At 39.5% G+C, this 968811-nt stretch overlaps 12 protein-coding genes, 2 long non-coding RNA genes, 2 other non-coding genes and 1 pseudogene across 52 annotated transcripts; 9 read left to right on the forward strand and 8 right to left on the reverse strand.

The window, feature by feature from the left end:
- The first annotated feature begins 14776 nt into the window (after positions 1 to 14776).
- Positions 14777 to 17809, forward strand: LOC148224637 (uncharacterized). Its single transcript, XR_015801930.1, has 2 exons — positions 14777 to 15440; positions 17568 to 17809. It is a non-coding gene; the product is annotated as an uncharacterized LOC148224637 (long non-coding RNA).
- A 1522-nt stretch (positions 17810 to 19331) lies between these two features.
- On the forward strand, positions 19332 to 132221 carry POU2F1 (POU class 2 homeobox 1). Of its 11 annotated transcripts, none has more exons than XM_088158140.1 (16): positions 19332 to 19431; positions 79012 to 79077; positions 85663 to 85763; positions 88620 to 88673; positions 90308 to 90427; positions 92078 to 92257; positions 97986 to 98112; positions 105328 to 105422; positions 107669 to 107842; positions 111550 to 111691; positions 113764 to 113909; positions 114399 to 114578; positions 117373 to 117478; positions 117899 to 118244; positions 119013 to 119101; positions 120314 to 132221. In XM_088158140.1, exons 1-16 carry the CDS (start codon positions 19368 to 19370, stop codon positions 120622 to 120624), a joined length of 2301 nt encoding a protein of 766 aa, XP_088014266.1. In that variant the 5' UTR covers positions 19332 to 19367; the 3' UTR covers positions 120625 to 132221. The 11 variants fall into 11 exon arrangements, with proteins under 11 accessions (XP_088014266.1, XP_088014274.1, XP_088014283.1 ...); XM_088158148.1 differs by having other exon boundaries at positions 97995 to 98112; XM_014882800.2 differs by lacking the exon at positions 19332 to 19431 and adding an exon at positions 74023 to 74250.
- A 188-nt stretch (positions 132222 to 132409) lies between these two features.
- On the reverse strand, positions 132410 to 180406 carry CD247 (CD247 molecule). Of its 4 annotated transcripts, none has more exons than XM_014882823.2 (8): positions 179895 to 180406; positions 140303 to 140409; positions 139050 to 139103; positions 137719 to 137802; positions 137050 to 137085; positions 136335 to 136391; positions 135089 to 135127; positions 132410 to 134374 (listed from the first exon to the last, which is right to left on the reverse strand). In XM_014882823.2, the coding sequence occupies exons 1-8, from the start codon at positions 180175 to 180177 to the stop codon at positions 134309 to 134311; spliced, it is 726 nt and encodes a 241-aa protein (XP_014738309.2). In that variant the 5' UTR covers positions 180178 to 180406; the 3' UTR covers positions 132410 to 134308. The 4 variants fall into 4 exon arrangements, with proteins under 4 accessions (XP_014738309.2, XP_014738308.2, XP_088014344.1 ...); XM_014882822.2 differs by having other exon boundaries at positions 135089 to 135130; XM_088158218.1 differs by having other exon boundaries at positions 132410 to 135127.
- Positions 158037 to 164609, forward strand: LOC148224638 (uncharacterized). Of its 2 annotated transcripts, XR_015800638.1 has the most exons (3): positions 158037 to 159929; positions 160422 to 160542; positions 162519 to 164609. It is a non-coding gene; the product is annotated as an uncharacterized LOC148224638 (long non-coding RNA). The 2 variants fall into 2 exon arrangements; XR_015800634.1 differs by lacking the exon at positions 158037 to 159929 and having other exon boundaries at positions 159940 to 160542.
- Positions 180407 to 188832: 8426 nt separating the features above from the next.
- Positions 188833 to 194737, reverse strand: CREG1 (cellular repressor of E1A stimulated genes 1). Of its 2 annotated transcripts, XM_014882820.2 has the most exons (4): positions 194345 to 194737; positions 192206 to 192325; positions 190802 to 190986; positions 188833 to 190414 (listed from the first exon to the last, which is right to left on the reverse strand). In XM_014882820.2, coding segments are annotated over exons 1-4 (621 nt in total). In that variant the 5' UTR covers positions 194660 to 194737; the 3' UTR covers positions 188833 to 190413. The 2 variants fall into 2 exon arrangements, with proteins under 2 accessions (XP_014738306.1, XP_014738307.1); XM_014882821.2 differs by lacking the exon at positions 188833 to 190414 and having other exon boundaries at positions 190801 to 190986.
- Positions 194738 to 202674: 7937 nt separating this feature from the next.
- On the forward strand, positions 202675 to 232126 carry RCSD1 (RCSD domain containing 1). 5 transcript variants are annotated; one of them, XM_088158278.1, is made up of 7 exons: positions 222333 to 222726; positions 223075 to 223182; positions 225635 to 225724; positions 226979 to 227050; positions 228331 to 228525; positions 229101 to 229824; positions 230646 to 232126. In XM_088158278.1, the coding sequence occupies exons 1-6, from the start codon at positions 222664 to 222666 to the stop codon at positions 229809 to 229811; spliced, it is 1239 nt and encodes a 412-aa protein (XP_088014404.1). In that variant the 5' UTR covers positions 222333 to 222663; the 3' UTR covers positions 229812 to 229824; positions 230646 to 232126. The 5 variants fall into 5 exon arrangements, with proteins under 5 accessions (XP_014738321.2, XP_088014427.1, XP_088014404.1 ...); XM_014882835.2 differs by lacking the exon at positions 222333 to 222726 and adding an exon at positions 202675 to 202853 and having other exon boundaries at positions 229101 to 232126; XM_014882834.2 differs by having other exon boundaries at positions 222335 to 222726; positions 229101 to 232126.
- A 977-nt stretch (positions 232127 to 233103) lies between these two features.
- On the forward strand, positions 233104 to 233175 carry TRNAP-CGG (transfer RNA proline (anticodon CGG)). The gene has a single exon. It is a non-coding gene; the product is annotated as a tRNA-Pro (tRNA).
- A 393-nt stretch (positions 233176 to 233568) lies between these two features.
- TRNAP-AGG (transfer RNA proline (anticodon AGG)) lies at positions 233569 to 233640 on the reverse strand. Its single transcript has one exon. It is a non-coding gene; the product is annotated as a tRNA-Pro (tRNA).
- Positions 233641 to 238416: 4776 nt separating this feature from the next.
- MPZL1 (myelin protein zero like 1) lies at positions 238417 to 269860 on the forward strand. 4 transcript variants are annotated; one of them, XM_014882805.2, is made up of 6 exons: positions 238430 to 238547; positions 251781 to 251941; positions 255031 to 255244; positions 260876 to 261008; positions 264256 to 264361; positions 269530 to 269860. In XM_014882805.2, exons 1-6 carry the CDS (start codon positions 238436 to 238438, stop codon positions 269629 to 269631), a joined length of 828 nt encoding a protein of 275 aa, XP_014738291.2. In that variant the 5' UTR covers positions 238430 to 238435; the 3' UTR covers positions 269632 to 269860. The 4 variants fall into 4 exon arrangements, with proteins under 4 accessions (XP_088014499.1, XP_014738291.2, XP_088014506.1 ...); XM_088158380.1 differs by lacking the exon at positions 264256 to 264361 and adding an exon at positions 262532 to 262605 and having other exon boundaries at positions 269530 to 269669; XM_088158368.1 differs by lacking the exon at positions 238430 to 238547 and adding an exon at positions 248793 to 248811.
- A 6834-nt stretch (positions 269861 to 276694) lies between these two features.
- MPC2 (mitochondrial pyruvate carrier 2) lies at positions 276695 to 283810 on the reverse strand. The gene is made up of 5 exons (XM_014882809.2): positions 283642 to 283810; positions 280220 to 280260; positions 278618 to 278702; positions 277419 to 277530; positions 276695 to 276931 (listed from the first exon to the last, which is right to left on the reverse strand). Exons 1-5 carry the CDS (start codon positions 283745 to 283747, stop codon positions 276892 to 276894), a joined length of 384 nt encoding a protein of 127 aa, XP_014738295.1. The 5' UTR covers positions 283748 to 283810; the 3' UTR covers positions 276695 to 276891.
- Positions 283811 to 284301: 491 nt separating this feature from the next.
- On the forward strand, positions 284302 to 360695 carry DCAF6 (DDB1 and CUL4 associated factor 6). 8 transcript variants are annotated; one of them, XM_088158349.1, is made up of 22 exons: positions 284332 to 284582; positions 300291 to 300352; positions 306694 to 306786; positions 309367 to 309552; positions 312895 to 313008; positions 314058 to 314193; positions 315991 to 316205; positions 318033 to 318126; positions 319449 to 319568; positions 319803 to 320048; positions 324831 to 324998; positions 331778 to 331837; positions 337341 to 337446; positions 339761 to 339876; positions 340667 to 340750; positions 340882 to 341194; positions 345942 to 345983; positions 351365 to 351503; positions 354448 to 354604; positions 356103 to 356191; positions 358694 to 358799; positions 360253 to 360649. In XM_088158349.1, exons 1-22 carry the CDS (start codon positions 284489 to 284491, stop codon positions 360315 to 360317), a joined length of 2805 nt encoding a protein of 934 aa, XP_088014475.1. In that variant the 5' UTR covers positions 284332 to 284488; the 3' UTR covers positions 360318 to 360649. The 8 variants fall into 8 exon arrangements, with proteins under 8 accessions (XP_014738282.1, XP_088014466.1, XP_088014475.1 ...); XM_088158340.1 differs by lacking the exon at positions 324831 to 324998 and having other exon boundaries at positions 284331 to 284582; positions 360253 to 360695; XM_088158312.1 differs by lacking the exon at positions 324831 to 324998 and having other exon boundaries at positions 340885 to 341194; positions 360253 to 360695.
- Positions 360696 to 387580: 26885 nt separating this feature from the next.
- GABRR3 (gamma-aminobutyric acid type A receptor subunit rho3) lies at positions 387581 to 417019 on the forward strand. The gene is made up of 9 exons (XM_014882785.2): positions 387581 to 388073; positions 396598 to 396710; positions 404592 to 404659; positions 406018 to 406241; positions 408377 to 408459; positions 409053 to 409193; positions 411938 to 412090; positions 414208 to 414404; positions 415309 to 417019. The coding sequence occupies exons 1-9, from the start codon at positions 387946 to 387948 to the stop codon at positions 415609 to 415611; spliced, it is 1410 nt and encodes a 469-aa protein (XP_014738271.1). The 5' UTR covers positions 387581 to 387945; the 3' UTR covers positions 415612 to 417019.
- On the reverse strand, positions 392457 to 393233 carry LOC148224641 (endogenous retroviral envelope protein HEMO-like; annotated as a pseudogene).
- A 2184-nt stretch (positions 417020 to 419203) lies between the features above and the next one.
- RIOX2 (ribosomal oxygenase 2) lies at positions 419204 to 430336 on the forward strand. 4 transcript variants are annotated; one of them, XM_014882793.2, is made up of 10 exons: positions 419204 to 419408; positions 421851 to 422286; positions 423386 to 423505; positions 424075 to 424203; positions 424950 to 425053; positions 426704 to 426806; positions 427197 to 427362; positions 427750 to 427838; positions 428997 to 429107; positions 430096 to 430336. In XM_014882793.2, the coding sequence occupies exons 2-10, from the start codon at positions 421855 to 421857 to the stop codon at positions 430255 to 430257; spliced, it is 1416 nt and encodes a 471-aa protein (XP_014738279.2). In that variant the 5' UTR covers positions 419204 to 419408; positions 421851 to 421854; the 3' UTR covers positions 430258 to 430336. The 4 variants fall into 4 exon arrangements, with proteins under 4 accessions (XP_014738279.2, XP_088014567.1, XP_088014558.1 ...); XM_088158441.1 differs by having other exon boundaries at positions 430099 to 430336; XM_088158432.1 differs by lacking the exon at positions 419204 to 419408 and adding an exon at positions 419529 to 419654.
- A 557-nt stretch (positions 430337 to 430893) lies between these two features.
- CRYBG3 (crystallin beta-gamma domain containing 3) lies at positions 430894 to 511045 on the reverse strand. Of its 2 annotated transcripts, XM_014882788.2 has the most exons (22): positions 510863 to 511043; positions 497274 to 497352; positions 485157 to 485584; positions 469705 to 474196; positions 468686 to 468733; positions 468223 to 468338; positions 467100 to 467247; positions 460664 to 460803; positions 459260 to 459374; positions 458211 to 458246; positions 457367 to 457500; positions 455528 to 455654; positions 451568 to 451710; positions 449886 to 450012; positions 448867 to 448899; positions 444778 to 444887; positions 444143 to 444269; positions 437616 to 437755; positions 434952 to 435075; positions 433586 to 433744; positions 433150 to 433309; positions 430894 to 432671 (listed from the first exon to the last, which is right to left on the reverse strand). In XM_014882788.2, exons 1-22 carry the CDS (start codon positions 510961 to 510963, stop codon positions 432583 to 432585), a joined length of 7176 nt encoding a protein of 2391 aa, XP_014738274.2. In that variant the 5' UTR covers positions 510964 to 511043; the 3' UTR covers positions 430894 to 432582. The 2 variants fall into 2 exon arrangements, 1 of the variants encoding a protein (XP_014738274.2); XR_015800684.1 differs by lacking the exons at positions 430894 to 432671; positions 433150 to 433309; positions 433586 to 433744; positions 434952 to 435075; positions 444778 to 444887 and having other exon boundaries at positions 437617 to 437755; positions 510863 to 511045.
- Positions 511046 to 523633: 12588 nt separating this feature from the next.
- Positions 523634 to 541006, reverse strand: ARL6 (ARF like GTPase 6). The gene is made up of 8 exons (XM_014882840.2): positions 540966 to 541006; positions 538360 to 538510; positions 536510 to 536571; positions 534774 to 534842; positions 532292 to 532386; positions 528432 to 528561; positions 526950 to 527005; positions 523634 to 524462 (listed from the first exon to the last, which is right to left on the reverse strand). Exons 2-8 carry the CDS (start codon positions 538480 to 538482, stop codon positions 524437 to 524439), a joined length of 561 nt encoding a protein of 186 aa, XP_014738326.1. The 5' UTR covers positions 538483 to 538510; positions 540966 to 541006; the 3' UTR covers positions 523634 to 524436.
- Positions 541007 to 542558: 1552 nt separating this feature from the next.
- On the reverse strand, positions 542559 to 912443 carry EPHA6 (EPH receptor A6). Of its 4 annotated transcripts, XM_088158458.1 has the most exons (19): positions 912318 to 912443; positions 885746 to 885810; positions 828919 to 829582; positions 740858 to 741013; positions 732318 to 732653; positions 667454 to 667578; positions 648916 to 648963; positions 648313 to 648475; positions 639885 to 639993; positions 637130 to 637200; positions 635099 to 635224; positions 629722 to 629907; positions 615121 to 615243; positions 602056 to 602117; positions 592039 to 592248; positions 562420 to 562569; positions 557123 to 557316; positions 555210 to 555359; positions 542559 to 552289 (listed from the first exon to the last, which is right to left on the reverse strand). In XM_088158458.1, exons 1-19 carry the CDS (start codon positions 912418 to 912420, stop codon positions 552175 to 552177), a joined length of 3156 nt encoding a protein of 1051 aa, XP_088014584.1. In that variant the 5' UTR covers positions 912421 to 912443; the 3' UTR covers positions 542559 to 552174. The 4 variants fall into 4 exon arrangements, with proteins under 4 accessions (XP_088014584.1, XP_014738324.1, XP_088014589.1 ...); XM_014882838.2 differs by lacking the exon at positions 648916 to 648963; XM_088158463.1 differs by lacking the exon at positions 615121 to 615243.
- Between the last annotated feature and the right edge of the window lie 56368 nt (positions 912444 to 968811).

Below are 968811 nucleotides of genomic sequence, written 5' to 3' on the forward strand. Positions count from 1 at the left end.
GCAGGAGAAGGGACATCCTGTTTGTGCTTTGAACCTTCCCCTCTGGATTGCATTTCATTTTTATTTGCATGTATCTTTAAAACAAGCAATTTTAATCCTTACACAAGAGCATAACTGCTTTCACATCTGATTCATATCTGTAGCTAGACTGGTTTACTTTTAGTTGTGTGCCCAGGAAGACACAAATGTGCATAATAGAAAACTAGCTTCATTGTTAACTGTGAAGAGAACCATGTCTCTACATAATCAGTCAGTCAATTAATCAATCAATCAATCAATCAATCACTTATTTTTTTTCCAGTGCACCCTTCATGCCAACATGCCTGAATGCTTTATGGTCATTAAATTAAATCAAAGAACACACCACAGAACGGACAAGGCCAGATCAATAAATCTTAAAACCTGATTCAAACTTACCAAGGACTCTGCACAAGTAACCATGACAGGAGGGATGACTCTAGTCAGGAGGGCATGTGTGTGGGCATAAAGCTGAAACAAGACTTAGATGATACTAATTAGAAGACAGGAACATTTAAAGGAACTGTAATTTTTATAGCATCAACCAACTGCCAACAGCATAATGTCTTAAGAGTATTTTGGGATTTATGAGTGATATAAAAAAATAATAATGGTGGCAAGAACTTCCTACAACTTTTTTACAGCTGTGTGCTTCAGGGGACCTCTTGCCTAATTTTAAAGATTTCCCTATGTGTGATCTCTCAATTTAATTATTGCAGGGCACCATATTAAAGAAAGATGCAGTAAACACTAGCTGGCAATAACCACAGTGTGACTGCTCTGTCTTCATGGATGATCCCAGCAATTTGATCTTTGGAATGACTCCATGCTGAACTCGGATCCAGTCAGAAGTCATCCATTAGTTTGGCAGAACATTTCTCCCTCCTTGCTTGATAGGAAAGCTTTATGAAACTGCAATACTTTTTATGAAATTGCCAAATAATGGGGAGCTTTGTACATTTTGCTCATAAAAATATCCCAGTAGCTGTCACAACCTATGGAGGTTCATTCCCAAAGCACATAAAATGACCACAGGCCTGACTACATTCAAAACTAAAAGCAAACCCCAGTTCTTCAACTTAAACTTCCCTCCCTCAATAATTTCGAGGAATGTGCTTCTCAGTCTGTGAATTGGATCAAAAGTATTGCCTAGAGGCAAAGGGTCAGAGGAGATTCCACTTATGAAAAACAGGAGGCCCTCAAAAGGGTGCAACCTCAGTTGCTGAACAGACACCACAAATAGGATGGATAAAAGCCCACATGAGACTGGTATGTGAGCAAGCTGAAGCTGACAGTTGCCCCTCAGGAATACAGTATAAAGCTTTCAGTTCTGCAGGAGATGTGATCTGAAAGTCTGCTTCCTGGAAGCAATAGCACCTGAACTGTTGCATGGTGCTGCAGTTGCATAATTTAATAGTTGTCATGTTTCATCCCAAGGTGAGTGTTCTTGGTGGTAGTGTACATAAAAAATTTGTATGTCATTAGGGATAAAAGGGTCTATGTCAGACAAGGTCAGATATTATCTTCATGACTGGCAGAAGAGGTCCATATTAAAACAAAGAAGGTGTTTGATTTCCTTTTGAATGTGGGCAGATGATTCAGACCCACGTGCCCTTCATATGCTCTGTCTCTCCCCTTCCTATCTCCTTTCTTTTGAAACAGATTTAAGTCCATCTACTTTTATATTTTCAAACAAAACCCATAAAAGGGCCATAAATATCATGACTCGCTAAAATGAAAGCTGTTTTCTTCTTCTCCCAGGAGACTCCTGCCTGAGAGAGAGACAGAAAGAGTTCACCTCTTTGAAAATTTTCTCCTCTGTCGAAGTAAAGCTGGTATCTAAAAGCAGCCTTCAAGGCTTTGTTCTTATCATCTTGACCTGGCTTTGTACTGGCTTCTCTCTGTATTGCTTGTGGAAGTGTGAAGGACGGGGCTAGGGGAAGGAGTTTTGGCTATCACTGGCAGAGCAAGGGTCATGCTTGGAAAGGGTTTTCATTGTGGTTTTAGAAAACATTATAAACTCAGCTCACTGGCAGAAAGAATGAAGAAACTCATTCCCCTCCTGGATCAGACCAGTGATCCACCCCTTGTGTCTCTGATGTTGGCCAGAACCAGATTCACCTCAGAAGGTATAAAGAAAGTTTAAGTGGGTAATTATGGAATAACCTGCCCTGAGTAAAATTTTCTCCCCTCCTGGCCCAAAGCCCTCCTTCATCTCTCCTCCTTGGTTAGAGTTCAACTCTATGCCCTGAAGCATGACGGCTTCTCTCCCTCCCAAACCGCTTTTCATCCTGGCCTGTCTCATGTAACTGCCTATGACAGTGATGGGATGTATAGGTCTTGTCCATTGAGAGTCTGTGACAGATCATAGCCTTATTGGAAAGAGAGGCAGAGAGGCTGAAGAGAAGGCGAGGGAGGAGAGCATAAACTCAGATGAAATATCCATCAGGAAGATGGAAAGAAGAGTGAGTGCCTGGGAAACTAATTGCTGCCTGCTGATCTGGGCTGTGGAGATAGCTTGCAAGTGAGCATTTTTGCTTTTCAGAAATTTCAGCCTGGAGCACACTAGGAAAGTCAACTCTTGGTTGAAACTACTGTTCATCAATATTTCCCTATATATATTTTTTTTTTATTTTATTTTTTTTAAGCTGTGGAAGTATGACAGGAGTCCTGAGAAAATGATTCCATTATAATCTAAGGGAGCTTTTTCTTACACCGAAGTTTACTACTCAATTCTGAAAATATATTGGCATAATTTGGGGCTCTGAGACACAGAAAATGGATGAAAACCAGGCTATTTTTCTACTGCCCAAAAATAATTTAGGAATCCAAAGTCAGATATTCCTGCCTAGGTCCTTATCCCTATCATACAGAGATGGCTGCTTATAATCCCGAGTTGAACAAAGCCCAGCTTCTGTGGATTTGTTTTGCAATCACACAGGGCATGAGAACATTCATGTGACACAATGCCAGATGCCCCAAGGTGAGGATTAGAATTGTCCAGCACGTGAAGGCTCTTGACTTTTTAGACATTGTCAACATTATTGCAGGTGATAGGACTATACCACAAAAAGCATTAACAAAGTTTCAGAAAGTAAATGTACTTTCTGGATGGACGCTTTCCAGTTGTATGCAGGTTGAATGACAGCTTTCACTTATTTGTCCAGGAGTTCAACAATTCCTAGGGAGACGGAAAGAAGAGCTGGGTTTTGGATCATACCCAAGTAATGATTAATTTCACTCCCACAGTATCCACTGTTTCCCATATTCGTTTCCCTCAGAAGTGTGCCAAAGGGATCTGGAGGTTTCCAAGGGATGGGTGTTGAAATCACACCCGATCTCCTGGATACAACACTGAGATGTTCAAAGCATCCTGCTGGTGTTGGCTGAGCATAGGAGATTGTTCATTAAGAAAAATGACTGCATCATTCATACTGGTAACAGCTGCAGCAAGCAGCTCAGTGGCAGTGTTCAAGGCTCTGTAATCTCCTGTTAGTTGCCACTTGCCATTACATTTTTTTACTGGCCATAAAGGAGAATTGTAGGGGAAATGAGACGTGACAATAATTCCCTGTTCTTCTAGCTCCTTTATCAATTCAGTAACAGGACAAATAGCACCAGAAGGTAATGTGTATTGTGGAATATTAACTGCCTTACTATGGAGTAAAGGAGCAGCTGTTTGCAACAGATAAACTCGGGGGCAGAAAGGGTGATGTCCCTATTTCCCATTTTCCCCACAACTGACCCTTCAATACATCCATGCCCAGTATATTAAGGGCTCCCAAAAGTAAGGTCAGGTGGATTGTCTGTGCCTTAGACAGGATCAGCTTTACCCTGACCAGACTGTGGTTGGTGGGTTTCCCATTATGGCCTGCAATAGAAACTTGACTGCTTGCAAAGCAGAGGCTGCCCTTTGTAAGTGTCCTTTCCTACCATGGATATCTGGATTCCTGTGTCAGTGAGGAATGTTGTAAGGTAGGGATGGATCATTAACTTGGGACCATCGTCTTGGGACTGGGATCCTCAGCAGTGGGAGTAGCACCCACCTTAGTTTCCTAAATATCCAGTTTAGGTTTAGTGCTGGTAGGTTTGGATATATTCCTGTGCTCACTGCACTTGCATGCTCTATCCCTTTGAACCATATGGTGTCACCCCATCTCCAAACACAAATCCCAGAGGGTTATGAGAAGTAAATGAGGAAAACTTGTCCATTGCCACAAAAGAAAATTTGGCATCTCAGAGACAGCTCCTTCTCTAAACACATTTTCCATCATCTTTTACACTCAGTAGTAACTGACCACGCTTCTGAATTTCCCCTTTTGTCTTTCACATGGAGACAGGCTGGCTCTTTTACATTTTCTCTAGCTGAGGATCTTCCTTGTTTTTACCCTCTGCGATGTATAGTGGTAAATCTGCCAGCCTACACTGAAGGAGCTCTTGGAGAGTAATACCATTTAAACTTGTCTTAATGGCTAAACGCTGAAGATTCCCACACCCCTTCAGCTTCCATTAGACACACATCGGAAGTGTGCAGGCTCCCAAATCACCTCCCAAGGACGCAGTTCTGCCGAGAGGGGTTGTCAAGCTCTGGGGGCAAGGGGTGCTGGTCCTTCTAATTCAGCTAAAATCACTGTTTTCTCCATGGCTGCATAAAGGCCCTTTAGTTCTTCCCGGCCACCTATCCTGCCTACCTGGCTCTGCTTAAATCCAATACTGCTGATCCCAGCACACATCAGGCCTTAGCATGAGCCAGGTTGGCCAAACCAGGAGCCTGAGTCACAGAAAGGACAGGATCTTAAGCAAACAAACAAAAGCAAACAAAAGGGGTAGTTGTTATTTATCAGGAAATGTAGTGATAGGAAATGGGGTAACCATTTTAACTGAAAAATATTTATATTAAACAGTGGGGTAGATTTATATTAAATATTGGGAAGAAATTCCTTACTATGAGGGTGGCGAGGCCCTGGCACAGGTTGCCCGGGGAAGCTGTGGATGCCCCATCCCTGAAGTGCTCAAGGCCAAGTTGGATGGGGCTCTGAGCAACCTGGGCTAGTGGAAGGTGTCCCTGCTCATGGCAGGGGACTTGGAACTGTGCCACACAGTGCCACTGCCTGGTATGTATAGGGTGATAAGAATATTATTTCACTGAACTGACCTTATACATGTGTCCACAGCTTGGTCTGATGATGCTTACACACTGTAAAATAATCTCTTATTTCTGTGGCAAATCCTTCTTCTGTCAACAATTAAGTACCTTTTATAATTCCATTTTGTGGCTACGTTTGCAACAACATAGCTATTACAAGTGTATAGAAAATGTAAATAACTTGCCTAATATTTTTCCTAGCCACCTTTCTCCTTGTCTCTCCTTTAGTTTTGAATGCCTTGGAGAAGAGATCATTCTTGCTTAGTGCCTGAAAATGCCTTAGCTTCTAGGGGGAGCTACAGTAAATAAAAAAATTATGCTAGATTCTATTTTCACTAAAAGAAAAAAAAAAGACGTTATAACCCTGATTTGGTGTGATTATACTGTAAATAGGCCATAAACAGTCAAAGGGAAAATAACCCACAATATTCACACCTTTGAGAGACTGTGAGGTGGTAATCGCTATTCTTCCCTGCTGTTCAAAATATTTTCCAAGTGTCCTCGAAACTGCATTGGCAGCAGAATGTGGCCCAATTCAAGGGCTTTAATGCTACTGCTAAGTAGAAATGATTTTTGTCCTCGAAATTTTCAGTGAAATAGTCTGTATTTTGCAAAAAAAAAAGAGCATAGCTATTCATTGCAAAACCACTAAGAAAAAAAGGCAGAGACCATCAGAAATCTTTCTGAGAAGACAATTCCATGTTTTTTTTAAAAAATCTGTCCAATTAAGGAAAGAGTACAAATGTTGAATTTCAAAAATAGGCATGTTCCATCTGAAGGTGCCAGAGAATTTCAGTGTTGCATGCTGAAGTTAATAGGGAGCATAACGTGGTGCATATCCACTTTATACACTTTTCCCCAAGAACTGTTGCACTTTCCATGCCACACACAGAACTGGCATTTCAAACTGGTGGTATAGCTTACCTTTAAGACCATAACCCTTCTTTACAAGCAGCATGGCTACCTTTGCCTGTCACAACACTATAGAAGAGCTCTGCCAGAGAATCATTCCAAAACCTTGCAGGGAGATGCTCTGCTTTTCCTGCTCTTTGTGGTGAGAATCTTTTTCATCTTATATCCATGCCCATACTCAACACATTAAAATATATTGCCTTTATGACCTATTATTTCTCAGCATCCTTTTGGACTGATAGATAGCTAAGGATATAGATATTTACTGTCACTATATTAATATCCAGAGGTCTTAACTAGGACCAGGACCCCACTGAAACATGTACAGCATGCAGCACAATTCTAGATATTCTCGCCCTAAAAGACTTGCAGGTTAAATGAATGAAACAGACACAGGCTGGGAGAAAGAGATTGCATCTGTCAGTGTGTTTGAGACTCAGAAACTGAGCCCAGTGTTGTACATGGATACTGCAGCAGCAGAAGCCTGCAGGAAATTTCAAAAGATAGATCTAAATTAATCTTGCTAACAAACATTCTCCATGAGCAATCATTCACCTCTCTGTGGCACAATTAAACACTCGCTGGCCTCCAGAGAGCACAAGCACAACTTTCTAAACTGGTGATTAAGGCCTTTGCCTGTGAGGGGCAGACATATGTTTCAGGCCTTTTTCCAGACAGTGTGTGATGTGAAAGAGTGTAGCATTCATCAGTGCAGGCTTTTCCCCTCCCAAGTCATGGCTCCTGGCTGCTACCTTGCAAAGCAGCAGTGCTGTGCCTTTTTGGCCCAAAGAATACTTAAATAACCATTTCAAAAGGAAATGGCTGATTTGGGACTCTTTAACAGAATAATCAACAGCACAGGGAAAGAGCCTGACACTTCCTTGGACCCAGATTCAGGTTCTCTGAGTGAGTTAAAATGCTGTCTTGTGAGATGGTGTTAACACTGAGCTACTGAGTTGAAAAAGGCCCCTCTCTGCCTTTTGTCACCTGCTGCTTATGGGCTGTCTTGTCTGTGGATAAGGCTGGCATTAAAACCGAAGGTAACTTCAGGTCTGTGAGCATAGGCCGGGAAGAAATTCCTCATTGCAGTTTCATATTTATCCATCATAACCCAGTGTAATTGCAGACTGTCCCTAAAATATGCTGCACTGAATTTTACAGTGCTTCAATCATCTTTTGGATCTGGGTCACACTGATGGTACAGGTGGTTTCAAATATAACTACAGGCCATCACATGGGTGGGACATAAATTCCTGGCAAAACCAGCAGCTTTACCTATGTTTTTTTCTTTGAGAAGTGATTCGGAAACAATCAGATTGGTTCTGGCTCTGTGTGGCAGATTGCACTTGAGCATGCAGCAGCCTCCTAGCCAGCAGAAAGCTGGGCTAAATCACCCACTGGAAGTACAAGCCTGCTTTAGCATTTAACACTTCCTTAGCATTTAACAGTGAAACTCAGCAAAACGACAGCTTTTATTTTTGCTTTGTCCTAGGCTCAAAGACTCCCAAGGCTCAAAAGATTGCAAATGCCTCTGGAGTATCAAAGCTTCAAATCCAATGTAGCCTGGCTATTATTCCCTTCAGCCGTGAGCATGGGCAGTAACACAGATGGGATGAATGCTCCCCATCTAGATAATTTAAAACCTGTGTTTAGCATTAATTCTGTCAGTTTGGAAAGCAGGCAGCTGACAACACAGGGCCATGCAATGCCCTGTGCTCCTGCTGGACTTGCTCATGTTAAGAGACCATCGTGTGTGCTTGCTGGATGGGAGGGGTTTAGGTGAGATTAGCAAACGGGCAGAAGAACCTGCTCTGAGGGAAAGGTCTTGCCAAGATTTATGCATGCAGTGACAGGATCAGAAAGATATTGCATGTGGCACATTACAATGGACACACTAAAAGTCTTCCTATTCCCTTATTCTACTATATGGACTGAGTTACATACTGTGAAAATCATGTTCCTTGCATGAAGGAACAGAATAAAATACTATTTGGCTTAAACCTATTCCTGCTTGTAAATTAAATCTGTTCTCCTTCAAATTTCTTTTGTTCTGCTGTTTTTATCTTTGTGGAAATTTTCTTTGGTGCCTCCTCTGTTGTTCTCAGCCTGGCCCTTACAGGTGAAAATCATGAACCCATCTGAAGTTACAAGCTCTAGGAACATGTCCTTGGCTGGAGGCAGCATGGACTTACAGAGCCCCAACCAGAGTACACTGGGTTTTCCTTCTCTACTCCATGCAATTATCTGGGGGAAAGTTCTCTAGGCCAGTAAAACTATATTCATAATATCCACTATTTAAACCTTTCATTTGGATTCCTTCCTTGCAGGGAGAACTGACATACTGTCAAAGACGACAGCACTACACCAGAAGACCTGGCTTTTCCTTTCCTCCCATCTGCAGAGCTTGGCTGCTCCCATTATATGAACCCTTCCTCACTCCTTCCCCTAATAAAATCTCCATGCTTCACATGCTCCCTCAGCCTCCCTTTGATTCGTGCTCCCAGAGTCTTCCTCGCTGCTGACGTCGGGAGCATGCACAGCTCTGTAATTTCCCGACAGCCTTTTTCAAACACTGCCTTTTAATCAGGTGCTGTGTTTTACCAGCACTTCCTTCTCCCACTGAACGCCTTTGAAGCGAGGCTGCCAACACTGGTGGGGTTCCTTCTCCACTGCCCTTTTTTGTTGTTTCCATATAGAATTCTAGGATAGAATTTTGTAGCTTTTTAGATGCTCTGATTTTTTTTAAAATTTTTTTTTCTGTATTGTGATCCTAATTTCCTTCAGGATTTCTTCTTCCTCTCCTGGGAAATTTGTCTCTATTTCTGGCATCTGTCCTTCCTAACCCTTCCCACGTTTCTTCCCTTCTAAAGACAGGGGAAAAGAATCCATTTAATATTTTTCTGTAGTAACGTCTATCTCATCTGTCAATAAATTACCCTTTGCCATCTCTGGGAGACCCCTTTGTCTCCCTTCACTGACCTTATTCTGTACCTTGCCTGTTTTTTTTTAAGGGAGGATGCAATATCCCTGGGCTGTCATTCCATGAAGAACAGCTGTCATTCCTCCCATAGTGTATGCGTATGTGTTTGAGGAGGGAGGGGAAAGGGAGGGGGGAATTAGGGGAGGATGGGGTTCTGCTGTTGGGAAATATGATGATCCTATTCAGAGTGGCAAATGTTTTTTCATTCATGATATTCCACTGCAATTCTGTCTTTTTTTTCAGTGGTTTTAGACATTCTTTTTTTTTTTTATATTTATCTAACACTCATTTATCTGACATATAACTACCAGAATATTTATTAAACATTTTTAACTCATTATGTATGCATTTTATAAATATCTAATTTCTGCACAGTCTCTGCAACTGTGAATGCTATCTCGCCGTCAGAGCTGCAGTCTAATACTACAGAGGTGGATTCAGAAAGCATTATCTGTGGCTAAAAAACATGACTTTTCCATATATTTTCAGTGTTACAAACTGAAATGCTCGCTGAGAGGGTTAAAGAGCATGATGTAGTCCTGCATGTAACTAGCTAGCTGTGCAGACCCGCAGAAGGAAGAGACACATCCATGAATCCAGCAATTCCTGCCCTGTCCTTATTCTTCCTTGTGAATTTTGAAGCACTGCAGACTCCCAGATAACTCATCATGGAGCATTCCCTGTGTTTTTCGTGGTCCAAGGGCTTTGTGCAGCCCAGGTATAAGTTCCTTCCTTCCTGTTGCTGTTCCCACACATAATCTAACCATAAATTAGTACAGTTTGAAAAAGCGAATATTAGTTTCAATCAAATTCTACCAATGCATTTTAAGAAACAAAGGAAGTAAGTCCACCAAAGATGCTCTCACCTCTGTGCCTTCTGGCAATTACACTTCTTAATGCATTTATTTTTTCAATATGGGCGTGAAATAAGGAAATGCAGTTATAATCTATGGTGTGCATAGAAACACACCAAAGCGACCTCAAGGCACAAGACACAGCACGTGCTGGGGCCCTTATTCTCTGAAAGAAAAGAGAAAATCCTGGTGAAACACACTGAGTCTTGCTTGATCCAGCCTTGGGGTTTCCTTTGTTTGGAAACCAGCAACAAGCACCATGTTTGTGTCACAGTCCAGGTCCAGACATGGCCTCTGGACCTGTGAGCTCAGAGGTGTTCCAAAGGCCCAGATTAGCAACACTAGAGAGAGACTGAAGAACTTAAGACAAAGTCAAAAAGAATGTCAGGATGCAACATACATACCAAGCTCCTCACTTCCTTGTCCTGTACTAGCAGGACATCAGCAGAACATCTTTTCTCTTAAAAGGACTATAGTACTTGTTTTACAACTCCTTTGTGATTGATGTCCACTCTGGCCCTTTCTCTTTCATCTGATGGCTCTGGCAGTCCCTGCTTGATTTAGCCATCCCAGCTGAAAAGGTAACCCATCTCCACAGCTAGAAGTAATAAATTCTTTAGCCACCACAGCAAAATACATTGATATGATCTTGAATTAAATCACTCATGTCTGCAGTTCTCAGTCCAGGATATCACAGTAAATTGGTATCAGCTGAAATCAGATTTACATTAGTAAATGTATCAGGCTAAGAGCTGAACAGTTTGCACTGGCCACACCACTCATTCAGCGACCCGTTCTTTGGGATAACTACCTCCTGTACCTTAGTAATGGAGCCAGCTGAACAGCGTTATTTTACACTTCTCCAGGAGAATCACCGGGGTTTGGGAACCAGTGCCTTTACTGCCCTAGAAAAAATCTGTGCCTTCAGGGACTAAGCCTCTGTCTGCATATGGAAATCAGGTTTTCAAATGCATTCAAATGTTGATAATACCAACATTGCTCCAGCACCAGGAAGAAGGTGTGGAATCTACTGAAGAATGGCTCTTAGCTACTGCCATCTTCAGGACTATCCCATGTTAATTATTCAGATCTTTTGTAAAAAGACACCTGTGGCAATTGGCAGAGTATCTGCACAAACATTAGCAGCCTTGAGGCTGAGAAACTGTTAAATAGCCTTAGTAACAGAATATTAAAACCTTGATGATGAGGAGCGTGGGTGGAATAATTGTCTGCTCAGAAAGAGGCACCTTTTTCTCATTCAATTCCTGTTGTTGAATCCTTATCTCCTGGATAAATAAAAACAAACTCCCCAGTTATTGTTCTCGTTCACCTTTTGACTCTTGATTAGATTTACTGCAGATACATCCCTTTGGCAACGAAAATGGAATCAACACATTTCTGATGCACTCCAGTGGAATTCTCAGCCTCTGCTCCACCCTCAGACCACCAAGGTCCTCGTTTTCTGAATGGTGACTAATTACCTGTCCTTTTACCACATGGATGAGATACAACTTTCAGAGAGATCACTTGCCCTGATTAACAGACTGTTCTGTTTCACTTTGAATCTTTATCTTATTTTTAATCCTCGGCACTTGGAGCCAAACCTGATACCTTTCTGAAGAGAGAAACTCACGGTGATACAAGCTGCCTTGCTCAGGCTGCTTCTCCTTTCTATATTTTTCAGTGTTTTCCCAGATGAGGCCCCAGGATTATTGCAAACGAGTCCCAGGAAGAAATGCTGCGCAATTAGGCGAAAAGAAACTCGAAGGAAAAAAGGAGTAGAGCCAGCAAATTGCTTGAGATAACAATCTCCCCCCACCCGTGTGTCTCTGTAACTAAGAGGATTAGCTGAACTTTCTGTGTCACACCAAAACTGACAATAAGCAACAGTGACTTCCCCCCGCTGGCACTTGTACCTTCACATGTTTCATTTTCTTGCCCACACTACTGCCTTGCCCCTTGCTGATTGTATGACAAACTTGGGGATGAACATGATGGCTCTTTCCTTTCCTTTAAGATTTATGACTCAAAGCCAAATAAAACCCAACTCAAGTTATTACATGCTCTGTTTCCTCCTAACAACAACTCACTTTTAACAGTGTAAGCTAAGCAAGGAAACATGGAAATATGGTCTCCTTGATCTCACCTGATCTATCTGCTGCTAGAGATGCAAACAGCAGCCTCGGGTCTGCCAACACAGGAGCAGGCATAAAGACGTCCCTTGGGAGCAGGACCAAACGTCTGGAATATATAAAGAGGAAGTCCCATCAAAATTCTAAGTAACTGAGGTTCTGTGTAGATACAGCACTGCCAGCAAGGAGCTGGATGTTTATTTCAAGTAAAGATTTATCATTCTGTGGTAGGAGGACTACCTAGGGTAGTCTTGCAGTGAAAGGAAATGAACTTTGTCAAAGGACTCTGTTGCCAGTTATGGAATCAGCCCTATGTTCCTCTGACAATGGTGTACACATGATGAAAAGAATACAGCTTGTGGCTGAAGATGATCAAACATCAAATATTTCCAGTTTCTAAAGTAAACGAATTCCTTTTGCTGATCTGTGTAGAACACTCGAAACCTGGTGAACAACTCCTTTCCCTGAGCTTGCCAGAGAATTTGTACAGAGACACAAAGTTCTATGAGACAAGGCAAAGGAGGAGCATTCTCCCACCTGCCCATGCTCCCTCCCTTCTCTTCCCCGAGTTTCCACAGAAGACCACAGCAGAAGGTGGTGGAAACCCAAAAGATTAATGTCTCTGATACCTGAAGGGCTGCACGCAGGCACAGGGACTAAGTAAGCACCTGTGCCACAGTGAAAAAGGAACTTGAAAGCAAGAAGGAGGCAGGAGAAGTAGAAATGATTTCACACTGATGTCAAGCAGATACCAACACACAAAAAGGGAATGTTGTGATAAAACAAGTTGGGATGTGGGACTCAGGTGAGCACCACCAGCATAAGGATTGAGGGGAAATGCTGACACATCAAAATCTGCAGGAAGTGTTAGGGTTGGGTCATAAAATGCATGGGACTTGCCAGTTCTTGTAAAACATATACTGAACTAGGCATCTGTGTTGTGTGCCCTCTCATTGCTACACAACTGCCTGGACCTAAATTAAATCACTATGGCACTTCTGCCATGTTAAACGGTGCGAGCAGGTACTCTCAGGCCACATAAATTCAGTGAAGTAGTGTTTTGGGTGTCCCTGTACAGCTTTATTTGTGATCAAAGGGTATGGTGTTGTGGGGGAGAAATACTTCCAGACAGATTTAGACTTTCACTCCAAAATCTGTTCAGACTGAGGCATTGTAAAAACTGCCCGGTGTATTGCCATGGGGCAAGACTGCCTTGTCACTCTGCAGCAACCCCTGTCTCGCCTATATGGAGCAGCAGTTTTAGTTCAAAGGGATCCAGGTCCATTCTCTTTCCCTATTTACATGAAATGGGACTAGAGTGGAGCGTGGCAGCCTATTAACAGTGCCCCACAGCACTGCAAGAGTTCTGCCTAGAGAGTGAAGGACACCGTGTCCAATTGAAATTACAGAGGAATTTGGGGTAGGCAGAATGTAATTACACAATTGAAATTTAAACTGTGAAATTAAAAGGAAATATTCAAGGATGAAGGGGCAGAGAGAATCCCTAATCTCCAGCCAGGCTAGGCTGTGTGACAGAAAAGTCCTTTTCTGAAGAGGGAATAAGCAAAGAGCTGTCCTGGAAGAAAGGGAGGTAGAGAATAAAGACAATGTTTTCAAAAGCACCCTAACTCCAGCTGTGTGTTTGTTTCATAGGCTATGTCTATTCTACAGAAAACCTTGCGGTTGCTAAAAGGCATCAGATGTGTCCCTCTTGGCCCCCTCTTCACTGAGGTCAAAAACAATTTGGTTCCTCATGTAAGCTGCACCAAAGCATTCCCAAGGTCTACAGCAGAAAGTGTGCTGTACAACTGGTCAAAAAAAAAAAAAAGGAGTTCAGCCCTGGCATTCATATAGGTACAAACCAGAATTTGCCCTTCTACCCGAGTTTGTCACACTGCTGGCACTATTGCTGTAGTATCTGAGCTTTTCCCAAGTCTTAGTTAACAATCATCTTAGCAAGAAACAGGTATTTTAAGGGTTTTGCTATAGTAAGGGGAGGAAGAGAAAAAACACTGAAAGCAGATCTGCGACAGTTTTGAGTGGCATCTTGAATCAGGCAATTGCAAATCCCATTCCTTAGAGATCTGAATCAAGCTGCAGGACCCCATCATTGTCCCTCTCAGAGCAGAGAAACAGGTAAAGATGCAGCCAGCCTTGTGGGTCTCTGGGAGAGGAACAATAACTGCTGAACAGGGTCCTTCAATCAAGGCACAACAGAGAGAACTGGAGGCTCATCTTCCTGGGCTGCCCAGCTACACATGCCACTGAGGGCAAGTTCCTTAATTTCTCTGCTTTAGTTTACCATTGCTAAAAAAAGCACAGCAATAATTTCTTAAATCTTCAAACCTGGTAAGACGTAACTGGTTAAAATCGGAAGGTTCAGAAGCTGCATTGATGACAACTATTGAAATGCATACAAAAACCTGAGCTAGAGCTAAAGTAAGTGCAGGCAAAGCAGCAGAAAGTGAGAAATAGATTGAAAAACCCACCTGAAAAGATAAGTGTCCTTTTAGTAATTACCTCTCCCTTTCCTGAGGATGTGTGAAGGTTCTGAATTACAGGGATTTTTTTTTAAATATGAAAATGAAAAACATGCTTCTTTTTGTCCGTGCTCCATTTCTTATCTCCAAAAATGCAGTTAGCTGCACTTGGGAGGGGCAGAGTATTATGAGATGGTACAACTTTCCTGCTATAATTTTATTATCTTTAAGATTCAGAGGAGTGGCGACAACTCTCAGAAATAAGAGATTCAGGGTCATCCTTTCTGCAATCCAGACACAGCAGAATGGGGTCAGAACCGAAGGCAGAAAGCAATCTGGTCAAAGGCAGCCAGAGGAGTGTGCAAGGGGAAAAAAACAGCCAATATATGCAGTGGACAGTCTCCATTTCTCTTCTGCTGTTCGTGCTCAGCACTCACAAGGTGCGTAGGAAGGAGGCTGAAGAGGGGGAAAAAGTATAATAATGGAAGGAGACAGTACTGGTGAGTCCCAAGCCTTGGGGATAAGGGTGGACTCTTTTCCATGCTTGGGAACAGGAGGAGGGCGGGGAGCAACGCAGGAGAGAAAGGAAAAACAGCTTTGTGTTTAAAGTACTGAACTGCACAGCCTCAGAGCACCTAGGTGCAAGTCTGTGTCCCACTAATGTCGGCTGTGACACTGGAGGGACTATGCACAGTCTTTACGTTGCTTTTCTTCACTTCTCCTCAATCAAGAAGGTACTAATCCTATTTTTCCCTCCTTCTTTCCCTGTCAGCTCTCTAAATTGCAAGCTTTTTGAGGCACAGTGTCTTTTGCTATCGATAGCATGTTCAAAAAATAACACTGTAGCAGGGAGGCTGCCGGTTGCTCCATCAGGTTGTGTATGACAATGAGAAATAGGAAACAGACAGAAACACACAGGTAAGTTTAATTAAATGTGAGACAATCTGTGCAGTCCCTAAATGAAAGAAATACAGAGGTTTTTGAGGATGTATGAAAACATAAGGGGCAAAGAATGACTGTTTTGAGGCAGAAGCCTCTAATTATCTGGATGGCCAAAGGGAAAGCAGAAGCAAACGTGATTCTAGTAACAGGCCCTCCTGTAGGAGAGAAATCTCATACACGAAGAAAACAGGGTAGAGAGAAGGGGGACATCGTGTGAGAAAAGCAGCATCTGGGATTCCCATCTGAGTGGCACGGTGGAATTGGAGCAGAGCAGATAAGTTTGCTCTTAATTTCCCGATAAACTAGAGCTGTTTTGTGAAAAGGATAATTTCCTTCCCAATGTGCTTTTTGCTTAAATACTGTGATTTGCGTTTCTTTTGCTCCCCACCTTCCCACCTCATATTTCTTTTGTCCTCTGCCTCCCTACCTTAAAAAAAATTGTCTGTGAAACACTACTGAATTAATTCTAGCAGGAGATAGAAAATTCAGAAGGTCACATAGCAATCACAGAAAATTTGGGGTTATGAGCACAAGTCAAGCAGGCCAAGGAGGGCTAGGAATTAAGAGGTAACTGGTTCAACATCAAAACAATGGACGCAGATACGCTGCAGTGCTTTAAAAGATCCTCAGATACCATTTCTTCCCTTTACATGTGGTGTTGATTTTGAACACTGTATTGTTTTTCACCGCCAGAAAATTTTTTTAAAGCAAAATCCCTGTGAGAGGCGATTCTGTGTGGCTGACAAGTCCAGCTAGAGAACAGAACCACAGGGTCCTGCTCGCTGCTCTGGGCTCTGTTTCAGCACATACTTCACCATCAGTGTGAGCCCAGTTCCACTGACTGCAGCTGAACAACCAAGTTTCTTACTTATGTCTCTTTGTGAAATGAATCCAGAGTGCCCAGCTCCTCGTAGGACTAATCTTTGTATCATCTTTGTGTCCAATTATCTCAAATTTCAAGTATTTCCAGCAAGTTGCTCATGAGTAAGACACCAATCAGGCACTGTGTGGCATTCACAATTGAAAGAGAAGTAAAATTTATCTGATAAATTATTCATCACTAATGATTTGGCCAGCTTTCCTGGATATATAGCCACAGGGATGTATGACACCTTGGGGAAGGCATCAGATAGAGATGCATTCAAAGAAAACTAGAGGAAAGGATGCAGACATAGATCCAGACTAATCTTTACAGGGAGAGCACCTATGTGGCTAGACTGAATTAAGTTCTCTTTATAGGTGGTCAATTACAAAACACAGAGCAGATTAATAACTACCAGAAAACAAACAAACAAACAAACAAAGAAAAAAAGAAAAACGAAGCCCAAACCAAGCAAAATAACAAAGCAAAAAACCAAACCACTAGCAGCTACTTGTTTTCAGACATCTTTTCTGCGGCAGCTGTGGGTTCCAGCTAAGTGTGCAGAAGCTGAGCGAGAGCAAAGGCTAAATCAGGTGTGGTAATGGGAGCAAATTCTCCCCAGCAAGAAGCTGCTGGGATCAGGGAAGAGGTTACTGGGAAGTGGCATGCCGGACTGAGAAGAGTCTTTGGGTGAGATAGGGAGATACAGGAGAGAATATTCAGCGTAGGCAGGATTAGAGCTGTGCAGAGTCTTAATCTAGGCAGCCCTTTCTCTATACCTTTATCTGTCCTGGTGCAGCCCCTGCGTGCTGCAGTGCTGGTATAACCTGGCCATAAAACTGGATTAACTGGCCCGCGAGGATCATGGCTGAACTGAAGAGGAGCACGACAATATGCCTTTGTTTACATGTTCGCTCCTGCGAGTGCAACACAGATCTTCAGGAGACAAAGTGCTTAATTGCTGGTTTAGGGTGTCAGCAAATGAATGTGCATGAGTAGAACTGGTGTTAGGGGAAGGTTTTTGCTCTTTCACAGTGCAGTCCATTTCTGCTAGTATTTTCTGCAATAACAAGAGGTTATTTTATAGGATGGCAAGAAAAAAAAATCCCATTACCAGAGGACCTTATTTTTAAATAAAAATGACAAAATTACCTTTCTGATTCACCCCTTGGAGATACACCCTGCTGTCTCCCTCGTTCAGCCTCTCCTTTTTGGCTCTCTCCTACCAATGAAAAATCTAGTGGCTGTCTCTGATACGACTCCGAATTTCTTCAGCAACAGCATGCAAGAACAGATCCCTGACAGTTGCTCTTACTCCAGAATGTTTTGCACCCCAGAAGAAAATCCAACTTGGACTCTAACCCATCTGAGTTAATGACTCCTGGAAAACGTTAAGACTGAGACCTTAATAAATGCCATTCTATACCAGCCTCCCTTTCTTCTTTTTCTGAAAATACATTAAAAAGCTCAGGGATAACGTGTATTTATGCAATATTAAGGATATAAGTTTTATTTTTACTCTGCCAAATCTGTCAAGAATAACAAAGTTTTGCCACTCTGGCTGATTGTTCGTTCTGATTTGGAAGCTTTGAATCTAAAGCTAATTTTATTTGTTGGTCCCTCTGGTCTCATATTTACTCCCTTTTAACAAGGGAGGCATGAAACCTGACTCCCCTTCTAGGACAATTTGACGCGGGAAGTGTAAGAGGATAAAGTATTTGAGAAAAGCACCCCAAGAGCATTGGGCTGCCCAGAAGGAGGGAATGTTGGGGTGGGGTTTTTTGAACAGAGGAGAATCGCTTCTGTGCAATCACTCTTTTCTGGAGGAAAACCTCGCTCAGGCATCCTCCTCCATGGGAACCACGGGTTCTGCGGTTCCATTTTCCCTGGATGCAATTCCTCTTTATTCACGGGGGCTCGGGCAGTACGTGGGTGCAGGTGCAGTCCGGACGGGGATTTCCACAGCACCACCCACAGCCACAGCGCCTTCGGAGCGGCTGTTCACCGGGAAGCTCCTGACAGGCACCTGTCCCCCCTCCTCCCACAGATTATTTCAAGCTTTACCGCCCAAAAAATCTCCCCACCTGCCCACCACTGATTACCTCAGTTTACCTCAAAAATTTTCATTCTCTCCCCTTCAGATTTTACCCTCAAAATATGAATTCTGTCCTTAATAATTACCTAGATTGCACCAGCATGAAAATCCAATGGCTACCTTATCCCCAAATTGTTCATTCTGGCCCTAACGATTCAATCAGATTTTTCCTGCAAAATACATTTATTTTTCCTTATAGATGACCTCAAGTTTTCCCCCAGATTTTTCCCTGTCACTAATGATTACCTCATTTTCACCTCAATACGTCCATTCTCTCCTCTAGAGATTATCTCAAGTTTTAGCCCCACTATGTTCCCTTCCCATCCACTACTGATAGCCAGCTTTGGTTTTACTTCAACGTCACTTCTCTCCCCTACAGATTAACTCAGATTTTACCCCTAAAATTTCCTTTTTTGGTTACCTCAAAATCTTCATTCTCTCCCCTCAAGTTTTACCCCCAAAACCTTTCCTTCCTGCCCGCTACTAATAACCTTGTTTTTACCCCAACCCGTCCCTTCTCTCCCCTACTGATCACCTCAGATTTTACCCCCAAAACACTCAATTTGTCTCCTGTAAATTATCTAGATTTTACAACCACAAAAAAGCCCCTAATGACTACGGGGAGGACCTTTTTGGGGGGGTCGGACCGCCCCGTGCCCTGAGGGGGCGCGCGGGGGGCGCCTCAGTGCGCACGCGCCTCCCCTCATCGCCCGCCGGCGCCGGGGGGGGGAGCGAGCCGGTCCGGCCGCGCTGCGCATGCGCGGCGCCGCTCCGCGCCCTCGCCGGGAAAGCGGCCGAGGAGAAGGGAGGGGAGGGGGGAGCGCAGAGCCCGGAGCGCATGCGCAGATCGGCGGCGGCGGCGCGGGCAAGGGAGGGAGGAGAGAGGGAGGGGAAGGGGAGGGGGGAGGGTTTATCGCGCGGCCGATTTTTGGTTAAAATATTCAAAATGGCGGACGGAGGAGCAGCGAGTCAAGATGAGAGTTCGGCGGCGGCGGTGGCGGCGGCGGCAGGTAATCATTACTGCGTTTTACATATTCATATTCATACTCGCGCGCGCGGGGCGCACCCCCCCCCCGCCCGCCCGCCCGGCCCCGCTTAGCATAATTTATTAGTACTCAGGATTATTATAATTAACGGCACAGGAGGGAGCGGGGGGGGGAAAGAGAAGGAGAAGCAGAGCAGCCTCCCCGCGTTGGGGAGACACACGCACACACACACACACCGTCCCTCCCGCACACGGAGCCCGCACGCCGGGGCACCGGCCATGGGGGCGATGGGCGGCGGCGGCGGCAGCGCGGCGAGGCGGAGGGGTCGGGGCGGGAGGGAGGGGGGGCACACACGCCGGGAGGGAGCGGGGAGGCAGCCCCGCACCAAAAAGCGTTCGGGGGTGGCTTGGCCGCCACCCGGCCCGCACGCCCACAATAAACCCGCTTTACATATTCATGGGGGGGGGGGGGGGGGGGGGGGGAAGGGAGGGATGCTGGAGGAGCGATCCCGGCGGGTCGCCCGAGTGGGGCAGGGTCCCCCCGGCGGCGGGGCGGAGGGGGCCGGGGGTGCTGGCCCCTGGCCGGGGCCCGGGGAGGCAGATAGACTCGGTTTCCTTATCGCTCCCCTCGTTGCCCCCCCTTCCCCGCAGCACCCCCCCGCCCCAAGCCGGGGTTTATTTCCCCAGAGCCTGGGCCTTGCAGCGTGGGGTGGGTGGGTGCGGGGAGGGGGGCAGGAGGAGAGCGTGGTTTGGCTTTTTCATTTAAAGCTCCCCCCCTCCCCTCGCAAGGGGCGGGTTCGTGGGGGGTGGCTGCGGGGGGCACGGGCAGAGCCCCCCCGTGCCTTTCTCGGGCGGGAGAGGGACCCCCCCGAGGGCTGGGTTTGCCCCCCAGCCCCGAGGGCCGGGTCCGCACCCCCCCAGGGCCGGATCTGCCCCGGCGGTGTTTGCCCCGCTCCCCCTTTGCCCCGGGGCACGGCCGTGCCGGTCCCGTCCCTCTCCCCCGCGCTCTCCCTCTCTTCCCTCTCTCTCCTTCTCATTTGAATAATGTCTAATTCGGGGAGGTTTATATTATTGAAATGGCCGCCCGGCTTTCCCCGCCTCTCATGTTTAGTAATTCAGACCTTTAATAACAGCCACTCAGAGCCCAACGCCGTGTTTATATTTTACATTCGCCCCATGTGCTTTTGTGGTTCAATATGATTCTTCTTTCTCGCTCTCTCGCTTTTTTTTTTTAAATTTTCTTGGCAAACCCACAGGGCCCCGAGATCAAACCCAGGCTGTGTGAGGAGAGGAGGGGGAGAGCCAGGCCCCGGCTCCTCTGGCAAGCGCCTAGGCCTCACTCTGCTGCTTGATTTATTTACTAATAACCAAAATGACCCCCCCATCTCCACTCCACCCCTGCCAGCAAAAACAAAACCCTCCTGGGGCTTGAGCAGCATCAGATCTGCTCATAGATTCTCAAACACTCATGTCTTTTAAATAAGGAGCTTATTTTTAATTTATAGCAACTCAAGACTGTAAAGCTGTTCCTTTCATATCTGCTTTTCAGAAGCTTGGGCATTTTTGGTCCCTTTGTCCTTGATTCTTTTCCTTAAAGGAGAGTTGCTTCTAATTTACGTTTCCTGGCACTGAGAGAGCTATAGAAGACACACTCAAAATCTAAACAGCTTTCCTCCTCCCTCTGAACACAAACAGAATTGAATACATTGAAGATAATCTTATTCACCTTCTTTTTGCTTAATGTGGATGAGGTTTAACAGTGCAGTGTGTCAGATGCTTTTGACGCTGCTTGTATCTTTGACTGTTCTGGGTTGAGGCTTTTTTTTTTTTTTCCCTCTCTCTTTCATTTAGATTTGGCTTTCAAGACAGAAGATACCACTAGGCAGTACAGGGTCTAGAAAGGAAGATAAGTTTTCTGTGATTGTGTCATAAGAACGCCAAGTGAAAATTGAAATTAATCCTCTTAAATTGTCTGGAGTAATTCAGTTTTAAACCAGATATTAGTCTACTTAGAAATAAAACAAATGGGCTACTTGATTAGGGGGAGGCAGTAATTTAAAATAGAAAATATTTATGCAGGGATGAGTTTCAAATAAAACTGTGTAGGTTTTCATTAGTGACCATTGTTTTCACCCTGTAGAGAAAAAGGACCGAACAGCAGGGTACTTCAGAGTAGCAGTGCTAGATTAGCATGTAAACATCTTTGAAACACTACTAGGAAGAGCGTTCACGTGCAAGTGCAGATGGCATATTTCGTAGTTTGCTTCTAAATTTAATTTGTCACAAAAAACTGCACTGCAGCTAATGAAAAGCGTTTTGATTTAAAAAATAACGACTCAGATTATTTATCCTTTTTTCTTCACCCTCGGCAAAGACAGGCCTTGAATACAAGAAGGAAAAAAAAAAAGCTGTAGAAGCTGTAATGAGACTGTTCAGGTGACTGACTATTTCACAGACCAACAGCACAAGGCTGGCTGGACAAAAAGCAGTAATATGATTTCATGCCTTAAATAGCATATGTTTTTGCACTCGCTTCACAACATGTGGTCAAGCCGATGATGTCATTGGCCAGAGGACAAGGTGCAGTTAATTTGATTTATTGACCTGGGGTGAGGTGTAGCACTGAAACCTTCTCATAGGGAAACCATTTATCTGAGGACAATTTCCTTTATAGCAGCAATTTAACCACTGCTGAGACTGTAGATATTTTATCCAGCATGATAAAAATGTACATTGCATCTTGCAAACAAAATTTCTTTGTCACTGGTGTTTTGGTAATTTTTATAGAATGGAATAGTGGACAGTGGCCTTGTGCAGTCTTATGGCTCAGCTGAGGTTTATAACATTTACATGCCGAAATAGAGATGTATTTCTCTAAGACATGTATCTGTGTGCCATTGTTGCAGCTTAAAATTTTACTGGAATGTGCTGGGGATTGAAATGTATCTTCATCAGGGAAGCCCATAGGCAACGTGTTAGTGTAACCTTTTCCCAAACCTTGGCATCACCTTCACTTGTCAGAAGGCGCCCAGACTACTGTGTGGGTATTACTGCTCAGTCTTGAGTGTTTGTCTGAATCTCAGACTTCTGTGTTAGTCACAGGTAGGTGTCAGGTTTTAAGCTGCTCCTTGGACCATTTTTGTGTATCCGGTCAGAGACTAAAAGAAACTTTTTCTTCTCCATTGTCTACCTGGGTGTGGTGAGAATGCAGGGTTGTGCTACTGTTACAGTACTTCCTAATCTTTAGCAGGAGAATGTATTCTATTTTGGCTGTCTTTTCAGCTTTTGATTTATTAGAGACAGAAGGAAGTGTCATCCCGTGAAATAGTTTCACTGCCTGATTACATCTATTCGGTTATTAAGGTGATGCTGCATTTTTTTGTATTTTCTTTTTTTTTTTTTTTCTTCTCTTTTTCAAACTGACCAAAACTGCACAGTCGGACAGCTGGTTGGAAAACGGGCCAAGCTATGCTAGTAGCCATGCTGCTGCATGTGGAGCAAAATTAGGAACGTGTGTCAGGATGGTTTTAAAACTGGAGAAGTTGAAGATTCCCTCTTGCTTCTCAGAAGGAAAGGGGGGAAGATCTAAGCTTCCCATCTTGTTATTTAAATAGGAAAAAAAAATCTCAGGCTTGCTGTCACTATCAATTTCTCCAAGATTAGCCTGGAGCCGTAATACAAGCAGCAAATGTTAATACTGGCTCTCTGATGCTGGATGTGGATACCTCGTAAACGCTTGTCTTGGTGAACATCGATGGGGATGTCTGGAGGTGCCTCGTTTGATGGGATCGGTGAGGTTGCCTTCACCTTGGTCTGTGTGTTAAGCCCAAGGAAGCACCAGCACACTCTGCGTTGGGAGTCCCTTGTGTGTGAAGAAGTGCTGTTCCTACTTTGGCTTGATCATAACAATTTATTGCCCAGAAAAATGAGGTTTGGAATACCGTTGTCACTGAAATAATAATTGCCAGATTTCAAGTGGTAAATTCCACATTTAGAGTAGCACACTTTGGCTGTTTTGTTTATGTCCAGATGTGTGAGGATGCAGAGAGTTCTGGAGTAAATGTTTTGCTCATGCTGTCCAGGATGTTTTGGTTGGGTTGATCTGTCATCCAGTTTCTTCCTGTTAAATAGGGTGCAAGTCCCTCTTGGGCAGATTTGTTTACTCTCCTGGTTCTATGGCAAATTTGCAGTAGCTTTTTGTAGCATGCATGAAGTTTTCATTTGCTTTCCTTAAATTTTGATTCCTGTAGAGTTCAAGATTTCAAAACAGGTTGCAGTGTCATTTTATATTCCTCTTAAACTCTTGTTGCCCTCAGGACAATAATCTTGATACTTCTATTTTATACAGCTGACAATTAGGCAGTCTCTGCTCCTTGCACTTACAGCTTTATTATTTTTATCTTGAGAGAATCAGTGACAGTCCTGGCAAACGACTGTCTTTTTTTGACATACGTATTTTGAGTCTTGGTGACAAAGCTGTTGTCAAAAGGTGGTGTTGAACAAAATTAAGTATGACTTGAGTGTCCCAAATGTGATGTCCTGGGCTGTGCTTAAGCTGGAATGTGAATGAAAGACTATCTCGTGTTGCTGGATAGACTTACAGTGCTGGCTGTTTCCTACTGCAGAGATTTGCTTCTGTGTTAACAAATCCCCCCTTTTCCAAATGTGCTTCATTGTTATAAAGAGCAAGTTAAGTGTGGGAATTGTTGGGCTAAGTGTAGGAGATAAATTTAAGGGAAGATACTGGTCTTGGTTAGGGTGTATTAAATAATTGCTGGCATTTCATATGAAATGGTTTTACAATGCTAATCTGAGGAAAAAGGAATCCATAGATGTATTTTCCTTTCTGTAGCTCTTTGCATTAAATTTCTTGAATTGTGTGAATAGGCCCTCATGCTGCTTCATGTGCACTTATTTTTCTCTATAGAAAAGGAAATAATTACTTAACATCTCAGTATTATTCCTTTCCCTAGTTTCTTATTTTACAACTATCTAGGAAATATCCACATTTGTTAACTGTATTATGTATGTGAGCTTTATAGTGCATTAGAAAGTCTTTGCAAAAGGAGTTTTTTATAGACTGCTACTGACTAATTGAATCAGTTTAGGGTTAATAATACAATTGAGTGATGAAGTGTTGGTTTGGTGTAGAGGATTTACTGGGTTCCAATCCTGAGTTTGTCACCAATTTTGCTTGCTTTGCTGTTCTGGGCTGAATCTGTGTAATGGGAATTATAGAGCACATTTTCACAGGAGTGTTACTGGGGGAAAAATTAGCTAATGTTTTCTAGTGTCTCTGAGGGTAAGAGAGCTGTGATTCTTGTGCTTTTACATGCAGTGATCCAGGCTGCTGCCCAGGTTGAACTTTGCCGAGGATGTTTCAGTGCTGGCACTGTTGGCACACTCCCGTCAGCGATGAAGGCCTCCCGTTGTACAGGCACAGATTACTGTCAGTTCTAACTACGGTGTGATGCAGATCTGCTCCAGGGTATGCGGTTCAGTGACAGCTTAAATCAGCCCCAGCCCGTCCTCATCTCCCTGTGTGTTCCTGCCTCCTTCCCTGCCCTGGTGCAGATGCTTGCTGGATTCCTTTGCTGAGCTAGTTCAGGGAATTAAATTGGCAGAAAACAAGCCTCGCCAAAAATAATGAATAGTTTTTTTTGTTGGTTTAGCTCTTTGAACTGGCTTACAATGAGATTAGACAAATAGCAGTACCAATCAAGGAAGGGACCAAGAAGCATATGTGTTGACCCAAGTCTTCTCATAATTTCATTCTCTCTGGTGACTTTCCTGTTGGCATAAATGGAGACTCATACTCTCAGTCATGTGATCCTGCCACTTACTTGGCACCTGTCCTAGGACTTAACTGGATTCTGGGAAGCTCCAGCTTAACTTGCTAACTTGGTGGAAAACTACCTCCAGATCATTTTACGTCTTTGGTTTATGAAACTGGCTCCACAAAGACCTTCAAGTGCAAGCAAGGGGGTAGGAAGACCCATTGAGTGAAAGTGGAGGAAAGAAAAAGAAGGAAGGGAAAGGAGGCTTCCTCTTTTCAAAAACATCAGTATTCTGGTTAGCTTAGTTATACAGCTTTGCTTTTAAATTGATATAAACCACTGTGAAACCACAGTTGATTGAGTTGATGAGCTGAACTGGATTTAAAATGGTGCTGGCCAAAGGGAAGAGGTGGGACTGTGCAGCTGTGGGCACTGTGCTGGGCATTCTCTTTTAGCAGTAGGCTGTACATACATCATGGAAGCCAGAGATGAAACTGCACCCAAGTGGAATAGTAGCTTGGAAACCAATAGATGCTGAAAATTCGGAGTGGTTTGTACTGTCCTAGGTATGATTGCATTAATGGTAGTAAGGGCAGAAACTCCAATAAAAGAAGTGGATGAGACCGTTAAGTGGTTCCCATTATTTTAGTGCTGCTTATAGTGAGACACGTCTCTAGAAAGGACTGTGGCTTTAAAGGACATATTGACAAAAGTACTTGGGAAATTACAGACACCATTACTTCTGCTAAATTTTGGACTGACATCCTTGTAAAGCAACCTTAAAAAAACCCACACCAAATCCAAGCGTAAGTGCTTCAGCCATTTAATATCATCACTCTGAGGCAGATGTATCTTTTCTATAAATTGTAATATTGTGACAAGAAACCTTTTCCTCATCATTCCTTTTATTTTTTTCTTCCCAGAAATCTGATTTGGCTGTATAGAGATGAAGTAGCATATATAGCATGTTTGACACTATATGGCAGGGCATGAAGCTTTGGAAAAGGAAGATATGAACACCTGAGTTACTAAAATAGTAAATACAGTTGAAGACTTAAAAATAAGTGTAAAAAAACCTGTTGAATCAGGCTGGAGGTGTAGCTTGCTTCTTTTTCCTCCTCCTTTTCTTTGAGGGCTGCTAGGAAGTCACCATCTTTTTTGCAGTGAGCTCCTTCGCTGTTTGTTCTCTTTGTCCTTTCGATGATTCAGTTTTATTTGAAAAATACCATGTGACTTAGTAATTTGTGCCTGACCATACCAGTGTGAAGTTGTGGCTTTATACTACTTGGCTGCAGCAGAGGGAGAGGAGTGTACAGTGAATACAGGTAGAAATGATTCACATGTTTAAATCACTTGTTTCTACATTATTAGTTAATACAGTCTACTGAATGGGAAATGAGATTCAAGTTTCTTTCAGGAATTCTGTTGGCAAAGATTCATTTATAAGTATTCATAATTTTGCTGCTGATCTTTAGTAGGTTATTGCTTTTATTTCAATTTTCAAATGTAGGTTTAAATAGATACTTGAATTTTTCTAAGGCTGCAGAGAGATGGATATGCTAGTAAATGCTGCCTCCCTCCCTCCCAGCTCCTCTGGAAGCATTTCCCATCCCATCCTCCAATGCATGTACACACACCTGCATGCACATATCCTTCGGAAAAAAGTAACAAAGCTTGGGCTGGGGACAGCTTCTTCTAGCTCTGATTGTAGTAGTAGCAGACCTTACTGTTTCTGACTGTTGGTGTTTCCTGTTCCTCTGCACCTGTTTGTAGGTATTTCCATTTGGAAAATGGAATCTTTAATCCATTTCAATTAAAATCAGCTGAGTTATTATTACAGGCTGTGATCTGAATTGCCTAAAGTAGCCCAAATTATTTAGATTGAAACCTATGAGGGCTCCTTGAAGTTGCTTTGTCATCTCACCTGAGGGTACAGTTCATGTTAGACTTAATACAATTGGAGGGTGGGCTGCTGCCCAAAAGAAGAGGGAGCATAAGCATGGTAAGTATTTGGCCAGGGCTGTGTGAACTGTTGTCCCTTTTGACAGATACTGTGTAAAACTGTCCTGGCTTCTTGCAGAAATGTGTTGGGATTGTATGAGGAGACTGGAGACAGGAGAGCAGAGGGAACAGTAGCTTTCCACTTGTAACATTTGTTTCTGAATGAAAGTCTCTGTTAGAGGTGTTGGAAATGTGTGACCTTTTTCGGCTGTTACTGACTTTGTAATGATACTTTCCTGTTTTTAATGATATGTTGATCTGAACTACACAAATTGTTGTATTTCCAGTATCCCAAATGAAGCATGCAACTTACAAGTCATTTCCCCTAAATGGACTTCATAATAAGAACATTTTTACCTGCTGTTCCATTTCAGTCCCATTACAGATATTTTAGACAGCTTATGGCAGCAAAGTTAGCTAAACTTGGGAGTTTAGGAGTATCTTTTGGAACAATGGAAAGCTTTTGTGTATTTAGTCTGAGGTTTAGTAGCTTCTGACTTCAAATCAGTCACAGTGTGTCGCACATCCCAGCTTGAATCTCTTCATCACTAACCTTAATTCAGCTCCTGTTTTCCTGCCAGGATGGCTTTGCTTTGGTTGGGATGTGTGTGCCAAGGTAAGGAAGAGAAGACATCAGCTGCCAGGCTGCACTGCTGCCCATGAACCCTGGGCAACCACTGCCCTAGACAACATGGCCAAGTAGCCATGATTGTAAGACAGGCTTCTAGTAAAAGTTCTCCTGTGAGAGCACATCAGGTGGAAAAGTGTGAACTAGAAACCTGATTGTTTATTCCAGTTTGGTTTTACTCAGTTTTGCAAAGAAGCGAGTCTCCTAAAGTTGCGGAAATTTTTCATGTATTTATTTACCCTTTTTCTTTTTTCAGTTTGTGCAAAGAGGTACAAAGAAGGGCTAAGCGTGTTGTTTTTTGCCTCTGTCTCAGTTATGTGCTGGGCTGCAACTTGGTGTTTGGGAATGTAATCAAAGGAACTATTTCTGTGCTTGTCCTGCTTTTATACTCTTCCATAGTTGCCTGTTGTTGGAGGAGAGTCAGGTAGAGTCTGGTCAGAGCCAGGATGATGATTTTAGTTCTCTTCCAAACAAAAAGAAAATCCTTTCCCATTTATTTCCCAGTGCATCCTAAGTTTTGTACCTGATTCCTTTCCTAAGTGTTCAGGAGCACTGTGAAAGAGTTTAAGCAAGATGATGTTCCTTGTCTGCTCTGCACGTTTTCAGTTCTGGGGAACGAGTGTGAGGTTGCTCCAAGGTCTTTCCTAAGAATTTTTCATTCCCTACCAGGAGTCAGTTGGAGAACTGGCAGCTCCTTTTGTTCTCAAAGTTTGTGCATATAAGAGGGTGGATGTTAAAAATTCAGTGCCTCTGTTACTACTTCATGTAAGAGATCCACAACTGAGCAGATTCTCGACTCCTTAAGACAAGTTGAGGGTCTTGAGTATGAGAATTTTCCTACAGGGACTACAGAAATCTGTAGATTTTGAGTTATTTTTATTTCCAGACTATTCCTTTACTCATTACCCTGGGAGATAGTGACATTATAAAGGATATCTCCTCTCAGTTCTAAGAAATTAAAATGCTGTGTTTTATCGTTTTGTGATTCAATTTGGTTTGGAACCCAGTTGCAATGTAGGTACATCTGGCATGGTTCAGTTCAGTGGTGCATAAGAGACTGGTTATAAATATACTAAGGTGTGAATAAAGGCCTGTGCCTCAAAACTTGCTGAGATCATGCTTTAGAATGGTTAGAAAAAACGATTTCATTAATCTCATTCTCAGCGCAGTTAAAATTGAAAATGGATCCAGGCACATGTTCTAACACATTTTAATGGTATCTAGAGTAAACAGTAACTATTTCAGTTACTATAACAGTAAAAAGTAACTATTTCTAAACTATCAGCTGAATTTAGGGCAGAGGTGGGCCAGCACCTACATCTTTGCATTCCTCTATCTAGTAGTAACATAAAAGTTAGACTTAACTGAAGACTGTTGGGGAAGACCTAATTTAACAAGTTCATTTTAAAGTCATGTAAAAAGCTTTGTAAAGTCTTGAGATAATCCATAATTTTCTGTGTGCACTCAGAAGACACATTAGTTGCTTAAGGGATCAATTAATCTGTCAGTCTTTCAAACAGCAAAATCAGCTGCAGACACGGTGGGTTTTTTATTACTTATCAAGCAGTGATTTTGTATTGTGTAAGAGCTGGAAATGCAGCATGTACTAATGAGGAAGGGAATGTCATTTCCATTTGTCCTGTGTTTATATCACAGATAGGCTTGTAAATTGTATAATATAGACACTTAAATTTATACTCAGTTGCAGAAAAGAGGACTCTGCATTTGTGATGTAGCTTGCTTGAAGATGCAAGTTGATAAAACTTCCTTAGTTTTATGTGTTCGTGGCAGTTGTTTTAATTGTATTTAGTGTATTAGGATATATGGTTGGTATCACAGTTGTATTCACCAAAAGCAGCATCTGTTCCTAAGATTTGAAAAATCCATGAAAGACTGTTCATTTCCTTACATTTCTGTGGGAGGGAGTACATTGGCACACTCCGTGATTTCCTTAGAATGTGTTGTCAACTCTAATAATTTCCCAAGTACACTTCATATACTGAAACATGAGTTAAGCTTTTCGTGGTGTCATCATTCAAGTAGTAGTCACCATTCTTGGTTGTGTGAAGTAATATTAAGAGAACACTGAGGACAGGCATATGGGGTACAGCTCTACTAATCCTCAGTATCCGAAACTCCTGATTTTATTGTTTGTATTCTCTTTGTCTTGTGCTCATTTGTTGAGACAGTCTTTATAAAGAGGCTGGAGAGAGCAGGTTAGTGCAGTACTTCTGGTCTTTCATTTTGGTGTCATCAGTGTGTTTGAGACCAGTAGAGAAAGTGTCCTACAAAGGCACCGAGCCAATGTGGAAATGTGCTGTTAATTGGTAACTAGCACAGTTTTGTTTTCTTAGAAGCTGAGAAAACCCCGTCAGTGTGTACTGAAAACTGTTTAGACACACTGACTAATTATATGTAGTTATGTGTAAGTGTTCTTTGGTCCAGCATTAATTTATAGATTGCTCTTTAAGAACCATTGAGGTAGCAAATAAGTATACTTTACTGTACAGTGTGGTCTGGTTGTTAAAATTTGTTTTGAAACAATTTCTTTGGGGCTAATCAACCATAAGATTGAATTGTGAAACACTATCTGCTATTACTGACCTGCAGCTCTTGACTTTTGTATTCAGCAAGTTAATTTGAAGACGTTAATTTTCAGATGTGTTGTCCTTCATGTGTGTTTTTAATACTGATTTATTCCCACAGATATTTCAGCTTGCGGGATCAAATGGGGCACTTTTGCATTTTATATAGTTTTATTTTATTTTGTTTGTTTTGTTTTATTTTTGTTTATTTTATTGTTTTGTTTTATTATTTTTGCATTTTTTTATTATTGTGTGCTACTCACAAACATAATTGTGACCTGGTAAATTGGCAACCGCTTCTTTTTAATTTTTGAAGCTTTTATATTTGTGAATGGGGAAGAGCTGGAAATAGCAGATCTGCCTCATTTTCAGAGGAAAAGGGTTGAGGTTTTTATTTACAAGGAAGCTGTTGCAGGAGCCCTGCAGATTTGAAGCTCTGTGTTTAGTCAGCGCGTGAAAAACCGCGACCGGGATTCGAAGGCGCTGCTGGTGCGCTCCTTAAACAAAAGGAACCATGGGCTCCAAATGTGGAATATGCTCTTTATCAGTTAGTTCTGCTGCTGTGTGGCAGTTCCAGATTGACTATCTCTTGCCTGTTGAAATAAGAAATGGAAAATGTTGTTTACTGGAGGATTTTTGATTCTTTTTTCCCCCTCTGTTTCATGTCTAAACTGAGTTTTGTTGTTTATGACTGCAGTCATATGCATAGGAGAGGAAAACACAAGAAGAACTACTGTTCTTGGAAGAATTGAGGAACACTGGAAGAAAAGCATAGTTTTTTCAATTAGACTCTTTTTATCATGTATATCAGACCTCTTTATATGTGCCACCATGTTAAAAAAGTCTCACACCAGGTGAACAAAACAAGAGGTATAGAAAAAGTACTCCATTTGTAGTAATATCTTATTTCCTGTGTTGTTGACTGGATTTTTGTTCAAATGAGAACATTTATTTTGTGGCAGCACGGGTGCTCCTTGATTCTGCAGTGAAGGCAGTATTCTGTGCTTGATACTAGCTAGTTGCTATGGCAACAATTATGATGTCATGAATTCAGTACAGTGACTTCACTGCAGTGTATTTTATCTCTATTCTCAGTTTTCTTCAGATCTTTCTAGCAAGCCAAAAATCACCTACGTGTCATAGTATGACTTGTTTATAATGTGATTCAGCCCAAAAAGTTTGCTGATAGGCAGGAAGAGGAGAATACATATTTTAATCACTCAAATGTGGTGGTTTTCATCTGAGAGAAATGTGTTTTTAAAATTGAAAAGGTGAGAGTAGCTGTGTCCTGTTATGTCTCTTCTACCAGAATTACTTGTTCAGTCCAGGCTTGCCTTTCTTATTCCTGTATTTTTTAGAAACAGGTGAAACGTTTTCTTAGTCTCTTTTCGTGGGTCTGTGACTAGCAAATTGTAGCTGGAAACTTCCTGCCCATCAGCTTTTGGGAATGGTCAGCTGCTTTCAGCCTTCTGAGCACTTCCATTTATCACCAGGTTGTGCACCTCCATTTCACAGGTAGCAGAGTGAACTATTGAGTGCATAGTCTGTCCTCTATTGCTTTCTGATAGTCAAAGAGAAGTATTTAGCATTTTTTCGTATTTCTGAAAATGATACGACTTCCAAATTTAGCCCCAGTAAAAATGCCAGTAAAAACACTGAGTTTGACTAGCCTGCATTTCTTTTGTTGACATAACGATGTGTCTGTTTAGAGCTGGCTTATTGGCATAACTCAAAGGTTGTCTGAGACTTCTGGGCCATCTGACTTTACATTATTAGTGAATAATGCAGAGTGTGTTAAAGTGGTATGCCAGGTATTTTTGTACAGTTTTTTTTCCCTCCCCCACTTGGTATGTAAAAGGTTCTTCACCTTTGGCTTAGTTTGACAAAGATAACTTCACATAGATGAGATCTGACTATGTTGTAAGTGTCCTGGAAAACCTTTCTAGTAACAGGAGAAAATGTAGGATGTGCTGATTCTTCCAATGGCTTCTTGCTGTAGCACTAATTTGCATTAAATTACATTGAGCATTAAGCTGTTTAGGCAAGGTTAGAATTAAATGGCCTCTTCATGTTTTTCTTCCTCTGAAGAAAGATGGAGATTTGAAAAGCACCCAATAGGAAGGATGCTTCCACTGGGAGGGTGTCATGGACAGCACATAAGGAAGATGAAAAACGTAATTGGAAAAGCAAAGTTGCAGTTGTTTTTCTGCAGAAGAGAAGTAGTACCCTGTGTAGCCTGTCATTTGTGGTAAACATATCACAGGAGTTGAGTTGTGACATGCTGCAACTGCAGTTAAGAATATGCGATTGAGATGTTTTTGTTAATGAGCTACTGACAGAACAAACTACAAGATAGTTTCGCAGGTACTGTTGTTCCCATCACCTAAATGCAGCGATCTTGTGCTTGAAGATTTGCTACTTTTTGTTGCTAACAGCTGTGCTTAGTAGCTTTTCTTTAATCAGCATAAATGTGCTGGTGATGGGGTAACTTGTGTTAAATTCTCTAAATGCTTTTTCAAAATTACCTTGTTGTAATGTCTGTGCACATGGAAGGGTTTATTTACTTAAAGAATGTGCCATGATTTGATTTGTTGAAGGTTTTTGTCTTTATATTCCTTAGTCTAACCCTTTGACATTTAGGTATTGGGGTTTTTTTCGCTTGTTTCTTTCTGTTATTTTCTTTTCTAAACATGTATGTTTTCAATATGTCATTGGACATGGAACTAAAGAATTTTATCTAGGCTTTCCTTCCCACAAAAGGTTGGACCAGGTGATTTCTTGAGGTTCCTTCCAAGCTGGGCAAATCTAGGATTCTAGGACTGAACTTTTACAAGGAAGAGCAAATTTCTTAGTGGCAACCTGACATAACCATGTGTGAAAAAATTGCTAACTCAAAAGTAACTTTTTAGTCATGATATGGAGATGAGATAATTCAGTTCTCGGCAGCATTTGCATGAATGAATGTTACATTTAGAAATAGCATTATGGCAGTTAATACCAGACTGAGTATATCTGGAATTTAATGCTCTGGACTGTTGGCAATGGCAGTTTCTCTGAAGGTGAATGTAAGGGAAAAGGGAAGTGTAGAAGTTTTTTTGAGTAGTTGACAAAAGTGATCACATCTACGGTGCTTCAGTATGTGAAAATGAAAGGAAACTTGAAATGGAAAAAGCAAAACCAAGGTTTACTGCGTTGATCCCTTGTTCTGTTTTGTGAATGGACGGGCACATGGCCTGTCTGTATCAGATGGAGCAGAAAGGAGCCTGCTGCATTTTATCAAACTCAACACTTAAGAGACTGGGATGATGAGTTGATGGAATGACAACAAGAAAACACCCACCCCACCACTTTATTTTAGAATTGTTAAATGTAACAACGTAAACTTTTAGAGCTCTCTTTTATTCCACTCCAAATGCTTCTATGAGAACCAGTAATATTCTTGCCCACTGGGACTCAGAAAATAAATAAGCAAATTGGAATTGCCTTAGTTAGTGCTCTGCTTCTACTTGAACACACAACATAAACCCAGTTGGCTCCAATTTCACATTACAGGCTTTTACATGTTCTGTTTACACAGGGATGCTGAAATTGACTTTTAAAGTTATTACCAATACTGGTAGTGCATGGAAAAATGGCAGTATTTGTGAAAGTATGGGAAAGTATTTGTCTTGCATTTCAGGATACAGTGACAGATAGTGGCTTGAGTTTTTGTTTAATCAGTCTCTAATGTTTTTAGTTTTTGCACTTTTTCGGGTGCAACTTTGAAGACCTTTCCTCCAGGTCAGCGGTTTCAAGAGAATTTCAGTGAAAAGCATTAAAATGCTTGGATGGATCTTCTTGCCATGCCTTCTTCACAGTCCAGAACCAAATTTGGTTCAGAATTGGAGTGTGAAAAACGAGTCAACAGAGGAAGGTGGAGACTTGAAGGGCTGCTTGCTACTGCAGATAAGTTAGGAGGCTGGAAGTGCCACAGAGGTGTTTCAGGGGCAGTACCTGGTGAAAAGCTGAGCTTCTAAGCTTTGTCCTGCTCAGGGGTCCCTTGTGACCTCTTCACCTGTCCATGGGTTCATCTGTCATCTTTCTGGATATCAGGTGACCTAACCCACCAATCCTTTGCTACCTGCAGTCTCCTGGGGAAGGCTGTGAACAGCATCAGAGGTACATGTGTCGTCTTCTAGCAAAAACTCTGTCCTCTTTAGAGGACAGGGTTTTATTGAGTTCATAAATTGCTGCATCTCTTGCAAAGACTTATATAGAAAATTCTACTTATCACCTTCAAAGCACATTTGAAATCTATTGTTTTGAAAGCAGTTGGGAGAATCTTCATCAGTACAGAGGGGCTGGTCTTAGCAAGCATTCATTAAAATCATTATAGGTGAGCTTTGAATTAAAAATTTGGGTTAATTGGGAGCCATGTGAAAACCTCCATGACAAATTTGTAAATGGAGATGGGTGCTTCCCCCCACAGCCAGGTCTGTGATGGGAGTGCTGTGGGATGGAGGTGACATGGTTATCTTGGCCTCAGCAGGCTGCCTGGTTCCCTTTTGCTGCAGCTCTGATTCAGATTACCCAGCAGTCCCCGTGCTTTGCTATGATCAAACGATACAGCCCTCACGGAAAAATGTGCTACTCAAAGCTCTGTGTGGCTCCTGTAGCCAACTTGATCTATACAATAGGAAATAGGAAAGCCTTCTTTATCTGATTAAACAGCCGACTTTGGCATGAAATCTCCTTTTTAAAATCAACTTGCTGGAAGTGCTATGACAATAAAAATGCCTTTTTTTCCCTCTTGTTGTGAAAGCAGAAAAATTGACTGACGCTTCCTCGTTTCATGTATTACTGCCAAAGCGTTGTCTGCCATTCTTTGAGTTTAATCATCAGATGTGATACCCTAGTTGTACTTAAGCACAAAACTTTTCAGTGCTCTATTAACTGCCAGTATCTGTGCTACATGAGGGTTTCTTCATGGTGACCTCAGCTATTGTTTCTTCTTGCTTCTATATTGGTGTTAGATGATTCAATAATTAAATGAATTATGTCTCGACAGTAATCATTTAATTACAGACATCAACTCAAATATAAATGGTGTCAGCATGAACGTGTTTGAGTACTGAATTTCTCTTTAAAACAAATGTAAATTTGGGGAAATAACTTTTAACACACAAATTACATTTTAAATGTAAAATATATGCGTGGTTAACAAGAAAAAGTTTGATCAAGTTGTCTGTATACATAAGCAAAAAAGGCAGGTTAATTGTATATCTTGGTTTTTTTTAGAGAGTTCCATGAATGTATGAATATCTAATTTGAACCTACTGGGTCTTGCCTACTGAAGTTCCCTCTGCAGTCAGTGTAGCTGATGATTCAGATGGTGAAGTTGGTATTTACTTCCAAATGGCCACGAAACAGTGCTGCTTATATACCCAAATCACCCTGCATAATAAGTATTCATGAACTTTCAAAGATTAGCCTAGTTTCTGGTTCTGGTCTGGTTTCTAAGTTTGGTTCCTCTAGATATTTTTGAGTACTGGGGACTCAGGAAAGGTGGTATTGTTTAGACACTTTTCTTTTTGAAGTCTTGCTTAAGGTGCTCTCCTTGCTTACCAAATGCACACATTCGTGATTCTGCTGCAGTGCAGTGGTGGAGGAAAGATTTGGGGAAAAGGTAGGGGAAATACAAAGGCAGAGGAATAAGCCTTTGGAAATGATTTGGAGAAAGATATAAGAGGAAGAGAACAGCTCTGTAGGAAAAGAATATTCTCCATATTCTTTATAAATAATGCATCATGTGGGTGAGCTTCATGTCTGCATCTCTGGTGTAGCAAATAGCGATACTTGCCTGGTTGTAAATGCCAAGTGTTGTTTGAATAAATGAGAGAAAAGTCACAAACTGTGAAGGAGAAGTCTTAGGATCAGTGAAATTTTTTCTTTTTGTCATTCAATTAGCTATTAGTACCTGTAATTTAAAAAGAGCAGTTGGAGTAAGAGCAGTGTTCAAGTCATGCAACCTCCAGATTTTAGGCAGAGATTGGCATTTCATCTGGCTCCCCAGATTTGTGGTGTTTGCATTGGCTTTTGCTTCTCAGATAGCCTTGATTCAGTGGGGAAAAAAAAAGGTGTTTACAATAAACACTATCTTTCATATAGTGTTTTTGAGCACTATCATTAATTGTAGGCACAGTTAATTATAGGATGAGGATAATAAACAAAGTTGATGATTAATAAGTTGGTATCTAGTCAGACTGAAGAAGAGTTTCATTGAGATGCTGTCTTAATAAAAGCAGTTGCCCACAGCTCTTACAGCAGAGAGGGCAGCATTCTTTGCACTCTGAGGGGATCATAAGGTTCCACGTAGGATTTCTAGGGATGATTTCAGTTTTGAGACCATTATATATGGGAGATATCTCTTCCAAGCTAAAGGAATTTAGCATCATGTTTTACTAAACGCAGATACATTATAATAGTTTTGTTCTTTGACTTAGAATTCAATTAAAATCTGGAGACTATACAATTCAAGTGATTGTGCTCTGTTGGTGGGTTTGTATTTTAATTTGGGCAGTGTCTACGATGGGGAGAAGACATACAGATTTCTTAGGAAGTTTCATATTTCCTGTTCCAGAACCTTTGCTTGAGAAACTGCATTGGATTTATTTCCCTTTTAGATTTATAAAAGCTATCCTGAACACTCAGCTGTTTAAATACTGGTGTGATGTGCCACTGCAGAGGCGTTTTACTTTCATATTGCTTTCATTCAATAAGATGCGCATTTTTTCTGTATAAATGAACTCATATTCAGTAGTGCAATTGATGAATTCTCCTCCTCTTTTTTTCCTGCTGTAACACTGGCAAACAGTTCAGTTCATCCAGGTGTCAGTGCTTTTAGTCGTGTGATCAGAATTTTCTAATGAGGGGAGGAAACAGTAAGAACTGGTTTGAAATCACTTTTCAAGGTCCAAAAAGAAAAAAGAAAGCAAAGCCATCTTAAAATTAACAGCTGGAGTATTATTCTTTATGGCCTTTCAGAAGGGAAAGAATAGAGGTGGATTTTTTTTTTGGCTTGTGTAAGTGCAACCTTACACAGTTTTTCTCTCATTTTTCTCTCATGTTCACCCCTCATCTTTATCCTAGAAATGTAATTCCTCTTCTGATGTTTTTCCTCTGAGGTTTGTCCTGTGTGACGCAGACTTAGTTCGGTTGACACAATCTCTGATTCTGTTCTGTTCTGCTTTTTTTTTCCATCATGTCTCACCTTATTTTTGGTCAATTAATTTTAATGATCTTTTTAGAGAAATTCTTCCTTTTATTTCAGGGTGTTTTTTTTTCTGAAGCCCAAGTAAATTGAAAGCAAAAATAAAGCCATTCCAAGTGGTTTCAGGGTGCTTATGACAGAATAGTGTCTGCACAAGGGCACTCCACCCCATCTTCTGATTAAAAATCTTGAGTGGACACATATTTCTAGGTTCCAATTTCTATTTTTTCTTGGCAATGGAGGTGGGATTAACCACATTTAAATAATATATTGAGTTGGACTCCTTTTTTTTTTTTCTATGAAGGTGTTTCTACAAGGAGAGTCATTAATTTTTTTTCCTTTCCCCAAATCCACAAGAAAGAAATGAGGAAGTCCTTCACCATCCAGGCTTTCATAGATGAAATCCTGTGCTACTTGAAGTGACTGGCTTCTGACCTTGCTCAGTGGTCATAAGAGCTTTTTTTTCCCTTGATACAGGATACTTGTATCCTGTTTGGAATTACTTCCTAGGCTTTATTGGGATCCACTTGGACTGGGATTTAACACTTCTGCTAGGCAGCTCTTGATTTTTATGCAATGGAGTCATTGAGTGTTTGAGGCCGATGATGTCTTTCATTTAACTGGTTTCTTTTTCCTGAAGCCAGTGGTTTTGATGACTTTGAACAGCAGCACTGATGAGTATTTTACCTATAACTGAGTAAGAAGTAGTTTGAAGTGGGAATTGGGACAGGAAGCTGGATATAATTGGGTGTGATTTCTAGGCACACACATGAGTTCTGCAGACACAGGTTGGTCAGATGAGGATATTTGGTACTGTTACAGACTCAAGTGTGGGAGGAAAAGTGTTATTCAGGCTGCTTTGTAGCATTGGTGCTTCCAGTGAGCAGAAACGAATGTTTGACATACAAACTCCTATGACTGTTTGATTTCAAAAAATAGTCCAAGTTTACAGTAATAAAAGCCTATTTTATACTTATAGTGCTCTAGCAAGGAAGTTTTTTTTCTGCTTAGAAAATCCCTGTAGGACTAGAGAGTCTGTAAATGCATTACAAGTTGGGTCTGTAAACTGACAGCACAATGCAAAACTGCAGTTGAGTGCCAGAACTTGCATTTGTAGTAGAAACAGATTTTCATAGGTCTTTGCTGCAAAATGATGTGTTCTAGTATTTAAAACTTGCTTTGAAATGCCTTCCTCAGGTTTTCAGAGGATGGCAGTTGGATCACTTGTCAATTGAGTAGCAATTTGAAGGCACCCTCTTCCTTCCTGAAGTCTTGTATGAGAAGTTAATGCTGCAAGAATGTGCTCTGCTTGTTAGAGGAGTCTTATGAGTAGGTTGGGCTTTAATTCAATGTAAAAGTGAATGGACAAATACTCAGGAATTATATGGCACTTCCAGGCTTTCTTCCTGAGAAGCCAGCTCTCAGTGCCTGCTCTTCTGTCTCGAGGCTACCATAATCCATGTTCCTCACACACAGAGAAGAAATGAGGAGTCTCTGAACTCCTCTCTCATTTGGTGGAGTTTCAGCTGTTTCACAAAGACTGCTTGCTCTTTTACAACAAATATTAATTGTGCAATTTAACAACAGCTGAGGGGAAATTATATGACAGGGTGAAGAGTGATCCTTTTATGAAGGAGCAATAGTTTCAATTACTTTGTTTCATTTTAGAATAAGGATCTTGTCATTATAAAATTTAGGATTAGCTTTGGCTTCCTTCAGCACCATGCTATGAATTTGTCTAATCCTGCAAAAAAGCAGAGTACGCATTTGCTCTTTATGTAAAAGGAGAAAGTATTTCTAGCTGTAGTAGCTCTAATTAATTTAATGATATCGTGATAGTAACAGAGTCTAGGAATGCTGTTATAATTCAATCATATAATTCATGCTATTATAATTCAGTCATAGTTAAGAACTCATTTTTGCATGGAGGTCTTGGGGCACAGCATGCTCATTCATCAGGGTTCTGGTAAAACTTGAACATCTCTAAGGGTGAAAGAATAAGAGCTGGTGGAGGGATGAATAGAGATATTTGGAAATTTCTTTGTTGCACTGTACAGCAGTTCTAGCCAGGAAAATAGGCTGGATGTTATCTTCTTCAAACAAGAAATTTGGTGTGCTCGTGGAAATTTGTTGAAAAGTTCAGCCTTTCAAAGGGATATAACAAACCAGAGGTCTCAGCATTGTCTTTCTGCTTTTCAAGTCAGAGACTTGCAGGTCTCTGAGCTTTGATCTTGGAGCCAGCAGTGAGAGGCGCTGCCTGTTTATTGCAGGATCATTGCAACTCTTGGCACTATCACCAAATTTTAATTTTATTGTTGGTTAGAGATTCTTTTGTTTCAGCTGCAATTCCTTGAGGGGTGTTGTTTCATAAGTATTAGCAGATCTTCCCTGTTTCCCTTGAACATAATTCTGCCCTGAGGTGTTGCTGTTACTTCCCTACATTAAGGTTGTGTGCATTTACTTTGAACATATTCAGCTCAAGAAATTTCATATCTATAATGTACTTCCTATTTAAGGTTTTGGATGTTGTTAACTGTGGAGCAAATAAATCAGATAGAGAATATGTAGTAAAAGAAATGGTTTGCAATATTGTTTTGGCAATGAACTTTATCTTGACAGGGAAACTTTGAGGTTGTAGGTCATAGCAAAGCAAAACATAAAATGAAATAAAATCCTTAAAATAAGGGTTGATTGCCAAGTCAAATATTAGGATGCTGCTTTTCAATATGCTACTGTGAGTAAATTCAGACAACTGAGGTTGGGACTTGAGAGATTTTTATTGATTTATACTGCCTCCAAATGGTATCTTAAGCAAGTTTCCTTGCTGACATGTTCCTCAGTTTCTCAAGTTACAGTGTTTTTGATTTGCTTTCGTTTCTTCCAAGCTAAAAAAACCCAAACAAACTAAATGTCAAACAAATAGAAACCAAGCAATAAACCACTCCCAAACCAAAATCCTAAATAGCCTGCCTCGTTGAGTGCTTGAGGTTTTAACATTTGGGATGCATTTTGTCACCATTGGGTAAAATATACATTCCCTTCTTCCCACTTTCATTTAAGTATTGCTGGAATAAATAATCCCTAATGTTGTCCCACTGATAAAAGATACTTCAGACAGATAGGGCAACAGACAAAGGTGTGTTCTTTTACTTTTCCTGCCCAAGAAATGGCAAGTGGCATGATTGCAATTTTCAGATTCAGGTTCTTTTTCCTTGAAATCTTGTCTGTTTTGTGTTATTCAATTTGTAGTTTTCACAGAGTGTTATTCAGGCTACAACCCTTTGCAGCAGTTGGCTTGTTTTGCACTGTCTGTTCAGATTTTAGTCTTCTGATTGCTGTCAAATATCTGTATTGTGTTATTTGCTTAGCTTTGGGATAGCTCTCTTGGATATTTTAGAGCTCCCACTTAAAAAGTCACAGATGTAGTAATTAGCACGGATCAAAAAATTTTATTTAAATTCTCGAAAATAAGAATTTTTAAGAAAAAGTATGGTTTCCAAGGAAGCCTTGTCTCTGTTACATCAGATTCTGAAAAGGCAAAGCCATACAGATAGAAAAGCTATTGTAGCAGCTTTTCTGATTGAATTAGGAGTGAATGCTCTTCTAAAAGCATCCTTCATTATTAACCAAATCACTTACTAATACACGGGGACAGCTGAGTGAGGAGTCACCAACAGCCACTGAAGATGGTGAGTAATTGTAAGGAGGACTTCAGGAATGCTCCTCCTAAGTGGCATGATATGAGCTGCTGCTGTGGTGAAGCAATAACCATGTACCTGTGATACCTTACAGTTGCTGGTAAAATGAAGGTGATGTCAAATGTTTGCTGTTGGCATTTCAGTATGGTAAAAGAAGGTGGAATAAATTGAGAGGAAATGAGCCAGTCTTTGCTTAAAATTCATGAGTGTGTAATGCACAAAGCCTTGTCATGAGGGAAGTTGTTTCCTCTGCTCTGGTTTCCTTTATGAGTCTTCCAGCTTCTCTAAAAGAAGCATGATGGGTATTTTTAGTTGCCATGGCAGTCGTGTTGTGCCAAGGCAAGAGGTAGAACTCTTCTGACAGCAATTTTAGTCAAGATACAGGGGAGATAAGGTTCTTCTGGTGCAAAATATAGACTGTGGTGTTACCAAGATGTAGTAAAACAACAGAGTTGTTAGAGCCCCATTTGACTTAAACTGAAGCCTTTGAATTACACTGAAGCCATCGGTCTCAGAGCTACTGCTTTTATAAGCTTCATTTGACTGTTTGTGATAAGGATGTGGTTACTTCTTTTTCCACCTTGCCAGATTTGGGAAGCTTGTGATACTAAAATTGACCAGGAAATAGACTTTCTAACACAATCTGAAGTATTAGAAAGGAGGAGTTCTTTATTGTGGACACACCCAGGGGATATTTCTTCTAGTCAGATGTGTGTGGTGAGGTTTTACAACAGGGTATTTATTCCGTCCTGATCAAGCACTCATCACAATGTACTTTCTAGCTAATACATACACATCATTTTCTCCATGCATCCACCTCCATGGGAAGTCTTTTTGTGGTCCTGGAGGGTCGTCTAAAGGGGTCTCTGGTGGTTATACTCACTGAGTTCTTCAGTATTGAAGGTGGCCTTTCCTTGAACATCTTCTTTGGGCATGTGCTGTTGCTTCTTGTTGCAAAACGTGGCAAAATCCCCACTATGTTCTTCATTATCTGCTTATTCACTGGTTCCAGCTATGTTTATCATCCTGTGTGCATACTTTTACCTTCTTTTATCTTGATTTTTTTTTTTTGGCTACTTTGACTTTAACATCCATCTAACAACCTCAGGGGAACTGAAAATGTCTATTCTCTGTGTTATTTATGACTTGCACAAACTCCTTGTCAGAGCATGAGACTGCTTCACAAGCTGTACTCTGTATGGACCAAACTGTGCTTATCTGGGGGACCAGCTCTATCCATTTCTATATATGTGTAAGCAGTAGTGTGTCCATCCCCATCATTCAAACAATAGCTTCTCTTTTCCCAGCAGCCACAGCTGCTGATGAGAGAAGGATGCAGAGGCCAAATAAAAGGGCAGGGGCAGGCTTACAGCTCTTAAAAATCTGAGAATGTGTGGCAGTGTTGGCTTAGGGAAAAATTATGCAGCAATTCCACAGTGTTTTTCTACTTCCTTGGTGTCAGGAGTCTCAGTCCCAAGTCTGTCTCAGGGTAGGAGTATTCATACAAGAAAAGCTGAGCTGCCTGGACAGTGTTTCCTTCTTTAAGAAACATTCTTGCAACAGTAAGAATAGCTTTTGAGTACTTGTTCGACCATACTGGCTTTATGTTGACTTTTGAACTAAAATAACTTAACTGGTTTAATATTGCTGCAGAACCTCATGATCATTCAGGAGTTGCTAAGTCACAGTGTCGGGGACAGGATTCGTCATGTTAAAGGGTCTTGTACCAACGAAATTGAGGGATTTGTATTTTGGGAATTGATGAGGATGTTGCCTTTCTTCCTTTTGATACTCCTTTTCACCTATACTATGTTCCTATAATCACATTGGCTTTAAATCCTGAATTAAAGTTACCTCTAGTGCAGCCTCATGTTAGTTTATCTGATATCTGGCCCTTGATGAAGCAGATCCCCTTGCCTCTTAGACTGTTAGTTTTTATACCTCTCCTCCTTGAGTGTTTTATTTTGTAATTGAGCAATAAAGGCATCGCTGTTTAATTTGTTAATTAAGTGAACATCCGTCTCTCATTTCAGGGTTGATTTTTCACTCTATCGGGGGTGGGGACTAATTCTCATGGTGCCACATAGTAACTGACAGAGGGAAGCAGTGGAAGCATTTGATCTTTGGGATAATCTTGTCCCTTCACTTTGGTGCAGCCAGCTCACACTGTTTTGGGGAACTGTGGCACCAGTGGGATGGCCAGCTCTGTGTGGTGTGTTTTGCTTTTTTCTTTGTAATGCTGACAGGGCAGTGAGTTGCTGCTGGACAGAAGGGATCTCATGTTTCCATACCGTTCCAACATTCCTGTTATTTGCCCACCACCAGGCTTCTGCTAGGCAAATTCCTGCTGCCTCTTGGAGGCAAGAGCAATGTTGAGGTGAAGTGTGCAGAGACCAAGGGAGGATGGAAAGTCAGGAATTCTGCAATAACCCATCTGTACTTCAGTTTAGAACGGTGCTGTTTCTGGCCTGTGTGAGGTTCTCTTTAAAGAAGCAATCTGATATAAGTAAAGTCTGTTTGCTACAAAGAAATGCTTTTGCCTGATTGCTTTCAGTTCTAGTTTGATTTTGTAGTCGGGCTTTTTCTACAGACACCTATAGGGAGTGGTGGGGCTGTGGTTTGATTAGGGAAGAATGCTAGAAAAGTAAAAAGAGGATAAGAATGTGGAGGGATGATGATAATTATTGTTGTGATTATTAAGTTTATTTTTGCTTCTTGCTGTGGGTCTAGTGTAGCCCTGAAATTTGATACGTCTTAAAGTAAAATTAAAAAGTGAGAGCATTTACCTGTTTTTGGTAGCATGGCAACATTTCTGGAGAGATTCTCTGAAGTATTCCCAGTGGACATGCACAATTAAGGGAAGTAAGTAGTCTGGGATAGAATATATAATCTACATAGTGACTTCTAGAATAGAAAGCCTCTAAGTAGACAGGTGATTACTGTGTGCATCACACAGTGTATGAAAGCTATTTATGCAATATACATATTCCCTGTCTGAAAGCTAAGTGAGCCTATGCCTGGGAGCTGCAATAACAAAATAAACAGATGAGATTTCTTTTTAACTTTAAAATAAAACAACTGCTGCCTCCAGTCAGTGTGAGGATGAATGACTTCTCTTTTGTGATTTGTATGCTGGATTAATGCAGTATATTTTATTTGGGTTGCTTTCTGAGCTGTTTCTTGATGACTGGTTTAAGTGTGGTATATGACTATACTCTGCTTGTTACCCCGAATATGAAGGGATAGCTGCACTCCAGAAGTCTTTTCTTATGAAGCTGTGCTTAACACCTTGTTCTCCTGTGTGCATGTCATAAAATGACTCAGAACCTATCTACTGAAGGAGTGGTGACTCTTATGTCAGTCAGTACCATCATGATAAGTGTTGCTTGCCAAGTATTTGGTATTTTCTTTCCATGTACTTGAAGTCTTCTGCTGCCTAAATCTAGTTTTTCCATCTTTCTTTTGGTGGAGAGTTGTCAGAAGCCAGTTGTTGCAACTGTTAGGCTTAAGCCAGAAGAAAGGCTTTGTACAAATTGAATGTCTTTACAGGAAACAATTAATTTTCTCGTTTAGAAAATTAGTAGTGGTGTGTGTTTCCAGTTCCCTGATTAACTTGCTAATTTAGGGTGATTTTGAGCAGTTTGTCAAAAAGGCAGATGTACTTTTTCTGTAAGTTCCATGAAACTGACCTTGGGCAGGAGAGGGAATCTTAGGAATGCTCAGAGAAGACAGTGAGAAGAACTCGTTTTCCAGCACGGAAGAATTAACATCAATAAATGTGTCTTTAAAAATGGCCCAAACATAAGCTGTGGGCAAACGTCATGTATGAAAATCTAGCATTCGAGCCAGCTCTCTCAGAATGAGATGTTGGGGTGGTCAAAGCTCTGGGTTTTGGCAAAATAAAAGTAATTTAAACATGCTTCTGTGGGCTATTTTTTTATATATAAGAGTTCACCTTAGCAGCAGTAAGCCTCTGTAGTCATTCATGTATTTGCTTTGCCAGCTGTGGGAGCTTAGGTGCTGTCCAGTATTGCTAGGCACTTGTGTCTGCATTTCTGTTCAGGTAGGTGTTCCAAGGGAAGACAGTAGAATCTTTGAATAAAAGTATTTTATGCAAAGTTATATTAGGGTTGTCTCAAGTATTTTACGTTTCTACGATTAGTACCTCAGAAATATTCCACTGCTGTCTGCTTCATATGGCTGTAACACTGTCAGTATTTAAAGTGTTTTATAAATTTAATTAATACTCAGAGACACTCCTGGTACACAAAACAGATGGAATTTTTTTTTTTCAGTCACTTAAATTGCTCTGTAAGTTCTCTACTTCCATCTTTTTTTTTTGCTTCTGCTCAGTATCTTTAATGTGAAATACATTATCTCGTTTGTAAAACTGGCATAATAGTTGCAGGTTCTGTAATTCTTTCTAGTGGAATTCCTCTAATTTTATTATTACTAAAAACCCAAAGAAAGCCCACATAATTACTTCAGAAGCAGAGTTCTTAATCATGGTAAACAAACCCGTGAAAAAGGAAGGTTTTTACCAATTTTATTTCTCAGCGTTTCTCAGGTTACCTTACAGGTGGTGTAATAGAATACAAATATGCTGCCAATGTGAGACAGAAACCTCCCTAAAAAACAAAACAACAAGTGAAATCTGCTGTGTCAGTGGCAATCTGCTGGAGATTTGTCTATCAGTTTCTGACCTTGCATTTTTGGGTAGAATTTTCATAGTCTTAACTGTGCATTGGACTTTTAAAGAAAATTAATCTTGTGCAGGCTAATTAAGATTCATATCCTTAAAACTGGGTGTACTTTATATCCCTGTTTGGAAAAGAAAGAGAAATTAAGTTACAGAATTAATTTAAAACTTCTGATTTTGGGTACTGTTTTTGTTCAGATGAAGAAAAGATCTGTCCTCAGAATAGTCAAGAGAGCATTATCAAATAGCAGTTAGATTATTGATTTAATGTTCCTTTCTGCACTCTGGAAACAGTGTGGAATGCTCTAGGTAGATGCTTACAGTCGTCAGAAGATGTAAATCAAGATGGAGATGGGTTAATTGTTGATAAGGGACAACTTAAGATCATTATGCATTAAAAATCTATTATTGAATTAAGTTAAAACTATTCACTATTAATATTTTATCATGGCATTGACAGAAATCTGTACATTTTCCAATCTCTTGCTTTATTACAGATACTATTGGCAAACATTTTCAGCATATACATCATAGCTAAAAACCCACAAAGGAATATATAAATTATGTGTAAGTAGTTGATACACGGTACCAAGGGGAGGAAGTGGTCTAGAGGACAAAAAATGCTTGAGAGAAGCACAGTCTGCAGTTATGAATTATTTCATATAAATATTGCCTATGGCATGGATATTTAAAGGGGGCGAAAAGCCGAATATATTACAGGGAGCTCATATCAGCTGCGAGCTGTGGGAGCGATTCCGAGAGGAGGGAGCCTCGGCTGCACACCAGAATGTTTTGTCTGCAGCCGAGCAAACGCCAAGAGCGATTCCTTGTCGTGAGGCAGGAGCCGCGTGTGCTCCGGGGCGGTGCGGGAGCGCCGGGGCCGGGGCTGCGGGCTCGGCTCGGGCACAGCCCCGCAGATGGCGCTGGCCCCGGCGCTGCCCGCGCACCCATCGCTCTGCCGCCAATTCTGGTGGGCGCCGCGCACCACGCGTGCCTTTCAGGTGACTGCTGGAAACCAGGTGTTTTTATGATAAGGTTTTGGTAAATGTGTTGGGATCCACTGACAATAAGATTTAACATGCACCCAAGGGAGTGATTCTATTTTATTTATATTCCTTAGCTCGGATAGATTTATTTTTTTAAAATTTTTGTTTCGTTCCTTTCTTCTAGCCTTCTTAATAAGAGCATTGGACAATTTGTCCCCACGATGAAATTATATGAAATGTTTTTGCCCTTTTTTTGAATCTAAAACCTTCAGCAATGCATACAGCACAACTGAATTTTCAAAGGAAAACTCTTTGAAGTCCTTTTTTCTTTTTTCTTTCTTTGTGTCTCTGTCTCCCCCTTTCTCCATCTCTCCCCCCTCCCTCTCTCTGTCTGTCAAGTTCAAGAGCAGCTCAGATGCCATGAATTAAGTGAAGCACAAAAGGGGAAAAGGAGACCCTTTTGAAGAACAAAGGCATCCCATTAGGCTGCCGTGTTCTTTCTCTGACCAAAATTGCTCCCTACATGGTTTTTATTGCTGTCCACATGCTTGGCACATAAGGTAAATACAGTAGGACCCTCGTTACCTCACACTCTCTCTTCCTCTTCCCCCTTCAATAAATGTTTTGTCTCTTTGATGTCCCTAGTAATTCTTATACTGATTGTTCCCACCCTCATAAAAGCCCCAGGGGTAGTCATGGTGGTGGATAGCATTAGATACTGTGTAACTGCTTCCAGAAAAGAAGACAAACTGCAGCCGAAGAATTTATTTCAGGTGGAAGAGAATGGGAAGGAAATACAGATGTTTTCTTTTCAACGTGCTGCCTCTTTGCCCCAGCTATGCTTATATTTCCCAGGGAAGTTCATAATTTCTTCCTGTTTGTTTCAAAAACAAAGAAAGAAATAGGGCTAAGTCAGAATTATGAGGAAATGCACACCACAAGACTTTAAAGTGACAGGAACCTTCTCTTAAGCCTTCTTGTTTACTTATTTTTCTTTGGTTTGGGCAGTTCTCTGTTTCAGAGCTTTGGTGAAAAGTACCAGCTAAGGTTCAGACTGCAGTGGATTTCAAAATGTGAACTGTGCAGCGCATGCCTTTTAAAAATAAATCAGTCAGGCCCTTCCTACTGAAGAGAAGTTTAAAAATAGCACTGAAATGTATGCATGCATATAAAAAACTGGAACCAATGTAAAACATTATCTTAAACCTAAAATTGTTCCTTAAAACGGAACTTTTTAGTACTTGAATCACAAAACTGCTAATAGTTTCAAAGACATCTTTTATTGAGTTAATTTTTATTGCAGAATCCTGAAAGCTGAAAATAATTGATGTGAGATAGCATAATTCATGGTGAAGTTGTCTGGAAATCGTAAAGTATACAAGTATTTCTTGCAATTTGAAATTAGGTTCTTCCCAAATAAATTGTTTTCAGAAATACCTGTTTGTTTTGTTATTTGTACTTGTTTTCCTCTCCTGGTTCTGCATTTTCAGTGACATGAAGTAGTTTCATTAGATTATGTAACACAATTTAATATGTAATGATTAACAGAACACGCAACTGTTTTTATTTTTGGCACTGCTTCTTACTGCTACCACCTCACCTCCTGCAGTATATTCTTTTATGAGCATCTACTGTTACAAACATAGTAATTCCAGAGAAAATGTCAACAAGGCTACTTAAAGAAATAACAATGACTCTTATCAGTCTATTTTGTAGATTACAAGGCAAGGAAAATCCACCTTGAAATCTGACTTTTCATGGCAAGTTTGATTTTTTTTTTTTAAGCTTCTTTTTTCTTCCCCATGTTGCTTATATTGCATAATGCATTTTAAAATAAATTATTGATTGTAATCAGTTGAATATTTCCTCACTCTTTGTGAGCAAGGTTTTACATACACATCTCTGCAAAGGAATTAAATTTACTCCCCCATCCCCTTGTAATTGGCCTTCTTAGCTTCCTACTGTGGGGGGGAGGTGATGCTGGCACTTGTGAACTTTCAGTATGTAATTGGCATATTTTGATCCATATTTCATGCAAGGATGGGTTGTCTAAAGTGGCATCTGCACCTTCAGGTGTTCTGGTAGAACGCCCCATAGGTAGCAGTGGTGCATCTGCTTGTGGTGGATGTGGATGCTGTGATTAATGGCAGTGCTACAGCTGCCTGAGTATGGAAGATGAACCTTTGTTCTACCTTCTCCCTCCCTCTTGCCATGCCCCATTTGTCATGTAGCCTCTCCTGTTGTCGTTTAACCTATGTCCCCTTGCTCCGTGGAGCTGCACCTGCACTCATCTTCCTCAGCCTCACAAATCTGCAGCAGACCCTCCCTTCCCCTGTGCCTGTGGGCACGGTTCTGTTCACAGGTCACAGCAGAGGCTCACCCGGGTCCTGAGCAGCAAACACAGGGTCAGGATGTGCCAGGATGGTGGAGCCAAGGGAGAGGAGGTGCAGCTGCTGAATCCACAGTTCAGCCACAGCATTGGTTGCACCAAGATCACTGGAATGCTTTTGTGGGCAACTGGGACAAGTCTGGGAACCACTGGATTCAAAAAGTCCATGTTGGGCAGAGTAAGAGAAAGACTTTCCAAGGGAGATGGGGCTTTGTCACACAGAATCACAGAATTAACAAGGCTGGAAAAGCCTTTGAGTCCTACCTATGGCCTAACACCCCTATGGTACTGAGTGCCACATCCAGTCTTTTCTTACACACCTCAAGGGATAGTGACTCCAACACCTCCCTGGGCAGCCCATTCCAGTGCCTAATCCCTCTTTCTCTGAGGAACTTCATATGTCCAACCTAAACTCCCCCTGGTGCAGCTCAAAATTGCGTCTCCTCGTCCGGTCGCTGTTCTCCCAGAAAACCAATGTCATGCAATTAACCAACATGATTTTAATACTACTGGGAATTTCTTTGAGGATGAATAGGAACTAAAATGTAAATCAGCTTTACCAACGCAATAAAAAGTGAGTGTCAGCTTCTGAGTATTCCTTTCAGCAATAGTAAAATGGTTTTCCCAGGCATGTCTTGTAGGTAACATTTTTTTAATTTCATCAGATTCTTCTTCCTTATAGTTTTTCTTCAAGAGTATGTAATAGACACCTGAAAGAGAACACTGGGTATTTTCAATTGTATGTCTGTACAAAACAGACTCACAGCCTGAAGTCTGAATTTCACTTGACAATTTCTGTATAAAGACCAGTGACATAGTAGACATAAAGATTTGGTGGCTTCCATTGAAGACTTATTGAAATAAGTAATGAAATGTGTTAGCAAGAGGCTTAGTTTTAGTTGTTCAAAGCTCTGTTCCTTCCTTACATAGGAACTGCAAATTTGTAAGAATAGTACCTAGTGCCTTGGAAACACTGCACAATGAAAACAATGCACTTGGATTGCTACTCTTGAAATAAGCCTTACATTTTAAAGAAATGATGATGTCGTCAGAATGATTTTATTTCTTTGGCACTGATGCTGCTGGAATTTACTCAGGTTTATCTTAATTTTGAACTCCTAGACATTGAGGAAAGGCTTAGCAGAGCTCTGAAATGCGAGGTTGGTTATTGTAGTCATTGAATAGTCATATTCACAGTGTCAATCCAGGATAAGGGGTTCAGTACATCATCTGTTTCTTCCCAAAGGGCTAATATTTCTTATTAGATTCTTAGTAGAGCCTTGAAGCTGTGTAGCTACTCTCATCTTCATCACACAAAATGTAAAATCTCTTGAGGTAAATAAAATTTTCTGCTCTTTTATTCTTTCATTTGCAGACAACAGTAAGCAATACTCCTTGTACTTCAGGTTGTAGCTTGCATTCTGAATTCTCTGCCACTGGAACATGCTCTTTTTCACTAGCTTGCTTTAGGTTATAATACTGAGATTATTCTTTTTATGTTTACCTTGCTTGTTTCTTGTATTTAGCATTTTTTTCAGGCAGCGACATAAAATGGAAACTTGTGCAAAAAATATTATGTTGCATGTTGAATTTTGAACACTGACTAAAATTTTCAGAGTTTATTACCGTTTCTCTGCAAGAGGAGATTTTTGCATACTGACATTTAATGTTTTGTTTTCTAGGGGCTAAACAAAATGTTAAATAAATTAGAAATTGATGTAGCAAAATCCATTCAACCATGTTCAGGGAATAATCTTCTCTGGTGGGTGAATTTTTCAGACTGGAAATGATGACCTGTTTTGCCACGTTGGTGTGGCCTACCCTGACTGGTTATTAGAAAAGAGGAGACTGGAATTTACGTACAGTAAGTGATCTTATGGTAGCCACTTACTCTGAAGGCCATACAGGAACTCTTCATGTGTAGAAAAGTAAACACCTTTTTGACTGTAATCTGTTTTTATTAAGGGCAAAGCTAGTCTAAATTACTCTGAATTATTCTGTACAGCTTCGAGCACACAGCACAGGTTACTGGCACACTGTAATTTATAGTGCTAGAGACCTGGCCTTTTTTTTTTTTTTTTTTTTTACATATAATTTTTGGATAAGGAGTCTGTTGCATTGATTTTTAGATATGTGTGTAGCGTTTGAGTTCAGGAAGATCCATTTTCAGGTGAAGATTTTAGATATGGAGGACTTCATCAAATGTAGCCCTGAGATATCACCTAGAGAGATGTGAGGTATCTGCATTTAGCCGTTCTTCGTGTTTTAGATTTAGGGACTACCTCCCTGATTTTTTCTGAGATACCTACAAATTTATATGAGCATATGTTGTAATATTGTGTAGAAGCAATTCTCAGTAGTTTTGGTAAGGTCTAGAGAGTTGTGTAAATGGCTTTTTCACTTCGGAGCTGTTGTATGAAATTCACCATCTAGGATTAAGCAGTCTGATCCCACATTCTGTTTCTGGGCCGAGTACCCACTCTGGAGGAGAGCAGCCCTGCAATACTCAATTTTACATTAAAGTCTCGTTGGATGTCTTCCATATCCATACTTGGAGAGCTTAATTAACAGACTAATTACTGTTCCAGATAGATCTACATGTCCTGATGCAAATTACCATGGAGTTGAAGAAAGTAGAAAGGAAATGAAGCTGTCGTGTGTGGCTGCTTATCAGCTGTTGAGTCTGAGGAGTGCACACTGAACACTCGTGTGATCCTCGGCAGCTGAAAAGTGGTGTCCATGGTTGTGCTTGGCATTAGGAGAAGCACAGAAGCCCTTTCTGAGGGCAGTCTGTGTTTTGTTTTTTTATTTTTTATTTTTTTGTTTTGTTTTTTTGTTTTTGTTTTGTTTTTTGCTTGCCTCATAGCCAGAGTGCAGCTTTGCTTTGTCTTCCTCAGGCAGGTTGCTGCTGCTGTTGGCTGCGCGGGTTTGTTCTGCGGACGCAGGCTGCGAGTCTCGGGAGGAGGGAGACTCGCAGTTGTAATCTCTCCTTGCCTTGCCTCTGGTCAGGCAGCCAATTGTTTTTCTGGTTTGGTTCCTCCGGGTGGCATCTGTCTTCAGGAAAAATTTCCTTACAGCCAAGTGTGGGCTGCTGAACTGTGGCTGTCTCAGCGCCACTGTTTCTGACTGCCACGCTGAATTAATTACGTGTGCAGTTATGGTGTAGGTGCTGGAAATGTCTGTGGTTGTTCAGAATGGAAGAGCTGCTCTAAAGTGAATTTCTTTGTCATCTTCTGGAGCTTTTTTGGGGTTATTTTTACTTTACTCTTAAAAAAAAATTCTGAAAAATAATATTTCGTATTTAATGTGTATAAAAGTTGGGTTTGTGCCACTTAGAATGCCTTTCCTATCCTGTGATTTTATTCTCAATATTAGAAGTGGTTCATATGCCTATATAGCATTTCACTCCTATCTCCTGAGCTTTATCTTACTGCAACTTTCTAGTTGTAGACATTTGTTTAATACGAATCAACTATTTCTTTGTTGTTCAACATATTATATTTTAACTGCGTGTTATTGACGCAGTATTACTTGAAGACTTCTCTTAAATGTCTGTTTTAAAGATCTGGAAAATAGTGTTCTTTAAAAGATTGGGTTAAAATTACTTGTACAGAATTAAAAATATGTGAATAGTGTGGCTGTACACAGCCAGATGTTGCAAGATCAGCATGAACCTGACAAAGCCTAGAAGGGATTCTGCTCTCACTAGGTAAAGACTTGAACAAATACATGGGACCTGCAGTGTTCCCCCAAAGGCCAAAAGAAATGAATTCTCCTGAATCAGAATGTGATTTCTCTGGAAAAGTTTGCTCCACTGAGAACACCTTCTCAGCATCTCCTGGGAGTTCAGCCATAAAGGTCTTGGGTTCAAAGTAAGCCGAAGTTTGCACAAGGCAAGTGTAGAGAAATAATTAATCTAGTGAAGGCTGGGGTGCTCAGTTCTCTTTTGTTTCATGGAGAAAATGTGGCTGTGTTCTTGCTGTATGACTTATTAAATTGTTTTCTGTTGCAGTATTTTCCTTAAGAAGGGGAGAGCTTTAAATGTTCACTTTTTTTTTCATGTTTAATTTTTAAGAAATCAAGGGCTTTTTGGCTGGCATAGTGATTTATGCCATTCATAGCTGTAACACTGAAGTTCTTTGTAATACAAGAATCAAACTCGTGTAATGGCAAACAATTTTTCAAATACAAAACAAATCTGTATTATACAGTGTTTGTATTGCTTTGGCTACATTTGCTGCTCAACAGCTTTACTGGTCAGTGGCTGAGTAAAGTTAATAGGACTTGCAGGTAGCAGAACCTCTTTAGGTGTTAAACAAGAAAGCAGCATCACGTTCATGTTCTCATTTTTCTTCCTAGGGAAGCCACGACTAAAGACACAAGTTAAAAGTATGGAAATGGCAAAATGCTATTAAAATAACAGAAAGGTTTTCAACATTTATCAGTGCATAAAATAAACGGTGTAATGTCTGCTCTCAGAGATAACAACTGTATTTAATGATGAAAATGGAACACAACTGAACTGTTGTTCAGCAGATACTTAAAGCATTACTGGGACAGTTTTGCCTAATCTATGCCTGCTATAAATTTATGTAAACTGTACCAAAATCTGGATTTTAAGAAAATATGTGTGCTGAAGTTTCCAGTATTGTTTTTTCAGATGTTTTGAGCTTGTCTTATGTGCATAAAAGTTCCACCTTCCAGCGCTGCTTTGAAGTTAAAATAAATCTTTTGCATTTCAGCATGTGCTATTTTAAAAGAGTGTAGTTCCAAATAAAGCGAGGGAACTCTCTTATTCTATCTTGGAGTGTTCCTTGAGGAGGAACCTGTAAAAATACGGCTTGTGTGAATTTTCTCCTCTTCATGGGCAAGGTGGGGAAGTAGAGACGAGCAGCAGTTGGAACTTGAAAATGGATATTTCCGTATAACTAATAAAATTACTCTTCAGGTCACCAGGGCTGCAGAGTCAGCTGTTGTGTCCAGTGGATTTTGATTAAATTGGAGTGCAACATTTTCTTTTCCCCTTTGTGTGAATCTGGCTCTTTGAGGCATGCCCTCCTAGAGCATGTACTGTTTCAGTCCTTATTTCAAGCATTTCCACTCTTTGTACCTGCTTTGAGCCCTAGGATTTTTTGCCTTATACCTTGACCTTGGTGTACCGTGCATTTGTGAAGCTAATAAGGTGGATATAAGAGAATAGCCTGTCCCTCAAGTTAAGGGTGAGAGGCTAGGAAATAAACACACAGTGTGCTACAGAATGGAAGAGAACAGAAAAGAGATATTTAAGAGGAGATTAAATACACCTTTACATACTTTCCAGGTGGCAGGGAAAAAGATAATGCACTGACAAAAGATCATATTTTCTTTCTTTGATAATATATTGTTGTTGTTTGTTAACCTGTTTACAAGTTCTAAATTAGATTTTTATACAAAAAGTCTCTGAGCTTTATTAAACCTCAAAAGGTGGCAGGAATTTTTGGGCAGGGAGATGTTTAATCCTGTTTTTCAAAGAACATTGAGATTATTATGTTATGATGACTGTTAATTCCATTTCTTTTAATTTTTTTGCATCCACTGTCCAGTTGATTACATTTTTCAGGGGCATGGAAGTCTGAAGGAGACTGGTTTCCTAGGGATTCCCCAGTAAATGGGCAGGTAGACAAAACTGCTACCATTCACATAAAAGGAAAGAATTCAGTAAGAATATGAGACACATCAATTGTTGGAAAATTAATGCAGAGAAGAGATCTTTATAAACATGCTTATTGCAGAAATTCAGTAAATCAGAGAAACCCCTCTTTAATCTAGCCTGTGTGTATATATATATATATATTTATTTGTTTGTTTGTTTATAAAATGCCCTTAAGATAATTAAGTCTTTTGTATAGTGAACTGTACAGTTACTTTTCATCTCTATCAATTCTTTGTTTATGGGACACTCTACAAGTCATCGTACTGGTGAAACTGAGACTAGGGCTGGAACAGTGCAGACACAGAATTGGGTTCAGAGGATATGGGTGCTAAAAAGAAGTGCTTGCCAAAAAGGTGGATTTGCTGCCACATGAATTCTTGTTCTGAGGTAATAGAGATTTTTAGCTTTTCTGGAAATGACTGTGCAGAACAGCTTTTTGTAGGTTGAGTCTCTGATGGACCTACCAAAAGGAGCAAACTCTTGCTTTAATCATAATCTGGTTTAAAAAACTCTCCAAAATGTAAGAATTGAAAGATGCAAACAGTTCAGGAAAGAACGTTTAGTAGTTTCAATGCCCAGTGAATTACATTGCTACTATCTGTGCTCCAATAACATTTGTATCTTGTGTTGCTTCAAGGGGAAAAAAAAGTGGTGGCTAACTTTTAACCGAAATATGGAAACAATATCATGTTTTCTTGGAAGTTTCTATTCTGAGAAAGAAAGTAATATCTAAATAGATTGAGATATTAAGAAAAACTGAAATTGAGCAGTGCTATGCCAGCTTTTTTTCTGTGAGCTTCCTCCATTATAGTATTACACATATCAGATCGTAGTTCAATCCAAAATAAATGTGTTTATGGTATGGTGGGCTCTGCCTTGTTCTCCATTACCAAAGCAAGTATTAGAAGCACCTGGCAAAAATGAAGGGCTTATGGGTATCTTTTCATTGTCTCTTGCTGGTAAAAGAGCTGATACAACTCAGCCTTGTTATTTTTCAGTCAGAGCAGTCTATCAACTAATTTTTAATTAGCTATGAACTAAATCAAAATTGATTGATCTGTTGATCAAAATTTAGCTAGCAATTCCAAGAGATGAGAATTGCTATTGGATGTCATGAGTCAGTGTTGACAAAAACATGTCCTGATTCTGTGGCTACAGCTTCAGTAGGTTTCTCTTGACATTGCCTGATGCATGTATTTTGCACATTGCTTTGTATTTGAAGGAAGCTGAGAACATGATGGTGCAAATGTATTTTGCAGTGTAAGGCTTTTGGGTGGTCACAGTTGAATGCTTTATCTAAGGGGAAAGCTAATATGTTACAATCACTAATGTACTGGAGAGGAGCTGCAATGATGGTGACTTGAGTGTATATCTGATTACAGCTCTTTTTTTAGGCACATTACAGCATAACAATATATCTCTTTCTGAAACAGAAGTATCTATATTTAAGTTATGGTTCCATGCTTGGCTAAGCCAACTTAACAGCTCTCTGAAGCTGGAATTTGACTCCCCTTGCTCCTTTACCTTCAGCTTCATTATCTTGTCTTTATTCTTCCTTTGGAAAATCTTATACTGTTCTAACAAGTCATATACCTTTCTAGAAGGATGTAGTGACAAAGCCAGCACAGGGTAGCCAAAAATGGTGGGAAATCCAAGTGTGGAGTGTGGCCTCCTTTCAACAGTGCTAAGCCATCACATTGCTGTGTCCTGGCTCTTCACCCTCATGCTGAAGCTGTGACAAACCTTTTAAAGTTTCCTGCCACTGGAAGGATAGTTCTTCTTTCTTTCCCTCTCTTTCATGATTCAGCCTCTGCCCTTGTATCTGTTTTCATTCTTTAGCTACCACACATATCTGGTTTAACCTGAAAGGAAAATAATTTTCTGTTAGTTTTTTATGAGTTAATTTTCTTCTGGACTGCCAACTAAAATTGTCTCCCCTTCTGGTTAGATGAGCACCAGGGAGGCAGTGTTAGGGAAGAGATAGAGCCAACTTGTTGTGATTGGAGGATAGAAAGAAAATGAAGCTTTTCTTTTTCAATGCTGAACAGTCATAAGATTGGCTTTGTTATAAAAGTATAGAAGTATTGTGAGGCTGTGGTTTAAACAATTCAAACCAAACTAGATTGATTCTGATTGGTTCTAGCTTCAATGGCATTTGCTCTGCTGGGCTTGTCTGATTTTGCAGGCATCCAGGTTGGGAGCTGAGCTGCCAGAATTGTTTTTTCAGAAGGGTTAATTTTCAGATGCCTAGTTCTGTGGGCTAATCATGCCAGCCATGGGGTGAGTTGAATGGTGGTGTGACCCCATGGGAGGGATGGCTAGGGGAAAAGGGGATTGCCCTACAACTTTGTCAACTTTGGTTGTTTTCACTATCACATTAATAAAATGTTTCAACTACTCCTACATCTACACGTGTCTTGTAGATGAGATAATTGACTTCCATGATGCAAACAAGAGGGAGATGTTCTGTGAGTGTGACAATGTTTCTGCAGCCCTGAGGAAGATTGAGTTATAATGAGAATAATCAGAGGTTTGTGAAAAATATGAATCAACAAAGGAGATAAAGGATGGATAGAAGGTACTTGACTGGGACTTCTGGGAGTCAATATGAGACGTTCTTGGTATGTTCCTGGCAATCATGTTCCCATGGTGATAGAAAAGCACTCAGTTATCTGTGTCTTGTTCTGGACTTGTATTGGACAGATGGAAATCAAAATAGAGATCTTCTACTTCTTGCATAATTAACATTTGCATCTCACTGCTGTGAGATGTAACTGAGGCCAAAAGATTAACAGGATCAGGAAAGAAAAGGGATTATTCATTTACAGTACATTATGCTAGGTTAAATGAAAGCTTTGTAAAGCCTTTGTAAAGAATTGAAAAACCATTATACAACAGGGAACAAATAAAGTGCTAACCAGAGGGGATTAGGAAGAAACTTCTCTGGTAAGTGGGCTATTCCATGGGTGTCCACTGTGAGGTTTCTTGTACCTTGTATTAATCACAGTCAGGCAGGTTTTAGGTTCAGCAGTTCATGTCTTTGCAACAATTCTTATGACCATTTAAACAGATGCTATCTGTTGATTTGAATAGAAATGTGTAGCTGGAAAGACTGCTTAGGGAAGCAAAGTTTAAATTTAGTTGTGCACAAGATCTCTTTCCAGGAGAGAGAGCCTCTGGAGAAAGGCCAGGGTCTGCCACCATCAAAGTGTAACCAGAAACCTGACAAAGAAATAGCAAGGGTGATTTTTCACAGTAGGGGTGTGTGGGTAAGTTTGTAAGTCAGGAGCATGTGGAACATCAAATTGGTGCTGGGGAGGTTTAAAAATTCAGCTGAGATAGTGGGCAAATGGTTGAGAACTGAACGTATGTCTGATTTCAAGAGTGATAATTAAAAAAAAACTTATTAGTAAAAATGGCTGTTAAAACCAAATAAGGTGATCTCAGCAGCAATAAAAAGGGCCTTTATAGTATGATACATATGTTTCTGTAATTAGCAAGACAAAACCCCTAATAAATTAGTCATTAATTTGATTGTTAATTTAATAGGCAAACTGATGATTCATTGTGCACATAGGGTAGGTTAGTTGTCATCTGAAGTAATACTGTAGGATTTCAAACTTGCATAGTAAAGTAAAGCATGAAAGAGGAATTGTGAGGAATGCTGTTTGAAGAGACTTCCTGATGTTGTATCTACCTGTTGACTCTTGCAGCCAGATAATCTCTGAGAGAACAGCTCATGGTGAATGCACAAGTGTTGATGGCTGATATTTTAATACAAAAATGAGGGAAATGAAAGAATAAACTCAGAGGACTTATTTAAAACTGTACCTCTGCTACTGGGTAACTACTATCCATCAGCAAAAGCTGCTTGATAGACAAGGAGTTGTCCATACTCTGCTATTTAGAAGGATGCTATAGATTTTTAGATTCTAAAAGAAAAATTATTGAAGAATAAATATAATAAATACCTTATATGGCTTCCCCTCTCCTGGTGAGGCAAAGAGGAGTCTAAATGGAAGTCTGGTCTTCAATGTCTTTCTGCTGGCTTAGGAGGATTCCAGCTCCAGCTTTGTCAGTTTGCTCTCTGTACTTTCCTTCTGAAATAGCAGTCTGTGTTTTTTTTTCTCCACAGTGGTCATGTCCTGGTTAGCAAATAAGGAAGAGAGGCAGTGGCATGGCTTGGGAAGTACTGCCTGATGTAGTCATCTGGAATTACATTTCTCAAGCTAATGAAATACAAATACACAAGGAATTGTTTGGAGTACCCTGATGTATTTTTCCTGATGGTGTTTAGCAAGCTGATAAAGCTCAAGTAATACCAGTGAATGCTTTTATTTCAAAATTTGCATACAACACTTGTTATGATTGCATGATGCAGGATTAATGTCTCTGCAGATAGGACTTCATGAACCAAAGTGAGCCACTACAGCAGCACCTTTCCCACTGCTCCCCATTTATCAGCTTCTGCATTAGACACCTCTCTGGCCTGATAAAGTGGTGCTAAAAAGGTACAAGCCCCCAAAATAGAGGAAATTATGAAATTTCCACTCCCCTCTTTAATGAGAGACACTTGTTAGGTTGACTGACCAGCCTGTGGAGTTGTAGTCCCTGGGCACTTTCTGAAATGTGCAGAAGGGTGAGGATTTCTGTTCTTACACAGAGCACCACCTGCTCATCTGCTTTTATGTGGTCTTAAATATTTCCTAAAAATGGGGAGAAAATGCCATTCTCAAAATAAATGGGAGTGGGGAGGAAGAGGAATGCTTGAAAGATTGTATGAGTTGGATTTTTAAAATCTGTGAGACAAGGCAGTTTGCCTTTAGTAATTTAGACTGGCTGGAAAGGTACCTCTCTAATTTGTTGTTTTTATGTATTTGTTGATGTCAATAAATCTTAAGTGACCAAGGAAGCTGCAGAGAGGGGGTAGAAAAATGAGTGAGTCAATTATGTCAAAAAATGGGGCAGTTTTATTTTAAAAGCTGGAGGTCAGTTGCACTCACTTGAGTAACTAGATAATTTTATTTGCTGATAGATATTTTTGGTCAATAAAAATAATCTAATGTCAATTCATACAATTTTCTGTGGTGAGAGAGAGAAAGTCGTTTCAGATGAATTTGCTGTAAGCCTTTTCAGTTCTTGTTAAGATTAAAGCTCTGTTTTGTAATTGTATTGATAAAATGCACTCTTTTATAATGTATCTGATTTAGAATGGCTTACTTCATTGATTACCAAATTAAAGTGATACAAAATCAATAGTAACACATACTAAAAGGATTAAGGACAGGATAACTGAAAAATCTCAATACAGTTGTTAATGGAAAGTCAAAATCTACTGGCTGGGGCTTTTTCTTCAGCAAGTGCTTTCTGTATCTGCCAGGGATCAGAAAGAAGGATGGAAACTCCAGTGATGAAGTTTTCATTGGATGCAAATATTGGTGAAGTTGCTACTATCAGGTCCATTACTGCAAAGGGGTCTAAGTCACCAATTTTTTTTTCTGGGAACTTACCCATGCATTTTAATTCAGCTAAGCAGAGTGTCTTTTAAACACCTAGCAAAAAAAAGATGTGGGTTTCACTTTTGGTAGAGGAGCTTGTGCTTTGGAACATGTACACTCTAAAAATTAATTGAATTGTGATGAATTAACAGTCAGGAAGTAGCTTTTGGAGTGAGGCAATACCTGTGATAACACAATACTTGAGTTACAAATATGGTTGAGTCTAACCTTATGGTGCTGCTAGGAAATTTGTAACATCAGGAGAGTTGCTAACAAAGCCAGAGATGTGATGGATTCAGAATGTGAAAAACCTGTCAAACTGAATTTAAAATTTGGAACTTTGGTTACACCAAGTTTGACCTAGTGAACAGTGACTTGCTCACTGAGTATAAGGGGTTATGGTTAAGGGAGCCTCTTTAACCAAAGTCCAAGGTGCACAGTAAGATCCAGTTGTGGGAAACTGGTGCTGGTGATTGCAGTCTTAGGGCATGCCTTATAAAAAATGAACTGCCAGTTAACAGCTGAAGCTAAGGAAATGGTTTATAGCTCTATTAGAGTGTCTTAATGAGACTGTTCTTAATCTAATCCGTCACCTGGAAGTTGAGGCTGAAGTTACATAGGAGGTGCTCAGGGGCCTCCTTTTATTACAAAAATGTTGTGTTTATCTCCAGGTCTCATCAGAAGGCAAAACCTTCACTCCTCCCTATTACCTTCTCCCTTCCCCTCCGTGCTCCATATTTAAGCTGTTGATAAGCAAGTACCATGTATAGGGTTAGAGTTGGTCAAATGACATTTGAATTGCATATGGGCAATTTCAGTGCAAATTTGTCCTCAGCATGTGACAAATATCAGAAAAGGAACCACAGCAGAGATAAGAGCTATAGAGGACAGAATCAATATGTACTTAAATCTTGTATATTTTTGAGATGTACAAAACTTGCCTCTTTGTTGGTGTAAGGGATATATATGAGTGAGAGCAGAGAGCATGTGTGTATGTGCATGAGTAAATTTGCATTTAGAGTGTCTCCTCCTTAACACCTGACATTAAATATTTATTTGTTTTACCAGTATTAGCTGGTATTACTACTAATTCTTTCAAAATTACATGTTCACTTCCAGTGTAAAATCTCTTAATTTTCAGCCTCTCAGGTTCCAGACTCTGCCTCTTTTGTTTCTTTGCAAACTTACTGGATTGCAATGTAGACTGAGTGCTTTCAGTTTTTAGGTCTTTGGCTTTTAATAATATGCAGTGGACTGTCAATGTTAATATGGTGTGGTTCTTAAAGTGTAAATTTTGCCAGATGTATAGGGGGAATACTATTTTTTTCTTCCTTCTAATGAATTGTGATTTTTCCTTTTTTCCCCCAATTGAGTGGGCTTACAGTCATCATTTCAAACACTAAATGGCATGTTTCTCTTGCTCAGTGGTTGTGCCCTGCTAAAGCTTTGTCTGTTTCCCTGGTCATTTTAATGCCACCAGCTCAGCTGTTTCTTTGAAGTGCTGCTGATTAGAAAAAGAAAAGAAATCTGGAAGGCAGAAAGGGTAGAGAAGAAAACCAAAAGTACTTAAGCAAATGAGCAGCTTTCAAGTTAGTGATGGATTAAGGCTAGTTCCCACAGGTGGGATAATGGGAAGAGCTCACAGGTGTACGGTGTCTTATATATGTTATGGAGGAATAAAATTTATGGTTAATGTCCAATATGCTCATTGAACTGCTCCTGTTTGTTTATACTTCCCCTTTCCTAGATAAATGTACATTCTCATATGAGATAACTGGCATAATGGTGGCCTCTTGTGAAGTTACAGGCTGAGTGTTCCTGGGTAAGCTTGTCATGCCCTCCTTGAAGAATAGGGATCACTGAGAGATGGTTATGCCAGGTACAAGGACAGACATTTTGTGAAGTCAGTACACACAGGAGTAACTGATGCTGAGTCTCTTTCTTATCAACCTCCTGCTCTTTTGGGGACTGATAAGCATCATGTTGTTATTTTTGCTTAACCAGGTTTCCAAAGGAAAGAGAGGATCGTGTTATGTTTTTCTGACTTTGCCTTTCCACTCTTCCTCAAAAATAGTTGTCCAGTTTTAACCAAATTGAACAGATGATGATATTTCGATGATATTAAGTTCCTGGTGAATCAGAGAGAAGATCCTGAGTTTATGTGCGGTTAATATAGGGATTCTTACTGCTTCAGGTATGAGATCTTTCATGTTACAATTTTTCATGGAAATAACTGCTGTCTTTTCACTCAAGTGAAAAATCACTTGTATTTTCACACAAGTAGTTAAAAAGCCAGTCAAATGCTAGGACTTACCAAGAAAAGATCAGAGTGCAAAGCAATATAAGAAAAAATAGCATTATGCCACAATCCATTAGTGCTTCTTTCTCTTGGGTACTAGACTGAGCAGCTCTTCTCCTCAGACATCAAAGAAAATATGTAGAAAAGCATTACTAGGAATATTTTATGGAATCCATTCACACTTTTAATGGACAACCGTGTAGACGTGAGGTTATCATCCTAGAAGACAGAGCTAAGGGGGGATATGGCAGAAGTCAGTAAAGTGTCATGGAGGGGTAATAGAAGCCTACAGTTAATGGATCCTTTTTGTGCAAGAAGTAGGGGACATTAAAGTAGTGCTACAGAAGAAGATAGATTCAAAGCAAAATAGAAAATAATGTTCTTTATTGTATATGCTTAGACTGTAGGACACCTTGCTGCAGGCTGGTTCCTCAGAGCTTGCAGGGCTTCAGTGGGATGGCAGTGCAGATTCATGGCAGAGAAAAATCTGTTGAGGTTACTTCATGTTTAGCAACATCATCTGCCCCAAAAAGTCTTTGATTTGTAATTGTGGGTGGGAGAGGGTGGGCAGTGTCTTAGGTACCATCTGTGTTCCTGCTTCCCAAGAGCTGTAGGATATTAACAGGGATGCCTTGGCCCATCCTTTCCCCTAAACCTATAGGGACTATTCTAACCTGAAACCACAGTCTGAGGAGAGGAGAGATTTCCTGCTTGTGGCTATGCCAAAGGCAAACCAGAGAAAGCCTTGTCCTTATCTGTATGGCTTTTCTGGTGTGTTAACCATCCAGTACATATCTGTGGCCAGTCAGTCCTGCCCAGGTTCCAAATCAGCCCCAGTGCCTTCTCCCTGGTTGTTTAGCCAGCTGATATGGAATGGACACAGGGAGAAGGCTGGAGTGAAGAATTGCAGTCAAAGTAGTGAGCTGTGTGTGCAGGATGCAGAAAGATGTGGAATTAATAGAAGGGGGATCCGTGTTTGTAGGTGAGGAGCAAAGGGCAGGATTTGTATGGAATGAACAGCTGTTTGTCAGTGGCAGAGTAACTTTGGACTTCTACACTGAAAGCTGATACAGAAAGAGTACAGTGAAAATTTGATATATTACAAAACACTTGTCAGAGAGGTACTATCTTGTGGAAGTCTTATAACTTGTCCAGGAAAATTTGAGTTTCTGACTTTTCTCTTCCAGTTGTGTTTTTTCTTGGTGGCAAGGTACAGAATAACGGGCATTTTCCAAATGCTGTAGTGTTTCTTAAACTTCAGTTCCTTGCAGCAGAAAAGAGAAGCCATTTCCTTCATAGGTATTGCCTCTTCTAAATAACAGATATTCACTTGACTTGCTGAGCAATTGCTGAACTAGGAGCATATCCAGAAGTTTATTTTCCTGTGTTAATCAAGGAAAAATGGATATGCTTTTAAGTAGATGTTTCCTTTACAAGATGCGATAATTGGTGTTTCACTTGCTGAGTGTTTAAACTCTGTAGCCAATATGAAGCAGATACAACCTCCTTCTCGTGGCCAGCTGTGCAAGTTGCTATGGGAACTCGGTGGGGACTATCTGCAGATTACTGCTCTGGGGACCACACCTGGCTTATTTGCATTCAATTTAAGTTGGGGAAAATTCAAAAGAAGAAAAGAAGAGTGTAGACTCGCCGGTAGGCAGGCAAAAAAAGGGCTTGTCATTTTGAGACTGTGACATTGGATGGAAAAGATGCTCGTATTCACGCTTCTTGCAGGCTCATGCAGGGTGCTGAATTTTGTAGCCTTTTTACATGCATTTCACCAGTGTTGTGAGGCTTGCTGGAAATGGAATGTCACAGAGGATTTTTTTTTTTTTTAATTGCCTCTGACTTAGTTAAATCCCATAGAATTTGCTAACTTTCTCTGCATTTTTAATGAGTAATCTCTCTGTGATGGTGAGGGATTGTGAAAGCAATGTGGAATACAGGTCCTTTTAAAATGGCATGTTAGATCAACTCGGTGCAGTATTAAAATGTCAGTGCAATATTGAGTGTTGCTGGAGAGCTTAGCTTGAGGGTTTTTTCCTGAATACTGAATTGCTCTTCTTTCAGCAGTGACTGACTTCCTAAGAAGGCTGGGGAATGATTTTCATTCAAGTCAGCAGTGGTGGTCAGTTGGCAGCTTTTGGGCTGTTTGTGGCTGGATTTTTGGGGATGATGGTGTCCTGCCACTTAAGGGCTTTACTTTTTTTCTTGCTTGTTCATTCTCACTACAGCAAGTTGCTCTTTGATCAAGATTGGACAAAAGTGATGAAAACGGCACTGTATGCTGACTTGCTCTTTATGCCATTTCTTCCTCTGGGTTGGCACTGTTGTGGTATCTTTCTGCAGGAAAACAGAACATGTAAACTGTTTTCAGAACAGTAGGCTTAGAAACTTTGAGAAATCTGAGATCACTACCTTATTTAAAAAAACCCCAAAAAACGTAATATATATACACTGTATGTAATAAGTATGTTTTATATGTAACATAATTATATGTTTTATATAAACCAAAATATGCATAAATAAAAAGTATATATAAAATATATATATGAAAAATTCTGAGAGTTAATGTGAATCTACTTGTAAACAGCTTCAGTTCTGCTGTGCTGTTAATGTCACCAGAGCTATGGTGTCCCTTGAGAATTCCAGTTTTCAGCCTGGCTTGATGCTCTAGATCAGCCTACAGGGGTTTTATACAGAGGTCTCAGACGTTTATGAGGTGTACTTGTTTAATTTCTGTAGATTGGTCTACTGTGACATCTTAGGGTTATTTGTAGTTATTTTTAAATTCTTATGTGAGCAGTTCCTTGAATTTGGGGTTTAGTGCTCTAAGCTGTGTCTGTGCTAAACTACTTAGTGGTATAATTGTATTTGTTACTCTGCTGCTGCTTCTGTCAGTCAACAACTCCCCATTTTCATTACTTTAAAACCTTGCAATTCTAATGCCTTCTTCAATGCATCTGATGAAAATAAGCGATTCTATAGTTAAGTTTTACGGTGTGGGAATCACATTTCCATTTCTGAGCATGGAAATTGCCTGTGTGAGACCAGAAATCAGAGTATTCTCCAGAGTGGCATTGGAGGGGTATGTGAATATGTAAGTGTACTTGATAAAAGTTGTCAGTGTTAGAGTGCTGAGAATCAGTGTCCCTAAAGAGGAAGTAAATAATTGGTTTGAGATTTTAATTCCTTCTGTTTGTTACATAGTTTGCATGGCAGAATTCATAAGATAGATGTGTAACATAGGAGTGGACTGAAGCTGTAGACAGTGAATATTTTAAGGCAATAGTCCAGCTGGAACCATCTTTCCCATTTATTAATTTCTGTGTCCTTTCTGACTTTGTGTTTCACCAGGGTAAACATTACTCCTCTTGGATTATAAACCAGATTTGGGTTACTATTTCTTCTTGTATTTGGAGTAGTTTTAAGACAGACCAATTCTCTTGTGTAGTTGTGTAAGAGTCAGCAGGGCAGCAATGCTGTTTTTTGCTGCCTCAGCATTAATGGCCCATGATTGTGGTACTGACAGAGCCCTAAATTAAGTGTCTTGGTTTGAATTTTTGATTTTTCTGTGGAAAAAAAAATAAAGGAATACACATATATGAGACTTGTGTTTTACTGAGGAACAGGCAACTAAGATTTTAAGTATTCCGGGTGTCACTATTGAAAATTTTTAGTTAGACCTTTTGACCTAATTTTTTCAATTTTCTTTTTTTACTCTGTAATTTTAAAGTAGATTTTTTTTTTCCAGAGGATTCTACCCCTGTCAAGCTAACAGTTCCAATCAAAATAAGTTACAAAAAGTGAGGCAGTGTAGAAAAGTTTTACCTCTTCTCTGATTTGCTGGAGAAATAACCAAGATGTTCCTGTCTTCAGTGGTGTGTCCATGGGCCTGCAGATAGAAGTGTGCATGTCTTCCCAGCAAATCCTCTGCAAACACAGCCACAGGTGTCAGTCCTGCTGCCTGCCCTTAAACATTGCTTCTAGTAAACCCCTTCTTGTGGTTATTTCCTGGAAAAGCTGATCAATGCCTTTTCTGCTTTAGCACAGCATAGGTGCTAAAATGGGCAAAACCGAGCTTGTGACCATCTCCTGGAAAAGCTCATGTAGGTCGTACTTAACCTGTGTAGTTATGCTGTGGTTTTCACTTTCTGCTGTTCTTAAATTATTGTAAATTAAAGACCCAGGTGCCCAAGCACTGCATATTAGTTTGTTTTTTTTTTTCTGGCTGATAGCAAATATAGTCTTATGTTAGCTGTGAGTAGCCAAAATGATAGATACTTGGATATGTGTGCTGATGGATGGAATCAGTGTCTGCAGTGTGAATAACTCTGTTTCTTTCTTCAGATCTTGCATCTGGCAATTTTTTGTTCAATTTGTAACATACAAAGCAGCTTGTCTGGAATTTGGCCTTTTCCTCTTTTGAGATCAAATAATTTAAGCTTCAGAAAGAAGCATTCTCATGACATGTCTTCTGGTTCCTACAGGTGTTAATAGTGTCTGGATCAGTGTGCTGAGGGCATTAAAGCAATATCCTTCCTCGGATTTGAGATAGTTATTAAGGAAGAGAGAGCAAAAGCAGTTCCTGCAAAGCGTGGGCACAACAGCCGTGCAACTTAAATTCATGCAGTGAAATGCAGAGATTTTGCATGTGCTTTTTGCTATTAATTTGTTTGTCAAACACCCTAATTAGCTAACTAGAGCTAAATACTGTCAGGGCTGTTGATATTGATGAATCAAGTTGGCTCCAGTAGGACTCATTGTAAGCTGAAATCCATGACTTTGATTTATGTGTTTTGAGAGTGACCTGTAGTGTAGTTAATGGCAAGTGGTGTGGAGGCTCTGGGATTTGAGCAGTGCTGTGTGGTTAAGTCATACACTGAATTAGTCTCTTCTTTGTAGAGCCCCTGGTCATCAAGCTAGACTAGTAATTGCTACTTTGGCAAAGTGGAGAACGGGGAAACAGCATGTTGGCATAAGGCATTATGTTTTGATTAACAGGTGAGTTTGAAAATAACATTTGTAAGCTTTGAGGGCCTGTCCCTGTTATGTGAGTGGACACAGGGAGGCAAAATTAATGCTTTTGGAATGCACATACAGTGATGCTTACAGAGTGTTATAGTTGATACAGCTGCTAAAACAAATATTTCTGTTCGATATTTGAGCTTGGCATAAGTACTCTTTGTATGTCAAGGCAAGTCAATTGTGTTGTGATTTGCATATTAGATAATATTTATTTTTCTGAAATATTTGGTATTTTTAGGGCGTATTGCAATAACAATTTGAAACTATCAGTATTTATGCCACCTTCATTGCTTGGTGTGTTGGTAGTATGAACTGCATTTACCTTTCCCATTCAAATATGTGTACAATTTCAGTAGCATGTGGGGAAGACATATTCCCATAAATGTAATTTGAGGGAACAAATGACCCCACTTGAGGTCCAGGAGGTGCATGAGGATTGGCTGGTGTTCCCTGCCAGGGGAAATTTAGGGTCACCCCATTCCTCATGGGGCTGGTGCCCGGTGGTGCTCCAGGTTCTCCAGCTGCCCCAAGATGCAGCATCCATAAAAGCTTGCAAGCTTTTCATGAGGTTGTTTTTGGGTTTGTTTGTTTGTTTGTTTGTTTGGAGGAGGGGGAAGTAATGTGGCCTTTTTCTTTTCCTCAGTACTACTATAACATAAACCTGCATCCTCAAATTCTCCCTTTTTTCCTAATTTGGATAAATGTTGAAGTTTTACTGATCTTGTTCTCCAGCCCTCCCTTGTGTTTTGTTCATGTAACTTCACATCAGTCTTCTTTTCAGACTTTATTTTATCCTGCAGTCCTTTTTTGAAAAGTAATATCAGGCATGCAAATCCTGTAAAAGTAATAAAATAGAAGAGGTGTTAACTAATAGACAATATATGTCTACCCAAGGCGTTCAGTACTTGCCAGTGAGAAGCATTTTAGATTTGAAAACAAATATTTTAAAGGAGAATGAGACCCGCATAAGTGAACAAAAATTCAAAGCAGGTGTTTCCTATAACAATAGTCACATTTTAAGAAATTTTTATGTATGTTTGAAAAATATCCTGCTTAAGTTTGCATATTACTTTTCATATCCAAGTTTACTAGAACAGTGAATATGGAATGGTATTGAACCATACCTGAAGTGTGGTGGGATCAGCATTTGTTCATTTTCTATGCTAACTTCAAATGAAATTGAAAGGAGGTGAACGCCCTGAAGACAATAAAATGTGCTAATGTGCAACATCTCTGTGGCAGGTGGAACATGCTAGTTAAACAACACAAATTGGTTTTCAAAGGTGTGACACTTAGGGTTGGTTTATGAATTAAGTTCTGGAGTCAGTGCTTATGATGCATGTAAATAAACAAAAACCACTCGAAACAACACAGAAGAGAGAAAGTCTCAAGCCATTATGATATAGTCATGAAAACATAATGAGTGGAGCATGAGAGCTTAATTCAGGTGATGTAAAGACCTAACACTTGCTGCTCTTCAAAATATTCCATCATTTCTAAGTAAACGTTATGACAATAACATTACTTAGACAACAAGGTTTGACTGCACTGAATTTGTATCCTTTGCTATTGAAAAGAAAACATTGAACAGGATGAAAAAGACCCCACTTTTATGTAAATATAATATGGAGGCTTTCTTTATGTCCCATGGCTTGTAGGCAGTAAGGGTAGGGCAAAAGTGTTCAGATGATGCACCTGAATGACAGAATTAGCTGTGAGTTTGAAATAAGGCTGTTTGCTTGTGGAAGTTTTAATTCTGTATTTTTTTAATAAAGGTATTTATTTTATTTTCTCTCATCGTATCACTGCCCGCCTTTTTTGCTTCCCTCCTCTTGTGGTGGTATTGTAAATTTGTCATCAATACAGTTTTCTTTCTGTGAAAAAAAATACTTACTCCATGGTAGTTGCTACCTTCTGTGTACAAAAATAAGTTGAGGCGTACAAAACCAAACCCACAAACAAACCTTTTTATATTAATGTATCAGGTGCTTACAATTATCCACTGTCCTGCACTGATAAGATAAATTATCATTCCTCCTTAGCTCTCCACATGCTTAATTTCCTTTAAAAATGTACACAAAGGAATTTTGAAGGGCATTTTGTTTGGTTGAAAGTCTTAAAGGATAGTTATGATTTGACTTTGTGAGAAGTAAAATTAGATGAAGACTAAAATTCCAATTCATAGCAATTGCCTAATGACTGGAATTCTAAAACAGGCCAATTTTATTTGACTTTTCCAGACAACTGCTCTTTGGCTTTCAGAGCAAACTTACCAATTTTCTTGATAAAATGAATTCTGTTAGCCACAGTCAAAGGTGGTGGCTAAAATTAGAGTTAGTTTGCAGCCCTAGCTATGAGCAGGCTGCTGTCTGTCTGTAATTTCTCTAAGAGGATTGTGCCTACTTTAGTAACAGTTTATTTTGTTGAAGTATGTGATTTTTACGATTTTTTTACATAGCACATTGGAGTTGTGTTTGTTGAAATTTTTGTTAGGTTTGGTTTGGCTTGGCTTGTGGGATGGAGACTTGGAAATATCTTGAGTTAAAGTGTAGTACCTTCAAGGTAAAATGTCCTAGGCATTGATACACTAATGAAGGCAGCATGCTGATGTTGCAGTTAATACTGTATTTCCTTTCCTTGTGTTTTGTATTCCATTTGTATGTATTCCTTTGCACTTCACTCCAAGTACACTGTTTAAAAGGGAAATAATGAGTTGGCTTATTGGGTAATCTCATCAGAAAGTGCAGCCCTGAAGTTTGCAAAGGTCATGCTTGTCACTGAGCTGGATGGAGGCAGAAATTTCTTACCTGTCATCGAGGGCATGTAGTAAGTGACATTTTAGTAATATATGGAAACACATCCATATTAAAAAAAAAATTTAAAAATTGCGTAGTCTACAGGTAAAAATGATGTTCCCTTTCCAAAAGTGGAGTTATTGAGGAATGAGGTATTGTCATTATAACTGAATAAAGAAAGTGACGTATTCGTGGGGCAGACTGCAAAAGGAGGACATTCATTTGAAATGGTATGGTGTGGAAAATACATAGAAAGTGGCAAAAATAAGTGAATGGGGTAGAAAGTCTCCTGAAATGTTATCTTCAAGTTCCAAAGTGTTTGGCTGAAGAAAATCCACCTTTGTCATACCTGGCTCTCTGTTAGTTCCTTAGGTTTTAAGGAGGAAGAGTTTGAATAGGATTATGGGGGGAAAATCATTAATGTAAAAACTGTAGAGTTGGCTGAAGAGGAGAGACACATTTTTTGGGGTATCTGTAGTTTCATTGGATGTGAAGAGGCTTTTACTTATCACAAGGTGCAACATTTTCTCTTCTGAGAGGTGCCTTTGGTGGAAAAAATGCAACTGTGAGCAATGCCTAGAGTGCTGTTTTGCTTCAACATGAGTACCAGAAGTATGTCCTTGGTTCAGGGTGTTAAGTAACTTTTAATAAGTAAAAGAAAAGAAATAAATAAGTAAAGAAAAGAAATGGCAGTGTTGTGGCAGAACCGAAAGAGAACATTAAACTAATGTGTTCCACCACTGGTTTTGGAACAGAGTGATAGGCACCGCTCCTCCCCAGACATTTTCCTCCTTTACTACAGCAGAGTAAAACACTGTCAATGGTAAATTTAGACAAACAAAGATAAAAAAGCCCAGAGCAAAACAAAAAGTGGATGCCCCATTCCTGGAAGTGTTCATGGCCTATCTAGATGGGGCTTTGAGCAACCTGGTGTAGTGGTAGTGTCCCTGCCCAGGGCAGAGGTTTGGAGCTGTATGATCATTAAGATCCCCTCCAACCCAAACCATTCTATGATTCTGTGAGCTTAGATAAAAGAGAAGATAATAAAATTGTCAAACAATGAAGTGACCACTGAAAGAACCATTTGGTTTGGGGTTTTGGTTGGCTGTTTGATTTAGGGTGGTTTTTTGTTTACTTTTCTTCCTTTGTTTGACCAGTTGTTAGTTTGACAGGTGAACCCATAATTTTTAATTTCGATGATGCTGTTAGTGGACGTTAGAGCTGCAGTGAAGGTTTGTGGTGGGGTTGATGTTGGTGAGGCAGATCAGCCACGGCCACACGCGTGCCCGATTTAACGGCCACTTCCTGCTCTATGGAGGCTGCACCTGTGTGCCAGCAGCCCAACACGCTCTGCTTGGAGGAGAGCCCTGCTGTCCTGCTTGCTGCTGCCACCTGCTTTGTCAAGTGCTTGGTTTGTTACACCGTCAGTGTCCAGGCTCTTCCCATAAAGCAAACGGGTTATCTCCCAGTGCACTCCAAAAGCAGGAATGCAGGACTGAAGTTTGCTGAAGGTCTGCGAACCATGAAGATGTGCCTCAAGAGGTCTCAGTGGGACACGTCAATGAGTAGAAAACCAAGTTGGAAACAAGGTGCTAGGGGAAACCTATTCAGCACATGCAGTTGTTTCCTTGTAGTAGGGAGCACCTTCTCCCTCTCTTCTTGCAATATTTTTCAAGTGTAGATCACTCATGTTAAATATATAGCTGGGAACATCTTGTGTTAAGTAGAGATATGAACCTGAACAGAAGAAGAGGTCAAGCGTGGAAATAAATTCCAGTCAGTACTGGATGATTGAGAAGTCCCTTTTCTCTCACTCACTCTTGTTTGGAGAGGTGGTGCTTGAATTCACTTCAGAAATGAGGAGAAAAAAAGTACAGCTAGGGTATTTTTAAAGGAAAAAAAAAAAAGAGAAAAACAACTTACTCTTTAAATTCACATTAGCACCTGGAAGTGGGTGGCTCAACCCTGTAATCATCTGCATCATCATCATATTACCTTTGCCTGATCAGAGTATGGAGTAATACATTTTGTGATGTCCACATCATACTTGAATTTTTATATAAATGTTCTTGCTGTTTAGGACACAAGTGTTTGAGTAGCAAACAAACTATTTGAGATGGTTTAATAGAGCCTCATAGTTAGCCCACTTACTTCTGTGGACCACTTTTGGAAAAGAAGATTGATTTCTCCATAAACCAAAGCCTCTTCTCAGTTCTCCAGTGCTCCAGCATACTTTGTGGTCACAGCAGCAAGCACATTCTTTTTATCACTGAATGCTTCAAAGATGCAACGTGGGTGTGACGTGCCCCTTTCAAAAACCATAACTCTGCAATAAGCTTTCTTTAGCCATATTGTGTACGTGCTTGAGGGGATTAGTATTAGATTTTTGGTGGGTTTTTTTGTTTTTTTTTTTTTTGGAAGTCATTGGAAAGCAAAAGACTAAATCTATTTTGATTTCACTAGGGATAGATTAATGGGTGTCAAATGTTACACAATACTTGACACATCCGCTGCTGTTAAGTTGGCCGTGGCAAAGGGATTACCCGATAATGAATCACCAAGCTCTTCAGCTGTTTAAAGGGAATCGTGCCACTTCCTTGCCCTGGTAGGACTCTCTTCCCTTCCCGGGACCTTGCTGAGACAGTGCGTGTTTGGACGTGGAAAACTCCACGCAGATGTGCAAGCACCGGTTTAACAGCTTTGTGTTCAGCTTCTACCTTGCTAATTGTTTTCGTGGGATTATTTGGATTGTGTAGAAAGCTTTTTCCAAATCCCCTTTATTACTGATGTTATTGTTGCCAGCAGGAATAAGATTAAAGGTGCTTAAGTCTGTAGAGTTGTTTCTAATTTGTACGTGTCATTTCAGTGGCATTTGAACAGAACTCTGTCTCTTCCCCTCCCTGATCCCCTGTGGTACTGTGCTTGAGTTAGGGCTGAGAAGCCAAGCTATTGGAAGAAAATTCATTTTGTTCCCTAATTATTATGCTGGCACTCGGGAGATAATTTTTCCCTTCATGCACTGCCAATTAATATGCAAATGAGCTGATAAATATTTATACCGTGATTTAAATTATGCAGGGAGCGCTTTCAGTGTACTCTGCAAATGAATTGTTCATGGACTTCAAAGTGCTGGCTGCTGTGCTAACGAGAGGAGATTTGCATAAGGCCCTAATCAGGCGCATACTGATTAAGCTTCATTATGGAAACTGCCAGCTGCAATCTTTGTTTCTATTTTATTACAAAAAGGGGAACTTTTCACGCTTCAGTCGCCTTGACAATGTCAGACACAGCTAGTAGTAGAGACTAAAACTCCACACAGCAACTGAAGTTTCCCTGTTCAGTTGAAGATTGCTATGGTGTAACTGAAGTTGTATTTCTCCCCCCACCTCCCCACTCCCTTTCATGTTCAGTCAGAGCAGTAGTGTAGATTTGATAGAAATTGCCATTCTCCCGTTCCTTGGACTATCTGAACCTGTAGAGGATACCACAGCAATGCTGGACTGCAGCGACTACGTTCTAGGTGGGTACCAGCTCAGCTCTTTCTTACAGACACCGAGGCTGGGAGATTGACTATGCATAGTGGCTTAATCACATATGCAGAAGGTATTTTTGGGGCTGAAGCTCACCAGTGAATCGGCAGCAAGGAGCTGCCTGCTAGATGGATAGCTCGATCTGTACCAGGGAAATACATGCTTTGGTTTGTTTGTTTGTTTTGCTCTTTTCCCTCGCTCCAGGAGAATTCGTTTCCTCTGCACAGACTTGGGTGATATTAATACAGACCTTTTGCTTTTAGGATTTCAGTCTGAGAAGCATTTGCCTTTCCACAAACACTGGGCTTGACTTGCATATCTGTGTGTTACGAATTTTAAAGCATTAAAATGAATGAGAGGGAGCCTAAGTGTTGAAGGAATTTAGTAACTGTATTGAGCCATTCCACAACAGAATGTATGTTATGTCTGTGTATTTTTAATATAGCAAGGTTCTTCGTGTGTAATAGAAAATAAGGGGGAGTGCACAGTGGTTGCCATTGATACCGTTGCAAGCTGTGTTTAAGGTTACTGGGATAATACATTTCCTGCGCTGAGATTCCATCAGGACTGCAGAACAGACATGCCATAATTCCTTCTTCGTGTCTTTTAAAGTTATTTATAGTAATGGATCATCTCAATTTTACAATAGGTTTTATTTATTTTCAAGGCTTTTCCCCCTGAAGCTCAATGTATATATATATGTATATACATATATATTTTATTATTCTTTTCATTCCATCATATAAGTTCATCTTATAAGAACTTACATCTCTAAGTAAAATAATATATTTTTTGATGGTAAATTTTAAAGCAGATGTTTGAGTATGTTTGTTTCTGAATATGATGTGATTTTTGAAAATTAATTTCTGAATAATTCTTGTCATGTTTTCACTCACAAACTTTATTTTATCCATGCACATAAATGAATCATTTTTGCTGGTGCAAATGGAGTATTAGGCTGTTCCACTTTAATGAGTGAAAGGAAACAGTTAATGGTATATACCGCATTAAGATTTTCTTTGCTTTGCCAGCTGTGTACAGTCCTCATAATGCTTCAGGTTGGTCCTGTGTCCACTGCTTCTTTCTCCTGAATGCCTTTGGAAATGTTCCTGAGGGTGTGTGAAAGGCTGGCACAGCACTGCCTGGCAACACCTCAGCCCTGCTAGCAGAGTAGCAGCGTGGAATGTATTCACTCCTGAGAGTTTGATTTCAATCATGCACCTGCTGCTTTCGATCCTTCCTTCTGGGGAGTTTGTTTTTAGATAATGTTGGCAGAAGTTGTAGCCCAGGGCCTTTATTTAAAACCCAAAGAAGATCTAAAGGAAGAAAAAAGGTGAAGGCATAAGGGTTTGGGGTTTTTTAGCCCACTTCATTTGTTTATTCTTTTAAGTTTGAAGCAGAAATTGAAGGAGCACGTATAAACCAAGTAGCCTTTTTATTCGACATCGAATGAAGCGGTAGGTTGGGTATCCCGCGGATATGAGCGTGTTTTGCTGGTAGCAGTTTTGTGCTTCAGATGGATGTCATACCATTTGCAATGGAAATAGCGGCATTGTTCTTGATGCTTTACATGCAGAAGGCCCACAGACTGAACAAGGAATAGTCAGCTGGTGAAATAATGGATGCTATCCTTCACTTGAACCTGAGCACTACCAGAAAGATGTTTATCCTTCTTTCAACTTGCTGCTTTTTTCAATAGCAATGTTTGGGGTCTTTGTTAAGGAAGGATCTTTACAATAAAATATTCTTAATTTAGACAAGCTTTTGGTAGTTAAGTAAACTTTGTGTATGTCTAGTACTAAAAAACCTATTCTAGAAGGATTTTTTTTTGCAGCATAGCCTGACAGAAAAACGTGTCCTGGCTTGCTTTTTGGAAAGAGGTCTGTACAGTGATAACTTTGTGTGACTGAGCTAACTTCCTCATCGTGTAGGAAGGCTTCTTGTGTGAGCTTCCTCATAGGGCAGAACAGTGTCTACCCTGCTTGAGTTCTGTGCACAGGACACCTGTGTTCCTCCTCTGGGTATGTTTGCTTTGCTTGTTCTATCATTAGTATCCTGCACCTTGGCTCTAATACTTCAATTCCTGCAACAAGCTAGCAACAGGAGACCTTCTGTTGTTTTTCTAGTATGAATTTTCTGAAGTGGTTCAGCAAGTGGATTCCATATTTCTGAGAGACAACCTTCTCAACCTATGCTCTTCCCTTTTGCAGTCAGTTGCATCTTGAGTTCAAGCTATTCTTCTGCTCTGGGCTTAAAAATTACATCCTGTATCCGGTAGCCTCATGAGTTTGCCTGGTTTCCACAACCAAATGTATTTGACTTGTAGAAACTCTTTACTCGTTTTCCTGTTGGATGAGGACTCTTCATATTTAAGTCCAAATCAAAGGATTCCCACTTGGTGCTCTCTAAAGTGACATTTCAGTAGCCATCTGTGTGTAAAGGAATGAACTAATGCTGCCTATCAAATGCATGTTGCCTGTAATCACTCTAAACAAGTGTGCTGTTGCCACAACAATAAACTCAATTTAAGATATATACAATGTCTAGATAGAAACATGGATATATAAGCAGAGAGGGCCAAGTCTATACAGAAATGTCTGCTCTTGTCAGTGGAACCTGTGTTCTGTTTCTAGAATGTGAATCATGCTGTCCAAATATGGAAAATGACAAAATAAGGAGCCTGGAAGCAATAGGTTCTGTACCTGCAACCTTAGCAGAGCTCTGGTTTTCAAGACTGTGAATCTGTAGCTTGAATGTGCTAAGCAGAGGTTGTGAAAAACAGGGCAAAACTTGCTGAAGTGTGAGCCAACAGCACTCAGCTGCAAAGTTTCTCCTCTTTCCTCAAAGTTCCCTCCCTCTTTCAAAAAGCAGTTGAACACGTCTGCCTTTATACTAGGGGTAACATTGATGGTCCAGATCTCTTTTACACATGGCTAAGCATTTGAAAGCTTTAAGAATAGGCACAGGAACATTCTGAGAAGAGTTGAGGCTCTGGAGAGGTTGTGTTAACTTGTCAGGGGAAGTTTTGTGGTTGTTACAGTCCTCTGGATTTTCAAGGCTCTATTGGGTTCGACTGCTACAGTCATTTGTGTGGAAAATTATATTAGTTTTAAAAATATCGATCACAGAATCATAGAATGATTTGGTTTGGAAGGGACCTTAAAGATTATCCAGTTTCAATCCTCCAACCCCCCTGTCGTGGGTAGGGACACCTTGCTTTAGATTAGGTTGCTCAGAACCCCATCCACACTGACCTTAAAAACTTTCAGGATGGGGCATCCACCACATCTCTGGGCACCCTGTTCCAGAGCCTCACCACCCTCACAGTGAGACTTTCTTTCTAATATCCAGTCCAAACTTACCCTCTTTCAGTTTAAAGCCATTCTCCCCTGTCACTACATGCCCTTCTAAAAATTCCCTCTCTAGCTCTCTTGCAGCTTCTTTAGGTACTGGGAGGCTGCTGTAAAGCCTTCATGGAGCCTTCTCCAGGCTCTACAACCCCAACTCTCTCAGCCTTTCCCCATGGCTGAGGTGCTGCAGCCCTCTGAGCATCTTGGTGGCCTCTGAACTCACTCCAACAGGTCCCTGTCTTTCCTGTGCACCGATAGTAGCAGGTACTTGGCAATAGTCCATTTTTTTATTTCCAGCTTTCATGGACTGCCCAGCACTGAGGTGTCTGGGCATTCTTGGAACTGTGTGGGGGAAAGATGCAGCACAGTTAATGCTGCTCCTGTGTTCTTCTTCAGCCTATTGGTATTTTGGAAATCACCGCTTTGATGAAAGTACATGACAGAGGTAACCTTTTAAGCACCTAGCAAGAGAATATCCTGGAGTAAAGGGTTCATTTTAAGCTCATTGAACTTGCTTTTAGCTCATTATGGGAATGGAAGAGTGTGCTCAAGGATTTGCTTACACTTCATTTTATGAGCTGTTCTGTCTTGAGATTCTTTTTGTAATTTTGGTTTGTGATAATGTGGCACTCTGGGGTCGGTGGCAAGGAATGAGGAGGTAATAAGCTGGAAAGCTGATGCTGTACAGAGAACATCTGTATAGATTCCTATATAAGGAAACTATATTCTCTGTCTGCCATCTGGAGAGGCCCTCTGCATTGTACTGTATTCAGCTGACAGGCTTTGAAACCAGGAAGAGACTTTTCAATACATTCATCCAGAGGGAGAAAGAGGAATTAATTTATACTTGTATGGTTTTGCATGAATATATAGGAAATATAAGATAACTTAGTGTCAGTGACATTCCAGTAAAATAGAAATGCAGTATTAGGAAAATGGCATCCATTTAATTATAATGACTGAATTTCCTTTCTTTTGTCGGGGTGGGGCAGGGGGAACAAACACAAGAATAATATAGTCCATGATGGTCAGACTTAATGTTTTTGAATCTTGGTGTAATCATTGTTCCTTCTTCCCTCCTCCTATCTTTTCTTCTATGAATTTCATTGTATTGAAAATTAAGTTCCTACATATCACTGCCCTCCAGCATGCTGTCTTTTATTCCCTTAATACCATGTTTTCACATATGGGAATAATGTCATAGAAAATTTTGAAATATTTATCTGTAAGATTCAGTATTGTGTTCTGGTTTTGGTTGTTGTTTTTTTATGTTAAAATCTGAATTAGGGTAAAGTACGTAGCAAATTTCTGCTGCTCTGTACTTCCCTTGAACAAAAAGGTATGAACAGATTTGGGGATTTTTTGCTGTATTGTTTAATCTTTCTTTGTGTTTTGATGCAGACTCAAGAATGAACAATCCGTCAGAAACCAGTAAACCATCGATGGAGAGTGGGGACGGGAACACAGGTAAGAAATGATCAATTGGTGCAGATATTTTCTGGTGGAATTGAATGGATGTTAAAAGCAAAACTTCTTCACCCATTTAGTGGGATTTTAAAAACCCACAAAGCCAAACAAATAAAAACCTACACCCTGTGATATTAGAAAACTGGGAATACTTCTGTCATTAACCTTACTGCATACAGGGCATTATTCATACCTACTTTATTGAGGCACCATCCATACTTTTTATATGAGGTTTCCCTTTCCCACTTTTTCTATCTGTAACGTTTCTGATACTACAGAAGCTCTGGTGGCACTAGCTCTGCATAAATAGTCTCATTTTTTCCTGGCAGAGCATACCTTTGGCACTTTTAACCTCATAGTTTATTTTTGGGTTGAAATTTTCCCTGGCAGATGTGAGCCACTGCCTGATCTTGTTTCCATTTTAGATTTCATTCAAGCTGTCACAACAGTTCTCAAGAACAAGTCAAATGGAGAAAGCATAATATATCAAAATGAAAAAAAAAAAGTTAGCCAGCTTTTCTGTAGTTTCTTAGTGTGTTAGAACAGAACCTTGAAATTTGGTGGGGAAGAACAGATGTTGTGTCAGGGCCAGTCTGCCTTTTGGCATGCTTTTAAGATGTGACCAAATTCTAAGCCATTGAAGAAGCTTGTTGAGCCACTATAACTTAATCGTGTTATCTCATGCTTGAATTCCTTTCTGGAGGTAATATAATGCTCATTCTGAAAGCAAGAGAAATTACAGTTCTGAATGGAAAGTGAGTAGTTTAGCCTAGCTCAGAATCTTTTCTCTGCTCAGAATAGTGTTTGGGAAGAGAACATTCTGATGAGAGAGAACTTGTTGCTTTGAGGGAAGTCTGGTTACCTTGTTATGAGGAAAACAAGTTTTCCTCTTCATGGTTCGATAATAAGAGTTTTATTTTAAACTCTGGAGTTGTGATGAAATTAACACTATTAAATTTTGTTTATCTGAGAGGCTGGATTTTTTTTGCCAATATATGGGTGCAGTCAAAAGGAACTCTGCCTGCTTATTAATGTACGTTTTGTTGCTGGCATCTCAGGTTCTATAATTGTCATTGTATTTTTAATGTGAGAGATATCAATTATTTTTCTGCACAGAAGTGTTCTATTATGTATTTAATGGTTTAAGATTATATAAAATATTATTTCTAAAACATATGGGCCATAAATATTTCATGATCATAAACAGCATCAAGGGAACAATGGTTGTAAATATCCCTGTGGACTCCTTGTAGCTGGAGGATGTGTGTAAACTTCTGAGAAAATTCAGATTTCCTCCCCTGTGTGACCACAGTTCCCTGCATGTGCTTTCTCCAGAGTGCACTTCTCTCAGTGCAACTTTAGCAGTTCCATCTCAGCTGGGCTGGTAAGGAGGAGGATTTGTTTTATTCAAAGGTAGTCAGTCAATTATCACAGGAGCATTGCATCTGTTTCAGCAGAGCTCAGCTCTCTTAGGCAAATATTTCATCATTGTGAAGGTGGGGGTCATGACATAAAATAAATGGATTGTAAACTGCATGTAGGTCCTTTCATGTTAAAAGGGGATACAATGACTATTTTTTAGTACTTTAACATTAAAGCTAGTTATTACAAAAGTTTGACTGGTTTAAAACTTTTCGAATATTGCTTCTTTAGTTTAAATGTTTCCAGTCTTTCCTTCCTGTTTTGTATCCTGATTTTTAAATTATATGAACTAAAGTAATCCAGAATTTTTGAAGACTCTCTGTTCTGCAGTCATTGCTTTGTTTTAAAATGTAGTGCTCCTAAACCACTGGAGATAGTGATTGATGGCATTTGTGATGTTCTTTGGGAGCTCAAGCATTGGTTGTATTAGTCAACTTGGCAGATGTTAGGCTCTGAAAGGAATACTCACAGAATGTAATTTTAGGCTTCTGATCGGGGTACTTAGATTATGGTTCTGGGCTCAGTGCATACTTGAGTGAAAAGAAGTCAGCTTTCAGCTCGAATGCTGAGGAACTGGAAGTGCCATTGATTTTCTGTCAGTGCCTGTGCTCCCCAGATAATGCGTGATGATGATTTTTATAAACACTCAGAGTTCTTATTTTTGTAACTTTCTCCAACTGTCTGCTTTCCAGTGACATTTGTAAATCACTTGAGTCTGCTGTGTAAACACTAATTGTCTATCTTTTAAACTTCAGTGGATGCTTGTTTGGGTCATTCCTGTTTTAAACTGGAGTGAGATAATGAGACTTGAAAATGTTAAGAGAAATTACTGTGGAGCGTGAATTTACATTTGGCAGAGCTGGTGTTCTCAGGAAAAAAACCCAACAGTTACCACTGGTTAAAGATGGCAAACATCAGTAGTTCTCTGAGCTATCTGCTAAGTTCCATGAAAGTTAACAAACTTGGGTTTTTTATTTTTATGTCTATTACGAGGAAACATCATAAAGTCCCCTAAATATATTCATCACAATACAGCCCCTGAAATATGTTATGGCTTTATATTTTTTGTGCTAACTGGACTTCCCTTTTAAGCATCTGAAAAACCAACCCATATTTCAGACCAATTAAAAACAACAACCAAAACACATGAGTGCAGGAGCTGTTGGATGGCTGTTTTATTAAGAACATGTATTGACCAACTGATCATCAGTGTTGCAGAGTTAGAGAAATCTTTTCCAGGCTTCAGTTGTGGACTGACAGTCTACATAGTATATGCTGGAGAAAGGAGAAGTAAGAAAAATATCTTAAATTAAATGGAGAGCCCTTTTGATCTCCTTTTTATAGGCAGTGTAAAATTTTCCAAAACATCTCAACCTTTTTGTTTGTTTAATGCATCTTCTCTTGTAAGAGTTGTGTGAATACAGAACTGTGAAAGCCAAGGTTATAATGATTATGGAAACTGTACTATTATGACATTTGTTGACATAGCAGCAAAATAATAGTTATTGTAAGGATGGTATTTGGAAGGATTCTAAGGATACTTGTTTGCATTGCTTCATTTCCAAAGATTGATTTTCCAGTTTCCATAAGAAGGAATTCTGTAGGAGAGAGACCATGAACTATTCTTCAACTGCTAAAATCAGGCAATTATCAATGGTGAACTTGTTAGTAGGGAATGTGGATGGGGAAACTACAATTTCTTAATATTGGGGGTGTCTCTCTGTCTTTTAGCAGAGGGGGGAGAGAGTGACCAGGGAAAATGTGGTGATGCTGGGAGATGTCTCTCAGAGCACAGTGCAGATACTACTTGGTTTTGAAATCTTCCTTCTCCTTGGCTGCCTTCCCTTCCTGAGTTCCTTTCTTGCACCTTACTGCACATCTCCCCTGATCTGGAGCTCCTCATTGCTCTTCCTTTCTAATGCAGTTTGCAAAATCAGGCTGAAATCTGATAATTATAATCTGGAATTTTGAGAGTAAGTTGTTCTCCTGACTGCAGATGCAATGTTACCTTGCCTGCTTTGTCCTGCCTTTACCCTCTGCAGGTACAATTCCAAAATGCCATAAAATAATCCATGTTCAGTGTTTACTGTTCTGTTCCTTTCCCTGGAGTAGCACTGTATTAGTCTCCATCGCTGAGCACACAGCTGAATTTATGCCAGAATTTAAACATGCTTGGGCAACATTGTACCTTGACTGTAAGGGTGAAATTTCATCCCATAGCTTGCTGGGGACGAAGCACCCAAACCAAAACAAACTACTGGTGAATTACCAGAAGGGACAGGACAGGGAGGATGGGGCTGGAACCAAGAAGAAAGGAGAGATGGGACATGGAGAGTTCCCACTCTTTTGGGGCTGTTTTTGGTGTTGGCGAGCTCTAGCAGTTATGGAAGTTGGGATGAAGATGGAAAATACATTAATACCCTGGATTGTTAAAATCATGATACATGTGATTGTATCTGCCACATCTCTTCATCATGACAGGGTTTTGTATTTAACACTTACCTTGAGCTAAAGTGATATTCTAGTCCTTTTGTGTCCTTAAAATGTGCTGACCTTCTACTTCTGACAGCTCCATTTTCCAGCTCCTCATCAGATTTCTTGGATTCCATGGGAGTGGTGCCACATCCTTCTTAGCACCTTAAAAGCAAGGCCTCCCATATACTGGACTCACTTCATTTTCCTTGCTCTTCTTCAAAAGGCATAGGCATCCTGTGATAAATGCAAGCAGCCAGGGTAGCATTCCTTCCAGAATAAAGACTGCATCCAGAGGGGAAGAGGCACTGTGCTTCCAAACACCAAAGAAAGTTTAAGATGCAAGCAGTAGAATAGAGAGTAAACAGATGTGATGTGGATTTTTTCACCCTGAGTTTGGTTTTGGGAGGCCTGGGGAGAGGGAGTTGATGTCTTTCAAGACTGAATTTAAAGAAAATGTTGTTTTCTCTCAGTGCCTAAGTTGCTTGTTGGGAGCCATGAAGATTTTAAGCTCAGTCTTGGAGCTTGCTTTGTTCTAAACTATCACCTAGGAGGCTTGTTTCAGATTTCCATATTAAGAGTCAGCAGAACTGCTAACTGGAGCATTTCTTTTGCACACTTGTGCTCTTTTAATATGGTATCATGATCTTTTGAGGCTCTTTTTGGAATATAGTTAAGTAGAACAACTTCACCTATCTACCTAAAGTGAGGCCTGCAGCTGGTTCTCTCAGAAACAGATAATTTTTTTTAACCCCCACAAGTTTCCTGTTGGAATGAGGAGTATTTGCCCTCCAGTGGGTTTTCTTATCTGTATTTTTTTCACTCCCTGACCATTGAAAACTAATTCAAAACCTTTGCTTAAATGAGAAGGTGGTAAGTTGCTTCTTTTGACTTTGGGTAGCTATTTGTCAGGAGTTACTTTTATATATTTACTCAACCACTTTTTCATTCTCCTTGTATTTCTGCATGGAGAGAATTCTGAAGTTTACTGGAAAAAATGAAGATAGATGAGGTTCTTCTGGCTCTTTCCAGCAGACTTTCTTATATACCATTCTTTGGAGAAAGGCAACCGAGTTGCATTCCTTCAAGAGCAATTCAGACCAGTGAGAGTCCCTATATTCACTTTGAATTGGAATTTTAGATTAATTAAGCAAAATAATTTGTTGTAGTTTAAAACTGGAGTATTTTTAACACATCTGTGGATCTTTGGCTGCATGTATGTCTCTTTAAGTTTGTAAACCTTGACCCAAAGCATAGAATTGAAAACTTGGGAGTCGGCCAAATCTTCTCACACAGAACCCCCACCAAAGATGCATCCAAAGGCCACCTTAGGTATACTTCACATGGATGGTAGAAAGCTTGATATGATTTTATGTATCTATTTAATTGAACAGTGGCTCAGTCTTTGGAAATGTTACCTGTGTAAGCTGTTTGTAGGTCAAAATAGCAGTCTAATATATTGGACAGTGTATTTTACTAATCACATTTCATGCCTGCTTGCTTTTGCAGATGTTTCCAAGGAATAGCTACCACCTGTTGTTGTTCAACAACTGTGACTCTTTTGCTCAGTAGATAACTTGGGTTTTTATGGAAAAGAATGTAGATGATGGAAGGAATTTTGAAGTAGGAGTTACTATGCACACCTGCCCATAGGCACTGAACAAAATCTGATTGTCATGACGAGTAAACACGCAAGTCTAAAGCTGGTTTTGCTTCATTTCAGTCACTCAATTTTAAAGATTGCATCATCTATTCTAGAAATTCCCTGCATCCCAACACACTTAGTCTCCCTTCCTGTTATTAGCCACTGTGGGTGTAACAAAACAAAAAAGCACTTGTTATTTTCTTTACCTTTTTCTTCTCACACCCAGATTATTTTGTGATATTTGGGGGGTTTTCATGTCTTCCGAGCAGTTTAGGAAAAGACTGCAAAAATGTAAGAAAATAACCAAGTTTTAGTTATATGAGAGTAAGTGAAAGCAGAAGCAAGCACAGGCAGTTCTCTTATTTAACAGGACCTCTGAACAAACTTTAACAGAAATGTAGAGGAGTCATTTCTGGAAAGGTTGAAACTGTGGCCCATAACTGCTGTGTATACACAGGATTTCTGTTTTCATCAAGTGTTTTTTTGCCTGTCTTTAGGGAAAGGTGGCTTTTATACAAACCTTGCTGTTGACACTTTCTGAACTTGAAGTTAGTCTTCTGCTACTGGATTGAGGGTGCATGGAGAATGGAAATACAGTTTAATCATAGCAGCAAGCACCCATTTGGTTCTCAAACTGTTTAGAGTGTGATAGTAGTGTGCACAGAAACACAGGTCATGGAATTATTTAGATTGGAGAAGACCTTTAAGATCATCAAGCCCAACTGTTAATGCTGCAACTCCTCCATTAAACCATGTCCCTAAGTGCCACATCTGTACATCTTTTAAATATCTTCAGGGTACACGGAATAGGTGATGGAAACCAAAGAAAATATGATGTTGATTTTATTCAGCTGACAGATGCTCTATTACTGAAACCTCAACTCTGCTTCCCACCTCACTTTCAATAAAAAAACACAGTTCTTGTTACTCTCAGAGTGTTTTTTACTATGTAATGTTGAGAGAATAGCAGGAAAGTTGGAGTGTTAATTCTTATTCCACTTAGTAAAAGTCAGAATTAATAGTTTTCTATATCTTTCTTTCTCCAGGCACGCAAACAAATGGCCTGGACTTTCAAAAGCAGCCTGTGCCTGTCGGAGGAGCAATCTCTACAGCCCAGGCCCAGGCCTTCCTTGGGCACCTTCATCAGGTAAGAGAAGAGACATTTCAAACAGAGGAGACTCAGGCAGCTGTGAGCACAACTGCCCTGGTGTGTTTCATGTTCTCTCTTTCTGTGAAGGATGTGGAGTCATTTATTAGAACATAAATACGGGTGCACCACCTGGTTAAAGAGTGTGGATGGGAAAAAGTCCTATTTGTGGCATTCACTTCATTGCATTAGGCTGCAGAACATGTCAAGATAGGGTGAGACCTCTTTGGGAGGACTAAAAATCACATTTTTGATTACTTGAGAATACCTAAATGTCATGGTGTGTTTTTGAGTAGGTTTTTTGTTTGTTTGTTTTCTGGTTGTTTTAACCTTAATAGAGATACCACTTTGAAAGGCAAGACGAAATTTGAATTTTTTAGGAAAGGTTTGTATTGGCCCAATGGCTGCCAAGGTTCCAAAACTGTCATTATCTAGTTAAAAACATTTCATTCTTACAAAGAAAGTTGATTGTACTTACTAAGCATATATGGCTTGTGAGGTTTTCTTTTTTTACAAAAAAGTTATTTCAGTGACCTGTTTGTCAGATGATATTCAGACTTCTAATACTATCCCTCTGTTCTGCTGCTGCTGTGTTTAGGGAATCAAAGCTGAACTTCAGATGCAGGCTGAAGCAAAATGGGGCATCCCTAGGTGAAGAGAAGTATAAGGGGCATTTTTTTGTAGTTTTTTTATCTGTTCGCACTTGATGTATGAAAACAAATGTCCTAATTTCTTTCCCTTCCTCTGCACCAAGTTAAACTTTAGAATACTGTACCTAATTGGATGACCTTGAATGTTTGAGGTCTGAGGTTGCACAGTTATTGTGGTATAATTGAAGTACTGAAGCTTTTATGCCCTCTTTTAAGAGCTCTGAACTGCCGTTTTATTGTATGGAACATTCCACACGTCTTGTCACATAATTGCAATTTTCCTAGCAGATTGGTTTATATAGGACCTAGGGAGTGCCACTGTTTGAATTTGCTGAACCAATAGCCTGTTGTAGGCTGCCTTTATGTGGAGAGAAGCTGACTAGTTTTTATGGCTTACCAGTGTGTGTTTAACATGGAAACCGATACAGCTGTTCTGCAAAATTCTGTGTGTTTGTTTTAGTCTTCGTTTTGTTATATGGATTGACCCAGGACAGTAATTGGGTTTTGCACAGTGCTTTATGCTGCTTTAGAAATTTATTTATTTAAACAGTTGTCAGGATCTTTATAACTTCATGTTTGATAAAGTGTGATTCATTTCTTGAAACTGGTTCAAAGGAAAATCTCAGGTATTCTTTTATTCACCTGCAGGTGTGTGGGAATCTATTGTCAAACTGTCCTGTGCTAGTGAGGCTGCTGTTAGTGGGGTGTTATTCAACCTTAACACACAGTGCTTTGCTCTAGACTAATGCAAAATACTGGGCTCTAGGCAGCATTCAGGTACAGTTTAATTTCTAATTTGGAAATGTTGGCTGTGTGGTGAAAGGGATGTTCAAATTGCATTCACAGAGATGTTCTGGAATCTGCTGGCTGTGCCTGAGCAATATACATTTGAAGTCTTTTATGTGATGTTTGTGTGATTTTTAAGTATTATTTTGAATACATAATCTGGATGGGAGAGTGGTGTTGTTTAGGCTATTCCCTGCTATTAATCCATGGTAAAAGCACAGATTACATCAACTGTGTCAAACTGTCTTGCTTCTGATGAGGAGGGGCTTTTCTGGGAGTGTTTGCTTAGATGTAGATCATACTTAGTATGTCTAGTACCTTCATCTAAACCAGTGGGAAGTAGTTCCAAGCTGACTTTTCCAAGGTTGACTGTTCAAAATATTCAGTTATTAATTTCATGTACTGCAGTTTTTCCTGTGCTTGAAAATATGTGGACTTTTTATGTGGGGACCATATAGAGGTCTTCCATCTTGAGGCAGGAGTGCTATATTTTGCTTTGCTTTATTGTATCCTTACATGTCACCTGGTTTTCAAATGAGCAGTGGTCTTCAAACATGGCCAGAGGTAGAATTCTCTGCAGGCTGTTACTCTGACCTTTCAAAGTGTTGGTAATTAATTGCAGAGCATTCCTTCTTTATAAATAGGGGTGCTGATAGAAACATGGCAAGACTGATTCAAAGGGACTTCAGTAAATGAAAATATAACATTTTTTGTACAGAGGAAATCCTTATTAGAGACAAAAAAGCACTCAAAAATCTCACTTTCTGAAGTATCCATTTTTCCTTGCTGCTCACCCACAAGACCTTCTTTGGGCCTGTTAATTACAAACATTGAATTCAAGTTTTAAGTATACCTGAATCAATACAGCCTTTGTAAAGTGTCTCTGGTCCTCTGTGTTGAGATCTTCTTGTCAGTGGCTGAGGGCTGCAAATGTGCTTGGATGGGTTAATTTGAGGGAGAGTGGTTATGCTCTGGATTCTGTGCTGTGCACATGCTTGCTCTCATCAGAAAGCTGGTGAGTGCAGTGTTGGGGTAAGAACCATTCTGAAATGGGACTGGGATGATGATGAGTAGAGCTTCATGTCCTGCTCTGAAGCCTGGATTTTTCCAACAGGAATAGGACTTGTTGGCCTTTCCTCTCCAATACGCTCTGTTTCAACTCCATCCATAGTAGTATCTACATCCTTAGGCAGGGATACCTTCAGTAAGAGGTAGATAGATAAACAGCATCATGAAAGAGTCTTACAGATCTGCTTCAGCCTGGAGTACAACCCCTACTCCACTGATTCAGGTGTTAGAAGGGCATGCACTGTTCTCCGGGGAGTTTTTGTTGGGCTGTGGGTGGGGAGATTGTTCTTTTTACATTATTAGTTTTCTGTGGATTCTACATTATTTCATTTCCATTTTTGCACTGTTGTAGGTCCAGCTCGCTGGAACAAGTTTACAGGCTGCTGCTCAGTCCTTAAATGTACAGGTAAAGACAGTTACTGCTGCTCATCCTCCTCTCATCCCAAATAGCATCAGTAGAGATAGTTCTTAACCTGTGATACAAACAGCTCAGGTTTTTTCAGTCCGACTGGTTTTGTAAGTGATAGGTATGAAGGAATAGTACTTTCACAACTGTAAATCAGATTCAGGATTTGTAAGCATTCAGGCTCTGGAGTTGTTTAAAACATGGAGTGACCATAACTCAATGCTGAATTTTAGTCAGGTGTGATATCATGAAAACCTTAAAACTCCAGGAATATTTCATGTTCTTCTGTTTATTAACTTGCATTAAACACATAGTGAGTATTACTTCGCAATTTGTCCTTGCTTCTGGTAACTGAATATAGGAATATAATGTAGCATTAACTATGTAATGTGGCTAGTTTAGACTGCTTGTGTAAATTACAGAGTGATTTCAGAGTCAGAGTAATTGTTGTTTAATAATGTACGTGAGACAACAAAGCTTTCAAACTTTCCTATGATGCTGAGCACTTCAGTTTATCTGTTAACATTCTACTTCCTCTCTGTACTATATTAAGGGGCAAGGGATGCAGCTTTATTGAAAACTGGTTTCAGTATTGCTTGTTATTAAAGAATGTAGGTAGTGCGTTACATGAAATGCAATAGAATGTGGACCCACTTATACATAATAACAATTTGGAAAGAAGAGGAGGTATAGTGACCTTCCTTTCTAAGAGGAAGGAGGCAGAAAATTGCCTTGGTTGCCATGGTAAACTTCCATCCCTGAGAGAGATGTTGGCAAACAGGCTGTATCTCCAGTGCAGAATGTTTACAGTCCTGCGCTGTAATTATCGCTCAATGACTGGCAGAATTAATCAGAGCCTTTATGTTAATTAGCCCGCTCTGCAGTCCCCAAAACAGGTGGTGGAAAATATGCAAATCTATGCAGAATTGTAATGTTCTGCATAACCAGTTTTAATTATCATAAAACTCTCTCCCTCTCTTCATGCAGTTGCATTTCTTCCCTCATGTCTTCACAATTTCTTCCGTTTAAAAAAACAAACAACCAAACCACAGAAATAAATCAAAACAAACTTGAATCTTTTAAAATAAAGCAGTATTCAATTAAATAAATGGTTTGAGTATTTAAAAGCACTGTATATATTACATATTTTGCTGTAGGTAGAGAAACCTGTAAGGATTTTTCAAAAAGCTTCTGTATAAGCCAACAGTATGATGACTTAGTGGTACAGGATGGAGATACAGAAAATGGAAACACAATCTCCTTTCTCTTGTTCCATTGTTCAGGATTTTAGGCAATGAATAATTTTAACAACCTTCTCTTTCTTCATGGTGAAAGGCAGCGTCAGCTTCAGTTGCATGGCGTAAAATGAAGTGAGACCTGAAAATAATGTCAGAGAGTTAGAGGAGACCAGAGAGTCTCTTTGTTTTGTTTAAACTGCATTACCTACAGACATGTTTGAGCAATCGTAGCTGAGATGGTGGGCACACAGAGCCATTGCTTAAACACACTCTTAAAATAAACCCAAGGGCTTTTTGTATGCAGATGAAAGATTTTTATTGTGCAGTGTTGAGATAGCAACGTTATACATTAACATCTGTTTTACACTATAAAGAGTTGTATTTTTTTTTTACTAGTCTAAATCTAATGAAGAATCTGGGGACTCTCAGCAGCCAAGCCAGCCTTCCCAGCAGCCTTCAGTGCAGGCGGCCATACCCCAGACCCAGCTCATGCTGGCCGGAGGACAGATCACTGGGGTAAGAGTTACCCTGGGATGCTGCAGTCCCACGCAGCTGTCACCGAGGGGCACTGCAACTTCCTTTAACCTAGGGAGGAACTTCAGTGGAAGTGGCAACAGAAAAGACTTTCCTAGAAAAATAAGCATACTCTAATATTTGGGGTTTGTCGCTAAGTGTTTGCTTCCAAACAACAAAAACAATTCTTTCTCTCTGTTCTTAGTATCCCTTTTGACTCTGCAATGAAATTAAAACCTGTTGTCTTATAACAGTTACAAATGAGACAGACACTGATATAAAGAGGAGATTTAATTTTTTTTCAAGATTAAAACGAAGCATGGGAGAAAAGACAATCTTACAGCTGAGTGAAGAACAAAAATTATGGGAACCATTAATTTTTGCTCTTTTCAAACACGTTTCTTTTTAAGTAACTCTATTAGTAATTTCCTTAAGCCTATTGAACCCTTTCATTTTAACCTACTGATTTTGAGGGGGCTATAATTGAAAAGATTTGGGAGTAAATATGGAATAATTGTTCTTTTAGACTTTCTGGTGTTTCTGAATTGTTGTAAGGCTTTCGGTCATTTTAAAAAAGAGCAAGTTTTGTGAATGGGCTGGTTAAAGAATTTGCTTCCACATAATCAGCTGTGCAATATAAGAGTTAGAGTGCTAATAAGCTTAGGGTAGTTGCTCCAACAATGTATTTATGATTTGAAGTGTTAGGTTAGATCATCCCTACACTTGCATGAAATGACTGCTTAATCTCAGGCTCGACTGTTAAATCTTCTCCTATGTTAGTACGTAAATAAACATCCTATTTAGTTTTCAGTTAAGCATTGAAAGTTTTAGAAGTGAGACTGTTTCGCTGTGTTGTTAAAACCTGGCATATCTTATTATTTTTTTGTATTCTCAGAAACACTGGTTTGTTTTAATTCATTATTGTCTGCTGTAGTGAAACATTCAAAACTCCAGGCCTATGCAGATATGAGTTGTAGTAAATATGGGCATCAAGATTCATTTACATGTAAAGGAGAGACTGCTGCCACCTGTTCCACAGAGATAATGCGTGTTTGGGAAAGGGAAGGGATGTAAAGTTGCCAACTCCATTCTATTAAAAAAAAAAAAAAAGGCAGATGGGGAGACTTGGAGAGAAACAAATGGAGCTCATGTTCTTTACTTATATCTTAGGGCATAATGGAAATGATGGAATATGGCAGGGATTCATGCTAATGTGAAGCAGCTGGGGCGTTATCAGTTTGTTCAGTAGCCATAGCCAGCATTCCTGCTTCACATTCATCTGGCTAATCACTTGCTGTTCTGCTGGGTGTAAATTTCCTTTCAAATCCTGGCAATACTGATTCTTTTCTTTTGCTTGCTACTTAATTGCTTTTTCCCTGATACTCCTGGTAGAGTTGTGAGGAAAGCTTAGGAGCAGGGTTAGGTTCTGTAGGTTCCAGTAAGTGCAAATGCTGGTGGCGGTGCAGTTCGGTTTGTGTCAGGCCGTGGTAGGTTAGTTTTCACACTGTGTTGAGCAGCCAGCTGTCCTTCCTTGGCCATTTAGTGGAATAGCCCTAGGATTGGTTAACATAACTAGTACTGAGCTATCTAATGACTTTGTAGCTGAAGTGGCTATACCCATTATTAATGGCTGTGTTTTCTAATTGTTTATAGCTCACGTTGACGCCAGCCCAGCAACAGTTATTGCTCCAACAGGCGCAGGCCCAGTTGCTGGCGGCTGCAGTGCAGCACTCAGCCAGTCAGCAGCACAGCGCTGCTGGTGCCACCATCTCGGCCTCTGCTGCGACGCCGATGACGCAGATCCCTCTATCTCAGCCAATACAGATTGCACAGGTGAGCCTTGAGGCTTGAGAGGGTGGAAAACTAAAGAGCTTTTGGACCAGTTGCACCGTTCGGATACAATTTGTCATTCCTCGACTCAGTGAGTTTCTAGAGTCCTCGAGTGGTGTTAGTCTTTGCTCGTGCATGGTGAGGTTGGAGTTTGATAGCCTTAGGAAGGAATGTGTGCCAGCTGCTCCTCAGTTCCACTGGGCCTCTGAGTTTGTACCAGAATCTGAGTAGGTGCTGTGTTTTCTGAATTTTCCTCCTTGTAATTAGAGAGAGAAAGGAGAAAAAAGGGTACGGAACTATGCCCACAGAAATTGCACTTGTTGAGACCTGTATGGATGGGAAGTGATGCCTGTGTATCAAAAAGGATGCTTGTCAGACCCAAATGGTGCTTGTTAGAAGCAAAATGATAGAGCTGAAGAACAGCAGTTTGATTTGACCCATTTGTTGCTATTTTGGCTTGGTGTTTAATGCTGCGAGTTCAGTGGCAAAGAATGAGCACTCCTGTGTGTCTGGAGAAAAACTTGGAGCATGAGTCTGGTGTTGGAATCTGTCCAGTCTCATGGTCTGGTACTAAAGACTTGTCAGTTCTGAAGAACTGCTTGCTCTGGATTTCTGCTTACTAGAAGCAGTAAGGAACCTCCTGAGTCTTCCAGGACTGGCTTAATTCAGTGTGGAGATTGCAATGGCACTAACTCTGTGCTTAGTGTATGTAGTATGGAAAATTCTTAGACTTGTGGACAAGGATCATCAAATGTGCATCTTAGACATCTTGAGTACTATGAGTAGGTGATTGTCTTGCCCTTACTGAGTTCCATATTTCCATAGATTAAAGTTCTTGGTACATAATATCCGTGTTATTAGTCTAGCTGTGCGAAGTGTGTGGGGTATATAATCTTCAAAGTTGCTGCTTCATAGAGTGAGCAAGTTCTTTAAGACTGTCTGATGCTTTCTGTCCAGGCTATTTTCTCTTGCATTCAACCAGGATGAAGTGTCTAAAAAGTGAACATGAGGTCTGATTAAGGACAAGAATAGAAATGTTGCAATTGTCTGTGAAGTCCAGGGATGAAATGTTCAATCCTTTACTGTGCTGGTCCACTAGCTGATGAATAACAGCCTGGCTGTGCTATCAGGTTTTCATTAGCTGAAGTGACAAACTTCTGTGGTGTTGATCTAGAAGTCCTTAGAGAGGCCAGAGTGATGCCATCCTGTTTTTATAAGGCCAGTGCTGATGTTGCTGTGTTGGTGAGATTCCTCCCATTGAAGCTCTTGTTGCACTGTGAGAAGTCACGTCACCAAATTTTTGGCAGAGGATTCCACTTCACTGGCATGATGTGGAGATGATTAAAGGATGCAGCATTCAAGGAAACTTGTAATTCTCAAGATCATATCTTAATTTTGTTAAAACTGTCTGTAGGCAATAATACAGATTTCAAAAAGAATGGGGAATGTCCTTGTCAAGGAAGTTGTTGGTTATAGCTTCTGATGTCTTTCCACGCACCTGTCACAGAGTTCTCATTTGATGGGATGTGTTTTAACATGTATGTAAGTAATCCACAGGTGTGTGCCTCTCCTCTTCCAGGTGTGCAGCTTAAGATAGCAAGGTCTGCTTCACTGAAGTGTGGTGGCTTAAAAATTCCTATTAACAAAATCTGTACCTTGAACTGTCTGGCCTTAGGTTTGTGAAACAGGCCACCAAAGCAGTGGATACCACTGTGATGTGTGTGTGAGATGTTTCTAATCCTGCTCTGCCACCTCAATGTGAAGCTCTGAAAATGTGTGAAGCATTTACAATTATTAGTTTCGTACTAGCTTTTTCTCCAGAACTTAGAAAATCTTCAGAGAAGTGTTTGAGAAGAGTTGAAAAGATCAGGCATGTGCTGTCAAATAGGGGTTTCTGAAGGCAGCATTGTCTGATTCGTGCACATGAGTGAGCTAAAGGCTCTCTGAAAAATAACATGTGATCATGTAGTTGCCACGTGCAGAACAAATTAAAGTTGTGCTTGTTTTCTGACATTTCTAATTACTTAATTGTTTGACTTTACAATTAATGTCTTTTAGGATAGGTTATTTTGATACATAAATGAGCTTGGTTGAATCTTGTTAACTGCTCCTTTTGATGAAAGTGCAGGGCATAAATTGTGCAGGTGTTAGGTATAATTTGAGTTACTTATGGAAAACATCTACCATCTAGGTTCGTAGGTAGATAGCACCATGCTTTTTGATCTATCTTGGCAAGGATTTGTAAGCAGTGCTCAGCTTTGTTTGTGTTGCTATTGTAAACATATAGCTGATTATACAAATAGCTGAATGTTTGTTTTAATTGATGATTTTTGAATAATTGATTAACTGGCAGGTCTCTGCAGCAGAGGGATTACCATATTTATTTTAATTAACTAATTGCAGAAGCATGACTTCTTTAATGTGCACTGCAGTTCACGTAAGGTATCTGCTGCAGCAGCCTGGTGAGGAGCTCGTGCTGCTCCTGGGTTGGCATTAGCAATTGTGGATCAGTTTTTGGGGTTCTTTATCAACTTCCTTCCAGGATCTAGCCTCTGTATTTATATGATGTGAATCTCAAAATGACACACATGCTTAAGTTTGTGCTGAGGCTGTAATTTGAAATAATGGCATTGAATTTAGAAATCTAGATTATTTTTTTTAAACAAAAAATCTTCCTCACAGCAAGACATAGCACTTGACAGATTATTCTGCTGAGGTAGGATTTAGATTGTTTTGATCTTTCTAAATTGCTAGGCAGCACCAGAAGACATGCATGTCTCCCTGAAAGTCTCTCCATCTCTTTCCATGTGCTTGTGCTAGCATACAGATTTTAACGCTGAGGAAAAAAAAAATCCGTATAGGAAATCAGTGTCCGGTTTGATCGTGTGGTTGCTATTGGGAGATTTATTATAATGATATAATTAACTAAATAATAAAACTTTCCCAAGGTGGAAATAAAGTTGGATTTCAAATGCATTTGAGGGGCTGGTAGGGCTATTTAGGAGTGATTAGCCTTGGAGGTATCATTTTCATTTTGCGTTGCAGAATTATATTTCTGTATTTAAACAAGACTTAGCCAACATACCATTTACCAAGGCAGATGCACGGAATAAGATTGCTTATATCAGTTATCCCTGAGGCCTCAATTTAAAAACAGTTTTCTCATATTAAAGTGGAAGAGCCTGATGATAAGAGCTGTCATGTCTTAGCTGGGTAGCCAGTGTTATGAATACTATAGTCTTAAACAAAAAGCTCTCCTCCTTTGATCTTACAGATACACTGCCACTGTTTCTTTGTATTCTTTCTTGCATGTAACTCCATCTCCTGTGGGAGTGCTTCAAATCATCTGAGATCTACTTGGTCATCTGGGGTGATTTCATTTGTTTGCTTTTGATTGGGAGAGGTCCTTAATCTATCTGTTTTTCCATTGATACTTTTTTCTTCTACAGTGTCTTCCCAACTCTTCCTTTTGTGTTTCTGGTTTTTTCTCTTACCTACCTCTATTTTCATCCTGCAGCCTCTCTTTATTTCCTTTCCTTCTGCCCAGTGTTCCCAACCTGAGTCAGCTTGCCCAGCTCTTTCCATTTCTGTTTTCAACTCTGCATCCAGTCCTCACATCCATTCCAGTATGAACCCCCTCTGAACTGGAGGGTCAGCACGATCTGCAGAGGTAACCAGCTGAGCATTGAAAATCAGTGAATAAATGAGTGGAGATCCATGTTGTGTTGAGCTGAAGAAGTAAGAGGTTTTGGTAACAGTTCTGACCAATGTGATATTAGGATATGAAGTCATAAGAAACATGGAGTTCCATGATAGAACTGGAGCAGTTATTTCTCTCTTTCAAGAAGGAAATTTGCCTTGATTTCATAGGAATGGTTGCATTATTTCTGCAATTTTCTGAAAGCAAACAATACTATTGACTTTTAAACTACTTTTTTTGCTCATGGGCACTTTTAAAATTTTACCATTCTCTTATAAAATAGAAGTTTCCATTTCTTAAAAAGAGCGTTGCTTGATCAATCCATCTGGTGTCTGTCTACCATATTATTACACTGCATGCTTTTGACTTAACAGGGCTAAGTAGCCCAAGTGATTGATGGCCAGTGTCTGTGTAATGCAGGTTAAGTAGTCGTTTTCTTATAATGCCTGTCTATGGTCTCATAAATCAGTGGACTCCCTGTTTTTTCCCCTCCCTAGTCTTCCTTTCTGACATTCCCCACCCCCATCTCCAGAAAGAGATTGTTGCAACTTTCAAGTTACAATTTTAACAGATTAAAAATAATGTAAGGTCACAGATAACGGCAATTGTGTAAGAAAGAAGTTCTCCTTGTCAGTCTGTCTGACTTCTCATCTCCAAATCCACGGCTGGCAGTGAATGGCCTGTCCCATCCTCTGGCTGAGCAGGTTGTGGGAGTGCTCAGCAAGCTGCATCAGTCCAAGGAGCAGCTCTTTGTTACTCTGGTTCTCTTGTGTTCACGTGTGTTTGGGGCTGTATGAAGATGAGCAGCTCCAGCTGGGCACTGTTTTTGGCACTGCTGCACCTGAACACGGTTTCTTTGCAAACAGGGACCTGAATAACTTCCCTGAAACAGCTTTGGGGGAGTCTTCTCGACTGCTTGGTTTGGTTTGTGTAATGGGAGGTTTGCAAGTGTGGGAAGTATTTCATTCAGGCTTTTTTCCATCTGTTTGGTGAGTATTTTGAAACAGATTCTTCCTGGAAAGATGGAAAAATCTGTTAAGTGTGTTTAGATAGTTTTCATAGATTACCACTGTTATGTTGGCTGACTTCACATCGTGTTTTTTAAATTTCAATTGCCCTTGCTATTGTCCTATTTGGAGATGAAATGAAAAACGCTAGTTAGGGAGAACAATATTTTTAAGCAGTTCTCTATGTTTTCATTCTCCAGCTAAATGTCAGCTTGAAGCATTTTTGTTGAAAACTCAGTTTCTCGTGGATTAACATTTCACATTGAGATCTGTCATTTAATTATAGAAAATTAATAGTCCTGAATGGTTTAAATACGTAAAGGTAGGGTTCTGCAATAATGCAGTGTTTTGGATTATTCCTTTTAACCTTTCATTATAGTCATATCTATTAAGCTTATTGTAATTTGTTTCAGAACAAATCAAATATATTTACTAATTGAGTTAGCTGCTTTCTGAAATCTGAACTGAACAACCAGAGTGCAAACAAGAAATCTGTAATATTTTGCTTCCCTGTTGTTGATTCAAATGGTAATTGCAGACCGTTGTTACAAAAAAAAAAAAAGCTTGATTTGTAGTAGAGTTCCATCCTCAAAAAATAAGTTTGAGAGGTCTTTTATGCTGATGAGTCTAATGTATTTGAAAACTCCTGAATTAAGGGGGAAGGGAAATTGATTTGTTGGTTTGGTTTGTTTAGATTCTAAAGCAGAACAGTTCTTGATATACTTTGCTGGGTTATTTAGTAAATAACTTTGGTTTTATGAACGAGAGTTTCTAAAGGATACTCAGTAGCAGGACTTCTGCTGTGTTTGACATCCACTTTTATCTCTAAATGTTAGAGTGTAGCTCGTTGATATGAAATCTTATATTGGGAATCATTGCTGACTTAAATGTCTAACGCACAGATCTTTCTCTTCTTTTTTCTTTTTTATTTTTTGTTTTATTTTTTTGTCTTCTCTTTTTTTCTTTTTTTTTTCTTTTTTTGTCTTCTTTTTTTTTTTTTTTGTCCCCTTCCCATTTCCTTAAGGATTTGCAGCACTTGCAGCAGCTTCAGCAGCAGAATCTCAACCTGCAACAGTTTGTGTTGGTGCATCCAACAACCAACTTGCAGCCAGCACAGTTCATCATCTCACAAACGCCGCAGGGGCAGCAGGGTAAGTGCTCCTCGCCACAAAAGCAAACCATACATGGCATTTTTTAGGGGAGAAGGTGAATCTCAGGTGGTTCATACCAGTGCCCAGCCTTCTCTCAGGCAGTGGCTCCCAGCCAGCTTTTCCCCCCTAAGTTTATATCCTCAGCATGACACCACGTGGTGGAATATGCCTTTGGCCAGTTTGGGTCAGCTGTCATGGCTCTGTCCCCTCCCCATCTTCTTGTGCCTCCCAGCCTGCTTGCTGGTGGGATTTGTGAGGAGCTGAAAACTCTTTGACTATAAATACTGCTTGGCAATAGTAAAAGTGGTAATAGTAAAGTATAGTAATAGTAGTGGTAATAGTAAAGTAAAACATCAGTGTGTTATAAACATTGTTCTTATCCAAAATCCAAATCTCAGCACTGTACCAGCTATTAAGAAGTAAATTAACTCTATGTAAGTCAAAAGCAGGACAGACTGAATAAAGATTACAAATTCAAAAGTCCTTGTAGGAGTCTGGAAAGGTACTTAAGCCTAAAGAGTGTACAATGAATTTTGTCATAAACTGAAATAATAATTAACACCTGGGAAAACAGCTAGAATGCTGGATTTGTGTAACAGCTCTTATAATAATATTTTTGCAATGCACTGGGTATAACTTACTTGCCAAAGACAGACGAGGCAGGGCAGGTGGTGCTGTGTCAGAGCAGTTAAGTTGTTGTGCTGTAGCTTTGTTCTGAGGACTGATGTGTCCAGGCTGCAATGCATCACAGTGCTGATTGCACCCCATTTGTTGATGCCCACGGAAAACTGCATTTAGCCATGGCTGCTTATGCTGATATACTCCAATGGCCTTTTTTCCCCCCTTTCTCTTCTACATGGACTCTAGTCAGTTGTTCAGGTCTGGTAATCCAAAGATTCTTGCTCAGAAGGCAAATCCTGTTATGCTTGAAGAGTCCTGCAGAGCCTGGCTGTCCTATAAAGCAGCTCTTTGCACCTCATTTTCTTCTGGTCCTTTCAATTTTTTCATGCATCATTCCTTCTTACTTACTATGACTTGGATAGAACTGGCTTTCCATTACGCTGAAGGGCTCTTGCTGTCTGAATGCTCTCACATTTGAATAAAGAGTTAGTCAAAATTACCTTCCTTTTAATAGGGCTTGATTTAGGAGAGATTTTATACTAGCACTGGTAGAAAATGGCTGAAAGGCTGCTCATGGAAGCGTTTAGTGATGTACTGCTTTCTTAAAATGAAGCAGAACTTGTAAACTTAACATACTGTACTAGAAGAAATCAAACCACTAGATTTAGTTCAAGACTTCTTCAAAATAAATGCTTGGGGTTTTTTTTTAATAAATTCTTTTAAGAAAACAACAAGCACAAAAACATTGTTTTGAAAAACTCAGAGGTATTGATGTCTGCCTACATTTTTCAGATAAATTCTGCTGATTTTCTAAAATACCTCTGAAGACGCTTTACAAAAAAAGGAAAGCTAAGAGAATCAAATTGTATTCACCCCCAAAATGAGCTGTTTGCATCAGAGAAGCGAAGCAAGGCTTTCTTGTTTGTTTAAAATCTGAAGTAGAATAAGTAGATGAGATTTTCATAGTACCTTTTCCAGGGGCCATCTCTACAAAATTATTTCTTCACTACAATTTCAGACCTGCATATTGCTGTCATCAGTGACGCAGTGCAGGTAGAGACATCATGTTTTATTGGTAATGTGCAGCCTGGACAGCTGAATAGCTCCAAAATGTAGGAAGATTTATATGCTGAATTCTGACCATAGGCCATTAGTGTGTGACAACCTTCCCAACTGAAATGCTTGAATAGATCTCATTTTCTTCATGAGCACTCAATGATAAAGCAACATGTATGTCATAATACCCCTTGTATCACTTTTTGATATGTTTTTTTTGCATTATGTCATGGTTATTGTTAGAAGATCTCAAACAGTACATTATTATTTATGAGAAAGATTGAGAGAGTGTGTATTTTTATTTTGGTATTTACTGTTGCAGCTGACTTTTCCATGTTGTTCTTGTCCTATTGCTCCATTAGTCAACTTCATAAAATAATAAATATTCTGAAGAAGCTAGCATAGAGTTTTCTTCAAAACCGATGGCATTAATATTTTTTTCATGCTTCATTGGTACTGCATGGAGCTTTATATATGTACACATTTAATAACAAACATAAAAATTCAGATTTGTGTATAGATTATGTATTCTGGAAGAAATTTCTTGCTTTACAGTTTACATATTTTGTGTATGCCATGTAGTCATGTAAATGAGGAACACTGTTTTTAAACGAGAAGAGTTTTGAGGGAAATAAGTGAAGAGTAGTGTATCTAAACAAGGTTGTAGAAGATGTAAACATTTGGTGAAGAAAAATGTTTTACTTAGAGGCAAAGGAGTACAGAGAAATGCAGTCATCAGCAATTGTATTTAGATTGTTGAAGGAGTTGAATATCATGAGCTGAGATCCAACTTCTGAAAAATTTTAGGAAATTCAGTACCTAAAATATTAATCAATAATTAGGATGTTATTCTACTATCTTTCTTCAACACACACATTATAGCTCCCAGCAGCAGATAGGAAATTTTCCCCAGAAATCCACTGCCATATGTTTAATGTAGTCACCTTCTTTTTCCATGCAATTTCTGGCTATTTAGGGGCTCATATGAAACAAATTTTAAAGTTCCCATTTTTCATGGCTGGTAATTGATAACATCATAACTGAAAGAATTGTTTCAAGCCTCAGAAGATATGCAGAAGATTGAATGGAAATAGAAATCTGGAACGTTTTCTTATTCAGTGCAACTGTTGTTCATATTATTGTTAAAGTCACCAGCAGGAATGTAGCACCTTGTAATGTCTTTATACCTCTTGTATCTGATCTTGTATCTAATAGAGCTGTCTCTAAAATAATCAATTTAACATCCCTTACTACAATTAGAGCTGCTTCTTAAAATTATTACCCTCATTGAGTGACTGTTCACCCTTTCACTCATGAGATATTGCTAATACAAATCGTATCAGTAAAAATCTGAATGGGGGGGGGGAATGGTTCAGTATTTAATTTAAATTAATCTTGCAAACAGGAGTTGTTAAGATCTAAACAAAGACTGGATCACAATGAGATTTAGAAGTTGTACTTACAAAGAAAATATCCAGTGAGGCAAATGTGGAAGACAGGCTATTAATTAGCTATAAACATTGAAACCTACCTAGTCTCAAGTTACTGCTATTTATTATTAAAGACTATCTTTATGATTTTTTTTTTTTTAATTGTAAAGTTGCCTGGGCCAAATCCAGTCCTGTTTTCTTCTTTCATACATGTTATACAGATTTTGAGACCTCACTCATGTGGAGTTGTTGTAATGGCTTTGTCTTGCAAGCTAACTTCCAGTGAGAGGATGAGCAGCTTTGGCAGAGATAAAGCAGTCAAGTTCTTACATGAAAAAATTCACTCTTTTGGGAGATCAGTTTGGGATGAATTATGTATTATGCTTCTGGGCCAACTTTTTTAAAATTATGCTGAAAAAGTCTGTGCTTGAATGTTTGTTTTATCTTTTGTTTAATTTTAGATAGAACTGAATCCCAGATCAGTCCTAGGGGACTCTTGGCTGGCAGGAAGAGGTTTTTGGCTTGGACCATTATTCATGCTACTCTTAGACATTATAGAAAAAATCCTGAATGACAATAGATATATTTACTATAACTATTAAAAAAAATTAAATACCTCTAAACTATCATACTTCTGCATCAGTCCTTATCTGCCTCTATGCAGTCATTCTTTTAGAGTGCCACATAGGTGATTTGTGTGCCATATTTAATGCAATAATACCACTGGGCTCTTAAAACCCAGAGCAGAGGGTTAGGAATACGACCTCTGTAAAGTATACAAGTACAATAGCAGCTTTTACAGGTTCAAAAAAATCATGTGGGTTGGAAGGGACCTCTAGAGACCAGGTAGAATTGTTCAAGACAGGTTCAATTACAGCAGCTATTCAGCACCTCAGCCAGTTGAATTGAACGTGTCCAAGAATGGAGCTTCTGCAACATTTTCAAATACCTGCCCCAAAAGTTGACTGCTATTATGTTTTTAAAAAAAAATGTTTTCTTATATCTAAGTTGGAGTTTTCCATGTTCCAATATCCATTGTATCTCATTACTATGTACCCTTAAGCAGAGTCCATTTCTGTCTTTGAAGAAAGCAGTAGGATCTCACCTTAGTCTTCTCATCAGGCTGAAAAAAACAACTCATTTACCTGTTCCAGCCTGGTAGCCACCCTGGTGGGCCTTAGATGTACAAAATCCAGGATGGCCTTGTGCCTTGTACTGGGAAACCCAAAGCTGACAGCAAGACTCCAGCTGGGGTGTCACAGGTGCCAAATGAAGAGGGAGAAGCACAACCCTTGACCTACTGGCTGCAATCCTGTGAGTACAGCCCAGGATGTGCTTGGCTGTCTTGAAAGGGCACACTGCCAGTTCATGTCCATCAGATTGTCCTCCAGGACCCCCAGAACTTTTTCCTGTGGGACTGCATTGCAGCCAGCCAGTGCCCACCCTGTATTGCTGCACAGGGTTATTCCAGCCCCCGTGCAGAACTTTGTATTTTCCTGCATCAATCTTCATGGGGCTTCATTTGTCCAGCTAGTCTAGACCCTGGCTTCTGGCCTGTTGACTACTTCCCCATCTTTGGTATTGTCCACAGACCTCCTGAGAATATTTAGGCACCAGCAGGTGCCTGAAACATTGGATTTACTTAGAAAAGCCAGTGGTGTGTAATCTGTAAGTTAAGTCACTGAAGGTATTTTAGACCTCAATGATTTCTTCTCAGAAAAGAAATGAAGGAGAAGCTTAGACTGGTTCAAGTCATGTCTTAAAAGAGCACAACTGTATCTGCCCACTCATAAGAGCCAAGGAGTGCCCAAAGTGTGTGCATGGCAACTGACTGTAGAGGCTGTGATCACAGGGAGAGACACATTGCCCAAATGGTCCAGCTGCTTTCCCCCTCCCCTGACCATTGCTTCAGTCAGCTGCAGGTTGAACTGGCTTGTTCTGTCTCCAGTTTCTGCCCGTGACATCTTGTGTCAGCTCCTCTTATACAGGATAAAATGATGTAAAAACAGAGTGGATTAAATGTGTTCAGATTATTTTATGCTGATAATTCCATAATAATTACTTCAAGCCGTGTGAGTGAGAATAAAATTGGGAAGAGTGTAGTCATCTTGTCATCTCTTTAGCAAAATTGTTAATGCCAGAAAAACATCCTCTGGGATTTCTCTGGGGACAAAAAGTCACAAGAGGCCAGTCCTAATTACTCTGATTGCAGTCATAAGACAAGTCAGTAACTTGTAATCGATGGTGTTACCAGTGGACTAGAACTCAAATGTCATCACTGTCAGCTGCCTGGTTTTTGTTTCATTGTTGGTCAGCCACTCTGTAGTGACAGTGTGATGGGCTTGCCCCTTTCTCTTTCAAGCTATCAGTTTAAAATTCACTATCACCGAATTAAGGTCAAAAACTCTGCACTTAGAGGTGACTGTTTACTAATTAATATTTAAATTTGGGCAGCTAAAATCATCTTTCAAGTGAACAAATATTTGCACTGTAAAAAGCAATGTGTAGCTGTAGTTGGTGGCTGCCATGGAAGCTCCTTGAGCAGCTCTGTTCCCTCAGTGTGGCTTTTCAAAAACACAGCTGGAACACATTGATTATGTGGTGCAAAGCAAATTTGCATCCTTGTCTGTGCTGTGCTATTATGTTACATAAGCAACTGGCTGTACTCTGTAGGTCCTGAGCATCTTGGTAGCCACACATTCTGTTTAAACTACATATTCAGCTCTTTGTTAAACAAAAATCAAGTGTCACTCTCAGATGATACACAAGCACAGAAGAGCTATCCCTTACTGAAGATACGTTTTCTCCTTCTTAACCATGGTAATCCCTCTTTCCATGTTTCTTTTGACCTTAACCTCGCATAAAACATCCATTTCCTCACTCAGTATTTATCAAGTCCTAAATTCTGCTTCCCCTGCCTTTATTCTGCTGAGAGGTAGATCAGGCAGCTGATGATGCTGAATTTAAATGGTACATAGTTGATGGTGGCATAGCAGTCCATCCATCTGTTGCTCCCCCTGGTTTTAGGGACAAGATATTATTGAAGTGTAAGTTTAATTAGTCAGGTTCTTAAGTTATTGTAGTGGAAATTGATAGTTGTAGCCAGGAGGTACCTAAAAAATAACAGTTAATATTTTTCACAGTAAAGTCGAGGCATTTGACACTAACTGTAGGTATATTTTTGTCAAGATTCTGTCCCTTAAAAATAGATTCATTTTTGCATTAGAAATACAAAAAAAAAAACCTCCAAAACTGATACCTTCTAGTTAAAATATTTAGATGCAGGCATGTATCTCGATTTCCTCAGAGATTTAATAAACTGTAAAAATACTGGACTGTAAGGCAATTTATTCATAGATTGACAGCATATTATACATATTGGTTCTATCAGTTGCAACTGTTCTTTGATATTGTCACCTTTTCATAGTAGCAGGGTTTTCCTATATTCAGTGTAGTGTTTATTTGTTAAAATTGAGCAGTGTTCAGTATCTTACTTAAACTTTAATTCCAATTATTTTTCAAAATAATTCCTACTTTGTTTGACCCAGGAGGGAGTTATCTAGGTTTGTTGTGTCTTCAGGTGTGGTCTGCTTAAGTCTGCCAGAAAGCTTCCTTCTTGTTAGGTAGCTGGCATAGGGTGCTTTGGAGAGGAAGGAGGGTGATCAAAAAGCAAAATTTGTGGGTTTGATGATTATTCAGTTGTTAAATTTGATCTCATTAGTGCTCAGTATTGGCTCCACAGTTCTTGGTCACCTCTTGATTACCAGAAAAGGTGTATCCAAACTCTGCATGCTGAAAAGGGCAGTAAATTATTCCTGCACACAGAACTGGGATGACCTAGATCATTACCAACACTTTCTGCAGAGGGAACTTACACATTCTCCCTCTTAGCCTTCCATCACCACTTACACTTCAGGGAAATGCAGGGGGATTTTGGGCTGAAAATGCCGAAATCGGAAGATATTTATGCAAGGAAGAAACAAAACCTCACATCTCAATTTTTTTTTTAATTTTTTTATTTTCCATCATTGCAAGAACCTTGTTTTACCTCATTTCATGTTTTAGTGTTTTTGAATGACAAACCAAATGCACACTTTTCTCTCTCCAGGTCTCCTGCAAGCGCAGAATCTCTTAACGCAACTACCTCAGCAAAGCCAAGCCAACCTCCTGCAGTCTCAGCCAAGCATCACCCTTGCCTCGCAGGTCAGGCTTTTTCCTACACTTCATGACTTGCTTTGAGGGGATTTAAACTCTGGCAAGTGAACAGACCCTTTGTGTTAGTTACCTGAATAGATGTAGCTATCACAAGGAATTTGTCTTTCTAGATAGTTCAGGATTGTAGCTCGCACCCCAATGTGACTCTTTCCAGGCTTTAACGTTCTAAAATGGGTTTTTAGCTGAAAATTTTCATGATTGATACCTTGAGTTAATGGCACTTGAACATTGTTTGATTTCCTGTAAGGTTTTCTTGGAAATTCAGAGGAGCAAGGTGTGAGCTCCCTCAAAAGCACCAAAAAGGGATTACTGACAAGTCTCTTTCTGAAGATTGCAATGGTAATCTATCTTCATTTTAGTGTAGTTATTTTGCAATCACTGCTAAGTCATTGCCAGTTCTACCAGTTACTGTCTGTGACACTGAAGAGATTGTTAGAAATGAAATATTCGAATATTCTGATAGATGTATATTAAAATATTAGAGCTCTGTGATTAAGTTTTCAGACTATAAGAAAAGCAATTTTAAGGTTGCATGTGCCTGTAAATTTAGTTGTGCTTGGCTCTGGGTTTTACTGTGCAGTTTAGTTTCATGGCTGCATGCTGTTTCTCAAATACCATCTAATATCACACAGTATCTTCCTGCCACCTCGGTTACATATAAGAATTTTCTAGTCTGCAATAAGGTGCCTGAGTCTATCAGAGTCTTAGAAAACTACATTTTCTATTATACCACCTCTAGTATTTTTCATGCACCATGTGGAAAATGGAATTTGTCTCACCTCTAGTTCATACCTCAGCTAGCAGCGTGATTCCTCACTAAAGATTATTCTTGGGTTTGAAAAAAAAATATATTAAAACTACTAAGAAAGAATAAATTATGTAAAGTGGGTGAAATCAATGAAGACATATTGCAGTAATTACCCACTATGATTAATGTAAATTAAAAATATTAAAAAACGTGTAAGTGGGACACATGTATCTGCAATCCTGGAAAGATCATATATGATTACATTATTTCTCAAGTAATGGAATTATAGATCTTGACCTCCCTCTACCATCTGCTGTGCACTGCAAAACGCTGCACTAACCCAGGAGGAAAACAACATAAGGAGTTATGTAAAGATTGAGCTATATGTAGGCCATTTCTTTTAGAAGAGCCTTTTCTGAACCTTTGCATAGACTTTGCATAATACTCTAGTGCTGCCTGGAATTGAGGCTGTTTTTATTTGCCCTGAAGGAATCTAGAGTTTCAGAGCTGGGTGTAGGACACAGGGGCATGAAATCACCTTTACTGAAAGAGCCACAGCTAGACTGACTAGAATTTAGCTGGAGGAAATGATTTGTCTCTGGATCCCAGCTGATCATGGCATGTAAGGAGGTAAAGCTATGCACTCAAAACATGTTTCCAGTGTTCTTGTTGCACATAAAGCCTGAACTGTGCAGTACCAGATCTAAATATATTTTGTTCACCTGTGAACATTTTCCAAGATGCTAATTTTTTTCAGATATTTATTGTAGTTGCAACACAAAATGCTTCAATATGCCAATATTCAGGAATAGTGAACCTTCCATGGACTTCCTAGAAAATTACCCTTTATATAGAAGAAAAGTGTGAATGAATGAATCATTTTCTGCAGATTGCTTGTGCTTCATTTCTTTTATCACCAGTATGTTCATTTTATTGTTGCAACTATTGACGGAAGGGTTAGAGGTAAATCTGGTTTATTCTTCCTGAAGAGTTGAGTCAGTCACAAGAGATAGCATTGGAGGAAACTTGCCATGTTTGCTGTATTTGTACATGCTCACTCTTCCGGGATTAAATTGGAGATTTGAATCTTTTGGGCTGGTGACAGTCTGCCACCTCAAAAGACCAGTAGATTCAATTTTAATTTTTTTTAAGAGGGGTGAATGCCAAGGTGTCTATAAGTGATAGAAATGTATCAAGTAGCCTTTCTTTGAGCAACTTCTGCAGCAAGTGAAAGTTGTTGAACATCTCTTACTTTTCTTTAACTGGTTATGACAGAACCTTTAAGAGCCTGGCATACTACTGTAGTTTTCTGGATTGCGTTTGCTTGTTCTGGAGAGGAATGTTAATAAATTGGAGGAACTTCCAGATTGCAGGAAATATCCAATTCACTGACCTCTCTCACAAGAACATCATCTTTTAGGAGTTTAATTTCCGTTGATTACCCTCTTAAGTCTGATTTTGATTTTTTTCCTTGCTGTCTCAATAGCCAGCAACCCCAACACGCACAATAGCAGCGACCCCCATTCAGTCACTTCCACAGAGCCAGTCAACACCAAAGCGAATTGACACTCCCAGCTTGGAGGAGCCCAGTGACCTTGAGGAGCTTGAGCAGTTTGCCAAGACTTTCAAACAAAGACGGATCAAACTTGGATTCACTCAGGTGAGACTGCGTGCCTTAGTGCCTGCCAGTGTGGAACCTGAGGTCTCATCTTTCAAGTCTGGAGGGAGACTACAATTCCATCATTTCCTAGGAGAACCTGCTTAAATAGGGTTATGCTCTGGCCTTTATGTGGGGGATTTCTAAGAAATAACAGAAAAAGCCATACATCCATCTTACTTCCCTGTTGGTTTTAAAGCATAGCCATTTTCCCAGCAGGGGAAAACGTGCATTTACCAGCTCCAGATGTCATTGCATGTGCACTATTCATTCTATGGGATGTGACATGAATGGGACAAAGCACTTTAAAGCTGCCTTCAGAAGTACAAAGTTCCAAAAATCATACAGTACAATTAGCTGCTCTGTGTGTTTAAAAAGTGTATCACATCTGTGCAGTTGCTTTGGATGTCAAAGGGTTTTATCTCAAGCGTATTTTCCTATTAAACATCAATGATTTCTGTATTTAATGCTTTTACTAAGGTTCCTAAACAAAACCTGAAAGGACTGCCACCTTTGAAGTTTTCTCCTTACAAGGGTGAACTGAAGTTGTGGTTTGTTTTGGTTTGTTTAAAAGCTCAGAAATACCCATAGAGCAGAAGAAAAGTAATCTTGAACATAGTGAAGGTGGTTGAATGAAGACCACAATTAAAAGTACAAAGTGCATTTATATCTTCCATTATTCTGTTGAAAAGAACTTGGTTCCAAGAGTCCTTTCTTATTAATATCAAAATTTTTTTCTCCCCTGCAAAATTAAAATTAAAATATCTCCCCAATATCTCTCAATTAGTTTTGGCAGGAGTCTGTGGTTAAGCGTGAGCATGTCTTTACTAGAAGAAACAGCATGCAAAAATCAAAGTATTTAAAAGTCTGAGCTTCAGAGCAGTCAGTCCAACATATGTGATGGAATAGAATAAGTAAATCTACTCTAGCTGTAACTATGTGCTGAAGTCGGATTTATTTTTCTGGCAAGGTCCTAAATAGAAAAATCAAAGTTCATAATGAAAGTTCCTGGCAGCATCTTAATTATAAGTCAAGAACAGAATGTTCTTAGTTAAATGAAGTGCATTTTGCTGGCATGTGTGCCTCCTTCCCTCCCTTCTTTCCACTAGAGGGAGGCACAGAAATACAAGTGATGGACACACACAAAAGCTCGAATAGAGCAGCAGAGAATAGGATAAAATACAATAGCTTCCCTATAGCCTGACAGAGGGGTTTGTGTAGATCTCTCATTATTATGTTTAATCTGCCCTGCTGTGAGATGATTATAAAGGCTCAACTAGACTTTTTAAGTTATGTGTTAACCTTTCTTTATTGACCCTGTTATGAATTTTCACGGTGAGGAAAAATGAAACACAACTGCTCAAGCTTACATTTCAGTATTTGCTTTTCAGATTAAAAAAGGGGAATCTTGAAAATGTGACAAAATTACATTTGGTCATTCCTGTCCTGCTCTGAGTTTGTATGTGTGTAATTAGGCTGTTCTAATAACTTCAACCTAATTGCATAATTGGATGATAATTAGAGACCCTGATTACTTTGGTTTCCTATAGTTGGATAAATAGACTGCCTTTCAGAGGATAAAAGAAATTTATTTCCAGCAGTACTGTAAGCTTTTTCAGACTCATGCCACCCCTGCCTTTCAAAAATAATTGTAAGATTTAGTTTGCATTGCAAACTAATCACTTACTGCATTCTGTTGTGTGAACAATAAAACAGGTTTTGAATTTCAGCAGTTCTGCCTCTTCTCCCACCCTGAAATGTGGGTGATGCATTTAAATCCCTTTGTTTGTTTTCCTTAAAAATACCTCCATGTTTGACATGCAGGGACACAATGAGCAAACTGCACCTTAGCATCATTGCAGGCCTGGGACTAATTGCTCAGTACAGATTCTAGAGATGTGAGCGAACATTTTAGACAATGTTATTTTTATTTTGTCAAAGGTATTGCCTCTGTTAGACCATCTGAGCTTCTTAACAGACCAGTACACACAACAATGATGTACCTTTTAATCAGTTTCAGTTCATTACCAGAGCTTCAGTTAATCTACAGAATAGATCAGATGTGTATACAATGCCTTTAGACTCTGTTCCATCCTGTACCTGGACCATCCCAATATAAAAAAATTATCATCCCCATATGTAAATTCCTTTGCCTACAGCTGAAATGCTGCCACCTTTTGGCATTGACAAAGAAATGGTTAACTATTCATTTTAAATCAGATGGCAAATGTTTGTAAGAACAACATAAATTCAGAATTAAATTTAGTTGGGGGACTGAAGCAAATTTCATAACTCTTTCCTGCCAAGACATAAATCAACTTATCTCTAAAATGGTTTACATAGCCAGGTTTTCTTCTTCATAAACCCAGAAGAGCATCCACGTTACTCCTCTTGGAATGATTTATGAGTTTTAAAATGCACAGAATCCTGGCATATGAGTAGAGGCATAAATGTGAGTTCCCACGTGTTTGCTCTGATTGAAGGGCACACAAACCAATTGTTCTGCTCCTCTTCTAGGAAGGAAATTGTTTTCTTTGCTCAACCTGCACAATTTACTAAGCTTCCCAAAGGTTTTTTCTTCCTGGCTTGTGTGTGGCCAATCTGCATGCTGTCAGTGTACTCATACCCAGCTGTGGTTGTGGAGCTGACCTCAGAGAAAAGCAAGCTTTATGCCCAGTCCAACTAACCCATTTGCAATTAAACTCCACTAACTGTGCTCCAGCTTTTCAGCCTCTTCTTCTCATACTTTGTTTTGTGCTAAAAAATAATTTAAAAAAGCTAAACAAAGCTACTTTAGACCGAATAGTATACTTGAAATATAAGTGCATTTTTTTCAGAGGGCAGGACCTTCCAGCTTGAAAACGAAGCATGAAAATATGATGGTGTCTTTAGTGGCCACAATCAAGAATGGATTGATGTTCTTTTTTAAACACCACTTTCCAAGTGTATACTACATAGTTATATACTATATACATAAATATTAGGATAGGCAGAATGTCTGCTAGCAGAATAGCTAGCTAAAACTGAGTTTAAAAAGCAATAACAGATGTAAAGAGATGATCATCTGCCTGTAAATCTCCTGGATAGATTTGTAGTAGATGGGTAATGATAATCAAGACTGCAGTTAAGCATTATTTGAAATGGTTCAACTTCTTATCTGCTTTGAAATTTGTATCTATTGGGGAGAAATTTGGTTTGAACCTCAGAAGATACTAACAGTTCAGATACGAATATTTCTGCATCTGTTTAAATGTGACATATGTTTGCAGACATCTTTTCTAGAGTATTTTCTACAAATTTGAGAACACGAATTCATTGCATTTCTGCTTATTTGAACTTCCCTTCTTCAGTGTGAAATATGCAGAAAAGCTCAAATCTGCTCCTAAAGAGAGCTTGGTCTTTACTTATTTTAAAGAACTAAGAAAAAATTACGAGTTACTATTCAGTAGAATGTGCTGCTCAGTGATAATGCTAAGAAGACAAAGCATCAGGGATTTCCTGGAAAGAGTTACATGGTTAAACTGACTGAGGTTTGACATTTCTTTATGATTATTGCTTGAGCATGAGTCTTGATAGCACTGAGAAAGCCTCTGTGAAACTGAAATCCCACGCAGCAATGGAGTCACTGAGAGAACACCAGAATGTGACAGCATTCCTTGCTTTGGAAGTGCCTATGACAGTGAATCCCTTTTTTCTCTTTCTTTGTCCAGGGTGATGTTGGGCTCGCTATGGGCAAACTCTATGGAAATGACTTCAGCCAAACTACCATCTCTCGCTTTGAAGCCTTGAACCTCAGCTTTAAGAACATGTGCAAGTTAAAGCCACTTCTGGAAAAGTGGCTCAATGATGCAGGTGAATGAGTCTGTGTATTTCTTCACCAGCCTACCAAAATCAGTAGGATTCTGAAAAGCTGCTTCGTTTGTGCCCTTATGGTTTTATGAAGCTACCAGCCTTTGTAGCTGCCCATGGGACAAATGAGGATGTAGAAATAAGGGTCCATAGTTCCCTTTCCATGTGCCTATATGCATCCAAAATAGTTCCAGTATGAACTTTCAGAAATGTGTCTCTAGCCAGCTGAACAATTGCATGGGATGAGGTACAATATGTGTCATGGTTTTCCTCCTTCGTGTATGTTAATGCATATAACTTCTAATCCTCTTCTAGCTTTCTTTTTCAGATGTGTAGTATAGAGAGGGTTGCATGATTTGTCGTTTCAGTGGGCAGAGCTTATTGCATCCATCTACTTCCACACCCCTGTGTGCATTCCTTTTATCTCTCTCATAGGGTTCACATAAATAATCTTTTTCCCTGTAGGAAGAGTTTTTTGTGGTTTAGATTTTGCTTTTTCCCTGCCATATTAGTTTTTTCTGGGATACAAGTTATTCACTATGCCAATGTTGGTAGTGTTCTTTTTTTTTAATCTCCCACCGGCAAAAGGAGCTTGTGAGCTAGTACTTAGAGAGTGCTACCAGCCAGTTTTTTCTTCCAAGTATGCAATTGTACATAGGATAAAACTGATGGATATGTTAAACAGATGGCAGGGATGGTGTGTGCCTTCCTATTTTTACCAAAATGGAGAGAGCTTTATGCTGGCGCCTACAGCATTCTCTGAAGTTTTGAAAGTAATTTCATGCGGCGTTGAAAATTTGTCCTGCATTGAGAAAAGGAAGTGTCATTCTGTTGTGCTGACAGGAGTTATCATTAGGTGTTGTAGGTCTGTGATAGAAAACATAAATACCTCCACACTGGGTGCTCAAGTCCACAGGGCAGTGGTTCCCAAACCTTCCAGCAACATTGGATGGATCCAGTGCTGCAAGGGCTGTCACAGGAGTTTTTTCATGCTAGCCTGAAGAAATACTTGTCTCTGTCAAGTTGAGGGCTGTGAATAGTGTTGGGGTTCTTCACATCCTGCAAGTGGGGAACCATTGTCTTTGGCTCTGACTCAGTTTCCTGAAAATCTTTGGAAGAAAGTTTCAGGTTACTTTTAGGTAAAAGTAGGCAGGAGAAGCATACCGATGATTCCTGAATTTATTGCCGTGGAGCTCAGGAGGTTCTCAGTGGAGTTTTCAGGCTGAGGAAGGGTTTCCATATGTTTACAAGTGCCATTACTATTAAAAAAAAATCTAGAAAATACTTTCCCATTTGAGTCTATCAAGTAATGGTGGGGATTGTGAACTTTGACACCTGCTTATCACCCGCTAACCCCAGTGCAATGAGGGAACTCCAACCACAATTAATAATTTTGTTTAAATTCCCTACTGAAGCTCGCCTTTTGGTTAGATTGCTCTTCCTGCTGTAAAGTAGGGTTAAATGTTCTCTCTTTGCTCCTCTGTGAAGCCAGAAGGACAGGACTAGGGTTAAGAGAGCCTTGGTGAAGTTAAGGACGGGAACCTGCTCACTGTGTAGAGTGGTTGGTAGCCCTGAGTGTCTGCTAAGGTGTCCAGAGAGAGGAGACTGAATAAACACTGTGAAGCCAGTTACGAACTTCTCTTCCTCTAGTGTTTTGTAGAGTGGCTAAAAGAAATTTCAGGCTGCTCAGATTTTTTCATAACTGCCTGTGACTTTCAGCTATGGCTTATAGATATCAAGTACTCCTTTTTCCTTTAAACTGGGGCTTGCAGTGTGTGAGTGGGGCGTAGCATGAGATATGGGAGACAAACTTTCTATAAGTATTATAAAAGGGATACTGTGGTAGCATACAGGAGCAGAGGGCATCCTTTGGGCTTACTTGTAGCTTTTTAGTGCCAGATATATGCTGTAGTTTTTAAATGCAGTGATTAATGCATGCAATCTTCATAAACCTCTGTGTATTTGGAATAGATACAGAGCAGGTCTTAACATACCTTATACAGGTGAAGAACACTTGCATTAGACTGCACTGCATTCAGATGAATCCTGATTTGTATTCCTTTCTTCTTTTTCAGAAAACCTCTCATCTGATTCAACTCTCTCCAGCCCAAGTGCCCTGAATTCTCCGGGGCAAGGGATCGAAGGCTTGAACCGTAGGAGGAAGAAACGCACCAGCATAGAGACCAACATACGTGTGGCCTTAGAGAAGAGTTTCCTGGAGGTCAGTGATCCTGGTGCTGTGCTCAGCCTGGGAAGAAATGGAGAAACTTTTCTTTACACTTATATGTGTTAGGGTGAACTCACTACTGTGCTATTTAGGAAAGTGCTAGTACTAAACAAGGGGAATACAAAAGCCATGCCAAGAAACATGCATCAACATCTACTTCACTTTAAAAACAAGCACAAACCCCGCCCTCAGAAAAACTCACTAGTTCTTGCAGTTCACTGACTTCATGATTTTGCACTCCAGTATACTCAGACATAGGTTTAAACACTACCCTTCATGAGGATGGATAAATGGGGCAATAGTCTAAGCACACACAATTTGAGGTTTTTAGCTGGAGGGCAGAAGCATCTACTGTGGTTTGTCTCTACTGTACCACTGAGCAGATTCTGGATCTAAATCACCAATTCATATTTCTGCCTATCTACAATGCAGATCTTCAGGAGATAATTTCAGAGCTTTTCAAATACCATTTTCTTTTGTCAGAACCAAAAGCCTACCTCGGATGAGATCGCCATGATAGCTGACCAGCTAAACATGGAGAAGGAGGTGATCCGCGTTTGGTTCTGTAACCGGCGCCAGAAGGAGAAAAGGATCAACCCACCCAGCAGTGGTGGAACCAGCAGCTCGCCCATCAAAGCAATTTTCCCCTGTCCAACCTCACTGGTAAGAGTCAAGAACTGTGTTGGCAAATATCACTGGCAGAGGTGGTTCTGCTGTGCTCACTGTGGAAGCTACACATGCTGCACCTTCTTTGTACAGCAGACTTGTTCTCACAGTATTTATTTCTCAATATTTATATTTTACTGGCATTTTGAGTGTTCCACCTGAATACTGTCCAAGAGAGATAATGCTTACAAATCAAGAACTTAGGCCTTCAGAGAAGGTGTTGTATTTAGTCACCTCCTGAACAAATATTCTAACTAGCAAATTTGCACTTGGGGTTATTGCTTTGAACTTACTTCAGATAATACCTCCAGTTTATATCTGAATTTTCCTTCTTTTACCCAAAGTTTTTTTTAAATTAAATAATGGTAATTTTTTAAAAGTGCTTAATAGCTCTCTCCCTCCCCTCTTATTTTAGCGACTCTGGTCAGTAAATGAGCAGCAGTAAAATGTATCATGCACTGGAACAGGTTGCCCAGAGAGGCTATGGAGTCTCCCTTACTGGAGATACTCAAGAACCATCTGGACTCAATTCTGTGCCACGTTTTCTAGGACTGACCCTGCAGGGAGGTTGGACCAAAGGATCCACTGTGGTCCCTTCCAATCTTACCCTTTGATTCTGTATCATTTGGAGACTTAGGTCACGCAAATCCAACGATACCAGTGTTGTTACTTCTAGTCAGAAATAATTTATATAAAAGAAAGACATGGAACAAAAGAACAATTTAGCTAATACTCATGTAATTAATTTCCCACACTTGTATTTACCTCAGGTAAACACAAACTTCATGAAAATAAGAGTAACAAAACACATGCATCAAGGTTCCTTCAGCATCTTTGCTACCAATGTCCATGGAGGTCTGTTTTCATAAATAGAAACAGTAGCTATTAGATTTCATAGTAGCTATGCTAATAGGAATGTGGTGGAATTTATGTAGCCTGTAGCTGTCCTTTTGTAGTATTTATTCCACCCTCATCACCGTAGTAGCTAATATCTTCCAGTACTTCATTAAACCATTAATTTTGGTGACGTGTTATTCTCTCCCCTCATCCTTGTCTCAGGGTGTGTGCATGCAACCTTTTGTTTCAGGGGAAGGGCTGTGTTGAGTGTACTTAGTATTTTTTATTATTGTTGTTGTTGGTTTGTTTGGAGGTTTTTTTCCAAGTTGCAAAGCAAGGTTACATGCCTTGCTACCAAAGCAGAATATAGTGAGATTTAGTAACTGTGCAAGTTCCCTCAGACTGCAACTTAAAGGAGTTTTCCAACAGAAATTTTCCTGTTGCTGTAATCTGCCATTGTATGTAAGAAATTGAGGTGTTAACCACAGTCTCCCTTTCATCAGTGAAGTTTCACTAGTGTTTTCACTCATTCTAAGCTTCTCTTGAGACTGTGCTGCTGCTCAAATGGATGTTCCAGCCCTGCTGCCCCCAGCCTTCACTGACTGTGTGCTTTGTTGATTCCTTGTGTCAGCCCTGGAGATTGTGTCCATAGGATGCTTGGGCTTAGTTTAGTAGTTTGACTGCAAATTAGCCATGTGAGGAACAATGATGAATTTTCAGTATGGGTAGATAACCAGTGTGACTTGCAGCCTGGCTGCACGAGGGCGAGGGCTGTGCAGCAGGATTGGAGGGGAAGGCTCCTTTTGGGGACAGCCTCCTTTTGCATTGGCTGGAGTCACTCACTGTAACCACAGGGGTGAACTGTATTAATTCCAGGTCATTCCCTGCCCTGAAATAGGGATGGTGACCTTGGCCTTAACTGCTTGCTGGACAGATGACAGATGTGGTGGCTGGGCTGCATTAGTGGGAGGTGTACTGTGTATCCAGCTCCTCTTAATTTCATACACTGTTTGAGATGGGCAGAAAGCTTTCAGATCTGTCCCAGTTGCCCCAGTCTTGTTTAAAATGCATGAAGCATTTGACTCCCTCTAAGAGGATGTGTAGCATGAGAGATATCTCTCTGATAATAGACTTAAGGTAAGAGAGGGGAAAGGAGGAATTTTTAGCCTATATCCTTGGCTATGTTCTCTTGGGCAATTCTAAAGGATTCATTTCTCTCATTGCTGTCTAACAGCCTTCAAATATTACTGTTGGACACCATTTCTTGTCCATAAAAAGTTCTTTCCTTATATTTCATTTTTCCTCATAAGCTAGTTTCTCCAGCCTTAAATCTTTGGTGTTTATCTGTAATGTCTTCAGTTTATTGTAGCTTTCTTATAATAAACCGTCCACAATTGAAAACTCCATTTGTATGCTTTAAAATTCAGCGATCTTTCCTCTGGCACAAGGAAGCTTATCAAAGTAAAGCTTATAGTTTGGTTGAATAAAATGAAATGTTACTCTGTTTCTCCATATAAACACATTACCCTAAATACCTTTGTTAATGCTGGGGCATTTACATAATCTAATCAAAGAGAGTTGGAGCTGAAAAAGATGCTTAAACAAGAAAAAAAAGTAGAAATATATTTTGTAACTCTTTCTATGAGAGTATCTCTATTAAAACAAGGTGCTATCTTTGTGGGATGGCAGAGAGGGGCTAACTTGCAGTCTTGAGACAATATGGATAGGGGTGTATCTCCTTTCAAATACTGAATTATTATATTGCTGGTAATTAGAGAAGGTGCTGTGGTTGTTTCATTGAATGTAAAGTAACCAAATTACCGAAAAAAATAGTTTATATGCAGTGTTTTCCCTGTTAACTTTCTCAGCTCAGGGTGGAAAGAAAGAAATCCAGGTCTAGTGTGTTACTGTGTCTTCGAGCAGCTGAGCAGTTTTATTCGTTTTTGACCTCCAGGTGGCAACCACGCCAAGCCTTGTGACTAGCAGTGCAGCTACAACCCTGACTGTCAACCCCGTGCTCCCTCTGGCCAGTCCTGCTGTCACCAGTCTGTCAGTCACAGGTAAGGGCTAATCTCTGCTGCCATCACATCAACCCCTACCGTTTGTCCCTTTTGAATTCTTAAAAGAGTCGTTCACTTATTGGTCACTGATATCCCAGGACATGCTTGTCACTGTTCCTTGTTGCTGCACTAGGAATCTTCAATTTTTGTGACCACTGAGTTGACTTTTCCAGGAATTAAATCACACGTGGTGCTGAAACAAAATATGTCGTGTTTCATTGCTGGCTTGTAGAGCTCTTCAGCCTCCCATTGGGAAGTGTCATTTCATTTTTTCATTTGAACTCTTGGTGCTTCTTGGTACTACAGAAATGTGTGTTTGTGCCCCTTTGAGCTGGACGTGCAGTTGAGATCAGGTGGGCAGGAGTTTCTGTTCTCTGCTCTGTGTGTTTTGTACTGATCTGACCAGAGCCAATCTTGCAGGCACTACAGAAACCACCTCCAACAACACGGCAACAGTGATTTCAACAGCACCTCCAGCTTCTTCAGCAGTGACATCACCCTCCCTGAGTCCTTCCCCTTCTGCCTCAGCCTCCACTTCAGAGGCATCCAGTGCCAGTGAGACCAGCACAACACAGACAACCTCCACTCCCTTGTCCTCCCCTCTCGGGACCAGCCAGGTGATGGTAACGGCATCAGGGTTGCAAACAGCGGCAGCGGCCGCCTTACAAGGAGCTGCACAGTTGCCTGCAAATGCAAGTCTTGCTGCCATGGCTGCTGCAGCAGGACTAAACCCAGGCTTGATGGCATCCTCGCAGTTTGCAGCTGGGTAAGGATCAATTTTGCACACCCTTCTAGGTGAGGTGGCAGAAGGGTGAAGGAGAATCCCTGGGATAAATTGCTTTTACGTATCGCTGTCATTTATCTCAGATCTGAAGGTTTACTCATAGATGGCAATTGGTCATTCCCATCACAGTACACAAATACTGTGTTCATTTTAAAGGTGAAAAAGCTGTGTTGCAGTGATGTTGTTGTTTGATAAATCATTCATCCCACTGCAGAGCTTGACTTAAAAACTGAAAGTTACCACTGAATCATAGAATCTGTCTTATTGTAAAATGGAGAGATAGCCTAGACCCACTTTACACCTATGTGTGTACACTCATTTCTCCATAGTGAGCAAGAAGTTCTCAAAGATACAAGATGATGTATTGTTGAAGTTGTAATTTTAGAAATGTTGCTCAGACAGATGTGTCTTTAATCCTCTTGATTTACATATTTCTTATCTGCATTTGCGAGAGGATGATAGTTCTCTAACGATCAACAGTTTTCTAAAATACTTTACAAGAATATTTTACACCAACAATCAATGCAAATCATGTATTTACAGCGCTTTGTACTTCAGTAATGTCATGAACCCCTCACGGAGTTAAAAGTAAAATAATCCAAAACCAACCCTTAATCTCTGGTCTTTTCTCCCTCCTTGCCCTCCCCCGTGCTTCCCCCTTTTTAAGAAGTATGATGGTGTGCTTTTAAACAGTGACAACCTTTTCTTAAAACACTCTTTCTCTTTTCCACTTCTTCTTGCTTGCTGCAGAGGTGCCTTACTCAGTCTCAATCCAGGGACATTAGGTGGTGCTCTCAGCCCGGCCCTGATGAGCAACAGTACACTGGCAACTATTCAAGGTCAGTAGTGCTCCTTTTAATGCACCTCTGTCACACAACTTCGGTTTATGTGCTCTGGTTTTGTCTACCAGAGAACTGACTCCTCAGCACTGGGCATAAATTGTGTAAGAGTCAAGGTTTTACAAAATTAAATGTGCAAATACATTTTGTGGATCACAGAGATGAGAGCAGGTACAATTTCAGATAGGGAATCAGAACTGTGTATGATCTTACAGTGATTTAAAGGAGGCATTTGAGATGCTGAATATAATCTGGCATTTATTTAGTTGTCCTTGCCTCATTGGCCCGTATCTGTAGCAGGTTAGAGATTTGCTTTTTATAGCTCTTCTATAGTCTGCTTGTGCAGATTTGCACCATTATAAGGTCTCGTGGGAGGGCAGTTCTGAGCAAGTCTTGATCCTGAATTCTCATCTTCATATGTACTTGAAAAGTACAACAAACATCCTGCCTCCTAAAATCCTTACGTAGAACTTGAAATACATAAATCCACATTCAGAAGAGGAACTATTTATTTGTTTTGGAAGTAGCACAAAGCCAGAAGTCACCACTGGCTTCAGCAAGAGTTGTTCTGAGTTCATAGTTTGCTACCTGTAAAAACTGGGTGGTACAAGTGTCTGAAGAGCTAGGTAACCTGTGTGTTCAAATATCCTTTAAACTAGCTGAACAGATCTTGTTTCTAGGTTGCAAGAAAGAACCATTTCATAAAGTGTCACAGATAAATTTAGGAGATCATAATGTAAGGCAGACTGAATGCTGTAGACCCGTGAGAGTAAGTTGTAACAGTGGTTGGTTATATGTCAACATTTAAAATGTTACACTCAAGGTTACATGACCTTCTCCATCTTGTGATAGCTGTCATTTCACATGAGCCCTCATCTCAACCCTGCCTAGTGCAAGTTGCCTGGATGTACAGGCTTTGTGTGGCAGGAAACACAGACCAGTATTGTGCTAAAAGAGCCGAAGAAAGGCACAGTGGAATTATTTAGCAGCAAATGAAAGACGCATTTTAGTATCTGCAAGATCTTGTCTGATGGTTATTTTGAAAAAAAAAAAAACAGAGCAGCCCGTGATGAGGCAACTGTCCTCTGATTTAGAGAGCACATATATCAGAGAAAGGCAGATGCAGAGACCTCTTGCTTTTAGGCACTTTTTTTTGCATTGTTGCTTACTGCTAATGTTATCTCCTCCCTGCTCAACTTTCCCTTTTTTTAGCTCTTGCATCTGGTGGCTCTCTTCCAATAACATCACTGGATGCAACTGGAAACTTGGTGTTTGCCAATGCTGGAGGTACCCCTAACATCGTCACTGCCCCTCTGTTCCTGAACCCTCAGAACCTTTCTCTGCTCACCAGCAACCCAGTTAGCTTGGTCTCTGCAGCTGCAGCCTCCGCAGGGGCCTCTGGACCAGTCGCCAGCCTTCACGCCACCTCCACCTCAGCCGAGTCCATCCAGAACTCTCTCCTCACCGTGGCCTCTGCCAGCGGGGCCACGTCCACCACCACTACTGCCTCCAAGGCACAGTGAGCCGGGCTGGGCTGTGCTCCAGCAGCCTGGGTCACTGTGCGCTGGGATCGGCTGCCAGCCCGGTCGATGAACTCAAAATGCCATGGGCATCTCTCGCCGTGTTGCTGGGGACAAGAGAGAGAGAGAGAGAGAAAAAGAGAGAGAGAGAGAAGGAGAAATATTTAAAAAACCACAAAAAAACAAAAAACACAAAAAAAAAAAAGGAGAAAAAAAAAAACAAAAGCAAAACAGGAAGGATTTAAAGCTGGGACAGACATTTGCCTAATTTTATAATAAACACTGTCTTTTCAGGATCGCTTCATGGATCGGAGAACTTTCTAACCAAAAATGTAAAAAAAAAAAAAAAAAAACCACAAAAAAACTAAAAACCACAAAAACACAAAAAAAGTGAAAGGACTACTTATCATTTCCAGCAGTCACAATGACAAGTTAAGGTGGGTTATCAGTTCAAACATAGGAAGGGGATTTCTTGGTTTTTTTGGTCTAAATATCTTTCTTTTTTAATTATCATTTTATAGGTCTGTTGTACAGGCCATTATGTCATACAAGGTGTTTATAATCGTATCAATCATGTTGGGGGTTCCTTTCTTAACTGGTACAATTTAGGCAGGCCTGTATTACTGGTGTATCTCTATTATTATTATTATGATTATTATTATTATTATTTTTATATATATAGTTTGGACGCGTTTGTCTTTTGCTCCTGGATTATTTTCAGCGAGCTCCCACACCATGGGGGGAGGGCGGGGGGTGGAGAGGAAGAATGGAGCACAAATAGACTTTCTGTCCTAATCTTCTGGAAATGTTCTGAACAGTTTCCTCATCCTTGAATTTGTCTAATGCCTACTTGTAGGGGTCAGAAGAAATTATGTTCCACGTTTGTGCAGGAAGCTCAGTGCAGCAGCAGAGATCATTGTGTGCAAACTTCCAGGCTGGTCTCTGCTTTTTAAGCAGAGGTAGGAATTAGCTCCAAACTGCCGTTCTCCTTCTCTCAAATATTTAGACAAAATGGCCAAATTCTGCTCTTGGCATCCCGTGCTTGCTTCCTTTTACTTCAGAGAGCGGGAAGTGACTTCCCGAGTGTGGATTGTGTGACAATACCGATGGCTCTTCTGTTCCAGTGATTTCGTTTTGCTGTGCAAGAGCACACACAAATATTTAAAAAACATCATGACCCAGGCTAATTGGCAGCACGTGAAGCAGCATTTACAGTCCTAGATACCCTCTAGGTGAGTTGGTACCAGATTTCAGAAGGTCATATTCTCCCTATTCATAGCAATATTCCTTTTCTGATGCTTCCAACACTATTTAGAAGAGCTTCCTAGTAAAAGAAAAAAAAATGCTTCTGGCTGCAAAAGACAGAAGCCAGGAATATGGGAACAGAAGGTGCCATTGTTAATGCCAACACAACAGAGCCACTCTGGGGCTTTGCACACCCTGGACTGATCTCATGTGGTCTCTGAGCTGCAGGGTGAGGGCAGCAGTCTGAGGCTCTGGCCGGTGTCCAGGGCTGGCCTGGCACTGGAACTCACTTTTTAAGGCTGATTCTGATCTGTGGAGCAAAGGATATTTTTGTGGATGAGGAAGGAGTAATGAACTGTACAGAAGTTAGATCCGTATATTCTTAAATATACAATCTAGTATCTGAACCAAAAAAAAAAAAGATTTTTAAAGAGAGAAGACTGGATCACTGCAATGCAGTTCACGTTGAACTTACCATTCCTGATGGATTTAAAGGTTTCTGCCATGTGTATAAAACTAAATTACTTTTAGCTAGTGAGGGTATTAGAAGAGTCCCTTTCCCACCCACCCCCTTTTCTTTTGTCACCAGAGTGTCCTAAAATAATGAGCTGATGCAGCTACGTTCATTTTGTTGATGATTCAGGGGGATCCTGGAGCTTCTCATCCAAGATCCAGAAGGCAGCAACTTTAAACTCTACCCATGCTTTGGTTTGTGGCCTGAGCATGTGGGATTTGTGTTTGCACTCAAGTGGCAGAACCCCTTATCTCTCCCCCCACCACCATGGTTTTGCTCTGTTCATCTCTAACTCTCCACCTTCCTGTTTTACTGATATTTAAACCAATTACCCCTAAAACTTCAAAACTAGTGAACTGCAAGCAGGGAAACTAACAAATGTCCGTCCACCGTTTCTTATGTGTTTTTGATTTTTTTATGTTTTATTTTTTTAAAACTAAGCTTGAACCAAAGTCAATTTCTAGCAAGCTGCTGTACTAATGGACTAGTTTGTGTAAGTGCAGTTCAGATGCAGAGAGGCGATAGATGCTACTGACAATTTCTTTTTCATTTGTCTTTTGTTTTTATTAATTTTATATAAAAGTTGCTGCTTGTTTTTAATCTTTTTTTTTTTTTTTTGGTTGGTAATTTGTGTTATCCTTGGGGCAGACTCTTAACTTGATTTTAATTTGTTTTCTTTTATTTGATGTGTAAATAGAATGGCAATGTCAGAGGATTGTTAATCCAAGAGGTCCCACCTTTACCCCCCCGCCCCCGGTATGGATGAATCTCAGTATTTTTGATGCGTCTCTACGTCTTCAGGCCGTGCAGGAGACTTAGGGCTATGAATAATACTGTAAAAATGGCAATGGCCCACAGTAAAAGCTTCAGAGCAGCGACAGGTACAGCTGGGTGAGCTTCAGGGAGGTAGGGAAAAAGTAGAAGAGAAGATGCTGGTACCCACTGTGCTGGTCTGGAGGCCACAGCACGGTCTATAGTTTTTACCAAAGGAATGCAAGTCCTTGGACTTGTTTTGAGTGAAGTAAGAGGATGGGGAAAACCGCAGCTGTAGCGTTTGTTCCTGACTCTGAAAGTCCCTGCTTACTTTCACACCTGTGCAAAAGTACAATTTATCAGGAAGCTTTTTTTTTGTTCGAGGGAGGAGACCACCGGGCTTGTCTCCGATGGATCCCCTCCTCCCCAGGGGTTTTGTGGTGGGGGTGGGGGGCGTGGTCCTTGCAGATATCTAGGAAACACAAAGAAAGGTGGGCCTTAAATCAATGGAAAATCCTCTCTCCACAGTTCCAGGAGACTGTGCCATTAGCTGTCTGAATGAGTTTTCATGTCCCATTCTTGCTGGTTTGTGGTTGGGAGAGGGTCTTGTTGAGTACATATCTGGAACACTAATGCAGCTTGGATGGTTTATTTATTATAAAAATCTGCTTTTTTTCCTGACTACCTTTGCATTGGTCACATGGCTTTGGTGTGAGCACCTTATACCCCTTTACCCTCCTCTTCTCTACCCCATCACCCTATCTGGGGCCCAGATTCCAGGGAATTTCTTAGCGAGTTTTTTTCTGAGAGAAACTGGAAACTCAGAGTAGCCACATATCCATAAAAGCTTGCTTTTGTTTGCAGAAGCTGACATAATACCCAAACAGCACATATCCCATGGCATCCATTGCCAGTGTGCTCCGATTCATTGATCCCTGAAACATCCCTGTGACTGACTGACTGTTGTTCCTGGAGCCTACTTTTCATCCCTATCATCATTTTTCCTCATGGATGCTGGCTACCTCCAGTGTTTAGGTGAAAGACAGGAATCAGACTGGCAATGGGTGTACATCTGCCAAGTTAGAGCACATGTGCTCCTTCAGAGAATGAAAAGAATGTGAGACCAGAATTTAGCAGAAGTTTCTTTTTAAATCATCATCATACTGGCAGCAGAAATTGATGCATCTGAAAAGAAACAATAACAATTGTGTACAGACCCGGTAAATATGATCACAAGAAGTTTGTGTTGGAAAAGGATAATAGCATCTCTTTTTCAGAGTTCCATGTCTCTGTACTTAAAGGTGAGAGGGTTGCTTTTCATAGTTGCAAGCATAGTCAAAGTACCCAGGCAAGAAAAGAGAAGGTGAAAAACTCTCCCTGCAGACACGAATAGTTCAAAAAGCAGGAGATTTCCAGGGACACAAACACAGATATGCCCAGAAGGTCGAAAATAATTTAGAGAATAGCTTCAGGAGTTGGTCTTGTAGCTTGGTGATGACATTTTTTTCCTGATCTTAAGAAAAACGTGTTTTGCTTTAGCACACTTTGACTTTAGCACACTTGGTCTCCTTAGAGCCCACTCTCCACAGTCACTGTGGAAGGATTCACTGACAGCCCAAAGAAAGCACACACAGGTGTGGCTGCTTACAATCATTACATCTGCTTAGATTTCCTACAGAGCAGGGGGGCAGGAGCTGGGCACTCCTTCAGTCCAGGGACCCTCCAGATGCCTTGAAGTCCCCTCTGGGGTGCCAGAACTGATGCCTGGAAAGGCTGACCTGGAACAGAGACTAGCCTGGGCAAAAGGGATAAAATAGGAATTTATTGAAAGGATACACCTTGGGCAGTGCAAGAGCCTGGCTGGGGCTGCACCCAAATCAAATCCAAGATGGATCCTGGTCATGAGTTTTTATACTTTTATAAGTTTTGGTTCATCCACACATTGGGGTCAGTTGTCCAACCACAGCTCCAGGCCATGAAGTCTCAGCCCCATGGCTTGCCCCTTCCCTTGGCTGTTTTTACTTTTTGGGTAGAGTTATCCTTGATTCTCTAGCTGGGTAGGGATTGTTTTGTCTAAATATCCCGTAAAGAGAACTTGCTAACACCTAATATGAAGTTTCAGAGTTACACATCAAGCAGCAGAGAATCTGAAAAATATAAAAGCTAGTACATTTTTATCATTCACTGTGAGGTGGTGTGGATGTGCACGTAGACATCTCTTGGAGCTATGACCTAATGTTCAAATGCCCCCTCTGTAAGCCTCACACAGGGTCCTTTCACACATTTCTGCAGTTGAGTTAGTGAAGGAGACAGGAGGATTAATTCCTTAACCCTGTGCACATGCCTGCAGAGCAGAGCTCCTAAAAACAGGAATTCCCTCTTTTTTTGTTGTTGTTGCAAATGGAGCAGTACAACCATTACAGCTGGAGCCATACCACAGATACTAAACCAAAGCAACATTTAATTTACCTTAAATATCAATTCATATTTTCTTAGATGAAGAAATATATAAAGATACAGAATGGCTTTAAAGAGACAGGTAGCTTCTCCTGGTCATTAGAGTGTTTTAGGACAGATAAAATAATGCCTAGTCCAAACTTTCAATGATATTTTGTTTTCAACTGGAAGTTTAAAATGTAGATGTTTTTATTGTCACATTAACTTTATGAAGAGTCACTATTCCCTCTTCCTGTTTTGCCTGAAATGGTTAAATGCTGTTTCTCCACACCCTGTACCCCAGCAGGGCCTGTCTGTCCCTGTTGGATGTTGCCTAGGGTGGAGTATTACCAAAGGACTAAGCTGGCCTGCTGCCCCCCACTGCATTTATGGTTGTCAGTTCTCACACAGCCAGCTCAAATCCCTTTCTATTTTTGTAGCCAGTACATCTGCTCTCTCCCTCCCAAAGTACTAAAGCAATATAGAATTCAAGATACCTACCTTGCACAAGTTCTGCCCTTCTCACTCATTAAATCTCTTGTTGCTGCTTGTTTCTCTCTTCTTTCCAGAGGGGAGTCCCCTAAAATACTTTAAATATATTTGACAGGGGAGATTTTGTCCAAACGTTGTTGGCTCACAATTCACAGTTTCTTAAGATGCTCATATCTTTGTCTCCACAATGCGAGTTCCCTCTGTGTCAGTGCAAGTAGTTTCAGTGCTTTTGGAACGATGAAAAGCAATTCCTCTCTTTGCATATCTTCACACATGGACACAGTAATGCATGGAAAAAAACCTTGATTTTTTTCAATTTATCTATATCTGCATTTGATCTGTCTGCCACTTCTCCTAGGATACTCCAAGTGGGGACATGCTCTGAATTTTTACCCATTGGGATGCTGTTAGGAAGGTGTTAGGGAGATTGCACTGAAATTACAAATAGTTTAACTGTGGGAGAAAAGACATCTTTTAGTCAAGTAAATAAGGTCAATATGTAGAACGTATCAAGTACTTCTTTTCTGACCAAAATCTTAAACATCAAGCAGCTACTGAGCTTTGTCTTGGGGCTACTTTTAGGTCCATCAGTGCTAAGAACCGTCCATAACTGGAATAATCTGGGCCCCCTTTCTCCCTCCCTGTCTCCATCCCTCTGCCTCTTTCCCTCCTTGCTCCTTCCCCGTCTTCCCTCAGCGAAAGGTAGCACCATACAGCTCTGAGAACAATACTTGTGGGTAGCAGCTGGCTTCTGGCACCTTCATAAAATACCTCAGCATAGCTTAGCATTGTCGCAGAACTGGTTTTAAACTGAAAAAATCAGAAGAGAAAAGCAAACTTTATAAATAGTGGAGATAATTCTAGCTGTAGAGTTTAGTTGAACTGATGGTTTATTATGATTGATAAACATGATTATGCTGTATGTATTTGAGATCCTGTTTATAGGTTACAACTTTATAGGGTCGGGTGGGGGTGGGTGGATGTTGGGGGCAGAGAAGGGGGTTTGACTGTGTTAGAAGGAAAATGTTTGCTCATAAATTTTTTTCCTCGTATCTGTCTTGCCAAAGGAAACATTTTGTCGCTCCTGGGTTTGGGATTGTTGTTTGGTTGGTTTATCTGTGGTCTAATCTGCAGCACAGCACGTGGTGGCATGCAGGTTACTGATGGGGTTGCTGTTCAGGGTCCTTTCGAGTGTGCGCACACTTCCCTCCCTCTCGGCCTTTCCTTGCCCCTCGCTGGGATCTGAAGATGAGGCAACAAATATCGGGGAGGCTCGGGGGAGAGATGGCTGTACTGGGCTGGGATCGACCTCGGGGCTGTAAATCCATTTCAGTTGAGTTGAGTTGTTCCAGAGCTGAACTGGGTCCGCTGTGTTTAACTCCAGGGAGGGACAAGAATGGTTGTCGCATCTTAATCTATCTGGGAGAGCAAAAGTGAAACAGGTTCCTTTTATCCCCCTTGTCTTGTTACTGAATGTAGGGCTTGTAGTGCTTGATAATAGGTGGAAAACTTTTTAAACACTTCCTTTTCTAATAGCAATGCTAATCCTGTCTAGACCAAAAACTATGAAAGAAAAAACCAAACTGAGAGAGGTGAAAGCTAACCTACTCCTAACACCTGGCTGGTCTGCCTGAAAGGGTTGAAATACTGTGAGACGGTTGTGGGAGAGGAGCTTTGAGGTGATGTTGGCGAGGGACCAGGTCGTTCTCCTGGCCCATGTCTCGGTGTTGTGGTGGGAGTAGCAGAAGAGCGAGTGGTTCTTGCCTTGGGGGGGTGCTGCAGCCAGCTCCACGTGGGCTCCAAGGCTCCCTTCCCGTTTCCCCTGAGGCTGCTGGAGCAGGGGAAGAGGGCAGGGTGTGTGTGGGTGGGTGGGTGGGTGTGTGTGTGAGTGCGTGTGAGCGCCAGCCGGCGCCGGGGAGCGAGAGCTGGGTTTCTAAAGGAGCTCGACTCCACTGGGGACGGAGAATTCCCAGTGGCCTCGTAGGGAACCAAAGGCACTGATAAGTTGTCAGCTCTGCTGTTCTCAGAGCGGGTAAGAGGAAAAGCTGGGTGGGGTTTTTTTGAGCTTTGGGTCAGTGTCCCTTCCTCTAAGGACCTCATCTCTTGCGGGTACTCCCACCTTTTCTGCATGGAGTTGCTTTGGCTCTGTGAAGACAAACGGTGTCTGGGGTTTGCCCAGTGCTGCAGGTCTTAGGCTGATGTTGGGATACAGTCAGGGAAAACTGTTTCTTTCCTTCAGATGTGGAAGCAGTGTAGTCCAAGGTCAGAGTCTGTTCAACAGCTTTTGCATATGGTCTTTCTCTTAAGGGAGGGACCTCGAAGACTCCTTTCTTTGCTCCCCAAAGCAGCCTTGTACATGTTCATGTATCGTGCTATTGGGCTGAGCTGTTTTATCAGTGAACTTGGTGAGCTCTTGTGAAGAAAGGGAGGGAGGAAGGGGGAGAGCGGGGTGTCCAGCTACTCTTCCTCCGGACACCAATCGGGTTGCAGAACTTCACTGAAAGCTTTACTAATAGAATTGTTGTTCTGACATTATGTAAAAGTGGTATTAATATTGTGTGACTTTTCAAAGAGCTAGTTAGATTTATAGATAGGTAATAGGGATATTGAAGAAATGACTTCTCAAAGAAAAGAGCACTTGGAACAAAAGAAGTGGAAAACAAGGTGTGCTTTATGGAAAACAAATCTGAGGAAGGAAATGAAACAGCTTGTGGGAGGCGAGGGAAGATGATACCCTTTGGCGTTCCTTAGTGCTGCTGAGGCTCAGCCCCAGAACTGGAACATACCCCCTCTGCCTTATTTCATCTCTCTACCAAAACAGGACATTGTCAAGTAGCTCAGACCAAAATGCTGATCTGTCTTAAGACTCTTGTCGGTCTGCTGGGGAATATTCTCTGGCAGAGCTTTACATAATACTTACCGTAAGATACTTAATTTATCACGTTAGCTTCCCCTTCCCTCCAAAAATTGTCTTATCTGTTGTAGGCCCCACTTCAGGATTCACACTGCCTTTGCTGAATTCTGTGGCAGCAGCTACAGAAGCCCTGTTTCCTGAATGTCATAACTTCGTGTGCGTTCCAAGCCGGCATGTTGCGGTGCTATAAAACCCTGAAATTATTTACCAGTAGGAATCCTAAGACCTTAGGGAATGGCATGCCAAGGGGCAACTCGTGGAGATCGCACAACCCCCTTGAGAAACCATTTAAGGAGCAAGAGCACCCGTGACAGTGTCCTGAGAACAAGGCAGTTGAGACAAAACCTTTAGTTCTTCCCCCGTTCACTCTCCACGTGTCGGCCTCTGTGACCGTGGCGCTCCCTGCGCCTGAGACAAAGGCTCGGAGCTCAGGCCGGGCGGGGAAGGGAAGGCACCGCTGCGGGGCCGCCCGCGGGTGGCTCGGGCAGGGCTGGAGCAGCACCGGCCCCTGGGCACCCCCTGTGTCCCCGCTGTGCCCCCCGTGTGCCAGCACTCCCGGGCAGGAGCTCCTTGGTCCCTGCCATGCCGTTGTTCCATTTCCTTCCTCTGTGGTAGTGTCTAAGGCTAGGTGTGAGTAGGTGTGGGGTGTTTATCCGCCACAGGTACAGGAGCTGTCGTATACCTCATTTCTAACTCGTAACTGAGTAACTTGCTTTAACTTTCTCCAAACCCCACAGAGTTGCCAAGTCTGCCCTCCCTCCTTTGATTAACACTGAACTCTGGCCTATAGCACCCCGTGACCTGCAACCTGGGGAGTGACCCCCTAACGCCTCTGAATGTCGCTGCTTAAAAGCTACTGCAAAGTGAGGGCAAATTGCAATCTTATCTTATTTCCTTTGGTTACAAGGGGTCCTCTTGATTAGTCTGTGAATATCCACCCCCTCCCCTCCACTCTCCATGGAAAAGGGCCACCCACGCTGCCTTTTCCCGCCCCGGAGCCACGCTGAGCTCCAGGGCCTGGAGGTGCTCTCAGCCCAGTGCTGCGTACATGCTACTCACTTTTTAACATGACCAAAAAAACAAACAAAGAAACAAAGAAAAAAGGCAAAAAAAAAAAAAATAGAAATCTCCAAATACTTAATTTTCTTCTTTATTATTTGACAATCCTGTATCCCTTCCCCACTCCCCAACCTGGCCAGAAGCTGCATCCTTAACCCGGTCCATCTTTATTTGAATGTAGTTCCCCTACCCCCATGGGAAAGAGAAGCTTTGTCAGGTCACGGTGGCTGCTATAAGTCGGGAGGGGGCGGTTTCTTTGTTTTGTTTTGTTCTTTTAAAATTTCCAGCCAAAACCAAAGATTTCCTAATGATTGTATAAACTCAAAACAAACAAACAAACCAAAGACAAAGGGCGTCTTCAGCACCAAGCCCACCTGTGAGGCCAGCCTGGCCTGGGCTGGCCAGGCGAGGGTCGCTGCCAGCCCGGGGCTCCAGAACGCCCTGGGCAGCAAATCCCAGCTCCAGGGTGAAATCTGGGGCGCTGGGAAGGGAGGCCAGGGCTTCGCAGGTGGGTTGAGGAGCTGAAGACTTGGGTGCAGGATTGGCTGCTCTGCTGGGTGCTTTAACCCTCTGGGGGCTGGGTGATGTTGATTAATACACGCTGAGGTGCACTTCTGAGCTTCCCCCCCCTTCACTGCTTGGAAGAGGCTGTCCTGTCGTGAGAAATCCCTGAAAGAAGAAGAAGCAGCTTTTCATTTCTCCTCTAGTTCCTTTTTTCTAGATTTCTTTTATTTTTGCAGCACCACTGTGCAACTATGCATTGTATTTCTCAACCTTTTATGCTAGGTAGATGCCTGTGACTTTTTAACTTTTGGGGGGGGATTGCAAATGGAGGAACTTTTTACATGGATCTTTTTAATCTCAGTTGATTGGGGGGTGTTTGGTTCTAGGGTCAGACAAGCTCTATCCCAAAGCAAAATCCAAATGTTAATATTATTAGCCTGATGCAGATACCAAAGATAATTTCTTTCCTGCAGAACCTTAGACTTGTGTATTAAGTACGATTACCCAGCACTTGCATTAGTCTAACCTCAGTAATTCCAAAGCTTAGATGTATATTTTGGTATATTTCTGGGATATTAAAAAATTGTCGTTTAAATTCTTGTTTGTTTCAGTGTAATGCTCTTAAAGTCATAGCATGGAGATAACTGAACTTGTCCTATTCTTAGTAGTTTGAAATAATAGTATTTTTGTATGTTTTGGGTGTGTCTATGTATGTATTAACATAACAGTTTTCACTGCCTAGGTGTTCATAAATAATAATAAAAGAAAAACCAACTACAAAGGGTTTTTAAACTGTACATAATATTCCGTGAGGAATTTCCACCAGACCGCCAATTTGGATCGCATTTTCACTGATGGCCACTCCCAACTGGGATTCTTTCTTTCTTTTTAAAGAGACAGCATGTTCTTTTTTTTTCCCCCACTGACCTGAGGTTCTTTCTCAGTGCAAAGGGGGTTTCACTGTTTTTAAGGGGTGGGCCAAAGAGGAAGTAGCTTAAATTTTGTTTCAAAAAAGTATTTAACGTGTTAGTTTGAAAACTACCCCTTTGTATGAAGAATTGGGAGTGGAAAACCAAGCCCTTTCTTCTAAATCTGATAATAATTTTCAGAGAAATGAGGATTTGTGAATGTCTGTAGTGTCTGGGCAGTCCTTTTTTGCTTTTTTTTCTAAATAAGACAAGTTTTTGGTCCTAATGGTTTCACTGCTCTGCGCAACTGCCTGCTTACACTGGCTGGGAGATTTTTTTTTTTCTCTTGCCCTTCCTCATAAACTGCATTTATACACTTGAGGTCAGAAGAACACTTGAAATCAAGGGCCATTATGGGAGTACCCTATCCAAACGCAACCCAGGCTTTTCTTGAGACTGAAATGTGAGAGTCCCACACATTTCAAAACCTTGCTGATCACACTAAGGGTGAGGAGGAAGGCGAAATGCTGTCTCTTTAAAGATGTCCTTTATTATTATTATATTATTATTATTATTATTTTCCCAGTGGTTGCCTACAGATAGCTGTAGGCATTGAGAGATTGTGTAGATTACAGTAAATCAGAATGAAAAGGTAGATTTTGTGTAGATGCATTTGTCTGCTGTAATTTTTTATATATATTAAACTTACTGTAATTGTACAGTTCATTTCTGTTGTAAACATCATTAAACCATTTTCCAAGTGTTTTAACATGTATGCACTTGTTTGTAGTTTTTAAATGTGTCGGGGGAGGCTGATTCCCCTTCCCCTGTGCATCAGAGTGGGCCAGAAGATGAATCTGTGGTGCCCTTTGTCTTGGCAAACTGGAGGAGAGCCCGGGTTTTATGCACTCTGCTGGAAGCTTTTGTTCTAATTCTGTATTTATCAGCTCCTCTCCTAAAAGCAGAAACAACTTCAGTGGCTTCCTGAAGGCAAAGAGGAGACTCAGCTCCACCCCACGGTGAGTGGCCCCAAAACCAGCGTTGGATGCTTTTTGAAATCAGGGTATCCATTGATATATAAAGAGCATAAAGGTGATTTTTTTTTCTTTTTTCCCCCAAAGAATTTTGTTCCTATTGTTTGGTGGTTGGTATTTCACGCTGCCAAAGCTTGTGACTTCTACATCTAGCAGATACAGTTATGGTGATTTAAAGAGAGAAAGCTGTTTTCAGCAATCTTTGTTCTTGCATCGAGTGCTTTGCAGCATAACTTTACTGTAATTTTCAGTTCAGCTGTCTCAGTTATCACCCAGTTCTCTCAATTTTTCTTGTCACTGCAGAACAGTAGAGGATCTAGGAATTCTCTTTTTTTTGTGCAAGAAGCATTTATTACCATGTCTCAGTTTAATTTTTTTTTGCTTTAATTTATTGCAAATATTTTTTAAAAGCTACAAGCACCTACTGCAGGTACAGTTTTACTGCTAAAGAAGTAAAACTGCCTTGGAACTTGCATAGCACCCATTTCTACGAGTTTTTTCTGCTGCTAACCCACCCAAGTCTCTGGAAAGAAGACGTAACCTCATCTGGGCAGCACCCAAGAACAGCAGCTCTTGTTGCCACAGCCTTGCTTTAGCTCTGCTGCTTCTGTGAGGACTGATGAGATGGTTGGTGGGCTCCTGAGTCAAGGTGAAACATCCCTCATTTTGCTGGGCTGGATTTGTCCTTGCTGAATTCCTCCAGGCTTCACTGTGCAGCCTTGCGAGGCATGGGCAAAAGTGAGGCTGCAGCAGCAGGAGGTGAGTGTCCCCTTGATACCTGGGTTTGGGGCATTTTCCCAACAGCCCATCCCAGCCTCTGGGATGTGTGTAGGAGCTCCTGTTGGAATCCTGTCCTCCTCAGCTTCCCTGGGAGATGGTGCTGCTGGGTGCAGCCTGGCTCAGACAGTCTGAATGCCTCAGGTAAGGAGCTCGTGCCATTCCCATTGCTGCTCCCTACACACACACGGGACTGTGTTTTATTAATCCATAAAAAAAACGTGACATGATTGAACTGGAACCTCTTTGCAATGATACCTGCACCTTTTGGAAGCAGCCTCATGAGAGACTGCTTTGAAACTGCATTTATGTTGCCTTTGTACCGTTTGTTGTCAGGAACTGATAATAGGGGAACCCATCCATCTCCTTGTTTTCTTTGTTTTTCTGCCTTTAGAGAAGTCTCTCACTCAGCTTACCTGTCTCATATTTATAGATGAGTGGCAGTGCCACTGCTTGATCTTTTTTGGGATATTTTCTTCCTATGGGAAAGTTGGCATTCAGCCTCTCTGCGTCACTGCTGTAACATCATGTCACTCTTTTTTAAAGAGTTAAAGAAAAAGTTGCCCTCCACTGAAGCAGTTTTTAAAAGGTAAATTTAAAGCAAAAAGGGTGAAATAGTCCTAAGATAAATACTACAGGAAGTAAATACAGTCCTATCTTTGCAAATTATTTAAATGCAATAAAGCCATAATTCTATGTCTTAATACTCTGGAAGACAAGGAAGAGCTATGGAAATAGCTGTATTTGTTAGAAAGTGTGGTCTGGTCCCACAACACAAACCTTATTTAAAAAAAAAAAATCAGCCTAATACCCCCTATAATTGGAAACAACTTCACAGTTATATGTACATTCTAAGAGCAGAAGCAGTTACATGGTTCAGGAGGAGAGGGAGAAGGAAAGGGCCAGGTCCAGATTCTGTGCACCAACCCAAGGAGATTCTTGCACAAGAAAACACACAGTGCTTGTGTTGGATGAAAAAGGCTTTCCTCCCTCTCCTCCCCAAGGCAGGTGGGCATCTCTCACTCTTGCCCATCCCTTCTGAGGCTCCCACTTAGCGGGGGGGTAAAGGCTGCATTTGGAGAGCATCATAAGTGTCCTTGGTTGCTGCACTGAGCCCCTGAAAAAGAAAACCAGAAAAACAGGTGAGGGATGAGCGTGAGTAGTTCCTGGCTGATTGGCAGCAACAGGATGGCAGGGGCTCAGTCAGGAGTTTAAGTCTGATTTTTTTTTCCCCCTTCAGAGGTTTTTACTCTTGAGTGATTCTTTAGTCATCGTGTGGTCCAAATAGCTATTACTTACCTGAAGGCAAGGTACATCCTGAATAATTGGTATGAAAATATGACTACAGCAAATCATCCTAACTGGTTCTGCCCATCTTTGGAGTACATTTTATTTGCATGTTATTAAGAGCTAACTGATGCTAGAATGAGCATCGATAATTAAATGAACAGACATCAAATCATGAACTTTGTTCTCTGGACTTCTCTTCTTTGATTTGGAAGGGAAATCGGGTGTAGCTCTGGGTAAGTAAGCTGGCAGTGGGACCTCAGGTGGTTTGGAATCCTGGGAAGCATTTCCTGACAGCCCTTCCAATGATGCCCAGTCCTTTCCCTGACAGCCTGCTCGGGTTAGGCAGCTGTGCCCTGCGTTGCAGATCCCAGAGCAGAGGTAGCCGGGGCTTCCAAGAGTGAGGAGTTAGTGAGACACCTGGTGCCTGCTTGGGAAACTTCCAGCTGCCTTTCACTTCTCTGTGCCTCCCTGACAGTGCCATTGGATATCCAGCCACCGGGGAGGACAGGTGAGGAGAGCAGCTGTGAGAGGTGGTGCCTACCTGGTAGAGACCTTCATGCCCTTTGCCTCGCCGTCTCTGCTGCTTTGGGAAAATAAAACAAGCATCGATTGATTAATGGGTGCTTTCCTGATTATGCAAAAAGAAAGAAGCCCCTGAGTTTCCCCGTGCTCTGCTGAGGGCGTACAGGATGTGCCAGCTGTGCATGGCCTGGACTCTGCTCTGCACAGGAAAACACCTGGTAAGTCTGGACCAGCCCCAACATGCTGCAAGGGCTGTTAAGGAGAAAATAGAGAGGATAGGAAATAAAAACAAATTGGTTTGGTTTGCTGACATATTTTCCTGTCATACTGTTAGAGTGTTGCTATTTCTTTGATTCACTGTATATATAGAGATTTGGCAGCATTTCTGTAGACGCTGATTATTTAGTAATAGATTGTATCACAAATGTGTCAAGGAGTAGTGCTTGTTACAGTTAAAATTGCAGCAACCTATTAAATGATCATATATTTGGAATGGGACAAGGTCTTTGGTGTTCTTGTCCCTCCAGAAACAGAAACATTCAAAAAACATGGTGCAACTTTATAGCCTCATAGCTCAGGCAGAGCTTGATTCTGGCAGAGGAGCATTAGAATAAAAAAGGGGAAGAGATTAAATGTTGGTGTTGCTTCAGCATTTCTCAACACTAAACTTTGTTTTGAAATGCCCCTTTTTTCATGTGTCAGAAGGAAATGAAAGGTTATATATATATATATGACACTTTGACATAAAATAGAACCTGTGTAGGTCAGAGCAATTTTTCATTTTGCCATAAACAAGCGTCCCCAGATGGTTTGTTTTCGACACAAGCCCCCCTCCCCCAGCAGTTTGTGCACAGAGCTAAAACTCTCCCTCTGCTGCAGCTGGAGACGTGACTGATGTGTGCTGCCTTAAACATTTGAGAGCAGAGCTGTGGGAAGGAGGACATTTCCCCTATTCCTTGTTTGAAGTCAGGCATAAGGAGGGGCTGGCACTTGCTCTCCTGGATCCTGGAAAAGCAGCCAGCCTCAGCAGCCCGTGGAGGGAAAACCATAAACCTGCAGCTTCACACTGCTCTGGAGAAACATGCCCCAAAATCTTCCAGTGCTGCTGGACCATTGCAGCACTTGACACCAGACCTTCCTTCAGCTGTTCCTCCCCCATCTCACTCCCTGTGCCCCCTCAGCCAGGGCAGCTGTCAGGGGTTTTCTGCCCAAAAGCTGACATGTTTTCTGTTGCCATGTTTTCACCAGGAAGGAAAGTAACTTACCTCTCCCTTCATTCCAATCTCACTGTATGCCTCACCCATCTTGTCCTTCTGCAGTGACTGCAGGCAGAGAGGGGGAAAGAGTCAGTGTGACAATAGAAAAGCCAAGCCAGCCCCTGGGTACCACATTTAAAACCAGCTGATCTCACAGTGTCTCATGATTCAACAGCAGTTAAGGTCTTGGAAACAAGCTCATTTCTCAAGCACTGAAGACCCAGAATGACCCAAATTAAGATGTGAGAATCAACATTCCTGTATCTGTGCTTTGCAGCACAGACCACCACATTTAGCCAGAGTCAAATCAGCTCTATCAAGAGGTTCCTAAGCAGCCCCTCTTAGATGCACTGGCATTTGGCCTTTGCCAGAGAACAGCCACAGGGGCTGGAGTCCATGCACAGGAAATACTGCAGCAGCAATCCCATGGGAGGAAGGTTGGTTAGTCACTAGCATTAGGCATTAGCAAGTATCTTGATCCAAGTTCTTTTCCACATCTCCCCAGTGCTTTTCTCCTGTCACTCAGAAGTGAGCAGCAATTTGCAAGCAAAAACAGAGGATCTGGAGGGAAGAGTTGGGTGGAAGGGAAGAGAGGTCTTGAAAAGCAGCTGTTGAGTTTTGAATCAAAACTGAAATCGGGTAGGGGGGGAAGTCTCTTATGAAACAGAATCTCCTGTTTCCTGCCATCCCTCCCTCCCTGCTCCCTCCAGAGTGCTCTACTCACAGTGTAGACAGTGTCCTGAGGGTTCTTTCTCCTCTGCTGTAAAACAGAAGAAAAAAGTTGCCCATACATTGCGCTACCAGCATCCTTCACCACCTTGTACGTGCTTATGCATTTGCTCCATGGCACAGCTACGGCTCTATGGACTTTCCCTGCCCATTCCAGCCCATCCTACCGGACAACTTGTTCTGGGGAAAATTAATTTCATTTTAACAATTGGTAAAACTTAGTTCTTCTCTGCTCCCTCCCTACAGCTGTCACTTGCTGATGCAGGAGGTTTTCCCTCCTTTCCCTTTGAAAGTGATGGGCTCTGCAGCAGAAGGAGTTGTTTTGGCTGCTGCTCTGCTTTGTGGGCGCTTGTTTGATGGCATCAGACGCAGCGAGCTCTGTGAAACACCCACGGCTGCCGGGCCTCCTCCGCATCCGCCCCGGGCCCGGGTGTCACTTCCCACCCCGGGCGGCTGCGAGCTCCCAGCCGAGCGACAGGGGCAGACATCAAAGGGGAGGGGAAGCTTCGCTCCTGTCCCCCCCGCTCCGCCCGAGTTACGACACAAATCGCGTCGTCCCCTCCCCAGAAAGGCGCTCGGGTGGCTGCCCGTGTGAGCAGCGCGGTGACACTGGCGTGGGAGGCACCAGATCAAAGGACAGAGTGCACAGGTGGCAGGAGGTTACCTGGTGTCTCCCGCCCAGCTCGGGGTCTGCTCCTCGCTTTCCTCCCAGAACGTCGTAATCGTCCCTGGGCTTGCGGGAGAGCTTCTGAAACGGGAGAGCAAAAGAAGTGAGTGGGCACCGTGATAATGAGATAATAGATCTTAACACAGAAAAGAGAGGGAACCCAGCTCAGCTCACAAGGACTATAACTGAAGCAGAAATTATTTTTACTCCCTAATGCAACTGTCAACAAAAATGTCTACATTTAATCCGGGGAAATGACACGAAACTGCAAGCTGTTGCATCAAGAACCTTTCCTAAGTGGAAATGAGTTGAAAACTAGAGGGGCATGAGGAGGAGGGACTCTGACTTTCATGCTTTCTCTCCCACTGGAGAGTGAAGATCCATGAGCTTCCTTTTTCTTGCAGACCTGTTTATCTAGATTTGCATCAAGAAGTTACAGAAATTTTTATACCCATCACAATTCTTAGCTGGGAAAGGTTACCTTGAACAAGGGCAAAGGAGAGATTTCAGGTCAGAGTAACACAGTTGACAGTGCTACTTGAAAGGCTATACTTAAACTGAAAAGAAATTGCATTAATGTTCATACATTACAGAGTTAAACAGAACCCATCGCAGGATGTGGCTATGGTCAAAAGTGTGAGAAAAAAAAAATTAAAAGGCAACTAGACATAGCAAAAATAGCAAGAGTTTAATGCTGCCATGAGTGAGCAATTTAGTGAGGAGGCTCAAGCAGGATCTTGCCTCTGTCCTCTTTCACTGCCTAAAGATGCTGTCCATGGTCAGGGCACAGGACAAGGTACATCTCTGGTATGATCTGGTACAACAAGGCTTGTTGTGGAGCAACAGGAAAGCTTGGGAATGGAGGTACAGGGGCTGTGGTGCCTCAGGCTCCACACACTTGAGAGTGGAGGAGCTGCAGGTGCCCAAAGTCAGCTCCACAGCATTCCTTGGCGTTTGTCCAGCCCACATCAAACAGCAGCAGCTGGGGCAGTGGCTGCACACACCCCCAGAGCTCTCCCAGGCCTGTTCGTTCCATGGGGCAGCACAACAAACAGCCTGGGCTCCTGCCAGCCTAGAGCTCAGTGCACCAAATCAGGAACCAACAGCCCAAGAACCTCTTCAGCATCTGGCCACTGATGACACCAGAAGCTGCCCCTGCGAGGTTTTACCTTTCCTCCCTACAGCTGCCATGCTGCACACATGTACAGCCTACTCATTAGCTGGCTCGTCCAAAGTTTTCCTGCCCTGCAGGCAATTCACTGTCTCTAAATGCTCCAGGAGGTCTGTCTGGATGGTAGATTAGAGAACAAAGAGCAGCAGGTACTCACATTGTACACATCATCCTGGCCTGGTGGCAGCTGTGGTGCAGAGGCCTGGCTGAGCTGGAAGAGAAACCATTCCATGAGCAGAGACACAGTGGCTCCCCTCAGTCCTTTCATTCCCTCTTTCCTACCAGTTACTTTCATCAGAAACAGGGCAACCCACAAGCAGCTCCCTGTGGGGCTATAGGCAATACAAACCCCTGCTGCAGCAGCACTTTTATCCACATACAAGCCTGCCCTCAGCAGACAAGTCGTTTTACTTCACATTACACCAGCTCACAAACATCTGAGTTTGTTCCTACACACCTGCCCTCCTCAGATTTTGTGTCTCCATTCTCTTCCTGTCATAATCTTGTGCCTCCCTGGGACTGGGTTCTCCAGCTGCCTGCAAAGTTGCTGGGAATCCCTGCACCCCTCAGGAGCAGCCTTTGGCTTGCAATGCTCTGGTGCCACCACAAGAAGTTGATGTGGGTGGCAGCAGCAGCTAAAAAAGAGGTGAAAGGATTATCCCTTCTGTAGCTGCTCTTTGGCTCAGCTGCTCATAATACTTATGAGCAATCAATTGCTAAGCCAGAATTTCAAGTAAAAAGGGGCAGGTTTGGGTCAATGAGAGCAGCTACTTGGTGTTGTAGTCTTTAAAAAAATCTTGTCAAACTACATTCTATATTGATTTAGCCTTCTTGAGCTGTTATTATCACATTCAATTCTTTATTAAAAGTAACCTTCTAGCTCAGTCTATATTTAGGCAAAGAATCATGTTTGTAGCAAATACACAAGTCCTCTCCTGTGGTTGTTTGGATTATGTTGTTTACATCATCACACTCATAGTATCAAAGATGTCTGAATTATTGAGACATTTTAATACATCCTTCACAAGCTTTCCATTTTCCCTGCATTTTCTGTGTATCCCCTTCTCTTTTACCAACCAATGACAAAGCAGGTGAAAAAAATCCACATTACTCTTGATCAGTCACTTCCCATCTACAAAATCCAGAATCTCTGATGTATCCATAAGTGTAACATCAAAACACTCTGATATACTCTTCCCTCCTCTATTCAGGCACCTTTGGAAAGAGCTGCCCCAGACTGCTCAAGTGGACACCAGAGGGGTGAAAAAAACCAAAAAAGACAGGGAGAGAAAGCAAAAGAATAGAAAGGTCTCATTCTAAGAGATGGTTCCCCTCCATTCCCACTTTCCAGCCCAGCTCAACTATCTTACACCACCAAATCCAAATGCATCTGTGTTGGGTTAGACTGACCTTTGCCTTCACAAAAAGGGCTGTCATGACCACTGCATAAATGAAGAGGAATCCATCCAGCACGTAGCAGAGCCTGGGATCTGTGAGGCCAAGGACTGATGCAGCATCTGCAAAAAATATCAGATACATCAGCAGTCATTTGTGTCACTGGGTGCTTGGCAGCACCAATCTGGCAGTGCTGCATAGCACTTCGTGGAAAAATAATAGCCAGTGTGCCCCTTTGCAAAGGAAATGGAATTTTGAATATAAAATTATAGGATTAATCTGGTCAAAAAGGACCATCAACCAAGTTCAGTTAAACCAGACTGACGAGGACCTCAGCCAGCTGAGAGCATCTCCATGGAGAGAAATGTTTGCAAACTCCCCCAACCAACACAGGATGTTTATTTTCTGGGAAAACCCAGTAGCATCTCCTGCAGGAATTCATGACTGGGTCTAGTTAAGGCTTCCTTCATCAAGTGTGTGTGAGAAAATACATTGTTTGGACAAAATTGTAGGGGAGGACTTCTCAATTCTGCATTAAATGTAAAGAAAGATTGACACAATCACATTCAATGCTCTAGGAGTAAATTGAGTCCATTACCTCACATGTTTTCCATGTGACTCCTTCTGAAAAAGGGAGTCTCCCCTTTTATTCAGCCACCATTTAAATATCCATACACTGACACCTTAATATTATTGTGTTTCAGCAGATAAACCTGATGAAACTGCCTGTGTATCAGTTCATAAAGATGTAGAAAGTTTACTAAGTATAGCTAAAAAAACCCCAAAGGCTAAGTAATTATAGATCCAATATGCTGCTCCAGGTTCATCCCCCAAGGAAAAGCTGTATTGCACAGTAATATAAAAAACAAAACAAACACCTTAAAATTCATCTGAGTTGTGCTGTGTGCAGATTTGGAAGGAGTTCAAAAGAGAAAGACGAAAATTATCAATAACCTGAAAAGCCCTTTGATGAAGATAAACAATCACTGTTCCCACTGACAGCCTCACACACCCAGAAAAAAATACCACACAGTAGATTTGTTTGTTTGTCTGAACTAGGAGTCTGCATTCATTTTTATCTAAATCATACATTTAGAAATAAATCCATGGAAATAAATTGAGATCCTAGATGATTTTCCTTCTTCCCCTCTCTTTTTCAATAATTTAAAAAATACTGTTCAAAGCATTTTATGGAAAATACCCTTCACCACATTTCCTCAGGACTATAAAATTTCATATATATGGGGTAAACAGAGACAGATTACGTTATTTGCCCAACATTGTATATTAAACCAACAAACAAGCTGAGATTATTTTCCCAGAGCTTTTCTTTTAAACAGTTAACAGGACAATATTTTACATCAGCCTGGAGGCATCTGAGATGCTGCTGAAGGCAGCATTTTGGGTACTCTTTGGGTATCCTGGCCCTGAATCCCCTCTTCTTGTACCAAAGCCAGGCACATTCATACAATTACCTCAAGTCCAATATTTCTCCAGCACTAATAAAATCCCCAGACCAGAAGCAGCTAAAGCAGGAGACAGAGGGCTGTGGAGGAGATGCCAAGAGTTCAGGGGATTTAGCTGTGGCTCTGTGCCAACCATGGTCAACCTTGGCTGACTCTGCAGAGCCAACCAAGTGCCCACATGGTGCCTATGTGGGGCAGCCTGGCCTCCAGCATCCCAGGGAATGGATGAAAGCTGTTTAGTGAGGGAAGGCCTGCTACTCTGGCTGTGATTGTTCCTGGAAAAACATGTTTTGAGACAATGAGAAAGTCCAACATTTAGAAACAAACCAATGAAATGAATAGAATTATTAGGGTGAGAAAAGACCTCCGATATCATCAAGTTCAACCTTCAGCCAAATACCACCATGCCCACTAAATTGTATTGTGAAGTATCACATACATTCATTTTTTTGAACACTTCCAGGGATGGTGACTCCACCATTTCCCTGAGAGCCTGTCTCGATGCTTAACCACTCTCATTGCAGAAAATTTTCCTCATATCCAACCTGGTGCAGCTTGAAGCTACTTCCCCTTGTCCTATCTGTTAGTTCATGTTAGTTCCTTCCTTAATACATTTGACTCCTGTATTCTTAAACAAAACAAAATGTACAAAGCTCTTTCTAAATAATAACCTTTAAAACAGGTTTCTGGATTAGAGAGAGAGAGAGAAAAAGACAGAAGGCACAAAGCCTGTTGAAAGAAAGGTCAGAGATAGGAAGCACAATGAACAAGTGGCAGTTAAAACAGTTACCATCCATTCAGGTGAACAGGACCAGGCTGGGTTTTTAAATCACCAGAGGAGGGGTTACTGCCTCTTCAAAACAGAAGGCCAGTCCTTTAGGCACCACCAAAATGTACTTTCTGTCCCTCATCAGCCGTGGGCTGGGGGCCAAGGTCACAGGGGACGAGCTGATGATGGGAGCTGGGCAGAAAAAAACGTGCCAGGTCTGAGGAAGCAGTCACATTCAGCTGCCTCACACACAGCAAGGCACAAACAGTGAACAAATAGCAAAGCACAAACAGCAAATATTTCACTGATGATTCTCACTGTGTTAACCTCACAGGTTCAGGGGAGTTGCACAGTGTCTTTCCAATATTCCCATACCAGAACTGAGAGGAGACAGTCACTGAGTAGAGCACTGCTCAGGTTTCCAGCCCTCCTCAATCCCAATTGCCCACACCTGGAACTCTGTCAGCAGCTGTGCTTCTGCCCCTGAGAAGTTTCTTCTCAGCACCTCCTCCTTCCAAAGCCTAGGCTTTTATTCTCCCCCTTTTTTCTGCTCCCACCTAGCAATACAGCCCTGATCTTCTCTGTACCTGGGTGCTCTTTCCTGCTGCTGCAGGTCTCTGCACTCCCACATCTGGATCTGAGGCTGGCATCTCCCTCATCCTGCTCCACACTCACCCCCCAAAGCAGCTCTGCCAGCACCTCTGCAACAACCCCCTGTGGCCTTTTACTTTCTGAAGTATGGGCAAAGAAAAAGAAAATAGAACAAAAGAAAAAAATTTTTAAAAAGGCAATTCAGAACTGCTGTGGACAAGCAAGCAAGAAAAACCCAGCAGTGAGAGCCCAAGAGCAGCCCCAGGGCCGAGGGAGAGGAAGCCTGGGGGCCGGCGAGGGCGGCTGCGCTGCGGGCGCCCGCTTCGAGAACCCTGCGTGGTTTCACAGAATTTCAAGCCCCTGGCTCAGGCCCAGCATCAGCTCTCTGGCACAGGGCAGCAAGCTTAGCTTCAGCCACCTGCACACTCTTCCTGCTGCTCCAGTCCTGGAGAGAGACAGGGAGTCCCAGGATCCACATCCAGATATGACTGCCCTGCTCCAAAACATGACGTGAGGGAAGGATGCTGCACCCCAAGGCTGGCTGGGCTCCAATCCACGGGGCTGGCCCAATGCAGGCAGTAACAATGGGGATCAGCTGAGCTGAATCACTGCAACATAGCCTGGACCCTTGAAACATGCCAGAGCATTTCTTTTTAATAGGATTTTCCTCCTCCAATGTTTTTAGTGTGCATCTGGATTGGGTTAGACCATGATTCCTGATAATAGTTTGAGAAATACAGACCATAAAAGCTGAATTACTTGTAAATCCAGATCAAATCTGTCCACCATAAAATTTTTTCTCTCCCATGGCCCTTTTTAAGTGATTCATTTAAGAGTTTTACTTTTAGGGGTTACCAAAATTCAGTAACACAGCTGTAAATGAAGCGTTTTATCTTCCTGGAAACCAAGCTTCTCAGTGAAGCCCATGAAAAGCAATCCCAGCACCAGAGATTTATTGGTGCAACTGTGGTTGCATACAAAGGTGTTTGAAGGCAGAGGCTGTAGGGCCTTCTCCCAACAGCCCAGAGCTGCCACAGCTGCTTGCTGGGTGAAAGCAGGCAGCTTTTCTTGGACACCCCCATCTTCCACCTGCAGCGATCCCTGTGACTCTGGATCGTTGCATTTACCTCACTTCTATCCTAATATCATCCGAGAGCCTCTTCCTGCAGGTTTGTGTTTCCAGACCCCCATGGGGACAGAATTCCACAGCTGCAGGTGCCACTGCCACATCAGGCACCTACCAGCCTCTCTCTCTGGAGGCTGACAGCAGGGACATGCTGGGTGTGATGGGTCTTGTCTCACTGCTGCTGTCTGAGAGCAAAATTCTGAACCCAAGACAGCTCCCTGGGCTTGGGGCAGAACAAGGAGAGAGATGAGTACCCTGCATGGTGCTTCACTTCAGGTGTACACAGGCCTGCAGCTGGAAAGACAGCCCAGACTTAATGCCTAGAAGTTAGCCAGTTTAAATTGTAACAGATAATCCTGTTCATAAAGAATGTTTCTATCATGGGGTTTGTTTATATTTGTATATTTCTATGGGTTTTACTCATGGATATAAAACAACAAACAAACCTGTGACCCTCCAGGGCTGAAGAAGCAGAGGCCAAATTCTCCTTCCTTTGCAGGAGGCATAGGCTCAATTAAATTATTTCTCATCAATATTCCATCACATATTTGGGAAACACAGCAAGGCCCAAAGCAAAGCTCGTGCCCTTGAAGTTCAGCATTAGATTTCATCGTGGTTGTCAGAGGAAACTGCTGATATGATCAGGATTCAGGTTACAAGACCAGATGTCGGGCAGCCCAAATAACTACATTTAAAAAGTATTTTAGGCCATTAACTTCCACTTTTTTACACCAATGAATGTAAGCCCTATGGCAAGTCAAGGTAAAGTGCTTTAGGATTCTTGTGAGCCCTTTCTACTCCTTTTAGGATCCCTTTCAGGGAGTCACTAACGCAAAGTTCAAATAATTCAAGTTTCCCTCTGATTTATTTGGAAGAAATAGAGTCAAAAAAGGAAAATATTACAATACCACAAAGGGTTGAACATTGGTGTTCCTGCCCATGGCAGGGGGTTTGGAACTAGATGATCTTTAAGGTCCTGTCCAACCCAAACTTTTATATGATTCAATTATTTTCTAGCACATCATGGAATAAAGACTCTAATTAAGAAGTCCAAGGAGCAAGACAAGGAGCTGTTTGGTATGTGGGAAGTAGAAACACGTGCAGAAAACAGTAAATTAGCTACCTTTTCAGTCTGAAGGTGAAGAAGATTAACTTTGAATATAAAATTAAATAAGGCAGCCTTTCACCCTCCAAATCCTCCCTGAGCCTTGTCAGAAACAGAGAGGGGAGTGCCTTGCTCATCTCTGGAAGGGGACTCCTTGCTTCATCAAAACAGTCAGTCATTCTCAGAAAAAGCAACTGCTTTCACTTCTCAGTTTAGCAAGAACTCAGTGCAAAGGGCTTTCCTGAAGCCAGCCTCATGTTGCCTCCTAGAGACAGCAAACCATGCTCAGGGCAACTGCAGATGTGGATATCCAGCCAGCTGGGCTGACAGATGCAAGCTGTGCAGCTCTTTCAGCTTTTGTAGGGGGTTTAGATTAGGCACAAATGCTTTTACTAGACCCATCTTCATCAGGGACAGCAAAAGTTTAATCCACTTAATGCAAAAGGTGTTCCCCACTGTAAATTTTCTAGAGTCTAATTCAATCCAGTGTTAAGTGTATGAAGAGGCAAGAATTATTATTCAAATGCTTCTAGGTCACTTAGCCTTTCCCTTGCCCTACCAACTCTGCCCCACAGCAGTAACTCAGCCCTGAGTGATTTACTATCAGGTGGCCTTTTCATTTCAGCTCCTACAACCTCATGCACTTGATGGAGGACTACATAAAAGAATTGAGCCTCCTTGTCTCCCCGGGAATCCCAAAGAGACTTCAAGGCTGAAGGAAGAGACACTGAGTCAGGCTCAAGATGCTGCTGATCACAATCAGATGTGTTTCTCTGTTCAGTGAGCACTTCACAGAGTGGCAGATATTTCCTGAAGTACTTTAAATTAGCATTTTTAGTAAGACTTTACAGCTAACTCACAGCTCATGGCTCCAGTAATCAAATCTACTGATAACATGAAGAACAATTCCCAAACAGAAGGTTTATAGGGCATTCCCACTCCCTTTTATCCTAGTTTCAAACTTCCAAAAGTCATTGAGCTAATGGGGGCTATCCCACCTGGTGGGAAATGGTGGGAGCTGAATGCAGAGATGCACAGACCCAGCAAGAGCCTCACCAGGGCTGTTGTCTCCGCCTGAGCTTCATTGCAACTCCCTTGATTTGCTGCAAGCAGAGCAGTAAAAAATCCCTCACAAGCACACGAGCTAAGGGTAGAGGTGCTGGAGGGAGAATTGCAGCTACGAGGCCATTTACAGAGAACAGTCACCCATGAGCAATTCCTTCCCCTACAGCCAAAATTACGGGAGCCATCCCTGACCTACAGCCAAGGCCGTGCCTGGACACTCATCACAGCTAATCCTGCTGGAATCATAGCAGGTTTTTTTCCCTTTTTCTGGGATCAATTTCCACCTAAACTCAGCGACAGCACCAGTTGTAACCAGTAGAGCCAGAGCAGGGAAGGACACCAAATGCCCAGTAATGAAAGCCATCCACTTTCTTAGGTTGACTTCATAGCAGCACTTTCCAAAACCCAGGTAGCTGTCATTCAACATTTTCAACACATTTATCATAATATGTTTTTCAGCAGGTAAATGACTGAATCTTAGGGAAGGATTTCACTGCAACATCCACTTGCAACGAGGCTTCTGAGGGTGAAGAAATTCCTGGTGAAGCTTGGTGTCAAGCAGGGAAATAGTTAAATGATCTGCAGATGCAGTGGCTCGGGTTCTGGGGCAGGAAGGAGGTGACACCAGCCCCAACGGCTGAGGCTCTAAACCCTGCAGTAGCTGCACACACCGGGAGGGAGAAGTTTCAGAGCAGTGCCCTGCCACTGACCCACTTAGTGGAGAGGTGTGCATGTCATGTCCTGCCACTGCCAGAGGATGCACAGGCTAAAAAACCCAAAACTCTCCTCTGGAACAGCAAGTTAGGTACAGAGTAGAGAGAAAAGGTGATTAAGGATTTGGGTTAATATTAATTCCCTGCATATTTTTCTTGCAGCATTGCTCGACAAAGCTTAGCAACAATAATATTAAGACCACTGGGGAATATGCCACTCTGAACAGAGCATATGAAGCATTTCACAGGCCTCATAAAAAAAGAGCCAATGGATGAGCTCTCACGAAATGGAAATTTCACAACAAACTTTGCCTGGGTCCTCGATGGACTCCTTCAGCAAAGGGGCTCAGAATAGGCCCTAATTCCTTGGACCCTCACACATTCCACTTGGGGAAAAAAAAAAAAAAAAAAAAAGGGAATTGCTTCTTCCACATCTGAAATGTCTTCCCCTCTGATTTGGGAGCATTCGTATTTCCACAGCATGTAGCAACTATGCAGCTAAAATCTCATGGCAGAGCAAAGCATCGCTGCAGAGAAAGGGCTTTGTCATGGATCTGCAAGTGGGGCACGGATTTATTTACCCTGTTAGCACCTCACTGCTGAGGCCCGTGCTCCTCTGTCAGGTGACAAAACTGTGGCTGGTACATCTCCACTGCTGCATTTTATTAAGAGCCATCTGAAAGACTACACCCAAGTTGAGAAAAAGAAAACCTTATCTCAGATGATATTACAGGATAAGGAGGAAAAAAAGTGCTGTATTTTGAAACACACCGTCTCACATATAGGTAGGAAATGAACATAGAAAGAACATAGAGCTTATATATAAATATATGAATTTGGACTGAATTAAAGACTGTTAGAAAGCACTACATTCCCATGTGGGGTGGGAGAAATGGGAGGATAGAATTTCCTTATCATTGTTGACTTTATGTACCACCTTTATTTCATCAACTATAAGATAAAAGTAACACATTAAATGTCAAAAATACTGAAGTGCTCCCAAAACCTCAGGCATTTGAAGCTTCTTAATTGCTCATCTGTGGAAACAGACTCATCGGACAAAAAATCCAAAAACCCAATGAAAAGTACCCCAATCTCTCATCATAAAAAAATCCTGTTTATTTACACTATGAATTCAAATTATTCCATAGCAGTATTTGCAACTGACATGAAGTAATTATGATTTACTCACTGCATGCAACTAATATTAAAATTTGTCAAGTTAATTCCAGTCATTATTTGGGAATACATTGAAAATCTGGAAAGGTGAGCTATCGTGAGTAACTTAAATTAATTTCATCCACAGCACTAAATTTACCCTGTGGTTTTTCTTCAAGATTTTTTTGTTAAAAGATTTTCCAGAAATTTAGCAAAGAGAAATCTTATTCTGTTGCTTATGACTAGATTTAGTTTAGTTTTGTTTTCTTGGAGGAACAACACAGCTGTTTCAGAGGATTTGGATCCTTTGTATTTATTCTTTCCATCCTAACACAGACAAGCAGCTCTCAGCCACTTACCAGATATATTTTACAGAACAATTCTGTTCATACCTTCAAGTTTCAGAGCATTTATCTGAAGCGGCCGCTTGAGATGGGATATTATGTTGTCTCTGATTTTTCTCATTCCAACTAATTTTGTAAGCGTAGAATCATGCACTTGTACTGCCACTGCACTCATCTAATTGCTTGTCAGCCTCATAAAACATGTTCCTTTTAAGATCTTTAATGCTGCTTCTAAAATGGATGAAAATTTTGAAATTATGTTTACTTTAAACAGCCCCTCTCTCTCACAAAAAGCCAGATTGGGAAGCCTCTGGGATGTGGAGAGAGATAAAAAGGCTGTGTGGAAACTGTACTTGTTTGCTTTCTGTGTGCAGCTGAGATGGATTTAGAATGCAAAGGAAATTTATATGAGCACCATTTTTCATAGCACTGGGAGCTTAGGTCAGCTTTATTGAAAGCACAGTTTGGGAAAGTGCAGTCACAGACTGCTGGATGGGGTGAAAAATTGCCAAGTGATCAAATGCCCACAGAGAATAAATTTTCTCCTAAAAGGATCTTTAGTGTTTCATTTACTTTTTGCACTCCCTAAGAAAATTCTTTCTTCTACTTCTATCCATGACAAGTTTTTCTTGCCACGGAATCCTTTATTGTGTATTGCACTACCTAAAATACGTAACAAAAAACTGTGTGGCCAGAAAATGCATGTGCTTGTACAGGACAAAACACTCTCCTCCCTTAATACAAACACTTTTCTGAGATTAGTTGTGATTAATCCATAGTTCATTCACATCTGGACTTGGTTTGTATTCCTAATAGGACAGAGGGGAAGAGGGAAAGAACCAGGGACCTACTTCGAGGTGCTTGGCAGTGGCCTCATCTGTGCCACTGGGAGTTTCTGGCATGTGCAAGCCTGGAATGAATCCCATTAAGCAAAGTGTTACCCCACAGAATTCGTCATTAGATGTGCATTAATTATTTCAACCTATCCCTTGAAATCCACTTGGAGAAGCTGCCCTGTTTTTACAGACAAAAAAAATGAAGGTATTGGAGCCGACAGCACTCACGAGGACTGTGCTGGGGTTTATCGCATCCAAAAGGAGGAAAAAACACAATGTGTGAATGTAAATAAATGTCCTGGTTTTCTTCCCATTAAAAGAACAGATTCCAAAATGGGTGAATTCATTCCCCACACCATTGATTTCAAATTAGCAAAGGCCATTTAATTCAATGAGAACAGGTTTAGCCACAGAGCAGACACACGCACACCTTGAAAAATGCACAAGAAACTGGGAGTGTGCGTCAATAATTAAAAGATAAATGCAAATGTTTTTTTCTAGCACAATATTCATTATACAATAAATATTTACTCAATCCAACAAATTTAAGTTTGGAGAGTATGACTCTACACACGTTTTTCTAGAAAATAAACCTTTTTCATTACTCTTTAAATTTGCTGTATTCTACCCTGCTTTGGAATAACTTGACAGTTTGTTCTTCTGCAATTCATTTTCACATTAGAAGTCAGCAAACAAAACAAGAGAAAAATGCCTCTAAACCCTTTAATTTAAAAAGTATTATTTTTCTAGAAATATATCCCAAAGCTGTATTTCTATTTTATCAATAAAAATTATCAGTGGTTTACTCCACATCCCTTGCAAGAGTTACATTAGAATGATTTACTACAAGGCAAAAGAGCAGGAAGGACCAGATGGTTCAGCTCATTGCACAGCACCAAATATATATATTTAACACTCCAAATATTTCTGCATTTCCACTGAAGAAGAGCACAGCACATGCACAAAATTCAAAGGTCTAAGGAGAAAGTCAATGCACATGAAGCAAAAGAAGTCTGGCTTTGTAACCTGCTCTACCTGATATTGCTTAGAATATAAAACCTGTTCACCAAAAAATGATGGAAAAATAAAATTACTCTGTATTTTTCTTGTCAGTCGATTTTCTGCTTGGACGGGACAAAAAAAAAGTAATTTCCTAACTGATTCCGTACACCTGAAATTTATTGAACATGACAGCATCCACCGTCACATAGTAGGTATTTATCTAAATTAAATTACATAGAGATGTAGATACAACTAGAGAGCAAACTTTATCTTATTTATTAAATTTCATTTCATAAATCTACATTTAATTTCATATGCTGCAAAAAACAATGAAAAATAAACAGCAAAATCATAAGCAAATCTGCATGGACCTTAGACAATTTTACTTTAATTTTACCAAACTAGCGCCACAAGCTCCAGGAAGCCAAATTTCCCTGCCTGAAAGACCCATCCTCCTCCAGTGTCCCACTGTTAAATATCTCACTCATGTAAGTTTATGATCAGAAAAAAAATCCCTAAAAGAGAAAAAAAAAATCTCTAAAAGAGAAAAAATCTGAGCAGCTCAGACAGAGAAAATCTGTTGCGTTATTATCGTGCTAACAATTACTGATCCAAACACTACGGCTTTCAGACGTAGTTCACAACAATAAAAACAATTTCTTCTCTTTTCCCTGTCATATTTCTAACACCATCATAATGCCAGCAGCATAATAAGTGAAAAAAATTGATCAAATTCTATGCAAAACTATTTTGTACTCTTTAGAAGCAGCAATTGAGTGACAGCTTTAAGCTGCTATTTATAATCTCGGTAAAGCTAAATGAAGTATAACACTGGACATACTGCTTCACTTAAAATTCTCAGCTGACTACGACACAGAAATACCCTCTTAGTGGCTGTTCAGAGATTAGTATTTCTGCAGCTTTTGAGAGATTAAATCCTGCAGCTGGGTATGCTACCTGCAGAATAATCTGGTATCAGATATTGGGCATAGAATTCATGCACAACCAATTTGTAATTCAAGACACAACTGTATAATTAAGATTTTTCAAAAAATCATATTTCAAAATTAGTTGTACAGTCAGTTTTCTGGGAAGTATCAGTAAGTAATGTTTTAAAAACAAAATAAACTTTGCCGTTTGAATTTCTCTTAGCAGATTACATTTGTCTGCTTGCATATGGATTTGCTTCTAATCAGAAATATCTTCTGCAAACTCAGAAAGATTAAGTTCTACTGGCAGATGGACAGCTTAAATTTTACCATCCAGAAAGTTACCCACCCAGCATAACAAAAACTCTAAATATTGTTATTAACACATGTGGATCAACTTGTGAACTCTTGGATCCCAGAGACCCTTGGCTGACTACTGATTTCCACGGAAATGTTTTGTGCTTGTTTTGGTGTGGTGGAGTCTGATGGCACCAGCATTTTCATGGAAATAAAGCATAGTCATTTTGCTCAATGACTACTCACTTTCCAACTGAAGAAGCAAAATCGATATCCTGATCTTCAGTCAAGATTTGTATTTTATTACTGAGCAGCAGTGTAAAAGTGAAAGAAGCCAGTTCCACATGCTGCTTGCAATAGCACAGAGATTTTGGCATTATTCTCCCAGTTGTTTTTGTCCAAGTTCCTCAAATCACAAACGTACCACCAGGTCAAAAGAGAACCCCAGGAGTTTCTGCAAAACCATGCCAGACTTTACTTTAAAATATCCTTTTTAACCTTATTAAGTCACATAGGAATCTAATTCGATAGCACAAGCATGGAGATGGTAATAAGGCATTGAATTCAAATGATCCTACTCAAACACCTGCTGCACAAACTTATCAAAAGGCCAACAAAATGCATTTTATGCAGACAATCTTAACGTTGGGAAACAAAGAAAACAAAGTGATGTCATCAAATTATTTCCTATAGCTGGCAGAGTGTTGAGTGCTGTCCTATTTGTAAAATCATTCTGTGCTGTAAAAAGTTAGACAAAATAGGGCTTCGAGCACAAAAATACTTGCAGTGTAATGGTGTTCTCAGTGCTTGTCAGGAAAGTTCAGGGAGAAGCAGAAAACCCAGAGCCATGACATCAGCCAAGGACACTCTTTTATGTTTGCTGCACCCCTGGGCATTGCACACCAGACACTCTCCAGGCTGGTTTTAATAATAGCTTTATAGCCACAGTTAAAGAGAGAATGATTGCTTTATTATCCTTTGCAGACAGATAAATCACACTTCTTACACCTACCCAACTGGCTCACCTCTGTGTTACAGCTTTCCATCCTGACCACTAATTGTCCTTTTATCAGGTTTTGTTAATGATACACTCCTCTTTGTACAGACCATACTACAGATACCTTTGACTTACCTTTGCCTTTCTTTTAAATTCTAGTTGTGCTGTACTTTGGTCAGAAAAGATCAGATCTGTGTTTCAACGTGGACCATACAAATCAGAGCTTGATGCCATGCTCTCAGAAAAATAAATGCATTTTCTTGCTCCAGCACCTTGCTGCTGCATGCCGGTGCAGCCCCAGAAAATCCCTCATCATTATTCTGACCTGCCAAGGGGCAGAACATGGGCTCAGTGGAGGAGGAAGCCTTTTCCCTGTACCTACTCCCTTCCAGAACTGTACAAGCTGGCTCCAGGCCCCTTTGCCACAACGGGCTGGCTTCTTCTGTCATAAATCTCCATTCTTTTTGTCTCTTTTGTCAGATTAATATCGCTAATCATGTTTATTTTTTCCTATTCCTTTCTTTCAACTTTTCTTCCTTGTTCAAAACAACTGATTTCTGGGAGACCTCTGGGTATTTTGAAGATCTGGCTATGAAGCTGATTATGAAATGGCTTGAACATTTTACACAGATTTGTTCCCCTCCTGAGACACTCTTGGGGGCCGTGCTTGCCTGCCTGACAGCAACCACAAGATCCATGCCCACGGAGTCCCTTCCACGTATAAACTGCGGTGACAAAGCCAAGCTCCTGGCCCCTCACTCATACACAGCCTGGCCCCCCTCAAAGCCTCAAAAAATGTGACGTGACGCTTCCCTTCAACAGATACGGATCTACCCCCCACACACCGCCCCAGCAAAAACACATCTGAGACTCTCCTGAGCTCAGACAGCCAACACCAGGTGTGTCTGGGAAAGCACTTGCTCAGAGCAGCTGAAAACTCCTCTAACTGAGATAGAAATTGTTACCTCAAAGTAAAGTCGGCGTAGGAGCATGCTTTATAATTTCAGGGCTCTTCAGCCTCTATTTTTTTACAGCAGGAATTAAAAAACCCCAAACAAACAGAAAAGAGCTTGACTTAAACAGGGCAACACTTCAAGTCTGGGTCACAGTATCGTTTTCCCAAACTTGGGACCTTAAGGTGACAGAGCAAGCAAGCAATCCTCTGAGGGACACAGGAGACAGGTGACCCCACAGATGCAAAAGCAGCAGCAACATCTGAGATCAGTGTCCCACCTCTGCTCGTGTCAGACCCTGCAGAAAGACTGCACAGGCTTTCAACCAACCAAAGAGGCGTCACACCAACCCCACTACACAGCATGAGCAGGGACTGCTTTTCCTTTGAAGTACCTGGCTCCAAAGAAAGCCCTTTTGACACCCTCCAGGCAATACGTGTATGACACAATGTTATACACCAACACTTTTTTTTTTTTAAGTTAAAGGGTGGTGAAAATGCTGTTTGTTTGCTTTCAAAACATGACTGCCTTTGTGGGAGTTACTGCATTCATCCATGAAATGGGACATGCTTGCAGGGCTCAGCAGAGAGGACCCAATGCCTTGGCACAGAATGTCCTGCACCTCTGCACCTGAGCTGGAAAATTTGGCTATCAGCACATCCTGGGAGCTTGGAGAAAAAAAGAAAACCACTAAATGATCTTGTGTTGTAGTGGCAGACTAAGGCTGCAACAGGGCAGCGTGAGTCCAAATGCTGCCAGACAGGCTAAGGCAGAAAGGGAAGGTGACAAGTTTGCTTTTCCTTCTTCCCTTTTTTTAAAAGGCAAAATACACTTTTTTCCCCCCAGAAGGCAGCTTTGCCTCTGGATTCAAAATTGTCAGACACAAAACCAAATTCACATCCATATAAAACAACCACTGATCCACTGATACACAAACTCTCCTCTTTTATGAGCGGGACCATGAATTGCAGCAAGAATTTTCTGAATATTTCTCGCCAACTCCCACTCCTCATAATGAGCAACTGGAAAGTTTCAATCTGAATAATTGACTTTATAGATTTAGGGAAAAACAAGTCAATTTGCTATGACAAAGGGCAAAAAAAGCCCTATTTGTGCTCTCTGGAATATACTGTACTGGCTCCTGTGAGCAAGCAACAAAACACAGTTTCTCATTCAGAAGTTTAAACTCAAGTCTTATGAGGTTAGGCTATATCTTTCTCATAAGAAATACAAATTCTAGGTAATCACAAAATACACTACTGCTCACAGAGCTTCTGATATTAGCTGCTACCAGAGATGCAAAAGCTTCAAAATATCTGTAGTTGAAGGTTTTCTTCTTATTCAAGAATATTTCACCCCTTCATTCCAAACACGTGGTGGAGTTGGAATAATCAAAATAAAAATCTATACTGAACTTTCGATAAACATCTTCAATTTGACAATGCTGGTATTGCCTTTACCTCATTATTTTGCATTTATGTAGCCTCAGAGCATTCTCCTCCTGAAGTGACTATTGATAAGCCAGTGAAAGAAATACAGATACACTGAATGAAATGCAGAGATGTGATAGGATTCCCTTCCTGCCACCTTCCAGAGCTGCAGGATTTGGCCAAATTAGCGATGTTCTTCCGTTTAAGTGAGCACCTCAGACTTTTGGGCTCACCCATTGACATTTTCTCTCACTTAGGTGCAACGTGCTCACTGTCTTCCCCTTCCACATAAACATAGGTGCAATACCATAGCCCAAGGGAGTATGTACATATATTTATATATGTCTGCATTCATGGATACACCACATAACCCTCACACACATTTTTATATGTGTGCCTATATCTACATACACTCACCCAAGCCATTTCTTCTCTCTATGGAAAAGAAGAGTAAGCAGCTTTGAATGGATTCATAAAAACAGACAATAACATATTTTCCACTTGAGCAGAGAGGAACTACAGATTCATTTATAATTTTACTCCTCTGTTTAAAGGAAGAGACCTAAACAATACAGACAAAACAGTGGAAAATTAAAACATTTCATCTGCTCAGCATTTTCTGTCCTGTTCTTGCTAGTGGTAAACAGCCCTAGCAGTGGGCAAGCCCCGTTTGCAGCTCAGGAAGCATCCCTGAACATGCTGGTATAGCCAGAAACAGCTGATGCCCCAGGCACACAGCAAGGATGCATCTTACAAAGAGACACAGGGCTGTTCTTCCTGGCCAAAATCTGTTTTTCTGGGTGAGAGTGTGATGCTTTCCTGCATACAGTCTGGGCTTTGCCAGATCATGAAGTGCCAACTCAACTACATCAGGGACAGTGCTGAAGCTTAGAACAACATGCACTTGTTAGTACTTGCATCCATGTGCTAGTTCTGCCTAATTCCCTGCAATCTATTTAAACAATCTATTATCTGGGACATCTGTTATCACAGGCAATCAAAAATGCTGCAGACTACATTCATTCACAACTCATATCTCAAGATCATGACAAAATAGCAGCATCCTCTGTTTTCTTCCTAATCAGGTTCTTTGCCATACACACCTCCATATTTTTCTGTCATTGAGAAGTTAAAGAAGGGGTATATTTGTTTTTTGAAGAAAAAGACCTGATCAACCACATGAGCCCCAGCAGTCAATGGTTGAAGAAAAAATATCAGTTTTTTGAGACAGGTGAGAAACAGAGATGTGTTCTTTGGAGGATAAAAAAACCCAGAGTAATAAATGAACGCAGCACATGGCATCTTAGGTTATTGGGGAGTTTCTGTGATGCTTTACAGCGTGTCCTTAACTGCATGGACAAAAGAGCCATGAAATCAGATGTTTGCTTCCTTCTCTGTTTATTTATAATGTTCCTAGCTACTGGGTACTTGTCAAAGCCCAGTCACTAGTCACAGAAGCCAAATAGTTAATGTGTAAGCTGAAAGCCAAGTCTGCAGGAGAGCATGTTGCATCTCTCCTTCAAAATACTGCATTAGGAGAGCCTAAAAAATAGCAGAGCCTCAAATATCAAAAGTTACAGGGCACCAGAAAGCAAGATGATAAAGTACACAAACTACATTAAGTACACTCTGTTAACGTTTGCAATAAAAAGGACTAAATTGTTAACAGAAGTAGAGAGAAAAGACTTTAAAATAATAGTATTTTTTTAAAATTAACACATTATTTCTTGCTTTCTTTTGACCATAAAGTCTTCAGTTGTGAGCACATATTATATTACATTTGGTATTTAGACCATGTTACAAGAACATTTTCCTTTGCAAAAGTAAGAACATATTAAATTTCGTGCTTGACATGTTCATTTGTGCTAAAGAAGTCGTAGCTGCCCAGGGCCTAGATTACATCCTCCTCAAAGCAGCAAACCAAAACTTTAACTTAAACTGACAAGTTAATTGCCTGCTTGAACATCTTTTCCAACCTTGAGATGAACCTGACAACTCACCCAAAAAAGCTGAAAAACTCAATTATTTTTGTCCTGGTGCACCTTGCAGAAATTGGTAATTGTGCTCTGAGACACTCCAGTGATGGAAATTCATATCTTCTGGTGCCCCAGACTGTTAGCTGAGTTTGCATGCTAAAAAGTTCAAGTCACGTTTATCAATTTGCTATAAATAGAAATGGTGTTTTCATTGCAAGTACTCCTGTTGGTTTTATTTCAAAGAAACAAGATCTTGTGGCACTAAAGAGTGTCAAAAATGCAGTTTTAATACTTCGTGCTGCTGACTTGCATCCGTCATATCATTAAAAAAGGAGAAAGACTCTGTCTTTGCTGAAATGCCCGTTATGGAGCACAACAGCTCAGAGCACCTCTTTGGAGGAAATTACAGTTTGCAAGTATTTTCTTTCTGAAAAATTAAAACTTAGATTTTTGGGGGGGGGCTGTTTTTTCTGAAATATCAAAGGAAAGATAAAACCATGCACACTTTCATGCGATATTTCCTTTTTAATTCTCGTGAAGTCTCATTTTTAAATATCAAACAGTATGACTTTTCTGCATCAAAGAATCTTCTGGTTGTTATAAGAAAACTCTTTTAAAAAAACCAAAATGAAGCAGATAAAAGGTTTCCACTCGACTCTGGAAAAGAGTTTTTAAGTCTCTCTCTTTTAGGATCTAAGTTCTGCGGTGATTTAGTAACATCTCTTTGCCAAGCTGGTATTGAAAGGTCATAATTTATCTATTTAATTTACTACAATTATACAAGAAAATTTGTAGCATCCTCAATTTTAATTTAGTCTATTCTATTTCAGATTAAGAAAATTCAACAACTGAATGGCAACAAAACCATTTATTTAAAACCTTCTGTGATTTAGTGCCCCTGGATCTTCTCTGGGCTATTTCCCACCTCCATCCCTATTGCACAGATCCGTATCCCCAGCCTGCAATCCAAAGGGTGAGTGGCACAGGCCCCCCCAGAGTGCAGATTTGACCCAGCTGGTTCAGCACAAAGTCAGCACCGAGTTTTGTGTGGCTCAGCTCTGCCTGGCAAGCCCCAGCCCAGCTGCTTGCAGCTGTTTACGATAAAAGGTGACCCCACAGGAGGCAGCCTCACCCACGGAAACACCCTGATTCACAGAAGTCATCGTCTTGCTGACTCTCCGTGGGGTTTTCTGCCATTTGTTTTCAGTCCCCACGTTGCCAGGACAATGGTTCCACTGCCCAGGCATGCCCCAGGGTCATAGCTGCCGCATGCTCTGGCTCTTGGTGGAGTTTACAGAAGTTTCTCCCACCCAAGTCCACCTCCTTGCCACTACAGCCCTTCCCACGGCAGAAACATTTCCAGTTCATCTCCACATCTGCAAATTTCAGACCCGTATCCACGAGGTGCAGTGAGGTCAAAAATTTGAGACAGACCACTGAGAAGCAGTCAGCAACTCCCAAAGCTATAAACACAGCAAGGGCTCCTGAGCCAGCTACAGAAGGACAGAGAAAAATATGTAGAGGCAGACAAGCACATGATTACTGAAAAGGTAAAAGCAAATTTAGATAGGATGTGGTAGAGGCACAGAACGGCCAACCCTACACTCTTTAAAATTAAAAAAAAAAAAAGCGCCAGGGTTATATAAATAGCTTGCATTCAAAGATAAATGAAAACAAAAGCACAGGATACTTGAAAAAATATGACACATTGGCAGTTCTGTAACAGACAGAACCGAGAAAATGTTACATGGGACTATTTAGCTATGCAGCAAGACAGGGATTAATGCCCATTTTGGACACTTTCACAAAAGCCAAGTCACCATCTTTCATCTACCACCTTCCCTCCAAGAGCCACATTTCCCTGCAAACTTGTTATGCTTTCAGCACTGACTAAAAATACCAGGAAAAAAAAAATTTGGATTAGACTAAGATTCTCATCCTGCTCCCTCCAAACTTCACAGTACACTCCAGGAGCAGGATCCAATGTTGATATATTAATGACAATTAAGTATTTCATATTTGATACTATTAATGAGTTTCTTTTGATAAGCATTGAAACGCATTGAAGGTAAATGTATGCATGATACATCCAATAAAAATCACTTAGGGAAACACTGAGCAGGGCATGGAAATCCAGGTTAAACTGGCAACAGGCTTGAAGTGGAGGAAACACTAGAACACACTTCTCTGGTTTTATTTTAAAGAGAAAACATTGATCTCCTCTTGTTTACTGAGGAAGAAGGCAGCACAGCAGCAAACATGAGATCTCTGACATATCTCAATTACAGTGACCTGATGCCTTGTTATTGAGTAAAACATAGCTAAGGATACAAAGCACTGCAATACTTGTATTCAATTAAAAAAAAAGGTTTAAGATTTATGTAATTCACACAGCAGTCAGTGAATTCCAACATCATTAAAGCTGGTGCAAACTTTGGCTGAACTTCATATACAACTTACATCTAAGTTTTTCTTGTACTTCAGACAGGAGGGAACTCACGAGGTAAGTAGCTTACCACTGTTTGTTTAACTCTAAAGACAATCTGCAGGGAAATAAAGCTGTCATATTCTGGAATTTTTAAAACTAAGATAAATGTGACACATTGGATAAGTTATTGTTTGTCTATCATATGTCCATTAAATTCTATCTGATATCACAGACATTGAAGACGTGTTCCTAGCCTGTGTAGTCTATTAAGTCTTATTAACATACTACTATGTTTTTCTGCAATTGTTATTAAACATGATATTAAATAGTAATATCCATATCAGTTCTTACAGATCTTCACTAATCCCCTCTTCAGACCCAAATTTTCACCTGCACATCCTACTGACACTTTCTTGTGAGCTTCACTGTGCCCTTTACAGGACCAATACTCCATCAGGTACAATACCTCCCTCCTCTTGCTTTGTGTAGCACCAGGGAAAGTGATTCAGATAAATCCATCCTCCATTCCTTTGTGGAGATAATTAATAATAATTTACTGAGTAATCAATTTAGTAATCCTCACAAACCTTGGTAAAGCTACTTCGCATTTTATCTTTCTTTCCACATTCCTCTCTTGTGTATTTCCAAAAGAATTTATCCTATAACGTTTCAGCCCAGGGAGGTGCAACAGAAACAGATTTGTAACTGATCCCTGCTCTTCCTATTCCTGGGGAATTAGCAGCACATTTGCTGTTTTTGTGTCATGCACAGAACTGACCTGTAATGGTTCGATCCCAAGTTTACCAGCCAGTGAAGGAAAAATAAGAATTACTTATGTGCAAACAACGAATAACTGAAATACCTGAGGACATAAAGTGTTAAAAGGTAGGAAAACAAACCCTGGTGTGGACAGTTCTAATGGACAATGTATATGTTTATCCAAACCTAGGTACTCACCTGCAAGGAAGGTACCTCTATCACAGCTTCGTGCTGTGTGAGATTCAACCATCACAACCCTCATGAGATGAATCCAGAGTTCTCTCTGGGATTCTGTGCTCATCCTCATCCATGTAAGCAAAACTTTAGGAAGGTCATTTCTACCTTTGCCTTAGGGGTCACCATCAAAGCAGTATTTGAATTGCTTCTTGCCTCTGAACACAGCTTGGCTTCCCAGGATCATTTCTAACATGAAAAGGGTGATATAAAGATAAGTAACTGGGCCATCATCCCTACAATTCTCCCCTTAACCCTATGCTTTGCTGCTTACCCTCTGATGCTTCCCCTTTTGTTCTCACCTCAGCTGTCTCTGCAAGAAGCTTCACCTTGACAGAACATTTGCCTCATTCTCTCCTCCCCTCCTTTTAATCTTACCCTTTCTCCCCACTCCACATACATTCCACAGGAAAGCTTTCCAATTTTAAATTATCCAGTAAAAAATTCCAACCCAACTCAAACCCCATAATCCCAGGTAACAACAGAGGGCCTGACTCTGTGCAGGCATTGAGGTCTCACTGCTCTCATCCATCCCAAATGGAAGGTCTAGATCCGTGTCCCTCACTGTGTCAGGCCAAAAGATTCACCTGCTCTGCCTTATAAATAAAGGACCTGAACAAGCCAAGTACTTGACTGAAAAATTTCAGGAATTAAAAATTATCCCAATCTACTTTTGCAACATTTTGGCCAGTGGAGAGAAGCTTTGCTGATAAAATCCCTTTTGTTCAGAGCGCCAAGGGAAAGATACAGGTCAGATGACTGGTGTTGCTTTTCTGTATGAAAAAACCTTCTTGTTTTAATGGCCATAATAATAAAAACTTGCCCCAGAGCCAAACTTCGAGACATGAGCTGTATATTCTCTCAGAAAGCCTCAACATTATTAGAATACACTTATTTTTAGCATGCAGCATATTGAGGTATTTTATGAATCAATGCCATATTAAAAATAACATAAAATAGATGTAACAATTATATATCTTTATCTTAAATGCTTCTTTGTTTATATTGTTTATATTAAACCAGGAGGATATGAGAAAACAGGCTTTAATAGGTTATTTTGGCTTAAAGCTTGAGTTATTGAAATTGCTTAGGATGTTTGGGTCATTTAAAGTTATTCAGTAGCAATGAATAGTTGCTAGTATTGCCAGAATTTAGGTAGTTTATGCTATAAAAAAATATATACATGCACTATACCCAGTACTTGAACATACTATGAAAATTAAAGTTTTAATGCACCTGTAAATGTTGTCACATTAAAAAAAAAAATCTATCATAGAGTATTTACTCAAAATAGCTCAAACGCAGACATTTTCTTTACAGTGGTTGGAATAAAAATAAATCTAAATCTGATTATTCTATTCTCCCTTAGCTACTCTGGGAGTAGCTGTCTCCCAGGAGTCCAGGTGGGCTTTTTACAAATAACAGCACAGTACATAATGAAAAATTTAAAGATTTTATTTATTTCCACTTAGCTGTGGCAAGTGGTAGGCAAAGCCTGCCAGTGTCAGACTCAAAACAAGATTCCCACTTCCAAGAGATAAGGCACTGAACAGTATTGCCCTAACACTATAGGGCCAAGATGAAGAAAAATAAGTTTATAATCCAGAGACATAACATGACAAAAACAAAAATAAAATTTATTTGGAGTTATACTGTTACAGTGTGAAATAAGTTACACTAGCTAAGCCAATATCATCTCTTCTTATATATTTGCCTTTTTTAACTGAAAACCGGAAATAAGAATTTTTAAGAAATTTTGTTGAATGTATTCCAGTTAAATATCAAGGACTCTTAACAAAAAAAGAAAAAGAAAAAAAAGAAAAAAAGAACACCCCAGCAACACTAAAAAGCAGTTTCATGTGAAAGATGGATAGAAGAGGAACATAGAAAACCAAAGTTTCCAGAGAAGTCCAAAACGAGGGTATCTAGGAAGCAGAAGGAGATGAGAACTGCTGTATAATTTCATTTAAACAAACTCTTGATTTGACAAAACACATTGTCCCTGTGAACTGCAGGCCCACTAATTCGTGTCCCCATTTGTTTTCTCTTTCAGCTGAGTGTGCAGCTCCCAGAATAAAGCCGTCACTTGAGCCAGCAGGTGCCTCCATCCCCGCCTCCAACCTAGAGCAGCTATGACACGAGATTAAGAAAAACAGCCACCCCTGGCAGCTGGGCTGGCACGTAATGAACAGTTTAACCCTGGATAAACCTAATGACAAGTGTGGGTGGCTTTGATTGAAATGACAAGGCAGTTTGTCACCCGTTGCTCTGTCACAGAGATCAGCAGTGCCAGCGTTTTCTGCTGAGTTGAGGGGAAAGCAGCCCAGCACTTGCCCATTTCAGGAGGAGTGCACAAAAATATTGAAAACAAAAGAAGTCACAGTCTTAGTTTTGAAGCAACTCTCTGACCCTAAACAAGTCAGCAGTGGAAGAGATGCAGCCTCTAAGATGCTCTTGTGAGAAAACACCACTGTCTCTGGAGACCGATGGAAAATTTTAAACACAAAACCCAAACCAAACCCACGAAGCTCTCTTACTTTAAATTACCCAAAGGCTTTTGACAGAGGCACTCAGCTATCCAGTTGACCTCTACATGAAACTCCCAATAGCAAGCTGCTTTGCTGTAAGGGTTGTATTTCTCATTGATGAATGTTCAGTGCCCATAAAATGATAACAGCAAGAGTTGATTGCCATTGTAAATCATTAAATAGTCTTGAGGCCCAGCCATCAATCACCGCAGTTTTCGATGATACCGTTCATGGTGTTACACATGCACCTGCTTAAATACAGCAGCTGTCCTCAAAAGACAGCATGTGCCTCAGACCTGCAGAGACTTGTGTTTCTGGCTAACCCTAGCTTCAATTAGTGCATTCATTAATACACTGTATGAGGTGCAACACAATCAGAACTCAAGTAAACAAGTAGCAAAGGGGTACAGGCACAGAAACAGGCAATGGCCATTTGATGTTCATGTGGCAGATCAGTGACAGACCAGGATCCAAAAGGACCACAAATGGGAAAGGCATGTGATAGCACCAAGTGACAATCAGCAGTGTGAGAGGCACTGTGGTTTTCCTGTACAAGAGGAAAATTAATATCACAGCCTCAGACCCCGTGACATTATTGAACATATTCTCTGTATTAATTTGAAGACGGTAGCCTTACCATACTTTCATTTTCTAAACCTACACATGGCTTTCCTGAAAGCCCTTCTGATTCTGGTACTCAACTTAAGGCAAGCCCAAAGGGGAAGAATTCAAAACATTTTCAGCCTCTATATCTGGAGAAAATTTATGGTGGCTCCTCTGCCACCCACTCTTCCCCATTCCTTTTCAACACCTTGGAAAACCCCTGCTGTTTTAAATTTACAAACATTTCCAGTTACAGATGCCAACATTTTGAGGCAGTCAATTGTTCATCATCCTGCTGCTCTGTTAAAATCAGTAGCAGGCCACCTGCGGGTTGGCTACCCAGCAGTAATCCTAGGACAGACATCTGGGTTGATGCAGACACGCTATCCAGTCTCACAGCAATCCCCTGGGAACTCAAGACCTTATTCCTGTTTTTCAGGTGTATTTTTCTTGGAAAAAAAGTACTTCTCTATTAAAATGTTGCTAGAAATAAAAAAACAAATCAAGAAGGTCGATGAATGCACTTCTCCACTGAAGCCTCTAATTTAATGTAGCAGTTGCAGTATTGCCCTTTCAAGAGAAAAAACAGACTCAAAGCAAGATTTCCCTTCTGGCCATAACACATTTCTGTCAGCTCACTACAGAACAACACATCCATGGTGGGGTTTTTGGAGGTTATGTTCATCTTGATCCCCTTCAAATGTCAGCTGTTGACGTCCAGCTCCTTCAAGGTAAAGCCAGCTTTGCTGTTTTCATCCAACAGATGGTTGCTTAAGCAAAATTCTGCTGCCTTGTGGTTTCCATCTTCAGCATTGCCAGTAACAAGGATGGCATCATAGAGACTGCCACTTTAACAACCAGACTCAAACCTTGTATAAAATATCAGTTAAGGCTTTTCCAATGTCCTTTTATTTTAACCTAAATCCTCACTGATGTATGTCATTTACTCCTTATCTTCTTTGCACGTGTCTTTTGGGACTCTACTATTTAGTAAAATTTCAGCATTCCCAGCATCCTGTTATGAGTCACCAGATGGATTTTAACCACATTCTGTGCCCTACTGCTGTGTCTGGGCTTTTCCATACTGGGCATGAAGCTTGGACACATTTAAGTGCTGTCAATCAGGTTGGTTGTGGTTGATGATTTTTAAATTTCTTTCAATTTGGTGGTTGTAGAGGTACGTAGAGTATCTTACAATTAACCTACTACATGCTTCAGCACTGCAATTATCTTCCATTCCTTTTCATTCTTGCTGCAGCAGCTTGTGTGGAGATACTTTTCTTATCTTAATATGAGTTTCTACTTATATAGCAGTTTTTGTGCAAAACCAGCAACATGAAACAACTTCCCCTTGCTTTAGCTGAAAGCTCATGAGCAAAGCTCCTGAGATATACTTTAATATTTTCTTGCCTGCTCTAGTCTGGTTTTCCATTCTATTTGTTCATCATGAATTCAAGCATGGAAAGATACCATATTTAATGGATAAAGCAATTGGGAGTTCTGTTGCTGACTTTAACATTAGAATAGAAATTACAAGAACATACTATTTCAAGAGAGGAACGTGAGGACCTATCATGAGTTATGAAGTATTTCCAATTCCTAAGGAATCATTAGATTAATGAAAGCAATGAGATGAGTAGCAAGTGCTGATTCATTAAAAGATTAAAAATAGTCATCAGTGTGGGAGGATAAGGTACTCATCAGATAATTGCTCAGACATGTTGGGAACATCATTCATTCTGCAGCCTAGGTGGTGCCAAACCACATTCCCAAATCATGTTACAACCCAGCCAAAACCAAAGGCTATCACATAATTCAGGGACAAGGTAAAGATACAAATCACAGTCCTGTCTGCATTGCAAGACCAAAACGTGTTCAACTCACTGTAATGCCAACTATCAAGAAGCTAATTTTAGCATAGCTTGACTAATTTGCACCATGGCTTCCCTCTGCTTTCACAAGAGTCCATTTAGGGTGATGCTTTTAGAAGACGTTCCATTCATACTGCAACACTGAGACCTGCTGAGGTGCTGATAAGGGCCAAAAGTCTGGTGTAGACAACCTAGACTAATTTCAGCACTCACACAGCTACTTTTTGACATCTCACATACTGAACAGGGCACTGAGGCCTCTGTCCTGCCATGAGTCCACACAGCCCACCCACCAGCAGCGGTTCTCTTGGAGAAGAAGGAACATGACAGCAGCAATGACCTAAACCATGGGATAAGCAGCAAGAACAGGCCTCTCTGACCAAAAAAGACACATCAAAGGTGCATTTCCTTATAGCAGAGCATCACCCCTACTCTTCCCTTACGGGAGGGCACAGATACTCAGCCTGTCTGCTCCTTGCACTCCAGTATGTCTTACTCTCATACACACATCCACCCAGATAGTGCTGGTTTAACGGTTTGACCTCTTGACTTATTTCTCCCCTCACAGAACAAGCCACCAACACCTTGCTGGAGCTGACAGAACTGCCATGGCTATGATCAGCTCTCTAGATATCTCCTGTCATGAACTCAGACATTTTATTGAAGAAGAATCTAAATAAAACATTATGTTCTCTCTTAAATTTCGAGTTCAACAGGCAAGCTGTCTGTATTTCATGGTAACTGCACAGACAGTTACTACCACGCCAGAAACTTCAGACCTGTCATTCAGAAAACGGGGGCTTGATGTAAATTTTAGCACCTGTATGCCACAGAACTGCATTATGTTCATATCTGTAAGCTGGCTAAGAAGGTCATCAGCAACAAAAATTCAGGAATTAAACATAGTCATGTCCATCATTGTTTGATGAACCCGAGCAAGAAGGGTGCTGAAAAGCCCTTTTTTAAATTTAGTTGCAACTACCATTGCTCTTCCCACACTACTGACAGTTCAGACACCCTCCATATGAAAGGATTACAAGGGGGGGAAAGAAAGACAACTTGATTCTTATAATTCCATTAAAAGGATCTGTACTATTCCTTTCTCCACTCAGAGTTTTAAATTCTCTTGAAGAAGCAGCAGTTTTAACCAGATCTTTCTTGCACTAGGGAGGTTATACATCTCTCAAATAGTATCAAAGGTGTTACTCCTGTCATTCAACAAATTCACTATTTTAAATAGAGGAAATTTGCCAGCCCTTAAGTTGCAATAGTGTAATTCTAAAATGTGAGAGGTACAAACACAAAGCCTTTTTTTGTTTGGAAAAAAGAAAAGTTTTCACAGGAAACGTGTGTGTAAGAGAACATCTACGGATATGTAGTATGGTCAGAGAAAGACAAAGAGAATGAAAGTTAAAAAGATATTTATGAATTCACAATTCTGGATTTTCCAACTTCTATTTGCATTTTAAAAATCATTTACTATTACAGAAATTATAATAAATCTCAGATGGTGGGGAGGTAAACAACTAAAAGACAGACTCTCACCATTTGATGACAAAACACAAAATCCAGGTAGTAGAAAGGGAAGAAGTAGGAGAGAAACAGAGGTCACAGCAGCAACAGCCCTCACTGCCTTTGAAACAGTAATGCTAAGCTTAGAAAAAGAAATATTCCATTATTCCTGGCACCTGCTGAGAAAACATCATTCCCTCCACCTTGGGCTGCATGTATCTAACAGCAGAACTTCACTTATTCACAGAAAACTGCTGTTTATCTGATAAAAGATGAAAGATGATCAATAGGTTTTGTAATTTTAATAAGTCTGCAGGCTGCAGTAAACAAATGCTAAAGATCATCTTTGATCCACGTGAAATCTACATTTTAAAATGGTTTAGATAATAGACATGGAGCATGTTTTCATGCTGATACACCGAAGAGCACACGTGAACTTCACTATTAAATTAACATAAATATGTCTGTAATGGGATTGATCAAACATTGTTCTTCTTATGCACCTCTCAAATGCCTAAATTAGAACAAATTAGGACTGAGGAAGGTATCCCTGGCAAACTTCATCTCCTACAGCCAACCTGAAAAACTCCATTCTATAAACTCAGCCAATGAATGATTCGCAAGTAAGGATTTGAGTTCTGGCCCTCTTTGCCCTATGCCAAAGCTATTCGGATAATGTGAATCCTTCTTCTGGTTCTCCTGAAGTAATTCAGCATCAGATTATAGTTGTTTGGGGTTTTTTTCTTTAATAACACATATTTTCATTTCATCTTCTCTCCCCCAGTGTATTTTAGGCAGCAATCATCCCCTGCATGAATACTCAAGTGGGTGTTCTTTTGCATGCTGCATGCAGTTGAAGAGGCAATGTTTTGACTAATTATATGTAAACTCCATTCAAAGTGCCACTTGGCTTAAGGGCTCTGTCACCAAATATTCACATTTTTCCTTGTCAGGTCTTGAGCTGAGACTCAAGACTGAAAGGCTTGGGGGAAAAAAAAAAACTGAAGTAGTTTTCGGTCATACTCATGCCTATCTGGTTCACATGCATGACACAGAAAACAGATAAGTGCTGGGCATGGAGCATTTTCCAAGCCACATTACAGGCATTACCCTGGATAAGCCAAAGCAGGCAGAACAAGAGCTCTGCTGAAATACAGCTCCCCTCAGGCAACTTCACTCCTCGGCAGCCCCAGACCAGGGAGTTCAAGACCAAGGTGCTGCTCTGTTTGGTGCCCGAGGCACAGGGTTCTACACACAGTGAGCAAATAAACTGCAGCCAAGCCCCAAAGGAGGGCCTTGCCTTGATGCCTGGTTAATAGTTAATGCATAGGGCAAGTCCTCGGCAGCCAGGAGCTACCTGGGAGAAAAGCAGCACGCAGGGGTAGGCAGGCACACAGCTGAGAGCCAAGCTTCAGCATCCACTGAAGTAGCAAGAACTGCTCCCATCCAAAATACCACATTTTAATTAGCCTAAATGAGATATTTAGACACTACAACGATCAGGTTTTAGCACAGATGTTCCTGTAGGAGTAAGAGGTAGGTAGAATAATTGTATTTGTATTTTTGTGATCCCGGAAAGGCTGTGTCTGGACAACAACACTTGGTTGTCAACCAGGCTAAACATAATCATGTTAGGAGCTGTGACAGATGCATGTATGTGTGGAGAGTAATAAATGTTCTTCAGCTCTGGAGCACATTTCCTAAAGAGCTCCAGATGCTTTGTATGTGTGAAAAAAACATACAGACATTATTTTTTTCCTCCTTATTCCCACTTCAGGAATACTAACAGCACATACATAACTTATCTTTACTTTTTTTATTTCTTTTATCAGTTCAATTGAGTCTTGAATTACAAAGACTTTTTAAAGAGTGGGAAGGGAAAAAGTTGGCTGTTTTCCCAAGGCAACTAAAGGCTGTCCTGTAAGCTGAATGTAGCAGCAGGAGCTATTTAAATTTCCCATATATTATTTTCTTATTTAATTTCCTATATACATAAAACATAGCTTTGGAGGATCTAAAGGATGCTTGATAGATCTCACATTTCAAAACACCATCATGAAATAGGCAAATAAACCTCTGTGTTGATTATTCCAATTCCAAAACACCACATAATCTTCAGGACCACGTGAGTTAACACCTTCTCAGTGTTATTTATGTATTGACAACCAGATAAGTAATGCACAGTGAACAAAAAAAGACAACAGTGTGGCCTATTCTGATTAAGCTGGAATTGATTGATCCAGTTCCAGTTTGTTGGAAAGCCTACACACATTCCAGGAGATTTCTAAAGGTTGCAGAGTAAATCATCAACCATAAGTGAAAGTACAAAACCTGCAACCCCATTTTTCTATTTTCTTGCTTTATCTAAAAACCAGCACTGTTTCACTAAGGGGAGAAAGACCATTGAGGATGATTGGAATTGTCAGAATTATCTACAAATCCTTCAAAAAAGATCCCAAAGTTCAAACTGCCCAATTTTAAAATGTTACATTTCATTCATATTGATTTTTCTTAGTATCTTAATAGCTATCTTCCTAATCAGATGGATTAAAAAGCACCAGAAGATACTATCAAAATAATCAGAACTACAACAAAACAAGATAATGAGGAGGTAAAGAAAGATTAAAACCTCAAAACAAAACTTTAGGAATTACACCTTTTTTAACTGCAGATCTCATTAAAACTGTAGCTCTCATTAGAACTGCTATAATCATTTATACATGCAAATTGACAAATAAATTCCAGATAATAAAACTACTTCTAGGCACTCATTTTCTTGTGTATAAGATACCTTCTAACTATGGATGAGGCTGAACACTACCATGTTTTTATCATAGTGTGACCCTAAAGCTTCAAAGGAGTCAAAGGCCCCACTGAAGCCAAAGGCACAGAATGAGAAACTTTCTCCTTTCCAAATGGCTGGCATATACTGCAGACTTTATGGAGGTGGCAGCAGCCCACAAAAACACCACTAAATTGGTTTTCTACTATCTGATAACAGCAGCTTTCCTTCAGCACAGATCTTTGTGTGAGCTGCAAAAGTCTGGCTGAGCAGCTGGGTAAATGCCCAAGCACTTTGTCTGAAGTAAAATTCCTGCTGACACCATGGGGCAGCTGCCTAAGCAAGATAGCCAAATTAGTTTTAAATTAGCTATGCTTAAATAAGTGGCACTTACTAAAACACTGACGTGAACTAATTAGAAGGGGAAAGTTTGACAGAAATTAATTACCATTCCCACATTACAGTCACAGCACATCTAGAGGTGATGCTTCTTGCCAGATCTTTTTAAATACCTGAAGCCCCTCCAGATAATCCGTCTGTTCAGGAAAGGTCAGCAGATGTGCTGGGCTTTCTCAGATTGCCTCTGCTGATCAAATTTCCTGTTGCTGAATCCCTCAGATCCCTACATATCTTTAATATTTGGTAGCCACCTTCTAAATCTTCCAGTCCTCTATAATTCCATGTGGTTTCAGCAGTGGCAGAACCATCAATGTATAAGCATGTATTATCAGTCCTCATATTAATGCTATTTAAATGCTATTTTTATATACCCAGGCATGAGGGAACAGCCCCACCTCTGTGCATCATTTTGCAGAGAGTCTCCCACACAGGAACATGCTCAGTGATCCTGGTTATGCTGGAATACAGCTGCCACTAAAAAGAGCACAACAATTTTTGCCAGGGTAGATGGGGAAACTCTTAGAGGCACATACCCCATTACCTGACTGCAAAGGATTAAACTGATTCTGTAAAATACTACAACCGAGGTTGAGATTTTTTTTTTTAATAGATTTGTCCAGTTCATCAGGAACAAATTCTGATGACCCATAAACTAAGGAATCTTTACAGACTCCATCAGAATTTCTCACCAAAATCAACAAGTCTCTCAAATGGCTTAGCATGGGAGAGCCCTATCCAAGCCCCTGCTCCAAATCATTCAGAATAAAGAGCTGAATCTAAATTTCCCTCTTCCCAAATGCAGAACACAAATTGCTCAGCGACTTTTTGATATCTCACAAAAATACTTTGGAAGAGTTTTGATTAATCTAATGGAAAATAGGGAGGAAGATAGTGGGGACAGTGGGAGGAAAGCATTAAAATATTTCAAAGTCTTGAAGAAAGTTGCTTCCTTTTTAACTCTGTTTTAAACCAGATATTTGTTCTACTACAGCCATTATGTCTAACAAATAGAGATTTGCCTCAGGATGTAAAAAGAAGAGCGAGAGAGAAAGGGGGAAACTTGTTAGCTACTTCTTTGCAGCTGAGAAAGATAAAATCAGAGAAAAACACTTTGGAAAAGATGTTACCATAAGATAGGGCTGAAGGCTCATATATGTAGCTTCTTTAAGAGAGGTATAAAAAGAAGAAAAAAAAATTGTCTCAAGCCTGAAAATAAGCAGTGCTGCTTTTCCATCAGAAGAGACACAGCCAACAGCAGCAGCAGATGCATTATAGTGCTGCTGGGTTTTGAGTCAAGTAGTGAATTAACATCTGAGTTATTAGGAAAAATGAGATTAATTCAGCTGCATGAATAGATGGGAGAGGGAAAATAATAGTTCTGCCTAGTTCACATTAATACTAGAGACATCTGAAATTTAAGATGGAATTCGAAATAAGGTAAATTAAAGCTGCTTCTTCTAGAGAGAAGTAATTTCATGAGAGAATTTTGGTGTTTTTAAACATTTGAGTCAAGGAGAAACACGTGGAAATGTGATCAGAACGGATCATGCTTTGGAAATTAAAAAAAGAAGTTAATTAATGACACCAATTGGCACAACATTGAATAGTTCATTATGTTTTAGGCAAACCACTTTGGAAAAAGAAAAGCAAAACGCTTGAAGATTTGTAGTTCTTTCCAAACTTTTGGGAGCAGACTGTAATTTTGAAGTTACAAAGAGTCTTCATAAGAACTTTAGATCGCATCAGGACAGCCTCAAAAAAATTATTCTAAGTTCTCTTGCAAACTTGCTGAATTAAAAAAAAAAAAAACAACAAAAAAACCCCAAACACAACAAGAAAAACCAGATAATGTGCTATCTTCAATAAAATTAGGAATAATTTTCTGGAGAAAAAGAAATACGGATTGTCAGCAAACTGTACTGAGCTTGATGTAGAAAACAGGGGCCACGTGCCAAAATTTGGGATGTTTTGGGCTTTCAAATGAGGGCATTTTACAGCTCATCGACAGTGAACGGCCACCTATCTGTAACCATGACCCAGACGGAGCAGGATGCAGCTCTGTGCCATGGGAATCAGCGCTTCTTGCACCATTCTGCTCATCTAAAGCACGGGGTGTGGGTATGCAAAGCTCCCATCCTCTCCCTGCTCCAATAAAAACGAGAATGGATCCTACTGAAAGCATAATTCAAATTAATTTTAGCCCAAGAGATTTTTTTTTCTTTCTTTTTTAGATGGGTATTCTGAGAGGGTAAATTCTAGAAAGCCTGGCATATATTATAGGCTCGTTTTTAAAAGTAACTGGAATGGTGTTTGACCTTCTGCTTGAAATCCAGATGGGTTAACCTTGTTTATCTCCTCTGGCTGGCTGGCTATAGTTATGCACGTAACACATGAATGCTCAGTTTTACATTTAAAAGATCAATTGTTTCAAGAAGTTAAAAATTAGGCAACAAGTGATGGGTATAGTGATTCCCCTTCCCTTCTCTGAAAAGTTCTCATTTGCTTTCACATTACCATCTGCAAATACTTTGTTCTTCCACATCACTCAGAGAAATCCCTCAGAAAAATTTAGGCAGAGAATTTACATATCCTGAAAGAGATTGAAAGAACCAGAAGCCTCTTAGCAATAAAGATGCGACTGATAAATCAGCAGGACAAAAAACGCAGATAACAAACATGCATGAAGTCAAATTCTTCCCTAGTGTAAGCCTCCAGTTAATTATCGCATGTGTTACTTTGGTTCCGTTGCATTTGTATCTCTTCAAATTCCAACAGATTATTGAGTCCTGAAACAATATTAATAGCAATAATTTTTTTTTGTTTCCTGAGAAATACAAAAATTATAACAAAAAAAACCCAGAAAAATGTACATTTACATTACTTCACATAGCACTGCTTCCATACATTTCTCTTGAAAAAATTTTTATTACAAATTGCCTTAAGAATTTCTAGTCTATAATAACTTAGGCTTTCAGAATGAGTTCCCCTCTGGACACTAACTCAGGTATTTTACCTCTAGGCAATGAATCATAAAATTGCATAAAACAATAAATGAATCCTGAAAATTAGCAGCAAGTTGTTAGAAAGAAATCTGTAGAATTTAAACAGCATGCTTTCAAAAATTATTCAAAAAATTACCTAATTTGCTACCTGAATATTTTATGAACGGAGCAACTATTCTCATAGTAATTCACAGAATTGTTTGCTTCTTAGAAACTAACTTTAAATAGAATTTTTTACAAGATACCAATAATATAGTATTTCTCTCCCTCTGTATCCCATCTTCCTTCCCTCAGGAGATGATTATTAATCCAACCTGTAAGATGTTATTCTATTTTTGCCATTTCCAGAAACACACCTGCACACACAAAGTGCCGCTTAAATTCCCATACATAAAAGCCCAGAGTGATGACATTGTGCAAATTTGCATCATGGAGAGAAAAATCTCCATGAGAGAGGCAGAAAGAGAGGGACAAGACTCAAAATTCCAATAAGACTTTCTTCCCTGGAGTTGGCTTCACATGTCTGGATGGGAAACTACATAAATGGCAACAACACAGAGTGGATAAACACAGAAATAATTTCTGCTCCCAAAGATTTGATGTGGAGTTCCCTGACTGAAGCTTGCTGATATACAACTAAACAAAGGACCAAATGCTGCAGTAATTTGATGGCTACACTATATAATACAATATACATTACAATTTTTCTCTGCAAAGGTTTAAAATTCTGCTGCATTAATTGTGAGCTGCAAGATCCCAGCTCGGGAATCTGGTTTATATATATATTTTTTTTTTTTAAGGAGCAATTCAAACCTTTCAGTCATTTCTGAGTGACAAAACAAACATTTGATATGCAAATGATACGCAGGAATGCAAGGTGTTGACCCTTAGAAAGCTGATCACCCTGACTGAAATGATATTTACTGAGAGTATTTATAAAGTGACATTGTCAGACTATACCAAACTCTTGCTTCAGATTGATGTGATCAGAAGTAAAATACTGGATGTTCAATTTTAGTTTGAGCTGAATTTCTATATAAATTAATTCAAAATAAATGTTTTGAAAACAAGGTACCTCATTAGTTTGAGCCCTGCTCCAAAATCCATGTGCCCACACGAAGAGCCTCGATTTGCTCCCACCTATCCAGTGATCAGCACCTGGAGATTTCTTCTGTTTACCCCAAGCCTCAGCTTGTTTTGTGAGAGCTACACCATGGAGAATTGGAATGAATTTACAACACACACTGATGCGTTAAATATTTGGGAAATATTTTTATAACTTGGCTCTGTTTATTTCACATTTGGTTGTCATGCAGACGACAGCAACACTCTAAGTGAAATGAATGCAAAACACCCATGCTCTTGGCTGGAACAAACTCATGAAATTTGGATGAACAACAAGGAAAAGGGTTTTTAGTTCCATAGGTCTTTATTCAATGGCCAGCATATATTTACTTGAAATAAAACACCACCTAAATTAGTATTCCCTCATTAATTTCCTGGGTATTGCATCTTATCCCCTTAGTAAAGTGTTTAAGGCCATTGCTCTAAAGTAAATAATAAAATCTATTAACTAATTTTTATTGTACAAACCTGGAGGGGTCTTAGAGAAGCTTTCCTAAGTGTTCTCTGGTTCAAAATGTTTCATGTGCTTTTCTTTTTGACCAGGAAATTAGTTTTAGTGTTTGCAACTCTGAGCATTGCAGCATGCTATTGCACCCCCAAAATAGCACTTGCCTTAAAAAAAAATTGTAAGTGACAAATTATATAACTAGTTTGCTCTTTTATTTTTTTCTGGAGCCATGCAGGCTCCCATTTTCAAGGTTAACTTTACAAGATAGAAAACTTTACCAGGAAACTAGAAAAATTTATTTGTGGTGAAAGTTAGGATTTTCACCTAAGGCAGCAGCTTGAATTGTAGGTAAATCATGTACTGTGATATTTCCTAAAAAAACCCAAACCAAACAGCACGTATTGACAACTGGCCACACTCTAGACTTATTCAGAGTGTCCTGCTGCTGTTTATTCTATCATTTGTTGAAAATTTTCCAACCTTTACCCCCTTCTTCAAAGCTTCCATCAAATTCTAATTTGGAATATATTTCACCTCTGCATTCTCTGAGTTTTCAGAGAGTTGTGTTACCATTATGGCTTCTCCTTCACTTAAAAAATATAACAAATTGAAAAGAATTGTCTGCTACTCCAAAAGAGTCAGGATAGAGTTGAAGTTTTCATTACAGATACATCTCACAAAAGAAATAGGCCAGATAGTACAAGGATTTCATCAGGCTCCACAAGCACGTGTTTAACGTACTCTCATATACCAAAAACACAGAAAGATGGAAAACTCCAAACTTGCTGTTCTTGTAAGACTAAAGAGAAATACAACAAAGGATTGAGAACAAAATACACAACAGGCTTCCAAAGGTTGATGGTTTATTCCTAGGGAACTTACAGGATTTTAAATATTTCCAATCTACATGTCTCAAAAAAACTGAGGTGGCTTCTATCGCTAAAGCAGAATTTGCACAGACACCAGGTGCTTATGACCTCTGAGGCTGAGGAACTAGTTGGTTTCTACTTCTATTTTTCATACTTATATTGGCAAAGGACTGAAATAAGTCTAACTTCCACAAAGATGGATGTACCCACTGTTTGGGGCTGAAGAGAAACATTTCGCTGTTTTCCGAGGCCTGTGCATTTGGGTGAGCGGATCGAAGAACTGCAAACCAAGCTTTCCATTTGTCTGCACATTTTGTCTGTTATATATGAAGTTATAAATCAAACTACAGAGTGGAGATGAATGTTTTCATTGCTTTCCTGAAAAAAAAGCTGATTTGGACTGTCATACTTGAAAAGTAAAAAATACTATGCATTTCTTAAAGGGCCAAGTTAATTAAGAAAACAACATTCAGTCCCAGTCTCGAAATATTACCTCAGACAATATCACAAATCTGAAAATTTTCAGCTTCTCACAGACTCTAGAATAGCATAAGTTGTTCTCTTAACACTAAAAAGAATCGGCAGTGAAACTTAAATTTATCTGTTGACCAAAGTCAGCAGAAGAGTGAAAAGTTAACAATATGTTTGCAAGTTTAACATGCTCACAGGAAAAGTAGATACCTTTAGCAGAATACACATTTTAAGTGCTTTTAAGGAGTTGCATCTTCCATTCATGCCACCCTAAAAACATCCTTTATTTTCTTGTCAGAACAGCTGAGGCATCTTAGATTTCTATGTACTATACAGACACTCAAATATATGATTAATTGGAAAAGGGGGGGAGTATTCTATGGTTGGCTGCAATTATGCAAAAGAAGTATTTTTCTTTATTTTTGAAAGAGAGTTTGGTTATAATTTGGAAATAGTTAGGAAATAACCCAATGCAAGGAAAAAACCATGAAAAATTTACTCATCATGGTAGTTATAATTCAAGTCTGTGTGAACAACAGAAAATGGTTGTCAAAAACATTCCTCACATGAACATTCATTTACACATCAAATTCTTGTCCCCTTAGGCTGCTAGTGAACCTCTTTTTTTAAACTCCACTTCGGCTTCTTAGTCTTACTTCAGAAGGACACAGAGAAGAAAAATATATTTTGCAGATAGCTTTCTGTATTTTGTATATCTATCTTTCTCATCTAGTATACATAAAAAACCAAAAGAAAAGGGATCATTAATTTGTTACTTCACTGATTAGGAATTCTGCTTGGAAGGGTTAAGATAGAAAGCACTTATTCTGTAACAAGCATTACAGAATTGAACATAGCACTGCAAGTGCTCAACAAATGTCCCTTTACAAAGGAAGGCTACATTGCCTACATTTTGTTCCATTCTGCCAGTTCATCGGGTTTTTTTCCATGAATTATTAATGAATCATTGTGAAAAGGCAGGAGAAATAAAAGAAATAAAACATGTAAAATTAAGCCTTTAAATTTTTTCCCCCCTAGGTGTAACAAGAATGCAACTCAGAGAACTTAAGACAGCGAATAAGGACATGGGGATGGTATCAAAAAAAAGTCTGAATTTACTTGTTTGGATTCCTTAGACAAGCTTGTAAACAACTCCTGGTTTGCAAATCTTATCATTTTGCAGAGCAGCTAAATCATCTGATGAAAGGGAAGAAAAAGAATGAATGCTAAAACCTATTACCTGTCCCTGAACAGACTAAAAAAGGCTGATGGCATCATGGCAACCCAACGGGCAGGAGATGCAGATACGCAGAGCAGAAAAACAGGGTGGAAATGAGTTGTGCAAGTAACATCTGCTAAAGACCAACATGCTGTAGTTTCCACAGAGTTAGCTAAAAAAAAAGGGCACTGTCCAGTTCCACTTAGCAGACAGTTCTGAGAAAAGTGACTCTGTAAAGAAGTGTAGAACAAGGGAGGTTCTTCAACTCTTGCACGTACATTTATGTAAATGTGTGTGGCATGTGTCTGTATAAATCAAAGCATCATCTCATCACCTTTAAAAAAAAATAGGGGGGGCAGCTCTACAGTATTGCTCACAGGACTGTTTTAGTGCTATCAAAGCCTGTCATACTTCAGAACAAAAGCTGTGTAAACTATATGAAGGTTTTTGCCATTTTAGTTGTGATACTCAGGTACAAGTCTTCCAAGATTCTTGTCTCAACAAACAGCACGATTGACAAAGTCATCTGCTCATAATTAAAATTATTACTTCTCATAGACTTTTTAACAGAGGAGTTTATAGGAGGACCTCAGCTAGATTTCCAGATGTACACTTTTATGCCTTTGAAGAGGGAAAACAAAATTAAACCTCTAGATATACAGATGTGTATTTAAAAATGTGAGATGCCTTCCCTCTCTAATTACTCAAAGGCCAAATTTGAGCCTTCTGAAATTTGTGGTCTGGTGTCAGTAAATTCAAAGTCTGCATCAGAATTCATGGCCTATCTCTTTACTTTAAAACATTGTTTTTTTTCTCATGCCTGGCATATTTACTTCAGAACTCAAAGATCAAAAAGAACGGCTTCGCGAGTTCCTCAGGGCTAATCTTGGTGGCATCTTTCAACTGCCCTTTTAAAGAATAAACACAAACACTTTATAGTGAAGTGCAATGAACTCATGGTGAGGAGGTATGCAGCTTACTGACTCTGTCTGAGCTTGTTCCATGAAAAAAAATAAAAGTTCATTTCCCTAGAAGTCCATCTAGAAGTGAATGCCAAGAAAGCTTGAAAACACTCCAGGCAGCAGAAAATCAATCTTTCTGCTCACAGCTCTGAGCTGAAAAAACCTAACTGTTTGGTCTCATCATTGAGCTAAATTCATGATGGATCTTACATTTTTGTTCCTGTCTATTCTGTATCCATAATGTGGCAACAATTCCACAAGTTTTGGTTTATATTTCTACTATTTTACCTACACTCTTTGGCTGAATGCTGCCGTACTTCAAACTCTTACAAGTATCCAATCAAAAATACTCCCCCTCAAATCCACCTCCAAATCAGTGACAACAGTATCCAGTTCAAAACTTGAACCGTGCATTCTTTGTGTGAATACCCCAAGAGCTTTGCATTACATATTTTTCTAAGTCTTCTGCTGAAAATGCACAGATATGCCTGAACTAGACATGTGACAGGTTTAAAAGGAGAAAACATAAAAAGATGGTTTTGCAGATGGATTTTGACCTAAAGTAACCTCCATACCTTTCTAGCCTTACATGCATCTGTGGATACAGAGCAAGGTACAAAATATGAGACGTATACTTCAGTACAGGATCGTATTTGGGTATCGGGAAGGGTCAGAGGCCCCAGGGGTTGAAGGGAGGACAAATATAAATCATGGCCTGCCACAGAGCATAAAACCTCTCCTGAAAGAAAAACCCCACAAATCACCAGGACTGGTTCCACAGCAGCTACAAAGCTAGAAAGCAGCTGCAAAACCCTCCTCTCATCCCCAGAAGCTTTCCAATAAAATGTTTGTGGCAGTAAACCCAGCATCCTCTAGAGCTGGGGTGAAGTACAGCGAGGGTAGACAATGAGGCGGAAAAACTCTTCCGTAGGATTTGGCTTTAATGTGTGCTCAGATGTGGCCTGTGGCACATTCAGACCCCACTTGAAGCTTCTTCCAGATGTAAATTTTGTTGCTCTTTCGATCTAAAAGTAAATTCCTCCTTGTCAAACTCAACGTGACTTTGGAAGATTTGTGCTCACCGAAGCCGCTCCGCTTGGCGCCCAAGCAGGGCCGGCCCACGCACCACACAAATAAATGACACAAAGAAAGAAATGGCTCCACTTTGTGTGTCTGGTGGAGAGGAGCACGAAGGCAGGGCTGTGAGGGGAAGGGCCCTGCCCTTTTGCTCGCCACCTGTGACCCATTTCCCGCCTGCCGGCTCCGCTGTGGGCCACAGACCCGTGGCTCAACGCCATCAGAAGCTTCTCCTACATATCTTCATCCAAGTGACCATTTTCCATCGCTGCCTCAAACCTCCCCTTTTAAAAATCGCCAGGAAAGCTGCCCAGGCGAGGGCTGAGGGTTTTGTTTAGTCACTGTTCAGCTGCGGCATGGCTCCAGCAGGAGAAGGGCCCCTCATCCCCACCTTTATCCCAGCCCAGCCCAGCACATCCCTCTCCTCCTTCACAGCACGGCTGAGGCTGGCACAGACACCCTCCTGCTACCAAAATGGTGGTGAAGCCACCACAGAAACACCGCACGCTTTCCTCAGAGGAGCTTTACGAGAGCTCCTCACAAGCCCCAAGCACGCTTTACCTGTGGCCGGGAGCTGCGCCTGCAGGGTGGCGAGGATGGCGATCCTCCTCCACTTCATCCTGCCGGGCTGGACAGTGCTGGGGACGGGAGAGGAGAAGAAGATGAGGATGAGAAGAAGCTCCTCCACACGCTGTGCTGGCGTGTGGCCGCCACAGGAAGAAGCTCGCCTCCTATGAGGGCTTTTGGAGTCCACCTGCCGGCTTCCTCTGCCTTCACAGCCTCTGTGTGAGGGCTGGGGTTTGCCTTCTTGGTACTGGTGTTTGGGGTTTCCTTTGTTATTCATCCTCTTCCTCTCTGCAAGATGGTTTTCAATGAGCTGGGGTTTTTTCCACTCTGATGGTTCCTAGATCATCCCCGCTCAGCGGCTGCTGGTCTCTGTTTCTGGTATCAAATTTGGCCTGACTTCAAAAGGGGTTTATGCAACTATTCCCAGTGTGAAGCATAAGGCATAAATAGAAATTTAAAACTGGAAGTTATAGTCACTCTTGAACAATACAGCTAAATACAACACATACAGTCATACAACATATACATACATAAATACAACACTAAATACAGCTAAATACAACAATATAAAACTCATTTCTAACTCCCACTTTGTAAGAAATGTCACATTATTGTGCTTTTTTCAAAACGTGGGCAAATGAAAATTCTCACTTTTTTATTAATAAAGTCCAGTTTAGACAACTGTGAATTAGAAAAGCTTGAAAACATAGCTTAGATGAACCCTAAGGCTTAAAGCTCAGCCTCACTTCCCATCAAAATACATCTGGCTCAACAGATCTGAGTGTTTAATGTTTACAACAGTAATACTAATAATGCACTTGAGGATCAGAGCTTAGGCTGGGAGGAAGTACAACCATCTCAGTGCATCTCTTTTTTTCTCCTGTTTCTAATTCTTAGAAAAGAAAGAGGAATATGCATCCCCAGGAGGTACAGAAACTGGGGATAAAAATTTCCCTAAAGTATGGCGGGATGAGAGTTATTGTGCACACAAAAAGTAAGGCTTTATAGTCTTTTGAAGGCAAAATAAATTGAAGTTCTTGGAAGAAATTCATCACCTTGCTCTCTGGAGTAATAAAGGCTAATACAGGGATAAAATTGTCTTTTCCTTTAATTGAATAGTTATATGTTGTGCCAGTCAATACCAAAAGTACTAGACACTAGTAGCAGTCAAGCACCAGGTGCAATAGTGCAGCACACCCTTCTGTGATAGCCAGGCAGTGCTGCGGGGCCTCTGCTCTCTCCCAGCCCTGGGGAGGGTTTTCTTTGTGGCTCTTCTACCCCAAAAGCTCCAAGGAAAGGCTGGAGATAGGCTCTGACACCACCAGGCAGAAAGCAGAGCACAGCCCAGGGGGATCTGCCATGCACTGAACCTGAAAGAGGTGTCATTAGTCCCAGAAATGGCTGTGCTCAGGTACATGCTCTATATTCCAGTGCAAGCTGCATAAAGCCCTTTCTGTCCACATCTCTGTGTGACAGAAGATTGGCTGAAACAAGGAATTAGCGAGCAGAAAAAGATCCCTGCTCTCACTTCTGGCTGCCTCAATCTCACTAATGCCTTATCCAAAAGCTGAAATATCATCCTAGTTATTGATATTTTTGGGTAACGGTGTTTCCAGAGAAGCAGATGGCACTGCTCATCACTATTCCACTGACCTCTGTCTCCTCCTGTTATTGATCATAGCTTCTCCCTCTGGCAGAAAGCCAGCAAATTATCACTTTGAATAAAGAGTTGAGGCCAAAGGTAAGGAAAAGAAATGAAAAGCTGTGTAAGAAAGGGAGATTAATGGCAGCAGTAGGCACACTGGGAGAACAGCAGTTGGGCCAGGGTGTTTTGATGTCTAGATAGGGAAAGGTCAGAGAAATTGAGTATATGGACTTCACTCGGAAGTGTGGGTAGAGTCAGAAAAAGGCTTTGCATGACAGTACCCCTAGAAATTCTCACCTCCCCATCTCTCAGCTTTTGAACTAAGGCAAGCTTATCATTATCCAAATATAATCAAAGTATACAGAAGAGCATTCATGCTTGTATTCCGAGTTATTCTCACAACAAGCATGGCATGGGACAGATGCAAATCACATGCAGACAAGCAGGATAGGAACAGATGAAGAGGAAGTGGTCTCCTCTCTAGGAAAAAGCTTTTCAGTGTTCATAAGGTTTGCAATTCTACCACGAGGAATAATTTGCTTAGAGTGTCACCGTCTTTTTAGCTTTTTTAGTCTTTGCATCTCTAGGAGCTACACAGCACTATAAAAACTTCAGTACCTCCTGCATACATTGTGCATTGGCCAATCTTGCAAATACATTGCTATCAACAGTTTCAACCATACTGATGTTTCAGTTTACTCACTTCAGTCAGATTGTAAGGACTTGGTTAACCCTGGACTAGAAATGAATGCCAATCCTTGTTCAGCTGAACCAGCAGCAATTTTTCTCAATACAGACAAGGCCACAGCAGAAATAAACCCTTCCTGCTGTGTTAAGAAAAGCTCTCAGCTAAACTTGGTTCTTCATCTAAACATATGGGTGGAGCAAAGTACGTTCTGAAGAATTACCTGCACTGGCAAGACTGCAATATTTGATCTATGATTTGTGAAACAGAATGGGTCAGGGAATTGAAGTGGTCCCCAAGTACAGCTCAGTGTATTTAATGCTGGTTAAGGTGCAGCTCATTATCCGTAGGATAAGATCTTTCATAAAATAGTCAGGGCATACATACAACTGGTTCTGTGCATCCATATGCCATCCTTTCTCTGGACAAAAAAAAAAAAATCCTGGAACAGCTCTAATGCAAGGGGCTGATTCATTCCCAGAAGCATTCCCTTTTCACACTTACTTGTTATGCTTTGACTGTACTATAAAAAAAAAAAAAGCAGCAGGGTTTGCAGTTTTAACAGGAAATAAATGAAAACTAAAAAAAAAAAAAAAAAAAAGAAACACAAACCCACACCACAGTCAAGCTGAGGATTAAAAAAATATATAACTACACACTGCCCTCTGGCTCCTGTATTGCTACCACAGAGATATGACTCTAATCATCACTGCAGACTGCTGGGATTGAGAACAGGTCGGTTATCAGGAGCTCTCCTAAGCCTATTTGATACAGTTAGCACTCGCAGGCAAAATTAATTCCTACATCACCTGATGGAGGAGCTGGCCGACTTCAGAGATGTGAGAATCCAGACAGACTGCAGAGCCTTGCCCCTGGTCCAGCAGGGAGTGACGCTTGCAGTGGTATAATTAACTCAACAAGTATTAAAAACATTTCTGAGATGTTCACACAAAGATAATGGGTGTTAAAAAAAGCAACCATTTTCACTGGTGAGCAAACTGTAGCCTCCAGCCAGGCATGCCATTCAGACTAATACACTGAAAAGAAATGGTCTGCTGTTTATAGTGTGTAAGCCCACAATTTTTATTGATAAAATGTTGCAGAGTGACAGTCCTACACTACTTCACTGCCCCTCAATGCACTGTAGTGCCTTACAGTGCAGCTTCGATTTGCTATAATTGGGTTCAACTGTGCTAATCCCCTTGGAATGCAGCAATTAATACTTATTTAGTGGTAATGGCTGCATTCCAAGAGGATTAGTCCCTGCCCTCCACTTTTGCCAGCAAATGGAGAGCTGGAAAGGAGACAGTGTCTAACTACAGGTCTTGCTTTGCAGCTCCCAACAGGGAGACAGAGCTCTTGCTACAACTGCTCCCCTTTGTGTGTGAAAATACTACTTTTCCAAGGAAAACCCACCTGACCGTCACTACTCCTTGCAGCTGCATTGAGCAAATAGAAACCCTGACAAGTGCAACGAGAAAAAAAACAAAACCCCAAAAATAAAAAGGGACACCTGTGCAGGACCACAAAGACAGATATGGCCAGGAGTGCATGTTCCCTATGGGAGATTATAAACAGGCTCTGATGAGATGCAAAAACGTATTTCTACTCATTATTTCAAGGGTTTTTATGACTGGCAGTTTCCTGTTCCTGCTATGATCTTAAAATCTTCAGTGCAACAGGGGTTGAGGAAACCTATAAAGGAGTTGTTAGGAGAAAGTTAAAATACACTCTCTTTGAATGTTCAATTTTGAGACTACTGAATCTGTAATATCCAATTTTTCCCCTCTCCAGTGACGCCTTTATGATCTGCTCTGGATTCTGTTGTTGTTAATGCACTCAAGAGACAGATGCTTATGTCATATTTTAAGGAGGAGAAACAGTGCTGCTTTTCTTTCAGGCTACTCAAGCTACTCTCTCTGGCATCATCAACAACTCTGTTAATTGCAGGTGAATTTCCCCAATTACATTGCAGCATACGTAGAAAAATCCTGTGACTTTATCACTACACACATTCTCAAAATGTTCTTTTTAATTACAGAACACCTTGAGTATTTTCTTGCATGGCTGTACAGAATATAACTTATCAGGTTATGCCTCTTATGTATATAAATATTATGAAGCCACATTTTAAGGTCTTTTCATTTATTCTCCTCCTCTCTTTACCCCTAACACACACCTCTCCTGCATGTTTCAAATGCTCACCTGAGGAAAAACTTAATTACATTAACTGAAATTCACTTAAGCATTTAAAACAAATCAGAAATCCAATTCATGTTTGATTAGGCAACTGCTTTTTTGGCTAAAAAATGACAAGAAATTAGTGTGCAATATGATTATGATCATATAATGCAGGGTTTGTGCAACTCTTTCTCTCCTATCTCTAAACAATTGCCACCTTTCAATCTAGAAACAGTTACTTGTTAATACTGGAAGATGTTTAACAGGTTCCATTGGCATAAAAACATTATAGAAACACAAATTATCTTCAATGTTTTCAAATAAATATACATGCTTAGATTTGCAATTACACACTATTTCCTGACACTCTCTCCCCCTTTGCACACACACTCCCTCTGTTTGGTTTTGTCAAATTACTCTGTGCTTGTAGCAATCAGATTTATTAAAACAAAAACCCTCAAAATTAATTACATATTAAAAAAAAGTCATCTTGTTCTTCAAATAAAGCATTCCTGCCATCTAAGGGTATCAAGATGAGTTACAAGTATTTTACATGAGTGCTGTAAACTGGTATCTGCATTTTTATAGGTAAGGGGAAAGTAATGATGCAAAGTAAATTTACAATCTGAGTCAGTAGCAAAAATAACATGAAGTAATTCTAGACTGTGTAGAATCATAGCTGTTGTGGGAAATGCAAGCACAGAGAACTCTCAGGGCCTTGTGCATACAGGCACAGAGATTAAGATGGATACATGTTTGACCTAAGACCTTGAAGAATTAGAACATTAAAAGTGAAACAAACATAAAACAAGAATATAAGTTTGTAGTTTAAGTAGAAATATATTTTGATTTGCTTAAAACACATATTGTGTAAGCAAAACAGCATGTTAAGTAAGATAGGAAAAAGATTTTAAAGATTAGCAATAGAACCTGTTACAAAGTTAGAAGCTTAAGATGTATCAATGTAGGTTTGTGGAGTGTTAAAAAATGATGCACTGTGGCAAAGCCACCAAAAGCAAAGCAATTAATGATTGGTATAAAAAGATGCTAACATGTTTTATGGAAATATGTGATTGGCTAAAAAACTAACATAAGGCATTGTAACAAAGAATTAAGCATCTTCTGATATTATAGCATTGGATGTAACACCTTTAATGTCTCACCCTTCTATAAGACAATAAATTATCTTTTAAGATGTCACTCAGTGGCCTTGTCTCTCCTAATATTAACCTCCTGATAAGTTCTCATGACATTTACAGGAGCTTGGTAGCTTTAAAGTCTGACTTCCCATTTCAAATCTGAATCCAACAAAGCAAAACCAAGTCTGACAAAGGTAAGCACCCAGAAATGTTACCTGAGCTCTGTTTCCACAGAAAACCAGGCTGTGAAGAACATTGACCACTACACCCAGAATGAATGAGTCTTGCACCCTCATCTTCTTACACACCAATTCAACTTAGAAGCTCTGAAGAAGCCTCTAGACACAGAGGTCAAAAAGCCCTGGGAGCAACTGCAAGAGACTAGCACAAGAAACTTATAGGCTGAGCTCCCCAGCAGAAAAAAAAATACAATTATTGGAGAGCACCGAAGGATGCTCCACCCAAGCAAAGGAGCTGGCAGGGAGGACAGGGCAGGGCAGTGACCTCAGTACCTGGACAAAAACAGAGGTTGGGTGACAGCAACCAGGGTCAACCACACTCGAGTCAGGCTTGATGCCAAGACAGCAGGACTGGGCAAGCAACAAGAGCATGACCTCTGACACAGCCCTCATGGAAAAAAAGGGAAGCTTCAGGCTTTTCCCAGCTCTGCCTCATCACCCAAACACCTGCACATCATCAGGGCAGCCCAAACCACTGGAGAGCAGCCTACCTGAAGAACCCACGATTAATTAGCTGTTGGAAATTACAAATCAGAGTCAAGTGGTTTAATTCAGCTCACAGTAAGCCTAAGCCAAAGAATGGTCACACTAATGAACTCCCTCTCTCTGGATGTGGCAGAAATAAACACTGTTGAGTCTGGAGCTGGCTGCTCCCAGTCAATGTTCTGAGGCATTCTATACCTGTCTCCATTTCCTTTACTAGAGTTACTTAATTTAAAAACCTTTAAATCATTTTCATGGATATTACTTCTGAGCTCTCCGTAGCACAATATGATTACAAAACACAAAAAAATGATGAATGCTCCTTTTTTTTTGCAGCCAGCAGGCTGCTGTGTTTATGGAGGGAAGCATTCATAATGTAAAGCACTGTAGAAAAAGAATTTGTTCATATTATGCCTCCGTCGTTTGCTTTTCCAGCATCTTTGAGTTATGATGAATTCAATAACCACTTTTAAGTATTAAACATTTAACACTCCAGCCGAATGTAAGTCTGTGGCACCCTCTTGCGTTCAACAGCAATATATCAGGCTATTGGATTTTATTTTGATTCAATGTTTTTGCTTGGGAAAACCTTTTGAAAACAAATGAATCCATTAGGTTAACAATTTTTGTTTTAGTTTGATACTCTATTTTATTGCGAAGATCATAGGCACAATATTAAACAGCTATGAAATTAACGCCAGAGAGAACTGAATAAAGGATTAAATTAATACCTGATATATTTAAGATCTATTGTGTAATGGTGTTGTATGCTGCAAGAGCCTACTGGGCACGAGTCCTACATTTAAAACACAGGAAAGAAACTGAAAATCAAGAAGTAGAAACAAACATAAGCAAGATCAATAGAAAGAAGAACATGACAGGTTGTGATTACCCTTATTAAATTCCCAGCTAACAAACATCCTGTGTCAGACTCTCATGAATGTGAATGTGCCTCCCAGGTGGGGAGCTGACTTCATTGCTGTTGAGAATATGCTCAGGTACTTCAAGCATGTCCTGGTAGAGGATGTACATAGAAACCAAAACACTGATTCATTGCTTACAGCTGTATCAATCGATTATACTCAGCCTCTTCTGTTCTAAGCCACAGTATTACTCCTGGATAGCAGGAAAAAAGGAAACATGCTCACAAATTCCTCAGTGAGCTGAACAGAATGAAGGTGAGCACAGGGAAAAGAGGTGAGGAAAAATAGAACCAGATGATTACTTTCTTGGGTTAGATATAAACATTTACACACCTATCACTAAGGGAGAAGATTGATAACCTGAACTGCTTTACATTCCACTACTACATATAAAACACACCAAAAAGTATTCAGTGAGATACACAGATACAACTCTAGAGCTCCTCTCTCATTGACCCTCAAATTCAGGTCTATACATGTAGCTTAACCTGTCTGCTAGTCACCATTTTCCCAAAGAAGCATCTGGTTGGGGTCTGTAGTAATTATGTCAAGACAGACTGGACGGACACCATCACCAGTCCTTTATTAAAAACTTTACATGCCTTCTCTCAGGCAGCTCCACACAGCACTGACTCCTTCTCTCTGCAAGCTTTTCTTCCTTCTGCATGACTGGCTAGCCCAAACCTGTCCCTCACCCAGCATCTTCTTACCTTGTCTGTCCCTTGCACAGCCACATGTCCCTTCCTCCTCACAGCACAGCCAGCAACTCCATCCCAAACTGCAGCACACTCCAGATCCCAAGCTCCAACTAACTCTAGACCAGCCAACCCACTCTTTTATAACCCCATCCTCACTGGGCAGGCAAGGCTGTTTCCACTCCTCTAATCAGTACAGCTGTAATTAATTGAGGAAAATTCCCTTCTGCACCATCCTTACAAACTATTCTCCCATAGGGGTCCTCACAAATTTCAAAGATTGTAGATTGGATGATCCACAATTGTTGCAGTACTATTACAAAACTGTTTTAAGATCTTACTGTCACAGAAAAAGGCCCTTCCACTTCCAAAGAGAAAATACTTGGGAGTTGATAGTAAAAGCAGAAAAAAACCAGAAACAAAGCCAGCCTTATTTTGCACCAAACCCTCAAGTGAAAGCAGTACTTAGAAGGTGGTATACTGGTTTTGGCTGGGATGGAGATTTGGGGTTTGTGGTTGGGGTTTTTTTTCCTTAGCTTGCTTGGGGCTATATTTTGAATTTGTGCTTCAAACAGCCTTGATAACACAGCAATGTTTTATTGTTTATGCAATGTCAAGACCTTTCCTGCTTCTCACCTTGCCCTACCAGTGAAGCAGCTGGTGGAAGAAGGAAGTTGGGGATGTGTGGAATGATGGCATTTGTCTTTTTAATTTTCCATTTCACAGCATTAGATGCAGGAAAGCACGTGAAGTACAAAGACACTGATTTAATCCAAGGAGGGGAAGGCAGGTGTAAGTAGGGATATTTCCTCATTAATTCTAGCAAGAATGAAAGACATCAGAGAAACAGTAAAAGAACACTGAAAAGAGAGTGCTTGTATTAAAGAGAGCAGGAGGCAGAGAATAATTCTTGGACATGTAATAAATAATGCTTGACACCACTTGTCAAAAAATACTTTAATTTTAACAAAAGCATCAGTCTCACACATCACAAGTTACAGGGTTACATGTAATTCATTCAGGTGTCCTCACAGAAAGGATTGAGTCCATGACAGGAATTCATTTGAGTTTTCACAACTGTCATACCTAAATATAAAAATATTTTTCAATTTCACATTAAATATCAGTGTTACCTATTCGACATAAATTGTTTCTATATTGTAAGTTTTTCTGATCCTAAATTAGTTTCAAAATAGTAGAACACAACCAAGAACAGTACCAAGTACATTCCTTCCCCTTATGAAGAAAAAACTCTTAATAAGTTACATAAAATATACTTTCACAAATCATCCCAGTATTTGAGAAAAGGAGTGATATAACAGCAACATTAAGATATAGGGATTTTACATGACAAATCCCACTGTTCTATATATCAACCTCCTCTAAGGAGTCTCAATTTTTTAGGTCAACTAGGTAATATTTGCTCACTGTAAAATCAACTTATTTGTTCATGAACACTTTTTAGTGTTTGTAAACTTAGCACACAGCAGATCAGAGAGGATGTTAAAAAAGTGGTTTTTGTGGTTGGGTGCAACTTATTTTAACACTGAATTAATTAAGCACACCTTTCATTAATTTTCATTCCCTACAAATCATGAATCATTTGTGTCACACTGTACTGCTTCTTTTTCACTTCGGGGTTACAAATCCAAAATTGCTGTGTAAGGCTTCCAGACCCCAAAATCTGCTCAGTTCTGCTGTTGAAAGTAATAAAAGCTGATAAATCGTCATTTGAGCAAACTAACAAAGCTGAGTATTTCAGATCTAAATCAGAAAACATTTATCCTTCACAAGTCTTACTGAATTTACAAGACACTGCTTTTCTTAAGTCAGATATTTTGGGTACTGCTCATCTACTTCTATTTCAGTCAGGGCACATAATCAGCTGAGGAAATACCAAGAACTTATCCTGAGGAGGTATAGGTACAGCTGGCATGAACACAACTGTATTCTACAGCACATTCAATAAAACAGAAAAATGGCTCAAGCAAGTGAGTTTATCAGTGTGCAAAAGAAACTCTTAACAGGATTTGGGAACTCAGCACATCATTTGGCACTGTAATACAGGCAATGTTTTCTATTCCATCAGCTCAGCCACCCTGTAGAACTTCACCAAAAAATTCTAAACTAAACTGGTATTAAAAATGAAATAATATTGGAAAGTGCTCAGAAAAATATTATTTAACTAAGGCACTGAAAGCTTTAGAACTGGACTAATAATTTAAATTCCAGTAAACACAACATTTCTGAATGCACACTGTCAGACACCTTTCCAAATTCACATCCAGTGAATAAAATTTAGTTATTGCTTATGCACAAGGGCTTTTCAGTGTGACATGATCATGTCAAGTTAGTGAGAAGTTAAATCTGCTTCATAGGGTAATACATGCTCATTAACAATGCAAGGTGTTTGATTTATAGTATCATTAATTCAGCTCTACATTACATAGAAAAAAATAAATCTTTCATGAAACAGCCAGAGTAATTCATGTCCACATCAGCATCACCAAGGATCTTCTTCCACCTACAAGGAGTAAGAATAAGAATGAAATGAATGCATAATTCATGTTGACTGTGCTAAAATATATTGGAAAGTTCTGAAGACTTGGTTTTATGTAGACAATAGAACACAATTTCCTCTATACTTCAATATCATAAAGACAGATTCAACAGCAATTTTCTTTTGGAAGTAGCAGCAGTATCACTGCAATTTCATTAATACAGCTTCAGAAATGTTGAAGGGTCTCATTACTATTAATTATTAGACCAAACATCATCTGTCTTGCAATTAATTCAAACAGAGGACAGTGACCATGCAAATTCTACAGGAGTCACTCCTCCCTGTTAAAACCAAGAAGTTTTACAGGTGTGAAATATAATGAGAATTAGCCATGAAAACTTCAGTACTTACTAAGGTTTGACACTGTAGTACTCTTCTGGTGTCACAATTTTCAATCCACCAAAGTAGTCCAGGACCCAAATATTGGTGATGTTAAATTTGGCAAAGAACCAATTATGATCCTTGGGCCAACTTTCCATTTCAGGATGGCGACTGAATAATGCTTTTTTTGCTATGCCTGCTTCTGAATCATTCACCTAAACAAAAAACAGGAAAATATTACTATAAGATAGTCAGGTAAAGATGAGTTTTAGCTAAAAACCACTGCTGAATACAATGTGCTTTTTTCAGTTCAGCCATGTCTTGTCTCAAGGGGCTCATTACTGTGGCTGAGTCTGCTCATCTTCAGTGTGGTGTGCAACTGTGTGAGACAGACAACGCTTCCAAAGTAGTGGATTTTAACATTAAATCAAAATGCTGCTTTTAGAGTTAGCATGAGCAAGAAAGTACTTGGTCAACATAAGAATAAATCTGTAAACAAATCGCAAAACAGAGAAGTATGGATTCCAGGTGAATTATTAGAATGTGATGAATTAGATGCAATTTTACCTCCTCTGCACCTGATCATTCAAACTGACAGAAAGAGATCCAACTGTGCTCAGACATTTGCAAACACACACACACACAAATAAGGTGGTTTAACAGAATCTGCAGAGAAGGAAAGCTGAAAAGTGGGTTAAATCAACAATTTAGAGCTCTCAGTATGGCACAAGAAGAACCACCTAAATAAAATCAATTCCATTATAAATGAGAAACTCAGGAAAGCAACTACAAGGTTGCTGAGTGCAATGTACAAATATCAGAGCTGTGAAAACACCAACCAAATAAGAATTGAGATCATGTAAGAGAGAATTCTCAATCATTACCCCCAATAATGGGATTAGGATCTTCAATAAGTAACACATGCAGTTCTCAATTTCTCCTATGGGATACCAAAGTAGTGGTGCACAAAAGAACACTGCCCTGTCAGCAACACCACCAGATCACACAATGCACACTTTTTGTCTGTAATACCTGCAACTTTGTAGCTCAGGTTAGTATTTACTTCAACAGAGTTTCAGAAGCAGGCATGTCACAGGGCACGAACCAAAGAATTTAACCAAGCAAAGAGATGTGAATGAAGTATGAAGGTTTTGCAAAATAATGGCTTCAGACTTCTTAGTTTCATAACACATTGATAGGAATAAGGGAGAATTCCTGCATTTTTGTCCCCTCAAACTCTTTGCTAAAGGCATGTCAACAAAACTCCTGCAAAAATCAAGTAGTAACTTCATTTTCCTCCCACAAACTGTGAGCTGACACAGAACATATCAGCCTACACTTTTTGCACGGAATTTCTCACCTTTCTCCTCTCTCTCAACTAAACAAATTATATTTGATGCACACAACCTTACCCAGTGTCAGCTTCCAGCTTACCTTTACAATGCTCCCAGCAAAGATTATGTGGGCACAGAGGGGGTTCTGAGGATCATATTTGTGCTTCCTGCAGTAAGGAGTCTGTGCCAAAGACACAGTCAAGGAAGCATTTGAATTGACCTGAAATGCAAGAAGTAAGATAAGAGGTTTATGCTTACTTTTCTTATGTGGAAAAAAAAAAAGTCATACCCACCACATTTTCAGCTCTTGGTAGTTTATTCAGCTCAGTAATACTGGCAAAAAGAACAGAGCTGCCATCACCTTTTCTTAACTACATCTGAAAGGCTCCTTGGTTGAGCTCTGAATCTGAAATAAAGCCCAGTTCAGAGGGGTGCTGTAGCTTGTTAACATAAAATGCAAATGTCACAGAACAACACTCCTTAAAACTCTGAATTCAGCCTACCCATTTCACATGCAAATGATTATATATTACAATTTACAGACACAAAGTACAGTACAGAAACGAAGGACACATAGTGAACTTCATCAGGTTAATTTTGGTGGAAGGGCAAATTGTTACTGAGAAGGCAACCAACTGAGCTTCACAACTGTTGGTAAAATTACTTAGAACAAAAAACAAACATCTCTTCAAAACAGCCTCCTGGCTCCCTCAAACAGCTCTTTTGGCATTTAAAGTGGATTTTAGAAGTTGGGTTTCAAAAAAATTCTGAGTATTTAAATGAAACACCTAACTTAAAGAATTAAGGAACCCGTATCTGATTGTTTTTCTAAAAACTAATTTAGTGACCATGGCCTGAAAAGCACTAGTACCAAACAGGACTGCAGAATGCCACGTACTGAGGGTCATTATGTCCCAGTAAGGGACATTCCCCTGCTTTGAGAAGTTTCATTAGAAGGGCTCATGCCCAAGAGAAACCCTCCCAAGTCACTTGAACACTACAGAGAGCACCGGTGACCTCATGAAACAGAAGCAACCACTTGAGAGATAGGAAGTTGCTTAATTCCCAAAAAGCTGACTCATGATTATTCGGCACCTTCTCCCTTGCCTGTGACTATCACATGTCAAACGTTTCTTCCCTGAAGCAGCAAAATAAGGACCTGTTGAGGAGCCTTCTGAAGGAAATACTCATTGCCAGTTTATACCGTGGGTTTGATGTTATTCTGAAAGCAAACAGCTGTATTCAGGATGGAGAGAAAGGTATCAGGAAGAATAAATTAGACTCTCTACAGTACTTAGATACATAATTAAACTATTTTAAGGTAACAAACTAAAACCTGATGGGGAACAAACAAAAAATGATGAAACAGTCTGAAGAATTACCATTATTTTGTGTTTACTGATATTGCACCAGTTACTAAAACAAACAAACAAATCTAATAAAGGAGCCATACAAGTGCTATTTCATTAAGTTTTTAGCAAACTCTTGGCCACAAAAGATCTGGGACAAGGCCAATTACACACTCAGAGTCTCAGCATGCCAACGCTGCCTTTCCATGTGTGTTTTCTTTTACGGTAAGCTCCAGAGATTTAGTAACTATTCCTTCAGCAGGCTCTGTAAGAATTCTCTTTGCTTAGGTCCCACACTGACCACTCCCAATCCTTTTGACTTGTTTTTGAGTTAACTTTTCCCTGTTCAAGTATTTTGTGGCATGTCACTTCTTTGCTCAGTGCTTCTGGAAGCTGCAGATAATTCCTCTGTTTGGTGCTGCCCTTTTTTTCTCAAGGCCAGGATCAGCAGGAACTTCTCAGGAGACCTCCTGACCGCCACCACAGACAGCTCTGCTCCTGCTTGGCTGCTCAAGGGCTAGCAATTGCCCTCAGGGGCTGACAAACGAAGCAACATCCATGAAACAGCCATAAACTAAAACACAGACGAGGAAGTATTTTGCGCTGAAGGTGGCAGGGCACTGGAACACCTGCCCAGGGAGGCCGTGGAGTCTCCCCTTCTGGAGAGCCCTACCTGGCAATGTCCCTGTGACCCTGCCCGAGGTGACCCTGCCGTGGCAGGGGTTGAGCTGAATGATCCCCAGAGGTCCCTTCCAGCCCCAGCAATTCCGCGGCTCTGTGGATGAGCGCAGGCCCGAGTAACCCGGGCGCTTCCCTGAGCGCCCTTCGTGGGGTCACTGTCCACACGCGCGGTGCCAGCGCAGCGTCACCGCCCTCCCCGCCCCGCTCACCTCCAGGTCCTGCACGGAGATCTCCATGTCGGTCAGGTACAGGTAGGGGACGCCGCTGCCGCCGCAGGGCCCGGGCGGGCCGTCGCTGAGAGAGAAGACGTTGGCGAAGGGGCGGCCGCGCAGCCCCTCCTGAGCCGACAGCGTGGCCAGCGCGCCCCAGTCGCAGCTGTGCAGGACGTAGCGCGCCATGCGCGCCGCCTCCTCGGGCGGCGGGATGGTCGGGATGGTCGCCACGGCCGCCAACAGCAGCCCTGACACAGCGCACATGAGCAGCAGCGGCGCCATCGCTCCCCGGCCAGCTGAAGACACGGACATCGCTCCCCGCACCGTACCGGCCCCCGACTGCACGGCCCGCCCCTACTCCCCATGCACGGCCCCGGGAGGGGCGGAGCCTCGCCGCGCCTCACCAATGGGAGCAGCGCCGCCCTCCCCTCCGAGCCAATGAGCGACAATCGCTGGAGTGATAAGCGCCCACCCCCGCTGTCAGCCAATAGGCTTGCGAGGTTCGCTCCCCTCAGCCAATGAGAGCTCCTGGGGGCGGGTCAATGCGCGCAGCTGTTGTAAACAACCCCGAGAGCGCGGCCCGGGACGGGCGGAGCCAGCGGCAGCCCGGCAGCCAATGGGAGCCCTGCTCTGCTTCACCGAACTGGGGGAAAAGACCCCAAAATCGCCGAGACCGAGCTGTGACCCAACACCGCCGAGTGACCCAGACCATGGCACCGAGTGGCCTTTCCCTGAACACCTCCCGGGGCGGTCACTCCAACGCCTCCAATAAGCATCCAATGTCTAATCACCCTTTCTGTGAAGAAATCCCTCTGGATGTCCAACCCGAACCTCCCTGGCACAGTTTGAGGCCATTTCCTCCCATCCTGTTCCCTGGGAGCAGAGCCCAGCCCCACCTGGCTCCAACATCCTCCTTTCAGGTGTTGTACAGAGCAGCAAGGTCCCCCCTGAGCCTCCTTCTCCCCGGACCAAACACCCCCGGCTCTCTCAGTGGCTCCTCAGAACACTCGTGTTCCAGTCCCTCAATGCCTTTTTCCAAGTGAGGGGCCCAAAACTGGACACAGCATTCCAGGTATGGCCTCACCAGTGCCGAGTACAGAGGGACAATCCCTGCCCTTGCTCCTGCTGGCCACGCTATTCCTGCTCCAGGCAAGGATGCCATTGTTGTCCTTGTCAGACCTCACCCGCCCCGGCTCACAGAGTTCCCTGACAATTCCTGGAGCTCCGGGAGCCGCTCCCCGCGCCCAGCACGGGAAGAAGGGAAGGAGGCGGCAGCGCTCTCGCCGGCCTGCGGGGGGCGCTGGCGGGACGCCGCTCCCGGCGATGTCCCCACCGTGCCCCGGGGATGTCCCCACCATGTCCCGGGGATGTCCCCACCGTGCCCCGGGGATGTCCCCACCGTGCCCCGGGGATGTCCCCACCATGTCCCGGGGATGTCCCCACCGTGCCCCGGGGATGTCCCCACCATGTCCCGGGGATGTCCCCACCATGTCCCAGGGATGTCCCCACCATGTCCCGGGGACGTCCCGGGGATGTCTCGGCTGCTCCCACCAGTGCCGAGCCCGTCCCCCGCTCCGGCACCCCCCGTTCTGCGGGCTCTGAGTGCCGCAGGATGCGGTGCCCGGCAGCAGCCGTCCCTTGGCATCGCCCCTGCTTTGTGTGCCTGGGGAAGTCTGTCCCATCCTGGAAGCGTCCAAAAACCGCGTGGATATGGCACTTGAGGACATGCTTTAATGATGAGCCCGGGGTGCCGGGTTAACAGGTGAACTCGGTGATCCTAAAGTTCTTTCCCCACCACAATGATTCTGTCATTCTACAATCCAAGGGACGGCACCCACTATCCCTGCCCACTGCTAGATCAGTCTCAAAGGCTGGTTCTCTGTCACCACAGGTGTTTGGGCCCTAGCCTTCCCTTGGGAAAACCTTATCCTTTAACCACATCTGTTTTTATCTGTTTTGGGCCACAAAGCCTGCAGAATGATTTGCCACTAGGCAGAGCTCAGGTGTTACCCCTTGCACACTGCAGGGTATATGTCAGAGCCCTTTGCCTCTACAAGGCTTGTCTTTAAGTTGAACACCATTCCACCTTCCACTGAAGGCTCTTCCAAGCATTCCTTACCCAAATAAACACTGAGCTAGCTTATTTTATCCATCACTTTGTGCTCAGTAACCTTATAAACCTTATAGAAGATTTTTATAGAGATGCTTTAAACTGGCATAATACTGAGACTTGATTCAGCTTGTTCTAAAAGATGGTGAATTGTCATATTTCCACCTGGATCCAAGTATGTCCACACTATGTAAACAGCAATGTAGCACTGAGAAAGGCAAATTAACTTGCACTGTGACCACCATCTGCCCCAGGTGCCCCACAGCACCTACAGCTTACAGCAGGCCAGATGGATAATCCTGTTGGGCTGAACTCAGCATGGAAAACACACCACTCATCCATTCCCTATTATTTATCTGCTGTCCTGTACAGGCAGAACAAACTAGTTTTTCCTCCAGTATTCCCCTTGCCTGTCCCATGGGCAGAGATCCCTTCCTCCTCTTCAGGACACATGGAGCCTTCTGCTGCTGCCTTCTCCTGGAGATGTTCAGGAGAAACTGAAATATTTGTAGGGGGAAAAAAACGAAAAAAAAAGGATGCTTTAAAGCCCTGATGTACAGCCACTAGGCTCTCTCACTTCCTCAGTTAGATCTCAGAGAAAGGAGAAGGATTCTCTCTGTTATGCTGCAATATTGTCTAGGGGCTCTCAGCATCCTTGCATAACAGGGTCAAGAAAGTATTGCTAGGCAATACTAGTTCTCCTTTTCAACTCATGTGCTTCAGTGCTTTTAAAAACCAGTAAATAGACAGTAATACCTCACCATAAATGGAGCCAAGTTTACTTCCTCCAAGGCTGAGTTCATGGAACAATCTTAATTTCAGTGTGTTTTATATGTGATGGGCTTCAGGCTGTGTCCCTGGAGAAGAGGTATTTTAGTTAGAAAGTGGGCAAGGTCTCCATCCTGGCTTGTGTCCTGTTTTGTCTGCCCTCTCCAGAGCTGGTTTTCCCTGAGCCAGCTCTCTCTGCAGACAGCCTGGTTGCTGGATGGGCTGGGCACGGTTTCTTCTCAGACACAGCCTAGCTGTGCTCTGGTCCAGGCTTCCTGTCTAGGTCATGCAGTCTGTCCGTGAACAGAAACCTTTCTGTGTCCAGATAACACTCGGGGGCTGTGCAGTCTCGCTGAGTACAGCGCTTGATTCCCGAGCCAGCCCGGCTCTCCGTATCCAAATGACAGCCAGGGTGATTAAAGTCACTTGCCAGAGTGATTAAAGTCACAAAGCCGCTGCCTTTGACACAAGAGACTGACCTGTGAGTCAGCTCTGGCAAAAGCTGAAGTACTTAGTGCTTTGAAGTGCCAAAGCTTGGTGCCACATGAGACCCACCATGCAAATTGTTTCTATAAATGTTGGTTAGATTCTCTCCTGAGGAGATACCAGCCCTGCTGCTGCTAGGAGTGGCACACAAACACAGACCTTTGCTGAGCAGAGAGGTGTTGCATGCTTGTGCATAAGACATTTATTTGTTCTCACCCTCAAACTTCCTGAATAATCTTGGTTGGGAATTTAGTTTGTGACTCTTTCCTTGGTGCATTTTTTAGAAGATAGGTGAAATTGTTATAGCACTGGCCTGGTGTTCAGCCAAAAGTCTTTTACATTTTTTAACAGCCACCACACAGGCAGTGGTAAGGCAAGGTTCTCTGTGCAGAACCTGTTAGAGACCAGAAATGTTCCATTTTCAGTCAGAAAATCTTGTTCAGTCAGAGCCTGGGCTGCATGTTGAGGAAGCTGCTGGTGAGAGCCACTGCTTGTGACACTGCTTTCTAGAACACTGAGAGATGGGCAGTAGGACTGGCCTGAGAACAGTGTAATCAAAACCAGCACATATACTCAGAATTGTGTCAGTAGCCATGTTCTGACTAGTTTTGTTGGTTTATATTAATCTTGGCTTACTAAAACTAGTAACTATAGAGGAATTGTTCAGTCTGGAAGCAAGCTGTCAGTGGCTCATGCTGATATTTGTCCCACCACTATATGAGTACAATGGGATGCAGCCATGCCTCTCAACACCCCAGCTCAGTTTGTTCTCTGAAGTCAAGCAGATCAGCAGTGAAAGAAGAGCTCTCCAAAGACATTCAGGTGCTGCAGGAGATGACACCAGTTATCTGAACACCACCCACCAGCCCCTGGTGTGGCCAGGGTGATGCACCTCACTGTGATCTCATTGTTATGGTGAAATGCTCCCTGTGCCATACAGTATTTTTTAACTTTGCTTCTGGACAGGCTTTTGCCCAGAATCTGGCAATTAGGAAGCCTTAATGAAGAAGCCTGGTTAGTCTGAACCACAATGTTAGCACTCAGGCACCAGCTGACAGTCAGGAACACGTGAAATTATTCAATCTTTCTGTTAGTCTCTGCCACCTACTTTTTTACGTGGCCACCACGACAAACACACAAACTCAACATTCCAATTCAGCTTACTGAGAGCCACTTTGCAGCCTCGTCCTTCCATTGAATTCCCTTTGGTAACAGGGCTTTCCCACCAACATCAGTTCCCAGGGGTGCAGAGGGCCTGGCATGCTGGTCCGTGTGTCCGTGTGTCCGTGTGTCCGTGTGTCCGTGTGTCCGTGTGGATGTTGGCACGTGTGTGTTTGTGTGTTTGTGCTCCCAGAAGCGCTTCCCTGCAGCTGCAGGAGCCGAGCACAGAAACGTCAATGGTACGAAGCGTTCCAGCTGAGTTCATTTCCTGCTGATAAGTCCCCGAAGAGGAGGGTGAGGCTCAGTGTCCACTGACACTGCTTTAGTGGCTCGGTTTAGTGCTGAGGGGCACGAGCAGACAGCTCAGAGCACACATAGCAGAACGGTGGGTTCAAAAATCGAGTTTCCCCACAGAAGAGCGCTGCTCACGTTCGCTTCCTGTCGGGCTGCCAGTGTCAGACCTGATGCTAAAGCCAACCCAAAACAGGATGTTGGCTTTTCGAGTTGGTTGATCTTTGAAATGCAAATGTTGCTGTTACCTTATGCCCTCCCCCCCCTTTTTTTTTTTCAGTTGAGAATTGAGTTGCTTGAGTGGAAACAGGAAGGGTTGAGACCCCATTTTCAGGAGGTCAAAAGCCCAATATAGTAACAGCTGCTGGTTAGTGGTGTGAATTCCAGGAAATTATCTGGATAACAGCAGCTAAGGCCAGGCAGAGAGGTGGACAGAACCACCTCAGATATTGGCACTGACAGGTGAGCTGTACTAAAACTCGCAATACATGTCTTTAAAAAGCAGAGAATTGCAATCTGTCTTGCAGGAACCCACAGCTCCCTCCACCCTTCGTTCTCCCACCACCCTGACAAACATACCTTCCCAGATTTGGCAGCTAGGCAGACACACCCAGACGAGATTAACTGCAGGGACAGAAATGCCACAGACAAAGTTTAAGATGCTGTCCAAAGCTCTTTTAACTAACTGGTTTTTTAATAAAGCATAGCCATGTTTCTGCATCTCTTTTTTTTTTTTTTTTTTTTTTTTTTTGTTCCATCTGAGCATCCTGAAGAGGCTCCATTTTCCATCCTTTGTAGACAAAATGCAAGAAGCCAGCAAATGTTGCCCACGGTGTTTCTGAGCATGGCAGAACATCTTATGCCACCTGTTTTGCAGGAATGCCGGGATGAAGGAGTTCCTTGCACCTCTCCCCACATGCTGCCTGTAGCAGGAGTGCCAGTCATTTCTTCTGAAATAAACTTGCTGTGCTGGCCTCACATGTCTTGAAAAGAATCAGACAGGAAGCTGCAAAATCCAGGGGGCCACAATTGCAGCATTTTCTCAGTCAAATGAAATTTCCCCCCAGAGCCTGTTTTAATGGCACTAGTGATGACTATATTATTTTTGTTTTTCCTGCAGAGCAGAACAGATGTGGAACTTTTTTTTTGGATGTAAGAACAAGTTAGTCTCATAGACACTGCTGCATCCCAGGTTTGTAAGCAGGGATATACAGAAGGATTCGAAGAGTCATACTTGAAGATACCTCAAAATACTTGCAAATGCACATCATGTAAAACAGTTTCTCTGTAGAACCTCCCTTAATAAGGTTTGTTTCAAAGTTCTTGCAGCTAAAGCATGTGGGTTGTTTTTTCATCTTTTCTAGTGGTTTAGAATACAGAAACAAGAAACAGGGGAACAAATCCACACCTCACTTCTTCCTGTCTGGATAAAAATACACACCATATTTCTGTGCATTCGCCCCTTGATCCTTTAGGAAGGAAGATTTAGCATGGAAAAGTGTCAAAAGTACGGACAAAATTACAAAAGTACTCTGAGTACTGCATACCATGCCCAGAGCAATGGCATTTGGGAATCCAGCAGGCAGAAAACATTTGCTTTGTGGCAAGATACTTGGAGGCAGAAATAAATAGAGTGAAGAATTGTGGTGGGGCATCTGCAACGGCTTTTGCTTTCCTAGTATGGGTGAAGTGATACTGCCTCTGCCTAGCAGCTTCCTTTTCTGTACACGTAAGCAAACGGTTTCTTCTGCACAGCAGAACCCCTGACAGAAGAAAGAAAATGCTGAAACAGCCCCTGAGCAGCAGGAAACAGTCATGGGAGGTGTAACTTTGACGGTGTGTTTCATGGCAGATATCTTGAAAATAATACTTATAACCCATGTCCAGTGAAATTCCTGAGCTTGAAATCCTCCTTCTGTCACCACAGCAGGCAAAGCATGGGCAGTGGAAGAATCCTACCCTCCCTGCCTCAACCCTACTTCTCAGTTCTGTTTCTATTCCTTCTCCTAATGTACCATTGTCAGGACTTGAAGAAATCAATAGGATTTCCAAACAAGTGGTAGTTTCATTTTCATATGTATTTTAGATTTTATTTTCTTATATCTACAGTTGCAGCATCTTCTGGTTGCTTACAGCAGAGGGTTTTCATCTAATCTAGTGTTTCAACAACAGAAGATTAATTAGTCCTCTTGCCCAATCTCCAGATTGCAGCAACTCAACCCTATCATTCTTTTGGGTAAGGACAGAGTGACTTATATATTGAATCTGGGAGATAATTGGGTCACAATTTAAATCTGCAAATTCCACGGGAGTCCTGCAGCATGCAGGACAGCAACAGTTAACTACACTGGAAGAACCACTATCAGTAACAGGGAGCTGGGATATCATGATGCTCACATTATATCCATGCTGGAGTGTTCTCAGCCACAGCCAGCAGGGACTTGTGAAACACTGCGAAGGAGAAGTATGCATCCCTTCTAGAAAACATCCTTTAACTCTCTTCTGCCCCCAAGGTATCGTGCCAAAATGACGATATGACATTGTGTCACTTTGCAGCTGCACTCCAGGCGAGGAAGCCAGCAGAAGGCAAAGGGAGCGTTTCCAAATTCCTCTGCACCACCCTGCTCTGAGAGGTGGGGACTGAAATTCTTTGAGAAGGAGCATATGCAAACAGTTGCTAAAATAGATGTCCGGTTTTCAACACTGTGAACGGCGTGGAAAGGGAAACTGCAGCAAGAGCATTCTTGTTTTTCCCCATCCGAATTTTTCTACCACGGAAGCTTCTCGCTTCCAGTGCACAAGTCTGTCCATCCCTGGGAAGCGAGAGAACAACCTACACCTTCTGACCTGGTGATGTGAGACACGAATTCAAGGCGGAAAGAGCTGGTCCTGCTTACACCTGGACAGTGACATGGGGATCCTCTGCTAGTGCCCGCAATCAATCCCTCTCTTCTCTCTGCGGGATCGCCCAGCAGATATTTGTCCTTCCTGGGAGTCCCAGCCAGGACAACGCCTTAAATTCTGTTCAAACCCAATAATCACCCTCGCTCTCCTCCTATTCTGCCTTTCCAAAGACAGCTCATTGCTGAGTGAAATTGCCGAAAAGAAGGAAGAGAAAGGAAAGCTGCAGTTAGGAGAGGGATTCTCTCCTCACAAATAAACAGGCAAGAGACCCTGCAGCCTGGGAGAGGGAAGTGTGGACGGAGATCGCAGCAGAGATACAAGGGCAGGAACTGCAAGCAGTGGAAAGAAATAGAGACCGAACGGAGAGGTGGGAGGGGAATAAAGATAAGGTGATAGAAAATAGGAAGGAGGAGAGAGAAAAAGGGAGATGCGGTGTCCCCAAGTTTGGGCGCGGAGGCAGAGCTTGTTGCTTGTTGTCTGACCAGCCCAGCGCTCCGGGAAGGACAGTATCTGTTTAGATTTGTGTCTAAATTTAAACCCTGATTGCCTTGCCTCCCCCTCCTCTCCCCTCCCTCCCTCCCTTCCTTTCACCCACCCGCCCTTCTTCCTTGTTCGCAGTGCGGGGCCACTGGCCGGGCTCTGTCCGCTCGGGCTGGGCAGAGCCGGCATCTCCCACCCCTGCACGGCTCCGCTCCGGCTCGGCTCAGCTTTTCCCACTGACAGCAGGGAAAGGGGTGGGGAGGAAAGGATTGCCCCGAGGACACCTCTCTCTTGCGCGACATGGAGGTAAAGAAAACTTTTTTATTTCCACTAGCTTGTGACTGGCTCCGCGAATCTGCTTTAGCTCCACCTTGCAAAGCAATTTCTCCCTGAAGGCAGCTTCAAAATATCTCTCTGCTGGGGTTCAGATAAAGGTCTCCTTCCTCCCACCCCAACTCCTGTCGTGCACCTCAGACTCTTTTGCAGGTTTTGGAAAGCAGGGCGATGGTTTGGGAAGAAATTACCCCTGTGAAAGGGGAACGAAGAAGAGCTGCCGCTTACTTATTAGTCTCCGAGGTGTGATTAATTAGATTTTAAAAGGTATCATTTTGAAAGGAGGTTTTAAGGAGTCATTAAAAACGGGGACATAAGAGAGGAAACCTTCCAGGACTGACAGGCTCCTTTGGGATGGGTTCCTTCCCAGCCCCTGCAGCCGCAGTGGAGATTCTCACACTCCGCTGTGTGCAGCCCCTGTCCCACGTGCATTGGGAGCTCTCATTTTCCTTATCAATAGAGCATTTTGGATCAGGGAAAAGAACCCGAGCACCTGTGCTTGAGCGACAGAGATGAGTAGCACACCCCTAGATGGCTTTCTGTCCCTTTTTGTCCCTGTGCTTCAGGAGGGTTGGATGTCTTGTCTCAGGGTGGGCACACGGCTGGTGGACAGGAGCCTGGCTTCCCTGGTGTTTATGTTCAAGCCTTCTCCTGTGTGACACCCTCTTGGACAAGGCAGTTCACCTCCCCCTGCCTCCTGTGCCATTCATTCCACACGGGAATGGTGGTGCTTGCTTTGGTCCTGTCAGGCTGGATTTGCGAGCTTTTCAAACGGTTTTTTGAAGTGGCAAGGGAAAAATAATATTTATTTTTAGGAGGGGCACAGGAAATAGAAAGGTGATTACAACATTGGCAAAACCTCAAATTATGAAAGAGGACATTTGGTATTTCTCTCTGCTAAACAGAGACCTTACTAAACACTTTATATTATCTTCCCAGATAAGCCTTTTTCTGCGTGGATGCAGCCCCAGTACCAGGGGACATGCAACAGAGCCAGGGAACAGTGTGCTTCAAGCACCACTTCAGTTTTTCTTTGAAGAATTCCTGTGCATAACTCAGCTGTGGTAACACCCAGATGCTAACATCACCATCCTTGTTATCTGTGCTGACCTGCCCCACAGGCAAGGGTTAAATATTTGGCCTGTTCAGGTGTGTTTGTTACAAAAAAAAGCCCTCAACCGAATTATCTAAATAGATTTTGGGGTGGAAAAGGATCAGCAGCAGTGAAACCAGCTCAGCACAGACTGCTTACGTGACATGACAAATGTTTGGCTTTACAAGGGTTTTCAGGTTTGACACAGCCTAGTTCATTCACTGTTAACACTTGCTTCATTCTTTTTCATGTAGTATCCTGTGATGTTTCAGAGGATAGGGGAAATGGAGCTCCTAATTTGTTATAATTCAGGGCTGAAACAAGTATTTTGGCATGTTGAGGACACTCTCCCTTATCCCTCTCCTCTCCACACACAGAGGACTGCATCCCTTGAGTATTTTCTGTTTTGTGTTGAGTAGAAAGGAACACACCTGCCACTTCCTTTTTGGAGACGTGTGACACATATGGAAGGTCTGGTGACCAGGAAGCTACTCTGGAGTATCTGACCCAAGAGCTCCCTGCTCTCGATTCTGTCCCTTTATTGCCTACCTTTTCCCTGTGTTACCTGTTTTTTTTGGTCATCCGTAGATGGCTGAATCCATTCTTATTTCTAAAACATGTCCATTTCCATTATATTTTTTAAGTAGTGTGCTTGGTCCTGTCCCAAGCCTTCAAAAAGATGTTTAATTACCCAAAGGTAAGAAGATATTAGACCAAAACAGAGCCAAGAGCAAGAATTAGATTTCCCACCAACTGATTCTCTGCTCTGTTTCTTCCTGAGGGCTTTTCACAGGCAGGACACGGAGGCTCACCGCAGTCTTTTTGTTTTAAAATGAGATTTAAGGATCCTGTGCAGCAGGAACGAGAAGAGTCCTGTCATTTCCCTGTTTGTTTCATCAGTGGCAGGCAGAGCTGCTCTGTGCTTTCCTGCTGGCATAACTGGCAAGCTCTTTGCTCTAATGGGACACATGAGGATTACCAGCATTAGGAGGAAAAGGGCAGAGGGCTGACCTAGCCAGCTGATTTCCATCACGTCTCTGGCAGGAAGACCCTAGTTTTGAAAAACCCACAGAAGCAAGATAGTTGGGATCTCTTTCATAGGAGGGTTAGTGTGGATGTACTGCTAGCAGCAAATTAAACTATTTAAGATCTTAAAGAGGGAGGAAAAGGCAGCAAAACCCTGCCCTTGCTGTTCACATAATTTTGTGAGTCTGTTGATCTTCTTTGTTTTGTTTTGTTGTTTGGGGGTTTTTTTGGCCCTTCTGCTTGATGCAAAATAGTTTTGAGAATCAGTTTTTTTTCCAGTGTTATGGCAGATGAAAAGAAATCATGAAGTTTATACCATGGATATCAAAAATGTGTAAAACCGCACTGGGGAAAGCTAAGCCACTTGTAAAGAAAAGCAGCCCCAAAACATTCTTTGCACTTATGGTACAAAAAGTATCAGAAATTTTTGTGTTGATTTGTTAGTTTACCTCTTCACATTTGGCCCAAACTGTTTAATTCCCATGGCTTGTGGATTCCCAAACCTTCCTGCAGATGTTGTGAGTTAAGGCATCCACTGAAAGCTCTTGTGGCTGTCTGCAGCCCATATTCCACAGCAGTCATGGCATTCCTCTTCCCAGCCTCTCTGTAAGGGCTTGGGAGCATGGAGACACTTGAACTTCACTTGCACAGCAAAGGGAAACAATGCAAGACCGAATTTCCCTTGAGTGGCTCCCTATGGTGTAATGGGCTCCCTAAGCTGCAGAGGTGCAGCAGCCAGGTGTATTTTGGGAAGGCTCCCCTCTTCTTTGTGCCTGCCAACAGATGTCACTTAATTCTGTGACACCTCCATTACCATGTCTCTTTTTCTGCCACTACTCCTGCTAGATCTCCGTTTTTCCTGTTGGTGCACTGGCTCAGCAGAGGGAAAGCTTTTCCAGTGCTGAGGGCAGTTCTCTGCTCACTTCACCCTCCTGGGCAGCACTCGCCCTGTCCTTAGGAAAACTGCACTGAGGAGATGTCACCTAAGGGGACCAGATTGGGGGGGATGCAGGAATGGGTGGTGTGCAGATGAGGGGGCTGAAATCTGTGACCATCCAGGTCCTCAGAGCAGCAGGACAGGAGGTGAGCTGGGCTGAGAGAGGTCTCTGCCCACCCTCACAGCTGTGGAGCTGAGATTAGGAACAGGCATTACGCCATGGTTAGCTCTGCCAGGAAGCAATATCCCTTTCTCAGGAAGCTCTGATGATTGGCTTTCATTCTAAAAGTTAAAGTGTTCCTTTTCCCCTCTTCTTTTGTTCTTTTTGCTTAACAGAACAGTTCAACCTCAAATACACTTTCTTTAGTGTTTCCTTCTAAACCCATCAAAATGACACATTCGTGCAGTGTGTCTGTGAAAATGAAGGGACGAGTATTTAAATATTCTGGGAGAGGAACTATATGACCCCATTTTACTCCTCAGGTCTGGGCAGATTTGGGACCTGATTAACAGTAAATAGCATGCCTGTAGCAAAGAGTCCTGGAAAGGATCAGCTTTGCCACATCCCTGTGATTGGAGGCCTCCCTCTCGAAGGACAGAAAACCAAACCCCATGGGCTGTGCTGCAGCCCTTTCTTCCACCTAGCAGAGACCCCAGAATAAATGGAATTTATTTATTTTTCTGCTTTTCCTGTGTCACCAGGGAGGGAGAATTCTTCTGAACTTCTCCTCGCTCCTCAGTTTGGTTGTCTGAGTGTCCCAAGCCATGGTGACAGCATTTTGGAAACGCCTTCTGTCCTGTGCTCCACATTCTAATTGGCAGGATGCTTTGCAGCTGAGCAACATATCATGCATACCTTCTCATTCCCAGGAGCTGCTTATCTGAAGAACTGGGGAAAACATCAGCACTGCTTTATCAATAGATGCTGCTTGGAAACTTGCTAGCTTTTATCATGGAAATGAACCAGCCCACACAAACTGGGGTTGGTTTTCCATTCTGTTTCCACTTTGGTCTGTTAACAGAAGTGTTTTAGAGAGGCGGATGCTCCTTTTCCTTAAACAACGACTTTCCAGCCTGAATTTGGGATCTGAGCTGGCAGCTGAGCCCAGCAGCAAGGAAACCTCTTTGGAGGACCTTGTCTTGGTGCTTTGCAGTTTACAGGACAGCAGGCATAAGATGAATGTGGCGTAGGGACAGCAGAGCTGTTGTGTAAGGAGAAGTTGTTATTGCACACTCACTGCAGAGTTGCTCCACACCTGGTTGTGACAGAGGCACAGGGCACTTCATTCCTGCAGAGTCTCACTTAGGCATGGATTTAAGTCACACTTCATCCAGGTCACAATGCTATGCAATCTCATGCCAGACGTGCTTCTGCATCAAATCTGAGTTCTATCTTTGTATTTTATACCAGTATCTGGGTCCTGCAAATGTAGTGAGAAGGATAAGCCTTATCTGCCCCATTAGTGCCAAATGAAGTTTTCACTTTTTGAAAAGACAGAAAAGACACTGGACCAAATCCCTGTTAGATTCAAGCACGTCCCTTGCTGAAGCTGTTTCTGGAAGTCTTCTGCAAACAAAACACCACACCTCACTTGCCAGATTGACGGCAGATTTACATGCATGGCTTTTTCTTCAATATTCATCATCAGATTTTAAAAGAGCTCAAACCCTACAGAACAGGCAGCAGAGTTGTAAGGTGGTTTCTTTGTATATGCAAATACACCTGTTTACCCTTTCTAACAAGATGCACGCAGGGTTTTGGTCAGTGTAAACGACTGGTGGCTAATATGCAAAGGATATTGATTTACCACTGCCAGCTTCAACAAAGCCCCTGTTCATCCCAGGCTTCTCAAATGCACAGAGAATTAATGTGTGTGGTTTGGAAAGCCTGGATATCTAAAGGATGCAGACCAGTGACTTCTTGTGCACAGAAAGGCACAAAAATGCAAAGGAGAGGGAATTCTGGCTCAGAAGATTTGAGTTTTAACAAGTCAGTGTGGCTTTGCAGGGAGACTGAGGACAGTACTGTAAAACTGTTAGCACAGAGGAAACAGAATTTGTTAGTGAATGGGAAGAGCAGTATGCCTGGGAATAGTGGGACTCAATTAAAGGAAAGATTTATATCTCACTAAATAGCAGGAGGTCTGGCATGGTTTGGAGTAGCGTAGTGGAAACCAAATGTAGTAGAAATCTTTTTCCCATGAATGATTCAAAAATAGACTGGACTGAGCATTAGAAAGATAAGAAGCAATCTTCAGTTGTATTCAGGGTAGTGGTACTGATAGGGCCACCAGAGAGGCAGCACCATGCTGTTTCTGCAGTTCTTCCACGTGTGGGCTGCTAGGAGAAGCCAGTGGCTATTCAGCATCAGCCTCAAAAGTGTTTATGATTCCTCCCTGCTGCACTGCATTGTTCAAGCCCAGCAAACTTCTGCCTGTGGGAAGCTCAGGTCAAAATAAATTGGCATCACATCTGCAAGAGTCTGGGAATGGTTATTTTATTGCCTGTGTAAAACACAAAACCAATTTGATCTTTATTCCTTCTTCCTGTTTTTAGAATGGCTTTCTTTATCCTTTAAAACTGCATACTGCAACAGCAGTCATGGCTTACTCAAGTCAGTCATCTTGAAATACCTTTCTGCTGAGTGCCATGTTCCTCCTGATGTAAGTTCAGATGAAACATGCCCTGTTTTCATAGACACACACTTGAGCTGCTGTGCCAGGCTTCACAGGCTTCACCCCTTGGGCCTTGCAGTGAGGGCATGTTTAACTTGTGAAATGTGCACAGTCTAATTTGGTTTCCCATTTAGTCTTTACAAGGTGCATGGAGTTGTTGACACTGTCCCTCTGTGAGAAGCCAGGGTTTCCATTCCCAGTTTGAAGGTGTTCATTCCCAGTAAAAGGCAGAGGGGCTCTCCTTGCAAACAAACAAGACAGCCAGTGCCTGTGAAGAGGACAGAGGAAGAAAAGGGATGGATTGCTGAATACATCAGTTCCTCCAACAAAAAAGAAATCCTCTTAGCTCTGTGTCTTTCATCTCCCAGCTCAATGCAAAGTTTCTTTTTCCACTCACATCAGGACTTCAGTCTCATTGTTCTCATAACCAACTAATGTACTCAAAAAACACTGGATCCTTCCAGCGATTCCAGAGATCAAAAGTGGAATTTAATTTTTCTTCTTAACACCTGTGAATTCAGGGACTTGCTGGCCAGGATTCACTCATTGAGCAAGTGCTGTGCAGGCACTGAGCCCACACTTCCTGGACACCTGGTTCCGGTGGCCCAGCTTGAACCTGGGGAAACTCTGCCTGAGGTTGAAGGAACTTTAGTTCCTCTTCTTGCCAGAGAAAGAAATTGTAAACGAGTGCCAATCAGCCAGCAGGTAAAAGAAATAGAGCACTGAAGTAGGGGTGGAGTGTTTCAAAGCTCTTGCAAAACACTGGGTTCCTCCGTTAGAGCATTTTGGGAGAATTTTATGAGTAGTTTTACTCAGAAGCAGAGATCATTATCTTCTTCAGATCACCGAAAAATAATCTATGTCAAAGGCCAGGCTGCAGCTCAGGAGTGGCTTGTATGCATTTTCCTTAGGGTATAAAGAGGAGCTGTTTACCTGTGGAAAAGACTAAATTTCTTATGCATCATTATGGCTGATCCAGACTGGGCTGAAAACTCAGGCATTTTCAAACAGAACAGCAAATTACAGCTGCCTGGGTACATTTTCCCACTGTTTGGCCTGATTTTCAGTAGTCTCACAGGCTGGAGACTCTGGATGAATCCAAAGGGTGGGACAGCAGCCTTGCAGACCTGTATCCTCAGTGCCACTGGGGCCACTGAGCCCTCTGGGGTCCAACTAACAAGACATCTCTGTGGGTATAGCTCAGCATTCACACCTCAAGCTGCCTGCCAGCAGAGTGCTTGCTATCACTTTCCTCCACTCCATATCTGTGTACCTTTTTAGACTAAATTCCTGGCTTAGATAAATACAAACCTCCTTCTCTGACGTGCCTGTATCCAGTGTAGACCTAATTTCATAGCAATGTGTTACAAAGATAGCACAGTCCTAACTGATGAGTCCTGGGAGCCACTGCAGTTGGAAGCTCTGTGTAGGCTCATTTACCCTTCTGATTTTCAGTTCCCAGCCTGATAAATTAAGAGGAATTTGAATCCCTGTGCTGCTCCAGCTAGGCTGTCTCTAACTGAGTTTAAATGGGGAGGTACCACAGTCTACTTACAGTATTTATCAGAAGTATTTTGAACTGTCTCTGCATCTTGCATTCTCCATGCACCTTTCTTTGACAGTTCAGTGACTTCAGTTTCTAATTTAACCTTCTGAATAGCTTCAGATTAGATAACTTATGCCTTTTGCATATGCACTTGCTTAAAGTTCATCCTCTTGAACCACTCATTAGGCCAAGAGCAATTCCTTCCTTGTCCCACCTGAAGCATCTTGAGTCTGAGCCTCTTCGTGTTGAAATTCATCTTTTATTTTCAGACACTGTTAATGGCAGGGCTTTTTTCCTGACCCCAAGGGAGAAGATCCATTGGGTTGAGACCTTTTCTGCTATAAGGGCTGTTCCATTTGCTCAGCCTGTTTCTTTCAGAGCAGCTGTCCAAGGGTCTGCAGGTGAGAGCAAGGTGTAGCCTCCCATAGTGTCTGAAGCTACAGGTAGTCACTTAAAGGAACACCATGGTTGAGATTGCATAAAATAATTATTTATTTCAAGGCACAGTATGATAAACAAAGTTTATGCATTTCTTTCCCCACTGAAGTAATGCACATGCAAGTCCAGCCCTCCTGGCCATCTCTCCACTCTATTTCTTAGTCTAGAATTCTTGCTCACGTGAGATTAGAGCACTTGCCCCACAGACTGCCTGCCCATTTCCTGTCTCCTGTGGGCAGCCTGGGAGGTTTTGCTGGTTGTTCCTCCATTAGCTCACCCCTTACCCTTCTAGAGCAGCTAGAGCTCCCCAGAAGAAGGCCTGGAAGTACACACAGAGAGGCACCAATTAATTTGGGGGAGCTTGACAAGCTGTGTACAGTTCCCAGACCATTAAGAAAAACAGATGTCTGGAAGGGAAACACTGGGAAGCTGAGAAGGACTCTGAGGGAAGCCCTGGCCAGGAGCAGAGCTCTGAACAAGCAGCTGGTGGAGGCAGCTCACCAGGAAAGCAGCTACATCATACAGTGGCCACCACTGCTCTTCATCAGAGCTGCCACCCCACCCCTCCAGCCGTGGAGCCTTTGGAAGTCTCGAGGACACATCCCAGAGCCTTCCTGGACGAGCTGCTGAAGACACACGGGAAGCAATGCTTTCCAGGCCAGCCAGACCAACATCTTGCTAACAGCTGGTGTCAGCTGTAGATCAGGACATCAGCATCACCCTGCCAGGGTACAAATCAGCCCTTGGCTCTGACGGAGCAATTCCACATTGGGAGTGTCTGTGGATTCTTAAAACAACACAACCTCATCAACTTATTTATTCAATGGGTAATTTCTGAGAAATAACCCATTTCCCCCCCTTTCAAGCATATTATCTGCAATTTAGATATCTGCTATAGCTCATGTCTGGTTGTATCACCAAGCTTTTAGACAGTATTTATTGCTAGAGGGCTCCCATCAGATGGAGAGAAGGAGTTCATGACAGGACTTTATATCCATATCCTGCCTGACATACCAGAAAATCCAGATGTCTTCCTGAGCTAAGCTGAAAACTGTGGAGGTGTTCAGCTAATTTAATTTTGGAGAAATGAAAAGTAGTGCTGCTTTAAGAAGAGTGGGGATCTTCAATTACCTAAGAAATGATGCATTAGCTCTCAGATGACACTGAAGTCCTGCTGCCAAGTTAATCACAGAATCATGTAGGTTGGAAAAGACATGTAAGATCATCAAGTCCCACTGTTAACCCAGACCTGCCAAGCCCACCCCTAAAACATACCCCTAAGTGCTACCATATACATGTCCTTTGGGATGGTGGCTCCATCACTTCACTGGGAACCTGTTCCAGTGCTTGAACAGCCCTTTCAGGGAAGAAATTTTTCCTAATATCCTATCTAAACCTCTCCTGGGGCAGCTTGAGGCCATTTCCTCTTGATACATTCCCACTGACCTCCTTCATTGTGGCTTTTTTAAGTGAGGAGCTGAGGGCCGTATTTGACAAGGCATTCCAGAACAAGGGATTTTATTTTCAGCATCCCAATCTGAATTTTCATAACCTCAAATAATAGGAATGCTCAGTGTATCTGCTACAAGGTTCTGGCTTACTGATAGCACTCCCATTTAAGCAGCACAAACTATTTCCCCTGAAAGACTTAGAGATATGGTAAACTTGATGGACAATTGCTTCAGATGTGTCCCTGGTGTTCACTTGGAGCAGGGGAAGAGCTCTGCCACTCAGCAGCCACCATCAGCACTGTTCTTTTAAGGCCAAATGAGCAAAAAAAACCAAAACAACCACCTTTTTTTTTTTTTTTTTAAACTATTTGTTCCAGATAAATAGAGCCAGTATTTTTAAAACAAGTATATTAACATGAAGGAAATAGCAAGACACTGAGTTTTCAGGACTTAATAAAGGGAAGAAGATGTGTAGTAGTCTAGTCTCCTAGTGTAGTCAAACTTACTAGTTGTAGAGATCTGTGTTAAACTACTTGGGTTTTGTGTCTCAGTGCTTAAGGTTGCTGATAGCTGAGCTCCAGTTTGCAGTGGTAGAGCTGTAGTTAGATGATTTGCAATACATTTCCACTAGCCACACAGTAAACTACCAGCTTTTCAGTCGTTCTGTGCTTCTTTTTTTTTTCTTGAATCTGTATCATCTTAAATACCTCAGACAACAAAAAATGAGTTGAAGGGAGAGCCCTGTGTGGTATGTCTGGGTTGAAACCCAGTATGGGTGCATTTCTGTGTTGCTTCAGGTGGCAGGAGATCTCCCCTTGCATGGAGCCTCTCTAGGGAAAGGCACAGCCTCTCTGCTTTCCCCTCTTTTTCCACTTGTGTGGCTGGGTATGGCTGCATCCAACCACATATCAGCTTTATCCATGATTCTTTTCCTGCTGCCTGAAATTATTTCCACGTTGGCTGCTGTGCCTGTCTGCGAGCGGCTGTGCTGGGTTTGTCATGAGGCAATTGCAGACACAGAGCCCTTCTACAGGAAAGGTGGAGGCTGTTTCTCCTTTAATTGATTGAACTCCTAATGAAGCTTGTATTTTTCCCTGCTCTCTTGGACACCCCTGGTCACCTTGTCTGTAGGCAGCTGGCCTGGCTGGCAATGTAGATTTTTGCCTCTCTGCTCAGCCCTCCTGTTTTTTTCCTTGTCACTGTCTGCAGGCAAATGTTATGTATCTTATAAACCAAATAATCCTGATGATCATGATCTCTTTTTACTGTATGTCCCACAGCCTCTCCCCCTCAGGTCTCACTGGTACTTAACAACCTTTTATTTCACCTTCCTACCTCTCTTCCCAACCTCCTGTCTTCTCCCTGCAATAGGAGTCACCTTGTCCTTTCTTGAGTACCTTTTGTGTCTTTCCTCTTGAGCATTCTGACTTCTGGGACCAAATCACATTTTAGTCGTTGGGCTAAAATTCTTTCCTGGATTTTTGAGTAGTTGAGGGGAATTATCCTGTCGTAGATCAACTACAGGACTAATGCAGAATGGAAAGGCTGCAATCTACATCTTGCAGCCACTGCCTGACCCTGTAGATTCCTCCAGTTCACTGGGCACCCCCCTGCTCTACATTAAAATTTAACCAGTGCCTGGGATGCTGCTTCTGCACACACCTGGATTTGCCCTGCTTGACCTGTCCTTGGGTCCCTATTACATTCCCCCTGTCCCACATCCTTATCTCCTCCCACCACTCCTTTTCTCATTAGAATACTCTGAGCATGGTGAACACAAGCAAACAGGATCAGGCATCTCAAAAAACAAAAGGCACTAATTGCAGAAAAGGAAACAGTGACACCCATGTTCTGCTGGAGGTTTCTGTGGTCACCTCACTTATGGACTCCCAAACCACTATGAACACACACAAAATAATTTATTTAAATTATTGATTTTGACTGGTTTGCCATCCCCTGCACACAGAGTCGTGTCTGAACAGCCAGATGCCTTTTCCTGCTCAGGGCACAGCAGAGCCAAGAGCTGCCTGTGTCTCTGTAGGGTACAGGCTGAGGTTTCACATATGCTGGCCCTGCACAGGCAGCCTGCCCGGTGGGGACCAGGTGCTGCAGTTTGCTGCCTCTTTTGGTAATGGTGATGCTGGATCAAACCACCCTTGGCAGCCTTTGCCAGATGCAATAAGACACTTGCTCAGGAATCCTGGGCTCTCTTCTGTTCTCTGGGAGTGTGGGCTTCAAACTCTTCTGCCCAGGAAGGGATGGGTTCTAATCTAGAATTTAGGGCAAGCACTTGCCAGCCTGCTTGTTGAAGCCATGCCAACATGTAGCAAAGAATTCAAGGTTTGCTGGGGCAGAGGAGACATCCCACACCTGCCTGGTCACCTGAGTGCTCTCCTGACAGATGAAACCCTGGCTTGCTTCAGTTCTGGGGGGTATGCAGCAGTAGCTATCTAGGCATTGAAGTGCACAAGCCCATACATTGCCCTCAGCAGATTTTCCTAACAGTGATTTGAGGTAATGCTGCTGAGATTAATCAGCCCATGCAGTTGGGAACATGCAGGCACCAGGCAATTGCCAGATATTCTCATTTCCAAAAGGGAGACTCACGATCTCACTTGTGCTTTCCATGGCACAAAGGAAAGAACAACTTGCTTAGAACAATGCCTATCTCATTTTATTTTCATTGTAGTCACTCTCTGAAATAGAAGGTAGATAGTTTATTCACCACATCAAATTTCCCGATGGCTACAGATGTTTCCTATAATTCTGTTGTGAAGGACACAGCTCCTCTCCTGCTTGTCTGGCACTGGCTGCTCTCCTCTGCCTCTCTCCTGCCTGGCTCTGCTGACAGCACAGCATCTCCCTCCAGCCACCACCCAGCACCCTTGGGCCATTGGTACCTCATAGGCACCTCAAACCACTAAACCATGGAAAATCATCAGGAATTTCCCCTCTACTTTTAGTAAGCAAGTCTAGGAGTACATAAACCATTTATTTACAGTGTAGTGGATGACTACAACACAGTGCTTCTTCCTTTGAGAAACATTTCTCCCTTTATTAGTTTTTGGCTACTGATCAGCCTCTACCCAATTCCCAAATCTTGCTTGGGTTAGCCTTTAAATTTGGCAGATCCAACCCTCTGTGTTTTTCAAGTGAGGCATTTGAGAGATTTTCTTGCAGTCCTCTGGCTGAGAGCTGCTCAGCTGGAATATCCTCACGTTACCCTTTGGGCAGTGCTTGACCCCGAGTGCCAAGATGGCAGCACTTCACAAGGGAACTCTCAGAATGACAAAATCAAGACCAGATCACTGCAAGTCTTGAGAAAAATGTTGCCCTAAAGCAAAGTCTTTCCAAACTCAGGGGAATGTTACATATTTTTACATATTTTATGTAAAGTGGGATTTTTCTGCCCTTTCTCTTAAAAACAAACAATCCCTTGTAGTCCACATTCCTCATGCTATTCTGCCCTGGATTATAGTCAGAGCTCCATCCCTGTTATCACCCTCGTTATAGCTGTGCAATGGCCTTGCATTTGAGGTCAGGCACACACTCATCCTATATTCATTTATCTGTGTGGGATAAGTGTTGACCTGGTGCCACTCTGAGGAGGAATGTCATATTTCTGAGTTGTTCTTGTGGCTAACTTATTCAATGGACTCTAAGAGAAAGGCCAGCAATGATTTACCCTCAGGCAAGAAGCTTGCTCTCCACTGAAAATATTTCAAAAAGGAACAGTTCAAGAGAAGACCTGATGTGTTTTTCTGCCACTTGCCTTTCAGGAGCTTTAGTTGAATCTTTGTTAGGGCTGCTGAGAGAGCCTGAAGGCAGCACGTGTAAGCAGGACTCCTTACCTCCTCCTGACTGCCTCCAAAACTTCCATGGCTAATATTTCTTTGCTTTCTTGACATTTCTCAATTAATGAGCACTCCCTTGTCTCAAGGAAACCACAATCTACAGCTATGTAGTGAAGTGTTCAGAAAAGATGTGTGGGGGTCAGAGGAGTCTAAAATCCATCTTTGGGGCCAGGAGCTCAGACTGGTCCCAAATCTAATCTGAGGTCCTGTTGTCTTCACAGAGTATTCAGAAATCTGGAGCCCCAGCATTCACAATATAATTCACAGATTGCTTTCCCCAAAGCTGCAAGAATGAATGTGTTGCCTGTGACATCAACCAGATGGGGAGACTTCCTCTGCACTGGCTGAGGCTTCACAGTGTAGATGAAGCTTTATCTTGGACATGCAATGGTTCTGCACAGTTGTGTACACTCTCATATGAGACATTCAGTCCTTTTGTTGCAAGTCAGACTAGAAACCTGTTTGCACAACTTTCAAAATGCCAGTCCTGGCAAACAACAGCCAAAGATTCTGCAGAGCATGCTAGGGTCGTCTTTATACCTCTCAACAAACCCTTACACTCTTTCCTAACCAGATTTTATGGCCAGATATCAGCCCCAGAATTCTTCTTGTATCTTTCAAGTGGAAATCTTACTTTCTTTGCTGAACTTTCTATTATGTTTCATGCCTGCATCCTAGCAGTGAGGGGCCCATGGCACTCGGAGACCAGTTATTCCTTTTTGCTCAGCCATCTGATGGCAGCTTGAGGGAAAAGGATGAGGACTCTCTGCCATTCATAAAGCTCACAAAATGCTCATTAGGATTGTGAAATGGAGGTGTTTAATGTCTGGTAAAGGCTGATCAAAGAAAATATTGCAGAAAGATAGAAGTAGAATTTTTTTTTGTTTTTTGGTAGTGTTTAGGATACTTTTGAAGACCTGCAAGATATTCTTGTCTTGTTATCTCCTGGAAGGTAACTGTGGTAATGCTCTAAATGCTCACCAGGTTCTCAGGGCTAGCCTAGCCCCACCAGAGGAAGGTGCAGAGGTGGCTCACAGGAGCACAGCACAGGAAATATCACTCCTGTTTTACAGTAAATGGTAGGAAAGGCAGGTAGGAGCCTTGCTTCCCAAGGTGCTACAGGCTACACTGACACAATGATAGACAGGACTGACTATGAGCTATCACAGAGCCACAGCTGCAGCCACTTCCAGCTGGGGCTTCAGCCAATAATTAAAATTTACTACAATGAGACAAGGAGCAGCTTCCTTGCCAGATAAGACGCCAAGTGAGTAAATAAATCACATAAATCCCTCCTGAAACAGAGAGCTGGAAGGTCTCCAGTGAGAATGATTTGTGAAGAGGAGTAAAGAGAGAGATGGGAAGAAGGATGCTTTGCTGGGATGAAGAGGGGTCAGTGGAGCAAGAAGAGTTTTGTTTATTTAGGGCTTGCATATTGGGATGTGCTGCTTCTTGAGGCAGGGGCCCAGCGTGGTGCTGAGCTCCAGTCGGAACAAGCGTCGTGAGATTTCCTTCTAGGGATGTGAAACATGGGCCAAGGCCAGTGTGAGCCCACCCACTTCCTGGGCTATCCGTGTTCAGCCTGTGTTTGTGCTTTTGTGGGTCACAGGGAGTCCAGGCAGGCTCAGCTTGTGGGTAGCAGCATCCGCTGCTTTGTGCTGCCTCACTCCTCGTGCTGTGATTCAGGTGTTTTCCCACCCTCTCGTCTTTCACGTTGCTCTTTTGGGGGAGTTTGTGTTTTAAACACACCCTGCTTGTTTGCCTCTCCCTTCCCAGTCCAAACAATGTTCCCCTTTCAGTATGATCCTGATGCCACTGATGTACTCACATGGCTACAGATAAACAAATTAGTTCAGGTTATATTGGCAGGAGGGTGCAAGCTGGGATGAGTATAAATGTCAAATGCAGAGAGATGGCTTTGAATGAAACTACAAACTACATATCAGAGAGGTTTTTCCATTCAGTAGGGTCCAATCCTAACTAAAAACTATTCTTGAGCTTTTTTAGTTGATTTAAAGAGCTTATGAGCTGCCCATCTAATCTTATCTGCACTTAAAAAATGCGAGAGCCAAAATAACTGAGATGCATTTGTGGTGCATTTTCCAGAGCATAAGTTCATGTCCTCTGCAGATAAACAGGAAGGATACCTTAGATGGTGCCCTGTGTGACTATTCAGTGACCTTTTGCCTCCAGCTGGCCTCTGTGGTTGAGTAAAAGACGGGTCAGGGAGGAGGGATTGCCTCTTGCTGAAGGAAATCGTCCCCCCAAATTGGAGCTGTGCTTGGTCTGAGATGGGCAGGACATCTCCAGTTCATCAAACCCCAACTCTTCAGGGGAACCTTTCTGGGGAAGAGGCAGAACCTCACTGCAGGAGACACTCACCCCCTCCAGCCCCTGGGGAACCCTGAAAGGAGCCCTATTCCCTGATGCAGCATACGGTGTCATTCCCAAAGTGCTGCTCTCTGTATCAGAACCGGGTACTTGAGAGCTTAAGAACAGCTCCTTTCAGCCAAGCTGATTGCAAATGAGTTCAGTCAGGCAAGAAAGCAGCACCTCGATCAGATTAAAGGCAGTGTTTTGCCCTGCAAGCTGAGAAAGTTAGCTCACTTTGGTATAAGCTTTCCTGTGCAGACAAGGTCTGTGGCTGGCTGTCTCCTCAAATCCTGCAGCTACCTCACTGAAAAACGAGAAGGGTCAGTCCTGGGAAGGATTTGTGCAGAATGCTTTGCCTTAGGAGAGCTGAGCCAGGCAGGGAAGCAAGGGTCTGCAACAGGTTCTGTTCCCTCCTGAAATCCATGATTTGGATCAGTGCTTTTATTCCAGCAAAACCACAGCACTGCTTCCCAGTTTTTGGCCTCCAGGCAGAGTGTGATGATGGTTTATTTTGACTTAAGGACTCTCCTCCCCACAGATGCATCCCCATCCCTTCCTTAGCTGAGCGGGTCCTACAGATGTAGAGCTTGGCCTCTGCCATGCAGCAAAGAGAACCTGCTTACACTTGTGGCTGCTGTTGTTTGAAGCAGGGCTCCTGGGTATGGCTCACAAGGTATTTATGGGTGTTTTGTGGGTGCTTAATGGCAGCTTCTTACCTGTGATGGCTCACAGGTCATGGCCTGGATGTAATTTCCTCAGGCTCTGGCTGGAGCAGTCAGAGGAAAGCCCTCCCCTCTGTGCTTTGGGCTGCCCCTGCCACCCCTCCATCCCTTTCCACTGCAGCAGGGTGAGGCATGTTGGGCTGTGCTGTGACCTCCAAGGCTGAAATGATCTGGGTTAAAAATAACCCTGTAAAGAGTTAAGGGGTGTATTTTAAGCCCAGGTCATTTCAGTGATCCAGTTTACAGCACAGCCCCACAAACTCACACGGGTTGCAGGGGAGGGGGGAAGGGGGAAAGGAAAGGTCAGGGCAGAATGAGTGGTTGGAAACATAAGCTGTCTGAAAGCCAGGCCTAATGAAACTGTGCCCCAAAAACACTGACACTCTCTTGTTTTTCTCTAGCAGACTGACAACTCCCTTCTCATGGTGCAGCATGGGGTGCTGAGTATCACCTTTTCTGGATCTGTAACCAAGACACGAGCCCTGAGCCTTGGATGGCTTGTTGTATCTACCTCTGAGACATTATATTTGTCATTATTTTTGCCGTATTTGCTGTTGCTGAGGTAGTTTGTGCATGCAGCAGTGAAGAGATCCCTATGAGAGTCACGGGGGAGCTTTGCAGTGCTTGTGTCAGGATATGGCATGATGGGCTGGTGTGGGAACAGGCTGCAGGGAGTCATTCCTGTGAAACAAAGGAGGGACGTGGAGATCAGACACTGGCCTCAAAACCATGTCTAGATGCAGCTGCATGAGAATTGGACTGGTTGTTGGACAGGACCAGTACCAAAAATTGTGTAACTGTCACAGATTTCATAGCTGCTGAATACTCCAGCCTTGCAAGGTGCTGTGGAGGTGTTGCTTCTCAGATAAAAGGTGACCCATCTGGCCAAAATGTCCTACCTGCAGAAGCAGACAAGTCAGAAGATTAGTAGGGGAGGGAAGAAAATTAGGGAAGTGTAGATCTCTGCTGTTATTCAGCTGGTATTTAGCCAAAATGCTCCACTATATGATAACCAGTAGAGCCTTCCTCTTTCCAGCAGTCAAACCAGCTGTATGATGGGATTTCTGTGGGGATCCAGGCAGCCTGTGAGAAGAGCAGGATCTGTGCCAAAAACAGTGGCCTCCCTTCCCACAATCTGCAGTCAGGGGTTGGTGGGCAGTTTTTGCTCTCACAGTAGAGGCAAGGACCCTGATGCATAAGGAAGGAGAGGTTTGAGAGGCTCAAATTGGCCAATTGTACCTCAGACATAGATAAAGGCAGAACTTTCTTCCCCAGTGCTGCCAACAGGGACTAGGCTGAATTTTAAAAGCAGGTGAAGAAACATAATTTTGAAAACCGTCTTCAAATTTATTCAGTTTTATAAACTTACTTACTTGGAAGAGAAAAATGAAACAAATCCCTTACAGAGAACTTGGTAGTTGCAATTCCTTTTTTTGCAGACAGTGCCATGCTTACATTGATGGTATAAATCAATTCCTGTTTACAGCTCTGTCTCACATTTTTCAGAATATACAATGCTCAGGCACTTAATTTTATGGAACAGCAAAAGACCTTAGAGTAGCAGTCACCAAATTACTGATGGACTAAGCCTTTGACCTTAGCTCAGTGGTTTTAGCTCATGCAGACTGACCATGCTTTTCTTCTAAAAAGGAGAAGAATCAGCAGTTGACTGCAAAAAGCACAAAAATAATGTCTAAGTAATTTCAGGAAAAAAAAAAAAGAGAGAAATGGAACAGAGCTATTTCTCATCACCATTTAGAAAAGTAGTGGTGGGTTATTTCACCAAGGTGGGAAATGTGACCAGGAATGGGAGAAGTTGCATTAATATTGTGGGGCAGGAGAGAGCCAGCACTGAGCTCTGGGGTGAGAGAAGCAGATGTCTTAGTCTTAGATGTGGAAGCAGCTGAGGACTGGTACATGCTCTGGGAAAATGAGGCTTCCCACCTTCCTCACAGTGTTGGGAAGGAGCAGAGGGATACTGCCAGCCCAGCTCCTGGAAATCAGAGGAATGGTGTTCTCCTTGCAGTGCAAGGAAGGGAACTTTTGCACCCAAATACAGCACCTTCCCTTAACCAGAACACACAGAGCCTGGCCCATCACCTGGGGGTGGAAAAAAAAGTTGTAAAAAAAGATGGATATGGCACAGCACTGTAACTGCCAGAAGGGATCAGAGTAAGGATCCTTTCCTGCTCTTTATTTTCCATAATCAGAGAGTCTGCAGCTGGCAGTTTCTGGAAGACACAGCCCCGTGGGCTACTGGTGCTAATCTTAGAATGGCATGTTCAGAGCTTCCTGCACCCGCAGGAGCCGCCAGCACAAGACACCCATGGAACCGTGCTGGCCTCCCAGCTCTCATCAAAGAAAGGCAGCTGTGTTTTCAGACTGAAATGAAAAGAAAAAGAGAGAAAGGAAAAATTCACCCCGAAAACAAGAGGTCGGAGAGGCCAAGAGGAAGTTCAGTGTCTTTTCTGGGTAAAGGGAAGGACTGTGAAAGAAGCTGTTGGAGAAAAATGGACTATGAGGGAGGCAGCCTTTCTGCCACAGGCACTGAGCACTTGCAGCTGCTTAGTTTCAACTGAGTCCTTACTTCAGGTATCCATTCTGCCATGCCCATGTATCCTGAGAGCTGATATGATGAGCCAAGCCTCCCAGTCCCTCCTGCATTCTCCAGGTTCATTCTTTGCTTCTTCCTCTTTCCAGCCTGCCCTTTCTTCACAGCAGGGAGACACAGCCTGCATCTTTACTAGTGTCCCTCCCCACTTAGCCCAGCCATCATTTTTCATGTGCAGCAGGTTGCCCTGCTCATCTGCTTACCTCACTCTTTCTTGCATTCCATTATCAGCCACTTTCCCTGCCTGTAATTACTCCAATGAAAGGGGAAAAGATGAGGGGAAGGTGCGTGAAGGTCACTGGGATGAGACAGCTTGATATGACTTCCTTGGATTCAGGAAAGCTATTCCAAAGTGTATGGGAAATTTAACAGGCAGTAGCAGACACCTACAGTGGCTTGTGGGCCTGGGAAAAAGAAGATAACGTTTGTTGGGAGCATTTATTTACAGCTCTCTGGGCAAGAGAAAGGCCTTCTTCCACGATGCCAACAAAAACTGAGAAGCAGAAAGGGCATTGAGGCAGTGGGGTGAGAAGTGTGGTGCTGGTCATGGGTTCATGGTGGTGGTACAGGGAGCTGTGAGGTGTGAGGTTCCTTACTGATGGTTCACAGCCTGGTTTCTTGTTCTGAGCTCTCCACCTGTAACAAAATCACGATTGTTATTCCTGGTTGGAATAACAGTTGTCGGTTAGTTATTCTCAGTTCCTCTGATTTGGTTTCCCTGGCATCAGATACTAGAGATGAAGAACAAAGGTTTCCTTTCATCAGCTTTGATGTCAAGGCTTTCTACTCACACTGCTCAATAGACACATAGAAACAAGAAAACAAGGTAAATGTGGGATGACACCAGGGCAGTGTGGTGTGGGAAGAGCTGCATCATCCAGACTTCAGCACAAACCTTCTGCTTCTCAGCCTGCTGTGGACCCAGGGGAGGGGAAGCTTCTCTCAGCCATGGTATTTCCTCCTTTCCCCCCCCTCCCCTTAGTATTTCACTGAGAAAAAAGCAGAACAGCAAGGGACACATCTCCAAGCAGATGTTGGCTTGCTGTGAGGACTGGCAATGGCTTCTCATAACAGAACCACTGGAAAAGCAAGGCTGGTGGTGACCAGGGCAGTAACAAAGGTATGAGAGGGCTGAGGAGGTGTATGGGAGTGTACATTACTGCCTGCTCCATCTGCTCACTGCAAGGATAAGAGGAACAGACACTTGGCTTGAGACACCTGGTTTGCTTCCATTGAAAAGTACTGAGTGTTTCAGCTGGAGCTGAAAGGCTCTGCATGAATCAGTGATTTTCTGGGATATTTGAAAATGCTGCTAAATCCTGTATTCCAAAACCTCTCAGGCTGGCTGATTGATGCCAGATGTGAGAAACTCTGCTTCAAGTCCTTGCTTACTCTTGAACTTTGTACCACATACACAGGCTTGCTTTTCCCAACCTTCACTCACAACTTCTTGTTCCTGGTTTGTCAGAACAGGCCAGCAGAGACCAACTCAGAGGTGGACAAGTCAGCATCACCCTCAGTGGCTCAGCTAGCAGGAAAGTTCAAAGAGCAAGCAGCCAATATCCCTGGAAAAGAGGTAAGCTGTTCTGCAGCCACCAGCAGGAAATTGAGTGGGAAGTTAATCACTTGTCTCTTCCTGCTGGAGCATCAGTGATCTGAGCATGAATCCACCTTGATTTTGGGTCTGCACAAAGGCTTCATCTCCTCTTGCAGTGCAAGTTGTGGCTGTATCTTCTGTGCATTGCTGATTGGTGGATGAGTGTTTCGGTAGAGCCATGTCTTGGGACAGACACTAACCAAGACATTGCAGAGCTTGGAAGGGTGCACAGATTTACCCAACAGCAGCAGACAGCAGTGCATGCATGTCCTGTTTGGGCTGGCTTTTGTGGGCAGACAGCAGCAGTGAATAATGAAATAGCCAATATTGATGGGAAAAGAAGCAAACAACAGGTGATGTAGTGTAGCAGCCAGTGCCAGGTCATCAGCACCTCACTCACAAAAGGAGCTTTTCTCCAGGTTATTACTTCTGTGTAGGTTTGAGAGAAAACTGCCTCTTTACTCACCTTCATTGCCTCTTCCCAATAATATTTCAGACTCTGTGCCTATCTCTGTCATGCTGAAACTTTATTTTAATGAAATCCCACTATGCCAAGCATTGCCTCACGCACTGACTTTCTTCAGCTATGCAAAACACTAGAATACGTCTCTTAAGAAGAAAGGAAAGTCAGTGTTATTTATGAAAGGAGGTTGGCATTTTCAGAGAGCCTCCTGTATCATGACACTTTTTTCTTTTAGAAGCATAAATGTTTGCTGGTGGCCCTTTTCAGGCACCTTTTGAAACTGAGCTGCTCCCTTCTGCCACTCAGCTCCTGATCCCAGCCTGGCCTAAGGGTGTCCTCCCTGTCACCCCTCCTGTCTTTGGCTGGGTGTAGTGGTGACCTCTGCCCTGCAGGGCTGGCATGCCATCATCTATCAGAGGTTAGCACTCCCAGGATTGGGGATATTCCCAGGATGAGAATAGCCAGTCTTTTCCCAAGCACTATTTTTTTTCCCTCCAGTCGCCAGCACAGCACTTCATTTGTCCCATTACAGTAATTTCCTCTTTTGAAGGTATGGGATTTAATTGTATTAAGTCCCTCACCCTTCAGAAGGCAGAAAGTTCCCAGACCTCTCTTGTGTTATCTGCAGACCTCTGCTGCTTCCAAGCCAGGGCAGCGTGGAGGGGCCTCACAGTGTGGAGAAACTCATTTTCTCCAGAGACAGAGGAGGACAAAGTTTCCTGTCTTTTCTCTCCAAGCCATCTGTCATTTCCCCACCAGCTTTCTCAAGCTGGCTTCAGATTAATGGCCCAAGGGATGGTCTTTAACCCTTGCTTGGTCCATGCCAGCAGAGGGGAATCCTGTCAACCAGGGAACCTCTGACACATCCACTGTGGCACAGCACAGCATTTCGTGGTTGCAGAATGGTGGGGTTTCCACAAGACACATTATTGCTTCCTGGCATGACACAAGGATAAGGACAGGGCTGTCCTGGGCTGCTTAGAGATGCAGCAGGGCCATGGCTGGGTGCAGCACCTCCAGAATTTAAGTGACATCAAGTGCACAGGTCCTCCAAGACAGCCAACTGTACAGAGGGCAAAGATGCCATAATCCAACTTTTCCCATGCCAACCTGTGAGAAGGTAACAAAATTATCCAAATACTTTATTGTGGATATTATCCAAGATTCCACATACTAGCCAGTTATTTTGGTTTATTTTTTTAACGCATGAAAAGTGTGTTAACAGCTTGGCAGGAGACTACAAACCTGGCATAAAAATAGAGACAACTTGGCTTCAAGACCAGAGCAATAGTTATGTGCTATGCATCCCTTCCTTCCTGTGGAGCTGTCTCATAGTTCTGACAGTCCAAGGACATTCAGAAGGAATTGATGTACCCTGCCATTAAGTTGCCTTGTTCCTTCTCCTCTGGAGAATCTATTTCTTAGTCAATTTTAAGGTTGCAGCTGAGGCCTTGTCCCTGTGTGCTGCTTTTCTTTATTCAAGAGAAACAAATGGGGCTGAAATTCTGAAAAAGTCAGAATTCCCCTTTTTGCCCCGAAAATATATCAGACATAAAGGAGGAAATCATGAACCAGGTAGGCAGCTGAGACTCATGGACAGGAAATCCTGGTAATGACAGGAAAGAGAACAGTAACAGCCTCTCCAGTGTGAAGGGGTTTCCAGCAGGATGCTTTGCACACACAAGTTTCTGGGAAGGCTTCTCCACCCTCCACAGCTTAGAAGGGTGTCTCTTGCACAAAGAAAAAGATACAAACTACTCTTCCAACACTAGGACTGGGCTCTAGATGCTACAAGCACACCCATGTGCTGATACCATCTTTTGCTGCCTTTGAATGACTCATTTGGGCAGGCTGAGCCCTGCCTCCCAAGCAGGTCACTTACACAGCATGCCCTTTGGTGCTTGAATTTCACTTCCTTTTTAAGAAACCTGATTTCCCTGCTGCTCAGTTGGTTGTTTTCTTTCTTAGGTACCACCACATAAGCCAACTAGGAGGAAACCACCCTGCTCCCTTCCCTTGTATTCCCACAAAACTGAGACAAGTGACAATGATGAGCAAGTGAGTATCAATTTAATAGGGGGACAAGGTCTTTCCTCTCTGCAACCTGTTCTCTCCTGAGACACGAATTTGGAGGTGCCAGAGAGGTCAGGCTGTGCAGCCAAAGCCATTCAATCATGCAGCAGCAAACCTGCCCCTGCTCTCACACGTGTCCTGACCCAGAGTCAGCTCCATGCTGCTCCCTGCTCCTGCAGCATGGATGCACAGCCCATGTCTACTGCTTTTGTTTGCACCCTTGGCACACTGATGGATCCATGCAGTTACCACTGTTCAGGAAACACTGGTATTTGTTGGATTTGAACACGGAGCACCCCCATGCTGTTTGTTGAGCGTAATGGGGTAATAGTTCTGCTCATGAGATTTTTCCATCTTCAGAAAAAGGGAATAATTAATCCTGATTGAACAGAGGGTTTGTTGGCAATACCCAGAGAATATTTCTTTAGGACCCTTGAATGAGCAGGTCCCAGTAAGCTGGCTGCTACTTATGAAATTTTACACTCTTTGGTCACTTCTGCCCTTCTGTATTTCAGACTATGAGGTCTACCCACCAAATTTCACGTTGTCACCTGCCCTTAACAAGCAAGTAGTTCTTTGTCCTTTTTATCTGTGAGCTACAGGCTCTTGCTGCCTCCATGCCAAAGGAACATTAAGTTTTAAAATGTTAGATTCCTTCCTTTTCTGAAAAAAGCAATATGTCCCTTCTCAAAGCAATGCTCTGTCTTTCTCAAGCTGCTTCCAGCCTTTTCATAGCTCTACCTTTCCTGCCATTTAGGCCCTTCCTGCTTAAACTAATTGGGTATCCTTTAACTTGGTTACTCAAATGGTTGTAGAAGGTCTTTCCCTTTACAGAAAGTTCACAATGTTTGCCAACATTAAGGCTTTAAGAGGTAGAATTTTAATCTGCCTGGTCCTGAAATAACAGCAGGGTAAACTGTGCCACAGGCTAGATACCTTAGTGGAGGCAATGTAGGAGGAGAGCCATCGTGCATCACCTAACTCAGACACTTCAGACAGCAGCCCTTTTTCCCCAGAGGAGGGGTACATGTATCTAGCCCCAGGATGGCTAGATAACACAAGGAGAATGGGGTCAGAAATGAAGAAAAATAAACTTTTGTGTGGAAACACTATATGAAGCTTCATTTGAGTCCTACCAGCAGTTTCTGCTTATCTCTTCCAAGTTATCTGCCTTTATTGCATTTCCTCTTTTTCACCTACTATGCTGTGATGTTTTCTGGTTTCATTTTATTTTTGCAGAAGCGGTCGCCGAATGCTTGCCCCATTCCCAAGGTCAAGGTGAAAAGCTCACCCATGATTGAAAAGCTGCAGGTAGGTCCTGGCAGAACCCACATGGCTTCCCCAGCAAATTAAAGCTGACTGGCATTGATCACAGCTGCTTCCTTTGCAGAGCAGCCACAGGGGAAGGGGATGCAGGAGCCAGGGGTGACAGCCAGGTAAAGGGTGCAGTGGCCTCACTGGGGAAGAACCAGCCCCAGCACACACAAAGAGGAAGGCAGAGCAGGTCTGGTAATGGTCATGGGCACCAGAAGCAGTGCAGTGATTCCCAGGTGTGCCCATAAGCATTGCATGGATCAGGATCATTTGGATCTGTGGAGTGCATGGACATGGCAGCAGCAATGCTTGAGCAGGAGCCTCAGTTTAAGTGAAGCCCTTGAGAGAAAGTGAGAGAAGCCCTGGCTGAGACATCCTCCAGCTCCTTCCTCACAGCAGTGTCACTCACACTGTGTCCCCTGCACTGCACCGGGGAGCTGTGACAGGCAGTGACAATCCTGGCAGTGGGGTGTGTGCTTCCAGGCTCCGGCTGTCCCGTGTGTGTGACTGGAAGCTCTGCACTGCACTTCCCTCATCTGGATTCCCGCAGCTGCACACAAACACACCCAGCACTTCCTGCCCTTTTCATGTTTCTGTGGTGCCTGATCTGCACTGCTGAGGGCAGCTCAGCACTCGATGGCCTCAAGACAGAGTGCCCTGCCCCTGCCAGCTGCCTGTCCCGGCAGCACGTGTCACTCCAGAGCCTGCTGGCCACCCTGACACAACCTGAGCCTATTCTTAGCACTGTCCCTCCTGATGCACCCAAGGACATTTGCCATGGGGAGCTTCTCAGTGAGAGGCCAGCGGGAAGTGTTTTGCCACAATTAATCACAAGCTCACTTCTTTCCATGGGCTTCTCACGACTGCACAAGTCGTTCTGCAAGACCTGCAGATCAGGCTGGAAAATGAGACCTCCAGCTGAGCACTCATGGGAAGGTTTAAATCTTGAACCATTGCTGGCTGTATGTTCAGATTTCTGCCAGCTCAGCCACTGCAGACTCTGGTGGCTTGGCTGGGTCACTGGAAAATCCCAAAAGGCCTCAGGATGACAAAAGAACATGTCCTGAGTTCCAGCTGCCAGGGAAAGACAAATGTCCAGTCATAATTTCTCTGCTCAGACTTGTTTGTTGACTGTGTCACCAGGAGAAACCCACAACTAGGAGGTCTGTGGCTTGTGACAGCTGAGAGATGTGACAGGGCAGGGGTTCCCCTGTGTGGTTATGGTGTGTAGCACATGCTGCTGTCACGCATGCCCTAATGGGGGTTTTTCATTGCAGGCCAATCTGGCTTTTGCTCCAGCTGCTCTGCTGCCGGGAGCGTCTCCTAAAAGTCCTGGGATGAAAGTCCTGGTTTCTCCATTCAGCACGCCTCCCTCAACGCCCACCAGCCCAGGGACTCAGTCCCAGCCCAGTGAGACACCAGTCAGCTTTGATCAGCCCCCAGAAAGCACTCAGCTCCAGTTCTACAACAAGGTAGGATATGCCTGCTAGGGTTTCTCCATTCCACACCACTTGCCTATTGCTTGAGGATGAAGAGGAAGAGGAGGCTGAGCCCTCAGTCCTGCTGTAAGAGTGTGTATCCTCCAAGAGAGGAGATCTATGCACCAGGTTCCAAACAGCCTTTCAGTGTAGCTGTGTGGAGTGTCCTCTCTGCCTGCCAGCAGCTCCAGCAGCCTTCCTGGCCCAGAGTGTGAAGGAAAGGGGACGAAGGGGCAGGACCCAGTCACCTCAGCTCGGCAGTAACGGGGTGCCTGGTGCCAGGGAGGGGCTGTGAGCAGGTGGTGCCACATGCCAGCGAATGTCTGGGGTGGCTGGGGCTCAGTTTAGAGTCACACAGGGCATGGCAGTTCCTCAGGTGTCACCCAGAGCACTTGAGTGAGGAGCCATAACCTGCATTCCCCGTCCCCAGCTGGAGTACAGGCTCCTTCCTGAGCCTGCCAAGAGTAGAAAAGGCTGGTACATCCCGTGGCATTTTCCCCTGCTGTGCTTTGCTGGTTTCCATTCCCACTCTCTTGACTGCTTCAATGTGTGCTTTTCCTGCCCCCCAGGTGCGGACACGAGGGTCCATAAAGCGCAGACCTCCCTCCCGGAGGTTCCGGAGATCTCTGTCCGAGTACGGAGACGGGGAGGATTTAGGGGTCAACCTGTCCTCTCCAGAAAATGGTGCCAGGGAAGATGAGGTCTTTGGGCCCAATGGCAAGACAGAGGAGGTGGAAACAGGGAGCAAAGAGGAAAAGAAAAAGTCAGGGTCTGATGAGAAGCCAGCGTCAAGGACAGGATCCAGCAGATCAGAGGATGAAGAAAAAGGGAGCAAAGAGCAGAAGAAACAGGCAGAGTCTGATGAGAAGCCCCCATCAAGGAGAGGATCCAGTAGATCAGAAGATGGGGAAAGAGGGGAAAAACAGGCAGAGGAAATTACTCCTTGCAAGAATAACACGGGGAATACAAAGGAAGAGGAAGTGTGTCATGATGCCCCAGGAGAGGAGAACTCTCCTCAGCCTCCCTCTGGAAACAGTGAGATGTGTGACAGTCCCCAGGGAGAAGAGCAGCAAAGCACTGCCTGTGAACAAGGAAAGGGGGACAAGGAGAAGGAGGAAGCTGAAGCTGAAACAAAGGAGAGCAGTGAGAGCACAGACACACAGAGAACATCAGACACTGAAGAAGCAGCTCTGGCACCTGAACCACTGCAGGATGCAGTGGGATTAGGGACTGCCAGCGAGCCTTCAGTGTCAGTCACGCAGGACCAGGGCACAGCGTAGCTGTGACACACAGGTAAGATGTGATGGTGGCTCCCAAGGCACCTGAGGGTTTTGCTGTTAGCAAAAAATGGCAACTGTGACAGAACACAACAACAATTTTGCTGCTCCCCACATGTCAAAAGCCTCAGATCTTAGGCCTGCAGAGACTGTGAGGCAGGGTACTCAAAATGACCAGCCCTCCTGGGTGGTGCTACAGAGAGGATGGAAAAGAAGCAAAGCTGATTCTGGATTCAGTATAATGGAGAGGCTCTGCTCACCAGGCACCCTCCTGCATTGCTGTTTTGAAAGCAATCTGAAAGTACTTGCAGTAAAAAGCACATTTCCCCAGCCATAACCATGTATACACTATATCGATATGACTCCTTATATATAAGTATTTATATGTGTGCACACGTTGTATGTATACATGTGTACATATATATATTCCCTATGTGTTTAGCTTGTTTGCTTTGCCAACAAATGCAGGGCACATCAGTTTAATGATCAGCTCTGAAAGTGTGCAAGCAGGGGCCTTTACCACTGAAATAAAAGAGGATTTCCGCTGGCTGAAGCAGGCCTTGTTCCATATATCTTCTTGTGTGTTCTGTAACCACTGATACCATAGCCAGATGCCTGAGGATGTGTCTCATCCCACCTCAACCACCTCCTCTTCAAATGCTTCCTTGGTTTGGCAAGGAGCAGATGAAGGAAGGATTCTGGTGCTTGGGCTGCAGCTCACCTTTGCCTCCTAGAACAGAAACCACCAAAGTGCCCCCAGGACTTCCCAGCACTGTCTTTGCTTAGACCCATGATTATTTTTCATTATTTTCCTACTTATTTTCCCCTCTCAAAAAGACATACCCAATCAGGGCAGAGGAGATTTAACATGTGGATAGGAGCCATCTAACCTAATCGAGGTGGAAGCGACTGGAAAACCTTCGGTGGCAGGAGAGGAGCAGAATGCAGAAATCCCCTGAGGTCCAGACTCATCACAGAGCTGAGTGACTGGTTCTCTGCTTTGCACCATCGTATTTTGGGACAGCTGGAAAAAGAGACTGTTTGCAATCTCGTTGGAGTTCAAGACTCAGGTGTTGGCTGGCATTCCTTGGTGATATTTGTGGACTGAGAGACCTGATAATTGCTGTCCTGGAGCCAACTGCCACCACCACTCACGGTCCTCCTGCTTCCTCATCCTGTTCCAAAATGTCTTCTTCTCCTCCCCTGCATTGGTCTTAGATGAAGTTCATCAGTTACGTACATACATACACGTATGGTGCCTTTTTGGTAGCTTCTTTTAAAGTACTTTGGGTTTTAAAACAGTATGTTTTATCCATATGTGCTGTATGGCAGTCAATGTGAACCCTGAACATAGGGAAAACTCCTGGAACATTGATCATAAAAACATATAAGTACAAAATTATAAAAATAAAATCCCTTTAAAGTGGGGCTGATCTGTGTAACAGCCACCTGTGGTAGGCTGGTAGGTCCTGCGTGCTTCAGCTTTGGGGTGCTTTTAGTGTGGTGGAAAATGACAACCAGCAGATTGTATGCAAAGAAAAGATGCTCTGAGTGGGTCAATAGGGCAGGTTGTCTTATCTGGCTCTGGGCTCCAGTCCAGATTTAGAGGACTGCTTGTCCATCAGTCTTTCTCACTTCCAAACTTGATCCAGTCTGTGTTGAAACTTCTGGGCTGTGGCCACCAAGAGCCGCTCACTATAGAAAGCATCCCAGCTTCCTGGAAACGGCCAATTAATTTTGTGCAGCTGCCTGAGTTTCCAGTGGAGTTGCCAGGCTGAATTGGCCAAGCTCAGGCAACCAGTCCCTCCAAAATACTTATGCACTGTGCTAGATTTGCATTCACTCCTGGGCTACTAAAAGTCATGGGCTAGCAGTCACTACGATTTTAATCTGGAGAGTATTTGGGGGAGGGTGGATGTCAGACCCTCACTTGACCAGTTTCCTGACAGCAGTGCCTGAAGCTGTGTTGGCCACATGGAACACCAGCAGCACTTGCCCTCCTGAATTACCATGGGCTCGTTGGCAAACATGACCTCCACACCCTTTTGAGCCATGCTGTGGAGCACTGTTGCCTTTGAATCCACTTTAATCTGTTTGCTCTAGCTTGTATTGCAGGGCAGGCTGCAGTCATTGGCTGCCCCCTGTTTCTTCACTCAGCAATGTCCCATCTGGATGTGAGTGGTTGTGCCTTACTGTACATGCAGATATATGGGTGCCTGTGTAGAGAACGTGTATGTGTGTCCCGAGCACGGGAATGGAAATATGGGGGAGAAAACAGAATAAATAAATGGTGGAATAAAGCCAAAGCAAAACAAAAATCTTTGTGTTTTGTTTCCTCCTGGAGAGATGAAGAAGCCCGAGGAAGAACGGACAGAACTGGTAGCAGCAGGCAAAAAAAAAAAAAAAAGGGTGAGATTTCCGGATTTCCACTGGCATTAGGACTTCAAAATTTAAATTTGATATGAGAGAGCAACTACTGAGGAACAGGGAGGACTTCTTGAAAAAAGTCTGGGATGCAGAGGCGTGGAAACATGAGGATGTCAGGAAGCATTAGCAGGACAGAGCGCATCAGGGACAAGCGGGATTCAAACCAGGGGGGTGCCGTGGGCTCAGAACCCCAAGGCGATGCCTGTGGTGGCTCCCGTGGGCACCTGTCCCGCCCGTGGATCGGCCCGGGACGGTCCGAGCGCTCCCGGGACACGCGGCGGGACCGGTGCGACCGCTCCGCACCGCCAGGGGGCGCAGCGCGGCGCTGTCCGGCACGAACCAAAGCCTCTGGGGCGGGGGGGTGGTGTGTGGGATGTCCCATTCCCCCCATCCCCCCGGAACGAGCTCGCCCGGCTTCCAGCGCCACCGTGCGCGCGGAGCCCGAGTGGGGATGGCAGTGGAAATGGGAATGGGAAGGCTGGGCTGTTCCTGCGCCCCTCGGATGAGCGCAGGAGCGAGGTCTGCGCGGGGGAAAGCAGCGGAGCACCGCGGGGACCGTTGCTCCTCCCGCGGGGACGCGGAGCCATCGCTAACGAGCGGAGCCGTAGGGTCGGGGGAAGGACGATGCCAGGAAAGGAACGGACGTCCAGGAAAGGACGACCCCGGGAAAGGAGACGGAGGCGGGGAGCGGAGAGAAATGGCCGCAGCCCCCGCAGTGCGGGAGAGCAGCGATGTGTTCCGGAGCGCTGGGCAAAGCCGCTGGTGGTGGTCAGCAAGGACAGACCCGCACAGACATTGACACGAATGGCCGGGGCGGGAGGAGGCGGGACGGCACTGAACTGCTGAGCTGGGAAAGTTCCTACAGAGCGGCTCGTTGGTCTAGGGGTATGATTCTCGCTTCGGGTGCGAGAGGTCCCGGGTTCAAATCCCGGACGAGCCCGCTGGGAAGGGGGCGCCGCAGCGCTCCCTATTTTGCAGCCCCGCGGGGCCCTGCTGCGCTTTTGCGCCTCAGGCCCGCCCGCAGCGGGACCGGGGACGCAGGGATGGCGCCGGAGCCGGCACGGTGTGCCGAGAATGAGCTGCTCGGAAGGGCGAGGAGCGGCGCCGCAGCGCTGTCTTGGTGAGGGGGAAGGCGGGGATCTGCCTGCCTGCCTGGGAAAAACGGGAGTAGCGACGCCCGGTGCGAGACGAAGACAAGCGGCCGGTCCTTGGTGAGTTCTTAACGCTTCTGGTTGCGCTGAAAAGGAACGAGTGGGTCTCGTTGTCAGTCCCGTCCGTGTCGCTTTGCTGTGTGCGGGAGCCGCCGCTGCGGAGGAGGAAAACAAAAAAAGCTGGGCTCGTCCGGGATTTGAACCCGGGACCTCTCGCACCCTAAGCGAGAATCATACCCCTAGACCAACGAGCCGCCATGAGGAGCGTTTTCTCTCCCCTGCAGAGGAACGCTGCGATGGCGCCGCGCAGCCCCTGCATGGGACAGCTCCAGCCCGTCCCAATCCCCGCCGTGTTCCCGCTTCCTGAGGGGGCACAGGCGCTTCCCTGTGGCTGCCGGCGCTCCCCGGGCTCCTGACGGGCACTGCGGCGGCCCTGTCTCCCTGCGGGTGCGATGCTCTTGTCTCCCTGCGGGTGCGATGCTCGTACGCGGCGAGCCACGGACCGTGGCAGCCAGGCCGCAAACCCCAGCGCGGCCAGGGGAAATTCGCGGTTCATTTCTATAATTTCAAACTGTATCACAGCCGAGTAGAGGCAGCGTTACTTTCCTGAGTAACAGGTGATGATTTTATGCAGATATGCTGAAACAGAGAGTCTTGGAACGCTGATGCTGGTCGGGGTGGAGGTCACTGTTACCTTGGCTTTGCTTCTGTGCAGTAACAGCCTCTAAACTAATTTTGCCTATAGTCCAATATATCCCAAGAAGCTGGGGGAAAGGTAGGAGGGAGAGACAGGAAGACAAATTGCTTCCATTCTATGTGCTTCCTTATGCATCGAGGTTATCAGGAAGACTCACGACTGAAATTGTTTCTTAGCGTCCATTCAGCACTGGAATAGCTCATCATTCCCAGCCTTTTCCATCCTCAGTTTTCCTGAGAGCACTTATTCTTGTAGAGTGGGTGATCCAAGACATTCTTCTCCATCAAATTATGACAAAGCCAAATTATGGAAGACAAGACTGAGAGGGGATCTCGTAAATATGTATAAATACCTCAAAGGTGGGTGGCAAGAGGATGGTGCCAAGCTCCTTTCAGCGGTGCCCAGTGCCAGGATGAGGAGCAATGGCCACAAACTAAATCACAAAAATTTCCACTCAGCATGAGGAAGCATTTCCTTGTGCTAATGGGCCAGAGCACTGGAACAGCTGCCCAGGAAAGTCATGGATTCTCCTTGTCCGGAGACATTTAAACCCCACCTGGACATTTCCTTGTGTAATCTGCTCAAGATGACCCTGCCTTGGCAGAGGGGTTGGGCTGGGTGATCTCCAAAGGTCCCTTCCAGCCTCAACAACACTGAGTCTGTGAAAAATAGTTCCCAAACTCTTCAAAGTCTGTATGCAATTACTGTGCTGCTGCCAGCTCTCGAGTTTTGAAAAAAACCCTGCATTTCTATTTAACCAAAGTAATCATGAGTGTGGCGTTATCAGCTAGTCACAGTTTCTCCCAGCTTGCAGAAGAAAAAATATTGCTGTATGGTACACACAATGCTTTCTTGTACAAATAGAACCTTTTTTTTTTCTTTTTTCTCTCATGTTCTCCTATTACTAATTCAAAATGAGTGTGTTGGGTGGGATATTTTTTGCAGGAGTGAATATCTCTGCACATTAAACAGTGCATGCTGTACAATTCCTGTAGGATGTACAGAGATGCAGGCTAAAGAGAAAACAATCAAAACCATTAAAATGTAAAATCGGTCTAAATATATTTTCTTCTCCTCCTAGAAGTTATTACTCCTTTTTTTAAACATCAAAATCCTCCTTGCTCTCTGTGGCAAGCTACTGGGGACCTCTGCAAAACAAAGGTTAACAAGGATAACAAAAGTCTGAATTTCTTACATACACAGCAAGAAGGAAGGAGATGAAATATGTGTTCCTCAGGGCAAATTAAGTTGTCCCAGCATCCCATTTCCTCTCTGGAAGTGGCAGAAGATAATAATTTGATCGTATCTATCTGGATAAAAAATGTTCTGCTGTAAGTAGACCTGATATTGTCCCAGGTGTTCTCTGTCCTGAACATCTGTGGTAGTACACAACAAACAGAGAAGTCGGAGCTGTTCCTGTGGCAATGTGATCTCAGCTCTGTCAGGGAAGGGAGAGTGTAGGTAAGGGCCATGTGTGGCCAAATCAGGTTTAGTACACAAAAAAGGAACATATGAGCTCTGTGAAGGACAGTCAATTTGAGAATAAGAAAAATGCAATTTTTTAAGAACTTTTCTTTTAGGTTTACTATCTTGCAAAAATACTCAGAAGGGTAAAGCTTGGCCTCTCCAGAAGACTGAACAGTTTTAAACTGTGCAGTACTGAAGGACCCGGAGGTAAACACTGAACTCTGGGCACTGAGGTTCTTCCATACTGGTGAGAGCACTTCCAGCCACCCAGGAGAGCTGTAAGTTTGGGTGGAGTTTCCATGGAAAGGAAGAGCTCTGAGGAAGTATTGACGGAAAAGGGCTTGGAATGAAAGTCTTATCACTGCCTGTCAGTTTCTGCTCTATTTTGAAAGCAGAGGTACTGATGAATTGCTAAGGACCCACCCACAAGGGAAGTCAAATGAGGTGCCAACCAAGCTAGGTGATATTTCCCTGTAAAACAAAGAGTTGCCTGTGTTGTTGATATTTATTCCCAAGAGGTGCCCTGGATTTCTGCTAGCCTGGGTTTCTAGAAAACACGTACGGCAGTTAGATGAGCAACATGCTCCAGAGCTCCCCTTAGGGTATAAATAATGGATGCTTAAGCTGTTACATTTTAAATCTCATGAGAACTGTAAGGTGGTGTCTGGCATCACAGCTGATGATAATGAAAAAAAATAAAAATCTGCCTGTGTTTTTGCAGGCTTGTTTTGTCACAGCCCTCCTCAGCATGGCACACAGTGGCCTTTCCTGTGGCCTCTCTCACCTGCAGAGGTGATGAGAGTGGCAGAGAAACTGGTGGCACAGGGATCTGGGCGAGGACCAGCATCCATGGAGCGAGCACTGGGCAGGGGCAGAGCATCCCACAAGGCTTCTTGAGGCTCAGGGATGCAGTGAGCAATAGCCTTGAGATATGACTCAGCTTGTGCAACTTCTTTAAAATGCATGTTTGGGAAAACACGGCACAACAAAGAGGTTCTCTGAAGCAAGGAGGAAGAGGGAAGGATGAAAGCTTGGTCTCAGGGAGTGTGTCAGCACTGGGAGTCCAGTCAGCAAGCCGAGGGAAATTCCAAGCAGGTATTTTTAGGTGAAAGGCAAAGGTGGTTGTGCGATCAGCGCAGCAGGAGAGCTTCTGAAGGAGCTTGTGCTTACAGGCAATGCACGCTGAAACAGGCTCTCTGAGTTAACAGGGAATAACAGGCAGGATTTCTGTGGAGGCAGGAGGAACCACCACTGTCTGTGCTCAGAGCTTGCAGCAGCATTTTGCTGATTCCCTTGGGACAAACTGGTGCACCTGGGGGAACTCGACGCTGGCAGAGGGGTTGGGACACTAAACGAGCACCAGAATCCGCTCCTGCTGTCACTTCCCTGTTGGAAACTGGGCTGAGTGATGCACAGCAGGAGACTTCCATAGCTGAGAGTGCTCGGATGCCACACCACACCATAGTGGTCAAACCACTGCGATCCTTATGGACCACAGTCATCCCACAGCTCCTGTGGTGTTCTTGACTACAAAGCACAACTCCACTGGAGTGACTTGTCAGTTTTGTGACTGTCACTGATTGTCCAGACAGGTCCAGTGCCAGCGGGAATGGTTGGTGCCATGCCTCCAAAGGCACTTGGATAAGCTTCCTGCACTGCAGGGTAACTGTCAGACAGTCCAGGGCTCCTGTGAGGAGCAGCTGAGGGAGCTGGGGATGCTCAGCCTGGAGAAAAGGAGGCTCAGGGATGACCTTATTACTCTACAACCATCTGAAAGGAGCCAGCTGGGGTTTGGCCTCTTCTTCCAGGGAACCAGCCACAGGATAAGGAGGACATGGCCTCAAGCTGCACCAAGGGAGGTTCAGGTTGGACATTCAGGGGAATTTCTTGACAGAAATGTTGATGAGACGTTGGTGAAAGGAATGATGGATTTGTCTTTACAATCAAGCTGTGGGTCTGCTGGTAGATAAGACTAGCACTGAAAGATAAAAGAAACAATGGGAAGGATTCCACTGATTGATGAATGGAGAAAGATATTTGCCTTTACAAACAAACTATAGGTTTGCTGATAAATGAAACTGGATATTGAAAGATGAAAGAAACAATGGGGAAAACCCATGAATTCCGTAAGAATTAAAAATTAAAAGGGAGGGTTATACATTAGAGGGGAATGTAGGTATCAGGCGTTCTGGGAAGTCTGTACGTCTCAAAGTACCTCAGCCAATGGGGAAAGAGAGGGAAATGCGGCCGGGAAATTAGGATATAAGGAGATTGCGTCCTCCAAAAATTAGAGAGACCCCAGGGGAATGCCCCATGGCCTCTCCCTTTATTCGAATAAAGTAACTGGACTCCTCTGTCTCCTTTTTGGACATAAACCTCTGGTGCTTGTGGCTTAATTTTCCTGACATTGGGATGGGCTACGCAGGGAGGTGCTGGAGAGGTGTTTAAGGAAAGGCGGGTCATGGCAGTCAGTGCCGTGGTCACGTTGACATGGTGGTGTTGGTTCATAGATGGGGCGCGATGATCTCTCAGGTCTTTTCCAGCCTCATTGACTCGGCGATTCTGTGATTCAGCGTTTCGTGACCCCCGGGATGCACCGACCGAGAGCGGCCCCGCAGCGCCTGCGCCCCCCGCAGAACCGCCGGCCGGCCGCGGGGGGGCGCCAGCGACGCGCCTGGCTGAGGGGGCGGGACAGCGCGTTCCCTGCGCCCATAGGTCATCTGGACTTGATTGATGGCTCCTTTGTCCAATCGCCGTAGAGCAGCGGGGCAGGGAGCGGGTGGGGAACGTCGAGCGCGGGGGGTGTGTGTGATTGACAGCAGCAGCAGCCAATAGGCAGGCGGGGCAGGGGGCGGGGGGCGGGCCCGCGGGGCCGGGGGCGGACAATGAGGGCGCCGCGGGGAGGCGGCGGTGGCTGGAAGATGGCGGCGGGCGGAGGCAGCGCGGGGCGGCCCTGCGCGGCATGGCTGCTGATCGCCGCCGCCGCCCTCACCGCCGGTGAGTCAGGGACCGAGGGAGGGCCGGCCGCCGGTTCCCGGGGCGAAGGGCGGTTCCGCTGCTCCCGAGGCAGAGGGCGTTTCCGCGAGCACGGCTCTGCCGCTCGCTGCCCAGCCGGTTCGGAGCCGGGTTGTCGGCGGCCGAGGACCCCCGTCCTCACCGGGAGAAGGGTCGGTGTGCCGGGAACAAAGCCCTCAGGAGCCGGCGTGGGCAGGGCAGGGGGTGCCGCGGTGCCAGGGCAGCGCTGGTTGCACAGAATCCATTAGCTTGGAAAAGATCCCCGAGCCCATCGAGCCCGCCCTGGGAGCCAGCGCCGCCGCGGGTTCCTCACTCCGGGAACGCGAGTGGCGTTCGCTGGGAGAGCCACGGGGTGACCGAGGAATGGGGACGCTGGGGTTGTGGTAAATGACTTGGTTCGGTCAGTGGTGAAGTATTTGGGTGGAGGGGGAATTATGTCAGCCAAATGATGCGTTTATGACTCGTATAGGTGGAGAGTAAGTGCAGAATCGCAGAACGGGTCGGGTTGGAAGGGACCACAGTGGGGTCATCTGGTGCAACCTCCCTGCTCGGGCAGGGTCATCCCGGAGCACATGGCACAGGATTGCGTCCAGATGGTTCTGGAATATTTCCAGTGAGGAGAACAAGGCTATGGAGCGGTAGGAATGGCGGGAGTGATGCTTAACTCCTCTGTGGCTTTATGTTCTCACAGGGCAGAGGGTTCCACACATCACTTGGATTCAAAAAGCTACATTTTACATGCCAGCTCACTGTGTGTAGATGCTGGGCATGGACAGTTAGGGAGTATCCAGTTTGCACACCCCAAGTATCCAATGATGGACATTTTTGGTTGGCAGTACTTGCTTAGTGGGTTAAACTTCGTGAAGTACTTCAGTAGGAGATATTAAGAAGTCTGATGCCTCCTCAGTTCATATGTCTGGAAAACGGTGTAAAACTATTAAGTCTATCTGGGAAGAGGTTTATTAAGAAACTGTCCTGAGTGGTAGGGAACTTAAAATGCATTTAATAGAATTTTAAAATGGTTTGGGTTGGAACAAATCTTAAAGATAATCTCGTTCTAATCCCACTGCCATGGGCAGGGACATCTTCCACTAGACCAGGTTGCTCAGACCCCCATCCAGCTTGACCTTGAACACTTCCAGGGATGGAGCATCCACAAGTTCCCTGGTCAACCTGTTCCAGTGCTTCCCTACCCTCACAGAGAAGAACTTCCTCCTAATATCTAATTCCTGTTATTATTCCTCTTCGAAATCTACTCCCAACGAGCGTTGTTTGCATTTGTTTAAGATGATTGCATTTTGCAATAAAGAAGTAGAGATTGCTAAGGCCTCCTGTGTATTTTCAGAGACAGACTTAGTATTTAGGATTAAGTAGGTAGAGGTGAAATATGCATATATTACAGTAAAACTGAGATCTTTGGAAATACATATGGAGGCAAAAGAAGAAGGAAGCATATTTCCCCTGACCACAACAAAAGGTACAGCTACAGTAATGCTAGGGGTAGGCGGGAGTAGTAGATCATTGTAGAAAGTCTGAATTTATTCCCGAGTTGGCTTCTTCTCTCCTTGCACATCCTTAATCTTCCTGTCTGCGGTGAAAAGCAAGGTTTACCTCTCTGCATGGGAATAAGTGATCAGAGTGCAGGCTCTTCACCTCTTTTGCATACCCAAAGGAGTTTGGTGATGGGAAGGAAAAGATGACCTTCCCCTGAGTTTGGGGTGCTGAGGAGTCCTGGGTAATCAGTGCTGTGCGTTTCTTCTTGCCTGTGTCATTCAGGCTCCTGATGTTTTTCCAAGGACCCTCTTCCCTTTCCTCATGCTGGATTTTCTCCTAGTGAGAGGTTGGGAAATCAAAACCTGCCTTTTTTTGGCAAAGGCAGGGGTGGTATTTGCAGAGGGCTGTAGCTGCTCCCTCGCCCAGATGTGGCTGTGGCTGGGTGATGTGCTGCACACGTGGCTGCTGTGCCTTGTGCCTGCTTTTCTGCCTCTTCATATGCTCCATGGCAGGTCTGCTCCTGCGGCCAATAACCTGCAGAAATAGGACAGAAATATTGCTTAAGGTGCTGTGCAGGCCCCGTCAAACACCACATCCTGCTCTGCCAAGCCTGGTTGTTTCACAGCTAAGCACAAGATAACACAGTTCCAGGCTTATTTTCATATGTGCCCCTGCATGTGTGGTTAGGAGTTCATCTTGCTTCTTTATGCTCAGTCATCTGAAAACCCTGTTGCTTCATTTACTTGTAAGAATGGAGGATCATTGTCAAATGTGCTGTCTGTGATTCTGGGGACATTTTGTAGCATAAGTAGTTAATCTAAGTATAATCTCTTTCTGTGCATGAGTGAGCTGGAACAAGCAGCCAAGAGTACCAAGAAAATGGATTATTTTGCAATTGTGCATTTGTAAGCCATGTAATTATGACTTAAAGTGGTATCCTGCCTGTGTTTGACATGAGAGTGGTGCCTGATTACTCCTGATAGTCTCAAAAAATGTCTAGATATTACTGGAAAGAATAATGATGATTTTTTTCTTATTCTTTTTGATACCAACAAAGCTTGATGTTTTTTGAAATTTATTTTCTCCTACTACCCCTTTTGTACACACTCATACAAGTGCACGTGGGCACATACACATGGGTCACTAACAAGCAGCTATTGAGATGGTAAATAGCTCAAGTGCCTGTTAACTGCTTTGAGCTCACCAGTCCATTTCAGTTGCTGCTCGAAATGTTTCTTGAAAATAACAGTGTAAGTTAGGGTTGCAATGCTCACTTCGTGCTTGTGCCAGGTTTAGTCAGGATTCCTGTAGTCACCCCCGTCAGAAGCTGTTAGTCCTTTTAAGCTCAGCCCACTGATGCTGCAGGTAGGAAAACTGTCTTGCCTGCACTGCTCAGTGGGTTCTGCAAAGGCAAAAGCTGGATAAGCTCTCAGCTCACCCTGCTTGCAGCAGCAGCAAGAAGTTCTTGAATATGTTGAAAGGTCTGTAGCTTACTGTTTTGGTGATACAATTAGGTAAAATGGCCAGATGCTTCTTGGCCCCAGCCATCCAAAAGTCTCAGTCTCTTTCAATTACTTGTGTAAGTAATAGCATGTATGACTGTGTTGTCTGTTATTTGAACTAAATTGATTATATTAAACAGCAATTCCAGTGCCTGTCTGTGGATCCCTCTTGTCCTGACTAGTGCTGGATATCCTTTGTCCCATACAGAGTCGAGATGGAAGACAATAAAAATGAAACCTAGTATTATGAGGCAGATGTCTTGTACTGTTTGTCTTGAAAGATTTTAGTCTGAGTAGTTTCTAAAGACTTACTGTTCTTCTGGGGAAGTGCCATATAGATCATCATCAGGTCATATATCCAAACCTTATTATTAGCACCTGTAGTGGGAGTTCTCCAAGTGTGGTATGATGTGATGTGGTTTGATCATGTATGAAATACATTGCTCTTCCTACCACCTGCATGTAATTAGCAAAATAAACAGCCTTGAATGCAACAAAATACATTTTTTCAACTATTGCATACTAACTCAGGATATCCTAGGAATACATCAGAAAGCTGGAAGCTCTGTGTGTGAAAACATTTACATCCTTATGGCATATATCCTTTTGTCTCTTTTTTGTTGTTGTTGTGCGTGGTTTGTTTGTCTGTATGACTTTAGTGGTCTGGGTTAGTGGAACCCCATAAGAAGTGATTAGGGCAATGGAGAGGATGTGAATATCTTGTATAAGAGAAGGCTGTGCCAGGAGGGGACAAGGAGCTCTGAACTGGCTTTACTGCCAGCAAAGAGACTTGGGGAACTCTAACTGCAGTGATTCACTGTTATCTCTGTCAGCAGTCATGTGGAAAAGCAAGTGTTTACTCAGATTAGGGTTTAGCAGTAACCAGTACCCATAGCACAAAAGATGTGGCAATGCATCCTAAGGCAGGGTTAACATCAGTATTTTCTGCTGAGCAAGTTGAAAGAAAGTTTTTCCTCCCAATCTCTTTTATCTTTAAAGAGCCATTTTGTTGCTCGTCCTGAATAAGCTTTAAAAAAAAAATTGAAAATGTTTATATCAGATAAAGGTATTTGTACTCGTCTGGGACAGAGTTAATTTTCCTCATAGCTTGGATGGTGCTAAATTTTGGGCATGTGGTGAAAAGAGCCTCGATAACCATGTTTTGCATTGATTACTTGTTTTGCATTGCCTTACACACCCCAAGGCCTTTTTTGTTTGTCACCCCTCCCTGACAGCAGGTGGGCTGGGGGTGCATGAGGAGTTGGGAGGGCAACACAGAAGTCATGGTCAGCAGTAAAAGCTGGGAAAAGGAGGAGGAAGGGGAAGGGGGTGTTTGGAATTTGTCTTCCAAGTCATTGTTACACCTGACAGAGCCCTGCTTTCCTGGAGATGGTGAACACGCTGCTGATGGAAGCAGTGGGTGGTGGCTTGTGCTTTCCTTATTAAAGTGTTTTAATCTCACCCCTTGAGTTTTTCACTTTTACATTTCCAGTTCTCTCCCTGTTCACACTGAGGGGGTGTGCAAGGCTGAGCTGCCTGCTGGGGCTAGCCCACAGTCCTTGTATATTGTTCCCTTTGGCTGCTGTGTTTCAGCTCCTGCATTTTTATGTGTCTGTTGAGTTGGCACTTTCTACTTGATGCTGCTGATGCTAGGTTTTGGCTTAAAGTTGATAAGAAAAACTGGAAGGCTGTGGTTGTTCTTGTGAACTCTTTCCTCCAACCCTGCAGAAAAAGATGCTTTGTGGTACATTTACTGATGGTAAATGCTGATGGTTTTACTGGTACATTTACTGATGCTTTATGCACATTGTGTTAAGGGGAATGAAGGGAACTTGCCCAGAAACACTGGTTATATCCTACCTTCATTGTTTCAAATTAGATTGAGATTCTGATCTTTAAGGGAAAGTTAAACTCTGGGCAGTGTATCAGTTGTCAGTGGTGGTGGCACTTTCATAATGAGATGGAGGTAAATCAGGGCAGGTCATCTCCAAGTGAAATGGCCATTGCTGGAGGCATTTGGAGTTGGCTGCAAGCCACTTGTTATTCAGTAACTTGTTTTTTGTAATATGTGCAAGTGAAAGGTGGTGAACAGGGCTCCCTCGTGGTAATAAATTCAATAAAGCTTTAAGTGCAGCAGGAGCTTTGAAATCTGACTGGTTTCTATGGCTTGAAGTGTTCAGATCAAAGTTTTGCAGGATCTTGCTTGGTGGAAGGCGCTGCTTCAATCCAAGGGATGACTCTAGAAATCACCACAGGTGTAAACTGGGAAAGTGATGTAGTGTGCTACAAGGAGGCCATAAATGATTCACAAAAGAAGTGTTCCTGGGAAAAAACAGATGAATCAGCTCATACTTGGTGCTTCCTAACCTTCCTCAGTTGTACAAAACAATACACAGTGGACTGGGCTAGGGTGTTGGTCTGGTTTGAAAGAAAACCAAAATGGTGAAAGGGCTGTTTTGAACACAGGTTAGTTCCTGATCAGATTCGTCTTGTTCTGAGAGTGCATGTGAGCTATTTAAATTGGCACCACCACTGACAAATTCTTGTGGAACAATGCTTTGAAATGGGCTTTTCCTTTTGGTTTTGTGGTTGTGCTGCTGCAGGTTATAGCTGGTTACGAGTTTGCTCAGCAATTCAGTTAGCAAGGAGGTGAGCTTGCTGCAAGCTTGGTGCCAGAGCTGGCTGCAGGTGTTCAGCAGTCCCTGGATCAGTAAGGAATCTGGTCCTCCAAGGGCTTTGGATTTGCTTGAAGTGCTGAAGTAAGTCTCTTGTCACACCACAACAGATTGACTGCATGAATACCCTGTTAGCTGAGGAGGGTAATCACTTGGATGATGTAATTTCATCCATCTTCTTGCTCAGTTAAGTGGTAGGATTTTATTTAACATGTTTTCATTGAGTCTCTCTGTATACAGGAAAAAATCCTGTGCTCGCCTTTCAGGCTGGTGGAAATACCAATACTTGGCAAGAGGTGGGCATGAATCTGGTTGAGGAATGATGACAGGTGGGAGTGACTGTTCATGGAATGCTACTAATAACGTGGATGGTTCAAAGTGCAGCTTTTGCAGATATTTCTTGGTATATATAGAGTTGGTTGCAGCTTTGTGGATTGATGACTGAAAAAGGGCTGGTTCCTGTATCTGAAATGTAGGCTTTGCACTGTATCTGCTAATGAAATTCGTGTATCCACATCCTAAATTCTGCTGCCTAGTTTGTTTTGGAAATTGGTAGTTCCCATGCTGCTAATGATAGATTTTGTCAAAAAGATGCTGCATGCCATCAGCAGTTGGCAGCTTGATTGGTATTTTTAGCATAGTTTCATTTGAGATAGTATTAATAACAAAAAAAAGAAAAAAGCCTGGAGGGAAGCTTTTGTTCCAGCCAGCAATATGTCAGTCTCTACTGTCCACTCCATGGGTTTGGGTTTTGCTGTTGTTTGGTTCTATTTTTTTGTCTACAACTTCTGATCCTTAGTACTCTCATTTCCTTAGTAGTTGTGACAGTTTTAGTGGATTGCTGTAGCAATTTTAGGAAATGCTTGTGATGGTGGGATGCTTTTTTTATGCTTTCTGCCATGTGTTGAGATGTCTATACCCAGCTTCTCTCAGATCTTCAGTTAAGTAAGTTTCATTCCCTATTTGTGGGGAAAACCTGGTGTATTTCAAGGAGACTTTTCTGTCTTTTCTGCCTTTCTGTGATCTCAGTTTCCATTTTCTGGTGTCTTTCCTTGTGCCCAAAAAATAATGTGCTGTGTCTGTTAGTGACTCTGTTTGTATTGCAAGATTAGAGGTAGAACAGCTGCCATCAACTGTTCAGTTACCCTTTGCACTTTGAACAGCTTTACTTAACTTGCCCCCTTTGGGATCTCCACTCTTCTGGTTTGGCTTTGTCAACAAAAACTGTTTACTTGGGTTGGAACACTTGTAAATTTACTTGGGCATGGGAGGAAAACCACTTCAGGGCTGTTGAGCAGAAAAACGTGATGTGTGGTTTGGAAAGTACCTGAGCTGCTGATTGGTGCCCCAGCCTGCAGTACAGGGAGGGAAATGTTGCTTTGTGATCCCCAGGGAAAAGTACTAGAAGTAACTAGAAGTTACTTGCCTCAAGACTAAGTATCTGCCCAAACCTGACATATGACTGATACTGTAATAGGAGCATGAAGCTGTGCAGCTACACTGCTTATTTGTTTGTAGTTCTCAGCACCTTTACAAGCATCTCTGTTTTATGAGATGAGAGAATTGAGAGTGTGATACAGCAAGAAATTATTTCCTCAGGACTGAACAAGAAATCTGTGGCCTGTCTGTCAGGGGAGCTCAGGCATTTTTTGCTCTTTCTCATGCTTGTTCTTCATTTCTGGTTGAAGCATGGGCTTTAAAAGTAAATCTCAGCATAGTCTTTTGCTGCTCCTTGGCAGAGCAATGAGCAGTTCTGCATCCTATAGAGGAGAATATGCCAAAAACTGACTCTGTCATGTGGGAGGAGAAGTTTGGTGACTCTGGAGACTTGTCTTTAAGTCCTGTCAGAGTAGGTGCATGGAGGGCTGAGATACATGGATGTTATTGTCTGCTTTGACAGCTTAGCCACAGCCTGCTCAAGACTTCTCAGTGAAACTGCTTTCCTTTCACTTGGGGTGACAAGATGCTATTTTTTCCCTTATTGTTGAATCAGGAAGAACTTGGCTGAATGTGCAAAAAAGCCAGGAGAAAGTGAATGTTGCATTAGCAGATGCTTGTCTGTGCTTGGGGGATGAAGGTTTCCAGCAGCATGGTGACATAACAGGAAGGTGGTAGGTGTTCATGGGCTGGGTGTCACAGCTGTGCTTTCTGATTCCTGGAGCTGCAGGATGCTGCAGGACCGGCTGTGTTACTGGAGACAGGAAGAGCTCTTTCCTCCAGCAGCCTGCATTACTTGACAAGATTGGCAACCTGGGGCAAGCTGTGGCAGCAGCTAAAAGCTGTTCTGGTGAATTGGCATTTGAGAGTGAAATTGAACTCTTCTATCCTCCTTTGAGGCAATGGAATTTAGTTTTTGTTGCTTTGAAACTTAGATGTCAAGATTGGTTGGTGTGACTGTACATTTCTGTAGCTGGCGTTGCTCTGTGTAAATGTATGGAGTGCAGACATCAGGGTCATGGTGACAGGGGGCTGCAGGGACAGCAGGAGGGGGGTGGACACATGTGGCTTCTTAATACTCCTGTGTTGTCGTCCTTACACCATGGTTTGCCCCTGAGTGGAACTGCTGGTGTGGTTCCTACTTTTCTGTTAAGGCTACATGATGTCAAGGAATTCTTTGTGTGGAAATTCTGTCCAGCATCTGGGTGCTTTAACAGATCTCGTGCAGTTTCAGAGCAGCGAGTTTTGGCATGTCTGCTGTCTCTTAAGGCAGGAAAGTGAAGGTTTCTCCACCAGGTATTTTATCCACAGTGAAGAAATGGTCTGTGGGGACATAAATGCTTGTAGTTGCACTTGGGGACTATAACTTTGTTCTGGCTTTCTGGGATGTTTTGTAGGGGTCTGGCTGCTGTTGTTTCATGCTGATTGTACAGAGCAGCTGCCTTATGGGAGAAAGGGAGTTGAGAATGCTGTCTACAAGAGATGTTTCACAAGACACTTGACATATTGAGTAAGAGTATTTCTTAGTGAAAGCACCGATTCTCAAGTGTATATTGTTTTTGTGACTTAAGACCCTTACTAATTAGAAAAAATTACATCCTCCTTTCTGATGAGACTTCTAGGCTGCTGGGGAGACCAGAGTGAAGATACTGAAATGCTGAATTTTCTGTCATTTTGTCTAGACCTTTCATCCATAAGTGACTTGATTTATAAATTGTATACATGGCTGTATTATCATCTGTCTTTTAAGATAAGCAAAGCAAGTTGCTTGTATTAATTAATAAACTGATGATTAGCAATTTCAAGAGGAGGGGAGTAACACTCTGGTGTAGAATGGGAACTGTAGCAGCCATAAGCAACCAGTATTTAGCAATCTGGTGAAAGTTTCCATGTGGGCTGTGTTTGTGTTGGTGGAAATAAGATTCCTGTGATTACAGTGTTTGAATTCTTGGTTTGTTAGATCTCCTAGTGATCAAATTGAGTTGAATCCAGGGGAATTGAGTTTATTTTGGTGTGTTCAGAGTATTAATTAACAGAATGTTTTCATTGGATCCAATATCTCAGAAGAAACAGTGGTCTGCGAAGAAATTTTAATCATCTGTGTGTTAATTATTGGAAAACTTTGGTGCAGAGAAGGATTTCTTTGTGATATGCTACCAAACCAAATGGTAAACCATGTTTCTGCATAAAACATGCAGAATAACAATTCTTGCCCAAAATATTTTTTAAAAATCACTGTGAAGCAAGTATAAGCAACTAGGAGGTACAAAGAAACGTAGGAAAAGATGACTTCAGTTTTAAAAGGCATTGATCTCCAAGCACTGGCAGCTTAGGCTGGATTCATACAGATGCAGTTACACATGCTTTGGAGGGCTCAGAGGAAGTGAAAGGATTTTGCAGGTTTTGAGCAGATCCTCCCAAGCCTGAGGGGCAGCATTTAGGAGGAAGTGCTACAGTTAGGAGTTGAAAAATTTTGGATTAGACCAGTGCTGTAATGTGGCTGGGGACAAGAGTCTCTTCATTCGGAAACAGGGACGTGTGCTTGGTGTCATTTCCACTTAGTGGAAGGAACCAGTGATCTTGCATATGTGATGTCCCCTTCTTTTTAGTGTTACCCTTGGAGCAGCTTGGTTAGCAGGAACTGCAGTACTTACTGATGTGTTACTGTCCATCTCTCCAGAGCATAAAGGACATCACAGTCATGAAGGCCAAGGTACAAACTGGAGGTTTTAGTCTGCTATCAGCTGAACAGGTGACTGGAAACTCTGCCCTGACCTGGGAAGAGTTCAAAGTCAGAGATGCTGCACAGGTATTGACTTGGAGAGACATGTGGCAGGTCGATGGTGCTAAAAGCAGTTGTGGAGGACTCTGAGCTCTGCTTTAGTCCCATTTAGTGTGAGCTGACAACGTAGCATTGACAAAGATGTCAGACTGAGGCTGTTCTTTGAGCATAAGGAGACAGATCCTGGGCAGAGATGCAGATCTGAGTAGTCAGTGCAGTGATGGGAGCTTGAACTTGTTTTGCAGATGAGATCTCTGAGGCGAGATACCGAGGAAAGAGAGACCTGAGAATAGAGAGAGCATTGATGAAGAATGAAGATCCATGATGGGAAAAATAAGAAAAGATTAGTAAGTAAGGTTAGTAAGTTAGTAAGAATATGAGTGTCTTGTCCTATTTCAAGAGCAAGAGGATTGTCTGGAAAGGAAGATGTGGATGGACAGTTTTCATTGCAGTGTGGGGGTTGAAAATGGAGCTGGAGTTATTGTAGTTGGAGTAAAACTGCTCGAACAACACTAGAGATTTAAAAGAAGTGGCTGAAGAGGCGCAGGCGGGGTGTTTTTCAAATTATTTTGATGACAGATGAGAAAAATAGAGCCATTTTTCTGCTGAAAAGAGTAAAAGCAGCTGAAGATTAGATTAGATCTTCAGAAGGAAATACTGGGGCAGTTGGACAGAGTGATGGGATCAAAGAGGATGCATGGGAGAAGAGCAAATGTTTATTTTTGCCCTGTGTACCTTGTGGACCTTCCCTTCTTAAAGCACTCTTCTCTCAGACAGTTTCCTGTGATAATTTTTTCCTCTTGAGAGGAACTAAGGCTGAGTAAGCTTGAGGAATAGAGCAGTGTGTGTGACTGAAATATGACTCAAAATTCAGCTTTCTCCAGCTGGAATATTTAATAGGTGGAGGAGCTGGAAAGTGGATGTAATCCTGGTAAATGTGGAAGAGGAGGAAAAGAGCTAGAGCTGGAGATGATCCATGTGGATTTTATTATGACAGAGGAGGCCAAAGAGTTCAAGGTAGTGGGAACAGCCACCATATCAGTAAAAGTATGGGATTAGAGGGCTGAGGGTGAACAACTGATGAATCTTGTGACCTCTCTACCGGTCAGGTTATGATTTAGGGAGCCTGTGTCTCATGCTGTAAGGCAACGGAAGCAAGAAAAATATTTTTGAAGCAGTGAAGGAGGCAGAGGGGAGAAAATCAGCAAAGAAGAACATGAAATGGAGCCAACAATAGGACAGATGAAAATTAAATTTGATAGAAATATCTGTACAGGATGACATGGTTCCTTCTTTCCCAGACTAGGAAATAAGTAGGGAGAAGGTTTTTTTTGGTTTTTTTTTTTTTTTGCTTCACTACAGTTCTAGTAAGTTAGAACAGTGACTTCTTTAGATTAGGCAGATGTGTGCTACCCACTGCCTGTGTGTGGCAAGGAGTTCTCTGTACCATCTACAAGCAGACAATGTCTGTGCAGGCTCTTTTCTTCCTACACAAATACTGAGGGTATCTTGCTTGTTTTATGCTTGAAAGGGAGGTTTGTTCTGTGGTTTGGACTTAATACAATGGATATTATTTTATTTTTCTTTTCTACACCATTAGCTGGAAAAATACATAAAGCACACAGCAGCTCTCAGTTCATTTAATTTGATTGCTAGAAGTCTTTGTATGTTCCAAATAAATATTTGGTAGTTGTTCTACAAAAGAATATTTTTTGGCCCATAGTCAGAGTATGTACAAGAGAAAGGAAGCTCTGATAGAACCTCCTGATGAAAATTCACCACTCCTTCTCCCCACCTCTCTTGGGGCGCTTTTTCTCTTGGAAATGAAAGCAGTGATGACAGGAGCATCTGAGGTATCAAGAGATCACCTGATGGGACTGAGGAGTTAGTGAATTTTGGAAATGAACAGCGTTGACTCTGAACGGCAGAATTAATGAATGGTGGTTTCTTCTGGTTTTGGTTATTTCAATTACTGTGATGTGCTCAGCTTTCCTACCCCTGCTTGCATGCTCATTCTGCCAGATATTTGCTGTCCAACTTCTGAAAGCTGCTGAGCTGGTTGTTCTCACTGACTAAAAACTCAAACCTCACGATTTAAGGACTAATGTAGATGGGTTTTTATTTTCTCCCTTTTTATCTAAACAGTCTTTGACTCGTATCTTTGTGTTTGGTTTGCCTACTTCAGCTACTTTATTCAAAGGTGAGAAACAAATCAGCTGAGATATTGCTGGAGCAGGAAGGTTTGCTCTCATGTTCTAACAAGGGGATTTAAGGTACCAGAGCCCAGCAACATAAAATCCTATGAACAGAAGTAGATTGCTGAAAATAATGGTTTAATAAAAATCAAAATTTATATTTGAGGTACCAGGAACACATGTTACGTGTGCACCCACTCACACTGACTTGACAAGATTTTTGCTTTCATGTGGATGTGACATGAGCCCTGACAGACATTCTCTTGTGGTGTCACAAGATCATGCTTTTTTTACATAAACCTGAATGAATGTAGAGATGTATCTCCTTAAATCTGGATAGGGAGAGGGCATTGGCAATTTAGAAGGTGCCAGGTGAAGAATATCTTCAACACGTTTTCTGAATCATGATGAATTTTACTTACTTTTTAGGAAAACTACCAGTACAAGCACAATATTAACCTTGATTACTTTAAATTTGGAGGGTGGCTGTGGTTGTCTTGCTGCTTTGACTGTGCATAAGGTAGAAAAAAAATTAAACTACTCTCATGCTTGTAAACTATAATGGAGTGATTATTTGTGAGGCCTCGCACATACAGACCTTGGAGCATGGCAGAGAGCAGGAGTAGATGGCATAGCTAGGAGTGAGAGAAGTTTTCTCCTCAGCTTTCTGGACGTGAGCTTTTGTTTTACTTACAGCTAAGAGGAACTGGAGATCTGAAACAAGATGTGTGCTAGAGAGGAAACTGAGTAATGGCTGGGTCAGGTTGTTAGTTCCTCTGATGAGGCTTAATTATTACAATGCCTGCTATCAACTGGTACGAAAATGTTTTAAACTCATCCTTTGCACCATAGAATTGACTTCCACAAAGTGTTGTAGAGGAAACATCTGTGAGTGGAAAACATCCTGTCACAGATAATACAAGGAAGGAGAAATGAATATATACTTGGCCTGCTCTATACTTGTTTGATTGCAGGTATAATGCAATGTCTGTGCAATCACTCAACGCAGGAGTTATTGATGCCTCTTCTGCCCTAGGCAGTGTGATGTGAACTTCCTGATTCTCAAAGCAGCACAGCAGCACTGATGTGTCTTGTTCTCCTCCTTTCTTCTCTTTGCCTTTCTCATGCAGTCCAAGTATCAGCAGTAGAGGTCAACACCCCGGAGGAGATGTTTGTGGAGAACGGGACGGACGCAAAGCTCCCGTGCACGTTCACATCCGTAGAAGTGATCAGCAGTGCAGCATCTGTCTCCTGGAGCTTTCAACCAGAGGGAGCAGCCACTCGAATCTCAGTAAGCAGTGGCTGCAGGGGAACAGACCTGGGAGGGGAGGCTGGGATAGTTGGTTCTAAGGTGCAAGCAAATATGGATTGGACCCTCCTTCGTGTGCCTTATCTCCATCACTGTGATTTTAGGGCTTTTTTTTAGAGTTGTAGGAAAATATTGCAGTCTGCTAGATCTCTGCAAGACTGTAGTGTGCAGTGACCACAAAATACTAGTTACTCTGTTAGTCTTAGGAGAGGGATGTTGGTATGGAAGTTGTATGTATGAAGTAGATGACCATCTAGGAACCTTGTAAATACTCCATCCTTTTGCATTTGACTGAATATAGCAGTCACAGAATTTAAATCACTACTGTAATTGCAGTGTTTCATTGAATATTGTGCATGTTGTTTATTTCGCTTGTGTGCTTTGCTTATATAGCCTTTGTTTGAAAGGATTTATAGTAAGACCAGTCTCCCTGGTTTCAGAACAGAATTGAACAGCTCAAATCAGTAAGCACTTACATCCTCATAGTTACTTGACAGGCGAAAAATCAGGCTAGCAAGGAACTTAGGCAAGTAATATTTGTCATTGCTCAGTTTCTGTATGTTGGGCCCAAGTGGGCTCAGATCCTTTGGATGTAAATCTTCAAAAAAATGGCTTTGGTAGGTTGATAGCTGTCTTCTTCCTCAGACATTTCTGCTTCTTTCTTGTTCCTTATCCTGAGTAGTGGAAATTTAGAGGAAGCAGCACAGGGAACTCTGGGACAGCTTTGAAGATGTGGGGACAGCAGGTTGCTCAGCCTGTTTGTGTTTGTCTCCTTCCCTTTGCTGCAGACGTGAGCTCATTTAAACTCTAGGAGCTCTTCAATGCTCAGGGCAGAGATGGTCAAAACCAGCATGTGAGCATCTGCAGTATATAGAGCTCTGAAGAACAAGCTTCTGCATTCTCAGTGAAATGAACATTTAGTTTTGAAGAGGGCATTCTTCTCATTGGGAATCCAAAGCAGTAGCTGGGCAGAAGCTTAAGGAAGTAGGGCATTTTCCTGCCAGTGTTGAACAGGATGGGTGAAGAGAAGCCATCTGTTTGTGTGTTTTCCGCTCCCCATATATCCTGTTTTGCCATTCCCTTTCTGCGTCACTATTCAGTTGTAGGAATACAGCTTCAGCACATAACATTTTTTTTTTAATTGAAGTGAGTTCAGATGTTCCACCTGGATGTAGCTATCAGCACAATTGAAAGAAAAGCAAATTATCTTTGAGCAGAAGTGACCCAGCACAATTTGATGTTAATTCCCTATTTCTTTTGAGGGTCTGGGGAAGGTGTAGAGGAGATGTTTATTTATGAGCCCGAGTCATGGCATTGCATAGCTGCTTGGGTGTGAATTTGAAAGATCAATCTCATGATCAGCTTATGTCTGAGCTAAGCCCATGCTTCTCTTGACAAGGATGGTCCTGTGCCCCTTTAGAACCACACTGGCAATCTTGTGGCCATGTGGTGAGGCTGACTTGATTGGGATCTTCCCCTGCTTGTCCCCTTCCCTCGCCACATGTTCCAAAGAAGTCTCATCTCACTCCACCGTAGGCAACGGATGGCTTGATTCACTTAGGTTGTGTTTCAGGACATATTTTACTTTGTGATTTCTCCTCCCCCAGGTGAGGACATGTAGAGAGTGGAGGAATCTGCCTCTGTCCTTCTAGACTTCCAGTGGGATGACTTCCCCTGTGCAAAGGGCTGTGGTAATGCAGTGATGTTGTGTTAAAGGTTACAGTCAGGCTGGAAAAGCTGCAGACTGATGAAGAGTCCCTCCAAAATGTTGACAGCTGACTATGTGCTTGCTAGCTTTCTACCACATGAAATACTTTGTTGAATTTATGTTAATTTGTAGACAAAAAGTAAGATTGACTGCAGCAGGACAGATGGCCATGATGTGCACATACCTGATGTGGACAAGATTTGTGCTGCCAAGTGATAAGACCTGATATACCGAGTGCAGGTCTGATAGAGAGGGTGTTGGAATAGCAAGCCTGAGATCAAGGGCAGGAAAAGGGATAGGAGGTGACTTGAATGGAAATATGACTGTCTTGCAGGCAGTCTGTTTTGTGGCAGAGACACTGCTTTGTAAATAAGGCAGGAGCAAGAGGAAGCTGGAATATTGTCCTAAATTTCTTTCATTGTTCTCTGGAGACTGAGCTGAAAGGAATTCACGTTGATTCTTGATTAGGTTTGTCTTGCTGTTTTGCAGGATATCCAGTTAAGAAAACCAATTAAGAAAGATTGTGCTCTTGCAATTCTCCTGCAGCCTTGATGCCTCTCTTAGGGTATCCCATGTGTTTGAAAGCAGAGTTTTCCTATAGAAGTCTGTGCACTTCTACTGCTGTAAATTCCAATTTTGGGGCAGGTATAGTTAGGAAATACTCAGTTCCTCCTTAATCTGTACTAAAGAGGATTATCCTTCAAAGATTTTTGATCGTGTATAGGGAGTGCAAAGCCAATGTGCAGCTTAGTCACTTAAAAACTGGGAAACAGTTATATTTAGTTACCTGAAGGTTTCTGGAAAACAGCTAGATATACTCTAAATTGGTCATGGGATTTTCTGAGGGGGTGGAAGGAAGGGAGAGTGTTGCATGTTAATTTAGCTGTGCTTTAGTTGCAAGTAACACACAGCAAAACACAAGGTGGGAAACTTGGTATCCTTTTTCTGCTAGGATGCAAGTGGTTTCCTGTGACAGATGGCTGTGTTCCAGGACTGTTCTGTCCTTTAATTATGACCAGGTTACCAGGTTTTTTCCTCTTTTCCCCACCTCCTTGTCTGCAAAACTCTATCCCCTGCAAAACAGAAAACAACCCCCAATGAATCCAACCACAAAACAAATCAAAACCAACAGAAAACTGAAACTTGTAGTTTGTTGTGCTGATATGGTTGAGGTACAAGCATGGTTATGTTATCAAGAGCCAACGAGGCAGACTGAAGTGGTGAGGCAGGAGGAGAAAAACCTCGGCCACTGGCTGTGTATAACACAGTTGCCTCTGGGAGAATGCTACAATAGTGAGAGAAGCACGGTGGCTTCATACTTGCTAATTGGATTATTCTTCTATCCTCTCTTCCTTGACTGCAGTTTTTCTATTACTCTAATGGGAAGTCATACCCTGGAAAGGACATACCATTTAAAGACAGGATCACTTGGGCTGGAGATCTTAACAAGAAAGATGCTTCTATCACTATATCAAACATGCAGTTCCGGGACAACGGCACGTACATTTGTGATGTCAAGAACCCACCTGACATTGTTGTCAAACCAGGAGAAATCCGAGTTAGAGTTGTGGAGAAAGGTATTCATTCATCCTATATGTTTTTTTTTCCTTCTCACTTGTTTTTTTTTCCCCTCCACTCCTTGTCTAAATCACTTTTATTGGGGGTGGGAGAGTAGCCTGGAGGGAACAACTGTTTTAATTCTCTTCTTCCAGGTCCTAATAATGGAACCAGTATCTGTCAGCTGTTTAAAACAGTATGTCATACCCTTTTCTTCTATGCCCACTAATTCCTGTGGTTTAAACAATTATTAGGAAAAGCTGATGGAAGGCTTGATGAAAAAACATCTTCTCAGTTTGAAGTCCTATGAATATATTTCCTGCATTATGCTACATCAAGGGTTAGGGTGACTTATGAAATCAGGTGAGCAAGGAGAAAAAGTAGACTTCTTTTTGAAACCCTTCTGGTATATTTAATAGAATGCAAAACTATAAATCTGGTCCAAACATACAGAAAGTGAAATGCTACTGTGTTCCATGCAAAGCTGTTTGTGTTGAATGTGCATTCAGTCTCTTTTACTCAGGTGTTCTTAAAGAATCCATGGTGGCTCCTACAAACTTCAGGTCCTGGCTGCTTGCAGTCACATGTGGCTTCTGCTTAGCATTTGGTAACATTTATCACAGTTCAAGAGCACTTAGATTCTGTTTGTCAATTTGGCTCTTATTTCCCTTGATCATCCAAAACATTTGATTGTTCTACCTCAGCTGGAGGTCAGCCAAAATATGATGTTTTTCCTACAATGAAATGATTGTTACAGCAATTGCATTTTCAAATTCATAATTTAGGAATGACAAGAATAAATGTTGAATTCATAAATGGCAGTGCTGATGCAGCTATTCCATTAGTTTTAATATGTTAGGGAAGATGCCTATCTGTATGTCCTAATTGGAATGATACTTCTGCTAGAGCAGGTTTGTAACCCTGCTCTTAAGAAAATTCCATGTTCTTATGTAGGCAAAGTCTCTGTCTAATTTTTCTCCTTGTGGAACAGTTTGGGTTGGGTGGGACCCCTGGAGGTCCAACCATCACTTAGAACTTGCTGTTCCTTGAAAGCTTGAAGCCTATATAAAATAAGGTCTTTTTATTTTCTCACAGTGATAGTCACTGTGAGGAAGCAGTAAAGCAGCTGCTGGTTTGGCAAAGTCAGGCTGTTTTGGAAAAACCTTTTCAGATTTTAACCCAGGTTAAGCAGCTAATGACTGACTTCAGCATACTAATTCAGCTGATATTTTTCAACAGACTTGCATGCTGGCATCCCCATAGGGGACATCTTGGAGGGAATCTCTCAGATTCTGGATGAAGTCCTGAATTTGAAATATTTCTTGCCATCAGAAGAATGCTGGAACTGTTGTCTTCAGAGTCTTAGGAAGACTGTGAAAATGGGTTTCCAGGCTCTTTTAATAGGTCATAACTCATCCTGAACTGAGCTGGAGCAATTTTTTCAATTGGAGTAAATACATGATGACACTTGTGCATATTGGTTTTTTACTATGTATACATCTAATGGTTCTGAATCATACGTCTGGTGTTGTAAACTGTTTAAAGCCATATTGATTCTTTGCACATTTAAATGATCTGATAGATGACAGGTTAGCTTTAGGTTTTGGATTGAACATTTAATAAGTTTCATGGTGGCCTAATTTTTAAAAATTGCCATACTAACCCAGCTGATTTTCACTGCAGTACCTACTTGGTGTTTGCATAAGCAGCTCTATCAAGTGTGTTGGAAGAATTCTACTGGCAGGGATGAAAAGCAAGACTGTTTTTTCAATAGAGTATCTGAATGTGGAAAGGACTACCATTTAGAGCCTAAACAGCAGAAATTCATAGGGAATTCCAAGTTCTTACATTAGGTTGACCCTGCTCAACACTGTGTTCAAGATAGTTTGGAGGTGGTTGATCTTTGATCTGAACACACATGGGGGAAACATTTAGAATGGTATGAAAATCTCTATACTTAGGAGCAATGGAAACTTCACTTTCCTTCCTCTTTCATAAAACTGATACTGACATGCTCTCAGTGAAATGGAAATTGCTCTGAATTTTGGTAATAATCAGTGAAAAGTGTTCTCTAAATGACTAGATTTTTGATTTATGTTGAGCTGCTAACTTCAATATTGACTTTCAGAGCTGGTGTTTGGTTATGTAGCTGGGACTGTTTTTCACAGTGAAGTCATTGGCTGCTCTGGAAGTGCTTATGAGCAATTTGTGTAACTGTGGAATGCTTGAAAACGTAGGGACCATTTTCTGAAAAGCAATAAAGCCAGACTCTTAGTTTCACATGCAAACACTAGCGTCTTTTTAATAAAGTCTTTAAGATGTTTGCTAACAGGATCTAACTGCTGTCTGTCATTCATATTCAACCAACCAAAAAAACCCTCATAAGTCAAAGAAGTGACAAAAGTATTGTGGAGGGAGCAGAAAACAGAGAAGAAAGTTTCCCTGCATCCTCAGAACAAGCTCCTTGGAAAACCATAGCTTAGAGATAAGAAATAGCTTGTGAAATGATGAATACAAAAGGAATTCAGCTTCCCCCCCACCCTTGGAAGACCCTCTTATCTATCTTCAATATTAGTGGTTCATTCTCTTTTAGTATCCACAGGCCAGCTTTGAATGTAAAATCCCTCAGGGACTGGTTAGAAAGTAGAATTCCCTTGGTAATTGGTGCAAATTGTAAAACCCTCAAAAGATATAAAAACCCCTGTAAAACAATAGCCGTGGGTATATGCTAGATAGGATGCCTTCATAGATTAAACCATGGATTTGTGCCTCTCTGCATATTCTGGTTTCTTTTCCCTGCTGGTCTGAGAGCTCACTGTGAGCCACAATTCTATCTGGGCAAGGCACAGGAATTTGCTCCGAGGGCTGCAGAAGCAGCCTCAGGGATCCCAAAGGGACCCCAAAAACCCCCACCAGTGACAAGTGGTGCCCGAACACAAGTGGACTCTGCCCACGTTCTGCAAAACGGCATAAAAAAATTGATTGCATCCGTTTTTGGGAGTCACAAAAAATTCGGCGAGTTGAGACTTTGTTTTAAAGGTCTTAACTTGCTGAATTGGCCTAAACAACCCTGAGACACCTCCCAGCTCGGGGCTGAAGTTGACCAGCACCTGAGAAGCAGCTTTAACGAGCTGTCAAAGATAAGCTTTGTGAGTATAATCAGCTTTTCTTCCCCTAGGGTCTTGTTTTGCGTTTTTGGTGGTTTTTTTTTTTGTTTTGTTTTTGTTTTTTTTTTTTTTTTTTGGTTTTTTGGTTTTTTTTGTTTTGTTTTTTTTTGTTGTTTTTTTTTTTGTTGTTGTTGTTCTTGTTTCTTTTTCTGCTCGTTAGGCTTGGGGTCGCTATGGGAAATCCCTTTTCTAAAATTATCCTTTCCCATAGCGAAAGAGTTCTCTATAGTATAATAAAACAAACTTTATCCGCTGACAATTTCTCTTTTTCAAAACGCTCTTGTTCTAAAACTGTCCTGAAAAGATTTATAAAATGGATTTCCACTCACTTTTCCAACTTTAATAACCAGACTATCCTTTTGGATTCTTTCTGGGACACTGTTGGCACGAAAATCTATGAATGCCAAGCAAATTCTGATTTTTCTGTGACCTCTTTCATTCCTCTTTTTCAACATAAGAGCAAGACGAAAACTTCAACAAAGTACTGTCCCTACCCTCTCCCCACTTTCTTCCCTCCTTATCCCCTCCCCTCACACACCACCCCCGATCCTCCAAAATCCCTTGTCTCCAATTCCTCGGCTCCTGCGTCCCCCCTTTCACCCCCCCTTCCCTTACAGCGGTGCCCCCAGCCCCGTGCCCCGCCCCCACTCCCTATCCCTAAAAATCCTGTCTCCATGGAAATCGACATTCCTGTCACACATACACAGTCATCTCTCCAACTTTTCTCCCCGCTCCACCCCTAAACCAATACCCACCTTCCCAAACCCCACATCCAGTCCCGAACACCCCCCCACACACCCTCCTCAGACCCCAGACCCCAGGAGAAAGGGCCCTGCTTCCAGAGTGGAGCAGCTTGTCTTGGGAGGATTGCACCACGTGGGAAGGGAGAGCCACGTTTGCAGCAGTTTTGGGAGGACTGTGTACCTGTGGGAAGGAGTCACCTTGCAGCAGATGTGGTAGAGGTGCTGCTCCTGAGAGTGGAGCCATGCTGGAGAAGTTTACAGAGAGCTGTCTCCTGTGGGAGGAACCCCTCACTGCCTCAGAGGGCAGGGCTCCTGTCCCAGAGGAGTGGAAACAAATCTCAGTGATGAGCTGACCAAAACCCCATTCTCTGTCTCTGTGCTGTCAGTGGGAAGAAGGGAGGGGCTGGGGGGAGAGAGGATGTTTTAAGGGCTTATTTTATTTCTCATTATCCTCCTCTGATTCTCTTAGTAATACATTTCACTTTGCAGCTGAAGCTGAGCCTGTTTTGCCCTTGAAATATTTCTTGGTCCTTATCTCACCCATGAGGCCTTCGTTAATGCTTTTTTTCTTTTCCCTCCTTTGCCCAGCTGTGGTAGGGGAGAGTGAGTGAGCAACTCTCATGGGTGCCTGGCCTTGGGCCAGTGTTAAACCACACAACTAGGTTGCCTGAAGAGTCTCCCATCCTTGGAGATAGTCAAATCCAAAGTGGACAAAGTATTGGGCAAACTGTGTTACTTGGCCCTGCTTAAAAACAGGGGGTTTGGACTAGACAAGCTCAAGTCATCCCTTCCAATCTCAACAATTGTGATGATCAGATGCAGGTGTCTGAGACAAATTTTTCTATATAGATGTAGGTTTTGCCTCTTGGATCTTTTGCTGATTCACTTGTGTTTGGTACAAGTAGCTAGAGTAGCATGGAGTCTTGTAAGAAACCCTCTGGCCTGAGATGTTCCTTGTGTTAACCACCATGTGGGGGGAAGGAAAGGACTTTGTTTCTCATTGGGAAAAGCTGTAATGGTAGTCTGTGTATTCTTTGACTTGTAATTATTTTGTACTCGTTCTCTGATTGGCTTTTGTTTCTGGCTGCTGTTTTTTGGCCTCTTCTCCCCCAAAATAATACTAGGGAAAACGTGAGTAAAGCAATATTGTGTTATTCTACGTGTTTTCCTGGTATTGTACAATGATCCTGACTGAAGAAGGAAATTAAAAAGTGTATAAAAATGTACAGGGCTGTATTTTGAGATTCCAGAGTCATGTGTAAACACTGCTAAGAGTGATCCTGGGTAGGAGCTCTGCTGTGTGCTGCATGCTCCCTAGAGAACACCCAGCCTTCAGCAGTCCTAGTGGGTTAGTGATGTGCTGTGTCCAAATCGGCTTCCAAGCGTGCCTGCTTTTTCCTGTTGACCTCGCTGGGAATTGCCAGATAGCTGTAACTTGGTGGCTTTTTTCTCCCTTCAGATACAAAATGAGACAGGGTTGTCCTCATTGTCACTGGCATTCTCTGACATGTAGAAACCTTTGGTTCAACATGAACTCTCTCCTGAAGGACGGTGACATTAAGAACACTCCTGGTGTGCGCTCAGTTCATATGTTACTCTGCTGGCTGCCTGCTGTAATTTCCGGGTATTACATTAGTTCCTCCTGCTCTAAACGAATCCAGGCTCAAGGGCATTTGTGGTTTGCACTTCTGTTGAGCAGGAAATGCAGAAGAGTTGAATGTTTTCTCCCTTCTCTCCGCAGACAGCCTGCCTGCGTTCCCCATTGCCACCGTGGCAGGGATAGCCATCGGTACGGTTACAGGTCTCTCATCGCTCATCTCTATTGTCGTGTGTCTTGTCATCAGAAAGAACAACTCTAAAAAACGATACTCTGGGTAAGAGATTTCTCTCCTCACCCGTGAGGAACAGCAGGAGGATCAGAGGGAGGGCTTAAAGGGGGGTAGCAGGAGTTTCAGCCAAGCCTTGGCTATTGTCATGTAGAACTATGATCATCTGCCTTTAGTGATTACCTCTCTACTGTGCTTGAAGAGACACCTGAAAATCACTAGGTGTTGAAACTGATCCCCACACACAAGGATATATGCCCTCAGAGCATTTAATCCAAGACCCTCTAGCTCTGGTCTGTTCCACTTCCTTCGAGCTCTGCTTTCCTTACCACCTCCAAAGGAAAAGGACCACACATGCACTTTTCAGGAATGCTGTGTGTTGAGATTAGGACTGGATCTTTCTGTTACCAGTGTCTGCCTCCTAAGCCTGGACTAAAATACTTGCCAAAACTCCCTTTATCACCCCACTTGAAAGTAAGGAAGGAGTAGCCACTCTGCATCCGTTCTCATTCACTATATGTTTTTTGTTAACTGATACCATCCCTGCAGGGTTTTTAGTGTTAGGAGGAGAACTCCGAAGTGAAGCACAGTTCTTTGAGTGGGCATATGAAAAAGCAAGAAGAACTGAAAAAGACAGATTAGAGTCCTGTGGTGATGAAACTTGCAGCTGGTAGAGGAGGTGCTTCCTTTTTTCTCCTCTCTAATTAGCTGGTAATTTGCTTCTCTAAGAAAGAATGAAAATTATGTATGTTGTCTTAGGAACAACCCCAAAACATACAAGTTTCTTCTGTTCTTTGCCCAACAAATATTCCTGCTTATTGCAGGTTCTTTGGGTTGCCTGTGAGATTAAAGAAAATAACTCCAAAAATAAGCTTGTGGGGATTTCCAAATTAAACTTTGCCCTATCCTTTTCCCAGTTGGAGAGCTTAGACAAAGTGAGTTGGCTATTGCCCAATGGTAAGGCTAAATACAGCAAGGGTGGCTGTGTGTGCTCAGAATTGTGTGGAAAGCCTGGTTTTCCCTTTCTGCATGTGTCCTTCCCCTAAGAACTGAAAAGAACCCTGCAGTGTCATGCACCAGCAGTGTGCCTGAGGTGGCCTGCTTGCCCTGCTTCCCACTGACCTGCTCTCCAGTGTCTTCCTGCTGGAGGACACATGTTGGTGCTGAGCCTGGAGCAGTAGTTCATGCACTGTGATTTCTTGTAGCAGATTTAACTACTCTCTTGGGAAAGTAATCTCTGAGGTTTAAATCCTGCTTTCACTGACCATGCCAGCTCTGCATGATGTGTAGAAAGAAACCAAGTGTGCTGTGACCCCCTCCAAACTTATGGACTGTCTTCTACATAATGCTAACCCGGTGTGTGGTGGTGGAGAGAAGCACTTACTCCTAGATAACCGTTCTGCCTTGAACTGAGGTGGGCTGGGGCTCTGCGTGGCATCTGGAACCCCTGCATGGCCACGGTTTCCATTCATGCTCTGACTTTGGTGGGTTTTTTTATTTCGTTCTGTTTTGTTTTTCTTTCTGCCTTGGTGCGCTGGGATCGGATCCTGCTTACCTTCCTCTCCTTACAGAGATCCTGATATAGACGCCAGATTGGGAATGTAACAGGGCTGGGTCTTCTCTTCCAGTCCCACTAGACACCATGGTAACTAATCAAATTGGTGGTTGCTGTTAATACCTGTGTGTGTGTACACATTTCCTCTTCCTTTGCTGACTAACCAGCTAGCTCTCTACTAACATCACTGTAATTTGTGCTGGAATCTGTTGGCAAAGGGATGTGCATTTCACTGGGTGCTTGGGTTTCATTGTCTCCTGTCTGACTGGGGTGGAGTTGTTGCTTATGCCAGATGGTGTCCCTCCATCTCTTCCAACAGTGAACTTGCCAGTGCATTGACTAAAGCACAGGAAATTCAGAGCTCTCTCTGTATCAAAATAAAAGTAAATTCCCTGTAAGCATTCCTCTGGCTCAGACAGCTTGGATGTTGGAATACTTGCAGAGATTTGAGTACATCAGTTGTTTAAGCCTGAATGATAACATTTAGATAGTGTAGATCTGAGGAGTTTTGTGAATAAAACAATTAATGATTACATAATTTTGGTAACAGAAGGGGTATATTTTCTCTGAGACAGTTGAGACCCCTTGCCATGATGGCTGGGGTAGTATTTTTTTTTTTAAATTCTAACTGCTGCATATATGAGGAGCTAAATCTGCTATAGTAAGACCTACCAACGGGTAAAAAATGCTTGCCCTGCAAGGAGGTGGTCTGTTTAATATCACTGTCCTTGTTTGTTTCTGTTCTCTATACATTGTCTACAAAGACTGAGGGAAAAGGATGTCCATTGTTCAGAGGGCATTCCTGTGACTGCTGCCAAGGAGGTGGCTACTTAACTCTTCTGGGTGCTGTGGTACAAAGAGGTAGACCTAGCACTGAGAGACTCATCACTGCATTGCCCAGAAGTCACCAACTTTAAGGGCATTTGCTCTGTGATATTAATTTTTCTGTCACAGGCTTGTTTTCTTTTCAGTCCTGCTTTAAGCAGATGAAAAGAAGCAATCAGAGGGTGAAAACCAGCAGCCTTCTTTTTAGGGGTGTTAGTTCTCACCACAAGACAGTTCTTTTGTTTGAAAACCAAGATTTGATATTCAAGTAGCTATATGAGGGCACAAAGCATAAATGTGCTGTGTGACTCTTGAGGTAATTGCTCCACAGACTGGTGTCTGCTGGGAGAATTATTTTGGGCTCACAGCAGAACTAGAAAAGCAAGGGAACTAATGCAGAGTTGGGTAGGAAGTACCTTGCTGATGTAGAGAGAGCTGGTGGCTCTTGCAAGTGTTGGCTCTACCTGTATCACTGGTGCAACACTTGTCTCAGTGGCTGGGATTGTTTAGCTTCTAGTTAGAAGATAATTGCTGTTTACCACTGTTACCACTGAGAAGAAAACACATAATTTTAGAGAGGCTGAATTGAATGGGAGTATCTAAGGACCAGGGGTTGTGGAGGAGCTGCTATCCTATGTTAATAGCTGCTCCTTCCTGTTGCTTACCAATGAAACTCAGAGGAAGGACAGAGAAATGTCTCGGGAGAGATGGAGAATTGTTTGTGTTTATTTCAGAATCCATTATGTTCATTTTTTTACTTTGGCGTAACCTGCCGCATTTCACCTTGCCATTATTCGTCTTTTGTTTTTTGTTTCTTTTTTTTTTTTTTTCTTCTTTTGTTTCGTCCCGTTTTGGTTTGGTTTTCGTGTGCCTCTTGAACATTGTCGTGCAAACTCTGCTCTGCCACCTCGTCAGCTGCAGTACCTCTGAGAGCTTGATGTCTCCGGTTAAGCAGGCTCCGCAGAAGGCGCCCTCCGACACAGAGGGCCTGGTAAACAGCGTGCCCGCCAGATCACACCAGGTAAACTGCTCCTGCTGCTCCTCCCCGAGGCAGGATTTCCCCCCAGCCTGGGGCAGCTGCTGTGGAAAACATCCAGGCAGGGTGGGATTTGTGCATTAGGGGCTGTCTGCCGGTAAAAGCACGTGTGCTGGGCGAGGGGTGTGCAGTAAGCTCTGGTGAGCTCTGCTGGAGAAGGTTTTGGTGCAGTTGAAAGAGCAGCATCTTCATATTAGCTGAGATGGAGTTTGATGTCCTTTTCATGCTAAATCATAAAAAACCACAGTTGTGATCTTGTGCGTTAACATACACAGGTGGCAGTGAACAGCAAGGATGAGGAGTGGTCAGTGAGTATCTGTTTAATGCAGACACAGTGCAGTGTCTATCAGATGTGGATCACCCCATAAAGCTTCCTGGTCTGTTCTGGGGTGGTAGTGGGGAGGAATTTGCCTTGCACTGATGTTTCATGTACTTCCTTCACAAGGGGAGGAGCCAGATGCTGACCAGTTTGCAGATGATTTGTGCTGCTGAGAGCTCTCTTCTGCTGAGCGTCCCAGCTTCTGTGGGCTTGAAAGTGCCACTCCTTGTGCTTGCTGCAGCTGGTAAAGTTCTGCTGACTTTGAAGGGAAAAAGTGGCTTTTATCCAGACTTAGCATCCCATGGGAGGGGACAGAGCATGAGTCACACAGGGATTCTATGCAATGGATCATTACCTGTTAGTACTACAGGATTTCCTTATTTGGAAGCTGTTTCTTCCCTCGTGATTTGAGTATTCCTAGCAATTTTCCTATAAAGATACAGGTCCTGAGACCTGTTTAAGTTAAAAATGGACTTTTTCTTAATTAGCCACCTTTTAGCAAGTGGCTGCAGTGTAGTGTGTGCAAATTAATACCTGTTTTCTTAATTTCTCCTGACAAGATAATGGAGATGTGTGTTAATGTTTAATGGGGAAAAAACCCAGTGTGCTAACAGTCAGCTCAGTAAAGTCAAAGCTCCTACTCTAGTGGGCTTCTGGTTGGTTTTGAAATGCATTTTGTTCTGGGCCATGCAGTATTTCCAAAGTTTTAGCACACAGGCCCACAAAGCTGCCTTCTGCCTTCAGAGAATAGTTATTCACTGAGGCTGTATAATCAGGATTTAAAAATAGTCAGATTTTGACTGACTTGTAGGTCTTGTAGCAGCAGGCTGCCTATAAGGCCTGAATAAAACTTGTCTTTTCTAGATCATGGGAGATGCTTTTGGAATGGGTGAATGAGACAGATGATTCCCACCATCACCCCTTAAAAAAAAAAAAAAAAAAGTTTTGCAAAACCAGCTCAATGGGATTTACGATATAGTAGCTGTTGGAGTCAACATCCATAAGTCAAAACCCAAAAAGATTTATTTAATTAATGTCATGGCATGAAGGAGTACTTGCAGGTGCCCTGAGAGCTACACACAGATGCTGTTCTGTGCTTGCATCTTGAAAGCAAAAATACTCCAATGTTTTGGTGTGAAAACTTGCAGTTTTCACTTTGCAGTGAAAAAAAAAAACTTGCAGTCCTCACCTTTCCATGTCTCCAGGGTTTGAGTCTCAGTGTGCTGGAAGGAGCAGCAGAGTAAATCTAAACTTTGTGATGTTAACTCAGAATCAGGGTGCTTTTTACCCTTCTGTAGTCACTCCAGTCTGTTTCTACATTGACAGAGTCCTCCCTGCAGGTAAGTTTCTAAAGGAGAACACAAAGTGTGAACGCTGCTGACATCAACTGAAAAATACTGCAAATGGCTTTTGTTTCCTATAGTTTTAGTTTAGTTTTTAGATTTTTAATCTCTTTTGTCAGGCAAACAGTTTCTTTTTGTGGTAGACATTGTAGCAGCAAGTAGTTCTCTACCTGCTGTTGAACATTTACCCCATCTTTACAGAACAACTAAACATATTTACTTTTCTTTAGAAAGATCCACACTGAAATCAGGGTAGATCAGATTTTGAACAGAATGTTTAAACAAGTGAGGAAGCTAAGTCTCAGTTGATTACACTTACATTGTTAGCTTCTAGCCATTGTTTGGTTGTTTCTTTAAGGGTCATATCAGCATGCAAATCAACATATTTGAAATCTTTCATCATTTCTTAGTAATCGAGAAATGAGCTGTGGTATTTAAGCTTTTGAGGTGTTGTGCAGGTGAAAGGCAGATACTCATTCCCAGCAGTTCCCAGAGCTGTTGCAGGCTGTTTGCTGATTCAGGCACGCTCTTGGCTCTTGGAATGCCTGGTACTTTTAGACCAGTGGTTCCCACAGTCAGTGCTGTGGCCCAACAGCAGAGGCCTGTGGTCTTCCTTGCAGCTTTTTTACAAGGTAGGATGTGTAGGAAGTGAATGAATGCTTTGTACTTCACTGGAGGAGAACTGTGAATACAAACAAAACTGCCTCTGTGAGTTAGAAACTTGCAGTAGCATCACATCTCAGCTAAAAGTGCTGAGCCCGCACTTCCTTTGTGTTTGGAGTGCAGGTTACTCAGGTGTGGACTTTGCTTTCTGGAGTCTGCATATCTGATTCTGTGAGTGTTCAGCTGCTTGAGTCAGCTCCACTTGTTTTCACTGTGCCCTCCTTCTCAGCAGCTGTGTTCTGTCCTGTCAGATTTGTCTGTGCTGGTTCTTGTCCGTGCCATCATTCTCTAGTGACTGCTGTTCTGCCAGGGCTGTTATTTGTGTGGGTAAGAAACAATTTCCAGTGAAGGCAAGAACTACATGGATTTCTCATATGGATGTCCTTGTTTGGATCCCAGGGGCCTGAGAAGGAGCAGTTTGTGATGCCAAGAATCTTGATTGAAATTTCAGATAACTTTCCCAGAGCCTGAATCTCTGGTAGTTGCAGCATCATTCAGAATCTGAGAAATTTGAAAATTCTGTAGACTCCTGTTGGACCATGGTAGTCTAACTTTGTAATTCCTTTTTCTTTGCTGTAACCTGCAATTCATGACTGCTGACAAACCCTTGGCAGGTACACCTGCTACTCTTTTCCCTTCAGTTCTGAATGGAAAAATTGCAAGGCTTCAGAAAATGCTGGTTTTATACAAGCAGTGCTGGTCTGACTTCTGGTTCTGAAAAGTTAGAATAAGCTTACTTGGGATTAGATGAAAGTTCTGAATTGTTTAGACTGTTTTAAAAATGGCCTAGGTGACACTTATAGTCAGCTAGAGAATCAATTGGCAGCAAATCATAGATGAGCACTGCAATAAATCCTTGGTCCCTCCTTTTCTCTGTATTGGCTATCTACCACTTTTTTTAGGTGGCTGACATTGAGACAATGATAACTTGGTTTGGATCAGGTGATCACACCAGTCAGTCTCTCCACACCACTAACATGCTGCTTGCAGCACAGTGACTATATTTAAACTGGCAAAAACCCAGCACAGTGGTAACTGATACTGAGTGAACTCAATAGACAATTGACCCATTAGAATTACTTGAACAAAATTTGGAATGTCACAGTGAGTACTTTATGTAGCTAGTTTTTTTTTTTTCACTGACAGTGCTCTCAAGCTGAATTTATCATACCCTTGGCCTCTGGCCTCAGGCAGATGAGATTTCCAAAACTGCTTGCAATTAAACTTCAGGGTTACTTTGCCTTGAAGTTTATATAGACACTGTGATCTGACTGGAATTAGTAATCTCACTACAGTGTTGGAGACCAGAAACACATGAAAGCAAATAGAAGAAAAATTTTTAAAAGAAGTGACTATAATGAAATTTAAAATGCAGAGTTTTCTAGGACATCAGTGCCCTTTTTTCTATTTTCTCAGTGTGTTGTTTATAATTCAGAGTTTTATACCTACTTGCAAAGTTTTCACCCTTCCATCCATCTTCTTCCTCTCTTCTTTATTACTTTGGAAATACTATACTCAGAAGGAAGAAAATGTGGATTTACATTACTTCTGAAAGAGAACAAGGTATTTATCAGGTGTGAGTTTTGCTGCTGTGCTGGGGGAAAACAGCTGTGCAGGGAGGTACCTGTCGTCCTTTAAGGGCATAATTTTCTGTACAGAAGGTCTGTTTTCATCTCTGGCTCATAATTGCTTTGGAAAATAGATGGAAAGATTTCTCTGTCAGGGCTATACGAATGTTTCCTAATTTGTCAGGATTCCAAAAGTGCTGGCAAGAAGAGGGTAGAGGAGTGCTAGTGAAGGCTTCTTCTTCCTGGGACATAAGGGAAGCCAGAATAGTTAAGTGCATGAAAAGTTTTGAAGGAAAAACTGCTGAAAAAGCCACAACCAAACTAAAAGCTCTCTCTTTTTAATTGTCCCTCCCCTCATCCCCAGATAAGACAGTCCCTTTGCCTCCTGCATGGGGTGTGTGGTCTCTCTGTTGAGGTCACCTGGGAGGTGGCAGCCCCGTGCTTGTGTCAGTTGGGGAGTTCTCTTGCCATCAAGGTCCCACCTCTCTTGCTGGGCCTCTGCTCTGTGGAGGATGCAGTCCTGTCTCCAGTAGCTGCAGTTGGCTTTCCCTGGCCTATGTCTTAGAGGATGCAGTGTTTTAGGAAGTGTTCACATGTTCAGCTGAAAGACAGGGCTGTATTGTCCTTCCCTGCACCCCAGCAAATGTCCTGAAGCTGTGAGGCCATGCCTGCCCAAGGTGTCTGTGAGCTGCTGCTGCCTTCGGGTAAGAATTCTGTATTGCTGCACCATTTTAGCACTTCCTGGCTCACTGCTCTCTGAGTCTTGGTCCCACCACTGGCTTGGGCAGTGTCTGGAGTCACAGGGTGGCTGCAGCTTTATTCTCTCCCTTGTTATCCAAGTGGAACAGCCATGCTTAGTTGGGGAAGTACACTCTGCTGTTGACTGGTAAACCTCTAGTGCAGTTCCCCTTGAACAACATTAAATCTGGCATGCATCTAAGCCACGTGTCTTTGCTCCATAGCACACGCAAGAATTGGTGCTTTTCAGAGTAAAGGATCCTGGATTTTGCTTTCTGTGACATCAGGCAGTTTTGGAGGGAGGCAAGGGTGCTGTTTGGCATGCTCCTGAGAGGAGAAAGGTGGCAGACTAGAGCTCACGTGCAGCTGAGGGTTCATTCCACCTGCTTCCAAGTGCCGTCCGCAGTCATTAAAGCTCTGTGGTCTTGCTTTAGCTTTCACCTTGCTGCAGCCCCCATGGAAGTGAGGGGCAGTGTGGCCTGCTGTGCAAAAGCCTGATTTGCGTGTTCCTTGTGTCCCCAGGGCCCAGTCATTTACGCGCAGTTAGATCACTCCGGGGGACAGCACAGCGACAAGATCAACAAGTCAGAGTCTGTGGTCTACGCCGACATTCGGAAGAACTGAGATCCTCAGCTATCCAAAGGACAACTCATGTTCAGACTGGAATTGCTTGAGCAAGATTTGACCCAGAGAACTCACATGTGGCCTTTGATGCCTAGGCTAGGACCAATGCATGTGCATACAGAGGGAGAGATATATATGTATTGTGTGTAAATAGTCTATTTAATCGTACAGAAGTGAGACCAATGTTGCATGTTGAAATGCGGTAAGAATTTTGCTTATAAATTGCCAATATTCTTTTTTTTTTCTTTTTTTTTTTTTGTATCTTGTGTGACGAGAGAGAAAGTGAAAACTCGCATCACAGTTTAAAAATATTTTTATCTTGATTATTAATGGAGAAACTGGAAGATTCCTGAAGATTCTAGATCGACCTGGAGATTCTTTTTTCTTTGCTTACAGGGCCTAATTTCTTTTGTTGAGGTGACTATAAAGAAGACATCTTCTTTATATTCAGAGTTCTTTATGTATACAGGGTATTTATCTTTCCTTGGTCAGATTCTCAATACAGGCTGCCTTCTCATTTAAACTAGACCCTCTCACTTGGTCTTGTAAGCCAAATTGTGACTCCTAGCTATCAGAAATGTAGGTCTTAGCAGTGTGAGTGAAGGAAATCTTTAGGCCTCCCTGACCTGTGTAACATGGGTCACAAAACCGTTTACTTCTCAGTGAGCCCAGCTTTTTAAGTTTAGTCATTTAAGGTGCAGGGATAGTGTTGATCTAATGAATTTTGTGAAATGGTAGTTTACCTGTGAAAACGAAGGAGATAATGAGTTAAAGGCATAGGAGGCTGTAGCTGTAGGTGGTTGCCTCAGACTCTGTTGAACCTTTCAGTGAAAGACTTCTTCCTCAAAGCTCTGTCATTTCATGTAAGTGTTTGTCTTGGTTTGAAAGACAGGTGTCTGTTAAGGAAGGCAGGAGCCTCTCTTGAAATGGAAAATATAAACTCCCTTCCTCCAAATTATTGTAATTTTGAAATTAAGAAGCTCTCAGGCAAAGATAAGGGAATAGGAATAACAGTTCTTTGCTACGAAAATTAAAATAGAAATACAGTAATACAAAAGAAACCAAACACTGACAGAGTCAGAATACAACCTGATGCCCTGTCAGTCAGTCAGGGTGTTGGCAGCAGTCCCATTAAATGGTGGCTGCATCCTCCTGCAGTGGCAGATGTGGTTCAGTTGAAGCAGTGCTCCTGTAGAAGGGTGCAGTCTTCCTCTGAAGGTCCAGTGAGGAAGGGTCTGGTTTTCCTCTGGAGTCCAGTGGAAAAAGGCTGCCCTGATGTTCTAAATATCAGATTTTATCTAGGAAATGCTTGGCTCCTCCTCCTGGGTGGAGCATCTCCCAGTGGGATGATGGAATTTTATCAGTCATGCAGTGGGACTCAATGGCCCATTAACTGAAGATACCTCCCTGGAGGAAGGGTGAAAAAATACAAAGATTACTGCCCCACCTGGTTTCAAAGGTGGTGATAGAATATGTACTTTTGGTTACATCCTGCTTTGCAACCCAAGACAGCCTTATAAAGGGCTCCGAGGGATCTGGAAGCTGCAGTAGTTGTCCCATGCCTCTCTCCCATGGCTCCATTATGCCACTGTCACCTCCTTGGAGGTCCTTTATCTGTTCTCAAAAGCCTGTAGTGGAGGCTGAGCAGCTTCTGGAGGAAATCTGGGGCTCTTTGGGTTTTTTTGATGTGTGGTGTTTTTTTGTTGTTGTTTTTTTTTTGTGTAACCAGTATTTGCACAGAAGATGAGGATGGGCAGATTATTTCCTTCATCTCTGCAAGTCTGCTGCTTGAATACAATTCTCCAGCCTCTTTTGTTTCTAGGTTAAACTCCTCCCAGATTGTTAAGGATCTCTGCTGATGAGGATTTCTTTTGCTGACCTACTGAATCCTGAAATCTGGTGCTCAAAACTAGAAGTGGCCTTCCAGCAGAGATCTTCTCAAAGTGGCATATAGAAGGATTTCTGTTTTGTACATCCTAATGTGGTGGTTTTGTTTTGGGTTGTTTGTTTGTTTGTTCTTTTTTTCTTTTTTTTTGGCAGCAAATAATTTTCAGTTTGGTCTACCATAACCCCTTTCTCTGATTCTTACCCATTTCCTAGTTCAGTCTGTTTGACAGAATCAGTCCCAGAATGGTTGAGGTTGGAGGGACCTCTGGAGATCATCCAGTCCTCCTCAAGCAGGGTCAGCCAGCAGGAGGCTGCCCAGTACTGTGCCCAGTTTTGAGCATCTCCACAGGTGGAAACTCTGCAGCATCTCTGGGCAACCTGTTCCAAACAAACTCAAGCTCACATTTCACTCTTAACACCAAGCACATGAAAAATAGTTACAGGCCCATGGCAGACCCTTAAACAGCCACATTAGATAATCCTTTAATTATGACAGTGCAATTTTAATAACTATTTTGTGTACAGTGGGGTTTTTTTCCTCCAACAAAGTTACGTATGCCAACACTTTCATCAGGATCAGACTTCACTGATTTCCTGACAACAGCTGCCTTTATTAGAAATCAACAGCTTTATTTTTGTATACATGCACTGGGTAGATCTTGGGACATTTCCCTCAAAGCCAGAACCAGCTTCTTAAAACTGAGCCTTAGAAGGAAACCATGGATTAATTTATTCTGCCATATGTCACTTGTTGATCCTGCAATATCTGAATTTGTGTAATTCTTCCAAGATTTGGCTGGTATCAAAAACAAGGGCGTGTTTCTGTTTTAAAGGAGGTTTTTAAGGCATGAGTTTTCAGGTATTTGCCAGGTCTCGTGGGGAACTGAGACACCAAGCTGTGGCTAACTAAACAGCTCTGTAAATATTTAGCATTTCATTTTTTGGCAATAACACATACAAGATGAAAAATGGACAAATTTCTTCTTCACAGGAGACCTTTAAATATCTTTTTCTACTTCATGGATTAAGCAGGGTTTTTTTAGCAAGAGTCCACATGAAGGGCTATGATGTTTGTACCCAGTGCTGGAAGCTGACAGAGCGGGACTGACTTACCCAGAAATGCTCAGGAGTAGTTTGTCCACTCAAGCTTCCATCTGTTGATAAGATTCACTGTGTTGGTTGCTGCAGTGCTCATGTTGGTGACTGTAGTCAGGAAATTCTTTACTCAGAAGACAGTGAGGCCCTGGCACAGGTTGCCCAGAGCTGTGGATGCCTCATCCCTGGAAGGGTCCAGTTGGATGGGGCTCTGAGCAACCTGGTCTGATGGAAGGTGTCCCAGCCCAGGGCAGGGGGTTGGAATGGAATGATCTCTAAGGTCCCTCCCAACCCAATCCAGTCTGTGATTCTGTGGTTCTATAGGATCCTCTCAAGTGCTGAATTCTGCACCTGGCAGCCAAGAGGGACATCTCTGTCCTGGAGGGCACCAGGTCCAGCATCAGCAGCTGGGCAAGGGAGGGGATTGTCCTGGGGTAGCCTCACCTCTAGTCCTGGGGACAGTTTTGGGTGCCACAATATAAAAAAGACATTAAGCCACTACAGAGTGTCCAAAGGAAGTCATGAGGATGGTGAAGGGACTGGAGGAGAAGCTTTCTGACAAATGGCTGAGGTCACTTGGTCTGTTCAGCCTGAGGGGAGAGCTCATTGTGGTCTTCAACACCCTCATGAGGGGAAGCAGAGGGGCTGGCACTGCTCTCTTCACTCTGTGACCAGTGACAGGACCCAAGGGAATGGCATGAAGATGAGTCAGGGGAGGTTTAGGCTGGATATCAGGAAAATGTTTTTCACCCAGAGGGTGGCTGGGCACTGGAACAGGCTCTCCAGGGAAATGGTCACAGCACCAGGCCTGACAGAGTTCAGGAAGTGTTTGGACAATGCTCTCAGGCACATGGTGTGACTCCTGGGGTGTCCTGCCTAGGGCCACGAGTTGGACTCCATGAACCTGATGGGTCCCTTCCAACCCAGTGTAAATTACAATTAAGATCAGAAGGAATCCTGCTGCTGCTGCTTTCCTTATCTATCAGGCTGTTACTTCCCAACATTTATTTTACACTACTTAATAAAAGACTAATGCTTTGGATGTGGTTGATGGAGAAACTTGATTTTGATCTTCCTGTGTTCATCCCTGTGCATCACCGTATTTCTCCCCCAGTGTTTTTTGAGTAAGAGGGAGAATTGTGATGAATGTGGTGATCAGAAACTTGCTGCTATGAGAAGATGGGGCTGGCCTTGCCTCTGAAGTCTGCTACTAATGTTTGCTTCTTTTCCTGCTGGAATATACTGGAGAATCTGAGCACAATTCTGATGTGGTGCTAACTTTAGGAAGCACACGAATCCGGTGCTAACTTTAGGACTGATCTGGTGCTAACTTGAGGAGACACACTGATGTGGCTGATCTTAACTGACTGAAGGAGATATCTCCTTGCATGGCTTTTGTCTAGCTACAGTTATGTTCATATTGCCTAGACTGAGGAGGTTCCCTGCAAGGCTTCTTGGGTCCTCTTTATGAAGGCAGAATGAACTTGGAAAACTTGGAAGTATTTTTAAAAAACATGAAGCATCTTTTTAGAAAGCAACAAAAGTCTTCCCCCAGGAATGGCAGAAATCTGTCCGAATCCCTCTCCAGTGCCAAGGCTGTTGAATTTAATTTTTTTTTTTTGTTGTCATGGAAAAGTGAGCAGTGTAATTATTAAGTAACATATTCATGCTGAAGTCAAAAGAACTTTAGGCATTGTGAGACAACACTTGTGAACTTTCTGTTCCTCGGGTTATCTGAGATGGTTTAATGATCTGATAAGCTGTACTGATGAAAGAGACTGATGCTGAGTTGGCTTACTTAGTAGAGGCTTCAGGAGACAGAGGTCTTCTCTTTGTTGATGGGTAGAACAAGCAGAGATTTAAGTCAGACAAGGTCATCATATCCTGATGTGCAGGTGACCAGAAGTTTAACTCTGTTTGCTCTGGTGCAGTTCTCTTAATTCTCTGATGCTGTTCCTTGCAGGAGGAAAAGAACAGCTTGGACTTTGAGGATCATGAAGGGTGTTGTCCTTGCCTGTTGCAGCACTGCTGCCAGCTCTTTTTAGGATCATCTCTTTTAAAAACAAGTGCTGCATGCCAGGCTTGCAGCAGCCCAGAGGAGGAGCAGGCACCTCTCTTGAGGCAGTAGCCAGTGACTAAAACAGTTAGGGGGGGGTCATTGCTCCTGGATAGTGGACCTGAGAGGGCCTGTGTGATGAAATACTTGCAATAAATTCTCTTATATTTATCATGCAAACAAAACTGGGATCAATCTGAAATCTTATTTTTAATTACCATAAATTAATTTCGAGAGGATTACAAATACAGTATCAATCTAAGTAAATTGGTAGCTGTACTCAGTCCATCAGGCTTCCGTGGCCCCTTTTGACTTCAGCAGTTGTTCTGTGAGAGAGATGCTCACCATGTTCACAAAGTAGCATTAAGAACCATTACAAGGGGGCAGATAACATCCCTGTAACTCATTGCCTGATGTGTCATTTATAACTGGAGACCTGTAGGGTTTTGTTTTCTCTCAAAGCTTTTGTGGTACTTCAGTTTGTGACTAGAAGAACTGTAATTGGGTTTTTAAACTTTTAAAACTTGTGAGGTCTAGGTAACCATCTGTCTTGTAACTGCAGTAAAGGTGTGTATGCAACTTAAAAGCTGCATTGCCTTAAGAGTGGATTCACAGGTCAGGTATGGAGTGTGTGATTTGTGACCAGAACACCTTCACTCTGTATGGAATCTTGTCTGAGAATTCTACATTATTAATGTATCCGCCAGGGACCTCAAATACAAAATGTTCTTGTAAAACCACCAAAACCAGATGAGAAGGTGGGTGGGACTTCTGGGCTGTGGCCACACCTCTGCAGTGTAACATTTTTATACAGGAGACTATAAAATTATATTAACGAGGCTCAGCAATTACTCTCTTCTTTAGGTTTCTCTTTCCCTTCTCTTCACTGCCCTAAAGCTAATAAGACCTTTCATTTACAGGTATTTTTGCACTCTAAAATGTAAGTTCAATGCCTTTGGAGATCAGTGTGCTGTGCAATGTTTTCTGTCTCCCTGCAATGCCAACTGTTCTTATGTGGTAAATGTAATTTGAAAACATAGACTGGGTACTTTTCTTTTATAAACCTCTGTCCTGGAGGTGTGTGAGACAACAAACACCTGTAAGACAGGTGTATAATCTATGTGAGGGAGCTAGATATGCATTGCATGGCCTGATTACATGAAGAGCCAGTGTACCAACTGTTAGTGCTTTTGCTTTTACAGACTCATCTGGAAACAGTTATCTTGGATATTTTTTCTTGAATGGACTTTAATGTTTTCTATTGTAATCTTGTGAATATTTTAATACACTTTTTTTTTCCCATTACTGGTTTGCTGGATGAGTCTTGCCTGGTTGGGGACTGGGAAGGGAGGGGGACTGGAATAGACCACCCCTCTCGCTGGCAGTATTCTTCAGTCACTGTGTCCCCTGGGTGACCAACACACCTGGAGAACTCGCCACTTGAGACCCTGGGTTACTGCTTCAGCCACAAAGACCAAGACATGCAAGTGGAACTGTGGCAGAACAGAGAACTGACTTCATGGTGGGACAGCCTTTGAAAAAGGGGAGCTGACGGACTCATCAGAACCTACCTTGCCTCAGTTATCTTTTCCCCTGCATGTGAATTCCTTAGTGTTGAGTCTGGTGTTTCAACACCCCCATCTTCTGCCTGGGGTTGTGATGGAACCTAAAGCACCAGTGGCACATTTGTTGGCTGTCCTTTTGTTCAGGACAGTGATGGCTGGAGAACAAATGAAGACATACACAGCTGAAGCTGGAACAAATATCCTTATGCCACTGGGGAAGGAAGAGCATCAGGAAAAAAATGCACACGCTGCTGTTGGTTACTGAAATATGGCAAACACCCACCCAGGTGGTATCCTGACTGTGACAGGAAAGATCACTTCAGTCTGAGGCTCAGGCTGTCACCAGTACTGTGTCACTCCTAGCACTGTTCAGTGGAGTCAGATAAGGTGAGGCTCAGCAACTCTTTTTAGGCAAAATCCAGCCAGTTTCATTAAAGAGACAGTACAAGACAATTCCACCTTCATTTTAAAAGGTTGCCCTTTATTTAAATGTGTGGAGATGCTTTGTTATTTGTACTTAGAAAACATTTGCTCTCTAGACATTTAAATTTTCTCTTTGATTTTCTCAGAGGAAAAAACATTAAAATTAGTGAAGCTAGGTCCCATGGGGATGGGTTTGTGCGTTGCTAGATTTGACCTGTTGGGTGAAGGATCTCTTTACTGCACCTTCTCTTTTGCTTTTAGTTCCTGATTATACCTGTAGGAATAAAAAAAGAGTACAGGCTAAGAATAGAATAGAACACCAGTTACAATAACAGTGTTTTCCTAGCAATCTGTTCACCAGAGGAGGTTTAAAATTACAATGGAGGTGGAAACTCGGGATAGGATATCTTAATTCTTGTAGGAAGTTGCAAAGTAGCTAAGTTTGCCACATTCCTGGCCAGAACTGAAGCCAGAAAACTCCCAAAGTTTCCTTCAAGAAACAATTAAAAAAAAAAAAAAAATGCTGCTCTGCTTAAAAATCATTTGATCCAGCTGGAACTGACACGATTCAATGCTGCTCTAGCTAGACTGAAAATATTTACAGCTTCACTCCGAGTTAACTGTGAAACTAACAATGTAGCAAAAACATTCTGTAATGTTTCATGAATGGTTCAGTTCCTGTTGCACTGACAGAGAGGTTGGCAGCATTTATAAATTCCTGGTTGATACTTAGCTCTAGTTGTATCCTTATAAATGCATACCTCCATATTCGGAAAAGCTGGGAGCCACCAGCACAGCCAACAAAGAAGTTCACAGCAAACAGACTCCAGTTTTTAGGGATAATCACCAGAGAGTACCGTGACCAAATAAGGCCTGTTGAATAAAATGGAAAGTTTAAAGATATTTCAAATTAAACATTCAGATATTTCCCTAAGTTTGGAGGCAGATTCATCAGCCAGTTGAAGTAAACAAATTTTACAACTTCATGTTAGACCACTGCTTTGCTTATAACTACCTTTTTTCTCAGTGAAAAGTGCCAATGGGACACCTACAGATATGTACTGCATTTTTCTAAAATAGCTACAGTTAGGTCAGTCACAGTCTTAATATCAAAGAAAGATCCTCTCTAGTCTACAGCAGCCTAGACCTTAATTCTCAAGCACAGTTGCAGGGTAGTGGTATTTTGCTGTATATCCAGCTTGCTGCACTACATTGGAGATTATGCAAAACTTATGTAAAATGCACAGGACTGTGTCAGATATCAAAATAAAGTCTGGAGAACCCTTTCAGACAGGAAAAGCGTTGGAAAAAGCTGCCCATGGAAGTGGTGCACCACCATCTGTGGAGGTGTTTATAGTAAGTGTAGTTGTGTCACTTAAGAGATGCATTTTAATGGTTGGACTCCATAATCTTAAAAGTCTTTTCCAACCTAAATGATTCTAGGATTACAGAATATTATTTCTGCCAGTGTGAAAATTCTTGGCAGGCAGCAGTGCAGTAGTCCATGTGCCACTGCTTCCAATTTCTTGTAACACTTGGAAATTCTTTCCAGTTATGTTAGAGTAATTACCCTACCATTCTTAAATTCCTTAAAGTCTGTTCTAAAAAAGTCACCATATCCTGGACTGATTTCAAAATTACTTGATCTGAAGCAAAGGAGGTCACTTACTGCAATGAATGGTGTCATGGTAATTTAAGGGATGACACTCATGTCCTAACTCGTAGCCACTTGTGTTGAACAATTCCAAATTAAGACAGGTATATAAAACTGTTATATAATTACAGAATGCTTATTGATTTAATAACAAGTAGAGGTATATCCTAGAATTATCACCCAACAGCAATAGTGACAGCTAGCATGTTAATATTAAGGCTTTCTGTAGAAGTGGATTAGTACTGATTACTGATGGAAGATTCTGAGACAGTGCTGTGTAAAAACACAAATTCAGTGCAGCTTTACCTGTGGCCATTAGTACTGCAGATTGTGCTGTGCTGAGCTTTTCTGCTGGTCTGGCCATGTCAGCCAATCCAGCACACACCAAACCCTGCAAAGAGAAATTCAGTCAGCACCAGTCTGGGACTCCTGTAGCAGATGAAGAGCTTTACAAGGCGAAGCTGCTTCACAGCTCAGTGCTTATCCTACTGCATTATGCAGGAGATGGGATGCATTCTATGAACAATTAGATCCTGGGAGACACCATCCACTTCCAGTCCCTTGTGGTAGGAAAAAGAACATGGCTACAGCAGCTACAACTGGGTGGCAATAAAATCCCAGGCATTGGCAGTTTTGTATTAATTCAAGAACAAGGTTAATTTAAACACAGCTGCTTAAGAAAGCAGCTGAAAAAAACCCACCCTGGTTTTCATGCAACAAGTAGAGGCTTATCTAAATAAGGGCCTTCTTCCCACAGGTCATGCTAAGATACTGCTGCTAAACACCCCATATACACTCAGCTTCCTCTGACGGGATAAAAGTGCTTTTTTTAATATAATTTCAGTAATAGTAGAAAACTTGCAGGCAAATTGAGGAATGGCTTGGCTGATCTATTTGATATTAGTAGCAAACACTCTGCTTGGTTTATTTGTTGTGTTATTGCCCTCTACTGGAAATACAGTTTCATGTTTCTGTTACACCAGATCACAAAAAAACCCAAACAAAACCACTAAGTAAGATAGTCCTAATGCTTTCACCCAGGACTCGTTGGGCACAGAAGAGCTGCCTGTGTGCTCAGGCTCGGGAGGGTGTGTCCAGGGAGAACCTCTGAGGAAGGGGAAGGTTAACCATGGTTCCTGCAGCTCCAGTCCAGACAACTGACACAGAAACCAAGCTGTGGCTTAGAGCATCATGTGTTGCCTGTGGCCTATAAAAAGTTGGGGTTCACAATGGCAAAGTTACAAAGCAGCTGGCAATGGTAAGAGCAGGTTACATCCTTGCTTGTTATCAAACAAAAAGATCAAACCCTCGTGGGTTTAGAGATCTCTTGTTTTTTCTGTGTCAATGCAACACCTCAGAAGAGCACAGGGATTTAGGAGGTGGCATTTGCACGCCCTGGGCACAAACACAGCCACTTGTGGCCGAGTGGGAAGCAGAACCTCACAGGAGGCAGAGCACCACTGACAGTCAGTCAGTGGCCTTTGTCTTCTATGTCAAGTCTACCTTGCACTCTGGCATGCTTCAGCCTGCCTTCAAGTTACGAAGCTTAGGAATTGCCTTCCTTAAGATAATCTCAAACTCCTCAATCTCAGAAGATTTAGGGGTTTTGCATCATGCCAGCTCATGCCTACCTTGAGCAACAGTTGGTATTTCACAAGAGAAAAGCCTTTGGGAAACTCAGTGAAAAGCACAATTCTTCCATAAGGCATATTCTCCACGCTGTATCCCCTTCATGTTGTGCTATCTGTTATTAAAGGCTAATTTTGTTCCCCCCATATATTAAGAATTAAAGCCTCTAATCTTTCTACAGGCTCAAGTATCTGCTGGGAAACTCTTTGCTTGCTCAGTGTATTGCTGCAGATTGCCCTGGGCTTGACACCCAGACACCAGCTGGCATCTTGTACTTACCCATTTCATAATAGGTGCCCAGAAAAACACTGTTTTGGGACCTGAGGGAGGATGGGAGAAAAGAAGTTAAATTATTTAGCAAGATGTGGCTGTTTTAATAGCCATGGTAAGTTTGTTTTATTTGGGGTTTTTTTTTAATAATGGATTATTTATATTAGCAGTTTCTACTGTTGTACAAGCTCTAGCACCTACTACTGACAATTCATCAACTCAATGCATCAACCTTCAGTTGTGTAATCACTCCACACATTTCTGCAACAGCTGGATAGGATTTTGTATGTCCATGTTTAAGCAACTGAGGACGCCAGAGCAGGCAAAATGCATCTATAATTGATAGAGTTAGGAAACGGCCTAAGAATAGGGAAAGCAACCAAAAAATCTACCAGTAGGTGAAGGATGATCATGGGGGAAGAGCATGAAATCTCAAGAAGGAAGGGAGAAAAATCCAATAGCATGGGACCTGGAGAAAAACAACTCTCTTACCAATATATGTAATTTTCAGTGGTGCAAAAATAGCAACTGGTTGGTTAAAACAAAGCCCTGTAAATCCACACCTACAGCTATGCCAGCAATCATTAATCTGGGACTTCTGCTCCAAGTCTTAAATGAGAGACCATAATCCAAAGTACCAACCCCCTTGCAAAACAGGACACTGTTCTAATTTTATCAAAAACATTGATGTTTAGGTCATTGCTCAGCACTCTGATAACATGCAAGATGAAGCCAAGTTTTCACTCTAATATATTACGTAGGAGTAACCACCAGGACTTCAGTTGCCTGCTTTTTATGAGAGCTATTTCTTCACTAACAATTCAGCCTTAAAAAAGACCTTGCACTAACTACTTGTACTTCCAGTTTTAACCACCCTCAAGTTTAAAATTACGACTTGGGAAACAAAAACTGGCTTGGCAGCCTTGCATAAAGCCCTTTTTTGTGATCAAGTTTCAAGCTGCATTTAATAACTACAAACACATTACCTTTTGTCTAATATTGTTGAATATTAGATAACAGCAGCTTAACGTTCATCCTTTAAAGATACAAACTTAGCTGCTGTTCTCTTACTTGGTATGTCAGTATCAGACTGCAAATACAGCTTGTTATAAATAAATCAGTCTTACAGAGTAGCTTTAGTTTCTAACATTTATCTTAACACAAATTCAGATTTGGAGTACTAGAGGATTTGGGCTGAGTCTAAATTATTAAATTGACATGCCCTAAACAGCTGGTAGAGTTTTCAAGAAGACTGACATTAATTTTTATTAATAATAGAAAACTCAACCATTTCAAACTGCTGACTGCAGAACTAAGAAACAACTGGAGACAGGGAAGGTACCAAGCCAAGTTTGTAATTAGGTAAGACTGTCAAACACCTCTCCTTGGAGGCACTCCAGCAAGCACCTAGCCTGGCTGAGTTCTTCCCAGCTCCTGACATCCAGAATTTTTCAAGGATGAATATGACAGCAGCACATGGGAACAGGGGGACACCAGAGGCTAATTTGGATATCAGGTGTGTGACCAGTTTATAGAATTTATGACTTCTAATAAATATAAGAAGTCTTTGTGCTGAAAACTCGAGTTTAGTCAGGCAAAGTGAAGCAGAGAGGCCAAAGGGGAGGGAGCACAAGCTCAGCCCATGCTTTCCCATGGCAGCCTGGGGAGTTGGTGTGCCAGGCTCTCCACTGTCCTCCAGCAATGCCAGCCAAAGAAACAGTTTTTAACAGGCATCCATTATTTTGCTGGAAACTTTCTTTATGCCAAAAAGCACTTCATGCCTCACAAGTGATTTATAATTTCATGACAATGACGTTTATATTCCTGAATTAGACTAGAGATTTAGATGTCACTGGAGATAAAATAAAGCCTTTCATTTTTAACCCACTTTTTTTTTTCTGCAGTTAGAGTGACATCTATTGCATAACTTTCTCACAGACACACCTTCAAGGCTAAAATAGAAGTTGCAGGGGTGCTTTCTTGTGCTGTGGCTTTTCTCACTTACACCATCAGTATGGATTATGACAGAGAGATATCGTGTGTGTATATATAACATACATATATATCTACAGAATCCCTAAAAATGGATTTATTAATTACAACATTATGGTGATGACCAAAAGTGGCCCACAGGCAGTTTTGTGAAGTGAAAAGCACTGCAAGAGAACCTCCAAAACCTTCTCCAATAACCACTACAGCTCTGTCGAAGAAGGAACAGGGATGTTCCCAATACCTGCTGTGCACTGTATCCACTAAAAGCATCTGGAAGCTGCCACATTTCACACCGGTGGAATGTGTCTCTCAGTGCTGGACATGTTGTCTCTTTGTATATAAAAACAATACATTAATGTCAAATATATCAGTCTAGTGAATTCAGTACAAATAAAACATTTTGAGAACTGCACTTTTCTCTCTTTGTGACTTCTTTAGAGCAAGGATTTTCCTTCCAAGATAGGGCCATTGTAAGAGGATAGATAGAGCAACTGTCTGCAAACTAAAGTCCATTTTCACAGTGCATATTCCTGGTAGGTGAAGAGTCAAGGATGCCTGTGACACTGACACTAAACAGTGGGGACAGAGCCTATGGAATGCCAGGATTCTATCGGGCGCTCGTTTTAACAACCGACGCAATTTGTTTACATGACAAACAGCACGTAAATGGCACTGAATGAGATCATTTTACAAGAGGTTTCTCCCTGATAACACAAACCCCCACGTTTGCCCACGGAAAGGTAAACTGTGGATCAGGTGAGAGGAACTCATTCTTCACCCACGGGAGTCCTCCAGCGAATTCACCAAGGGCACGAGTTGCCCTTTGGTGGAAGTGTGGGATTTAGCAGAAAGGAAATAAAACCAAAGGCTGCCTGACTTGACCAGGGCACGTTTCAATAACAAACCGTGGCAGCGCTCTCCCCGTCCCTGGAAGTGTCCAAGGCCACGCTGGATGGGGCTCTGAGTAACCTGGTCTGGTGGGACGTGTCCCCACCCGTGGCAGCGGGTGGAACTGGATGATCTTTGATATCCCTTCCAACCCAAAGCATTCCACGATTCTATGCTACTCCCAGCACATCCTCTTGAAAGCAGCGGCTGCCGAGGCCTCCTGGTCACTTTAGACCCATGACATCCCCTGGGCCAGGCTCTGGCAGCCCCCGCGATCCCTGGAGCCACCCCGCGGTACCGTGACAGTGACAGCAGCGCATCCATCCCGGAACCACCCGTGCCGTGCCTCATTATCCCACTGTCCCTTCACAAACACAACAAATTCCCCGTTACGGAGCGGGACTCCGCTCCGGGGCCGCTTTCCCGTGCCAGAACCACCCAAACCGTGCAACTGCGGTCCCGATCCCGCCCATCACCCGTAGGGAACACATCCCCCGCTCCGCCCTTCCCACCCGGCCCTGCCGGGGGCCAAGGTGACCCCCGCCCGTTACCCGCTGGGTGGTTGTAGAAGGGCCGGAACCGCGGCGGCAGCATCAGCTCGATGCGGTCGAGCATGCGATGGTAGGAGGCGCGGAGCCCCGCGACGGCGGCCGCCATGGCGAGGGACGGGGCGAGCGCGGTGCGAGCGGGCACCTAGGGGCGAGCGGGACCTGAGCGGGGACCGCCGTCCGTCGGTCCGTCCGTCCTTGCTCCGCCCAGGCCCCGCCCGGCGGACCTGCCCACCCGGCAGCCGCGCTCTGACTGGCCCCCGCCGCAGAGGGCGGGGCGGGGCCGAGAGCTGCGCGCGGCGCTATTGGCTGCGCCCGCTGACCCCGCCCCCTCGGGAGAGGTGGGAAGGACACGGGCCGTCCTCGGGAAGGGCACGGGCGCCCGGCTCAGAGATGGCCGCCGCCTCCTCGCTCTTCCCCTCAAGATGGCCGTTGCGGGGCATTATGCGCTGAGAGTAATGCGCCCAAAGCCAAGATGGCCGCCTTGCGGCTTCACACCGCTTCACCGGACGGGCCGGCTTGTACCCGGCGGAGCCCAGCGCTCTGACGTCACCCTCCACGCCGGAGGGCCGACGTCACCGGCTCGCGCGAGACACGCGTTAGTAGAGGGCCCCCGCGGCCCCCTCCCTCCCTCCCGGTGGGCGTGGCCCCCGGGGCAGGGGTGGGCGTGGCCCCGCGCGCGGTGGGCGTGGCCCGGAGCCGCCGCGCCTCTGGCTCGCGGTCGGTGCCTCGGTGCGAGGCGGGCGCGGGGCCCGCTCCGCTCGGCGGTTCCCATGGTGATCGCGCGCGCCCGGCCGGTCCCGGCGCATCCCCCCCGCTCCGCGCGCGCCCTTCCCGCCCGCGCGGGGCCATGTCCCGCGGGCGCTGCCCACACCTGCTCTGGGACGTGCGGAAGCGGACCCTGGGGCTGGAGGAGCCCGGATTGCTGCGCAGGCACTACCTCGGTAAGGACGCGCGGTGTGTGTGTGTCGGGGGGGCGGTGCGGACGAGGTCCGGCCGTCCTTGGCGCCCCACCGAAAGAGAAGGGGCTCCGGAGCCCCTTCCCGGCGCCGCCGCTCGGCCGCGCTGTCCCGCAGCTCCGAAGTTTCCTGTGCCCCGTGTGGGGCGGCGACGCCTTCTCCAAATCCACCCTCCGCTCCCTCAGGGGTGGTCCTGGGCATCCCGGCCCCATCCCTCCGCGCTCCCGGGGTGGCCCGGGGCCCGCCGGGACCCCCCGCTCCCTGGGTGCGCGGCTCCGCTCGCCCGCCGCCCTTGTTTCCCGAAGGAACTGTTGCACGCGGGGATCCAGCCGGGAAGTTGGGCGGCGGCTCGGAATAGCTCCGGTGTCCGTGTTACGTGCCCGGGGCCGGGCAGGGTCCGGATTTAGCGGTGCTGAGCTGCCGGAGGCTGGGAACAAAGCACGTAAACGCCTCGGGGATCATGGCGCGGCCGCTGTCCCGGTGCCCCCGAGGTGTTGCCGGCGCTCCGGGAGAAGCCGAGCCGCTGGAACGCGCTCCGTGCGGGCCGAGCCGCCCGCCCTTTGTGTCCCCCAGCCCCGCGCTGCCCTCCCCTCCACGCCCAAGCCAGGTATTCCCACTTTCCAAGTTAAAGCCAGCGCCACTTTCAGTTTTTGAGGCCACGGGGAGGTTTGTGTGTCGTGGAGGAACTATCGATGTTCTTTGTCATGGCGCAGGTTCTGTAAAAAAAAAAATCGTTACCAAAAATTTTTTTTTTTAAACAAACCAGCATTTATTTACGTGTTTTCGGAGGTGTGGCGAGCCGTTGTAGTGGCACTGTGGATTTTTGGGGGGGGTGTCTGCAGGTTAGACGGCTCGGTGGATCGCGAACGCGTTCTTTTGTGCTCGTGTGGCAAAAACAATTCCTGCCTTGGAGTAGAAACCTCGAGTACTCGAGATGGAGCTTGATTTACAGCGTTGTAAAGCGAGTATCGTTCTGTGCCTCCCAGGCTTTCCTGGCTGTGCTCGGTGGAAATGGTCTGTGGTTTGTTTTTTTTCCTGGTGGAATTTAAGGTGGGATATCACATTCCCGAGCCTAACTCGGGAGTTTTCCGTCCATAGTCCCTGAGCACTCAGTAGTCCACAAAAGAGTAATTGAGGAAATCGAGGTTATTGCTGGTAGGTTTCTTCCTATTAGAGAGGAAAGGGTGTGTGTGTGTGTGTGCAGTGCACAAGTCCCTTGGAAAGAAATTTTGAGCCCTAAAGTAAAAAAAGGTTGAGAGCTAACGATCTAGCTGCTTTTGATTTTGGTCGTGTCTCAAGCTGTGCTTGGCCAAGCCTTAGCTGAGGATTGTTCTAACTTTTAGTGATCAGTCCTTCTGACTGAATTTTTTTTTGTCTGATCCAGTTGGAGCAGAAAAGCTTTATGTTAAAATTAGGGCTGTAGGGTGCAGATTCTGAAGAAGCACCTCTTTTTTTTTAAGAAGACCTCTTTTGGGCTTTTTTCTTCTGCTTTTACATGCTTGTGTCTCTTGGAGTTGAAGTACTAGGATCTGAACAGTAGAAATCATCTTCCCAGACTTACCAAGATGTCTTTTCTGAATGCTGCTCCAATAAAATGTACATAACTCTAGTTAAAAACAAAACTCTGGTGCCTTGGTTAAGGTCTCGTAATTACTGTTTTTCCTTTCACTTAAAGAAGTTCTGTTGCTTTAGAGCCTTGAAAAAATAGGACGTAGGAAACCCTTCCCACTGAATTGATGTTGAGATCTGCATTGGTGGTGGCAAGACGTGCTCAGTCCTTGCTGACTCCTGCTTTTCACCAGGGGGTTGGTACAGGGTGTGCTTGTCTTGTGGAACCACTGCACTTTTACCCCAAATGGCATTTATGGCCTTAATAAACCCACTAATTTGCCTGTTAGTCAAGTGTGGTTGTTCAAGTGCAGATTTCCCAGACAAGAGGCCTGTTGCAGTGTCTTTTTGTGTGCAGGGCAGTGTAGCTGTGGGTCTTTTCTCTTTCAGACTTCAGCAGCTCTATGTAGGAGCTTTGTTTTCTGGCCTACTGGTCAAGACTGCAGTGGTTAGGTGGGTGCCACTGGTTATTGGTCACTGCTGATCTGATCTGTGTTGGAAGTAAGGCTTCTTCCTATTTATATATATATATATATATATTTAATTTTTTTAAATGTTTCGACAGTCTGGCAGACAGAACAAATGGAGCACAGGAATTTCATTTTAACTTAGGAGTAATATTGGGAGACTTGAGGCATTGTCCATGTGCATTTTTTTGTTTTTGTTCGGGCAAATTTTTTTTGCGAATTTGTCTAAACAGTTATGGATCCCAGTACAAATTGAAGTAGTTTATATGTCACCTCATTGCTTGCTGCATTTTTTCAGGCACCAAATCAAAGGAAAAGCATTATAGCAAGTCCATGACTAACTGCAGTTAGGAGGAAGATGTGGATGGTATAATGAGCCCTTCACTGGGATTTTTGTATTGTGCTACAGTGCAAAATATCAGAAATATGGACGGTGACCATGTTTTCAAGGGAGACATCTGAGAGCTAATTGCTGTTTCCTATTTACTCAGTGTTTTAGTTTCATGTGAACTGGCAATCAAGTGGCACTCTATAAATAGCCTCTCTCAGCTTCTGAAAACAGCTGCTCCAGGAAGGATCAGTGTAATGTACCTTTTCACGCAGATAGCTCACCCCTGGAACTTATGGCCTTGCAAAAACTCTGTCTGATTTTGCAGGATCCCTAAATAATTGCTCCAAAGCCCAGTCAGTTCTGGATAGAGTTCCAGAGGAACAACTCGTGGAGCTGTTTTGTGCATCCCTGGGATGTGTCCTTCGGATGTTATCCTTTGGTGAGAGCTCCTGCCGTGATGAGAGAGGGAAGATGTGGGTCTCAGCAATGTGTCTGTTAGCTACGCTTCCTTCAGCATTTGTAGGCTAATTAGTCTCAATTTCAGACAGTGCTTGTATTTGAGGTCTCCAGAGGAAGCCAGGCCTGGGAGAGGCTGTCAGTGACTCTCTTTTCTTTGATTCAGTTTGGGCATCCTCTTAGCCGGGTGCTGGTGGGAGGAGCCCTGCTGCTGGATCACAGATGGAAACTGAGTTTCAGACTGCTTTCAGTAGCACATGGCGGTGCTTTTACCCTGAAAAACATTGGTGCAAACTTGTAGTATCCAAGTTAAACTCTGCCTTGAAGCTGGCAAGTGTAATTACTCAGGACACTTCCACAAGAATCTCCAAACCTTGCAATTTTGTATCATTGTGGCAATGTTTCAGGAACGAGTGGACAAACCTGTCCTGGTGGCAGGTAAAGTGTTCTGTGCCAGCACAATAATGGCCTCTGTGTGGATTAAATATAGCAAATAACATTTGGCTAGAGAAATGGCAGCATGGATTTCTTGCAAGAAAAAGGGATCCATAATTCATCTGAAGTATATAATGTGATGGGTTTATTTGCTTTTCTGTGAAGAGTCCAGCTGCTGAGAATGGCTCTGTTTAGACAGGAGGAAGAATGAAGACCTTTTCTTTTTTGTTTTTGTTTGTTTTGGCGTTTTTGTTTGGTCGGTTTATTTTTGCCATCTAACACAGCACGTTATCCAGAGAAAGTTACCCAGTCTAAAAGGAGAGGAAGTGATACTGTATTTTTGCTCAGAGTGGTTGTTGGAAGCAAATATCAAAATAATCAGCTCTCCCCAATCCCTGATATCTTCATGCAGATCCTATTTTCTCAACTCTTCATTCCTTCTTTTTATTTTAAGCTTAATATATATCTTAGAGATAGCACTGTGATGCTTTCCCTTGAGTTTTCACTCCCCCTTCTTTAAAGATTGTTTCATATCGTATTAAGTTTTTTATCATCCTGGTTTTTAAGATTTGGGAAAAGTTTGTAAAAAATTAATGTAAGGAAGTAGTTAGTTAGATTTATTGTGATCAGATTTTGTAAAGCTTCAGCAGTTCTTAGCAAAAGGAGATCTGTGAATATTTTTATGTAGAGAGAACTTAGTAAACTACTTAGGTTTCAATACCTCCCCCTCTGTATCTGGATGAACCATAGTATCCCCAGAACTAATTACAGTTCTGAAGTTAATTGATTGCCCTGCTCATAAGTAGGGTAAGAATAGCTATTTTAACTGATTCGTTTTGATATTGACTACCTTCCATTCATATCAGTTTATAAAACTAGTAGTGTCTTGAATGAAGACAGAATTGGGTGTTGCTGTTGAATATTTGGTACTTCCTGAAATACATTGCCCAGAGTGCAAGAGTGAAATTAAAATACTTCCTTAAAATACTGCACACTTTCATCCTCTCTTTTGCTTTTCTTGGACAAACAAACCAACCAAACCCAGCAGAATGGAAACTTGAATGCTAGGGAGAACAATGAAAAAGAAAGGCGTTATTTTCCCCAGTTTTTGCTCCAGCTATATTTTAACATGTGGTATCTTGGTCTTTGAAAATGTGAAGTAAGAAGGGTCAGACAGCTTTAACATGATCAGCTTTGTAGCTGGTGCTCTTGCAAATTTGGAGATGGGCAGAGTATTTAATCAGCCTTTCTTCTTAAATTCTTTGCATAATACTTTTGATGTTTAGGGTATTTTTTGCAGGTGTGCTGTTATATTCATGTCCTAAACCTCTGAAATTAATTTTCTTTCCCAATAGTTAAAAACACTCATCTGTCACAGGTAAACTCCAGATCTGGTAGAGGTGTTTTATGTTATTTTTTCTTCAAGTCTAACAGATTAACTGCTGCTTGAAAAAGAAACATTATAAATCTACCTGATGGTCTGATTATGAGAGCCCCGTTCTCTAGTGATATATTCTATCACATATCAAATACTTTGTGAAACTCGGCTGAGTGAAGTGTTTAGAAAGATGTAAGTGAACTCCCCAGATTTTTTTCATTAGAAATGTTTTCTGAATAATAGAAATAGGCAGAGGCAGAATTGAAGTTCATGGTGTAATGAATGAGTTGGAGGAAAATATATCTGTGGAACAGTTTTTACGTGCTCAGTCTAATATTGGAAGGAGGCAGGAAGCATTAGGAAAGCAGGAAATTTGATTTAGTCATTGGATCTTCACTGGTTGTATAGAAAAGCTTAAGATGCTTAAGAGCATTGCAGAAAAGGGATGTAATTTTTTTAATTGAAAAAACCATGAGAGAGGACAGTGATCGGGTATTGCCTTAAACTGGATATCTTCAGAGTTTTTTCTCTTGTTAATAAAAGCAAGGCTTAGTGACTACAGTCCTTAAAAAAATTACAGATAGGCTATTGAAAGAACAATGTGGCACCAAGACCTGTTGATAACAAATCGAATTTGGAGGAGTTTAATAAAGAGACTGTGTCTGAAATGAATTCCCTGATACTATCTCATTTAAATTGGTACCAAGGAGCAGAAAGACACTATGCATGTGTCTAAAACAGCTTGTAGGAAAAGATATTAGGGATGATCCTAGCATACAGGAATCATGAAATTTTTTTTCCTACTTCAAAGTAAATCAGCTCAGATAATAAAGACATCCATTTTAAAGCCTTTAATGTCAGTAAAGGATAATAAAAGCACAGTGTAACAGAATCATTTGGACAAAACAAATAGAAAAATGCTGGCTGGTTATAATTTGGTACATATCAGAAAACCAGAAAGAGATGTGAGCTGGGAGGCAGGATTAAGGTTAGATAAGTATTTCTGTGGCCTGAGTGCTGAATGCTTAGTTTTAATTTCAGTCTAATCAGCCTTCTGTTATCTTTGGGATTATTTCACCCATAGCCTAAGTGAGCTGTGGGAGTGGAGGACAGGAGCCCCTTGGACCTGCAAGTGGTCATGTAGCATTTATCTAGGTAAATTTGATAGCTTGTTTTGCTGTTATCTTAGAAGTCTTTGCTTGTGGTTAATATCATTGACCTTTTTTCAGTTACATCTTCCTGTGTGTTTTGTGGCTTAATCTTTATGGTTTGTTACTGCTTCTTTCTCCTCAATGTTGTCCCATTTTGCTTCCATTCAGTAATAATGTGTTGATGATAATTTTTGTGTATTTTCTTAAAAAAAAATTACATGCAAGGTCTGGGATTACTTACTGGCCTTCTGTCACTCTGACCTGAAATAAGAGAATGGTTTCCAATGTTTGCTTTTAGGATGCTGAGGATTGATAATAGCACAGCTTCTGGTTTTTTTATGTACAAACACTAGTTTGTGTAAAGCTGTAGACCCTTATGGATCATGATATTATGTTCTTTGGTGGGATTAACTTGCAGAAATCTGTTTTTTGAGTTTTGTTTTTGCTTTTTTTTAATTTATTTTTATTTTTTATACTACTGCCTAGATCAGAACTTATCAATGAACCTACTTACTGAGTTTTGATGTTTTAATTTTCTAAACCACTAACTTTTTTGCTGCTGTTGTATTTTGACATATGAATTAAAATGGAAGGTGGATTTCTGGCATTATATTTGGCCAGCAATAAATGATGAAAAAATGATATAACTGTTTCAAACTGCTGTTTTTCTGTCCTTTAGAAATTCAGAAGGCCTTTTAAGTTATCTGCAGATTTGTCATAATTTCTTCAAACGGGTGGAACAATGCAGATGTGCTTTTTGATTTTAAGGGATTAACCTTATGTGTAATACCTGTGATTAATAGAACATTAATCATGTGTGTTAATGGCTGCCAGGAAGTAGGAGTGTGTAAGTGGGTTGTAGTCCCAAGGCTTTACAGGTATTATAATATTTGAATTATATTCAGTCTTATGATGCAAATGTATTTGCTTTATATCCTTTGGAGCCTCAGTGTTCTCCTGCAGACAGCTGGAGACTGCAGACATTTGTGTGCAGTTCTATTTTCATTTTTGATTGCAATATTTAATTGAATTTACACTGTGTGCTTTTTTGTACAGGGAGTGTATTTGCTTTGTAAATAACTGCTTGTGCCTTGACACTGAATGTTTCAGACAGCTTCCTAGTTAAGTTGTACCTTGATCTTCTAATAATGAGCTTTGGATACATGAAAGCTGTCTCTTGCTGCAAAAACAAGTCGTGTACAGCATGTACTGGGTTTGTATTTCAGGATGAGGCAGTGATGTGAGAGATCCTTTAGATCTCTTTACTTTATTTATTTATTTAATTTTTTCTTTCAACTTTCTTCCAGTTGAATTGCTTCCATTAAGTGCATTAGGGCAGACCATTAAACCTGTCTGTGTTCAGTCACTTCCAAGATGTTGCACAGCAGCTCTGTGAGTTCTTGTGACTTTGCATGTGATTCCTGATCTTCTATCCTTGAGTGTCCCCAGAATAGTCTAGTGGGATATAACTGATCACGTATCAGGAACCTGTTGACACTTGAGACCAGTCCTGAGCTGGCAGTAAGGAAAAGGATCAGTTCAGACACAAACTATGCCAGCTTTCAAACAAAACCGGATTTTTCACTGTTTGAGTGCAAGTCTCTGCTTTTTTGTGTCTTTGGGGCTTAGTGAGCTGCTGATTCAGATGTGTCCCAAATGCTTTAGTGTGTGTTGAATTATTAAATATTGAATGCGAATATCATGAGATAGGATCTGAGTCACATCAGTGAATTTTAATAACCCTTTATTTTCCCCATCTTGTTCTTCGAGGATTTGCAGCCTTTCCTCTGGGAAGATTGAATGTGTCTCTGGTGCTGGCTGCTCTCTAACAGGTATCATTGGGAAGATGAGAATCCGTCCCTTCTGTTCCCATGTGTTCTGAATCATCAGTGTTTGTTCAACCCTTTTTGAACTACTGAAACTTCACCAAAATAAAAATCTGTTAAAATTAAACTGTTAAACCAAACCCAGCTCTTTATTTAGGTTGCATTGCTTTGTTGTTACAATTATTGTAGTGTGTTCCGGTTATTTACCTTTCTAGGAAATGAGAAAAAAATCTGGTTCCTTTTTAATTTGGTTTTATTTTAAAAACACTGTTATGTCCTGAGAACTCTTTTAAGTAAAAAAAGTCTTTGGAGTTAAACAGGGTTTTTTTTTGTTGTTGTTAACTAGGATGAATACATTTTGTTTAATGCAACAGGCAATGGTATTTTTAAAAGTAAGAGGCTTTTTCCCCATTTGTTTTTAAATAGCCAGTGATAATTTAAACTATGTCAGCACACTGTTAACTTAATAGTCATCTACTGTCAAGACTCAGCTTTCTACTGGGGCTCAACTTTTGATGTAATCTATCTTTAATCCTGGGCAGTTTCCTGGTGTTTACATTTGTAATCCTACGGGGTTATGTTCCATATCTGTTAGAGTATCTATATATCTATTTCCCGATTTCCCCCAAATAAACCCAGCAGTGTACAATTCCTGTAGTACCCAGGATTAAATAGTATGTTAAATTAGGCAGGTGTGCAGAATTGTAAATGCCTTAATTCAGTTCCACGCTGTCCAAGTTCTCAATTTCACTTGTGGGAAAGGCAGGCCCTGGGTTTTTTTTTTGCTAGAAGACATATCTGTAGATATGGTAGTAAGCTTCTGTATAATCACTTCTTAATCTGTTTAAAAATGAGTATTGAGTTAGCTTAAACATCTTTAAATAGTAGGCTTTCACCCAGAGCCTTTGTCTGGGATTAGTCCCGTGGCAGAGTGGGAGAAGCAGCAGCCTCTGGCAGGCACTGGAAGGTGATGGCAGCAGTGGAGGCACACACTCCTCAGCTGGAAAGAGGACAGGACATTCCTGCTAGGAATGCTTTCTTAAAAGCAGATTCCACTTTTTGTTTCCTTCTAGTGATTCTGCATGCTCCAGTGTGCATTTTGCCCGAGTGCTTGGAGGTGAGACACCCTGGTTCTGCTACGAGCAATTTTAACTTCTGCACTGGGGTGGAGAAACACCACATCTCCACTTCATAGATCCCATCTTTTCTTGCTGGAAAGTGGAGCTCCTAATTAACCTTGGGTGTCACAGTGATCAGTAGTACCTGAGAACATAAAGCAGAGGGCCTGATGCTTATTTCCCCAAGTGTTGTTAAGGATTGGCTGGATTATTACCTTGATGTCATTTTTATAAGAAAATATTCAACATTGCTGCCCATGTAGCAGTTCCAGATGAATTCTCAAAGTTAAAGGAAAGCATTTCCAAAGACACATTCAAACCTACAGTAATACTGTTTACTCCAACTTGCAGCAATCTGTGTAATATTTCTTTTTGCCTTCAGTTAATAGAAGCGTCCTTTGACTTTTTTTGGAGAAGAAAGCAGAGCACAAGTGTATTTTTCTTGATCTGGTAACTATTGTTTTTGTGTTGGTATCTGTTTTAGAATTTCGAGGTGTTTCTTTGGGAGTCCTATTTTAGTGCTGGTGGAGAAAACAGCAAAAGCTTTTGCATGTAGTTAATCCTATGTCCAGTTAATCACTTAAGCTGTGTCAGATAGTTTTCTGTTGATAGGAGTAAGGTGGTATGTGTTATCTTTTACATAGATAGAGCTTCTCTTTTGTCCTCTGCTTTATAGAAATTAGAAATACTTGTGGCATAATATAAAAAATTCAAGTGCCTTTTGTCTCAGTGAGTAGTTTGTATTTGATCATCGGACTACTTTAAAGGATTGAATAAATATCAAAACTGCTGAAAACTGCCATTTTTTTCCTTCTGTCACAAAACCTCACTTGCAGTCTGTGGCAAGAACAATACAGAAGATTCAAGTATGGGAAGTGTGAGGATATCTGTCAGAATGTGGTGTACTTGTGAATGAAATCCACTTAGCACCAGTCAGTACAGCACAGATAAAGTGCCTTCTCTGAGAAAGGTACTTGTACTTTATCCCACATTTTTGTCACTGAGAACACCTTAAACACTTCATATTAATACAGCTGAATTTTTTATAATCTTTCAGTCATAAACCATGGTAAATATCAAACAGAAATTAAAGAAATTGGTTTAAAGCCCAAATGCTTGTAACCTTACCAGTTATGGAACCTAGTGAAGGCTTATATTTATATTTCAGTATCCAAAAGATGTTTCAAAGTTAATTACAGCCATTGCTTCTAATGCAAACACATCCTAGCTGTGCTCTTACCTACAGTATTAGGTAAGAGCATTATTATTAGTAGTAACCTATTTTTGCAGATTCTGTAGAAGCAAGCCTAAACAGAAGTATTTTCCAAAATGCTTATTTATTACCCTAAAATGTATAACATTGCTGAACTGCTTTTTTTTTTTCTTTTTTTTTTGAAACTTCATCAGGTCTCTTTTTTGTATTAATATACTCACCATGAGATATTACAGGCTTGCTGATTTATAATTTAGGGCATAGTGTCCTGTCTTCTGTAGTTTCTGTCTTGGTCTTACAATATCTGAAAGTTTCGTGTTTCTTAATACCTAAAGCTCATTACTTAAGCCTATCTTAGGGTTTGAGTACAGGCTTGGTTAGCACCAAGTTGTTTGATGCTGGCTGGTTAGTAGCAAAGCTCTGATGCATTGAAATGGCAAAAACGTCTCTTTGTAGACAATAAAAATATTTTGTGTTTTCTTTGTAGTGTTCATGCTTTCAGGCTTCATGATGTATCATTAAGAACAGAGAATAATTTGAATTACTTGCTTTGAACTTAAACCATAATGAAGTACTTGATCATAATCTTTTGAAAGGTAGTCTTTTAAACATTGACAGAACCAAGAGTTATAATTTTTGGCATTTTTACAGTAGTGCAGAAGAGTGAAGAAATAGAACACAGGGCCCTGTTCAAAGGACTGGAGGTCACACCCATGGATTTGGTTTCTGGTAGTACTGCTGGTTCACTCTTTCCTTTGGTAAATTGCTTGAGTTTGCTGTGTCACAATTTCAATGACTATAAAATGGGGCCAGTGTCAGCTTACATAGCTAAGAGGTGATTTTTAAGGTTTTAATTAATCTTCAAGAATTTTAACTTACCTTGATGAAAGTTAATTCAGTGCATCTTGTGTCTAGTCCTGTTTACTGTATGCTGGAAAAATTGTATTTAGATGTGGATTAAAAGAGTTTCATGTAGTTAATCCAGCAAAATGAGCTATATACAAATGGAGTTACCTCAGAAATGTCTAAACTGTACCCTGGAAAACCAAGAGAAGTTTTGAAATGCGTTCAGAGTGCAGGATAACATGTGCTCTGCATTGGGAACAGATGCTGGCTCCATTTCAGCTTTAAACTAGGGCATTCCAAATGTCACAGCGAGCCAGCGCTGAGGGACCTGGCCCTGCAAAGAGCCAGCTTGATATAAATGAGTGTTCATTTGATAAATAGGGTCTATTACTGAATTAGGGTTGTCTTTTAACATCTCATACCGTGTTGGTGCTGCTTTGGATCAAAGTTTAGTTAAATTTTTGTGGAGTACAGCGTGCTTTAAAGCTAAACCTTCATCATGAAATGATCTTCTTCTCCTTCTTCAATGGGAAATTCTGGAGTGCAGTTTTAAATACATGAAGGTTTTGCATGCTCAAAGCATTTAACTTGTCAGCTGTCATCAGTTCTGAAGCAGCTTTGCCTAAGTTGCTTACAAAAGAAAAGTTGGCGTCTCTCTGCCAAAACAGGCACGTAGAAAGCACCTGATCAGCAATTCCTAAACTGGGGATTGTGACCTAAATGGTGTAAGGACTGTGAGTGGGGAGTACAAGGGATGCTGTTGTATTTTTATATTGCTCCCTGAAGTGAGATGAGAGCTCTGTAAATGTGCCCAGACCCCCAGGTTGGCGAATTCTCTTGGTGGGAGTTGCAAGGCAGAATTTGGCTTCACCTTGCGCACAGTGGATGTTTTGAAGAAATAAAGTTACAAAGAAATAGCTGCAACTTCTCTTTTACTTGCTCTCCCATATTTAAATTTGTATTATGAACACCTCAAGGTGGGGCTTCTTTCATACACAGAATGGTCCCTGAGTCTCCAGCTTAATATAAACTAAAAAATTTATTGATCGCTGCACAGAGTGTTTCACTGTACCTTGAGGCTTCTGTAGTGCGTAGTGTTTGGTGAGGATGGATGGATGGCTAAAACCTGAAAATATTATTGATGGTTGTACTGAGAGTGGCACTAAACCTTGAGGCTTCACTTGATGCATAACCAGGGAAAATGGTGGGCTTGATAGCTTTCCAAATTTCAGCAATGTAAACACTTCACAGGGAGGTCATCACAGCCATTTGAAATTTAACAGAGCTTTTTTTTGTTTTGCTTTATCGTGTATTTGTTGATAAATTCACCTTAGCAGTTTTGAAACAAAGCCCATATGTGTTCCACTGTCCAGTGAGATAATCTTGGTGATGACAGCTTGATCACTTGATCTGTGTCCCAGGCCTTATTTGAATATAGGAAGCAATATATTGATCACCCTCACAGAATTAAATTATTGCCTTTCTAGAGGTACTATGTAGTTCAGGAGAAAAAGAAATCGTTTCTGGCTTGAGAGCCTGTACTCAGTATTGGGGTGGGAAAAATCTAAACATGACAGTGGTCTTAATGCTGATATTGTAAGAGAAAAGAACTTTTGGGGTTTTGTTAAAAGCTTGGGTTTTGTCCATCAGCAGGAGGGCTGCCTTTGTAGGAAGGTAGAGGGAACAGGCAGCCTTTGGATTAGCTGAATGGAATTAGGGATTGTGAAGATTTCGTCACTTGGGAGAGCAGAGCCCTTGACATGGAGACTCTGACTGTTAGGAAGTCCAGCAATGAGAGCTGAGATGCTGAAGAGTAAATACAAAACAAACCAAGGGGTATTGTTACTTTTTTTTTTTTTTTTATGTCATAGCAATGGATCAGTGACAAACATATTCAAGTGACAAATTCTAATGCTTACTGCTGAGCATTTTTTTTCAAACCAAGTGAACCTGTGGGAGTCATTGCTGAAGTACGAGGAACACAGATTCACTGACTTTTCTCAGCTTGCAAAAGCAGAGGCAATATTTTCTTCAGATCAGTTTATTCACGTAGTTCAGGTTTTTATTTTAGAGTAAAAGCACAACTTAGAATCTGGTGGTTCTAGTTTTGAATGATCAGATAAACTACAAGCAATCCTTTCAGTTGTCTTACTGCATTTAGTACTTAATCAAATAAGAGGGGGTTTGGAGGCAAAGCATTTTAATTGCTTTCTCCCTCACCCCTTTTTTCCTTTAGGGAATATAGAAACTATTTAAGGTGTAATTTTGTTTGTATTTAATTCCTTTCCCAAATATTTAGATAAAAAATAATGAAAGGATAAATAACTAAACACATATATAACAAACCATTTATGCAAACCTAACAAATTTTTTAATCTTTTAAAATGGCCAAGTGTTGAGTATATGAGGCACCTTATGTCTGCATTTCAGGTTTACTGGAATTTGTATGCATACTGTGTTCTTATTAAGACCAAAAAAATCCTAATCTAACAACGAGTTGTTCGTATCTTCTTTTGTCAAAAGATTTCTGTAAGGAAATAAAAATGGAAACTGAGATTTGAACACAGTTACTGTTTCTTACTTGCTGGTTTAAGCGATTTGCTTTGAAACCAGAGCATACAGGAAGGAGAAAAATCTGTTGCTCTGTTTGTTTTTAAAAATTAGTTTGAATCATCTTTGGTGTGTGTGAACAGAGGATTCTCAACAAGCACCTGCCTGTTGCTCTGCAGACATCACCTCATTCCAGATGTGTTTTATGCACGTGGTGCAATGCCCAACAATCATCCACTGCTATCAGATTTTTGTGTTCTTCAGTGAAAGTGTGATGGGTCTGGCAAACACTGTATTTTTGTGTTGGTCTATGGAGTTGTAAATTCTTAATGAAGTTATCCTATTGGAGATGGTGTATTAGTGCTCTGTATTTTGCATTACAGGAACACCCCAGAAGCAAATTTTAAAATTTCTGTTATGCAAAGTATACCTGCATACCCAAGCATGCAGCAGGTGATATTTCCCACCTCAGCATTCACATTTACTTACAAGCAATTGAAGAAATAAAATTAACCTGAAAGTAGAAACCTTCATTGAAAACACAGAAATAATTTGATCTGAAAAAATAATAGGATTTCACTGAAAGGTACAATAAACTAACCATTAAGAATCTGTGGTCAAAGACTGTTCCTGAAGGGGAGAAAAATGGGTAAAAAGTGGTAAAGAAAGCATAGTGAGCTGGTAGATGTGTATTCCTAATCAAAGAACACATACATTCTTGCTAGAAGAGCATGGTGTATAAGATGTCATTATTTTAATCTTCCTCTAATTATGGTTATTCCTTGTTAACAGAAGTTGTAGCAGCTGAGATGTCACAACTTCTATGTTTATAAAATGGGACATAAGAGAAGTCTGGCTTTCAGTTTTTTAAAGCTGCCTCAGGTGTGTTTTAAGTGCAAGCACTTTATAACCATTTCATCCACTAAGTACCTCCTCTTGAAGCAGAAAAAATACTTGGCTGAAATATGATCTTCATCTAATGTGGTACTTGAGCTGTGTTATGAGCAATTTTGAATTTTGGAGATGGCTTCTAGTTCCAGTGAAACCAAGGTATCTAACCCAGACCTTTTGATGGGAGGGAAAGCTGTATGAACATTGGATGGGGTGCGAGTGTAGCTGCAGGAGTTGGTGCTGCTGGAAGGGTGTCCTGATCTTTGAGGAGGGAGTGGGGCAGGGATGCTCAGTGCCTGCTTCCAGACAGGTGGTTGTGAGGGACCAGGTGTGGATATCAGGTGTTCTTTTTCAGGGCTGGAGACTAAATGGGAGAAATAAAAAGCATTCAGAGGTAGTAAGTGGAGAGAGGAGAAACTACTTTTCCAAATATGTGCTGCAGTGCCAGAGGAAACACTGAGTTCTGACATGGTTCTGCCTCGAGCTGAACCCCAAAGCAAGTTCAGAAATGTAGGATTTTTCAGATGTGGATTCTGTTGCTGTTCTTTTCGTGATTCTAGGTTTTGAAGGTTAATTTTAGTGAATTTCACAGTTACATATTTGGAAACAGTGCAGCCTGGCAAAGGCCTACAGTCTGATGCTCTTACCTGGAATTTTGTTCTGAAAGATGTGCTAACACAGAATAAAGAAAGGGGTAATGGTCCTTGAGTTTAAGGGCTTTTGGGATTGAAGTTAAAAATATTGGGTTTATCAGGATTTTTCTTTTCTGAAAGTGCTTTCTGGGGCATATTAGGTTCAGTATAACTGCAGAGTTGGAGCCATGTGTTTAAACATCTACTTCAGGAAACGACCACATTTTTGTCAATGTACTTTGTTTTTCCCTCTTCATGTGTTTAGTGCAGTAGTGTTTTTGAGTGCAGTGGTAAATCAGTTTGTATATGGGGTATAAGGACATGAAAGTTCCTGGAGCTTTGTCTTCATGTGCACTTATAGATTTCATCTTTATTCTTAATTTCTTCCTTTCACATAATTTTTATGAAATGGAATGTTACTGGTCTTAAATATTAGTTTTTCAAATGCAAGGGTTGTACTGCTTGAACTGTGTTATACTTGCTCCCTCTCAGCTGAGTGAACCAAATAACCACAGGATTAATTTCTGTTTTCTTGCTATTACTTTTAGAGGGAGCATCAGCCTGTGAAACGTTCATTTTGCCATTTCTGCACTCTTATGAAAGGTGGTGGAAGAACCAGCAAATGTCATGCTTGTCTTAGGATTTGTAAAATGACAACCATATAAATTGTTTCAAGATTTAAATTTATATTCTGTTTCTTTACTGTTTAGGTTTTTACCTGTGAATGGTCATTACAGGCTCATATCTACTTCAGGTTTTAAAAATTACATCATTGATATTTTTCTTCACAGGGAGAAGAGAATTTATCCAAAGATTAAAACTTGAAGCAACCTTGAATGTTCATGATGGATGTGTAAGTCACTTGTTGCTTTTTTGTTTATTAAAAATTGTTAAATTGTGATTTTTGTTGCCATAGTAATAGTCCCTCAACTTAAAAAGGGACATATCTTATATTTGTATATTAAAACTGAGCTGGACCACTCTGTCTGTTGAGATCTACATCTGAATTCTCTAGCTATTTGTTTCTTCTTGAATATCTGACACTTTTACCTTTGAAGCAAAACAGAATCCCATTCCTGTGTCTTGATGCTGTGTCTACTGCTGATTGAATTAATCTCTCCTGCCATTTAAACACATTCCTACCTTTTCAGTTAGGACTCATCTTAAATCTTGAAATGAAGTCTTTTTTTTTTAAAGCTTTATTAGTGTTTTGAGTGATTTATTTTCCAATTTCAAAAAGCAGATCAAGTGCTACATGACATACAGACAATGAAAACAAAAATAAGCCTTCCTGAAAGGCAGTAACATAACTTGAAATATTCGTTATTTAAATATCAATTTTTGAAAGGGGTCCAAATATTTTAAAACATATCTTTTTAAATGAAAGCCTTTACCTAAACTAGTTTCAGGGCAAGAGGCTGCCATGTTACCTTTGAGGAATAGAGCAGAAATTCAAGGTTGTTAAAGTATTTGATGTACAAGATTTGGGAAAAATGAAGGTATTCCATAAAAAAATGAAAATGTAAGTGCAGCTTTCATGCTTTACCATATGTAATTCTAAAGCTGTTCAAACATAAGGATGATTTTATTTTAGCTTGAGTTGCTTGGACTTTTAATTAAGGAGTGATATGATTGTTAACTAACACACTAGTAGTTTTATTGAACAAGTGTTGTTAACATCCAGCCTTCTTGAGATCAGAAGTGTGATTTTGATGTGCCTGTGTTTTTGTGGGCATGGAAAGTCTGGGAAAGACCAGGATTAGAATTGCTATGTATAAAATTTGAGCTACTTTTCCTGTGCTGACTACATTATAAGTTTAATGTTCTGGTACAGATAGTGTTGGTGTAATGAAACACTTATATACATTGCTCATTTTTTTCAAGAAATGTTGCAAGAATGATGATGTAGGTCTCTTCCAACCCAAACAATTATATAATTCTATGTGTATTTATTAATTTTTGTATTCGAGATTGTAACAGTGATACTTTACTCCTGAATTTCTTCTCTAAGTAATTTTTCATCTCTTCAAATACTGAAGATCAAAATTTTCAAGTTTCTTTTCCTGATTAGGGCTTTTTATTTCTTTTTTCTTTATTTCCTTGTATAAAAGTGATTTTTTTCCCCTATTAAAACAGAATATTGGAAAACAATATTTGTTCACTACTTGTTAAAAATTAAGTGACTGATCTCTATTTCAATTATCTGCCTCTGTGTCATGTAATAGAAATTGCAGATTTGATGTTGGCTGTTGGTGTTGCTTGAATATACTGATGGATATGTATTTGAAAACTAATTTTGATTTGTGTTAGCTTTGAAAGTATGCTTCAACATATGGCCTAATTGTTCTAGTGGGTGGAAAATGCTTAAATTGCCAAGTTTAGATTGTAAACTTGCAGCATTATTTGCAGGTGTTTAAAATACTACAGTATTTAAATACAGTATTGAAATACTATGGTTTGAAAAAATGTCTTTAGAAGTTAATTTGCTCAGAACTCTCCACCTTTAAGGAATGGGCTATTGGGAGTTCTTACCTCATTTACTGTGTGGTCTTTTGCAAGGAATAATCTTCTAGGACTAACAAGCACTCACTATAATTTCTTACTATTTGTTTTTTAAAAAAATCTGTGAAATAGAAATCAATGAAATTACAATGCATGTACTGATTAAACTTCTTATTACCATCAATGGTAATTAGGCTCTTTTTTTTTTCTTTTCTTCTTCCCACAACTGCTAATCAGCATGCATTTCAAATGTGGGGGATGAAAGCTGTATTGTCTATTAAAAGGTGTTTCTGGGTTTTTGGTTTGGTTTTTGGGTGGTTGGGTTTTTTAAATGAAGGTTGGATGGCAGGGATTTGGGGTTTTCTTTGTTTGCTGTTTGGTTAATTGGTGTTTTTAAGAACTTGTTCATTGTTCTGTTGAATAAGTTGTGACTTATATTTTCTATATAAAGCGTGCTGTGTAATTGGACACGGTGGACAACTTACTTAAGGCAAGACATTTTTTTACTAATTGAGGATAAAAGTAAAGTCCAAGTTCTTACCTGTTACACAGAAGAGAGATCCTGTGGGAGATACACCTGTGTGTATAATCATACCCAGGCAGGATATCTGTGAAGAAGGGAATATTCCATGAATTCCTTCACATATCCATGCTTTTGTAACAGTAATATTACCATGCACCTTTTTGTTTAAAATCTGAGTATTTTCACCTCAGAGTTCAGGGGCAATTCTCTTTGAAACAGTCCCATTTTCCCCTTGGTTTGAAGACACAGTTTCTAGCAGTAGTGTGTGAAGTAATTGAATTGGTTCTGCAGAATTATTGGTGTCTGGCAGTAGCCTTATCATCCTGCCAGGGCAGGATTTGCTTCTCTCAACAAGGTTCACATGGTCAAATTCAGTAAGATCATTTGTATGCCAGAACTTGCCATTTTCTGTGTTAGCTGTAAAGGGAGCTTAAGAAGATGAGGAAATGTACAGAGTTAGGTGAGCTGTTCTGTATAAAGTGATTAAATCCAAGGGAGAAATGTTGAAAGAGAAGCAATCTGGACAGGCAGCGATGAAGTGTAAGGAAAATAGAGGATAAAGAAACTCTAAACCATATTGAATTGCAGTAAAAATACAGCTTATTTTCTTCCAGTTTTGGTCCTGTGAAAGCTGAGGAAGGTTGAAATGCAGGATGTAGCTGAAGCATTTGACATGAGTAATACTACATTGTGAAATAAAGAGTATTACCTGAAGGACTAACTTCTCATTTCTATGTAGGCATTCAGATCAATAGCAAAAACAAACCAGCAACCTTCATGGCATTAATCTCCTTCAGGATGGCACTTAGGAACAAGTCCTTTTTTGATGCAGTCCTCAAAGCCAGGCTTAAACCAGTACAGGAAATTTGTTTTCTGTTAGAAACACGGTTTTCACCTTGTACTCCACAGATGAAAAGCACTGCCTTTTTCACCCCCTTCTTTGCTTGGGGGATATTCCTGATATTCTGGATATCTACAGTCATTTTTATTTCTTTTCTTCTATTTTTGTACTCTGTTAATCTCTTCTGTTCACAAAAGAGTTGATTCTGATGTCACTTTACATGGAAGTGAGGAGTTTGCTTTTTCAGTTTTCTAAGGATTGGCTGCACTGCCTCCTGCATTGTCTTTGAGGAACACAGAGATAGTAAATTTATATCTAGCTAATTGACTAATAAATCACAAGTGCCTGCTGACTCCTTGCAGGGCTAGATGAGTGACAAATAAAGCTAGATGCAATTAATAATGTGGAGTACTTAATAGAAAAAAGCTAATTACACAGCCTTTGACTTTTTTTACCTTGCTAGTAATTGTCTGTCATTTGTGTTTGATGTATCCTTTCTTCTGGCTCCAACACCCTTTCCCAAGGTTTCCAAACCCTCAGAATAGGAACTGTTACATTATGCTTTTAGTTGGGTGTTGAGTGGCAGTGCAGGTAGTACATCATGTAGCTTTTTCAAAATAAAAACCAATTTTCTAACCAGTTCTTGTTTAACATTATATTTTTGTAGTGGGTTTACTACCATAGAATGAGACGAGAACTCTTTATTTCTGGTTTGGTTCTTTTTTTTCTTTTTTTTTTTTTTTTTAGCATTTGTTTTTAGTGATCCATATGCAAATTTATTTGGGTTATTTGGTGTTGGTCAGAGGTTGTACTGAACACGGTGTGTATTGACTGGAAAGTCTCTGGAAAAAACCAAAACAAGTTTATTTCACTGGAAAACTTTGTTACTTTTGGAGTCTTTGTTGTCAGCAATGCTGAGAAGGTGATTGGGTACAGAATAAAAAAGCCTGTTTAGTTACAGACCTCTAGTACACGTTTGGTTATGTCATTCTTCTTCAGGATTATTTTTGAACCAGCTTTGGTCTGGGTAGGGTATATTGAAATTGCTCAACTGAGGCAATTATTGCAATGAAATTGGAATTTTGGAGGAGAATGATTGATGTCTTGTGTAGACTTGTGATGCTGCAATTTAGATAATCTTGCCTTCCTTTTGCATTTTCAATGTTTCTCTGCTTTGCTGTTCTTCAGATTTTGGGTTTGTACATTAATATACATATCCACCCCCTCAATTTGTTTAATTTTTTGTGCTAAGTTTTTTTCTCATATCATGATTTTAAATTTTTCAGTGGCTTTCTTGTTTTATCAGTGTTTTGTTCTTGTTTCTATTCCTGTATTCTTATATTAGCATTTTAGTTTCTTTAAGGCAATGATAATAATATTTTTCTGCCTGAGAGGAAACACAGATGAAAATAAACATTGCTGGGTTGTATGTTTGCCCTCACTGTAGTGCTGTGCCATGTTTGATAACATTTTAGAGTACAGCCATTGTTAGGACAGGTTATTTCAATGATAGATGGTTCTGGGGGCTAGATGAAATTTTGGCTCTTGGTGATTGACAGCCAGATTTATAAAATCATAAGAGTAGCCATGCAAGGTCATACCAAAGCTCAGTGGGCCTGAAAACTTGGCCCTGAAGGTGGCCAGCACAAGTTTTTGAAGGAAGTCGAGACAGGACAAGCAGACAGCATTTGATGGGTGCTCTGCTTTAATGGGCAGGTGGAGGTGGAAGCTGCATCTTTGTTTCTGATCATTTTTCGTTTCTCTTTGATGAATATGTATATCCTTCCACTTCTGGTGTCTAGGATTTTCATAACAATGATTTCCAGTTTCATTAAAAAGCCATTTGTCATCTGATTGTTTTGTTTAAGGCCTTCCATTTCCTATACTGTGAATATCCACAGAAAATAATTTTTTACTTTTTTCCATGTCATTCATGTTCTCATAAGCTTCCATTGTTTCCCTTCCCTAGAGCAGTACAAATTATTTGCTTCTTGCAATAAAGTGTTAGGTATCTGTGAGCACCTCAGTAATTCCTTGTCATAATTTCTCTTTCCAAATGGGCAGTAATAGAAATGGAGAATACGGGAGCGGGATACGAACCCAAACTGCGTAGTGTGGAAGACGTGGGATTGCCATGCATGGATGTATACCCTGCTCTTCTGTGCATTTCCTAATAAATCCTAACAGTATTTGACTGCTGCTGAGCACTGAGCTAACCCTGGCATAGGCATGTTTGTTTAACACCAAGATCTCTCCTCAAATTCCTCCACCTGACAATATCAAGGTGGTGTTGTCCCTGTGATCCACCTGAAACTGCTAACTCTGATTTTGCAACTAACCCCAACTAAACTTGACATTAAAACAGTAACTAGAATGGGTGTATTTGTTTTAAACAAAATTTATTTTTGTTTGAGGGGGACTCAGAGTGAAACATTTGAATTAACCAAAAAAAAATTAAAAAAGGCTTAAGAAAATAATTTAGAACTAAATGGATATGGATTTTTTACCAATTCTGTAATCCAGTCTGGTACATCACACTAAGGCAGCTGTTCTGCCAACAGAATCTAGCCAGCAGAAAATGGTGGTGGCTGCAGTTTGGCACTTGAAGGTATTTTAGAGGCTTACTTGAAATAATAATGGTCTTGCATGCAGTCTTTGGTGCTTGTGCATGAGCTGCTGCTTGGGGGATACCTTTTGAGCTTCCTGGATTTTGAGTGCTTTCACAGCTTTGTTTCACTGACACATTATTAAGCACAGTCTTGTGAAAAGGAGAATTGATAAGGAAATATATTGTAAAGCTCTCCCAATACAATTCTGTACCTCACTGTAGGATTCTTCTTTCCCAGCATATTCACACTTTCAAAAGGGATCTGGGATGGATTCTGCAGTGCTTTTTCCCTGAGAAGGTGTAGTCACTGAAAAGTGTGCAAAGCAATGGATGGTCAGAATTTGGATGTGGTGAAGATACAATAATGAGAGCACTGTGATGCCCTCCAGTTCAAATTCAGAGAACTCTGTGTGGAGTAGATTTGGTACATTAAAGCACCTGAGTGTGTAAAATTGTGGCTACTGTGGGAAGCTTAATTTACCTAATGAACTCTTGAGGAGCAGAGGGAGTAATTGAGATGCCGTAGGTGAAGCAGGTGATTCCCTTATCAATTTGTTTTAAAAACACAATTTTTTTTAATGCTAGCTGCTTAGAAATTACATCATTTCAGTTGAATTTGTTAACTCCTATTTCTGTAGTGTCGGATGAGTATTGATGTTTTAATATGGTGAAAATTTAATTAATGTATGTCTAAACAATTTTTTTTTTAAATTCATGCAGGTGAACACAATTTGCTGGAATGATACAGGAGAATATATTTTATCTGGTTCAGATGACACCAACTTGGTCATTAGTAATCCCTACAGCAGGAAGGTAGGTTTGTTTCTGGCTGCTTGTTAATTTTCAAATAGGATGCAAGTTACTATTTTTCGGTGTATTAAAGCTATTTTTTAATATATCAGTTTTCAGATATTAATTATTATGTGACAGAGATAATATCATCCACTTCCTAGTGTATATAAATGGGAATAAAACTTCACAGTGCTTTAAAACCTGAGCATTCTAATCCTTTGCAACATTGGTATTATCCCATTTTACGGTACATGGCAGGGCACAAAGGGAACACGGTCTCACCACAGATTAGTGTCAGGACCAGCAATAGGATTCAGTAATTCTCATGAAATCTTGCAGTCAGATAAACTGTTTTCCTCTCACTTCAGTTTTAAAAGACTGTATTTTTTGCTCTGTGTAATGTACTGAGTTGTCTTTCTGTGTGATGTTGTTGGGGTGCCAGCCTTGATTAAAATAGTTCACTCCAATGTAAAATTACACTGCCCTATGTGTGCCTGCAGGAGGATGGAGAATAATTTGTACTGAAATAAGGGTTGCAATGCAGCTGAAAGACTCCCAGTAGTGCCAGCTGGCATCCATCAGGTAGTGGCACTGTCCTACACTTTTCTCTTGAAGGAACTGCTGATAGTTTGGTAGAACAGATGCTCTGAGCTGTGTCCTCTCAGGGGCTGAAAACTAAACCCTGAGGACATGCTCAAAAATTAAATGTGTGGGAGAAACAAAAGGTGTGGTTGTTATGGTGGAAGAGAGTTTGAGTAGAAAACAATATTTCACTTTCCTGAAGGGTTGTGGTGGATTGGAGTGTTGCCTATGACTAAGTAAGGCCATTTTGCCCACCTCTCCAAATAAGCCATAGCTTCCAAATTTTCATCTCTTCCTTTCAACTACTGGTGTCAGCCTGACAAAGTTCAGATCAGTATCACTAGATAGTGTTTCTCTTGGACTGTGAGTTCTGCTGGAAAAGTGGTATCCAAGACAGCTATGAAATGGATGATGGATATATGCCAAAATGAGTGTTGGTGGAGTGACTTGCAGAGTAAGAATTTTTCATACAAATAAAAGCTGTTCAATGTTATTTATTGTGCAGAGTTGATTTTAATATCTCACTATGGGATAGTTGCTCATTATATAATTTTTACATTGAAATATTTTATTACTTTAAAAGGTACTGCAATTTAAGCTTTTTGCTTTCAGGGGACAATTTCCTCCACCTTGTTGTGTACTACTTCTCTGCTTAAGCCTAATGAGGAATATGGGAGATTTTTTTTTTTCTTTTTTCTTTTTTACAGTTAGCTGAATTATTTATTTTTTCTAACAGCAGAGGAGAAGATTATTTTTAATTTTTTTTTCCAATACATGCAAATGCAATTATAAAACAGAAGGTACCAGCAAGAAGACTCAAGAATCAGTGTTATTCCTGCAATTGTACTAGAGATGTGATTTTTTAAATGAGTTTTACAGTTGTATTAGCTTATTTTCTCTGGCTTGAGTAAGAGAATCCATACAGAAAAAGGCTGCAAATTGGTATCAGAACTGTGCTGTAATTCTGTCACCTTGGCAAATATCCTTATCACCATATTTTCTGTTATTGTCTAGGTAGAGTAGCAAAAATAGATTTCAGCCATCAATATTTAGTATCTTTTAGAATATCCAGGTACACTGGTAAACTTTTTTAGAGGGAATTATTTAAAAGGTGTGAAATAGCACTTCTGAACTGTTAGGCATGAGCTGCTACTGAGAGAGAAACTTCATTTGCAAAACACATCCTTTGATTAAGTTAATTGAGTGGAAATTTGAAAGTAATTTTCCTACTGTAAACAACCTGGTAAGTATTTTTTTCCTAGTGGGAGTTGTGAAAATGCAGTTTGGCTCAAGTGCTGAAGATGAGGGAAATAAGAATATAATGTTCACTTATTCACAGGAAAGCATGTTGAGGTTTTTTCAGTTTTGGTAGACTAAGTATGTGATGAAGAATAAAGAGTCACCACAAAGTGTTTAAAATCAGCTGTGATGAAGTAAATAATATGTTTCTCTGCTTTCCTGTAGATGAATGAGAGACTAGGTCAAGTCCTGCTTTATTGCCAAGTACAATCAAGTTCTTAAATGTTTATTTATTTTTGGCTAGTTTCAAAACATCCTTCCTTACAAACTTCAGCTCTCCTTTTCAGTGAGTTTAAGAGTAACATCAATTTTTAAAGTCTATGAAGTTGGCTTGGATTATAGTGCCTTATTCTTCTTGACTTACAATATCCCAGATCTTCGAAGTCTCTCTTCACTGATGTTCTTGGTGGCTGCACCATCACTGGTAAATGTTTCACTTTGAGAAACCTGATGTGAAAACAAAGGTGGCAGCTGCCTTCCAGCCCTCGTGTTTTGCAGACTGCTTCGTGCAAGTGCCTGAGCAAATCTCTCTTGTAGAACCACGTTGCTGTTAGAAGAAATTTGATATAAGGGCAGCTTCTCTGTTCTGTTGGATTGAACTGTAGGTCCCTGGCAGCCTGGGCATAGCTGGTATTTCACAGTCCTAGTTTTTTCCATTCTTTATTTGCTTGGAAAACACTGAACCTGCTTCAGAGCCTCCCTTTTTTCTTTGTTCTTTAGGTTCTCACAACGATTCGCTCAGGACACAGGGCCAATATTTTCAGTGCAAAATTCTTACCCTGCACCAATGACAAACAGATTGTTTCATGTTCTGGAGATGGAGTCATTTTCTACACGAATGTTGAACAGGATGCAGAGACCAACAGGCAATGCCAGTACACCTGCCACTATGGGACTACCTACGAGGTACCTCATGAAATAGATCATAGTTTTAAGATGGATAAAATATATATTTTAACTCAAGATTTTAACCAGACTCCTGAAAACTTTGTTTCAGTGCAGTAAGAGTTACAGAACTTTTCTTCTGTCTTTTTTGTATTGGTTTTTTTTTCCTTTTAAAAAGTAGGCTTGAACAGAGAAATGTGCTGTCTAAATTAAATGAAGAACTTTGCAAAAAGTGGTGCTGTTAACTTTGCAAATATGAATTCAGCTTCACTGAATGAATGTTCTGCAGAGCAAAACAGATTTAAATTGAGCTTTGAATTTCTTCCTGAAGTAGGTTGGGGGTGGGGGAAGTGACTGTTTTACTTTTTGAGTTCTTATTCTTCTCCCCCCACCCCTCCCTTCTTTTCTGAACTTTTCAGCAGTTTCATGACTTTTCACAATTTAGATCCTTCTAAGAAATGCTTAGTTCAGCATGTAGGAACAACTTAATCTGAAAAATATGTTTACAGTTGTTGGTAATTTTTCTGTTGTGTATTCTAGTTAACTCTTTAGGTGTAAATTTAGCCACAGTGTTTTCAGTCCTCCTTTGGAAGTTTTGTTCATATAAATTAGGCAAGTGAGGAAGCAAAGTGTTATTAAAGTTAGGAAGATTGTAAGGATTTATTGTTCTATCTGCTTCTTTTAAATAACAGCAAAAGCTGCTGCTTGCAAAAGTTACTGTGGTTAAAAATAGAAAAAAAATTTCAGTCTTTTTCTTAGGTTATAAATGGTCCTGTTTCTTTCACTGTTTATTTGTTGGGACGTTTTTAACACTACAGCAGTACACACAGAGGGGAATAAATTCCAAGTGCATTGGTTTTTAATCTATTCGGCTCAGGTTTCCTAGCAAGCTTTTAGATCACTTTCTTTGCATGTTAAGTGAACAAAATCTTTACAAATTTCTCATAAAGGAATTGGAGTGTGTGCAAAAAGAAAGTGGCTGAAATACTGCCAGAGTTAATTTTTGTTCATGTAGTAAAAGTGTCCTTATAGTTGTAATTACACCAATTACATTTCCTTGCTATATTGCACAGTCAAAGTGGTCTTATTTGAGATTTTTATTCAGCAATAATGTTAACAAGAGGGCATTATTGTTGTTTGGAGTGACAGGAGTGTGATACAGTTTTGATTGGTTTTGCTGCTTTTAAACACTGTTAATGGAAGGAATATCAAAACCCTTATATGACATTGGCTGTTTTAACAACTCTGTTTCTTTATGAAGTTATTTTTCTTATCCTGTTTTGCACTGAGGTTGAGAGGTTCCTGGAGTGGAGAGATAATTTCTAAATATTGTGATGTTACTGCTCAGCTGTATGTAACCACATCATCATGTTAAATATAGAACTTTGACTCACTGGATTCTCTAAATAACCAAAGCTAAAAGCTGCCCCTGAGGTACCAGTTCTAAATTTGAATGTGGTTTGGATTTATGCAGCTCTTGGAGTTTGTGGCAATTCAAGATGTTGCAAAAACATGAAACAGAGGGATGTGGAAGTTGATGTAGATTGTTGTAAACTGTGAGATAATTGTACAATTGTTTTTAGTTCTGAGTGAGAATAGAATAAGTAGAGGGAGAGGCTCTTGAGACACGTTTCTGAAGAACTTATTGTTTGTACAAGGCCTTGACAAGTTTGTTATTCCTCAGCCAAATCTTTTCTTTATTGTCCTTCATGTTAATTGCATTTCAGAAAGATAATGTACTTTTATGGGCACCTCTTAACTTCCTTGTTATGATCATATAGCTATACACTTTTGAAGTTAAGTAGCAAACAAGTTTTTAGTTAGTAAAAACCCAATTATATATATGTCTATATAAAATGTGTACTTGTTGATCTTAAATGTTGTAATATTGACTCAATTATTGGAGCTTGCACTCCTCCATTTCTCTGGTTTAGTGCTTATAAAGTACTTAGTATTTTGTGAATACTGCACATAAATGTTGCCATGTGTAAGTTATGTTACATGTATAGGGTGAAATAGCATCAATGTGAACAAAAAGAAAATACAGCTGCTAGAAATAAGCTTGCCACATTCAGCAATGTTATTGGACCAAAATGTTTTCTCTGAAAGCTTTGCTAAATGCTGGAAGAATTTGGTGGATTGAAGAACAGTTGCTAGCTTTTATAACTACGCAAATAAAGTTAATTTGAACAAAATGTGTAGTGAAAACAGTCTTTTCAATATGTTATACTGATAGATTGAGGAATAGTGGTCATAGCTCAGAAGTTTATTGTTCTATTGGTATTCAAACCTTGGCTTTGTTCTGCAAATTAAACTTATTTGGCACAGCAAGCATTGTCTCAGTTTACTGTGCTGAGCCTTACAAGAGAGGCTGAAGCCTTCAGCTGTTAGCTTTGTAAACCCACTTCAGGTCAAGAGATTTGCAGATATCCATAAGTTACTTTTATTAAGAATTTTGGGACCTGGGGGTGATAAATCATCTCATTTAAAATGTTAAAGAATCACTCATGCTCTGCGTCCAATGAATGTGTTACACTATTAACCATTGTTGTTGCTTTATAAATTTCTACTGATAGTAGCAGGAGTGTAGGAAAAGAAGAATACTGCCACTAAATTCTCTTTTCTGTTTTAAGAGACAGAGTGCAAATAAACTGGCATCTCCTGTGCATTCATTGACCTGTGGAATTCAGGTCACATTTAACATTTTGGTCACTTGCCTTTTTATATTGTCATAAGGAGGCTTTGAGTGAAGCCATTCGTGTGAGTTGTCCCTAGCTGGAGAAGGGCTGAGCTTAGGAAAATGGTTCAGTACAGAGCTCTTTTTTTTAAAAAAAAAAACAACCAAAACCAAAAACCAATTGCAGTGAGGAGGTAGCTTGGTAACAGCCTTTAATGCAGGCCTGCTACAAGGAACTACCTAGGAGGTAAAGGAATAGCCCAGTGGGAATAAAATCCATTTAGTATTTTCAAGGTATTCAGACTTCTGAGGACTTCGTAATTGTCTCCTATTACTTGATAGAGAATAAACTGAGCTTTTGTTGAATTGTTGCTGCAAACTGAAAAGTGATTGCAATAAATGTATGTTGTGTATTAAAAGATAATAGAAATAACTGTAAGCCTTGACCTGTGGATATTTAATCTTACGTGACATTTAAAAGTTTACTTTGACTCCCAACAGTTCAAACCTTTTCTTGAAAATTAAGAAACATCATCAGTTTTTCAATTTTTCTTATTACTTTCACTGGAAAGCTTGATTTGAGTCCTAATTGCCTTCTGCTGCTCCAAAATATTGATGCTTTTATTTTTAAATTAGTGCTATTTCTGGGGGTATTAATAATCTTATTTTTTCTTTCTTTTGAGCAGATTATGACAGTACCAAATGATCCCTACACTTTCCTCTCCTGTGGTGAGGATGGCACCGTGAGATGGTTTGATACTCGTATCAAAACAAGTTGCACAAAGGAAGATTGTAAAGATGTAAGAATGAAACCTTTTAATAATAATAATAGTAAAATAAAATTGTAATAATAATATTTTCATAAAGATTACTTAAATATAGAGCTGTGCATTACACGAATACACGATATGTATTTTGGTAAAGCTTTTAGAAATAATGGCTTTCAGGGTCATTGGTGGGGTAACAGTAAATATATATTGTTTCCCAAGAAACAATAAAATCTGGGGAGTCTTTTTTATTTTTCTTTTTTAATTTTAATATCTCCTTTGGCATTTTTCATTTTATAAGCTTTAGTATGAGGCTTCAGATATGGTAGAAAAGATTGTTTGAAATTGAATCTCTTAGTCTGGTTTACACTAATAATGTAGAGTGCAAAACTGGAGGCAAAAAATGAGCCTTGAGAATCACCTGCAGCCTTGTGTTCTTGAGCATCCTTTGTCCCTCTGTAAGAAAAGATTTGGTAATGAATGATATTAGATTATTGGTATGAATAGTGTCCACTGTGTTGGAATCTTAGAAGCAATTTTAATACTGAATTTGAATAAAACTACTGAAGTATGTATTGCTAGTCTTGATTAATTTTGTTCAGCCTTGTGCACACGTACCAGTTCTAGAGGTTTCTTGCATTTTTTTTCCCCTCTACCCAGTTATCTGCCTATAGATGGAAACTATTCTGATCCTTTAATTGATTTAAACTGTTTCTGCATATTTAGTACTCTTCCACCTCCACAGTTACTGTGTTTCCATAAGAAAATGCAAGGTGCAAGTTAGTTTATAGATCTGTCGTTTTTATCTTATCTATTTTTAAATGTTTCTGTGTTTTCGTTTTGGTTAGGTTTCTTTATCAGTTGTTGTGGTGCCAGTTGCCAGTTTTCTTTCTCTGATAGTTTTCCTTCTGTGCAGTGGCTTTTCTGATAACACATTTATAATCTGTCTTCACAGGCCAGACCTATTTTCTCAAAATCTCCTTAACTAAGGGAGAGCCTGTGTAGTGAAACAAAACAAAAAAAAAATTATACCTCAAATATTCAGAGCTATTATTTCACTGCTGCATTTTTGTGTGTTCCAGGATATTTTAATAAACTGTCGTCGTGCTGCCACCTCTGTTGCTATCTGTCCACCCATCCCCTACTACCTGGCTGTGGGCTGTTCTGACAGCTCAGTGAGGATCTATGACAGGAGAATGCTTGGCACAAGGGCAACAGGTAGGAGCCACATGGTGCAGTGAGTAATTCTACCCACTGGCAGTGCCAAATTCAGGTTATTTTCACAATAGGTGGTGAGCCAAGTGTAACACTGCAGAAATGTAGCTTCCTTCTCTGGGAACTATGGTTTGTTATAATAAAGTCATTTCACTTTAATATTTGCTAATGCAGAAATCTTCAGAGAAGTAAACCTGATCTATTCATGCATCTTAGAATGAATTGTGTACTGAATGCAGAAAAAGACATTTTGTAATGACTCTTATTTTGTCTTGAAACGTGTGATTTCTGGATTCCAAAAAGCCAGGGATTGCAGCCTCCAGTGCTCCACCTCAATTTTAATTTAGTTCTTGTCTTTTACTCTACCATGCTGGAATTTGATGCTTCTTATGGGAGGAGATCTTATGAACTCCATAATATCCTGCACTGTGCTTGCATTTGCAGTAGTTATTGCTGTATCTAACACAATTTAATTGAAAAACTTAAAATTCCTCAGGTGAAACTGGCATGCTTCAAATGCTTACCTAAAGATTTTATTAAAAAATTTCAAATGCACAAGAATGTGTTATTTCATTTTGACATAGCTCTTGGCTATAATGTATGATCAGTGTTTGGACACTAGGAATTAATAATACAGCTGTGACATTCGTGTCAACAAGCAGTGGCACAAAAATCTGTCATTTTGTGCAGCATTTCGCTGTTGATGACTGTGGTGGAGGAGAAAGAGAAGAGTAAAGATCACTAAACATAAAAATATCCTTCTCATCAGGCTGACATTCTGTAGGATCTCTCCCTTTCATCAATGTGGTCAGCAAAATTCTGTGAGAAGTACCTCAGGAACAGGTTCTGGGGTTTGACTAAAATGTCCTCTGTGTGTGCTCTAGTATTGAACAGTGCAGGAATAACATGAATTTGGCCTGGAGAGCAAAGGAGAGAAAAATGAAGGTTATGAAGACTGTTTTTAAAAAAATATTGGTATAGTGTTCTATTGCTTGTTTGGGGTTGTGTGGAATTTTTGTTTTTTGGTTTTTTTAAGAGGTCAGTTATTCTGTGTCCAGTGAGCAATCTTGATTTTCATTGAATCACTTCTGCCATGTAGTTGACAGTTACATGTCAAATTATGAGGTTTTGGAACAGTCTGTTTTTCTCAGTGTTAGAGCTTCTTATAGGTAACTTTGATCTGCTCACAAACTTGTAATTCTAGAATTTAAGATTGCTTTAGTGTTTGGATTGGAGGTTAGTGATCAGGAAAGCATGGTAAAGTCCAATGTAGTGTATAGTTCTGCAGCTTCAAAGTGACAGTGTTATTCTGTTTTGAAGAAAAATTAGTATTTTTTTTTAAATAGGGTAGAAAAAAGATGTATTATCTAAATTTTCAAAGTTTCATGTAAGGAATTCCTTTCTCATTTGTGTGTAGATATAGATTTGCATTCTTGTTTTGCGGATTTTGGCTCTAAAATTTCCATTTCTACCACATTTGACAGATAGCTTCAATACAACACCATGTGGTGGGTATGTGAGACATTTATATATGAGTATGTGTTTTCATCTTTTATTTTTTGTAATGTACATAACATTTCTAAACAAAAATAATAAAGACTGTAAAATCTGGTCTGTCATTCTCCAGATCAAATTTATTGCAGAAACTACAGGATACATAGCTTTTCCCTGATTCTCTTTTGTTGGATGCCAAATAAGGGGTTTATTGAAGCTGTTGAGAATTTGCAATAGTAAATGTGTAATTCTTTTCTTCCTTCTCTCTTCCCTCACTTTTTTTTTTTTTTTTTTTTTTTAATAAAGGGAATTATGCTGGCAGGGGCACTGTTGGAATGGTGGCACGTTTTGTCCCTCCTCATCTCAACAACAAATCTTGCAGGGTAACATCCCTGTGCTACAGTGAAGATGGCCAAGAGATCCTTGTGAGCTACTCCTCAGATTACATTTACTTGTTTGATCCCAAGGATGACACAGCACGAGAACTTAAAGTCCCTTCTGCAGAAGAAAGAAGGGAAGAGGCAAGTGATTAAGATACCCTCGTTTTATGTTTTTTAACTTGCAGCACACAAGAAATACCATCACTTGTGTTTTCCTTTAATCTGAAAATTGTAGCTGGTTATAGAACTGAGGTGTGACAAGTAGATTGTCACAAAAATGGTGTATTTTTAATGCACGTTTATTTATGTATTTATTTACAATATTTTGTCACTCTGGTTTTCTTTCTCATCTGATTTCTCTCTCTTGGAAGATGAGAAGGCATCTGCCTGAACCTCGGGTCATAAGACCAGCAAGGGTGGCAGGTCACTCTGTATTCTGTTACTTTCCATGCCATGAGAACCATATTCCTTGAAATCAAATGTTAATACTCCGTGGTAAAAGTTATCATTTCATGACAGATATGAGGGAGTACAAGATGTTTAGATCAAGGAGGTGAGCCACTGTTACTGAGCAGCATTAAAATTTTCAAAACTCAAGCAGTTGTTAACTATCAGCTCAGTTACAGTGATGCTGACTCTTCCAGTCTAAATTTTCTGATCAATATAAAAATAATGTCTTTAACTACAGTGAAGTTGTTTCTGTCTCTCCCTGCACTCTCCCAACCATCCACTCCTTTTTTCTCTGGTGTTTTGCTCTCCCTTTCACAAACTCTGTATCCTGAGTTCCTCATCTTTGGTCCGAGGCCACAAGGGAGCTCTCAGTGAGTTGTCAGCATCCTGCTGTCCTCAGCTGCAGGATCACTGTGATGATGATGATGATGATGATGATGATGATGATGATGATTTCTCTTTAGTTTTTGCTGTGAGAAGTGTGATGTTGACATTTCCTTTCTCCTTTTTCTTAGAATCTGTTTGGAACCATTTTTGAATGTTTCCCAGCACGTTTTACATGTGTTTTCTTAGTCAGGAATACAGTCAGGAATTTTGCTTTTAAAAGCTTATTCTTTGTCCTTGTTGTTATCCCTAAAAGTGTTGTTGCTTGGGTATTTTTATTTCAGCCTGGCTTAAAGTTGTATAGAGTAGAAGAAATGTAAAGGCTTCTTCCTAAATCTGCTGGTGGAGTCATGAAAGTTAAAACTTTGATATGCTTTCACCACAGGGCATTTGGATTAAAATTGTAAGCAGCTTCTGGGCTGGTTGACTGGTTTTTTTTGAAATTTTTTTTTTATTGGTTTCTTTATTTTTGTTAAGGCCATAAATATCCAGCCAATACACTTGACTTCAAACTCTTACATGCTTTTCTAAATGAGCAAAGCACTCCCTGTTTATCTTGAAGCTGCTGAAAGTAACACCACCATTTAGTGATTGTTTTATACTCCCTGCTGCAAAAGAAGTGTTATAAAAACTAAAAAGAAATTAGGTTACAAAATAAACCAGAGCTTATTTGCATAAGATGTCCTTTTTTAAAAAAAAAGGTCTGATTTTTTTTTTTTTCCTTTTGCTTAATTACAGGTCCACATTTTATTAAACTGAAACTCACATAAAATTTTTAATGTGAAGAGGTGAATATTTATTTCTGCAGAATTCAGGCTGCATTTAAGAAAACCTTAATCATTATTGGTCACTATAGAAAAATTCAATTAACATGATGAAGTTAATTTAAATAAAGGCTGCATTAGTTCTGGGAGTCATTTATTTAGGCTATTGAAGCTAAAACTCGTGCATTTTGTTGGTAAGTGTTGTACTTATTCATGGTTCTGAACATAAGGCTGACATTCTGTGTTTTGGTGACAGATAGGAATTTAGGTGACTTAAGAAAATTGAGATTTATATTTAGGCTTAGAATCCTGTACTGTAGAACAGAAATAGCTGTGTGATGCCTTTTTCTCTTTTTTTCTCTTCCCCCAGTTACGTCAGCCTCCTGTCAAACGTCTGCGGCTCAGAGGGGATTGGTCAGATACTGGGCCAAGAGCAAGGCCTGAGAGTGAGAGAGAGAGAGATGGTAAAAGCATTTGCATTTGAACGAGGGTTGTTGTCTTTGCTGTGTTTTGTTGGGTATTTGTTTTGGTTTGGATTTTTTTTTTTTCTTAGTTTGGGTGTTATTTTCCAGTTTTTCTGAAGTATTTCCATAATACGTGCTTGAGATTGTCCTTGTTTTAACCATCAGCCAAGCCTTAAGATGGTTTTTGTAGAGTTTAGCACAGAGCTGCTATTGTATCATGATTTTTAAAATTGAAAATATTGGAAATATTCTTGCCAGGAAAATTATATTCTTTCAGTTAGGCTGATGTCAGTAAAGGAGAGCTTTTTTTCATTGTCATTGCTCAGGACTAACACCAGCACATGTTTCTTTTCTTTGTAGTCACGCCTCACATGCCATCACAATTACAAACGAAATGCTCTTTAATGGTTACATTAGGGAACTGGGATTCAAAGCAATAGCATTCTAATATTAACTTTTCGTTTTTATAATGTCATTTAGTAACACAGGGTGGGTAATTTTTATGCTTATATTTTCATGTTTGTAATATATTACTCAATTGCTTGAGATTTTATCAAATAAAATATTTCCAAAACTATGCTTGGGTATCAAAATTGGGATACCAAAACAGGGCAGAGCATTTTTTGTCACTCATCTAAATTTTCATCTAATAATGTGTTTCTGTTTAAATCTGACAAGCTGTGGAGTTCCCAGTATTTGACTCTAGCTTGCTTAAATCTTTCTCCCTTTTCTGCCTACAGTTTCCCTTTTCCGATTTTCTGTGCTGTTGTTCTCATTTTCTTGCTTCCCCAAACTAGAATAGATTCTGTACCTGACATAGGCAGTAGGAGATGCTGTTTAGGGAGAGAACATGAGCCTGTCCTCTTGCCTTAGTCTGTCTTTTTGCTCCTCCAGTATCTGGAATTACTGGATTAGAAACACTGGGGGGTGTGATCCCATCTGTTCCTTTACAATTTGCATGTGGTTCTGTTGCCTGTGGGCTTCTGAAATCCTTTTTTTGAACCTGTTGATAATATTTCCTATGGCATCATTAGCCATCTTTAGTCTGTTTTCTTTGGCTGTTGCAATTCCATTTTTTGTGTTCTAAGGTCTGAGCTCCTCTACTTGAGGTACAGGTGGAGAATGAGGGATCCCAGCAGAGAGTCAGAGATCTGTACTGTGGAAATGAGGATAGACAGGGTCATTGGGAACAGGCTGAAGGGAACTGTTTCTTGTTAGGAGAAGGGGGTGAGGGGTAGGCTCCATTTCTGGAAGAAAAGAGAGGGGGAAAGGTACTTTTTGGTCAACCTGTAGGTAAAACTTCAGCACCACTTGTTCTACAGGGGAGCAGAGTCCCAATGTCTCTCTGATGCAGAGGATGTCAGACATGCTGTCAAGGTGGTTTGAAGAAGCCAGTGAAGTCGCACAGAGCAATCGAGGACGAGGAAGATCACGGTCCAGAGGTGATTTCATTCTTTTCAACAATGATTACAACAGAAATTGTGTTTATAGAGGATTTTCACTAGTAGTATTTCACATTGCAGTATCAGCCTTTCCTAGGTGTAGACAAAATCTAGTGCACTGAAGAGCTGAGCATATTTGTTTATAGGAATGGAAATGCAAAGGGGTCTTTAGAGGCAGAGTAAGTTTACTTTTGTGCTCTTTTTCTTGCTTTTCTGTTCTATTTTTAATCAAAGGTGGGACTAATCGGACAGATGCTCCTGCTACTAACAACATGGCACCCAGCAGAGAAACAGAAACTGCAATGGAAGTAGATGGTTCTGAACAGCTTCCATCATCTTCCTCTTCTACCATGTCAGCTCAAGCTCCTTCAACATCATCTTCGACAGAAAGTCCCCCTTCAACTTCATTACTGTCCTCTCCTGACAATGAGCAAAGGCCTTCTTTAGGGGCCTCAACTCAGCCTGTGCTGCATCAGTCTGGTGAGAAGAAATCCATCTTGTCATTGTTTATGAAAAATAAGAAACAATTCTCTTTTAGGATATTTTGGGTAATTGATCTCCAACTGTTTCCTTCCTAGCACATCTTTAATGAGACTTGGGTATTTTATAGTTACCAAGTGATTGCAGCTGTGGTTTGAAGAAAGAGTAAAACCATCAACTCTATACCTTTGTCTGAAAAAGAAATTTCCAAGGGGATCACCAGTATTGTGTTTTGAAGTAGAAATAAAAATTTTTTGCTTATTTTTTTCTAAATACTGTTGTCTTCATGGAGTGTGGTGACATCTTGCCCTCTTCCACTGGGATTTGGCTGTAGCAGCATCAGTGCAAGGAATAGCAGAACCTGTGCCTGTTAAAATCAGGAGAGGTAAGGGATGTCATCCTCAGGAGGAACCTCCATTCTCAACATTTCAGAGTCAGCAGTGTTGAGTTTTAGCTTCTCAAAAGTGTTTGGATAAACAAGGCTCACCTGACATGACATTCCATTATTGGCCAATAAATTATACCACATAATGACAGTTTGTATATCTTAAAGAAACTCAATCTGTGTTTAATACAGACTTACATTCTTCTTGGGGGAAAAAGAAGGAAGTATATTCTGCTGTCAGAATGTCAGAAATTAATTTGAGTAGTAAAAGAGCACCTTATGCTTTGACTTGACCTTTTCCATCTCAATGCCACAGCCTTTAGAGTGGAATATTTATACAAGAGTTTATTTTTACTTTTTTCAAGTGACTTTCTAGGCCTCAAAGTTATAATAGAAGGGCTCATGTAACCTGAAAGACCAACAGGTTGAGACCTTTTGTATTATATAGATTCTATTGTAAAAAAATCAAGCTCTCAGTCTTAAATTTGATATTCTGGAATACAGGACGGATGGGGATTTCCCAGGGGAGAGTGTGCCTTTCAATGTACTGTGGCTGCTGCAGCCAAAATCTTTGGGATGGGTGAGCAATTATGAGGTACCTGGTGTCTGAAGGACAGGGAAGATAAAGACATAAGTTGAAATTCATGAAACATGTGATTATTGTTTTTAAACCTTGCAGTTAGTCTGATACTTACTTAGATAAACAGTGAGTAGAAAAATAGCAATACACACAGCAGTTTTAGAAAATGCCAGAAAGTTTATTTAGTATCAAAGGCCTTTAGTCATCTATGTTTTTTATTAGTATTGGTGTCAGCTTGCCACATTCTCAAGTTTTTTCACAATATACACACAAAAAGATAATTAAGGGGTCTACTCTAATTCAGTGCAACCCAAATTTAGCTTCTATTATCTTTGATCCAGAGGGATAGCCGTCAAAGAACACATGTACCATTACCAAAGGTTAATTTTCATCTGTTTATTTATTTTTAAAAGTATACACTTTATTCTGGAACTTGGAGTGGCCAGGAGATATCTACCACGTTAAAAATAATGGCTTCAAGCTATGAAACATTGTGGGTTTCAGGAAGATAATGCACCAGAGGGGATTTCTGGAATTATGATGCATTTTCTAGCCTGCCTTTTAAGGAATCTGTGCTGATCAGAAAAATCTTTTTCTCTGAATCTGCTTGAATTTCTAAGCAAAAGTTTATTCTGCTAGCATGAAGCTGTAGTTGTTATTTCTTAATTCAGCTCTTTTATAAGAGCATTTTTTTCTTTCCCAGTGTTACTTTGGACTTTGGAATATATTTAGTTTTGAGAGGAGTAGTGATGGTTGGTTGACAGACAATGGATACTTTCTAATTTGTTGTATAATATTTGAGAGATTCTTTGACTAAACCTAAACAAGGTGTCAGATTGGCACCTTAAAATTGTCTACAGGACTCTTGCAGGCATAAATTTAATAGTGCAAGGTGTTTACACACCTAATAATCCTCTTTCAGAAGCAGTGCAAATGAGACACTGGAGTTACAGCAAAACAAGTTTTTGGGTAACTTAATGGGTGAGTTCAGGGAGCAGGGATGCTCCTGGGCAGAGGGAGCAGATCGTGGGGTTGCAGTGGCTTTATGAATGAGCAGGCTGAGTTGGGAATGTCCATTTTGCAATGTTTATGTACCCTGGTAACCCATGGCTGTGCTCAGTTGTGAGATTTTATTTACTCATAATCTGTAGTCTATAAATGTATCTGCAAGCAATGCCCTCTGCATCAAGGACAGCATTCCCTGAGCTTGTTCACCTGCATTTAAAGGTGAATAAAAACCTGCTGCATTTTTGGGGTGACAGGAAAGGGAAGGTACTAATTATGGAATATCTTAACTACAGGGGGGCTGAGTAGGAAGCCCAGACAGAGGTGTGTTGTAAGAGGTGGATGACTGGGGAGGCATTTTGGAAGGTGGGAGAAGGGATAAAGAGGTTTTCAGCCACCATTTTGTGTAAAGACATGGCAGATACAAGTTTGAATATTGTAACAAAGGGTCAGAAACTGAAGAATGTGTTTTCAGGAAACGACTTCTTTAGAATCAGAGCATGAATTCCTAAGCCAGGCTTGTTAACAGCTTTCCATAAATAATTTCTACAGATTCCTGCACTGAATGAACATGAGCACTGTGATAATCCAGTGTTTGAAATCATAATACCTTTGCATAAGTATACAGTTCAAATTTATCGTTGGTTTGGTGTTCTAGAAAATGTGTCACATGGTAAGCATTTGAGCTTCTACATCTGAATTACTTTTTAAAACTTTGAGATGAAGTACCTGTTCAAAATAGTCAGTACAGAAACGGTTTAGTGCTGGAGCTTGTTGGGATAGGTCTCTTTAGCAGAATGTATATTCTAGAATATTGAACATTTAAGTTACAATTAAACAACAAAATCAGTGCAAAATCTCAGTAGCCTATTACTGCCAGAACATATGAATAATTTTTTATATATGTATATAATGAGAACAATTGCTGGACATTGTCATGCTTGTCACTAAGGAAAAATACAACAAATTTATTTTCTTGCCCTGCTTCTGCCATTCATTGGAAACCTTTAATTTTTTTGTATATTAGTTTTAAGATGCTGATGTTTTAAACCACTAATAAACACCAGGTATAACAAACAGTAAAATATAATACAGATTTTTCTCATAAATTCCAGATACACATTGGGAGGGGATGCAGTTGGCTAATTAGTACAGAGCTTAACCCTAATATGTGTTCTGATATGAGGTAACTACTTTTAAGTTTTGAATGAGAATGTGACAATAACTGGGGTTTTTTTATTTATTTCTATTTCCCCACTCCATTTGCTGGCAAAATAAACATTTGCTTGGATATTCTGGAATATATTAAAAGGTGTTGCCACTGAACATGTCCAGGATATCAGCTTTTACATTTGGTATTGTAGTTCTTGTTATATCTTAAGTTGTGGATGTCTCTTAACTCAGTGGAACTGAATCAGCAGCCAGTACTGAAAACTGCAATTTTAGGCATCATTGAAATTCCCTTAAAAGTATTCTCTAGGCTGTTTGGAGTTTTTATTTCCATAAATGGTTTTGGACATGAAAACTATTCATAGCAAATCTCCTTGATGCTATATTCCTTTTAGGAACTATGTCTTTTAATTTTTGTTAACATCTTATCAACCAAAAACTGAGAGGATTTTTTTCCCCAGAAGTGATACTAGACTAAGTACATTAAACCTTGTGACCATTCAGTATTAACTGGTGCTTGTCACTAATTTTCCAATTACTGGATTCTGGTTTTTGGTTTGTTTCTCTTTATAAAAGAAAATTTAAGATTTGTTTGTTTCACTGTGTGGATAAGGGTTACAGGATATTTGTTAAGTTTTTGCCTGTCTGAAAGGCCCCATGTCAATGTAAAGCCCTCTCCTATTTTAACATGTCAGTGTGATTCAGACACTGCTGTTAAAGACACAGTCTGTGTTATTTAAAGAGAAGCACTTGCCACACAGCACTTGTGTTAGTGGAGGAAATCTGCAAAGGGCATGGAAAGAATAAAAAATTGCTTGGACACCTCATTTTATAGCAGTTTGCAGAAGTACTGGTAATCAGGAAATGAACTTAACATGACAAAATAGTTTAACTGGCAAATTAATAAAGACAAACTGATGAAAACAGTGAAGTTTCTAAAGATGAGACTGAAAGAATAATCTATTAAGAGGATGCTACTAAGAATTGCTTATGGTCCCATAAATTACTTTGTCTGGAGGACCACTTAACAGTGATTTCAGATTGTGAATCCTCTACCACAGGGAATGTCCAAAATTAAAAATGAGTTAATAGAGAAGTGTATTTTTTGGTTTAGCTGTTGTTCTGCCACCTCTTTCCATAGTTCCAGTTTACTTTTTGCGCTGGTTTGTTTTGATCAAAATTTACCATTTTTTTTGGAAACATCAGGAAGCTATTACATTCATTTTGAAAACTCACCTGTAGACCACAGTTGCATAGTTTTACACCAAATATTCTCATTTATTCTGCGTGTTACGAACATCAGAATGAATACATCTGTTGTGTGCTTTGTTTTGATTTAAGCAGGCTGTATCAATTTTTCTTAAATAATTCTTTGTTTAATGGTTTAATTGCTGGAGATGGTGAAGGGGTTGTATTACATATGGCACGAATCCTGAATATTTAAGTCCTGTGATTCATGCCTTTAGGAAGAGAAAACCAATTCCGATATTTCTATTTCATGATTCCTGGATGTTAGTACATTTTTTTTTTTTACAGTGATGACACTTAGCACCTATACCCCTATCCCTCCTCTCTGCTCTATATATTAATTGCTCAATGCTTGTCTCTTTACCCCCTTTGTGTCTCCCTGTGTGTTTGTCAGAGTTAATGGGACCCGAGTTAGCAATAATCCGTAGGGGCCTGCAGCGACTGAGGCTTAAGAAGGCAGAGCAGCAGAGACAGCGAGAGCTGGCTGAGGCTTCTGCAGCACAGCCCTCCTCTTCTGAGCAGGCCACCCCTAAGGGCTCCTCACAGGACCCCCAGGCAGCAGGTTGTCACTTGCCAAGGTTTCTCCAGCAGATGATGTAGCTGTAGTTTGTGCTGCTGCTGTTTGCTGAGATGCTTCTCCTCCAGAACAAGGCATTTCCTGCACTGGCTGCTTGTCTTGCCTTGCATGTGGTGGTGTTAATCATCACATGGGCAGGGGAACAGTTGAATGAGCAGGTTTATTGATCTAACACGTTTGGATTGAGTGATACTATGTGGAAATGGTTTTCTAGGTGCATGGTATCAGGTTTGTGCAATGGTCATTTGAGCAGCTGAGCAAGAAATTGCTGTGTTCTGCGTAGAACAAGAATTACACACTGAAATTGCATTTTGGTGCTACAGTAACATTTACGACTCGGCTTTGGGTTAGCATGTATTCTAAATCAGAGTAACAATTCAGTCAAACAGTTTTGACACTCTTCAGTGCTATGGTTTTACAATAAGTATAATGAAAATACTTGTACCTAGCCAAAGTCCCCAGATATGCTCTCCTTTTTTTGAACAGAGCAACTCTTCATTTCACCATCCTCTTTCTCTCTTGTCTTACTGAAATTAAAAATTATTATACGAAAGCCTCAAATATGTTTGCAGCAACATATTTGAGAAAGTTAGGGCAGAAGCATGCATATGAATAAAGAGGCAAATCCTAAAGCATAAACTTGAAGCAAACTTTGTCGTGGCACCATGTGAAAAGGAGTGAGCTGCATGCTGTGTGAGAATTCAGTGTATTTTGTGCTTCAAAGTCATGTCTAGCAGTGTCTCTTCTGTGGATAAATCCGGTGACAGTTGAGATGTGGCTAAATTGCTTTTAAGGATTGTGTCACACGTTTACAGCTGTCTTGCCATGGTTCAGTCTATTCCTTAATCTGGAGCCTTACAGAACAATTTGATGTCACAGTGGCTAATGCTCTAGTCACAATGTGCAGTTACTGAATTCTGAATAACCTTCTACACTAGAAAATACTGCAGTGAGGTTTTAGGGTGTTTTGGAAACCAGTACATGCTGGGAGGGGTGTGTGCCTATCTTAGGGATGGCAACCATGGGTGCCTATTACCTGTAGGAGGAGAACAGTAACAGCAGTGGTAGTGGTGGCCTTGTAGGGGGCTGCAGTTTCCTGCCAGGACAAAAAAAAAAACCACCTCAAAAATCTACCCATTTTGGTTTTGTGGTTTTGGTTTTTTGCTTTTTCAGCAAACTGAACATCAGAATTTATTAACTCAAATATAAGTATTGATAGAGGAAAGGTCGTAACTAACACAGTCAATAGATTTTCCATTTCCTTTTCAGAATGGCCTATTTTTAAATTTTTTTACTAAATTGCTTCCCACTGAATTGAAGGAGGGAATAGTTTGTTTACAGACATGTCTGGAGGTTTATCTGTGGGGATTTTACTACCTCTGAAGCATGTGTTGACCTAGGTTTCATTTTGATACAGCTTTCCCATCTCTTCCTTAGTGGTCCTTCAAGAATGCAATGCAATTATTTTACTCCCTGTTGCTTGTGGGGTTCCTACAGCACACTGAAGGATCCATACTGCCACAAATGGGAAGGTTTGAGCTGAGTAATTGCTTTGACTGGGAGGCCTAAGGGTCTTGTGCATAGTTTGGACCACCCCCAACACTGCCTCTTGGAGTTTGGGTTCCCACATGCTTAGAACTTTAAGGGAACTATTGGAAACATCCAGTCCTTTTGTTTGGGATCACCAGGAGCCACAAACACAGCCTTGGAGGAAACTAATATTCAAATACTTATTTCTTTCTGCATGTATTGACAATGCATTTGCAAATTTAACCATTTTACTTACTCAATAATTGCTTTGAAAGACAGAGTTACTCAGTGGAAACATTTCTTTCTGGGGAGACAAAGGGGAAACAATTTTTCTCCCTGAGCTCCAGCTCATTAGGATATATCTTCTTGAGGTTTAGTCTGATGGGTGGAATTGTTACCTTCAGCAGTATAGGCAGTAGAAGTTATAAAGGAGAAATTTAAGTTTGAAAATATTTAATATGTTTGGTCAATTAGCTCTTGAGAAATTTGATAAAAGATTACATTGTCTTTTCCTTTCTATTTGTGTGTGTAAAAACAAGATATTCCTGTTGTGCTTTGTCAGCTTCTTTCATTGCATTCCTCTTTCCCCTGCCCTGGGAGGGAACAAATGAAGCTCATTTCTTTTAAGTGGGGATCACCTTTGCATTGTTTATTTACTTCATTAAATTTCTGCACTCTGGACACAGAGATATTCTCTGTACTTGCTCATTTCTTTTTTTGAAAGTTAATTCGTTTTGTTTTCCTTTTCTGACCTCCCAAGATTTATTTTTGCAAGTTGGTTATTCATAATCTATTCCTTTGGAAAACCAGAGCTGCACATTTTTGGTCTCCTGCTTCTCCACAGACACAGTTGTTTTCTAACCCTGTGTTTAGCTGGCTTTTCAGAAATATGGTAGGAGAAAAATAAGTGAGTAGTTTTGGGTTGTTTGGGCTGAAAGGTTGTCTTTGCTACCCTGTCATGAGGCAGGTGTTCAGTTTTCAGGCACATACTAATTGTAAATTTTCAAACAAAAAAATTACACCCCAAGTCTGCAAGTTCTCAATTCCTGCTCTGATAAAACTTATATAATTTGCACTTGCAATTTTGGAGGGAATTCAGTGTGAGACTAAGGCCTCTTCTTCTGACTTGTACTTCATTATTAATCCTTATCTTTGCAACCACAGAAGCTTGAGTAGAAGAAGAAATATATCCCAGCCATGTAAGAAATTCCAAGTAGAAAATGTCAAGAGATGAAAGCTTTTACGGGTTTAATAGAAAATTAGACTGTGTGGTAGTTATTCTGTCTCCCAGTTACATGAGGATTTGTAAGATCAATCTGTAGTAGTTGAGCATATTTTTCTAAATAGTGAAGGTTAAAAGTTTATCTTTTTGAATGTGAAAGGGAGATGAACAATGATTCATTATTTGAGTCTGAGACAAAAGGTCTTAGATGACAGATTTAGTGGATAGCCCTCTTAAGTATTGTCTTAATTTGGAATTTGGCTGAATTTTAGAAGCAGTGTGTGCTACATGGATCAGGGCTATTTTGTCTTCAAGCCTTTGCTTAGATATTGAATAGATTAAATTTTTTTTTGGTAGCCACTTTTTAAAATTAGAAAACTATGGTAAATATTTCAGTTTAGTTTGGATTTTTATTTATTGTATCTCCCTCAAAGCTTAATTTTTACTTTCATTTTTGTGGCATTTAATAACATTTAGATCTCATGCAGTATTTAAACAACTGCATTTATGTGCTATATGCAAACAACAAGAAAATAAACATTTTAAACCTGTTGTTATTGCTGCTATGCCACATATGCATCACCATTACTACAGCACTTCTCATTCTGAGAATTTAAGGAGATGGAATTCAATTTGTGACAGAAAAATAACAGAAACGTGAACCCAGCTGATCATGAAGTAAAAAAGAAAAACATATTATAGATCAAGGGTTCTTGGAGTGGTCATTGTACCTAATCTTACCCACAAAAACATGAATCAATATTAGCCTTTTTTTTTTTTTTTCTGAGGAAAAAAGATTATTTAGACTGCATTTGCTGTGGAATGCAGATATATGTGTGTGCATGCTGGCATATTGCAGAACCTGTGCTGCAAATGGGCTTTTTTTCTAACTTTTGGTTGATCTATACAGACAGTCTTTAAAGCAGAGCAAACTGGACCTTCAGTATTTTTGTGTTAAAGGTTTTGGAGAAGAACAAGGGAATGATGGCAGTTTTTATCACTGGATTCTTTGCTAACACTCAGATTTAGAAATGTCTATTTGAAGTGCACAATATGTAACTGAGAGCTTATTTACTGTGCCAAGCAATTATTCATAGTTATTAAATCAAGTATTTAATTTCTTAGATTACTCTACATGTTTAGGACTTTTAAAACAGCTCTCAATACTTTAGGCTTCACCTTGAACCTGGTGATGTAAGGAGGAATTTTTTTCAACCAAAACTGAGGTGGCATGCTAATATTTTGGTGAAGTCAGGTGCTGATTGCCCAAACTACAGGAAGATCCTTCAGCATATAACTGACCTTAAAATTATCTTCTATTTTCTGTTTGAGGTTGCCCAAATTTATGAATCTCCAGTTCCCTCTTTAAGTGGTGCTCCAGTTTAGAATGTACTGGTGACATTACAACCAGTGGTGAACTGCATTGGGATGTAGACCCAGCCTGTGAAGGCTCAGGTAAGAGTTTGGATTTTTGTTTGTTTTTTTAACTATATGGCACAGTTTTGGTAATACTTATTTTTCAAAAGCTTTATAAGAAATTATCAAAGTATTTTTTTTCAGACTTTTTTACAAAACAAAGCCATATATTAAAAAAAGAGGCATTTACCTGAACTTCTCTAGGCTGGTTTCATGGTCGTGCTGATTTCCCTGCTTGAGGTGGGGGTTCCAGACTGCAGAGCCACTTCAGGGGGTGCTGGTGATCTGTGGCTTCAGGGAACTTGGAAACAAGGGGGGTTTCAAGTTACAAACAACTATTCTTAACCATGCTAATTCAAGTATTTAGGATGTTTCCTGTATGTTGATTAAATATTCATTTATTTAGGTGAAACACATTCACAAAGTTGTACAGAGACTTGGATGTAACAGTGACATGTGGGAGGTTTAAGCCTCTGTTGGCATGGACTTCTACCCAGAAACCTTTTCATTTTCACTTACTGTGATTGAATGATGCACATGGCAAAACATGCCTACTTTTTTACTTACTGCTGTGTAGTGTGAGGCCTTAATGAAATAGGGAGTGCTGGTAAGGGTAATAGATGTAATTTTTTATGTTTCTAATTAAAATATGTTCAGTCTTCTGATCATACAGGTCTGAATAACAGAGTTAACAAGATGAGGTTTTCCAGCCAAGTGGAATATTTGGCAGCACAAAACACCTTTTTAAGTAAAGGCATATGAGCTTTTGGAAAGGATTGGAGTGCAGGAACAGAGCGTGGCTGGGATCACTGTCATGAGTTAGTTTTCTGAGCTTGCAGTCCAGGACCTCTCCTCCCTTTAGGACTTCTGATACAATTTAATCCCAGCCATGTACTTTGTGAGGCAGAGATCAAAGCCAGCCCTTGAAAGAGACACAAATCCCTGTGCTGAGTCAGTTGGAACACAAGGAGATCATCTCATGATGTGGTGCGTTGGTACACCAGCTTTTTGCTCTGATTTACCTTCTAAAAAGTGACTTAATACTGCATTGAAAAAATTCCATTGTAAATCCTTCTCTTCTAATTTAGATAATATACATAAAGCACACTTCACTTTTGGAAAGTCAAATATATTAATGCTACAAATCTTCTACTTAATAGCTACATGCTATAAGTCTAGATGATAAATTCTGTGGTCTGACTTAGGTGTGCTTGGTTCAAGGCACTGGCATGGTTGAGCAAGGGAGACAAATCAGAACCAATTTAATGTTCCTCAGTTACAGAAATAAGCTGTGCAAGCCTTGTTCCCAAAACAAGGCAGCCTCAGACTTTCCTGGTCTCTCTCCTTTGCTCCTCCTCCCCTTCCCTGCACCTGGATATCAGTGTAACCAAGGAGCACACTGCCATTCTTCCACCAATGGCTGGGAATGAATGACTGCTTGGGAATATATGTATTTAAAGCAGCTTGGTCAATTTAGCAGGTTTTATGGCTGTGCTACAAAATAGGTCTCACTGGTGATTCTGGCTCAAAGCTGGAAGGGAGCTTCCTGTAGGAGAGAATATTATTTCATTGCTTTCCTTGTATAGGATCTACACTTATGTTAAAATTCATTTAGCATGCTGTGATGTTGGCAGACTGTGACTCAGTTTGTAATACAGGATATTAAATCCTTTTAGTTTAGGATGAATTTGTTCATAACAGAATATTAACAAGTGGAACCAAGATATGATACTCTAGCCAATATCTTTGGAATACTGCATTAATTTATGTACATCAGCCCATCTTCAGACAATACAGAAGTAAGATCTGGTCTTCGGAGGTGACAAGGGAAATAAACTCACAGAAAACACTGAATATTGCATCTGTTGTGTCTGTGCAATGAATGAGTGCTGGTGATAGTTATTAGCTGGTAGTGTCCAGGGGAAAAAAAGGCACCTGCTGAGGGGAGGGTAATTATTCTATTTATTTGTTTGTTTATGTGATTGATGGGGATGCTTGTAAGACTGATGGGTGTGGTACTGTGATAAACTCATCAAGACTTGTTCTCAGTCATCAGAGGTGCAGCATCTAAGAATGCAGAACTACCAAACTGTCATACAAGTGGGATGTATTTTGGTGCTTTGATGTTCTAAAACATTATTATTAAAACGGAATTGAAATATCGGAGGTACTGGTATGCCATGGAGTATTTTATGCTGAAGTATAAATATTCTGAAATTTACATTTTGCACATGGTGTGAAATATTGGTGTCATTTAGTAGCTGGAGCAAAGGCTTTAGGAGTCATGACTCTTCAGTGTTTTTCCTGACATGTCAGAAGTGTGAAGAACACAGTAAAATATTTGGTAATGGACAGGCATTTCCATTATCAACATGTCAGCAAGCTTCAGGCTGTTCAGTGAATAAATAATGGTTTGAAACAAGTGGCTTTGCTTCTGTCATGCCTAAAAAATGCAATATGGCTGGCTGCTCATTAAACAAACCCAAAGCTTCCTTATGTTGCTGCTTTTTTTATTTTAAACTAACATATGATCGTGACATTGCTGTGCAGTTCTCTGCTGCTTATGTTTTAAGTTGAAATCTCGTTTTTGTTTCAGATTCTCCTTCTTCAGTGGTTAACAAACAGCTTGGATCCATGTCACTTGATGAGCCACAGGGTGCGTGTGACAGGAAATGCACTATACCCAGCCATAGCTGATTGCAATGCTTCTTTTTAAAGTTGCTTTTCATGATGAGAAACAGTCTAAAAATGCTGTTCATCCACATAAAGTAGAATTCTGTAAGCAGATCTGCTGGAAACTCATTATTTAATGATCAATATGATTAACAGAGTGAGGTTAATTGTTTTTGAAAGCCATCCTAAGCTTGATTCTTCATGCAATTACTACAGTTCAGTGTAGGTACAGTAAATGTCTCATGTATTCTCCAGACAGTTGGAATATTTTTGTAAAATGCAAAGTAATATTAATTATTTAAGCAAGTTGGGGTTTTTTCTGGATGGTTCTTGGATCAAAGGGCAAATATCAAGATTGCAATAACCTTTAATCTCATAATGCCACATTAGTTTCTCTAATCCATGAGTGATGTGCAGCTTTGTTATTTCTGCACAGTTGGAATAACTCCAGAGCACCCATTGCACTGAGGTGCATCTTCCCTCTGTATCCCCTTGTCCTTCACCTCTCCTGCTGAACAAGTACTGGTGTTTCTTATAGGATCCCTATGAGGGTGGACAGAAAGCTTGGGAGCTTTCTCTGTGCCCATTGTACATCAGTCTCCAAACTGTGAGCACTGAAGTGGGCCAGAGGTGACCCTGTTCCATCAATGTCATCTGTAGGGAATATTTATGGCTGAATAATTAAGGAGTGATAGATGCTAATTTAAAAATAGATTGCATTACACTCTGCATTATGCTTCCATATCAAAGTGTCTGTAGAGATTAAATAGCTGAAATCCCACAAAACAGCTTTGTCTTCTTTCACATTCTGAACTAGAAAGCCATTTTGAAATCCCACTTCTGGAAAATTGTTTGGCAACTGTTGAGATTATGGGTTGCTTTAGGAGGCCAGAATGTTGGGGGGAAAAAAGTCAAGCTGCACCTTGACCAAATAAAGTCATTTTGTGATGAAATAGCCTTAAACCTCAATGTGTAAATTTGATAATTATTTTTGGTTGAGTAGTCTGCATCATTCCAACGATCAGGTTTAGCTGGAAAACTTGGTTATAACAAGTGGCCAATTGATGCTCTCTGTTCTATACTCAGGAAAGCATTATTTGATCAGAGTAGAATAATCTAGAACTAAAACAGAAAGTCTGTAAGTTTCTTAAGATTCTTACAAATGTAAAAATTTGGGAAAACGGGTTTTTTTCTGCATTAATTTACCTGAACTAAGAGATTCCCTCTTATAGAAGCTTCAGTTTTTTAATATGCAAGAAAAAAGAAAAAAAACCAACAAAATACATTTACTTTTCAGTACACCAATTCTCCAGTTGTAAGGCAATGTTTTTCTGCTTTGTTAGCATACAATGTTACTTTTAATTTGTAAAATAGAAGCTTGAAAAAGGAGCAAATTTATGAGGAAATCTTTTGTTCAAATGATAACCGGAAAGAGTAATTTGCTGAGATCCAGTTGAATTTCTGAAGTTTAACTGCATTAGTTTCACTTCTATTTGAAGTCTCAAAATAGTATAAGTAGTTAATAAAGGAAGTCATAACAGTTCTTTTAATACAGAACTACCTTTCCTTCATATTCCTGCCTTCTCTAATTTAGTACTGAATCAACTGTCTTCTGTTAGACCAGTCTTTCTTATTGGCATTCATGTTTTAAGGCTGATTTTGGGTTAAAAGATTTTTTGATTCTTATTGCAATCACATACATTTATAATGCCAGCATTCTGCCAGCAGAACTCAAAAGTCATTCCTTCACATATTTGTGTGTACAAAATGATTTCAAATGGATCACAGTCATCTCCACTTGACTTTTCAAAAATGTTTTGGACTATGATTGTAATAGTGGAGGGTTGGCCTTTAGATCTATTGCAGTGTTAGGGTTTTAAGGTACTGCCTGAGTTGGAATAAGTAAAGAGGGAACCTAAGGCCTGATTAAATTTCACGTGTTAAGCCTTCTCACAGAATTCCTGTTTTTCTGAAATACATAACTTTTTATTTCCTCTTTGGATTGATTTTTGTCCCTTCCAGAATTATCTCTCTTAAATATTCACACAGAAGATAGTGCTGAATAGGAATTTTTTTACTTTTTTTTAATGAGAAGTTATCTATCCTCCTCTCATGAGGTTGCCAATAGATGAGTGAACAGGGCAGCATTTGAGATGAATAGCTCAGCATTTGAGATGTGGCAAACTGGCTTGAAGTTCCTTACAGTGTTAGTTTAATTAGGAACTGCAATCTGTAAACTTGTCCTTATGTTCTTACTCCTTTATAATTGAGAGCCCCAGTCTATGAAGTTACACTTGCACAAGTTCATTTTCTAAGGGAAAAAGTGGGTCTGAAGGTTGTTGCTGTCAGTTGAGTTTGGTTTGTGGATCTGTTTTTCACATAAGGTTATGAGTGAAATTTTGTCTTCACTTTTAAGAGGGGTAGTTTAAAAGTGCCTTCTTCCTGTAGGCACCTTAAGAATGGACCATTTAATGGGAGTGTGCTTTAGAAAGGGTTGTTTATGAAATAACTGTAAGTTGTTGATAGTAACTTCAAAATAGCTTGTGTTTGGCTATAAAATTAAGTGAAGTTCAAGGTATTTTTGAGGAATTTAGAATAGAGTTTAGTAAGGTGGTCAAAGCTACAGTTTTCTCTTGTAGCAGTGATTAATTACCCTGATAGAGTTGGCAACCAGATTAATGTACTGATTAACCTAAATCACAGAATTGGGCCATTTTCTTCTCCTTCCTTTCATTATCAATGTGAAGTAGATCTGTCCTGATGGGATGAACTTAGTAGAGGAAGAGAAGAGAGCTTTGTTCTAATCTGGGCAGTCTTTAAGCATCACATTTCTCCTTGAAAACAGAGCTGAAAATTTGTAGGCTTTATGTGGCTTCTCTAAAAGAATGTTCAGTTATGTAGGAGGCAAAGCTTATTCATTTTCTTCACAGAGGCTCCCAGTCAGCTTTCATCAGCAGTGTAAATTCAATATCAAATATTGAACCACACAACTAATTCTCTGCAGTTTATTAGCAGATTCTTCTCTCATCTGTCTTTTAAAATGCTTCTTGTTCTTATAGTGTCTATGTTATGCCCTAAAGCTACTTGAAAGAAGAAACTGACCCCATCCAAATTGTAGTTCGTGTTATTGTAGATTTAGGAAAATGCTATTATCCAGTATAGCTTAACAGCTATCTGTTTCCAGAAACTTGTAAAAATAATTTCTCAGTCAGTGCCCTCTTTAGTGAAGTCTGAAGCAGTTCTTGCAACTCTTTAGGTGTGGACAAATATGAGCATTGCTTCCAGAGTAAGTGTAGCCAGTCCTTATGCATCTTGGATAAATTTTCAGATCCTGAGATTTTAAGACAAGCCTGGTATTCAGTTAGGCTCGTTGTAGATAGCAATGGTTGGTTACTTTGGCAGCATTAAGTGGTTTTGTGCTGAAGCCAGCCTAGCACAGCAGTAGGAAGTCCATGAGTGCAGTCATTTGTATGGGGATTGTCTTGGATTATTCACAGCAGGAAATTGTCTGTTTTTAGTTGGGTTCCCAAATCAAAGCTCTGTCTTGTCTGTAACTGTTACAAGGAAGCTGAAGAATTCTTCAACTCTTGGTTTTGACTTTCAGTGTCAGTTCCTGGTGACTTGTGCAGTATGTGGGATCAATCAGTATTTCTACTTGCTGAGGAAGGGATGCTTGAAGTCTGAACAGATTTTTATAAAAGAGATTTCATAAATCACAGATAATCAAAAAATAGGGGAAGCACCCATTCAGTTAAGAAAGAATGTCACTTTTGTTCAAACTGCCTATATAGCACTATAAAATATTTCCTTACATTCTTTCTTAGATTCCAGTTCCTTAAATAAACTTTCTTTTAATCCTTGCTCCACTCTAACAAGAGTGTAACTGGAACTTTTAAATAATTAAAGAGGCTATAAGCTTTTCATTCCATAGAGCGGGGCCCATACCTTGTACATTGTTAGGGTCATGGTTGTAATTTCACATAAAAATATTCCAATTTGTTCTTTCAGGGGTTTTGTGGTATGTTTTGGGTTTTTAAATTTCAGAACATGTAGAAGTGCATATTTAAAGTTCTTTGGCACAGCTGATAACTGCTCTCATCCTGTGAGTGGGCTTCTGCCTGTCAGCAGTTTAAAAATATGAGCACTGATTGTTAGGTTAAATTCTCAAGTGCTATCTCATAGTTACTATAATTTAATTGTATCTTTAAAATTAAGTACCCTGTGCCAGTATTGTAGCCATTACTGTTATGATAACAGCCTTTTTAGTGGGGAAATTTGTAGGCTTGTGTTTGAATGGAATGTTAGGTTTTAACTGACTTCCACAAAGATGATCTGCAGCTTTTCCTTTATTACACTTGTCAGTGTTCTGCCAACACTGCAAGGATATTTGTAGTCCAATTTCTGCATTCTATCAACTAAAGAAAGGACGGAAGGTTTTGTCCAAATAATCCTGAGATAAAAGGCTCAGTAGTCATGAAAAGCAATCCTGCAGAGGCTTTTAGTGGCCATTTGAATGCATTTGAATACACTGAATAAACCTTCCCTGAGTTCTGAGAGAATGGTACCTCTGTAGTGAGGCTCAAATCATATGCTGCCTTCCATGAACTTTTTGGTATTGCCCAACTTCAGGACTGATGGCAAACTTGTCATTTGTGGATAGATGGTGAACTTTACTCAAAGGGGATGGATGGATGGATGGATGGATGGATGGATGGATGGATGGATGGATGGATGGATGGATGGATGTCATTGAGCAGTTCTGTTCTGAAGCAGCCCATTAGCATCCTTAGAACCATCTCTGCAGCAGAGGAGTGACCAGTATGCCATGGTTTTCAGTTCCATTCACTTCTGTTGCTTTTGGACATCGTGAATGAGCTCATTTTGCAGGTGCTCCCTTCTGCTTGCAGTTATTATAATATAAAATAGGGTTTTAAGCATAAAACTCTAGAAACATGAGTTTAGAGTATTTTTATGACAACTGGCTGACAATTTACAGCAGGCCTAAGGGTTCTGGTAGTTTTCTGGGTTCTAAGTAGGCAACAAAGTAGAGGATGGTGATTTTTCTAGGCTGATTATGTCTGGATCTCATAATCTTTATTTCATATGTATTTACTGAGGAAAAAGACTGAACGCCACTTTAAAAAATAATCCTATTAATATATTTGCTGTAAAATGGATCTGCTTATTAATGATTATATTGTGTGTACACCTATCTATCTGAAATTCAATTTACTTGCATGTTGAAGGACAGCATCTCCTTTGTTTGCTCTTATAATTAGATATAATTTTAGACCATTTTTCAAGCATTGCAAATTTGGTGTGTTTACTCTGGAACTTTTTAACTTTTTGCTTTGGCTGTAAGAGATCTTAAACAGACATTATATATGTTACTACCACATTTGATAATTAATTTAATCTTCAGAATTATAGCAACTTGATATACATTTCTAATGCCTGTTCAAACTTTATCAACCCCATATTTACAGAGAGTGATAAGCCACGGACAGGAACAGGTGAACCAGTTTTAAGTTTGCACTACAGTACAGAAGGAACTACTACAAGCACAATAAAATTGGACTTCACAGATGAGTGGTAAGAACAAGTTAATTTTGGTTTTGACTAGTTCATGATCAGCACATATCAATAACACTTGTCTAGCATAGCTATAAATTATTTTCCTTGTGGCTTGTGTCTATTTTTAGGTTTATCTACACAATTTGAAATGGCTGTAGTTGTTAATGCATTCAGAACATAAGATAGACATGCTTTAATGTGAAATTTGTACAAGAGACTTCTTTTTTGTGTATTTACTGTGAATCTCTACAATGCAAACATAATTTGAAACATGCTATTTTCATCAAACCCTGGCATAATATCAAGGTGTTATAAAGCAGGGTAGTACAGGGATGGAATGGTAGTCCAGGCACTACCAAACTTCTCATATGGTATTCATCAAATGAGTCTCTGTGACTCAGTTCCTGAGTTGTAAACACTGAAATTAATATTTCTGTGTCTAAGGAGTGTTGATGAATGCATAAGGCTGAGATAGTAACTTTGTGGACTGCTTAAGTGTTGCAGTGGTGACATCCTTTTCAAATAAGGAACACACACTGCCTGTACTTGGCTTTGTGTCCAAGGCTATCAGTAGAGCATCTTGAGATCTCCCAGAACAACCATCATCCTTATTTTATCTCACCTTATTTCTATTCCTCTGCTTATGTTTTCAAAATTATTGTAGGAGGCAGTAAGGAGAAATGCTTGATCATTCTTATTGAGGGAGAAAAAAGCCACAAAACTCAGTCACATTTAGCCACTCTTAAGTGCTATGGCTTTAGACACAAAGCATACACCTTGCCCACAGTTTGTATACTTAAAACAATGATTTTGCCTCTAAGATCCAGCAAACTTTGAAAAAATTAGTTTTGTTATGATGCTTTCACCTAATTCTGCAGTTAGTCAGCAAATTCTATGAAGTTTGGTGGTGGATAGTGTGATGTGGGCAGTGAGGGGAAGAAGCATTTTCTGGTAGGACAAAGTTGCAAGTCATTGTCAGTTCAGAGGCTGACTAAAAACATTGTGCTGAAGAATGGAGCAACAGGAGCAAGATGCAGTTCTGCAATTCCATCTGACAAAATGATGCAGTTGAGAACAAATGACAGCCTCCTAATCTGAGAATTGGAAGTTGTGAAAATGAAATAGAGGAAGACATATAAATGGAGCATTGAGCTACAAAGTGGATTCCTAAGAGTCAAAAAAGTATTTTACTGTTTAGGCTGTGATTAAGTTTATAAAACGAGACATGAAATAGCAAAAATCCTCCACTTGGTGTTTAGCAGCACCCTTCTTGTCTGGCTCTTCAGAAACAATGCTGAAAATTCTGGATTTAGAAGAAATACTGAAAGGGCTGACAAAAATTTTCCTACAGCCTCCAAATCCAGAATATTGTTCATCAAGAGGAGTAAAAGCTCTGATTTCACATAAGACACAAAATTCCTGAAGTCTGGAATGGATTCTCAAGAATCTCGACTAAGCCTGATCTGTGCTGCTTCTAGCAATGTAGCATATTGAATATTTGCTAATAACAAACACAGGTCAGAAGATATTTATAAAGAGACAGTCTAAATTCTTGAGAATCATGCTTATGATTCTCTTATTCAATTGCCTTTTTTTTCTGCTTTTGTCCAATGATTTGCCTGAGTTTTTGGCCACCTCACACAAGAGAGCTCACCAACAAGACTGCATTTCCTGAAAGTCTTTGCTAGAGAGTCTAAAAACATGAATTTCAATGACATTCAGGACAGCATTTTCCATATTGTAAAGAGAAATTGGTGTCTTACAATATTTACCTAAACATGAATGGGAAGTACATGTCAAATACCAGCTCATAGTGAATCTTGAGAAATAACAAAACTTTGAGAACTGAAAGTCCATACCTCAAAAGGTACAGGAATGAAAATTAGTGGAGAAGGACCTGGAGACTTTTATCTGAATTAAATTTTTTAATTGAATGGGATAACATTATTTATTAGTGCTCAGTTACTAGCTTGTCATTCTTCTAAGAAGATCTCTGATTATTTATACATCTAAAAAGTGTGCAAATAGTGAAATAAAGCAAATCCCTTGGAGTTCTTACAATATTTGGAAAAGCAATGATGACATTCTTTAAATGTAAAAAAAGAAGATAGGAAGGAGAGAACAGGGTTCTGTGATGCAGAGGAATTGTGTGGGTTGAGTGCAGACACAATAAAAGAGAATTTTGAAATTGCTGTAATTGGTTGTAGCTGCTGCCAGGAGCTCTCACTGGACTGCAGTGAGATAGATGATGTTGGTCAGGCTGTGCTTTTGCAGTGGTCTTATGTGTTTACATGATCCTAAATGATTTTCTTTTTCCATGTTACGTTGCCAGGAGCATCACAAATTCAAGCTCAAGAGGGAGTGGAAGTCACTGCAAAACTGAAGGCCAAGAGGACTCTGTTAAAACAAAAGCTTTGGATGAGTCAGGGCCTGATGAGGAAGAAACAAGTAAGATATATTGGAATTTCTAATGCCAAGGCAAAAATTCTGCCCTCCTATATCCCTGACTCCCATTGCACACACTAGGAATCTCACACATGCACATGAAGGCAAAACACAACACAACACAAGCATGATTTTTTTTAGGAAAGAAAACACCAACCTGAGATAGCTGCAAATAAATATAAGAATTTATTTATCTTGTCTTTAGTTCTAAAAACATTGTTCTTCTTAGGGGCGTATTGTGACCCAATTTGTACAGAAAAATAGAACAACTGCACTTTGCAGTCATAAATGAGTGCTTGGAATTTTGTTACATTTCTTTCAGGCTTTCACTGTGTTTTAATAAATGTGTTTGTTTTGCTCAGTTCATTGCCAAAAGGGCAGTGAAGTCAAATGACTGGTTCCAGAGAAATACTAAAAAAAAATAAAATAAAAAACCCCCCACCTTTTAATAGACTGATAACTTAATTTGTCTTCAGAAATAATAATGTCTGTATTAAGAGTACAAATGCTATTTTTGCTGCTCAAGTTCTCATAGCATAGGCTGTAAATACATGAAGGAACAAGAAATGACTACATTTTTCTTTGTTAGTGTGTTGACCTGGTCAACTAGATAGGTTTATATATACTGATTTTTATGTGACTGATACCTGAGATTTCAGTAGAGACAATGACTTTGGAGTGGATTGCTTGGATTGGTTTCTTCTAGGAGTGCTGGTGTCATTTAGACTTGCTTACATTATAGATGTGCATCTAAATGAAATCATATGATTTAGTATTAAATTGCTTAATTTAGGGATTCCTGATGAATCTCTCAAGGAAGATGCAAGTGCTGAACAGCTGAAAAATACAGATGAAGCTGTAGAGACAAGAGAAGCAGGTATGTATCTGTACTCATTCTCTATTTCTTCCTATAACTAATAACCTATAGCTTAACCTCGCTGACCATTTCTAAAATAGACTATAATCATTAATGACGTGACTTGTTTTCCCCAATATTTGCTTTTTTAGCAGTATCAGATAAACCTGCTCCTGAGCACTCAGGAACTGAAGCAGAAGCAGATGTCCCCAGTGCTGATGCTGTGTCTGGGCACGCAGAGGAAGGAGCCTGCTGTGAGAAGGGCGCAGACCAAGAGCCCTGCGGTGACCCCAGTGCCGGGGGGCTGCTGGCCAGCCAGGAGCCTCCATCCCAGCCCCAATCCTCGGGGATGGCGCCTCCGGACGAGGCCTCGGCCCGGACCTCGGCTCTGCAGGAAACCGACGACAGCGACGACGACCCCGTCCTCATCCCGGGGGCCAGGTACCGAGGAGGCCCCGGACACAGGTGAGGGGAGCACCCGGCTCTGCTTGCCAAAAGGCCTTTTTTTTTTTTTTTTTTTTTCCTGTTTATTTCTTTGAATGAAAGATCAAGAAACTCAGGCCTCATATGCTTAGAGTGAGTTGTTCTTTGCCAACTGGCCGAGAGCTCGATGGCTGAGTCTAATTTGTGTGTGTGTGACACATGTACAGCTGCATTTTCCCTGCAAGCCAGGAAGGCTCTTGCAGATCTAATACCTGTTTATGCTGATCTCTTGCCTGCTCAATACCTCGGTGCTAAATATTTGCAGTTTATTTTTTATTATTCTCCCTCTAGTCATAAGTGTAGAAAGCATGAATTTGGGTACAGGGACCTACATTTTATTTCAGCTGTACCTTAGGTGTTCTTATATTGGTAAAGCAAGAGCTTTTAATTGCTGTTGTGCAGCAATGGGGTGTTTGTAGTACATATATTAAAACTGATGTGTTCAATTTCTCATTCTTCTTTTTCTCTGAAAGAGAAACTGTAATCCTTTTCCTTTTGTTGCTTATTAAATATTGCTATGTATGTCAGTAAAAAAATAGGTAGACTGCTAGCTGTTACCATTGCTAAAAGATGCATTTAGTAAACTTCGTGCTTTTTTTATATGAAGAGCTGCACATATTTGTTTGATCATTCAGTAAACTGAACCCTCAATTTGCTATTGTTGGTTTAATACCTTTGTTCACTAATTTCATAACTATAAAATTATTTAAGCAACATTTCTGTTGTTACACTTCAGACAATACCTTTTTTGCTAGCTTTAGATATAATTTAACCTCATTTCAGATATCTTTGCATTACTACTGTTAAAAGACACTGCTATTAATTTCTTATGCTAGCAATGGAAATTCTTCACAGGAATTTACAATATGTATTCATTAGGAAATCATGAAGAATTTAATAGTTGTTTCTAGAGAAGGTTTTGAATAATTTGCAGTTCAAATAGAAATCGTAAGCCACCACATTGTCAGCAGTGACAAAAAGAGCAGTCAGTGGTTGTTTATTATAAAGCACAAGTAATTCTGCTCGCTAGATGACAGTTTTTATGAGGAAGCCAATATACACAGATTCTGTCTTAATCCATTAACTTTCCATGCAGTACTAAGAATTTGTAGGCATATATGGAATGGCAGAAATATTTTCCCCTGCAGAGCCAATGTTCATTATGATCCAGTGATTGAAGAGCAAGCTGTGAAAAGCCCTGCAATTTTAATCCCATCTCCATTTTCAAGCAGGATTCATAGCTTCTCTTCATGCATCATGTTGTCTCCACGATGTAATAGTTTCTGTAGCAATGTGATAAGAATGACACTTCCAGGTATCACACAGCTGTTACCATTTCCCACATCCTAAATGAAGTTACAATTTATCTGACATGCTTTCTTTCCTCTCTGTGCAGTGAGATTTCTTCCTGTAACAGTTTGAATTTATCACCTAGGAAAGATCACTTAGCTAAATGATATAATTAAAATCCTTTATGCAGGTTCCCTGCTCCCTTACTCTTCCCCAAAATAAAATCTGAAAAAAGTTGCTTTGTAGTTAGTGCTGGTTTAGGATTTCCTGCAGGCTTTCATTGCTCAGGTTTAATGCCTGACCAGATCATTTTGTTCTGCTTTTGTGTGTGTGCAAGCAGTGAAGCTTTCCAGTTCAACTTCTGAGCATTACATTCCCTCCTGTTCTTCAAGTTTCAGGAGTTTCCAAATGCACTCTGAGATACTAAGGAAAAATAAGACATCCTGCGTGTGCTCAAAGGAATTTGGATTTCCAGAAAGAAAGCAGACACTGATGGTCTTAAAGGCTACAGCTCTAAGCCCTCTTAGTATTTATATCTCATATTAGAGTGAAAGGAACTGGAAGTCCTCTCTACTAGTACTATGGCAGTTATAGCCTAAAATCCCTTTCACAAACTGATCAAATTTATATAAAATCCTCCATGTCCTTTAATGAGTAGGAAGCTAACTCAAAGCATTGCTACTACCTTGGGTATACAAAAATTGGTAATTACTAAAATTGGTAATTTTGTTCTGTGCTAACATTCTGTTTTGACTGAAATAATATTTCACACTCTGTGCTCATCATTGAATGATGTTCATCCTGTCCATTTTCAAGTTTTGTCTCCTTAGACTGACTGCCAAGTTTTTCTCACTCTTAGCAGCAAAAATTGATGGGTTTCCTGCCATCCTGCTGGTTTCTGTCTCCTCTTCATGTTTCACTTCTTGCCTGAATGTGGTAGCCCAGCCCCCTGCACTGTTTGGGTTTTTCTGGAATAATTCTGTGGTTGTTACTCTTGGTCTAGAGAGGATTCTCTGAGCACAGTGAGCTGGAGCTGTGCCCTCCTGCTCTCTTGCATGGGGCTGTTCCAGTGGGGTCTCATGGCCAGACACAAGCCCAGCACCCTGCACTCCCTCTTGCTTTGTCATTCCTAATTAATGAGTGCTCCCTTTCACCAGAAGGAAGCTCAGAGAAGTATAACTCAATTTTATACTGCTGATTTTCTCAAGACCCTACAGTCTCCTCTCTATTAATAAGTTCCCCACCCTCAATGTGCTGCATGATTCCCATCCTATGCCCTGCTCAAGGGCCATTAGCAATATATGGCACAAAATTGCCTGAAAGTCTGGGATTCCATTCCACCAGGATGCTTTCTGTAGGCTTCTTTTCTTTTTCTTCACTCAGTAAGTTGTGTTACCTAACAATTCCTTTACTAAATCTCATTTTTTCAAGTTTATCTAATACTTGACTTTCCATTGTGTCATCTGATAATTAATGGCATTAATATCTGAGTAATAGATTTTTTTTCTCTGTAGAATACTTAAAGGAAGCTGCTTTGGTCTTTTTTTTTTTTTTTTTTTTTTTTTTTTTTTGTGGGTTTGGTTTGGTTTTGTTGTGGATTTTTTTTTTTCTGAAGAATAAAGACTAGCCTGCAATAATCTGCCTTTTGTGAACATATTTTATGTCATGAAGGAAAAAAGTTTCATTTTTCTATAGGACAAAAATTTTTTTAAAAGGCTGTTGTAGCCTTCTGAAACAGAATGCTAAAAACTATTTGCCTAATAAGCCATTTCCAATATGTCACACTACTGGCTTTGTTTGCAATCAATTTCTTTTTCTTTAGGCTGTGTTTTCTTATAAACCAAATAGCTCTTGTTTACACTGAGCAGAAACTCTGCAGGTGGAGAAATTCAGATAAAGGAAACTGTCTCAGAGTCATTTTCCCACTCTGAAGTACAGCTTTCTCCACTGAAAAAGAAGGGTAGATTTCTGATTCTGTACTCTGAAATCACGATCTACAGCTTCCTCTTAAGGAAAAAAAAGTGGCAGAAATACTCTTCTGATAGCTTTGTTAAACAGAGCTCTAAATAGTGAACATCCTGCTGCATCTCTTATTTTTAGTAAGATGGATGTAGATTTCAGATATGTGAATAAATATTTTTTATTTTTCAAATTAATCACTTTTAAAATATAATCATTATTTGAATATTCTTTGGGTGCAAATCCAAGTTGTAATGTTTTCAAGCTGAGAGATTGATCTTTTTCTCAAATAATCTAAGAATAGATACAAGGGACATAATCTCATATTGTGGATGCTTGCAAATCTCAAAACATAATGAGGATAGGTGGTTTCTCACCAACTAACCTGAAACTGAGCTATCAGGAAGGACTGGGCAAAGTTTGCACCTGCTTTAATATTTTGAAAAGGACTTTAAATAGTGACAGCAAAATGTGGAGAAATAGCATGATACTTTGGTTGATTGGTTAAGTCAGCTGCATTTGGTAGGAGTTAGCTAGGAAGGCTTTTGACACTGAAGGACATTTATTTAAAATAAATAATTGAGAATGTGATATCTGACCTTTTTCATCAGCATTTCTGTAGCCACTGAGCATCACTATAGGAATGGTCTTCACAAGTGACTAAAAGAAGCTAAGCAGTTATTTCATTTTTTCTTGTTGTTGGGCCTGTCAATGCATGTTCTTTTTAATAAAATGGATAAGGAAGTGCATAGAATATTTTAAAATTAAAGAAAAAATTAAAACCTCTTCTGAACAGCAGAGCAGTTTAGCTAGATACTCACCAGAGAATAAAACTTCCTGTGAATTTTAGGGAATCCCTAGGAAAAGATGCCTTCTCTGACAAATAAAACAACACATGCAGTTCTTTCACTCTGGACATATGCAAGGGCATTTCTTCTTAAAAACTTTTTGGGTCCAGCAAGTTTAATTCAAACAGAGGGTTGTACCTTGTAATCTGTGGGAGGGGGGAAAAAACATCTATGCAAAATGTTCTTCATACACAGAGAGCACAGTTTTTAATTGATTGATCTTAATTTTCACAAATTAGTCAAAACAGTTCTCTGAGGGCTGATTTCCTACTTAAATGACTGAATTAATTTTGTTTGGACTTTGAAGTTGATCTGGGGGTGGAGACTAAGCCTGGAAAAAGCTATAACTAGTAGGTTAAAATCGAAAGAAATATGATGTAAAAGGGAAATGATGATAGAGCTGCTGTGATCTATGAAGAATTGCTGCATTTTATAACTTAACTTTGTGTACTGTTATATAATCTGAATACTATTTTTGCTGAAATCCAAGTAGTCTCATGTACTGACTCATACTCTGGGAAGGAGCCTTCTCAGTTAGAATTCATAGAGCACATTTTGTAAGAGATGCTAACCTTTGAAAAACATGGTACCCAGCATTTGTGAATGACTTCAGTTGTTATTCCCTTTACTAGATATAATATCAGAGGAACAGCGATAGGTGATAGAATAATGAGGTAATTAATTATTTTATTCCTCCCCTCCTCCTTTTTATTGCCGTATATTGGATTTATCAGGTTCTTGTTTTTCATATCTAACTGGCTTTTTAAGAATTGCTGTACTTCAAATGCTATGAATTACAGAGCATATTGCTTGAGTTATATTTAGCTGCATGTGTTGCATGGAAATTGAAAAGAAATGGCAGTGTATACATTTTACAACCTATTAACATTTTTATCGTGTGCCATAGAAATTAATGGAATTTGAAAAGTGTGTAGTTTGTGAAAAGAAATACCTTTTATTTTTTTAATTGAGCTGCTGAGGTACGAGTTATATTTGCATGGGCTACTGCTGACTTGCTTTGTCTGGTACTAGAGAACATCCAGTTCTGGACAAAAATATAAGACTACATGGATCAAAAACCATTTATATTTTTTGCCTGAACAAGGTTATGGAACTAAGCATAATTATTAGAGCTATATTGGGTAATCCATATTTAGCAAGATAGATCCTAAATTTTATACAATATTGTTTTTAATGAAGTTAAATGAAAAAAATCACTTGATCTCATATCTTAATTGAAATACTTGAGGGAAGCAGTTGTAAGAACATACAAGGCAATTTGGGTAATTGTGTTTGGCCACATGCCCTAAGAAGGAGAAACTTTCTGCTGTGATTACAGCCAGAGGCCATCTAGAGGGGAAATGGTCCAAAGTCATTGTAATGATGAAAATGAACATTTTGGGTTCCTGTGGCTGAAAAGGCAAAGGTGCAGGATGAGGTTACTTAGAAGACTTAACCTGAGTCCTATATTTTAAATGTCTCCAGGAAAATAATGCAGATCTGTATTTCTTTGTCTTATATTTTCATCTTAGCCGCAAATGGAATACCTGAATTTAACTCATCACCTTTTTAGAGGTTCAGGAATCTGTACTGTTTGTACTAAAAATTTTACAAAAGGCATTCTTTCTATATTCAGCATGCTTACCAAGGAGTTCTTTAGCTCTTCAGCACAGCCCAGGGGAATATTAGTTTCATGTTTCTATAAATTCAATATAAAATAAATGATGCATTCAGCATAGAATTGTTATCGGTCTTTTTTTCTCTGCTTTTCATCATCCTTCAGCAGCATATCAGGTGAAAACTTAAAAATGCTTTGTAACTGAGAATAGTTTAAACATTGATTGTGTTTGAAAGCTAGGAAATTACCTAGGAGGGCATTACAGTAAACATTTGGTTTTCTATGATCACCAGTGAAATAACTTGGGCTTTAGGGGTAGTGTCAGTGTGCTGTTAACAGGATGGTTTTGTCTTTGCTGTTGAGCTGTCTTAACACTTGAAATTTGACAGCAGCAGTAAATGTCTTCCACAGGTTCAGAGGCTCCTAAAGAAATAATATCAGAAATACAATCAAATGCTAGCATTTAGTCAAGGAATCTATTTTAATATAGTGGTTAAAACAAGCCTTGGAATTCTGGAGTAAGACAGTGGTAGCTGGCAGGTGGATTCCTTCACAGGATCAATGAAGAAATGACAGTCCTGGATCAAGGTTTGCTGCCACAGTTGAGGTACACACACAAATAATATCAGAATCATAGAATGCCCTGAGTTGGAAGGGACCACAACTAAATCCAACTCAATTGGACACCCCCAGGAATCCCACCATGTGCCTGAGAGCATTGTCTAAATGACCAAAAGGCACTGGAGAAAGAAGACCTAAGTTAATGGTTATAAGACTTATTTTCTCTGCAACTGTGTTGGATAGGAAAAATAGTTCAAAGGAGAAAATGGCAACAAGAGTGCATAAAAGATGTGAACATCAAAAATAGAGGGTTTGTGGTCCTCAGCACTGTTCCAGTGGAAGATGTCTCTGCCCATAGCAGGGGCTTGGGGGATGATCTTTAAAGTCCCTTCCAGCCCAAAGCTGTCTACTATGAAAAAGAGACCATGTTTGTCTGTGTGTGAGTACATTTGGAAACTTTGAGAAGTGACAAAAATCCTCGGCACTGAAGGAATCAATACTGAGCTCAATACTCATTGCAGAGCTGAGACAAGAGGGATGGAGCAGGGAGACAGGAGCTCTGCACCCAGCTGAGCTCAGGAGACTGAGCATTATCAGTCTGGGATGATGGTGTTTGGAAGAAGTAGGCTTATCTCAGGTACCAGATGAGTTTTATGGCAGCCATTGCATTATTGTTTAACAAATAAACCAGTTATTTAATTGTGCAAACTGTAGAGATTCTTATTTAAAAAAAAAAATCCTTATTATGCTTCAGAACTTCTAAATATACAGAAAATGCCCTATGTGACAACTTATATATTGTAAGACTTATGTGTATACATACTCTCCATTCTCTCCATTTATAATGTATAGCTGTGGATCAGTTTGCATCACGAGATTTTTGTGGGTTTGATTTTTTTTGTTTGCTTATCTTGAACCTATGTTTTAACTAAAAAAATATGGCTTCACTTCTGAATCCCTAGTCTATTCACCTCGGGCTTAAATTAAGTGGACTTTTGATAATTAATTACAACAATTAACTTTGAGGATTTCAAACCTGGCTGATCATAAGGAGAGAAGCAGTGCTCTGTGAATATTTCCTAAAACTGTACCCATTGATGGGGTTGCCTGAGGAGTGCTGACACAATGTGCATAAATTTCATTGTCTGACATTTTGTGCTTGGAAGAGCAATTTGGAAGGGAAGCAGAAGCTCTCAGCCAGGCTCAGCTCAAGCTGAACCTCAGAACAGTCCAAATTGCACAGCACACTTCTGTACCCATTGGTGCTCCAAGTGATGAGGCTGCTCTCTGTGTTTGTGTTGGCAAAGACAGGAATTGCTCATCACAAATACAAATGAAAACGGTTATGTCACATTTTAAAAGTCTTGTGCGTGTATGACTTTTAAAAATGGATAGAAAATCTGTAGTCATCAACAAGTAATACCTCTCAGAGAGAAGGCTTTTTCCTGTGATGTTCTTTGTCCTGAAATGTCACTGGATTGGGCTCATATTTATATTTTCTGGAGCAGACTTGCCTCTGCCGTGTTCTTGCTTTCTGCAGGGCTAGGTCACAGTATGACAGAGCCGTGTGCTTGGCTGCCTTCTCCATGGTGAAGGTAATCACTGACTTCACAAGATAACTAAATAGAAATCCACTCCTGCCTTTTGAAATAAGGCCCCAAATCAGGAGGTTAAATTCAGAGCTCCATTCAGTTAAAAGACAGTTTTAACCAAAAGTTGCTTCTGTGCTTCTGCTGTTATTTAAAAATGCATGATTCTGATTGCTGAGTGGTAGTATTGAGGTTTTTTTTGTAATGTCTGCATATTTCAGCCTAGGAGAATGGAGAGGAGGAGATTAATTTTCATAGAGATGTTTGGATGAAAAATTGTGCAAGAAAACTACTTTGCTTTACCAATTAATTAATACCATCTTCTAATCCCAAGACTTGTTACTGCTGTCCAGCAAGTAGCCCTTCTGAAACAGCTGAACAGGACAAGTCTACTGCTCTGTCAGTCCTAATGCTGTTTAACTTCCCAGACTCTTCACTGCACATCTTTAATTAATTAATGTGAATAAATGCATAAAAATATGAAAAGCAATCACAGTAAACGATAGATTTTACTTTCTCACCCAAGCCCCATCTTTTTTCAAAAGCAAGTAGAACCCAAATCTGCACAAATAATGGTTTAAAGTTTCTGTAAGTGTTTGATGCAGCCTATCATGTGCATGCCACCCTTTTTCCTTTATGTAGAAGCAAACTGGTGAGGAGAATAACTCAAGTGATCTTTAATAAAGCACAGTGGATAAAGAATGTAGGCTTCTTTTTTTTCCCCTCTGTTATATGAAGATGTTGTGAAGAACCTGCTTAAATCTGTTGAAGATTAAAGCTGAAGCTCTGCATATTACAGGGAGTAACTAAAAAATACAGTGTATTTATTTACTGTAGTATAAAAAGGATGAACCAGGAAATTGCCTAGGGACTGAAAGGATAGAAAACTCTCACCATTTTTTTCTGGTGCTGTTTTCTAGGCAAACATCTAAGGAGTGTATTATCATAAAGAGCACACTGTTAAGTGGATCTATTGGCTGGTGCTTTCAAAACTCTTCTGGTTTCTCTAAAAAACACTGTTAAAATTTATTTTGAAAGCTTAGCTGTGTTAGGTGATCTGTCTTAGTAAAACAGTGTGTGGTTCGTTGGTTTATTTGTTTTGATAGTAAATAAATTTGCATTAACGACTACATTCCTTTTCCTTCTTTGCTTAGCTGTAGCATAACATTTATTTCACCGTAACTTTTTGGTGCAACTTCCTCTTGTGGGAAAAATTGGACAAAAATCTGAGCAGATCACTGGCTAAGAGAATTAGCTGAGATAGATCTGGTGGGATTTTTTTCTGGAGTAGAGGACTTGATGCTGGAGCCTCCAGGATCAGTGACTAAAACACTGGAAAACATCATTTAAAAACAAATTCAGGTTACTTTCTGCAGCAGTGTATTGAGGATCAGTTTAATTTTTAGGATCATATAAATTGCTTTAATAGTTTCACTCCTTGCATTCTGCTAAAATCTGTACCTGTTTCTTCTTGAGAGTGACATTTCCCTTGGACTGTGTTCAGGACCTCAAAGCTAATAATGACTAGGAATGACAGAAGAAAAAGAACTGAGATGTGATTGTCTGCTCATAGATGGAATTATGGGGATCTGCAAAATGAAGAGCTAAACAGGAAAAATTTGACATCAAGGTCTTTTCACAGATTAGTAAAAAATAAGTTCCCAGAATGAAGCATTCACAAAACAAATTACAAAATTTGGCTTTTTTTCTCCCTCTGTTATTTTAGGAAATCTCCAGCTGTAAACCTTACTGCTGCCATATGAGATAGGTGCTCCAGTAATTGATCTCAAATCATCTTTTGCCTTAGTAGGAACTTTTTAAAAGCTGTCTAAATCTTGAGTCTTGTCATAGACGAGAAATAAATTGGACAAAATCTCATGAAAAAACAAATCACACTGAGAGACACATTAGATCCTTAATGGCTTTTTAAAATTTAGAAACTTCTGTTCTGGCATAGATATTTTTTCTTTTTCACTTCAGAATTTTGCTACCTCAGTATGGGTGGAGGATGAAAATAAAATAGCATGTGAATTTTGCCAGCAGCTGAAGTTAGTTCTAGAGAGGGGGAATAAAACCTGGCATCACTTGACATTCCACTGTCTTGCATGCTATTCTCGTTGTAAGCCAGGATGGAAAAAATTCAAGTGTGTAATTTTACAGTTGGGATTATGTTGATGTCTGTGTCAAACTCATGGAGAATGTGTTGGAGTGCCTAATGCTGATTTTTGAGAGCCCCTTGCAGTGTGTGGGGAGGGAATCTCAGTGCTGCTCTCTCTGGAATTCACAGACGATCCGCCGTCGCCCGCATCCAGGAGCTCTTCAGGAGGAGGAAGGAGAGGAAGGAGATGGAGGAGCTGGAAACGCTCAATATCAGGCGTCCCTTGATAAAGATGGTTTATAAAGGTCACCGCAACTCCCGGACCATGGTACAAACTCTGGGGGCTCTGGGGGCTTTGTGGCTTTACTCAGCCTGCTGTGCTTGCCAAAAAAGGGTATTGGGGTGCACTGTAAGCATCTCAACGTCCCTTCTTCACTTGAAAGGCACAGAATTTGCTCTGAATGAAAATTGAAATGACAGTGACTCACGTCATTGTGAAAGGCGTTTCCATACCCCTGAGTTTAAGACTCTCTCCCCTTTAAAATCCCTTAAAATTTGGGGTATTTTTCTTTTCTTTCATTTTCTCTCTCAGTTTAGGTGGCATAAAATGTGCCTGCCTTCCAAATTATGATTTAATCCTCGCCTTCCCTTCCAAGCTGTTCAAAATTATTATTTAATCTTTAACTTTGAAGAGCTTGGAAGGGAAAGCGAGGATTAAATCATAGTTTTGAAGAACCTTGACATGTCTGGATGTAAAAAAAGGAACTAGTGCTAGTTATTAAATTATAATTTAGCTACTAGATGCCTCATCTTTTTCATACAAAATGCTCTATTTTAAGAAAAATGCAGTTATTGTGTTTGTAAAGCAATGGTGCATGAAAAACAGATCTGCTTTCCTTGCTATTTCTTCTTTTGATTTTTGAAATATTTCGAAGATGTGAAGTTCTGAGTTCTAAGTGGTATTTTGCAGAAGTAGCTGGTGTGTTATTTTGCAGCTGATGTGAGGAATAGTCCCTTTACCCCCCAAAAGCCATTTTCTAGGGGTTGTGTGAATAGCTTTGATTGCACTGGGGAAAATGCTTCAGTAAATATATATTTCAGCCTACATAAACAGCAGGGTTTAGAACAAACTTTGATTAATGACAAGGAGTTTTGCACTGTATTTCAGAAATCGATTTTAATTGCTCAAAACCCCATTAGTTTAAAAGTCCTGGCATCAGGCTTTTTGTGGTTAAAAGATACTAAAAGTGAGTTCATCTAAGTCTTAATTCACTCTCTGTCTGCATAGCTGTTATTTTATAGATTATTTAACAGATTTTGTTGTTTGGTTTCTTGGGGATGTGGGTTGGTCTTTTTGCTTTTGTTTCACACAAGCACCTATGGCAAGGAATGCACAGAATGAAAGAAAATGTAATTTTATTTTCCCTGTTGGTCTCTATGGTTGCCAACTTCGTTTTAATCTGCTGGTTTGAGTAATACCCTCGTTCCTGCAAAGCAAGAGCTAATGATATTTCCCTTTCAGATTTATAGAGGAGACAGCTTAAAAAAAGCTTTGTTTCCTACACACCTGAGCAGCCCAGGGATAAGGTTCTGTTCTCAATTACATGAATCATTTATATATATATATAAGTAATATAATATAATAATATTATATTTTATGTTTTTTATATATATATATAATTTTTATGTATATATACGTATATATGGATGTGTGTATATGTATATATAGTGAATTAAGGTTATGCAGACAAATTGAATAATTCTGATTCTTCCTTACTTTCAGAAACTTAATTTGATAATCTTATATTTTTTATAGTCCTTCTTTTAAAACAGTGACTTTTACAAAGTTTCAAAACCCGAAATTTTTAAATGTGAATTTCAATTCTGTTCATTTCTGTGGTGCTAAAATTAGATTTTATGAGTATTGGGAAGTATGAGTAAGAGAATACAAAGGATACAGGAAGAGGTCATAATTGAAAATTAAAATCTAAAATTAAAAGTTTTTTCTTATTGGGGATAATCTAGATGTAACAGGATAATGAAAAAATATGTATTAAAAAGAGCTATAAGACAAAAGCTGCTGAAAGATTAATACATTGGAATTAATTACAGGAATGCAGCTTCTCTGGTTTATTTTTAGACATCAGGATGACTTTATTGCACTGACTGTCGTCATTGGGACATATTCTATAGACAAAGATCTACCAAGCCTGAAATTTAAAACTGGGCATACTTACACTGGAAATAAAGCACATATTTCTATCAGCATAAGGGTTCAACTTTCCAATGAATCTCCTATCAAGGTAACTGAGGCAGAGCACAGAGCAAGGCAATGTCTCTGCCCTTCTCTTCAGGGCGTTTTCTGAGAGAAGTGTGCCAAAAGAAAGATAAGGATCCAGGCATGGCCCTCTTTAGAGCCTTACCTGGAAAATAATCCATAGCAGGATTCCGTGTAAATAATCTCACACTCAGAATTCTGTCCCTTATGCTGGAGTTACTCTGAAATGCCAGAGTGAACTTCCAGCATGGGAAATGGTCTGTGGGAACTCCACAAGCTGCTGCACAGGAAACTCCTGCTTGCACAGGTACCTCTCTTGCCCCTTGTATGTTGATTAAAAGAGTTTGTAAGAGGTACTGCTGGCTCTCAAAATTACAATTCTACACACAAGGCTACACTTCAACCTTCCAGGCTTTTTCCTGCAGCACAAACACTAGGCTGTTGTGGAGCTCTCAGCTCACATCTTGTGACTGAGTTTTCTGACTGTCATTGAAGCAGTATCTCTTCTCCCTCTGCCACCCCATGACACCTCTCACCTGTAGAGGACACAGCATAGCAAATTTATATCGTTTAACAATGGTTATTTTGAGGTCCAAATAAAATCACAAGTGATTTCTGAAGAAGGTTTCATAAGCTTCTGTCTTGTCTCCTGTTTCTCCGTAATGGAAAATTCCCCCCCCCAGGGATTAGCCTGTCACAAACTTTAACTTAGCCAAACTCTTCCTAAAAACTCCATTGCATACCCCTGTCTCCAGTATCATTTCTGTGGCTTCAGAAAGTGACAGATCTGCTGATGTTTATTTTCAAACTCTTCAGTCTGCCCCAACTGCTCTCTTTTTTTTTTTTCCTGAACTTTCATTTTTTAAATCACTCTTCTTTAAATGTTTCCTTTAAAATTTCTTAAATCTCATTTCTGCATGGGCTGAACTTTCCATCAGCAGCGCTGTTAGTGCAGACACCGGCTGGGTCTTACAAAGTTTTGTTTTTCTTGCAGATAAAGGAAGCCAACTTTTGGGGATCCAACTTTGTCATGAGTGGCTCAGACTGCGGGCACATTTTCATCTGGGACCGCCACACTGCTGAGCACCTCATGCTGCTGGAGGCTGACAACCACGTGGTGAACTGTCTGCAGCCTCACCCCTTCGACCCCAGTAAGAGCAGCATTCTCACACTCTGCATGTCCAGCTTATCTGCACTAGAGCATCTTTAAGCTCAGTCTTTAAACTCTGTCTCAACAGAGCATTGCAATGATTGTTCGTGAGCTGTGTGTGTTTCCCCATGTAATTCAGATAATATTGCTTTTAATTTTGCTTCTTACTAACGACCTTTGGCCCTTAAATCCCTCCTTACTCAAAAATATATTGAAATCAAGCTCCTCCTGGCACAGAATTTCTAGAAATACTGCCAGATGTAGTAAGAAGAATCTCATCTTCTGCTGCCCTTAACACATAACATGTTTTCTATGACACTAATGAGGGAAATATGGGGTTGCTGAAATGCCAGCAATACCTGGAAATCATGTTGGGATCTGCTCTCTACTTGGCTCTATTAAAAAAATGCAGTGGAAGTGGGTGTCTCCCTCTCACTGGCATTGTGAGATTAGAAGAATTAATAAAATTAATAAAAATTCTAGTAATTTGTGTTTAGAGGAAATCCTTCATAGAAAAGATGGACCAAAGCAGTAGAAGGAATCACATGTAGCATGAACCAGCCTCTGACACAGTCAGAGAAAGTATTTGTGTTATTTCTTTTTTCACAGCTTACCTGGCTGTATAGTAAGAGTCAGCTATTAGTAAATGAGCAAGTAAAGTTGTTATAATAATACTAGAAGAGGCTGGGTTTTTTCCAAACTGTTTGGGGGCACATGGAATACTGTTCTACATAGAGTAAGCCTTGAACTTTTAACTTTTTTATTGAAATTGAGTTCTTGTAAATGTTCTGAGTAGGATACTCCCTTTGGAAGCACCTTTCAAAGTGCTCTGTAGCTTTGCTGATGTCTTGTTGGAGTGTGGCTGTCTCCCTGTCACACCCTGAAGGTGTCATTAAGAGAGCTCATCCTCCTTCTAGGATAGTTAATCTTGTTCAACTTCCCAGTTACTGAAACCTTTCTATGGAATTTTAATTCCTACAGTGGTTTTTGTGCAATGATCTAGAGAATGTTCTGCAACTTTTCATAGATTTCATCCTTTATTTATAACAGCATCCATTGCATCCTTATATTTAAATAGCAAATAAATTTATATGAAATTCACTGACATTATGAAAGGTACTTTTGAAATTATCTTGGTTCTGCCTTTGTACCTTGGTCTACAAATCCTAAAGCTTTGTTATTAATGCATGTACTTATCAGCAGAAATGGATTAGTAGGGGCTGGGGTTGCTCTTACTTTTTGATTCTATTTTTAAAATCTGAAACAGGGGGCTCTTGATGTTTGCATTTGTTTTCTTCATTTATATATAGATACATTCAAAACCATATAATCTGTGGAGCAGATCTCATGTGGAGACTTGGTAATTACAAGCTCTGTTCAGCATGAGATCTGACATTTGCAAATAAATGCTTCAAGTGAAGTATTTTTCTTCCATTTAAAGGGGAGAAAATACCAATGAACACATAACACATTTAATTTAAAATTACTGTTACTTCTAGTTCTGGCCTCTTCGGGTATTGATTATGATATAAAAATTTGGTCACCACTGGAAGAATCCAAGATTTTTAACAGAAAACTTGCAGACGAGGTAAGAACCTTATCTTCTTTTTCATGGTAATGTTCTATCTTTAATTCTATTAAACCCTTTGGTACAAATTACTGATATTGAATTAGCAGAGTTACTTAATGTTCCACAAATGAGCTACAAATAAAAGGCTGCCCTTCAGAGCAGCTGATTTTCATATCCTTGGCACTCTGCATTTCGTCAGCTCTCCCAGAAATTACATAACATGATCTGCTATTATGTACATGAAAGGAGTTGGAAGAAGTGTGAACACTCAGATATAGAAGAAAAACTGGCAGGAATTAATAAATGAACATAGTGCTTGTCTCTAAACAAATAAATGAAGGGAAGATGAAGGAAATACAAGGCTATGCAGAACAAAAGGGAGTGCAAAAATCAATTCTATTAAATAGTCAGTGGCATAAAAGGGACTTAAAGGTTAAAATTGCACATGGGAACTTCATGGAATAAAGCAAATATTGCAAGCCCAATCAGTTATAAAAGTCCAATGTGAAGTTATGTAACTCATTGTTTTCATGTTGCCCTCAGAGCAATAACTGGATATAGCAAGTGGCCTGGGGTGACCATATAGCTGACTGCTGAATAATCATATTTGAGTGATTTACATAACACAGTGTATCAATGTGTTAAATGGCTTTCTGTAAATAATATTATAGGACAGATTTGGTTATAGGATGGTCAGTTTGGGGGCCTTTTTTTTGACATCTCTTGGGTAGCATGGATAGAATAGACTGGGGGGTTTTTAATCATTATTTCTCTGTAGCAGTGCTAAATATATTTTAAACCAACAGAAACACACAGTCCTTAGCCACCACCCCACATCCCTTGAAAAAACCCCAAACCATCCACTTGTGAGTTTTGAACCTTTCCCATTATTTTAGCACTGAGTGAAGTGACACTTCCTTGCATATTGTGTGACAGCTTTAGTCGTGACATGCTTTGGAGCCTTTGGGGTTTAGAAGTATTGCTAAACATAATTGCATGCTAAAAGTAATTCTTGTACTTTAGTTCCCTCCCTTTATTTCTAATAATCGCAAATTATTTAGATATTTATATGTTTTCTTTAATTAAACAATGTAGTACTTTCAGAATAATTGACTGCAGTGCCGTTTGTAATTTTACATGGTTTTTTGTTTTTTAATTTATTCCCTCTATTGAAATACCTATTTAGGGGACAGGAGATGTTCATAGCAATAAAATAGTTCTCACTATGTTAGGTTTGGCTGGAATAAGTGTCCAACATGCCTGAACTGAATTTTCATAGAAGGGGGAAGTCTGGGGAGAAAACACTGTGTTTAAGAAAAATTCCATATAGATACAGAAATGTATTTAAAATTGAGAGAGGCCATGACCTTAGAAAATAGAAAAATACAGTAGGGATGAGAATAAACCTCTGAATGGAGAAAAAGCCTCAGCAGCAGGTTGTCAGGAATGTTATTGATGATATCCTGGAGAAATAGGGGGTGAAAGAGGAATAAAGAGCAGCCTGCTGCCTTCTCAGTTTGCTTCTGTTAGGGAGGGATCAGCTGTGCCAAGTGCCTGGGAAACAGGTGAGAATGACAGAAAAAAGGTGCTTTGATTGGGAAGGGAGAAGGGTACTGCAAACATTTGCAACAACATGTTCTTCACAAGAGGAACAGGCTTGAAGAGTCTCTCAGGGAGAACAAGAATTGCATTATTTCCCTGTCTTAGAGCAGCTGATCTGGGAGCAAAGACTGAAGAAAGGTCAGAACTTGTCTCTACTTAAATTTTTGTGATTAATGATAGCAAAAGAATATAGTGTAAAAGCTGGGACAACCTACAGTGTGGGATTAAAATTTATGGAGGAAGAAAGAAGGATGATAAAGATGTACCATGAGGAGGGAATGAGGGAAGAGAGACAAAAGTATTCATTAGTGGATTTTTCTTCCTTGAAAATGAGACAGTAGGAACTGGCTCTTTCAAGTCATTTAGAGGCAAGCTGTAGCTCTGTTTACAAAGAATTATGGAGCTAAAGAATGTTCCTGAAGTGGGATAGAAAATGGCTTGTGTTCCTTGGATTTTCTCCAAACGTTTCAAGCAGCATGAAGGTAGGAGTTGAGGGTAACCTCATCTCTTTTCCTTCCCACATTCTTGGCCAGCACTGGTGCTAGAACTTTGTTCTCTACAACAGTTGCCATCTGGAAACAGCACTTTCTCTCATCAATCTGCTTCATGAAAGATTTCCAAAGTTTTTCTTAGTCACTCATCTTAGTATCTACCATGCATGTGGACAATAGAACCATGATCTTACTGGAATATTCTTTAGACAGATAATTGGATACCTGCAGGCAGAGTCCACTGTCTGACTTTTCTTACCCCAGACAACAGTATTCAATAACAATTATTAAAATATTGCTTTCTTATGGTAATTTTGGACTCTGTAAAATGGCTTTTGTACAGTAACTGTGTATCTACAAGCTCCTATCAATGCAGTATAATTCCGTGTTTATTTCTGATGCTAGCTTTTTCATTCCCTGCCTCCAGGTTATAACTCGTAATGAATTAATGCTGGAAGAGACCAGAAACACCATCACTGTCCCAGCTTCCTTCATGCTCCGAATGTTGGCTTCATTGAATCATATAAGAGCAGGTGAGAGACTTCTGAAGAGCTTGTCCACAACACTGAAATAGCAGCTTGACTGGGAAATCATCAAAACCTTCAGCTGTCTCTGGCTGTTCTTGGGGTTGGTGAGAAGATTCAAGGTTAATAGAAGTATTTAGGCATTGCTTCTTTGGTGTGAGATTTGCAACATCTTTGCAGCCATTATTTTTTATCTCAAAACAAAGAGCAAAATATATTTTTGGATGTTGAAAAATGCTCTCTTCAGGAATGGTCTTTTCAGTGAGTGCTGTGTGATGGGAAAGCTATTGGGGAGGACTGGGATGAATTGTAAAATAAACTGGCTGTGGCTGTGGGCTGGGTGCTGTCTAGGATTGAAGGAGGATATGAAGATTCAGGACTGGGAGAGGCATTGCTGAGGCTGCTGGCAGCTGTTCCCAGGGCAGCAGGATGTCCCTCCAGCTCCTGTGGGGCTGAAACTGGTGATAAGAGGGTTGCATGGAGAAATCATCACTGGGAACTGGTTGTTGGTGCTGGAGAAGCTGAGTGCAGTGGACTGACCCTGAAGATGGAGGACAGAGTAGAGACATCACACACTGTAGAAAACAGAGAGATTAAGTTTTGAGAGGCTGGCGTGGCATATGGGGCAAAAACCTAACAGACCTGACTTAAAGGTGAAGGTGACAGGAGATGCTGAATATGGGGGCTCTGGCTTGCAGTGGTGAGGAGGAAAGGAAGCTGTGCCTGCTGCTAGCTGCTGCTCCTCTCTCACCTCTGGCTGCTCTGGGAGGCAGGAGGGTGCCATGTGTCCAGCCCAGTGCTACACCTCCCTGCTCCTGTGTTTCCTTCAGTTGTCATTTTCTCTTTGGAGCAAAGTGCTAAGAGAGCTGCCCAACACTTCAGTTACAACAATTTCAGCAAAAATCTGTTACAGCTGGGTGGAGTGTTTCTAAACCTCACTGCTTGTTGCTTGAGTGATTGGTCTTGAGCCAGTCATGTTCCCTCATACATTTCTGTATTTGCCTTTCTCTAAATGCTTACATCCAAAGGCTCTTTTCTGATATACTGAAGTGACAGGCAGTGATCCCCCAGTTTCTGGACTATTCACATTTCTAACTGTAGCTATTGTAGTTTCAGCTCCCCAGAACAGCACTTCTGTCCCTTGTAGTCACCATCTCATTTTAATGTTATGCTTGCATTCATCTTTTCTGTGCTGACAGCTAGTCAGCAGCTACAAGGTTTTTCCTTTTGTACACAGATTTTGCTTTCATGCCTGGACATCCTTTAGGGCATTTCTCCTTTTCTCCTTTCTTGTGGTAACATTTCTAACCATTTTCTGCTGTAAGTCCACACAGACTTTCTTCTGCCATAAAACTCACAGCCATATCCCATTGTGTAATAGCCATTGGAGACAGCATGTAATAAGTATTTACCACAAAAAGAAAATTTTGCAAGTTCTTTTTACTAAATCTGTGTTTTGCAGACCGATTGGAAGGTGACAGATCAGAAGGATCTGGCCAGGAGAACGAAAATGAAGATGAAGAGTAACCAATAATTGTGTGTGAGCACCTGGAAGTCAATAAATTTGTATAAAACATTAATTATATTTTTCCTTACAGAGCTTTAGTGCAATTCTGAGGTATTGCTTTTGGATAACCTAACCTTTTGTTTTTTTGAATGACTGTGTGCATGACTTGGGGAGAGTGTGCAAGTTAAAAAAAGCAAAAATGTTTTTAAAATGTTTTGCCATGTATGAGGGGTGCTAGAAGATGCCAAGTGCAATATTTTCCTTAAACAGCAAATGTGGGAGCTTGGATCAATGTTTTAAAGTAACTTTCATGATAGTAAAAACGTTGGTTCAAATAAATTTCTATACCTGCTGTTTGCATGTTTGTTGCTTTCTAATTAAAATATTTGGTTGTTTAAGTAGTTTTGTGGTTTTTCTTTGTGCAGCAATTGGTTTATCACCTTGTAACTACAGCCCCATTGCTGCCTTTGCAGTATTTGCATTCTTTCTTACAGTGTTTGTGAAGGTACAAACACAATTATTTCTTGCAGTGAGCACTGGGGACTTTAAAACTCTGTGTCTCTTGGTTCTTGCATTTCCCACGCATATGTAAGGCAAAAATTATCTCTCCCTCAGTTGTATAATGTCAATTCCCATTCTCTGTGCTTGGGGCTGTAATGCTGGTGAAATAGTTGTATTTCATTGATAGATCTGTGAGTTTGCCTTCTTTGCAATAGCAGCAGGTACACCTTAATTTCCACTGGATTTTGGAAACGTGAATTTAAAAACTCCTGTGCTTTGTTTCCTAGGAGTAATTATTTGGGAAGGCTTTTCAAGCTGTTTTATGGGCTTTACCCTTCCTCCACAGATTTTTGGATGGCAGTGGGGAAGAGAAAGTGAAGGAAGGAAGGTGGAGCAGTGGAAAGAGCTGTTTGCTCAGTGGCAGTTCTTGCCAAGGATGGCAGATGCTGAGAGGCTCCATTGGGGAATACAGAATGCTGGGAAGAATTCTAAATCAGGAGGATGAGGGTACTGGAGGCTTCATTACCCTGTTGACAATAAAAATACACATTCATCACACAAGCTGCACAAACTTTGCTGACATCAACAAAAGGAATTCCCCACACTAAATAAAAAAGAACATTAGCACAATTCTGATGTCCTGATTCACAGTGCAGGCAGGCTGAAGGGACATGGGGAGGGGATATAAAACACAGAGAGAAAGGAAAACTAAAACATCTGAAAGAGATAAAGAGAAATTTGTGAGGTAGGAGAAGTGGAAATTATATGGAACTCAGCTGGCAGTAACTGAAGATATTTCCTTGGGCAAAGGAAGAATAACATGAGAGGAGAGGAAAAGTGTGAGGAGAGGGATAAGGGTGGCTGGGTGGTTTCCTCGTTTGCTTTAAAGGAGAAGTTAAGAAATCATTGAAAGTGATGCAGTGAAGAAAATTTGGCAAAGGAGAAAATAAGTGCTCGGGAAATAAATGTTTGGAGGCAGAGGGTGCTGAGAAGAATGGACACCTCAAACACTGGAGTGCTGTGAAAGCCAGGAAACTGCACATCCCGAGGAGATCTGTGTAACAGGATGGAGATCTAAGTGTTTGAGAAAGTATCTAACATCAGCAAGGGAGAGGAGAAAATGTCAAGGTAAGATGCTTGTTTGTTGAGGAAATGCAGTGAGAGTAACAGCTAATATGGACAGCTGTCTTTGCTGGTGGAGGAAGTGGCCCTTTGTGGGAGAAGGGAGCATAACTGTAGTTTTTTCTTATGAGATAACATTTTGGTCAAGCAAATTTAGGTCAATAAGAAATGGAGGAATATTTTATTTTATTTTGTGGTGGATCTGTTTGGGAAGGGGTGAACACAGGAGTTTAGCACTATTCAAACCTTGCTGTTCTGAGCAATGTTTTTCCATCACATGGAAATTAACTTTGAATTTTTATAACTCTGCTCTCATTAGATTTAAAAGAACTATACAGGAAATAAGATAAGAAATGATGAAGTATAGATAAAGTAGCGTTGTCTGCTCCACTGCTGGGGCTCCTGAGCAATTTTGTGAATTAAATAGAGTAAAGCAATGTTTAATGCAGTTGGGTTCTTTGTAGATGATTTTTGAGGTATTTTCTTCCAAAAATAGTCCTGGTGTTTCTACAGAAGCCTGACTCTTCTTGTTTAGAAATTATTAATTTTTTGCCTTGAAAAGAAATTCTTCCTCAAGTAAATATATGGAGAGGATAGCTCTTGTCTTCCCCAGAGAGGCTTAATAAATCACTGTGGATGCCTTTCTAAAAATAAAAAAGCTGCTTCTGCCACTTTTGCTTTAGTTATAGCAATTGCCAGCAAAGAGTATACCAACAGCAATAATCTTGTCTTTTTTTCCCAGAGTTCCCCAAGAGGCACTTTATTCCCAAAATGTCTCTTATTTATTCAAAGGCTAAATATTAGCTTTAATTCCTGATACGTAGCTGCAGGTTTACTGATTAAAAGGAGGATTTAATCTCAATAAAGGAAAAAGTTTAATATCAGGAGGATTTTTCAAACTTCACTGAAGCTTTTCAGGCAGTTTTTCTAAAACTAAGATATCTATAGTGTTTGGGTTGGCTTTTTTATTTTTTTTTTAATTAACATTTATGTAATGGGCTAAATCTGAATCCTGGACCCATACAATAATAGGAGCTGTCAGCAGAAATGGGCAATGCTGGCAATTCCAGAGTTTGCAGCTGCAAAAGAATATTGGAAAATGTTATTATTCAAATGTGCAGAGAAGTTAATCAAAGTAAGAAGCCATCCCAAAGAGAAGGAAATCTCGGGGTCTGGTTTCAGGCTGGGGCTCCCTCTAGTGCCCCGTTCCTGCTGCACTTGGAGAGATATCCAAAACGTTTATGTTTAATAACAACCCAAATGTGATGGACAGGATGGTGATAAGGATACAGGGAACACCTGCTGCTGCTGTGTGAGGATTGCACAGGCACTTCAGCACTGTCAGTGCTTGTGTGCTGGGAAGAGCAAGGGTTCAGATGTCACTGCTCACTTCTAGGAAAGAGATTCCTTAATACCATTGCAAAGATCAAAAGCAACTTCTCTGATAAATGGTGCTACAATTCCTGGTAAATAATTTGGTGTATTGAAACCTGGGAAGATTATCCCTGTAGGACACAATCTCATCTTTAAATTAAAAAAAGGACAAGGTTGGTTAAAGGCATCCTGCATCACTCGGATTGTGAATTTTTCTTACCTAAGCAGTAGATAAATGTTACAGTAAGCTATTGTGTACACCTTTAGCTCTTTGAGAATATCCCAGATGATGTTTTTGAGGAGGAAATTCCAGAAGAAAATGCTCAATGAGGGTTTCACTGGCCTTGCAACAACAAAATAATCACTGAGTGTGTGTGGTTGTGTGCAGGGGATGGATGTGCTCAGAGGGGCTGCCTGGGAAAGCTGAGCCATTCTTTTATGGAAAGCCAGATGTTAATGGAAAGATCCCACTGAGCCAGACTCAAGCCATCACTCACAATCCTTGGGAATAGTCCTGTTTTATGGCAGAGCTGGCAGCACTGTTGAGAAATGAGCTGCAATTAGCAGCAGTTGGGTTCCAGCCCATTTTCCTCCTGATCCAGTCACACTCACAACAAAAGGCCAATCCCAAAAGCCTCAGCTGAAGCACAGGGGCACAGGACACAGGAGGCATCTGTGAGGTCACTACCCTGCCTAAACAGAGGTTGAACAAGTCATAGAAATGTGGGGTGAAATCAATTTTAAGCTTTCCATGAATTATAACAAATACCTTTATCTGTGTAAGCATCCAGTTTGTCTTCTCAGTGACATTTTCTGCTGCTGAGTCTGAGTTATTTAAGGTAATAGAGATTATTTTCCTCAGGTTTAAATGTTCTTTTTAGTATTTGCATTTGCTTTGTTCCCTTTGACAAAAAGACACCATCCACTTTCTCAGTGCTTTTTAAGAACTTTCTGTCAATGCTCCCCTCTAGATTAATTTCCCTTTACTGGAAGATCAAACTGAAGTTCAAAAAACAACTACTACTAAACACAGAGCAAGGTGTTTTGATAGGAAAAATAGAGATATGTTACTCTTTAAAGCAAGCTCCTTTTTTTTTCTGATTATGACTCTGCCATATTATCATGCTGTCCATTTTCTGCAGGATGGCTGTTCACTAATATAATCCATGGAATTTGACAGATTCACTATCCAAATAAGAACTGATGGCTACTAATTTAGGAAAATCTCGCTTAAATGGAAAACCCTCTAAATAGAATTTGTTAATAGGCTTTGTAACTAATTGGAAAACAAATCCCAGGGGATCTGCAGCTGTTCTCAAAGAGCACTGCAGTTCTTCTCCTTCCCCTCTGCAGGATGACTCCATGCTCAGACCCTCTTTCCAATACTTTCTCCTTCCTCACCTACTTCGAAAGAAATTTGATTAAAAAACACATACCTTTAAAACAAACCTGTAGCAGTTAAATAATCTAAAGGAATGATAATTAACACAAGATACTTTTAATGGTGGGTTGAATGTGTCACTTGCCAAGTTGCAGGATGGGGTTTCTATTACTCAGGGAATGGAGGCCATTCAGCAGTTGTGCAAGGTGAGTTGGGGCTCTCACTTCAATTCTTGCTGACTTAATGTTGTCATAGTTGTCAGTAGACAGCTCTGATGATGCTTATTCAGCACTCTGTTCATGGGGAAATGTGTTTGAAACTGTTACCTGTCTAATACCATGAGCATTCAAAGGTGAAATACCGTGCTTTAAAATAATTTGTGGTTATTTTACCCAGGATTAGAAAGAGCAAGGAAGAGTTCTGTAAGTCTTTAAATGAACATGGCTTTAAAAATAGTGTTAGGCACTGTGACAAAACCGTTTGGCTTGGATGTTGGTTGCACTACAGGAGCTTTCCAGGCACAGGGATGTAACATAGAAGACTCACTTCAAAATTCTTTCCGGTTTTTCTCAAGTGATTATTTTTCTTTTTAAATATAATTATATTGTGCACCTGCAACCATTGCATGTAAAGGCTGTGCACTGAAGAAGGGGATTCTCTCTGTGGCAGGAGCTCTTGCTCACCCCAAGAGCAGGGAGGCTGGCACACCCCCAGAGTTACAGTCAGCACCCCTGCCCGTGGCAGGAACAATTCCCAACTCCTCTCCCCTTCACAACCACGCTGTGTGTGGCCTGTTCTGGGGCTGTGGTTGCCACCGAGGTGACAGTCACACGCTTCCCCCACCACGTTGAAGATCCACATGATGGCTCAGAAACTCAGCTTCATTCACACCACTTGAATTGCACATGGCTGTGCTGAATTGGTTTGATTGCAGTCTGGAGGCTCCAAATTTGGGCTGTTACATACTCTTATAGAGGAGAGCTAGGCAAAAGATACAGAAATGAGAAACTGAATGAGCTTCATCGTTTCATTTCTCTCAGCCTGCTTCTCATGCTGTCTTTCCCCTCTGTTTGCTGGCATTCCATGAAGCAGTAGTGACTCAAAGGGGTAAGAGAGTGAACCCAATATGCAGTTTTGGCTGTCTGTGGACAGGCAGAGAGCAGACAGGAGGAGCAGAAGAGAGGTCTCCATTTCCCTCTGCATGTTCATTCCTGGGCAGCAGAAAGCAGCTGAAAGCAAACAATGTGAGGATAAATGAAAAGACACGTTAGTCAATGCAGCAGTGATATTTTGGTTCACTGAAAGAAAATCTAAAAGCAGAAGGATGCTGCAGAGAAGACTGAAGTGCAGCTGGGCTGCAGGGAGATGCTCCAATGCAATATGGCAGGGGGCATCCTGCATTAAAAGCTGTCAGAAGGATGTGAATTTCTGTGTTGCTGGGTAATGGCCACATGACACGGCTCTAACAAAGTATTTCCAGGTTGCAGAGCTGTGCAGGATAACAAACTCTGCTGTGCTGCATATCTAGAAGAGAAATGGGCTTCTTTCCATGAGAGGGTAGCTGATGTCTCAGTGAAACTGCAGGTTGAAAAAGAAGGGGCATCCACCAGGATATGTTCCTGAAGAAAGAGTCGATGGGGAAATTGAGAATCTCTGGGAATCTCTTCTGCCTGGCAACAGAGCCCCAGATTTGTGCCCACCAGGGTTTTGAATGATATCACCAAGTCTTCTGGCAGCTAGAGTGCAAACAGGGGATGCTCAAGCACCAAGACATGAGGCTCTGAATCAAATGTTGCCATCCTCCTCTGACAGTGCTCAGCAATCACCTCAGTGCTGATGCAAGTGGTGATCATATTTAGCTTTTACACAGCTTAGCTTTAAAATGGTCCAGTTTACAGAGAGGCACCAACATGAAAATTCCTCTTCAAAAGATTTAAGAAATTTGGCATGAATGAGAAAACAATTTGCCTATCATCCCTTATCAGCCTAATAATAAAAGCAGGTTTGGAGCCTTAACATTTCTGAGGTGAGTCTCTTTCCACGAGCCTTTTAAAAATAGGAGGTGACTCAGTCTCTAGCAAGTTTCTCCACACTGGCAGCTTCACATTAACCTCTTGAGGAGAGGGAGCACGTGTGTTTCTTGGTAAACCATTAGTGGCATTGCTGCTGCACTCTTTGGTGAGCTGTGTGATGGCAAACAGAGTGCTTCAAGGGCTTTCTCAAAATAGTAAACAGGCTGGTGCCTGTTCGATTAAAAAAAAAATTGAATTACTTGTCACTGACACAGGAATAACAGCTCTGAATGGGGTGGGTTTGTTCAGGTGTGACCTGTGCTCTTTAATCACCTTAGGTCTTACAATAAAGACCATAAAATAGACCTGTTGTGATTTAGCTGTCTCCCGACAGAAGCAGCATCTGCCAGTCGGTCCCTCGGTTGCCATGGTAACCCCCTAGGATGGGGTGCACTTCAGAAAAATGCAACTTCTGGGCTAAACTGTGGGCTGGAAGGTGGCAGATGGATGGGATTCAGCTGCCTCAGAGGGTGGTACTCCACAGCCAGACATTCAGATTTAGGAATCTACCCAGGTGGTCCATTTGGCACATCAGAAGCAAAATTTAATTTAAACCATCAATTCGTTCCCAGATTTGCTCACTGAGCCGTGAAACATGCAGAGCTATAGATGAATTCCCATGTAATCCAAGCCTGCCTGAAAGCCTCGTGGATTGCCCTGAGCAAGGGACTCGATGAGGCCCCAGCCCTTTCTCACGAGCAGCCAGCAGAGACAAGGAGGGTTTCCCATTTTGCTGCGAAGTTGAGCTGTTTGGCAGCCTGACACACGCCCAGAGCCAAGGATTCGGGATCCAAACGCAGCTGCGAGCTGAAATTGATGTTGTTGGGAGTCTCTGCACCCCTCTCAAAGCACAGGCAGTGTATTTCCTTACAGAAATGTTTTGAAAACTGAACGTCCTTAGAATTTCCAGTTCGCAGAACAATTTGAAATGAAGAAAGAAGAAACTTGTTCCAACACGGCACAGGACCATGTTTTAACAAGAACATTTCTTGTAAGAGTTTGTCAGCCAGCTGGAGTGCACAGAACCTTAGGATCTGGAAATCTCTTGGATCTAAGAGCAGAAATCGGGAATAAAACAAACAAACCAGCCAACCAACCAAAATAACCAGCACCACAGGTGTAGCAAAAGTCAGCTTAGTTTTTAACAATTACTACTGTAGGTTGGGGGATTTTGTGAACACATTTATTGTGGTTCCTTTATCCTGTGTGCAATGGTAAGTTCACTATAACAGATGTGTTGTTATATTCAATTAATTTTCCACCATTGTTTTCAGAAATATGATATGCCTTGGTGTCCTGTCCTGGTTTGAAAGACAGGTGTTTCCTAGGGAAGGCAGGGCCCTCCCTTGGAATGGAGAATGTAAAGCCCCTCCCTCCAAATTAGCATCATTAATTGAAATTAAGGGGCTCTCAGGCAAAGATACGGGAATAGGAATAATATTTTATTACTATGTACAACAAGGCAAACAAAACTCCCAAAAATCAGCGAGGTTCCCCCTCCCCCATCTCAAGTACCCAGCCATCAGTGCTTTTTTAGGAAGAAAGTGGGAAAAATTTCACAGGCAATAAGAAAAAACCCAACCCCCAACATACCCAAAATCTGTGAACATCTTGTGTGTGCCACTCTTCCCTTCAATTCTCAGCTACCCTGTTGCTTTCTGCATGCAGCATTTCCTAAACTTTTCCTGATTTACTGGTATCTCAGTTTAAGTTCATTGAATAACAGATTCATCATCATTCAAAGGTAAAAAATTCAATTTTGAATATACTTTTGATGAACTAACTAGATTATGAACAATACATTCTACACTTCCAAAAATGTAAATAAGTTTTAGGCTGAGCAAACAAACATTCATTGCAGACAGATATTTCAGTTCTTACTCATATTTTCATTTTCTAAGGAAGAAGAGGAAGCGAAAACTTTTCCCTTGCCTTATTTTTTTTCTCCCCAAAGAAATTTGACATTTCTAATTATGACAGAGCAAAGCAAAATGAAAATCTATTTCAAGAGATGAGTCTTCCTGTAAACAGTGCCTGGGCACTTCTGCCTCATCTCATTGCATTTGGGCTGTCAGATGAGCACAATAAATAACACGTCCTCTAACCTCTGTTTTGTTGTTCTTTTTTCCTGTTGAAATAATTGTCAGTTCTAGTCTTTGCCTGCATGTCACTGAAAGAGTTCCTAAATGACAAGTATACAAGTGCCTTGGTTTAGCTGGAGATAATTTTAGCCTCTTTCTTCTGACAAAAATTGCATGGACTAAATTTGGACACTATTTTCTTGCAGAAATATTATTTTATTTAGCTTTTGTTTATTTTTAATTGATTCAGCAGCCCCAGTTATTTACTTAAAAGTATTTATTCAAGAGGGACAATAAGTGTGGGGTTTCTTTTTAACCAAAGTATCTAACTATTCTACCAGGGAACATGATAAATGTTAGCAATTTCTAATACATTTTCCTGGCTTTACAAGAACATTAAAAACCCATCGGATTCAATTCACTTGCTGAAAAATTTACACTGTGAAGAAGTTAATTCACTCCTTAGGGAAAAAAAAATCTTTTTTTGTTTGCTTGGAAAAAACCATAATGAACTTCAGAAACCTTTGAGTTGATTCTTCTTCCTTATATTCCATATGCAGTAGATGGATGAACACTGGAATTGTATCACCATGTATTCCACCAGTGTCCAAATGTTACCTGAAATTTCTCGTCTCTGAACTGGGGTTTTAAGAATGCCAGCTCCAAAATGGCACAACCAGAAAGGTCTCTTTGCTAATGGACAAAGCAGAGATAAGACAGGAGAGGGCAGAGAAGGGAAGAGTTAAAAGCAGCCCTTCCTCCAGGTGAGTGAACAACAATGACCCCATAATAGCAGCGGCACAGGGAGGCTTCTCAGTTCTCTACATAATTCACTGGGCATCACTTTGGGCTCTGCCATTGTGAACAACACATGGTCTCATTATGGCCAAAAAAATGCAGTTAGCAGCTGAGAGATGCATTGCTTTTAAAGGTTGTGGGTTTGAGCTGTAAGGGATGGTGAGTTTAGGATGCTTCCATTTGTTCTGGGCTCCATTTCATCTGTTTGTGCAGTACAACCTGAAAATCCAGGATAAATGTGCCAGGTTTTTTCATTTATCAATATCCTTCCTTGAGGGATGAGCACAGGGATCTTGTGTAGCTGAATCTGCAGATTCATTAATCTGCACTGAGTGTGTAGTAATCAAATTCTAGGTCTTTTTTATAGATTAATGTTCAATCCTGTAACCAATATATACATTGAAGGGAGCTCTTAAAATCCAGCAGCTGAAATAAGAAATCAGCATTTCCATGAAAAGTGAAGAACACACCTGATTTCTTATTATATAACACAGAGTGGGGGGGGGGGGAAACCCAAAATACACAACTCACTGTTTGCATGAGATAAGGTTTTTTGCTCAGTTCCACTTGAGAGATCATCAGTATTTTTCTAGCCAGTGGGAAATTACGCAGCTTGATGTTTTTGCTAAACTGCCAGCTTTTAAAGGCACAGGATCAAAATCCCACACCTAATCAAAACAAGTTTGGATCTCCATTTTATGGCCATTTTTGTGAGTATGACTTGTTCATCTCTTGGGGCTAGTAGGAGACGTGCTACTCTCTTGCATAAAAGGACCACTTCCCCTTATGCTGAGGGTACAGCATTTCACTAAATCACTGAGAAACTGCATGTTTCATTTTATTTTTAGTAATTTCTAACTTCTATTCACTATACAATGATTTGCATATACATAATGATCTATCATCAAGGAAGATAAATTCCTAGACATCATTTTCTCACATACTTCTACATTTATTGAAACTCTTCCACTCCAGCACCAAGCAGACTTGAATTTTAATCCAAAAAGGGGATTATATTTATCAGCCGATATTTTTATTTGTAAAGATGAATAATTATGGCCTTTTTCTACTAGGATGTTTACAATAGCTGAATTCAGGGCTGTTTTTCCTCTTGTTCATGAGATGGGCCTGGTTGGTTCTTTCTGCTGTAAAATGCATGTTTATGGTACTGCATGCCTGTGTGTTGTTTCTGGCCTCTCAAACACTGTCTACACAGAAAGTCACTGTTAAATTATCTGTACTGCTGATCTGCACCAAGACATTTATGTGATACAAGACATTCAGCAGAGACATGTTGTTGTCAGCTGAATTCCTAATGCATTTTGGCTGTCGGTCTCTTGCTGCTGTACCATCAGCTTGGGGCCATGGTAGCAGCAGAATCAGCTGTAAGTGGCTGACTGATGTCCAAATTTAGTCTCCTAATGACTTCTTCTTGAAGAAAAAATACCAACAAAACCCCCAACAAGACCTGTGGAAATAACAATGGATAATTTGAGACACTGTTTCACGTTCCTTTCTTAGGACTTTCTTCACCCACTCCCAAGCAGGGTTGATACATTTTCTTTCACAGGGTAACATTTCAGTCACAAAGCATTTCAGCACTTATCTTTGGGATCCTCATTCCCATTGGCGAACAGCAAGGTTTCTTCTCACTTTCTTTTGCTGTCTTTGCAGTAGCTGCAAAGCCAAGCTTTGCTGAGTGAAGACAGCTTCCAGGTCTGGTCTTGGATCAGACCCTCTGGAACAACTCTGCTGCCATCTGAGCTAACTCCTGTGCCATGAAATGTGGTCAGTGGAGCACCAAAAAATTACTTGTATGGAACCACTTGTGACTTGTTTCCTCTTCTCATTCTAGTTTCCCGTGGCTTGGAAGAAATTCTTGAAAAGATATTAGTGTTTTTCTAACTTGGGTATCAGTTTAAAGGATTTTCAAGCTTGAAGGTGCCAGGATAATCCTTCTGCTCCAGGCCACAGAATTTCTCTTCAGTTTTTAGCCACTGGATCTTGCATGCATTTGTCTCTCAGATATAGACCCATGATGAATGAAAATCACATCTGTGCTGGAATGGTTTCACTGCAGTATTTGAAGGGTTTTTTTTCTTCCAACACCTTATGAAAGGGAGAAGTTGATACTCTGAAGCTGGACGTGATACCCAGTGATGATGGCCAGGAATTGGCACACCAATGCAATTACCTTCCTTTTCGAAGGAGTAAAGGATCAACTCTAGATTTTTATAGACAATTAGCGTTTGGAATTGCTCTTTCATTACTTGGAGTGGATAATGCATGTTTTCTTGGGACGGCTGTAATAAGGTTTCAGAAGAAAATGGAATGAGACAATGCAATTATCACCCATGATTTCTCCTTTTGTTCTTGTCTTAGTCAGCTCTTGGGGGGGAGGGCTTCTTGTTTAGTGTTTCATAAATTACCTCCTATTGTAATGGTTTTAATTCATTTTATGAATCAAAGTGGTGGAGATGTCAGCAAAAAATAATTGGATTCCTAAAACGATGTATCAAACACAGAGGAGAGCTAATATGAAATGTATTGTGAGAGCCAAAGCTGGAAAACCCTGATAGGTAAGGAAATGCACACTTAAAAATAATAATTTTGTACTGAAGGATGCAGATGAACAGCAAGTTCACAGCAGGAGAAAAGCAAGATGAAGCACACATTGGGTTTATATATATGTAAACATAATGACTTTGCATTTTATACCTGGTGCTCTTGGGGACTCTTCAGTGCCTGCAGCGTTTGATTCGAGCTTTCAGCAACTGGACTGTCAGATATCAAGAATTTTACAAATGCTGTCAGAGTTGGGAAATGAAAGCCTTGTGGTCATGGCTGACCAGTGAGAAAAGGTACCAGATCACACCAAGACTTTGCAAGCTACTGCCAAAATCAGCTATATCAAGAGCAGGGTTTTCCAAGCCTGTTCAATGACTGAGCCAGCTGGTCACCTCCCCATCTTTGCTTTCAGTAAAATGGGTCCCCAGAGGGAACACACAGCTCTTTCAGTGTCACTAATGTTTTCCCCGGGAAAAATATTTTCATTCTTTAAAAATCCCAATGGGCTTTACTTATAATTTACAGAAATATTTTAACATAAAATTTTTATAATTGTTCGTTTCAAAATTATATCCCTTGTGTGGCTTGTTGTAGCTCCTAATAAATACTATTTTCTGGAGACTTACATGTCTCATTTCTCTCCAGATGACTGAAGCTAGCAAGAGCTCATAAACCACAGGAAAGTAGACCTGAAGAATATTTAATAATACAAATTACCTTCTTCAAGAATAATTACTGAAGAAAACATATTCTTGTTAGAAGCTTGCAAAGATACTGAACAGCTTTGAATGAATCGGCAGCCAACTATGAGGTTGGCTGTGCAACAGAAGAAAATAAACAGAATAGAAAGAAAAGCATATCCAGTTAAAATTACTTGGATCTGTTAGTTAGTGACAGGGAAAGAGCATTTAAAAAGAAAAACAAACAAAAAATACATTAAGGCAGCTTTTTCAAATTATGTTAGTCTTTCCAACCCCATCAAAAAAAGTGTTGGAAAAGTGACGAGGTTGTTTGGTTTGTTTTGATTTTTAATTTAAAGAAAAGAACTGATCCCCAGCATCTCTGCCTAGAAGATGTGAAACATGAAGGAAGGTCATGACTATCTAGCCTTTTACTCTTGTTTGTTTGTTAAGAAGTTAGCAAATTCTGTCTTATACTGAGCTTCTGAGACAGTGAAACTCAAAATATTCTGTCCAGATTAAATCTGGGTATAAGTAACACTTTGTGATTAACTTGGTAATAAATAAGGTTTACTTCAATACATTGATTCAATACAATGTACTTTAGTATTTCATGTATTTAACTACTTTTGAGAAAGAAACCTGTCTTGGTTAAACAAGAACTGCCAAAAATTTGTAAACCTTGTAAAAATTTGTAAAAAAGGCACGAATGGAATAAAACTGTCTTTCTGTGACTTTATTTTAATATAACATCTTACCCACCAATGTACTTATAGTACAACCCTCAAATTCAGAAATCTCTGTCTTTGCCTAAACAAGGAGAAATCAATTAAGTTCTAGATTCTTTTGGGGACTTAAATCTGGGAGAAAGCTGGGGCTTGAGAGTGGGAGCTGGGAAAGAGGAATACAGGGTTGTGTAAAGAAAGTCTGGGCAAGGGAGAAAGGAGTGCACAAGGGTTGTGCCTCTGTGAGAGGGAAGCTGTGTGGTTAAGAATAAGGCAGAAGGAATGCAAATGTATTTTTAGTTGAAATTAGAGCCACCTTTCTAAGTCTATGACAAATTATCCAGGCTCCTCTTACGTGAGGCACCAACTATCCTGGGGACTTAACCCCATGGTGACAAATGAGCCCAGCTGAAAAGCTCAGTCATGTACTATTGAATTTCAGCGTTGCACATGCTCGTGTTTTCTCTTGGTTTTACTATCTCCAGAAGATTCACCTAAACTTGCAGAGATCATAGTAAAACAGCATATGATTTCTAGATTTCCCAAACCAAGGAGCTGCACAGGAATACTGAGATTTCTGTGGGCTGGGAATGTCAGCTGGGAGCAGGGGAGTCACTGCTGTGATGCAGGGGAACTATTTTGAGCATGAAGAAGCTGATAGCTGCACAATGAATGGCAAGGAATTTGCAGGGTGGCTCTGGGTGAGAATTCCTGTGCGTGTGGAGCAGGTGGAATATTGCTAAGCTGATTGCAAACAGAATTTTGAACAAGTTACAGTAGTTTCAGAAAAAAAGACATACTAAAATCCCTGGTAAAGTTGGGGGCCTGGGTTTTTTTTAACCCTGTGGTGTTAGAGGATTTATTGCTCCACAGGGGTGAGGAGACAGAACCTTGCTGGGCATGGCTCCTTTTCTAACTCTGAATCAAAATTCTTTTCCAACCCGAATTTGCTGGAGTTGAGCCTATTACCTCTGAGCAAACCTGATTATTCTCTGGTCTACATGCAGACAGTACAAACTTTGTTCTCCTTGTACTCCACCCAAGTATCCCTCGTTTTAGTCCAAGCTACTGACTTGACATTAGTACCAGATTTCTGCTATCTGCAGAAATAGCAGCAATATCCCTGTGGTTCAAAAAGTGACAAGGCAGTTAATGAAACAATTGGTTAAGTTTTACAGGCCTCCCAAAGTCAAATGATTTCAGACTATATTCCACTCATACTGGTGGCAGCTTGGGCTAATTAGCAGGAATTTTGGTAGTCTGCTCACTTCCATATTTTCTAGATCCTACTAGGTAAGAGTACCCAGGCTACGATAATAACACTTTTTAAAATCCTCTTAAAATACAGGTTTGGCTGAAGAGCTGAACTTTAGGAATGGCTGCTCTTCTACCCTTACTGAAGGTTTGCAGCCAGACACTTGCCTCTGTCATGGAACAGTTAATGGCTATAAATGATCTTGGGAAATATGAGAAGGAAGTAGGAGCACTAAAACTGACTGAAAAAAACAATCAGGAAGTTGCAAAAGTTTACATATGTCAGGTTGTGAAGTGAATAGGATAAAAAGCCATCATTGATAGCCAGGGAAGCAAATGCTCATGAAAGCGGCAGGACAATCAGATAAAACAGCACCAGAGCTGTCTCCTTTCACTTAGCAGTCACTGGTGGAGGGTACTGAAAGAAAACCAGGACACGAGCTGTCAGAGAAGATGAGGTCCCACGAACTTACTTGAGACATGTGGAGACAGCTTAAGGAGACATGATCAATTTTGTTGTCATGGAGTCACCAGCTAATTTATTGCAAGTCAGAAAGGTAGAGTGTGAGGAAGGGCAATTTCCCCAAGATTAGAGAAGTAGAGCACTTGTAAGCAAAGAAAATGAAGCAATTTAAAATCATAGAGAGAACATTAGGACATGAAAAGGTAGAGGGACAGTTTAAGTGCAAAATGGATTACCTTCCCCTAAGCTGTTGAAAAGACCAAGCTCTTAGCACAATGATATCTTTGTAGAAAACTGGATCTCCTGAAAGCTGGGAACAACATCTACCAGATCACAAAATACCAGAAAATAACTGCTTTATCGGGTTTCAAGAATAACTAACAATCCTCTCATATACAGACACTGGGATGGCCAGACTGTGAGATACTGGAACCTCCTCTGCTCTTCAAAACACAGGAAAACAAAAACCTGTGGTTTTTCTCAGAAGGAGTAGAAATTCTGCCTCCTTTTCATGGTGATGCTGTGGCATAAGACCAGTCATTGATCAAATAAGAGCTACCAAGACTCCTTTCAGGAGTGAAGTACATCTTAAAAAACAAACACTATCACCAACAGTTTGTACCAAAGTGACTATCTTATTCTGTGGTATCCTTCAGATTTTTGCATTACAGCTTTCCCTTTCATCAGCTTTTCCCTGAGAAGCACTTCTTTACGTCTTTTGCTTGTGACACAGAATTTCTGCTGGATGCAATAATGTACAGCAGAAAGGAAGGGAGGAAGGGGACATAAATTTCTTTCACCAAACCAGGCAATTCAAGTGTTCTCAAAAGTAATCTGTGCAAAATAGCTGCCAATTCCAACAGTTTGCCAACAATGTTTCTTTCCCTCTCAAATGCTCCCTCTCCTAGCCCCACTCAGTCTAATTATTAGAGGTGCAAGCAGACATGGACTCAATTTCTCCATCCTCTTGTACCTTGCATTTGAACTGGTGATCCCTGTTCCGCCGTTCTGTGGTGTTGGCTCATCACTTTTGACTGCCTGGTGTCCAGATGCAGAATATTCATGTCATCCCACTCCTGGGAGTTCTGTGCAAGCATCCTGGCATTTCTCAGCTGGGTCGATTATAGCATTTTTTTTTTTATGAATAGTAATAGTCTTCCATGGGACTAGGAGAGGGAACTGCTAAGATTCAAGCATTCAAGCAAGAGCTGAATGGCAGCTTTGTATCAGCAAGTCTGGTCACAGGAATGTCCCAGAGACTCCTGCAAGGTTCTGAGGAGGAGGAGATGCTGCTGGATGGAGTTAAGTGCTCTCGGGTACCCCCAGCCCACAGGGAAAGACGTGGATCCAGGCAACATCCAACATAAAAATTCCATTCCAATTCAAAAACAGAATGGGTCTTTTAACTGATTTGTAATCAGTGTGATTCCTACAGAGACGACAAAAACATCCCAGGGTTTCACCCACACTTCCACCTCCTGAAATCCACTGGAACCAAAAGCTTGCAGTGGAAGTTTAAGAGTTGTTTTGGTGTGTTTGCAAGACCATGGAGTCTGATGAATTCCAGGGAACCGTGCCCCAGACTTCTCAATGCTCATTAGGTGTGCTGTGCTATTAACTGGCAAGCAATCTCATGAAATTGGTATAGAAATTGTGTCTTCTAAATTCAGGAAAAATTCTGAATGAAACAGACTTCTCCATTTATCAGGAGAACCATCAGAAGTTTAGCTTGTGAGATACATTTCCCCTGATCAGCCTTCACAGCCGAACAGGTATCTGTAATATAACACCACTTTATTTTCTCTTTTTTTTTTTAATCCCTACAGCCGAATAATTTTAGAAAAGATGTTGTTATTATAGTGGGTGTTTATTTAACATCTCATTTCATGGCGGAAACTCTTGAATATCAGATACTTCTGAGAGAACAGTCTCTTCCATCAGCCCATTTCAGTCTCCAGAAAGGCTTCTCCTTTTGATGAAAATTGTATTTTCTGTTTTTGATCTTGATCTGCTGCAAGTCCTTGACTAAAGTGTTTTGAAACTTACCTGGGTTTGAAAGACTAATTTTTATCAAGACTTTTAAGACAAGGGGGCTTTGAGGACATGAAGAAAATCACTTGCCTTCTTCTACTCCAATAAAAATTGTGAGCCATTGTGTTTTATCTCTAGAACTCAGTACTAAATGGGAAGTGGGTTTGGCCTTAAATACTTGATTCTACTGGGCATGTAGGTACCTATTTAGTCAAAGTGTGTTTGCATTTGTTCTCTTCCCTTTCTCCTTATAATCTGTTATCCAATCCACTGGGCTAAAGTAGAATTTTACATCTGTTGTGAAATGAAATCTAGCAGCCAAAACACTGTTTTGGCTCTTTTAGGACATTTTAAAGCCTCCCACCATCACCAGAAAGGGTAAAATGGATTTTTGATGATCCTTTGCTTCTTCTCTTGAATTTTCACATGAATAACAACTACTCTGTCTTCATTTATAAAAAAGAAATAAATAAAAAAATTGTTTTGTTTTGACACTGTGTAAGACACACTGGAGATGATTCATGAGCTCTTACTTCAGCATGACTATTGTTGCATCCTGACCTAGAGTTTCTATTTTAATTTAAATTCTCTTACCGGCATGGACAAATCATCCCTTTGTCTTGTGTAAGATCTTAAACAAGTAGGATATTCCAGTGTAATGAAAATGCATTATTTTCAGTGATGACAAGGCAAATAATAGCACCCCTACCTAATACTTTTCTAGACTTGGTAGGGTTTGCTGAGAGTTACAGCCTTTACTTGAGTAGCTCTGTTCTGGGCAGAAGAAGATGAAAGTGAGAAATTGTCTTGTAAAAACACATGTCCCCAAGAGAAAATTTAAGGCAAAGAGGATTTTCAAAGTGTAAACAAAAGTGTGAATCATTGCCAGTGGATGTTAAGCTTCATGACTGCTTTTTACTTCAATTTGCATAGTTGCACTTTCAGGCTGACTTTAGGGGATTTATTATTTTTCTAAACCCTACATTTTCCTCCTCTTGATAATGTTTCATATCAGAGCATAGCTGATCAAGAGTTTAGTAAGGAAAAGTATTTAGCAGTAGTGATACAACTACCTTCTTCACTCCTGCTGTAGTAGTAATATTTATGTTAATAATATGTCTTTTTTACACTGGTTTTACACAGGCTGGAGTTAAGATCCTGCAGGATCAGGGAACTGACAACAGAAGGGCTGGAAACTCTATGGACGCCAAGCAGTGAAAGTTTTGCCCAATGCTCTCAACTACAAATACCCTAAAAAACACAAATTATGCATTTTCACTTAATGCTGCAGGAGAGAAGGCAGCTTTTCAAACAGCTTTCCTTGCTCTGTGCTGAAAGCCCTTCAGGCTGTCCAGGGTTTAATAACTGACCCTGTCTCTCTGTTGCATTGAACCGTGATATGCTGGACTCTCTACACTGCCCTTTTCTCTATGGCTGAACACCTTGATCTGCAGCCTGAAAAAAGAAAAAGGTAGAAGCAGCATTGTGAAAGGCAGACAAGAGAGAATTTCCCCCCCCGCCATGAGACAATCAGAATCAGTTTCTACTTTCCCTGGCATTTCACAAATTGCAAAATGGAACCCCTGAGCTTCTTGCCTCTTGCTCAGAACTCTCGGGGTGCAGCAGAGACTCACATGATGGACAGGGGATGCTCTCACCACAAGCATTTTCAGTGTGATTTTTTTTTTTTTTAAACAAACACCTACAAATTAAACCCCTCGTTGTTTTATTTTATTTTTTATGTTTAAATCCCACCACTGGTGGGAGGCACCGACACCCCCAGTAATCCATCAGTGCAAGTCCGTGGGGTGTGTCTGTGAAATGCCGGCGGTGGATTGAGGCTGCTGATTTTCACTCTGGGTGTGGTGGAGACTCTGCCTGCCCCGGGGCTGGGAGATATTTCCTGCTGCCCGGGGCTGATCCAAGCGGTGTGCATTGATAACAGCTGCACCTTGTCCTCCGTGTGCTGAGAGCAGCTCCTTTGTTACAGGAAGAAAAAAATCCACTTCAGAAATACTGGAGAAATACTTAGGTGCTGAATCCCTGAGCCTGTGAAACCCAGGGCTTTGTTACAGGTTTTAATCAACTCCGTGTTTATTCAAAGAGAGGCATAAAGCATTTAAAAATTAGTCTTATTTTTCACTAGGACTCAGGGTCAAGTCTCTGTTAGCTCACACTTTTGGAAATGTCTCAGCCAGAGTTTGCACGTACATTCATTCCTCCGTCAGAACAGTATTAATCACACTCCTGCCATCTCAGGGTGCTGGAGCACCTCTGTGTTTCCCAAGCATTTCTTTTTCTTTCTCTTCATATTCTCCAAATCCACACACTATGGTGACTGTCACAGGAATACCTAGCAAATTTACCACCCTCCTTTCTGTGGGTCTAGAACAGGCCGTCATTTAATACTGTAATTTAATACCACACTCCCCGTAAAAAAACCCTTTGTTTACTCTTTTTTTTTTTTTCTCTTTTCCACTCTAGTGGAAACTCTTAAATGTGATCACTCAGGACTAACAAAGTAGGAGGCAAGCAAAATAGCATTTCTTACCTGAAGAATTTTCCCACTTTTGCAATTTGGGGGCAAAATGCCTACTATTTTGGCCCTCAAATTATTTCCACATCAGCAAATCTGTAGTGTTTATTTCCACCATATATATCTTATATACATATATATATATATATATCTTATATACATATATATATATCACTCCTGCTAGTATTGGTGACATTCCTGAGTTGCTAGGAATGCTTTGCGTTAAGGTGATCAGATTAAGAGTAAAAAAAAAAAAAAAAAAAAGACGCGGGCTGTAAGGAGCGTCCTCCCCTTCTTAACATGCTGCAGAGTGATGCCACCTGCATCAGGTCACAGATGTCAGTGCAGATGGTGTGTCACCTTATGTAACCTGGCAGGGGCCATACGGAACCAGGACACCGTGTCTGGGTCAGCTTATACAACTGTGCAGGATATGTTTGAGCCTGATGGCACAGCCCAGCATCTGGGCTGGGGCCTCTGTCACCCTACGTGCAACGTGAATTACAAGGACTCGGAGAAACCGGGACCTCTGGCAGTCGATAGATTAAAATAGGTAAGCAAGCATTTCCAATACAAGGAACCTCAAGTAAACAAGGATGGAAACAAAGCACGAAGAAGGGCAGTAAGAGGCGGTGGCAGCAGCACGTTCAGGACAGGTACAAGGAGGGAGATGTTTATCCCTGTACGGGGTAAGGAGGATGTGGAGCTCCCAGCTGCCGGCTGTGCTGTGGCCAGAACACCATCCCTGAGCAGACTCCTGTGTACTGTGAACGAAAACATTCTTAATGTACAGAAAGTAACTTACTGACTATTCCCAATACTGAATTATCTGGGGAGGGCGTGTGTGTGTGTTCTCATTTATTACTAATGAACGCCTTCACCTTTTTCTAGTGGTCTCATTTCCAGTAAGTCCAACTGAACTCCATTGGTTTCTCTACCTTCTTGTCACTTTACCAAGTTGCTGTCTTTAGTTCAATTTTAAATGACCTCCAACGGTCTCTCACACCATAAAACCCAGCGAGGATTACGGAAGGAATTAAGATTACAGTCACCAGAGCCTGTTTTATTCTTGTGCTGAGGGGCTGGAAGTCAGTCTCTGTAAGGGAAGCTACTGTGAAGAACCGCAGGCTGCTGGACATGGACTCCTGGAGTGGAAACCTCTTGGAACATCCTGAATATTTGGCCAGCCTCACAATCACTTTTTTTTTTTTTCCCCACTGCTGTCGCCCTCTTTGCTTTTTATTATCTTTGAGTTGTTCCTCCCTGGCCTTTCGCCCCACACCGTCCTCCCCCCTCAGCCGCGCTTCCTCAGGGGCGCAGCGGGGCCGCTCTCCCTGCGCCGCGCTGCCACCGCCGCCGGCCACTTTCTCTCCTTCTGCCCTTGCCCACCCCTTCCCTCCCCTCTCCAGCCTCCCCACCGGAGCGGCGGGCGGGACGGGGCCTCTCCTCGGCCCTCATGCTCCCGTCTCCCCTGCGGAGGGAGCTCCGGGCCGCGGCCGCTGAGGGTGGGGCGGCGGGCGCTGCCATCTCGCGGCCGCGCGGGGGGAACGGCCGCCATGTGGAAAAGCGTTGCAAAATGTGTAAAAGAAAAAAAAGTGTAAAAAATTTTCCGACGAAGGGGATGCTCGTTGATGTTTGATCTTTGTGTGCTTTCAAGCCTTCGCAATAAAAAAAATGAGATTTAATCCGTGAAACAGAGCGGCCAACAAGCGCTAAGTGATGCGCAGAAAGACAAAGCATTTGTCCTTGAACGGCCTTGTTTAGGCTTAGGGCTCGCCCGGCGTGATTTAATGCTCTGAGATGTAGGGGAAGGTTAACAAAGCTCGAGAAGAAGGATAGCGGACACAGAGAATGCAGAATTTACAGGCCACAGATAAGGAAGAAACCAATAAAGGCAACCCAGGAATTGAGCTGAAATCAGCTCAGGCTGGGTAAAAGTTAATGCTGGCAGTTAAGTTAAAGTTAAAAGTTAAATCCGTGACCACTGACTCACGGACCACCAACCCAAAACAAGGGAAAGATTGAGTTTATGAATTAATTAGCACTGGAAGCAAGAGAATCATTAACCAAGAGAAGACAGAATGCTATTTAACAAGTGAGCTATGTAACTTGTAGGCAGTGAACACTAATTCCTTTTGCTAGTACACATAAATACTGAAAAGTTCTGATAGTCTGGGTGCTTGATTTGTGGAATACCTGGGAGCAGCCCTGAAATCAACATCAATGTCTCTCTCAGTGTGCAATCATTGGTGTGTTGCACACCGGGTAGTGAATCTGATTTCTGTGGACAGCAAAGGGGTTTGTGAAATAGTGAGCAGCCCTGGGGCTTTTTCCCCACTAAAATAAAAGAAGGACAAAAGGAGAGTTAAAGTCTGTCTTGAGTCCTTTTTCGGCACCCAAGGGTGAGGAGGCAGAGCTGGAAGACCCGTCACTTTGGATTTCTCTGGGTGACTTTTTTTGTCTTACAGAGATCCATGTGGACACACTTCAGAATCCACCTCAGCTTTTCCTGCATCTGAAGGCAATTACCAGATCAGGATTTCTGCACTGATGGCATCACAGCAGTGTGATCTTGGAGTGCAGGTACCCCATTTTGTTGGGGATTTCTGCTGTACTTTACTCTGTATCTTTTAAGGATGGAGCATGATGTATCCAGCATACTTGGATTGTATTTCCCAGCTCAGACATTTGTAGGGCATCTTTATGTTAACAGGGAAATGATGAACAGGAGCACAAGAGGTTGGGAAAGTGCTAGAGCTTCAGGAAGAAATTCTTCCCTGTGAGTGTGGGGACCACACTGGAACAGATTTCCCAGATAATCTGGGCTGATACCCCATCCCTGGAAGTGCTCAAGGCCAGGTTGGATGGAGTTTTGAAAACTTGTTTTAGTGGGAGGAGCCTCTGCCCACAGCAGAGGGGTTGGAATGAAATTGTCATTAAGGTCACTTTCAACCCAGAATCATTCAGTGATTCTATGAGCAAATTTCCAACCAGCCTTCTCTGCTGCTGTTCCATCACTTGACTTCTCTCTCCTTCAAGACTTTGACATGAATTGTTCAGATGTTTATTGATTTAGAACTACATTACTTCATCAGCCACTAGGAAAAGAGAAGTTCTAAAGTGTTAGAAAACCCAAATACACTTACCTCCTCTTAAATCTCAAATATATGTAAACTTAAATGTATATTTACTTAAGATTACAATTCACGCAGTAAAAATTGGCTTTCCAGTTTGAAATGAGCACCTGCTCTGTGATGCTAACATATGTTTCTCTGGAAGATATCAATGGGAAAGGAAAGCCTGGAAAACAGCCACTGAGAGTTGTGCCTGATGGCTTTTGAAACTGTTTTGCGACCTGTAGAGATCAGACTTCAGTCAATAAATCTGTCTCTATTTTCACTGTAGGATGAAAAAAGTTTGCAGTGCCAAAGCTGAAAGGCACATTTTCTTTCCCACTATTCAACAATTTTTTTCCTCCTCATGTTCATTGGTGACAGAAAAGGAGCTTTGTAGAAATGCAGTACATTTCATAAATTAGTTCCCATCGGGGATATATTGTTGACTCCTGGACAGCAAACAGGGAATGCTGGAGAAAACGCTTAATTCACATCAACTTGGCAGCAAGGAAAGAGTAAACACACTTGCTGAATTGTTTTCTTTAGGTCTGTGGGGGGGAAATGAGCCAAAAGAACTTCAGGTAGCAGTTAGGATCCGACTGGTAAGCACTGATGAGAGACTGTGCTGTTGGCCAGACTGCCAAGGAAATCGGGGGAAAAAAATAATCTCATGCAGTGTTTATTGCTTTTGGGATTGAAGCACAGTGTTGAGGCCATACATATGGCAAAGTAGCCTTCTTCTTGGGGATACACTGTGCTGCTGAAAACACTCGCTTTCTGAGAATTGCTCAGGCTTAAGGGTCAGCCCCTTGATCCTCCCTCACTCGGGAAAGAGGCTAAAAGATTAAAAAAAAAATCTTACAGAAATAAAGAAACAAACTCTATAAACTGCTCCTGGGAAAAAATGCAGGAGTAGGGTAGCTGTATCTCATGCCTATGGTCAGCATGAGATGGCAGAAAGGCAAAGTTTTCTGCCACTGAGGCTGTGAGAAGTGTAAATCTGGGAAAAATGTGGCTGCTTATTTGTCAGAGATCACCCTCAAGATGCAGATGTTCCTTAACCGGAGGCAGCAAAACTGATTGTTCTACTTTTAAGGTTGTTGCTGTAGAAGGTAAATAAAGGGATCTAGGGGTGAAATTAATTCAGTGATTGTTGTCTCCAGGGCAGAATGATGAAAGGGAATGAATCCTTGATTTAGGGGCTCTGGAAATGTGGAATGCAAAGAGTTAGGGGAAATGTGTGGGTTTTCTTTGTTTTTCTTGTCACTCTTTCAAACTAAATATCTGATTGTACAAAACAAGTGTGTAGCCAGCACAGCTCCAGAGCAAAGAAAAGCCTGCATTTTGTAAATTGAAGGAAAAACAGAAAAGACCGTTGTGCCAAACACAGTCACCTGTTCAAGCCTGGTACTTAGAGGCTGTTTTATATGGGAAAATATATACTTGCCTTTGGTGCATTATGATCTTGTGAGGATCCCACACTACAGTTTTAAAACACTCCTTTGGATGAATAGGCAGTGGACAGAGACAATAAGAAACTGGACAAGTCTCAGAAGTGGAATTTGGTCTCCAGTCTTTGGCCATTTTAGTGGAAACTGTCCAGCTCTGCTCTCAAAAGCTGCAAACTTTGTACAGGTCCCATGCCCTGTTTGTGACCAGATTCTTGGACACCAAAGGAGACCTCCTATCACATGACAACTGTGTTCAGGAAATTGTATAGGTGACCTTTACTTTTTAATGAACTGCCCTTTACCTTAGTGAAAAATAGCAACAGGTTGTTCTGTAATGAGAAAGTCACTTGTTTTGTTCTGTATGTACAAACTGGAATCATAATTCCCTTAGTGAAAAATAACAACAGGTTGTTCTGTAATGAGAAGAAAAGGCACTTGCTCTGTTCTGAGATCTACAAACAGGAATCATAATTCCCAGTCTCTGCTTTCCTCCCACTTCATCCTGTTGGGAAATGTGAATGGGTATCTTAATTCTGGAAACTTGGTTTTCATTTGTGTTAATATAAGCAGGACAAACTGTCCTTAATTCTAACATTAATTTTGTAAATCACCATGATATAAATGGTATGTGCTCTGCACTGAGTCTGTTGCCATAGAAAAGCAAAATGCTGCCTATTCCTGTGCTGTGCTGTATTGCATTCACACTCTCAGAGTCACAGATGTGGTTAATCTGCTTTCTGTGATTTGCTGGTTGTTTGTAAGAAGTGAGTGCCTCTAGAAGATTTATTAATGTTTTTTTCCTTGTATTTCATTCTCTGATTAGGAGAGTAAAACAATACTTGCCAGGTAAACCTACACTCCCCATTCCGCATTGCATCTCTTCTCACTGCAGCTCATTTACAGACCGAAAAGTGCTGGTGTGCTGTGGTCTTTCATCTCCATGTGTTCAAAATGGCCTTTAGGTGGGATCAGATTTTCTGCAAAATTCCAGCCTCTGAAGCGTTTCTTCATCCCTGGTATTCTTCTGTTCTTGTTTTCATGGTAGCTGCTGTCAATCTGCTTTGCTCTGTGATCTGTAGTGGAGAGGGGTCTGTAGCTCCAGATTGCAGTTACCAGAAGGGATGTGTTGTTTTGCTGACTAAAAGAAGGCATCTCATTTTCTGAAACCAGGTGGTGTGTTCACCTTTGCTTCTTTTCCCTGCTTGCTTGTTTGCAAACGGTTCCAATGAGCTGATGCACTGTTACCATGTGCTGGGTCTTGTCCCGGGAATATAAGCATGGCAAACTTTTAATTTTAAAGAAATAATTTTACTGATAGCAAAGAGACAGTGCTCTGTGTTTAAGCACAAGAACTGATCAGCAACTTGCCCAACACAAGCCAAGTATATTACCTTATTTTTATTCTTCTCCATAGAGGGATCTTTTTGGAATTTATTAATGACAAATGCTTAAGCAGATTAACCTGTTTACTTAATGGCAATTTATAGTGATATTATAATCTGCTCTGTGTAATGCTCCCTTCCCCAGAGAGAATGAAAACAGATCTAGCATGAAGAAATCCTGTTGCTGTGGGTTTGCCCTCACTGATATTCACTTCCATCAGTAGAAGTGGTTTTGATTCCTCTCTGCAGGAGAGGGCACCCCTCCATGTGTGTGGGCTGGACTCTTTCTGGAAATATGCCATACCATAATGCATGCAGAATAAATGCATATCTTTCTCCCTTTTTTTTTTTTTTTTAATTTAAAACTTTTTGTTTGTTTGACTAAAGCTGATTTTAGTAGGGGTAGTCAAAGGAACATTCAGCATGTTTTGGAAATCCTCCATGGAGCAGTCTTTTCAGCAGCACAGCTTAGTGTTGAGGTTGCTGTTACAGCCAGCAGTAATAAAGCAGCAGGGTGCTGATAGCTCAATGAAAACAGCCTCTAATTTCCTGTGTCTCTCTTAAAGACTCCTCTCTCCTGGAGGGAGTGGCATCCACGTGCAGCTTAGCCAGGGACATGCCAGTCATTCTGCAAAGCCAGATCTCTGGAGCAGCACTCCTAAGCACTCCCTTTTCCAGCTGGAAAATAAATCCATAAAGCAATTTTTACTTATTTATTTCTAATGGACTCTTTGAGTTCCTTGAGGTCAGCACACAAAATCATCACGTTTCTGCATTAGCATGACATGATGTAACCACAGGTCCCCTACAGAGCTCTTGGTGGATAAACCTCAGCACCCAGAGCATCCTCTCTCTCCCCATTCCATGTTTCCTGCTTAGTGGGGATAACAGCCAGTGGTTTCAGCTAAGGATTACATTAACATCCAAAACACAGCTTTCTCCACAGTATCTGGAAACAACGGGAACTAGAATTAGCAGGGAAGACAGGATATGAATGTTGTATTCTTTTATAGCTGAGGAAAGTGGTTGGAAATGAGTTAACTCTGATGGATGTGCAGGTAGCCAGACATGCAGAAATGTGGTGTCTTTATCACACAGCCTGCAGTGTAGTTTGCTTTTTATTTCATTTGCTGCTACTCTTGGGCCTGTGCTTGAGTGGGGAAAGAAGAGAATCCAAAGCAGAACTTAACCAGACTGGCTCAGGAACTCGTATTTATCTCCACCTAATTCATTTAATTAAACCTTCTGTTGAGCAGGTAGGGCAGGCTAAATGAAATAAAGATAAAATTAGGACTGGAGGAAGCATGCTGGATCTTAGACATGCACATACCTTGTAAATTTTGGGTGAATTAAATATCTACAGACTTTAGTAAAAAGAAGGAAAAGGAGAGGGGAGGAATTGAATTTTCTGGTATTGGGGAATATCAAAACAGGAATTCATTTTTAGTTTGGGCTTGTACTGTGATATTGTTCTGTTCAGAAGGAAGTGTGTGTGTACTGACAAAATGCTGGCAGCTGATGGAGCCAGAATTGATATTAATGATTGGGAAGACAGCAATGTAGCCAGTTAACAAAAGAGCTTGATCTGTGCAGAAGATGATTTTGAGCAGATACACACATATATAGAAAGCAAGATTAATTTAGAGACCTTTGTCATTAAAGCAGATTTTTGTATGGTTTTGTGTGGGATTTAAGGGGGATTAAATGTTGACATCACTTTGCCTGCACAGGCTATGTTGAAGAGGTTACTGAGCGGGTGATGGAGAATTTAAAAACGCGCCTTTGCTGAAAGAGAGGCAGCAATGGATCAGAGGAAAGCAGCCTGGCCAAGCAAACTGCCCTACCTACCACAGTGCTGAAAACAAGGTGCTTCTGGTTGGACAGCAGATGCTGCAGGGATGTAGAGCTGAGGAAATATTTATGATTTGCCAAAATACAAGGGGAACTCGGAGAGGCCATCAGAACTGGGATGCCCCTGTCTTCTCTCTTCAGGGATGCCTTGCTGCACATGCATCTTTCGTCTGCTATGTTGCTTCTAAACGGTAAAAACACTTAAAAATAAGAAGTCAGCTAGGTGGATTGGGTGATCAGGTGCATTTCTCTTTTGGAAGAGATGGTCCTGGTCATGAAACTTCTGTTCCTCACCTGCCTATGGCCAACAGCAGTGCTACACAGTTCTCACAGTCAGCATCACCGTCTTCATCGTCGGCAACAAATGTCATTCTCAAGAAAACATAACAGGTAAGAAATAGACTTTATCTGTCTCTGTTCATCTGGTAAACTTCATGCTGTCAGCCACCTTTCAACACACCCTTTTGGTTCACTCTCCTGTTTTCCCAGTCTCTGGATTGATAGCATGCACAGTATTGATAGGATGTTCCCAAACCAGAAATGGTGAAGTATTAATTGATTTTTCATAACCAGACCTTTCAAACTGTGTTTTTATGAATATCTCTAAATATGTGGTTATATAGCACCCACACCCCCAGACAGCTCTTTTCCCTGGTGTGATACAAGGGTACCAGACTACTGCTGTGATGTTTCAAGTATTCTTGCCCTTGCTTCACAGTAAGGAGAAATCCCTTCCAAAATCCTATGCCAATATTACAAAGTGACTTCCATTACCTAAGCAGCAGAGTAGCTATACTATAAAGCTACAGAAGACTTTTTTATGGCACTAAATGGGGTGAATGACACCTTATTTGTAGTGATGACACCGGATGTTCCCTGTCTGGAATAAACTTAATGCTTTTAGACATTGAAGATCGTCTCTGTTCTTGGCCTTTCAGTCGAGTAGCTGGTTGAAAATGAATCGTGATAGAGAGGTCTTTACCTGTAAATTTCTGGGCAAAGTGTCAGTGCTTTCTCCCAGGAAGGCAGCTCATATATGCCATGTGAGGTCTCAACCTGTTTCCAGATTAATCTAATACTATGTGAACACACCAATGTCTGCCAGTGATAATCCAAGAAAAATTCCTCTTTCTTGGAATAACTAACTCCATTTAAGGAAGGAGAAGGGATACAACTGTTAGATTTTAAAATGTGCTTGACCCCTTACTAAAACGAGCAGGTGAGCTCATAGTTTATTTGTACAATATCACATTTTGAAGAAAAGTAACATAACTGGACTCCTCTGATGTGTTTAAGCTGTTTTTTTCCCCTCAAGCTGCATGCTTTGCAGCAGGTGTACAGCTGTTTATCTCCTGTATCACTTCTCATGCAATCATCCAGCAGTGAAATATCTCTGGAGCCCTCTAGGTCTTGATAAAATCCTGTTTAGTAATGCAAGGTAACAGATGACACAACAGGACTTCTGGGTTTCTGTTCAAAGTTATGGGTCCACGTTTGGTGCAAGCCAAAAGCTCATTAAAAGAACTGGCTATTCAGTAGGCTATTTCACACAGTCTGAGTGCTGGTGCACAATTATTTGTAATAACAAAGGAAAATACACAGATCTAGCCCCAGTATCAACATAAGATTTCATCTGGTGCTTTTCCAGTTTCAGGAAGCAGTTAAGAATCAAATGGAAACAGAATAAAATACATTATTAGTGGTAGTGGCAAGGAAAGTCCATTTTAAGCTCATCTGATACACTTTTGTCTGTAGTAAGAGGGTGTTGTTTGCATATGCAGCTGTTGTTTGCTTTTATCCTGTTCTGCCTTAGCTGAGAGCAGTTGCTCCATCATTGACATAAAAAAATCACAAAGTTGGAGGGAAACCTGGTGGAGACAGGAAATTTTGTGGCATCCTGATGAGCATCCTCTTGCAACAGCAGTGCTTGCACAGTGTCCTCTCCATCATCACAGATCTTTACTGGTACATGCAAATGGATCCACGTGACAATGCTGAGACAGGCACAAGTGTGTTATCAGTAAGGAAGAAAAGGAACAAGGAGGAATCCATCTGCTGCTGCCTGGTGTGGCAGTTTGCTTTACACAAGGCAAACTTTGGCATCCCACATCCTCATTTCCCAGGTCCTCGTGATTTTGAACTGGGAAGAAGACTGCAAAATCTGAGCTACACAGGATCCCAAAGCTTAACAGCAGCAAATCAGCTTTTCTCTCCAAATGTGTTTAATTTCTCTTTGTTTCATTCTCTGCTTTTGTTCTAAAGGCTGCATTATCCTCCAGTACATTGCATCAGGGTCTGACTTTCCACCAGCATCTTTTTCTTTCTGGGGAACAATCTTTCAGCCAGCACTAGGGTTATTAGGGACACAGCTGACAGATGGCCTTGGTTAAATGGGTGGCCTTTTAAAAAGAATCCCTTGTGAAAATGTTACTTAACCTACAAGTTCCACTGTTTTAATAGAGTAACCCAATTCTCCCTCCAAAGCTGTTTGTCTGCATTCTCCTGTAAAGAAGATTTTAAAGCATTAACCAAAAGTACATGAGAAAGCGATTATTCTCGTGGTCCATTTCCTGCAGCAAAGAACAAAACATTTGATTGTCAAAACACTAAGTTTTTTGACAGTACCTATTGCTGATGTTGCTGAACAATTCGAAATGCATTTTCACTAATATGAGAGAGAACTGTGCAATTTTGATTGTTTCATTTGGCTGGGCTTCAAGGCTTAATGAATGTATTAAAAAATTTAAGAGGTCACACTGCTCTATTACCCCACGGACTCCCCTTGGAATAAGATTTCTGTAACTTCTACCTTTTTGATACCTTTGATTTAGTAGTAGTCAGAGTATCTTGGGGACACAGCACTGGAAATAAACTTATGGCCATGGCATCCACGGTATTCTTTTCATAAAAGGCACTTTAATAGTATTCTTCTCATAAACTTACCTAGTTTCATTCTGAATATGAAAGGATGGTAGGGGAAAAAACCCTTTCTCTAGTTTCCTACAAGAACTTTTACCATATCATTAGCAGAGCTCCAAAACAGAAGAACAGCTAAGCAGGACCTTTCCAGGGATCCCTGTACTAATCTGAGTTTGTTACAAGGGCTTGCAAGCACAACCTTGGATGAATAAGGACAGGGCAGATAAGATATTTTCCCCTAATATTTGCAGGTGTACCAAGTCACCAAATTTCCTCCAGCAACATCCTGTGTTGGATGTAATTTGTGCAGATTTAGTGATCTTAAGTGATCTTTCTTTTCCATGAACTTGTCTGATTCCTCCATAAACTTTTGATAGCCTGTTAAAGACAACCAGATGGGACACAAACCACATCAATCCCACTCATGCCATTGGTTTATGGAGCTACACTGATGACATTAAGTGATTAAATGCTTTAACCAAAAATTAACTAAGTACCCTTGAGCAGACCTTTGACCTTTCATTCACTAATGGTTTTCAAGGTTAGATAGGAGCAGCTAAATTTGTCTTTGAAAGCCTGACACATCTTTGTCCATTGTTAATTACTTATGAATAAGCTGCTTTGGTTTTGTAGGCAGTGACTAACTCCTCTTTGAGATCTCTGGCAAATACCAAGCTCCATGCAATAGTATTGGGCAGGAAAGTGTCAAAACAGTATTCTTCACTCTTTTTCAGCCAAAATTTAGTGCTCCCATTCTTTTAATATAGAAGTACCAAAACGAATGAATTCCCTACGTGATGTCAAACAGTTCAAGTGCTTTTTATGACCTCTTTTGGAATATAATTATGGATTACATTATTTAATTTACATAATGTAAACCCTTGTCTGAAATACAGCTGTGGAAAGCACAGCTATGAGTGGAAGCAGTAGTTTCTTGAGCATGTTCCTCACTGAGACCAATAAATTTCTGTCATTGCCCAGATCTACACCAATACCAGAGTTCTCTTTTTTGTTACTACCACAGATAGGTAAAGAGAGATTTCCTGTCCTTAGGTGCAGCTGTCTTCTAATGGTTTCACAAAAATGTCTTTGCCAGAAGGGCTGTCAAGTCTTGGAACAGGCTATCCATGGAAGGGATTGATTCACCCACCATTCCTAGAGTGGTTTAAAAGATGTGTAGATGTGGCACTTGGGGACTTGGTTTAGTGGTGAACTTGGCAGGGCTGGGTTAATGGTTGGACTCAATGATCTTAAAGGTCTTTTCCAACCTAAATGGTTCTGGGATTCTGTGTGGGCTTTTCCTTTCAAACACAGCTTGACATCTGCCATGCCACAAATGTGCAGAATCCATGGCTGTATTCAGATCCCTAGACCATGGTGTGCTGCTGAGAGCTGTACAGTCAAGAAGCCTCTGAAATATAATCTGTTTTTTTGCTGTGCTTCTGTTGATGCCTTTTTCTGGTCTTGGGAAATTGGGAGTCAGACACGGTTAAGGAATAAGGGTTTTTTACCTCATTATTTTAATAAAGATCCTTATTAGTGCATGGAATTTCCCCCTGGATGGGCCAAATCTCTAGTTTACAGGATATGTTCTAGAGGAGGCCTTGGTTTCTCAAGATAACGTAGGGTTTTCCAGCCTCCTACTACAAAGCCTTTAGGATGTCTGGCCTAACAAAATACTAGGGCTATGCTAAGTTATCAGATGTAAGGAATTACAAGTATGCATGCTAAGAATACTGAGGATACATAAAAGTTAAACAAAAGGTATATAAAAGAAAAGGTAGAAAATAATCTTGGCAACATTTTTTTTTCCTTTTAGAGACTAACAAGGCTCTGCTTTGTCTAGTCCCTCTATTATCTGCAGTACTGGTTTACACAACCAGGCAACCCACAGGCTATTACACAGATGATAACTATAATTATTACAGCTATTATAAATATTTATTTTATCCAGGCCCAGTGTGGTTACCAGGAGGTGAGGGTGTGGAAGATACGGTCAAATTTCAAAGTTTCATTTCTGGAAGCTTCTTCATGTAACATTGGAGTCCCCTTCCAAATTTTATCCACATCCTTCTTAACTTTCCCACTTTGGTCTACATAAGAACAAGTGTTCTTATGTCAAGGTATTGACCTTGACATGTACATACACCTCTCTGTGTGGCAAGTATGAAATTGGGAGCATTTGCAGTATGCTGCTGGATATGTTCAATGACAGCTGAGATGTTTACAATCCCTCTCTCCAGTTTAACCACTCCATAAGAGGGAAGGAGAGTTCTGACTATATTATGGAAAAGTATGGGATGTTCAGTGAGGGGATTAAGAGATCTTTGGTTTTTCAAGATGGTCAAATGTTGTTATATTTGGGACCACAGCCCCAAGAACACAAGCCTGATCTTTATTAATGGGCAGGATTTTCCAGGCCTTCTCATCACATATCCAACACAATCCTGTCTCAAATGGTAGAGCCAGTCTCCACCCTGTCAAGTTCATCTTTGCCACAACTTTTGGGCTGATTATTTCTCTGAAATTTGTTTTATGACGATATGAAGGAAGGATGGCCTTTCCTGTGGCATTTACAACTGCACAGGGAGTTGTGTAGTTCCCGTGTTCTGTCAGGCTGCTCAGGGGCATAGGGGACAGAAGGATACTCTGAATTGGTTCCCACTTTCAGTACATTTATCTTCCATTAAAATGCCAATCAATGGCCAGTGACCATCCCCATCTAGAGGTGGTAACTGGGTACAGATCCAGCAATTGTTCTTATTAAGAACTTTGGACACATTTTGGGCTACAGTCCTATGCAAATCATGGGTTTGCATATCAAACCTGAATCATGGTTACCAGCTGGGCAGACAAAAGACATGTAAAAAACAGTTTAAACCACATCCTCCTGTTTTGTATCAGTCTCTGTCTTCTTAATGGTTTTGGGAGCAGAAGCTTTCTTCCCTCTGGAGTAGTGGATCCACAGTTTGCCAGCAACCTTGACCTCAGTGAGGGTGGTCAGCAAAACTTGGAATGGTCCCTTTCATTTGGCTTGCAAGGGGTCACTGTCCCACCACTTGATATAGACCCAATCTCCAGGCTGGAATGGATGAGCAGGTGTGTCCAGTCCTATTGGCTTGGATAACATGACAAACCTCTGGAGCTTCTACACAGTGGAACATTAAGTACTTTTGCCAATATTTTAACCTTTCAAAATAATTTTCCCTGGGACATGTGGAAGCTGATATGGCCTGCATTACAGCATCTCATAGGGACTTACATTGTCCCTCTGCCTTGGCTGTATGTGGACTCTCAGCAAGGCTATAGACAAGGCTTGAACTCATGTCATGGATGTCTCAAACAAATCTTACAAATCTGGGTTTTGAGGGTTCCATTAATCCATTTAACTTTGCTACTTGCCTGGGGCTTGTATGGTGTGCGCAGGTCCCACAAAATGTGGCCTTTTATGTCATGACATTCCCAAAGGAGCCCCAAACTTTGGAATTATATGATTGAGCAAAGCTTTCACTACTTCCTTTGCTGTGTTGGTGTGAGAGGTAAGCTTTGGGCCATCCACTGAAGTTATCAACCAGTACCAGTATATATTTGTGTCCCTCCTTGCATGGCATCTCAGCAAAATTTATTTGCCAATAATTTCCCAGATCTCCTGCCTTCATTACCCCTAGCACAACTCTTCTGCTCATATGGGGTTGTTTTTACAACAGGTTTCACACTTGCTTGTTATAGATTGAACAGTATCAATCATTCTTCTCCCTGTTACTACCTTCTTCAGATGTTTTAAAAGATTTCCTGTTCCCCAGTGGGTACTCTCATGCTTTCACTGGGCTATTTCTCGAAGGAGCAAAGGTGGAACTACAACCTGTCCTGCTGGGGTAACAGCCCACCCACTTTCTTTGATCTCAGCCTTAAGAAACTTAATTAATTTGTGATCCCTCTGATCATATTTTGGGGTAAACTCTGACAAATCTGTTTCTTTCTGTGGCACCACTGCAAGAATGCCTTTTTCTGCAACCCCTCTTGCTGCTTCATCAGTAAAACAATTTCCCATTTTGGGGATTGTTTTCCCTCTTTGATGACCTCTGCAATGTATGGAAGCTACTTCCATAGGCTTCCAAATACTTTGCAGGAGTGCAAGAATCTGTTCAGCATGCTTAAGTTCATTACCTTGAGCAGCTAGCAGGCCACATTCCTTCCAAATAGCTTTGTGGTTTAAAATCCCATAAGATCTCTTCCCAGTGGCTTATTAAGTAGAAAATTCCTGCCCTGGTAGCTTATGTTTTGCCTCTCTTGTCCAGGGAAAGTCTTCCTCAGTCACAGACTTGCTTCTAGTGAGAACTTGTAATAGATGAATCAGTTCCAGCCTGCATCTTCCAGTGAAATCCGTGGAGCATCAAACAGGCATTTTCCTTGGCACATCAGATGACAAATAACCTCATGCTTCCCAACTGCATTAGCTGTGCCATGGCATTCTGAACATAATTCATCATTTTTTCCTCTCCTGGATCCCAAACAGCAGAATTTCCTCATGTAGAACATTGCAGCTGTTCAGAATGCTACCCGTTCTACCCTGATGCAGGCTTGCTCTGTGGTGATTTTAATTCTCTGAAGCGTGGGCTTTCATTTCACCATCCACATGATTTTCATACTTAGAAAACCAAAGTCTGTATTTGAAATGCTTCATGGACTTTCTGATTGCCCTGGTAATTTGATTCAGACAGCACTGCCAGAGACATTCAGTACTAAGGTAAATGAGTTTGTTCAAGCCCAAAAATTCTGAGTAGCCCAGAAGCCACCTCATCATTTCTGTAATGTAAAAGTAGTTTCTTGGTTTTCTTTATTAAGAAAAAAGGGGGAGAAGGAGAAAAATAAGTAAATAGAGGCACACACCTTATCCTAAGGTATTCTATACCTTGCCTTAAGCAGTGTTTGACTGCAAGGCCAATCTTCAGAACACATTTCTATCGTTCAGTCAAAAGTAATAATTATAGTTGCTTGCAGCAAAGTCCCAGAGAATCACAGAAGGCATGAAAGAAATTGTGTCTAGAGAGAGTCCCTTGCCTGTGGCAAAGCAGCTGTATTCAAGTTATTCCTGCAAATATTTGTCTGACCTATTCTAAAATATTCTGAGTGAAAGGAGTCTCAAAACCTGCCCAAGCAGTATGTTCCCATGTTTCACTGTTCTCACCATGAGAACCCTTCTGTGAGAAAGGTGTTCCTAATGTGTACAATAGAATATAAAATCATGAGATCATCTCATTCCAACCCCCTTGCCACGGGCAGGGACACTTTCCACTAGAGCAGGTTTCTCAAATGCCATCCATCCTGGCCTTGTACACTTCCAGGGATGGGCATCCATAATTTCTTTGGGCAACCTGTGCCAGGGCCTCACCAGCCTCACAGGAAAGAATTTCTTCCTGATATCCAATCTAAACCCACTCTCTTTCCACTGAAAGCCAGTCCCCCTGCAAGTCCCTAGGTCCAGGATCATCCTTTCTCTGTCCTTCTAAAAAAAATACTGCCTCATTTGAGCTCCTGGGGAAAAAAAACCATATTTATAATTAAAGGAAAATATTTGTCTTTGTAGTATGGATAATGTATGAAATGATTAAATCATGGATATGTGGTGTTATTGCCAAGTTTGATTAGCAAGTGTTTATGTGAAAAATAACTTCAAACAGCTCTGTTCTCTTGTATAATGATAGCTACAATCTCTGATGAGAACAGAAGAGGATCTAGTAGTTCTTCCTGGGACTTCTTATAAATAATTGGTGTTCTTCATGGACCTGGGGACCCTCATACCTCATTTCCCAACCTTTCCCAATATATCTTTCTCCAGCTTTATTAGCACAGTTGTTACCCTTAACATTCCAGATTCAGCTGTTCAGTATTCCCAAGGTCCCTATTTCATTTGACTATCACTGTGAATGTCAGGGCAGAAGAAATAAATGAAGTTTCTCACTTTTTTTTTTTTTTTTTTTTTTTTTAAACATAGCAAACGAGAAATTAAAATGAGGAAACTTGACAGCACAAAGGTTCGACCAGTTAAAACTGAGCAGCTTCTTCACATAGAGGACCATGACTTTGCACTGAGACCTGGATTTGGAGGTAAGCAGCACATGCCTGCACTGTGCTGGGAAAGAGTTTATTCCCTCTCTGGAAGTTTACTTGAACTCTGTCACTTCAAATGGAATGAGAGATATTTCAGGAAATAAAGAAAGAAGAAATGCAGAAATAGTCAAAGACAAGAGGCGTCTCTGTGTTTAGTGTATCAATAGGAGAAACTGTTCAAATTGTCTGCTTTACAGAGCTAAGTAAAAAAACTGTATTAAAATAAGGTTCTTTGAGAACAGTGATTAAAGTAACCCTGTAAACTGCACAGTCTAGTAGCAATTAGCAAATTACTTAGTCATCAGATTTGTTTTGAGAGATTGAAAGGATCCATCAGTTCCTAAATCTGTTTGCTGTGTACAAAATTAAAAATGAAAAACCAAAAACCTACCCATAAGCCTTCAGGTTATTAGCATGTTGTTTCTGTCTTGTTGGGCACTATGATGATTATTTGTTCATTTAACTAAATTGCATTGGATCAAGGGAGTATTCAATGGGATGTTCACAGTTTGGATTCAGTTTTGACTCTCCTTCATGGAAGGGAAAATGAGAAAGCTGCCCCACTAATAAGCTTTGTCTGAGCCTTTGCATCACCAGTTCCCTTTTCATGATTCATGAAAACAGACTGGACTGCTCTGGATTATGAGGCCCAAATAAAATGTGTGAGGACCAATAATCAGTTGTGAAGACAAACACAGATTTGGGAGGCAGGCTGAGGTCTGGGGAGCTGCTCTTGTTGACACCAGCTGCTGGCATCTGGGGCCTGCTGATCGTACCCAGAGGGAGAATGGGTAAGGAAAGCATCTTTGGATGCACTGGGAGAATGGGAAAGGGTTTCTTGTTACCATAGAAATGATGTCTTGTCAGACAGCAAAAACCTTGCCTGATGTTGAACAATAGTTGAGATACAGTCTGTTTCTTGGCAACAGAAATTCAGATTACCTCTTACCTAATACCTGTCTTGTCTAATATCTGTTAATCTGGACATCTTCTGGTTACCTTGCAAGGAATTTAAATTTTTGAGAGTGTCTCCTCAGAAAGGAGGTGCATTTCCGTGAAAGCAGACAGCAGTTTGTGATGTCCTTTATTGCTGGATCATCCCAGAAAACAGTTACTGGTGATGTACATAAAAGCAGCTTTGAGAACCTGTGATCTGGCAGTTTTCATTTTCCACGAGCAGTGAGGATTTTTTACACCCAGGCTTTTTCTCCTTGTCCTTTTTTTTTTTTTGTAGATAACTCATCACAGAGCCCATTCAGTTCCTCTTGAAGCCAGCTGTAGTTTTCCCACTGACTTCACTGCACAGGTCTCTCACTCATCACATTGCCCTGGGTGTGATTTCAGCTGTACTCTTGTCTTTCAGGAATAGCTTTCAGCTGGAGAGTGCCTCAGCTCTGCTTCTCCTCTGGCACCCACATGCCACAATGGCATGGGAAGCACCTTTTCCTTCACACACTTCCAAATTTTCAGAACTCCCTTAATATGTGTGACGTGAATATCTCTTAGACTAAAACAGATCCACTGGCATTTTTACAGCACAGAGTGAAGAAAAGTCACAGTGAAATGAGTGTCAATCCCAAATTTATACTCCAGAGCTTCTGTTTTTTCATTGATTGCAGTGGTGTTGCAGTAGCAAGGAGTGCTTTGGCATTCGTAAGGCAGCAGCAGAGATTTAACACAAAATTGTGACCTCATCAGTGGACAAATTTCTCTACTGAAACAGCAATTTGAATAATAACCTCTGGATTATTTGACAGCAGACACTGATGATTAAGTGTGCAGCACGAGGGAACTTTACTAGAGGAGAGGGAGAAATTAGAGGTTTTCATTGCCACAGCAGTTACAACATAACCCTGCATCAGGACTTACAGCACTTGTGGCTTTGTGCAGTTAACACAGGTGAAATTTTGGGTTTGTTTTCATCAAATTTAATGAAGCATCTCTGTACTGTGACTCATGAAGGGCTTGTATCTGTCATGTGCCACATCACATGATTTATTCAGCTCAGCACAATGCATCAGATTGCAACAACAACAAAAAAAACAGATCAGGAAAGCTGGATGAAAAACATTTATTCTTTACCTGTATAAGAGGGATGAATTTTTCTCCCCTCTCCCGTGCCCCATTGTGATTTTCTGGGTATGTCAGGTAGTTGGAATGAAAAATTTTGTTAATCTGGCTCCACTGTGCTGCTTTGCCTGAGAAGGTCAATTACTTTGCACCAGTTTAGGAGAAAAGGTAGAAGGAAAAGTTAGCTGCTGGAGATTCCTCAGTTCAGGGAACTCTTAAGTCTAATTCTGCCTTGTTTGATTTCATTCAGCCCCCCACACACAATGCAAATGAGCAGACCACAGGACCCAAAATTTTTAGTACTTACAATTAAGTTATACAAAGGAAAAACAGAGGGAGAACATGCTGAATTTGATTTGTAAACTGAGCAAAGGGAACAGGGAAAAATATGGGGAAAATAAATGTAGAACTGTTGGATGCTGATGCTACTGGCTGTAGTGTTACTGGAAATAATTGTGGAGGTGAGAGATCCATTTTTTGACCAAATGAACACAACTCTGCAGCCATTTAAATGAGTGTATTTGGGCATTCTTCTGCTGATTTCACTGCTATTCCAGCTGCACAATCAGAATTTGACTCTCTGACTGTAGGTTTTAAAATTTAGTCCTGACATTGTCCGTTTATTAGCAGATTAGAGATCAAAGCCAGACAAACACAGAGCATTGAGATGAAGCAAACCCAGCAAGCTGCTGGCAAGCTGATCCTACTCTTTAAAAATGTTACTTTGCAGTTCATTATACAATGAGGTTAAGTGAGGCAAACCAACAATTCAGTACACCCAAACTTTAAAAATTTAAATTTGACATTGTTGCATTGTACTTACTCCCCAAGCCAGGTTCTTGAGTTGTTGATGGAAGTTGGTGGTGGTTTTTTCCTTTCCTAAATTTTTTGTTGTGGTTGTTTGATTGTTGCCTTCTGTGTAATGTCATGGTCCTGTTTGGTTTGGAAGTGAGAAGGCAGCTTAAACTGAGAGTGGAGAAAAAGCAAGAAATGAAATTATGCTGCCAGCACTTCTTGGAATGATTATTCCTAAGTTTTAAACTCAGCAAGAAATATATATATTTATAAAATATACCTATTTTTTCTATTCTATCTATTATATATCTATATCCTTTTATTTTCTGAACTATCTTATTTCAAAGTACTGGTCGAGGTACCACATGGTGTTGTATGCATGTGTGTGTATATATGTATATGTATATACATTTTCTTTAACATGGTGTCTTAAGGACCTGTAGTTTCCTACACTACAAGTGTGTCAGTTAAAGTTTTAAAATTGATGATCTCTTCTTTTTCAGCCAATATAGAAGATAATAACATAAGCAAGTTGTAAAAATGATGGAAATAATTTAGCAGCATTTAGCTGGTCAAGAGGTAGCAGTCTTTCCTGAAAATTTGCATCTCAATCTGTAATTCAACATAATATTAATTCTGAATTTTCAGAGGATCGGACATCCCATTATATCACTCTCCCTTTATGCTTCCTCCCCCTTCAAAATAAATTAGTAACATTTACATTCATATGAAGGTAAAGGAGGGGGGGAGAAGGAAAGAAAATATGGCCCAGTGTGTTCCAAAAGTGCTGCAATTCTAACAGCTCTTTGCCACCAAGTTGTTTTCATTTTGCACCACAGCTCTCCCTGAAAAATGAGAAATATCTCCTCACTGTGGTGAAGATTCACATGGAGGAAAGTGGAATGGCTTTTTATCATCTCTTACTGGAAGGAATAGGTAGGGGTCCAGGACAGGAGGGGAGCAGAAATATTTTGATTATTTGCAAAACCTCTAATAGTCTTCCTCTGGATTTTTTTTCTTTCACATTGCTAAATCTTCCATTTCAAGAGCTGGTTACTGCTAATACCAGACCACCTTCATTTCTTACATAAATAAGAAAGAAATGCAGTAGTAACAAGAAGAAAATACTGTTGTCAGTAATTCTCCTGTTCCTGTCATTGCCAGAAGAAAGTAAATAAATGCACAAAGCTTCACCTCCCTTGAGCTTGCTTACATTTCTATCCAGTTTTCTTCCTCTAAAGGCTCATAGGCCTTTTTAACAACAAAGTCCACCTACAGATCTTTATTCTCCCCTGGTCTCTCTCTCTCATCCTGGCAGTTTTCTCTAGACTTTCCTTTTTTTTTTTTCCAGTGTACACACTTACAAAGCCAACTGGGTACAGTTGTTTCTAAATTCAACATTTATCCCATAGATCTTCAGGTGCAATGCACTGTGTGCCCAAAGGTCTGGCTATTATAAAAGTATTATGGACTTTACTAAACCAGTCATTGTTACTGTAGAAATTGATCCTTAAAATGCTAAAAGGATAGCCTTTTTACATAATATCCCTTCTAAAAAGGGTATTACAGAATTTGTCTGATGTAGTATCTATTAATAAAATTCCATGTTCATCAAGGAATTCTTTTGCTATGCTTAGACCTTTAAAATAAAAGACTGGAAATGGCTTTGCATGAAGACAAACCTGTCTGTAAACCTGTCTGCTGTTTTTTTTCTGCTGAGGAGTAATTATCCTGAAAATCTGTGGAGCCTCCATTGTGAAAATCACTAATCCCTCTAAAATAATGATTTGTAGTGACCCTCCAGAAGCAACTGAAGCTGCTCAATTTAATAACAAAATCCTCTCTGCCATCTCCAGTTTTGTCAAACTGGGAAATAAAAACCAGAGCTTTGCTCTGGTTGCTTTTTTTTTAAAGTGAATTTGATGCTGTTGTCTGATGGTGAGCCAGAGATTGAAATTCTTAATCTAGCAGGGAGAAAGCTGTGGTGCAGACCCAGAGGTAGGTGAATTCCTTTCCTATTTTGGCTGGTTTAGGAACCTTTTCAAATCTTAGTGCAATTATGGTTTTTTTTTTCGAAAAACATGCTCTTGTGACAAAACAAATCCAAAGGATGAAGAAATTACAGTTCCCAGCAGCCTGTTCCCAATGGCTAATTATCCCTGTTTCTAGTGGAGCTGATTTTTAATCACACACAGAAATGTTCCCAAAAACCATGAAGGATTAGACCAGACTGAGGCCAATAAGTATCTTGTTGGATGTGTTAGTGACAACGATATAGAAGTGCTCCAGATGAGAAAATTGAACAGCACAGTGATCAGGGCTGCATATATGTGCAGTGTTTTCTGTCTTTATTATCTACTTGCATTTGTTGCCAAAGTAGAGTCAGAATAGGAAGGAAATATTTGCAGCTGCTGTGATCTGTTAGTGATGGGTCAGGGCTGGGGTAAGGGATGTGCTTTAATAATTCTCTGTGGTGAGTTTTGACTGGACAGTGTTTTCTCACTAAGAAGAGGAATCTCTTCTCAAGCAGTCTGTTTTACAGTTCTTGCATTTCTACCTAATCAGGAATTAATTTAATTGCAGCAGTTCCCTTTTTATTCAATTCACTTTAGAATTGTTCACTGTATTTCTTCTGGCCATAGGTTTTGATTTCTTTTATGCTATTCATTGGCACCACCACCATGTTTTTATAGTAGGTCCCAGTGCAGTACAAGCTGTCCTGTCAAAGAATCAGGTGTCTCTGTGTGTATTTATAGATAAGTGGCACTTTGGTTTATGTGCATGCAACCAACATAACCATAAGTTGCCACTGATTTCTAGTTCTGTGATCAGTTCCTTTGTATCTGCCCAGAGATGAATTGTTGATGGAAATTTTGCTCACAGTGGAATAATGTTTGTTTGGGTAAGAAATTGTCTGTAGTTTTTGAAATTCCAAAAAACACTAGAACTGCTATCATCACACTTGGAGCAGCTGTCACTAAGAAAAGCCTTTTCCTCACTACATGTGACACATGGCTTAGAAAGTCAGATGTCTGATTTTGGGATATGATTTGTGTGTAGCTCCTTGTTTGCCTGCAGAATGTCGATGGAAGATGTTTAACTTTATTTGCTTTAGATTTGGCCTTGATTCAGGAGCTGGTGAAACCTTTCTTCACATTGAGTGCTGCTCCCCCTCTCCTCCTGTTCCACCCACATAATTCAACATAAATTGTTGTTTGCATTTAAAGGATGTGTGAATGTCTTTTGTGAGCAATGCTTACATCAGGTATAAATTCCACAATGACTTCTACTCTGGCTAAACCTGTGTTTAATTTACAAGATTTCAGTGGAATACAGAAAAGATGAGAATGAATGAACTCCACTCAGATGACAAGCAGCCACTTTTGTACCAGTGTTTGGCACAAGTCAGTATTTAGTGTAAATAAACTATTTGTGTGTTGTGATCAAGACAAAGCAGGAAATGGGCAAAACTAGTTTAGGAGAGCTATAAAAATTTCTGTTGTTTTGTATGAAGGAGTCTGGCTGAATATATTCATTAATACCCTTGTGTATCAGCCTCTGGGGCAGCTGTTTTTTGCTGTCTCTATTCTCCAGAAGAAGCAGCATTTTCCAAATTGCTGTCTGGTGTTTTACTAACAAACTTTGCTGTCTAGAGTCCCGAATCTTATTTTGGGCTTTGGCCAAGAGACTGAGGGAGGCATTCCTCTCAGAGAGAGAGACACAATTTCTGAGCTGAAGAGCCCAGCTCTTGTCAGTGCCTACATATTTTCTGGTGTCCCCTGCTAAGTCTGAGCACATCTCACCTTGCTTTCCCATGCACAATGCATCTTCATCTGTTCTGTGCAGGGACACACTCCCCATTAAAAAAAAGACAAGTAAAATCAAGAGATTACTGAGCCAGATTTAAAAATACCTCTAAAATAGTTCAAGATCTTTACTGGTAAGAACTGGAGGCAGCTGTGTAATCCTCGAAGGCTGCTATTTTAAGGATAATTCCAAAAAGGGACACAATATTGTGGCTGGTTATCACAAGAGTGATGCTCCTGGACTATTTTAGCTTGACAGGGTAAAAAAGAAAAGACAAGAAAAAGACAATTTAGAAAATCTGTTGCTGTTCAGACTTCCTTGTATTCATATTTTTAACTGGTTATTTGTAATGCGTACTTTAAAAGTATTTTAGCTGGCTATTTTTGACAGAAGTGGTTGGAATCCTGTATACAGTAATTACTAATCATTTTCATGTCAAATGCAGAATATTCGTGGGGTGGTGGTGGATATAGGCACATGTGAATGCTCCTCTCTTCCTCCCCTGTAAGGAAGTAATTAATCAATTAGTGGAATGACATAACCCATGTAGAACTAGATCCTTCATTCTAGATATTTCACACTGAAAAGAGTGGAAATATTTTCATATTTGGCTGTAATTTTGAATTGATTTGGAGTAACTTTGTCCTAAATATGCACTCAGTAAATACACAACACAGTGACAGAACATGATTATTCTGTGTACAGGTTTTCCCTTGTGAGGTAGTGAGCAAGCAATGCTTTTTCATAAACAGCTATACCAAACCTTAAATAGTTCAGTAACTAAAGATTATAAGAGTCACAATAAGTATGTTGTTCGTGAATAAGCATTGGAAGCGATGAGAAACCTTTGCAATCTTTGATGTATTTTGTGTATTTACTCAGCTTTCTCCTGTGGTGGTTTTGAATTGCACTCCAAGGGGTTCATTAGCTGTGGCATCACAAGGACACTGCCACACTGCTGGCCAAACTGCTGTGCCAAAAACAACTGGTGTGTCTGAAAAAAAGAACACAGAAGATTTTGTGCTTATTTTCAGAGCTGCTTAGCATCAGGTTTTACTTGTTGCCTTTTATCATTCAGCGTTCTAAAGTGGAGAGAATGCAGTAAATGCTGGGATGGAGTACTCTCTGCATGCTGCTGGTGTTGCACAGTCTTCCCTTTAAAAATAGGGATTTTTGCTCCTCATCCCTCTTTCTGTTCCCATGCAGGGTCACCAATACCTGTGGGCATTGATGTGCAGGTGGAGAGCATTGACAGCATATCTGAAGTTGACATGGTGAGTAGAATTGGAATAAAGGATTTCAGTAAAAATACAGGGGGTTCAGAATGGATGATATATAACAATGTAGTTAAAGAAAGCAAACCCTAAAGAGCACCTCCTTGCCTTGAAGCATGCATTTAGACTAGTAAGTGTTGAATTTCTCCCTGGGCCAGAAGAACAGCTCAGAGTGGGCAGTGTTCTGGTTTGAAAACTCCAGCTATTCAATAAACACCCCGGGCTTCCACAGGAATTCTCAGTACTCTCTGCACTTTGCATGATGAGGCTTCGTGTCCTTTGCTTCTTTTGCCTATGCAAATCTGAACATTCCATAATTGTGGAGTGGGTGGAGCTGTGATCACAACAAATGGAAAGAGAAACATCAGCTCCAGAAATGGTCCTGGGAAGGAGACACTGCACTTAGAGCCTGTGATGCTGGAATATAGGTTGTTCATTCTTCAGCACAAATTGTCATTAATATTATCAGTATGAACTCCTGCACTCCTTTACAAACCTACCCAAATCATAAAATTGTATTACAGGGCCATAAAATCATTGTACAGGGGAAGATCTAACTCTCTTCATAGTATTCTCATCAGAAGCAATTGTTCTACTGAGATAAATGGTGTCTGCCTAATAACAAAAAATTTATATAGGTGAACACAGAGCAGTCAGGCTGTGCAGAATCTCAACTGCGTTTGCAGCATCCTCTCCATCTCTTCCCACATGTATATTTGCAGTTGTGATGTTTCTCTAAATAGGATCATAAAATATTTGTGAAAATGTTTTATATTAAAAGAATATTGTAGTTATTGTAATTATTTTAAAATCTAATTGCTTACTCTTATGATATTCATTGAATTGTTTCTTTATTATGAATTAATTAATAAATGTACTAATTTAGCCCCTGTACAATAATTTATACAAAATGTAGAGAGTTTTGAAAATTGACCAAGTGCTCATGAAGAACTCAAATTAATCCCTTTGTAAAGGAACCTCAAAGGAACCACAGTCCATTCTTGGAGAAAACTGTGAAGATTTCCAGAGGAAACCTTTTTTTTCCATTTACCTTTGGCTGGTTTTAAGGGTTCTTTGTCACTGCACAGCTGGCCCAATCCAGAAGACCACTGAAATACTCAGTAGGTTTATATTAGGATAAATGAAGTCTGACCTCAGACTCCAGGGACAAGACAAACAACCAAAATCTCACCAATATTTATATTCAAACTCAATGAGTGGTACTTAATTCCTTTCTTAAGGATCTTTCAGATGATGTCCAGAGATGAAATGGATCTTTTGCATATATAATTTGTAGTGTTTTCTGTTGCACTTGACTAAACCAAGCATTGTCTCCTTTTATTTTTAATGAAACCAAGGACTTCACAATGACTTTGTATCTCAGACACTACTGGAAGGATGAGAGGCTCTCATTTCGTAGCAACAAAAACAAAAGTATGACTTTCGATGGACGGCTGATAAAAAAGATCTGGGTACCTGATGTGTTTTTTGTGCACTCCAAAAGATCTTTCATCCATGATACAACTGTGGAAAACATCATGCTCAGAGTGTACCCTGATGGCAACGTCCTCTTCAGTCTGAGGTGAGGAAACACCTTTCCCTAAGAAAATCCATGACTGCAATTGTCATGTATTGGCTGTAATTGAAATGACTGGAAATACTTGCAGATAAGTTTCTCATACTGGGCTGGCATTAGTCCCCTGGTAGCACATAATGGGAAACTGGTGACCAGTGTACCAGTGGGAATATAAATTTAGGATTGAAAACATATTTTTTTTTCCTATCATTCATATATTGTTTCCTGTCAAGGGAGTTTATCAAGTGTTAATTCCTTGCCAGTGGCTCTAGCAGTGTTGCTGCTGAGTACAGTAAAGCCCAAAATTGCTAACAAAGAAAAAACAATGGTTTTGGTTGTTTTATTTTTTTTTTCCTGAGTCTTTTAAAACTGTCTCAGCTATTTTCACCCTGGCTTACCAGTTAACATGCCAGTGATATTAACCAGGGCTCTAGATAGGCACAGAGAGCAGATTTTTGGTGCTGATACCAGCAGTGTTGTGGGACTAAAAGGAACTGGAAAGTAAAACAGCAATTCCAGAACTGGAATAGCAAGGTCATTAATGTGTCTCCCTTCCCTCTGCATGATACTGCTTTGCTTTAGAAAGGAGATTTGGATGATGTGGCAGAAATAGTTTTCATAGAGGAATTTTCCCCCAAGGGTAAGGAACCTGAAGCCTGTGCATTGCAGAAATACTGTTTGTTACTAATTAGCTCTGTGCACAGAAGATGATATTTCATCCAATCTGGACAGTTTGAAGATTTATGGGAGCATTTGATATTGTGGCTGTGTAATAATTGTTCCAACAATTAATGAATTTATCTCCTCTGTCATGAGGACATGCAGAAATCCTCACAACAACAGCTGTACACCACTTTAAAGTAGTGTATGTTCAAGAGTCACACTGACAGTAAGGAACAATGAAGTGTGTTTTTTATTGCTGTATTCATTTCCACAATTCTTGAGAAGAAGGAATCAGAGGAACTATACCCCTCCACTAAGGGGTATATAATCAGTGATTCTCCAAGTGAGAAATCGGATATATTCCTTAGATGTGCCTTGAAACACTCTTTTTTGTATTGCCAGTTTGACATGTAGTAATTAAATTATATTCCAAATGCTTACATGCAATGAATCTTCATATTTCACAGTTTTTCTTCAGTGCCTGGCACCCAGGATTTTATTGAAGCAAAGTGAAACAAAAATCCACATCTGTTGCTAAAATAGTCTTTCTTTTCTTCTTGTTCCCCTGGTCCTTTAGTCAATAGCTGAGGGATGGAAACAACATTCCTAGTTGGAAGTCCTATGCATGTCCCACTCTTAGGATCTCATTTCAAGCCACTAAAGTCTTATATTTGTAAAATTCAGCTACAGTGTGGTTACTGATCACAGGTTTTCAAAGGGCACTTGTATAAACAGTATAACCCCCACTGAAATTCCTGTAGGATTCCATTTGGGCAAATCTGAAAAATTGAACTAAACCATCAAATGACATGCAAGCTGTGATAGGAAAGGGAAATTTGGCAACATTTACCATATTTAAGTTGCTGCCCCTAGCAAGTTCAATTTTTTTTGGTCTTTATTAAATACAAAGGGATATTTGTCCTCTAAACATATGTGAAAAAGCAGGTGGAATGCAAAATAGTCTTTGCCTAGATTTCTTTAAGCATTTCATTTAAGAGGAGAGTAAGCTTCCAGAAATTGCAGCTAATCTCTTTTTGCAATTAAATATTATAACTATTCTAGCTGGGAAGAAAGCATTTGGAATAATATTTGCTCTAATCTGTAGTATTATCTACTTCAGTCTATGAGAAATCAAGTCAAGAAATGTGAACTCCCTTTGTTAATCTTCCTAAGTGTAAACCTTCAAAGCAAAATGTGTGAAAGGCTAATGTGTGAAGGATTGGGCCAAATATAGTTTAAAAATCAAAGGTAATGTATTTAATAATAAAGACTATTTATGTTTAAAAAAAAAGAGATGATCTGTCACTGATTTAACTTTATTTCACCATCTTGAAGCTATTTCAGAAGCATCTAAAAGGGCAGAAAACTTCAATCAATAGGATTCTAAACAGCAGATTGGTTGGGGATCTCACTAAGATATGTGCATAGCTAAGAAAATGTGAAAATTTTCATTTCTGTTTTTCTCTTCCTTTCTTCAGAATAACAGTCTCTGCTATGTGCTTCATGGATTTCAGTAGGTTTCCTCTGGACACACAGAACTGTTCTTTAGAACTGGAAAGCTGTAAGTTTAATTCCTAATTGTTCTTCACATGTGCATTCTTACTCCATCTTGTGCATAATAGCTCTTTCACTTACTTTGATGTGTGACCTGAACCCTTCAGCATGTACATATTAAACTGTAAAAAATTTGGGACCTTTCCAGACCCCACTGAGCTTTGGGAAAGTGGAAAAACCATGATGCACCCTGCTTTATTCCAAGGTATTTATTCCAAGGCCTGAATCTAAAAATCTGTCAAAAGGCATGAGGGTTTTTTCTCTGAGAAAAAAAATATGCAGATTAAAAGTAAAAGAAAATGTCAGTATTTGGCTTGTTGGAAAAATGAAAATGGGTGCTTGTATTACTGTGAAATATCTGCTTTTTCACCCCTGCCTTAGTTGTAAGCTGCTGGCAGGGCACAGGACTGGGCTGCACTTGGAACAAGATGGAACATGGTCTTTGCAAACTTTTTTTTCATGTCAACTGACAAATTAGTGTGAAAAATGTCTCTTTGAGGTTTTCCCAGGTTGGCTGAGTGGTCTCCTCTCCCTAAGGAAGGAAAAGAGGAAGTGATTTACTGTAGCAACTTTATAACTTCAGTTTCTGCTTTCTCACAGATGCATACAATGAAGACGATCTCATGTTGTACTGGAAGCATGGCAACAAGTCCCTGAGCACAGATGAGCACATCTCCCTCTCCCAGTTCTTCATTGAGGAATTCAGTGCTTCCAGTGGACTTGCTTTTTACAGCAGTACTGGTATAGTAAGCCCTTTTCCTCAGAAGAGAGAAGCACAGGATAAAAATCATGCAGAATGTCTTGCACGTTCAAATTCTTTGCTAATAAATGACAGTGGCTGCTGAAAGATCAGTTAAAATGAGGTCTTGTCAGTCTGGGGCCTTGGTTCTCTTTGCATTACCAATATAAAACTTGATTTTAGGAAAAAGAAGGCCATAATGATACTTGTGATTTCGTATCTGGTATTAAGAACCTGAAAAAAAATGCACAACAACCAAAAACTTGCTGTCATGAGCCCTTGCAAAATCATGGTGCTTCTCTGAAAGCCATTGGAGTATTGAATTTACAGGCATATTTATGTCCTGGATATATAGAAAAGCTGGAAAATGGAAATCCTAAAGGTCACATACTAGAAAGCAAACAAGAGGAATTCCAGTGTGTTTTATTGGCTAAAATATCCTCACTTTTGGAGCTGTGTAATGTCACTAAAAGTCTGCTAACTGGAGGATTTTCATATGAGACTATTAGACCTGTTCAGGTCTAATTAATGATTTGCTTAATTTTCCTTGCTTATACATAAAGTTGCAGGAAAAAAATCCCTTATATCAGTGCAAGATAGTTTAAATTCATATTAATCTGCCTCAGACAGGTTTTTATTTCTCCCTATACATCTTGCTCTATACTTTCTGGCAAACTGCACAAGGCTTTAGGAGTTTATGGTAGTCTTGGTTTCACAGAGGGTAGAGTTTGTTTTCCTTGTATTTTACATGAAATGATAAATTTTGGAACACTTCTCTATGTAAGTAGTCGAACCATATGTTTTTAACCAAAGAAAACAGCACTCTTGCTTGTGTACTTTATAGTCTGAGACAATTCATTTCAGTTTGGTTATTGCCCTTTCTATTAAAACAGATGAATAAAAGAGAAATTATTCCATTTAATACGATGAAGTGCACAATGCTTTGGAAAAAGCCTTTAAGGAAAGCAGCAGACAGATTTATTTGGTGTATTTTATTTACAGGTTATTTTCTTTTTGCATTCAAAAGAGGGCTATTCAAGTTTGCGGTGGCTGTTGCTGAATGCAAAAGTCGCGGTTTAAATTATGATGCAGCCTAAGCAGTGAGGAATTCACAGCTTGATAAGGTTCTTCACCCTTATCTCCTGCTCCTGTATGAGCTGAGAACAGAGCTCCATCTTTCAAAGAGCCACTGTCATGTGAGAGGAGGGCGAGTGATACCTCGCTATGATAACTGTGCCTTGCTGAGAGCTACATCAACTTTATCCTTGTTGCAAGAAGGAGACTGGGATATTTTCCACCAGACTGGGTCCCAGGAGCTCAGCTGGCTTCTTTCTGCCTTGATATTCTCATCAAAAAAACACTTGTGGCAAGCAAATAGAGCCTTGTGCACAGCAGGGCACCCTCGGAGTACCCCTGCTCCCAGGGCTTTGCAGCACCCTCACAGCATCCCTGGCTTGGCAGAGTGCAGAGGTTCTGATGGTGAGCTTATTCAGTAGCATAAAGGTGGAAGCAAAGACTTTTTTGAAGTTCCAGGGACCACTGGGAAGTACCTGAATAATGCTTGTTGCCTGTCTGGTAATCAGAATGTTGTCCTTTGTAGGCTTACACTGGTCTTTGGCTTTGAGGTTTTGTTTTGCTCCGGAGGCTCCACTTTCTCTTGGCTTTTTGTTTCTTGTTGGAAGCAAATTTACCCTCCAAGTAAACAATAATGGAGAACAAACAGCACCATTCCCCCAAAGCAGCTATCTGCATTTCAAGTTCTGCACATCCTTTCCTGTGAATCTCAGTGAACACCACCTGTGGTGTTTTGGAGTTCCCAGACCTCTAGAGGAGCAACATTTAAATCCATTTCAGAGACAATAATCTTTAAAACAAAAAAACCTTGTCCACAACTGAAAACACAAACCAGAATGTTTAACATTATTTGGGGTTCATTTTGATATGTTTTTCTCTATAGAGTCACTTTTTGTGATGGCAGGACTGCTCCAGCACAGGCTCACGGATGCCTCTGTCTGTCCTGGACAGGCAGATGCTGTGCAGCCGTGCACTTCTGCCTTTTTTACCTCCCTGTAACCTGGTTTCCCTGCCGTGGCAGGAGGTACGGCACGGATGCAGTGCTGCACAGGCAGAGCACGGCCCAAAATTCACTAGATGGCACCCTGTCCTCTAAAGTGAGTGCTGGGCTGGCAGACAGGCGACTCCCACGGAAAAAAAAAAAAAAAAAAAAAAAAAGGAAGGAAGGACTGCTTCTTGTCAGGTATTTCAGGGAAGGCAAGTTGTTGGCATCACTGGACAATTGTATCCTGTCTGTATTCTCCTGGCAGCTTCACTTCAAGTCTATTTGATATTTTCAATTTCCCAACCTCAGTTATAACAGAGTATTTTAGACATGCAGCCATGACCCTTCACTCCCACAAATGAGGGAGGATGAGCAGTTTGTAAAGCAATGTGTAAAACTAAGGTGGTGGCAAGATTCCTGAGACATTTACTGCTCCTGCTGTGGATATAACACCCCTGCCAGGAGAAGGGGGCAGCAAACAGAGCTCACAAATAACACAGCTCTTCTCTTCTCTTCTCTTCTCTTCTCTTCTCTTCTCTTCTCTTCTCTTCTCTTCTCTTCTCTTCTCTTCTCTTCTCTTCTCTTCTCTTCTCTTCTCTTCTCTTCTCTTCTCTTCTCTTCTCTTCTCTTCTCTTCTCTTCTCTTTCTTCTCCCCCAACTTGTTCTTCTCCATTTTTTTCCCAATAGGTTGGTACAATCGGCTCTTTATCAACTTTGCACTCCGCAGACATATTTTCTTTTTTGTGCTCCAATCCTATTTCCCAGCCATGCTGATGGTGATGTTGTCTTGGGTTTCCTTTTGGATTGATAGAAGAGCTGTTCCTGCCAGAGTGTCATTAGGTAAATCTTTGCTCTATATCCTTTGGGAAGTATAGAATTGAGAGGGGAGGGTTTGGAGTTACCTTAGCTTATTTACACAGGACATCAGCAAAAATATCAGATAATTGCCTGAACAACACTCTTATTACCTCTGTTGCCATTTCCTGTAGTCAGTCTCTACATTTGGAAAGGGGGTTTGTTCAGACTGGCTTTGCTATTTCTGGAAACAGCTCACACACCACAGAAACAAAAAAGGGATGATTCTGTAGATTCCCTGATAGAATTTTACTTAATTGCAAAACCTGAGTTTTCCTTCTCTCTTCCCAGCAAATTAACAGGTAGGAACAGGCAGTCAGATCCCTGTCCAAATCCAGGGGTCATTAGATATAGCCCAATCTATGGAAAAGCTCCACAGCTCTTCTTTTTCTCAAGAAACATTTTTTATCTTCCCACCAACTTGGAAACAGTTCCCTGTGTGGCAAAGCCTTTAGCTGTGGGACGCCTTAGAAATGTTTGCTTTGGTGTCTTGGCTGTGCAAGGCACACAGTCTTCTGTGGAAGCCAAAAAGTGAGTTCTGAACACCTCAGCTCAGTAGAAGAGGACCTATTGCAGTGTTTTTAATAGAAGTTTATTTTTTCTTCCACTGGTGAATCAGTGGATGCCACTCCAAGGCTGTCTTTGTTGTGACTATAATGCTGATGGCCGTGGAATGAGTACTTTTTTTTTTCAAAAATTAGGATCTCTGAAGATCTGCTGGGAATTTGTTAAGATATCTAATGCAATCATAATGCAACTGGGTTCTGTAACTGTCAGGTTAAAATAAAGAAGCTCCTGTCCTTTCTTCTCACTGATGCTGGTCCCAGAAGCCAACTGTATGTTGCCATATTTCTTAGGCAAGAGAAAAAGCCCTCATTTTTCACTGGAATTATATCAATCTAGAAAGAATGGAACTGTAGCCACTCAGGTCCCTTTCTATTGGCACAGTCTAAAGCTATTAATACATGAGATATAAATCTATTTGTTAATCTGTAAACAAATTATGGTTCTTCCTACCTACTTTTATTAATGTATCTATTAATTCCTTTTATTTAGAAGAAATTTAACTTTATCTTTAAAAATAACTTTTTAATTCTCAATAGGCAATTTTTAATGTTGTCAAGATGGTTTTGCCGATCATGTTCTTAATATATAGATTTCTGCAGAAGGTTATACATCAGGAGTTCCATCAATAAAGTACATTTCATTAGCATAATCATACATAATTTATAGAAAACCTTAACAACAAGTTTAATAAGCCTAGCTCCTTAGCCTAGAGTATATGTACATTAAATAAATTGATTTCCTCTTATATGGTGTGTTTCAAACTCCATCCTTCAACCTAAAGAAGCTGCAGAGGGGGAAAGCTTTTGCATGTTCCAGTGGACTTGAACTGGAGAAGGGCTGCAGAGACCCAGCTGACAGTGCTGACTCACAGATGTCAAGATGTCCTCACTTCCAGAGTTACACTGATTTCTTTAAAAGCAGAGCCTGAGTTGGGTGTTGTGTTTTTCCCCTGAGCTGGAGCAATCAAAAATGAGATGAATAGCTGATGTAAGAGCAGAGCTTGAAAAGATGAGGGTGAACTTCTGGTCACACTGAGACAAACAATATTTTTTTTCTTGGTTTCAGTGGCTGTAGCATTTTTATGCTAGATTGTTTTTAGAGAGCTCTGGAGTTATGACAGGGACATACAGGCTGATATATGGTCTCAAGAAGTACAATTTGAGAAAGAGTTAGGAGGAAAATGGTGATTCTTTAGTGATTTTCCTGGACAAGAAAATATGCAGTGGCGACCCTGGCTCTGGGAAGTGAAGGATGACCACAAACCTGCTTTCACCTTTGTGTGGCAGTGCCCAAAGCTGTCACAGAAATGTGTTCCTTATGCTGCTCAATGACCATTCTGAGCAGAGAGATGATTTAGTGCTCTCAGTATTGTGTGTGATGGGTCCTTCATGGTTCACTCCTCAGAGCCTGTGTGAGGAAGTTAAAGGGGGTGCCAATCACAGGTCCTCACAAAGCTGTGCTGTCCAAACAGTGCAGATGAGCTAAGCAGAACCAGCTGGCCAGAACTGTGATAACCTCTCTTTTCTGTGTGGCAGGTATAACTACAGTGCTCACAATGTCAACCATCATGACAGGAGTAAGTGCCTCAATGCCTCAAGTGTCTTACATAAAGGCTGTGGATGTGTATTTATGGATCAGCTTCCTTTTTGTCTTCCTGTCAGTCATCGAGTATGCAGCAGTCAACTATCTCACCACAATTGAAGAGAGAAAACAACTCAAAAAAAGGGGCAAGGTACAACCCTCTGTGTTTTGTTCCCTTCTGAAAGCATCATGGAAGCCACAGAGTAGTCCTGATATGCCATTGTGATAACAGAACAGTAACAATCTGTGTTTGCACTCTGTATCTCACTTTTTTTTCACTTGGGTGAAAGGAGACAAAGTGTCCTCCTCTCTGAGACCCTAAGAGATCTGTGCTTTCTCTCCCTTTTCTTGTGGCAGAGGTTAGGGATATTTTTTGCCCCCTCTTTCCCCCCTTTCTTCTATTTTCAAATACCTATCAATCAAGGTATTTCTCCTGTCTCTGAAATAGACCTCAGCATGCCCTCATATGATATTCCTCCCTGTTTCCTGTTTCTTTTTTTGTCCCAAGACCAAATGAATGACAAGGTCATTTTTAGAAAAGTGTGCCTGAAGCAGAAATAGTCATAAGTTAAACATCTGCTTTCTGTGAAGCTCTCACTTAAAACCTTTGCTTGAAGAGTAACCCCTCTGTAAACTCATTTTGCTGGAATATCAAGAGGGGAAGAACACAGAAAGGATGCACATGTTGCTCACATGATTGGATAATCTCATAAAAACCTACTCCCAGAAACGTTTGAAGTCATTTCCCACAACTCCAGCAACACAGACCTACAGGAGAGAATTTGATTCTTCTATTTCAGAAGCTGAGGCACGAATTGCCAGCCAGCAGCTGGCAATTATCAGGCAGACAAGTGTGCTTTATGACATTTGATGACATTTCCTTGCTCATGTCAGGCCCCACAGAAAGCCATACTGTGAGACAGCCCTGTTCTCCACATGTTCTCCACAGAGAGAACAGCACTGAGGAAAAAGCTTTCTTTCTCTTCTGTTTTATTCATTTATGATTTGCCAGAATGGCTCCTGCTAGACACAGAGTAACTGTCCTTTGTTGCCAGGCTTCAGGAATGTACAGCATGGATGCAGTGCAAGCGATGGCTTTCGATGGCTGCTTCCACGACACGGATGTGGACATGGACCTGACTCCCTTCCCAGAGCCCTGTGAGGAGAATGAGACCCGGGCAAGTCAAACCAACATCTCCAATGCAGACACACCTCGCTTGAAGAGGAAGAGATCTCTGAAGGGAAACGTGGGCAGGATTATTTTACAGAACAATCATGTTATTGACACATATTCCAGGATTATATTTCCCAGTGTATATATTGTGTTCAACTTTTTTTACTGGGGTTTGTACATATGAACTAAAATGCTTATAAACTAGACATTATTTTGTGTATGAGGGTTGCATCACGCTTCAAAAACAATGCAACAGCAGTAGAGGAAAAGGTTAAGATTTTCCAAAAGAGACTTCAGCATCAAACCTGAGCTGGTTTGATCAGCAGCAAAACTCTTCATGAAATACTCTCACATGTCTGGGTTCTTTTCCAACTGGACTATGCAGAGCTTCACCGGGGTGATCCCATGCACAGGCTCCACTGCAGTGTCACAGGAGCTGTGTGCTCACCGAGGGAGCCCTTTGTCACCCCCCTCAACAGACAGCAGCTCCCTGTACCTGAGGTCCTGCCCTGTCTCTGTCTGCACTCCAACCCTTCCTGTCGAATCTGTTCTTCACCTCTGCTCCATTTTGGTTGGCAATCAGCACCAACCACTTCGGGATAGCCTTGGGATGGCTCCTGTCCTTGTGTCACTTCCTGCATTTCAATTTTCCTGGGCAACCCCTGTGCACCTCAGCAGCCTCTGCCCTCGGATGGGAGCAGGGGGAGAATTATGGCTTAGCAGTGTAATAGGGACCAGCAGGAAGCCAGGGTGATGGTGCTTTGTTGATTGTGCATCAACAGCACCTCAAGAAAACCTTTCAGCCTTGTCAGCTGTCCATGACTCTCCATGGGACCTCTGTTGTGAAGAATCTGGCTCACCAGTCCCTGAGACAGCACAGGAGCAACATCCCAGACCCTGTGCACTTCCCAGGTGGATGAGCAGCATTCCCAGCATGAGCTGTGTCCTTCACCTGTCACCCACATACCTCTGCCTCACCCTGACCTGCTGCAATCCCTTGCTTCCTGCAGAACCCTTTGGTTTAGAAACACAGAGACAGATTTTAGACAACTTTGTCAAGAGAACAAACCAACCACGCCTTTGGTTCTTCTGCTTTATGTTGCATGTGACCTTGGGGTTTTGCCTCCCTCACTCTCCCTTTGGCTTTTTAGATTGAATGTTCCAGGGGGGAGAAGCTGCATCTGCCCCTTGCAGCAGTGATCCCCAGCACAGTTCCAGGAAATAAAAGGAAACAGCTGTGCCAAAACAGAGACATATACAGGAAACCTGTCAGTCTCAGATGAATCCTGCATGGAACTATCCTTAGGTTCAGGCTAAGGAGGCTGAATTAAGGATGTTCAGGGATATACACAGAAAGTTTTCACAGCTCCAGAAAAGACTCAAGATTACTTTTGTAACTTTCCCAAATAAGGAGCATTTTCCACTAAATTCCTTGGGTTCATCTGTCATTTAATTCACCGAGTTTATATTTACAAAGTCAGTTCAAAATGATAATTTGTGGTGGCAAAAAGTGTCACAAGGTAAATGCTTGGTCACTGCTTGGTCAAGTTTATTGGTCAAGGAAGTGGGAATAAATTTGGAAGCCTAAGTCACTCTTTGGTTTCTTTATTTATTTTATTTACTTACTTTTAAAATTACTTTTTATTTTTAAAATTTACTTATTTTCTTGCTCCCATCTTGTTTGTTCAGAGTGTGGTGACATCTCTTAACTTTTTCAAAGAGCTGCATTTGTCAAGCTCCCAGTTCCAGAGCTGGAGAAGTGGTGACACGGTGCCTGCTGAGTGACTGTAATCTCAGGGAGTGAATGAGAGGGATCCCTGCCAAACAAATGTATCAGAGCTGAGACAGCTTTGATACTTTTCCAGGAAATCCTGTCATGGAAAGCAGAACCATACCAGGAATGACAATGCTGGGAATGCAAAGCCGAAGGACACACACAGTCTTTGGCAACAGTAACAGCACACCAGACCTCAAGCTGAGCAGATGTATAGTGTAGCTGTATATAAAAATACACCATCACAGCCTTGTTCCTGCACTGCCATTATGAAGCATCCTGCACAGATGTTCCAGATGCCTGAGAAGATCCCATCTAGCTATTCCAGATGCGTAATGTGTCTTCTAAACTTTTCACATGAACTAATATAACATCATTGTTTTCACTTTTTTTTTTTTTTAATCTGCCCTCCAAGAAGAAGTATTTGTTGTGTAGCCAACAGTGAAGCCTCAGCTTCCAAAAGAAAGAAGACTCCAAATCAGGTCCCTTCACTAAATTCCTTGCAGGATTTGCAGCAGCAGAGGCCCTGCAGCACAGCATGCCCGAGCCCTGTGCAGGCTGCAGCAAACTTGTCCTCACGTGGAGGTGTGGAGGAAAAGAGATTCCTGCCTGCATTTACCTTCCAGGCACATCCTGTTCAGGTGCCAGAGAGCTGCAGAGCTTGCTTTTGGTGGGGAAAGCTGTTGTTACTTTCAGCTGTGAATGAAAACATTGGCCAAGGGTTCTGCCCTCCCAGAGTACTGCAGATCAGCCAGTTCAACCCTCCTGCCCTGGGCAGGGACTCCTTTCATTTAACCCAGGTTGCTCAGACCTGACCCTGAGCAATTCCAGGGATGGGATATCCACAGCTCCTCTGGGCAACCTGTGCCAAGGCCTTGCCAACCTCACAGTGAAGAATATTTTCTCTAATATCCAATCTAATCCTCTCCTCTTTCAGTTTGAGGCCATTCCCCCTTGTCCTGTCACTACATGCTCTTGTAAGTGATGATGATATTTAACTGCATGCTTTTACAGCAAAGCTTATAATTTTTTATCTTCTTAATGCAGTGACAGGGATGATATCAGGATAAATTATGCTTATAAAAAAATCTGCTGCTTGTATAAATAGTAAAAGATAACAAACAGTATTTCAACGAATTATTTCTTGTCTAGAGGGTGCTAGAGGGCTGGCTAAGCTCCCATGGCCCTCTGAAATGTGTGTTAACTTCCTGACAGGTATGGTAAGAAATACCTTCAGTCAATTTGTCTCTGCAGACCAGCACGGAAGTCTTTAAAAAATGTATTCACGAGTATTTCCCATTCCTGCTGTTTTTCCAGCCAGTCCCACGCGTGGGTTTTATATTCCACAATATTTACTGCGAGTTAAAGCACCATAGGCATCATTATGTATTATTAAATACATACGTGTGTGAGTGTTCATCCCCATGGCACTCAGGCAGTTTTGCTGAGAGTCCTTTGTGGGTTTTTGGAGCAGAAATTACAGCTTGTCACGATTTCTGTGACCAGCTGAGGTGCAGGATGTGGCCTCACTATTTTTAGCATCTGCTGCTACACCCATCTGTAATAAGAAAACATCCTGTGGGTGGTAGTGTAGGTGATGCAAACTTTTAAGCCCGGACAACTTCATTCTTAAAGGTTTTAAAATTCTTCAAACCATCAGTAGACAAGAATAAAACTTTGGCAAAGCCTATCTAACATCTTTTTCTGATGTCATTAGCCGGTGTAAATTAAACCATTAACAGGCTTCTTTAGTAAAGGTAATTAAAAATACTTCTGAAAGTTTTCATGCGCTCGGCAAGGATTCTGAAGATTTCTCTGAGTGAGCCTCAAGGGGACTCTGGAAAAGGATTTTGGTCCGCAGTTAAAGCTCAGACACTGTTGTGTGCACGAAACAAAATTTAACGCTCTGAATAACTTCAGCGGAGACGCTCTGTCGGAAAACACAGAGGAATAACGCGGGAATAGCGCGGCATTTCCTCCCGGCCGCCCGGAAGCCGCTCCTCCCGTGACACCCAGCGCGGCAGCCACCGCCTCCCGCTTCCATCCTGCGGCCTGGGGAGCCAGCCCCGGACCCATCCCATCCCATCCCATCCCATCCCATCCCATCCCATCCCATCCCATCCCATCCCATCCCATCCCATCCCATCCCATCCCATCCGCCCCGCCCGGCCCGGCCCCGCCGCCATTCCCTCCCTCCCGCCCGCAGGGTGAGTGAGTGCGGGGCTCCGGGAAGGGAGGGATGGCGGCGGGGCTGCGTGTCCTCAGAGCCGCCGTGTCCGCCTGCATTCCCGCTGCTTGCCGTGGAGCGTGCCCGGCAGTGCGGGAACACGCGTTGTGTCGCTGTGCGAGTGACACCGGTGGCAGCAGCTGGTGCCGAGTGAGGCAGGAGGGGCCCCTTGTGCCGCTCGGTTCTCGCTCCAGCGCTGCCGAGAAGGACGCGGGGGTGCGGGGAGGTGAGAATGGGGCCTGGGCCGCGCCCTCGGCGGCGGGGCCTGAGGGAGGGAGAGAGGGAGGAGATTGTTCCCCTCTGCCCCCGGATCCCGCCTGCAGAGCTGCACCAGCTCTGGGCTCCCCAGCATAAGAAGGGACAGGGACCTGTGGGAGCGAGTCCCGAGGATGCCCCCGAGATGATCAGAGAGCAGCAGCTCTGCTGTGAGAACAGGCTGAGAGGGCTGGGCTGGTTCAGCACGGAGAAGGCTCTCCAGGGATATTTGTGCAGCCTTTCAGTACCTAAATGCCAGATAAAATACTTTTTACCCGGGCCTGTAGCAACCAGACAAGGGGGAATGGTTTTGCATTGTGAGAGGGTAGGTTTAGATTAGATGTAAGGGAGGATTTTTTCTGGTGAAGGTGGTGAGGCCCTGGCAGCTTGGCCAGAGAAGCTGTGGCTGCCCCATCCCTGTAAGTGCTCCAGGCCGGGTTGAATAAGGCTTTGACCAAATAGAACGAGTGGGAGATGTCCCTGCCCATGGCAGGGGTTTGTGCCAGGTGATCTCTTCCTACCCAAACCATTCGGTGGGTTTGCAGTTGTAATAAATAACAAAACACTACAGAGAAGCACACGGTGTAAATGAAGCAGAGTTCTGCAAACAGTACCTATGTGAATTAAATTCATTAGATCAATCTGGGTGAACTGAGAGGTTGAAATGATGGCTCTAGGTCTGGAATTCAAAAACCATCAATTCAGGATAGGTTGCATTTGTGTTCCTAACATTTTGGGAACGCCAGTTTTCGATTGTAGTGCCAGCAGCATCTTCAGATCTTGCTGCCAACCAGAGACTAACTTTCAGTGGTTTTTTAAGCATTCCTTTGCCTCATGTAGAACAGTAGCTTCCTGCTGCTGGGAATGTCCATCCTGCTGGGAAGATGGTGATGTGAATTCCCTCCTGCAGGACTGAGGTGACCACAGGTTACTATTCCAGGCTGGTCCAGGAGCTGCTGCTGAAGCATTGCCCAGGAGTTCAGGATCAGCAGGGTGTCCTGCTGCACAGGAGAACTTTGTGCTGCTTGGAAATACCAGAACTGGAGTTTAGGTTTCAGGATAAGGGATCTGTGCAAGTAAAAGCATCTCAGTCTGTTGACAGCATTTGCTTTTGGGAGTAAAGCTGCCATTTTTACTCGGAAGTGAAAGCATCAGCATGTTGTGACTCCTCATGGGTTGGCTTCTCAGACTGGCTCAGACGTGCCCAGAGTCAGTTTGGGTTGCCAGCCCAGACCTGGCTGCCAGGCTGAGCCGTGCTGGCTCATCTTCAGGATGCTTAGCTCAGCTCCCCAGGCAGGCATCTACTGCTCTGCAGTGCTCTGGGGAAGGAAATGCTGGAGCAGACTCGAGGCAGGTCTATCTGCACATAGTTTAGACCTACTGTTAACTCGATTTGTGCCTTAACTTTCCTGAGAACTTGGCAGCTAAACCATTTGTGAATTAACTTCTTTATTCTTGCATAATTGTACACAACATACTGTGGAAAAACAAAGTAAATGACTTTCAGCTTTAAAATTAAATGTCTATACTTGTATGAAAGAATTATTTTTATTCTAAATAAGCCATAAAGTTTGACAGCTTGCTAGAAATCAAAGCAGAATTTTGGCATTTTGGTTTTTAAACTGGTACACTTTATAAGTTTTAAGATTGTAGATTTAGTAATTACATAGCATCAACAGAAAGGCCTAACAATATTCCCTGTTTTGTAAACTGTTACTCTTGAAGGAAGTGTAATAAGAATACAGGTTTCTGATCCTGCCCTCTCTCTCCACCTCCTTCTGCACCTTGCCCTCAGTCTCTTAAAGCTGAGTTGTCTTTTTAAAAAAATAATTTTCAGCTCTTGCTACAGAAGACCACTTTCCCACAGGTTCTTTGTGTGGGTGGGTTCCTGCATTGGTAATGATCCATTGGGTCTCATCACATGTTCTTTAGTACAAACTCAGCTGTGGGGTGTGAGCCTCTGTGAGCAATGGCTCCCAGTAGAGCCCTTTGGAGTTTGCTGAGGTTTGAGAGAGGACTGGGGGCAATCAGTGAGCCCCTGAAGCCAAAGCCGTTCCCAGTGTACTTTGATATCCCCCTGGATAAGGCAAGAGCTGCTGCCCTGGGCCTGTATCTCTTGAGGTTGTGTTGCTAGCTGATTGTTCTGCATCTCTCTCCTCTTGGACAGGAAAATGCCCAAGAAAGGAGGGAAGATTGCTGACGTGGCAAAGGAATCACAGGCACAGTGTAAACGGCCCAAATTGGACACAGCTGGTTCTCCTTCAGTCCTGAGTTTTGAGAGCCCAGACAGCCTCTTCAGGAGCCTGATCTCTCCCATCAAAGAAGAGGTGTTTTTCAGGGAGTACTGGGAGCAAAAGCCACTGCTTGTTCAAAGAAGCGATGTCCTGGTGGCAGCTTACTACCAGTCCCTGTTCCAGCTGGCACACCTGAAGGAGCTGTGCAGCCAGGGCCTGTGCTATGGGCGAGATGTGAATGTCTGCAGGTGTGTGAATGGGAAAAAAAAGATTCTAAATAAAGAAGGTAGAGTCAATTACATGCAGCTGAAGAAGGATTTTGACCAGAAAAAGGCAACAATACAGTTTCATCAGCCTCAGAGATTTAAGGTAGGATTGTTTCATTTTAATTAATGCAATTAATGCTTGCTATAATATGGTGTGGCTCTTGCTGAGTGGCTTTAGACATGGCTTCATATCTGCCCCCATGGGAGGTAATTGGCATTGACAATCTGCTGAAATCTTCACATGAGTTGTATTAAAACACAGTTTATACTTTTGCACTGCCCATCATGTTTCAGTGCTCTGCAGTAAGAACAAAATCTGATTCATGCTATAATGTTTTTATGTAATATTAAATATCCTTTTTAAATGCATATAATTGGTGATTAGGCATCTGTGCTTAAATTATCTCTTCTGCCCTGCTTTTTCCTTGTGCAAACAGGGACTTTTGTACCACTTCCCTTTAATCAAGGATGAGGTGTGAAACCGTGTCAAGTATTTCCAGGACACTCCACCATTCTTGCCAAAGGATTAGCAAGGAATAGCACCATGGAACCGACCACCCCATTTCAGCTGAGTGTCCTCAGTCTGTGTGTGTGGGAAGGAAACAGTGGTGCTGCACAGTTGTAAAGGCCTTAGATACTTGTAGGTACTTTGATTTAGGCAGTCCTTTTTTGTCCCAAGGTGTCAACACAGTCTAATTGTGAGGTGGCCCCAAATACACAGCAGAGTCCCAGGTGTAGTGTCACTGACTGATCTCAGTCGTTGGCATCTCCTGATGTTTCCCTGTCACGTGTTGGATGTGGATGAGTAAAGTTTGTGCTTGAATATTCCCAAGCAATTGGAGTCATTTGTAAAAAGTGTCTGACCTTTGTGTTATTCCCTCTTTGATGCAGGTGGGATGATTGGTGCTTTATTCTCCTCTGTTTAGCCTCGTTTTTGCCTGGTTTTGCAGCCTGAGGTTGGTACAGGGAAGAGAGCAAACAGCAGCGTTCTGTTGAGGCACCAGAGTTTTTCTCTTACCCATTACTTTCATGGCAGATCTCCTGTGCTACTGCAATGCTTGCCTTGAGGAAAAACTGCTTCCCAGGCTGTGTGTCCCTGTGGGGATGTCACCATTCCTCCCCAGTGATGGGCTGGTGGCAGCCAGGCTTGGCTGAGCTCTTCAGTATGCTCAACAGCATAATTTTTTTCTTTTTTTCAATAGGAGGAGCTGTGGAAGATTCAGGAGAAGCTGGAGTGTTACTTTGGGTCTCTGGTGGGGTCCAATGTTTACATCACTCCCCAGGGGTCTCAGGGCCTTCCCCCTCACTACGATGATGTCGAGGTAGGACACCACCACCTTGTCTGTGAGATCCTTTGTGGGCTCCTGGCAGTGCATGCCTCTGTGTGTGCTTCCACCAATCCCCCACAATAAACATTCCAGAAAGAGTTTTATTCCCATTTAAAATTTAGGGTAATTATTTGCAAGTGTTTCCTTATATATTTTTGCTGAAAGTGTGCTAATAGTAATGGCTAAGTTGAAGTGACTGGAGTGAAACAGGGATTTCAAAATTTCGGATAAAACAATCACACTTCACAACTCTTCTCTCTGTTGTCTCTAAATAGAGTACAAGAATTTAGTTCATATGTAAATTTCTGCATTTAGATACCTAAAAGGTAATGTGAAAGGAATTATATTTGCCATGCTGTGGAGTAGCTGAGAGCAGGGAAGGGGAAAACCTGAATTTGTCAGAAAAGCAACCTGTGCCACTATTCCTGTCCCTGCCTTCTGGTTTGGTTCCACAGACTTGGCAAGTCAGAAGATAAATTAAAATACCTGATGAGTTGGATGTGTGAGAGGCAGCAGGGCTTCCTTAGAGCCCCCCAGAAATTGGGATTCATGGTCTTTTGCAGGTGTTCATCCTTCAGCTGGAAGGAGAGAAGCACTGGCGGCTCTACAAACCAACGGTGCCTTTGGCTCGCGAGTACAACGTCGAGCCAGAAGACAGGATTGGGAGTCCCACACATGAATTCATATTAAAGGTATTAGAATTTAATTGCTTCAGGTGGTCTGGGCTGTGGTAGCAAGAAAAGTGATCATGCTTGGTAGGCTCCTAGAAGTAGCTTGTGACCAAGTTTAAGGACCATAAGATTAAAGTGTAATCCGATTTCATCACTATTGCTTTATGAACTTTGTGCTGGTGTTTATAGGACAAGCCACAAGTAATCTGATTTTTCCTTTGTGGAGGCAACTTCATGTGCTTTGCATTTCTTTCTTGTCTTGACTTCCCTGACCTATATTATTTTCTGTGGAGATATTTAATTTACATAGGTGAGAAGATAGGGGAGGAGGAAGGTTCTACTTGCTTTTTAAAGTGTTTTAACTAAAAGTTTCAGACTGTTTGACTTTCCTTGTGAAACACTGGCCTTTTCTTTTGATATGATCTGACCAAATTCCCAGGGCACCGAATTACCAGCAGATTCATCTCAGCTGCTTCTTTGTCCCCTTCCCGCAGCTCAGCAGGACTGTGCATGTTCTAGCATGTCAAAAACTCATGTTTGCAGACAGGTGTAGAGCTAATATTGACAGTAGCTTGGAAAGTTTGAGGTGTTGGACTTCTGGCTTAGAGTGCTTTATGTTATTAAATGTGCATTGGAGAATTGCTCGATTTTGATTTTTAAAGAATATATATTGTCAGTCTGTCTGCTTAGAGAGCTGTTTTCTCTAGACAACAGTAAGGTTTGACCAAGTGGCCTAAATGTACCAGTTCTCTTTCATTTTCCTGCAGCCAGGTGACTTATTGTACTTCCCAAGAGGGACTATTCACCAGGCTGACACTCCTCAGGGGATCTCCCATTCAACACATGTGACCATCAGCACCTACCAAAACAAGTAATTCCTCTTCATTTCTTTTTTTGTATGGCTTTCCCCTGCCAGATGATGTGTGTGAATAGTAGAGACCTGAAGCTGGTCTTTCAAGGATGTTTCAATCAATGTCCTATTTCTTAAAAAAAATAACCTTGTAATGAGTTCTTCTTGGGTCTTTCCTGTGTTCATCCTATTCAGCCTGTGTGTGGTTTGTTTTCCTGTGGGTATTACAGGGATAGGGCATGTCAGCTTCCCCCCAGAGATGTGGTGACATGGAATATAGGTAGATACCCCACTATTACATAGCTGCCCTGCTGTTAAGGACAGAATCTAAGTGTTGAGATAGCAGTAATTGGAAGTTTTGGGGTTTGGGGGAAGGAGGGGAGCATGACCATTGTTGTTTGAAGCAGGCTATTTGCCAAGTTTTCATGCAGCAAGCTTGATTGCTTTTTAATTGCTTTATTTATTATTTACCAGCTGGAGACTTTAATGTGGAAGATAATGTTGCAACTGCAAACTCATTTTTGTCTTTAAAAAAAGAACCCTCACCAGTGGATGAAATTGCTGTTCATTTCATAATCCACATAAAGAGCCATGAGTTATTCCTTTCATCAGGTTTCCTCCTGTATTTGATGGTCACCCACATGTCTTCTGACAGATTCTTCCATGCAAATATTTTCTGCTAATCTGTGTTTTTCATATTCTACCCCATGTATGAGAGTCAGATTTCTTCTTTTGACACAGGTCAGGTCCTTGTTCCCCCATTGAAACATTGTTATCACTGTTTCAATGAAACAGGGGAAAATGCTGCTGCTGCCACCTAATCAGCTATGGGGTGCTGGGCTTGGAGTTATTGGCCTGATTTAGGAATTGGGAAGGATTTGTATGGATTTATTGGTCAAGCAGTGCTGGGAAGCCAAGGATTGTAATGGGATTGCTGGAGATCTGCAGCCTTGTGTGGAGTTTCTCCATGGCTGCACGAGCCCAAGGCCAGTCCCAGTGTGTGACTTGTCAGGAGCACATTCCCTGGGGATGTCTGTCATGGGTGAGCAGAGGAGCAGGAAAAGCTTCAAGACTGTTGTTCTTCCAAGGTTAAAAAGTGGAATCATCATCCATTAAGGTTATTGGCAATGAAGTGTAAGAGCATTCCTCTGCCCCTGCTGTCAGCAAGTGTAGGGAAAATAAGCAGCAGTCCTGGTGTTTTGATTTGGCTTGTGGATGGAAGTATGACGTGGAAACATTTCCTTGGAAAATTGAAGAGAATTTGAAAATAGCTGTGGAGGTGGCACTTGAGGTATTTTTAGGCACCAAGACAAAAGGGACATCTCTGTTGAAGCAGAGTTTGTCTGGACCAGATCCCAGCAGGCAGAGAGGTGTGCACGTGTGGGATAAGCAAGGCAGTTTGAGTGAGCAGCTGAAGACATTTGCTGGCAGATGGGAACTGGGGGCAAGAAATGCACTAAGAAGTAGATGTCCAGTTCCTTTTATTGGCCAGAGTTCTTCTTCCCACTGAGTAGCAGACAGTGAAACATTTGAGTGGACACGATAAAAAAAGAAGAGACTATAATAATTGTTTTACATCTTAACGCTACTTTAGTTAGGAAAAAAAAGTAGGATGTGTGTTTTGTTTTAGTGCAACTATTTCAGTAATTTTTTTTTCTTCCTGTCCTTTAGCTCTTGGGGAGATTTTTTACTGGATGCAATTCCTGGCCTAGTGTTTGATACAGCAAAGGAGGACATGGCACTGAGGACAAGCATTCCAAGGCAACTGCTCATGGTTAGTAGGTGGGACTCGGGGAATAATGGTGCATCCAGGTGATCTGTCAGACAGCAGAAGTTTTGCCAGGCCGAGCTTCTGAATCTTTAAGTCAGTGAAGCTGTGAATTGTTGTGTGACCTCCTTATGGTGGTTGTGTGTTGCTGCTGCTCAGCTTGTCAGTGTGCAGGAGGAACAAGGGTGTTTTCAACTGCACTTGCAAGTCCTTTTGCTCCAGAGCAAGGAGAACATTCTTTTGTTTGATATGTGAACAGCTCATGGGGAATGGTAAAAGAAACACAGCTTGGTTTGGGACTAAGCAGAGATAAAAGAGGAGTGTCCAGATTTTCACTGCTGTGCTGCACTGCTTTAGGCCTGGTCTGTTCAACTTGAATTCTTTGTGGATGTTTAGCAGGTGGACACAGCTGACTGCACCAAAAAGCTGAGCAGCCTTCTGAGAAGGCTTGCAGACAGTCTGGAGAACTCCAGGGAACTGAGATCATCCGACATGAAGAAGGATTTCATTCTGCACCGGTTGCCGCCATGCTTGGGATGTGACTCTGATTCTTTGACTCCAGGTAGAGTTTGAACTTCCCAAAACTGGCTGATGTGATGGTAGTGGCTAAGTCTGCCTCTTAAAACTTCTAGCGTTTCATGGTAGGCCAGGATCACAGTGTAGGCCCAGCTTTGTGCCATGCCTGGCTGTGTATGTGTTTGCACACCTCTCTTGGTCAGTTCCCAGTGTCTGGTGGGAGAGATGACCCATTTCCCTTACATTGAAATAAAGGTTATCCTAGAATTTCAAACATCTTTCTCATTTCTCCTTCCACCACAAGTTTGAGAATTTGTGGCTGTGGAAACACAGGTTAACAAAAAAATCTGGCTACAAGAGAAATGCACAGGGGGCTCAATTTGTATCATGTCTGGTTTTCTTCCTTTTCTGAGGGAGAATTTATTCTTCTTAGGTGGGAAATTGCCAAAAATAGATAGCAAAATCAGACTGCAGTTTAGAGACCATGCTATCATCACTGTGGAACCAGATCAAGAGAATGCTGTAAGTATAAGAAGCCCCCCTTGTATGCCTGGGGTGGGGAGTGGGAGGCCATGTGAATTGTTGCTCTGTTGTACTAAAAGGCTTGTGCAGTTCTGCTTGGTTGGATCCTGCATCCCATTATTGCTGTTAGGAGATCCTGGGGCTGTTTGCTGAGTGCATTCCACCCTTCTGGAGGGAGGTACAGAATTATATTCAGTCTGTGATTCTGCATGGCTTTTATCTGAATCACATGGGGTAGGTCATTACAGCAGCAGCTAAAATGGCCTTTATAGCTCTGGATAATAGATTTTTTTTAAAAAATTCTTTGTATTTAAGACCATGAAGAAGTCATAAAATTAGGGTTCCTGAAAAGAGGGAATTCTCTTGGTTGCATTTAGTCTTTACTACTAAATTATCTCTGTATTATCTCTGTACCTAAGTGGGTGACAGTGGCACTTATGAATTGTTCCACAATATAGATAGATACTGACATCTCACATCATTCTGTGTTTACACTGTTGATCTGTGAAGGTTTATTAATATTAAATTATAGAAGTGCTTTCTGTTAATTTAAAAAAATGGGGGGAGGGGGAACACACACAGAGAAGAAGTTGGGTTTTTGGTTTTTTTTGGTTGTTGTTTTGTTTTTCGTTAGTTTTTTTTTTTTTTTGTTTGTTTGCTTGTTTCTTTTTATGAGTGGGATGTTTCCCTCCCAGAAAAACATACCAGAACTTTCTGATTTTCTCTTCCATTTTATTTGTGTCCATATTGCTGTGAGACTGTGTAGGGTTTGGAAACTTTTTTCTTCCAATTTTTTGCAGCTGATTTGCTCAGCTTTGACCAAGGCTTAATAATGGGCAAGTGATTTTTAAGAGACAGTCTGAGACTGGAGATTTATTGATGCACAACTCTTCATTAAGTCTTTTTAGGAGAGGTTCCTTAAATTGCCTGTTTTCTACACAGCATCAGTCCTGTGACTCCAGCAGGGACAGTTTTAAGGCAGAAGCTTGTAAATAAATTTTCAGACGTGTTTTGGAGTGTCCCTTCCTGCTGTGGGAGGTGGCTGTTGGGTCATTGCTTTCCTTGCTGTAACAGTGGCCTCTGGAATTAAGGAGCTGGCGCTGCAGTGAGGTGAGGGTGTGGATCACCTGTGACCGTTTTCTTCCTGCTGTCTTTTAGGATGAAGTTCGCAGGGAGATGGTTTATGTGTATCATTGCTTAAAGAACAGGAGAGAAACTCACATGATGGGGACAGAGGATGACGCTGCCAGTGAGGATGGCCTGACACAGGTTTGTTCCTGCAAACACATCCCAAAATTTATCTTGCCACTGTGGGTTTGGCTGTGTTCTTCAGCACCCAGAGTTTTTCATCCCATTCCCAGAGTACCTGGATGAGCTGAAGCTGCAACACAGGCAGTGAATAGCAGAACTAAGTAATGTGATCCCATGCTTAATTAAATATTTGAGATGCTAATGGGATGTCTTGTGCATGTCCTGTGGCTCAGTTAGCAAAGCTGCTGGAGCAACTAAAAGTATCTTACTGTGTGTCCTTCAGCAGGTCCTGTTGGAGGCTGCTGGAGATGTTCCATGGGGATCACTGCACCTCATTTCTGTCATGTTAAACCTGTGTTAGCTCCTGTGTCCACTGAACACCCTGTGCAGGGCTGCCCACTTCAGCCTGGGGCAGGTCAGCACTGGGAATAAAGAACTCACTCTTCCAAAATGTAATTCAGGTCTTACAACTCCACCAAAGAGGCAGAACAGAGCACAGCCTGGCCTTAGGTTGGCCATTGCTGCAAGTTTTTATTTTCCTTTTGTAGTAAATCTCACTGCTTCTCTAGAGCTGAGGCTGAACCCTGGCACCTGAGCAGTACATACACATCCCAGAATCTTCCTTCCTGCCCTTAAAAAAGAGTCCTGGGAATGAAGGTCCTCTGTGCTTCTGTGTCAGCTAGAAATAAACCTTTGTTACCTTGCTAAAAGAATGGGTAGGGTTAGGCAAGAGGGTAAATTTTAAATTATTTTTTTCTTGTGTATGGAAACCACAGGAGGAAGTCACATAAACATCCCTACCTTGTAAAATATGCAACAGCATGGAAGAGTTACTTCTAAGTAAAATAGGTCTGGATAAAACTGTCCTTTGGAGGCTGCTCTCACAAACAGGAGTGTGCTGTGGGAATGGAGCACATTCCTGCAGCTCCCTCCCCACAGCCTCACACACTGTTGTGTAATAAAGTCACTGCACTTTGCTGAAGAGTTTTTTTCTCCTTTTCCCCAGCAGACTCATGGGCTGCGGTTCCCTTTGTCATACTTGGATGCACTGAAGCAGATCTGGAGTAGCAGCACTGTTAATGTTAAAGAGCTTAACCTTACCTCAGATGAGGAGAAAGAAAACCTTGCCTTGTCACTCTGGACTGAATGTCTGATTGAAGTTCTTTGATGCTTTTGTGAATTAGCTGCTCCTGGCTATTCAGCATCTCTTGAGAGCAAGGTTTATTAAATCAGTTTTTTTAAATCCATCCAGCCTCTGGTTTGTAGTGCTAACAAAGCATTGCAATATCTGTACTTTGCTGCTTTCTGGTGCCAAATGTTAACTGTCCTTCCATGCTTTTGGGGAACTGTGCATGGGGGAAAACAGGTAAGTGAGGCACAGCTCCAGGTCTGTGGCTGGATGAAGTCACTCCTAAGTACCCCCAGTTCTCTGGTGTCCCCTTCCTTCTGGAGAACTGCTGGCATGTGGAGGACAGCTAAAGTTATGCATGGAACAGGCTCCAAAACCTTGTGCATAAAACATTAACTTGATTTTTTCATTTGTAAAGTTCATCAGCAGGAAAATCTGTTTGATTGCCCTGACAGAACAAAAGCTTCCTGGTAAAAGCTGCATGTGCAGTTCCCACAGGGAACTTTGCCCAAGAAAACCCCTTTTCCTTCAGATGTTGCCATCCCTGAAATAAACAATAATATTTATCCTCTACCTCCCCCAGCACCAGTTTCAAGTGAAAGTAACCCAAAAGCCTGTAGCTGGAATCTGTATCTTCAGTATTCACTTGAGTGGGTTTTGATGAGACTGGTGCAGTTACTTTAATACTTCATTGATTTTTAATATGCAATCTCAAGTAACAGTACAGCCACATATTCACTATCCTTATTCCCCATTTTTGGGCATTGGAAAAGAAATATTTTACTGGAATGTGCTCAACATCTGCTGAAAACTATTATTTAGTTTGTTTAAAAAGAAACCAACCAGCAAACTGTTTCTCCTGAAAAGTTTTATACAGTTAAAATAGACATGCTTTAGCATTTTACATTCAAGGTCTCTTAAGTACAAAAGCCTGCTTTAATTTGTTATGTAACACTAAGACACCAAATATGATTTAGTCATTCTTCATTTAAAAAACTACAGCTTTTTACATGGGCTTTTAAAATTTCATATGGAAAGTCACATGCAGAACACTGATGTACTGACTTATATGGAAAAAAGCTTAACAAGTGCTTTAGTTGAAAAAATATATACATACATTTGAGGCTCTGTTACTCATCAGATTTATGATAATTTTAGAAGGTAAAATAGGAAGTGCAAGTAGAATTTTTTTTTTAAATAGTACTATATAGAACTCCATTTCATACAAAAATAGACATCCATATATTTTATCTCTATGGCAAACTTAGGGTTATGTCTTTGTTTGGGGATGATCCTGTTTGAGTGCACAGCTTTTGGAATCTCAAATATCTGTCTTCAGCTAACCTGAACTTTTTAAATAGTCCTAGAAATACTTACCCTGAATATACAAATGCTGGAAAAAAATATTTTCAATGAAGATTAATTTAGTGACGCTGAATCCAGGGAGCTGAGGGACTTCTCTTCCATGTCAGGTGTTCACAGCCCTCCAAGGGCCAGGAAAAAGCTTTTCAAGCACCACCTGCAGTCAGTGAGGTCTCTGGCTCTGTTGGAGCAATAGCTGTGGTTGCATAGTGTGGAAATCGAGGAGAGCCCTGGCACAGCAAGCTCTGGACCATCAGTTGTCCTTGGTGCCACAGTGACCCTGACATGCAGCCATGCTGCTCTGGAGTGCAGGCTGCTGGCACCTTTGGGAATACATGCCAAAGTGAGGTGGTTTCTGCAAAACTGGAAATCTGGTGCTGTTAAAAGCAGAGGAAACAAAGGCTTACAAGTATCATTTAGGGGCTGAAAGGCCCCAGTATTGCCTCATTTCACATGCTGAGCTGGAATTCCAGTTCAAAGATGTTCTTTTTTTTTAACAAAATAAATTGCATTTTAATGAGAGACATGATTCAGCATCACTTGGAGCCTTAACAGTTTCACTTGGGACATAAAAGCCCAACTCAAGTTCCTTGAAGCTCATCAGTGCATTCACTCCTCAGTGAGCTTCCAGCAGTGTGAGAGGAAGGTAAAGACAGCATTTCTGAAGAGCCCTTCCCCTGTTACCTCTTGCATGTCCCATGCTGCAGAACCTCTGCCTGCTCTTTTGCATTTACCTTTCATACTTCAGAGGAAGAGCAATGGTGACTTTCACAGGAGAAGCCTCTGCAGAATCAGCTTCCCTGCAGAGACACTGGATCAACCTCCCATCTTCCAGACTTGTGCAAAATTCAGTTCTTTTAGGAGCTGGTGCTTGGCATGAAGGAAAATAGACAGGAGCTGCTGCTTATGGTTCCAGTGCTGTGTGACTTCAGTAGTTGGGTTCTTTTTTCCCCTCTAGATGTTGGTAGGCCACAAAAAGTCCATTTGTGGGATGGAATTTACTCACAATATTTCAATATCCCATTTCTGTGAGGGTTTGTTTTCTATTGGCTGATTCATGATGATGTGATTCTTGTCATAGTAATATCCTCCTTAAAAACAAAAGGAAGTAATGAAGGAAAAGCTTTTGAAAGAAATACCCACTAAAATTATGCACAATTTTTTCCTAAGTAGGAAAATCAGCTGAAAAATAGGAATTCCACTGCAACTGAGCAATGACAATTTTAACCAGCCTTCTTTTTCAACCCCTTTTCTCTTTTTGAGCTATTCTGTGATTGATTTTCCTTCACCATTTTGTCTTCTGTAACTCCCATTTCTTGCCATCTGCACTGCTTAACTCCCCAAAGCATAACAGTCGACCTGATCAAAATAAACCTCAGGAATCAAAAGAGAAAGGTTCCTCCCTGCCCTGCTGTTCCTTGTCCCACTGTCAAGCAACTGGACAGAAAAGGTAAGATTCAGTTTCTGACCTTAATTACAAAAAAAAAAAAAGTTGGAACATGGAAGTTTACCCTAATCAAAAAACACACTTAAAACCTGTGAGGTTGAGAGGTTTTTGTTTTTAAATACCTTTAATATCAAGCACCAGTTGGTCACTGAGGTATGAACTGATGGTTCCATCCTCGTTGAGTCTCCACTTTTGCCTGTCCTTACCATGTTCTGTCCAGAGGGCGACTTTGGCCCCAGGCACATCTCTGCCCCCAATGACATCCAGACAGGCATTGTTGGCCTAAGAAACAAGGAGAGCAGTGAGATCCAGGCCACAGAGCCTCAGTTTTGTGCCTGACTTATCTCAGGCACTGAGCATATGGCAGTAAATCGTGCTGTACTTGGTAAAACCCTGGGAAGCAAGCGAAGAACAGATTATTCCACACTCGACCAGCTGCTCAATCAAAGGTGGTGGTCTTTGTTACTTCATTTTTTCAATGTTAAACCATCAGCTTCTTCTAATATTAATAACAGACCATCAAGGGCAGCATTAATATAAAATCACTCTGAAACTCACCTTGGACTTGAAGAGCCCCTGGCAGTAGTGCCAGAGCTGGGAGTTGTTGCCGCTGCGCGGGGCCGCGCACACCGAGGTCGCCCTGATGTCTGCCAGGCTCCCAGCCACGGTCAGGTACTTGCCCTGGGCCCTGTTCCTCACCCTCAGGTACACTGCTGGCTGCAAGGAGGTGAGGGAAGAGATTTGCAACACACACATATCAAGCCAATTGATGTGAGAGGGCGTCCCCTCCACCATCCTCCCCCTCCATCAGTTTTCTAAACTCTTGTGTTCAATTTTTGTTTTCATTTGAGGATGTTCAGTAATTTTTCGGTTGGAAACAAACGTGCCTGTGAAGCACAGTAAGTGGTTTTTCACGTGCAGTTGGGCAGCTATAAACAGCAATGGTAGATAGGTTTTTAAAAGAAATGTAATTTGGCTATAGGACTAATTCCTGTGATCTGCAAATATGCCTAGTTCAGCACATTTCACTCGTTCCAAGGGCAGTAAATGGGCTCCATAAGCTTTTAATTCTTGGGACACAAAACTTACTGAGTTACACACCCAGCAACTTCAGCCCTCACTAACTAGAATATATGTCAGAGAGATACACCACTGTTTTTGAACATAGGAAAACAGGGCACGGACCTGGTATCCCTGTTTGTTCAAAAAATAAAGAGGATTTTGCAGGGCTACTGCAGGGTTTGAGCTTTTGCTCTGTTATTTACTAGTTTTAGTTCAAATAAAGAACAGGGAGTTATAAAGGGCAGCTCTGCTGGATCTCCTTTTTTTCCATATTAAAACAAACCCTGAGCTACAGACAATAAAGCCTCTCTTCCACCAAGCATCCATAAACAAAATCTGTATCAGTTCACTGTTTACTCTTTGTGGCTTAGAGACCTGAACCTTTGAATGAGACTGAAATTGGAATTACCTGGGGTGAGGCAGAGTGGGAAAACCTGGTGGGAACTGCATGAGCTTTGCCTCTTTTGGAAGTCCAGGCTACAGCACAATAAAATTCGCTCTTGCTTCCATTTATGTTAATTAGGAAACAAGCCAGGGTGGAATTGGTTTCCTCATTATATTGTCATATGGCAAAAATGTAAAAATAGAGCATCCACAGAACATGCTAATGAGCAATTCGGTAAAACAAAACTTGGCACCAAGAAACGGGGAATTATTTCCCTTGAGGAACCTAACATAGATCTCAATAACTGCCCTAAGAGGCATTTTCTGCTTCAGCAATCTTCCAGTGGGTCCTTCTGGCTGTCATCATTTGGCCTGATTTAAGGAGTACAACACACCCCAGAGTGCCTGGTGGTAGAGCTGATACCTGTGCACAAACCCTGTCCATAAAACCCCTTTTCCTCACCCAGTCTTACAGTACCTGCTTCACAGGACGGAGGGAGCCAATCACTTTCCAGCCACTGTGTTCACTCCAGTTTGAAATCTCCCTGGGCTCCAGCAGAATCTGCTTTCCTAAAAAATTGCATCCCTCGTAGGCAATCCACCTGGATACACAAAACATGAAAGGGCACTTGTTATCCACAGCAAAACTAAACTGTAGGTCAGGACTGTGCTCTTGGAAGCCCCCAGACCTCTCTACAGTGATGCTAATATCAAGCCTCTCTTTCTGTACTGCAAGATGCCATCCATTTCAGTGGGATGACTGCCTTTCTCTTGAAATTCAGACCTGTTTTCTGTCTGTCTAGAATCTGTAAACTACATTTCCCATCTCCCCTCTCCCACTCCATTTTTTTTTCCCACAAAAAGGAGAACATCTTCATGAGCCCAGATGGGAATAATGGTGGTTTCAGCAGGCCTGTGTTAGGAAATTAGGGAGCCACACTTGCAACTTTGCCTGGTTGTGCACATTAATTATGAGAGGAACTCATCTGATGTTTTAGTTACAGTTAAAGCTTTTTATAAAATTCCACTTGTCTGAAAATACATTACAGGTATTCACTCCAAACCTCACACCCTGCTGCAGCAGATTTTCCTGTCACGAACACACCATGGATGTGGCTGAGTCCTGTAACAGCCAGTTAAAGCACTGGCTAATACAGACCCCTTGTTATCTGGGCATCTGCTCAGTAAATGCAGCTCACAAAGGCAGCCTCAGGAGCACAGATCCCTTCTGTTTATATCAATAGCACATTGCTGTGTGGACAGTGACTCCTAAATGCCTGACTCATTAACTCCTCTGAACACAAAGCACTGCTGGTTTCCCAGGTTACCTGTTTCACAGGTCAGCTGCCAAGAACGTGAGGGATGGCTGTGCTCTGAGTCTGTAAGAAAACACCCACAGCCTCACAGCACCTGGAATTGCTTTTGCCCAGTGCCCACAGCTCAGAAAAACTGAGAGCCAGACCTGCTCAGGGCTCTGTGGAGGCTCAACTGTGCCAGTTGTGAGCTGCCTGGCAATGAGGCTGGGTCCCTGTTTCTTCAAACAAAGTCCACACCTCCTGACTAACAGGTATTCAGGGTAGCCTGACTGCCCTGGTCTCTTCCTTACACTTTGAACACATTCCTGGCTTTTTTTCCCTTGCAATTGTTTCTGTCACCGAGATTTCACTGTTAACAATACTCTTGGAGCATGGAACAGTCTCATGTGGAATGCAGTTTCAAAACAGACATTTATAGGGGACAGAGAGGGGAAAGACTGTTACAGTGATCACCATCTGAAGCCAGGTTGGGCTCCTGGCATTCAGTGACACAGGCAAAACTCATCTCTGCTCTCTCACAGGCTCTGCCACCTCTCCCACACCTCTGGGAACCCCAGCATCCCTTGCCAAGGCAGACTCCACGTTTGGGCCACTGTGGTGGCCGGCTGGCTCAGGAAGGAGCTGCCTTTTACCTAAGCCTGGAAGCAAGATGCCATCAGAGCATTTATAGAAATCTTTGCTATTTGCCTAAAGCTGACAGCAGGCTTTGGAATGAGAAGCCAAAAATACCTCTAAATCTGCCTTCCTGAACTCTGAATCCCAGATAAGGCAAACAAGCCCTCTAGGACACCCCACAATCACCTGACACCCAGCTTTTAGGTTACCTGTCTGCTGTGTGGGATGGAGACAGGCTGGGGAGGTCTCTTTCCTAGGAAGCACTGAAAAGAGCTCAGAGGAAACCCAGCCTTTCTGCCCGGAGCCCATCCCAGAGACAGGGAGGCAGCTAAGCTGGCTTGGACACCCAATAATGAGCAGAAAGATGCAGCAGGGCTGGCCTGTTGCACTCACTCTCCTGTGCTTGCCACCTGGTCCCAAAAGCCACCACCCTTCCTTTGCAGCCAACTGCTGGGGCAAAGGGATTGAATTGCCAGACAACATATACACTAATGTATTTTCAGCAAAGGTTCAGGATGAAAGTGGCACAAATGTTGGGGACTGTTGTGTACTGGCAAAGCTCTGTGGGGAACCTTATGTTCACTATTCTCTCAAGAAAATTACAGCTCTGCCCGTGTGGAAAAGGTGGGGAAAGGTCAAACATAAACATAGGAAATGTGTGTCCCATTAGGAAAACAGCAGTTTCCAGCCACTCTCAGTTGCAGGATGAGATTCTGCAAGTTATTTGTTGCTGTGGCTGTAGAGGCTGAAAACCTGGCTGAAAACAGAACACTTGGGAGCTCTTCCAAAAGGTGAAAGGGAGAGACGTGGAAGGGGTTAGAAGGTCACTTCTGCAGATGTAAAATGTTTTCACAGAAGAACCTGGGTGCACATTCACACTCCTGGAGGAGGGTTAAACTAATAACAGAAGCAAATTACTGTTCCAGCTGTCAGATCCACCCTGAGCTCCTCTCAGAAGCTGCTGCTTCTCTGGCAGCCTGTCAGCACATCAAGCTTCCCTGAGCCACTGTAGTTTAAATCTCTGCAGTTTATAGCTAGCATTTTACAGCCTGTTAATAAAGGCACTCTGAGTTTACACTACCTGCCTTTGAAAGTCTGCGCCTCAAAACAGAAGTTAAGAATGTAAACCATGCTATGAACAAGGCAATAATCACGAGACTGTGTTAGCTCCTAGAGTGTAAAACTGACAAGGATATTTCTTCCATACTTACAATCCACTTCTCACCCACACAGACTGGGTGTAAAAATGAAGGTCCTCGTTCAAAACAGAATTGACTGGTTCACTGAAGTGCAGCTCTCTGCCCTTGCAGCATTCCAGGGTGAACAGACTGATGGAAGGCTCAGCAAAAACCTGGGGGAGGAGGAAGGAGGAAAAAAAAATCACGAAGTTTTAGTAGGAATAGTCCAGATTCAGCTGCTAGAAATGATGCTCACATTGGCCCACTTCAGTCGAATTTCCTACAATGCTTTTGGGTTATCTCATGCTCCCTCAGAAAGCCTAACAACAAGGGAAAAGCCCAAAGCACAGAGCTGAAACAAACTGCATTTATCAGTGGCTTTGTCATCAGTGTAGTGCCACACTGACACAGGCCAGCCACACAAAGTCACCAGGCACACCAAGTGATGCAGAGGCTTCTCTCTGGAAAAAACTCATTTTGATCCGATTTGTATCATCAGGGCCTTGATTGTTTTTCAAAAATCCACTTTATTTACTTATTGATGGAACATGCATCTAAAATAGTAAGTCAAATCCAAGTCTATTGTCCACAGGCTTCAATTAGCTGTAGTTCACTGCAAACATTTCAAGGAGCTACAAATTGTAAAAGGTCAGAAAGGTCAACTAAAAACTTCTCCAAAGTTTGTAACAGACATTCCTATTTTTCTTCTGACAATCTTGAAGGAGAAGCATAATTAGTGAATTCTACAATCTCATGTAGAATTGAAGCATTTTTCACTTAATGTCCTTTTCTACAGTTGACAGACTGCCTGTGAAAACAAATGAAGAGATCAGTTTGAATGAAAATCATTCAAACTGTGGTGCATCTGTAAGGCCAGCAGAAAAACAGAGGAAGCAGATTTAAACACACAAATTCTGTACCCTAGTACAAGGAACACTTGTACAATGCTTCAGCATTTTTAATCTAAAACCAGAAGCAAAATCACTTGCAGTTTACACCTGGAAAGGAAGAGGGAACAAGGTCTGATTAACTCAGTGAGCTGCCTCTCCAGGAAAGGCACCTTCTCTTAGAAGATGTTACCCTGAGATAGCTGGCTCAGGCAAAATCTGAAATTCCTCTTGCAGCAAAGACATGGCCTCAGGTGAAATAAATGAAACAAAATCTTGAATTAAAGTTGACACAGGCACTGAGTAATTAAAGACAAATTCATTTTCATGTTTGAAGAGGCACATGAGTGTAGTGAAGTGTCTCTGGAAAGCTCAGGGGTGTGTCAGGACATATGAATTTGCTCGACACTGACTCAGTGTGCTTGGTATGCAGCTGGTTGGTCAGATTGTGCCTCAGAGATTGCCTTCCTCTGCCTGCCAGTGCAGGGACTGCCTAAGTCATGCAACACTGCAGGGACAGGGAGCTCACTGAGACATTTTAAAGAAGAGCTTGGGATCATCCACTCAAGAGATTTTTTAAAAGCCTACTGTACACCCAAAACCTAATGTTACACACCAGAAAGGGTTAAAACCTGTACTGTTTATATTTTGGAATGTCAGCTCTCCCCAAGTGCCTTCTGCTGGATGGGGTGGATCAGATTTACAGTAGGTGGCTAAAGGCTCACTTTGAAACCCAGACCAGCATACCTAGTACAGGCAGCTACTCCTGAGGTTGCTTTGCTCAGCCAGGCAGAATCATCACATCCTGTTTGCAAGAGCCTTGGCACTGCCTTTCACCTGAGAGGACACCAGAAGTCCTGTCCAGAACAGGCCCAGCAGTTTTCACAAGTGCTAACCATGAGAAACACCATTTGGCATCTGTGCCACCGGACATGACAACCCCAACCTAAATATTGATCCTGCTGTTGCAACACTGAGGATGTTGAGAGACAGGGCTGCTGCACTGGATGGACAAGTGACCTGACCCAGCATATCCATTTATACACCAGGAACCACCACAGCAAACTGCTGGGGTCAATTAAAATGATTCCAGCTCTGCTGTGGCTGTTTGGACTGAGAGGTCTGAGAATTCCCTGTCCAGCTGCTCAGAGAGCCTGGCACACACAGCACTGATGGCTCTGACCCCTCTGCTCCAGGCAGGCCTCAGAAGAGATGCAGTGACCTTGCAGAGACAAACTCCAGAGAGAAACCAGGCTGCTGTGCCAAGCCCTGAGCTCTCCTGTTTCCACAGCCATATATAGAGCAATGCACTGATCCCTCACGTTCTGTATTCCCTTCTAGGCCAACAGCTGGCAGCACTGACTTTGGCCTGGCTTTCTTCTCTGACTTTGTTTTCACAGCTCCATGGAAACTGGGAGCAGTGAAATACAAGGTTTGGGGCTATGCTGTTAGGCTGGGAACAATGCATCTTGTTCTCAGCCTTTCTTGCAGAATGCTGAGGAGCATTTTCACCTGAAAGGTGAGCCAAAGACATCTATATTTACTCATTCCCATGTCTAGGTCAGCATTACTTTAGCTTCTTTTCACAGTTATTTCAAGGAAAATACCTGAAATGCCATGCTTTGGGAAAAGCTTGCCAATTGTGAGAATAACAAAGCACTACAGAATTTCTTAATATGATTTTTATGTGTGAAGAAACTGACTGCCTTTGCTTAAACTAGCACCAATAACATTTTAAGAGGTTTTGCTTGTCCTATTTCTTTTTATGGAACTGTCCAGAGAGAAACTTGAAGGGATTTATTATATTCAAGAGGCCAGTGATTAAGGAAAGCTGTATTTACATAGCATTTCAAGGTATGAACAGCCTTGCAAACTGTTAAATACACTGATATAACTTTACTTAACAGGCGTGGTGTTCTATGGCTAACACAGCACATGGTGCAATGAAAATGACACAGATAAATCATGGAAAATCAACATACTCAAAATCTTTTGCACAGTTCAACTCAGCTCAGGCTTCCCCCTCAATGATTTTTACTTTGCTTTTGGTGAAGCTGTGCAACACAGTTTCTCACAATTCACAACAGATTTTTATGCTTCACCAGTTGAGGAAAAAGCCCACAGTGCAAGCATGAAGCGTTTGAGATTAAACAAGGATCAGTGCAAGATGAGCTTCCTCCATAGTGTACAGACACAAAGAAGATGACCAAAGAGCACTAAAACTGAAAACCAAGTGCACAGAGGAATTTGCACACATGCTTAGAGCAAAAAGCATAATTTTAGCTATGGATAAATTTAAATTATGAAAGTTGTGAGAATTTTTACTAATAAAGCCTTTTTGGAAAGGGCCCATCTCAAAACATATTTTCCCTCACACATGTTTTTTTTTTTTTTTTGGCCAACTTAGGCTTTGCAAACTTGGCTCTCCAGGCTTGGCCAGCTCATCACTTCCAACTGTGTTTGCTGGAGCTGCTCCCTTCAGTGTGGGATGGATGCCTGGCTGAGGGAGCACCCACGGTCCAGTCCCAGCCACACTGAGTGACTCTGGCCCTGCAGTTGGTTTTTGTATCTGATTTCTTTGTTTGCCTCACAGGAACGCTGGGGAGATTAGTTAACACCTGTATTTAACTTAGAGAAGATAATACAGAAATAACAGGATTATCACAACTGATCAGAGCAAGAATAAAGAATGCCTCAGAAGAAAAAACTCCAACCAAACAAAAAAAGCACTGCACAACCTACAACCTGGATCTCATTTTTGGTTTTAGAAACTAGAAGACATGTTTAATTTACAGGTTGAAGGTAACACTTCAGAAGGAAAACTAATCGCTCATTGCAAGAATCCTGGGTATTCTTTTCCATGTAAACCACACCAAATATGACAGGGAATTTGTCAAAACAACACACTTGAGAAAAGGCAGCACCAGAGCTGAACTCCCCATTGCAAGATTATCCATCCCAAAGATTAACCTCCTCAAGCAGCAGACACTGGACAAATGCCCCAATAAGCAACCATGGCCCTGTAAAAGGCCCAGCTGCCTTCAGCTGCTCTCTTGCAGCTGGGCAAGGGGCCCCACATTTCCTTCCCAAGTCCTTGCTGATGCAGGCACAGAAACCTGCACCTCTGCAGAGCTCTGAACCTGGGCCTGCAGGAGGGCTGGTAACAACAATACAACAGCACCTTTCATCAACAAGCTTTTCTGGAACTGAAATTTTTAGATGAAAGGAGATGATGAGAGGCAAAAGACATCAGTGTCAGTTGTTCCTTCTTTGTACCCTCCTGTTAATCCAAAGCTTTCCCTAAATGCTCTGAGGATGATGAAGCAGTCCAACCTGTATTTGAGCAAAATGGAACAGCAGGAGTAAAGCACAGCTAGGGCCTCCTAAAGATTTAATTTAAGTATTATACACCCTGGAGAATAAGGTGTGATGGAAGAGAGGAAACTTCATCAGGAACAGAGGAAATTGGTTGTAAAGATGTGCTGAGTTCCTCCATGATGGCAGTGCACAATAAATGGGGAAATAACCAAAGTGGAACCATATTAATTTGAATTTCTTGTGAAATGGGAGAGTGTGCAGAGGATGTGAAAGCAGCATGCCATACTTAAAAGCTGACAACTTCACTTTCCATTAGACAACACATAAAACATCCCTCCAAGAGCTAAGGGCTAGAATAAAAATTTGCCAACCTAAAATACTATCACTACAGCAAAATCATCGAACTATAGGCTCACTAGTGTGAGCCACTTTTCTTATCCAAATCATTTTGTGTTGCTCTGAAAGTTTTGGGTTTGGTTTTTTTGGGTTTTTTTTCCATTTTAATTGGACCAACTCGGTGATTTAGAAAGAAAATTTTCATTTTGTTACGCAATGAAGCTCTTAGACAAACAAATGACATTTCTGGGAGTTTTCAAACTAAAAACTCCAAAGTTTACTTTCTTAAATAGAAAAAAAACCCCAAACAAACCCCTTTTATCTTTTTTTTCAGTTGTTATATTTGTTTGCAAATAGTTTGTTTCCATCAAAGCTGCATTTTCTATAGAACAAATGGAATGGGTGGGACTCCTCCACAGTTCCACTTGCAGCAATTACATCTCACTGAAAGGAGAGCAGGAGACAATGCACACCCAGGGCTTGGTGTCAGGGTTAAAAGTTCTCCTTCTCACATGTAAGCTACCAGGGGACACACCTTAGCTCTGAAGTGAGGCTGGCATTCAAAGCTGAATAATGGAAGGGGTTCCCAAGCCACAAATGAATTCAATAAAGCTACACAACAATTGCACTGGGGAACAGGCTTGCTCCTCTCTGCAATGAGCTAACAGAAATATGCTGTAATAAAAGGGGCTCTGTTCCAAGAACAGTGCACTGTGGACAATGCTCAGAATTAACTGTGGCTGCTCCTGGCCCTGACCTGCTGCATGCTCTGGGTCACAGCTGTGTCACACCAGGGTCCCCAGCACTGCCCTGGGCTCTCGGGGCAAACAGGTAGAGCTCAGTGGCATTTCATGCTGTTAGTGCCTTGAATTTGTGAGATACAAGGGCTCCTACTGGCGAGAAAAGACTCAAACTAAGAGGTGCCAAAGCAGAGGAAGATGTGTGTGAGCTCCTCACACACAGCCTGCCAAACACTTCTTCCAGGGCCTGGCCCTCGGGAATCAAGGGCTGCCAGCAGTCTCCTACCATGCCAAACTTCATATTTACTTTCCTGTGAGATTACAGGATGAGGCCTACCATTATTTGATATCAAAACTTCACTTGGATTTGGCACAGCAGAGTCCAAAAGCCTAACTTGAAAAGGGGAACTTTAATCTAAAACCCAGGCTCCCAGCAGGTGGGAAGTCACTGTACCTCTATAGTCCAGTGAAAAAGTCCAGCTCTCAAATTTGAGTTGTACATCCTTCCCACCACGCCCATGGGTTTGGTGTTTGTATTTGCTTGGGGTTTGTGGAGTTTTTTGGGGGCTTTTTTTCATTTGGTTGGTTGGTTTTTTTCCTTTTCTTTTTAGAAACTGTTCACAAATGGTAAAAAGGACTTCATAGGTGAAAGAGCTGAACTGAGTAATCACACAAGTCCAGCTTCATAGGAGCTGCACTGAAGGACACACACACACACAGGCTGAGTTTGTGTCCTGTGCTCAGGGAAGGAAGAAGAGTTTTGCAGAAGCTGGTGGCCAGTGCTAGAGAGAAGGAGGCAGAGAAGCCACTTGCTTCTCTTTTACCAACAGTGTCACAGCTCATCTTTGATGCTCCTGCACAGGAGCACACCAAGACACGGAAGAAAGGCACAGACATCACATCGAGACTGCAGATTTGAATGTCCTGTGTGCAGGATTACAATGGGATGTATAAAAGGTTGTAGCTCTCTTGTTCTGGAGGGCAAAGTGCATTCCTGTCCAACCCTCTGGCCATGGAGGATCTTGTGTCTCACTTGTGAAAAAGAGAACAACTTTAAACCCACAACACCCAAGAGCTGCACAAGTGACCTCGTGCAAGTGTGCATGCAGCCTGACCTGTTCCCAACCCAAAAAATCCCGTGAGCCAAGAAAACAAACCTCACTCGTTTCCCTAACTGGGAGTTTGTTTATGGCCACTACTCGCTTCAGACATCTGACAAGAAAGAGTTCTGAAATGTTTTTGGTTTGTTTTGTTGTTTTTTTTCCCAGTAAAGTCTTACATATTGAATAGGCTTGAGGGATTTGATTGTAGCAGTTGGGCAGCCACAGGAACTGAGGTCAACATAGAGGCCTTCTTCCAGCACACAGTGATTGTCAGTGGTTTCCCCTTCGTAGCACAGGAGCCAACTGCAAGAATAATGGAACAAGAAAGATAAGCTGCTCTAGCTGCTTATTTACAGTGTGTTTTTTTCAAGACTTAATACTTGCTACGGACAAAAGGAATAAAAAATTTTCTTTGTTCTTGTCAAGCTTAAAGTAAGGTGACTTGAAAGGCTATGCAGCAAAATCAAATCAGGTGGTACAGAAACCTGAGTTCCAGAGTCAAACGATGTTGAGTGGAATTCAGAAACTTCCACTGTACCAAAGTTGTCAAAATCTGGAATAAATGCTAACTGGAGTTAAAAAAAGAGTCACAGTAACTGTGCAAACCTTCCCCAGGGAAAGCAAAATGCACAGTACCCAAACCAAGGACAGGATGAGAGTTACTGAGATGCCTTGCAGGACAAAGGGTCTAAGACATGATGGAAGAGGATGGGCATGTGTTATGTGCTTTCAGCTGTCTGAAATTTTGTAAAATTAAAAAAAAAAATTCATAATACTGAAAATGATGGCATGTAAAACAACAGACACTTACCATCCCCGGAGAACCTTAAAAGAACATGGTATGAATGATGTAAAATCAGAAACTTCTGCTGTGAAATCTACACATGCTCCTTGGAAATGTGTATTACTGAAAGCTTTGAGCTACAAGAACAAAACAAAACAAAATAATGACTAGAAGGAAAATGAAGGCATTATCATAAATGCAAACAGAGAAAGCTGTACACTCAGAGAAGTATCCATTCAATTCACAAAGATACAATTAATTGAATGAATTGTCATTCAAAGAATCTTTTACATTTTCTACAGCTGCTTTAGTTTTAGAAATGTATCAAGTATTTTGTCATCTCTGGGCTGGCACAGGAGGCTTCCCAGTGATGCTAAGGCAGGCAGAGTTATCAAGTGTAAGTTCAACTGCAGCAGGAGGGGGCCCAGGCAAAAATGAGAAGAGCAGGACTCAAAGCTGTTGTCATCCACCCAAAGTCCCCCTGAACTGCAGCTTAACTCTGACTGCAGCTCAGCAATCCAGTGCTCAAAGCAGGATGGGGAAATGCTGGTCAAAACACAGAGCTGCTGTTGACAAAATGCCCTGAAATCTTCTGTGACCACAGTGGCTGCAGGTGGCTTTTTAGTTCAGAACTAGCAGGAGGATTTCTGAGAGAACTGGGGACCTCTGAAGTTCAGCCAAGCTGCTTTTACATGTCATGGTAAAGAACTGCAAGTCACAGTGAACCACACCCCACCAGTAAGATGTGATCAGTTCATCTCAAAAAAAGGAAGAAGGCTCAAAATGTTGCAGTAAAAAAGTAAAAACAGAAAAACACAAACAGACAAAAAAAAATCAACCCCCCAAAAACTAACCTCCCACAAATAAATAAACAAAAAGCCCAAATGAACAAACCCACTCCCCCCAAAAAACCCCAAAACAAACCTAAACAAAAAAAAAACACACAAAAAACCCCCTAAAGCCCCCACCAAAACAAAAAGAAACCCTGGTATGATGTAGGCTATGATCTATAGCAAAGACACCCAGAATTCTGTACCCTTGGCCTGCCACTGTGTAACTGAGATGAATTTCATTTGAAAGCCTAAAAGAGAGGCTGGAAAAGAATGAAAAATTGAAGTGTATCTAGAGAACAGCCCATATTCTGTAATGGAAGAAAAACATGATGGCTGTTGCAAGAGTTACTTCCCCCTCCATGCCCCAAATTGGCCAAGCTTCCTGCCAAAGAAAAGCAATCAAGTGCTTTTGCCAGCAGAGAGTGAGAAGGCCAAACCTAAGTGTCAGCAAATGATTTTATGGAAAAGTTCAGTCTATGTTTTTAAAAGAAATGAATGTTTCCTGTTAGAAAGAACAAGAAAGGTTTAAGCTGGCCTTTCAGGCTATGAGAGCTAATTGGAGAGCATGGATCAGCTACAATAAAATGAATAAAGTGTAACTGACTTTTCTGTAAATACAACTGCACTGCTATGTCACAAAGCACCTATTTAAGCTGTCATTACACTGTATTTTCTACCCACTCATCTCCAAGCTCTTTACAAAAGGAAATATATATACTGCCTTTCTTTCACAGGCCACGTGCTATGCAAGGCTTTAAAAAAAGACTCATTTTCACACAGAATTTATCTGGTAATGAATGAAGGTCTTAATTTGACAAAAGTTGGGGTGGAGCAGTGATTCCTCAGTGCAAACACTGCAATTAAGTTTCCAACTGCAGCCATCTCCACTTTGTCAGGCTCTGACATTGCTGTGTAAGGTTACACTTCCCAAATATCCAACGGGTAGGATATTAAAGTACAAATGCAGGGTTGCACAGCAATTATCTTTGCTTCCTAAATCATCTGTACGAGTCACCTGCTGCTGAAAGAGGCTTAGTTCTTGCTGGGCAAGGGTTTGTTTTAAAAAAATGAAATGAATGGCTTTGCAGAGTTGGTGATTTCTTACACTCTGTGGACTTGGTTTATTAGGAAGCTTGACAGGCAAAAAAGGTCAGAGGAGTTACTGAGAGATTTAAGAAAATTTTGCTGCTTTTCAATTTCTGATAAGAACAGAAATGAAAAAAAGACATACTCTTATAGGCAGTGCAAACAGTTCCCTTAGTTCAGACATACGCTTATTAAAGGTGAGAGAATGTATAATCATTCAAAATAACCAAAATATGACTTATTCAAGGGTCAAACATCAGGATGTTTAAGGATTTGCCAGCTCATATGCACCATGCTTAGAAGTTCCAAATTAAGAGACTAGTTTTCAAGTAGAAAACTTTTATTTTATTCTGAAAGTGAAATTCTTGATATTTATCCAAGGGGCTGTCTTTTACATATCCTAAGTGATTAAATGTTTTCCCATTAAAAAGTTATTAAAAATATTTCCCCTCCTGTAAGAACTGTACTGGTATGAAATATGCTCTTTCTTCTCTAGCCCCAAGGCAGAATCCTATGAAAACCAGGATTGTGGTGAGTCAGGACAGTAATTTTTTTCATAAATGGTGGTAAGACTGTTATTAAAGACCATAAGAGGCAAAATACAATCCAATACATGTCAATATTTAAAGATGTCTGTGCCTATACACACAGAGGTTTTTTCACATTTCTGGAAATAAAAATCAATTTATTGAAACTCCAAAGGTTTGAGCTGATCTTAAAGGCCTGCAACAATGGAATAATACACTCAAAAGAGGAGATTTTGGGAGATCCTGAAAAAATAGAAGAATTGGAGATGGAAATAAAATGACCTTCAACTGTTTAAACTTCATCAGTTTTATCTGAGTCAGTTACTTTATCTGGTATCATTTACCAAGGCCCCCTGGTGAACACACTTGCAAGTCTTTGGATTTGTCTGCAAACTGCCATGTGAATAGGTCGGGCAGGAAGTCAGTGTTTAAGGCTAAAATAATACACCAATTATGTCTTCAGACAGGAAACATTTCCTGTAGTCCTGGGTTAATCATAAAATGGTAGAATTGGAGAAAAAGGAGGGTGTGGTCCACCTGCTAAGTAACACAATGCACAACATTTCCCATCCAAGCAAGAAAGAGAGAAATTGTGTCCAGATGACAAAATACTTAAGCTTGCTGAAACAGAACCACAGAGCTCTAAAATATCTTTTGTCTGAAAATAAGTCATGTTTCTCAAAATAAACTTTCCCAAATTTGCTTAATTAAAAGCATGTCAGAGAGCAATAAAACCACTCAGATCATCACCCACGCTAGCAGGACAGAAAAAGATCAATCAAAAAACTCATGCTGGACAGGGGGAGAGCCCTGCTGGGACAGAACATTGCAGGGGACACAGAGCACACATGGTGATGAACACAGAGCAGGTTTGTGTTTCAGAAAGATAACTCAAAGGTGCATTAATGGAACATAAGCTTGTAAGATAAAGGCCCTAAACTAACTCAGAGTGAATTATAGGGACTACTTTCTTTTAATAAGTTACCACCAAGTTAGACACAACTTTCAGGGAAACTGTCAGAATGTATCATATATTTATCAGGGATTTATCATGATCAGGATGTGTTCAGTTAAGCTCTGATGGTTCTGTAACAGAAAAGGAACCTTAAGGGGAAGTTCTACCTGCTTGGAAGACTTTGGAAAGCAGAACAGAACTACCAGCATCCAAGACTAAAAAACCCAACTCTCAGGTGTTGATGCATCTGCAGGTGTGAAATGTGCAGTTCAGTTTTCTGCACCTTGTATTTTCAATCTTGACCTCACACAAACACAGGAGTGACAAACTGAATGCAATGCAAAATAATGGAAAGAAAATCTGCCATAAAGAGGAGGATGAATGGACGTGGTGGCGAGTTTCCAGAAACAAGAGGGAAAGAAGAGGAAAATCAATAGTTTTAGAGAACCAAAGTCACTCAAAACCTATTGGACTCCTCGCATTTTTGGGGATAGAATTCTAAAGGGTATGATCCAGAATAAAGCAAAGAGTAGAACACTTAGCAGGCTTTACTTTTATCCATCTACCAGTTTCCTCCATCACTGATCTGCTGTAGAATACTGAGGTATCACCTGAAATTACTGAGATATCATCTGAGGCAAGGCATTCAACATTACCTGCATTTAATAATTAAGTGTAATTTAGTACTAGAGATTGTTATGTAATGCCAACATACCAAGTGTGGAGGCTCATTCATCCCAAGGGGCTCCTGCAATAATAAACACATATACACACATTAGAAAACCCCAACATTATTTACAATTCATTTCCTAAGGACACATGCCAACCAAGTTGCCTGAAATTTGTGAAGTATGAACTAAGGAGCAGAGGAAAAAAAGCTTCCCAGGCTCTTGGAACAATTCTCCTCCCCAGTTTCTGCCATGAGCTGCCTGTAAGCTGACAATTACCTGTCTGATTGTTCAATGCCTTTCACACAGAGAACTTGCATCAGCATTAATTAGCCACCATAATGTGCATTAGAGTCCATGTAAATGTCTCTACATTTACTTTTGAGGCTGTTTCTTAAAAAAGAGACAGAACTGAAACCAATAGAAGACACCTCTCTCAACATGTGCTCCTCAAAATAAGGTTAAGTATTCCTTTTGCATTCTTATAATTTATTACTTATTAATAATTTATTACTTACTATCAGAAGATTATCTTTGTTTTGCATTAGGGTTTTGACAGTGCTGGCACTAATCTGTTTGGGTGAGTTGGCACTACCTTGGATTGAATAATGGATTAAAAATATTTCCTGTCTTTATTCACTGTATCTAGTACAAATATTTTAGTATAAAAATCAGAAAAAAAAACTTCAACAGAATTCTATTATGTAACAACACAGGCCAGATAAATTCTCAAGTGTTTTAAAATACGTTATCAATTACTACATTTTAAGGCAAATTAATCTTTCCAGGCCAGGTTATTTTTTCCATGTATGCAGTCTGCAAAAGGGAAATTCTTCTTATGAAGCTTCCCTGACAATTTTCTCAAAAGACAGAAAGGTCCACAGTGCCCATTGAAGTCTCCACCCTGAACAGACTCATTATGCCTTCCATGAGGGTCTTTAAATTGTTTCCAAGCAAATAGACAGGTTGTTGTAACGTGGGGTCTCCTGTTTAATTATTATGGTAAGCTCTGAACTCCAAAGGTCTCATTTCTTTTAAGGGTTTCCCTTAAATTCTGGTAACTCACCAATTTAACAGGTCGAATTGACATGATGGTTTTACTAGATCCTCCCCAGTCAAAGAAGCATTTGTATTTTCCTTTCTCCAGTACGTATTGCTCTCCACAGAAATATTTCTGCTGATATGCCACCCACCTGGAGAATGGCACAAAAATTAAACTGAAAACATTGCATTTTTGGAGTAGTTTGATGACAATAACAGCAAGTCAAGCACAACAGAATGGCAGACAGTGCAACATTAAACCCGATGAGAGGCACAAAACTGTCACATACTTGATTTTCTGCTTTTCCCTACTTCAACAAACACAAGATTTTGGGTGTCTGCCTTCCCATCAAATTCATTGTGAGGTGATGCCCTGCTCAGAAATTCAGAGGAAAGATATTTAATTGATAACTTTTTGAATCTCTCTTAACTGAATCTTTGCCTGCTTGGCATTCCCCAGACAGGGCTTTGTTACAGCTTTTCCAGTTGGATTTAGGAAAAATGGTGCAAGAAGGAAGAGAAGTAACTGAGGAAGGTTTGATGAGATTAAGCACAGCCTACAATAGCTGGCAGTTCAAGTTTCTCCCACCCTGCTTCCTCTCCTGCAATTTAAGAAGAAAAAAGCCCCCAACTAGAGGGTCCTTCTATCCCTGCACAGTGGCAGAAGCAGGTGGGGGCTGGTTAGAAAAACACCTCTGGGTCCCCCACCTTTGGTGGTGCATTCCTCTCTTACTCACCCAGCCCTGGGACTGTTCTATTAGGGGTGTAACAGGGCATGGCCTTACACATTTTACTTTATCACCCACTGATGAATCTGTTTGCTATTATTTTATCCAGTGGTTTTTTTTAACCTCCTGGTGCTCTCTGCTACCACAGCCCCTTCAGGTTCCAGAAACTCACTGCCTCTAGTGTAGGAAAAGTTTTTTTCGTTCCCACATCCAAATCTGCTTTAAAGCATTATCCAATCCTGTAAAGCATTTCCCCCAGCTGTTGTCACGCAAGATTCTGTGAACTGCATTAATCTTCTCTTACCACCTTCAGGATTTTGCAGCTCTCATTTGTATCCCTCCTCTCCAAACTGAGTCTCAGCCTTTCATTCTTGCACCTAATCCTCAGGAGACACTAATCACCAATCCCTACATAAGCAGTTCAGGTCCCTCACTTCACAGTTCCTGATCTCCATCACCATTAGGCTAGTTATGACAATATTAATACTGCATTTTAAAAATTAGAAACCCACATGATTCCACAGTGCTCTTTTCTCTTAATGTCTTTTATGTTTTAGCTTTTATAGTTCTATTAAAATTATTTTAATTTTCAATGCCAGAAGTCTGACTTTATTACAAAAACAGCACATCTCATCCTTTCTGGACAGGCTCTTCTTGTCCCAAAAGTTATACCAGTTCTTAATATATTTAAAATATCTTTTCAGTTTTACTGCCATGGAACTATGTGACTCCTCTGGGGGGACATCACAAACTTGTTCTATGAACAAGAACACTCAGATCCAAATCAAGGTATAGGCATGAGAGCTACAGAAAACTAAAATTATTTTTTCTCTTCCACTCCCCAAGGAAATTTGAAGAAACACTTTTCTCCTCCAAGTATTCACCACGTGTACCATATGGAATATAGTCTGTCAAAAGATGCACCAAAATGTGCACAGAAATGTTTAACTGTTCCACCCATATATTTGAATAGACTTACACTCCACTTTTCACAAGAATCGACCTCGTCTCAGGGCCAAATCCAACCTGCTCCAAATCAGGGATTTCTTCATTGATGATGTCAAATGCTTTCCCATCTTCATCATCAGACTGGAAAAGTGCCACTGAAGACTCTATGAAATCCTAAGAGGCAGCACAGGAGTTAGAAGACTGTCACAGCTCAATGACTCTTCACAACAGGAAACATTTTGGACAAGATTTGCAGCCAGGAAGACAGCATTTTATAGAGCTGTGAAGGGACTTGGCTCCCTGGTGTGCATCTTTATGGGATATTTTGGCATTGAAGCTCTGGGATAACTGGAAGCCTGGCACTCTGATATGGCCTTCAGGGGGTTGCACTGAAGAGAGGAAGAGCCTGCTGCCCCTGGGCACCATCCTTTCCTCTTTGAGGATGGCTCAGAGTGCAAGATGCCTGTGTGGGAAGGAGAAGAGTTAACAAGAAAAGAGTTCAGCACTGATCTTCCAAAAGCCTCACAAATAACTACTCCAAGCACAACCATGACTATAGTTTTTTATTAAACTTCTCCATCCTCATCCCTTCCCAAGAACATGGCAATAATAATGAAGAGGAGAAGCCTAGGCAAGATCACCTTTCCAGCACAAGGGGTTTGTACTTTCTGGATACATCCACTACAGCTATAAATAAATCCTGCTTAACACTGTCACATTCTCTCTTACATAGCTGTGTGACACTGCTTTGTGCTTTCAGCCAGCTTAGTTTCTTGGCCAGATTACTTGCACAGCTTCAGATTATTTGAATTTGGGTTTTAAATCTTCAGCTTTTTAACCACTTAGCAATTTTAAGCATACAGTTTAGTCGCTGCTTGGGAAAATAGAAAACACCAGTCCATTCACTTTACTCCTTTAACTTTTAACAGAAAACACAAACTCAATTTCAGTGTTTCTCAATCATTTAGCAGTGCTATAAATGAAACTCAGTAAGTCTTGCAAACAAGAAACAATTGCTGTCAAGCAAATAATGTGGTTGACAGTGACTCACAAACATATGAGGACTCTACCATGGGTATTATTACACTAAACACTGAGAAAAAAAAGTATTTATAACTGTCAAAAACCACTTAGAAATTAAAGCCAAACCCGGCATGCACACAGATTAACTTGTCCAGGTGAACCTGATCAAACAGGCTCTTTGGAGGACATCATGTCTTTCTACAGGATCCAATCACAATGAATAATGACAACCAAATTTAGAATGAGCATTTGATGTGGTTCAACTTCTCTGCATTGTCTGCAGGACAGTAAAAGGTGATGGAACAAATTCTGTACTAAAACTGGTTCTCTTACTGTGTTGACCACTTCCTTTCTTTTTTTATTTAAACTCTTAAACCGTTGCAACTATTTCAGGTATACACTAGAAATTAAAGTGCCATGTCTGGAAAAATCATCACGAACAACTGCAGTTTCAGACTATTTTTTAGGTTTAAAAAAAAAAAGGAAAGAACAACAAGTGCAGTATTGGTGCAAATGAAAACCAGCTACTCTTAACAGTTCTAAAGAAAAGACTTTGTAAGAGTACCCGAAAAGTCATTTAGATCAAATCTACACATAATTCCCTTACCTAAGTTTAAAATAATGAAATATATCCATGCCTGTACTAAAATTTAAAACATCTTTCAAATTCAGCCATCATTCTTTCCTGCCTGAACTTCCACTACAACTTCTCTTACAACGAGCAACAGGAAAAATACTTTTTAAGAAAAGACTTTCGGATCATTCTAGACTTGAAAACATGGGAGTGGGAAAGCTCCAAAGGCACCATACTCAGAAACTTTGCTCTTTCACCCAGCTTGAAAGGCAGGAAAGAAGCAAATGCCCCAAAGCAGCTCACAGCACAGACTGCTGCCTGCCCTCAGCAACAGGCTCTGCACTTCACTCAGGTGTGCTCAACACAGATGCTGACAGGGAGCTGGCAGCAGCTGGAAAAAAACAATTCCACAGGATCTTTTTATCTCTGCTTCCCAAAAACCCCCTGAGCCCCTCACTGGCCCTTGTGAGTGTTCACTGCAGGAATATTCAAGCCAGCCAGAAGCTGAGAGCCCTTACACTGTGTCCACACGTGTGCACATCTTCACCAGTGGCTGGGGAGGGGGGACATGCAACAATATCCCTGCAGTGGGGTCTGAGCCCACTGCAACCTTCACCTTGCTTCCCCTGACAGAATTCCTGAGCTCAGGGACAAGAGCCAGGACATTTGCACATTTGCTGTGCAGTGAGGGGCCTCAAGCACACAGCATTTGGATTTTTGCCCAGGTCCTCTTGAAACCGAACGTTTGGTACCGAAATATTTTTAAAACCCTGACCTTAAATATGGCACACAAAGTCCCAAAGGGAGCATATGGGCAGCCTGAGCACTGCCCCGTGTGCTGCACATCGACAGGCAGGCAATCTGCTGGTCAAGCCAAGCAACACAATGCCAGGGCCATTACTCATTTCATTGGCAAGCAGCTGGTTGCCTTCAGTTATGCGAGAAATTGGGGGGAATCATTCCTTTTAACTTCTATTATCAATAGGTAAACATTTATACATATTTATAAGCCAAGTGGAATGATAAATGTTGATATATGACTGTGAATGATAAGTGTTTTTAAAATGGTAATGACTTGAGCCTTCTGACTGTTCTAGGTGCAAGTTAAATTAAATACATGATATGGAAGGTCGTTCTTGCTACTCACATGCATGATTCTAACTTGTATTTGTGTTCTTTGCCAAGAGGAAAATCTAAAAAGATCAATTTAAGTGGCTCAAGTACCCTATATACAACTGGAAAAGAGAGGAAAACTAAGATTATTCAGTAATTGAATAGGATTCTGCACATTCAAAATTAGAATCTGAAAAAATTTCCTACCTACTTTTTTTCTCAGAAACCTAAAAATAAATTATTTAGAGAATGATATTTTTCTTGAATTCAATCAATTCTCCTATTTTTATTTTGATAGATTCTGATTATAAATACAGCTTTTGCTAGGTGCCGGTCACGAAAAACCAACCTGCAAATTGTGAATTTAAGTATGGCCTCCTTGGGCTCACATTAACTTTTTATTAAAAAAGAGTTTTATTAAAAAAGACTGTTGGGACAGTGAGTTTACTTTAAATGCCTATCTTCAGTTTCCACAGAATTGCTGGCTCAGGAATATCACATCTCCTCAGATGAGGAGATGAGTAATCTGAATATACAAAACTGAGTAATATCAGAGTGAACAACCTTAGAAGAATTTACTCTTTGCAGCTGTATTTAATGCTCACAGAGTTGCCACTATAATAAAAAAAACCTTAAAACCCTTACACAAACAAATAAAAAACCCATACCAAAACAAAGGAAATGATAAAGAAGTTCTAATCCCATGTTTCCCCGCCACTAAAAAGTCTAACTCTGCTTCCAATAGTGGACTCTTATAAATAGTTTTTATTATTATTTCATGCTTGTCTCCACTAAACACATTTTAGTAGCAGGGATTTTTTTTTTACCATGATTATTTCTGCTGCCAAAATTTTCTGGCAGAAAAATCACAGACAGAGGGTAATGCTGTTTTAAGGCTTGCAACAGCTGCTGCATTGAAAAGCTATTTTTGTTTTAATCAAGAACTCCTCTGTACACTCAGGCACGTTATGCTTTTAAGAAAATCCCGTTTGAGAGATTCAAATAGCTCGAGGTGCAGGACTGAGGTACTTGGAAAATCTGGCAGGTAGGCAAGGAATTCTGCATGATACAATTTTTGTATGAACTTCACCAAGACTGTTTAGGAACCTGCTTCTTTCTTAGTGCAGACCAGATTCCAGCCAGTAGGAAAAGAATGAGGATGAACACGGGTAAAAGATGGAATGCCCAAACCCAAGGCAGCTGTACCACGTAGAGAGAATAACCTTGCTCTTTGTGGACAGAGCTGTGCATGATTTGTGTGAAATCCATGGGAGTACTTACAGCCTGAAGGAAGCGGAAGGACAGCAGGGCACTGTCAGTTCCCCCCCAGGAGCATCTGTCCTCATAATCTCCCTCCTCCAGCAAGAACTGATGGCCTTTGTAGCGTTCTTTATCATAGGCAACCCATCTGTGGCAGCCCCACGACAAAAAAAAAAAAAAAGAAAAAAAAAAAGAGAGAAGTCAGCAAAGGCAAAACAACTGCACACATGATTTTCTCTAAGAAATAAAGGGAGAAGAGAACACCTCCAAACCACTAAAATGAATATCACAAACCCAGCCAATGAACAAAGCAACGCTTGTCTGGAATCACAACAGGCACCCATGAAGTGTTCTTTGTGGATGAAAATCCTGCCCTGTGATGCTTTATCCAACAATAGCTGATTTATGTAATGCTTCTCCGTGTACCTCCTCTCAGCCAGCCACATTCCCAACAGCAATTTTTGGTACCACAAAGCCCAGGATGCAGCTAGATGCCAAAATTTAGAGTGATAAAAAAACAAGCAGTGGGTCTCTTCAGTGTGCTAATAAATGATGAGACCCTACCCTTGCTGGAGCTGGTGACAAAATTAACAGATTTCAGCAGAACAAGATTTCACCTGCTTATATTTTTTTGTTGCTTTAATCTAAAAATGTATACATATAAACAGACAAGTAAATTGAAGATATAAGCCATATTGTATATGGAATATGTTTTAGCAGTAAACAAATAGTAGTTTTCAATGTATTTTGAATAAATAGATAAGAAGGTGTTTCCATATCAACTTCAAACCTCTAATGGATGTCAATTCAAAATGTGCTTCCCCCTCCTTTTTTCTTGTAAGCATTTCTTTCATTAAAGCTCCCTTGTAAATATTAGAATTGCTGTACAAATTCTGTTGGCAGTGAAATTTGGCAGGCAGGAATAGCTTTACTTTTAGTACCATTTGGTTTACATTAATTCAGCTGTTTAGGTTACCACAGCACTAAAAATAAAAGCTGCCACAACAGACAGAACAATGATTTTTATTAATCTGAGGCTTCCCAGATAGTGAACACACAATGCACTTATGAATAGATTATTTGAGTATTAACAATTAAGTTTGTTTTGAATTTAGTGCTCGTAAAATTCTGACAAGCCTGAAAGGACGTATGTTATTCCATCTTTATGCTGAAGTGGAAAATCCCTTCGGAAACAAAAGCAAGATTTTCTGAAAACTGTTAAATTACTGAAGTCTTTGGAAGCAGCAACCATGCTGCCTGCTCTCAGACATCCCTGTCCTGTTGGGAGAGGGTGAAAGAACAACACGAGGGGTTGGTGGCTGGTGCTGAGTTTACCTCAGAGCATCACCCTGTGACACAGCCCTCTGTGTGTGTGATACAGGGAGGGGCAGGGCAACACAGAATCCATCCAGTGCCTCAATTAATGAAAATAACAGCGCATTCCCAATGCCAGATAACTTGCAACAGCTGGCATTGAGGAAAACCATTGAGACAATAAAACAGTTTGTGGTTTTCAGAGGTATTAAAATGACATACTGAAGACTGACCACACCTTCCCAAGGTCATTTCAGCCAATTAAGTAGAGACTATCAGAAGTATAAAGCAATATAAATTAAAGCTCTGTGTGAACAAAGTGGCCTAATTTATTGCATCCAAATGGCAAACACTGACTTCACACCTTTCACACATTTAGCTTGGTAGGCAGATAATTGAAGAGCTGATAATAAAAGAAATAGACACTCCCTTCTTTTCAAAACATTTCACCTGTGGAAGACTCCAATCACCCCTTAGTTAGCACTTCTAATCATTTAGTTATGCTTCTCAATTTTATAAATACATATAAAAGTGAAATATACTCACACTCCACCAATTACACGTAGTGATCCAATTTCCTGAAACTCCTCTTCATTACCAAACAGTGCTGGGACAGAAGTGATGTTTTCTGAAAACTCTTTGGACCATCCTCCAAAGTGGCTTTTCTCATATATTATTATCTAGAAAACATGATGTTGAGCTGAATCCTTCAAAAGAAGACAAGAAACCTCTCCCTGTGCTTTGCTGAAGTTATTCCCATGACTGCAGTTAACAGTCCCTTCAAGTTCCTCATCTGCTGAATCACACAGATCAGCTATTAACAACATTTATATCTGTTGCAGCATTCATCAGCAAAACACCCAAGTCATGCATGTATTTGTATAATTAAAAGTTACCTAAAGTGTTAATGTTTTTTTAGAGGGAGGAAAAAGGAGCAATAGCTCTGGATCAGCTTTCAGCTCCTCAGATCACAGAAGGATCATGGTCTCACTCACAACTCTTGTACTGGAATAGGGGCTAGGATGGAAGGGTCCTATTCCTGTCCTCTTCCTCCCTTCCCTCTACGTTTTTGGTTTTTTTTTAAACTCATAATGTTAAATGGAAAAAGTCTCCCCCAATCCCTTTATCATCACCGTGACTAATGTGTCAAGTCAGAAAACCTCATTTTATAGCAAATTCACACTTTCCTAATATGTGAAAAACAAACTACTGGTACTTTTACACCTCATCAAACACCAAGTGAACTTGACAGCATGAGGAAATTTTTCTTCAGCAGCAAGCATTGAATAGTTATCAATGATCACACACCAAACAAAAGGAAAGTAGCTTGCATGAAGATTTTATATTCCCAATGTGCTTTTATCTTACTCTCAATGCCCTCTGTGCTTACCTTGACATTCATTGGCATCTGCACCTTTAGTCCACCCTAAAAACAGATGGGGAAAAAACAGTTATTTATATTAAACTTGAAGTTACACTCTGACATATGCTTTATAGCACTACCAGAGCATGAAGTCTTTGCAATTATATTCACCACTTTCAGTGCTGCCTATAGATTTCAAAAGGCCAGGCATACTATAAACCTGACCTACAAACACATCAGAGACTGCAATTTAAAAATACCCCTTCATGGTCTAGAATTCTAAAGTAAATATTTACTATGTGTTTTTAAACTAATTGATATTGACCATTTTTTACAATTAACTTTTATAGCTTTTTTGTACGCATTTCAAATTTCTAAAGCACAAATGGTGCAACACTAGAACAGAGAGAAAACAGCAGGAGAGGGAGAAAATAGAGTCTGACATATTAATGTTTATGGTCAAAGAGCAAATACAACAAATGCATCTTCTCTGGAAATGTTAGTGAATGATGCTCTGTGAGGGAATAAGAGACAGCTATTAGGTCTTACTCCTTTATGGCTTTTAAACTGTCTCTCCATAGGCCTGCTATGTGCACAATAAAATTTGTGTTATACCCCTTCCAATCTCTCTCACATGCAGATCCAAGTGTCTGTCTGTCAACACAAAAAACAGCTGCACCTCCCCAGATTTGTGTGCAATCTGTGGTCAGAGAAACACTGGGTAATAAATGATAATAAACTCTTTATCTGGTCTTCCAGCCCCAGTAGACCCTAACTGAAAAAAAGAATCAAAAACTTCATAAGGGCTTTTTGGTTAATTAATTGGTGTCAGAGGCAATAAAATGAAGAGTCCTTCTGTCTTATTTGACCTCCTCCCAACAACAGCAGTATCCCAGGAAGATGCTGGGAGGGTGCAGAAGCCCAACAAGTCAGAGTGACCAAAGCAAACACATCATGGAGGATTAACCCAGAATGAACATCAGAGCCCAAGTTGTATTTAGGTCAAAACATTTGGGGAAGCACCAATTAAAAAAAAGGAAGGCACACAACTTATTAGGGAGTTGTGAAGTCCTCACCATTCTTAAGGGACGCAGAGATTTTACATCTGCTGAAGGAATTTCAGGTGGTGAATCACATTCTTCCAAAACCGTCACCTCTCCCTTGTAATTCAAGTCTGAATAAGCAAGCCATCTAGAACAGTAAGGATAAATGACCCAATAAGTTCATTAATTAGAGTCTAAATACAAAGATCTAATTGAAATTATTCTCCTTTTTGTACTCATAAGAGCTAGATGTTTTAGACAGTACATCAAAACAAAGCTGTATTTAAATATGCTGGCAACATCACTGCTAGGAAGATCTCAAATATTTTTTCTTACTCCAAGCTAAATACAAATGAAAGAGAAGAACACTTCCAATTTGTTCACTCACTTAAAAAAGCCAGCTTGCTACTCTGAGTATACAAAAAAAGTCAGCACTGAGGATGAGACATTTGCATTGAATTTTATCTAATTTCATCTAAGTTTATCACCTTATGAATGAAAAGCCTTCTTACATCAATCTCATGTAATTTTTTTCAGTGGAAGTTATTAAAGTATGGTTATTTAAAACAGTCCTTTGGAAAGCTATTGTAATTTTGACACGAGGACTAAAAATGCTGGGAGTCCTTCAGACTGTTTTAAATCAACAAGAAAGCTGAATGTAGAAGCTGGACACAGGCTCAGGAGACCACACAAGGAATGGAGGAAGATGCAAGGAGCCATATGGAAAGTGTGATTTTCTTAAAACTACCAAGTTTTGTCAAAACTAAGACATGATTGTTTTTAACTCTTGACCACCCCAAACTTCACAGACACATTGTGAGGCTGTGGGAAGGAAGACTTGGCTCACGTGGAAAGGCAGGACTTGTGTAATAAAAGAGCTAATGTCATTCTGCAATTATTTATGGGAAGAGCCACACAACTCCCAAACTTCAGGAACTGTGAGGTTTTGCCCCAGGGAACAACAGCCCATTCTGCTCAATACAGGAAGTTCTGGGCTACCCAGAGGCCTGTGTCATGTTGCATCACCTCCCTCCAGAATGTCAGGATATGGCTGCAGCTTGAGAAATGCTGGGATGATGTAACACCCATTTTCTGGTATTCCGCCACAGTGTCATGGTTATGGCAGGGTGGGTGACTTGGGAGACAGTATCTATTCTCCAATGAAATAAAAGCTAATTAGAACTGAGTTGCTTCCTCTATTTATAAAGGTACTCAAACATGGAATTACTGAAGACTTCTACCAGCAGCTAAGAAAAAATGCCTTCAAACTAGCAGCCCACAGAGCACAATGCTGCTGTGTAGGGCTGGGAATATTAAATGTATGTTTACTGATTTCTAGCAAAACCCCCTAAATATTGTTCATGTTGCTGAGTTTCATCCCCTGGCATTACTCTTCTACCTGCTGGCAAAACGGTGTTAAAAAGGTTCAGTACTCACACTCCTGATCTGACTCTTATATAAGGATTTTTCTCAACATCCAGTTCCTCTAAATTGGCAACTGCACCCTGTATGCAGATGGGAAGTCCCTCTGTACTACCAGCTGCCAGGCAGAACTCCACCTCTGGAATGCCACAGTCCTGTGGAAACAAATCAAAGGGTAATGCTTATCCACACTTGCAGACTCTGCCCCCAAACATTCCCTTTTTTGCCCCATCTTCTCACCCTTCTCAGGCTTCATATGATGGAAGGGTTTTATTCTTTTTCAAATGGAGGCTGGAATTTTTAGCAAAGCTAAGGGAGGTAAATTTCCAGCTCCCACTAATTTTCAAAGAAATTTATGGGTGTCAGGCTACTTGCAAAAAGGCCAGTTTAAATATTCTCCAACCAAAGGACTGAACAGCATTATAATACTGACTTCTTTTTTAAAAGTCAATGCTTCCATAACACACACATGATGCATGCATTAACTAAAACTTCCCAGAAATATCTATCACATTCCCACCTCCTCCCCTCCATGACAATTAAGTTCTGTAATGTAGAATCCAACTACAGTATCGAGCCATACGAGTTCAGTTTTTCTGTTGTGCTAAATAAATCAACAGCATGAAGATATATAAAAAAAAGATCAGTATTAGAAAACATCTATCCTGTTAAGCAGACACTTCAGCAACCTTCCTGTTACCACAAAGCAACAACCTCTATTTCCTTACTGGAGGTTTACCACTGAAAGATATGATGCTGGAGAACAAACTTGCTGACCACATGCTCTTCTCTAGAAATTGCAGGGATTTTACTGAGCCATCCTCATTTTGCAGTATTTATATAGCATATAAATAACATATATAACATGCATTGCCAACACTTTCTTCCTCAGCCCTCAAACACCTTGTGAACCAACGAGGATCTTCTGCAAGTCCCTGTTTCAGCAGGGTGTTCTGGAACAGAGAAAGGCAGCTCGTGTGCAGCTGGAAGCCTTCATTTCTCAGTGGTAACCTCCCAGAACACTTCCCCTTCTCCTCCTGACCCACAGGCCCTTTTGCATTAGGACAGAGGGCTTGGACAGCATACAGAGATTCCCAAAATCCTAAAGGGGAAAGGAAAAAGATTCCCCCTGCACCTGTGCTAGAGGAGAGGGATGAGGAGCGGTCTCTGAGGGAAGCATTTGATTTCTGGATGTGGTGAGGACCCAGGAGGGGCACACCAGGACAGAGACCCTGCATGGACCATGGCTTCTGAAAGGAAGAACAAAAGAGTTTGCAGAGAAGCCCAGAATCAGGGCACAAAAGCCCTGAAGTTACAGCACCTCACCTCATGACAGCACCTGCAGTGCTGGCCTTTTGCACGTGGGTTTTTAGTGGGGTTTCAGGGGGTAACATCCCACTTCTTGGTTAGCAAGATGCTTTCATTAGCTACTGAACTGTCAGCACTAAGTGTGGCAATTAGCATGGATGCACTTCAGGATATTGTTTCACTTTCATCCTGAGATCTGAGGTACTGCTTTGGCAACTCTCCCTCCTGCACAATCACATTTCCTCTGTATTGTACCTTGCAAACAATGCTCACTCTTTGTTTTTAGAGAAAAATTGCAATACTGGAATTTTTATTTTCAGATTAACAAACCCACAAGAACTAGGAAAGAAAAGTTTCTAGTACAATGCTGCTTTATGGGAAAATGCTAAGGAACTCCATTACTTAATTCTAAGCGTATTGCTAGATAAGATTAAAAAAAATTAAAAGCTCCCCATAGTTTTCACATGTATATGTATCTTATTAAATCACAGCTGAGAAATTTTAAAGTCTGGGTTTTTTTTTTTCTAAAAATATCTGACATGTAAGAAGGGTGAAATTAATAAATCCAACAATAAAGCTTGATCCAGAAAATCGGAAGTTGCACCTAGAATTCCACAAATAATGATGCCAGCCTCTTAATGGCTTCAGATAAATTCTGAAACAAAGTACCTACAAGACTAGACAAGTAGCAAAATTAAAGTATCTGCCTGCGGGCTCAGACAGAATATGAGATGGAAGATGTTTCATTTTAATTCAGTAGGAAGCTTTTATTTTTGTTTTTCATTTAACGTTGGAAGAAGCCAGTCTGTAAGCTCTTTCAAGTCTGCTCCCCTGACTCTGAAGCACATGAGGCAGTCTCCAGCTCAAGAGATGACAAATGTACCAGGGTAGGTAAAGCACAAGCACTTGTAATAAAGTGTCTCCTATTTATCACCATCTCTCTCCAGCCAGATTTTGAGAGCAATAAAAACCCTCTACTCACAGTGAATGTATTTTTGTGTGTGTCCTAGATTAAGTCCACAAATTTCTTTCATAAAGTGCCACATAATAAAGGTCTTTTTGATGAGGTCTTCATCAAAACCAATTCAAATATTTATTTTTAAAGGTGCTAACATGGATGAGCGAGAAGTACATCACTTTTTCTAAGTACATTTTTTTAAAGTCACAAATACACATTTTGACTTATACATGGAGTTCAATTTACCTGTTTTGATGCACAGACTGCAGAAAATAGTAACATTTATTATTACTGTATGAGATGAACACTATATATTTGCAGATGTACACTCTGTGCCATACCATTAATTTATACAATTCAAGCATGCAAACTTAGCTTGGTAAATACTGGCCCCAGCATGTTCATATTTGCCTGAGCATATTTAACGGCCCTCATTACTTTCAGAGCCTCCTTTAACATTCCCAAAAAAGCCACCATCTTTAGAAACAAAATGAAAACCACACAAATATGACAGCAGTCAGGTGGAGAACTAGATCCTTCAGTCCAAAGCCCTGACATCTGCAAGGCGACTAGACTTGGAAATAGATACACACATGTACAACTATCAACATGCAAAATTGCTACCACAGTATTTCAGCCCAGATCCCAAACTGGAAGGTTTCCTCCCTAAACCCAGCCCCAAAACTGTGCCACCCTCCATCACAAGCAGTCCAAACTCATTCATCGTCCTACAGACACATCAGGCAAAAACAGAATGCAAAGCACAGCAAACAGATCAGGCAGCTGTGCTCATTTCCAGTGATAATACACAACCAGCAAATGCTTAGGTATGTCACAGCCTCCAGGCATCCCTCTCTGCCTCCCTTACTCTGTGGCATTCTCCTCCTGCCTCCACAGTCATCCTGGAATGCCTGTGCTTCCCTCGTGGTCCTTAGGGAGCTGGGATGTTCCCAAAGCAGGTGGAACACTTACAGACACCTCCAAAAGAGTAACATGGTCCTCAGCAGAAAGGTGAAAACTCCTTCTGAAGAGGTTTAACACAACCCTTAGGCCTTTAGCACTAAATATTCCTCCTCAGTGGCATCTCTGACATTTTTCTAGCCTGACCAAGAGGTCCAGCAGAAGTGACAGACCTAAAGCCTTCAACCCAAGGTTGGTCTTGGTTGTTTGTCCTTCTTCTGGACCTAGGATTACAGCCCTAGCAGCTCCAGCAGGGCTAAATAAACTCAGCACTGTTCGGTCTTCTTGGACCTGTCAGCTTCATGAAGTGAACAAATGTTTAACTGGAGTGCTTTTGTGTCAACAACAGGACAAAGAATGACTAAAGTCTGGCTTCTTAAGGGAACTGCCAAAACAGGATGAGAGAAGAGCCTATTGAAAACCAGGCCTAATTAGTTCTGATATTCACATGATTGCTTTGTAATAACAGTCTAGACACCATTTAGATACATATTTTGTCTTTAGGATGCTATCTGCTTCTGGAACTTTTTTTTTTTTTTAATTGGACTTGTTGGTCTCCTCCAGGCTTTTTTACCCATTCATGATTCTTGCTCCCAGTGCTCCAGCATTGTACCACTCTTGCTACCACCCACCACCACCAAACCTAGCTACAGAACTCAAGAGGGCTTGTAAATAAAATAATACAAAGGAAATAAATGATTACTGTCCCGTAAAAACCAGCCAGCAAATGAGACCATCTGAAGCTGCTAGGTGTCTTTCTATGGCATCTGACAAAGTAGTCCCTGCTTAAATTCTGAGCTTCTTTTCACCTGGCAAGCCACACAAACAAAAGAAACACACCCTTCATGTAGTAGTGTGAACAATCTCATCACAAAGAGCTTTGCTCAAGGAGACTCCACAAGGAATCCAGGTATTCCCTACTTAACCATCTTGTAGATAGTGATTATAAACTGCTGTTTTGGATCCCTTGTCACCTTGCAAAATAGAGGTTCACAAGACTATTCCAGAATGCAGGTGTCAGGAACTCTTCTTGACTCTTAGTTTTGGGAACACAACATTTAACAACCTCTTTGGGCTTCCAGAAACAAACAGAAAAAAGCCCTACATGTGCAAAAAGGTCAAAATATGTATTTACAGTAGGCCAGAGAGCTGACCTGGCTAAACACACTGTGCTGCAGGAGCTGCATTGAACCTGGGTGTGCAGGCAGACTTTGCAAGCCTTGGCTCAGGCTGCCTAGCCTTAGAGGAAATCAGTCTCCACATCATTTCAGACAGCTCTTCATTTTACTGGTTGCACAATCTGTTTCTTTGGAACCTCCTCCCCATGATTTTCTTGAAATTAAATACACATGGATATACCTAATGCATATCCACAGTTAGCCAGGCCACAAGCTAACCAAAAAGTTAACAGAATCTCTGCTTTTTGGGGAGGCTTGAAGCCAAATCGAGAGCATAAAGCTACTGGCAGACTGTTCTTCAGTCAATATGCTAGTAAAAAAATAAAATATTAGATGTACCTCCTACAGTTTCCTTAGTAAAAATCTGGTTTTCCTCTTCTTGGCAAGCTGTTTTCTTCTCAAATATTTAGCCAATGTTCAAATCTGCTAACTAAAGGCAACGGAGCAGCCATTAAACAAAGACCATAAAAAAAAAACCTACTTGAAAAATTGGAAGACAAGCAGGACAACCTGGACACAGAGCCAGTATGGCCAAACTACTCTAGAGAATAAACACTGACAGCCTATGAAAAAGAGAATGGCAGTAAAACACACAAGCTGCCAGAAAAAGAAACCTCTATTTGTCAAATAAAAACAAAGCCTATATTTTTCCCAAAAATAAATAAATAAGGAAGCACTTTGGGAAACTACCTTCCAAAAGCAGTTCCACAGCAGCTAAAAAACAACCTAAAAAAGGAGGGATGCCTTCATGAGTCAAAATTAGAGCATAAAACCTGGCTTGGTGAGGGCACTAAACTCACCAACCATACCTGCTAGAGGTTTAATTTACATGAGAAAAGTGTTGATTACTGAACTAGTGTACAGTAACAAAGCTTTCCATCTGTGTTCTATATAAATGAACTACAGACTGGAAGAAGAACAGAAGTCAAACCTATTTAGCTGTACTGCAAAGGTTTTTATCAGACATGATGAAGTTAAACACAGTATCTTTCCTATCTAAGAGTGTTCTTTCATACTCAAGACACATCCAGGTTCTCTTGGCTGTTATTGTGGAATACCTTCATTTATTTAGTTGTCTTCCACATTAATGATCAACATTAAATATATGGCAAAGGCTTTTAATTTGGTTAGCTCAAATAAATGTTAACTTCATTTTTCTTGCCTTCAGTTAGCCTCTTTTGAATTAATTATTTTTTAAGTTTTTTAAGAGAATGAAAAAGTATTTCTAATGGTTATGCCATTATGCCCCTGTACTGATGACAAAAAAGGTTATCAATTTTAAAATGACCTCTATACCAGCAGAGAACAGAGAAACCACTTTACTGAAAACCTTTCACATTGTGATACAAATGATAATTCACTCACAGCAAGGGCCACTGCCCTCTGAGTAACTGGAATGTTACACTGAACAACAAGACCACTAAGTCTTCTTAAATCACAAGATCTGGAAAATATATTCCTCATTCACTGAATAACAATAGATGCATTATATTGAGTTTTAGACATTTGATTCTTATCTTTTCAACAAAAAGCCTTCTAAACTGATGGCTGTAGGCAGAGCCACGTGCTGTAGGTGCACTACTGGTCCAAGTGGAAATCCTACAGATGGCACAAAAGCTGCAGAGGGAATGACAGGCAGTTTTTGGAGGCTATATTGTACAAACAGGATTGGAAACCCAAATACTCCTGAAGCAGAAGCCATACAGACACAGCAGACAGCTTAAGATAAAAACTTCTTCAAAAATATGAATTGATTCCATTTAATTTCAAATAACTGGACAAGTAAATATCAAAAAGCAGGGGAGCCTGTGTCACATAAGGGTGATGGCAAAGAAACATAATCCACCTGCTTATTAACTCAGGAAGAAAGGGAAATTTAGTGCAGCGAAATCCCTGGAACTGATCACCTAAAAAGTGAAAAAACTGAGTCACAGCAAATCTGAATAAAGTCAGGAACACTACACAGGCATTGCCCATTGATGGGAATATATCACAATGACCAACAAATCAATCATGTATATGAGAATGTTGTGGAGAAAGCCTGTACCTTTGTTACGTGTTTGATGGAACCAACTGTGAGGTTTCTTCGATGATGTTTTATGCCTGGGAGGTCCCAAAGGTGATCCAGCACAGTTTCTCCTTCTTCTAGTACATGTTTTCGACCCTGGAACTTTGGTTTCTCATAAAAAATCCAACTGCAATAATGATAAAATTAGCTGAGTCGTTGCTGGTAGAGCACAACTGATGCAAAGTCCAGGAAAAAGCTCTTCTTACCAAGACAATTATCACATTTTTCTTATGCTGTCCCTCAATAGTTACATTCACTTTAGTAGTGAAAAGTAAAATACACAGTTCTTCTCCAGGACAAAGTATAAAATAAAAATACAGCTAAACTACAATGCGAATGAACAGCCTTGTTTTACCAGGATATATATTTACTAAGAAATATATTAACTGTCACATCAAAACGTGTCCTGTTCAGGCAGACACAACAAAAGGCATAAAATATACTAATAATGACATTCAGCATTTCTTAGGATGTGAAAGGAATGTATGCAAAACCACACAAGGCTGTCTCAAAACTGCATAAATGTGGCATGCCTGGCTGACAGTCAGAAACATTCCCTGGAAGCTTCACCAATTAAATTCCAATGCAACAACTGACACAGACCTGGCCCCAGCTTCCCCAAGCAAATAAAGGAACACTTGCAAACTTAAAGGTCCTTGTATATATCCTTCTGTATCCACATTCCTTTCAATGCCACATGAAAACTAGCAGCTGAGAATGTTCATGTGATGGTCCTTTTGCAACAGCTACTGTATAGTGAAACTGAACTGTAAAAAATCCACCTTTTTATTTAATACACATATTTCTAATCATGACTATGGCTGCACTGGCTCAGCATTTCATGCAAGAGCTCTAAACTCACTTGTGGCTCTATTAGAAACTTTGTTTGAAGTTAGCTCTCAGGAGAAACAACATTTTTTTTTGTGCAGCATTTAAAGCCCCATTTAATGCTTTTTCATTGGTATCAGTCTAATTACAAAGCAAGAGAAAGACACTACTGCAGATGGGACATATGTCATAAATAAAAGAAATAAAAATACAAGAGGAACACACATGCAGTCTTTTGGAAAGACTCTATCTAAATATGACCTGGATTTCTTACCATCCTCTAATTATCCTAAGTACTGTTCCAGTGGGAAAGATCCACGATGAGGCATCTAGCACATCAGAATGAACTTCTTGTTTACTTTTGTTGCCACAAGTATCATAAATAATAATCTGAAACAATACACAATGCATGCAAATGAGGGCCCATTTCAACACAGAGCACAGTTATTTTTTTGCTTGCAATTTGTGCCCACTCAACTGGGAGGCTACACAGCTTCTTCCCTTATGAAACACTCTACTCAATGAAAACAACCACTGCTGAGAAAAGAAAGCAGAATTACTAGTGGCAGGATTTTAAATAATATATTCTCACTATTAGCATGGGGAAGCACATACTATTAATACATAAAAATAGAGAAAATTAGACTAACAACTTCAGATGCTTTCCATTCAAAAATTACAGTATGACAAATTATTCTATGTATCATACTGATTTATGTGACACAAACTCTGCTTACCTTCCCTGGTCTTGGGTTGTATTTGAGACTTGCCCTGTCGATGAGGTTCTGAAATTAAAAGGACACAGCAAACAACTATTAACAACTGAAACAGCAGCACAAAGCACAGGCAGATTATTCTGGGTCCACTATTTCTGCACATTAGCAGAAAAAAACCAAGATTTGTTTCATAGCCACTCAGAGCTCTTGTAAATTATTTAACAGGGTCAATCAGCAGAAAGCAGCATGTGCTAGAAAGGAAGAGCTGTTATGGAAATTATAACCTTTACTATGTATTACCCCTTCCCAGCAACAATAAACTGCATTTATTAACAGAGGAAAGAACAAAAGATACATCTAACACAGACTGGAGTATTCCCAATATTGTGGAAAGACTTCTTCAGTTACACACTTGGTCTGTGTGGCACTTTCAGATTCTAAAGATGGAAACAGTTGTTTCCATACTCTCCTCTGTCATTGCTTTAAGTGAACTAAATAAAAATATTAATCTATGGAAGTAGCTATGTTATTTACTTGCTAACTGAACTACAGTTTGTAGAAGACATTAATGAAACAATTGAAGAGCCCAGTAAGCTGATACTTACATTTTTTTTTTGGATAAGACAGCTCTATTAATCTCAGAAGAGAAAAAAATAAAAGAACAATTTTCATATAAAAGGCAATTCCATCATCTTCAGGTTGAAATGTCCTTAACAAGGACAAGTCTGTCTTGTGCTATTATAGAGACTTTTTATTATGCATATTTCTCTATTTTACCTTCTGTTCACATATTCTGTTTCATAGTTAAATCACTTTCACCTCTGTGCCGAACCAAGATTGTTATCTTTTAAAAATTATTTTATCAGAAGAATTTTTTTTTTTAAACTAAGACTTTAAAAAGCCTAATAACTTCTGTTAAACTTTTGATTACTTTTCTGATAAAAACTTAATTAAAAGGTAGCAAGGAGGATAGGGAGGCACCAACTTTGAATCTGGGCTAATCACTTTGATTATAACTATCACATGACATGAGACTTTACCTGTGACAATTCTCCCAACTTTGGCATGGAGTTGTCTTGAAACCAATGAATCTTTGGCTGCAGCATATCCTGGAGAATGCTTCCAAACCTGGTCCCCTTTTCAGAAGAGCCTTTTCTGGCAGATTTCAAGTACTGGTAGTACACACTTGTAGGAGGCTGTGTTACAGCAGCATCAGCTTTCTCTGGAATTGGTTCACAAGGTGTCTGACTGGGAGAAGACACATCTGGAAACTGCTCTGCTTGCTCCTGTGAGTCAAGCTGCTCTTCTGAAAGAAGAAACGACTGTTCAAGAAAAGATCTACTTCGGTCATTCGACTGAGGGGTTGCTTCAAAACTCCCTCTGCACTGCCTGGAAACACAGTCGTCTTCTCTCTCAACATCAAGAATATTTTCCTCGTACGAAGATTCTTCCTCCTCTTCCTCCACCCCGTCCTCCTCGTCCTCCTCCTCTTGGCTGAAGCGAGCAGTGAACTGCAAGCGCTCGGACACGGACTGGAGGAGGGAGAGCACAGAGGTGTGGTCAGAGCTGTCTTTGCAGGCTCCCCCAGCACGGCTTTCTGGAGACACATCCGTGGACAGCAGATCTTCCTGGGAGCTGTCATCCTCGTAGATGGGAGACAGAGAGAAAGGATAAATTCTGTAGCGCTTGGCCTCCACGCTCAGGAATGACTCGGAGGCTCGGCTCTCTGCTGCCCCGTTCACCTTGCTGCCCTGCCCGTAAAGACACACTGGCTCCTGGTTATTCCTTGCTCCATCACACCTTGGATGGTCTGTATCATCTGAAGGCAAATCGGGAGGAGAAAGAGAAGCAATCTGCATCTCATCAGTTGAGACAGGTTTGTTCTCAGTTTGAAGAGCACCTTCATAAATGATGGTAAAAGAACTGTTTTCCCACTGTTCAATTAGAGGAGAAGAGGCCAAGAGTTCTGTTGGTTCCTTCATATCATTGCTGCAGTCCAGGCCATTTTCTTCAAGTTGATCGTTTCTCTCCATGTCTTGACCCTTCATTTCTGCCTGCTTCAGGTCCTCATTATTTTGGGCAAAGACTGTGTCAAAGCAGTGTCTCCCTTCCCTGTCCTCTCCAGGACCAGACAGTTCAGGTACCATGGACTGTGTATCTAATCCAGTACTAACCTCTGCTCCCTCATTTGCCCTTTCTGCTAGCTCCTCTTCACTCTCAACTGCCTCTGAATTTTTTAAGATTGCTTTTACTTGTACAGGTACTTCCTCTGCAGCCTCTTTCCCACTGTGTTCATACAGACTGGCGTCTGCATTGCTTTCCAGAGACATCTGAGGGCTGCTTTTATCTTTGGAGTCACTCTGCAGGCCAATACATTCTTCACCACGCATAAAAGATGACAAATTAACATTTACAGCTGGCAGCAGTGTGCACTCTGGCTTATTTGTATTATTGCCTGAACCTTTTAACTGCAATGGGAAAAGGGTTTCTTCAGTCACAGTAGCATTTCTATCTCCAAAATGTAAAGTTCCATCAGATTTTCTACTTATTGCTGATACTGTGCCACACATTTCTGCTGCAGCCACATCGTCACACACCTTTCCATCGTGCCTCTCTTTTGCTCGTGTCAGAAGATCTGATTCAGGCCTTGCTAAACTGCCAGAGGGAATAAATCCATTTGTTTGACAAGTAATTGAGTTATTTGGTACCTTTTCATCTCTTTGGGGCCAGCCTATGCCATTTTCCATACAATCTGGAAGCAAAGGAGGACGTGCACAATCTGCCTTTTCACAGTTTACAGCTACAGTCTGAGTTTCATCCATCTCTGTTGGTTCCTGAGTGTTGGCAGGAAACCTCATATCCAGACTTAAAGTCTTTGGTATTTCAGCCTCAGGTTTAGGCTGAACCTTTCCAGAAAGCCTTTTCCTCTCAGTGCCTGGCTGCTGATTGGATGTCAGTTTTTGTATGGCTGAGTTAATGACCCCATCAACTGTTTCTTTTGCTTTTAGTGCTAGTGCCCTATGTAGGTCAATTTTATCAGGGATACAAGAGAGTATCTTTTCATCTTGATTATTTGTATCCACTCTTTCATTTCCTGTAAATGAAAATGAGCCTCCTCCACCGATCTCATTAAAATCTTTTAATGACTGCACAGCTGACTGGATTTCTCCTGCTGCCAGCTGTACACTTTCAGCCTTCTGATAATTTGCAATATCCATATTTATTAAACTATCCTTGCTCCCACAAAGCTGGCAGACACCAAACCCTTCTTTTGCTATTATTTCTTCTGTAGCCAAGCGTAAAACCAAGTCCACTATTTCTTCAGCTTTCTTCAGCAAAACAGCAGCATCTGGGAAAGAAGAACATTCTTGTCCCGTCACATCACTATCTGCCCATCCTTTCCCAGAACACAGCCCATTTGCCTGGGCAGGTGCAGCAGCTTTTTGGCCAGAAGGGGCTTCCAAGGGAGGTGAAGAATCAAGAATCACCTGTCCCACAGCACCCCTGCACACGGTCTCAGAACAGGCTGGCTCAGATGCAGTTTCCAAAGATTTCAAGGGACAGACGGGTGATGGCATTGCCTCTGCCAGGACACTGCTGTCAGCCTGCTGTGTGGAAAAGGCCTCATCTGCCCCATCTCCAGCTCTGTGACTGTTCCCCTGAGCAGTGCCAGACATGTCCAAGGCAGAAATGGGAAGGTTGGAGGCTTCTCTGGATACCAGAGGAGGAGAAGTGGGCCTGGAGATGCAAACAACCTCTGCATCTACTCCATCAGCAGAGCTATCAAGCACAGGAGGAATAATCTCAGGTTCCAGAGAATTTGCTGGGCACAAAGTTCTCAGGCCTCCTGAGCAAGGTGGCCCCTCAGCCATCCTGTTCACAGGGATTATTCTCTCAGACTCTGCAGCTGGAAAAATAAAGCTGTCCTTTTCAGAATCAGCAATCTGGCCATTTTCAGAGTTCGTGGCAGAAGGCAGCATTTTTCCTTGTTTGTCAGATGAAGAACCAATTACTGTGTGTGATATCCTAAGTTTATTGCTGTTTTCCTTCTTGGAAGAAAAATTAATACACCTATTTTCAGAAACAGGTGGAGATCCAGAAATTAAGTCTACATCATCGTTTTCATGGGTGAAAGCAGAATGGTTGGTCAAAGGCTTTCCTTCAGATGTCAAGGCAGAATGAGGAACCACCATAGAGGCACACTCATGGTTTGGAAGGACTGTCAGCTCATCAAAATTTGTTCTCACACTTTGACACCCATGTGCACACGGTGACACATTTGCAAGGTTTTCCACTGCAACCTCAGACAAAACCTTAATTGTTTCCTCACTCTCCATTCCTGGACAAGGAAAACTAGTCTGCTGTGTGGCAGTGTCCTTAGAATTCTCCACATGGATTAGCCTGTGACCATTTTGTACATGCATTGCTTTCCCTGATTCACTCAGTTCTTCATTACAAGCCCCTCTGCCCATGACTGTATCTTCATCATGTCCAGTAAATGACACTGAAGCAGTCAGACTGCCTGTGGCCAAGCACTTTCCTCCTTTGGATTCCATGCTGAGTGAAGTAGGTATTTGTTCATTAAAAGGAAAAACAACAGTAGCAGGAACGTTCTGTGCATTTTGCTCTCTTTCCACAGCTGTCACAATTTTCTGTGCATCACCATTTCTTGGGTCACCATCCTTATTGTCACTCCTCGTGTGCTGATCTGCCTTCTGCTGAAATGTAGTGGTATTGAAATGAAGCCTCTGGACATCCAAAGTTTGCTCTGAGTGATTATCTACTTGATGATTACAGCAAAATTCTCCCTTCCCCACCTGCGTTTCTTCATTAACTGTCTTGCTTTTTGACTTGGGTGAATGTAAACAATCATCCTGTATTTCTTTTGGGGACTCCTTATTACCTGCTTTACTACAGTAATTTTCTTTACCGAAGTTATAAGTGGCGTTTTTGTCTGTCTGAAACAGTATTTCTGCTTCTCCTGGCAGGCCATCTTCTTTTCCAACCAAATTGTTTACAGATCTGACTTTAAGGGAATGAGTACTCTGGGAAGTGGAATTGGTTAGGATCCCACTGTTTCTACCACTAAATGGCCATAATGAATCTAGTGAATAAGTCCTTTTAACCTTTGTTCCAGCTAAAGCAGGTGTACTTCTTAAGTGTAACTCATGACATGATTCAGTGGATAAAGTTGTGGCCTTTGCAGTTCTTTCCTGTTTACTTCTGCCCAAGCAATGCTGAGCTTTACCAGACTGTTTGCTTCCCTCTCTAACTGCAGAAGAATTTAATGTGTCATCATCTTGGGGATCTTTACCCTCATCTTTTCCATTTTCTTCTATTAGGCATCCTGATTTCACAGACAGAGGTGTTTGGACTTCTCCATTTTCTCTGACTGTGGAAGCACTTCTGTTGTCAGGACTTTTTTCTCCTTTTCCACTTTCAGATTGGTTCCTCAGGAGCTGCCTGATCCTTGCAGATCCCCGATACGTTGCGTACGTGACCGCGGGCGCTTCTGGCTTCCGTCGTGTCTGCCTGGAACAAGGATCATCAGTGTCAGCAGGGACAGACAATTAATGGCTGGCATGATAATAAAGCTTAGCACTACCTGTAGAAGATGTAAAATACTGTTTTACACCACAGGTTAGCACAAACTATACTATTGTACTCAACACTGTTTTCCTCCTTCTTCTGCTAAATACAGGTTTGTGTGACAAATTATAAGGACACCACCTTTCACTAAAAAAGCCACCTTAAACTATAAGGAAAAAAGCAGATGTTGGCTTAACCACCTTCTATCATTTATTTTGTACCAGACAAGGGAATTACTACTGACAAGTGTCACTGCAAGTCAACATTTGCAGTGACAGAAATAATCATCCTGTTTTAAGATGTGTGGTCCTACTAAAGCAGGCCTGCACATTAAAAAGGAAGAAAATTTAGTGTACCAACACTCATTAAAATATTGAATTGAAATTTAAACTTTTACCCAATATCTCAACATATTATTAAGAAAGAGGATGAGGAGAAACAAAACATGTGGGGAAAAAAAGGGAAAGTTTTCAATAGGGGATGCTTTTTTTAACCAGGGTTGTAAGGAAAGAGATTGAATGGAGACTGCAAGACTGCAAGAATAAAGATCCTTGGAATTCTGGAAGGAAAACCAAAATGGGAAAACTAGAAATGTGACAAGGAATTGGGGATCCACCCATTCATTAATCTTAAATTTAGCAGCCAAAAACAGTGAATGCAAAAACTAAGAAACGAAAGAATCACCACAGAGGAACTGCAATCCTGCTCCTTCACTGCTCTTTCTCATAATACTAAGTTCAGAGGCTGTCACTTTCAATTTTCTGAAGAAGCAGCTTTTCTCCTTTCTTAAAACTAGGAGACATCACAAATACTCACCTTTCTTTCAAATGCTCTTTCCCCCCCTATTTTTCCGCCTGTTAAAGAATTCTTGCAAAAAATCAGTCACTGTCAGCTTTTCCATTCTTCACCTTAAGACAAAGTAGATGCTCAGACTAGACAAACTCCCTTCTGCCTCAGCCTCCACTTAAACTAAGAAGAAACTCTTTCAAAGTCTGCCCTGTATCTGCTAACACAGTGAATGCTGGAATCAGCAATTCAGCTGTCTGGAAAATTGTCATATTCATTTCAGGAGACTCTCTTGGGCAAAAATAACAACAACAAAAAAGGTGTCGACTAAGATTTTGATGTCTAATATAAAAGCATTGCAATATACAAAAATAGCTTAATGGCCTCTAAAAGCTCTTTGCACCTTCCCCCATTTGTTCAATTTGTTTAGAAGTTGTTTCAGCTCTAGAGTTGAGAAAAAATAATTTAAGTGAGAAATAAAAAATAAATTCACTAAGGAAAGTGCTGAACATTTGAGTATCATTGAGTAACTGTAACTTCAAATCTCATCTGTATGGATTCTGAGTATATATTCTCTCAAAAGATACACAAGAATATTAAAATGGAGTGGAATCACCAATCTAAAAATAGAATCTCTTTTCTGTCAACAATCACAAGTAAAGAATACACACAGAGTACAAGTGAACTAAATGTGAAATGATTCATACTCATAAACATTAAAAGAGAGATATAAACAGTCATTTATATGCATGTTTTACACTGTCAGGTACCTTTAGGCTAATGCCAAAATACATTAATATGGGAATTTAGACTTCACAAGAGCTTGAAAATTCAGTTTGTATTGGGATTAAATTCACTGTCATCTCTGATGGAGCAGAATCTCGATATAGGGTTTTTTGGCCAGGTATATTAAGTCACAGGGGAAATAGGAAAGTCCAATATAAATAGCACATCTCCCAGGTTGCCAAATTAGATGCCTACATTTACCAGTTTGGTTTCCAAAGATACCAGCAGTGGTAGCTGCTAAACATCATACACTTCATTTGTTAAAATGGCTGACTTGAGGATTCACAACCCTCCAAAGAAACATAAACATTTCTGAGTGAGAAAAACCAAAACACACCAGAGAAAAAGGGTAGTAAAAAAAAATCATCATTATTTTCCACAGAAAATTTTATCCTAGTATTTTCTAAAACTCCAGAGATCCTAAAAACGTGAAGGAAAAGGATCTGTTGAGTTCTGCAGTGCAGTATATTCACTCAGCATCATAGTCATACTAAAAATAAGTCTTAAGAATGTAAGACCTGATCATGCTCTTATTCAGAATTAACCTCACTGAGTAACCTTTCCTGCTTTAAATAATCACTATTAATCTTTTACAAACTTCAGCAGCTCCTCTATACTTTGGCCAACCTCAGAAATAAAAGTTGGCCTACAAGTGCCCTGAATCCAGATGAAATTTCTTTTAAGAAAACAAGCAGAACACATATTGGCACCATTTCTCAAGAAGAAAAATAGCTTTATGGATTCTTGAACAGATCAACTGTAATGACACGTTTGAAGTGAGCACATGAATGGTATTGCAAGATGCCAAACATTCATTTCCACCAAAACTAAGGCATGACTATGAATAAACAGCTTGACAAGAATTAGCTTTTACTGAGTGTCATGAAATCATGGTTGATATTTTTGTGAGATATGCAGTGGGGAGAATTCAGATTTATGTACAAACACGTGGTGAGAACCAGAATTCCAGAAGAAACCTGGAATGTGTCCTTCCAGTTGTCTCCCTATCCAATTCTGCCTTCAAATTTTTCACGTGGACTCAGAAATTCTGAAACCCAAAGCACCCAGATATGGGATGAATATGTAAATTTTACAGAAGGGATGCCAAGGAGAACCCAACGTGATTTGGTTCTATAGCTACACTGATTTGAGCTACACATCCCTCCAAACCAATATTTATTACAGATGGTCAGAGAAAAAAATGTAGTCAGAAGATTTTTTTTTTTGCCTATGTGGCAACCTTTATAATTTCTCCCAATTCTTTTTGCTCTCTGTTTGTCTTCTAAGGGAATTTATGCACAAATCCAATCCTGAGGAGCACTGGCTCCAGCCCTGCTCCTGCTGCAGAGCCCCAGCCTGGGCAGTGTCTCCAACAGCTCTGCTCTCATGCAGGCTTCACTCTACCAAGACTTTTGTCAGTGAGCTCTATTTTCAACCAGAACCAACCTTTCCTCCACAGAAAAGGCAATTTCAGGGTCTCTGACCTTTGATAAAAGAATTTGCTGTTCAGCATATTATAAAAAATTTTGCTAGCAGACCTTTTATTCCTAATGCATTTCCTTTCAGAGCACATAGAAGCATATTCACTCTGAATGCTCCAATGCAACAACAGGACATTTAAAAAATGAAAACCCATGTTCCTATGCAGCACCAGCAACTCAGCTGTAAGTCTTATGAAACAAATTTATAAGCAGGCTGTGCCTCAAAAAAAAAATCATCTGAAAGTGTCACTAGAGACTAGGTTCATTTCTGATCACCAAAAAAAATATGTCACTTCAAAACTTACCTTAAAAACTCTTAGCAAAAATTTTTTTCAGCTTACTTGAGGATGCAGATGAAAGCCTGATTATACAAAGAGTTCAGTGTGCATTCTGTCACATATTTCAAATAGTAGGAGATTCCTTCTTTCCTGTCCTCATAGGAAGCTATTCAATTCCCTATAAAGCCTTAAATCAGTTTCACAAAAGACTTTGACAGCAACAAGAGAGGATGTCAACATGAGTTATGTTAAATTTGTCAAAAGTAGGTGCTTGTAGATATTTCTTCTATTGTGAAAAAGACATAAAAAGTTAAAGGGGGACTAACTCAAGGAGGAGAGGGGAACACGTTCTGACATCTTGTATGGCAGTCATCTTGTGTAACTTGCCCAAGTGGCAGTGGTTATAAAACAGTGTTGTTGATTTGGAAGGCCAGAAGCAGGAGGAATCCTGCTACCTTAAATGTCTCATTCCAGAGCACCCATAAAGAACACATTGTTTGCACTTTTTCACGTGTTTGCCATCGAGATGGCAATCCTTCCAACCCTGTTTGTACCACACAATAATGCAGAAAACATACAATCCTGCAGAAAGTACAGAGCCCTCCCGTACTTTCAAAAGTATTTGTATTTTCCAAAAGTCAGAGGAAGACCACGCAGGCTGATAGGGTATCTCAGACCCTGGCAGCACAGTTCATTTGTACTGCTGCCCAGCCTGCCTCTCCCAAAACATGCCATGGTGAATTTTCCCTTCATAGCTCACTCTTCCAGGTATTTTCTCCCCAGTTCAGCAGTCTGCTGCTATTACAAGCATATCCATGCATGATTCCCCAATCTCTTCTCATAGACCCCACAGAGGGAGCTACCAGAGGGATCTCCAGGCTGAAAATCACTGATCTAGATTTGGTACTTATGGCTCCTGGCTACCCCTCTCTGACCATCTTAAATTACACTGCTGTTTATGTTATTTTTTTTCCAATTAGCTTTTATTCCACTGTATAGTTGACTGATAGCTTTAAAAAAAATATATTAAGGTACTTCATCTGGAAACAACTGTCTTAAAGTCACTTTGAAACACCTCCTGGTAGAATCCAGCTTACTCAGCCAGCTGGTTTCTGTGCTCATGTGAAATATTAATAAATGGGAAAAATGAAAGACTTGCTGGGAAAAAGACACTGGGGGCTAACTGAATACTTGCCATACACAACTTAGATGAAAGATTTTTTTTTTTTAGCTAGAGGGGACAGTTTCATGATTTAAATCTGAAGTCTGAAATACTTAGTGTCCTGGGACATCACAATGTATGTTTGAAAAGGTCAAAAGTTTGATTGAACAAAGTGATTTACACGCAGTTGATTCTGCAGGAAATTTCAAAGCTAATGTTCCATAAGGGCAATTAATAGCCAATGACAATTTTAATAAAAGCAAACACAGTCTCTGTGACCTTGGAAGGAATGTTTTTCCTTCCCCTTGCCCTTCAGGGTAGTACTTGATTATGTCCCACATCTGGGAAAACCTATTCTTTAAGTCTGAAGGAAGACAGCACACATCAAGGCTGACCCAAAACACCAGAGGCTGTGAGACCAAGACCAGCACAAAGGGCCTGGCTCACTCCTAAGCTCTTCCTTGCCCTATTTCCCCAGTACCTGGCCAGCCCTTCCTACCCCATACCTGTGGGTACCATCCTCACCTGCTGCCCCTCCCTTTTCCTCTGTCCCACTCAGGGATTCAGGTGCCTGGGACTTGCCCCTCCCAGGGAGCAGGAACAAGCAGAGCCACTGCTGCTTCTCCCTGGTGTGCAAGAGCTGGGGACAACAGGGACGTCTCCCCTTAGTTTCTCATCTTAAGGCTGAAGAAAGCCACTCCTCTTGGCCTCTTCTGAGATGTAATGAAGAATGAAAGCCAGGGCATCCCTTTATGCTCTTCAAGCAAGAATGTAGCTTCAGGTGTGGTAGGGAAAGCAAAGGGCTTGATTCAGCTGAATACATTACACAGCTGAACAACCTTACTGAAAACCAAAAAGTTCAGCAGAGAAGACAATCCAGTGAATTCATTTTTGACTTAATTCATTTAGCTAAATTTTGCATCACACATCTGTTAATAATTACTCTTAGAATATAAAGTTTCACTCTTCAGAAACAAAAAACCCTTTGCTTTGGCACCAACAAGAACCTTTCCTTTGGACCACATCCCATCTCTGGGCAGGCATCCCTCTCTGGCAGGTAGAGAAATGCTTTGGGGTCTGCATTTCTCCCACAGCACAGCCCTGAGAGTGACCATCCTCCACAGCTCACCCAGCAAGTCAGGGCAGGATGATCTGCTCCTTCCCTGGGACAGCCTTCTAATTTTGGGTGGTATTTGGCTGAACTAGAAGGGTGGAGCTGCCCAGGTAATTTATGCCCCTCTCAAGTGGCAGCAGGTCACTCTCAGCAATGACTCCCTGTCCCCCTGAGCACCAGAAACTGAACAACCCTGCATTTCCAAGGCCATAAAGCCATCAAAACATCAACGAATCAACACCAACAAATGCAGGAGCAGCAGCTTCCCCATTCCTCCTCAGGAATTACCTGATGAGACTCTGCTTGGAATTGATGAATTTCTGTTCATTTACCCTTGATATTCTGCCAAAGGCATCTATAGGGAAAGATGAATGTTGCTGCTACTGACTGAAATCCAAACCAAAATACACAACAATCCATCAGACAAATTAAGGGCTGTGTTTTGTTATCACCACAAGCCTGCCTCTGACAAGCAACACAAAGGAGAATTACAAGCTCTGAAACAAACCTATTAACTAGAATTATGTAAACCTGAAAGATTTTATCAGATGTATTTCTATCAAAATAAAAGGGCAGGATTTGCTGACACTAGCAAGGTGGGAAATACTAATTGCTAGTACTAATATACACCAATTAGTTGCAGAGCAAAAGGTTTACTTGACTTAAAAATTAATTTAAAAACCCCATTCCCTCACAAAACCCAATAATGGAAACCACAGTAGAACTGTAAATGGACTGAAATGTCTTTCTCCTTAGGGCTACCTCCCTTCTGAATGAAATTGCTTGCAATGCTCTCACTAAATTATTCTTAGTACCTGGCTCTCACTAGGGTGTGAAATGTAAATGAATGTTTTGAGCATCTGTTTTTGAAATCACCCCCTCCCTCCTTTACCTACAGTTAGAAAATCCTTGCAGTTGTGGGTTTGTCACTTCCAAGTGTACAAGGTTCATAACACAAGGAAAAACATAGGATCTTAAAGTGCTTTGTTGAACTGGAGTATTAGTGTCTTAACCAGGATTAATTTAATCAAAACATTTCGAATAGGTACAATTTTGATTTTTGCCTCTTCAGCCATGTTCAGCAATGCCATAAAGCTCTTCTTGCTGAACTCCAGAACAAGCTGGGCAGTTTCACAAGCACTATTGTTCTGCCCACCACTATCTGCAACATCCCCTTATTGTTACTGGATACAGAAAAAAAAAATCTACTGGAAGATAGATAAATGGCAAGCAGTCAGTGGAACAGATCTGGGTCATCAGTCTTTGGGGCAGGGGCAAAGGAAAACACTTCTTAAAGTTTTGTCCTCAGTCACCTGCACAAGGTACCACCCATTACCACCACTGGGATTCTTGAGAAGATGGCAGGTATTCACTGCAGGAAGTCCACTCTCAATTTTGAAGCCAAATCATTGAGAGGTAATACAAGTGTAAGTGAATGAATTTCACATTACAGGAGAGAAAGAATGGGGCAAATCCATGCTCTACATTTGTCATGTTCTTCATGAAATCATCATCTCTCTCATTTTGACTTTCAGCAATGAGAAATCAGGTGAAGTGCACCCCCACTGTTCCATGATTTTATTATTTTATCAGTTAAAGGTTGGCTTTTAACATCATTAAGGAGTGCAAAGACCAAGAGTAAACACAAAACTTTAACTTTTATACCTACCAGTCTGCCACAGGGTACTATTCTACCCAGAAGCTGCCATCTTACCTAAATAGGAGGGGTTTTCTACACTAAGTAGCAAATACACTACTTAGCAATTGCTTGCTCCTCTTCACTTCTTTAAGGCAAAGAAGCCTTCAACCATCCCAGAGAAACTGAAGACTAAGGGATGAAATAACTGGAGACTTAACCCAACTCTCCTCAGCCATCTTCTGTGCTGCAATTATTGTCCACAGGAATTGCTGTCTAGAGACTTTGCCAAATTTATCATGGTTTTGTCTTTTGTGCTCCTCCTTTACCTCTTGCCACTATTGGGATTAAAGGAGAAAAAGCCTTTGAGGTACAAATTACCTCTGAGCCAACCAGCCAGGGTGATGGAGGAATAATGTGACCTACACCTTTTGTGCCTCAAAAACATGTACTCCACAGACTGAGCTCATGAATTCCACTTTCCTTGGCTCAAGGCCTGGAAACTCGAGTCTCTACCAAGTGCCAGACCTCCCACTGAAGGCAAAATTAACCTCAGTTTACAGGTCAAACCACTCTGATATCCTTGTATTTCACCAAATATTGCTATAAGGAAATGAGGAGAATGAGGCTGTCTGTGTAGAGGCATCTGAGACCATTTGGTAGGTTTTTAAAATCTGAAAGGTTGTTTGGTTTAGGCTTTCTTTTTTATACAACTCTAATGAGGATTATGCAATCTAACAACCATCCCTCTTCCACTTATCATTGCAACCTCCTCACTACCCACAGACAGTCCCTAATGCAGCATTTCTCTCTAGTTTAGAATTAACAGATTCATTTACATCTTCCTCCTGAGAAAGGAAACTGCTGTAAGATTAATAATGCAGTGGTCACAAGGATTTGTAAAGCTCTCTGCTACATCCTGCCTCTACAGGAAATGCTAAAATTGCAGTTTAATGCAAGCATCAATGGAATCAATACCTTTGGCTTTAAATGGCTCACTAGCATGTCTCGTAAGACTTTTAGGTTCACATCATCTTTGCTCTTCATGGTTTCCTCACCTTCCTGTTGCTTTGTTCTCTGTCTTCACCCCTTCTCCCCATCATTCCTCATGTGCTTGTAGCCCAAGAAGACTCTTTGTCAACTGGAGCAACCAAGAACATTTTTACAGTTGAGCTATGTCAGTTGAATACCAGCTAGTTAATATTTAGTAAAAAAAACCAGCTAGTACTGGAAAAAATAAACTACTCTACATCCTTTAAACTTTTATAAACTAAGAGAGAACAAATACAGCATAATCATTTCCATAAAAGAAAAAAAAACAGTAATCCTGACTGAAAAAGACCAGTTATTCAAACTTTTTAGAAAGGTAAACAAAGCAAGCCTCTGCTTTCCTGCAGTCATTCCAATTTTTCTTTACTAATTGCTTCAGAAGAGCAGTTCACATTGTGTGGTCAGGCAGAGAAAAACAATTAAAGTTACACAGAGATTGTCTAACTTGTCAGTATCCCAAGCCAAAAAGGGCAGAATGTACACTGTACTTTTGAGAATGAGCTTAAAAGGGCATAGACTGGTTTAATGTTTGCCTTAATTTATAACAGCTACAATGAAAATAAACAAAAAAAACAACCAAAAAACACCCCAATTTTTCTTCCATTTAAAAAAGTTATTTTCCCTGGAAATGCTTCATTCTGTATATAGGCCAGCCCTCCCTTACCTCCAAACTAGCAACACACATTCTTTCATGCTTGCCTAGCCATGAGACACTCAAACTATACTGAAAAAATCTACATTGGTTTGCAAAGATTATCTAACAATACAGGACAATGTCAAAGGATGATCAACTGAAAAATGCAACTGTAGCTTCGACTTCAGGAAAATAGAAATAACTCAAAAAATTTTGCACAGCGCAAAGAGGTCACTTCAGTGAGTTAACACCCACACTTTCCAAACTCTACAAAACTTTGATAAATGCCTTACTTTATTAATCTACACTTTTATGAAGAATTCACAAGAAGAAAAAGGGGAAGGAGATCCATCTTACCCTGTAAATTGTGCATACACAGTGAAGGACACACTACAGAAACAGCAAACAGCAGCAAGAGACTGATGCAGCAACCTGGCCTGTCCAACAGGTTTTGGGGAATACAGTTTGCTCAGGAGCTAAACTGAATAACACCACGCTCCTGGGCTCTCCAGGGAACAGCTGAGGGGAGGAGAACTTTGCTCCTGCATTAATCAAAGCAGTGGTGGTGCTGAGCTGCAGTTTGGAAAAAGCACAGTCAGATGGGTGATACCATGATAAGAGCCTGGGATAAAAACCAGTCACAGACCAAAGCAGAGTGCTCACAAGAACACAGCCATTATTGCTATTAATTACTATATTTTGAAGGTGGAAATACAGTTTTAACTTCACTTGAATAGGTACCACTTCACTTATTCATACCCTGATCACCCACTGCATTTATAACATGCAGCCTCAAATCATTATTCTGCCAAATAATAGGTAAGGGCAGAGTGCTGGAGACATGCCCAGCATGGAAACTGAATTCAATAAGCAGCTCTTTTGGCTGTCTCTGACCTCCTACATGAAGATGAAACATTTCTCATGCCATCAACAAACAAACTGAGCACAACTCATATTAATAAAAAAAAGAAAAAAAAGGTGTTTCTTCTGAGACCATCCTCCTATTCTGCAATGCAAGCAGAAGCACTGTGATACTTATTGGTTACTCCCAATCTTCTGCTCAAATTTGAAATAAATATTCTGGGCCATATTAAAAGTCTGAGTCACCACCACTTGCAGATCCACTGCCCACAAATAAGTCCATGTTTTACACACCCATCAAAAACTGGACAGGTACCACAGGCATACATTCACACCTAATTCCAAATCCTGCTGTGCTGACCCACATGTAGCCAAATTTTCAATGTAACAGCTACAAATGATCATGGAAAACTAAGATCTATATTTATGACAGTCATAAAGGGTTTTGTAATACACAGTGTTGACCACAGCCAGTGTTTTAACTTCTCTATTCTCGAATACAAAATGGTGCCCTTGCCACCACTTTTTTTTTTTTTTTTTAAATCTTAAATCTTTTAAATCTTCTTTTAAAAATACTACAGGACTATAAAGAATGCTCCATGTTTGGGCTAATTGAAATTGAGTGTGTTACATAACCTTCTTTACATCACAGGAAAACCCCAAAGAAGTAGGGGAAAAAAATCACTAGCAAAAATCACCCAGTCAAATAAACTAGGAAAGATAACTGAAAAGTGAAAAAACATTTTACTCAAAAGAATTTTACTTGCAGAAGCAAAATCATTGAACTTCTGAGATATAAAAAGGACAAATATTCAAGCCTTCATACAGGCCATAATATCGATGGAAACAAGCTCTTTTTTTTTTTTTTAACATATTTGTAAATGCCACATCTAGCCAGGAGACTTCTAAAACACTTTAAAGTTATATTTTGTTGCAATTGACTTCTCTCCTTCTAATTTATTTAGGGAAATTGCTACTGGAGTTTTGAACAAAATCAAGTCAGGGACACCCCAACCACCCTTAGAAATGACAGACATTTCTCATATAGTCAGCAGAACTTGGTCAGCATACACACACAAACATCAACATATTTAATAATGAATTATAAAACTTACTTCTCTGTATCTGAGGATTGTTTCCAGCCTCCTTGAAGATCCTGTATCTTATCTTTCCCAGTATTATTTAAGATGGCATCATCTTTATTTACAGAATCCTCTTTTTTCCTAGCTGTAGGCTCTTCAATTTTTGGGTGCTTTGGCTGCATGTCCTTTGGGAAGGTATTTGTGCTCTGTAAATCCTTTTCACATCTGTTGGGTTCATCTTGGCAGGTAGAGGGTTTAGATTCTACCAAAGAAGATTTTGTTGCAATATTAAATAAGCTTCCAAGGAAATGAAAAAAGCCTTCTCGGGGTTGCTTGTCTTTATCTGATGTTTTGATTCCAGGAGTCAAACTAGGAAGGCTATTAGCCTTTTTCAGCTCCTCCTGGATTTCAGACTTGCTAAGTTCTTCTGTGGAATGGTTCTTCTCTTCATTTGAACAAGCCTAAGATAAATTCAAAAAGCACATAAAGATGATGATTCCTGTCATTTTCACACATTCCCAAATTCCTTGATTTTAATTTATGCCTATGCATTGTACTCCTTTCAGGAGATCTGTCATTTAAAAAGGTTATGCCCACTGCTTGCTGTCTTCTCTTTTTGTACCTATTCCACAAAAAGTCAAAAGGACTAACACAGGCTAGAATATTCCCAAAGTGGAAAAAAATACAGGACAGATGGCAACAATTGCTTCAACTGGCATAAAAAACATGGGGAAGAAGCAAGGAACACTTATTTCACACTTCAGACTAATCAAACCTCAACGTGCTTGTGAGAACATTTTTCAGCTTTCAAATCTAGGCAAGAACACCTTGGCCAAACACAAACACACCACAGCCTTCTGCACCTCTGAAAAACCGAGGAGAAACAAGAAGAGAATTGGGTTAAAACTAACTCAGCTCACATCCCAGAGGTGAACCCTACCTATTATCCTGAGCAACCTGATGTTGAACCCTCTGGCCAGCTCTCCTTCAATTGTTTCCCAATGGATTTGCTGTTTCCCACAGTCTCCAGCCCTCTGTTGCCTGGTTTTCCACACAGCCCAAGTCCTCCAGAGCACCACCCCTACACCTCTGACCTTGTGAACTGCCTTTGAGCCCTCGTGGTGAACTGCAATGAATGAGCACCAAGGCAGGGCTTCACCTCATCCAAACCACATGCCCATTTCTTCCCTCAACTCAGCCGAGCATCTACACCCAGAGGCAAGGCAAGCTCTATTCCTCACCAATTTATGCCCTTGGATTTCCTCTGTGTCAGCTCCTCTCAGAGACCCAAGGACTGCTGTCCAAGCTCATGTTACTTCTGTCAGACCATCTGCCCAAAAGGATGATGCAACTTCACCGGAAGGCTTCACAAACACCACACGTAACCACATTTTCAGCTTTACAATCTGCAGATGTTTTTTTTTTTCCTCTGCACTGAAGTTTTCTGTGAAGCACCTCTCCCCTATCCCCACCATTTCTATTGGGTGCCATAGGCTACTGCTGTTTATCTTATCTTTACAGTACAACCCTTGTAATTTAAAATCCCGATTCAACCCAGTTTATTAACACAGATTAAAGTTACCCCAGCTTTTCTCAGATGAAACCTATCCTGCTCAACAGGAGTGGGAAAGAACATGAACAAAAAGTCCTATGCAAATTTTAGTTGTGTCAACAATACATTTGGATAAGAGTAATTGTTTCAAATTAGGCAACACCTACCCATCCAACCTACACAGAAAGCTACTACTTCCACTAGGTGACCAATTCTACTTCCACTTGCAGTAATCTTAAATAAGCCAGCAGGCTCATTTGTTAATAGGCCATCTAGGATCATGTTAATGATGAAAAAAGTGTTTAATGAACTCATCTTCATCCTTGGGGAACAGCAATTTCTTAAGAACTTTCAATATATTTAGTGATACTGTAGCAGTGGTTTTAAACTTCAAGCAATGCTTTTTCACCCTTTAAATACAGAGCAGATGCAGTTGCTTAATATTAAAAGATGCACGTGTTGAAAATAGAATTGTTTATGTGAGGATAGAAACTGAACAGCACTGATTTATCCTTACGAAATCCACACAAACTCCATTTTCTTTGTACAGACAAAACAAACTTCTAAGTAAACTTTTAAAAGTGAGCTAAGCCAAACTCTGGCCTTTTTTCATCCCACCTGTGACAAACCCCACTGCCCCCCCTCATACTGCACTGATCAACAGCTGATGCATCACAGAGGGGTTCAGTCACCCCTGTGGGATCAGAGATTTACTATTTTACATGTCAACTCTACCCAAACCCACCCCTGAAAATGAAGATGCCAACAGTGCAGCTTACAGATGTGCCACAGCTCTGGCTGCTGTCTTCAGTATTAGACAAGCAACACACGAGCCTGGAATGAACCTCCTGAATAATTAACTTTATCTCATAGGAACTGGGTACTTTGCATAAGGAAATACCAAATAGAAACAAGAAAACAAAATAATTACCAAAATTTGAGGAGTGTCAGCTTCAAAGTTCTACTGTAATATTTTCTTCCTTCACTTTGACTGACACCTCAGCATTCTTCAATACCAGATTTTAATTCAGCTTCAAGTGAAGGAGGGCATTTCTCCATAGTTTTGTGATTTGTACCATTCACATATATTTGTCTAATCTAAAAGAATACGTCAGTGCAGGAAATGCACACAAATCTTATTCATTTCTCTGCACAACCCTTTTAAGCCATAAACATTTATATTAACTATTAAAATAGCTATGAAGTTAACAACTAAAATGCATTAACTATAAAATAATTGTTACATTAGAAACTTGACAACAGCTTAATCTTATAAGCGTTTTTGTGTGTTGCTGTTTTGTTTGGTGGAGTTTTGCCCATTTTTAAAAACCATTTGTATTCAGAAACTAGTGGAGAGTTTTTTTTTTCCTGTTAGGAACTGGGACATCAAATATAGTTAAATCTCCACATGTGAAAGTCTTCTCTGAGCAGCTCTGAGACATAACACTTGTAAAGACTGTGCTGCTTATTTGTGAGCATAATTTATGCCCTGCTTGAAAAGCTGTTTTGTAGTCTCTGCTTCCAGAAACAGAAATCTATTTAGACTTTCCTTCCTCTTTAATCTTTCTTTCTTTACTTAACTTTTGGTAAATCAAAAGAACAGGAAGTTTTAATATGAAAGGGTCTTTCCATACCTTTAACCATAAATAGCGTCTTGCATGAAAAAAAAAGCCACAGAGAACATTTACTCTGTGCTTATTTGAAGATATATGTGGATATTAAGTTCTAACACAGAAACTATGCAAATCCTTCTTTCTTCCCTTCAATATAATCAATCCTACTCTCCATATATTCTCCCTCCTCCTCCACTTTGCCATAACAGACAGCTTGAGCTATTGGTATTTCATCATTTGCACACAAAACCTCAATTCAAAGTCTGAAGCACTGCTTAGGCATTATACAAACAGCACTGTTCCTGCTGCAGATTTTGAAGTTTGTATTTTAAGATGGTGCCATATTCAAATTGCTGAGACGAAAGCACATGATTTTACTTTACGAAAGCCAGTAAGGCTCTAGGAACTGCAGGAGCCTTCAGGCACAAGAGCCTGATGAACATGCAGCACTGTGGCAATTCCACAAGCCAGTATCACAGAAACTTTCACTTATCATCCCCCACGCCTCTCTCCCAGTCTGTCTCTGACAGAAACCCCCACAGAACCCTCAGGGGAAAAAAAAAAAGTAAGGGCTTAGGGTATGTATAAAGTAATCTTTCCATGGTACATCCCCACTAGTTTTCTACAGTCTAGCTCTAGCTGACCTTGACAGAGCATTTGATTCTGTGTCACAATTAAGCTTGAGCAGTTTGATATTCACAACACTGCAGGAATACCAGTGGCTCTTGTTTCACCTATACTTCATCTCATCAGCCAAAGAAAAATAAATTTAAAAAGTCCTCTCACGCTGTCACAGCAGTCTGAATAGTTTCTCAGGCTCCCCAAGAAAACAGTAGTTCCTGGATGGAAACCTACCTGCCAGATCCCCTCTGAGAAAAAAAATTTCCTACTATAATGTTGTCTTTCTGCTCCTCTTGTAATGAACTGTCATCAGTCTTCCCTGTGCCTCCCCTTTCCCACTCTCTGTGAGCTTTCCTGCTTGCGACATGCTTCATGAAGCTTTAATTAGCTTTTAGTCCTTTGGCAGCTCGTTCCTCCGAGTTTCACTGGGCAAGCCCTGGGTAACCTGGCCTGACCCCGTAGCTGAACTGGATGGCATTCTGGGGTCCCTTCAACCTGAATTATCCTCAGGGGCTGTGCCCTCATGTGCAGCGAGGCTGGTGTGGCAGAGTGTGAAACAGGATGATGGCTGAGGAGCCCGCAGGGATGAGTGACACCGTGCCTGGGCACTGTGCTCCCACTCTGCTGCACACCAGCCCGGCAGCTCAGCAGACAAGCCCACGATGCCACGTCTCAGGCAGGATTCTTATCTCAGCTGATTTATTCAGCAGCAGCCAAGGTGTGTTTTCCAGGCTGTAATCCACTCCTGGCTAGCACAGACATCCGCCCTTGGCTAATGGCGCCTTGGCAGGCAGGTCCAGGGCTCGCCACTGGTGTGAACAATCCCCTGAGGTGGCACAACAGCACCCTGAGGAGGGATTTGCCTCAGTTTTCCTCACCTCCTGCACCAGCAGGGAACAGCCTGTAAAGCTGTGTTACCCTTCTAAAGCACCTTTTCTCAGCAGCCGGGTGGCTGAAGTTTGAATTGCCACAGGTTCTCAGTCAGCAAGGGCTACATCAGCCTGCCAAAAATACAGCCTCGCTTATTGCCCTGATGAGTGAAATGAAAACACGAACAGCATTAAAATCTCCGTGAACAAAGCATGAGCTCGCAGCCACAGCTGCCAGACATTTGGGATTTCCCTCGCCATGAATGGATGCTCATTACGAAGCAGAAACTCCAGACAGGCGACAGGGACCTGTCCACCCGCCGGTCCCGGGAGCTGCTGCATCCTGCAGATGAGCATCCTGCCTCCTGCACGGACACCCTTCAGCACCCCAGCCCTCCTGCTCTTGTGGGAGAAGATGGCCTGCCATCACAACTTCAGGAGCATCACTAATTCACCCCAGCGACTTCCAACATGGCATTTGACCCCAAACATCCCGATTTCCTCATCGGAGAAAGGGTCACGGCACTACTCCTGAATTTCTGTTTGCTGGTATAGAGAAATAATTTATTAGAAACCATTCAGCTTCGGGCTGAAGTGCTGGGTGCACAAAGCAGCACATGCAGGAATTGCCACATACAGTACAGGAAAATGAATCTTGTTCCTAGCCTTAGCTTTGACCTTTCAACACAACTGGGATGGCTGCATTTCATTTAACAATTATGAACATCTCATTCACTTTGAACACTGACACAGTATATAAATTCTGCGTGCTAAGCAAAATCCACAGTGATATAGCTGGGGCTGGTGGCAGGCTAGTTCATCCCTGCAGTGAGTCATTAATGCAGGTTTTTCAGCAGATTTTCTTTCTCTGGGAGGTTAAAGCATTTTTGGTGTAATCTTCCACTTTTTATCAGTGAGTGGGACACGCTGAGGTGCGTTAAATCTACATTTAATATGAAATAAACTTCAGTTTTTTCAAGCAATGTGAGGAAAATCTTTTAGGTTTTTGCAACCAACAGGAGGCAATACATATGGAAACTTCATGAAGAACTACAGGACATAGTGAGACAGATTAAAAACAAGACTTATCTAAGGAAATTAGAATGGCATTAAGAAAAATTCAGGCAAAAGTACTATCAGACAACGAAATACACAATAAGAACCTCTAAAAGTCCACTGTTGCTAGTGTTCCTGAGACAAATGGATTGAAAAAATACATAGTTGAAGTGGGTTTTTCCTATTTAAGCCAGTAGTTAGACTGGTGGTGTAGATGTAAGAGAGGTCCACCATTCTAAAAACCTATTTAGTCTTTACTAAAATGTACCTTTCAACTAATGAGAAAAAGCAAAAACTGTCCAAAAGAAACAAAGAATGACTTGGGGTTTTGAGGGGAATTTAAGTTAAAGATGAACTCAGTACCTCTACAAATGCCCAATTAACCTGAATATTTTTGCTTTTTAATACTGTGAAGTTTTCCTTCCACATCCTCATTTCTCTGCTTCATTTGACATGGAAAAAATCAGGTCATGGCAACCCCAGAAGACAAGAGTAACTAGAAAACTAATGAAATCATGGCATCTTCATAATCAGGAGTAAAAGTTAAACAACAGGAAGAGACTTTAGTTAAACTGTATCAGTTTTGCATTTTTAAAAATAAACCTATTTAAAGTCAATGACTATTTAACGTTTGGAAAGACAACTGCATCTGTTCAAAGTTCAGCACTGGGACTTCAAAAAATTTGCTTATCCATTTGAATTCTTGAAACAGCAAGGAGTCATTAATGTACATTTAATTTGTCAGATGAGGAAAGAAAAGATGAAACAAACATTCTCTGAAACTCTCTAGTATCCTCCTAAAATCTGAGTAAGTATCCAGAAACACATTCCCTGACAAGAACAACAGATAAGGTGGTAAGGGTGAACATTTCAAATGAAAAAGTAGAAAAAAGGAGGTACAATGTGAAATAAAGTTTCTGCAAGGTCACCTTCACAGGTAATTTTAAACTCAGTGAAAGTCTCTAGATTGACAAAATTAACTTTTCAATTAAAAAATTTCTCTTCACACCATTTGCAGAGCTGCTCAAAAATTTTCCCTTCTGAATTTTCTCATTAAATTATTTTAAAGCTCCGATCAAAGATTAAAATCTGGTACTCACTTCTGAGTATGCAACCATCACCTCATTACTACAAGGGCTACCATGGAGCCAGAGAGAACAGAATTAAAATTGTCTGTCTTACTTCTGTTCTTTCCCTCAAAGTCCTCCAGTACTACACTTTCATTGCCTTTTAATGAATATGTTTTCACAAACATAAAACAATTTCTGTTCTCTTTTATTTGACAATTTCTTGAAGCTTGGGGGGGAAAAAAAAAGGTGAAATTTATTTTTTCAATGGAGAAGGTGACAGTACAGTGGGAATGGGATGAGACAGTGTGATTTCCACCTGCACTTACATTCTATTGGCAGATTATAGCACCTGACATCACAATTTGCTTCATCTGTCCCCTTGTTTTCTGAGCTAAACAGACCAAGGTTTAAGCCTTTTTTTTTCCCCCTACCCATTCTGAAACAAAGTTCCCTGCTCATCATCCATTCTTTGATGAACCAAAGTAATAGAGAGGGAAGCACATTTCAAGATAACTCTTTCTAAAAATCTTCAGTATGTCAAGAGAATTTACCAGAACTTTAGATGAGATGATCTTGAAAAATATCTTCCTCAACACATACAGCTGTTAACACCAACCATCAATTTTAAAAAGTGTCCTGGGAAACCAAAAGGTGTTACCTATAAAATTCCATTTCAACAAAAGCCTACATCATGTCTGAGGAGAAAAAGATCTTCTTTCAGCTTACACAAGGGGAATCTTGATTGTACAAACTCCAAAACCATTCTTGTTTTATCTTTCATTTGTTGCTGTGGGCAGCAAACAGCAACAGTTTTACAAAGTAACCCTCAGGATTTTCAAAAATTCATGGTTGGTAGCAGTAGTTCATCTCCCTTGACTCCAAAAAGACAAAGCATGTCTCTCTCTGATTTCTAACTATTAATCAGGAATTTAGCAGGAATTTACAGATAGTCTGAGCAGACATTACTTAGGTAATTAGTGATAAAATTGAAAGTGATGAGATTTTTGAAATAAAATCAATATAAAATAGAGCCAATTAATATAATGTAAATCCCCACCCCATGATATATGGAAAACAGTATGTAGTTAAATAAGACTCTAGGTTTAGTTTTGATTTCTAACTTTTTTGTAGAACTTAAAACTATAGTCAGAATAAGGGAGATTCAGTAAGCACAGCAACCTACATTCAGCAAGTTCATGGGACTTCTAAAAAAATCTTTTGTAAATTGGCATACTGGATGAAAAATTTTGTGAGAGAATTACAGCACAAATTAGGCTGAAAGGAATGTGGCTGGGGAGGTCATGCAGTCTGTGCTCCTGCACAAAGCAGCTCTGGTTCATCCAGCTTTGTTTTGAGTACTTCTAAGCAGAAAGATTCTGCAACTCACTCGGGCAAACTCCTCCAATATGTGACCATTTTTATAGTAAAGGGGAAAAAAAAATCATAAAGGTGACTGGAATTTTCCATGTTCCAACTTGTACCCATTGCAACTCCAAAAAGAACCTGGCTCCATCTTATCACATAATTGCAGTCCTCAACATCAAAATTTAATATCATGTCTCCTGCTTAAATACAGCCATCTTTATGTTGTCTTGAAATAAAATTCATGTGAGAAAGCAGAACTACAGAACAATCTCTTCTTCACAGTTCACAGTGTACAGGAGTACTTGTCAGAGGACAATTAGCTACAGGTTTAATTTGTAGCACAGAAGCTACATGGCATGTTAGGAAAAAGACTTTTTAATTATAAGGTCTATGAAATTGGTAGAACAGTTGTCTGATGAGGTTGGAGAGATCTTAAGAGATCTCCATCCCTGGGGGTTTTTGAGAACAAGTCAGACAAACTTTTATCAGGTATGACATAGATACAGAGATCTCACCTTGGGGCACAGGAGCAGACTTGATAATCTCTGCTGCACTTTCTGCCCCTGAGTTTTCTATGAAGGCTGAGACTGTCTCTGGTTAATTCAGGCTTGAGCCTATGGGCCAAGTGATAGAATACTTGATGCTACTGAGATACTGTAATCTAAATTATACATTTGGTGTACCAAATTTGCACTTACTTTTTGGAACTTTTGGGTTTGCCTGACAGACTCCACATGGTGGTTCCTGTGCTGAGATGCTCAAGAATTCCTTCCTAATGGGTTATAGAAGAATGTGCTGTTTTCTCCATGCACTGCTACAGGAAAGATATCCAGGGACCATGAAACATTTTTTTTCAGGGAACACTGTTGCAATATTCCTTTTGAAAACAAAGTCCCCGTAGCACTAAAAGGGAGGTTAATGATATACCAACGTGTACTGGACACTGTGTAGTGCAGACACTTAGTACACTAAACATGAAGTTCAAGAGCTGTTTACATCCACACAACCATCTGTTCAACAACCACGCCGCTCAAACGGAGCGTTTACTCAGAAAGGGCACCCTTTACAGCCCTCATTCAAAGAAACAGAAGCAAAACAAAATGAGTAAATAAATACTAGGAGGGGGTGGTGTACTTTCTGCAATCAATTAACAGACGCAGCAAATACATTTCAGCAATATTTTCTTGAAAGAGTTCAAGTGATGACTGATAAAGTCCCCCTGGAGCACAGAAAAATTAGGCTTAACATTTTCAAAAGGCGCATATTAAAGTGTCTTTTCCTCCCTTTATGAGCTAAATATTTCATTGTAGGGGGAAAAAATAACAGGGGTAAAGTACAGAAGTGGTGTCTAAAGTGCTCAGAATAGTCAAAGAACTACCATAGCTTGGCACAATTCCCAGCTTCACTCACCCAGTCAGTTACAATTTAGACATTCGACCTTTGCTGCTGAATCAGAGACTTAGAGCTCCTCTGCTGAGATGGCCAATGAATATACACAATCACAGCATGGAAGTCTATCAGAAATATGATGGCTCATTAACTTGGTGACAGCTAACACAGACACAACATGGTTTCACTTTTAGTCACTGTCCACCTGAAATGCTGAGGTAGAAGCACAGCTCAAAAACATGGGCATGTGTGGAAACCTGCCCAAAACTGATCCATGTATACATTCAGACATTCTTCACAAAGCACACTCTCCATAACAATTTTTTTTGTCAGCCTACAGTAACTTTGCTAATTGGATGAAAAAACCTGAAGCGTCTTTTAAAAACACAGACCATACCTTTCATGGAATCATTTAGGCTGGAAAAGACTCTTAAGATTATCCCAAGAGCACAATTAAGACAGTGTCAGTTTTCTCCAACTGCTCTGGTGCAGTCTGGTGATCTTTAGAGGGGACAGTTTATTTTGGAGGGGCCAATGTGGTGTTACCAAATTTTAAGTGAGAAGCAGTGAGAAGAAAAACATAAAAATATTTTCCTCAGAAAATGTTGTGGGAGGAGCATCAGAAAATCAATACTTTCTCTGCTTCCTCTGAATAAGTTGTTACTATCTAATTGTAATTTCCATGCACACAAGATAAAAAATTAGACTGCTCAAATTACTCACTACTCTGCATTTGAAACTGTTCAGGTGTATCACAAGGTTTATGATCAGCTTAAGAAAAAGGAAAGTAAGTTAGACAGGAAGTTCTCAGTACAGCTGAAGAGCTAGCATATTCTAGTAATATGAAAACCACCTTCTTCCTAAAGCCTATACAAACACCAGGTATTATTTTAAAGACAATGTCATGGTTTTAGGCTTTTTAACATAAGTCTAAAACAATATAATTAAATAAAAAGTTATGGCAAGACAAAGAGGAGATCAGATACTTGGAAAAAACTTTAGAGCACTAATTTTGGCACCAGCTTTTAGCACAGTATTATAAAAACACAAGTTCTGAATAAAAGATTACTGAAACAGATTCAGTAGGAAAAATTCTGAATCGTGGCATTTGTAAATTAAAAAAAAAAAAATTAGATCTAGTTTTTGGCAAGAAAGAAATACTCTTGGGTAACTTAAACTTGCTATGCTTGCTTTGCTCCACCTACACCTTCTGCTTTTTCCTTAAGACCTAGCCCTGTTCACACTTCCCTTCAAGCAATTCCTAGTGCTGAAGTGCTGTGCACGTATGCTGAATGCTTCCCCTTCCTCAGTCCAAACTCTCCTCCAAAGGAAAACCTGGTTTGGAATTTTTCACTGATCTGACACAGAACAATGAGATTTTTTTTAAAACTGAGAAAATTTTCGTCTATTATAGTAGATAGAATCTTCTCTGGTATATCAGAAACCTTTCTGCCTGCATTCCAAGGTGTACAATCAGTGATTTATGGCACTAGGAAGCCATGCAGTGGCATTTTCCAGGAGTTCTGAACCGACAGAGTTGGCTTAAATCCACCAAGCTTCTGAACAAACATTTTTTTCCACCTTGCTGTAGACAAACAACAGCCAAAACAGAATTTTATTGAGCTAATAACCCTGCTGGGGTCTTTGTAGAGGCAACTGCAAAGTCTCCAACTCTGGTGAGGCACAAACAAATGGTCCCTAGATACTGAGGATGCAATTCCACAGGGACTTTGGGCCCTACAGAAGGTGAGCACTTCCTTCTCCATAGACCAGGAGTGCTCAATAAATGCAACATGTGAGAGAAATATCAGATTAAGTGTGTTAAGAAGGCTACAAATAAATCTGGCAGACTAGCCAAGTCCCTTCTGGGGAGCAGCCACCATATTATCTGCACTGAACTGAACTCAGAAAAAGAACAAAAATTGAAGCAAAGTTGCTTAGTGACTGGATCACTAGAAGAGCTGCATGCAGGGCAAGATGTGACAGCAGCAAAGACAGCTGTTACAATAATTATAAATAATCGTAATTATTTATGATATTTGGCTGAATCTAAGCACAACTTTAGAGGTGTGTCTAGTGCCAGAGGAGAAAGCCCTGATCACAGAGGAACATGTCTTCTTCTTGCAGTACAACACTTACAGGACAAGACAAGCATGATTAACACGGGTAACTGGTGAGGAGCACCTGACCTACAGACAAATTTCAGCAGAAAGGTCTTACAGGGCTCTGGCTGGCAACCAGCAGACCTTCAGGCAAGCAAAGACTTGCTGGTTAGGTATTTGTAAATTATACAGAAATGGTGCTTTTGAGCAATGCCTGAAAACATGGTTTGATAAAAATATTAGTTTTCTTCTTCACTGGCTAACTGCAAGTGGAATCAGCACTGAAGCCCCAGTCCTTTCCTGTAAGTAAATACAGGGATTTTGTTTTAACAATGTGAAGCACCAACAGTTTTTATGTCTTCAGCATGTATATTAGACCCCTAATCCAGAATATGGCAATCAGGTGTCACACTGCAGTACAGGAGTGCATCCAACATCAGAATTCTAACAAATAGTCACAAGCAAAGGTGACGAGTTTTACCCAAAATAAATATTAGTCAATAAAAATCTTACCTTCAAAAGTGCAGGCAGAGTTGTGCTTTCCTTTTGGCTGCTCTTTGAATTTATGGCTTCACTCCCTTTGTTTTCAGAACTGAAAAACAAAAATATTTTGCAACATTGAATACTTGCATTATTCAAATCCTCTCAAGAGCCAACACATTCAATTTAAACACAAGAGAGCTTTGACTTGGAAGGACAGAAAACATATCTTCCAAATTGTAGTACATATTCTGCAGATATTGTAACTGAAAAAACCAAGCCCCAAAAAGCTGAAGACAGAACCATAACGACTGTTTCACCTCACACAGAGGTTTTTGCACTCCAACATTCAGAAACAGCACACAGCATTTCAGCTCTTCCAGCTCAAAAGTGGCAGGATTTCCATGCCTGTGTATTATTTTTCAACTGTAATTGAACAATGATCTACCACAGCAGCATTCATTGCCACAGGACCACCTGGCACACCTGGCAGCTACAAGGAACACCCCATTCTGAGGGCTGTGAGCAAGTGGAATGTACTCCTGGCAGGTGCAATCATCCCAAATCACAGCCACCACACTGAACAGTTCTTCACTGAACATGCCCAATGGGCCATGCAAATGCAGAATGAATTTTAGAAAGGGGACAACAAGGCAATGCCTGCTGTTCCATTTTAAAAGTCAGAAGTCCAAAATCACCTATGTCCTTACAGGAAATTCACCAAATTCATTCAAATTTTCTTGAGAGTTCACCTTTGGAAGGAAGGGAACCAACTCCCTGCCCTCAACCCCAGTTCTTAGAACAATCCTTACATACAATCCAGCAGAGAACATTTTAATAAAAACCTTTGTGCTACAAGCAACTTAAAAGTAAAAACATTATCTAGGAAAACATTAGCTGATGTTAATGACAGACATTAGTTTCTGCATTGTGTATCATTACATGAAGAAAAATAACTTTGTGCTAGCTTATTATACCAGTAAGTATTTCAATTAATTCATAATCACATTGAATACCCTTCTTCACCAGTCTTAAACACTGAACTTTGCTACTGAAAAATGCACAAGTCCTTATTTCTGAACACATGTGAAGAGATGAACTGAAAACTCTTTAAATAACAGTTATTAGCAGTTTGGTAAAATTCTGCTAGGATTTGGAGAAGGAATTAAGGTGATGCTGTACTCCTACTGCTCCTGACTGTAAAGCACAGGTAAGCACATCTCAGTAAGACTCCCAAAATGAAAGGTTTTCTTTCTATTGTGGATTAGGCAACTGCATTCAGTATACACTGATACACACACAAAATGCAAAAGTCACTCTGACTAAATGTAAGTTTCCTTCTCAGCTGCTCAGAGACTGCATTCCCAGAATAAAAACGACAGTAGAACTTTCCTGCTATTAAGATTTTTCAAGATCTTTTGCATCTTTTTGGATGCATCAAAAGAAAAGCTTCTTCCTCTCGTTTATAGATCATCTCCAAGTTGAAAACCATGTACTTTCACATCACCTTAGGTAATCTCTCATAATGCATTCATAAACACAAAGATGCTTTTCCAGGGAGAGTATCAGACAAAGTCTTGGCTGTTCTTTGCCTCCCTGGAAGACAGTGCAGATGAATTAATATTCTGACCTATTAATGTCTTCTGCTGCTAACGTGTTTCATGAAGGAGATGTCATAATCACTCTGGGCAGTCTGGCACACCAATAAAAGTGTCTCTCTGTACATAACCTTTTTTCTCTCTCTTAGTTTTTGTTTTGTTGTTGGCTTAAAAAAAACAAACTACCAAAACACCCTTCTCAGATCTATGTGGCTTTTCCTGATGTTGAGACATTTGACATGAATAGCAATTCCCTGGACTTAAGAGTGGAATAATGAGGTTGATGTCCAGCAGACATTCTTCCTAAGTTCAGTGTATCACTCTTTATGGAACTGGTCTGCAGACCACAAATGAGATCTTTGCTTTCATTAAGTCCTGCCAGCATACATTACCAGGGTTGAATTATTGCATCACTTTGTTTTGCTCATATTCTTCCCTTTACATTATGCTTTTTTTCCTCAAAATTTTCTTACTTCTTGTTTATATTTGAAATACATGTCTGTATTACTTTCTTCTAGCTAGCCATAGAAATTCCACAGCATACATACTAAAATTGAAAGAATGCAATTCAGCAGATAAGCATCTTAAAATCAACAAGTAAAAAGAAAGTATCAAAACTTTTCTTTCCAATATAAAATAACTCTAACCCTGGAAGCATTTCCCCACACCCTTTCAGGGTTTATATTCTAGCGTTTCTACATTCCTTAACCTTTTGCTTTAGGGTGTAGTTCCTCAAACATGCTGACTTTGTCAGCAGAACCAGCTTTAGAAATCTCCTTCCTTCTCAACCTCAGTTATCTCTACATCCTTAACTCAGCCAAGAAGGGCTCTCAGTAGGGTGACATTTTTCGATAAAATCAAGAGGGGGGGCAGAAGTTTCCTTGAGGAAAAATCCAGACTGTGATCCAGTTTACAGTGCAGTGATTTCTAACAGCACAATGAAGGGGCAACAAATGTCACTCAGCAGGAACAAGGAGGACAATCCACTGCCCCTCACATCGCCAGAGGCTCCTTGGTGTGAACCTCTTCTCCCTTTAGCCAGGGGAGAAGTTCTAAATGGATCTCTGACTGAAACCAAATGGTTTGAGTTTGACAGCACAAAAAGCTGGAAGTTGACAGCACAAAAGCTTCTTCGCTGTACAAAGGCTCCGTGGGTTTAGGATAAAATGGTTTTGTTTCTCTCAGAGAGGCAAGGTTACCTTTTACAGCCTAAACACCACAACCACAGGGCTGGAGAATCTGCTGGCTACTGTTCACTTCATTCACACAATGCAGCTTCACAGTCCCCGCAAATCGTATGGCTCTTCTCATCATTGCATCCATGGCATCACTGTGACCGAGGGCTACAGCTGCATTTGTAAAGTTTGGCTCCACAGAATTCTAAGCTTGTCTTAAGGCACTGCCTTTCTGGAGCCCTTTGCCACGGCAGGTACCACCAATGTTATCTCCAGTTGAGCACATCTAAAGTTAGGCTTGTGCTTAACCACCCACCCACCTCTCAGGAGAGCCTTTCACACTGGTCCAGTCAGGAAGATGAATTCATCTTCAACTCTGTACTTCACAAACTCCTGCTGTTACATTAAATACCCAGAAACTAACCCAAGTTTTGAATCAACTCGTCTTTGCTTTAATGAAGTAAAAGAGCAAAGAGCAGTCTTAGGAAGAAAGAAAACACCTCTGCCAACTTGCTTCCATGAGCTTCTTACCTATCCAGGCACGTAGAAATTGTCACAACCACTTGTATATATATTGAGACAGATACTACTCTCATTTTATACATTTAAATGGAGACAAAAATAAAAAAAAGGCATGGAAATACTAAAAAAAGCACTGTCACAATTAATTCTAGCAATCCAAGACTCTCAGATTTGTAATCGACTGCCCTTCTGTTGCTATTTCTGCTAGACATTCCTTTTTCTCTTACATTTTAGTGCATCCAACAGAGATGGATTAATCTTTAGCGAAGGTTTAGAAGAAGGTTAGAGGGATTTCTTCTCCTTGGCTGTCTTGCTGCTCATTCTACTGTCTTGCCAGCATGCCTAACCTGATTAGCATCACTCTTATTCTTTAACTAATCAAGATTAAATTTAAGTTACAGAGTGGTATCTTTTGTATCTTCTGAACAAACCTTTCTTTGTGCCATTTTCTATTGCTTTTTGTTCCTCTGCTGCTGCCTCTGTTTTTGACCTTTCTGTAATACTTGGACAGGTGGTGTCTGAACCAGAAGCAGGTTTGTGTTCCAAGTTTTTAATCATTACACTTTGGAAAGAGAGGTTAGAAAGTCTTATGAGCAAGACATGCTCACATTCTGCATTGCTGCTCACACAAAAAGAGATTACAAGAGGGATTACAGTCAAGAAAAAAAAAAGCAATTTAATGGAGCATATTTAAGTACATGCCTTTCAAAGTCTTTTGCAACTGCCTCTAAAAACAGAACAAGACAATTACAAACAATCACATCTTCAAAAGGCCTTCACAGCATCTCTGTATGGTGTGAGAAGTCTGCTTCCTCCCTCCTTGTCCTTCATAACAATTCCTCAGAACTTGCAAATTAAAAGCCCATCCCCTTCTTCCTTTATTAATGCACCCCACCCATGTTATGCACGCAGCAGATTGTGAATGTGTTGTGACAGATAAAAAAAAAAAAGCTACAGGAAACATGCAAGTAATAAAGCACAAACACACAAGTTTGGATGAGACTGACCACATGCAGAGTTCTTCAAACTGAAAGTAACTGCTGTGACATTTTGGGTTCCTTTTATGAGAAGAAGGCACGGACTGCCTGCTGCTGTTTGGGAAGGGGGAAATTAATGGGCACTCCCTTAAGGAAATGGGGACAGCTGACTAAAGCTGAACTTCAGCTCAGCACTACCACAGCACTTGTGGATGTTGGCCCTCCCTACTTCTCCCAGGGCTTGGAATCAAATCTCTTCCAATGCAGCAGCTCCAGCATTTATTTTTCACACAGTCCATGTGTAACCAGACAGGTGAGTGCTCCAGCATTTTGCCATCTTCTCTCTCTTAGAGCCAGATGATTTCCTGAGCAGCCAAACCGTCCCTGTTACCACATAAGGGTGTTTTTAACTGGTCTCCTCAGATTAAATGGTTCCTGAGTTAATGTGATGATTCAACCCGGTAAGAGAACAAGCAATGCCCAACCTCAAAGATGCTTCTTAGGTTTACTTTCTTTATTTCTTTATTTCAGCATTCTGGGGTGGAATGCCAGCTCCTGAATCCTTTGTCTCTGAACAAACCTAACATCCCTGTCTGGGAAATACACCTCCTGTGGTTCTGATATCATGACTTCTTTCCAATTTTATTTCGTGCCAATGGTTACATGTTCAGTGCTGACCTTCCAGAAGGATATTTCAATGGAGAAACATTGAAACAAGGATTTCATCACCTAGTACTTTAAAATTCATTTATGCAAGAGCCTCTCTGAAGAATGTAAAGGAGTGGAAATCCACAAGTCTAATAATACCATCAAATATAGATGTGCAAGACCTCAAGGAAGTTTCAGCACATTACAGGAATTCTCACACCATATCCACAAACCAACAGTAGTAATGAAATTTTTATTATAAAACTGCAAAGAGCCATAGGTGGCTTAGTATTAGTTTCTTCTTGGTCCCAGTTTCCAAGTGGTAATTAAAAAGATGACTGCAAAAAATTCAGACTTTTAAATTAATATTTTTCTATATATACCAGTTACCCTGCTTGCCATATAGACCCTTTTGATTACTGCAGCTGGCCTCCTGCATAATCTAGATTATGAAATTTCACCAAGGGAGACCTGCATCAAGCCTTTAACACATGACAGGAAGTTATGAGCTTTGCTTGAAAAACAACAAATATTGGGAAAATGGCCACATTTGTAAATAAGACCTTTCCATGTAAACTACTGCTTAACTCACTACTTATTAGGCTTAGCTATTCAAGTCTCATCTCTCAATCAATCTACATCTATGTGGGACAGATTATAAAGGTGTCTGATTTAAATAACCTCTTGAAGCCACAGGTCGACTGTAACATAAAGCACTTAAATCTGATTTCCCTTGCAGCTATATTCCTTGAGGCAGAGTCATTCCTCAAACTTTAACACTGTCATTTCAAACCTAAATGCCACTGAGCTACTTCACTTTATTATGGGAGGGAGCTTTTCCAGACATCAAATAGTTCTGGAGCTCTTTTCAGAGCCCTTTTCAGTTTGCCAGCATCTTTTTCATGACAAATCATGGACACCAAAACTGGACTCGGTGCTGCAGTAACCAAAGAATCCACAGAACAGATGTGTTTTGTTGTTTATACACCCGACAATCACATTTTCTTCTCTGAGCCACCACTTTGGCAGCTCATGTTTAACTGGCTGTCAACCACGGCAACTTAGTTTGTTTCCAATGTCATCCACGTGGTGATTTCCATACTTTTCACTCGAATCATCTGCAAGCTTCACATGCTACAGTTTTGTCCTCTTTTAAATTATCTGTGAAGATATTAAATTGATTCAAAACCACGTCCTTTTCATTTGCTTCAAACAGATCAAGTAGAAAAATATTTATTACATCTGCTTTTTTAATATTCCTGTGTATGTTGAATTTTAGCCTTCTTACACTTGCAAATATTTTAAGTGGGGCATCAGTGCCAAGTCTTAAGCATCTAAAGATGATATTTCAGCAGTTTGTCAGTGAAGCTGTAATCCCTTAAACAAAACTGAGCTTGACAATTCCCATCTTTCAGTGATGTTACAATCAATACCATGTTTATTAACTTCTCAGGTCACTTGAGAGATGTAGGAAATCAATTTTTCTATCCTTCCCCTTTAATCCAACTAAATAAAATGTACTTTAAAGAGAAACACCTTCCCCTAGGCACTATCATCACACTTGTGAAGCCATTTGTGTGCTCTGCAGCCAGAACTATCAGAACTTAATCTAAAAAGTCCATTTTTTAAGAGTCAAACTTCCAGCATGTACATCGAGGAATATGAGCAAGGGTACAGTAACCATTTGTTAAATTAACTGAAAGGAAAATATTACTGTAAAGCTCAGTGGTAACAAGATGTGAGGAAATCAACTGAAGGCAAAAAACTGGCCTGTGCATCAAGTGACAGCTAAAATGTAGAAGAAAAATACCCCAATTAATTAAATTAATTAGTTATCTTTCCTCTGTTTCCCTCCCCGCCAAACTACAATGTTGCCCTCTTCTGAAAAGCTCTGAAATGAAAAATTTCTGGTGAACTCCTCAGCAAAATTCCCAGGCTAACACACTTCTTGGGAAACCAAACAGCAGCAGCAATGACAAAATCTGCCTCTAGTCTATGGCAAGGCTGTTGGGGCTTGTCCTAAAGAGAGAGGGAGAATTTTGCACAGAAATTTGAATATGAAGTTTCTGGCTGCTGCTTCTGTGCTTAAGCTTAGGCCACACACATAGGGGAGGGAGAATTGAAGACATTAAGACAAATGGTAATTATAGAAACAAGTTATTGAGTTTGAAATTAGAGGGTTAATGGAAAGCAATGCTGATATTTAAAACAAATACAGAAGGGAAACAGAGGAAAAGGAAAAGAAAGCAGAGAAAGGTAAGGAAGGAGAAAATGGAACCAGGGGGAGGAGAAGGCAGGAACTTAGGCAGAAAAATTAATCAGCAATTCTAACACTTCAAGTGTTGAAATACCACGAAATGTATTATATTCAATTAATCTACTCTCATTTTGAAACTGGTTTGATTACAGACAGCAATAAGCAATTTAGATAGTTTTAACTGAAACAACTTTTCCTCTCAGACCTGTTTCTGCTACTGATTTACATACTGTTCTTTGCTTGTGCAGCAAAGCTGGGTCAGCTTCAGGTTCTGCAATAGCAGCGCTGTGTTGCACGGTTTATATGAGCTACACAAAGTGTGTTAGTATTAAATAAAGACTAAAATGAACAACTAAAACTAAAATAGAAGATAAATACATCAGAAAAATCGCAGAGAGGCCAAATTTTACAATGAAAGTTTGTATGAAAAAAATTCAAGAACCAAACCATGTCGATACACTGAACATGTACATTTAAGTTTTAAGGCTAGAACTAAGTGAAATAAATATGATGACCCTTGCTAAATAACTTAATCTGTTTTACATGTGAGGGAATTAAACAGCCCCACAAAGGCTGGAGAAAGAAATATAAATGTTTCTGAGCAGAGCTTATTGCAATATTGGGCAGAGCCATTATACCAGATTACATCAAGGTTTTCCTTCTGGCATCTGTCAGGCATAGTAACCAACACTGCTGTGGAATCTGCTCCTATTTGCCAGTCTGATTGGTTAGGCAGTTTCCAGCATCCTTATGAAATAGATATGTTACTGGTCACTAAAGCAAACACTTGCTAGAGCATCAGAAACAGATTTACAACCTATGCATTAAGGTTAAAATTATCGAATTAATGGGGAATAGAACTGTTTTTACAGGGTGTGTTGGCAGGGTGGGGGATCAACAGTGGTACTTACAAAATGGCATTAAAATAGGAGATATTAAAAAAAAAAAAAAAAAAGTAATCCAGGGCAGCTTTAAAGCAGCAGCAACTGTTACAGAGTAACAGAGCATACCAGAATTTCAAAAAGATTCATTAAGAATAAGCACCCCAGAAAAAACAAGCAAGAGAGACTGGTGTCACCAGTAAGATGCAACAAGCTCTTCTAGTCAGGCTGGAGGAGAAATCTTCTGGTAGAGGTACAGAGGGCTACTATTTCAACCCAAGAAAATACTCTCCAGAACTCCCATCTTTTACACACAAAATATACACCAGGAAACATCCTACACACACCAAAGTTCCCTCTTTTGTTTTGAGGACATGCATTTTCCATTCCTACCAAAATAAGTTTAATGGCCAAATTTGCAGCCTGTAACTGATGAGTAAAATAAAACTAAGTTATCACTGCAATTCTTTCTGTCTTTTCTGTTCGTGTGCTCACAAGAAATAACTTCTTCCTACGATTTTTCCCAACATAACACTCTCTGGAGGTGAAGTGCAGATGCCCAAGGTGTTTACACATTTGAGCCTCAAGACCTTCTTATACAGATATACTGCCTTTGGAAAAATATTTTATCAACTTGAGAGGCAGCAGAACATTCAGAAAAACAACATTCTATTTCAAAATAAGGCAAGTCGTGAAATGACCATAACACAACATCATTGGAGACTAGATCTTGTGTCTGGAAACTGACACGAAAACTGACATGAAAAAGTGAAATGAGCAAGGAAGCCAACATTTCTGACCTTAAGTCTTCAAAAGTGATACTGCACAGCCAGTTCGAGCAGATAAAAATGGTATTAGAAATGAAAATTAATACACAGAAGAACTGAGTTAAAGCCTGAGCAGCCCCGTGCTGTGCTACTGTCTGAAAGTGTAATAGTATGTACTAAAGGAACTGTATAAAATCCAAAAGCCCCTCAGAAATTAAAAGCACTAGCTAGGTTTCCACCGTTTTAAGAAGTTACAATAATTAGAAATACAATCCCCACAGCAACATGTTCCAGAATCTTAATTTTTTTTCCACCTGGGAGTCTTTTGTTCACTAGACGAAAAGACCAAGGAGTTTTCATGTTTGCAAAACTATTCCTTAAAACCACAGACTTGTAGCTGTTTTGGAAAAATTTTTGCATTAACTCTGGCACTTAGGCCAATAACTGGAAAAGGAGACAACTCCGTTCACATTTAAAACAGTGGAAAAAATGTTGCTTTGTTTCTTCCAAGGAGCGCTTCTATTATAATTAAGGCTCTAGTAACATTTCCTTCAGGAAATGTCTCTCACACACACGGCCAGCTGCTGGCCTTGCTCCTCCTGGTCTCAGTCCCACGAGAAATTCAAGTATGTGCCTCATTCTGACCAAGCAGGCAGTCCCACCAGAGTGCACACAACTATTTACCTGCCTCGGTATGGGCAACCACTTTGGGACCCTGCTGAATCAGGGCTTTTCATACTATTTGGAATTATCCTGCAATGGAAGTCATAATAGAAAAATCTAGGAAGCAAAAAGGAAGAAAGAAATGCCAAATTAACAAATCTACAGAAAATTTTCATAATGCACCTTACTTAGGCAAGTTAATTTGAAATCTTCTCTTTGGTTGGAGTGTTGCCCTTGCTGGTTCCACAGACCACCATCCCTCACGTAGACTCATAAATAAGCTAAATTTAAACAACAACACAAAGAATCCTGCTCTGGCTTTTGAAAGTAAAAGGTTCTTTATTAGAAAGCAGAGACTAATTTTTCCAGCAGACAATGGATTTCTTCAAAGATGCCAATGGTATCAGAATCAAACCCAGCCAGGAGGCAGCAATTTCAGAAGAACTAGGTTTGAAATTTATTACTCCCTTTTCCATCAATTTCCAGCAGTCCCTCAAACACAGAGTTTTTACAACTACAAAAACACAAGTTCTTTGTAAACAGGAACAATGACTGGCAGTCCCAAAGGAAGAAAAAGACTCTCTCATCTCTCCTCAGGCAGAATAAACAAAGTTCTTCATCTCTGAAAGCTCTCAGTAAGATACTAATGGATAAATGCAACAACAACCTCTGCCTGAAAAAAAAAAAAATCCAACAATCAAATCAGCCCCCCCAAATCCTTCTAAACCAATTAAAAGGTTGCTCTTCCCTGTTTTGTCTCGGATATACCTCACCAATGCAGACAAAATATCCTGACAAATCAAACTTGCACTGTGACCAGCCAACAGCACTTGGAGGGAAAAAGAGAAATCTGAATTGAACCTGCTAAACACTGCATGGAATAACTAATAAAATGCACCCATAGTTTAAAGGACATTTTGATGGCACCTCAGTAAAAAGTGTCACACCCTCCTGAAAGGTCACATTTATTCACAAAAGAACAATTGCTCAGCCACAGAAGCCACATATTTCTGAAACAATCCACAGTGTAGACTTACAGTGTAAAAGTTGTGTCTTCTTCCAGATGGACCAAAGATACATGTATTAGTGAAAAAAAAGAATAAATTATAAGACTCCCATTAGAATAGTGAAAATGCAATTGGATTTTGTCACCCTGGGGACTTAGATAGCTCCAGGACAAACACTGTGGTAACCAATAACCGATTGTGTATTATTGAAAATAGCAAATAGTCCAGTACAGCATAATGACAGTCTTTGACAGAAAGTCAATGACAAAGACGTGGGATGAAGAGCACTGAAGCCACTCAAAGCAAACCCAACTCTGAAGAACACACTTAAGTAGCAGGCAGGCACTGGCTGGGAGACGTTTTCCATTTGGCTACATTTTATGTAAAAGCCAAGAGAACTCTTAAGGCATGTGCTGTGCTTTTTGCTGCCACAAAACTCGTAACTAATCTGTGCAGCTTATTTTTTCCACAAGCAAGCAAGCCTCCAGCGAGTCTCATGTTCATCAGAGCTACAAATTGCTGTAAGGGCAAGTTATTAACATAAGCTTTTTGTCAAATGAGGCTCTCAGAAGAGTTTAAGACATTGATTAACAAATGTAACTCCCTCCATCCCCTTCCTCCCATTTTAAACCAGGGTCACGGTAGGTTTGGGTTTTGGTTCTTGTGGTTTTCATAGGTAAATCTGAACAGGACCTGGAGCAAGAGGGCAGCTGTGCTCAGTGGGGAAGGAAAGCTGGCAGCTTCCAGCCACTCACCACTGCCTAATTTGCGGGAGCAGGTGGAGAATGACTTTTGAATGGGCAGAGGCTCATTTCTGCATGCTTTTAAAACTTAGGAAATCATCACATTCTACAGAGGCATCAAGTGTGAAGCACGTCTCCAGAGGTCAGTGCGGGTGCACAGAATGGATGTGATACACTGCTTCCCCTCTGCTTAGGTCTTCTACTTTTTTGAAACCCATCAGTAAGTAGAGTATCTCCAGAGAAAAGTTTTTATATACATGTATATATCAAACTTGGTCTGGTTCCAACACACATCCTCCCGACAACCTGCAAGCGAAGCCGTGCCAGTGCATACATTTCTCACAGCCCTTCACAAAAGCTGCATTCCCCAAGTCGCCCACGCACTCCACACCTTCACAGCGAGCAGCCAGGGCAGCCCCGGTGCCCCGTCCCGCACTCCTTTGTTCAAGGATCCATTCTGCTCCACGGAAAAACACGAGGAGCAAACCTGCGGCACCCATCCCAGCCCGGCGCTGGATAATGTATGCAATTACGCTAATCTGCGAAGAGGCTGCCAGTGGAAACCAAATACGAGAACGTCAGCATTCCTGACGAGCGTGCCACGCTGCAGCCCGGCACTACAAGGAAAAGCTCCTTAACATACCAAATGGGACTCGGGATGGCGAGTCCCTTCGCTCCGGGAAGGAGCCACGGCCACCACCCTGCAGCCAGCCTGGAGAGGAGTTCAACAACGAGGCCAAGCGGCCAGAGCCTGCTCGGAGTATCCCCCCGTCCGAATAAAGAAAAGGCTCTCGGCTGCAGGAAATGAAACTGTGATTGGGATAGAGATTAGACTGCAGCCCCAAGTGCAGGAGCTCTACCCTGAGTGCTGCCTACAGATCTGCTATTTATCGTACGAACCACCCCAGTGGCATCGCTCTCCTCCTTACCAAGGTGACCGCTAGGCTTTTTTGTTTATCCCAAACCACAGCTGTAGGGAGCTCATCCCATGAAACCTGTCCTGTTGCCGCTCCAGGTCCTCAGCCAGATCCAAACCTTCGTCTTCTCCCGTATCTTAACCACCCCCGCCAGACAAAACAGCCAGGCTATTCCAGCAATTGTAAAGATGTCCTTGATTCAGCAGTCTTGCTCCCGGTTTCTTTCTTCCACGAAATAAAAAAAGCAGCGTTTTCCACTCATAAAAGACCAGCGGATCCTTGGTGGTGTGCTGGCATGTCAAACGCTTACAGTAAAACAAAACCCCCGACGTTAAAAATCCTCATTTACAAGAAACTTACAAGACTGCTTAGGATGGTCAGCGTAAGAGAGCAATACTCTCTTCTATTTTCCATTATTGCTGGGAATACACAATGCAAGATCCTAAAGCTTTTCACTATAAGAACTACTGCGATAGCCACTGTCTATCTGATTAAACCGCATTTACTGTCTGCTAGTTTAAACACAAACCTATGCCCTATCAAGGATGACTCAGATTAAAACCAACATGTTAAAAGCAAAAAATAAATACTACACCCGAGGAAGTAAGGCCTAGGCAGTTAACACCTTTTCACCACAAAAATATGCATATTAACTTGGGCCGACAATGAGGCTGCCTGAGAAATTGGAGGAAACTGAAGGAAACTTACCTGTGCTTCTTTCCTACTTACAGACAGAAGTCAGCCACCAGAAGAAAAAAAAAAAAAAAAAAAAAGGAAAAAATAAAGAATAAAAAGGAAGAGGAACAAATACACAAGAAGTTTCCAAACCTTTTCATCTTTCCAAGTATCCCTGCACTAAAAAAATTATTAATAACCAAGTTTCCATAAACCACAAATTTTGCATTGAGACTTAAACACATCAGTAATATTTATGCTGCATTAACGCCTGGTTTACACCAGCCCAAAAGAAAACTTTCAGCGTGAAAAGCGAAAACAAACAAAGCCCTCCGAGAGCTGAGCGCCGTGCCCTGCTCCCGCTCCCCGAGGAAGGGGCCGCGACCCGGGCCACACGAGCCGAGGAGGAGCCGCGGGCTGCGCGATCCCCAGCCGGTCGCACGGGGGCTCGGCCGAGCCCGGCGGGGCCGGGGGTGCCCGGTGCAGCTCCCAGGGAGCCCCCAGCGCCAGCAGCAGCCGTGCCCTCAGCTCAGCGCTGCCCCGGGACAGCCCGGCCCTCCCGGGCACGGCAGCAGCTGTCAGCCCGCCCGCTCCGGAGCTCCCCGGACACGCCGCCGCCCGCCGCTGTCCCTGGAGCCGCCCTCGGGCTCCCCGCGGGGAGCGCTCGCTTCCTCCCTCTGCCCCGCCACACACCGCCGTCGCGACACGGGCCGGGGCCCCGCTCCGCCCTGCCGTGCCTCGGTGTCCCCTGGCCGCGCAGGTGGCACCGCGCCGCCCCGCTGCCCCGCGTACCTGTTCGCCGCCCCCTCGCCGGGTGAGCTCCTGGAGAAGAAGCGAGACAAAGTGCTGTGCCAGGAGGGGCCGGCCCGCCGCCGGCTGCCCCCGCCGGACATCCCCGGACCGGACCGGACGGGACGGGACCGGACGGGAGACGCCGCCAGCAGCCGCCCGGCACCGAGTCCCCGCGGCGGCGGCGGCAGGCGGGAGGGAGGGAGGGAGGCGGCGAACTCGTCCCTCCGCCCCGGGGAGGAGCCGCCGCCTCGCGCCCCCGCCCCTGCCCGGCTGCCGGCGGGGCGGGGCGGGCCGGGAGAGCCGCGCTCCGAGGCCGGGGGCGCCTGTGGCAGCGGCGGGAGGCGATGGGGGAGCCCCGTCCGTGCCCCGGTAGGCGGGGAGGGCCCGGGCCCTGCCCTGCCGAGCGCCCGGGGCCGCCGGAGGGAAGCGATGGCCGCGGCGGGGAGGGATCGCCACACGCTGCCCGCCGCCTCCGCGCCGGGAAGGTGGCGCGTTTGTGTTCGGTTTGGGTTTGTTGCCTTTTTTTTTTTTTTTTTTTAGTTAATGGGTCATAATTAACGTGAACAAAGAGAAAACATCAGAGGTAAAAAACAACAACAACAACAAGCTCTTTAAAAAAACCCAAACCTCTGAAGAAAAAGGTTAGGCAGCCTTGAGAATCTACAGTCCTGACTGAGTGCTACTGCTTTGTAAGCCGGGCCAGCTTTGAGCTCCTGCGCTCGTCAGGAACTGGCTTCGCGCTGTCCCGGCACGGCGTGGCTGCCACAACATGCGTGCCTGCTGCCCGGCTTGGAAGAAAGGGGTTCTCCTGCCTTTTAAAAAGTTTACTTCCTACAAAGGAGTTTGGTTTAGTTTTTTGTTTGGTTTTGGGCTTTTAAATACCAAACCTTTCATCCTTCTCTCTCATAGAGTTGTGGCCACCCTTAACATCAAAATATACCTACAGATGACCTTGCCATTGCAACAGCACAGTGACAAATACTACGGTCATTTTATAGATCGAGGCGATGCACAAAACCTTAATGATTCACTGAGTGTGAGTTACTGGTAAAATAGACCAACCCTGATGCAAGGATTTTAAATTCAGAACCATACCTTCTCATCTTCGTGAGTATCTCTGCTGTTCTTTGTGACTGCCTCCACCTTACACCTTTCTATCAGCTCTTTTTTGCTTCGTGCCGTCTCACAGAACTGTGGAATGGTTGAGGTTGGAAGGGAAGTCACCTGGTCCAATCCCCTGCTCAACTAGGACCACCTGGAGCAGATTGTCCAGGACTGTGCCTTGATGGCTTTCGAATATCTCCAGCACCAAGGGCTCTGGGTAGCCTGTGCCAGTGATCACCTCTTTTCTCTAAGGTTTTTTGCCATTTGTTCACCTTGATCCATACCCAAACCTCTTTCTTAACCACTGTGTCATTGTGACAGGCAGATATGAAGCTGGTACTCTAGGCTCATCTGCAGAGCAGCAACAATAAAACAGCCTGAAAAAAACTTACTGTCTGCTTTTCTGTCCTCTTTTTCCTACCTCAGCTATGAAAAAATCTTTAAGAAATGTGGAAACAGCTCTGCTTTGTATAATCCAAGTCTCATATAGTTTTGATGTGCAATTTAAAAACACAGACACAGCTGGGTATTGGACATGTACTTAAGTTTTTAACCAGTCAGAACTGGGACTAGCTGGCTGGATCACAGGTTACAAAAAGTAGCTTTCTCACAGAATAGTAACCAGTCACAAACCTTATTCAGGGGACCAGCACTTACTATACAAGGTTCTGTCCAGTTTTCAGTGTCCAGACAAGGAGCAGATAATTCTCTCAGAGATACAGATGCCCCAAGCTTTGCACAAAGCCATGAAATGTTTTATTCCAGAACAGTATAGAGGAAAACAAGAAAGCACATTTTTAGAGCAATTCTCACAGAAATGGCAATCAGGGTTAAAATTGCAAAATATAACAGCAGCTCCCAATGGAACATTATAGAGGAGACACTCCTCCTGACATTCAAAATAGAAGTTGTTAGGCTCCAAAACCAAATTAGAAAAGTGGCAATTTATTAGGACTGCACAAACAGGCTGCAGGGAGGCTTAGGCTCTCTGTGAGTGTTTATTACTTTTAATTTTTCTTTGCCACATACATCTCACAGCTTCCCTACCTATTGCTTAAGTAAGATCTAATCCCTAAGCTATGGCAAACCTGAATATAATAATTAGCATTTATAAAGCATCCGGTGTCTTCAAAGGATTTAAGCATTAATTAATCCTCGTAATCACCTCAGGATGTAGTTCAGTATAATATGGTGAGTGGTTTGCACACAGAGACAGAGGCAGTCAGAACACCTTGCTGCATCCAAAGGCTGTCCACATGTGCCCACAGGGGCACCACAGGGCAGCACGAAGCATTACCAGGGCTCTGCTTGTCCAAGAACAAAGAGCCAACCTAATCAGAAATGCTAATCCCAAACAGTAACATTTTGTGCTTAAATCTGTTCATCCTTTCTTCACTGCATCTAAAAACAGAAAATACAGGAACATACCAAATGACAGTTCTACTGCAGGCAAATAATGAAAATATTAAAACTAATCAACATATTAAAACTGTATCAATATAAAAGATGAACATGGCACAGGTTAGAGAATCCCTTTCCGTTTTTTTTGTACCCTGGAGTAATTGAGTATCACATGACCTAAGAGTAAATAGTTTTGACACATTTAAAATAACAAAAGGGGAACTCCAATTTAGCCACCTACACCTCCAGCAAAGGGGGGAAAGGGAAGCTTTTACCCAAAGCTGCAGTATGTGCCAGGTGGCCTCACACATTAGCACAGCTGCCAGCAGTAAGAGCAGCACCAACACGTGCAAGCCAAAACAGATGGGCCAAACAAGTTCCTTCCCACCTCAGATTAAAGTGCTCACATGTGGCCCACATGAGGTAATATGGCAACACCAAAGGCAAGGAGAAACCATTAAAACACACTTGCAGAGGGATAGAATTGCACAGAAGAGGACAATGTCAAGCAGGGGCTCTCAATACATTTTTTTCATAATTCACCCTGCCCAGAGTGTCACTTGAATGTCGAGTAAGAGAGGGGAGGGTGTTGTGCCTATTCCACATCCACTTAATTTTTCTGCTGCAGTTCTGATTATAATGGCTGTGCAGAAGGAAAGCCTCCCCCTTCTCCTTGCTGATTTAGAGTGAGCAGATGGCGAAATTTTAATTGTGCTTTTTGTATTTCCTCCTTTTTATGGGTCCTTAAAATCTTGAGTCAAATCTTTTGTTTTGTTTGGATACAAAAAAGGAAAGCAAATTTCCATCATGCTGGTTTAGAAGGAGCCCTGCTTTCACACCCTTCTTTTAAAATTTTCCTGATACATTAAAGTAAGAACTAGGGTAGAAATGTAGTCTTAAAACCTCCAAATGAAACATTTTGCCTGCAAGCACATTTCACACAACTATTAAATGAAAACAACATCCTCAAACTGTTTTCATTGTTGGACCACTACAATAAGAAGTGCTCTTATATTTTGAGGTGCAACTCTGCTATGCAAAAGCAAAGTTCAGTTTTCCATTTCATACACGTTAATGCATTTATCCATCAAAATATTTTATACAGCTCTGCTACTTTTTCTTATTAATAAGCACTCCCATTTTCCAGGCTCTTACAGAACACGTCTGCAGGTAGATGTGGCACAAATAATGAATAGGCCCTTACCTATATTTTTCCTTTCCAGTCTATAATCTGTTTAATAGGTGGCATGAGACTATGAATTAATAAATACACATAAAGGAGTCATGGTGTGTAATATTTCCTAGCCATTTTTCACAAGTTAGTTATATTGAAACAAGGACAGATGACTTTGAAATCTCTAATCTATACTTTAAATTGAAGGCGACCAACAGAATGGAAGAGCTGGGTCTTGGCTATGCTATTACACAGATAAAAGATGTTAGCAAGGATTTCTAGGATTATTTTTTATCTAGCCATGACCTTCTGCTGTAAAGTATGTGCTGTGCAGCTTCCAGCAATCCTCATCCTTTAATTGTAAACACACAGTTCCTCCACTTGATTTACTGAAAATGGTTTAAAAGACAGCCACGTGGTAAAATGCTATTGTTCAAATGCTTTCATGTCTGGAGAAGACAGCTGGAAATGACTCATGGGGTTAAACAGCAGCTTCTGAGAGCCATAACTGTGTTCTTTATTATTTCTGGTAGCATTTATGCACCGTGCTACCTATGGCCAGAGTTCAGTCTAGGAATTAAAATCTTTAAATCATCTTTTTGGAAAGCTTCTTCTGTTTGTTTTCCCCTCTACTTTGTTTTGCACTTGTAAATTTCAGACATTTACACCTACCCAGTAACAAAGGTGCTAAAAGGGGAAACTGTGAACTACAAAGTAAGAAACTGCCAACCCACCTACAGAATCTTTTTTAAAAGCAGACTTTCACTGCACCTGGGCATGGAACAAAAAGCACTCAGAAGCCTCATACTGTAGTGGGATGTATGTACCTAATTCCAAAAGATTTGACAACTTTCAGCTGATTAGCACAGCTTGTCTGGGGGGCTCCCAAGACGTTTTTGACAGCACCTTATTAATTAAACTTGTGTGAATCCAAAATAAAGATTAAGCTCACTTGTCCTCTTACCAAGTTAATGACTGCAAACCATCCTACCCTCACTGGAGCTCAGCAAAGTCTGCACTTCATGTAATGAAATCTCTGTAAAATCATCCTGCTCTGAGTCTGCTCACCTGCTAAGACAATCTGTCTATTCACTGCCACCCTTCCACAAAAAATGTGGTTAAACAAAGTGCTTCAGTAAGCTGATTTCATCCAAATTCTAACATATCCTATAGATAGTGTAAAAAGCAGCACAAATAATTCAGTATTCATAAGAATGCAAGAGTTTTCAAAAGAGGTGTCTTACATGCAAATAAAAGAAATCCATTACATACATTACCAGCTACTTATACATTGTAATTAATTTAACACTTTTCCACCTAGAATATCTTTTGAATATCAGATGTGTGGTTAAAAATGAATATACACCTTTCTGTACAAATCTACACACTTTCAAATATAAAATCAAATTACTATTCTAATGAGAGTACCATATTTCCATGCATGTACATAAAAGTGCATTTTTAAATTTGCAGCTTATTAGGCAGTTTTAAATTGTGGTATAAGCATATGTAGAGTAAATTTAAGCCTCTGGACAGCAGACTTGGCTTTCTTAATTACCTTTCAAAGATTTCCTAAAACAAGTCCCTGGACCCCAAGGCTTCCTAGAACCACTGACTGCAGACACACCAATGCCACCCCTTGTTTTTCCTGCTGGATTTCACAACATAGAATATTTTATAACCCAATGTTCTGGACCTTTTATAAAATATTATTTTAAATGTTTGAAAATTAGTGTGTATATATACATATATATATATAAAAAAAAGCCCTTACCGCATTTATACTGAGCATGTGTATAAGCATATTCCAAAAGGAATAATCGCCTTTAGTGTCTGGAGAAATACACTGCAAAATATTCTGTATATAAAAATGACTTTAAGTACACCAGTCTCCAACAAACAGAATTCTTATGGATTGAGCCAAACAGGATCATAAAAGCATTTGGCTGCTAATGTTGCAGAATCCCATCTGGTTTCATGGAACAACTTACTTTCCTCTCCATTTAAGCTTCCAGTAAGAAATTAAAAAAAAAAAAAAAAAAAAAAGAGAGAGAGAGAAAACAAAGAAGAGACCTTTTCTTATGTATGCAAATTATATCCATAAGTTATTCCAAACAGGGAGAAAATGCTTCAATCTCATTACAGAACAAACAGAAAAACAGAGTCTAATTCTTGGCACACAGGTTCCACGTAACAGTAAACAGTCTGTGCAACACACAGAAAAAGGGTAAGAAAGAAATCTCAAAGGCCAAGTTGTAAGAATTCAACCCTGGTTAGCTGGTAAGTAACAGGATAACTGACAACACCCTCCCCCCACTCATTTGTTTTGTGGTTTTTTTTTGTTCTGTTTTGTTTGTTTATTTTTGTTGTTGTTTGTTTGTTTTTTAAGCCCAACACAACAAAACCTTTAAGAGGGGAAAGAAGATTTCTTTAAATACCCCAGAACAAAAATTCTGAGTAATCTGTTTCCTCACTCAAGCATTCCCTGTTAGTAAAGTCAAGACAGAAAAGCTTTTTCAGCAAAGTAAATGCCATCACAAGGAAATGACATCTGGTTAATGGGGATATCAGCCTGAAAGTCTTTTTATCTGATGTTGTTCTTTAGAAATATTTTCAGTATTTAATGCACAGCTCTGGTCCAATAAAATATGACTAAGAAGACTAAAGGGTTTTCTCTACAATGGAAGATGGTATTTTACAGAATGCACTTAGTGTAGTTCATAAATAATAGAGGTACTCTGTATTTTCCAATTTTCAGGGTGTGCTGAACTGCTGCTGAAAATAAAAGCTCACATTATCTCTAGAGTAAATCAATTCTCTGGATAAAGCTGTCAATTTTTCTTTATATGAGGAACTGACTAAAGTATTCCTATTTAGTCTGATGCCAGTATCAGATCACTTGTCATTCACTTCACAACTTAGAAATTGCTACAGCCTTTAACAAATCACACAGATAGTTTGTATTCTGCATAAATTAAGGACTTACTTAAGTGCATTACCTGACATCATAACAGAACACACACCTCAAGGAAAGCATGAGACTTACTATTTGCAAAAAGAGGGGGTTTAAATGCTTTTTTAAATCATTGCATGACATATGAGACTAGAGAACTAAGTAGTACTTTAACGATTATGGAATGGATAAAAAGGAAATTTGGTACTTAAAAATATTCCTGCAACCTGAATGACTTGATTTTGTCTCTATGTCTTTTAATTTCCAGCAACTGTAAAGCTACAACATAGCTTTAATTTATTATTACTATATATACCTATAATAATAGTGGTAAGTCAGCACTGAAGTGTCTGTTCTGTAATTTTTTCTAACATAATAGTGATTGATCTTATTTTATAATGGTACTGATGAAAGAAATAGTAAGGCTCAAAACTTAATTGCAAAATACAGCAATACTTTTTAACCTCTAGATTGGATTAGTTTATAGATTAATTTAGCCTGCTTTGAATTTGCTGCCAAAAATTTTTTAGAGCATTAACTTGCTCTTGATTTAAAGCTCAGCAGAGGACTTAGAAAACAATTATGCATAGGTTCTAGGCATCTCAAAACAGAGTAACACTTCCCCGTTGAAAAATACCTAAGGATGTAAAAGATCACCTCAAAAAAGTGGAGTGAAGAGGGAACAAAAACAAGCATTAAAAGAGAAAAGCACCACCTTTCCCAGCAGAAACACTCCACCCTCGAAGAGGAATCCTTCACCAGTCCTTACTCCTCTAAAGCGAGAATTAATGATGGGCCAACAACATCACCTCACAGATAAAAATGTTAAATTGGGTCCAAGATGCTTTAATGTAATCCATTGATGATGTAATAGATGATGAATAAAATCCTTGGAATATTGCTGTCACTGAAAACAACATCCACTTTCTGGTTCATTGATTCCATTTGTTACTCATTACATCAATTTTTAGATACTTTTTTCCTTTTCAGTTTATGCTAATAAATATTGGTGGATAAGCTTAAAACAAAGAGAGATTTACTTGCAGAATGGTATTTTTAGGAAACAAAACATTGGAAAGTTCTTTTCCTAGTAACACCTTTAAACCCGTGTGATCATAAATACAGATGATGCCAAGAACAGCAGTGATGTCTGACAGACGACTCCATTATTATTGACATAAAGATTTTAATATTTATTATTATTTACTCATGACTGCCTGTTTTTCACAAATGACATTATGCCATTTCCTTCAAGTTGGAAGTGTTACCCCTTAATCCCTGCTCAATGGTTATAGCCTGTATTTGTGGAATAAACATTCCCAGCTCCAAGCGAAGCATACTGCAAACTTGTATTTTCCTAAATATTTCACTGGCATTATTCCTGGGGAACCTTGGCTTGTGGAGACCTCTTGCCAAGTTCTGCTGTTTTTTCACATGCTTCTAAGCCCACGGTTTGAAAACTTTTTGGGATTGTTTCCCTCTTTAATTTGTAGAGGCATGCCTCCACTCGTGCATTAATTCAGGTCAGGAGGGTATTTTACAGATAATCCTCACTAATAGTGCTTTTGTTTACATGGCAGAGTTGGCTGGGAGGACACGAACTCAATTCTTTTTGGGTGAAACTCAAAGCCAAGAGAGCACAGCGTGCTCCAAGGACTGAGAAGCCCTTGGAAAGGCTCAGACTGAAGCAAACTGAGGCCACACAGATGAGGACATCAGGCTCTCAGCACCAGCTCTCTTTGCTCTGTAAAGGCAGTTTCATGGGGCTGCTCTCATTAGTCTGTACTGCTGAGCATCCACTTCAGTCATTTATCATGGTTACCTCACCAAGCCTCATGAGGCTTAGGTTTCTTTAATATTCACTAGCATGACTCCAGCCCAAAAAATTTCCTCTTCACCTCCCAATTTCCTTGTTTTTAAAATCTTTCCTTCCTGTCTTTTCATCCCTTTATTGAGAACTGTTAGGCAACTCTTCAGCAAACTAAATTTGGTTCAGTAACTATTTTGCTAAGCCTTCAATCTACTTACTGATCTTCAAAGAAAACATTGTTTGCCAAAAGATTGCCTAGCATGAAGTTGCTAAATTTACACTTCTTTTACTACATAAATTACCCTGTTCCTTAAAGGTGCTCCCTGAATCCTAGAGAAATTACAAACACTCCCTTTCGAGCTGGTGCCCGAGTAATATAATTATAATACAATTAAGTTCATCTCCTGGCAAACAGTTTGGAGAACACAAGATCATTTAATGATAGACAGACATTAAGAGCCTAGCTTTCATTTCCAGGATTTATTTTGAAAAACAGTAGTGGGAGGGGGTTTCATGCTGTCATTAGAAGAGTGGGAAAAGCAAACACGGCTGATTTGCATGGCGAGATCCTGACATCCACTGAAGGAGAACAGTACATTATCACGTACATGCTGTACTTGTGAGAGCAAGAATTTCATATGGCCAGGAAAATTCAACCAATTAAATGGTAAATCCAACTGACTGAACAGTGGCATATTAATTACAAAGTGCTGGTTCACACAAACACAGATGCTTCCCTGACGTAACTTACTGTGACAGGAGCTACAGAGCCTTAAACTAAAGGATGGTTACAAAATATTACTAAAAACACTTGGCATTTGTTGCAGGAAGGCATTCAAAGTTCTGAATTCTGATTAGCTATTACACACAATATTAGTTGTGCATAGTAACAGTGCATTTTAACATTTAAGTAGTGAAAAATAATATAAAAGGATCAGGACATATCAAATTAACCTTTGAAAGCAAACTTTCCTGACCTTTCTGAAAGTGGAGAGTTGGATACTTTCTTGGTGGTACCCTTTTTTAATGTTGTCTTCTGTGACCTTCTCTCATGATCTATTTTGTTTCTCAAAACCCCATCCCAAACCAAAAGAACAGGGAAGGGAGCTGCAAAGTTTCACTTGCAGAGTACTCAACAAAAATTAAAAGAAGCAGATCAAAAAGTTGAGGATCAAGATTTGTAAGGATTTCTGTATTACGGGAATGAGGCAGGTCAGAAAGAACGAAATATATGGATGACAGGAATTAATCATAAAGAGATTTTCCAACCAAGTAAAACTTTAAAAACAAGTAAAACTTAAAGCAAACAAACAGAAATTAAACACCATTTCTTTTCTTGGCTTAATAAATGTTTGCTTTTAAGGACAAACATTTTGAATCAGTGTTACTTTTACTTATTACCAACAAAATGATATTTCCTAGTTAAAGCTCCTAAGAGATAAGCTGCTTTCCAAAACAGTTGCACAGCTGTTTTACAGAAGCTCTGAAGTACAACGTTACCATTCCACATATGACCACATTAGAATGCCTGTCTGCAGACAACTAAGCTGAGCTGTTATGTCTGGTCTTTTACAGCAGCTTATCTTTCATATAAGTAAATAAAGCACCCCAAGGAAATTACAGTTACAGGGCTGAGATTAAAAGGATGCTCCATTACATTTACATCCTCACACTGAGAACTGCACTTGGTTCATATGAAATTGCCCAGGAGTGTTGAGGCCATGCAGGCTCTCAGCACAACAGCAAGTAGTAGTTAAACACAAGGTTCCCATGGACTGGTGTTCTCAGTACTAGAGAGGCACAGCTAGGAAAATTAGGATTTACACATTTACCTGATAGCCACTCCCTCAGTGAAGAGACCTAGAAGGCAACACTTTGTATGTGAAAACAACTGCACTATATAACAACTGAAAATACTAGTCTTAAGCCTGACCAGGCATATTTAAAGGAAATTAATAAATATGTAGGTGGGCAGTGTGCATAGAAGCAACAGCACAGAACACTGAGGGGGATGTACAGACCAAATTCCCTCAGTTTCTTTCAGTCACTCCACTGCCCTTCAAATTACCACTTAATGAACACACCTACAGTAACATGGATCAAAAAAAAAAAAAAAAAAGGAATATTCCTTTGCCTGCTTTGTTCCTCTGGCACAAAGAACTTGTCATTGCAAACTGTCCTGGAGCACCCAGATAGAACTCATTAATTACTTTAACACTCTAAATGTACTGGGAGAACAGCAGGGAAGTCTGACAGCCACACAAACCAGCCCCAAAACAGCCTTTTGCACAGATACATGAGGATTTTGTACAATATATGATCCTTGTACCAAATTCAACATTTTTAGAGCAACTCGGGGCTCCAGCACCTGTGTCAGTGACTTATGCCTGTATACCAAGGTAGGAAGGAGAGGTGAGCATGCAGAGACCCCCTCAGGAGGTTTTATGTTCACAGAATGACTACAAATGTTCTAAAAGTAGGAGATAACTAATGTTTGAAGCAGTAATAAGTGGGGAAAAAAACAACCCACCATTTTGCTGATAGGACTGTTTCAATTTCCACTCCTTCCAATAGGTCTTCATTCAGCCCCACAGGGGAGGAACAGAAAGAGATGTTACAGAAGAAAATCAAACACCAAAAAACCAAGAAGGGGAACAATAATAAATATAAAAACTAACTGCTGTTTTCAAAAAGCACTCACTAACCACATTAGAGAGCAAAAATTAAAATATATTAGAGTACTTCCCTCAGAGTTGTGGATGGAAGAACAAAGCAGTAGGTTCAAACACCTTCCCATGACAGTAAAGGCAATCCACAGGATAATATAGCACTTTATGTAGTTCAAAATAAACAAACAAAAATAATCAGAAAACCATCAAGATCCATACTATTCGAGGAAGTCAGAAATGCAGATGGAGTCTGTGTAAGAACCTAAATTTTCTTTAGTAGGAAAGAAACTGTTAATTTAAAGTTAAATGTTTCATTTAAATAAGACATATAAGTGAACCACAGTAATTACAAAATATTTATGCACAGCAAAACAGTTCTACAAGTATTATTTTCAAGAGAATAGTTTTAGATTAGATATTAGGAAGAAATTCTTTAGTGAGAGCATGGTGAGGCACTGGCAGCAATTGCCCAAGGAATTTGTGGTCTTCCCACCTCTGGAATTGTTCAAGGCCAGGCTGGATGGAGCTCTGAGCAACCTGGTCTGGTGGAAGATGCCCCTTGTCCAAGGAAGGCAGGGGCTGGAACTCAGTGATCTTTAAGGTCCCTTCCAACCCATTATTTTAACTACTGGATTATCCAAAGCAAAGTAAACCAGAAAATTATCTGCCCACAATTCAGAGAAGAACTTCTCAGAATTATAAATCACAATTCCTCCTTTGTATTTGATTTTTGCATAGATACTTAGATTCTGACTTCACAAAAGGCCAACGGTGTCACAGAAAGAGACATGAAAATACTTCCATGCTAAACTGAGCTGTAAGAACCACAGCATCCTGTAAGAAAGATTTCTTACACTGAGATTTTCTTCTGGCAAAGCAGGGGAGTTAAATTTAACTGTTTAATAAATGAGAGTACATGACACTGTCCTCCCATTTCAGCTGCCTTTGCTCCAAATATTCCTCTATGAGGTGAGGCCTAGAAGGTGTGCTGACAGAACATTTGTGTGTTTTATATGCTAATGGGTGAGAGGGGAAGCTTTTGCAAGAGCTGCATATCACATGTCCCACAGGGATCAGGTAATCACTGAGTTAAATGGAATCTTCAGCACTGCCAAGGTCAGCCTGCTCTTTCCTGAACAAGGGAGGAGGGATTGAAAGGGAAGAGGTGGCAGAACAAAAATAAAGTTCTTAATTTGTTACCTATGGTACATCTTTGAAGCCAGAGAGTTTTGAAAGTAAAACAGTCTTTATACACAACAGAAGTATATAACACATTTCATAATAATGGTCTAGTAAATCAGTGAGCTGTCCCTTAACTGTGCTTTTAAAACACAAATTGCAAGAAACTGATGCACAGAAGTTCCACCTGGACACGAGGAAGAGCTTCTTTACTGTGCAGCGACCACACACTGGAACAGATTGTCCAGAGAGGCTGTCCCCAGTCTCCCTCACTGGGGATATTCCAGAACCACCTGGATGCAATCCTGTTCCATGTGCTCTGGGATGGTCCTGCCTGAGCAGGGAGGTTGGGCCAGATGACCCCACTGAGGTCCCTTCCAGTCTGAGCCATCCTGTGATTCATATGCTCCTTAAGTAAGTGGAAAAGCAGTCTAGCTGATTAGGTAGTGTAAAAAAAAATATGCAATTAATAAAAAAAACCTTGGCAACAGAGATACCATTTTATTACATACACAGTGCTATATTCACTTGAATATGGATAAACAAATAGAAAACCAAAAATCTCTACTATGTAAAGACCATTAATGAACATATTAAACTTAAAAAACCCAATCAGGGCATGTCATATATCTGAAATTTTATTGATGGGAATGCAAATATAACCATGGCATAATCACAAAAAAATTAATAACATTTCATTAAAAGCAATTCTTTAAAAACATCTGCAACCATCAATAACAAATACACTGAATATTTGAATCCTTGTACCTTTAATCAAAATATTCTTATAGAAGTCTATTAGAGATGGATAATAAAAACCCAATGTCAAACTTTGATATAAAAAAATGGCAGTAATGCCTAAAACTGGACATCTGAAACAGTAGGTATCTTATGTAGCTGGATTTCAGGAAGTGCTGACTATTCTTTCTCTGGAAAATAAATATTCCCATTTGCTCAAAAGGTGCCCCCCAAAAAACAGAGGGGCATTTCCTCATGGCTAATTACCACCTAAACCTCAAATGAATGCAGATGTTGTTAACACAATTTTTTTTTTTGTATATGCTCTCCAGTCATAAGATTCAATTTAATTCATCAGTGTGCATACCTGAGGTGCTAGGTTGTCTACATTCAGTTTTCCTGGAAGAGATACTAAACTGAAACAAGTCAATATAGGATCTTTTAGCTGAACTGTTCATCTTCTTCAAATCATTCTTCCTTTTCAAGGAACTTGTTCACCTACTGACAGCAGGTGTAAAAGAACCCCAGAGATCCCTTATTTATCTCTCATGTCTTCATTGCTTGCATCTGATCTGTTAAGAAAAAGAAAGATCTAGTCTTAGCACAAGATGAATTCTCGCTGCATTTTGCTTTTTGAAAACATAAAATAGATCTGGATATTTTGGTGCAGTTACAAGAATGAGGGACACAGCAGAGTTATTTTCACCTTGCTCTCTTATCCACTTCTGAGATTCCTGTGCAGCCAAGTTGTTTTCACCAAATCTTGCTAATTAAACAGGAAGACTCTTCCTTCTAATTCAATTTTTATCTTCTTCAGGCTTATAAGATCACTTTAATGACAATAAGACCTGGAAGTTTGTGTTATGAATTACATGCATTTCAATTCCTTGTACACATTTTGGCTTCCACTTAACTGAACATGAACCACCCAAGAGCAAAAGATTTAAAGTTTGGTTTCAAATAACTCACATGAAAACTATGTTCTCAGTAGCCACACTTCTCCCTACTGCTGCCTGATTGCCACTTCTCAACTCACTTCAAATGTTTTCTTGGTTACCCAAAGCATCCAGCATCCCATTACAAAATGTGGAAATCAGCATAAATTTCCCCACTAAGGGGGAATGCTGTGAGACAGGTTTGTTTGATCCTTTGGAGGATGTGCTGTTGCAAAAGCAACCCCATGACAAAATAGGAAAATAGCAAACTCAGCCTTCCCTAGGGGAAAAAAAGCCCCACAAAACTTTCTGCCTCTGCCACCCCCACTGTGAAATGGGTCTGGAAAGGGTAACTAAGGAAAGCTTGGCTGCTGACAAGAACTGTGCATTCATTCTCCAGGTGTCATTTCCTCCCCTGAATTTTATGGCATCCCCAGGCTGTGATTTAGGGACTACCATAGCTACAGAGTTGTTCCAAATATTTCCATCTAGTGCTCTAGGAATGAGGAGAATCAAGAGTAAAAATTTTTCCTTGAAATATCAAAGTACTCAGCCTTTAAACATGTAATTGCCAAAACACAGGTGCTTAGGTAATAGTACAGTTTAAACTCAACCCCTCTTAAGCTTTTTGGGTTCATTGACCCAGGGAGTTGAAAGAAATTTTCAGATAGAGCCCATCCATGAGGATTTTCAGCCCAGAAAATTAAGAAGTTTAACACTCCATAAGAAGTGAATAGTTATGAAGAGCTATGTGAGTGACAGCAGAAGCATCTGCTTGCTGTGATTTAAAAAAATCTACATATGTAACTCAAATATTTTGCCAGAAAATATTTACACAAGCATTTGAGATTTTAAGTAGCATGAAATTGGGACTGACACTCGAAAGGTTCCTCCATGAAAAACAGAGACCCTAAACATAGCAAGAAAACATTACTAAACCAGAACTATGCCTGAAATTAGGAAAAATTATGATTTGGAATCTGCCTCTATGATGATAGGATACAGGAGAGGAGGAAACCCAATGCCAAGATCCTGGTTCCCCACCCCAGAATTATTTTAGCTGGTGGAGCATACATCACTGCTCTTCTGTAGGGCAGTAAATCTCTTTCTAAAGACTATTTTTGGCGAGCAGCCCTCCCTCTGAAAACATGCCCGAATGTTTTTGTACTCTACAATAACTCGGTAAAACAAACCATCTTTTTCTAGTCAGCAGGACGAGTCTAAGCAGAAAGGACATGTGGTGTCCCCAGAGCAGCGGGGATGAGTTAACCGGGGCCAGGGCTGGCTGTCACCCTTTTGGAAGGAGGCTCTGTCCCCGGGCCAGCGCTGACACCCGGCGGCCAGCGGGGCTCAGCACAGGCGGGAGCTGCAGCGCAACTCAGCCCGCACCGCCCGAAGCACTGCACAGCACAAGCAACGCCAGTCAGGGAGCTAAAACCGGGATCAGTCTGCCAAAACTATGCCACACTTCACTAACCTAAACACTGAGCAGGAGGACAAGAGAGACCAGAGCCTTACCAACACACAACAGAAGGAGACACAACATCTGTACCGAGTTTGTAATTAGAAATGCTGGATGTCAGACATTATCCAAGCTGGATCTGATATTTGCCGTGCAGTTATGAGTGTCTGCATGTCCTATAATCGCTATAGTGTAAGAAGTTCTTCTTTTGGCTCTGGATTAAAGAGCTGAAGGTGTATAATTAAAACCAGTGTATTTGTCTGTGTACTTGGCTTATTTTCTTTCACCATTTCTTGATACGTAAGATTAAGTTATGTCAATCAGGGACAGGACATTAAGAATAAATTAACGAAAAAACTGAACTACCACAATAAGAAATTGAAATGTGGAAGCTGGTATTGTTTAAATGAAAGTGCTTCACTGCTTACAAGAATGTGCATTAGTATTTCATAATACACACTTTGCTCAGGGAAGCCCACATGATGTTTTGTGCATATTAAGGAGGTAAACGGAAGGCAAATATGAGATAGAGCTTTAGTACTCACTGTGTAATTTGATCTGACAGCAGAAATGAAAACAGAGGAAATAATAAAGAAAAAACCTTACAAAATGAAAGAGTTTAACAGAATAAAAATAGACCAAGAGAATTACATATGATATACCTTGGAGCCAATCCACACCTTCTTGTAATCCTTCTCCTTTAAGAGCATCACTGGCACTGAAAGAAACAAATCAAATTTCAAAAACACTGTAAAAATACCAGTTTTAGTTGAGTCATCACCAAACTTGTAATTTACATAATTGCCAAGTAGCATCAGGTACAGTTTCCTTCAGTTTTCCTCCCATGGAGAAAACTGCTCCTCAAATGATATAGGGTACCTTCCCCATAGGGAAATATCATTTCATGATGTGATCTATTTTAATTCCAGTTTCAAGGCACAGGGAATCATTCCTAGAACATGAGGTGCTCTGGGAGATTTCCCACACAAGGCAAACACATTGTTCTGCAGCACCTCCCTCCTCAGACACACTGGGAAAGATGTTTACTGCCTCCAACAGCAGCCATGAATCATGGAATCATTTAGGCTGCCAAAGACCTTTAAGATGATCAAACCCAAATGTCCTCCACACAGTTCCCACACACACTGAGAATGCTGGAGTACTGGGAAAGGGGAATTATGTGTGTGTGTACACACTTCATTGAAACAGCAACCCCAGGAGTGTCTGTTAATGTATAAAACTATTCTGCTACACTGACAGCAGAGCAAATCTAGCTTCTGAATCACTGGGGGATAACTGTTTAAACGCTCTTCATTCTTCAATTCATGAAAACCAGCACAGCAGTGAATCTGGTCTATAATTGCAGTTCCCTATAAAATGATCTTCCAAGAAGCTTGGGAATTCATGAGTGTGATTTCTGGAGAAAAACAATGTTCAGGTAATCAAGTTTAACATTAAAGTGCCTAAAATGAAAATTGTAGGATTTCATTTTTATTTATAATAGCTGAGGATTTTAATAGGACAAAAAAACAACTTCTGTAAAGCACTTCTGATAGAAGGAGAGTTTTTTCCTTGTGAACACCAGCATTAAGTAAAGATTACATACTTCAGGAAGAAAAGGCTAGCTCCTACAACTAAAAATTCCCTCAAACATGACTGGGTACAAAGAGTACAGTGTCCCTCTGAATACAGAACAGAACAGTTTACTAAATGGCCTTTCAACAACAGTTTACTGAAGCATCTGCAGAGTGGAAAAAAACTCCAAAAGTTTTATTATGGATATTTTCAAACCTGCAAGGTACTCTAGCAAGAGCACTCTGATAACGATTCTACTTAATTTCCCAGCAAAATATAATAGCAACTGTTCTTCTGATACCAACCTTGCTTTCTGATTTCACTGGAAACCCCCCCCATTCCATTACTTGGCTAACAGTTCTACTGTGAAAACTTTAAAGACACAGCCTGAATGAATGTATCAGACATTTATATTAAGTTTCACCACAAATATTTTAATATTACTACTGTTTCACACGTGGAATCTTTTATCTACTCCATTTATTTTATACAGTTATGAGTGGCACAACAGGGCTAAAACAGGAATGCACAAAATGATGCCAATAAAAGGACAGAAAAGAGAACTTTACCAGATATGCCAAGGCTTGTCTTTGATGTTTTCTAAGGACAGCAGCTGAGACACTTTCACAGATGACACTGCATCCCTGAGGTCCATCTTGTTAGCAAAGAAGAGAATAGGCAGTCGACGGTGCTTGATATCTAGGCATGAGCAGAGACAGAGCACTCAGGACATGAGGCAGCACTCATTCATCTCTGCATGTGACAAGGCACAAACAGCACAGGAAGGGATTCTGCTTGCCTGTAGCTGCAATTCTCTCAAGGTTGTACCCCACCAAGATGCACACACACTCTTGGGTCACCTGGCCTCTGCTGCATGCTTCCAGAATTCTCACAAACTTCCTTGCAGGCTTTGGAATTTTGCACCCCCTCTCCCCCTACTTTATATCCACACTTCAAGCTGGAGATAGGAATTGCTGGTGAAGCTGAGGAACAGGAGATCAAACCACTGCCTACAAACACTGCACATCTCTGCTTAGTGAGGACTGATGTATAAAATGGATGGAAAGAATAATTTGTGTTCATTCATAATGAACAACAACAGTTGAGAAGGGTAGTCTGAAATATCCTCAGTGTCGTGGAAAGCATTCATTACTTCATGGAAATTATAACATTGGAAAAAAATGCACGTGTCTGGACATCCTTTATTCTCCCTTCCCTTGAAGGACTTCTTCTCCAGAAGCTCTTTCAGCTAGCAGTGAGAATTACAGACCAAATAAAGTATTCTGGTACTTTCTGGGATACTTACACATAGACAAACTTAAACATCCCAGATTATCCCAAAAGATTATATGGTGATTGAAAGGAGGCAAAGTATACTCTCTTCAAAGTTACACATATAATACTGCCAAAATATTACCAGCACCAAGACTAACTCTGAGTTTTTCATATTCTTTATACAAAGGATGATATACAGGATTAGAGAAAATCTAGGTTTTAGTCTATCCATCAGTGCTTGATAGGAAAAGAATTTACACACTACCACCTCAGTGCTGCAATGAAAATTGCTACACAGGCTCTTTTTAAAATAGTAAAAAGAAAAGGTTATTTCTCACAAGAAACTAGGTAAGGATTTATTTTAAAATGTCAAATATAAGCCATCCACACCTGCTGATGGGCAGGGAGATGATAAAAACCCCCAAAATCCCAACAAACTGTCAGTGCTGAAATGGTTTGAACTTTTCTAATTATGCTCTTTTCCACCTCCCTACTAAACCTTTCCACAGTTGAGATAACACTACTTCCCCATATTCATTCAGAGATGATCAAAACACTTATAATTTTCACAAACTATTTACCCTACCTGGAGCTCTTTCGTCCTCTGATATCCATAAACACAAGTCAAAGGCCTCAAAATATAAGCACAGTATAATTAAATCTCTGTTTTGATTTCATAGTTGAACAGCAATTGAGTCTCCTGACCGAAGCTTTTACATTAATTTACAGTATAATTAAATGAACCCTGGTACCTACAGGTTGCAGGTTATGGGTAAATTAAAAAATAATTTGAAATAAAAAATAAATTAACTGACATCACATATGCAAACAGCCAAGTTAATCAAAGAGTTTCCAGTGTTTTCCTAAACAATTAGAAAGGGACACAACCTACCCATCCAGATTTATAATGCACACCCAAAGATATATGCTAAATAAAGTCGAGGTCACAGAAATGTATATGATTTCCTAATGTGTAGTATTTCCCTCCCACTCTTTTCATAGTTACTAATGGAAAGCAAACATTTTCTAGCTGCAAGTCGTTATGAATTAACACATTAAAAATATTGCAGACACTGTGCAATTGCAGATGTGTCGTGTGCAATTTTGCACAAAGAATTTCAAGATTACAAGAATTTCAGTTTAGTTTCGAAGCATGTGCTGGAGGTGAAGTGACCCAAGAGTCATCATCTAATTCAGGTAATCTATTGCTACCATCTTGCAAAGTGCTGAAGAATGAAATTTGAGTAAAAAATCAAAATATGATACAGTTATCATTAAACAAGCTGTTATTTGAAGAGTGCATTGTCCATTAATGTAACTAAAAATAATTTATAGCTCGGATTCACCAAAGAATCCCAGCTAGTACAACTTCTAACCTCATTAATGTTTCACAGGACACATTCCCTTCCCTTTCCCTCAGGCAAAGCCTGGCAAAAAGACAGGGGAGTGTTTTACTGCGGGATTGCTAAGATTTTCAGAGACAAGAATTGATTCAATTCCATTTAAAACTTATGTAAACACGTACATTTAAATCTCTCCAGGAGGATGACACAGACAGAAGCACAGACTGAGATAAAGCAAGGTGTGCAGCAAGAAAGGCAGAACACTAACACAAATAAAAATATTGATACAGCAAACCAGTTGTATATTGATTCACCTAACTGCTACTTTTATTGAACATTATCCTAGAAGAACTTTCTAAGCTCTTTGGTTCTCTTAGATGTGATATATCAAAACTGATCAATCAGTGGCACTGCTGCTGTGTCAGAGCTAATTCATTCCAAGGCAGAAATCCTCAACTGCTCTCTCTTGACTCTCAGGGCTGCACTCAGTGGCCAGAGCCTGGTCTTGTGTAACTTGAAGACACAAATTCATGAACAACTGAACAGCACTGACCTGCTAGGTCAGCATCAGTGACCTATCAATGCCTACATGAAAAGCCCCACCTAAAGTTGCTTCTACTCTGTCTAAACATTTTCACTCTTCTGCCCCCTATTAAACCAGTGACTTCTTCCAGCAGCTTCACTTATCCTTGGGCCTGCATGAAAAGCCAACAGAACTGGATTTTACTGCTGCAGTTAATTCCTGATTGGTACGAAGTGCCCTGGCCTCTGTTTAATCCACCTGCAGCCTTTGGCTCACCTCATCCTCCCTGTGACTTTTGTAACACTCTCTTTGCAGTGCCTGCATTTGAAGTAGCCCATACCCCCGAATGAGAAATTAGAGAATGAGAATATAAGAAGTCCCAGTCAGCTCCAACATCTTTGTTGATGAATTAAAGTGTTATATACAGTCTTCATGGAAAACAAAGTCCTGGGAACATATTTGTCCCTATCATACATCGCCTTTCTTAGAAATGCAAGTCAGCTTTCCCTTTCTTATTTTCAGCATGGGAGTCCCACAAGTTAAGGCTCTATCAGTTCAATAAATAATTAAGCAATCACAAGATTATTTCACTTTTAAACTTCCTAGATGTAGTTTTATATTCTAGTTAGGAAGAGCAACTACCAAAACTGCTGGAAGTCAAAATTGCACACTGCTTACACACACATCCCAGTAATGCTGGACACATGGAAAGGCAAAGAATTGACTGATATCAGAACTTAATTAAAGTGCAGTCTCATGTAAAAAACCACCCAAACCAAACCCCTAAAACCAAGACCCTGATCATGAATCCTCTCATATCCTCTTCCAGAGGCAATTGAAACCAACTGGTGTAATTATCCCTCCTTATCTTTGGCTAAAGCATAAAAAATTATAATGATGACAAAAGAAAGTTAAATGCTACATTAAAGGAATTAGCTGTTTTCATAGAAAAATCAGACAGGAAGACACAGTTTTGTCTGTGCTGGTCATCACAGGAAGCCTCTCTAGTTTCCAACTCCAAGTTGGAATTCTTTCTCAAAACAATGTAACTTTTGATCTATCTTGATTAATAAGAGACCAACCCAACTCAGTGTAGAAAGCTGAAGTGTGACCAATTTCTAAATGTGAACAGCTAAAAAAAAGCCCCACAAGTTTTGGAAGATTATTATTGTGCTAAAATTCATGAATGGTTAAAATACTTGCAAATTACTCAGAATGTGTCAGATAAGGGCTTTTCTTAAGACAACATAACAAATATGGACACAGACGGGGAAAAAAGCCTCCTCACCTGGATGATTCAGAAGGGTGTCAAGTTCTTCTTTGGCTACAACCATTCTTAATTTGTCACTGCTATCAATGACAAAAATTATGGCTTGGCCATCTCTGCATAACATAAAAAGAGCAAAGAGGCAAATTATAGGTTCTCAAACTGTGAATAAGAAAAGGATTCAGAAGAAACACCAAGAAAAAAGTCCAAACAAACCAAATTTTTCCTCTAATTTTTGTCATTGCTATTTACCATTAACATTTGAATCCAATTTTATTTCTGAAATTCAATCTTTTGGTAACATGCATCATTTTTTTAGACATGAGGTTGTTACCTGCCCCTACAAGGTTCAGTCTCCACACACCTTCTAGAAAAGCTTGATTTTACTACCCAGACTGAAAAATGAACTCAAAATGTAACCATCTGCTCTTCTGACATTGTGGTCAGGCAGGAAAAAAACCCATGAAGACAGATCTTTATGGAAATTCTGTATTTCCAGTACTAAAATTTATTTAGAGAAAGGTCAAATATCTTTTTAGAAAAAACCTGTGTCCACAGCTAGGCATACGTAGATTATTTTAACCTTTACAAATCCTGCATAAACAGGATCTTTCTTTTTTTTTTTTTCAAATAACAGGTAAAAGCTTTCAACTATTTCAAATCATTAGGACATTTTGCTGGTAGTATGACCACAGTCACAACATATATGCAACTACTCAATTCATTATTTCAGGATGTCACTGGTATTTTATGACTTGATGTTCCATTTATTGAAACTTGTTTTGAAAATCAAATAAAGTCTCACCAATTCGTAGTTCACCTGTTAGTAACACCCACAGAAAGTGTATTTACTTTATATTTTAATGTAATATTAACTTCTCCTTCATTTCACATTTCTCTGAGAGACCATTATGAACACATTCTTTACACTCCAGCACCATCTATCTTTGTATTTTGATAAGAAACAGTTCTATACCTGCTGGAAACCAGAAATAACCTGAGCAGCCCAAGATTGTATGAAGAAGCCCATTCTGTTCTGGTGTACAGAACCTTTAGTAAATAAAGCTTTTGCATATTAGCTGAAAATGCTTAAGCAATTTTCATGAGCATAGAGTATTTTACCAGAGGAATTAAGAGTACTGGCATGTATTTACCATCAAAGAAATAACTTCATAAAGAAGTAACAGGGACACAAGACGACTTTGGGATTGTTCAAGATGAATGTACTTAAAGGATGACCTAGAAGATACTTTCAAACTAAATAGAAGAAAAGTCCAGACTTGAAGGACTCCAGGGCAACTACTTTGACACTTGCCCAGAGTTAATTTCCTGCAAAATTAAATCTTGCTTAACTTTATCAACTGAACAGCAAATAATTATTTTAGTAATACTTTTATTTAATTAATACTAATTATTGGTTTTATAATATTCTTAGAAGTTAATCCCTAATATATATGCCTACTGCACTGGATCAGGACCAGAGGTGGATTCAAGTGTGTATTTCACTGCCTGCATAAAATAGAAAACTCCCTTACTGTCAGGGAGTTGTTGTTAAGATGAAAAAGCCATTTATGCCCCATAAGGAATAAGTTACTACATTAAATACAACAATCACAAAAATTATTTGCTTATGAAGCACTCTGCTAGCATTTTGAGAGCAGCCTGAGGGCATCAGTTACTGAAATGCATATCTAACACTCTTGAACAATGAAGATTTGGCCAAATGTTTTCAATGCTAACATGATTTGCAGAGGAAGGAGAGGAAGCATTAATCCTCAATTAAAAAACAATTTAAGCTCTACCACAGCTGATATTAATATTTAATCGATATTATAATCTTCAGAATTTCTCCCTTCTATTTCTCCAAGCTACTTCTGCATGGTTTAGTATTGTTCACGTTATCTAGATCAGAATCAGGCATTACAGAACAGCAATGAGACAATGCAAATAAAGATATTAAGTTTCACTAAAAGCTCCAAAACCAGAGAATGGTGCCCATCTATTACCAAAAGGCAATACCAGAGTGTTATAAAGTACAGAGAATATCCTGTTTAACAAATAACATTAAGAATGTTAATTCAGATTCTTAGTTACATATGCCTTATTCTCTGAGGTTCATTTCCCTCACCTCTCAAATTCTCAGCCATCAGCCAATCTTGAAGATTTTAAGTCATTGACCTACAGAAGAACTGAAAAATTGGAAACCTAACTCGAGCTTTCTTATCAATCTTTCAGGATTGGTTTTGAGGTTTCAACATTTAAATCTCATCTCTAGTATGTCCCCAAGTTGTCCCCGAAAGCACAGAATAACAGTAGATAGACATTTTCATTTGTTAGAACAGAAAGTTTTATTTATCCAGAATAAACCTTCTTTCTGTCAAACTCCAGGTATAAGCCTTCTCTGAATCATTTCTAACTACTAGATATTATCATACTTCTGTTTCAATAACCTACACAACAGTTAATATGGACAGCAATGCTTTAAAATAAATTATAGGCTTACTTGTAGTAGTGCTCCCACAGGTCTCTGTATTTCCCTTGACCTGACATATCAAACACTGTGAAAGACAAACTGCAAAGAAAAGAAGTGCATGAGGCCCAGAAAAAAGAACAAAACCCAAACCACATCCATTTCCTTTGCTACCGTGACCAAAAAACCAGCCAGATCAATTGGAATCCCATTCAACAGAAAAATTCCCCAAGGAACTCTGGTTGCACTATCTGCCTTCAAATTATCCTACTCAGTTTTGCAGTCTTATTATAGAAATATTTCACATTGGAAAATGTGTTTATTTTCTGAATAAAAGAACTAAACCAATTATTTAAAGTTACATCAAATACAAAATAAGCTCCCTTTCGGTCTGTCTATCATGCTGGTATCAAATATTGTTTATTAGTAAATGAAATACAGAGGCAATATGACTTAAAATCCATCACCTGTCTTAGATTCCATCCCTAGGTATAAATATATGCAAAATAAAAGGCTGTAAAAAAATTAAATAAATTCCACTTTTAGGAAAAAAAGAGATTTTGGTAAAAACAGGTGAGTTCAGATGACCAAGCTACAAAGAAGAGTCTTTGCAACTGAGACATTTCACCCAAACACTACATACAGCAAAGCAGCTTACTAAACACTACAAAAAGTTCTCATCTGCTGCTGAAATGTTTACAGAGGCAACACTGAGTTCAGAATTAGGTTCTCCTTTTTTGGGTAGTCCCAAGTAGCTCCTGAGTGGAGGCCACACCAAAACAAGGAGGTTAAGAAAAGGAAGTTCTCCAGACATTCTTTCCACTCTGTGACCAGACATAGAGTTGTGGGTTCATAAGTTTGTAGAGTTTGAGGTTTTGGGTGGGCTTTTTAGGGTGTATTTACAGGTTATCATCTCTCCTACTACAGGATCAGAATAAAAAAAAGCAATATAAATTAATTTACATTCTCACACAGGAAGCCCCAAACCTGTCTGATGTACTTTATTGAGACAGAGCTCAGTTGTGGAAACTTTTAGAGAAATATGAAACCTCACAGTCTCACATATGACCTCAAGGAATAAACAATTTTCTCAGCTCAAAGAATAAACAATTTTCTTGCAGATCTCCCACCCAGTGAGGCCACACTGCTTGCTTTGAAGATGAACTGCACACACTGAAAACATCCAGTGAAGGCTACAGAACAAAATGATGCTGCCTCCTTGAAACACCCTGGTATCACGACATTCTTAATCTAAATCTTAGTCCTCATTCAACTAATGACTTATTACTCTGTTTCCTGGCCTTTGCTCCTGCCACCTTTACATTGCTAATGCTGTAGCCATCCTTTTGCATTTAATGAGATTACACTGCAATCTGTTCAGAGTACCTCCAGTGAGAGTGCTTAATTTAGGTTACCAGATTGAGAGTGGAATATGGGCTGCCACCTCAGCAGCTGTCTCTCCTCCAGTCTGTAACAGTGCCCTATTCTGAAACTCTCAACAGACAGGGATCAGATGTTTACACATGCTACTGCAAAAAAACTAAAAGAAATTTTAAAAAAAGTTTTATAGCAGCACAAAAGACACATTATATTCTAACACACTAAGTCCTGGATCATGATTAGGTCTCATGGGTACTACATTTCAACAAACTGCCATGTCATGTCATAACACCTCCACACATGATACTCAGTTACAAACCCACTGAAAGAGATAATTAAGTCCAACGATTGTATAATAATCACTACTGCTAATGAAGAAAAAGTACTACCTTGAAGTTTTGAATTTCTCTATACTGAATCCTATTGTTGGAACGATGTCCTGAGTTTGAGCCTTTGAAGGAAAGAAAGCAGAAATTTTACAATCAAATTAGAAAATGCAAATAATGAAATATATTGAAAGATGAATACATTACAGATCTATTTTTGCCCCAAACTGTGCAATATTAAAAATTTCCCAGAAAAGTAAAGTAATTCAGAATCAAGGGTTTTGTACTTTCTGGGGAATAAACACTGCTGGAATTGCCAAAACAAAAAGCATTATTAAGAGATCTGTCTGGTAACTGATTTACTACTGAGCTGGTCAAGGAACCTATCAGCTAAGTTGGTGGAAAAGAATAGCTCCTCTAAGAAGCATCAATATTGAGCAGGAAGACAGGTCACATCCCATAGATCACAGAGATGTCTGAGAAAGTGACATGCAATCCTTGCACAGACTCCTAGAGCCCCTTATTCCAAACACCATCCACAGGCAGGTCAAGCAGAAACAACTGCAGACAGATGGAAAAACATTCCTAATATACTTCTCCTGGGGCAAAGCTGCAGTTCTTAAGAACACTGGGTTGACCCAGAGCTCAAAATCACCTGTCCATTGAACTTACTAAAAATAAACAGTCTTATTAACTTTGATCTAATGACACTTGTTGCATGCTAGACTATTTGGCATCTCTTGCAAGGGTAGGATTTAAACAAGTTGGATGCAAAGTTATCCTCCCATAAATTCTCATTACAAACAACTTCTATTTATTCTACTCTGAGAATTCTACTCTGTATAATTCCCCTGAGAGCTTCTCTAATGCCCATTATTGTGATAAATCTTCAAGTCCGTGTTCAACTCTGGTTAGGAATCCTTTACTGCTTTAAGACATGACATAAAAACGCTCTACAAAAAAGGTCTCAATAATTACATAAACACACAATTTCCCTGGTACAAATTGTTTCCATGGTAAAATTTCTCCCAAACAACTGGCAGCAGATAGCAAGCAGTTTATAGTCTTTGTTATAAATCTACTTGATTTTCAGGGGAAGAATAATTGCCAGGAATGGAAGAGTAGCAGACTCTTCACTATGTCACACTTTTAAACAATGTCCAGTGGACTCATCAGTAAAAGTCAATGAAAATTAATAATAACAATAAGCTGTGCCCTGATATAAACAGCAGAAATCAGTTTCCCAGATGCACATAAACAAAATGCACAACCTTTGGCTTTGAACATGCCTACCAAAATTCATCTATTTCTAGTCCATAAACATATCTAGAAACAAGATGATCCTACTTTCATTTTTGCTCAGAATACTATGCATTCCTACTGGCCTCAAACACTTTTCACTGGATGAATGAACTGCAAGTATTAATGGTACTTATTTTGAAAATGATTCTGTTTAAAAATAGTGAAGTCACCCTTAAATGTGCATCTTCCTCCTATTTCTTATTTTGTTTTCTCTTATGCACTTATTATTTTTCAGGAAGAGATTAAAATAATAAACATGGTAAATTGTTGTACAATTGTATTAATCCTAAATGTTCAACATCACTTGTAACTGCAATCCTGTGGCAATTATTTAAGTGACTGTTTCAGATCGTGATTTCAGCCATCATAAACCCTTCCTTGTTGGGTGATCTTAACAAAACTGTGCCACATTAACAGTGGGGTTTTTTTTGGAAAATAATGTGTGTGTGAATGCTTACCCTTAGTTTCAGTTAGTTGGAAAATCTTAAAATATTTGTTCCACTGTGCCGAATCATAAGCTCTTCACATCTTTTCCACGGGCACATCCAGCATAACAGCATACAAACCCAGATCAGACCAACACCCAGCAGTGAACCAAGCAGGCTACTTACATTTGAAGGTTTCAGTTTATTGATGATCGTTGTTTTGCCGCTGTTGTCCAAGCCAAGGCACAAGACGTGAACCTCCTTTTTCTTCAGCCCAAGCCATCCTGCCAGCTTGTCAAACAATCCCATGGCTGTGGCTGGAAATCCCAGGGATCACCTGTTGGGTCAGGGAATCAGAGCTGTGGGACAAGTGCTACATGCAGGGCAGTGCTGGCACTGAGGGTGGGCATGGGGCTGAGCAGCCTCACACCTGGCAGAGGATGGTGTGAGCAGGACCCTACACAAACACTGTCCCAGGGGCTGGCTCTGCACATAAGCACAAGGAGGGTAAGCTGATTACAGCCAGGAGGCCTGGATACCAAAGTAGACTGGCTGTTTATAGCCCTGTCTGTATCACCCTAGATTCACCGGGCAGGAATTCTGCCTTTGTTCTGAGCAGCCCAAACAGGGGCACAACTGCAGTGCCACCAAACTGAGCAACACCAAAAGGAGGGCCAGTATCTTTAACTCAAATTGTCAGCACTCCATCATTCCGACAACAAAATAGTATTTCCCTTCTTCAGCACCTGCTACATAATTTACTGAACCCTGCATTAAATAAAGCACTCTCTGTTGATTCAATTCAAACTCTAATTCTAACAGGTTTTGCCAATATCGACGTGTATAAATTAGGACCTCTTCATTCACCACAAATAGAAACTGATTAAAATAGATCTAACAGACACCCAGACATTCACCCACATGTCAGAGAGATGCCAAACCCCTGCTGCTGCCCAGACTCTGGCTGCAGTTACCTGGCAGTGGCACATGCAAAGGCGCTTACATCACGTGCTCCCTCCCCTGCAGTACCTGGCTAAAAGCACTCTGCAAAGAGGATAACCCTTGTCTGGCCTGAATGAATTCCACTAGAAATAATTTCAGCAGTCACACAAACCTCTGAGAGGCCCTGAATAATAAACTATTTAAGTCATGTCAGAAGATTTCTGAAGTGGTGAGGGCTGGTTTTTTTTCTTGTTAAAACAAAAATACACAGCGCTGGACTCAGACTTGCAACTCAGGTTGCAAGCTTAATTATGCCAAGAAATCATAGCAGGAAGGGGAAAAGGTGAAAAAAATCCCATCAATAACAAACCTTTGGTCTCAGTTCTTCACTAACTGATTACAAAATGATGATTAACTGCTTTCTAATAAAAATGAATGTAATAAAGTCACATAAGTAATCATTCGGGCTAAAGGACGATTTTTCCTTTTTAAATACAGATCTTTTTAGAGCATTATCTGGTGGATTTTGATTCAGGACTGGCTGTGATCTACATTACACCTACACAGAGTTATTACCAGGTTAAAAAACTCCAACTTCAGTTATAGCAAGTCTCTCATTCTAACTCCCCTTCATTTTATGGCCCACTTATTTTCTAATTTATAATATACAATTCTGAGAGAAGATTAAAGCTGTTTATTATCAAATTGAAAAAAACCTTGCTCCAATTTTACACATTGCTTTCTTATCCAATCAAGAGCTTAATCTAGATATTCTAGATGACAGGGTCAAAAAACTGCATTGTAGGCACTCCTAAAATAAAAGGAAATACAAGCCCTTAAAATTACTTCTAGGGCTTCACGTTTAACCCCAAAACCCTAAACACACAACAGTTCCTAGCAACATTTTAATTAGAGCCACGTTTAGAAATGTACTCGTGATTTCTTGCCCTGCCCCTATTTTCATGTTTTTTTCTGATCTGTGAACCATTACAGCAGTTATGGCTGCCACAGGTGCCTTTTTTCCCCCTCTTTTTTGCCAGCTGATATTTTGCCTGCAAAATGCAGCATACATCAGATACCTCCAAAAATTATTTAAGCCAGAGTCTGGTCCGGGAGGTTAACAGCAAACTCTAAAAGCTTTTTTCTTAAGAAAGGATGTTCTTTCATGCCTGATCTTTGTCTATTTTCACGCCTAATCAGCAACAAAGGAGATTTAATCCATGAAATAGAGAGCAGCCAACAAACAAGCTCTAATTGATGTCCAGGTGTTAGACAAATTAATTTCTTCGGTGGAATTGCTTTGTTTAGGTTTAGGGATGGACATATTTCAATGGTCTAAGATCCAAAAGGGAAAGATTAAGCATACGGACTAATTAGCATTGGAAGCGAGAGAATCATTAGCCAACAGAAGACAGGACACTAATTAACCAGAGAACTAGGTGACTTGCAGTCAGTGAACGCTAACACCTTTGTTTGCTGAAATGTATGAAGAGTGAAAAGCTTTGATAGCCGCCGTGCTGGCTTGGTGGATTCGCCGCCCAGAGCCCCTTTCTGCGCAGAACCACAAACAAATCGAACACGTCGGCTCTGCGCGTAGCTCGGCCTGTGGCACACCGGGTGCAAGGCCCCAATTCGGGACAAGGCCTGGCTGCTGGGGATCGCACTCCCAGGGCCGGCCTTCCCTCCCTCCCCTCAGCACAGCAAGGCCTCCAGCAGCGCCGGCAGCGGCCGCGGGTCCCTTCTCCCAGGCCAGGCCAGGGTCTGCTCTCCCAGAGTGGCACAGGATCCCTCGGGAAAGCCGGCACAGGGTCCCCCCTCCCCGGGCGCGTCCCCGCGGCCGCAGCACCGACCTGGGCCCGGGAGGCTCCGGCCGGGCCCGCCGCCGCTGCCGCCGCCGTTGCCGAGGAAACCGAGGCCCCGCCCCCTCCCCGTCCCACCAATCCCATCCCTCCCCGCCTCTTCCGGCCAATCGCCGGGGGGCGTTGGGGCGGGGCCTGCGCTAAGCCACGCCCCCGGCGCCGTGGGGCTGAGGGGTGCTCCATTCATGCTCCGTGTGCTGCGCCCGTGGAATTGTTTGGTTCGGCCACTGCTCCTCTTCCTTGAGAGTGCCCGGATAAATCCTCGTGAGGATTGTGATTAATGCAGAAAGAAACCGCTAAGTAAGAACGGCCACTCGAGGTGTGGGCAGCACAGCCCCTTCCGAAGCGGGCGCTGTGGCGGAGTAGGGAAAATCGCAAAATCCACTCAATTCCACGCATCACTGGGACAGTGGCAGCAACAGAGCTTTGGGAGGAAGGCAGCCAGGCCAGGCACAGAGGCTGCAAATACACTTCGGATTTTTTTTTTTTTTTCCTGCATAGTCCCATCAGAGTAGTTCGAGGTCTGCTGTATTTCCTATATCAGGAAGGTTCCTAACTAAAAGATGAGATTCCCTTGTAGTGGCATTATGAGCCACTAAAGGACAAGGCAGGTAGCATTAATCCCACAGTGAAACTCTGTGATGAAGCACTTTCCAAGCTGTGAGATATATATATATATATATATATATATATATATATATATATATATATATGGTAGAGGAGGGTGTTTCTATTTGAAATCAGTCCACATCTGCGGAGTAGTTCTGAATTCAGGGAAGAACACTGAATGGCAAAGGCATTTCTGTAACCAGATCTAAAATGAAATATTCATTCTTCATTATGTACACTGTGTTAAACCTGACAGTCCTTGGTGAGAACGCTGTTCCCATGAAAAATAAGCAGGATGTAATGGACTGTGGGCATCTGACACTCATTTCCTATTGCTCTACAGCTACTTCTGTTCAGTCTTGCATTGCATGCATATGATTTTATGCAATGAAAGACTCATTATAACTTTAAGCTTTTTGAGGTAGGGTCTGATTATTGTATATGGCATTCACTTCTTTGTGAATTGTCCTGCGTTGCCCCGGCATTATTTACATAATATGATCAGTTTTAAAACTGCTTTTGTCAGTGAAAGCTTTGACAAATACTAGAGGAGGAATTGCATGGCTCAGTGAATCACTATGAGGAGGGTGAACAGTACTGCAGAATCTTAATAGCGCATTAAAAGCCATTTAAAATTCAGATTCATAGTGTTTCCCAAGAAGGAGAGAGCATGGCTGTTTGCACCTTTTAATGTGCAGAGTTCTTTTCCCTGATGCTGTGAACTGTGCGTGCTTTTGGAGCATAAATGCTCAGTGGTAAGCACAGAAGAGCATTTTTTAGCTGAAGAAAACAACACCACCCCAAGCATCTCTAGTGTTGGAGTATATTGCCAGTCCATCTTTATTAGTACACCACCCTGTGTTAAGCAGCTGGTTTGTTTTGTTTTTTTTTTTTTGCATGATCATGTATGACAGGCTTCTCTGTGGGTCATTGTATTAGTAACTTAAGGCCAAACAAACACCATTAACTCAAAAATAACCACCAGTACTGTAACTTTTATTTGCTAATAAATATCTTAATAAACAGGCTTACCCCATCTGTAAGACCTGATAATGCCTCTTAGGAAATCATAGAAAAATAAAATACAATAATAATCAATAACTTGTACTTTGTACAAAAATCTCATTATGTTGCTCAGCAGGTAGTTTTGCCAAACCCCATATTCTTTCTGCAAAGAGATGGCATATGTGATGCAATTCACCTTAAAAACACTCTAATGTTGAGAGCTGAGCATTCTATTACACTATTAACTTGTAGGCATGCCAGCACATGAAAATTTACATGAAACATCATAGTATCATAGGAATAAGATCATAATAATAAAGAAAATAAGGTAACACCACTTTTCAGTAAATAATAACAACTTCACGTCTCATGTAAATTCCCCTTGGGACTGCAAATCATTACGGTAAGCTTTTTATTCCATGGATATTCCTACAGTACCGTTATAAACAGGCAAAAAGAAAATGCAGTGGGGACGTGTATGGGAGATATATTGGGTGAAGAAGACGAATTTTGGGGAGTGAGGCAGTCCCAGGGGGAAGCACTGACACTGGCTGAGCAATGTTCAGCCTCCCAGAAGGAGCAGCTCCAGTGCCACACGATGGAGGTGGAACCAGAGCCTGTGGCACTGCAGCACCAGGGCAGCTCTCTGGGAGATGAGCCATAAGACTGAGCCACAGGGAGTTGTCATTATTCTTGGTAAAGAAGCAATGGCAAAACAAACCTTAGCAGGGGTCTTTAAAGAAAAGGTGGGTTTCAGACTGCTGGTAAGGATATGAGATCTGTGCTGAGGCCATGGTTTGATTTTGCAAAATAACTGGCGAGTATTATGGTTATACCATTGCTTTTGAAGCCATCTACCTCTGAAGTTTTGACATGGCTGCTTAAATATATAATCTAAAGTGTCTGTCATCAAATATTTATTCATATATACACATACATTGATACATTTTATGGCTATGCTAGAACAGCAAACTATGAAGAGCAGTCATATTTAGTTTTGTACAATCTAATTTCACAGAAGAGACAGAGATTAAAACCCCTTTTAATTCAGATACATTTAAAACCAACACACAGAAATAGATAGAGGCTATCCTGAGAAAACATACCAACCACGTTATCTTCCAAAAGTAAATCAAAGCTAATGTTTGGAAGGTAGTAAAATATTCTTTTTGTATTTTTTTTCTGAAAGTCAGAGTGGTTTGTTTTTTTTAAAAAAAGTGATGACAAAATTAAACCTGTTAATTTCAACTAGATCAATGAACGTTGCTTTGCTAGAAAATAAGCTATTGCCTTTCAGTAAACAGGGTTTCACATGATCTTTTAAAGATTTTTTTTTTTGTTCTTGCTAAACTGCAGGTGCAATCCTGAGAAGTGCAGAGAAGTTCCCGAAGTCAGTAGGATTTATGCCACACCAGAGAAGAATGAGCCCTTTTTATGCCTCTGGGTTTTCAGTCACGGCAGCGCTGTGTGTGATGTAACTGATACAACCAGAGAATGTTGATATTGGCCTCAACAGAAACAGATGGAAGGCTCTAGGTAAGAGCAACAAACACTGAATCCCATCACCAGAGTTAACAAACAAACAGCTTTTCCCACTTTCAGTGTGAAATAGACCTCTCAACCTTACTTAGAAGAGTTGGGAGCAGAAATTGCTGCAGAAGAAATGGTAGTAAAAATGCTACACTGCCAATTCAAAGCTTACTGTTTCTTGGGGAGAGGCAGATAGGGAATCATGGCCATTAAGCTGTAAAATGCTTACAGGTTTCTTTATTAGGAGTCTTGTAGTGGGATGGTGTTCTTCAGATAAGGAATTAGTGAAAGAATCCAATGAATGGAACCACTAAGAGGGCATCTGTTGTTTTATTTGCTGAAAACCTAGACTGCAGTGCACCAGGAGTATTGAGCAGCTTGTTCAAAGAGACAAATCATTAGCCAGAACTTGTATTATGAAAGGGAGATCATATTGTATCCTGATTAATGTTGAGAAAAGAAGAAAGGTAAGTCCTGCTTGTTTTGGAGGTTCTTTTTGTTTGATGGGGATTGTGGTTTCATCCTGAATTTAAATCCAGAAATTTGGGAAATTATCTGGGGGAAAAAATCCCACAAACCCAGACCATTTCTGCTAGATACTCTATTAGATGTGTAGGTCATTTAGGTTACTAATTCCAAAGTCAGAGTTGACTGCCCATTCCAGAGAAAACAACAAACACTGCAGCACCCAACTTTTTTACCTTGCATTTTACCTTTCCCATGCTGAAGGTAACCACAGCCTACTTGATCACATCCCTGAGGTAGCAGCCTTGTCTTTTAGGCTCAGTGCACTCTCTTCTCCCCATTAAATGAGGCCATCTGTTCCAGGAAAATCCATAGAAACCTTTGATTCAAAACCTGTTTCACTCACTTGACCTCTTCTTACAGATACAACTGACTTTGGATCGTGCCCTGAGGGACCAGCCTACATCTCAGCCTGAAATGCAATTTCAACAGAGAAATTAAAACTAGCAAGAAGTATTAGCAATCCATGTGAATGACAATTCAGCTCATGTCCTAATAACTGGCTCTCTAACAACAAATTCACCATGAGAGTAGTGGGGTGCAGGAAAGGAGAGTCTGTTTGCAGAGCTGGAGCCTACCTACAGAATATATGGACATTGAACTTCATCCCACTGCCATGGAAATCAGTAACAAACTCTCATGAATTTGGATCACAGCAAGACTATTGCCTGTTGATACAGAAACTTAATTCCTCAGTTATATCACTGTCCTAGGAATTACTCCATCAAGAGGTTAATTAAAATCATTCAGCAGGATTTGGAAATACCAGGAGGTGTAGAGCAGAACTTGCCCAAGACAAAAATGAAACTTCCCAAATTGACAGTTAGTGACTAGAATAATCTACAGATCTGGAACACTGGCTGCACTTTGTCTTTTTCAGCTAATCCTATTGTAAACAAATAGACTGTGATGGTAAATTATACAGCTCAGAGCACCCAGCTTCTTAAAGAAAAAAATCCTATTATGCCTTTCCTTTTTCCTCTTAATAATTTTCAGTTAAAGACCAGTCTGAATGAGAAAAAAACTGAAAACTCGGTTTCTAAGCCAATATTAATTGGAGACTTCTACATTTTATTGTTTATTTAGGTTCCTCTCAAGAAAGTCAGTATATAAGAGCAATTAGTCATTCAAAATTATGTCTGCTGGACTTTCCCATATAGATTATGACAACTATACCTGTTCTTTTATCCTGGGCTGGATCCTGAAAGATCAGAAATTTTATTTTTTTTTTCTTCTTATCACTCAGAGCATTATGTGGTGATGATACTATGAAAAAAGTCCCTAGATTGTTTCATTGGGTACTTTTTCATCATCCACAACCAGAAATGAATATTTGGATTCCAAAGCAGATTTCTCCCAAACCTGATTTTCCAGATTCTAGACTCAAGGTTACTTTCTCCTGAGTCCCTTGACATCCCATAGTTCAGAATGCAGAGATCTGGAGTTCTCTTTGATTTGTGGGTTTTCAGCCTCAGAATTTTGGCTTACCAGCCACTCAACATACATGCTGCTGCTGAACAGTTCTTCACTGAATTGTCACAAATGAGAAGGTGTTAGTATAATAAGGAAAAATACGTTATCTCATGCTGTGTTATAGGTATTTTATAGGGATTTTGATTTTTGATTATGCCTAACTCTAGTCTTGTATAAAGTCCCATTTCAAATCAGCCTTTTTATATGAATTAAGCTGCACAAACTCAGAACTGTTTACAGATTCAGGAGTTTCTAAGACACTGAGATGGGTGCAGAACTAGTCAAAGTTCTCAAATAGATACAGGTAACATTTTTGGACAGGAACAAAGTAGAACAGATGTGAAAACTTTAAATTACTTTGAGACTGATCTTTTTAATTTTATTGTTCCCCCCATATCTTCACTGTCACAATTTCATTTTTTATTCCAGTTTAATTATTCAGGTATGAAAATATCAGATAATATGCTAAACCTTTCTGAAAGAGATAGATACTTGGGAAATCTCTTGCAGGAAAGGAAAGTAAGATATACTCACACAGGATATTTAAAGAAATATACACAGAAATAGATTTCACTGAACTGGTGTTACATTATTTCACATATAAAATATGGAAATATACTGTAATCCATTTTTTAACCTTGTTGTTGATTTTCCCTTCTAAAATTCAGCATATATTTTTATACTGTATGTTGGCTTATCCTTACTCATATTCCCTTGAAAATTTCCCTCATTTTCATCTCCTAGGTGTCTATAAATGGCCATTTAAAAAGAAAATGATTTATATACTCTGTAAACATCTTTGGTGATTTTAGTATAGGAACTGAAAACTCTTTATAGCATGGACTCCATCTTCCTAGTTCTGCTGGCTCATGGGCACCTTCCTTCCCCTTTGGGATCACTAATTTGTACAGTAATTAGTGAATGGAAGAGAATCAGCAGGAAGGGGTTGGGTGAGGTGGCAGCAGAAGGGTGAGCAGGCAGCTTTCTCTGAGCCAGTTTGAAAATGTTTTTTCTAGCAGTGGAGGAAAAGAGAGGCTGTCCATTTCCAGCTAACAAGCCAAGGAATTTTGGGAAGAACTATACACACACAGTGCATGCCACTAAAAATTTTAAAAGCCAATGGAGCAAATAAACCCCATTAATGTTGTTTGTAATAGGTAATTAATTCTGTAGATTTGAAAAAAACTGATATTATGATATACATTCTATTTAAAATTCTTTATGTACATATAGACAAATATTTTATAACCACAACACGTTCACCATATCCTGGTCCATAATCTGAGGAATTATATACAACACTCATGGATGAGCAGTGTGCACTACTAAATATAGGATGTGATGGTAGAAAATTTTGTCAGCTGTAAGTACCTGGCACTGTCTTATGCAACTCTTGTGTTTTGTTGGATCTCCTTGGCACAGTTCTTCCCTTTTTACCTTACTGTAGGTTTTAGGGAGGTTTTTTTTTTTCCCTTTTCAGAGCTGATTCATTTGTCTCCTCTGGAGATTTCAAGATCATTGTCCTACTAGGAGTTAGCCCAGCCCAACACATCTTTCCCTCACTCTCAAAAATAATTATAGCACTATTATAAAAAAGAAATTATCTTTGCCATTTATTCAGGAAAGATTCATTACAATTGGTGAATAAGGGTATTCTGGAAGAAAACTGTTTAACAGAATACAGAGTTGTTCAACCATGTGCAAATGCCACTAGTGTCTCTACTTGTAGTACTTTTCCTGGAAGATGCAATGGAAGACAAACTTTTTATTATGATTACCTAAAGAAATGTTGGACTGGATTAGAGGCATGTCCTGCTTTCCACTCTCTGAAGGAATATTCCAAGACAGAGTGAGCCCATGACAGGGTAGTTACAGGTGTTCATAAGAGAATTCTGAGCTGCCAGAATGTGTCCCATAGAACCATTCCATCAGCTGAGGTAAAACAGTTCAACAAATGCTGCAGTTTACAACAGGGCCAGCTGCCAATGAGGAACTGCTCTTCAATACAAGGTCAAGAATGTTCTGTGCTGCTTTACCTTGGTGGCTGATGTGGTCCCAGGGGGTCATTCTGACATGGAAATTGCTGGGGGTAATGCAGTCTCACTGGGCACCTCCACAGTCCCAGCTATTCCTCATGGTAAATCTCAGCTGATTCTGGATAAAGGGGATCTGTTTGTTATTTATGACCCATCTTTGGATCCTGTAGGAATCTGCATTGAAAAAAGAAAATTAACGACGCCCTGTGTTAGGCTCATCATATAAAAATGGCAAATGGATATTCAGTCTTAAGTGATGTAAAAATCAAAGTACTGCAGTCTGTGAGTTCTGTGTCAGAATAATCCAAGTAATGCCTAATAGAATATTGCATACAGAATGTTTGGCCAGAACAACTAATTTATTTGAATTTATTGTTGAGTGCACTATTTGCAAGCAAAGGATTGCTTTTTGCTCTCTGATGTCCTGAAGCATGGCATGTTTCTAAGTTTTTACTGGATAGACACTGGACTTCAGTGTCTATCAGACACAGGAAACAAAAAGGGTAAATTTTGTTAGAGAAAAGTTTGAACGACGTGGCTCAATTCTCTTCCTTTCACCTCATGGCATCCCATTGTTTCTCAGTAATTCCAACGTGCAAACACCTCACGAGTAAATTCTGAACCTTCTGCTGTGCCTTGTTCAGTTTTAACACCGTGAACATCATGAACAAGACCCTCAGTTCTTTCACAGGTTCAGCAAAACAACTGGATACAATTAAGGCATGAGATTCATCTGACCAAGCACAGATGCCTGAATGGATGAGCTATCACTGAATGCAGAGAAACAGGTAAGAATTATTTCTTGATGACATCTACATTATAACACCTTTTTTTGTTGCTTGCATATTGCACACACTTTATTTTGTGAACTTTCAATGGGTACTTTTAGTCCTAAAGCTCTGTAATGTGGGCCAGATTCTCAAAAACAGCATATTAAATTTGCTTAAACTTGTCAAATTTAAACTCCAGTTGCACACTGCAATATGCAGGATAACTAGAGCTAATTTCCTCCTGAAGAAATAATTTCCTGTAACAAAGAAAGTTACTCTTATTTCACATAGACATTTGTGGCCTGTACAGAATTAGGCACATGTTTGAAAAATGATACCTGTTAGGGCTGTTTACAGTTTTGTTTTTAAATTAAAAAATATGAAAAAATCATCAAACTAAAGCAAGAAGAGACTAGGAACCAGCACAGGAGCAAATAAAGTATTTCAAAAATGGGGAAAAATGTAAATTTCATCAAGATAACTATTAGAAAAGTGTCATACTGCACCACAACAACCAAAACAGAAAAACAAGCTGTATAAATCCACAAAATCCTGGATTTACAATGTTATTAACAAATGTGCTCACTCAAAAATTCCTTTGTTCTTTCCTTTCTGGTTACCCAAACTCTTGTTTATATAAAAAATATATCTGATTAATAAATGTTTTTACTTTTGTTATATTTTTTTTCTATTGAAAAAATATTTTCAGCAGTGTGATAAATTTAGAAATTAATTTTCATGAAATATATCCAGGTTGTGTGCATGTAACAATGTGAATTTTGCATGCTCACTACCAGGAACAAAAAATTTGGCAAAACACAATCTACACGTACATGGTTTGGGTCAGCTATGAATGATTTTGAAACCCCAAACAAATAACAGACTCACACCTCCTCAGTAATGGATTTAATTGTGAGAAGGGCTCATTCCACAGATGTCCTGTTGTTGGCCATGGAACCAGTGATAGGCAAACTGGGTAATAAAATGATGAAGCAAAATCCACTTTTAAATTACTCTGGGGTGTGTTAGTATTTTTAGAAAGGCTTCAGGTAAGTATGGTTTTCTTTCTATACAAGCACCTCTACCAAAAAATTATTCAGATGTGGAATTCAGGCAGATTTTTTCAAGTGACAGTCAAAAAAAAGAACAAATGATTTTTCCCCACTGAAGGGCTGTGATCCTGCAAAAGTCATGTCCTTGTGCCAGACTGATGAGTTCAGTGGGAATACTCCTGCTGACAAAATTACCTTTGGAGCTACAATAGGACTGAAGCTGCCCTTCTTTAGACAAGGTCATCAAATTGGCATTGTAGAACACCACTGACTCCTGATCTTTAGAAAATTTGTTCCTCAGTTATATCTGCCCTCTTTTTTTTTTTTTTTTTGAAAGAACGAAAGAAAGAAAAATTTACTGCGTTGCTGTTATCTCACCTAAATGAATGCAATTATTCCAACATAAATTGACAACAGTGAATCAGGCCTCGTGTGTCTTACTCTGTGATCTTGTTGGAAGCATAATCTTTTCTGAGTTGCTTTCTGATTTTCATTCTTTGTCATTAATATACAAAGGCAGCCTTTTCCAAGACTTAGGAAATACCTTGTGATTTACAAGCTGTAAATGAAGCAGTAAATACCATTATGATTACACAACGTAGTTAATTCCTTTTGATATACACATAGATTATACTAATTGCCCAAATGCACGTTTGAACAGAAGAGCTGTGATGCTTGAGTATATTGGAATGCCATGGAACTCAAAACCCACCCTCCAAGCAGCACAGGAGTGGAGAGCAGTGTCTGCACAGGGTTACATGTGACATGCATTGTTCTGCTCCCAGGAGTGCACATCCCATGCAAAAGTTTGGAAATGTAGCCCAGCACGTCCGTGTCAGTTGTCTGAATAAAACATGGAAGCTGGAAGTCTTAGAGAGGTACAAGTATTCTGTTAGGCCTTTGCTGACGTTTTCTTGCATGTAAATATGGCTATTGAAGGGTTCTAAAGGTAATACCTCGGATGTCCTTTAGAGAGCTGTACTAAAAGAAGATCTGGCCTGGAATGACCAGAGCTCCATCTCAGCAGAGTTAGAAGTAGACTCAAGGCAACATGTTACCACACTGCTGTCCTGCATCTCCTTTTCTGCCTTTGTGTAAGGTCACTGCATCCTGCAGCCCGTGACTTCCAGCAGCAGCGGGGCCGTACCTCTGCCCTCGGCTGGAGGAGGATATGGCCAGCCTGCTCCCACGGGAATGATCCCATCACCCCACCCATGGCTGGCCCTCTGAGCTCTGCTGCTGCTGCTGCTGCTGGAGAGGATTCCCTATCCAACAGCACAGACTTGCATGTTTGAAACGGAAAGCTTTTCTGAAATCAGCGTGTCCACAACAGAGCTGACAAACCATGTTTTACATGTGGTCACGGGAACGCTACAACCAGTTCTCCTGTAGTAGAAGCAAATGCTGAGTATTTCCTTAAAAAAAACCAAACCAAAACAAAAAGGTTTGTAGGGTGGTGAGGAATCCCAAGGATAAAAAAGTTTTCCATCCTAATCTAAAATTTAAAGCATAAAAAGTGTCGAGTGCTAAAGTAATTGAAAATCAAGAACCTTCCTTAAGATTTCAAACAGATTACTCTCACTATGCTTCCAATTATTCACACAATGAAAACTGGCTACATAAAATCATCAGTCGTTTCTGCAAACAATACTAATGTTTTGAGGCACCAGCTTACCAGCATTCAAACTATTAGAAAGTAATATAATGATAGGACACATACATTTGCATTTAATTAAGAAATAAAATAAATATTTATGTTAAACTTCTTTTTGATTGCACATTTGGTGTTGGAAGTTACATGGTCACAGAACATGAAAGAAGTCAAATACTTTTTGATCTACCAGCAAATTCTAAATACATCGATAAAGAAGCCACACCAGGCCAAATAGATTACTACTTTCAAGTAAGTCCATGAAAGTTTCCCAAATACTGTTATACAAAGTTACACATCCATGCTGAGTTATTCATCAATGTGTAGCAAGAGTCTTGCAGTAGGCCAGGATTTTATCGGCAGAGAACTGGTGGAGGAGCTGTGCAGTGTGATTAAAAATTCCGGTTTGGAAGCATTAACATAGAAGTACTCGTATAGTCTGAACTGGAGACTGCAGTTCTTGAAGTTGGGAAGAGCAGGAGGGAAGAATGAGAATATTTTTCCATTTTAGAAATGCTGAGGCACAAAACACAGTTGCTTCTATTACTTTCATACATGAAATCCTTTCTCCTGTATGTGCATCATGTGTAACCGCAAAGTCTGTAAACTGCTGACTATTCGTCTCTGGTGTCCAATGAGTGAAACTCCAATTCTTCTAATGTCACTGCAAGATAAAAAGTTTCATCTTGGATGCAAATATAATAAAGCCTCTGGTGCACAAAAGGTTATAATTATATGATGACTTCTTCTCCAGGACAGTTTACCTTCCTGGCCATGGCATATAAAGAAAGCTGCAATTGTTCAATTTTTCTGCATCTGTCAATTTTAATTTTTTTAAAAACAGTCATTTAAGAAAAAATAATACAATAAAAAATGTATTTAGAGCACTGGGGCTTTTTTGTTATCTGTGATACTAATCATCAATTAATCTTTCCAAATCTCAAGGAGTAATCAGAGAGCTGAGCCCATTTTTAGTAATGTGATTGTAGCAACCATTTCCCACTCATACTTGAAAAGGACTGGGGCTTATACACTCAGTATTGCAGTTCTGAGGCAAAGAAACCAGAGGTTGTGCTTCTAATGATTTGGGGAATGGTAGTGAGTAGTAAGAGATGGTCTAAAGCTCAAATTAGCAGTGAATCTTCCAGATAGATCCTGATTTCCCTCCCAGTTTCCCTTCATCTCATCTAGCCCTGCACCTCAGAGTGGGTAGCTCTTGTCACTCACAGGGCTCGACTCTTTGGCAGGATTGAAGTCAACAGCCACCAGAGTTCAGCACAATCCACCAACTTAGTTTTTCTATAAACGTCCCCAGCTGCAAGATCTGAGAAAGATCACAGAGGTGCTGAGGACAGGAAACTTGAAATATGCCAGATTTGTCAATTATGCAAATCCCACACTGGGACATACACAGATATTGCCTGCTTATCCTCAAAAACTGTATGATGATGCAACCAGTAAAGGAGCTCATGGGATAAGGCATGGCCTTCATGAGTTTTAGATGTGCAGTTCCAGATATCTGCCTCTGTATCCTCCAGCTGAGGAACCACTGGAAAGCTACAACTATTATGTGCTTAGGCTTAACATTCTCGTGGGGCATGATACACAACTCTTGAGGTCAGCAAAAATATTGAGCATCTGAGAAGCTAAAAGGAGTCAGTGTAAAGAATAAAGCTCTGCAGTGGAGAGTGGTCTTAGAAATGCAAGACCAATGCTTAGCATTTATCAAGGAAGGCCTGATAAGCAGAGAAAGAAGCCAGCAGATCTTGTGTAACACAAATTATTTGGAGAGGGAATCTTTCAAAAAGTTGAAATGGTATCTAAAGAAAGTAGAAAGGATGATAACCTTAGACTAGCTGTAAGAGCACACACAGTAAGGCAGTCTAAAAAGGAACTTGAGGAACAAACAGAAAAAAACCCCTCAACATATAAAATAGAAAATATAAAACATATAATAAATCTTTTTGCAAATTCACTGGGTACAAGAAACCTGCCATAACATGTGTAGAGTCTAATGATGATTTGGGCATAAAAGAGCACTGAAAGAGTGGCCATTGTTGTAAGACTTAACCATTTGAGTTGACATTCACTGTGGAAGAAATTGAAATGACTCCCATGCCAGATCCTTTCTGGGGGACTTGCCAGAATATCTGCCTGAAGTGACTGCAGGAGAGGCTATAGGACAAACTGAATAACAAGCAATAATCCATGTCCAGACAGGACTACATTTAGGCAGAAGTTCCAAAAGAAAGTGAAGATGAAATAGTGGACTTATTATCAGGGTTGTGAGAGAGGGAGTCACCAGTTGTGCTCCACATGTTAAAATTTTTCTTGATGCCTGAATATGGAGCATGGTGCCAGATAAAATGTTTCCAGGGAAGATCTGGGGAGCTACCAGACCCATGAGTCTGTGATCATTACAGGGCTTAAGAGAAACTACAGGAAAGTACAGAATTACTGGATGCTTGGATAAATGAGCTAGAGTCACCATGGCTCTTGCAAATAAAAGTTCTGTTTTATAAAATTACTTGTTTCCAGTGGATGGAGATGATCCATTTGATACACCTCACTTGGATTTCCAAAAGCTTTACAGAAGAGTCCTCACAAAAGCTTTATAATGAAAATGAGGAGCACCTTCTGTGTAATATAGGCTATAACATAATATGTGGCATAATGTGGTCTTTGCATGACTAAATAACTGGTTTAAAGACAGGAGGTTAGCAGTAAATTGTCAGATTTTACAATGTCGTTATTGATCTATATCTGCAGGGACCTCTGCTGGGATAATGTTGAACATTATCATTCAACAAATCAGTAAATGGTCTGGGAAAACAGATGAGCAAGAGGTGGAAAACTCAGCTGGTGAGGCTGAATTGTTCAGGGTAGGAAGGGAAAGGGGCAGCTGTGTAGAATTTTGGAAGGATCTCACAAGATTAAGTGACTGTGCCATAATGCAGTAGATGGAATTCAATGTAGATGATTATGAAGTGATGCACATGGGAGAAGATCAGTCCTAACTTTGCATGTAAAATTCTTCAATCCTAACTGACAGCTACCATTAATACAGGCAGTCCCAGCATCAAATAAAAGATTGGGAATTCATGGGAAAGGAATAGAGGGATCTGTCCCATCATCATGCTACCATATAAACCCATAGTTTGCCCAAACACTCCTATATTGAGTGCTGGACTTGCATTAAAAAAACCCAAGAGGGTGGTGTCAGAGATAGCTGGAAAAGCTTCCTCATGAGGACTGATAAGGACTTAATGGTATTCATATTGAAGTAAGAAAATGTTTTTGCCCCTGACTTCAGTGGTCTAGATCAAAACTGATTCCCCAGGAACCACGCTCATCCTTGGCCTTTGCTTGTGTTTGGTGTGATCACAGAGTGGATCTGTCAGTTCTGGGTCTCTCCATCATACATTTCTCTTGTGTTGTTTTAGTAAATAACTGTATTTGTCTTTTGTTAGCTGAGGGAGGAAAGGAAATGAAAGCACTGTTCCATACTCCACAATACTCGTGTGTCTGCAGCATCTAAATTCAGATGAATTAGTGACTGTAGGGATAATAGATTACATACTTACTCAATAGTCATTCTTGAAACCATATCCAAAGTTGTGAAACCTGCTGCCATGAAGTTATTTTTATACTGACCCATTTTTATGGAATCCAGCCAGTCACTGACTGAAACAAACAAAGGATATTCTGGAACTTCACCAGGTGAATCTGGCATTCTGTAAACAAACAAAAATGCAAAGGTTACCAAGCAATACAAAATATGACACCCAATTTACCCTGGAAGACATAGTTTTTACTAAAAGGCAGAGGGAATGAGAGAGAAGTCTGAGCTGTAAAGGTCAGACCTTAACTGAGAATCTCTAACTTGTTGTCTAAAACTTATAAATCACGTCAGTCTGCCAAGCTGCACTACTTAAACAGTGAATTTTAATACAGAACTGCAGCTCAGTAACACATTGAGGAAAAGACCTCTCCCAGTGCTCTTATTTTTGTTCCACAGAATGTTTCCTTGCAGATCGACATGTCCAGGATTATAATAATTCGTTAATACAGTAGTCAATGTAGACAACAATGAAAATTCAGCATAAGATGCAATTAAAAATTTTTACATTTATCTATAACCACCCCACCCCCGATGGCTCCTCATTGTGATACCATTATGCTACAAGAACACTTTGATTTCAGTACTCAAAAGCTAAAACTCACCCTTAAAGGAAGCAAAAAGAATAAAATGTGATGTCTTTGTTTTACATAGAATTACATAGAGTAGCAAATTAAATTGAAGGAGCTAATTTAGTCACATTTCTTTTTGAGTTCTTTTCCCTAATATTATCTCAACTGAAACAGAAAGCTGGAAAAAAAATTTGCAATTTTGAGGCATTGATTTTGTCTTCTGTTGTGTGCCACACTTGGGAGGGCTCACAACTTCCACCGGCTTTATGCATTTTGTAGAGAGAAACAGTATGAACAAAATGCAGAAAATGAACACTGCTGTTTGTAAAAGCTTTATGATAGTCTTTAGCAGAAAGACACAATTTATTGAAAATGAAAATTTAGACAGCAAAAGCCAGCCAACATTTACTGATGGAACATGACTTAATGTGTAATGTAGGAAGCAACACAGCCTCATGTCTTAATGTACCAAGTTTCACCCACATATATTCAAATACAGTAAGCACAGTGATTTTCATTCATACTATCAAAATGATAGAGAGAGAGGCTAAAGGACAGGAGCACATTGTTAAGTACAAACTGTAATTAAAGACCTACCACGGTCCCTTCCCATCTGAATTACTCTAGGATTCTACAGAAGGTTACCCAACAACTGCATCAAGCATTCTCAAATGAATGGAAAAACCTTTCCCAAGAAGGTCAAGTCAATCATAGTTCAATAAAGTGCATTCATTTCTGAAGTATTATTAATGAAAAAGGAAATAAAAAACCTGGGCAACACTATCAAGAATTTGTTGTGGGATGCATAATCTTTTACTTGGTCACTGCTGCCATTCTGCTGCAGACAAATACAGATTTAGCAAGCTAAGGCACAGCTACTTTCTGCAGGATAATACACCAAGTTAGTTCAGAAATTGCTTGAGCACTGTCAGATGGAGAAAGAGGCTGTTGAATGGAGAAAAAAATTACAAGGAGAAAACAAGCACGTAGGAAGAACACACACATACAAATAAAGAACAAAGAGATTCACAAAGATTAAGGATAGATAGTGCACAAACAGAACTCAGACAAAAATAATGATAGAAAAGCCTAATATAATCTGCATGGCTTGAGAAAGAGACCTCCTTGTACAACAGTGTATTAACAATAAAGCAAACCTTAAAAGGGGCTTAAAACTATTTGAACCTGCATGACTTAATGAACTCAAACATTTTGTGGTTCTCCCACCTCTACATAATTCCCTAAACCACAAGATGATAGCCACTATGTGTTATGAAAAAATGAAATGTACCAAAAAGAGTCTTACACAAGTACATCCTCCACTAGGGTATGAAGGGTGCTGGGGTTGCGGATCAGCTTGTCCAGGAAGTTGACAATGTCACTGAATTTGGGACGGTGGTTCCTCTCCTTCTGCCAGCAGTGAAGCATGAGCTGGTGAAGAGAAGCTGGGCAGCCCATGGGAGCTGGAAGCCTGTAGCCCTCTTCAATGGACAGTATAACCTACAGCAATACAATCGGTATGATTACCAGGCAGGAGTAACACTGACAATTAGAAACCATAAATTATCAATGGCACAGCCACCCTCACTTTATGCATTGCTGAGGCTTCACTCTGGGAATCAGGACTGGCAGGGGTGTGACCAGAGCAGACAGGAAATATTTTTTAGGCATATGAAACACAGTAGGAACTTTTTTAGGGTCACTGGTCATCCTCTGCAAACAGCTAAGCAAGCAGGAGGGGAATAAAGAACTCACCATCATTTTCATCCACTTCAGGGGGTCACAAACTCATCTGGTGTGGCCACTGCATCCCACCATGCTCTAATATTTCCATTCTGACAAAGTGTTTGTGTGTAGCAATACCCTATACAATCAAGCACCACAAATACACATTGTGGCACCTGACAAATTTACTTGTATTCACATGTTTCTGCTGATCCTTAGAGCATGATTAATTCTGGCAGTTCCCCACACCAAGTTACAGCAATGTTATTTTGCACAGTCTCCCTCAGAAACCTGGATGCCTGACATGTTTATGACTAAATAAAAGTTAATAAAATTATGGTATTACCCTAAGGTGAGCAAGACCTTCAGATTCAGCAGATACAGAAAATGTGTTTGGTAAGAATTCAGAAAGAAACAGTGAAAAATTACAGTTGATCCGAGTTGAAGGAAAGCTTATTTTTAGTAGCAAAAAACATTGTTTGAAAAGAAGAGTAGCAGCCTGGCTTGATAGGAGTTAGCAAAAGTAGGTAAGGTCCATGGAAAGCTTCATGGATTCATAACAGCCTACATGGATTCATCCTATGTAAGATTTAAAAAACACAAGGAAAGGTCAGGAGATTCTGCAATGAGTGGTGGTAGCAGTGAGGATGATGTTACAAATTACACAGTTAGGGGTTTTTTTTGTGTAAAAAGGAATATAAAGCTAGTCAGTGGCTGATCAAAAACGAAGCTAGGAAAAAGACCAGCCTTACCACACATGCATAACCCTCCCAACATAAAAATCCAGCCAATGCTAAATGTTTTCTAATGTACAAATGATTGCACACAATATTTATAACCCCACAGTGCACTTAGGAGGAACATACCTGCTGCATTGACACCCAGTGTGCTGCAAGGAGTCATTCATCATTTGCACACAGATGTATGTACACGCTGCAGACATATTAATGCAGCTGGAAGGGGTTACATTAAACTGTTTACAACAAATCAATGTTTTACAGCACCAGCTCTGGCTTCAATATATTCAATCTTATTATCCTGGAATATATCCCTGTTCTCTATTTGAATTCTGAATTAATGCTGGCTCTGCTCAGCAATGCCTAATGCTTGTGCTGCAAGCATTATGTAAATAAAAGAAGAGTAAGGAAGCCACGTTAGGACCTGAGCTCCCCTTGATGGCATGGCAAGAATGGAACGAGGCTTCTGTAGCTGCACACAGCTGCTTGTCTGGTTTATAAAACACAGGTGACCTGGTCCTGTAATGTACATGCTGCTGTTACAGGAAAAATGAATGCCACCATCACATTTCCAGGGAAATATTCCCTTCAGAACCTTTCCTCCCAGAGATGAAAATGCCCCTGTGGGCTCAGGATGGGCGAAACTCAGCCACGTGCATGGAATTTTATTCACACTTATTTTTACATTTATTATTAATGTATCTCAAGCAGTTTGTCTGAAATGGGTTCATAAAACAGCCCTGACAGAGAGGGGCAGATCTTAGCTGGTACTGGCCACTGCAGAGGCCATCCTTAGCAGCCCAGAAATGTAGATACCAAAATTTTTACATTTAACTGTGACTGTTGCAAGTGTGGAATTTATGAAATGTATTTTATTTTAAAGGCAACAGGAAAACTGCTCTACTCTTATGAGATAGATAGCATTTGCTCAACACAACAATAGAGGGCTGATGAGGTTTTGCTGAATTGATTTATTCAGGAAAAACCCAAAAGCAACCATAATTTTCCAGACATATTTGCTCTTCCACACTTTATTTTAACACATCTCTGAAAATGAAGTCACAGTGCATTTTTTTCCTCTCTTGTTCAAAAGGAATATTTCAGTATGAAGAGAAATGCCAGCTGGTACTAGGATAATTATAATTTCTCATTAATACCAGCACATTTTTAAAATAAACTGGAAATATTGCCTCATTAGTATCCCTTGTGAGGCAAGTATTATTTTTAGAGTCTAAGAAGTAAGAGTAAAGATGTGATAAGTGTCTCATACTGCAATGGGAATCAAGTCTCAAAGGAAGAATTAGAGCATTTGAGTTCCTTATTTATTTATATATTTATTTTAGCTCTTGCTCTGCCACGTGCATAGCACCCATCTCTCTCTGTTCAGAGAAATCAGACATCCATGCACCTAAAAGGGAAGTATTAAGTTTTCCTTAGTAATATAAAATTTTATATTATAAAATATTTCAAGAGTTTACTTGTTAACTCCTCTCAAATGCATTTTTCCCTTGTCAGTTTAAGGCTGATGAAGCACCACATCAATCAAGAAATCTGCATCTACAGGAAGGATACAGCTACAGCTTGTTTGATGTTAGACATAGCTGTGAAGTTTGAATATTAACAGAGTTAATATTAAATATTGGTTATGACTGTCTGAACAGTATTTTATGGACTTCTACACAAAATTTATACACATTCAATTTCAAAATAATTGGCATTTGGCAAAAATGCCATGTGAAAATGAAGCTGTAATCTTCCTGATAGTTTCATTATTAATAGTAACAGAGATTCTTGCTTTCAAAAGTTAACTGACAGCTTTTTTAATGAGACTGAGACAGAAGAGAGTCCAGAGGGACATTGTCCCTGTGTCCTCCTGACATCTGAAAAATCTACCAGGAGGGAGAGGCAGCTGCTCCTGCCTCATGGTACAGAGCCAATCCCAGGCGCCTGCCAAGTGTTTTGATATCTGAGTTGAAAGAACTATATTAGGATAAGGGTTTTTTTCAGTATTACAAGAAACTTTCAGGAGTGTAAGGAGTTTTATTCTGTTTGCTACAGTAGTTTCCTTGCATACCAATTACAACCCATTAAATATTCTTTTCATTTTTTCCCCTTCTTTTTGAATACTGCAGCTCTGTAACATGCATTAATTTATATGGTGGCCTCTAACAGGTGTCCCAGTAGACTTCACTCACAGCTGGTCTACAAACCAAATTCATGGAATATAAATCTTCCTTCCCTCACATGAGCATTAGCAAGCCAGACTTTTAGCACAATCTGTTCATCAGTACACTAGTTTCCTTGGAAAGTTCAGTATCTTGGCTAATGTTTATTAATTAAGCAATAAGACACGACAGACTGTGCAGCAGCCCTAATTAATGGACACCTCTGGTGCCTGCCACACATCGAAGAAGTGCATTAATCAGCACCAACACAGTTTGGAAGTGACTTACCACAATAATAAAATGGTTACTTACTTAAACAAGAGCATTTCTCAAACTTAGCAACATTTTAAAGCCTCTGCACTATGCCGTGTACAGTATTAATTTTATGACAAGCATTTTGCAACTCTGTTTTCTTAAGTTCAGCTTCCAAATCCTTGGTGGAGAATATAAACAGAGGGTGCTGGATTTGCAGAGGTGTTGAGTCATTCTGGATACCTGTGAGCAGCCTTAGTCTCTGAACACCTTTATTTAGCTGGCAGGTACCAGTTTAAAATCCTCCTATCAGCTGCCTTCATCACTTACCTAGCCATGGTCTAAAAAGTGATTAATTTCCCAAAGTTGTATAATTAGAAAAGCAATTGGTAAGATGGAATGGGAAAAAAGCCTCAAGCCCACAAACCAGACCCGGCTCTGCAGAGTTAATACTTGGAAAACTTTTGGTGATCTACTAAAACCCACCCAATTCAAGAAATATGTTAATTGCTATCTAGAGAAGAGTTTTATGATGATCCAAACTCAGTAAGTGTTTTAATGGTAATGTTAGGAGACATTTTGATGTAGCAGAACCTCTGACTATACCCATGCAAGACCTCATTAACTGTTGTTTGCATCCTGTGTCTTTTATGAATCTGTTTAGTACACATCCCTCTCTGTTGTTTTCCCTGCCATCTGTACAGTACCACTGACCTTTAAAAGTCCTATTATTTCTGCAAAACAAGTTCATGTGAATTCAGGGCAATTTATTGTACTAAAAGAACTGTCCCAATATCAAGTAAAAGAAGTTTTACATTATGTCTAATAACTTGAAATTTCCCAATGACACTTGAAGTCACTATAGTATATAAATATATATATATAGTATATAGAAGGTCACAGGTGCTCACTGCTCACATTCTGGCACTGAAAACCTGTGGGTGGGAGAAAAGGAGTCCTTTGTGCTGGCAACTGCTGAACTGCAGGGAAAGCCCCCAGCAATTAGCATCATTAGGACCTGCAGCATCATTTTTTATTAACAGACATTTTTATTTTGGATGTAAGAGTAATTAAACATTGCTATCTTCATGCTGTAGCTGATTATTTAATATATTCTGAATGGAGAGGTTTATGAGTCTTTTTTTTTGTTTCTAAAGGGTTTGGTTGGTTTTTTCCTTTTCTTCCTGAAACAGTTGAAATTGTATTTTAAAATGAAAATCTCTCTCAGATCCTTATCCCCAAATGACCCATCAGCCTTAACAAGCAACCAGATTTGAAGAGCTGAATAACTTAGCAACAATGTAAAAACAGCCATCTGGGAAAATCTTGTCAATTCTTCAGAACCAATGCAGGAATATTCTAGGCACAGATATGAGAGAGGTTAAGGTGCCTTGGCTGATACTCCACATTTTGACATAGAGCTTGATGGCTGGTGTGAAGACTGAGTGTACCAGTTTGAGCTATCACAGGGATCCATCAAACAAGAGAATTTGTGAAAATTTAGATTGTGGTAGAGAAAAAAAACCCCTACCATTTCCCCCTTCCCGTATTTCTTTTTCTAGAAGAAACTTTCAACTATACTAAAAGAAAATTTGGATTTTTTTTTTTTTTAAATTGAGATTCCCACCCGGAAAGGGAATGAGACAGCAAAGCAGGGCAGGGAGTGACAATAACCTTTAAAACACATTTGAAAAAGTTGCAGATTAATGGTGGGCAGTACTCACATCCTGGTTGGACATCTCCCAGTAGGGCCTCTCTCCGTAGGACATCACCTCCCACATGACAATTCCGTAGCTCCAGGCGTCGCTGGCAGAGGAGAACTTCCTGTAGGCGATGGCTTCGGGAGCCGTCCACCTGATGGGGATCTTCCCACCCTGCACACAGGGTGGAAACTCGTCAACATGATGAGGATACAGAACAACACGTGTTTTAGAAGAAAAGGGGAAAAAAAACCAAACCACCTGGATTCTGAAATTTTACGTTCTGACTTCCATCAATTTGCCTTGTCAGCTTGGAAAGGAAGAAATACACCGTTTTTAAGGAATTAAAAAAAAAAATTGATTTCATATGTAATCTAATTCACCAATACCTGCACTCTGTGAAGACAACCCAGTTCAAAGAACAGAAAGCATTTGAGATGATTAATGTTTGTTCAGTCATATAAATAATCAGAACATGCATTTTGATTGAAAACATCCCAAGCCTTAAATTCCTAGTTCATTGACATTTAAGCTTTTTCCCTGAATGAAACGGAAACATCTATTTCAAAATGGAACACTGAAAGCTCTTAATAAAATTGCATAATCAGGAAAGAAACGATAGGTGTTCTATACACTTCCTTTGCATTTGATATATTTTAATTTTTGTTGTGCTCTTTAAATATCCAGGTAGAAAACAAACCAAGTGTGCTCCTAAATAGGCATTTCCTTGGGATATTCAACAGTGTCATTCTGCAGCCTACAACTTAAAATCCAAGCTCTCCAACCAAAAAAAAAAAGAATTAAGAAATCAACCAACAAATCTGACTTACTGTTTACAAGACCACAGCGTGCAGAATTTTTCTCTGACATTAGTATTTTATACCACCGAATCCCTTCTATTCTTTTATAAATAGTTTCTGTGTGAAAACTACTTTTCCATCTCAGAAAAAAAAAAAAAAAAGTATTTCCTCTCCAGGTACATTGCTCGTTTCAAAAGTATATTTTTTTCTTTTCAAGAGTGTACATTTATTATCATTCCCACTGAACTCTTTGGAGAGAGAAAAGCAGTATAGTGAAGGTGCCACTAGATGGTAGGAGGAGGCAGTCAGTAGAGCTGAGCTCATTCAGCAGTAGTTGCTTTCAACAAGCAGTAATAGATTCTGCTCAGTGTAATAATTGTATTTCTGACTGAAACAAAAGAGGAAATGAACTAGAACATCCATTTGGCAATGAAGAGAGGCCACAGTTAAAAACAAGCATGTAAATCTCTGCTAATTTGCTTTGAATGTATAAAAAAATTGTCTGAGAGTTGTGTTGGGCTGGTTGAAAAGCTGTTTGTTCTATCAGTAAATTGCTCAAAATCCAGCTCTGTGTCTGTGGGCATGTGCCACTCAGCCAAGCTCTCCTTGCTGATGGAAAATGCATGGTTAACATTTATGTTGTATGACAGTGGCCAAGATGTCCTTTGGATATTTTTACATTTTTTGCACCTGCTTTTTCAAAGCCTTTGCTTCCTCACATGTGGTAAATCACTTATTATTTTAAGCACTAATAAGGTATTTTTTGTAATTTTGCCCAAGTACCTCCACTATCTGCCTTTTATTTATCCATTTTCCTGGTAGTCAGATCACCCATCTGGCACATCAGAGATGCAAAAGAGTTTGTGCCTCACCTGCTGCCACCTGCCCTCACCAGCACTGCAGTGTGTGATGCTCTTGGTCCCCTCCTGGTACAGCTGGTACCTGGTTCCACTTTAGAAGCAATTAAAAATGCTTTTTGGGTATGTGAATGAAGAAACAGGGGGACAAAACAGAGTTCTAACAGGATATTCTCTGAGGAAAGGCCAGACTGATTTCTTGTCTCTTCTCCAGGAAATATTTATTTATACCTCCTAAAGAAATTGGGTAAGAGCACTTGGTGCTTGATCTCAGTCTGGTTTCAGTGGTCTTTTCACAGAATGTGCAAGGCCAGGCTCCCTGAAGTAGTGGAAAAATCAGCTATTCAATGCCATAAATGTGCACCTTACACTGGGATGTTCAACCAAAAGGATGCATGTAAGCAAAGAGAGTCCTAGGGTCTAACTGTAAAAGATACTTCAAAAATATCTCTTCACACCACAGAGTAATGGGCCTTGTCCCTTCTACTGGATCAGGTTTAGTTCTTTATTTCTAAATATTTTATCACCAAGCTTATGCAATTCCATCCTTAGAGAGATTCCTGCTTTGGAGAGTTTTACTAATAGTTTATTATTATTTGAATTTTAATGGAATTCTTATGTTAATAATTAAATATCTAGTTGTAGGTAAAACACACAATTATACACGTGAATCAAATGCATTTGGATATTTGCAGATTTTACTTTTAATGTGTATATTAACATAGTATGGATAATATAACAGGAAAACTATCTTTGCACTGTATCATTTTCATAAATCTGACTTTGTATTCCCAAATTATACTCAAAAGAGAGGGCACATCTTGAGCAGCGTTTGCAGATAGATTTGAAACTCCTGGCTAAATAAAAAAGAGTTTTAAAGAATCTGATCAGACTCTATAACTACTTTCATGACACAGCTTCACTGACTGATCCCTTTTGGACTGAAACAGTAGCGGCTCATTGAGTGTGAAAATGAGAATGAAGAACAGAGTCTTAACAAAATTCAAGGCAGTTCATGTTCAAGGGCATAAGATGTGTTCAGAGCTGTAATGTAAAATAAAACACTTTTGTGCTGGCTCTAAAAACCTCTATAATTTTTACAGTGGCTTCATCTCATGTATGAAGTTGCTATATTCATGAAAATGTGAATTTCAGTACTTAATTATGGTTGCAGAATATATTTTTATGCAAAAAATCTGTTTTATTTATTTGAAAGCCATCCAAAAGGTGGAGATTGCAATATGAGTACCTTAAGGAACATGTATGACTGAACAGTAGTAATAGCTGCTCATGCATAATAAAAGAACACATAAAGTTTAGAGTGGCTGAAAATATATTTCCCATTTCTGATTAGAGTAATAAACAGTGTTACTGATATTGGATATGCCTTTTTATATTTTAATCTAACTGGGGAAATAATAAATGTAATACTTACTGTTTACACAACGCCTCACCTTCAAATTAAGATAATTTATAAATCATCTACATTTTGCTGCCATAGCAATGAGATCTCTCAGAGCTGCCTGCATTAGAAAGCCCTTTTTGCTTTTAGATTATTCTCTTTTTTTGGGGGGGGGGCGGTTGGGGAGGAGGGGCAGAATGGGTGTTAGGAAACAAATTGTTTTTCTGCTTCATCTCATACATTAATAATGATATCAGAGATAACCTAATTTTATTTTCTCACAGTGAAATAACACTAACTCCACTGTTCAAATAATTAGAATTCAGCCTTTTTTCCCTGTATGCTGCCAGCTGAACAGAGCCTATCTCCTGATTTTTTTTCGTGATTGTAATTTAATAAGCAATTTTACCACGCAGCATAAGAATCCCCTTGGAATTATAATATTAGATTCACATTGCTTAGCTTGTAGAACTGTTCAGAGATGAACCTTTGAAATGAAATTTACCCCCTCAGCCACACCTACACACATGCTGGCTTTCCCTGCAGAACTGGCAACAGCACAGTTTGCCACACGTTTAAAGGCAGGACTGGAGCTCCGTGGTGCAGAACTCCTCATTCTTCACCTCAGGCCATGCATGAAAGAGAGACAGCCTTCACAAAAAGCCATCTCTGAGCTCAGACCACAAAAAGTGCTTGCGTGGCCTCAGCTGCGTTTTTGCTTTCTCCAGTTTGATTTGTTTTTTCTATTCTACATGTTAGACATATCTTTAAAACCAGGCGGCATTAACAGTCCCTTTAATTAAAAATCTAACCATATAAATGTGAAGAAACAAAGGAGGAAACCTTTTAGATGGCCAGAACTTCTGGCATGCCCTGGTAGGTGATTAAAGTGAGGAGTGGTAGCACTGAGAGCCTGAGGTACAAAATTGAAGGCAAGGTGTGTGTGAGCTCCTACTGCCCGTGCACAGACAGCAGCAAACCCAGTGAGGGCATCAGGCTCAGCGTGCCCCAGAGTGTGAGCAATGCCTGTTTCTGTGGAAAAGCCCGCTCTGGAATGACAGACACTTCATTTTCCTGGAATGACAGACACTTCAGAGGGACTGTCACAGCACTGGCTGCAGTTCTCCTAAATGCTGAGGTGCAAACCCATCAGAGATTCAGATGCACGGGTATCTAGAAGTGTCTAATTCTGGGAGAAAAAGAGCTGAACTGTGTGCACCGTTAGTGTGATCTGGCACAGGAATTCCTGTGCATCTGTCAGCTACTGCTCCTTCATGTGCCATGTCACTGATTTGTGCAATCACTTTCCAAGACAAAAGTAGAGTACCTGTCTTTTCCTTTACCCAATGACAGAAACAGGGGGGAAAAAAGGAACTTCAGAGTGAAGAGGCACACACACAAATAATGAAAGAGATTAAATATTGGACATAATTCATCATTCTATACAAAAACCTTCTGCCACTTTACTAGAGTGATGCTTTTATTTGATGCTCAAATTTTTCATGTGCAATGCTACAAGTAGTCAGAATTTAACATCCTCAAATCATAATTTAGAACTATTCAGTACTATCAACAGTCTTCTGTTGTGCCTATTGAAAAGTGTCTATTGAAATATCAGAGAAACTACATGGCAAGATAACAAAACTGCTCTGCAAAAGCATTTCAGAATTTGTGCTCATTATGCCCAATTCCAGTTAGTTCTACCAGTCTCATTTCCCTCAGAATTGAAATTAATAAACCCCTCGATTTTCAAAAAGACTGAATTTGCTTTTAATCTCTGGGAAAATATTAATTTTCTTTTAAATGTCCTGATTAACAATGCAGAAGTTAAATATATGGAACTTGATTTTTCCCCCTAAGTTAGCTATTCAAATTTTCAAGAACAAGTTATTTATGGCATTGAGAATATGTTAATTTTAGTGGTTGTTAACCCCTACACTGCACATCTATTTGTGTCTTCCAAAAGAGGGAAAGCTCTTGATGGGTGGAAGGAATCAGCACTGAAGAAATTGGCAGAATGAAAGCAGACAAGATAGAATGCCTGTCCACAGATCATCATTAAACAGCAGAGGTGTATCAGAGAGCTTCTCCAAAATACTCCACACCATCCTGTCATTTTGTCTTCCTAAGGGCCATGAGATGGATGGATTGAGTAGTGCTGCACATATATGCAAACCTCCAGCAAGGCAGGTATGTCCTACCTTGTCATCCTTTAGCTCGAAAATCAAAGAATTAAGATATTAAATGACTTTGCTGAAATTCAAAGAATTATGAAATCAGAAACACTCTCTAATAATGGAGATTCTCATCGGGAGGGGCAGCAGCATTCATTTCCTTTGAAACAAAGCCCTTCAGCAGCCCCTTGCTGAGGCACTGATCCTACCTTGGGCTGAGATAGGAAGAAGGCTGATAAAAATGCTTAGTTCTGACCCTCAAAATCCACATAAGTGAAATGGCAGTGATTATTTTTGACCATTTACATCTATCCTGCCTTTGTATTTTCTTGACAGGGCAATTGAAGGAACTTTATACAGTGACAAAGAACTCCTAAATACAAGTGGTTGATAGCATTGCCTCTTGTTTGTGTAACTAACTGGATTATACATATTTTCTTATTAGACAGGATGCCTTTATCTGCAAGGTGCTCATTGAAAATAGATTGATTCTTTTGCCAGAAATATTAGTTTAAAAATATTTGTTTAGTTTTTAAATTAATTCTGGGCCAGGCAGGTTAGTGAGGACTGGTGGTGTCCTCAGAGCCCTGGTGAGAACCAGTCAAGTGTACAAAGGCAGATAAACACAAGTATTTTGTAAAACTTTTTTGAGACTGGTTTTTTGAAAGGTAATGATGGGACTGGGGGAGCCAAGGAGTCTCATACTGTTTTAGAGAGAGGGACTTCACATTTCTTTAGCATTAAGAATGCATTGTGTGCTTGACTCTTGATCACAGAGAAACCCTTTCCTCTTCTGAAATTAAATATCGGGAGCATGCATCTCTACCAAATCCAGTTTAGAATCTACAGCACTATTTGACAGTAATGATAGGAAAAAAAAAATGTCATTTTTCCTTGAAACTAATATTTCTGGCAAAGATTTCTCTCTTTTCAAAAGCATCAATTTCAAGCTATCTGCCAGCTGTGTCAGCACAGCTCACATTACAGCCATAACCAATTTCTTGAGAGTTACTCTTCCAGAGTCCTTCAATCTGCACATCCAGCCCGTCCACTCTGCTTACACAGGAGTCCTACCAAAGTCAATGGAAAAGGTGAAAAGGATTTTTTTTGTTCTGAGATGCTTATTTGAAGGATGCCTTACGTTGCACAACTCTGCAACAAAGGAATTTGCTACGTGGTCCATTCTTCCAGCAGAACTGAGTTACCAAACACATATATTTCTCTAAACTCAAAAAATTTAATTTGAAAACAAAAGAGAACTCACTAGGCACTATCTTTTCTTAAAAGCATCGAGGAAGGTTCACCTCTGAAATTATGCCCCTGCCTTGCCCAGGGCTTCATGAAGTATTTATTATTGGATCAAAAATGAACTGTTACCACGCACTGCATGAGCACTGGATGTTATTATCCATCATTAACAATTTCACAGCTAGTGATTTCCACACTCGAATCTAGCTGACATGCACAGCAAACACTTCCCAAGTTTCAGGAATCAAGTGGCCTCTCTCTGTGCTGCCATAATGCCCAGATCATTCATTCCTCTGCTCCTGAAACCTGCCATAATTCCTTCTATACCACACAATTTGAAGTGGCTATTAAAAACTCAGAAGCATCTGGGAACTTGGAAAGTGAGAACAAACTGAAATGGATCAAAATGTAAAATTAACTGTATAGGCTATAGTACTGTCTCCAGTAAACATTTTCACATTCTGTTCTTTGGGATGCTGTCCTAGAGAGAATGTAGGAACCTAGATACTGAATTAACATACAGCTTGCTCTGGGGTACACGAGATTTTATTTACCTTGAGCTTCATCAAAGTTTATTCCAGAAACAAGTTGGAAACACCACAAAAATTAGGATTTTCTTCTGAGAGTTGCAGTGCCACACATGGATCAGAATTATTGTGAGGCTGAGCTACTCTGCAAGTATCACTACTTTAGTTTTCATTCCAGCTGCATCAAGAAGTGCAGAGGAGAATTAATATCTTAGTAACTGATGGATTACATTTTCTGCTCACATTTTTGTGAGGTCACTTCTCCTTTTATCCTGAAGGAGTTTGCTGGTTATTTAAGTTTCAGTCAATTCATGGATAAGTAGCTGGCCAAAAGATGGGAAACAAACAGTCAGAAAGAAAAGGTCAGTTTTTAGAGTGGCATCCCCCAGAGATCAATGCTCATGTCCTGCTGGCAGTGCATGCAGAATCTATAATACAGGCTGAACTGGGAACATATAAAATTGTACTAGAAATCCAAAGGTATTCATGGTAGTAAAAGATGATGAGGATTTATGACTAAAATTTATGACTAAAATTTAGAATGAGGATTTATGACTAAAATTTGCCAAAGACCCTTATGATACTGAATTGCAAACTGATAAAACATTACAAAATTCAGTGTTACAGTGATGCACACAGAATAAAATGATCTTAACTTTACATAACAAATAACATGAGTGTACTAAGCTGCCACAAGACAGATCTTGTAGTTATAGCACAGAGTTGGCTCTGTGACAGTATCAACCCCCATTCAAAAGCAGAGTAAAGGGGAAAATGGAATGAAATTGTAAAAATAATCAGGAAAAGGAGGAAACACAGCATTGTTGAAATCTAGGATATTCTTGCATATTGCTTACTGATCACAGTCTTTATCCCTCATTCCAAAAGGACACATTGAAACTAACAGACAGAATAGGTGATCAAAGGTATAGAATATAAGAAAGTAAGAATGGTCTATAAAATCCTGAATATAAGGATCAGATAATAGATGGAGAGAATACATCCAAAGTACATCAAATATAAGTGGGAAGAAGCAGACTAAAATCGTTAACAAAACAATTTTTTTAAAAAGACACATTGCTACAGGATGTCATGGACTCTAAAAATCCAAACCTTTCCAAAAGCCACTAGGTAAACTTACAGGAGAAATATTTGTGAAGGGTATTACACACAAAGACCTGCCTCTGATTTAAAGAAGTCTTTGAGCCACAGACCACTGAAAGCTCAATAACCCAAACTGAGAATGCATCCTGTGCACAGCATGTGCACTCTCTTATTACAGAGAATCTGGAATTCCTCCTTGCAATCTCTTGCTTATTTGCCTTTTGGATTCATGCTTTGGAGCTCACAAGCATTGCAGCTGTCTTAGTTATAGGCCATTACTCTCTTCCCATCATCTCAGTTTGTTTGCAGGTGAAATATAAAGGCATGGTTAACAGTGTCACTGGAAAAAAAAAAGTCGATGATGCCCTTGTCAGCAGCATTTTGGGGGAAAAGGCAGTTAAAAAAAAAACTTATAAGTTAATTTTAAAGGAAGTCATCTGAAGTGTTCTTTGACGTGAAGTAGTATAACTGTAGATAGGTATCTTACTAAAGATTACTAGTTATTTGTTTTTTGTTGTTGATTCTATAACTACATTCCTATGTCTCTATCTGTGTTTATGGATATCCTTTGTGACCAAACCTTTTCACAAAGGGAAATGAACAATTCTACTCTTAGTAAGTTTTAGCAAAGGAGAAAGCACTGGGAACTAAGGAGAAGAATCTGTAAAAGTCTTGGTGCTGAGAGAGTGGGGGATGAGCACGTGGAGGTTTTATGTTTGCTCCACAGAGACACAACACTATCTCGTAAAAATTTTAGTATCATATCTTTCATCAGCAATAAATAATTTCACTTAGGCAAAAAAAAAAAAAAAGGAATAAAAGTATTCCCAGACTGCTGGGAATCATGCAAGTTTCATGTCTAAATCAGCCCATACTGCATAAAAATATGGTTTATGTATGGAAGGGGAGATGGGAGAACAGCTGCTGATAAAAGCGAAGCAGCTGAGTCCAGGGCCATGCATCAAGAAGCATGACAGGGAGCAGGGACGTGTCAAACACTGAGCACTGTGTCCTGCCACCTGGGGACAGAGGGACAAAGACAAGGAAGGCTTGCCAAGGGCAGGGAGGGCAGTGGGGCTCAGCAGAGGAGAGGATGGTAACAGCCATTTCTCCCACAACAGGCCAAAATGCTCCCAGTGCCACCCTGCTGGTTTTCCAAAGAAAAGAAAGGCATGAGCCACAGCAGCACCCCCAGCACATCTGTCTGCCAGCCAAGCCCAGGCTGGGGGCTCAGAACCAGTGGGAATTTGAAAAGCATGGATGGTGAGAAGGCAGGACAGGAAAGACGTCCAAGGGCAGATCCAATCACCTCACCATGGTCTCTACTGTCCCTTTTGGCACTGTCACCTGCTCACTAGCTGTCACTTTAGGAAATGTCACTTTAGGTCTCCCACTGTCTTGTGTCTGCCAGTTCTCTGCAGAGATCTCAGGGACCACTGGGCCTCTACAAATATGCAGCTGATCCCTTGCTTATTTCCCATGTGTTTAATGAAAACCAGTACCAAGCAAGGCAGAGAGATCCCAGTATTTCTCCTGATGGAAGAGCTCAAGATGCTGCTATACTTCTGGGCCAGGCAGCAGCTCACTGCCCCATCAGGTTGCACAACTTCAGGCACAACACAAGTTGCCCAACTGGCAAATATTTGGGATCTGAAAGGCTTACGAGTCATTTGATGGTACACGAGGCCACAGGAGCATGGGAGGGATCTAAACTTTACCAGGGAAGTGGAAGAGCACAGGAAGAAGCTGGATGTACTGTAAAGGTGCCTGGAGAGATTCTCAGAATATCAGAAGCTGTGTTATAAAGGTTGCAGAAGGCAGCCTGAGAACCAGAGTGAGTGTGGCATGAAAATGTAGCTGATGTCTATAACAGAGCACCAGGATACAGGGCTTCATGAAAATTAATAAATGAAATAAATTTTTCCCTCTCCTCTGACCCTGGAAGGTATCTCCAACAGATTCACAGAAGGGACAGCAAAAGGTGCAGCACAGTGTTGTCAGACTAACTGCACAAACACAGATGAAGTGTATCACCAAAAAAAAAATGCCAAAGAAATGAACATACAAGAGTAGTTTTCAGTCCAAACAAGGGCTGCTTCACAACAGAGCTTCTCTGATGTTTCTATCTGGTGTAGTGACACAGTGGCAGTGTCCATAGATCACTGCAGTGTGGCAGTATGCAAACTGTTGAATAATAGGATAACCATCTGTTGGATGATGAATAGTTTGGCACAGGAATGTGGTCAAGCCTTCCTGCAGATGCCCACATGCACCCAGATCTCTGCCAGCTGCCCGAGTAAAGGGCACTGAACATCAAGCTGCTTCCTATGCCACACTCATCTGCAACTCACCAGAGCAAAGCCCTGAGTGAGGAGTCTGATGGCAGCTCCAGTCACACCAGTGGCAAGGCCAGTTTCACATATTGGTGTTTATTCTGGTGTAATGTTGGCTTACAGACACAGGATCTGCTTCTGGCCTTTACTACAGTGACACTCCTTAGTACTACACTTCCTAGACATTTGTATTTTTTCCTCTCTATCTTGACATACTTTAATTTAGGCTGTTTGTGAACTGTGGCACTGGAATACCTTTTGTTGTCTGTTGAATTCACACCTTGTAATGCCCAGATGGTAAAACACTTTGGGTTTTTTCTGATGGTGCATCATACTAAATCATCATCTGACTGATGATAATATAATGGCAATAACATATTAACATAATTTATCATTCCTGTACCTCGCTCAGGGGATATTTTACTTTATCATATAATATATTAGTTGTCACTTCCATGACATATTAGAGAAAGACATCATCAGAAGGAAACATTTTGAGGAAGTAGTACTTGGATATCAAGGCCAGGTTGGATGGGGCTTGGAACAACCTGGGATAGTGGAAGGTGTCCCTGTCCATGGCAGGGGAGACTGAAACTACAAGGTCTTTAAAGTCCCTTCCAACCCCAACCATTCTGTGATTTTGTTGCTGTTCTCTTACATCAAACTTGCCACTGGTGCTAGACCAGCTGTAGTTTATCTCATAATGACCTCCTCTAAGCAGGTGGAAGTGCATTACCTTCCTAAGTTCACCACAAAGCTTCAGAGTAGCTGAAAATTGACCTTTTTGAGTGTCTCTAAAAAAACCCAGCAGGTTTATTTCACTAAAAAAAAAAAAAAAAATAAAAATCTACCTAGTCCAGAATCTTGGAAAACAAGGAAGGTTTTTTAAAAAAATATTATTTTTAACTTAAAAACATCAATTTAGCAGAGGTAGGTTGTCAAATGACAAAGCTTCTTAAAACCTAAATTTGCTGAGAGCCAGCCATTTAAATAATTTTCAGCATTAAGGCACAGGTGCATGGCAGTCATGCTTATATGGAAACTTCCATAACATATGGGTGCAATTTCTGCAGGAAGCATCTTTTTGTGCTAAAAAAAAAATCACATGCACTGACAGTTTCTTCTTTTTTGATCATCTGAGTTACATTTATATACCAAAAAATGAACATATGCATATATGAATATACAGATAGGAAGTGGATTTCCAAATCTCTGGTGGACAAACAAAGAAATGCATTGCAATAGGCAGCTCTAGCACAGCTGTGCCTGCAGCATCTGAACTCTTTCAGGTAATAGCATTGGGGAAGGCAGAGTAAATCAAAAACATTCAGCAGAACTTAATGACATTTTAGGAAAATGCATTTTCAGCTTAGTCTCCAGATAGTTAACAACCTGCTCTTTTGCCCCACTTGATTTCTGGATTATGACCTTGTATACTTAAGGAGATTAAAACCAAAGGGTTTTGATATCAACAAAGCTATGGAATACTAATGCATGGGTTTGATTTCTTTTTTTTAAGGTCTTTTGTGTAAAGTGCTGAAGTTCAACCTTATCTTCAAAATCCGTATCACTTGAAAAGAAACCAACCCAGAATGCTAATCAAGACAATACTTATGTTCACACTCACAGCAAAGCAGGGTGTATTTTACAACAAATGCGTTCTTCAGTTGCTTGTTTTTGGTGTAGACTGGAAATTCTGGAGCAGCCTGGTTATCATTTTCAGAAATTCCCAACAACCAGTGAAAATCCAGTGAAAGAACTGAAGGAAGAGCTTAAATCTTCCAGAGGATAGGAATCATACTTTCACCCAGTAAAACAGCTGTATCAGGATGAAAAACCTCCAGGTAAACTCAGTGTCCAGTGATTTAACACCACCAAAACAATGCTGAAAAGAAGCCACCATCCCTTATCAGCAACTTCTAGAACACTACTTGATTTATTCCAGGTACCAAAGAGCTGACTAATTATAGCCTTAAGAATGTGCTCTGGGAAACTGATGCAGCTCAGTCCTCTATCCTTACACTTCCACACCTTCTGGAATACTCTCTGAGACCCTCCCCATGACTACAGCATCACTATCTCTGGGGCATGTATTCTTGAACCAATGAAAGGTAGATTAGGCTGCACTTTTGGCATAACTCAGCCTAATTTAAAACAAAACAAAACAAATCATCAAAGTAATGCCCTCCATCCCCAATCACAAAAGAGTTAATGAAAGCAATGAACAATTTTTTTGTATATTGCTTTTTGCAATATACACAGTGTTTCCATGGACTAATGCCATGGCATTTTATTGCACATTTGATCTTTTTTAGTGCCTCAAAATCTTTCAGTTGTATAAGATTTTCAGCAGTGGAATACAGACAATTGCCACTTCATTAAAAATGTATAGCAAAAATAAGCAGGAGTACACTTAAATAATTTTGTTTATTTTGGCATTTGAGAGTTGTTGAAAAGCTCAGTGTTGAAACTGCATTCTTTAGATTCATGATAATCACAGCAAATGCACCATACAAAAACCTCGAGTCAGATGAACAGCCTTGTTTTTGTATTGTTGCTCAATTGTCTTCACAATTCCCTAAAAGCCTATAAAGGGTTTTTTTGAGGTATGCTGACCAATAATGATTTTTTCCAAGCAATGTAACCAAATCTGCAGAGTTGTTTTTCATGCTTCATATTTTATATGTATTTCCAAAAACAAGAGGTGATTTTGCTGAAATGATTGAACATGAAAATGGTGCAGTAACACTGCTCAGCCATTTTGCTCCTCAGCATCTTTTACAGCTCCCAGCTAACTACTCTCATGGCAACCCTCTGAAGAAGCTGCTGTCTTCATTTCACAGTGGGAAAAACAGAGACAGAAGTTGAGGACCATCAAATATTCTGAATACCTGCAACTCCCACTGGCAATAACTGGATTTCTGGATGCTCATTGTTACTGAAACCAGGTTGTAAATGATTTATATGGGTAACACTGCAAGGTAGAAGAGCAAGAATCTCTGAAATCAAAGTTCCAGCTTATGCAGTTGCTGGGTTCCTGGGCTGTGCCTTCATCTCACATGCGACCTGTGATAGATTTTGTACTTATAAAACTAGAACAAAATAATGGCCAACTGCTATGAATGCTTATGTGGACATCTACCTCCTTTGCAGTGTGCTCACTTCAGTAAAATAATCCACATACAGATGAATGAAATAGTTACAGGCAAAACAGAACCAGTTCTAATTTGGCATGGAAAAATCACAATTATTCTCAGTATACATCTAACCAGGAAAGGATAAACTATGTGATTCAAAAAAAAAGAGATTACCACTAACAATTCCACCTTGGAACAATCTTTATTACACTTACCATTCCTGCATTATATTCCACATGCAATGGAGAAATGTTGTTGAAGCTATTAAGCCACAGCAACACATACAGATCTCTAGGCTGTTAAATAATGAATCATATTTCACTATAATAAATCAAACCTTTTCCTCAGTGCAACACTGTGTTGCATGTCCCAAAGTACAGTGTTGATCTCCTACCTCTGATTTTGTAAACACTACAAAACCAGCAGAATGGTATTCAAGCTCTAAGATCACACGATCTGTTCTATTTTCTTTATTCAGTTTAGCTCAAAAGATCAGAAAGCAAACTGAGCTGTTAATTTCTCATTATCAGTTATTCAACTTGCATGCTAACTTTGAGAATGGAAATTTAGTTTCATATTTTAGGCTTGGATTTGTTTTGATTTTTTTTTTTTTTGTATTTTCTATTAAGTGTTATTCCTCTTACCATTAATTTGATTAAACATGCATCAGCACTATTAAGCTGCAGGAGCAAAACGTTGGGTTTCTTGTGTTGCTCTGGGACTTGTCATCAAGCCAAACTCACAGATGTTCCAATGAACACACAGCATTTGGTCCATTTCTAGGATAAACATTGTAGTTTGCTTTATCCACACAGTCATGACCCTGGATAAGTAAGCAGCAAGATCAGCTAAGTGCCCTCACCTACTCTGTACTTTTGATAAGCTGACACAAAGCAGGAAGCAAAAGTGAAAGAGGTAAAATTAGGGAAAAGGGAAAAAAATCCATGTGATTTTCATGCCTCATCCCAGAAGATTTTCTTCTTTGAAGATTTGTTTCTTGTTTTCCCTGTTGTGACAAGATGCATATTTTGTCACAAACCACAGTCAGGTAGAAGTACTTAGAAGCAGGAAAAACTGAGAAATTATATTTTGTAGCTGGGTAGAAATGAAGTGTGTGAATAACCCCCCCAGAATCCTCACGGGTCTCACCAACTTCTGCTGTGCTCCTAAAAGATATTAGCCTATAAAAACTTAATAAGACAGAAAATTGGGAATTGGTATTTTGAAGGACTCTGACATAAAGAAAACAACACATGTGCCTACATGAAGGAATCGTTCATGAGCAATGAACAGCTTGGTCCACGGAGATGTCAGCAACTGCAAACAGAAGTGTGTGATGCCAATGAAACCTGCAGGAATGCTGAACACTGGGAGGTGCTGTTCACATGGGCTTTAAAACTGGTGCTGCACAACCAGCAGCAAGAGTTGTGTGCATATTAACTATGACAAATAGCTTTTCCCTCCCCCCCCAAAAAAAATATATATGAAAATACACATCTCTCTAATGCCAGGGTTAGATCTTGGGTGTAGAGAGGTAGGTTCCTCAAAAATGCCTGTCCCAGTCTAATCTCCCATGGAAAAATTATGGCCCAACTGGAAAAGTTCACTGTATTTTGAACAAGTACTTTGAGGAGGAATTTTTAAGATTTTTTGTGAAAAGCACCAATGTTTCAGTGCCATGATTATTCCAGCAGTTGATGCTTCCCAAACAAAGATAACTCAGAGGAAAATCACCTGTTCTGACAAGTGAGATGCCAGCAGTTTGAGAGGCCCCACCTGTGCGTTGGCTGTAATTAAATTTGCACACAAATTGAAGCGTGCAATGTTGATATTTCTCTTAATGGAACAGACCTTCTGGACAAAACTTTCAGAGCCTGAGGTAGTCCTCTCTATTTTGATGAGTCTTTAGCATGCCACATCAATCTTTACTTAAAATTTTGTATGAGCTTTAGATATTTCTATTTTATTGCATAGATTAGCAAAGAACATCCCATCATGTACAGATGACTAATACAACTATTTTATGCTATTTGTAATGTCAGTCATCCAGTCAGAAGATGGAGCAATAATAGGTCTTTTCTAAAAAGGCAAAAGGCATCAATCCTGTAAGATGGATATTTTAATTTTTCTTTGGGTTTTAAGGTGAAAGCCCTGGGGGAGGCTCCAGGTTTCCTCCAGCTTTACTTCTGAGGCCCCTTGGCTTGGGCTGCCACTGACTCTGCTCAGAAAGAGACACAGGAGAAGGGAAGATGTGGCAGGCAAGAGACAGCCTTGAGAAGTTTGTCATGATCTGGCTGCAAAGCTCGGAGAGGAGAGGAAGAACTTTCTGGAGATGAGAAGGGGCTGGAACAATTTATCAAGTCCCTGACTAAGCCTAACCTTCAAGCAAGATCTGTATTTTTTTTGTCCAAAGTTCTGGCTGACTCAGGGTCCTGTCACAAACCTTTTCTCCTCAATTTCCAATTGGGACTTAAAGCCTTGCTGAAATTAAAATATTTAACCATTAAACCTGGTACCTTCTGCGTGTCAAAATGAGCCTTTAGATGATTCTGTCACCTACACATACCAATGGGATATTGCTGTTCTGTGGAGTTGCTGCCAAAAATATATACAAGCCCCCTCACTGTTCTCTCCTAATTAAGAAGCAGATGTTACTTATGGTTCTATTTCTGACGGAGGCCAAATGTTCTATATGCAATTGGAAAGAAAAAAACATATTAAAACCTCAACAAATTACAGCATATTTCTTTCAAGAATTGTGTAGCAGGTCTGCTGAACAATTTATGAGCATGACAGTTTCCTAAACTTTTGGCAGGTCCCATTTAGAAAAGACTGAAAAGAAAGTCTGCACACACAGTGTGCATTCATTTCATTGAATAATTTACAGTGTATTGTCGTGTGGCACTTTCCCCCTTTTATTCTATAAACTGAGCAAATTTCAGAAGAAATACTATGCAATGAAATATATTCCTTTTGTTAGTCACAGCTGTTAGGTGTATCTTTCTATTTTCTCCCTTTTTTCTATACCTGCTTTTATTGTGACATTGCTGTACCATGAAAAAAAACCAGAGAATTTGATCAAGAGACTAAAGGAATCTCAGGAAGTTTTTCAGTCTTTCTGATTTTAAAAAAACAAAACAAAACAAAAAAAACCACCTAGTCCAAGAATGTTATTGCTCACAAGAAATAATCCATTTATATGGTATAAAGCATGTCTTCCTGTTTTAGTGGCAATACCCAGCATCAGCCAAAGGAACAAGGTGCAGAGATGAAATCCTGGGAAGCAGACAAGCAAATGCACAAGACCCAACTCACTACAAAAACTTGAGCAGAACTGCTCTTGACTCCCTCTAGCCATGTACAAGAGGAAAGCCAAGAGTTATTTCAATTAGCACATGGAACAAAGCCCCAGTTTAACCAGGCAATTCAATGCCTCTCTCTGATCCTAAAGCCAAGGGAGACTGTGGCACTCCTGCTCCCATTCTTATCCAGAAGAGCTGGCTACAGGAATATTTTTACGTGACATATTAAACTAGAAATTCTACAAAACAAAATTTTAAAGCTACATGGCTGAGCACACAAAATGAACAAAAGACAATATTAAATGTGTGTAATTACACAGTGTTAATTAGAGATGCTGGAATAGGGGTCCTTGACTTCCCTGGATGGTTTGTAGGGTGCTGTATTGACTTCCTCCCCTTTCTACAACTCCAAACGTTCATTGAATAAATCTAGATCAGTATATGATATATTCTTTCAATTTAGAACAATACAACTGAATCATTGTTACTCAAGACAGATACACACAAACTCTCTCAACTTCTGGGAATACATTTTCATCCCTAATCAGCATCTGCACATTTGAAAAGTATCCTGAATAAACCACAGCACGGGAGTTGTTTACTTTTAAAACACATTTGAATTAATTCACTCTTGTAATGAAGTATACCAGACTTACTAGGAAAAGATTAGTCAGGGAGCCATTTCTGAGAAAATGATATCAAAAATCAGACCAAGGGAACAAAGACCAAATTAAACTTGATATCAAGAATATTTACGTAAAGATATTGTTGAATACATTATTTGGGAACTTAGAATTAATTATTCTAGCTTGTTATAGAAAAGGCTGAAGAGAGTCTCTTCATGTTAGGTGTTTTCACGAAGCCAACAATTTCATTAATAATTTGCTGAAAAATTCAGTGATCAATTCAGAGAAATGTCTTTAAGTACACCAAGTGTAATACAAAAGGGACACTACAATGATTTTGCAAGGCTTATTCATTGATACAGAATGAAACCAGGGCCAGGCTGATGGACATTCCATGCTTCTCCAGGAAAAAATGAACTATGTGTCTGCCTACATGTTTAATCAATAGCACTGCTCCTGCAATTCTTGGAGTGTATCAGCACTGAAAAGCCTCTCTGTGTTTAAAAATAAAACAAATTAATCTATAATCATGACATTGCTAAAGAGGCTGAAATACGAGGAATGGCTAAGTGTGGTGGCTGACTTGCAGGATTTGGGCATGAAATTAATATTTTCTTGGAGTTCATTGTGTGTGTCATAATGATGAATTTAAGGGAGGCTGTGTAAAGAGAAGCAAATATTTTATAATTGTTCCCAGCTTCCTCATTTTGGAGAAATGGCTCTAGAATGCTTTTCTTAGACTACAACTGGTTGTTTACCAAGTGTTCTTTTGTACAGGCTGTGACAGCTACAGTGGGAGAAAGAGCTGATGCTCTCAGGGTAATTGTTCATGCTGGATAACACCTTATCCACATCTAGGAGTATTTATTTCAGGAGAAGCTCTGAAGTTTTTCAGCCTGAGTAAGGATAAGCAAGCTTCTAAGGAGATGTGAAACACATTTATGATGAGATTTACCCTAGAGCTTTTTTTTTTTTTTTTTTAAATAAAGAGTAGGGTGACTGCATTTTTATTCAAAAGGGTTTGTAGTAAACTCTCAGATATAGATCTTCACAGGGGAATTTAAATGAAAAACAGGGTGCCTGATGGAAAAAAAGTGATAGTTCCAGCTCCAGAAACAAAGATAAAACAAGATACAATGAAAAGAAGAAACAGAGGAAGCACTAATAGATAATGCACTGAGAGTGAAGACAGAGGCAGATAGAAATTAGAATAGAAATGAAAGCACAGTCAGTGATATGGTGTTATGGGGGAGGATGACAAGTCTCATCTCAAAATGCACTTCAGCTAATTTTAGAAAAACAATGAAAAATCATAACATTAAACATGGCCACATTACTAAAGAGAAAACTAGATCTTCCATGTGGACATATCCTTCTTTATATCCAAATATCACATATTTCTTTGTGAGGGCAGTTAAGCATGTTCATCTAAGGCCTTACTTGCAAACAAAACTATTTTAAGATAGTGAATTTGAGTTCATTAATGACTCAGTTTGCCTCATCTATTACTCCACAAAACTGAGCCTGGTTCTCACTTAATGAATTTCTGACATTTGAGCTCTGAACCAAAAGCCTTGTATGGAACAGGCAGTGATATGAACCTGTGAAATACTTTATAGGAGACAACAAAAAGCCATGATATTTCTTAAGAGTAAAGATTCTTTCCCACCCCCTCCCCCCCGCCCAAGCCTTCACAACTGGAAATAAAATTCTGCAGCTCTAGAACAGAAAAAAGTGGAACAAGGAGTCCAGAATGCAAAAAAATAATTTCCTTTCCATGCACACAGTTACCACACATAGATTTTGGAATTACTTTAAATAGAGTAAATATGGAGCTGTGCAGGTTTTTGGTTTTTTAAATGCTCTGTCAATGAATAGATGCTTAATATTGGGAGGCACAAGAATCTGCGAGCCTTTAAGCTGATGAGGAGACAGCCACAGTGGGGCAGTCAAGGACAAGATACAAGATTTGCCTCTAGAGCACTTCCACAGGCACAAGGAACAGATCAAATATTTTAGATACTAAGGGCAAAATCCCACAGTGCTTAGTCAGGCAAAACTCCCATTGGCCTCAACAGGAGTTTTGCCCGAGTAAGTACTGAGCAGAGACTGTGATGTCTGACCCAGACTGATCGGGGTCACACCAATCTAACACTTTCTTCAGACAGACGAGCACCGTGCCGCGATATTCCTGCGACATTCTGCTTCAAGGGAAAAACAGAAACCACAGACTGGGAATCATCCTCCCCTCCTAAACTCCCTTATAATGAAAGGAAGAACTCAGAGCTGGGCAAGAAGCTGCTATCCTCAAAGTCTGCCAAAGAGCAGGACTAAAAAAGAATGCAAGGAACTAAAAGTTTACCATTGCAAAGTTTTAAAAATCTGATAGATAAGGAAAGTGCACAAGCGAGATTCCCAAGGGCTTGCATATGACTGAACATAATCTGGCTTTAATCCTTATAAGCAAACAGGCAACTTCTTACTGTAGTTATCCTTCTGATTTAGGACAAATCTTAATTCCTACATGGCCAATGGAAATTCCTCTGGTTGATTTCACCGGGGATTAATTTCTGTGAATATCTAGGTCAGTCTTGTTCCCAAGTTAACAATTCTATTACAGAAATATGAAAGTAGATTAAGTTTAACACATGTCTACCTTGATTCAGAAACTTCCTTCTGTAATTACAGAATCCGATTTACAACAACTTTGATATCATGTACAGGAGAAATATTAGAATTAATATCAAAGTGAGCAGAAAAATTGATCAGCGTGTGAGACGTACATTTTTTTTTACTTCCTTCTTCTAGCTGAAGTGAATACCAACACCTTGACACAACAGGAGTCAGGCCACAGGCTCCCCCAGGAGAGCAAAGGAGAGATGATGAAACATCAGTACTGCACATCTAAATACAAAAGCAAAAATAATACAAGGCTAGAACTCCACTCTTTCAGATTTCACTGCATCTACCCCTTGCCAGGTTCGCCATATAAAGAGTAGTTGAGCAATATGGAAAGATAGTCCTTTCTAATCTGTGAACTCTTCCATCATTAATGTATCCTAAACCCTCCCAGACATGCAATATTACCCAGAGAAGCAGGCAGAATCATCGAATCATTTCGTTTACAAAACACCTCTAAGTTCATCAAGTCCACTCATTACCCCATCACCGCTGTGTTCATCACTAAAACACATCCCTGAGTACAACATCCACACATCTTTTAAACACCTCCAAGGATGGTGAGTCCACACATTCCTTATGCTGACATTTGCCCCCCAAAAGTCCCCACTTGCTCTCTTCACTTAAGTAAAAGAAGAAAAGGAATCTTGGTTTTCCCCAGACTTGTGGTTTGGAGACTGGATATCAGAACTCCAGGCTAAAATCAATTAGGGTCAAGTCCTTGCTAAATTAACAGTTTGTTTTCTGTGTTACCATTTATTTTCATGGAACATCAACTTAAGTAGTGTCTCTGAAATTTTAATGCCTCTTTCTCATTTGATAGATTTCAAATTGATGACAGGCATTAAGAAACACAGGCCTAGCCTGTCACATGCAAATACAATGTAGGGTAATCCCTCAGGAACCAGTCACAAAAAGACAGCACAACCATACATCAGATCTTGAGCACACAGGAATTCCCAATTCTGAAAAATAAACAGGATTTCATCACAATCTAGCAGCGCTGCTGAGAATTTCCCATCTTTTCCAGGGTCGTAACTCTTTGCTCTCCAGTTGACACAGCCAGCTCAGTGCAACACACACCACAGCAGGGGAAATGAGACACAAACATAAATGATCTACAGCAGCTGAAGTCACAGGATGAGTCCCCTCCTCTTCAAGCTCCTTCCACGTGAGCTTTGAAATATGCACCTGAACAACTGAGTGCTTTTAAATAACCAAGTCCAACAGGTGGTTGTTTTTTTTTTTTGTTTTTTTTTTTTACTAGAGTCAAGAATTCATTTAATCATACTCATGGACATAACACATCCTGCTGTGTAATATGGCAAGATTTAATTATGAAGCTTTACAAAAGCCTGGTGAAGCCAAGTGCTTCAAATTTTCAACCCAGAAGTTTTATATGCCTGTATGCAGAGTAGTTAATTTTTACAGTGGTATTTAATGTGGCTCATAAATTCCCATTGAGAGTGGTACAACAAATGAAAACAAAAAATCATTCAGATCCTATTTCCTTTCACCCACCAATAACTAAATAAAGGAGTTAGAGGCTGAGCTGTTTGGCTTACTGGAGCTGAATGGTTTTCTTTTCCCAGTGAATTACTTACCTCTTGTAAGCACACAGTAAACAAATTTTACAATAGTTTCTTAACTCATCTTTGAAAGGTTCCAGTAGTTTTTAATGAGAAAAACAAACAAACAAAAACTACCTACATGAATAAGCTACATTCTTTTTCAAGGCTTTCAAGAGACTGTCTTGCTTGTTCTATATATCAAAATACCATAACCTATGGGAATTACTGTCAGCTGACATGCTACTGAAAGCAACTGCTTTGACCTTAATGGACTGACTTGAAGCTCATTAAACAGTATATCAGGAGCTGTGCATAGTGCAGATATGTTCCAGCACAGGAAAGGCATTTTATGATTTACTGCACCTTAGTCGATATATTGACTACCCAAATCCTAAATGAACTGTGATCCTTCATTTGCAATAAACAAAACAGGCATTCAAGATTACATTCATTCACAGAATAAGCAACAGAGCAATAACTTTTTATGCCAGTACACCTACTTTTTTAACTCTTAAGTGTGGACAGTATTATTCTGAGTGAATAAAAATCTCACTAAAAATGTATAAGCATGTTCTGCATGTTTACAATAACTTCTTCAATTGTAGTTTGAAAATGGCAATTCTCATTAAAAATTTTAAATGCATGCAATCAAATCCATACAGGGCTAAAACCCGAGCTGTCTGAAATTAGATTGATATTCTCAGAATTGTTAGCCTTAAAAAAAAAAACAAACAACCATTAACAGTACGAGGAACTAACAACAAAATGACTGCTCATAGTATGCAGGGCATGTACACACATACCTATAAGTGTACTGCTTACATTACTGGGCTGGTTTTCAGGGAGAAGAGTGTGCATACACCAATTTTCAAGGTTTTCATGCCCAGCTGAGAGGTCAGGAACTTTGGTGCCTTGGTCAGACCCGTATCTTTTCAAATACACCACCTGTAGCTTTCTGAGATTCATAATCCTCTTTTACTTCAGAAATTATTTGTGAGTGCATTGACTTGTTCCACCTCCTCTGTCCTTGCACAGCTACTTAAGATTTGTTCAGAGATGTAACATTGACTCTTTTCATGGACCGAATACTGGCAAGTTTTGAATCTTGCTCCAAAGACAGACTTGACACTTTGGACTCTGTGAGGGGAAAAACTGCTATGGCTTTCAGGGTTAGATGTCACAAACAGATTCATTAAATATCTCCTAAGATGCAAAGATCTCCAAGAGCACCAGCACTATAGATCTGTAAGCAGATCATTCTCAATCCTATGAAACATTTGTAAGTAAAACCACGGAGAGATGTTCACAGAGTCAGCCTGAGAAACAGAAAAAGCACATACATGTAGAGTTCGAAACTCAAATTTGTTGATATGAAAATGGGAGGAGCCAGAGAGACAAAAAACTGGAATCCAAGCTAAAAGAAAGGCAGACATTGCAAATCTTTAAAGGCAGCACCCTTTAGATTGATTACACTACAGTATATTCTTCTAATTTGAAATTAAATTGGATTACAATGAATGATGGGTGTTGCTTTGAAAGCCACATTAGGAATGAAGTACAAAATACCACCTTTTTTACAGCAAACTTGGCAAACTTGGGTTGAATTCATCGACATCATAATTTTGGGAATGAAAAAGTGAAATGCAAATTTCCAACTGTATTTCTCTGCCAAATCCATATTTGGAGTTCCTACTTGGAGTGGTGTGGAAGAAAAAAGCAGGGATGAGATTAAGTTTTATAATTAAATTCAACCATTATGCTCCTTTTTAATTTCTGCACATCTAAATGCAAATTTGTATGCTTTTTTGTATGCATTCTCAGAACTCAAATGACTGTAGAAGTGAGTGCTTACATAAGTACAGAGTTTGACAAAACATGGAGTTTAATTTTATGTTTCATTCCTGTCCTGGGACCTTCCTCCTAAGGGTCTGCCTTTGTTGTGGTCTTTTATAGCCTGTTTATTTCTAAATTTAAGGAGGGTTAAATAAACCAGAAAACCTCTTAGATGAACTTGAGATCACAGCTGGGTAAAAGCTGAAGACAGAATTTGAAAATGAATGTTTCCAAGTGTTTAAATTTTGTCACAGACATATTTTCATCTTCAGGGGCTGCTACAAACAACCCAAGTAAAGAGCAAGCACCACACGCTGCACTGAATGGCTCAGTTTGGGATTTCTGTTACTTTTAAATACACAGCTACTAATTAAAAGTCATCACACCTCACACTGCTACAGCCCAAAAGGTAAAAAGCTTTTTTTTTTCAAGACACTCCTTCCTTTGGCTACTCCTTCACCTGCTGGTTACTTGTCTTGTGTATGCTCTGTCCAGGTCACCACAAGAGATGAGAGAGGCTTGAAGAGGGCACATGCAGAGTCTCCATCCCCAGGCATCCTCTGAGAGCAGAGAGTGGATCCAGCTGAAGCTGCCACTCATGGGTAGGTGGCTCATCTCACCACCAGTGGACTCAAATCCCATCACACACTTTAAAACCAGTTACTGCAATTCTCACACACCAGCACAGCTCTTGTTTAACTTGCTTCCTGCCCACATTCTCAGATATTAACTTGCTGCTTCAAAATATTTATGTGTGTGCCAGAGTCCCACTGGAGTAATTCCTATTGTCACACTGCAGTTAAAAGCAAACCTTTGCCCTCAGCAGGGTGGTGCCCAGCTAAGAGCAGGGACTGGCAGCAGCAGCCAGCAGCTGGATTCCTGCACAGGAGCACAATAATCCTGATGAGGCAGGATGGTACCAAGTGACCTATCCAAAGACAACCCCTCTGGGATCCCACTGAGGTCTGACAAATAATATTATAATCTCACATAGTAGCCTTGGAAGGATATTTTATTTTTCTAATACCCAATCTAAACCTCCCCTGGAGCAAGCTGACATTTCCTCTCATTCTGTCATTCATTACCAGGAGCAGAGGCTGACCCTGGCTCCTTTCAGGGAGTTGTAGAGAGCAATAAGGTCCCCCCCAAGCCTCCTTTTCTCCAGGCTGAGCCCCCCCAGCTCATCTGACTGCTTCATGCTCCAGACCCTTCATGCTGTGTCACACACAGGGTTAAAGAGTTGACACCATCTATGCTCAACATTAGGTCACCACTGAGTTTTCAAGAAAACAGGTTAATGCAGACCTTGGCAGCTTCTTTTTCTCAATGGTTGCCAATAACCAATTTACTCTACAACCCATTCTAACCTTAAAATAAATACCTAGTCAATATGCTTGCAATAGCACAGAGGTTGCTCAGAAACTATTGCTTAACATCCCAAATTAACTGGAAAATCATTTGCATCTTGTTTTACTTTTCAGCAAATTAAACCTTCTCTCCCAAAACCTGTTACTTGTGTATCACTCACAGAAATCTGAAAATGTCTTGCAATGTGGAAAGTATATAAAAAATATGAACACCTCATCCTGATCCCTCCAAAGTTTTTCTACTTGCTAGAATTCATAAAGATTGCTGGCATCAATCTTTGCTCCTCTAATGAATCTAATAAGTCTGAAATCTTCCTGGATGGAGTATTTCACCCAATTGCCTTGAGAAGAATTAGACCTATAAAGTTTACGAAGTGATTCAGGAAATACAATGCAATAAATCAATTCTCTAACTACTATCATGGATATAATAAGGCTGAATGAATGAATTCAGAAATAAAGCTCATAAAAGAAATCTAGAATACATTTCTTTACCATATAATTCCATTTGTAGCAGCTTTTTGTCTCACTAAAAATCAGAATTAATGGAGACTATTAAGGTGTCACCTGTAAGAGAAATACCAGTTAAGTCCTTTTTGCAGTAGTGCTACAAATTCTGTCCTGATTCTAAATATTTTGCTACAGGTAAAGAGTTGTTCTGGGGCCATGTAGCTCCTTTTGAAATACATGTGAACCCTGACCATGTTTTAAACTAAATGAGTCTATAACATGTAACACAGTCCATCTAAAAGCAGGGATGCAAGAGCCTAGATGTCCTCTGTATTGACACAAATGCCTTTTTATATACTAGAAATGTCTTTTTATGACTGTTGCCTTGGAAACCACTACTAAAAATGAAAAAGTTTTGTCTCCAAAGGCAAAACCCTCATAGTATTCAGTTATCCCAAAGTTTGCTTATCTTTTCCTGATCAATCTGGAATACAAAGATTTGCAGTCAAATGTTCCTGGCTTTTAATTCCTCCTTCCTATTCTAAAACTTGCTGTAAATTTTTTGATTCTAGGTAACAAACAGGAATCAATATTTTATTTCCTAAAAACTCTCTCATCAATGACATATTTACATCCTTTGTCTCAAGACAAAAGTAATACATTCACACAATAATTGATCACTGCATCATAAAGTCTATTTTTGGCTTACGGTGTATTGTAGATAATTTCCAAAGAAAACATACAATTGTACCATTCAGTTTCTGACACCAAGACTAAGACAAAAAAGGGAAGATAAAATAATCAGTTTCCTCTGAGCACTGACAGTGCTGTACTGGGAGATGTGAGGCTAAAAATACCACTATTCAATATGCAGCCCCACTCTGTGGATTTCTTGCAGCTACAGGTATGGGGCTGTTACCAATAAAAATCTCTGTGGAGAGGAAACATGAATTCTAAAAGCACGAGGATCTTTGAGAGAACACTGAGGGTTTAACCTTCACATGTTGAAAATAGTATGGAAATAAAGAGATGCTACAAAATCCTCTAGTAATACACGTGGCTTGCTGTTGGGAAGATGTTCACGAGGGAGGAAAAAGGTCAGTGCCAAAATGATGGGCAGTGAGAGCTGCAAGAGGATTTGTCACCCAGTGTGGGCTTCTGGTCCCTTCTGTTACCACAAAAACCTTCTCTGAGTCCTCCACAGCCACTGTGACAAATCCTTCTTTGTGTCCCCACCCTATTTTGGGCAGAGTTGTGCTGAGTCCTTTTAAAAAACTGATGGGGCTTTTGACTTCCTGCTGAGTGGTCCTACAGAGGAGTCTGCTGGACTTGCTCAAGGGGAACAAGAGCCCAAGGATGCAGCCCATGGAAGGCCAGAGCATCCCACAGAAACCTGGCTGTGCCCAGTTCATACAGAGGGAGTGTAACACAGAACATGGACTGCAGCTGTCAGTCTGCCCTCAGGAATGAGGGAAGGACACTTCCCAAGGACCAGAGATGACAGCAAGAATTGGGCAGACCCTGCCACAATGACTGAAACAGTCAGTGCAAGACCAGGAAAGCTGGAGTTGAAAGAATAATTGATTTGAAATGCTTTTCATTTCTCTTATCCTGACTCTGTTGCTTTGAATTCTTCCCATTTAAAAAGTTTTTAGTTCATCTCATAATGGTACATAGAATTTTCCCTCCTTAGGGAAATGCTTTTTCATGTTTGGGGGTTCATGGTCAGATTCACCTTGGATGCCTGGCTGACACAGGGATGTGCCACTGGCCATCAGCCTCTGTGATATCCCCTCCTGCTGGACATGCTCTAGGTACCTGCTCAGCAGCATTTGGCACTTCAGCACCTGCCTGCAGCCAGGCTGGAGCAGAGGATCAGAGACACTTCTGAGTTCTACACCTACAACAGGCTCTCATGTGAAGCAGCTGGGTGAATCGACAGGAAAACAGGGAGCATTTCAACAAAGCCTGTTCTACATTTCAAGGAAGTTCTTCAGAACAGATAAAGGTGTTGAAACCCAGAAACCTGGGAGTTTTATACTTTCTGTGCTTTCTGACACTGACCCCCAGGAGAACACTGCTGTTGATTTGAGGGCTTGGAGAAGGCTTCCAAATTTGAGTGACAGAGTTAGAATCACAGGTGTGTAGTTAGAATGGAAGTATGTGATTTCACATGATGAAGAGTTTTGAATTTGGGGTTTTAGAATATAGTAATAGGTATGGGACAAGATGGTGGTTCTTGGGCATTGTCTCCTTTCTTGTTCCTTTTTCTTCATGCTTTCAGGTAGTAGTTTCTGGTTGGACAGTCAGTGCTGCACTGCGGGTCACAGGGGTTTGATTATTGGGTCAAAAGTATAAATAATATAGTTGTTATTTCTCTGTTGGACTGTTTAGCTTTAAAAGACCTTGTAATCAGCTCGATTTCATCTCCCTCGTTTTTAGCTGTAAGCTACAAGTGTTGCAGAACTCTCTGTACTATAAATAAGAATTAATAAACAACTAAGCCCGAACACAAAAAATTAGTCTCTTTTGTGATTTCATCCTGACTCTGAGTGAAGGCAGAAAAAAAAGAAACAAGTCACTAACAAAGGAAAAAAGGAATATGTCATGGCACTGTTTGTTTTTTTCACAACACAGCACTCCCTGGTTAAAAGCAGCTCTAGCCATGATGAACAGGACAGGCACTAACTACTCTGTAAAATTAATTGTTCTGTGTTGGTATCCAGCAGACAATTACAGGACAAATAATAGCTTTCAATTATCATTTGGTATCCTTCCTGACCCTGGCCGGGAGAGGGGCTGCGTGGCTCAGAGCTCAGACTGTCCCTGACTCCTGTCCCTGGGGCGCTCGGTGCCAGCTGAGCTCCTCACACGGGCGATTAGCGAGGCTCAGCCCTCGTGTGAGAACCTGTTAAACTGCAGCGATGGCTGCGCTCCCTTTCAAGCATTGTGAAGCAAAAGAGGTTTTGAGAACTAAATGAAGAAATCTATGCTATAAAGAAAAATCTGGGGTCTTTTTTTCCCCACCAGCTTGCATATTGAAACCAATAGAAAACCTTGCAAAGTGACTTGTTCTCCTCTAAGTCAGCTTGCAGTTCTGTACAGAACTTCTAAGAAATGGAAGTTGCAGCAAAGTTATCAGAACACCTCTATTTTAGGCCTAAACCAAATGTAAATATATATTCTACATATATAAATATATAAGCTCTATAATCCCATTACAATATCTACATTGAATTCAGTAGATGCACCACAATACTGCAGTGCAGAGAAATTAGATTAATTCCTTATTTTGGCCATACATCACTTTTTAAAGTGAAATAGAAAAAAAAGGGTGAAATAAATTATTTAATGTTCATTTATCTTCTCTATTACAATTCTGTCACTGTGCCCTATCATGGGAATGTACAAATTCTGCACGTTTTGTAAGAGTAATAATGAGAACGCACTCCTCCACTGAAATAAAAGTTTAAATGATACATATGAAAGTTACTCAAAAATCATCTTGCAATTAGCAGTTGTGATAATAATTGGAACTGAAATGTATTTTGTTATCAGGAAAAAATGGTGTATTGGGGACTTGTCATTTGAACAAGGTTCTTCATGTTCAAGAGTTTTGCACTTCACTGGAAACCCCCTCTATAGCACCACAAACCAAAAAACCCATCCCAACTCTCCTCACCCAAATCCCATTTGTCATTGTAGCAGTTTATTTGCATCACATAAAGAATTAAGTGTTAATGAACTGACCTAAAGCATGCAAGGAAGGTCCCACATGTCCAGCTAGAAGGTAAACTTCAGTGAAACAAAATTAAAATTCTCATTTATGAATGCAAGGCTTAACAGCATGCTTCCAACACTGAAGCTGGTAAGACTCTCTCCTCTCCAATCTCTCTTTTCCAAACATATCCTTGTAAATGAACACAAATTGCCAGAAGAGGAAACAAAGTGGGAAAAGACCCTCCACAGCCAACAAAACCACAAAGAATGACAAAAGTCTCCCACTTACACTTGCACATTTGCTTAAAATAAACTTTTCCAGCAGTTTATTACACATCCTTTAGCCAAAAATCAAAACAACTTCCCTTAGCAGTGCCCGTGTGTTCGCTGAATCACACGACTGAGAAGGGAACAAAGCCAAATTCCAGTTCTTCCTATGGCACAGACAAATCTGAAACTGGAATAGAAGAGGCACCAGGCAATCAGCTGTTCAAATTAAATAAGAAAACTCACACTTGTGGTGTAGGCAGCTTCGGGGTCATCCTCCAGCACCCGTGACAAGCCAAAATCGGAGACTTTGCACATGAGGTTGCTGTTGACCAGGATGTTCCGTGCTGCCAGGTCCCGGTGCACGTAGCCCATGTCCGACAGGTATTTCATGCCAGAGGCAATCCCCCGCAGCATTCCAACCAGCTGGATCACTGTGAAGTGCCCATCGTGCTTCTGCAAGGGAAGAAACAACACAGCTACTTCCCATTTATTTCATCCCAATGAGATGAACCACAGCTCTTCTTTAAAATGCTTTTGTCACCCATCCAGCAAAGCTGCCCACTTGCGAGCTTGTTTTTTTTTTCAAGCAGTGCTTGCCATCACATCTCTCATTGTGCAGTTTATCTCCCTTTCCTCCACATTTTCACACATTTCACAATCTTCCTACTGACAACGCTTAATTGCTTTCACACTTGGCTACTATGAACGCCTTCCCCCCCGACACTATTTTTAGTGCAAGAATGAGAAAGGACACAAAACTTTTCACCTATTACTCCATGGCCTCAGGAAAGAAAGAGGCCTCTTTTTATTGTCTCAGCCATGAGATAGTGCTGTTACCTTGCTTTTATGGCATTTTTTGGTGGAGGGTTTGTTTATTTAAAAAAATTCCCAAAATAACCTGAGAAAAGTTTGGGGCTTTAGCTTATGCTGTTTGTGCACCTAACACCTAATCTCTGAACATCAGATTAAAAAGGAGATTTGGGGTGGAATTCATGGGTTATGTAGCTTTGCCAAAATTTTCCTGGCAGATTAAGGTTAAGCTCAGAGCCATGAATTCATTAAACTGCTTAACACCTTCTGAAAGCTCTTGGAGTTGAACACATGAATAAGAGTTATGCCATTAACTGTGCTTGCCCAGCTGGGCAGCCTTGCTGGGCCTCAGTTTCTCCATCTGCAGCACCAAAGTCAACACTTCTTTATGTCCTGCATCAGACAGCTCCTGAATTATGTGGCAGTGGGGACCTGCACAGAAATGTGATTGCAGGCTCTTGGTCTTGTTTAGGCTTGCCCTATCTACCATTCACAGCAGACTGCCTGCAGAAGTATTTTTGTGACTTCATTTGGCAGACGTTTAGCTTCTCATGGATTATTCAGTGACCCAGGCTTTTTATGTTCGAAGGACCAGCCAAACAAAAACAACTCCTGCAAACAAGTTAACTTTCCATTTTCTCTTTCAAGACTTTCAGCACTGGGCTACAGAGAAATAACAAGTTTTGATCAGCATTCAGGACACTTCTATTGCTTAGCTCATGCATTTAAGCAAGATGATTTTTATAGGGGAGAAACTTACAGGAATTTCAGCAAATTCATTAGATTCAGCAAAGCAACAGGCTGAACTATGCTTAGCTTCATCCCTGGTCAGCAAAATATTTCAGCATTCCCATAATGATTCAATGATTTGGGGCGTAAATCTAGCTAGTCAGGATATGAACATTTAAGGACTATGACAAAAATCAGAAAGAAAATGGTGAAAGGAAGATACCAACACACCTTGTCAGCTAGAAGATGTCACTGCCTTATTATAGTACTCAGCAACTTTTATTTAAGGAGCCATGCCAAACACCACAGCCACCTCCCAGGAAAGCACATTTAATGACACTTCTCTGAAACCAGCTATTTATAACTGGTTTAGAGCCTTTTTTTTCCCCCTGAATGTGTCAGTGTCTTATGTCAGGGCAGTAAAGCCTTTCTGTCTCTCAAATCTCCACACCGAAGTGGAGGCAGCTCTCCCCAAGTGATCAGGCCACACTTCCCCTCATTGTCACCATCAAGGCCACCTATGAGCAGCTGGTTCTGCAGAGGACACTCAGGAGGGTCAAGACACAACTGTGATGAGTCCCAAACTACCAGTGACAGGAGTTTTAAATAAACTCATTCCATCCAGCAATTAAGGAGAGACCAAAGATTATGTTCTTAACTGCTTTCAGCTGCTTCCTGTAAAGGAAGGACAGGAATTCCAGCCAATATTTTTGTAATGAGGCAACATGGGATTTGCCTTTTATATACTAATTCTAATTGTTCAATTCATTAAAAAATCACGAAGTTGGTTGCCAACAGTTAATACCCTTCACATTATCATGTATGGATTACTTTTTTCAGCTAACTGTAGAATTAGGATTTGGAACAAAGTGCCAGCACCTGACTTTTGCAAAATGACCATTCAAGCCCCTCTCTACCCCATAACAAAGCACCAAACTAAACCAACCCCCCAAACCCCTAGATTTTACCTCCTCCTTATCCTCCTTACCAGCTTCATTTTTTCAACAAACCTCAGAGTCGCCTGCAGCACCTCCCTTAACCTTTTGTTTTCTTGGATTGCAAGCCTTCATTCCTTCCTTTTTTAATTTCTGTTCTTGCAAATCTAGACCACGCTTGGGTGATTTTTCACAAAACATAACCTTTTGTCTGCTCCTGCCAAGTCTCAGGACTCGCCTTACCAGTATAGCTGTAATGCCTGAGTTTAAAACAATCTCATGCTTTTGCCATTCTCTCTGCCCTTCTTTAAATATTTTTTTGGGTTTCTGCCTTGACACAAAAAGTTAAAGCTTCTTATCTTCACTATTAAAGAAATGACAGACCTGCTAACATACCAGCTGCAATTTTATTCTGTTCTCCTTCTGTATATTTATATTTCTCAGAATCCTCTACTGCATCAGTTCTCCTCTCTTTTCTCAGGCTTGGTTTTACATTTTTGCACCACCAGCCTTGCAGTTGGACCAACTACATTTTTTTACTGTCAGCAGAAGAGTCTTTTCTCAATCAAATCTCTTTGTAATCATTTCTGCATCAGTTTCCATGCCAGCTGTATCCCCTTACAGTCTATAAACTGTTATCTTTCAATACATCAACTTTTTTTTTTATGTGAGCTGATCAGGCTACAGACTATGAGCTACACTTAACCTTTGGAAAATTCAGGTAGGTTGATGAAATTACAGCAGGTAGAATCTGGCCTCATATTTTCAGCGTTTTTAAGTCCCCAGGTACAATCCTTTGCCAACTTTCCACTATCTTGTTTCATTCACTTGGCATATAGGGAAATAAAACGCTCATCTGAGTGGTGGGATGGTTGTTACCCAGGGCTTTATTCTGATTCCCATAGCTTAGATTTGAAATGTTTTTTGATAGGATTCCCACTGGGCTATTAAGGGTGCTAATCAATACTGGCAGCAATTCAGACCTCAGTGGACTCACCACATTTATCCTATCATTCCATTAAATTTTAATCAAGCGTTGATGGCTTTGCTAAATAAACTTTTAGCAACAGCTGGGTAGAGATGCAATATCTGAGTAGTTGCTCTTGCATTTATGCAGCCCTTAAAAATGCCCTGAAAAAATGATTTTTATTCAGCTACAGTTTGCTTTTGAGACCCTTATGTAAGTGAAATATTCTCCTCATGTTACAGACCTTTCAAGAGCACTAACATATAATGGGCTGCTGAAGAGATTCAGTGACTCTAGGGGAGGAAGGAGGATATCCAGAGTTTCTCTCATTGCATTTTGCCCTCCAGTTTTCAGCTCCAGTGACCAGTTTAGTGCTTTTCAACAAGCCTGTGGAATTTTTCTTCTTCCGAAGGTTTTTTCCATTTTACTACCCAGTAAACCTTTGAAGGTGTGGCCACTGGATTTTTCTGTATTGTTTCTGGAGTTCAATCTATTCCAAAATCCACTTCCTTATGTGCCAAATGAGTCAGAACACATTTAGGCCTTTATCCTCTGTGCAGGATTAGCTACAGGTCTAAATATTTTGCAGCAGATTATTTAGATCTCATTTTAGATGGAGAACAGCACTGAAAATGGTGTGTCTGTTTCTAACTTAGATCATATTCATCACTGACTTCCTACTGGGCACTGGGTGAAAGATGCAATTTTTGTTATGCATTTATCATTACAGTTTTACTGTGCAAAGTAAATGGTAGAACTTTGTCAAGATAAATCTTCCAAATTTCAAGTTCCAGCTTGGTATTTCTTGAAAGCGTAACTCATACTTCAAACTATCATGTATGTCACACTAAAGTTTATATTTTTGGCACTAAATGAGGTCAGCTAATTTCTTCTTCATTCAACTGTTGACAGAGTTCCATGCAGACTTAATTATTATTAATAGATTCCATTAGTTCAATAGAATATCATTACTTTCGTTCATTTAAAATGCTAATGAGCAATCCTACACAGAGAGCAGAACAGCCCTGCCCAAATTCCATTCCCTCCACACAGGATGTAGCCAATACAGCAGAAATTTCATGAACACCATATTTCTCTGGCTGCTCACAAGGATCTCATGTGAGAGTTTTAAAGCTTTACTGAAGCCAAAGTTTATGAGATCAGCTGTTTCTCCCACAGCCACAAAGCCTGAGCCCTGCTACAAAAGGAAACCAGATCTTGTTTGACAGAATCAACTCTTGACAAATCCGTGTTGGCTCACACTTATCTCACTGTTATCTTTGAGATGTTTGGACTTTGTTTGATAATTTGTTCCAGAAATCTTACAGCAGTTGACATTAAGCTGACTGGCCTGTGATTTCTTGGCTTCTTTTTTCCTCTCTTCTAAAAGACACTGGCTCTGTTCTGATCTTCTGAGTTCTGATTCTTGACAAATTCACGAAAAACTTGGTGAGAGAGCTCACATTACCTTTCAAATTCTTTTTGCCTTCAAATACAAGACGATTTATAATAAATTTCTTGTTGCTCGGTACTAAGAATATCTATGGTATTTAATGTCTAAGTAAGAATATCTACATATTAAAAATGCTCAGCGTTTCTAAATTAACTTCTCCCAGCAGCATCAGAAATGATGTTTATACATCATTTAGGAGAGTAAAACATTGCTTGAGAACAAATGCTGTCTCTGTAGCATCAGTGACAGCTTCTCAGTGCAATCTTGGGTCACTTAAATACATGCTGCCTATGATTTCATTATTAAGGGAATGCATTCTTTCAAACTCACTTTCTAATTGCTCAATCTGATTTCAGTTTTTTAAAAAATAAAAAGTTATCATCAGTTTCCAGGTTTCCACTGCATATTTTGTCTTTTACAGACTGATTTTTGAAAGCAAAATGCCATCTTTACCCTGCCAGGAAAGGAATGTACCTCCAATAAATTCAAGTGCACATGAATGCTGCGTGGGAAAGCAAAAGAAGGAATATTAGTTATTAGGTCTAATGGTGTTGCTTCTCTGAATGCAGATAAATAAAAACAGGAACCATTAAAGTTAGGAAAGGCCATCTGGCTTTTTTCCCCCACAGCTTTCTCTGTCTGGTGGGGCCACGTTAGATGGATATACAACAGACACTTTACAACATTGTTTTGTAGAATTTGCTGCAAGTGTTCATTTTTGTCTTCTCTCCCCTTCCCCCCAAACTTGCTAAATGTGTCTGCCACAGCATCTAAACTGTAGCTGAAAAAAGGCTGAGTGTGATGGCAAAGCTGCCCTGAGAATACTTCATAACGATTACTGCAAGAAAGAGCAATATATCACAATATTTTCTCCATCTAGTAACACTTATCTTAGCCTCTGCCAGGCCAGCCTTGAGGGATTAAAACTTGAAGCTGAATTCCAGGGTTTCATTTGCTGTACACTCTGCTGCAGTTGGTGCTCTAAGGCAATTAAGCATATTTCTTATAGACTCTTCGAAAGAAAAAAAAAGTATGTAGGGTAGCATTTTCACTTCCTATGCTTGCCTGTATATAAATCTAACTTTTTTTCCACAAGTATTTTAATTTTCTGAAGTGAACAGAAATATATCAGCACTAGCTTTTCAGGAGGAAGAGGAGAATTACAATGGCAAATAGTAACAATGAAGAAAGCAAGATGGTGCTGTGATTACCCTAGGTAAATACATCCCTTCCTTTTCCTGCTCTGAGATTCACAAAACTGGGCAAGACTGGAGCATCTTTCAAACCTAAACATCTCTGTCCATTCAGCAAACCTTGGACACTGAGCAGGAACAAAGCTCTGGTAGCCTGCAGCTGCAGAAAAATACTGAAAGAAGTTCAGTATTCTGGTGATATTCTTTGGTTCACTTTATGTGATTCTGTGTAGCCAACCACAAACCTCCTCCAAAAGGCAGCTTCCAGACATGCTCCTTTTCTGTGTTTAAATCCATGCCCACTCTGCCTGATGCATCAGGAGGTGAGCACAGACCACAGAGCTCTCCAGGAATCATTCTTCCCAAGAAGCCACCTCACCTCCTCATCACCCTGTTCCTCTCCATGTGCTGCTAAATCCAATTATTTCAGCCAAGAATGACCCCTTAAATGGAGCTGTGAAAACAAAATGGAGCAGATGAGATTTTAATTTGAATAGCCCCATGAATCTGTGAGGCACAGGCTGAGTGGGGCACGGTGTGTTGGGGTGAAAAAAACAACCTCAAGGAAAGGACTTTTAGAGGAATTATTGCAATCATCTCATAGGCTTGTGTCCAACAGCCATCTCCAATCCACAGCAGGGCAAACTGCCAAGCTGCTTGCTAAAAAGGTTTTGTGGGTTTTCAGCTTTTTTTCTCTAGTTTGTGGTTGTTATGCATCTCTCCCTGTTGTCTTTCTCGTTGTCTCTTCTGCAGCCTGTATCCACAAACTCAAGCAAACACATCTGCCTGCAACCACCCTGTGTAATCACTAACATCTTTCCATCAATGGAGACCTGCCCTTTCAACCCTTCTTGCCTTTATTATTTGCCTCAGATGCCTGCAGAATAAGTGATTGCTGAGATCTCCATGACACGGGCAGGTGACTAAAACATAAAGACAATGTGTCCCATCCAAAGTTTGTGTGAAGCTGGTAACAGGAAATTTTACCTGGGTCTCCTCAGTTCCCAAGGGTTAGCCACTTTCTGTCCAAGCACGGATTTCCTCTGTCTGGAAGCTGTTGGTGTAATGCTGAAAGAGGCTCTAGCCCCTGAGGAAATACTTAGCTGGAAACCCACATCCTTTTTCAGAGAAATCTCTCCAAGTGTTACCAGAAACGAAGCCACATGACCCTCATTTCTGGTCAGACAACTGTTTCATTGATGGCAAATTTCAGGTATACTTTTGTGGGATGATTAACCTACATATCTCAGTCTTATATGATGAAAACCTCCCAAACAACACTACAAAAAACGAAGCTTCATCTTTTGTAAATGAGTTTTATATAATTGCAAAAATAATGCAGTATTTCTGAGGAAAATTCAGTGTCAAGTGTACCCAGCAATTTAGGATGTCTGATGATGCACAATCACTGAAATTAATTACCATCATCTTAGAAAATTGGTTCTAATTAGCTGATGCCTTCCCACTAGAATATCTCTGAAGCAGCTTCATATTGCAGATCCATTCCAATGTTTTTTACTCAAAAGCTCAAAGTTAGCAGCCAGCATACAGGATAGTTTGTGGGATGGGGAAGACATAATTCAGCTGGGCTTGCTGTTAAATCCATAAAATAAATAGCAGAAAGTGGACACTGCTGTCTGTAAAGCAAGGAAGTGAAGGCTATTTAGATTTTAGGGGTGAGAGATTAAAGGGTGATGGGAGGCTTCTGATTCTTGACACAGCCTGTAGTGGCATGAAAGCAAATATCTCACCAGGGCTGTGAGGAGGGTGATGGCAAATGCAATTCTTCCTCTGGAATACCCTCACATGGTTCACCACAGAATCTCACTTGGAAATTTGTAAGATTGACCCACTTCTGCAGGCTTTTGGAGAAAGACAGATGGAGGGATGTGCTGAGGAATTTTTGCTGGTTGTGATATGTGGGGAAATATTTCTTATGGTAAGAAATGGACTTTTTTTCTCCTCTGTGTAAACACACTTTGCACTGGAACAATTGATTCCTTTAAATAATAAGAAAGACAGACTATGTGATAAGCCCTTCCAAATCCCACAACATTTGTTATAGTCACTGAACGCCTTTCATTAGGATTGCTAAAGATAAAGCCTCTCTGCTTCTTTGTATCTTCACAAAAGCTCTTAAAAATGTGGACTTATATCTGCAGGAAACAACCATTATTAATGAAGCAGCTGGATTTCTTTTTAAATAGGTTACTTTGCAGCCATTTGCTCTGCTAATTATAAACAGAAATGCTGACATATATCTACAGTGCTTTGAGATGTTGAATATTATCTAAAGTACATTCAATAAGCATTTTAGAAGAATAACCCATATCTGAAGTGTGAATTGAAGCTGTAAAATAATATACACGAAAAACAGCTGCAGAAATTATTAGCTCACATTTCTCCCCAGCAGTTCTGCTTCCAAATATATCCAATGCAATGTGAGAAGCATTGCTCCACAGTAACATCATAATTCTGCTGATGCCACTTTCTATTAAAGTATCTTAATAAGTAGTAACTGTTCTGATAAATGAATGCATGTGAAATAAACCTGGAATATAGATATCACACCAAAGCAGTTCAGAGAAAGGTAATTCTCTCTCATGAATTATTTCAGGACATGGTTCTATTCTCCTCTATGAAATTCTCCACACACACACACACATGCACAGAACAATATTTCAGGCCCAGACAAATCTTCCTGGGGCACTGCTGGAAAATAACAGAGCAAGGAAGCTGCAGGTACTCGAATCAGGGGCAAATGGATAGAGAGAAGAGCCAGAAAAGAAAGGAGAGTAATTTTAAAAAACTATCCAGTGTCCAAGACATGCATGATATCAAACACTCTATTTTGAGAAATCACCAAATTCTTACAGGAAACTGCTGGTATGTTTCTGACAACATAACAGATATCTGTCATGTGTCTTGGCAATGGAAAATAAAAAATTATTTGGGAGAGTCAGTGAGGAGGACAGCAAAGAAATGTCAGAGAAAAATTACTGAGGAATAACCAAAACCAAAAAGTGAAGAGAATCAGTGTCTAGAGGTGTCTGACAATGGCTCTGCTGTACTCTCAGGGCTGCATCCCCTGCCCCTCCTGCTCTTCTCTTGTGGCTTCCCCTCTTCCCAACAGCTACTGTCTGCATGACTTTCTCCCCTCTCATGGAAATCTTCCAGAAGTGTTGCCTGCTTTTCCCTCCTGTTTATTCACTTTTTTTTTTTTTCCTCTAACCAGTTCCTTCATCCTGCTACCAAAGAAGAGCCTTCAACCATCACCAAGATTTTCACACCAATATTTCCACAGCTCCCTGTTGAACATCTCTCCTTTGGGATACCCTTTCAAACAAATTCCCAAACCCACAGGCCCCTGACTGGCCACAAGCCCAGATTAACCATTCTGCAGGATGGAAATGGCAAGGCACTGGAATACTGAGGGCTGCTGTTTACTTTTTAAGACAAATCTGAAATACTTGAGATGAAAATTATTCACACAGGGTCTTAGGTCAGTGGGTCTCTGGAGCATTTCCAGGAGTTCTGTAAAAAAAGAGACTCTTTTAGGGTAAGTATAGCTCACAGAGGGGGGTCATCCTTTCCTTTTACATTAAAAAAAAAAAAAAACAAACCAATTTTGCCAGCATATTACTGACATTTTCTGTAGCCCTTCTTTAATGTTTATTAAGGACCATTGGGGGTTAATTAATGCCAGGACATTTCACCCATGAACTGTTTTCTAATTCAATTTGTTAAATGCAAGTAGCCATAAATATTATAAATCAATTACTGAGTATATTCTATGCTTCGCCAACCAAAAAAATCATAACAGAGTATTTTTGAAGGTGATTGAGAAAAATGAACCACTTCCATAAGGCCAGGCATTTAGGCTTCAATTTATCTTTTCTTTCACAAAAACACAATTTGAAATACATTTTGCTAAATACAGGAACTACTTTTGTAGAAAAAATCAATTACATTCTAAAGTTTAAATCTTCTTTTTTTCTAGCCATGCTTTAATGTATTACTGTACCTCAGAAACGTACCCTGGAGAAAAGGCTTCTATTCTTCACTAAAAATCCATGAATAACATTAGGTAGAAATTAATTTGTGATAAATGATTTAAAATCTTAACCTAGAATGGTTTTCTGATTCAAATGTCATCAGAAAATGGCACCTCACCCGCAGGAAGGAGTCAAGGGATCCGTTCTCCATGTATTCAACTACAATCATTACTGGTCTGCCTGCAAAACACCAAAGAGACACATTAGGATTATGGACAAATGATGGGGATTTTACAATTCTAGCTGTTCAGGGGTTATTAACAGTAAATGAATATATAAAATATTTCCAAAATTCTAATTTATATTGCAAACACAATTCACTGTGTTACTCCCCAAGAACTATTTTCTGTGCTTTTTTTATTTTTTTTTTAATTTTTTGTTTTTGTGGTTTTTTGTTTTTTTTTTTTTTTTTTTTTTTTTTTGCTTTTGGTTCTTACTGGATTAGCTGAATGCACATCATTCACTTTAGTATATTGTCCCTTAAAAATGATCAAAGAAGAGCCTGCTATGTCCAAATAACAAAACTTGCTGTGTAGTATTTTGGAATGTATCCAAATTAAGGCAAAACTCAAATATTCATAAGCCATGTCCAAGTAATTGCAAACTGAGGGTCATAATTTTCCTCTCAAAGAAAAATATCTCAGTGATTTAGGAACATAGGAGACAGATGGAATGGGGTGTCACAAAAAAAGCTCTCCTAGATATGCTCTGTGCATTGGGTGGGTATAATCCAGCAAAACTCTGAATTCATATGTTTGTATATACCTGAAATATACAGTGTTACTCAAATCAACTTTTTTCCTCAACCAGCACAGTCCCAGGGTGGCACCATATCCAAATTGAAGCAAAACAAGACATGACATTTATTTTTTGAAAGGCTATCTAAATCTGAAGATACATTTTGAAGTGTGTACTTAAAACAGTATTAAAAACAGCCTTTAAAAAAACAAATGCTTGACAGGAGAGGGGCAATCAGGCTGCCAACCAGGCTGCACAGCAATTCTTAAAATTATTTATATTAAAAAGCCGCCATTCTATTAAATAAAAAATAATAAAGAGGAATGTTAAAAAGATTAGGAAGTAGGTGAAAGGTCTTAAAATGGCAGATTTTTCTTTTCCTGGGAATGCCTATCTCTTGGAGTTTGTAGGAAACCAGAGCTATGCCAAGTGGTGACACTGTGAGTCCACCATTTCACCTCCTCAATTCCACACTAGCTGGACCAATATTTTTCAAGCCCCAAAGAAGACTCTCTCATCCCCTTTTTTTTCCTCTTCTGCTCAAATTATGTTTGTGATTTTTTTTGAATGAGAAACAAACACAGTGCTCGGGCTGATAAAGTGTAGAAGAGCATTTTGATTGTTCCAGCACAATTGTCCATTTCTGTTCAGTTTGCTTAACAGTGGAAGTGTTAATTAAATTGTCCAGAATGTACAAGAGGCCACAGCCAGGATTCTTCCCGAGCTGTTACAGTTAACCTTCTATCTAAAAACGTGAATGATCCATTTCTGTGTTTGCTCCAGCATGCTGACCCCGAGTTTTGGGCTCCTGGTGCTGCCCATTCACAGAGCTTAGTCTGGTCTTTCTGTAGTTCCTATCAATATTCCCTCATTTCCTCTAATAAAATTTGTGATTATTTCTGTATTGACTCTCATGTTCACATCTACAATGAATTAAAAAAAAACAACTTCATATTGTTGTCACAATACTAGAATGTTTTTGTGTGTGAAAATTCCCAGATGCCTTGACAGTCTTTTTGGATAGCCCTTGGAAGTGTGAAGAATAACCAGCTTCTTTCATTTTAACTGAATGTTTAGTCTCAGCTGCTGATTTGTATCTGCCACCAATGAATTATATTCTTCTGCACCCATTGGTTATACCCTGGTTTTGCATTTTAAACTTAGAAGATGCATCACTTTTAAGCTCCTAGAGATCAGAGCATTTTAAAAATTCATGTTTTCTTTAGTTCAGTTTGCTAATGATGACTGGTTGTACAGCTCACTCTCTTTAATTTCAAGCACATGAATGCCCCAGATTCCTTTACCTTTATCATTTCTTTACTGTCATAGGGCTGACACCTCCACATGAAAGGAAAATCCTATAATTTAGAGAAGTAAACAAACTGCAGCCTGATGCTAGAGAATCTTACACTCTGCAAAACCCTCTCGAGCAAGTAGTAATTTCTGAATTAATGCAGACAATTGCATTTTTCAGTAAATAGGGGTGTAAAGCTGGCTTGCAGATGGCATATTTGGTCAGGTAGAAGTTACCCAGAAATTTGTCTTTCTGGATAAATCAACAATTAAAAGACCTGTACAGAAAATTTGCATTTGAAGGGAAGGACAAATGGAGCTTTGAAACAGCACCCGTGTGGTTTCCTGTGGGTAATCTTGTAGCACTCTACACTTTCCAGAAGCTGTAATGTTCTCTAGAGGTTCACAGGCTCTCATTGCAGCTTTTATTCTCCTTAGATTCATATCCTCAACACAAATTGTTTTCATACTTGCTAAAGAGAACTATTAATTCCTTTACATTCTCTCATAAAATATTTCTCCCTCCAAAAAAACCCCACCTGTACTTCCTTTTGGCCCTATGCTCCTAGGTTAAAGTAACTATGAAATATATTTATATGCATTAATTTGTGGATTTAAAGGAGAGATTTTGGTATTTTTTTCCACTGCACAATGAGGTTTTAAACCACTCAACTTGATATGACATGCCTCAACACAAAACCAGCTCTTCCAAGTGACAGCACAGGAAAGGCACTAAATACACACAAGAAAAGCAGCATTTTCCTTCTAACAGGTTGCTGTAAATCAGAAAATCAGTATATCATCAGTAAATTTAGTCACTTAGACTGATAGCTTCCCACTGACTCAGCCTGTATCACTTGCCATGCTACCTAAAATTCAAATGAAATTGAAGTGAGATTGTGTCAAGACACCACAATGTGTCAAGACACCATGAAAACAAACCTGGCTCCATCACTTGATTATCTCAAGCAAAAATCTTTAGTCTGGACCCAAACCCAAATTCTCAAATTTTCAATTTCAAATTCTCAGTCTTCAGTGTGACAGCACTTGATAAAAGCCACCTCATTTTGGCTTCAACTTTAATGTATCCCTAGAACTATTTATGTATCCCAAGCCAGACTGTGACAGTGACATTTTTCGTCAGCCCAGTATTTGTCTTTGGAGCACTTGTGGATTAAAAATGTCTCAGCTGCTGTTAGGGTGGCTTGAAGATATTGTAAAAATCTCTGGTACACAGCAGAATGCAATGGGAACTTTTATCATCAAAGTGGCAAGGCTGGCTCTATGGCCACTATGTTGTCCTCTACAGTGCAATTTGAGTCCAGAAAAACTTGTATGTGTTGGACTCCTGTACAAACACAAAATGCTGCTTTAGTTTCAAAGAGGGCTACAAAACTAACACTTGAAAAATAATATTGAGAGATTTCTAAACTAGTGTAGTGTTTGCATCTAAATAATTTTTTTTAAAAGCCTATTACTGAGATTATGAAAATTCACATTGTTCTCATGGTACTGAGAATTCTTCATCCTCAAAACAAGAACAGGAATGAATAGATGGGAACAGAGCAGAGAAATCTCTGAGACAGAGAAGCAATCCTTGATTATTTTATCAAGGGGAAGGCTGATGCAATGCTGGAAGGCATTGAAATTGTTTCCCCAGGATTGCTCATAGGACAAGAGATGGAGAATGAACAGGTCTAAGGACAAAGAGCAGATACAGATGGCAGTGAAGGCACTCCTGGGAGTGACAACGACCTCCACAAAAGGCTGCCCCTCCTGGGATAGGAGCACACCCAATCTCCAAAGAGTGCCCACTCCAGGGAAGTGTTTCCACACAGGAACAGGTACAGGAGAAGGATCTGAAGAACTGAGTTAATTTTACAGTCAAGAACCACACAAGAGAAGGAATTTAAAAAGGACACTGGAAAAGGGGTTAGCACAGGAACTAAGAAGCTAAAAAGTGCAGGTGCTGCTGGAGGAGAGCACACAGCTTCTTGTTTGAATTGGGGAGGATGAAATAAAAATGTTTGAAGATGGATTTGATAATCAAATCAGTCAAACAAATCAGACTTGCAGCAGTTTTAGATGCTTATCACTGCTGGAGTGGGGAGCACTGTGAGAAAACAGACTTTTTAAAGCACAGGAATTATAGAGTGTCCTGAGGCAATAGGTTTGAACCCTAAATACAGAATTTACACACTACATATATCACATTTATTATCTGCAGCACATTATAACAGATGTATCATTTTACTACATAGTTAAGATAACAACATGAAATAATAACTGTATTTATACATGACACACACACTGATACCACTCCCACATTCTCAGATTTTTTGTGAAAGCATAAATATTCCTGCCTTGACATGTGTGGGATATTGTCTAAAGCAGTTTTCCCTCCTTGCATGTGGAGTAACTGTGGCTCTGGGAGATTTCAGAGATTTCCATTTCAGAGTTCCAGCCACACTGAACACACAAGAGCAGTACTGGGGCTTGGCATGATGCAGGAAAAGGACAGCAATTCAATTTATCACAACTGAGATGAATCTACAGAAGGTGCAGGGGCTGTTCTCTGTTTTGAGGCAACTCCCACCCTGTGGCAGAGGATGACTGGTTTTGACAATTTTCCCTAAGAAACTTCTTCACTGGAGTTCTCCCACTTAGCTGTACTGCAATGCCACTCAAACAAAACCAGTGAAAATGACAAACAACCTGTATTGATGTCATGCCACCTCAGAATATGCTGCAATTTTGTGTTTTCCATTGATCAATCTGCTTGACATTTTTTTAATAAGCAGGAATGTAAAAAAAAGAAAAAAACCTCAATCCCATACATTGCCAAATAATGTAAAATACCGATTAAATCTAAAATTCACATTGTATATATTTTTAGTTCTCTATTTTTTTTCTACAACACAAGATTTTGATAGCATGCAATTTAATTGAGTGCCAGAGTGATGAATAAGGAGAAGAATCTGAAGTGTCATATCAATGACAAAATATTCAGCTTGTTGTCTCCTGGTGTCATTTTAAATAATGCAGCAAAGCCTCCTTTAATGAATGTTTTATGTAAGATTAATCCTCCAAAAAGAATAGTTAGCAAATGTTCTTTTTCTACAGACTTAGAATGAAATTTCTAATACCAATTATGGGGATAGATTTGTTAACATAAACACATGATACTCATTTTTTTCACTTAAAACAGCACAGCTTGGCACCTGTTCCCTGGTTCATATTAGAAAATACTGCTCCACCACTTCTGCAGATCAGAATGCACAGGCTCAGGAAATCACCTCCCTATCAGGCATCTTTTCATTCCAAAGCCATGTTCTGCTGTTGGTTGCCCAGGGATTTATCTCCTGCTAAAGCCAGAGAGCTAAAACAGCCCCAAACACAGGGGCACACCCTCAGTCAGGGCTGTGCCTTCCACACTCCACAGCTCCCAGGGCACTCCCAGGGAAAGCCAGGGGAATGCCCAGGCCTTGGGATTCACTCCTGGAGCTCACACTGCTCCATTCATGACACACTCCTTCCAAAGCAGAGAGCCACTGCAGCTGCTTCTCTTCTGTCACGACTAAAAATGAATTTGTATGCACCAGAAAGGAATTCATTTCAGTGAATAAAAAGCATTTTTCCACAATACAAAACAGGTAGAGGAAAAAAGAAAGAAGAGTAAAGAATATGGAAAATAATATTTAAAAATAATTCTGCCACTTTGTATTTTTGATCCACATCAATTCACATGAAGCCAATGTGAATTTTATTGCAAGCCACGACACTTGAATTATTGACTCACATGACAGAAGGCCACTCACTAAGACCTGTGTCCAAACAGCCTCAAAAAATAGAAGTTGCAGTTCCAAACTCATTTTTGAGAGTTTAGAAGCCAGAATTTACAAACAGGATGGGACAACATATTTACATCGTGCTGCCACAGGAAATCACATAGATATAACTATTTATCTTGTTGCTAGAGTACTTTGGATTTTCTCATGTCTATATACCAAATATCATTAGTTAAGTTAGTTTAGTCAGGGGAAGATGCTTCTGCAAAATCAATTAGTAACAATTCAAACCACCATAAGATACTGTTTGAATGTTAGTAAGGTATGGGCACACAGCTATCACTGCTACCTGAAGATTTATTGTATCCCCACAGTGTGAAAATATTTCATAACATACACCTGTTCTCTGAGCTGTTTTCCTGTAATTATATATTAAATGCTTTTCCAATTACTCCCCTGTGACCCACGGGGAAGAATTTATCCCTATTGGTGTGTTTTGGAAGCCAGGAAAAGTCTGCATGTATATTTATAAAACACCTTCTCAAACCTTCTGGCCCTGCCCTCGTGTTTCAGGCAGCACTGCAATGGTTCCTCACGTGACAAAGAGAGAATGTGCTTTGGACAACAGAAATCTGAGCAGTCCTGCTGCTCCTGCAAACCCTAATGCATCAATCCTCCCCACAGAAGATATTCTGGAAGATTTTGAGGAAAGTGGAACTGTAAAGAGAAAGCAGCTATGTTGTTTCCATTATTTATTTTCTCATCTTTATCTTTCCATGAGAGAAGCAAATAGAATGAAGGAAAGGGTAAAAACAGAAGAAATAGTTTTTTTTGTCACTGCTTGGAGGTTGGGTAGGGGAGAGAGAAATAATGGCTAAAATTATATTATAGAAATATGAAAGCTGGCCCGTTTGCTTTAGCACTGAAGCAAAGAATAAGAAAAAAAATCAAAACAGATAATGCATTCTTTTCAGATTCAGTTTAAGAGAGAAACTTTTTCCCAGTTGGATTAACCAAAACAATTCACTTCAGTTATCTGATAACTGGAATTCAGCCTATTTCACTTAATCCAATGACACCTCAGCCTGAAGCTCCTCAGAGTTCATACCAATCCACATCCTCCTGTGCAAAGAGCAAGGGATGTTCTTTGGTTCAGAATGAGACCACAGAGTCCAACTGCATCAATGAGCACTTGCTGCTGACCCCAGAGCACGTAAAGGAATTTAAACAATGTGAAATCTGTGCACTGGGGGCTTCTGCACTTCATATTCAGCCTGCCACAATTCATAACAAGTTCTAAGGGAATACAAGAATCAAATCCTACTTAATCTCTGTTTTGAATTTACCTATGATCATAGGGGCATTATATTTAGAAGCTGTAAGCTACAATGTAAATTTGAAAAGGAGCAAAATAAAAAAAAATATTAGAAAGCATACATAAGATTGCAATGAAACAGGGTTTTTGTGCTTTCATATGCATAATAATGTGGTTAAGGTATTATTTCAATCCTATTCTAAAATGTCACTTGTTGATTATTTGATATTACGCCTAACTGAGAAGTTTGTAAGATTCTGACATGACTTTAGGATATCCTTTGTGTATTTTTCCATTTACTATTTGAGCCATTTTCCCCCGTTTCCCTTTAGTCTACATAAAGATTAAACATCTGAGGTACCACTGAGTTATAAAACCCCATGATCCACCATTCTTCCTTTATGAGCAAGGCATCATTTCTCATGGGCAGTAGTAGTGGAGGTCACACATCAACACTCCTGAGGGTTCTGAAATCTACAAAGGAATCTTTGATTGTAATGTGTGGGCTGCTAAATCCAAAATTAAGAAAACAAAGCATCATGAGTCAGGGCTGCAACAAATACATGATGCCCTGGATCTAACATTGTGACATTTTTGTGATCTGGGCTTTTTAATCATTTCTCTTTCCCTCCAGCTCTAACTGTGTGTCACAGACAGGTGATATGATTCTGTGCAGGATTGTCTAGTCTTCACCAACTTCACGAGCTATCTAAAAAGGCTTTTTAAATACTACTGTGTAAAATTCAGATTTAGGCAGATTATTTCCCATATTTCTCAGTATTTGGGCCTGGGAATGCTACTTCAGCAAGTTGAGTTTGGTAAAGGCACACTGGCTTCCTACTTAAACCAGACCAAAACTATTTAAACATTATTCAGGTTCGCTGTTTCTCCTGCCTTCCATCTCACAAAAATGAACCAGTTCTGATTAAACCTTATGTTCTACCACTGGCAAAAAAGGGGAGTTCAGTTTTCCCTTAATCTTGAAACAAAGAAAATCTATGTGCATCTCATTTACAAATATATTTCTGTGTATATCTGTCAGGCTCCTCCTGCTTACTCTTCATTTCTTTCTGCTTCTGTTAGTAAGGAACAGCAACGTGCTTCAGCAATGCTTGTAACAATAAATTTCCACATTTTCTGTAGTCAGATTTTAAAAATATGCAATAGTAGTGTATATATTATGTAAAAATGACCACATTACAAATACTTTTTTCTGAACTTCTAAGATTTAAATGTTTGGAATTGTTTACCATGACCACCTGAGCATGAAATGAGAGATTTAGCAAGGGTGAAGAATGAAAGCCTCATTTTATCATGTCCTACACTCAGAGCTTAATCCCAGTTTTACAGTTCAATCTTAACCCTACTTAACCAGCATAAAATATGTTTATTTCAGTATTAAAGCTACTTGCTGCTCATCCTTGTTCTGGTTCTCAAGTACTCCCTGCCTGGCTAATGGAAAAGTCCATCTACATTTAAACTTCTGTTCTCAGAAAATACATGCCATTATGTATTAGCTATAGGGTTTATAGGCTGAACATTGCAGTGGAAGAGCACTGAGGCTGGGAAGAATAAACTGGAAGAGCCATTTGGCTCAGGTATCCCAAGAAATGCACATGCAATAGAAGAATCAATTTGTTAGTCACTGGGAAAGTATTAGCAGTTTTCATTTAACAACAACTACAGAAGTGTAGGTGCTGGAATTCAGAGAAAAGAAAAATGCATTACTGGGGGGAAAAAAGTTACTTTTCTCATTATTGGAGTACTATAATCATAGTTGAATTCACTATGTACAATTGCTCCTTGATGGTTCTTGTTGAGTAATTTTGTTCAATAAGGATCTGTCAATACAATTTGCTTTCAAATGTCAGTTTATACAATATCAAGAATAATGGGCTCACTCAGGTGCACTTGGAAATTGTAATAAAATATTAATTTTGGGCAAAAGAAAACTGATAATCATCTAGTTTAGTACTCTACAATTATGCTTGAGTTTTTTGAGGAGCTCTGTGGAATAAATGTGAACATTGTAATGTGTGTGTTAGACAAAGAGCCATAAATAATTAGGCAGTAAAACACTGAAGAGGGGATATTCTCTGTAGAATGTGCTTTTTGTTGAAGAGGAGTCCAGGACAGCAGTGAGCACACCATCCTATATCACTTCCAATTTCTGGAAAGAAAGTGCATACTCAATTTCTTGCATGCAATATATTTCTTGGGGTTCACGAAGGTGGGTTGTTTCATCAAGCCACATTTCTTTGCTTCTGTTTTTCCTTCAATGTCAAGCTGGATAGTTAGCCCTTGCTAATTAAGTGGCAGGATATAACTGATGGTCATACTTCATTAAAAAAGTCACATCAGGACACTGTCACTGAAGTTTCAGAGAGGAGCTCTGTGAGTGGAATGGTACAGCTGCTGGGCATGCAGGGAGATGAGATTCACAGAGAGGAGTTTATGGCAAGAATAATTTTGATGGTTCTTCTACCTCTCCTGCTAATGCAGTTTGAATGCTGAACAGTCTGAGGGAGGGGTTTGGCTAACAGAACCTTTCCATGGTTGCTCACAGCCTTGCACCCACTTCTAGTTCTTGTTGACAGAAAAACTCAGTGAAGGAGTTTAGCTTGAAAGGAACAGTAGGAGAGGTATTTGCTTTCCTTCTTTTCCTTTCCAGCTCAGCAAGCTGAGCAATCTCTGGCTTTTCAAATACAGCAGCACATTTATACAAAGACAGCAGCCTGTAATTTCTGCCAGGCAGCAACAAACCCTTTACAGTCACTTCTGTCAGGAGCTGCAAGAGGAGAGAGCTGAGAGCTTCCCCAAAGTGAAGTCAAGAACAGGGAGTTGAGTTTGGAAGAGCTGGAATGGGAAGAGAGAGATGCAGCTCTGATAATTTATAATATGGGTTTTCACAATGAGTGTGTGTGTCATGAAGGCAGCTTCCACAGCTTGTGGCACTGTCAGTATGATGAGGAGTGTCAATGCTAAATGGTTTAAGAATTCTATTTAATATATGCAAGGCTATCACTTGAGAAAAAGGACTTACTGCTCATGTGAATCCATCTGTCACTGTGGCCCTATATCAGCCAAGTCATGTCAATTTGTACTGCTAACAGGTGGAATAACAAGGAATGAAGTAATTTGTGACATAAATGATAGCTAAATAAAAAGGAAGATGTTGTCTGCAAATGGGCTTGTTTTTGCAAGAATCTAGGATAAATTTTGCAGGCCTGCTTACAGTTTTGCTTCTGGTGAAACTGCTGTACAGCACTGACAGACTTTTGATGTAACTATCAAATATAAGCACTATTGCATTAGAAGTTATGTCTAGGCTTAAAAAACACCTACATTCGAGACAATCTATTTATGCAGAAAGATGTAATGCCTCATCCCAGCAGCATAAATTAATCTTGAAGTTGGCTAAATGAGGGTACCTTTTACATAAGAGAATCCCTGCACAGTGTAAAAGCTGAATTACACAAAACTGAACATCAGCTATCAATGCAATGGTAAAAGAAACACACTCCTTCAGCTACTGAATTAAAGTAGAAAAGGAAAAAAGGAAACCAACAGCTGCATGGCCCTGCCAAGCTGCTTTCTAGACACTTATTTATAGCAGGCTTTCTAGTTTAGTTTTGTGTTTCATTAAAACATCTGTGGTGAATTTTGTAGAAAAGAGATCTAAAAGCATTTTGTCTTTAGTAAGCACATTTTCTGAGTATTTGGAAGGGAATCTGCCACTTAACTTGAGTTAAAGGTTTTGGTAAATAAAAAGCATCTCATTATCTTTGTTCCCAATGACCCTAATAGCAGAATAATGCTGGCATTTTAAGTCTCCCATGTAGTTAAATTAACTGAAATCTTACCCATAATCAATATGGGAAACAATTAGATTATAATTCTGCAGTTATTAAATGTTAAGTACCTCTGTTAGGCTTCTGAGAGCTACTGTCCAACCCAACCCCAAATATCTCCACTGAATCATGCACAGCCAGAGAGTCAGTTCTGAGTCTCTTACATCCCAGAGCAGCACTACCTCGTCAAGATTTGTTTTTGTGGCTTTTTTTTTTCCTTCAAAAAGGTGGGGGATTTTTTTTTTTCTCATATGTCAAGCAAAGCTGCTTAGCTGTTTAGAAATGGAAAGGGCATCCCCTGGTCATCTCTGATACAAGAAGAGGCAATTCAGAATTTGTACTGTGCTTAATATAAATGTAAATATGATGAAGTTAAAAAGGAAGAGTTAAATAGCAGCACTACAGGTAAGATTGTTGAGATACAACTGTTAGCAGCAATTTCTGACCTGCACTTCAGAGCTTCATGCCACCTGACCCCTCACATGCATTCTTTCTCAAAGGAACAAATCTCATCCATTGATTTATCACAGTTCTTCATTGTCTTTCAACAATCTGAAAATCTTCCCTTTCTCTGGGGTTGCTGCTTTGCTCACTTTTTTTTGTTGCTTTTGACATGATCAAACAACATTTACCTCCATTAACTGACGAGGATATCTGTTACACATAATAGAGTTGCATTTCTATTTTTCCCCATTTTCAATGTTTCATCAGATTGAACCAGAACTGTTAGTAAAAGACATTTAATAGCAAGGCATAATGAATGAGTTTCATTAAACAAACTATGTCTAAGAGTTTTAAGTCCATAAGATCAAAAGCTTTACAAGCAGTCAGAAAACAACAGTCCTGAGGATCTTACAAAATTAACTTGTAGGTAGGGAAGTAGTTGAGAAGCCAATTCATGAATTTGAGGCCATTTGTAATTTAATAGAATCAGTGGGATGCTCTACATAACACTGTGTTCAAAATATAGAATTTTATGGGGCCTGTAGTATTTCCTCTTCAATAGTTTAGTTACAGGTACCACCTTATTGTAATGCTGACTGCCACAATACCTAAGGGCTGTTAAACACTCTGAGATATCCCATGGAGAAAAAAATATGGAAAGTATTTCACAAACTGTCGACAAAAGAAACCCAAACAGTCATAAGAAAAGAGATCAAAACTGCTGAGATGCTTCTATTCAAAGAAAGCAAAGAAATAATAGCACTTGAAATAAAAAGTAAGAATCATCTTGTAATTAGAATTACTGCAGTAGATAAAATGGGGCACAGAGAAGTACAATAGTTTCTTTTCTATAGCAGGTCAATAACAATATTATGTAATTTTCCAATTTTCCACCTCTTTTTACCAGAAGAGTTTTTTTTTTTTTTATTTCAAGAAAAACTTTTAAGTAACACTACAGATAATGCAGAATGTCCAGAAAAGATACCAGCCTGACATTAGCCCATGCACAGATCCATTTTTACACAGAAATATGTAGTTTGGAAAGGCACTTTGATTCAGTTTTAACTATAGTTATATGTAGTTACTTTTCATTTATTACTTTTGATGGAAGATGGTGTTTAATGGCTCCAGGAGAGAATGGGTAACACAAGTAACCTGTCTTGGAAAGGATGCTCTAACCTGTCCTCAGTCATTTAAAGAGAATTACAAGAGTTCAAATCATGGTAAAAGTTATTTTAAAAAATTTAAAAAGCTGTTTCCATGAGATACAACTTGCAGCTAACAAAGCACAAAGGTTTCAAACACCAAATTAATACATAATTAAGTTCTCCCTGTCCGAACTTGCTTTGCTTCCATGTTTTAGCAAGCAAATAAAAATTTTTAGGGAAGAGTCACAGAGTCACACAAATTCTGAGATTTTACAGTGGCATGTTTAAAATTCTCCTTCTTTGGTACACATGGACATGCTTCATGAAATGGATGATTAGAGGATACCAGGCCTTCTCTTCCAATATTTAGGTTGGCCACTTAACTGCAGAATTCTCCCTCACATTAACTCAGGAAAATGGCTCATCCCCAAGAAATTATTATCTTTTCCATTTCCTTTTGGTTTGTCTTTTTATTGGAAAGGACATCTGATCTCCCTGTCTGACCAATATCAAATTTTATTTCCCTGAGATGTGTGAAGAGATGGGGCAGAGAGTGAAGAAAAAAAAAATAAAAATTGATGTGTGGGAACAGGCTGGAATACCTACCAGAGGAAATGCTGGGGGGTAAAGATCCACCCCCTGCCACTGGATGTGAGGCCAGGATGCTATTTAAAAATCCCGCCCTCAGGAATCTCGAAAGAGACTTCACCCCAATGGTCGGAAAGGATCCTTTCAAAGAAATAAAAATGATCATTAATCAAATGACTTGTTCACTGGCTGACAAAAGAAGTTGACTGTTTAAAGAAAGAACAACCAAATCTCTGCAGAGTTAACAGTGGTTTCACAGGAACAGATCTCATGAAAAGCAGCTAAAAGCCTTTGTTTGCTTTTTAACCAAGTCATACAACACACAGCTTTACCCATAAAAAAAAAATTCTGCATAGTTTGCAAATGGAGAATTCCAGCTCTTCTAGGAGCAGTAGAAAAATTTGGTGTTTCAACAGCAAATTGCACCTGTGGGATACTCATAATGCATTCCAAATGACTCCAGCAAGGAGGCACATTACGATTGTATGTTCCAATCAAAGACAGACCAGTAGGGGTGAGGCTATACCAGCAAAGCTGGTTTACACCAGTATTTTACACCTGACAAAAGTCACATCAGGCAAGGGGCAAAGGGGAACCAGAATTTGCAGCTAAAATACTGAATTCTGTGTCAAAGCAGCTCCATCAGTCAGAGCTTCTGTCACACCTCCCAACACCTGTCAATACATTGATGCAGGCAAAAACCAGGAGTAAGGGTGATGCCTAAAGATTTTCAGCTTTTTCTTATATTTTTCATATAACTGTAGCTTTTTGATTTTAGGCAATGTGGACATGGCCTCTTTCTGCTTTGCTCTCACCAGAAGCTCAACACATTTTATGCTTTCAATATAATAAACTGTACATTCCTCTCATGGCCTACATGCACGGTTTTATTCCTGGAAACAATGATTATCTCATCCACCTCTTTTAGAACAATTTGTGACATATCTACTGCAGTGGTGAGAAATGAAGATGCCTTAGCATTTGATTCACTGTTTCAGCTTTCAGCATTTGTACAGAGATCTGCAGATATCATTTCAACTTCCTCATGTTCGTGCTCAGTGAGTGCCAGCATCAAAGATGGATTTGAAATGACAGCTCTGCACATCTCACTTAAAAGCACAGGGTCAAGATTCCCCCACCTGGCAATAAATCTGAACTGACAATCAGAATAATCTGGGTATTTTTGCAAGTGCATCAAGTAAACATCTATCCAAAAAGTTAGGCATTGGCAAGTTTTTTCCTGCTCATTTTGCAGGTACTTCATATTTATCCTTTTAAGAGACACAAGGCATGTTGATCTTTATACAAAATTAGAAAAATAAATGGCCTTCAACAGTTGGGATTTTTTCCCTCACTAATAAAAACAGTGAGGAAAATTTACTCTCAAAACACACATGCACTTGTTGAATTTAAAGTAGCCTAAGAGAGCTTTGAGTTTTTTACTTTTATTTTCAAGCAAGAATTCTAATGTTTCCCCTCAGTCCATCTGTCCTTTAAATTTGTTAATTAGACATGCTGCATTCTGTGGAAAAAGAATTAATGTAATTGCTGATCTAGATGCAGTACTTTTATATCTGATGGCTAAAGGTAAGTTTTCCCTCTGGACACTCAAGAAAAGTCTTTGGCATTCCTATAAAAATGTTTCCAAATTCCATGGCTTTCACTTTAAAATATCTGAAGAAGTGATCCTGGACAGACAGTACACAATGCAATACACAGAAATTCAATTTTAAAATGGAAATTGTTCCATTAACTCCAAGATGTTTGATACTAAACAGCATCTTAAAACATAAAGGCTAAATAATGAACATATGAAGACTTCCCAAATAGAACATTGCTCCTCTGTTTCAAAATATAAATTACACCAACCATAAAGTACAGCCACTGAGTCACACACCATATGTACAGACCTTCAGAAAAGCCAAACAGCTTCAGCTTCACCACTGACATTTTCCTCTATTCAAATGCTGTTAAATGGCAAATAACTCCAGTTTCCTAACAGTCTTACAATAAGTTACTTTGTTATAGAAAGTAATGAAGACAACCTCAAATTTATTTCACTTATTCTACGTATTCAGAAATAAAAAAACCCCAAGGAGCAGTGAATTTTAGAGCAAGTAAATCTATGAATACTAAGAACTAGAGGGCTAAAATCATTGAGGTTTTATAAGCAGCAAATAACTAAAAGAATACATATAAATAACACTTTTTCTCTCACACTTAAAAGTCAGGGTTCAGTTGCTTAAGTGTTTGTGTCATTTGAGATGCTCTAAAATATCTGAGACATTCCCAAGTGAGTGGCAGACATGACAAGATCACAGGAGATTTACACTCTGAAAGTGGCAGCAAGAAGCAAAGCAGCAGTTAGATATTTAAGAGTAGGCACTGAGTGTCATTTTAGTCAACTCGAGACCATCAAGTCTCCTGTCACCTCAGAAATGTCTCTGAGTAAGCAGAACTCAAGAGTTACAGGAACAAGACCTCGTTTAGTCTCTTCTGGAAGTCCACAAACACCTTCTGCAAAGCACAAGGTTGGTAACATTCAGCCCTGACCAGTATCCATAAACAAAAAAATGCAGATAAATGAGAGATTCAGAGTTCAATCATCTTAAAACATTCATGGCTCTAAATTAAAATACAGCCCCAGGATGAAATTTTTTTCACCCCAGGCATGCTTTTTTCATCATGTGCACAATGTGAAAAGGGTTTGAGACTTGATTACATGATTTTATATTGGGAAGGTGATAATCACTACAGATAAAGCAAATTAATTCTTGTTATGCCACATCAATCACCACCAGATGGACAGAGCTTTGGGCATTTACAGTAGTTTAGAAGTTACTCGAATATTTCCTTCTTTGCATAAACGTTCATGAAATATTTGAATTAATTACACAAAATCACAGGATGTGTAAGGTTGGAAGGGACCCCTGGAGTCAGTTAGTTAACCAGATTTCTTGAAAATTTTGCCATTCTGTCAGTCCACATCATACAAAGACTCGTGCTTCCCACTATTTCTATTGTTTTCTGCAGAAATTAACACTCATTTTTGCCATGGGTGCACTCACAGTAATGGGAAGATCTTTCAGTACAAGAGTCTAAAAGGAGACAAGAATATTAAGCCATGACTCCTCAGTGCCCTCAAATGCAGTTGTTATTTAGCTCCTTACAGTCATGGATTTATTGAGAAAACCCCAACCTCTCCCTGCCCCACAGTTATACACTATGAACAGTGTCACCTTAACATGGGAAACCACATTGATTACAATATTAGCTGGAAAAGTGTGTTGAAACTATAGAAATATATGGCAATACTCAGAATAGCTGACAGTTCATGAAGTATCCACCACTTTCTGAGCCCTGTGATACCAGTTGATAACTCAGTGTAAATTCTTCAGTTTCACAATAATTACAGCTAAGTGCCTGAGCTTAGAGGCAGTGGGAGAGTGCTGAATCAATTAGCCTGCTTTCCACCTTCAGCTGCTGTTCCTGGGGGAATATCATCCCACAAATTGTGGAATTTGATAGGGGAAGTCACTGGTACAGCATCCTAAACTGGCATGGGTTTAGTAGGATATTATCCCACTGAGCAGAAGGGCAGGAGAAGGTGGCTGGGCAAAGGAAATCCATATGCTTAGTTGAGCTCCAGAGCACAGACATTAATTCACACCCATTTATTGGCACTGCAGGGTCACAGCATGGCCAGCCAGGGGGAACAGCCACTGCTCCCAGCCCACATCCCATGGCCTGGCACCAGCAACAAAACTGTGCCCTGTTCTTTGTCATTGCTGGCTTTCCTTATTTATTCAATACTTTCTGCAGGTGGAACTGACCTTTTCATGTGCTGTATACTTCTGAGCATCTAGCAGCTACAAATTCAAAAGCAGCTCTTTGGCCATTTAATTTAACAAACTGGATTGAGAAGCTCTAGGGAGGTCACAATTGCCTTCTTCTATTTGTTTTTACAAGTACCATCTCTTTATTGGCACTAGCAAAAGAAGACTTTAGTCTGTTATTCCTTTCCCACAGATTTGGTTTGGAAAAAAACCAGAAAAAATGCATGAGTGGTGTATTTAATGTAAAAATCCCTATTGCTATTTGTTTCTATATAGTCAGATCTCTTGATGCTCTCCATGCAGAGATTGTTAAAACCCAGCTAAGAGAAAGCTCTCAGAAACTCTGCAGATGAAGGCTTTGGGGAAGTGAGGGCTGTAAAAGTTTTGCATTCAGTTTGGCAGGAAGCAACTGGCTGCTTTCACTCCAAACTGCATTTTCATGTAGGGTGGGCTGAACATTTAGTAACAAAATACTGGAAGAGAGAATGCAGAAAGTTTTCCTGTTTCTGCATAGGGGAATTATCCAATTTTATCACTTAATGTCTGAGAGAAGACTGACTTCTGTTATGAGCACTTCCCATTCTAAAATAAAACCTGTTTTTTTATTTTTACTGGTCTTTTCTGGGTTGGAGCATTTTCTTCCAAAATTATTTGAAATAGATCCATTATGGAAACTACTGAAAACCAGTCGACTTTTCTCTCACATTATTTTATTGATTTATCCTTCCTAGACCACCAGGAATGGCACATTACTTCATAATCTTTTATGAGGGAACATATGGAAGATTTTTATAAGGAATGGCTTTATAAAACTTTGAAATTATGATGTCAGATTATAATTTTTAGAGCACTCAAAAGGATTGACTTGCAACGGAGAAAAAAATCAGAAGCAGGGAAAAATATATCCCCGATGAATTTGTTGGATCATGTTTTCAGTACATTTAGAAAACATAAACTTTTTTTCAATGCAATAATCTGGAGATTTAGAATACACTCTTTATTTATTTTAGAGCTTTTTTCATGAAAGCAAGGGCTGATAGAGTGGTGTGCCTAAATTCTTACACAAATAATTCACATGTCTTAGAAAAATCTAATTTTCAAGATCACTAAATAGTATTTTTCAATAGACATCATGAAATATTAGAGCTTAACAAGAATTGACAAAAATTACTGTGCTTAACCCCTGCTGAAATCACAGAACACAGAATGGTTGACGTTGGAAAGGACCTCTGGAGGCCACCAAGTCCAAGTGAATCATGTGAGGATTTCCATTACCTTGCAAATAACACAGTGAAACTCCTGAATTCTGCTCTAAGGTATCTAAACCAGTGAAACCAAACCTGCACTGTGCTGTGCAGAGGGAAATTTATACTCTCATGTTCAACATTTTCAAAGGGGTGGTCCCACTTTGTTTCCCCAGATTCCACCAGAGTAGTTGAGATTATACCCACAAATAATTGTATCACCCCTCAATGAACTTTCAAGAATTCATAGAGTCCTTTGACTGCCTTTTCCTGGTGTCTGGATTATTTATTTCCATGCTTTTTGGGTTTACTCTTCAGTTAGATTTTAACTCAGAATTTCCTTCAGTTTACTGGTTTGGAAATAAGCATTCCTATGTTTTGGCTTCATTTCTGGGGAATAGACCCTTCTAGTTCAGCTCTTGGGGGAATATATTTTCAAAGTCTCGCTTTTCTATTTCAACTTCCCTAATTTCTGCTCCAGATTTAAATTTACAGTCTGTCTGGAAACATGAAGAAGGCAAACATTGGGGAGGGCAAAGCTGCTGGTCAGATCTCCATCCCTGATGAGTTCAACCTTGAGATCCTTGTGAAAGACAAAGCTTCCCTACAAACCTGCACTCTCATTTCTTGACTGGCTGATGGGAATAAATCCAGAGGTAGGAATATTTACACAGAATGAGACTATTTTAGAAAACCCCAATTATAACAACTTCTGGCTTTACTTATGACTTCTCTGGGACAAAAAGCAAATGCTGAAAGAAGCTTACAGTTCCTAAGGAGGAACTGATGTAAGTTACAGAATATTTGGGGAGAATATTAACATCTAATTTAATTTCCCTTGCTGCTTCTAGACAAACAGGTGATTTCAGGGAGAAAAATGGGGGAATTGCTTGAAAAGAGTTCTACAAACACTCCAGGCATTTATTTTTTGATGTGTTAAATGTCAGCGCACACTGAAGTTCTGGTTGCTGGGAAGATTGGTGTGACAACATTAATATGATTAAGGCTTTTAACAGCAATAACAACTGCTGTGTGAAATTATCTTTGCAGTCTTAATGGAATAGAAATGGAAATACTGAGCTTCTATAGGATAAAACTATCTGTGTATGCTTAAGTTGTCTACTAAATAAGTTATTTTTAAGTCCCTGCTAAACTGAAAATAGCTTTAGCACAATGCTAAATAAGAACCTGAAGTCTTTGTGTTTATAAGGATGTATGATGCCCAGGACACTGCTACAAACACTGTATGCTGTACATTTGAATTTCATTATCATCCATTCATTATTACATGAAAAGAAAATACGTTAAAATTTCAGTTTTCATGATAGAAGAAAACAAAGCCTGCAATATCAGCTGAAACCTTTGTGATTCGTTTTGTATACATCAATATTTCAGGGAATTAGGAATCTATTAATAATTAGCTGAATTATCTTTTCATCACCCACTTTTTGTTATTTTGGAAAGAAAAAAATCTAAGCATTCCTGTCATTTGGAATTCTTCATCCTTTAAGACAGGAAACTCTCATGTGAAATGTTGATGGGGTAAATGGGATGGTTAAGAAGTTCCAGGGCCTTTTAAATTTCCAGCTGCCCATTTTCATGGTATTTCCATAAAAACAGAGATTTGGTTTTAATTTTGTACTTCATGCTTAGAAATTGCAGTAAGTTTTAATTTAATGAGCGAAATAGCTTTTCATGGGTGAATCTGAAGATGAAAGTGCTGCTGTGCATTCTGCAGCTCAAGCTCTGATTTCCTCCTCCTTTAGCCTTGTTCCCCTGTTACAGTATGAACCAGGGGTAGGAGAAAAACACTCCCCACTTTTAGACAGTAATCAGTATCACTGAAAAAGCCTCACTGTGTTCAGTTGAAAAAAAACCCTTTTTGATTTTCTGAGTGATTTTCTGTTGAACAAATGTATGGTATAAACTGAGGATTCCTTTTGCTATTTCAAATTCATACCATTCACAATTCATTGTGAAGTAATATCAATGAAGTTAAGCCCACAGGTTTGATCTCCTTCTTTGTAACAAACACCAAGTGACCCCCTCAAATAAAAGATGCCAGGATTAGAAGTGGAAAGATCACTGTCATTATCAGAATTGTGACTTGAAATTAACTCTTTGATTAAAAGTGGAATAAATGCTGATTTAGATTTACAAATCTGTAAGTTAGACAGAAAATCCTCTTTGCTCAGTGAAGGTGTCCCAGCCCACACCTGGTAAACCAAGGCAGGCTTAGGCACATGGACAGGAATTCTGCTTTCTTTTTTGAAAAATGCTGCTGACCAAAGAGAATTAGCTGTGCTTGTTAATTATCTCCTTGTTGATACCCGTGTATTCAGAGGATTTTCTCTGCAGCTCAAAGACCACTTGGTGTTCAGGGAATGCCATGTGGTAAAACCTCTCTCATCTCATCTTCCTTGTGCTGGTTTTGGCAGCTCTGCCAGGATGGATGTTGGGCAGTATTTGTTTACTTAGGCCACAAAGTCACATTTTTCAATGCCTATAAAGGCATTAATAGAAAATTGGAAGTAAATTGCCAGTCCTACCTGGAACACTTGTATGTTGAACAATGTACTCAACTACAGCAAAAAAGCAGAGAAAGGAAAGAGGGGAGACTCTTTTCCAAAGCAAGTAAATTAATTATTGTCAGTCCAGAGAGATATTAAAAAGCTTCTGTTGTTTCAGGAAGAAAGGTAATCAATTATGTGAATTCTGGCAACGGTACAGTGGTTTGTTACAGATTTTTACTATTATAAAAATTCTGTACTATGCTTCTCTAGATAAAGTATTGAAATGAAGTCATTATCAGCTAAACTTATTTGCTTTCAAATTTTATTCAGCAGAAATTACCTTGTTAAAGTTTAGTTGAAAAATGACAATATTTGCAGATGGGTGTTGTTATGAATATATTTGGGAATGTCTAACTGAATACATTTGCCTCTGAAAATGTGTTTATAGGATTGTCATTAATGTTTTGTGCTTCTATTTAGAACATACTTTAACTCAATATTCTGTAACTTCACACCATCCATTATGATGTTTTAAAATCATATTCTTTTCTTTCCCACGTTGCTTCTCTCTTTCAATTGTGTCTCCCTTAACAGCTTTATCATCCTCTCCTGATTTAAAAGCTCTGTTTATCTGAGAAGAAATATAACATTTCTGAAGGAGTATTTTTTGCAAACTGATTTTCCACCCAGGAGTTTGGAAAGGATCCCAAACAGTTTTCATTTAAGTTATTTATTCTTCTGGAATCTGAACTATGTATGTAATGAAAATCAGAAAGGTAATTCTAGTCAGTGAAGTAGTTTCTTTTCCTACATCTAACTCTCACATTTCCATAAAATGCAATATCAGATATTTATATGAGAAAATTACCAGTCATTTTTCAATTCTTCTTGATATGAATCTGCTGTTAAAGATATCTTAAGCTTGTTGCTTTGCAACAGAAATTTGGGTGTGAGCCTTAAAGCTGTAGGAAATATCACAATGCAAACTTTTGCAGCAGAGGTTTGTATGGAGAGACTAGACCTGGAGGTCTATGGCTACTAATAAACAAGAATATTAAACAATAATTCAAAAACCATACAATGGCTTCTATTGAAAAACCACGCATATTTGAAGATGAGTAACACAGCTGACATTTAAAACAGTTATTTTCTGCTTTCCACTGGAAGGTGTAGCAGGATGCTCTGCTGGAATGGGGTAAAACAAACTTGAACTATGCCCTATGTAAGCAGAGTTACTCTCAGTCTTTTCTCATGCTCAATCTCATGTACATTTCCTGGCGTGTTTTTGCCTCCATGCAGAAGAAAAAATGAACACTTATCAAAATAAATCAACCAAATACAACTTGTGAATTGGGATTATTGATTGCTTTCTATACACTCTTTAACCCCCTCACTCCTTTGGCTGTCAGCTGCAATTGCCACTGTCATTTATAATTGCTCTCATCGTTGCTTTTATGGTTTTCCTGCATAGGCAACAGATCAGCCACGTTGTGCAGCAAATCTGTCAGCACAGTGCAATCTTGTCTCCCCCCTGATATTCATTGATCTTCTGGCTGCAGTTGTTAAAAAAGCCCCAACCCTTCATATATCTCCTGCACACTTGAAATATCTGGCCCTTTAACTTATTGCACCATATTCTTCTTTAATTTCGTGGTGGAGGAAGAAATTGCATATTGTATTCAGATCTTTCAGATGGAAAAGCAATCATCTGTGGTTAATAATGATGCTAATTATGAAAAATGATGACCACGCATTCCCTTAGAAAGGAAAGGAAAAATAAATAGTCTGGTCATATCTTATCTCCAGGACTTTATCTTTTTACAGCTCTAAGTAGGAATCATTTTTTGTCACCTATTTTTCTACTAGAACCACATCTCATGTCAAACCATCTGAGTATCTTTGAAAGTCAGGGCTTGTCTGTGTCTGAACACAGACATCTGAAGGCAAAGGATCCTGAAGGAAGTGATATCCTGTTTCTCAGCTGTAACCTATGAAAGGAGAATTATGGAATTTAGTTATGTTAGATAGTGTACCCTGGTCAGATGAAGCTGCTGTTAACAGGGTGTTCCTGCTTGACTGGTTGACAATGTGCTTTTTCTTCATTGCTTATCGTCCTGTGAAAGATGCAGCAGCAGAATTGACAGTCATGATGTATGGCTTGCTAACTGCAAAGAGGGAAAAACAGAACACAGAAATGTGCCCGATTTGAACTGCAGGAAAGGAAAATGGCCCCTTGATTTTTGGAACAAAATTTTCAGAATGTAATGCATGAAAGACTAATGTAAATTTTTCCAGAAGGTTAAAAGCTAATTTCTTCTAGCATATGTCATTCAGGAGAACTGAGTATTGATTCTTAACTTTTGCCAGCAACCTTCAACACATGGGTGCGTGGTGGTTTGCATGTGTAATTTGAAATGTCCACACAGATGCACACATGTGTAAAAATAGCTCAGGACTATCAACATTAATTACATTTCTTCCACGAGAAATCAGGAAGAGTAACCTATTTTGCAAGAAGGCTACAGATCTTAGTGTTGTCTGTGTTATCTGCACAGCTCTAGCTTCCAGCTCTGTATTTTGGATGATACTTGAATAAACTGAGCTGATAAATTTGGCTAACAATGCAGGTGGTGGCTGTGGGTTTTGTGTTAATTTGATGGCCACGCCAACACTAGATTCAGTAATGTGTTGCAATATTTATCTATGAATAAGGATACAAAGGAAAATAAAGGGAGTGAGCCAAATTTAAATTTACAGCTCCACTTACTGAACAATTTATAACACAGCTGAGATCCTGCTGTTTTGTCTGTCATTATGTGCACAACTTCAATAATACTTTATCAGAAAAATTCAGTTTTATGCTCAATGTCATGTAAATCCCACTGCCTAATATGACACAAGTATAATCTCACCACCACAGTAGATTGTCCTTAAACAACATTTAAATTTTGCAGAATCTTGCTTCCTGGGAATACAATTTCACCATCCATGACCAAGGTAAGATTATTTTCAATACTGCCATGAAAGTGACTCAATCCTTTTGAGTATCAACAAAATATACAACGTTATGTGTACAATAAGCACATGTATTACAAAATATGTCACCTTCTGAAATGGGTTCTGAACATCATTTAACAGGTGGGAGAAAAGGACAACATTAAATTCGTTATAATAAAGGCTCAAAGGCCTAAAGCACAATGGCTTGGCTGAAAAAAGAAGAATTCATTATGTCCTGAATTTTTGAAAAAAAAAAAAAAATCAGATATTAAGAGCTTCATACAGTAAATTCCAGTGAAAGAGGATAATGCTGCTGCTTTGCCTCCCTCATGGGCAAGGTAAGGTGTGCTGATTTCAGGGCTTTTGTTGCACTGAATGGCTTATATACAATAATTTGAAAAGAAACTCAACGATTAAAGCTTTAAATTTGATCTGCAAATGTGTGCCTGAAGATTTCAGAACTGCAATACTCTTCACAGTTTGAAAGCCATTAAATTAAAACAGTGAGGAGACAATACTGGAGTCAGGAGTGTCATTCCAAACCCAGGCTCACTGTCTGAGGATGTGAGTTTACACAGAACCAGAGGTCTAGGTGCTGTCTTCATTTATCCTCCTTTTGTGAAGGGAATATTCTGAAAATCCTTCTGGAGATACAAATGTACATAATGCTGTCAAAGAAAATGAAAGCCTTAAAAAGATTCCTCTTGTACATGTGACAGGTATGAACCCTTCAGTAGTAAAAATCTGGAAACAGAAGCAATTCTTTAGAAAAAATTTCTAAGAACTGGAAGCTATTTAGGGTAAAGCTTGTGGGACAAGGGAAGAAACAGATAATGAATATAATAAAGCCCTTGCATGCATTGATATTTTTTATTAAACCAGTACATAGTACTGATTAGGTTTTGCTTTAAACTATTGTGTAAGACACTATCAAGCTAAACTAACTGAGGATTCCAGTGGGGATTTCTTCCAATACAATAGTCAGGGACCCTTTTTCATGCCTTTTGTACATACAGTTATGCAGCCTGATTTTTTTCTGTAGGCACAGCTTTAATTTAATTTATAGACTTTTTCATGGAAAGTCTTCAACATGTTGTAGAAATGAAGACACATCTTATTTCTCTAGAGCCCAGCTTTCAGTGTTGGTCACACTGGAGAATGAAGTTATTGTTCTTATACCTTTTTATGAAATAGCAGCAGCTTGGCCACAGACCTAAAACTCACCTGAGCATGCTCTGGCACACCCAAAAGAGCTCCCAAAATTATCACTGTACTAACATGGCTTGAAAGGAAACATGGATGCTTTTATGAAGCACCCAAGCACCTAAGATAAATCTGTGAGGCAATCAAGCAGTCTTTTACAGCAAACCATGCAAGGAATGGTGTTGCTATAACAAAACCAAACAGGAATAAAGTTTCCCTTGTGAGTTCTGGTTAGCAATGAGTGGATCCAGGTTCTGAGCCACGGTGTGTTTGCCTTGGCCCAGCAAATTGCCCTTGAAATGAACTCCCTGCTAACAGCAAGCTTGTGCCACAGCAACTGTTCTGCCTACTGCTCTCTGTGATTAGGGACTGCAGCTAGGACAAATGAGAAATGAAGCAATAAGAAAAGGGAATTCAAACTGTTTCAGACCTGCTTTTGAGCAGGCTTAGTTTAGCATTTCTTTCCTCCTGTACAGTACATATTCCACAGCAATTTTGAAAACAGTATAATTTGAAAGTTAACATTTGCTTAGCTGGTAGCACCAGATAAAAGCTCTCATTTGCAGTGAGCAGGCAAATTTGTTATTGCCCCAGTCAATAGCTATTGACCTGGTACAGCACTTCTGCTTATTACAACCAAATCCTTTTTCTTTTTTGTTCAATAGTCAATGACACTGTAATGGAAGGCACTGCTTACAAACTGATGCAATATCTATCAGCAACAGCTAGAAGTTAATGACTAATGGTTACACAGAGGAAAGCATGTGCTAAGAACAGCAGTACACATCTATTAATCAAATTTACTGCAGATGATGTGCCTTTATAGCTTAGTGGAACTGTAAGGCACATCAGATAAAGAGTTTCTGCTGTTATTAATCAAAGTTTTAGCACAAACCACCTTTTATTCATGTTATCAATACACAAATAATTTGGCTAGGGCAAAGTTTTGTCTGACTTTTAGAGCATGCCTTTCAGTTATACGAAATTTGGATTCTGCAATCCTAGATTTAGTACTTTGGCAAGGCAACTGCTCTCCTCCAAGCTGAAGTCATGTTACTCTCTAAATACCCCATATGGGGCAGTATAAATGCAAAGCAACACCCTAAAGACAAAATGGGAAGAGCAGAGTGCATGTGTCCATGGCTCAGCCTGCCTTCAGGCTCCTTCCCTGTAGCACAGCAGTGCTGCACAGCCCTGTCCTTACAATTTATGGGGCTTGCACTTTCTGTGCCTGGGGGTGAACTTTGCTCATAATTCATGTAGCCTCTTTTCATTCTATAATCATGGCTGTATAATTGTTTTTAATCCTGCCTGACTCCAAAATATTTTCTTTCAAAGTTCCACTACCCATTTTATATCGGAGAGAGGCATATTTTTAGACAACAGTGTGACTGACTATAACAGTAACACCCACTATTCTTATATTACCTTCAAACAAACATTATAAAACATTAATGAAATTTGTTGACTTCTTGGTGAAAAGCAAAACTGCTAATGATGACTTTTTGGCTTATAGTTCTCTATATTCTTTCCTGTAGAATACCAACAAATACTGTAATATCGGAGCACTGATTTATCTGTTTGTTTCTCTTTTCTGAATGCCACCTTGATTTCTCTCTAGACTGATGAAGAGGCATTACAGAAAGGACTTACAAATGTGGTAAAGATTAAACATTAATTATACATTATTATACTGTACTCCCTATGCACCATTTAATTGGATTTAAACAATGCTCCTAAACCACAACGTTTTGCCTTTTTCAGAAGAGACACACCCTACAAGATCCACCATGTGGATCCTAATCAGACCTGTGACACTGATTCATAAACCACCCCTGGTGGAATTTGATTTGCTGAAATGCTCAGTGTGAAGCAAGGAGCTTTAAGTTCCTACATATTTACATCTCTGAACGAGATCTCCAGTGCTGTCCAGCCAAACTTAGCTTTGGATGTTTTAATGAGCTGAAAACAGGAAATATTAATAACATATTTATTGTGTTTACTGTGATGGTAAGAGGACACTGCATTATACACACAACACTTCCCTTGAAAAGAAAAATGTAAGTTCTGCAAATTAGCAAACATGGCTTAGATGAGACAATGATTAATTTTGAAAAGACTATACCATAAACTTTTTAATTCATTACTGAAAAAAGCTGTCACTGAGGAAATTACATGCATGTTAATTAGACCTCCTAATAGTTAAGTGATAACTAGATATTTCAGCCTTTCAGAAAAGTCCATAACACCACTAAACCTGCTGGATTTCAGAGGCAAGGGATCTCTCTTGGCAGCTGCAACAGTTGTAAGGAGTAAAACATTTCAAAGATTATTCTGGAGTTTTAGTCAATCATTTGCAGTATAGAACAAGCTACAAAGAGTTTACTTTTTATTTCTTCAAAATAGGAAATTCATCTCTTCTGCTACCAAAATCAGTGGATCTCAATCAAATAAATAATGAGCACTTTTGCAAAAATAAGACATTTTACAAGATAGTTTCACTGTCAGCTCAGTTACATTTACGGTTTTCTCCACTTGCCCACAGGCAAACTCTCCATTATATTTCACAAGCACCTGTAAAGAATTCTCTTGAATGAAGGTAATTGTTATTAAAAAATAAAAGTGAAACATTTCAAATTAAAAACAGAGAGGCTATGCATTTCCTATTATGGTCCCAAATTTTCAGTATTAACTGTCAATCATTTGGAAGATTTCTGAGACCTGTAAGCCATACTGATTGAGGAAATAATGCTTAATTTCAACCCTAAATGATACAGAATGGGAAAGCCAGCATAGAACTATTAAGGAAAGGTATTAGTGACTTACTTTTTGTAACAACTCCTTCAAGGCGAATGATATTTGGGTGATCAAATTGTCCCATGATACTCGCCTCCCTCAGGAAATCTCTCCTCTGCCTGTCCATGTAGCCACCCTTTAGAGTTTTTATGGCAACAGGGATCTCTCTTTTTCCTGGTGTCTTCAGACGCCCACTGCATACTTCTCCAAACTCCCCTTAAATAAATAAAATATCTGTTCAGTAACTCACAGTGCCTGTGCAGAAAAATATCCAAGAACTCACACGTCCCATAGAAGTGGACAGAGAAACAACTGATTGGATATTCAAATTTATGAGTGTCATCACATCCCAGAAAATCAAAATATCCAGCAGTACTTCACAAGAAATGATCACCTTTCCTTTGTGCCACATGAGACTTGGTACTGTGCCTGCAAAAGCCAAACCTTCAGCCCTCCCCACTGTGGCTCATCTGCTTTACTTTGAGGCTGAACATTGGTATCAATATATTTGGGATATATAACTGAGGAAGGAATGTATGACACTTGGATTTTTATTCCACTGATAACAAAATATTTATGTAAAATATCTATTGATAGAAATATTTACCTCCATGGGTGAAATGCACTAAGACCTATATGTTAAGAAAAGCCCTGAGACTATCAGAACACTTGACTATCCTTCAGCTACAGAAAGTATTTTAAAAGTACTTTATGCTGTTATGACCTAGAAAAGCACTTGCACGTGATTTATTTAAATGGACTTCCACACCTACTTGAAATTAATTAGGTGTTTCCTTGTTCAGACAGCCAAAGTCCAACAGTCCCAGAAAATCTGGACTTGTGCAGTGAGAGGAATCTCAACATTTTTCTCTGATGTTTCCCTGTGTATGTAGGGCCTGTGAAGGATGTGTGTCTCCCTGCAATCTCCTTACACATTTACTAATTCATTCTGTATGGAAATCACAACTTTCCTTTGATCTTGAAGTCGCCCAGAAATTATTTAGAGCCCCTGCCAAACATACTCTTGGATGACTGCAGGTCAGTTTTCAATGGGTCACAATTTAGTAAAAGAGAAACAATGTTCACAGAAATATTTCAAAGCATTTCTCAGTGCAGGTTGCTTTCACAGAAAATCTAAATTTTTTACCCCAGTCATTCTGGAATCAGAACTGCTAAAAACCAAAAAGCAAGTAATGAACAGATATATATTTAACTGGTGATTTAACACTCCACTGAGTGCTGTCTGTATTAGCTTTCCCTAAACTTTAAGGACAAAAGTAAACAAAATAAAGGAACTCAATTCTGTAACAGTGCATCCTCAGATATGAAGCAAATCTAGAAGAGCACCACCTTCACTTCAGAAAATTGGAACTCCCTCATGTTACAGAATTAGAATGAATATTGTAGCAAGACTTTTCTTTCATTAGGTTCTGTTGCTTCCACTAAAACAAAGCTATGTTTTATTAGTCAATGAGATCCAGGAAGAGTGAGATTAAAAGAACAATTTCATAGCTTGTCTTTCACTTCAATGACAGAGGCATCATCAAGTGCAAGAGTACAATTAACACATGCTGAACATAACCTCTGAATAAATTAGCAGCTTCCTAAACAGCTAAAAAAAAAGTCAAGTGGTCCCAGGTCTTCTTTATACAGTTCCTCCCACCAATATATTTCTACTTAATTTAAAATAATAAAGATGTGTGCAAATATAGGATATGTGAAAATATGTCATTAGAGTAATGCTCTGAGATCTTTTGACAAAAGGAGTAGTTGTGTGAGTGTTTTCCTATATGATTTTGTCCCTTTCTCCTTCAGAAGGCTCTCCTTAAGTTTGCTTGCCTGACTACTTGCACTGAAAAGGCAGCAGATAATTTGGACTTGTAAAGTCCTCCCATAAAAGAAAGTCATGAAACCTGAATATTTTGCAGGAGTCATGGTCTATCAATCTTCTATTCTGTGACACGTTCAGCAGGACCAGAACACTTCTCTAAAGCCATGACCATATTACATCTTCCTGGTTTTTCAAGGTTAAATGCCTAAAATGAGGAAAATTTCCAGTTTCTTTCTCTTGATGAAGCAGTGAAAAGCACTAGACCCTTAATATCCTGATTTTTAGAGAAATTTTGCGGTCAATAAAGCTGCAGAATTACAAAATCTCATTTTAAGATTAATTTGGAAAGGACAGGTTATAGAATAAACCATTTTGCTACTACAAGATTATACAAGAATACTACAGCTTCAGAATTTCATAAATAATTGCATTCATCCCTCAGGGAATGTAAAAGGCTGTTACCAATGGCTTTAAAATGAATTAAACTGTACTTGCAATTCCAAGATTTATTATGTGTACAACATCCAAAGCAGGGGAAGGAACCCCTGCTTCTTTCACCTTTTTTTGGATGCATGATTTGGAAAGTTAGAAAGACATTTCCCCCCCCTTGGGTATTGGGATTGATAAACTGGTGAACATAAAGACTACCAGCAGGTTTTCTGTGGCATGATGTCAAAGTTGAGATCATCAGCTTACAGAGCAGACAGTTCCTACATTTAGAAGCTGAAGGTGTGTAATAACTTCTGCTTCTCTTTTAGACTAGATGGAGGTCAATGGTATAACTTAAAGCATTGAATTATTTACACTGAGAGTTTGACAAGATATTTCATCCCAGAGTAGCTTTCCTACACTTCTGTTCAGATAAAGAATTTTCAATGTCTTTAAAGTCAGAGGGGAATAGGTTCAACCAAAGGGGTTTTTAAAATCTAAGAATCCCATTCTCACTGCTCAAGTTTGAAGATAAACAGGATAAATGTTGACCCTGCAGCAGCTGAGGTTCATGACTGCATGTGTAATAAGCTGAAGCTAAGAGCCAGATGTCAATGAAGTCAACATTTTTCCTTTCTCCAGGGAAAAGGCTGATCACAACTAGAGAAAAAGATAGAGTCCACTGCCTGTTCAGTTTTAATAAAATGTAAATAATCTCTGCTTTAATGACATAAACCTCATCCATCTTACTGTATATTATACGAAAAGGAGCTAATGGAGCACTCTAGAAATTTAATCTGTGCAAACCACATGTCCCTGTCTGCATTCAGCAGCGTGTATGTGATATTGAAAGTGAAACAGGAGAAGCCAGTCACTTAAAAGTCTGATGTGCAGCCTGGTATTGCTGCATGGGATCAGAACAAATGTCTTACAGCACAGACAGTGGCTGCTGATAGAACTGAAAGGTCACAGCACCAAATGCAGCTCAACTCACTTCCCCACTTCAGTCTTTACACTTGTGGGAGAACCAGCAGGAGATTTACATCATGCAAAGAATATTGTCTGCTCTGGGAAAAACTGAAGAGTTGGTCTCTTCCTTGGGTTTCAACATTTTAACAAAGAATATAGGATGACAGTTGTACATTTTAAGACTTGACAAAGTACCTCTGGGAATTCATTCCTTGAAGAGGTGTTGAACCCTTAAACCAAACAGCAAGAAGAGATGGGGCAGAAAAAAGTGAATGGGTGAGATATAATTACCAAATACTTTAAAGTATAGCTTGGGTACAGAGTTAGGTTAGAGTTGAGCTGAAAAAAGAAACTAACTAAAAATACTCACCTTGAGTGTCACAGCCATTGGAATGGCAAGTAGTGAATTATCAAGAACTTTTGGACATGACTTTTTCCATCGAAAAAACAAACTGGAAACTGCTTTCAGGAGAACAGTTTTAAAAATGTCATGACCAGAAATGCTAGAAAATTTTTTTCCATTATTTATGATTTTCTGCTTTGGCAGTTTCAAAATGAAATTTTTTGGTTCTTGAACGGAAATAATTTTTGTTTGAAAAATTAAAGTTGCATAAATTAAAAATTATAATTATTGGCCAAAATAAAATGTTAAAAAAGAACAAATTTAGAAGTGCATCTATTCATTGACTTGTTAAAAGATATTAATGCTTCATTTTAGAGAAGATGTTGATTTTTGGTTTCATTTAGGTGAAAATTGTAAACCTCTTTTTAAAGTAATTCTCTTGTGACAAGATATCCATTTTATATCCGATTGAAACGTGTAACACAGAATTAGAGAGAATGCACAGAAGTTTTTAGGACTGCTGAGAATTATACTGATATGTTATGTCCCTGAGCAGCTACTGAAGAACTGTGTGGGAATTTGTACTCTCCCTGCCTCAGCCTTGGTATTTAACCTGTATCTTGTATGCATGGAAATGGGTTTAAATTTCATTTGCAAGTCCTGTTTGGTGAGTATTTTTTAAGTTGACAAATTACCCATGTAATTTTAGAAAATAAAAACCATAAGAATAAAACCTATAAAAGTAAAATATGTCAAAGCATACATTTCCTTGCACACAAGAAAATGGAGAGAGAAGCTGAGAGAAGAGTTTTCATAAATGAATTAAGCTGAGATGAAGGACACAACTTTACTCTGAACTAAAACACAAAATCCTTGTCTCTTGTATTCAATTGAAATCAGCAGTTCCACAGATGTGGAATGCAGCTCAATCTGCTTTATAATCTAAGACATCAATATCTAAAGTGTGTCTGAAGAAAAGGAAGAAGCAGAAGAAAGCAAACTGAATGTTTTCTGCAGAGATCAGCCCTCTGGGGACTCTCCCAAGCTCGTCATTCCAGAGGTGCACAGCTCCAGCTCCAGATGATGTGGCCTGAGCAGTTGGGTAAACTGGAGCACTCCACCACTATGGACTGCAATGTGAAACAGAATTTCCTCTTTTACTTTCAGCTCGATACTTTCTCTCTCCTGGCTGCTACCAGACCTGGTTTTATTTCTGTAGGATTATTGCACAACATTTTCTAGTGCATTAAACACTTCTTAGCAACACTGGGGATATTTCCATGGGTATCAGTGTAGTAACATATTAAATGAGGGGTTTAAGCTGAAAAATGCCCTTCCTTTCTAGAGTGACTAAGACATATGAAACAAATATAAAAAAGAAGGATTACAGGACATCATCTTTCATACTGTCTACATCTTATCAACACATTTTCCTCTTTTCCCTCTCTGCCAGTGATCCTTCTCCAGACAGAAAAGCCTATCCCAAGCCTCTCCTCTTCCTCCCTCATAATCCTCCAGTTTTCAATTTGAGAATAATTTTTTTCTCAGTCTTCTATATTCAGAACTTATATCCCCATAGAAAGAAATTCTGATCTAATTTCACCCTCAGTGACTGAGAATACAAGACAGTAACTATGGCACATGCTGAGTGACACAGTGTTTTGAATACATCTGGAAAAAAAACTCCAAAAGAAAATAATAATAATAAAAAAAACAATAAGCCAGGCAAAAAATCAATCCTATGCAAAAAAACTGATAATGAATTAATTTCCTAATGCTTATGAAAAGCAGTATTGCCGTGCCTGGAGATTTTTTTACAGTAGGTATAGTTTTACCTGCCCCAATGACTTTTTCAATACGAATTCTTGAAGGATCAATCTCCTTGGCAAACTCATGGACAGCAAGAGATGGGTCTTCATATGTGTCTGGATCTATGTAGGTTTTGAGTCCTGGGAAATGTACTGCAAGAAAGAGAGAATAATAGGAATCAGGAACTCCTTTCCATTCACACATTGCAGCAGTAGTTTTCTTTTTTTTTTTTTTTTTTTTTTTTTTTTTTTTTTTTGGCTAGACAATTGAAAGGACTGAAAATAATATATTACATCTTCCAGGTTTAAAATTTCAGAACCCAACAGAAGAGCTGGTCACTTGAAAAAGGGTCTGCAGAGACACCAAGTGAGGGCTTAATGATAATGAAAAGTACAGCCTCAAAACAACAGTGATTATTGCCAAAGCAGTTTATCTTCCCCTTTGCTGCTCCTTGGGAATTGAGGCAATCTGTCCTTTACTTTGAAAACAGTTGTTTCTAGTTCATTCCTTTCATTTAGGAGTGGATGGCTGAACATCCTGTTTTGCCAAACGGGTCAATTCTCCGAGTTCCTTTTCTCTAAGGATGAGTCCTGGAGGGCTGTGCTGCTTTGTTCTCTTCTGATCAGCTGGAGCAGCCAGAGAGCCAGGTGCAAGATGACAACAAAAATATCCAAAGCCATTTTCAAGATAATTTCTGTCTGTTTCCTTGGAGATGGCCATGGCAGTAGTGGGATGGTGCCAGATTGCTTTGGCAGGCTCCAACAAGCTGTGATTTTCTGGCATGGCTGATATCCCTTGTGTTCCTGAGTATAGCATGTTCAAGAACTTGTGTTGTTTCTTCTGGACTATCTGCATGGGAATTCTTTTAGGCTGCTGCCATATCATGATTAAGTTCTGGAAAACTTTCAATCCATTATCAGAAGCTGATGCTAATAATCCATTAATTTATCAGGATAAAAAGAGACATCTGCAGCTGGGTCCAGAGAATCCCTTTAAAAAGAATGAAGCATTTCTCAGCCTTCTTTCTCCTGTCAGTTAATAGCTGAGTCTAAAACAGTAATTCCTCTTTATTCTTGGTTCTGTGGAGCACATATACGAGTAGAGACTTTCCCCCTCCAGTGTGATGCTGAGATCACTACAAATGAATGGCAAGGCTCTGAGATGAAGCTTTGTGTCAACATGAAATACAGTCATCATTTACCTGGCCTGAGAGACAACGAGTGAGGATTTTTACAAATTCAGTCACGGTCTCAGAGGCATATATCAAACTCTCCAGGAGGAGGGTTTTTATCTTCTTTTATTTCTGGCCATGTTTGGAAACAAATGACAAAAACATCTTTCTAGGCAATATACTTATGGGCAAATGTGCCTTTCTCCTTGACAGAAAGAGACACTTGACTCAATATAGTGGTGTCATCTGAAAAAAATATTTGACTTCTGGTAACTTCTGTGTTGATAATAGCATTTCCAGAGATGTTACCAAAATGATGAAAGAATAAAATCTGATACTCTGTGTAATACCTTTTGAATTAAAAAAAAATAGATTAAAATTGCTACTCTAACAGAAAACAGGCAACTAATTTAAAGCAGGTAGCTAAACTAAACTATATAAACTAATTACTGCCCATGAGAGATCACCAGGATTTTCTCTCACTGTATGGATCAGTGACCAGGAACATGAGACAAGACAACCCATTCCAGTTCTTATTTCTTGGGTGGCTGGAAGTGTAGATCCCTAAATCCAAAGAGAACTAGATACAAGTAAGTCATACAGTCACCAAGAGAAGAATTTTGAGGCAGAAATTCAGTACTCAGAACAACTGAGAATTCAAAGAAACATACCTGAAAAGCTGCTAAGTATTATTAGTTGAATACCAAAAAACCCTTTTATAACTAGAATAGATGTAGTGAAAATACAAACAAAAAGAAAGACTTGATGCAGACAATAAGGAACTACTCAAATAACCAGATTAAAACATCACGGGCAAAAGCTGTTCAGGAAACAGTGGATTTTTTTCATTTAAAACATGATAATTATATAGTGTTGAACTACTTACAGTGTCCATTTTGCAAATGAGCCCTTCTTTTCTCCTCAGATTTCATTTTGGCCTTTATGTACCACTGGCATCTTTCAAGAAAAACAAGTGAGGTTTTAAATAAAATACTTGCCATGAATAAAACGGATGTACACCAAGTTTTATCTGCAATTTTTTGAAAGCCAAATTCTTTGCATTTGGAATATATATTTACTTATGAATCTAAAGAGGGAAATATGCATGATGAACTACAAATAGATTATATATAAAGAAAAACAGATCATGGTTAAATGATTTAGCATGACAATGACTACCTGAGTTTAAGTTTGATGTATTACTTTTTTTTGACTCCAAAGAATTCTGATACCTCAATAAATTATTGCTTTCCTGCATTCCTGTTTGCATACATAGGCCTGTGGTAATTAAACCTTATCCCATTAACTTTCCTATACAGCGGGTAAAATACCCTCTCTTGTTCTTCAGAATAGAATTATAATGACTTCACCATGTTTCATGAAAAAGTAAAAGATTTTTTCACATCAGGACCCCTTTTTTCTCTTTTGCTGCGTGGCTCTGTGCAGTCTGAGCTGCTGAACACTGCCTACCTGCAGGTCTGATAATGCTGATTTAGGGGGGTCACATGGCAGGACCAACTCCTTCAGTCAAGAAAAAAAATATTTGCTCTTGGTGTTAAAGCTCTTTCTCACTCCCTCAGCAGCCTAAAATTACTCTTTAGAGTGAAATCTTCTGGTTTAAGGGATAGCAAAGGGTTGTTGAAGCTCTGATGGCTGTGGAGAACAGCAGTGCCTGTGGACGTGTGCTCTGGAGTACAGACATGCAGGTCCAAGACCAGATTGAAAAAAAACGACTGTCCTCTGTGTGAACATTGACAGCATTATAAAAATAAATAAAAATAATTACAGTCAGTATATCCATACTAACAGTGGAGATCTATGAGGAACAGGTGAACAGCTCATTTCAATGGTTTGTTTAAATTGCTGAAACACAGTAGCAACAGTCACAAGATCCTTTACTGCTACACAGGTGATGATGAGGAAATTAAGGGCAGAAACTCCTGAAGCTGAGTGTGGAGAGAATGCAAACCAGTGGATTGTCAGACTCTGTGGAAACTTTGAGACTGAACACCAGTTGCTGGGACTCCCTAAGGATGCCAGTACCATTTTTAGGACATGAACAAATGGTCTGTAGGGTACCACCTATCCAGAGCCCTAAACACACGTTCTTACACTCCAAGAGCTTGCCCAAGGGAACAGTCAAAGGAACAAGACTTTAACCTTACCCAACCTTCCTAAACATCCACGTGGCCCCAGATTTTGACTACAGAAGTCAGTGATTAATCACCAGCAGAGGAGTCTCATTTTCTGCTCATGTTGGCAGGACAATTGGAGGTAAGACTAGATCAGGCTGAGCTTTAACATCCCATTTCCTGAAACTGAGCCAAGACCCCAGTCCTGTGTCTTGGAGTCTCTGTTGCTTTCGTATTCCTATCTGCAAGTGACAGCCATGCTTCCTGCTTGCTCCTGGTGGATAATCACCCAGCAAAGTGCAGAGGCAGGTGCTCATTTAACCCAGCCTCTCCACTCTGAATAGGCTCATCAGCAGCCCCGAGACTCGACAGCTCATCAAATTGTTCATTCTAAACAGTGAAGCAGAGCACATCTGTAGGGTACCAGTCCCATTTTTCATGCTGAAATTCGCCTCCAGTCCTAGAGTAAATTGAGTATTTATTCAAAATTTTCTTGCTCTGTCTTCTGTGGAACATGCTCTTATCACTGCATTTAAGCAGCACTTCAGAATGAATTCCTATCTTACATAATTGAAACGGTCCCATTGAGTAAGGCTTTAGAAAGCAGGAGAACCTCTGATATTCTTAACATTAGAAAACAGGAGGAAGAAATACAGAAAAAAAAACATTTCCATATTTTTTTTTCACTCCTGAGTGTAGTGAATTTTTCCAAAGGAACTGTTTGAGTTATGCTTCAGGATTTCACATACGGGTTCCACACAATCATTTTCTCTGGAAATTTTTCTCTGTCTAAATAATTCCTCTCTCTTCTGAAAGATCCTACTGTTTGTCACCTGTAGTAATTGCAGGAATATTTACTCAGCCTCTAAGATTATCTAAGGCCACAATATGTTCCAAGGTTAACTGCTCTTATTACCTTCACCAGAACATTAGATTTAACTGGCTTTATTATTTAGCAGAGAGAGCATTAATTCCCATAATGGCAGCTACTGCAGTGCCATATTTAGTTGCTGGGGTATTGCAAATAAATCCTCTGGCCTGCATTGATAGAACTTCACTTTCTGTACTGCTATACCAACAAAACAGATGTGTAATTACAAATCTCAAAGTGCAGCACCCTCTGTTGATATCTGAGTAGTGCACTCACTAAAGTTTTGCAACTGACAGTTGGGAGATTTTGTAAAATACACCGTGTTCCTTGTAATGTCAGAGCCTTGAGGGTGCAGCAGGTATCCTGTATTTTTAAACTATCACCCTGCAGGAAAGAGGTCCAGAAACGTATTTCTAAAATATCCAAACTACTTCCTGATTTCACATAATTTCTTATCTCTCCAAACTGCGTCTTTATGAAAAATACTTACAAAAAACTGTGTGACCAGTACTGAACAAAGATGATGTTTCACGATGTCTAACCCTAATTTTAGACTGAAAATGTGGTTTAATGACTTAAATATTATTCTGAAATTCTTAATTTTAGAAGGGACTATATGAGAACAGTGTTTTAATTACCTGCCAGTGATGAGGAAGAACAAAGTGAGGATGACCAGGAGAGTGAATCCACCAACAGCAGCAGTGGCAATTACAAGAATCTGTCCCTGCTCTGCAGCCATATCAGAAGCTGAAAGACAAGCACAATAAAAAAGAGGTTGATGCTCCATCCATCACCCAGGGATTCTGCAGAATGGCCGAAATAATTTCAATGGCCAAATGTTGCAATTTGTTTCTAATGTTTTCCTCAGTGCTTAGCAAGGGCATTGGATGCAAATGTGTCTGTGAAGTGAGAAACTAAAATCCATGTCCCAGATAGGATGGAGGGGAGAAGATGTTTGCACGTTTATAAAGGAAGGATTTGTTACTATCAGACATTTGCAATTTTCTGAAGTTTGAATATGACAGGATTTTGGACACAAAACTGTATTTTCTTCCTTAGCTTTATCTTAATCCTGCACCTAATTCAGAAGTTCTTTCCATCCCCCTGTCCCAGTGAAGTCAGCAGCAGTGCTGGGTATGTGAAGATGCTAAACTGAGTTCAGGAGGAAGCAAAGCAAAAACCCCACACCTAATGTGTAGCTTCACACATTCTTCAGCATGTCTGGTGCTCAGTTTCATTGTCACAAAATACACAAGTTTATCATAACATGCTTTATCATACTATGATTAGCAACTCTGTAGTTGACCAAAAATAAATTCTTATGCCTCTTGCTTTTCTCTCTGCTTTTTGTAGGATGGTTAGGAGTTAAAAAAGATCACCTGAAATTATTCAGTCACTGGACACTTCCTAATTTTGTTAATTTATTATGTATAATATTAAAACTTTACATTAAGAATTTACCTACTTAAAGTGCAGGTGGTCGTCACTGTCCAAATACTACATGAGCAGAAAAAGAATTAGGCTCATTTTTTTTTTCTCTATCTCCTGTCTTGTGACTCCAAAGTTTTATTTGTTAAACTCTGTTACACTTGAACATTTACACCACATGACATTTACCCAATTCTTACTATTTCCATGGGAAATAAAACATTGTTTTAAAAGAAGAATAAATAATTCTATTCAATGACTTCTGAAAACAGGAGTAAATACAGAAAAGGAAATAATTTTTACATCAGGGAAGCAACTTTGATTTGGTAAACTTGCAAACTGTTCAATAAGCAAAATCTTCAGCTTTCTTTAGGCATCAGGTGATTAAAGCTCAGGGAAATCACCTAGGCTGCTGTCTAGAAAGCTCAGCAGGCAATATTCTCTCACTTTGCAGCTGATGAATTTCAATGCAATGCACACAAAGCCTTGTAAAATGCTGTTTCCTAGAAAAGCATTTGGCTTCTGAACAATATTTATCTGTGGCTTAAAAACTCTTGGTGTAAACTGGCTTTGTAAGAGTAACAAAGGAAATAAAAACAATAGTAGCTGATGTCAAATTTTCAGCAAAACCAGTTTTTTAGATTTCTGCCATTAGGTTTCTGTCCAAATAATTTGATGGAAGCATGCACAGGCAGTAAATTACAAGGCATTCAGTAGCCATGGTCAGATAAGTTAAATATACACATCTTCCAATAAATGATGAAGCAAATATTGACTGAACAGTTAAATGATATCTAGTGATGTTATGGGAGTGGATTCCAGCTCTGTGTTACCTTCCACAGGCTCACGTTTAGCTGGAAAAATACAACATAACAAATGTCATGCCACACAAGTAACAATGCAAGTGCTGAATACCATTTTCAGACTAATGGGAGTTGTGCTAAATGTGACAAAGATTATTAAAGTCAGGCATAGTTTGAAGCTGTACATGGAGAAGGTTTCAGAGGAGTCTTTCTTGCCCATCTCTGCAGTGGAAAGGAGAGGACAAACTGCAGCTCTCCTTTTGTCTTCAATAGGAAAAAAATATGTGCAAAAATAGTGAATTTGGCAGGAGGAAAACAAACCACGAGCTCAGATGAATTAGCTGTGATTTTCTTCAACAGACATTCACTGCCAAAGCCAACAAGCCAGGAATTTCTTGATATAAATGTAGGGACTGGTCTGTAGGAAATTCATGGTCCAAAGGAGCACCTGCAGTCACATTAATGAAGGGGAGAATTTCGAAACTGACTCAAGTTCTCTCTGCCTGTAAGCAATACGATTTTTAGCTGAGATTGTACCTACTTGAAAAATGATAATTCTGTTTCTCTTGTTTGTATTTTAGAGGCCAGAGTCGAATACATTAGGACTCTTTTTTTCATGTAGTTAAATCACTACAAGGAGCTTTCAAGCCTGAAACTTCCAGATGACCTTAATTTACCTGTCAGATAAAAATGTCAAATGACAGACAAGTGTAATTGGAAAATGTGGATTTGTTAAAAACTGAAAGAGAGGTAGGTAAGGCAAAATGATGGAAATACTTATTTTTGCTGGAAGGGATCCCACAATAAAATCCATAAAGGCACAGTGCAGTGAACAACACCCACATAAACACATGGTATGCACATACACTGACTACTGACATACAGGTAAAAGGTTCCACAAAAAAACTATTTAGGCAGTGGGAAGATGGTAATCAGGGACTCACAATACCTAAAATTTTTAAAGCATTTTGCCATTCTAAATTAAATTCTATGTGTTTCTCAACCTCTGCTCTTTTCTCATTTCTCCAGCCTTCTCTTAAGGTAAAGTTCAAGTCGTAAATACTAAGAGCTTTAATTGTTTCTGTTGTGCATATTCTTGAATATTTTTTGTCACTTCTTGGTTTTCCTTCCCTATTTTTCCTGTGTATATTCTATGACCCTGTGTTTCTCCTCAGAACTAATTGATTATGCAAGACAGAAAAAGTCAGTTTAAAAAACAACTATGGCAGGTTGCAAAGTCAAGCAAGTTCCTGCAACCTCATTTCATCCCTTTGTGTGTACATATGAGAGTGCTGCATTTAATCACAGAAGTACACAGCATTTTTTTCCAGAATCTCATTTGTTGGACAACATGGCCAGCATTTCTATAGCTAAAATCAATATTTTGTTGTCTCTGCGCTGTCCAGGACACCTCAACTTTATCATAAACCATGAGCAGAGCTAAGGGAGCTGAGCACCCCTCTAACTGGGCTGACTGCTTAGTCTGGAACTGTGTCTCAATCTCTCTTCCTGTCTGCTCAATAAATTCATTTGGACACTTAAAGAAAACACTTAAAAAAAAATGAGTAGCTTAGACAAGGACAAGGGAGAATATATGACCTATCCAAGATGTTTCAGTAGCATACTGCAATGTTTGGGTGGAAAAACTCTTCAAGCACATTTTACCTGCAACTGAGGTGATTAGTCAAAATGATTTTAAAACTGCAGCATGGATTATATATGTACCCAGGAGCTTATTATCCAGATGAACTCCTCACTGCAATTGCCTTTATACTTAACTCATGTTTATATGCCTGAAATGACTTTTGTAGTTTCTAATTGCATCATTCCAGATTCCTTGCTTAACACCATGCCCAGAAATCCCTTCTGCATCCAGCCTGGTGTCAGTTCTGCCCCTAAAATCCACTTTTCACATCCATGCCCTGTCTCATCTTCTCTCTAGGTTCTTCATCCAAATGTATGGAGGAGGAACTACACTTTCCCTCCTCTCTGGGCTGAAGGGAAATATCCTGAGGCTTCCTCATTTCCTCACTGGGCACACTGGAAGAAATGGTGCAGACGTTTTAGTCACAGTGCAAGAGGCTGAAAACCAGAGAGAATCTTTCATCTCTGCTCCTTCTTTGAGCAGATTTCTCCAAAACATTTTACAAGTTTGTGTATTCGGTATAAAAGAGCTGGAAGCCCTAATGACAGCTCACTTCTGTCTCTCAGCTGCATCCCTTTGTCACTTCAATTTGACATCTATCAGGCAGCAGACTCTCCAGCAGACTGAAAGATAAAAAAGTGACAAAAAGACAGCCAGACTGATAACAGTGAGTAGCTGCAAGACAGGTAAGTGTGGACAGTGAGCACTGGAGCTCTAACAGACAGGAACAGGCTGTCAGGTGGATTTACAAGGCATTGCAAACAACAGTGCTTAAGAACAACATGTAAGAAAAACAGAAAGTCTCACTAGGGTAACCTTTACATTTTCACAAATGAAAATGTAATTCCTGTGCAGTTCCTGTGATACAGTGAGCTGATGGGTTCCAGTCAAAGGAGAAATGAGAAGGCAAAGGAAAGGTGATCTTAAAAGGGCCTGTCACTAGCATAAGAATGTAAAACTCTTTGGTGTTTATTCACCTGAAAAACTTTTTCCAAATGTTTTCCCCTAACATCCACTTCCTGGCCAGTGGATACATGGAAAGCCTGTGCAGGCAGTTTGAGATCTGAACAAGGATGTTGCTGTTGTTTAGGAAATGCAGAGGAAAAGTGAAGTCTTTGGGTTTTCTGGGCACATACAGTAGTGCAATCAGATAGACCAAAATCAGATGTGAAGAACAAAGTATTAAACACAGCAAAGAAATATTTAAAGATTAAAATGAGACATCCTTTGGCATCCAGTGCTGACTAATACTGAATGAACAGTAGGATAAGGCAGAGGTGGGGAGAGATCCAACAAAAAGTTTCTAAACTTGAAATACGTGTCATCTGATTTGTTTTGTTTCAAGGAATTCAATTTACTATTGTCAAAATATAAAACACTGTAAAAAACCCAAAAAAAATCTCCATTTTGCATTATATGCAATATATTTTCTAAAAATCCTAGGGATGGCTTCTCTGTCATGGCATGAACCAGGGCATGTGCTTAAACCAGCAGTGGACCTACACTGGAATCAATCATCCAGGACCCTTTTCTTGAGCTTTGGTGTTCTGGAAAGAATGGAGTCACACCTGGTGGCAAATCCAAAATAGTCTGATTTGAGGATGAAAAGTTAAAGGTAGATTTTGTGGATGTGGGAAGAGGGAGAAGAATGTGAAAATTCAGCAGAATTTTCTGGCAATACACAAAAATCACCATCTGAGGTAAAGAAATTAAAGTTATCGATCCATCAAGACTGGAGTTTCAGCCAATTATTTTTTTCACAGTCTTCAACTTTATAAAACACCTAATCAGGTATTCCATTAGCATTTCGGAAATGTTTAGGGGTTTACTGTTAAGAATTTAAAGTATACAAAGTCTGCATTGCTTTTGGATTAAATATCATCATGTGCTCACATTTATCACTCTGTTCAGACCAAGCACAAGTCCACACTGCATAAATGCTACTTTGTCCTTTAGGTCCCTTCCAGAACAAGCCAACCATTCCACTTTCAGATTATTTTTTCCTAATGATGGGAAGGCTGAGAAGGAAAATAACCTTGGTTTTTGAACAAGCCCCGCTTTGGCACGAAAGCTGCCTAAACGCTGTAAATTGTTCAATATTTTACAAATTCCTCAGGGCAGGACATCTGAGGTAATGTAAAAAAACCACTTCTCTAGGAGAAAAAAAAAGGGGGGGGTTTGAATCATTAATTTAAAAAAAACGAACAAAACCAACCAACCAACAAAGGTTTTCCTAAAACAGCTGGTTAGAAGAAAGGGGGAAAAAATCAGAGAGGGTAACAGTCAGAGATTAAAGCATCTCTGCCCTAGGAAAAATGGGTTTTTTTTAATTGTCAAGACACATTTTATTTTCTGTTAGGAAGGACCAGACTGTTTTTGTGGTGACTCTGATAGCTGGTAATTCTGACAGATAAAAGCAGGAACTGCAAGTGAGGTTTATGCTCCAATTTAAAGCCCCAGCAGTGGCAGCTGTGTGTGTGCTGGAGTGTATTGAAACCTGCCAGCTTTGCTATGAATGTTTTACCTGTAAGGTGCTGAAACAGAGACTGAATACAATGGCAACAAGAAACAGTCACAAGGGGTGGTTGCTGTGCTTTGGAAAGGTTTCACATTTCCCAGGTGCAGCCTCTGAGCTTTAAAAGGGGGAGAAATGCCAGTCAGCATCCCTTCATCCCTCCCTGCTTCCTTGAAGAGAAGTTTTCTGACTATCCTAGGTAACTCCATTTCCTATCACAAAAAAATTACAGATTTTACTCTTTTGGATGCTCCACTTGGTTTGTCTTTGCAGGAGGGAGAAGAGTTCAATAACAGAGCTCCCCAAGCCATGGCTGCCTCACTCCGGGGTCAGTAACAGAGGGTGCTCCCCAAAAAACACATCAGCATTAATAATTAATTTCTTCCACTACTCCTGCAGATTTGGTCTTCTCTGTCCCTCATGCACCACCTTTAGCAATCACAACAAAATGTTTTAGTTTTCCTGGTAATGATGTATCTATTTTATCCTTCATAACTGAAGGGGCACAGGTAGGACACTGTCCTGCCAAAGGACAAAATATGTTTTAGGACATTGATAGACACATCTCACAGCTGATGAATCATTAGTTTTCTATAATTAGTCTATTAAAGAAAAAACCTAATTTTTGATTGCTCACTTTATTGCTATCTATTAACAAATTCTATCAACATTCAAGGAGGGTAAATGGAATAACCTTGGATGTTTACCTGCAACTGCTCTGGGAATTCTTCTCTACTGTAACATGTTCAATTGGCAGAGAGCTGAAGGATGTTAAAAGCTAAGGCCAGTTAAAGAGGATTTTTATCAAACACATGACTTACAGTATTTGTTGTTATTTTCATAAATTTTCTGTTCACAACACAGAATTTCAAAACACTCTATTCTTCCCAGCCTTCTCATGACAATGCTGCTTTTCAGTTAATTAAAATCTAATTGAAAGTCCTCAAAAAGTAATTACAAAAGTGGAATTTTCACCAAGTAGCTTGTTTCTAGCAAGCAGGGATGGAGGGAGATGCAATGGTCTGCTTTGGCCTAATATTATTTGCTATCCTTCAGAAAAATTGAGAACAATTTATATTAAAAAAATCAGAAAATTTTCGGCTGAGCTGTGCACTGACAGAATAGTAAATGATGAAGAGATATTCCTACACAGCTGGACTAGGACTGGTTTGTAAGACAGATGCAGGCCAGCAAGGGCAAATTAACATTTATGGGTACTGACAGAACCAAGCAGCCCAAATCTCAACACAACTCTCCCAAATCTCTCTGTGTAAAGGTGAATCAGCATCTTGAAATACTCACAAAACCATTGCTGAATTCAATTTATTCAGCTACGTGAAACCATGTACTAACTTAGGCAGCAAATGCTTAGACATAGAAGTAAAAGAAATCAGAACTGTTGGGAGATAAGCTGTGTTATGTCTGTTCATGGCATCATAGACAGATTTATTTTCCAGTTTATTTCAGTATCAGGTTCAGCTTTGATGTTATACTTCAAAAAGTATGTTAAAATTAAGCTCACCATGCAGCCCAAGGGCCAGCTGCATCAGTGCACTGAGAAGGAGAGATGGGGCTAGGATGGAGTAAGGGGAATGTCACTGCCAGGAGATTCCCTCAATATCAACGAGGGAAATGTCACTGATTTAGATGCTCAAGATACATTTTTACAATGTGAAATCTCATAGAGGTTTAAATATTATTTTCTTTATACATGAATTAAACCTCGTATTTATTGCACCAGAAGATACAGACAAGATCTACTGAAATTCTTGAAAGCACCCAAGTGCTCAACTCCTATTCAAACCAATTGGCTTAAGTACCCAGAAAATTTTAAAAAGTCCAATTAGGCATTAAGCACTTGGAAATCTATCCCTGATTGATTTTTGAAATAGAAGTTAAGAAGCAATAAAAATGGAACACAAATCCCTGGGTGCTCTTGTGAGCACTTACATAGTTTTAAGTCTGTACATTAGCTTAAACAACTTGAATTCTAAAACACTAATGAAAAACATGGTATACATAATTGGCTAATTAAAGTAATTTAATTAATGAGTGTTTTAGTGTTGTATCTACTACACTAATTTTGTCTCAAATACATGTAAATACTTTTTTCTATGTTTCTTTGAACATGGAGGCCAACACAGGACAAATATAAAATCGTTCAGAGTGTGAACTTCACACATGAAGCCTTTTCGCATATTTTGTAAGACTAGGGAGGCTTTAGTGCCAAATTTACTGGTTGATAGAAATGCATATAAAAGTTTTCACTTTTTATTTGTGGAGTCTGGGAGCACTGACAACTACAGAGTGAAGAGTTCATCACTGGGAGCTTGCTGGACTTAGGGAAAGCCTGGCTAAGTATTTCTAAGATATCAAGAGGCAGGACTTCTATAAGAAAGGATCAGAGAATCCTAGAGCATCTTAGCTTGGAAGGGACACATAAGGAAATTTTATGAAAGAGAATATTCCTTCAGCTGCAGCATTGGGCTAACATTTCTATGAGTTGTTGCAAATCCAGAACTGTGAGTCTGAGGCTTGTTTTTTATCATGTAGCAATGGTGATTTTGTTATAAACAAATGGTATGGGTTCAGCCATTCCAACTCCCAATGTCTCACTGGTTTAGAATTAGATGCTACTTCTATTGGATTTTTTTTTTTCCTTCAGTAAGACTTACTTTCATCTCCAGTTTCAAATTCAAACTTCTGGCTATATCCGCTGTATCCTGCTGCCGTCCTGACTCTGATATGAAATATATACTTGGTGGCTGGCTTGAGACCTGTGATGATAACACTTGGAGCCTTGGACCTTGTGGAGGAATAGCTGAGCTGCTCATGCTCCTGAGGGATAAAAGAGGGAAGAAATGATATCAAGTTGAGTTGAACAATCTTTGCAAAAATGATATAACAGAATTGAAGCTCCATATTCTTCTCATGAATGTAAAATGTGTTTATAAAAGGAGGTGCAGGTATGGATTTCTGTAGTTTGGTTCTGTGCTACAGTCAGAAAGTATGATTTGGCCTTGACTTTCAGATTTCAGGTTTTTTGTCTTTAACCTTGCATACAGACATAGTTTTGTGACTTGGGTTAGCAACCAAACCCAAGTGTAGTCAAACCAACATGAATTAGTACAAGACTACATTCACAGAAGAATGGCAACTAGAATGGAAGCTCTTTTTTTTTTTTTTTTTTTTTTGCACAATGGACAAACTAGGAGGTCAGTAAACACTACCAAGCTGTAAAATAAAGATGTGGGAGCATTCAAATACCCGCTACTCACTTCTACCCGCAGGTAGTGCCAAAATGCCGGCGCTATCCGTGGGTAGACCTGTGGGTAAAAGAAAATAGGAATTAACTTTTTCTTTAAAGCCTGTCAACTTCGAGCATGGTTCAGCTGCTTCACTGCTGCTGCTGAGCTCAATGTCTCTTTCCTGGTAGCTGTAATGTAGTCATACATGGAATTCACTTTGAAACTCTGTAAGGAGAAATACTCTGTGCAAAAGTCCTCTGTTAATCTCCTGGAAATTTATCCCAGGCAACTGATGAGAATTCCTGAGAATTCCTGAGTCTCACAGAGATCCCTGAGAATTATGATCTCTGGGAATTATCACTGCAGATCAGCTGCTCTAGCATGGAGACCAGAAACATCAATTTCTGTGCTTTGACTGAGTGCTGCTTTGCTAGACAGCAAATGATGGTTGGTGCTTGGATGATGCTTTTACATGAGAGGATGACTTGGAAGAAGAACATTTATTCCCTGTCATTAGTTACTTGATAAACCAGTAATCTGTAATATTTTATGTGCTGCCTTAAGGCTAGGTTTACTCCCTTGGAGCAGGATTTGTCTCCAAACTGAGCAGGAATGTCCTTGGCATGTGCTTAATAGTACAACTGTGACACCCACAGGGCACCATATACATTTATTATACCACACAGTGACATTAGAGCAGGTGTAAGTTATTCAAAGGGTGCTTCCAGCCTGTTCAGAAGGAAATCTAGTTCACAGAATAGCTATAACCAGGAGAGGATTAGGTTTCAGTCAGATTCTGTTGGACTGTTAACCTGTTCTTAGCAATATGCATGCACCTTTTATATAAAACAAACAGTTTTTATAAAACATGCAGAGTGAACTTCAGCCATGTGTAACAAATGCACAGGGCAGCAGGTGGATCACTATTCCCCCAGCAGGAATACAGGGAGATGGCTGAGAAAAGCAGATTAAAAAAACAAACACACAGAAGCAACCTCATGATTCTATTAAGGGAAGGAGCAGGAGGAAGGCAACAATGATCAATATAAAAAATAACTGCATTTCACCTGTGCTTCAAACAGTGGAAATTTTTTGAGAAACTACAATAAGAGGAAGTATACATTCTTCCTACAGTCTGTTTCCAAAATTTCAAGCTGTGAGGAGCACGTATTTAAATTGAAATACTAGGATAAAATGTACATGTAGTCTTATGAATAGAGACTATAATTAATACACCATCTAATTACTTCTTTAAATATTAGACTTCTCCCAATTACTTGAAATGTTGTAACTTCACTTTGAACAGGTTAATGGATTTTAGACATACTTTAATGCATTTCAGAAAATACCTATTTTCTTCTGACAGAAAGCTTACTCGTTTGAATGATAGGTGTTTTTTTCTTCTGATTAAGCTTACACGACTTCCTGTGAAGGAAAGATCTTGGAAATCTGCAATGCATTATTGGCATGATTCAAAGTGTCCTGTCATGGCCCATAGATGGCAGTGACTTTATACTCTGGAATGCTCTGGAAATTTTTATTTAGGCTCTATAAGTTAAGGAAGGGACCAGCAGCACCTAAGGGATTTCACTGTACTCTGTAATAGTTGCAAGCTGTTTCTTTTCCCTAGACTACCTTACTGTTTGAAATCAAGTCCTAGGATTTAACAATGTACTGCTTCTTCTGACCTGCTGGAGAGATTGCAGAAAAAACCTGATGGAATTGCAAAAAGAAACAGGGTCTTTAAGAGGAGGATGCAAACGGAAATTTTGTCAAAAAATCAGTGGAGATTCCCCAAGATCCAGTGACAAGATTTACTCCCTGAAACCTGCAGAACAAGGCCAGTGGCAGCAAAAAGTGGGAATAACTTTTGAAAAAGAAACAATCTGAGCTATATCTATTATATGTTATTACAGGCTAACTTCTGCTTGTGTAAAATACACATTTGGGATACACTGGCTCCACAGCCAGGGGTGTGGACAGGCAGGCAGCAAATATGGTTCATTATTTGTAGTTGGTCAAAGATGATGAGCCTGACAAAGACTGTGATGGTGACATTTAACCAACAAAATGGGTCCCTCTGGGGCAAACAGCACCCTCCTGAGGGGCAGCCATCACTGACTGTCCCTTCTGGAAGGTATTTTGGCCACCACCAGGGACTGTCTGCTCGTTGCTTCCTCACCAGCTGCCTGGGGTTGCCTGCAGGAAGCCCTGAAGGGTTCCTTCTTCGTGCCCTCCCCTCTCCTTTCTTTCTGCAGCCTCTCATGCCATCCATCCCACAGACTGAAAAATGATGTCTGGGAGTACACAACCTTAAAAGTAATAGTGCTGTCATATGGGCAAGGGGGCAAGATTTGTTACTGCACGTGAAATAGTGAAAAGGGAACCTGTCACCTTGGTTTGAGAACAAACTTCAGGAGGCTTGAGGAAAAAGTTGCTCAAACTCAAGACAAAATGATTTATAGTTGGAAACTTCCCAGGGCTGGAATGTTTTACATAAAGAATTCAGCCTTTTAGGATTGGATTCATGCATAAGAGAATTCTCCAAAGAGTGGATGCTTTGCCATTATTCCATTCTCTTGACAACTGATCTGCAGCCTACCTGGAAAGCCAGAGCTTTCCACAGAGACTGCTCTCAAGGCTGGCCACTCCTTCTGCCATGACCTTTCTCAGGAAGGCTGAAGATAGAATAAGAACAAAAAAATACAATTCTAGTCTGCACAGAAGTATGGGATGTTTTGTTTTATTCCTGCTATAGACCATATGCACTCACTTTTGCAGGGATTCTGGGTTCAAAAAGTCAATTTTAAACTGAAGGACTTCAATGTACTTCCTGGATGTCAGTGCATGCTTTTCCCAGATCTTGCTTTCAGTTTGTGGCAAAATATATATCAACCCACTTATCATGCACCCTGTTTTCCATCAAAAGGAAGCATGATTTTGCTAAAAGCATCTCTCTGTCGTGATAGATTTCTGACCTAGACAGTGACAGGGCCAGAACCAATGGGAAAGGTCAAGGACTACATTTATTCTGTACTTGTTAACTACAGAGGGCTACTACAAAATCTGCAAATTATAACACAAATTTAACTGATATGGCTGTACCTCCTGTGGCCCATAAGAAGTAAGATAAAATATATAGTTGGCCACTATGTATAGCTCAGTGTTCACAAAAAGAAAAGGGACACAAGAAATGCTCTGATCCTTTACATCAGTATCAGAGCAGCATTTGTGATCTTAAGATGGCAAAGGACTCACAAGAAGCAGTTCTGACAACACAGGGGCTGAGGGGTTAAACATGAGTTAAAGGAGTCTATCAAATATAATATACTCATATAACTACGAGTCACAATCTGATATGAGGAAATTCATAAGACCTTTTCCATAGCCTACTGCAAATCTATCTTGGTGAAAATCTGTAATTAAAACATAAATATAACCCAAATGCAAGCTATGCCAATGTTATTACACAATGTAATTCTAAGTCTATGACTACCTAGCCAAGTTAAACAGAATTATATTATGAACTTTGAAAATGCTATCTCTGTTTCTAAGGAAATTGTATTTTTCTTATTGTTTGTGTGATTCTTCTTGCAAATGGATTCCGTTCTGATTATAAGGGACATTGTTCACAAATCCATGACAGTTTGCTCTGTGCATGAACAGGAAAACCTTTCAGAATCAAATTCTTTCCTGCAGCCACCTCTGCCTATCTGAATCTGTATGTATCCTAATTTTATACTTGGCTTTATAGATAAGGCATTTTTTCATATCTAAACAAACAGACTGGCTGAGTGGAAGGCACAATGGTGCTAATGGTCTAAGACTAGACAACCTAATTTAATGGAGTAGCACCATCAGAGGATAAATATTAATGAAATGCTTTCTGCTTTTGCAGTGCAGCAGAGGAGCAGTCAATATCCAGATGTTCTATTATTGTGATGATTAGTACCATTTTTCCCATATACTTAAAAGAAAGGGGGTTCCCCCAACAACAATTGTAAATAAATAGATAAACTTTCACATGCCACACTTGTCTGAACCAATTGCTCTCTAATTTTATCCCCACCTTATTACAGAGGAAAAGAGCACAGAAATGAAGACTCTGTGGACACATATAAGAAAAATATTGATAAAGGCTAACCAAAATGTGATGACCTTTAATCAGTTTAGACTCCTATGGCAAAGAGTTTACATTCTGATGTTATAAGTGAGAAGAAAACTATAGTACATCTCAAAACCTTTAGTGCAAAAAAAAATCAATAGAAATTAAGCTGAAATGCCAAATTTTGCTTGTAGTGCTGAAATATTAAAATATTAACTTTACCAGTAAAGCACTGATAAAATCCTGGCACTTTCAGGCATGCAAGATTTGTCACCATTAATATTTGAGTATTAAAAAGAGACATTGCTCTAATAAAAACAGTGTCAGTCCTAAGTTTAGCAATTTAAAAAGATCACCAAATATAATTTTTTACGATTTAGAATACATAATGGGAGCTATATACTCCTAGTCTAGCTTATTTTATGAATGACAATGGAGGTATTCAGCTCATTCAGTATAACGAATAACAAAAGTCTTCTTAAACTGACCCTAGGGAAAGGGATTTCCAAACCTTCTGCCAGCTAAAAGAGACTTATTGTACCCACAGCTTTCAAGTGTGTGTGTGCAGAAAGAATCCAGGGAGAGTAACTGAATTTACTATCAGCTGTTTGCAAACACATTTTCTAGTTTATATCTATTGTCCTGAAACATGAAAATTCTGTATTAAGCCACATAATCCTGCCTGGCCTTTTCAGAGCACTGTTATTTAACTGAAAGAAGTACTAATAAAGATTAAATCTATATACCACAGGGAGCAGGTCTTTATCCTGTACACTGAAGCACAATGTCAAAACTGAGTAAGTACCACATTAAAGTACAGAAGATTTGGAGTTTCATGATTCAGGCACTATAAATGTTTAAATAAAAGCAACAATAAGCAACAAGAATTTTTTATGAGACCATTTGGTCACATCTTTCCTAGATACATCAGTCTGAGGAACACACACAATGTGACCTATAGAGGAAGCACCATTATTTTAAAAGAATCACCACAATTCTGGAAGACAGCAATTTTTACTGATCGTAGCTCTAGTCCAGTGTGCAATGAAATCTCCAAATTCTTCCTTACTTTTCCCATGGGATCAGCTATGCTGGCACTCCACAGTCACCTCAACTTTAATGATGTGCTGCCCATTAGTATAACACAGTAGTTAATTATTAGGTATAGTCATTTATTGATTAATCAGTTCAAATAGAACCTATTAAAGACAAATAACATCAAACTAGTTTGTACTTACTCTCTGTGATCAATAAAAAACAGAGTCCTCACAGCTCTAATTTATGGAAACTGATTAATAGAGCCTATATTCCTCTCACAAGTAATTTCCCCCAGTAATTCTCAAAAAGTATTTTCTTTCTTTATAATAAAATATTTTCATAATCCAATTTCTGAATGCCTGATGCCTCTAGTCATAGCACCTCTGTCACCTTACAAAGATTGTTGTAGATAAGGACTAATTACACTGAAATCAATAAAATTAACTATACCTGTGGAAATCAGTGTCTGCCTTTGAAAAGTTTTTATATTCACTAATTTCATGTATAATTTTCATCTAGAAAACTATTTTGACCTACAGTACATCAATTAACAGGAATGCTGGCAGAAGGTTTTGGAGAAGTCTTAAAGGTTCAAAAACGTGCTTCTAACATTAATTACTGATTACAATCTGATCAACAGGATTGGGTCAATTTTTACTGTAACGTGGAGTGGTAAGAAAAATTACAATAAGAGAACTAAAAGTAAAAGATACCATTCAGATCCTTCAAAAAACGCTCTTCCTAAAACCCCTTGTCTCTCTGGTTTTCAGCTGAACCACAAACTTGAAGTAAATTTAGAAAAGTGATTGGGAAGATCTGAGGGCCAATCTAAGTAGAAAACTGTGGCAGCAGAAAAGCAGGGCCATAGAGAAAATTGCCAATGGCTCTAATGTTTGCTTCAGAGGAGAAATCTGCAGCACTTAAAGGCATCAGCCCCTTCAGGTTGTAATCCTCTCCCTTCCCTCCTTGGTCTCCCTCCTGATTAATCTGAGATGTAACAGTTTGGGGAGCTGAAACACTCAAGTGTCCTTTACCTGTCTGGCCATTCAATATTTTATATTTTGGTTGCCTGTCAGTCAGCTCATCACTTTCTCCATATGTAAAGTGAAGCTGTCAATGTGAAAAGGGGAAGAACAGATAACCAACCATAAAGAAAATATAGAAAGGTCAAACCCCAGACAAACTTCATTTTAATTGGATTATATATTTGGAAAGGCAGAAATGAGTTGATGTGAGGTGAACCATGAAAAGCAGAAAATTAAATGAGGAGAGAGATGAGGACAGGGAGGCTCTAAAACAGTGTTAAAATTCTTGCTAGCACAGGGAGGTGAGGGGTGGGCAGAGCAAAAGCTGTGTGGTTCACATGCTGGGCCAAGTGGGACTGCCAGGTGTGAAGGCAGCAGACAGGACAGAGCTGATTGTCCTGACAAGGAGATTAAAATGAAATAAAAACAGGCCTGTGCCTTAAATTAGGATGGAACAGGGTGCAATCCAGCATATAAAAAAGGCAGCTGGAGAACATGAGTTGTCAGATGAGCACAGATATTAAATCCCATCTTTATGGCAGTAATGAGCTACTCTGATAACAGTTGTTTGCTAATTAAAAATATTTACCAATGAAAATCTCTGCACCAGGATCTCCAGAAGTCTCTCTAACTTCTGCATATAAAAGCGCCAGCCTCTCCAGATGCCTCAAAGATTTTTCTTACTTTTCACTCATTTTAATTTTCTTTTCCAGTTGGAAAGAAGCAGGAAGCTACTGCAAGCACAAACTAAATTTCTAATGTTAAAATTCAACTCAAGCAGTACTCAAAATTCACCTTAGGAGGGTAAAGCAGCTTCTCCTGGGATATCTAATCCTGAAGTTTACTTCATAATGCTGTAATAAACCTGCTGAAAATACAGTGCAACAGGAAACAGAAGCAATCCTCCTGAAAATTTGAAGACTGGAAGGCTTCTGTGACTTTCTTTGCTGTGAAACATGAGAGAACTATGGATATCCAGCCAGTGGGCTGATTCCCAAGTCATCCCTTTGGTGCATGAGGTTCACAGCTCACAATTCTGAACCTGATGCCACTGCAGGGTTGACACTCAGCATTGGCACTGCAGGTTCCTTCTCCTCATGCTTACCCTTAATACTCCCCCAGAGCCCAGCAATCTGCAGATTAGTGGATTAATTTCTGAATTAACTAAATTTGCTTCATTGTGTTTTACAGCTCATGGACTTTTCTTCCATGAATTTCCTTAATTATTCCTTGAACCAATTTTGCTCGTGGCCTCCAAAACATCCCTAGGCAACAAGTTTAATTACAAACTCTGTTTAAAAAAATACTGTTAGGACTTTTAAAAAAAATCTGCTTCCTGACTATTTTATTGAATATACTTTAGTTTCTTATCTATAAGAAACAATAATAATCTAAATCAGCAGTATGTTCAGTCAATTTCAAAATATCTCTGCGTATTTCATAGAAACAGTACTTCTAGTTACAGATGGGAAGTCAGTCACTGGATAATGAATTATTTAAATTGAAAAATGCGAGATCCTGGAGGAAAGATAACAAAAAAAGGACAACACATGTGATGTCAAAAAAGTCACAGTGCAAACACCTGAAGGTCTCCAAGTTGCTGAGACAATCTTCTCACACCCAGCACTACCAGCTGGGTACCATCACAGCTGTACACTCAGAACTGCTGTGTCCCTTCATGGCAGAGCTCAAAATTGTGGTGATCCTATTTCCTACTGGGGTGTGAAGGCAACTTAAATGCAAAGAAACATCTTACAAGGGAAGTGGAATTTCAAGACAAGAGCAATCATCCAATTCTTCAGAAGACTTCTACACTGAGGTGACTTGCTGCAGCACAGAGTAGCATGCACTCACACTTTGGCACCCTCCCCTCAAAAAATACCACAAAATAAACAAAAAAACAAACCCCAAAAAACCCTTCCTCCTCCCCCCAAAAAATCCCAACAACCCACAACATATGTTCAAAGCTGTGAAAATGGAGAGATTCTACCAATCTAAAAATATAGTACAGCACTGAGTCAGCTACACAGAACTCTGCTCTAATAGTGCTGATAACAAATTGGCTTAATTCACCTAATTTCAGAATTTCTACAATATTCACAGGCAGATATTGCCAGGATTTGGATTAGGGCTCCCTTTCAGGGCTGAATATTTTGTCAGTTTTCTAACAGCTTGCTGGGAAATTTTAAGTGCTGTGGGATGTTTGTAGCTCTGCAAACACCCTCATAAAAACCACATTCTGTACTAAAAACCTCTTGTGGAATCATGCCTTTCCAACTCCTTTCTAAGATGTGTTTCAGCCTTTTAGGATGTTAGGGCAGGTAGACTCTGACTGGGCTTATTTTAAGATTGGTTTAAGATTAGTTTGAGCCTGCTACATAAATAACTTTCAATATTAGAAGAGCAGACTAATGCAGAATTTTCTCTTTTCATTTGCTACTGAATGTTTCCTTGCTATTGAATTTCAGAGAGAATTTCATCCAGAAGAGATCCTTATTGATATACAACAGCTTGAAAACAAATTCAGTGGTATTAAAAAAGCCATCACTTTTATTTATGTAAGCAAAATATCTACTTTTATAGATTGAATTGATTTAGATTGCTATTCAGATTTGCTATTCTGGAAAAAAATGACTGAAGTCATTAAGATTCATTTCAGACCATATGAATGTTCAATGGCAACAAGTCTTTCATATGCTAACTGTGAATACACGTCTTTGGGACAAATACTTCCCTTTTCAAAAAATTGAGATTTATAAAGATAGAATAATGTTGATAATATTAAGATAGATTTCAGCCATCCAACAAAAAATCAATTTTGGAGGAAGGATTTTGGCTCTAAAACACAAACTGATACCAACTAATGTTTGACTTTAATCACTGCAATACAAATAATAAATCAGAGGCAAGAGGGAACCTGCTGATCTCTATACAGAAATTATGTATTGTTTTTCATTATGCAAGCCTCTTCAGATATAAACATATAATAGCTATTGGAAAGTCACTGAAATATCACATTTTTTGGTGTATTTGTGAACACATACACAGATCCTTTTGTGCCTCAGTGCAGGCAAACAGCAAACATCTATCTTGTAATGCTAACTCAGAAGGGCTGAATTCACCTCTGGTGTCATGACTGTAAGTGCAGAACTTGGCAATACATCAACAATAAATGCCACATATTCCTTAAGTTTATGTTTTCTTCAAACACCTCGGTGAGTTAATGGGGTGTAAAGCAAAAACAGCAATCTTTTTTCCAATTAATTGAACATGAATTTCAAGGGCAAAGTCAACAAACTATTGAGTAAATCAAAAAGCTGATTTTGCACTTTCAAAACTGACAAAGCAAGTTTTTGCTCCATTTTTTTGGGGAAGTGCCCATTTCTGATGTAGCTAACTTCAGCAGAAATATCATTTCTGGTGGTGGTAAAAACAACAACTAGAAAAAATCTGAAAAAATATTTTAAAAATTCACAGATAGATGTCCACACATTTTTAAAAAGAGATGCCTCAGCCACTAAAGAATTTTGTTAATACGATATGAATACTTATATATGCATGAAAACCAGGTAGTTTGTGCAAGGTCATTGCAAATATAAGATGCATCAACCTGGTGAAGTTCCTACAGCAACATAAATGTGTTTATGAGCAGCAGGTGAATTCCTGCAAAAGACTCTAAAGCTATTAACAGCTCGGTAAGGAGTACATAATAATAGGTTGTTAACTCAGCCATCCAACAAGCACATCAAGAAAGGGCACTTTGAAACTATTAATGCAAATATATTAAAAAACTCAAAAGAAAAAGAGAGAATTGCAACATTTTGCTCCTTTCAATCAATCAAATAAACATTTGTGGGTTTATTCGGGTGCAAACCTAACAAGACTACATGGGAGTTACTGAATAAGGTACAATTTCTGTGAATTCAAGCTGGCTAATGAAATTATTTATTTAAATTAAAAGCTCCTCTAATGTTCGTTTTGATTCCAACAACCACATCCCCACACCAAACCCAGAGTTTTTGTTTAATACACAGTGAAGTGATTATACTGATATTAAACAGGAAAGTAGTGGTTTAGGGCATTAAAATGGAGGGGGTCCCCCTAAACGAGCTTCCTCTCCCCTTGGACATTTCTCTCTTCTCCAAGAATGACTGCTTTGGGGACACTGCTACTTAATAAAAAAGAGGTTGCTAATATTACACAGTCAGTGGCTTAATCTTCATTTAATGTGGAAAAAAAGACCATTCAAAGAGGAAAACTAATATCCTGTCCTTTTCTGTGGTTAAAGTACAACTGCAATGCAGTCTTAGAAAAACAGAGAGAGAGAAAAAAAGGAACGTTTTTTGGTTTTACTCTCCAAAATGATGCATACCTTTGTACCTCTCCAGGTATCTCTTGAATGCATTGAATATTGCAGGAAGGAACTGTAAATGAAATGATATCTGAACACTCCTTCATTTAGACAAAGATATAAACTCATGTCTCACGTGTCTTGATTTAATCTGTGAATCCATCTTTATGACTGCAAATCAACAATTTATGAACAGTAAGTCATTTGTGTATTATGAAAAACACAGTGCTAGCTTCAGGTTTTTTTTAAAGAGTTTGGGCTCATAGATGATTTTTGAGAACTTTTAAGCTACTTTGTATTTTAAGAGAGTCTAAAGGAAACATTCTGACTGGTTTTATAGAAATGGAGATCTAGACATTGTATTTAATTTATAAATAAGGAAATCACTTTCATTTAGATGACCATCTTTTGGTAGGTGTGCTTGTTATATTTAGGTCATTGCTCACAAAACTTGCTATTCTTTTTTGTAAAAATCTGTTAAATTTTCAAACTCAAAGTTTGACTCCTGAATTTGTCTTATGGTATCTGAGGGAACTCTATTATTATATGCAACTAAAACTCACTGCACCTAAACTCAAAGGTGAACACACTGCAGGCAGTTTATAATAACAGGAACAACAAAAATAAAATGCTTTGGGAGTACATTCTCTATTTTGTTAATTCAGGATTACACATGTTAAACTCCTTACAACTTTCTTTTGTGAAATGGATACATTATCTCTGATGAGAAAACCTTTCTTTGATGAACGTTCATCAAAATCATCTAAATGTTGTCCTTAGCTGAAACTTTCTGCTCTATAAAATAGCTGCTTCTGATTCTTGACCCCACCTAAACACATACTTAAGATTAACACTGATTCCTAAAGTTAACATCATTATTATTATTATTCTTGCTGTGTCAGTGCACAATTTTGAAAACTATTTTTCCTGAGGTTCAAATTCTGTAAATGATAGAAAAAAACATTTAGTCATTCCATTTATTAGCAACCAATTTTTGTCATAAACGGATTTAGCTTTCTTAGCTTTATTTGAGGTATGGAACTAGCTTTGTTTGTTGTCTTGTAATAGTTTGAATACCTCCTATGCATATTCCTATGCCCTTGAAAGCATTTCAAAACCACTTATACAAAACCATTAATACACTTTTTCTGCATTTGTGCAGCTCTTTTAGCAGTTACTGGAATAAGCACTGTACATGTAATTTTCCTTAGAGAAAATGGTATTGGCTGCAGGCAAGAATACAAGATCAGCAGAGACTTAAGTATGGGGGTTTTTTAATATCAAATCCACCAGGCTTGCTTAAACAGCATTATTCCTCCCATTGAGAATTTTTGGTTCAGCAGGAACAACAGCAATACCTCTATAGGCTACTTTATTATTAAATACCAAAGTTCAGAAGCTCTTTCGAAATAATTGACAACAATGATTAGCAGACAAGCCAAACCAGGCATCTAATAGAGGCCTGGCTTAGAACTTCTTTGATAAACCCTTTGCTGCATGTAATTGATATTTAGATGCCAGATTTCTTTTTCTCCTAATAGTAATTACATTGGTGTCATTAATAATGGCTGCTGCAGAGTCCTTAGGTTCTTTCCTGCAGGCAAAAACTATATCTGGTCAGAGAGTCTGGTAATTAGTCACTCTCATTTTCAACAGGTCTGGGACTTATTTTTTTTTCTCTTTTTAGAATCTAAGGCTTTTACATTTTTCTCTTGGGAAACTGGGTTAATAATAGCAGAACAGAAGAACTGAGAAACTTGTTTAACACCACTTGCTATGCTAAAATAAGCTGGGAGATTTCATTTTAATGATTATATCCCAAAGCACATTTGTAGTGATTATTTTTTTAAAACATTCAGCAGAAATGGTTTGTTTCCCAGGAGCTAAGAAGGGCTGAGAATGCCTGAGGTGCTGCTTGGAGCCTCCCTGTGACATGCTATGAACAAACACTAAGGCTGCCTAAACCTAATGCCCAAAAGTTCCTGTACATCCCAAAAACTCAGCACTCTTGTTTTGATGAGAATTGTTGAAAATGTAATGAAAATGTATTATTGCATGAATCCTATGTTTCTTGATTCCAGTCATATCAGAAACATTTTACTTGCAGCAGCAGATTGCTACTTATGCCTTAAATGATTTGAATAATTTGAAACTATTACAGAAGAAAACTGTTCATTAAAAAAAAAAAATTATTAGCATGGAGTTAAACATTGCCCAGCTGATCATTTGAAGCAATGAGCTTTTTATACTGTGTATACTCAATAAATGATACCTGAAGTGCTCAGATGCTCAGCCCTACTCTTGTCAGTCTGTACCTCTTCCCCAATCCTATCACTGATGCTGACTTTAAAACTGAGAAAGGTTGTCAAGGATGCTACAGTAGGGATGGCAATAATAAAGGAAAATGCCCAGAGAATGAACCAGCACATGCCAAGAGCCCAGCAACACCAGGACCAAACAAACCACCTCTGCCCAGGGATAATGTCACACAGCCCCCAGGCTCCCTTCAGCCTCATCCCACCGGGAGCTGCTGCATATATTCTTCTTCATGATATAAAAATCTACCATAAAAGAAAAATCTGAGCCAAAAAAGCAACAGCTGGTGCTTAAAGGAAATGGGGGAATTGTAACAGCCATAACCGAAAAAAAAAATGTGTTCCTTCTAACTTAAACATTGTGCAAAATAGTGATTAAAGAGGTGGAAAGACTGGAGAGGTTTGGCTGTTTAAGTAGTAGGGAGGCTGAGGGTCAATTAACTTCACACATGCCATACAGACCTCACAGAAAGGCAGAGGTCTTTGCAAGAGAAATGACTCATTTCACTTCACATTTCAAAATTTCACCTAGAAATTCTGAGGACTGAATCTGATCTAAATGAGGTGACTTCTTATGAGAAATGTCCTTGTTTTATCTAATGAGAACACATGTGGCTCCTGTTCACTGAAGCTGATTCCAGCCCATACTCAAGTAGGGTCAGGTTAATAAATATGAGAAGATCATAATGCAATATCTCCTTGGCTAGAGAAGACACAGAGGAACATCTGGTGTCCTCTAAACTTGGATGAATTACATGATGTTTATAATTTTCCATATTAATTCTTATAAAAAGAATTCTGTCATTCAAAACATTATGCACTGAGAGTCTTAAAATTTCTCATTATTCCTATCATGTAATTTACCTAAAGGTCTGTCACTCAAATTCAGGATGGCTCATTTCAATTCATATTAATCATTACTCAAAGAAATAGCAGTCTTTGGTTTAATATTAGATTTTACGACTGAGCATCATTTCTTGTATAAGTTAAGTGAAGACAGCTGTAGACTGATAGAAAAATTAACAAGGTCATGCTGCTTTCTAATTCTTTAAATCTGGTACTTTCCTCTATCTCTCTGCCTCATCAGCTCTTCATCTCTTTTTCAAATCTCATTGGAAAACTAATTTCCCACTTGCCTCTACTGTTCAGCTATTTTCTCACTCCTGTTTATTAATTCAACTCTAAATAATCCTGGGATGAAGGAGAAGTAATATCTGACATTCTATATATCCTGTCCACTGACTGTCCTGTGGAGATGGGTTAATTTTTTTATGTGAAAATGGCCTGTGAGCTGGAAATTGAGTCTCCCAACAAAATGAAGTATTTTGGCAAAGGCTTTAATTACATCTTTAAATTTCATCAAAGGACAAGAAAGCAAAGAAATATCAACTCTCTCCTCCAAATCCTGATTCTAAAGATATTCTCTGGCTTCTCTCTCTATTTAGAGATTTCACTGCTTGGGTACATTCCCATTCCATTAAAATCCCTTCTCTACAGACAGGCTTCCTTAGCTAATTATATGTTATCTTGTGTGTAACAGAAATGTAATCCAGCTGGTGTGCTTGGGCCATGTGGGAGAACAAACTTAATACAGTTGCTGATACGTGCACAGCTTGGTATGCCTAATACAGGTCTTAGGGAGCATTAATTTTTGATGATTAACTTTATGGGTTTGGATGGAAAGGGGAGGAAAAAGCATTTTCCAGTTCAGCTGCACAACCTGGAGTGCAGCTGGTGAGGTTTATATCCACTGTGTGCTGTGTTCCCTTTCCCAGGAGGGAATTCCTACAGAAGGACTCAGTGTCATTACAAGGCTCTAACAAGGCCCCACTCCTCCATCTGCCTCAAACATTAAATCCTTTGGATGAGAGGTAAAGAGATTATGATGCCCTGGAATCTTGCAAATAGTGCAAGCTTTGGTCAGAGTCTGAGTAATAGTTTAAAGTATAAAAGGAAAATTAATTGCAATTAGCAATGGCACTGAGATTGTATTAATGAATTTGATTTTTAAAGGGAAAGACAGTTCTGCCCATGAGAGATTTTTTTTTCCTTTAGTATTAGTGTTTGTGGATGATATCAAGGGACCATAAAATATAATGGACAGAGTGCAGAATAAGGCAGACACCCTGTATCAACAGAGATAATTTGCAATGTTTAGTATCTCAAAGAAGGTCTATGAAGAAATGCTTTTATGAGCACATCTTAGACCTCAATGGGAAAACACTGAACTGATCTTCTGTGTGTTGCTGTAAAGACTCACTTATTACCCAAGGTATAGTTTTCAGAATGATTCATAATCTACCAGGCCTCAACAAGGCAATTATTTCAGGATCATGATATTCTCTCCCTGGTTATATCACACAACTATTCAAACAATGGAAAACCCTTTTTCTTGGCTGTGACAGAACTCAGAGAATCTTGGACTGAATGTCAAGGAATTTTTGTTCTCCCAGGTCAAATCAGCTCTCCAGTTACGCCCTAGGTCAGATTTTGTTCACTGCATTTTTGGCTGAAAGGCTGTAGAACAAAATGACCTCTTGTCAGACAACCACATAAAAATGTACCAGTGCACTCCTAAATAAGAAACTACAAATCTGTACAACTGGCTCAGGATGAAATTTTGTTATTGTCACAAGATTTTAATTTTTAGAGACAGTATTTCGTGAAGTTCTGAGTGTTTTACAGCAATTCCCTGGAGAAATGAAGGTCATATAGGAAAAGGTACTTTAAAGCAGAAACATTACTGAACTGCTTTATTGTACTTTGAAATTAATGTATGATTCCATACTTGTAACTTATTGAGACCCCTGGATAACTCTCCTTCTCTACTTTATTTCTTTATAATTCAGAATAATATTTTTCACAGAGAGGACTTGATCTTTTGATAGCTCTCTGTGTGTAATTTCTATTTTACAAGAGTATAAATGTAAGTTTATTGCATAATTAGCAGAATGTAGCCTCCTTCCCTTTCTTGTGCTTGTTCTGGAAATGCATGGAAAGCTGCATCTTTATGGTCCATGCTCATCATCAATAATTCATCTTCCTTATGAAATTGTTGGAAACTGCCTCATTTTGTGGAGTGCTTACAGTTTATTGGGCAGCTATTTGATTTCTGAAGTTAACATATCTTCCAGGAAACTTTGGGAGCCCATGGCAACTTTCATTTGTGAGTCACAGAATTCCTACTGGCGATAATTAAAAGCAGGCTGTTCCCCTAATGTGCTTGTCAATGGTGTACTGACAATTTTTCAAATGTCAACAAGGAACCTTAAAAGAAATAGCAGTAAACACTTGTAAAATTTTAGAATATTACATAATGCTTCAGAGCTTCAGGAAGTTAAGAAACTGATATAATCAGCTGAATTTGAGGGATTGAGTGGTTGTATTTGATGGAGACATTCCATTTCTTGTTTATCAGAACAAAACCTCCTTTCTTTATTAAATGCAAATGACAGAAAGGGATAAAGATGGATTGCAAAAGCTGTTCCATTTTTCTATCTAGTGTGTTTATTAGTAGCTAAGACTACTGTTTTCTGTTTTTTCTTGACTCCTTAGAACATTAATAAAATTTCTGACCTTTTCATATTTAACGTGTTCTTCCATATTACCTGCAGTTTTTTGCTCTCTGTTAGGATGGATGTCCTAAATAAATTCATACTAGATCCAGTATAAAATTATTTCACTCTTATCATATTTCCTGTGAGCATGCAACAACATCCCTATTTTGTCACTTCTGCTGAGAACAGGAATGCTGATATTCCCCTGTTCCAGAGTTCCTGGGAAGGCTGAGAGATTACAGTGTCATTGGCTACATCTACCCTTGTCATAACACAAACTATGCTTTTTAATGCACAGAGCTCCACAGTGAAGAATAAAAAAATGAATTGAAATGTAATAAAATTAAATTGAATGTGCATATTCGTATTTTCTGGCTTTGAGGTAGGAACCATCCCTTTTTCTTTCTCAATATAAAACTTCATTTGCATTTGGCCACTACACTTAGCCAGTGTTGTAATGTATGCTTCTTGATTTAAATATTATTAAAGTGGTGTAGAATAACATTTTCCAATTCAATGCTGTAAATAAGCAGACTGACTTGCAGTACTGGATTATTCATCTCTCTGATCTAGAACCTGGTGTCCAAGGGACGTCTTGCAAATTATACCTGTGCCAAAGCACTGGAAGATGCCAGCAGTGCATTTATGCCCCCTGACCTCAGAGAAAAGAGTTTATAGATAGAATATGCTCCTTATTTATTTTAAAATGTGGACACAGAAAATAGTTCTCTTTTTTTTTCGGTAAAAACGGATAAGAATGGTTTAAACTGTATCTAGAAAAAGGTCATAACGCCAGTGCATGTAGTCTTGCTGCACAATGGTCAAGGCTAAGGAATAAGTAGACCCCTAAGAAAAATTATTTGTCTTGTCACTCAGAACTGACTGGTATTAGTAATGACTGGCACATAATCCACTGAGAAAGGATTTTATCAAATACATATATAAGCTTTATAATTTAACATCCATACAAATCTTTGGAACTATTCCTATTCAACTGAGTAAAATCTCACAATTCGTTCTGTTTAATTCACCTCTTTAATATCAAAGAAGAAAAGAAGTTCAAGTCATAATGGGGCTCACTATGATAATGAATCAGAACTTGAAGAACTTCCACTAGTGTAGGAAAACAGGTTTCCTTGATTTGGCTTACCAAATATTCTAAGCAATGTGTCTTCTCCCTCTAGCTGTCCTATTTAAAATGTTGTTTGGTTTTTTTCCCCAGTTTACCCTTTCTACTGCATCATTAAAACTGCATAATCTCAATAGAGAAGTGCAGTCAAGGAATAAAATTCTCAGATATTTACAGAGCCTAATATTCCGAATACTTTCATGACTTGGTTTGTATTTCTGTTCTTTGTGATCTTCATACTTGCACATCAGTTCCTCTGTCAATTCAGATGGGGGCAGGGAAACAGCAAGAACTGACTTAGCATGGAACTGTTTAAGGCATGGACACCGAAATTTTCCTGTCGATGTCTTCAGGATTGAAGGCGTTGGTCAGAGCAGATTTTTTTACTGGTAGTAATTGGAAATGACCAAATATGTTTTGTGCTTATGGAGAGAGAGGCTTCAAATTATTCCTTCCCAACACATGCTGTGTGTGCACCTCGTACCTTTACTTGTAATGCATGTAGTAGCTCTCTTCTGTGGGAAATTGCCTAATTTTGACAGAACATCAGAAATCCGACAGTTTCTCTCTCTTGTAACCTTTTGTAACCCTCTAAACAAGGCTGGTACACTCTACCCTTTAAGCACATATTATTGCTTTTTTTGAGCAATAATAAATAAATATATCTTTTGCCTCAAAATGAAATCATGTTCCCATTCACTTTAGTTCTGTTGCGTCAGTGCCACTCTAATGTGAAGTTTTTACAGTGCATAAATCAAAATATGTTCGAGCATGTTTGTCCATGTTTGTAAATGTAGTTGCTATGAGAGAAGTAAATGTACGATCTGCTTGCTGCTCTACTCAATTCTGATGTGAATCAAGACAGTCATTAACAAGTTAGAAGCAAACAACAAAAAATCAGCACAAAATAAAACGTCTGGCATACACAGCATTGTATGTGGGGTCAAGTGAAAAGTTCTTTAAAAATACTAATAAAAATACTATTAAAAATATGAAATACATTGCTCTTTAGGGTCTGAGTGGGGGTGATGCTGTAAGTGAGACCTACTTTCTCATAGTACTTGATCTCGTAGTCCAGAATTGCTCCATGGGGAAAGTCCGGCTCTTGCCAGGAGAGGGCAATGCTGTTTTGGGAAGCCCAGTCCTTCCTGACCATACCTATCAAGGTGGGTGCTGAAAGGGAAAAGGATAACTAAGGGTTAAAGACGAAGCACACCGTTTATCCTTCCAACCTCCTGTCTGAGGAAACCAACCCGAGGCAACTTGGAGTGACCTCCAGACAGAAAAGCATGACAGATGGCAATTCTCAGGGAAACCATATAACCTGGAATTAATGTCTCAAGTACACGCTGGGAACTCCTCTGCTCAAGTGCAGGGCAGCTTCTGAAAAATGGCTCTGGGCAAAAATACAGAAAGGAAAGCCTGGGCTGGGCTCTGCCCCAACCAGGCAGAACAACATTTCAGAGGCAGCAAATTCTGCATGCAGGTTAATCTTCATTACACGTTATAATTCAGCTGTTTAGGACGTGCATTCAGTTTACTCTTTGGAAGCAGCACAGCTTAAAACAGACACACTGAATCCCTTTTCTGGCAAGGCCATTTCTGGCAAAGCCCTTTGTGAGGTGTCTGTGTGCACCAAGAGGCTCCAGGAAGGGATTGGGGTATGGGCAAAGTGTGGGGCAAAAGCAGCTTCTGGATGGGGCCCATGGATACACCCAAGAGCTAAATTATCTCGCTCTGGGGTCAACCAATTTTAAGAACCAGCTTTTCTGCCTTTTTGGAAGAGAAGGAGCATGGTTATTTATGCAATGATTTCAAATAGTGCAAAGATTGCATTCTAGAAAACGATCTTTGCTTATTTTATTAATCTGGTCAAGCATGTAAAAATATTCTCCAGACACTAACGTGGCTTTAATAGTATTGATGTGCAGCTTTCCCAAATGTTACAGCAAACCCAGTCATACAATTCAACAGCCTTGAACACAACTAAGATCAACAATCCAGCTACAATAAATGGTTCACAGATTTCACTATTTGTCTTTCCACTAAAAATACCAGTTTACTACACACCCTCCCCCATTCATTTCTCCTCTGAATCTTACTTAACTTCTTCCAAGTTTCCATGGAGTTGTCCCCTAAAAATAACATATTTTTATGACTTCTGGTTTTATCTTTTGAATGAAAGAATCTCCCTAGGAAAATGAAATGACAATCTGCTTCTAGTCACACAATTTCATGCCTTGTTTTCTTTCCTGTAAATATTTCAGAAAGTTTAAGAAATGAAAACAATAAATAAATTCTAGAATGCAAATGAACACTGAAGAAAAGAAAATTGTATGTTTACCTTTGAAAAAAGGGAAACTGCACAGAGACGTGTGCATCTTCCTCTGTGATAATGCATTTATCTAAGAGAGAAAATTAAATTCCATCCCCTGTCAGTCTTCCCTATGGGTAACTATTCTGTGGAATAATAGTTTGGTCCTTTTTAATGTGAAAAAAATCCCCAACACATAACACCAGGGAAAAAAACCAAACTTATTAAAGCATAAGAGCTTACACAGGAAACCACTATCCTTCTGCCATTTTAACCACAGGTCTGATGCAAGGGTATCAGAGATTAAAAAAAAAAAAAAAAAGAAAAATATATCCTGCCATGCAGAGTAAAGAATTAACCTGGTTTTCAGGAAGTCATTTAACAGTATAATGTAAATAACTGAACAAAATAAAACACAAACAAATAAAAAGCATTCACAGGATTTGAACCAAAATGTTATCCCTGGGTAGGTATAACGACTCCCTCAGCTAAAATGAAATTTTTACTCTTGAAACTGAGGGTGAAGTTCAGCTCTGATGATATTTCTCTGGGGTACAATCAGCTTCTCCAAGCAAGATACAAGGTCAGGTCTGTTTAAAGGAAAGCAGGAGCTAACAAACACAGATTTGTAATTGCTAAACACTGATCAAGGGCCTAGGAAATAGGAAGGCACTGCTCACATAAATTGTTTCACTATTTGTCATTTTGAGTCATTCAGTGGCACTGAGCTGTGATTTAGAGGTGGGTCTGAGAGAGCTATAGCAACCTTTAGGATACATCTGGTACCCCCTGTGTGCCTGCTCAGAGGTGATGTGCATCAGCTGGGCCACCCTCCCAGTCCACTGCAGCTTCATCCCACTGCATCTGGGAGTTCACTGGTCAGACAACCCAATCCTTGCAAAATTATTGACTGATGGCAGAAGACACCAGGTTAAGCTGTAGAAAAAATTATATTCTTGGCTCTTTGAGGCTTATAAAATATAGACTGCTGATATTACATGTCTTCAAGCTTTAATCAAACCTTAAACATGCCTAAACTTTACAAGCTTTTCATATGTACTGCATGATGGGGGCTTTTCTTTGTGTTCTAACTTCCAAATTTATACAATTTGGAATTGTATATTTCATGCATGTTTTCAGCCTGAGCTCAACACAGTAACTCTTCCATTTGATGCAGTGCATTTCAAAAGCACAGTCATGATGCATTGGAAGATCCTCTTAAAACCTCAGTATATGAAATAATCCCAGTTATCCTCCTGGGAAACAACTCAATAGGAAATTAACAGAACAAATTTACTTTAGATCTCCCCCAAACTACCTGTGCTTGACCTGCACTTGAAACCAACAAGCCCATACAGCAAAGCTCACATCACACCTGTAGCACTGTGCCAGCACTGAATCCTCTAAATCCAAATGCAGAGATGTGCACATAAAGCTGTGAATATGAGAAGTGCATTTGTGTTTGTATCAAGTAAGAAAGGGGAAAAAAAAAAAAAAAAAAAAGAGTGTACATTTTAACAAAAAGGCACAGAAGAATCACCACTGACCATTTCCTGTATGTGCAGAAGGATGATCCTGTTTTTGCCAGGTAGGATTCCAGTCAGAAATGTATTGTGGGAAAAAACACCAAACAAAACCAAGTAATTAAAAGCACAGCTAGCTGAGTTTCTATTTCTTTTGTTGTGTAGTGCTACTAAAGAGCAGTCATTTCTGGGGAGAAATTTCAGCTTCTTATAACTCTTGTTCACCAGAGCAGAAGTCAATTAGACCTTAGAGATCCTATCCACTCATTATTAAAGCTCTTTTTAACCAGAAGATTGTAAGATGGGTAAATCCTATTTTCCCATTCCTAAAGACTGCTCTAATGTCCCTATGATGAATCAATGGGAAGTTCTTTTAATTAGTTTCAAATCCAGTAGCTGCAGGAGAACTCTAATATGGTTACCCAACGAAACCATGTGAGAAAAGAAATGCTTAGAAGAGCAGCATGGGTTTTAATCACTTTAAGGGCAGCATTTTCTTGCCATTGGTCCTGGGCTGAAGGGAGGTTTCTGGCTCTCGAGCTCAGCACTGATCTGTGTTTTGTACAGAGAATTCTTTGCACCATCTGTTTTCTTCTGCACTGTTACAAATGTCTTGAATTACGATGAGTCATCTACAATGTGGTCCTCGTTTAAATATGAGCTCCTCATTTAATTTAGTCTGATAAGCTTCTCGCTCTTTTCAAATTTTTATTGAATAATAGAAGTTCATTCTTTAATTCAGAGTGAACTGATTTTGTTCTAAATTCCTTTGGCTTCTCTTTTTCAGAATCCTTTTTTTTTTCTCATGAGCTACATACAGGAGAGAAAAATGTGTATTTTAATCAATGACTGGATTGAAGTATCTTTGCCCTAGAAACTTTCTCTTTTTTTGAAGCTGACTCCCATTATCCGTAACTGTCTGATTTCAAAATAAGTGATCTCTAGGGTTGCTGAAGCTTTTTTCCTTTGGTGCATTTTCTAATTATGCTATTTCTTGTTTCACACTCCTGAAAGTAGGCAAAGAAATGTCTCCTGTTTCCAGGACTGAACAGCTTTTATAGGATGCCCATTCATGGTGAGGAAGCTTCAGACCCTATGGCAGGTGATGACCAAAGCTCACCTGATACCTGTTTATACATGGAATCTTTCACCCCTTCATGCCTCATTTCAAATCTTATTTCTTTGGTGAAGAGAAACCATGCAGCTCAAAGGCCTCTCCCTTCACTTTCTTGTTAAAAAATCCACCATCAAATAAGAATAGCTGCACCATTTTTGTCCTCCTCCTTCCTTCCCCCTGAATTGTATCTGTTTTGTCCAAAACCAATGAAGTGCCAGCAGATACAAATTTGGAGAGGAGAGAGTGGAAGTGGGATCTGAGTTGTATGGATGCTGTGGGGAGGACTGCAACGTCATTCCTTTGGACACCATGCTCATGAGCAGGCTGTGGGTCTCAGTATGTAAAATATTGGGGGGTCTCAATATGTAAAATAATGCAATTTGGGATCACGTGTTTAATTCAGTTTCTTGTTTCTATACTTGTGCCATTACCAACAATAATGCAGATTGCATAATAAAATGTTATTCTTTCCTTGAGACCTCTGCCTGCTTCAAGGTACAGGAGAGATCACACTCACCAAAATACAGGGCTTTATCACCTGGTTTCTGAGCCGGGGTTTCCCTTCAGAGGAGGGAATCCACCTCTCTCCCTTCCTCTTCCTCCTCTCCTATCTCAGTCACTTCTCAACTGCAGGTATGGGAAAACACTGAATAAACTCTACTCAAACCCCTTGGTTCTCTTTAAAAACTGATTTATCCCTCCTAGGTTCACCCTGTAGAGGAGGAAACCTGCTTTAACATCCTGCAGGGAGCCTGCATTCCTCCTGTTGGAATTCTTTCAGTAACAGAAGTACAGTTTAGGGTGGAAGAGATATCAATACTGTAATGACTAATTTACATTGACTCTGTTGGGTCAGAAAACAAAAGAAAACTGTTGTTTTGGTCATGAAAAGGAAAGGGCTTCTTCAAGCTTCAATCACAGGTTAACAAATTAAACCAACAGTTAACTATGCTTAACACTACAGAAATTATAGTTATCTAACAATTCCAAGCCAAGTAAACAAAAATGTAAGGAAATCAGTGAAACAGAATAGAGATTTGTCAAGGTCCAAATCTGAAGTGTTCTTCCAGGTGGTAAAAAAACTCTTTGCACTTTTTCTATACCAGAAAATGCTATTATAATTCTGCAGTGTTTCAGCAGCCTACATTCTGTAACTATATTACAATTCCTATACTATTGGACACTGAGTATGATTTTATATTATAAATATCAATAAAAAGAGTATTGAGATTTTATTCACAATGCCACGTTTGGAAAAAAAAAAAAAGATGTTATTTCAGGGCACAGCAAGAAAAAATTGCTTTTACTTCCGATTCTAGAAAGACTATTCAAAAGGTAATAAGCAGGAAAAAGATGCTCTCTTAGAGAAGATATTTTACTCCAGTAACACAACTGGAAGCAATGAAACAACATTTCCTGATCAATGATACTGCCTCCAGTATTTTACCCATTTGAGCTATTTGCCAAGGATTTTCCAGGGGAGTAAAGAGGCCTGAAGCCTTCATCCTGCATTACTAATGCCATGTGTGAAACATATGATCAGTCATCTGAAGGATGTAGTTGTGCTGTCTATCATCCAGAGCAGTCTTCACTCCTGCAAAATGGTTATTAATCCTCCAGCAGAGATGCAGTTTATCCTTTCATTATTTTGTGTTTGTTTGTTCATCTTTCTGTCGCTATCTTTGTAGGATAAGGGAAGAAAGACTATCTTATGAACAAGGGATGTGATAGGGATCCAGGAGACCTCTGTTTATATTCTCTTCTGGTTGTGCTCCAGGGATTTTCTTTAATCTTTTGACTGAGCTATTTTAACGTACAATGTGAATGTCAATAAGTTCCATTATTTGCAATACGTGAGCACTTCCTTGTTAGAAGTTTGAGTGTGTGAATATAAACGACTAAAACCTAAGCACAAGTTGACATGGGAAACAAACCACAGAAATCTGAACAGAAATTACAGTTTTATAAAAAAAAACCAAACCCAGTTCATAACCCATCTCTGTATATTAAAGATGTTCACATGGATGAAACATCTTCAGGCTTATACTGAATTCAGCAAGAATTTGTTTTCTTACCACATAAGCTTGCTTTCAATTAGTACAGTGACTAGATATTTGATTCTTCCCATAATAGTCTCTTATCTTCCTAATCATTTCAGTAGTAATTCTCTGTTACAATGCTTGCAGGGGATACTATTAGTGGCAATAACCTGGGAGTTCAGAGTTGAGTATGGGTATTTCCCTGACAAAGCATTACAGCTAGCAAATTAACAAGTTTGGGGTTAAAAAAAAAGTATTTTTTACTTCATTTTCTTAGACTAGTTCCCTAAAGGTTTGCACTCAAAAGACAGCAGAGCAGTGTGCTTCTTTTGAAGCACTTCATTTACTGAAAATAGGCCTCCAGCAAGTTATAATTATCATCTCTCCCTCCATCTTAAAGCCTTTCCCCTTGCAGATCTCCTTTGCTTGCTCAGAAATGGTGGATGGAAGCCAAGTGAACCCAATACCCTTGTCAAAAACTGGATTCTGCTACAGTGTGGTGGGCTAAAGGTCATGATAGATCCAACCCCCAGATTTCCTCCAGGGTAAATGTACATTCAACATGGCTTTTCTTGGTGTTCCATAATGCAATTCTTTCTTCCTTGCTGCCTAATTTCTCTTTCATCTATTGCTGATCTTACACAAGGAGACAGTAATTATTCATCCACACGATTTTGCAACACTACAGATTTTCTTTCATTTACAGAATGTCCTGCCCTTCTCCATTTTTCAAACTTCAGACAGAAGCACTCCTAAATCTTTACTTCTTACAGGACCTATTCAGCTTCTGATACTTCAAAGTGGCTTTTAGCAGAAGATACTTAAAACAACAGTGTAAAATAAAGCCTTCTCAGCTGTCAGTAGGACTGTGTGTCTGCTCTGCTCCCTCTGATGATGTGTATGTGCAAAACCTCAGAGGTAAAAAGTACTGTGAGATATTTGACTCAATTTATAACACGATGAACAATTAAAAATACCTTAGTTACAAGTTTGTTTGTTTGTTTAAAAATAGTATCCCTTAAAAAAAAAATCACACAAATGCTTTACTTAAATGTATGTTTTAAGGAGTTACTTTATATGCTCTGTATGTCTGAAGCAAGAGGAATAAATTCAGTTCAAAGAAGCACAGAGGGAGGATGTGAGTCCAGGAATCAGATGCAAACAAACAAACAAAAAAGCTAAACAGCAAAACTAAACCAGGTTGCCTGTCACATAAACCAAAATAATGTCAAATCAACAGGTCTCTGGCAACCAAAGGGATTTGCACCAGAAAAAGCAGATTCTTGGCTCCTTTCCACTGCCCCATTGCCTTGTAGGGCTGGAGCAGCAGGAGGCAATGAGAGACTTAAAGACCTAATAGGTCACCGGGATTGCTGAGGGAACAGCTCTCTGAAAACCAGAGCTGCCCTCTGCTTGCTTGGCAGAAGGCAAAACTGAGGTTGTGTGGGACTGGTACATCAGCTCATCACAGGTGGCAACAACTTCTGTGGCTGAATGGCACAGTAAAAATGTAAGAACTGGGGAAAAAAAGGCCCTTCTCTGCATTGGCTTCTTCTGGGGGTGTTGTTCTGGATCAAAAATCAGGGACGAGTGCAAGAGGCCACTCCAGGCAAGTCCATTCCCTTCCTATCAGTCCTTATGTCAATTATAAACCCTGTTGTGGTACCTACAGGAGAACTAACAGATCATCACATCCATAACCAGCAGATTTCCTGCTTTCACAACCCCAAATGTTCTGTGTTGTGCTGTTCACTGCTCCTCCTGACTCAGACACTGTGGTGAGCCACTGACTGTCGGCCAGTGGCACCTTTGAACTTGGTGTGTGTGCTTTCCTGTGGTACTATTCCTGACACACAGGATTCCTCTAAAAAAGAAGGCAGAGTGGCTTATGGGGTTTCCTTTTTAAGGAAGACTGTGCTAAAAGAGAAGGAGGAAGGAGAAATTGGTTTATCAGCAGATTCAGATTGCTACTATAATGATGTTAATCAGTGTGAAGAAAGATGTGTTCCAGCCCGTGTGTTATATAAGTTAAAAATATCACTCCAGCGCTGCTAGGTGCCCTGTGATGTGGGGACGACCTGTGGTGGCACATTTCTTCAGAGAACTTTGTTTTCAGCCTCCTGGTGTAACTTGGGTACTGCTATAAATTGATTGGAAATACAACTGGAGGTTAAGAAGGCATCATTTATTGCAGCGAGGTGTCATTATGGAAACAGAGCTGTAACTAAGTCTCATTCAGCAACAACCCCTCCAGGGTCAACTGCAACCAAATTGCTCTGCAGAACTTCCTGCTGCTAAATTGTTCTCAGAAGTTTGAAAATGAAATAAGCAGGTTAAAAAGCACTAGGAAATCTGCCATCTTTTCACTCCATTAATTGCTACTCGTCCTGCTACGATGTAACAAAGGCAAACATAAAATGTACATTCATTGCAGCAAATCTTTCCTGCTCTTGTTTATATCCAAATACGAGGCTAGATCATTTTGTAAGTAATTTTCTGTCAAAGAGTACTTTACAGGTCTGAAAGCAGTCTTTCTTTTAGCAAGAATATCATGAATATTTTATGTGAACATCTTCTGTGAACCTTCTGTAAAAGCTGTGTTTGTTGGCATGTGCAGAGAATGTCAGAGCTACTGTACTTCAATATTTTGAGTGAATGTGTGTAAGTGCATGGAGACACATCCAATACTGACTTCAAATGTACATCTTCAAATAATTACCCCCAAAATGTTGATTTTTGACAAAGCATTCTATAAATCCAAGTGATGCTAAATAAATACGCCTTCATAAATTAATTCCCAGAATGATGCTACAAACAAAATTATGTAACTTATTACATACTTCATAAATGCTAAAAAAATATTCCAAAGTTTTAGTCTAGCTCTGTTTTATTGAGGGTCAAATATCTTTTAAATCTTTAATGTGGACACCTATGCACAGAAAAACAGACCCTTTTAAACTCTGGCATACAGACAAGAAACACTTTTAGGAGGCCAAGAAGTCAATGGCTTGTACTTGATGTACAGGAATCACTGAAAAGCACTGCTGCTGTCAAATGTAGGTTAGGTGTTCAATTTCTGGTCAAGTAGGGTAGAATCTGACTTGCCTCAGGTAAGTTAAAAACTGGGGGTTAGTTTTGGCAAGTTCTCTTAAATCCCTCTGTAGTTAGGAGATGAGATGCTGAACCTGCTTTGCGTGCTGGTAGATAAAATGTATGCCCTGGTTTTAGCCACAGCATTTCATACATGCATCACTACCACCAGCACAGAAATCGCAAATCAGCCATGGATCTTTTTTAAAGGTGACCTCTAGAGCAATGCAGGATTAATTTTAGATATGTCAAGATCCTAAATAATTGTTTTCTTTTTTCTTTTTTTTTTTTTTTTTAAGTTGGGTGTATCTATACAACTCTTCTACATGAAGTAATGCGTTTAAGTTATCAAAAAAAAGGTGGATAAAATATTGAGGCACATGTTCTACAGTGAAAGATCATTTATATATTCTTTTAGTTAGCTCATTGGGGATGTTTACACACCTCTGAGTCTGAGGCCAGGCTCTCAAGGTGATGGATAGAAGCAATGACACCTGAAGGCATCAGGGCAAATAAATTCTAAAAGCAAAGAGCCTCTGGCCTATAACTTCTGTTATATCTAAAACCTGAGGTTCAGAAGAGGCCAGTGGCTCTTTCTGGACTACTGTATTCATATTCTGAAAATACATCACACTAATATTAAATGCATGTGAAAAAGAAAATGTCTTTTTTTTGTGTGTTTTCTTCTTTCAAGAAGATTGAGTTACTTTTATTCACAAAGACAAAACTTGGCAGAATTGAAACACCATTGGGATCTGAAGAGTTTTCATTCTTCTGACCTGTATAAAAATTAAAACATCAAGAAAGAAGAGAAGCGTAGAAATTATCAGATGATGGGCAGTAAAATGTATTTCAAAGCGAGGTTTGTGGAAGCCTGGGTAATTATGGAATAACCTTTCAAAAGGGAAGCATCTTCAACTATTTGCTGCTAGTTAGCTCATGCCCTGCAGCTTGTGGTTTAATACTTACTATACATATCCATGCTCATGGAGAGGCAATCTCCTGACAGAGATTCATGTGAGAAGGAAACCTGAACATCCACACTGCCAGGTCAGTGTATCACCTAGCTTAAGGAGCCTGCCTTTTCTTGCCAAGAAATTAATTATCCAATGAATGCCCTCGTAGCAAGAGCCTCTGAATTTCCAGAACTCCTCCATTATGCCCCTTTGGTATTTCTGTTCTTTTTCTTGACACTTAATGAGTTTTTGTGTTCTTCAACATTCTGTGTGCTGAACTCTGCCCTTGGAGATTTTTCCCAGGTCTATTTTTCATCTCTTATCTCTAGTAGCACAACAAATGTGCTTCCTACAGAAAAAAGAAAAGCAGGAAGGTTTGAGGAGGAAAGCAGAGCACTGCTGTCCTACACAAGCTCTTCTTGTCCAAGGGATGAACTCTAGGGGACCTACTTACACGTGAGGAGTTTGCACTGGTTGTTTTCTAAAAAGGACCATAAAAATTAAAAAAAAATCCAAATCCAAAAGGTTAGGGAGCTGACAGACACTGAGGCAAGAAACAGATAAAACATTCCTTGTTAAGTATGATGCTACTGAATGCTGCTGGGGACTGGAAGACCACATATGGAGAAGCATTATTTGACATATTCCTGATCTTCTCCATCAGTGTACCCCATAGCTTATTGTCAGAGAAAAAAGAATGGACTAGATGAGCCTTCTGAAATTCAGAAATACTATCTGCTTGCAAAGCTTTCTGTTAAGCTCAGTCCAAAGGCAAGCTGGCTACATAAAGCTTCTTTCTGGTACAAGCTTTTATCTATCCCTAAAGAGTGTTCTGCACTGCAGAATTTTTAAGAGAGAGAAAACACCCTGCTCTTGCAGCTCTGGTAGTTGCTTGTAAGAACTAATGGCTCATATCCACACAGTACATTAGTGATGTGCAGCTGAGTGCTTCGGGGTCTAACTTTTAAGTGCCTGATCCTCAGAATGATATTCAGAGTTAAATTATGCTCTGTGTCCAAGCTCCTTAACACTGTCAAAACCAGAAGAAATCAGAGCATGCACAAAATCTGAGCTTGACAATTTAGACAACTTTCAGTTTGACAGCTCATGTTAAACATCAGGGTTAGACATTGGTATTGCACTAGTGCTTACAAGCAATATTATTATATCAGAGAAACCCACAAAATAATGATCCCAGAAGCAATTTTGCTCAGCCTCTTTTATTTTTATCACGAAGAAAATCTTCCTTTTTTGAATCCTCCTTGGGTATTCTAAGGAATTCTCTTTGCCCAATATTGTATGTGATTCAGTTGTGAGTCTTGAATTTGGAAGGTCTGAGAAATCAGTGTATCCACACAGGATATTAAAGCTCTTTGGCACACAGACACAACCAAACAGTAAGACCTGCTAATTCAGACCCACGTCTCAGTGGCTGGCAGTGATCTCCGTTTCTGTGACCTTCATCTTAAAATTTCTACAGCAGACAATCATCTCAAATCCCTCTGTACTCAAACATATGGTGAATCCTGGGCAAGAAAAACCCCACTAAAAAAACCAGCAGCTAAGGAAATCTTTGATAAAGGGAAAATAATATCCTCCACACATGCAACAATTCCTTGAATGCCATCTAGAGGACACTAACCTCCCATGGCTATGAAAGGGTCCTGACACATTCAAAATGTGTCAATTCTGAATCTAGCTCTTTATCTGTACTGTTCAGAAAATAAGGGTTAGTAAAATGTGCTCAAAAATAAAGTTTTAAAATACCAACAAAATAAATAGTACAGGATAGCTTTGTCATAGCTTTCTAAAAGAATATTATTCTGCTTGCAGAGATTAATTCTGTGCCAATAAATTTGTGGAAAATAATTACTTAAAACAAAAGGACTATTTTATGTTGCAACTTTTTATCTTAAAATTTACTGGTTATCATTTTGAGGGTCCTGCATCAACATCATGAATTTGCTCAGCCATCACGCTACTCTGCAATAAATCAGAATTTTCCATATTTCATTAGTGATCATGATCACAAAGTATTTGTAGTGTTGACTTTACTACTCATGACATGGTTGGTCAGATATATCATGATTGGATTTGCAACTGCTTATGCTATGCAAGGTGATCTTCCCCTGAAATGTCCTTCCAAAAAATTCCACGTTACCTGAATATATAAAGCCTTGAGGAAGAATCTTCATAATTAATTCATTGGCTCTGGCTGACAAAACTCTTCAAATTCTTTGAACTCTTTGAGTTTGTCAGTGTTTGTTATCAGCCTCCATTTGCTGTTCAGGTTCCATTAAATTTACACCATCTACTGTCATTTACTTTAAGCATCTAATTCCATGGGAACACCTAAAGTTAGGAGCATCAGGACCCATTTAACAGGAGAAATATAGCAATTCAATTTCTTCTGAAGTTTGCAAGATGGCACATCTTAAAATTGTTATGACCTCAGCCTGTCTGGTCCATGCTCTGCATCTCTTCTCAGTGCTTATACTGGAAAGACAGAGAGTTCTCTTGCCTCAACCAGTGAAAAGTCTTGCCTTTAATCTACACTCACAAAACCACCTTAATGGTTTTGTTTTTAAGGTGACAAACTTAACCCTACCCATTCTAACACTACTCCATTCTATAAACTTTGATATCACCACATAAACTATTTTAAATGATGTATTAAACACTCATAATGCAATCTTTTGTGTCTGAACCTCCCATCAGGTATTCAGGTATAATCCTGCTATATTTCCAAGTTCAAACATGTTGTTTGCTTCCTTTTAAAACAGGCAGAAATACAAGCATGGAGCCTCAGATTCTGATATAATAATAATAATCACTGTTACCTGACATTTCAGTAAGCACACAATTCTGACTACAAAATATAAAACAGCTGAGAGGGAGATATTTATTAGCACTCTCAAGTAATTGGAACTAGCAAGGAAGACAATAGCTGACATATTTCAATGCTTGCATGTGTTTATTAAATAATTAAGAAAATTTCATCGCTTTAAGAATGATTTCTAGAAGGTTTATGATTCAGAATAACAATTTGTAAGATGCAATTGTTATGATTAATATGTAATTGAAATATTCAGCTATCACAATTCTGTTTCCAGGGTCATATATAGACTGTTCTCATTGTCTAAAAAATATATATCCATATTCTACATGTGCTTTTTGTTTACAGTGGACCAAGGTTACCAGGAACCTCCTGCTGTACATTTTGCTTATCCTGTGCTGTTTGAGATGTTCATGAATGATCTGGTGTGATGAGAAAGTCTGCTAAATTTAATCAGGGTAGTAAAAAGGGAGGACTATGGACAACTGTGGAGGGGCTTCATGAGATCAGCTGACTGGATAATAAAATGGCAGATGAAATTCAGAGGTAAGTAATGCATACAAGAAAAAAAACCCTAATTTCATTAGCAAAACGAGCTTTGAGCTGACCATTTCCACCCAGGAACAAGATTTTTGAGTTCTTATAAACAGATCTATGAAAATGCCAGCTCTGTGCTCCAATGTAATAATAATAAAACAAAAGATGTAATGAAATGTTAGGGATTACAAAGGAAAAGAAAAGCCACTAGACCTTCATACTGCGACAGCATATGTGCACATTTGAAACACATTTTGAACACTGTGTGTAATTTTGGTTTGTCATCTCAAAAATGGTATGTTAGAACAGGGAATATCTACAGTAGTTAGTAAATTAAATTTGTGGAATGGCTTGCACACAGCTAGCTCAAGAAAAGATGTGGGCTCTGCAGTCTGAAAAGGAGGATGCAATAAAAGTTTGAAGCAGGAATGATATGAAGAACAAAAGGTGTGATCCTTTCTTCTTGCACACAAAAGCTAGACATGGCAAGTGAAGTCGAAAGGATGTGATTCTTAATAAAATGTGAAATTAAGCTTTTGAATTCCATGCCAAGGGATGCCATAGATTTTAACATGTATTTAGTAATAAATTATTAATCTGCTAGTGGGCAAGGATGTCCCCCCGAAGTCCAACTTGTTGGCTGAGTGCTCACTAAATGCATCTTGTAAACTTTTTCTGTTCTCTCACTCTGCTTTAATCTTCAATTTTTGGCTACTGTCAGACAGGATGTGAAGCCAGATAAAGCAAAGGTGTGATCCAGTACAGCTGCTCTTTTGTATAATCAACAGGAACAGAAAATGAATGTAAGAGGGGAGCAGGGTTGCTGCCTGTTTTGGTACTTAGTAGCTTGATGAAGAGTCTTAGCCATATTTTTTTTTTTTTTTTTTTTTTTGTACTTTCATCTCTCTGTGTGTATGCATGGTGGTGAGAAGCCTGGAGTCTTCTCAGTGAATCTGCTGCATGTACATGGAGAAACATCTTGCATGTCGTAGTGGATCTGTGCCATCTGTGGCACCTCTGCTGTATCTCACACTCACTGCAGTCATTCATCACCGAGCCCACCTGCACATATTCTTTGTGAAGAGAGTGACAGTTTATCACAAAATGGAAAGTGCTGACCACACCTGAACTCAAAGGAGTGAAACACGCAAGTAAACCTAAAATGCAAGATCTCCCACAAGATCCTATGGACAGCACACCAAGGAATTCTTCAGCTCATTTGGAGGCTGAGGCGCTGGGTGCTGCCCCCACAGTCAGGCATTTACCAAAAGCTTGCACATCTGCTCCTAGCACAGCCAGCCAGTCTTCCAGAAGGGAATCTGCCAGGCAGACACGCCAGAATTTCTTATTTTCAAATTACAGTTTTCAGTGGGAATTTCTTAACAACAGGTACATGCATTTGGCTGACTCTCTGGGGGAGACAGATTTTGTGTTTTTGGCTGGGTCAGGCTCATCAGAGGACAAACTGCTCTGGGATGGTCAGGAATGGGAAGAGTCCTCTCTGCACCATTTGTTATCCATGTACTGGGCCCGAGGATGAGCAAAAGCTGCAGGAAATGCATTGAGTGAAGAGAAATGCAGGAGCTAAGACACTTCAAGACATCAGGCCTTTGCAGCAGCAAAGGAAGAAAAGATCCTGTGCAGGGAGAACTGCAATGAAACTTACTGGAATATCTACAGGGAATTAGTAGTACCAAAAATGGGTAAGCTGAAATATTATTCCATCTGTGAGTGGATTATCCAAGAGACATCTGCATTGCCTGTGGGTTTTTATAACCACAGGAAGTAGGTGCTGAAATTCACACACCACTGGATTGATCTTTTTTCATAAGCCTCAGAATGGCTGAGACATTAATTTCTTTAAAGTATGAGCTTTATTCCTTAACATGAATTTCTTGGTTTAAGAACTCAGCACTGTCTTAAGTATCATCACTATCAAAATAGCAACCATTTAATTCAGTAAAGATGGGAATGGATGGAAAAACTCATGTGGAGAGATTTATTACTTAATAAAGTTTGCATAGCACATTTAGTCTGGATGTAATTCATAAAACCTTGGATGTTCACTGCTTATATCCTTCAGTACATAAAATAAGGAATATATACTCCCCTCCCACAGGTCAAAAAATAATAAGCACACTTTGGCTACTGATCAAACTGAACATATGTAGAGATTGAAGCTGCCCCATCTGTGTGCTGGCAGCAGAAGGGCTGAGGCATGGTGTGTCTGAATCAGAGACAGGAGCTGAGTCCTGCCCTGCCTGTGCACTGCAAACCCCCCACAGCCCTTTCAGCTGCAGGTGGAGGAGCATCTGCAGGCTCAGGGAGCAGGGTGGCACTTCAGGCTGTCAGTCACATCCTGATGGACATGTCACTGCCTACAGACATTTGTATGCTGTGCCCACACCACTCCAATGGATCACCAACACAGCAACTGGCTTTTTATATAACCTGTCCAGGAACCAAGGCTCTGCAGGGATTGTTTTTAAGTCTGCCTGGCATGTGAACTTTATTATGCATAAAACCAGGCAGCTTCTGGGTGGCTTTACAATGCATTACATTTTCTGCCATTGTGTCTACATATGTATTCATTGCAAACTAGTTTTAGAAGGGAGAGATGCCCCAGCATGTGAAAAACCAAACCAAAAGTTCCCTTCTGCTCCCACATTTTCTGCTCATGATTATGCTGTTATCATGCAATGAAAAATAAGAAAAGATATAAACCTCTTTGGAAGTTTAAACTCAGATTTCTTCTCCAGTGGCAAGAAACAACAGGATGAAAACAGATATATGCCAGATGGCTTCAGTCAGGTTTTGTTAATTTACTGAAAAGTATTTAGGAAGAGAACATGTATATTCTGAAGTTGAAGTACACTGCATACTTGTGAAAGTCTGTATGCATTACTTAGGAGGTGTGAAGCAATCACAGTGATGCAAGAAAAAAACACAAGATGAAAAACAGACTTCCCACAAAAAATATCAAATCTTGCATGTTTTTAGAGAGAGCATTTTTGTTGTCCATGTTAAGAATGTATTTTCACTTCAGTTTGCAGCACCACAGTAGTTTCTTTTTCAGCTTTTTCTTTCATTTTCGTAAGTCATTTTGTATTAGAAGCAGATCTAGCCCTAACAATTATGGTAACTCAGTTGCCCCTTCAAACATATTTTCCTGTGAATAAATAATATTATTTAAAATAAAACAAAACAGGTAGAGATCAGAATCTATTATTATTTATTGTTATTGTTATCTAGTAGCTGCACTAGACATTTTTTACTTGATAAGTAAGTGCATGTAAAACTCAATGGTTATTTATCTCAGTGTTTCCATCTGCAGTCACAACATACACTGCAAACACAACTGTATGGCTTAGCCTTGTGAGCCAACCTGTGCTATTTGGGATCAACAGGGTGAGCAAGCAAAGAAAATACAGCTGATTTAGACATAAAAATCTAGTTATTTTTCTTTCCACATGGCTTATTTCTGCTCTTCTTAGTGCATGCTGTTTGAAGAAGGCATGCTGCCAAAGTGGTCAGTAAAACACACAGAAAACACTTCTGTCCTTTGGTTTCCTTCTTAGAAGCCATCCTGCTTCCTTTTGTGTCTTATCACTGAAGACAAGGGTGTTTTCCCAGCCAGAGAAAATCCTGGCAGAAAATAAAGATTGATTATATTGTAATTATCCCTTTCAGTATTTGTGTAAACAGAATGAAAAGGTCACACAATTCAGTCCATAACTCTGAATGCTTTAATTTGGGAATGCTTTGGGTGTTTCTTTTTGAGTTTTTGTTCAGGTACATCATGACTTTGTTCCTATACCAGATTTCCTATATGCACCATTCCTCTTCTAGCTGTAACTAGATATTTGTTGTAACTTTATATTTTTTTAGGCAACTGATCCTTGGGACATCAGGCCATTGTGATGGATGTGAGAAAACTGCCTCAAGGAGACAGAAGAAGATGGTGACATGAGCAAATTACAGCTCTGATCACAGCCAAACTTCAGTTTTCAAACTTTCATTTCTGAAAGCAAAACCTTTCCAATAAAAATATACTTTGCACAATTAAAATTCTAATTTTAAAGGAAAATTTTTATCCAGTTGGTCTACATTTACATCTCTAAGTTTTTTGCTTTCTCTCTGTAGGATGTACCTGCATATTTAAAAAACAACAAAAGATTTGGATTTCAGTGAGCACGTAGGCTCATCCTGGAGCACACAAGCCTCTTGGGAATATATATCTGAGACACAGGCAGAGTACATTTTTTAAGGAATTAAAAACCTCTCTGATCAAAATGATGCACTAAAATCTTAGAGAATTTATACACCACAATGATCAGGTGAATGCAAATTAATCCCAGAACTCCATGGGCTAGCTTCACCAGAAGCATGGCAAATGAGACATTGGAGGAGGGAGGGGAATTTTCAGAATCAGACCAGGCTAAGAATCATATTCCTGAGACAGAGAGAATCTAGTCTTGCACAATTTACAACGTGGTAAAAGCTCTTAAGATATGATAGATGGGAAAAGTGTACATCTGAATTCTTAGTCAATGAAATCATAAAGAGATAGGATTGTTACCAGGCTGAAGTCTCAGATTTACTGCATTTGGAAACACTGAAGTGGAGTGTAGACAAGATAAATACTGGAGATGACACTGTCAGCCAATAAAAGTACTTCAAAGTGCTTGATTATGATCCATTATTTATGATCTAACATGAAAACTGTGGGTAGGAGGAAAAGGTCCCTGTCTTAAAGGCTTGAATATAAGAGATGAAGGATTAAAAACAGAAGGGGAAGTAAGAGATGATTTCCTAAGTGAGGTTATAAATTGTGTTTTTCTGTCACTTCTAGCAGGCTGCCCCAGCGTCTGGACTATGTAACAAATTTAGTTAAATTACTTGAAATTATCAGAGAGCATTTGTATCCTAAATAATGCATAAGCAGTGCTGGTTACTGTTGGAATCATTTTGGACTGTCTCAGCTTCAGAAACATTTTAAATGCCTACATGGAGTCAGCTTTCTTTAAAGCTACCTACAGAAAGAAATGCATATGATCTTTAAATTAATTGTTCCATAGCAGCTCACACAATTATATTAAGATTCTAAGAGTTCTGTTACAAAAGTGGACAATGTATCCTAACAGCCATTCTTTTGAAAGATGACCTGAAATAGATCATTTATTCGTACTTAAAATCTTCATGTTCTCTTACCACAATGAAGGAAATTACATAGACACAAAAATTTTGGTTTGATGCTTTGAGCAAATATCAAAACCAAAAAACCTCGTCCTGTAACAGCTTCAAATTTAGCAAACCACATTAAAACACATGAAAGGACAAGATAATTTAAATGAAATTTTAGTACAGTTCATCGCTGTACATTGTATTCAGCACAAATATTTCACTCAATTGCATTTGTTTACCCACTGATCCAGAAAAGGGTGTCTCAATGTGTAAAGGCAAATGAAATAAAGCAATTCTGTTGTAACTCAGCAGAATCTGGCCTTCAAACAATCAAGACAAGGTACTTCACATTTGAAAAATTCTGAACACAGATGGTAAGCAGTATTTGTCTCAACAAAATACTGAAACTAATCCTAACTTGAATCTTTAAAGATATTAACAATAACTTGGGAATCACCAACATCCATTCCTTTCATCTCTCTTCAGTAATAATTAAAAGCAGTGTATTGTGAAAAACTGCACTGAGTGTTTCTCCCCTATAACCAGAAGTAGAACCAAAATCTGTCAACCACATTCTTACCTTGCTATCATCATCCTGACAAAGCAGGAATGTCTCTGCTGTTAAAATGGCCACGAGCATGAACATTTTTGTTCATGTTTTTGTATTGCCTAGGATGGGGAGGGAAAGGGCAGTTTGTTCTTCATGCCCCAGTCCAGGTGGCCTCTTAGCAGCACGTTGGCTCAAGCAGGCATTCCAATCTCAAATCGTTTTGTGAGTGCTTCTGTGCATGCTGAACAAATCCTGCCATCCTCTCCAGCTCCATCACCCAGCATCTTTCAATCAACAAATTGCACTTTGGCATGAACAAAAGGTTTAGGATGGACTCCTGCCACCCTCCCAATCCCAACCTAAATGGCTGTGAACATATGCAGAGATTGTGCTGTTCGTTTTTAGGGCTTTATGATGGCACATTTAATTGTAATAAAAGTGCAATTGATGGAAAGTGAGTTACAGATTGAACAGGCAGTACAGCAGATGTACAAGGTCATTCAACAAGGACTACTCATTACTTCAAATTACCACCCATGAGGAGAATCTACAGAATATGCCAGGATGGAGCTCTTTCCCTGACACCTCATCTTTCAATTCCATCCCAAAGGCCATCTTTGTTTTCTTTACGGGTAGCCTTTCCCAATTAGAACCTGCAGCCCTAAGTAACAATGACTCAATTGCCATCTCTAATGCAATTCACGCATGTGAGGCTGCTCCTGCTGCTCCCATTCATTCTGAGAAAGGTGGCTGCTACAAATTGCACACAACAGTTTGTCTGTTCACAGACCTGTGTTTCTGCCCCATTTGACAGAGTGATGAAAGACAGATGCCTTGTTTCTTTTTAAATCACATTTGCATTCGATTTTCATTTATCTTTTACTTTCATAGCTCCTTGTTGAACTACAGTCTGACAATATTTGTCAAGAAAAAAATATCCCATAACTTGCTTAAGAGTTTATAGGATTTGGCATCATTGGAGCTTTTGCTTGATTATCTGTCCTGACATTCACAGAGACAAGTTAATTGCAGCACAGCTTCGTTCACTCTTCTGGGAATCAGCAGTATTTTACTGGAGATAGTTCATGATCTTTTTTTATTGACTGCTGCCTCACAAAGACCCAACATCAGAGCCTTCACACTTTCCAAGTGATTTCCCAGAGAGCTGGGAGGGAAGCATTGCCCTGCCTATAGAGAAAGCATGGGTGAGATGGAGTTAACGAGGTATTCATGAAGGGATGCTCATTCCATGACCTCTTCAAATTTCATTTAATAGAAAGTCAGATTTCCTATCCAAAGAATTCCTGCCTAAAGCAGAAGAAAATGCCAGCAATTAGCTCAGTCCTTTGCAAGGCTGCCTTGCACCCCCGCCCTGTCTCACTGAACTCTTATAGGGAGGAAAGGCCACATCTCTTCATGTCACCCCTTCAGAGGATGCTTTTCTGACATCTTCATGCCTCCCTTCCAAATTCTAGACCTCTTTGCACTAAAAAATTACTGTAAATAGTTTAAAACAATTAATATTTTATTAACTACAAATACATACATACATACATATATATATCTATAAAATAAAAATATTAACTATATCTTACTGTATTGGTCAAGAAATATCTCAGAAAATAGGTATATTAGGGCCCTTCACCTCGTATTTTTTGTGCTGGGATTTGGTGTAGAGTTGCTGATAAAAGATTAGAATAAATACCATATTTACATATAGGAAAACTATTACTCCTATTCATATTACCTTCAATCTACAGTCTTAAAACTGCTAATCTAAAAAATGCCATGCCATGAAAAAATACAGCTGAACTGGAGATCAGTGGCAATGTTGTTGATTGCAAGCACTATCAGCAGAGAATATTAACCTTTTTGTCAGGACTACCTCAAGAAAATCAATTCAAGTCGCTCTAGTTTGAAATAGTGTCCAATTTCAAACATGTTCATTAATTGTCCTGGCAAATACAAAAAAAAGATACAGAGCTTTTAACTTCAAAATGCAAAACAGAAAGTGCAAAAAAATGATTTACTGGATACATTTAATAATGTAACTGATAACATTTATTCTAAATGGCTGCAAAACACCCAGAGCAGTGTAAATGCCTCTTGTTCATTTTCTTGTCTTCCTGTTTCTCCAAGATCTGGCAGAAAATATATTTATTTATGAGTAGTCACCTATAAATCTAACGATAAGAACTGCTTCTTATAACCTAAAGTGCTGAGATAACGTGTTTGTTTAACAATATTTTTATGGGTGTGCTGTGCACATCACTGTGCTGCCCCACCTTTACTAAATTCAAGTGCTACAGGGCCTTCAGGAGTATCAATCAGTCAGCAGAGACACTCACTGGAGGTTTTATTGTTTTTTTAAATGGCACACAGAGCATGGACTGCACGGCTGTCACAACTGATAAGGCCCTCTCAGTGCTGGACAAATCCAGCCTTATTTTGTTTTTCTACCCTCATTCTCTGTCATTGTTTATCTCTCTCTTGCAACACCTAGTTTTTGTAGTTGACAAATACAACTTCCAATATTCTTGTTTTTCTGAAAAATGTTAATTTCAGAGTGCCAAAGTATTTCTTTTTCCCCTTCCCATAAATCCAACCTGCAATCATTTCAAAAGGCATCTGCTCCTGGGGCTCTCACAGCAGTACCACAGCTTCTGGGGTGTTAGAAGCACTCTGCTCAAGAAATGGCTAGAAATAGTGGTAGAAAAATACTGCAAGAAGAAACCATTTGAATGGGAAATATTTAGAATCTATAACCATTGATAAGGTTCCTGTAGAAGACTTAGAATCATTTAAGAAGACAAAAAAACTTCTGCTTTGTTTTGCTTTGTTTTCCAGAGTACACCTCATGCATTTCACAAAAAGGCATTAAACATTTCTCAGATTAAAGGAAAGTTGTGAAATTATTGCAAATAAAAAACTGACAGTAAAATTAGATATGTCAGTATTGTAATTTAATTTATTTTTAATAGATAGACACCCTGACTAAGTGCTACCAGTAAGGCACCAGCTCTGTCAGAAACCACAGAACCCCAGAATGATAAAGGTTGAGAGACCTTTAAAAATCATTTAGCTCCTACCCAGGGACACCTTCCACTAGATTAGGTGGGATGCCATGGATGAAGACAAAACACTTCCAGAAATGGTCCACTGGCATTGAAGTCACACTGTGCTGATGGAGCAGTCAGAACTCAAAGTGCTGACCTTTGTTTTCCACCTTGATATGAGTTCAGCCTCCAGCTCTGATATCTCTAATCTTAAAAAAGCAATACAGTAACTAAATTTTTATAAAGGGAAAACTTTCCTACATTAGCAAGTGAGTAAATGAAATATTATTTCTACTGGTTATTGATTAGCTTTCTTAATGGTCTTGAATTTCCACTCTCCCTTGTCAATTCCAACTTAAGAAGAAATCAATAGTTCATGAAAAAAAATATATACTAAGTCTCACTTTGAATAGACTTGCTTTTGTCATCTACTTACAGGAGTTGGAGTAGGAAAGGTTTTTCTGGGATTTTACAAAGAAACCTTTACTAATGCAGTGGTACAACTACTACTGAATTGTCTTCAAAAATATATATTATTTTGCTTTAAAATGTATGTAGATTATTCAGCTATTTATAACTTTATTTCCACTTTTACCCACATAATACTCAGAATTTGGAGGACACTACCAATATTAATAGAAAATGGGTAGCTCCATTTGTGTATGGACAATCATTAAATAAATATCTATACAGGTTGAATAAAACTGATGCATCTCTGAGTACAATGTAAGCACAATGTGTTTTTTACAAAGAGTAGAGAAAAATATCACTCTCTACCTGTGAAACTTCAAGGTAAGAAACTCAATAATCTCAGCAACGTGCTGGATGTTAGGTGTACTGGAGCCCACAGTTCATAAAACCTTGTATTTCAAATTTAGATTAACTTCTTTTACAGAATATCGAATTCTTATTTGCTTAGGGGCATCTATTTAATATCATAAGAATGTTAGTAGGAGTTAATAGAAGAAATTCCCAATCACCAACACTGAAGAAAATTGGATCCTGGCAGGTGTATTGAATAATAAGATGATGAGGACACAGAAATTGGACAAAGCTTTATGCAGCTACTACCATGCCCAGGTAATGCTAAATTCATAAGAGACAAAGATCAGAGAAGTCTTTCAAAAATTAATTAATCAACCTTCACACCAGTGAGATAATACCTTCTTTCAAATGTTTCAGGATGTTTTTTTTGACAGCTTCTACTTGTACGAATCATCACCTTAATTTCAGCTACTCCACAGCAGTTCACTATTCCAGAAGACATTTTCCAAACTCTGTTTTCATCTTGACTATATACATTCCACCAGGGCTTTTAAAACTCTGCATGAGACATATTGCTCCTCCCTCACCAGCCCCGAGGGGAAAGTTTCTGAGTGGTGTGAAAATAATGGCACCCATTAGGGAGGAACATGCTGGGAAGGAGAGTGAGAGACAAGCAGGCATGGTCGGCACTACTGGGATCTGTGATGTAAAGAGAGAGCAGGCTAAGCAATTTAACTCTGTCACATGGAGAAAAGTCAGTCAAAAGAGATGAGAAAAGGAGTGGTATGGCCAGGAAATGAAAAGCAGATTTTTGACCAGATCTGTACAGAGAAAATTTCCATGGGCCACTGATCAACCACAGCCTGCTACAGCTGGAGCAGCACCAGGGCACGTGTGGGTTTCCAGAGGAGTAACCAGTACCTAAAGAGCTTTTAGGCTTTTCAGAAAGCCAGAAATCAGCTCCCCATGGTTCATGGGCCACTCCATCTCCTGCTTGGCAGAGGAGCAGGGCGACCACAAGGGCTGCTGGATAACATGGACCCACAGAGGTGCAGAGAAATCGAGACACCTACAGGCAATTTCCTTGGGTTCTCCTGGCAACCAGGCATCTTCTGATTCCAATCCTGTGTCAAAATGGAATCCAAAGCCTGGAGGGGGCCTCTGTAATTTCCTGGTGGCCAGCTCCTCTGACGTGTGGCACATGACTCGTGCCTCCTGATCCATTGCACAGTTTGGTCTGTGGGACACTGATGCAGTGAGCAAACATCCTAAGTTTTATTTTCAGCAGCCATTCGACACTTTCAATGTGTGTTCCAGCACCCATTAGAAGGACATTCAAGGCTGCACTGTGCTTTGGAGAGTGTTTGGCTTTCAGTCAAGTGCTGTATCTGGAGAGCAAACAGGAGTGAAATGGAACAGGCAGCTGCACCAGCTCCACATCAGCAAGTTCAAGTTCACGGTGCTTCTCAGATTTTTCTGCTCAGCTCAGACAGTTTCCATTCAGGTTCCCACTGCTCTTGTGCCCCATGCAACTGGTGAGTATAACTGTAATTATTAGGTGCTGAATAAATGTCACGAAATGTTATCTGATATTTCTGTAATATACACTGCGTTAGGATGTGCCACGATTGCTTTCCCATCACACAGCGTGGTGTTGCATAAAGGCTTTTATCCCCAGAGAGCTTTTTCTCATGGAAAGTGCTGAGACTGTAAATCTATCCAAAACAGAGCTGCTATCTTTGACTTTGATACAACCAGCTACTCAGTAAAAAGGCATATTGGAATACACTAGGAAAGAAAAAAAAAACCCAACCAATCAAACCACTCAATTCTGAGTTGATTCAGTGTCGACGTGTCAGAAAAAAGTTAGGCAGCAAAACACTTCAAAGATCACTCTTTCCAAACAATAAAAAAGCTGCCTTAAAACTTGACATTTCCAAAATGATGAATCTTGGATTGAATCATGAGAAATGTCAAAATGAAGAGAAAAAGAAAGATCAATAGCTGTGCAGATGAAGCAATGTGAGGTCAATCACACTGAACTGCTAGTGCCAGCCACCCATGTCTTTTTAATAAAGTATTTTCAAAGTCTACAATACCTGAAAGACACTAGAGATTAATTTGCAAGACTGAATTCCCTCTTAACAATGAAGTTATTACACATCTTGTTTTTAGAGACTGAAGTAGGGGCATAATGAAACAGCATATTTCCAAAAAGTTTATACTGTATTCTTGGGATCAACATTATCCTCAAAATGTCATTTTATAGAAATTTTCCTTTGAATTTGATCTATTTTTCCTGACAGACAACTGAAAGTTTTAATCAGAAGAGGAAAAAAAAAAAAGAAAAATGCTTAGAAATTATCACTTTTGAAATGAGATAGCTGCTGACCCTTTTGTGACAAAACCCAGTATTTTCCTGTGAAATTCATAGTTGTGGCCTAAATACACTGGGCAGTCCTAACTTGGGCATCTCCTGATGGAGTTGGCCTCTCATCCCAAGGATGTGTGGGAAGCTGACAGTGGCTGGCAGAACAGAGGTGCCCAGATGTGCCCAAAGGTAGAAAATATGGTTATCCCCTGTATTACATTTCAGTGTGCATCATTATAGAGTAAACCTAGGGCATTTCATTTCCTCTCATGTACTAAATGTTCCTGAATTTATTTCTGAAATGGAACTGATAGGTAACTGTAAGTAAAACAGGATAATGACTATGTGGGAAACCCCTTATTGTTCTAGGGAATGTAATGATTTTCATATTACCTATAATCACTGCTTTTATTTAGGTTTAAAAGTCTTCTTAATTAAAATAAAGCCTAGCCATGGAATATTAGCACAACTGTTTTTATTGCAGCACTACTCCCATGAAAAGGTAAAACAAAGTGTATTGGAACTGGATGACTCCTGGATAAGTCTTTAAGTGGACACTGAGAAGAGAGAAGCTTTTGTTTTTCTTTTTACTTTCATCAGTGGAAAAGAAGGTTTATTTGAGGAGAAATAAAAAAGAAAGGCATTTCAGAGGATGTCTGAACTGATATTAGAAAATAGACTTTTAATGACTGATGTTAGAGATTAGTCTTGAAAGATTAATGGCATTAATTCATAAGACCATCCCTAAACCTCTCTAGTCCTTCTAGGACCATATAAAATAATATATTTTTACAGTCTGAGCTGTTTTAGAGCTTTAAGATGGAGACAAAAATGGAGACTCAATCTATAAAATACAGTTAGTGTTAGTAAAAGAAAACTGTCTGTGAAGCTTTTCTTTTAGATTTTCCTACAATATTTATGATCCTCTATTGCTGTTTAAAGAGGAAGTTGGGGGAAAGCCTTACTTCGAAGGATAGGAGTACATTTTTTTCATTTTAAGACTTTTTTACAGCTAGGAAAAATATCAGGTAGCCTTTGAAATGAGACTTTTTGACTCCACCACCCAGTACAGAGCTAAGGTAAATGTGGTGTTGAACTGCACCAGCCTGTGTCAGTTCTCTCTGTAATTACTAAGCAGACAAGGGCATTTCAGAGCATGACTGATGGTTTGTTGTTTCTCCAAATCTGGAAGCAATCTAATTCAACTGAATGTGGTCAACAGAAGCAAAGAATACAGTATTTACTGCTTTTGATGAGCTGATGGTTAAAGAGCTTCTTCAAAAGTCTTGGCCAAGGGAATACCTTCAAAAACCTTCATGTCTTTGAAGAAAATGGAGAAATGCCCCAGTTTCTCTTTCTGTCATTAGTAAGTGTATAGAAAAACAAATATGAACAAATATGAATTATTCAAAACAGGTAAAATTTAGTAATGTGACTGTGATCCATGACATCCACATGATGAAAAATCTACGAAGACAGTGCAATGCAGAATAAAATACATAATTTAGCTCTGCCTTCATGTGAACACTGATATTTGGAAATCACAAAGTGACCAGGGAGGGGAAATGATGCTTTCATTCTGAGAGCTCAGAAGAATGACTTAAAATCATGTTATGCTTGCATGATCTTTTATTTCCTGTCAGAGACAGGAAATCCTCTTTTTCTATCAAAACTAGAAAAGTGATGGTTCCAACAATCTCAGCTATAGATTACTCTTCTAGATGGGCTCTTCCTTTCTACATAAAGGACACAGAGCTCTTGTATTTATTGTAATGCCCGTTTTTTAGGTATGTAGCTCATGGTAAATTTTTAAATTGTTCTCAGGTTTACATTTGACCTATTTGAAAATCTTTACTTCCCTATTTAAACCAAAGTCTGAAAGCAAAAAACCTTCAGAAATGCTGTTACTAAGAACTACTTGTTCCTTTTCTGCTTATAGACTAGAATGTCTTGGGACTCTCCTACTCCTATAATATAAATATGTACCAGATGTTTGTGAAAAAAAATCTGGTAATCAGTCTAACTAAGCCCATAGATTTTATTGCATATTTTAGCATTTCATCAGTGGTCTGTAAAATCAAATTGCAAATGCTATTTACATGAGCCACGAGTCAAATGCAAGCAAAATAGATCATTCAAATAAGGTGTTTTTTTCTTGTTTTATTGTAAAAATGTATCTTGCAGATGCTTGTTATTTCTACCTAAATTTAGAGTATTTGGATAACCCTCTTTAGGATTATTGTTAGGATCAGATTTTAGAAAAAAATAAGACCTCCATGATCTGCCATATATATCTTGTCAGCCTCTCCTCATGAACTTCTCACTTGATGGTCAATCCCAATCAAGCTGGAGACAGAAACTGGGAATAATGTGGGATAGAAAGGACTTTGGAGGGCATCTGGTTCCAACCTTTTGCTCAAAGCAGAACCAGTTAGATTTAGGCTTTGTTCAACAAGTTTTGAGTATTTCCCAAGATAGGATAGAAGTCTGCAGTATGTCAAGTTTCCACAATTATTAAGTATTTCAGCAGATAAGAAAACTTTTTTTACCATCCATCACTGAACAAAAGACTGCTCTTAGACCTTATGAAACACCAGACAATCCACACAGGGGTGTCTGAGACCTGAAACCACAGCACATGGGGCTTCTCTGGGTTTATTGTTCTCAGAACCAGGTGTTCTGCTGGACAGACCCTTACAGAAATTTCTCAAATCTACATTACAGCCAATTGTAACAATACATCAGCACTAGAGCATCTCCCTTCAATATGCTAAATTATGTTAATCTAGTAAGTACAGAGGTGAACGATTATTGCTTGTGAGTGAAATACCACAGACTTAGCTTGGAAAATACGTGTAATGAGCCTGAGTTTCCAATGACTGTACACAGAGAAAAGTTTTATAGCAGTTAAGTAGTTGAAACGATGAGGTTAAATTTTTCCACATGATCTGCAGCTGTGCTCTTTGCCCATGTTTCATTCATTTCATTCGCAGTGTAAAAAAAAGTATTTAAACAAATTTGATTAACAGAAATCTTAATCTGAGTAAGAACATCAAGTGATCTAAAGATCCATTGCTCTCCAAAACTGCCACCCAACAACTTTTAATTCAGTCCTAAAGTTTGCTGAGTACTTGACAGCCCAGCTGAGTGAGTTAAGCACTGCTAAACCTTCAGTCAAGAAACCACAACTCTCTGGAAAAAGAGATTGATTAAGAATCATTTAATTTCTTAAAAAAAACCCCAAAACCAATTCTTTTAAGCAGGACTGCTAGGGTTCGATTACATTTGTGGTCACGGATTCAGGCAGGTTTTTTGCATGGACTTTCATCTCCCAGTCTGTTGGCTGTTTTAGCCTCTCTTCATAGTGTTCCTCATGCCAAGAACTTTTCTTTCTTTGACCTGAGAGTGAGGGAGTGAAAACATAAAGGCACAGCCTGGACAGCTTCAGTTTCTGGTCATGTGTTACCCTGGATATCATGGAGCTGTCTCAAACCTTTTTCCTGTGGCACATTTCTCACATATGCATTGCCTAGAATTAAGATTGAATCCTTATGGGGGAGAAGATCTCTGGCTGATTAACTAGTTATGATTAAAATCCTCTACTGATCTGAACACATGTCAAGAGCACTTTGGAGAAAAGACAAAATGTCTGAATAGTCCAGGTTTAGGTTCAAGTCTATCTTAACAGCTCAGTAAATATGATGCTGCCATTGCCTGCGACATCCCACACTTTGGGTTAAGCTAAAAACACAGAGGTCTCTGGAGTCATCTCAACCCTTGGCGAGCTGTAACTAAAGCAGCTGATCACAGCAAGTATCTCATGTCCATGTGATCAGTCCTCTAATTTGTTTTACCTCTTGCTTGGCTCTATGTGGTGTAGTGCACTGTTTTATATACACACAGTCTGTTACTAACTGTTATTTTATTGCTTGGGCCCACTTTGAATTAATGTCTTCATTAACAGTTCAGGAAATGGGATGAAATAAACTCTCACCAAATTTTGGTCATTACCAAATCTGCAGGAGTAGCTGATACAAGGAGGGCAAGAGCTGCTAAAGCCTGGGATGGCCCAGGGAGGTGTCACTCCTGTCCATAAGTACCACATTAAGATGGTTTAGAGATGAAGCTGGACTATTCTCAGAGGTGAACAGCAAAAGGACAAGAAGTTAAAGTTGCAGCCCTTCCATTTGGGGAAGATATAAAGAAACATAGTTTTCCACCATTTAAATGGTCAAATAGTGCAGCAGGTTGTCCGGAGAGACTGTGGAGAATTCTTGGAGACATTCAAAACTCAAATATAAAAGGCCTTGAGCAACCTGATCTTATTTGACATGTTTTGATTTGGGCTTTATGCAGATGATTCATAGATATCTAATCAGACATAAATGATCCTGTTACTGTATTATTTGAAGAATTATGATAAAACCTAATAAGTTGGTAACATTATATATGTATTGCTATCACAGGTAACCATGTATTAAATTATGTTTAGAAGGTAGGATTGCAGAGTAAAGTATTCAAAATTTAGAAGAGTTTAGAATTATGGCTGGCCATTAACCAATTAAACACTATACATTTAAACCATGATATTATCCTTAATTACATGCATGAATCCATTATTCCACCACTTCAGTTACTGAATGGGATGAATCATATTCAGTGAATAGGAAGTAATTAAATATTTCTTATCTTGAACCAATATGGTCCCAGATCGTATTTGCTGTTGGCTCTAAAAAGCCACGTTCTCATTCTAGGAATCCGTAAATATAATACCAAGATTGAGTGTCAAAATTGTCATTGTGAGGTGAATTACTGTCTACATTTAACAGAAGAAAAAAAAAAAGAAAACTATTTAGAAGTTAGGTTTCTTGAAATGCATTTGCTGCCTTTGGCATAGAGAAATCCAGACTGTGATAGTGCATCCTGAAAGTTTCTTTTCCATAATATAGACAAAGAAATAAATCATAATCCCTGAGTTTATGGCATGTTAAACCACTACCACATGTCATCCATTCTTCCCAAGTTCTGAAAATACCACTTTTAACACCAGAGCCTTATTTCATGCCCCAATATATTCTTGCTGAAATGGGTGGAATTGGAATAGTTGATATTGGGAATTACAAGAGAATACCCTGCTTTTTCAAAATCACTTGTGTGCCTTAAAAACCCCCTTCCTTTGTTAAAAGAGAAACAGATCCAGTGTTCAGAAGCTGAACTCAAGCAACAATTGAGCCATGGCACACATATTCTCTGGTGACCTAGCCACTGTGTGTGAAGGCAGGTTTGGGGCTAAAAAGCATGAAATGCTGACACACCACTGATGCTGAGATGAAAGGGGAAGAGCAGGGAAGCTCCAGACAAAGAGAAAATAAGCAGAAGACAACAAGCAGAGAAAGCACAGAGCAGTGCATCCAGCTGAGGACAAGGATGGGGAATAGGTGCTCTGGCTGATTGCAAAAAAGAAGCTCAAAAGATGTGAAGATGGGAGTTTTTTTATCAACTACAGGATGAAAAGGATAAAAAGTACCATTTTGATGACATGGAATAGGACCTAGATTAAAAATGCACTTAAAGATTTATTTTGCTTCAAGTATTAAACAAAGATTAAGACTGTATAATTCAAGATAGCAAAACATATTCTTTAGATAGTACAAGCCTCAAATATGCAAAAAAAAAAAGTTTGCAAGTCAAGGAGGATATGGCCCTATCTGAATCTCACCTTTGCATGGCATTTGGTGTGCATTTAATTAAGAACACATCTTGAACAAGAAGATTGCATCAAGAAAATAAGTTTACAGAAAGCAGAGATATCTCAAGTCACATGTTATGGAAGTAAAATCACAGGTATTTTCCTTCGTTTTTTTTTTTTTCTTCCCTTTTAATTTAAAATTTGCTTCAGTTAGTGACATTCACACTGTAACAGCTCAATGAAGATCTTATACAAAATGTTAGCAAATGCCACTGCACTGCCTGTAGAGAATAAGGGGCTTATTGACATAGCAGCTTCCAGCATAAAATGTCATGATTGCAGTATTGACTAACAGCATATCAATACAAACATCTGAAAGTCGAGGTAATGCTTGAAGACAATCATCCTGAACCACCAACCCTTCACTTCAACAACAAAAATCCCCCATGCCTTCCTCCTGGAGCATTTTAAGATATAAACTAGAAATTCTGTTCAAGTGGTTGAGGCATAACATAAAGACTCTATCAATTTAGCCTTCTGTCTTAGGCAATTTAGCTCTTGACATTTTTCTCATTATTTTTGCTCTCTATCTTCAGTATGTATCATTCTGTGGGCATGGCAGCAAAGAGTATTTCATTTTACTTTATCAGAAATACTTGAGAAATTGTCTTGGGAATGGCTTTAACAGTGAAACAATGTACAAAACAGTAACTTGCCTCTGCTACTGATTACTAGAACAGCACTGAAGTGTATAAAAATAAAGGTCATTCAGCAGCAGCAGAATCAACCCTATTTACCTTATTTGTATTGCAGGTGACATATGAAAAAAATCAACAAGCCACATTAGAATGACTGATGTTCTTCTCTCAACACAGTTTCAAAGTACAGTGATGCTCTTGCCTTGTCAGGCTTCCCACTGACACCAGGGCTGGAGTTTGTTAGGAATTAATTTGTCCAGCAGAATACAAATCCCAAACAAAAATAATAGGTTTGGCCAAAGTCTTTCACACTAATAACTGGGCACATTTTGCAGATGATGGGGTGTCTGAAATTCTTTCCTGAAGTTAATCTGGTCTCTCCATCCATTTTATTAGTGAAGTAAAGGGAAATATGGATGAGAATGCAGAATTATTTATCAAGTTTTATTTCTTTAGGCAATACCAAACAGTTCAATCTATGTTGCACACATATATGTGGCTATTTTCTATTCTATTTCTAGCCTAATGCATTATGTGTTTTGGTTTTTTTTTAATCCCAAAGTCCTAAAATGCATCTATATAAAAAAAACTACTTAGACTCATCAGTTGTTAACTGTTTTAAATAGCTCTTAACATGTAATTTACTGGATTTAGAAAGAAACAGGAGTAAAAATGTAACTGCTCCACTTAGAGCTTTCAGTTCAGCTCTGAAGTGCAGCCTTAGCTGCAAGAGAGGGGGAAGGGAGCATAATGCAGGGTCAGATTTAAAACACAGTTCTGGAGGTTTGTGGTGTGGCTGCAAGGTAAATTTCTCCTGCCTCATGCCTCTGTGCCTCAGCTTTTCCACTGATCTGCAAACCTGAAACAAGCACAGCATGCAACACAAAAATTCAGAAGTGAATGAAGACTGAGCAGTGGGCAACATGGGGATGTACCAAGCACATGGCGTCTGCTGCAGGTGTGTTCTCTGGGGAGCTGGGCCGAAAAAAAAAATAACCCAGTACAAAATCTTCTTTTTTGGAAATGGATCCACAGTTTTGGAAACTGACTCTGACAATTTTAAAACTAAATAATTAAATTCTGTGTCTCCAAGTGTGGTGTACAAGCTTTTTTTTTTTTTGCTTTTTTTTTTCCCTGAAGAGTTCATGCTGTCCTCTAAATAATCAGCTTTTTTATAACTTCTGGGATGCTCACAGGTACCTGGATATTTGTGCAGGTTAAATATGGGCATATTTTTATGGTTTTTTTTTCCAGTCTGAAAGAACAGGAGCTCATGTCAGCTCCAGTTCTGTCTCCTGCCTCTTCCAGGTCAAGTAACATAAAATTGCTCAGCTGCTTGTGACAGACTGAAGCTGCCCAGTAGTCTTCATCCTGCTCAAAGCAGAGAATTTTTCTCTTTTCACAGACTGGTCCATAACCCACAGCACATTTTAAAAGGACAAGAATAACTTTCCACAAAGTAATAATTTTAAATTGTATCAGACATTTCCTAGAATTGGTGCCACACAAACGCTTTTCTGTGGCCTGGCCTCTGCTTGTTTTGCCACTCTCCATTCCTGCTGCAGCTGACAGTAAATAAACTTCTCAGTTTAGCTGCTGAAACACTGTGAGCATGCCCTAATTTCCAGAAATCATTTGCTTTCTTTTCTGGTAGATGTATTTTGTGGCAGATATAGGCACAAGGAGTTGGGTCAAACAGTCAAGTATGAATTAAATTACTTATTTTTTTCCTTTCACTGACATCAATAGCTAACCCAGTTTTAATGTGAATAGAGACATCAGCAATTTTTCAGTTACTACACAGAAGAAACATGAAACACTAATTTTTTTTTTTTTTTTATGAGAGAGGTATAACTTTTTCATTCCCTAAAAGAAGATTCTCCATCAAAGTTACAAATCTCTTATTATGAAAGGACATGGATTTTTTAGTTGGAATTTAGTCTCAACTCAACTTGGATACTTCCTTGTAAAGGATTACAGGAAAAAAACTAATTAGGTAGGAACAAATAATGAAATAGGAAAGGCAGACTTTCAAACAAGAGTAAACTGCATCAAAATTTATGCTCCTTTACATCCCAGAAGATAATAGATATTATAAACTGATATAGTATGGAGGAAATTTTTTTTACTGTTGTAAATATGTTTCTGTATCTACATGGTACAGTTTTATCTGTTCAGAAACCTGAACTTATTTAAAAAAAAGCATTCTGGAGAAGAAGATTCCAGGTACTTTCAAACTCTGGACCTAACATTTTTTCCCTCAGCTCCTGGGAAAGAGCTTCTGTTGAACAATTTCCTGAGATCTGATGACTTTTAATGCTCAAAGGGAAGCTGCAAATCAGCTCCTTCTACAGAGGGTGAAAATTAACCAGCAGCAGTGAGAAAAGCAAATTCTGGCAACATGGCAATCTGCTGCCTTATGAAAACTAATAAATAAACCTCACACCTGCCATATAATTATTCCTGCAAGCTAAAGATTTTGTCAGCAGGGAGCTGAGGTGCCCAGAGAAACCCTCTGCATCCTCAGATGCCTGATTTTATCTCCAAGGATGGAGACTCCACTTCTCTGGGCAACCTGTGCCTGTGCTTGGTCAGACTCACAGTAAAAAAGTGTTTTCTAATGCTCAGAACAACCTCTCCTGTGTTCTGGTGTGTGCCCATCAATTCTTGTCCTGTCACTGGGCAACACTGAAAAGAGTCTGGCTCTGTCTTCTTTCCACCCTCCCTTCAGGGATTTCCAATCTGCTTTTATTTTTTATCCTAAAAAACCAGGCTCTCTTAACTTAGCAAATGCAGGTAACAATTTGAGCATCATTATACCACATCCTGAGGAAAACAGACTAGTAAATGAGAGCCAGAATGAGTTCTGATGACTCATTTGGCCCCTACTACATTTCCCCAATGTATTTTTAAAGCCTCACATTTTAACTCACAAAAAAGAAATAAGTTTGAATGCCAACACTGTTAAAGTTGAAAGAATTTTGCTTGCAAGGGATCTGTTTAATTAATATGAAGAGAAAAGAAGCAGAGACACGGATTTTTGAACTAAATTACTAATAAATGAGAAGTACAGGTTAACTGGAAAGTAAACACTGGGAGAGCAAAATTCTATCTCCATTATAAGTTGCAGCTCAATTAACTCCATCAGTATCGCCCATGTATAACAGAACTAAAACGACTGGTGTGCAATTCTAAAACAAGATACCACTTCCTTTCATTCCTTCCACCCACAAACATGTGCTATGAGGGAAAAGAGAAAATTAATTGCATAATTGAACAGGATGCCTATGATCTATTCATTGAGCATGCAATGTTAAATACACGTGGGCTTCATTTATATTTTATTCTGAGTAACTCAGCGGTGCTGATCACAAAACGTATTTATTTCCTTGAATTCTGCCAACAGAAATTAAATCTCACTAAATGAATGTGAAACTGGATCAGTGTAACTTAGTGTGCCCTTTCACAAGAAGGTAAAAGTGAAACCTTTTCTTCACTTGTAACAGTGCTAAGAAGCTGTCTGTCTAGATCACCTCACAGGAAATGATTACTAAAGAATTAGCTCTTTAACTCCCTGTGGGGTTTTTCTACCTCAGAAAAATTGTCTCTTCTCTGAAAAATTAGTCAGAAAATGCAATAAATATTTCACAATGATGCTTGTATAAGATCAGCTACTGTGGAATAATTTATTGTGCAACAGCTATTCAGATAATTTCCAAATGTAGACAAGCTACTGAAAGCTCTTCCCTGTAGGAGGACAAGGACACATCTTGCTTATCTCCCAAACCTTCCTGAGTCACTCACGAGAGGAAAGCTGAAGAACCTTGTACCCGAGGAACCTCCACAGCAAGTGATGGAGTAATTGCTATGGGTCTCCCTGGAATGTGTGGTGTCAGGGGCTTTGTAATGTGCTATTTTCTCAGAGATCAAAAGGGAAAAGGATACACCAAGAAGACAAATATTTACTCAGTTTCAAGGAAAAGGTGCCAGCTGTGTTGTATTGGCCCTTTATTCCTTACCAGCTCTCTTCTGGTTTTTATTTTTAATTTATAGCCAGGGTTGGGTACAACCTCCATGGCAGATGTTTATTTTGAATATTTATGTAACTTGCATCTTGTGAGAGAGGAGAGGAAGGAAGTTGCCTCGTAAACCCCTGCAGGGAGCTGCTTTTTGTCGTGTCACTTTCTTCCCTTCTCCTCCTGTGAAGTGCTCATTTGTTGCTTTACCTGAGAAGGATTTGTCAGCCTGGAGAGTTTCTTGTGAAGCCAGCTCTGCGACACTCTCGAGTGCATCATTATCGGCGGCCAGCAAGGAGCAGGGTTGCTGCACGTGAACTGGCAGCTTCTTTCACGTGTTCTGCACTATTTGCCACTGCTCTGCCTTCTCCAAGACAGCATGCATCCCCTCGACCCTGATCACGCCCTGACACTCCACCAGATTCAGCAACAACAAGGAGCTGTTGCCCAGCACTGATTATTTGGCTGGCCAGATGAGACATCAAAAGGATTTCAGCACAGGAGAGACACCAGCTGCGGTCTTGGCAAACAAAAGGAGAATTTTTTCCCCAGCCTTAGCTCCTCTGCAAAGATTATAAACACTCAGATCTGAAATTAAGGATAATTTGAGCCTAAATGGCAGGAGAGAACACACTGCTTTCAGTACTTACAAAGCTACAGGTTACTGCTGTTATTTTTCCCTTACAGAATCAGAGCCTCTTGGCTTACTTGGTAAAGTGGAGCTTGGGAATTTGTAACACACAGACACAGAGCTACAGCAAGCATTTAAACAAGTAACGTTTGCTTTGAATCACAGATTTCCTTGAGTTGAGTCTAAATGAACATGTGCATAAGATTTAATGGAAATATTTACAATTTAAAGGGCTGTGATTTCTGGACTAATGATTATATAATACTATTAGCATCCTGTTGTGTGAGGCTTTCAATTCATATAATTAGAAGATTACTCTAGCAAGAGCTTAGAGTAGAAATGCATTCATATAAAAGCAGCTAAAATAAAATTATAAATCTGGATAAGTTTACATATCTTATTTTAGCGGTTTGGTGAAATTTACATGTTTTAGGCACATCTTCATAATATTGGAAAATCAAACTCAGTAACTTTTCCCAGCAGGGGCTACAATGACACAAAACCTCTCACCAACGAAATGCATCCCTCTTTTTTCTCCTTATTCTCATTTTAGGGAAATCCTTTACCATCTCCCCTTATCTTCCTCCCACTTTTTCACCATTTAATACCTTCACGTCAAAATCAAAATCAAAATTTTTGATTTTTTTTCCCAAAACTGGACATGCTCCACTCACGACACATGTCCATTCATTTCTGCATAATTGTAACATCACAAAAATTGAAGAGGCAGTGGAGAAACCCTACCAGCTGAAGACTGCTGAGTGTGACAGTGTCAGCTTACACTGTGTTCTGGGTTTCTTTAGGACTGCTACAGCAGATGTGCCAGCACACTGCCTTGGAGATGTAGCAGCATCCTCTATGCTCACAGACCCCCCATGGCAATGTCCTGTGATGGACTGAACAGCAAGGTGAGGGCTTCAGAGCTCCCATTCCACATCCTGTGACAATAATATTTCTGTGGATCTCACAGCCATTTTAAATCCCTATTTCCTCGCTTTCTGAAAGGATACAACAATCATCAGTCACACAGAGAGAGAGGAAAAGGGGAACAAGATGAGATCTATCCAAACTCTCTAAGACTTCTTGATTTTGCTCCACAGTGAAATATCAGTGTGGTGCTGATTCCCCACAGCTCTTCAGCTGAGGAGCTCTGAAAAGTCACGTGGTCCCAGAATAAAGTCAGGCCTTTGGTAATATCCTCCATTTTTAGTCATTAGACCATACTTTGTTAGTGCTATTTTCCTGCTGTTGCATTTTCAGCGCTTTGATGCAATACCTGTTTCATGGGATGTTCACAAAGACATTTAACAAACTGGTGTGTCTGGAATTCAGGCTTTGCTCTTGGTGGTGAACATCAACACCTCCTATCCTGTCAGTAAAGTTTTTATTCACCAGATGAACCCAGAGGGATTCACTTCATACCTGCTTTCACCCTTTAGACACACAGCTGAAATGCTGACTCACTCACAAAGCTGGACCAACATCCTCTTATCCTCAGAGGAAATGTACAATTGACCAAGAATGGTAGGGGAACAGGTGGGGGAAGCTCATTTTCATTTCACTAAAGTATTCAGAATTTTTTTTTCACAGGTAGAGTTAATTTCCATGCAAATTAAGAGGAATAGGCAAAACTATTAATAATAAATCTGAATAAGACACCAGGAATTTATGAAGAGATCTGTAGTTCTGTGGAAGCCTTTATATTTCTTGTCAAAGTTTAAGTGGTCCAGCACACTGAAGCCTTCAGAAAAATGCCCTGTTGAATAAATTCTTCATCCTCCCTCTAAACAGCCACTCAGCAATGATTTGGGGATTTCTCTGCTGTTCAGCTCTTCATTTTATGCCTCTTCTAGATGCCTTTTTATGCCAGACTATGCCAAGGTTCTCCCTATTAGAATGGCAGTTTCTCAATAATTCTATTTTCATTTGCCACTTTCTAGCCTCAGATAATTTTGAATATTTTTTCACAGCAGACCTCTCTGTTGTGATGACATACACATTACGTTCTTTTCTGTTCAAGTGGAGAAAATTACTCTTCCCCACACTGTGGTGGAAATTTCACTGTTTTAGGAGTCTGTCCAGCTTAGAGGATAGGACTTGCTTAGAAAGCCTTCTGACTGCATTTTTAAACATTAAAATAAATTGCTCTCCTAAACTAATTTCAAATCATTGTTTCTAGCAAATGCTCACAGATATAAAGGTCAGGTATAATTGCTTCAAAACTCCTGAATTTGTCCAGACTATATGGCCCTTGTATTGCTTAAAGGTGACTATTGTAGCACATTTTATAATGAGCAGTGAGAGAGAACTTAGTTCTTTGCAGAATCTGAAATACAAAGTTTTTGATCTGACAGGAACATGAATTTTCTGAACTACGTTTTTCTCCACTGATCTTAGTTAGAGTTCACCAGAGGGAACAGTACAGTGCTCCTGCTTTAAAATCAATTTAGTTTAATTTTAAATCTGCTAGGAATGATGAGATGTTTTCATAAAAATAACTCAGTACTGATTTTTTAATCTTTTGTTCTGCTTTCAATACTTATGACTATGTTAAAATGAACAGCCATTTGCAAGACAGGTGCCACTTTAATAATGGCTTAAAATTATGGAATAAAATTACATAAAAAGTCTAAAGAACATGAAAATATATGCTCAACTTTTGAGCTATTTTTAAAATTGCTTGGTCTAAGTGAATTTATTCTCCTGCCTAAGTCAGCACAGGCAGTGGAAGAAGAAGATGGGATTAATACCATTGAGGTGGTTTGGGGCAGGATGTTTGGCCCCCAGAAGAGCAGAGAGCAATCACAGAAGCTGTTCAGGCTTGGCACAGGCTCAAATACCCTGTGCCTGCTCCGTGTGGCTGCCTGGCCAAGGAACAGTGTGGTCACAGGGCTTCCAGACAAAGCACCTTAATAAAAAGGAGAGTCCCAGAGGCATTGCTCTGTTTATACCATACTGCAACAAAACAGAGAACAGGAACAAAAGGAATCAGCCATTCTATATTTATATTTGACAGAGATATGCCACCTTTGTTGGCAAGTTAAGCTATAAACCCTACAGTAAAGTCACCCAAAATATCACTTTGAGGTCATTAATAAGAGTTTGTTACTAACATAAATTCTGCTTTGGTAATACAAACAGAGGATCCTCTAAACTACAACACTGTGATCCACTTAGTACCCTGCTCCATGCTATCAGTCCTGAAAAAAGTCTATTTATTTAGCAATTCTCAGCATTAGTTTGCTTGAACAAAAGCTGCACACGTGGACAGCTTGGAGAAATGTGTAGGACCTTGCAGAGCCTTTATCAGGTATCTGTAACATTTTTTTAAAGAATGGCATATTAGTGAGGCTGTTCCTTGAGGAGATACTCGTCTTATTCATTGTTGAAATGTATCTTCTCTAAGTACTTACATTCATACAGCACGAGGGCTAAAAGATATCAGCTCAGAATAACAGTTTTTCTCTTCTCTTTGCAAAACTGAACACGTCCCCATAAGATGAAAAGTAGCAAAGGATCACACACAAATTTCCACGTGTTTTATTGCTACTTTTCCTTCTGGCTGAAACCAAGTGCAGCTGTAAGCACAGAACCTGCATCATTCTCTCTCAGCTGAGAATATGCAGCAGGAGCATTAGAGATAGATTAAACTATCCAAAATGACATTTTGAGCAGTATGACTCCATCTTATACCCAGAAATAAGTGGTTGCAGTGAAGCTGTTTCAAGAATACATACTCCTGTCTCAACGTTGTATTCATCCTTCAGCATTAAGCAACTTACAGTTAAAAACTTCTTAATTGTGTCTATCACTTAAAGAGCTGATAGATCATGAAAACTTTTGCTGTCTCAGCTAAGATTAACAATCAAACGTGGCAATTCTGATAAATGGGGTATACTGCATTAATCACAGACGTGGCTTTTTTTTCTGACAATCCTTCTGATGAGATGCTGAATTACGTTTTTCACCTTTTCTCTTCCCTCTTTCCCTTCATGCCCACAGCAATACCCCTCTGGCTATCCTCAGTCAAGAGGAGCTGAAGATACCTCTACAACAAACTCACATACTGAAAGAACATTTTTCTGATTGCTCAGTAGTTCCTACTCTCTAATCAGTATTGAATCAATGCTACAGTTACTATGTGCTGTTTATCACAAAATATTCTGAGCTAGGAGGGACCCACAAGAAACATTGAGTCCAACTTTCAAATAAATGGCCTGTAAAAGGATCAACTCCATGACCTTGGTGTTACTGGCATCATGCTCTCACCAACTGAGCTACAGAAATATATATATTTAGGTATATAAAAAGAGATAAATAAAATCCAAACCTTTTCTATCCAGGCATAGTCTTAGAAATCTTAATTCCTCTGGCAATCTGCCCAATGTCCTTCTCCACCCTACAGATTTCTTAGCTTCTAGTTTTGTAACTCTATTTTGTAACTGTGCACATGACATCAATACACTCTCATGAGTTGGGTTATGAAAAAAAAATTAAGCTCTGAATTGCAGAAATATGGAAAATGATGCCTTCTTGCTCATGAAAAGCAGTAAACAAATTAGCCTAAAACACCATAAACAAATCAGTCTAAAATACCTCATAATTTTGTCATATTCCCATGTCTGTAAAGACCATCAGTTGCACTAACACTTGCAATCTTTGCATTATTAGGTTTCCTTTATTACCTTCCATTTTAATTGAGAAGAAGTTTTCATAAACCCCTCTATTATTTCTGAAAGAGAATGGAGGCAAAAACAGTAACCTGTGGAATATTCCCTCTTCTTCTCCATGGAGGGCAGTATGTACTATTGTTCATTTCAGTTTTCTATTAGCTTGACTTTCTACACGAAAAACATCCTCAAAGGCCTGAAGCTCAAAATGCTCCCCCAACCTGATAGCATCTTAATGTGCTCTTGTAATGGATTCTGGAACAGGTGGCTAATAAATTAACCAGAGGTATGCAATCTATTATTGACTGGCATCATTCCAACCACACAGCTCTCAAATGACAGCTTGTTTCATGTAAATTTTATTGTATTGAAGGTTCTATTTGTTACCAAGAGGCTTCCTCACAGATGGAAAGAAAATGCAAATATTTTCTACTTTACATAGGATAGTGCTTAAAGCAAGCAAGCAAGCAAGCAAGCAAGATTTTCCTCTAGGCCTTTTATGCTCTTAAGATGCTAACTAGCAACGTAAATATGTTAAAAACTTAGAAGCTTGGTAACTGAACAGATAAAAATAATATATAAAATTTGTTTGGTGCTTTTTCACACTAGCAAACAGAGCAACTCTGAAGCAGATTATGAAGCTCTGCACTGGCAGACCTCCGAATACTGCAAGTTTATCTTAATTTTGCCATGTAATACTGTATAGATTATTATGTTCATTTTAATTTCCCTATGATACTGAGCCAAATCTCTTTCTTAGAGATTTCTAATCTCTCATCACTGAGTCATATCCATCCCTAAACAAGTAAATCAAAGGCTTTTCTGCTAAGTCTCTGCTTTCCTTCCTTCTATCTGGCTACTTGTTTCTGCCTGGGTATGAAGCCACGAGAAGAACACTCTTAGGGGAGTTATTCTGGGAAGAGAGATTCTTATTCATGAAGGAATGCCAAAATCTCTTGCCCTGCTATTCCTACATCAGCTTGCAGGATATTTTCTTGCAGAAATTCCTGCAGGACTGGAGGTAGGGCATAGGACAGGCCACATGAGCTGTGAATGTTCAAATAGTGCACAAGGACTGAACCACAGAGTGTGAGCCTGATATATAAAGTTTAAAAGGACTGTAGGGCTTAGAAAACAGGCACTAAGAAAAGCTGTGTATTTTCATAAGAAACAGAGATTTGAGACTTCCCTTGAAAGTGATTTAATTTGGCCTGGAGAGAAAATGCATTAGAAATCAGTATTTCAAGCATGCATTGTATTACTTATGGATTGTTGGAATGGGTGGCTTTACATGCTATGATTGACATATACATATGTCAATTTTCTAACTTTAATGTCAAAGAAGACAAGAGGATTGGCACTTTTTCCTGTAATACAGCTGAATAAATACATTCTTCTGAATTGATGATTCTCTTTGTTAATCCTCTCTGTCTAACAATCCTGTCCCAATAAATGGGAAGGACAGTGAACAAAAACCAATTCAAATATTTCCACAGATAGACCTATCTTGTCTTTTACCCATTATTTTGCTGTTTACCATTCTATGCTCTAATTCTGGGAAAAAAAATTAATTCTGCTATGAATTGTAGTTATTGATTCTGTATTTTTCTGTCTTTATTGATGTTTATAAGCTGATCCACTAAGTCTTTTGAGAGCTATTTTTTCACCATAACCACAGGAGTTGAAGCATAATATTTAGTAATTTATAATAAAGGGGGTTGTTTATAGAGAAAGCAAAAGAGTTTGCTTCTTTCTTGCTTGTAATTACTTGCATGGAGAAGAAATATTGATATATATGATATTTAAAAACTTGAGCTTTGAATGACTGCTTGAAAATTAAATAAAGAATAAAAAGTCAAGTACTGCATTTCAGAAGTGATGACTTCAAGAGCATGGTCACTTAGAGGAAGGAAAGCACCCAGTGACATTTTCACTGAAATGTGCTGAAGGCAGCACCATAGAGAAACCTTAACCTGGCAAATACATGTTTAGGAGTTTCCCTAAGAGAGTATCTTCACAGCATGCATAAAAAAAGATAATTTAAAAAAACCCCTAACATCAGTAATGAAATTTGCCAGTATAGAGCCATTAATAAAAGAACAAGTGCTGTAATGTAGCACAAATAAAATAAGGAATGTTCAAATATAGCACATTTATCCTTACAAGTGATTTATAGTCAATGAGTCCTGTTCTGTGGGAACAGGAAATGTTTTCTGTTTTGACTTCTTTTTATCTGCCTCTCTACTGCCAGTGCTTTTTTACTTCTGTTCAATGTGCATACAAATTGGATAATCACAATGGTTCTTCATTATTTTTTGTTTATGTAGAAAAATAAAGACCATCAAAATGAGCTGTCTTGATATTCCAACAACGTTTACCAATAAAATCCAGCTAATGGTTTGTACCTATGGAAGCTGTAAGGAAATACCAATAAAGCATGGCAGGTTCCAGTGGCCTAAGGGAAGCCAGCTACTCAGAAAGAACTTCCATGTTAAAACAGGAATATATGGAATGAAACACCTACTTCCTAATCAGCATTCAAAAGTTTTGAGTCATGTGTCAGTACATTCTTTTCTGTCTACACTTGGGCTAATATCCCTGGCAAACAGGGTAATAATTACTCAGAACACGTCACAGGTTAGAGTATTTAAAACAAGAGTGACAAAACTGTCAGGAGCTCATCTGGAATCCCGAGCCAGATGAATTGCACTGAGGATCTACTTCCATTCTCCTCACAGCACAGAGCCCGAGGCAGAGAAGCACAGGAAGTCCTGGGAAATCATACTGGGCCCAAGACATCACACATCTCTTAAAATCAGTCCCACTTCCTGTCTAACATAAAGTTCATCCTTTCTCAGATTGGTATCAATCACCTGATGCTGCCTGAGCAGGATCAGGGCACAGAGTTTTGCACAGGCAGTCAGGACTCCTTTTAACCCTCATAAATAATGTAGAGAAAACATCAGTCAATCTTTTCCATTTTCCTGACCTCCCTTGTATCTTTTTTATTCTTCTGAATTCAGTTATATTCTAATTAAAGCTTACTTTTGCATTAAGTTGAGATGCAGTGCATTCCCTATCTTTTCTCTACAGGGTGGCAGTAAGAAGCCAGGTACAAGTAATTATCAATCAATTAATGAAATATTAATGCTGGCAGTTTCGCTGACATTTAGAAATTATTTTGATTGTGAATTTAGGTATATTCTGCAGAATTCCTGATAGTGTTACCTCACTTATCAACACTTTTTGTTTTACATAGACAAAATTATTCTTAAATTTCATTAGGGCACTTCATTTGAAATCTGTGGATTTAATTTCAGGTTAAAAACTGTATCTTATTTTATGACTTCTAGCTCTTTCCATGTTTATAAAATTTACTACGAAAAGTACTTTTGTCAGTAAGGATCAATACCAAATATTTTCCAACAGTATTTTGATGCAATGATGCACTTATTGTACAGTTATATACAAACAGTATGATTTACTAAACAATATATAATTATGTAACATTTTTTATCCCAAGGAAGATACCTTTATTTCATCCTTGTTCTTACATTCAGAAGACACAAAGGAAAGCTAAAATAGTTAGATGGACAGTTTGATTTAATTATTCTGCTGTTCTGTTCCATGTTTGTCCTTGTGTCTTCTGTGTAGGAATTTTATTCTTATTCTGAGCCACTGGGTGCTAACATGGTAAGAATAGATATTCACAGCCACTGTATAGAACACTTGATAAATCTATCAGATACCATTATTGCTACATTCATCAGGCTGACATTTAAATTGTCTTAGCCTGTATCAGTACAGTATCACCAGAAAATTTCAAACTGCAAACAGTACAGGTGAAAATGCAGAAAACAGCACAGAATACATTTAAGTAATAGGTAAAATAACAGGATGAAGTAAAAATGTTTGCATTATTTTAATCCAAGGGAAGAATTCTTTGTTCTGAAAACTATTCTGAAAAATCAAATAGTGACAGACTACTTGTCTTGTAACTTGATAAATCACTTGTAAAATAAAGTAATTTTGTGATTTTCCACTGTTTTTTCTTGTCAATGGAAAGTGTGCTACCACCATGGGTATTTCTAGTCCACTGTGACAAACTGGCATCTCAGGCAGCTGTTCCTTTTAGTGTATAATAACAGCAGTCAGAGAAATAGAAGAGTCATTAAAAAAACCCAAACTAGAGCAAGCTTTTTCAGCAGATCACGTAGACATGCTCCAATTCCATACAATTAAAAAGTGCAAAATTAGAAAAAAAATTAATAAATAAATAGGAAAAAGGTGGCAAAGGAGATAGAAAAATAAAAGAAAAAATATTCTTAAATAGTCAAGAAACTGAAAACAGCCTCACAACCTTAAGGACAATTTTGTGTTTGACTATTATCATCCCACATGGTTTTATTCCATAGGCAGACACTCCTGGAACTGTCTGGGTTTGAGCTCTCCAAGACAAAAAGCAAAGCAAGACCTTCTCAGTGAGCTGCCTCCAGCCCTGGAAGTCACACAGGCCTTCAGTCCCCAGAGGCCTGAGCTTTATGTCAAATTTTTATGACACTGAGCAGATTCCTGCCTAAGCCTCTGAGAATCATAAATGTTATAGGGTTTTTTTGTTTTGTTTTGTGGGGTTTTTTTGTTTTTTTTTTTAAGGTCTACTGCAAATAATACAGGGCAATGTTAAGATCTTTGTAGCATAAAGAAATAGTTATCTTTCCAGAATAAAAGATTAAAGTTTTATTTCTATGGCAGGGAGGATTTTGTGTTTTCTAAACCTGACACTGACTGGATGTTAAGAGATAAACAACAAGAAGTTCTTTTAAAGCAAATTAATATTTTGAAAGGGATAAAGTCTAACTAATACTAATGCTTTGAAATACATGACATTTCAATTCAGATGATTACCTTGTAACTAGTAAATGGTTCTTGAATTTTACTCTGAATCCTATGGTACTGATAACTGTCAGAAAAAATTAATTAATGGCTTAAGGGAATAATTGATCTGATCTGCTAAAGTACATTTTCCATGCTAATTAAAAAAGGTAAAAAATATAATTGTTATTACAATAATTATTATAATTCTCTCCATTGCCAATCAGAAAGGTCCTTGAAGTAATGAACTTCAGAACTTTGAGTAGAGGAATGACTGCTTTATAAATACAATTATCTCTGTCCAACATATTTACTGTCATGAGACATTTACTTTTAATCATATAGATAGAGTATGTTTATCAGGAGAATTTTCCAGACATAAGTACAGGTTTCTTCATTTCTCAGTATAGGCAGGACCTAATGCCAGCAAAAACTAAAAAAATTAATTCTAGGACCAACTTCAAGGGAAGCCAAAGGCAAAAACCTCCCTGACTTCAGGAACCATTTAGTTTCATTGTATGCTGCCAGTGATATCTTCCTGCATTTCTAAAACCATTTCCAAAGTTACTCTTTGGGAATCAAACCATAATATTAAAAAGAAAAACCCCTCAAAAGTAGCATAAATCAATCAACTTGTATCTTTTGCTCAGTTAATGACTGACACTAAAAGATTTCACAATTGCTAAAAATGAGAGCCCTTTATCAGGGAATGATGCAAAATCTCTGTAAACAAAGAAGAGCACCATGACAGGGTATAGCTGTGGCTAACATTGCATTTTAACAGCAAACACATCTAGCAATTTATTTATCAGTCAGAATTCTGAGTCCCTGTTATTGACACTTGACAGAGAATCATGGCTATGGTACAGACAGCTTCTCAGACCTGTCATTTAAAACCCCAGCAATTTTAAATGGACCCTCCATCATGTCTAACACCTAATTATCTTGTCTAAGTGGTTTTGCCAGGCGAGGAAGATAAACAATTATCAAGGAGGGTGGCAAATTTAGAATGTTCAAAAACTGATTGCATTTGAGTAAGGAGTAAAGTTTTGACCCCTACACACGCTTAACTTAAACCTATGTTTTAGATTTTTTTAACACTCAATTAGTAGCATTTTTTTCAATACTCATTATGGCCAGTGAGATGAAAGATCAATTTGTCACACAGCTTTGCTCAGAACACCTGACGAGCCGGGAAATTACAGTAACCATGAAAATGCTGTAGTTTACACTGGCAGAAACTTTAAAGGCTTTCCATCTTTACTTGGGCTGTGAGACACATTCTGAACTTGCACGTCCTCTCAAAATGATGGGGTTTATTTTTTTTCAATATGAACCTTGACCACATTCCTTTCTCTATATTCTATTTCCTTTAAGTACCTAGAATCTTATGTCATTTCAACTGCTTAAGTCTGCTGCCTTTCTCAGCCCACAGCTCCCTGCTTGTTGTTGAACTGGATGATCTTTAAGGCACCTTCCAACCCAAACTATTCCATGATTCTGTGATTTTTTTGGTGCATGCTCAGGTCACGCCCTCACCCATGTCTGGTTTCAAAGGTGGTGAGAAGTGCTTCCCTCTGGACTGCAATAACCCTGATAGTTTAGTGAGGGGAGAAGAGAGATAAAACCTGCACCTCCCTGCATGGACATTATCACCAGCAGCACCAACAGATCACATTTGCTTGTTCAGCATCTGGTTCATCCCAGAGTTCTGAAAATGCACCTGAGAAGGTACTAACAACTGCCAGAGTTAAGGAGTGAAGTTCCTATTATTTATGGAAGTCATAACCAGGACTGCAGAAGAAACTACTGCAAGGAAACTGACTTGTAAAAAAATACAGCAGATTTTCAGAAAATAATACATTTTCAGTTTGCACAGCAAAAACCAGTGAACTGCTGTGTAAATTTATGTACAGCAGCTGGAACTGTAAAGCCACTAAGATAAGCTACTTCTCATAAGATTCTTGCCAGACATATTTGGCATGTTGAGCAAAGCCAAATAAAGTATTTCCGAAGAATTAAAAAGGTAGCAATTTGTACAGGATTATTTTCCTTATCCCCAATTGCTTTTTTTATGCCCTTTCATTGGTGAGGCAATTAAAATTTTAAATAAAAATTGAATGAATGCTAGTGAGCATTAATGCAGAACATATGAAGATGGAAACTGGTAGCAATCTGTTCTAGCAACCAAAACTGTGTCTTCCAGGCAAGCAAAGGCCTCTTTCTGAAGTGACCTAGCCTGTAATCCCTCTAAAGTATATTGGTTGATACAAGTAATTAGCTCAGCCAAATTACTAAATAAATGCCCGTACAAGACATTCTCAAACTAGGATTTAGCAACTGCAATAAAAATGGTTTTTTAAAAACTTGATTTGAAACGGAAATTGGATTCCTTAGCTGAACTGAAGAATTCCATGGAAAATAAGGTTAGCACCTTGCAGTCTGATGGGAAAAGGTACAAATCAACCACGAATTCCTCCCTTTTCCTTTTACACTTAAGTATCTGCCACAGAAAAAATGGCAAAATTTAAAGTTACAGTAGCAGTAGCACTAACACTAGTAGAGAATAAAATTAACAAAATAGGAACTAATGTGCTGCATTCTGATTACTGAAGCATTTGCTGTTGAACCATAATTTGGAAAGCTTTCTCACAACTGATCTGAACATTATGGCTCTAGAAATGACCAGGAAAATGCCAGAACTGGTAGCATCTCTACTCTGTAGCATATGTGAAAAATCAAAATGTCTTATGCTCTTTGCTCTTTGGGGTATTTCTATTTCTGCTCTGTGTTTCTGAGTACAAAGATGTCATTCAGTGTCTTCCCTGGCTGCATCCATTCTCACAGCATTGTTTCTGGAGCTCCAAGTTGCCCAGCAAGTGATTCCTTTGTAAATCAAGAGTATAGAAAAGGGGTTCTGATAATTTTCCAAGCAGATATGTTTGGCTTTAATAATTTAATTTTCATAGTCACACATAAATCACATAAGCAGAAAGCTTCAGAACTTAACACAGGATGGATTTGGTGATGGGGAAAGGGACTGCCTTACCAGCTCTGCTTCATGAAATTGTTTATGTGAAGTACAGCAAAGAGAGATGATTTTCCTATTTGCAGTAGAGGATGTTCTCAAGCCTTAGCTCGGTCCTGCTTTCAGGACTTAAGGTAGTTGTGAGATTTCACCTTGTTTTTCAACTGGTGACAAGCAGAAAAAAGTATTTGTGTAATCAAAACAAAAAGAGAGACCCTTGCTGAAAGAAAAATGTACCCTAAAGCAAAAATCTTAAAACAGAGCTTTCTGAAAATATAGCAAATATAATCACAGAATATACTGAGCTGCAAGGGACCCACAAGGATCATCCAACTCCTGGCCCTGCACAGGACACCCCAAGAATCACACCCTGTGCTTGAGAGCATTGTCCAAATGCTTACTGAATTGTGGCAGGCTTGGTGCTGTGATTGCTCCCCTGGGGAGCCTGTTCAGTGCCCAGCCACGCTCTGGGTGAAAAACCTTTTCCTAACGTCCAGCAGAAGTTTTGCACTAACTTAAGTTAGTGCAAACCAAGATCATTACCCAAGAAGTTACAAATATCAGAAACTTAATTTTGGCAAAACAAAGGTTTTAGTGAAGATGTCAGATCTTCCAGAAATGACCTTGTCCAATTCTTCAGGGGACTTCTGAGGAAAATAACACTTGCTGCCCAGAGTGCATCAGTGGGAGGCTTTGACTGATAAAGGTCAGAGGGCAGGCAGGAATCTTGGCTTCCCAATCAATGCACAAGCCTTTCCAACACAGTGACTGTGTGAGGGAGGGTCTCTCCCTCCCCATTTCCTGTGAGGTCTGACACGACATGACAGATCTGTCACCCACAGCCTTGTGAGGTGTGACATCCAGCAGGTTTGCTGTGATGCTGCTTTAACAGTGATTGAAGAGCAAAACTCGATTTGTAAAAGCTTTCACGATTCCTCCATCCCCGTCAAACACAAGAAGAAAATCTGTCAGAAGCTGTTCTGTCCCAGAAGGGAGTGAAGGCTGGCACCAGGGCATCAGATGAGGAGAAAAGGCACTGCCATCAGCTGGCAGTGGGCACCAGCAGCCACCCCAGGCAGCCTGCCCAGGCACCTCAGCTCAGAGCTGCTCCAGGAGCTGGAGCCTGGCCCCTTCCTTCAGTTCTAGGCTCAAACTCCTGCTCCTGTTGTCTTGCTGTGGCTCTGTGGGACAGCCTGGGGACAACAGGGCTCACTGCTTATTCTCTGACACTGCTGTGCTGAGCTTGGCATGATGAGCTTCAATGTGCTAAAGCAACGAGCTCATTCTCCCACTGGCAGAAATGTCTCTGTTTCCTAAGCTGGAGTTCAGAAACAGCCAAGGTGCAGAGAGGTGTGGAATGGCACCTGGACACAGTTCAGAGAACAAAGCTGGAGCTGGCCAAGTGTTGCCTGGAGCAGAATGTAGAATGGGTTGAAAGGTGTCAAACTTTTAAACTTTTTTCTTTCTTTTTATTTCTTTGTATAAATATGCATACAAGCATGCATATATATTTATATATGTGTCCATATGCGTGTTTGTGCATATTAAAATCAGGCCTGACAAGCCTATAGTGAGCAATTGTAATGAATTTATTCTGATTTTGTCATTGTTTCTGTTCATCAAAACAAACAAACAAACAAACAAATTAGGTAAAATTAAATACTGCCTTTTAAAATGAAACTAAATTTCCCCCTGCAAAAGCACATTATGACAGCGTGCTGTTTGCTCATCTTTTTGCTAGTTCTTCACAAACAACTTTGGAGCAAACTGGCAATTTTTTTGACAAATGTAGAGAAGCCCAAAAGATCTATTTCTGTAGCTTTCATGAGAATCAATATCTGCATGAAGATAAACCCAACAATAAATGTCTAACTGTGAACAAATTGTGGTGACTTCTGCCTGTTCTGCCTCTATTCCAGCCAAATCAGTAGGAAATAGGAGAAATAGCCCCAAGCACAAATGTGAAGGAAATGAAGTACTATACCAGTCCTGATACTGATACTGCAAATAATTTAGTCTTTAAAGAAAAAAAAAAAAACCAAATTACAAAAACACAGAGATAATACATATTAAAAAGAAGCAAAAGGTTGAAAATTGCTAGGCATGACTTTTGATAAAGATTTTATACATGCCTTGATCTATTTATATCCTATATTCAGACAGAGATATCTCTGGATATGAGAAAATGTACCTTTGAAAACTTTCTGTAAAAGGAAACCAGAACTTATTAAATAAAAAAAGTTCAAGCTAAAGACCTGTGTTTATGAAGGCATGGCACAAAGATAATTAAAAGTTTCCAATGATAAATTAAGTGGAACAAATTTTATTAGGAGGCATCATGTTCTTCAGAATTGAGACTTCTGTTGCCAGAAAAAATTAAAATAAAAAGGAAGAAAGTATCGTGATTTTGACATCAGTCTTTTAACACATGACTCCAAGATGATGCCTCACTTCTAAATGACTGCAGAATAGTTAAATCTGTTTATTAGAAAGCATGCTGGTAAATGGTTACACACAGAACCTCACTGAAAATGTGATAACTTCAGATTATTTAAAAATAATCTATTCCTAGACATGTTTCTCCCCAGAAATAGTGGTTTGTATAGAACTACTCAGGCACATCAGGAGAAGGAATATAAGCAGCAAATGCCTGAAACCACCTATTGTAAACAACAATTAAACACTTCTGAACTGCAAGATATACTGACTACAAACTGCCCTTTTCACGTTCTCTAATGAGGTATTAGGATTGTATCTATGTGTAGTTATACAACTTTAACAATTCTATAAAAGATGTATTTCAAAAGATGATTTTGAATGCATTGCAACTCCCTTGCATTGATGCAGCATTTGTAGTTGGTTTGGCTTTTTTTATACTTTTTCACCTGAGGCAAACAGATAAACATTTCACCATTTTATGTACTATCAAGGGCCTTTTCATGCTACTAATAAGGAAGTAATGCACTGCTAGAAAGAACAAACTGATTAGTTGTGAAGTAGTCCCACTGATACTGAAACTAGCACTAAATCTGGAACTTCAGAAAAAGGAAACTGTTGCCTGGTGAATCCCTGAACGTTGTTGTATCTGCTTTTATATCTGTGCATCTTCTGGACAGAGAGTAAAATAAATGAGAGACTACTTAAGATTTACAGCTTTGCTCGCTTTCTAAGGTCACACTCTCTTAATGAGTAATTGTTCATCCTGGCACTTGCTGCCACCAAAACAGTTGATAGCAGCTCTAATACCAAGTCAGTAGTGATAGAGATGTATATCCCTAACCCCCAGCAACCTACAGCTGAGGGAGAACAATGTCTCGTGCATCTTTCAATTTTCTCTTACATTTTGAAGCTGGCAAATGCCTTCTGAAGGGAAGTCACCTTCACATACACACAGCTATTGCCACACTTATATCCATAATAAATGCCCAATTTTTACAGTCAGACTAGTTTTTATTATTATTGCTTTATTTTTGATATGTCAGGTGGTATTGCTGTAAAGCAAAAAAATTGTTTTATGATGGCTTTTCCAATCAGCATCATCACTTTTATTCCAAGCTGGCAATGAACTTCCTGCCTAATTTGTCACTATTTAAAATGAAGCATGTAGCAATGTTTAGAGGCACAGCCATGACATTTGTGTTTGGCTCAGGCAGTGGTCACCATCAGTCTCAATTTATCACTTTTAATTTAAACTCCCATGCCAATGATTTTCATTCTTAAAGCTATGAGTGGCATTTATGGATTTCAAAATCAAAGGGAAAATAAGCCACAGTTAGGAATTCAACCACTCAGATCAATGAAAACTTGTTTTATAACTGAGAGTGCTCCAGTTAAATCCCATCTGCCTGACAGAAGGAATTTAATGTTTCAAACAGCTCCTTTCCCACTTTAAACTGAGAATAACTTTTTATTGCAGCACTAAGCCACTACTTGCTGGACAGATGCCGACTATTGATGTTGTGCTCTCAGGAAATATTGTGAAGCAAGTAAAGGTGAGTGCACCAACCTAAAGAACCATGCACAAATAACCAAATGTCGATCCCTGAACTGTCTGATAGTGGCTACTGTTCTCTTTTTAGACAACTGATGCACTATTTCACTGCTGGAAGGTAGCAGCAAGAAACTTGAGAGGAATTAGTAAATGGAAGATACTCCATATGAATTTATTGTGAAAATAAATGTCAGTTAAATTTCTTGGAAGGTGAATAATCTGGATTATTTGGTCCAATATCTCACAACTAGCAGTTAATATGAATTAGAATTATTTTATATCACTTTCAAAAGTTAAATGGATAGGTACATTTTTTAAACTCTTATTACTTGCTAAAATATGTACTAAAATAGAGACATCCCCATGTCTGGGCATATTGGTGTCATAAAAACACTCACCCACTCATGTCAGAAAAATAGAGAGTGAAGAAGAGAAACAAAAGTCCACATATTATTTCACACCTCTTTATATTATGCAAGAAGAAGTAATCTTATTCTATGGAAACTGGGAAGTAATTTAAAAATATTAAAGAAAGACTTCATTTGGACGTCACACTTTTGTTTTGGTTTGTTGTGTTTTCTAAATTGCCTTTCCTTGGCCACAGTTTTTCATCCAGAAAGAAATAGTACCATTTCTTAAATAATTCATAAACTTTTGGTAAATCACTGGTTTTTGTTTTGAGATCATTAGTGTCATCCAAACACCAAAGATTTTAGCTGTGAAATAGCCAAAGATGATTTGAGGGCAATTTTCTCTCTCATTAATCTCCCTGTAAATCCTTGAATTTACAGGATTATCTACCCTCACTCTACTGCTCTGAGTTGGTTCCCTTCCCAATTTATCATCTAGCAAAGCAGCCAAAAAGAGCCTGCTGCACTTTGTAAGGAAATGTCCCATTCAGGAAATAAACTTCAAGAAAAAAGCCACACAGAAAATCAGTACCCATTAAAGGATTGATCATATACATTTTGTTTTGCATAAAATAGTTGTGAAAGTCACCAGAAGTAAAATAATCGTTGTTATTGAAATCTGGAGAATTTGTATCACTGGAGACTGTGCTATTCTTGTTTCCTGTTGCAAATACTGCAGTTTTTACAAGGACTATCAAGTATTGCTGTAACTCAGAATAATGGAATCTTTTCACACTTTAAAGTCCACAGAGTATGCTGTAATAATATTTACCCTTATTAAATCTTTTTATCTTTAATTATTGCATGTGTATCTAAAAACCCCAACAGATAAGCAGGAATATCTAATCAGAAAGAGCAAAAAATCTGAAAAAGTTCCATGGAAAATACAGAAATATTACAAAATATTTCCACAAAATTAAATATTCTTATTGGAAATAGAAAGATATTACCATATTAACCTCTACTTACTTTTAGTCAGACTAAGGAATCAGTGACAAACTATTTCACACTATTTATACATATACTGAATGACTTTTTAAAATAATACACGGATGCATAGAGAAGCAAAACTATATATAGTATTATGCCATTTTAGCCTTCAAATATCTTTAGTTATAGAAATAAATTCATATTGATGTTTTAATTAATTTCAATCTTCCATCAACTAATAGTGAGTTGCTCATAAAATCTGATAAATATTCCACCCACTCCAATTTTTTTGAAGATATCAGCATTATCCTCCCCAAAACTGCCTTAGAAACCCCCACTTTTAATGTCTGACAATATAACCATTATCTTGAAATGCAAACAAATTTTACTCACAGTACACCTTAAAAGAGCTTAGCTTTGTTATGTTTATGAGAATGTAGAGATTATCTTGGAAGTTTATCCAAAATTCTCCTATAGATATGAGTATGGAAGACCAAAATGTGCACGGATTTTTCTTTTACAATTGCTCACCACCCAGAACTGCGGCTGTAACATCCCCTGATGCTTAGCTAGAAATGTTAGGCCACCTTTATGAACCACAGAGCAGTGGTGAACAGAGAAGGAAAAATGATAAAATGAGAAGATAATGAAGTAAATGTGATCTTAGGTAAGCTGATAAACAGATAAAACCCTCTGCAGCATGTGCCTAACCCCACAGAGAACTGCACTCAGCCACACTTGGGAGTGTGATGGGAAAACCTTCCAGTGCATGGTGATGCCTTAGTGGTGTGTTTGGGGCAGGGCTGGAGGTGCTGGGATGTAACTTCCTTTTACACCAGCTCCTATGGCTTGCACCATAAGAAACTGTTCTCAGTGACAACTGCCTTCAAAAGAATCTCACAAACTTTTTTTTTTTTTTTTTTTTTTTTAGCTGAGATTAATCAATTTTTCAGTATTACAGTGTGCTGTTTCATGAAGCAAAGGTTACCACTGACACTGGCATCACTGAACCTGATTGCTTCAGGAAAAGGTCAAGGAGATGAATGCAGATAAAACTCTGCTCTTCTGCTAGAGATAATTTCCCAGCACCAAAGTAAAACACATCAGGGAAGTAAGTTAATACAGCTTTGCAGTCACATGTGTTCTCTGCAAAGGTACAGATTTTCATCTTCCCTGCTCTCAATTTGCTTCTTTCACCAAAAAAATTACTTCAAATTACAAGCAAGTATATTTAAGGCTGAATACTATTCAATACCACATTAGAAAAATGTGATTTCTTCTATTTACTTACTCTGAAGATTTCCTATTCTAAGTCAGTTACATTATTTATAAACTGAAATCAATACTTTCTGTAAATTTGCACGGAGATGCAAACATCAGTTAAAATATTTATTAAAATATTTTCCCTTTTAGAATAAATTGTATCTATGAATAAGATATCAAAATTTCATCTCATGTCTAATTAGTGATATTTCTAGCTTGATAGAAAAATGTATGAATTGAGGGAAAAGACAAACTCATATCTTCTCTGTTGTTGATAAGACTGCAGCCCATCATCCTTGAACTAATTTCCTCAATCCCAATACTCCCCTACTCTAGCCTGTAAGTTTTTTCAGTGTCCTCATTGATCTTAAATTACAGGATAAAAGAAAGAATTGTTAGAAATTTTAGAAGAAGAGTCTAATTTTGAATAATGGAGCACAGAGTTTAATACTGTGTATATATGGACAAGTTACTGGAATCAGACAATTTGTTTTACGGAGAAATTTGAGCTAATATAATGATAATTCATTTCTAAACTGTAAAACTCAGTATTGGACACTGGCTGAACAACTTGTCAGCAGTTTACAGGAAGATAAAACAGCTGTTTGCCATGTAAAAAGAAGTTAGAATTTATAAATCACTTAGAAAATGTTCATTAATCTCTAAACACTTCAATACAATTATAGATCAAGCTCATGATTTAGAAGCTGTTGCATGCATTATTTACAATAATATGGAAAACAGAAGTTTTAAAACACAAGCTTCTGTTCAGACAGAATAAACACAAAGATAATTCTTGTAAATGTAAATTCATTCAAATAATGAGATTTAATCAACATTGCAGCAATTTATAAGGTTTGCCATTAACTTAAGCAGAAAAGTTGTGACTAATTATCCAAGCACTGTAGATGAAGGCAAAAGAATTAAGCAAGAGCAGAGGAGCGTTCAGGAAACATGAGCAGAGCTTGGACTGCCATGTGTTTTTATCCAGTGGGACATCTGTAACTGACTGGTAGTGAAACAGTTTTGGGACATTAAATCTAATTTTGCAAGTAGAGATTGCTTGTAAATATTTGCTTGAAAACTTCAGTCCTAAAATACTGCGGGGTTTAATGTAAAAGATGGCGTTGTTTCAAAAAAGAAATATGGTGATGAAATAAGTTCAAATTGCTGAACATAAAAACCTGTTAATTTTTTTAGTTTATTTTTCATATTATAAGTTCTTTCATTACCACGGCTCTTATCTTTCACTCAGATTTGCCATGGGAATGGTTCTGTGTGTCATCTTCCTTCTCCTTTTGGGTATCCTGGCTCTACATGTAGACAGCAAAATAAAACACTTGTATCTGATGCAATGCATGCCACTTTAACATGTGAAAACAACAAAAACCAAAATACTCTGCAAAGGCAGTCCTTCACGGAATTAGCTGCACTTGCTCCAGGTCAAGAAGTATGAAATGGATTTAAAACGTTTTTATTGAAAAAGTCCACTTTAGAACCTCTAGCCATGTCTTGAATATCTGATAATATTCCTGCTTCAGTGAGGGTTTTAAGGGAAGCCTTAAAAGAAGAGAAATAAAGAAAAATATGCATATTTAATATGCAAAAATCAGCTCTCACTGGAAACCAGACTTTGCATGCTGGATGGCAATAAGATTTAGCAGATGAAGAGTGTGGCTTTTTTCCCCTTCTTTTGTCCCTGGCCAAGAATGCATTCCCCAGTCCTGACACTTCTTGTCTCATCTCTCTGACAGATGAGGATTCAGACGCAAATATGAAGTCTCACTTCAAGTAGGTGTTTTTAAAATACAATAAAGGGTGTTTTTAAATACAACATGCATTTCTAAATTAAATATTAGGTGTGCATACCCTGGCTACTATAAACTTTCCAGAGGAGCAATCTGTATTATTCATTCATAGGAGCACAGCATAAATTTTACAACAGTAGGAAAACATTTAAATATGTAACACAGACATGAAGACAGCAAACAGATGTCTCTCATTGTTAGTCTGGGCAGAAAAAGGTAAAAGCATGTTATTAGAAATATCTTGAAGCTAACAGAGCTGTAAAATAAACTTCTAAAGCTTTGGAAGCTATGTAAATTTGAGTCGGCTCTCATTCCAAAGTGCACAACTTAATGCCATTATTGTGTATAAATTAAAACTATTTGCAAAATTTGAGCCTAAGGCAAATGCATATGGAAGAGTCAAGAGTTGTTGAGTGTAATGAAGAAACTACTTTTAAGAAGCAGAGGAATCAGGCAAACTGTTCACAACATTATTGCTTTGGAGACCTGAAGCATTATCAGAATTGGTTTGTAATTTCCTATGTCTTTAATTTTGAACTCCCTAAAGGTTTGTGTGATAGCCATGACATTTATAAACACAAATTTTTTCAGACTGATCAGTTATGATGAATGTCTTCCTTTACTACACTTACCCAAAATCACTACTTTTACCAAGAATGCAACAGAAATAATAATTTCACTTGTCATGCACTGGAAACACCAGAGATTCCTTTGGTTTCACGTTGCTCTTGTTTCTTCTAGTTTGGGTGGCTGGTTTTGTTTTTTAATGAAACATCTTTCAGAAACGTTTGGGTAAACTTTGAAAGCAGAAGGCTCTTAATATAACTCTGAAGATTTTCCTGAGCAGTCAATTAACCATTTTTGGCAGAAGTTTCTAATTCACCGGTTCATATCTGAAATATCTTGTTCCCTACCCTGACTGGAACACTCAACAGCGATCCTTTCCACTGTACATCATTCATTGTGAGAGGTCCCAGATAACTGAAATGTGCTTAATTATCCTAAAAAAGTTCTTAGGGGAGTGTGGAGATAGCACCAATGAGCTTATTTGACATTCCAGTTAAAATCACTGAAGTCAGTAAATACACATCTCATTTTTAGGGGTTTTAATCATGTGCTGAATGCCCTTCACAGCCATTGACTACAACAGGAACAAACAAAGTCAAGGCATATATATTTCTTATCTCAGTGCTCTGTGTGTGCCTGCCAACTTCTTTGTAATTACTATTTTACGTATTTCTCCACAAACAGCCCTATTACAAATTGAAATAAACTATTATTATTAAATATAAAATTATTGAAGCACTTGGGCATTGCATTTTAGTGACTACAACTTAAATCAGAAATCTGCTGAAAATGCATGTCATGGACAAATTGCTAATGGTTATAAATGATGGTCTACTCTGCAATGAAAGAAAGAATTACAGAAACTGAAAGACCACAAGGGGTAAGTAAATTGTGGGAAAAAATACAGTATTGATTAACCTTTCCCCTTCTCATTCAAACTGGAATTTAATTTTGTTCTTCTCATATTGTGCAAGTTAGAGGAACGTATCTTAAAATATATGCAATGGCTGACTCACTTATAGTAATTCTGGTCTAAGAGAGATGAAAGAAAATGCAACCAGGTTGACTTTTGCTACCTTAAAAAAAGACTGACTATCCAAATTTTCCAGAAGAAAAAGAACATCTCTGTTAAAAAAATTTATAAGTATTTAAAAAGCCATTCAGGAAATAAATCAAGATTTTTTCAAAAGTCACTTTTCTCCTATGAATACTGTATAGTAACCAGGCATATGTGCAAAGAAACATCAGCTACAAGTAGTGTAACTGTACAGAGGTGACCAGGAGATGAAAATCTGTGATTAATAATTATGTTGCACAAAGACCTTGCCTCTAACCTCCTAATTCTGGCAGACCTGAACAAGTCTGAGAGCTGAGATGCAGAATTTCTCTCTTGTGGTTTTCTTTGCAATTGAAAATGCTTAATTTATATACACACTGATATAAATATGCATATATATTCATATCATTAAACACACTAAATATTGATTGCATAATGGTGAATTTCTTTTAAAATGTATTGCCTGTTTTGTTTATAATTGACTTAAAATAGAAAGCATGTATCTCAAGCTTTTTTTTTCAAATTGCATTTTTTACTGTCTTCACATCACATTCAGTATAGATGTTTACAGACTGTCCCTAGTCAGTCACCAAGAAGTTGATATTTTTCTCCAGATCTTTCACAAAAATGACATCAGTAATGCTGGTATGAGTGCAGTGTTGGGTGGCACCATCAATGCAGCTGTAGATGTCCAGCAAATGCCATAAATTTCTTTGTTCTTGTCATCTATAAAAATGTAATGGTCTTTCTTCCACGTGAACTTGAGCTCTGGCAATGTCTGATGGAGCGTTTTGTCACTGTTTCATAACTGCCTTTTATTTGATCTGCTATTCGGTAATCAGCCATTAAAAAGAGATGTTCCTTTAGATTTATAAGCTATTTACATAATTTGGAAGATGGTTCAAAGGGGCTTCATCATGTCATTATGAAAAGAGAGGCCTTCTTGACTTTAAAGTCACAAATGACAATCTTGTCTGTAGAGATTTGAGACTCAGGGGAAAAAAAAGGAAAGTTGACTTTTGATTAGGGTGCAAGTAGGATGCTACTGTTGGAATCATTTTAGGATGAGTGAACAGGGAACTCCCCTGCCACCCTGGTGAGGATCCTGTAACTCTACTGTCACCAGCCAGAATAATTTATCTTGATAAACTGAAAAACTGTCCTGGTAGTGTTACTGAGACACAGAATGTCAGCCAGATGAGGCTCTTGGCCACTTACACCATCTCCACTGTGATTATACTACTTCATGCCTTTAATTCATGGTAATACAGCTGTGTTATTCCTGGAAGAGATACTGAAATCCTTCCAGGTATTCATCAATTCCCACAGCAATGAGTGATAAGAGGTTGCTCTTTCTACAGACACTCTCCACTCAACTATAAATATGTCTGAGAAGCCACCTGTACTAGAAATAGACCTTAACTTATTTAGAAAAAAGAATTAGATGAAACACTTTCAAACACCAGCAAGATTTTACCATCAGATTAGGAAACATCACCTAGGATGTATCTGGCAATGCCTCACGTAAAATAAGATGCATTAGACAACAGAATCCTGACAGATTTGAACTTTTGGAGTCGGACTGAAACTCTCAGCTGTCAACACTAGACAGACACAAAAAATGGGACAGGTGTTTAATACAGTGGTAGGGTGTGTGCCCTCAGAGTGAAGCCTCTGGTGCCTCAGATTCTGCCAGCTGGTAGCAGGTGCTTGATGTCACAGAGACCAGAGTCACCTACAAACTGCAGAAGTGAGCAAGGAGAAGATTTTCCAGGAGGCAGTGGCAGAAGGAGGATTTCTCCAGCGTAAGCTTTCCACCACTCAGGATATGTCTCATACTCCCACTCCTTGTAGTGTAATGCTAAAACCCCCTCTGTTCTAAAGGAATAAAATGTATGAATGCACGAGTGAGTGAATGCATACATAGACTGTTATCTGAAAATAGGAACTACTGTTTTAAGTTCTGTTTTACTTAATTATTCATTATTTACTGCTTTAATTATGCATGAAAAGTCTCAAGTACTTCTGAATTTTCTTTAGGCAATGCAGACACTATGGCATGCTAAGAAAGTAATATATTGAGATGTCTCTTTCTTCCATTAGTCATAAGAGAAACATAAATTACAATTCAGCATATAATTCTCTGCTTCTTCACACAATGATTTAAAGTTGACTGAGCACAATTACTTTGTACTCAGCATATTTACTGCTGTATAAAACTTTCTCTCTCTCATAAAGAAGAGGCATCCAGGCACTTTTTTGAACAATAGCATTGTAAAACATTTTCTGATGAGGCTTTTTGTGAAAACATGCTTTATCTTTCAGTTGTTTACAAATCACTTTAGCAGTGATTTGGGAAAGAGCTTTAATATGTGCTAATGTTCCTCCTTGAGCAGGAACTTTGTTTAAGTGCTTTTCTGAGCAGAATTGTGTTTGTCTGTCCATTTATCTGAGTTTAAAGTAGGAATTTATTCTGGTATCTCAAAACATTTTGAAACAAAGCTACTGAAGGGGAGCTATAAATCACTTCCCTCATCTCTCCATCTGCAACATTTGTACTTTCTAACACACCCTGCCCCATCCTTGTTTGCCACACTGGCTGGACAAGACACAGCACGTGCTGTGCTTGTACAAGACCATAAATATATATATTTTCTTGGCTAACCAGCCAACAGGCAGGCTGAGTGGTCAGTCAGCTGGTGTGTTTAATACAGAAAGCAATCCTCCCATAGCTGAACTTTGCTTTACAACTTGCAGACCTAACCAAGGGCTGGGTGACTCTGAAGGGTCACTCTTCACAATTCTGCAGAATCTTTTTCACTGTTACCAAACTCACGTTGGCCAAGTCTGGTAATGCTTTAAACATCAGATTACAGAGAGTTTTGAGGGATGCAGTTTGCAAAGTCTTTTTTAAGTGTTACTTTCCTTCAATCTGCTCCTTGCCACTGTTAAAGCTGACTACTGCACTTAATTTTGTTGATACTTGTGACTTGCATGAGGAGGCAGTTAAGATTTTAATATTAGTTGTGGTAGGGCTCTGTGCATAAAAATCAGCTTTAATCACTTTTGAATTAGTTCACTTCTCCTGTCAGCAAATATTCCCTCTTTGATGCTCTCAGACTACTCTCTTCACTTATGTGCCAGAATACAATTCTTCAGTTTCTGTGGATGCCCACGGAACTCTTCACTGAATTACTTTATTCAGCAAAATGCCAACAGCAACATTGATCTCCAAAAAGAGAGAGAAGAAACCCCCCTGAAGAACAAGCTAATAATTTTGCATGTTTAATGACGAATCTGCTAATTTCACACAAACCATCCAAAAGGAAAGGCCACTAGAGGGAAGTAAATCCAATATGCTGAAAGAAAATAAATTGCCAGCTACTCTAAATTATTGTAGCTAACAGAATAGTCTGGAGTTAAATCAGCAGAAGATTTTGGTCTATATTCTTAACAAAGATATGACAACTGAATAAAACAGTTTATGTATTTATAAAGAGGTCTTGTACTTCATGCAAAGTGCATACCAAAACCATTAAAACAGTATGTAGGAAAAGATTGCATATAAAAAGGTAGTATGAACATGGGATAAATATGTTGTGTAGATATAACTTACTGCACACCTGTATGTTTCACATTAGACACACAGCAAGTGAAAAAAAATAAAAGGATTTAAACCAGTATCTTTGGACTTCTGTTAAAGCAATCCTTGTAAAAATGAATATATTTTTAATTTGTTTCCATGTCATGTGTTTAATCTTGGATCTTTGTTTTCTATGAATATGTGCACAAAACTGCAGCATCGTGCAATAATTACTGTCCATTTCATCAGAATTAAGATTATAAGGAAAGACTGCCAACAGTGTGCTTTTAATAAAACCTCTGCCATGTTTCAAAGCTTTAGCTCTATCACATACAGTTCTGAGGTTGCATACCCTAACTTTTTCCATATCCCTTCTTATTTATGACTAAAAGTAACTCAAAAAGATGTCCATTTTTCACTCCATACTTTCCGTCAACAAAAACTCTGAATTTTCTTCCACATTTCATACACCATTGCATTTTTTCTTGTCCTTTTAAATATATAGTCACCATGCTTATAGTTTTATACAACTGCACAGCCTATAATCCTACAGAAATGGTTTTATCTTTATAACTACATTTTATAGATGACTCCATTTCATTTATTACAGTGCTTTCTCACGCAAAGCTGTCTTTTTATATCCAGATAAACTGACAGATATTCTGAAAATCTGGTCTTAAATCCTCTGAAGCCTTTCCAATAGAATTTTTAGTAATGTAAGAATTATTAAAGGGAATGCAAACAGTCTAGAGTTTACTGTCAGTGTGTCAAAAACTATCAAAACATTGGTCTTTTCCCTGTTTTGAGTAAACTGCAGAGAAAATCTATATTTTTAAACCAGGGACAGACAACATCAAAAGACATTATTTTTTAAAATCCTACCACTTAAATACACATCACAAGCTGTGTTCACACAGCTGTTATCCACTTTAAAAATGAACTGTATTTCAGGTGACCTCCACCTGGGTGAGCTTTGTGACTGCATTTAACACCACGGAGCAAAACATCCAAAAGGAAGTTCACACAGGGGAAGTTTCTGGCACCTCAGTTTCTCCATTTAGTGAGAAAGGAAAAGGGAGATGCAGGTTTCCAACATGATACATTGCCTCAGTGCTTCAGGCAATTCTCAGTGCAAGGCCTATATATCATTAGGAATCTTATATAATTAGCTCTTCTGTTATCATCATGGACAGTGAGTGAGTGGGTTTTGTGTTTTTTCAAATCAATTTTCATGAAAATTATTAGTATTGCCATCACTGTCATTATTATCATCATCATCACAGCAAGCTGTTCATTTTTGTATGCCCAAAGGCAAACAAGTCATTACTTACTCATCGACAAAACTACTTGTTCCAGATACAAAGGTAAGCAGATTTTTGCTAGGCTGATCAGTGAAAAAACCCAAGGCCTTCCCTACAAGTGGAACATAACAGGATCCTCCTGAACATCAGCACTTTCACTAAGCAGAAACATATCATCAAATGTGTTCTACTCCAAACAGTACTGCCAGCTCAGTTCCTGTTCTACATTAAACACTTCAGCTGCAGTTGCAATGTCACTGCACAGCAGGTGAAACACATTTCTGGAACAAATGTCAGCAAGGGATAATTCTGAAATAACCTTCTTGTCTAGAGTTACACAAGCCAGAAGAGAGCATTGCTATATGGATTGCATTGCTGCTAACCTGTGATGCTGTTTCCTGGCACAGTAAGTATTTCTAAAGGAGAAAAAGTTGCAGAAATAAACGAAAAATAGAGAGCTCTTTTAGTTTCCCGTGTTTCTCACAAAGATTCACCTTGGACATGAATTCGAACTGAAATGGGGGCAAGAAAAAGCTCAAAACAATAATGCAAAGTTTACAATTAAAGGAATAGAAACGAATCTATTAGGATAGCTCACCTGAGGAAATGGCATATACAGATGCAGAAGTATCTTAGAGTGAGGCATGCTGAGTTAGTGCTATGAAACACAGATACCAAGGAAAGTGAGTTCACTTTCACTCTGCCTCTGAAGTGTGGAATTGTAAAGGACAATCTGTGGTGCTATACTCTTGCAAAACTGAAATTGCAAAAGCAGCAGAGAGATTCTGGTCCTGGTGAACCAGTGACACAGCCGGCCTCAGATGCTACAGCTTGCACCTCCTTTTGAACAGGAAGGTATGGGTTTGTGCCCTGTGTAACGGGGTCAAGGGACAACTGCCAGAAACACTTAACGCCCTCATCAGCAGAAGCTGGAAGCCCAAATGGAAGACACTTAAAAACCATTCAGCAATCTAGAAAACACCCGAACCCGCTGACCCAGGCTTCCAAGAAACAAAGGCTCCCCAGGGTGACAGGGACACGGTGACAGACCGGCACTTACCATCCTGGTCTGTGGTGACCGTGATGGCTGTGAACTGCTTGGGGGAGAAGCTGAGCTCCGAGACGCCGTTGGTGGCCTCGATCTCGAAGGTGTAGTTGACGTGGGACACGAAGTCGAGCACGGTGACGGAGGAGTTGATGAGCCCCGTGTGGCGGGGGATGAAGCGGATGCCGCCGCCGCACATCTCGCACTGGCTGGCGTCCGAGCCGCACTTCTTACACACCACGCTGTAGGTGAGGTCCTTCCTCCCGCCCGTGTCGCTCGGGGGGCTCCACTCCAGCATCAGAGCCGTCTCGTTGATGTTGAAAACCACGTTCCTCGGAGCAGAAGGTGGCCCTGCAGAAAAGGAGGGGGGAAATCTGTTAAGACAGTTTTCTACTTCGGAGGAAAAAAAAAAATTGCCTTAAGGCAATTACTTGCAAATAAAAGATACAAGAGTAGATTCGATGTAAAAATTAAAAGTTCCGCTCCATCATCCTTGAAAAAAAGCAGGAACAATGAACCGGTGACATCATCAAAAGCTGAATAATCAAAATAACTTAGAATTAATTCTGAAATAATTTAAGGCAGCACAAAAATAACTTGGGAATGTCAAACCTAGATTAGATAACACAAGTTTTCAATAAATGCCTCTTGATGCTGTAGGATACTGAGGCAGAGCTCTAACCACAAAATATATATCCTTATTTTATGCCTAGTAATGTAGGATTTTCTGAGACCTAAAATCTTTGACATTTGTAAGAGGCAAATTGAGTAATAAATAAATAACAGCTTTGGAATAATGACAAGAGGCAAAATTGTTTGTATTAGTTCTACACTGCCAGATATTTCTTTCTATCCTTCACTGCTTATCTCCAGGGATTTCTTTGCTGCTGTTCATTAACAGGTTTGGGTGGCAACAGGCCAAGACTATTAGGCATAAGAGACACTTTACAAGTTTTCTTTCTTTCTTTCCCACCTGGCATCTCCTCAGCATCAGGATAACAGGTGAAGACATCAACTTTTCAACTTAAAGGTCTAAAAGGATGATCAGGAGGCAGGAGAAAAAGTACTTCTTTGAGGCTGTGAGGAGGTGTTAGAGCTCTCTGTCACCAGTGACCCACTTCCAATTTCCCACTCCTTGCACAACAGTCATGGAATGGCCAGCAAGTTTTAACCTGCTTGCTGACTTACAGTGTAGGATCATAGGGAAATCATCATAAATATACAGAATGATTTAGTGATTGCCCTCTGTAGTGAGCACTGATGAGGCACCCCGAGTCCTGTGTCCAGTTCAGGGCCCCTCACTTAAAGAAAGGCATTGAAGGGATGGAGAATGTCCAGAGAAGGGCAATGGAGCTGGGGAAGATTCTGGACTTACTGCTCTCCAAAACTCCCTGACAGGAGGGGGCAGCCAGATGGGGGCTGGTCTCTTGGGCAACAAGTGACAGAAAAAGGGAAATATCCTCAAGCTGTGCCAGAGGAGAGGTTCAGGCTGGACATGAAGAAGAATTTCTTCACAGAAAGGGTGGCCAGGCATTGGAATTTACTGTCCTCAGAGGCGCTGAAACCAAATTCCCTTGAGGTGTTCAGGAAACCACGAGATGTGGCACTTAGTGCTGTGGTCTGGCTTGCAAGGTGCTGACTGGTCAACGGTTGGACTCAGTGATCTTGGAGATCTTTCCAACCTTAATGATCCTATAATTCTATGATTCTATATCAGATTTCACAGTCGAACAGAAGAACTTTATCACCTAATTACTTTTTAGATAGGAATTAATGAAGGGGTGAAGGAAAGGTACAAATTGTTACAGGATATCTGAATCATCGCTCAATTTCTCATTGTATTCTTCTTTTTCCACTTTTAACATATTTCAAGCAAACACTTTGAGATGTACAATTTTCAAAACCAATTTGGATGTAATCCCAAAATAGAAATTATTGTAAGAAACATGGACTTGGAAAAATGTGAGGCCTTATACTCCAGGTGTTGATTGATACATATGAGATGACTCTGGTAAACCCAACTGCTGATGTCTGGGGTTTTCAGGCTGAATTAGTTGAATAAGCATTATATTCCCAGTTCTCAATAAAATCACAGTGCTTCACCAATGGTTAGCAGAACTTTGAAAACTTTCAGCTTGCTTTGCAGTTTTTCATGATTTACAAAACTGCCAACAGGACTTCAGCATAAAGTTTTGATAGACATACTGGTAAAACTTTGAGTGAGCTTTTCCTTATCTCAGAGTTTCCTAAGCAGACTGAAAGGCTATAAGAAACATTTGCAAATGACACCAGCCAATTTTTACACAGAGTGTAGCATTCATAATTTTTAAGTGTTGCATTTTATTTACTTATGTGGCATAAGCATCGGTATAAAACCTGGAATGCTTGTAAATAAAAAAATTGGTATCAGGTGGGATTGATAATGTGAATAATAAACATTAAGCTCTTCTGTGAGCTGTAATTCAGCTACTTTTTAATTTCTGGCATTTACTTGTAACTTTTAATAAGAGAGTAATTAACTTTTCCCTGAAATAAATGATGAGTTATCTGCTGGATTTCAAGCACTTGGTATTTAAAATATATGGAGGTGTTACACTGCTTTGCATTTTTTTAGTGGGCAAGAAAGTTTAAAATCTTTTGAATGGATGAGCGTTTATTAATACATGTATCTATCCAGAGTTTATGGTTAATAGATCACCAAACTTCACACAAAATAGTTATGAGGATGACAGTGCTAGCTACTCTGGAAAACAGTTCCGAGATGGGAATAAGCTAAAACCAGCACACATTACTTCTGCTTCAGTTCTTATTATTTATGTTCAGAAGACAGGAATAATTATATTTCCTCTAAAACCATGCTGTGAGAATTAAATAATGACTGGGTCTTAACAAATTCCCACTGTTAAAACCATGGAGGAGTTTTAGGAATATGGAGGATGAGCCGTAATCGCACTTCCATATGTGCATAACTTGAAGTAGATGAGTAATCCCCTTGAAATAATTGGTAATATTCACACTCTTAAAACTAAGCAGCTGTGTAATTGCTTGAAAAATTGGAGCCCATGTTTTAAAACTGGCTTAAACTTAATCTTACATAAACTATAGATATAATGACAACAGGTCATCAAAGCTCAAGCTTTTTTGATATTATTTCATCAGTTTTGGCAGGCCCAAACAGGAATTAATATGAATCTGGGCAATAGGAGAGTTTTGTCTGGCTTTGTGGATTTTAATTTTCTCTCAGATTTTCCTTGTACTGAATGGAATGGCATCTATAGAAGAACCAATACAGTAAATAAAATACTCCCTTTAAAAAATGTATTTTTTTTCATTTGTACTAGAGAGTGAAGGTTCTTATAGTCATGATTTGTGAGTTATTTCTCAGTTGTAAGAGAAAAAGAAAACTACCAATTATGTCAGAGGTGTCTTAAAGTATATGACTGTCCTCTTGCAAATGCAGGAAGAACCCTAAAACACACTTTACACTCAAGGCCCCTCTTGCCAATTTGCATGTGGATTAAATAGCTTTTTAATTGCTGTTAAATTATGCCAGTTAAACTGTGATTTCATGCAAATATTAAGCTGTAATGACATGCAGTGAATCATTTACTAAGATTTAGAACTTGGAACAAAGAGAGACAATTAATTGTAATCCTCAGATTCAGCTAAATTATGTGTCACTGGGCTTTTATGAATGCGGCCTGATTGCTTTGTTATCATTTATAAATTATACAAAGATTATTTGGCACATTGGAAAAAGCTGGCAGCAATAACCCTTCTTCAGACATTTGTATGCAAAGCCCTTGGGGTTTTCCTTATATTGATTTTTAAGAAAAACAAGTATATTGGTGAAAATAAGGGATCCTTTCCTCACAGCAAAATTCATGACTCCGAATTTTATGCAAAAGAATAAAATAAAGTTCAGATGGATGAGCATTACAAAAACATGCAGCTCTTCTGCTGAGATGGAACTCAGCCAGAGCATGAGTAATGTCTTTTGCTTCATTTACAAATCACAGTGAGGAAGTATTTTGACACTTTCTGTGGAGGAGACTGGCATGGATATCTTATGGTGAAGCAGGTCTGCTCTGAGAGCAACAGAGCTGAGCTTGGGCCTCATGCAGAGCTTTGCACATCTTGTTTTATGTATTCTCTTCCTCTCTGAAGGCAAAGTGCATTTTCCTGTGTATGGAAGGAAGAGGAGCAAATCCAGCACTGCAGAAGTCTGGTGAGGACAATGCAGTATTTTACACACTTGAGAGTGAAGACTGTCTGGAAAAAAAATTGTTGCTTTCTATGTGAGAACTGTCCATTATACACTATTGGACTCTTAGAATTTTATGTCATTTGACTACTGAAGTTACAGCAGAAGGGCAAAGATTAACCATCACCTTAGGAAACTCAGAATCAGCATCTGGCTGTGCCCCTTGAGTTCATAATTACATTTTGATATCTATATATGTACCATAGATAAATAGTGTCACTTGATGTACAATTACCTTTTTCCCTTTTCACTTATTCTTCTCCTGTGAGGCAGGCAGGAAGAATGGAAACCTGTGATTGCAAACCAATATCTCAAGTCTGAGCATAATGTTAAACTGAAAAAAAGTGTGTGTGCATCTATATCTATATCTAATCTATATCTATCTATATCTATATCTATATCTATATCTATATCTATATCTATATCTATATCTATCTATATCTATATCTATATCTATATCTATATCTATATCTATATCTATATCTATATCTATATCTATATCTATATCTATATCTATATCTATATCTATCTATATCATATATATCTAAATCTAATCTATCTTTACCTATACCTATATCTATCTATATCATCTATATCTATCTATCTATATGCAAAAATAGAGGCAGAAAAGACTTCAAGTGTGTTGCCTGATTTTGCTGCTAAAATTCAGTGTTGATTCTTAAAAATAGAGGATACACTTTGTGGCAGAGGTTATTGAACAGAGCATTAGTTTGTCGGGTTCAAATTGTTTAAGCATAACATTAAAAGAGAGGCATTCAGACAACCAATATAAGCATGCCTGACCTTGAAAAGATGGATCAATTCATCCAATTACTTTATAGTGGGAAATGTTAGACTTTATGTACAGAGTAATCAGACAGGGGATTAGATATGATGCTATTTGTTGCTCACTGTGTATGCAGAGAGATTGCTGATAGAGTACTTGTATATGGCAAAGAAATATAATAAGAAGGAAGAGTAGCAGTGAGAGATTGATAAGAAGCAGAAGTCAAATGAAAAGAGCCTAGGAGGAGATTAACAATATATTCTAATGTAATTTTCATTCCTCTTATTGAAATTAGATTTCTATTATGCTGTTCCGCAAAGTGAACACTCTCCTCTAAGAAATGCAGATACATAAAGTAAAAATGGGAACTGTACAATTTTGTAAAAGCACACAGTACTTTCACAGAATTAATCAAAGTGGATTTGAAGCTCATCTTAAAAAAATGGATGCCTGTCTTAAATCCAGGTGGGATTTTTTTCCATAATGCTGCATATGCAAGTTTCTCAGTACTGAGGAAGAGTTCTAGAGTGAGGAATACTGCCTGAGCCTATATAGGAATGAAATGAGACAACAAAATATCTACCTGTCTTGGGCATATTACCTTGCAGGATATGGGGGAGCAAATAAAATGGGTATCAATAAAGTCAGTCAAAAAGTCTGAACATGAAGACATTTGTAAGGAGAATCCACTGTTCATTCTCTGTTTCATTTAAGAGTATCTCTCCCTTCAAATCGAAAAATTTCTGTCTTATGTCATGTCTCATATGTCAAGATAGAAATCAGAAAATGAACATGGAAAATGCAGATCTTTCCCAAAGGTGGTTATGTAAAAATGGCATTTCATTTCTGCACAGCATTTTCTGTCTACTTAGTCAAAGTTCCTAATTTTCTTAGAACTTTTCAACTCTTTTTATTATAGTAAAATGTGACCATTTGGAAGGAACAATCTAAATTCCACTCATTTCTGTATCTTTGTTAAATTTAAATTAGCCACATCTGCATAGACCCACCAAAAGCAGTAAGGTTGTATTTTTGACAGAAACATAACTTTAATAAGTGAGAGACTAATTTCAGAGCAGTGGGGCTAAAGATACCACTTATAGAATAATTTGGCTTGAAGATTCTTCATTACTGCTGACGTGCAAGATAAGAACACAGTCTGCCTGTCAAGAGCTTCAGTGTCATTTGCAGAGCTGACAATTAGTGAAATAATCATCATTGTAGGTGTAAGATGAATACATCTGCTGTGACAATCAATGAAGCACTGATACCTTGCAGCCTAGGCTGAATGGGAGACAATGCATGGTGGCACTGAACCAAGAAACCAGAACGTGCTTCGCTGTCTCCTTTATTTCTTCCTTCTCCCAAGCTGAGGTGAGATGAAGCACTGATATTCTGTTGTGGTTGATTTTTGCCCTGCCTCCACTCACTCGGCTGATTTGGCTGACATCCTCAGTTGCAATGTGGAGGTCTGGCACCGAGTTTTTCCTGACAATTTTCACCCAAAGCAGCTCTCTGCACTCACATTTGTTCAGAAATCAGCAGGGTGTTGAAGTAACTGCACTCTGATGCCACAGGGCTCTCATTCTCCTGCCTACCTTATCAACATATCAGGGAATTAGGGCTTAAAATTGTGCCCTGAAAAATAATTATAGAATCATAATGCCATGTATGAATAATTTTTTCAAAGAACTCTCTCTCAGCGATGAAAAATCAATGACTTATAAATAATATGGAGCCGCATCTGCATAAATATATGAGTGAAACCTTCTTCCCAAGCATGAAAGTGTCAAGAACATCTGGGATGTGTTGGTTGTGGGAGTAAGTTTTTCATGGCCTGTGCTTGAGGCATTGATTTGAGTGGAATTATCTGTAATCACCACTTTCCTGTGGAAAGGCTGAAAGGATGCTGTTTATTCCATCACACACTTCATGCAGAATGCCAAGCCTATGTGCTCTAGTCCAGAGTGAGCTGGGACTGGTAAGACTCTGAACCCTGAGTCCCTGATGTATCCAGAGGCTGGGACCCACCTTCCCCTCTGAAAACCCTCTGGTTAGATCACACAATTTTCTGCCTTGGCTCTGAGGAGTGCCATTTTTAGTGACCACCACCCTCATGAAGTGGATGGACAATGTCTTGATTTCAGTAATGACCTTACAGTGCCTATGAATTTGTAAATCAGCTTTAAATTATCAGGTCTATTCCAAATTTACCCAGTCCAGTGTCATTGGAAAAACCAGCATAAGCAGATGAACTAGCTCAGTTCAGTCAGCTCAGTTATTTTTACGTGATGCTGCATAAAACATCCCAAAACACGGCTATGCACTGATAGTTACTGCAACAGCACTTTGTCTTTAGGGCTTTATCTCTTAAAAATTTTGTATACCTAATCTGTCAAAATACTTCATGAATTTAACATGTTAGTTGTTTTAGAATTCTCTTAACTGTGGCACAAAAAGTACCAAGATAAAATCCTCCACCGAAAGAATTAATAAAGTGTTACACCAAAAACTGGGTGTCTTAGGGGATTCTGCAAAGTTTTTAATCATCCTTATTAAATGAGTTTAATAGCCTATTAAAATATAGTATTTCACACGTAGCTTTTCAAATACTGCTCTTTGTTCCAGTTTTGAGATTAATCAAATATAGTTGCTTTGCAATCAATAAATTAATCCCAGTGAGTAACGAACCATGAATGAAAATCTATAAGAAATATTTTACTAAGTGGTAAGAAAACTTATGCTATATATTTCTAGAAATAAGCCCATGGATCAAAGTAATAAAAGTATCTTCTCAGAATTTCTGCCCCCAGATTGCTGGACATCAGGTTTGCCTTAAGGAAAAATTTAGGCAAGTCAAAAATCACAAAATTATGTATTCTAAAATTCATCAAAAAAATCAAATGACTTTTCATTATCACAGTTGCATAAGAGGGAGTAACTCTCAGTTGAAGAAGGTGATGGTGCAAGAGGTTTTAATTATATCTCATTCTGATTGCATACATTTCTTTCTTTTTAAAAAATTATTTTCTTGCCTTTTTTAGAGTGTTTAGTTTTTATTTGATTGTGTGGAGATTATATTTGTCTTATACTTTTCATTTATATCTGAGGAGACAGCAGAGCATGTTATATCAGTTTTTTTTCTTTACATGACTCCATCTTTTTAAAAGTTTTTGCACCAGCAAATTCTCATGTATATAAGATGCACATTATTGGTAATGAAAACCCCACATTGTTGTCTACACGACAATGATTACACTTCCTCTTATTGTATCTCAGAATTAAAAGTTCAAAAGTCACCAAACTAAGAAACATGGGTATGTTTAGGGTTATCTAGACACTAAGCAGAAATGTGCTGTTTGATTTTTGATTTTAAAAATCCCTTTTGATTAACATGAATGGAATTCTTCACTAACTCATGAGTTTCTTTTTTTTTTTTTTTTTAATACAAAACCAAATAAATGAGGCAACAGAATTGTAGACACTGGGAATGATCAGACTTACGGGTACATGCCATAGTTGGTGGGTCCTTCTCAGCTCTGAAATAACCTTTCTCACACTGACAGACAGAAGTTGCTTCTGTGTGAGTCAAACTGTGTGGAGGGCACTTGGAGCACTTCACATTTCCAGCAAATGCTTTATAGAATCCAGGCCTGCAGGCTGCAAAGTAAGAAGATAAGTTTCATTAATAGGAGAAGATTTTGGCCATAAATAAAATCTATTCCAAGCAGTAATAATGCTGCTTCTTTCCAATCTAGATATAGATGCTTCGATGATACAATTCTTGACACTTTTTATTTTGGTTTATGGACTTGGATAAAAAGAAGAATATATTCTTGGTATACAATGGGGAATTGTTAAGAAAGATAACTTCTCAATTTTTACTTATTTCTCAGTGCTGCTTGAAATTGTCTTTAAACAACTTCCCTACTATCATTAAATATTATCTATGTTTTATGTACCTGTATTAACCAAAAAGAGTGAGATAACTTCTTATCTGCCAGAGCTGTTTATATGGTTTGCTTACTGAAGTAATGGACAACTTGCAATACCTTTATATACCTTGCAATATATTTACCCCCACAATTCCTTGATGAGACAGGGATGACTTCCCCAAATATTTATGGCTGGGTGTGACCTGCCTAGAGCACCCCAAGAAACCTGTGACAGCAGGGCCACCTCAGCTGGTCCCTGTTGGCACGAGGGGCTGGAGGATGAGGAAGAGATGAAGGAAGAGATGAAGGAAGGAGACCCTGACACCCTCCAGCACAAACCTGAAGCTATCCTGATTGGGTTAGGAAATAACCTGGATAGCAGCCAGCTTTGGGACAGGGAATTTGGGATCCTCAGAGCTCATCACTTCCTCATTTACTGGGAGCTGGGGTCCCTGCTGTTCTTAACCACAGCACAAGGTCACATGCTTTTTTTGCTGGCCTTTAAAGCAGAAACAAGTCATTAAAATAAATCTTATCCCAGATCTGTCAGGCAGGCATTCCAAGATAATATTTTAAAATCATCCTCAGACTTCATCACACACATTTAAACAGAGATTTCTTTCTTTTCCTGCCAGCTACCACATTTGCACTTGCCAGCATGTGTTGCAGCTACTGTCTTCTGGCTTCCCCATATGAAAACATTAAAAATGAAAGAGCAACTCAGACATGTACAGATTTTACAGGCTGCTTTTCCTCCTGACTCCTCCAGTGGTACAATGGAAATCAGCACTATGAATATAATTGTGAGGTTCCATGTGGCTTTTTCTCACTTTCACATATTCAAGACTATTTTCTCTACAATGCTAGAGGAAATAGGCAGTACTTCCTTTTCTTGTAATAAGATCCAAAAATATTTAAAATTAGGTGTTTTTAAAATACCTCAAAGTATGCATTTAATGGATTCAGCATCAGTTCATATTAATTATCAAAAAGCATTAACTCATAGATAACATATACATGATCAGTTTTTCTTCTGATTCTGAAGGCTTTTCTTGATATAAAAGCAGTTTCAGTAGTAGCTGAATGAAAAGGAGTGAGATGACACTGAAAAAGATAACACTTGATTGCCTCTCAGAACCCAAGAGCCAATTTTTCAAATGTAATTTCAAGAGCTTAATTTTGACCCAGCAATTTCAGCAGTTCTCCTCCCAGTGTGTTGTTCTGACTTTGCTGAATAGACATTAGGGAGGTATCCTGCCCTGCTGTCACTGACAGGGGGGGAAAAAAAGAGGATTTCTGGTGCTCGAGATAAAAGGGGTGGGAACAGCAGGGATCTTCCCCTCGGAAGTAGGCTACAGGTCTGATGCAATTGTGATTATAGTGAGTGGCAATTTTCCACTGATTGGAAAGGCAGCAGGTTTGGTGCAGGGAAGAAGGCAGCACTGTAAATACAGGCTGTAAGCTCTGACTCCTCAGCTTTGCTGCAAGAAGAGAGGAGGTAAGGCAAATTTGGGGGCCCTGCTAAATATTAAATTCCTGCTTTATTTCATATGTGACGTTTGTGACTTAAGAGCTGAAAATTCCAGATAACAGTTTCATTCAAAGAAAAAAATGAGTAATCCTTACTACTCCTGAAATTCAAGTCTGTGAGTTCTGAAATCATTCCTTCTTCCCTCTTGTTCCCCAAACAACAAATCATTTTGGATCAAAAGAAACACAGCATTCTCTGTCAAGAGCAATATTTTGACTAAAATTCAAAATTTCAAAACGAGACTCAAGGAGAAGAGTAATTTCTAATTAAAACAAAAGCAAATGTTTTATTCTGAAATGGTGGTCTCTACTGTATTTAAAGCAATTATGTTTTGGACATAGCAAGTCTTTCAACAGAAAGCACATACATACTCATGGAAAAGGTGGAGGGAAAAAAGAAATGGATTAAGGTAGATGATTTTACTTCTTCTGAAGTCAACTCAAGTACATCTATCCCTTAAGTCAAGAATGTATCAAATTCTGTGGCAGAGAAGCTACAGGGATATAGGGAGGCTTTTCAACTGAAAGGTTTACAAAGGTATTAACAACCCACTCCTCACCCAAATGCAGAATCTCACAATCATGGCTATTGATACTTGCAAATAAAAACAGCCCTTCGTAAACAAGATGAAATAACATAAGCTGAAAGCCCCCAAATGATCACAAGCTTGGGAAAACTCATCCCTCTGGATAACTCAGATTGATGCTGTAAGAATATAAACTCTTACTTTTGTGAAAGTGGAGGAATATGCAGCCTGAGTCTGAAATGCAGCACTTCAGCTGCTGTACAGATCTAAGCTGAGATTCTGATAACAATTTTTGTTATTTCAGTGGTAAACTAACCAAAATAATTGCTAAATTTACCATTTTCCACAAAAATATCTGCAAATTATTTCTAATGATGACTACTAAAAAAAAAAAAAAAAAGAGAGAAAAAAAATTGTGTTTGTTTTTATCTGTGTTACCACAAAGTACTTTTTCTATCTTCCAAATCACTGGGTGACACCTTGTTTCCCCTAATGTTTTCTACCAGAAGTGACTTGGTGAGTTACTGATGATAGGAACTGTAAGAAATTTGACTTTTGTAAAGCCTGGGGAAAGATAGCATATTATCTTAAAGGCTCAGTAATTAGCAGGGTATCTGAATGAACAATTCAAAGACATTACAGGTTTCTCCAATGAAATATGAGGGACTAGGCAGAGAAACACTGTTAATTTAATTGGCTTCATAAAAGATAACACATCTATAAACGTGCTCTGCTGTAGCTTCACCAGGATTTGGAAGGAACAGCATCTTCACGGGTCTTTTGAGCTGCCCAGACCAGTAAAGAAGGCCACAGCTCCATCACTCCAAAACAAACACAGCCATGGGCTCTCTTACACAAGAATCTTTACTGCTGGAGGCTGTTACAGCCGTTAAGTTCTTCCCCAGCCTCAGGGGTGTACAATATATGGAGACAATCCTCAGAAAATGCAAACACAGTGGTCATCTGCCTGGTCATAAAGCCTTGTTTCTTTAAAACTAAAAAGCAGCATTTTCACTGCTCTGTGGGAGCACATCATTGTCCAAGTTTCCAGTTTTCAGTTGTTTCTGTTTCATAACATCTGAATTGACCATTGCTGTGTTAGTTGAAGTGAGAGCAGTCCAAAGGAAACTTAGGAACAACTTGTGGGTATGTCTGACACTGTTGGTCTGTGGGTGGGAAGGCATTTGTCATGAAAATGGATTTTTTATAGCTTGCTGAGAACTCATCAATCAAATTAAATCAAAGAAGACTCTGTTGTCATTTACAATGAATGGCAACCATCAGCAGCTGTGGAAGAGGTGTTTTAATCTTTCTGAATCACACACTTTGTTATGCATTTCCACCTCCTATTTTTTAACCTTGCTTACTGGATCCCACTAATGCCCTGTGAGACTGGTATCTTTCATATTTGTTATATTCAGAATGATTTCAATATTAAAGTCTTCTTACTTCTCTGCTATCTGATCACTTTATAAAAAGGCCAATCCAATAAGGCTTGTTCTACTCCACCATTGTGCAGAAAGAAGGAACTATGATATTACTTTAACCAATTTATATTTTAGCAGAAGTGTGTAGAAAGGTGGAAAAGAACATGGAAAAAAATGCAATGAAATTTGGATGCTCCATATTTAAAAAGAAAGAACACAATCAGAAAATCAAGATTAGGATATTACAAAATTAGGACAATAAAGCTGTGAGGACAACCTTTGATTGTGAGTACAACCTGGTTAAATAATCTCATCTTTCTGACATGATTCTTGTTTTATTCAGGTCATAAATGGACTGTGAGGGGGATTCACTTTGAGTCATCTTCAAACTGATAGTGAAGCTGTGCAGCATGAGTTGCTGGAAACCTGAGGAAGAGTCCAGTGGAGGAAGGCCAACCCTCACAGATTATAAATTATCAAACATGCTGGTTAGTTCAAACTACAAAAATAAAAGACATTGTGGTATCGAGAAAGCAAAGCCCTGGTTTGATTTAGTTCCTACAGAGAGTAAGGAGAGGACAGGGACAGGTAATGACAGAATGACCCAACTTTGGGGGGACAATAGACTGACTTCCCTTTTTTGTTTGCAATAAATTTGATGAGTAATATTTCTGGGTGCTATGGTCTGCACTTAAATGCATCTGTGTTCATATGCTGCAGTCAATCTCTTCTCTTGACAATATCTCTGCTCTCTAATATTTCTATTCCTGGATTTGGAAAACTGATAGGAGCATGACTCAAACCCTTGACTTTAGAGAGGAGCAAGTCAGAGGAGACAAAAAGAGGCAGGTATAAGGCTGCTTCTTCAGTTATGACTACATAATGATGATAGGTAAATGAAATTAAATGTTCTTCCTCTTTGTGGTTTTTTTTTTTTCCCCAGTGACTTTTCTGTCATTTCCACATTGCAATATTCTATGGATGTTTTTAATGAAAATTATTAGAAGAAATGACAAAGGAGATAATCACCACCTATCAACAGTATTTCCAATTCACATCAGTGCAGTTTTTCTCTGTATAAAACACTAGTTTCAATACAATAACTTGAACAATTTTTCAGGTCATATAGGATGTTTTAAAAGAATCTGAGGTTTATTAAAAAAATACATGCAGACAAGATATTAATTATATTAATTTTATCACTGCTTGTCATACTAGATACAATCCAACAGCTCATCAAATAGCTGGGGCTGTGCTACACAGACCAGGTGAATCCCCTTCTGCACATTTTTGTACTACAAAAAAACCCCCAAAAAACTGAACAAACCAAAAATGAGCATCCTAAACACTAGACTAGAATTTAAGGTTATGATTCTAAATGAATAGGTACCACTGAAAGAAAGAGATGGAAAATGTTTTCAATCCTGATAAAACTCTTTTTCACTCAGTTCTTAGAACTAGGTGAATTATTCTTTTGTCCAGACTACTACAGAAAATAAAATTTACTCCTATAACAGGTAGATGGCATGTAAGGGTGTTCCACTGAATAAAGAATTAGCAAATTACTGTTCCAATGAATACAATAAACCAATATTAAAAATTAGCAAAATAAGCAGCTGAAAAGAGCTTAATTTCATTGATCAAGCACTGCAATCCAGATAAAGACAATATCCATAAAAAAACCCCTGCTCATAACACAGGCTACACAGCTGCAAAGAGGAGCTGCACCCTTTTCAAATGACCCCTTCAAATGTTTTATAAATTGTACGCATGAGTCAAAAGAGATTTTTTTAAAAGAAAAAGTTGCTATATTGAAACTTACAGCAAATTTGTGTGTTTTCAGTTCAGATACTTCTTCCTAAAGTCTCACAGAAGTGCCAAGTGACAAAAAGTCAAGTGGCTGCAAGACTGAGGTACTTTATTAGTAATGGAAGAAGAGAGACAAAAGCCAACAAGATACACCTTCACTGATTTGTGCTGCTGACTCTGTGCTGGGAATCCCTGAAGTCCAAGAAACTGGTTGAGGTGGGAACTACAAATAATCAAATGCACTGCTCCACACCCAAATCAGTCTTTATTTCTGTTGATATTTTATGGATAGACCCCATAGAAAAATCACAATTAAACGGATTTCATAAACCCTTAAAGGTGACAGCAAAAATATTGTTTTCTACACAGCATAATTTTTAAAGGAGCATCACTGTGTTTTAGGGAGACAGTGAATGAGAGGAATCAGCCAGGCTAATTAGGGCACACAATAGAAATGGTAATCAAGGAACATGACAGCAGAGAAAAAGAAGGGAAGTAATTTCCTGCAATATATCAGTGCATACTCCTGGGATCAGGAAGGTCTGCAGGAAAAAAATGGGAAGGAAAAGATCATTAAAGCTGCAGGCAGCCATCTCCAGCATCTCCAGTAATCACCTTTAAACGGAGAAGGAGAAATGTAACCCTGAGAACACTTCAGGGCAATGCAGAACATATTCACTGAGTCCTCAAATCTGTCCACAGCAGCTGTGAAAATGCTTTATTTTAAAGTATAATATCAGTAGCGCTTTATTTCATTGTTCCTTTTTACTTTTTAATCATTGTTCCATTGTTGAAATTAGCTAGAAGGACTTTTGGGGGGAAGGGAAAAGGCAGGAGTGTGATAAGTTTCTCAATATTGTAGTGAATACAGCAACGAGAAATATAATTTATTGTAATACAGAAGGAACCAGTGTTTGCTGGAATTTCTCTGTGCTATTTCAAGAGGAATTAGTGTCCAGCTTCTCTTTTCACAGAACCTTTCATGCTTTTGTGTACAGCTGAGGACTAACTTATTAGAAGACACTGCAAACAGTCATTAAACCATACCAAATATTTCCTTCTGCAAGAGGAAAAAGTGGTCTGGAAAGATCAGATCCATTTTGTGCCTAATTCCTTTGCACATTATCTATCTCCTGTACCTCTTGGTGAGAACAGTTACAGAATCATCTCCTGGCCTGAATATCATAACCAAATGCTAGAAAAATATCTCCCACTATGAGAAAGATTTAAAGTGCCTTCGTACCAGGTACATGTACAAAAATTCCTAATCTATGGAGAGCAGTGTGTCAATCATAATATATCCCTATTATATATATTATATCAAATGCTATCATATATGTATTATTCTGCCTCTCTGTCCCTTCTATTGGCATAAAGTTTAGTTTCTGTCGTCCCTCTCCCCATTTTTTCTTCTTCTTCTTCCTCTCAGTATGTGAAACCTTTCTGTTTTCAGCTCTGAACATATGATAAGTAGTTAGTCATGGATTTCTCTTTTCCCTGTGCAATAACAGCCCCTTGGAATCTGCAGATGCCCTTTTTCTATCCATAACAAATTAATCTGCTAGCCTGGGTTAATTAATTCCTGTGATAGCCATTATTCAATTTGTTTTGCACATGGGGTTTTTTTTGGAACCCATTTTTTTTTCTGAGGCTGTTTCCGCTTTTGACAAAGACCAAAACTTCCAGCCTGAGTATTGTTGCAGTGATGTTTTGTTGGCTGGCTTTATGTCAGACTGATTTTCTGTGTGAAAATTGTAATTTACCAGAGCAGTTCTCAAATAATGAATGTTGCTTGGCTTCATGCCTTTGAAAACACTCAAGGTGTGCACTGAAATCCTACAAAAGCTCCCCCTGTCATGACTTATTACTGGATAAGCTTTCTAGAGAAGGCACACCTTGAAGGAATGGAATATCCTTACAGGCAGTTATTAACAATAAAAATCTGAATTACAGGGCAGCCTCTGTTTACAAGGTTATAGTTTCTTGTTGTGGCCTTATTAAAACATTGCAGATTTTAATGGCTTAAGATCTAAAACTAAATTTTTTAGGGTTCACTGCTTTCACTACAGTAATTATTTTGATAATAGATCAGCTAAAGTGATACAATTTTTTCTTCTCTGTGTAACTGTCTCTTTTACACTAATATAATTAGCAAGAAACAATAGCAATGAGAAAACAATCTAACACACTTTAAAAATACTTTAAATAATCCAATATTTAAAAGCAGAGGCTTAAAATCATGCTTGCATTTTTAATTATGGTTACCAAGATTGCACATTCAGGTATAGATTTGAATGAGTGATTTATTTAAGGCCCTGCTTTATTTGCATGTACAAGTCAGGAGTTTGGACACACAGGCAAAATTACTGTAATGAGGGGGATTATTTAAATGCCCCAATTCAGACAGGTAGTTGTAAAGTTGGGTAATTCATATGCAAAAAATGCTGAAATGTTCTTATAAAACCAGGCATTTGGTCTTTGAAATAGAGTCCTTTTGGATGTGTTTGCAGAAAAGCTCACCAGCTTGATTTTTAAAGACACCAAACATGATTAGTGACTCCTAGACTATTTCAGTTCTGACATGCCATTGAAAATAAAGTACTCACACCTCTGTGAGAACCAAATACAATTTTCTTTTGTATTATCTCTGAATACCCACAAGCTCACAGGCAAATAATCTTGATTATTAAAAATTGTTTTCAACCCATCTTTTTTGTCTTCTACATTACTGTACTCAATTTTGTGTAATTTTATTCCATTCTATTATTGTTTTAAGACATAACAGTAAAACAATGTGGTATTTGTGAATAAAAAATTTGTGATTTATGTCAGCAACTAACACAGTATTCACCTATTTTGCCATGGAACCAACACATAAAATTCTTTAATTAGTTAATTCAAGTTTTTCTTTTCCTACATCCACGTAGAATCACCTGCATTACTTAGTCTCAATTACAAACTACTGAATTGTATTTACACAGGTACAGATCACACCAACATTCCTCTTTTTTAGTTTTTTTTTTTTTTTTCCATTTCATAAGCAAACACTGCCAACTTCCCCCAACCCATCATCACATTCAGATTAATGTGAATTTCAATGTATAGGCAATGCCTTGGTTAACCCAAGGGAATGGGTTTCAGACTACCATCTCCAATTTTCATCTACTGGCCTTCTAGGACAGGAATAAATCCAACCTCATTTAAATAAAGCAAAAATCATGAAGGTGCCCTTTAGAAGAATAGGTTTCTAATTTGTGTTTCACTGAAGTAGTTATGTGGGATAAATCTTCAATCCTTGTGTCTCATATATTTCACATGATTGATGACAAGAAGCAGAGTTAAGTATTGCTGCTGAACACGCTGATACTTCACAGGGATCTCACAGAGATGAACCATGACTTTAATAGGAATTCTCAAATAATCACCTTGATAAGAAAAATGTTCCCTCCAATAAGACTTCTAGTATTGATAACGAAATTGGAGCTTAAGAACACAGGTAAATATTACTATAAAAACATATTAAATCTGCATAAAAGCTGAATCTTTCCTAAGTACCAGAGAGGCTTATGTCTTGTTTTCAACTATACTGGATGCACACTACAGTGTTAAGTATTTTCCAAATGAAGAAAATAACATCCCCATCCTGAAAAATCCCAACCAAAGCCTTTAGCTTAGAGAGGTCAGTGGGATTTATTCAAGATTTCCTAGCAGTTAATTATCCTGACTACAGATGCCAGACCCTCACATGCCACAGGCAAGGTGAGATTGCAGCTCTTTAAATGAGGAGCCAAACACCACAGAACAGCACCATAAGGTCATCCTGCAACTGAATTTACTTCTTTTTTTCTCACTTTTCTTCACAGCTGTAGACCTACACTCAGACAGAGATTTGGCACGAAACTGACCTCTTAACTACAAACTGTTTAGCTCAAAAATCATTCTCTTTAGAAGTTATTAGCATCACCTTAGCAGGACTGTGTGAACATGGTGTTCTGCTATTTTTAAGTATGTAAATTCACATGGCAGTTTTCATTCTGAAAGAAAAATGTTTACAGTTTTAAATAGGCATGTGTGGTTTTGGTAACATTTCAGGGCAAGCACACACTTTAAAAAAACTGGCAACAATTTTTAAAATATAATTTTAGATATTTGGCCGATGATTAGACATGCCTAGAATAATCCCTCAATCAAAAGAAAAATACAATTCAGAATTAGGATTACACAGCCCACAAAGATGACAACTACTGATGCTGCATTGCCATTCCTCATCAGATTGTGACTTTCATTCTGGTAAAGTTTAATTCCATTTCAGCTTTTAAATGCTCATTAAGAAGTGTGCAGGACAGAGAGCTTTTGAGTTGATAAATTTCTCTGTTCTAGCTGAGGTGTGGACACATGACAGGAAGCAAGAGAGTTACAGCTCACTCACTGATGGGTGGACTCTGGTGATGTCTAAGTCTTACAGCAGTTAACATCACATTTATTTCACACCTGGGGGTGGCACACTGCTTGTATGTGGTCAATTTTCACCTTTTTCCTTCACTGACATTCACGTTTCTCATACTGTGAGCAAAACGACTGCGACACAAATACCAGGAGCTACAATTCTGACAGTAAATGAGACACTGCTGCCTTCATTCAGTGTTTGAAAGTGAACAATTTAGGAATCTGTGTTCATCTAAAGAGTAACAATGGACTCTATCATTTGTCAAATTTTTTATTTTATAGGCTTTTTTAATAGAAAGCTCAAGCGAGAAAAACAGGCAACCTGTTAAACTCAGCTACAATAATGTAACTACACTTGACATGAACATTTTCAATCACTATAAAAAGCAACATATCCACCGATGTTTAGTTTTAGAAAAATAGATACATTACACAGAAATATATACACAAAACTACATTAATTTTATTTGGGAATTAAAAAAAATTTCTAGAGAGTAATCCGTATGAGAAGTGGCTGAGGGAGCTGGGGGTGTTCAACCTGGAGAAAAGGAGGCTCAGGGGAGACTTTTAACTCCCCATGAAAGGAGGTTGTAGCAGGGTGGGGATCAGTCTCCCAGGTAAAATGTGACAGGAAGATGAATTTGATGTCAGAGGCACAAAAAAACCGAAATGGAGACCTTTCCATTAGAGGATGCTCAGTGGCATTTATGTTGTGCAAGAACTTTTGTTATGAAATGCAACATTGTTAAAACAGAAAGATTGTCTTTTATTACCTAAGGATAGTAAATAACAATGTTTTTGATTTGTAATTATTACAATGATAAATGCTTTAGGGTTCAACAGAAGCAGAAGTTTGGTCAAAAATGGAAATCAATATGGAATTAATATGTCTCATCTCATTTATAAATTTGCATGTATACATTTCAAACCTATCACAGCTGAGTGGCAGTCCAATTAAGAAAGGCACAGGACTGGAGCTACAGGTAATTTCATTTACAGGTAGCATTGGTCTGGGAAAACATATACATCATCTCTGGTATTATTCCTGGTACCAGCTCGGGCTACAAACCTATAAATTTTCAAATAATTAGGAATTAATTACACCTTCTCTCCATCCTCATCCCCCTTTCCTCCATCATATATTATAAACTCTGTACTTGCAGAATGGATCCTAATCAGCCTCTTTATGTTTATATAGAGTGCTATGCATTCAAGGCTTACAACCATCTCCCAAAGAAGCCTGCCAGGTATATTCCCTGCCACTTTTGATAATATTTGGAAGAAAACAATGACTTCAGATACTTTTTTTTTTTTTACAGAAATACTTAAGACAGCAATCAAAAGCATAAGAACAAAAAAAAAGTCAATACAAAGAGGATATCTGTGAGTTACTACATCTGTAATATTGCTGAAATATAAAATTGGAAGCAACCTCTGTTCAGTGGTATATTAAGTGTTAGCCTTCATAGTGCTTCTGGTATCTCCTTCATTATCCCAATTATGTCTTTAAAATTTCATCCCTAATAATACAACTGCTTCTTTATAGATGGCTTTCTACTGCAAAACTGAAGTACACACAATCTTAACGATGTTTGTGGAATAATGAGATTTGCATCAACTATGAGACTCCTAATCTTAATTGGCAAGAGGTGTGGGAAGATGGAAAATCTCCTTTCCCTATAATCTAATCAAATCCAGCAATATCAGCTTCCAGAGTGCAACGTCAGCCTTTTCCCTGAAGGGCTGAGCAGGAGGTTAGGAAAAAATTAATCGTAAACATTAATGTAAATACCAAAAGTTCATACTGGTCACGCTAAGTAAGCCACCTCAGCAACATTTGTGCTTTCTCTTGTACTCTCACTTGTGTTGCTGATACTGCTTTCAGCATCCCATCCCAGCAGGCTCTATTTTCCCAGGGGTGAGTTATAAATGTTTCCATGGGAAGCCCACAAGAACTCAGAACCACTACAAACTCATCTGGTCAAAGGCAAAGGCAGGGGGAACTTTAAATTCCATTCTTTAATCAGAACGAAAATATTTCTGCAAGAGCTTTTAGAAGATATTCTCTGATAGAAGAAAGAGGAAAGAACTGTGGGGTTGTGACAAACTGGAGTTTAGGGCTGTGCTGATATTGCATGACAGCTGCAACAACCTTCCTCTCCTTGAGGCTAATGCTCAGCAGGTGCATCAACACTCAGGGCACTGGGCAAAGACACAGATTGTCCCTGAGTCCTCATGAGCAGCAGTCACAACTCACCTCCAGCAGGATGGAAGAGAGCTCATCTGAATTCCTAAGTACTCACTTCAATGCTGGCTATGAGGATGAGGAGCGTGGTTCGGTACCATGTGGCAAATATGAGGAATCATCAAGGTTCCTGAATTATCCCCTCTCATAGCCAGTAACAAAGAGCTAGAATTAAAAAAGGAACTTGACTTTTCAGAAACAGATAAAAAGAAGGAACTCCCTTGACACCACAAACAGCAGTAATCCCTTTATGGCTCCTTGAGTCCACAGATGGAAGTTTGCCTACATTTCTAAAAACAGCCTGAAACGGTAAAAAGATGAAGAGATACTTTTTTTGTGTTAATCTCCACACAGATAAGGTAAGATTCTAAAATCCCCAAGACAGTTCCCAAGGCAGGGATGTCTGTTTGCCTGCAAAAAACTCAATAACTACTAACAGTATCTATCATCTGTCTCTCATCTTTTCTCTAAAACATACAGAAGCAAAGGTGAGGTGCTTGATACGCAGTGGAGTAAGAAAGCAGCTGGAATTACTGCAATTTATGCACAACCAGCCAAACAAGCTGTTGCAGCTGATGGTTATGCCTTTTAGCACAGCCTGCTGTTGGCACATTGTTTAAATAAAAAATATGATGCCCACACATTCAAAGCAATGATGGAGAGCTAATGATCAGTTTCACAGCAGTGGGCTGTTGCTTCCTAATTGTTACTTGGATTCATTTTTGATAAGTTAGCACTGGGTTTTGTTTTATTAAGTATTATATTTTATGCAATATAGCCTTTATTACATAATATCAAGCTGAAGGGAGGGATTTCAGCTGAAGTGCCAAATTGCCATTCTGCTGGGTAAGCCTGGTGTGCACTAACCAGAAACGGGGGATGAGACTGATACTTCAAGAACACGATGGCAGGGCAAGGCAAAGCTGGCAAGGGTACCCTCAGGGTCACTGTGAATAGTGCAGTAGCCAGGATTTAAAATGCTGTGATAAATTGAACATTATTTCATCAGATGCAATGTGCTGTGCCTTCTGTCTTACTTTCACTCATCTCAGTGCACTAAAATAATTCAAGGGACATGGAGTTACTTTTCTTCTCTACCTCTTTGCCACATTAAGTTCAAGCAAAGCACACAGAAATAGAACTGACCTGAACAAATGACTGGCCGTTTCTCTTGGGCTTCAAAAGGAAAAAGGTGTTACAGGAAAAATGCAGCCTTTTACTGACTGTAGGCTTTACTCAGAATAGAAAGAAATAGAATTGGTTAGTACTTCTAACTGGAGAAAAAAACACCTGGCAACTGCCAGCATTTCCTTTGTATGACAAAATTTATAGGACCACTTATATGTACATTAAAAAGCCCAGCTGTTGAATTGGAGGTCTGTTCAGATGGTGATGCACTATATATCAAATGAGAAGTATAAACAATAATAAGTATCTAATAATATATTGACCCTAACCCTTAGCAAACCTTAGCCCTTAATTTTGCAACTACTTTGAAACCTGCTAACATTGACAAGAAATTGTTTTCTCTGATCTAGTAAATTTATTGTGAACTTTGAAAAGGTGCATCCTGTGGCTTAGGTATTCACAGTGGAAGGAGGGTCCAGTTGATGGAGTGTTGTACCAAAGCACAGTGAAAACAGTAGAAATAGAGGTGATTTGGTGTTGTCAGTACAGACAGTGACCTGGACACTTCATGTAAGCACTGCACAGAATATTAACTGGGCACTGCTAAGAAAACAGCCAACTAAAATATAATATGGTAAATTGGCAACCAGTTGGATTTAGTTTCCTTTACCGTATGCCAATATTTTTATTTTATTTTACTTACATAACCCAGTGGGGCTTTATAACTCATTTTTTTAACCACTACAGTCCAGTTCTGTCCACCTCAACTGGATAATGAGATAGCCCATGCTATCACAGAATTCCCCAGGACTGAAGTCAGTGCAGGAGCACTGGTGGCTCACTGAGTGCTCTGTGTTGTTAAGAAAAGGATCTTCTGAGACCTGCTCACAAACGAAGCAGAACTAATCAATCCCTCTTGGACAAGCTGATTACCTGGAAATCAATCAGACAGGGAGCTTGTTCTGTCAGCCTTCAGGATATGAGCAAAGACTAAATGTAACTTCCAGCAGAAGTAGCACAGAAAGCACAACTGTGAGGCACATATCTGTAATGCAGATACAGAGAGCACTGGAGCACAGAAGTTCTTGTTACTGTCCCAAAATACTGTGATGTGACATGGAAAGCACAGACATTCCTATTCCATCAGTCAATGTCTCACAGCAACTAATTTCCCACCAGTGATCAGGAAGCTCAGAGCACTCTTTCATCAACACCCAGGGAACTGATCAGGTCCTGGTGCAGAACACTTTGCCCTTCTGCTAATGCAGTTTGTGTTTCAGATTCTGTTTGTGACAAGCTTTGAATTCTGTTTGGGTTTAACATGGCATTACAGCTGCTGGGTGTTTCACTCTGTTACTGCCAGGTCCAGAGATAGCACAACCTGGGAAAGGAAAACAAGTGCCTGCAGCAACTGATTGACAAGGCCTGAAACACCTGGGAGAAGACCATCACACAAGAAATAATGGCTTAGAGAAAAACAAATTAGGAGCCGATTTATATTCCAGGAGACATTTTATTGCCTGCCATTCTCCATCCCACTGAAATATTGTGATGGATTAGGGTGACAGAAGAGAATTGCTAGGTGCTGGTAGTGACAATTTGAACAGCAAGGTGAAGGAAACACACCATGCTCTGCCTCTCTGCAGAACACGGTGAGCTTAAACAACACATTAGTCATCAAGGTGTGTTGTTCCTCTGTACATTCACACTGTGGGCACCCCTCACACCCAATTTTAGTGAAGTTTAAGGTCTGTCTTCTAAGATCAAACACTAAGAAGGAACTGAAGACTCAAAGCATTTGCAACAGCACTAGGAAATAACCACAGAAAGATCTTTCATTTGACACCAATCCCCCCAATTGAATGAAAATATCTAGAGCCATATGAGCAGAGCTGTTCTGCCAAAGGAAAGTGGTAGCTGAAAAGGGACGGGAAGACTTGGCCAGGCAGGCAGTGTAGGTATAAATTGAGTCATGGCTTTCCTAAAGTATCAGTGGCCATGATCCAGCCTGGCCTCAGGTGGTGTGTCACCATGACATTCTTGTCCAAAAAAACCCAAAGATTGAGAGGGGAAACAGAAAAGAGAAGAGAATCTTTGTTTCACAGCCCACTGTCATAAAGGGAGAGATTAGAAGTGAGTCAGAATTCCCAAAGCAATGGAGCTGTCAGTGGCAGTCCTGAGACCTCTCAGATCTGTCTCAAGAGGTCCAAGGAATGTCATGGAAAGAAATCTTTCATCAGACTGGGAGATTTCCAGGGGTTTCAGGGTGCTTCCATAAAAAGCCTGCAACAGCCTGGCTTGCCCCACACTGAGTCTCTGACACCTGCTGGCTTGTCACTAGAGAGGACAGAAGTTTCCTGTGCCCATGCTGCTCAGTGTGCACTGAGGCATATCTTCAAGCACAGGTGTTCCGAAGGGAGGTTCAAAATGTCACCCTTGAAAGAAATCCTCAAAAGCAGAGGATTTGAAAAGGAAGATGTGCTTGTCAGGTAAAACTGTGGCAGCTGCTGATACACAGCAGCTGGAAAAATAAAGGGCATAATGTCTTACCCTCATCTCGGGGGCCCAACTCTGGAACAGACCAAGCACTGAGCTTATTTCACTTCATCCTGCCAAAGTTACAGTGTGAAGAAAAACAGGAAAAGAAATTCAGGGAGAAATTTGGGCAACCCTTCAGGAACCAGCTTTGTCCTAGGGAACTGCCTGTTGTGCTTCCAGGGTTAGCCCAACAATTGTGTTTTATTCTCTATAGTTACCTGAGTTGGGTCAAGCTACCAGTTTGCCTTACAATGCCCAGCAAAATACAGAAGCATTTTGGAGGGGATTCCAATATTGGATTGGCATCAAGGCAATGCCCCAAATACCTGAAAGGTGGGGAAACAGATGGAATTGCTAATGTTTCACACCCATTTAAATAGTAGTTCTACATATAGTGCTCTATATCTTCACCATAGAAAGTTCATAATAGAATTTTCTTTAGGAGATTTCATTTATGTAGAAGAAAAAGACCCAAAAATGCATTAAGTGAGTCGCAGGTGTGCTGTGAGGTGAGAGAGTAATTATCAAGATCATTATTATAGTACATTAGTGTCTAATGATGTGTGATAAAGATTGTAAAGTGCCTACTGTGTACTTAGCTATCTTTCAGTTGGCTCTCAGAGCCAAAAAAAGTTATCTGTATTGTATGTATATGCTGAATGACTGGGAAAATAGAGAGCAGTATCAAATGCTTACAGATGTAGAGCAGAAAACCAACAACACAAACAAAAAGAATTAAATGTTCTTTCATTTTTCTAAACAGCAGTGCCAACTTTGGACAAAATGACCCATAAGAAGGTGCTGAGATGATGTATTCAGAAAAGCAATTTCTGTTTCTCAGAGTCTCTTAAAAGAAAAAAAAAAAAAGGAGTGTGATGTCCCCACATGTCCAAAAGACTACCAATTTTAAATGCAATTTTTTTAAAAAAATGCATTTCTATCACCACAATTGACTTTTTGAGCAGAAGATGTTTGGCTGAATCAATTTAAACAGCAACATGGAGTTTGGCAGCAATCCACTTCTGCTGAGATTAAGCCAGCTTCTCCTGAATCCATTGATTCCTTTCAGCTATTGATTTGTTAATTTAATAAAAAATGAAGTTTTAGAATGTGAACAAATTCACAGTGCTGACGAGACGGGATTTTGATAAGCTCTGCTGCCAGACTAAGCTGGTAATACTGTCAAATGAGAAAATCACACATGATTTAAAATATTAAAGATTTCCAATGTGGGAGATTGCTTAAAACATGATTTTAAATAGAAATGTGACTTGGTAAAAAAAAACAAAACAAACAACCTCTCATAATTAAAAGTGTATGATCTTAAAATAGCAGATCTGCTCCCTTTGTCTTCTATCTACTGATGGTGGTGATTAAAGCCATTTTACTGCACTTAATGCTCCTATTGACTTTGAAAAGTCAAGCTACCTTTAGGAGAAAAGAACAGATTCTATTCTTAGTACAAAGAAATTTGTGACAACTTCTAACTAAGGATCAGGTTCTCTCCATGCACACCAGTCCACTGTGCAGCTCCCAGCTTTTATTCAGTCAAGAGCATTTCCAGCTAGGCTGAGAATCCACGCCATGGTCTGAGTAGATGCCCAGTCTGTATCCCTGGATCTGCTCTCCTGTTCCCCCCTTGAGGCATTACTGCCACTAGGGTGCCCTCCTTTCCTCATTAGTTCCATGCCCATAAATGAACGCTGGTGACTCAGAGGGCCACAGCAATGGCCGGGAAATGGGACTGCCAAAGTGACAGAGTGACCTCTCCTGCCCGTGGTGTTTAGAACACATCAGCAATTTAACACCGAAACAGATTTTCCCCTTGAAAAATGCTGCAGAAAATGTTGCAGAAAATGGATGTGTTGGGGAGAAGGGGAAAGAAGAAATTGTAACACATAACAAATCTGTATCAACACGCCCTGTTTTCCTGCCAGCTCTCCTGAAGAACTTGCTGGGGATCAACAAGTTCAGCTCCAAATGCTGCCAGGACAGAGGTACCCGACAACAGCTCTAAGGCGTTCAGAGACAAAATTCTCTGTGAACTGCAACTGAAGTCCCAAAATATCAACATAAAAATTAAAATTATCAAAGTATGTGATACATAGGAAATACTACTCTTGAGGAAAGCAGTCTCCCGCTTGCATTTTTTTTTCCTTATAGAATTAGCTACAACATCAGCAATTGCTCAGTTTAGCCTTCAGTGACACTCATAGATGGCCACTGGCATTCTGTTTGTTCTTGACAAACAGAATAAGGAATGGAAGAAAATCTAGCCATGCATGATGGACTCAACCTTTATCATGGGCATTCTGAGGAAAAGGTGAACAGAAGCCTCGACATTGTCAGGCTTTGGCTGCTCAAACTCTTCTCCAAAAATCTGTACTTGCCACAGCTGAAAAGCACATTCCAAACGCACCACTCTACCCATACAAGCAGTTTCTATGGTTTTTAATTACTGATGAAGGCTCCTAGGCTCTAGATGGGAAATACAAGTTTTTGTTTAAATGGGTTTCATGACTTCACCGCAGTCTTTTCTGAACTTTCTTGCACTGCAACAAAGAGGAGATGCACAAAGAAATGTAGGGCAAAATTAGCAAGGAAGTACATTTTTTCCTCCAAAAATTAAACTAGAAAGTGTGAAAACAGGGGGAACAGCCCCTAGACAACTTCAACTCACAAAAATTGTTTGTTTTCCTCATGGCCTAACTATGGCTTTAGGACTTGGATTATTCTTATTATACTTAATGTTTATACTCTCCATATAATATACCTATGTAGTATTGTTATAAGGTGTATAGGATATAGAGGAAAGATTAACATCTTCCCGTTCTACAACCTGCTAATAGTGCCAGAATTCAAAGATCTCCTGGGTGGCCAATTAAACAGTTTGAAATAAAACACTCACATGCCATGCCAGCAGCTGAGAGTACTATTTAATGAAAAGAAAGAGCAACAAAGAATTAATACATCACTGTTGAGACAAGAGCACCTTGATAAAGGAATTTGGCCCATTTTCCATTCCATACAGGTTTGCTCTATTACTGCAAACATAAACATGGGTAAAGAGCACAACAGACAGGCCAAATTCAAGGAAGGCTTCATGTTTGTAGAGGGACATGATGTGAAATTATGGAAAATGCCAAAGCCCATAAAATCTGGGTAAGTATTAATGTGAGTCTTGAGGAAATCCATATACATACAAATATTCACTGGCCATGAAGTTTCAGTCACAACAGAAGTAACCCAAGGTTAAAGCTATGAATGGTGTGCAGCTTGTGCAATAAAAATGTAAATATCTTTCATTCTATGGGACCACAAATGTGTTCAGCTACACTGTGCAACTGGTCATCAGCACAGCAAGGAAGAGAAGGATGAGCCTGTTCTCCACAGACAGGCAGTGCAGACACTGATTACCACAACTCCAGAAAATCAACTCTTGCTGTTACAGTTTTTCCTGTAGATGTGCACACACCATATCCACACACAAATCTGCATGGATCAGAGAACAAGGAAAAAAATAAAACTAAATGTAGATAGCTTATTCTTAAGCATCAATAGTGAACAGAGGATTAACAAAACGCCTGAAATTATTTTGTTAAAAAAACATTTGAAAGCTATCTGCTACTTTTCTATCTCAATTTATTTGTTATTTTGTTTCGGGACAGCAACAGGTTGGTAATGTGACATAATCAAAGCAGCTTTCCACAGGGATTAAAGTCAGTTTCCCTTCCTAGTCCCGATTCAATTTTTGTCTTTTTTAATGCATTTAAATATACTGTCCTTTTCAGTGGAAATCTGCCTTAACATAAAGATGGCTAAAACTGATAGTCATGCCAAATCCTAAATACTCCCAGAAAAAAAGGTTTCTGTTTCAAGCTCTGCACTGCAGGAGCTGATCTTTCTAGATATCTTCAAGGATCTTGAATGACATCAACTTGATGCAAGACCGAGGATTTCTGCACATCTGCATTAGCAACTCCAACCATGAACAACCACAAAACATTCAGTAAACCCCACTGATGTGATTAACAAGAAAATAAACAGTGTGACTGTGAAATGAAGTAGATGCTGTCCATTTAACATGCATTTCTATGGCTCTTGGAACGTTGCACTTACTCAGGATAGGTTATTAACATGAGAATATTCCTATACTTTCCCCATTCTTTCCTAAAAGCCATCGGTCACTTCAACCTTTAGTGTCTGAAGGAGATATAACATTAGCTTATCTTCGAAAGAATGGTGACTAAAATCATGTTATATCTTCTAACACTTCATCCCAATAACAAAATTGAGTTCATCCTAATCATTAGGACAGGATGATTCCTGTACCTGATTCTTCTGCACACAGCAAAAAACGTCTATAAACTAAACCTGAAACATAACAAAGAATTGAAACTTTAGATATTTAAATTTAATACATAGTTTGCAGTAGGAGTGGTCAACACATTTTCTTCTAGTAGAAATTAGTAACTTCAAGATATACTTTTCAGAATGAATCTGGCTAGTTCTGTTGTAATAGTTAATGCAATTACAATAATAGGTTTTAAATGGGTTTATATTTCAAGTATGATTGTGCTGAATTGAATTATTCCTCACTTATCACACAAATATTGGATGAACATTTCTCATTTTCAACCCACACTTTTAAATTGATTTCCTTCCACTTCAGCACGATTAAATTTCTAAAATAAAGCAGGCAGATACTTCACACTCTCAAGTGCTGTCAGAAGTAGTAAATCTTCTCTAGAATGTAAAAATAACTGCAGTAAGTCCAACCTCTCTATACTAATATGCAAATGCCACATAGCTGAGGAAGTCTACAGAAAATCATCTGTTCTCAAGACCAGAATTTCACTGACATAGAACAATGCAATGAATTTTTTTAGGCTTTCCACTTAGGGATATTTAATTGTTAATGAAATATTGTTAAGCATGTTTGAAGTGCTATGGAAAAGAAGAGGTACAATAGAAGACAAAGTAGAAAAGGGTGTAAACAAAAATAATGTGATTTTCTCCTCAAACAATATGCAATGATCAATTCTAGGTTTTGATTCAAGCACAACTGGACGACTGGGGCTCAGAAATTAAGTAAAAGTCTGGTGGACCCTTAGCAATGACAACTGGCAAGCAGCAGCAAGAAAAAAAAGAAGTAACTTTTGATAAAGATGACCAAGGCCTTTGGGTCCATACACAGAGGTTTTCCTTAGGGCTTTCTTTATGGTTTGAAGGAGGGACAGCATCAGAAATTGGGGACGGCCACAATCAACAAAAAACAACCTGTATGAATGCAATTGCCTGAATTCTCTGACAATCAAATACTGCTGGAGAATCAGACCTTGTAGGAAAATTGACAGAATCATATTTGGATCTGATTTAAAATGCTCCACATAAACAATTGTAATAATAATTCTAAGTAACAAATCTGAAATAAACAATACATTCTTTTTCCTATAATAAAATATACCTGTGTTAGATACTGGGAAAGGTCTGCAAATTATATATTGTTTTACCATGCCCTGCCATCTTCCCAATGAGAATTAAAAACCCCCAAATCCAAAGTTAATATATCTTCTTACAATATGCCAGAAACCAAAGCAGGAATCATTCCTAATTCTGTTTCTGAGTAGCAGGCAGCACTGTAGTTCATTATCTTCACCTTGTTTTTCACAGTCAGCTGCTAGAGGTTACAGGTTTCCAGTATGTTCATTATTCTCTTGCAATCAATGTTTATAGGGCCAGAGGAAAGAGTGGCTGCTCTGCTGTATTTTGGACAGGATCAGATGTGCTCCAGACCACGATTATTGTTTATATGGACAGAGGAGAGGGAGAACTAAAGCTAAGACAACCCCAGGGTTGTATACTGTTAAAACTTTTATTAGTTTCACATCCTCCAGAAACTCATTATTTCAAATAACATTTGATATTTCAAAAGAGTCACGAAGAGCATAAAAGTCTCTTACTTTCTGTCATGTTAAATTTTCATGAAAAGTCTAAGTGTATTCAGTTTTAGTTATACATTTTAAATTTTGTTGTTTGTTTGAGGAAGATGCTTCAATTCAGTATCACCTGGGAGAAATATTCTTGATTCATAGAATTCCCAAATAATTCAAGTTTAAAGGAATCTGTCAATCATCAGTCAAGTTGATCAGATACAATTTGCCCTTGATAAATCACGATGGTTGTACCAAGCAACTTCTTGTTCTCATTTGCCTGGATGTGGTTTTCAGGGGGATTTCCTCCACATGATTCATGGTGATTGAAGTGATCCTGATTGGCCTGGCTGTACTTAACAGTGTCTCTTGTGAAGATGGGTGTGACATTTCCTCTTTTCCAGTCACCAATAACCTCTGTGGAGCACTGTGACCTTTAAAGGTGTCAGCAGCTTCACCAGGACCTTGCCCAGGTCCCCTGAGTGCATCCAGTCTGGTCTCATGGGCTCTCTGGTCTCTAGTGACTTTATGTGCTCCCTAACTCCATTTTCCAGTACTTTGCATGATATTTCATTCCCACTGAGGCTCAGGGACTTGGGAGGCTAAAGGGTAGATGGTGCCAGTTAAGACCAGTAAAATACAAATCTGGTATTGCTTTTTTCCATATTTATGTAATAGGGATATTTTCAACTTCCTGTCCCATTTGACTTTCAGAAGTCCCTCTGACTTACACTGACACTCCCCAGGTACCTTTACCACTGTTACATTTCCCCCTCAATTCCACTATGAATGGCAAAAAGCAATTCCCTTTATCCTATTAAGTGACCCATTATTTGTTACTTAACCAAACACTGCAAGACACAGACTAACATTAGGAATCAGCTCGTTGGTTTTCTTGAAAAGTTGTGTTTTTCAAGCCAGTATGGACTATAAATATTTTGGTCACATCCTACCATCTGCACTGGCAGCAGCTCACAACCTCTCCTCAGCTCATGCTCAGAACCCTCTGGACACATGGCTTTCCTAAGTACTCTGAAATATGTCACACATGCCAAGCTTGAGATTCTCTGAGCTAAATTTGAATACTTTGCTTCACTAGAAGAAAAAGAGAGGCCAGAGAAATCCCCTTATCCAAGCTGTTAATTTTCTACTCTGCTTTCAGTGGAGAATGTGTGATTCTTTATGGTTGAGTTTCTTTGTCTAATCTTACAGAAAATCACCAACATCCATCTGTTTATGCCCCACATTTAAGTGACTTTGCTGTTTGTTGAACGTGAGCCATCTTCTGTGGGATGCAAAGCAGAACATTTTTTATTACCCCATTTTCTAAATGCCCACAAAGTTTCATGCTGATTCAAGAGACTGCACCAACTTCATTCTTCACTTTAATTATTTGCAGCCATATTTTTGTGAGAGCAATAGTTGTCACTTCAATTCTGCTCCTCTAAATGATAAATATAAATATATATGTGGTCTTCTGTTATCAACTTCCTGAAGTAACTGAAGCACTCAATACACTTCAGATTTGTATGGCTGGATTTGTGATTTCAGTATTTTTTCTTTTTTGAAAAAGTGACTTATTTAGGTTTCTTTCAAGTGGTTTCACTTTTTCTAGCAAATTGTGCATTTAATTCCTATAAATTTCCAGTCAAATTATTTCCACTGGTAAAGCAGAGGTAACACCTGCCAACCAAGGACACATTCACTGTCCTGAAAATACACACAGATTATCCTCTACCCTTTATTTAAACTGTAAATTTAAATTCAGAGATACAATTACAATTCATATAATTATCTCTTAGAATCAGAAAAAAAGAAACGTGAGGCAATAATGTAGGTAATGGAAACTCCATAACAACTATAAATACCTTAACCCACATTTTGCAAAACAAATTGAAATTTTGTGTCTAAACTGTTAACCTACCTAACAAACATTTTGTTCTACATTCTGATATGAGATGTTCTAAATAAAATAATAAAGTTAGTAACACACGAAAAACTGTGATTCAGAAAATCAACTGTGTATAAAATCCAAGTGTGAACTAAGATAACATAGTAATTTTAAATAATTTCAATTATTCCGTAAAATTAGAAGTTATTTGATTATAATACATTTTCTCTGCTAGCATCCTGTAATGAAATTTCACAGATTTAACATGGATCCATTAAAAAAATAATAAAATCGGTATTTTTATTGTTCTATTAAATGAATGTTTGGCAGCTGCCCTAGGATAACTGGACAATAAATGTTTTTTTTCCTCATTTGTAAAGAAAAGCAGTTCCAAACTCCTCTCTGCAACAGGAAACCAACTTTTGATCAGGTTGGTGGGCACTGTGCATCCTCAGCTCTCTGGTTTGATGCTGAAAGGAAGCTCACACTGGGAGCCTGGAGTGCAAGGAAATGGTTCTAATCCTGATCTAATCCCTTCTGGTCCCACACATTCCCAAAACTGCCAAGTGCCTGGAGCTGGTTTTGGTAAAAACAGGCAGCTTGAGTTATTTTGCCTCGGAAAATGATAAATTTCCTTAAAGGGAATCTCTTGTAATCAACTACCAGAAGACCTGAAGCTCGGATCATTCTTTTCTTTTGCAGGAACCACTGAAGCCTTTGCACAGAACAGTATTTCATGTACAGGGATCATGAATAAACTTCTTCCTTTCCCACTGATTCCTAGTGAGTTTGGATTTAATTCTGAACCAGTTTCAAAACATGACAGCAGTGGAAAAAACAGTAACAAACATCATTTATTAATGAAGTTAATTTGTTAGGAGCAATGAAAGCATTACTTTTATTTTTGCTTCCTGATAGAGGGTGGGGAGTTGATCCTTGCTTCACTGAGAATTTCGACCAAAAAAAACCAAAACAAACCAACCAAAAAAAACCCAGAGCATGTTCTTTTCTCCTGGAGAGGATGGCACTCTAACCCAGGGCCAAATTGGAAATCTCAGGAGCTGTCTGCAGCTTTCTGCCACATTTCTCCTTTATTTGTGCCACCTGCTGCTGTCCTGTTATAGCACAGCCACAGCAGGACACACGAATGAAAGGAAGAGCCACAAACACACGCTCGGCTGGATTGTGTTTTCCCAGAGGAGCAACAGGAGGTAAAAATGATAGGGATTATATTGCCACTTGTCCTGAGGCAAACTGTTAATAATGGAGGAAACAGCCTTATAGTTTCCACTCCCAAGGGGCAAGAAAAGGGATCTTGGATATGGGAAAATCGAGCTTTTTCTGCCCCTAAAGGTGGCTCTGTAGCTTATAAACACATATTATTGCATGGGGTAGTTAAAAGAGCAACATGTAATACAAGGACTAGATTTTTGTCTCACAAATGACGTGCTCCTGCCTTCCAAGATGGCCTCAAATAATTTTTCAGCTAATCCATAAGTGGAGGTTTTATTCCAGGACAGTTTTTTTTTTTTTTACTAGAGCAAGTTATTTTTTTGCCTTGATGTTGCAAGATTTTCACATTAGATAGAGTGCTTAGAAAATAAATACTGTCGTCTGTTGCCTGTGACTTTTAATCTACATACATATTCCTATGGAAGATAAGAATAAAACTAATTTTTAGATTACTAAAGTTGATAAGCCTAAGTCTAGACACTGAGAAAAGAAAGAGATTTTAGGCAGTCTTCCTAACTTTCACTATAGCATTTTTTCAGTTGTCATTCAACTTTCCACAAATGGCACTGAGCTTGTGATGATGAATTTTGAAGGAGGTACAAATAAGCACCTTGAGGGTTTTTTTTGGTGCTGAAATCAGAAAACATGCAGCAGCAAAGGCATGTTCCTGATCTCATCCCAGATCAAACAAAAATCATTTCCCTGTTTCACGACAGTAAATCTTTGTCAAATATTAATCTTGAAATACTAAAACATAAGAAATTGAATCGGATATGACAAAGGAATCTCCTCACTATGAGAGATTTAGAATGACTTTAGAACACACTATGCTTTGCTGTGCCAAATAATCATTGCTGTCTCCAGCAAATCTGTTGATAGGAAATATTTTAGTACCTTTGCTATCACTTTCTGTACTCAGCAGGCCCTTCTGAAATTACAGCCATAAGAGAAGTCCTTAGGTTCGATGCAGTTTATGGGATTTTTCATTTCCTCTGCGTGGCTTTGGGTTGTGGCAACTTTTTTCCTCATACTGAAACTATGCTTCCAGTTTAAAAATATGTGTACATAACTCCCTATCAGTATTAAACAGAATTATGAATGTTCATTGCAGAGAGAAAAGTTCCTTGATTAAGTTAATCCCAGTGAGAAATGCCACTGACTTGTGTCCATCACATGTTAAAGTTGATTAAAGTACAAAAGGTTCATTTTCCCTACCAAGGAATCACAAAGAACATAAAACAATTCCACCTCCAAAACTACAGTAAAACATCCTATCTAAATTCTTTAGCAAGATTCAAACTTACTGGGGGAAAAAGAAAGGAAAAAAACCTCACCAAACCCAGAATACCTTTCCTTTATTTGTATTTGATTTTCAATTTGTTTTCCAAAGAAAGTGATAAGAACTCTTCATTAAATCTAATCCAGGCTTGCCAAGACTAAGTCTTGACACCTGACTTGACACCTGAGGATGTTACAGAAGTTTAAATTCTGTTCTCAGAGAATGAGGAAACACAGGCTGGAGAGCTGGCAGTGGCCCACGTACAGAAGTTAGACAATGTTGGTAATTTTTCATGTTTTCCAATAATGCTAATGACTTCAGTCCTCACAAAGGATTAGAAAAACAAAGCAAGTCATCAGCAAAACACCTGCTCTGCTTAGTCCACAGTAATCAAGCTAAGCTAGCCAAATAATGTAGAAAAATTACAATATATATATGTATTTACATATAAAAAATATAAATAAAATGTCTAAAATACAACATACTGCCCTTGCACCAAAATCACCCATGCTTTCTACTAGAAAGGCTCAGCTGCTGGCTCAGCTGCAGACATCTAAAGTCAGGTATGATGAATCTCACCCTGCTAGATCAGAAAGAACTGGTCACTCATTTCACCCTCCTGATAAATTACTATTTCAGGATCAGAAATATACAGCACTCAGGAGTCAAATAATTACTGCCTATGGCTATTGTTTAAGGGCCAGAATAATTTACTGCAGTGTCTGCATGTGCCTCTGATCCTGATAGTGAGAAAAACCCTATAAATCTGATTTCCCTGATAGTAGCATTGTATTTTCAAATTCCATCCTAAAACAGGCAGAGCCCACAGTGCTCTCTGTCTCCTACACTCTGCACAGCTGGCTCTGTCCTGGGCTGCCACACCACTGAGCCCTCATCCCAAAACTGCCACTCCTGGGCACCTCTGGAGGTGTTCAAGGCCAGGCTGGGTGGAACTCTGAGCAACCTGGTCTGGTAAAAGATGTCTCTGCCCATGGGCCCAGGATGATCTTTATGGTCCCTTCCAACCCAAACCACCCTACAATTCTGTGACCTCAGTAATCACACCAGTATAGATGGCTGAAAATTTGCAGCTGCCAAAATAATTAAAGATCTCACTGTACTCTTTTGCCTTTTCCTTCATTACATGTGCTAGCAGAAAATCTTTCAGCAGCCAAAATTCTTTGCTCATCTTTGAAAACCTATTTAAGTAAATATATATTCTTTGATGCTCAGTGCTATCCATTAGAGAGCTGCAGCACCATAAAGCTCAGAGGACTCTGCTACATTTATCAGGAAATTTCAATTCACAAGTGTGTATTTTTTTTCTTATTCCCATAGGGAAAAAAAAACCTGGCAGAACCACTCCTTTCATTTATCCTCTGGTACAAGTCAGAAGAGGAACTGATGATAGTGTATTTTAGAACACTAGAAAATGTAGTTTGAAAAGCATTTTTCAGATCTATAGCTCATAATGAAGTGTGCAGAATGATGATAAGGATGAGCTACCCTGAATAAGTACTAATTTCATTCCTCCTTATCTGTCTCTTTTCCATGTCATGGCATCAATTTCAGGTTATGATTACCTAGATAAAACCCTGCCCTTAACACCCTTCAGCATTTTGTGCGTGTTTGTGTGTGTGCAAAGCAATTACAGAGAAGATCATTTGTTTTCCTTTGAGTACAATCTTCATGCCCAAGGCACTGAACTAATGAATGAGAAAAAAAAGTTCACAAAATGAAAAATTGCAAGAACTTATGTTGTGACTTAGTTTATTATGGAAAAAAAAAAAAAGAAGGAAAAAAATTGGGAAAGTGGAAAAGAAACAGGAAGTTAAGCATGTGTTGTAAGATATCTTGAACAAAAGATCCTGGTTCTGCCCAGAAATAGACAGAGAAAGGATCACTCAGTTTAATGAGAAACCAGATAATTTCTAAAACACAGGGAAGCAGAAAAGGAAAATAAAAGCTGGCTTGAAAAGGCAAGCTGTTTGTTGTTTCTTTTTCTTGCCAAATTATTCTAATGGCACAAGCAAAGTCCTAGAAAATTCTGGATTTTCTGGAAGAAAAAGATGTTGCATGTGGATGTAGAACAATCCTATTCAAGGCATTTGCAGCCACTCCAAATCCTGCAGATTTTGGAAGGTAGATGCTGCCAAAGAGGGAAAGTCCTTGTGTTTCTTTCCTTTCCTTTCTCAACCTGGCCACTTGGAGCAGCCTCCCTCCTTTGTAAGATTCAATTATGAGTACACAGTGAGTTGGATCAGCCTGAAGAGTTAATAGAAAAACTCTGGGGTTTGACAGGTTCATTTTGTGTCAGCAAATGACAGGGCTGATCTCGTTTGCTGTGTGGTTGCCAAATTACTACTCCAGGTGGCTGTGAAGCTGGGACAGGAGCACATGGCTGATGAGACAGGCCATGGCTTTAGGCAGACACACAGCTGGACTGGAATAAGGGCACTGTAACGTGCAATTTGAATTTTTCTGACCTACACTGTTGCTGTTCATGAGTCACCACAGGTATCATCCCCAGGGAAGGCATCAACACGAGCCAGGCCAGGGGTTCAAGCCCAAAGCTGGATCCTCCTTGTACTGGCTGCACCGGGCTACAGTTGTGACAAATATCTGAGATGAGAGCAGGGGGTCACAAAATCCCACCCAGGATATCTGTGGAGCTGGGTGGACTCAGATCCAATGCACAGCTCAAGTAGAGAGGGCACAGTTAGGACTCAAAGGGCAAAGACAACAAACAAATCAGAAAAGTGGAGGAGAATGTGGCTGAATAACAATTTGCCTCTGGCTGGGAGCCAGTGGGAAAGGAATGCAGCAACAGGGCATGGAGGGCTAATGTGCAAGGAAGGGAACTCTGGTGGGGACACAGGAGGAGAACTGCTGCAATGTGCCAAGAGGGATCTGGACCCAAACAACACAACCTGAGATGGGAGATGGACACTGGGACCTCCTGCATGGAGATAGGGTTTGGGATGAAGAGAGCCAAGGTCTCAGCTGGAAGGGCAGGATGGTGGCAGGTGCTGAAGAGATGCAGTCAGCAGAGCAGGTGGAAAGGGAATAAGGAATGCACACCTACACGTGCACCTCCTCATCCAACAACATTGGATTGCCACTCAGAAATCCAAACCCTTCTATTTTAGCTCCAGCAAATGGATGGAAACCACTGAGCTCCTTCAGCAGAATATCCAAGAGATGTGGGCATCCCCCACTGCTCTCCATTACTCCCAGAGGAGCTGGAGGCAGGACAGAGCAGAGCTAGGACAGAGGGGACAGCAGGTCTTGGTGACATCAGCAACCTGAACAGCCAGATGGGCATTTTGCTCTCCTGAATTTGCCTTCCACTAAAATCAGCTTCCTCCAAGGTATATATGGAAACCAGTGAGGAATAAACTGGAAGCAGCAACAGCAGCATGGTCTGGTGAAATGTCAGTTAATAGGATCAATTAAAAAAATTATTTATCTTGCTTATATTTTTGATTACAACAAGAACAACTGACTATTAGTGGCAATATAATCTGTCAAAGTTTGCCTTCTGTATGTCTGTAAGTGTAGATAATGAGCCTCAGAGGGTCTTTTTCCTTGATATAAATAAAACTCCAATTACCTAGACATCTTTATTGTTAAATATAAAAGTTTTCTCCCATATATTGATATAGATTTGAATTCAATAATAAATATGCCTAATGCATTATTAATAGGATCCTGCATTGTGATAAAAAAATGCACATACTTAAAGATTACAGATTCAGCAAGCAGAAAAAAAAAAATCAAGTTTTTATATAATATATAGCCAGATTTTCTCTCATTCTCAGATGAAATCAAATGGCACAGCCAGCCAAGAAAAAAAACAACTTGTAACAAGTTATGGTCATCAATAGGAAAGCCAACATAAATGAAAGGTTTCTCACTGATTTTACATACTCTCTGAAATATCATTAAGCAAACTGTGACTGCCAAAGTAATAAACCTAAGTATCCAGAACACTTTGTACACATAACATTTCTAGTTACACAAACCTAACAGCAAATCCAAGGGGTTTATTGGTCTCCTCTGTACATATTAAAGGGGAAAATATGCTGTGTCCCATACACTCACTCCCCATGAAACTGTGAGAGTTGCAATTATCCAGTAATGCAATGTGCAAAAGCAGACTCATAAATGCATTGAACACAAATTCACATCAGCAAATTCCAAAACACGGTCAGAAAGGAATGGGAAAAGATCTCCAGGCTGTTTGAATCATTTAAATCCAGCAATATCTTGAGACACTTAAAGAATCCAGTGAGCCACAGGGATGTTCTGCTCTAACAGGGAAACTCTGTTCCCTTGAGCTATGTGTGGCACAGCCCATGGAGCAGCAGGAATTTCCACACAGTATGCAGTGAATGCACGATCTTCCTCCAGCTATAAAACTTGTCCAAAATTAGTGCACTGGGGCTGTAAGCACCAGGTTTACAACACGGGACTGAACTCAAGCCTATTGAAGGCAGAGGGAGCCCTTCCATTGATTTTCTATTAGCTTTGCCTTGGTCCCCTAAGTTAACTCATTGGCTGGACAAGCCAGACAAAAGAAGCAGGGAACATGAAAATGTGTTTGATGTAGACTTCAAATAGTAGATTTTGGGTTTAGTATAAGTTTTGGATGCAACAGAATACTTAAGACAGACAACCTAATTTTTTTTGAAAACAATTTTCTCACTTTTACTAATTTAAAAGATGAGTTGTGATGATACTACAGCTGTCATAAGCCCTGTACCTGCTTTATTGTTTGCGGGAGTTAATGTAGTAATGCTGATGAAAACCAAGCAATAAGAAAGTATATTTACAATTGGCATTTTTTTTTCCCCCTGCAAATCCATGGGGCTGAGATTTATTTTAAACTTCATGCTAGTACAGGCTTTGTGTTGATACTTTGGTATGGCTGCAAATTTTGCCATCACAACCTGTGGCATACAAAAATGCAGACAAGCCTGGTGATATTAAAAATATGTTCAAAAGAGGTTTTCTGAAGACATCTTTTCCTCTGATTAGACTCTTGATTAAAAATGATCAGGTTCATGGCATGTTTATTCCCACTCATTTGTTCAACAGACAAATCCTTATTGGTTTGTATGTATTCTTAAATGATGTTATGAGGAAAAACATTTTTCTGTGACTTGTCTCTTGCTATAAAAATCTTCTGGCCAATATGTCCAGCTCAGAGCTCCAGGGCAACTGGCTTCAGTCTCCTTTCTGCAGGTGGCTTCAGCCAAATGACCTTGTCCTCTCAACTGCAACATCTCTTATGAAGTGTTTCATAATCATCTTGTAATTATCTCAATAATGGGATTTGCTCCTTGTAACAGGTACATGTTTTTTTGTAAATAATCAGCCCAGGAGTTTGCCTGCACAGTCCTGATCTTTTCAGCTGCTCAGAGGTAAACACACAGATGGGAAGAAAGAACAGGCTGCTGTAATAATTAGCCTTGAAAATTCTGAGCAGGGAAAATACACCAGCAGCATGTACTGAAAATACAAACCTACAGGTTTCAGAGAAAGTTCAGCTCCTCCTGGTGCTCCCGAAAATTGTGTCAAGCATCAATCTGTACCTTTGAAAATCTGACTACTCAGTAACTGCTTCCTGAAGATTTTTGGAAAGATATATATGCACATCAAAGCAGCTTTAAGAATTAGACTGGTATGCTTTTGGCAATTTTACTCTGATCCCAATTTCTACACCGCAGAAATTGCATAAAATCCATATGCCAACTGCCTGCTTCGTACAGATTTGCTACTTTCCTTTCTGCATGCTATAGACAATAACTTTTCATGATGATGTGTGCCGTGAAATTGCAAAACCAGCAACAACTTTTTCAGAAACTATTTTAATTTGAAAATGGAAATTCTTAATACTGTGGGATATTTAATTCAAAGCAATTGATTGCCTTCTAAAATGGAACCACCTGCTAACCCGTGTTTGGCCTTTTACAGTTAACCACTGCTGCAGAAGTTTTTACACCTGAAAGGGAAGAATATACATTTGTGTAGATATAAAATAACAATGGGATTTATTGCTGTTCTAGATCAAAATATACAGAGATGTGCCAAAAGTGCAGAAAGAAAATGCTTTATGTCTTGCATGAATTACAAATAGATGTGATGTTCTATACTGAATTTGGACTTAAACTGGAATCAAAGGAATTACTCATTAATGTCATAGTGTAAGCTTATCAGAGTCTGAGAGCCTCTGCAAACATTTATTTAGAGCCTCCAACCCTTTCCAGGGGGTACCTGACCCCCTACTGGCTGTTGCTCAAACGCATCCCATTTACTGCAGCCCAACATTTCTGATAAATCACTGAACTTTGCATCCTTTTCCTGCTCTTTATAAGACTTCAACTTCGATTCCCAAACACAGCTGCTTCTTGCACAGCTTAGACAATCTTTAATCTATTTGATATATGCCACAGTGATCTGCACTGCTCCAGTTAACTCCATCAAAATTTTGTGCAGTGTTCAAGGCAACACAGAAGACCACAGTAAAGGTATGATAAAAATTAATGAGGTGAGGAACACTAAGGGGTGAGAGATCTTAGAGATTTAATTTCTTTCTATTTTGACACAGTCAGTGGATACTGGAAATGAAGTGAATATAAAAGGTGAGATGCCTTCTTTCCAAAAATCATGCAGCATGTAGATGATGCTTGCTGCTGTAAGAGCCAAAATAAGTACATTAGTCACACTTTAAGAAAATAATATCTTTATATCAAGAATTTTCACAATAATCCATAAGAAAAATGTTGAGATATGTAATTTAATGTTTGCAATGCTCACAGCAATTTACTTATTAGATATCCAGATAGCAGCTACTCTCTGGCTGATGGTACCATATATGTGGAGAGCCTTAACTTTCCTCTGAAGTGTTTGGTATTGACTTTATCAAAGAAAGGAGGCTGGAGTGGCTGGAAGTCTGAATCAGGAGGGCAACTCCTCTTTTCCTATTAAATGAAATGTTGTGACACAGCTACTAAGAAACGAAAAGCACTATAATATAAAAGTCAAGTAAGAAAAGTATTACTATAGAGAAAGACAGTTTTACACTAAAATGGTTTTTAAAAAAAATAAATGTGTAATAAAGATTTAGTTTCTCACAAAAAAAGTGCTAAGAACTGTCACAAGTATGTTTCCATAACAGCCAAAACAGTCATCCACTAGAAAAAATATGGAAGAAATTTAAGGCTTAGGTTTCTTCCTGCAAAAAAAAAAAAAATCACTATTTTTTCCTTAACAGACTCTTCCAGTTTTTACTTAATGACATATTTTCACTAGTCACTTGCAGTCTAAAAAAACTACTAATAGTAGCATTTACTGGATAAATAACTCTTCTTCTGTCTCTTAAAATTCTCAGTATTGATTTTCACAGTTTCAGCTTTAGTTTGATGAAGTCCTTGTTGATTAAAGTTACTTTTTGTTCCAGCTGACTATTTTTTTAAAGGTGGACTGTTTTTTAAAGATTTCTAAAACCTTTTTATGTAACTAGTGGGCAGGCACTGACCTTACTGCAAGCAGACACACAAATCTTGTTTTTCAGAAAACTACTGTGAATTTTAGGAGACTACTTAGAAGATGTTGTGGTTTAGGTATGAGGGAAGCCTCTCCAAAGCTGTCAGTGGAATATTCAGGAGAGGGGACCACCCATTAGAGGCCTTGGAAAAGACAAGAAATTTTCTTTTCTGGTGAAATTTGCCACTGACCTCTGCACTCAGGGGCAATAACCTCTTCATAAAACAGTGATCACTTAGGGATTCATCAATTGCAATTACTTCTTGATGGAACAGGAAAATGACTCTCTTAAATCAAGTTAAGAAAGACCATAAACAGTCAAAATATGTTCTTGCTTCTTAAGATCAACCCTCTGCCTTCAGTCCTCACAGTAATATACACAGCTTTCCTTACATTCCATATGCTATGCAAACAGCTCCAAAGAGTGTGCCAGAAATCAGGATTGCCTTCATAATAATTTCATTTAGTAACACCCTTTAAAATGAGCATGGACATGTTTATTATATTTTAGCTGAATTCCAGTTTGCAAACCCATCAGAACAGAAAATAAATAACATGCAGGTATTGCACATTTACTTCAGCAGGAGCAAAGAGGAGCTCTGAACACTCAGGAGTCACTTAATTTATTACCTGCACATAAAAAGTGAAGTTTAATCCTTGCTATGCAACTAGAAAAGGAGTGATGGATGTAATGGATATAACCTGCTTAACATGAACAATATTAGGGCACTAAAAAGACTCTCAGGAATCTTCAGCACAAAACAAATATGCTGCTACTAATATGGAATGCTTCAGTCACATAAATTACAAAAAGCAGTAAAATGTTTTACAACCTGACTACAAGATCATCTGACTTTAATCAAACAGTTATTCTTAGTCTTCAGGTTATACATGAGCTTTATGATTTTTCACTTATTTAATTTTTGACTGTGAGGCATTTTATTATAAAAGATGATGAAATTCAAATGACACTACACATTTTAGCCTGATGGAAACTGATACAGCTGAAAGCAAATCTGTGAGAAAAAAATAATGTATGCAATAGGATAGAATTGTTGATGTTATAATACTGTAATGTAGATGCTACAAACTAAACTTTAATATATTCACATCTCTGAATGTCAATCTTAGAATATTGATCAAAGCCATAAAGAGTCCTGACAAAATTATGTAATGGCATGAGAAATCTGCTAAAATATCTGAATTTAGCAGCTCAGAACAACCTGATTAGAAACAACTCAAACAAATTGCTTTTCTAATCCAACAGGTGGATTTCAAGACGTTTGCTACATATCCTTAAAAAAATACTGTATATTATTCCTGCACTATTTTGCAGTTGCATTCTACTGTAGCCCAACTAATATATGGGACAGTTGATTTCATATTTAACATCACAATTAAGAAAATACCCCATCCTTTAGAAGAATTCCACTGTCTCCACTGCGTAATGGGTACATTTGGGAGAATTTAAAAGCTGTTACCCACAACCAGTGGAACATTTACTGCAGTGTTACAATGTGGTGCATCTACTCAACATTCAGATCTAATAGCCCAGAAGTGCCTGTTTACCAATAAATATAATTCCACATTATTTCCTGTTGCCTTTCACTATATATAACAATATTATCTTAGAGTTTCTTTCAATTCACGTACAAGAATCATTGATTAGAAGGGCTCAAGAAGAATATGGGAACTTCCTTGTTTCTTCTCAGTTTAGTTTAGTTGAGGGTTGTGCAACCAGAGCAAAATTTGACTAATAATAAAGCTCAGTTTTCCCTTTTACATGCAGTTGACATTTTGTCATTTCCAATGATTCTGGGGTTCCCTTTCTGTTTCAGTAAAATGAAGTTCCCGAGGAATAAAGCAGTGTTAATTCAAAACGAAGCTGCCTTGAGCACCAGTATAATTTCAAATTATATAATCTGTTCTGCCCTTCCTTTTGTTCAGTCATCATGGCGTGGGGGGCTGGTAAATAGAGAAGAATCCAAAGAAGATGCATCAAATCTTCAAATAAGTAAGAAAGAAGAAAGCAAGAAGAGAAAACAGCCATTACACAACAATCTGATGAATCCACTGTTCCCAAATCTTCACCCATTAAGACATATTCCTTCACCTGACATGACTTACAAACCTTTGCCTCCTAGAGGGCAGAATCCAAAAATAAATGAGAAATTTCCAAGAGATGTGCTCAGGCACGGTGAAAGAGTTGAGCTCTTACACTAAGCAGAACTCTGAAAAACCCTTACCAGACTAAATCAGTCTTCCAGAGAGAGCTGAAGCTGGATGCACAGCTGAGTGTAGCAGAGTGCAGGGATTTGAACCCCAGGGCAGAGAAAGGCAGAAATGACAGAAAAGTGCTGTGGGAAACCCCAAAGCAGTGGGTGCTGCTCTTGCTGGGCCACATTCACTGCTCAAGAACAGCATTCTTGTGTCAGCCATCTACAGATGCCTGACTCTGCAGTCAGTTTCTTTTGTGGGAAATGACAAAAGAAAATGCAGGTTGAGTGTAATTTGCCTAACTTCATCTCATGTCACAGAACAGTTTGAGAAAAAAAACAAACCCATGTCTATTTTAGTGAGGCAGCAATCAACCTCCAAGTGATTCAAAGTGTTGAGCAGCGAACAGACACAGATGGTTTCCTGTTGCCATGTTTTTATTCATGAATTCAATTTTGGATTCAAACACCGACATAATTATTGGCAAGAAATGTTTAAACTTCATTCTACTAAACTGTCAGTTGTAGCATTGCAATATACCATGAAATTCTTACCAGGAGTGAATGTGTTCCTAGCAAAGTTAAATTGTCAAGAATAAAAATGGAGAAGTAAAGAACTGGATGAGTCTCGTGTACTTAGGAGGAAGTCTGATTTATGCTAAGTGAAGACACAGATCTAAATCATTATCAGAATCAAGTTCATGATCTCAGAGTATGCCTTAATCTTTGTCACCATAAAAGAAAATCGGTATCACCTATCTTTAAAAGATTCTTTATCTTCCTATTTAGGTTTTATGCTTCCTAAAGCGTAGTTGGAATTAAGCTTATATCAAAACAAATAAAGAGGAACAACTGGGAGTCATCTCATTGATTATGCAGTCAAAACTTCAGAAAAAGTCAGAATGTATTCCACTAGATACACTCAAACCAAAGTTACTTCCTTTTTATAATTACTTTTAAATATAATTAGTGCTCAGTGCCAGAGCAATTAAAGGATGACCTGATTCTGCAGAAGGTGATGATTATTCAATAAATGACACTGTCTTGAATCAGGACTAAATCATTATCTGGAATTAGCATTTATTAGTCAACACCATTTTATGAAAAGCCTGCTGAGGGGCAGGAACATTACAGTTAAGTGTTAATGTAGCAGAAGATACAGTAAAATTGAGACAATAAAGGCAATGAACACTAAAGTAGGTTTAGGTTGTACTGACCCAGTGAATGCAGCTTCATAACACAGCTGCTTGTCCTAATCAAAAGAGTGTAAGTAGAGCTCATGAAGGCTATTTATTTTATTCTTAAGGTCAAAGTAATTTTATTTCTGTATCTTGAAAAACTAACTAGTATAAACATCAATTCAAACATGGACCTTTCAGCTTAATTAATTTCCACTCCTAGGTTTGTACTTCAAGGCAGTTTACACAGCTCAGTATCTTAAAATGACAGAAATGTTTCAGTCAGTTGGCTTCAGATATTTTATGTTCCTACTACAATTGATAACAATGGAAATGTTTTTCACTTTATCATTGAAGTATAACCTGAACTACGTGTTTTGTTTTTTTTTTTAAGCAAGACTGCGAAGAGTTCTGCCTAAATATCAAAATTGAGTCTTGCTTTCTGTCTATAAATGTATAAATACAAATGGCAAGTTACAATTGCCTATCAGTGTGGAAACCAGGCTGTCACTATTTTTGTGATTCAAGCTATTTAGTCAATGGCAACTTGAGGGGTTTATTTTCTGCATCTTGAAAAATAACATCCTGACGTTTTGAAGTATTGCTTTGTAGGTTGTAAAAAAACCATATGCTACTATTTTGACAATGTAATGAAGCAGGGATGAAAAACACCCATGAGTCCTTGGAATATTTATTGCAAATAAAAATGTAGGGTTTTGTTATTATTCATTATTATTTTAGAAAGCCACATTGTAAAGATAAAGATACAAAATCCCCATTCTAAGAGAGCTTTTGGGACAATAGAGGGCACATTAAATGACATTAGTGCTTCAGGTTTAGGTTTCTGCTTGAGGGACCAGAAAGATGTTACCCTGTTAGAACCAATAAATATATTCATTTTTTGACAAATCGTAAAGCATAATGGAGAACAAATTCCATTTTCATTATTTAAATTCAAAAAGGTTGAGTTTTATCCTTTTATGGCCAGATTTTTGGCTGCTTACTATTCTTATAATGGCTGTTGCAAAATCAGTAATGAAACAAGAGTAGATACAGAAGATTTCTTTTGAGAGAAGGGAAAGCACAGGGAAATAGACTGTTTAGTGCTGTGTGGCAACAGGAAAACTGGTAACTGAGTAAGACAGCAAAGCAAGTTCAAAGGCACTGTCTGTGGTTGTGTGAAGCAGAGAAGAGTGAACATCAAAAGGAGGAAGAAAAGCTGCCTCTGTGTAGAAAGGAAGAGATGAACCTGGTGTGAATAAAAGTACAGTAAAGATGTCAAAAATAAAGCTAATGGAATCTACTTGACAAGACCTATACAGCCACATTTGCCAACTGCGTGGGTGAAGATTCAATTAGTGAAGTCTGGAACAGCCTAAGGAAGACAAGACTCATCTTTGCAAGGAATTTTACAGCACAAAAGGAACTGGAGAGTAAAGATTTCTGTAAGAACCTAAGAAGGCAGCAGAATGGAAACAAGAACTGATTTCGTGGTCAGAACCTGACAAGAAGCATCAAAGAAATCCAAATTGCCTGCCCTCTCCTCCACACGTGCTGCTACAAAGACAGCTTTGCTGAATGAGAAAAGTTTCAGCTTTATGGGCACAATCACCACCTCCTGGTCTTACACCTCCACGGAGCTGGAATTGCCCTAAAAGCATGACTAGTGCATAAATCAGGGGAAAAACCCCACAGCAGAGCCTTGTGTCAAAATCAGGACACATTTAGGAAGGCTATGACATTTATGTTGTGCTTTTTCGGTTATTTTTTAAGGGGTGCCAGAATCTGGTATTGATGGTATTGGCTGAGTTCTTGCCTCAAAACCAAGTCAGACATGCCAGAATTAGGTCCCCACTAACCCTCCAGTCCTTCACCTCACAGCTGAAATCCTACACAATTTTCTGCCACTGAGTTCCCTGTTATTTGTTCAGTACCCCCAAGTGTGCATTTCACAAAGGTTTTCTTCCCCAAAGTTCTCCATCCTCCCTTATCCTCAAACTTCCTTCTCCTTGCAGACTTGGGTGCTTAGAGGCTTTCATGCTCCCAAAAAAAAACTTCTGCTCAGGACTTCCATATTTTCTTCCCTCAGATCCTTTCCTATTAGCTCCAACATGCTTTCTGTCTGTTTTTTAACTTTATCCTTCTGTCCCCCAGTCAAATCCACTCTTACTGGCCCCACTGATGCTGATTACTGGCTGCTGTGTCTGGAAAACCCCAAAATGCAGTTGGTGCTCTCCACCAAAGCAACACCCCAGTATCTGTTTCTGAAATGGATTTCAAAGGTTTTAAAATAACCATCCTGGACAGGACAGAAGAAGTGAAGATGGCAGAAGCTGACTTTTTGGGAAATCCTCATCTAGCCCTACTGGCATAAAACACCAATTGCTGTTATGTATTCATAGACCCTCAAATGTGAGCTCCTGCCTTACTAATTTATTTCTTATATAAATACATATTCACTAGATGTAAACAAAGTGGTAAAATGGATGTTTCAAACTGCTGATCTACTGCAGTAGTTGGCCTGAGACTGAAAAAAATCTGGAATTCTCTGCAGTAGACTCCAATATCTTAGTTAATTCCTAGCACAGTGACAGCAACAGCTACAAAGCTTACCAGAAGCATGAAGGCACTTTTGATGGTTCACTAGCCATAAGTATACAAGTGGAGTAATGAAATTAATTAATTAAAATTTTTTTGGTTATCTCAAAACGGTTTGCATTGTTTCCTCAGCAATTATTTCACTGTCCTTCAATGTTCACCTTTTCAATATTGAGCATGAAGAGGAAACACTTTCTGCTTCATCCAACAGCAAAGACCTGCAAAAACCATGGGCTGCTACTGCAGAGTAGTTTTTTTATCTGATACAGTTGTTTAGCAACTGCAGAAGAAAAACAACCTGACACTATGCTCACTTGCACACTTCACTTAGAGAATATATTGCTTCCATTATTCAGGAGTGATTCTAAAGCCCGCTAAATGCACCTACTTTGTATAAAAAATCCCAAAACCAACCCACTCACTGGCCTGACTGAATCAGAACAATCAGCAAGACAGGAGCTGCCCTGCTTTCCAAACATCCCTGTTCCAATTATGTCTGTACACACACAACCACACTGCAGCATCAAAAACTGCCTAAAAAGAATCTGCCCTGACACCCAAACCAGCATTGAGTATCCTGAAACAACACTAAATATACATTCATACATCAAGACACAATGTATTACAATTTTTTAGGTAAAGTAACCCCTCTTACTATGTAAAATAAGATTCTGCCTAACCTGGCCTGGTCATTTTGCCAATAATATCCTAAATGAAAATGGAAATTGCCACTAATTTTAAAAAATAGCTTTTTTAAACGACACCAATGTTCTCATCCTCTACAAAAGTATTTTTTTTCTTATTCACTTTACATTTAGTCCTTATGGAATTTGTTATGGCCATCCATCTGTACATTTAGAAAGGGTTACAGGAGCTTGGTGTGGTGTACATATACTGTAAGAAAATATCTGCATTTAGCATAAAAAAAGTTAACCTAAACTAACTTAAGATGGGTGCTTCATGCACAGCAGGAAATAAGAAATTAATTCAGATTTGCTCTATATAGAAATATTTTAGATGTCAATTCATAAAGTATTTTATTTATATATGCTTAAATAAATGAAATAGACAAATTCAGATTTAAAATAAAATTTGGTACACCCTTAAAAAGCAGCTCTTGAATGTCACGCTTCTACATTATTAAGTTGATTTTTCAAGAGTCAACACCCCCCAGTAACAGTGATGTGAAGAGATTGGTCCTCAACATTACAGATCAAAAGGCTCTGAAAACTGCCTTGGTGGGAGCAGTAAAGGGATCTCTCCCTCTTTAGGGAAAACACTGAATTGTAAGGGCCATTTGTACCAAAGTACACTCTAGGAGATGGAAGCCAAATTGTGTGCATCAGAGTAAGGGCTAAAACAAACAGGAAAAGCTAAATCCTGAAAAATTAGTTGGTCAACACCGTGATATAATATTCTGCTTGGGAACATAAAAATATGTTAATAATCCAAGATCATCCAGTTCCTTCAGGAGCTACATGTCAAATTATGACTCACATTTATTTTATAACAGTAACGCACCAATAATTTGTAATTTTAATAGTAAAATCCTCTCAGGGCTGAAATTCAGCATCAGAGAAAAAAACATAATTTACTTTTTCCTTTACTGTTTTGAATATTATTACTTTTAGCTATGTATGCATATTTACAATTTCACATACATGCTTAAACAAATCACCGACATAATATTTAAAATAAGAACTTTTACAGGCATTTAAATCATAGTGTTGTTTATTTCCACTTCAGTGTTCAGTTACAATTTCTCCTCAGTTCCTTTCTCCCATTTTCCATTTTTCCATCCAATCACATGACTGTGGAACAGCTGGGATCCCCACACAGCTGCTGGAAATGAACCAGCCCTCTTAACCAAGAAGAAAGAGGAAAAATCCAGGAAAATACTTGTACTTATGACCATGCTGAAAAACTCCCAAAACAACACTGCTCACAGCGAGTTTTTGGGCCATGGCTCTCCTGAGAACCCTACTTGGGATTCAAACACACTGGAAAAGCAAATCTCCACCACTCTCCATTCCTGGTGACCTACCAGGGATCAAAGGTCACTAAAAAAATTCTACCTGAGGTTCCATTTCAAGCACTTCAAAGCTAAACCTTTTGTTAATAAACGAATTCTTTTTACAGGGAATGCTGACCCGTTTGCTGAATATGACAGAATTAGTTTTTTAATGACAAAGGTTTTCTGAAATTTAAAAGTAGAGATGCAGAGCAAAAGAAAAAAAAAAAAAAAAAACAAAAAAACAACCAAACCAAAAAACCCAAATCAGGGGTCTGTTTTGTAGCTGATATATCATGATGTATATACCATTATCCATCTGCCTCTTTGGGCCTTCTTTCTGGAATAATGCTGCCAGGGAGGGCTCTGCCAACTGCACTTGCAATTTTCTTTCTGTTTTAAATAGCAGGCAATTTCAGATCCTGCTTACATTACTCATATGATTTTCTCCAACTGAAAATCCTTCTGTTACTCTTTTCCACTGACAGAGAAAATGCTGTTTGATTTGCAATCTGTTCCCTGCCTTCCAGATTTCGAATTTAGGGTCTCCTCATCAATCAGTTTGCTATTTTCTTTTGAGAAACAAACCCTCATCTTAGCCATAGAAAACCAGAATGAGAAAAATTAGTAAGTTACTGCCATCCCAATGCAGCATTCATACTGAATATCAGACAAACTGTACCCAAGAGAACCTGCAGAGGGATGTAATCAAAGAGTGTTGAAGCAGATCACCTAAACATTAAAACAAAAGTGAAGAAAAAGCAGAGGGCATCAAAATCCTCAGGAAGAAACTACAGCAGATACAGAGCTAAACTTTATTTCAGTGTTACCATTTCCTTACCTATAAAAGAAGCAATAGCAAAATCTTTATCTTCATTGCCACATTATTAATCTTTTTCTTTCCAATACTTTTGCAAAACACTGACGAATATGTTATGATCTATAGGTTGAGAAACTTTTGGAAGATTTTTCTGACTTAGAGAAGCAAAAAAGTAGGAAAGATTGATTTTGCATCTACACGTGAAAGGATGGCTGCTGATTTCTGCCTGAGGGTCTTATTTCTTACTTTAAATTAAAAATATTTAGTTATGTGAATAAAACAAAGTAGTCTGAAAATTTTAATGAATCCTAAACTACCTTCTCTCCCTCAAAGCTAGAGCATGAAGCAGGGATACTCAGGGGGAAAAGTTTTAATACTCCAAGAGTTTCATCTGATAAATAACTAATAACATATTTGTCTAATATAATTGGCACTGAGAGATCAATCTTTTGCAAATCTCACTAATAGAAAAAGGTGAATTTCCTGAAAATGGCTTTTTTTTTAAATGAAAAAAGCCGCCAACCCTTTAAAATAAAATGCTAAGCTTAAAAAAAAAAAAAAAAGTTGTATACAACTTATGAAAGTTTCATGTGGTTTATGTATTCATAACTAACACTAGTTACCCAGATGGACTATAACTTGGAATTTTCTCACTAATGGAGATGCAATCTTCAGGGACAAAAAGCCCACAGAATTTTAAAGCCATTTTATTACTCTGAGGAGAAAATAGGAAAGAGCTCAGGTTCTTCATTTAAGACTGCAGGAGCTTAAAGTTCACCAGTTCCAGCTGCTGTCACTGTGCTCAGAAGCCACCAGGTGACACAAAACGAGCAGCTCGTGCAGTTCAGTGCAAGCTTGTGCTCTCCATTTCAAAGAATTTTACTGGGGAAGCATTTCTTTACTTTTTAAAACAGAAAAATAGTGGAAATACTGGCAAAGATAATTCCAAAGTCCTTTACCCTCTCCAGCCATTGACTGAGGGACCTGCACCTCCTTCAGCCTCTCCCAGTGGGGACACCCAGAGGGGCAGCTGGAAATCAGGGTGACAAAACCTGGCTGGAAATGAGCTGTGGGGTTCCTGTGGCTGCCAGGGACTTTGGTCATGTCAGTGATTTAGTAACTGTAGTGGTTTTATTTTCCCTTTTAATCAAGGTCAGCTCAGCTTGCAGCCAAAGGAGAAGAAAACCCCTGTTATTACCCAGGTGATGAGAAACACTGGGAATGGGGGCTCTCCCTCACTCCACCCATCTGGGAAGCTGCTTATTTCAAAAGCAGATTTAAAAAACCCTCCAAACAAAATAAAACCCCACATTAATAATTATGATAGTCTAAGGTGTGCTAAATTTAGAGCTTAGAGAAAATTCACCATCCCACGTATAAAAATAATGCACATTTTAAAAAAGTTAATAACACAAGGCTGGCCATCAGAATTGATTTAATCTAGAAGAATAATCTCCAGCTCTCTGGCTAAATTTAGGAGAATCAAAACAACTTTTTAGATACTCACGAACTTTAAGAAATAATTTTAATAGCTGAGGTTCTAAACTGCCTGGAATCATTGAAAATATTAGTAAATACAATTTTATTAGTAAGTGTAAATTACATTTCAGACAATTCACATCTTTAACATAAATAGCTAAATTCTAAGGAGATAATACGTTTATTACAGTTTTTCACAGGCACAACCCTGATTTTGAATTCCTTAATGACAAATACTGAACAATGAAGCTGGACAAAAACTTGTCATAAACAAACATAAAAGGAATTGATGGGGGAAGATATTTCATGAGATGCCCAATTGAATTACAAGAGGAAGTAGTTTATAAAAGAATAAACATAATCTTAAAGTATTGCAACCTTTTCCCATTCTATTGACTGCAATAGAAGCACAGTCTTTTGCAGAAACAAACTCAATGACACTATTCTTAACTTCAGTTCAAAATGCATTTAAAAAAACTCTATTACTTAGAAAACTCTATTACTTTAGAAAAAGGCCTTCAGCTGAGAGTCCTAAAGTTAGTGTTAATAGAATAACATTTATTTTAAGGAACATTCTCAAAATGAATCTGTTATTTTGGCAAACAAGGAGGCTGTGTGGTGGTGTTCTAGAAATAGCTATCTCAGTATAACAATGATTATTCTGAATTAAAGATTATACCTGTTGACTTTTGCCTTCAGTTCACTGGAATAATTTCTCTCCATTAACACAAGTCAGCAATCAGAGCCCCTCTGAAAAGCCACCTACTGAAACAACTAAAAATGAATTCCATCTTAATAAGAAGCACGCAGCTCATTATATTTTAAGCTGATTATTAGTTTTCTGATATTATTACTACATAAAAATCCTGGCCTAGTTTGCCACGCAGGCATCTGTTCTTCCAACAACACCTTTAAAATAAACAAACAGACTCACCCCCGAGAAGGCAATTTTGTTAAAATGTGTTTAGCTCTGATGCTAATGACAGAACAAAACCCCACAGACATTTAAAAACACAAAGTATTTGGCCAGCACTAAGTGTTATTAGCTACTAATTTGCTTTTTTTAAAAATCTCCTTCTCTCAGTTTGAGGTGTTTATTCTCTAGCAGATCGTCATTATATGCCTTTCCTGAAACCACTTCCCACTGCTTTCACTGGAGATAAGCTTAACATTCCAGTGTTTATACTCAGAAAAATCCTTTCTGAAACGCAAAAATCTCACTATTCTCTGATCTAGAAAATAAATTTATATGCGAATAAAACAAAATATAGGAATTCTCAAGAGAATTTTATTTTAGTTTTCTTTTTTAAAATGGGGTTTTAGCTAAAAAGGATATCTATTTTTAAATTAATTTTCACACCATACCCACCCTGTTTCAAAAGTATAATTTGAAAGGAAATAGCCCCAGGTAGTTACTGCCGAGCATATACCTGCAACTTCTATTTTTTAAATACTGATTTAGAATATCTGTTAACTTGAAAAATAATGCTTATTGCAAGTTAAGTTTTGGGGGGAAAAACCTATTAGTATGGAAATAAAAGCTTTAGGTTTTGCCTTGCAGAGATTCATTCTCCTCTGGGAGCATGACCACAGTGGGATAATTAGTCTGACATTTAAACGTCAGTTTAAACCTTTTGAATTGTTTATGCCCTTTAAGGGAAAACAGCTGATTATGATCTTAAATATTTTTCATCAGTCTGGGCAGAATCCTAGATTTCCAATATGTAAGTAAGTCACCAAAACAGATGCAGCCATACTTAATTTTAATAAAACCTAATGAAATTCAAGTACTTGTAGATCTTTTTCCTTTGACAAAGCTTTATTGCTCCCAATTTATCTTGGAATGGTAGGGAACGCTCTGTCAGTGAACACTGAAGGAAAAGTAGTTTAATAAAACAACTTTAATTCAAATAAGCCTCATGAATTTAAGTTGTGTGGTACGCAGGTTTTTGGTATAAATGACAGAATGCCAAGTATAAAGTGGAAAAAAAGCTAAAAATTGAGAAATTTGCTGTTTCAGGAGGGAAATAAGTTATATGTGGTATGTGACTGGAGGGGTTGTTAGGTCTGGTTTTTAACATAAGGACACACAAATTTTTCAGCTCCCCCTGGTCCAGATGCCTCTGTGCTTGTCCTTACTTCAGCAAGCCCCACCAAGGGAAGCTGCACCTCCTCCTCCTCCTGGAAAGCCTTGGAGACACTTGGAAAAGGAGGAGAGGGGAAAACACCCCGGCCTAGGACACCCACACCTCAACCTTGCCAATTCCCAGCACTCCATCACTTGTCGGCCACCCCATGAAGAATTAACCAGCAAGGAGGTTGCTTAATTAATGCAGTTCCTTCATTAGCCCTGTCCAGCTGCTCTGTGGAAGCTGCAGGTGCCTGCAGGTGTTTCTGAAAGCAGCTCATGCAGCCCTCCAGGACCTGTTGAGCAGCTGGCAGGGAGGCAGCTGCTCTAACCTGACCTGCCAGCACAGCTGGCACCGCACTGCAGCCAAATTCCCGCGTCTGGAGAGGTGACATTTAATGTTGGGTTTGTATGCTGGCAGCTCAGAACACAGCCATGTGCTATTTAAGCTCTTTTAAATCCAGGTTTTGCAGACACAGAAAGCAGCAAGGTTCTCCACTGCTGATATGCAAGGTGATAGAATTTTTTCATCTTCAACTTCCACGATTTCCATGCACTTGGAGGCTTAGATTGCCACTGTTCTAAGATTGCATACTCTTACAGTCAAAATTTTTCTTAAAATGATGTTATGGGAACTCTAAAAAACAAACAAAACAAAACAAAAAAAAAAAGGAAAAAAATGCTGTATTCTAATATTAGTTTTCTTTTAATTCAGAATTGTAGTGGAATAGGGAAGACACATATACTTTACTAACTCTTATTCAATAATACAGAACAGTTGTCACCTTTCATGTAATATGTCCCAGGTGTATTCCAAGATCAGACTAAAGCAAAAAAATAACGCAATCAGTGTAGTGCCTTAGCACTGAAGAAAAAAAAAACAAAACAATTCTCATCTTTGAGAACTCTTCCTTCCCCTGTTCTCTTTTCTTCTACCCCTTCTTGCCTTGTAAATATCCCACCACGTGTCCTTTGGCAGAAGAGTGGACACACATTGGGAGGAGAACACTCTTGAAAGTCTGAGGACAATTCCTCAGCCCACACAAATTAAGAGCTTTATTGCAGAAAAGGATCTTAATTCACTAAGATGCTTAAAAGTTATTAATAGGGCAATTTCAGAAAAATAATGCACAAAATCTTGTTTTTTTTTTTTTTAATTAATATAAGAAAATAGACACAGTAAGCCTCTCCCTTATTATACTCGTTTATCAGTAATTGGACATTTTTTAAAAATAGACATAATACTGACTCAAGTCCGATAAACAGGATAACTGAGAGATAACAATCTTGAAAAGTGTTTTGTTTCTTCAATGAATGGTTGGGTTCAAAGCATCATCCCTACAATTACACTGGTGAAAGCCTCAGACAGGAAATTTTGGCTTGGAGGAGCACATTTGAGCCTGTCCCACACCCTCTGGCAACACAGAGGTTTCACCACCACCTTGGGAAGCCCTCCCCAAACTGGTCAAATACAGTGGAATTGTGGCATATCCCAAACAGTGACGATCTGGGAGTTGCTGGGGTTAATGACTGTGACACAGCAAGGTGGATTCACTCACACATCCCTTAATTAACACTTTAATAAATATTCATAGGTCAACTAGATTTTTAATTATTTTCAGAGACTTAGAGCAGCCGAAATTCTATTAAAAAATTAACCTTTTATCTTTTTATCTATAAGGGGGTATTTTTTGGACCAAATGTTAAATCTGTCACTTGAAAAAGAAAAGTGAATCAGGGAGTGCTCATTAGGATTTGGAAAACTCATTTCAGTGAGAGGTTAATTGAATTAAAACAAGAAATATAACAGCATGGTGCAACGAGGTGAACGAGGAATAGTAAAAACATTTACTAAGTTGTCTTATTTGGAATGTAGCAGCAGGATTCGGATGCAGCTGCAGCATTTATGGCACCAGCACTGCTTTGGTTGTTTTAACTCTGCCCTCTCCCAGTTCACCTGTTGCTCCTTCACTCTTGATCTGTACTTGTGCAGGAATACATGTATGGAGATTAACTCTGACTAGAAAAAAAGAAAAATCTTTCCAATTTCAGCCCAAGAACTTTCAGAATCACACCTTCAAAGCAGCAAGATCTCTGAAACAGACTCATATCCATCTCCAGTAACTACTGAATGCCCAGAAAGTCAAACCTATTACCAACCTCCTCAGTTTCAATTATTCCGTCTCTTTCTTGTTACAGACTTTCCTTTAGCAGGAACAGCTTTGCAGTGCCACAGCTGAAATATCACCTACAAAGAACCCAGTTTCATGAAACAGGATATCTGTAACTGCTGAAATACAAGTCCCAGCACCATCTCTCCTTGGGAGGACTACAAGTTCTAGGTGTCATTGCCGATTTTATTCTAACAACCCAATGATGGAGGTAAGCTGGGCTGGAAAAGCCACTGGATAAATGTTGAAAGATCAGCCATACAGTGTGCAGAAGACAGTTACAGACTTCTCTACTGTGTAGGCAATTCTTGGATGTCAATGCGCAGATAACTTCTGCTCAAAGGTTAGAAAATAGACGAGAATTATGAGTAGAAGAATTACAAAAATCCACAGCTTTAAAAGCATTAATAACTACTTCCATATCTCTTATATAATCAGGGACTCTCAGGTCTCTCGTAGGAAAATCAGGGAAAAAAAAGTAACTGAATTGTAAGTAATTGGAACTGGAAGAGACACTGCTGAGCAGAAAAGGTACTTCAAAAATCATACAAGAACTCCAGGGGACGCACTTGCAGTCGGATGAAAGTTCACAGGACTGACTCTTCAGAGTTTATTTTTGTGACAGACAACTTGAACACAATTCAAGACTGAATCGTCTCTTTGCCTGGACAAAGACCTTATATTGGAAAACAAAAGCAAAATAATAGAAGATTGGGAAAAAATGTTTCAGGATAAAAGGAAAGCATTTGGCAAAGTATAATTTGATGTCTGTGTTTATACAACTTAGTGAGGAGAGAGTTCCCTGTAATGCAATAATCAGAAGTTGACAGCTTGTGCTCCTTCCAGTTTGTCATTAAGACAACTCTGAGAAAAAAATTAATTATCAGTTTTTATGAGACTGGTATAACACCTAAAGAAATGGACATCCTCAGCCTATCCACAGTTAGTGTCCTTCCTTTTTGGAATCCTGCATCTCAAAATTCCCATCCTGGAAAAGACAAGTGTTTCCTACAATCCTCTTTGTTTTCTTCAAAGACATGTCACCCACTTTTTCCATTATATCCTGCTCCCAGTCCCACTCACTATGTTTTTTTTCTCCCTTTTCCTCAGTTCTCTCAATAACCTCCAGACTATAAAAGAAATACATTATCAGCCTATATACATTTTACCACCAAAAAAAAATCCTATTAAAATAAAATCGGCTTCCTAAATATAACCTGGTTTGAAGACTTCAGGAATTACACTATATAACAATGACAGATAAATATAAAGCTACAGAGAGCAATTAGAGCTCCAGGTATCCAATTTGTAGCAATTATGCTTTACAAAGAAGCATAATCTCACAGTGCCTGTACTGAAGACTGTAAGTTACTATTGAGTGTTACACCCAATTTTATGCATGCAAACATAAATTAGATTTTGGTCCTGCACATAAACTCAGTTTGAACAGTTTTGAACTCCACTAAAATATTCCAAACACAATTATGAATCCAGAAACCATGTCTAGACTCACACTGCTAAGCACATCCTCTCCATGCCAACAAATCCAAAATGACACTTTCTGTATCTGTTGTGGCTGGTTCCCTCATTGCAAACTGGCTGTGTCCCCATGGCACGGCATTTGGTGCTCTGGTCTTAAGCACAACTGTTCTTTTCTGATGGTTCTTCAGTTCATAACACTTTAATTAGTGCAAGGCTTGAACAAATGAAATCAATCTCCCCCGTTCTAGTCACTGATGAAGTGCTAACAGCAAACCATCACAAGATTTGCAACGATGCTCTGTTTCACGGGGATTTGGCTCACTTGATGAAAGAGTTGAAAAGAACATGAATAAATACACTTGTGCACTTTCTTTCATGTCAGATCCATTGGAAGCACAGCGAAGCACAAGCACCACTTGTGTCCAGCACAAGAAGGCAGCTGTGCATGTGCTGCCTTGATTTAGTACAGCTTATCCCTATCTGTCATTCAGCTATGCACACTCTTTTTGCCACTGGATTTTAAAGCTCTTGGAAGTTTTAATGATATCTATCAATATCCACTTGATTTTATAGTTTTCAGCCTTTCCACAAAAGACTTTGATCCACCCCCAAAAGATGCTGTACCTATTATTTCCTTATCATGAACATCAAAGAGCAAAAGTCTGTGAATAAAGATCCAGTACTGAATTTCAGTCCCATCAAGCAACATGTCCTTCCTATGAGTTTTAACTTTCTGGGAGAAAATAATGCAGTTACGCCTACAGGCAAGCAAAAATCCAGTGGCCACTTCTGAATATTTAGTTAGTGCTTTTGAAAAAGAAAACAGATTTCCTTATATAGTGTATGGAATAAGAACATTATTGATATAGATACCACTTTGTAGGTTTTATGATAAAACACAGAACATCTGCTCTAACACCAGAAATAGTGAATGTTATATCTTAACTGCCTGCTCTGGATATTGATTTTTCAAAAACCTTGGTGAATGTTACAAGTCAATCAGCACAGATCATGTTTAATCACTGCTATAATTGCAATCATGAGTGTAATTGCTGATTCTTTTTTGAAGTGGTGGTGGGTGGAGGTTACGTTTTTGGATAAAATTTAAGACCAGAAATTGGAATATCTGGTGTCTGTTCCCAGCTTCTGGACTGCTATTTGCACAGGCCAGAAGGAAGAGCCACGGGCAGAGTTCTGAAAAGCTAATCTCAGTTTCCCGCTGCAATGGACACCTATTGCAAACTGTAGTCCCCAAAAGAAGCAATCACTGAGACTGCTTGTCTCACAATCCACAGAACATTCCCTATTCATTTCTCCCCTGCATGATGGGAACATAACAGTTCCGTGAATAAGGCCCTTAACATCTCTCTATTAGGACAGGAGATATGAGTAGCAATTATGATAATTAAATGTAATTACATTAAAAATAATTAGCACTTTAGCTATCAATTGCTGTGCGCTGCACGGCAATTAAAAGCAGGCCAAATTTCAGCATAATTTTTATTACTCTCCTCTTCATTCAAAACAGTAAATGGTAGGGAATATTTTCTTTTCATGTGTGCTGTGCTCTCATTTTAATAGGCATTATCATCATCTAAGTAGAATAAGTACTACCGGAGGTAAAGTAACTGCCAAAACATTACAATTTGGACTTTCTCCCAAAAGACTCAAGTATTACTTCCTTTAATACATATACTTATGAGACCATGAATGAAAAGAATCAGCCATCTCACTAAAACAGATCTCTCCTCATTTAGAGGTATTTGAGCACAATTGAAATGGCTGATAGAATCAAACTAAGTAAACAAACTTTTGAATAGGTTTTATCACTGATGGGCTGCAGCATTAGAAATCCTACAGGGTGCCAGAACCTCCTGAGAATTCACTCGGGTTGTTTGCACATATCTAATAGGAAAACGCACTTGAGCACTTATGAAGTGTAGCCATTGGGTACAAACCCAAACAAGCCCCACATTATTGTTACAGATGTGTGACATTCTGCTGACAGATGATACAGAACACGAGCAGTTCCTAAGAGAGTCTCCGAGCAAGGTGGCTTGAAGAGCTCAGAGTCGGGACTGAGGAGAGACCTCTTACATACTTGGCTAGCAACAATTGTCAAAGCCACCTCAGTGACAGATGGTTTCTCCAGATTTGCTCAGGGAAAGACACGTCTCCCCCTCCTATTTTTTGGAGCAAATCCCCCTTTTCCTGCATAAAATCTTACGCTATTGAAAGTGATTCGACCTTGAAAAGAGACTAACCTTTATTTTTCCTTATCTATCGACTGACTAGACCAAGATGTGGATAATAGGCAACACTAATTATTTACTTGCCTGTTACCAGTGCTGCAAATGCAGGTAATAATCTGCTCAAAATTCAAGTGGAGTCTTCTCTCAAACAATTTTATAAGAAATGACAACAATCTTTCCAGATCCACATAGAGACATTGGACTGATTTGACTGAGTGAATACAAGGACAACAATGCATTTATGAAGAATTTCTGATTCAGATATGACGGGACTAAATGGAATAAATTAAAAGCAATGTGGGAAAAAAAAAGTTTCAACCATCACTGCTGAGATGACTGCATTGACAGAAACACAGAAATTAGAAGGGATGTCATGTTCCTGGCCACTTCATGAGGTATTTACTATCAGTATCAGGGATTCTACATGTAATTTGAAATTTACTCATTAACAATTAATATCTGTTGGTCTATTAGGACAAGTAGGAATCCAATGTGTTAAGAAAATCCACTCTAAATAATGGCAAAGCACCTGTGTTATTCACAAGCAACCATTCCCACACTTGTCACTCTCATTCTCTCCACTTCAGAAAGACCTTCTGAGGCCAAAGCATCACCTGTCACACACTTCTTTAAAAACTCCAGCAGATTGACCACAGGACTGTTTCAAGATGATTTCCAGTTCATACTCCATTTCTAATGGAGTACTTACAGACCTGTGCTTTTAAGGGTTGCAGTACTTAAAGGCATTTTAAGGAATATTAAACTTTTATCTGTCATTTCTTCCGTGCATCACGTTCAACTTCTGCCCTCCACAGCCATAGCCTTTGGAGGCATCCAGGGGAATTCTGACTGACTGGCACAATAGGGCACAGATAGAATTTAAATAATTTTTTAGAGACATGCACACACACATGTGATATTAAATACGGATGTGATTAAAATAAACAAAGTCAATCAGGTATGATTTGCTTGCCAAGATATGTTCTTACACGTCCCTGTTTGTGGGTATTTTTGAATCATATACTTTCAAGCTGTGCCATTAATCAAATACCTTGATATTGCTCTCCAAAATAAATCAAGTAATCGTTAATATCTTATGTATATGAGTCTCTTTCTAATCCAAGTTCATTAAAAAAAAAAAAAAAAAAAAGAACATTTTTCCAGAATCTTTTTGTTAGGTAATGCTGTTTGCCAACAGCATTTATTGCAAAATTTTTAATTTTCATTTGCCTATGCAATAACTGGAACAAAATATAAGGTGAATGAACTACTTTAAAAAGAATTCAGAATGTGCAAATGTATACTTCTAAAAGTATGCAAAAAAACCCCAAACCCACAACCAAAAAGTAACCCAAAAAACTCCCCACAAACCCCAGCCTGAAAGGAGGCAAGAAGAATGAGGCGAAATTCAAAACATACAACGTGAAACTGAAGGAATGGAGTTGGCAGGACAGAAAAAGAAGAGAGACAGAAGAGGAAAAAACCCCTCAAGCCTGCTGTGTGATAAAGAGAATGCTATCATATAGATGATGATGATGTAGAAAACAAAATGCAGCTTAAGCTGCAACAAAGGGAATCAAGGTGAATAACAGGGAAAGCTCTCCCAGTCTCGCAGTGATGAAAGGCAGTGACAGGAAGCTGGTTGTCTCCTTCAGTGAAATTTTTAAAGGCTTGAAATTTTAAACACCTCTCCCAGGCTGTGTGTGAAGTACAGTGCACCCTGCATTACAGCCAGCAGCTGAATTAAATAACCTCTGGAGGTCCCTGCAAGGCTCATATTTCCATGAATGCTCTGATCACTGCAGGTAGCACATTAGAATATGTTATTAATCCCACTTCATGTTCCACTTACAACACTGCCTGCAGGGCAGGGAAAAAGTAAATCTTGGATTTAGGTGACAGCCAATTATAATATTCTTGAAGAGAGTGGGAAGTGGAAAAAAAAGTAGCCACAGAAGTGTTAACCCTGTAACCCATACCTGCAGCAAAGTAACACAGATTTATGGCTGATATCATCAGTGGCACTGACACTGGGTGTGCAGAATAATATAGAGATATTCTGTAGGGCTCAGCTTCAAATGGGAAGAAATATAAATGAACTGCAGTCTGAGGTGGCTGCAGGCCATGCACAAACAATCATGAATGTATCAGACAGTGCTGCTGAACGGGCACGGGGTTTTCATGCATAACTGCATGTATTTACCAAGCTTTCTTCCTGCAGGAGCAGTAATAGCTGCTCTTTCAGAAATCGATAGTTCTGTCACACATTTGTTACAAGGAGTGATTATAATGTCCCTTTTTTCAATCAGAATAAAAAATAATTGATGCAAAAGGCCCATTTACTGCAGATAAAGGAGATTGAAGAGTTTACAGTAATAGCCTCGGCCAGAAAGAACCTATAAAGAACAGCTCTGCAGAGAGAAGGAAAAGCCTCTGAAGGTTCATCTTGTAGAGCTGCAGTGTTTGTGCAGGTGAACAGAACTGAACTGAACTTGCTTACTTCTGAAACTTGATTTTTCACAGGGATAGAATAAATAAGAGCAATTACAAAACTCTAAACCTGCTGCAGGCAGCCCACGACACGATTCATTCAGCTTAGCTGTATTCACTGAAATAAAACTGAAATCACACCTCTTACACTGAAATGAAAGCTGCGAGTTTCATAGCCTAGAACTTCACATTTCTTTTTTTTATTAAAACTTGCATAGTAATAAGCCTCACTAAGACCAGATTTATTAAAAAATAAACTAGAAACCACATTAACCAAGACACGGTTTCCAAATATTGTCTTGTTCATAGAAGATACCCTTCAGAGAGCCATTTCATCCCAAAGAAAATCATGTTATTGCCATTCTTGCAACCTAAAAGTGCAACTGAGCATATTTAATTGTGACATTTGAATTAGCTGACTAAGTATCCACGAGAACAACTAAGTTGTCTGCTACAACTGGCAGCCAGTAGGGAAGTCAGTGCTAACACCAGCTCAAGAGCCCCTCTCCATTGAAAAAAGCTGTGATGGGCATAAACTCTATTTATTAAATTTCAAAATACCAGCAATAGGGGATTGACTTGATGAAATTCTGAGGACAAGAGTAAATTTCAAAGGAGTTTTAAAAAATTTGAAAAGAGAAAAGAAATATTCTTTTCGGTGTGAGAAATAAGTTTTTCTCTCACAGCAAAGATTTACTATTTTGTAATTTAACTAAACTGAAAAATATGGTTTAAGATGTTTTGTGTTACTTTCATATGTTTTTATCCTTTATTGTCAAAAACATTTTAGCCCAGCAAATTAAGATTCATGTCATTCCATTCCAGCATCTGCAAGCATTAGCCAAACATTTTGGAACTCATTGACTGTAACAAGCAAAAAAGAAAGTAGATATTAATCATTTGGAACTAACATTTCTTAAACCTATTTCTAGTTAAAAGCTTAAGAATCTACTACACTTGAGCAAATATGTGACCATTGATTGATTCTAGGATGATTTATCACTGTCCTCTATATTTATTTAACATCTACTCCTCAGGCCCAATGCCATATTTGTAATTACAGTATCATCTTATTCGTTACAACAGGACAAAATCTTCAGCAAAACTCTCAAGTGAGCTAGACAACAAAAAAATATGAGGTAGCATTTAATCTTCATTTGATTAAAAAAAAATCCTCTTTAACTTGGTTGTGAATGTGGTTTCAAAACTTAAAGTCATTTTGGTAATACATTAAAAGCTACTCTGTATTATGGAGCACAAGCTGTGGAACTTGACAGGTGCAGTTTCCATTCCCTGCAGAACTATGCCTGCTGTAGGACGAGAAGGAAGTGACCCAAAAAAAAGTTAAATTTTGACCTTTATTTCGTCTGGTAAATGAATCCACATACTACTCATTTCCTTTTCAATATATAAGAGCCATTTTTCTAGACAGATTAGGAAATAATGTTTAAGTGCATCACCACCTGTTTCATATTCAAAACCATTATGAGGAGAAGCAGTGTCTTCTCAGATCTCCAACACTTTGCCCTCTTCAAACTGTGCTTTTGTGAGTGGATGGGAAAACAAGTAAAACTGACATTTTTCTGCATCTAAACATTGTGCATATATGGCAACGGGCACATATGGCCATACAGCAAATATTCAAATGATCTTTTGGGCTTTATTCACACTTCAGAGTTTCACACAAACAAATGTGTGCTAATAGAAATGCAAGTGTATGCCAGAGAAAATAAGCATAACACACACAGAGGAATGAATTCATGTCATCTTATTGAGTTAGTGCTATTATGATCTGTTTCCATTATAAAATATTATGGAATGTCTATATTGATACATGTTAAATATTTTATAAAGTATTACATCACTCCTGCTATTTTCCTTCTAGAACCATCTAGAATTCCTTTCTCCATTTTTAAACTATCATCTTCCAAGGCCAATCCTCTGGATTTTTTGCAAGTCAAGCTGCTGCCAAGCTGATGTCGTGTTCCTCTAAGGCCAGCCATGTATCATGAGCAGCAGACAGTATTTTTCAGCTCTCACTCAGGCAGCAGCTTGCCTCAAGGAAGGTCACACTCCATCACTGCATCAGAGAATCCCTCTGCATGAGCGTTGGCTGTATGCTGTGTCACTTCACGTTTATAGCAGCATTACTCCAGCTCTGATGTAAATTTTATGACCCAGAAGGTTCTAATCACTTAGGCACTCTGTCACACATCTTCAGCCCTATCAGCCAGGCCACTTCCTGACAGAATAAAGCAAAGGCTGCGTGCAGCTAGAAGACTGAAGGGTCTCTGCTGTTGTTTTGGTGTGGTTTGTCTCTGAAGGATGGAGCCCTCCAGCTGGCTTAGTTAAGGATTCACTGGAGCAGCGTGCACAGAGCACTCTGTGACCTTCCTTGGGAAGGCACTTCTCCAAGTTAAGGCACATCTAAAGGCAGTGCATCGCAGCAGCATTATGTGAGATAATGCTGGATGACAGGCGTGCATCCTTTCTGCCACACCACTTCACAAGTCAGCTGTTGGAGAAATGTGAATCACTTCTGGTGCTGGCCCAGTGCTACAGAAGTGCTGCCTTCCCAGCTCCCCCTGCCAGAAGGAGGCAGAAAATAAATCCATGTACACCTCCAGACTCAGGCAGCCTTTCCCAGGGCACCAGTGCTGTAACTGGCACACAGGCCAATGTCAGGACAGATTCCATACAGAACTGGAAAATTTACCCTATACTTCCTACCAAGCACCTGATCACAATAGTAGACTTGTTACAAAAGCTTTTTCATGTGTCTTTAACCTCATTTATGTTTCTGTGTTTTTATCACTGGATATCAATTCCTCACCACATGTAAACTCACAGGTTTTTCTGAGAGCCAGGGAATATTTAGGTCTAACACAGGACACCACATTTCTGTGTGCACACCAGCACCACACAGGGAAGGGAGCTCTTTGTGTGCAACACAGCAGAGGAAAATACAGACTTTATCATTTGGGAGGAAACTATCTACTGGGGAACACTCCAGATGCCTGCAAGATGAAGAAGGGTTGGAAGCCCCTAAAGCATAGAACAGGCACAAAGCCTTCGTTCCTGGGTGAACTTCTAATGGATTCTCACATAGACCAACTACCCTGAAGAGCCAGCTAGGGGTTGTTAAAGAAAATTAATAGTATGTGGCAGAGCTTTTGTCACAAGCTGAAAAACCTCAAATGTACTGATGATCTACTAAACATCAGAGAACAAAGATGATATTTCTGGGTGAAAGATTTTATTTTACAGATATTGAATGCATGAGCACTTGCCCTTAGGTCTGATTTTAAATAAAATTTATAGCTAGAAAAGACCAACACCAAACAAAAAGCTGTGAATGTAGTAATAATGCAATAAAGAATTCCATAAAGCAAAATATTATTCATAAGGAACAGGTTTTCCTTACTTTGTGCAAGTGATCAGCCATTTTAAACAGACACTAAAAAAAAAATGACTTGGCTGCACACAAACATGCTTTTGAAACAAGAAAAGAACATATGCTCCTTTACAGAAGAAGCAGTGACCAAAATGATAAAAATGCTGAAAGCTCCATCTCAGTAGTTAATAAAGTATTTGATTAATGTGTAGCAATTAAAATTCTGGAAACACTTGCAAATCCACCAGTATTTAAATTTAGCTATACTTAAACAATAAAGGTTTCCCCCAAAAAACCTTAAACCACAAAATTCAGGTGGCTCAATTTCCTGTTAGAGAGCCACAGAATCACATTTAGTAAGCTGTGTTTATGACATAGATACTTTTCTATTATGAACACATCCCATACTAAACTTTAAATGTAAATGTTTTATATAGAAGCGCTTTTGATAAATGCAGTTCCAATTCCTCTGTTCACTCTTCTCCCCTTCAACTATTCCTGTCCTTCTTGAGCTATTTTCTTTCCACTTCATGAACAAGTAGCAGCAGAATCAAAATATCTTTTGCCTGATACTGCTCAGCTGATTCATTTCCGTTCATATTCCTATTTAATCAAGATTCTGCCATTTGCAGTATCAGTATTAAACACTGCCCTTTTCCCTTCTGAGCACAATTATGGATGATTAATAAGACTTGCAGTTCATTCCAGCCTTGTATTAGAAGCTATTTTTCCAGTGGTCTGTTTTGTACATCCAGCATTATTCAAGGCTGGTGTGGTACCAAACATTTTCGGTATTCCAACTTTGCTACTCCCTAAATGTCATCAATCATCAGAAATTAAGGCACTGATGAAGAAATATATTGAAATAAGAGAGAGGATGTAAAATGGAATCCAAAGAGCTGGTGCTAAGGACTTCTAGTTAAAAATCATAAATTTAACCATCCAGCCTGATATATCTGGGAGGACAAACATCATCTGGAGAGTGCATAGTTGGCATAATCAATGCTAGTTTCTGATAGAGCACTTAAAAGAAAAAAAAAAATCACAAAACCAAAAGCCTTATAAATGCACATGAGCTCAGCCTCACATTCCCACTTTTCCATCAAGGACAGCAGCTGTGTGAGGAATATTACAGCTCATAGCACTGTATGCTTCTGTAAAATTTTAGTTGTGGTGGAGTTCCTTGCAATATTTGAAGCTATTCTGTGTTCTAAACCATTTATATATTTAATACCTTGTGTATAAGGTCAGAAGGTAGCAAAGCAGTACCTCTACAATAACTGAGGCCCCTTCCTTTTTAAAAGTCAGGTTTGCTCAACTTAAGTAAACTATGAAGTGTGGTGCATCTACAGCAGCCTCGGAGCAGGACTGGTGATAGGAATATGGATCATTTGAAGAGACATCAGACATGTGCTTGACTTCAATTATTCCTTGTAAATTCAGTAACAAGCAGTGATTAAGGAAAAACTTGTATCTGCCAAAGTGCATGCAGACCAGGACACAGAAGGGTCCTTACCAGGAGGTAACTGAAAAAAGGAAATAGAAATTTTACCTTGAAGCAGTTGTGGAAGATATGTGCCCCAAGAAGAGGGAACACCTGCAAATGTCCCACCCAAGACTGCTCAAGCCTCTAAGAGTCATGCCCAATTAAGTACATCTCAAAGAGGATTATGTCTTTTACCATGTGTAACACCTAAAATGCTAATGAATTAATGGCACAAGATAAAGGTATTTCCCTCAGAGGAGTGTGAACTGGGAGGATGAGGCACTATCTGTAGCAAGGATGAAAAAGTGGGAGAGGAATAAAAAATGCTGCTCTTCTGTGAAGGTTTCCAGGCACTGAAATATCCCTTCAGAAATCTGTCAAGCATTCAGGACAAAGCAGTGCTTATCAAATATCACCTCTCATTTCTTTTACAAGCTCAGTTACTAGTTACACTCTTTAGAAGTGTCAGAGCACTCTTCCCTGCCTGTTACATTTAAGGAGAAAGGATGAGGTAGGGATTATGCAGGCACAGCATGGCTCACCCAGCCATTGTCATATTCTACTTACAGCTACCACTGTGTAAATAATGTCTAACGCTTGGGAAGAAAAACACACACACACTCTCATCTAAACTTTTTTATTTTTTCCCTATGAAAAGACTTTTGAAATTATTAATGCCATGAAAAGTAGTTCAGATCCTTACAGAACAATTTAATAAAACACTTGTAAAAAGGAAGAAATGAAAATAACAATCATTTGTGTAAAATTAATACTGCTTTTCTGGCTGATAGGATTACCTCCCTAAGGCATCTGAATCACTCCTGAGTGAGATTTAGCTCCATTTTCTAACAATCAAAGAGCCCTTCGGCAGGAATTTGCTGAACTGCTCAACATCTGCTAACATCTCCTGAACATCATCTAAACTGCTGCTAAACTTTACAACTCCTCCACTCCCAGGGTCGTTTCTAAGCCCGGTCACAGCTCTTGCAATCTGCTCCAACAGATTGTTCTGCTATAAAATGAAACGTTGTGTAAAATAATAGAAAAGCTTCAGACACCAGTTCCAGGGACTGCGAGTAGGGTGGTGTGGGTGTGCATCCTCATTTTACATAAAAAGCACAGGGAGGAACAAGTTAGCATTTACTGAACAGTTTCAGCTCTGCACTACTGGACCTTCCTAACTTTGGGGTAATTTGCTGGGTACAGAATTGAAGGTGCCTGTGCTTGCAGTCATTAAGCTCCCCTGTTGGTGTTTGGTACTTAGGAGTGAAAGAGAGGTGAGAAAAAAGCATAAGAGAAACACAAAATTTGTGCAGCTGTCAGCAAACTTTGAGCCCAGGATACCCAGATGCAATGCAAAATTTTGTCATATCTTTTTCTCTTATACAGCAATATCTATTTATTTAGAGTATTTTTTAATAATGCCTCCATTTATTTTTAAATGTAGATATGAAAAAAATTTTGAATGTTTGGGGTTTAAGAATCCCTTTTAAACAATTCCTTTTGTAAAAGAACTACTGCCAATACTCCAGATTAAATCCACTACCTCCAAGCCACAAGAATATTCAGTTTAAGTCAATTATCACTGACAAAAGAAAAGACTGGCATATTATGAGCAAAGACAGGTCCAGTCACCATATATCTCATGCAATCTTCAAGCTGTTTGGAAAACCTGGTGTGACCTGGCTTGGCAAGCACTGCCTGTTCAATAGAATAAACAGTGGGATAATTTAGGTTTAGTAAGAAGCACTAGTACAGCAACAAAATTGCATTTCAATGGGATTAATTAACAGATTCCAGCAGTAGCTGGAATTTATGTTAACAAAACACTCTTTCTATTCTAGCTCTTAGCTAAGTAGACACTTGACAACTTACGAGTGTAATGCAGGTAAGGCATTTCAAAAGTGTAAAATTTCAGTGTTTCTACTGTAACGTTTCATCCCTTAATGAGAGCACAAGGAATTCTCTAAGTGATTCAACTTTTTGACTGAAGTCTCAATATCTTAAAGGTGTTGCACAGAAACTGGTATAATTTTAGGCTCCTTTGCAGTTTAAGTTGGGGCTCCAAGTAGCATCAATTTTATTTATTCTTTTGTTCTCTCTGCACAAATCTCAGGATGAAGAGGGAGGTGTGAAGGAGGGAAGCTGCTCCCTGGAATTCTGACACACAACAATCAGAGTATAAACAGATGAGAGATCACAATCAGTGACCACCGATGTTTTTATGAGGATGTTTCAATTCTTGAGAGCAGAACTCCCAGGTAATATCTGCCTCAACATCTGAGCCAAAAATACAATCAGCTTATCTTCACTTCCTGCCATCATAATTCAAGTATATTCAACTAAAAGTGAGGAGTCCCCCAGTGATTTGACAGTGGAATCAAATTCCTGGAAGATTACAAATCTTTCTAAAACCTAATGACCCAGTCAAAAAGTCTTTCTATAAACAAGATACTTGAGCTTGTGGATATTAATTGATGTAGACTATCAAATTCAAATGCATTAGCTGTTTCTAAAAGCATCCTCTGTGCATCTTCTGCAAAATCAGTAATTGTTGATGTGTCTATAAGGTCTGCAGCATTAGCTGTACCAGGAAATTTCTAGTAAAATTAGAAAGAAATTGCTTCTCAGCCTAGCTAGATTTCATTGAAGAGTTTTAAAAGCTGATCTTTACTCTTTGGAAGTTGGAAAGAACTAAAAATAAAAGTTTTGCATTCAAACTAAGTATATTCAACTGTGTAAATAACAGTATCCATGCTTCTTTCACTGCTATTTCTGGACAAGTCAAGAAGTAAATTCCTACAATTACTTGAGAGAGATGAATTTTACAAGAATGTAAGAGAAGTCAAGCCTGCTGTCTCATTCAGCTTCAGAGAATTTCAGTACTCCTTCAAGCATTTTAGAATGCACAGAATAAATGGCAGTTTCATGAACTACAAATCCTGCTTACTGATTTTGCTCTTTTAAAATGCTGAAGTACTCACAGAGTGTGGGCTATATAAAGAAAACAAACAAAAAGATTATCTTTGACTTTTAGACAGGACTCCATAACCTAATCAGAGAGAGAGAATACTTCTCTGACCTTAAATTCACTGACCTCACAGTAGACTTCATCTAAAAGAATTTTTCCTTTTCAATTCTTCTCCTACAGATGGTTAATTTTGAGGCAGCCTGCTTATTCAGAGCAGATCTTCTCCTTTATCATATTACAAGCTGTATTTCTATCACAGTGCCCAGGTGTGCCAGCCTCAGGCCAAAAATCTGCCCCTCTGCAAAAGGGCACACCTGCCACTGAGCTCTTCTCTTCAAAAAAACAACAGGAAGGAAAAAGTGTGTGCAAACGCAGTTTGAAAGAGGGATGGGAAGGAGGACAATGAGGAAGACTTTAGCTACTTCTGGAGAGCTGCTTCCAGCTGTGGGGGGACAACAAAAAAGAAAATTCTTCAGGAATTGGGTTGAAAATGTAACTGGACAAGGAGAGCTGGCATTGTGGGACAGAAAAGCCGCCCATTCTTTAATTTGATGCAGCAAGGCAGAAAAGGGAGATTTAGCAAACATCCTTTTTGTTCTTCCCTGTTGAGAGGAGCACTGATTTGTACAGGTACCTTACAGAAATCAGAATAAGTTTGGCAAAGGTATAAAAAGATCATCTTTATGATTGGAACTGAAAAGATTTGCTAGTTTTTTTAAATTATTGTACAGCTACAGGAAGAGAATTTAACATAAATAGCTCCTATGAAATGATTAGGTACTAAAAAAAAAAAGCATTTAACTGAAAAAATTATACACAGCTTCCAGTGTCACAAGAGACTTGTATGCCTTTCCCACTGCTGTAAAGTAATAAGATTTAAAAACTTGTTATCCATGTTGTGAAACAGCAAAGTGAAATCAGGATTTCTTGTTTTCCTTTTTTTTTTTTCCTTTTTCAAGCTAAAAAATTCCTTTCCTTTAGATATCAAACCCTTTTCTATTTATCAAGCAAAAGCAGCATTTTAACTTCATATTTTTACACAGGTAGAATGCAACCATTCAATGAACTGTGGATTTGAAATGTGCAGGAGCAGGTTATGTTCAGGATAAATCAGAGAAAACGGTAAATCCTTTTTTTTTAATTTTGTCACAGCTCTGAAAATTCATTCCCATCCATCCTACAAGAAAGCTGAAGACTGATTTTTTAACTTTTTTTTAACAGAACATGTAATTATAGGACAAGGGGAATGGCTTTAAACAGAAAGAGGGCAGGGATAGTTTGGATATTGGGTAGAAATTCTTCCCTGTGAGGGTGGGCAGGCCCTGGCACAGGGTGCCCAGAGCAGCTGTGGCTGCCCCTGGATCCCTGGAAGTGTCCAAGGCCAGGCTGGGCAGGGCTTGGAGCAGCCTGGGCCAGTGAAAGGTGTCCCTGCCCATGGGAGGGGAGTGGAACTGGATGATCTTTAAGGTGCTTTGCAAGCCAAACCATTCCATGATTCTATGAATTACAGTAATATTATCCTAATGGTACAGAAATAAATGCTCCCTTGTGAACATTATAATGAAATAAAGTCTTTTAGTGGAATATGTTTGCAAAAATTAAGTAAATAATAAGCAACACTGTCAAAAGCCCCCTTTCCTTGCCTTGAAGGGAGTAGTATTAACAGTCTGAATAAAACCAAATCAGTAAAAATAATGATAAAAAATAAATCACTGCATGTGTCATAAAATTTGAGATTAATAAAATCTCTGGAATACATCTGATAAAACCATACTGATGTAAAATTTTTGATTCCAGTACAATAAAAATACTTCAAGCCTAGGACAGAGATAATGACTACCCCATAAAGTATAAATCTTTTCAATTGCTCTCTGGTTGCATTAAATATTTCTTCCCGAGAAGAACAGAGCAATGTGAGGTGTTCACACGAAAGTGCCTGTTCATATAGGTACATAAATAGAGACAATTAGACATATATGGACACACATTTAAATACATACTGGTGTTCTTAATTAGATTATTTTCACCCATACTTAGAAATATATAGTGAAAATAAGGAATGAAGTCATCATAAGCAAATGAGGACTAATGGAAAAGCTTTGGCCCATCATCATCTACTGCACTGTGCATGTCCTTAGCACAATAATGATCAATGCTGTTGTCTCAGCAATTCCTGAAAGTTCATGAATCAAAATGATGCTGGAGCCGTAAATACACAATGCCCTGGATGCCACAGATTCTTTCCTACAGGAGACAAGTGGAATAGGAAATCCTAAACACAAAATGAACATTTCCTGGCAGCAGGAAGGTAGTTCCTCCCTCCTGGAGATGAGGGCAAGACACTGAAAATACAAAGTTTTTCTAATGTCCTTTACATTTTTTGGTATTATCACGACTCTAGGTAGTCTCTAAGCAGTTTCAATACTATTACTTTTGGACTTCTCAAATTACTAGTCTGTACTTTAAAACTTCATTTTAATAGAGTTTTTAGTGTATATTTCCTAATTGCTTTTTAACAATTAATTTACATAGGAATGTTAAAAAACTCAAAAAGAGGAAAAACTCTAAAAAAACCTGGGAAATAATTTAGAGGCATCATCAGTACACACAAGCACAGCACAATAACTCAGTAAGGGGGGGTTCACAGCTGCTCTCTGTCATCAGTGGGATGCTAAACCACTTAAGTATATTAATAAATACAGCACTTCATTTACAATCATCTAATTGGTGTGTATAATTCAGCTTTTTTGGAATAGAAGTAAGGGCAGAAATCAGGACGACAGATCTTCATTCCTGAGCTTCAATATCCTATTTTTACTGCTAAAAATGCGAGTCAAAGCCAGTCAACCTCAGCCAAACCTTGCATTTTATGTTTTTTCATATAATTCTGGCAGTTTAGGAACAAAAGCCATGTCAGCTGATAAAATTTTAACAAGTAAAGCTGTTTAATGATTGAAACCCAGTACAATGTACGTGACTGGTTCAACAGTTAAAGAGTTAGAAGGCAGGTGGATAGGGGAAGGTCATCAGTAAAATTATATCAATATATCTTCACAGCTCTGTATAAAGAGAATTTAAACAGAATCATAAGAGCACAGCATATCTGAAATCTGGGTGTATCTGGTTAGCACAAGTTTTATTTATTGATTCCCCTATTTTAATTCTCAACAGCTCTCATTTAGCCTAATGGAATACAGACGGCAATGCTGGAAAGTGCAACAGAAGCAAAAAACAAAACATTTTCAAGATGCTCATCAGCAGTTAATTCAATTACATTTTTTTGTTCTTCTTGGTAAAGAAATGCCTCCTTCATCTACAATAAGGTGAAAAATTACAATATTGTCACTGCAGGATTGGACAAATACAATTAGGATTAAATTATTCTCACTCCAGTGAGAACAACAGAGCCCAACAGAAAGAACTGTGTGTGGCCGGGTCACTACAAATTGGTTAAAACCAATTAGAATTTATAAGAGATAATATAATTTCCAAAGTTAGCAAAGAAGAAAACTGCAGTAAGTATAAGATTCCAATATCCAGAACGTTCTGTCAAGCCCCTCTGATCCTAAGAATTCAAATCACTAAGTACCTCATTAGTTTACTCTTTGACTTTACTATATTGACTTTTATATGTCAAACCATGTACTGGTCAGGATGTTCCACACGATGCTTTAATTAATGCATCTATAGATGACTATTTTTCAAAAGTGTTACTCAAATTAAGGTTCAAATTAGTTATAGATTTTGTGCTCTGCTTGAAATATTAGGACCATTCCAGCTGGTACTTTGCAGCAAGCTCGGCTCATCAGACATTTGATGGTTTTACAAGAAACCCCTAAACACTTTAACATCTTACTCTGTTCTGAGGTGAATTCCGAGTCAGGCCATCATGGAAATTTTGTGCCTCCAACCATGCAGAAGTTGGAAGAGCACAAGTCACATCACAGTGACAATGAGGTCTGTAACCCCAGAGTCCCTTTCCTTTTCTCATGATCCCCTAGTTAGCCACAGGTGACTTCCCCTATAAAATAATTCAAAATGGCAACACTCAAATATTCTTAGACTTGGGGCTGGTTCCCCTTCTTCACACCAAGTGCATGAAGATAAGTTTGCTGAAGGTAATATCAGAGTTTCTGAAGGGCTTTAAGTACAAGGTATGTGGGATGCAGTTCTACAAAACTTGTCACTTAAAGCTTTCAAGTATTAAAGGACTTGATGATTGAGGCATTTTGAGAGCAAACATCTTCAGTCATGATCTGAGTGTACAGGTTTTCCAGGGACACTGAAGGTCCTTTAAATAATTTATTCATGAAACTAAAAGACGTTCCTGCTTTGATTTTCTGTTTTGCTTTTGATCTCAAGTGCTTGTTTAGGAGAGAACAATGTGAAAAATATTAAACAAGGTAAGCAATTAAGTTTATAGGTTTATATAAACTCCAAATATCTTTCTATATCATTCAGATTCACGGCTAGTAAGATGTTTGCAATCAAACCATTTGAGATTGTTCAATCATTGAGGCAAGATGAACCCGACTCTTACTTTTCATGCACAGAAGTAAATGCCCAAAGCAGAACACTGCTTTGGAAGCTTGCATATTTATAGTCATGTTCCAGACTGCATGGATGCACCTGAGAAGAAGGCAAGTACCAAAGCAAGACTCTGGAAGTCTCAAAATTTTTCCAGGATGCACTGAAGAAACACAAAGTGGAGCAGCAGCTGTGCCTTCCTTTGGGGATATTGAAAGTGCTTCCTTTGGATGATGCACTGGATTAACTTTGATAGTCAGTTGAAAAATTGAAGAGGTTCCAGTAGCTTGGTGCCATAATTTATATGCTCTGAATCCTTTGAATTGTAGCAGTAAGAGCAGTAGTTTGAGTAGCCTCAGAAGGACCAAAGATGGCAGTTTGACAAATATTGTCCTAAACCTAAGGGAAGGCTGTGTGTGATCTGCTCTCCCCTTCACGCTTGACAGGCAGAAAGTAATTCTGCTGAAGATTACACTTAAAAATCAAAGCTTTCCAAATCAAGCAGCCTTACTCCATTTCCATGAAAATCATCAGCAATGCCTCTGGGTAATGATTTAAAAATGGAAGGTGCTGAGGTACCTGATGATTGGGAAGAGTACAAATGCTAAGGCAGATACCTCTGTAACTCACTTATTTATGCATGGTATCAGGCACTACCCTCCTCATGCAGTCATCTTTTAAAAACCATAACAAAACTTATGATTTCTTGTTATAAAATAAATGCTGGGGACTAAAATAATCTACAGTCAATGGCCTCACTTACAGCTAGAGGTAAATAATGCCCTACAAACTCTTATGTGGTTTGCCAATGTTCCCTCAAGGGATTAAGTTCCTGTAGTTACAGCCTGTCCCAAGACAAACAAAGGACAGCAGAAATCAGAAACAGAAATCAGGAAACAGAAATCTTCTGTTAAAAGGGACTCCATGTGTGCCTTGTTAGGTGCCAGAATCATCACTGGTGATGTGAGAGCAAAGGCTTCAGTCATTTCATTTCAGCAGGACACAGACTGCACACCCATAAAGCATCCCAGAAGGGTCAGCCAGCCTCAGAATACAGGGCATGAATGTCACTGCAGCACAGATCATTGCTGCACACAGGCAAGATGAAAAATTAATGCCTTAGGTCAAAAAAGGAAACTCTACCACAGAATGCAGCATTTCAGGAACAGCTCTCATACTAAGATTTAAATTCATCAAATAACAAGACACTTTTGAAGATGCAGATAGAAGTAGATGACAAATCAAATTAACATCCTTGAAAGTGTGCAGCTTAATCCTGGAAAAATACATAATTTATAATAAAAGGCCAAGTGTTATACAGCAAAACTAAAATAGGAAATAATATTTTCTTGCTGTTATGTCTTTATTTTGAAATAACATTCATTGTTCTCTCTATCCAAATCACATTTGTGTGGAACAACAGTTCTACCTAAGTCAGCAAAAGAAAAAAATGTTTTGGAAGGAAATAAATCATCCTAGGTAAAGGTATGTAAAGTCCGAGTAAAAATAACAAATAGATATGTTCAATGCAGTATTCTATACTGCAATAGCTTCTAGTAGAATAATTGAAAATATTTCCTTTTTACCTTTATTCAAAGCACATTCAAAGGAAAAGGAAGTTGTATCTGCACAAAAAGCAACAAGTTCAGTTGAAAATTAACTGGCACTACAACAATGCTTAATAGCCTCCAAAATTTACTCAACATTTGTCAAAATGAACAGTCTGGGCTTAAGACAAAATGACAATGCTGGAGGTATTTGGAAAGCACTGGAGACTATAAGCATATGTTCTGAGAGCATTAAACAGCAAGAATGCTTTGGCAGAGGTTTCACAAATATTTGAAAATATAATTATGCAAAAAAAGCCCCCAAAACACAAGCCTCAGACTCAAAATCATGTCAGTTCTTACTCGATCAATCTAAATCACTCAGTATCCCACATGAAATGGAACCCAATCTCTTCATCTAATTGCTATGATAATTATCCTCAGATACTGGAAGAACAAGAACAGTCCATCTGTGAAAGAATTCAGTGCTGCATCACATAAAGTAATTCTGGAAAAAATAAAGAATAGCCTCAGTATGTGGGAGAGAATAAATGTGTATTTTTCTGGCTGTGTATGGGAAATGCATTTTTAATATACTTTTAGATCATAAGAGGATCCAAATACCCAAAAATACGTGTCTAAATAGGAGAAAAGATTAAATAATTATATATTGTCATGGGTTTCTATCATATGTTGTAAAATAAATAGTAAGTAAAGGAGCATAAAAAATTATCTTTTTTTGAGTCATATTCAAACATATTAAAATCTACTATTTCAATTATATTATATACAACATGCCTAAGGTTGAAAAGTCTCTCTGGAAAATCCTACTCTTACATTTAATATTCAATATATTCATAGTTTTCTATTTGATACTTGATTCTACTAATTAAAAATAAACAATCACCATCTTTTGGATGACCCAAGGAAGCATTTATTGATAAACACACCAGGCAGTTAAGAGTATCTTTCCAAATGGACTTTGATCAACATAATCCAAGCAAAGCTTTCTAAATACTGTTAGCCACTTGTGCAGTAGATTAAGTGACAGACTCCTACCAAAATGCTGCCTTCTCCTGCATGGAGACAGATGTTGGCTGTGGTTTTTTTATTACATCCCCAAGACATTCAAGTTCATTTATGAAGACTGAATTACTCCAACACCCTCTGCCTTGCCTTGCCAACACACTTTGCTCTGCTCGTCCCTGTTCAGAATATTACTGCAAACATCGCCTCTACAGGTTTTTGCATCCCATTTCTTTCTCCTTTTTCCTTCTTTCTGCTGTCAAATACAAGCCCCCTTGTCTTCCTGAGAGCTGCTTATAGTCTACCCAAGCTCACTTCCCTTGGCATTCCACCAGCTCCCCTCTCCCTAGCTGGCTTCAAACACCAACCCTCATTACCACCTTTCCAGTCGGGCATTTTTGTGCTTCCCTGCTTCATAAACATCTGAAGAATAATTTCATTATTCCTACTGAAAAGCTCCCTCACCTGCCATCAAGCCTGCACAAATGATTTTAAAAAACCAATTCTGAGCTAAGACTGTAGACACTGCACTGCCCAGCAACAACTCATTTACTCTGCATTCACTTATGGGAGCCAAAATGGGCCATAAGTGTATTTTTAGGAAAGTTCTTACAGCAGCTTTTAAACAGCACTTAGATGTAACAGGTTTCTGCCCTACTATTTAGAACATTTGGCTAATATAAGTAACACAATGACAAAATATGGCATGGGTATTGCTTTATAATGTATTTCCTTAATACTGACATATCTCTAAGGAATGTCACTGTTTGGTTTTTTTCCTGACAAACACAAAACACCCGACTTCTCACTTTTGTTATGATTACTCCACCATGCTAACACAAGCCCTCATTCGTCCAGCACTGACCAGTTTGTAGGATTTGACTATCTTCTCAAAGAAATCCCCTGCTAAATATGAAAATTTCAATCCTTTTCCCCCCTTCAGCTGCTGGCTGAATCAATACAAAAATAGATCTACTCTCATTTAAAAAGATTTCTACTTTTGAGACTGCAATTGGCCAAACAAATGCAGACAGCATTTTAAAGGCAGTTTAGGTTCCTTCTTTGTCTAGCCCAGTTCCACAGCACTGCTGACCTTGTAAAGCCCAAGATCCCTGGAGCTATTTTATAGTCTTCCCTTATTAACCTCCAGGCTATCAATTTATGTAAAGGTAAGTTCAGCCATAATGGATAAAATCAGTTTGAACTGTTCCATTGTTTGAATAACCCAAGCAGATCTTATTTTACTTATTGCTACAATATCATTTCAGTATCTTCTGAGGAGCTAAGACTGCTTAAACACTTTTAAATGTAAAACATGGAACTCCTTTAATTAAGATTCCAGCCTTGCCAGAGACTCTGTGGACTATCTTGCTGATATATGAAGGGATGTACAGAAATATTTTTGAAAAAATCTTATCTTACAACTTAAAAGTAGCAACACTGACTGCATTTTAATCTAATCTATGTGAAACTGAGAAGAAAAAAAACCAGATTTTGACTTTTCCATTACTAACAAGGTATTTGATAAAATTCCCCCAAAGTTTAGCAAATGTACAAACAACCACTCATTCTTCTGCCTCAGAAAATAATTTTATATTTATCAATCATGCTGGAAGCTATTTATGTGCCATTAAATTTTATCAGAATTCGTTATGTTTTTTTACAGCTCTGAAGTTGTTCACACAATGTGTCTCTTTTTGCATAATGTTTCTTGGCTTTGCTGCCACCTGCAGCAAAACAGAATGAAGGCCCAGTAAAGATATTTCTGTCCTAATTTGCATCATTTGTTTCCAGTCCCTCTTCATTACCCGAATATATTCAAAGTTTATGAGAAAGTAATAGCAAAGGGTGACTTCTAAACTAATCCAGACCTTTCTAAATGTTAAAATGCTTTGTGAATAAGAAAAAAAAAAAGTAAAAATAATGTGAGACTGATAAATGAGCATGGGAGATGCTCACTTATTTCATTAGATCAAAAAAGCTTGAAATCATGTAAAATTGAAACATCTATACCTACATAATTAGACTTTTCAAAGCATCATTTCCCCTTTCAAATCTCTAAATATTAATACATAGAATGGGAAGGAGTTTTATTATGTGCTTAAGTTTCTTTTAAGGTAGAAAACAACAACAACAAAAAATCTCAAAACTTTCTTTCTTTCTTGGGTCTTTTTGTGTGTGGTGGTTTTTGTTCTCTCTTATACAATAACAAATATAAACTTGCCATCACTATCTTTGAATATCCAGTTCAAAACTGAAAATAAATGCTTAGCTGGATGACCTACTCAAATATTGCTAATTAGAACAAATGGGAACTGCAACAATCATCTAATCCAACTGCCAGATATGTACTCCTGAAAAACACCAGTGATACACATATGTCTTTTTAACCATGAAGTTGCAGGTAAAATCTTTATAATAATGGAAGGTTTTATATCTTAAGTCTGATGAAAACAAAAATTATGACCATTACAAATGAAAAACACGGTGCTAGAATTAGGATGGTTTTCACTGGCAAAAATAAGATTTGTTCTCTCTTTCTCAAAGGCCATCATCTGTGGCTTTCAAAGTGGAAAGCAACAAGCTTAAGTGAAAGAAAAGCAACATATCAAGCTATCACTGAAAGGGACAATAGCCTTGAAGAGCTTCCCAAGATTTCTCCCTCTTTTATGGAAAGTCTACTGGACTTATTGGTCATGATAAAAAAAGCTCAGGATTTTATCAAATTCTCTCGTTTTTTTTAACTCAACTTGAATAGTAACTCAGTGTCCTTGTAAGAACTGGATGCCACTTTACATCACTGTCCTAATTCACAACACAATTTGTATGAAGCAATCTTCATATTGGGTCATTTGTGCACCCTTCAAGCAAAGTAGAGGACAAATTTCAAGTTATGATATCCAAGATCAAAAACTCCAGTTATGAAACAAGTTCCTCTCCTTAGGAAATACAGGCATCTGCTCTTTTAACAGAAATCCCCTTATAAGCCCCTCTATTTCAAAATCTTACCATGAACAGGTCCATCAGAAGAAAGTTCTACAAACCAAAGCCTGAGAAAACAAACGCCAAAAATTGAACGTATTTTTTTAATTATTTCAGTGCTGCTTTTGATGAGGAATGAGAAACATAAGCGAAATGATGAAGGAAACCAGTAAAATGTTCCAAGATATTCTCCTTGTGTGCATTCTGTCACGTTAGAGACTTATTTTTGACATACTTGTCCTGGCACTTAGAATTTGCTGTGTTGCAGCCCCACATGACAGAAGATAATTTAGTTCAGTAGCTACACCTGTTCACTGACTGAGCCCAGGCACAGTGGTTGTTGTTGCCAGAATAATTTATCCTGTGAAACTTTTACCAAGGGGAAAAGGAAAACCTCCAGCTTCATTTAGAGGTCTTTCACAGCAGCTTATTTTTATTTTTTTATTGGATACAAGAGTTGATTGATGACATTTAGTTGAATATTTTTCTACACTAACCTCTGCCAAAAAGATGACTTCTAAGGACAATGGAGAGTGAGGCCTTTGGCTGTATGCAGCATTCTGAACTTCCAAGCAGATGCCTTAGATGTTTAAAGTTTTAAAATACTGCTCAAAGAACCCAGTAGAGTTGTAACCCTTCTGGGCTCAGTACTGTACAAGTTTAAGTGAAAAAAATGAGATCCACGCTCCAAAGAGTTTGTGAACTCATCCTCTCCATCAAAGATAATAAAACTCTTTGCCAGCAAATCCAGATTTGGTTTCAAGCTACAACAAATAGAAACTTCAGATGATCCTCTCTTTGGTCTCACACAATGAACTCCTGTCAAGTGATGAACAGCTTCAGAAATGATGAAAAGAGAAAAGAGACTAGAAAACTCAGTACCGAATCTGGATTTTTCATTCTGAAAATACCATGATGAAAACTGAAGGGGGAGATCTGTTGCTTCAATGGAAGCACGCTGAGATGGGGGAGAGCAGAGTGCCCCCAGCGTTTTCCCTGCTGAGCCTGTGGAGACCATCTCAGAAAGGGTTAATAAGCAGAGGAATTGTTGTTCCATGGGGATCCTCATGCAGCTGCTCCCCACACCAGTGACACCCTGCTAGCACCAGACTTGCTTGGGCTGGGCAGAGATGCTCAGCTAAACTCCTCCTAAATGAATGAGTTCAGGCTTCAAAATAAACTTGAATGCACACACTCAGAATAAAGGCACTTTGATCACTGCTGGTAACCTCTAATACAGCCCTAATCCTGGTTTATGAACAAGTCCATTCCTTGAAATTACCAAGAAAAATTTCTATTGGGAACCAGTGCAAAAGAAGTGAGAAATGAAAACAAAAACAGATCTCATTTCCCATAGACACTGAAAAATTATGTCTGCTTTAGAAAACAATATTAATAATATTTAATTTTCAAGAAGATAAAGATGGTTAGAGTTCAAGTTCTATTACTGGACAAAGACTGAAGACGTTCTGAGATTATTTCTTTTGTTCCCTTTTAAGAAATAAAGAGCAAAGGTATTCTCTTTTTTTGTCTGAGAAGTGCCACTTTTCCAAAGAGTACTGATTTTATTTTCAGAGTAGCTTCAGTCAAGAGACCTTAATAGAAAGAAACACAACTATGGAAAACTGCATCCAGGCATCCTTCGTATTTCAAAGCAAAATGGGATAGAATTAAAGAGCAAAAAATTAAACCTCTTGCTTGCTACACTCTTCTTATTTTGTGTCTCTGTGGGAAGAGAATGACAGATGGAAGTATAAAGTGTGTTTACTCCTATCGGGCCTTTGATATGCAAATACTTGTTCTGAAAGAATGTGAAATTCACTGACCAGCAGACATCCCCTCCGAAGAGGAGCATCACAACCTTAGGGAGAAGAGAGAGATAAACACTCCTTGGCAAATGCATTCTGAACACTGACTACGGCAAGCTCTGCCACAACACTCTCCCAGGGGAATTATTATGTTTTGAAATGTAATGTCCTGACAATATTTAAATGTAAAAAAGTGAAATATCTCAGGGATGCTGCTAATAAATAAAATGCATTCACTCATTTGTCCCTGTTTTTCAATCTCACAAATCTGCCTGCTGTAATTCTGCAGGGAAGCCAAAACAGTTTTCAAATACACTCACGATCTGTTTTTCACATGTACAAAAAAACCCCAACAGTTTTGCCCCCTTTCCACCTTGCTACAGCACAGTCTGGATGCAGAATGAATGCTCCAAGGTCAGAGAACAGCAGTGTAGTAACATTTCAGACCAAATAAAAACTACTTTAAGACATGTAGCAGGGGCTAAAAGTAATATTTTTAAGTTGATGACTTTAATAGGGTACTAAAATGGTAAAGCTCAAAACAACACCACCGACCCCCTGTATATTCAGTATATTCAAACTACACAGTCTATTGATTCTTAAAGCATTTTAAGGATTCATTGCATTTTCCCACTGTCACTAGCACAGAAGTCTAATGAAGAAAAATAGAAGGTTTCTTTCAAGTTATCCCTTTTTCAAGATACCTGCCACAGCTAATTGCTCACAGTAGAATTAAGATCATGCAATTCTCTCAGGCACAAATCCTTTTTGAGAAAAAGAGCCACATATTATTGCTGCAATAGCTTTATGGTGGACTTCTCTCAGGAATGACAGCCATTGTAACCATTTGACTGTTCCTCAGAACGCCCATGGTTTGTATCTCTGCTGAAGTCTTCTGGATAAACAAAATAACCCCTCAACAAACAAATAAACTCCACAAAAGTCAACGACAAAGCACTAAGTCCCTTCAGAAGGGGAAAATAAAGAAGTTGCAGAAAGACCCAGGAGAATCTGTCTGGAAAAGTAAAAGTGCTGATGCTCTCAAAGTTAAAGCAAAAAACTAAACACTACTTGAGTATCTTTATGTTACTACCACTCACTGGTACATTTACAGAAGATTTCATTGTGCCCTTGTCCTTGATGTTCAGGTTAAATTGCTCTGCTGCTACTGTTAACACTTAGGTAAAGAAGGATAAGGTGTAAGTATAAAGAGCCAATCAAATACCAATTACTTAAATTGCTTCCATAGTAGCTACACTGTGGGCTTTTTTGGATGCAGGCAACTGTAAAAACTACTGAAGACAGAGATTTAGTCAAAAATCAATAGGTTGTTTTATAGCCACTGAGCCTTCAGTTCTTTCAGGTTTACCTAATTTATTCCTAAAGTGTAGCAAAGTCCACAAATCAGAAACAAAGATAAGTTTTACAGCTTTCTCTTGAAGAAAAATCTTTTATTATACAAGTCTTTTCTAACTAACTTTAAATATTACTGCCCAATAGATTTCACCATTGCTTATTATTTCTTATAAATTAAATTACTTTTATTGCTAAGAAGACTGGATGCTACTTCAGGGAAAAAAAAACCAAACCAAAACCAACCAACCACAACTCACAAACAACAATAACCAAAAAAACCCTATGAAAACTTGAGAATTTTGAAATGAGAGCTTTCACATTGTGGATAAAAACACTTCTTTCCAATCACAAAATTTCACAACACATTTACAAAGCAAGAGTTCCTAGATACGTGCAAAAGAGTCAGTACCACATTTAGGAATCCTTGTATGGACACTGCAGCACCAGTAAAAAGAGGTGAAAAGACTGGAAAATGTTTAAAAGGTATGTTGACAATGTAAGAGAACTTAGGCACTGGTACAAGAGTAGTAAGATATCAGAGAGTGTTTCATCTGTGGGTCTTTTTCTCTTACAATACTGCCACACAAATTGATTCCAATTCAACACTCATGGGATAAGAGCAATCTCAAGGCTGCCTTTTAAAATGATGATGTTAGTTTGGGATCATTAGACTAGGCAATGTATTTTATGAAAATATATCATTTTATCCAGACAGCTTACGCACATTTTTACTTCACAGTTTAAAGGATATGGTGAATAGCATGACCTGTGTTTTTAAAACAACAGCATATGTCCACAGAGAGCAATCTGAAAATTACTTGCAGATTTTTACATTTATATTGTCATTAAATTTTACAGCAACCCACCCGTGCTCAAGGTAGTTGTTGCAAAAAAAGTCTTCTCATTTAGTTAGGCCACCTCCTCCCTTAGAGGAGGAATTCAGTTTAAGCAAGGTTTCTCTACTCACAGGGGTTTGTGTTATGGCATTTTTTAAACACATCACAAAGTTATTTCTAAGTTTAAAAATGCCACAAAATAATCCAACAGAATGTGTCAGCATAAAACAGCCTCAACTCTTAGAGTAGATTTTCCTGGCAACTTTGCTTCATATATTGCACATTTATACTAAAAAAAAAAAAAACCAACAAACAAACAACAAACAAAAGCCTAAAACAAAGCACCCACTTCTATGGAGAAGTGCTGCACAGGTATTAAATTTCAATAGTAGAAGATTATGGAGCTATAAAGTTGATGACTAGATTTTTTTTTTCCTGATGTATTAACAATTACTTGGCCAAGCACTGACTTGTTTCCTATTTGCATGACCTTAATGGAAGTTAGCCACTATTTTCCTTTGGAAACTACAGACCTTTCACTCACTACCCCCAAACTGCATCATCATCCCATCCCCACATTAATTTTAAAAATCTCATCAGGATGAGAACCCAGAGCTGCTAATGATTAAATGATTTGATATTGAAAATTCTGAGTTTAGTGTGTAGTGTTTCCACAAGCACAAACCAGCATTTATCTCTGGAAGTTCTAAACAGCCTCTTAAAAACTCCACAGGCCAGAAGAAGTATATTTCAATAATTATCTGCAAATCTACCTCATGTCTAACTTGAAATTCATGATTTGTTTATATTAACAATATATACAGACTTCATCCTCTTCTGCTGTAATTGTTTAGCTGTTTTTAGTTTATTTGGAGACTCTTCACTAAATATTTGGATTTTCATCGATTATTAAAAAGTTTCAAACATGAAATTTTATTTCAAACTTTTAGTCACCTGATCAAGTCGAAGAAACAATGTAGCCCACAAAACCCAAAACAATTGAAGTGAAATGCTTAAAAAAAACCTCACCAAACAAACATGAACGCCTCAAACCCCAAATACTAATGCCTTGTGATTAGAATCTGATTTTCTGACAAAAGTTAAACATTTTGTGTGATTGCAGTAAGGACAAAAAAAAAAAATCCAACATACTTGGAAGGCTTTTAAAATGGAGAATTTCTAATTTTTTTTTCCACTATCAGTTTACATAATGTTTCATAGGAAAAGAATATAGAAGGGGTAAAAAAATTCTGATCAATCTAAATTTTCCTCCAGAACTTTCTTCTGGGGAGAATTCAGGTCTTTGAGAATTGAAAAAGACTTTTTGAAAAATGAAATTCCTTCACAGAATTTCTCTAACAGGATTTAACATGATCTGCTAACTGGGTATATGATATTAAACATTAGGCAAAATGGTAATAATTCCTAGTTTACCAAGAGAAATACAAACAGCAGTAATTAAATGTATTATTAACTTACTGCATGTCAAAGAATCCCTATTCAGATCTTGAAAAGAAAAATGTACATTTCCTCATAATCTGGGATTTGCCTTTCCTGGTCACCTAAATGCTACAAACCAACCCTGTCTCCAGGCATTCCACTTGGACTCTCCACAGGGTCTTTACCACCTCCTGACTTTTTACATTTTTTCTGTTAAACGAGGTGGAAATTTTATTCTGCCTTAAAATAATAATAAAAAAAGTTTACATCTTTTATTCCAGTCTCTCACCCCACAATGACTCCAGACAAGTTCTCACTATCCTTATGAGGGCATCTTGAACACACACGTGTGTAAATATTAAATTACATTAAAAATTGCGGTTTCTTAAATAGTGATTAAAAATAATTGCGTGAAAAACTGTAAGAGGCAAATATGATGAAGAATATTACCACAAGCATGACCTATAAATATTCACCAAATGAAATATGTACTTCTGGACACTGGACTAGTCATTAAATTTGGGAAGGGTTGTTGCCTGCCTGTACTCCCCCACCCCCCAATTTCTTTCTGAACTACCATTACACACAGATGCTAGTATGTAAAATTCTGCATATATTGAAATAACTCTTTAATATGATTTTTCAGTTCTTCCATCCCGACTGCTCAGCTTCTCCTTGAAGATTGGTTTACAGTAAAATTGAAATCTACATTTTGATTCTGCATAAAAGATAGACTGCTATTAAATTCACTGTTCCACAGGGACTTTATTAGGGCTGCTACTGAACTGTGCATCATTTTAATTAGAATTAACACTTTCATCTTGTTTATGAATATATGTAAGATAAGCTTTGAAATATTAAACATCTGGGAATACAGTCAAGCTGTCACAGCAAAATTAAGACATTTCACATCCATAACTATTATTATATAATGGCCAGATACCAAATAACTAAACATTCATTGTTAGCATTTGGAGTATAATCTCTCTATGCATACATTTCCATGTCCTTTGGGAATTTATTCATGCTTTGATCAGTATCCCTTTGAAGCAACTTTTCTTTAAAGAGAGACATTTCAAGTGCAGTCCTTGACTGAGTTAGATGTTTCCCTGGTAGGTATGAGACCTGTTTTACATAATTTATTCTGCTGTTAGCACACACATCCCTAGATACACAGCTAGAACAGCACAAGCTCACTGCAGCACGTTGGTTCCCAAGGATCACCTTCCCTTGCTGGGATATTTACTTTGCAGGATAGAAGGATTCAATAGGCTCAACAGCCCAGAATATCCAGGTCAGCAACCTCAGAAAACTCAAGGTTCTTCCCAGCAGAATATTCTCCTGGGATCTGATGGGACTCCTAAAAGTAGAATTAAGGGGGGTGAAAGCTAATCCAAATAAACAAAAACAAAAAAAAAACAAACAAAAACAAACAAACAAAAAAATCACATAAAACCTTTCAAGGGAGAACTTGAGCACATCTACTGAAACACTACAGGACTGTGAGACATGTCAAACAGTAAATCTTTGTTAATTTAGATCTACAGTTTCTTGCTCAGAATTGGCATCCAAAACTGAGGTAGCTGACATTCTAGAGTTCCAGTTACTGATCCTCCCCTCCTGCCAAGAGCCCTAAAAGTTTTCCAATAGCAGTGCAGCTCAAAAGCCAAGCCATGTCCTTGATTCCTCTTGAAACTACTGAGTTGCAAGATGGAAAAATCTCTAAGTGATGCCTCCATTTTCACGGGAGTTTTTCTTCCTTTCCCTTTTCTCTTATACAAAGGTGTCAGTCATAAATTTTGTCATTTACAATACTGCTTTTGCCATCCATTTATTTTGCTTTTCCTATTTAAGCGTGTGAGTAGCCTCCAAAGTGCTTTGCCCAAAAAAAGCTTCACATGACGCAAATTTTGGTTGGTGCATATTCTGAGAACTTTTTGAATAACATTGTCCTTAAAATCGAAATTATTCTGTGATGCAGAATGACCTTATAGCCTATGTAAGTTTTTCTAAGACAACTGATATTAATTTTTTAATATTATTCCCCACCTTAAGATTCAGGAAAAGGCAAAGCGTGTTGGCTAAAGGAAACCTTAGCTTATTTACATTATTACTGAGACTAGCATAAAGCAAATTTAGTTCAAGTTTTTTAAACATCCACATACCTTCTTTTGTATTCAGGACAAAGCTCCTGAGAAATCTCTCTGTGCATTCACTGCTGCTTGTGATTCCTAGGCCATGCCACGCCAGAGAAAACCTCTTATTGATCACTTCTGAAATTCTGTTTCTCAGCACAAATGTTTTAATAATTGACTGAATAAAGTGATGCTAAACATCTATGGGAACAGTTTCATTACAGAACATGCTTTATGCCTTATTTGTGAATGTGTTACTGATTAATAACCTGCCTCAGAGAAAGTACTGGTGATTTTCTTCAGATTTTGGATTTCCACTTCATGAGTTCTCAAAGGGGACAATCTATATTGAAATGATAACTATATTCTAAAATGTTTCAATTATTTCAAAGCATAAATTTAGGTGCTTTTGCTCAGAAGACTAAGGAAAACAATCTTCAAAAAGAAAAAAAAAATCTAATTTCTAGATTTTGAGAATTTCTGAGCCAGTGTATTACATATGTTATAATCTGTTATAGATATTATAATTATATAATTAGAATTACATATATTCTACAATTTGAGTCAGATTTCTTATTGAAAAAATTCACAATCTACCGTAGCATAAAAGCTTGGAAACTTTCACTGAGAACTATGACTAAAATTTTTTCTCTTAGCTTATATTAATTTTTCAGGGCTCCAACAGGAATAACAACAATGCTAGAAACTGAATTTTATAAGACAAATATATCAAGCCCTTATTATGCCAGAACTGTTATTCTACTATAAGAAATGGCCATGGAAATCTTTAAAGCAGTGCACACAGTTTTGTTCCTCTGGAAATTAGCGGCCAAGGTTTTGTTGCAGCTTCCTCACAAAGGATTTCTCTTTCACAACTTTTAACAAATTCCACGAGTAGCACAAGGCATTTTGTATTCCACAAGTGTTATCAGGGCTTTAAAAGTGAAGCATTACAGTTTTACTCTCCTCCATTTTGGTCACACAAGACCTCCTCCAAACTCAGATGTACATTTTCAGCACACTGAGGAAACCCATATGCTGAGGATATATTCAGCCAGAAAAAAACCCTCACCACACTTCTCTTCCAGCTGCAGGAAAAGCTCCTCAGCTGTAGGAAGATGCAAGCAACCAATGCTGAAATTTTACATTCAGTAAATACAGCAGGCCAAGGGTTTCACTCAAACAAAACTCACCTCCATTCAATATACTTGATTGGTGAAACACTTAAGGTTGATCAGGTGTAAAGTGGAATGAACATCTTCCAAGGCAAATTAATGTGAAATGTTTGAACTGAAGCTTCAGTTACTGACTCCCAGAAGAAGAGAAAAAAAAACCAAAAAACCAGAAATTGAGAAAAAAATAAAAAGCTTCATTACCCAAGAATGGAGTGGCACAGTTTCTGATAGTGTCCCTAGGATGTGACACACATTTTGAGGACAAATCCTATGACAGTGAGGGACACAGGACAATAACACAGTCAGTGCATTCCTTCTTCCCCTCCTGCACTACAGCATCCAAGCTGCCAGTCCTCCTGCTTTTTGGCAGCACAGGAGAAACTTCCAGTTAAAAAAAGACTAACAGTTTTACAATGTACTTACTCCACATACAGTTGAATAGATGTACAGATACACTTGTATTTATATTTTCTGTACAAGTTAAAACAGTTTGTTCCAATTAATACCACAATTTTTCCGTGTGGCCATCACTGCAGTGCACTTCTTTCAGCAGAGCAAGAGCAAATACCTAATTTACTGTGGGCTGCTGCTAATGTCAAATCATGCAGCTCTGTTACCAAGTCACACAACAACAGCAAAATCAATCCCTGCAGTCCCTTGGACAATTTTTGTCTACTGTTTATCAAGGATAGCTGGTAGGATCAATATCCAGCAATATTCACTAGCACAAAACCTGAGGCAAGACACACTTGAGTTATCAGCATGCTTTTGTTGCTGAAGTTTCATGTCTGCGTGTACAAACAGAAAATATTGAAGTTTTTCAGTTTGAAACTCGCTATTTAACCTCAGCTGGCTTCCCTGTTCTGCTATCAAGGCAGGTTTCTATTCAATGCACATTTCAGTATCAGAGTAAAACCAGCAATTTCCAACATTAATTCAGTTTGCAAACAATAAGTTTTCTATTTATGCATAATTTATTTAGGTGCAGTTACAAAATCAAGGCTTTGATTTGAATTTTTACAGTGAAATACTCTGGAAACCAGGTTACAGTGGCTATTGTAAGGTTTGTTATTTGCTCAAAATAATGCAGGTATGACGTGACAAGAATGTGCAAACTTTGATCATTTATTATCCCTGGAGTTTCCTTACTATGTAAAATCAAATGTAAAGGGTTTTTATTTTTTATTTTTTTGTTCTTTAAATCCTTACTTCTGAAGCAGCAACCCTTTTCAGCTGTTTTATTAGACTTTTTGTGTTACAATTTGTCCAGCTGAACAATCAGCAGATGGCTGTAAATTAAGAAAAAAAGGGTTGGTTGTGAGCTACAATGTGAATTTATACAGCACAGATATTTTTCCGGCTGTTAACTTAGGCAGCAATTGAAGACAGGTACTTAATTCCGAGCACTTTGTTGCACTAAAAAAAAAAAAAAAAACAAACAAAAAACCAAACCAAAAAGACACCCTCCCCCTGCAAAATCCCCTCAAATCAGTAACTAACTTAAATATCCACATTTTAAGGCACTGAAAAGAAGATACAAAAATGCTACAATTAAAAAAAAAATCCAAACAAATGAAAACACAACAAATCAACCCCAAACCAGAAACAGTCATCAAAACAACCCAAAAGCATTGAAAAAAAGGTGAAATTACTGAATAAAGCCACATCAGATCTCTCCAGATTGGTACAACTTACTAAAAATTCATCCTTCTGACAGTAACATCCCATCCATGCCACAGTTCACCATCCCTCATTTACTTCCTATTTCAGCCAGGCAACAGTGCTATTTTTAATTCATACTAACTGCAAGCCTTAAAGACAAAATGTTTTTTGTTGTACAAGTGGAAAAAAGTAAAAATGAAAGAGATACAGCCTGAAATAGCTTGGCACATGACCTGCCATTTAGAAATTAAAACCAGGATATAAGAACAGAAAAGTGCCACCAGTAGCATCAGAAATGTCCCCTCAGAACAGTGAGTAATTTACATTTTTTTCTACTGCAAATACTCTTTTTTCCTAATGTATACAGGCCTTGAGTTCAGTTTTCCCATATGCTAGCAGCTGGAAGTGGTTAAATATATTCAGAAACTTTGAACAGATCAATATCAATTACTTTTCTATATTCTTACCTATAGATTTGCTATTATCCCCAACTTCTATTTTTTTCCCCATCCTTGTTCTTTGATTCTACAAAAAACAATTTTTTAGCAGTTCCACCTAAGAACTGAATCTGGAATTGACAAATCAAAACTCAACTTTATCTGTATTTAGAATTGAAAGTTAAAATTTGTATTGAGTGTTCACAGATGTGCAGCCTTACATAGGCTAAAGAGGACGTTTTCCAGTGAAAAATATGTATCACAAATAATCACAAAGGTTTCAAGTGCTATGACTGAAACGGTGAAATCTAAAGCTCTTCAGACAGACATAAATTTAAAATAAACCATCATTGCCTAAACACAGGAAAAACGTGTCAAGTCCTTTCAGAGCAGTCACAAAGTTAAGAATATGTTATAAATTTCATTAAACATATGGCTGTTTACCAAAAAAATTTGACCAATAAGTCAGATACTATTAAAAAAACAACTAATCAAAAGCAACTATTTAAATTATCTCAATGAGAGAACAAAGCAGAGAGGATTGTGATTGCTCTATTCTGCAGAGACAAAATTGTCAGTGGATCCTCTTAGATTTTCACTCATTCAGCATCTTTGACAAACTTTTGTTTCTGGCTGACAGGAAACAGAAATTCGAAATTTTACCCCTTGTATCTTAGGGATCTACTCCAGCACAAGTGAACAGTGCCAGCTCTGCTGCGGGAAGGACTCTGGTGGAAAGGTTTTCCCTCAAAAAGATAATTTGTAGCCATAGAAGATTTTGTATTTAATCTCCTTTTGTCCCTTTTTTGTAATCAAAAACCTTTCTATGCTTCTCCTTTAAAGATGCTTCCTTCAGTGCTTGGTAAAGAGTCGATCTCATGAACAAATAAACACGTGGAAGAAAACCCAAAAGGAACCTTACACAATGTAACTGAAACTTGCAGCTCCAAAGCACTTTATTCCCCTCTTTTCCTGTTTTGAGTCTAGCACACAGGTAATTAAGCATGACTGCAACATGAACTGCTTGGTCTCCCACTAACAAAGCCACACTACTGGGCCATATATGAGGAGGGGAATAGTGAATAGTTGAAAAATGAGAGGAGTTTCCTATTGGATCAGATGGAAGGGCTGAAGAAAGATCAGCTGCCAAAGCAGAAATCCTAACACTGAAACATTACCACAACTTCAAGTGATGAATAATGGAAAGAAGTGTTTGTTCAATTAAAAACTCCATGTGCTCAGGCATTAGTATCCCTAGGAAGTGTTGTTCAGTCAACTCAAGGTCAGAAGATTTGAATTTTACATTTTTACTTGTTATTCCATTTGTCTCAATTAAAATAAACCAGGTGAGTCTGTCGGTGCCTGTTGTTTTACATTTTTAACACTTAGCATTGCTTCAGCTGCACCAAATATACTTCACTTAGGAAGTTGTGGCTTCCTAAGAATATTCCTCAAGAAGAATCAAATTTTTATGGCTGGTGAACTACACTTCTGCACTGTGTTTGATTGGTTAGGACTAAAGTAAAATGTGAAATTACTATAATAATTAGTATTTGCTATATATAATTGAATTTTTCTTTGCAATTAATTCCTAACCTTGAGTAATTCAGATAAGTTTTGGTAAATCATTAAAAAGTCAAACTTCAGTTAACAGTCATCCAATTATTTCTGTATCATGCCCAAACAGAACTGAACCATTATGGTTAAGTTTAGAAAAGGCTCCTCTGTCATGATTGTTTGCTCCTATGTAAAAAACTTTCACCAAAGTCCTGATATGACCTGTATATATTATACATTTGCTAAATTTAGCACAACTCATATCTTGGGCTGACATTCAGAGAACAGAGAGTATTGAACATGCCACTTTTAATTGTTGTTTACCAGAATCCTGTGCAGCATCTCCTCCTTCTAAACTGCAACTTGGTAATGGGGCTGGTGTCAATGAATTAGCAAAAGCAGCAGTTCATATCAGAGCCATTTCTGATCAGCATTGCCAAATTACTGCTTCCAATTTATTCATTATGCCTGAAGATACAGAAGAACATGTGGATGATGCTGTTATTCCAGGATTTTGAGGGAGAAGTCTTGAAAAGTAGATTCAAATCAAAGACTGAGAGATTGTTTACATAGTAAATTTAGAGAAGGTTGGTATATTCCAGATTATCTCAATAAAAATGTAGAGAACACACAAATACCTGGGAATCTCCTGCAGTCAATGCCACTTCCCCCCCCTCCCGACTTCTGAAAGGAAGACAGTCCCAAATAGTGAAAAAATTCCTATTAATATGCCTCTGAACTAACTAGACATTTGGGTATACATTTAACAGGTATGGATATTTTCAATCCAGCTGGGAATTCTTCTCAGACACTTTGGCTCTGAAATGATGCTTTTAAAAGAAAATGCAATGGTTAGGGAATACACTTAGAAATCCACAGATAAGGAGAGAGATGCATAAATCTGACAGATATTGAAATAATCGAAATGTTGCCAGTTAGAAAAGCAGGTAAATGAGATTTAGGCATCTGAAAATAACCTATGATTTTAAACATCAGCAGTAAAACTGATCAAAGACTGGTTTTATTCCCACTCTTGCTGCTTTGCAAAATGATGAGCAATGACAAAGGCAGAATATACTTCCTTATGCCATTTAGTATTTTGTAAATAGGGAGTCTGTATCTCCACAAATATCAAAACATAAATTTATTCTTTAAATTCTGTGACAATAAGCCATATTTGCCATGGAGTGCTTATTCCCCACTGAGCCACAGGCTGGGGTATAAAAAATTTGACACCACGTGTAAATAGGAAAAATATACTCAGGTATCAGCAAGTATTGCCCACCACCCGATTATTTTTCAGAACAGACTTCAAAATGCAAAATTGTTAATCTGACTGTTTTTCATGCAGAAGAAAGGAACTGTTCTCTCCTGAGTAGGTCACAGATTATGCCTGCACAAAGCACTGACAACGATGCAAAACACTTTCAAGACTGATTTACAAAGGGAGAGGCAAAAGGGCTTTGGGTTGGGGTTTTGGGGAAAATATGAATATTTTATAAATATAGATCAGGTCTTACCAGGCTAAGATAGAGTAGCTTCTGCTCTTCCCCCACCTAGTCCCCCACTCTCTGCTTCTCCGAAAAGAAGCTCAATGTACATTTTAAAAAATTTCCCCTCAGAGACTTAGAAATGTTCAGGTATTTTTTAAATTTAATGGGTATTAAAGAGTTTGCTCAGGACTTAATGACAAGCAACAACTCTTTTAAACTCTGAATTTGCCAAGAAGCAAAGTCTCAAACAGAACAAAAAGGCTGTCTGAAAGATGCCTATCAACACACATATCATGGTTCAGTTCACACCACTCAACAGCCACACTGAAAACATCCCATTGTACAAAGGCATTCCCAGCTGTCCAAATATGCATTTCCACCACCAGCTCTGGCACAAACGTGGCCATCCTGAACAGGAACCCTTCCACTCATGGTTTATACACTGCAGAGTGGGAACTACAGAAATTAAATTGTGCTCTTTTAGTTATGAAAGCATTTCATATGAAATGCAGTTGGGCTTGCCTTGAGCATGATATTCACAAGCAAGACAAATGTACTCTGAAAAACTGTCAGGAAGAAAAATAGTACAAATATTTAGATTCACTGTAGAAGATTAAATGGACAACATCCAACTATAAATATTATTTCAAAGCATGTGGAAGCTCTATTAGATTAGAATTTTCTAAACTAGTAAGTTGTAATTCTTGGGGCAAATAGATAAGAATAGGCAAAAACTCATGGCTTTGGGTACTCCATTTCACTTGGAAGGTCCTGCTCAGCAGATCAGATGGCCAGTTTTATAAACCAGTAGAGTCAATGTACTGGAGAAAACATTTCTGTAGACTTTGACTGCTGGCTGTATTGCTTACATACAGATCTAGCTTATGACTCACTTGCATAATGGACAGGAATTCATTCAGCATTAAAGTTTCAGAGAAAAAAATCCTTATCTCATTAAGAGAGAAACCTTTTGACCTCATGTGCAATTTTAGGCTGGCTTCCAATAATGGCATTGGCAACACTGTATCTTTGCAACCAGTGTATTTTGATAATTAATGCCAGCAAGATCAGACAACAAAGTGAATTTCATTTTCTGATTACAGTGCATAGAGCTTTTAATGCTCTCTATTATCCAAGGTTGCCGTGCAGCTTGCCTAACACCATCTAGTCTGAGAAATTCTTGAGCAAAATAGCAGAGTCATTTTGGTAAAGGATGGATATGGACTCCCTCTCCCCCTTTTTGCTACAAAGCCAAAGTTGAACCACAGCAGACAGCCTCAGCAGCCACTGTGATATCATTGTTCACAACCATTACTACAGAAAAGCACCTCATTCTCAAGTCATTTTGAAACTATTACAGACAGTGGAAGAGAATATGATAGTATACGACTTCTAAAAATTAAAAAAACAAGAAAAGTCAAACAGTGTTTGCTTACCATGGCAGGAACCATCCAGCTCTTCATATCCCACAGTGCAGATGCATCGTCCCAGAGGCACCAGCCAATCCCCATCTGCCCCACAATACAATTTTGGGGTGTCCCGTTCCTCGGCGCTCTTCACGCAGGAACCCCGGACCTCCACCAAGGAGGAAGAATCCACCCTTGGGATGGTGTCAGGAAACATGGCCAAATTCCGGACCGTGAAAGGGCACTTCTTGTAATAGACACGGACTGACACCAAGGCAATGCACGCTCCAATGTCCTGAAAAGCGAGATAAAATCCCTTCTTGCTGATCGGCCCCACTTCGCGAACTTCCGTGTTGAGCTTGAGGATTCGGTCGCCCAAGTCCATCTGGGTAAAGCTCTCATCGGCAGCTATGGTATCGATTTTAGTGTACTGGTTTGGCTTGAATTTTACTCCATGGGGCTCATCTGACTCCATGTAGTAGAGATTGAAGGTTTCCTTGCAGGTCCCCAGCACCCAGGGAATGCTGTTGCAGTCCCTCAGGGTGAACTTCATCTCCACGTAGATTTTCTGCGCGGCGTCGCGGGACACCCAGTTGGTTTGCAGCCAGTTGTTCTGGTTGGGTTCCATCACATTGCACACCTGGTAGGTGTGAATGGGACGGTTGTGTTCATCCATTTCAGTGATGGCATCCCACTGAAAAGAAACAGAAGTGTCTGAAAGCCAGGAAAAATATGTATTATGCATATGCATGCACACCCATGTGCCCTGTATATGCACCTATGGCTTAATTATGAATAATTACTTCAAGTTTAGTGGAAAGACAGTAGTTAAAAGAAGATAACCACAGAACATCACACAAGTTTGATTTCAGAAACTCCACATTAAATTTCTATTAATAAAAAGATTTAATAGAAAATTACTGGGGCCTAGCAAAGGAGGAAATACAGGCCATGTTTATATTTTATAGATATATGGCTCTCCATATACTTTCTATCAAAGGCTCACCAAACACTTTATATATAATCTGCTACTCCAAAAGATTACCAACATCCCAAAAAGAGCTTCAATATAACTGAATCAACTTTCTACTGAGCAGTCAATGTAGCACTAGAGAGGGATTTTTTAAATTCAAAACACAGAACTATTTATAGTTCTGTATACAAAAACGTTGTTCCTCATCAGAAGTTTTAGCTTGGCTTTTTGATGTACTGATCCACTGGGGTAGAAGCAGCAGGAAAGAAAACCAAAACAAGAACCAAAACCAACCAACATTAAAGTCACATTTAATTGAAGATATGCTGTATACTCCCAGAGAGGTCTCAAAAAGAAAAAAGAACCAAAAACCTACCAAACTCTCCACCACACCAAACAGAATTGTTAAATAAACAAACATTAAAACATTGTTTAAAAAACAATGTTATTTTTAAAATACAGAAGAGCTTTTTAAGTGGGCATAGGGCAGCTTAAAATAAAACCCTCAACATGCTACTGCTTCTTAAAATTATTAAGAAAGAAAACAATATCCAAAATATCCTCCTCTTACCGGGCAATTCTCTTCAGAAATATTTATATATTCACTCTGAATCAATATCTCAATTTGAACTTAGAAATTAAAGCCCTAAAGTTAGCTGTTAACTGTGCAGTTAATAGTATAAACCTATTAGTTCTGTAAGAAAGTAAAGGCTCAGCACTTCAATAAGTGGTTTCAAAGAATAAAACAAAATGGATTGATCAAACACGGACAGGGCTTTAGTTCATTCAAAGCAGATCTCTCATGCTTTGTGCCTGTGCCTTTCCACTGTGCTCCCAGACAGCCTGCTGAGATCTCCCTTTCTAGAGGAATTCACCTTTGGGCAAGAAAAATGTTTAAAATCTGCAAAATTTTTTAATAGAACAAGCAGTTTAAACATCATACATATAAAATATTTGGAAAAAGGTTAGCATTGACTATCTCAACCTAGCCATTGCACTGGGCCATTCTGGGTAAGGTATATTTACAAATACAGAGTGTGCTCTTAGGTACCAGTCCCAGATACTGAGTGGAAACAAGGTGACTTCCAACATGCCAAAATGTCATTTTCAGTGCCTGAGAAGTCTGACAGAACTCACTCTGTGGTAGTCTCTGACAGTCTCCCTGCATGAAATCCCTGACCTGACACTCACAAAAGCTGGCAGGGGTTGTCTGGCTTAGACAAGCTGACCATTCAAACCTCCTTCAAACTTCACCCATCCCAATGTGCTGCTTTACTTTCAAAACCTTTGATTACAGTCCTTTCAAATGAGGAAAACGCCTGCTAATGTTAATGAAGGCAGCAGCAGCATAAAGCTAATTCTTAAACTGGGAGTTCCAGGACTTCTGGAAAAGATATGTTAAAAGCATCCTTTGGAGGAAAAGCTTCAAAATTCTAGTTGAACAATGGACTAAACAATAGCATGGCTAAGAGGCTGTATTTTACATGCAGCATGAAGGAGGAGCAAATCACTAAAATGGAAGAACATAACATTTGAAGATTAGTGAAGATTCCAAGATTACTCATCACATCCAAGTATAAAACATAAGACTAAGCTACAAACCACACTGGGATTTTAGTTAAAGTCTCGGCTGTTTCCAGACTGCTAAAAACTACTTTACAACCTCTCATTTTTAAACTTCACTAATATTCAACAGCTGTACAGAGAACACTATTAAGAGCGAACACATAACTTAAATTTGTGTGAGCTATATAATACTGAAGTTTATTTTCATTGATTCCAATTTTTTTTCTATTCTATTTTAAACCAAAACACTGGAGACTTAAAAATCAGCAAGAGCCTTTTAGTACACATCAGTACTGAAAGCTGTTCCAATTAACAGGGGTAGATATATCAAGCAGTTGAAAATATCTACTTCCTAATGAGCTGATATGGAGGTAAACTTCACATGCAGTGAAAGACACCTCTCCCACAAGCTGTCACACTGATTGATGGATTAATATTGAGCTCTTAATCTCAGATAACAGTTATTGAGGCACAGAGCCCAGCAGCAGTCTGGTAACCTGGAATGGCAGTTTTAGAATCCTGCACACCTCAAAATTCTTTATTGATATTTTACCTCATTCGAAGAAAAAAGGGTTACATTGGTTACTTAAGCCCATGACCTCACTCACCAGTTTATGGAAGAAACCCTCTGCTCTTACAAATGCAGCAAAATTTGTATCCTAAGCAGGAAAGTTACCTCACCTTTACACCTATCATTTAATGATAATTCTCTAAAAATGAAGGGTTCTGCATCTGCATCTCAGTGTATCTGAGCTCACCCCTGAACAAGAGAAGGTTTTGGCAGACTTAACATGAACACATTTGGATATCGGGCACACAGTGGCACCCTTGGGAGCCTAATCTACACAAAGCACTTGTTGAGCAAAACACAAGGACAAGCACTGGCTTTCCATGCAGAGCACTGAACAAAGAAGTTGTGCCTGAAAATAACTTGAGATAAGAAACTGGGGAACAAAACCTGTTGACTTCAGCCATCCTGCGTTTTACTACCTGCTAAGATGACACAACTGTTAAGGCAAATCCTCAGTGGTGATAAGTCTTATGCCTATCTGGCAACAAAAGGAAGGTTTCCATTCTAAACTGAGGAACGAATATATAAGGTCGTGCTAGAGAGATCTGGTTTAGTCTCAGCTTCAGCAAGCGAGGTAATTTCAGAGATGGAGTTGTCAACTACTTCTTACACACAAACATAGGCTGACATTTGAAAATTCAGTGAACCTGAACTGTAGAACTGCAATTTCCTGACATATGTATCCCTCATTGCCCACAAACATCCACTTGAGACAGCTCAGGTCACTGTTAAAAAGTCCATCCTATCAAAGGGATGGACTGTGTTTGTTGTACAGAATTGCTACTGTGCTGGAAAAGTCTGAAGAAAGCTGCAAGTATGTCCATGCAACTCATGTACCCAAAACCAGTTAAATAAGCATTTTCTTACTTATCACATCCAATGAGGACAAAAAGAATGCATACAGCGTTTTCTCTAAATTGGTCCTTTTCTTCTACCCCTCTAAATGGTTTACTACTTATTTAGGTCATCCCAGATGTCAGCTGGGAGTCACCTAATGAAATCTACACATGTCGAATACTCTCAGCTGTTCACTCCTGACAATCTTATAGATCCCGTTTCCATGGAAACAAGCGGAACAGTAAAAATAAAGAGCGTTTTAAAAGTTTTTTTTTAAATTCCCTTATACTAATCTCTGGTGAGATGATCTTCACAAAAATGAGATCAGAAAGGCCCAAGTGAGGAAACACCAGAGGAGGACTTGCACTTGGCCTGCACACCTGCCATCTGACAGGGCACATTTACACATCTTGCTGCTGCAGTGACATTCAGGCAAAACCAGCTACACACTACATAACAGAACTGAAAAAAAAGAAACTTATCTCAACATAATGTGCTTAGGAAATGAAAATCTTAAGGCACAGCTGGCATTTATGATGACATCTAAAACAGCAAGGCTGAAGAATATTTAAGAGCTACAGAATTGCTGTAAGTTAAAGGTATTAAGTAAGTATTTTCCCCCTTTCCCACTAACTCATTTTTCTTTGCCTTCACTTTTCCCAAGGTCTACAATTCTGTATGTGAAAACAGGTGCTCAGACCCTCAAAGATGAGTGATAACACTGAACTCTCAAAATATGCCTATTTGAAAAAAAGCAGACAAAATTCCCCAGCTATTTGTATGTCTTAGCAAGTACAAGTTGATACAGCTGGCAAAATAAAGCAGCAACTGAACTACTTATGTTCTTACATTTAAAGTTGAGGTGATTTGAAGTTGCTTAGGGAATGAATAGCAATATGTAGCACAATTTTATTAGCTCTGTAGATCTAAAATGACAATCACAATGCGGGTTTAGAGAAAAATGTGACATCTGTTTTCTATACAGGCATAGAATATGAGAGTAAGAGGGCAAACCCCTCAAAATCTGTGTAAGTAAACATGATTAAAAGGAAATAACAGAATTGAATAAATAGAGAATAGTCAGGACAATATAAACAAGAGAACACAGAAGAGAAAGTTGTTAAAACACTCAAAATAGGTATCCAAAAGTGAGTTGCTTTCCTATTATTACATGAAGCACTGAACAACTGAGAGATGAGCTGCTCCAGGCGATCCAACTCTGCTCTGAAAACTCTTCTGGTTCATATAAATGTTTTCTACAGGCAAGCAAGACCCAGATTTGGTGAGATTTGGGGGATGAACCCTGGAGTTCAAGCGAGACCAACTTCAGATACATGAAACAATTGACTTTCACTTGGGGATTAGCCAGCACAGGACTTTGGGATCAGCAGGCAGAGTAAGACAGCCCTGCTCCAGCTTCGGAGAGTGAATTGGGACTGTTCCAGAAGGAAAGGGCATCAGAGGTCTTGAACAAAGAACTTTGTGCATCTACTAGAAACGATTAAGATGACAAGAAACATATGTACATCTCAAAAATACCTACTCTGATGTAGGGCTCAGGCTAGTGAGGCAATCCATTTATTTGACTGACCAGAATTTAAACAAGAGCATGATAACACACCAATCAAAGAGTTACATATAGAATGATGTTCCTACTGTCTGGACAGGGCAGAGAAAGTATAAAACAGAAGGCAGATAGGATAATACATTATTCCTTCCATAACAGATGATAAAAAAGTTCATTCAGAACAGAACTACAGAAAAAGGGGTAGAAAACCCAAAAGAATTTACACACATATGCATACACATGAAGGCTGTTTATTATAAACTGAAGTATAATTGAAAGCAGCCATCACTATAGAAAATACCTTTCTCCCCAGCACTCTGGAACAAGACCATTGTTTTCCTGAATGCATTATGGACTATAAAAGGCTCAATGACTTGCACCAAGGATCTGCAGTGATGGTGTGCCAAGCTGTAATTTGCTTTTTAAATGAGACACACTAGTAAAACCTCAGCAGGTGGTGAGAGATGCCACAATTCAGTTGTGAAAAGTGCTACTGATCACCTTTCCAGGGGCATCTTATCCCTTTGCAATGCAACACTTCCAATGTATTCAGAATGGAATGGAAAGTGAGAGCAGGAAGTCTACACCTTTTCAAGATACTACAGCTCATAACACCTAACCCTGCTGTGTGCCCTTCAAAAATCTGCCAGTGCACTGTCCCTGGGACCTGCAACAAAGCTCTGCTGGCCTCTGTCTTACAAAAGAAATAATAATAAAAAATACATAACCCAGTGCTTTTACAGGTATCTGCTACTACAATAGAGCTGGGTCTGGCTAATCACAATAGCTATGTGCTACATTTGTCTGCCAGCAGCTGCAGAGTCTGCTGTGATAAAACACAGAATAATACTGATGCTGGCAGGGCAAGGGAAACAAGAGCCCCTCACTTGGCTGAGTGAGATTTATGGGATTACCAAGAACACCTGAAGAATGCAGCAGCTCTAAACATCACCACAGATGTGCTGACACACAGGGATCTGCTGTGGAATAACAGATGTGTGGATGAAAGGATCGAGTTTGGTCACCCAACAGAATCACAGACTGCCTTGGGTTGAAAGGGACTTAAAGATCATCCATGGGCAGGGATTCCTTCCACTATCCCAGGCTGCAGCACCCACAGCTTCTCTGGGCAACCTGTTCTGGTTCCTAACCACCCTCACAGGAAATAATTTCCTCCTAATACCTAATCTAAACCTGCCCTCTTTCAGGGCTTCAGTTTAAAGCCCTTCCCCATTGTCCTATCACTACATTATTAAATGCAGTAGTACATTAGTAAATATGATTAGTAAATGACATGACTCAAAATACAAAAGTGTTAATACTTTCTTCTAATTGGCATAAGACAGAAGGACTGAGAAATAAATTTCAGCTACAAAATAACTAAATCAAACTGTAGGTATAATCCAATCAACTATCACCTGTTTAATAGTAGACGACGACTTATTTGCTGCTGTGTTGGTTCATTTCCTAAATATGGGGAGCTGCAGCAATCCTGGCTCTGCTCTTCCCAGCACCTCCCACACTTGGAGTAACTGGAGCAGAATGTTACAACACTGCTCAGTGAAGCCACTGGGTACTTTGGTAATGCTGCACAATAGCTGTCTGCATCAGCTATGTGGCCTGGGGGACCTTGCCGATCTCCAAAATAGCACAGATAATGTTGTGGTAAGTGTTTGTGTGTCCTCAGGTATTTAGAAACACAGAAAAAGAACGTGGAGGAAGCTTTAAGGAAAAAAACCAAACAAAACAAATAATAAACCTTGAGCAAGCTCTGCATTTCTAGTTTAGAAATTTATACAAATTCAGAGTTTGCCTGTTAATCTTCTTCAGGAGTTTGTGAGCAGCCCTGGGCTGTTACATCATCACTGCATTGGCTCTGAATCATCAAGCCCCTTGGTACCCAAGCTGGGCCATAAACTCCCCTCCTGCCAGACCTGCACTTCCCATGAACTTTAACCCTGCCAATTGGGCTGGCCTGCTGGGAAGCCAGAACAGCTTCAGGGCAGGCAGAGATGCTTGGTAGATTTTCTCAGCTCTCAGTTTGAGAGATGACCTTGTCTGCCCCATGATATAATGCACATACTGAGTAAAATGACTGCTTTTACCACTTAAACTCTTCATAAATTGTGTATTGCATCATATCACAAATCTGACTTGAATGCACAAATTTCCAAATATCAGTTCTGTTTTACTTGCTTTCTCTGCTTTGATTCTACAATTCTGATATTTGAGATTTCCCCTTCAGCAGCAAGAAGATTTTTTGCCTTTGCCATTCCAAGAAGTGGAGGTTTTAAGTGAATAGCACAGAATCCCAGCACACCAGTGGTCCTGGCTGTGTGCACCCACAAAGAGGGCTATGACTCAGAGCTTCCCATTTTCATTGCCTTACTACCCACACTCTGGGGAAAAAAGCATTTCAATACCATTGATGGCAGAAATAGCATAAATACAATTTCAAACTTCAGGTTTTCCCAGTGAAAAGCAGTGGATCTCAGAGGTTTTGGGTTTTTTTATGTAGGCATTGGCATATTTAAATTCTTGCAATTAGCAAGCAGTCAATGAGGTTAATAGGGATGAAGTAGAACCCAGAAGAGTATCTGTCCACTTCTTCCATTTTTCCCCAGTTTTTGCTAAAGTCTACTTTCTTTAAAAAGAAGAAAAAAAATCCTGCCTTTTCTACTACTTATTGAGTTTGTACTAGTCCATTAGTGATTCTAATTGAAATTATACAAATGGAAACAATTAAAAATAATAATTACACAAAGCAGCTACGGAAGGCTTTTCATCTGTGGAGTGCTTTATAAACACTAAGGCATTAATTCAGCCTAAGACATAAAACTAAAGAAGCAAAACTAAAGACATTAAGAGGAAGGTGAAGTGACAGATCAGTGATTTTTACCGGCATGCTGTGTGTCAGGAGCTGGATCAGTGTGGATGCCTGGAGCTGACACTACCCACAGGGGCTGAACTGATGACACTGCAAAGCTCCCCAGCAGCACAACTCTTCCTTTGAGTATTTATTAGTGGGCTCCTTCAGAACCACTCTCCATTTCCCTCCAGCTGTTGTAGTAGAGCCCATTCCTGTGGCACACATCTGGCTGGAATACCTGTGACCAAACTGCTGCTGGAGAACTGAACACTTACATCTTTCATAAATCACTTCCAGCCTCCCACCACCGTCCTAACAAGTGTTATCGCTACCTACAAATAACAAATTCATGGCTTTGTTTTTTCTCAAGCTACTTATCCCTTCCAGGCAGAAGATCAAAAGGGGGAAAACCAAGACTAGAGCTATGTGACTAATTAAAGCACAAACTTAGGCTTGCAAAGGATCATGTTGATATCCTCCAGTGAAAGCCAAAAGCAATGCTCTCATATCCCACCATTCAACTGAGCCTCAAACCTCTGGAAATAAAATCTGAGAGGTGAACAGAAAAAACAATTATTACAAGTGGAGCAAGCTGAATAACAACATCAGTAGCAGCTCAGTTTATATGCATGCAAATTCATAAGCTTGTGCATTTCAGCTACATGCATTACAACCTTACTCATTTTCTAGGTTAAACAGAGCCATGCCAAAAAACTCCAAGGAATAACTTCCATTATAGGTTGCAAACATCCTGAACGAAGTGTCCAAAATGTGCTGAGAAATGAATACATTAAAATGAGAAGCCTACAGTATTTTTAAAGGAAAAAAAAAAAAAAAAAAAAGAGCTATCCATATGAACCTTAGTCTGTGATCTCCAAGGCAGGAATAGAGGGAACACAAAAACACAAACCAAAAAAAAAAAAACCAACAAAACACAAAACAAAACCAAAGGAAAAGAAAACAATTACCAGTGTTTTCCACATCAGTTTATTCATCCTTCCTATGTAATTACTTATTTACTGTAAAGTAGCACTGTCTCCTCGGGGAGCTCAGGCTCAGTCATACTTGTTAAAATGTCCTGGAAGAAAATAACTTTCTGCCCTTCCCCAGTGCTCCTCGCCTTCCTCCCACTTCTGAGTGCACAAATGGAGGGAGCATCAAACTCTTAATGATCCTGTCCTATAAATAGGCTGGCATTAAACCCAACTCATTCACTACAGTTGAGGAGTGCATCATCAAATTAAATTCTCAGACATCTCATTTCTGCATTGTCCTGCATGTGCAAGGAAAACATGTGAACTAGAATAACTCCCATGCTCTTTCAACCTCCCTGATCTCATTACTTGTATTTTCAGCTACATTGAAAGCAATTTTGTGAATCAACTTCTGGCTAATGGGAGAAAGGAGAAAATTTCATTTGAATATTTGATAATTATGCTTTTCTTTCCCAGATACTGCAACTGCAAGAGCAGTACCTGACTTCAGTGTTTAAGCACAATAAGACTTTTTTCACCCAGCTGAAACCTAGAGCTTTATTTGGAACCTGCTGCAGATAAAAATCACTGCAGCTGGCAGGGGGTGGTCACGGAATGTCAACTAGAGGTCAAATTAGATGTCAGATTCTTTTGTAATTTACCAAAAAGATTATATTTTGCACATTTATCTTCTAGAACTTTCTCTGTTGTCACAGCCAACCTGACCCTAAGAGAACAATGCTTTATTAAGTTACAGCTGAACACAATTGTTGAGATGTTGGTCCAATGCCTCTAGTTCATCTATCACCTACCAGCAGGATGTCCTTTTAAAGGAAAAGCCATTTATGTTGGTCATTTCAGAGCAGTAAAGAGAAAGGTTTCTTGGCATATGTCCTCACAGGGTATTTTTTTGATGAAGGACAGAACAAGTTGTTTTTATTTGAAAACATCAGTGTAGTTCTTCACATATTTATTTAAAATAGTCCCAAGACTTTCTGGTCTAAGTATGAAACACTGAAACAAGCTTTCATAAAAGTTGATTTAATATCATTGAAAGAATGGACACCAAAAGCAGGCCACAGTTAAAGAACATTACTAAAACTCTTTAGCCTCTTCTGCAGAATGAGATAGGTTTTTGCTAGGAACCAACTACTTTTAAAGGGTTTTTTTGCTATTAAAATTATGGTTTTAACAGAGCTCCCAATCTTCTAGAATGCAAATACTGGAGTATTCACAGGACCAGGGAAGACAGCAGCACAATTCAGCTTTGAGAGTTATGATGAGAATATCAATCATGTAAAACTAGGAGGCTAAACAAGAGTCAAAACTTCTGGAAAAGGGAGGAAGAAGCCAACTTCACATTCAGTTTTTATCCTCCTATTCCTCTCTTTGTCCAAGAACTGTCCTGGGGACCACAGCAACAACTACATCTACCTACCATTTTTAGAGGAAAAATATTTATCACACAGTTATATAAATTGTTGTCATCAAGTGAGTCAATATATAACCATTCCATAGTTTTCTGACATTTATAAATTATTTACTTTTTGATACTGGAGAATGTTAACCATGAAGAAGCACAATATTCCCAATTCCTTGAAAATTTCCTTACTAGCCTATAATCAAATCAGAAATCTGAGTTCTGCAACTCCCTCTTAATGACAGAACGGAAAAGTCATCAGGAGCAACACTTCTGCCTTTTTATCACATGACCTTGCAGCCTTCAAAGCTTTGACTCGTTCATATTTTTTTATTTGGGGCAAAATCTCAGAACACATTATCCTCCTACAAACCCTGGTTATTACAGAGAGAAAAGCCTGTAAAAAATGAAGAAGTTGCAGGATCCATGGTTCCATACAAGAAGACCAAGAAGAATCTTTTAATCACAGACTTCACAGATCCATCGCTCATTCCTTAACCACATTTCTGTCCTCTTCATCAACCCCAACCACATAGATTGGAGTAGATAGACAATGAACATGGATGACTGACTGAAACAAACCATTCCTATCAGTTTAATGTACAAACAAACAAAAGTTGTTTATTTTTGCTGCATTGCATTTGTTATGTAAGCCCCATGAAAGGGGACGTTTTTCTTACATACCTGTTTTTCAATACAAAGCTTTGACTCTCACAAAGACACCTCTCAAGATTTCTGCCCTTATTTATCATGTTTGAGAGGCTTGCCTATGAAAACCCATGAAATTCTATTATCTGCTAATCAGGCTTATGATTGCTTTTACTGAAATTCCATGCCTGCAAAAATAAGAATTTTTTTAGAGCACAGTGTGCTGAATTCAAGTCCACTCCCACCCACCACTATCCCAAACTCAGTACAACTCTTCCCTAATTATTCTTATTCTGCTCTTCTGCTGAAACATGAGATGAAGGGTAGTTAGAAGCAAAAATGTCTTTTGTAAATTGACATATGTAGAATATTGACCTGCAAACCCTTCTCCAATTTGCAGAGTCCTTTCTTGAAGCAGACACGTTCAAATAAGCAAGCAGAGTCTGCTGTGTGCATCCGTTTCCTAATGAGATCTGACACAATAATTAGTGTGCAGCAAGCTGGGGTAGTTTAATGTACTTCCCTTCTCATTTCTATCCAACTTTATAAAAGTTTCATTAATCTTTGCCACCAACAACAGGAAAGTAATAAAATTTAACAGCACAAGTCACAGAACCTCACAATCTGCGCTTTTATTTCAGTTCCACAATTCAATACTGGTGACTTTTCACAAAGGCCAATTAGACAGTTCAGGTAATCTAGGCATGCTCAAGTTCACCTTTTAGAGCTGCTGGAGATTAGAAACATCAGATCGAATTTTTGAGACAACCTGTGATTTTGATGAGGGAGGGAAAAGCACCATAGTTGACAGCAATCAGTTTTTTCAAGCTCTGATGAGTTGCTGCATTGCTCATTGTTCTGGCACAGCAAGAAATATTTAATCTTAGCATTGTAAATACAAAAGGAGATGAGTAACCAAAACAAAAAACAGGCATAGAATGAACTGTCATTTTTGATGTAACACTTGTGCTACTGAAAAAGGAAAACTATACTAAAGCCTCAAGCTGACAAAACCACAATAAATACACATGAAAGAATTAAAAAACTTCAAGAGTAGGGCCTAATATTTTTGTTCCTTTTACAGATGAAATAAAATTTTACCCATGAATTAAGTCCAACTTTTTGTGGAAAACATTTAAATTCAACACAAATCCTCGCTATAATTTCACATATTTCATCATTTTTTGACCTGTGTGCATAATCCTGCATCCACTTCATATATGCAAGAGAGGCACTCAGACCCAGGAGTGGAAAAGAATGAAAAAATTACTAAAAATTTCAGATGAAAGTCACTTGAAGCAGCTTTTACCTGATAGGGGAGAGCATTTGCTATGCCCAAACACTTTTCTGCCAAGAAGAAAACCATGGTGTGTTAATCATGTAGTGAATCTAAGAGTAAAATAAATACATGAGTCTCTTGTACATAAAACAACAGCTCTTGAGTCAGCTCAGGTGATTCAGAGGCTCTGGCTGGAAGCTTAAACAAATCCAGGGCTAAAAAAGTGAGGAGAAAAAAACCCTCTATTTTATTGGGAAGTGCACTTTTGGCATCTTTGAAATCAAGGACTTCAGTTTTGATTTTGCCCTTACCCATGCTTTTTTCTCCCACAGCTTAACAAAAGAGCATTTAGATTTCAGCAGAAAATTAGAAAGTAATCTTGTAAGCTCTGGTATGAAGAAACTCTTTTTGTGGCCTTGTTCTACTAATAGGACTTGCCTAGCTGAAATGAGCAGGTACTTAGAACCCAGTAATGTATCTATCTAAAGTTATGCTATTTTAAATGATGCTGTCAAATAAAGTTATGTTAGAGACAGAACAGATTCCTGCTTTTTCCTGCAATTTATTTTCCCAAAGAGTATTTGGCCTTTGAAACTGCTGCTTGGCTGAAAAGCTGTACCAGAACACCAACAATTATGCTATAGCGTCACAAATCAATAGCACTGCATGCAATATTTAGCACAAACTGAGACCCATGGGCCTGCTCTTTTAGCTTTTAACATAAAATGTTGCAAGTAAGCAAAAACTTGATTTTAAAATGGCAGTTATGCTTAAAAGAAACAAAGTGCTCCAGCACCTTTGGTTAATATCGATAAGCCAGGCTTCAGCCCAAATAAAGTCTTAAGAAAGTCACAGCAGTTATAAAAATATAAATCTAGGCAGCTCACCCATTTTTAACCTTTTTCATAAGAGCATTTATGCCATTAAAATTTCTTTATACCAAATGCAAAGAGTATTATACAGCAGTATTTTAATCTTAGAGAGGTTTTTAAAATCTAAATATTTTCTTCTTCATATAATTATAGAAGAAAAAATAAAATAACTGGAGGGTTGGAGGGTGGAGAAAAGGCAGGAACAGCAAAAAGCCCCAGCTGCTTCAACATCCTATCCATAGCAGTGACCACTGAGAGAGTCATTGAGAAATTTAAGAACTGGGTAGGGCCACTAGCCCAGAACACTCCTCAAGCTGGTATCTTCATGGATTCTTCCCAGGCTCCCCTGCCAAACTAAAATTACAATGAGCTTGAGAGGAAAAGAGGAGAGAGACAGGAGGAGAGGGAGGGAAAAAAAAAAAAAAAAAACAACAAAAAGAAAACAGGGAAAACAGAATACAAGAGCCTTGCCCTGGTTAAGCAAAGATGAATAGCAGTGAATGACTGTCCCAGGAACATCTTGTCCACATTGTACTGTCACGGTATTCCCATGTATATTTCCAGAAAAAAACCCACTCTTTAGAAAACAGCAAATACAACCAAAAATGGATGATCTAATTCAGAGTTGCTCCCCAGGCATAGTGGGAAGATAAGAAAGCCTGATCCATTATGTTCTTATCCTTCTGAGAAAAAAAGAACACACTCCATTTTTTTTTTTTCTAGTATCCTCATATGCAAGTTCCTGCCCAGAGGTGGCTTAAGAAGCATGTAATGTACCTAGAACTAATTAATATTTTCAGATGTGTGTAAGTGCTGCTTTTGCCTTCCCTCTCTGTAACACGTTTTGCACCATGCCCTTAACATTGTGGGCACGGGTGTCAGAACTCTTCACAGACAGAACACAAAGTTCTAGGCCTCTCCATGCACACAAAATTGAGACTAGCTACATTAAATTATAGATAGCATTTCCTGTAGCATTTCACTGTTGATGAGGGTGAAAATAGCTGGCATGTATTTGTCCAAACAAGCACAGTTTGTGTGAACAAGCGTTTGAACAAGAATTTCTGAGTTCCAAGGATTGCACACAGCGCTTGTTTCAGCAATAAGTTCTTGCCCATATTCTGCCTTCAGTTCTTCAAAAAGCTCTGGAATTTATGGCTATCAGAGCCTCCCAGTGGTGTCTGACATTACCCCCATAAAAAAAAACCACCACCACCCCACCCAAAAAATCCCAAAAAACCAAATACAAAGAGTGACGGACAAAAGGCTGCACAGACAGGTAGCGCCCACAGATGCTGAAAGCCAGCATTGCCCTGTGCTGAGCCAGGAGAGGCTACCTGGTGTTTTTAATTAAAATGCAGTCAGCTGAAAGTCATTAATATTGCCAGAGAAAGAAAAACAACCTTTACTCTGCTGGGCACGGGTAATAAAGTTTGGGGGGTTTTAACTTGCTGAGCTCCATCTGTGAAGGTGAGGAGGAAGGTTAGTGATGAGAGCATTGCAGCTCTGTTTTGTGGCTGCACATCCTTCCACCCTGAGCTCCACAAGCTCAATCACAGATTTTATTACAAGATTACATTTTTCTTCCCCTCTCCTTAGAAATTAACATTAGTTACTTTCCATTATAGAAGCATGCCTATAAAAATGTAAATTTAAGGCAGGCCATCTAAATAGAGCACACTTAACTTCAGCACACCAGGCAGGACTAATCTTGCAGACCTCTGGTAATTTAAATTCTGACAGTGTAAGAAAACTGCAATTGATATTCTGCATAATGAAACTAAACGGAATAATCAGTATTCTGATGCAGACTGGGAAAAAGGTAAAGATACTTTTATTTAAAAGTTATATTTTTCAGTTCAGTCTCTTAGTAAAAATTCTTTATTCATATGGAAAACATACTGAGAGAAAAAAAAAAAAAAAAATCACCTCACTGTTAAAAATCATTATTTACCATCCTTATTTGTAATGGATTTGCCCAGGCCAAGGGGCTGTCAGTGCATACCTGCAGCTACTCCTTACGACTACAAGGAATATGTCTCTCAAAAGTGAATTCACAGAAATTTTCTTTAATATTCAACACCCACAGAATCTACCTGATTTTCACCTACACTTCCCCCCAGTTTGAAATTACACTGCAACTTGTAAATAGCATAATTACCTGATTTAAGAAATGTTTCAAATCCACAAAATACACAAATAATGTTCGTTATTATACCATCCTTGAAGTTTAAACTTTTTCATTACTAATGAAAAAAATAAATTGCTCAAGTCTTGTAGAAACTAGGAGAGAAAGATGGAGTCTTCAAATGTGAGGGTTTCAAGTAATAGAAATCCAAAACCACTGCACTAAAAGACAGAAAATAAATACAAGAGTAACAGGAAAGCCAGAAAAATCCAAGCAATGTATAGTTAGGGGTGTTTTTCAAAGACATCTTAGAATATTTAAGCATATCAGGCTTACAGATCTCTACTAGAGTTCAATTTTTCTTAAGCATAGATATCACAAAAACAACAAATCTGAGAATCAGAAGACAAATTGTGCTAAATTCAGTACTTAAGTTTAATCACTACAAATGTACATACCCTTCTGCACCTACAGGTGTCTGTCTTCATGTAATAGCGTGCATGCACCTCCCCCAAACAAAAAACCCGACAGTCTCAAAGCCAACGTCATTCTGAGTTTGCATTTCTAAAAGTCTGTTCTCCCTTTATTGCTTGAAGAAAAGGAGACTTCCTTCCAAAATTAACCAGACTTTTCTTATGCTAATTAATTTCCAATTCGTAATGGGGATCCTATTTTATTGGCCTTGGTGAAGAATATTCTGCATTTCTCACGACCACAAAGATAAGGCTGCTTAGTAGAGCTGGCTAATATGGTGTGTTCTAACAATCCAATTAATATGGAATGTCTTACTGATTAATAAAGCCTTTTACAGAACTGCTTGTTTCATCTGCATTCACAACCTGGCAATAGTGGCTTACTCCATGCAGCAAGTTATGCAACACAGATGATCAAATATTTAAGACACTTTAATTGTATTATTAAAATTTGATAGTAGTAGTAGTAGCAAAGCTTTTTTTCTCATATTACAGTTCAGTTTCATAATTAAATTCTGCACATCTATAAACTAAATAAACTGGGCAATAGAAGCAGATGAAGTTTAGTACATTCTGAAATTGAGGTATTTTGTTAGAAAATGAGAACAGAATTGATGGGATGCTGAGGGAACTGCTGTGACAGCAGTCAGCATGAACATGTACAACACGTGATTTAAATAAGCTATCACTCTTGAGGGCATATCAAAATATGCATTTGTGCCTTAAATTTAAAAATGCACACTATCATCAATGTTATAGGTTCTCATATTAGTCTAGGATAATATTCATATTTCAGAGAAGCTTTCAGAAGATCCAAGTGAAGCTCTCAAAAGGGTGGTGCAGCTCAACTCAACACTTGAGCAGAATTTGCTCAAGCAGAGAGGTTTCAAGTCCCTCTGCAAACCAAACTCTTGCTGCTTTTGACAATATGAGGCCAAACTATCTTTTAGTATTTGTAGGTTTTGCTCTAAGTTAAAAAGAAAACCCATATTCAAAGTAGCTTTGGGACTGCTGTAACAAACCAAGCAGATAAAATACAAATAGCCTCATTGATTTTTCTACCAGTCAAGTGGAAAACCAGAAAACAAACCGGAATTTTCTTCACGGAGCAATAGTTTCCCAGTGTTCATCAAGTTGTGCTTGTCCCACAACTCTGTCATCAGTCACAAAGCCTTCACTAAAAACTACTCTTTTATTAGTTCTTTTACTTTGTTAACAAAAGCAGTGTGGTCAGCTCATGCCCAGCTTCCAGATTCATGACTGAGATACAGTCATGACAAAGATTATAACCCTTAATAACAATACTCTTTTTTAAAAAAAAAAGGAAAAAGGCTTTTCATATTTTGTAGAGATGCAGTTCACAACCGTGCCTTAATCTTCAAAAAAGTCCATTTTTTATATAAAAATATAAAAATTTTATTTCAGTTGCTGGTCATAGCCTGTCTCTTGCCTCCCACATCCCTGCCACAAGTAAAATAGTCTCCCAATATCAGGAGTAAGTATATTTGCTCCTTACTGTTCATTTTAAACAGTAATATTTTCAGATGTCAGCTACTTATTTATTTCTAGTCCATTCAAAAGGTACTTCCCAGTGGCAATACACAAATAGGACTTCCAAGGTACATTTAGTGTAGGATTTATATTACAAAGTAAGGCATCAACCACAGCTCCACAGAATGACAAAATGTTCATACCTCTCCTTTATTTAAAATAAATGTTCCTGAACAGAATATAGAAGAAAAGATGAGCCACAAGTAGAATTTCTCAATGGCTGTTTGAATTTCCCTGCTCCATTTCACATTCCCTGCTCTCTACTCCCCAGTAATCATCTTCAGCTGCTGCTGCTAACAGAGAGCTACTGATTCTGGAATTACTTCCTCCAATTATGGAAATTTTATAAGTAATGAAAACCAAAATATGTCTTTAGCAATGACAGTCATATTGTGAAATGGTTACAGAAATCCATAATTTGCATTTCTTATTCCCCAGCACAGGCAAATCCACAAGGGAGGCCCTTAGGAAATAAATCCAGAAGCATTTCCTTTTAGTTACTGAGATCCTACTTCAAGAGTTTTCATTACCATTACAAATCAATAGCAATTTATCTGCACAGAAAGAACAGTATCACACAAAAATACTGCAAACCATAATAGGAGTTAATATGGGATAGGGAAGAATGTGTGAAATAGACTTTTAATTCAAATATTTGTTATGCCATGTGCCTGCTGAAAGCATCTGGATATTTTCCACAAAAAACCCCAACCCAATGCTTTTTAGAAGTTTATTTTATTTGTTAAGGAGTTATGGAATAGAGTTACTGTTCAGAATTAAATGATGATTTATTCTGGCAATATTTTAAAAGTAAACATGTTGGTGATAAAACAGGAAAGTGAAGCTTATGGTTTAAAAGCAAACATGCTCATAACAAGTTAAAAAAGGAACCAAACAAATCTCTTCTGTTTGTTTGCCACTGAAGAACTGAATGGTCAAATACTTGACTAAAGACACTCCCCCAAAGAAACACATTTGGTACACTCTACATCTGATAGGGGTTCTGAAAAATCTGATTTTAGCTAACTAATTTTATTTCAGTATTAATGACAAGGTATTTCAAACTGCACTTAATAAATGTAATGAAGTATTAAAAAGGTGCAATTAGCAGTGCCTTGTGATTGATTTCTTTGCACTAAAATAACCACAACCACACAGCTCACGAAACACTGTCACAGCTACAGAAAATACACCTCAATCTTAGGATGAGGGAAAGGTATCATCTTGTTACTCAAAATCCAGAGTTAGTACACCAAAACAAGAAGGTTGCAAAACATGTTTCCTTCTAATTTTCAGTTTTATACATTAGGATCCAGTTTTGCACACGAGTCCACAATCCAGAATGGAGTATATCTATATAACAATATCTAGTTTGACAGATTAAAAGTGGCTTTTTTGCTTGCCTAGAAGGGCTTACTCAGCAGGAGTTCAGCTAGTCTCAAGCAGTTTATTTATCACAGTAAACACTACTTTTTAATCCCTTCTCTACAACCTGCAATAGTACACCAAGTAACAGTTTTTCTACTTTTTTAGGAAGTTCATACTGATGCAGAAAAGCAGTGTCTATGTGGAGACAGAGAAGGAAAAAAAAAAGGAAAAGAAGGGACATCTGGAAGGTGTCTACTACCACCTTATCTACCCAGCAGATATAAAAACAAATATACAGCAAATACAGAAGAGGGTGCCTGGAGCACCTCTCAGCTTATCCCTGGGGATGAGCATCCAACTACCTCCCCTTGACACCTGATTTAGAGTTTGACAGTGAAAAAACTACTGTGCAATTAAAATTCCACTGTCACAGGCCCATGGTCACTTTCCTGCTGCAACTGGGTCCCCTGAGCCTTTTCCTCTTCAGGCAGAGAGGAGCTGAGCAATTCCCACTGGTCCTTACACATCATGGCTTCAGCCTCTTTTCTTGGTGCCTTTCAGCTGGGCTATTAATTCTCTAACCTGCTTCATGGATTTTCCAGGATAGCAAGTTTTCCTCTAATCAATCAGAAATACAACCAGCTTCTTCAAATCAGCTTAAAAGGCAGGTCATCATTTCTATACCCCAAAAAGTCAGAAAATGGGTAAATGAAGTGTCCAGGAAAAAGGCCAGGCACTGCCATACGATGGAGCCATTATTTCCTGTTAATGGTCTGTTAGGCAATGTTCTATTGTACTATTGCATAGTGTAAGAATGGTCCCTTGCACATTTTGCACCAGCCTGGCAGAGCTCAAGCAGTGTTTGGACAATGCCCTCAGCACACAGAGTGATTCCTGGGGTGTCCTGGGCAGGGCCAGGAGTTGGACTCCATGATCCTTGTGGCTCCTTTCCAGCTCAGGATATTCTGTGATCTGAACAATTCCCCAGATGACTACCAGGCACAGTTTTCAGAGTTAAAAATCAAACCTTTCCACAGGCCCTTTTTAATATGCAGTGTGCACACACTGACCCTCTTCCAGAGGCCAAGACACTCCAAAATAGCTGCAAGTAATTCCAATAAACATCCCCAGCCATGTTTAATTTACTGGTATCTCCTATGCTATCATTACCTCCAAGGAACCTAAAGAGCCTGCTTGTCTCTCTGTAGTTAATATTAAATATACATTTATAGCTGATGTTTTGTGATAACCAAGAATAAAATAAAAAAAACCCCTCCTTTTCTCTCATCAGCTGTGAAACATCTCTAACAACCTGTATCAATATCCAGTTAAATTGCACCAGGGAGGAGTGGATAATCACACTAAGAATCAAGCAGTGCCACCTTTGCCCTCTGCCATGTCAACCAGGGAATGGATATCCAGTGCCCGACTCTTGATCCTCAATACCTCACACAGGAATAGCAAAATCCTATCTTTAATTATAATCTCCCTTTCTGCAGCAGTTTTTCAGGGGAAATAAACATATTTTCCCTGTACGGGAGAAATAAGAATATACTGTGAGCTGTGGTAAATACATGGCATGCACAGTAAATAAACAAAGACAATGAAATTAGCAAGAGATACTGGTAAAAAAAGACTATTCTGAAGTTATGTATGTTGGAAGATCACTTCCCTTTTTGAAATTCCATCATGAGAAAATTCAAAACTCAAATACCATGAAACAAATGAAGTGCAATTAAAAATAGGTGGAACTCTTTCCTCCTTAACAGGAAGCCTTTCCCATGGCTTTTATTAGCAATAAATCAATGTTCCAGTTTCTTAGGAAAAATAAGCTCCCTAGCTGAGCTTTTATTTTGGATTACAATTTTTTCACAAAAAGATTAAAAACCAAGTAACTTTTTCATATTATTTTACCAAAGAACTACGGTTCAAATGCTCACATTAAGGTATCCAACATCAAAAAGCCTTCCCTTGGAGGCCAAAAATATAAGAGGCAAATATTCAACTAGAATTTTTCATTCCTGCAAAGTTCATCCACTGCTGAATATTGATAAAGCTGCAGTTTTATTTTTAAAATTTACTTTTCCTGAAACAGTTGTAATAGTAATTAAAGTGTAATTAGTGCTGAAGCAATATGCTAATGCTGCATTTTTTATCTTTACAATCCTACTTTCTACAGAATTCTATCAAATTTTACTGAGGTATCTGCACATTTAGAATCAATATATCTAAGAATTAATAAATACTGTCTTAGAGGGCTACATGTATTTTAATTATTTTACAGTAAAATATTCTAGCACAGTGTTTATAGTTAAGACATGAGAAAGGCCAGTGTTTAAAGATGGATCCTGATGCACTTTCTCCTTTTACAATACAGTACACTCTTTTCCTACTGCTAGATTTTTAAAGCTCTTTTGAACATCAAGTGACATAATCAGTAAAACACTTCTCCATAATAAAAAACCCAAGAAATTTGGAAGTACATGTTGGCTCATTTGGGAGAAATTAAGTTATAATAGGAGACAACACAGAAAGCCAATTTGTATTTTAAAGGCAACCAGAAAGCTACACCCCACATATTATCCTAATAGACCAAACAAAGAGATATGTTTAACAGAAATATAAAGGTGCAGAAAAACATTTTTTACAAGACAGAGGTGTATTTATAGTAACAGAAAAGCACCAGAGTTTGACCAAAGATTGCTTTCCTCTCCAAGAAACCCTTGAGAATGAAATTTAGTCAGGTTTAAAGCAATATACAAATGCAACTGTCCTGAACAGACACCAAATCCTTCAACTTTTTAATGCTTAATCATCTTCAATCTCAACATTTCTTTTTAAGAAGTTGATCTCTTTACAAACAGCCCCATTGAAGACAACTCCAGTGACAAAATCCTAGAAGAGCCATCCCTTTGCAGCAACATCTCACCCCTAGCACAGTATTTCATAGATGTCCCTAGCACATAAAGGATGCTTTGATATTGTTGTGGGCCCCTCTTCCCTAATTTATTACTTGTTTTCAACAGCAGTCTCCCAAAGGGAGTTAACAGTTCTCCAGGTAACTTCCGAAGTCATTATGCATACTTAGCTGCTAATTATAGGCATTAAATAGATGCACCAAATCAAATGGTTAATGAACAATATGACAAGAAAACTACACAAAAAGGTTTGAATCCCTTAAGGAAATCTGTATCTTCTAAGCCCCACAGCTGCCCTGATATTCTCAATATTGATCATTTGCAGACAAAACAACAGAAAAGCAAATTAAAAGTTTATTGGGTGGTAAGAAACTGACATTGTGAATCGATGAATCACTCTGTTACATTTAATCCCAATTGATTTGAGTAGTTCAGTACATCTTCCAAGCTTGCCTTTATGTCATGCTGTAAAAGTGTAAGGCAAATGGAAATTTATTAAGCTATGAATCCTTTATTACTTAAACTCAATAAGCCCTAAACGGCTCATCCATAAACGGCAGCTCAAGTATTCCACGTTTAAATTTTTTAATACAACAGAAAGCTTTAGCAGGATTGACACAGTGGTCTTGGGGCATCCTGATGCTCTGCAGTGAATGGATCTGAACATTAAACCACAGCTAGGAGCCCAAGGAAAGAGGGGCACAACCCAACAGAGACTTAGTGCTGGGGTTTTGGGAAGTGACAGCCACCAGAGTATGCAGCCCTCATTGAAACTGGTGACAACTGGTAACAGGAATTGCTGCCTCACGCCCACCAGCTGCCACAGAAATCCTCATCCCAATCATTAGTAAATGGAGAGGTGAAACCCTGATTATCAGAGTAGCTGATGAGGTTTAGCAGATAAAAGTGATTTAAGAAGCTGACAACACAGAAACTTTCCGAGAGGTGGTAAGAGACCATCAAAATCCATACCAGGAACATTTACATGGCTGCAGCTGACAAACAATGGCCTTGGTTATTTAGCTGCTGGATGGAGAAGCTTTAGCTCCTGCAAGTCACCCAAATGCAAACACAGAAATGCAACAAGCCCGTTTTTACACCATCTGCCTTTTGGTGACCAGTTCTAAATGAGTTTCCATATTTAGAATGTCTAAACAATATTGAAGTCAAACACAGAATAAGTTAATGTTCAGAAACACTTAGCATTGTAATTCAGTAGTAACATAGCATAAAACCCTCTGTGGAGAAGTATTCTAGACAGCACATTTTGGTAGAAAATAAAATACTAAACAGTTTTAACTTCACAGGGATTGAGTCACAGTACTAACACCAAGTATATGTTTGTCAGAAAAAAAAATAGTGAAGTACTGACTAGAAAGTTTTAAACTCAATGCTGAGGCAATTTTCACGTTTGGAAATATCTAGGAAGTTATTTATTTTCTTATTAGTCTGATGTTAAATCCATCTGTTGATGTTTATTTGAAATACAAGTTATGTTTCTGTAATAGGATGCAGCTCCCTAAAATTCTAGATCAAATAAATCCTCATATCAAGAGAGTAAATGCAAATTTTGTCATAACTTCATAAAAATTTGCCCCCAAATGTGCTTTTTAGATTAGACTTCATATAAACATGGACCAAATGTGAAATTCCAGACCAGCAAGTAGATGAAGGATAATTCCTTCAAGCAGTCCTTCAGAGCATTCATGAGCTGTTGCCTATTTTACCAACAAAACCAGGCTTTTCTGATTATTCTGGCAGTACATCCCAGAGCCAAGTCATTAGGAATATCTATTATTAGTATTATTGAGAACCCAATAGTGTTAAAGAGTAAATAATTCACAGTATTTAATACAGAGTTCCCCCTGAACACTACAAGTCTTCAAAACTTAAGAGCGTTTTGGAGGTCTTGTGCCTCACCCAACTTCTTTAGGCTTTTGTTTTAACCTTAAGAAAATTTCCCAAACTCTCATGCATGCAGACTAAGTAGAAAATAAATGGCTAGTCACATTTCAAATAAAAAAGTGTTGATATAAAAAAAAATTCAGTATTATTCATTGTCATTAATACGTCATTATAACATGTCTAAATGTCATTATAACACAGAAGTCATCCCTAGGGATATAAAAACCAAATTAGATTTCTAAGAACACAAGATCCCACTTGAAGTGTAAGAAAAGTTGAGACAAAGGCAAAGATACATAACTCTGATGTCATTTTAACCTACAACTGTGTAAGGAGAAGAGTTTTATTTCAGGCATTTTATTTCTTGGTGTCAAGTTTCATTGAGAAACTTGTTCCATAATTATCGGGACATTACCAGAAGGAACTATTGGGACTGCATATGTTAAAATAAGGATAGAAAGAGGACAAAAAAAAAATTCTTAACCAAAAAAAGTCACTTTCAGAAAATATTATTAAATTCAAACTTGCTTATTTAGGTTGCTTCTGACAAAAGTAAATTAGAGGAACATGAAGAATAAATTTAATTTGAAAATCCAGTTTCCACTATGGAAAACTACGTTAATATGCAGAGTCATTTAAATATTTAAAACACATAAATGCAAAGAGTTTTTCACGACATATTTCTGCAAACTTTTCATTTATGTGGAAATATTTACTGCTCAGTCTTTTCATCCTTGATAGGATTTTAATATGCTAGGTAGCTCAACTATTCAACTTCCCCATTGGTTTTAAATTCTAGTTCTTAAACATCTCTATTGATACACTTCAGGACTGAAGTGTGATTTTAGATTACCTGCATTATTTTCTACCAATTATCTACATATTACTTTTTACTTGAGCTAAGTGTTATAATGATGCATAAAAAAATTTACATTAATTGCTACACATTAGTTATTTGTCATGGTGGCAACTGAAAAATATCTCCATCCTGTTAGAGTATTTTAGTTAGTAGATCAAAAGAAAACACTCAGCATTTACCACGGCTTTAGAAATCCATAACTTCTTTGCAAAGAATCATTTTGTTGAAATACTGTTCACAAAACAAGATGGATTTACCCAATTTACCCAACTGGGCTTCTTCAGGATGGTGGGAACACAGCTTGTGATGGAACCTAAAAAACTAAACCACTTACCACCATGGTATGTCAAAATTTTGCAAGTATTCTGAAGTTCAGACAGTTTCCAAAAAACTAAAGAACCTACATGGAATGCTCTGATGAAGCCAATTTCATGAGCACTTTGCTTCACAAATAAATAATTAAAAGCATGAGAATTGGTTTTTCATTCTGGTGCCCAATCCTACACCTGTGAGTGCTCCTTAATGTGCCCATCTCATGTCTTCACATGCAAAACTCAGCATTTTTACCCTTTTCTTCTCTCAAAACAGGCAAACACCTTTCCTCAATTAATGCTGTAGAGAGAATATTTTAATAATGTATTGCTGGAAAGTACTAATTCACAACAGAGAAATAGGCATCTGGAAGAAAATTTCTGAGGGGCAGGAGAGTTGTAGAGAGGTGCTTTTACAAAGCTTTTTTGTAGATTAAAATCTATCAACCTGGTTTGGCAGGAGGGAGGTACTAAATTGTACAAGAAAACTTCAAACTGCAGGAAGAACTAGACAGAAGAGTGTGGTTTAACTGAATTCACAGCTGAATTTTCTACTCCAGTTAAAAGCATTTTGACAATAGCTAAGGCAAACTGTCTAGCTAGGAAAAACAAGTTACACAGGCAAAAATATCAGAAGGCACTAATTAAATAGGGATATTCACATCATTTCAGGAACTTCAGCAGCAGAGATACTGCCTGCTTGTATTCACACACAATAGAACAGCTACTCCTACCTGAACTTCACAGTCTTCCAGCCAAAGCAATTGCATCAGGAATTCAGCCTTTCACATCAAAAAAGGTTTTTTTTAGCTCCCAGTCACTAAGTGACTGAGAAAAAAAATCTCTATGGAGGCAAGATAGCAGTATTATGCCAGAACTAGACTGTAAACTCTATGAAGTAAGAACTGAACTTCACTAGGAATTTATTCAGGATGGATCCAGACTCTGATCTACTGAAGTGCAGTATACAGCAACTACTACAGCCTTAATAAAAACAAGAGTAGGACAGGAAGGATTTAGCTAATGATGTATCTTCACAAAAACACATAAATTCTGAAGACACCTGACCTTCAGCCAGGCTTACCAGCAAAACATTCATGTGACTCACAAGTGGGTCGTGTAACTAAACTGAGATTGGAATTCATAGAAGCATCTTGAAAAACAGAGTGAAGGAAGAGGAAGCTACTTACACACTCAGAAAGATTAAAACACAGAGCAGAATATAGGAGAAAAACACCTGCAAATCCAACATTCTCCAAACAACAATCACTGGACTTACCTGAAGAAATGCTCCAAGAATGGAAGCTCAGCTTTACCTCTTATTAAAAGACACCTCTCACTACATAAAAAACTTCTCCCCGAATTCAACACACACCTTCACTCTCCTTTGTCCCCTCACTTCTATTTTTGCAGCATGGCCAGCTGTAAGCAATGATGCTGATAGCAGGGCAGCAAAGCAGACACACACATTGGGAGCAGCTGTGCACGAACACAAAAACCTGCATTGCTCCTCTCTAACTCTCAGCTTTCATGAGACATGAAGGGACTGTAGAGCCACAAGGCTTTTGCACTTTTGGCAGGGGAAATGAGCCCCTTCTCTTTCTTATGGTTTGTCTCCTCACAGCACTGCAATGGCCATGGTGGTAAATCACATGAGAGTTGGTTGAAATCCTGACAAAATCAATAGTTTCTTTCACCAAGCAAGTTTGAAGGCTTACAGGTCTCATGTGAGCTACAGGATTGGCCAAATAATGCAAGTGGCAAATGGAAAACAACCATTATTTACTAATAAGATGAACAGATGGAATAAGCAAGCAGAGAAATAAAATAGCAAGTTCTGTCTAAGCATAATACATACTTTTTCAGATAAAATATATTGTGTTATACCATTTTCTCTTTTTTTAGTAGAGGAAAGAGAAGAGAGAAAGAAAAGCTAGGATACCAATAACATGACTGCCATCTTAAGAGTTATTGTATAATTTAGATTCATTTCCTAGCATGAAGTTTTGGAATTAGTGACAGGATGAGCACCAGGGAAATGTATATCATCACAGAATGAATAAGAAAAGTCCATTCATTATTTCACACACACTGTATGCAAACTGGTCTAAATTATACATCATAAGTTCCACTGCATGTATGTTAATTCTTGGAAAAAAGCACTCAGTAATTAGGTTTGTATTGGGTGTATGGAAGGTCACTGTGCTTGCAGGTTCTAGTTATAGGGTCAATGTAGGTTATAAAACATTTCAAATATTTATAGTTTTCACATTTCAATTCTGAAAAAGAATCAAGAGATTCCTATGTGAATTTTCAGAAAACTTGAACACTGTTGAAAGACCACAGTCTCCTTTTCTACACCAGCTCCTTAAGACTTTAATATACCATGCATATCTGCCTGTATCAGAAATCCTTGCCAGTACGTTTAACAAATGACATCTGAGTCCTGAGAAAATACCAGAAGTTCTAAAGATATAATAACTTAGTGACTAACAGTAAACTTTGCCTTTCTGAATAGTAAAGAAGGATTTTGAGTTATTGATTCCCTCAGTCTAAGGCAAAATATGATTTCCCTCCATGAAAGTAATTCACTTCCCAACATCTACATCCCTCCCTTTACCAACAAAAATTGTATTTCTAAGTGCAGTCAGTGCTGGTGATTTCACTACTCCTTCCTCCACTGATGAATAAGAAAATTAATGCAGGTCCATGTCATGAATTGAGAACGACTTCATGGCTTTATTATGTTTATTACCAAATAACTCCAGCCAAGTGGTGTATGATTTTCATCTCTGAATTGGCAACAGAATAAGTAACGAAATATTTAATATGGATATCTCCCTTCAGGCACTCCTGCTCAACAGTGCCTGCTGCCTTCAGTCATACAACACCTTGTTTTCACTCTTCAGAAGCATTTTTTTTCTGGAGTAAACAAGACATCAATTTGCCTGCAACCCAAATCAAAGATGGTCAAGCATAAGCCAAGTGGGAAGGATGCCATCGTGTTTTTATCTTGAGATAATTGTGCATATTATAAAACCATGCATGAAGTAGTGGTAAAACCCTCTTTTTAGCCAGTGAAAACCAGAACTTTGTTACAGGGGCTCTTAATGCAGAAGCTCTTAATTAAATTCATACCCCTGATGAGAATACACTCCCTTTTCCACTGGAGAAATGAAGTGCCCCCAACCTGATTGTTTAGTTGGTTTTTTATTCATGATTTACATTCAAATCAGGCAGAAATTTTAACTAACAACATCAGTGGGAAACACTCACCTCTTCCACAGAATATCTGAGCCCTAGCTTCAGCACCAATGATTAAATTAGCAAGTCAAACAAGGTAAAAGTGGGAAGAGGAAATAAAGATATTTTTGCTGCACCTTCTCTTACAAACTGATTATGCTAATGGCCACATTTTTAGATCTTTGATGTATGTGCCCAAACAATCCATTTGACATCATTTTCACAAATAAACTATTTCACCCTTGGAAATTTTTCACGGAGCTTAATCTGCTAAGCTAATAGAAGAGGACAGTTGGGGTACACACACAAACTGACATCAGCAAATTCCAGACAATTTGCCTGTACTTCACACCCCTAATGCGTCCTTTGTTTATTAAGATGGACAAAGCATTCCCTCCTTGTTCAGCCAAAGCTGTTGGCAAAACAGGGACATTTATTTTAACAACCTTAAATTGAAGGGCAATCCAAAGAGAAAGGAGCAGGAGAACAAAGCATTAAAAAATCCATCATACTGACAGAGCTCTCTTCTTCAAGGAACACAGGATACTGGAGACAACCCCACTCCCAGATACCTGCATCACTAAGAACTGGACAATGAAACAGATTTTGGGTTTACATTACGTTTCATTCACTCATTTGATCATTTTAGACAGTTCTTAGCTGGATTTCAAAAATCATCCAGTTTCCTTTCAGAAAAGGCACCAGCCAAACTATGTATTCTTGTCTTCATTAACACTATTGTCACTGTGTTAAGCCACTTTATGTCTTCACTTTTGCTTTTCATTGAGAAACTTCCTTATTTTCTTAGTCACAGAAGTATAATTTCAGTTAACAAAGAACATGGTTAAAAGCAACTTTAGCTTATAGGAGCTGAATATAGGCTTTTTTTTTTTTTTTTAATTTCTGGCCACAAACCTTTTCGAGAAGAGAAGTGGTTATTTCCCTGGACATTACATCTAGCTATTCCCCTGGATGGGTGCATGTGTGGTGACAGATGTGGGGTGATGGGGGAGTGGTGATCTTTTCCTGGTCTTTTCCTCAGTTATCTGCTTTATATTTAAGCAAATGCAACAGTGGTGGCTGCTTCAGATCTGATAAAAGCTCCTTTTAGGTGAATATGCCCAAGCTACTCTCACACCTGAATTTAGGCAAACCATGTGCTGGCACACTTTCTCCTTAGTGAAGGCTTTCAATAATGAAAGAGGGCTTAAAAAAAAGATAGAGACACACAATTTTTAGCAGGGCATGTCGTAAAAGGACAAGAGGCAATGTTTTTAAACGAAAAGATGGTACAGACTAGTTCTGAGGAAGAAACTTTTTGCAAGGAAGGTGCTGAAACATGGAGGAAGATGTCCAGAGAGGTTGTAGAAGTCCCATCCCTAGAAACGTTCAAGGTCAGGCTTGGACAGAGCTCTGAGCCAACTAACAGAGCTGAAGATGCCCCAGCAGACTGCAGAGGGGTATTTAAATAGTAGTGCCTTATTTGCCTTTATTGGAAAAAATTTCCATTCTGCATATTTATTAAGCATTAAAAAGTTATGCCACACTGTAAATTTTATGGCTACTAAACCAAAGGAAAATTTTTCCAGATGGTATGAAAAAAATAGAAAGCTAAATTTACTTTGTGGAAAAAAGGAAAAAATCATGGAAACTACAGCAGCCCCAGTTTGAAATCTAGATCATGCAGGCAGATAGTCATCTAATTTTTTATCCTCTATTACTGAAGGGGTAACCATTAAAATAGGGAACATCTGTATACAGAACACAGTTCATATAATTTGTAGGGAAGTTTTAATTAAAAGTCCTATGTGATGAATTACTTAGGCTAAAAGCAGTAAGCTATCAAGTTGAAATAGAAATATTAAAAAGAACAGGTTAAAGGACAGAAAAGAATATAAGAACAAAAAAGATCTATATCCAACCAAGGAAAGACACTTAGAGGAGCCCGACTGTACATGACAGCATTTGGGCAAGAGCAGAACTTTTGAAGATAAAAAAGAGTTATACTGACACATCCAAGGACTAAAAAGAGCAGAAATGTGGGCAGGTAAAGAAAAAAAATTTCATCAATGTAGCAGAAAAGACAGCTGTAGGGAAGGGCTGGAAGCATGTAAAAGTACAGAATAGGTACACTGCCTCACTTCGACTTACATGTTAAATAGAAAAATCAGACAAAATAATATAAAAAGAGATTAAAGAGAAACACAGGCAGGACTTCAAAAAGGCACTTTCTGAATTAAAAATACATCCAGTAGCTTTCATCTAAGATACAGAAATTGAAATAGAAAAAAGCCTGCATCCATTTTGCATCAAGCAGGATGACGGTTTAGAGAAGTACAAGTCTCTATAAATCAACATTGCAAAGCACTTCAATGCACTTTTTCCTTTTATTTATATCTCATGTAATGTTGGCAGGATAAGAACAGAGGTTAGGGAGTGGAAAACATGTATTTTAACACTGTGTTTCTGCTTGTCTAGAACACTGGATTTTCTGTAATGAGGACTCTGCCCACGTTCACCATGAAAGAATATGAAGAAAGGTTTTGCCTTTTTACATGAAACAGTGTGTTTGCCTAAAGCAAAAGATCCCTTAAAACAGCCAACTCTTAAAACTGCTTTATTTCCAAAGTGCAAAAGATGGATTTCAGGGATTTTTCACTCCAGCTACATTGCTGTTCACTGTCCTATATCTGACCTCAGTGCAAGGACCTGTCCTAATACGATGTTTTCATCGAGTATGTTTGATAACACATCTGTTGATACAGAATGGAGAGGTCAGTCATGAGGGAGGCTCATCAGAAAAGATGGAAGAGCACAGGGTCAGGGAGGATGTGGGATGATGCATCAGCTGTGGCTGTGGAAAGGATTCCTCCACAAGCCTTCGAGTAGCTCTGATGTCTCACAGAAGGACAAGAACTGCTTCAAAGGCTGAAATGCTGCTTAGAATAGGGAGAGGAATTATCCCCCGAATAAATTCCAATCAAATGTGTTTCAAAAGGAAGGACTGCTCCTCACTAGATTTTTTAGAGGGTATGGAAGACAGCTAAAAGGCTCATGTATTAACAGAGAGATGAGGCACTTCTTGGGAAACACAGTTGAGGCAGGATTCTAAAATCTTTGTAAAGATATATTCCAGAGCAACATCAAGAGCAAGTCGGCTTGGGTTTTTATAGAAGTTTTTATCTGGGGCATTATTTGGGTTTAATTCAGCAAGTGTTCTTCCAGTTTTTTGTTTATGTCCACTATTTAAAAGAAAAGGTTTTAGTTGTGCTGTTCAGCTTGGATATGAAGATGAATACTTTTCAAGGTATTTTATCTAAATCTGAACATGAATCTATGGAGAAAAAGTGTTTAACTGCCTAAAAGGAAGGTACTACTTGCCTCAATACAACAACAGTAACAAGGAATATAGAGCTGTGTCAATCTAAAATAGCAGAAACTGCTGGTTTTGTTGTTATTTATTCATGTAAGGCACATAAAACTTATGTCCATGACTTAATGTGATCCACCATCATGGCATATCCTACCACTATACCCATAAATATCAATATTTATGTACAGTGAGGAGAAAATTCCTGAAATAATGTCTTCCCCATGCAGGTTTTCCAACAGGATTTATCTGATTACTTTCCAAAATAATCCTGATCCATCACTGGAATGCTTGGTGGAGGCTCAGTGATATATTTAGAATGCTGAGCAGTCTATCACCTACACTGTTTATCTTGTAGGAGGTTTTTTTATTATGATTCTAAGGATAAAATCTCAGTAGCCTTTTTTGTAAGCCTAAATTAAATATAATGCTCCTATGATTCATTTGACAGAAAATATGTCTTTTTGCATATTAAATACAACTTATAAAACAATCTGTTCTCTAAGTCTAATTAATTGATCTAATCAATCTTACTGATTTTTTACTTATAATAAGTAGTTTATGAAAGATTCTGTGATGATCCCTCTCTGAGGCATCACAGAGTGAAAACACTCTCTTAATTATTCTCTTCCATCAAGCTGTATTTTGGATTTCATTAGACTTGTCACAGATGTTAAGGTCACAGAAGAAAGGAATCTTCAAGATGTCAAAGAAGAAATTCTTGGTAATTTACGTATGGCAAACTACTGAAAGAATTGCTGTTTAAAAAAAGATGTTGAGATTGTTATTTTTAATTACAGCATTTGCAAACATAACCATTTTTTTCTAACCTTCTTTAAAGTGTATATGTGAAGATAAATTCTCAATATACAACAAATCTCTTTGATTTGTGGAAGAAGATTTAAAAGAAAGCAGCACTGGCTTTTCTGAACTCTTACATTCTGTGCAATTATTGGTAGAAGAAACGTAACAGTCTGAGGATCAACTGTTGTGAGGTGTTGAACAGCCTAAAATAACTTGTCTGGGATATAAAGGATCATCAGTATGAAACTGCACTAAGGAATAAATTAAATGATTGTATCCTGAGGGGTGTACAGATATTTTGGACTGGATATAGATTTCTACAGATGAAGCCAAAAATTCATCTACCTAGAAAGAGGGAGATGCAGGCCCACTATGTATTGAAATGTTCAAATATGCATTTCTTGTTTTGCTTCATTTATTTTCATGCCTTCTTTACAAATCACAAAACATATATGAAAGGAAATTCCATATTTCACATAAACATCTGTAAGGCTCAGCATTCATCCCACTCCCACTTCTGCTTCCCTGTCATTTGGGCCTTCCTTTCTTTTTTTTTTTTCTGGTGTTTTCATAATTTTTTTATTCCTTGTCCAAGGCTGCCTTTGCTCCATTAAACTGTGTGCAGCCAATTTTATTGATAGCTCTGCCACCTCACATCAGCATTTCTGAGGCACTGAAATGACTTCAATTCAGCTCCTGCAATGGTATTTAAATAGTAGTGCTTCATTTGCCTTTATTGAAAAAAAAAAAGTGAGACTTTAAAGTAAGAAGGAAAAAGCACCCAGAGCTTAAGTTACCCATCCTGTGTTTTATATCTTCTTACACACCTTTTTTCCCCCCTATTTGCAGGAAAACAAGATGTAGATATCCCTTTTGAACATTTATGCACTTGAAAGAATGTGCATTCTGGCAAGCTTATGCTGGGAACTATTATTCTTTATGTTTAGCCCAAAATATCAGCATCTAAGACTAAAAAAATCAAAGAGCTTATTGCTGTACACAGAATTAACGTACTTTTCCTAATTTTGGAAATGAAAGCATAGTGATCATTAGCCATGTCAGTATTTCTCTAGAACCTAGTTTCATAAAAAAATAAAATACCTGCATTAGGTATTTTTGCTGTGATTTACAAATGGGCCATGTGTGCCTCCGAATAATGAAACTGTCAAAGAACTGTGTACCAAGACATGACCATACACTTTATTTTTCACACTTAATGTTAAAAAACCCATAAAAACACATGAAAGGGGAGCCAGCAAAATGAAAAAATTTCTTTCAACTTTCTAACTCATCAGCTTTTTTGAAGAACTATTTGTGACTGGGTAGCTGAGCTTTCTTACTGAGATGATGTGATGCACAACTGCAGCCTCCCAGTCAGCACCAGACAGGGGAAATATTTTCTATTCAGAACAGAATAGATGTTCCAAGTTATCAGACAAATAAATAAACAGCGTGGGTAGTTATTGGCTGGGTATTGGACTGAATATAACCCCCAGGGGGGTGGTCCTACCACATTCTGTTATTTTCTATTCTTCAGTGACAGGCAGCATTGCAATAGACAAAATAACAATTTTCTATCCTTGCAACTTCAGTATTATCTACTATTATGTACTAAAAGTCTTAAGCCAGTAAAACCATTGGCCTAATACAGTAATGAAAGGAAATTATCTGTATTTCCCCTCTAATATTTGCTGCTCCTTGCCCTATGATTGATTACAAGTAGAATGTCTGTTTATTTACAGAGATTATAGTTCTCTGCATATACTGCCCTCGAACCTATTCTATTTTTCTTGCTGACTTAAATAGGAGCAGGATTAGATCTCTGATGGAAGCTTTACTGCATAGGAAGCACTGATTTGAGAGATTAGCACTACACTGTGGTGACAAAAGATATTCGTCATCACAGCTCAGTAGAGCAGGTTCCAAGACAGTCTGTCGAGAGTCTGGTGTATTTTCATCAGCCTCTTGTCAATTTTTCCCCAAAACCGAGTTGATTACAGAGCTTCATTTTATCAGTAAACTGGAATGGCATTAAGTAAGTGATTTGTTTGTGCCATGGAGTATTCCAAGGAAAGGCAAAGAAAGATATTTTCTCTATTTGGAAAAGAAAACAGTATCATTAAAGGCACATTCTCCTGATTTAGTGTAACATTGGTATGAAGAAAACTCAAATCCAGCTCTGGGATTCCACTGTCAGGCATGCACCTGGAATGTTGTTCCAGCCAGACTTAGGCATTAGATAGAAGGCTGCTGCAATTCCACTCTTCCTTTTGGGAGCAACTTCTGAAGAAATGCTGTAGCTGGATATGGATTAACTTTACCCAAACTAATGAGCAAGCACATATAGTTTGCTCTAAGCTGACTATATACTGTAGCTTTTTTTTTTTTTTTTTTTTTTAATAAACCATCAATTTTAGGAACACAGAGACTAAACACTAACTCCCTACTTTGTATGTACATCTGTGCTGTTCTTAACATAAATTTCCTTCATAGCAACTAACACCTGAGTTATTCTAGAGAGCACTCTCAGAAAGACACAGAAAGCAAATTTTTTTTCTCCTCTCTTCCTGCTGACTTTATCAGAAACCAGAATGGGAATGGTACAGTCTTTGCCACAATGGTCAGAGACATTTACATTTACAAAACTGAACTACAGAAGTTGCATTTTTAAGTAAACAGGTCCTAAAGTACTACCTAAAAAAACATCTGCAGAAGAACAGTATTACTGGAAATGTGGGATTTTCCTGAATTTTCATAAAATTACTGTGTTACAAGTCTACAGAATAGCTTAAAATATTTTACTTTACAGTTATTTTACTCAGCCTGTATGTGAAATACAGAAAATCCACTTATTATCACTGAGGGGTCTAAAGACAATGCCCTGCATTGGGGTATGAGCAGTATCAGTAAAACAACAGAAGAAGCATACAAATTTAAATGAAATTTTGGGCTAATTTATTATTTAAAGGGCTGTCCACACAAAACCATTCAACTATTTGATTCGTTTTAATCCATGTCTCATTTTTTCTAGAAACAAATAATCTTTTTTAAGCCTTTATATTGCAAAGAATTAAGCATTTATGAATTTTTTTTTACAAGACTTTCTTAACTGTAGCTATTTCTAAAAAATCTGCATATATTTAAATGAACTCAGGCTAAAGATTTAGTCATCTCCAACTAGCCCTAGTTTATCTTCACAGAGATCTAGATTTTTATTATAAATGCATTTTTATGCATTTAATTGCACACTGCATATTTTTGAAACTTGCATTTTTATTTATTCCCATCAAAGTATGCAAATCTGGAAGATTCTATTAAATTCTGAATAAAAACACAGTTTAAAACAATATTCCTAATGTATTCTTAAATATCCAATGCTTAACTAATTCCCCTGGCCAAATATTTTAGTAGCTATTGTATTTTAAGGATTTGCCATAATTGAGATTTTAAAGATTCAAAATTTGCATCCTGTTTATTGTTTAGATTATTCCAAGTTTAGATGTTGAACCAAACTATTTCATTCTATAGTTAACTAAAGATTTGTTGAGTGGATGCTATAGTTTTTACTAGATTAATTGATATAGTGGAAAAAGCACATAAATTTTCTAGTCTGTCCCAAGCAGACCAGAAGAAAAGCTTTTGTGCATGGAAGATTGTGTGCAGAAGGAGTCTAATTAATTAAATTCATTCTAATTACAAACTTTTGTCAAATTTATATCTACATAGCACCATCACTTTAATTACAGTGAAAAAAAATGTTTATTATTTTACCTGCAACTGAGTACGGGCCATTCAGATTTTGGTACAACTCTTACTGAACATTAATGCTAATGTTTTTGAATATGAAAAACACTCATTATGTGAAAAAAAAAAATCTAGTGTTAACCCTCCCTTCAATGGGATGGGAATTACAACATCAAAGGCAGCAGGAAAGCTCTGCTTAAACACACTTTAAGTTTTCACAGACCTTTAGTACTCTGCAAACTCTCAGGAAGCTTTGTCCTTTACTGACCTCCATTTCCCACAACTCACTAAAAAGTCCAACTTGAGATGATTTGGGTTATCACCTATTAAAAAAAAAGGCTTTAAGCACGCTCATCTTTGTGGAACAGCAGATTTTTAATAAAGCCTTTTTTTTTTTCCCATTTAAATGTTTATCCCATTTGTCATTCTTCAAGAATATCTGGAAATAAAAAATGGAACTAAAATGAAAATATTAAAATACAGCATTCAGCACCTTGCCCTGACAATGAGTTTCTTTTTCTTTGTGAGTAGAGATGTGAGTGCTGTTTGCTGTGGCTGAAGGAAATCTGAAAGCAGTTGCTGTAATTTAAAGCTGATCTGCACGTTTTGCCTCTTGACCCATTATTCCTAAAAGCCTCCATCCCAGGGCTCCAGTCCTGAGCTCCACGGGATCTGCTCTTTGCTGGGGTCACTCTTGTCACCTATCTGCAGATTTTCCTTCAGTTTCCTCAGCCTCTGATGAAACCAAATAAATGCTGAGAGCTGTATCAGACAGTGTGCAGAGCTCTGTACTTGAATGTGGGTTTCAGGTGAAGTGTGGGGAAAAAAATAACTTGTGATCCTGTAAAATAGAGAACTTTTCACGTGCCACTGATCTAAGGGATTAAGCTAAAGAGAAAAGACAGATCAGATGTTTTAATTAAATTTTCTAACTTCTTGAAGCAAAACCAGGTTTTCTGTAGAATTGTCCAGAGTCTTCCCTGGAAAAAAGGTCCCCATGTAAATTCTCACTATAATAAATATTGGTTTTGAAATGTCAGATTAGAAACCTGACTGTGGGATCAGTGATTGCAGCTCTTGTGGAAAGGCAGATCATTAGATACAATGTAATGGTGTGAGACTGGAAGAGAGAGAAAAAATCTTTAACCAAGATTTAAGAGCTTCTTAATTCCAAATGTGGGTCCACTACTGGCTGACCCTGAGGTAGCTTGCAGTGAGATAAGCCACTTCTTTTTTTGTTGCATTTCCCAAGTAAGATTTGATCTTTTCCATGGGAAGAATTTGCCATTATATCATCAGCACAATGTTCACCTCTGTAAGCCTGAAAGGTTAAAACCTGTTTGCTTTACAGAAATATCAGGTAAGCTGAACCCTTCTGGAGACCCAGAGGAGAAATCCGTGGAAGGCAGGAGAGGAATGCATCTCCCAGAACAACTACAGCTCCAGCAAGGTTCTCCTCTTCCTGCTCTGGAGAACTGCCTGAGAAACTCAGTAAATTAATAAAGGTAATAATAATCCTACAGAAAATCTTCCTAACTGATGCTCTGACACAGAATCAAAGCCCACAGGATAAGCATCACAGCCTCAAACTTGAGATTATGTTGCAGAAAAAAAACTCCCAGTTTTATGAGGTTATAGAGCATAGAGAGAAATTCACTCCATCTGGGATTCACCCTTGTCAGGAGCTCCCTTCTGTGATGCTACTTACAATCAAGATGGCAAAAGCATTTTAACTTGATCAAGACACAGACACTCCAGCTTTACACCTCAGATTCAGTGCTGTAGAGCAGGAAAAACCTTTAAGTGTCAGGGTTTTTTTTTTTTTCGATGCTTAAACTTTGCATCTTTTGCCTTCCTTTTTATGACAGATAATGAATACATGCTTTAAATCAAGTCATTTTGATAAGAAAAAAAGCCCAAACAGGTCAATGATATTAGCTGGAAAATGTTTCACAAAGAAGGGAAAAATAAGCAACTTGTCATTTGTTAAAATTAGCTGTTTGTTCCCAAATGCTGTTGGGTCACTGGGTCAAAATCAATCACTGTGTGTATTCATTCAGGTATCTGTGCACCTTTAAGCACTACATGTCACTACATCACATAAATTTAATAACTTTTACGGTGGCAACACAAAGGCTGATAAAAAATGCTGCATTTTCACCTATTTTTTTTTTTTTGTTTTAAGTCTGGAGGCAAAAGAATGGAGAAGAACTGACATGAAATTTCCTTAAACAAATTAAAATGAGTTGATGTAGGCAGAAATATTTTCTTTTTGATGTATTAATTATAGAATCATCCAAGCTCGAAGAGACTTTGCAAAGTCACCTCTAGCTCAAACCAGGACCAACAGTGAATTCAAACTACACTGCTCTGGGTTTTGTCCAGTCAGATCTCAACACCTTCCAAAGATAAAGAATCTTCAGATTAACTGAAGTTGAGCATTGTAGTATCTTATTTGTATGTCAATAAAGGCAATATAAATGTCTTATTTAACATGTAAATTACTGCTTTAATTGAAAAAAAAACAGCATTTCCAAGTGTCCCAAGGTATTTTGGTAAAATGAAGTTCCAGTATCTATGTTCCCAAAGGAGTCATTTTAAATAGATACATTACTTTTATTCCTTGACCATAAAACTTTACGAGGTTAATATTTATTTGTGTGAACATTTCTTGATGTCAGCTTTCTTTCCCAAAAAGGCAAACTGATCAAAATTCAGTTTCCTGGTAGAAAGCATAGTAAGTAATACAGGCAGTTAATTACTTTTTTTGATGAAGTTATTTTCCAAAGTAATAAAGAGAGGTTCTTTGGATAAGGATATAATCAAGAAACAGAAGATAGTGTCTTTCTTCTAGAGCACCCAGCTCATCAGCATTCATCCAAAAAGAACTTTCTGGTTTTTTATCAAGACCCTATTTCTGGAGCACCTGGGAATATTTTAGTGTGCTTGCTGTCATCTTTTTTTAATCTCTGTTTTTTATGGTTGGGATTTCTTTTTCATATTGAGGGTCTCAGGTAATGTTTTGTTTGCTGGTTCCCTTTATTGCAGACCAGCAGAAAAATCTGAAAAAGGCTCCTTAGCCTCCAGTTCCTTACTGGTGTTTTCAGTGGAGTGTGACTGGTTTGATAAATGCTCCCAGTAATTTCCTGGCTTCTAATGAGTTTCTTAGGAGAGCAGCAGTGGTGAGGAGCAAACTGTATGAGTAAACATGAGTCATAATAGAGAGCACAGGGTTTCATAGATTAAAATAATCCTTCTATTTTGGTTTCTTGAGAAAATTCAGCAACAAACTGATGTGGAATGGGCTGATCTTTTCATCTTTTGGAATCCTCATGCAGGCAATAATATGCAAGACTCTTGTTAAATATGGAGACCAGAAGGATGTGAAATGAAATTATGGCAAAATAGCTTTTGACTTGTGGCATAATCATGGGTATAAAGAGAAAAGACACCCATCATACGATTTTTTTTTTGTGCTTGCCCTACAAAATGACCACAAAATTCATTATGCTTAAGTAATTTTTCGACCTGTGTATTTTGCAATAGTAAAACAAAACATAATATTTCTATCAGTTAACATAAGTAAAATCACAAACATCTAAAACCAGACTAAAATATTTAAAATTTCTCAAAAACTTAAATGCCAATATAATAAAAACTGATATATGTTACCATAATCTTGGAAAGATCTCACACCTACAAAGAGTCTTTAGTTTAAAGTAATGTTGGTGAATGGTTTTTTTTACAGCTGACCAGAATTTTCATTGTTCACATATGCAAACTCTCCACCTGAACAATACCTTCTACATAAAAGCAGAATATTTTTTCCATACTTTTTCATCTACCCACTCCACATAGTTTAAGTGACCACAATCCCACCTCTCCATAGAAATGGGAAATTTTTATAAATTAGGTATTTTATAAATTAGGTATCTCTTTCCTTTCTGTGCTGTCAATGAACAAATTAAATGGAAAGTTTTATCATTCTCAATTCCATCCATCGATTCAACTTTTTATGTCTCAACAGTCTAAACTAAGGAATGTTTCATGACACAAAAGGCAGTTTGTCCAAATCCTACCCTGCAAGGTACGTGCAGCCCTCCCAACCTATCTCTTGCAAAATTAGCAGTCTTTTAATCTCATCACTCAGCATGAGAATGTTGGTAAATTTTTTTGTGTTAGGAGAAAGGACACAAACATTTGCGTTTTTTACATTTGTTCTAATTATTTCATCATCTCTTAAATTTATCAATGGGCCAAACTTCCAAAATTGTAGCTAACTCCACTGTGCCAGAATCAATTGGAGCTACCTGCCAGATGATCCATTTTAGTGATCTGAAAGATTTCTGTCATGCATTTTATCACCTTGTCTATCTGAAGCAATACTACATTAAACCTTTACCATCATTTTTATTGATTTTTTTAATACAAACTGTCTCCCAAAAAACAACTTGTCTGTCAAATTTATTTTGGAAATATGCTTAACTATTAAGATTTGTTGAAATTAATATTGTAGCAAAACATCACTGTGTACTTTTCAGACCAATGTATTCCACTGTAAGCTAAAATATTTTGACTATGACTGTCTATCTTTATTGCATCAGTTTTATCAATTGTCCTATTGTCACTATCATGCACTTTTGTATTACTTGTACTGATTATCTTTAGTTGTTTTTCTGCAAATTATTTATGTTATACACATGATAATTCTGAAGCATTTTGGATACCTGATAAACATTTGGCCTGATGAGTTGTATCTGCTTTACTCATCAGTCTGAATAAAAACCAGAATCCTCATATATTACTCTTATTTGGTAATAAAGTCAGTACAAAACACCAAAAAGTAACAGCAATATATACCAAGACAAGATGACCTTGTCATTCATAACCTTAAAGAAAACATTTTATTATCTGTTGACAAGAATCTTTCACATTATGACTGTTTTTTCTTAGTTTTCTTTTTTTCTTCAAAAGATAACACCTTCAAAATCCCTGTATTGCTACTTCAGTGCAGATTTCATCATTTAAATAGTGTCAGCCTAGTTGTCAACATCTCTGGCTTTTTATTCTCAATTCTTGAACATGTGTCCAAACCTAGTTGTTTCCAATGATTCCTGCATGAGACACATGCAATATTACCTGGTCAATATGGCCTGAAAAGGGATGCACTGTCTTACTAAGTCCTGTTCCTTGAAGTGGTTACCATAATTTCCAGCATAGTTTTCATGCAAACAGTCTTGCTGACAAACAATCTAAACAAATCTTTTTTTCCCCAGAAATTTTCTAGGGAGCATTTTAGCATCCATTTGCTGACATCCTCTTAACACAAATGCATAGTTGTAATAAAAAAGCACTTCAGATTTAACAAGTAGGTGTTATCATACCGTGTCACTGTGCTAAAAGACAAACATCTCTCCAAACTGTTACTATTTGGAAAACAGCACATTTGTTTTTAATATGTACCTGCATAGAGGAAGGCCAAAAGTTATGTTTCAGGGGTCCTGGCCCTGGTTTGAATTAGGGTTTTTTTTAAGGGTGTGCAATACTGTAAAGATAATTTATGTATGATACATGTTTAAGGTTTCATATGAACATGAACAGGACAAAAAACCCCAAGTCCCAAACCATCTTCAAGTGATATAGAATTATATGTGTGTGTGTATATTTTTATATATATTTATATATATATATATATATATATATATATATATATATATGTATATACACACACATAATATAAACATGATGGGCAGTAAAAACCCCTCCCAGTTAGCCTAATTCTGATGATTTGGAAGACCAGAACAAATCTTCACTCAGTGTTGGATAAATAGGTTCCTTTCACTTCAAAGGCTGGCTGTAGTTGAGGGTATTTTAGAGATGCTGGTGAAAGTTTAAAGATGGAGGCTACATATTTAATTATACGGTATCAATATTTTCTAAAAAAGCAAAATTTCACCATTGACTCAGAAAACTCAATCCTAATACTTATGTTAATAAATGAACCACTTTATTGTTCAATTATGCCTGATATGGTTTGTCTTATTCTGTTGTTTAAAGTCCATTAAACTGATGTCACCACAATTTCTTGGTTGTCCCATTTTCCAACTGACCAGCTGTCAGTTCCTGTTTCTGGACAGATTACAAATGCAGCCCAGAAAGTGGCAAAGTGAAAGCAGAACAGATTGAGCACTGAGGGGAATCTGAGCAATGCAAGTAGCAGAAATGAAAATGCTGCAAGCCTGCTGACAGACTGGAAGGAAGGAAAAGCCAAAGGAACTGGAAAATGCAGCCAGAAAACTTGTGAGACAACAGATAGAAAAAAGTCAGACTTGTAACAATTTGCAAATAATAGTTATTTCTGAATGGCAGCACAGCTCAAGAATGCATTATCACAGAGAATGATCTACAGATATTTATATTAGATACCATTACTGCTATTAACAACTCCCCAGCTAATTAAGAAAATACTTTCTGCATTTAATACAGTATTTTAATTAAGCTATAAATAGTCAGGGTTACCTAAAACATTGTGAATTTTCTGTTGGAAAATGAATTTCATTATCTGTCTACAAAGAGAACCAGAGTAGAAATGTGGCACATGTCCATCACTCCTTTATTCTTGCCTAATTCCAGCATTCACACAGAAAAATTGCTTTAGTAGTTTTGTGTAGTGTTATTTTTTCTCCTAGTTAGCTGAAATCTAACTGATCTTTAACAAGTTTGATATCATACCTTACATCTGAGTTCCTGTTGTAAAATGCTAGAGATTTCTGAAAAACCTTCTTTGTGAAGCCCCCATCCAGGGTGAATGGAGAGCTGGATCCATGGATGCAGACTTTAAAAATTAAGTGCACTAGAAGAAACATGTCTGAAACAAAAGATATGGATTTTTTAAAAATATGAACAGTTCCCCTGTTATAGTGTGCTTCCTTCTCTGACAGAAAATGCAGCAAATAAAAAAGTGATAAAATTTAGTTTCCTATGTTCTTCAATAAGTGGAAAAAGAGCTGGGGAATCCATGAATGGTAAGAACTTTACATCTGCCTTTAATTTAAGGTCTCAAAATGTCCTTCACTCTTTAAAATGATTTTTAAAAATCCTGGGATTAAAAAAGTTGCTGCCTCAAATATCATGTCAGTTAGCATTGGTTGTGGCATTACTTTAGACAAACTAAGATTCTGGATAAAATGCCACATTCCAAGGGTAATGAAAGTAAACATAAATTGTATCACACAAAGCTATGAGCTTTTCAGGGCTGTGTTTCCCTTTCAATATGAACCACACAGAATCTAAAAATTGTTGAATGCCACTTCCAAGGAATCCACCAGGTGGGATGGAATTGATGCAGAATTTTATAGCAGTGTTCAACACTCTTCACATGTTCTATGACAAGTATCATTCCTAAAATTTAAACAGTTTTCATGTATCAGTGCAAATGTAAAAAGATCAAAAATTATAATAAATATTCAACTTTTGTAATGAAGTGAAATTTCAAGAAATCAAAACACAGGGGAAGGAAAAGCCAAAAAATCTATCCAAAGTAACTGAAAACTGTATAAAATACCCTCAGAATTGCACAGAAACAATTTTCAGTAATCTCCAGAAGTATTTCTGGCTTCTTTTATATCCTTGACCTTATTCTTAAACCACAAGTTAGAAGCTAATCCATTTCCTCTTCACTAAAATCACCAAAAAGAGTGATTTCAACAAAGTACTTTGCTTCTTAACATGTGACTTAACACTCATTGCATTTTTCTTTGAAAATATTACAGTTCTACATAGCAACTACAACAGTTGTATTTAGGTTTTAGCTAAATTTAGAAGCTTTCCAAAAGCATACTCTACTTGATTTTTAACACAAAATCTTAATAATATACTTTTCGATAATTTTACAAGAGCCCAAATTTAAAAATCTTGTTTAGTCAGAATATGTAATTAGATATTTTTAACCTTATAAAACATATATCTGCAGGACATAGATCAAAAGTCGCACACAATTATAAAATTTCACTGAAATGTTTGCTGAACATTAAAGTGCTAGGAGATTTTGGACTACCATTTATATAAATATTAAATAATTCTTGTACTACTCTCAAAAAACTGTCCATTCTCAGTTTAATTTTCTGTTGTGAAACTTTCCATTAGTTGGTGGCAAATGAACTAAGGCAACCAAAGGAAGGTTGTTTTTTTTACTTACTCCCAATATGTCACTACTAGCTGCTTTACTTTGTGAAGAGAAAATATAAATAATGATATTGAAAAAAAACCAAAAACCTCCTTTTTTCAGAGAAACAGTTGAAGAGAACATTTTTCTGAGGCTGCAAGCCAAATAAGCTTTCTAGGCCTCTATTCTCTCTGTAACATAATGCAGTTGACTATAACCACATATACAAGTTATGCTGTTATTCTATTTTTGTCATTTTACCAACCAAAACTACAATTCATTACCCTTAGTAAATGTTCCTGTGCCTAAATTTCTCTTCACTGAAGAACTTCTGTCATTTTCCTGACTAACCTTAACTCTGTGGACATAAAACACGTGATGAGAATTTTAAAAAGCCCTGCTATATAAAACCCTACTACCCCAAAAGGCATAAATATGATAGCAGTGAAAAACCTGCCTCAACACTCTATAAAGATTCAAGCTTTACTCTTACACAAAACTTATCTCATTGCTTGTGATTAATTTGATATACTTTTATTTTATTGTATATTCATTCATAACTTTAAAATACATGCAAGAAGTGGCAGTATTCCAAGGGAGTCTAGAGATATAAAATTTAATAATCACAGATTATAAATGATCTCTAGCTCAGGCAACCAGGTTGTATATTCAGGATGATTCCCATGAGGAGGGAATATTCAGATCAAAGCCACTGAAGTAACTCTTACCCTGTTATCCTGGCTCTTCTTCAGCAGTCAAAGCAGAAAATCCTTCAACCTTATAAACAATCTTCAGAATATAAAGCAAAAAAAAATTATGAAGAACAAAACATTTTCCCTCAGGAAATTTCCTGCACTGACCCAGGTGGGGAAAAAAATTGTTTTCATCTGCATCAAGCACTGATTGTATACTGTAAATCAGCAAGGCTTGAGATAAAGTCAAATTTCTCATGGCACTGCTACCTGAAATACATTACAGAGAATTAGATTTTTTACTGAGGTACTTTGTTGCATGTTTGTCTTAATATACTATCTACTACACAAATGACTAAAGATAGACAGTATTCTGCAGGTGAGTGCTTCTGGAAGATCTTCTCCATTGCATTTTCCTTTTTTTTTTTTCTCTTCAAAAAATGTGTAAAATTTCATAGAAGCTCAGCTTTCTTTTCCAATTGTTTTTGATGTGTTTTATTTTTAGATGCAAAGGGAAAAATGCGACAGCAAAAGGACCTCGGAAATTTAAAGCTGGGGTAGGGCATTGAAGGGACAAATTCAAACACTGGGTTTTGCTGAGCAGCACAAAGAGTGAAGTAAATTCCAGAATGCGCTGTGAGCTCAGAATAGGTGAATGTACAACTGAAGTAGGCCAGACCTAAGCACAGGCAATCCAAGAGGAGTGTGGATCTCTATGCACATCTCATGTTCATATACAGCCATGACTGTATATACAAAACTCATGTGGCTGCACGTTGTAGAAATAATCAGCTTTTGAGCTGACAGCTCAGAACTACAGCTGCTGAAATTGTCCTGCTCTATTCCATTGAGGAGAACTGAAATACTGGAACAACAGCATGTGTTTTTGGAGGGATTCTCTTCAGAACCCTGCTCCTAAGGCTCTGTCTGTGCCGGTGCAGTGCCAGGGCTGGGCAGTGCCTCACATCTGCTTTTTTCCCTAATTGCTTACATCTATGATTGTTCTGACACAGGATGGCTACACAAGGTCAGTTCCTTAGAAAATTGAAACACCTTTTTTAATTTTAAGCTTTACTTCAAATGGAATTCCTCTACTTTTAAAGATCGACACGTTAAAGTGCTTTTGTAAGATAAAAGTTTCAAGCATTTCCACTACACAAATAAATAACAATTAAACAAACAAACAAACAAACAAAAGACCTATAAATAGACTGTCAAAGGAAAGACCTCATTAGTTTCTGGATTCATAGACTAAAACCTGCTCATTCCCCCATCAGAGGCTCAGGTAAGAACAAGTATTTAAAACAGCTTTGTGGAGATACCCATCTTCAAAGCCAGGACACAGATCCTGGTTTATTTAATAGCTCAGACATAATTTCATTAGCTGTGCATGAAGTGCCTGTTTTGAATTTACATGTAGACATCTTATTTGCTTTTAAGTGGTTTGAAAATATTAATTTGTGCTTGCTGCACAATGCAATTTGGTACAAAGACCTCAGAGAGCTTTTTCTCCTGGGACTGGTGTATTCAGAGGAGCAAGGCTGTGCAGAAACACAAGCAGAGCTTCTGCCAGCACTCAGGTCTAGGGATTTTTCTCTTTAGATAACAAATTCTGCCCTTACAGAGCACCTGTTGCTGTGGATTTGGTGCTGCACTGAATTGATTACACCACTTGTGGCTCAGGTGGTGGCTTTGTTGGATTTTGTCAAAAATCTCCACGGTTTTGCTCCAATGGGCAGAATAAAGAGTGCCCCAAGACCTTCACCTACAGGTGAAGCTCATGGTCTTGTTCATTGCTATAAATCAAATATTGCATTACATGGACTAGCACTGTTATCAGTTATGGCAAGTGCTACACTTGATTTTATCCCGAGGAATTCTAACATTTGAGCTTCCATGAGGAAAAGAACAAAACACATGGGATTTCATTACATCTCTTTAGTTTTCCTTAAGAGATGCAAAGCTCAGTATGGGCAGTGGAACTTCTTTCAGGAGAGCAGAAAGCCTGAAGTCAGATGACTTTGGGCAATCAGAACAGAGGGAAAGAAACTGAAACAAGAACAGCAAAAGCAAGACAAATCTTGATGCAACCACATGGGCAGTGAAAGCAATTGCCCTTAGTTATTTTGTCATGGAATGAAAAGCTAAAGCTAATCCCCTTAGCTTTCCCACATAGAGGTGGAATCCAAAACTAATCCTTTTACAGTAGCTATACCACATGAAATGGGGTGTTTAAACAAATCCCCTTAATCATCATGGCAAGAATCAGGGAGCTAAAGTCAATCCCCTTAGTAGCCTACATGAAAAAGGGAATCAAAGCAATCTCCTTAGTTATGCTACTGTTAATAATGAACTCTATCAAGCCTTTAAATACTTTGATATGAAATTATTAGTAGCATTCTTCTGACATGTCAAGAACCTAGAGGAGGATGCAGTAACACCTATGGTACAACATTTCTATCCAGTTTTTATGGCATAAAAATTCTATTGCTCACCACTTCATGACCTACTGGTCATAGGCATAATGCAAGAGCATCCATCTATCTATCAGCTGAGAGGGAAAACAAAATTTTGGAGTTCTTCCTTAAGAAAATTAAGAAAATTGGAGTATTCCTTATAGCATGGAAAGCTGATGAACACTACTAACAGACATGGAGAGTAATCACTGAAAAAGGCCATATTGAGCATATCATCACATTATTCAGCTGTTTTGTCCGCTTTTTTTTTTTTTTTTTTACTTCCTCTACAATATGCCCAGCTTTTAACACTACTAGGAAATCTAAAACAAACATTTATTGGACTTTTTAAAAGACAAAACAAAAGGTCAGGTAGAAGACCAGTGCTCTAAAAATTCTGTTCTACATCTCAACAGCCCTTGTGATCTTTCACTTTATTTCTGCAAGTCATTTATTATATTTTAAACTCTTAGGATAGGATTCTTTTGATTAAATACAATGGCAGAGGATTATCCTCTTAAATCTAAAATACGGTTATAAATTATTATTCATAAATACATGGATTTTATACTGGGTTCCTTTCTATTTTGTTCTCCGTGGAATTATGATTATTAAAAATAATTATGTTTCTTTATTAGCAGCCAATAGACATATATACAAACTATCTATTTTCCACTTTTTAAAATAGATTGCTAGGATTATGTGAAAGTATCCAATTCTGCTAGGATTGCTTACATAAATACATAATCCATGTGGTAAAGGCCTCTGTATCCACCTGGATCCCTTTGCAGGATATTAAATCGTGAGAAAATTGCTGTCTGAAGTGTATCTTATAAATCTAAAGTTTACAATTCTCTGTATTTTGGACTAGCAATTGCTGCACACTTTATTTAGTTAACTCTTCTCCAGAGAAGGGTTTTCAAGTTCAAGTGCTGTACCAGAGGTTTGGACACTTACTGGCAGAGAGGGCAAAGCAGAGGAGAATTTCTCCAACAACCACACTGCCAGTCCAGCTGGAGTATTTTTTTTTCTCACTTGGTGAGAATTCCAGTGGAGCAGAAAAACTGTTTGGATACTGTATTTTTCATCCTGGCAATGGTTAGAACTCCTGGTACCCACAAACATCCTATAATCCTATCATTTAAAGCACTATCAGAACATAAATGATTTACTGCAATTTACAAAAGGGACTCTGCGTGCCTAAGTATGTAAAAGAGGCTTAGAGAATGCTTCAAGCTTGATAATCTGCTTACTTCTCTGTAATTTTAAAAATTCATTCCATGTATATAAACATCTGTAAAAGGTTCAAAAGTAAAGTTGGCATGGTTTGGGTTATTTTTTTTTAGCTTTCTTTTTTGTTAAGTCTAAGTAAAGGCTTCCAGTATAAGGTCAGGCTACTGCAAATCCTTAAGAATATATTAATTCTTTTGTTTTTCATTACACATAGGAAATCCACTTTTAGAATATAAATTATTTCTGGCACTAAAAATGATAAAAAGAAAGCAATTTGGTTAGAGTTTCCCTAAATTACTGAACACAGCATCTAAGTAAAAAGCAGCACCTTGTTGTGAAAGAGTGAAGCATCTTCTGCTGCTGCCAATTTTACCTTTCTTCTTGGGGGAAAAACAAAAAAAATAAGAAAAAAAAAACCAAACGTGGCTTCAGAACAATTTGGAGAGATTTCTTTTCAGAATACCCAGATATTTATCACCTACTTTAGCATTTATGAGACCATTTCCTAAGCACACAGGAATTTCAAAGGGTATTTCCCAAGAGTTCAGTGCAGCAGTTCTGAAACCTCTGAAAATACAATGGTTCAGATAAAGAGGTGCTCAGTATGCACTTGGTATTTCCATAAATATTGCTTTTCTTCCACTTTATTTTGTTCTGGCTTTTCTTTGATTTTTTACTGAGGGCAACACTCTGTCATTCTTTCTTGCTCTATGTGTCTGCACAGTGAAGGCTGAATTATAATAAAAAATATTATATTTAATTTGTAATACACATATGAGTGAATTTTTTAAAATTTCAGAATATTTGCATGACAGAAACCATTAACTTCTGGAATCCAACACTGCTGAAAATATGCCCAACAGAACTTAAATCAATCACTCTTCCTTCTTCAACCCACTGCGTTTTCCTTCTCAAAATAGAATTCCTTCTCTACCAAAAAAAAGTCGTAATTTTCAATAAATTATACTTTTTATTTTTTTTTTACCTCTTACTGCCCTTTTGGATAAGCCAAAATAATGTAAACTTGTGAATGCAAAAGATGAATGTGCAGCCTACACAGACTTAAAAGCTATTTTTTGTGCACTGAGTGCATCAATGCGCAACCCGTGCACAGTACTCTTATTTATTTAAATTTCCAACCAGTCTATCTAAAAAAAAAATAATACAGAATTAGCATTCATTCTGTGAGGCTGCACAACTGAAGAATTTAAATATTTACTGTGCTCCACCCGTTAGAATGGTTCTCACACCTAAAATGAGAAGCTTAAAAGAAAATAGAAGTACTGCTACCGCCACTCTTTGCCCTCTTTTGCTATATAATATGCAATATACATTGAAAAATAATCAATATATACAATAAATTTTGCCTTTACTAGGAGTATGTATGTACGTAAGACTATTTAAATTAAACAGGAATAGAAAATGAATGCAAAAAGTATTACAGCATTACTATCATCAAGTTCAGATTTACCACACAATACAATAAAAATACAATAAATTGCATTTGGTTGAGCAGTTCAGAGACTGCTTCTAATGCTGTAGTATTACAGATTATATATGAGCTGTAAGTATATGGCTGTTCTATACAGGAGCATACAAATTTGTTTATAATCCTCCTCCATTATATCTGCTTCCCTGTAGGTGGTTTGTAGGTGTCTATTTAGTTTTTGTTTATTTGGGGGGTTTTATGGTATTTTTTTTTTTCTGGGAGGTTAGGGATTTTTTTGTTGTTGTTTTGTTTTGTTTTTATGACATGTCATTATTTAGACTAGGAATGGCTTAGATCTGTGACTGCACAGTGACAAGCACAGAGGGCCCAAAATGTGTTTGCAATATCCAGATAAGAACACGGCCATGGATTTAGTCAAGCCTCTGCAATTAGATGTTCAACACAAAAATAATCAGGATACTGCACAAATGTATGTACAAAAAACTGAGGATGACAAATATTATCTCATTAGAGTTCCTAGCAAATTTTGTGAATTTACCTATTTCTGATGGACCATGCTACCATAACCCTGCATCCATCCATCTCAAATTCCCAGCACAGCCACAGCTAATGCTGTGGCCCCAGAGTTTTCCAAGAAAATTCAGATTTTTGCCATTTTACCAGGAAATACAGGCAAAACCAAAAAATTTAGACATGCACCAATCTACCTGGACACTGATGGTTCTGGGATATTCAGTTTTCAAGAACAGCTTTTATGGTCTAAGAGATGTTCCAAGAAGAAACATGGAAACTGGACTCTCACAAGCAGGGCATCTCATAGGAGCAACTGCAACTCCTTTAAGAAAGCTTTCCTAGACATTGAACTGGATCATGGATAGACCTAATTATTTAATTTCTGCAGATGGAAATTAATCTCAAAAAACTTGCCTCTTGATTTAACCTTTTTCCTCAAATAATGACTTGACTGTCAAAAAGGATTCTAAATATGGCATTGCAGAGGATGGTATCTGATTATGCCCAAATTACAGCTCAAATACGTGGCTGCCAATATTTTTTCTTAACATCATCTCTCATAAATTCCCCATATTGTGTGAAAATCTGATTTGCTTCCTTCCCTTCATCCCTGCTAAATGTTCTGACAGCTAAATCCCTACCTTCTATTAAAGATCTTATTAAAACCACAGCCTCTGTAACACCTCTGAAATTCTGCTGGTGAGCTTTCACAGATGTAACTACCTATCTTTACCACAGCTGAACTGCTGTAATAGGGGGAAGAACTTAAGACTTTCACATGCTTTTTTTTTTTTTTCCCCTCAAAAAACATCCCCAGTTCTTAGTTAAAACTTTGCTTCTTGCTACTTCTGCAACATCTCCCCACACAGCTTCAGTTCTTTGTTCCACAGACTGTTCAGAGTGTGCCCAGGTGGCCAAGGAGGCCAATGGAGCAGGAATAACGTGGCCAGCAGGAGCAGGGCAGGGATTGTCCCTCTGGACTCGGCACTGGTGAGGTCACAATTTGAATACTGGGCTGGAATGTGTCCAGAGAAGGGAATGGAGCTGGGGAAGGATCTGAAGTGCTCTGAGAAGGCACTGGGGGAGCTGGGGGGGGGGTTCAGCCTGGAGAGAAGGAGGCTCAGGAGGGACTTTGTCACTCTCTACAGCCCAGGCAGGGCTGGGTCTCTTCTCCCAGGGAATAAGTGGCAGGATGAGAGGAAATGGCCTGAAATTGCACCAGAGGAGGTTTAGATTGGATATTAGGACTCTTTTTTCATGGAAAAGGGTACCAAGGATCGGAACAGGCTGTCCAGGGATGCAGCTGAGTCCTCAGCCCTGGAGATGTGTGAAGACAAGTCAGCATGGCACCTACGGACATGGCCGTGGTGGCCTTGGCAGTGCTAATTTCCAGTCAGACTCAGTGATCCAAATAATTCTATGATTTGTTTGGAAGAAAAGTGAAATACTGTCAGATTGAATTCTTTTTATGGTATTGCTGTTTTATCCTGATAACTTTCACACAACTTGAATTTTAAATATGTTTACTGTGTCTGTCTGGGACAGAGTTAATTTCTTTCCAGCTGCCTTTTGGTGACCAAAACAGTGCTGAGAACAAACCATTGTTTTATTTAGGAAGTAACTATTAAGTACATAAACCTCCTTACACTTATAAATACAGTTCAAAGACAGTCTACTTTAGAAAATGAATAGTTAAAAATGTTAAGTATTGTAGAAGAATGTTCCAAGATATATTCCCCCAATTACTTTCTGAGATATAAGTTAAAAGCTGAAGGTGAAAATGGATGCAGCTGCATTGAAAGAAATGTTTTTAGGCTGGCATAGGAAAACCTCAGTGCCATCTGTGAAAAACAGTACCAGGCCATTCAAAACTCCTGTTACCATAAACTACAGAAATGTCTCCTAATTAGCTAAGAAGTAGCTAAAAAAATAATTGTTGATTAATGCATATACTGTAAAACAATTATTTTAACTGAGAGGGTAATATAAACAGTCTGGTAAGGAAAAAAACATCAGTACTTTGACAAGATTAGTCTCAAAAACTTCATAACATAAGAAGAACAGTAATACTGTGTATTAGTGACAGTTACTAAAAAAAAAAAAAATCCCCTATAGAAAGAAGATATTCAAACCAAAATTATTTCCCTGGATAAATCAATAAGAAAATTACCAGTTGACAAGGAAAGTGTTCAAATAATTGTGAAAACTGAAGTACCTTCATCACTCACAGAGCTGTCAAATAATTTAGAGGACTTTTAGTAGGTTTTTTACTGCTGAGGCCATACATTGTGTCTACTATGGCAAGTCAAGGTAGCTTTTACAAGTCTCTTCCACATGGAAATGCCTCACAGCTTCGTGCTCTGAGTCACCACGCCCTCCTTTTAAACTGATTTTTGGAGTGGCTACAAACAAGTTGTGCTTGTTCAGCCTGGAGAAGAGAAGGCTGTGGGGGGACTTTACAGCACTTTTCAGTGCCGAAAGGGGGCCACAAGAGAGCTGGAGAGGGACTTTTCTCAGGGGCACGGAGTGATATGATGAGGGCTAATGGCTGTAAACTGAAAGAGAGGAGGTTTAGATTGGCTACCAGGAAGAAATTCTGTCTCTGTGAGGTTGGTGAGACCATGGCACATGTCGCCCAGAAAAGCTGTGGCTGCCCCATCCCTGGAAGTGTTCAAGGACAGACTGGATGGTTTGAGGTTTGAGCAATGTGGTCCTGTGGCATCCTGCCCGTGGCAGGCAGTTTAAACTGGATAATCTTTCAGCTTCATTCCAACCCAAGCCATTTTATGATTCTATGGCAGAAATTTATCAGGATGGGACAGGCCCTTACAGCAGCAGTCCCCAAACCACAGCTTCTGAGCAAACTTTGCTCACAAAATTGTGTTGTGATGTTTAATGCAATGGGAAATAAATAATATTTTTTTAAAGTTACATTGAAGACAGAAGGAAAAACCCCACCAACTGCAGTTGAACAAGGTATGTTATTTTATTAGTATTACTGCTAATGTATAAAGGAAGGTTGTGGACACTGCATTTCAGTTGGACTTCCAAGTTTTTAAATTTCTTTTCTAGTTCCTAACTGTGTCCCCAAGGTCAGCAAACTGACTATGGTTAGAATGCTGGATTTTGATTCACTGAGACTGCCCACTAGCTCCCTTTACATCCTCTTCTGAAACACATGAACTTGTGTCTTCCCATTTTTTGTACCAATCAAAAAAACCCAAACCTCTGTTCTGTATTTTCAAGGTTATGGAGTGACAGCTTGATGAGTAAAGATCACCTTTCATAGTGCATGCTTTTTCATAAATCAATCGGTCGTTTTGAACTATAGCCCAAAGAACAGAGGAAGTATCAGATGTGTCCATTATTAAGGTAGAAATTTTAGACAGCCCATCACTAAGAAGCTAAACTGGAACTCAGTCAACAAAAGTTGATGCTATTGACCTCAGAGATATTAATGTTTTATGCTGCATTTTTGTAGCTCTAAGCACTAAATTTATTACCTGTTCAAAATACAAGGAAAAAATCTGACACACAAATAAAACACATTTGTAAGAAAAAAACATTGCATTCTCATGCTTCAGGAAGAATGCACAAATAACTGGATAGAAAATTTAAAAACAAAATCACATATTGTATTCCCAAAACATGGATAACACAGTTATCTTTGCAGCTCAGTGATGACCAAAACTGCTGAAAGCTTACCAATGTTGTATCATGAATCTACTATAAATAAAAAGTCTGGGAGGCAAAGGTTGGCTTCTGCAAGTTCCTAAAGAACCTCCTGATTTTTTTTATCCCACTTCATCCTGGCCCATTAAAAATCTCTGAGGCATAGTCAATATTATCCAAATCCCAAGCATTATTATTTCAGTTGCTCTTTAATTTAATGAAAACATTCCCTGTGACTGAGTATGCCAGTAAATTAATGACTTCTACTAATGTCACTGGCTCAAGAAAACCCATCATCCTATCCTCCTAATATCAAAAATATTCAGCAGAGCAGTAATCATGTCAATGACATTTTTCTTACACACATAAACACTACACAAACACTTAAAAAAAAAGGTATGATTAATGTAACACGCTAGATTACAATAGCACCTGAACAAAAATTTCTTTCAAAAAACACCAACAATTCAAAATCTGTCACTCTCCTACAGGAAGCAAGAAAATCCTAATGTGCCCATCATGGGACAAAACAGATTCTTATCCCCACAGTGATAATCTCAATCACACCAATGATTGTGCCATATTCTGGATTATATTATAATACAACAGTAACTCAGATTAGGTAGCACTGTGGACATAAATCACCATCCCTGGGAGTGTTCAAAAAGTGTGTGAATGTGGCATTTGGGGACGTGGTGAACACAGTGGTGTTGAGTTATCAGCTGGAGTCAGTGACCTGAAAGGTCTTTTCCAATATAAATGATTCTATGATTTTATGCTACAAATCACTTTTCTCTCCCATATTTACTCCAGCTCCTTTTTTATTTCAAACCACTTTGTACATTTTTGGGAAATATTTTAATAATTGAATTCCAGGTTCATACTGAAATGTAAACTCCTTTATGTATTCCAGTAAGTGCTGCCAGTTCTTAATATACAGCAGAGGTCCTGAGACACCCAAAACCCTGCAAAACTATTGTTCAGGGTATGTATGATGAACCAAAAAAATACATGTCATAATAGCTGTGCTCTAAATTAACTTGGAGTGCTCATGTTTTTGTGTTTGTATAGTGTGGCTATTTTGGAGCACCTCAAGCTTTTAAGAATTTACACAATAACTGCAATTATATCTTTTGTGCTTTCCAAATGTACTGTGCACTTCAATGGAGCTCATCCCAGTGCTCAAGCAAAACATTCCTCAATTGTGGATTTTCTCATCATGGTAGATGACACTCCTTACCTTCTGCCAAAGCAAAAATTCCTTGTTTCATTTCTCATTGTGGTGTATGACAGTATTTACTTTGTCTGGGATTTTTAAAGGAAATAAAACTTTCAGAATCATTGCGTGAGAGTGCATACAAAATGTAAAACACAGAAGTATCTGTGAGAGATGGAAATTATGCCTAGGAATATAAAGAAAAAGAGTAATCCATAAAGTTGAAAACAGGCTGAGATTAGGAAATGTCATATTGCTTGAAATCCCCGAAGGCAAAGACACAGAAGGCATTTTATAAAAATGGATTATTAAGGTGCTGAGGGTAGACAGTTTCTGCTTCCTTCTGGAAGAGAACATGGCAAATAAAATGACTGAAAATGGAACAAGATGTTTCTCTCTGTATTTTCTGAGCTCATTTCAGAGAAGCAAGTAATTATATGCCTCATACACAAGAATCAAGAGATAATGCAAGCTAGTATAAAAATAATTGATATACAGTATGCAAAGTGACATCAGAAATACAAGTTGATACAAAACATGTTAAATGCTCCAGAATAGTGCATTTTACTTTAAAAGTGAAACTCCCAAGTGCCCCTGATACTCTGTGACACGCCTTAGCTGGGTAGAAAGAAAAAAAAAAACAGGTTCTGAAAGTGTAGCTGCTGGCAAAGCACTGATAACTGAACTTTACAGTGTAAAAAAGCTGCTCTACCCCACACTCACTGTCCCCAAGGATAACAGACACTAATAATGTTTTCATTTTTCTGATTTAGGTAATCTGATACCATATTATCAGATGTTAAATTCCATACTGGTTCTCACCTAAACCATCAAATTTTTATTCCAATTTGCAAACCAGAAAATTATTTTTCCTTTTATTTCACAAAAAAAATAAAAAAGTAGTCATAACACATTCCTCCAGCATAGGCATTTTTAAATATGAAACTTTATGATGTGTAACAGTTAGAATTGGATTTAAAGTAAGATAGATACTTAGTATTCAGAAAAGCAGGAGAAGAACACAATAATGTGTACTCATGTCATTCTTGCATCTGTAATTTCTACTCCCAACTCCAGTCCCAAGAACAACTAAAATCTTTCAGACAAATCGATATTGCAAGAATATCCACCCAGGTAAGAGAGCCATTAACTTCCACAGTGTCAGAGTGCCAAAATCCAGACCAAAAAAACCAAAATGGTGAGAGACTTACCCCATTTAAAGGAAATGTTTTCCATCCTAGTTCTCCAAGGGCAGTTGTAGTATCAAGTAACACAACTGAAAATGGAAAAAAAAAAAAAAAGGTGTTTGTGGTATTGCTTGGATTAGACATAGCAAAGTATTAAAACAGGAAGGACTGAACTTGCCATGTTAGCCAGGTTCATTTGAGCTTTCATGGCTTACATTTCTTACCTAAAAAGTGTCTCCAAATTCATAAAAACCCCTAAATCTTTTGCAGGAAACGCTGTCAAATCACAGTACACTACTACAATTTAACCATTAAAAGATGCTGATTAAACATGCACATTCCTGCAATCCCTTGCCTGGAAATCAGGATGGTCTGCAGCATTAAAGCTAATAAAATAGAGTTTCAAAAGTTAAGATTTCTTTAATGAAACCCATAAACTTCCCAGAAATAAAGTGATACAATTTACAAATGGAGAACACAGAAAGACACACAACTTCAGTTTCTCTCTTGGAGAGAGTATCACAGTGCAAATATCTGCTGCATATATTTTGCATCACTTCTGTCATATTCATGTTGTTTTTTTGGATATATGATGGGATGTGCACTATTGTATATTACAAAATATTTCTGCACTATTTTAATGTTAAATTACATTAACTTCCTTTTTCACTTCCATTCACTGATGCTAAACAACATGCACACAGCACATGAGACATTTTACCCACAGGTACTACTGCCCTCTAATGGAATTGTTCCAACCAACCCTCTAACTTCAGAAATCTGTATTAGGATTTAAACACAAAATTATTATACAGGGCAGTTTATTTTAATTATTGAGTTGGTGTGTTTTGACTGCTGAGTTCCTCCTAACATCTCACTAATTCCAGTTCTTCTTTGCACGGTTAAATGATGGAGAAAAATAATTAAACAATTAATTTAAAACATGACCCCACTATTGTGGTCACACATTTTTGGGGTTTATATTGCAGTGTGCTATCTTCCACCTCTTGTCTGTCCAAATAATCCATGTACAGCTATCTATAATGTGTTTCTATAAAGCAGTAGAGCAGCAGCAGAAGCCTGGTCATGTTCTTCTGCCTTTTGGAAAAGGCACCTTGGCATGGACACTGAACTTGGCAGATTATTAGAGAAAACCTGACCCAGCACCTTCCCTTCTCTTTTGTACTGGTGACACTTAGGGCTCCTCTACGTTTGAATGGATGGTGACTTTTAACCTGAAACTGAAGTTTGCTGTCTCATCAACAAACCTACAGGCAAGTAAAAAGCTCAACATAAAGCACATAAAAGCTAAATGATTTATGTGAATAAATGATGACATTTAAAAAATATATTCAACAAAGAGGAGTATTCTGCTCTTCCCTTCTTCACCATTTCACTGTATGAAGCTTTGTGAATAATGTGAGTATACATTAATCATTTTCTACAATCTCTATTTTGCTTTCAAAAAAAAGAATCACTGTCCTCATTTAGACTATTGCTGTCCTCCACTTGCTTAAAAAGCTGTGATTTACAGCTGTCATAGTATTTTCTATTTGTGTCAGGCTACCATGCTCTTGTGGAAGAGTCAAAAGAAACATCTTCTCACTTGACATTTGATGCAGCAGTTTCCTGTGTAAAACTTTTAAGTTACAATCTACTGGAGATCTGGTACCTCCAAAAAAAAAAACCCCAAAAAACCAAACAAACTGGGTTTACATATTTCTTTCTGACAGAGAAACTGCTCAGCAGGTTTTTGAGAATATTTCAGTTCATCTTAGGTGTTTGTTCCCTTCTTTCCATCTCTCCTCCCATCCTCCCTCTACCCAGAAAACATGGACTATTTGTTGTGTACTTTGTTTCCAGCTGAGTTTCAAGTTGTATCTTGCTCTTTGTCACGTGCTATTCCTTTGGATCTGCAGGCCGAAAGATTTTTTTCTACAAGCAGCATTAGGGTTTGAAGTGTCATTTCAGTTTTACAATTTTTGTGGTAGCGAGATTGCAATTTAATAAACATCATCCAGGTATTCAAAATTAATACTTCTGTGGAACAAGAGCCAAAATACAGAAAGGAAAACTAATTCATTTTTTCAGTGGAGCCTGAATTAATTAATATTCCTTGCCTGAATTAATCAAGTACTACTTGAAGGCTCAAAGCTATACATTAAAAAATTAAAAACTAGAGTAAATTCATCACTGAAAGTATATTAAGTTTAGATTTAGTTGAGCCATGATCTACTAATATTCCTCGTATACATTTCCCAAATGATTCCCAATGAGTAATTGAGTTTTGTTAAAATACAGTTTTTGATACAGTTGACATACGAAGGCTCTTGACTGCTCACGTATTCTCACCTGTAGCTACCAATTCTGTATGAACTGGAGAATTCAAACCACCAAACAACTACTAACCAGAACTAGAATGGCATCACCTTCAGGGTGAGAAATGAAAATCATAAAAATGAAAAGACTATCTTTCCAACTGCTCTTGTATTACAAGACATAAAATAATTATCAATCAAAAATGTGCAAATACAAAAGATCAAGTAAACCTTATGTTTATGCCAAAGAAACACAAACTCCAGTGGAGTTGTGGATTCAACAGGGTGAATACAAATGAGGACACAGATAAAGCAATGAAATCCTCGCACACTTCAGAGGTTTGGAGATGTCTACATGCTAGACTTCAGCGTGGGACAGAGACAGCCAAGCTATCTTCAAACGAGGTGATTAAGAGGCAGCCTATCCCCAGCAGCACAGACCTGATGGCAGACAAATCTGCACTGCCAAGGAGCTTCCAACTCACAGCTCTTATGGCAGAACATTCCCTCTGCCAAAGAGCTCCAGGCTAAGAGGAATGGCAGCATGTAAACATCTGAATTACACACAGGAGTGGAGGCTTCCCCTCTGCCTGCAGGACAGGGAAAGAAGTTTCAAAAGAACTGGGAACTGACATGCAAAGAAACTAAAAACGATGGTGGGCACTACTCCTATGATGCTTATAATGAGAAAATTCCCTAAAATGCTAATGGGATCACTAAGCCATATTTATTGACCCTTCTCCCTACATTTACTTATTTATGCCACAAAAAAGCTCCATCCTTCTTAAAAAAAACGAAAAGTGTCCATTATGGACAAGCCATTAGCTGCCAGCATAAACAGAAGTGTGTCTGGAATGACTGCAGTGAATATTTTATGGGAAAAGCTCTGAGTACACTGCTTGAGACTCAGCAATGTTACTGACATTTGTGACATCCAACCTCTACTTTTAGCAGGCACTTTTCTGAGGTGATGCCTCTAAAACTTGCCCCATGAACAAGAGTTTAGGTCTGCCATTACAAAGTCATGTCACGATTCAAAATGAACTCAAAGGCCCTTTTAAAAAAACTCTTAGGATAATAAGAACTCAGATTTAGGACTACAATATTCTTTCTTAAATAAATGAACTGGGGATACTAACACTTGCCCAACAATAATATACAGACTTAAACATACATGTGTAAGTCTATTGGTTAATTACCTGCTCATTTCATTCTTGGAAGTGTCTAGCTATGTTTTCCAACACATACTTTAATATAATTTGTATTATTATTATTACTCATTATGTCATATTGAGCTTCAGTTTCCTTTCTTCTGGACATTATCTTACACTGCTATTATTAGACTTTACAACCAAAATTAATCTTTTCAGAGGTTTTACTTGGTCCCAAGGAAACTGTTTTACCTAAAATTACAATGAGCAGAACTCCAAGGATTGACAGGGTGGGATTTGAATTTTCATTCCAAAATACTCCTCTAAAGATGAACTCTGCAATCGTGTCTCTACAACTGAGGGAAAAAGCCTTCCAAATAGTCACTTCACCAGTTTATTTTCTTCTTTTTTCACACATCTCCAGACAGGATATGTGTAAATTAACACGATTAATACATGATTTTGGCCAACTTATTGGAATCACAGTCTGATATCAGATCACCCAGTTTGATCTGCTCATTTTAGACATTTCATTGTTGCCTCTAGGGTAGGTAAGCCCAAGATTTACAAGGAAAGCAGAGCCACACACAGACATTAATCTCTGAAGACAGCACTAATAACCCAGGAACATCTCGTCTGTACTGATAAAGGACACCCAAAAATCCCCTGAAATTTTCAGTATCTTCCAGCAAGGTAGGTCATTACAGATGACCCCCAGAAATGGGCAAAACTAGCACCTTTTCTTGTCCCTGAGAACTTCATTATTGACTGCAAAGTTTATATTTATGAGGCAAACACAAAGACCTCTTGAAGCCTCTCATTTCCAGCCCTCAAGAGAGTTGTTGCTCTCTTCTGAAGTGTTTGTACTTTCTTTCAAGTTTTATGGGTTTTTTTCATTTTTCAAAAGAGGATCATATGCAATATTCTGAAATCATTCCTATTAACAATATATATTAAGAGTCTTGGCTATTTTTATATCTTGTTTATATATCCAAGGTCACGTTAGCCTATTCTTTGCTGCATATGCTCCTTCTTTCTTTACTTACTGCTCTTTTGTCAGGTATTGAGTTTCTATTTATTTTCATGTTTTAATGAAAAATGTTAGAGTATTGAATGGTGTCTAACAAATGTCTCAAATTCTGTGATTTAACAGTCACTAAAACTACTTTAAGGCTTCTTAGACCTCAGGGGTTTTTTAAAAAAAAGTAATTTCATTAAAAAAAAATTAAGCTTTTTACTGTCAGAAGACTCTGTCATATTCTGTTATAATATAAAAAATCTCAACATATTACTGCTGTGGCTTGCCTGCCTGAGGAAGACACAATGAAGGGGATATGCAATATCCAAGTTACCCTGGCAATTAACGTGCAATCAACTGGGAAAAATTATTTAAATGCTTGTTTTTATGACCAGGCCTGTTTTCCATGAAGCAAATAAACTGGCATTCATTATACACATATCAATTGAATCCTTTTCCATAATTTTCATTATTTTGCATGCAACAGCTATCTGGTTTAGGCAAGATTAATGAGATGCAGTAATAAAGTATGAGGAGCACCTGTCTAGATAGCAGTTCTGCCAGGGAAGTGTACAGGAGTCACAGCAAATCAGAGAGTAAACAAAGTATTGACAATGCTGTTTGCCTGAGATAAGCGGGATTAGAGCCAGCAAAAGAGAGAGAGTAATCCTTCCACTCTCCTCAACATTTCCAAGAGTTTTATGTCAGACTCCAAGAAAATCCTTGCTGCCCTAAAGTTGTAAAAGAAGAGGGAGAGCTGTGACTAATTGGGAAGCTGGGGAATCTCCACTCCAGGAGGCTTTTAAGACACCTTGAACACAGCCAGGTCTGGTTTCTGCATAATCTTCTGTTGCCTTGGGGCAGAGCACAGGAGATAAATGACTTCTCCAAATGTGAGTTTTATAAAAATCTAGTTACCTGGTTCATGGTGCTTCCTTTTTCTTTTCAAACCACAACTCTAACACTTGCTTTTCCAGTATTCCTGAATTCCCCGAGTCCCCAAACTCATTAAATTTATCATCAATAGCCCAGAGATGTCCTCAGCCAATTCTTTCAGGACTCTTGGAAAAGAACTATTTACACCAGATGGGGAGTACTTCATATTCTTCATGTTATATGAAAAAAATCACTAATTTCTGATTTTACCAATTTCAAAAACATTATTTTCTGCCTCTTTCTAAAAATAGTTCAATACTATTCGCTCAAACATTTTTATTCACAATACAATAGAAAAATTCCCATTATCCTGAGTGTTGTGAGACTTGGGCTTTTACCTAACACACTTGCTTTTTATTTTCGGTTTTCTACACTACCTATTTTCTAACATGTGCTAATTTTCACATGTATCCTCTCTTTTCCATTAATTATGAGAAATATTTCTATTTCTAGTTTCTGCTTTCATGTTACCTGCAATGTAGGTTGAGCTGTTATCCAAAACTGGCCTTTTTTTACTTATCAATCATTTACTAATCAAGAACTTTTAAAAGGAATTTCCCCTTTCACTTTTCTTATTCTCATATTTGCACACTCACACAAACACTCTTAAAATTCTCTTCTGATGAATGAGAGCTGGCCAGAGTAATTTTTCATGTACTAAACCAAACATTCTATTCATGATACATTTATCTTGTCAGTGCTAAGAAGTCTGCAATGTTATTAGATGGGGTTATATTGGATAAATGCCTGTCTTTATCTTGCTACTGTTTTACTCCATTACATGAGGTCTCCAGTGAGAATCTTCAAAACCCAATTCCCCCACAGCACCACTTCTCTTTCCATACACTGCATACAGATGCTTAAGGAATAATTTCCCCTCTTTCTCGTTTGATTCAGTTATGTGTTTCAGTCTTAATGTTTCCTTGACAGATATAATTTGAGATCCTGTAGCTCTGACAAAACAGGAGTAAAACAAACAATGGTTCTTTTGAGAAAAGAAAAGAAAAGAAAAGAAAAGAAAAGAAAAGAAAAGAAAAGAAAAGAAAAGAAAAGAAAAGAAAAGAAAAGAAAAGAAAAGAAAAGAAAAGAAAAGAAAAGAAAAGAAAAGAAAAGAAAAAAAAAGAAAAGAAAAAAAAAAGAAAAGAAAAAGCCACCACCCACCTTTTACATTCAACCTTTTTTCCTAGAACACATTCTTACCTATTTCTTAGGAAGATAAATTTTAAATGAAATTAAAATTTATCATATTACCAATATAATGATGCTTTCCATATGCAAACATGCATTTTCTCTTTAGAGGAGGAGGAGAAGGCTGCTGTAACCCTCATTTCTCTCTGGAATGGAAACCAACATTTTCTTACCCAATGTTTCAGTTTTACTACAACTTGTTTTCATACTGTCTTCCATTCTCACTTTAAAAATCAACATGAACCCCTTTATTCTCTCGTTATTAGCATTGCCAACCATTTCAGACCCCTCAGTTACATCAGTTACACCTGTCTTTCTGAAAGTAGGATTTAAAAGCAGATTTTAAAACAAAATTGGCAAGCTCTAACTTCAGGGTTTGAAGTTTCCAACCACAAACATATTTTAGCGAGCATTTTCCTCCCTTACCAATGCCATTTCATTTTAAAATAAGCAACTGCAATAAACACCTATCAAAGTATCTGATAATGAATTACTGTAATTTATAATTTATAAATATTTAAGACAGAGTTATTTTCAATAAACACTAATCCTTGCACCCAAAAGAGATAACAGTAAATTTTTGTGTTTTCTTTCTATTATTTTAATGCCTGCATATAATTCCGGCCAAGGTGTCAAAGTCGGGGGAGAAATTCAAGAATTTATCAGTTAAAGGCACATAGTAAAAGTCAATAAAAGATTCAGTCTTCCCCAGTAAGGCAGATTCCAAGTTTTATTTCACAAATACCAAATGAAGCCTTGGAAATCCACTTGATACATGGAGTGGCACCAAATGCATAGAGAAAATCTGTTAGTGCAGAAACACGTGACAATTTCTGCACTGAAATCTTTCTAGGGTAACAGTTACAATTCCAAATTGGACATGGTTAGATCCTAACTACTTATTCTGCCACCCAGCTGGTTATTTTGCTCTAAGACAGCTGTAAACATTTTGAATTTGGGGTCTCACATATGCACTTGCTTCTCCCATGTGAGTCTTACTCATCAGCACAAGAAAAAATAAAACTACTGAGGTAAAAAGAAAGCATATTCACATCCAAAATAAATGGGCTTACCTCAGAAAAAGATTTTTCCTCAGGTAACTGTGGAATGGAAAATGAGTAGGTAATGCCCCACCTCTCCCAGCCTGTAACAGAGCTTTTCCCCCAAGAGCAGCGTCAAAGGGATTTCAAAGTGATTTTGTTGATCAGTGCACTTTCAGAGGGGAAAGCAAAGCAGAAGGTTGTGAAATCCATTGCTCAGCCAGGAGGGATGGACTCCTACGTTAGGAATGCACCAGAGGGGGCTGAGCGCTGCAATGTCAGCCCTGCAGGACAGGCAGTGAACACGGAACCCAGGAAGTCCTGTCAGGCACAGGCAGATTGCTCTACTTTCATGTGCTCCTCACAAAGAATGAGATGGGGAAAAAGGCCTTTATGTGCCAGGGAAACAATGTGTTCTTACCAGTGACTCAGCTTTAAGATACTCCTTTATAGCAGAGACTGCTGTTAAAATGAAGTGAGACAAATGAATGCTATTTACAGCTCCAGAAAACCAGAGCTGTATTATTTTTCTATGCTTTTGGTTCCACATGTGTAATACAACAAGATTAAGAGCTAACCCTGATAAAAACAGGAGTCACAAAATGATGATAGGAGCCCAGCTGCTGTATTTAATAGTTTTCAATCTGCCTTGAAAATACTAATTGATATTCAATTCACCATCATGTTAATGTCAACAGTAGATTACTGGGCAGCATTTCCTAAATGAACACGAATACCTGACAGTTTTGTCAGCCCTGTTTATTAACCTAAGTATATCTTCATTAGGGAAATTAGAAACAACTGAAATTCAGACAAATAGATTTATCTTTCCTTGCACTGGTAAATGACTTGTGTGTTGAAGCCAATTCTCTTAGGTTGGGAGTAATGCTAAATTTAATATTCTTCACTTTGCTGTTAACCTTTTTTCACTCTGCATTCTTACAAGCAGTTTCTTTTATGTCTTTTACTTTAATACTTGTATTGAGTGGTGATAAAATGAACAAAAAGTTAATGTCACAACATCGATAAGTGAAAAAAAAACCCCAACATACAAAAGGTCTTGGAAAATTATAACAATACCTATACATAACTGTCAGCCCAACTAATTATATACATGAAGTTAATAACTCCATGGCTGTTACTGTACTCCATATATTTTGGGAATTCCTCTTCAAAGGGGGTAGAAACTTTCCACTGGAGTTCATGGACATAATCAAACCCACCCTAGGCACCCTCTCCTCCTTGCCCTTCCCTGATCCAAAGATGCAGCCTCTCCAATAGTGAAGAATGAAATGGCATTGCAAAGGTTTGTTGCCTTTTCCCAGTGCATGCCTGGGAAGGTTGATACAGAAATATCTTTCAACCTCATAATCTGTCTCTTTTTAAGTGGAGTGAGAAGTGTGGAGAGTTCCTTTAAATAAAGAAGTTTTGAACAGAACAGCTGATAAGGTCACAAATAGGGACTGGGAGGACAGATGGCCACTGCTTACTCAAACAGTCACTTAATAACTATAATGAAAAATTAGCAGTTTGGTGACTCTGAGGAACAGAACAGACAAATCTTAGGAGAGGAACAAAGGCCAAAGCAAGTGAAGTTTGTGCTTGACTGGCAGCACAGTCACATGAAGAGCTGTTTGAGAATCTCTAGCTCAAGGACTAAGACCAGTCCAGGCTTATTGGCAGAGCCCTTGAGGGTGGTGTGTTCAGAGCTGCAGAGCTGCTTCAGACAGGCTGAGAGCAAGAACTGGGAGTCTGAAACCAATACACAGGCAAAACTGACATGGGAACAACTGTCAGGGAAGTTCCAGACATGAAACAAAAGGAGGGCTCTTCTGCAGTGCACAGACCCACCCATTGAAGCCAACCTTTACCATTCTTTTTACCATTCTCTTACCACCTTCTACTATTTCTGTAATCCAGCCTAACTTTTTAACTCCAGGCAGCTAAATCAGAGTTTACCTACATGCAGTCCATATTTTGACATCATAAAAAATGAAATGGGCTCATCCTTATTTCGCAGGCAGAAAAGCTACAATGTGGAAAGCAAAGCAAACATCCAGCCCAGAAACAGCAGATCCTGACTCACCTGCATTTCCCAGCCAACAGGAAAGTTAAACTTGTCTGTATGAAATAGTGCAGAGGGTAGAAAAGCACAGCTGCTCAATCCCTATCTGTTGCAGAGCTGTACTCTGAACTACCACTCAGAATTCATCCACAATAAATACAAATGAGCCTACAGAAGTGATGGGACATTTTATTATTATCCACTCCAGACCTATGGCTAGTATTTCATACTAAAATAGAAATACATGCTCCCTGATTTCCCTAATGACCCAGTCTCCTGGTTAATAAAGGTAACACAGCAATGTTTGGGTTGTTGCTGGGTAATGCTCACCCCAAATCCAGGACTTTTCAGGGTCTCATGCTCTGCCAGTGCACAAAAAACTGGGAGGGAGCATGGCCAGGACAAATGATCCAAACTGGCCAAAGGGATATTCCATACCCCAGAACATCATGCTCAGTGTGTTACCTGAAGGGTGTTGGCTGTGAGGGGCTGATCAGTGCTCGGGAACAGGATGGGCATTGCACAGTGAGAGACGAGCAACTGTGTTGTGCACCACTTGCTTTCCTTAAGTTTTATATCTCTTTTTACTTCCAACTGTTGCTGTTCTTCTTCATCATCATTATTGCTATTATGATTATTATTATTCTATTACATTTTAATTTGTTTTAATTATTAAACTGTTCTTGCCTGAACCAACAAGTTTTTTACTTTTTTTTATGCTCCTCCCCATTCCACCTGGGAGAGTTGGAAGGACTGAACAAGTGGCTGCCTTGTACCTGCAGTGTAACAATAATGACTCCTAAGAAAGCAAGTGACATACAAAGGATAAAGGAGGACTATTTAGGCTGCATTTGGGTTTTTTCTTGCTGGTTAGAGGTAATGTGGTTAGTAATGACTTTAGCTGTCAGCAGATAAGAAAAGTCATCAGTAGAGCCACAAGCTGAGGGCATATTAAAGCAGAAGCAGCCATGACTTCCAAGCATGTAAAATACTCTCAAGCAAATTGAGCAGTTTTTCTGCTTTGCTTCTTGAAGTGGTATCTTGTTGGTTTGATAAGTTACCTGCCTGAGAAGTGAAATATTGAATACACTTGACCTTACTACTGTAGTCTGAAGGTGACCATGATGTACAGAGGAGGAGCTTAGCAGAAGCCATATGATAAAAAACCTTCCAGGATGGAACATAAAGGCAACTCAGAAAATGAGGTTACCATTTGGCTACATTACATGTTTTCTTTTATTTTAATGCAGAACCTCAAAAATATACCAAAATAAATGCAACTTGTTAGAAAGCAGAGTTGTTACACACATAACAAATATTCCCAGAGATATCTCCTAGGTTCATATTCATGATGTTAAAATGTTTCTTATCTGCTTTGATTAAATATCTACACAGTCAGTTTAATGTTTTTGAGCTTTGTAATTCTCTGTTTCACTTCGTCAGTCTGCCACTTCTTCCACTAGCTCTTCATTTATAATTTATGGTGTCAAGCACCAAGTTTTCACAGCATGAACATTTTACAGGTGCTAGGTCAGGCTGTCAAGCTAAAGTACATACTAATAATCAGTGGCTTTGAAAAATCTTGGTCTCGTTACAGTGGAACATCAACATGAAGACTCAACTTGTTATCAATTAATCAGGTTTGCAATACTTTTCACATTATAAACAAATAAATATACAGCATCTTGTCACTTACTTGACAGGAAATAAGTTTGACTATCTAACCAAAAATCAAATTATTTAAAAATATTGGGCAGCATGGACTACCCACCTCTACTATGCAGACTTTGAGCTTTGAATGATATACTTTTAATGCAGATTCACAGAGATTTAAATTTCAAGGATAACTGAAGAGCATTAAATAGATCTGAGAATGCAATCATTCATGTAGTAAACTGTTGAGTAACTGGGCTTATATTCCATAGCATATAGTTATCCCCCTTTTTCCTTTTGTACTATGAAATAATCTAATTGGGTAAAATAAACTAATTTTTCTGATTTCAAGAAGTGAAAGTAAAAAGAATGCTTTTCCATTTTTAAGGGGATTTTTTTTCAGATTTTCTGTAGTGCAAGAGGTGATTTAGACAGGTACAGCACTCCATCAATAGTCAAGTGCTGGAAAGGCAGCAGCTCTCTGGGGCTTGGCTCAAAGCACTGCTTCAAAGGGCTGCTTGAGACTTAAGTGTCTGTTACACAACCCAGTGATGCAAGAGCAATGTCACTGAGGATGGCTGGAGCACTGCCCAGGGACTCTGCAGGCAAGGCCAAATATAGATTATATAATAATACAAGCACACTGCCAGTGAAGAAGACAGGAACCTTTGTATTGCAATGATTACCACAAAGGAAATGTTTGAATCAAAATGTGCTTTATGACATTTTTCTCCAAAACTTTTTTTTTCCCCTTTTTTGCTACTCTGCCCAAAATGTCTGAGCACAGAAAACATGGGAAGGGGACAAACAGCACCATGGCTATGGAGATTAATTACTCTATTAAGAGAAAAATAGGCAATATTTAAAAAAAATATATATTTTATCCTATCTGAAAACTGCAACAACGAAAATGCTCAGTTTGTCTGGGAAGGCTATCCAGCATACCACAGAATTATAGAATTACAGAATAGTTCAGGTCAGAGGGGTCCTCTGCAGATTACCTAGTCCAGCTACATTGACAGGGACATCTTCCACTATTCCAGACTGCTACAAAGCCCATTCAGTCTGGTCTTGGACACTTCCAAGGATGGGGCAGATACAGCTCCTCTGGGCAATCTGTGCCAGTCCTTCATCATCCTCACAGTAAGGAATCTCTTCTTTATATCCAATCTAGACCTACCCCCTTTCAATTTAAACCAGAGAGGAAGAGAGATGTTATGCTGAAAAGCCAAAAAAAAATTCACAACAGAAGGCAGAATTGGAGTTGAAGGAAAACAGGGATTGGAGAGTGCTACTGAGAAGTGGTACCATATTTAGAGGCTGTACAGGAAGACAATGAACACTGACTGTTAAAAAGAGATAATGCTATTCTTTGCACATCAGGAATGAGGCAGGAGTTGGAAAACGGATGCAGCTAAAAGGTTTTGCAGAGATTTGCTTCCATTAAGACAACTTGTCACCATAACTGTAGCTAGAATCCAAAATATATCATCAGTAACTTATCAGTGTAAAATTCAAAATCGCTGTAAGTAACTGATCTGTGTAAAAGTCTAAATCACTGTCTTTCAAAATGCAGCAATTTACCAGACATACTAAAACTAAGACAACTGAAGCTAGTTGTCTTCATTTCGTATTTCAGACTGCATGGCAGAAGGCTGTCTGCAAGAAGCAAGGTTTCATTTTCATTAATGATAGAGTTATTCTGGAGTAAACAACATCCTTGAGAGAGTTAGCATACATTTAATTGAGACTCTTGGATCTATGAACAGTTTCAGGCCAAGCATTCTTTTACCTCATGTATGGGGTTCTTTTGCCTATAAAAAGAATTATTGAGGATTATAAGGAGTCAGATGGAGAAAATGAGAGTTAAAAAGAAATGTTTTCTGGTTAAAATTAAATATATTATTATATCCCTAGTTAAAAGAGCAACTATAAAGGGGGATAGCATTTAAAATTGAATACAAATTTATCACATAAAGTTCATAAATCCAAAGCCTCCTTTTTCACTAGAGCTAGCGACCACCATACCTGAGCAATTAGAAATACTGCTCTCACTTTCCCACCTGTTCAAAATCATTCTCAGCCTATGAATAGAATATTTTCTCATGGCAGGTTTCTCTACACTCTCCATAATGCAATCAATTATTGTTTACTGCTGTTTCCCACCACCAGTAATGAATGCCTTCATCAGAATCTCAGAGTGCTTTTTTGATTGCCCACAGTCCCTTCATTTCCAGTGCTTGCTCTCAATCAGATCAAGTGATTTAAATCTCACACTTAATTTAAAACAGATGAAGGAGGAATTTAAGATGTTTCATTCGTGTAAATACCAAATTTATAACAATGAATATTATCTTTTATATTGCTACACAGCTTAATTTATTTCATCTAAGAGCAATAAAACAGAGTAAGCACTGAGTGATCCTAATAGCCAAGCAGAATCAAATTATGGAAGAAAAAGCTGACATCTGAATTATAATGCATTAAGGTAAAATTACAGCTGAATTTGAAGATAATTTCATTCAATTTGACTTCAAGAAAGCAGTACTTCTTTCAGCATTAATTCAGAATTATACAAACCAAAAACTGTTTTGAATGTCTAAAAATTATCTCTGTTTTCTTTTAAGATATAATTAAATTATTGATTGTGTGACAACACCATATTGGTAGTAAACATTTTAGCTTATCCTGTACATTTCATTGTATAAGTGTCAGAAATAAGTCTGGGTTAGGAAACTAAAACAAGTTGTAAAAGATTTTTAGCTGCTTGAAATACAGAGCTAAAGACTGAGCAAGTTCATAAAAGGCACGGTTTTGAGACAGATAGATTTAACTGTGCAATTTGTGAGGCAATTCCTCAAATATAAGTTATGAGACTGATCTTATTTATTATTTAAGTAATGTCCTTGTCCAGGATAGGCTTGGACTAATGGGATTCTTTTTCATGGAAAAGTTGGGAGGCATTTTCAACTCAACTAAAGGCTGAAACACTATGGGTGGGAGGCTATGGGAAGAGGAGGAATAATTCTTTTCTGGGATAATAAGGAATGAAGGGCATTAAATATAAAATATCAGACAACCCAAAGGGAGCCAAGCAGAATTTCTTTTATGAAATGGGAGTCTAGCAGCAGCCAGAGAAGATAAGACATCTGCATATTAACTGCTGACAAGCCAACCAAGGGCCAATCCAACAACATGGGAATAAAGGAGACAAAAATGAGAGGAACTGTCCAATATTCAGAATGATAAAAATGTTACTATTACACAAAGTACCAGTAAGATCCCACCTGCAAAGTTGTATGTGGTTCTTTTTTTCTAGAAAGAGTGAATTGAACAGGATGAAGAATAAGCAAAGGCAACTGTAAATGTCACAGAGATCAGAAATCTCTTGAGTGAAAGATGAACATCACACACCACAACCCAAAAGAAGAGATGTGTCTTCTCCTACAATAGTGAGCTGGATAAAAAATGAGAATGGGAAGATGTTCTGAAGTTTTGAGACAAAGCACCACTCACTAATAAATGCAGCCCATAAATGCATTTGAATTTCACAGCACTGAAGTTCAGAACAACCTTCCTAATAGGAGCAATGAGGGAACCATGGCTTAACTAGACTGAAGACGAAAATTAATAATTTTATCCAGCATCACTGGAGGCATTTGATTGTGGTAAGAAAGCTCTTTCCCAATCCTGTGTTACAGAGCTCCTCAATTCAGTGTAAATAATCTTGTCAGGTAGGACTATAATGCAAATACAATTCTTTCTCTCAAGAACAATTAAAAAAACGCTGTCAATGCCAGTAATGTCACAGCAACGTATTTTCCTCACCTCCATGGAAATGAAGCCACTTCCTGAATAACAAACTGATTCTTCCACTGCTAATTTCATTTCCTGTCTTGGAAGCCAAGGGTCATCTCTCCCTCCAACCCATTTGCTTTTGGTTCATAGTGAAAAGAACTTAAATAATAGCTGAACCCTCTTTACAGAATTTCAATACAGAACTCTCCAAACTACTGCATTTATCTTCAACATAAGCGTCCAAAGGGCATAATCCACATTATGGACTAATAGCCTGTAAAACTGCATTTTATGAACTGTAGCAGTATTCAGCAATAAAAATAGAATCAATGGACTCATGTTGATAACATTTCTTTCCTACTCTACACTGGAATTAATTTAATTTTAATATTTTTTAAATTACGTACATTTTTTTCCTGTATGGAATCTACAAATCTCTATGCTTACAGCTATAAATGATACATTGTTATATAAACTTTTTTTTTACCACCAACCTAGACTCAAAGATTTGTAAATTACAATATTCACGTCAGAAAGTCAGGAAAATTAGGTTATTTTTTATCTTCTCTTCCTTCTTCCTATTTCCCCCCTCCTCTCCCTTATCAGAAATGTACTGTTCCATCTCACTATCTGAATAAAGGATGGCTCACTGCTATTTTAGCTTTAGTCATAAAAATTCATTACTTTAGTGTAATGAAAATCATACTGATGTGCCTCACAACTGCATAAATGTTCTGCTCAAAGAACACTACCTCCATGAAGCTCACCAAAAAGAATTTTCCTTTATTCATAAAGCAGTTCACAGCAAGACTATTTCTTCATTTCCTTCCATAGTTTTCTCTTAGTTTAAACCAGATCAAAAAACTATTAACATATTTCCCATGCAATAAAGGCCCCGAAACCCAAATATTCAAAGTAATTTTTTTTTGTCCATGTTGAGTAAGTGTGAAGTCAACCTGAGCTACTACCTGGCAGCTCAAATAATCAGGTAATTTGGATGATGCAATCACATCCCATCTGGAGATAAGAACACTAGCTATCAAAAAAAAAGAATCACTTGGGTCAGTGAGAGACTCAAGAGCACAAACTCACAGTTAAAGGTAAAATATATTAGTGCAGAAGACTGAGCAGTTGTTCAATTCCTCTTTCCACAGACTGAACATTAACTTTCTCCTTTCCTACAGACACTAAAGAAAAGAAGACCCTTAACTAAGCAATGCCTAACTTAAGGTTATTATTTTATATAAACCAAATACTGCATCTTTGAATTACATTGTACCCTTGATTTTATTTACTCAGTTGAATGCAGTTCCAGATGATTCAATTCAGCCGTCCTTGTTTGCAAATGGATGTACAGTAAATTATCTGTGTGCAGGGAAAATATTTGACTATTGGGGGATGTTTTCATTCATTCATTTATTCCTGCTTCTGCAATTTCAGGTGAATTACTGGAACCAATTTAACAGGGTTAAGAGTCCCTTATAAAAATGAAGTCATTTGATTCCACCAACAGTGACACATGCAGTTACCAAACACACCAAGGGGTGGTGAGGAAAGCTGTAGTGAACACTAATGCAGGTCATCTGCTAATAGAGCACATTGAAAACTCCTGTTTTGAGGTATCTGGACAAATGAAGAAGATACTTAGGGCAAACATCTTCACATGGTTTTAAGAATGACATTTTAATCACAAGGCCACATTTCACATTTACTCAAATAACATGGAAATAATACTGACAGCTCAGGAGAGAAAACAAAGACCAGACCAGAATCTCTGTCAATGCAATCACACCATGATTTAATGATTTTATCAAAACTCAGAAGCTGTAGGGGTATTATGGAGTCATCTAAACACTTAAGCAATTCAGAATTTCAGAGAAAAAGAATTAAAGAATTTCTGTTCCACATAAAACAAACTAGATTATAAACCATCCAGTCCTCCAGGCTGAAGCCTGAACAATCAGATGAGCTATATGGTAATTTATCCATTAACCTTTACAATGTGTGTCCCATGATCCACCTGAACCACAAATGGAGGGACAAATGCAAATCAAGAAGAACACAGTCTCTTGTCACTACATTTAGCATAATCTATGTGCAGTTCTAAATGTCAACATCTAATCAAGCCTAATATATTATTGATCTTTTTTGTTTTCAAAATATTCATCTATGACACAAATTTCCATTGGCTTTTATTTCTTCAGGCACATCTCTCAAGTATAAAACGCATCTGTCAGACTAGAGCTATTGAAAATAATCTCTTAATTTGCTTTAAAGTAATGGAAACCTACTAATGCTTAGGCCTCAGGGCATTACTTAAAATCCAAACTACTTGTTAGAAAATTTGTAAGGAAAATTATGAGTGGTAAAGTGAGTAGGATGAGGCATTACTGGAACTTTTAATGTACCTAGTGATGCTGAAGGGATGCCATGAGAAAGGAACAAAGCAGGAAACTCCCTGCAAGTGTGGCCTCCACTGGCCTCTTCTATGGTTTTGACTCATGTAAATTAACTCTTTGAACTTCCAACAGAGTTTTTTGCCTTCTAAAAGTGGAGTTTAAACATGGAGCATGCAAGTTTCAAAACTCTTTGTTGCTTAATGTAAACTATGTGTAAGGTGCAGGTTTTCATCATCTAATGCTGACACCCTGGAAGATGGCAGCTTTCTTGCCTTAAGTAATTCAGGTGAGTTAGTAGAGGATTGCACTCTCAGCCTAAATAAAGCACCCTATGTGAATGATATGTGAAGAGGGAGAGAAAAGAAAATTGAAACTTTCAAAATATAAAATTTGCAGTAGGAAAGTTTGTATTACCTTCATTCTTTACGCTACTGAGATTAGCAACTCCCATACCCAAAACCCAGGCAAAGCCAGAGCTGAAGCAGTCCCTGTGGCTCAGTCTCCATCAAAGAGAGCTGGTTCCCATCATAGTGGAGTCAAGCAGCTCCCTGGGCCAGCTGGCCAAGGTTCCTACTGAGAGGTTCAGACCTTGCCCTCGGGAAGGCTTTTAAGAGACCAGGTACACAAAATGGCTAACAGTTTCAGGTCTTTAATTTGTGTGGTACAAACCTACTTCATCTGCAGTCAGATACCAGAAAATGGTATCTCAGAGATTTTTAAAAGAGGAAGACAGTGTTCCTAGCAGAGAACAGGTTAGTTATGGACAGGAAGAAAAATAACAGTGAGTTTCACTGAAAACTACACTGAATGCCAAGGTGCAACCTACATGTGAGCACATCAAAAACTAACTCCTTGGAATTTGCACTGGGTATCACAGACTGGTCACCTGAACTAAAAGCTTTGGCCTATAACTCTTCTCAGATCAGTGCTATACAGGCACGAAAGCTTACTCAGAAGAATATTGTGAAAATGGTAGTTTTGAAGAGATACAACACTGAAAGAAAGAACTCGGCATGCAGCCGAAAATTTGCTTGGATTAAACAACAGTGACAAAAAAAATGCTGGATTCCTTCCAACCACCAGCATTCATCTCTCTACACTAGACGACATAACCTTTATATAGTCAGTAGAAAAACTGGAGTATATAATATCATTATATTCATCTGCATCAAGAGGAACCACTAAAATTATATGGAATACCATCTGATTTCCTGGTTGCATTTTTAAATCCCAGATTTCTTCAGATGCAGCTTTTATATGATACCTGTCTCCAGTAGACTATTTTTCCTCTGTGTAGTGCACCCAATCACTCCTTTTCTTTGAGAACACCACCATCTTTACAAATGCAAATTCTTACCCTTACCTTGAGATGTGTATCAATATTTCTTAAAGAAGGGAATTTGCTTAACTCTTTCTGAAATTCTGTGTCTAGAAATCTGTAACTTAATGACTTTTCTACCACATACGAAAATCAGAGGGTAAGCATTCCTACAGTTGTCTCAACAGCAGCAGTTTGGGATCCCATCACATCTGATGGAGCCTGAGAAGCTCTTGTGCCACAGCTCTCATCATGTTTCTCCATTCCTAAATGCTAACAGTATTCCTATTTACCTAAATTAAATGGTCCTTTTAAAAATAAAGTCCACTAAACAAAATTAAAATAACCCTCTAAGTGGGTGTTTCTACTGTATCATTGTGGCATGGAAGTGTTTAGAAACTTCTACAATACAAACAAAAGCAATCTACCAGAGACAAAGGTTTTACATTTCCCTTGCTTTCCTCTTCAAAGGTCTTCAGCAGCCACACACAAGGGAGAGTAAAGGACTGTGCAATTTTATATGGTCCCACTTTGTTTAGCAGAAAGTGCTGAATTCAAACCACATTTTGAAATATGAATCCTTCATCCAAATGCTTTCCATGCAATCAATTTCCAGCCACAAATACTGGAAGCACTACAGAAGAAAATAACTAGGTCTCTTTGATTTTTTTTTTTAGTATGTCCAAACTATATTTGAACAATTCTAAATTTTGGCGAAATTTTTTTCCTATTTAAAACCAGCGAGTGAAACCCACGGAGAAAATCAGCCTGGGGACGAATTCAGAAAGATAACCACTTTTACCCATATTAAAATGCTAGTGCATTGTCTTACAGAACGCTTTCTAATTTGTTCTTTTATTCCTTTATTTTAAGCAAGAAGCAACTAGCAGTCAGAGAATACAAATTACAGCAGCAAGTGCACTCTAACCAAGGGTCCCCAGCCAAAACAAATCACTCATTACATGCATCAATGATACTGTTTGCTGTATGTGACTTTTCCCCTTTTGTTCTAGGTGCAGAAGCCATTAAGTGGATTGAGGCAGTGGAGCTCCCAGCAAATTCACCTCTGAGCTGTGTTCTCATTGTGTGTGTGTTCACCTCCACAGGGGGCTGTTACACACAGTGCCTGCTGCCCACCCTTCCTTCTGCACCAAGTGACACAGCACAGTTTCAATCTAAACCCTGTGTAATGTCAGGAACATGTTGGCGTGAAGGAAAGCTGTGCTATCAGTGCAGTTAACATACCCACATATTAAAATGTTCCCTCTGGATTGCTGTGTTTATGTCACTGCTTCTCACCTAAGGATGCTTCTGCTGTCCCACTTCCCCTCATTAACAGGATACTGCTCCTCTTGGAGGATCTGTCAGCAAACACCAGACACCTTCAAAGTGTCTGGGGCTCAGTCAACTTACAGCAAACAAAACCATCTCTCAGGAGGAAAATAAAAATCTGTCAGCTTCTTAGGAATCTACCTAAAGAGAAACCTGGAATTTCTATTTAGAGACAAATACATTTTAAATCCTCACACTGTTCTACTGAAAGGAAATTTTATTTTCAATCTAATCTCCTCATGGAATAAGTGCTTTGGAATTCTAAAGACCTGACCCTACTTGACCATCAAAAGAAATGTCAATAATATTATAGCATTTTTTAAAATCTAGTCTTAATTTAAAGATCAAAATACCCCTAACTTTCCTTAAAAACACAGAATAACTATCGATGCTTTATATATTTAGAATGGGAAGAGAACCATCGAAGAAAGTAAGAGTAGCTACTGGCTTGAATGTGCAGGAGTACTATGACCTACTGTAAAACAATTGTTTAAAGAGCAGAAAACTTTGTACAGTACTGTAAACCTGAGGGGGAGAAATACCCATGCATTATGTGGGCAGAGGGTTTTTTATTGTCTATAAAATTATCTACAGCCTCATTAAAACACCTTCATTTATTAAAATGAACAAATTTCTAATTATTAATTATCGAAGTAGTCAGCACTTTTTTTTTAACAGGATGACAGAATTTAGCTCAAACACAGATATCAATAAGTGAGAGAAATGCTGACTACTTCAAGAAGTATTACATTGTATGAGTGAGACAAATCAGCAGAAGTACTGACTAGGAAAATCTTTAGGGAGTTTTAGACAATTTTGGGTTTAGTTTTGGTTTGGCTTTTTGGGTTTTTTGTACAATGCATTAGAGCCAGCTTCAAATATAGAACATGCAGTTTATTTAAAGCCAAGATTGGTCTCTAAGCTTTGCTCTGTACCGCATTAAAATTAGCACTGGGGTCACAAATGGCTGCTGGATTAACTGAAGTGACTTCTCCTTAATGATTATTTTGAACAGACTGGTTCTTAGATGTGGGAATGATCAATAGCTGACCTACACAAAAGGTGTTGCAATATTGACAATGAAAGCATCCTTGGAACTAAAATAAGGACACCTGGAATAAGTGTTAGGAAGACTGAGAGGATTATAAGAAACAAACAAGCTAAAGATAATTTCACTGCTTAATCATTTTTTTTATGGTACAGAAATTCTGCCAAAAAAAATCATGTTTTTATCACGTGAGAGACATCTTTTCAGCAGTAATTCTCAGTTTTAACATCTTATCATAGAGACTGACATATCATTTACAAGTTAAAAAACAGCTTCTGAAGGCATACTGTTCACAAGAGATAGTTTTTTGTTGACCTCTCCTGCATTATAACGTGGCTTCTGGAGGGCAGGATAGATTATGGATAAATAATTTATCCAGAGGTGTCTATTTCCATCCATTTTATCATTCTCTCTGTCACAGAGTTCAGCATGTTAAGGGGCATATCAAACACAAGGCCCACTCATCTTTGTGTCAACATCATGTTGGGGAAATCCAAGGATCCTAATGAAACATTCCAGCTAACACTGGAATAGGAATATATCTTAACCCAGCTATGCTATATTGGGATCTAAAAACAATAAAATGCTTCCTATATTGTACACAAACATAATTTTCTTAATATTTCTAGTGAGTTAAATGAGATTTTTAAACATTAGACTTTTCATTAAAAAAAAACAGCCAACAAAATAGATATTGAGTTACTGTGTATCTTACTGACAAACTAGCTGAACTTTTTGACTTTTCTAGAATTCTCAGGTGAAAAATTTAACATCAGATACCCTAAACAAACCCTCAAGCAGAGTTAAGATCTAAAAGTATGTACCTGGAAAGACAGAGGAGATTTTAATAAGAGAAACAATTTCCTACATGCTTTTTCCTTCTCTCTTTTTCCTCAGTAAACTTTTTGACCTCCTAGAGGGAATGAGATCTGACCAGAGAGTTAAATTGGTAAACTTCAAGAAACACTTCCATTCCTCTGTGGTGTTTTCACTCCTGTAAATTACATGAAAACTACTGTACTGATTTGGTTTTAAATTGTATCTGCTTAAAAAAAATAAAAATCCATATATCTATATATATATACAGACAGCCTTCAATACTGCCAAATACAACACCAGGAATGTATCCTGAATCATTAATTGCAAATTTTCTCATTTCATGGCATACAGATTGAGGCTCTTGGATAACAAATCATTTCATGCATATCTACAACTGCAGAGGTTCCCAAGTCTTCATTAGCACACAAGTCCATATGGATGTGGGATTTTACACACTATTGTAAATATTGTTAAAAATATTGTTAAAAGTTTTATAAGGACTTGAAACTAAAATATGCTCATGATTTTATCTGCCTGCTGAAAAGGGAATGACACACATTTACTGCATGGCATTGTTTATTTAACTTTCTCATGTTTCTATAATGATGTAAAAGCTTATTAAAGTATAAACTGGACAACTGAACATCAGAATTCAGCAGGACTAGCACAACACAGGCAGCAGCACAGCTTTTCTACAGTACTTTAAGTCCTCAAAGTAAGAGATATCTCCTAACAGTAAAACATCAGCTTCATTCAGAGAGAATTTCAATCTCTCCACACTTAGTCCTTGGTCTTCTTATTGCTTTAGAAAAAAAATCTGAGTTCTGTATTCAGAAAGAGTGCCTATATGTGGTAGATTGCACTTCTGTAAAAATAAATATGAGAATGAAAATGAGCCAACTTCGTTGAACTGATGAATCCTTCAAGGTCATTAGTAATCTACCTGATATTTTACTCCCAGAATCAAGAAACTTTATTACCTCCTTTGAGCCACCCAATTTATATCAAGTGTAATCATTGTGAAAATAAAGGCTATATGAATTTCAGGACTGACATTTGACATTATTTCTTAGTTCAGCTTCTTTTTTCTAAGAGGAGAAAAATGAATGCAGATGCCTTTTAGAGGTATGAATAAAAAGACCTTGCTTGCATAATCTGACAAGAAGTAATGATACCTGGAAACGGAAAAAGTAAGTTTTTTACACCCCACTAATAGGCATGACACATTATAAACTCTGCAAGTTCTATAGTTGGCTTCAGGAGTTAATTGTCTGGTGATACATAATGGCAGACACAACCTGAAAGGAGCCAGGGTTCAGAAATTCTTTCTGGCTGACATATACATAGAAACAAACATGTTTTCTGATTTTTATATATGTACAAACATTTCTGTGTGCACGCTTAGCACAAGAAGCTGTTGAGCCTTTACCTGGTGTGACCTTTATCTTGAAAGCTCCCACAAGTTTTCAGAAGGAGCTGCTCAGATGCCATTATCTGTAATTTTAGGTCTGACAACAATTGCCCAATTCATGGTGCTCTGACAAGCAAAAAACAAAGCAACACCACAGCACTCTGAAACCTTGCCCAATAGCCCGTTCATAGTGCATGTCAGGGACAGCCACTGAAAATTTGTATGAACATACAAGCACTCAACCTCCACCATTAACTGAGCCCTCTGTTCCAAGCAGTTCTGCCACACACTGCACGGGTTACCCCTCCTATGCAATTCCAAACCCTACAGGGTTTTTCTGAGCAGTAAAAATTAGCCCTTGGCATGGTCATAATATGTTTTTGAACTGGCCACTCCATGAAGATGAATGAGTAAGTTCACTTCCCTGCCAATAGTATTGTTTGTGCCTGCCTTGCTACAGATTCTCTGAGACACCACACATTGATTTACTGGGTGAAGAACGACAACCTAAGAGCCTTTGAGCTATGTAAGAAAAAATATGTATTTCTTTCTGTCTGACAAGAACAAAAAAGATTAATCCCAACATGGTTATAATAACAATTTATAAGACCAGAGTATATTATTTTTCTGAAAATCCCTCTTTAATAACAGGAAACAAACCATTAAGAATGAAGTGGAAGGGCTGTCTGTCTACCAAGTCAGATTAATAAACCCTTCCATCCTTTTCACCCCAACAATCAAGAGACAAAACAAAACATTCCTTTGCAATTTACTATTTATGCTGGTATGTTTCTGAACACAAAACAGAAGACAAAATATACCAGATAGCAAAGTTACTATATCATTATAATAATTACAAGTGAAAACCCAACAGCAGTTATTGCAAAGACGTTTTCAAGACCTGCATGCTGAAAATTATCACTTCAGGAAAATTTAAAGAAGTTATGTTTTCTCAGAAGATTTAAAAAAAATTCTTTGCAGCTGGGATTCCAAGTATTAGTAACTGGCATTTTAACCTTCCACATTTAAGTGTTTACACAATGGGCAACTTTTTTATTGTAGTAATTTCCTTTCCTTCAATTCCTGAATTTAGAGAAAGTTATCATTAAAAGCAGACTCTTTTTGCTAGCATTTTATTAACAAGGTGGGAGTATGTGTATAAAAGCACCTGTATTAATTCAGTCCATTTTCACTTCACTTGGGTTTTGTTGAGTTATATTTATTACTTGATTTTTGTGGTGATATAGCAGTATCAAAGGTAAGAGGCTACTCGTTGTACTGAAGTTTGGAAGCAACATGCAGAAAAAGAAGTTACTCAGAAGTCAGGAAATTCACTAGTACTCTCTGCAGCCAACACCACAACACCTGGACTTTTTAGGTGAAGTTACATCAACATGAAGAAACCACTTCATCCCCGACAGACTTTTGGCAACTATCTTTGCCATCCTTTAAAAACACGATTAAAACACTTTTTAAACACTACTCATTTAATCCCAGAATATAAAATACTAGTTTAGAAACCTAAACTAAGTTGCATTAATCGAGAAAAACTCTTTGCCTTTGATGCTATTATGCTGCCTTAGCTGTTCTACAACACCAATAATATATATATTTAAAAATCACATTCAAGTGTGGTGTTAGGCCTTGTAATAATACAGCAGACATTAGCATGCTCTAATGCCTGTACCATCAAAGGAAAACTGGGTTGTGCCACTGTGAGAGTCTGATGCCTTCTAAGACATATGAAAGGACAAAAATCAGCCTTGATATGACTGTAGGCTCTACAATTACAAAGTGGAATTATTCATCACATTTAGCATGGGAGAGGTGAAGGAATCCTACTAACTTGGAATGTCCTTGCCATAACTCATCCTGATGGCACAGGGGCTTTGTGGCCATACTATAGCTCTTCCCTGTTTTCTAGAGATCTTATTCTCTGATTTTACTGCTACTGAGGTCGATACAAAGAGCACTGAAAACAGACTGCAGAACGAAACTGTGAAAATACATGAACTGTAGACTTGATAGTACTCCACGACTAAGCCCAGTTTGTTTTCTTTCACCATTACGTTCCACCATTGTCAATTTCAATGTACATTTCAATACAGCAGGTAAAGAAATTTCTGTCAGCAGCAACATTTAGAGCTACCCTTCAGCTCCTGTATTTTCAGTCACATCACACTAAAACCTCGAAAAAGCCAAACTGTACAAAAATAAAGGTACAGAAGCCTCCCATACTGTGGGAATAGATGCATCCTCTGCAACTTAAATACACTGATGCACATAAAACAAGCAGTTCAGGAAATTCTCTGCTCTATCCAGATGTTTGATAACATGTAACATGATGTTTCATAATCAGGTCTGGGCTCTTTTTCTTAGTTCTTCCTAACAAAATACTGTATCCTCTGGGCGTGCTACGCATTTTTATTCCTATAAACAGGATAGTTCCCTTCTTAATCCAGAGGCAATTTTCTAAAACGCACACCTTACACACCGAAGAATTAAAACACCGTCCTCAGTGCGACCTGATGAGCATGTTACAAAGCAAGTTACCTGTTACCAAGATTTTAAATGGTTTTTTTTCAGACAATCAGCCCGGAGTATGCAGAAATCCGGTATTAAGGGCAGTCAGGCACCTTTGAACAGTTCGCTCACCAGCAGCAATTCCCCCTAAGGAGCGATGAGCTCTCTCAAACCCATTCTAAGAGGATTTGCGTTCGGCAGGACCGAAGCACACCTCAAACCCACATTTCACATAAAACGATGCTACCACTCCACCTCGGGGGAGGTAACTTTGGCTTCCCTGCTCTCACTCCCGCAGCCCGGCGGCTGAAGGTGTCCGGGCGGACAGCGCACAGTTATCCCCGGCGGGGCACGGCAGCGGAGCCCCGCTGCTGCCCCGGCCGCAGACACCCAACTTTTGTGGCCGGCACGAAGGGGTGAACGGCGGGAGGCGCCCGGTCCTGCATCCCTGTGGCCCGGGAGAGGCCGAGCTGGCGGCCGCAGGTGCGGACCCCTCTCTCCCTCCCTCCCTCCATCCTCTCACAGCCCTCGCCCGCCGGAAAGTTGCGGGCAGCCCGCACCGCGGCCGCCCTCACTCACCGTGGTTGCTGGCGACGTGCCCGGCGGCGGAGGGGCGCGCTGTCAGCAGGGGGAGGAAGAGGCCGACTCTCCAGAGCAATGCCCTCACCTCACTACACCCCATGGCTGGTGCCCGCCGAGCGCCCCGCGACCTCGGCCCGCCGAGGCTGCCCGTGCTCCCTCAGGCCGGCGGGACCGCCGCCGCCCCGCCGGGCTGCGCTGCCTGCTCTGCCGCCCGGGGCTGCGCGGGCCGGGCCGGGCGCATCCACCGCCGGGGTCCCGGGGCACGGCGGCAGCGCGGAGGGCGAGGGCGGGCGGGGGCGCCGGGACCCCCCTGCCGCCCTGCCTGAAGGGAGGCGGCGCTGGGCACGGGGAGAGCTCCGGCAACTTCCAGGCGGTGGCGGCGGCCGGGGGGGTCGCGCCCCGCTCCCTCCGCCGGCTTCGGGCCGGTGGCACCTTCAGCCCCGCAGGAGCGCCCCTGGCAGCCTCAGCAGCCTCCTGCGCGGCAGCAGCCTCCTCCCCCGGCCGCGCCGCACCGTGCCCCGCATCCCCGGCCGGAGGCAGCGCCGAGGGGCTTCAGGTTCCCCAGGTGGAGCGCGACGACGGCGAGAACGGCCGGCGACTCCTCCTCACGCTCCCGAATGCATCAAGGAAACTTGCAGGGCGGCATCCCCGACCCTCCGCCGCCGTGCCCGGCTCCGCCGCTCGCCCCTCTCAGTCAGTCTCTGTCTCTCCCCCTCTGCCGCGGAGCAATCAGAAACCAGGCGGCTCTGGTGTGATGTTCGCTGCTCCCTCCTGATTTGCGTGCCGCGCTGCCGGCTGCAGTTTTTTGGTGCCGCCGCTCCCCTGCCGCCCGCGGAGCGCTCGCTCGCCCCCTCCTCCGGCGCGGCCGCGGGGCCGCCCCGCTGCGCGCAGCCCGGCGGGTGCCGGGTCCGCCGGGAGCCAGCGCGGCCCCGCGCCGGGGGCGCTCCGGCACTCGCGCCCCGCCAGCCAGGGGCGGCCCGGGGGCAGCGGGGGAAAGAGGGAGGGACGGAGGGAAGGAAGGAAGGAGAACGTCGGAGCGGCGGCCCCTCCTCAGCCGCCCGCCCGAGGGGAGCGCGGGGCGCGGTGCGGTGCGTGAGGCGGGCGCGGGAAGCGCCCCCTCGCTCGGCGCTGCCGGCAGCTCCGGGCCGAGTGCGGCGGGCTCGGCGCTAGAGGGGGTTAGCGGACAAGGCACGGGCACTGCGCTCCCGGATCGGCAAGGAAGGGCCGCGGCCGCCGCTCACAGGGGTGCGGGCATCCGGCACACGGGGACCCGCCCGGGGCAGCGCTGCGCTCCGGAAAGTTGCGCTCAGGGGATGCGAGGAACAAGCGAGCGTGAGCCGGCCGCGTCCGGGCATCCCCGGAACATTTACACATATACTCTTTTTTTTTTTTTTTTTTTTTTTTTTTTTTTTTTTTAAATCATTGCTCTGCCAGGTACCAGGAGCTTGTGCAGGAAGCCTCCTCGGGTGTGTGTGTGTGCTCATCTGACCAGATCTGATCTGATCTGCCGGCTGCTCACATCCTCACATCCCCCCCGCCCAGGTGCGCCGGGACCTGGGATGGGCGCCCTGTGGAAGTGCCACACTCCACATCCCGGCCTATTGTCATCTATTATTATTATTATTATTATTATTATTATTATTATTATTATTATTATTATTATTATTATTATTATTATTATTACTATCATTACTATTACTATTATTACTATTATTACTATTATTATTATTCTATCCAACTATTATTCTATCTTTTTATTATTATCTATTCTATCTATTCTATTTCTATTTCAGTTTCTGGATTTCTACAAAGGCAGGGGAAAAAAAAACACCCCAGAGGAAGATATCTGTATTTCTGTGTTTGAATCCAACCAGGTGTCTGAATCCACAAGCGAGAGGGAAAAAAGAAAGTAAAGCTAATTCCCAGTGCTTCTCAGTGTTCAAAAATCCCATTGAAGTGAGTGGGTAATGCAGCTACAAGAGTCTGCACCAGAGAATACCAAAGTTCCTACTGAGATGCCTGAATGGATGTTCAGAGAAGCTTTGTATGAAAACACTTAACTTTGTAATGCAAGAATAAAGAATGTTTTAAAAATTACTAATTTAAGGATTATTTTCAGAGGAGTTGTTCAATGAGCAGAATACACAGAAATATGTATTTGTGGGTATCTGGGAGGATCTTTAAAGAATGCAGCGAGCCTACAACATTGCAATATTTCCTATATTTACCTGTGGTAACAATGTCCTGTAAGGAAAACTTCTATTCAAAAAGAAGGTCAACAAGAAAGGTTGAGGAAATATTTCAAAATAGTGAAAAAGTGATTAGTATTTTATCTTAGGTTCAAGGGCAGGTAAGAGGATAAACTTAAATTTTTAGAATTTGGGTGTTTGGGTGTTTAGACGACCTTTAAAGATCCCTTCCAACACAAATTATTTTGATGCCATGAGTCTCAATACTGTTCTGGTTTAGAATTTACATAGTCAAAAGGAAAGTAGCGCTAACTACCTACCAAGGTTTGCTTTTTGGGTAAGGGATGAGAATTCAGGTTTCAATTCGTTTGCAGTTTCTGGTTGAGTAGTAAGATGCTTCCCAGACCCAACCATAAAATATTAATGCAGGGCATCCAGTAAAAAGGGCCCAGGTGAAGATGAATCATTTGGAGCAGTCAAAAACTTTTCATGCATTTGTGGAAACGGCCAATTATTTAGCACAGCAGATGTGAACTGAGATTGCTTCCCCCACTTCTGCTGTTGCATGGTACAGATTTGGGGTTTTACACCAGGCTTTTCTCAGAAAACCCAGCAGCACATGTATATATATGTTTATATTTGTATTTATATGTTTATATCTGTGCAGGCACTCTCCAGACACCTGTGAGCACCTGTGCATCCTCACGTACACCTGTGTGCACATCAGGCAGACAATTCCTTCTTCAAGGAGCTTGGAAGGTCTGGCTTCCCATTTCCATTGCTTTTACAAGTCGTGTCAGACTACAGCTGAATAGCAAAAGGGGGCGGGGAGAAATGTGACAAGAGCATAGACAAAGTGAGTGTGTTTGCTCTCACAGCTTTGCCTCCTGCCAGCCTTGAACTCCACAAGTCACAGGAAACTGTTGGGGAACCAAACAGCTATAAAGGATGGGTGGCATTCCCTCCACGGTGTTCCTGCACCAGATTTTAATTTCAATTTTAACACAATTTCCAGGGGAACAACTTTGTAAGAACAGTGCTCATTCATCTACACACAGATTAAATTTTTATAACTTTGTGTATTATTCTGAATTCCAAATAAAATCTTAAACCATGGCGCTTTTTCAGATGTATGCAAGGATACTAAATGCAATATAGGATGGCAAAAATATTAAATATAAAAAAATACATTTCTCCCACTGAAACTTATGCCACTTTGTATAATAAACTTTGAAGTATTAAACAGGATGATTGCACCAGGTAAGATAAAGAAGAGGAGCCACAATTTTAATATCTTCATCCTCAGATTTCTGGAGACTGTGCTTTGTAGAAGCAAGTAATTCCATATATTACCGTTTTCAAAACAAGCCTGAATGTGATCTGCCCTGTGAACAGAAAAACATCTGTTCTATTTTTATTATTTTCTTAAATAAAGGGATAATCTTTATGTTAATAATAAACAAAAAAAACCCCACACAGAAAATATAGGATATAAATTACACATAATAGGTTGTCTTTTTCCTTTGTGTAATTAACTATATATGATTTATCTTTAGTGCTGTTAATTATAATAAAACTCTGACTTTCTCTAAAAAAAAAACCCAAAAGCCATTAATGTTTCATTTACATTTCTCATAACATAATGTATTGTGTATTAGTCCTTTGAACCATCACTCCTTACTGTCTGTGTTCCAATGTGATCAAAGCAAACATTTTAATTAGGACACTGACCAAGAACAGATTAACAATAAACTTAAAAAATCATTTCCATGCAGCACTCGTTAGGATTTGCTGATGTTAAAAATGCTGTGATGTTCGGACCAAGACACCTGCATTAAGATTTTTTTAAGAGTAGCACTCACACTTGCTGACTTTAACTACAACCTGTATACTAAGGAAAACACAATGTATTATTGATCTCTTGGAGTCTGAGGCAAGAGCTTTTTCAGTGAATAGAACACACTGCTGATTTGGCAGTGTAACCAGAAATGAACCTTCCGATATTTTCTCTCTTATTCCGAGTTATAAATTACACTTTCCCATAACATTGACAGGGAATTCCATTTTGTTACACATTATATTCTTGTGTCTGTAGAATTGTACGCTTTTTTTTTTGTTTGTTTGTTTGAATGAGCAAGCCTTTTACTTTATCAATATCTTAATTTTTTAGTGTGTTTAATGACAGGCTGACACCAGGTCACTGTCAAGATTTCTTCTTCCTACCATAGTCCCCAAATGAGCAGCAATTCACATGAAGTGCTTTAAAGTATTTGCAGATTTTGACAGTTTTCTATAGCACATCAAGGGAAGCAAAGTAGAAGTTTAGTAAGTTTTGAGTCTTATTTCCTCTCCTATTGCAGATACAGAAAAAGATAAAGAAAGAAAAAGGGATGAGAGTCATAAAGAAAATTGGCTATTCCAACAAATCTAGAAAGATAAGACTACTGAAAGGAGGCCAAATAGCTAATTGAATTCTGACATTAAAATATTATTTGAATTATAGAACCAACATCAACACTTTTGTTATGAATTTACAGTGCTGCTGAACACTTGTTATGGGCAATGATTCCTACACATATAGGAAAGTCATTGGCCAAGTGTTGCCTGTTAATTCTGTTCCTAGATTACATTTTTCTTTTCAGTTGGCTTGTTTATGGTTTGGACCTCTTCTGACCTATTAGTGAGCACACTAAGTCTGTCATTCTGCACTGTGCAATTTAATTAAGCAACAATGAACCAATTATACTAAGCTGTGTTTTAGGGAAATTACTGATAAAAAGTGCAGTATGCTTTCATCCCCATCTTGCTACATGCACAGGCTTAGAACTGCCTCAAATTCTTTTTTCACTATACCAAGATTAGAAGATTGTGTGATGTACAAAAAAATCTTACACATTTTTCAAGTTTACACATTGATGTTACAGAAATACCCATATGACAACACTTCTTCAATTCCAGTATTTCCTTTCACTTTTCTATATTAATTTATAAAACAAACAATAAATCCAAATTCTAAAGCGATGCTATAGACAAGTTAGTTTCCATGCTTTTCACTTGCAGTTTCTTCAAATAAATCTAATTATTTGGATTAATAGGCAAAGCAGTAGATACAGTCTAAGAAGTTTATGTTTTGTAGGAGGTAAAATAGTAATAAAATTGTCCTGGAAATCTTTCAAGAGTAACAAATTGCTTGGCAGTGAGTATTTTCAATATTTAAATTTAGTGAGTGTAATCTTGCTGTGCAGAGCAAAGGGATTCCAGATAAAAACAGAAGAATTAATTAAATCACAGATCCTGAAGGAGTGGATTGGAACATCTAGACCAAAAAAAGTAAATATTTTGTCCTCATTGAGAGTGAAGGAGCCAAACTTTTCCTCATGGTGTTGGCAGAGGTATTTTCAGAGACGTAGATGTGCATGTGTAGCATCTGAATTAAAATGCAAGAGAGACCAGAATTATAGACTAGTCAAATTTCGAAGTCCAAAACAGGTAAACTTTTCTAGAAGAGTTTTATCTGTCTCACTAAATTAAAAAATTCCAGCTGAGTGAATTGCAAATCGAGTCGGGTCTCAAAATGATAAAATATACAAAATGCTATGAAAAAAAAAGAGACAAAAACCTTGTAGTTACTAGAGAGTGAACCAGATTCTACTCATTCCATTCGAAAGGGCCCCTTGGTGTAAGTGAAGGGCACACAACAAGGCTGGGTCCAAACTCTTTATCTCCTGAAAATTAGAAGATTTAGGGTTAACAGCACATAAATCCTCTTAGATTCTTTTCTGAGAACATGGAGTACCAATAAATGATTGTAGTAGGATATTTGTTTAGACACTGGAAGTATTTGTTTAGTGAATACATGACTGAAAGTGAAATGGTAATGCTGTTAGCATTTTGGGTGACATTAAAAAGATTATAAGCCCAGTTTTAATGACATACATTTCAGGTTTCCATTGAAATATTATTGCTAAAACTTAACATATCCCCCATATTTATAACTTTAAAAGACACTTAAATTTGGACCCATTTATGAGGAGGCAAGAACTTAAAATTTATACCATACCCATATAAATGGTGAAATCAAAAGTGAGTTCAGAAATTTTAATTCCTTTTGTGGGTTTTGATAAAACCGGAATTTTGCTTTTGTATGGCATTAGCCATGGACAAATTGGATCTGTCTGTATCTAAATACCCTACTTGAGATTTATAATACTTTAGAAAAATGGAAATATTTTCATATTTAGTAGATATTGCTTCTGAAATCAAACCCTGTGGCTATATACTATTTTACTTGAGCTACTACTGTATCTACTTAAAGATTCAAATCTCCCTGATTGTTTTTCCCTTTCGATATTTTTTCCTTGTAGATGAAAATGAGAAAACGTTGACACTGCCTCAGTACAAATAACAATAAAGGCAAACAACCAGGCTTATAAAGATGGATCATTTTGCCCTTATCCAACTGCAGCTTAATGCAGGAATTGCTTCAGGCACCTGAGCAGATGTGTTTGTCATTACCACAGATTAATGTTGTGGTAGAACACTGACTCCTGTACGTATTTGCATTATTTTACCAACTGGTGTGATGTGATACATCTATTTCTGCACAAGCTGATCTGACCTCCTCCACAAGAACCAATTCTCATGCAAAGCTGGCAAAGGATGAAATAACTACATCATGTGTAAGGCATGGGGGGCAGATTCTGTCAACACAGTTGATATAATCTGAATGAGTCCTGGAAATTATTTTCAGTTATATGCAAAGGTCCTTCATCACACCACCTCACTAATCTGCTGCAACCATTTAGTCCTAAATTCTGCACCAAATATTGTAACTAATTTGGGAAGAGTATCAGCATCAAACAGACTATCCCAGACCTGAAAACATCTGTCCTTGGCACACACTCACACTGACATATAGGAAGTAGCCAGTTGCTGTAACTTCAGTAAATTTGGATCTCTCAGGCAGCCTTTACTTTGCCATTAAAACATGAAAAAGACATCTTGGAATGGAGACACAAACTTTGCAAAACAGCAATATGTCATCGAGTTTATTTACTTAAAATGTCCACAAAATATCTAACACTTTATGCACAATATTCATTAGCGTCAGAAGCTCCAAAAATTACAGTTTTGCTTGGACATCATGTTGTCTTCCACCATCAATGGCAACTCATTTACTGAATATTTGAGGAATGCTTTTGGATGTCCAAGACAATTCTGCACATAACTGTAAGGCAACATGGGTTTATTCCTTTAGATGGGCCATTAAATCCTTATTTATGTGTGTGTAAAGATTTTTAGATTTTAGACATGATAAAGTTGATAACAAATTGGATACTGATATGTATTACTGAAGGAACATCCTCAAAGTTTAGCTACTTCCATAATTTTTGCATGTGAATTTCCCAGCTTTTTACATTCTTATGGTTTTTATAAATGAGGTATTTTCATTATTAGATGCTGCATTGGGACGTTATGATCGACAGACAAGTATGAGTTTCCAAGTGTTCTCCATGATAAAGAATTAAGGGAATTGTTAAAGAATGTTGCTATGTGCCTGCAAGGCTATTTTATAAAACCTTGGAAATTCCATTTTTTACTTTAATAAAATAATTTCAGTCAAAGCGACAAGGACTAGATTGTTAAAAATAAAGATTTGAACATTAGTCTTATAAATAATCACTGTAAATTTATTATTTTGCTAGTATAAGTTTATATGTTTTAGTACCTGATCTCTGCCTCTTTTGATGCACAGGACCAGAGTGTTCAGGGCTCTAAAATCAAGTGAGACAGCAAAGTATTACCAGCATCACTTGTTGTGTGAGTTTCAGGAAGACAAACTCGATTCTGCCCTGACCCTTTGCTGTGACACTGTCACTGAAGTCAGTGTTAATCACAGGTAGCTGAACAGATCATGTAGGCTGGAATTGTCAGGAATGGATAATAAAACAGGGAGTGACCAAAGGTCGTTTAAAAATGGTCTGATCCCTTTCCTGGACTGTGCATGAATCTCTTCCCATCCATCTTGCCATGATCTTTCCTCAAAGTACTTCTTATTTTTTGCTATGAGAATAAAGTTTTGGGATATATTTCTTGCTTGACTGATCACACACAACATTAAGGAAAAATGAGGCACATTACTGATGGGAAGTAAGAAACAAAAGACATTCTCGAGTTTTTCAATGCCAAAGCCATTACGATTTTAATTAAAACTTTGGTAAATGAGAAAAAAAATTGCTGCACATTTTCTAATTTGACCCACACTTACCAACTCTCTGTGTCAGATTGCAGGTTTGCTTCCTTCAATTTCCACCAAATTAAAAGGACAGATCTGTAAGGGGTCTTTGGAACAGGAGGATTGGTCAGAATAAAAAAAGAGATGCCACTTTCCATTGTAATATATTACTGGTTAGGTCTGTTCAGGTGTGTGTGACAGTCAGAGCTAAACTGGAGCAGAAATAACAAAAAGAACCAATTACCCTGCTGTTAAATCTGGTACAAATGAAATGAATTTATCACATAATATATCATTATAGAGGACGAGCCCCCTAGAATTACTGAACCACATTCCTGTAAAGATATGGATCTAAGAGGAAGTCAATCAAGAAAATGCATCTTCTGTTAGAAATGTATGTGAAGGGGCTTAGTTATATAATAATAATAATAATAATAATAATAATAATAATAATAATAATAATAATAATAATAATAATAATTAATCCAAGGTGTGTATGACAATTTTTGTGCTACCACCTCCTTGGAGAGCTTACTTCAAACTTTGAAACTTCCCTGCTTCCAATGATTGTCTCTACACAGGTGTCTGTGACTTCATCTTTGCTGTGAGTCATTATTTCCTAAGAACTTCTGCCTGATTTTGCTAAGATCCTTCCCTGCCACAACTTCATCTGGCTGCCTCTTCCTAATCCTTGCAGTGTTTTCTAATAACGTGGATCAGGATTTTAACACCTCCTTGGCAGATGCATGGTTGCTTCTATTCACCAGGGTTTATCCACAGTATCATTTACTGTGGTGATATGGAAGGTGTGTAAAATCACCAATGTGCATGGGCTGCTCGAAAATATCCTGTCAGGATTCAGAGGGACTGAGGGTAAACAAAGTTATTCACAGGCTTTGAGGAACAAGTGTTTGTCAACATTTTATTTTGCACATTTTATCTCCAATCCACAGTTCTCAACAAAGCATCAATTGTGACCATCTTGTCCACTGAATTTAGTGAAAACTGACAGTCTTCCAGTAGGACAATGCTTTTGAGCTTTAAAAGATGATTAAAGCCACCCTCCAAACCTCATATGAACCAGAAATATTCCACTTTGGTTCCTGAAATCTATGAATTTGGGTCACCGTAAACACTTTGTCAGCTTTCTTAAGAATTACTAGATCATGTAAGAATGAACATAAATTACAATGGCTTCTAAATAAAAAAACCTAATAAAGAGTCTACCTGGATGCCAACATTATTTCTGTGCAGAATAAGATATTTCTGTAAATAAAAATGACTAAATATACTTATTGCAGTCATCAGCTGCTGATGTAATAGGAGAAAACTACAATGATGAAGGGTGGGTGGTGCATCTGGGAACCTAGCAACTGAAGAAGTAGCTAAAATCTTATATTATTGTTTACCATCACATGGTAAGAATAACCTCATCTTTTGATCTGTGATGTTTATTTAATTCCAGAATTTGAAAGACATCCATAATCACTGGACATAAAAAGTAATAAACAACAATTAAATAAGTATAACCTAGACATTTCAGTTTAGAAATGTATCTGCTGCTAAGAGAAAAAGAATCTTTGAAAGAGTGCAAATCTACTTGAACTTCTGATCATGGGATAATCAGTCACTCATAATAACTCAAGCAAGAATTGTAAATATCTTGGCACAGATGCTGTTAATATCTAAGCCTGAATTTTAAAAACATCTTTTCAAGGTGGATTGCTGGTAATTCTGAAATGTTTACTTAATGCTATATTGAAAGGTAACAGTAGGCAGAAGTTAATGGGTTTTGCCCTAAGAAATCTTAGGGCAGTTGTTCTCATAGAGATGAGAAAGATGAAATAAAATATTGCCACTGACACTGCTTTCAAAAAATCTATTACTTTTGACTGCTTTAAACGAGCAGTTCTCAAAATATAAAGCCATTTTAAATTATTTTCTAGCCAGAAGCCAAAGAACAGGTAAGAACATAGAGTCCTTACCTTTTTAATATTTCAGAACTAATAGTGACCTGACACATCTTGCTCTAAATATTGAGTGATATCAACAAATCTAATTTTTCAGGGAAACAAATTAACCTTAAAGATGCATGATGTGAATAACATGAACACAATCTGAACTGTTACTGGGACTATCAAATGAACTTTAAGCTCAGTACTGTTAGGCTTGTTTAATTGGTAGATTCTAACTACTGTAGGGATTAGGAATGAGAAACAGGACTAAGCTTTTGTGGCTCTCTCTGTTACATACATGATGCCACTAGAGGGACATGTACAGCCAAGAGTCACTTACATGGGCTTCAGAAAGAATTGGAGATAATTTATTAGCAAAAATAGAAATATGAGCAAAACCTAGTTATATCTATATTACATTTATTTATTATATTTATTTATTATCTTTATTTTAATCACACCTCGAAATGACTCAGCCTTTCCATCTCTATCTTTTCTTATGAGTATCTTGATATATTTTGTTTGTAATATTGACATCCTGAAAAACCTCAAAAGCATGGCTTTACGATTATATCACATGGCTAAAAATAGACTGTTTTGATTTCTGAATCTGATTTAAGTGCCTTTAAAGTTATCCTCACTCCTCTTGATTAAAATTCAATTTGTGCAATTCCAAGAGTTCGTTTGTTTCTGTGCAAGCGAGGTGATGTAATAAAACAGGAGGCAAAGTAAACACAGAAATTCCTATATAGAGAGACCATGAATATTCCACAAGGCAAAAGGATTGAGGAATTCTCAAATGAATTTTGAGAGGAGGTCTTTGCAGTGATCTGGCTGTACCACATAAGCGAGCTGCTAAAATGGGACAAGGAATTTTCTACCCTGCATTTATAAAATGAACACTTGAACTGCACTAGAAAGAAATTTCTGTCCTTTTAAGCTTTTCAACACATCTGAGCCAGGTAATAAAATATACAACATTAGTCCAAGAAAAGAAACATTATACTACTATAAAAAAAAGAAATAAATTGTCAGTGAAGTATGTAGCCAAACTATCAGAAAAAATATATTTGTCTAAGTGCTGCTGTAAAACTCAAAGTGTGGTTAAAATGCATTGATAACTGGCTTCATGTTTATTCTAGACAATTTATATTAGCTAATAGAGAATGAAGTGGGACTGTTTCCTTTTATCATTGAAAGGCTATAGACAATTTAATTTTAGCTATCATTTTAGATCTTATAAAACTTAAAACTTTAAAATCACTGCTCTGAAATTCCAGACACAAATGAGTTGAGTCATTTAAGATAATGATAATTTCGCCCTACTGAAATGGTTGGATCTAATTCAAAGCAGAAAGTGTCATTATCTGTTCTATTACCTCTCTAGTTCATGCAAGCTGTGTTTACTTGATCTAGAAAAAAATCACTGGCATAAAAAGAAACACCCTTAAATCTTTCCAACTTGAATTTGAAAGTATTGCACTAAAAACGTCTGCTTTCTAGTACCTTTAAATTACATCTTCCTATTTCTAGACTGAATCAAATGGAAAAAACTTGATAAATCTTTATGCATTAGTGGGAGAGTAAATTATAGTAGATAAAATATTAAAATTGGTCTCCAAAATAGTATTCATTTAAGAAGAATGCAGAAAACTTTAACATGTGCTTCTTAAAAGGGATCAAGAGTACAGAGAAAATATATTCCTAGTTTTACCAACAGTTTGATTTTATGGTAATATCTCCTCTTCATATTTTTACAACCATTTGATTTAAATTATTTTTTGCCCTTGAAATACCTAAGAACAGATCCAGTATTTCATGGGAGTGTGTGGCTTTTCTGTTAAGTATTTTAAGGAGAGCTGCAAATTTGACAGCAGACTACTACATTGAGAAGATTATTCACCTTACTTCCATGAAAACAAAAACAATGAAAAGGAAACTGCTTTGTAGAACATTTTGATTAAATCAGCAGCACAGGTAAAACTTTCCTGCAAGAAGTTTTTTCCAGCCACCTCTGTTAATATGCAAGAAGAGTAAAACATGGCAATTTCTGGACTGTGGTGATTTATTGGCTACTGGGCACACAAGTGGTTTCTTCTCTCTTTTTTTCCATGAAAAGGTGTCATTCACCCTTAATTCACATCTCCTGTATTTCCTGAGTGTGTAACAGAGACTTAGCCTGGAAAGGTAAGTTGACTTTTCTGCCTCTAATAGCTGCTCAAAAATACTGAATTGCTACTCTGCCTCTGATGGTTATCAAATATTCTTCTGTGTATTGTCTTATTCTAGCTACAAACAGGTGGACTTACTAAAAGAGGAATAATGGATGGGGTCTACACTCTGACAAAATCTGATTTTTTTTCGAAGTTATGAGGCATGGTGGTTACTTATATCTATTGAAAGGTTACTTCAGCCAACAATGTCTTGGAATATTCCCACTTTTATTACAAATTTTGGATTTGGATCTAATTAGAAGAAACAAGATTTCAAACCAATCACTTGTGAGTGACCAGGTAAGGAAGAGCCAAATGTTTATCTGGTTATTTTGAGGCTTCACTGACACCTTTGTGAAAGGCAGTATTGGAGATGTTATTTTTGCAGAGCTAAGCTCTCCAGGCAGGAGCAGTGACTGGACACTGTGCAGGGAAAAGCTGTTCAGAATTCACATAAAGCTGAGAGGCTGCAGCATTCAGCAGCTGTGCACTGTAAATTCAAAATCCAGACTGGCAGAGCTTGCAGCCAAGTTCTACAAGCATTAGAAATATGCAATTCTGCACTACATCTTTTTCAAGCCACTTAAAGAGCATTTTTTTGCTGTTCAGTACAACTGCACTTGACAACAAGTAATTCCTAGAATGACACACAAAAAAAAAAAAGAAAAGAAAAGAAAAATGAAAGGAAGAAAAAGAGCTAAGAAACTTATTTGGCATTATTTGGACATCCAAAGTAAAATTCACCCCATTAGACAACAAGGGAAAACAAAAGATAGTACTGGACAACTTTAACTTTTAATGAGTTGCTGAAGCTTGCATTTTAGATACATTAATCTAAATATTTTCTTGTGGTGTTAGAAATACCCGAGGTTAAGAAGAGAGGACTTGCATAACTAAAGGTTTTTATGGAAATCTATAATTAATAATTTTTTTATATTAAGTGGCTTAAATGGAATAGTCTTTTTTTTACATCATCTGACACTATCTAAAATGGCACTGTTGCTAAAGGAGTGTGAAGTGGTAAAAGTGAAAAATGTAAGAGAGGCAGTTCAATTTCTCCCCCATTCATTCTATTTTAAATCCTTGGAGAGGTTAAAATTCACACATATCACAAAATACGAAAACAAAACAAAATAAGCATTAACATTTAACAGTAATTGGAATATCAGAAGATATTTTTCCATTAGGAATTTGGGAGCACATCTTAAGGCAAACCACTTCATCCCGACCTGAGAATTTAAATTCTCTCTCCTTGGTCCTCTCCCCATTTCTTTCTCCCTTCATAGAGAAATCTGTTGGAGATGAAATTTCATTACCAGAAGTAGACATTTGGTCTTCTTAAAAAAAACAAAAACAAAAACAAAAACAAAAAACCCCCCAAACCAAAAAAGCAAACAAAAAAATATTGTTTTACACTGCTTTCATCAAGTTATTCATCATTTTACTGCAGATATTTCTGAAACCAGAATTTGTGTTCCAGTTTACCGTTGCCTCCATAAGGTTTTGGCATTAGATTTTAACTCTAATCTTGCCAAAGGCAGTATATATATGGGACAGGCTTCTGAAGGTGATTTCAGCAGAGAAAATGTAAAAATTGCATTTATTTTAAGGGGACTCTTACATAACTTTCTATCACAATCAAAATTCTCTTTTCTGAAGTCTTTTGTGGTATGGTCATTCCATGGCTAGTAAACTTTTATTTAATTTGCTAATTCTTCCCATCAAAAATGTCCTTCTCTTTCCAAATATATTCTTAATTAGAATAACTATAGTTTTGCTTGAGGTTTTTGAGCACAACTCTGACCCTAACTTGTTAATATGAATGCTGGAAGGCTCTTAAACATCCTTTGGGGAAATAATTTTTTAAAACTAAACCAGCTATTTCTAAGCATATTTGGAGATGAATCCTGCTAACAAAACCCATGAAATATGGAAGAGGTATTTGTAGGAAAGGGTCTTTAACAATATACTGCATTTCAAAAGTTCATATGGAGTTGTATTTGTACTAACTTCCCCTTTCAGGTGTTCACAAGACTCTTCCAATATTTTGTTTTTCGGTGTTTTCCAGCGTCTTCTAATCTTTTGACCCAAGTCACGAGTTTCATAGACTAAATGGGAAATTTATTGATCTGCATGAAAAAAGTAATTTTGCCAGAAAACGTCTTCCTTTGTATTTATCCCTTCTGGAAGCTCCCACACTCAGGAATGCCCTCTGCCTCGAGGCATCTCCAGCAGCGCTTGCCAAGACGTTCTCCATCAAACCAGAGTCTGACAGAGCCTGGTGCAGTCATGAATCCTCCCTGGGGTACCCAGCGACATCAGCCCCCTCTTTACAAGCCACCAGGGGCCACTTGCCTGGCCCGTGCTCAGCTGTTGCTGTTTGAGCAAACAGAATAATCACAATTTCCTGGAAATCGCAGCATTCCCACTCTGAGCTCCAGAGAGTGCTGGACACATCTCACTTGTGAGACCAGAGGTGATTTGTTGTTAATGCCAGGTCCAAAAGCCAGTTTTTATTCTGGATACAGAGCATAAAATGCATTTAGAAGCTTGAGCACTGAGTTATGAGTGCAGTGTTTGAGCATGAAAGTTTTAGAGGCTGGGCCCTGTAGTGGAGTTTAGTCTCAGTTTACACATTTAAATTTTCTCGAATGCATATGGGAATAACGACAGTCTTTAGAATGGAATTCACACAAGTAACACACCAGGGGATGACTGAACTAGCAATAAGAAATGATCAGAATTTTTTTGTTGCTGTTGACTTCTAAAATGCAATTTTTTCAGTTAGAGTTTTAGATTCTTAATGCCACAGGTTTGTGGAGCAGGGTGGAAGAGAAGGCAAGGTTTGTGTTTTACACTGCAAATGGGACAAGTGCTTCCTACATCTGTAATGAGGGTTGCTTGCCCCTTGAATAATTTGCATTGTTTCTTTTATTATGTAATGAGGCATATGCAGGTTTTTCTTTATTTTATTTTTCTTGAGTTTTTTGGGGGGTAGGTATTTTATTTATTTGGTTTTATTTATTGTTGTTGTTTTGGGTTTTTCAGATTATCTAAGTAGGGAATTTCCATACCTGTATATTTGTGTTGTGGACTGGTTTCTATGGAAGGAGTCTAAGAGTGGGTGGGGTGTTAGGGAGAATATTTTATCTCCTTTTTTAGCTGTTCCCATCATCCACATTAGTTTTTATCTCTCTAGAATGTTGCATATCATATCCTAAGAGATAAAAATAAGTGTTTATCACAGCTGATACACTGGAATATAACTTTTAAGCTGCAGACAACTCAAAGGAACAATGTCAAATGCTGAGATTTTTTCCAAAATTTCCCAAGTTTACAGATGTAAACCACAACATCTCCCGTGTGGCAATGGTTAAAGCCTGTGTTACTGGAGGAAACAGAATTATCAGCAGTAGGAAACTCCTTGAACTTCTGCTGCAGTTAAGGAACCTTGAAAGAGCCTTTGGGGAAAAAAAAATCTACATTTCCATATCTTAAAAATGGACCATGTTAAGCTTCATTTCTTTGATCACAGGTTGCTTAACTCCTGCAATGAGGATGTACAACTGTAATTACATCTTCTCACAATGGATCCCAATGTACTTTTCCACAGGCTCACGAACTACAGTTTTGATATTGGTCAAAATTATTCCTTCTTAAAATTCTATTCAATTAATTTCCTGGTAATATTATCACCAGCCATGCATAGAGACATTTTTTCCCTAACACATCATTTTAAACCCTTTTGTTTTAAATTTGTGCAGTGTATATTCTATCATTGGACAACTACATTTATATGTTGTCATCTTAAAAATGCCATCTTACATTAATTTATATAAAACCTTCAGAGTTTCAGAAAAACTACTGTGAGGTTCAAAAGTCATTAAAATATTCAGCCATCTATTCTCAGTGTTATATTTCTCACTTTGTTATAGTTCTCTTTTTATGACTTAAATAGGACTTAATGGTAACTTAGAAATTTGCAACTTCTTTCTGTAATAAGTAATATACTTCCTAATTTCTAAAACCCAGAATTCTCTCAAGATTCACAGTAGTAATTTATTTTATTAGATTTACTATCTTTTGAAAAACTAAATCAATTGCTGTGAGAATAACATTTATGGGCATAGTTTGATAACAGACTTTGATTTCTTAAGTACACCATGATTAAGTACTGAAGATAAACTGCAATGTTTTATTTTTTTCATTAGAGATTGCCTATTACACCATTTTCAGACTGTAAATTATTTAAGTCTGTTGAACATTCTGCCTTGAATAATTTATTTACTGTGGAATTGTAAATTGCAATATTCTGTCAAATTTTAGGCTATCCAGGGAAAATAATCCAATTTATTTGGCACTGATATTATTGGTTACATGGGATTCCCCAGTAACTCGTAGACAGCACTAAAGGAACTTTATTATAGAATGAGAAAGGAAAAGACTGAAGTGGGTAAAAAGTCAGGAAGTTAATGAGTCTGAGAGGTTTCTAATTGAGACAATGAAATCACATTCCAAAACCAAAAAACCTTGCATATTTACCATTTGATTGGTTATAACGTGTCAGAGACTTTGATTACAGTCTAAAACAATTGTCATTTAATTGACTTTTATTTACGTAGCAGCAACTGACAGCAGTGGTAAGCTCTCTTCTGAAAATCAGGGTACAATTTGCATGAACTAATAAAAAAACTGTATTCCAAAAGGAGAATGTGTGATTGCTTTTTCAAGTAAGAAATATGTTGGAAAAATAACTATAATCTTTCTTTCTTGTTTCAGTCTTTGTGAAAACATGAAAAATAAAGCTTGGGTGCTTTCCAATCCAACATGGAAAATATTGCTTTATTAAGGTTAGGTCCATTAAACTTTATGGAAGAAAATGTTCTGAGTAAGGCAAATAAGATTGGGCCAATGAAAGAACAATTATGCAATCTTTAGAAAAAATAAACTAACAGACTGTCTCCCATAACAGCCCAAAGTTGGATTCCTGCTGACCCATATGGGCTCTTCAGTAACATCCAGGGACACTGTTCTGGCATAAACCATCCCATAGTGAACAAAATGTGAAAACCTCGTTCTCACAAAGGATAAATCCCTGTTTGACACACAATCGAACAGCTGTGAAGTCAATTTAGTAATAGATATTTATTTGAATTAGTAGACACATTACAGGCAAGATTTTTCGTTCTGTGCTTTCTAGAATGTGATTAACCATGATTCTTCACAGTCATATGCTTGGTTCTAATCCTTCTGTTTGAGAGGTTTCTGCCATGCCCTAATTATCCTTTCAAACTGGCTAATTTGCAGATAATAATGCAGAGTAACCATCTCCAAATCCAATGGATTGCAGTAGTGCAAAGAGCAGAAACGAGCAGTTCCCAATTCCTGCCTTGATACACACAGATTGCACACCCAGAAGATGAGTTACTTCCATAAATTCTGGACCAGCGTTCTTTAAATGGCTCTCTATTAATGCTGCTTGATTTTATTTATTAAGCAATTTAGTTTTAAATGGAAGACAATAGATTTACATCACACAGAGCCAGATATTCCTTACTAATTGCAAAGTGGATTACGCTGTCTATGAAATGATGTCTGCCTTCTGCTTTTCCAGAAGAAAAGATTGGAAAAGTAAAACTGCTGCACATTACAGCAAGATATTCCTATTATTCTGATGGCTATAAGTGCAACCAGCTTCAGCTTGTTCTAAACCTAATTACCATTTAATTTCAAGTACTCTATCCACACTTTTTCTTTTACTTCCAAGGAAAAATGAGTTCCAATACTAAGTGGCCTCGTGGATGTCTTTCTGCTCTCAGATCTGGAAGCAAAGAAGACTTCAGTTATTCAAACCAGCTAAATGATTCAAGATACCAGCAAATCTGACCTGGCTGGGTACCAATTAATGAGAATTGGATTTATGGCTGTTTCCCAGTTTTCCAGCCACTAGAGGGCAAGGTTTTTCTGTGTCTTTTCCCGTGTGAGAAAGTATTTGACTCCTGACAGGTAAATGTTTCCTTCCAATCATATATGGCCTTGAACATGCCAATCAACGAGGTATGTTTGGACTGGAAGCCTTTCACCACCGTGGAACAACATTAGAGGAACAAATAAAATTTTGGAATGCCTGCAAGGGGATTACAAGGGGGTTTTCTTAAGTTGGCAGTCATAATAAACTTCAGCCTACATTAATTCAATTCCTCACTAATTTAAAGTATGCAACCTGGACCTTTTTGTTAGCTGTGTTATTAATGTACCAATTTCAGTTGGAATAAGGATGGCAGGTCCTTCAGACCTCTGGAATTTGCAAGGCAATGTTTATTCTTAGATTAAAATAGATCAACTTCCATTTTTTATAAAGAGGTGTACCAAACCTTCTCTTTGCTTTTCTTCTGGTTGTGGTTTTTCCTTTATTTTTCTCTGGACATGCATTTCCTCTTCCAAAGATACATAACCTCTCAGTTTTTCCAAAAGAAATTTAATCTCTTTTTTTGGTGTGTTTTACCATGGTGATTTTTAACACATTCTGCTATTTTGTGTGTTATTTTTGTGGGGAAAAAAAAATTTAAAATGTGTCTACTTCTAACCTCCAGAGATTTTAATTGTTCTTCCTCCTTGGTGCTTTTAGACAGGGTGGATATTACAAAGTTCAGTTCTGAATCAATGCAGAAAAACTATTGGAAGGGAGCATTTTCATTTGCATAGATCCTCAAAATCACTGTGTGGTCCTCAAGAAAGTCCATCAAACAGATATAAGAAACAAAAATACAGCATGAATTTATGCAAGAAAGAATCCAGAAGCAGATTGAGTTGTACTGTAGGAAAAGCTGTGCCTGTAAGGACTGGAAAATAAAGGCCACGAGAATGCCTTGGTTTCTTTTATCTAAGTATATTATCTTTCCTGACATATCTTCTTTAACAGATAAGATAGGAAAAATAACCTAAACCCTTCTGTACAGCTGAAATTCTACCCTGGAGTGGTGTTCAAGCTGTGAGTGCAGTAATATATCTGCAGTCAGAGATTCTGACTCTCAGTAGCCCCGTCAAGTCAGCAGAGCTTTACAGTGCCAGGGAGGAAACCACTCAAAGTGGGAAGAGATATAAAACATTTACAGCTGCCTCTCCATTTGGAATATATTGCCTATCCTGGGTAGTCTGTACTGTCAGAAGTGTAGTTTCCCAAGTGAAGAGAAATTTTAAATGCCGTTTTCAAGTAAACATAATTTTAAGTATTTCCAAATCAAAAAGTAATAACCCTTGCTGAGTAAAATCTCATTGTTCTGTATAAAAATATGAACAATGAGGGACCAAATTACAGGGAAGGTCTATCATTGCTTTATTTTGTATTCCACTCTAACATTGTAAGTTTTATAATGACTCAGGAGAGAAACTGTAATGCACTGAATGCATTACTTATACCAGTCTAAGAATGCAGCATTCTATAGCAGTCAATATAATAAAATATAGTATAATATGGTCTTTTAAGTACCATATAGGAATATATATAAGCCACCAATAAAACAAAGTTTGTTTTCCTGCAGCTGAGGTCACTGGTGCCTTGCAATGAAGTCACCCTGTCCCCTGCCCAGTCAGGTCACCACCAAGCTCAGGAAATGGCACAAAATTATTTGGGATAATAACAAGGTTATGTTGGGTCTTTAGAAGGTGGATGAATGAGGTGAGAAATTTTCAGTATAGTCACTCCAGCTCTGTGCATTACAAAATACATAAAATCCTTGGCAAATAAGAACATATATGCATGACATGAACTTTACACAAATATTGGAATTTCATTATTGCATTTGTTAGAAGGCAATGTGAAATGGAGGAGGGAAAATCTGCACAGCTGTGCTCTGACATTTTTAAGTAGAGCTTCTGTTCACCAGTCTCAACTGCTTTCAGGGCATCATTATGTTTATTCCTCCCCATGTTAGCAACAGACATTAATTGTTTGTAAGGAAAACCATTTTTCCCCTCATCCATTAGTCTGGTCATCTCGTTACAGCTGAAAAAAATGATCATTTTTTCTCATATAAAATGTGGGGTTTAGGAATTAATAATTTTAAATCTGCAGAAATTTTGGTGGCATTGCAGATACTTTTGTAAAATAAAAAATGTATAGGGAATAATATTTATTACAACTATTTACTTTCTAGTGTATGAAGCAATCTCAAAATTCACCATCTTTCACTGTGTAGTTAGTATATTCTACATGACCAAGCAGATTAATTGTGTGTCTAGTAAAAGTAACAAGTGTAATTGCATGGGCTTGCTCATAGCATTTTGATTTACAGTTTGAGTCACTTAAGGACAAAATTATGACTGTTTTCTTTTTAAATAAAAAAGAAGTAACATGATGGGTTGTTTAATTCATAGCTTCTAATTATTGCATTTTTTTTCTTCTGGGTTTATCAGAACCTTATGTATATGTGGCTTTTTCTTCCTAAAAGTCTTTTTAAAGATGCTTCTGCTTCTCCCAGTGACAGACTCAAAAAACTGAAGATTCAAAATGTGGCATCATGAGAAAAGAAGACCTTACCTAAAACTTTAAATTTCTTCGCAGGGATTTGGTCTTTGATTGATTAAGATATAGGGTAATGATCTTCAACCAATTTCTCCCTATTTGTGAACTTGCTCTCAGTGTTTTGTGTGGGTTTTGGTGTGCATTTTGGGGAGCTTTTCACATATTCACACATAAACCTGAGGCGATATGAACTGGAAAACACAGTTCACATAATAAATTTACTTTCTCTAAGGACACATTTCTAAGAATTACTTTAAATCCCTAGCTATAAGTTATGGGTATGCAGTTGCTTTATCTCACCAGAAATTCCCAAATTCTTCTTGTTTCTTAGGCCAACTGTGTGAAACCAAATTCTCATGGGTGACTGGAAAGGCATGACTTATATTCTGAACAGGGTAAAAGAAAAGCAAGGAGGAACTCCAGATACTTTGAGCAAATCTATAACTCATTATGATCCTTTGTAGAGCCAACTTCAAATCCAAAATTTGAAAAGCGTACCGTTCTAAACAGTGTCCATGGAATTTTTTCAATAAAATATGCAAAGCAAATGGCAACGAAATTCCAGCAGGGGAACAGTTGGTGTTGTTACAACACACAACATCATGGGCACATTTTGCAAGCTTGGTATTATCTGGCTTGGATCTCATTTACAATTTCCAGTTTCAGTCCAGTTAATGCTGATGTGCCACCCCAAGATCCATGGTAGCTGTGTCACTGGTACAGCTGCCTGATTACTCTTAAGTCTCAGTGGTAGCTGCTCTCCTAATGAGGCAGGATAAAATCATTAAAAAGTAATTGTGTGCAGGTTTTACAGATAAGTCCTCACTCTGCTACAAGGCAACCCTGACAGACAGTAATATTTCTAAGGCAAGATACTCCTCCCTTCTTGTTTAATGAGCTGTAGATTTTTAATCTGGGGGTTTTGGTGATGGGCAGGATGTATGCATGAGAGGTTGATCTGGAGACATCTGTATGTTATATATAAAGATATGTGGCTGTATTTGCACAGGCAAGGGGAAGATGGGAGCCAAACCCAGCTCTCAGTCACCCCAGAAGTTCTGTGTTGCTGTTTCCTGTGGTAATTTTCAGTCCCAAATCCAAATGCATATTTGCTTTCCAAGGATGGGCTGTGTTTTCTACTAACCTTTCATGTAAGCGAAAACATAAATGCAAGACTTGAGTTACACAGAAAAACTGGAAGAAAGTCTACTTCCAATTTGTAAAATCATTCAGAAAATTGTTGCAGCAGATTTTCTGTCTCTTAAAGATGGAATGCAGCTATATTGTGGATATTCAAAAACAAACTAGTGTCTCAAAACGAATAAAGAAATTAAAGATAGCAAATGCTTAAAGGAATTGAAATATCGTTAGCATACTACATTCACCATCAAACACAGCTTGTCTAACACTCATTTGTAATAGTATCTATGAAAATAGGAAAAACCCCATATAAACCAGGTAAGATATGTCCCAAAACATATTGAGGAAGACTGTGAAATCTGCAAGGAAATAACGACATCATTTAGAAGTATCTGTTCTGCTTTTCACTGGCTTCCATTGTTTCATAAGAGCAGTCTGCTGGACTCCACTTTCACCATGCTGCTACCAAAATTTCAAGCTTTTAGCAGTCACTGCACTGCTGCTCCTTCATCCCATTGCACCTTGGCTTTGGCTGCTTAAGATCATGAGCCTGTCATGAACAGACATCCAGCAAAAAAGAAATGGGTGAGTTGGAAAAAGAACAAGAAAAACCTTTGAATTATCAGCTGTAATTGTCCCTATTAGGTTTACCATCTCTTGATGAGAACAATGAACAAGAGCAAATAGCAGATGCTATTGCAAAGGTCTGAGTAAAGAAATTCTCATGCAAATTGAGTCAACTCACTGTGGTTTATTCTCCAGATATTGATGCATCCTCCCAAAATGAAGACACAAAATAAACTCATACTGGCTAACACATTTATGGGGAACATATTCTGTGCAGTGCTTTTATGTCAGTTCAAAAGATCAGAATTCAATTCCAATATTTCATCAGATGAACTCCTTTCTCTGGGACAGCAAAAGGAGAGTTTTTGCCTAACAGGGATGACAGGAAAGTTGTACTTTGTCTGATGCTCTGCATCTACCATTTGTCATCTGTAATTTTGGTCTGGAGGGAGAAAGAGACAATCAGTCATACACTAAACCCTAGTGAAGACTGAGGGGTTTGGGTTCACATTATTTATTTGGAGTTTTTGAGGGCAAACTGTGTAATTTCAAGGAAACCTCTTAAAACAGCAGTGGGAAGTTACAAAAACTTGCATAGTCGATACTATTTCTTGTTGTAGATATCCACACACATTCTGGTACATCTTTAAGTTCCCAGATGAAAGAGCTCAAGCTACTCTGAGCCCTTTTCATGATTTTTCAGATATTTTTAGCTCCTGTTTTTATGGGAAAGGATAAATGCCTTCTCTGACACCATAGGCTGATTTTAACTTCCCCAGTCATTATAAAGCAAGTGCTGTTTGTTTCCTCTCCACAGTGTCTCTCTCCTTCTCTCACCTCACCTAAACTATTTTTTTCTAGATATTTATGATGATAATGGTATCTGTGCTGTTCAATTAATTTCTTCTGTTTCCCCCCCTTCCCTCCCACCAGCTGATGTTACACTACAAAGCACTGCCCCAAAAAATGGAAAAGCTTTGGTGAGCCCCTGATGCTGCTTATTCAGAAGGGTTCTATGGAATCCTCATCTTAGTACCATAATATCAAATCAAAGGGAGGAGATTCTCTCATTTCCCCCCCCTGCCTTTAGAAAATAAGATAATTTGATGTCAAACAAGAGATGCTGTTACAATAAAAAGACCAGGGAAGAAGAAATTATTTTTAACAACTGAGCTGGAAGGAGAATTGACTTTTGCACTTGGTTTCAATATAAAGTTTTTTATGGGTCCTTCAACAATTCTCTAACTATGGCACATTTTCCCTTCTGTATAAAACATGGATTACACTCTGTTACAGCTTTCACTGCAAGAACTGAGGCCTTGTCTCAGAATGAGCTCTGCACATTTTGATCTTTGTTCAAGAGTGACACCTGCCCCACACAATGCTCAGTAGACACAGGGTAGTTTAGGAAGCACCTCACTTCTGAGCTCAGAACATGATACTCCACAAAAAAATGTCAGTTCCATATAGTGAACCTTTAGATCAGACTGAAAGAGCAAATGTCATAAAAGCATTTATGCCTTGTCTGGATCATTCTACTATTATCTACCTTTCAAACTCAGCTGAAAGGATATATTTAAATATTCCTCTATACTCTCTTCTTAATCCTGGAGCTACTTAATTTTTAAGACCACTCATGTATCACTGATGTTATAGGAAAATATGATCAGAATCCATGAAGGCAGTGCACAGTTATAAACTTACTTATTTTCTGATTTCATTCCTGGAGGATTTAGCCTTTATATAGGTAATTGGTGACATTTTCAACAGTTTCCAATCTCCTCTAATGTTAGACGTTATAAATTGCACAATGAAAGCTATTGATTACTGCATTTCTTTCTGCAACTAGAAAATGTTCAATGTCTTCAAGGAACTAACCCTAACTCCTCAGCTTTCTGTTTATATATCATATCTATACTATCCACACCATAAATGACATCACCCATCCTGTCAAAAGTCCTTTAAAATGTCTTTGTAAATGCACTTTAATAAATATATTTACCTTAAGGATAGGATAGGAGGGTATGAAACTTAGGTGAAAGTTTGGAAAAGTAGTTTCTAACTTTCCATTAAAGACGGAAATGAGCAAAAGGAAGTTAAAGCAAATAAAGTTTCTTCAAAATAGCTTGAGGAAGATTTCAGCCAAATATGGGGAAGAAATTTAAAAAGAAGTGGATAAAAAACAGAAAAAAGCGTTACATTTGATAACACCTTTATCTGTCTATATACCAAAAAGAGAATTTCCTAGAAAACATTTAATTTCCTTTCTTTAGGGTGCCTTCCATTTGTTGACTTACACTGCAATATTCACTTCCTTCCTCTGCTCTAAGAAAAGCAGAACATTTCTTCTTAAAGAATCAAAGTTTTCAACATCAACATTCTTAAAAAAGAGTCCAAGGGAAGTCTTATTCCCCAAACAAAATATAAAACATCTCTATCTCCACCTGTGTCAGGGAGCTAAAAAGTCTCTCAGAATTCATTACAGGCTCGGAGTCAAGCCATATTCTTGCTCTGAAGTAGGAATATTTTACTTTACAATGTTTTTTTGCATATGTAGTCCACTGCAAATTTGTTCTTCTTCCTCAATTTCATGCAGATGAACCTTAATGAATAATCAATGTTCATCCTGGGTAAAATGGAGAGGAACACACATGCTTGGATTAAGTCTCAGAAGAATTGTGTCTAGTCATTGAAATATAGATCAAGGACTTTTTCGTTTTTATTCAGACAGTGCATGAAGCAAGATACACAAGCCTACAACCGTTGGTAAAATAAGTTTTATTTAAACAGAATTTTAAAAACATTTACCCCCTTTTGAGTTTATAGCAGTAGTTTGTTGCCTTTTTGTCTTCTGCAACTTTGAGTTGTGCAACTCCCCAGAATAATAATCCCTCTGAAAGGATTTACCAGAAAAGTCAGAACATAAAACTTTTGGAGAATCTTAATTCCACCTGGGTGGATGCTGTCAGCTTCCAAACTGCCAAGTCAATTTTAAAGAAGTAACTTCCTTCTGTCTGCTTCCTACAGATGTAGATGTATCCTCATGGATTTTAAGTTATAGTTGGACTTCTGATGTTCCCAGAAATAAACAGGCATTAGACCAACAGAATATAGGAGAAAAATAGAATCAGCATTAAATGGAGTAGAGAAAAATGAAACGAGGAATATTTATTACACAAAGTGCTTCTAAAGTTCTGTGACTCTTCATCTGGGACATACAGGAAAGGCAATTATTGGCAAAAGCAGTGACTGGGAAAAAAAATCTGAAATGGTCAGGTTTAATATAAAATCTGTTTCGTAATGAAAATTGTTTTCTTTTTTTTTTTTCTGTGAGCAAGGATTTTTTGGTTACAAAAGAAATCATGCTCTTTGCTTTTGCAATCGAACAGATTCTTGAATAACAGAAATAATTATTATTTAAGAGTTTTAACTGGTGCTAAGTAATTACATTTTATTCCTCATTTAAATCTCTTTGTTCAACAGCCCATCTTCCATATTTTTTAAAAGACATTATGTTGAAAGTGATTATATTAAAATTCTCTGGTGTGCATTCAGTTTTGTCTCTCTTGTAGAGGACAAACACTTGACTGAAGTGAAACTGGGGCAAATTTGGAAGTCGGGAAAGTTGTGTGTAGGAATTGTTCCAAGGACTTCAGGATCCGTTGACTGGATATTAACTCAGAATCTCCAAAAGCTGATTTTTTTCCCTGAAAATTTCTGAAAGATTGAGGTGGAACATCATCCTCAACCCATGATCAGAGTTTGAACTCAGACAAAATGTAGTGAATCACCATTGATTTTTTGGTATTTCAGTTGGGACAATTAATAATTTTTTTTTTAATCCAGGTTCCAAAAATAGTTCTTTTCAGCATTTGGTTATAGCGATAATCTGTTATATCAATATTCTGTTTTAACAACTTCATTTGAAAATATATTTTGCTGCACAACTTGAGTGGGAGCTAGAACTTAAAACCTTTGCCATTTTGTTACTTTCACAAGCTGACATTTTTTGCTGCTCCATGCTGCCAGTTTATTTTCTTTTTTTTTTGTGAGGCAAAGTATTCTAACATTTCATGACAGCCAAGACAGCCAGATCTGGTGAATCAATAAAAAGGTTGCAGTGCCTGATAACACCTGCCTTCACTGAATATGTCATACAAAATGTTCTCAAACTGAGCCCTGGCTGGGAGCTGTGAAACCAGAGAAGGTTCCACACATGCCTGCAGATATTAAACCCACACTCTTCTCCCCAGCCTTTGATTCTCCTTGGCTTCTACTGCAGCAATGGTGAGAGAGTGGATGATGTTACAATTCCATGTCACTTCTGTCAGTTAAGACAGACATTTCTGTTTTAAGGGCTTGATGGTTATCACAGTACTATAAAAGGCCATTTTTTTCTATTTCATAGATGTTTTTATGGCAGCAAAACTTTGGCATAGGTTTCTTTTTGTCTTCCTCCAACCAGAATTGGTTTTTCTAGTGTCAGCAGCACCCAGGATGTGCCACAAGGAACCCAGGTCTGTGGCTGCAATATCAAGGATGTGGCACCTCCACCACCAGCAGTGACCCTTCAAATCAGGGATCACTTCACCAAAGTTTAGCTGAGCAAAAAGATAAGCAGGAACCATGATCTGAAGGACTGAAATATAATTATCCTCTTAGCAAGAATATTATTTTGCCACTTGTGGTGAAAAATAAATCTCTGTGAGTAGATCACAATAAATCTCTTGGGAAATTTTTAAAAATTAAAATAAATCAAGGTGGAGGGCACAGCACCAAGCCTGACAGAGTTCAAGAAGTGTTTGGACAATGCTGTCAGGCACAGGGTGTGACTCCTGGAGTGTTCTGTGTGGGGCCAGAAGTTGGACTCCCTGATCCTGATGGATCTCTTCCAACTCAGCATATTCTGGGATGCTGTGATAGATTGTTTCTTTGTTGGATTCCAAGTGGAAATGAATGTCTTTCTCCAGGGAGCAGAAAATGCATGCTTTCCAACAACCTTCCTATTGAACCAAAAGCAGATCTTATCAGTGAGGTGATGCTACAGCGTGAAGATGAAGGAATAATGACTGTAATTTGTCCAGGTGCTAACACACTGTGGCTGGAAGTTGCTTGCTGCAGAGTGCAGGGCAATAAATTACTAGCAGTCTATAGAGGTTAGAGAAACTTTTTAGATACTCTACAATGAGTTAATGCAATATTTGCCAACAGTACAGAAACAGAAATGTTGAATTTTATTACAGAGACACAAGAAATTCCTTGTCCTTAGGATGTAGGAAACTTGCCATTTCTCACTTGTGTACTGGATCTTTTGTCAAATACAGCTAAGAAAGGTTACATATAATTAGGAACTAGTTACAGCAAGGCTTTATTTTTTCACTCCAGTTAATTCTTATGATGGTTTCAATGCTAATTGATCTCAACTAGTACATTTTTAATTCACTGGAGCTGTTGTCTGTAACACTGGTGTATTTGTATTCAGTACATGCTCATGGGTAACCAGCATGGAGGGCTGAATGTTCAATAATCAGATTATAAGCTAACATCAATTTGAAGACTTTTATCTAGACTTTCACTGTTCTCAACTTCAAAAGAACCAGAGCAGCATCTTAGTATGGTTCTCTAACAGCCAAATGTGAATCCCCTGGAAAATTGTGTTAAGCTTGTCCTTCTCTTTAGTAACACTACCCTTACAGACTTAATTATGGCCTTTATTAACCTATTATTCTTTGTGTCCGCCTTCTTGAAGACTGTTATGCAGAGAATCTGTTTTCCATAATTCAGTTTCTTAAAAGAGAATCCAAGCATTGAAATTATATCTGAGGAAACTTGCTGTGAGGTCAGCAAGGAAGATTTGTTTACATTGACTACTTGCTCCCCTAAAAAAAGACAAGAAAAAATTGTTGTGGTGCACAGTATTCTTTTACAGCCTTGAAAATTTGCTCATTTTGGTGATCAGGCCCTAATGACAGTCTAATATAGTGAAGGATGAAATGTCTCCCAAAACACAAAGCAGGAATTTGAATATTCTGTCAGGTGTATTCTTTCACAACACGATGCTGAATGGGAAGCACAAGGGTCCCCAAAATTCTTGTAATGCTTGTTAGATAGTGTTGTATGTATTTACTAGGGACAGAGTGATCTGTACCCAAATAACCACTTGGTAAGTATTAACAAGTATTAATTTTGTCATGGATCTGCATGCTGCTCATCTTATTAGACTGTGTGGAAAAGGAACCAGTATAACCAGTATTTACATTAAGTAAAGTATTTTAAAAGACCAGACTCGTTAGATGTCATGCACCAGTAGGCATGAACTAGTTACAGAAGAAAAGACAAAATGTCTGCATGTGTTCTCCCAGCCTGTGCCATGGGAGTCTGGGCATCTCGCCCTTTCTACAAGGCAGTAAAACAGGAAAATCTTTATCCTCCCTGTTTATACAGTGGGCAATATATTTCTGTCTTACAGGTCTATTTCACCAGATAAAATGTATTCTATTTAACATGATACCTAGAAGCCAGGGAAGTGCTTAAATGTCAAAACCCCATCTATGACTGGTGTGTCAGAAGTTTATCTCACATTATAAAGGTGTTCCACAGTTATATGGCTCCCCTGAGAAAAAGTCATTTACCCTCTACAGTGGAGCACAATTGCTTGAATATATTTACAGTGACTAATCAGTGGTGAAGCAAATGCTAAACTGTAGTTTCACCCTCCTTACTGTGGCTGTGACATGATTTAAAGTGTGATTTTTTTTTCATCTTGACACTTAGTCTGTGAGCACAGATTACTCAGGGTGGGGCAGTCAGGGTTGTGTTTCTCCATCCAGGAGCTTCAAACAAAGCCAGGAAAGCCCTGTTGTGTCCTGGGGTTCATGTAGTGCCTGTGTGCTGGCTCAGGGCTGGCACAAGGATCTCAGGGATGAGATTAGGATTTAGCTCTTGTATTTTTCAGATCCTGTATTGCTTTAGTGTATAACTCTATAACTCCATAGCCAGCCAGCTACTGTCCTCCCATTTTATTCAGGCAAAACAATTTTCTCTGAGTTTTTTTTCCCAGGTCAAACCAACTCAAGGACACCTTATTGTCTCAGGCCCCAAGAGATGTAAAAAACAATGAATTGTGGGAGGCAAACTTGGAGTTTTATTATCTGTGTGAAGAGCTTGTTGTTCCTCTTGGGTGTAGCCCCTCGGAGGCTTCTGACTGACAAGATGCACCTATTGAATAAGTAATAATCAATAAATACCTTCAATGTATACCCAATTTTATTCTCTTAGTTGTGTCTAGCCTCTATTTTAGGTAGCCACTCCAAGGCATCAGCCTTCCCTCCATGTGCTGATTGTGGAGGGAAACCTGAAAGCAGAGTGAACCCTCTCTCCTGACTTAAAATGCATACAGGCAGCAATTACCCTGAAATCCCCCAGGCACTGGGTGAGGAGAGGAAAACCAGGTTTTGGCAGGTGGGAGTGAATGTTTTGAGGGCCACCATGCACCAGAGGCTAAAATCTCAAGCACTGAGTAGGGAGGGTTGTTTTAGGACAAAGCCCAGGGACAAAATGGCCTTAGTCCCACATCCCTTTGGATCTCCTGCTCTGTCTCCAGGCATTTCAGGGTTACCTGGGCTGAGGAGCTGCTACTGCCATGGCTGCTGATGGCCCATGAGAGGAGGGATTCTGTTAACGGTGGTGGTGTTTTGCACCACTTAATTAGTGATTTGTCTGAAGTTTCTTCTGTCTTCTCTCAGAGCCAGGATTAAAAAAATCACGAAGGAAATGGATTTTCTCGTGTTTGGGCTTGGTTGTTTATTAAAACTTATCTAAAGTACAGAGAGTTCTGCAACACTCCTAGCTACCAGCTAAAAGTGAGCAAAATGGAGATGAAGTTACAAGGTCTAGCTAGTTACAAGGTCTTTTAAAACTAAACAGTCCAACAGAGAAATAACACCTATATTATTTACACTTTTGACCCAATAACCAAACCCCTGTGATCTGCAGTGCAGCACTGACTGTCCAACCAGAAACTACTACCTGAAAGCATGAAGAAGAAGGAAGAAGACAGAAAGAGAAAACTCTCAAGAACCTTTATCTTGTCTCACACCTATTACTATATTCTAAAAACCCCTATTTTAAAACCCAGGGGCTGGCAGGGGGCTCTGGACCCTGGGCAGGGTGGGGAGCCCTGGGAAAGACATCCCTGAGTGCCTCAGTAGGGCCCAGGATACCTCTGGCTACCACAGGAAAGGGGCAAGAAAGAGGAAGAGGGTAAATAAATATTTAAATGTGTTGTTATATTCAAGTTTTGGTGCTATTAGCAGGATGATAATTGAAAAATTACTTATTAAATTATTGTCCTGGTTATTTTCGTCCCAATAAATTATAAATTAAATCTGAATGCTGAGGAATTAATTACCCTTTTTCTCTTGGCATTCATAGGTGAAGGCCACAGAAAAGGCCAAGATCCTTCAGCAAACAATCTCCCTGCATCACACTGGAGTCTCCTTTGGTAACTTGGAAATAAGCAGCCTTGTGTGAGTAGAGACAACACAATCTTCTAGCTATTTTTATTTTAAACTGACTGGCTAGCAATTCTTCTACTTGTAATGGTTTGTCCAGAGTTACACAATCTTTGTAGCTTTCAAAATCAGAGGTGTAGTCCATCATTTCTGTGTTAATATGTTTATTCTTGTCTCTAAACTCCAGTCTCATGCAGACCATTAAAAGGAAACTGTTGTTTTGGGTTTTTTTTCTGCAATATCACCAGAATCCCAAAATGTGCTTATTGAAGAGGAACTGTATTGCAAGTTATTTACCCCCATTGTGTTATGAGTGAACATACTGTGTGTCTCTCTCACTAGGCACTGGGATATTCAATGATAAAGCAATTTCCTGAACTCGGTCCAGAAAATCTACACAAAATAATACTTCAAGATCATCTCTCCCCTATCCCCCCTCTCAGAGATTTCTCTGCAATTCTTCCACTTTCTGTGGCTCTCAAGAATGATAACCTTGTTTTCTGGATCTTGAGCTGACAAGTGTGATTTATGCACTGGCAGCCATCTGACTTATGCACAGACCCAGGCCCAAACCCCATCAAAAATGTGTTTAACAACAGAGAATAAGATTAGTACAAGTAACAGACAGGCCTGGGATTACATTTTAAGCTGTTACCCCTAATAATTCCATCATATACCCATTACTGTTGGGTTTGTTGCCTTCACTGTTTCCAGCAGTTCTCAGGTTTGTCTGTGATGTGCATAAACACCATTTCCATGCAGCAAGACTTCTCAGGTGTAGGAAGAGAATATTCTCAGGAATTCAGAGTACCAGCTAATCTTCTAAGTTAAGGTGTCCCACTGGCCTTTATTTTAAAACCTCGATTTTATTTCCAGGCTCTTTCCTCCCTCTCCTTTGGTTTAGTGTCCTTGTCAGCCTTGCTGTCATCTCCTAGATTAAATCCCCACAAGCATTCATTACTGTAGTGTGGGAATATAAACAACTCCTTGGACTACTTCATACCCGTGGAAAACAAATGGTGCAATATCACCCCTCAGTGAAATGGAATATACATCTTCAGCCCCTGACACTTACTCTAGTTAAAAGCTTCTTTATTCAAAACGTGTGTTCTCGCTGTGTTTAAGGAAAGGACTGCTTGGCTACTCAGTATCTCACAATAAGTGTCACATCCTTTGCCAAGGAAGCGATTACTCCCTTGCAAAGACAAACGACAGAGGTCTGAAGCAAATCCAGGGCAAAATGCCAAACGCAGCCCAAATTAGAGAAGCTGTGAATCAGCAACACGCTGACATACATAAATAATTAGGGGGATTTGTTTTGTTTAGCCCAGGCAAACAACTCTGCAGTGATGTACTGCGTTCTTTCCAGAAGCTGCTGCTTCACAGGTACCAAACTACAAAAATCACCCCAAATATTGCCACTTGTGGCCTTGGCATTTTGAAAAAGAGTCACAGATTTACATCTAACCTGTCCCATGGCTCAACAGCATGGCTTCTGATTGTTATTGCTAAATTCTCCAGGGTTTTTTAAAAATATGTGCCAAGCTGATTCTTTTTTGTAACCTTAGGGTAGCAATCAAAATAAAGGTGTATAAGTAATAATTATTGTTCATTGTTTCACCAGTGAGATAAAATGTTGCTATCAGTATCTGGCTATATGTAAATTTGTTACATTTATCTTGTATTTTATATGTAATTTTTCATTATCTGTCTAGATGAGGTAAGGCTTCATACCTGCATTATTTGTGTATTTCAAAGATCTTTATTGAACTCTGCATTAATCCTTTCCCATCTTAATAAACTGTTTAAAATCTCTATGCTTTATTCTGTAGATGAGTCTTGGTTAGCAGTTGATTAGAAACTGCTAAATACAGCATTTAACATGAAATTGAAGTCACATTCCATCTCATTTTCATCCCATCTCAAGGTATGTAAAATTGTCCTTTAACTAGGAGTGTTAACACAGCAGTATCTAAACACATCATTATCTTTTCTTCTTAGCTGGGAATTGAAACAAATAGCTTTTAATTTGTATAAAATCTTTTTTCCTTTAATATGTGATTGTTTTATCACTGCAGAATGAACAGTGTTTCTCAGCAGCCAATGGCATCTCTAGGTCTATGTTAAGGGAACGATTTTGAGGCTGAGATGTTTGACTGCAAGACAGGAAAAGATTCAAAGGTCACAAGAAATTTAGAAGAGCTTTTAGCTTCAGCTGTATTTCTAAGGCTGTTGCTGTGTTAATGAGTTCTGCGTGGTGAAAACTGTAGATGTTTGCAATACAATTTAAGTAACACGTGTAATTTTAATTAGATCACACTTTGCCAAACCCTCCTGCAACACAAACAGCACTATAAAGGAAACCTCTCAAAGCTGTTAGGAGGCTGGGTCTAAGTATCAAACTCCAAGTGTCCATCTATTTGTTATTCAGTGGTTCAGAGGATTAGTAATTGTAATACTTTTACTTATTTCACCATCTGGGCTGCCCCAAGTGCTGTGGGACTTGAACATAATTCTTTCCTGCTCTGACTTTGAGCATTTGTACTTTTGGAAATGAAAGGTAAGAGAAAACAGCCTGGATGGTTGTAATATATTAAGGCAAGTACAGTGCTGTCTAAAAGTTGTTCCATTAAGCAATTAAAAATAGTTTGTGCAGCAACTGTCTGATATATTCTGTGAACTCTGTCAGAAACTTGCAGGTAAACCAGAAGGGAGGCTGTCCACATGCAGGTTTGCTATTTGAAAGCATTAATTAAAGCTTTCATATAAAATCTTTAGGATTAAAAATATGAAGCGTCCAAATGTTGCATAGCACTTTCAAGAGCATGAATCATAGTAGTAAAAAGCAATAGGAACACCAATATTTTATATTCTTAAAAGCAATTCTATAGATGGCATTTTGTCTGTCATTTATTTTGCTGATCATATAAGACTTTTTGTCAGAAACACGTGATGGCATAAGCATGCATGGGTTTTTTTCCCCATATGTGTTTTTAAAGGTTTTTTTATCCTTATGAAAATAAGCTTAAACAAAAGCATGGCTGATTCTTTTTCCACATGTGACTAGTAAGAGATATAGCAACAAATTTTTCCTCTACAGCAGTTTCAAATATCAAGTCTCCTAGAGGTAACTGTGGGTGTAATTCAAGGATAGAAATACACTGGACTCCAGTAGAATTAGTGTGGAGGCTGAGTTTGAAGGCCTGACAGGTTAAAAAATATATTTGACTTAAAATGTATAATCAAGATTAATTCTACACAGTATTTTGATAGGCAGCAAATATTACCAGGGTATTAGCTGGTACTCCAAGACTAATTTTGGAATTAATAATGAAATGTAGCCGTGCTTGTGGTCTGTGCAGGAGTGAGGTGCAGCTGGAGGGGGTTTGTTTAGTAGTGTTCCTTGGTTTGTGTGGACACCAAAGAAATGAGCCCTGTCTGGTACAGAAATTGGACAATTGCATGAGTTTTCTTAGAGGGCACAATGCTGAAGCAAAAGACTGCATTGTATTTTCCATCCTCAAATCAGGAGTATTTCATGCTGAAGTCTCTCATTCGTTTTAAAAGTACAACCTTATGTACCTTGAAAGAGCTAAGCTAAAGCTCTTGTCTTAGTATGAAATCATGGTTTGTATCCAAGCCTGGAGTCTTGGGTTTCATCAAGCCAGCACAGATGCCAGGGGATTTTCTAGTGAACAATCACCTTCTTCTGTCCCTTCTATCTCCTTCTATCTAAATTGCTGATAAGTCTTTTTACTGATCTTTTCAAATGCTTTCAAAACTAGAAGAGGCCTATATGTAAAAATTACTTTAAAATAACACTCCTTCAAAAAAAGAGGTCATTTGGAAGACTGTTCAAATCAGCTCTTCACTTGGTGTGAAATGATACTCTGTGAAATGCACTCTGCCTCAGGTAGACTGGGCTAGGTGAAAATGTAAATGAGTGTTTTGAAGAACCAGAAGGTCACTGCATTAGTTGTAGGATTGATTTTTCATGTGGAAAACCAGGATCTAAAGGCTCCCTAACTCAGGGTTTGGGACCTGGGTATTTTTACAGCTGCATGGTATGATAGCCCAGAGGATGTTAGCTTCTGAGCACTGAAATTAAGTTTTATGTGAATTAACAGCCTTAATTCATGGGCATTCTGAAGCATCTATTTGGGGTTTGGAGCAAAGACAATTGTACAGATACAGCTGTAATGTCACTTATTACTTGCAGCAATTAGTGTGACAGAATCTGACCTAAAAGTCCTGAAGCAAGCAATTCTAGGGTATTAACCCAATTTGTTTAGCTCACAGTGTAGTTTAATAAAGTTATCATGTTCATGGAAAATGGCATATTTAAACACAAGTTTTGATTACATAGATGCAACACTTCCTGCAAATTGTATGGAGGGTAGGGAACATTTGTGTTTTCTACACTAATGCCTCAAACCTCTCATATTTGTAGAGCTCAGAGGTTTGGCAGCAGGCCTGCAATATGATAAGGCTTGCTGATAGGGTTTTTTGGTCTCACTTTCTATTTTTTTTTTCTAGATCAGCATAATTCTGAACTAGTCTCTGCAATTTACCTGTCAGAGTGCAATTTTGCCAATAGAAATCCTGCACTCTGAGTTGGGCAGGAGTCAAAGGGCACCTCCCAGCCAGCACAAATTGGAATTATGTTAAAACTGCTCTATGCAACAGAAATGGGAATTTAATTTTATTATATTCTGCCTACTTGAGAATTAAAGATCTGGGTTTTGATGTGTTTGGTTTTTTTTGAACCTGTTCAACAGCTTCCAGCCAGGACGTGGCACTAGATTTTGTAATCTGCTCTCTATATTAATTTTTTCTTTGTGGTTAGAGTTGTTGGTTCAGACAAGACAGGCTACAAAAGGTGCTGTTCTTAGAGTTCCCTTAAAGCAGTTCTCTGAGAATTCACTCAGGTGAATAAGCAAGTTATTAATATATGATTGTTGTAGTGCATCAGATGACGTTGTCTATCCAGATTCATTCAGAAAAGGAGCCAGTTTAGTTAAAAACTGACCTAGAGGAAGGTTTCTCTATAAATTGCTTAAATTCTTACAATTTAAAACCTGGAAAATATTGTGTTTCATCTGTTAGAAGTAGACAAGAAAATAGCTGGAAGATCCATGTTATTTAGGATATAGACCATAGACAGCAAACTTTCAAATCAAAACAAATTGAGAGAGAAAATGAAGAAGTGCTCTGTGTTTTACAGCTTACTTCTACTTAATAGCAGATAAACTAGTAAAGATGTCATCTTTTTAATCCCACAATTCTTGTCCCAGAAATGAAAGACTATTGAAAAAAGGTTAAATGAAGGCATTCTTGACTTATATGGGAGAGCCAGGACCAGCATCTCATCATAAATAAATTGGAGAATTTGCAAAGAAAACTGTGAATATGGTCTTGTAAAACAAAATTCTGTCCTCTTCATCTCTCAGTTCCTTCTGATGATTTAGTCTGATACACGAGGGTTTTTATTTTAAAAGTTGAGTTTACCATCTCATCAAGTTTGCAATGAATTTGTGCTAAAAATTAAATAGTGAAGCGGTTAAGCAGCATTTTCTAAACAACTGTTTAAAAGCACAGATAGTTTACTTTTGCTTCTAAATCAAAATCTTACAACTTTGGTATCACTTGCTCAGTTACCCATCAGTCACAAAGCTTCTAATGGCACCATAAGGTTCTGCAGGTCTGAAAAAGAATAATTCATAGATACTGCTCTCTGTTGATATTATCATCGATATTTCTCTCTGTTGCACATTCTGTCTGGTGAATTCTGTCATGGGTTAGGAATGGGAGCCAGGTCAATAGCAAATTGTAGCAGAGCATCACAGAAATCTTCAGCCTGAAATGCTAAAAGTGAGATTAAACCAAAGGGGAAAAAACCCCTGTAGCAAGTACTTGCAGAATGTTATTTAGGTTTTTAGAGTGGGGTAAAACCCCCCCTCTTGGTTCAGAAATATTCATTTGCCAGAATTGTACATACCCCAGGGCTGAAAGGTCTAAGAATTTTGATGTCTCTCTTATTTCTCATCCTGATGATTGCCTTTATTGTGTGTCAGACCACAACTTTATTGTGAACTTTTTTTCTTCTTGTGCTGAGCTTCTGGGGCTCTCAAAGGAGTGTTGGCAGCCTAGGAGTTGGAACAAAGTTTTCTCTTTCTGACTCTGATTTTTATTGCCTGTGCCTCAGCATCCTGGTTCTTCACCTCCCAGTGGCTGTTGCAGGTGTTTTCCCTCTTAGCTCCTTTGATATTGGCTCCTGTCTGGTTGGCTCCAGAAAGGCAGAGGACAAAGGCAAAAACACCATGGAAAAAACCAAAGCTTTGACAGCTGAAGGTATGGAAATGGAAAGTAGAGGAACAGGGAAAAGGGACATCCATTGACACCACTGAGCTATCACAAGTGACTCAAGAGTGAAATACAGTCCCATCACATGAATGAAAAGTGAAATATATTCTTTCTACAAAAGCTGAATATAAATCTTGGTAATGATTGTCCCTACAGTCAGGCCCTGATCCCCACAGTCCCTGTGCCAGACACCAAGTGAACCTTTGAGGAGATCTTGTGTCCCACTGCAGTTTAGTGAGGCTGACTCCTGAAGAGAGCATATCCCCTATTATCTTCTCCCTCCAGTCCATGCAATACAAAATAGAATTATATAGAATTGATAGAATTGTCAAAGTTCACAAAAAAAAAAAAAAAAAAAAAAAAAAAAGAGGGAAGATATTTCTCTGCATTGAGGAAGCAGCATGACAAACTGCACGAACAGCAGTTTTGGTTTGCTAATATGTGTAATTCTGTAATTAAGATAGCTTCTCTAATTTCTCAAGATTTTCTTTTTTACCCTCATCTCCTAGTGCTCTAACTGCCCTGAATCTGATAACTAGTATTTGCAGAAAAAGATTATCAACTTGTTTTTTTTTTTATCATGAGAATATTACAGTGTTCATTATGAATGTTGTAAGCTTAAAGAGGAAAATAAACCCAGCAGTTCTTATTGTGCACAGTGTTTTTATTAGTATATGGTCAAAAAAGATTCTTAAACATATTTAATCAAGTTTGATTGTTTTCATTGAATCTGAACCAATGCTGAGGAATGAATAATCTTATCTGAACCACAAATCTGCTGCTAAATAAAATCAATGAGAAGTACAAAAGTCAGTTGAATTATGGGCTGACCCTGCTAAACAGGACTCGGGTGACCAGCAGCAGATTTCAATTATTGGATCACCTCTAGGACTGGATGCATACTTTACAATTAGTTATTGATTTAACCAACTTCCACACATCATTCTTTTGTCTCAAAACATAATAGTTTTGTCATTCTCTTTTAACTCCCCAGTTGTTGTACAGCTTATTCCCAAGTCTAAATGCTTTTGGTTGGGTTTTTTTTTTTTTTTTTTTCTTTTCTACAGGGTGTATCTTCTGAGTCACTCGTCCTGTAATTACCCAGTAAAGAAAAACTAGATAAAAAATAACCTAATCAGGCTGTTGGAACAGAGTTTATAAAGGCAGATAGAGCATGTTGAAGAAATTAAGTTCTCTTCAATTAGAAGCAAAGTTTTCACTTTTTCAAAGGCATCCTTTCAATGGACAGAAGTGCTTAATCTTGTGAATGCCGTTCTGCATGGAGTCCAGGAGCAGTACTTTCAAATGTAAATGGAAAAGAAGAATGGATACATTGTGAATAAGATTATTGCGGTGAATTGCATCTTTGAGGTCTCTTTGAAGGGTGCAGACAATGATGTTTCACACAATAATAAAGAAAGTTGCTGCAGAACTGTGTCACTCGAATTGTTACAAATGCATTGTGCTTGTCCTGAGAGGTGTTTTGCAAAAAAAAAGGCAAAGCCATCGTTGTCACTGTCCCCAGCTGAAGGAATTTTTCACTCGCAGTTCCTGAAAGCTTTGACAAGTCTCAGCTTTGGAATAATAGTAAGCAGCAAGCTAAAAATACTGCAGTGAGATGGATGAATACTGAAAGCTAGCAGAGGGGTTTGCTGTTCCTTTTTTTCCATTTGTTATCCTAACAATTGCAACTGCAATACGTGCTTAGAAAGTAATAAGTGTGTTCATGATTCTACTGATTAGAGGAGCTGATGGAGCAGTCTTTTGAGCAGGGAGAAATCGAGCTGGAGTAAGCATGCACTGTATCTTAAATGGTCAGTGTGTGTGGGGAAGAGAAGAGGGGAAGATGAGGGGGGGAAAAAAAAAGCTCTCAAAAAGTTATTTTCCTTAGATGTGCAGTGAGGCCTAGCAGCTCCCTGTGGGCATGGGTGGTGCCTAAAGATTTTTCTTCAGCTTTTTATATATTTTTCATGTATTTGTGGCCTTGTGGATTTTTAATGTATAAATTTGTGTAGCTTCTAGTGCTTTTATCGCCCTCTCTCACAGTTTAGAAAATCCTTACTAATATATTTTGAAATTCTGTTTAGTTTTATCCTTAAGAAGAGAATTTTTGATTTTTTTTTCCTACAGAAACTTAAGGAACATAATAAGAAATGGGGCAAAGAAGCCCCTGGACCAACTCCAAGGGGTGAACCAAGGGTAGGGTGCTGGGATAACTGGTCTCCTATTAGATGTTCCTGCTAGATATATTAATTAACATTTGAAAATGGTGGTAATTCTTTATCACATGAGCTCACAGCTGTATTTGTGCACCTGAAGGCTTTCATTAAAGAGGTGCTTTAATGCTACCACTTTAACAGAGATGCAAGGTTTTGTCCTTTTGCTCTTAGGCAGCACCAGGAGCGGTGGTGGGGAGCCCATGGGGAGAAGCAGGGCAGAGCCTGGCAGCTCTGTCCCACTGTCCCAGGGCAGGGACAGCTGTGGTGGGCAGCTGGGGATTGCCCCAGCCCTGGACACCTCTGAGGCTGTGCTTTGGTCAGGATCAGGCTTGCAAAGCCAAGGTGGGCAGCACCAGTATTGCCAGTGCTGCCACCCTGGTGACAGAGAGCTCTGATTTCACCTGGAAGATTTTTATGCCAAGTTCAGCTTGATTGTAAAATATTATTTATCATTATAATTCTCTGGCCTATCCTTTTTCAAGATGGGAAGCTTGCTTTTGTCAGTCATTAGTAGCTCTCAGAACCTGCTGAGGGTTTTACCAATGCTTACAGCCAGTTGTGGTTCTGAGATCCCATAGCAGAATTCCACACACCTGTGCTAAAAGCAGTGGCATGGTCACTGAAGTGACTTCACTGTGCCAGCATTATTACACAATGGGGGTTTTTGACCCATGGGTCTTTAGAGAGGATCACTGGTAGGCAGGCCACTAACATATTCATCTGGTTTTTTTTGGGCTGGCTTCCTTTCTGGGACATTTAAAAACCGGAGTGTGCATCTCCTCTAGTGGTGGATGGGACATCTGTGTGGCACTAAAGAAAGTGCTGCAAAATCATTTGCTATAATGAGAAAGCTCTGGTGAAGCAGCTGTAGTCACTTGTTAATGTTTTTGTAAAAGCTGTTCCTTTGCATGATACCTTAATGAAACTTTGTACTAAATGCTGCAAATTGCAGCCTCTGCACATATTCAACTGCTCCAAATTAAATGGTGGAGAAAAGGTTGGTGGGACTTGTTAGTTTATTTAACTGTGAGCTTTGAATAATTGTCTTCTCAAAGGAGATTTAACAAGCTTTCTCAAGTCATTGCTTTCTGTGCTTGGCTTGTCACCAGCCATCAAGATTTCAGCCATGTGGGGTTTTTTTCCAGGTAAGGTGTGATGCCTTGCAGGGAATTTAAGAACAGCCAGTACCAGAACAGAGATTTGGACTATTTTTTTTCCTTTGTGAAGAGAAGTATCTGTACAGCTCCAGCAGGAAACCTGCAGAAATTCCAGTTAATGCAGGAATGGCTTATAAAACATGGTGATGGAAGAAATGTATTCTGTTAAAAAATGGGGATGTCCAGACGTGTTCTAAGTACCTCTTGGGTTTTCCTATGATATTCCACTGTACAGTTGTAACTGCACCACGTTGTCCTAGTGAGATTAAACATATCCCCAAGTGTCTAATCTCATTTTGCTCAAGAAGAAATCTGTATTCCACATTTCCATTAATTCTGGTGGAGCAGCTGGTGACTGGTTAATTTTATGTATTACTACCTGATTGCATGAGCTCTAGCTTTGTCATTGCTTCATCTGAAGTGAAAGGTCTAAGTGATTCACAAGCTAAATGAGCCCCAGTAGTTCATTATAACAAAGTTTAATAACATGGTGTGATTTTAAATGATGATGCTGTTTTCTCTACCAGTTTGTGTTAAAATTTCTCTACCACTCTTACTTTATAATTTCACTTTTGGGAGGATAAACAGAAAACTGAAATTGCACAACGAGGCAGACTGACATGGGAAATAAACAAGCAATATTTTTTTTGCTGCTTGACACATGTTACCATAATAGAAAAATATTGTAAACAGTCAGAAGTTTTAATAGATACCCAACCAAAGTGTTTACCAAGATTCTTGAGAGAGAGTTCTGCCAACAAGATTACTTGTTTATTAATTTAATCCAACAATATGCTCAGTTTGGCAGTGCAACACAGAATTCTCATGCCTGAGTTTTGTAGAAGCAACCTTTGTGCTTATCTTGTAAAGAGTTTGAGAGACAAAGATAAGATTTCTCAATAAATATTTATATTCATTAGATCTTTAAATATTTGGCCTTGATTTAATAACAAAGTCAACTTGATAAAGGTCAACAGATATTACAGGAATAAACCCAAATGTTTCTAACCTGAAGCTGGTGAGCATAAACCTTGTTTAAGGTGCAGCTGGCTGCTCAAACAAAAGGCAATGGCTGCTCCAAAGATGTTCCTATCTGAGATGTGAATAAGAAATTGATTATAAACTCAAAGCTCTTCAAAAGAGAGTGAGAATAACATCTCCCAATTGTTTCTTTTCCTATAACTTAGTGATTTTTTTTGTCCCAAGTGCAATGCTTTCATCTGGATTTTATCACATCTTCTGTAATATCAGTAAGACTTTTGAACACCTTTCAAAAAGTGCTGTGGACACTCAGATTTGACATGATTTCTGCTGGAAACTTAAATCTAAACTCTCACAGCTTGCATGCGAGCAAACTTCTCCTCTTAATTAATTTCGGGAATTGTAAGGACAAGCCTTTAATATTTTAGAAAGGAAAGGAAAACCAAAATCTACTTTTGAACCCCAAAATTTTATCTAAATTAGAAAAGAGGGAGACCAGCAGAGAAAATAGTATTTTAGATATTTTTTTTTGTTGGATTACCCTTTCTCTTGGATTGTACAGGCTTTTAGAGCTTGAGATGTTCTTTTCTGAAGTGTTTAGCCTTGAATATTGCCAGCACGATTAATGTGCAAGCAGATATATGTTACAATCTGTCATTCAGGACATAAGTATTTGGAAATTACATTTATCTAAAATCAAATTTTTACATTTTTTGAATCTCTAACAGAAATTTCACTCTCCAAAATTCATACCAATGAATCTACGCAAAATCAGATTTACCAAACAACAAAATGTTTGCTGACAATAACAATTCTTTTTCTCTCAAAACCCCTCTCTACTTTTCCCTATTCACTTGTCTAAGAGCCTCTTTATTCCTCTTTGGGGCACAGGTTTAACAACCATTATCTGTGTTGTACTCTCCTATGCCTTTCACAACATTTTGCTCTGCATTGTGATGTCTGTTTTCTGTCTAGTAGTTCATTTTCTTTATACTGTGACCTTTATTTCTTTCCCTTTTCAGCCTAGTGCACACATCTATATTTCACATTCATACTTTCCCCTTTCCTCTCTCCCGTTTCTTTCTCATTGCTTTCTCCAATTTTTTGTGTCTTTCTCATTGCCAGAGTTTTCTCTTTTCCCTCCTGCAGGTGGAATACACATTATATCTCTAAAATGGTGAATATTATTGACACTTTATTCACATCTGCCACCAAGTGCTGCTTCTCTACTGGCAACTGAAATTAAAGCACCTAAACACAGGAGCTCCTTACACTGTGTCCCACTAATTTATCAGTGATACTCTGTTCTCACTGCTTCACATACTTGCCCTCTGTCATTTTTTCCCCCACAGATGGATTTCTGACAACATGTCTGCACTGTCATTGAATCTCCACCTCTGTCTTCATATGATTATTTGGTTTTACATCATCAAAAATATATACTGGGCTTTAAAAAAGCACAACTACTGCTCTGTGTTGTATTAATCAGACTGGATATTGTCCATCAGCCTCTTCAAGTCCCCTATCTCATTGCCTCTGTTTAGACTAGCAGTCAAATTTAACATGCCACTTATAATGAAAATAAACCAGAAATCTAATGGCAGAATACTAGGATTAAATAATTACCATTTTAAACTATACATAAGGTTTATCAGTCACCAAAAAGTGGTCTAAGTTTTTGTAAAATGCTCATCTTCTGAATCTGTCATCAGTTGTGGTAGGAAAGTAAATCTAAAGCCAAAGAACAAAAACTGAAGTCTGGGATGCTGAGGAGATGAGTGTGAGATGTTTTTCTGTTTCTGTTATGACTTACTTGCACTTTTCCATATCTGACTGATATACAGATGAGAAGAATGGTAACTCCACTCCAGATTAAAGCTGGGTATGATTGTGTGAGTAGCAAAGTAGAAACCCATTGCTAATCCTACTTACAAATTCCATAAACTGCTCAGCTGCTGCAGCTGCATTTTGACAGTTACTGCTGTATTTTGCATCTGATGTGAAAAATATGGACCACAAGGGTAGTTTTATCTCCCTCCCCACAATTCCTTTAAACCCCCCTTTCAAGGCACCCCACTGGTTTATGCAAATTATATAGGTACTGCCTAGGCTTTATTGGCATAGGAATTGCTTATTAATATTTAAGAAAGTTCTTTCAGAACAGATCCTAGATAAGAAGAGTTCAGTTCCATTTCTCTCTTTATTTCTTTATTTGTTACTTAGAAGGGGTATATCTATGGATTAGTCACTGTGGGGAACAATTATGTTGTAATTAACCTTTAGAGTTTAAAAGAACATAATGATGGCCGGTGATGAACAGTGGGAGATGAGGTGATAACAAGGTTGAAGGAAATGAACGCTGTACAAAGGGATGCTTTAAAGTGCCCTAGGCAAACTTCTGAGCTTTTGTCATCTGCTAGAAAAAAGAGAGGCTTTGTTTTCAGATAGATTTTCTTGATACCATTCAGTCTGGGAGCTCATCATTCTTAATAAAAGAACACCTTTTTGTTTGGTGACATCATTAGTTCTCTTTTTTGAGATTTCTGAGATGAAAACCAAGATGTATCATGTCAGAGCATCTGTTGCCATGTGTGTGTGCTGGAAGAATATTTTCCTTACACTGTGAACCAACCTTTGGGGGCTTAGTTTTAACCACTGTGGCAATGTAATCTGCATAGTCAGACCAGGCTCCCTTTTGTGACAGAATTTATAGACCCTTTAAAGTTGTGTATGATCTACTACAGTGTCTGGCAGGTGTGTTTCAGATCCCTTGTTGAGTTGCTGCTGTGGATACCAAGGAGAATTAGGGTGGTCAGCAAGGTCCTGAAGAGTTACCAAGAACCAGACCCCTGGCCACAGGGCTTTATGCACGTTTGGAGAAGTCTGCTTTTTGCAAAAGAGGACATTTATCTGTAAAACCAAGCTGAAGATTAATGTGGCAAAGCACACTTTCTACAAAAAGTCACCCTATTTTCTGTTTTCCCTCGCCAGCTCTAGGGGATGGTGTTATGAAAATGGAGTGAGACCTTGTAGGATAAAAGGGAGAATGTGAGGGCTGAGGAAAAATATAAGAAGAGGTGCAAGGAAGGAATAAACCCACTGTGAATGATGGGAAGGGGAATGATGAAGGGAATTTTGATTGAAAGGGCAGTCAGCATAAGGCTGAGAAAATATAATCAAGACATCCTTTCAATTTACAGACATCTATACTTTTACCAGCTATTTTTACAACATTGTGCTCAAATTCCCACTTATCTTCACAATATTTTTCCTGTGAAGCTGCATTGTCTTGCTTTCATCTGAGATAGAGTTTATTTTCTTCTTGGCAGCTGGTGCAGTGCAGTGTTTTGGGCTTAGTATGGGAATAATAAAGGTAACACAGCAATGTTTGGGTTGTTGCTGGGTAATGCTCACCCCAAATCCAGGACTTTTCAGGGTCTCATGCTCTGCCAGTGAACAAAAAGCTGGGAGGGAGCATGGCCAGGACAAGTGATCCAAACTGGCCAAAGGGATATTCCATACCCCAGAAAGTTTGTGTATAAATTTGGGGAAGTTTTCTGTGAGGAGCTGATTGCTGCTCAGGGCTGGGCATTGCTCAATGCACGGTGAACAATTTTGTTGTGCATCATCTGTTTCCCTCAGGTTTTATTTCTCTCTCCTTTTCATTACAATCATTATTATTATTATATTTTTTATCAATATGCCTCACTTTGTTTCAATTATTGGACTGTTTTTACCTCAACCCATGAGTTTTATTTTTTTTCCTTGATTCTCTACCCCATCCCACCAAGGAAGGACAGGGGCAAGGGGGCAGGAATCTGTAAGGTCCTCACTTGCTGGCTGGGTTTAAACCATGAGGTGCATATTAAAGAAGGAAAAAAGAATCTCCAGCATCAATCAGAGTGAAAGATTAAAACCATTTCCCCTCACTTCTCCCACCTCTGCCAGTGAAAATTCAGCATGAGGTCTTTATCTGTTATTTTTCAATGCAATATTGGAAAACAATTGCCATACCATTTGTGGCATATCAGCATGAATATGGAACACTGAGAATTAGCTAGACCTCTTTGATACAGCAATTACTGTTTGTCATAGAACTTCTGCACTAGAATATAGAAAATTAAGCAGATCTGTTACATGGGGTTTTTTTTCCCCCAAAACTACTGTAATGAAACATTGTAGTAGTGGCAACAAATCACAAATGGTAATTTGCACTCACTAGGCAGCCAATTAAAATTCTGTGTAAAAGCATTGGCAAGATAATATTTTCTGTCTAATATCATGGATTTTGCCTTAACTTCTCTTGTTCTGGGTGCTTTAAAGTGCTAATGCACTTATCTTTCTAACATTTATTTGCCTGGTTGCCAATAGATTAACTTGGAGAATGGCAATGTTTTACATTCTCTTACCAAGTTTCTGCAGTATGTTGAAAAACACTGATTTATATACTCTCTAATAGTTAGATAAAGCACTCTTCAGTCTGATAAATATTCCAGAGAAATGATTGCAAAATACTTTAAAAATAATTCATTCTTCATCACAAAATTTTCAGTATTTAATTTGAGTTAAAAAATGCATGACTAGAACTAGCATGGTTTTGCAGACCACTAGGGATAAATAGACAAATATACAGAAAGGAAGTCTTATAATCATCTTTCTACAATACATTTGGGATCAGCCTGGCCTTCAATTTTATTAACACTGCTTCAAAATTCATCAGTGGGGAGATATTTTTGTTGTTCTTTATTTCTTCAAAGTGCCACTCTCCTCAAGCCCATTTAGTTTGAACCCCTCTATAGAGTAAAATAGGCTTATTTCTTTTACGTTACACCTCCTGAGAAAAAAAAATTGCATTTTCTTATAAATGGAGAATCCTGTCCTGCTTTCAGTTGTGCCAAAAAATATCTTAACATGTGTCAAGTTTTGTTACACATTTCTTTTGAGACAAAGCACTGATAAGAGAACTGTCACTGACACTCCAAGAGATGCTCACTAGGGAACAGATGCTGTTGCACTGGGCTTTGTCAAGCAGCAGCTCCATGTGTGGAATTCTCCAAGGAGCAAAAATCATTCATACTTGAGCAACTTCTACATACAAAGTGTAGGGTGACCATGCTGGCACCAAAGTGGTTTTCTGAAAAGTCTTTGGGAAAAGTTTTCTCCATGTGGTGCCGCTCAGGAATAAAATCCTGTGGGGTAGCTGGTACTTGAAATAATGAAATCAGATATATTTTGTGCAGAATCTGTCAAGGTCTGGGAGGGGAAACTGCATGGAGTGATCTCCTTGCAGGTGTGTGACAGGCCAAAGTGATTTAGGAACCCTTGCCAAAGATGCCTCCTGTCTCTGGTTGTCACTTCAGAGAACTGGCTCTTCAAGCTCAGAGAACAAGAGACTGACATCATTATGGGAGCATTCTTTTGGAGTGCTTGGCTCAGAGAGGGGAAGGTAACGTGTGCTGCCAAGCTTAAGGCTCCTGTGAGAAGCCACAGGTTTTCCAGTGGTCCTGACAAGTTTTAAAACCACTGAAAAATAAAATCCAACTTAATTGCAAAGCTTAGCCAACAGTTACTCTTTTTGGAGACAGGCCCAGAAAAATTCCTGTGTCTTTGCACTGTGTCCACAGTGTTTTTTTCACAGTACTTTCTATGTTTTCTTCAGCTACAGACTCTTAAGTCCAGCCAGAGCTCCTCAGAAGAGGAGTCCAGAGTTCTAGAAAAGCAGTGTTTGGAAAATAATGAGGCTTTGACTTTTCTAGGTATGTCTGACAGAGGTTTCAATCCATCCTTATGTTTTCTGTTCAGTAGGTTTCGGAGTTGGGGAACCTTTGGTCTTGAAAAATAAAGCAGTCAGGAGCAGCAAATTATGCTTCACTCCCTGCCTGTTCTGTGCATGTCTTCTCTGATATTGTGTCAAGCTTGTTTTATCATATAGCTATACCAAAAAACTTGTGGCTTGATACTTGACTTAACCATTAAAAATAGTAGAAATTAAAATGTATTTTTTCTTTTTTTTTTTCTTAAAAGAAGATCTAAACTTTCAGAGAATCTTTAAATGTTCATGCAAAAAAATGTAGCAACTTGAGAAACTGAAAACTGTGTGTGGCTAAAGCTTAGTATTTAAAATTACAGTAGCACTGACAAAGAAATACGAGATTATTGACTGAAACAAATAGCCCCAAACATGGCTTATTGGACCTGGGAGGGAAGGCAAGCTTTAGGATTCCCTGACAAGAACTGCAAGGAAATAATCTGATGGAAGTGCAAGGGCCAGTGGCTGTGGGTCTCACCCACTGCAGGAGCTGATTGAATACACAATTTTAGCCTGTAGTTTATGAGGGATGTTCGTGTAGCAGCTTCACAAATCCTCTTTTTTCCTTCAACTTTCTCTCTGTGTCCTTGATCCCTCTCTTGAGCAGCATGTTGACATTTTTTGAAACACAATTGATTCCACTGGGCAAAGAAATGCCGTATCTTTCTTCACCTCTGCTTACCCTTGCCTTCCATCTCTTAATTCTCTGAATGTCACTTCTGTCTTTGCCTCTGTTTGCTCTCTCCACCTTCATCATTCCTGACCTCCCTTGCTTAATCTTGTCTCTCAGAGTGCCTACAATCCCCTGGAGATCCTTCTCCTGGTCACAGGAGCTGCTCAGGGAGGCTGTCAAAGGAGAACAGAGCTGTTTCATCCAAGGGCTTTTCTCCTTTGAAACGAGCTTTGCAGGTGAGGGTAAATGTCTGCAGGTCATCAGGATCTAATTGCTTCCCCAAGTCCTGTTTGCTGCCAGGGGAGTGACACTGCCACTTGTCAGCTTTTCCTTGTGAGCCACACGATGTTTCTTGTTTGGCTTTTCATTTCCTCCTGTGGTAGTGATTACATGATTAAACAATCATTTGTTGTTGTTCATTTCAAGAAAGCCACTGCTACGCTTTCCATATATAAGTAGAAGAATGGGAATATAATCATAAAATTTTTAATACCAAGCTCCAAATAGAAACCAAATTGTTATGTTATGTACTGTGAGTTTTCATCCAGTTGTGATATAAGCTAGAGCAAACTTCTTTTAAAAATAATTTAGTAAAGAATAAGGAGTATGGGGGGGAAAGAGATGTCTGCTTTACTTTTATGAGAAGCTGCTATGGAACCCCTGAAATAATAGCTGTGGAAATGTTCTGTTACCTTTGCTAACCCTGATTGCTGCTCCACCCTATTGACCTGGAAACATCAGGCTAAAACAGAATATCTGTAACTTTAGCCTTTGAATTCTTTAAAACAGGAATCTAACAGGTGTGTAGGGACACCTGTGTCCCTGTTTCCTTATTAATTTTCTACTTTATCTGCCAGTCTGTGTTTAGGGCAGTAGTTTTGGAAGTTCTGCAGGCACAATACTGCCCACAGAATCAATTTCCTCTGTGTGATCTCAGGAGATGATGTACTGTCTGAAGAAAAGTCGTGTTGCAGAAGCTTCGAGGTGCTTAAGCCTCTGTCTTACACGGTGTGATTTAGAGGATAGCACAGGGGGCACTTCACTGATCAAGGAGAAACACCAGCAGGTCCCTCCTAGGGCTCTTCAAGTAAAAGGAAGGAAAGACAAGGTCATACAAAAAGAAGTTAAGAAATGGGGGAAAAAAGTGTGCATCAGACAGGAGCTGTGATTGACAGAGGGTCCAAGCAGTCAATAGCAAGGCATCATTAAAAAAATTATTAAACAGACCATAAATACACCAGCTAACTAAACTGAGATCAATAGTGTGTTCCAATTGTTAATTAAACTGTCGTTTTCCTTGTGCTAATTTTAAAAGTTAAATGATTGCTCAAAACCATGGATAATACTTGAGAAAAAAATGGAAAAATTGGGGTAACTTCCACAGTTAATGACACCTGGTGATGAATAAAGAACAAGTATCAGGGAGAAAAAAAATGGATGAAAGGAAGCTTGCAAATGTTTATAGAAGCTCCATTTTTAGTGTGCCACTGTCAGGTGTAATAAAAACAGCTAAACACCTGCATGAACCTTTTAATACCTGACAGACTCAGGGAATGGCTACTACATCTGTGACAGGGGTGGTTCCACCTTAAAGCTGGGTCCATTTTGACTCCTATTCTAGGATTGTTCTATTAAACAGACATGGAAAGAGTTTCTTTAGCTGATAGTTCAGAAATGCTTTCTTCTTGCAATGAGAAACGCAGCTCCTACAGAAAAATGTATTTTCTGGGTACAGCATGGGAGTGTTTAGCAGGACCTGAAGTGACTGTGATGCTTGCCAAATCCTTTGCAGGTTCCCACACATGGCACATTCAGAAGCTCTGTCTTGCTTCCAGGTGAGACAAATCCCAGAAATTCATCCTCCTTTCCCACTCCTGATTGCCTTGGAAAGGCAGCTACTTTGGAGAGAAGGTAGTCATGACTTGATCTGGCCAGGCTCACAGTTTTGACAGCTGGGAGATCAGACAAGGAAGGGACAATTCCAGGCACTATCCCTGTCTGACCCTTTCAGTGTGACCTTTGTGGGTAATAAAGGTGAATTCCATCTTGGGTCAAAGTTTAAAAACTCTGGCTGTCTAAAAGACTTTTTTTCCCCCCCCCCTCCCCTCTTTTTCTCTAAGTCATGCCAACCTTTGTTTCCATGGCAATAAAAATGAAAATGTATTGGCAGCTTGTAGGCAGGCAGCAGATGACAGCTCTCAGTACCAGATTTCAGCAGCTGACTCTCAAATAACAGTCCTAAGAACCCACTGCAATAACAAGTATGAAGATTTTTACTACAATATTGGCTCCTCGTGTATGTCTTACTTTAAAACAGAGAGAAAATGGATAAAATTATTACTTAGACAAGTGTTTATCCCTCTCTATTGTCAGCTGCTTACTTGTGCTTTTTGTCTTCAGCCCTGCAGTGTGGGTAGATGTGATTGTACACTTTCTATGCAATGCATATGTGATAGTGCAATTTGTGATAATCAAAGAAACTATTTGGTGCATCTAAAAGGGGGAAAGTTTGGGTACAGAAACTTGCTAAAGAGGCTAAAACGTTCCAGGATGCAGAAGAGAAGAACCTCACAAAACTTTGGTGAGGAATCTAGGATTTCCCATCAAAGGTAAAGGAAGATTCCAACAAAAAATCTATGAAGAGAGAAGAGGTGATTCGGGGATTCTCTGAAGAGCTTCCAGGAAGGGAGCAGTAAAAACACTGGTAAAGAACAGATTTTGACTCTGTTTGTGAGAGTGTTCCAGGAAAACTGAGTCAACACCTCTTTCCATATTTTTATGTGTAGCTTGTATGTTTTACCTATAATTTTTCGGGTGGCATTCACCTTTTTAAGAATGAAAACAAATTAAATTACAGTATTTAAGTCAATTTCAATGGTGCCAATATTTCATAGGCCTTGTGGAAGCCCCATGTTCAGAGAGAAACTTCTAAGCTGTTTTCTTTCTCATCATTCTGTCGTGAATATCTCCAAAAAGGTCAGTTCACTAAATCACTTCTCATAAGAGGAATTAAAAGCTCTGAATTGTAATCCTAAACTCTTCTCCTCATGGCCAGGACTAAAAAAAATTATAGGTGATGCAGTTCCTGATAAATACAGACCAAAGGGCAGTGACTTGAGGTTGGATATTCAAGTTCACTGGCTTCTCTCTCTGCTTGAATAACTATAATTCTGCTACGAATAATTATAAATTTTTAGGAGAAAAAAAACCAAAATGAAAGATTTCTCAATAAGGAGTAAAATGGATAAAAAAGGGATGACTGTCACTGGTTAGGTGCTGCATTAAGATATTTCATTTTCTCTGAGTGACACTACTTTCTGTGGAATCCCACTTTCCTTGATCAGTATGAGGATTTAATATGATTTCATATGATGTCGTACTGCTTTGCCTGGAAAAAAGAGAGGTTTCTGTGAGATTCTACCTATTACTTTATCTGTTTCTGTATCCTGCATCTAACATGTTTAGTTAGTCCCAAAACACCCAAGATTAACAGAGGAAGTAAATTTTCATGGGTGCTTCAGCAGAGAGAAGATAAAGATGCCATTTATGGGTGGAAAAGTGCATGTTCCAAAGGCGAGAATAAAAGCAATTAAATAATTGTTTACTAATGAGACCCTTCCCTTCCTTTCCAGCTCCCCTATTTTGCTAGAACATTCCATAGCCTAAGGTAAATATTGGTCATTATGGGGCTAAAATAGGGCACTGGCACAATTCTCAAGAGTTTGGACTTCAAACAAAGAGACTTTAAGTGTTGGACAACAGTTTTTTATCCCAAAAAATTGTTTGTCAGTATCTTTCAAGGTAGATAATATATTCTGTTTGTATCTCTAGGAACTTGGCACAATATCACATATGGCTCCTTAGGAGTTCATTAATTCCTGACACTTTCAGATGAGTGCACACAAACCTGTTCTTTGAAGAACCTAATAACTGAAAACCCCCTCGATTCAAAATTGAAAATATGAAATAGTTCTAATGGAGTATATTGAAAAGTAGCATTAAACAAACCAACACAGCACTGCTGAGCCTTTAAGGATGGTGTTGGGAGACTGTTTTTAATGCTGGAATATGTAGTAAAAAATATAACTTCTTGATAGATGTTCTGATCTGCTCCCAATAATGTGAGGGGGAGTATAGACATTGAAGTGAATTATTGTGATATGCTAAACTTATGCTAATTTGTTCATGTCCAATATGCCTGATTAGAGCATCAGTAGGGTTTCTGTGAAAAGGAAATGAAGAGAAGGAAAAAAACCACTTTTGAATAATGAAGCTTGTTGAACCCACACAAATATTCACTCATCAGCCATCAGTCATTTGTGCTGCAGTTGTGGCTGCAACTAATAAATACAAAAGCATGAAAATTTCTATACTTTCCTAAACTCCATTTCTTCTTGTGTCCACGTTCAACCTTTTCCTCTGAATCATGATTCTTTATTCCAAGTGTCATAGTTTTATTTTCTGCCTTTGTCTAAAGAGGCACTAAATGATCTGTGTATGTGAGATGCCCAATCTCAAAGTATTTGTGTGACAGGGTTCCTGAAATCCTCATATCTTTGGGCATAGAGGAGTTTCTCAGGGTGAATTAAGTGCTACAGTTTAAATTCCCTGTCTCCCTGTAATGTAAAAAACCAAGAGAGATAAAACTTCATGGACTCAGAGGTGGACATATAAGGAAAATATTTATTAAGGATCCAAATTTTTATATTCTTCTCTGCTGAAATACTTTGTCTCCAACTAATCTGCCAAAGCAGAAAAGATCTCAACATGACTTTCTTTATATTGAGCATGTCTATACTACAAGATGGCTCTTTGTGAGGAATTAACTAAAATCTTTAATTTGCTGAAGATCTTTACAGACAAGATGCTGCAAAGGCAATGTATGAATAGATGATCTAATTTTATACTAATATTAAACTCTGTTTAACTGATATATTACATTTAGGGCATTTAGGGTCTTTCATTCTATAATTTTTGCTACTGCTTTGGCTTTGGTTGCTTTTGGGTTTTTTTTTTGAGTTTGTAATGAGAGTCAATCTATTAATGTTTTGGGGGAAAATGGAACATATTGAGAGGATGCTGAAAGGCTGCAGTGTAAATAAAATTTAAACATTCTTAACAGCAAGAACAGAAACTGGAAGATAAAGTAGTGTGAGAAACCAAAGGCACCAGTGTGGGTCTGTTGGCATTAATTTCCACAGGCCAGCCAGTTAGTTGACATGTAAGAGTTTATATTAGTGAAGAACAGCCCCAGAGTTCAGTTATTTTATTACTTCTGTAATAGTCTGAATTGTAATTCTCTCTGAGATTCAGTTAAATTTTCAGCATTTAATGGCCCTTTGAATTAAATCACAATATATGAAAATGTTTGCCCACCTAGGCATCTCTCCTTATGTATATGAATCTTTATTCTCTTTCTCTTTCTTAGGATGTTCTAAGATCTAAAGAAAGAAAAAATTGAAAGCCACATAAAATTGTGTGAAATAATGTTGTGCATCAGGGGTTTTAGGAGACTAAATATATATAAAATATATATTTAAAGCATAACTCTGACTTATTTATTTCTATGATTCTGTTGGAATAGAGAAGAAAATCTGAAGCCTATCAAAACTCAGATGTCAAACCCCAATTCAGTAGCAGGTATTGTAAAACTATTTTATTTCCTTTTCTTTTTACACAAATTTTATAGTATTGGAACAAACTGTGCTGTTGAGATGACAGCTATTCAGAGATATTCTAGTGAGGTAGTGCAGGGATGCAAAATACATTAATTTCAGGGTGAATGAAGGAATCCTGTTTATTATTCCAATATTTAATTTTCCTAATAAAACACTGATTCCTACAAAAATCCACGGAATCCTTCTTCATTTCTGGTAACCTTCAAAGTGGTGATATAGCAGAGTTGCTATGCATCCTTGAAAGAAATTACTTCTAACTATGAGGAAAATATTTTTGACACAAAAATACAAATTTCTGAGAAAGCAGCCACTTTAATAGTAGGTTTTCATGAAATAGTGAAAACGGGTCTTAAACCTGTAATTCAACTAAATGTACTCTAACTTCTATATCTCATGGAAGACATAAGAATTAAAAAGCACAATTTTATTCCAAATTCCTCACACGTAGAGAAGCTCTGCATAATTACAGTGGGAGCATTTTCATTACTCTGCTCACAAGGTATTATTATTTTGAAACAGAGAAGTGGAGGAGTTTCAGTTTATTGGTATAAGCCAGGTCCTGAAAATTCTAAGAAGGGGAAAAAAACCTGATAATTTACATCTGGGACCTCCAGTATGATTCCAGAGGCTAAGAAATGCCTACCTATTAGCCAGTTTATTTTGAGATCTCTTTTCCAATGAAGTTTTCTTCTAAAATGCTTCAAAATGCAGCAGGTATAAATTTCTATTGAACATATTCTCTGGTTCCTTTGTTTTTACTAGTTCAGGACTTTTATTCAGTAGGTCTTAAATGAAAGTCTTAAAATCTGATGAATAAAAAGAACTTTTTCCCTCTCTGTGACAAAGGGCTTCAAAGTGAACCACAGGCACACTCTCTGAGAAAATTTTTTATTAATTATTTAACAGAGACCATTAACTAGCTATAAAAATGTAAGAACACCAACAGATTTAGGACCTCGAGATTATTATGAAGCCCTTGCATGTGTAACTACATAAAGAAAATAAAATAGGTAAAGAAGACGAATTTGGGCAAAAACATATTGAAAGTTCCAAGAAATTTCCTATGTAGAACCTATTGATTGTAAAGTTTCAGTGTATTTTTTCTTTTTTTAATTTTTTTTTCTTACAAAAACGTGGACTTTTTAGAGGACTGTGTATCTGCACTATGGGGAGGATGCCATTTATTGCTTTTTAAAATATTTTTTCTTTGTAATGATGCTTAGTAAGACTTTGAAGATTACAAACTGTCTTAGAATTAAGTTTGAAACAGCACCTGAGTGATGTCACAGGTCCAAAGTGTTTGACTTTGAAGTGTAAGATTTTGTTATCAATGCTTCTGTGACGCTTTGGGAAGCAAGGGTTATGATGAATTATATTATTTATTGTATAAATTATACTCTAGGAAGGATTTTCATACAGTATGTGATGCAAGGGAAGCTTCAGATTACGATGAATTATATTATTTATTATATAAATTATATTGTATGAAAGATTTTCATAGTCTCCAGGAAGAACCTATTTCTTCGTTTTTAATTAAGCCAGAAGAAAAGCAATGTAAATCTGTGCTGCACTGAACAAGGATCATGCACAGGTATTTAAATCACTTAATCTAACTTTTACAAGTATAATTCAGGATTGTGTTCTTTTTGTATTTGCAATTACAGATTTGAACAGATGTGGAAGGCTCAGTGTAACATGAAATATTAGATAATCTTTATTTTTAAGGTGTTGTTCACCTAGAGAAAAGAGTTTGTCTGCTGATTCAGATATTTGTTCTGTTTAAATATATTAAAGGTGGAAAGGATATATTTTGTGGGCATGTGAATGTTCTACTGAAAATTCCACTTGAAATTATTCTCATGATAAATTTAATTTCTACTAGTTGATTCTGACATAACAATTGTGAGCCAATGGTAAAGAATTTTTATAGTTCTTACAGTTAGATCACAGAGGTATCCAAGACAAATCAAGCCTATATTCTTAATAAAATGCTATTTTTCCCCCTAAGATATACCATAAAATTGCTTTTTCTATAATTACACTACTGCAACCAAAGTACTATGCCTAAGACTGCTGAACATTCATAGTGAATCACACAAATACAATAGGGGAAAGAGAACACAAGTGACATTTTTTTCCAGGGAGTTGTTTTCAGACCTGTGAAGCAATTCTGAAAGCAGTTATTTCAGCTGTGAAGTGAGGAGAATGTACTGCTGAAGCCTAAAAGGAATGAGATTGTGTCCAGTGAATAAGTATTTTTTTATCAACCTATTTG

This window comes from Sturnus vulgaris, chromosome 2 (assembly GCF_052056855.1).
Source record: "Sturnus vulgaris isolate bStuVul1 chromosome 2, bStuVul1.hap1, whole genome shotgun sequence".
Taxonomy (NCBI): domain Eukaryota; kingdom Metazoa; phylum Chordata; class Aves; order Passeriformes; family Sturnidae; genus Sturnus; species Sturnus vulgaris.

What these genes read in the sequence shown, in the direction of transcription:
- CREG1 (XM_014882820.2), bottom strand. Translation starts at nt 194,659, where the DNA reads ATGTCCGTGTCTTCAGCTGGCCGGGGAGCGATGGCGCCGCTGCTGCTC. An exon ending in TCTCCGTGCAGGACCTGGAG is followed by an intron (nt 192,326 to 194,344) that starts GTGAGCGGGGCG and finishes CTTGCATTTCAG; the next exon opens with GTCAATTCAAATGCTTCCTT. An exon ending in TTGCTGGGAGCATTGTAAAG is followed by an intron (nt 190,987 to 192,205) that starts GTAAGCTGGAAG and finishes TTTTTTGTTTAG; the next exon opens with GTGAATGATTCAGAAGCAGG.
- MPC2 (XM_014882809.2), bottom strand. Translation starts at nt 283,747, where the DNA reads ATGGCGGCCGCCGTCGCGGGGCTCCGCGCCTCCTACCATCGCATGCTC. An exon ending in CTTCTACAACCACCCAGCGG is followed by an intron (nt 280,261 to 283,641) that starts GTAACGGGCGGG and finishes ATCCTCCCTCAG; the next exon opens with GTCCCAAAACAGTGTTTTTC. An exon ending in GGGCACCTATTATGAAATGG is followed by an intron (nt 278,703 to 280,219) that starts GTAAGTACAAGA and finishes TTCTCTTTGCAG; the next exon opens with GGTTTGGTGTGTGCTGGATT.
- RIOX2 (XM_014882793.2), top strand. Translation starts at nt 421,855, where the DNA reads ATGCCCAAGAAAGGAGGGAAGATTGCTGACGTGGCAAAGGAATCACAG. An exon ending in ATCAGCACCTACCAAAACAA is followed by an intron (nt 425,054 to 426,703) that starts GTAATTCCTCTT and finishes CCTGTCCTTTAG; the next exon opens with CTCTTGGGGAGATTTTTTAC. An exon ending in CTCTGATTCTTTGACTCCAG is followed by an intron (nt 427,363 to 427,749) that starts GTAGAGTTTGAA and finishes TATTCTTCTTAG; the next exon opens with GTGGGAAATTGCCAAAAATA.
- POU2F1 (XM_014882800.2), top strand. Translation starts at nt 74,133, where the DNA reads ATGTTCAGTCAGAGCAGTAGTGTAGATTTGATAGAAATTGCCATTCTC. An exon ending in CTGCAGCGACTACGTTCTAG is followed by an intron (nt 74,251 to 79,011) that starts GTGGGTACCAGC and finishes GTTTTGATGCAG; the next exon opens with ACTCAAGAATGAACAATCCG. An exon ending in GCATCACCCTTGCCTCGCAG is followed by an intron (nt 105,423 to 107,668) that starts GTCAGGCTTTTT and finishes CTGTCTCAATAG; the next exon opens with CCAGCAACCCCAACACGCAC.
- CD247 (XM_088158209.1), bottom strand. Translation starts at nt 180,177, where the DNA reads ATGAATAACAAAGGAAACCCCAAACACCAGTACCAAGAAGGCAAACCC. An exon ending in CCCTTTTTGTGAAGGCAAAG is followed by an intron (nt 139,104 to 140,302) that starts GTCAGTCTAACC and finishes TTTCTCTTCCAG; the next exon opens with CTCAGCCAGGCCTCTGCACC. An exon ending in CTCAGGACACTGTCTACACT is followed by an intron (nt 136,392 to 137,049) that starts GTGAGTAGAGCA and finishes CTCTGCCTGCAG; the next exon opens with TCACTGCAGAAGGACAAGAT.
- RCSD1 (XM_088158278.1), top strand. Translation starts at nt 222,664, where the DNA reads ATGGCTTCTCATAACAGAACCACTGGAAAAGCAAGGCTGGTGGTGACC. An exon ending in TGACCAGGGCAGTAACAAAG is followed by an intron (nt 222,727 to 223,074) that starts GTATGAGAGGGC and finishes CTGGTTTGTCAG; the next exon opens with AACAGGCCAGCAGAGACCAA. An exon ending in AGCTCCAGTTCTACAACAAG is followed by an intron (nt 228,526 to 229,100) that starts GTAGGATATGCC and finishes CCTGCCCCCCAG; the next exon opens with GTGCGGACACGAGGGTCCAT.
- DCAF6 (XM_088158349.1), top strand. Translation starts at nt 284,489, where the DNA reads ATGTCCCGCGGGCGCTGCCCACACCTGCTCTGGGACGTGCGGAAGCGG. An exon ending in ACTATGGGACTACCTACGAG is followed by an intron (nt 309,553 to 312,894) that starts GTACCTCATGAA and finishes TCTTTTGAGCAG; the next exon opens with ATTATGACAGTACCAAATGA. An exon ending in GTCACTTGATGAGCCACAGG is followed by an intron (nt 331,838 to 337,340) that starts GTGCGTGTGACA and finishes CCATATTTACAG; the next exon opens with AGAGTGATAAGCCACGGACA.
- EPHA6 (XM_088158458.1), bottom strand. Translation starts at nt 912,420, where the DNA reads ATGGGGTGTAGTGAGGTGAGGGCATTGCTCTGGAGAGTCGGCCTCTTC. An exon ending in GGTCACCACAGACCAGGATG is followed by an intron (nt 667,579 to 732,317) that starts GTAAGTGCCGGT and finishes TTTCCCTTTCAG; the next exon opens with CACCCACCTTGATAGGTATG. An exon ending in TTCTTCCTCATCACTGGCAG is followed by an intron (nt 637,201 to 639,884) that starts GTAATTAAAACA and finishes TTTTCTTGAAAG; the next exon opens with ATGCCAGTGGTACATAAAGG.
- MPZL1 (XM_014882805.2), top strand. Translation starts at nt 238,436, where the DNA reads ATGAGGGCGCCGCGGGGAGGCGGCGGTGGCTGGAAGATGGCGGCGGGC. An exon ending in CGCCGCCGCCCTCACCGCCG is followed by an intron (nt 238,548 to 251,780) that starts GTGAGTCAGGGA and finishes TTTCTCATGCAG; the next exon opens with TCCAAGTATCAGCAGTAGAG. An exon ending in AGTTAGAGTTGTGGAGAAAG is followed by an intron (nt 255,245 to 260,875) that starts GTATTCATTCAT and finishes TTCTCTCCGCAG; the next exon opens with ACAGCCTGCCTGCGTTCCCC.
- ARL6 (XM_014882840.2), bottom strand. Translation starts at nt 538,482, where the DNA reads ATGGGATTGTTTGACAAGCTGGCAGGATGGCTTGGGCTGAAGAAAAAG. An exon ending in CACCCTTCTGAATCATCCAG is followed by an intron (nt 528,562 to 532,291) that starts GTGAGGAGGCTT and finishes GCTCATGCCTAG; the next exon opens with ATATCAAGCACCGTCGACTG. An exon ending in AGGTGTGGATTGGCTCCAAG is followed by an intron (nt 524,463 to 526,949) that starts GTATATCATATG and finishes TTTTCTTAACAG; the next exon opens with ATCAGATGCAAGCAATGAAG.
- CRYBG3 (XM_014882788.2), bottom strand. Translation starts at nt 510,963, where the DNA reads ATGTCCGGCGGGGGCAGCCGGCGGCGGGCCGGCCCCTCCTGGCACAGC. An exon ending in GGCGAGGGGGCGGCGAACAG is followed by an intron (nt 497,353 to 510,862) that starts GTACGCGGGGCA and finishes TTTGTTTTTCAG; the next exon opens with TTCTGAAAACAAAGGGAGTG. An exon ending in CCCTCAAGCCTATTCAATAT is followed by an intron (nt 437,756 to 444,142) that starts GTAAGACTTTAC and finishes CTCCTCCCCCAG; the next exon opens with GTTTTTGCTGAGCCTTCCAT.
- GABRR3 (XM_014882785.2), top strand. Translation starts at nt 387,946, where the DNA reads ATGGTCCTGGTCATGAAACTTCTGTTCCTCACCTGCCTATGGCCAACA. An exon ending in TTCTCAAGAAAACATAACAG is followed by an intron (nt 388,074 to 396,597) that starts GTAAGAAATAGA and finishes TTTTAAACATAG; the next exon opens with CAAACGAGAAATTAAAATGA. An exon ending in GCATATCTGAAGTTGACATG is followed by an intron (nt 404,660 to 406,017) that starts GTGAGTAGAATT and finishes AATGAAACCAAG; the next exon opens with GACTTCACAATGACTTTGTA.